Raw genomic sequence first — 1,153,433 nt, forward strand, 5'->3', positions numbered from 1 at the left:
AATTCTGGAAAACTATATAATATTTTATAATCTCTTTTAAATATTTCATAAATTTAACTCGATATATATAAGTGTACATACCTTTAGTAAATATCTTTACCGTAATTGATTTTTTTTTCTAAATCATATTGAGAGAAGAGCGAATAATTTCTCAATATAATGCATTCGCAAAATAATTAATCTGACTTTAGGATAACGTTAAAAAGAACGAATATTATCGTGAATGAAAAAATTTCATTCGTGTACATACGTGTCATCTAAAGAAACAGTTGTTCGATACGGAACTTGGTCATTAATCTCTCGCTGTCGCAAACGCGATTGCGTTACATGCTGTAATGTATGACGTAAAATCGACGCGCGATATACAAAACCGTGTGCATATCGTGACGCTCAATTTCACTTGTTGTTATCCAGTCGTACTTGTTACACCTCATTAGTCGTACACATTCATCTTTCTTATTTGCTTGCCGGATTCGTGCAATGTGCATTCTACGAACGTAATATATTGCGATCGATCAGTTTATTTCTTACTTCAATATTGAAGAGCACAGCAATTTTAACATCGTACATAAATTCAGAAAAGATCTCTAAAGCTTATTAAATCAAATTCTTAATTCTCATGAAGATTAATTCGTTATTTTAAATAAATAATAATATAATATATAATATAATAATAAATTACTTAATATAGTGATGCAATAATTTTAAAAACTCTAATATTTTCATATAAGTATTCTAGTTGATTAGCATAAATTTTATACGGTTTGGTGAACTCACAGCAAGATGTATTTTTACGTGCGAAGTCCCTAACCGATCCAACCGAAACGTGCGCGAACGTTTATATGGTTATGTAAATCTATACGGTTTGCCCTTAAAATCCCAAGTTTCGTTCGTACGGAGGCTTTTTTACTCGGTTGCTCTCGTTGAGTTTAAGGTACAAACTTTTTCGTGCCTTTATTCAACCGGCAGGTTTACCGCAGTTTGCGAATTTTGCTGTATCGCCGAAGTTTGCGACTCTTTGTCGTTCTTCCGTTTTCATCCTTATTTCCGCGCGTTATTACCATTGGATAATATTTAAAATTTTAAACAATTTTTACATCCGCGTTTTCATTAAATATTACCGTATAATTTCTTACGATTTATTACTCGTTACTCATCTTGAGTCCTATTTTGTGACTTATTTTTTGCGTCTATTCTATCTGAATTTTTTTAACCTATATCTTTTACTTGTTAGTCTGTAATATATTATTATTCTAGTTTATATTTTATTATGTTGAGTTTATATATCTTAATGTCAACAAATATCTTTATGTCAACAAATATCTTTATACAGGGTGGGCTAAATAACCTGTGACAGACTATTTTCTCCGATTTTTGGGGAGACTTTTAGGGGGACAAAAAGAAGGTACCTCTTATTTTTTTTATTGAATGGGGCACGTTTTTTTTTTTAAATATTCGGGTAGCTTTCATCAAATTAATAACATTTACTTGAAATATTTTTTTTATTTTTGTTAAGGAGTTATGAAAGATTTCAATTTGATTTACAACCCTATTCAATTAAAAAGATAAGGGGTCCTTCTTTTTGTCGCTCTAAAAGTCCCTCCAAAAAATTTTCCTACGCACCAAGTAATCAGCCCCTATGTACCATTTAATGTAAAAAAAATTCAAGTCCATATCTCCAATAGTTTCGCAGAAAACCCTGTATAACATAATATTTACAAAGTGATTATATCAAAGATAACACAGTTACGTTTGTATGTAAAAGGACAATAATCATAGCTTATGTTTTATTGGTATTTATTGATAAAATCCTTTAATATACTGTACAAGGAAAGCATTGTGATGCTTAATCGTGCAAATTGTAGCGGCAATTTAAAACGGTGTTACGATTTCAGAGATATTGAGTGTCATTTGCTTCAAGTTTCCGGTAGCACGTTTTTAATGTCATCACCGATAATATTTTCCGGTATCGAGATTCCGCGGCACGTATAAACGACAGAAATTTGTCGTTGGTTGGCTCTTGCAATCGCTATCACCACCGGATTCTTCCTACGGTGTGCAAACTAGAAGATTGCGTATGCATGATTGCGACGCAAAGAATGCAAAGAATGCGCAAAGCATGAAAAAGAATATGTGCACAGCGACACAAAAGATTACAAATAATTTTGTAATACATATAGTCGCAGATATATGTATGTGCATACTTGTCTCTTTACATTTTCCGATAAAATTTGGGGAATTTGGATGTAGAGCATTATATTGTATTTTAATTTGAAAAAATCTTTACACACTGAATCTCTCTCTCTCTCTCTCTCTCTCTCCCTCTCTTTCTTTCCTTTTTATATATGTGCTTTAAAATAATAGCCGTTGTTTAAATAATTAACGTTTATACAATAAATAAGCAAACAACTATTTTCTAGACTTTATTTCGCTGGTTAATGGCACAGCCAATGGATCTGCAGTATATCTCGCATATGCGTACATGTATAAATAAAAGACGGCATATTTTTATTGGATCACATGTGCATGATTCATATGTATAATGCATCTAAGATGTGAGTGCTGTTCTTTGCGCGTATGCGGTATCTTCGCACGCGGAATTGCATGCAGATGCACATCCTTTTCTCCGACATACCCCGCGGTGAGCACAAAAATAATGTGCACATGCCGGAGTGCGCATGCGCCAGCCCGCATTATACCGAATCCACTTCCGTTTTCTTCTCGTAATCTTCGTCGCGCGCGTAACGCTCCAGTCACGTTCGTCGTTTTTACGACTGTGGCGTTTTGCGTTTTGCTCAAGTAGCGTATTTTGGTTTCTAACACAAGAAATAATCGCAATATAAGCGCCATACTTGCAGATGGTGTAGCGAAGATATGTACGCAAACGTCCGTGATAAGTCGAGATAATTTATTTACAGCACCGAATATTATTCGAATAATATTCAATGTAATTTTCATTGTTGAATAATCTCTTGAAGCTTAACTCAATCGTCACGTGATTGTTAACTCAGATTTTAATCACGTTTAATAACACTCTTGCGTTTTAAATTAGAAAAATATATTTACATATATAAAAAAATAATCTCTGATTTTCATGATTTTTATACTTTATAAAATAATTTGTTACAAAAATGATAAAATTTTAATTTTTTATTTAATTTGCTAACGATAAATTAACATGTTATTCTAACAATAAGTATCTCTCATATATCGAAGCATGTTCATCTTTTGAATCTCGTTCAATCGATACTATTTTGTTTTTTATCGAGTTGTTATCCGAACGAAAATTAGAACATAACGTGAGACATCAAAAAGGAATCTCGCTCTAAAAAAGACCTTTTTTTAACTTAATGTGGCAGATAATAGAGATCGTAACCAAGTTTAGTAATATCATCACGTACATAGTTACACGTAAATTTTTATCGGTTTCGATCTCATTTATGGCGGTTTTTACGGATTGTAATCTCCCAGAAATTGTATTTGCTTAAATTTTTATAAGATATTTGAGCAAAAATATTAATTTTCCTTTTATGCATTTTCTGATATTATTATCCTCAAAATAAATTTCTACGAATTAGAACTAAAAAGGCAGAAATTTGAGTATTTATGTCACGCATCTTATATAATTAAATTAAAAAATAAAGAGTTACTTTAAAGTTTTTATTGAAATTGCAAGCGCGATGTAAGGTCTTGGAGATGAGGGACAAAGAAATGTAAGATCGATACATCTACACGATATTCGAAGTCGTGTTTAATTCGTCCAATTTATTTAATATGCTATATCATAATAATCTTCCTAAGAGAATTATAAATCAATCGGTAAATCACAGCTATTTCGACGTGACATAAATCTAGGTGAATCTATGTAGAGAGACGAGCGAATGATGTAATTTATCGGAGAAATATATATGGATATAAATCGTATGAACGCGTCGAGACAAAAGTAATACATGTTATCACAGTAAACACAGTAATAGGTAGATACTTACTCAGATGTGTTGAGAAGCTAGAAAGAAAAGTGCTTATAATCATAATATCGATATAAGATGTACGCTGTCGTGTATTAACTTCATCGCTGGATTCGTCGGTTTAGCAAAAACGTATGGTCTAACCTATAAAATATATCCAATAATATACAATATATATATATATATATATATATATATATATATGTACGCGTGAAACACTCCGACAACTTACAGTGGCAATTATTGCAATATATATAATATATATATGTATATCTATATTTTTTCTTCATATTTATATATATATATATATATAATCTTTGAATTTTCTCTTTTTTTCGCGTCAATATATTCATCTTACAATTAATATTACTTACATAAACGTATATAAACGTCCACGCGTTTCTGTGCATTACACTTTAAACATCTAACTGCCTCGCAGGCACGCCGGCACGCATGTGCTCATTGCACGCATAGAGTGTCCGCGTGTTTGCACACGCGGTCAAATTTCTCTTCCCACCCTTCCCTGGGGGGGGGGGGGAGGGTCCTCATATTATGTATATGCTTACATTGCACGAAGAATATTTACCGTTCTCGCCTTCTCGCACCATGGTGTATGGTCAATTATCCTAATCACTGACCGCTTAATCGAAATTTATTTAATTGAGTATTCTCTCCGCATCGCGAGATCGCCTCTCTTACATGGATACATACATACAGGATGCCCCATCGTTGTTTTTCTCTTTCTCGTATCTTTTTAATATATATTTCATAGAATTTTTTAAATTATTAACAATTTTGTTTGTGATATTGAATTTAGAGAAATAGAATCTATTCAAAATAGATATTATTTCGATATAAAATCAATTTCGATATAAAATCAAACTTTTCATTCAATTTTTGCTGAGAGAAAAAATATAGTTCACAAATTTAATTTTAAAAAAAGTTTTTTTTTATTAAATAGATACGATGAAACATCTTGTGTGTCATGTACGAGGGCAATTCAATAAATAAGGTAACAAGACATGCTATATGTGTGCAGTTGTTATATTATCTTATTTAATGAATTATCCTAGCATCTTAAATCTGATAATATTACTTTAATCTTTCATCATGATCACGCTATAGTATCCCTAGCACAATTTTTATTTAAGTTGCCATAAATCTCAATAGTGCATCCGTGAGCTTGAAAATACGAAATGCGACAAGTAGAAGGTGGATTCGTTCGCGTTGGATTTTACTATTCTATTTGACAGATTTTTGACAGATTTTACGTAGCTCATATTCTCTTTATGGTTTCAATAATTCTAGACGTAGTCGACCGAAATTATTCGATCGATTTAAACTTACCACGGAGAACAAGTTAGTACAAATTGATGTAGTTTTGATTATCTGGAAGAAAGTGGAAAGAGAAACGTTAATTTCATTTCATTAGAGAAGAGAGAGAGAGAGAGAGAGAGAGAGAGAGAGAGAGAGAGAGAGAGAGAGAGAGAGAGAGAAAGTTGCCTCGCTTCTTCGAGAAGCTGACAATTCTTAACGCAATGGAGAATAATTGGGGATCTCGAGTTTTCAAGGAAGTTTAATCCAACTCGATCGTAATCCCGTGGCCCTTCCTATAGCGAACCTTCGCGATCCACGATTACATCGAATGAATACGCTACACGTGCTAACGAGATTCGATTGTGGCTCGCGAGGGTGCTCTCTTATAATTACAGGGGGATTAACACTTGAATTAATTAAATTAATACTTTATCGATTTACATGTTAAACGCTGTATCGCTAGAGGGGCTCTTTGTTTCCTATCTAACGCTCTCGTAGACCGGCAGCGTATGTTTAGTGTATGCTATGTATATCTGTGTTTTGATTACGCGCACGTAATTACAGTTACGCATTGTGTGTATGGCCGCAGGATGTTCATATGAAACTGTGATCAGATCCAATCGATAACTCGATCGTTCCCGAAACAAAGCTTACGCAGTTTAAATGCGCGAAAATACGTAAAGTTGCAAAAATATGTAGCCTCTTAGTCTTGGACTTTTTAAGACCGTCGTACTTTGTACCGCGATCGTAGAATTCATGTGTGTGTTCGAGTAACTAAAAGAAACGAGAAAATGTGCGAAGTAAAGAGAGAGAAAGAGAGAGAACGCATCTCGAATAAGCGAGCTTTTCGCGAGTTTCGTCGTTCGTCGGTCCATAAAATCGAAGTATCGATCGCGTTCGTACAAAAGGCTATCGCTTTGCTCTTCGATCCACAATTTTATCGGATTCGCCGACACGCTCGGATGAAACTCGGCGAATAGAAGGAATGTTTACGACTGTTAACCCCCGAACGACGTGTGCGGGCACATGTAGATTTGTAAAAATGGCTTCACACTTATTCACTCTCCTTTCCCTCAAAGGAGATTGATTTTAATAAGATCCAGCATTTTTTCTTTTCTAAACGTTAATGCGATCTTTCTGAGCTAATTAATCAGAATTTTAATACGAATTTTAAAATTAGCTTAAAAAAATTTTTCTTAAAATTATTTTACAAACTTTATAAAATACTTTTCTCTTATGTTCCCGAATAATGGCAGTATCTAGTGCTTACTTGAATGGCAGTAGTTCTTATTTGAATGGCAAAAATGGCACCTGTCTTGGTTAAAATTATTTTGTAATCATGATAGATTTCAGTTACGCACATCCTTTTTATTCTTCACAACGAAAGAAATAAATTGCAAAACATGAGAAATCGAAAAATGTTAGAATATTTTGATTTGAGAGCAGTTTTCCGTGTTCGAGATACGAATACATGAATTCATATATTTAATTGATGACAAACAAAGAAAGTGGATCTCATAAATTTCCTGGGAAATATTGTTTTGAGCTTTGCTTCATCCGTAAAAATAAGATTCAACACACGAAGAGAGATAAAGTTTCTTCAAGGAATTCAGGAAAGGAGTCTACGACGAGACGCAAATTTGCGGGATCCAAGCAGGATCTCGAGGACATTCTTTGGTTGAAGTCTTGCACGTCTTCGAATTTTGGTGCTCGACAGACTGTAAAATTGAAATATCGATTGTGCTATCAAAATACCTTCGTAGATAAATCTTACAGTTTTTATTATCTGCATTAAAGTTTCCTTTTTTTTTTTTTTGAATCACGAAAGTTTAAAAAGATTATTATTTTTTTATTAAATCGTTATTTTTTTCAAATTATTCATTAGCGTTAGTTCTGAATTTATTTTTTATTAATTCATATAATTTTTAAGATATCTATGATAAATTTTATATGTAAGTAATGAACTCTTAATTGAGAAAATCCAGTTTTGTCACAAAAATACAAACATTATCACGTGAAAATTTTGAAGAGAGCAGTTTTCATCATCGAAATCGTAAACGGAAACCATTTACCGCGTTTAAGTTTACTAGGAATTCATTGAAGTCTTTCTAGGAATGCGAAGAATCTAACCGATAAAGAAAATCCTCGAATCTGCCTCTGGCTTTCGCGATTCGACGGGTCGTAAAATTGGGATATCGATCGATCAACGGGCGAAGAAAATTCCTACCACTGTCGATTTAGACATTCACCTGGGACCAGCTGCGTTTCGCGACACCAATAACGTTAAGCAAATATAGGTAACTTTCGACGATGTAACTTATACGTACTCACGATCGGTTGATACTGTTTAAACAATGTCATATAATTTTACTGACACGATTCGAATATCATTCTGGAATTATTACGCTCGAATAATTTGCATTTGCTAAATAAAGATTAATAAAGTGCACATATTATTTGTTCGAAATACAAGACAATATTAATGTTTTGTAGAGGAAATAACATTTCAATTAAATTATTAAATTAGGAAAATCAATTTCACAGTAATATAACACTTAATATTTGCTTTGATATATACATGTGTATATGAACTGGATAAAATAATTCATGAAATTATACAAATTATTTAATTGGAGAAATTAACCGTAATAATATCGAATTAGTAGCAAATTTTCCCTGATATGTCTAAATTGCAAAAAAATCATGATTATATAAATACGATAATAACTCTGAAATTAAATAATGCTTTAAACGAAATACGTCAATCCGAGCGTTTCAAACTGCTTTTATTGAAAACTTGAGTTATGATAAATAGTTTATCATTAATGAAGCATTGTACGAACGCAATAAATCTATACTCATTCCAGCTTCAATATATCTTTACTCGGTTTATCTGAGAATATGAACTGTCTCTCGCAAACTTCAGTCTCGCATGAATTTTATGAATCTATAAAATCAAAGTTTATATGTATTTATTGTAAATATTAAAATAGAGTAAATATTAGAAAAAATAAAAAAAAAACATCTTCGAAAAATGTACGAGTGTATAATTTCAAAATGAAGAGCACATTTTTTTCTTATTCTTGTTTTATAGAGATATTCGGTCGATTGTTGATTATTGTTTCAAACTGTGCTACTTAATGGGATTATCTTAGAGAATTAGATGTCTGATATCTACATGTATCATCTACTAGCGTATTAAAGAGGATTCGAGTTTAGGTATTAACATCTAATTCTGTAAGATAATCCTGTTAAGTAACACAATTTGAAACAATGATCAACAATCGACCAAATATCTCGATGAAATAAGAACCATGAAAAATATGCTTTTTCTATTTAGAAATTATACACATACACACGCACATTGTTTGATAATATTTCTATTTTCTTATGTCATGAGAATGCTCTGTGTATCATCATTTTTTACAATTCTTTCGTCATGCGCATAAATACGTCCGATATATGGAAAAAGGATACGCGAGAAAAGTATTATTGGCACTTTCATCGGGAATGGATGGGTCTTGGATAGGTGTGCCGAAATATTTTGCGGATGAATTTCACATAGATGTTACGCACACAGGTACAATGATTCGGTTGAATATCGCCGCCGGAAGCGACGTTTATGCGCGCGGTAGAGCGTGTCTCTCTCTCTCTCTCTCTCGCGAACTCGTAAATTATTACGGCCAATAAATAACGCTCGGGTCGATGAGCGATAGCGATCAAAAGGAAACCGTCTCATGATATATGCGTATCCTGCGCACCCTGCGGGGGTTGGTTGCTCCTTCCATCTCTTAATCCAGCCGTATGTGCGCGCGTCGGTAGGTACGTGTATGTGCGTGATGTTGTTGTGTATGTTAAGCACGTGTTAACGTGTATGTCGGTGTTGTGATATGTGCGGCGAGGCCAGTCGCGTTAATTCTCACGTTTTCACTCGTGCACGCGCTTCAGCATCTATTTATTTTCATTAATTACTCGCTTTCTTCGAAAGTCGGCCATCTTTAGTATTCACGATAGTAATTTGCATTTGTCAAGTAAACACGACCAGCGAATTGATTCCATAATTTGAGGAAAATTAAATTTCCTCTCTACTCATTTTATCAATGTACGAACTTTGTACGAATTCAAATGACACAATTAATCGACGCACCTATCCTATAGATTTGCTGACAAAAAAATCATTTACAACGCGAGATGAAGAATTTATATGGTACATATTTTGAAAAAAGTAAGAGGGAGGAATCAAAGACGAAGATGGCCACTTTAGAAAACAGGCGAGTCGTATCTTAGATACTACAATATCACACCTACTTTCATTCTTGAAGTCAAACTTCGCGTCTCCGCCTTTGGATCACATACAATGTTTCTCCCCGTTCGTCCTACTGCATTTTTTCTCTTTGTTTCTTGCCGCGAACTTTGTTTCACTTTCTCTGTATCGCACTTGCTTTCTCACTCGCATTCTCTTACTTTCCTGTCACGCTTGCTCTTCTTTTTGTAGCGTCCTCTCTGAAGGGCGGTTGAATGGACCGCCTCTCTCGCAAAAATCCTCTCTTAGGATTTTCCTCTTTTCTTCGTGCTCGTACGCCCGTACTCGCTTCTCGCGACCAAACGCTTTGTGCCGTCAGCGACGAAACACATGCAACGGTCGGGCTAGATCCGGCGAAGTGAAAATCCGTCGGATATGTTGGACGATCGTACGTGATGCGTTCAGAGATCGCTGAATATTTTGCCCAATTGTGCATTCATGGAAAATTTTATGCAACTTTACGATCGTATAAAAATATTGTTTCTTCGAAACAGTAATCATTGAAAAATAACTTTATTCACGAATATTACAAATTTAATACATTACGCGGCTAATTAAATTTTTTGAAAAGTTGCAAAAAAAAATTTATTGAGTTGTTAATTAAAAGTCTTTCACTAAATTTCGCCCTGGGATTATAATATTAATGTACTAATTTTAAATTTAATATTATATGTTTTCATTACGGCGGAGCTACAATTGAATTTTTGTTACTATTGAATCATTATTCCTGTCGTACCAACGGCGTACAAATTGTTTTTGTCGAAATAATCGAGAATTTTAAACTTTTACATGATCCCGTATAACGGAGGGAGTCGCTTTTTCAATAACATTATTATTCGTATCTCTATAAATGCAACCAACGCGCTCACAATTTTGCAATGAGAGATATCCGAATTATTAATCTCGTTTTTGTTGGTACTTCGATGCAATAAATCCATTTATTGATTTATACGTAATTCGCAGGCGTGTTTCGTAGTTGTGCGGCGACTTATATGCGTTTTGGTAGTTAATCTCACGCGTGTCGTAAAACGGAATTTGCACGCGCTGCACTAGAATTTATATCTCCGCGGTACAAACGTGTACGCTGTATGAAGTACAGTTAGTTCTGTCTAAATCCCATGACGATAATTGTCGGAATAAAGTAGAATGAACTCTATTACGAAAATGGAGTAAAATACAAATTAAGCGTAACTTTTCAAATTTTCACAATAAAATTTATTTATAAATGTCAAGAACTTAAAACTTTTTAACAGATATAAGAGAGAAAAAGAGAGAAAGAGAAATTATAGGATTAAGAATTATATAAATCTAGAAACTTAAATTGTCGAAGTATCATTGATCGTTATTATTATTCGACAACTTTGCGACTCGCTCTATCTGACTTGCGACATTTGCTATTAGCAGTAAAACTTAAAACTCAAATGAAAAGTTAATGACGACTATGGGCTGTAATCGAAGAGAACTTTAAAGAGTCTTCTAGATCTGGAACTCGTTAAAAGGATTGGGAGTTAAATATGATAAGGAGAAATTGAAGAGAGAGGACCCGCCGCAAAAATTATGGGGAAACTTTCGGTTGAGTATCGACCTAATGGGAAATATTGATGTAAGAAGTTACTTAAAATATGTAAGAATGCTGCTACAAATTTTCCGTCTTTTCTACAAAATTATCGATCCCGTACGATCCTCGACTCTTCATACGAATCGATAAATCAAAATATAAATTAATATAGAATATAATATAGAATAAGATAACAATAAAAGACAATATTTTCAACTAAATAATTAATGCATTATAATAATCATAATAATTATCAGGAATTTATTCTTTTATTACGATCGTCTTATATCAACGAGATTTTCAACTTCTATGTGTTTTTTCTAACAAATTTATCGATGATGGTGTATCATCGCGGAGCGCGTTCAGATCGAAAGCGAGCCGGTTGATCGATTAATCGCCGATCGTCGAGTGTATCGTCGCTTAATAGCTAAGCCTAACTTTTATATACGTAAGGATCGGACAACTGACACAGAACCCGCCGCGCGTTTCTGAAGCGATCGCGCGCGCATTACAACGTGATTTCCGTTCGTGGAGGCCGACTCACGCGAGAAGAAAACCGGTCGGTCACGTTGTAAACAAGACGAGGGCGAAGATCGCCGTCAGCAATTTAGCTAGGAGGTCGGTGCGGATGTTGGGCGCGGTTGCGTTCATATGATCACCCGCGCTGAGCCTCTGATTGTTTACGTATGCCATCTGCACCTTGCGCTCGGTCTCGTATTTGCGTGAGCCCACCTCGGCGATGCATTTGATCTTCACTAGTTTACCGTCGCCCATGAAGTGTCGGTGTTCAGTCTCCAATCTTAGTCCCAGACTGTTTGGGATACCCCCATTGCTCTGGCCCATCATCGGCGGCTGAGGGACGACATTCTCGCGTGGTATCTGCAATGAACATGATAAAGCGATTTAATGGCGAGTTGTTGGCGATATTGATAAAGAATTAAACAACGCGAATAGAAATGCAGGCAAATGACTTTAAATAATTAAACGCGTTTGTGTGAAATACACGTGGATATTAATTTCGCGAAATGAATCGTAAAATAAATTGTTAGAGCGCAAGGCTATTATTTCAATAGCTTCCGATAAGATTTGATTTGCTAAGTTTATTTAGCAAAAAGTAGTTATATATATCATTAGAGAATCTAGATAATCGCCATTACAGCATGATTGTAATTTAGTTTTGTCCACCATTAAAACATGATTGCAATCAAAACAATGTTATCTGTGTGTTTCGGATTAGATAATCTGATAATCGTTTAATTATAGCACATATATTATCTTTCATTTTCTCTATTATATTATTCTTTTTATCTATAAGCTTAAAATGAGAAAACAATTCTAGAATAAAAAAAATTCTTAATAACGGTTAAAATTACATAACGTTTTCTATGCTAATAATAAGCTATATAATTGTATCGAGAAGAAAAGGATTAAAAATAGTTCGAGAATTGTTACAATTTGCTTTAATTATTTTCTTTTGTGAATTTGTGCGATCGTAATTTCGATGGCTTTTAAATATTCTCCTTCTCGTTGTACGTTGTATTAGAAACCGTATTATGTGGCTGTTAAATATGCACGTGTGGTGGTAATAAGAAAAAAATTCCACTGAAAGTCGACACAGTGCGAATCGTTTGTTACGTGCCGGATTACAAGAAAAGAAAACCCGCGGCCGTGGATGAGAAACGAGCTCACCGAAATTTTTGTCTCGCGTATTGTTAAAGGCGAGCCTCAGGCTGAGAGAAGGTGTGAGAGTGAGAAAAATCGAGCTACGTCCGCTTTAATTTCTGATGGCAAAAATAAAATTCGCGTGTCAGATCATTTCTCGTTCCGTTAACCGAATTTTTTCGGCCATTATTTGCGACTTCCTATTTTACACGGCGCATTGTTCCTCGTAGCGAACGTCGACCATTGTACGACGCGAAAAAAAAAAAAAAAGAAAAATGATTGCTCGAAAATTTCGTTTTGTCTCGCATTTTCCGATGTGCATAGTGTCGCAGAAAATCTCACATCTTAATTTTGTAATTAATTAACGTCGAATAGACAAAGTTTTTATTACTTATCAATGAGTAATCGTTAAGCAATTAATAAATATCTGCATCTTTCTACTTAAGATTTCCTTTCAATTCTCTTGTTGATGAACAAACTTTCATAGTAATTCCAGAAGATGGCTTTCCGCGGTTCGTTGTTCCAATACAACGGACGATATTGTTTAGAAAGAGGAGTTTCGGAAGAACTTGTGAACAGATCATAGGTTCGTTCGAGTAGTACGAGACGCGCATACATATGCAGCGGACGATCAGCGGACGTTGTTTGGCTTTAACCGTTCGACGTTAACCGTAAGCCGTGCTACGAGTCATGTAACTAATCGAACTAGCACACTGGACCGAGCCAAACTATCGTCCTCGCTTTGTGGCGAGGATCGCCGACTCCGAAGTTAAAGCCGCAGTCCATGGAGAACTACTGTGGGTAGATAATGCTTGCGTTTGAACCGTCTTACTTACCAATAACTTCCGCATACTGAAGTCGAGAATAATGGACGTCTCGTGACTCGAAATTTCCGCATGAAGCGTCGAGCGGACGGTTGCTGAGCAAACAATCGCGACGCATTATTAACCGCCCAATATCTCCCGTAAATAGAATGAAAGAAAATTACGCGTGACGGAGACGATATTTTCAAAATATCTGCAGTATTATATCGAGATTGATAGTAACCAAACAAAAAAAAAAAATGAAGGAAAAAAAAGTTATCAAAACTGTAAAAGCGTTACTATTGTTTCTTTGCTTCTTCGAAATGTCAGTTGCATTAGGTGCACTTTACCGCTCGCATTTATGCTGGTTGTATTGGGTTTATTGATACATTACAGCGTTTTATATTTTGCATTTTACGCAACCGTGTGTCTAATGCGTTATACGGAGGATTGTAACAAATGCGCGGCAAAGCTGGTTCGATAGAATTTATTAGCCAGTATCTTTTTGATTTATTCGTCATTACGTTTTATTTTGCTGTATCTGACTCGAAGCTTTTTGAGAGAAGAATATGTTACATTTCGCGAACGTAACGACCATATATGTCTAGAATATACATAATTACAGTGTGTAATGTGTAGTTGTAAATTTTACCTCAATTAACACTTTTTTTTTTCTGTGCGCATTCATATTCTGAAAGTAAAATAATTTCACGAATATTTGTCAGCTCTCTAATAAATTAATAACACAGACATAATAAACTAATAATAAACGTATTAATTATTGTAAGCGCATTTTGATTATACTCGTATATTATTTACAAGTTCCATTTTGTTTTATACACGTGAAAGTTATCTTTTTCCAGCGCTAATTACCGCATTAAATATAGTATCGTTTAATTAAATTCGCATCTGGAGCGCGTTAAAATTTCACCGACATAATTTACGCGCGCGACGTATCGTGGAAAAGTGTGCCGCGCTAATTGCCTGGATCCTTTCGTCGCGGAAACCGAGCTTAATTTCGGAAGGATACGATTATTTCCGCGAATCGCATCGCCGACTCCGATTATCGGACGCTGGAACTTCCGCGCTCGAACAAAGACGCCAATAATGTAATTGGCAATAGATCTCGGCGGGACGGTCTCGGCGCGGTGGCCTCCATAAACCTTCAGAAGGCAGTTATATTATCGGCGACGGCGGTTAATCGTCGGAGTAGAGCTGGCTGGCAATATTTCAAGGGCGTTGTCGTGACCGCATCGGCGACGATTGGCCGACGTCATATCGGCGTGATTTATGCACGTCTGTATGGATAGACCGGAAGATCATTGTTCGTCGTTCGGCTCGCGCATCTACCCCGTTCGTCGCACATTGTGCTCTGTCTTTTCATCCGCCCCCCCCCTCCCCCCATCGTGAACGGTGCGTTTCTCCCCGTATGAGCAATGTTTGCCGCGGGCCCGCGGGCCCGGCCGTAAGGGCGATTTGCCCGCAATTTCTGAAGGATCCATTGTTCGATCGCCGATCGTGACCGGAATGTCGCGCGCGCGGGCGCATTCGCGACAATGGGAAACGATTGGGAAACCGTACGTGTGTGTAATATGCATTCCAGCGTCGCAAGGAAACATTCTCTCGCATGCCGAGAATTTTCAGATCGTAGTACTTCAAGCGCGACGTATCTGGAATTATCATACATAACGGGGAGAGAAAAAAAAACGATTTTTTTTTTATCCGTGCGGTAGTTTTTTTTTTTTATGCATTTTTTATCGTTACATTTTTATGTATACAGCTACAGGGAGATTGAAAAAAATTTATAATTAATATTTTTTCTTATTAACAATTTCTGTTGCATTTTTCAAGTATTAAATATCGATGAAATACCAAATTAAATATATCCTCACGATTAAAAATAGTATTATTTTTTCAATGAGAGAACAATTCAGTACGCCAAGTACACATATATATACAATAGATATAATGTGACGAAACATTACTTTATTATTAGGAATATTTTATACATATAATCATATATATTACCCCCCCCCCCTCCCTCGCAAGTGCTATGTGACGATAAAAGAAAAATGTAATTTATAACAATCTCATTTGTTCATATATATATTTCTCGCTAGTGTAAACGTTAACTTTCAGTAACAATGAAAATACGTGAGAATAATGAAGCCTGCGGTACCATGTGGACCGTACATGCGCGTGTAATTATATTTTTTGAAATAATTCCTTCTCGGGGCTGGTTAAGAACAGTAAATCCTCATTTCCGGCGCGAACATTGGTATGCATACTGCACGTGTAAGCGCGTACATTTTTTAAACAAAGTTTCTTTTGCAAATTATATCTACAGAAATATTTCGCAGTTTAATTATGTACCGTAATTCTGTAACAAAAGTTGCGAAATGTTACAACAATGTACGCAGTGTAATTGGAAACATTTAGCGTTTAGAAATTATCCTAAATGAAATTAACCATTTTCGTTGCTCCTTGAATCTTAATCTTTATTTACAAAATTGTGCTTGTACAAGACTCATGAAAGTAATATTAGCATAAACTTCTCACTTCTCGTAAACAAAGATTTCTCGTCATATCATTTTACAAGTGCCCTGCCTTGGCGTTTACCTCGCGAGGCCCTAAGAAAATACATAATATAACTCCACAGTGACATCGTTTTGGACGGCTTACATGATACGAGAAAGGCAAAGGTAGAATTCAAAACAACGGTGGAAAAGGCTGCGCCTTGGGATACAGCTTGGCGTTCATATAGCTGACGTTAAAACAACGTTTCCGTAATATCTGCTTTAACGGCGCCTCTGGGTTACATTGCATGAATTGCAACGGCGCACACGGTTTTCTTTCGGTTGCTTTTGTGCGCTCGCGTTTCTTAATGCCAACGTGGTGTTTGTGAGAATAATCTAGACTTTATATGAGCACATGCCCGATGGGACTTATGCGCGCGAGATCGTACTATCAAAGATCGTACGTCCGTTGCTGAGAAATATAAATCAAAATTTGTATATATATACGCTGTAATAAAATCTGCACCAAAGACTCACGTTAGAATTAATTTAAATTCGAGCTACGATTAATCCTTTCCAACAAACTTTGATGAATTTTTGTTTTTTTACAAAGAAAAAGTCGAATAATATTTTTCTTATAATTATATTCAATTCTTCTGTTTACACAAACAGCAAGATACAGTCATGTGTTATCATGTTAAAAGGATTATCTGAGATTGATCTTTGCAGGATAATGGCTGCGTTTCGCCGTTTTCATTAAAGCCGGCATTCATTATTCCGGCGCGAGGGAGAGGACGCGGTATCGGATCGCTCGAGACATTTGTCTCGCAGAAGCGAATAACAATCGCTTCTGAATGGTAATTCGTGGATGCCCTGATATCGCTGATTTACGCGGGGATGGGCGTTATGGTCGTCGCGCGATATTGAACAGAATTTACGAGTAACGAGAACCGCGGAGACTCGTGCCTTGTAAATCCGCGAATGTCATCTTGCGGCGGCGTCGACGCCATCGTCGTAACGAGCACGCTGCTCTTCTCTCAACGTTTGATGAATTATACATGCCGACTGGCATCCCTGGAGCTTTGTCATTCTAATGGGACATCGATGGATTTTTATGGAACGGCACATTTCGATGATCCATTTCGATAAGCTTAGAAATTTTTTGATTGGAGAAACATGCCATTGACAGCCATTGATAGATGAATTTGCTGTCACGTTGACTTCTATAAATAAAATTCAACTCATATTTCTCGTTTTCTTCTAATATAGTTTTTGCGACAGAAATAAATAAATAGTTAAAATTAATTAATGTTAGTGAAATGGAATTTTAGTTATTTATAAAAAGAATGATTATTAACGCGATGTTATTTGGCTTGCAACTCGTATGTATAAAGGTATAAAGGTATGTATAAAGGTATGTATAAAGGTACACATTAGTGGCAGAATTTGTAGATATCTAAATGATAAGATAAAGCTCCTTTTGAAACTTTACGAGACGTCTTTTTAGGCCGAGCTACTGATATGAATGAGATTAAGCGCGCAAACCTTTCAGAAGTTCTTTGAGCCGCAAACCCCTTTCGTAAGAAGCTAGTAATGAAACGTCTGTTCTCGTTAAGCTAGCTGGTAGCAAATTCACTTACTGGCTTCCTGGAGGAGAGCTGGAATTGCGCACAAAATCCAATATAGGTTTTTGTCATCGAAGAAAAAGTACTTTTGTCTTCGACTCGAAAGCGTCGCGAAAAATATTATTCGAAAGATCCGCTAAATTGCAATGTCTAGAAACTGAACCGCCTAATTTTCAAATATAAATCTAGTTTTCAAACCATATCCGTTTTGCTCTGAAAATAGGAATGTAATTCTATATATCGATCTTAACAAGACTTGACGCCACTTTGAAACATATATAACGTGGTTATGAAAAAGAAATTGTATTACGAGAGAGCGATGCAGCGCGCATTAATCACGAGAGCAGCAATTGCGTTCCGCGATTGAAATTACTTTCGTCGCAAATGAACGGGGTAAAGGCTCATCGTCGGAAGTCTCGTTTCATCGCCTGCGGCTGTTTCGTTTCGCAATCACGTTTAAACGCTGACGATTTTTCGCCTTAACACCGCATTCTAATCTTGCGGATCCAGTAGCCCGGAGTCTAAGATTCTTAAACTATTTGCATAAAATTAAACCTTTCGTTACAATCGACTGACAATTTATTTTCTTCATTATATAAGAAAAACATAAAGATTAATTTACTCTTTTTAGTCTTGTTTCTACTTAATCATTATTAAAATCAGATTTAGGGTATTATATTAGTTTCAATCTTTTTTTTTTTGCTTAAGGATATTTGGGCTGCAATAAAAACAAAATAAAAAAGAAACATCTTTTTCACGTTTATACTATTTGGAAAATCAAATAAATAGATTTTGAATTAAAAAAGTTGAATTTTTTAATTAAAATTACTTAAGAATTAAAAAATATTAAAAATTTTATTAAACATTAAATGTTACTTGTACTTTTTTTTGTTTCTGCAATTGACAATCTCTACTAGTAGAATTATCGAAAAGAAATATTATATGTGCTAAAGAGAATAATATAAATAAAATAACGAATAATAAATATCCATTAAAAAGAAATTGCGTCTGTTTTACTGCGAGATTCATCAGCGTCTCGGAGGAAATTCGCACTCGGGCAGGCAAGTGGAAGAAACGTAGAGAATGTCGCTGCAGCGCGAGTCGAGATAAATCTCATGGCGTTTACAAAATCGCGCGCGCGCGCGCGTCTCGCGAATGCATAAGATATTCGTCCGCTCTATCCTTTGGACTTCCTCTCCTGTCTTAACGCGACGCGCTTCTCAAATCGACGCTGGTGCTTTGTTATCGGCGTGTTTTCCCACGAAACTTTTTCCCCTGCGCAATTTTCCGGCGACAATGTGTTCTGCCATAAGATTCGCCTGCAGGCTTTGCCCGGAGTAACACTTTTCTTATATCTTTTATCGTTTCCTCTCTTTCTTTTTTAATGCCAAATTCTAATTTTTCTCACACGTTATCCTATTTTGTTATCTGCTTTCTATTTCATCATTTCGAGTGTTATGTTTGCTTAATATTTTTTTCTCTATTTTCTTTTTTGTTCTAAAATTATACATCCGAGAAATATTGCGATCATTCTTTTAAGTCATTGTTAACATAAAGAAAACGTAACAGATGGGAAGAAAAGACGTTGAAGATATCGTTGAGGTGTAATAATGTTTGCTTTGGTTATAATCGAATTTTCTTCATACTGCGATATTGATCGAGACAGTAAGATAACATTCTATCTTTTATTTCCTGCTACATTTTCGATTTAAGTAAATATGCAATTCATTTTATTCCATTTGATTATTAAAGCTGTGCTTTATTTTTTTACCTGTCATTTATACATTTTATCTTTATTAGAAACATGCATTGTATGTATTGGTGATATATATATATATATATATATATATATATATAGAGAGAGAGAGAGAGAGAGAGAGAGAACATATTTTGCATATATATTAATGCATTGAAATTCAACCGAATAAAGATATACACACGTTATAGACCACGTGTGCATCGAAAACGTATTACCTTATTTCTCGAATGGCCTTTTACGATGATCAATTTTAACGACTACGAAGCATATCTTTCCAAATCTTTCTAGCCCATTTCCGCTCTTTCTCTCAGACGTATCTGCATACGAAAAATGTATTTTTGCCTCGCTTTATATCCGTCTTCCGCTCGTGAATAAAAATGCGAATCATTTTTCGCTCGCTTAGTACCGCTCGCGAACTCGCAAGGTTCACCGGTAAAATATACGCCAGGTATATCGTCGCTTCCGCCATTTTTTTCTGTTTCCTCCGAATAGTCTCTTTGATTATCCACTTTGCAACATATATTCGTTATTTGCAGATTCCTCTTTTTACGCACTTTTCATCTCCTCTCGTGTCGCCTTTATTTACTTTTGCACATCAATTTATCTCAGCGCACTCTCAGAGCCAATCTTATCTTGTTTCACATTAGTTCCAGTTATATTTTTACAAGTTGCAATTTTTGTCACAAATTTCTTTTTTATTCAAATTACATAGGGAACGTGATTCTCTCTCAAATAGTAAATTATTATTTATAATGTTTCACATAGAGATTATTATTTTATATATATATTTTATTATTTTACAGAAATTATTATACGATATTTTCAACAGTTTATATTTAACATTATTTCATTTTGCTGCGCTTCTTGCTTTCAACATTCTTGCTCTGCAACTATATTTTCCTTTTAATAAACTCCACTAACTTTTCATAAAATCCCACTATGCGAATACACTGTTTTTTCGCATATGATCGCATCCGCTTCCATTTCCTTCAAACTTCCGCGCTTGTCTTTCGATTTTCTTCCGGCTTAGTTTCAGTTTTGCACACTTCTGATCTTTATTTACCTCCTGGCGGAAACACACGACGCAACTTTCTCGCCGTTTTCGTCGTCTGGTTACTAAACAACGCGACGTCGCGAATCGAAGCGCGCGTGACTCTTCTTCGTCGCGTCTCGTTGATTACTCGCTAAAAGTTATCGTGATTCTCTTCCCGAGTCTCGCCCCCGATATCCTACGACGAGATTTAATTTTCCCTCTTCTCTTGAATAGTCGCTGGTGGTAGCGTACTGTGGTTTCCGCTAAAGATTTGTCTCTCGAGCTTGGCGAGCTCCGTCTTCTCTCCGTCTCAACGAGCTTTTGTCGTGCGGTCGTTCTATCCCATTCATTTGATCTCGGTATCCTTGCAGTTTCCTCCACAATCTCTTCTCTCTTTCTGTCTGTCCGTCTGTCTATCTCTTTTCCTCTTTCTTACGTCTGCTTCTTTCTTTTCTTCGGCTCTCATCACGTCGGCAGAGATTAAGTGGTCGAGTTGGCCTGAACCCAACCTGGATTCAGTCCGAACTTAACCTGGACCATCGAGAGTATTATCAAGGATACTATTGGCCCAGATTTGGTCGGAATAGCTCTAGGGTGAATATTAAAAAAAAAATTTTAATTTTAGAATGAAAAATAACAGTGCGCCAGATATTATTAGAATAATAAAATTATTTCAGAGAAATTGCGTGATTTTATTTTTTCGAGAAAAATTAAGATGAGATTTATACTTAATGATATTATTTCGTGTCTCTGTTATATTGCACGAAAGATTTTATTTTTTTTTTTTTTTTTACTTCCTTCGAAATCATGGTGCGCCAATATTTTTGTGGCGATAATATTGACCCTGCCTTTATATCTAATCTCTTCAACATTGTCGGATCCTCTCTCGTTGTCGTCCATTCTGGCACGAACTTGATTCTCGCGCTTTTCCTTTCTTTAAGGTTTTCATTCCAAGAACAGAGATTAAGTGATGTGAAGCGGCTATACGCGGACAATCCGCCCGGTTTCGTGCGTTATTGAGTCTTCGTTTTCGCTTCTCTTTTCTCTTTTTTCTCTTTTTGGCTTTCATTTCTTCTGTTTTCACAATTGCTTTTGTTATAGACTCGCCTTAGAAAAAATAACAGTGTCTATCCGGCATTTTTTCGCCATGTATTTTTCTCGCGATACACATGTACTTATATTAACCGTAGCACGAATGCGAGAATTATAATTAGAATCTTTCGTGTTATCAGTGTCGGAAACATTTCCAGTCGGAATCCTTCTAGGTAAAATGCACATTGAATAAATTTGGGTTTTATATTTAAGCTTTGCAATTGTTTATAATTTCTTCTTTATTTTATCAAATCCTATAATGAATTTTTGTATAGAGGCGATGAAAATTTACATATACATATAACGTATACAGGGTGTCCCAGAATTCACAGAATGCACAGCGTGACTGTCCGTGTCAAAAGAAGCAATATATCTCTGTAACTAAGTCTTAAATGAAAAAAATTTTAGTAAACTCCACATAAAATTAACTAAAGAATATAATTGTCCTAATCTTTTAATTCTACAAAGTTTGGTTTGCGAAAAACTCGTCTTTTTCAATTGCTTATAACTGGAAAAATTATTGATGCCTCGAAATTTTAGCTGCGGAAAAAGTTGCTTCTTTTGGCACGGACAATCACGCTGCGCATTCCGTGTCCGCCAATTCTGGGACACTCTGTATATCATACAATTATTGTATGCTCATTTTTTTAGTACTGTGATTTACATCGATAAGATAAAATAATAAAAAATCGATATCTCCGTTCGTCGAACGAATTTTTCTGGCTGTTTTTCCGCGCTCATTTCGCAAATAAGTATTTCGCCAAAGGTGTCTGTACAAGTTTGGCTGCTTCTCTTTCACCTGTTCACGGTTTTTATTGCCGCGACGAAGATTAAGTGGCAGAACGGCAGCGACAATCCGTACTTTGTGCATTACCGGGCTCTTCCGCATTCTTTTCTTCTTTCTTTCTCTCTCTCTCTCTCTCTCTCTCTCTCTCTCTCTCTCTCTCTCTTTCTTTTTCTCTCTTTCCTTTTTCTACCTTCTTTTTCATTTTTCTTTTATCTTTCACTTTTTTAGCATCAGCTTTTATCCCTCCATTCTCTAACGCCGGAAGAATCGGTCCGGAATCTTTCAGTGGAAAGCGCGATAGGTGTCCGCGATTTCTCTCGCTTGCCCTACACCCCGAATTTTCGTCTCGCACGCGAATCCAAAGCCTGACAAAGCACAATTTTGCGGAAACTTTGTAGACTCGTTACGGGGGACTTGGATTTCCGAAACGCGAGACGCATTTCTCACGCCCGCATCTCTTCTACTTCGCGATTATGTTTGGTCGTTGCCGTCATGATTTTCGCATCCTATACAATATTGATTAATTTTTAGTTTATATTACAATTTTGTCAGTTTCAAAAACTCTCGTAATAGTTTATTGAATACGAGAGACGAAACTTTTCACTCGAAAATCTCGCTTTGAGATTATATCAATATATAAACTGACAATTGATTCAATCCTTTAATTCTGTTGATATATTGATGTTGATGGTGTTGGAATACCTCTGTTAAGCTTTTCAGTTCACTCTTTGTCTGCAATTGAGGGGGAGAACGAGATAATTCGAAATACCTTTTGTATCAGTTTGTGCTGCGACTAATTTGTACATCCATAGCGAAACAGCTGCATTTTCATTGCTCACGATAATATAACGTCGACAACGTTAATTACGACGAAATAACAGATACCATCGCTCCGGCCAATTTCAAAGCCGTATTTGAATAATCCGTGCTGTGTGTGTGTGTGTGTGTCTCGCCCTCACTTTCTCTTTCTCTCTCTAATCTCCTCCCTTTGATTGGCCAGACGCGCTAATCGTGTCTCGCGAATTCTGTTATTAATCGCGGCGCGCGTCAGTGCAAACTTAATTGCAAAACTCAAAACTGACATGATCAGAGCGATGGTAGGTACCGATCAATCAATCAATCAATCAATCAATCACGCCACGCGCTCGCGCGTTCCATTTCGTTCTCTGATTTCGTGCGGCTCGTATTAACAATTCTATCTCGCGTATTTTCTTCTGTTTCCCTCTCTCTTTCTCACGCGCTTTCTCTTTCATTCATTATGTGGATGGTTTCTACTGTCTATCTCGCGCTTCTGCATGTTCATTTCCTCTCGCTGAAACACCCGCCCACTGTAGATACGTCTCGTGCGATGTGCGAACACGCGTATATGTTTGATGAGTCGCTTGCTATGACATGACACACTGCATAATTCATTCGCATGCGCCATTTGCGCGATGGTCAGACGGCTTGACATACTGGTTGAATTTTGATTCACAGAGACTAGAGACTTGATGGGAGAGACACTTCATGACGATGTCACCGGATGAAACTTGATACTCTAATTCTGCAAACCGTGTCAGCAAAAGTTAGAAACTTGATTAATCTCATTGTTCTTTCAGCGATATTTTTCGAATTGCTATAATTAAAATAGACGTATTATGTGTCGTAAACTGTGACAGAATCATTGTCACATAAATTATATTGTAAAGAAATTTAGAGAGTATAACAATTTTATAATTGTGTTTAATCGAATTTCTCATTCAACAAATTTCTCATTAAACAATGTTTAATGAGAAAACACATTTATATTTATAAATATATTAAAATATATTTATATTACTAAATACTATAATTTAAATATTATAATATATTGACAGCTATCAATTATAAGATTGGATTTTTCCGCCAATTGAACGATAATGTTTTTTTGACGCGACATAAGATACGTAAATGAGTGGAAGGCAAAATTTTTGAGCCCGATAAAATCTCGATGTGTCTCGCGAGCGTACGTTCGAGATCAGCGATTTACCCAGTTCTTTGCGATCACGTCGAGCGAGATCAATTTTTATTCGGAGAGGAGATGCACGAGACAGAGAATCGGGAAGAACTGAAGTATGGAGAGAGAAATGGAGGAAGGTGAGGAGCGGGCGAAGAGGTTTATGGTACTTTGTGCGAGCTCGTGCTCGATCGATGGTGCTTTAAAGCTTATAAATCCGCGGCGGCAGTCGGCCAGCTTCGTTTTATCGTCGATTTTAAACGTAAGTGCCTGCCGTACGCGTTTCACACAAACACGAGTCCCGTCTATCCCGAGGCTGAACGTCGCTCGTCGATCTCTTGATCCCGCTTGGAATCTTCACCTGAAATCTCCCCAACGCAACGCGCGCCTGCTTCTTTTAGTGATCTATCGATTCGTGTGCACAGTATGACGAATGCGATAATAGTTTGCGAGTCAACGCGAACGCGACTAAACTTGTAATTATGACGTTTATCGCGCGCGACTACGATTTCATGGCGTGTCGAAACGTCATTAAATTTTTATGTGACAACGTTATTGGAATCGCGAAGACATTTCCTATTCCTAGCGTGTTTCAGGACAGATTATCGTTGCCGCGCGACAAATTCTGTCGCGTAAAATTTTTTGTTTTCACATTTTTTTCGGTATATACCAACGAGAGTTAATAGGCATATATATCATTTTTTTCAAAAAGGCATACGGATTTCTAATTGTAAATTAGAAATTTACGGCGCGTACACGCCGGCGTGATAAAAGCCCTTGTAAATTAAACTCGGCAAACCGTCGATTTTCAGGCGGAATTATGTTTTGCTGTCTCTCTTTACGATTCCAACTGAATCAATCGGTAACAGCGTTCGAATCGCGCGCGATGGTTTCGATGTTGGATACGTGTGTAGCGAGTACGTATATTAAGAGGGGCAATATTCCGAACGCGAATATGCGTTTTTTCATCCTCTCTTTTTGTTGCAGACAAAAATAATGCACCGCCACTCGATGCGACCGTAATCCAACCCGTGTTTTGTGTCATTGAAAATACATGATGACGTCGCGGATGAAATTTCGCTTCGATAATCCGTTCACAAGCGAGGCGAAACCTTGTCAGGCGTGTCGACGAATTGCTCGGAACATTAAACCTCACTCTTTTATAATGCTTCTATTTTCAACAATTAAATTTTTTCCCCAAATATGTTCGTTAAATTCTTAGCGGCTTGTTTATGGCGTTCTTAAAATTGCAGAGAAGATCAGACGTATTGTTCATTACCTATGCATATATAAATGCAATTGAAAAAGCAAAAAATTTATTGATTATTATTCACAATTATTTTTAAATAACTGCATCAATTTTACATTTAAACAAAAATTCATTTTTCTGATATAACGAATGTAACATGAGATTCTCATTTATAATATACTCTTTTAATTTTTTACACATCTCGTGATCTCTATTTTAGAAAATAAAAATTAAATTAATAGAAAAAAGTAAATTAATTTGCAAAGTTTATTTAATGAAACATGATGTGTGTAAATGTAATTTTTATTTAATATGGCGTGAAATATATAAAATATATAAAATGCTTGAACAAAGGCTGGTCGGCATATAGAGAGGCTGACAGTAGTAACAGCTGTTTCCGCTCAACCGCCGTAGCAGAGGAAGGCGAATATCGGTCGGCAGGAAGAAGTATCCATTCCGTAATTGGTCGCGAATGTTTTCCGCCATTTATCGGTTAGCAAAAAGCCGTCTCCCTTTCACGCTCGATCGACCTTAACCGTTTCCACGACGTGCTAATCGCTACGTCGTTTAGCACTCCCTCCTCTCATCTTTCAATTCGTGGTAGTCGACGACTACGAAAACCAGACAATCAATCAGCAGCGATACATATATTTCACATCGCTTTGTGGTGGTCGCGCTTGTCTAATGACACGTCATAGTAATCATGAATGTTTCACATCGCTGAAAACCATCTGGTGAATTCCTCATACCCTTGCAGTCAAAATGAATTTTTCGATGAGCGTGATCGTATTATTCTCTCTAAACAAATATATTATATATTACTAAATATAAGCTCTCTATTATAATGATTACACGGTATAAAATTCACAGTATTTTATTTCATTAAATTTTATTCAAAAGTTTGTAACACCCGTTTTATATCATTTTGTTTAAAAATATTTTATTTAAAGATTTACAAATTATTTACACAGATTATTATATATAGAGATTTAAAATTTAAAAATACACATTTATATTAATACTTATTTAATTAATGCTACAGTATAAAATTTCGAATTATCGTAAAAAATATATAGCATTTAGTTTTAATAGTCTCTATATATTGTATAATAATTTCACATAATATTCGTTCAGAATATGAAATACGCAACGTGACACGTTATAATTCGACAATATACTCATTAGATATTTTTCACATTAATCAAGCTCGATAATATACTCATTAGACATTTTCTCAATTAAATAAACTTGTTATACATTTTACAATTATATGCACGCGCGTGTTGTACATACATCTATGAAATCCGTCATTCGTGTTTTGTATCAGTAATAACTTGATAATGTGTTGGTTCTCTCTTTGCACGTGTGGTAATTCCTCTTTTCAGCGTCACAACTTTTCGAGCTTAAGAAAAAACGTTACAATGGAACGCTCGGTAGTTCTTTTTCGCAAAACTTCTTCTCCTCTTTCCTCACGAGCGCCCCAGTCTCTCTTTTATCTTCAGGATACTCGTCCTCCATCGGCGAATATATCCCGAGGGAAAAGTTAAATGAATATTCAGGACCGTCGAGCCACGTTTACATACAGCCGCTACTCGTGTGCAAGGATGTAAACGATCGCGCAACATCGATCCGTCCTCTCCCACTCTTTCTCCTTGCGTCTCTCGTATGCGACAGAAAAACGGGCGGTTTATACTACTAATTTACGCGCCAACAGAGGTGGGTTTATCGACTCGCGTCTCTCTCGCGTATACCATTTGACAATTTTCATTAATCGAATTTATGTTATTAAAAAAAAAAAAAAAAAGTGTACAAATGCATAAGTAATATATTTCTTTAAATTTTGATATCTATTCGTGTATATGTTACTTCTCATTGCCATTTTTGTCAATAATTAAATAGCTAGATAAATGGTTGTTACTAAAAAGTTGTGCAAAAATAGCGTGATTTATATTTATAATATCCGATATGGTTCTCGTGATTTGTAGTTGTGCCGTTGACAGATAAAAATATTATCGCGATTTTTTAGGATCGGTTGCACATGTCGTAAACATACGTCTAGCGGCTGAAAGAATTAATACGACTGCAATGCACAATGCATGACTGTATGCATAAATCCGTGCCATTTTTTGTACATATTGAAATATTGTTGAAGATTGAAAGTTACGGAAACAACGCGAAAACTTTACCGTTACAATCCGTGAAAATTTGCCTTGTATAGTTGAAAATTCGAAGAAAGAGAAGAAGAGAGGAAGAAAGGAAAGAGAGAGAGAGAGAGAGAAGAAGAAGAGAGATAGAGAGAAGAGAAGCTGGAGAATTGCAAAACACTATTTTGAATTTCATAGCGACGCTACTTGGGATTCTGAAATTAATCAGATTCAGTTGCACAATTCTGATTATAGAGTCCGTAATTTGATTTATCTTCGCGTTATCACCGTGCCATTTGTTTTACGATACGGTATATCGCCGGACGCCGTAAACGGGTTTGAGGCACCGGCGGTACTTCGCGTACTAGAATGAACTTGGCCGACCCTAGCTGGCCCTAGGGTAATTTATCAAATTGCATGCTGGTAATCGTTATTACAGCGAGGCCGGTCATTATCGCGGCCAAATCTCAATCCGCGTTGCCTTTTAGCGGACCATAATTGGACCGTTAACGTGTATCGCATATAGTTCCTTGGACCTTTGTACGGCATTTCAAGTCAAAATGCAATTGTTGTATCAACTTATGTGGTAGCGGGGTAGTGATTTACAAACAGTGAAATATCGATTGAGAAATGAGACGATTTATTAAATATCGAGAGATGGATAAACTAAAATAGATATTGATTATAAATATCAATATTAGTTTTCACTTCATTATTATTATTATTTCATGAGTTTAAACTGTTGTCCCCTTCACTCCTCCTCCCTCCCATACAAACAACGAGATTAATTCTGCCATGGAAGTGCTTTTGGAAACGCTGTGATTTAATGATGTAGAATTATTTTCCTATAAAGCCCCTTTCCCCCTTTATTTTATCATCATTAAATAATTCCTAAATTGAAATGTTATGATTTTCATTTCGCGATATTTACTATCGCTACACATATACAGTAAACGATAAATAATTTCATTTTGATTACATTATGGGTACACTAATAAAGTATGTTTCTATATCGTCGCAAATATATAACAGTTGCAAAAGGGAAACCGTAATTAACGTTGCAGCAGGCAATCATAAGCTGCCGTGAGCGCGACGCGTAAAGAGTCGAGTTCGCATAGAGAGAGAGAGAGAGAGAGAGAGAGAGAGAGAGAGAGAGAGAGAGAGAGAGAGAGAGAGAGAGAGAGAGTAGGGAAAGAAAACATTTCATGAAGTTAATGAATTTCCATGGGAACGTCGTGGAACTGGCTTCGGGCTATTAATACGGTCCATTCACAAACACAACTCTTCGCTCTGCCCGCGTGCCCTCGTTAAAACTTTTGAGCATCTCTCTAGTCGGAGGAAAAAAAAAAGTTCTGTTCGTATGAAAACAAAAGGAGGATGCGTTAGCCATCCTCCGCGGACAAACTGCCGACGTGACCCTCCGCGCGTTATGGAGAAAACGTGGAGTTCCTGCGACATTTACGAATATTCTCCTCGACGAATTATGTACTTGGTGCCAGAAAATGTTCTCTCTCTCTCTCTCTCTCTCTCTCTCTCTCTCTCTCTCTCTCTCTCTTTTCTCTATCTCTCTCTCTCTCTCGAATGCTAATGAAATATTTGGTGACACAACATTGTGAAACATGCGATTGTTTGCTTATTCGATGGAAACGACAATCGTGCCGACATCTCTGGACAGATTATCGAATATATCTTGATTATTCATTCTTGACTATTGTCTAGACAGTTGCTATAATAGAGAGAAAATCAGTGGTAAAAAGTAATAAATACTCTTTGCATGAATTTTATTTTATTTCTGTTTATTTGATTTTGTAATCGTTTTACACTTTAGATAGTAAGATGAAAAGAAAAGGGATATGAAATGTAATGAAATATTTAATTTGATATAATATTTATGAAATATACTTTAGATATTTATATACTCGTTGTATGTTACAGACGAACCATATGGATCGAAGTAGAAACCCATCAAGGTAAGTTGGAACGAAACATATGCTGCTCGAAAATTACCGGTCTGTGATATCTGTTAATTTTACGACAGGGCTAAAATAAATACATGAAGTTCGTACCATAAATTACATATGCCCGCACGTGCTTCTCCTTTGCCATTATCTCGAGTGGACACTCGGATAATCGCACGAGTACGTACGTCCTCGGGACGAAAGTTGTCCCGTTAGCTAATTAAATATTTAACTTGCACCCGCTGGTAACTCGTATATAAATGTAATTCGTTTGTATTTTTGGCTAGAGAAATTAACTGGAGAATAAAAAGCTCAAGTATCTAGGTATAAATGAATCTATTGAAAATGCTGTCTTTTTAAGATAGAATTTTAAGAAGTTACATTTTTTAATCTATTTGATATCGTATAGAAAATTTGAAAAGTTATCTCGTTAGCTAATTAAATATTTAACTTGTACCCGCTGCTAACTCGTATATAAATGTAACTCGTTTGTATTTTTGGCTAGAGAAATTAACTGAAGAATAAAAAGCTCAAGTATCTAGGTATAAATGAATCTATTAAAAATGCTGTCTTTTTAAGATGGAATTTCAAGAAATCACATTTTTTGATCTATTTGATATCGTATAGAAAATTTGAAATTCGAAAAAATCACTCTGTGTCGATGAACTATGTCCACGTTCTCTTTTATCTCGATGGACAATAGAAATGGTTAAAGAAATGTAAAACGCACATTTTACGTAACTCTACTGTGCAATATCGGAGTGTGTATGACGCGAATTATTAGTATTTACATACGTATGTGTATGTTTTTATGTGTTTGTGTATTCGCATGTAGATGAAACACTATTCCTAGCCGCTTGTCTGATATTTCTATGAGAGTATTGTTGCAACTTTCTACGCGCACATAATATAGGAAAAGTCTATACGAAAGTCTATAGGAAATTTATGAAAATGTCCGTGGATACGCGCTATAGAGTTTTACTTAGGCAGCGCACCGTGTATATCGTTACAGAAGAGTCCAAACAAGCTTTGAATAATAGATTTTGCGATGTTGAAAACATTCTTCTGACTTGTTATTCTGGATCTTAGATTGCAGCCAGTTTTCGATGCTATTCAACTCAGGGCATACTCCACAATATTTATTTTCAACATAGATGTTAACATTTTCTTGAGAGAGAACAAATTTTTCAAAATATTTTTAATGCAAATGATATAAATATAATAATTTCAAATATGTATTTGTATATATCAAGTATTAAGTTTTTCTAATCTTTAAATTTCAATCTTCAATTATGTTAATATTCAACTCGTAAAACTTGCAACTCTTCTTTCTCTCTCAAATCCGCAAGTCTGCAATTCTCAAAACGCATTACCATTAATTATTGAATAATATCAAACACGTTCCGATGCATTTTCTCCAGAAAAATCTGGTATATGTGCACTCTACCTTAAGATTCCTTAGGAATCTCAAGGAAATTGATCCGTGCGTGATCCATTGGTCGAAATGGCGGGTTAGCTGTCGAAGAGCGTCGGTTTTGCCGTTCTGACACGTACGTATCATTTCCGCGGTAACGCATCTCCTGACGAGGGATGTCGATAAGTGGATATCGCGATGAACAGAGGGGAGAGGAAGTCGCAAGAGAACTAGAGGAGAGGAAAATCTCCTGTGGGAGCACCACGTACGACACGTCACGTATCCCTCGGATACCACACATACACTCGGACGAGTTTTGTTTTAAGCTCTCTCTCTCTCTCTCTCTTTTCGTCTTTTCTCCCTTTCGGCACCCTAGTTCGTTCTACAGCAGGAAAATCGCGATTAACGATTGAACCGCATCTCGTCGATCGTTGTTTGGGATTTCTTTTCTTTTATAGTGTTTCTTTGCTCGGTCGACGAAAAAAAATATAAAACCATGATAAGAGACATGATAAGTGTAGCACAATTTTATATATATATATATATATATATATATATATATATATATATATATATATATACAATGCAATTTGAGAATTTATGACGGAAATAAATCTGACAAAAAAGCCTAGACCCTTTTTGAAAAAAAAAAAAGAACATTCTTTATTTGAATAATTGATGTTTTTATTTTACGGTCATATTTTAAAAATATTTATTAATTAATAATATTCTGAAAAATTTAAGAGTAAAGCAAATATGGACATGTCGAGTAAATTTTGTAAATTGATACTTTTTAACTTTGCTTTTTTTTTCATCTTTTCTCTTTTTATCAATGTTTTTTTTTAATTTTCATATTCGATCGATGTTACTCTAGAATTATACTAAATTGGAGATTTTCTATTTCGTTTAACATGGGATCAAGTGGACAGGCTTATCGCGTCGTTAGTGAATTATACGTCTGCATGAAGCGGTTCTAACGAGACGACAGCATCGTTAATGGATCTTTCTTTGAGTTCTGCTTTAGAATGATATGTCGTGCTGATCCGTGCACTCTGCAATACATATGTATATTTGCGCGCATACATACGATGCACGAATGTCATGAGGCATAATGGAGGAATAATGGAATATTCGAGATTTAAATTCTGTCAGACTATAACGAGGAGAACGCTTATTACATCCTCGTGACGTACTGGAAGAGTGAAAAACGTCATATTTTTTGTAAAGTAAAAAAAATGAATGATTTTACTGAACTGCGAGAAATCGCGATTAATATCTCGTTTATAAATAATTTAACAGATTTTACAAAATATATGTATGCAGGAGAGTACGAGATATTTGCGACGCGTATTTACGTGATTCGTGTAAAAATATTATCGATCCGATAAAATAAATTTTATTTTACACATAAAACGAGTAATATTATTATAATTAAACTGATCGAGAATTTAACGCGAGATATCAAGATAAATTTATTTATTAAATCTTCTCACATGTAGATAGGTATAGGATTTTTTACAATATACCTTGTCAAAAAAGACGAACGTAACAAAGTATGATATGGAACATATCTCAAGATTTCCGGCGTGACATTTGAAATAAAAGGGCACGTCGGGTTTCGAACTCGCAGTTTTAACGAGGAAAGCGAGATTAAACGGTGGGAGCGGCAATCCTCGTCGCTCCGCGATTGTATCCGTTATACGGTAAAGGTAAAATACAATACAGTACAACCGAGAGAGAGAGAGAGAGAGAGAGAGAGAGAGAGAGAGAGGAAGAAAGAGGGAGAGATCGGTTCGTTTTGCACAAAAGCGACACGTTCTTGCGGTGGGCGAAATCAGCGCGCGATAGGCACGCGGCTGGAAAATCAATGGCCGGTATCGGCCGCGCGGATACGAGCGGAATAAATCTTCCGCGCGCTGTTTTTTCTTTCTCTTCTTTCTTTTTTTTTTTTTTTTTTTTTTGTCGCGCCCACCCACCGGTTGCGCGTTTCCTATCGGAGGTTTTCCGGTCGCTTCCTATGCATTGTGCGAGGCCTTATCGACGTTTCGCGTAAAAATTCATTGCTCGTTCAAACTGCGGATAAACAACGCGAGGTCGGTCAAGGATACTTTGTAAACCGCTGGAATTTTTATTTATTTTTTTTTTTTTCTTACGACTAAGCTGCTCTGCATCGAGCTTTTTATGTTGCGTATTATCAGGCTTTGCGAAATAATTTTGGCTGCGATTGCCCATTTTGAAGGTTTCGTGAATATCGGAAATGAATTGTTTCGAGGGATCGCGCCATTGCATACGGAATGCGATGGTCGTTTAGCGTCTCATTCTGTTTTTAAAATGCACGTATCCTTTAGCTCGTTCTATTAGGTATTCAGCGAACAGTGCACAAGCAGTTTCCCGCAAAACCGGTTTTGGAATAACGGAAAAATAACAGAAGAAGGGCTATTCTTCAAGATTGTGATTGCATAAAGCTATCGCATATGTTTCTTCCGGAAGCTGCTATTTTAAAGTTATATGTGAAACTGCATATACGTTCGTTTTAGTATATTTCGTACTTAATTTATTGAATTTGCTTAACTGTGACTGCTATTCAAATGTAGCTTTCTTCTACTACGTCGATATTTTATACGGGAGAATTAGAGCGGAACGATTTGAGAAACTTTATTAAACTCTTCCGCCAGATCCTCCACACAATCAATGTTTTCTTTCGTTTCGCGGCGAATTGCTTATTCCCAGAAGCAAAGTCGCACGGCTGTAAGTACTGCATAGCCGAAGTTACGAGGTCAGTTGCAATAAAGTTAACATAAATACTCGCTGTGAGCTGCTGAAAGTATATTTGCATAACAAGAACTTTTGGAATTGAGTGTCGAGGAAATTTTCCAGAGAAGCTACACAAGAGTATCCCTCCGCAGTATTAAATAAGCGCAAAGTTGCTTGACGTAAAACGTTACTTGATCCCATTGTTACCACTCTTGAGTTTTTAATATCTCTTTATTTCACGCGTATTAACTATAAACTCGCAGTAGTCAATTAATTATTAAAATGCTTTTAGATATTCAAAATTGTGTATAATATTCTCTTCTTCTTCTTTTCTTCTGAAACATTAGATTAAATCAAGTATTTATTTATTTATCAAAAATCACGTTTAATGTAATACAGTAAAATAGAGATTTTCACATAAAAAAAAATTAATTATTAAAAAAATTATTGTCGTTTTAATTCAAACGCGTGTAACATTTTTTTCTCGATATTACTTTTCGATCCAATATTATTCTTTAAGCAATCAAAATGTTTAAAGCGAATCTCATTTGCCGTCTTTCGTACAAATTGATTGTCGCACGGTTCTCTAACAGATGTAGTTGGAGCAAACATTCCACGAAGAAGGGCAGCTATACATTTAATCGAAATGTTCAACGAAGCGCGAGAAGAGCTCGTTTCCAAAATCCATCCGACTTCTAGATTAGAACATAATTTTAAGGCAGCTTTCTTCCATAATGTCTGCATTTCACGTGTTGTAGCGATCGTGGCAATCGAAATGATAAAGTTTTAGTTTTTGCAAAATCTTCAGTCTTTTGAAATAACGTTGTATTGATTCTTTCTGAAAAAAAATATGCTGCATTTATATTAATTTCTGTAAATTAATTTTTATTATTATATGAATAATAATTCACATATATATTAGAACAATAATTTGTATGTATGATGCATATGTTGCATATGCGATTTCTACATGCATTACACTTTATTATCACTTTATATGTAAACAGGGATTTATCATATGTAAAGCGAGAGAAATAATATAATTCGATGTAATATTCACAGTATATACACGGTTATATATTAAATATGTATTATATATCCGTCGAAGACAATGCGGGCGAGAAACACACACGCGATATCATTAGCATTTTCCCGTCCAGAGACGATAATAATCACAGATGACGATAATAATTAGCGCACGCGCGAGGGCGAATCAATGCAATAATCAAGCCGGGGATCTTCCTTCCACGTTAACGAGCTCGAGATTCGTGATTTCGTGTGTACTTCCGGTCACGTGCGTCGGATCGCGAAATTTGCCGTCTCGGGCACATGTACGCCTACGCGCGTGTGCTTCTGTTTGCTGCGCGCGTAAGCATACACGTGCTGACCATTATACGGGCGGCTACGTATAATGGTGGGGTTTACGATGTGTGCAAGACACACGTGAGTGCAGTGTGCGCGTTTGTGTGCACGGTCCGCAATGAGTAATATTGCCGTGCAATATTGAGTGAACCTAATGAGGGGTACGCCCCCGCGTCAGCATTAATATTGCTAATCCAATTAGTTGATAATCTGCAGTGCTCAAATCGTGTATGATCGGGGCTATTAATAGGAATCGGTTAATTTGTCGCGACGAAGAGTATTAGACCCACCGGATTACCGTTTAGATGGACCATTGTGGTCTCGTGGGAAAAGCGGAAGATGTAGGATATTCCTACATACAATGTTTTCTACGCGAATAGAATAGAAGTGATAGAGGATTATGATAAAATAATGTGAATGAAACATTGTATTGAATTTCACAGGAATTTTTTACATTAGATTTTATTTTAGGCTAAATTAATTTTTATCTAATTATTTATATGATTTTAAAATCGCTAAATTTCGATGCTACAAAAATTTTTATTCATTGAAATATCTGTTAAAAAAGTATTGTATAATAAATATTTATTATAGTTAATTGGTCGTTATATTAGCAGAATATTGAATTGTTTAATTGCTAGATTGTCCATAATGTGTATTAGATATATATATATGTGCTGAAATATTTGTAATCTACCTACAATAGTTAGATTGGAAATCGTTAAATTCATATGCATAACAATTACATAGACGCTGTTTAGATATGAATTATATATTCTCTGATGTGCAATATTAATGTGCCCTATTACTATTAATAATAACAATGAATTCTCTAGGTATTGTATCTGTCGTGTGTATAAATAATACGTTGCGATATTAATCAATCTGAAAACCTAGATAATTCGGTTACACATATTTGAAGTAGATTCTATCACTATATTGTTTTTTGTCTCGTGCCTGAATTAATTAATCAAATCTTTTAGTTTACCGTACGCTTAACAAATCGAACAAGTGTATTTGCTCATCTGATTTCCCGTTTCTGATGAATCTCATGGCGTCACGATTCCGCAGATAGCAAGATATTAATAATTTCATTTGCCGTTCAATCGCAGAGCCTATTGCTTTTTCTTTCTTTGTAGCGCCCTATTTGTCATCGAGTCTCGTGATAGAAATTAAGGAGGGGGAGACTTACTGCAACACGAGACTACTACAGGCAGACGATGGTAGTGATTCGATCGACCGATCGGTCGGACACGTAATCAAGTTCGAGGAAAACAAGAAAATGCGGCCATTCGATACCGAATAAATTGTTTCCTAGTTGTCCTCGCGTAGATTGCTTTTATCCTTCGAACAGAGGGGTGCCGTATTTTCTGATAAGAAAATTAACCGTCTCTTACATTCACTCTCCTCGCCATTAAATTGAATTTGCGAAGTATGAAAAATCGAGCACGCGCATATGTTTCTTTTCTCGATTCGGATAAAAATTCTTGGAGAAATTTACAAATTGTGATATTTATATCTAAAAGAGAGAAATATCGTGATATTCAAAATTTTATTACATTATTAGCGATAAATTAAGAATGACATTATTGTTACTTGATTATATTATTTTAATGAACACAATTTTACTATTACACATAATAAAATATTATATTAATATTATGTAAATGATACAGTTAAAATGTACGATACTAAATAATAAAACACTAATCATATATCTTCCATATATATGTATATGTATATGTATTGACATAATAATCATACGACATATAATTATTATGTCAGAAACGTTTTTCAAGTTGCTACTGTGTTTCTCTTTCTACAGATTCTTTGACTAGTTTGAAATTGAGTTTTCTCACATAAACTATTGCGGTTTAAATGTTCGTGGTTCAAAAATAACAGGGCGTTTTTCCGAAAACTTTTTACGCAAACACCAATAACAACTTTTACGACGTCGAGTTTTAACTTTGACGTTTGCTAATGAACCTAAAAAACTAACGGAGAAAAACTAACACGCATCGCGCACGGGCAGACTATTCGACATGCAAGAAATCGGAGCAAAGGGCAAAGGACCGGTACAAAAAGGGCAAAAGGGAGTGACAGGATGAGCCGAGAGGGAAAACTAGCTGCATAGCTCGCGCTATGCACACGTGTGATCTTTTCAGTTCGCTTTATTTCTCTAGCAACGGAGGGAATGTCGTAGCTTAGGCGGGAAAACGAAACGCGTTTCTCGCGAAAGCGTTTCGAATTTTCCCCATCGACGAAAACACGATCAAAGCCGTCCCGGGCAAAGAGGCCCCTCGAGACCTCGCCCTTACTATCCGATCCTCTCGTGCCCTTTCCGATTCACAATTCCCTTTTCGCTCGTTCTCTTCGACAGCTCACCTCTTCTCGCCGCTCTTGATGATAATGAATTTTAAAGGGTTATCTTCCTTTTTTTTTTTTAACATGCGATTATTCGGAAGACACATGTGCATTGTAATAAACCGCTGTTGCAATTTTTCCGAGACAGAATACCTAGTGTCGAGTGAAACCGTTAAAAATGTACAAGAAAGTATAATTTTTTAAAATATTTTTTTTTTAAAGAATTTTTTAAAATTATATCTGGATGTGTCTGTCGCTATTTCCGTTGTATCACGTCCTCGTGAAAAATATGAGAATATTTTCGCGATATTTGACGTTAAAAATCCAGGACGGCTAAAAATGATGGAAATCATAGAAGTAGGAACAATGATACAATCGATAAAAGTGCGCTCATATTCTCTCCCGATATCTGGGTCGTAAAACTGGACCGATTGTTTTATCCGCTTGCTTGTATCGAGATACTATGTTTATCGATGATTTCCCAGCGGTGATCGGTAAGACTTCTAAATAATGAAAAATATCGCGCTATTCTATACTTCGGATCCCATATCTGTTGTTTCCCGCTTCTTTTTATACTTATTTAATTTTATATTATTTTCTAATACTGTAATCAAATATATAATATTGTACAATATATTTGATTTTTGATTTTTATATGTGCAGATTTTTTTATGACAAAGTACTAGATTTCCAGACAATTTTTACAAATGCAAATTTCACATATCCACCATATTCGACGGATTTTACACAGCGATGGTTAAAAACCGCCGTTTCAAAAAGCGCGACTATCCGGATGGTCTCGCATACGTGCAACTTGTACAAATCGACTTGTCCGTTGTTTATCGGGAGATCTCCCAGCGGTGTTTTGATCCTCATGTCAGGACTTTCGATGAAACGCGCGGAATGTCGGTCGCTCGCGCTCGCCGTAACAATACATGTACATAGTACATAGATACACGCGTGTGAACGTGTATCTATGTATATACTACGTACAGTTCCCGTGGGTCCGATCGGTGATGTACACAGGGCGCACACATGTGCGACGATCCCGGTGCGAAGACGAACCTCGAGTTATCTACGAAGTCGCAGTAATCGAACTTGTGGATATCGGAGACAATTTTCTCGCCGACCAATCCACGGATCGCATCTTGAGAAGAGAACAATTCTCGCGATATATAGCTTTGCTAATGTAAGTCATGAATTTTTTTGTGCGCGTCTTATAAAATCGATTACAACTAAGCTTATATAGTTACGTAAATCTTTTTTTCATCATATATTCTTCATGTTAGATTTATGATTTACATCGTAGATAAAACTATAATTTGATCAAAATAAATTACTGAGCAATTTCTAAGATTTATATATCTAGTCCAAGCTGTGATCTTTTGTAATCCGTTGATGTTATAATTTTATAATCTTTATTATCGTAAATTGTATCAATGTAACAATTTTGTTCGTTACATCTTCTACGGGCAAATAAATATCGATTTATTCAAAATGCTTTGCAATCGATTGAGTTTGCGGGTGCTTTACATTATTCTAGATGTGACTTATAAAGATAAAATGGTTACTTTAGAATGATTTTGGCATATAAAATGTCTCCATTTACGAAGTGCAAAAAGTGTACGATATAATTATGGTTTCGATTAAAAATATACAATAACCCATAATTAATAATAAAATTACTCAGAAATTCAGTTCTTTTTAAATCACAAATTAAGTGTTCTTCATAAGAAAAGAAAAAAAGTATAACATAAATAAAGATATAAATAAAGAAATTAAGATAAAGACAAAAAGTTTTACTCACTAAAGAATAGCATAAGTATTTTATACGTATAAGTATATATATTCTTTAGGGTGTTGTGAGGCTCATAAATATAACGAAAAGTGACGAGCAGAAACTCGCGGGCATTTTTTCCACCCGTGATCCCACGGGTATCGTACGCTACTGGTCGATCGCCTAATTCTGTTGAATGTCTGAATTCGATCTGACTCGTTCAGGGCGATCGTGTCGGTCTACCAGACTCGTAGGATCCTCTGGGATATCTTCCCCAAAATAAGAGCGCGCACACAATTACGACTTATCGCCAAAAAACGAGACCGATACTAAAGAATTCTTTGTTTCTCAAAAATAAAAAAAAGAATGATAGGAATCTTAGCGTTTTTTTATATAGATGGCCTGTTGTGTATATGCTTATTATCTTTTTCGAAACCGTAAAAAATTATTTTTGAAAAATTTACTATTTATTAAAGAGGAGATATCGAACGCACAAATTCGCGATACCTTCTCTTTTTAAAAATAGATATTTATATGTGAAGAATTTAAATAGTTTCATTCTGAGAAACATCTAAAAATACACCGAGAAAATTCTTGTAGCATATTGCAGAGTTGATATATGCATGATAAGACTGTTCTTGACGCGCGCGTTCTACGTGGGGTTTTTAGACGTATGTCCTAGAATGAGATAATTTAAATTCGAAGCGCTGCGGATTCCATGTGAATTTTAACGACGTTCTAAGAGGATTCCTGATAACTTTTGAGCATGAACGACGGCGTCCCTTTACGACGAGCCTGTTCCAGAATCTTGAAGTGCGTGAGCCTTTCGGCCATGATAAGGAGCAAGAGGGCAAAAGGGGCGGGAGGGAGAGAGAGAAGGGAAGAAACATATATAGGAAACGGGCAGCATTATGATCGCAACCTTCTTCAAAGATGGGATATAAGTTTTGCGAGAGAGTTTCTGTCAATAATTCGTAAAATTGTAGGAAATTTGTCGATGTTTACTTCATTCTTAGTCTGGCAGAGCGCGAACCGTTTAACTCTTTTCAATTTTTACTACATTTTTCGCGGATGATTCGTTGTACTTCCTTTAAAATGTGTCTTGACACTACTGTATATCTATGGCGCTCTATATGAAATTCGCGAGAATCTTAGAATTCACGAGCGGCAAACGACTTTACGAGATTTCTTCGGGATCACGTTCAAGTACGGATCCCCTTTCACATAAAGACACCCATTTTATTACGGGTTCAAATGCGTTCAGCAAAGAGCATAAATTGTTCCTCAAAGAGATTACGTGTTTCAAGGGAAAAGAAACATGAAGAAAAAAAAAATATTCCGAGACACTCTTCATATTTTATACAAAATTTTGCGCGCAAAATTAATCATGTTTTATAATTTTAGAAAAATGTCAATGCATTGATTAAAAGAAGTAATATTAATAAATACATTCAACAATAAAAAATTAATAGCTAGCGGGAGAAAATGATTACGCAGGATGATGATTATTTTATGCACGTATACACGTGGATGAAAATATAATAGATTATTTTACTTAGGATTAGTTTGAATCGAATTGGAGAAATTATATGGGATAGTTGGAAACTTTTCGCGTGACTTTGAAGCGCGATTTTTGAAAAATGGCCGAAACTTGTCCGCGTAGGAACGTAATAATAAAGAAAGACTATTACCATCTCTCGTGCTAGTCGCTGAAAAAGCGTCGTATCATTCAAATATGGGCTCGCATTAAATTCCCATCTCGCCGATGCCAGCCGCCCGTATATCACTCCGCATCAGAGAAAAAAAAGACGTGCGACCGACGGCGACGTCGGATTCGAGCCATTACGTGTAAAAAGTGGCGTCTGGGCGGTTTTCAGCGCTGCCATATGTCACTATATCGACCGCGATCGCAGTTTCGGCTCGTATGTTAATAAAAAGGCACGCACCCAGCCATTGTGTTGGCTGGCTTTATCGTACAATGCCGGATGACTTACGATCGATCCATCGCACTCTCATGGGAGGATGCGAAAAAATCTTGTTTCCACTTTTTCTCTCTCGGACGAGCGATAAAGTTCGTTCACATCGATACCTTTCCTCTATTTTATATAGGAATCGTAAATTCGTATTATTTGCGAACTTATATCGAGCACTCGCGAAATAAAATTCCCGTAACAAATGCAGACCGGCAGGATGTGCGGGTAATTCACGATCGATCGATATACACATAAGATATATGAAAAAAAAAGCCTCAATTTTCCTTATGCATTTTTTGCATCGAGCGGGAACGATAAAACCAGATCGATGTTCTTTCTCATCCCTACGAAATCGTAAACTCGAATTATTCGCAAAGTAATACCGAGTGCGATTGCGAAATGAGATCGAACGAAGGAAGTAGATAAAAGAAAACTTATCAGAAGCGTGTCGCCAACTTTGTATACTTCGCTCATTCACTTGCGCGAATGGACTCAACAAAATTTACATCGATTGGACGGAAGAAAGAAATAAAAAGGTGCAATGAAAACTTGCAATGAAGTTTTCTTTTACAATCGAAAAAATAAAATGTCGTTACAATAAACTTGTAAACATGTATACTGCGTTCATGCGTTATATGTATATATTCTTAGTAATTAAATTGAATAAAACACTTTGTGCATAATCAATTATATAATTTTTCATAAAGCACATAGCTTATCAATCATTCATTGATGAAATGAATAAAGCGTTATTTGTCATTATTAACTTAACTAATATTAACATTCGTTTTCTAAATTATAATACGAATATTTTATCTCAGCAGGTTTAAGAAAAATTTACAACTTTAGTAAATTTTATTTTTTAATCCATTTAAATACTTGTCCTAAAAATTTAAGGTATATACCGAAAAAATTACATTCTCAGCTCTCTCTCTTAGGAATATTTTACTTATCTATATATTTTTATAAAACGACAAAAGGTTCCTCTTAGTTTAAGAGAGAAATCCTCTAAAAAATAAAATAATTTCAGATATTCTTAACACGTAAAAATATATATTGAATGGAATATTTCCTTATCATTATATATTATTTAATATTTAGGATTATTAATCCAATGATAACAAAAAATCATTTTACAAACAGACTTTTGCTATTTATTAAAATTAACTCTTTGACAAGTTAAATATAATTTTTACTTAACTCATAAATAAGGTATTTTTTTTTAATATCACATAAAAAGAAAATATTCTTATTTATTAAGAATATCTATTAAAAGAGCTTATAAAGTAACATTTCGAGAATTATATTTTTTTTTCGATGTATTAATAACATATTAAAAAAGAAATGGTTATAAAAAGAGAAAAATCTAGTATCGTATGAAAAATATACTTTCGGATGATTGCAGGATAATTGAACTAGCTGTAATCCGTGGTATTACAATTCAGAACTTGGTCTCGCGAGGGTTAATCGACCTGCATAGAAAACGTGAACGATGCTGCGAGCAATTTGTCGTTTTTCTCGAGGCGCGCAGTTCGTTCTAATTTACAGGTACGTTCGCGACAATCAAAGTACCGAGAGCGCTTCGGGCGAAAGGAGGGAAATGTACTTTGCCCGCCGCTTTGTTGACGGTTCAACGGAGATTTGCTTTGGCTGCGACGACGGCGATCAATTTGGCGCGAAATTACGCTTTTCTGAGGAACACATTTTGCACATTGCACGACAATCTTTTACGTTACGTCGAGCTCGTAAACCGTCCCGTTGCTTTTTTTCTCTTACGTCTGAGCATTCCACGAATATTACTACGCTTCGCGTTGTTCCTGTAATGTTTCCTCTTCTCAGTATTAATATTTTTCAGTTGCAAACACATAATGAAGCGGGAAATTGCGTGCACTGACTATTCCCTCGCGATATCGCAAGTGGCGATAAAGTGAAAAAATTCAACTCTTTGAAATTGCGACTTGGAAATTTGGAAAGCAGAAAGAAAGGAGGCTTCAGGGACCGCAAATGTGTATGTAATAAAATTTTCCTGTTCATTTAATTTCAAATTGACTTTAACGTAGGAAAATTTTTATTTGAGATGCCGTCCCAAATAACTGAAATGTTTAATCTTGAGACTTAAAAAATTACAAAATGCTATGATGAGATCAATCGAGTTTTTGTTAAAGTAAAATTGACTCTAAATTGATCAAAGGATACTGTACGTTTTGCTTCACTAATCTTGTTATATCCTGTATACTTTAATGAACGAGTACTATATAGGCAATATTCGTTTATTATATTATTTCGTAGCTCGCTCGTGGAGAATTTAAATTAAAAATTAAAATTAAATTTAATTATAATGTGCGCGCGAACATAAAGTTATCGTGGCACTATGAAAAATTTGTTAAAAAACAAGAACACCTTGTGTTGCAATCATTAACGTATCAAGCATGCATACATTTGTACATTTTACGCATCCGAAAAATGTATAAATTTAAATTCACTTCGCATAAATTTCAATTTGCCTCGTGAAAAAAACTTCTACACAGCGTAGTTTGAATTCGATTTAATTTCAGCAAGATTATTTTTTACAGTATTCCATGCATGTAAAAAATATATCTGTATGTAATCATATGCATATATGAAGAAATGTAAATTACAACTAAAAAAAGATTATTGTTAAGTAAAATAAAAAATTTAGATTCTCGTGCAAATTGAAAATGAATTAAATTTACACGTCAAAATTAAAAAAAAAAAAAAAAAAAAAAAAAAAGAAAAAAGAAAAAAGAATTCGAAATTATCATCGGTTTAAATTTCTGCTGCTCGCAGCGATGCAAATTTCGCATAGAATTTCGAACATGTGGCGGTTGAATTTTCCCAGATCGTTCGTCCCGTTAGAGAAGGGATGAGGTAAAATTTTCTCGAGAGTTGAGTGCTCTCGAATCCGTCACGTGAAATAACGAATATACTAATCATCCCCTGAGAGAATTCCGATTGGCCTAGGGCGCGACTTCAACATTACAGAAGAAAACAAGATTTTCTCTCGACAACGCGCTTTCCTTGCCATGTCGGTGTCTTCGTACGCGGACACTATCGCTTTACGCGAAATCAGATTCCGCCGTGAAAGCAGCTTATCGGCGAGATCGGAGTGTATACGCGTGTACCTATCAAATCAATTTCATCGCATGTAGATATATAGAGTGTTTCAGCTTTCTTGTTAACGACATATCCGTTAGCGAGACTGAAGCCGATTTTTCTTGCATAAAAACGTGACGTGAAGTTTAACTATGATATCAGAGAACTTAACACATACAAATTTCAAATGTTTTTAGGCAGATATGTTTTGAACATATCATTAAATAAACTTTTCTTCAAGACAATTTGGAGCTTCCATATTTAATAAAATAGCATAATCTTGTTTAAATTTTATTATTTTAGAATTTATTTTCAACTTTTAAACTTTTTTCTCTTTTTAATTGTAACTTTTCCAATATTGCATTAGGATATCAAGTTTTTACGCTTTTGTTAAGATTAAGTTTCAGCAAAAGAGAGATCAATGTTTTAAACTACATTTCCTACACTTTTCCATAATTGTGTTTTTTCTCTTTTTCTATTTAAACCTTTATAGACACATTTAACGCAAAAGATGTAAGAAAGTATAGGTCTGTACTTCCAATTTTTCAAAGTGACGACAAACTAATGCGATCTTATCTCGATTTTGGACTCTCTCTCTCTCTTGGTTGACACGAGGTCATTTCACGCGTTTAGGCAAACGCGTACATGCCAATGCGGCCTCGGGGAAGTTAGCCCGCACGAAGGAAGTGAAGGGGTACTTTACCGGCTCGTCGTTGATGTTCCACTGTAGATTGGCCTTAGGCACGGACGGCCAAGCGATGCAGGTGGCAGTCACGTTCTCGCCGACGGCGTAGTGCAGGGACAGGCCTGTGATTTCCGGTCCGCTCTCCGGAGGCACTGCAAACGTAAATTTTCCGCGTGAAAACGTGGCGAAAGTTTCCCCATAAACCAGTTACTTTCCTCCGGTTAGACTCTATAAACTTTCGACTATTACCCGGAGTTCTCCGCGCCCGAGCCGTTCGTTCGTTCCATCCTCGTTGAGGATATGGAACAAGGAGGGGTGGGGAGGGAGCGGGGGGGGGGGGGGCAGGAGAGTGGCAGAGAGGGTTTTCTCACTTTGCAAGACGCGAGTCGCAGAAATGCGACGCGACATGAATTTTCTGGATGTGTATCAACGCTTCCGTCGTTTCCTTCCTTTCCACCAGATGAAGAAGGTTTCCTTCGTTGTATTAGCAACGTGCATTCATAAACGAAAGTTAATATTCAAAAGTTAAATAAAATGAATTAGATATTATAATGATAAGAATCAAGAAAATAAAGATAAAGTATATATGTTTTTAATGCACTTAAGGAGTAAATAATAAATGTGAATATAAACGGCACACTTACTGATAATTTATAAATAATTCAAATGGTTCTGAAAAATCTAAGTCTTAAGTAATGAGTTGCTGTTAACAACGATAAAATGAATGAAACATTTTCTACAAATAAATCAAATTCGTATAAATAATTTAGCGAATCTGTATACGTCGATAAATAGTATAGAATAAATGATGTTGCGTCGAATTTTACTCTTTCGTGTGATCTATCGACATGGAAAATCTCTAATTGGCATTAGCGTTTTGCTTGTATCTTTTCTCGGTCGTGTGCTTTTTCCTCGCGCGATGCGATCTGTACGATTTGAATCCGCTTTACTAAAACAATTTCCGGTCGACCGGCAAATTCGGAGTAAGTTTTGCACGTTTTCACGACCGCGTCGTCGCTTCAGCACGGAGAGAATTAATTTTCAATTAGCTCGGGCACGTGACTTTCCTCGTTCGTGATTAAACGAGGAAGCACGTCAGTTCACATAGAGATATCGACTTTCGCGTATACAATGAATACTTTTCGTTACGATAACGGGAGAATCATATAACGAATAACTGTGTATTTTTGGTATAAAAGATATGGTTATGCGAACTGAAAATCAAAAGCAAAAATTGGTACAAGAGCGTTCTATATTCACTTTACGTAACAAATAAAAGTACGGCAGAATTCGATTGAATTGGTTGCAATCACGATCGCCGAAGCGAAGAATTAATAAATTTCACTCGTGCTCGCGGCATAGAACACTATTCGAGTGTTTATAGTGGGACAATAGCCAAGAGCCATAATTCTCTGGATAATTAATCGCTCGATAGACTCATAATTAAATCAAACGTAATAACTGTTATGCTTTCGAAGTAACATGATTTGTATCGCGTGATTTGTAAGCAAAGGATTCATAGTTTCAGTAGTGTATTATTCGAACAACAATATTTAATACAATTTCATACAATATCAAAGCTGCAGTTTTAATAAAACACATCTGCCAAGTTTTCTTGCGAAATAAAATTTAGAAATAATTAAAATTAAAAAAAGTATAGCTTTTCTAAAAAATTGATAAAACGTATATATTTTATCCCATTCGTCATTCGATATACTAAATGCTATAAATCATTTTTTATCGTTATGTTAAATTTTTTTATTTCTACAATCTTTTGAAGGATTATGGTTAATAATTCTCATCAGTGATTTGTCACCGCAATGGTGAATCCGATTTTTCGCGGTCCACTCTCGATATGGACTGCCGCACATGTGTGTCGATCCACAATCAATTACCGGATTTATCGCTATCGGCCGTGTGTGCCGATGCGCTCGATGTCTCTAATAGCGTTAATTGGCACGCTGGATTATGAGAGACATTCGCGTTCGGGCGGGCGCGACCGAATGCTCAATTAAACATTCACCCCGTTGTCCGAGGTCGCACATTGCAGCGGCAATGTTCAGCTCTACCTCGGGATACAGTCCATTAATGCCTTCCGCTCTCGAAATATCCTGGGTGCAATTAAAACCTAGAATTTCCGGTTCAGGAATCCCCGATCGGCGTCGCCGTCAATTTCGCCGTCTGTGCGGCTAAAACGCGAACGAACGGAAAGTGGGAAATGTAAAAGAGCCACAGCATCTGAGAGCACCGTGTGGAGGATACAAGTGTAGGGAAATTTTCGAGAGATTGCGGAAAAGCATGCTGCGAAATCGAGAACGCGTTTGCGAACATGTGCTGCTACGGATAATTTTGTCGCGCATTAAGCTTGTAATAGTGCCGATTATTTCGTGGAGATTTCCATTTCCTTCTGTGCAATTTCGTTCTCGCGACGATGCTCATCAATGAGAGTCGTCGCACTGAATTCTAGTAAGATAAAAAAAAGTTTGCAAGAAGCAGTTATTAAAGCGAAACAAGCGACAAATTATTAAGATACTATAATAAAATCAATAGCATATTAAGAGTCAGAAAGAAATTTTTTTTTGTTCTTCAATTAATATCAAAACTGAGGAAACTCTTTTAAAATCAATTGTAATTTTTTAAGCATTACAATAGAAGTAAAAAAAAAATTAATTGTATTATTATTTATTTTATAAAGAATTCAAAGAGTTTATTACAAAGCTTACAATTAATGTATTCCGTTCTTGGCTTGATGATAATTCCGACTATTCTGACGTGCATGTAATTTAACTAATTCACTTGACATGATTTTCATTCATATGACTCGGCGTGCCTCACATTAAGCTCGAGTTCTCCGGTTTTGTAACTCTGGAGAATTAATTTTTTTTTTTTTAATTTCAAACATTACGAAAGTAGCCACATCATCGATTTTCGAGGAGCATCAGAAATGACATGCTTACTCAGGATAGCAGTGAAATCAGGAAGATGAGGAAAAAAGAGAAGGGAGGAAGAAATTTGTCAGGATTGCGGAAAGTTGGATAACCTGACGCTCTGCCAGAATTCGAGCATTCGCTATGCTAGCGCATTCGGCCGCGCGGAAAGTATTCCGCTGCAATAACTCCGCCGACAGTGATTTAAGCGCGTAATTACGAGGGTTATTGCAAGTACGGCGGCCCTTTTTTTCTTATATTTTCTCTCTTTTTTTTGTAGAATTTAATATGCATAACGGCGAAATCTTGTATGCCGCATTAAAAATTACTCTCGCTCTTCTTCCATAAACTACGATCAATTACAGATAGGCAACTATAATACAATGGTTTGATAATAAACAATTAATTAAATTTAATAAAAAAGCATCAAATTATATAAAATGAGTGATTTTACAAAAGATACATTTCGCCTCTCTTTGAATAAATAAACAAATTGATTTATATGTGATTATGTGACTTTATTCTTATGCCAAATCTTATTTTTTTTTTTTTTTTTTTTTTTTACAGAAAATGTTTTGGCTTGTATCGTAAAATGGCACAAAGGCAAATTCTAATCGCAGCGAGCTATGCGATGAGAGACGGAGGCATTTTTGGACGCATCACGGTGAGTCGAAAAATCTGACTTTTTGCCAAAATTTGCTTTCTACGTCGCGCGTAGTAATTCCGGTATTACACCGTTCCAAATATTTTCTAGTGTAATAATTTCTGCGAGAGTTAGGTTCCTAATTGAGAGGGTTGTCGGGAGAAGATAGCCTGCTTTCATATTCCGCGGTAACTTCACGTACAAAATGAAATTGCTTTTTGAAGGCACTGCAATTTATACGGATTGCGAGCTTCGCGGCATCTCTATAAGGCATGAAATGAATATTAAATTGCGGGCGATTTAATTCAATTAATTCGTCGACGTACACTATTGTTAGCGTAAATCAGTGTGCATACGAAGAAAAATATTGGGAAATGAACCAATAAAGATAATTTATTTGATGCTGATTTGCATATTATATATACACACACACATATATATATATATATATATATATATATATATATATATATATATATTTGTCGCATAATATATTTTCGCACAAAGAAATATGACTACTGGATAATATTTTTTCCCCTATAATATCGTAGCGCACTTCTCAACGTTTTTTATATTTAATTTGCTAAAATAAGATCAAAGATTAACGATAGATTAAAAAATTTATATCAAAATTGTCGTAATCATTTAGGGAGAGCATATTGTGTTTCGGACGCGCAGTACGTGACACGCAACTAATTGCTGTTGAATTAGGTCTGCGAGGCAACGCATATTCCCAATAGTATATAACTCAGTGACACACATTGACTTAATTAGCAATTAAAACTTTACGGGAGCGCCAAGAGAAAGGATCGCGCGTATATGATTACATGTTTCTCTTGTTTCCAATCCTAGCGTGAATCACAGGCTTGCTAATTATCTTGATGATCACGATACTAATACAATACTGATATATATTATGAATTTGACAATCAATGATGTATTATTAATTGAAATTCCAACATCTGCATTTGTTGTATTTGTTTTAATTTAAATATTCAATCCATAATTTCTATCAAAGTATTGATTTTTCTTTTTAATGAGAATCGATACGTGAAAATATTGGCTGAGTGCAAAAGTTCGTGCCCTCTTTCAATTAATATTGTTATTGATGTCGCAGCATTGGCTGTTGATAATGTCTGCATATTATATATCGTTTGAAAAGTACTCTCATCTGTCATTTAAACATAACATTGATTTATTTTTGTTATTATAAAAAAATTAAAAATGAATGACGAAAAAGTGCATTTTTGGCATATTATATTTTTATATTATATTTTTCAGTTTAGTGGAGCTTCAACAGTTACAAACATATTGTAAAAACCATTAAAGAAGTTTATCAAGATCGCACATCATCTATAAGAACTGTAAAAAAATAGTTTATATTCCCAAAAAGTGATGATACAGGGTGTCTACTCTTTGGAAAACATGAAAAACCGAGAATATTCAAGGATTTTTTTTGTATAGAAAAATCAGGAAAGTTTTATGGAATTTTATTGGGATTCAGGAAATTTTTTCGAAAATTCTTTTTTTAATATAATTTTTTCTTATTTACTTATTAATATAATTTTTCTTTTCAACTTGTAAACGGCTGTGTCAGCCGTGTGTGTGAAATTGGCGTTTCACTTCGTGGAAACTCATTAATTGAGTTGAGAGTTTTGACTTTATTTTTAATAATTTTAAAATTCTCGATATAGATTAAATAAATAGCGCTGACCATTAAAAGAAGAGGCTGAGAAAAAATCGGAACAAACTGAGATGTCAGGTTTATGCTGCGTCTTTGTCTTTCGACAAGTCAATCTTTTTAGCATTTTTCTACAAAATATTATTAGCATAGTTCTACAAAAAGTTTTAGGCGTAAAAATGACTTGGAATATTATATTAGATAATTATATAAATTAGATTACGCCTGAGACACTGAACGTAAATGAAATTTATGTTATACTAGCGTTTCGATATCTAATTTGTTTAATAAATATTCAAACTATTTTTACGCATATTTAGAACCGCATATATATTTATTTATATACTTTTGTTTATATACTTAATGTCTTAACATAATAAATTTTTTTTCGTATGAATAAAAAATATTAGAAAATGCATAATAAAAAAATTTATTTTAGAGAGTTGAATTAAAAAGTTTTGAAAATATTTTTTACTTGAAAATTTAAACAAAAATACCTGGAAAATCAGGGAATTTTCAGGGAATTTTTTTACAAGATTTGAATAGGCACTCTGTGATATCTGTTTGAGTAAAATCACAAAGATAATCTTTAAAAATTCGTTAATTTTTAACAATTTTTCTCACACTTTAAAAGTAACAAAAATAAATTAATGTTATGTTCAAATGATTGGTAAGAGTACCACCTTTCAAACGGTACGTAATTGTACGTGGCCATTGTAAATAGGGTAGTCAATGTTGTGACATCAATAACGGTATCAATTGAAATAGGGCATGAACTTTTGCACTCAATATTTCAGAGCCGTGGGCGTTAAATTTTTTTTCGTGTATTTTTTTATAATTATTTATCTACCATCTATATATTTGTCTATAAATCTAAAACTCTTTTCTTTCTTTTCTTTTCTTTTATTTCAAATGCGTAATATTTTGTAAATTCTACATCTCGAGAATGTCTATCGTGAAATGTCTATCTTATCTTCCGAGTTTCGAAATTGGCTTCTGTTTCGTGAAATTCGCGGCCAACGGCGGTTAAATTCATATCCCCAATGCTACATGTTGCGGTCAGTAGTTACAGTAACTTGTTTTCCTTGCAATCTTCCTTCTCGCGTCGACATTCAGCCCGCCATTCCGCAAACTTGACTCTAACATGCTCGTACGATCGTTGTCGAGGAAATGAATTTTTTTCAACGAGATCTTCCAAGAATCCCTTATGCTTCTTAGGTGAAACATGTAGGGCAGCGAAAGCTAGACGAGTTTCTCTTAGGGTTCTAAGCTTTAGGGTTCTGGCTTCCTTCTATTTCATTCTGGGTGGTCATAACAACGACCGCGTAACAAGATAATAGGTGGAAGGAAAAGCGTAACATAGCAAACGTTTACCTTTATTGTGACATAAAATTTTGTTCGCTGGTGCTCGTATAAAAGCCATTTTCCGTAATTTTGATGACTGTCATATGGCATCAATAATAAAATTATTGCGTAATAAATAACTATAATACAAAGACAATTATATCTTTTATTGTTATAACTTTAGTAAAAAATTAATAATTTCTAATTAATTAACTCGTCTGATATATCATATAATATAAATATACAGACAGGTTTTTTTTTTTTTTAAATGACATCGTTCCGATACGTGATGTACGATTGATTGATATAATCATACGATAATAAAGACAAGGAGAATCACGATGAGGGTAATGAAATGTGTAAATGGTCAAGGAAAACCTCTAGTCTCATGTAATCTTCATGATATATTTATGAAATATGTTTATAGTTCATGGTTTTATATAGTTTGGCAAGGTTTGGAACGTTCGTTCCCCTTTAATTTTCTTTCGCAGAATCGTTCTCCTGAGTCTCATGTAAAGAATGATCGTAAATCATAAAGGAAACCACATCCTCAGAAGGGCTCAACGATCATTGCAATTTTTTCAGCTTTTATATTCTACTCTTAAAAATAAAGTTAAAAATATTATATTTATAATATATTTTAATAATAATCAAATGCCGCTAATTATTAGACATTATTTGTTATTTTTAATTTTTTGAATCTTACATTTGAAAAATTTTACTAATATAATATATATATATATATATATATATATATATATAAAAAGGATTAATTTGCAAGCATTTATTAAAGAATTGATTCAATAATTGATTATAAATAAAAAATTTAGAATTTTTTAGTTAAGAAAATAATTGATTTTAAATTTATATAAAGGCAATATTTTCTTAAAATAATACATTTTAGTAAGCTAGAAACCTTTTTGCGAATAATCTCAGTTAATGTTATACAAGTATAATTAACAATCCGCACTTATAACGAGAATAATTTCGACAATTTGTCATGATTTAATAGTATATGACACATCGATGAGCATACGATAAGCTTTTTATCGTAACAGTAGTAATGCGTCAAAAATATGACGTATCATCTGGATTTACCTTCGAGATGTAGAGGTTTCTCCGTCTCGAATGACATCAGATAAGAGGGAGATATATTCTTGGAAGAAGCCCGATGTCGTTTCTCTCTCGGTTTTTCCTTCTTTAAACGATTCCCTTTGAACGGGGTTGGCATGAATATTTATGGCCTCATGAATATTTATGATACTCTAAGGTGGGTGCATGCTGGTACGCTGTTATAACGTATGTGCATAGATACGTATGTATACGCGTATTAGCCGGAAAATGGAAATACTTCGGCGTTTTGTGAAAATGCCCAAGATTAATGTATACTTGCGGTATCGTATGATGCAATCGGCGAAATTGCACATCTTACGTTTGCAAAACGTTTCGTACTTTTTCTTAGCGATTATACAACGGATTACTTATTTAAACGATTTATTCATAAAGCAGTAAAGAGCGCGCGCGTACTATTTATTTATAGAGATAAATTACGAAGTAATGTTTGAGAAAAAAGACATCTGTTGTTCTATCAAATATCCGAACTATATCCGTTGATTATACATATTTTCCTCGACACTTTCGTTTGAAGAAAAGCATTTATTGAAAATAATAATTTTCTATCATTTCTGATAAAATATGAATACTATGATTAAAGAACATCTTTTTTATAGAATATTTTATTCTAGAAAAAATTTAACTCTTTATGAGGCAGAAAGTAGTATAATTAATTTGCACAGCAATTAATAATTTATTTATTATATTAGCGCGCACGTTAATTAATACCAGCATATACAATTCTCTCAGAAGTTCCTAGGAATAGCGATATTCGCATAGTTCGAACGAAATGAGAATTCTAGGGAAAGTACGATGTTTTAGTACCATTATCTCTGTGATTTACTTACTCATGTTTCAGAGAGTCTGCCGTTTCTGTGTGTGCGTGTACTATTTTCAAGCTCTAAGTAGAGAAACATATAAATTTCCTTTTCACGTAGTTGCTGCTTGGCATTTACACCGTTCTGGTTTCCTTCTTTGCTACTTCACTCGCAATAGATCGTATTTCATCGGAGCGATAATAAAATGAGATAATAATTTAGGATTTCTATAAACAAGTATTAAGATCCAAATCGATCCACGTTAAAATAGAAAAAAAATTATTTTTAATTTTATTGTATTTTGTGTATAAAAAGAAAGATTTAACGCCTCTTTTATTTATATTTAGATCAGACATTTCTTTAAACGTATATCAAGAAATTTCAAAACTTTTCGAAGAAAAAAATCAAAACACTATTTTGAAACTAGTTTATTAACTTGGCAAAGATGAAGTATTAACTGTAATTGAAATATCTCTTGCATATATAACGTTTGCTTTATATAACGGAGAAGTGTAGAACGTGAAATATTACAACTACGAGGCACACGATATATTTTCTTTCTTTCAAGAGCGACTCTACAAGCGTACCAATTGATTGTTCAATCATTTCAATTTCCCGGCAAGCGTTTCTCGCGCAACGTTTCGATGAAATTAATTTTCCCACTCCGTTTATATCGAGAAAGCCAGTATAATAACATCCTATACATTATTAAATATATCAGATACTCGTAGAAATTTATACTTTTTATTCCATGATTATTAAAAATATAATTCTGCTCCGTTTGACATTATAATTATATTTTTTACTTATTTTATATTTTATTTCATTATTATATGTACGTACTTTATTTTACATAACAAGCTTCGTGTCACATTCGATATATTCGAATTAAATTGTTACAATAATCGCACTGTGAGATGTAGGTGCTTGTTAATTAATACTACGCATGAATTAACTTGTATGGAAACAGTAAATAATATTGACGCTAATCCCTTTGAACGTTTCAAATCATCGGCTCTGATAGATTATTGGGCGACTATCTCATATCGTCGATCTTAATATTCCAGTAGGCAATGATGCAGACTCGCGTACATAGCTGTACTGCTGATTACGTTACGGACTGTCCCTTTGACCCTGCGAGAGCCGCTCTTAATCATGGGAAGCAATGTTACATATACGATTAAATAGTTTGATCTACGCACTTGCACATACATATATACATGCAGATTTCCGTTTAATGCTTTTCATCAAGATGTCGCGTATGTCTGTCATTGGATATTTTGTCGCGCCTGAACACATTGGAATTATTAAAAGATTTTTTGAATGATTAAAGATAAATTATTTCAAATTCACATCGTGAATTTGAAATTTAGTTGATGCACAACTTATTTTGCATACTTAATGAACTTTAAATGTGAAAGAATTAATCGAATCTTTCGAGTTTTGATCAACTTTTGTATCTTAAAGCTTCATTTAGATAGAAATTCTGCGATCTCTGTTAATACACGGGCTTTTGCCTTGGTTTTTAGAAACGCGTCTTGAAAGTTTGCGAAATTCACCAGATCAGATCTGGAATTTATTACGTCAGTTGTATCTATACGTAGAAATCGCTTCCGAAAATGTCCGCGAGGATTCCGGAGCTCTCGCAAATTTTCGCGCGGAAGAGAGTACGTTCGCCGATGTATTCGGGGTTACGGATTTCTATCTAAGATTGTGAGTCAGTCTTGCGGTTTACTCGTGCGGAAACATTGCGTTCAATCGTGGTACGCTTCGAAGAGATTCGATCTCTCTTCCTTATTCTCCGAGTATCTCTTTTTACTATTTGTCCGAGAAAAAGAAAGATGGAGAAAGAGGGAGAGAATCGCGAATGAATTTTCCGCACGCAGATATCTTGCGCGTCTTTTCACGAGCCGCCGCAGTTTTAAGGGAAGTTGCAAAGTACGGCGGAATAAGGGCGAAGACTAAATTTTCACGAAATGCTTCGTCGAATTGTTACAGAAAAAAAAACACGGCGAGTGCACATGCGTTTCATCCCTCGTTATATTCAGCAAAAAGTAAATTACGTACAGTCTTGGTCAAAAGTGAAACAGTAACATTAATAAATACAATTAGCAAATCAAGAGACATGGTAAATTTTATGAATTGCAATAAATATCGAAATTAAGTGTTGCTAATAAAATATATTTTAATTATTATTTTATTAATTATTGTTTTATAATTATTTTTATAAATATTTTGTTTTGTAATTAGTTTCATAATTATCGTTTTATACTACTTTTTTAAAATGACTATGATATTAATCAAACGAAAAAATTAAACATTAATTTCCAATTTAATAAGCTTGATTATTAATAACATAAGTTAATACGTTATGAAAGGCTAATTTGATCACATCATTTATAGCAGAAATCTACACTTTTTATCAAATTTATAGATGTGCTTAATCTTGTTTTCCTGTAAATTGTTTCTCTTACTACAACTACAAATGCACGGAATACACGCTACGTCTGCAAATTGAGTTAATATTGGGAAGCAACTGTGTCGGTTCGTGCCTAATTCAATCATCTCTATGTAACCTATGTTCCTCTATACTCTATAATATCGCGTGTATAGAGAATTAAATTTTTGATCAACATTGTTATCTCCTATATTTTAAATTAAACAGAGATATGAGTGTGCAGTCTTGATGCAATTTTACACTTTAATTCATATACATTTTATCAAAATTTAAGGAAGAAATTACTTATATATACATAAATATACATTATAATACATTTTCATATTACAGCGATATCGATATAAACACGTTTCTCATAATCTTATGTCACTTAACGTATTAAAGTCGTAGAATTCTAAATAAGGGTTTCAATGTAATCCCGAGGAATTTCAGAGCACCAAAATCGGGAGAGAACCGCGGAGCGCGAGTTACATATGACAAAATCCCGTCGCGTTTGCGCGATAAGCCAAGCGCCTTTCTTCATCAGCATGATAAATAAACGTGAAAGTAAATACAAGTGTCGTGCGACTAGTGAATATCCCTCTTAGATCGAGATAAGCGGGCCAGGAGTACACTTATCCGCCGCTGGGTACATAATTTCCAACCTTCCCGGCCCTACCAATCCCTACCAATCCCTTCTTTGGATGAGCGCCTAGTTTCTTCTCTGCGAGAGGGAAAGAGAAAGATAGATAGATAAAGAGAGAGAGAGAGAGAGAGAAATAGGTATCGTTATCATAGAAATCGCGACATTACGCGGCATATGGCCGGGCTGTATTAGTAAGCAGAAAGCCGGAGAGCACTCGCCGGATTTCATCGTTCTTTGCATCCCTCTCGGTTTCATGTTCATATCACTCCTCATCCGCCGCGCAACCCCGTCGACTTTCCCTATGTGTCTCGAACACCTTTTTACATCTCCTCCCCTTTTCTCTTATAACGGCGGCGGTGGTGGCGGCTCTTTTGTCGGAAATTTATCCACTCAGATATCGGCCGTGTCCTCGTAACTCTTGGATTTTCAGCCGTCTTTTCCTTTTTTTCTTTCCTCTATCGTCCCCACCTTCTCTCTCTCTCTCTCTCTCTCTCTCTCTCTTTCTCTGTGCCTCTTCCTTTTTTTCCTTTTTATCCTTTCACCCAGAGGGGTTCGAGAGTTCGATCTTTGACCGGTTCGCCGTCTTTACGATCCTATCGTCTCACGGTCGACATTTCAGATTCAAGAGCTTCCTCCACGCCTGATCGCTGCCGCGATTCGAAGCTCGTGTTTCCTTTTTTCACGTGCTCCCTTCTGTTCTCTCGTCCCGAGTACGCTAGATTACACCTCGCATTTTTTCTCGCATCAAGCAAGTCCTTTTTTTTGTCGTTTGAATGATGATAACCTTTTCTTCATCATAAGTAACGAACATCTTTTATATATGTATATCTAGTTCTCTCACATTTATTATTAATATTTTTATGACATGTATTTTCTGCTAAAATATTAAATATTTTTTAAAGGATATTTAATGTGCTGTTTTATGTATATTATGATATTTTATAGAAAATATTTCAAAAGTCTTTCAAAAGTTTTTTTCTTTCTTTATTGTTAGAACAATATAAAAGAGGGAAAAATAGTAGATTTGGAAAGAATCTAAGGGTTAATGGTGTGCAAATTGTAATTTTACGTTTTTATTCTCACAGTTGGTTATACAGTGGTTTCTCCGAACTCCATCTTGTCGAACTTTTCTTTCACCGACCTTGCTTCCCTCGGTAGAAATTTATCCACTTACTTATCCGACGTACTGAAGCTCCAAGGGAAATATCTTTCTTATGTGTAGTCCGTAGCCCACGGGTCGAAAATTCAATCTTTGACTGTGTTCGACATCTTTATTACTTCAAAAGGCCCTCTCTCCATCTTCGTCGAAAACTTGTGCGCATATTATATTAAGGTAGAAAAAGAATATGCTTTTACATAAAACGAATATCGTGAGAGAATCTAATTTATGTATTGTATTATAAGTCTCATATCAATTTACCATATTTTATATGGTTTTATATGGTTTCGTAACGTGTATCGTCAATATTTTCGGAAATTACTTTATAATAATTTTTATCTGCTTGTTTGAGACACCTTTTTTCCGTTCTCTTTTATAATAAAGAAATAAAAGGATCAAACATTATTAGTTTTAACAGAATTATTTGTTTAATATAAATTCTTTAAAAATGTCTTTGACTTTTTCTCGCTTTAGCTCATTTAAATAACATTTTTTGGTGTTATATTTTTGCCGTTTTTAAAATATTTTTTAATCGATGACATTTAATTACAACGACAGCGTTAGTCGCGTAAATTTGCGAAAAACGGACCGTTGCACTTGCGAAGCTACCGTTAAATCTAGCCAGTGTTCCTTGCCAGGTTTTAATACAACCGCCTAGAAATCAGCTCAAGACGAATCGACGTTGAAGCCCAGCATGATTTGCGAGCTGGCTTCTCTTTGATATCGTTTTCCCTCCACCATTTCCACCTCTTCCCACGACCTATCTCCTCGTTCTCTTTTCTTCCGCGACGTAAGCTTTTTACTCGCAGAATTTTCGTCGCGCGGGATGAGCCTGGAGGTTATCTACTGTCGATTGACCGGTTCTGGAATCACGCCAAATCCTTTCGACCATCCTCGCGTGATCTCCCTTTATCTGCCTCTCTCTCCCCCTTTCTCTCTCCTTTCTCTCTCTAATTCTATATTTCCTTTTTTCATTTCTTGCACCTTTCTCACACCGTCCTCGTTTTTTCTTCGATTTTACCGAACGTACCGCCATTACTGGTGTCCTTTCTTTTCTCGTTCTTCCGATGCGTTCGCTTTGTCATCTCGCGCTGTATTTGACTGATGTTCTTTCTTCTCTTCCACCCTTTTCCCTTTTTCTCTTTGTCTCCTCTCCCTTTCTTGTATTTTTGTTTCTAGAGTCCTTACTTTCATTTAGTCCTAATAAACGCTCCTACCTTCGTTAATGAATGTTCTCGGGAGATTCCAAGTTGAATTCTATATTATTTCTTTTCTATTTTCATTCTTTAATTCTATAGTAGTTATGTGTATTTTTAATGAGCAATGTTGTTTTATATATTTTTTACTAAAAATTTCTACTTGTTATATAAATACACTTCTATTTTTTTATATAAACTCAAAAATATTCTTCTCACGTGTGTGTAAAACAGGGGCATCAATTTTTTTTCTATTTAATATGCGTAGCGCTTTTAAAATGTTTAATTTGTTTGATATATTTGAATGTGAAAACTAAACCGGAGCAATGTCCTTGTTATTCACGCAACGCGTGATATTCCGTGGTATTTTCTCTTTTTTCATTTTTTTTTTTTTATATCAAAGAATTGTGTTATGGACAAAAAATAAAAAAAAATAAATATTAGGAAAAAAAATGATACTGTAGGATTAAACACGTGTTTACTTCGATTTTGATCGAAGGTCTCATTTTTGTTACACAAAATACGAAAATCACAAAATTAAATTCTTGTTTCATCATCATAGAAACCGAGCGATTTGTAATGAACTCGCTCCGAGACGCCGGTGATTCTTCTTCAGCTCATTGTCTAAGATCTAAATTTCTTTCGCCATCCATACACGTTCACTGCGCGTCTGGGTGGTCTCACGAAGAGAGAACTCGTGTTAGAGACTCATCTACTTTTTTCTACTCATCGCTCAAAGCCGCAAGGATACTCTGACAGAGTCTGCTGGTCAGGATGCATCGATACCGGTCAAGACTTTTCGCGTAACTCCTATCGTTTCTTTAACGTCGTTCATTTTTCGCAACTTGTTTATGGTTGCGTTTTCTTGAAATGCCGCCAAGATACTGCGCTCAATCGATTGAAGCTAATCGTGATTAATTACTTCACTATTAGCGAAAAGAGAATTTTGTTCGCTTATTATTAAGATAAAACATTTTATTGTCTTGTTATTAAAGAAATATAGCTAAAATAATACAATAATTATTATTGTGCACTAAAAAATATAGTAATATTTTCTTACAAACTGTCAGTAATTAAAAAGTAATCTTTGTCAAAAAAATTTTAATTTTATAATAATAAAAATATAAAATATACATATAAAAATGTATATAATATATGATAAAGTTATTACGTATAAAATATAAGATGAACAATTTCATATAATTGAAATAATTATTTCTGTATTGTTAAGAATTATTAAATCTTTATTTCTTTATTGTTTTAGATATTTTAAAATATTTTAAGAGGTAGAAAGAAAGAGTGTGCGTTAATAAAAATTAAGTTTTGAGCTGATGTTATGAAGGCAATCAAAGTATATATAAAGTGGTATTTTTAATCGAACGATATATAAAGAAAAATTGGAGATAATAATAGCTTTATCGTGTTCATGTGTCTTGTATCGGGACTTTGAGAATATTGCAATTTTACAGTGCAAACTCAAGTATTGGCGATTATACAGTGTACGTATCGATCGTGTCGCGACCGATAATTTAATTGCGTCACTTATTATCTCAAAGTATCTATTATATATTATACGTCTTTATACATATAACTCCAACCTTATTGATTTAATGCTTAATACGAGAGATTTAATCAAACGAAAGATTTAATTAGAAGTTACATACAATATCCGCATAATCTGGTCTGATTTCGTGGAGATAATGATGTAACCATTGTGTGTTACATTTACGAATCAATATCGTGTATCGATTATTAAATTATACGAAGCCGCAACAAGTCAAGCATTTCATTACAATGTCGATACATTTTCGATCCTGCGTTTAATGTGCGCGGCTGACATTCAATATTGTTTAGTTATTATAGTCTGGCTGACCAACAGATCCGATGTAACATTCGCGAGACATAATCATCGCTAAATTAATTCAATTCTTAATCCCTGCGTATAGTTTCTGTGTTTATTACGGGGGATTTAAATATCCTCCGAAAGGAAGTACGGAGCCACTTGAGACAGCGAGAAGGCACAGCCGAGGAATATTTTCCGGAGCGTAAAACTAATTAATGGCGCGCGCCGGTCTAATTTATCGCGGTGATACGCGGTGGATAAAGCGGCGAAAGAACGCGGCATTGTAGCGTATATCCCGCATTTATACTCTCGTTAAATAAATCCGCTTGACCCGGAGTTTCTACGTGAGCTCTGTGAAAAGCCCGGAAGACGTCCGCGACACTGTGTAAATACATACGCAAGTAAATGATAAAAAATCTATGGTATGCACATCCGTGGCGTATATTCTTTTTCAGAATGGATATTTAGTCATGTGTATGCGTGTGCATAAACGAGCGCAGATGTTTTTATGCGAGTTCTTGAGCGGACTTATTCTCTCTTGCGACTTACATATTTATAAAATTTCAAGTTGCTATTTAAATGAAGCAATAAAACGTAATATTACGTTGTATAAAATGTGTAGAAACAGTATGCTTAAAACACAACATAGTATATTAATAATGCTAATGCTTTAAAACATTTTTTACAACCAAGTACACAGTTAATTCAGGATTCGAATTTCATAGCTACGCTATGCATAAAAAAAAATCAATATTGGAAAAAGTAAACATATATTTCCGATATAAAGTAAATTTTGTTCTCAATACACAATAAATAAAAAAAAATACTCTATATTACACGACAATAGTTTTTCGGAGCGCGTTACATAAAAAGAATTAAAAATAAAAAATGATTTAGATATATATTAAACTTTTATATTTCTCTTAAAAATTATATTTATAAATTAATAATTTGAAATTTACAGATCCTTTGTTATGAGATATAGATAATATCTGTCTGATAATCAGATATTAGTAAATAATAATTGGCTTTCGTGAAAAAAAAACTACGTTATCGATTTACCTCTTGTTAATTTATCATATACTCGGAGGTAAAGTAATTCTCGCTCCGCTTCTCGAGTAAATGGAATCTAGAAGGAGCACACCTTGCACCGCGCGAATAACAGACACGGGAATTTCCGCGAAAGCTCATGTACCTTTTTGCGCAAGTGTTCCAGAAGCGAAAATCTTCATAACGGATGATCGCGATGTACGACAAGTACGACGAGAGAGAAAACAACAGGCGCAATATCCTCGCGAATATCGTAGATCGCGCGCTGCATATCCGGTAAGTGGAATCCCGCTATTTCTCTCTCTCTCTCTCTCTCTCCTTCTCTCTAGCACGCCCATACCAATTATTTTCAATTCCGGAAGCCGTGTTTCCGCGCCCGCTGTTTCACCACTTCGGAATTCGGCGTTTACTTACACGTAGCGCAGATACGCTTAATTATATATACGATACCAGGAGTGGTTGTTTCGTGCCACGGTTATGCGTGCCACGTGGTCCGGCAACGGCGCAACGTTTAATAAGGTCCGCCGGAAGTTACTTTGTAATTAACAATTAGGAACGGAGCCGAGGGAGGGGATGGGAGGTAGGTAGGTAAATAGCGCGAGAGGATCGTGTGTGCGCGCGCGGGGGGATGACGACGCGGAAAAGAGGTTGAACACACGCCGCACAAATTAACTTGTTTGAAATAATTACAAAATAGCAGCGGGGTTATAAGAGCATCCGGCTAAACGGACGATATTCGCTCGCAGTTTAGTCAGGAAATTCTTTTCCCTCCTGTTTGTCCCCGAGCAGAGTTTCGTTCTCGAATCTTGTCCGCGTTTTTTCTCCATCTCGCTTTTACAAGAAATTATACTACGATAATTATTACTATTATTATTATCATCATTAATTTTATTACTATTATTCTTGCCGCACTGGTGTCGTGCTGTAGCCTTACAAACGCAAAACGCCGGAGAAAACGATCTCTTATTATTATATGATATATATATATATATATATATATATATATATATATATATATATATATATATATATATATATATATATCATGATGGAAAAAGCAACCGGCGGGATAGAAGTGTTTTACATTTATATAACACCTCGCTACATCCGCGAACTTTTACACTGAAATAAAAAGCCTAGCGTTCCCGAGAGGCCGGATATTACATTTTTATAATCACTCTTATGCATAACAAATTAAATGAACTCGACAATTCATATAAATATACGCGAGATGAAAATGTACGATTGACGATGCATCACACGCTAATTTTTTAATTCATAAATAGTGACGCGATTTTTATTATAAACAATTCACGTTTGTTGATTCCATCGTGATGTAAGATGCAATAATAGCATTTTGGCGATAAACAACGAGATTAAATTATGGAGAGAGTTAAATTGATATTCAACGAAACGAAATCACGCGCTGCATTGTATTCACAGAAGCTACTATCGAGTTTAATTAAGCAATCGCGCGTCAGCCGCAAATGATCAATCTACGAGCGCAAGTTCTCCATTCTCCCCTATTTCTCACTTTCTCTTGCCACTTCCCCCTTCCCCCCGTCTTTTTGATCGTGGCTGATTTTCATTAGGGTGCAGCCTCCGCCAATCGAGTACCTGTAATCAATTCGCGAGTGCCACGGGCTTGTCGCGATCCACATATGCTACCCGTTTGTTACATTCCAATTATACACTTTGTCGGAATTATACTCGATAGCATTTGAGGCGTATATTCGATATTCCCGTTCTATTTTCTGTTCACTGTTGGTTTGTTACGCGGAGATTTAACATTGAACCGCATAGAGTTAAAACCAAATCATTGACTCAAAGTGCCTATCGTAAGTCTGTTATTGGATGCAATAATAATTTTGATGCGACCACAGAATCGATTGTGTCGACGTTTAGATTTTCCGGTTATAATTAAATGTCATTTAACTGAAAGCTGGATTATTCAAATATTGTTTAAATAACCTGAATATACAGGTAATTTAAACATGTCCGGTAATTGGTGAAAAACTTGTTAATGGTAGATTCTGGAGATCATTTAGAGTTGATTTTTCCTCAGCGAAAATATCGAGGCATCAATAATTTTCGAGTTATAAGCGATTGAAAAAAGGCGCTTTTTGCAAACTAAACTTTTTGAAGTTAAAAAATTACTAAACTACATTCTTCAGTTAATTTCAGATAGAGTTTACTGTAATAGAATTTTAATTTAAGGCTTAATTACAAAGATATATAATGACAAAAAAATTAGCAAAAACTTGCAAAAAATGGTGACGTCTCTCGATATTTTTGCTCGTGTTTATTATATCATCGAGATGTTAGTAATTTATTCAGAATTCAAAAATATCCTTTTAATTAAATATTTCTAGCACTGAAGTCATAATAAAAAATTTCATACAGCACACTTCTTATAATCTTGATGTAAGTTTTGAATTGAGTTTGGATAAAATTGATGCAATTATTTCCGAGATGTCAAGATCTAGCATGTAAAAAGAAGACTATTTTTCTTATTTTAGATTCCATTTTTAGTTTTACACATACACGAAACAATTGTGTCTTTTTAGAAATATTTTTTAAAATTTTATTCTATTTATTTCCTCTCTCTCTCTCTCTCTTAATATTCATATAATTAATTCTGATAATCGAAATTCTACATTATATCTGAAATTGTGAAAATTTGAAATAGTCAATGCATATATTGAATTATAATATTAATTCAAAATAGAGAACTGATTTGTTGACATAATGGAGAATTGTGTTTTGCATATAACGAAAATGATCTATTTGCAGTATTGTATCTGCGAATTATCGATCGACCGCATTGTACACGGCTGACATCATTATTGCACATGCTATAGGAATATATCACTAATTAGATGCTACTATAATTTATGAACACAGAATAATAATTTTCAATGATTTTTATTCTTTTGCATAATAGGAAGAGAAATCTTGTGACAATGATTTATGCTTGTTCAAATTTTTATGTAAAAGAAAAAATATTGTGCGTTTTTTTGGATAATTTTTATAATTCAAAAGATAGTATCATCAATATTTTATAATTTCATATATTTATATAAAGGAAAAGTTTATTTCTTTATACTGAACTATATCTGTAACTATATTTTTATATTTATATATTATTATATATTTTTTTTTTATATATTCAGATCAAATGGTAGGCTCATCAATATTTTATAAATTTCATATATTTGCAAGAAAAAAATATTTTCTTTATACAATTATATAATTATTATTATTATAAATATCATTCAATATAAACAAAATATTTTTTCTTGCAAATATATGAAATTTATAAAATATACTATATCTGAATTATAAAAATTATCCAAAAAACGCAATATTAAAAAGTACAAGATGAAAAATAGCGCATTTTGACGTCGGTAAACGAATTTAAGTGCTTCGAGAATTGAGTGAAAGGAAGTTTCCGTTTTTATCTGACTTGCTTCGTTCGTCAGTCGATTTATGCTGTCGAAAAGATGCGAAAGAGCTGGCAAGTAGGATATCGTAGCAGGATGGACGATCGAGAAGAGACCAAATCCTCGACGACGTCTCTCATGCATAATCCAGGAGTTTGTATCTTTTCTCGAGAATGCCATCCCGCCCGAGTTTCCCAGATTAGGTAGATATTTTTGTTTCTACATCTGTACGATATTTTGACATGGCGATATTCTAGTGGTATTTCTGGAACAATGCAACCAAGATAGTGTCTTGTACGATGAAAATTGTGTTACACGCGGAATTTAAAATAGAATTATGGAATGCAACAAAATATTAATATAACTTTGTCCAATTTAGTTGTTTAATATCTTGAATAAAAAAAGTCCCTTGTTGAGGTATTATTTCAATAATTTTGTAATCTGTTATTTTTCTTTAATATACAGTTCGCAAAAAGTCACATTTATGTTATTAATTAAGTAGACATTAATGGCTGTTGTAGCAAAGCGAAGTCGGTCGACGCTGCTTACTATCTAGCAATAAAAGCACTGTAAAGAACATTTAGTCGCAATGTTTTCATTCTGACGATTTTTTATGCCCATAGAAATGCATAGAATGGCTGCTAGTAAACCAGACAGAAAGACGCTTCATTAAGCCGCTCGCGTTCGCGAGAATATACTATATATATATATTTCTGAGCATTTTATACATTTTCTAAATGCGCCTCTTTCATATGTTGTTCAAATATAGCATACGACCGTATGTACTCTTCATTATGAAAAATATCAGCGAGACCAAAAGAATATAAAGCACCAGTTTTACGAGCGTTACGCTTTTCGCAATTGCATAAATTATGTTCGCTTGCCTCCGTAAAAATTTATTACGCTCAACAAAATTAAATTCATATTCATAAATTGTTGAAGAAATGAAATACACGATCGATTTTTATGTTTCCAACAATTCTTCATTATCGATTACGTAAACGTTTCGCGTTTGTCCTAATGATTGAAAGTTTTTGACACTATACTCCCAATTTTTTCGCGCCGGATTTCATATAATTTGGCTGACACAATATTCTCTCAACAAGATTTCAACGGTATCCGCGGAATTCATCGTCGAATAATATTTTGGTTTTACGCTTCGCTTTTTTTCAATATCGTGCAAATACAAAGGCCGGTGCCGGGAATTTACAAATTATGCGTCTTGCATTCAACGCGAAATTAATTCAACGCGGAATGGCACGTAAAAGTGTTTTGGCGCTGTCCTCGAATTTTTTCATTGTGTTTCAAGAACGGTCGGTGAACAATGTCAATTATTTTATGCAAACGTCGCGATTTCGTAATTTTCCGCCCGTATATCGATCAACACAATTGCCATTGTGTATGTTTACGAAAACTTTTTTCTCGTTAAAATTTACATTTGCTGAGCTATCTTTGTCGAACCGCAATGAGTTGCAGTTTGAAAAAATCGATGCTGTTGTGGTGAAAAAAGAAAAAAAGAAACACAAGGCTTAAAAAGAAAAAAAGGATTTTACTTTATTCAGTCGTTGATGAACGATTCGATTAATTTCACTTCAAGTGCAATGTGATACAACGATTCGTGAGGAAACAACTTTCGGGTAAACGCGACCACGGGCTGTACTAAACTTGCATTCGATCGGAATGATCGTAACACTTCGACAGCAAATTCAGACTAGAACGAATCGAAAGCGGAGATAGGCTCGCATCCGTGAAAATTCGACGGGATAGGCGAATACGTTTTTTCTCACTTCTTTTTTTCTGATGATGTATAGTGATAAACGATGTAAATTTTTTTGGATAGAGCAAGAGAGGGAGAGGTAGTTTCTGCGGTACCTTCGTCACGACAGAAACAAATTTCGCATGGTCGACACGCCGGGCTCGAAAAACCCGGACAGTCCGGGTTCTCTTTGCAATTTCTCTTTTTACTCTCTGACCAGTTTCCGGTTTCTTTTTTCTCTCTTTTGTCTCGTTCTCCTTTTAAAACGTCACACATTCATCAAACAGATCAAACAACGTTTTGAATCTCAATTTTTTTAAATAATTTTTTTATTTAAAGCAACTTATGTATTTTACTACATCACGCATTACATTATTCGATTATAGGCAGTCTTAAACTATATATATAATTTCAATCCATCTCTCTATCATAATTTTTAATAAATAAAAATATTTCTAAAAGAGAGGAAATTGACACAGTAATATAAAAATATATCAAAATATCAAAATTTGATTTTTAAATAAAGAGCAAAAGTTATTTCCGAAGTTATTCCTCGAGCATTTACTATTTCGTAGATTTGTGATCTCACCGTCTATTCCACGATATGGCAGTTTCGTCTGTTCGATAGTATACAGTGCTTTATTCTGGACATATCTCATCACTCGCGAGTGATTCACGCGTTCCGGTCAAGAATCGAAAGCCGCGAGCGATAGCCAAAATTGCGGACGCGTTATTTTTTTCGGGAGAACCTATTCATATCGTAGCATCTGTCGTTCTGAAATCGACTTCCTCGTTGCCGAAAAAAAGGAAAAAAAAAAAAGAGAAAAAGAAGTTCGCATTCATATAACGATTTAATTGATCTCGAAGACCGCGAGTGGAAGTGCTTGTTGAAGGGTATTGTTTCGGCATCGATTGATTCCTGACAATGTGATAAAACGATGCCTCCTGTGATAATGCTATTTTTCTTTCGTGGACCAAAGTTGAGGTGAGGCATTTTGCTGATTTATACATCGATGAAATTCAGACAATTTTATTGAAATTGCTGAATCAGACAAATTAGTGTCGCTCATGTCATTTCAGAGTGCGGCAAAACTTGATAAACGAGGGAATGCGTATTTTACATAATTCGTGTACGAATTATAATGTACATAATTAAACCGTTAATTGGAACGTACAGATTTAATGGTGGACCAGGAGTGGCAGAAACGTGAACGAAATCAGTAAGTGTGTTATCGTGAAAGGTTGGACTGTACCATGCGTGGCTTTTATCACTTAATTGCTTATTAACGTACGAATCATGAAAATCGTTTGAAAAGATGTATACACCGGCGGTAATAATAATAGTAATTTTTGACGTAAATTAGTATTTAACTTGTTTTTTTTTTTTTTCAAGTACTTATAATTAATAATTAAAGCCGTCGGTTGATTAGAAAAATTCATAAAAATAAATTTTCATTATATTTTTGAAATAGATATTACTTTGAGAGAAATATAATTTTCGATATAATCCACGGAATATGTCTGGTATTTTTTTTTTTTCTGCAAACGTACGTGATAGTTTATAATTTACATATAACAAAATATTGAAAAATATGGTAAAATATTGTAATTGAAGAGACATGTCATGTAATATCATTATTCGTATGTGCACAGAACAATAAAACACAGAACTGAATGCGGATATAATTAAAAAGTATATTCGAGAGAGAGCGCACCCACAAGACACGAATTAATGGCGCGAGGATGTGCGAAATGGTTGCTGGTGGACAACTATTTTACAATAAAACAGCACGCCACGCGGGCGTTACCGAAATAGTTTATCGCGCGTCGCTATACATAAATATCCTATAATGGCAGATATTGTTGGCGGTAACTCAAACAGGCAGACGGGACTCTCTATTGGACGTTCGTGAATTAACGGGACGCTGGGATTTTTTGTGTAACAAGACAATATTATACGGTATAATTATCAATTTCGCTAAAAATTTGGAAAATCTAAATAAGAGAGATTTGAGATAAAATTAATTAAAAAACTAACCAAGTACAAGCTTACTAATTGTAAGTAACTCAAGGAAGTTTGTTGCAAAATTTCGATAATAAATATATTTAAATAATACAAAAAAAATTATACACGTAAATAAAAAATCAAAGTGATGCATGTAAATGCAAAGCTGCATCACTAAAATAAGCAAAAGAAATTAAATCGTTAATTGGAGCGTACAAATTTAACCAGAAACGGCAGAAACGTGAACGAAATCATTAATTGTGTTATTTTGTAAAAAGAGTAACTGATCACGCGCGCGGCTTTTAATTTTTATTTAATTTTTTTAATATTGCGTTTCTAATACTGAAAACTGCACGCGAATCTTTTCGATTATCTGATATTGTTAAGAGATGATAGATACTTACGAATCACCGTCAGATTGGCCGTCTGATAAGTGGTAGCGAAGGATGGCGCCTCGGTGGAAACTTCGCATTTGTATTGGCCCGAGCTTTCTAAGACGAGATCCTTCAATTTTATCGATTTCTTTTCGCTGTTCGGTCTTGTCTGTGGGCAGAAAGAATACGGAAATGTATTTGCTTTGCTAATGGAGGATTTTTGTCGCGGCAGGGACGTGATGTCATCGTCTAGCGACGGATCTACACTTGGATTCCATTCGAAGTTAGGACTTACCTCACGCGACTGTATACGTATAAATGTATTTTGCGCGCAATCAATATTATTTCCGAGACAATCAACGCTTGATTGTATTTGCAAGTTAATGGAATTTCCGGAAATAATGGAAAATTCAATTTTTCGAATCGAGAATGATTATAATCAAGTTTGTAATATACGTATGTATATACGTTTCAAAGATTTAATGTCAAAATTATAATTGTAAACAATGAAAAATTACAAGAAATATCAAAAATATATAAAAATTTATAAAAATAAATTATATAAATTATATAAATTATATAAATTAAATAAATTATATAAATTATATAAAAATTTTCCATTTTCTCTTTTTATACAAGACATTAAATGCTAAACTTTACGTTAAGCACTTTTATTCTCCGAAGTTTATAGAGAAAGATGTAGTTTACATAATTGTTCCATTCAATTGTCCAAGCTGTCATATATTTTGTATTTCGGCCTTGCTAGATTTAATTAGATTCTGTCTACCGTGTGTCTCTATCTGTCACGTTAGCTTGCCGTTGCTCGAAGAGTCATGTTGTCGCTATCAGAATGGCGGTTGCATTGTCTTCGCGAGCCATGCATCGTCATCCTCCACGTGCGACTTCATTGATAGCGGGGATGGAAGGAGCGGGGTGTTTGCGGCTTATCGATAATTCATGGCCCGTTACCGAAGCCCGAGACATGGCTTCGGCTACTCGCATTAGGTTCGATTAGGTACATCCGCGGTCCAATTAGCTCTCCACGTATGCGACGACGAAGCCGACGCGGCGCGACGACGCGGGTCTCCAGCTCCGTTAACATTTATGGGAAATTGAGCATCCGTATCGATCACCGAACACCGCCGGAGATTTCGCATAGGCGAGCCGATATTCCGATACTTGCGAATCCCGATGAGGCTTTGATCGATTCGCGACTTGGTTTGTCGGATAATGAATATTTAATATCGTGGCTTATGAAGGGCCGAGAATCTAATTAACTCTCGATTCTAGAATCTCTATTTAATCCTCATAGTACCCACTTAAGTTCGAATTCAAATCTAATCGCAAGAACGTAATATAATATAATTACATTACTCAAATTTGACTATAATAAATGTGGATAAAATCTAATTAAAATTAAATATTCCATAATTATATGGATCGATTCTTGATTCTGTTAATCCTTTCATTTTTTTCAAATAATAATAATAATATATTATATTATATATTATATACTAATTATGTAATAATATATTATACAGTTTTTAGATATTTTTAGATTCAATACATTTAGTCGCGTCATAGTTGCATCAAGATTTTAGATTTTTTTCATCAAATAGAATTCGAGATAACTCTCTCACAGAGTAAGGGACAAGGGGCGCGAGGAAAAAGTGGATTATTGACGCGGCCGCTTTCAATTTGGTCGTCAGGACGCGCGAAGCTGCGCCGCATCTGGCTTGCTGCCGCGCATCCGATAAAAGCCGTCTTTTTCGTAATTTCCGGCTACATTAAAGGTATCTTCGACGATCACGTCGTCGATCTTCCGATATTCTGATAATCCACACGATCGCAGACGCTAAGGAAAATTGCCGCTGATAGTGACAGACGTGCCGCTTTCTCAATCGACGATCCGGATGGCTCGCGGTGACGGTTAATTAAAGTGAATTAGAAACTTTCGTTCGTCTCTCGCTCGAGAGAAGATAGATAGGAAACTGACTAATTTAATCCATGTGGTATATGCCATCACAATCGTAATCGGCGTTAAAATAATTGCTACACATTGAAAAAATTATATTTTCGAAATACCTAATAAGCCTTTTTAATAAATATTCTTAATGAATAATGATATTTTCTTTTTTATGTGACATTTTTTGGAATATATCTTACCTTTAAATTAAGTAAAAACTGTATATTTAACTTAAAAAAATAACAAAATTTTAATAAATAGTAATAATAACAATTTTTTTGTAAATTTGTTTTTTGTTATCATTGGAATTAATAATTTCAAATATTAAGTAATATAATGGTAAGAAAATATTCTATTCAATCTATATTCTTACATATTAAAATGTCTGAGACTACTCTACTCTTTAGAGGATTTCTCTCAAGCTAAGAGGATCCTTTTGGATCGCTTATTTTAAAGAAAGATATAAGATAGAAAAAGATAAATGAAATATTTTTAAGATGAGAATATAATTTTTTCCGTGTCACATTTTGTTTCGTAGCTAACAATAAGTTCTATAAGTAATGGTTTCATTAAACAATTTATGAATGCAAGTATGAATCTATATTAATTTAATATATATTTATTGCGCGAAAGGGGGGAACATCTAAAAAAGATAAAAATTTCTTTAGTGTTAACAGTTTATAGCGTTAATAGAATAATCCAGGAATTCATTAAAACAAATAATGTTTCATAGCTCGGAAATAAAATTCGCAAGATTGCAGTTTTTTTACAATTTTCGTCAACTTTTCAAAAGCGCAGAAATATAATACAAACAAACGCAAGTTTTTTTTCAATTTTGTTCCAAACTTTTCGGTTTGCACATCTACGAAAGGCGCCTAATACGTAGAAAAGTTTTTAAAATAGTAGCCGATGACTCGACGCGATAGATTATGTTTATGTAAATCACGGAACTTATTATGATCGTGGAGCGGAGAGGGAGGAATATTTTATCAGAATAACGTCAATATTTAGATCGGTCGCTTCAACTCCGATTTGTTAAGCTATTCCAATAATCGCAGATAGAGTAATCAAAGGAGATTGACGATTCTAAATCGAATGTATGTAATTCATTTAACAAAACATATAAAATATAAAAAAAAAATTCCTAGGAAACACGTGTAGAAATAATGCATAGAAGTTCGAATGTTTCTTTAATAAGTACAAGCCAAAAACATAATTCATTTTTAATATCTTCTTCTTTTTAATTCTCTCTTCTTTTAAGGAAGAAATCGTGTCGCATTTTGCCGAGGATAAAATCTTCTCGAATATAAAAGCGCAGCGATTTTACACGCACCCTGGAAACGGCCGGAATAAGATACCACGATATAGTACGAACATAAGACCCAATGTAATTCCTCAAAATGCGCGGTGGAGCTTACACATTTCGGAGAGCAGCGGATCTTAAATCCCCCGCGCGAGCGTCGCGACGCTTGGTGTCTTCTGGCGTAAGAAGAAAAAAAAAAAAAAAAAAAAAAATAACGAGGCCGACCGGAGACTCTCTCGCCGGTGTAATTTCCTCGAGGTAATAAACTAAAAGCATCTTTCCCGGTTGCCTTTCCACCGAATCTACCGCCATCTCGACCGGCTTGACTCGACCCTGCTCGGCTCGGTTCGGCGCCGATCTTACTCGCTTTCTCTCTATGTTCAGGAACAAAATTACTTTTACCGGCGGATAGAAGCTCGAAATAATTCGAGGGTCGAACGAGGAAGCGAAGTCGAGGAACTTAGGCAAATTCGCTCGGAGCCCTTCTTGACTTCGTCCTTTAAGTTTCGAAATTGTACACCGTTCGCGTATTAAGAGATCCCTGTCGGGAGAGAGAGAGAGGGGAAGAGCATGAGGGAAACTACGCCAGCCCAGATCCTGAAATAGGATACGAGGAGAAGAGGAGACGCGTCTCGAAGTTTTCGACTCCCTTGATGATACTGAGCTGTAAAATTAATCGCGCGGAGCAAGATTTAATGGCATACTTTGTGGACGACAAAGATATCACGGGCAGTAATCAACCGGTCTCAATTACGTCATCTCATCAATGATTATTGATTAATTAATAATCTGAAAGTGAGGTTTCTGAAAATGATTATGAAAGTGATTATGAAATTATTAAATTATTTAAATTAAAAATGCTGTCGGTTGTAAATAAGTCAATTTATCTCCATTTTTTGAAGTTAGAATGTTTGCTATTTATTTATTATCTTTTAGATCAGATTTTTCATAAACGGTTAACAATAAAATATTATAGTCTTAGAAAAATAAATATTTCTTCTACTTTGTCTTTATTCATCGTATCGCATTTTTTCTACCAAAATAATCATAGTTATTATTCAAAAAATGTATCAAAAATTGAAAGAGAGAGAGAGAGAGAGAGAGAGAGAGAGAGAGAGAGAGAGAGAAAGAGGGCTTGTATGCCTTGTTATCGATGTTGTTGAGTATCTCTTGCGAGTTTCTTTGTACCGGCCGACAATCCACTGTTTCATCAATTGGATTTCTCAACTTCGTCTACTTACTTCTGTTGCGACCCCAAAAGAGGAGGCTTCAATCTCTCCGAGAGATAGACGGAAATTATACAAAAGGTTGCGTAACAATCAGCCTCTTCTCGGAGATGTACGAGTAGAAACGTGAGTGATGAGAGGAGGAGCGGTGTCCGGAAGTTAGCTGGATACAGACGCGAAAGTTTTCGAATCCCGGATAACGAGATGTTGATTCGCAACTTCTTACCGCGACTGCAAGTATAATACCTGAACAGGAGGAGAGAGAGAGAGAGAGAGAGAGAGAGAGAGAGAGAGAGAAGAGAAAGAGAAAGAGAGAATAAACCTTGCGCGCGCGCGCGCGCGCACGAGGAGCTCGAGTCTTCGCTAATTTACGTCGCCGAATGGAACTTTGGTTCATTCGATACAGGAAAGACACACTTCTAGGTACTTTGCGGAAAACGCGAGTGCCATGGCAATTTGTCTTTCGACCGCGAAAGACGTTATTAAAGCGAAAGTAAACATCGACGTAATACGAATGAAATTGCGTTCTCATCGTTATTCATCGCTATTTTTTATTCTAATAATCTACCATCTGTTATACTGCAGTTATCGATGTTTTATTTACAAAAAAAAATTATTTATCTTTTGATTATAATTTCTGAAAATTAAAGATGGTGAAAAATTAAAGGGGACAATTTAAACGTACAATTTTATACTTAATATATACACGCGAATGTGTTAAAATATTTTTACTACTTTTACCTCCAACAAAGAGTAATCTCTTTAAAGGAAAGGGCGGAGCTTGAGTTAGCATTTGTAATACTATAACGTTATCCTACTCTTATTACGACACAGGATAATTACAGTTAGTTGACCGTAAACTCGAATTCCTTTCCTGCGCGGTCTAATGCCTGCGCATATACACTCAGCTTTATATTCAATTCTTTTTATTGCCGTCGTCAATGTGTCTTCCGCCGGCATTAATGCGAGAGGGAAACCCCCCTCTTCTTTTTCCAGGCTGCCTTTTAAAATGTACTTACGTACTCGTCTTATCCGGCGAACCACGAAGACCGGCGGGTTACATGGCGCGTTAACTTTGAATAACCTGTAAGCCGTCTTCTCTTCGAATCTTTATTCGTCGCGATGAGTTTCCGGGGGATAAAAGTCGCGCACGAATGAACGTCACAATGATTACGGCTGTTAAAACCCCGTGGCCGACAATAACGTATAATTGTAAGACCGCGATAGACGGACGTTAAACGCATCGCGACTGTTGCGGGAGCAATTGCTCGGGCGAACTATCGATTTACATTTAATGAGAGGTTCGTCTGACTCGACGATTCAGAATCTGCACAGTGAAAATGTAGATAAGGGAGATTTAAGTATATACACATCTCTCTCTCATTCTGAAATCATACGATATATAGTGTTAAAAATTAATCCGACATTCTACATTACAGAATTTAATAAAAACTATTCTTATAACAGAATCTTCGTGTCAAATTCGCGACTAGAAATGATAAACGACTAATTCTACGAAAAAACGACTAATCTTTCCTCTTTTAATTTGCGACTAGCAAAAAAAAAAAAAAAAAAAAAGAAAAGAGAATTATGAGAGATAACGCGTTTGTGAAATTCAGGTCCGGCTCTCTCCTCCCTCTCCCTCCCTCTCTCATTCACTTTCATCTGCGTTGAATTAACCTTCCCGCGGAATCCATTAAGCGCGTTCAAAACGACGTCCATAGACTCGTCGCTTAATGGATGGATACGAACGTGTAATGGATGTTGTTGGTTCTATCCGCTCTCTCTCTCTCTCTCTCTCTCTCTCGGTGGGAGATTGGAGAGACGGCGAGACGACGCGCACGGCATCCCTTTGCATCCCTTCTCGCGAGACAGAAAAATCGAGACGGGCGAAACTTTGTGCACTTTAGAGGTAGATAGGTAATCTCGCGCGCCATCCCATGTGACGTTAAAACAGGATAAAAATCTGACGTTTAATCAATCAGCCGCGAAGTAACAGTAATTTCTCGTCGTTCCTTCGTTAATGTAACGTCTCAGTTCGCCGTGTAATCGTCGCTGTTATTGCTGTCCTATTTGTGGGCGAACGTGGAGATGACACACTATTATGCCGCAATACATCGCGTTGATCATGCATCTCAGCGAAAGGGAACTGGTGAATAATATAGGCCGCGGACGATGACGTTGTTAGATTTTACGGCCCTCGAGAACAGAGTGGAGCGGCGATTTATGAGGTGGAAGATCGCGGCTCGCGGCAGATTAGTCAGATTGTTTGGAAATTTTCCTTGGTCTCCTGCCAACCTCCGGAGGAGGGCCGACCTCGTCGCGGCGATCTCGAGCCTGGTGCAAGCTTTCGGTCGCTTCCTGTCCACGTAGCGATTGCTCGAAAAGTCGCTCTATTTACGAGTCACGCATGCGAAGCATATGCAAATATCGCGCGATAAAAGAACGAAGAAGGAGTCGAAGAAACGGTGGCGCCATGTCAACGCTGTTCCTTGTTGATTTACATTCGTTACCTGGACTACATATCTGTGTATGTGTATGTGAAATACTTTTCGACTGGGCGCTCTAATGTAGTCTAGACAATATCTGACTTTCGATCGCGAGTTCAAAAGCAGCCACGATTTTAAATTTAACAGAAGATTTTACTTAAATTATATCCGTACCATTTCTCTTCATATTTGAATTTCAATAATTTGGGTTAAATTTTTTTTCAACGAAACGATGAATAACCTAATCCGTCACTTCAACGTCACATTAAACTGAACGTTACGATAAAATTTTTGGCGTTTAAATCGCTAATGATATGCTTGTGCGATTATCTTATCACGTTGTAAACGTTTGTGATGGACGCATACTGAGAATTTGACAGTTTAAACATATCATACAAAAATGTGAAAATAAACACAGTTTATTTTATGCTGCAGCCTCTGACGAATGTGACGTTCATTTTTGCTGTCATGCATATTTGTACTATCGCTAGTTTTATACGTTTAAATATTTCGAGCAAGCTTATACATCATGACCAAATGGAACATCTCTCTTCTCTTCTTTCCTTTCTTTCTCATTTTCTCGATGAACGGCCGCGGTAGTATCTCGATATGTGACACGGTCGAGAGAACGGTAATGCGAAATAGCGACTGCATACAAATGAGGAATTTTGAAAGCAGGAATGCGTTACGGCTTAAAACGGCTTTCCATTCCATTAGATGAATCGCGCGGATAATTAATGTAGTTACGGTTTCCCATGATATTCAATCCGCGGAAACTATAAAGCCGCGGCCAAATGTAATGTTGTCCAAAGATATTGAGTGCGTTTGCGATAGCATACTCGCGTTCGGTACACACAGCAAAATCGATATTAATAATCCTTTCACCATTTTCACATGTCATACATGTATAAATCTCAAGACGCTAATATAATCATATTTTCATCTATCAGTTTTTATACAATTTATGTGTCGCATCGATTCGTAGATTTTCTAAAAGCATAAAAAGAATATTTACAAATTTTTCATGAAATAAAAAGAATTAATCTTTCACTTCTGTAAACTTTACTTTAACATATATATAATTTCCTTTTTTAGTAAATATAAATATTCCCCTTTTTAAAGATTTCTCAGAAATTATAAATTAATTAATTAATCAATTAATGAAGAACTCAAGAGTATTTCTTTGTAAATAGAGATTTAGATTCCTTTGAAAGGATTAAATTTTAAATTTAAAATCACGTGGCAGATTAAACGGAAAACGTATCAAGCATCGTTTCTATGCCACCATTACCCGGTCATCCTTTCGCATCGAGAGATATATCTCGGCAAGGCAAAGTTCTGCTGGAACATCAAAAATTCGCGTGTTCCCCCGGGATGGGAGCTAAATCATTTAAATTTCTGCGCAAACGACCGCGCGCGCATGCGGGTAAAACTCAGGCTCTCCCGACGGACGAAAGTTTAAAAAATGACTGGAGGGCAAAAGAGAGAGAGAGAGAGAGAAGAAAAAAAGAGCGAGGAAAGGGTATTATCCGGCTCGCGAATCGTCGAAAAGTTTCGCGTCGAGGGTGATCTCACCCGAAACTATCCTTAAACTATCGTCAAACTATCGTTGCTACTGACCTTGTTTTCGAGCAGCGTTGAGTATACGACGTGCCGAAAATCTTGTACGGAAGTTCGTCCCTTCTCGCGAGTATGTGCATTCGTACAAAGAAATTTCCATTTTAATAGTTCTGTTTGCTTTAGCTACTGTGCTGTGACGCAGCGCGACAGTACTTTGTCCCGGTTTGCATTATTGACTGGAGACGTTGAAAAGTTCGTGATTTTCCAAAAGTGAACTAAAAATGAGCCTCAAACGTGCGTTACACTTTAACAAAATCTTATTATATCTTTATTTTATATAATTATTATATATCACATTAACTTTACATATTTCTTTGTTACATTAAAGTATGTGAAAAACGTTTTTTTCAAATTTTGTCAATGTTACTTTACATTTAGCTTTTGCAAAATAATAATGAGATATTCGCTATCTCTTCATACATATAAAGGTATTGATAGAAATATTCATAATATTCGCAATTTTAGTTCTTCATGTCTCTTTTTAGATTATCATGAATCAGTATTGACAAACTGATGTTTAAAATTCTGGTCGATTAATTATAAGTCAAAAGATATTTCCCACCGTACTGATAATATTTTAAAAGAGAATTTACATTTTTATTTCACAATAGTGCAAGCTCGTTTTTGCTGATAGGGATTACCACCGATCGATGATAGCGTGTGCCGCGAAAATTAACAAAAAATTGATAGCGTATGTCGACAACGCTTTTTTGCATCTTCTCTCATTCGGCTTTGATTTTATGCATTTACACGTATGTACGGCGTAAAAGTTTAATAGACTCATTTATCTTGAAAATACACGTGAAAATTTTTTTATGAATTTCAATGAAATGCAAAGATAATTTAATGCATGAATTTTAGCAGGATTTAAAAAATTTGACTTATGCTATTTTTAAAATAAACGACATACATAATTCAAATTCGATCAATAACTAATTAAAAATAATTTAGTAAAATATTTACATACATTTAAATTTTTGAAACTCTAGTTATAGCATTTTCAAAATAAACAATTCAATTTAATCGTATCTAAATATAACTCATTGTAGAAATAATAATATCCATCACAATTTCTTTTATTACTTGAGAAAAGGCTATATATACATGCATACATGTGTGTGTATGTGTGTTACATCACAAATATTTTACGTGATGTTAAGAAGAGAGGACGGTGAAATCGAGGAACGTCATTTGTAGAATATTGGAGTACAATCTGGCGGATTGCATTCTTTGAAACATTCGATCCTCAATGTCGAAGAAGGGACTAGAAATACGGAAGCGAGAGAAAATCGAAGACCAGTGGAGATTTCTCAGAAAAAGATAACATACCGTGGCATTCAGAAATAGATTCTAAACTTGTTCGTATTTCTACCGATATTACATTTAATATCCAGTATTGTAGGATTTCGTCGACCGAAACTCACAAATAATATTGAATTATTATATTAATTTGTTTATTAATTTATTGTATATATTAATATATTGTAGCTCTCGCATTAATCATTTTCTAATAATGTAGAGTGAAGAATTTGCCTTGTTTAATCAAGAAGATTGTCAATATAAAGTTGTATCTTAAATTCTTATAATTTCAGATTATATTCGATATAAATTTAGCAGTTTGATAATTGTAAAAAATTCTTATTTCTCAATTTTTTTTGTAGATACAATATTCCGAAGACAAACACATGCAAAACACAAGTTGACAGGTATTGCTACACTGAAAGAATCGCACAGATATAAACCATGCAAAAGTACTTTACTGAGAAATAAAACATAATTCCGCACGTATATACAGGAAATATCTGCGCTATCGTGTCGATATGCTATTCAACGTCTTTTCACGCTCTTTCTCACTCTAGCGAGATCTCGTTTCCTGCCGACAGGCGAATCCATCAGTATATATTGAGAATTCTAGAGAAAATGACGTATTCTCAGATTCAGCGAACGAGCTCCTGTCTCGTTGATATCGGCAGAAGGATGCGGTGAATGCATTGCATCCGGAATCGATTCTGTCAAGAATGTTAACGACGGACGAAAGAAGCGTGCGCTTAACCATTGTTGATAGAAGCGTAATTATACATGCCGGTGATTGAATTTTACATTACAAGCGCATTTCTGCAGATTAATCCGGTTCTTAAGGCGTCTTTAAAATATATAGACCGTCTTCTGGCCTCTTCGCGGAACATAAATTAAATCGATAAACGCCGATGGCAAATTTATGAATGCAAAAACTCCTTTAAGGACTCTGTATTTATTTTAAAAAAATAACTTAAAATATATAAATAAATTTAACACATAGTTAATAGCATTTTTAAACAGATTTTTTTACAACATTCAAATTTGATTCAAAATTGTATAGCTGTCTCGGAATTTAATCCAAAGCTTCAGCATTTGTAAGTAGTAATAATCACAGTATAAGCAGACAATACAAGATGCGTAGAAATGACTATACATCATCAGGCAAATAGAATAAAAGGGTGGAAAGAACAATTATGATCAAAACGGAAGAATAAAAGTTAATATACAAGTACTAAAAAGACGCGTTCTAGCATTTGATTTAATATAACTTAATACAAAAATATTACAAAACGTCTAATAATTATATTTATCTACTCTGATTTATTTGATTATGTTTATTCCCAATACTGTAGGCATTATATGTATGAAACATCATTCAACAAATTGCAGTTTTATTTCTTTTTAATAAATTTTGTAAGATATCTGATATTTTGCTGAAAATGATGAATTAGCATCTCATTTATACAGAATTTAAGTATAAGAGTCTCATTTAATCCAGTTTCACGGTTTAATATAATTTTAAATTAGTTGGAACGAGAATAGCTAATAACATTTTGCGGATTGAAAACAAAAAAAGGAAATGTTTATAAAAAAGATGTTTTTTAAAAATATCCAACAAAACTTTGAATTTTGAAGAAAATATCTTTCTTTTAGTTATTCGATCGAATACATCCTATAGATCTAGGATATTCCTTTCGCTCTAATCGTAGCTTTTACAAGTTATAGAATAACGTTGCTTCTCTTTCGTTCCTTGATGTATCGACGTAATCCTTTCATCGATCCGCTCGGTTATACGCGGCACCATCAGTGTAACACGTGCGGAAGACTATTCATCGAGCTTGCCGCGGCCTCGCTTTCCTTTTACCGACCCCGGGTGAAGATAGCGGCTGACAGCTTGCACGGAGGAGCTACGGCAAAGATGATGTAGCATCGCGGTGGCGAAGACGGCGATGAACTCACGCCTCGTTTGTACCAGCGTAAGAACGCTGGTCTGGATGCACTACTGGCCGGCACGTTTTGCCGGCCAGTCAGCCAGCCAGCCAGACTCGGGAAGATGAATTACACCGGGACGTGATGGTGCCGTTTGCTTCACGGTAGCGCCACCCCGATCGGAATCGCGGAAACTTGTGTACGGATCCCCGACACACGTCGGCGGCGCTCCGGCCCCTCCGGAGCTCTCCTCCTCGCGTTCGTCTTATCGAGAGCTCGCGTGCTTCTCGGGCTCTCCGTGTCTCGATGCTCCAGAGCAGGGCAGAAAGAGGAGGGAGGCGGGGGAGGCAGGGGAGAGAGAGGGGGAAGAAGCGAATGGCGATGGGGGAAAGATTGATTGCATCGAATCTCGCGTATGGTACGACGAAAGAACCCGGCGCTGTCGAGTTTCTGAGCGGCGTTTTAAGGAATTTCGCTTGCATCGCGAACGGAGGATTCCTCCGACCTCGAAACGCATGAATAGGGATGAACATTTCGAACCGCTTCGGATACGCTCGATGTGAGCGATCGCTTGTTCCATCTTCGATGCGGTTGTACCGAGCGAGAGAATATTGCAAGAGCGCTCCGTTAATCGGGGAAAATCAAATCTACGATAATGTCTCCGCTCCGATTACCATTAAAGTTCCTCGACATTTCTTTTATTCTAATTCTGTCGATTTGTCATGCATTTTCTCGAATACATTTTCTTAGCGGATGTACCATAAGAAGTGTGTAATACGTGAATTTTACGAAGAGATTAATAAAAATAAAGAAAAATATTTCAATTTCTTGTATCTATGTATTTATAGATTATTTCGACAGAGTTAACGTTGCAATATGATAGGACTGATGATATAAAAAAAAAAAAAAAAAAATAATACAAATTTCAACGTAGAAAACACAAATTAAGGGACATACCTCAACCTTTACACCGGGCCGAGGAAATATCTGAGTCCTTTGACTGCTGTCGGGCAGAAATCGAAAAAATTCATGATCGTCCTTGTACCATTTGACCGAGTAGAGACCGCTGCCACCAGTTATTTTCCATTCGCATCTCAGATCGATCGAGGCACCCACCACGGCCTCTTTTGGCATCTTAAAATCCACTTGAATATCGCTGCCCACTGAAACACAAAACATCCATCCATTTTCAGTATCCGCAGAGCAGGAATGATATATTAGAGCGAAATTATTGATTATCTCTCGCGTAGAGAAAATAAAATTTAATTCAATATCACAAGAAACAGTGCATATTTCAAACTTTTCGAAAACTTTATGCGTATCGAAGATTTATAAACTAAGATGACAGAGACAAATTTTTACTTTTCGTCTGGAACGATTTCATCCATTGCATCTTTATGGTGATTTACTGATCGTGAACGATTCCGTAATTTTGAAAGCGCAATCCAGCTTTCGCGAATTGTGTTATCAAGCTCGCTCTAATTCTTGATCACGAATAGAGTTTCTAATCTGCCGCGGCGCGCAATTCCAGGCTCCTATTTCACTAATCCGTGGACGCGGACACGAGATGCGACGTTTAGAGTCCGCAGACGTCTCGCAATTACCGCCCGCGTCTGTCAGCCGAGTGCGGGTTACAAATAGTAAAAGCGTAGTGTGTTAAGCGTGAGAATAAATACACGGTTAGCGAAGAGGAGGAGGGGGGGGGGGGGCGCTAGAAGGACTAGGAGGGCTCGGGGCAAATGCCACTGCGAGTTTCGTGCCCGAAGTTCCCTCCGAAACTCGAAACGAACGCACTTTGCTGTGCATACATAGATAGTAGAACTTGCACGAGTTATTACGATATTGTAGAATAACGTTTCTAGGTCGGATTAAAGTTTCAAAGTTTAATAGGAAGTTGGAAGAGAAAGTATAATAAGTGATGTGTGTATTTATAAGCAGTATAATGAATTATAAATAATTAATAATTATTGAAAGAGAAAAAATGCCGCAAGTGACGCAATATAATTCAAATGCAAAACTGTATTGCAATTTATATAGAACACAGTATAACAATTAATTCTTAATTTTTTTTTTTTAGTAAAACACTGCTATATCATTAAATATTTTACTGGCAATTAATTATGTTTCTTTTTTTATGTTTCGTATAGTAAGAGACGTTGTTATACATGTCGATAATTATCGCCATGTATAACATTGTCTGTATCGTTTCTATAGATATCATAACGAGTTGTATCACAGCAGATGAACTTGTCATATCGAAATGCCGGTCGTGTACGGTGAGAGAATTTATTTCAAGCTGGTAACGAACGTTACGTATTAACTCCGCCGGATGGTTCATAATACTGCAGGTATCGGGTTAATTTGGGGTGGATGAAGCGCGGGGGCGGCTGGAAAGCGCGGCGTGAGGGATCACGAAGCGTGTTGGGTTTAAGTGCGCAGACCGTTGCCGTTAAAGGTCTATCGAGCGGAATGTGGGGAGACCTCGATTGCTCTCCGCGTCGGCTGGTCAGTGTCCGCAATTTACAGTCGCGCGTGTTAAGATTTAATGACGCGCGAATTTCGGTTTGCGAGTCAAGGTGCCCAAAGGGCAAACCGGGGGAAGGGAGGGGGGGGGGGGGGCTCGTAAAGCTCTCGCAGTGTTCTATACAGTGTTCGTGAATTATGATCCAGGCACAGGATAGCTTTATCGGTTGGGAAATAAATTTTTGATTTTTGTATCCCATACGAGAAAGTCATATGAAATATAATGCCATTGCAAATAAACGGTACATCGTATAACTTTCATGTAGGACTGTTTATTACGTCGCTTGTCATATATGTATGTATGTATATAAGATGTCGAGTTAAAAATAGTCTCAAGTAGTTATTTAATTAAATGTTCTCTTTATACAATTATTCTTTTTTTTATTTACAAAAAAAAGGAATAAACTTTTTTCATAGAAGAAGCTAAATATGTCTTGTAAAGATTGTTTATTATATGTATATAATGTATATATATATGTGTAAATACATATATGTACATTATAGTGGAATATATAGGGCACTGCGTTGACGTTCCACGGAATTGGCCTAACCGTCGGTGTCAGTTGCAGTTGCTTCCAACGCCGCGGTTTGCATTTCGCGATGCATTTTCGAACGCGTCTCTCCATCATTGCTTTCTCTCTCTCTCTCTCTCTCTCTCTCTCTCTCTCTCTCTCTCTCTCTCTCTCTCTGTCTGTCTTTCTCCTTCCGTATCTCGTCCGCGCGCGTCGTCAATTTCCGTCGTTACAACGACCGAGTCGTTAACTTGCCAATGGAGTTTGACATCTCATAGCTGAGACTGCATTACGGACGTTTCCGTGCCATTTATCAACGGCACCTGGCGTATTGAAAACTGTTTTGCTGCGATGGGACGTTTGAAAAGGAAAACACCAAAAGTATTTGCCATCATCGATTTTAGTTACGATACATTTCAATCAAAAAGAACTTCAATAACGCACAATGTACTTGTGGTCGTTTACTTCTATAACAATTACGTAAAAAAGTTAAAAGACAATTTTCTCTTAACAATATAAAATTTGTGTCAATATTTTCAAGTATATATATATATATATATATATATATATATATATATATATATATATATATATTAGCTTAATTTTATTTTTAATTTACAAATATTTAACTGTAAATATTTCTCTCCCTCTCCGTTCAAAATATATATACTATCATCTCGATTTTTAATTTATTATATGAATCCATTCAAATAGTCTGCTTGACATTTATTGAGATAATATAACGCGGGTATATATTATGATCGTATCTGGCAGAGATCTTCCCGCAGTGCCGCAGTAAATAAAGTCACGAGAAAGAAGAAGCCGCGAGACAAAAGCTTCCTTAAGATATATTCTAAGTGACAGCACAGTCCGTTATCGCCGCATAGTTCCTATAAATCCTATCCTTTCCCTCTACTATTCGTTATTATCCGGCGACAAAGACGGCACATTACGCAAAGGAATTTTCCAATTGTTCAACTGTCCAATTGTTTCAATCGGAACCGCTCTCATGAGTCGTCCCATTATTGTCGCGGAGGCTTCCCACTGCATTTTGGACGCAGCGGCGGGAATATTTCTTACTCATCGGCGGACGTTAAAGCTAAGTCTTTCAAACTGTCCGAGTCTTTTCAGGCGTTTCCTTTAGAGTGTCTGATCTCCACCGGATTCCATTCAAGTCATGCAAGACTGCTTTTCGCGAATTGAAATCGAATGCTTGGGCTACCTCTCCGTCTTTGCGACGATCCTCGTCTCGCGTCCATTCTTCTTCATTCCCTACCTCCCCCTCGGCATGAAATTTATCTCTAAACAAGGTAGACGTCTAGATTTGCGATTCCTCATCCGCGAAGCAGAAACGTTTGTGTCAAATCAAAAACGTTTGCCGATGCGAACTTTTCTTCGTCTCGCTTGGCGAAGCGAAATAATATTTCTGACAAGAGAAGCGTTCTCATGTGTATTTCGCTTTATCGTTTTACCTACGTCGGAGCATTATTGCTCCAACTTTTTGATCGTAACTGCGTATATAACATGCGAATGTATAAAATATTTTTCATTCAATATTCATATTATTAAACATTCAAGTGCGCCACTTTACACCTTTCCGTGCGGAATTTTCTAACATTAGTATTCAACATTAAAATCCTAGTCTAATTAAACTTTAAATTTAAATTCTGAAGAAGCAAAATCCATTTAAATAGTGTAATCATAAAAATAAAAATTTAATTTTTAAACTCCAATATATTTAATTAGATTAAATATATTAAATATTTAAAATTTTTTTTAAACGTGCATTTATATACAGGGTTTGTCGAAAAAAGTGATCATTTTTTGTTAGTTTCCAAATTTTGCTATTATATATATCTCTGTAACTAAGTCTTAAATAAAAATTTTAGTAAAGTAAACTACACTTCAAATTAACTGAAGATTATAATTGTGTTAATCTTTTAACTCTACAAAGTTTGGTTTGCTTATAACTGGAAAGTTATTGATGCTTCGACTGCTTTTAGCTGCGGAAAAAGTTGCTTCTTTCGACACGGACATCAATCGGCTGTGCATTCCGTGTTCGCGAATTCTAGGACACTCTGTATATGTAGTAGTATATATATATATATATATATATATATATATATATAGAAGAGTATTGTTTGAACTCCGAATGGTTCTAAATAAAAATCGCCGCTAAATTATCCCGGAAGCCATCGTTAGCGCATTAAGTACCCACGAAATCTTTCTGGATTCGGAAACGTACGGTCACGTGGCGCATAAGAAGTCACGCGGGCTACGAATAACAAGCTCGTCCATTTCTCCGGCATTCTCCTTGCTCATAATCGGTGCTCGTTAATGGCGCGCGAGAACGGCTCGACAGCAGTACAAGTTTACGGGGCTCTGATTGCGAGAGCTCGTTTTTCCGATTGCCAGTCGTTGCCCGCAACCAATTTCTGCCTGACGCGCGCGCTCGCGAAGCCCTGCAACACTCTGATTTGGGGAAACGACTTCCGGCTAACTCGCCGCCAGTCGAAACCTCATTACCGCTCGAGGATTGAGCACCCTTTCTCTGAGGGAGAAAGAGACGGCGGGGGGGAGGGGGGGAGGACGGGTTCGCGCGCGATTGTGGGATAAATAAAAGCGCTCCGTCGTTTTACGTGCTTTTCGCAGAGACACAAGACGGCCACTTCGGGATGTTTCCCTTTGTCTCCGGATTATGCAAACGCGACGATGCCGCTTTCTTTCGATAGGTCGATGCAGCGAGAAGCCCTTGCAATTTCGCGGAAGAGCTGCTCTTTGAAGTGGATGTAAACGTGAATGTCCCTGTTAGAATGGCGCGCACGCGTGAAAAGGCTTTTCCGGAAAAAGTTTTTCCTGTCGTTCTCTCATTGTAAATTTCGTCCGATTCTGTTCGGCTGCACTCGAAGGAATCTTGTTGATTGACCTAGAAATACAACATTGTCCCGAGTTATCCTTAGGAAAGATACGAGAGAATCCATCGACGACAGATTGATCAGCGAACTCTTTAGAGAATTTTGCTGATTTTTCGAAAATATTCAACAATCCGCGAGAATTACACGCGCGCTCGTTCACGCGAAAATTCACGTTACACCGTTAGCATGGTTATTTCGCGAATATTATACCGCGCTCTGTATAGAGAAATGAAGCGCCTTTATACAAGAGAAGTACGGCTTTACTTCTCCCCTTTTGATCGAGCCCGAAGTAATATCGCCGCCGCGCGAAGAGAAGACGGTAGATAAAGCTGGCCTTCTTCTCGAATGAAATATGCAATCCCCTTTCGCGCCATAATGTAAAGGATGAAACTTGTAGTTTTCTTTTTATCCACTAGGAGTTTCACCTTCGCCCTTTATTTGATCCGTTAACGATAAAATTCTCTTTTTCGGAGCTAACGCAATATATATGACGAACGTTGTGCACCGGTGAGCATCGCGGTAGCATAACGGGATGCAAAACGGAACTCTCTCTCTCTCTCTCTCTCTCTCAGGGTTGTATGCCCTCGAGGGTTGCATTATCTCAAAGTGCGTTAGTTATTATCCGCCATCGCGAGAACTTGGATCATAAATGAAGTGCTTAACTCAAACACAAACTGTTGCAATACCGCAGCGTATACCTTCTAATTCTACTTACGCGCTTTCTTTTGAAACACCTGCATTTTGAGACTTATTCTTCTCACGGCGCTTTCATAAAAATGATGCAATTAAGTTGTGACATTTTTTTCGATTAACATGGAAATAAGCGCAGCGTGCGGTATATTTTTAATTTTCATAAAAAATAATGTCATAAATTTTACAATCAATAATTCAACAATACATAATAAATTGAAGAAAAAAATTGTTAGCGAATAAAAGTTTGCTGCAGCGATTAAAAAATTACTACACAATTTGTTTTGTAATTTACCGTACATGTTTGACCATTAAATTGTTTTTCTTGTTGCAATTCCTCATTAAGAGAGTTGGTGTCGTAATTGAGACACGTAACGTATATATTTCATGCAGAATTATAAAGATGTTCTAAGAACAAGCACGCGCGCGGCATCATTTGCAACGAGAAATAAAATCAACGGCGCGTAACGGCCGGAAAGCGTTGAGGTGCCATTAAAGTGCACCGTAATGAGGAACGGACCGGGCGCGCGTAATTAGTAAATCAGATTTACGTAATCCTGTTTGTATCGCGATCGGAAAGAAACAAGACTTCGGAAGCTCCAAGGTAACGAGATTGCCGCGGGAAAAGCGCGGCTCGATTCGCGCATTTCTATGCCTTCTCTTCTCCTCTTTTCTCTTTTCTCGCGTTATAACTTCTTCTCGCACGCGTTTCCGTCCTGATTTATTTTTTAATTAATAAGAAAAAGTAAAGATCGTAAAAGATCTTTTTATGCCTCACTTCTCTTTGTTGCCTCTGGCATTTTACTCTTCCTTCCGCTCCGAGAAAGAGAGAGAAAAAAAGAAAATGAGAAAGGGTTTTTTTTTTTTTTTTTTTTTAATCCGAGAAACTCTAACCGGAAGCTTGATAATTGTCGCGGCGACACTAAACTCACGACGCGGTTTGCCGCTGGTTTGCATTATGGTTTCCACCCCATGCTGGCCGCCAACCGGCGATGGTGAATTTAACTTGTTGTTATTACCACGAAGAACCGGAAGAGCTTAAAGCGGATTAACCGTCTTTTTTATTTCACGTCTGCCCCGGTTAGGTCGGTGGTTGCTAACTACGTACTTGGTCACGCGAATCCGATTAGGGGAATTCGAAGATGAAAACTGCAACCACGCCATAGTTTCTGGTATATATAAACCGTTATATTAAACTTTCAAGATCATGATAATAATTATATAAAATATCTATGTGTGTGTGTGTGTGTGCGTGTGTCTGCAATTTTATTTAGGTTTATATATGTATATACAGTTTTTTTTTAATTCCATTATCCGAGAGAAAATGAACTCGTGTAATTATATATGCTCACATATAACTAAATTTGAAATTTTGCATTACGATTAATTTGACCATTTTAAAAATATGCAAAATTTGGCACGTTATCTTTATATAATCATATTCGGTTAAATTTATTTTTACATCTAATCAGATCTAAGATCAGAAATATGATTATACTACATAAAGATCATATCGCGTCACTTATCGGATATTATTATAATATACATATATGATCATATAAAATTAGATATATTATCAGTTCATTTCATATCTAATTATGTATATTTACATTTGAGCGTATTATTATATCTATTTATTCTCGAGTATGTTTTCTCTTATGTTTCTTTACTCATTTATTATTTTTTATTATCTATTTATTTTTTTTTCTATAACTCATTATTGTTAGTAGTTTACTTTCGATTAAATATCGATCACTTTATATTTGAATAAATCGCTTTATCCTTCAGAAAATCGAAATTGAATATTATTTTATATCGTCATATCTGATTAACTGCAGAATTCGTATTTTTTTCGCCGAACGATTCTCATGTAAGATAGTAGGTGCGATTCTCGTTGTGTTAAATCATATTTACGTTACAACTTTCATTGATGCTGCAGGTTCATGAAAGTTCGATGTAGAGCCTTTATTGGCCATCGAATCGGACTGTTTCCGCGGATATAAAAGAGGAACTTGTTTCGTCTCAAAGCGAAATTGCGCTTTTGATCTCGCGCTTTCGAGCATGCACCGACGAATTCCTTCGATAACTCTCGCGCCTTCAACCGCGCTAGAACGTACCACTTAAAGTTCACGATTTAATTTCGATAATGCGAAAGTTGACTCTCCCGTGATCAAAGTTTCTAATGTCCTCCGAAGATCTTGTCTTGTAATTTACTCGAGTGAATTTGATATTCATATTCATGTATTGGTATTCATATCGAGGTTCGGGACGTACGAACGAATTTCCCGAATATTGAGTATCATTCTACCTGTCAAGAAGAATAATATCAATAGCAGCAGGTTTCCATCACAGTCATATGTTGACGTGGATGGTAAAGTATTCTGCATTTAGATCCGAACTTTCGCGGAAATTAAAACGGGATATTGTGAAATTTTTCTGCATATTTGAAAAGAGATAAAAATAAATCTCTTATCAAAGTTTTCTCGAGTCTCTTTTTCCCTTAAAGATAATTGCGCATAAAGAAGCATTTAGAATTCTTTAATATAGCTATCCCTGAATTTCTTTTAAACATTGAATCCTCTATAATTTTTCCTCAGATCATTATTATTAATACTTGTAAAGTCTTTTTACGCTGTCTCTTTACCATAATACATAGCTTCCTGATAGCAGACATTCTAAATCACTTCCACGTCACATATTCTATGAGAATAAAAGCGTGCAACGTCGCGCTTCTTTAGAACAAATATCATCGGAGATTAAAGTTTCATGTAAGAAATTTTTAATCAATCTACGTGCAAAGCCTTCACCCTGCCTGACGGCCGTAATCAGTACTCGCTCCAACGAATGGTGATCCATAAAGTTTTAAGCCTGCAGTATTTACTGTGTCAACGCGGTTGAAACGCGGTCGACGTGGTCGCATAATTAAAATCTATGCGCGCAGCGCAGTACAGGGAACTGACGGTTCCCTTTTGCATCAACGCAGGAACAGGTCGCCTCTTTTCACGTATACGTGGTTGTCAAAGACATGGCTCGTATACAAAGTGCTTGGCAAATAATGTTAAATTTTTAGACAAATTTTCTCGTTCAAAAATCAAAACTCAACCAAGGATTTATGTAATATTAAAACCTACAAGATTCGTACGTATATAAAATTAAAAAGTTTCACAAGATTTTAAATAAATAACGATATCTACCATATCTACCCTTCAATTAATTTTAAACAGATATTCATTAATTTATCAATATTATTCAATGTGAAATCAAAATTAACTCTGCCCGAGATAACGAAAGTAATAAATCGAAAAAAATTGCAACGAATTATAGTTTGTCAATTTTTTTCCCAACGACTTTAAATTCGCCGAAGAATATTATATTCTTTACACATTCCGATACACCCTGTAGAGAAACGCGTAGAGCCGAAGATCCGTAAAGGGAAGAGTTTCTAAGATAGATTGCTAAAAGTTTCAGCGGTCGTAGCGTTGTAGTTCCTCCACCCACGGAGTCTCTCTCCTCTTTCTCCTTTTTTCTTCTCCATTTTCTTCGTCTCCCTTTCTTCTTCATCGTGTGTCTCACTCTATACAAGCACCTCCATTCTCGATCCCATTTGCCGGTGATCGAAGTTTTTGATAAACCCATTCCGCGCCTCTTTCCCGTGGTCTCATTGTCGTCATCGTCGTTGTTGTCGTTCGACGTCGTTCGCAATCACATTTGCGATACTCCAATATGCGAATGATGGTGATTCCAATGTTTTTTTTTTTTTTTTACGTCCTTTACAAGAAGATAGAATGAATGCACCAGTTAATCCGGCGAAGTAGTTCTATGAAGTAATGTAATTGAATTTTTACATTCATGCAAAGGCAAAAATTTACATTTTAATTCTGCTTAATGAGAATTAATATGTTCAGTCGTGTCTAAAAATGTGTAATTTTTCAGTTACATTTTCAAAATATATACAACATTATTTTTAATTATTACATATTTACTGTAACATTTTTTTCGTTATTTTTGTTATTATTCATTCCTAATGGTATACCTTTTATGAAAAATTAATAACACAGCGAATGGATACTTGAGGGGTAATATAACAAAACAGTGTTTCAAAATTTATTTACCGATATTTTTCAGTAAATCTTATTCATCGAGTTGTATTTATTTTACTCTCTATGTTGTCGGAAACCACGCGATTTTTACGTCAGAGATTCTATCCTACTTAATTGAAACGAATCGACGTAGCTGGTTTTTTTTTCGCGCAAAACGAATAAAATTTATAACGAATAAAATTTCAACCGCGCATGGGACGAAAAAATGTTTGCCCGTGTTGTGTATCCAGATGGGAGAACGAGGGAGAGATTCGAGGAGCTGGGCGCGTGTTTATGATTCGTTCCGAAAGCCGCGGACTCGTTCCTGTCGTGTTTAACGAGCAAACGTAGCCAGCGGATAACGAGGTTAAACCGGAATTGAATTATACGCTGGGATGAGATTAACGCGCTTCCATGACATTTTCGCTCAGGCCGAGACACGCGCGACTGACTTGTGTTTCGACCGTATATATATGTGTATATATATATATATATATATATATATATACCGTGTGCCACCTTTCGTATCATTGGCGGCGCCATCGCGAGACCCCGTTCCCGGCGACCGTAATTTATCGCTTGCCTGTAATCCACCGTGCATCATCGCATCGTACACGTGGTCGGTTCTGGTGCGAGAAAGCAGGAAAATTCACGGGTCACGTAGACGCGCGTGTTCGTCGATTCTCGGGTAATTAACGAGGAAATATGTCGAAGGTGTCGACGTGATAAGGACTTTATTGAGGCAAAAAAAAAAAGTAAAATATATGGTGCGCAAATTTAAGTGTAACTTTAAAACTTTTTTTATAAGCAAATCAAAGATAAGAAATTATTTGACGCTATAAAGCGAAGTAAGTACTTTCCTTTGTCCGATAAAAATGATAAGACTTATTTCGAAGGTTTAAAATTGAATGATTTACTCTGTATAAATCTGTAAGAAAGTTTGACAAGAATCCTGTGACAGTAAAAAGACATATCGTGTTTAATCTCACGATACGAGTTACAATTTTTATAGTATCCCTTATATACTACGTAACTTTATTACAGTTCCTGTAACAAGTAATTGGATCTACGCTCCATTATTTATACATCAAACAAAGTTTCGTACCGCTTTATTGTCTCGCGTTTCCGCACCGTGCCGGCGGCATCATTAATTCTTCTCGTTGGCCAATTTGTCTAAGAAGTTACCGAAGCAAAACTCTGATCGATAAGTCTCGCCAACTTCTCGCTCGGCATAATTCTGACCGGAAGTAGCCAAAGTCGATGTAGAATCAGCTCCACTGTTTGACTAAGAATGCATTAATTTCTGTGACAAAGTTAATAATGTATTATACATTGCAAATTGAAAACTCGCAGCCATCTCTGTTATCTCGCAGTATTCTACTATATTTTCCAAGTATTAGCTTTAATATAATACAATCTAAAACTACGCCAAAATTTTCTTGACAGCTGCTATTATCCGCAATAAATTCATATTTGTTTGTGTGAGATGAACGATCATCTCAAGAGATGGTCGAGTATTTAAGGATAGATTTCTTGAATTCCAATTGACATTTTCTGGAAAATTCTGCAAGCTTCGATGAATAAGAGAAATAACGTTGCTCGTACGAATAAATAAACGCGTGCTGTTATTGAGGCTGGTGGAATCGGATAGCCATTAAACCGCGCAGCTTCGGTCATACGTTAAAGGGAAGCCGTCGCGTCGTGTCGCGTGGTCCAGGGCAACCGTAATTTATCGCGCGGTAATAATCCGCGGGACATTAATGTCCCGTGTTAGGCCGCGCATACGGGCGAGCGGTAAACAATGAGTTGTGAGCGATGCAGTAGATGAGCTCACTAATTAAACAAAATCCAGCAGAATTAATTCGACGAACATATGGCGGTACGTCAACGATGAATAATGATACGCTTATATTTTCTTCCATTAATGAATTATGATATCAATTTTTTAAATAATTTTTTCACACTATAAAGTACTTTGTAGATTAATTTTTATTTTAGTCAATGTTGCGTCATTAAAAAATCATTAAAAATGTTGTTAGAACTATCCTTTCACTGTTAATTTTTTCTTATAAAATAGATATATCTGATTAATACGCAAATAAATATATATAAAATAAAATAACCGAAATGTATTTTCTGATTTATGAGTGCGATTGAAATGTTTTATCCTCGAAATAAAGTTTCTTAAGTCTTTTTGAGGGGGAAAAAGAAAGAAAGCCTGTGTTAAAATAATCTCTTTCAAACATCTTCGTTTATTTCAATATTCATGCAATTACTTTTTCATAGGATTAACGAAGATATTTCTCTCTTTTATTTCATTTTTTTCATTCTTGCTCTATTTATCAAATCATTAATTAGATAGCTATTTTTCTTATCTTTTATATAAGTATCTCTATAAATATCCCTTAAGTAATGTTCCCTTTTTTTTCTTATTGTTAGTCTTATCTTTTATGTAAATATATTGTATAAAGAATTTTTAAATTTGCAAACATTTTTCTAAAATTCTTAAATACAATCTAATTTATTAATGACAAGCGACAAAGTTAACTAGTAAATCAATTCGTTATCCATGTAGAGTCGATTTTAATTTTATATAATCATATTTCCTTTTTACATACACGTTATAATGCGCTTGGTCATTTTGTGCCGCGCGTTAATCATGAATTCACGCGTGTTTAACGCGCACCGGCTATCTGTTATACGCTCGACAGAATTAAGGTTAGCCAACATTATTTGCAGTTAATAAAGCGTGCGAATGGCGCAGATTTTTTGATGCTATTACTTTCACGTTTGCAACGACAAATGTCGATTTATCGTGTTTTTGTATCTACATTTTGCTCGAAGATAATAATTGATTGGCATGGAAATGTAAGCTAATATCGTGTTTGGCGAATGCAAAATGTTCGTCATTCTGTCTTCAGATTGCAAAATAATGTTTTAATTAAATTTTAATGATACAATTTCTATTTTTGATACAATTAATCGTTTGATTTTTATATTTTTTCTTTGTATAAAATATATATATTTCAAGAATTCTAAAATAATATCAGGTATATTTTTATTTTTTAATAAAAAATATAAATTATATAGCAAAATTAAATATTGACAAATAATTTGTTTATAGTTTATAATTTATTACAAAAGACACTATCGAAAAATCGAAATTTAACCAAATCACGCGGATAACAATACAGTAATCTATTTAATTGCGTTAGCTTACGTTTCGGCATTGCCGTTTCAATTGCTTTGAGCCTTGAACAAAGTTAGCACTCAATATATCCGTAACTCTCGTTAACTAATTAATAGCGGAAAATGGATCAAACACAACTCATGTACAAATATTGAACGTATCAAATTTTAGCAAGCGTATAACATGATTTCCTTGTCAGAATGTTATCTTCTGGTTTGAGATAAAATATATTTAATTCATAATATATTTAACATTCTTGAAAATTTTTCGCATCAGTGCGTCCTTTTCATCTGTTTTCTTTTCTCAAAATATTTAATTACACTCTGGAAGTTGCACAATGTACGTACAAATTTTGCAAGTGAATATCGCATTCGCGTCGAATCCATTCATTCATTCATTTAAATCGTTCGATTCGGATATCGTCAGCCGTCTGACGGAAAGCTTTTACGAGCTTCGCGTAAAACAATACTGAGGTCGTACCGCAATCGGAAAGATTTTAAGAGCAACGCGATATTACCACGGAAATAAAAACGATGTCCGTGTGTTCCGGGGAGAGTCTAATGTCTAGAAGAAAAGAACCGATAAGACAGAAACAAGGAAGTTCGATTTTCCAGCGTGGAAAGATTGATGAAACTTTTTTACGTTTGTCACAACAATGTCGCGGTCGAAATATTTGAAAGAGAGATGTGTTATATTTTATAAATACTTATACATTATAAAATATATATATATATATATGAATAAAATAATTTCATGGATGAAGGAAAATTGGGAGCCTTCATATAAATGCTTTCATTTTTTAAATATAAGTTGTAAAAGTTGTGAAAGAGATAGTTTGAGATTAATAATTACGATAAGCTTCAAGTAAATTTCGTTTGTTTTTCCAAGACAAACTAAAAATTATATGAGAAGCAGTTTCGCTTTTATACATTTTATATTAAAACAATTTCGCGCTGTTAAATCGGAAACGACGGACGACTCAACAACTGACAAGTCAGGTCACGCAAGAAGGAACAACCTTTCTAAATATCCGCCCTTTTCTCCGCAACAAAAGGCTGAAGACGAATAAATAATAATACTCCATTCGTGGTTTTGAATGGAAACCCTATTCGTATAATAACAGTCTGTAACCCGCGGGACCTGATCTGAGCTCAAATCCGGACTTCAATCACATTTCCACGTTCATGTGAATTCTCATCGGCAAAACCGCGAGTGTCAACTGTGTTCCGTGTTATACGTGTACACGTAATACATTCGTATTTCGTTATCGTCGTCCTCGACGTCGACGTCGTCGTTGTATTCGGCTTCTTCGTCGTCGTCGTCGTCGGTGCAATAACAATTATCGTGAGCGCGGCGCAGTCGGGCTTGCGGATTTCCATTTCGCCACGTCTGTCCGAGTCCTCGGCTACGTTGGATAGGAGCTGTGAGTTAAATCCTAGGGATATGTACACAACCCGCCGAGAGCTTGCCTACAATTTGCAGGAGACTACGCCGCCGCCGGCATACGGGAACCGAAAAGTGGGAACTCAGCCCGTCGGGCGAGACAGTGGTACGTGCGCAAGATATATCCGACACGACTGGAAAATGAAGCGTAAGTTAGATATGTGCGGAGCGAAGGAGAAAGAGCGAGGTAAAGTGGCGTTTATTACGCGCTCAGGCAGAATGTTTCTACTCGAGTACATACACCGATGAATCCTACTATTCGCAATATATAAATATAATAATAGTGGAAACATCTATGGGAATAATTATGAGCGAATGAAAAGCAGTAATGTACATGACACAGTAGAGGTAGACGGAATGAAGGATATTATTTTATAAAAAACCGTTATGAGACTATTACATAATAATGAAATTTAATATCGAGAAATTAAATTTTGAAAGAAAAAGAGAGGAGAGGGGGGAGAGAGAAATTTAATTCTTGAAATAAAAGTCTCTGAAGAGAAACAATTTCAGAAAATTAGTAAATTTCGCAGATCTTGCGATATATAAATAATATAATAAAAAGTTTCAAAATAAAAATTCTAAAATATTTAAAGCCGTATATAATTAATACAATTCATTAACACTTGTAATGACGAGTAGCCATAATTTAGTGAAAGCTACTCAAGCGATACGTAATAAGGAGTTACTCGACGAAATCTCTTTACATTAGATGTAAATCTAACGTGAGACAAAGCGAGAACGCGAAGCGCGCGTTCGCTAAGATATCGCTGAATACATGTAGGAGAGTTGTGGCGCGTTTCAGAACGACGAGACATCCTAAAACACCGCACACTTCCCGTAATGAACATCGCGTCTACATAGTATGCGCGGTCTGGTAACAGGGAATAACGAGGCACGACACACGAGGCCTGTCACGCGCTCTATCTCTTGTCTCTCTCTCTCTCTCTCTCTCTCTCTCTTCTTCGTCTCTTTCTCGCACGGGGAGGACAGGCAAGTAGGCGAGCGTGCTGAGACTGATAATACGATTCAATTTCCATTCGCGCCCTTCCTAAGGGAACCCGACGCCGGCTTATCCGGTCCCAAAAGTGGCGCACCCGCCATAGGGTGGCGATTAGGAATGCAGCTCCCGATGCCTTGGTACCCCGAAACCACGATACTTTATGCGCAAAGTAAGTAGGATCTTCGCGAAACTAATCCATCGCTTTCAGGTTGATACCGATGTGTCTTTACCAAGGTGCGGGTGATATACAGGGTGGCCCATTTTAAATGACATATTTGATATTTCTTAAAGATCAAGGCTTCCATCAAAAAATATTTTGTACAAAGGTTTGATAATTTTGTGGGAATCATATAAAATGGTGCCATTAGATTTTAAATAATCACAAAACTTTTGCACGAAACGTTATATTAAATGCGTCATTTAAAATGAACCACCACATACATTTTAAATGTGTAAATCGGTAACAGATACAGCGTAGATGTATTAAAGAATAATATAGAAGACACAAGAGAGATAGAACCTTGTCTCAATATTTTAAATCATATTTCTCAGATACAAAGAAAAGCAATCATTTTGTAAATATTCTTAATATGATATGAATTACATATATACTAGATTCGTGTCGTTGTATATACCTTTAATCATTCTATATTTTATGATAAAGTAATATGAGGTTTAGGTCTTTAACGTTCAAAATTTCCATAAATGAATAAAGAATTTCATAAATATTACTATTCGATATAAAAAAATGACATCATCACTTTTCTCTGAGATATCAAATAATGTCGACATTTAATATATCACAAATAACATTGATATCGCATTCTTAATTATTCATCTCTAGGAATATTATGTTGCTGCTTAATGACTATAGGTATTGTTAAATCGATAGCGAATGTGTGCATGATTCATTGAATCGTAGAATGCTCAAGAGTAGAACGTTAATAAGTTTACCTGATTACAAGAACCTTTCACAAAGGTCCTCGACCCTTTTATTTGAGTAATGACTTTTCGAACGAATTGGATTTCAATATCGTGTAAGGCAAGTGATAAAATTGAACAGAAATAGGATACCACATAGTCGCTTAAGATATTTGTTAAGGTAGTTGTTCTTCCTTTGTTATCGATAATTTACGCAATTATATAGAAAAATTCTGTTAAAGTATAACAATAATCTATTCAAGGTTATTTAATGAGTAAAAAAGAGAATTTATTAAATTCTCAAGGAAAGAATCAAATTTCTAACAATAAGTTCCTTAAACTAACAGTCAATAAATAAAAATATTTCGTGGTAAATATTTTGCATACCGCGAAACTAATCTTGCTGTCGTTAATACGCGACAGTCACTCTCTCGAAGAACGTTAGAAATTCCTTCTCGTCAAGTGCGCGTTATATAGGTATATATGTATATATCGTTCGCACGCGGAAATCAGGACCAGTTATGAACACTAATAGATGGAGTGGAGGCAGGGTGAAATAAATGAGTTGGCTGCGAGTTAATAAGCAACGCCCGCCGACGAAGACTAGCGCGATTCCTTTGGCAAGGCGATGAGCTTTCACGTTGCGCCTCTTAATCCCGTTTCCGGGACTCGGAAGTTTCTGCCGGAGTTATGTCCGGAGTTGCCGTCGAAGTTGGGCCGCGGGATTGGCTGTACAGGCGGGGATCACCGGATTACAATTTGGTCGGAACTTGTCCCTCTCTTCCTCCTTCTCTCCTCCTTACCCTGTCACCGCTCGTTCCCGCCGTTCGTACAGTTCGATTTGAGTCGAGCAATCGCTGTCCCTCGAGCTTGGAGCCAGCTGCCTTTAAGCTTTGTGCCCGAAGACAGCCGAGAGTTAATATTTCAATTAAGCACCGCTGCTCGTAACCTCTCCGTCAGAGTTAAGCGATGTCTCTGATTCTCGGATACATCACGTCCGCGGTGCAGACAACTTTCGTCGAATCGAACAAATTCCCCTACGCCTCAAATCAAAGTTCAATTTATAAGAGAATAATTTCCTTTGAATGTAAAAGCAATAAATTTAATTATAAGTTAATAAAAGTAATATTTTTAATATATTGTATAATGTTGATTGAAATAATGTTAATTCATTTTAATTAATTAAAAGTAATATTGAATTTATTTTCTATATTTTCTAATTATCTCTTATTAAAATAATCTTAGTCTCGTCGAATATCGATTTTAATTAGTGCGATATTTGGCAGGCTAATATATGTTTTAATTAATTCAGCAGACGCAGATATAAAATATTATTTCCCACTACTGAAATAAAAGCCCATCTCAGCATATTCTTTTCACCGTAATTTCAAATAGATATTATTCGGTAGAGCAATGAATGGTTAACAGCATCCTCATTCCATTATCTTCTCTCTCTCTCTCTCTCTCTCCCTCTCTTTCTTACGCTCGTCTCTCTGACATTTCCTCGAAGATTGCGCCTCCACTTCCCCCGTAGGAGTCGGCAGTCGAGATCTAATGCATAATTCGTGACTGGGACGTCATAACGGACGCGCGGAGTATTCCGGAGATCGCGAAATCAATGAGACGTTCGTGTCAACTCCCGGTAACATCTTCCCGAAGTCCCGAAGACTAATGTATAGCCGGTGGAATCACGATGAAGCGAACATCACGGGAGGGAGTAGACGGATGACGACGACGACGACGACGACGACGACGACGACGACGACGACGACGACGACGACGACGATGCATAACTCGTAACATTGCTCGTCTATCGGATGTCGCTACAGGAGGCTACATTCGACGAATGAAAGCTCTCCCTCGCGTCTCTCTTTCTCACTCTCCCCTTCGCTTTCTCTTTCCGCCTACAGGGACGCAAGCTTATTAAACTTGTCGCTCTTTGTCGTTCGCGAGTGTCTCTCGGAAATTGTCCTTCTCCCGCGTTAAGATCGCGACGTCAATTCATAGAGATTCACGAGAAGATTCGCGTAGCCTGCCTCTGCTTTCTGGCGAGGAATGATTATCGGGGCGTCGCCGCCGGAGTGCTTGGCTCATTATGCGACCGAGCGTGTAACTATTTCAGGAACTTCAAATATTAGCTCCGAAACTAACGCGCGAACTGCTCTCTGGATTCCTCGTCGTCGCGAGTTCTCCTTTCGCGCGCGCTTGTCGCATTCAATCCCGTGATTCGAGCGGTTCCGATGAATCGTAGCGTTCCGAGGGAAGAGAACGAGGGAGAGACCCTTCGTGGTCCGTCTTCAGGATTCATCTCGCCTCTGGAACGCTGTCGGTTTCTCTTCCTCCCATCAAGTCACCCGTCTGTCTTTTGACTCCTTGCTACGGAATTTTAGCATTCTCGTCTCCAATCGCTCGAACTTGATAAGATAAATCTGCGAAAAAATCTCGTTGTCATGTGCGGAAAATGAAAAAAATTATTTGCGTGCGAAAACTCATGCTGTATCCAATAAATCTTAATTAATGTGAAATTATAAACTGAAAATGGCAACTCTTTCTTTTATAAAAAATGAGTTTCTATATCTGTTAAGATGTATTATAAATTAATTAATTTTAGGAATAATAAAAAATATATAAAGTGATTATATTATAGATATTTATATATATATATATATATATATATATATATATATAAAATATCTGTAATACATAAGATGAATAAATTTAGATTTAGTAAAAAATATAAATGCATAAATTGTACTCTATAGATATTTACATATAAAACATATAAGGTATATTATATTAGATATTTTTTAATAAAAATCTAGATATAACAATGTAAATATACAATTTAATGTATATCAATGAATTGCGTAAACATTTATCGAGGTTTTCATATTGTATCGCGAATAAGTTTAAATTGGCTTGTTGCTATTGTTTCGTCGTTACACATGTAACCGCCTTCGTGACGCCGTCTCCGTTTCGTTACGCCGGTCACGCTTATACGCCAGTTTTAATTACGGAGTTTCCGGCCGCGCGCGATGTATCATAAAAGTTTCGAGCGCGAGGGAAACTTCGCAGTTTCTCTGCGCACGCGGATATCATTGCCTTAGCTTGGGACACGAAACCGGGTTAAATCACAGCACCGACTCCCCAGCCGACCACCCGCGGTGTCGTCTTCCACTTTCGAACAACCACCCGCTACCTTTTCTCGCCTGCATCCATCTCAATCTAACCCCTTCCTCTTCCAAACACACACACTTACAAATCCCTATTCTCTTCTTCACTTCATTCCTCATTATTTGCGGTTTCCTGTTTCTCCTTTTGTTTCCTTCGGGTTAGCTTCACTGTTTATTTTCATTCTCACTGTCCGACCCATTGTCTCTCTTCGCTTCCCTCGCGCTATCTTTTTCGCTTCTTGGACATTTTCTTTTCTCTTATCACGCTTATATCCGATTCTACCATTTTCTCCTTTTCTTAGTTCCCGGATTTAGTCTTCCGCTTTATTAGCGCAAACTTGGTGCTCGAGTCGGACGTAGCGTGATCCTCATCCTGCGGGTGCGGATTATCCTTTCCTTGGGGGTCAGCTTCCGGATATAAGGTGATCGTCTATCCATCCGGCGACCGGTTCGTTCGGTGAGAAATTCTTGCTTCGCCTGCAATCGATCCCACCTTAGCAGGAGGGATCTTGCCACGATGATCTGGCCGAGAAATCTATAGCCGGATTCTGATAAATGAGAAATCGTCCCGAGTTCATGGTATCGATTACTGAGCTTTTAATGAAGAGACAGCACCGTCTTTATCGGCTCTCACGGACTTTTTTCGCGTGATAGATTTTTTTCTTCCTCACGAATGCATCGATCATCTTTTTTCACTTTAGCGGAAATAAACAAGATCATTAACCTTTATGCGCGCACACGACGATATTATCTTGATAAATGCATTGTTAACTGTATTGAAAAAGTTGCGTTAATCAACGGAACATTTTTGCCGTCTCATGGAAAAATAAACAAGAATGGAATAAAAAAATAATAATAAAATGAGAGAAATAATTTTACGATATAATTAATTTTACCTCGTTTGTTTCCTTCTTTTGAATTTGTAACATTAAGCAAAGTATAATATTTGTTGAATGTTGCGTTGCGCATTAACAACTCTGCACTTCAGCTATCATAAAGCATATTCGTTACACGTGTATAACGTACTTTATGTAATTAATTAATATCAATTTTATTACTATGAATGGTTGCGCTCTTTAACGCTTAATTAATGGCGCGTCATTCTAGATCCAATGGCTTAAAGTATACCGGTATACAAAATGAAAATAATAACAACATACTGATGATATTGATGATACAAAATAATTCTAAAATATATATTTTTATCAATTAAAATTATTAATTATATAAGAAAATATTAATATAAAATATATATCTTAGGGGAGAAATCTACTTAGATTAGATTTCTCTATCTATGTATAAATTGTACTTGTTCTAACAGCCAGCTTTGATCAGCTGCAGTATATCGCTTTACGACCCAGTTGCATTCGCGGAATGCTCGTTCGGCCATTGGCCCTTTTACAGAAAGCGCATTTACAGTGCCCTTCGTTATCCTTAGGAAATTAGACGCCGGTGATTTACGTTCGAGTCGGAGTCGGTTCTAATACGCGCGTCCGTGCCCCGGAGCAGCGGTGCAATTGAATCGGTGCAAAATTCCTCCCTTCCTTCTCTTACCACCCTTCTCTCTCTCTCTCTCTCTCTTTCTCTCTCTCACTCACTCTTTCTCTCACTTCTCGAACTCTCTCTCTCTTTCCTTACAAGTACGACGTGGATAGGAAATTAGACATTGCTGATTTACGTCCGAGCGCGACGCAGGAACGTCTCGACGAAGCGAGCCGAAGTTCAGAGCCGGATTCGATATATCCGGCGAAACATGCCCGCCACTTCGTGCTTGCGAGCTTACGCGAGACGAGCGAGATGCACTGCGCTGCAGTGCTCGTTGCATCGAGAACGCGCCTGTGAGAACGGGAGACCTACTTGGGTGACCAATTAAAGGGCGGACGCGATCGCCGATCGTGTTTCGAACTTGGCTGCCGGATTAATTAGAACTTGGATCGAGGACGCTGGAACACCAGGATAGTTCGCCGTGAGCAATTACGAGACTCGACTAATGTAACGGTATAGCTGAACAACAAATGGCGCGCTATGAATTATTTATAATATGACAAAGAGAGGGTGGGATCGCAAAAATAGTATTCATTGGAAAGAGATCAATTACACATTATGTCACTATAAGATAAATAATTGCATTAAAATGTAAGATTTTCATCTTAATAACCGAATAATTAATTTTACAAACTTTGTTATTTTACGACTGAGTATTTTATTAGAGAAAAGAATTACAGATTTCATTTCTACAATACACGATTATAAAGTTGTTATAAATTTTAAATGCATATCACATGATATGTATAAGTACAATTTAATTATTTGAAAAACAAAATATATTTTAGAATCATTATTGGAATAATTTTTATAATTATTGAATAATTAATTTTATTTTCACATAAAATATGATGATTAATAAAATTATAAATCTGTATAATCTGTATAATCAGCCTTTAACTTTACATCTATATATACCTACATAATTTTTTAACAATTTAATTAATAAAATGTAATTAATAATATTTTTCTTTGACAAAATGGTTTAACGAAAGCCAGATTCGTAGGGAGGCTCTAGAAATGATACCACGCCAGTTAAATGTGGAAACGAGAGCGTGTTACTTAAGGGTTAGTAGGGCAGCGCGAACATCGGCGTTGTTAATCCCAGTGCAACGTCGCGGATATTAATCCCTCTCGAAAATTAGAGGCGGATGATTTACGCGGGTTGTACCTTGACTGTACTGTCGGGGGAGTACACACAAACGCATCTGCGGGTACAATATAATCGGCAGTAGTATCCCGTGGCACACAGAGAGAACGAGGTTAGAGAAATTATACAGCGTGGAGTTATACGGCTGACTACACGTCGTCGGATACGGGAAACGGAGTTCACGGTTGTTCGCGACAGGCATGTTCGTCGCGACTATACGCCTGTAAGGTATGTATGCACGTCATACGTGCGCGGGAATTAGGCGTAGTTAATACGCGGGATAGGTACGCGCCACGGCATCTGTACTTCGCAAACTCACCTGATGAGGCAATTATGGGACGCCTGTAACGAACCCCGCTTCAGGGAGAGACAAAGAAAGAGGGATTATGTATCTGGGTGTATGTGTGTTCCTGTCTATGTGCATAGCGGTGCAACCATAGCGGTAATTTAATTCGGCCGAGTATAACGTATGCCTCTACATCTACGGTCAAAAATGGTTGTCCATAATTGACGTCTTGCCGCAGCTCGTTAGCCCCTAAGTCGCTCCTGCAAAATTACCGTCATCCATCTTGTCGCGAATAATTTAACCCTCTCGCGGGAAAAGTCGCTGGAGCAACATCCGCGCGAATTATTTCTTAGCGTACATATAAAAATGTTATGAGAAAAACAAACTATATATATATATATATATATATATATATATATATATATATATATATATATATATATATGTATGTAATGTATATATGTAACGCTATATATGACATAACAGGGGTAAGCTAACTTTGATAATTTACAAAACCTTTTTCCTGTTTTTTTTTTTTTTTTTTTTTTGCAAATTATGGAGAGCTCGCTGAATTAATATTTGTATTAATATTTGTACATTTGTATATAAATAATAATGTAGGGAAATTTGATCCCGATCCATCGCGAAAATTTGATCCCTGATCATTCGAGAGAATCGTACCAATTTCCAGATGTTTGCGCGTAATTATACCGGGCGTGTTCATTAAATGCAAAATGTAAATTAATCACGTCGCGGGTTTGTTAAAACGTTGATTTATTATGCGCGCTCGACGAAGAAACGCATCACGGGATACGAACGTATATAAACCACGCGCGACATAATCGATGGAATCTCTTGGCACAACATAGAGAGCGGCGTAACTGTTAGATCTAATTAAACCAGATGTAATCAAGCCGCGTGACAGTGGTTTAATTAGATCGCATTGATCATGTCAGTGCTTTCGCCGACTGTGAGCCGTCTTCGTTGTTCGTACACCGCGAGATTAATAAGTTTACAGCGCGGCCGCGCAATTTCGCGGTAATATCGAACGTAATAACATCAACGATATCGGGTGTAACTTGCGTAAGGCCGCGCCGTTTTTATCCGCTGCTCCGCGGATTAAGAGCTTCCGCGTTACACGCCGAGTAATGAAGGAACTTCCTAATGAGTTCGGCGCTTCAATAACCTCGGATGGAAGGGCAACACGTCTCGATGCGTAACTGCGGATAATGATCCTCCAAACGAAGCGAAGCTTTCGTTTATTTATGAATGTAAATATTTCTGTTTTAAATATGTTCTGTTTTTTTCGCAAGTTTTTACAATAATTCTCGTATAATTCTTAAAAAAGAAATAAATGTATTTATTTGTTTTAGTACCGAATGTCTATGCAACGTTTATACTGCAAATTATCTGAAATTATAATTTTATTTTCAATTCGGTACAAATTGAGATATCGTGGAAAAATCAAGAACGATGCCATTATTATATATAATAATTCAAATCGAGGTAAAAGGCAAGTACCGTAATTTCCACGCGAAATTTGTTCACGTCGCGCGTAGAGATTACACCGACGTCACCGATGGGATCTCGCGATATCGTTATCACGACGATACGGAACACGAGCGCACGCGCGCTGCGACGTTAAACTGGGCTACGATACTGCACCGGATATGAATCGAAGTTCCGAGGTCGTGAATGTGCGCGACGTTGGACCCCGAAGAGATCTCTCCGGGCGCCACATATGTATTACCGTCGGGGTTATATAGACACACGTCGTGCACACAGTGCGTACGACGTAATCATACAGCTCGTTCGATGCATAGGCGATGCACTTTCCGAACCGCTGCGTTTCGCAAACTTAGCCGACGACGAAGCTAATTGGGACGCACGCCCGATCGGATCCCACCCTCTCAAAGCGCTGAAATAGGTGACACAATGACGGATTAATTGAATCATCGCTAATCGCGTTACCTTCCGGCAGCGCCCGTTTGTTGCGCTTTATTGCGGCGTGTTTAATCCCTAGAAGCTGGAGAGAAACGCAATCTCTCTTGAAAGTTGCCCCGCAGCTTTTCGAGAGTTTCCGCGGCTCCTCGATGCGGCCTTCTCCTGCGTTATCATCGCACGTATTATCATATTATCGTCGCGCTCTCGAATAAATCAATTGCATCAGCTTCTTCCCGTCGCGACGCCATGTACGTCGGATTATGAATATTTTGGCAGCCTCAAGAAGAATTATTCGGTGGAAGTTTATGTATCTTCGTAGATGGATTTTTATGACGTTCAAGAGAGTTACGCGGCGGCAACACCTCGCAAACTTCCGTTGAAAAGGCTAATTAGGAGGCAAGTCGCGATCGAATTTTGTTGAAAGCGCGCGCGGCAGACTACGGCGGATTAATTAGATTGCGCTGATCACGTTACTTCCTTTGTTATCGCGATGACGCGACTCCTGTAACGAAGGAAAGTTGCCAAAGGCGTGGACTTGAAATTTATTAAGCTTATATGTTTTAACTAAGTGAAACGCTTATACACGAGAGTTGCAATCAGAAATAATTCCGCTTTGAAAAATAATTCTGTTCTTTGATACTTTTTTTTTGTTTTTAGGTATATATCATTTGAATTAAAAAACGCTTATATTGATAAGAATAATAATTGTCGAGAGATATAAAAATCGTACGAAATAGCAATTAATTAAAAAAAACGATGTGAAATAAAAAATCTTATAACGCGAATATACATATATATATATATATTCGGCACACAATACGTTACCAAAAATCGCTGTCACGGCGTTTTCAGAGTTCAGCGCTATTATTGTCGTTATTTTCGCTACTTCCTTTTCGTATTGCTTGCGATACAGAGGACCCGTCGAATGCCACGAAGCAATAACAGCGACATTCGATCGAGCGGCCGTGTCGAGTCGGTCTGCGGTTATAGCAGAGTAAAACCGTAGCCGCGTGCAAGCCGAAATTCGAAAACCATAAAAACGAATACCGTCCCAGCTCCGATCGGTAAAAGAGTTCTCGGCCGAGCTTTTACTGTGCGCCATCCTCGTAAATTCGGGTTGCCACGAGGTTACAGTCTCACGCTCTGGTTTTTTTTTTTTTTCTTTTTTTTTCCCCGTCGTCGTCCAATAGCGAATCACCATTTCGTTGATCTCGCCCTTTCATAACAATGATGATCCTCGAACCAATCTCCGAACAAACAAGCTTCGTTTACCAATAGTCTTTTAAAAGATATCAATACGTCAAGTTTTCAAAATATTAGTATTATTGCAATTTTCAGCAAACTGTCAGACATTGATTCAACGAATGTGAATATAAAATATATATATTGTTTTTGCGAAACGTATTTATACAGAATGGATCGGGAAAGAAAATATCGGTGAAATAAATTCTCGTGCAAAATTAAAATCGAAAATAAATATAAATATGTTTAATTTAATTGTTATTCATAAATAATAATCGATGATTGTGGAAGATTCAAGTTAAGACTATTCCTCTGTCACGACGATGCAAAAGTAGATTGATAAATTGAATAGTTCGCATGGTTGATATATCAGTTATGTGCGCTGTTACTGTTAAACGAGAACTGCGAATTCACGGGACCTTCCTCGATTGACTTTACGACCACCTCGATGTAGTCATCAAGAATTAACGAGATGCACGGCCGCGGTGGATATCGGGCAGGCCGAGGACCGAACCGCATCGGGAGCTGATCGACCGTGGTGGCCGTCGAAACCGGGCTAGAGAGAACTTGGCCGAGTATGTGTACCCGATGGCTTCGCCGCGGTAACTTCCGCACGATTTACCGCCCGGTGCGTCAAGCGCGATCGACAATGGTCGAAGAACTCACAGCTGATAAATCCCGATTAAAGGCGAGAGATCGATCGGCAAACGCTGACGCGAATCCCGCTACTTTTTGAATCCTTCGAAATCGAATTTCTTCTTTTTCGAAAAAAAAAAAAAAAAAAAAAGAAAACGAGAGAATTTTTTCATTATAATGCGTTGAAAAATTCTTGGAAAATTTTTCGATAAATTTTTACCTCTCCTCTACTTATTTATTCTATAGGGCAATTTTAAACGATGTTATAAATCTAAAAATGTATCTGTAAAATGGCGTGTGCACTTTAAAAAGATAAAAGGTGGATATCCGTTTCGTTAAAAGATATTAGATTTCTAAATTTGAAAGAGTTAAAGGCAAAGACAACGGAGACGACGTAGGCGTAAATTTCGGATCGACACGGCGAGAGAGAATTCATCGCGGATTTAATTTCACGGCGCAAATATTAGATTTCAAATTTCATCTCTCGCACGTTTTATACCGCGACAGTCTTCTTCGCAGTTAACTTTAGAGATCCCTGTATATATTCACGCTTCGCTTGTATCCTTCTCTCTCCGACCGTGGCTTATATCTCATTCCATGGAGCTGCGAGATTATGAATTTTTCTCGACCTCGCCCTTACCCTCCATCTTCGCCTTCCCGATCTTTTCCCGCCCTTCGAAGGAAACTTTACATCCTGTTCCAGGAATGGGAGTCGCTATATTTTCTCGAGCTTCACGCGGAATATCGAAAATTCTCCCGCGTGGGAAATGACGATTCGAATTCCTCGAAATCAAACTCTTTGTTCGCTTTTGTATAATATAAATAAGCTGATCGCAAGAATTTGCGATCAGCTTGAAAAGGACATTCTTCTTCTGTCGTGAGGTTTCTCTTAATGCCTTGAGATCCACGCGCAGAAATTTGTATATCATTCTAAATATTAATATTAATATTAATATATTAAGAATTATATTAGGTTTAATTTCCTACTAAAATATTTTTCATGAGTAAATATCGATTTGTTGGTTTGTTGGTCGGGAGGATAATTCAGTTTAATGAAATATATGCAAAAAGGAACTTTGCTTTTTGTATTATGGATACTCGTTGTCGCATTCATCGTAATGCACGAATATAACCACTTTTATTGACCATATGAAGGGAAATTTCATTTTTTTACGATCCTAACAGAATTGCGCGTTGCTTTCGCGAGCGACAGTCGTAATTTTTCACTTTACTGCGAAGAGCCACTTTTGGAAGTGGGCCACTTTGTGTCACAAGCGCGAGCTGCTCACGATTCTGCAGCGAACAGACGTAAAACGACAATGTGTTACATATGAATGTAATATGGAAGAAAGAGAAATTATGCAAAATATGATGGAATATGCTTAAATTAATATCATGAAAAATTAATTAATAATCTGTTAAAAAAGAAGAACGACTATAGTATATTTATTAAATATCTAAATATCTAAATATATCTAAATACTATGTACAAATTATATTTAAAAAAAAAATACTTGTATTATTCCATTGCGTTTAGAACAGCAATTATGCTCAGTCGTTTTAATGTATAATACAAGCGTATTGTCCTTCTTCCCTAAACGCGAGAGTATCAATGATAAACACAATTTCCATCAATTCCCCTCATCTATCCTCTCTTTTTGTCTCCACGGTAAATTAGATATTGGATCCCGTTAATTCGACACGATATGTCCATTTACATAGCGCGTCCGGTCCGATCTCGAAAGTTTCTAATCGTTGCCGATGGCGGATGACCAGTCGAAAGCGATCCGAGAGTAACCTCTACTCTTGCTTTTCATGCTAACATCCCTCCGGCATCTTCAAAATATCAATATTCCCGTTACGTCCAGTTACATGCGCGTCTGAAGTTTTGAAAAGCAGCCGGTAATCTAATCTGTGAGCTGCGTGTAATTTAATACGTGCGAGTGCATCTCGCGCTTGGCAGACTCGCAATTAAACTTGCACTCCAATTATGGGACGGTCACTGTATAGAATTATGTATTTGTAATATACAACAATACACGTGTAAAATATTTGCCTCTGTTACTGCATGAAACTGATAATGATAGATTCTCGAACGGTGCTTAAGCGTATATTAATCCTTAATGGATAGCAGAGATTATTTGTTACGATTTTGTAATTTTTCAATTTCTCGACGATTAAGAAATAAACAAAAATCTGTATTCGAAGCACAATTCATTTAAAATTAAATAAAACTTTATTATTTACTTGCATTGTTTGAGTTTAATAGTTTGATTTTCATAGTTTGACTTGTAATATTATAATTAATTATTAATAATTTATAAATTACGCGATATTTATTGAAAATACTAAAATTTCCACTGATGATTATTGAGCGTTTAATTATTATAGAGTGCGTTATACGCTGGTTGTTTGAAAGTCGATGAACCGTTTGCTCATCGTACTCAAAAGTTCCTTTCTGCTTCTAAGTGGATGAATTGCCTCTCGAACCGTCGAAGCAGGATTTATCAGTAAATTCGAGAATGCGGATGCTCAGCGGTGATCCACAACAGCCTCTTCTGCAATATTGCTACTTAATATCGTGGAAAATTAGGAATGATATCTCCGGATAATCGAGCTTCAGATTAAGTTGTGAAAAAACGAATTAACTTTTTTAATAAGTTCATAATCCCATCAACTTTGAATAAAGCATTAAATGCGGAAATCTTTTTATCTCGCTTCTCTTATTTCGCAATATGATCTTATTATTTTAATGTAACTCTTTATATGTTATAGATAAGATATAGATAAGAGATTCTTGACCTAGCATCGTGTAAGGAAAAAAAGAATTAATTAAGAATATTAAACAAAAGAATTCAACTCTTAGGAATAAACTAAAGAAAAGAATTAAACTTATTATTAGAAATTAAACTAAAATTAATCATTAAATTAATATTTATTATATACTCGTATATAAAGTTTGAGAGGCAATTCATCCACTTACAATTAGAAGCAGAAAGGAACGTTTAAGTACGATGAGCAAACGGTTCATTGGCTTTCAAACAACCCGCGTATAATGCACTCTATAATAATTAAACGCTCAATAATCGTTAGTAGAAATTTGAAAATCGTTGAGATTATTTCTCCTCAGAAATTAATTTTATGCGTGAGTGTAAGGTAGAAAATTATTTCTATTATATATAAAATAAAAAAAAAAAAAAAAAAAAAAAACAGTAATATTATGTTATATATAATAGAGCACAAATTTTGACAAATAATTTTCTACCTTACACATAAAATTAATTTCTGAGGAGAAGTGATCTCAACGATTTTCAAGAAATTCGTCGAGAGGCATTCACTGTTCGGAGCGTTTACCTTTTCGTCCATTCGAATTGCCGGACTCTCTCTCTCTCTCTCTCATTCTCTGAAGGCTTATCGTTCATTTGGGACGAGGACCACGTTCGGCAATATCCCGTCGTAGCCACGAAGAGCATGGAGGAGCGACAGTTGGCAGGATTGCCACGCGTCGTCAGGATGAGGTTGCCGGCCGGGTCGCCGTCCTATCTACGGACGTCCTATTGGGTACGCTCCTGGATAACGTTCCCCAGGGTATCGTCCGTTGGTCCTGCGTTATCTGTAGCCGTAGTAACCTTCCTCCCGACCCACCCTCGTCAAACATTGCTGCCCGCCACCGTAAACAGTCGCCTCCGCGCAACCACACTCAATGTTTGCGTCTTTTTATTCTTTCCCTCAATTCGTTTCTCTCTTTTTCTTCTTTCTCTCTTCTTCTTGATTATTCGCGGATCCGAGATCGGTTTTACGTCACGACGGGTCATCACATTCCGATCGTTTGTTTCCCTTCTTCGTAGCAGGAGATTGCAAATCGAGACAGATAATGAATTACATAAAATGGCATATTTAAAAGTTTTCGAAGAAAAATCTTGCCTTATTAAATGCGACAGGAATTAAAAGACATTTATAATTAAGAATATTTACTTGTTACAATTAATTTTCAAGTTTTATAATATTGAGTAATGATTTACATTTGCATTATGGAATTAATATATGTAATAATATCTCTGACATATATTTTACATACATATTTTATAAGGATTATAGTTTTAATTGATATAAAGGACGTGAATTTTCGGCCTTTATTTTAACGATCAATTACTAAACGTAATATTATTAGTCGGATCAAATAAAAACAAAATATTTTGTGTGTCTGTGTGTGTGTGTGTGTATTGTATATTTCTCTTGATATAGAATTATTCTTTTCGTTTTCTACCTCCTGGCAGTATTCGCGCTCTTGCTTGTTCATCCATGCGAAGCAATCTTTGGTTGTTTTCTTGCGTTTGTAAGACCATGAGATGTCTTTCCTATTTTTCCTTCTTTATTTGTACATACTTTTAATTTGTGTCCCGTATAACTGGAAAAAGAGTTTAATCGTGCAGTTTCATCACCGTCACGATGGCCGATAAGTTTGTTTCTAAAATCTTTACATATTTCAAAATTTTTTATATTACTAGTTAATACAACTTAAAGATACAAACGTAAAACTGGATTTCTTTAGTTTCTATATTTTTTAATATATTATATATATTTTATTAGTATATATTTTATTACATAATTTAGCAATGCGTGTCTTATTTAATTATTTTTATTATAAAAATTGCACATCTTTGTTTTCTATTACATACAGCAAAAATGCCGAATTTACACTCATGTAATTAGTGTATCTTTTTGCCATTATCTTTTTATCATGTGCAATGATAATTGTGGAATGTCAATTGCGGACACTCTATGTTTATATCCGTTGAGAATGAGCTGTCATAGGAATGAGCAATTGCAATGAGAGTTGTTTGCATTTTTGGCATAACGTATATTTCCCAGAACCAACTCCCCTATCGCTTAATTAAATCCGCAATTACTCCTGACCGAGCCAGCGACACGTTAATTGACCGTGGAGAGAGCCCGCCATTTCCGCAGTGTTATCGTAGAGCGTGCCGACCATTTTTCAGCGGTGTCCAAGACAAATTTTGGACCACTTCGCGAAACTCTCATCCGCCGTTCTTGATAATTTAATGCACGTCTCAGGATGAACTGTGATTCGTGGACGGCCAAATGGAAATGTATTGTACCACCAATGCTTGATTAAAATACGTCGTTTAATTTGTTGACTGTCGTGTTTTTGGTCAATTTTGCTAGTTGAATTTTGCAACAATTTCCTTATTAATATTTCGTTTTGACCGATTATGTATAACATTGTGTTATTTAAAGATGAAAGTACGATGAGATCGATGAAAATCTAAATGGCGAGGATTAAAATGTATATTCTGTGCTTAATAATTTTTTTAATGTACACTGTATACATGTAGGAACTTTCTCTCTTTCTCTCTCTCTCTCTTCTTTCTCTTCTCAAATAACGCGAAAGTTAAAACTCGATGTCTTTCAATAAAAATCCATCGCACGGCGAAGTAGCCTGGCTAATTAATCGGGCCCAATTAGCGCTTTCACTCGGCGCTAGTAATCTTCGCTTTTTGTCGGAATTTCGATCCGTAATAAAAGTTCCCGTAATAAAAAGGAGAGAAAGAGAGAAGAAAAAGCAAAGAGTAACAAGGATGGGTCACCGACAGTGGTTGCTATACTAATCTCTGCTGTGGGAACAATATTTCGTCGGGCGGCCATAAATTAACCTGGACCTACCGGCAACACCACCCTTTATCACGCGACGCCTCGTGACAGATATATACTGTTCGCGAACTTGTACGCCGTCTACCACCCCCGCATTCCGCACCTCACATCCGTACCTATCCACATTTCCTCCGTCCCTCCTCCCTTTCTCTCTCTCTCTCTCCCTATAATTCTCTGTGTGTAGAGGGGATGTATTCCTATTTACTCGCGCCTAGGTCTGAGACGTTACTATGGATGTACAAACAACTCCCATGTTCATACCGGTTCCCTATAATCAGTAGATCCATCTTCTCGACGGGACGTTCGTTAAAAGGAAAGAATAAGTTTAAAGATAAAAGAGGAGACGAAAGGAAATAAGAAATACAGAGAGCAAAAGAGAGAGAAAAAGAGATATGCGACGTCGTATCGCGTCCTTTCGGAAATAATTCTGGACATTCTTTCTCTTTCTCTCTCTCTCTCTCTCTCTCTCTCTCTCTCTCTCTCTCTCTAGTTCTTTCTCTCTCCGTATAGTCTCTATTTGAAATATATAAAAAATAAATTCTACTCTTGCGATATCCTCATATTTTTCGTCTCTCTGCGTACGAAGATAGCAAAGGATCGGGAGGAAAGAAATTTTCATCGCCTATCATAGTATCGCTACGATATTCCAGTCTCGCTTCAAGTTTACACTTATATTAAGTGCGACCATGTATCTTGCTTAGACATTTTTTATCCATTTCGATATGCTGTCTCACCTTCCTTCGTCTCATTCGTTCCCAGTGCTATACCAATTTTCTGTAATCGGGTGATTTATCTTTCCTCACCTCCGTGAATATATGTATGAGAAGAAGAAAAAGAGGATAGGATCGTAACGTAACGTCATCATGTTTCTTCGTATGCCTCGCAATGTACGTCACTCTCCGTCGCATTGAAAGAAACTCGTAAACGTTTATGCAACTTGACTTTTCGTTCTACTTTCGTTTTCGCTTTTCGATTGGATAACTTTTTTATGTAGAAGCAATTATAGAAGTATTATACATTGAAACTAAGAACTTTAAAGCTTTCAACAGAAAAATTATTATGATATGTATTGTTTACGTCATTAGAATAATATAATTATATTTATATTTACTACATAAAAGTTTACAAGTTGTTATAAAGTTAATAGCATCTACATACATTTTTGAAAATTTTTGCGAAAATATCCAAAAAAACGTCTTCATCTCACGTGTCTCTCGAAATAGTGGCAACTAACATCCGGTTTCCTATATAAAAGCCAATTTATAGAGCGCTTCCTGTACCGGCATCCTTATTTATCGCAGGCGCGCGAATCCGAGATATTGTTACGGCTGTACCGGCGTCCCATTCACGCCGTATAAATTCCGCATAATCGCGAAATTCATCTTCTCCTCCCTTCGTGAGAAAGGAAGCAGGCAAACAGACGAGTGAAAGTGCAAGATTCGCGCGTATAGCATTCTCTCCAGTAGAACGAACCGCGTGGAGCACAATTATGTTCCAGAGTTAAGGAAGTGGGCGATCGCGTTAGTGTGAATAATTGTTCTTGTAAGCAATTTATCCTACACGAGAAGATGATCTGTGACATCAAAAAGATAATTCTCTAAACAATTAGATTCAGAGGAAAGTGGAATATGTATAAATTAACATGTATGTTTGAAAACCTACTTGGAAAAAATTTCTACAATCTAATTGAAATATAGTCAACGTTCCTGAAAAAATCATCAATTTCGGTCGGAAAATTTAATAAAAATTTAATTTAGAAGTATAATATTTTAAAGCGAGAAACCTAAATAAATCCTATTTGCTTTCTCTAACGATAATGTTCTTTTAAAATTTATTTTTTATTCGCACGTTCACAATTATAATTAAACAGAATATTTAAAACGCTTTACTCAGATAAAAATTTACAGTCAAATCGTCGATCAGTCTATCAGCATTAATTATTATTTAATTTTTATTGAAGCTGGATTATTATCAAATAAAGCCCAAAATATCAGTTAAATATTCTGAATTCTCTCTATAAAAGTAAAATATCAGATTTTTAAATAACAAAGACAGATATTAACATTTTTCATTTTACAATTAGTAACGGCATTATTTACTACGCGCTTTACATCCAAACTGAAATTTAAATACAAAAAAAATTGCTGCATAGTAATAAACAAAGAAACTAACACTTTTTAGGTATTCAGTAATCCGTTCTTATATTTAAGAGCATCTTAAAATCTTAAGATTCTATTCAGCCATCTGATTGACTAAACGGAATCTTAAGACAATCTAAAACTTAACACTTAAAATAATCTTAAATGTAAGAATAGACTAATATCGGCTTTATTGTATTTGAGAAATTTCTGTGTAAATGGAGAAGAATATTATATACTGTGAACTTTTGCAAATTCAAGTAAATTTAATAAAAATTTCAAGACTAAGATATGCATCGCACATGCTTTTTGAAATTGATAATAATAAATATATATATATATAATATATAAAAATAGATGTATATATTGTATTATATTTTATCTCTGTGTCTCGAAATTTGCTCGCAAAATTTCTTCATGTTTTCGAACTTATATGAGCGGTAGTATTCCCGATACTGATACGAAACCACGTACTTCCGTTAGCGAGCGAATCCCCGAAGGATACTTCGTTGGATATCTTGACATCTCCGTTCATTCTCCGTTTCCTCGACGATATTCACTTAAAACAAACGAAAATATTTGGCCCCTTCTTCTCCTGTCGTCGTCAGGTTCTTCCCTATGCGACACAGGGGGATAATCGATACCACGAAACTTATTCTCTCGTGCAAGAGGATAACACCTCTCAGCCAAAGCCTCTGAAAGTCCTGCGTACGACGGTTCGCCTGGTATTCATTCCATTCAAAGACGACCCCACCTCGAAGTAAAGATTCCTGAAGGACTCGTCGATAATTCCTGCCTTTGCTTCCGTTGTTCAAGCCATGAAGTCTCGTTTCCCCTTAATCTTTCGCTTCGTTCATCCCCTCTCTGTGATCTTTCCTACTTTCTCCTAGCTCGTCCTCTCCTTCCTCGTCCGCGGAATCCGCCATCTTTATTCATGAGGCGAGAACCGTCGCCAGAGGAAGTTGGAAGAAACGGAGCAGGATTAGAGGGAGAAGGTGGAAAAATGCTAAACTACTCGGATCTCGGAAGGGGGAGGAGTGCAGAGGGACAGATGATTGCCACGGCCATACCAGTGGCGATTTTCCTGTCGCATATATATTCATTTTATCTCTGTCGCGAAGATCTTTCACCGTGTCCTATTTCGTCCTAGATCTCATTTCGAGATGACGACGTCCACTAGTCCAGGACGTTCCCGCACCACTTTATGTACGTATTATGAATAGGGATTACCGGCTATATCGTTAGGTCGAAAACGATGAAATTCAAACAATGCCATCTGATGTTTAAAACAAATTATAAATAAGAGTTAAACTAAAGTTACAACTCTTCTGGAAAATCAAGAAGAACTTGCAAATTTCCTTTTTAAAATCGAGAAAAGATCAATCATATTTATTAGTAATATCAAAAGTAAAGTAAAAATAATTTTGTTCTCGCTTAGTTTTTTGAAAAATTTGGCGCTTTATTATTTAAAAAAAGAATTTTGTCATTAAAAAAAATCAGAAATTATATAAACGCAAAATATTAATATTATTCTAACGTTTTATAATTTTCTTGCAATTTTTTAGATTAATAGCCATGAAGCCCGATGCTCTTTCTCTCGTACTTTGGGAAATAATTTTGCTGTTCGACGTCCCCTTTTCATCCTTCTACAATAATGTCCGACCAGAGGTAAGTGAACGACAGGTAACCGTAAATTACCGGGTGCTAATTACTAATCTCACAGCGAGCCATTAACGCGTTTCAATTGTTCCACCGTTCTTCGGTCCTCGTCTATTCCCAGTTTCCTCGCGACACCTCCATGCCTTTTAATTGAAAGCTCGCAGTTTTCACGATTTTTCCCGGTCGACTAACCTTTCGACGCGGTACCGGCGCCGGCCGACGATGGGGCGGACACTCGTTCGGGATGCATTTGAGCCTCCAGTCTGGACCGGGTCCAGATTCGCTCGTTTTCTTCCGTGTCGCCTGGTCTTTCCTGCTCGGCAAAGTTCTGCGGCGGACAGACCGATATCGCACGTAAATTGATAACCATTGATTTCGTAAATCGTCGCCGTTTTGCGGTGAATCGTGAAAATTATGACGATTCCATTTTTACATTTGAGCCAACGACACTTTCCTACAGAGCAAAATTAAATCGATTCTAAAGTTAAAATAAACTATTACAAAAAAAAAAATGAAAATTGGAAAATAAAAATTTTATAATATAATGTAAAGAAAAAATTAAAAGAACATTTTTTTCTTTCCATGTAACATCTGCATCGTTGATAACATGATAAATCGGATAAATTTTATCTCCAACTATATTTTTGAGTAAATCATATTTCTGCATATGATATAAAAAGATGATACATGAAAAGGCGATTGATAGCGATAACGCGAAAAACGCTAATAAACGAATAATACAAATATTATCCTCACATATATCATCCGATAGAGTTTTATTCAGTTCTTTTTTTTTGTCCCTTTGAAAGTATATTGTTCGCCACGTATATGTGGCCGATACGAAGCGATATCAACGAGACGGATCTGTCGTCGCAGTTCATTTTGACGCGAAACGATCTTTTTGAAATTGTCGAGCCGAAAGGGATCACTCGTGCACATGGCGTTCGTGCACGCGCGAACGATTCTTCATAATCGCCGGCGGGATTGAAATGTATGGTGTCGAAATAATGAAGTGTGTACACGGCCGCGCACTCTCCGCTGTTGCTCGCGTGCGGGATTTGCATGGAGAAAGACGAATGAACGTGTGGACGCGACGGTGTGGTCGTGTATTAATCCCCTGATGCACTATATTCTACTTTCAGCTTACCGGAAAGGGTATTTTGTATGTATATACATATATTCAGAACGACGACGAAATATTTAGATTACTTGTTCACCGTAATCTGATAAATATGCAACAAGATGAACTTACATTGAAACGCTACATTGAAAATAAAATTAGTGCTTAAATAATGCTTCTATTTCTTTTATCTTTGGGATTTTTCAATATAAATTTAGGATCGACGCGTATCACAAATAAATTAATAAAAAGATAATAATTATTATTTTTGCATACTTGGATGAGAATTCGACGTTGATCACGTTTAATTAATTTCCTTGCTTTAACTTCCCTCTCTTCATATTATCATTCATATTATGTTTCGCGCTTGAATGTCATTATCACGCACTAGGGAAAATCATACAAAACTGAATAGCTGGCACGATTATATTTTGCTATCACTCCCTAAGGAAGAGAGAACGACCTCGCCTTCGTCCTGGGTAGAGCTCTGCTAAGAGACAGACGTTTGTCTTACACCGTGACCTTCGATAGGGCGTATCCCGCCCAGCTTTCAACCATCCCCGACAAAGGGAGGATAACGCTCACTCGTTTCTACGTTAAGAGGGAGAGAGAGACATTTGGTTTTCAGGTGAATGGAGAGGAGAGGGGAAGTCAGGGTCGGTTGAAGAGCCTTGGATGCTACAAAGGGATCTTAACAAACAGCTTTACTGTTTTCGCGCAGTCACCCATTCCCTCTCTTATTTTTCTCGCAGATCATCGCACCACGACGAAAATTCATTCTTCCCTTCGGCTGTCTAATTTACCTGTCGCCTGTTTTTTCTTCTTTCATTAGTCTTTGTCCGTGGCAAGCTGTAATTACGAGGATTTACTTTTCTGTTTACATTTATAATGTGCCGGCATTTATAACTTTGAAATTAGTCCGTTCATTTGTTAAAAATCTTAACGCCAACTAATAATGATAAATAATAATAAATAAAATATAATACATACAATATTTACCCGTTACGTCAATAATATAATACAAAGCACTATGTAAAGCGCGCTTTTTAGAGCACGAAATATCTGACTTTAAATACATCTCCCCATCCCGAGGGTATTGCGTAGGGAAAACGCGGCTTTCGCAGAAGTTTACAGGCACGAAACGAGAGGGATCCTTCTGCTAACGTTGTATGATATACGCAACACGCGGACCTTTGGGGCCTCTGCAAGCTAATAAAAATAAAACTTTGACAGATACCAGTTTTCACACAGAAATCGAGTTCACGGCACGACATAAAACTTTGAAGTTAACGCGAAATATATGTTAATTATTCAACGTGAAATCTTTCCGATTCTTCTCTTTATAGTACCATAAAAAAGAATACTATATAATAAGCAGGAAAAGGGATATGATTTATACCGCGTTGTTCCGCCCATTTCCTCAGAGGCAACTTTCTCTGACGTATCTGACCTTCCTAAGAGGGTGCTTCCTTTATCGATCGTTGATGCAATCTCGATAAAGAGGCCCGTTGCAATCGATTCTAGAAGGAGGGATCCTCTCGGACGCTATCGAGAGTATCGTCTTCGAGATTCCGCCACCGCTCCTTCCCGATAAACGGAGTCATTTTGCTTTCATGATACATAAAGCAAACGTGACGCGCAATAGAAGCGCGCGCTTGCGGCTCTCGATCGCTCGTGCCGCGAATACACCGGCGTGAGCTTAAACAAAAAGTATCTCGGAGAGTTCTCGCAAAATGACATATTGGTAGCGAATGCACAGTACGGTCTCCCGACATTCTTACACGAATGATATTCACTCTTCTCCGCTCCCTCCTCGCCCCCCCCCCCCCGCCACCCCACCCTTCCCTTGCTCCGTCGGTGATATCAACTTTACACGCCGCGCGTCTCGTCGAGGACTTTATCGTTCCCTACCTAGGTGTACGTGGAGAAAGAGTATAACGAATGTATAGGGTAAACTCGGGTAAGATGGCCATAGTTTTTTAAAATGCAAAAAACATACTTTTATTTTTGTTATTTTTTAATAGCGCTTGGCATATTATATCTTCACTGAAGCTTAAATTACGTAATATTATAGAAATTAAAAGGAAAATATTTAATAGAAATTTTATATTATCAAAATAGAACAAAATACAACATAAGCATTGGCCATCTTACCCAACTTTTAAGGAAAAGATGACCATAGTGACGGAAAGATGGTCATAATATTTATAAAAAAAAATAGTGAAAACGAAAATAAAAATTATAGGTCATATAACAATTTACATATCTTTATAATATATCTAACGTCGATTACGATAGCTTAACTGCAATTTATTCGACGTTGTAACAGTTTTTAGTGGACAAATGAAAAACTTTGCAGGTAGTCAAAAGTAAAAATATGATATAAGATTCACAAAATATCGTTATTTCGAATAATGTATGCACATAAACTACTGTAAATATCAATTATCTTTGATAATGACTAATGTAGCGATTATTGAAAAAAATTACAACCTATGGCCATCATACCCTAGTTTACCCTATGGCGACTATCTTAATAAGTTCGATTCCTCGAGATGGAAATTGATACGAGAAAATATGTCCGATTGTACGTATATCTAATTACAGTCTAGCATGTAACTCGGAATGAGGGGGATACGAGCGAATGTGCGACCTTACGAATAAGCGACTCCTTTATCGTCGGGCGTGATCTTTATCTCGGACTTTATGATCCTTTTAGGATGCGTCTGCATTCAGCTGCGGAATATATTTTGCCGCTCACATCCTTCCTTCTCCCTCCCGCGAGACCCAACGAAAGCTGCCCGATGGAGTTCTCTCTTAGAGGGTAATCTACCCTCCACTCGAGAAACATTTTATGACCCGGAAAGACCGGATAAAATCGCAGCTGAGCGATGGATATCGCCGATGGCTTCTCTCGGCAAGTCGAGAAACGAGCGGTTGAGATCCTCAGGTTCGAGATCCGAGGTATAAACGCGTCACGTACGATTTCACAGTGGAAAGGGAGATTTATGTCATACCGTGCGTGCGAGTGGCCGATGGTTTCAGAGGTTAAAAGCGGGACATCGTCGATTGACGCTAAATTAGTCGTGCGGTGTGAATGTCATCGTCGAGTGCACTTTTATAACGACCGGCTGCGATTTCGATTAGGAGTCGTTTGGAGAAATTAACGCGAAATTAATCGCTCCTCTTCTATTGTGTGCCTCGCGTCATTTTCACGAATAAAATCCTCCATCCCGGCGATGGTTTTATAATCATCCTCAGGAAAAAAAGGCTTGGTCGACGAGTTCTGTTTAAGGAGGAATTGAGTAAACTTAGTAAATAATTTCTACGGACACTTAATCCACGCAAGAGAATTTTCATTATGCACACATTACAAACTCGCCGTATAAGCGGCATGAAATATATATTAAACTTGAAAATCAGCGCGACACCTGGTATATTGATTATGCATCGCATATTATATATGTGTCGCGGATTAAAGCGTTTATTTTCAGCAATAAATCAAGATAAATTCTCGCCTATATATTATATCTATATATCGTTTGATAAATAATTGCTCACGTGATAATGACGGATAAATAATTTCTTGTCAAATTTCAAGCGACCTAAAATTTAACACGAATTCAATGAGTTGTAGTTAAAAATGCATTTAAATATCATAGAAATTGCAAAACATACTTCTCTCGAATAGTAATCATAGTAAATCAATGCAAATGGAGAGTCCGAAATATGTATATGCGGATCAATATTCGATAAAAATTGCCATCGCGCACACGCAAATAGAGACGCAGAGAAAACGCGTGCATAACAAAATTTTAAGTAAAAATTTACTACTGAAAATGTATCGACATCGCTGTCAAAAATTTTGATAGCTCGACGAACATCAATTCTCGAATGACTTTTAATTTCACTGCAATATTTATTCTGCATATTTATTCTACATCGTATTACATTTGTAATATATTTTTCCACAGATTAAACTCTTTTCGTTTCGTTCGGATAGAGAGAAATTACGTTGAAATTCATGTAAAAGTAATGAACTTTGACAACAAAGATTGATATTTGATTAACATTAGTATTAAGAATCAAAGAAAATTAGAAAAGAAGACTCATTCGCGCATATGTGCATTGAATTATACACGGAGTGTGAAATTAATTTATTTTTTCTTTTAATCAGTCCGACCAATATCGCGGCTGATCCACTTGCTCGCGCTTAAACCCGGCGGGCGATTCTCGTTAAGCTCCGACACAACTGACTGTGGCGATTTGCTCTTCATACAGTGTAAAGCGTGGACTAGCCTCAGCCGTCAAAATGGTACGGGCCGCTGCCCGTTGATTGGCTATTACGCGTCAGCATTGTTCGCGTACTCGCAGTGTATTGCACGCTGCAGTATGTTTACAGGAATTACCCTGGCTAAATCGACAATACAGACGTCCGCGGGCAGCTGCACAACTCGGTGCGTGATACATCGCTGTAAACTTCAGCGACGTCGCCAAGGTATCAACCGCTTGCGATCTGGCAATACTGGTCTGCCGAAACAATATGGGGCTGCATCATTTATCCCACGGTTCCGCAAAAATTGTACGTGAGATTTGATAAAATATACTTGCTTTTCATTCCACTGGCGATGATTTTGTCGGATATATCGCGCGAAAATAAATTTTTTTTTTAAACACAGAATAAGTGAATTAATGAAATAATATCAACATTAGATTATTGGATAAATTGTTGATTTAATATTAATGGGAGAAATAAATATGACTATTATTTATAATACTGATACTTTAAAGATTTATCAAAAGAGAGAGAGAGAGAGAGAGAGAGAGAGAGAGAGAGAGAGAGAGAGAGAAATATTTTTCAAGCAAATACGCTTGCATGATTAACAATTTTCGTTGTATCATCAAATATTCATTCGTCCTCTTATCGCGCGTCGCTCGCGCGGAATAATCTTACGTACGAAAGCGACTCAACGGATTGCTAGATTAATAATCGAACGACCAAGTGGAAACAAACGCATCGACGATTGCGAGCAATTCTCCTGGCAACGAGTAACGTTGCTTCAGCAAGTTGGCTTTAGAAATTCCCCATTTGAGCAAATGATACCGGCTCAATGAGCGCGTCCATCGCGATCCAAACGCACTTTGACGATATCGCCCGGCTCTCTATCCCGCTGATTAATCCGATTGCGCTGCCACAAGAGCATCGCGTGAAAAAAAAAAGCCCGGCGAGAAATACCTCGATACCGTTTCTCGAGCGCGAACGCTGGGTGTTTCCGCGTCTGATAAAAAAAATTGCGCGCCCTCTTCCCCGCACACGCATCGCTAAATGCAATGAAATTGCCTGTGTGCCTCCCCGACAATGCGCCCGATATACGTCACATATCACATACATATATCTCGGACATTGATCGTCCCGATAACAGTTACGTCCCGCATTATAGTGGCGCCGGCACCACCGTAAAAATCAGACGTTATTTTCTACACGCTCTCTAATTTCTTCGTTGCGGGTCCCGCTGACGTTCATGTTCTCGATAAAATCTAGTATTATTGGCAGCAAATATGTACATGCACCGTGGCATCTTTTTGTCATTTTACGCAGGTCGCTTTGCTTTTATCTCGCACTTTTACTATCACACTCGGTGGTTATGTACTATTACACTCTCAATTAGCATATATCGCGCATATAATTGTACAGCGCAGCTACACTGATATTCTTTTGCGTTAACTCACGATGATTTGTTAGTTTTTTTTATCATATATATAAAAGAATGTTAATTAAAAAAATGTTGGAAAAGTCTTTTAATTCAAACTTTAAGATTTAAGATTATTATATTAATTTTAAGATTATTATGTTACATTATAAAAATACGTTATTATATAAGTTTGACTATTCATTCTCTATAATTTTCAATTTAAAATCATTTAAATTGATATTATTTCTACGATTTCGACATTTTAAAAATGTCCAATTTAGAAAACGCATTATTTTTTCAACATATCTGATGCAAGCCTCACTTTTTCCGATACGTGGCCTTTGCCCGTTTGATACGCCAGGATATCGTTTCTGATATAATTCCATCGGTGATTCCGCCATATCGAGCTCTTCACGCTTTCGGCCGACCTGTCGATTGGCTGAGGCCGAATCGTGAGAGAATTTTATAAAAAGCTCGACCGCACATGCGAGCTGGCCTGAATTCAGAGAGCGGCGAACGGCATCATTATTAGAAAGATTGGCTTCCGCTGTTGAAACGAGGGCATTAACGAGGAAAAGAGGCATCTTTTACACCATACGATCGCTTTCCGTGAGAGCCAGGTAAGACGAGGTCACGACGGTATCATCTCGTCACGAACTTCCCGGTGAACACTCGGCTCACGTATTGGAGAGTCGAAGTGCCGGGGGATTCCCTACCACAATTATTTTCGGCTTAGGCAGACGGCGCGAATGCTCAAGTTTAATGCCAAGCAATCGTGCCACCGGACAAGGAAGATTATTGCGAACGTAGGATCACGAGGAGGAAGTTGAACTTTCGAGCAAAGGGAAAAAAGACTATTTAATTATAAGCTGTATCATGAGATTTTTTTTTAGCGCCATTTTGCGCGAGCTTTCAATATTTCGCAGAAAAAAGAATGTGACACTGAAGAAAAATTACAATTGCAATTTTTATACTATTGTTTTTTTTTTTTTTTTTTTTTTATAAACGTAAAGATCGCACGGTAAGCATTATTGCGTTCTATCGTATTCATGTAACGTTGTACAACTATTTTTTCATTTTGAAGTTTCGCGAACCGGCCGTAAATATTATTGCGATCCGGCGATATTGACGTCGCCGCGTCAAAACGCGTATTTGCGTAATTCGTCGCGTCACGACTTTCGCATCGTTGCCTCCTGCCGGAAGAAAGAAGAAAAAAAATAACAGCGAAAAATGGGGGTTACATCCGACACGCGATGCATCAGGCTTGACTCTTTTTCTCTCTCTCTCTCTCTCTCTCTCTTTCTCTTCTTCTCTTACTCTTTCCCTCTCTGCATCGGCGAATAAAAAAAATAATACTTTAGTGACGAACGATCTGTGTCCGGTACGCGTTATGATTTCGTGTCGGGAATTCGCGCTTCTCTGTCCTTCGATGCCGTCGTATAAATTCGGGAACTGATATAAAAAAAAGAAATAAATATATATATATGGCCTCCTTCCATATCGTGGACGTATAAACCGACCGGACGCACTAAAGTTGGAAATATTTTTTATCCCAGCCCCATGTAAAACTTCGGCATATGAATTGGTTACCCGCGAGAATCTCGTTCCTTTTTTCTGACGAATCAATCGCTCGTAATAATTTATAAATGCGCCCATGTGTCGTCCATGTCAAACGTATGTGCATTTTGATACATATACCTGCAGGGATATTTTTGTCACGAAACGTTAATTTTCTCGATGTCAAGAAGAGTGCCATCGGCGATATCGCTCTAGGATATATTGAGTTTTAACTAGTGATTAAGCCAACGTTTTGATTGATTATGCAATTTCTATGATTGCAATTAATATACATACTATCACTATGCGTCGATAATTTTATTATCATATTGTTTGATTTAAAACTTTTTTTCAGAAAATTTATATTTCGTATATATTTTACAAATAAAATTATTAGAAACAAAAATTTCTGTAATGGAAATAATTATTTGTATTAGAAAAGACAATCATATCATAGAATCACATGTAAAATTTTATTTGTTAGTTCTGCAGATTATATGGAATAATTTTCGTGAGGAAAAAAATTGTTTTCGTCTTTTTCACAATTATCTTTTGCAATTTACAGGAAATTTACTTTATATTTTAGTCTACTGTGTTAACGCATGTTTTCCAATTCAAACACTGAAAGCTAACGAAAAATAATATACGCATTTCTAAACGAGCTGCAGCATCGTAATCATCTGCTAGAGAGAAAATGAACATTCTACATGGAGATCCTTTTTCCCCGAATACGGAAAAAAGAACAAATCGAGCGCGTAATAAACGAGAAGGATGGCGAGAGTATGGTACCAACCAAACGTCGAAAAGTTCGTAAACGGCCAAATGGATACATTGTTAATGACTTGGCGACAGAAGTACGTAATTACATTTGTTTCCTGGATTAGAGACTCCCCGCTCATCGGGTACCCGCTTTGCGTTCTGCTAGCAATAAACGTTATGTGTTGCATCGCAAATCGTGCCTCCTCGATTTTCAATAGAATAATGTTGCATCGTCGCGAAAGATTTTCCATTCCTGCTATAACGAAAACCAAAATACTAATTGTGACACTAATTATTAATTATGATTATATTAATAATTATTAATTATACAGTAATTATCTGTGGCCTGGATCTTATTGTGAATTGTATTGAATTATATAATCAATTATATGCTTTTAATTATGGAAATATGTATTTTGAGAATAACGCATTCAAGTTAATAATTAATTATTTACCGAGCGGTAAATTATTTCGGCAACACTTGAAATTTTGAATAGATTCAAAATTACACAATTGGGCGTTCTTTTTTCTAATTTATCAAAATTCTGACATTTTCGCGGCTTAATAAACGTCGAAAAATATCCGTTCGACAGGCTGGGCATAAATCAACGCGGCAAGCTGCGACATAGGCGGTTGATCGTGAGGCAAATTGGAAGTTGCAAAAAAAAAAAAAAAAAAAAAAAAAAAAAAAAAAACAAAAGAACAAAATGCACTGCGGTCGCTATTATCATTTCGATATAAATCAACGCCTTCGGGCCGCGTTATTTGCGACAAAATAAAGAAAATATTTTCCAAGGCAAACACATACATGCAGGCACCAGTTCGTTTGTCGGCGCATGTTTACGCAATCCTAAAAGTCACCGCCGCGAGCGAGCGCTGCGAGAAAAATTCTGCATCCTTCCTTTATGAGTAGCCGGTACTCTCTGCTAATAAAATAAAAGTAAAAGCTGTAGTCGCCCGCGTTATCCGCCAACATGTGTGTTTTTGTTACCGTTGTTTTTCTCTCATACAGACCACATCGTGTTACCTTGTATAGGAAAATATCTCTTAAGCGTCCAGAACAATTTTGCAAATAAAACGAGGTCGTTATCTTACCGCACAGGAAATGACCGAGAAGATTAAGAAAAAGCAGTCGTCTTTCGGGGATGGGGGTTGCTGGCTGTCGGACGAAGGGCAGAAAGAAGGGCGACGAAGGGCGGCGAAGGGCGGCGAAGGGCGGCGAAGGTCGACGGCAAAAAGGAAAAATGCGTGAAGGAGCCCCGTGGAGCACGAGTCGTCCATTTACACAGGATATTATTTTCCACGGGATGCGCGGACGTGGACCGAATGAAAAAAGCCGTGGGGTGCCGACGTGTCGGAGGACGAACGGTGTGACGGTGATTGTTGTCGTTCACACGACAGGGAGCAGGGAGCAAACAGGCGCGAGCGTCGACGTGCAACGGCGGTGGTTTTAACACCTTCGCGTCCTTTGATTGAACCGGACGTCCCTTTTTTCCCGCCCATTTCGCGGCGGTTTTCCACCGCTACTTATTATCGCCTCTTCCCCCCCCCCCCCTCTCTCTCTCTCTCTCTCTCTCTCTTCTTTTTTCTCCATTGTTTGCGAGCAAGCTCCGACAAACATTTTTGCAGATTGCGAATGTTACTCAGGTTTGATGAAAACAATACGATGCATCTATAAAGGCGGAGACAAAAAAACAACGAGAATCAAGAAGAAATAGAAATTACGAATTAATTTATAATAAGTGTCATTTTGCGAAATAAAAAAAAAAAAAAGAGTCCAAATTTAAAAATAATGCTACGTTATTTTTGGACTTTAAACTTTTATTTCTTGAACAATAAAGAAATTGGGAAAATTGCATAATAATCATCTTTAGATGTATATAATTTAATTTGAAACTTTTGTTACATTTCTTAGATGGGAATTTTATACATAAAAACTTTTAATTTGTGTGATTAATTTATTATATTACTATATTATGAATCGATAATATAGTAGCGAGAGAGATGAAATAAAACGATGGTTGGGAATCCCTTGTCATCTTATTAAGGGATAGTTCGTACCCCTCGGTTCCTGTGTCATAAGCGAGATTTGTTGAAAAAAATGACGAACCTTCGTCGACCTAATTACAAGGCATCAAGCACTGGGAAGGACTTTATTTCTTGTCCCGTATCTTTTTCCGTGCAAAACCGACCGCGTGTTCATCGCTTCAACCATCTGTCTTGTAATAGCAAGTCATCATTGTCTTATTTGAACCTTTTTTGTAGAGAAATTGATAATTATTTCCGGTATGTAGAAATTAATAATGTATAGTCGACTTGGAAAATTAAACATCTCTCAATGTTAGTGAAGAGGATATCAGGTAACACGAGGAAAAGTACACTGGTCGCAGATAAATGATATTTTTTGCAATTATTCAGTTTCTTGCAGAAATATGTATATCTAACATAGACTTCGATAAAACATTACGTTAAACATATTACATTTCAGATTATTGAAAAATTCATGCTTTTAAAGATTTTCTATAAATCAATAAGAGAATTGAAATTATTAAAAAAATCTAATAACAACTTGTTTCTTTCTATAATAATTTCTCAAATTATTGCAAATTTTTTCCATTATTTTTATTTCCGATAATTTTCGAGACATTAATTTTCCTCGCATTCCGTAACTTTAATCTCAGAAAGCGAACGTAATTCGAAACGAGCACAATTACTCGTAGGTACTCGGAAATTATGTAACGATTTATAGGACACATACAACACATGATGTAACTCGATTGGAGTAGCCCGGTCACGAGTGTTTCATTACATAATAAAAACTAGAGCCGACCAATTGCGATCGATCGTTGAGCTCTTTCGCGCGCCCTGTCGTCTCCAAGGAGCCTGAATCGTTTTAACCTCCGATTCTCCAATTTCTGCTGGCGTCGAAGGGTGGTTCGATAAACGTTACGGCAACGGAGAAATCTCGCCGATTTATACGATGACGTTTCTAGGAGCCATACTAATGTCCCAGACGTCTTTAGCAACGTTCTCTCCGGCGGGGGTCGCCGCCCCGAGATCGTTGCTACGTCTCGCTTCTATTCCCGGTAAATAAGTAGTTCAAAGGCCTTCGATCGGCACGAAATTACCTTTCGCATTAGAAAAGGGACGGCCGAACTTTGCGAATTGGCGTGAGCGCGAACGCGAAACGACGCGGACGTTTATTCCCTTTCACTCGGCGAGACGTGCGCCGTTGTAGCAACCCCGTGGATTTTCCTAATACTCGTAAATCGTACGATCTTTCAACATGGAGATCTGTACGTACATGTGCACACACACACACGCGCGCGCGCGCGCGCGCACGTACATATACGTGTGACGATACTGGATGCGGGTTGAGTTTCTATTTTATATAAGTTCCGAAAAGCGAGCTTTAGAAAGTCAAACTCGTGCCGGAATCTTCGCTATTCGAGTTTCGCTTGAATAAAGATATATACTGAGAATGTCTACATATATATTTTCCTGACATTTCGAATCCTGCGGAAAATTTAAGAGTTGATCTCTCGAGTAGATCTTAGCGAAGATTTTTATTATAATACAAAAGTTAAATATTTTGATAAATCTTAATAAGATAATTAAATCTTGATGGAAGTAAAGTTTTACTAGAATTAAAGCAAAAAAAAAAAAAAAAAAAAAAAACACTTCAAAATCTTGCATCGATATACTTCGTATAACTTCGATAGAGAAAGAGAAAGAAATTTAAGATTTGTTTAATTTATAAAGTATTGAATGATTTGCCTCTGAAATACTCCATATACGAGAGTGCCAACTATGGTGGCAGTTTAAATTGAAACATGTGAATAACAGCTGTATCATGCAAACGTGCACGGGGAAGTATCTCTGACTCATGGTCTCATCTCTTACAGACGGTAAAGCTGCTTATCGCAATGTCGATATTTCGTAAATTAACTGTCGAATTTAGTTTCGCCGAAGCTGAGTTAAAGTTGAAAGGATATAATAGTACTGATGCATCTGGCACAGCTTATTGAATATCGGGTATAGTGTGTCGAGGATTGAGAGAGTATATATATATATATATATCTTTCGATATACATCCGCAAGCTATGGGATAATATTTCGATAATAGTTGGAGCGCATTTCACGCAATAACGTAACAATCGTATTACAAAAAATTCGTTCGGATTTTCGCCTCGCAAAGCAAATAAGAATTTCAAATTTAGAATATCACACTACACCACACTTTATAAAATTAATGCGCGAGATAGATACTTATTGTTAGTTCAAGATAGATAAATTTACTCTTTAAACTTTGTAACGCTCTAAAGTCTCCAATTTTATCGAACTTTACGTATTATCAAACCTGATCCGTCGACGTATCGAGATGGTGCGTAAAAAATTTCAATTATCCCAAGCTTAATATTGGAATTTAAGTGCGACACGGAATTTAATTGTTGTTTGGTAAACTGCTTTTTATCCTTTTTGCTAGCAAATGTAATTTTGCAAATCCTTTATGTTGCTATTGTGATTATAACTTTTGTCTTTTTTTTACAAGAGTCTCTATTGGTAACAAACATGCCTTTATGAATCATACTTGACACAACTCTTTATATTGTACTTTATACTTTATCCGCTTTTTCGGTTTATTAATATGAATAGAGACTAGAAAATATTTGCAAATAATAGCAAAGTGAAACTGACGAATCTATCGGTGTATCTATTATTCATACAATTACTTTAACGAGTTTCAAACGTAAATTTATATCTCGAAATTTTTTGCACGATATTCTATTAAAAATATAGTTATTATTAATTTATTGTAACATGAAAAAGTAAAAAGAATCTCTAAGAACGCATCATTCTGTTTTGATTTACGTTAAGTTCATGATAATTGTCATCGTTAGTGATAGTTTGACAGTCTTGAGTTAGTCACACATATATATGCAAATATATTATCCAGCGAATTATATTATTCAGCGAATTATATAATCCAGGGGAAATTATCCTTCTCGTGGACAGTTGTTATGTATATATATTTGTCGAAAGTTTATTTTCTCGCAAAACATGGCGAGTTAGTTGCGTAGTCTATTATAATATAGTTGACATTAACATTATATTTATATTTACATTTCGTTGAATATATATACAAAATGTTTATTTATACATTTTATTATAATTAAAAATATCATCATTCAATCCGAATGATAAAATAATTATAAAATTCAATAGTTATCAAGTATAGATTAATTTTGTATTAAACATATTGTACCACATCCATCAATTATATTTTAATTAATAACCAGTTATAACTAATAATACCGATTTATTATTATATTATGTCAAACCGAATAATTAATAATTATGTTAGAGAATACTATCGCGAGAAAATTTGTCCGTTTTGTGTTTTAGTTGAACGTCGATTTCATGTTACAATTCTCTTTCATCTCCTCGCAAACTCTCGCTATTTACAGTTTGTTCTCGCATGTCGACGACGGTAAAAAGAGTTGCGCTTATACCTTCATGTGCACGCGCTATCGAAAGATAGGTACTCTAAAAGAAATTAAAAGTTCCTCCTTTCATCCGCAGAACTGGCTAATATATTTACGATCCTCTTGCGCGTCTCGGAAAGTTATCCGTTTCCACATTAAAGTACTGCTTTCGATTATTCGCGCGCGAACAGGATACTCTCCCGTGAGAAGTCGGTAATTAAATTGCTTGATCAACGCTGATAGTTATTCTGCAGGTTCCATCGCCAGAAGCGCAAGAGAGAGAGAGAGAGAGAGAGAGATAGAGAAGCGCCAAGAATTTCCAGGAAAGTCGACATGGTCGCTGGTGAGAAAATCTCAGAGCAAATTTGTCCCTGGGAAAGGGACAATATTTACGCGAGTATTAGATAATTGGTACATTCCGGAGATTTTCGCAGGTACTTTTTCAGCGCTTTGAACTCTTTCTGCACAATTGATTCCATTGAATAAAAGAAAGAGTAAAATTTTTGCTATTTTTGGGATTTTAAACAAAATTTAAAAAATTATACGTAAGACGTTTTAAAACATTTACGCAAGAAATTTAGATAATTTTGTCTAAACTATAACATTGAATTAAACGCGCACATAATTTATTAAAAATTATACAAGGGTAGTTTCGAAAAACATACTTCTTTCTCGCGATCAGTATTCTTGAGAAATAAAAAAAAAAAGATTCGAATTATAATAAATGTCTTTTTAAAAATCTGAAAAAAAGTTAAAATAAAATGAGCAGAACCGTTAGATACGTAAGCTGGATTCCAACGAATTACAATCCGGGAATATCCCGTCGTTTCGCTCGCCTTTTTCTCACCCGCACCTTGTGAAAAAGCGGTAGGTAGCTGGTTTCCCCTCGTTCAAAGGGATATTGCCGAGGCGCGAGGATCTTCGCGCCACCGTTAATCATTCGTGACACGTACGTGGTGGGATTTAGCAAATAAATGAAATTATTACACGACGGAGCCGGTGTTGCCGGAGTACTGGAAGTTCCCTTTAGGCGAGAGAAACGAGAGCGAGAGGAAGAGAGAAAGGAAGGAGGGAGAGGAGGCTGGTAGAATCTTCACTCGGTTATATAGTGAAGCGTGATGAGCCGCCATTCCCGTTCGGTGGACGTGCCAGGTCGGTGGCTACTATTTTTGAGATATATCGTGGCCGAAAGGTGTACGAAGTCTCGGTAAAAGAAATAATTTAACACAAGGCGATTAAGTTTGTCCGGAGGATCGATCGCACTTCCATCCGCCACACGCATTGAATAATTTATCGCCTTTGATATTGCATTTTGCAGAGAAAAAGAAATTAGGACAATTATTTTTCTTAAATATATATAATACAATTAGAAAAAATTATGCTGCATAAAATGCTGTGCTTGTAACCTCTTATGTTTGAATTAACAACAATAGATGTAAATTTCACTGTGAAATGTTCTCAATAGCTGTGATTTCCGTTTCCTAACGTAAAAGTTTTTGTTTTATCTAAATTAGAAAAAGTATTTCATAGTTTGTAAAATTTGTGCCCGTTGAAAAACAATTATTGTTAAAATAAAGGACAATTAACTTTTTTTTTATGAATTAATTTTATTCTCTTTACATTTTATAATCGCGTGTATCCTTTCCATTTTCACGCTTATTACTTTTCGCTGTATAGAAAACAGTTGCTGGCAATTTCCGTCATTGGGAAAACGAATGACATGTAACAACGAATAATGTCGCTCCGTTGCACGATTGTGCGCCGTTGTAATTAATGAGCGATTACTATAAGCAGCTTATATTGATTTTCGGTCCATCATAATACACTTACCGCTGTATTTGACAAAATAATCAGTGGCATCGATAACGGCTTAATTAACGTCTCGTGCAATTATAAATACATGAGCGGCGCGAAACAGGCGGGCAAAATTCTCACGATTTGTGCTCGACTAATGAGTGCATGCATATGGCCGATTATATTATTGTCACCGAATTAATGTTGTATATAATTACAGGTATATAAATCAAATTCTCACTGCTCAATTAACAAAAATTGAAAGAAATTAGAATAAATAAATGTTAAAGCGCGAGTAAATTTGGTGAAACTAGAAGAGATACAGATTATTAAAAAAATTATATTTACAAATCATTTAATGATTAAAAAAACATTTATTTTTATATATTTTTATACAATTAATATGTTATATATTATATATTATATATTAATATATATATTATATAAATTATATTATTTTTTTCTCACATATATATTTTAGATAAAACAATTGCAAATACATATTGAGAAAATTCAATTTGTGCATCTTTTGCTGATTATATTCTTCGGATATTTTTTTAATTTTTGAAAGTTTAATTTTTCCCGAATTGAACTGCCAAATTAAAAATTCTAGGAGTTTCGAATCGAAAGTTTTGAAATTTTAATTCATGCTACCTCTTTGCTATTTTCTTCTTTTCACACTTTAATGACATGATTCCTACAAACATATTCTTTTACGACTGTTGTGTATATTACAAAGAATATTTTACAAGGAGGGAAAATGTAATTTAATACGTAAATTATATATAAATATTTTATATTATACCTTTAGATAAAAGAACGAGGACAAGTAGTTTAAATGAGAGATTTATTTAAAACGATTAAATTATATGTCTCATTTATGTAATAAGAAAATCTTTAATAAAGTTGAAATTAAAAATCAAGCAACTATATTGAATCTGTACTAAAAATTGTACATGCATTATAATATAAAAAATTCGATATTATAATAAATTGTATACGTGATTATACTTTATAGTTGTTATTTTCTCGCATTGACGCAAAAGAAACAACTTTCGATGTCATTTTATAAATTTGTGATGCAAACAGCGACACACGGAATCGAAATTCAAGGGAAGGAATTTTACACTCAGAAGTCTAAGGGAATTCGTATATTACATGCAAATTCTATAGCAAAAGGGAGTAGATCCTAAACGAGGGTGGCGAGGTCGCTCTGTACAGAAAACGAATTTTTCTTCCGTTTCCCCTTGCAATCCATGATAATTTATGATGACTAGAATTTCATTTTGCGAATAAAATTTTCGCGACAAATATTTTATAAGGTAATTTTATATTCTAATTTTCGGCAAAGTAAAGCTCTGAGAAAAAAGTCCCTACTTTAGAAACATTTCCATCTTAAAACTAATTTCTAAGTTTAACCATTTCGAATTGGATTTTAATACTCTTGAGTAAATAGAAAAAAATGTATTAAACATTTCGCGACAGCTGCGACGTAATATACTCATGTTTTATAAAAATAAAGAGAAAAAAGTGTGTATAAATAGCAAGTATGAATGGAAAAACAAAATTTATCTCATAATTTTGATATCTTCTTATCTTTTTTCTTGTAAATACATTTTTCTTTTATTAAATCATATTTCTTTTATAGGATTTTTAATAAATGAACTATGTATCAGCGAATAAGCAAACGAGTTTTCATGTGCGTTTTCTCATGTATATATGAATTTCTTGGCGGTATTGTTATCAAAAAGCACAAAAAAGCACCGTGTGACTGCTACCGAAAGCGCGAAACTTTATCGTCGCCCTGCACGTTGTCGAGCCTGACTGATGAAGACGAAGGGACGCAATAAAAGGCGGGTCACAATTTACTACGAGAAGCGGCGTAACCGCTGTTCGTCACGGTATTCCATGCTTGGTATTCCGAGCGAGCGAGATCTCACGCGGGAGTAATAAAGATGATTGTATATTTCGATAAAGTCGACTTAATGTGACGATGACGAGTGTCGTCGGGCCCGACGCCGTCCTTTACTACTTTCCCGCACCGACATCGTCCTTCTCTATTCGTCTGACACATCGTCGTCTTTTTCTACCTCCTTTCCATCTCTCTTTCTTCCCCTCTTTCCCTCTTTCCTTCTCTCTCTCTCTCTCTCTTTCTCATCTCCTTCATTCGTTTCTTCTCCGCAAGGCAAGAAAGTGAGGTCGCTTCGGCTCTCATAACAACGAGACCGAAATCGTACATGGAATTTATATGCCACCGCCACGCGCTTCGTCGAGATACGACCCGCTATTCTTCACTTCTAAATCCCCGGACTCGCAAACGCGCGAGCGACGGTGGAAATATTTTATCTCTATTTAATCTCACCGCGCGCGCGCGCGCGTTGTCGTGCCAGAGATGTATAGGGATGATTTTTATTAGCATTGCGAGCGCGATAAACGTGTATTTTTGCCGCGCGCGATTCCCTTTCTTCGAGGTTGATTGTTAAAAAGATATGTCTCTTAAAAAAAACCACGGACATTTTAGTTTGCAAATATTTTCTTTATATGAGGTACTATTTTTTTTTTTTTTTTTTTATGCAAAAATGTGCTTTTTGAAAATAGAACGAGCATTGTAAAAACATAACTCACAAAAAAATTTCATTTCTGTATGGCGCGTAATTGTAATTAAAAAGATTTCACATGCTGTAACATATTTACAAAATTTTATTGCTAAAAACAATGCTAGTTTGTTATTTAACATACATAATAGAAATTATATGAATTTGTTACGTTTCTTAAAAAGGGGAAAATATATGTCGCTATTATTATTGAAACCATGAAAAATAAAATAAATACGTGAGATGTGTTTGAAAATATGCTTTTTGCTGCGAGAACTAGTTTATTTTTTGACGCGCTGATGTCCCTTCGGAACCATCGATCGCACAGGATATTTGCTGTACCGTTATCCTGAGGGATTCGCGTGACGCTCGTCGGAGAACGAAACATTTTGTTAACCGTACCCTGCCGTGCTGTTTTATGTGGATTCATGCAAGTCCCAAGTGTGCGCCCTATCCTCCCGGAACCGGCGTAGGTATATTAAACGAGAAGAAATAGATTAACAGAACAGTGGCATTAATATGGATAATCGTGTGAATTTGCATGAACATTAATTCGCGCCATTTAGCCCTGTCACAGGAATGCAGTGCGACACTCGCATGCCATGACAGTACAAAATTATGTTATCTTCACATCAGGAACACTGACATTAATATTAATTCCGCGTGATGCGCGCTATTCAATGTTACTGATTTAAATATTAATATCATTACATTAATACACGTATTGCAAAAAAGTTCTGTGAAAAATACAGTTTTAAAAAAAGAGCATACTAATTTGAAAGAACGGTATATAACTATTAGATATTAGCAATAACGTATAATATAAATATCTAAATATTTTTTATATAGTATATAATTTAACATATCTCAATAATTGAACTGTTATATCTAGGTGTTATTTGTGTTTAAATTGAAATATTAATATAAAAGTCATAAATTTCTTTATTCTCTTTTCTTCCACTTGCCTGGCAATCCTTTTCTTCTTATTGAACTGCCTCTATGGAACGAAGAATCTCCAAATTCCATTTATCAACAATGAATTGGCAGTTTCCGCAAACCGATTGAATTATAGCAGATCGGATAATACGCTTTCGCTGTGCCGTATTTTTGCGCTCGTTAATTCGCGACATAGGTATAGCCTCGGGGGCCTCGGTATAATCCGCGGACTGGTCTATGCTAAACAGGATTAGGGAATCACAATAGGACCCGGTGCGCCGCCCGAGGTCAGGGCTCCGTAATAAGATTCATTGTGTTCGCGCTCCGGCTCACGCTCGGACGCGGCGTGCATATCCCGCGTAAAAAGGATAAAAAAAAAAAAAAAAAAAAAAAAAAAGAGAAGCAGGACGCGCCGCGAAAAATCTCCCTGGCGCGGAAAGCTGTTTTCCAGCGTGCGTCCAGCCATGGCGCAAACAGCCAACGCGCGTCGTCGAACAAAAAGCTGTTTTAAGAGAGGAGGAAAGAGAGAGCGGATTATTAAAATTCTTATTCGCAAGCGGCCGCGACGCAAAAATTAGTTGTGTTGAATGACGTCGTTGCGTCGGACGGTCAACGAATAATTCCATTTAAATTAATAAAGTGTTTTCTTTTTCCTGCCTCGCGGGTTTGATTAATGCCAATGCGTTCGATTACGTGCCCCGAGCTCGTTGCATCTATTACATTCATATTATAATACATGCATGTATAACGGCGATTATGCACGGATGTTATATAGAGGCCGGCTTTCAACGCTAATGGTATCACGCTGCTCGTCAAAAGGCAGACTTTATCGAAAAATCTTACCAAAGGCATCATTAAAAGCGAATTATCGGTCGAAACGAATACAGGATGTTTCCGTAGTTAGACGGCGAACTTTCACCGTCTAATATCCTTTCAGTAATTCAAAAAAAGTGCACGATTATTATTGCGTTTTCTCGCAAATGCTGATTTTCTACATAAAACGCGATCCTTTGGTATTCAATGTTTTACGAGAAGCGAGACGAGTTTTAAACGAGTTCTCGGAATCTTGCGTATTTTCAACGGAGAAAAGCTCTCAACAGCATCGAGACGGTCGTTACAGTTTATTGCAGAGGAATCGACGCCACGGGGTTAATTATCCGCACAGAACGACCGTTGCACAAATAGGTAAATGCACGCTTTTATGCGCAGATTACGGAGATTGTCAGTTGCACACGTTGCGGTGCAGCTGATAGAGCCGCTAAAGAACGCGCCGCTGCGACGACAGCTTGCGTCGACCGGAGATTTTCTCCGGTGTCAGTGAGCCCGGGTAACGGCTGGCTTCCGGCGCGGCCGGAAATAGAGCGTGGTCGCCTTTCTCGGGGGAACTTCGCGCCAACAGATCGGAAGCGGGGCGTCAACAGCATCTCGCGCCGTAACGGTGAACGAAAGCATTCTCGTTACCGGTTCGCCGGATCTCGTAATATCGTTTGGCGTTCTTTTCTAATACGTGATAGTCATGTGAAAGTATTAATCGCCGCGATATACGTTATATTTCTTACAAGACGGAAAAATTTTTTTTGTAGAATTTAAAATTTTTGTTCTCTCTTTTACAGATGAATATTTAATATCAGTTTTTATTAATTAAAAATTTAAATATGTAATGATTTTTTTTTCAATTTTTAAATTTATTCTTTAATTTTCGACGACAAATATTTGAAACTTCCAAGAGGTATGCAAACGCTTCCTTTAAATTATCGGCGTCATCGTAAACGCCCATTGTTGCTCCGAAACTTTCTCGCGCTAGACTTCAACGTCGAACAAAAGCGTCGTTTCGTCCGGAAATTCGAGATCTTTACACCGTGAGGGAGTAGTTCGTCGATAGTTGGCGCTAATTACATTCGCCGATTATCGATCGACCGTTTTCCTATATAGCACGAAATAATCCAGGCGCGAACAAAGCGTCGCGAGAACGAAAAAAGGAGGCGGCTGGCCGGGGATAATCGATAAATTAACGCAAGCAGAATCCACACCCGAGAAACAACAGCGGCAGGAACAGCATCAGCGATGACAACAACAACAACAACACCAACAATAATAACAGCAGCCCGGTAGCGGCAATAACAGCGGCCCGCACGAATGGCCGCTTGGCGCGGAATTACACGATTTTAATCGCGTGTCGGGAGTTCAACTAAGCCGTCGATATAGCCGCGATATATTAATGGACGTCGCGCATGCCGTCGCGAATCCTAAATACGCGAACAGGAAGTGCACTGCTTTAATTGCGGCCAACGGTGATTCCAGTGCCCGCCTAACGAGCATAATTAATCGATAATCCAGTCGACGCCCCTTCCACCCTTCCGGGATCTGCCAGCTACACGGAGGACGCATAATCCGATATTAATTTACGTAGCCTGCTCATTACGGCACTTGAGAAAATATCTACTATTTCATAACCGGCCCGCTGATCTCGGAGGCGGCGGGATAATTAACCCGGGCCAACGTTCTAATTACGAGGTGCCAAATATGAAAAAAAAAAAAAAAAAAAAAAAAATACGCGTTCACGGAATCGTTTCAGCGCATTTCTGTGCAAATAGTTATAATAAATTAATAATCGCGCGCGCATCTCTCCGTTATTTTACGGAGATATGAAACGGGGTCGAGTAGATTAATGTTTTATTCAGAGATAACGGAATTATATTTCCTAGTCATTTTTTCATCGCTGATGAGTGGATAAAGCATCCCGATGATAATTAATTCCTGAGCTGTAACAAAATATTTATATACACATTATTCTGTAATTCTCTGAATCCCTTATCGTGTTAACGATTAAACGAAAAATTTTTTAACGGTACAAAGTGAAACAAGTCTCTGCTGAATTTAAATTTATCACTATTTATTTAATACGAAATGTGAGACGATAAGAAAAAAATTATTTAATGCGGAATGTGAGACAATAAGAATAAAATGTTATCATTGATGATTAATGTTGATGATATACTGAAAATCACAAATCAAATTTCTATTTCGTTAGAATTTTATAGCCAGAGGCTATACGGCAACGTGGAATATTCTCATGGAAAAAGTCGGAAAAAGTTATTTTCACGGCAAAACTCACAAGCGACATGATCACGGCAGGCAATCGCCTCTCTCTGTCTCGACTCGCACATGGTTTCTCGAGGGGCTAAAGATTCCTCCCAAGACTCTCTCTGCGAAAAGAGATCCCTTTTACGGGCTCATGCAGATTTCATAGGTGTTTCGGTGCCTTCCGAGATTCAGGACGGTTATAGACAATTTTATAGCGCTTCACGACGTCTGTAAAAATTTTTGCACGTAAAGTCACTAAATTCCAAGCGAAAATTCGCGAGAAATGGTAAAAAAAAAATTTATGAAATCTTTTTATGTTTTATATTATCTTGAAATAAGAACTATCATTTTTTTCAATTTAAAGAAAAAAAGCACTAATTAAAAAGAATGTAATCTATTTGTGCATACAACACGTCTTTATTCTGCTTCGAAGTCACAAAATAAAATCATTCATTCTATAATTGAGCCATTCATTTGTATTAATACGTCGTAATACAAACTATACAATGTATGTATATGTATATAAACTTTACAATATATGTATATATATATATATATATATATATATAATATATTTAGACGTACATATGTAAAAATATACATATATATACATTTTTTAAACCTAATAAAATGAAAAAAATGTTTAACTTCTGCCGCTAATCTTGACGAGAAGTATGTACTCAACGACATCTCATTAGGAAAGAATAGAGTGAGAAAGAGACAAAAAGAGAGCGAGATAGACAGCGAGAAAACTATTGCGCTTTCCTCTCAAAACTCGGCCCGTTGGAAAAAAAAAGTGGACACACACGCAGCAAGCAACGTGCCGGAAAACAAGCGGGACAAAGCTTAGCACGCCCGACAAAAAAGCTCACGCCCGAAAAACTCACTCACCGGCGCGCGACAAAAGATGAGCGAGAAATAAAACAGCGATGAGTCGTGCTTGCATCCCTGCGTCCTTCATCTCTTTTTCGTCCACCCCCTCCCCTCTTCTCTCCTACTCCCAGAAAACGAAAAAAAAAAAAAAAAAAAAAAAAAACGCATGAAAAATCTCCTGAAAAAATGAACCACCGTCCGTCGAAGCGAGACCTCATTGATCGGGAAGAAAAAGGTAGAGAACGAAAGGGTGACCGAGAAAAATTCAAGGGAGATAAAATCGCAGCCCCTTTTAAATTAATCGAATCAGCCAATTCGCGATCGTTTACAGAGGAAAAAAAAAAAGAAAGAAAGATTCTTCGCGGAACAAATTCCCGGTTATTTCTTCAAAAAAAAAAATACGCGAAAAAAATCAGCAGCCAGAAAGAACCCGGACACGAAAAAGGGAACGGAAAACTGAAAGGAGAACTGCAAAAAAGCAGAAGGAGAAGAGGGACGGGGTTCATAATAAATTTTCGCGACCCGCCTCCGCCAACCCCTTCCCTCTCCCCCGCGCTGCAACTAGTCGGTAGAGAGGTTAATGCACTTCTGGCAGCTTTTCCACCCTCTATGCGTTCCTCTCTTCTTCCGTCTCTCTCGTTGGTCACCCCTCCCGCGTTTACCACCCTCGCGCTCTAATCCCTCCGTGTCCCTCAAGCCTATCCCGGAACAGAGCTCATCGGATACGGATCTTCTCCTGCACTGCGCCTCGGAACTCTCGGCGGAGCCGGATGGTTCTCGAGGATGGGATCGACGGCGATGCTGAAACCCGACTCTGCGCGGAGATACACCGAGAGCGGGTCGAAGATTCCAAGGGGCGGTCGACGACGAGCGACGATACCTATGAAAAATTGATGTATCGGACTTGGAAATTCATCCCCGGGCTTTCGACGGCAAAGTCCGACGTGGTGGTTCCCGGGATTTGTGCGATCGGGTTGCGGCGCGTCGGGTGAAATGCAGCGAGATGCATTGTGGCGGAGAGGTGAAGGGATAGTGTGGCTGTTTAAAAGGATATACATTGATCCAGTCGCGTTGGCGACACGAGAAACATTAAAATCGCAAACGAGTTCTTTCCAGACAGTCATAAGATAGCATTGAAAATATAGAATCACGATCTTCTCCGAACAGAAAGGATAAATTGTGTATACATATACTTTTTGTGTGTGTGTGATAGTGGAGGAATATAAAAGTTTCATGTATATGTATATGCAATTTTACGTGTAATTAGCAGAATCAGCAGATATAATATAAGAAAAAAAAAGTGAGACCATATTACTCTATTAAATGAAATCTGTATGCATAGCTAAAAATTATTAGAATTTCACATATGAATTATTTATATAAAAATTTTTGTATTTACATTTTCTATTTTTATCAATCTTTATATAGCCATTATATACATAAATCAAACGTAACAATTATATAAATACAGTATAAATTAAGTTGTGTATATACACGTTATACATAGAGATATTGCTTTTTTCCTATAAATTCTTTCGAATTTAAAGTCTTCGCCATTTCTGTAACATGATGGCGAAACCGTTGCGTTTATGGGGCAATTACGTAAGAAAACATAAGTATAAACTTTTGAAAGTCGAACCTTGTAAATGCTACATGCATCCTTACGAGAAATCTCGAACGGAAATGGCGGTTGGAAGTAGATGCGAAGAAGGAAAGAATAAATAGGAGAACTAGACGGAAGTAGAGTGAGGGAAGAGAGAGAAAGAGAGAGAAAGAGAGAGAGAGAGAGAGATGAGAGAAATAGAAGCGCGTTGATGGAGGACTAGGAAGCCTCTGTCTGAGAACGACTACCACCCCCGCCCTCCTCCTCTAACTCTTGGCTGCTAATGGTTTACAAACAGACGGTGACAGAGTGATGCTGTAAAGGTGATAGCCTGTCCATTCCGAGACAAAGGCTTACGCTTTTAACCGACAGACGCATTTTAGAAACTGTAATATTTTTAATTTGAAAATAATACAGAATTGAGGATGAATTTTGCGTGGCGAAAAAAAATATATATTTGTTATATGTATATTTATGTAATACAAGCTTTTAACATTTATAACGAACTTTTTGTGAACGATATTTTTCAGTTAGCATTTTAACGATTATTAAATCAATATATGAACAAGATATATAATGTAAATATAAATTGACTAGTTAATGAAAAAGAAATATTTACTATTTATTTATTTTTTGAAAATAAATATACGTAATTTATATTTTCTTTTTAATGAAAATAAACAGCAATCAGACACTTTTTATTTTACTACCAATTTTGATTTATCATTTTTATGTTTTTTATTTAATGTATGTATATTTAGCATATTATCGTTTTGAACTATTCTATCATCTTATGTATTTCTTCCGCGATACGAGAACACTTTTCCGAACGGCTTACTCCTGATTATCTTGGGGAAATTTCCCCGGAGGAGTTTCGAAAACTTTTTCTAGACGCGATCGCGTGCAAAAGCTATGCGAATCACTGATCTAACTCGAATTTATAGCAAATAAACCGTTTCATCGTTCCGTCGTTTTACCGCCCGCGCGCGTCGATTTGACTCAGCGCTTCTATGTATCGAATCGTGCACACGGAAAGTCCGTGAACGCAATTGGAAATCGATTTTATGGCAAATAAAATGTTGTTTTCGCCACCAGGCCACACTCTCTCTCTCTCTTTTTCTTTCTCATGGCGCATCGTGTCCTCGCGGCTTCAACGCTGTACGATTTTTCACGTGTACCAGGTAGCGAAGCATCGAGAAATTTACAGCCAATAAAAATTTCCTCTCTCTCCCATCATCGCTCTCTGTTCTCATCTTTAAGATCAGCTGTGAATTTTAAAACCTTCCTAACCGATATAAAACAAAATAGTGGAAGTATCGCTAAGATAACGCGATAGGTCAGGTCACCGAGAGTACAAAAGCTCCCTCTTTTTCACCGGAATATATATTATATTTAGATTCTTGGCTAATGAAAAATCATGTTCTACAAATCATTACTTTCACGCAAACGACGCAAACCGCAATTCTTTTCGGAACGAGTAGCGAACGACGTGAGTTAAAAGCAGAAGCGAGATCTATGTACGTTTCGACGAGAGGCAAAACGAAACTCGAAGGAATTTCGAGATAAGTACCAGGGTTGTAGGTTTATCCCTCAGGAAATTTGTTACCTCGAGTACGCGTGCATAAATCGGTCGACGAACGAACGTTATGACTTGGGGATTGCGAATTTCACAGTGACATTTTATACGATTTCCGCGTGAGCTTCGCATATTTCGTGCGGAAGCGCTGTAAAGGGGCAAGACTTTGAGAAAATTTAACGGAGCTTCCTTCTCCGCAACGGAAAAGACAAACGAAACTCGCGGAACATCTTGAGAGATTTGGAAATTTCGCGGCCCGAAGGGCTTTTCGCGTGTGTACCATGTTACAACTACGTCTAAGATTTCTGCAGACTACTACGCTTCCGGCATCGTGAGCGGACTAGTTGAGCAAAATGTATTAAAAATTGTTTAAATAAACTAAAGTGATGCTACGGAACATTTATAAATATTATACCATATTTCCTTTTCTTTTTATTGCAAAATCTTTTTTTCAATTTAATTTTCATTAAAGTGTTGCGGTGAGCAATAAGTCTTAAAGCTGCAAACTAGGAAAGTAAAATCTTATTCTTTTCGTTTTATTTCAAGTGCACTTGATTTCAAGAATTTTAATTGATTGCTCAAGATGCGCAATATTTTGAGAGAGAAAAGCGGCCAAATTTTCATTAATGAAGGATCCGCTCCAAATTCAGCGAGAGATTTATAACTCGGGGAAAAATATAGAGTTTCCGGAACGTAGATCTCGCCTCAAGGGAAACAATGCCCGTATATTTGGTCCGTCGTGCAAGCGTACCAAAATAAAAAAACATTACGCACACCGCTTGCATTTTACCGCGTCCGCCTAGTGTAATTCGCATGCGTTCCCTTTACGTGCGGATACAGCACCGCTACAAGAACTGCAAGGCAAAGGCTAACAAAAAAATCCTCCTTTACATACGGGAAAATGCACGGTAAGGTCGCTGACCGTTATTGCGTTCGCGTATGCTACTTCTGTTGCGCAAATATCCTTTTCGCGAGTTAATCCGCAAACATTTACGCATCATTGCGTAGCTAGTTACGATACGCTTTATAATTTAAAATGCGTTAAAGTATCAAACAAGAAACTGATTGTATGAAATTTAAAATTCAGTTATATTTATACGCGATTTTGTTACTATTATATTAAGAGCAGATGATACACGTTTTAAATTCTGTCGGTCCCCGTAAAGCGGAGCTTATATCCTCGCACGTAATGCGCGAGCCACCCAACAGCATGAATTACACGACGTTATCTTAATATATCGTAATAGCATTTCCCGATAACAACGTGTAGTTACAAATAGGTGACTTTGGCGCAAAACGATTTTCGCCAGCTACATTCGGTATGCATTATTGTTTAGGGCTGAATTAAATCATCTCCTGGAATTGCGATTGGATTCGATATCTGATCGAATTGCATAGGAATCTTCTCCCTTTTTATACACAAATATACACACAGGTTGCCTATCATCGGAATAAAGCACCGCGGCCGCCAATTCATTGTAATTCCCTATTCGATTTCATGGATTTGAAAAGGTTACAATATTTGGCCTTACACAATCGATGTCATTTGACATCGGCAATCCTGCTACAACTTTGTCGAAATATCGCCAAAATTCCACGAGTACTTGTTATTTAATTCATATGTATTGCAAAAAATTCTACTTTCTTGTTTTTAATGATACTTCAATTGTCGACAAGCATTATGTAGAATCAATATTATGCGATCACAAAGAGACAGATAATTAAGAATAAAATTGAGAAAAATTATACTGTTGAAATAAATTATGCAATGTGATTTATACCATTATAATAATAGCATTATAAAATCAAAAACAGATATTCGATATTGTGACGAATTATAATAATATAGTGATAATTTAAAAAACAAAATAAAATGTGTATTTTGTGGCGAAAATAATACAGCAAATAAACGAGAGACGGATAAGAAAAAAAAGTCAGTATTTTTCACGCGTAGTGATTTTCGCTAGTCTCGCCGCTGTCGATATATATATGTGATGCGATATTTGATGAAATGAAATCATTTCGCGAAATCGCCATTCGGTTTGAAATCGTATCGCATCAACTGAAATTGGATTTATTATTCCATATTCGTATCTACCGTATTTAAATTATCGAAGATCAATCGAATAGAGCCATCATAGATATTACTTTACGCCGTACATAACTAACAGTATCATGTTTTTTAATAACCCGGTATATATTTCTTGCTTCGTTGAATGTAAAAATACAATTTCGCAAGTCAAAAATAAAATTAACCGTGCGAGCGAATATTATACGAATAATTATAATTATATACTGAGAAACTAAACATATCATGTTAATTTCATATGCAGAATTATATTCCATTTGTATATTTTCAATCTTTACTTGTATTTATATTAATAATTTATAAGTTGTTGCAGTTTAAATATTCGTTTTTTTATTTTTTAATTAAAACGTGCATATTATAAACTTAATACACATTTTCTTAATCAAAATTGCTTTCGTCTACTTCAATATATTTTTTTTCAACGCGATACAAATCCTTCAAAGGAGATAGAAATTTGGAGAACGAAAGACAATGAATTTTGCGAAAACAATTTTTACATCATCATCCTCTTTCAAATAATTTTTCTATCAATTTAAAATTAACGTTTAGTAGTTTCCTCATTCGCAGTATCTTCGCCGAAAGCAGAATTAATATCACGCGATGCCTCGACCGCATTATAATAAATTCATACAAAAATATTATTCGATTTTTTTTTGTTTTCCATGACTTCTATGTAAAAAACACAGTTTTTATGATATAAACATATATCTCGTTAAAATAAGTTATGCATTTGCATTAACTTGGAAGATATTTTTCAAATGATATACATATACTATCTACAAAGAAAAAAAACTCACGAAAAGTGTTATAAAATTATAAAATTATAAAAAATAGCCAATTCATTTATAATAACGTAATACCTTCTATGTATAATTGTATAATTTTGTAAATGCAAGAGTTGATACTCAATAGTCAAATTCAAAAATATTTGAATAATCTCTAATATGTAAAATATCCAAAATCAATGAAATAATAGTAATTTGCAGGAATTGTCAAACTTGGATTCTTTTGAATAAATGTATAGTCGATGAAAAATCGTTTCTAATAAAAATAAAATGCTAATATATATTTTCGGTGATGAATGAAGCAACATCATTGGACGACGGCAAACGATAGCTAATCACGTTCGTCTTACAGCCTTCGTTACGCGCCCCATCTAAGAAGGATTAAATCATCCGGATGAGTACATGATTCATGGCGCGAATCCATGTAAGAGGGAAAGGAGAGGGGAGGGGGATCGAATACCGAATTGGATAAGCTTTACTTTTTCATAGCCGTATCCGTGATCGAACCGACGGCCGCCCCAGCCCGCAAATCAAACGCGCAAATCTCGTTTTCGCAAATCGAACATACCTCGATCCCTCCAATTCTCCCTCATCCCCGCTCGGCCTATATCTGATCCCTCGACACTTGCCGTTGCCTCTATCCCACATGGCAAACGTTCCTCCAACATTTTCCTGGCACGTGTTATTTTATCCACTCCCTTTCGTTCCATTACGATTACGGCCTCGTTTGAAAAATTGCTCGCACCAAAAATGAGTGGGAGAAAGTCACGTGGAATGCAGAGACAAATATTGCAAAACGGGTTCTCGAATTCTGGCTAATGTTCCTTTTGAATCTCGAATTTTTTTACCAATGCGTGTGGGATTGATTACTTCTTAAAAGAAAAAAAATTTTTAAAAGGGAATAATTTACACACACACACACACACATATATGTATATAATAATTACAAAGAAGAATGAACTTTTAATTTCAACAGAATTTGAATTTATCATTATTATTTAACATTGGTTTAATTTGTCTTTTTCCACAAATAATATTATCGTATAGTATTATAAATACAATTTTTTATTATACAAGAAATAAAATACTGTTATAAAATGTGATAATTATTGCAAACATCAAGAAATGTCACTTAAGTCATTTCTAAATTTAATCTCTCAACTTTTCGCTGTTTTTGCGTAGTAACAAATTTTCCGATATTCGTCATCGATATATATATTCTGCATCAAATACATCAATCATATATTTTTGCAAATAATAATAAAATAAGTTATACTGAAAATTTCTGTTAATCAAAATAATATATCAAAATAATATTGGCGATTAAATTACACAATAATTATTTGTTCTACTTTTTGTGTATATATTTGCTTGTTCACGGTTGGAAAGTGTTGCGATAATTTTCAAACGATCAATTAAATGCTCTCCTCTCCTCTCCTCTTCTCTCTCTCTCTCTCTCTCTCTCTCTCTCTCTCTCTCTCTTGCTTTCTCTCTCTTTCTCTCTCATTATGAATTGTGTATAACGTTTAAAATTTCTATATGCGGAATCGGCAAGCGATAATTATAAACGCTATTTGTTCAGATATTCGGCAATAATTAATTATATTCGTAAACACGCTGGTGGATCGGTTATGCAATGAACGTCACAGGGAGAGCATATATTCGAGATTGCCAAAACCATGGAACATTAGCTGTAAAATCCTATCGTATATCCTGTCGTAAATTCGCGATGTTTATCACTAATTATCCTCGAATGCATCCAATAATGCATTGGTTGGGTTAAAATAAAATTATGACAAAGAGATTATTATTTTGCGGACATTTAATTGCATAAAAAGTATCTTTCGATAACAGAAACAACAAGGAAAAGTAATAATCCGTTATATCTAGGTAACACAAAAATTATATTCTAATGATAAAAAAATTAAGAAATTTAATAAAATACTAATAAGCGTTAAAAAATTACAAAGTGACAATAATTAACTTTACTATCGGGATATCATTATATTGTACATCCAGAGATTTGTACGATTAAACTTTCACCGACCTTGATGGAACAAAAATCACCTTATAATTTCCGCTATAAATCCCTAGAACCAAAATATGCTGCTACTTTCCACGCTTCTTTAGAGCATCGAATTGAGTTCTTCAGTGAGCCTCGTCATATATTCGGATAGTTCCATTCGGGGGAAACTACCGCCTGATTGCTGGGTTAAGCTCCATCGATATTCACTCAGTCTGTTCCATCATGCGGACCGGTATTATTCAGGAGAAACAGCCCGGAGGGGTTCATGAGAGAGGGTTCGAGTACGGCGAGGGGGTTGACGTTGACGTAAGTCAGGGATGAGGCCAAGATTGACTGCATGTCTGTAACACTTGTGCCCAGGATCACCTCCGACAGGTACTCCGAGCATTGCTAATATTATGCAGCGCTGCATTTTGCATGTCGTAGGTAAACGCCTTGCGCTAATTGCAATTTAACCGGGCGTAATATGCAGTTTGTTACGTATGTATGTTTATTAACAAATTGCCAACCGTGTGCGCGCAACGTGTCCCGAAACGTGTGAATTTATTTAATGTACCTGAATATGAAATCAGACCAACTTTACAGGCAAGTTTCAAAACATGGGAAATTTGTAATGACGATATATTTCCTAATGTCGGCTCGCACCGGTTCGAACGATTTATCTTCGATTTCGTTTATATTATAATAATTTATTTATATCGCAATTTGTTTTTAATTATAACGTTGAATAATTATCCAGGCATATTATCGATATATTTCGCAGAAATGATAATGTAAACTGAAAAATTGAGATTTTATCCTCGGTGAAATAAATGACTATATAATCATTTCTCCATCGTTTAAATCATTTTAATGAACATTAGAAAAATTTGTAAAAAAAAAAAAAAACATCTATAAACATCTACTTTAGATATCAAAAGATAATAATCTCTCGCTGTATTTATAGTTCAGTATTATATTTATTGTAATATTCATAATACTTTTATTGATTATTATATATGTAGTTACGTAATCAAATGTTAATGTATACTTTGATTGAATAATACTTTTTAACATTATAATATAAGTATATATATTTCAATTAATATTTCAATTAAAGCATATATCTGCAAAATATATATTAACAAAGACGAAAATTCGAGTATTCTAATCTAACATTCTAAATCTTCCATCAATCGATTAAACTGAATTTGCATTGACATCGTTCTAGTATTAGCGATATTATTATTCTTCTATAGAAAATAGAAAATCAAGGTAAGGTACGCCCAAAACGCAAGCTGTGCACACATCTTTTTCCTAGCTAGTTAGTAATATCGTCCATGTTGTGGCTGCACTCGACGACCACGATGAGGGACACTAGCAAAAAAATCGCCAGGAGAAAAAGAACGGCGTGGGAATTGGACATGGAAATTGAGAGCCGTAAAAAAATATGGGAAGATTCGTTTTCTATCGCTAACTGTAGAAGTTTATCCATCTCGTAACAAAAATATCTCGCGCGATCTGTCGTTCTCGTTTATTCCTTCGACGGATCTGTGCTTTTCCCGTTCCATCCTCGCCCTCGACTTTCGTAGCCATCCCCTCGCAATGTCGTTTTTCTTCCACTTCCGATTTCCACTCGTATAAGAGCCGGTCATTATTCTTTCATTACCCGCGGCTGCACGGGAAATTTCGTGATGATTCGAGTTTTTCTTTCGTGCCGCGAATGTCTTTTTATGACTTTGGCGAAGCGCAGCTTCTGAAATAAATGCGAATTCGAACGTCGGATAATCGGCAGCTCGAAACTATATATATCGGACACTTCGAGTGTCATTTATGCTGTCGTTAGAATAATGACAGCAAATGTCCTCAAGAATGCACTTTGTTCGGTTTTCTTTTTCGACGCGAAATAACAAGAAATGAGAAAGAAAATTTAGTAGCGTAAAGTAAGTTAAGTAGGAAGCGTGCAATTTTGCCGTAATGATTCCTCGACAAAGTACGCGTAATTTCTTCGTTCGATAACAGTCACTCACAGTTATTTAAAAATGGCCAATTTTTTTCTCGATTATATCTCCGACTTTTAAATTATCTTTTAATTATTCAGTACCAATAATCATTTTGGAGCGATGTATTAATATTATAATAATAACTATATAAATATATTAATATTGTGACTGATATCGACATTTCTAGCTTGACATATCATAAATTGTGAAGAATCTTCAAGAAATATTTAGCTCAGAGATATTTCCCAAGCTTCAGAAATGCAGATAATTTTGGAATGTCACAGACCGTGTCATAAAGAAAAGTGATTAATTTCGAAAATTAATTTCAAAGGAACACAAGACGAGAGCAATTTCTCTCGCGAGGCCGCGGTTACACACGGACTCCCATTACGCGAAAGGGCACTTTACGAGACATTATCGCGCGCAGGACCTTATGAAGCGTAATTGCGGAAGAAGGAATATTTCTACTTTAATACGCGACTACGAAACACGCGGCACGACGTTTGGAATGATTTCATAATTCATAAACGGTAAGGCGGAATAAAGTAAAGGGGGTCTTGTAAATCTCGTTGCTTCGCCGAGCTGACCTCCCCTTTCTCTCCTCCTGTCGCGTTCCATGATATACCGCGTTTTCCAGCCTTAAAAGCGGTATATCGTCGTAAATGTTACGACGTTGTGAATAGGAGGAGGAAGCGCAGGAGAACATAAAAGAGGCGAAATGAAAGGATTCGCGTTCGTTGCGTGGAGGGAACTTTTTAATAGGCAATTAATATTTTTTTTTTTTTCTTCGGCCACGTTATTGATATCGGGCTTTGATATATATTTTTTTCTGCCGCCGTACGAAATCCCACTGATAAAACTCGAAAACTTGTCCGCGAAAACAATATCTCGGAATTATTGATGCTACGGACTGTATTTTACGTTACAGTATTACCGACTATAAACGCGTGGTCGATATTCTTTTTACAGTAGCCTTTAAACAGCAAAAGTCTGTAAGTTTAAAACTGCGCTGGATGTAAAATATTTCGAATCAGTTTTAAGTAGTTAATAGCGCTGGCATACTTTTTTCTGCAAGATTTACAATAAAGCAAACTTTGTAAATTTACAGGCCCTTTGAAACTTTGAAGATTGGATGTAAAATATATTTTAAGTAAACAAAATAAAAGTATTTTTTTTTCTTGCAATTTTTTTAGCGATTTCTGAAACTAAAATAATGCGATTATATTTGTAATTCTACTAAATAATATAATTTATATAATAATATTCGCAATATATCTAAAATAGTTAAAAAATAAGTTAACAACCATTTTCCCGCAACAAAATTTTCAATTCGTCATAACTTAAAAATAAACGATAAGTCAAAGGTTTTGGTTTAAGCAAAAATCGACATCAGTCTCCACATCGGTCAGCAAAATTGTGATTTAAATTCAGAGCGAGGATTCTGGAGCAACCCCCATATATAGACGAAGTAACGTTGCTCGACATGTATATGGCAAACATTTTTCTGTCCAACTCCGCGCTATACAAGTCTGCGCGACCCCGTAACTTATTTTCCACGCTTGGGTATATGTGTCGACCTGGGGAAAAAAAAGAATGCGAGAGGGGAAAGGCGAAAAACACGAAAAACACGTGACAATACGAACGCGGCGCGAAACGGAATAGCGCGCGTCTCCTGTACTTCGCAGTTCGCCTCTTTGCGTTTAGAAAACACTGGGATCGGTATAATGAGAGAGTCCTCCGGACGTGCGTTACAACGATGCGAAAGGGCAGAGAGGAGAGGAGAGAGAGAGAGAGAGAGAGAGAGAGAGAGAGAGAGAGAGAGAGAGAGAGAGAGGAAAAAGGCGCTGGACCCGCTTATTATTCAAATTATGCGGTGCCGTGGTTGCGCGACGTAAAATGGATGTAACCAGAGCTTACACCGGCAACGTCACCTGCGCATTTTCCGACGACGTATGAAAAATTTATCGACACGCATAACCGTCGATTTTTATGCGCGCGCGCTCTATCTCTCTCTTTTTCTCTCCCGCTTCCTCCTACATTCACCAGATCTCGGTTAATAGACAAATGCGGCGCATTTTTATCACGATACAAAATTCGCATTTTTACACCATGCAAATAGTAACTTGATAATGATGCATTAAATACGAGGTGTAAGTATTATGAAAAATGTAACGGTAAGCTTTTTACTGTTTTAAACACTTTGTGCAGTTGCAGGAATAATATCACGCACGCGCGATTCCCATTTACTCTGTATAAAATTATCGTGAGTGGTTTAGAAATATAATAGAGAAATTGCACGAAAATAAATGTATGAAAAAAATACATAACTATTAATATTAAAAATAATATATTTTAAAACAGAGCAGAGAGCGAAAAGTAAATAAATATATTAGTACGTCGAAAAGAATTCATGTGTGCGGTGATCTTAAATTGAAATGCAACTTCTCGATAAATTATTGTACTAGAATATCCGATTTCGCTGACGCGATGCGAAAATGTACAATTTCAACTGATTAACGCCTGGCAACGCCGATACTCGATTTATCCCCGATCGCAGGAAATTCTCTCGTGCCAGCGATGGGAACCTTAAATCGTTGTCGTCTCCGCCACAATCGCGATCGGGAGGAACGGCAGTGTCGAGAAAGGCGTGAAAGACGGTCAAGCCGGCGAAATTCGTGGGAAGGAACCAAGAGGGAGGTCGTATATATTCGATACGCGATATCCATTACACAGTTATAGCGATTCGCCGTTTATGGAGCCATACTTCACGCGGAATTGAGCCTCGACCGTTCATTGTGTCGATCACAATGGACGGATTATAACGGCCGCTGAACACTGACCATCTCCCTCCACCTTTCTTGCCACTCGCTGCTCCATCCGTTTCCCTTTGCGTCTCTCTCTCTCTCTTTCTCTCTGCGGTTTGCGCCCTATCTCTCTCTTTTTTCCCTCTGGTGTAACTATCCACTTCGTATATGTGGCTCCTACGTGGATTATAACTCACTAACGGCAGCGTCATCAACAAGATCTGAAAAAAGGGAAAAAAATCCTGGAGATCGTCAGAGGTTGCAATTGTGGAAAAGGGCTGAGAAAGGGCTGGGAATGACCGCGGGCGAGAAGTACTTTTGTCGACGGACCTGTCGTTATTGCGACCGCGACTGTGAAACAGTCGTTTCAGGCGAATCGAAGAAAGATAAAAGCGGAGAATTCCAGTCATTTCATTTCCCTCCTTCTTTGTGATGGAAATGGCAACATCACTAAAGTTTACCTATTCGCCAAAAGTTCTTATTGGCAACATCCGTGTTCTATTGGGCACTTTAAAATGTTCTTATTTTTGATTCGTATAATTGTGGCTTTTAAAGACTCAAAGAACGTAAAGATAATTATGCGATTTAAAGAATAATAATATAAAGTTGAATATTTCGAGTTTTCGCAACGCAAACATTATAACTTTATAATATATCTTATCACAAACCAATACAATCCGTAAAAACCTTAAATGTTATTGATACACAAAATGAAGCTAAATATCATATATGAAAAAAATTCTTTGTCTCTTAAAGAGAAAATTTCATACAAAATCTCTTTGTATTTTCTTCAAGACGATTCTCTTACGCACTCTTTGGCGTATTTCGCATCCTTTAAAGAGTCAAACAAAAACTGAAAGATTCGTGTCAAACACCGCATATATTTCGTTCATTTTCTATGAAAACGCGGCTTTAATGTCCCGTATCAAGAATGACGGTTGGCAGGACAGTGAAGTACGACTGGCATCGTGGAATGCCGAGGACTCAACTCGTTGCCTCCTCTTTTCGATATCCACCTCCCCTATAATCTCTCGTCTTTCCGCGCGTCTTCTTTGTCCAACGAATTTTCGCTTGTCAATATCATGCGGCGCGGTCGAGCCTGTCCGCGCTAAAGAAGAGGATTGATGGTCCCTGATATTTAAAAAAGAAGGAAGCTCTCGCGCGAGAGGACAAGCGGATTGGAAAAAAAAAAGCAAATTTCCTTTTACGAAGCTTTGTTATATGCATCGGCGCCGCGTTTCTATTTGAACTTGACATCTCCGGGCTGACGTCGGGGCTGACAATCGTGCTTGAATAAATTATTATAATAATTTGCTTATATAATATGTCCTCAGTCAATAAATCAAAATGTCACATTGTAAAAATATTATGTAATTAAATCGTTAATAAGAGTAATAATTAGTAATTCTAAAACATTTGTAAAAAGCTGACGATACTGTTTTTATTTTTATTTATCTCATAACAAGGTATGTATATTAAACTGGAATATCCTTTTGCACGTGTGCATATGTGCGTGTAGAAATTCCTAAATTATTTAAAAGTTTATTTATTTTAGTTTAATTATAAATGATTTATTGTTAATATTTTTTTAAATAATAATACATAATTTTTATTATTAAAAGAAGAAACTGCTTTTCATAAGTAAAATGGCGCAAGAATTATTTTATAACAAATAAATTCTAGAATTATAACTTTTTCATTTATTATCAACATTTGCTCATTGCTACTTTACTTTATATTTTTTATTCTTGAAAGACAGCAATCTTTTTAAAATTCATAAAATTATAATTTTAAAAATATCTGACAAAAATAATACAAAAAGTCTCGCAAGATGCTATTTTTTTAATGCAATTTCTTTGATTCAATAACTAAAGAACACTGTTTAAATTATTAAAAAAAGTATAAAACTAATAAAAATAAAATTACAGTTTTCAATTTATTAATTTCCACAAAAATATATGCCAATTTTATATAGGTGTACTTAATAACATTTTATAAAAACTGACAAATTTTGTTCTCAGTATTTTAGGGAAAATATGAATATAATATTCATTATAACAGATTAGTTACGTTCACATTTCACATTTAGAATGTTATAATTACGGAGGAACATATACAAGGATCAAAGACAATTATTCAGTGTAATTATCGGAATACGAGCGAGCTTTTTCGCAAATAATGATAATTGACGGCAAACACATGCGAGGGCAATCTATCTAAATGTCTCGAAAAAGAGCGCAACAGGTATGGTCAACAGATAACACTTCTCTCTTATTCTCATTAAAATGTCTCTCTGTCGATGTCACTAATAGATAAATAAATCTTATTTGATAAAAAACTTTAAAACGAGTTTATTTTCGCTTTATGATTATACGTTGAATCAAATTAAACATATCTCACAGAATATATATACACTATACGCGATTTTAAAAAATGATCTATTCTTTTCAAAAAAGATTCTTAGCAAAAAAGTAAGAGAGAGAAAGAGAGTCGCTGTAAATATACCTATAATACAGAAAAATTTAAATTTAAGTAACAGTATATCTTAGAAATATATCAAGTATCTATCAAAATAATTGGATCGCGGATGCGCAAAATAAGATCAATGGTTCTCTTGGCATTTATCCTGAAGGGCGATAAAAACAAGTCTCGTTCGTGGGCCCCATTCTGTTCGTTGCGAGCCAGTGATTCATTCGCGATATTGGATCTGACCGAAGGGCTGCATGGTTATTAATAAGGCATCTGTCTAGCCCTGGCACGTTTCAGGCAAGTTACGACGCGTCGATATGGCCGCCCGTTGGCATCGCCAGCGCATTAAGACGTAATAGCGTATCCGCGTCGATCCTCCTTTTGGCAGACGCTCAATCCGCCCCATCTTGCTTATTCTCCCCTCGCCAATCTCGGATATTCTCGCTCCTGGTTCGCGAATGTCGAGCGCGTATCCTTGCGAAGCTCCGATTGCTTTCCGGATTGCGCCTCTGGCTCGCACATAAAGGTGCGTCCTGCTTTTATGGGACTTTCAGTTAACAGTGTGACACAAAAGTGAGTGATTTATCTACAAACGATATTAGTCATCTATGATAATCGTAGTTTTATAGTCGTTATTAGTAATAAAACACAGAAGAAAGTTGGAAAGAGACCTACTTTATGTCGAAGAGACAAAAATATTCTTTTCACACAGTAGTATATTTTATAAAAATAAATAACTTTAGTTTTTATATTCGACATTACTGATACAATGTTTTACTTCATTTTAATTCAACTTTATTGTCTGATCAAATACAGGAAATACGTTAAAGTTTTTCATTAACAGAATACAAGTATAATTTCCACTTGTATTTTCGAAACAAACTTTATCCGGAAAAATGTGGACTCTATTTGAGAGTTCGGAGGAAAAAAAGCTTTATTATTATTTTTTTTTTCTGTCCAGAGAAATTTGCGCGCAAATTGATTTGGCATTCTCGGCCGCAGTTACGGCGGACCGATGTTTCGAAATGGAATAAATCACGAGCGAACGCGCAATCATTCGAGAGACACGCGAAATCGCGATATTGAAAATTAACAAAACCAAAGGAAACGAGAGAGCAAAAGGCAAAATAAAAAGATCGCGCTATATTTGCACCTAGCTGTGCAACCGTAAACGTGCCTAATTTTCTATCAGCATGCCATTCTCTCGCTCTCTTTTCCTTTTTTCTCCCTCTCCTCCTTCCCTTTCGAGCCGACTTCATTTATAAAAATAAATAACCGCCGTTTCCGCGACAGGGAAAACGAGAATTTCTCATTACCGGGAATTTCGTCCCCATCTCCACGGCGACGCGTAATTACTCGCCCAACGGTTCTCTCTACCCATTTTTCTTCGTCGGCCGACCCTCCGGCCAACTCGGCATTACCGGCTTTTATTATTTCGCACATCGGGAGATGCAAGAGTCGAAAATCACGCGTGTTTCCCATCGCAGTAAATCCCTTCGAGGCAAAGGTTCGATTTACCTCTAGGTTATTTTCGCGGTTGCCATTTTCATCGCTGCTCTTTCTCTCACTCTCTCGCTTTCCTCTTATCCGACCCTCTTCTCGTATTCTGTTTACACGGGCAAGCCTTTCTGCGACCGAGAGCCAGCACTTCCGTCGAATTGCATGTGGCTTGACCGAGAGTTTGACTCTTTTTTCCATTCCTCGAAAGGTAAAGATATTCGTGTTTGATTTTTTGCGACATTGTTATTCCGTTTGGACTCATCAGCAAATGGCTTTTGCGGTTTCTGCTGTCTTTTAGATAACTTTTTTTTATGTCATTCAACGTTTTTCTAATGCTACTTTTAATTTTTTCCTCGCAGCTCGTATATGTTTTTTCAATAAGTGCAAAAGCAATTCTTATTGTTTGCATGTTACTTGTTTTTTTTTTTTTTTTTTTTTTTTTTTTTGCGAATTTTGAATAAATAAGATTATTATTCTAAAACAGTTATTATTTATGTTTCGTTAATTTTATATAAAGACTAGCGGACTTATCACGATTTATCACAGGCTATATTTTCAGCAAAGACAATTAATACAACGTTGTTGAGATTAATCAACACGAGTGTCAATCAATATGTAATCAACTTCATCCCAACATAGCGTCGATTGCTAGTACAGTAACTACGCGTTGCCAAAGGGCAGGAAAAAAATGCGCAGTACGATACTCGACACCGACGGGTAGCCGATAAAAATTAATCCAGGTGTGTGTCGATGCCGCCGCGCTGCGCACTTTTTTGACGGGGCGCGATCGCGCAAACTATTCCGCTCGTCGAATTCGAATTCGTTCGAAATCCGTGTCGTCGCTGGTCGCCCGATTCGATCCAATTAGCGCGTAATTAAAGATCTGGCAAGAGCAAAATTTCATAATTAGAGAGCTACGGGCGTTTCTCATCGCTTTGTGTATCGGAAACGCGCGTCCGCCGTTTGTCGCCGGTCGCGACACAAACCGATGATGGGTCTCGTTAAAAGGAACTAAACGATCTGTCTGTTACCACAACGATCGAACAGAGCGGCTCATTGAATGGTTAATCTGTAATTAACGCACAAAGCCTCGTACGTGAGCTTGCATGTGTATCGATACAATCGTGATAGTTGACAGCTTTGATCTGTTGCAAAAATGACATGATTTTGTCATCCGATGCAACTGTACGCTTGTTTATTTGAAAAGGTGATGTATTAATTAATTAATTTAAATAACTCTTTATGTACTCTTTCGCCAACACGAGAATGCGAATTTTCCACTATATTCGGAGTGTTAAATAACGATATTATCGACTGCACAAGGATAATAAGGAAAAATTTAAAAGAAAAAAAAAAATAAATGTAAAAAAATATTGCGCGCGTAAGATGATATACTGTTTGAAAGTCGATAAGTGGCGATAAAGCGTAATCATACTTTCAATTATTAATTTTAAATTAATTATTTGCAAAATTGCGCGCCACTTTTTTTATATACTTTTAATCCTCTTATTCTGTTCTTTTTTCATTTAAAAAATAAAATAATATTGCACCATAACTTGAAACTATAGATATGTTAAAACACATATTTAATATTGAGATCTGTGAGTATAATATAATAATTTATCTGTTTTATTCTACTCTGAAAGAACAAGACTGTTCTTCAAGCTATTGATATATGTCATTAGTATAGCATTAGCAAAGCTAAAAAGAATAAGTTTTGATATTATTCTCTTTCTTCTACATTCGAGCTTTTAAATATTAACTTTTCTAGTCTTTCAATATCCAGTACATTTCGCGCAGTCTACGAACGTGTTATATAATTCCTGCAAGTATATAATATGCACATAGTCGTACATTACGATCTCAGTCACTATTCGGATCTTGTGATATTATGCAGCCGCGATTACAGCGTGAAATCACGCTAGCGGAGGTGAGGCGTGCGTGAAGCATGACGCTATCTCTCGAAAGGATCTTCCGTGCAAGATTCCGAGAGACTTCACAGGGCCATTGGGACAATCTCATCGCGATGCAGCCTCGTAACACAAGCCTTATCCTGGGTGGGTTGCAGATGCAGGAGGAAGGAGAAACGATGTTCACCAAACTCCCTTTGAATTTCCGCGGCAGATCTTCGCGCGCGCTGTACGAATAAGTTGGAACGTAAGCGAGTGGTGTACAGCTCGGCTTTGTAACGCGAAATTCCCTCAGTGAGATCCGACCTGACCTTTCGACTCGACCTCGCGTCGCCTCTTCGCTCAAAGAAGTAATTTTCTCGCACGAATATCCGAGAGAGGAGAGGATTGCCGAATACTCGTTTCGCCGCCGCGAGTCCATCGAATTTTACTCGTATCCGGACGGGGGTGCGACGTTAATTGGAAGAACACACGGTAGATGGTAATTCGTTTAATTAAATTCCATTCGAATTCCACGATTTCATTATGTATGCGAATTATAATGCATATCCGGAAGTGAATTTTCATTAAGTACAGTGTCATTAAAGATTATCGAAGTCGGAAAATGAAAGGAAAGATACTGTGTGAAAAACTTGGGTTTCATATTATTGTACATTTTTTCAACTTTTATACGCAAATTTGTATAAATGACCTTTTTTTTTCGCGCGAACAAATCCAGTTTTCGTTACGGAAGCTCTGCTACTACCGAATGACCTCTAAAATTTAAGATGCGAATATAGGTTGCGAAACTCATTGTCAGGTTGCTTAAATTATCGTCGCATACATAATATTAAATTCTAACAGCATATTCGTAGCGTAACTGTATAATACGAGAGCGCTTAACGATAAGAACAGACGTGAAATTATTACGTTCCGTATCACCTATATTCCGTTTCTCTTCCTCTCTCTGTCTTTCTCTCTCGATTATCCGCAAGAAATGTCACCCTCGAAACGATTCGTACGTTCCTCTAAACAGCTTCAAATAAGACATTTTGAACTATCCTTCAGCATACTCGTACATGCGGCGCTTTTGCGCAAGTGTGACGTAAGAATTAGTTGCACAAAGTAATTTGTCTCAGTGTCTAATTATTTAATTCCCGCTTTATATGAACAGATGAAAATTACTTCGCGTACATTTCTTTCAAGTTATTCTGCAATAAATTAGATGACACGTAAATGATATTTAAATGTAGAAAAGTTTTCAAACTACTCGTGGCGTAATTACATTAATAGTGTTAAGATACGTAATTTTATATTCCAGTGTAATAATATCCCTTCACAATAGCAACAGTTACCTAATTTTGAAGATTATATAACGAGTTCGCTAAGTATTGAAGTTCTCTGGCCTTTATTAAGCTTCCGCGAAACTTCGGTTGTCAGGCTAGGAAAGTAAACGAAATTATCGCAGCTGTTTCACGTCCTCTCGATGTATTCTTGAGATATATATATCAAGGAGGACATATATTAAATGATGTTTTCAACAAAGTTTCCATCGCGTGGCAGCTTTCCAATAACGCATTTCCTCCGACGAACCAGGCGAAACACAATTGTGCTCTACACGTACGACGGATAAAAAATTCCTTCCGCCGTTTGTGATTTCCGATCTCGAGCAGCACACGCATCTCACTGTCAATAAACGGTGGTGTACGGTTCAACGATTTCCGCGCTAAATAATAGAGCCAATCGTGTCGTTATATAGATGAAAAATCTATCATCTCGACATCGCAAATTAAAAGCTACGATTAAAATTGATATATTAGACCGGTGTATTTTTATCTGCGTCCGCGTGTCCGCGTTTGTAGCTCTTCCGATTGATTTGTCACAAATTTCCGCGAGAAGTGAATATAAAGACGTTATCATGAAATTCACGAGTCAGTCCCCTCGGAAATTTAGATTCCCTTGACTCATCAACGGCTCTATCGCCCATTCGAAGAGACGTATAAAGGCGTGGTGGCGATGTGGACCGCGCTCGCTTAATTAACCACTCAAATTTAATAACTCTAATCGCGGCACCGGCGCGCGTTTCATCTGCAATTTAAATAGCACTTCCTTCTATTGCAATTCCGTCGCACAAATATTTGCGCGACCGACGGCGAAGAACCGACTGCGTGACGAGAGAGTCATCTCCTTCTAGATAGCTTTCCACTTTCTCACGGACGGATTAATAAACGGCGCTTCTGTCATTATCGAACGCATTTCTCGAGGTAAGAAACGTTTCCTCGGCGAGAGACATTCGTTCAAATAATTTTAATCTAAATAATTGGAAGCGCAAAATTAACCAAGATATTAAAGGGATTTAAGAAGCTTCTGTAACAAGTCACCGTTTGTTTGCCGCGATAACATCTACGTGAACGATGTATCATTCTCAAAATAAGCTCTTAGAATAATAATAACGCATATGTGTGCGAGACTAACAATAAGTAGAGTGTTAATATTTCAGTTTGACACTCGTATTTGACTTGTATATACTTGATAATAAATACAGATGATAAATAACTAGAGAAAGTTTCAAATCCAACAATCGAATATAATACATATGTAAGCTATTTAATAAACATTAATATGAAAGACATTATATAAAGTAAAAAAAGTAATCGTATAAGAATTATACGAATAATATTTTGAAAATTTAATAGAGTCAATTAGGGAAAGATGGCCATAGGCTGTAATTTTTTCAATAATCGCTACATAATGCGCTTTTTTAGTCATTATCAAAGATAATCGATATTTACAGTAGTTTATGTGCATACATTATTCGAAATAACGATATTGTGAATCTTATATCGTATTTTTACTTTTCACTACCTGCAAAGTTTTTCATTTGTCCACTAAAAACTGTTACAACATTGAATAAATTGCAGTTAAGCTATCGTAATCGACGTTAAACATATTATAAAGATATGTATAAATTGTTATATGACCTATAATTTTTATTTGTTTTCACTATTTTTTTTATAAATATTATGGCCATCTTTTCGTCACTATGGTCATCTTTTCCTTAAAAGTTGAATAAGATGGCCAATGCTTATGTTGTATTTTGTTCTATTTTGATAATATAAAATTTCTATTAAAATATTTTCTTTTTAATTTCCACAAAATTACGTAATTTAAGCTTTAGCGAAGATAATATGCCAAACACTATTAAAAAATAACAAAAATAAAAGTATGTTTTTTGCATTTTAAAAAACTATGGCCATCTTGCCCGAGTTTACCCTAATGAGATTGAATTCCATATTTACTTTAGAAATTGTAAACTCTTAAGATTATTCCGTGCTTCGTAAAATCTATGGTTGAGAAATCCGTCGGCGCGAGCACATTGCAAACTGCAGACACAACTAAACCCTGTCCTTGCCGTTTATACGAATTTCGCGCACGATCCCCCCCCTCCCCGCTTTTCATCAGGATAATTGAAATCTGTTGCGTGAGGAAAGTCAGCGTCGGCAGGCAGATTTTGGTAATTTGCAGGAGTCCCACGAGGCTCAAACCAACCGAGGGGGATAAATCGGCCGGGCGGTTGAAATCGGGAGAGCGTAACGAATCCCGGGGATTCATCTCGAACGTGACAACCCCTTCTCTCGGTTAGGTGATCATTCAAAACTAGTGTCGCCCGTGAGACATTCAGATAGAAACAGGGAAATGTTTGCCGAGTGTACCGCAGACTTATTGCACAGTCAAAAAAAATCACCATTAATTCTTCCTTGCATCGATCCTAACAAAAGTATAAAACAAAATACAATAAAATAATAATAAAAACTAATAAGCATTATTTGGATGCTACTAAAAAAAAAAAAAAAAAAAAAAAAAAGAAAGAAACGCGTGTAATCGTGTCATTTATTAGAGAGCGAATTCAATGCGTCGAGAGAGAAATAATGAAATAATAGAGCTCCGCGAGAAAAAAACCGCTCCATAGTCTCTCTCTCTCTCTCTCTTTCTCTCTCATTTCGAAAGAACTTAACTCTCACTTCCTATATCATCGTATAAGTCGCGAAAGTCGTGTTTTTCATTTGCGTGTCGCTGAAAAACACGAAGCTCGTTAAATTCCGCGGCGTATCGCAGAATCAAGTGGCATTTTAATACTCGAGAGAGAAGGGGCGGGGCACATTTAATGAGGATGCGCACAACGAAATAAATCCCGAATACCATTTTCGCTGCTCCCTGTGACGAATAATAAAAATCTCGTGTATTCAAGTAATTCGTTTATGTGAGACATCGTTAGTCATTTATCACGGTTTTGAAAACATAGCTAAACACATTGCTGTGAAAAAATTTTTTTTTTATTTAATTTACATAAAAAATATTTCTCCTATAAAAGAAAAAAAATTTTAGTTTACCTTTGTTACAGTCTATGCATTTTTTACTGTATGGAAATAAATATACCCTACATGTGTGTGTGTGTGTGTGTGTACAAAATATTTTTATATAATACATATTTTCTAGAGAGAAAAGGTAACAGGTTACGCGCGTAAAAAAAAATAAAGTGTAGAATAATATTTTTTAATTTCGAAATTATTTTCATGTTTATGGTACTCATAAATAATCTACAGCTCATCCAGTCGATACTAAGTATGAAAGATAAATGCCGGGATATTATGCACTAATATGATGCAGTTACCCAGACTCACGTCGGCGCTAATCGTCACATCGATTATCGACGACGAAAAGTTAACTCGTTATCGCGCGTGTGTATACGTGCGGCTGAGACGTTAATTTAAGACATGACGAGGACGGCGGCAAGACGCGCCAAAACGCTCATCATCGTCTCGTCGATGGCAGATCGAACATGCAACGAAGAAGCCCCGTTTCTCAAGGACGAGGGGAGGGAAAACGACCAAAAAAAAAAAAAAAAAAAAAAAAAGAGAGAGAGAGAGAGACGGGATGAGGCGCCGCAGGGTGAAATCGTTGATTTATGCGCCTGATAAGAAGATGCGGAACAGTATCCGGCCGCCAAAGTCCGCGTCATCTATCTTCGTTGTTCGCAACGTAACGGCGCGACGGTCGCGTACTGGATGGTACCCGAACTTGCGGCGCACGGGCTGAAGAATTTCCCGTGGGATATTTCGTAATTTAACGGGTGAAAAGGTGCCATCCCCCACTCTCCTCCACCTCTATCCCTGACACACCGAAAGAGGGCATCGAGACGACGCGCCACGTCTCTTCGACCTAGTGGATCGCGTCGCGACGCGAGTTCCCGAGGTATTTGAATATCGCGTCTCTCGCGTCTCGCGCGTCGCCGACATGAAACGAACCGAGACTTCCGGTGCGCGATGAGGCAGAAGCATTTTCCAAAATTGCTGGACGGATCCGCGCAGCGTGGGATAAAAGTGCTTTTGATAAATTGAGTTCTGCCTCAAGTAAATTCTATGCGAAATATTTGTTCAGAAATAAAAGGCTCTGTGTTGGAAATAATTTTAATAATAAATTAGCCTTCAAAATCACCTTGAAATATATGTTAGATTATTGTTTAAATTTTTGATGAAAAGAGAGCCAGTTGCAGATTCGACGTTCTTAACGCGACTCAACGATACATCTTGTACTTACAGACGAGCCCCAGCATTTCCTTGAAATTCTTGGCACGACATTTTTATATAGCTCCGACGCATTGGTGTGCGCTCGCGCAAACACTGTTTGTAATCTCGAATACGGACTTTGTATTCGCGAGCTGTTTAAGCGTACCCGCCGCGCTCGGCAATAAGGAACGAATTTAATTAAAAGCCCACGCGCGCAAGACTTTAGCCGTCTCGACGAACGCGTCGGCTTGGAGGATGAAAGGCTCTTACTTCATTAATGACGGGCTTCTCCTTACAACGGAGGTCGTCATTTAGCCGCCTGGAAACGTAGAACCGGTTTCTCATTCTGTTTTCTCATTTTGCGACAGCTATGGGGTTTTTTGTGAAAACGCGCGCGCGCGTCCGCTTTTTAGGAGGTCGCGCGGAATTCTATGCAAATAATGGCGCTGGCTGGCTCGCGACTGCAATATTCCACTCGCGCGAAAGTGTTCCACTCACCGATGCCACAATTTACGGACGTAAAACACCTCGGTGTCTTGCTGTAATAAAACCGAGCCGCATTGCGTTATATCGATAATTCGGTTAGCTCTTGCCACTATTGGGCACGCCTGTCACGTATATAACACCAAACTTCGCAAAACAGAAATAAACCAAGAATTACACCGCGACAAAGAAAGAAACAATCAAATTTATTACGCGCGTTTTCTCTCGTACACGTACATATATAGAGCTTATATAACTTAAAAAGTTATTCGTACACTTTCGTAATTTTAAATGAGAAATTGTGCACAGATAAGCCAAGAAATTTATCTATCGTTAAAATGAAGATCGCGAAAAAGTCGTCAAAGAGAGTTCGTTAATTTTTATTAATGAGAATGAGCCGTCTCCGTCGTCTTATCGAAGATCTATCCCGTAGAACTTCTTCATAAATCAGATACTGTCGTGACGGTGGAATTACTTGCCATCCTCTACCCGCAGTATATTTTCTGTATAAAAGCCAACTTACCGATCAACCCGTCAACACCCTCATTTCCATCGACCGATTCAGGTTTTTTCGCCGGGTCAAAGGACGACGTGCAATTAACGACGCGCAGCTACCCGTTCCCTTAATCCCGGAGAGACTCCGCGCGCGAGAAGAGTGGACCTTCATTCGTCTTTAAATCAGTTCCAGGGCGTTCGCGGAAGCGTGCGAATGACAGGCTTAGCAGTTCGCCGAGCAAGCACAACTTTTTAGCCGCTGCCACCGCCGCCGCTGCCATCGTCGTCGTCGTCGTCGTCGTCGTCGTCGTCGTCGTCGTCGTCGTCGTCGTCGTCGTCGTCGTCGTCGTCGTCGTCGTTGTCGTCGTTGTCGTCGTCGTCGGCAGCGGGGGCGGATCGACGCCGACGACCCAGCTCGATCTTCCCGCCAGCTCGCTAGTTTCCGCTTCACTTTTTTCTCGCTTTGTATCCCGACCTCCATTTCTTCCTCCCTTTCCCCTCTGTGCACTCTCTTTCTCTATTTTTACGTCTCATGTTCCAACAATGTGCGACCGGGAATGACGTTGGAAATTTTCCTTCGGACGTCCCTGTTTCTCTCACTCTGCTTCTCTCTATCTCTCTTTCCAGTTACGAAAGCGAGAGACTTCTCCTCTCGCGCGTTGATACTCGATGGTTTTCAGCTCTTAAGTCGGCTACCAAATTTCATTTCTCGCGCTTGGACAAAAGAGAGAGAGAGAGAGAGAGAGAGAGAGAGAGAGAGAGAAAGGGAGTGTATGTGTTACGGATAGGCTAGATCCTCTGTCGGTTGGAAGGAAACACGGCGATGTGGGAGCCATATAACCCGGGTCGGGTATGGCAACGGTATGGCATCCTATTCCAGCCAACGGCGACAAGTGAGCGCCAAATTGCTCTCGTTACTTTATATTCGGCGCGTCATGAATAACGCCCGTTACTAGATTCCCTTCCCCTTTCTCCTTTTCCTTCCTCCCGGCATGCACTAACTTTTGCAGCGTACTTCAACTTTACGACGTGGCTTTGATCTGACATGGCAAGGTTGTATACCATCATGGGAACCGTCGTTGCCTGCTACTCTCGCCAGCTTTACCCCTTGCCAAGGATACCAAAGTCAATCACTTTGTGAGCTTTCGATCGATTAACGCGTGAAAGAAATCGGTTTTGGCTTTTATCGGTGCCTCCATCGGTTTATTATAATTGAAAATCACACCGCGCGAGAGAGCTCGCGAGAGTGAATAAATTTTTACGTAATTTTCCTACTGAATACGTTTTCTCTTGATATAACATTTAACTTGTGTGTGCATCGATTAATCACGTCGTTTAATCATAGATTGTGAAAACGAACGATGAATGGTGGTCCGCCACAAATCGATCTCGCATTCGAATTATGGAGATTGCGGTTGGAACTATATCCAAATATCTTGAATTCGCTCGCAATATCAATCCAACTGTAATTTACAAAGTGAGGTCATTATTGCGGTGTGCTTCGCGCACGATCTATGAGAGATGGAACGCCCGCACTTTGATAATGCATCTATCTCCAGAGGCAACAGTTGGAACTTCACGTCCGTTTAATCTCCCTATCATACAGAGATTACTACTCCACGCGCAACTAGTCCGCAGCCCGATTGTGGGTAACGTTCCGCGATGCATTTCGTGCGCGGAATTAGATTTATCGTCCCGCGCATTCGTACGCACTCGTTGCACGAAGGACGCGGATCTCTACGTACACGCGTATCTGCATTTCAAAATATGACAGATATTACGGAAACCAACAATATCGCGTAACCGATAACTTTATGTAGACCTTTCAATTTTTCCCTATCATTCGTATAATTTTTCGATCAAGATTTTCAGAGAATAAACAAAATTCGCGTTGCCCGCGGCCGACGAGATATAAAAATGTATAAACAGATATCGCGACGAGCGCGTAATTTAATGTCGCTAAAAGCCACCCATTTATCTGCCGAATATAATTGCTTTTTTCTCCGTAAATCATAAATAACTCGTGAAAAATGCACGACACATGCCCCGATATCAACAGAATCCAATACCGATCGTTTATCCAATATCGATCGAGGTTTCGGGACGGGCAAAAATAAACGATCGGCGAAATCCGCGGTCGATTGGTATGCATAGAAGTTAAATCGGAAATTTCCCCGATACTTCCTCGCTCTTTCTCCCCCTTTGTCGTTTATTTCATCTTACGACAGTCGATTCGCGACTAGGCCGAGTTATCGCGCGTGCATTGGCCGTGTTAGTCTCAAGTGGAATCGTCGGGTTAGGTGCATCAAATGCATCGTTAAAATATTACAATCGAACTTGCATGACAGGTAGATGTGTATGATACCTTTCGCGAATCCGTCCGCCGTGTTTCTCCCTATATCAGCGTAATAAACGTGCACGCGTGTTTCGTGGATGAACACGCGTGAATAATCGCGCGCTATTTCACGCTCGGCTGAATTCTCCAAAGTCATCGAGTTTCCAGATCGCGACAAGGCTAAATTTCGATCCACACACGCAGTGTCTGCCAATGGTATGCAGGAGGAAAATAACAATGGAATAACACGGAAAATGGCAACGCGCAGGTCAAAGATTTCATAAAGATGGTTAGGTATATATATCGCGCGGCGACGTTTTCGCGCTAATAAATCCCGCAGGTCCGTATCTCTTTACCGAGCTTCTCGCCGAGGAAAACTTTTAACGTACCTTTGACACACCGTGGGACACAACACCGGACAGCGTGGTGTTTTCGCGAAAGGCGAAAGGCGCGACGTCCTCTCCCCGCAGACGTCGACGAGATTCTCGCGCGGAGTCCCCGCGGAATACGCGTCACAGCACACAAAATCCCGTCGACGACTTCAGAAATCGCGAACGCGTCGCTTCTACGGACGTGTTTGCGGAGGAATTCGTCAGCGTGGCTCTCAGCATACCAGAACTTTCGCCGTGCTTTTCCTCGTCTCGGCGAGAGAGACGTGCTTCGCCATCACCAGCCTGGGACCCACGTCTCGCCCGCTTTCTCGTCGGTGAAGTTTCGCTCTCCCGCGGGAAGAACGATACCATCGGATCTTGGTTGCTTTATAATTCACGCGCCATCAAGTCAAACGGAAATCTGCTTCTCCTTTCCTTCTCTTCTCGCTACGTCAGAGAGTAGCCGAAGAGCTACGGCCTGCTCCTTTATTCGCGTGTTCGCAGTAAAAGATAGTCGTATAAAAGGTACCTCCAGTTCAAGCGAATGCTCTTTATCAATTTGTAAATACTTCAAAATTTTTGTAAAAACTCCATGTTTTATTTAATATTCTTTACATACTTTATTATACTTTACTCTCACCTTTACTATATATTATTATATTTTTCGAAAGATTTTATATATGTATATATTCCATTAAAATATTCTATACATATAAAATATTAATAATATTAATAATAATTAGGAATTAATATAGAATAAATATTAATAAATATTAAGAATATTAATGATACATGTATATAGAATATTAATAATATTCTAGATATACTCTATTAAAACATTCTATATGCAAATATATATAAAATATATAAAATATTAATAATGACATAAATGGACAAATAGATCTCTATGAAAAATTACTTCATTATCACGTAATACTATTTTCTACTTGTTCTTTTTTTTCTCTGATGTTAATGCCAGCATTTATACGCCACGTCCGAGAATATAAGCGAACTCGCAAATCGCCGGACAAACGGCATACGAATGCGAGGGCAAAAACCGACAGGGGAGACGAACGATGCGGAGAATAGACAAACACTCGTCGCGGAGGCTGGGAAAACCGGCTGTAAAAGCGAAAAGAAATAGAGGCAGCGGTGAATCCGCCGCGTGCGAGAGTCCCATTAAAACGTCGAAACTGCCGATACGTATATAGAGCAATGACAACGAGCCACCACCATTGCCGCCGCTGCTACCTCTGCTACCTCTGCTACCTCTGCCGTCACCGTCGTCAGAGGCCCCAGGTAACCCGTTTGTTTTGAAACTCAACATGGACCGGCAGATGGAGAGCATCCAGGTAAAGACCGATGGAAAGAAGCGAGAGAGCCATTCGGTCGATTCGACTGGGCAATGATACGTAAAAGGCCCCAGCGAGTTAACGCTGCTCGAGAACCGCCCCAGCGGGTTCCGGAAAAAGAAGCAAAAAGAAGTCAATGGAGAGCGATAAACGAGACGGAACGAGAGACTATAAAAGCGGAAGAAAAAAGATAGAGATATGTGAGAAAGAGAGAGACGAATACGAAAGTACGCATGCACCGCGACTAGTCACGTGTATACGTATATATGTGTGTATGTGTGTGCAGTATGTGTAAAATAGAGGATACAGAGACAGTCATTTTGTAAGCACGAAGCTGGTGCAGCAACGTAATGCACTTAACGTTATCTACTCCCCTCTTTGGTCCGTAACTACTCGACGACTGTCACTCCATTTCACCCTACCCGTACGTTCCGCTTCCTCGTAACATCCCTCCCTCCCCTCCACCAAACGCTCTTCCATCGTCCGTTCCAACCCTCGTCCTTCTCTATCGAGCAGCACACAATGGGTGACCCCTCCATACGCGATACTTCTATACGCCGATACCCCACTCGAATCCATTCGCACCGACACGGCCGTATAAATGGCCAACGCTGGCCCGTTACGTGTCAGACGTGTGTCGATGCGCGTCGCAGTTACAGCAGCGAATGCAGTTTTATGTCTGTTCCGCGAGTAATCACGTTTATTGTCACGATTATGGCACGAGTTTACCGCACCGATGATATTGGTTCGCATCAAGCATGCAAATTGAGGCGATCGACCTCGTTTTGCGATATTATATTTGTTTTACATTAGAAATGCATTGTTGTTTATGCATTTACCTAAAAATGTCGCTGTATAAATTTCCTGATACTCAAGTTTTTAATTTTATCTTTTGTCGAGAGATCTAAGGGATTCAGAAAATTAAGAGACCGCTTGAGAATCTCGTTTTAGCAACGATAATCGATTATTCTAGTTATTGTTATTTCGTGGGTTCTCTTGTCACTTTATCTTGCGAATAATATATTTTACATAATACATTCCTTACATTCAATATTATATATATAAATATAATATAAGACAATACTAATTATAACACTAACTATAACATAATATTGTAATTATATTAAATAACAGTGGTAAATATATCTCTGTAATATAATAGCAGATAATATATTAATATCTGGATCAATCTAAACTATACACGGGCCGAGAGTAGCAACTTTCAAGTTGCGCCTCGATCGACCTTAATTTTATTAATTACCGTGGATCTACCCTGCCCCAGTTGCAGCGGACATTAACCCTCCGATGTCCTATTCAATTTGCGCCTTATCTAAAGTTTTACATAATAAACTTTAAAGTGACGGCTAAATTTTCATATCTCTCGTCGGGCGTAATTTGCTAAGTGCAGAACAAAGTAACAATCTCAACGTATCTAAAAGAGAAAAATATTTCGTGCACTACACTTTTCTCTTCATTTTCATTTTATATATATATATATATGTATATATATTTCGTTTTCATTTTTTTCTTTTTTTGAATTTCCAAATTCGTATATTTTAAGGTTCAAAATTTAGTGCAACAGTGTTAGTGCGTTATATTTAAACCGCAAATATTTAATATCTCGAAAATATACGTATACGTACGTATATATGAAGGAAGAAAATTGTCCACAGCGTGCAGAGGGAACATATTAATTCCGCAGCGCATCAAAGAGTCAACATTGAAAGTTGAATACGACCAAAGTTTGCGCGGACACGCGAAACGCGGTGCATTGTTACCGGCGAATTTATGCACCCGTATACGTGTGGCGTACTTATGGCATGCCCATAAACCAACTCTGCCACCGCGTAATACCCTACTTCAGGCCGTTAATACGCCATCCTGGAATATAAAGGGTAAAGTTAGCGTAACGCACCGACGTAATCGAAGATATATTAGCAATCAGCATTCGTAAAGGGCAATGGCAGAAGGATTGGATCGGGGAGGAGGAAGAGAGCGCGACTCGCATTTGGATGCAAACAGTCGCGGCCACATCGGTTGCATCGCGATAGATTCGTTCGTTCCGGTCGCGCTAAAATATTCCCCTTCCCCTTCCCCTTCCCTCCACCGGAATCGAACGTGATGCGCGTCGAGGATACCGATGATAGTCTTTAAAAATGCGCCACGAGATTTGCGATTCATGGAACGCGATCTCGTCCCCCCCCTCCCCCGCGGGATGTGTAACGAACGAAGCACGGTGCGATAGCGGGCGCAAATATCACACGCGCGTATGAAATTCCAGCGAGAGGGGTAAAATAAAATAAAAAAAAAAAAAAAAAAAAAAAAAATGGAAAGAAAAATACGCGCGTTAAATCGAGAAGCGCGAACTCGATTCGATGCGAGATCGCCATCGGACGTATTGCGAGCGCGTTTGGCGGCTTCGTCAGTAATTAGGGCGAGCTCGTGATTACTCGCGTTGGTTCCAATTCATGTGAAATCATGCGGAAAATCCCTCGAGCGAGAAGATGGCTCCCAGCGGAAACGCGAAAACGACAAACAAAGTAAATATTTCACTGTAATATCATTAAGTAACATAGAAATATGTTTCAATATCGTAGCGATTGCTTCGTTACGAGATAAATCGTAAGAGTGATTAGATATGTGGGTGATTACATTATAATTAGATTATAAAAATGACATTGTATCTATCTACGTGGATAAAATATTACAAAGAATAAATCGTGAATCGACGTTGTTTTCCCGCATTCTGGCACAAACTATATATATATATACGCCGTGAAGTAATTAAGGAGAATGTTGTCTTGCCGGAGATTTTTATTATACCCACGGGGTATTATTCTTGGGGATCTTCATTGTACTTTGATCTGACCGCGTGGATGGAGTAAGATAATGAAACGAAGCATTATTAACATTTTTGTAGCCCCCGAGGGATGCATCAATGTAGATATTTACGCACAGCGCGCTCCGTTTGAAAATTTATAAAAATACAAAGTTATGAAAGATATACATCGCGTGATAAGGGCAGCTTCAAAGGCCGGTGACTCGCTTCCTTTGCTTTTATGCAACTGCTTGACATTGAGATTAATTAGTCAATTAAATTTTAAATACCAGACAGTTAGCTATACCATAATTATTATCTGCGCGAGAAAAAAAAGCCGAGCGAAAAGACAACAGTGTTATCGTACAACATATTATTACAGCGTAATATCACGTAACAATGTAATCGATATACAATGTAAATTGTTAATATTAGATTTGGCGCGGCATTTAGCAATCTATTTCTATATCACATATAGAGAGGACGAAAAAAGTACTTAAAAAAAAAAAAAAAAAAAATACCTATATCATCATGTACGTTCCCTATCGAGGCATCTAAACGACATTGTAGCGTGCGCTGCGCGCTGCGAGAAAAATCGCGCCGGCCGAAACCAGAGGAAATAAATAAATCCAGAGCGAAGCGACGCGATCAATCGGCCGCGACGAAAAAGCGAAAACGGCGAGATTCACTCGCGCGAGGAGGGACACGGACGGTAAATTGCTCTCGTTTTATTCGCACGTGGCGATAACTCACGCGTGTGCGCGCGCGAGAACGAGGCGCATCACACGGACCGTTGATAAATAACCGCGTGCAAGATTCGACGGATCGAATATCGTCATCATCGTAGTTCGTTGTCAGATGGGTAACGAGTTATCGAGTCCATTGTCCGGTGAAGATTATCACCAGTGTGAGCGATGGGTCGATGAACGAGAAGGCGAACGCGCGAAACAGTCTCTCTCTCTCTCTCTCTCTCTCTCTCTCTCTCTCTCTCTCTCTCTCTCTCAACGAGCAGGCGGGAACGCGCGGGATTATCACCTCGTCGACACGGTTATAATTGTCATCGTTATCATTATTGTGTCACGTAACCTAATTGCCGCGCGACGCAACCGTCAGGGCCCTTATCCCGTTCGTCGATTAACATCGCCGAATAACAAGGCCGTTTATCCATATATGCGACTGCTGATCGGTAGTGATGCAGATTGCACGGATCGCGGATAATAAATCTGTTGTCTCTAATTCGCACGAACTAGATTGATGTTTCGATTAACGATAGGTATCGCTATAAACTGCTTGTTAGGACTAAAGATTTTGTCGCGAGATTCGTTCTTTCGTTTTAAGATTTATCAGGATAAATCGAGATATGATTCGACTGAAAATTGACAATGCTCTTTTTTCCAAAACGCATGAAAAAGAACACGCGATTGTGATAACGATGATTTAATAGTCAACGAGGCGAGTCGCCTCGAGCGATCGTAAAACTATCGGATGCGATATTGTAATCAATACTTTGATGTACGCGTAAAATATGGTTATACCTTTATTGCATAATTATGTATATCTGCCAGCAACAAAAGCGAAATTTCGTGTATAACGAATAAAACTGTTGCCAGCACGAATTCGCGTGAAAAAGCATGCTACTGTAAAAATCGCCCTTGGCAAGCGCGAGAATGTTGGCCGAGTATTTTACAACACAGATAACAAATATGATTTATCACTCGTAAAACTTTTACGAAAAAGTGAAATTAATTATTCTATTGAAAATTCTAATAATGTTATACAAAAAATTACAAATATATTGTACGCAAGAATAATACACATAATATACATATTTAGAATAATAATAAACACAAGTAAAAATAGTCAATAGTCAGACAATCTAGAAAACTTGCAATTATACTATCTATAAATGTATATATCAGAGAAAAAAAATAATGCCTCATAATTGTATGAAACATTAAATATTTGACACATAATTAATATATATATACATATAAACTATTGAAAATTTTAACATTTTGATTCGCACGTGACTGAATAGCCAATTCAATGTCTCTACCTGGAAGGCAATAGCAAAGTCATGTGCAATAAATTAAGCTGCAGTTATAATGGCACGCGATGGGTTGCTAATTATCCAATAATGTAATCATCGCTATTGAGCTGGGAAATATAATTAGTTCAAAACAGCGATTCCCTCTTTTCACAAAACTTTTTCCAGAATCATTCGTCTCGATATTCAAAGTTATTCATAATCAATCATCGTCCCCGTACTTGTCATAAATCAATCGGACGACAAAACGTGCTCTCGGATATTTATTTAAAAAATTGACAATTTTATTAATACATATCTTTGAGTAAGTATATAAGTACAGAATTAATGAAAAACCTTAAAGCCGATATTATGTGACAAAATGTTACGCCATCTTTCAAAGCGCGAATTATATAGTTAAACCGATACAATAAATTATCGTTTGCGCTAAGCTGTGACGAAGGCTTCTATTTTGTTAAGAGTTAACGGATTATTGATAACGACAAAGTTTTATTACCTTAGAACTGTCTCCGTAATATATGAAGTAATAATAGGGCTCCGCGGAGAGACACTATATCACTATTATTACTGGGCTACACGATCCAATTCCAGTGAAAGCGGTAGCGTCGCACTTTTATCTTATTTCACCGGAAATATGTACGCGGTCTTACGCGAATGCCCCTTTAAGTGGCGCATTAAACGAAGAGACAGGAAACTCAAATCGAGAAATAAGATTGCTTTGTATGTCGCTGTTGTAATGCATCGATCGGATATAACGATACCGCGATTCAATGGCGCTTCAATATTGCTTGTTATCGACGTCGGTTGAATCGTCGCTATAACGATTCAAGGTAGAACGAAAAACGATCGCGTTGCAAATAATTCTAATTTTTTTTTTCCTTTCACAATATACATGTAATAAAGATTGTAGGCTAAATAATTCAATAATGAGTCGAAATAATGAATGAAATCGACACAAAATTTGTGTTTTGTATAAGTAATAAATTTATATATTTAACATTTAACATTAAATCGTTCAATGTAATGTGTTATTGCAAAATGGTTTGAAAGTCAGTCGTTTATATTTCGAATTAAACATAATATATCAGATTCAATTTTTGTACTTTTTCGATATATATATATATATATATTTGTACGTTTTTCTTTCTTGAAATTAAATAAAAGACAAAATGAGAATTTTGCCACAAATAATCTCTCTAGTTGTGTATCTGAAAGGAATGAAATTGTCAATCGTAAAGCGAACCCGCAACTTGGCGAAGTGCTTATATCAGAGTGAAATTTAATTAGGCGCAACAGAGTCTCGACACGACAAATATCGTTGTCGCGTCGGCGTTGGAACATCCACGCGCGAACATCATCAAGAATTCCCGGGCCGTGTGGAGGAATCGTGCTCGGAGAACGTCGCAACAATAAATCCAGCATTTCGCCGGCGCATTTCCGCGGGCACGTCGGGGGCCGCTCGTTATCGTGCTCTATCACCATTGTTGCTGAACCGCACAACCTAATTACCGCGGAAGTGAGGCGTCATCCCTTATCTCGGGGCCGATTAACTTCGCAGACAGGGATGGAAGCCAGTCAGCAAATCGCACCCGGGACACACGGTCGACGATCTTTCGACGGCTATCGCGGTATCGTGGATACCGAATACGTAAACGCGCGTATACACGTTTTCATCCTCTATCTCGAGAGAGTCGTGACTCGGAGAGAGACGCGACAGAAATGCATTATGCACCATCGTCGCGTCACGTGATCAATTATGTCGGGACACATTCATATCGGGCGTAACGGGTATCATTGTCGGTTTAATGCAACGGCAACTCTAAAATCTCTACAATGCGGGACGCGTTACTCCTTAACGAGTTTTCAAAGTTTTCTGGACGAAAATTACACATGGGACATCCGTAACTTTGCAAACTACTAGCGACTTTTAATTTCCCATGTTGAATATCTTAGGAATTCCCCTCGAGACTAGGTTTATTTTAAGTTAACCGACAAATGAGATTTTGATTAAAAACCTTCAAGTCAAAACCTATTCTCGCAAGTTTTCATTTGCCCTGCGTGACGCAAGAGATTGGGTGAATTACTTTTTCGCGAGTATTCGGTCTATCGGTCATGAGGGATAAATTTATTACAATTGACTTTCTCTCTCGCGCAATTATTTGAACGGTAACTCGGAACGCGGACAATAAAGCCATTCTCATATTTTTCGAGATGATCAAACAGTCGATAACTTTCGTCGAGGTCTTCCCGCGAGCATGAGGCAGAAAGCATATGTTCCAATATCCCCGGCATAATCCTCAATAAACCAGACGCCCCTCGCCCTTCCCATCCTTGGGAGATATGGTCCTTTTGGCCGACCCCCGACGAACGCGAAACCATAATTTCTTGCCTCGTCGCCTTTCCGCCGGAATAATGCTTCCGACCCCCCAACCGAACCGACCATTAATTCCGTGACGAACATCCTGGCAAAGACACGCACCCTAGGCTTCTGCGCCCCGTCACGTGACTCCCGTCCAAGTACTCCTCGATCCTTTGTACTCCGCGACGGAGTACAAGACCCACAGGCAACTTGCCGGATCCTGTCAAGTAAAGCTCTTTGCGCGTCCATTACAGGGGTGAAATCATTTAATTTCAGTGCGCTTTCAACGTTAACATACGTCACGAGAAGTGAGTCTCCGAGGGGATATTTTCCGTGTCGAAATTGCCAATGTAATTTTACCGTGAAAAATCTACGGTTGTAAATGGAAACGCAACGCGCGCACTGCAAAATAACATGTCTGACGCAGTATCGCGTAATTTACATAATGTTTATGTAACGTCAATGTGTTTGTCCTCTCTAATTGTCTACAATATTGTGATTACCCTCCTATGCATAGAATTTGTTTAATTAGTCTTTCCAATGCACATGGTAAAAGTCAATTATTGTATGTGTGCGCATAATTCTATCATGTATCGCCATTCTCTTGAAAATAAAAAAAAATTTTACTAAGTTTTTAAAATTAATTTTTTTTTAATTCCCAACTTTTATTGCTAAATATCCCGACAATTAAATTTCAAATTTATACTAAAAGCTTCGAAATTTTTAAATAATTGTTACTATAAAAAGCTAGTGTAAATTTTAATGTTTTATTTTTAACTTTTATTGCTAAATGTCTCGACAATTAAATTCCAGAGTTACATTAAAAGCTTTGAAATTTCTAAATAATTGCTACTATAAATTTCGATGCTAAATAATTATTAAAGAATCCATGAAATTTTTCTACTTGTATCTATTTAGTCCGTAGGAATATCTCATGTAAGAAAGATAAAGATTCAAACAAAGAGTTAAAGTCAAAAGTATAAAGTTTAAACGGAAGTTTGTGTCTGGCAAAACGCATGTCGTCGGTTGAGCGTGCATATGTGTACCGCGAAGGTGAAGTTGCAAGTAAAGAAGCGGGATAGCGTGAAAGAGAGGAAATGGGAGATAAAACGGCGGCCGTGTTGCGGCGACCACCAGAGACCAACGGAAATGGTGATAAAGTGCGGGTAAATAATGTGTGTAGCGCCAAAAATGAAGAGAAATCGCGGTCGTATCCGCGCGGAAGATGAGAGAACAGTTCTCTCGCTCCCAGCGTCACCTGGTTTTTGTATTTTAGCTGGAGAAGATAAGGATACACAAACCGTGTTACAGTTGCAAACGGAAAAAGTAACGTAGCACATTTTTTACGCCGTTAAAACATGGTTTCCCCGTTTGAGCGAAATCCTTCGCCTTTTTATGCCCTCCCCCCGCCCGCCCCACCCCGCTCCTTTCCTCTTTTTCTCCCGATTTGCGAAATTAAATACAAAGCTGCGTGCTAATTTAAAAATCAAAACACCGAAGATTAATTTGCATTTTCAGTGTCACAAACGCACGGTGTAATACATTTTAGAGTATGCAATAATATGAAATTCTCGATAAAACTCTATCGATTAATAATGTAATAAATATAAATTATATTTAAAATTGGTTTATATCGGGAAATATTTTTCCATTTAAATTAATTTTCAGTTTCATTACTTTTCGCAACCGTCCTTTCGGAAAGCACTAGAATATATAATAAGTCTCCTATTTTTAGTTGAAACATTTTCCAAAATATGCGACTGCACGTTTCGATAAAAACGCATGACGTGAAGAAACGGCGTATCGATACGCGATAAGATTTCCCGTGTGTTCGGCTTCTCGCGTCGTTCCTCGAGACCCCCTTAACGTCATGCGATTTAGCCTGCATCAGAAAAACGAGAGCAGCAAGTACCTTGTCGACCGGAAGACATTGATGACATTGTTATGCCTTGGTCTACATACACACCGTTGCGCGCTGCTGAAATTTATCGAACCGTAAAACATCCACGACATTCTCTCACAAAGGCGCGGTGGCATTGAAAAGTCGTTTGTATGTCTTTATCCAAAAACGGAAAACCGCAAAGTAAACGTTTCTGGAAGCCCCTCTACACACACACACACACACACACACACACACACACTCGCGTGCTCGCCAAATCTATGTGTGTGTAGAACGGCTTCAATCCTTCCGCAGCCAAGGGCGTGTCCGAATACTGGAATTAAAAGCTCCAGTAACGCGAGAACGGTCGATTAATCTTCAAAAAAAAAAAAAAAAAAGCGTGATCCAATTTTATTGTACAACAACTGAATCATGTTTTGCTTAGAAACATCCGTGTGACAAAGGAGATTTTTATTTGAGAGAAAACACAATCAAAACTTTCCCCTTTTATTTCACGATAAAAAATTATATTGTAATAATAATTAAAATATTATTATAAAATTTCAAAACAGAAAGTCTATCTTTTCCGCGAAGAACTCCGTTCATAGCTCCGAACGTCGTTTATCGAGAAATTCGCGACATTTTTGCACTTGTAACTCTTTCGGGAGGGAAAGAGAAGAAAGAGAGACAGGAAGGATCCCCAAAGGGTCAAGAACTTTGATTTCCGATCAAGCGCGTAGTTTAAGTATAATTGACAGGTCCCGCTGACGGAACTAAAACGAAGGTATTCCCCGCGCGCACGACACAAACGCGATCGATGAGCAGAAATAAAGTTTCCCACCCCGCGGGGGTGGCGGAAGAGAGTGTGCGCGCGCGCGCGCCCGTGGATACGCGAGGAGGAAGGAAGTGCCCGTGAAAATCTCCGGGCGACCGGTTCGCTTTTTCTCGTGTCTTTTGCCGCCCTTCTTCATCTTCCACGTTATCGCGTTCATATATGCGCCGCACCGTAATTGACTTAGCTCGCGCGAAGAGGTGAAACTCGACCGGCTGCGCAAGCGAGAATTATGGGGCTTTCACATCGGCGCTGGTTATGCGGCGGAAAGGCACCCTCCACCCCCCTCTCCTACCCTGCTCGGGTAGGGCCATTGCGCAAATGAAGTTATGGTTGTTCATCTACACGCCCCCGGCACCACTCGTTCGCACATTTCAACGACGACACTGCGTATCCCTCCTGTCTCCGTCCTTCCCATCATGTATTCTCACCAGATCGTCGTCGTCGTCTCTCGGCTTCTTCCCCTTCCTCTCTCTCTCTCTCTCTCTCTCTCTCTATCTCTTCGTTCAAGATTACCATCCTTGTACGTACGCGGTCGGAGATGCGTTTTACGGTTGCTGCGAGACGCGATGTCTTTCGTGCAGTCGACTGTTCTGTGCCTTGTAAGCTCTCGCGAGAGCTTACGCCAGCTCGTTTGCTTTGTGCACGTCATATGATGCGCGATGTAAATAGGACGATAATGTGTCTTTCCTATGTGCAAAGCGCTCGCTTTGTACTGAGCAATATAACTCTCCTACATGCGGTACTTTATTCAAGAAACGCACTTTCTCTGTTACTATTCACAGAGTAGCTTTTTAAATGACATAAAGATTTAATGTTCTTTCTAGTATAAATTAGATAATTTTTATAAAACTTTCTATCAACCTTTTTTATAAAATATTTCATTTATTTAGAGTAATTTTTCCTTAATCGGGTCAAAGTAATATCTTCAAACATTATGATCCATCTGTTGTATTTTCGTTAAAGAAAAAAAAAAGTTAATTCAATTTAAAAATTCATAAATAAAAAGAAAGTACGAGATAAAAATGAAACACCCTATTTGGAACTTTCACAAGCGAATGACCCACTTTTTAACGCGTTCAACCACGGCGAGAGGGTTGTCGAACTAAATTCGGTTGGAAATCTAAACGCGATGTATGTACGTTTTTCCTTCTTCGCTTCGACGAAAGAAAGAGAGAGAAAGGGCTCATTCTCTCGATTCCCTCGTGAATCGTGTGCCTTAAGAGTCCCGGGCGACGTAGCCGCCCGTGCGAGTCGTATATCTCGAATAAAGGAAAAAGGGCAAAAAGAGAAAGAAGAAAAAAATGTGTCTGAGACGCAGCATCCCGCATACGTGATACGTCTCTTGTGATATTCCACTTTTATCGTCTATTGTCATTTGATCTCCGTATTATTTCGCGTCTGCGAGGTCTTCGCTTATTTAAGGATTTAATATGCATGTTAATTGATTGATAGACATTGTACTCGTCATTTATTAATGACAGATCTTCGATATTCAAAGACAACACATATATATTCTCCACTGTCCTTTTCCCTCTCTTAAATTTTAAATAAAATAATCAAATTTAAAAGAATACTTTGTAGAAGAGATAGATAGATAGATAGATAGATAAATAGATAGATAGATAGATAGATAGATAGAGAGAGTGAGAGAGAGAGAGAGAGAGAGAGAGAGAAAGAGATAGAATTTATTTCCAAATGTTAAATCGAGTACAGTTACCTTTGTCCAGTTTTGTTCTACTTTTGCGACATTAATCAATACTATTTCAGGATCGTATGGCCGTAAAAAAGATCTCATCTCGAACGATGCGTCTTTATTTAGAGGCAATTCGCCGCGACGTGCAGCATGCGAAATAAATCTCTATTATCGGGAAAACGACTTTGTGCCGTCCTTTTTCAACGTCCGCGAGTCGCAATTAAAGGCGCAGTCAGTCACCCTCGAATAATCGCTCGTGGTTGGCCCTAATTTTTCCAACGTTAATCTGATCTGTTAGATGCTAATGCAAGGCTATTTTTATATTGACGTGCGGAGATTACTCGAGAAATCATTTGGGTCGAACGTTTACCTGCTAGTTATTCATGGATTAGAACGGACCGTCCCTCTGACTACTTGTTGAATCTACCTTTGGACATGGTCAGCCTACAAGTATTGCCCGATGTATTTTTAGTGATCGATAAAAAAAAAACATTTATTCTATATTTTTTTTCTCGAGCACAAACCATCAAAAATTATGCTATAATCGATTAAGATAGTTGCCTTAATAAATACAGCTTAAAATACAGCTTTTATCATTGCTGTCATTAATTTCAAATTTAATACTAATATTTAATTATAATTTGAATTGAAATTAGAATTAGAATTCGTACTCATACTGAAGGAATCTTTCTCTCTTGCCCTTTAAATACACCAGAATTACGATAATATACCATACGCGATAATTTAAGCAGTTCTCAAGACATAACGAAGAATATAAATCACGTGTGTCTAGATTTTCTAATTAAAACTTTTCTTAAAACGTAAGTAAGACACAATTATAGAACGAAGACAATTATTAACTTCGATCAATGATCGCGGATCTAAATGATATTCGATTTGATAAACTGTCCCTGATAAAAATAGGAGATAATGCAAACGAGAAAATTCTCCTACGTGTTGCTCTAATAATTATATTCTTTCGCATAAAGATAATGTAATTCAGAGAAATCATTCACCGAGCGTACTTACTGCTACGTAATTTCTTATATTAAATTAATTGTGTCTTTATATTTCTGGTGAAAAAATTTATCTTCGACACTGCCAAATTATCGCGTGAAATATACAGTGTCGAACGAATCCGGTTGTTTTACATATATACCTTGTTTCACCGCAAAAATTCTGGATGCGTCCTTGATACGAAATAAAGGTGCCAATCATTCGTCCCCGGATATTCCGAACTCCCCGTCATAAGTCGACGTTGTAAGCGTCAGTGATGCGAAATAATGTGAAATTCTCGAAATAGAAGAACCGGCTGGCCACGAACGAATTTGCATATACCGCAGACGGGCCACACGTGTGCTTTGAAGGTTTACATGTGTCGCGGGTTAAACTCATTTCGCACATACATACGACCAAGAGGAGAGGAAGATACCTCCCTCTGTATATCTCTCGCTACCATCCATGTGAGTATTTAATCAGCTATGTTATTCAATATTGGTCTGGGTTGACCTCGGCTGAATAGGTGCGTGCGTGCGTGCGTGCGTGCGCGCGCGTCTGGTATGGAGTGTGGATGTGTATATATGCGACTCGAAGAGGCGAATCCTAGCTGGCAATAACGCTGGTGAAAGGGCGAGGGCAAATGATGCCTTTCGTGCTGCTTTCCGAGCAAAATTACGCTTATGCGAAACGCTGGCGTACGATGAGCTCGCAAATGGAGATTACGTTTCGTTACGTTAAGAGTTTCCTTTCAACGATTCTTGATAAACCTATTTAACGGGGGGAAATAGAACTTAACGACCATTCGTATGTGTGAAATATTTTTTTTTTCAATCTCTGTAATTATTTTTTTCACACGGTAACAGTAGAGTTTACTATAATACGCTTTTGTGTCATGACGTCAAGTGTCATTAGATAATTTCACGTGCAAATAGCCGTTAACACATCGTCGACTACGACTACGATTCTAGTTCATTTATGCACAGAGTGCTTTCGACAGAAGAACACTGCCTGCCTATGAATGGGACGAAGGGAGCGACATGTTCCCCTCCCCTTTTTGCACCCCCACTACACGATCCAATCCTAGGTTGAACTATATACAAACACAGACGCGCGCGCGCGCACACACACACACACACACACACACACACACATTTACACAAAGCATGCGAATTACGGAGGACTTGGAGTAATTTCATGAGCGTATAAATAAATTCATAGCGCGATGGTAGAATAGGTGGGCGAGGTACATGCACAAATATCATGAGTAGCGTGTTTCTGGATGCTATCTGCGGCACACAAGAGTGCCCAGGGGGTTTAGCGTAAACAGGTACGCACATATATATGTATATATATATATATATATATATATATATATATATATATACATATACACACGCACAAACACAGATATATACATATATAGATGCCACTTTGAATTCGCGGAACAATGGCCGATCGGCGCGTATATCGCTGGCAACCGATCCGTATCCACTTTGCGTGACGAATATTAATGCCGTTTACATTGGACGTTCATGACTCTTCGCGATCCGTTGTGCGCAATTAAAGCGGATAAGCCAATCGTGATTAATCGGTCTCGTAAATGCGACCGTCGCGTCGTATCGCGTATATACATACAATTCGTCGCGCTCGCTGGTTTATTTTGCGCCTTGTTTAATCACGCCGGCACATTTCTGCGGTGTTAACGATTTCCAGTTGGCTCTCGAACCGAATGGAGGTTGTTCGCTAAATGGAAACAACGTCGCGCCATTTAAAACTGTTATCGTATCTCATCTTACCCCGATCATTCTTTTCTCTTTAAAAAGTTGATCAGAAAATTTATCAGAGTATTATCCGCACAGATAATCAATTAGAAAATTAACCAAACGACTTACAACACTGATTAATCGTAAAAGCAACTAAAAAATTGGCCAGATAACCAGGCAAGGTAACAAAAAAATAAGTTTAAAACCTAAAAGAAAGAACTAGAAAATCAATTTAGAAATTTATGATAAAATTAACAAAGATTTGATCAGCGGATTAATCAAAGAATCAGGCGACAAATTAACTAGAAGATAGCGGCAAAAGCAATCACGACAAAATGTATTAATTATCCAAACGGTCATGTAACACTTGCTGCAGGAAAGTCACAGATTTAATTATACATATCCCAATCAGATCCGAATTTCGTACTCGCTGTACACAGGTAGATAGTTTTCGCCGGTCGGTCTATCTAACATTTTTTGCGATCGGCGACATTTTAACGAGCCGCGGCCCGTTAGTTATCTGGTTCAATCAGCTAACGACGCCGCGAATAGAGTGAGGGCCCGATCGCCGTAACTGTTAACGAACTCTTCTTCCAGATGGCCGCAAGAAAATATCGCCTGGCCGTTAAAAAGCAATGGAAATTGCGTATCGACATTTCCCGGTTTGCCGAAAACCAGGTAAATAATGTCGTCGCGATACGAGCGGAAAAATTCGAAGATATCAAACAAGACATTCACGCACGTAAAAATCGAGAAGCTGATTAAAAGAAACCAGGTATAACAATATATTACGGAGTTGGTAAGAATTTCGCGTAAAATGGCGCGCGATTGTATCGTATTCTCACAGAGAAAAAGAAAGAGCATCCGCTTTCGCGCAGGATGAACTAAATTCCAATTTAATTGGCGCACGCGGCACAAGTGGCGTACAAGTGCGCTATACGTATCCTATCGAAGCTTCGACTATTATTAACGTGATATTTCACAGTGCTGTGTACGTTTAATTCTGAAATTTTTTAAATTCTGGAAAATTGTAAACTTTTAAAATTTTTTAAATTGCATTAAATCTCCCTTTCTCTCCCGTTAAATAAAATCGTAATATTGGACATATTCTGAACATAAAAAAATCAGTACTTTGAAAAATGGCTCCTCCACAATACGATTGTATTTCCGAAGATATGTAACTTAGGGTAAACTCGGCTAAGATGGCCATAGTTTTTTAAAATGCAAAAAACATACTTTTTATTTTTGTTTTTTTTTAATAGTGCTTGGCATATTATCTTCACTGAAGCTTAAATTACGTAATACTATCGAAATTAAAAGGAAAATATTTAATAGAAATGTTATATTATTAAAATAGTACAACATAAGCATTGGCATTATTTATAAAAAAATAATGAAAACGAAAATAAAAATCATAGGTCATGTAACAATTTACATATCTTTATAATATATCTAACGTCGATTACGATAGCTTAACTGTAATTTATTCGACGTTGTAACAGTTTTTAGTGGACAAATAAAAAGCTTTATAGGTAGAGTCAAAAGTAAAAATATGATATAAGAGATTCACAATATCGCACTATGTAGTGATTATTGAAAAAATTACAGCCTACGGCCATCATACCCTAGTTTACCCTATACGTCTATCGTTTCGCTCGTGCCGTGGTAAAACTCACTTTAAATTCGCAGCGAGTATAAAATCGCACACAGGGGGAGGGTAAAAGCGTGAGCATCCGAAGATTACGCATATAAAGATAAGTTAGTTATCGCGAAGTTTATTACAGGCGTAAACTCTCTCAATCGTAGTGCGCGTCTTGCAATATCCGGGGTTGCCGTCGCGACGGAAATAATTTCGCGACGCGTTTAGTCCGTTTGCCTGTCGCTAAGAGACTGTTTAGACGTGCTTGGAACTTGTAACGTACACCATGTCGCCGCACCTTGGTTGCGTCTTAATCTCCCGTGTAATCCTAGCGAGTCACTTTGTGCGACACGCGTGAAGAGGCAGCGGCAGCGGTAGCGGCCTGCCGCCTGCCGCCTGAGCAAACTGCGATCATACTACTTCGGAGACATGAACGTCGCGAAATTGTAAACACCCCGTGCCACATTGTCTCGTCCGCCGTTTGTAATATTAACGGCAACATATTGTGAGCTGCACGGACGTTTTCCGTTTTCAGTTCCCTCGCGAGTTTCTCAGATCCCAGTCAGCGAAAATAGACAATATATTTCGCGTGCACAAAATGTATGCCGCTCTATCCAATTACAGACTGTGCTGACTTGACGAGTAGATTTTTCTAGAAAAGGTAGATCTCCTATCTAAGCTTTTAATTGTATATTGTTTTTTAATCTTACACTTTTCAATAGTAAATTTTCAAGTATGATATAATTCGATTACAAAGAGTATTAGAATAAAATAAATATTACGAGATTTTTTAATTATAGCATATATAAAAATATATGTTCTAATTTCGCGTTAAGTGTAGATAACATTAAAATAATGCAGCTTGTTGTTTATACAAATCGTGATTTTTTTTTTACATAAACATAACGTTTTAAGCGAATGGTACATAAGTAACTTTACAACGTATCATTGTGAAAAACTTGAGATTAGCATAATAATATTAAACATTTTTTATGATAATATATGTCATAAAAATTAATAAACTCTTGTCTATCTTTTTGAAATTATACATATATAAAAATATAGCAAAATTAATTATAAAGTATACTGTACAAAATACTATATAAAAAAGAAGTACGATTATTTATAAGTAAATACTCTTCAATCTACTACTTCAATCTACTTACAAATCCATGTTATACTACTGTAAAAATCTATAACTCTATTTGATTAAGTCTAGCACACAGAATCATCCATATCACTATAAAAATTCCCATTTTATATTCCCAGGAAACTTTGTCAATAATACGCGAAAATTTCGCGATCTACTTCTCGCAATCCATTTCGCATAATCCACTTTATTTCAATAACGTATATGTATGATAGTAAAATGTATATACGCCGCATTACAAGATGCTTTTTAATTTATAGTTTCGCGACACCGACATATCTCGCGTGACGTCTCTCCGCAGGCTAATAAATTTTCCATAAAAATATTTCACGTAGAAGTGCAGTTCCATCGGGAAGACCGGCGGACCACTCGCTTGATCGTATCGCGTTTCAACTCCGTGAACTCCACCGCATGCTATCGGGCATTATTGATACGCGTCCCCCGTACACCGCCGAATGGCTCTTGACGTTATAGACTTTAGACACAGGAAACTCGATACGCGACCACATCGCGCCGTCCGCCCAATTTTAGAGCTACCACAGACGCTCTTCCCTATAATGCTATGGCAAGCCGTTTTCCTCTACGAAGCGTCCATGACGTGCAAAACGGGAGAGAGAACTGTAGCGAACGTACTCTATACGAGTCTGTCAGAAATTGAACTGATCAAGCTTGTAAATTTCTTCATTTTAATATCGGCGCATTAATTATGTGCTAAAATCAAATCTTGAAAGAATAAAATTTAATTTTAATAATAAAAGACTTTTGAATTAAAATTTTCAACTAAAAAATGCACTTTAATCTTTTATTTGCAATTGTTGCAATCGCTTATATTATACAGGGTGTCTCAACACCCTTAACAACGCTCGTGAGCAGGTAGGGCACAGTAAACTGAGCAAAAAAGTCTTATACCATTTTGCGATTTTCGCAATAATTATTAAAATATTAATTATAAACGCTTAGCGAACAATATTATACATATCTACAAGATGTCCGGTAATAATCGCCCCAACTCTCTAGGGCAGATAGAGCAGGTCAAACTGAACATAAAAGTCCTGTATCATTTTGCAATTAGCGCAATAATTATTGAACTATTAATTAAAAACGCTCAGGGTATGCTGTGCGCTTATAAGCTGAGCTTTTAATTAATATTTTAATAATTATTGCAAAAATCGCAAAATGATACAGGACATTTATGTTCAGTTTGACCTGCTCTATCTGACATCTTGTAGATATGTATAATATTGTTCGCTAAGTATTTTTAATTAATATTTTAATAATTATTGCGAAAATCGTAAAATGGTATAAGACTTTTTTGCTCAGTTTACTGTGCCCTACCTGCTCACGAGCGTTGTTAAGGGTGTTCCGGGACGCCCGGTATATTGGAAAAATTATAGATATCTCGACTAACGACTCAAGGGTCCAAGCTCTTACTCTCAAAGAACGGAATTTTGTCGCGACAAGCTTATCTCATACGAGTACATGTATGGATCGCAAATAAAAATTGATAAAACGCCCACGTATAATTCTAGCCACGCAAGCGCCGGCGAGAATCACAGATCGCTTCTTGCACGCGGGATAAGAAAATATAGCTGTGACGTTACGTGATTCCCGTACAGATAACAGCTTCATACAGGCTTCCGCGGAAATCTTGTAGCGCGCTTGCTTTCGCAGTTTCCACATTTGGCTTCCCGTAACCACTTTCGCCTAAAGCTCCACTCAGACGCGACGCGGTGTTAATTTTAATGATATGCCTGAGTTTGGCGGTTCGTGAAAGCCGCTCTATGAATACGCGTTTATACGTCGGTAATTTGTGAGTCTTCCCGTAGATCATATTTCTAAAGATGATGCGTGGGAGATCCGATTCATGCGGAGGATAATCACGAAGCGCGCATCGTGGTATCATGCATACAATTACGAGACAATATCATATAATACAATCAAATAGATGAGATTATCGAATAAGTTTATGAATATTCCGGAGAAATCTTAAAATAAATTATATTAATATAAAACATAATTAATCGTTTCAATCAATTGTACTTGTTTCCCAAATCTTTCTATTCTTTGTGACATCGCAAATAACGAAAAATGTACATAGAGTACATGCATAAAAACATATCAATTTTTCCTAATTTATAATGTTAATAATATAAAGTGATATTGTGTAGGTACATAAATTACACAAATTATATTTATATATACATATACTAATTTATATATATATATATATATATATATATATATAGATATATATATTGTGTATTAAAGAACATTATATTACAATGCAACATAATATAATACGTTGTAATGTAATATCATTTATATATTTCGTAATCAAATTTTATTTTATAAAGCAGAATTATATCATAAATTTGATTGCCACTGATCTTTGTTCCGTAACAATTTACATGGTTCACATTACGGCATCGGCTCAACGACGCGTGTACTCGCCACATTTCAAACGTGCTAACTAGTTATAATAACCGGCCGACGAAGTTTGAACAAATATCCGGCTACATGCAGTGTATCGCTAATCCATTGACGAGTCATAATTTTACCTAAACTACAGTCACTGTATAAAGTTTTATTAAAATTTCTGACGTATTTTAGTGATTATTGCAAGCTGCTGGTGATGAAATTTTGATAAATTATCCATATAAAATTAACGAAAATTTGAGAAAACAAATGAAAAATCTTACAATTAAAATATTAGAATTATATTAAATTAAATATTAGAATTCATTATTAGATGATCAGATGAAATGTGAAATTTGATTTTAATTGTATTATTATTTAACTATTTTATATAAAAAATTAATAAATTAATAAATACTTCTCACATTTTTTCCTTCGTAAAATAAATATAAACTTTTATTAATTTTTATTAAAATACACAAGGTGAATTTATTATATTTTTTTCACCCATCATTACGCAAGATAAATATAAAAGCTTGTTATAAATGGAGAAACGCATCCTAAATGATATTACTTTTCACGGAATAAAAACATAAACTTCATTTCAGCTTCGTTTGCACGTAAATATTTAGCCGATGAGATGTTTTTCGCTCGGTCAGTTACATTGCACTTTTAGATACGGTAAACGTTTAACCGACGACGTTTTTCGAGCGACATTGTATGATATCGTCGTCTTTTTGCCAGCGACAACCGATGAATTTCGCGTGCCACGAGCGATCGTTGCCTTTGATCGACCATGCGACATTTTTTAATCGCGTTAAACGTACCATCGTTGTCCTCAATCATCCAGCTTCCACTTGTCAGTCTTCCCCTTTCCCGTTTACCCTCATCTGTCCGCCGTACATTTTTCGTCCATCGAATACATATACGCGCGGATTCGACCTTCTCGAGTCTCTCTTCTCGGCGCGCGCGACGTTCGTTGTTTAATTAAAACCAGATCAAAATGACGCGACAGCATTGCAACGACGACGACTTTCAATTAATTCAACGTCGGTCTCGTCGGCCGATACGCCGATACGATGACGATCGGCATCGACGTGATTCGACGTCCCATGAACGTTACGAAAGAACTCTCTCTCTCTCTTCGCCTCGTTCGAAAGTCTTGCGGCATGTTATGAAAGCGCATATAAAACAGAAATGGATATTCATTTCTCACAATCAATGTACATTTCAATCAAATATAACAAAGTAATAATGGCATGTATAAAATAAAATAAAATTACATACATTTTTTTAATATAACAGAGTGTTTTAAAATATCAAGAAAATTTTTTTCGCTTTTTGATACACACACACACACACACACACACACACACACATATATATATATATATATATATATGTGTGTGTGTGTGTGTGTGTGTTGACAACATATCGTGGGCATATTTTGATAATTTTCGATATACACGCTCATACACCCGATATTGCTTGATGACATTTTTTTATTTAATGCAAAATGAATTTTTGCATATGAAACTTTTAGTTTAATATTATACCGATTCTAAAATTTACACAATTCCTGTTCACTGTGCAACATTATATTATAAATAGAAAATGAATGTAATGCGTTTCCATTGATTTTCTGCATAATCTCTATGCAAAATATTTTAGATAATAAGAGAATAATAATTATTAATATAATTTTAATATAGAATAATAGTAATAATTTTAATATGGAATAATAATAATTTTAATATAAAATAATAATAATAATTTTAATAGAATAGTAATTATATACCGGTGACTTCTGATGAAATCGGATAAAGTCGGAAATCGTTTATGATCTTGCCGCGGGTATACATGTTACATGAGTGCGCAAGTATTAAGCTACGTCTATTGATTAGATAACTATATTGTTCTTTGCCTTATATAATGCAGCTACTTGAGATGAGCATACAAGAAGAGTTTGCCCGCGATATTGCGACGTGCAGGAAATTTACATTAACATCTTTTAGTTCACCTCGTACACACACACAATATATGATAATAACGCATCGCACAACATTATTAATCGAAGGGCACTCAAACGATATTGCGATTTTATTATCGACTGTGTGCACTCATTCTTTGATGCGTGTAATGTCAATATTAATATAAAAATATAGAGAAAAGAAAGAATCACTTTGTTCTCTCGTTAATATTAATAAAATATATTTATCCAAGACTTCAAACATATCCAAAAAAAAAGAATAAAAAGTATTGTCTGTATATTTTGAAATTACGTCCATTATCGCGAATCTCGCAGCGTGACAATCGCTGCGAATATAGGTATGTACAACAAGATAGATTATTCCGGTCACAGTCGTTCCCGCCAGTCACCGCGCCACGATTGACCGAAGCTCGTCCCTCTGACGTCGACACAGTCCAGGTGTGAGAGGCGACAATCGTGCTAGTTAGCTCCGGAGATGAGAGAGATCCGGGGAAGCGATCGGGTCGCGTAGCGTCGCCGTCGTGTCGTTTAGTATGCGTCTCCGTCTCTCGCCATTACTCGGACGATCTCTTAAATCCCATACGCAGTTACGGCGGTCGGGCACCTCGAATACGAAATCGAGCGGGTCGCACACCACCACTACCATTACCACCATGGGGTATCCGTCGCTCCTTTTCGCGTAGTTCGATAATCAGAAAAATTGGAAGCCGATTTTTCGCAGGGCGAGAACCGAATCCCTAAAACGTGCCGTTCTCGGCGACGGAATATTTCGCGGATCAAACTTGGAGGATTCGTCGATGGACACGTTTCTCTCGACTCGAGTAACGACCAAAGTTGGGAAGTCCAAAATGCGATATTGGGTTAGGAGGTATCGGTAGAATTTAGAAGATAAAAGACGGTCTTTGAACACATCCAAATACAAAGACTTTATAGCTTCGCTCTTTGTTTCGTGTCAAAATTGAGGGCGCGACCTTTACACCGAATTAAGTCGAAAGAAGGTTTTATAAAAATAGAAAACTTGTGTATATACATATATCGTAAAATGTTACAAGGATTCTGTCTAAAATTAAAAACATAATAAAGTTTACATTGTTACATTTTAATAGCAAATCTCTTTTCGATAATCTTTTCTATTATATATTTTTCGTCAATATTCATTATCATATTAATGTCGTGTAAAAGCTTAGCTTCTCTTTTCACGGGTAAGTAATAATCCTTCGAATTATACATGAAATTTCAAATCCTAGTATTAAAATACCTTATTTACATTCCGAACTTCTGGTGTGGGAACAGCGTGTCAAAACCCGGGGCTATTTATCAATCATATCGCTGTTCTTTTCGAATCATCCTACCCGTTGGATTTCGACTGAGAAAATAAACGCGGGCGCGCGCGCGCACACACACACACTCACATACGCACACAAGTCGTAGAACTCGAGAGATTTATGAATGTCCTTTCGATCGGAGCACCCATTCAGAAAGAAAAACACTCACCCTTGCTGGATATCGCCGCCGCGCCGACAAATTGTATGGCCAGGACAGCGCCGACCAGAAGGAACTTGCCGGAACCAGCGCGTTTCGCCGCAACCGATCCACTTTCGACACCGAATGATCTCTTTGACGCCCGACGACCGCCGACTCTTGCTCCCATACGAGGGTTGCACTTTCGCGACCCTCGACCGTCGTCGCAACCCCCGTAATCTGGTCGGAGCATCGACGTCGTTCTTGTCACAGCCATCACCGCGATCGCTTTTAAAATTCTCTTTTCCGATTAGAATGTCCGAGAAGACAAACGTCACTGCACAATCCGTCACACCGAATCACTCGGAAATTAACGATGCGACAGAGAAATCCGGCACACGACACTTTGTCGTCGCAATCGTCATAGACACGATCATCGACACCAGTCACACGATCGAATGAATCACACTGTACACTGTGATTCGCACTAAAAAGGTATGTAATAACTTCCCCTGTCACGGTTGACAGGCTGCGCCTGACACAGCGAACAGTACAGAGAATAGACAGGTAAGTCTTCCGAACTGATTTCCACGATCAGGGATGACAGATCGACAGCGTTCACCGTCAAAACAAAACCCTCAAATTCAAGCCTCACCCCGCGGTGCGCGATACCTGGCGCGCCTTCGCAAGCCCGCTCGGTTCCACCTGGAACTAACCGCGCCGGGCGTCTCCGGAGGGCAGGTCCTCCCCCGTAACGACAGGTCTCGCCATGCCTTGGCGCGCGGTCGAACAGGGCGCGACGTGCGGAAAGGTAAAGATGAAGAGAAAAAAAGAAGAGCCGGAAAAAAGACCAGCCTTTTTCGCGAGTCTCACTTGATCCCGAAAAAGCGCTCCCGGTTTCGGGACTTCGGCGAACGCGACTGCACGCGTCGCGACGCTGTTTTCCTGCGCGATGGAAAGGTAGGGTAAGGGAAGGGGGAAGATCAGCGTCAGAGGGGGAGGGAAAAGTCACTCACGCGCGTGGGCGGATCCCACCGCGAATCTCGAGGTGATGAGGGTTCCGCGGGGGTGGCTGGAACGGCGATTGAAAAACGTTGAAACGAGAGAGTAGGGACAATTTCTCAAACAAGATAGATAAAGAGAGAGAAAGGGAGAGAGAGAGAGAGAGAGAGAAAGAGAAAGAAAGAGAGTTTGAGAATGTATACTGAATTCTGGGAACGCGACCGAAGCCGCGTGCTGAATCCCCCAACGCAACGTACTGCCGCGTCGAGACGCCCGGCGCTACTGAGGTGAAGGAGAAAGCCCGTTCGGGGGTTGCTGCCGTTATGCGAGGTCGGGTAGTATATGGGAGGTGGGAGAAGAACCAGCGTAGAGAGAGGGGTGATGGTACGAGGCGGCGCGCCTCGTCGGATACTCTCGTCTCTCTCCGGTTCTGCTCTCTCTTTCTCTTTTTTCTTTTCTTCCTCTCTTCTTCTCTTTTTCTTTCGCACTCCTCCGCCCATTTTTCCACGCTCTCTTCTTTGTTATATACATACATGTGTTACAGAGTGAGACAATTAAAACAGGTCACCTGAATAACTTATAAATTATAATATGTTTTATAAAAATTGTATTGAACATACGTAAAAAAGTTGCATAATTTCCAGACGGCTATTACATAGTACATTTGTTTTTTTTATGAGTTGGAAATATTTTGGAGATTTGAAAGTCAATCTAGTTTTTTAATTGGAATCATCGATAAATTATTGATACAAATCGATTTCTAGTAATATTCAGGATAAAAAGTTTTAAAGATAGAATGGTTAAAAAAATTGAATTAACAAGATATTTTATACTTTAATTAAACATAATTTTATATATAAACTATGAAATATCTCGTGTATTGATCATCCTATATAACATTTTACGCTAAATATTGCTAGGAATCAATTTATATGGACTCATTAAAATGGTTACACTTTAAAGAACTTTAAAAATCTAAATTGATTCAAATTTTTGGAACGCCTCCATTTATATAAAAAAAAAAAAAAGTAGAAATATACAGTAGACTATATAATAACTTCCTTAAAAGTATGCAACGTTTATATGTAACTAATGTAATTAATAAAACATAATTTACAAGTTATTCAAGATGTGCAAATTAAATTTTTCACACTCTATATAAATATATGTATATATCGAGTTTTATTTTCTTTCGGATTTAATCTTATTTTATTCCGCGTAAAATTATTTATATTACTCATGTGGCTTGATTTCGTTCTCGTGTTCTTTCTTATGTATTCGTTGCTCACTATTTTCTTTCGCTGTTACGTTTCTGTTATCGTTCGTATTGTTCTCTATTTATTGCTCCTAAGGAATTTGATTTTGGTACAGTTGTACAAACTCTTCATTCTCTATTTTATTCTTTTGCTTGCAAACTAAAACACGATACAAAACAACGCGTTGCATCTGTTTAGAAAAAAATGTTCCTATGGTGTAGCGTATAACGTTTTTGAAACGGTTCGATTAGCAGTTCGATTAACGAATCGAGCGATGGATCGCTTTGTGAACAAAGTTACATAAATACCAGAATGCGTGGCATTCGCGCGCATACCCGTGTAACTTTACACAATATTATTTTTATTCATGCGCGGAATTCTCGGTCGAAAATCAATTCACATAAGCAAAATTAACGCGTGACATTGTTAGCCACATAGAAAATTACTGAATAATTTGATGGCAATGATTGTTACACCGGATACCATTTACTGTGATTGACAGTCTCTCTTTTCCCTTCGCTATACAGGATAGTATCGTGTAACACAGTGTCAATAAAATATGATGTTTTTAATACCATATTTTAATTAATGACATTTGAAGTAATAAATTTGACGAAAATGTTAATTAAATACATGACAGATACACAGAGCAGGAAATGAGACGACGCACATCCGTGACGAATTCGATAACTATTGATAACCGTTCGAGAGAGCGCCAACGCCCACGCACTTCCGTAATTTTTACTGACATCCGTGATAACGATATCACTGTAGCAACTAACGAAAAAGTAACGAGAGAGTGATCAGGGAACGATCGAAATCGGATTATCGGCATCCGATCAATCGACAATCACATCTGGCTACGAAACTCTGATTCACGCCATGTATACAGTACGATGTTGACATGAATCGGACGGATAGCGGATAGATCACTAATTTCGCTCCGTGATTCGCATCTCGAGTTCGAGCATGAATAAACAACGTTCCTATGCACGATTATCATCATCAGTTAAACGTCTCGTAATAAGCTACATTAATCGCAAGTGTATAATGTTAGCTGCGATACATTTTTTAAATAAACTCAATAAACTACTTATTCTTACATTATATTTGTGTCTCATATTTTTCGTATATCGATGGTTTGTAAAAAAATATTTGGAACGTTGATATGTCCAGCCTGATATTACATATATCTCGTATGTATGATGTAATTGTATTAAATAAAAAGATTTTTTGAAATGGATTTATTTTTCACTTATGTAGATACTTTTAGAATTACTATATGTTTACTACTTACTAACAAATATCTTGATCAATAATGGTGATAAAGTGAGAAGAAACATACTTTATTGTCGTACTACAAGTTGTTTTATTTTTTAATTAATATTTTATACTTTTAAAGAGTAAATGAAAGATCGTTGACAAATGAAGAAAAGAAAGATTCATTAACGTATAGCGAAGATATATTTGTTGTTTGTGAATATATTACCAAGCAAACAAGACGAGTTCTCTAATGATTCTCCCTGGAGGAGAAAACATTGGAAATGATTCCCATGTCGTTTGTTACCGTTTCAAATATTAAAGCGTCCAATTAGTCCAATGGTAACGCGAACTTGCGAAACCACCGTCTACTCTGCCAGTGCATTAAGCTTTGTCCGCGTGCTACAAGCATTGCGGTCGCGAGCGCAGAACCGAAAGAACAGAACAAACAGTGACAGCACATACGGGCTATGTCAGAAATTTCGCATTCTGATTTCTCTAAATTAAACAAACGAAATTTAAAGCCTGAACACAGTGACTATACTTTCATAATTTAGTCAATATTATTTCCTTATTGTTAGTTATAAGCGATTAAAAATTGTATCTAAAAAGCTTTAAAGAAAAAAATAAAATCTTTTTTATATTCTTTAATAAAAATTTCAAGATTTTCCTTGATATATTTAAGATTTGTTATAAAAATATTGATAACAACAAATATCTTAAAAGTTCCAACGTATCTAGTGAAGTAAACGAAAAGTAAGATTATTGTGACAAAATTTTCGACGAAGATTCGCAATCATAAATTTTTAAAGAAATCGTGCGACTGTTGAGATACACTATGTTTTGGGATATGTACGTGGGGCGACATCCGATCTCAGGGAAAATCAAAACTCGAGAACGTGTATGCTTTACCAGAGGTTAATGTGCGTTGTCCGTTTTCTCCATGCCGCTGAAAACGTTAATTCACGCCGTCGTATCTGTCGTAGAAATGCCCTGTCGCGGCAGTCTCCGCGGAGCACAGAAAAGAGAAATGAAATATATTATATGAGAGAAACTATGGCCGTAGATTGGAACGGACGACGAATATCGTGGCCGAAAAAGCGTGCAACCATCTACGCGCATGCACATAGCTCTCGTCCAATTACATCGATAAGTACAACATTCTTCACTTTGTAACAATTTTTTTTTTAAATGTGTCACAGGAAAATGCTCTTTTGAACAGATTAATATCTACAAATGTCAGACAATATTTAGTACCTATATTTCTCTTTTCTTACAAACATGATATTTCCGTTAAATATTTTATCCGCTTTTACTGAAACATTTTTACTCACTTCATTTAACTTTATCTCTCTGTCTTATTGTCTGTACTATATCTTACTACGAAAGAAATATATTTCAATTGGAATATTAATTTTATTACATAATTTATAATTAAATAACATAACGAGGATGTTTGAGCATCTTGTATAATACAGTAGACGTGCGAAAGTTAGGTGTTGAGCGGTTCCCTTGAATCTTGAATGCACTAAAATATCAACAATTCCGAAAGTCAAGAAAATGGAGCGTGACGATGATAGAGTTGATAACTTTCTTTCTGAACATTTTTTTAACAAGGACGAGGACAAAGCAAAAAACGCAAAAAAATGTCTCTGCCTTATTCGCGAAAGTGAAAGAAAATGCGCGCGTGAGATAGTTATACGACGCGTAAATTCGGTACGCAAAGTGCGTCGCGACGCTGAAAGTTTAAGTTACACATCGTTGCACACCGATTCGCGTAGACATAATCAACTGTCGAGGCGAGAAAAACGCGCAATATAACTTTGCAAAAAGAGTGACGATCGATTCTGAATAACTTAAGGATCTCTCAGGAATCCTTTATAGGCGAAGAAGGGAGAGCGCGCGCGCCGTTGAAGTTTTGTCTGCAACTTCAAAAGACTTCGCGCCAACGCCAATCGAGCGCAAAGTGAGCTTCACGAGCGCTACTTTCTCGCGCTTATCGTTGCGAGAATCACTTCTTTTCTTTTACTCGAATATAATGGAATTTTCGCGGAGAAATAATCCAAAATTTTCAGCGAGTTTTCACGAAACGCTCCTAGCGTTTTAATTTAGCACGTCAGCAAGGCTTTTGATTCGAAATACGTTTAAATCGCGAATAATTGGGATTGTACGGTATTATTAAGCTCCTCGTATTCTTCATGTTCATATATCTAACATTAATTATAAAGTCGCACGTTTAATTGCTTGCGCCTGGTTATTTTATTGTTAATTTAACTTAATCGCTTAATGCAAGCACGCATGCACTCGTTAGCCACTGTGGCGTGTAAATCGCTGAAAATTTGTAAATACTGCATTTAATTATGCGCATCAATTATTTTCTAATCAAATGGTCACATAAATAATATATACAAATAATAACGCACGCGTAAGATTTTAATGCGAATTAAAACACATCAGTAATGGCCGGAAATAACCGGCCGGTAATATCATTTCAAGAGACATCCATTAGCAATGCCGTTAATGAAAAGCTAATTAGCAACTATATCCGTGTGCGATGTACGATACGACGGGGAAAAAAAACGAAGTTACCAATTTTTATCCACTCTACATTTAATTTGGATACGCGTTCTTTAACAAGTTTCGTCAACTCGCTAATAGTCAATTACGTGACGTTCTGCAAAATACGAAAATGGAAAATATTTCGAATTGACTCAATATATATTTCGCGATGTTAGAATTTTCCATACAAATAATGTAATTATGTCAGAGCGATATTAAATATATTGATAATTGAGGGAAAGGGAGAAAACACGCTGCCACACCGATTATCAATTTATACACAACAATACATGAGGTACCTGTTGTCCCAACAGGTTTGTAAGAGCGGATGAACGATGAGAAAACGACAAGAGAAAAAGATACGTCTTTTACAGTATATTTTACAAAAGATTGGCAATTTATATAAATCCAATAGATCACTCAGAAAATAACGGATTTCTGCCGTGATCCAAACGCAAATTTATAGTGACTTTTCAAAAGTGTATGGCTTCCGTCTTCAAAAGCGCATATCGCTATGCATCTCACGAAAAGCAACGAGGAGAGCATTTTCGAGTCCTTCTATGTAGACTTTATATCTTGAAACCGGCTTCGACAAATACGAAAGAGTTCTATGACATCGATTTACATTCCGCGATTAATTTGCAAATAGAATGAAATATTGCATTTTTAATATGTTAAATCTGCAAAAATAATAGCTCGCAGATATCATTAATCTTAATCATAAGCAAGCAAATCTATAATAATTTAGAATCTCTTTCGAATAGAATAAAAGATCAATCTTATTGAAATAAGACAAGATAGTAATAAATTTTTTATTTAATTGTTTGAAATCTACAAAAATAAAAAATAAACTATATTGATATTATGAATTTAACATTAAAATAAAAGCTAAATGTATAATCTAATAATCTAGGAGTTTTATATTTTTCTTAATAAATAATTATTTTACTATTATAAAAAAGCCTTTTTATGAAAAGAAAATAAAAAGCATGCGCCAAATCATAAAATAGTATTCAAACTTTAAATGTAGCAAATAGAAATTAAAAAAATGTTAAGATATGCTTATATATACTTGGCGTTTTCTATCATAAAATATGTTTGTCACTCCTAGTGCAACAGCAGAGATCTGTAATACACAAATATAAATGTAAATTATAACAGCATGTAAAATAATTAATATATTAAGAAATTATTATAATATACATCATACGCGTATATCAAATATTATATTTATTTTATCAAATTTTATCGTTCGAAAAGATTTTATATCAAATGAAACGATTATATAATTGAAAAAAATATTTTCTTCTTATAAGTATGATATTTTTTGAATATAATACTAATATATAGGGATAGATTAATTATATCAACATAATTTATAATATTACGCATATACTACATGACGCGGACACTGCGTAAACACCGTGTAAAGACCGTGTCAGCTGATTTATCGCTTATTTTATGCCAAATATTTAACACTTCATGAAATAATTTTATACCAAATATTCTGTTTCTCTTGATCGTGATTAATTATTAACAAATGGATTGGTTAATAACAGCTTTCCATTATCCAAATTATTCGATTGAATGCTTCGTGTATTCTATGTTCTCTATATCAATTGATTTCCGTTACTTGAATTATTCGGTTCGGTAATTTGTGTATATTTCCGTTCTCTTAACATAAAAATAATAATAATAAATTATATATCTGTAAGAAAATATTAAAACACGATGTAAGATATATATATATATATATATTTAAGTTAACACAAACATTGTTAAAAAAATAATTGTCATCCGTAAATACACAATAAAATAAATTAAATTTCCTATAAAAGTCCCATTTTATTGAATTCGTACTGTAAATGAGTAAGAACTCAGAAATAACTGTAACAATTATTCGAATTCATCACAATCGAAAGCTTACACCAAGATTGTGTATAAAAAAGCGCTATTAGATTTTTTTATTAAAGCTCCAGTTCTACAAATATTTCAATTAAAAATTTGACGTATAAATTCCTGATAAACTATTTGGCAGCATCTCAACGATATGTAAATATAATTGCACGTTTCTATATATAAAGCAGGTCAAAAAGATCTGAGAGATGGCCGGCAAATTGCGATCTTTTTCAAAAACGTACCGCCAGTTGTTGTCAGACCGAATTAGATATATTTGCCACGTGTGAATTCGTCGTGAGGTACATTCACGTGGGACACAGCGAGATTGCTTCAATCTTTAATGGCGATAAATTTTTCAAGAGCCGTATACCGTATGTGTGTGGAAATCTATTGCTTACATTTTTCGCTTGTATGTAATGACAAAAAAATCGATTACTTTGATACTTTTGATATTAAAAATGGATTGGCAGCTTATTAAATTAATAGAACGTCGATTAGCAAACGATTTTTTAGATCGTCATCAACGCTCATGTCAAGATATATTATGGCTACACACACGATAGTAATTATAATAAATTTTCTAACAAGCAATCAGTATATAATTAGAGCGACCGTATTTTAAATTGATAATTGATAACGAGTTCATATATTGTATTATAACGTTGTAATAATTAAGCATTGATCCTTCATCATTTACGTGTAGGTAGCGCGTTGTAAGATTTATTTAAATTATATACATATATAGGTTAAATGTATCATTTTATAAGATCTCAATAATCTTGTTAAAAATATATTTTTTGAAAAATATCAGAATTTTTATTAATTCAATGAGCGTTAAATAGCAAAATAAGATAAAAATTTTTTGACACGTGGTTCGCTGCAATTTTCAAAAATAATATTTTCGACACCATAATGACAGTTTTTTCCTAAATCACAATCGAGAATAATCGCTACAACTTAATAAAAATTAATTCAAAAATATTTTCATATCAAGAATATTCAGATGGATATTCATTTCTTAGATCCCACAAATATATCCAACGTTTAAATAAATTTATCTTTCACAATGTTGCTGTTGGACTCCGTCGTTCCACGTGAAAAATCTCGTACCGAGTTTTCGTAGACTTTTCAGAAGAACAAAGTTGTTCGTCGAATTTCACAAATGGCGAAAGTCGCATAAAGTCCATTGCGAATTTGGCGCGGCAGATGCTTACTGCGAGTATCACACAACGAGATTCGACGCGGATATCTCCTTGCTCGCCATGAAGATACTTCCGTCATTCGCTGACCCGCGAGGAGCCAGCTGTCGCGCCAAAGTTCGCAAGACAAACGGCTGCTTTTAAAAGGGCTGAAAGTTCGCGCGGGGATCGTTCGTCTTTAAATGGTGAAACAACGTCGAATGAGTTGCAAGGAAATGGAGATTTTCGAACAAGCAATAACGAACTAACTTTCTTCTGTCGCCAATGCGAATTCGAGCTTGCGATTAACAATCGTAATGTCGGCTTACAACATTGTAAACATCGTTGTAAAAAATTATCAAACATTGTTGAAACCAGTACATTTTTATATACATATCACATCACAGAATTAACGATATCAGTTTCAAAAACAGAAGTAAATCAATTTTTTTCAAGAAAAAAAATAGCTCGGGACAAACTGAAACGTCAAGTGCACACGCCTTACTTTGCCCTTCAACGATTCTTTTAGCATTTCTTGCTAGATTTTGGACGCTTGAGAATTTTATAATAGTCCTACAAAAATTTCTATGTGTAAAAATTATTAGAATATTAATTAAACGAATTAGATCGCTTAAGATTGGAGGTATAAGTATCGAAATGGGACTAGTCGTATTTCAATAGGTCTACTTTAAATAAGATTTCATATTATTTTGAAATCACTTTTAATTTCTAGCGAGAATTCTGTGCGTAACAATTATTAGAATATTTACTAAATAAAAAATTATACAAATAAAATAAATTAGCTCGCCCGAGACACCTGACGTATAACACAAAATCTCAATTAAAGTCTGATTATTATTATATGTATATGTACCAGGACACATAGGAAATTTAGTACTCTGCACAAGAAATTTAGTAAAAATTAAAATATATAATAGTTGTAATCGTGAGAGAAATATATTAACATATACTCTCAATAATTAATAAGTTTACGAAATAAGACTTGAGTTTCACACACAAAAATTCAATATTTTTCTACAATTTCTTATAACATTCAAATTTGTACAAATATACTATTGTATTATATTATTATAAGAAAAATCTTTTAGAATTATTATTTTAATTTTAACAAACATTAATCGTCAAAGTTAAATATCTTGATAACGATATCTTGATAAAGTTTGCATACTGAAAAAGTAAACTTAACTTTAGTTAACTTAAGTAAACAAGTTTAAACAAGCACTTTTTGCAAAAAACAAAATCTAATTTTACATATCGCGGATAGATGTCGGAGAATGGAGAGATGTCAGAATTGTCAAAGAGATTTTACTCTCATTGGAATCCACGCTGTGAAAAAAAAGCTGCCCCGCGGTACCGGACATCGCATAATAAATCTCTTTCAAAGCGCCACGCGTTTTTCTCATCTTTCTGGACAGACGTAATCATGGATTGTCGCAATGTACAGCAAATAATTTTGATATATCCTACATGAAAGATTAAAAATTTCCTGATAATAATATATAGAATAGAGCTGTCTCTTTTTCCCTCCTCTCTCGATTTATATATGAAAAAAATATTTTAGCACGTTCTTGGACGCGTTTATTAAAATATTTAATTTCGATTCTAAAAAAAATTTGATAAACAACTCATTGATCCTCGTTAAATAAACAAAAATTTGTTTTACATGTATTGCTGTCATAAAGAATTTTTTATTAATGAAATTAAATGAAAAACATATTTAATGATTTAAATCCCCGAGCGAACCTCAGAGAACTCTAAACTAATTATTGCAGAGTGCAAACATAAGTAGCTCAGAAATAGACGAGCGGTTTAAATGCGTTTGCGGGAGCTCGCTAGCTTTCTCTACAACCTCCTCCCCCCTCCCCCCGCCCAACCTTATTAGAATAAAAGCGCTGCGCAGAACGGGAAATTAAGTGGCGCGAGTCGCACTTCCGGGCTGGAAGTGCTTTCACGTGTCTCGCGACGATCTTCGAAAGCGAACTTATTTACGATACCGTGGCGACGCGACGACCGAGTGGCCCCCGTAATTTCGTATACGACCGAGAATGACCGCCGCAACCGTAAATAAGCGACGACGAGACAAGGGTTTCTTGTGTGGGGAAAAAAATAGGAGCCGGCTGCGCAGCATCCACTTAACAAAAGTTACGCCCGCGTTTCGCCCCACCACACGTGTCCCTTCGCGATCGATCGTAATCCTTTCCTGTCTCGTTCAAATAAATTAACGCTGTTTATCGAGCGCGAAAGAGATCGGCGTAAAAATGCTGCTTCAACGGAGCGTGGTACTTTACGGTTTTCGTAAACTTGGTGTAAGTGCATTTTAGCGTAAATGAAAAATGACGGATAATCAGCGGATGTGTGCATTGCATTGATTCTTATTTACGGTCAAAAGAAAAAAAAAATGTAATTATGAGATGATATTATTATAAACAGTGCTTCAAAAAAAAGACAATTATGTTATGAATTTTTAAACATTATATTTTTTACGCAATATAATAATGTTTTTTAAAAATAAAGACGGAATAAATACTACATAAATATACAGTTTATATTTTAATACAAAGTTATAGAGTCATCATTTGATTATCACTGTATCTATTCTGTTCAATAATTTTTGCAGAATGAAAGAAATAATTGAATGTAATTTAACGAATATGACATGGCTCTCACGACTCACGGTATAATAAAATCGATAGCAAAATTCTACGAATAAGAAGCGATTTGTAAAAGGATTGAATTATTCATGCACTCATACCATCGCGTAACAGATTCGTCGCAAAAGTTACGTAATAGCAGGTTTTATTAAATTTAGACCGTCAACTTTATATAAAGAAACATTTCCCATTCTTATTTTATATCTAATAGACTATATTCTTTCAGACGTGAGGAAATAAAAAAATAGCCTTATAGTCAAAAAAATATCTCAAATATGATAGAAGTCTCGAATTTTCCTCCCTGATTGCGCCCGAATCTGTATGAGCAGCTCAGTTCGCGTCTGACGAAACTAAAAATCAGAGAGATCGGAAAGGGAGTTCATAATTCTCGCCCGATCCGTGCTTTTTATCACGCATTCGCGAAAGAGCGACGGGCGCTTTGAAATTCGCGGCGCGAACGCGGTGCAATCGAATTAATCGGGGCCGTGCACCCACCGCACTGACAATATAATGCACTGTCGTCTGCGGTCGCAGCACGGCCGAGAGCTTATATCAAAAATCATTAATTGAACGTACTCCGGTTCGCGGCTCGCGTCCAGGGTTCAAAGATAAACCGGGATTAATTAAACGTTTCGTGAGCGAGCGAGACAGGACGAGTGAACCACATCGGGTCCCTCGGGTAAAGATACGTTACCGATAAAAATCCAACGCCCCCGTTTCAAAGGGGAAGGGTGGATCGGCCGGAGGGTGGGTCGGTAGGAGCTCTGCAATTACCCGTGCAGCCAATGTGCGCAAAAACGCGAGCGACCGAAAACGAAAACGAAGGAGGCGAGCCGATAACGAATGTTGACGCACTCGCGTATCGTGGACGCTCGATGGAACGCTCTTTGCACGTGGAAGCACGTGGGTGGACTATTGTATTTGGTACATACCTCGACGTGATCGTTCGGCGATCGTAGATGGAGGACTGAACGATGCCGGTGCACATTGGGAAGCTCGTTACGTTGGTCGATGGTCGGTCGAGAGCTTTCGACGAGATCGTGAAATGAGGAAGACTCTGATGGACAATTATAAAATGGCTGTACAAAGAAAGCGAGAACGAGTAAGGCTTCTCAAAAATCAGGAGAAAACCCTGTCGCGAGGAACCCTTGCATATTCTGAAAGAAATGAAAAACCTTGTCAATATTTTGACAAATACAAAACAAAAATGAGGACATTAATGTAGAATAAAGAGATGCAAAAAATGAATATTAATAAAAAATAAATATATTGACAAACATCGAAAGGAAAAATTAACTTGGTACTGTTCTCGAATATAATCGGAAATTTTAATGATGAATGATAATTAAAGGATCGAAATGATGAGCGAAGTCAGGAGAGTCCACTCGTAGGTAGATTATTCACAAGTGAACGGCCTTTTCGAACAATCCCACGCTGTACAATAATTGATACATTGAAAGAGTAATTATTGCGTAGGCAGCGAATACCAGAGTGAAAGCTCGAGGGGAAAAACAAAACAAACGGCAATTCTTTGGGAAAGATACGATATATCCGGCAAATTACAGAGCTCGAGAAGACTACCGACAAGCGAGTTACGATTGGAGAGCTTCGAGTGCGATATTATATTTACATAATTTTTCTTTTTTTTTTTGCAAACATTGCAAATCTAAAAAGCGGGAAAAAATTCTGAATATTCTGCGATATATATATGTATGTATGTATGTATGTATATAGAGACACATAGATAGATAGAAGGATAGATAGATAGATAGATAGATAGAGAGAGAGAGAGAGAGAGAGAGAGAGAGAGAGAGAGAGAGACAGAGAGAGAGAGTTAAAGATACTTAATGTACCTTATTATATATTATTATATTCTTGAAAATATAAATAATAATTTTTCGATAAAAAAATCAATTTTTTAGATTACAATTTTTTATAATTATTAATTTTGTTTTATATGAATATCTTTTGTTTAGTTAAATAGTTGGTAGAGTTTGCAAGAAGTTATTTTTAAAACAAGAGATATATGTGTGTGTATATTGTCAATTATGAAAACTTATTAATAGTATTAATTTGAGAGGTACGTTGATAGAACTCAAAAGCAAGTTTCTTAATAATTCTCGTCAATAACGACAATCGCGATTTCGCGTGTACTTTTCGTAACACGCGAAGCGTTGTGTAGACACGCAAGCTTGTCGTAAGAAAAGGGACGGCGTCCTATTTAAACGTACCGTGTGAACGCAATTACAGCGCAATTCATAAAATTCAACATAGTTAATTAAGTAAACGATCCTTTGATTACTATAAATAGCGATATTATGCGATATTGAGTGTCACTAGCGTATGTTTGTAAAATATGTAATATTAAACAATAAAAGCTATTATCTTTTGTAATTAAAATTAAAACAGAGACTATGTAAAGTACTTTAAATAAATTTAAATTCTATTTATTTAAAAAATGTAGCTTTGAAATATTTTAATATTTTATATTTCTTTATCTCCCTCTTTCCAGATTTAATTGGAATTCAATTTAATAAAAATGAATGTGTCTTTTAATAGCCATGATCGCAATTTCGCAGAGGAAGGAGACAGAAAGTATCTAATATTAACAAATTAAAATTATTTTCTACAGGAAATAATATTCTGTATTTTTTAACGTTTCTTTTTAAAATAAAAAATTCCAAAATAGAGATTTTTTTAAAAATTAAAAATATTAACTCTTAAAATAAAATATAGAATATAAATTCAATATAAAATTCTTACAATAAAATAAAATTAAATTAATAAAATATAAAACATAAAAATGCGATACAAAACTCTTAAAATAAAATAAAATAAAATATGAAATATAAATGCGACATAAATCATTTTTAATATAAATTTGGAAAAATATCGAGACTCTCAAATATGTGGCGTTTTCATTTTGAGCGCTCAATCGTCCGATTCCTGAGTAAGTTCACAGTCACGAAGAAGTTTCGCATACTTGACATATACTTTCGCTGTCGCCGAAGAGGCGAACGGAGCAACCAACGTCGCCATTACTCACATACCCGTTACACGGTACACAGTATTGCCAAGTGTACCGATCACGAAATCGCTGCCCCAACTTCCTACTTTTTTCGATATTCGCTTCTAACACACCCTCCGGTGTGTTTATTTTGTAACTTGACGGAGGAGGCTATCGCATTCTTTTTTGCTTTCTGCCTCTCTTGATTTCCCGTTTCCTTCGCTACCACTTCGAAGATTTAATCAAACTCTCGACTATAGATCGACGGAAATAAAGACTTGAATTCTTGCAAACTTTTCTATTAATTTAATATAATTTTAAATAATTCAAAGTAATATTTCTAAAAAAAGTAGAGACTCTAGAAAACAAACGTGCAATCCAATTGAACAAGTTTTTAACAACTTAATAATTAGCTTAATACATATTTAAAAAAGATTGTTATTTAAAAATTTATAATTTCTGTCTCCAGCTGCGATAAAAAGACATTCTTTATATTCGTGACAATTCCCACAATCTTTGCTCATTCCTGCTATAGAACTAGCATTTCTATAGCGTGCTCTTTCTGTCTTCTCTATTTCCGCCAGTTCCGTGTCTCCCTATTCCCTTTTTCCCTTTTACTATCTACTTCCACAGTCGTATGGCTTCTACAAGTTCTCGCTGTTACAACTCCTGCTGGCTACTCTTCGTGTTCTCGATCTAAGCTCGAGCTTAGAAGAGAGAGGGAGGAGACGATCATCGATGGGTGGGAAGGGGGCAGGGGGGAGGGGGAAATGTTGCAGGTTGCACTATGAGGAGAAATCGAAACTTTGTCGGCATATACGAGAACGGCGTTTCTATATGGAAAGCAGTCTGCGCCGAACACATACGGAAATTGCTTCGCTAGCTAGCTCTGACTAGCACGAGCCTTCGTTTCCGCTTATTACAATATTTAAGTTGTTATAAATTTGATGTTCCACTGATAATATAAAGAGCGAGAACGGAGCTAAAACGGGCTTGCCGTGTCTGCGAGTTTTCCTTTCGTATAATGATCGCGTTAAAATCTCATTTTCCAACGGCGCGACTGATGGCAAACGATGTGGCAAGTTTTGCAATCTCTCGTTAATTAATACTTAACGTAACCCCAGCAGCTCAACCGCGCGCGTGCGATATATTTTATGTAGAGACCCGTACTTTATAAATGCAATCAATTATGCAGGTAAACGTGTAAATAAGCAACGAGTCGGCGCAGCGTAAATATTATCGATGAAATCCGCGAGTCTCGTGACAGAGACTCGCCGCAATGTGTTGGAATGCACGATTAATTCGCGTCATTACACAAGTTACTTTATGTACTTTATGGAGATAAAATTAGTACTATATACTGTGAAAATAATATCGTGTAAAATCACAATTTCCAAGTTGAAAATCAAAGTTTCAATATTAATTATTGAAATAGCATTTGTAAAGTAATATAGAAATAATAATAAAATGTTTCCTAAACATCCTTTTGTTTGCTTATACTTTTTAGTTTCACAGAATTATATATATGTTTTTTTTTTTTTTTTTTTTACATAAAAGTATTATTTCTGAAAATAATATATCTCAGGAATAATAAAGACAGCAAGATGAGTAATTCTTTTCAGATAAAGAGCATACGTTTTTTTTTTGCGCGATGGTTAGGTTACACGAGCACTACCTCGCTCAATCGGAAGTAATCATAAAGGTAATTTACATGCGCGGTCTTAACCGTTTCGCGGAAGCGAGAATGGTAATCGTTCGCGAAATCAACATTGTTGTTGACGTTAAAATCACGCTAATGCCACAGTAACAACGGAGATCTTAACATGGAGCATGATGCACCGGGATGCTTCTGCGTGCATTAAAAATAGAGCGCGACAACGGAAGAGGCGAGGTCGATCACCTTCCGCTCTCGCGTGATATTTATAGCAAAAAATCTTTATGACTCGTCCGTTTTCTCCCGCAGGTAGGAAAGGTGTAAAGTGTTGTTTCTCGCGCGGAGATTAGCGTCTCGGTGCGATGCTACTGCGCACAGTTCTTAGCTTACTGCAATCTTACTACGTCGTTCACGTAAACTTAACGCGTACATCGCAATACGCGAACTTGCAAGCACCAAACTCTGGCGATTTAGCTGCCCTACAACTAGAACAGCTGCATGTTTTTAACGACGATAAGGCAAACGAGAGCGAATTGCGTAACTTATAAACAAGTATTTATCATATTTTCATCTTATTAAATGAATGTTAAAACAACAACACGCGACATGATTAACAGCATACTGATGATGGTAAGAAAATGAGAAGATTATTTAAACGAAAAACAAATTTTTACAAAGATCAAGAACGTGTTGTCTCGAACGTTTCGCTTTTCTCTTTGACATTGATTTTTTAATTCGCGGAATACGACGTATAAAAATGACGAATCTTTATATTTTCGCGAAAACACGCGAACACAAAGTCGAACGTCGCACGCTTCAATGCCTATCGGATGATTCTGCTTGACGGATCGAGAGAATTTAATGCGTGAACGCGGAATACGGGCGATGCGTCGATAGTGGCTTCACACGGTCGACTCCAAGTATCTATTTAAGCTTTCTTCGCGATTGTTTAAATCTAAAGTATCGGATGTAAAAAAGTGCAACACATCTCAAGAATAAATAAAAAATTAAACAGAAAGAAAGATAATCGTTCGAGTAAACATAATAAATTTTAAAAAATTTTAACGTAATACAGCAAAATAGGAAAAAAATAACATAATTTAACTGTAAGGGATTCAATGCACCATTAAATAATTTTACGCCTATCATCATAGTTAACACTATTTGCAAAGTGTAAGAATGTGAACGACGTTTTAAGAATCTTCACGGAGAAAACTTCCTCTTTTCGCATTCGACTTTTCAAAATGCGATTTTCAAGTTTACATCCCGCTGCACATGAAAGACGCAGGATTGCACAGGCAGTGTCATCCATATCTCAATTCGTGTCTCGTGGTGTATAACGGGGATAAGTTTGTGTTGTACATTTTGTAGAAAGTCGAAAGTGCCGGAAGTAGATTTTGGGCGTTCCGTGTAAAACATACCCTGCTTCCCGCTTTCTCCACTTGGGCGCGAAACTTCTTAAGGACCCGTACTTTTGATGACGTTATCTTCTCCTGCTCGGGCATAGATTTTCTAATATTTTGGAAGTATAATATAACCGGCTATGAACTTTGAGATAGTAAAGTAGCAAATTTACTTCATATTATCAAGGAGCCAAATACTTTCAGAATATGAATCACACGCAAGATAAATGATTACCATTAATATAACGATTAAAAAAAAAGAGAAGAAAATTCATTATTTGCATGGAAAAAACTAATTTTAGCTAAGACGATAATTTTAAATTAAACAATAAAAAGGATTCACGCTACTGAAATATTAATTCTTCTTGTAATATTATCAGCCGAGAAACTTTCAATGTTATCTTCTGTTCATAGCGCTGCTAACGCTAAAAGCGATGTTCTGTTGCTTTCTCGTTTCACGGATAAAGAACCATCATCTACTTACTAGTCGCTTTATAAAATGTTAATATCCTTCTTTCTCTTGACGAATCGATAAGGATCTTCGAGTTCTCTTTGGTATAAAATTCCTCTCCGTGTATCGCGTTATTAAAAAGCTTCCTCTTTACTTGTAAGCGTAATCAGTCTCCGCGCTCTTGTTTTTGTTACAATTTGATCTCAAGTTCGTTTAAAAGCTGTACGCGAATTTTATTATATCCGAATTCTAAGTTGCAATCGACTGAAGCGATTTCTTCATTAATAAATTTCATTGATCTCAAATTAAATAAAAGTTATATTTCAAATAAACATATCGTGAAAATATTTTAGTTTTTACATTTCTATTATTATCGGCTGCTTTGTATGTATTTTATATTAATAATTTATATTCATTTTATTTAATATTTTAATGTATATATATAGAAATGTATTTTTTGTACAAAACAACGCCTATTTTTCCATCGCGAAAAAATTCGTTCATCAAACCCTTAACTCACTCTTATAAATTTCATTACAAACAATTTGTTAATTTCCGACAAGAAGGGCGGCGTCAGGAATAAGTAAATGATCGTAAATTGTTGAATTTGGTCCATCTCTAATCTGGTCAAGGTATGTAAATTGTGTGGAACCGTGCAAACGGTTCATACAAAGCATTTGCCACGGACAGAATTCTCGAATCTCCGACACTATCAAGGATCGAAATGGCCGCTGACCGAGTCACTTACATACTGACCAAAGCGGTCACGGAATCCTCATGTTGTAATTTCCTCCATCCCCTCATCCTCTGATTACACACGGAGAACTAATCCGTGTCGCAACTTCAGGTGATCTCGATTGAGCGCGTAGAGAATAAGCCACGAATTACACCTAAGATTAAGCTCTACTTCGCTTCTCGACACGTATCTCTATGACAATGTAATCGCATTATTTAGACACGTTGTTATTCTTATCTATCATCTAATTATTTATAAATATTAATGAAAAAAATACAACAAAACTTGACAGTTTCTAACTATTTTTCTCTCACCATTTATTTAATTTATAAATATTACAAATTTTTAATTTAATTTCTTCTTAACGAAAGACTTTTTGAGCAAATTTTACTTACTCTCTTGATTAATATATTACATAAGTAATTACATAGGTAATTACTTATATAATATTACATTAAATTTATTTTAATATAAATACATGAGTTACAAATATAAATACTGCGCTAGCTCTTATTTGCCCTTTCTTTATATTAATTTTAAATATATGAATTCCAAAAGAGCCTTTATATCATTGTTAAATATTACATAAAATAAAAAATGTTATCATTAAATTTAAAATAATAAGTTTGATAAAAGTATCACAATTTATTTTAATAATGATATAACTTTTTGTTCTCTTCCTTTCTTTTTTTCTGTTTAAATGAAAAATATTTTTAATCTTTTCTTTTTGCAACACACATGTAATCTTGATGTGTTTATAAATCTCTTTAATTATTTTTTTTAGGAAAATTTATAAATATTATATTAAAGGATAAAAGAGATAATGAGATCTAAGTGTAATCACGCGATTTTTGTCTTTCACAAATAAGATCAAATATATACTGATGGCCTTACATGAATTATACAATCGTAGATCAAGTTATAGTAATAGTAGATGATGAGCAATAAATTGCAAAATACGCGGAGATCAAACACAACAAAGAAACGAGTAATAAAGTAGAAAGAGTTAGGTGCAAGTTGAGAGAAAAAATATGCATCTAACGGGCTTAATGGTTGAAACAGGCGCGTCGTACGATTAATGAGGTCTTTATAGTAGGCCCTGTGCTTTCGCAGGCGCGCGAGTTTACGTGCGGCAACTTTTAAGCCGCGGTATTACTTTCCGTGCGGCGTTAATTAATAATTAAAAATGCACTAGCGCCTTTTAAGTTTTACGTACACCCATCGAAACCATTGGCAAGGAAAAAAAAAAGAATTTTACATGATTCAAAGAGACGCAAAATACGTATTAATTGTGAACATTAATAAATAAATGGTGATTTATTTGAATTCGACGTTTCGTTGAGGAAAACAAGTGTGTCAGTAAACTTTTAGATTAATATTTTACTGAATTATTATGCTTCTAAATTGTTAAAGTATAACGGAAAAAGAAATTTCTCCTATGTATTTCTTAAAAAAGAATAGATAATATTATATTTAATATATTAAATAAGAGAAATTAGTTTTGTTGAAAATTTTGATTGTTATATTATGGCGTAAATTGCGGTGGACAAAAGCAACAGGAAAATCGTTGACGCTCAAGTAAAAAATGTTGTCTCTCATTGTATAAAAGAATGGTAAAATAAAGGCGGAAACAAACGAAAACCAGCAGACGGCCAGTGATGAAATGTAACTCTGATAAAACGAAAGTAATTTAAGAAAGTGCACACGCCAACTACACACGGCGGATAATCACAGACAACGTTAAGTGGCTATAGGATATGGCAAGGAAAGGATTTGTCGAGACACAACAGAGCGTGGTGGAAACTTTAGAGATGGAACGTCAGATAGAAGTGGAGACTTTTTCTCGTGCGGCAAATTAAATAACTTGTAAAAAGATTAAGAACAATCAAATAATTTTTATGAAAGTAAATAAATCAAATAATTTCCAATAGAAACGAAATAAAGGAATGAAAGAGAATAGTAACTTTAATATCCACGGTCCTTCGATAAATGTGTGACAGTAGCGCACAGTTACAGTTACAGTTACAGTTACAATTAACAATTTGAAATAAAAAGTGGCAACGATTTAACGAGACAAAGATCGAGATAATTTTTCCGTCAGTTTGCGATGTCGATATCGTTATTTCATTGCATCACTGTGACTGTAATTCCGGCGTCTGTTCCGGCGAAACCATTCTCCGTCACCGTCACGTTCTATCGCAAGCCCTGCCGAGAAAAGCTCGGATGTGCGAGCGTCGTGTCTCTCGAGACAGGGAAAGCTCTCTTCTAAGCAGGAAACTCCATCCCTCTCTGTCTTCCACCCCTTCTCGCCTCACGTTCCCTCGTACCGTCATACCTTCACCTCCGTTTAGGATCGAGAGCTCCGGAATGGTTGGCCGTTACGCTTTACGAGGCTCAGGGCGAAAAGCAGCGGAGTCGAGTCTCGCACTCGAGGGTGCCTTTAATTGGATTCGATTGATTCGATTAAACTCGCCCTGTCTCACCCACGCGCGCGAACCGAATTCGCCCATTTAAATTCGCTCGGCGCGATAATCCTCGCACCGTTTCTCGCCCTACCTATTTCCAAGTCCTTCGTCGGCGTCTTTTTCAGGGTCGAGCGCCGGCTGCGAGAGTCGGCGAGAGACTGCGTGTAACTCGACTTTGAGTGGCCGGATGTCCTGCACCCTCGATAAGGAGAGCCCACTCGAAACGACATTATTACCTCGAAACGACCAGACTAGACTTTGGCTCGCGTTCTACAGAATCAGCCGAATTTATTTCGAATGCGACATTAAAACTATTGCCTTCTTTTACGGTACATTTAATGTCCAAGTGCGATTGTGAATATTTACTTCAAAAAAAGAATTATTGTTTGGATTAGTTTCGTGTTTCTATTAGATTTTTTTTTTATTTCTATGTTTTACTTGAAATTAATTATATTTCATCTGTCAATTTATTTGTTTGCTTTTAATTTATATTTGCAAAATGTACTTCTTTTTTGTTTCTAAATCAGATATTTTGTCATAATATTACACTTTTTGTTTTTTATTTGCACCCTCTTGATAATATCTTTAATAATAAATATCCTTCTTAATAATTTTTTTACTTTTATATGTTAATATTCTCTTATATTTCATAATTTTGCCTAATGTGTTTCTTTTTATTTTTTTAGTAATTCTATGCTTCGTTGCTTCAGAGTAGTCGAATTAATTCGTGTCGTACACTGACCATCATATCACGTTCTAGCCATTTTAGGATTTTCAGGATCCCGACAGAATTCTTTGGAAATCCGCTTATACAGTGATCTTTGGACAATTTTTTTGTACATTTGTTTGCGAATCATTTGTAGAATCATAGAATGACGTCGGATTCTACGAGGCAAGCGGAAACGTTGGTCTCCAAAAGGAGAAAAGGGAGGAGGGCTTGTATACGAAGATAGCTTGTATACACTGTGTGAGTGTGTGCGTTGTGCTTTAGTATAACATTGTCCTGTTTGGCGTCCATTAGGAGACCACGTTAGCTCTTACCATCCTTTCTCTCATCCCTTTTCAGCTTTCATCTCGGTCGGCGCTCTCGCCACCGGCCCTTGCTCGCTGTCAATTTTGCTATCCTCTCCTCCCTCTTTTCTCCCTCGTCCTCTCACCGCAGACATTATTACTCTTGTCGAGGACAGAGAATAGCAGCGGTTGTTCCGCCGGCGTGGAATCCGGACAACAAGCGACGCTACCATCCTTAGATTCCACCCGATGATAACGAAAATACACTCCGCGCGAGTATCTTTATTGCTTATTGCCTTGTATTTTTAAATCAAGACTGATTAAGCACGCTATTATTTTTATTTATCGCATTTTTTTATCAATTTTCCAATTTATCTTTCAATTCATTAGTTTCTTTTTATTATATAATCTCTATTTATTAAATAAACAATAAATGAACAATAATAAATAAATAACAATGTTAAGTCTTTCCCCCCCCCCCTCTCTCTCTCTCTCATAGCAATTATAATAACAATTTTTAAATCCCAAATATATATATATATATATATACAAATTTGTAAAATTCAAAACTCTAAATAGAAAAATTCAATTGAAAAGTTTTTTTCTTCGAAATGTTTCCATTAAATAAAATAGCGTTCTAACATCGCGATCATTTAATCGATGTCCGAGCATCAAAGTATCTCCGCTCGTTTGAATACCCTGGTATTTCGCGTGGAAACAGCCAATCTACAATTCACTTGTCGGCCTCATAAAATCCACCACCGCAAAGGATGCTGCTAGAGGCTTATCGCCGGAAACAACGACGCACGACTAGTAATAGGCTACCTGTTTTAAGCGAGGCCTTAAGCTCGCCGACGTTCATTATTCGTGCCCGGTATCCGCTCACCGTTCCTCTCGTAGCTTTTATTGCTCTCAGTCGTTTCAGAAGAGTTCGTGTGCCGGTAGAAACCAGGCTTTCCTCTCCTGTCTGCTCGCGCTCGACAAACTTTATAGGAAACATTCTCGTAGGACAAGAGCATTCAGTCGCGCGTTCCGAGCACTCGGCTCTTTAATATTCTACGTACAGTGTTTTCATTGCAGCGATTGTGCCGTGCCTTTTCCAGCCTCCGTTCGATCCTATCTCTTTCCCTTTCTCACCTCTTCCTATCTTCCATCTCATTGTCCTCGTTTCTTTCCTTTCAATTACTTTCCTTCGGAGACTTGCGAGACTTCACTTCTTTCGCCATTTTATAGAGGCGTTAAATGTCCCCTTCTCCTCTTTCTCCTTTTTTACTATGGAATTTAATCGCAAAGTTAATCAGGAAAATCGTTCGTGTTATACCTCGCGACATTTCTTGCAGAATGACGCGACGAAAGTTAATTAAGTAAGAGTGAAGGTTTGTCTCTTGATTTCTATAATTTACTCTCAACTTGTGTACTCGCGAAAAAATGTAATTATACTCGACCTTGATCCTTTTTAAGATATTCGTATAATAATTTACAATTTATCTCTTTTTCCATTTATCTCGTTTTACAAAGCATTTTCATTTGAGATTAAGTTGCTTTGTTGCTTTGTTGGTTTGCATAGTTAATATATGTATAAACTAATTTTCACGAAATATCAATAAATAAACAATTTATATATGCTACATTATTTTTAAGTATTTCTCTTGTTCTTCAAAAATTACAAAAGGACCAAAGTCACGTATATGTATAGCTGTTACTTCCATGGCAACATTTTCGTCGCTGCGTTTTGTCCTGATATGTAATTTCCGCATTTAATATAATTATAAAAAAATTACAAAATTGCTGTCACACAAAATGCTGTTACATATATTCACGTTGTTTCTGTTTTCCGTTACTTATCTTGCAGAATAGAAAGCGCAAATGACGGATGTTTATGCGTTAAAAAAAGCTTTCCCGACGGCATCATTGCAACGTAAACATTCGTGTCACATGCGTCCTGCATATTATTTCGATGTAATTAACTTTGGTGAATAAAAGCGCGACTGATGCGAAAATCAGGCTTTTCCACGCATACTATTTGCATCTATATTTGCTCCATGTTGCATCCAGTAATTCAATTTCACAACAATTTTTATTCTATTAACTCAAAAATGAAGGAAACTTTAGAAATGAATAAATTCTCTACACAACCATGCTAATTTATATTTGTAAAGAGACTAATGTTACATCAACTTTTAAAGTATAATATTAACTGAAGAATATATTGCAATGTGTTGCAATATTAAAAATGTCTTTTCATATTTATACATAATTAGTTTGTATTTATTATATGGTTATAACATCATTTTATTACGTTTAATGAAATCTTTAACAATTATCATGTATACATATACTACAATAAAGATATTATAATGTGTAATTTTTTTTCATAAGAGAGTGAATTTTCTGATGACTGAATTTTCATACACGATTATTTTGTTTTTATCCTGATAATGCTAGAGTATTCTGACTCTTATTTACAATTATATTGATCTTATCGACGATTTTGGCATCATCTTTGATAACCGCTCTCGCGCTTTTGTACGCGATGGCAACTCGTGGCTGTCGACCGACTAGAAATCCTGAGTTTCCACCTAAAATCTCTCCCCGAAGAGCGCTCTTTCTACTTCGTTCAGACTCATCTTGTGTGAGCAGAGACCGGAGGGCCAGTAACCTAACTACAACAACCCTTTCCGCTGACAGCACGTACGCTCTCGCTGACAGCAACTCACCCGATTTCCGCAAATTCGCTCCTCTTCTCTCTTTTGCTCACAAACGAAAATTATAACGAGTACAAGGTGTCCTAAAAATCGCCCGCTTTGTTACCATTACAGAATCTCTGAATTTAAAATGAACATTTTCTCCATTAATTTTAAGAAGAACTTTAAAAAGGTGAATCTAATCTGCCCTTATTCTTTCTCATAATTCTTTAATTTTCAGTATTAATTCTTAATCAGTCTTAGCTCTGAAATTTTAGAAAATTTGGGAACATTGCAGGATCTTGTTAAGTATTACTTTCATTGCTTTCAACTAAAAGTTGCCGACATCGATATACCTAAATTATTTCGCTAGGTTTTTTTAAAAAGGAAAAAACCGGACAACTTTCGCGCGGGACACCCCCTGTATAATAATGGGCTCTACTTACCAACTTAGTCGCTCGCACGTGTAACTCGAGATACATAGTTTCATTGTCGTGGGTGCCCTGTAATATTAAGCCAGAAACCGGTGGTGACCGGACGACAACGAGAATGATGATTTAGTCGACTGTGCGCGTTTGTCATCTAAAACAGGTCTGCCCAAATTCAGGCTCACGGACAAATGTCTCTTCCTTTCCATCGCTAAGCCGAGGGAGATCGAAAAATAAACAAGAAAATAGACACTGAGATTCCCACTTGTCATATAAACATTATACGTTTATAGCATATTGGGATCGATTAAAAAACAGACATACATATATACAAGATATATAACTCTTTCTCTCCTTTTGTAAAAAAGTTTAAGGATGAGTTTAATTAAATTTCTACATAAAAAGACAGAGAGATAATGCGATATGTAAAGAGGTAATGTGTAAATAAGATTAATCTATTAAATTCACGTTTTTATGATTATAATTATATTAAACAATTTTGTATAATTTATTGCTACACTTTGATTCATGTGCTCTATAAACGTGTCATCAATAAAAGAAAACAAATTATATTCTACTTTATTATTTTTTCCAAATTATTTAGTTAAAAGATCGCGAGATTATTCCAATTATAGAACATTCTGAACAGCCTAAATGATTATATATAGAATATCCTAAATAATTTCTTTTCTTAAATTATATTAGAGCAATTATGGAATCCAGATCACACAATCATTGATTATATCACGTAAATTCATTCGTTTAATCATAATTAAATGTGACTAAAATATGTAATAAAATGTATACCAAAATTAAAATTAATGCATCGGTTCGTTAATTTTAAGATATTAAGACAAAGAGACGAATAAATAGATTGGCGGTGAGTTTGCAACCGAAAAGTTTTCTTTTGATTTTCGCGTATAGAAACGCAGCCCGTGTATTTTCAAAACCTTTCAAGTATCGGCCGAAGAGTCTTGGAAAGTTTACATTGTCCTATGGAAAATTTCATGAATAATTTCCGAGTACATCAGTGCGCGGCGAAGGAAGCCCGTGTAGCGAGCCTGTTAAAATTGCGGAGGAAAATACAACGCTCGGACTTCTTCGTGTTTCTCTTTTTACTGTCCGTTATCTTGGAAAAGCGATGGTATTATAAAGCGTCTTATAGAAAATACAAGCAATCGACCAGGAATGTTGACAAAAATGGAAACGAGAAAGGTAGATCTTTATAATTAGTGTAAAAGCATGAACAAACACACAACATGAATTTTTATATTAACTTGTATTGCAAACCTATAAAGTAATGTAATATCAAACAAATTTATCGTTACGTATATTAATGAAAAATAAATAACATAAGTAGCCGATAATTTGCAAATGTTAAGCAAATAGCAAATTATTAAATAAATAACAGACTGCTGTTAATTGACCATCGAATAAATAAATTATTAAATAACGATTGTTCGAAATATTAATTTAAGTCAGTTTTTCAATATCGGTACATGCAAAATGTAGACTGTTGTAAACTCTGTATAATCTGTCATTTCTAATGTCTTTCACAAGAATAATATAATGTAACTTTCGCTAAGAAAAATTTAGGATTACATTCTTCTTTTCATTTTCAAATTTACATTATTATTTGCAAAAATAATATGCCGGGTGAATGTAAAGCAGCGCATTTTCTTCGTGTCTAGCTTTTCCTAAATAACGTACGCAAACGTTGTTTCGGTAATTAGTTTCCCCGGAGAAAAGGGGAACGCGAGAGAACGAGTCCACGCGAATCCCCTCGGATTTATTCACGCTCGGCGTTAGGTCAGAATGTTATTCGCGTAACCGCCGCTGTTTCTGCACTCTCGCGCGCGCATCAGCCGTGCATTTGCACTCACTCGAAACAGCAAGGGTCTACCGTTTCACGCGAATGTACAAGCCGGCTTTGCGTATGTAAATGTATGATGACAGTATAGGGCGGCTGGTTTAACACCGTCCTTCTCACTTCTTTTTTCACGCCTAATTGCACAAAAAAGATACGAAACAACGCGTTAATCGAAATAAGACGTTTCTGTCTCTTAAGGAAGATCTTGAGAAATTGTTCTAGAATAATACTCTGTCCATTTTAGAGTGATGACTTAAATTAATTAATATATAGAAACGCGATTCTCATCATTGATAGTTATAGATTAAATACAAGCTTTTTTATAATTCATAATTGTAATACGCTTCAAACATTTTAAGATAATAATCTCTATCTATATCAACTGGAAAAGAGATAACATATATTCTTATATATTTTCTATAAAACATTTATATAAAGGTGAAATATATTTATTTAAAATGCATCTATTATAATTAAGCGGAATTAGCTCTCCTTTTGCACTGCGAAAACACGAGAAAATGCGTTACGTATTTCCGTACAGCTTTAATGAAATTTAACGGAAACGAAACTTTCCTCATGGAAATCACGAGCTACTTAAACTCGATAAATAATTTCCGGCAAACTTGAGCTGAAGCACGTATGTAAGCGCGAGAACGCGAACTTACTTTCTCTCGCGCGCGCGAGATAAGCCTTTCGTCATTAAATTTATCGGCACTCGAATAATTCTGTGACAGAAGCTATTTACTGTCATTATCTAAGTATCTCTCTCTCCCGCAGTAACACTTGTCGCCATTGTTTCATTTCCATATGTCTCACCCTTCTTCTTCCGTTTCCCCTCTCTCACTCTCTTTCTCTCTGATTAATCTGTTTCATTATCCGCTGGCAAACTCCGCGTACGGTTCAACTTTTTGTTATTAGCATTTAGGGCGAGGGGCGTGTCGGTGTTGTAACATATTCAAGTGTAATAGTCAGTCACAGCATGGAGGGTGAACAACGAGCAGAGCCGAAATATAATAACGACGTGGCAAGATATGCATAAAAATATAGGGTGATTATAATGTGCCCCGAGACGCGCATCGAAATATTTATTCATGAATCGAATGATAATCAATCTAATTTGTAAGCATCGAATATATCAAAAAGCTGTCACAGCCTTCTCGTTTCTGCCCTTTTTTTCATTCGCTCACTAAGATATATAGGATGGCCACAAATTTTGTTCTTTAATTAACTTCACGTGGACTTTATTTCAACGGAATCTTAATTAAAAACTATTTAAATTATCGAGATACTTTATGCTGAATATGGAAAGCTTGTGGAGGGGGATAACATTCTATGAAACCTTCTGTACTCACAACTACTGAAAATTTTGCGACCTGTATCAAATTATCTGTCTGTTGCCCAAACTTATTTCTTTTCTGCTTTTTTTTAAGTAAAATTACACAAATATAACGGCGTGACAGAGTGATATTTATGTCGTTGTAAGTCTGTATGCTTAGTTAATTCCGCGGTGTCAGTTTCCGAATACTGTAAATCTGACAACAGTTGCCTGACAACAGATGTCATTCGTATCGAAGGCAGCTGACAGGTGGAACGAATGTGATTATAGATTCCGGTATATCCTATGTGTGGATATACGTCGAATAGTGTACTAGTTATTACCGCTTGCATGCGACATTGATAGATTCACTTATCGGCACATCGTCACTTCAATGACATCTCCTCGCAAAACTTTACTTCTCCCTAGAGAGAAAGATATGCGAGAAATAATTTAAAATAAAAGTTACAAGTATATTAAAATAATAGATACACCCTTACTAATCGCATATATATATTATATATATATATATATATATATATATATATATATATACACATATGTCTTATTATTATTTATATTTGCATTTACATGTTTCAATTTAATTACATGTTATATTCTATAATAAAAGAATTAAAAACTGCAAGGTTCTTGAAAAATTGCTAAAGCGTCAAAATTTTACACTGTTATTCATTTCAATTTTTAATCCAAAATTTACTTTGATATATTAAAGATTAAGCAATCAAATTACATTCTTTTGAAACTATTTAATTTATAGTTTTGCTACAAAAGCTCCTTTTTTAAAAAGATAAATGAGAATCTTTGTTCGTTTATTACCTATTTAAAGTACAAAGTAAAACCTCAATTCTTATATACGTTTAAATTAAACCCATCTTCTAGAATCCATAAACATGAGAAAATTGTCAAAAATAGGAGGAAAATTTCCACTCAGACATATATATGCTGCACGTAGAAAAGTTCGACTCGTATAAATTTTCATCTTCATCCCGTAGTACTTTTAGTAGAATACCGCTCTATAATTGTTTATATTAAATAATTATCTCAACTACACAGTTACATTTTCGCGGAGCACAAGTCTCGCGTGTATTACATGAGAAATGCAGTCTCTTTAGAAATAGGTCGCACACACGTGCCGTAAGAATCCAACTGGCGATTATTAAGATTAGTCGTCCCCGGTGAATGCGACGCTCGGGGAAATTCATTTTCGCGGTAATGTAACCCCGGCTGTGTATCTGGGACGATCTACCAGGCAGGTAACACGTTATACGGATCCACCGATAGACGTCGAATACGCGTGCTGAATCCCACGGGGACTTACGAGACAAATCCCCCATGGCATTCGCCGATGGATGGATGGCGCGGATAGTCGGGATTCAGCTCGCAAAGAGGCGCCGAAAAAAAATCGGTCGGACAGAGCGACGCCCCGACGACAGCCGATTGAAAAATGGAGAGGACAAAGGACCGTGGCAAAACACGGTTAGACAACGAACCACACCGAATTCCCGACATTCGCTATGTTGTCGCAGTCTGTTATCGACGTCACGAAAATTGGTCCCACTAACCCCGGTGTGTCACTACATCGATATCGCGTGAGATATTTCCTTCATGATTTTTTTTTGACATTTTTTTTATTGCAAAATTTAAACAATCAGAATTGCAAAAAAACTCTTCACATAGATTTCTTTTCCCATAACGAATGCGAGATAATAAGAAGGTATTTTTGAGAGTAATCCGAACTGACCGGGAGATAGTGAGAGAAATTTTATTTAACGTCCGCAATTCTATAGAAGTTCACGAATATCAGGAGCATGCTCGTATATCGAGTATATAAGTTTCGCCTCCTGAAAATGAAAGAAGGGAAAGAAAAAGATGAAGAGACTGGTTGGAATAAGAAAGGATAGTTACTCTCGATCGAACTTGACGAAGCGACACAGGTTTTTTTGTTTCTCTCTATCTCTTGTGCCAGACTTATTCGCCAAACCTTTCGGCCATGCGCACGTGTCGCAGCTTAGCGGCAAGAAAAGCTCCAATTTAATTTCGCTCAACGCCCGAAGATGAGGTTATTAACCTTAAAGCGGCCGACGCTTTGCGAGCTCATTTGTAGGCGCATCGCGCGACGGTAACGTCGTGACGGAACTCGCCGGCATCGTCGTCGACGTTAAAGGGTCACGACGACGCAAGATTTCGAGTATACCGCGATAAAGACATTCTCGTTCTTTTTTCCCTCCATCACATTTCGAGTAAAACTAGAGATTTCACAAAACGTTTCGAAAACATTCTTCGCGCGTGAACGCTATATTTTCTACTGTAAATTACCATTTGCGATATGGCCATTTTGCAAAAATACGAGGACAAAAATATAATTTCAAGTATTGTCGAAAAAAAAAAAAAAAAAAAAAAAAGATACATTATTTTTTTGACACGGCGAGATGCTTAATACATGATGTAATTTTCGCGAGCCACGGCTTACGCGACATTTTTCGTTTCGCGAGCAAAATCTAGCAAACGTGACAGGTAAAACACGATTCGCAAGCAAATGCGCGAGCAAACGGGAAAAAACAGCTAAAGCGAGAAAAAAGGGGAGAGAAGGATAGAATAAGCGTTAACAGTATACATGCGCAAACACTCGCCGCTGTCTCGCTCTGGCATAATTACGCGCAACGAGAGGGAGGAAAATTCCAATTAGGAAAAATAATTAATGAAACAGGCTGGGACAAAGTTGCGCGGCACTCTCGTCGACTCGCGTGGGAAGGAAGTCAGGGTCCGAAAGCGAACGTTGAACGTACATTAATACGTCAATTGACATATAATCAGGCACGACGGAGGCTGCTGATAAAAATTTTTGTAAAGGCTATAAAATGAATTTTATAAAGAGCCATAAAGACAGAAAAGCAATTTCAAGTATTGTCAATGAAAAATATTGTATATTCCCGACACGACGATGCTGGTGCTTAATAAACGCGTAATTCTTTTAACGTACCCTTTTACACGGCTTTGTGGCTGCACGTGAGCTCGTTTTCTCTCTACTAACGCGACTTTACGACATTATTTTAAGTCCGTGAAATTATTTTGAGTCCGACAATACGTTCGGATAGATGCAGAACGTTAGATCGAGAATTGCGGAAACAAGTCTTTTAAATCCGCGATTCATTAATTAATTAGAAATAATTTTCTTCTCTGTCTCTTATCTTATTCAACTGTACAATATATTTATCTAAGGATGTCTTGTTACTTCTAAAAAAAAAAGAAAGAAACGTACCTTCGAAAAATTCGAATGCACCGTGCGCAAACGACCGACGAACAATTGTATCCAGATACGACAGCCTGCAGTTGCATACTCGATCGGCCACTCCTTCTTTCGCGAGTCATCGACAATCCTTTCAATCTCAAAGAGTGGAAAGTTTCATGCCAACAAGTAAAGAGGAAATCGAGTCGCCGGGTAGAGGGAACTGGAAAGAAGGACGATCAGGTCCGAGGATACCGAAGAAGAACCGAAAAGTTGGGATGAGGTGAGGAGGGTAGCATGAACAAGTTGAAAACTTTTCCTGTCCAATTGGCCTCGCGCGTTCCGTGCATCTCTCCTTTTTTTTTTTTTTTTTTTTTTTTTTTTCTTCAACCCTATGTAATAAAATCGCCGAAAGAATTGAGGATGCGAAAGTCACCTGGCTCTTCCAATGAAAACCGACGGTCGAACGACGACGTAGATTCGTAATCTCGTCTAATTGAGGAATTATTCAAGAGAAACCACCGTCGTTTCTCCCTGTTGGCTCCTTCCATTCTGTCGCAGAATCTGCGTGAAGGACTCGCCCTTCGCTCGTAACTTTGCAATCTGTGGAGGGAATTCACAACCTAATATTGCGCAATCGATCAGCAAGATCAAGATAAGCAACCGTAATGAATACGCATCGCTCGAAAACTTGGGCATTCTCTGGCAAAATCTTCGAAAAGATTCCTCGCTTTCCCGTAATATATACTATATTGCATAATAAATTCCTATCACTCACTGCTCCACGTAATTTCGAGAATTTCAAATGTGTGTGTGTGTGTGTGTGTGTGTGTGTGTGTGTGTCTATAAATATATCTGCGGTCATGTCTTTTTCATTTCTTCACTGTCTTTCTTACATAAAAGATATATACATACAAAAAAAAAAAAAAACAAAATAACCTGTAATTATTATATTATCATCTTTCTAAATTAAATTATAATAAATTTCGAGAATATATTTATTATAAATAATATAATATAATATAAAAATTTATACTGTGTTTCTTCTAATTTATGAATGTTGGAGTTATCGGCAAATTGATTAATAGTTATTTTCGAAACGGCTAGAAATAAGCACATTTTATTTTTATTCTTCTTCTAACTTTGTTGACCTCATCAACGGGAAAGAGATTTCTTTGTAATCTCGTAAAATGAGAAAGAGTCGTTTCTTGAAGATTTTAGAGACTAATAACGAACTCTCTGCGCCTCTCGCTGTTTCCTTCGCGATACAATTTAAGCCGACGCCCGAGAATAGCCACCTGGGTTCTTCGTTAAAGGAATTCGATTAACAGGTACGCTTCCAGCTCTTGACACTTTTGAGGGTTTTTGAAAGACGCCTAGCGTGATAAATGACGGAATCCTAACGAAACCTAGTGGATTCGCTCGACGGCGCGTCATTATTTACGTGTCGAAACGGTAAAAGGCCCTTCTCGCGCAAACTCTCATCGATCTGCTCCTCTTCTTATTCAAGCGAGCCCGAGAATGAATGGACCCTGTCGCTTTTAACGACGCTGGATCGGTAAGTTTCATATTTACAACTATCGGCGGATCCCTTCGAACGAGTTAATTTTCCTCATTCGCAAAATCGTATCGTTAGACAAGATCGCGTTTGAATTATGGTAATTACGAGATGGGGAAATCTCTTAAGATTCACCGGAAAGTATATTCAAAAAAAGTTGCATGTAAAAAAGTATCTGAAAAAGTGCATAAATTTTTTACCTTTTTTTTCAAAAAGGTAAAAAGCTTCCTGTAGACTAAAAGTGCAATAGCGTTACGATAGCAATAGTGGCGATAAAAAAAAAACACAGGCATAACAAATTCACGTGCCTTTCCTTCTCTCTCTATTTTTAACTATAAAGATCACATATCAGCAACGAACGTTCAAAATGGAACGTTGAATTGAATATTGTCGACATGTCGCTAATAAAAATTTCTGTTGTGCCGTCGCATGAGCTGAGTCACGATCGCACGCCTCGCATCCGTTAAATCGCGTTTGAATGCACGTGGACCATAAATATGTCAACATGAAACTTTACGTAACGACAAAGCGTAACTCGTCCGCGTGGCACGCGCAAAAGTGTCCATTCTCGCGTTTAAATGAACAACTGCAAGGAAGCGTGAAGCCTGTAACGATCGACGATGCGAAATACTGCTGGAAATCGGGTGTGATTAACGATGTAATTAACTCTTTACGATCTTATATCGAGATGAACTCGATAAAGTTTAAATTAGTTACAAAACATATAACTTTATATAAAGTATATCTAACACAGCATTTGCGCGCGTATTTTTCCGAGAGCAGTAAATAATCATAGTTGATAAATCATTAAAATAGGGTATACGCGTGAAACAAAAATCAATCGCTACAAACATGTTACGAACAAATTTAATACGAGGAATAAATCAATTACATTAGAGCTGTGTTTGTGAAAAAATTTAAATAAAAATAAATAAATTAATACGAATCAACAGATGCACATGTGTGTTCGATAATACAACGGTGCTGTAAATAACGAGATAAATCCTTATTTACACATCTTCTTTAACTGAAGTATAAATGACGACTGAATACAAATACGAGCTTATCTAGATAGTCGTAAAAACAATTGGGGCAAAAACCAAACAATATTTACATTTTAAGAAACTGTTATTGGTATATGAATATGTTTTAACGCGAGAAAATAAAGTGCTTATCGAGATTAATTTTAAAGAAATTAGTAAAAGAAATTAATATTCCACTAAAAACATAAAAATTACCTAAATATGCATACGAAAAGATACACAGAAGAATTTTTTAATGAAAAGAATAAAGTAAAAAATACTACAGGGAATTAAGGCCAATCGATAGTAATACGATCATATGTTTTATATTGCACGTTTGATTCGCATTGATTCTCTCGATGAGAGAAAAGTGTAACACAAGCTTTTTTTTTACAAAGTTACAAAATACTTGTTCAGCCAACGTGATGTTTTTTAAATGATGTACGCAGCTTTGTTTTCCGACCGCACGTGTAATTATTAAATTCTCGTATTTGCAACAATTCGCTACTATTTCGCAAACAAGCAACTATTGCTCGTACGATATATGTACGTATATAATGATACTCTGCTCTCCAACTTCCACTGTTGATTGTTTCTCGTTTGTAGTTATAGATTTTTTAACGTTGTTATAAATAACAGATAATAATAACGAGCTCGAACTTCTCGTCGAGAAAATGGTTTGTAATTTTACTTTAAATCGGTTATTTTTCACAGCACGTAATCAAAATTATTCAAGGAGTAATAAAAACTGAAATTGGTGGACTTACGTTGCGTTTCCGAAATCGACCGTTTATGATTAAAGCTGCACGATCCGAATGAAATTGACATCACAATTAAAATTTATACCTGTATTCACTTTTACATTGATTAAAGAAAAAAAAGTGAAAAGTGAACAGACAACTTTCGCCGTTTCAAAAAGGGAACGGCAAAGAGAATGCCAATTCCCGCGATTCCGCTGACACTTTGCACTCGCGAAAATTCATTAAATTCCTTCCAGCGTGCCACGAATTTGCTGTGAAAGAGAGCGGAAACCAATTCGAAATTTTTCGCACCGCGTGAGATTCAAGGCGGAAGAAGATAATGAAATTACACATCGTGTCAACGTGCAACGTGCAACCTGATCGCGACCGCTCGCTCCCGCACGTTTTTTTTCCGTGTATTTTTGCGCCGAGAGGAAAAAAAGCGAATCTCCCTCCCTCTCTCCTTTTCTCTTTATTTCTCTCTTTCTCTCTCTCTCTCTCTCTCTCTCTCTCTCTCTTTTGCCACGTATAATTTTCTTTTTTTTAAGTTTTAAACACAATAGACACCTGTTTCCGAAGCGCGAGCAATTATTAATCCGTCGTGAATTTTCGCTCGTTGATCCGATGGGCGAATAGTTCGATTCGCAGTAGCGTTTTTATTTCTTTCACGTGCGCTGTTTGCACTGCGGTTTCTACTATCGTGTATTGCATTCGTGTGTGCCTCTCAAAATCGATGCAATCGCATTATTTCATGAAATTTCTAGTAGCTGTCGCCGAAATGTCACTTTGGATTTGCAAACCTAAAAATTACAAGTCTTGAAATTACAATTGCGAAACCGCTCTCGCGACTTAAGCTGCCATGCCAAATAGTTTCGGAAATTTAATATGACTTCAATATGGTTCGGATTTGAAGAAATCGCTTTTTCCGAATTTTGAGAATTTTTATTATCAGTAAAAAATATTTCGAAATTTTTCCAAATCTCCATGCAAATTTTAGGAACATATTACTTCTCTACTAATAACCAAATTAGCATGTATTTTACTCGCGCAAAAGAGCGAATTTGCAGAGTTCAACAAATTCAGGCATAGGTCGTAGTAATTATGCATGCGAATAAAACGAATAAAAGCATGATTGGGAAACTGAATTTAAAACCGATTTCCTGCGTTTACAAAGTTAGCGTGTAACGACAGAAATTTAATTTCATACGCTTTACGTTAGTTTTGTTTTATTTGTAATTTGCAGAATGACCACGTGAATATATTGGCATCGCTGTCTCTCGTGATTGTTGCTGTAAAATGAAGAATTTCTGAAATTCGCAAAAGCAAGGAAACAAGCCTAAGATACTCCCTTTTAATCGTACTTCTATCCTTTATCATGACCGACTTAAAAGTCCGACAGATTAATCAAACTCCGAAATAATCAAATCGCCTTTAATCCGAGTAGAGCGCCTTTAAGCGCCTTTGCATGATATCCCGCGTGACGCTCGAATCCTCCGTTAGCTTTCTCCGTAGCCTGACATGGCCTACCACGCGTTGGCTCATAAATCTTCTGTCGCTCGTGATTCCGCATGGATCTCGTTATCAAACTTGTCCACCGGGCTTCCCTTTTACAGCGGAAAATTACGGCCGAACCTGTTTTAACGAACCAGCCATCAGTAATTCTGAAACCTAAAATTTCACGCCACACCTTCAACATGCTTACGGCAAGATTTCCATACTTACCTTTTGACATTTGACGATTTTGTTTTTAGATTTTATTCATTGAACCAAATTTCTGCAAATCTGAATCAATAATAGCTGTTTGTTTTTGTCCCGTTTTTTAATCACGTCGATCGGGTGTCATATATTTCAAAAGCGGACATCGATATCATCGATGTCGCAGATGACATCTACGAAATAACCTGAATTTATCATGGCACTTTTTTCTTCTATCAATTATTTATTTGTAAAACAGTTCTATTTTTCTTTATGAAAGTTGAATCGAATATCGCACACTTGTATATAGAAATTAATTCTTTACAATTGATAATACTTAAATCTTTCAATTAAATCACAAATTAAAAATATGTAAATGCAATTTTAAATCCCTAGAAAGTTGAAAGCGTTACTGAATCTTTAGAAATCGTAAGCTTCTTGTTCGATGCACGAGTCTCTTAAGTGTTTAACGGATTAAAATGCAGCGAGAAATTAAATAGCGTCATGCGCCGTTGTAACTTAACTTTATTTAATCGGACGAGTATTTATTCCGTCGCGATTTACTTCGGACGGGTCCGGGTGTTGCATCGTTGTAAACAATTCGCTTTTCCTCCTTGCCTCTATTTTACTTTAATTTTCAGGCGTCGCGTTCGCAGAGTCGGCACCGCTCTTCCTTTCGACCGACGATGCACGCCCACAAACGGGCGAAACTCGCGAAACTTTCGTCGGTCCAGGCTCGCGATGAAGTTTCTCGCGGATCCGTGAACGAAACTTCATCATTACACTCGAAATCCGCCCGGATTATCGCCGGCGCTTGGCCGTGACAGTCCGCAAACGGATTTCTTCCGCAACTTTGCGCACGGTTCCGCAGAAAACCGCCGGATTTAATGCTCGTTGGAACGTGAATGACCAAGCGAACGGACAATTAGTACATCAACGGTGGAAAATCGCGGTGAAAAATCTCCATTCGAAATCGTATCTTGACGTATCTTGATCGAAGAAAGAATTTAATATTTAAATTCCCGATTACTCTAAATTTATTTATCGCTGCGAAAAACACAGATTTCAATATATAAATTTTTAAGAAATTAAACGTAAGCTCATCGTTGCAAAGGTCATTGCGGTGGTTTACGAAATCGGATTTTTCACGTGAATTGACTATGAGATTATTTGGTTCGAAATATGCGTGCATTTTCTCTCAATTCTCTGCGTATTTTCACTTCAAAAACAAATCCAAATTGAATTGCGAATTGCTAAATCCGCTATTTGGGAAAGATATATTTTCACAACATCAAAGTGTACTTTGTTAGAAAAAAAAAATAAGTTTGCTTGTATCTTTGTTCTTGCTAAGATTACACGTCAATAAGTTTGACATATATCACATCGATTACTGCGAGTTTTTTACGGAAAAAATGTAGAAAGATGGCTGTAGAATATCGCCGAGAAATTCCCATTAAAATGCTGCTAAAGAATTGCTGTTAATTTGTTAGGAATTATATAAAAATTAGTTAAAAACACATAAAGAGTGTCGTTACATTATTACAAAATTATCACAAATATGTTCTTGCATAAAATACCAAAAAAATCAATCTCTGTATTTTATAATAACATTACCGTAAAATTATATTAAGTACTGTATATTTAGCCTGTGCATATAAATCGATTTTAATAATCGAGAGTACAATCTCAGTCACTATCACTGTTATCGCAACACTTGACATTAATAAAATTTCCGACCAAATTAATTTCGAAACACGGTATACACGCGACAATGTAAATTCCATCGCCAAAATACGTTGAATATATGTTACACGTTTATTCGACAAGCGCCGGCGAGCACAAAGGCACTCGTGCCATTGTTCACCTAAGTGGTTTGAATGAATCCCAATCACGCTAAATTTCCTCTATCGTCCAATCAAATTGTTGGAATGAAACAAAAAGCTGTAGTAAAACGAATTCGTTCGAGCTTTCAAGTGATTGCCAAATATAGATATATAATGATTTTTACGGAGACATACATATATAGGAGCAACAGTAAATGTATGCGCATAAAATAAATTAAAGTTTAAAATTTTAAAGAGAATGTACCGATTTAGCGCATATAAATGTGCCATTATTAATTAATAAATAGTTATTATTTCTAAATCTCGCCAAGAGATATTTAATTATACATATAAAGTGTAATAAAATTAAAACTAAATTCAGTAATTAGTTTATTCGCATATTAATTTCTTTTCCATCTTTTATATTATCTATCTTTATATAAAGATTTACATAAAATAAAAATTTATACATCCTCCCCTTATCGTCTTTGTTCAATTTTTCAATCGCAAACTCCATCGCAAAACAATAAACGTCACGAATGCGGGCCAAATCGATATCTCGGCATTACACGAGGCGTTTCATGTCCCTCAATATGCTCGTCGTTATCGCTTAGCTGAAAAGTAAGAATCAAAAAAAGGGAGCTCTAAAGCTGAAAACCAAAGGTAAGTCTTTAGTCGCCGAGCTTCCGTCGCCGGATAATTTTGTAGCGTCGCTTAACCTCCGGCCTCGTCGCTATTATTACCATAATAGAGTCGAGATGAGGGAAGCTACAAAGCGCCGCGTCTAGTCGCGTTCCATCCATAAGTGGAGTATGGGTCGACCACTCTCGGCTGTTAAACTCAAAACTGTCCATAAAAGCTGCTTCTAGCCGAGTTGCTCTCGCGCGGTTTCGAAATACCCCAATTTTACACGGACGCGCGGTTAACTGTCGCTGAAACGATTATGTGTTTCGACTATAAAATGTGGTAATTTTAAGAATTTGCAGAATTTACCTAGTCTTTCTTATTGCGCAAATAATAAATCGTCGAATTATGATAATGATAAGAGTGCGAAGAGAAAATCGCGCGCCTGACCGCGTCTTAGAAAAAGCATTTTCAATTTCCGTGATCGAAAAGAAGCATTGTTCTTTTACAATTATAAAAGAAAAATATAACTGATTTGCAATAAAGCCTGTTAATTAATTTTAGAATGTACCATTTATACAAACAAGAGTTTATTTGCTTTCTAAATTTGTTCGCAGGTAAATTTTATTTAATTTTACACATTTATATAAGAATAATAAACAAAATAATAAATAATATATATACACTTCACTTAAATAATTAAAAACGTATATGCTCAAAAAAAAAAAAGATATCTCTACCAGGTACCAGGTCTAAATTTATTTCAGAACATGATCGAATCAATCGAAAGGAGCCTTTTGTTCGGACATCCGGAAAAGAATAGGAAAAATGCATGTCGGAAACAATGCATCGCAGGCCGTCGCGAATCTCGCGAAAGAACAAGGGGCGCTGGATCGCATTATAGCCGCTATTCATGCTCGACCGTAGGAGAGAGAAACTGCTCCGTAAAATTTACTCTCCAACAGGACGCACACGATAATGCCCGAGTGGCCATGTTGGCGTAGCTAGATGCTTCTCTTCACGAGTTGATTACCACCGCTTAATGAGATTCGCATCACACCGCATATCAAATAGTTTTCTCTATTTATGTTGAGTCATTTTTATAATTATTTTATTTAATACATATAATTACATTTTGCATATTAGTTTGGAAATACGCTTTTTACATTCTTTGCGGAATTCTCTGCAAAGACGAAGCAATTAACTTGAAAATTGTGTAAAGAACGTGATATGGTGCGGTGCCACTGAATCCGTTTAACTTAAATTAGTATAAGAATATCAATGAACAACCGCATCCTTTTTCCTCGACAAATGAATTGAAAGGCGATATAGTGGAGAGTAGCGAACTTTGAAAATAATACAAAGAACTTCACGATGCGTTACGAAAGAGTTATCAAGTCCGATTAACGTTTATTAATTGCTCGACGAACTCGCAACTTTGACGAAGTCATAACTACCCGCCTCTAACTCGCGAAAATTGATAATCGCGTTACAGTTATCGCACAGAGGCGGGCATAACGGGGAATGACGTTAACCCGGGAGGTTTAACGAGCTATTGAGAAGTCGCGCTCTTCTTTGAAGAAGTTTTGCCGCGCGAAAAGTTGAATGTCAAAGGATCCTCCGACAGCCGTTTTCGCGACCGCGATTGGTATTCGCGCAGCGAACTTTTTTTATGAATAATCTCCAGTCGTCTTAATCGCGGAGATGCTACGGCAGCAATCTTCCTGAGAAGATGAGGAGGCACTGGAGAGACGAGAGACGAGCAATAATAAGTGGGTGAAACGCTACGAGGACGAAAATTTTCCGACGGAGAGGACAAAAAATAGAAAGAGAGAGAGAGAGAGAGAGTCGCCATCTGCCGCGACGCCCTTTTGGCCGTTCACGCACTTCCCGACGTCGGTAGCGGCGAAAGTTTTCTCTTCGAAGTTTTCCCGCCTAGAGAACACTCTCCGTGACGCGCTCCTGAATATTCGATTAACTCCTCGGCGACTACTGGGAATTTTAATCGACAAGTTCTATCCAGGGCGAGCGTCATACTCGAAACTTCGTAAAGTTGCCCCCCGCGGCGAACGAATCTCGAGCCGCGCCGTTTGCTTAACGCGCCGATACGAGTGCCGGATGCGGTCGATTGTTTAATTAGTTCTCGTCCTTATTGATTAATGGTGCCCTTTCGCGCGAGTCGCTTTAACGCTGTGGAAGCGCGATATTTTAATATTGCTGCTAGTTTCGGAGAGAAGAAATTTCGTTGAGCGAAAAAAGAGAAAGTCTCTAAAGGAAACAAAGAAAAAACAGAAAAAAAATTACAATTTTAATTTATAAAATGTCTTTATAAACGTTAGAAATTTAAAACAACTTTTTTTCCGTCGTAAACAATAATGTTGGTGGTAATAAATTATAACGAGAGAAAAAAAAAACTAATAAGAATTAAATACGAAAAAAACTTGCAATGTACTAAATGCAATAGCATAAAATTTAAATATCTACTTAAAAATAAAAAAAATTACATAATTCTTGGTATCTTTTTATCATGAATAATAAATCTATGGAAAATAAGTAAGAATGAATAACATTATGCTAAGTTATAGTGACGTAATATGAGATCTAAATCAGAACTACGTTAGAATTTTAAATATATTAACTGAACGTTCTGTCTTCATAAATTATCGCAACTATGGATGAAGAAACATCCCCTAAGTACATCTCGCATTCGAAGCATGACGTTTAACCGTTTTGCCGCGGAAAACAGCGGCACTCGGGCTCTCTCTCTCTCTCTCTCTCTCTCTCTCTCTCTCTCTCTCTCTCTCTCTCGAATCTGCGATTTCTTCTTCTCACTTTTTAAAGAGAAGCGCGCGGACGAAAAAGCGGGAAAAGGAAGCGGAAGGAATCTCAGCGTAGCCTCGAGGAGAAGGAAACGCAACCCATGGGACTCGCCTCGAGGTTATCTGGCACGAAATTCGAGAGCTGCGATGCTGCGTCGTACTTGAAGAATTCCGGAACAACCGCGAAACACGACATCGTCCAATTTTGCTCGTCTCTCCGGGCATAAACACAATCCGTTTCTTCTTTTTTTTTTTTTTTTTTTTCTCCCGTTCCTTTTAATAGCGCGACGACTCGGGGTACGAGGGTAGCTTTATTGCCGTACGTGCGATCCGAGATATTGTTCGAGGCGGACGTAAGATGTGTATCCGGCCTGAGGAATAACGGCTGCTAACTAGCAACCGACCGTGTGATAAGTTATTCTCCCAAGGTTTGGCGGCGACCGCGCGATAATAATCGAACCTTTAGACGTGATGGATGGGGTGACTTAGGGTTGCGTCGTTTTATCAGTAGGGAATCGTCGCGTATCTCTTTAACACAACCTGTACTCTGAATGTTAACTTTACACATCAAGTAAAGTCAGGTCGCGAATCAAGACTCGGATCGATACAAGGCGTAATTTAAATCGCGATAAATTGTAATCTTATTTTCATCTTGACGCATTTTTCTCTCTTAACAAATCTCGGTTAGGTCACACGAATTTCCTTCGAAATTTACGATTCTTTAAATTCTCCATTTCGAGAAATCGATTGCGAGTGGTGGATTAAACTCCCGAATAATACAGAACCCTCCGGAGGAGAGCGAGAACCAACGAAAGGATCGAACGTACAAGCGATGCTGTGCGCTCGTCACGTCTCTCTCCATCTGGAAACGGCCGCTTCGAGAGGATCGATGCCGAGTACACCGCTTCGGTTTTCCGAGCACTTCGGAAGCTTCGTTCTTCGACTGACCATTCGTACGCGTCTGTAAGCACTTCGTCGAGACGCCGCGCCATTATCTAGCCCGCGGCCTCTAAGAGAAATAGCGTTTGCGTCGGAGAGCCCTCCGCTATTCGTCCGGCTTTTCTCTCACGAGAGTAACAGGATCTTGATTTATACTGGGGACGCGCACCGGGACCTGTCATAATATATGTATTATCCAGGAGCTCGCGTCGAGTATATTTATATTCCGGAACGTCCACGGCGTCCTGAATTTCATTTCGTAATCTTTCTCCCTTTCTCTCTTTTTCGACCTTTTATCCTTTTATTAAGACTATCTTCCCTATGTTGAAACGTTGATCAAACTTGTGGAAAGCTCTACCAACTTTATTTAAAAATTTTATATGTAATCTTTTTTTTTTTTTTGATGAAAAAGAAGGTGCCAAAAGAATCTTTACAAACTTGGAAGTTAATGCATTTTTTTTTAAAGTTCTCATACGTTTCTACTCGATCAATTTGTATGTTTTAATAAAGACTTTTGAAGAATTTTGAATTTTTAATAGATGCATAATATTGCAATTAAATATATTACTAATATATGTATAACTACTAACACATAATTCACTTATTTGTTCTAAACTTTTGTTTAACATTTTCTAAGCATAATTTGCTTTTACTGAAAATGTCTTGTATTGAAATAAGAGAAAAAATATATTTAATAATGCTGTTAATTTTTTTTTCAGGTTTCCATTTCTACAATGCTAAAAGTAAACGCGAGAGAAACAGGAATAAAACCGATCGAAATCGAAAACATTTGGCGTATATTGCGGACACTTTTCGACAAAATTTCGGCCGAATGCTGACCGAATTCGTGTCCGTTCGCATACGATAGCGGAATATTAAAGAGGTCGCTCATATATATGTGAAACACGTAGCGAACGTCCAAAATCGCCGCGCGTGCATCAAGTGTCGATATTAAATACCGGTCGCCGTACAGTGAATCATCTCGTATCGGTACAACGACGGCTAAAAGAACATGTGTAGAAAATGAGAATCGAAATAAGATCGATACGCGCAAGAAGAAAGGCCTGCGATTTGCGGAGAGAAAGCAGAGCGCTCCTTTGTCGTGTCGCTCTTTCTTTCAGTAAGACCTCTTCGTTTCCTCAACCGTTTAGCTTCAGCTCGTTCCTTTTGCTTGGGGAATACCATTTAAAGGCAAGGTGCAAAACGAGACGGCATCTCACAGAAAAAAATCTGAACGGGCTTTGACGCTTTCGTCTCTTCTCGGTCGGAGAGACGTTAACAACTTTAGCCGCCCTCTTGGGAATTTTGAACATGTCTAATAGAGCAGTGAGAATTCTATCGCCAAATTTAATTATTAAGTAATAACTTTTTAGAACGTTCATATATCACTAAATTATTTAAAAATTTTACATTATTTATATATTGCTAAACTATTATTTTAAAAATTTTATAGAAATTATATAAATAATATAGATATAATATAATTTATAAAATTTTTATATAATTTTGTTATTGTAGTTTCTAATGTTTGCTTCTTTGAAATGAATCATTCAAGATAATTATATAAGCTGAAGTTTGTCAGACGTAGAAATTAATTTATACATATCCATTATAAAAATAATTAATCCATCGAACTATCCTATGTAAAAAAAGATAATAAATCTCTAAGTGGCACAAACGATTTGTAAATGTTTGTAAACATTAATTTTCGTAGATTTATTCAATCGACTTAAAAAATAATTATATAATAACTATATATATAGTAACTCAATCAATAACCTTCCTGTCCTCGATATCATGAAACACTTTGAGGAAACGACTTCCGATCTATCTCCGGCATCTAGGAAAAGTTGGTAGGTAATTTTTATGTCGCGTCGGTGTGATTGTCGGAAAGAAAGGAAGCTTGAAGAAGGCAGAGAAAAAATTAATTAACTCCTAATGATCGTCGTATTTGCCTTTGCCGTTCCTTCAGTAACGACAGTCTAGGCAAAAAACTTTGGTTCGACCACCTCAACGTCGCGAAGAAAGGTTCGTATCACTATTATCTCGGAGAAAAAAGAGCCGCTTTTCGCGTCGCTGCCACCAGCCACCCTTCGCTACCATGTATTTTTTATTCGTCGTCCGCACCGACGCCCGCATCTCGATAACGGCTGGAGATAGGTCGAAGGGCTAAAAAGACGACAAAAAAAGGGCAACGAAGGTGCACCGCGCTGTGGAAGAGAAAAAAAAAAGAGATCGCTTAAAGATAGGGACGTTGACGCGCATTTAAAGAGCGCCGAGAACAAATTTATGCATTATTATCGAAGTCGGTATATTTGTCTCGGTTCTCTACTGGCGAAATACCAGGCGGACCATTTCTCGTAATTATTTGCGCGTAATATTGTTTGCAATATTAATTAATATATTACGCGCGCGCGCACGTCCGCGCGCGACGTGTGCTAAACAAATAACTGACAACTGTAGCCTGTAATAATGAAAAATACTAGGAATAACGAACTACGTTTTGCATTTTGCAACGCGGCCCGTGATGTTCTACTGCAATCAATTCAAATGGAAATAAAATGTTGCTCGCGCGCGGACAACGAGAGCCCGGCAGATACAAAACTGAAATAATTCAAAATAAAATAATAATTTAATAAAAAATATCAAAAGTAATATTCTCGCATTTCTCGTCAATACTAATTTTCCATGTTTAATTTTCTCGTAACACAATAACGAAAATCTACGCGATAAGAAATGTCAGAAATCACAATCACTGCAAATTACCGCCATTTCGCGCAGTCATCCGGGCGACAACAGAGTAAAGCGCGATATTTCAAGAAGCCGGGCCCGGGCACAGTCGAGGGAGTTAATTTTCGTGAAGGATCACTCGAGGGTAATTCCGAAAGGAAGGAAGGAAGGATCTTCCTTCCGTGCCGCTTGCCACGATTCCTCTTCTTCCTTCGACAAGGGGCGCGAGAGGCCGCCGAGCAAGACAGAGGCGGCGAAGGGGACAACGCGGGGAAATAAAAAGGAGAAGGTGGACGGCGTTTCTGCAATGGGCGAGGGAGTTGAAACGGGAACGGAATGGTCGCAGCCACCGACACGCCACGAGTCGTTAAGTCCATTCCGTGGTTTTAATGTCGGCACTAACTTCGCGAGCCCATTCCTTCGTCGTTCCGCTCTATCCGGCCGAGGAGTCTCGTCTTCCCTCGTCCCTCTCCCGCCCGTATCCCTTCTCCGTGGATCGCACCCTTGTCAACCCCAATCCTCGCACATATTTTTCAGCCCTTGGCCGCGTTACAAATTCGCCCGCGAGTTGGCTGGCTGGCTGTCGTTCCCATCGGCAAGAAGAAAACCATGACAGCATGACGCCGACCGACGGAAATTGCGTCTAATTATTGTTAATGGAACGCCGTAGATTATGTGCGTAAGCTGCGAAATAAAATAATTATAATATAAACATTAAAAATTTAAATATAAATTTTTAAAAAAACTTATTCAACAACTTAATAATTTATTAAAATTCCTATACTATACGTCTAAACAATGAAAAATCTTCAACGACATAATTTAAAATAAAAATATTAATACTTTAAAAATGCAAAATATTGGAATATTAATTATCACCTTCGTTATTGAATAATAACGAGAGTGATAATTGATATCAAAATTATTGCAAATAATTTTATATCTTTTTATGATTTTATGAATGTAACAACTTCAATCGAGAATCTTCGAAACGATTCTAAATAAGAACTCGATCTAGTTCTTCGGTTTAAAACATTCAGATTGCGGGAGCATGAAAACCGAAGGTAATTAACGCGCGCGACAGAATGAGTCAACCGGAAATTAAAATACTTTTATGTCGCGGAATTTCTCCGTCCGCGGAAGGAAAAAAGTATGTTAAACACGCGTCGGACTCGCATGCCAAAAAGAAAAAATCATACAAGAAGTGGAGCAGAGGACGCACGCGCGGTCTGTCAGGAAATATCCGATACGGTATTCGCGGATACGAGGAACGCATCATTGGTCACGACGATCGACATTCGCCAGAAGGACGAATTTTCTCCGGATTTCTCGCGTAGGAAGTGCGGCGAGTTGCACATGTGCGATACTACGAACGATACATTGGCGTCGTTGGAGCGCGGGAAATTTACAGTGCTCGCAATAAAATCCTCGTTAAGCCATTAGGTCGATCCGTAACCGGGCTTTACGCGCCGTCGATTCGACAATTTCCAGGAAATATTTGATCGATATTTGCTCGTCACACAAGAGCATTTCATTATTTTAGAATAATTATATATTTTATGTAAATTAAAAATAATGATATACATACATAGATGTAATCATATTTAGTTTAGTGAATATGTATATACATATATATATATATATATATATATATATATATATATATATATATATATATATGTATGTATGTATATGTATATGAATTTCATAATTAAGATTTAATCATTAATATTAAATATTAATATTGTTTAACATTAATACTATTTAATATCAAACAATAACATTTAATCTTAAATTAAATATAATAAATAAATATAAACAGTATATGGACATTAAACATAAAATATACATTAAATATATAATAACATAATATAAAATATACAAAAAATGCAATAGGAAGACTAATTTTATTTACAAAGATAATTTTTATCTTTGTTGAAAAAAATATGAATATCATCGATTCAATTTAATGCTGCATATATAACGTGCAACATCCCACAGTATAAAACGCCATAATTCCCTCTAACCGACGAAATAGTGCCGCGAAGCAAATATACGAGTAAAATTTACAAGGCATCTGGAGAAGCAGATCCCAAACATATTTCCAAGATCCGCAATAAAACCATCGTTAAAATGACGAATGTCCCCGAAAGTTTTGTCGAGAAAGGGAGAGAGGGAAGGAGAGAAGGAGAGGGGGGGGGGGAGAGAGAGAGAAAGAGAGAGAGAGAGAGAGAAGGGAGAGAGAGCATTCGATTAAAGAAAAGTGAGATCTCGCCTCCCTTCTCCTGTCACCCTCCAATTCGCACAAGTATTATTTTCCATTTATCGATATTCTCTGAACTGTTTTAAATTAAATCTCGTTCTCTCGCGCCAAGATTCTTTTCCGCTGCTGCAAATGCAATAGCGGAATCGACTTACGGCTCATTATCGGGTGGTATGTTTCGTTCGAATTAACGAGAAAAATACAGAACTTTCTTATAGACTATTACGGATGCCTCGTTTCGGATAAAGTTAATCCGAACAACTCGGTGTAATCCGCTTAACAATTCATTACGGATGAGAGTTGAGTTCATTTCCATCAGGATATTCCTGACGATTTCCGTTTAATCTGTGATAATGCAGTTATGGAGATTGTTATACGTTTCAAAATTAGAATTTAAAATATTAGAGATTTCATCAAGACTTGATGTAGGAAAAAGTCGATATATCAATATCAAAAATACAAATAAATAGCTTAAAAATTACTTTTTAATTTTATCCAGCGTAAAAAGAAACGAAGACACATCACGTAAAATTAACTCACAGAAAACCGAGTGCAAAACGAAGTCGATCTCTTCGACTTCTCGTTAATCATTCTAGCTTCTTAGGTTCTTCCTTCTTGCCAGTAAAAAACATCTTTTACGCGAACGATTTGAAAAAGGAGATTGAAGATGCGAAATCGAAAGAGACAGAGAAAGAGAAAGGAGAAGAAATATATAAGGAGAAGATATATTTTATATATATATATATACACAAAAGGGAGAGATAAAATCGAGAAGATACCTTGATTCGAGGAATAGGTACCTTTTTGCGAAACAGTGGAAGCTGCTTAAGAGATATTTCCTCGACACGAAAGCGACGAAAGAAACGATGAAGACGTCAAAGAAACATCTCGTTGAATCACAGCAAATGCTGCATGAAGATGAAAAACGCAAAAACATTCTCGAAAAAAACTCGGAAGGTTGCCAAAAGTGTGAGTACTTAGAAAATACGTTAATTAAATACTATACTAGGTGCCTAGATCTATGACGTACATTTCATTCGCATATCTAATAAATTATTTTCGAACTTATTTAAGAAGTAATAAAAATAAACAAGATTATTCTTCAAATAATTTACAACATAATGGAAAAAAAAACAAATTGCACTCCTCTCTTTCTCTTTTTAATTACAATAACAAAAAAAGAGAATTTTTTGCACACAGCTACAATAGTTTCCACTTTCAAGGATTTCACTTTCGCAAAAGTTGACGTCGCGAAAATCGCCTTGGCTTATCTTGTTCGTTCGAGTTAATTTCTCTTATTTATCTCGAAATACCACCGTATCCGAATTTTCTATTAACCTGCGACCTCTACAAAGTCAAGGGGCTTAAGGCATGTACCCAGGTGATTCGCAAGCTAATCCAAATTAATTGATCCTTAAACCGAAGAGGAAAGATTCGGAAGAAAGTAATGACTTAAAGTACATCGAGCGTTAAATCAAAACAAATTCTTCATCATTTTTCTCTCTTAAATATAAATATAAAATCAGATATAAAAAAATATAAAAGATATATAATATAAAAATATTTAAAAAATAATAAAAATAAAACTCTGCGCAAAAATTTTATTCATAATTAATTTATATGAAATACAAGATTTAAAAAAATCGCTCCCTTTTTTCCATTATAAATTATATGAATTCACTCTGAAATACATCGCCTTATCGCAAACTTTATCTGCATTTAGCATGTATAATTGATAACGCATCATACGTACATAATCGGACGACAGCAATTAAATCGCAAACGTGCGTGAGCAAGATGATTAAAAAATTTCAATTAGGAAATTAATTTTACTTTACTAGCTTGTATATAATATTTTGCCTTTGTATGATTACATCTCGTCACCCGTTATATTCTGCCGGTTCCATTTTACAGGATGCGACGCTTTAATGCTTACCTGATGTAACTTTAATCCCTGAAATTTATGCCGCAGCGACTCGTTGTCGGGGAAATAAATAGCCAGATGTTGGCCCGCGTTGTCTGATGTAGATAATTAATTAATTAAGCAAATATCTTTCTAACTCTATGTCAATTCCTCGCACGACGCTTTCGTCATATCGCGCTGATAAAGATTTCTAAAGCGGAACGTCAGCAATCTGACATTTCTCGGAGCCGAGTTTTATTTCCATGGAAAATTCTTCGTCGATCATAAATGCGAATTTTTTTCAATTTCGCGGGAAAGTTGGAATTCCTATGCGATATATAGCAATGTTTTATAACGATTATTAACAATGAGTTTTTTTATCAAAAAATTGCTTTTAATAAATTAAATAAAGTTTTGAACTATTGCAGAAAAGCTCAGATTTTATCGCTTCATTAAATTTTAAAAAATAATTTTAACATTTTTGTCTATTTTTCTTCTCACGATAATTTTGCTATTATTAGAATTTTTAAAACATAGGAATATCATAACATATTACAGAACTATCATATCGATAGTTTTCTTTATAAATTTCAGCGAAAATATTTTCATTCAGTAGAAAATCCAGGCTATTTCGTTCCCTTGAAGAAGTATTACATGAGACTCGGAAGTTGAATACGCAGAATTGATCGCGATTTTTCTCAAGTTTTTATAACGCTCGAAAAATTAAATTGAAACGTATATTAAACTAACAGTGGATATGTAAGAAAGTGATTTTTTTTACCATGTATACGTCAGTGCTGTGTCCAGTTAAATCGCTCTTCATATTAAATTTAAAAGTTCCCACATAAATATGTGGTATACGACAGTCTCACATAAATGGCCGAGTTTGTCTATAAAAATTAATGCGAGCAATCTTCATTTTCCGCAGATACGACAAATTAATGGCAAAAAATATCGTATTGCATAAGAGAATTCGCGTAACCAGAAATGTAAAAGATATTTACGTAGAAAAGAATAATTATTATTAATTTAAATATTTTTAAAAATTAAAAATCGCTAAAGTATATACATATATATATATATATATATATATGTATATATATATACATATATATATACTTTATATGAAAGTATGAATTTAGAGTGCGAAAATTTTTTCAATGCATGTAAAAATGCAAAGTGGATATAACGTGCCCTCCATGATGGTGAATCTCATCTGACGATAACTTTTCGCAATAAAGAGTTAAGTTACATGCTAATAATGCAAATATTTATCTTCGTAAAAAACGGAGAGGCGGTCTGACGTAAGAAGAAATTATCGTAATACGGAAATTCATGGAGTAACTGAGAGTTATCATCGTTTCCGACAATAACCACTGCATCATCGTCGCCGTGCAGTAAAGAACTATACGAGATGACATTTTGCAATGTTAAATTTACGACCGACGTCTCTCTGTAAAAACTAACATTCTCACGTTGAGCATGCCCACGCGTTAATCTCTTTCTCTCTCTCTCTCTCTCTCTCTCTCTCTTCCTTTCTCCAAAGAAAATATTAATAAGTTGCGTGTTTATCCTCATTTGCGATTTTCTTGGCATAGATATAAATGTGCATTAATTAAAGGACACTTGCATAGTGGCATACTTAAGAGTCATGCACCAATTCCCGTCTTTTCGTATATAAATGTAATATATAATACTTTCAATTGCGTGGCCTAATTAACAATTTTCTTTCTTGCGCGTAATCAAATTTCTTTTACGAATACGTGAACTCGTGTAACTTTTACATGTAATAAGAGTTTCATTTATATATTTTAATCGTTGCTGCTATGAAACCGTGTGAGTTTATGAAAATATGCAGACTTACATATATTCGTGTCTTTTAAACTGAATACGTAATATAAAGTTAAAAGGAAAGTTTGAATACGTAATACAAAATTAAAAGGCAAGTTTTCCCGAATGCAAGTAAAAAAAATTAAAAGAGGGCTTATAATATATTCTAATGATAAACCTCTGGCAGAGTGTTTTCCAAACAATAATATTACAATAAAGATACAATTTTTTCAGTGAATGTAATATCACATCCGGGTAACGTGGCGATTTTATCTTCGTGTTTATACAATTCCCTTCGGCACGCATCGATTAAACAAACCTCCGTAGTCGTACGGTCTCTCAACTTTTGTTCTCTCTTTCTCTCTCCCTCTCTTTTTAACCCTAGACACTTTCCGACATAATTCCCGCCAATTTCTTTTATCCCCAGAGGATAGACCTGCCGCGAGACTTCGCACTTTGCCGCGAGGCTCTCCTCCATTATAATGAAATCTCGTCGTTTCCCCGATGGAGACGCATACAACAGCCTCGTTCTCAGCGAACAGCTCCCGGTCTACCATTCCTCGTTCTCGCACTCCCGGAATTTTTCCATTTTCCACGGCACGGGATCGTGGCACCGTAGGCAGCGCCGAGTAAATTGAACCGATCCATTATACGCTGGTGTCGAGCGGGAGGAGGGTTGGTGGGCTAGGTAGCAAAGGGTTGGTAGCAAAGGGTGTAGGAGTATTGGCCGGGACAGGTTCGGGGACAGTGTTGGAAATGAAGGTAGCCAGACATCGTAAAAGAGTCGCCCGTAATTATCGATCCTGTAAAACGAGCCGACAGTGGTGTATGCTTGTTGCTCGATGCGATTATCAGTCAATTAAAACATCATTATTCGCATTATTTGTTTGCCAAATTATAAAACGATTGATTGGTTACGCTAAATTATTTTCTCGATAATGAATACAAATATTATAAATATAAATATTTCAAGGATTTTATAATATTTGTAGAAATTAACGACAATATTATGCGATAAACATTATTTTTCACAATTTTGGTTATTGAGTTATTACGTGAACACTGATTTTGTTTACATAGAAATGCGCATTCTAGATTGATGCCTCGCGTGTATTGTTAATCATAATGCTCGGCGACATATGTGTCTCTCGTGCATCAACCTTGAGCACCCGGTAACCTATCATTAAAATTGCGAACCATAAGACACGTGCTTCGCGAAAGAGTGTTATTAAATTTACAAAAATTGTGTGTGTGATATCAAACTAATTATCTTAACTCGCGCGACCTTTCATTGAACTCTTATCGCGACGATAAAAAATGGTATTAAAAATTTCGAGACACGTGTCATTATATCTGACTAAATTTTTATCACGCGATACAACCTAATGCTAAAAAGGTCTACATACTCTTATAAAAATAGATAATCTCTGCGTATAATACTTGAGCCTCACAAAATAAATTTCAACATAAAATTAATATAATTATGAAGAGTTAATGTAATGTCAAATAAAACGTATAATATATTTTTTCTAGAAATACCAACACAATCACCATTTTCATTAACTTTTTACGAAATTTCCTTGAAATTTTCAACGAGCAAATGCGAGATTATGAATTCATTTTGTGTAAATACGATAAGAAATACTTTTCACTAATAGAGAGAAAAACAATAGCGATTAATTGCTACATTATACTCTTTTAATAATATCACGCGGTCAATTCGAAAGATCAGATATAAGCGAATAATCGAGCATTATTTCCTCCTTAGCCCGGAGCTATACGATTAGCCATATAGGGGAACCTGTATCAGCCTTGACCTCCTCCTCGCCCTATGCGCTGACCTGACCGACGCCGAAACCACTCGAGAAGCCCATTTCCGTCCGTCGTCACAGCAAATTGCATTTCCTCCTCGTGATCGCTCGTTACCGCTGAATGAAGGAATTATAGCGAGGACGAAATGGGATAAAGATGCGGTCTTCTCGTACTCGGAAACTGTAGAAACACCGAGGAGATATAGGGTAATCTCGATGAATTTTCTCGTTATGCCTCATTTTTGTGTTCTTGTGTTCTCGGCTTCTTTGCCATTTTTCTAATTCTCACCTTCTTTCCCCTTCCCCTCATTTTTTACTTCGTCTTAAGTCTCGCCTTTGAAAGGGTCCCGGGTCTGCGATTAACTCAACTCCTGGACGTTGAATTTTATATCGCCACTAAGCGCGCACTTTTCTTCACCGTCGGCGGGTTATTGACCCGTCGCAATGTAGATAACTCGTGGAAAATTAAGAATTTCAAATGAACGTAGATTATCCGCTTCAATGATAATCAAGTTGATTAAATATTTAAGGCTCTGCGGTGTTCTTGACTACGTGATGTTTGCAGATTAAATTTGTAGTATATAAAAGTAGTGTTGTAGTGTTGTAAAAATTTCAATTTAAAAATTGTAGACTTAATTATACATGAAAATTTTTTCTTAAAAATAAAAGACAAATCTGTCAAAATCTACGTGTTCTCGATTTGAATAAATTTATAAGATCGTTTGCAATCATTAATCTAACCGACCGTAAATTTCTTTACAAAGGATATAATAAAACGTTTCAATAAAATTTATCGGCGAACATAAAACAATGTATATATCACTTCTTGTGTCAGCTGTGCATAATCTGCATATCTAATAAGCGGATTTCGATGATGCCAGAAAAGGAGATGAAAATAGGAGTGAGGCGATTATGCTGATGAATAAATAAACTTCACAATTCAGTAACGTCATCCTTTATCTTCATTTTGTCAGGCACTGCGTCATAACCACTTCTACGAAAATTGCAACTGTAATATCGCGAGTAACAACGAGTAAAACATATACATAACATAACATAATTCATCTGCTTCGCCATCACGACCAATCATCATCGAACATAATACAGTTCCGATTCGCTTGGCTTCGTCATCATGTATTTATAACGATTATAATTACATGATCGTAATTGCACGCCCTAATAATTGTACAATAGTAAATGATAACAATGGATAGTCATCGACATGGAGACGTCACGTCGCCAATGACGGTACGTCGATGTAACAATGACGGATAATAAAGTATCGTCTCAAAACGTATCATTAACGACGCGCAACAATAACGATAACTTTTATTATTACTATTACTATCGATATAATTAACATTATATATTCGCTTTTCCGCATCTATCTCTCTCGAATTGTCAACAATTAAACTATGAAAATTGATAACACCATTCTCGCTTTATCTTTCACACTTTTCTTGTATAGGCACCGTTACATGTATTTTTCGCACGTATTTTATTTATATTTGTCAAAAAAAAAAAAAAAAAAAAAAAAAATCATTAATAACTATCGAATCGAGAAGGATAAATACAGGATAAGATGCAAGACTTAATATTGCATAGCGCAAAATTCTTCGTTTCATAAAATACTTTCGAAAATATATTCTTCGCACGTTTCCTAGCCTACATATTGTACTTATTCGCTTATATCTATTGGGTGTATACTTTATCGTATCTCACACACACACACACACACGCGCGCGCACACACACGCACACGCACACGCACACGCACAACACACACACGTTATGATAGAGGGCTGCGAGAAGATCGCGGATCTCTTCTCGCGTGTCGAAATGATCTCGCTTCCTGCAAACTCGCTCGGCGGAAAACGTCTTTTCGCATTCCAGGAGTATTGACTTACGCGTCCGTTTCGAGATACGATATCGGTCGGGATATGCTCTCTCGCTTGCGAGGGCTCGACGTCTAGAGGAGATTTATCTGTGCTTGCGAAGCGTGCGCGCAATTTTGCGTCGAGGAGGCTGCGCTCGGAGGAAATTCGACGAGAAATACGCGCGTCAACGATAATTCCCGCGATTCCTCCAACGATTCTGTCACGAGTGGCAGATCTACGAGAGGCGAATGTACTTTATAAAAAAGATTCAAACTTGATCAAGATATTAAAAATAAAAATATAAGTAAAAAAAAAAGAAAAAAAAAAATGAAATTTTGATAAAATTATATCTATAAGATTCAAGAACAGTATTACAAAATTGGTTCTCTGCGAAAACGTGATCATTTGACACGAGCGTGTCTTTAAAACTGCACACGCGCTGCCGATGCGCGACGATATTTAAATTCGCCGTTCGCGTGACACGCTTATGGCACCGTTAACTATTGGCTGTCAACGAGCGAATGCGGCGTGCTCGAACGAACGATAAAAGTGCGTGGCAAAAACACCGACGATGGAGAAAAGCCTAGTCAAACCGGCTTACCGGGATATGTACAATCCCAATGCGTGTTAAAACACGCGACACGCGCGGCTCATTGCGAGCGCGTGCTTGTCCTCGGCCTGGTCCGCGTCGATGTTTTATTCACGAGACGGTGAAACTTACGGGGAAACCCACATATAAACATGAGCGCCGGAATATAAATACCACCGATAAAGATTATATTTTCCTTCAATTTTCAGATATCCAAATTAAAAAACAAAAACAGAAAGATTGACATCAAACGAAAGTGATGAAAGAAAAATTGACAATTAAAAAAAAATGTTGATAACTTTTAAATTTTTCGCGAATAAATGAATCGTAAAATTTTGTAAATATATTTAAAAAAGTAATGCATTGATGATGTCGCGAAGGGCTTCGATTGGACGAGAGAAACGCACATATATATTCCGCGTTTGCGGAATTTTCAATCTCGTTCTATAGCACGTAACATCGGCAGCAATGTCTTTTATTTATGGTCGGCGCACCTGCCTCGTACTTTCGCCCTCATCTTCTCTCTCGTTTTTATTCTCATTGTCGTCGCGTTATGTACCCGCATGCAAATGATACCGATTCGCGATGGACGACTCGCAAACTTGCAACGTCAGCATCGGTGAACTTCGAAAACTTGGATTGTCGTCGTTTCGTGCGACGAAATGTATGTTCGAGAGATTGAATTTCCGAATAAGCAAAAAGCATTCATAATACAATCTCGCAATATTTATATTAAATTAATACATAAGTACTTGAAAAAATTATTATTATTTATATTAATTTAATTTATATTAAAAAATTAATCTAACAAAATCTCTTCTCAAAAAAAAAATCTTGCGCAAAATGTGAAAAATCGTACTAACGAATAAATAAATAAATTTAATATTGAACATTAAAATAATTCAATAATTTGTTTAATATAAAATTGTAAAGAGCTATAAAAATAAACTATAGAAATAAAGAAAAGAAAATTTCTTGTTAACGTGATATTTAAATATCTTTTTTCTTAAAATTTGAAAATTATTCTTGCAACATCAATATGCATCAAAGAAATATTATATTCGGAAACAAATGAATATACAGCTGTGTTCGGATAAATTTCCAATACGTCTTCCGTAACGCGCCATTGCACATTGTCGTGAAATTTCGTTCCGACAGAAATTAGTTTCGTTCTGAGTTTAAAGGTAGGCAGCACTCTCTCTATAAATGACGTACCCTAGGGGTATGACCTATTTCGAGATTCGCAAACCAGTTATGTCTGCTAATCATTATTGCATACTTAACTTTCGTTATGTATTCACGATGGCAATAGCCTTTGGCGTTTTGAGACGGAAAAATTTGCAACTTTTGACGGCATCGCGTTGCTTCGATATATCGATGAAGAAACAATGTCAACTTTAATTAAATTTTTTGCCATCGATCAATTATTAAACACCGAATGCTTAATGAAAACGAAAAGTGAGTTGTGTATGTTTTATTTTTCTAATTTCTACCTACTCGGAAAAATAAAATGTATATTTAATGATACCGATCCTCACGTCTGCACGAAACGACGAATATTTCGCACGCGTGAAATTTCTCACCGAATCTCGGACCGAACTCTCTTGCGAGCAAAGTCACGTCCTCGCCAAAAGTCCTAACAAGCCCCTTTTAAACATGGACAAGAAAGCGTCCTCGACAAGAAAGTTTTTCGCGAGCCACCGGAATCACTATTTACCTTAGGCGCACGCCGTGTACTCGGATTATTTATTTTTCCCCGGTGGTTACATAACACCGACAACGGGGGAGTTAGCGTTCTTCCTTCTCTCATCTCCCCCCATTATTTTGACCCGAGGCGAGTGCACCGTGTCGTCGAATCGTTACGTATTCCGCATCGCGCGGCTCGTGCACGGAATTGCGAGTTGGTCTGATTTTGCGAAAGAACCTTCGGCGAATTTTGATAATCACTCGAAGCACGAAATTTCTTTCGCTCGCTGACCTTATACCCAATTTTGATGCTTAAGTATAGGACGTCCCGGAGGAACGTATTTGTAGACAGACTATTCTTTGATCAATTTGAAGTCTACTTTTCCTGAACAAAAATCAAATTTTATATTAATAATTTATCCAATTGTAAATAATGAAAGAGAAAAGCATCCCTATTGAGATTAAGTTTTGAAGCTGCAAATAAAGACTGAAACCTTATTCTTTATTTAATTTGGTAATTTCTTACATTAATGTAAGAAATTGAAAGAGTAAAGCGGAAAAAGTGACATTTAATCAAATTTTTGTTCAAAGAAAAATTAACTTAACAATTACAAAAGAATTTGTAGGCGATGAAGCGTTAAAAATAGCCGAGTGTTCTACATAAAATTTCCTAATTAATTTTTACAGCTTGAGAACGCAAGAGAGGAAGAAGGAGAAAGAGTTTTTCTTCAAAGGTTTTTAAAATATATTTCTTACAAAACCTCTCCTCTCTCTCTCTCTCTCTCTATTTCATTCTCTTGCGCGCGCGTACGTTCTATATCTGATGTTCGTCGAGCTTTCTCGCAGTTGAAATTAAACAACAATTAATCAACAAGAACATACGTTGACAATGCTAATATAAAATTACTCGCTACGACGTGTGTATGTGCGCACGACAACATTGCGTTGCGCAATAAATTCATATATCGCGAACGGAATGATTTGTTAATGGACATATCAGCCTCAGGGCATCGCAGTCTCCGAGAGCAACTGCAGTTGCCGTTGCGCTTGCAACGTTTTGCTCGTTTGTTCAGTCACGCTTGCGAGAAACGAGAATACTCTGCACAACAACGCGCGCGCGTTTCCAACCTGCTGTAATTTGTTTACATAGACCTCGTAAGAAAGTATATATACCTGGAGTATGTACCGACGAAGAAGTGTCCTCGAGATGAGTTACAGATCGTATACTAAAAACTTGCGACCTGCGCGAGTGGGTATCGTGTATTGGATACAAAAACATTCTTCTATGAGTACCTTACACATCGACCATCTTGAAGCCAGAAAAAGTTAAGGTCGTTCCGCGACTCAAAATCATGGGAATAATTATATGTATATATGCGTATATATATTATTATATAGCTTTTCTGTTGTATGTAAATGTGAAAAGTTTATCCTTTTATCTCTTAGAAAACGAGTCGCGAAGTGACATTGGTTCTTCCGGTTTCAATGCGTTTTATAAATGTCATTTTTATATCGAGGAATTGACATATATATATTTATGTATATAAACTAATTCAGAGAGAAAATTCAGAGAGAGGTTGTAATACAGTATATTCTGGCGATATATATCTTGATTTTATATATATATATATACACATGTAACAAGATATTTTTTATCTCAAAGGAGATTAATCTTTTATTTATCTTGATTAAACTGGCACCATTGAATCCATAAGACACCGTTTCGTTTATCAAAAAGTTTCAAACGCAATTACGAGCGTTTTTCTAGACTATGAACTACGAGAATGTATTTCTTCACAAAAGAGAGTTCTCGGTTTATCTAAGGACTAATGATGCGATAAGAACACACTCGAGGGCAGTATGTTGATCTTCTGCCTATAGTCCACGTCTGGAATGTCTAACTCTATCACTTTCTATGTAATCGAAATAGATAAATGAGACAGCTGGAAAAAACACGTTATTACTAATCGTAAAAAAATCCGCTGACTACATGAGTGCTTGAGATATTAAATATAATTAATATTTCACAAGTCATACCAATTATTACATTATGATTAAAATATATTAAATATATTGTTCATTAATATTTTTTTTATACAGAGTAAAAAGAGAATTAATATTTATTTTTGGAAAAATAACTTTTAAAAATGTTTTCTTTTCCCGCTAATCTTTTCAAATAATGAAAAGTGGCCGTTATCCGTTATTACTTGTGATTTAGCAATGTGTTTGGATAGAGAGTGATAGTGTTTAGATATTCTGTGTATAAACTGTTATTATTTCCCTAACACTGCTTGAAGCTATAAAACATTTAATCGAGAAAATACATAGAAAGTACACTCGTAGAAGAAATCGAAAGAATAGTCCTAAAGAATATTCTCATAGTCTTTGTTTCTCTTTTGTGTTTTTGATAAAAACAAATATATTTAATTTTAAATTTATCAAATGTACTGTATTCGGTTAACTAGTAAAAGGATATCTTATTTTCATATTTTTATCAAACTAAAAATCAAATTAAAACTTGCTTGATATTTAATAATAGTTCGACTTATGCATTTAAAATAATATCTCTTATCTTTCTCTTCCAATATTCCGTTTTATAACGAATATTCAATTTTTTTTCTCGCTCTCTCCTGAAAAGTAGGTGATATTTTAATTACTGCCCTTGCTATCAAGCGGCAATAATTTATCGATGGTGATTCCTCGGTCGAACAATCATCGATCTTGGCTCGAGGCGACGACGACGTAGTGACTCGGGCAATATGGGTTATACCCGGCGAACGCAAGGTAAACGATGAAATCAAGGACCGTCGCCGTCGCGTACAAAAGCCACCGTATGCTCGCTGTGAGCGACGCACGAGGCAGGCCACGATGTACACGCTGCCGAGAGGACAATAACTATTAGCAAACTTTATAACGAACTTGAGTGTAGTACTCGCTCATCCGCTACGGGCCTGCACTCGGGGTATCAGACGCGATATCGCCCCGATATCGACGTCGATGACGGGCGCCTTTGTCGCGAGACCACTTTGTACGATGGACAATTAATGGCAGATTGCATGAGCCTTTTCGCGAATAGTCAATTGAATACAGGTCTCTTATGTGTACGTATGGAATATATTATTTTATCTTCCCTTTTTTTATCTTAACGATGTGATCAAGTTTTATTAAAAATTATTTTGGTACTAGTACTTCGTATTCTGATATGATTATCTGATATTTGTTTCCTCGATCATCGTATCTTTGATTATTGGAAAAAATGTCGACTGCGATAAAAATAATGGCAAGATGATATAATTCTATGAACACATAGGGAATTTCATAATCCTCGAGAAGCCATATAATTTAAAGAGAAATTTTTATAAAGTTTTAAAATTTTTGCTATATAGATGATTTTATACACTATTACATATTGACAAATTGTACGTATCTTTGTGTATTTCTGGGATAAGAAATTCCCGACTGTGTAGTATTGCATATACAAATTTTAATACTGAAATCGAAGGATATATTTTCGAAAATATGTTTTTATTTCGATTATTTCCATAGAAAAGGCACTCGATTCGTATATCAAGTTGATATATATTTAATAAATTGAAAATTAAGAGAATCGCTAAATCTGATTTTCTCTTCAATGAATTCTTTGCTATTGCAATATCTTGTTTTTTAATAACAATTTTATATCTTAATAATCTCCTACTTTTATTTTCAAACCATTCTTTCAGCACAGATCTGATATTTCGTAATTTTTATAAACGTGCGAAAGCAATGACGTGTCATATAAAGCAATCATTTTCACAAATTTTATATATTAACAATTATATCTCTTATCGAAGAGATATATCCCTGGAGAAAATATTTTATTAAAAATATTCCTTTTCTCTCATCTCCCTTAGAGACCATTTTTTTCTCAACACATCTCGCAACCTACAAAAATAATTTCTCGATGATTAAGTAATATCATAACAAACTATATATATAGTTAGCACTTTTGACGTCTTTTCTCGTCTTTCGTTAAAGAAATCGTCGTCCAGCAATACAATGCGCATCACTGATGTGCATCGTGACGACATATCGTCCTCGACGATAACGAATGTTTAGGCTCGTCTCAAGCGCGACAGGAGCGCGTCCTTCGGGTGCACTGACATAACATACAACGCACGTAAGATGTCACGCATTCCATCGGTGTAACGGCCAGCCGTTTCTTAGAATCGTGACAACGAGCCCTCCGTTCTTCGCAATTGGAACGACCCTGAACTCCTCCTCCGTCGCCCGGCGATAACGACTTTCACCGCCACTTGGAAAGATCCCGGCCAGCTTGAAAACGCTCGATCACCTCTTGAGGTTCTCGTCATCGACCCGAAAAACCTCCATCTGATTCGCGTACTGAATCTTCAAGGACGCGTAACGCGAATTTGATACCTTGTCACGGTAATTTAGTCTTTAAAGTCTTGTTGATGATCTCCCAGGTTAAAAGAATCTTCGAAAATGCTCTTGCTGTCCATAGTTAATTAGGAGACAATGAAATCAATCATTAATGACATTTTAAATAACAAGTAAAGATATTGCACCAGTAATCGCTATATATTCTTGATAATTACGAAAATTGGCAGTATTTATGAGGTCCGATAAATGTATTTCGATGTACGTATTTCTATGAAAACATTCTAATTATGTCAATTTTCCAAAACGAATTATTTTTATTGAAATTTAATCAAGTAATTTCATTTCAGAAGAATATCGATATTTCTTCTTCAATAATGATTATTTTTCCAGTATAAATATGATCGTTTGCTCGATTAAAATATTCGAGGCAATCTCCTTTAATCTTCTGTATGGCAACATCTAATCCGGTTATACCTTTTCATTTCTTTTGCCGGTGCTCCGCAATAAGATCCTCTCGAGTCGATGACTAGTTTTAGATAAATAAATCCACGTGAGCGCGGTCGCTCCAATAAAATCCGATGGTGTGGGGCGCGAATTTCTTTGCCGTTTCTTCCACGATGAAGATCTATGATATGTAGCAGCTTTCTGTCTTTATGTCTTACGCATACATTAGCGTTCCAATTATTTCTTACACAAACCTAAATCGATCATCTCGGTCAAAAGCCGGAAAATCCGCGACGATGAAAGTTTCGGGAGTCGACCTCGATCGCGCGCGAAGCTGACGGACGACGGTGGTTTTCGACGCTACGCGACAATGTCCATGTCGGACGAGGAATTCGACGTGGTCACCGCCAGACTGCCGAGGGTGTCCTCGTCGGTTAAACCGTGGTGACAGGCGGCCGCAGGTGGGCTCAACGGCGGCAGATGCGGGGACGACAGCATCGGGTCGCCGCCGTGAACGGGACCGCCGGTGTCGTCCTCCATGAGGTCCTCGAGCTGCGACATGCTCAGGCTTGTCGCCTCCTCCGTCACCGCCAGGTCCGGTATCTACGGCAGAAAAATATCCGGCATCGTGTAAAACGAGCCGCCCTGGAGCGCAAACTCGGACGTCGGACGTCGAACGTTGGGATAGGATGGGAGTTTGAACAGTAGTGTTCCGATGCGAAAAAAAATCTTCTATAAAATTTCTATAAATTCCATAAATATATTCTTCTAGGAATGGATATTGGTTTCGATGAAAAAAAAGGATGTGCTGTCGATCTTCTATGAAAAAGTCGGTATTGGATGCGCTGGTGAAGTCTCTTCTAAAGCAGGAGTAAATATGAATATAAACAGATGTTTATATATTCGACACTTGTCCATCGATATAGTGCGATGATGCGGAAAAGCGTGTGTAATATCGAACATTTATTGCTAGTTACATTGCACATGCAAAAGGATGTAATTTCGTAATGCAATATGATGAGTTTCGTAGCAAAATTAGTACTAAGATTAGAACAATTAAAAGCTATATATGTATTAATTAGCTGAAAAAGTAGTCTTCAAAAGTTTTGAAAATGAGATTATTCAAAAAATTAAATGTCGAGACTCATCAGAAGTTGTCAGTTAGGTTGAGAGATTGGTCGTTAAAAATACTGTAAAAAATATGCGCAATAAAAATGATGAAATCAATTATCAGATATAATATATCTTTTCAATAGAATAATAAAAAGTATTAAAATTGTTAGGTGAAAAAACGAATTAATCTTTCAATTCGGGAAATGAAATACTCGATATAATCATGATTTAAACGTCCACGCTATCGCCACACACGTATCGAAGTAAGCTGATTGAAGCTGTTTCTCTGCCAGATGCAGCTGATAACTTTGCGAAGTCACAGACGGGTTGGCTTACCAGAACCGGAATTAATTTCCAATCGTGTTTCAGACGCAAACGACCGTGGATCCAAATTACTTGTCGTTACATTACCAGCGACTAATTCGTCGGATTAGTCGTCGGTTTTCGTCACGGCAAATTTATTGTAAAATTTACGTTCAGCGAGTTTTATTCATGTTACGCTACAAACGCGAGTATCTCAGGGCGTCGCGGATGAAAGGAATTGCATGAAAACTGCGAATACCCAACGTAACGCTTACTGCAAACACATATGTATTCATTCCTGTCATCCATATATATGTTATTTGAAAATCTCCATAAATTGTATTCGCATCGAGAATTGTTAGAGTGTAATTTTGCAAGAGAGAAGAAAATTGTAAAATGCGCTTATTATCCTTTTCAAAAAAATAAAAAAAAAAAAATCTCGCCGATTCGGCCGCAACACATTTTTCAGTTGTACGATTTCATACTTCACGCGGCATTCTGCGAAACGATCGCATGCGCTTTTTACATAACCGCGTGCACTTGGACGGCGCGCGCGGAGGGCGTTAAATTTGCATGAAAAAAAAAAAAAAAAAAAAAAAAAAAAATGCCATGGCGCGTGGTTGCGCAACGCTGTGTTTCTGACGTTACAACTCATTCGGCGATTATCCTTTGTCCCGACACGACGCAACGCGGCGAAGGATAGGCGCTGCGTGTTCCTCTCGCGAAAATACACGCCGCGCTGAGATGCGAGATAAAAGGTATAAGTCTCTCGCGTGAAGTAGCCTGTACGATAAGAGGCGGACGGGCGATAAGGACTACGCTCTGCAGACGTACGCACAACGACGAGACGGTAGAGAGGTAAATATTTTGCACGACATTCAGGCGCGTATGGATTTAAGACGTGCAATTACGTTCGCAATTATGCAATCTCGGAACGAACGTTGCGCAAGTAGCATGGAGCGGATTATTTCTTCAAACGATATTTTTCCTCCGATTTAATCATCTTTTTTCATCATATCATAAATTTAATATCATAAATTGAGCTAGTAAATTAAATATATAAATGAAGGTCAAGTAAGCACAGATGTAATAAATCAGATAAATTATATTATACAGACTGCATATTAACAAATTAATCTCTGGAGACGGTCATTTGCAAAAATTGTATCCCACGTATTTTTATAAAAGAGCAAGAGAGAGAGAGAGAGAGAGAGAGCATTTTCTGTGATATTCTTTTTTTCTGAAAATAATTTATCGTTATCTGGGACACACTTGTGACACGAGACCGTTTACGTTTCGCGCAAGGTAAATTGAGGAACGAAATTAACGTTAAGCAAACCGACGGTTAAGTGTCGCAGTAAAATTTCTTGTGCAATACGCGCGAGACACACTTCGCTCGCCTCGGTCTCGGAATTCGAATCGCGAGAAGCGAGACATTATCAATGTTTAAATTTCTCTAACCGCGAGGAAGCTGCTTGTCAGACTACTTACGCTCCGGCAGAACTTTATCTCGAACAATAATTCAACTCATCCCTCCCTCTCGGTACGTCATATCTCGTCTCTTTCATTATCTCGCGCGTCGCAGCAACTGCGAATGTTTCCGAAAACGCGACGAAACTGAACGGACGTAAATTAACGTCAATGCATATATAACAATCGCGTAGTCATCGTCATGGCCACACACTGTGACAATAAAGTTCGTCTAAGCTCGAGAATATATCAGATTAAATTAGAAGAAATAAAAAAGAAGATAGAAAGGTAATAGGTTTTTTTTCTCTCTCACATAAACTATTGGAGATATTTATTCAAAAATTTATGATAATAATATCTCTCTAATCAATCGCACTGCCGACATTTCATAAAGATTACGTTTCTCATTTTTTTTTTTTTTTTTTTTTTTTTTTTTGCATAGATACAAAATATGCATGTCGCACGACATTCATGATGTTTCAATTTAAAAATTGTGCATGTGTGAACAGACTTAGTTACGCCAATGTAGATGCGTGTGTAACATGAGAAGATTAATAAGCCACCTCTGTTTCTTTAGCCGGTTCCTCGGTGTCGACATAGTCTCCTTAAGAGGCCTGCTGTCAGAGAGGCGACTTTTGGAGTTGTCGTTTTATCGATACGTCAAGAATTCTTAATCGCATCACGAAACTGCGCGCATCAAGTCTCGTACGATTAATTTTATCTGGCCCACTAAATCAACGGTAACTTTGCATCTCATAGAGATAGCTCCGTCATCGAACGCCTTAAAGAGCAAGGACAATGGTGGCGGTTATCTTTCCGGAGATTCGTTCTCGGTCGGAATTGGGAAGCGAAATTGTAACGAGGGGCAAAACGAACGAGAACGATTCGCACGGCAACCAAGCGATAAGCCGGCAGTTCATTATTTGAGGCAATAATCCGCTGCCGATGAAGAATCGTCAGGTGGAAAGTCAGTTGGTGTATCAAGATTAACGTTTTCGTAATAATAACGAAATGAGAAATAATCCATTGCCTTTTTTTTTCAAGCGAAAATTATAATATTCACAATAATTATAATAATTATAGAGAGAATAGTGTAATTAAAATTATTTTAATTATTGTACAAATCCTTTTCGCAAATTACTGTAATTTTTACAATTATAGCTATAATGCTGTTTAAAATTTGCATAATTCCTGCTGCTCCTTTTATTAACGTTTGTTCGAATATTAAACGAAAATTTCAGATGTTTACGAGTTTCTCCGCAATGGCTTCGTCATCAGCGATCGAACAAGATATTGAAAAATCATCATCACGAAAGTCGCTCGAGGCGCGACAAAGATTGATGCGTTAATTGTACGTAAATGAGAAAAACATTTCTCTCTTATTATGCAAGAAACAGCTTCAGATCGATCTTGGTTTACGTAATAAAACACCGTTACACTCTACGTCGGCGCTGTCAAAAGACAGCTTTGCCGCTCTCGTATCAATACATACATATATAAACGGGGACGTAAGAGACACATTGTGCTCTCTCGCAAACTAATGAACGATGGAGTAAGCAAACAGCTATTTGCCTCCGTTCGTCGGAACAGATGCATGCGTTATGAAACTAGTCTGGCGAACAAGCAGAAGGTTTATTCGGATCAAGGATCATGTGTCGAATCGTTATATATTGATGCCGCCGATCTTTACAGCCTCGAAAATTGATCGCGCGGCTGCTGTATTAAGATTAAATAACTCGTCGTTACGACATACTTACTAATACTCTACCAATCGATATTAAAGATATTACTCGTATATCGTCACATATTTAGAGTCATAATAACCAATCAATTATCACAAATATCGTTATAAATATATAAATATGAGAATATTAATTTTTACTAAAATATAAATGTATATATGTAATTAAAAATGTATATTGCATATAATATTAAAATATAATATTTTTCGAGAGACTGAGAGAATAAGAAAATACAAGTAAATATAATTTTTATTATTAAAAAAGCAAAGATAGGCAAGAGATAGCAAGAGAACGAGAATTAAGATCACATGCAAGTACGTAATAATTATTATGAATATGGAAATTAGACACGTGATGGATGAAATGAGGCTAATATACATATAATGAAGGAAGTAATAACGAGATACGAACCCGACCGAAACAAGACTTACCTTTCGTTGCTCGAGCTTACTCCTCGGGAAGGTGTTGAGCATGGCAGAGGTGGACGCCCAGGTGAAGTCGGAAACCGGAAGTCCGTGCGCCTTCGCTTGCAATTCGAGCTCCTGCACGCGCAGCTGTAACCGTCGATTCTGATGCTCGAGTTGCTTGTGCCTGAGCTCGTTCTGCTTCATCCTCGTGAGCTCGTTCTTCAACAACTTTATATACTCCACCGAGGATTTGAGGATCGTACCCTTGTTCGGCCTGACGTCCCTGACGATCTCGTAATATCTGCAACACAAGCGCGAGAAACCAACATTATATTTACGTTATACTTTAACTATTGTCATATTTGTACAGGTTTTATGAAAAGCGTAAACGACGTGTAATTTTTCTATATTATATTATTCAAAATATTTTTAAAAGTAAAACACTCTTTTTAATTTTTTTGATATTTATCTTTTATGCATTCAGAGCCGTCATCAGCGATGCCGAAGAATTAATAATATGATTATACGATTTCTTAACATAAATTGCATAGTGGTTTATGATAATGTTTTAAACTTCCTGACTTTTGTAAAACAAAAAAAAAAAAAAAAAAAAAAAAAAAGAGACGAATGCGAGAAAAGAAAGAATGCCGAAGAAGGAACGCCAGATCGCTCTTGAAACTTTAGGCACATGATCATTTCGTCGGGAACGCGTTCGAGAGAGGGTATTTGCGGGAATTCCCAAAGTTCCTTATTCGACCATAATATAACCGATATTACCGAGTAGCACCGCCGCCGCCGACGACGACGACGACGACGACGTTTCGAGGGCCGCCTCAAGATGGAATTCCGCGCGGGAATTCGCGCGTAATATCAGACGGATGAGGGTGGCGATAATTCGACATAGGCAACGAAATCCTAAAGAATTTCCATAACACGCGTCGCATTCATACTCTCCACGCTTTTTTTGTTCACTAAATTTTTTCTGTGTGTCGTTTGCACCTTCCCCGCAGACGTGGCGATTTGTCATTAATGCGGAGAATTTTTCGCACGCTCTCGAAAAATTTATGAAAACGCATAAAAGCAGAAACGAGGAGCGAGATATTTGCTTACTCGCAAGAGACATTTGCGATGATCCAGCGCGGACAATCTTGCAACGCCAGTGTGAAGAATGCCTGCCAAGCGGCTCGCGAATGAAAATGCAAGGACAAGAAAAATTCAAGATTTCCAGAGAAAGCGCAAATTTTTTTCTCACATACGTAGCGATATTAGCGGAGAACGTCAGGCGAATGACTTTTTAGTATATTGTATTTTTCCGCTCATTTTATATTCATGTAATTTATCACTATGAAACATGAGGTGAGCTATATCTACGAGCAAATAAAAATAGATGACATTGTATGTAATATAAACGTAAGTGACATTTTCCTCCTTCGAAATAAAACAATGTCATGGAAGATCAATAGCTCGCGCGTTCAAGTCACAATTGCTGATAAGATACAGACATTATCCACAAACTATATAATTCGCATGATAATATAAATCAATATTTGTAATTGAATAACATCGTTTAAAAAAAGAAATTAGATTGCGCTTTTTTTTATACAGATATTCTTCCGATATGTCATTAATCATATTTCTCTGATATTGATATTGACAGTTTATTTACTTCATCAGTTTCTCCCTATAAACACGGGTATTCTATTTTGAAGGATCAGGAACTTTTTAACGCGACGCGAGACCGATGTGAAATTTTCCATAACGGACGATAGGTACGCGTCGTGAGATTCATCCTGGCGATTTAAATATTCTCACGCGGAACTCGCGAACAACACTCACGGATTTTCGTCGTTATTCACGCTTTTTTTTTTCACGCCCGTCGCGCCGCCGTCCCGGCCGTTGATTTACGACGGAATCGTTCCGTCGATTTATCGTTCGCAAAATCGCGAGCTACTGCCGTCCACGAGAAGGAGCGATGGCGAATGGAAAGCTTATTATGAGATGGCATTCGTCATGTCCGGGCGACATATCCATCCTTCCGTGAACTCCTCCGCGAATGGCCTCCCGAGAAAACATAATCCTCCGTCTTATCCCGCAGGGATACCGGGAGGATCGAACGTACGTCATGCAGCTGTCACATTCTTAATTTTGCCTGTCGACCCTCATGATCGAAATCCTCGATACAAAGTAAAAACAAGACTGCAATATTTATGATCGCGCGCAAAACAGTGCAGTTTTTACACACAAATTTGTGACAAAGATAAAAATAAAAAATAAAGTTGAAAATAATAAGAAAATATACATATGTGAAATAGCGTTAAACTGAAATTTCTGTTAATCTGTATACTTATAAAGTATAATACCTCTATCATAATACATAGGGGGAAAATATAATAAATTACAAAACAGCGTAAATAAATAATTAATAATTATCTATTGTTTTGTGTTTCGTAACAAAATCGTTTCTTGTAACAGCGCGAACACTCTCGCGACGCGGTTAATAATTTACATTGCCTCAGCAAAACTATAATTAAATTCACGCGCGATCGCGGATCGCGAATGGGCGCGCCGTTGCATGATTCGCGAGATTTTGCACCTCCAAACTCGGAAGCCAAACAGCCGTCTGAACATCGCATAAAGCATCACTTTTCCACGCAAGAGAGGGAGAGAGAGAGAGAGAGAAAGAGACGCGTCGTTATATCCCCGCAGCAACAACTTTGCGATGAGCGAATTTGCGGCTACGTGAATTCGCATACTTCAAACCGGGCTCGCAATCTGCGTTTCCGCAAACGCGCCTACCGCACCGAATTCTGCGTTTTATTAATATGCTACGTTACATAAGGGAGAAAGTGCGCGGATGTTTTATCGTGGTTACCGAATTGTTCATCGTATACGGAGTTCGAGGATTCAACGAGAGTTCTGCCAAAACATTTCCAAGTTCACTTCTCGAGTTAATATTCCAGCCCGCCGCATCTTTCAACAAAACAACGTGTTTCACCAACTTTCGCTGTCGAATATAATCAGATTCTTCGTATAATTAGCTTCTAATCGAGAAATTTTAAGGCGAGAAAAATATATACGCAAGTTATGCATTTTTTAATTTAGCAAAATTTATTATTTTGTGTAAATGCAATCTTTATTTTGAATAAATATTTAATTTTAAAAAAATGCGCATTAAAAATGCCGACCATTATTTGAAATAAATAACTAAGAAACTATAAAACACTATGCATGTTATGCAAACTGACACACAGATCCGATTACCGTTTTATTATAATTAATAAGGGCATGCGTCAAAATTATTGACCATTTCGCGCTTGAACGGAGGGAGACGCGTCACGGCATTTATTTCAGACCTCGTACGCGGTTTTCGTACTTGCATGTACACGTGTCGAGAACAAGTCTGTATGGCAAACAATAAACAGATGCATCGACGGGTTTCTCCTTCGCTAATGCAACGACATAAGGAGAACGTGGATGAAGAGGGATTCGGGGTGTTTCGTAAGGAAACGAGGACGATTCACCGAAACTCGAGCAGAACAAACGGGGACACCCGTGCGAAAACGGAGGAAGGAAGGGGGAGAAATCTGTGTCGTGTTTGCCGGTGTCTTTAGAACGCGGGCTGTACTTCGTTATCATCAGCATGTTATCGCGCCGAGTTTACTCGCGTCCCCCTTGATATCCTTCTCGATCAAAGCCGAAACTGAATCCCTGAAGGAGAAACAACGTTCCTAGAGACGCTCATAAGAGCTTCTAATGCGAAGCATATTATTCTCGTTCTCTTATCGAATACGATTGCGATTAGCCGATTGTTGTTAGTTGCGAGTTCGGCAAAATTAAAATTTTTCCAAAAATTACATCAGCTTTTCTCATAATTAAAGTGTATCAATAATTAAACAAGTAAATAATATAAAATATAATATAAAAAAATTTAATATAACAAAATTTAATAAGTTATTATGCGCTAATTTATTACACGAGAGGGAGAAAGAAAAAGAAATTAATTTAAATTAATTTAGTTTTATCACATGTTTTTACAAATTATGATAAAAATTAGTAATTAATTTTAATTAAGATTAATCTTTTGCAAAAACTTCACCTGCTGTTCTCATGTATAAATAATTAAACAAATAAATATATAATATATATAAAATATAATATAAAAAAATTTAATATAACAAAATTTAATAAATTATTATGCGCTAATTTATTACACGAGAGGGAGAAAGAAAAAGAAATTAATTTAAATTAATTTAGTTTTATCATATGTTTTTACAAATTATGATAAAAATTAGTAATTAATTTTAATTAAGACAAATCTTTTACATTATATTATAATTTTAAAAGCCTTTAAAATTTTTATTTGTATTATTTTTATTCCAATTAAATATACTTATCTAAGACACTTAATTTATATCAAATTGTCTATGATGAATAAACCAAATCCGTCCATAAAGAATGTTGTTGGTGCAATATGAATCTGATAACAACTCCATTCTTTTATCACAACTGAGAGAATGCGAGCGCAAAGTCTTATTGCGCATTCGCGACGGTTGTACACGATTGTCTTATCGATGTAATGAGCGTCATTAGATAAAAAGAGGCATTACAAATCGAGGACACACACACACATACACACACACACACACACACATATATATATATATATATATATATATATAAAATACACAGATGTATAGACAATATGTAGACCGAATGTTGTCTTGCGCGATAGACCGGAAAATTGATCGAGAAATTTAAAATACATGTTAAATGCAATTCCAGAGAAATATTGAAATGAATGTAAATTATTGCTGACATACATGATTGGGGTAAAGCCGCATTAATTTAATTTTCATCTCGTAAGCTTCAAATATTGAGAGAAAGAGGAGAAAGAAATTCGAGATGGAACACATTAATCCCAGGCGTGCTCTCGTTATCGCGTCTATCGGTGACGTGTTGAAAAATATGACGGGAATATGACGGCAGATAAAGAATGCACGCCCGCTTGCACGCTTCTCCTTCATCGAACGCAGATAACATAAATTACGATGCCGTAAATCAATAATTATAAACGATAAACATTGTGCCCGCTTTAAGACATATCTACCAAGACTTGAGCGATGTTAAAAATTAATGTCGCGACAAAAGTACATCAAGAATGATTTAAGCTAAAGGATTTTATCGATAAAAGTCAGTTTAATCGATTCTTTAACGTTTTCATAAATTTTTTTTTCTTCTAAATTTTAGCAGTAAAATTAAAGATATAAACCATGATATAATTAATTGTTCTAGTAAAATTAAAAATATAAACCATGATATAATTAATTATTCTATTAAATAATTCTAGTAATATAATGTATAATAACTTGAATTATGGAAAGTTTTCTACGATTAAAAATATCTTATATCCTCTTTTTTTGATATTACTAGTTGGAAAATCAAGATAATTTATTTATATTCGCCGCATAAGGTCTTCTTATTATCGGTGAAGCTGCTTGCTACTCGTGACCCTAATTCATTTGAGTTTTTCCGTGGTTTTTCGAGGATCGTTATTCAAAGAAACGCGCATGAGAAAAGAGGACGTCGAACACGAAAAAGGGAGTTTTTAAGTTCGCCGGATGTTGACACAGATAAATGGGTCGATCGTCGGATTGATAAATGACGGACTTGTTCGGCTATTCTATGCAAAAGGATCGTTCATTAGTACGTACATCGTATGTCGAAGAAGTCTCGGTGTCGAAGATTTGTGTCAGGGATCACGTCCGAAACAGGTCAGACGCGAATAGCATGTTATCAAGATTCCAATATTCCAAAAAATGTCAGCAAAGAAAACAGACATTTCATTTCCTTAACTGATATGTCATATATATAGTTGAAAACTATTCACTCGAGATAATTCGTATATGTGTGCGTGTGTGACAAATTTTCCTGCTTAAAACTTATGTAATTTAGTAGTAATAAAACAAAAATTTACAATTCTGAATTTTTCAAGGATTATTGATTTAAAATAAGTATCAGTTATAAACTTTATTACCAATTATATTGTATCATATATTACAACTAATATCATAATCTAAACTAATTGAAATCAAGCAAAATGTGTTACTAATGGAAGTATATTATTAACAATAAGTTAACTGATGTTTTTACAACTGTATAAATAGCTCCAAGCATAAACATAGAGCAAAGTGTAGATAAGGTTTTTTACGATACTTCGGTATAACGGTAGATAATTAACCATACATATAGAGTCTTATCTTTTATTACTAAGGTATTCTATTGTAATATAAAAAACGTTAGAATATTCTGGTTGTAATATATTACTAAAATAATGTATTTAAATTTTAATTAATTCCCTATGATATCAAAACAGATATGCAATTTAAAGTACAAAAATCATAATAAAATAATTTGATAATTAACGTAATTTTTTTAATTAACACGTATCTAAAAAATTCTTTTTGTTTCCTAAATATTAAAACATAAAAAAAAAGATTTATCTAAAGTTACATAAAAAAAAAAAATGAAACATATTATTACCAGAAAAATTAATTTTATAAATTAACTTACTTAAAACATGTGGGAAAGAATATACAAGCGTGATAAAAGGTAAGCTAAAATGTGTACAGTGTAAGCAAACTCGCATCTTTTCCAATCTCTTCCTCTCCGTATTTTCGATTCGTGGCATTATTTTTCCTTCGCATTTACCTTCATTCAGCAGGTCGGAGGAAGTGTTGCGCTTTGACGGCAGGAAGGACGGGAAACAAAGCTTGTGAGATAGAGAAAGGAAGAGCTAGCGGCCGTGAAGAGCCAGCGGAAGGAAAGCAGAGGGAAGGAGATAGCGGGAAGGGGCGAAGAATGGACTTCCGGTCCAGATGAGATGAAAGCCTCTCGTCTCGAGCACCTGACCTGGACTAACTCGTCGTAAAGGGTCACGAACAGGAAATAATGGTCCATGGGGAATGTGCAAAGGGTAAGGTGGAGAATAAGAGAACTGCGAGGAGAGAGATGGCGGTGAGAGAAGGGAGAAAGGGGCGAACGTGCGACAAGGAAAAAGCGAAGGAAAGAGAGAAAAAAAAAACGGAAGAAAAGAAATTCGTACTCACGGGTCATTGGTCTTGGGCAGGAGGGTGCCGAGCTCCTTGATCCTGTCGTTGATGTTGAAGCGCCGCCGTCGCTCGACTGAAAACGGAAATTGTGCACATCAATCATGGCTCGTTCGCGACAGATACGATAGATAGATCGCGCTGTTTGTTAATTCGCCCGCTAATCGCACGACCGAATCGTCATGCGAGAACGGTTTGTCCTCCAACGTTTTTTTCTTGCGTTCCCATACTTGTCTGCAAGAAAAGCTTTCTTCGTTCTTATAGTTATCAAAGAACTGGTATTATGTGTGATTATTTAAAGAAATCAATACAAAAAAATTCCATTAGATTTAAATTAAAAATACTACTCTACAATAAACAGTTCTTATGGTTGGGAAATCAGAATCATGTGTATGTTTTATTTTTTTATGATATTCCTATAAAATTATTTTCACTAGATACATCAAATATTTGAAAATCTTTTCGCGCAATCTTCCCGTGGAAACACAAATGGAAATCTGGAGTCTTGTATTATCTTTGAAATAATAAAATTCTTTTTCACGTGATATGATCAATATTTCTCCCCTTTTTTCGATTATATTTTTAAAAGAGAGGAAAAAGGTAAAAAAAAATATATATATATATATATTCATCTATATTTCCGTAAATGCTGAATCGTCTACATTCAGCAAGCTATTATTTTTCTTGAGGTTACAACCACTTGACGCGATTGGAAGCAAACGTGATATCCCTCGATCGTTCCATCCCAATAAACTATATCGACGTCGTTTTGAACGCGCGCGAATTGTGAAGGGTCGAACCGTCTCCCGTATCGTCGTCTCCAAGTTATTGGGCAGGAAAGCATATCGCGCTTTCCGGAGGATATAGCGTATCTCCCCTGCGGAAAAGACTACGAACCAAATCACCCTATCGTTGGCACATGACCCCGTAACCAATCGATTATTTCAGCCAGGTATCTTTCCAAGGAAGAGGTCAAGCTTAGTTCTCTATCCTTTGCGCACGTTTTTGATATCGCGATTGCGTCGGTGATAACCCACCATCGAAAAAATAAATTTGTCAAAATGCGTGTCAGACGAAAACAATATTCCATTACTCGTCATCATAAATAATGGAAACGAAATATTGTATCGACATTTATCGATAAAGATAAAAGATATAGAGCAAATGATTAATTCTCTTTTATTTTTTTTTTCTGTTTTCAGATCCGTCGATAACATTGGTTTGTTATCGCTATTAATCGATAAGAATTGCAAACCGAATGCAGAAATTAACGGCAGAAGAAACACAAAATATTTATTTCTAATAAATCATAAAATTTGATAAAATATATATACTAATAAAGTCAGAAGAAAGACAATATTGTCTTTTTCATTATTAGTTTTAATTTAAAAGCCTTATAAATTATTACTAAAGAAATATATATACATATATAAATCAGCTTCTTACTTGTTAACAGTACATATTAAATAAACGATAAATTTAATTTTCAGAAAACACAAACTTATAACATTTATTTCTTTTTCATTATTTTAGCTAAAATAAAATATATTCTTTGAAAACAAAAAATTTGAATTAATGTAAAAAATTATATTTAAAAACCTGAGGTTTTATCAAAATCGATTTTCGATTTTTAAAAGAAACAAGACGAAAAAGAGAGTACATTAAAAGACTTTTCTTCAAAATAAAATTTTAAGATGCGATAGAATACTTTGATTTCGCAGAAATCAAATGTAGTCGAGAGAAAATCGGTTTCAAATAAGATCTACGTCACTTCTGAAACACTTCAAAGTACATCACAGGTCTACGTTATGCCAAACAAAATTTTGCAAATTGCTGATTCATATTGTAGAGACAAATATTTGTAAACAGCGCGAGAGAACGGCTATAAAGGCTATAAAAGATGAGATACGATCGAGGAGATGTCGCACGCGCGAGGAGATGAAGGAGCAGCCTTGAAAACTTTGAGGAAGCTGTAACTTCCTCTCTCGAACTCGATTCGCTCCGGGAGAGAAAGACAGAGATAGGAAAACGAAAAGGAGAACACGAGAAGCAAAGGAACGATGAAGAGAGGGATGGACATAGATGGAAAGGGCGAGAAGGAACTTCCTCTGATCTCACTGATTAGATTACGATGGTTAATTTAGAGGTAGGGTGAGGCACAGGCTGGAAAGTCGATGAAGATGAGTAGAGGACAAACGACGGAGATCGAAACTACCACATTCTGTGGAGAAGATGCACGAACCTATGCTTTTCGCTTGGAATCAAGAGGCACGCCTTCCTAATCGACGACGACGAGTCTCATCAATCAGCAAACCCCAGTTTCCGATGGGAAGAAATTATCCCAGATACGAGCAAAGATTAGGGAGAAGCGTTTCGTCGACCTGGCTTCGGGTTTCTCAATAAAAGGGAATGCAAAATTACCCCCTTTAACTCTAGTTCACAATACAAATGCGTTGTAGCCGAAGGAATAAGTTGCTTTCTCTGTTGTAAAATTAGAAATTTCCGAATAATTTTATCACATCTCAATTTTTATATATGCCTATTAAACATACAAAAAATATATCCTGTAAAAAACTTGATCTAAATTTATAGAATCGATTTTTTTTTTAAATATGTATCATATTTATTTAATTTGCAAAAAGATTTGCGAACTTTGCGAATGTAAAGCATAAAATAGAGACAAGACCGTTCGCATTTTCTAAATGAAGTAAATTAGGGAAAGGGATAATTAACAGGATTAAACAAATTAGACAAAAGAAAGATACGTTCACAAATGGACTCACATTGCATGCAAATCGATAAAAGCACGTAAAAAGACAAGTCTCGCCGATAAGCTTCTCTTTCATCCCTCGCACGTAGAACACCGTGCAATCGATAATGCACCAGGCGGAGATGCACAATAGTAGTCAATAAGTGGCGAGACAAAGAAAGAGCGAACCAGGGACGCGCGATTATTTTTACAGAATTCCTACTTCATTTCCTATATTTCTGCGTAATTCACGGCCGTTATTTCACCATTCTCCTTTACAAATTCGATTCCACCTCTTTCGTATCCACCAGCCTTTCATTATGCACGCGATTGTTTTCGGAAAATTGGATGCTCCAATTCTTCCCAATGCAGTCCATCCTACCGTCCCCGGATTTTCGCTTGTTTCGCAAGCATCATGCCATATTTTTGCAATTTTAGCGATGCTTTAATCACGAGAATCAACAACAAAATAGAGTCACTGAAGGAATGACGCGTGAAAAGACCACATAAGATAGTTTAAAAAGAATGTCATCAAACGATTCAATTTTCTGATTAAACAAAATTTTATTATTGATTTAAAATTTTATTATATTAATTATGTAAATAATATTATTTTATTGTGTCATTATGTTATGTCATACAAATACACACTTTTGACTCACACTTTTTGAGAACGAGACGCGCGAGAATTCGGTTAACTGTTCGATATGTGTCAAGCCTGCCTTTATTTTCGGAATTACATTTACAAATATTAGAATGTAATAAAACGTATTTCGAATACGTGCAGGTGTTCGCGCGCGGAAATTCATAAAAATTCACGCATATGTATAGTGAAATTTTATTGCACGGTGGTAGAAAGCGCGATGCGAGATAATTGCAGCTCACTGATTACTCGGTCAAATTCACAGGATTGTCGCGAATCACACGAACACAAATGCGTGATTCGGCGCGTAACATATACTGCATAGTAAAACAGAAAACCGATGCCCAACAAAAGCGTCACATCGTTCGAATGTCGCCGTCCAAAAATTATTTATTCGCTTCTTACACGCGCCATGTGAATGGATAATGGAGACTAATTTACTTAATGAGAATCCTTCGCAACAGCTTTTCTACCGATTTTCAATGTTCAACGATAGAAATCAATCGTAACGTTTTTGCATCACACAAGTGTACATACTTGTAACATTGTTACATAAAAAAATGATTAACATATGTAGATGCACTTCTGATTTGTAATTTACTATTCTTTTTAAAGACTTAAATGCATACATAATGAGTAAGGAAATAATATAGTAAGGAAAAAAAAATCTAAATAAAGACATTTTTATTTGAATAATTAAAATCCTGACTAAGTACTATACTCGGAACATTATTCTATTTGTATTAGAAATTATTTAAAAACATTAAAAATTCCTTTTTTCCGTTTCCTTTAAACTTTCATTAAAATTTACGACGCTATAAACGTGTGAGGTTATAATTTGATTGCCGTTCTATTTGCCGACAGACGTTAGTTTAATTGACTGCATTCGTGATAATAATAAAGGACTGATGTATGAGAACATTTTTCCATTATCATTTAAATAGTTCGCTTACGCAGACACCGTGTTGGCATAAGTATAATGTAGTAAACGTCGGTAACAATGACGATACCGTGGCACGACGTCGATTGCTACCATTGAGGTGTAAATTACACGGTGGCGCTTATCAATTATTTCTACACGGATAAACAGAATTTACTTACAGCCTACCGATCGAGCGACATTCAAAGTGGCTGTATCAAGAAGCAAGATTAAAACATCAGGCTTATTACCAAAGCCACGTGCCTGAGACACAAAAAAGAATTCCAGCACATAATTCTGAATCTGCCACATGACGTAATCTGTAGTCGTGAGCGTGAATAAATTCTCTTTAACGTAAAAGATAAAGCGGACAACACATAATCTTTCACAGATCACATCTGTAACAGTTGTTCCAACTTGAATAGCTATACGAAAACCTTTAATTCATTACTTGGATAGCTTATATAAATACAGAAAATTTCTCGTACGAGAGATTTAATTTTATGAAATTATATTTACTATTATTTATAATTAATAAACAAACAAGTAAATAAAGGCTCTTAAAATTTAAACAAACATCATAGAAAAATGAAAATTAGAGTCAAACGGGATATGTGGTGCGCAAATTATTTTATTCGGCATATACAGATGTAATAGATAACCTACCTAAACTTTGAATGTCAATATTACTTGTTTAGTATATACATTTATTTATTATCTGTCTATTATTACCGTGAGTTTGTTAGTCGCATTTTATCACCTACTGATTATTACACATAATCAATCTCAAAAAACAGTTACTTTGTAGTAATAATCACTAGCTAAATTTCCCTATAGTATACAAAGTATTGTAATTTAAGATCTCTTTACACTCTTTCGTTATTTTTTAATAACTCTGATTATAAGACAAAGTTCTTTATATCTAAATATATTTTTAACAAAAACATACGTTGCAACTTCTTGGCCTACCAACTAGAGAGAAACGTTTTAATTGAATTTTAAATTACTCATGATTTCATTTATGTAATAAAACGACTGATATTATAATAAGCGAATTTTTATTAGCGTTCACACACGCTTGACTTTTATTTGTTCATTTTTCTTTAATATTCATATATGATTATAATTATAATTAAATAAGATTAAATTTAATAAATGTCAGAACGCACACACAACTATATAGATACGTCAACGTGAAAAATTTAATTAAAAAGAGTCGACTTACTCATATTGTGATTGTCTTTTTTCTGCCGATCCTTGGCGAGGGCGTGGATTTCCGCTTCTGTGAGCAAGAGCGGTTCTGGCTTAATTTGAAGTTCCGGTATATTCGTAAGACTTCCGGCTTGACCATCCTTCAATCCGTCACCCAAGGAACCAGCCTCGAACGACAATATGTCGTCTAGGAGGTCCTCAGCCTGCAATCACACAGAAAAAGCATATTGTCATAAATAGTATAATTTTTTTAATAATTAAGAAAAAATGTATTGTTTTTTTTTTTTTCACAAGTTGTAGCGCGAACGTCAAAATATCACAATACTACTCACTACGTACTGTATCACATATAAAAAATATGTGCAATATCAAAACGCGTTAAAAAAATTAAATTCACTATCAGTATAAAACTAACAGAATAGGATCGTCAAGGAATCGATATGATTTATTATTATTCCATATTCTACGAGATCTCAACGACTACCGTTGATAGAAAAAAATTACATTATGCAAACTATGCAGACGCGCTTTTTACGAGCGTTCGATGATAAAGCGAACTCGTCGTCATCTTCGTGCGACAATATTACCAGGACTCGCTCGGTGGTTAATGCAATTTTTCCCTGGGACGGGAATCTTACGATCGACGCAAATGATCGTTCTTCTCCGAAGACGAGGAAGGAAGAGCGACACCGAAGGAGGAAGAAATTCACAAAAGGCGCAAGGAAACTCCGAACGAAAGGTGTGCGCGTCGTTAATAATTCCTGGGAGCGCGATCGACGTCGTTCGCTAAATCACCCTTTCAAGCCCTAAAGACTCGTTGTCTTCGGTGCGCAAAGCTCTCCGTGCGATATATCGACCGTATAATGTTATTCACGGGCTTCCCGATAAAATGATTCACGCATCGACGTGGCCGTCGTCTCCGTCGCGAGATCGAACTCGTTCTCTCTCTCTCTCTCCCCGCCGGGAGTATTTATTCACCGTTTCTTCCTTCCACGTCCGTTCCATTTCGCACGCAATAATATTTCGTCTTAGAAACGTCGATAAGTAATCGTTCGCCGTCGGACATGATACGGATTTAAGTGCCAAGTACTGTTCGGTCGCTCGATGGAACGAGAGAGAATGTGATTCATTGTGATAAATCCTCCGGTCGATACAGCGGAAACAACGGCAGTTCTTTTCACGCCATTTTATCTGCAAAACGTATCTCGTTATAAATTAAAGATTACGCGCAACGTTACTGATTTGTGCGATTAGAACAAAGTGCGAGAAGGGATAAAAGATTGAATGAATACAAGTTGCATTTCCTGACGACGATTGATAATATTGATATAATTTTTATTTGTTTTCCAACTAGTTAAATAATAGATTATAAAAAATTTTTAATTTTTCTACTTCTTAAATTATATCGAAATATATTTTTTTAAAATATTTAAATATGTATCGCCACAAAATATATCAAGAGTCATTATTTCTTACAATTTTTATACAAATTGATAAGAAACTTTTAATGAAATATTACGATGTTACGATTTTATAATCATAGCAGGAAGTGAATATTTTGCGAGAACACTGTCTCTCCGAAAGTGTAAAAAAAAAATTAAAGGCTCCGATTATCTCATGCGTTGTTATAGTTCTGCGAGATGCAAGTCTCGGAACGAATGCTTCGCCGATACAAGTGTATCGCGACTGCCAATGTGCAGCGTATACGTGTGTGATGTTACGTAAATATTACGTAAACAATAATAAGCGAGCTCTGTGTGTCGGCCTGCGGAACAACGTTTCGACGCCGACTATTGCCGCCGACCAACAAGAGATGAATCGAATTACATATACCTACCTCTCGGCCTTTCGGTTCGCCGGACGCGCTTTGACGTGAGCGAATCGACAAAAGGCATACGTTATGGCTGCGAGCGAGAAACACGATAATTGTATAATACATAGCTCAGACGTACTGGCAGATGTACTGGGTATTCTGGTAGTTGAGCATCTTTTCCACGATTAAAAGACGTTAAAATCCAAATTAATTAGATAAGACAATTTGCCGAACGGCATTTACAATTTAAAATTAATGTCAATAAATTATATCTGCCATCAATATCAAATAAAATCTTAATAAATAATATTTCAATTTAATAAGAAGCTTACAATATATTAATAGTTACAAAAAAAATATTAAGATTTTTTTTTATATGATTAGAAATTAAGGCACAGTTGTGTATATGAAGAAAATAGCGCTGTAATAAATCTTTAATTAAATAAAAATTGATAAGAGATGAAATCAAGTGACATTTAGTCGTTAAAAATTATGCTATCAATTTTCCTGTGACCCATCTAAATTATATCGTTGTGAAGATAATAATGAGAAAGCTTGTAGACATAAAGAATGCGTATACGGAGAAAGAGGCAATTTCGAGACACGATGGCAAGGATGAATGGTGCGGGAGCGAAGATGAGAAGCTGGTAGATGGATGACAGAGACAACATTGATCGCCGCTGTGGTCAATGAAACTGATGCGCGTCGAAAGCGAAGGCGTGATCAATGAAGGGACTATAATGTATAGCGTATACGATACGCGATCAAAGTGAATTGCCCTTGCAATACGAGCGTCCAGATAATAATATATCGCGCAAACGCTCATGATCTAACATTTAACTCCGCGGTGCTACTTTTATAATAAAATTCTTTTAACGTGAACACATGCGCGAGATAATTAAAATTATTTTTTTATTAAAAAATAAATTAGTAAAAAAAAATATTTCAACAACAGGAACAATTTTATTAATACGTGCGCGTGAAATATATATTCTCTCTTTATATATAAATTTGTGTTATATATTATTTTAAAATCCCTTCCACAAATCTCTATTATACAGATTTTTTTTAAACGCGGAACGCGTATTAAAATTTTACTATTCCATATTGCGTCCTGTATAATCCTGTTGCGGATCGCGTTCGACAAAATGCAGTTGAAAATTCGATATAGAGACGATCTGTAATAGTTATCTGACCAGTTGATATTAACCGACGATAAAGTAGTCACGGCCTGCATCGGCAGCATTTTATTTCGGGATTCCTGTGTCAATTTCGTGAATTATGTCGCAACGCGCGCACAATTCTCATAAACGCAATTGGTGAAGGCCTGCCGCTCGTTAAGAGCGAAAAAAAAAGCGCGCGCTACACCTCGTTAAACGTCACCCGGTCGTTAATGGACAGCCGTTTCGTCGCTCTCGCAGTGTATATATACCGCTGTATGTAACGTAAACGAATCATCTTTAAAGAGCTACGTTACGACCGAAATAGCCTTGGCCGTAGAGAAACGCGAATGGCTCCATTTTCGATTATCGAACGCGCGACGTTAGAGAAACAGAGGTTCGTTAATTAAGTACGAGGTCCGATAAAATGAGGCGATCGATTTCTCTGTCATTAGCAAGAGGTATTTTCAACGTCAGTTCTTATCTTGTAATATTGTAAATTTACAATTGCATACCTGCAATTTTTTCGATCCTTCTTAATTCTCATTATTGTACTATTTTGAATCAATTATCGCACATCTCTAATGAAAATGTTATAACAATTGTAAAATTTTAGGTAAAAAAGGAAAGTGTTTAAAAAAAAAGAAAGTTTTTCAAACTTGATGTCGCGTGAAAAGAATTTTTGTTTAATTGTAAAATTGAACTTACGTCACTATCCGCTATATGAAAGAAGAATCAATAATTTCGGTTAAATAGTAAGACCACACCCGCTCGATTTATAAACGAATCATTCAGCAGCGAGCGATACGAATTGTAGCGGCAGGAAGCAATTGCGTCTACGATTGCATAACGAACGAAGATTATAATTGCATACAATTAAGTACCGCAAGCATGCGAGATAATGTTAGAATGGCTTTAATTAATTCCGGTCGCGTAAGACGTCCGGATCGTACATGCAAACAAGAAATCGCGACAAGATGCAGTCCTTGTTCCGTTAAATTCATCTCATGTAAGTATCTGCAATCATATGTAGTACTAATTCAGCTTTGAGACAGAGAAAAAGATTAGCGAAATTAAAATGACGTTAATATAACCATGAATGATGTTAGTGTATACTTATAGACTTGTTAATATATTTAAATAAAATTTAAAAATAAATTATAAATATTAATAAAAAATCATATATGTACAGCAATATACAGTGAAATAAATCATGATATTTAAACTCGCTCGTGTTTATCACAGATTTAATCGAACATTGCAGCCACCAACGACTCTCTATGAGCAGAAAAATAAAAGCACTCATTTTTCCTTGCCTCTCGCATTTCATAAAATGTGTGTACTCCCATCTATGTAAATGAAAACACTTTTTATATGCATGTTGTACGTTACATACGTGTAACGGTGGTGTTATGCAAATTCGTATACACGGCACGTTCGGTAACCATTATTCATACCCCTCCTCGCTTCAGAAAACGAGTTTATGGTTCGTCAAGGCGCCCCGTATTCAATAGAATTCCGCATTAACGACTCCGTCGGAAAAATTCGTATCAATATGGATGCGCCGCATCGTGTGTGATGTAAAGAATTAATATCGCGTTAAGTAATAGCACGGACACCTGCTGCATTAATGTCATCGATGTCATTAATGTCATCCGATATGAGAAATAAAAATATTTCTTGTCGCATTCAATGATTACCATTATCATTGAGAAGATGCTTATATAAGTCACGAGATTTTTAGGTGCATCTCTTTTTAATTTAAAATCCACCTTTCGTGAGGAAAAATTTAATCATTGCAGTCGCATTGCTATGTCTTAACATTTTAGAATTGTCAAAATTTACATTTTAATATATCGAGACATGTGTGTAATATATGTCGTGTTGAATGTGCCTATGTCAAACTGAAACAGATTTCATAACAAATTTGTGTAACAGTGCGTCCATATAATATTATATATATTTATTTTATATTAATATCAATCTCGATAATAACAATACATGTCACTCGCAGCGCGAACGATGTAATAATTTTCACCGCAGTTTTTGGCAACGCACTTGTCAACGCGCGGCTACATGTGTATAATTAAACAATTTTCACACCACACCGATCAGCGGCGCGACATAGTAATGCGCTCATTAGTATCACTTACATACGTCACGTACGTGACGTAGCATCATTATCGTGAAACGCAGTCTCTCCACGTTGACACCTATTTCTTTACCTTCGAATTAACGATCGATCAATCGGCTAACAAATTTCAACGTCAGAGTCACAAAAAAATATTCAAACGTCATATATTTTTTTGGCAGATGCAATTAAATCCGCAAAAATAATATTGCTGATTAATTTTTCTTATCACTTCTTATATATACCTTCGAATTAACGATCGATTAATCGGCTAACAAATTTCAACGTCAGAGTCACAAAAAAATATTCAAACGTCATATATTTTTTTGGCAGATGCAATTAAATCCGCAAGAATAATATTGTTGATTAATTTTTCTTATCACTTCTTATATATACCTTCGAATTAACGATCGATTAATCGGCTAACAAATTCTAACGTCAGAGTTACAAAAAAAAAAATATTCAAGCGTCATATATTTTTTTTGCAATTAAATCCGCAAGAATAATATTGCTGATTAATTTTTCTTATCAGGGTTTTTATTATCTTAGAATTTTATCGAATTAAAAATCGTTCGCACGTATAATCGTAAAAAATCGAAAAAGATCGCGACGTGAGATCGATGTACTTGATTCCGACGTTTCCTGTGCGTCCGATTACACGCGTGGCAATGAGTTCTGATGATAACAGCATTGTTCGTCGCGATAAACCGAGGGAACAGTTGTGATCTGCGTATGCGGAAGTACACGTAATCAATACGATCGGAAAATTGAATATTTATCGCTCCCTCGTGTGTGTACGTGTTCCGGTACGCGTGTTTCGTGTTAACTATTACGCACTCTTTTCCGGCTCTGTAACGCGATAGCATCACGAATCGCGAGGTAAACACAGGAAATACACTCATCAAGACACGCGCACGCAAATTTATGCATCTGCATATCCTCCGCGGCTACATGTTTATCCGATTTCAAATGGACCATACAAAATGGCGAAGAAAGAAAACGTGGCTGTTTTGCGGTATCGCTATAATTTGAACAATTTGCACGCGGAAACCCGACTACTTTCAAAAGTTAAAAAAAAAATAAATAAATAAACCGTCACTTTAGCCTGAAATAATTGTAAAATTAACCATGTAAAAATAAACATAACTTATACTTTTAATTAAACATATTTCAACTTTAACATTTCATCACGCAAAATATAGATTCTAGAATTTAAAAATCCAACAATTTTTATACTTTAATATATCAAAATGTAGATAACTAAAATGTTTATTTCGACATTGAGTAAAGCGTTACGTCAGTCAACATTATTTTGAATCCGCTGTGTTAAACTAGAGAGAACATAAATCTGTGTCAAGCCGAAGCGCTAAACGCTTAATGACACATGTATAATACGCGATGAAAATTTCACTCAGCAATTCGTAATCAGCGCTCATTGGTGTGTAACATTAAGTAATAAGCGACGAGTCACGTTGGCAATGAACAATACACAATATTCGACGCCCACGACGAATTGGCAGCAGCACCGACAAGGCCGCAGTCACTATAATTACATCTCCGTGAAATGCATTTCTTCTCTCCGTTCGCGACGTCTCGGGGGGGTTTTGAATTCTCGGGGGCGTTTCTGAAATATTGCAACGTATTAGCGGCACGCGATACCTCGATTTCGCGATACATCTCGTGGAAATGCAGGTGCATGGATAAACAACAAGGATGGAGCCCTTATAAGACGCGTGAAAACGGGTTATCCTTCGGAATGTGCCTCGTGTTTACCGAAATACAATTTTCACAATCCGCTCTTTCTTTCTCTTTTAACAGATGTTGCGACATGTTCAAAACATATACGTTGATTTAAAAAAAAAAAAAAAAAAAAAAAAAAACGAATGCATCGCTGGATGAAACAGCGTTTGATGTTTTATGTGTATGTGTTTTTTCAAAGAAAATTTATAAAGTATCTAATGTATAAAATACTCAACCATTTCGCAGTCTTTTTACGTTCTCTATAAAGAGAAAAAATGTGTTGTAAGCTGCTATAAATTTTTGTTTTCCCGACTTATGCCACTATTTTCTTAGAAATACGCGTGCATCAGGATATTGTCTAAATTTTTAAAACTACTAGGACAGAATTATAACTAGCTGAATTGCTATCTAACATAAACATCTTAAAATATAGCGATGACGGTATCAAAAACGAGACATAACGTTGACCTTTATTACGAAATAAGGGCTCGGTAAGGTTCCTCTCGCGTGATAAGGCAATACAGGTGTACGATATTTCATCCCGTGGCAACAGCAGTTAGTATGCCTATCAAGTATACTTTTTTTCTTTATACGTTGTGTGCTCGTAAAAATCCGCTCGTTTCCGACGTTCGATGCGATTTCGAGATGAAGGCGAGCGCCAGCTCGTAAAAAACGTTATTCCTTACTTTATCTCGGCATAATTTTATATAATGAAACCGACGGTTATACATTAAATAAGGTAGACGTCGGTCGTTGTGTGTGACATTGGGGATGGGCGGCATCATATCAGCAGGGTTAACGCTGCAAATTAGGAGCATTGCCGGTTATCTGCACTGCCCCAAGATGGATACGCGCCAACCACCTATCTCCCCCGCACCTGGATTTATCTCGCAAGACCGTGGGTCTTTCCTCGAAATCAAGGACTACGGTGAAGTTATATTAACGCAGAAATTTTGAAAAAATAAAAAAAAAACATAAGATAATACTGACAAGCAGCTTGGTAGAGAAATATTAATTTCCTTATTAAATTACAATAAAAAAAAAATTGCACATTTCGTATTCATATTATAAAATAAAATTCAGGGTGATAAAAAAAACAAGAGTAAAAAATGTGTGTTGCCCTAAGATTTCTTCTCGTGATGGACGGGACGGTGCTCTCGAATTATGAGAGGTGCAACGTGAGAAATGCGTCGAAATTTACTAGTCATCAATCTTGGGGCCGAGCACAATATGTTAGTGCGATACATTTCACTATGTCCGGCGTAATATTACCCCGTCGTTGCTATCGAACCGATTTCGTGTAATTTCCATAATCCGTCATCGTCAGAGCGCCTTCTCCTTCGTCGTAAATGCTCGTGTTAATTCCGAATATCAATCGCATCCGCCGTACCACGTTACACCAACGTTACGAACGCGTTACCGCGCGGACTCGTATAAGCGTACAGATAGACGGTATCAGCAAGATTGCCGGTACAAATGTGGAAACATTACCGGCTTCTGCGCTTCTTCGCGCGGCGAGAACATTATACCATTCGCACTTTCAAGAATCTACCGCTTTGATTAATCTCCGCCGTATATTTCCCCGCGCGATATTACGACACCGCCGTTGCAAGCATCTCATATTTCGCCGCTATGACACTTATTTTATATTTACTCTTCTTAGCACTCTATATTGTTATTTAGATATTTTTATCTCTGCTTATGGAATTATGCAAATTTTATTCATTATAAGATATTAGAAGAGGTGCTTATTAATTTATTATTGCATATAAATATATATAATAATAATAAATAAAGATGTAAATAAAATTGTCGTAGAAATTTATTAGAAGATTTTTGAAAAAATCATTACAGGGTATTTTTCTAAAAATATTGCAAAACTACGTATTGATTCTATTATATCGAGTTTAAAAAAACAAAAAAAAAAAAAAAACAAACATTCACACGTGATAATAAATATAAAATATTACTAAAAGTTTTTTGTAGATTACAAATAGATCGACGATGCTCTTAATTTGTTTAATTTTCTGTCATACGCCAGAGCGTGACATAAAATTTTATATTTATATATACAAAAAAATTTATATCTACATGTACAAAAAAAAACACGATAAAATGTGACGTGTTTATGTAAGACATGGTAATCTGGTGGTTGCGCGATACAACAGAACTCGCAAAGTATCACGGATTTCATTTCTTTTCAGGTCACGTTTTTATTACTACCTACCCTAAAGAGTTATCGCCGGGGAAGGGATACTCGGTCTGTAACGCACCAACTGGCACCAAGTACCAAGTGATACCTCAAGGCGAGGCCTCATTCTTGAATGTCGCGTGTGCGCCGTGCACGCTGCAATGAGCGAAATTACGCATAATTTGACATTTGATACCGCCGGCTCGTCCGTGGCAGAAGCGAACTCGAATCGCAACGTCTTATTCGTACGTTACAACTGTATCGCATATCATCAAGCGTTATAAAACGTCAGAAAAAACGAAGATATCGCACACCCGCATGGCGCACGTAATTTTTTCTTCTCTTTAAATTTAAAATTTTACGTCTATAAATATCTACTTGTGTAAATAGAGCTCTTAATTTTCAGTTTTAAATATCTTTAAAACTGAACCGAACCTCAAACATAGATAACGTATATTAAAGTAAAAATCCGATTAGAGTTAAACGAAGTGCAATACCTTATTATCTATTCATCAGAATTTAACTTTTAATAGCGGATAATTTTTTGGTCTTTTATATCTGCGCTCTCGACAGAATAATGAGATACCTTGTATCTATATACCTGGAAAGAAAATTATCATCGAGAGAATTGCGAGGTATGTACTTATCATCGCGTATACGCGAACGCGCATCCGCAAGTACACACAGAGCGCTACGTTTTTATCTCGAAGCGTCAACCTAATTATCGTGATTATCGTGCGGTATTACGTAACGAGGTTACATCGCCGACGCTTTATTTAAGGACACGTGTAACGTCACGTCTTCTTCGTGGACCGAGCGAACATATATACATATGTGTGCGCGACGTCTCTAATGTTATGTCAGTTCGGAGACCGATTCCGAGGATTTCGCGTGCGTTATATCATTATCCTGACCGCAGCGTATCGTTACGATGTTCATCGGATGCGGATTACGTGAACGCAATGGCCGACCAGCTCGCATCCGGTGCATCCGAAAGGGAACGCATCCTTTTTCTCCTCCCGCTCTTTTTCTCTCTCTCTCTCTCTCTCTCTCTCTCTCTCTGTTTCTTTCTCACATCGACGCACTTCCGATACATGCGTCGGAATTTCCTCTCCATCAAATCGTCGGAATCTGATGACGATTCTACGGCGATTCATGAAATCCCACTGCGAGACGGACCGGATGTAAGTTATTAATCCGAGATCCGAGTGTGCATGCGATTATTTTCGAACGGAAATACGCGAGATAACTGTGTTATTCCTGTATTATTTCCTAATCGTTAAATATGTGTGTATGTAATGATCAATAAACATGTCAAAACAAAAACAATATCGAGGCTTATCTACAGAATTATGTATGATTGCCGAAATTTTTATTGTTGAAAAGTATGTATCATTATTAAGAAAAGATGTATGTATGTGTGCGTGTGTATGTGTGTAAAAATATATTATGCATTTTTTCGAATTGCTGAAGGCAAGTAACATTACGACAGAAAGCTAATTTTCCATAATGACGCATCAAATTTTTCATATTTTACGCGACGTCTCAAATCTCGCATTGCTCTACTTTCGTCTAAATTGACAGTTTTAGCTACTGTACTTACATTTCGAAACACATATATTGCGAAAAGAATGCTTTCGATTGACAGATTATCAGTGTATTATACGTGACAATTCGTATAGATAGGAAGAGAAAGATATACGTGATGTCTCGTAGATTGGCGTGTCGAAACACGCTATTGATAAAACGATTAATCTGCCAACTATGCCTGTCATTCGATCGAAATGTAAGCAGACCGTTGGTAATTGTTTGTCAAGCACAAACCCAAACTTCATCATACCTGAAGCTCGCATACTTGTGAAAATCGACTTTGATTAGTGTTTAATTACTCAAAAAAATTAATATAAATTATAATATTTCATGCAAAATTACTAGTAATAAAATTTATAGAAAAGAAAGTTTCAAATATATTGTTTGCAAATTAAAACATTTGTAAGTTATTGCAATTTAATTTTCAAAATATAATTATGTTATGATAAAATCAATAAAAAGTTAACTTAAAGTTTTATTTTATATAATACACTTTTTTAATTATACACACACACACACACAAAAAAAAATTCAAATTAATATCCTCGTCATGTATTATTTTTATCTATTTATAATAGCTGTTATATATATTCGAGCTTTTACATATAAATTTTTATACATATATAAATATAAATAACATATTTGATTTATTTTACACAACAAAACAATATTTAAAGCACGTATGCTTTAAATATTGTTTTGTTGTGTAAAATAAATAAAAAATCAACCTTAATTAATTACACGTTTATTTTTAAAGTTCCACAGTAACAGCAGAATTCGTAAATTCTGCTGTTATTGTGGGATTTTTAAAATAACCGTGTAATTAATTAAGGTTGATTGAAAGTTATAACATTAATGACAGCAATCTTTGCAGTGAGAAAAGATATGTTTATCTATGATACGCTGTATCTTATCATTGAATACGCAAAAGCACGAAATCGAGATCACATTGGAAAAAAAAATATTTCTGACTTCGTCGCTCGAGCGGAAATCGCGGAACGCGGCATAATTATCGTGTACGGTCGAAACAACCTGTTAACTCTCCGTGCTTGCTTGTACGGTAATGACGGCATACTCCAAGTGTATCCGTCGTGAAAACGAAAGTTACGACCCGATTAAAGCAAACTGTAGTTTTCGACATGGCATTTAGACCGGTAATATATATGCGCGATTGATCGCTTTCAAACCGATGAGAGAATGAATGACGTACACATTAGTTAAAATGAAAGTTAAAAAAGAAAGTTAAATATTTATAATAATATTTATACTAATATTATTATTCGCGTCTTCTGCCTTGAATATTAATGAATACCTTAAGAGCTTCCTACCTCTATATATTCAATATTGAACTCAACTATCCTTTTTACGAATTTTTCGGCCTTAGCGTAAGATTAAAAGTCAAATAAAAGAAAAAAAAAGATCGTCTAAAGCAAATGTTTTCCGCAAGTGCTCCGCCATATCGTTTTTGTTCGTCGATCATGCTAAATATAATTTGTAAGTGATATTTCCACATCGTCGAAGGCCACATGGCGTCGAAAATATAAGAGACAATATGTATATGTATATGTATGTCCGAAATTATAGTTCGCGAAACGGGAATGGATAATTTCTAATTCACTTCACTCACCTTACATCTCCGCGTGATAATGTTAAACACCGGCATGATGCAGCGACGACCGTTGATAATCGACACGTGCTCGCGAAGCTGTCGCTTCCAGTCGATTTCTTTCCGAGTACTATCGATACGCCAGCTCCGGGGATGCTGCTGGCGCACGATGTTCGCCGGTCGATTTCCGATTCCGATCAATCGAGCGAGGCAATCGCACCGAAATAACCCATCGCAGTTTTAATCGATTTAAATACTAAAATTAAACTCTGAGCGATGCAGCGTGAATTGTTTCACACGAATTCTTTAGAATATTTTACCGAAGTATTAAATTTGAATATTCGATAGTCTGTAAAGAAGATTTTTTTTGCACACCGCGATCACTTGATGATGAAGAAATATATGGCAAACTCTAGAATTTCGAAAGTTTTTTAAAAAATATCGAACACCGAACGATCGCTAAATAATTCTTTTATTGCGATCAATACGCAATATCATTCCATTTCAGCGATAATCATTCGTTGATTGTGCGCAATCTCGAAATACACTTAATTTATCACTATCAGCCATCAGATAATTGTGATGTATCAAAGATCTTGAAGAATATTCAGGATAATTTTCAGAATCGTTAATTAATATCATTAATTTCTCTCCAATAATCGACAAATTTGACACATGCTATGATGTTGTCATATTCCGAAATGATCCAATGCTTCCATCGTTGTAATTTTCTTTTTGATTGACGCACGTTCACTGTCAACAATCAGACATCAAAAATGTCGAAACAATCGCTTCGAAATATTCGCTTTCCAATTCGCCACGCAGTTTTCCTAGTCGACAAACTCGGGATGCGTCGTTCCAATCCAAGATGATGCTTCTTCTCCGCGATGAGTGTCACTACGATGCTCTTGAGACGCTTGCCTAATCAGCACACCGGCAATTAGATAACAAAACCGTATCGTTGTCGTACCTGGTTTAATCTCACGTTTCTTCTCATTCCATCCGTTTCTCTCTGGGCGCCACGTCATCCGTGTCGGACGACGTCTCCTTTCCTCGCTCCAGGCGTCTGCCTCGTGCGAGAGACAATCGCAATTGGGTCGATCGATGACACTTTCGTCGTCAGGATGGGCGACACGGCCGCGCTGACGAGAAGGAGAAGTGCATTTTCCTCGATTATTCCCTCGCTTTATGCGTTTATCGATTCTCACTGCGTTTCACCTGTAAACTCAAGAGTTCCGATTCAAGGTCGCGGCTACCAGATAACACGAGCCTCTTGATCCGCAACTCGTTTCTTGGAGAGCAATATTGTCCGATGATAAGGATAACCTAAATACGAAGTTATTTTATTTATTTTTTTTTTTTTTACTTTGACATTTTGTAACGACGAGATAACCGAGACGAAAGATTCTGATAAAGAATCGAAATTGAGTGATTACAGGAACATTGGAGATCAATGAGTGTTTCTTTCCGAAATCTTAGAATAAATTCTTTTCAGAGTTCTAATGATAAGCTTCGAGGATAATTTGAGTTGGCAGTTGTAACGATTAATATATTTTGTGATGTAGAAAGAGAAATACACATCACGATTTAATTATAAATTTACAAAATGTTTTAATATGTCTCCGCGATTTTTAAAGACTGTTTAAATTATAGAAATTTTAAAGCCGACAGATCTTTTTTCCTATCCTTTCACGGAATCTTCACGGAAAGTTTGCAATAAGACATATGTATATATTCGGAATTGTTCGCTACTCAGTGCTGGTTAGGTTATACTCGGATGAGTTGGCAAGGACAAGATACGAGGTCGCATGAGGAAAACTCTTGAGGAAATCCTTGCGTTGTTGGAAACGGCAAGAATCTACCGATTGAATCTATCAGTGCAGTTGTCCAAACGTTTGTTATGCCACGTTTGCATTTATGTCTATATGAATCGAGTTTTTACTTGTCGATGTACGTACCTTGCGCAACTCCGCGATGGAAACGAATAAATTTACCGTGAAATTTTGTCACGACGCCTTGTAATGCTTTCACTCATCCTTTTTACTTTCCGGCACTACACGTTTTTCGAACGAGGTCCGAAATTATATTTGTCAAATTTCCTCTGACGCGATCGATCTCATCCTTCTTCGACAATTATGACTCGCAGACGCTTTATTAGCGATCCATTAAAGAAGTTGGTGATAAAAAAGATCGGCAAAGTTTATTACCTCCTCAATTTCCGGGCGCACAATCATAAAAGTCTGGAACGAAAGCATGGGATGTCCTTGACGACGCGACTTTACGACACACGCGCCGTTTAAAACTATAATCGCTCGCTTAATAATCCGCGTCCTTCTCGCACAAAACACAGAGACACACAGTTCGAAGAATCAAATAAAATCTCTCGACTAAAGATCGCGGGGAAAATAATGGGGAGACACCACTCCTGAATCAAGCTGTAAAATTCTTTGCTGGCAAACACGCGACCGGCGACCGACGACCGGCGACCGGCGACCGCGACGTGCGCGTCGTCGCAAAGCACCGGCAAACCCTGCGCACCCCGTGCACCCGTGGTTAGTATCGATCAATCGATACGCGCGGCGCGGGATGGCGTCGCGAGCAAAACGTGCGTCGCGACGAGAGAGCGCGCGCGGTTCGAAGGCCGCCGTAAACTCGCTCGCTTACGTGAGTCACACGACATACGTAGACGGAGCTAAATGGCCGACTGGTCAACAATCGCGCGAAACACACCTCTCGGGGACAATAGGACGGCGGCGCGCACGATTGCGCGCCCACCAGGAGCAACAAACAACACACCTCGCGACGCGACGACGAACTCGTGCTCTGAAAAGAATCCAAGCCCCAAGCCAGCCCGACAGCGCTTCGTTTGCGCGTCACGCCGCTCGGCCGTTTCCGTCACCGCTCGACCGCGCTCGGTTCGCGCGCCACGCGCTCGCCGCTCACTCGACTGCTGACGGCCGTCGCAACAGGTTGTCGTCAGTCCCGTATGTTGTATGTATCCGTGAATTCGATCGATCGTTTTAGAAATTTAATTCGCGTCAAAATAGATTTTTACTGTATATATAGTGTTTTCTTTTTAAATAAACAAAGCTTACATAAACAAGGTAGGGAAAACAACGAAAAAAGAAAATAGAAATGTTTAAAACTTTTATTAGGCTATCGAATTAGTCGAAACAATAACAAACAATTTTTCAGAGACTAAATTTTTTTCTTCTTTTTTTTTTACGATACTTGAGTTACTGTAATTAATTATGCATTACTAGTTCAAATTTTTATTAACTTTCCTCTTTTGAAGTAATATTCTTTTTGACGAGGCTAATTAAAATTATTATTATTTTTAAAATTATTTCAATTAATTTAATCTTATCGAGTATAAGATATGTGAGAGTTTGTATCTCTTTATGTAATTACTAGAAAATAGATAGGCGATACATTAAACAGATGACGATAGAAATCTAATAAATCTCAAATGTGTCACAGTTACGTCAAAATATTGAGATATGTTATCTTACGTGTAACGATGAGTGCGAGAGAATTACTTAGAACCATGACTGTTTATGACTTGATCTTCGAAATTATCTACTTGTTATTGCAAGTAAGATGGGATATGTATGACAAGAGTTATTATACAAAAAACAGCACAAATAAATTTTTATTCAACAAAACAATTATATGTATGTGTGTATGCAGTAAATTATTACTTTCTGCTGTCATCCTTCTCTTGAAAGATTTTCTAAAAGATTCAGCTGCGGATAATTGAAAGAAAGCGTGATAATAACGCGTTAACAGGTGCCGATAATATTTTTACGGTCATTCTTATATAACGTGCGATTACGATGCTTACCTCGTATGTTTATGCAATTATGTTCGAGATACTGCGCAAATCATATAGTTATTAAATTTCAGGCGGAGATCGAAAAAAATTTAATACGTTCCGATTTTTATCTACCTAAAATTTGTATACACAATTTAAGCGACTTTTTTAAATGTATATGCAAATATAAGCGTCATTTTTTGTCACGGAAGGACAAGATTTTATTCCGTGAGTAAATTGCAAAATCTGGAAACTTCTATTTGTTTTATACACCATAATGTCGCTATTTTTATCAAGATATGTTTTGTAAAATGAGATATGCTAATAAGATGATAAAAACGAGATAATAACAGTGAGGTGAAGGTTTAAGAGTCAAATACCTACGTCGCATAATCTGGAAAGTAGGGTATGATAAGAACATAAGAGTGAAATGCAAATACTGATTATCGAGAGGAAGATTACACGAACAGACAGTGCATACTCGTTTGTGTGTTTTGTGTCGCACGTAACACACATATGCAACTGCTTTTTAAAGAACCAGGAAAATTTGATAATGACTCTATCTATACTATACTATCTATACTATGTATACACTCTATATATACTATGTAGATGTACGATCTCGAAATATCGAGAGGAAAATTTTCAGTTTATATTGTGTTTGCTTTTTATAACGCGAGAGATATAATTGATATTATTTGTCTGGTTTACCGTTAGAATAATCTTAATACTTAATATTTTAAAAACTTAATATTTAATTAATATATTATAATATAAATTTTCTGTATTAATATATTTGAAATATATGCTTACTAAAATAATACATATATGTATATATATTTACAGAATTAATAATCTCTACTCTATCTCATTTTTTGTAATTTGCAAACGATAATAAACTTCGAAGAAAACAATGATCACATATATTTTTTTTTCCTTCCCTCTCTTTTCTTTCTATCATGTGTGAGTTTCTCTATTGACTCGATGATATATCGATACGTATACTATATAACCAAGACAATCACAAAAATTCGGATACATATCTAGACTCTTTCTTTCACTTGGTATTACGTATTCCGAGCTCGCGTTATAAATACGAGATACTCGGTTTGGTTACAAAAGCAAATTTTGTATTTGGTAAGCGCGATCTATCGACGTCGCTAAACTAGAGTCGCCCAAGTGCAATCGGCTGAAATACTGCAGAAGGCAGGAACGGCGGTAGGGAATATTTAGATGGAGTATGTCAGACGCTAAGAGAGACGAACGGGAGGGAGGAAATATCCATTACATAACAGAGCCTAAATGTCCGCATTGCCGCTAATTTATGATTCTTCGTTCCGAGCAGCCTTCGTCGACGATGCGCTTGGCGCTATGGAAACTAGAATGTATTTCGATCGCAATGAAAGATTTATGCCGATCGATTCCGGGTCCGGCAATGTGCATTTATATTTTATCTATAAATTGATAATAGCTTCGCTGTCTCGCGTGACAACCGACCAAATAGACCGTGTACAAAATGGAACATCAAGTAAAGAATGTTTCGCTTGAAATAAATTTATAATTCAATTCTCTCTTTCTCTCTCTCTCTCTTTCTTATCAAAAATAAAATTTTTATTTTTTTTTTTTTTTTTGTAAAATTTAATCACAGAGATCTCTTATGTATGCGAGAGAAAGAGAGAGAAAGACAATTCTTTTCCTTAAAATTTATAGTATAATTAATACGATTAGATTATATTTTTTTATTTAAACCCTGTTTTCTTAAATTTGGTGTTTAAAAATAAAAATTTGTATATAAAGTCGTATGTTAATATAAAACATAAAAATAATTAATTAATTTAGAAATTTGCTGTAAATTGTACAATTCAGATGGTAAATCTTGTTGAATATATATCAGGCGAATCTATTACATATAAATGCGAGCATACCACAAATGAGATTTCTGCATTGCAACAGGTGCAAATACCGGAGTCATATTAAGACCCTAAGCCATTCAAACTACGATGTATTAAGAGCTTAAGACTTGAATACATTGTGAACATCAAGCCAATGAAAATTAAGTCCATAGCGTATCGACTGCCAAGACTTTGCAATCCAAAGTTCAAAATCATTAAAAGCATTAAAAACTTGATAAGAAAAACAGAAAAAAATCTCTGTTTCCAAGAGTACTGTTAATTATACGTATATAAATGTTATGGAAAGTGAAACACTAAATAATATTCATCGTCGCAAGAAACTCATAGATGTTTGTAAAACTTTAATTTTACCAAAGTAACCTTGACAGAAATTAATAGCGAACATACACTCGATACACGAATCGTGTAACGAAGATTAATTGCTCTCAAACGGTCACGATATCAGCGAGGCACGCATCCGGATCATAATTCCTCACACGCGATAAAATCTCGAGGGCAGAATCCATCCGAATATGTTTGCACAAATATACTTTCTCGAACAAGAGGCATCGTTAAAATTGATGCGCAAAGATAACGCGCGACCGAGGGATGCTAAATGCGTCGTCTCTTTTACGATTGTTTTTACGACTGTTCAACAGAGACCAGAATTTCTTCATGTTCGCAAATGCGAGCCGAATATCAAAGCAGAAGAAATCGCTGCTCGGTGCTATCTGTCTCGAATGGCGCAATCGAACGAACCGAAAGTAAAAGCGGCCACCACACTTGCTCTCGATTTATACCGTGTTCCCAACAAGATTTACGATGTATACATTCCTTTCCTGATAGAAAGAGGATTTTGCTTTATACGCAATGTGTTTATCGTAAATAATAAAGTCTGACAATTATAATATACCAAAATAAAGCTAAATAAAAAAAAAAAAAGAATTGTAGAATATTTAAAGACTGTAAACATGAATGATAGCTCCTCTGAAAATACCTCATTAAAATAAAATTGGTACGAGATATTGTGCCATTCTATATACACAAGACCGGTCGAAAGTAATCGTGCACTCACCAAACGGAATATTTCATTCCTTAGGGCTCTAGAGATATTGAATATCCTCGTGGAATCGATGGCGCTAGTATCCGAACGTTCATAATAATCGGAGATATATGCCAACGAATGCATCGCGCAAATTGCTACAGGCGGGTATCCGACTAAAAGCACTTTGTCCCTTGTCAGTGAATGCCGCAAATATCTACTTTGTCCCGCGAAACGTACGCGTCTGATCCATTATTCAAAATGGAGACCCGATTGCCATTGAACCAGTTGACGAACGAGATCGTAGCCGTTTGAAGAAATGCAAATATTAACTCGTTGCTATTTTTCTCGAGACTTTCGTCACTAAATAAATTTATATGTATATGTGTGTCGAAATCTCTTGGAATCAAATTGAGAGTAAAACCGACGAGAAGATTGAAATAATACAATACATATTATATTAGCAGATATATCGCTCGAGAATGTTGTTTACTAAATTAATTATATATTATTGTCATATCATATATTTTCCATTTAAAAATATACATCTGATCAATAATAATACAGTCTATAAAAGTAAACAAAATAAATGTCTCTATTTATGTAGCTTCGTCTAAAAAAATATGTATCTATTTACGTAGTTTCGTATGAAAAAAATTGCTTTTCGTTCGAGAGTTACGTTTTTAACGCCAATATCCTATGTAAATAATTGCAATTTTGTTCCATGTATCCGTGTTCCGAGAGCGGTTTTTTCCTCCTACAAATATAGCCTGAACTCGTTTGATTTCCGAGAAGTTCACGTTGTAGAGTTTAATCAACGTAACGAGGAAAAATCGCGAGTGAGAAACTCGCGCATGGATTAACGGGAAACGCGTAAACATTTGCCGAGAGTATTGGTTCGAGACACCCGGTATACACGAGCTCTTCCACGGCGGATCAAAGAATCAATTTAAAGGCGGCCGTTCGCGGTATGTGGTGTTACATGTGTGTCGTGCGTGTGTGTATGTATATGCATGTGTGTTTGTACGTGCATCATCGTCACCAAAAACAATTTCGCCTTATTAAGAGCCCTGAGATCGTAAAGATGAGTTAACAAGCCACTAGTTCGTTCCTCGTACGTATCATATACCGGGTATGCATGCAACGAGAAATCATACGTGTCACATATGTATAACTTGCGATGGAGAAAAGTTAAATAAATGTTGCGATAATACATGTGTATTTACGTCAAAGGTTTCATAACTCTTTTTAATGAAAGCCACGCGGATTAATCGCGACAAAAGTTTCTGCGTAAACGACAAGTTGAGAAGAACAAGACGCAAAAGTCCTTCCCGGCGCGCATTTGATGTGTCAAAGTTTGCTGATTCAAAGTTTTCCACAGAATATTATGTTGTGTGCAGGCAAAGGTTTAAAATCAGAGGACCGAATTTAGCGGTAAATTTTCTCCGTCTCCTTGATGAAGAGAGTTTAACTTTGAAAGGAGAAAGCGTGATTTCATTTTTATTTAAATATTAATATTAATATATCTAGTCCATCGCTGACTTTGCCGTTTGAAATGTAAAATCAATACTTTCGAACTTTTAATTGACCTACTATCTCATTTAAAAGTGAGCATTCTTTCATCGAAGTACAATTGAAAATATAAAATATAATAACATAGAGAAAATACTATTAAATATGCCAATATTATACTTTTATAATAAACAGGTTAAATAAAATATTCTGTAAAAAAATATTCTACATTTTAAATGAAAACGTTTTCCTTAATGGTTAACAAATACGCAGATAATCGCGATAGTTCGCCATTTGACGTTAAAAATAGCTCGTATAAAAATAATATGTTGTGCACACCGTGTGCCATGTCAGCGAAGGTTCGTAAAAAGAGAGATATGGTGCTAAATTCGTGGTGAGAATACGAAGCAAAGCCTTCCACGGACCTACTTTCGCGGTTTCCTCCTCGCGATCGTTTACGGATCTGCTTTACGACGCAAATCAGATCGATTTGCAAACCTAGAGGGCAATTAGCACCGCGTGCGTGCCACGAATCCTACTTAGATGTTGCAGCGTCATGAAACGTGCTTTCGGTATAGTGCTAAATACATACGCGGATCTCTCGCGTTTGCGGATTCTTTTAAGACGACTGCAAGAAAAGAAAAAAAAACGTTGCACCTTGTTCGACGACGTGAAACGATCGCGGAGAATCGGCAACCGGGTTAAAGAAAACCGCAAACGAGTTGTAGAGTCTCGCCAAGTCTCGAAGTTATTATTATTTTCATAGCGTGAATGCGCAAGATTATGTAAGAATCGATGATGTCGAAAGCATCCGTGATTAATTATTGAACGAGTGAGAGAGAATGAATTTATCGCGACCGGCGATGCGGGATAACCGATGGATTGCATAAGACCAGTTAGCGTCAATCGAAAACTCAATCGTACTTATTGTTAGATTGGATAAAATGAACGGGAATGACTTAGAAAAATAGCTTTCCTTGCATCTCAATGCAAATGCAACATCTCCATTAAAAAATACTCGCGCATTTTTCAACTGTAAAAGTCACTCTGACATTATCGCAACAAACACAGTGTAAAGTATAATTATAAAATTTTCCAATTGCGATTAAATTTTTATTTCACTTGAAAAATAACTATCCAATTATTTTAATTAATTTTTAACTTTTATCTCAAATCTTTTAAAAAATTCTTATTTACATAATTTAATCTTCATAACTTGTACAATTAATTTCTAAATGAGAAAAAAAAATTGAATATTTTCTCACATTAGCCGATTGAGAAACACTGCTTTGTATCGTCCATGCGATCCTTACACACACACATACATACATACATACATACACACATACACACGTACTCGTACAAACACATATACAAGCTTACCTCAGAGTTACTGGTGGCGACGCTAGACAGACCCGGGGACATGGTGCCGGTGGTGGCGGGGTCCGGGCTCACCGAGACCACCGTGGGGTTACCGGGGTGATGCGGCAGCAGCGCGGGGGCATGTGGGTACGAGGCGAGATGAGGATGCTGCGGCTTCGGGTGATGCAGCTGCGGGCCGGGTGGTGCACTTTGCACCACCATCGGGACGGGCGGTGGCCCGCCGCCCTCGCTATCGGCGCTGCCGCCGAGGACCGCATTACCACCGCCACCCTCGCCACCGCGAAATGACTCGTGCAGGTACTGGCGCACCTGGTTCTTCTGCTTCTGCACCACGTGGTAACGCGTTGGGTTCTCCAGTAGCGTACGCACCTACAGGTTTTCAAGAATTTAATAAATAGACCGCATTGTAATTGTATTGTCAACAATCAAAAATAATTAAAAGTAAAATTTAAATAAGTGAAATTAAAGACAGAAATGATTAATGCCTTGACTGGCTGTTTTTCATTTTGTTTTCATTGGTTGAGATTGATGTTTTAAAAAATATTCTAATACCATAAAAAGATATCTAAAGAGAGAAAAAATTAAACTAATATTAGTATATACTAACTCTTACTTTAAATATACTATCACATATTAGACGTGTAATATATTTAAATTAAATATTTTGGAAAAATTGATTAAAAATTCAGATACGGTTAACGTATACATATAAGCAAAAAATAAAATTAAGAATTTATTTTAAATTAGTCTATTGTAAGATTTGTAATTCTAAAAAATTTTTTTAGGATTATTGTATTTTTTGTATTAAAAAAAAAAATTAGAGTTTCTGCAATCTTCAAAATCATTCCGCATGGAAACGTTGTGTGATGAAGACATTATCATAGCTATCAGTCATTCGTGACTGCGACTATATGTATTGTGCGTGGTGCTAATTACAAAACAAACTGTGCGACTCTTAAGTCTCTACCCATGTCCTCTCTCACCATCTGACATTATTCTGATAGGTTTAACAATATAGACACGATGTATCGAATAGATGTATTAACGATATTGGAGAGAGTTTGGTTCGCCTTACTATACAGCAAACTACAAGAACCTCGAAACTATAAGGTATCGTTATCTTAACTCGTCCTCCTGTATGTATCTATATGCACAATGCTTTAAGCGACGGAAACGCAAACGATAGTAACTGGATGCTTGACCCTCCCGCTACTTGGATAACAAGATACTACCCATCGAGAAGACCATCGCGTTGGACTTTAGGTACTTCGGTATTAGTATACGAAGGCTAGCACAAACTCTAGTTTTGATACAAAACTTTACTTAAACATTAAAATACAAGAAAATTAAAAAGCCAAAATATATTCAGTATATATTACGGAAAGAAACTGTATGTTATATATTTTATAATTTATATAATTAAACAAAAAATTTCCTATAAACATAGGAAAAAGTTTCCTTAAAAATTTAGCGCTCAAAAACTCTTCTAAAATCATTTTTTAATACATTTTTTTGCAAATATCTGGCAAAGTATATACGTTTGGCGCCACCCTGTATTATATATTTATATTGTATAATTTAATTACTTGCACACGCGAAGAATACAAGTAATGACGCAATTCATAATATAATATTAGCTGGAAAAATTTATTATTCTAATAGTCTAATATATTATCTCGCACGAGGCAATCTAATATTCCATGATTTGATTCTCGTGCGCGAGCAATTTAACGTCGATCGCGTAAATCGAGCAATGGCAGCACATACTTGTAATACTTGCGGTGGCACATCCACGCCGATGGTGGGCAACGATGTAGGCGGCACCGGTCTAGGCGGTGCAGCAGCTGGCCTTTGCTGCTGCAAGCTCTGTCGGAATTCCGCTTGTCGTCTCTCCTGCTCCTGCAGCTGTTCCCGCATCAGTTGCAGTTTCAATTGCGTGCGCGACGTTGGCGTAGCTGTTTTGAATGTCGGCGGACTAAAAAAGCCACAATATTTTTTACATGTAAGATTTTATTTCGAGATTTTTATAGCCGACACACTTTTGCCATTTATATTTGCGCTAACTTGCACGCTAACATGAAAGCTAATTAAATAAGTATTCTCAAAGAAATAATTGAATTTTCATTCCTTAAAGAAAACAAAATTTTCTTTTTAAAACATTAGGGCTAACTTAATTAATTTCAGTTTAACAATTAAATTTTATACTTTTATATATATTAGCTATATCTTCACAAAAATATCACAATAAAAGATTCTTTATAAATTCAAAATGATATAAAATGTAACTTTTTTATTTAATTTCCAATTGTATTAATTACATGAAAGTAAAAATTTGATTAAAGTGATATTCTTAATATATTTTTTAATAATAAATATTTCTCAGTTTGGCAAATAAATATTTCTCAGTAAAAATAAACTTCTTAATAAAAATTCCCACAACTGTTATCGTTGTACGTAAGTCATTCGTCAAAGCAAACGATTAGCTGCGTCAAGTCGCTCGGAATAAGGCTCGATCAATTATGACGCCGCGCGTTTGTTGCCGATAAACGCGGGAATATTTAGCATTGCCAGTTGAGCGAATACGTCGAGTCCTAAGTCCGAGACAAGACCAATTAATCTCGCAACGCAAACATTATTGAATCGAACTATCTGTCCGCGACGAGAAGATGAAAAGAAATCCTGTAAAGTTAATCGGCACGATTTCCAGCAAAGTAGAAAAGTCATTAATAGACGCAATAGACATGTCATTTATAATTTGCAATGCATTGCATTACGACGAGAAACGTCAAACTGTTGACTCTTAAAAAAAATTGATGTTCAAGTCTCTAAAAACAAATATATTATATTAATTATATTGCAAATTTTTTAATGCACATTTTTAAAAATAGATACTATTCAAATGGGATAATTATTGATTAAAGTAAAACTTGACTATTGATGAAAATTTCTCATTAACATAATTGCAATATTAATTCAACAGCCATAAAATATAAGAATATTCCAAAGAAGATAAAAGATAGATCTATTATGTCAATAAACATCTCGCTGTGATGATAATGCCTCGAAGTTGATTTGTTCAAATGAATAACTAAGCAGAAACTCTCTTTATTGATGTCTCAGCCGTCCTACCAAATGATATTGGAGAATTAATGGTGCCATGATTCGGACGTAAATTCGAGTGATGATATTACCGAGTTTTGGCAGCGTTCGGCAAGATTCGCGTGATAAAGCGCGCGGAATCTCCTGAATTCACGTATAACGAAACGGCCATATAATTCAAAGTATATAATTTATTGCACATCGGAAGCCAATAAAATAAGTAAAGTTTTCTTTGAGCTTTGAAGGGACTGCGAACAAAATTTCATGAACATGTTGAAACGCGCGATCGCCTTTATTTTAACATTGTTGATTAATATAGCGCGAATATATAACATTTTTCACTCCCGCGCTATTAGCATTAAGAATAAATGTATGTCATAGATATGTCCGTTTTGCTACCGACTGAAGGACATTCCCAATTCGGGAACAAAGCCAAGATCTGGCCATAAGAAAGCCAAAATAGAGGGATTGCGCAATCGGGATCGAGCGTTAGTTCCCGAGCGTCTTTCGAAACGATCTTCCTTCTTCAATATTTCGTGTATCATATCGCGTATCCATTTTGTCTCGCACAACGAGAAATATTGTTCTTCAATCTTCATTAATCTATCAATATATTTTTATTAATCTATCGTGATCATAATAATTATCTCCACATTTTTTTTTCATTTTATTTATTATTAAAATATTGTCAGAAAAAATATATATCTGTACGTATTTGCTGAATATAAACCGTAAAATATCTAAAAACTGATCTAATTAAAAGTTCAATGACATGTTCTGCATTATATTTATTGAAATGATTTTGCATAGAAATTATTGTATTTACTTTAAATTTATAAGAAATTTAACAGACTTGTTATATGTTGTCTCGGGATAAAGATTAAAGTAAAAAACACATCGATAGCAAAACTTAGGAAATAACTGTTTAAGAAAACTAAGTGATCAAACTTTTGAATTCAAGATTCAATCTTGCAGCCAATGGAGGAACAGAAGCGATGTCACATTCACAAAGAAGGAGGCTGAATATTCGTTCAAGTCTTAAACTCAAAAGCCATCGTCTTTGTACGATTACGAAATTAAAAATTCTTCCGTTTCCAGCCGAGCGACCGTAATAAAGCTGTTACAACTTTTATAATAGTAGTACCGGCTGGTTCGTGAAAGGCGATTTAATCAGAACACCGGCTTTCCCGGAGACCATTAAAACGTCTTACGAATTTTTCTATCGTCTAAAAGAAACAGATTTGCCTCTCTCTTTCTTAACACTTTTGTTTTTAAAAGCTTTAACTTTTTCATCAAGATATTTACTAAATTTTCCTATAATATTAATAAAAAATTATGATTTAAGATTTTCATCAAAATATTACATCACGTGGTACAATATTTTAGAAAACGATGTAAACTTTATTTTTACTTGTATTATAGACATTAAAATTAAGTTTTCAATATTGAATAAGAAAACTCTTAATATAACGTTAATAAATTTGAAGAATTAATATCGCGAAAAGAGTGGCAATCAGAAATAAGAATCGGGTATTTTACTACGATGGCTGAATTCACTAGAAAAACTTGTGACCGATTAAAGAACGGAACGAAAATACTGATAGAAGATTGGAAAAGTTTCCGATGAAAAATTTTCTGCGGGTAAGGTCAAAGTTGAAATGGAATTGGGTAGTTTTATTCTTTTCTGATAAAATCGTTGTATCGATATTTGATGGAAAAACCGAACGCCGGCGAGCTTGATAATGTGTACCTTTGATTTTGGGCTGTTTGTATTGTTTCAACGCTATAACATTAAATTTTATTCACTCATTACGCCATTAATTAAGGAATTTAATATCGTTCCTAAACAAAATTTACCATTAAAAATCGATATAACCTCTTGTTAAGACTGAATTAAAAATTAGTAGTTCCACTTAGTAGAAATTTAATTATCTTAAAATCTCATCGCGGGAAAAGTTTCGTAGTTGCAGAGATCGATTATAATTTGTTCGGTAAAATTTTATTATCACATAATTGACGAAGTTTAATAATAAATGTCAAATATTTTTATCGATCGATTTCATAATTAATATCTGTTATTTAATTATATTTCGATCTCACATATTCTACTAATAATTATAACCAGTCATCTTGAAACTGATAATAATAGCAATAATAGCAATCTGTGTATGGTAATTGGAAGTTTGCATAAATTTACACATTGTTAAATATTGTTTAATATTACATTGTATATTATCGCCCTCGTTATCGCCCAGCTAGTGCAATCGCATCGATTTCAAATACGTTCGCGAAAGGTTTTCGGCGGCAAAAGCTTGGCTTTTTATAAACAGCCGATAGATCGAAGGTGACCACGGCGCACTCGTATATTTCTTCTCGACGATATTGGATATTGGACGGTCGAAAATAATTTTCGACGTTACATTGGATACCATTAATTCTCCAAGGTCACGTACGAGTCCGCTCGCGCAATACCTGCCCGAGTTTCTCGCTCCATACTATGTATCCTACTTTTTGCCAGCAGACTTTTATACATGTCCTGCTTAGCAGAAGTGAAGTTAGAAGAATGAGGGGAAAGGGTGCGATCGTAATACTGAATTTAGTGCTTATATAAAGAGCGACGGAAAATCGCTTATGGCAGCTTCATGCAAATGTGCGCGAACTCTGTCTCTGGGTCTCCTTCTTACTCACTGTCTTTCTATATGCAGTGTTCAAGAAAGGATTTTCTCGCAAAAGATTCCTCGAGAGAATCAACGGCAAATTAAAAAAAAAAAAAAAAAAACATGTGCTTCACATATAAAGAAAATTAATTACAAGTATTCAATTAATTAATAAAAAATGTGTTAACAAATAAAATTATTTAAAAATTAAGAATAGAGTTATTTTAACTAAAAATTATTGTTGATTAATTATATACATAAAATCTGTATTATAACGTGTAAAAAATAATTTATAACACGCGAGAATTATTACAATTATTACTTAATTATTATTTTAATATTAGAAATTATAACTGTTGTAGTTAATAAAAATATGTATGATTCTATTGGAGAGAGAAAGAGTGAGAGGGAAGAGAGGGAAAAGAGGGAGAGCTTTATGCTAATGATATGTATATAATCCTTTTAGATATTAATATTTTTCCATAATTATTTATTTTTTTAATATCAAGCGCACTTTTTCGCGTTTCACTAAAGGAATATACCACTAAAAATCCGCGAACAAGGATCGCTGAGCAGATATTACAGGATGTGGAAGGTAGATGGTATTAAATGTCATTAGTCTCGAAGAAAATCGGTGTAGCTCACCGTCGCCAAAGTTTTATCTTCATCCCCGCGAAATGAATTAAGTGAGAAAATATAGCCGCACTCTCCTCCGTGAGACGGTCGATATAAATCGCGATAATATGGAAAGCAGCTTCTTTGTCAGATTAATGTACATACACTCTCGACTAAGACGTTGGCTTCGGTCGAACGGGGCTGTACGTGCACAGAATTTCATCGTCGAAGCGGAGATTATCGTTGCGGGTGGGTTCTCGATCGTGAAATTCGAACAGCCATTTACTCCGATATTCGATATTCCAGCGTGAGAAAATTAATCTTAACGAGTGAATTTATAGCGAGACCAAACTACAATAAATAAGATAAGGTAGTGTATACATAAATATACATATGTTTCCGATATATATTCTCATAAGATATAGAAAACAATTCTCTTGTCAACATTTTACTTTAAAAAAAAAAAAAGGAATTATTTTTCGATATTTATAAATAATGTATATCGATTTATTAAGAATTTTTATTACTTACAAAGCAAGAGCACACAAGACTCAATAAATATTTAAATTTCAAGTAAAGACTTTCAGTCTGTAAAGTTCTCTATAGAATTGAAATGTACGATATAAAGATGAGATAAAAACTGTTGTAAAATACATTTGGTGTCATATTAAATGCTACGCCACCCTCGCAAATGCAAATTCTCATAGCTCTGCTCAAGTTCTCCTTGCGTAGAATTTAATAACAGATCGGCGAATGACCCCGCATCCGCGAAACAAACTGGCTAGAAATAAATTCCTCCTTTGCCTCGTGTTCTTCAACGTCGCTAACACCAACTACAAAAGTTTCGTGGGGGTTTATGAAAAGCTCGAAAATATCGACTGATAATAACAATCATAATCGTAATAAGCAGGCAGCGGAAAACGATTTACCTTCAACAGAGGAACGATTCAACGGAGAAAACTTGCCGGGAAAACTTCATCGAGTTTAACGGAAACGAGGCGAAGGAGAGAAAAGAAGACGGGGACAAAAGAGAAAAACAAAAAAAATAAGGCCAAGAGAAAAGATAACGAGACGGAAATATGATGTTAAGGTACGAGTGGCCCTTTGAAATATTATGCGACCAATATCTTGCCAGCAGACGTAGTTCCAATTTGCGACTTACATCAATATGTCATTCACGTAAGCCGTTTTTCCTCGCAATCTTGTCTTTTATCGCACGCGTTCATTTTTCTCGGCGCATATTGTGAACCATCACACATATTGTTTGTGCTCCAAATAATATCATATAGAAACTTGGAATACGATACAAAAATAGGGAAAGAACAACATCAAACAATACAAAAAAAACAATCCATGTTTGATAGCAAGATATATGGCGTCCCAGATTTATCAAAACAGTCCTACAGATGAATCTTTTGAAAATAAAAGATTGATATCGAATTTTATATTGCAAATATTTCCATTAATTTCGAGTATCAAAAATACTTTTTGGTTGGAAATATCCTGTATAAAAATATGAAATAAAATAAAGCTTGATGAAAAAGATGTAAGAAATATAAAAGACGAAATGTGAAAGTAGAAGCTAAAAGTATAACTTACAATTAACAATGTTGAAAAGTGAAGAAATTTTCCATACCGACCAGAATTATACGGTGCACTTGATTAATCCACAGTAACGAAGCTTTCTAACAAAGTGCACTTAAGTCGCTACGCCTTGCTAAATGATCACTACCTTTCCTGTTATAGCATTACAAATTCTCCACCGTTAATCACAATCCGCTCAAGCGAAAAGATCGCGTGGAATATTTTGCGTCGATGGAGTGTCGCATTAATTCGAGCAGGGAACTTTTAATTGTTGAAGCGAATGAAGAAGTAACGATTATTACAACATTTTTTCTCTATTGCATATAAAAGAAAGCTTATCGCGAAATTCTCTACAGCTACAAAATATTATAATTTAACACAATTGAACAAAGGATACAATATGTATTTATGTATATAATATTTCTTTTTTATTTCTGCGAATTATCTCTTTCCTCGATTATATTTTTTTAATATATTTAAAATATAAAATTATGTTAATTAATACCACATGGTTTCTATTAAGATTTCATATATTATGTAATATTATTTTGAATTAATTTAATTTAGATTAATATTTACATATTTTGAAGCCTATAGAAATCGAATGCCGATCGAAATCGAGATGCTCTACCAACGCCAGAGAATCAGGTCCGTTAAGCTTGGAATTCTCGCGCAAGATTACGCTTTCGCAAGCTCCTCGGTGCGGAGGGTAAACGCGGAGTTTGCTGGGCGGAAAATTACGCAAGTTGACCGTACGGAATCTCAACCATAATCTTCAGCGCGTACGTGCATATATACGTGCGGTGGCTGTGAATCGTGCCAGACGATCGGGCGATACGGATTCGGGTTATGCAAATGCGAGAACCGAAGAGAAAGAGAAGGAGGAGAGGGAGAGCGAAAGAGAGATGGAGATCGGCCGATACGTTACAAAGCGCGGAGGCGACGTTACCGTTACCGTTACCATTCTCGCTTACCGTAGCGGAACCGGGGGAAGGTAATCGAAAGCCCCTGGACGAAAATCAGGAACAAGGTCGTGCGAACGGCGAACCAGCACGTGTGCGTGCGAGCGAGCGCGAGCGCGAGCGCGCACGCGCTCGCGCGACGTAATTAGCCCGTGCGACAAAGCGATTTAGCGAGAAATTATTCGCGATACGGTCTCGGAGTAACATTTACGGCGCAAGGATGGCCGTCGGGCACGAATTGTGTAATTTAATCGCGTATGAATTATACACACACCAAGATCGGTTAATTCTCTGTGAGATATATATCGTATGGTTATATATCGAGATTGGCCACTTTCCTAAATAGAAACGGTTTTCTTCTGAAATTATTTGTTTGTACCGCTATTAGTGTGCGAAATCATATGATGAACCATTATTACAGCAAAAGTAGATTAATCATAGCAGTTGTAAACAGAAATTTGCAGAGTCATAAAACCACGACTATCGCTGGTGATAAATGCGCGTGAGTTAAAAGCACCAATTTTCCAAACGAAAATGAGTATATATTGTCGGAATGTATGATATGTAATATGTATAAAACAAAACTGGCCATGGAGTATAATGGCATAATTTTATCAAATTGAAAAATAATAACATTAAACACCAAAAATTCGTTTTAAAATTTGTTAATTTATAATTTAACTTGTTTTTACTTTATTCTATAAAATTTTTATATTTATTATTTATTATTTATTTTTATATTTATATTTATTTTATATTATTGAGAAGTAATAAAATTAAACACCAAAAATTCGTTTTAATTTGTTAATTTATAATTTAACTTGTTTTTACTTTATTCTATAAAATTTTTATATTTATTATTTATTTTTATATTTATATTTATTTTATATTATTTCAAATTTTCTACTTCCACCAATAAATCTAAAAGGTTCTTCCCTTGTATTTCTGTCTATTGTATTTTTAGAATATTTGATTGCGAGAGAGCAGGAGCTAAAAATAATAATCTGTTGTGCTAAAAATAGCCAAATTAGAGTCATATCTAAAGTTATATTTATTTAAAATTCGTAAAGTCATTGTCTCGCTAGTTATATGTTACATCACTACATAAAAGAGATTTAAAACATATGTTCCGACTCCAAGCAAAACCATGATTCATTTTCGGAATGTCGAAGGACGCATTTCGGTCTGGATTCGATCCAAACGTCAATGTCAGTGCGAAACGTATGTACGAGAAAAAAATCATACCAACATGGATCCCCGATGTTTATATTAGCCTTTATTAGATGAGTGCATTTTTGCGCGTGTTACCTCGTATTAATGCGACACGACCGGAAGCAAAGAATATCTGATAATTTGTGCGCACCAAGTACAGCATATACGCGCGCGATGAATCGCACCGTCGCGTCGCGTTTCCTGCTTTTATCCGAAAGAAAAAAAAACACTAGCTAATTTATACGCAGCTATTATTGGGAATTATGTTCCTGTAACTTCCATATTCATTTTCAGCTTCTATCCAACGGCAACGGCGCTCGTAATTTTCCTCCTGCGCTCTTTTCCTCAATAGCCGCCAACGTCGTTCCGCCGGCTATTATAACGCCGAAATTGTTTGAATATTTATGACGCGTGTACGCAATTGAATGAAACTGTGTTACGCGATGTATTTTACACACACCAATAATCGACGGAGAAATGACAGGCGTTTGTACCGGGAAGAACAGATGCGGTTAAATTCAGATAATTTCATCGTGCGATGTTTATGTTTGTGTTATGACAAGCTCGATTAAATGTAACACGCGTGCTAAATTTAACATCGGACCATTGAGCCACGATAGAAGTTTTGGATCGATGATCGGTGAGGCGAAATTTTCGAGAGAATACCGCATAACAACATTTACTCTGTATAGTAATGTCATAATTAAATGCTTTGTAATTATTTCGCTTTAACTAGTGATTTTCTACATATTATAAACATAAGAACAAAACGCGGAAATTAAATATATTTGTTGAGTTCACTATTTTTTATCTATTTATTTATTTCAAAGTATTAAATATATTTTATATCAAAAAAAGATCAAGAATATATTTAGTATTTTACAATAAAATAAAATATGTCTATTAATTTACATACAAAATTACTATTTATATCAAATATATGCGTATGTACAATAATGTCAGATAAACATGTGTTGATATACTTTATCGCAAACAATAAGAATGTTGATGCTGAAATATAACGTTAACATTTATCGTTAATACTAGGAAATGATTTAAGATTCGGTGAGTTTAACGGATGGCTGTGTTCCACGAGCAGATTATGATGGAAGTTTTCGCAAGACGTCAACAAGTGACGAGATTATGCAATATATTCGAAGGCCTGATCGCAATTTGCATGGCGCTTCGATGAACTTCGCGAACGGATACGAATACAGATACTCGCGTCGTTGCATCCGCTGGTTGCTTACAAGCAAAGTGAGTCTACGAGTCGAGACGGGCAGACGAGTGATTCGCGTTTAGTGAGGAGTTGCGACAAGGACGTTTAAATTTGGACGTAGTGTTTACGACCGACGTGTAGACGACGTACGCGACCATCAAATGCAGCGCGCTTGAAACAGGAAGACTAGTGTTCCTCGTCTCGAGACGGGGGAGACTCAATACACGGCGATCAACTGCCAATGGATTATAAACCGAGGAATAACAGTGATGTAAACGCGATAAACCGACGGAGAACGAACTGAACGACGGAGTGATTTGCTGACATAATACTCCCGGGATTGGTTTTCTTGTAAAACAAATATGTATATAATGTATAGAAATCTATTTGTATTTTTAACAAAAAAATTCTCTCATCACGCTGTATTTTTTCAATCTTAAAATAAAAAATTTTTATCTTACATTTGTATGTTTGATTAACAGTCTTTGAAAGTTTTATTATTGGGCAATATTAAAATAAATATAATTAAAAATAGAACTGAAATTTTCATGTCTTATTAATTCTTAAGATAATAATCAATAATAATAAACACATAGATTCATATTCTGAACTCACATTTATCGCTAAATGAGTGTCTTTAAATGTGTTTTTATACATGCGTTTGTATATACAAGGGTATATATTTAGCGATAAATGTGAGAATATGAGCCTTAGTAACCAGAATTTTATTACATTTTTACATAATCAACACGTAAAATATTATTTATTCACGCACATGCAACTGTCAAAATAGCTGTACTATTTTTAATTTCTATAGAATTAGTCAGACAGTCACGGTTATATAGAGAAGTATGACGATGCAAGAATTCGTAACCAACATTCCAAATTACATCATTTACAGACGAAGAAAAGATAAGCAAGAACAAATGGTCATAAGTCATAAAGTCGTTATAATTGCGTCTATATATATACATATATATATATATATATATATATATATATATATATATATATATATTATGTACATCTCATCAATATAAAAAAATATTGACACGTGCTCTTAATAACTGTCTAAATTTAAATTCTCAACATGAGGCAATATGAGGCAACCCAAATGCGTAGGAAACGGGTTAAAATTAACGCTAAACAGTATAATTGTATAAAATGCGCACATATAACATCAGACACTAAGGAGTTAATTCTCGATCGGTGCAGTACCAGCCTTGCAGTCGCGTGGCACGCAAAGGTCGTGCCACGGTGGAATGGCTGTCGGACGCGACAGCTGGGTCGAGTGTCCCGTCGACGATCGACGGGTCCATCTCAAGGATCATCCGCAGATCCTCGTCGATGCCGATGTGGACACGTACCCGTTGCTGCTCGTCGTCGACGGGTGAGCGCGTGGCATCCGAGACGGTACGGTCGTGCGGTAAAGACGATGTCGCGAAATGCGACGTGGCTCGCGCCGGCGGCGACGGCGGCGGCACCGACGCCGACGTCGACGGCACCGACGTCGACGTCGTCGACGGCCGCCGTATCACGATGTCGTTGATGCGATCTAGTCGCGACACCAGCTCCTCGAATTCGACGATCTGTCGCGCGGTATCGAACACACCACCGCCTTGCATCGCACGTTTCCGCGCGCGCGCGCGCGCGATCAGCCGGCCCGGGGCGTCGCGACGCTACTACTAAAACCGGATCAGCATCGCCAACGACAACGACGAATGATGACGATAACGATGACGACGATGACGACGGCGACGATGGCGGCGACGATAAAGAGAAGCGCCAGGTATAACGAATAGATACTCTAAACGCGGATCCTGCCGTTCTTCTCCTCCTCCTCTTCTGCGAAAGATAGACAGCTGACGCTTGTCTATTTCTCTCACTCCCCCCAAGCGCGTATTTATTTTCATTTCAACTCGATGTCACGATCCAACTTGGCACTTCTGAAAACCTTCGCGAGACACACGTTTCTCTTTCCTAAACAACCGTTTACGATCGTTGATCCTCGACACGTGGATTCATAGAAAAATATCGCGCTGTGCTAAATCGATTTATGAAATTGAATTAAAAATTGGATATTTAAAAAAAAGTTTATATCCTAAAATTAAGACTTTAACGCATATAATAATATAAAAAAATTTAAGACTGTCAATTATCAATAATAATAAATCAATCATAACTAATCGCAAACTTTATACATATACATATATATATTGATAGATGTGCTATATGATTATGTCAATATTATTCTATAAAGTTTAAAAATAGTACAGTTTTATTTTTATGCGCGAATTAAGTAGTAGATTTAAAAGAAAATATTTAAATAAATAAAATATGTAAATTTTTAAATAGAATAGTAGAGAGAATTTCATATAAAAGATAATATATTAAAATATAAATATTAATATATATATTTTTTAATTTAATTTTACACTGTTCTCTAATATAATTTAAAATGTATTTTAAAAATTACAGACACACACACACACACACACACAAGAGAAAATATGATACTGTAGTGTAGAGATACAGCTAAGTAGCAACTGCATATAGATTAAAGTATCGCGTACTGTACTATATATTATTTTGAAATTAGATACGTGCAAGGAAATATCGTAAAGTGACACGATTCTTATGTTGATTTATTTGCATCATTCGCTTGATTGCGAATCAAGGGACTCACCGACCTATACATTACTTATCTTCGCCAACGGATGAAATATGTGTCATTTTCCTCCCTCAACATGGTAATACATGCTGTTCACGCTCGCACATGTCATGTTGAAATTTATTATTACTCGCATGTCTTGCTTGGCTAACTCTATTTAACGATGCTCCGTCTAGATTATAACTATGACCGCAAAGATACCGCGGTGAAAAAAAACTTAAACTCTGATTAACGATATTCATATAACTAATCTTTTTTCTTCCAATATTTATTCTAATTAAACTCTGTAAAATTTCAAAATTAAATATATAACTTTATATTTCCTTATGAACGGTATATTTTAAACATTTAAAAAATAAAATAAAATTATGGATAAATTAGTTATTGATATTGGCATTAATAGAATTATTCCTTTTCTTCGATAATGATTAAAAAATATATACACACACACACACACACACACACACACACATACACATACATTTATATGTATTTTATTATTCGCGCGTGTATTTGTCACACCAATTTATTACATCTAACAATAAGTCATGTCTATTTGGTCAAGAGACATCTAAACTAACTCTACGAAACTCTCGACAAAGAGACTACCCTGTGCATACACAGGTGCACGATACGTCTTGCATCACGTACCACGGCTCATCCGTTCGAAGATGCGTTACGTAACGTACACGACGAAGAGCAGCTGCCGGCGAACGTGTACGATCGCGCACGGCAAATAGCTTGAAAAATAAAAAAAAAAAAAAATAAAAAGCGAAAAAGAAAGGCGCAAAAAAAGCATCGTCACGTCGTGACCGAGGAAACTGGTATCGCGTTTTCGCGAGCGCCGTGGCGGCGGCGACGAGCGCACTTATCGGAATTTCCAGTCATTGCACCGACTAATGCGAGTATCGAGCCGGCTCGTGCCGGATTCGTGGCAGCCGTTCTCATCCGTCTGCCACGAGAAAGAGAGACAAAGAGAAAGAGAGAAACTATTCAGTATCATCGACATTATCTGGCGAAGTTCGCTGGCTTTAGTCGGTCCAGCTTGGAATTGCGTCTTGCAGAAAGGAACGTATAATGTTATCCACCATAGATATATCTCGCATTCTCTCATAGGAAAAATTGTGATAAAGTGCCATTATTCCTACATTTACACATATCCGCATTCGTGAGAATGAGTCAAGGGAATCACCGACATGTTTGTTGATTATTATACATTAATTTTATTAATATTGATATTATCTCAAAATTTATTCTCAGAAAAAGAAATAAGGATTATTAACATATTTGCCTTATACATATATCATGAGGAGAAATTCATTATTGATATGCTATAGTATTATTATTCATACTATTAATTGCGCCCTCATTATTATTATTATTATTATTATAATTATTGCAATTATTATACAATGAAACTAATTAATGTCCGCATATGTATAACGTCGAAAACGGAAGAACTTCAAGTTCTCGCATTACATGATAAAAATGGAATGTGTTTCTTTAAAAAGGAATCATCCAACTTATCGAAATCTTTATCGCGCTTGTTGATGACGCATAACATTCGCAGTACTCATTGCCTCAATTGTTTGTAATATGGAGTTAAGGCTGCAAATAATTAGCTCAAATTATATACGAGATCGACAATATTGTGTCAATGATACGGACATTAAATTAAAAATAAATAGAAAGAAACATGAAATTCTAAATTAGATTAACAAAGGTCGTTATCTATTTTTTTTCACAAAAAAGATCGAAGGCTGAAAAAATTATGACTAAACAATGTGCGCAAATTATTTCATGTCCTTGCGAGCTAAAGCACTTATGGCGAAATCACGACTTGACAATAAACGTGACAAATCCTTGACAAATAGGAAAAAAACCGGCGCCAGTTTCTATTGCGCACAGAAAAAAGTCACAATTATAAAATACATCATATGATACTTTCGATAAAACGTGTTCGAAAAGATAAAATTTAACAAGAAACGTCCGTAAAATTCGGATAAAAGAACAGCATCCTGGCGATGTCACGGCTGGAAAATCTAGACGTTATCATACAGTTTGAACACTCTCGAAAATACCGGAAGTCGCAGCGTCTTCCGGTACGAAGGTTAATTTGCCTCGAAAATTATGCGTAGGAAACTAAAGTGGCGTACGGAAAATATATTCCTGCTTTTGCCTTTAAAACTGCGAGACAGATTTAAGACATAGCAATTTCTCCGCGTCGGTAACTAAAAATACGCTATTTTAAATGGTTGAATCTCTTATAGAGGAAGCGTCTAATATATATTTTCTATTTTAAAACTCTATGAAAAATATTATTGCTGAAACATATTAATTCTTTCACTTAATTTTATAAAATAATAAAAATAAAATATTTTAAATAACAAAAATATTAAAAGTTTTAATCATAATAAAATTAAGATAAAAATAAATGAAATTGTTCGCATGCAGAATTAATGATTTTTCTTGACCTTCTAGTTGTGTTCCTATAACTAAGTAATTAAAGAAAAATTATTGTAGTTGAAATAATTTCGTTAAAATCTGCAGACTACATAAAAATTAGAAGTTTGTTAAATGAAAATAAAGTAAAGAAAATAAACTAGAAGTAAAGAATTTAAATAGATTCTGACAGGAGTCGGACGAATGTGAGGTCGATAGTCAGACCTTGACGCGTATTCATGCTTTTAACATTAAAAACAACTATTTTATGCAGAGATATATATATGTCTTTGCATATATATAGCTACATTATATGTATATTGAATAGTTACTGCGTACAAATTATCAATCAACCATTTAAATTCGTTTCAAGAAAGTTTATAAATTTTATTAAAAAATTATAATTTGTGACTTTTTCCCTAAGATACGTGATATTGTAGAATTTAAGAAATTATTAAGGAAATTGAGATCTAATTAAACTGTCACTAATAAAAAGTGAAAATGTTAATTTTTGTGATGCTTCCTGCATACATGTCAACTAATTTCACATTCAGTCCTAGAATAAATATGATTCATTACGTTTACATTTTGAATCGCGTTAAATCACGAAACATTTTTCAAGGTCTATACTAATGATATCTAGTGATCAATCACAGTAAACTAAACTATGTCTTTCTGTACAAAAACTATTTAACCTCGCATCATGACTGCAAAATCTATTGTATAAATAAATGTTTCGAATAAAAGAGTATATAATTGAAAAAAAGAAAGAGAGACAAAATCAATGAAACTGACTTGCCGGTTTAAAATAATAAGAAGCCCTCTATGTCATAATATAAAAAAAAACAAAATAATTTTTCTTTTATTTCGTTTTCTTTTCAAAATTCAAAAAAAGTATAACTTGTCGCTTAAAGATTATAATTTCCCTTTTTTTTGTACACATTGGATATTCATGCAATATACAATATTTAAAAAATAAAGTAAAAATATATACATTTATCTTCGTGCAAAGTTCGACTCAAAGCGAACAGAGATCGTTTGCCAATCGTATTTAAGTAATACTTCGCTCTCTACTTCCGCTGATTGCCTTTATCAAAGAGATCGTTGATCTTTCGTTGAAACTCCTTCCTCAATATAAACTTGAAAACACTACAACAATAGTTGTAGGTCAATTCAATGTGGATGAAATAACAAACAAAATTCGAAAATGATATAATTCGATTTCTGAAACGACTTCTTATCAACGCCTTCTTCATCTTTCTCCTTTTTCTCTCTCTCATTCTCTCTCTCTCCCTCTCTCTCTCTCTCTCTCTCTCTCTCTCTCAATTTTCTCTCTTGCTTCCTTTTTTGCCTTTTCATCTTATTTAATTGCTTTATATTGCAACGTAATCTTTTCGTTTGATTGTATTTCCTCCAACGATAAAGCATTCACAACTAAATTAGATTAGATTAGATAGATAGACCATTGATCTCACGATGCATCACAACAATAAAACTTGTTAATGATAAATTAGATGTGCACCTCTCTAATTGTCGAAAAATTATTGATAACGATTATCTACTTCTCAATATTATAGCCGAAAATCGTTATTATTTGTTCGCATGTGTGTGTTTGCGTATGTGATAAACACATTACTATTGCTCGTTAACGTGCTATCTGAAGACAATCGTCCGCGTCACGTATTGTAGATATGTACTGTAAATATGTATTGTCATATCATAGATAACAGAAGATCAACGTTATAAGCGAAACGATAAACAAATTTTGATCACTAAAACTTTTTCGTGATTAGGACAAATATTAATACGGTTATAATTAACAAATTTCTAAAATTATAGCTATTTATATTTGATGATAAAATTGTACAATTAGGACTCTTTTCCGTATGAAAAATGATTCATATTAATAATATGAAATAGATATACTAAATATGGTTACTCTTCCTATCTCTCTTTCTCTTTCTCTCTCTCTCTCTCTTTTCATTTGAAAGTCAATAACATAACAAAACTAAAATTTTATTCGATTCATGTCAATCAATAAAAACGCGACAGAAATATAATAATAATAATATATTTTTCAGTGAGAAATTTCAAAGATCTAAATACAATATTCCTTAAGTGTTCATTCGCCGCTGCATCTATTATACGTGCACTTGAAATTTTAGCTTAGGCTCATGTTGCCTTCTCCACGGGTATCAATTAACGCCCGGTGGATGAAACTGATTAGAACGCAAGAACTTTGGGGAGCAATTCGAGCACACCAGGAAACTCTTGGAGAAAGTTGATATTCGCGGTGTGCGCTCATCTTCTCGTTTGGAATTCGCGGATCACTGGTACCCGAGAGAATCTAATACGAGTTAAGATGCATAGACCATTCATCAAAGATAAGCGCGTGTTTTCTTGAGAGATCGCGATTACTAATCACGATCGCTTGGCACTGTCATTGCTCACAATTTAGCGAACGCGAACGAGCCTTTATATATGTTGTCTCGTTGATAGATTCATGACTAATGACATGCCCCTTTTATGCCATTTAAAAGGGGCTTGGTTATAAGATACAGAGTCCATTTTATTCAATGTAAATAGCAAAATCATTCAAACTTATCGAAACATTCTGTATAATTTTTTCTTATCTTATTTTATATTTATATTTTTTTGGGCGAATGTAGATTTTTATTATTTAATTTTATTTTTAATTTAGAGAATAATTTTTTTTTAATTTTGCTAAAGATCTAAATAACAAAAATACTACACTTTTCTTTCTTATAATCACGACACGTTTTGATTCTTGTTAAAACAGGACATGTGGTTTGATTGGATTTGATTCGATTTTGCAGTCAAAATTGGAATTGAAACTTCTTTTATTTTTTATCCTTCCTGTATGTACGCGAAAATATAGGACACGATATGTGGTTCTCACTTCAATCGATGAGATACTACTTCCGAGCACCGGACACTGAAAAAAATCTCTCTTTTTTTTTTTTTAATAAATTTGAAATTGGTGCATGTATTTTTCAAATATCATCCATAAGAATTCATTAGTATTCATTTCTTTCAATCCTACATAAATCAGATGAGATGAAAAAGCTATAAATAGTAAATATAAGTCTCATGCTTTTTAATAAACACGTAAAAATTACATATTGTTTTATTTATTTATTATATAGAATATATGCGTATATTGATAGCTTGATAGCGAATAGCGCACTTATCATATCACTTTTTTTCTTAACGATTTAATTTTCATTTTTTTATTTCACTCTTTAAAGAATAGTTAATCAAAAGTAACAGCTAGTTAGTATATATAAGAAAATATTGATTATATTAAATAATAATAATGATAAACGATATATTTCGGGAAAGGTAATATCGCGAAATTAATTCAATCAAAGATCCAAACAAAGACAAATAATTATTATATTCATTATTACCAAGATTGTGAAAAGTTAGCTAATAAATTACACAATTTATTGTAATGATAAATCATTTTTTTTAGATTTCTTGCAGAAAATTTCCTATATCCTAGTATTCCTGTATTCTGAATTTTGAATTTCTTATTAGATAATTTATTTCGTTTTAAACAAAAATATGCATATATGTATTGAAGAGTCATAATTCACGGAAGACAAAAGAATGTTTAGCAATCCCTAAATTACAAATAATCAAAAAAGATAATTGATTTAAAAATGTTGTGTGCCAATCTTTATTTAATAATAATAAAAATAAAAAATAAAAATATAAGAATAAAAAATATATATAATAGAAAAATATAATATAAGAATAAAAAAATCAGAATATTTAAAAAGCTTAAAATATATTGTATTTATATCCATAAAGAAACTGTATGTGTGTATGTGTAATTATATATGTGTGAGTTAAACAAAATTAGACACATATCTATATATTTTATAAAATAAATTGGTAAAGCTAACTTTTATGAATTATCGATACACACGCACGAATTCCTATATTTAATGTGCGTATCGCAAGTACATACACACACCATTATCACATGCATACACCATCAAAAATTCTATCTTCCAAAATTTATCATATCAGTGACGCAACGTGCTATAAAAGATGTGTATCTTCTCCATGCTAAATATACAAATACTGATATTCTTTAAGCTCTCGATTCAAAAATTTATATTAACATCTTATGAAGTTTTATTGATCTCTCTTTCTAATATCTCATTTTTTTATAACAATATCATTCTTCTTGAATAACGAATATAATATTTATTTTTCTTTTATCTCTCTTTTTTCAAAAATTTATTCAACTTTCTCTCTCTCTCTCTTTTTCTTCGTCTCTCTTTCTCATTAATTAAATTGTAATCAAACTATTTTTTGTAGAAGACATATGCAATTAATATCATCCTAATATAATCACTAAGTTAAAGACATGTGGTTCTATACAAACGTGTGAGTATGTGTTTAAAACCCAATCTTATCGCCATTCAATATTACAACAATCAGAACATCGCACCCGTATAGATAACGTTATTGTATTAGTGATAATGATCGAGTTTGATGTATTACGCTGTGTTTGTTATGTCCTACGTAATATAATTATTTCTTTTGATTTTAATTATTAATTACTTTATTATTTGTATAAAATAATATAATCTATAAAATTTAAAATACAGATTTATTTAATTCTTCGTATTAATATTATAAATTTAGAATGTATTTTGGAGACGCAAAATAAAAGATTCAATTTTTAACTAAATTATTTATATAATATGGATATAATATGAATTAAGATATTTTTAATAAAATTTTTCTCTTTCTCTCTCCCTCTCCCTCCCTCCCTCTCTCCCTCCCTCTCTCTCTCTCTCTCTCTCTCTCTCTCTCTCTCTCTTTCTCTCTCTCTCTCTCTCTCGCATATCATGTCATGTTGTCTAGATACAAATAAATTTATATACCATATTAGTCACATTAAAAATAAATTATTACGCATTAAAGATTAAAGTTTCCTGAAACTCATAATGACACAGTGAAATTTCTATCTTTTCCATTTCTTTGTAATCGTTTGCACAATGCAGTTGGCGATATCTCGTATTTTTTAATAAAAGCGTACATGTACTCCCACACGAACCGCAAAACTGGAGTTATCTGCCTCCTTTTGTTTGAACATCGGCACACACATTCCGCATAATTGTCGTGTCATAAATGAAATTTACGTGTCCAATAATTATGATTAATGTAATACAAGTAATTTATATTCCCTCCGTTTCTCGTTAACCGCATCATCTCTCCAACATTACATTGTGAATGTTAATATTAATTGCTAAATCTTTCCATGTTAATTAATATTAACAATATTAATAGATCTATGGATTAATTTCATTATCATTTGTTATCGTAACAACGTCAACGTCAATTAAACAAAATACTCCGCATTATCTCGTACATATCAGCGTGTTTGATTAAGGGACATTTTTTTTTAAGATATCGACAGCGCCGAGATCACGTACCTGCCGGTGTCAGGCGCGCGGCTTTTCAGCTCGTAGTACATCAGATCCCTGGTGGACGTCGACAGAAGGGACAGGGCCTGTTCGAATTCGTCGTCGTAATCCCCGACGATGGCATGGTGGTGGACGGTCGGGTCGGCGATGCCGAGCGCGGTTGTCAGGTCGAAACCCATGTCAACTCCGGACTCGTCCATCGTCACGGCGCTTCAAACGTGCCGCGCGCGGTCGCGTGCGCGACGAATCACGGCGGACCGGGCCGAACGCGCGCGTTTGAAAGTTTCGTAAAGCGGACGCGTAAGACGCAATGCGCCGCGAAAGATAACGATAACGAGAAACGCGTGAAATGGGAGATAACGAACGAAAAGAGCAATGGAAAAAACGAAGCTCCCTCTCTCTCTTTCCCCCTTTCTACCGTAGGAGATCGCGAATAAATGGGATTACTGGGAAGGCTTTTTATGGGAGGGGAAGGAGGATTATGGGAGATGGATCGTCACGGCGCACGTCTCTGATGGATCACGAGCACCGCGAGGAGACTCCCATTTTGCGGAAGTGTCAAGAATTTTCGCGCGACTTGTCGGCGTTCGCGAGTACGGCCGCGCGTGCACGCGTGCGCGGGCCCGTGACGTTCCTTCTCGGCTGCGACGCGCGTTCCATCGCCCCTTCGCGCGCGTTTCCTCTCCGCGATTTATCTCGGCACTACTGGCGGCGACAACGACGATGCAACGACGATGCGGCGAGTACGTTTCACGAGAAGATGCGCGCGAACCAGAGTACTGGCAGCGCGACCAGACGAGACGAGATGAGACTAGACGAAACGAGACGAGACGAAACGAGACGAGACGAGACGAGACGAGACGAGACGAGACGAACGTGACGCGCGCGTGTATCGGTACTACGCGACCGCCCGTCCGCCGGGACCGCCGCCGCCGCCAGGATCGCCGGGCAGAGGCGTCGCGGCGGCAGCGGCGGCGTCTGACTTATGACTATCGCCATCTCGCGGTCGACCGGCGGTGGTCTTTCGGAATGGAAAGCTCCGTGTGCCGCGTGCTCGACCTTCCGCGGAGCTAGCTTTCGTGACGACCTTGTGGCGCGAAGAATGTTGAAAACAATAACTAACAACGATGAATTGGTACAACACTTTCCTCGCGATGTTTTTCATCTCTTTTCCACATATCAAAATAATGGAAATAATTTTATAGGTCTCCGTGGATTTGTATCAAGTGATATTAAGATATAAATTCTTGAGCTATATTAATACTTGCTACGAGTGCTATAAATTTTTTATTATAAATGAAAAACGTCATATTTTCATATTTAATGTACAAGTTTAGGAAAATACTATGATCCCTAATATCGAATTACAAGCTTTAAAATAAAAACGAAAAAATTTTATTTTAATTAAATTATATTGAAATTATTAGAATTGGCAAAATATATTTTTTAATTTCTAATAAAAATATGTTTTCGCGGTAAAATTGCACTCAAATAAAAACCATTTTCTCTCTCAAACTAATATTCGAAAACACATTTAGTTGTTCAAATTATGTTGTATGTAACATAACTGCAAAGTGTTTCTCTTTTCAATTAGGTAACCAAGTTCTAAGAACCGTTTAGCTACTCATAGTAAAACGCGATCCAAACGAACATTTAACACGAAAGAGAGACGATAACCAAAAACATATATCATTGTACGCATATTTGGTGAAACAAACATGCATCAGCATAATCAGCGAATGATTATCCGGTGATGTAATTCACGAATATGCTGACACCGATTGTACGCTTTTACAAAGGTATCATGACCTCATACAGTATCGTAAAGTTCGTCAAAATCATCATTACTTGGATCTGTCACGCGGATTAATTAAGAATTGTAAATTACTCGCCATGTGCTTGCAATTATACGCGATGCTGCTCTTGACATTAATTCTGTCTAAGACACACGCGATTCAACCGTTCAATGAGGACATTTTACCATCAACAATCTCGGAAAAACTGAATGATTATTGGCAAACCTACAAGGTAACGTTTGAAACGGAAATATTTGAAGAAGCTAAACGCTTCAGAATATATATTTTATTATTATTTTCCACATATTGAAATAATGGAATAATTTTACTTGAAAATTATACATTCACACGATTAATTTTTATTTTTATGATTATTATAATTACTAATTAATTTTTCTCCAAGACAATTTACATATAATATAAATAAACTTTTCCTTAATTATTATTTGTATATATATATATATATATATATATATATATATATATATATATATTAAAATTAATAATAATTAAATTAATAATAATTAATAATAATTAATATATATATATATATATATATTAAAATTAATAATAATTAAGGAAAAGTTAACTGTAATGTTTAATATAAGAAAAAGTCTATACATCTTGTAAATGATGTTTTTATAACAAAACAGCATTTCATATGCATTTGCGTATATCTTGCGAGTCACACAAGATAACTACTTAATCAAAAAAAAAATAGATAATCATCTTTTAAAAAAGGGAAAAGGTCATCGCAATACACGTCAGAAATCAATCCATCAACGTCATATGATGTCAATCTACGACTATATTTGCAAGCTTTCATTAATCCAGTTCAGTAATATCAGCGATTATAATTATTAACTTAAAATGTATTTTAAGTTAAAATTAAAATTTAAAATTAACTTAAAATGATCACATATTTTAAACTAGCGGCTAACGCTAGTTTGCAACACTGTTATATTGTAACATCAATTATTGTAACATTGATATATAAACTAGTTTACACGATATTTTAAGTCAGTAGTCAGAACTACGGATGTTAATAAACTAGATTAATGGAAGCGTGTAAACGTAGTCATTGTTTTCGCGATATTTATGAGCAGACGCAGTTTAATAAAACGTACACGGGAAATCTGGAAAACACGAGGCGAACGGCTTGGGAACAAAACCACGTGGAGATTTATAAACACAACCTAATGGCCGCCGCGGGACATCATAGTTATACTCTACGGGATAATCACATTGCTGATCTCAGCACTCGACAATACATGCGCGATATGGTTGGTCACTCTAATGAGTCTATATTTTGCGAAAACAAAATTCTAATCAAATTTCAAGATTTTTACTTTTGTTGCAAAATACTCTCTCTCTCTCTTTCTTTCTTTCTTATTAAACTTCAATTTAATAAAATCTTTAAAATTGCAATTCTTTATGAAATAAATTTGTTAAAAGCAAATAAATACAATAAATAAAATCGCGCTGACCACGTTCCCTTCTCTCAGGTAAAACTGATGCCGAGTCAAAGACGCCGATTGCCAACTGAACCGATGGTATCGGCGGTTCTGCACAACCCTCACAAGATACCAAAGAGTCTAGATTGGCGCGAATACGGCTTCATCACCTCGCCGGTGAATCAAGAAGAGTGCGGAAGTTGCTACGCTTACTCTATCGTGGAGAGTATACAAGGACAGATTTTTAAACAAACCGGTATGCTTCTTCCCTTGAGTGCACAACAGTTGGTAGATTGCAGCACGACGACCGGGAACCATGGCTGTGTTGGTGGTTCCCTTAGGAATACTTTGAAATATCTAGAAAAGTCGAAGGGTCTCATGGCTGGATACTTGTATCCGTACAACGCTAAGGTACGCACAGCTCTTTTTCCACTTGTCGAACATACGATTCGATATTCCGTCGAAGAACCTTGTATAAAATATAGCAGTCAAATCGCTCTCGCATGATTTGCAAAACATCATAAAACGTATACAGCATCTCCTTTGAAATTCAAAGAAAAGGAAAATTTCTTCTCCCCATACGTTATTTCTTGGAATCTCTTTTCTTCATTTCATTTCTTTCTTATTTTTAATAATCCAGTAAGAAATGTATTTTTTCAATTATTATAGTGATAATTAATCATAGATACATACATAAAAATTTATCGATCATATTTTAATGAATTGATAGACTCGATAATTTCTGATTTCTTTTACTAACCATAATACGTAATAATACATTATTAGTAACTATGAGCAAAGGTGCTGAGAGACAGTGCGAATTTAATTATCGCAATAAAGAAGTAAACGTCAAGGTTTATTCTATTATTTCGAAATTTTTTCTGGTCAGAAATATTAGAAAACTTGTGAAACGTTTCAGTGACAAGAGATCTGAATTATGCCAGTTACAATAGTCTTCTGTAATATAAATGACGATAGCCTTGTCTCCCTCTTCTCTTTCTATTAATAGGATATATTTTATATACATTTTCATGTCACACATCAAAAGCCCACATGTTTTATAGATATTTAACAAAGTAATGATTATTGTCCGTTAAATCACTCAATAAGAAAAAGGCATGTTTATCAGTGTGTAAGCAAGTCATTTTAATTTAATACCACGACATGTTGACGACGGAATTCAGATGATGCAACTGAAAAGTATTTAGCGTATGGCAGACACACTTCAATTTAATAATGTCAATAAACATGGTGGGCAAAGTTCCCTGGCTTCTTGATTGTCAATCTTTTCTTATTAAACTTGTTTCCATTTTAATTAGACGATGTTACATTATGCATTATACGTTTTGTTGAATCAAATTTAAGTGTTTACTGTATAAAACTGCTACATCAAATTTAATCAAGAATGAAAGATATTTAATTATAAAAAAAAATTCATTACTGAGTTAACTGATATAAGATTATATGAATATTTTTCCTAGAATATTATTTTTTTATTCTGTTATGGTTTTTAATCAATTTTAATCACATTTACATTTACTCAGACATAGCGTTTACAAACACAAGTGCATATATATATATGTGTGTGTGTATATATATATATATATATATATATATATATATATATATATATATATATATATATATATATATATATATATATATATATAGATATATGTATGTATAATTAAAATATATTTTAATAATAACTAAAAAATAGTTAATATAATAGTTCCACGCAGCAATAAAACTAATCTACTACTTGAGAGTAGAAGATCAATTTTGAACCGCTCGAAAGATTTTAAAAACGATCACTTTTTTGTGGCGTAAAAACATAAATAGATCTAAAGAAAATAGTAATTAAAAATTATATTATATTATATTATTTAATTTATTCTATTAAATAAATTCATATCTGGTAACTATTAAATTATTTTAGCAAGGAGTGTGCAGATTTCAAAGAGAGTTGAGCGTCGTCAATATAACGTCATGGGCAATCTTGCCTGCACGGGACGAAAAAGCTTTGGAAGCAGCAGTAGCGACCATCGGTCCCATACCCGCCTCTATAAACGCCAGTCCAAAGACATTTCAGCTTTATCAGTTAGTATTTCATTTTATTTGCTCCGAAAAAAGAAACGCGCTCGTGCAAATTGCTGCTAACAAGCAAGTGACGTACTCGCCAATCGCGACGTTTAAAAAATACGTGATAATTTCAGACACCTGCTATTTATTGCAAAACCACAGAAATTTTGCATTTACTATAACTTCCGGCCGTTATGACTCGGCTAATTAATTTTCAAAGAAAAAAAAAAAACAAAAGCGCAAAATGCGATATTACAATGCACGGCGTAGATTGAAAAAAATTATGTAGATAACTCGAGCAAAGCGGTGACAAACAATTTTTTTCTTGCGCAGATAGCTAATCAAACGTAATTCAACAATAAATAAGTTAGTTAATCGATCTCTCGATGCATATACATTGGCGCGATTTCTACAAATACTACGCACGCGAAAACGTCACCGTCAGTTTAATTTTGATCCAACTTTTGATCGATCACAACTGATTATTATTATCGATACCAAGAGAGTGCGCATTTATTTGAACTCATCTCACAAGTTAGATAGATATTTCAGCAGTTAATTACTTGATGATAAACTCGTGCTATCGAATCAACTAAATAATTACGCAAAAAAGAAATTCTGAGAAAGTTATTGATATCTTGAAAGTTTTCTATTTGACAATTAATTAATCAAAACTTAACTTTGTAAAGTTTTTATACTTGAATATTCACATAACAGTTTAAGAATAAAAATTTAAGTAATAATATTCAAGTAGTTATATTTAAACAATGTGTTTATACAAATGTTAAATTATTTAATTTATCCCAATATACATATATAATATCTCCGATAAGCTCGACTAACATATAATTAAAATGATGATGTTATGTTTATATGAAAGGCGTGAAGGTTGAAAAACTTTGCCCAGACCCCCAGAAGAAATTGGTCCAATCGCGTGATAACCTTTTAGCACATCGCCCTGTATATAATACCCTGATTTAATCGGAATGCCAAGATGCAGTCGTTGAACTTGTTTTATTCTAAAGGACCTAAAGTGAGACTATTTCCTCTCACTCTCCATTCATTTCTGACAAATGATTGGATACTCATGAAACGCTATTAACACTTTCGAATACTGTGCTGCAAGTTTACAATATGCTATATATATGTATATCAATATGCAAACGCTACACGTCCATCAATATATACGTATAATTGCATACGTATAGTTCACGCGAGTTCAATGTCGGTGATTCATATTTTCTAATTGGAGAATGTATTTCTCACGCGATGTATGTTTGTCTCTTTTCTACTCCAATCTTTATTTTGCGTATCGGATTTGACGTATGTCTGGATGTTTTGCTCCGGTCACTACAAGCAAATCGTTTAATTTTTATTTTTTTATCTATTACAAATGATTATCATATCATATATTTATCACATCATATCATATATTTATACATCTCGAAAGTTATCACATTTTAAATATATAAGTATTAGAAATAACTCTCTTCAAATATTAATCGGTATTTTTACTTGTATGCAGTAAAGGCGTCTATGATGACCATCTGTGCAATTCAGATACAGTGAACCACGCGATGTTAATTGTCGGATACACACCGACCGAGTGGATCCTGAAAAACTGGTGGGGTGACAGTTGGGGTGAAGATGGCTACATGCGATTGGCAAAAAATAAAAACCGCTGTGGCATAGCAAACTATGCGGCCTATGTGAAAGTTTGAGATTCATTCCTCTTTAATTCGGTCAAAAAAAGATCTTTCTTTTTTTCTTGCAAATCTTTAAAAAATATACATATATATTTATGTATGTATTAATTATACTTTTTATACCTGAACAGAGAGCATTTTATTTTAATTTTACGACACTCTCTTTTCTCTCTGATATTATTAAATAAATTGTTTTGTTTTCTAGATATTTCTTATCAACTTTTACGCTTGGAGAATTAATGAGAAAGTGATAGAAATATACACAAATAATAGGTTCAATAATTCTACTCGCTGATAGAATTCTACCGATGTTTCACCGTGGAGTGGGATCAAAGATCGCATGTATTCGAGCGATTAAACTTCGGGTAATTACTAAGGATCGCCGAACATTTATTACATAACAGCCATTGACCGCAGGACGGACGCTCGAATGCCAGATACCAGACTTCCGTAACCACATAGGATCCCGGGGAAATTTAATCGAACCGTACAACCGCGGCACGATAGGAACGTGGAGACTTTACCCGATCGAAAATTCTGTTCGAAGACAAAGTACACGACTAACCGGGACATATCACCATGGCATTTCCGCAAAAGAGAGAGAAAGAGAGAGAGAGAGAGAGAGAGAGAGAGAGAGAGAGAGAGAGACAGTGAGATACGCAGGAGTAGAATGATGAACCAATTTGTATGTCTGTAGATAGGTAGGACTCGATGGACACTAACCGCGTGACGTAACGTCAGACGAAACCGTCACGTAACTGCATAATGCCACACAGTGACACAGGGACGCATCCCGCAAATAATTTGCATACGCATGATTCGGACACGAGGAATAAAAATGGATTTTCATGATGAAGAGATAGAGACAAGAGTTGCGTCTTTTTCAACAATTAATGTTAAATTTATCATGTGCCATTATAATGAGAAAGTAATAGACTATTTTTGATAACGGATCAGGTAGACAAACAGATTTGATTATTAACGGAAATTTTTCGCTTATATTTGGGAAAACATTTAGTTCTCATATGTATATGTTTAAAAAACCGAATATTTTCTGTCTAAATTTAATACAAACCCTATGAAAAATCACTTTGCATGCAAGTCGCCGTAAAAAATAAATACGTCGAAAATTCTGGCAACTCGCCATCGTTCGTTTCGGTAAGTTTCCGCGATTAAATGTACAAATAATAGCACGTCCCGACAAATAAAAGCTTTATTCGAGCGATTGCACGTCACATCTAGCGCGACGCGACGATGCAGCAGCTCGACGAAAAGAATCCCGAGGAGCAATATGTTCGGAATGCATTGTCGCAGCTTGGGAAACCCTCTCTCTGATTTTCCGATATTACATGCAGCCTCGAGACCACGCAAATTCCATCTCTCTGTTCGGAGGTCGGCCGCGATTCATTGTTCGTCAGATGGCAACGCGCGCAATCCGTCCCGGCGCATCCTCGATTGTTACCCGGCAACATCTCTATCTGTTTCCCATCTGTTAAGCGACGTCGCGACGCATCCCCCGTCGCGTCCCGTCCTACCAACTCTGCAGCTTGCTGTTATCGGCAGCTCGATACAAACCGGCAAGCTCGTCTTCCTACCCGGAACGTCATGAATTGAAATTTGTCAATTTCTTCACTATTATACATATAAATTATGGTATTCATATATAGTAATAGTATTGTATTTATAATATTTAAAAAGGATAATGATCTCTATAAAAGAAAAAGATAAACATATTCTGGCTACATATGTATGATGCGATATGTAAATTTAATTAGTAAAAATATTCTCAGCTCTAATTTTCACTATTAGCGATAAAGTAGATCGCTATATGTATAGTAGTGATTTTAACTCGATATTAAGTTTGCATGATTTTTACAGACGAAGAAAAAAATATCTGAAAGCGGTAAATTTTTATAAAATATGGAACAAGCAGACAGACTTATAGCAACTTAATCAACAAGTGTGCTGTGAAACAATGATGTGATTAAAAAGTCGATATTTTTCTAATGTCGTTAAAAGTATCGCTTTGTAAGTAATAAATAGAGAGATAAAAAGATATTAAAGAAGAGATAAAGAAGAGACGTCTAACATATGTACAAAAAAGAAGTTATGAGTATGCAATGTACATTTTAATAGAGATATCAAATTTTAGCTTACTTAAATATTTTAATCATATAATATTATATTTTTAAATACATTGTTTTCTCTATTAGGAAATAATTTTGAGAAAAAGAAAAAATCCACGGAAAATTATTTTCATCAATATTATTACATTAATGCAGTAAGAATATCCGGCAAGTCGGAAAAGTTGCCGATGCTTTATCGTTATAAGAAGCAGGAAGAGAAGACAGAGGCAACGAGAAAAAACAGAAAGAGAAAAAAAGCTGTGAGGCAATCGGTCGACTTATTGTGACAGACCCGAGCGCGACGATGAGTCTCTTGCGGAGACTCTGCGCGGAATATAATCGTTCGTAATCGGATCAAGGGGAGTAACATCCTGATTTACGGACTTACTTCTCCTTCGCCTGAGTCTCCCCGGTTCTAATCGCCCTTATCTTTCATTCTCACGGCCTTCCGTCGCCTCTCCGGGGAATAACTTGAAGGAGGCGAACAAGTTGTGGTCGCCATGGGAAAATCACGGGATCCTGCTTTTAACGTCACCGTGAGTCGTCCGATGTCGATTTGCTTAGATTCTTTTTCACATGACTCGCTATACCTCTAATCTTGACACAAAACACATTTTTAACGATTTATATTATAACTGCAGTAGATTTTATATGGCATCGTAAATATGCGAAAAAATACGACTTTATTATTATAAATTAACAATAAGCAAGAAATAAAATAATCCCACAAAATAGAAAAGGAAAATATTCACAAATACGAAAAATATTTGGATTATTTTCTTCATTTCCTACGTTTTATATATATTATAATAATTATTTATTCAACAGTCAAAATATCCTTCTGTCTAAATTAATTTTATTATAATTCGCGGTAAATATAATGTTTTATTTCTCGATGAGAAATTAATTTTTCCTCAATTGTTATCTTATTTATGTGACATCAGTCAGTAGAACTAAGATGTCCCTTTAGTAATTTTCACGTGACTCGTGGTTATTTTCAGTATTTCTAATACGTTTTTCATTTCGTCCTGGCGTGGCGCGGCAGCATGACGAATGGCAAGCGAACAAAAGGGAAAATAAATAAGAACGAGGATTCTCAGTATGCCACGAGCTTTCATCGTTCGCTTTATCCTTATCCTTGCACGTACGAAGAGTCACGGAAAATGTGAGAGCAACAGAATTTATCGTCCTCCAGAACGGGGAGTCCCTTAAGAGCGTCCGAAGTACGTGCACGCGCACGTACACATACACGTGCCGGAATAATACAGCGGGTTGAATAACGAATTGCAGCATCGTCATATATCACAATATCACGTAAACAACAATGTAACATCCGCAAACTTGGACCATATTGTCGTTAGCATTATTATTGCCGTTACGAAGCATAAAGATCGCTAGTGAAATAATCTTGTAGAATATTAGCATTATTTATCGGTTAACTGAATTTTCACAAATATATACATTACAATAATATAATTCTACCGCAAAAAAACTTTCAATAAAGAAATCTTCTAACCCATATTTCCAAGGAAATTACTTAACAACGCTTAGCAACGTTGATTCGCTGATAAAATATATGGATATCGCGATACCGTAAACAATCGCGGAGTATACGTAGTACGTTCTAATACCACGGTGGATAAACGACGATAAGCATACGAGACGACGCAGACATAAGTCTCTTATCGAGGTAAGATCGATTAAGCCGACAAGCGCATATAAGACTCAAAGATCGATTCGGAACGATGGATGACAGGAAGCGTGCTTCGATATGACGCGAGAAAGAGAAAGCAGGAGAGCGGAAAGCGTTCTGTTTCTTTCGCTCGCATGCGTATATATAAGCGTTTTCCGGTGAACGAAGAGCCTGGTGGATCTTCCTGTCGCGTTCCGATGTGACAGCGAGGTACAATGCGTCGCGACGCTCCTTCAAGAAAAAGAGTATTCTTATCCTGAAGACGAGCGTTCCAATCGCGTCTTTCAGCCGCGCGTCCGTCATCTCTTCTCTAATCGAGAGTATCCAAACACTCGTCGATAAATCGCATTTACACTACATCGTCGAGAGAAGATGAGCCACTCACGGGTGTATAGAAATGAATATTTATCGAACTCCGACCGCGAAATGCGTAAAGGGGATGCCACTCCCCGGTGTATGTCGAAGGTGGCAATGCAGCTTCTTACACGCCCGCACGTTCGCAAACCATAAAGGGCAATAAATTGCGCCTCGTGATAATAACGATGATGTGCGTTTTTTATATATTCTGTATGATCGTTTCATAACGGTTCGCTTAAAGCACGGCGATATTACTGGTTCAGCAGAATGTTTCGTCAATCGAATGACGTTGAATTAAATCGCACAAGTACTAATTTGATATTTTTAATATGTTTTGTTTTGTTTGATAACTGTCTGCAAATTTTAATAAGAATATAAATAAATAAGCAATACTATAAATTATCAGATAAAAATAAAAGAAAAATGAAGGAGAAAAGTATAAAAAAGTAGTAATATAAATAAAATAAATAAATACGATATATATGCAGAGTATGTCTCATGCAGAACCATATCGTGTATTATAAAATTAATAAATATAATTTAATCTTATACACTCACAATATATATGTTTGCGAGTAAAAATAGGTAATCAAATAAAACAAGAACAAATAAAACAGAAAAATAACTATATAAACAAATGAAATAAATGCGTAATAATAAATGCGTAAATACATTCTTTTACCGAGATATATTACATTTCATTAAACATGCTATGAGATGATAAGCTCACAGAGCGATATCGCTCTGTATGTTCGATAAATGTTATAGATCATTTCCATTAAGAGCGTTTATTAGCTCTCTTTTGACTTATCTATTTTAAATTTAAATTTAGGAATCTGCAAAATGACCTTACTATTCGCCTTTAAGCGACTTGTCAAAATCTTTCTTCACGAAGATAATGCGTCAATAAAACGATCTTTGGACGAAGACTGATATAATTTCAACCATTTAATCGCTTTTACAAACGTCTAACATATTACGTGACATATATAAAATGGATAATCATCTTCTCGATTTTTGTTCTATCACGTTACATAGAATTCGCTCCCTTTTTCAAAATTGTAATCATTCTGTCATTGTTTGTTCACATATGAATGCAATTATTTTCCTCTTGAAAAAGAAAAAAAAAGAGACAGAAAGAGATAATATCAATTTTATTTTAATATCAGATTAAAAAAAGAGTACAAAAATCATTTTCAGAGGAGGAGAGAAAGAGACAGTACCCATTATGCATTTTATCAAAACTCTTTTAATCATAAAAACTCAGCTCTGTCTGTTTCTGTTTCATCTTCTTTTAATTTTCATTATTTTAGAGCTTAATTACCTATAATTCTTGAAATTAATATAAAAGAAAATATACAATAGTAATCTTATTAGAACTTTATTTGAATAGGCTTGTTTTTACTCTTTATAATGCAGAAATATTTCTAGTTTACTGTTGTTTTTTTATTTGTAAGTCCCAGATATTGTCGCACAAAATGATCAATTTTTCATCTATCTATGTAACGCGAAATAACCAAGCAGGTCTGTAGTTCTCCAATTATTCATTGGTTATTGTCACTTCGTTGTTTATTATACAAAGGCGCCAGCTCGTAACTGATGGCGATTTTAAATTACTGTCATCCACGCAACAATAAAGTTTTGCACTGCCATTGGTTCGCGTCAAATCCACAACCTTTGATGACATCGCGTTAAATACGGATCATTCTCGTTACACGCGACGGAAATTAAATCCCCCGGAAAGTTTGTTATAAAAGATTCGCCCGATAATTCTCACTTCCTTATTTATTGTTCAACTCGTGAATATGTTATATAATCCGAGATAACTCGGGGAAAAAATTGTTATATTTATTAGAAATAAAGTTCCTTTTCTCCCGTAAGATAATAGAAAATTTTAACATACATATAACGATTAAAAAATATAAAAATATTCTTTATATTTGTGGATTGTTTGAATATTTTTTTGTACGTTATAATAAATCCATAAATGAAAATTAAAACTTATTTCTTTTACTGACTGTCTTTCTATAGCATGTAACATAAACAAATATAATTTTAAAGATATAAAGAATTACGAATTTACTTTTGTGTATGTGTATTTACATATTTGTTCACATGATGTTTACAAATTTTATCTAATCTTATTCAATAACATAACAAGTTTTGTCAATAAAATATTGATTGCTCTTATATTGTATATATATATATATATATATATATATATATATATATATATATATATATAAATATAGTCAATATTTTATTAAAAATTTATCATGTTGCCATATTATAGAATAATACTAGATAAAACTTTTTCTCCTATGAAATGACGAACATAAAATATTATTATACATTTGAATGATAACATTATATGCGCGTATAAATCAGTTCGAAAAATTACACGTTTGATAATACCGATAATAAGATAACGAAAACAAGCATCGCGATTCTGCAAATGAGCGCCACGTGTGCGAACTGTTGATTACATGCGCCATGTTCAGCGCAAATTATAGCATAATTCAACGCGCTGGAGCATAATTTGCAAACCATAAAGTCTGATGAATGAATAAAACGAGAACGAGAGAAAAAATTCACACTCAAATATCGAAATACAACGTACGGGAAAGATTGCTTTCACCAAAATTATTAATGGCAATAGAATGTTAAACCACTAAGTGAAGTATATTTTTGTAAAACTGCACTTCTTGTAGAAATAACTATTTTTTCGCTGATTTATTAAACTAAAAGCGAATGATTTATTAAATTAAAAGCACGAAGCGCAGAATTCAAGTGCAAGCTTACGTCACACTGCAGAGTTTCCCAGTAATGTAGCGCTATCGAAAAAAATTCACTGTGCTGATAAATAAATAATCTTGGCGCCTCAAAAAGCACTCGTTGCTTTTGCGATGTTTTAAATGCGCTTGTGTATATCCTAAAAAAAAGAAAAGATAAATATTCGGGTTAACGAGATAGGTTATCTTTCATAAGGTGAGCGCTCCGATGAACCACGAATTGCAGACTCAGTTTAAAGAAACGCTGACACCAGTCTCCGATGAAACATATGTCAGTTTTTTTGCGGTAAACATTCGCCTTATAAGCGCATTCAAATAAATGTAATCAAGTGGATATGAACATCCGTCATTTTGTTACTATTCAAGCTGAAGCTCTTAAAAAGAGGAATAGGTAGTTATAATCTTGAAAATTATTTGTAATAAATCCTGATGTAATTTTACAGCGATTTTACAAATTATAAAAATAAAGACACTAAAAAAATGAAATTAAAATTAATTTTAGCTATTGATAATATATATTAAATATTAAATTTATCTATTAAAAAGAAAAAGATTAAGTTTATGTTATAAAAAAATTAAATACAAATTAATAAATATGTATATATATATATATATATATATATATATATATATTTATATATATGTATATATATATATATATATATATATATATATATATATATATATATACATATATACAGGGTGTCCCGGAACACCTTTAACAATGCTCGTGAGCAGGTAGGGCACAGTAAACTGAGCAAAAAAGTCTTATATCATTTTGCGATTTTTGCAATAACTATTAAATTATTAATTAAAAACGCTTAGCAAACAATATTATATGTATCTACAAAATGTCCGGTAATAATCGCTCCAACTCTCTAGAGCAGATAGAGCAGATCAAACTGAACATAAAAGTCCTGTATTATTTTGCGATTTTCGCAATAATTATTAAAATATTAATTAAAAGCTCAGCTTATAAGCGCGCAGCATACCCTGAGCGTTTTTAATTAATAGTTCAATAATTATTGCGCTAATTGCAAAATGATACAGGACTTTTATGTTCAGTTTGATCTGTTCTATCTGCCCTAGAGAGTTGGGGCAATTATTACCGGACATCTTGTACATATGTATAATATTGTTCGTTAAGCGTTTTTAATTAATATTTTAATAATTATTGCGAAAATGGCAAAATGGTATAAGACTTTTTTGCTCGATTTACTGTGCCCTATCTGCTCACGAGCGTTGTTAAGGGTGTTCCGGGACACCCTGTATATATGTTTGTGTCTATATACAACAATTATCAAAGATATACAGGGCGTTTCCTCTAACTAGAGCACTTAGAATATCTTTGTATCTTTTGATGATATAAAAAAAAGCAAAAGCAAAAATTGTTCGATTTAAAGGGACTAATATTCTGGCCAAGAAAAATATTTTACAAGATTTTAGTCATCGACATATCCTATGTGGTTGAATTTGTTTTTTTTATAAGCTACATATATCATTGCGTTAATGAAAATATCATCTCATTTAATTATCATAAGAAAATATCGATGATCTTAAAATATCGTAAAAGATGACAGTAACAAAAGATGTTTGCTTATCAGGCTATTAGTTTCTTTAAATCGAACAATTTTCGCTTTTGATTTTTTTTCCTATTATCAAAAGAAACAGAGATATTTTAAGTGCTCTAGTTATAGGAAACATCCTGTATACTTTGCGTCACATAAATAATTTACGAAAGAAATTTAAAAATATTTCATCATTTTATCTCGCTCCGTAATATCAAAGAACTACATCACTATATATTGATCTCATCGAAAAAGAATCTTTTATGGTTCACCGAGATGTCAATCAACGAGTGAGACAGACACCTTCCACTAGCGGCGATAAACTTCAACCTACTAAGACAGATTCAAGATTTCAGGAACCGCCAATGAACCACCCATCCCATCGGCAGCATGTTCGCGGCGCGTGCTTGCGCTGATATCAGCATCACTCTCGCCCCCATCCAATCCGTATTGGTCCCGGCGGTTGCGGGAGCAAAGTTCAGCCTCTGCAGAGTCAACTACATCACCGGATCATCGTAACGATTCACCTCCAGTCTCCGTGAACGCGTCGTTGAAGACGTCGGTCAATCCGGAGGAAAATCGTCCTCGGGAATCGATTCGCGATACGATCGGATGTCGACCTTTTCCCACGTTCGTATAAAAGTCGCTGCCGACTCCGCAGGTTGATATTTGGAATGAAGAAATATAATAGTGTTTAAAGAAATAAGAAGATGGAAAAATGAAGAAATAAGAAGAATGCTGTAATCTACAACACGATTCCATGAATCGCAATCTTGCGAGATATCGACTTGCTGATTGCAGTGACCCGTCTAACCTGCTGCAACTTTGTAAATAAGATTGATATATTATTACACAAATTGCGTAGCAGTATCGCTGGAGTTTCTAGAAGGAAAGGTTTTCTTACAAGATCGACATTGACAGCTCAAATGACATAATTTAATTGACTTTAAAAATTGTATTTATATTATATTCGCGTGAAATATCTAGGCATTAGAGACATTAATCGTCCAACAGAAGATTCTAATAATAATTTATAGATTTAAAAATCATTGATAACACATTTGGCGAAGACACCTTCTCGACGATATACGAAGATCACTAAATGTCAGTAAATACTCTGTTTAAATCGACGTTCCTCAAACTCAGTGAAATAGTGTTGTTAAAACATCGAAACATTATCAAACTCGGTTAAAAAAATTACAGAAGAATCGATTTGAATCAATCTGAATTGAGGATAGAAAGAAAATGCTTTTACTCAGTATGCAGTTTTTTATTATCCTCCTAGTGGGTGGCATCGTGGCCGACTGGTCAAAAATGACCAGTCCATTGATGAAAGTATGGTATACGTTCCTTCCTCATTCGTCGTCCGAATCGTCAACTAGTAAGGAAGACGATTGCGCTGGTTGCGCTCAAAATAAGGTCAACATGATCGATCCCGACCCGTTCTTGACCGAACTGAGAGTGGAGTACGTGAAGCAGCAGATCCTGAAGAAGCTGCGGCTGTCGAAGCCTCCTGAGGTCTCGATGCCACTGTCGACCTTGCCGAAGCCGTTGATAAACGGCAATGTGCTCGAACTTCGACCCGGAGCGCCGCCCGAGCCGGAAAAACCAGCCGAACACTTCTACGGGAAAACTGACCAGATTATCGTATTCCCGAACGAAGGTACGATTTTGACAAGTCAAAATACATGTATCTACTTCGTGATTATTCATTTTAATCTTTTGCTTCATGATTAATTTATAACCGCGTATACCATAATTATAGGGACAAGGTCGTTTGCGCGCCAAGACAAATCCGTGTTTATGTTTGACTCGTAATCAGTATCAAGTTATACATATCGCTCGATATTGATACAAGGCAAAAGGTTAATCTTAAAATTAGTACAGAAAAAGATTTAACAAGAGAAAAATCATTTAACAATATAACAATATAATATATATATATCATATTATCCTGTTGCTCAAAAGATAAATCTCTTCTGTTTTTACAATTTTATAAAAAAATATATATGAAAGAGAATTGCAGAAGAAAATTTATCACATTATCTCCAGCTTAATGAGAGTCGAGAAATATTATTTAATCTCGAATTTTTGCGGAAGAAGATTTTTAAAATATTTTCTTCATTTGTATAGTTATATGTAGTTATTGTTGCGAAAATATTCGGCCACATGCAGATTGCTAATGAACAGTTATTCAAACTCGACTTGTAAATAGAGAAAAAATGAAGAACGAATAATACGTGAGAAAATATACGTCATTCACGAATATTGAGCGCCCGTCATTCTCATAGTATAGTTCTAGTCTCGGAGTGTTCGAACGCGAAATAAAATGAATATCGAGCGTACACGCTTTTTCGAGGGAGCATAGATGAAGTGAATCTGCAAATGAACTATTGTAACAGAAACATATCCGAGTACTTGATCGATACAACGAGAAAATTTGAAAATTTATAATAAATTGCAAAAATATGCGTTAACAAATAATAACTATTAAATTATTAAATAAGCTTGCATAATATAATTTTATATAATTTTTCTAAAAATAATGTTTAAAAAAATATAAAATAAAAATTATTTTTGTAATTAACTGTTAATATTATCAAATATCATTATTGGAAAATTATTTAAAATTGAAAAGCTCTGAATTTTAATTTTTTACACGACTTCTAAGTTACTGCGAGACTGAATATTACATTTTCTGCGTAATCATCTAGCATTCAATTTTACATTCGCGCACATCCAGCATATTCATACGCGAAGCTGACCGTCTTGCATCGAAAGCTCACCTCAGCGAGAAGCTCGTTTCTTTCTCTTTATGTACAACTGGCCATTCCTCTCAACCCCTTCTTGGCCAGCCAGACGAGAAACACCAACGGGGATATGAATATTGCGTAATTGCACGGCTTCCTCGAAATAAACGAGAACCGGTAACAATGACGGCGTTTCTCTCTCGCGGCACGGTACTTCTGGATAGAAGTACTACCAACGACCGACTGGGACCATGAATTTCAAATTTTCCGCGGCGATGCAAATACGGAACCACGTGAACGATGTACGTATGAATCCCGGTGGCTCGGCGGAAATTTACCTCGAATTACGACGCGAAATCACGGTTCCGACGTTTTTAATCGCCCGTGTGAATCATTTTCGACGTGCTCGGCAAATCTCTTAAAGTCACGAGGAAGCTTATCCCTTGATGACTCGTCGTGTTTGCGGAGCTCTATTATTTCAGGATTTTTCTCGAACGCATAAGAAAATAGGACGACGAAAAATCGAGCGGGCAATCAACGCAGCTTTTCGCTATATTTTTATCACGCAACGGTTAAAAATACCAAGCGATAAAGGCAAATATACATATACATATATCTACGTTATCACGCGAAACTTTTTACATTTAAAGTCAACTGTTTTTATTTTGGCATTTTACCGCGTCATGCAATTTTATTCTCAACGAATGCATAATTTACGAACACGTAATTTCTTACCATAGAATGTAAGAATACGATAATATAATAGTTCATTGGTTACATGAATATTTTAAATATTATTGCCCCGAATTTTTTTCACACTTTTTAAGTGGTGTTTCTCGCGCACGCGACTGTGAATTTAAAATTACAAAAACGCCGACTCTATAATTACGATGCTTTTTAGACTTTTCAAATAAAATAAAATCAATATGTCTTTTATTATTCTGGAATAAACTCATCTCTTACCTTTTATTATAACATTTCTTTTTTAATCCTTGTATATTTGCATCGTAAGAGAAAGAAAAAGAAGAGAGAAACATACAAAATTTCATTATAAATTGTTAAAATTTTCAATCTCATATTTCTTTAACTGTAATTATCTTAATTAAATATGCTCTTATGATCGCACTTTAATGTTGCGTGAAAGAATTTTCTGTTTTTTTTTTTTTTTTTTTTTTGTAACCATTTATTTTAACAAATTTTCCAAGCATCACGTCATTGAATTCTCTGTTTTCTATATCACTTAAAGTATCATTTAAGTAAAATTATCATTAAATATTATATCATTTAAGTAAAATTTATAAGTTTAAAATTTTTTTTAAATTTAAATTTTATTTTTTTATAAAATTAATTTTTTACGATTTCTCTATTCACAAATCGTGAACCAATGAATTTCCTGAATTCACAATAACACCAGACTTAAAAAAATAAATGTATAGTTGTGTTCTTCCACACTCACGATATAAGCATGATGTTAACTGCAGCCCGCAGCCATTGGCGCCAAATGACACAACATAATATATGTATTTTATATCTTCCTCTCCGATATGAAAATTACACAAACCAATCCAGCGTAATCCAATTCGCTTTTTATCTAATTCCGATACGAATCTAACGCAGACGCACCACATGCACGCACATATGTAAATCATAATATTGGAACATTCGGCTTCGTTAACCCAAAGCGATTTCAGCGCAAGAGATTACGATGGTCGAGGTCGGCGAACCGGAAGTGTTCATCGCGCTGTCGAATTCGCGGCATCAGAAAGTAGTTCACGCTCGAGTATGTTCTGAAGATATGTCGCAATCTATTCCGTGAATATCTCGACCCGGAAATCGTATATGTAAATGTAAAAGCATCGCTTCGAAGGAAAATCAATATGAACAAATTTTTAATTTTTATGGGAATTTAAACAACGACATCTCATATATAATGCGATAATTTTTGGGTGATCTAATTTACTGGAATATTGTCGCGTCAATTAAGAGTAGTATGTCGATAACATAAATAAAGAGTAATAGAATAATAAAGAGGACATTATCATATACTGCTGCACTTAATTGGGCGTTTATTAACGATCATTATGTTATCAATAATTTACATTGTTATCGATAATTTGTATCGCTTGCATGATTGTCAGTTGTACTTTCACCAGTTCGAGAAACTTATTTACATTCCGACCAACATTTTATAAAAATCTCAGCAAAATTCAATATACTATTTGGAAAAATTATGTGTATTTAATAATTTGATAAATTTAGTATTTTTATAAAAAAAACCTAAGATTTATAAGATTAATAAGATTTCCTGGAAGAAGGGAGGTCCGTATGTGATTACGAATAAATTTCTCACATGTATAAACACTCTCCTCTCGATGGATGCAATGAAATGAAACACGCGTGTATCAAGCGAATGAGAAAAATACGATATGCATGCGAATATACCTACTGCTGCTGACATTTGGTATTCGTGTTATGTGAAACGGTACGGATTCACTCTAATGCCTGACGTTGTATAATTCTTGGCTATAAATCAATCGAAATTGGCGATAATAGGACGCGGCGTTGATCGGCCAAGAATCCGCTCGGAAATAATTTCGACGTGCTTGATAGCGCGTTATATCGCGGAATCGCTATGGAAATCGGCGTCGATCAAAAGTTATAAAGCCGTTTTTCATGTCAATGTTTATTATCAGAGATCAATGATTTTAATTTCATTTGAAAATTGTCAGGAAGAGCAATTTATGATATCAAGGATTTTAAAAGGTAACTTGAAATTGCTAATTTGAAACTTTTAACAGATCATATATTGTAATAAATTGCAAAATTCCTCTTTCATATATATAGCGGAAAAAAGACTTAATAATTATAAATCAATAAATATGTAGAAAATATAAATAGCAAAAAATAATTAAATATTTCATTTCTTTCTGTATAATTCTATATATTAATGGATTTTTTATCGCACATAGATATTCAATTACGAATGTTCTGTTTAACTTCACATTCACTTATCGCACGTGTTCGCTCAGAAATATCCTTTGTCACACTTTGATATAGCTTTGTCGAGGGCCTTTTAAAGCGCACTTTTCCAGATAATTGTGGTTCCATTTGAGGCTTGCTTCGAGTATCGTCGTAAATTGCAGACCGATCGCGCAAAGCCAAAGGCGTACTCTCAAAAGTCTCGAATAACTGAGTCTCTAATGTCGTTCGTTGGCATACTGAATTAATTTGTAATATAATAGCCCGCAAATATACGTCCGTTATAGAGAAGGAGCAAGCTATCTAATGCTATCAAGTTAAATAAGGAATATTAAAGTTATCAGAGTTATAAGAAAAAAATAAGATGACACATATTCGTCGTTTCTTTTTTGAGAAGCAATTTTCCCTTCCCACACTTTATTTTTATGTTTCAAAGAAAAGTGTATCTTTGAACTTTTTAAATAAGATGTTCTTTAATCGTCCCCTCCTTTTCCATTTATTTTTAAATTATTTACCACTTCATAATTTTACTACTTATGTTTTTACATCAAATAATCTAAGTTGATTTATATATATTTCTGAAACTGTAATAAAACATTTTGAGATATATATTGCGTTTGAAATAAATAATTTTCTACATCTAAATGTAAGAATCTCAAAGCGTGTTAGAAATCAAAGAATTTGGCAGAAAGAAGTCAATTCATCATCTACAATCGGATTTCGGCTCCTTTGCGTGAAATCTCACAGTCAAGCGAGTTTACCGCGGTCTCTCGAGAAAACGATCGAAATCCGATGATTTCGTTCGTGTTACAGGTGTAGCCGATTCGACGAAATACCGTCAGAGTTGGAATCATATAACGGGCTTCAACCCGGCGGCCTGTTTCACGTTTTACTTACCGAACGAGATGCTATACGTCGACGTGACTTCGGCAGAACTCTGGTTCTACAAGGAGCAAGTCGAGAACGACGACGAACTCAAGCAGACTTTCGTCTTATCCGAACTCGATCACTGGGATCTGGGCGGCAGTTTCGAAAAGAACACCGTCATGGCAATCTTCGAAACCGACATCAGAGGTGGGTAAATGTTGGATAGAATTCTATCCCTTCTCCCTCATTCCCTTTCGTTCATCCATCAGTTCATCACAAATCCACGTCGCACAAAAATCTTCCACTTCCGCGAAATTTCGTTATCCCATAGCACTGCAAGCACTTGCGTGCAATCAATTCTCCGTTGCACATCGCAACTTCGCTTTTTACCGAAAATTTCATACGAATGACAAAAAATAATTTTCATATCGCGAAATAATTTATAATATTTATCGCTATGAGATGCGATCGTTGAATATGTAAATTAAATTTCACAAGGATTTATTATTGAAAATTTATGCGACAAGATATGATCGTCGCATTTAAAAATTGTGAGAAGCAAATAATAGATACAATACAAATAAGTACATAAAAAAGGAATTTATGACAATTAACGTTGGTTCCTATTATCTGTTGAAGATTGCTGAAGTTGTTATTTAGCCCCGGTATTAAGGACTTTAGACCGAAGAAACAATAAACCGAGGAAAGCATTATTACAAATCATTTCTACAATGATATTGCCTTTCATATCGTATAAGTAAATTATCACAATGTAAATATAATTCATTACTCTAAATGATGTCTGAGTGAATTAAAGAAATACTTTTATTTTTCTTTTGTATAATTTAAACGTTGTATTAGATTTTATGATTAATACTTTAATTAACATTTTTTTAATAATCTTAATAAAGAATGTAATTTTCTAAAATAATTCAATAAATAAGAAATTACAAAACCTAGAAAACTTTTATTGTAAAAATTAAGCATCAGCTGAATTTTTTAAATTTTTAGGCAAAAAATTTATCTTTTAATTACTTGACGTAATTTAATTACTTTAGAATAGATTATATGTTTCTAAAAACATTGCTTTTTTGTGATGTGCAACGAATGTCTCTAGATTAATCACGCAACACTGTATATTAAAATACCGATTTTTTTTCTAGAGGGTTGGGTAAAGACGGACATGAAATTCATGATGAAGAAATGGATAAGTCGACATCGACTGAAGCACGCCATTCAGATAGCTTGCACCACCTGCTCGACTGACCACGACATCGCGCCGGTATCCACCGAGCAGACCCTAAAGCCGTTCTTGGTGATTCACACAGCGCCATTACCTCTGAGAAATAGGCCGAAAAGAAATTCAAATTGTCTGCCCGATATGAAAGAGTGTTGTCGAGACGATCTCTATATTAATTTTCGAGACATCGGTTGGAGCGATTGGATTCTACATCCGAGCGGATATCACGCATACTTTTGCCGAGGATCCTGCTCCACGGCGGCATCCTTAACTATGAGTAGCTCAGGTTATAACCACGTTATTAGGGTGAGTACTCTCTTTTTTATCTTTTTGGCAGTTGATCAAAGATTCAATTAATAATGCTTAATCATGCAGATCTAATTTGAAGTAATTTAACAGTAGCGTTTTTCTTTTTTAAGCATTATTAATGATGACTGATGACATTAATACTTTGAAAAGTGAACTATTAAATTTAATTAATTTAGTGATATTATATGATTTGTATTACAAATTTTAATTTTAACATAAGTGCTTAAAATTCAATATTTGAAATCTTTCAATCGCAAAGAGGAATATCTTACTCTATAAATCTATAAAGATTACTAGCAGATATCGTTTTCAATTTCTCTGTCTTTCTTTCTCTTATTTTTCAACATATTAATATATTTTTCATTATACAGTATCGTTCAGTTTCTTTTATTATCGTTACTTTATTCTTGTCTCATATTAACATCATCACTCAATTCCATATGAAGATTAGCTAATTATTATCTGAGAGTTCTTAAATTTGTAATTCTTCTCAGATAATAACTAACTAATCTTTACGTGATTATATTATTGCCTATTCTGTTCTATCTATATTACAACTTGCGTATATTACTAAAAAAGAAATGAGAAAATAAGAGGAAAATTTTATGTTCTATCTATGTTTAAACAACATAGCAATCTCTTATCTTGCTCATGTCAGATCGTACTGAGCGTAGATGCGTAAGAACCGATTATCGCGCTGCGGAAGAAAATGTGTCGTCAGTATAAGATTTATATTCGTTCTTTCTTTGCCAAACGGAGGTTTGACAGGAAGAGAACGCTGACGCGGCATATCACTTGCTATTTTCAAAATTGCATGCTTCCTTGCGTGTTTTCCCGCGGATTCACTGGCGATCGTATCGCGTTACGTAAAGACTATTGCCAATAATAAACATCGCTGATACGTCGAAGACTTATTAATTTGCTGATAACAGTCTCGCAAGCTAACGATTAGAAAATGTTCCGCGTCAAGAAATTTATTTTATTCTATTGAAAAAAATTGTTAACATCTTATACATTCTTATCTTGAGAATTTTATCTCTACGATTTTTATACGCGATAAAGTACATAATGAACAAAAATTTTATCGAAAACATTTTCATGATCCTTTATGTTTCTTTAATGTAAAAATTTGTCATTAAAAGAAGCGGAAATTTCTCACATAGCTTTCCTATAATTCTAGTTCCAACAAAAAATGTTCGTATCAAGCAAAATAATTCTTTTTTATCTCTTACGGCCAATTTACGCTTTACTTAACGTAAAAAATATAATCGTGCTACATAACCGCGCCCTTTATTACCTGCATTAATTGTTAATAAAAGTCGGGAGGAGGCACTCTTGTTATACTCGCGACACATAACGTGGATAATATAGTTTCCAACTCGTAACGATAATGGGGCGTTAAGACTCCATTATCACGCAACGTAAAACCCCATTAACTTACGTCTATGCTTTCTGCCATATACGAAGCGTGACGCGAGAAATATCGTTTGCATACGCGAAATGGAGATGATTTTCTTATGTTCAACAGCCCGCAAGCGACTGAAAAGAACAATATTCGCTCTCTACATACTGTTTCTCACATGCATTCGTTTTACCTCTATTTCTCACGAAACGTCTTTACTATTGAAACACCGAACGCAAGCAAAAACGATTAAAATCTATTCCAAAATTTATTTAAAATTTATTTGCTCGAGCAAAAATGATTAAATATCTATTCTACAATTTATTAATTTTGACAGTCCAACTTTAAATAATAAATTTAAAACTGTCTTCCGAAATAAAAAAAAAAATATTAATTATCTAAATTATTATTGCAAAAATTAAAGAAAATATGGTAATTAATTTTAAACAACTATATATAAAAACCTTTTTTTAAAAAGCAGTCCTATGTATTTAAATTATACAATAATTTGAAGTTTATTTCCACGTGTAATTTTATTAGAAAGTCTCATATTATGAAACTCTTTCTACTGACTCAAATCACAATCCTCGAAAATTATTAAGCGCAAAGTTACTTTTTCTTATAGAAGTTGTTGACCAGGGATGCGAGCCAACAGAAGAACAAGATAGTACCGTGCTGTTCGCCAACGCAACTCGCCCCGCTTCAGCTGCTCTACATCGATACGAACAACACGATCACGCAGAAAACATTGCCGAACATGGTGGTGGAGGCTTGCGGTTGCATGTGACGCCACAATGTCCCGAAGACGGACAGGGTGACGAACTAGTTACTCTCGGTGACGAGAAGACGAAGGACAAGACGATTGACCTTACGCCACCTCGTACCAAGAGATTCTCGCTTAATCACCGTGAGTTTAAACTTTCCGGGTGTTTGCAAAATCCGTTCGTCTTGTTTCGAAGAGATCGGTTGTATGAACATGAAACGGAGCGATGTTAATCGACGCATTGAAACACTACGGCAATTAGAAATCTGTCATCACGTCACGCGAGCTCACTCGCTTTATATTACGTATGTTACGTTATAGATAAATAGATGAAATTATCATCTGTGAATCTTCTACAATTGAAGCCTTCCTATTTTATTCATCGATTGATTTGTATTACTTCGTAAAGAATTGATAATTTATTCATAAATTATAATAAAATGATTTACTGGCTTCATCGAAGAATTCGAAAAATAGTAAAATCGCGAACGGATATACTAGCCGTATTATAATCCGTCCGTTCGATAATATAATGCAATAGGACGAAACATGAGCGTACGTGATGTAACAACAGTACGTCCCTACGTGAAATCTCATCCTTAGGTTGATTGCCCAAACCGCGAAATCGACTCGAGCGAGTGCACGCGGTGCCATGGGAAATTAAGGCGTAAATTAAGGTGAGCCGAACCGTGGAGAGAGCTCGTTACGTATTTTAGCGTAGATACCGACGTAGACACCCCCGCGTATGCCTGCTGTACGTCTGCAAGGCCGATAGCGAGAGACCCTTCGGGCAATTTCGGCAACGAACTTTACCCTGTCGCGTCTCACTACGTAAGGTCATTTTCTACTGTTTCCATTGCAAATCTCCGTCGAGAACCTTCTGGTGAATATAAAGAGCCCACGATTACATCCTGACAAATTGCTTTCCAGTGTAATGCGATATATGATCTAATTTAATTCTTTGTAGAGAATAGGAGAAAAGAGCGATTTGCAAGGGAATATCTTATAGCGTTTTCTCATTTAATTGACAGACAACGTTTTATCTTCGGTTTTAAATTATCGTCACATTTTGAGAAATTATAATAAATAATGTTATCCTATTGTTAATAATATGTAATAATATTATATCATATAATAATAATGATATAAATAATATTATTCTATTGTTAACAATATCTGATGAATGGCTATTGAATCGTTTAAATCAATTGATTCGAATGCTTTCAATATCATTCAGTATTAAACTCTCTACAAAGAACATATCTTTTGCACAATATTTATGTTTTAAAAAAATTGCAAACTATATAATAAAATAACATGTGCTTTTCGAAAATGACGATAATTTTGAGCCGATACAATAAACAACGCACTAGAAGCCGTACAGTATTTTTTGACGGAAAATAATTAGTGCACAATCCGAAACTGTTATGTCGAGCCCGATTTATAATTAATTTAGCCACATCGTGACACGTGTATTTGTAGAATTTATTTATTACTTATTATTAGGACTTTTAACGTCGTTGCCTTGTCATCGGCGATTGGCTCGCGGGCACGACTGCAGCAAGCAATAAAATGCAATAAAATGCAATAGCGATTATTTTAGAAATAAATATATGGCATAATATTGATAAGTATATTGTTAAACGACAGGCTATAACCACCGACTGTAGTTGAAACGCCAAGATAAACGACGAGAAGCTTGTCGGAACCTTTCGGAGCAATAAAAGATGGCCCGATATTATTGATGTACTCGTTCCTTCTTCGAAGAATCTTATGGCTCGCATGTGAAGCGCGAGATAAGTATATTCACGAGAAATAAATTGATTATTTTCGCAATGTCGTTCAAGTCACACAAAAGCAACGAAGTTATGACTTCTCTTTTTTCATATTTCAATCTTCTTCAATGCACTTTAATTAATTTTATTAATTTAATTAAAAATAATGTTGTTAAATAAAGATCTTAGTAAAATTTTAATTTTTCTCTCTAAGATTATATTATTTGTGATTATATGTGATAAACTTTTTCACTAAATCACTATGTTTATTATAAGTATATAAGTATGTAAATAATGTATTATTGGATTTGTAATTTTAGTCAAATTAATTTGCGCATAATTTAATATTATGGCAAAATAAAAGAAAAAATTAATATATGAGTTGTATTCTGTCTGTGTAATATTTTTATGATATATGTATATATGTATACGTTAACCGAGATCTGTTGAGTGTCGAAATAAGTCCCGTTCAAATTCACGTCACACATTTTCCAGCCAAGCCCGAAAGCTCGGCTAGGGAGAATTCATCGGAGGCGGATGAGGGCAAAAACTGTGGACGAACTTCCGCGCGGCTTCGAGAGTGGATTAGCGAGTTCCTTTCAAAAAATACATTTCGCGTTTCCTCCCCTCCCCTCCCCCCTTCTTCCCTCTAGCGTAACGCTCGATAAACCTTTCCCGAGTAAATCCATCTCGCCTGGTTTCTCCCTTGGCGCCATGTAAATATATCATTCGTGTTTTGCTGTACGGTGCCACGTCTCTGCAAATGAATTTCCTGGAGCGCTTCCTTCCTCCGTCCGGGAGACAGACACAGAAACGGTGGCGAGGAAGAGGAAGGAGGAGGAAGAAGAGAATGAGGAAGCGAAAGTGGAAGAGAGACAGAAGGAGGAAAGTGAAGCGAGAATGGTGAAATGGAGGAGGATGGTTACGTGCGAGTGAAGAGACGCAGGAATAGGAAGTGGAAAAGAAAACAAGTACTATAGACTAGGCAGAGAGCGAGAGACAATGGGTGGCACTGTACCGCGGAATCGAAACCGAGTGTGTCCTTTAGAGACATTAAATGCAACAGGGAAGTGATAGTTACCATGACTCTCTGTACGAAACAAGTCTTTGGTGACAGCAACGAGATAATGTAATCTTTATTTACTCGAATCTCCCTGGCTTCCGCTTTGCTTTCGTATCGAATTCTCGTTATTCATTAAGAACTTTTAATCTTTATGATTCCAAACGTAAATCATAATATTACTACAGTAAGTATTTAATACATTTTTTTCTTCTGTTTACTTTCAGTATGTATACATATGTATACATATATACATATACATATAAAGTATAATCTTATTTTTAGAAAATTTACAAGAAATATTTTAGGATACAAATATATTTAATATATGTTAAATTAATCGAAATAGAAATACTAGCATTAAAATAGATTAAATGCAATGACTTGTTAATTTGCAATACATTTATAATTAATGAATAAAGATAATGATGACCAACTATTTGCTCAGAATTACGAGAGTTAGAACCACCGCACAAACTTTTTCCTTAACGCGTTACGTTACGTTAAGTACTGATTTAGAAACTTAAACCTGCACGTAATCTTAAACTTTAGTCAACGCACAAACAAAAACTTAACGTAGCAAAAACGTCACACGGTTTTTGTTTGTGCATTAACTGGAGTTTAAGTTTATGTATGAGAAGTTTGGGTTTACGGTCAGTATTTAACGTAACGTAACGTAACGTCTTACGGAAAAGCTTGCGGTGGTCCTTCAGAAGACAGAAATGATAATATTAAGAATAATATAATATTAAGAATCGACACGTGACGTTGCAGAAGGACCAATATTTTTACTATAGATTTAGCACGAAATCAATGCAAATGCCTTGTTTTCAATTTTTGTTAATGTGTGTATATATTTTTATAAAGAATATTATTTAATATTTACCTTACCTTTCTCATCAAATACACAATAAGATTTATAAACAAGTCTTGCGCAAATAGTAATTTAATTTTGAAAGTGCAAATATAATATTTGATAAAATAATATCAATATATATAGTAATACATGTATGTATATAATTTCTTCTTATACCATATATACATACATCAAACATGCTTTTATATTTTAGTATGCTTTTTCGTAAATAAAAATATGAATTATTTTATACAATCCTTTTTCATAAAATTTTTAAAATTTTAATATAAATTAATGTAGATAACACATTACGAGCGTGTAAAGAAAAAATTCTTTGTATAATTAGTAAAATAATTCGTGAAATTCCATATTTTATTTTTATTTGCAATTATTCATTATCAAATAAAACAATTGATGTAATTTTATTGTGTGACTAAATTAAATAATCATATAATTATATATATTAAAATAAAATTTATTTTCTAAATATAAACGTTTTCTCGTTAAAATTTTTTAATATTATTGTTGGCATTGTTTTAGAAAATATGTACGAGTTGTAATATTGTTATAATATAACAGCATTATTACAGAGTTGCAGAAAAACTTCAAAATTAATAGAACAGTGTTTCAAAGAAAAGTTAATAATATTTTAAATTACGAAATAATATTTTTTTTTGTTTTTCATCGAACGACGTTGTTTATTCTAGCCCGAAGAAGAAGAAAGAAAAGAAGAGAAAGTTTTACTTGGCATCACATTATATTTTTCATCTCATTATACATAGTTGACGAGAATCGTATTCATCATTCTGCTTTCGATCGATATACACTCGGTCAAGACGAATCCGGCGTCCAGCCAGGTTTTGTTACGGTACTACAATATTTATTCGCTCGTGTTGGCAATCGTAGCCGCTTAACGCGCGTTTCCCGCACGATAACGAGTTTAACGTTACGTGACGTCGCCTCGCCGCGAATTAATTGCGTCCGCGCGAGCGCGAGTGCGAGTGCAGTGGTAATTTCGATCGCTGTCGTTGCTACTGCACTTCGCCTGTCAATCAATCGCGCAGAATTGCGGACGGTGGACGGATTCACATATATGTGTGTGTGTGCGTGTGCATGCGCGCGCGCTACGCACCATCTGTATTATTTTGCTCCAAAGTCCGGCGATTACTTTAATTAAGCATTTACTGATTGCGGCGGAAAAATGAAAATAATGCACAATACCGCCAATAAAATACTGACATGCGACAGTATCACCACGTAACATCGTGTGACCTTTTTACTCGACAGCTGTATCTTAAAGTCGAGTATCGACTTTAATTCGTGGCTAACAATGCTGCAAGAAGATGCTCTTAAGAAGTGCAAGTTAATAAGAGCTACGTTGCGAAACGCATATGTATTCTGAATTTAAAGAAAGCACAGCACTTTTTATTTTCAAGTTTCTTGTAAAGTATTTTAATGATTAGAAGAGGAGTATTGTGTCATATAGTTATATTTGGAAATGTGAGATTTTCTAAAAATAGAAGTTTATATAATAAGCAATAAAAAACTTTTTGAAATAGCAAATTTAACACTGCACTCAAGTATGTGGATAATAATAATTAATTTCTAGATTAATTCTTAATCTTATTTTTATTTTAACTACTTTAATTAAAGGCATTTATTCAAATATTTAAATTTATTAAAACAGTATCCGATTAAAATCATCCAATTAAAATCTAAAATGTAATACTCTCATTTTAACGACAAATGAGAAAAAAATATTGTAGTACCGTAACACAATATAAAAATGATTATTAAGTTTAATTGACTCCTTTCTCTTAAATATATATTTTGCATATAATTGCTTTGAAATTAATTCAAAAGTTGAAAATTGACGTAAATTTTAATCAACAACGAAACTAACAAAACTATTTTAATTATTTTATTGATGACTGATTTTAATTATTTCAAAATTATATTAAAATTTAATTTTCTTGCCCGATTTTTTAAATAAGATATAATTTCTCTTAGCTAGAAGTTCTCTCTCTTTCTCTCTTTCTTTCTCTCCCCCCCCCCTCCTCTCTCTCCTTCTCTCTCTCTCCTTCTCTCTCTCTCTCTCTCTCTCTCTCTCTCTCTCTCTCTCTCTCTCTCTATTTAATAATTATTACAATAAATTTAAAAATATTATTTTACTGTACTCACCATAATTTCATGGAGGAAATTGTCTCCGCTAACACCATTACTCGAACCTCATGTTCTCATCTCACATCTCATTCCGCAAACTCCAATATTAACGGCAATCTATATACATCACAAAAAGATACTACATTATTAAATACTACATTATTCTCTCTCTCTCTCTCTCTCTCTCTCTCTCTCTCTCTCTCTCTCTCTCTCTCTATTTAATAATTATTACAATAAATTAAAAAATATTATTTTACTATATTCACCATAATTTCATAGAGGAAATCGTCTTCGCTACCTGGACGCTATATGTTCTCATCTCTCTCATCCTGCAAATTTGCACTCCAAAATTAACGGCAATCTATACATCATAAAAAGATACTATATTATTAAATAATCGGCACAAATGATATTTTCAGAAATATTCATCGAAAGAGAAAGTAGAGATTTTTATTTTATTCTAAATTTTTTGCCTATGTTATATATATATATATGTATAACGCACACCGTGTATAACCGCCTCTTCCTTATGTAGACAATTAATATGATAAATAATATACCAATTTACTAAAATAATACATATGATATGATGTTTGGTAGTGCAATCTAATCTAATAATAAAACATTTATATATGAAAAAGTTGGAGCTATATGTATTGCTCGTCGCATTCGCGGCCGGTTGAATTTGCCGAAAATGAGAATTGATATTTCAATCGCTCAGTTTATACTTCGAAATCCGGTCTCGCTCATTAATATCCATTTAATTACCTTTTGATATAATAAATCTTCATTATTTTCGCCTCATTGTCAGATTTCGACGTCGATTCGCATTGATTCGTACAGATTTAATTCGCAGATATGATTACACGTAGATTCGGAGAAGGTCGTTTCTATTTCTGTTACCAGTTTAAACGCGGCACTACACGAGTCAAACGATGAGCTACATGTGACGTCATGCGCACGACGTCATCACTACGTGAGTCAAACGTCAAACGACGTTCCCAACATGGCGGCTAACTGGCCAACATGGAGTTATATTTAACCTTTCAATATAGTACGTATGATCGATTTTATCGGATTTTAATGAGATTCCGTAACTTTTACACGTGGAAGCACGATAATGATTTTACATAAGGGAGTTTTTCTTGGATAGAACGTGTCTCAGGTCGATGTCATGACATTTGCGATGATCTCGCGTCTGTGATTAAACTCGTGTAGAATAACAGTGTAAATTTAATTTCAACATGTTGTCGGAGGTTGATGTGTTTATTAGCAATTACACTCTCGTTGATCCTGAAATCTATCAGCTTTGGGTCGATGGGCATTCTTGTGAGTGATAAAAATATAACCTTAATTTTTTTCTATTTATTTGCCTACACATAAATTGGATCTATTAATGATTAATCTATCATGTTGGATGTCTTTTTAGCAAGTGACGCAGTCAACATTCTTCATCAGCGAGGAATATGTCAACAGACTAATGCACCTCTTGAACTGGTTGCATCTGACATACTTGATCATTATCGCACCTATGCTTTACTTGAGAAATTACTTCACACTCCTACAAAGCTTGCCAGCGAACAGCTGGCCTTTCAGATAGAACCTCAAACTAGTCAAATGCTCATAGAAATGTAAGGCTCAAAGTATGAAATGTGAGCTGTGATTATATCTTTGATAAAATTGGATCTGTTATTTCTTGCAAGATACTAACAAAATGTCATTTATTTTAGGTATTACGAATTTGATGATGTTGTTATACGCGAATTATTGGGAAAGAAAATAACATCCAAAAGTAGAAAGGATATGGATGAAGTTGCAGAAAAGACAGGGATCACATTGAAGAGTTGTCGACGACAATATGATAATGTGAAAAGAGTGTTTAAAATTGTTGAAGATTTACCAGGTTCTCTTGCAACCAATATCAAACAGCATTTCTTACTTTCGGATGACCTTGCTAAGTACGTAATATTTTTTATAAAACCTATAGCGCAAATGAATAATTAAATTATAATATGCATGTCATAATATAATCAATTGTTCTTAATTATTATTTCAGACGATATGCTGCAGTAGTATTTCTAGCGTGTCTGCGATTTGAAATGAATAAAAGAAAACTACAATTTTTGACATTTCCTGATTTATACCACTGTGCTAACAGTATGATGACATCGTGGACATATCGTTGTGGTGGATCTGAATACTTTGACACTGATTTAGATAGAGAATTTCTACAAGAATTGTCAGAGTGCAGAGTTATTTTAGAAAATGATAAACATCATAAACAGTATGTTAAATCCTACAAAAATCGAGCAATTTATGAAGAGTTGATAATTTCATTTATCTAATATAAAAATTACAATAATAACAGCAAAACCTTGGTATTTTTCAGTCTGGTATGCCTTAAGCTTAAACCAATGCTTCTCGATAAATCTTATCAAGAGTTGGACATAAACTTTCGCTCGTATTCAAGAGCAATACTTGGAATTGGATGCAACTTGCACAGATCACGAGAGTTGAGATTTTTCTTTTTGGAATTAGTAGAGAGATGCATAGAACCTTGGCGACAAGTTAATTGGACACATTCTGATCTACGAAATTTTTTGGCTGTTTATACACAATGTGCTCTTGATATGGATGTACTTAGGTAAGAATTACAAAAAATTAATATAGCGATTCTCAGTGCCAACTTAAAATTATAAATTTTAAAAAGTATGATTTAATTTTTATCTAGAGAAGGAGAACTGAGAGATGCGTTTGAACGTTATATGACAGTAGTGACATGTTGCTTATTACGTATGTATCATACATAAATACCAACATAAAGATTATATATATTTAAAAGGTATGAATCATAAAAACAGAATTTCTAAATTGTACATTTAAATTTATTAATTTTCTGTAATAAATAATTAAACAAATGCAGCATTTTATGCTGCCTATTATTTTGCAGTTAGATATATATGGACAATAATGCATACAATTGCACTATCAACATTTTCTTATAAGTTATTGAGATTTTCAAATGTGTGATATGAAACTCTACAAAGTGAAAAAGACAGTTTATATATATATACGGCAGTAGATTAATATTGTGTGTGCATATTTTCGTTAAATAAAAGTAGTTTAATTTAGTTAAACATGTGACTCTCAATTAAATAAAATAGAATTTTTCAACTGATCCAATGCATCCTTACATAATTTAACATATAATTAAGTTAACATATATAATTCGATATTTTAATATAATATTGCTAACTACTGAAATATATATTTACATAGGATTGCAATTGATATCACATATTCTACCTCTTAATGTGACATGTACAAAGAATATGTATCTTAGATGTTAGTTTGAAGAGGTACATTCATTTGAACTTTATACTTTATAATAATAAATTTACAAATGTACTGTTTTCCTCGAAACGTACATTCTTGTAGGAGTTCCACAAATAAAACTTATAAGGAAATGTTTTTAAAATATTCTACCCAGGGAGGGGGGGCATTAATAGAGTATTATCTTCACAGAATGGAGACTTTTTTGTACTTATTTATCTCTTCTCTTAATTTATCCCTTTCTATATTTATTCTATTATTAATCAATAATTGGACGAAAAATAGGATATATCAGAGCTGAATCGAGGGAAAAGTATGATGCGTTAGGAAAATCGTAAAAATGTAATAATTTCACCTAAGTACTCGCATACTAATGTGATTACTGCGTGACTCCTAATACTTTGTTAACAGCGTTCACTATGTCTTTGATTTGTGGCAAGGCTGCGATCTCCAGTGATTTCGTGTATGGCATAGGCGTATCAACTCCCGTGATACGAATTACGGGTGCGTCGAGATGATAAAAAGCTTCACCTGGAAAAGAATAAAATTTACTAAGCAAATAACGAAAATAGAATCATCAAAAACACTGAATAAATTACACAATAAATCGACAAGAATTAATTTCTGGAGTCAAATATCTTCGAATTTATTTGTAAATGGTCAATTATTTGCGATGCTCTGTTTAGCTCTAATTTTAATTGTCATAATTATTCCATATAATTGATATTCTGAATACAAGTAAAATACTTTGCAATAATTGAATGAAACTTACTTTCGGCGATTCTTGCGCTAACTTCTGCGCCGATACCACATTGCGGCCAGCCTTGTTCGACAGTCAACAAGTGTTTCGTCTTCACCACAGATTGTATGATAGTGTCGATGTCCAACGGCCTAAGAGAACGAAGATTTATTACCTCAGCTTCAATTCCTTTCCCGGCAAGTTCATTGGCCGCTTCGAGGGCTTCCTCGACAGCCTTGGAATGTGCCACCAATGTCACATGGTTACCCACTCGCTCCACTTTAGCCTTGCCAATGGGCAGGACAAAGTCTTTAGATAAAGCTTCATCAGACATAGGGTATTGTACACCGTACAATATCTCATTCTCGAGAACTACTACTGGATCTGGGTCTCGGATAGCTGCCTTCAGCAGACCTTTAGCATCTTCGCTATTGTAAGGCGATACTACCTTCAAACCAGGGCAATGACTGTACCAAGCACCAAAACATTGTGAATGTTGTGCTCCAACACCCGCGGCGGCACCATTGGGACCACGAAATACTATTGGCACGTTGACTCTACCCGCAGACATATAAAACGTCTTAGCTGCAGAGTTGATAATGTGATCGATTGCTTGCATCGAGAAATTAAATGTCATAAATTCGCAGACTGGTCGTAAACCGGCCTAGAAAATATTACTTGTGCAATTATATAGAATATAATAATAAGAAAAAAAAAATACTATCATTGTAATAAGTTTTAAACGCACCATAGCAGCTCCAACAGCAATACCAGCAAAACCAGCCTCTGTAATTGGTGTGTCGATAACACGCTTGTCTCCATATTTCTTCCAAAGACCCCGAGAGACTTTGTACGCACCATCGTATAGAGCAACTTCTTCACCAAGAAGAAACACCTTCTCATCCTTCTCCATCTCCTCATCCAGGGCTGAGTTCAAAGCGTCTCGCACAGTCATCTAGGATATTTCACAAGAATTTCTATGAGAGGATACCACAACGAAATGACCTTTCATGTCCTTGAAATGTCAACTTTAATAAATGATCATAAATAAGAAAAATAATCGAATTGAGAAGGGCAAATGAAAACTATGGGAAACTGTCGATCAACGTGAAAGTATAGTGGAAACTGATACCATGTATCTTTACAATGTATTGAGAGAATAAAGATTCAAGATTCAAGGTTAGATTTAACAGTAGAGTAAATCACCTGCTGTGCTGCTGCCCATTTCGATGTGGAAAACGAGCGACGAACGACAGTTCTTACGACAGTCTGAAAACAAAACAAAAAAAAATCATAATTTATTTCGAAATTAAAGTTTTGCATTCTTTTCTTTTTATTTTTTTCTTTATCTAATTGTAAGTCGCACCAACACAGTGTTCCACTTGCACAAAGTATAGCTGTTAAATATTTTTTTTAATTCTTTATACTTATCTTTATATTTATTCATAACAAAACAAAGAGGCACTCAAAATAGAAAAAAATTGCAGAGAAAAACGTGGAAGAGAGCACAGATTGCTACAGCTGTTTCTTCGCGGAGCTTTACGGAATTTCGCAAGGCTCTTACCGTGAGCATGTTATAAACCGTTGAGGAGTGCGAATGCGATTTTTCGAAAGTTTTCTCGGGGACGATCCCTTTTCTTTGGAGAACGATTTGCGAGAATTCTCGTCCTGTATCAGAGCTGCACTAACGTAATCAAGGACGCGAACTGTTCAGCATTCGACATTCGACACTGTTATGAAACATGCGTGGCCCGTCCAAAACGGCGGTGCATTTGATTGGCGTTCAAAACTAAAAACCAACATTGATACGGGTTGCTGATAAATATTATAAAACTAATAACCGACCTCGTGCTAATTCTTATTATTATATATGCTAATGATTTTTTATCACGTAAATGTAAAACAATTGTGAAATATGCAAATAGAGTCGCGTGTGATTTAAATCAATATACTTAAATGTTTAAATTTTTATTTTATTGTTTTCTTGAAATAGGATTGACAAGTTTTCTGTGTATTGTTATTAATCGAGAAATAATGTTATCAATGCAGCATAAATTTCTGAATTACCGGTAGTGGTCATACATAGTTGGCAACGATGAGGTAATATTATTCGCAATTGGTACTTTTATTTGAATAACGTATCGTAAGAATAAATAATGCCGAATTGCTTCAAGGAAGAACGCTTCAAATATAATGTAAATTTACTAGTAATTATATTCAAAATAATTATAACAATTTTTTCTAGATTTTCTAGATTTTACTGTAGTAATGACAAGTATGTACATATAATAAGTCGGAAAATGTCAGTACAATCAATTTCTAACGAAAATAAAATAAAAATAAAATGTTCTCGTACAAAGGTTTGTTTTATAAAAAAATTAACCTTTAAGAATTAGAAGATTGATAATATATTTGTTTTTTTAAATTTGAATGACGTTTAACAATCTTATATGTGTTATCATTATTGAATTTATCTCGACAATGCTATTGAATATATGTGTACATTAATACCATAAATTTAAATTATTTTAGATTGTTTTATTAAACAGAATGTTTTATATTTTTGTATTTATGTATTAATATAGTTGCTGTCGAATTCGACGATATATAATACAAAATTTTGAAAGATTATTAGAGCTTAAAAAACGTATGTTATTAATTTTTTAAATTCCAAAATCAATTTTTTCAAAAACAAAGTCTTACGTGAAAAAATTTTATTCTTTATTTTTGACTTAGTTTTGCATGAAAAATCAACTTTTGATTGTACTATATGTTTCTCGATCCAGCTTGTATATATATTCTTCTTACATCAAACCCTCCAAAACGTTTCTTGAAACGATTTATAAAATATTATTTGCATGCAAAATATCTCAAAGGAATTATTATTCGAAATTACAAACATCGAATTTTAAACTTATGTTATCCACACTCGTCTTTATTTCCATATTTTTTTCCAAATATTATAAACAAATTACGTTTTCTGAAATATTTCGGAAAAAAGTTTTTTTAAAGGAGATATTAATTTTTATTTTACATTGATGCTCTTTACTTCAATAATAGTAATCTTATATCGAATTATTTAGGCCATTTCTGCAATAACGGGATGCTGAATGTTGATGGATGACACATGCACAATGAGATGTTTCGAGAAGAAAAGCGAAATGAAATTGGACGAGCACATAATGGACATCGCGACGAATACGAAGGTATGCACGCTACATGACATGTTACATTTTACAACGTATACTTTATTAATTGCAATTACACATGTATGCGTTTGCATTCTTGCCCCACATGCAAATTACTTACACAAATGCTCCACAAAAGGAAAAAAAAACGTTCCGACGTTTTCACATAGCCTCTCTCAGCATGGCGTAATATGTGTATATATATATATATACATATATAGATATATTTTTCATTTATTTATATATGTATATGCGTGAGAGTCCATAAGAAATACTTAATCGCTACAAAACATTCATAATCTATGTTGTCATGATCATGGTCGATGTCGCATTTAAGCACTGATCAATCGATTGTTTTTTTTCTTCTTGTTCATGCGATGTGTAATACTAATCTAGATCACAGTCGTTTCCGCTTTGCAGTCGAATAAAGAGATGCGATTAATGCTTCGATGAGTGAGAATGGATGAGAGAAAGGGAGAGAGAGTGAGAGATAGAGAGTGAGACAGGCGATGATTATCATTCATTCGTTACCCCGATTAGACAAGCGATTTTCTTTTTCTTTTTTTTTTTTTTCTTCTTTTTTTGCAGGCTCCGGCGAGTAATGACACGAAAATTTAAAGTTATGTCGGCGCGTCGCATATTTACAATGAAATTTAATCGTCTGAACCTATTTTTTCTTCTTTCCACTCTTTACGAGGAAGGATGGAATAAAAAGAGACTTCAGTCTTTGCTCGAATATTCGAAATGAAGAGAAAAGAGTAGAAAAATTAAATTTTGTATTTCTTTTCTCTCACTTTTTTCTTCATTCTAAAAATATTCCAACAAAAATTAAATCTATTCTACAATTCCATCTTTTCTTTACACAAGATTTTCCCTTCTCCATCATTTTTCTTTTACAATGACGATGTTACGATGAGAATGCGTATTGCGTGTGCATGATATATTATGTCATTATTTACAGAAAATACGCATATTTATATCGCGTATACTCTCCCTTCCGGACTTTATCGTGTTGGCGACAAACAATGAGAGCGAGTGATTTCTGTTCTCTTTTTTTTCCTCGTGATAAAACGCATGATTGGATGATATTGATAGAGTGCCGATTATTGGAGCCGATTATTGAGAAGGAAATAAAAAATATCAGGATATGTATTATCTTTTTTTTTTTTTTGTATCTTGTTCTGTTTTTTCGTCGGACTTTTTATTAACGAGAGAACAACAGTTGAATAGAAGTTAAATTGAGACTAGAACACTGGCTAGAGTAAAAAGACCATCTCTTCGATTCAAGTAAAGTCACAGTTTAAACGCAAAACAGGAAGAGGTAGATGGAAAAAGAAAGATAGAGAGAAAAAGAGGGAAAGAGAATGGGAGAAGAAGAGGAAACAGGTAGGACAAAGATAAAAACGAAAAGGTAAGATAGGCAGACAGACAAGGTAGAGAGAGCTGGCGACAGAAGTGTTCGTATCGAAGTTCGATCGTGAAGAATTACTATTGTCGGAGTAGTGAAATAGAGACGGAATAGATCGATAAATTGATAAATAGATAATAGAGATAATAGGTAGACAGATAAATAGAAAGAGTGAGATAAAAAGAGAGAGAGAAAGAGAGAGAGAGAGAGAGAGAGAGAGAGAGAGAGAGAGATCATTTCGTAACAGTTCTAATCTAATTAGTAGAGTATAGGAGAATTACCAATAGTAAGAATAACCACGATAATCATAATAATTCTAACGTCGTTAGCATTGATAAGTATAGTATAATAATTTAGATGTTTTTTTTCTTACTTTTGATAAAGTTTCAAATTCCCCACGTGTTTTGTTTTCTTTTCTTTTTCTTCCCCACTTTCGCATTCTTTGGGCAAACGAATCTCGCTCGCGCTTGACTTTCCGCTCTCGTAACGATCGCGATCGCGACGAAAATTATCATGTACAGTGTGTGTGTATAAGGCCGCGTTTACTTAGTCGGTATTGATATACATCATCGTGGCGATAAATTATACAATTGTATCACTGCACTTTGCTGGTCATTGCAATATCAGTAGACGAAATATTTAAGCAATTGCGAATTGCGGATAATGCGCTCATCAGGCTGAATGTTTCTTGTTCTCTTTTAAATTCTGTTTGTTTCTTCTCTGATTAAATACAAAATTTTCAGTATTTAATATCTTGGCAACATCGAGCTTAAAATTTTTGGTAAGACAAAATTTAGTTAAAATTAAAAATAAAAAAAATAATTTTTGTAACGCATTTATAAATTTGCGGCTTTAATTTATTAAACTTTTTAATTTTCAATGATTAAGAATGTTGAAGAACTGTTTTCAATTTAGATTTTTTCGTATTTGTGGCTATAAAGACACTTTAGAATTTTGAAAGCTTATGTAGACAATTATAAAAAAAAATGAAATTAAAAGAGTATATACAAATGAAGAAAAAATCCGAAAATAAAGGTATTTCTGCTAAATATCATTATGTATTCTACGCGATATTTGTTTCGATTTAAGAAAAAAAAAAATTTCAATTTAATTGAGCTTTAGCTTTAATCCTACGTATGTCACTGCTAGTTATGACGTGTCAAAAGTACCATAACATTTATGAAATTATGTTTTATATAGAACTTTTTGTTTTAGACGTCAAAAAAACATAATAATATATAACGCAATCAATAGATGTTCTATGTGTGTATGAAGTGTATAATATTTATCTCATCCTTTGTAGCAAATTAACATGCACTTGTTAATTTCTGGCGAGAAAGAGAAAGAAATAGAGAGAAATAGAAAGACAATTAGAGACAGAGAGAGAAACAAAGAAGTAGGAGAAAGATTGAGAGAAAAAAAAGGAACTCGCCTTTGGTCGCCCTATTCTATAAACGTGCAATGCATCAAAAAATATTCTGTCAAGTTCGGAAATCGACGATGAAAACTATAACATCGTCTCTAGAAATTTGCTTTTGTCGCGCGCATACTTAATATGTATGCGACGATACAGAAACTGCCGAGCCGTGCAGATTTTTTTTTTTATGCAATCTCTCTTGCTTTTTGCAGCTTGAGCGCATGATAGAACAATTTTTTTAATCCGTGAGATAATTTACACGCTCCGCTCTCATGCTTCGCTCTTTTTGTGTCATATAAAAAATTTACTCTTTCCCGTTTCGCCATCGCTAAAATATGTACAAACGAATGGTAAATCCCTCGCCTCGCGTTCGCGCGACTGCTTTACATTTGTGTGTGTATTTGTATGTGTATTTTATTTTCCTCTTTTATGTTAATTTTATACTGCCTTACTCATCGAAGTAGAATGAAAAATGTATTCGTCACTAACCGGGCAGTGAATAAAAAAAATTGATGAATAAGAAAGATGACATTATAAGTGAAATGGGTAATTTCTTATTTAGAATGAACTATATAGATCTCTAAAATTTGATTTGCCGAAAATATAAGTTTCATCCCAATTATGAGCTTAAATTTCAAACAAATTTTATATTTGTATCAACTTATGTTAGTTTTTTCTCGATTATCTTATTCTGGAGTTATTTTACATATACAATGATTCTTCGAACTTGAGGTAGACAGAGTGAGCTCAACAAAGAGCTCGATGGTTATGAAGGCGATTAGGATTTGTCTCGCGCATTTTTTAAAAAGCACAGAAACAAACAAATAAAAATTTATACACAAAATATCGCAAACGTAAAATAACTAAAATTCTTAAAGGGCGTACATTTTTCATTCTGCCTCGCTGTTATACTTTCGCGTTTGATGCACTTTCAAGAGTTTATATCAAGCTGAATAAATATCCATTAATATACGAACGTTATATCGTGAAGTGTTGAAAATATACATGCGCCTTGTGATCCAGGGATAAGGCTCTCTTGCATTGTAAACCTACATAACACTTGTCTTTTATAGGACGTTAGTTAGTGTCATAACGACAACAACGGCAAAAAAAGATAAAAAAATTAAAGAGAAAAGGTATATATTTCCTTCCCCTCATGCGCAAATTAGAGCAAAACCGAAAGCGATTCAGTGCCCAACCCACGCGCGATTTGTTTACATATATATTTCAATCCTTTCAAAAGCGACTCCCCCAGTAGCAAAAAATCTATAGTAGACTCGGTTGAGAGTTACTCCCAAAATTTTGAGACCACTAGAAAATTTCACAACATCGCGAGAGTTACTCTTAAGAATGAAATATTCTCAAACGAGCACACAGTTTAGTGCACATTGAAGAACTTTAATCTGGCGAAACATTAGTCTTCGTACGATTTTTAATTAAAGAATTCTCCCTTTAATCTTGTAATGTTAAAATTAATTTTAACATTCTTATAAACGGCGAATTTTTTGATTATCTCTCTCGATTCGACTTTCGCCAATAAAGTTTCTTCACTGTACATGTAGTTAATCGAGTTTCTTTCCTTGTCCATAAATAAATAATCAATTAATTTCTTTATATATGTAGTAATTCACGAACAATACTCTTATATTACCGGTATTGTGTGTGTATAGATTTGCATAATAAAGTAACACAGGTAAGAAATACAACATGCTATTACGTTCACTGCTTCTGATGGTTGTCGGCGACCATTCGATCGCGACTGATTAATAATAATAATTACAATATGTTTAATCTTCTTTGCATGTTTAGTAAATATAGTACCATTGGAAAAAAACTACGAAAAGTTACACCAGCAATGTATCACAAATTACGACCCGATTAATTTTTTATTATTAAGCTCTATGCTGAGATGCCTATTATTTATTGCCGTTTGAAGAAATTTATTAATCGAGTTTTATAATATGAATTATAAATCAAAAGCATCATTCATCATTTCGATCTGATATACTATGATATAATAACAATCAGTATTAATTCTTAGAATGCCTAGAAGGCTTCAGATTTTTTGAGATTTTAGATATATATGAATATACAATTAAACCTCAGCGAAAATTTACAAGATATTTTATCAATGAAATTTTTAAGGATTAATTTTAAGTATCAATTTTAATTTCTAAAAGATTTTTAACGAGGCTCAATGGCGAGAAAATTTTTAAGGCTGAAAATTCTTGCACTAAAAAAATTGATTCTAAATTCACCGCGAAAAAGATGAAATATTTTTCGACAAATCTTCATCTCCCATCCTGTGTATCTTATTTTATATCATAAAGTCATAAAGGAACATCTGTTCTGCTCGATTATCGGGCGAATGGTCGTCCAACAGATAACAGCGATCGTAACTAACAGTTGCAAAAGCATTATTGATAGCGAAATTAACTCGATAAGCGGTTTCGACAAGTCGCGTATTTTTTTCCTTCCCTTTTTTCCTTTTCTTTCGATATTTTTTCATATTTTGCCGCGTTTTCCTGTATTCCACATCCAAATAACGTTGCAATCGACCCGAGAATCTTTTCCAGTTTTACGCAAAATATGTGCCCTTGCTTTTATCCTTCGATAACTAAATCCTCAAAACCAACGCGGTACACAGGAAAAATTTCGTATATTCTGTGTTCTGACAATTCAGCTAATATGTTAGTCTGACATATGCAGACCACGACAAAATGTATGAATATCTCATAATTACACGTTGCATATGTGTGCATGTGTATGTTTATATACATATACTTTTGTTTGTAATATGATTAGATATATCTACGCGTTTATACTCTCGCCTGTATATCGTGCGTGTTCTCGCACACAATCAGCCTTTCCGAATGTATTTCGACTATGTTTTCGCTATTACCTGAGATCAAACATAATCGGCCAATTAAAACGAGTTTACAACGAGCTCGCATAATTCTTAGTACGCGCGTTACGACGTCTAATATGTATTATTAATGGAAATTGGAAAAAAACTATGTCTAAGTAAACGAAAATATACTAGTAATTAGTTTTTCAATCATGATTAATTAATTAGTAATTTTTTTAGCATTAGTTTCGGACGAACGATTAAAAGTCTCGAAGAAAACCCACAATAAAATTGAAACGATTTTACGAGACGATAAAAGCCAATTGATCCGATCGATTGCATCGTTTTAATCATTCGTTTATATGGACAAAACTCTAGATCATCGTACTGTCTATAAGATACTGGCTACGCCTTTAGAAATCTTGCCCCGTTCACATTCTCTTATTTAGACGAAGGAACGTACTAGTCAAATGTAAGATTTTTTTACTGGCAGAGTGCTAGAAACAATAACTAGAACCAATTGCTGGCTGAGCCGAATTTTGTAGAAAGACCGCCGATGCCCTTGCCAAACATACTACCGACTTTGCCAACAACGTTTGAGGTGACGTTACTCAGATTGGCTACATAATTCGCGTCTTCCGTTATCGTCTCAACGATCGTCACTTTTGTCTTAGGTCTCTCAACCTCGTCGTCATTGCCATTCTCCGAAAGCCCTCTGTAAAAAGAGAACAAAATTAATTAATAATTTTTCTCTCATTTTCAACTCAAAATTTTCTAAGTTCGGATAAATGTAATCGAGTAAATTCTCAATAATAATTTTTATACGAAAAGATACAGATTTACATACGCAACAATATGCTGTATAAGAAAAAAATCTTATTTCGAGAAATATTATATTTTTATATATATTTTTCCTTACAAGTTTGTGTGTGACTACATATAATATATTTCTTATAATTTTATATTGTTAAAGAGATTAAAAAAGCTTACTCTTCATTCTGAGCGCTCATGGTTAAGGCACAAGTTGCTTCTTCCGTCTTCATCCTTTTGTCTATAGTCTGATATGTCTTCGTATTGAGTTTCTCCTCCATAACACCCTGGAGCTCAAAGTCCGAATAGATCTTTTTCACGATGTGAGCTAGGCAGGTACACTGATACAAATGCAGGCTATGATCGAGCCTCTCGGACAACCAGTTACATAACATTTGTATCTGCGTTGTATACCATTGCTACAAATTAAAGTAATTTAGCAATATCACATTTCGAACGTATTAATTATGTGTCAAGTTTTTTTTAGACAAATTACAATTATAATTAAAGTTTTTTTTTTATCGACTCTTACCTCGAAGAAAGTCAAAATCCACAATTCGTCGAGGACTTTGCTGCGGATCTGATCCATACAATTTCTCATAAAGTTTACATAAGCTTGTCCCATTTCCTTCCCGCTTCCTGATACCTTCTAAAAATAAATTGTTAGATATTAAAGTGTTAAAAAAGTTCCGATAATTTTTCAAGTTTATATTGTCACTTTAGGCTTTCTGATAAATAATCTATCATCGATAAGTATAAAATACTACCAATATCATTAAGAATAATAGATAATCTACATTATTGTATATAGAGTAGAGAAAAATACCGTAAGGCTGAGAATGGAGCCGATTAGCGAACCCTCGTCGTAACGAGATAGCTTCGAGAGCGTCGCTTCTAGTACTGTTATTAGCTTGTTAATCATTCCTTGATTCATTCCTGCTGATGTCTTTTCAATCATATCATCGATCTTGGAATGATATTGATGCTAAACACAAACATTAATCATATGATAGCAATGTGGAATATATATTGAGCTGAGTAATTAATTTCAACACGTTTCTGTTGCCGTATTTAACGTAAAGAGTTAATTTTAATATTTACCATTTTTTACACATAAATAAATAAATATACATATTAGTATAAAAATATAATATTTTTACAAATTATAATATATTACAGTATATTGCAATATATTACTAATTATAAATTCTGTCGCAAGTGTTGTACTGAAACTGTGGAATATTATATTGCATTGGATTGATTTTCTCAAACATCAACGATCGTGAACTTACCACATCAACACCATCAACAGTACAAAGTTTAAAACTCTGATTCTTGGCGTCCAAAATAACATTCACCATAGCGCACATTTCCGACGGTATGATGTAATCGGTCGAGATGAAGGTCACGCCTTTCTTCAGCCACTGTTGGAAGGCCGCGTCGGTCCTCTGTATGCACGATTCTACCATGTCGCAAGCCATCAGCTTGAGCCTCTGTTCGAGATGTTGCCTGAACTCCTGATCGGGCCAATGCAGCCCGCCGATGAACGACTGCAACGCGTCCAGTTTCCAGAAAAGATCCTCCGAAGTAGCGCAACCGTTCCCTTTTATCTCCCATCGTTCCTTCTCGAAACCTTTATGGATCGACTGAGCGATCGACGTCTCCATCAAATCAACGTAACGCACTACTAATGGCGCAAATGTATCGCGTAAATGCTGGTGGAACCTCCCGTTCTTCAAATTGTCTGCGTGCAAATTAAATTTTTCCATCATTTAGTATCTTTTGTAATTATTTATTAAAAATACTTAAAACAATGGGATTTCTAATATATATAAAAAAATAATAAAATATTAAAAAATCCAGGAAATCTATGAAAGTCTATAAACTTACCGTCAGTCCTGAGATAGTCGTTCATTATCTGGAACAGCGGGAAACTGTCCCATGTGTCGGGCGGTTGCTCCGCGAGGACTTTATCCATGTCGACGGCAAATAGCGACCAGAAGATCTCGGCGTGCTCCACCATAAGATCGCTAAACCAGGCGAACGCCTGCGGTACAGTGTAGTAGGAGCGGATCGTGAAAATATTGGACTTCGCACATATACGGTGGGCATGTTTCCTCTAGCTCGGGATGATGGGGACGCCACCCTGAGCACGGGGCCCTCGAGTACCCAGAAGACACTACTTCTACTTCATGATGTGCGTGAAAACGATCATAAAACTCGTGACGCTAAGCGACAAGCGTTTGCTGCAGCTCTAAGTTTCGTGATTATTAATTCGACCCAGACATCGAGGATATCACGATTGAATATCGATGAGATTTACTTCGTTTGCGAAAGATATCTGATGAGAAGTGAAAACAAAACCAAATTCAAACTAAACGTAGCAACGTATAGAGTATTAAGATAGATGCATCAGTAAATAATTTGATTTCTTCGCTAAAAGTATTATTTTTCTAACACATTCTTAATAAAATGAGAATTAATTAAAATTACAAAACTAAAAATTGCAATAATTGATTAATTTAACTCATTTCATTATTTATATTTATTTAATTACATTATTAATTTATTTATTATATTTAAAAAAATAATAATTAAAAAGACTGATTTTATTCTCTTTTTTAAAAATATTATTATATTATTTTATACGCGCAAAAAAATAAACTTGGACCAGATATTATCTAATGCATCTACCTTACATTGTTTTGTGATATGTTTGTGATGTATATACATATGGTGTATGTGATAAATTAAAAAACGTAACAATATAAAAAAAAGAAAAAGAAGATTTTGCTTTTCTATTCTCTTTCGCAAAAAAGTGAATATCTCTCGATTACAAAAGGATATTTACGACATCTGCGATTCAGTGGTTACTCTAAGCGAAAGCAACTTTCGCGATGATATCAGAAGCTCTCTATGTGATTATCTACGCGATCTGGACGAAAAGAAATGGACGGAGGCGCGCTTTTGTCTTCTGAGGAGGTTGCGAACCCTTACCAAGTCCGTGTATCAAGGCATGCTGACCCTCTCTCTCGAGAACCCCGAGAATCGACACTCAGTTCTAAAAACCCAACTAATACCTCCGAATAATGTTCTTCGTTTTGCTGCAACAGATCCACGCATAGCTCGGCGAGGTGTATGAGGTCCTCCAGCTTCTTGCTGGGAGGCACGCACACCTCGCCGCTCAAATCATCTTCGATCTTCGCTTCAGCGGACAATTTCGTGTAATTTACCAGCGCTGCCGTTTCCAGACAATTTTTTATCAGTGCTTTCACTTCTTCTTGCGGCACAGGCGTCACGCTATCTTTCATCAGAACACGTTCCAACAGAGATAAGGTCGCTTTCAACGCGCCTTCCGGACGCCCGAATGGAAAACTGTACCTATTGTCAAGAAAAGTATACAATTCGTGAATTTGAAAAAAAATTATTTTTAAAGGATTATTTATTAATCAATAATTTAAAAAATTTTATTGTAACCGCTCTATTATTACAGTATGTACAAATTAATTTCTTTCCTCAATTAAATCTATGCAAATTATTATAAAAATTTAAAAATTGTAGAGAAAAAAAGTTTTGGAAAAAAAATAATTTAGTTGAAAAATTAATTTTTTTTATATTATATATAAATTATATATACACATATATATTATATATGTATTATATAAATCATATTTTATATATATATATAGAAATACCTTAGAACTAAATAATAGGAGATGGAAATAATTATTTCCTGCGTCAATCTCATATAATGTGGAAGTAATATTATAATTACTTGCCTAAAGTTAGTGATCTGCTTTTCAAGAATCTGTCTGAGTCGTTCTTTGATGTCCTGAAACTTATCTTTCTCTTCATGAGTAATCGAGCCTACGCCATCGGCCGACGTTGTGTTACCATAGACATGAGTGGCACAAAAGGCAAAGCTAAAGTGCATCAATGTTGGATCTATCATAATCCCACGATCAATTCTGTCCAACAGATCGTTAAGATAGCAGAGATGCCGAAAGCACCCACGTACGCCGTATCTATTATCAGAAAACAGGCTCTCAAATCAAGATATTAGTTAAAGAAGAAACTCATGAAAAAGAACTAATTTTATATATTTCAATTCATGTGTGTGTGTGTGTGTGTGTGTGTCTGTGTGTATGGTATGTATGTTGTAATTTTCTCAATGTTTCTCATTTTTTAATTCATAAATTGTAGTGTGTTTAATTAAAATTGCACACAATGACACATAAACAACGTCTCTACATAAACAACGTCTATAAATGTCTACAAATACTGCAAATGGTCGGATTAATTCGGTAAATACGAGCTTCATTACCTGGCGCAATATTCGTCCAAGACAAAAACTTGACCAGGTGAAAACCAGCCAAGCGAACAGTAGGGATCGAGCAATCTCCAATCCAAGACCAAGCTTTGCAGATACTTGAATAGAGTGTGATGGTCGAACTTGCAAGGATCGGCACTGATGTAGTCTTCCATGCCGTGCTTCTTCGCACGATCGGCATCACCCTGGATCTTGCTGATGGTGGAGTTTTTGTCTGCCACAGAGACTGGCGGGGTGGGTTTGTGCGACTGACCGGTCGCCCGGTACATCGCCATCACCCACAAGTGACATTCGTTTTCATCATCCGAAGCGTATACTATATTGTCGCCTTCGCGCACAGCGTTGAAAAAATACCTGTTGGATATACGCAACTCGTAATTGCGAATTATGCGAATGTGCGACCGGGACCTGGCGCACGATCTTTGCCAGCTAGCTGCGAAATATCTTGCTCGATCATATTAGAAAATATCGATACAGAAAAATTAAGCGCTTAATGAACTTTAATTAATAAAGCTACTAATAATAATAGAGCTCTATATATTTGCTTTTATCTATATTTTTTTTTTTATTACGAAATCAGTTTAAAATCATATTTAATCAATTTCAAAAACTGCTGAGTTGCAAAAAATTTATATCACATCTTACTACAATAAAATCAATTCAATTATATTTCTACCATTAATAATAAAAATTATTTTAATAACATATATTAATTAACATATCTCTGCTAACGAAAATTTGCATTTCGCAATCTCACAACTTCTACATGAAAAAAATTAAGCTCTTAATAAGCTATATATAATAAAGCTCTATTGTAATTTTCTAGTGTTTACTACAAGTGAACATAAAATTGTATTTTGTAAAGTGTTATTGATTTAATATTACGAAAAATGTTTGATATATGTGTGGCTTCATAAAAAAAATCGAAAGAATTTAATTAAATTTCTACCATTAATAATATAAAAATATCTCAATAAAAATTTAATAACGTGAAGAATTATAATTAACGTGAACAATTATAATTAAGAATTATAATTAAGAATTATAATTGTTCACATTAATTATAATTCTTTGATAAAAAATAATTGCAATTCGCAATTTAACGATTTTGCGCGACTACGGGCATGCTACTACGGCGGGGTTTAGGTATTTCTCGCTCTCTCTCTTTGGAAGGAGGAAAATTTACCTTCCGCCCTCTAAATCCATGCCGACCATGAGATTAGCAGAAACGGCCTCGATATAGTCCACTGTATAGCCATCGAGCTGCATCATTTCCGACGGCTCGCTTTTTTTTTCTTTGTACGAGCACATCGCAAATGTGTACTGCGAGACCTGGACCAACACAAAGTACCGCTTCTTCCACTTTTTCCATACGGACTTGCCCATCGCGTACAAATAGCCGCAGTGCTTCATGTTGAGCGGCTTGTCCATGCGACAGGCGATCTTCATCCTCAAATCCTGATCGGCGCAGTTCTTGGGCACGGTCATACGATGCCATTCGGGCACCTTGCAAGACAACGGAGTGGGTCGCAGAATCACCTTGCCCAGCTCCTTATCCTCGAGCGCCAGCATCGCCGGATTTTCCGTGTATAGTCTGACCTTGACTACTGGTAGCGGGTGCATCGTAGTGAAGTCACCCTGAGTGTCCCACCTATAAATAGCACCCGTGGACGAGAATGATGCGATCGGTCCTGACCCCCCCCCGGTCGGTTATTGCAATCGGAGTCTCGATCTTCGCGATCAACTCTCTCTTTTTCTTTACTCACATAGGCTTAGAGGCCTCAGCCTGATCGGTCTGTAGCTTCTCGCCGCCCTCCACCTCCATGGTGCAATAAACTATTCTATTGGGTGCTAGGCTTTTGAGGCCCTTGACCTCCATTACGACTACTTCCAGCTGGAAGGTCAGGCCGACGTCCATTTTCGTCAGCTGGGGATCGGAATCGGCGGAGTCGCCCTCCAGTTTAGCGAGGGAGCCCTGACCGCGGCAGCGGGAGCGCTCACCACGATGGTTGTAGCGCTTCAGCTTCTGCAGCCCGTATTTGCTGTCTATCGAACCCTTGGAGACCGGTAACGACTCCAAATTAGCCATTAGCAGATTGATAGACGACTTGAGCTCCTCGATGTAGAGCGACTCCATCTCTTTCAGAAGGAACCTGGGCATGAGCTTGCGATTCTAGGGATAGAGAAGGAACGGTCGGTGTTGAGGAACGAGCAGAAGCGATCGGTGGACGATAAGAACCGAGAGAAATAACATATCCATGTCCAAATAAAACAGCATTAAAGTAAAATAAAAGCGAAAATGAAAAGAAGAAGAAGCGACCGTCACGATACCTTCTCCATCTCGTTGACCCTCTGTACACGACCGTCCAGCTCCCTCCTGATGGCAGCAGCCTGTTCGTCGGCTGAGTCCAACAGGAGGGCGTTAGACAAAATCTGGTGTTCGAATTTCTTGATGCCGAGAATATACTGAAACATGTCGTACAGCTGCTCCTTCGATAGTATCAGCTCCGAGTTCAAAGACTGCTGTTGCATCCTGGAAGGCCGTTTGTCTTCGTCACCGGTACCTTTCAAAATGCAATCGAATTTGGCCAACCAGGACGTAAGCACAGTCTCTTTGCTCAATCCGTCGATTTCCGGGAGGCTCCGAACACGCTTCTCAATGTTCTTTTTAAACACCTCGCGGAAGTCGAGCTGGGAGCATGCGCCGCTCTGCACCATTTGCAGCACTCGATCCGACTTGAGGAACACGTCGTAGTAATTCTGTATAGCATTGTGGAATGCCTCGTCGGCCATGATCTGCGTCTCACCCTTCAAAAAACTCTGTAATTCACACAGACGCAGTTTAAACCATACATCTTGTATAATGTCATTTTCTTTGAGATTGTAAAACTTTTGTTGAGCTGCAATATCGATTTAATTCTAAATCACATAGATTCTCTGATTGATATTTGATGCTATTCGATAACAGGCTTATATTTGCTGATTAGATTAAACATAATCATTTTTACATGAACATAATTATATTTTTATATATGTGAGAAATATTTAAATGTTGAAATATATAAATCTGATTTTTTGAGTAAAGATAAATTGAGGAGAAAAAATTAACATACATCTCACGCAGCACGATGTAAGATATGAGACACGATTGCATTTTGTCGTATAAAGGAGACAATCTATATTTACAACGGCCAATAATTTAATGCGATCGTACAGCTTCGATATATCTAAGAGCACGAAGGTGAAGGTTATACGATAGATAGACCTATAAGACTCTACATAAGGCTTCGATAAACGACCACGAAAGGTTTCTTTTACTCTAAAATATTAAATTCGTAATCCAAATATCTATTAAGTAAAAAAAAAATATTATTGTTTAGTAAAACATAAAGAGATGATCGACAATAATATTGTACAGGTTTAATATCTTCTTAGCAGATTTTTATACACACAACACTTTATTCAATATTTTTATATTATTTTTTATTATTTAGCAAAAAAAGTTAATTAATTTCTTTCTTCGACAAAAAGTTTATTTATCTGCTTACCTGAAAACGAGCACATATGGGCTCAAAGTGTTGCTTCTGCACTTTTAATTGCCTTCGCGTCATGTCCATCGGTTGCTTGGCATTGAACGGATAAGCGATGCATCTACATATGAAGACATAAAGCTGTATCCGCTGTTTCCTTTCCTCTTCTTCCCTTTCCTGCTTATCCTGAAGAAAATGAAAAAATTTATATCAACAGAGCAATGCTACGCGTATTGTGAAAAAATTATCATCCAATTTCCCCGCTCGAAAGAAATCGGTCCAAGCAAAACATTCCCTATAATTTCAATCATTGGAAATAATTGCAGTTTAATAATTGTTATTGTTATTTTCAATGTTTCTCTTTTATCTTAATAAAATTTCTCATTTACTTCCTGTATGTATTTTACATATGTATATTTATAAATATATTTCTTTAGCATCAGAACAAAAATTGTGCAAGAAAAAAAAGAGTGACTTTTTTGAAACGGAAGAAACGGAAATGGAAAGAAATGTTTGCATGCATTTGCGCACGTACTTGCAGCTCCGCTTCCGTTTTCTCGCTGGCGACCGAAGGAGACGGACTAGTGGGCCTCTGGGCGTAATTGACTGCATCTTGAGTCGCGCTCATCGATGGCGACAGAGAGTTTCTGGCGCTGGCGAGATTAGGCACGTCCAAGCCGGCCGCAGCGGTGTCTTGCGGCCCCGCGGCGGCGCGACTTCCGGATCCATGGGCGCCCGCAGTGCTGGGTGGACCCACGTGGTTCGGGCCGCCGGGCGAGGCGGTGAGGCCGGAAGCGAGCGAGCCGACGCTACCGGAACCTGGACCGCTGCCGATGCTGCTAGGATGTCGACGGGAGCCGTGAGAACTGCCGCTGCCGGCACGACCGCCACCACCGCCACCGCCATGATGAGTACTCTGATCCTCCTCGCTCTCCTCCTCGGACGAGCTTGGGTCTATCATCGTCTAAGAAGGAACGCTTTAAGGGGGTGCACGCGCGGTCCTCGAACCCCCCTTCACAGGAGGTCCAGCCGCTTCACGTGGTCACGGAGCCGTCGTGCTCTGCTTTCGGGAGTGTTGATTACGCGCTCTTTTAAACTAACAAAAAGAGAAACAGTATTTATTTTTTTTTATAAATAAAAATAAATATAATTATGATAAAGATGATAATATTATAAGATAATAAATATGATAATGATAAAGAGAAATATGATATTAATTAGATAATTGTGCGTAAAGATGAGCAAAAGATATAAATTGCAGGAACAGTTGCAATTACATTAGTAGTTAATAAATCATTAATGGTCTCAAGTATTCCAACAATAAGAAAAAAAACTTTAAATCATCGTGTCGTGCCTTTTTTTCTCCGTTTTATATATTTTCTATTTTATTTAACAAAATTATATAATTGAAAAAAGAATCTGAATTTTTCAAAGTCGCACGATATACATTTTATCATAGTTTCTAATAATATATAGTTTTGATCAAGAATGGGGAAATTTTTAACATTTCTTATATTTAACTCAATATACCTAATCAAAGTGGAACTGAATATAATAAAAATGGACTACATTTTAACCAATTATGATAACATAGATATCGCCCCAATAAAACTGATTTACTTCAATTGCTAATTACATTAAACTGCAACTTAAAATTCAGCTGAAAATTAATGCATTTTATATTAGAAAGTAAAATTGTTATAATTCTCTTTCTCTTATACAAAACCGGATTATTTCGTTAAACGCACAGCGAGTTTAATTATTAAATTAAGAATTTCTAATTAAGTTTAAGGCAAATTAGGGTCACCGTTAAACTAACCGTCGCGATTATAACGTTACGTCTAACATAAGCAGAGAAGTTGCGTGTTAGACACAGCGGCGGGTATCTGCACGCAATTTCCATTCGATTTTTCGCACAAAGGTGCAATTCGACGCTAGTTGCTGCTCGCGTAATTGCAGACCGTTGTACGTAAAAGCGAAGAAAATTGTTTATCCTAATCCCGTTGCTTCATCACGCGAGAAATAGCAATTTGCAATCCGTCAGCTTTTGGGATCGCGGGAGCTTTCACTGCTCCCAAATGCTCCAAAAGCCTTAGAGACGAAAGCCTTTGTGAAGGGCCTTAATTTTATTCGCCAATTAAGGTACTGAACCAAGAACTTGATGAATAAATTTTTCACCATCGAAGCGCGTTCATAGCTGACTTGGCAAAAATGACAGCGGAAAAATCAGTCACGCATTCACGCAAGAACAGAGACTTAATTCTTGACGCAACCCGTTGAAGAAAGAGGCAGCTGAATTTATCGACTTATGGGGGATACTCGAGGGATACTGTAAGAGTGACTTTGGAATGATTCTATCTTAATTATAATTGATCGTTGAAAAGTCTTCTCTCGCCTCTCTTAAAATGCTATCGGATTACTTCAGGCAGACTTGAATCGACTTTTTTACGAGAATTTATAACGGTCGGTGCATGTAAAAACTAAAGGTTTGTGCGAAAGAGATATATGAATTTTATGCGACTATAGGATTTAAAATGTATAATCTGGAAATTTAAAGCGCTAGAAATTTGAATATTCAGTGAACCTAAAATTTATGAATATATATAATGTAGAATGAAAATGGAATGAATAAAATAATTATATTTACATGTTATTTCTATTGAAATTATGTAAAGAGAAATTGTAATTAGAAGAATGATATCATTATGGTATGTTAAATTGATAAACATTTATAAATTAAAAGATATAATGTAATATCTTAAATATTTTAATAATTTTTTAGTAATCTTTATAGAGTTTATTATGACAAATACATATTAAAGATTATTATTAAAATATTTAAGAATCTCAACGAATGTTAGGAAGCATGAAAAGTTGTTATACTGGTCCTTAATTAATAATACTCACTATAACAATTTTCCATGTTTAATTATTAATTTTCATTTGAATTTTATTAACATTGCATTGTCTTGAATTATGAAATTTAAAAGCTGCCAAGTATTTTTCGCTTATAGATTGTATCAAACGAATTTACTGAGCTTTTCAGTAGGATAAATCCGTTCTCGTATTTACTGACAGCATAATACTCTCCAATTTCGCGTAGAACGGATCGTGGGCTACGAGTGGTAAAGCTTAATTGCATTTAACCTCTTCGTACGCGTGATACAAGTCCATCGATAATTGCACTGGCTTTTTGCTGCGTGCGTTAATAGTACATACTATATTTCAACCACACACACATGCACGCATATCTCTCTCTCTCTCTCTCTCTCTCTCTCTCTCTCTCTCTCTCTCTCTCTCTCTCTCTTTTAAACTTTATTCGTAATAAAGAAAAAGAGATAAAGTTAAATAGATAGATAAATTAATATAATATATAGATAGATAAATGAATAGATAAATAGAGAGATAAAGAGAAATAGAGAGAAATTTTCAAATTTTAAACGTTATTTTTGTAATCCGAGATATTTCTATACGAGATAATAATTTTGCAATTAGTATATATTATTTTCTTTTTCGTAAGTCTTGATATTCTATTCATAGTATCTTAAAATTCAAGTTAATAACGTTTACGCACAACGTGTTTTGTTAAAAATAAATTTTAATTAACTATCATATATCTAGTATGAATGGAAACTGATCGATAGAACCAAACGATAATCTCACCGATCCAAATCCTAAGTCGACTAATGGATTTTAACTTAATATCGCCTCAACGCTATTACGCATTGCGTCATTACGCGTCGGTGTAATTGCGTCGGCGGATAGATTTAGTTGCGAACGAGATGTTTCGAGATGGATGGAACTGTTGGTGTATCCTTCTCAATGGCATAACGTTCTCTGGCGAGTAAATGAGCTGACGCATGCAGACACGTGTTACGAAAAATAGATGGTTTATTGTTTATTACAAACTCCGGCTTCATTAATGGAGAAATATTCATCGCTTGCATCTGATGAAGAATTAATTTGACGAATAAAATTGGCGGACAAATTGCTTCATCGTGCACGACTTGGTTTGATTTTCCAATAACCGAGACAATTTGTATTTGTTTCTTTTTTAAAAATTAAGAATATTTCAAGAATAATTTGATAAAAAGAAAGATAATTACGCAGCTGTCTTATTATCTTATGTGAAAGTTATAAAAATAATATAAAACATATATATATATATATATATCGATTTCTTATTGTTAATCTAATGTGACGCTACTTACATAATTATATTAATTAAACGCGATATTAATATTATTTGCTATAAATTTGTTTACAGTTATGAATTTAGCATTTATTTATGCCAAAATTAATTTATTGAAAACATGTGGCATGCAAAAATCATTTATCTAACACTATAACACTTTGAATCTACCTTGCTATCACTCATTTTCCATTGCGTCAAATTCACACTTGTCAAATATCTTTAGAATAATTTCTGCACAATAATTTTTGCAAGAGATTTTTCGCGAGTTACATTTTCTTGACAGAACGTAAGTGCGTCACGTTTCGTTTACGTATCGGTCAGCGTATGAGACTCTACTGCTGGCGTTGGAAAAGGAAACTCGACTTGTGACAACTATATGCCGTGGAACTTAACCGCGCAGAAGCCGTCGATAAGGAGCTTCCGGTTGGTGAAATCGGAGTGAAGTAAGCTCTCCACATACGGGAAAAAAAGAGAGCTCACTTTCCGATGTGAAAGCACACCTGGGATCAGATTCTCCGATCAGAAAGGAGAGAGAAAGATATATATACGCGCCCGAATGCGTGTGTACGTGCGTCTTTCTCTTTCTCTCGTCTCGGAATTTTTCCAGACGCGACAATCGATTTCCGAGCGCAACGCTGCGCGTTCTCAACGCGAATGTAGAAAACGAACTGGAACGGAAGAAAGACATGCGTGGCCGTCACAGTGCAAACATATCGATTATTTCCGGCCATCCTTCTGACTTCTTTTTTCTATTCTAGTTAAATGTCTGATTCATTTCGCGCGCGTGTCTACGCACACGTGTACACATCGCGGACACGCGGTATCGTATTAACGACGAGTGAGCGAACAGAGTTGTCATGGGTCTGAAAATTGGAAGAAATTAAGAAATATCGCGAATTTTCGGAGATAAATTTTTTAATTTTTCAGAAGCTTTCATACGATAAAAGCTACACGAAGACACTCTCTTGATTGGTCATACATGTCAGTGTTATGTACTACTAAGAATTTTTTGTCAGATTTTATCGATAAGTATATTTCTTGAGAAATTAATCTTTAGAAAAAATTTTTTTTAAATAACCATTGACATAACTTTTTAATGTTTTATATTAAATATCTATTTATTAAATACAATTTTAAAATAATTTTTTTTATATTAACGTTACTGTTTCTTTCCAATTTTTCCAAGTCTATCAAGATTTTCTCGCTATATAATTATATTCTACAATCCTGTTTTTCTGTAATCGTCCTAGCAGACTTTTCGCTAGGAAGAGCAGATTCTCTGAACAACAGACAGTTACGTAAATAGAAAAAGAAAAATCATATCATTCATTGCATCCTTATAAGAATATTTTCTTGTGCCGTTTAATATTTTCTTATCCAATAAAATATTCATTACAGCTTAAGTCTTTTTCTCTTAAAATAGATAATCTCAAGAAAGTCTTAAGTCTCAGAAAGAAAATCAGTTTAAATAATTATTGAAAAATTAATAATAAATCAGTCTCAATCGTCGTGAGAAAAAATATACAACAGCGAAAAGAAAGATGAAATGAAGTATTTTTATGACATAACATATATTTATAATAACATACTTCTTGATATAATTAATGCAATTAATAAAATGGATAACGTATGATTCCTTGGTTTAATTTTCAAATGGAATAATATAAATCGGTACGTGATCGGCGACTCTCTTATATGATCGTTACTCATTGTAACGTTACACGCGTTCATTTTGCGTACAAAGGCACGAATATACGGGCGTGTTAATGCCTAACCCAGAAATGCAAATGTTTCCGCCGTTGTAACGTTGATACCGAACGCGCGCGTGATTTCTGAGCCGAGAAAGTGAAGTATACTACCGGTTCGAGATGTAAAAGCGGATTGTCTATGTGGAATAGCGTGTAACTGTTATCAGATACGCTCCGGTACGTTTGTCTATGCACGCATGATGAATATTTAGCGATGGCAAGAATTGTCTAACGTAAGGGAATTTAAAATAATAACGTCACCGGTCAAAATAATCTGAGAAGAGATCCGTAACGTTACGCTACAAGAAACACGGGACACTTTGTGAGAAATTCTTAAAAAATTAATATTACAAACAATAATTGTGTAATCTCCATGAACTTGATTGATAATTATAATTAAACTAACAAACTATCGAAATAAAAATGCTATTAAATTGTATACAATAATAGAAAAAAACAAATATAATAATGTATATATATTTCTATATTTCTATATCTAATATTATACATAATATTATATAATATATTTTTATATAACACCAAAAATAATATACGAGTATTCTAATAAATAATAGATAAAATAAATTAAAAAAAATAAATATAAGACAAAGAGAATTTAGTCGTGTTATATAATTTTAACTGCTAAATGAAATTAAAAAGTATCAACTATAAAGAGAGAGTTTTATTAATGTGCAACGTAAAAAGAATCAATTATTTTTTTAATTTAAAAAAACAATACGAAGTTTTAAAATACCTTTTTTTATGTCATGCCATACATTTCTAGTTTTATAGATTTCTTTTTATTTTTGATCCTCCGATCAATCTGGCCTACAAAACTGTCAATGTAACACATCATTCTTTTTGGATGTGTCTTTTGTTTTACAACAACTTTTATTAACAATTACCTTTACATCATTTTTTATCATTGTTTTCTATATATATAAGATGTTAAAAAACCTATTTATATTATATATTTATTATAGTCCATATAATACTGAGTAAAAAAGTCTTAGTAAGCATAGCTCGAAAACTCATTTCAGAGATATAAAGAATTTTGTATGTTACTATCACGATTATGGCTTATTGGCTTTTACGCATTTCAGCGTTTATGAACCGCATTTTCGATATTGAATAAACCACGTTCTGAGTGTCCGATTCCATACTTTAGAAAGATTTCACCGGTAATCGTTTAATTGTCATACAACCAGCGATTATACAACTGTATTATAAACATTATACAACTGAACGATTTTATCGGTGAAATATTTTAAAGTATGTATGGAATCTGAATGAGGACATTCCAAACACGGTTTATAAACACCGAAACACGTAGAAGCTAATAAGTCAAGTCATGATAATAATATATAAAATTGTTTTATATATCTCTGAAACAATTGAGTTTCCGACCTATGTTTATTAAGACTTTTTTACTCAATTTGTGTATACCATCTGCCATATGAATGCTAAATGATTTTTTACATATTCTTGCATATTCTATTATTAAAATAAAAAAAGCATTTTTAATTTGCACATTAGTTTTCTAAAAAAAATTAAAAGATCTGTCTTTATTTTTATACAATTATATTGTTTAATCCCATAATAAAACAATTATAGTAGAGTCGATTTTATTAATTCTTTGATTATTTTTTTCTATTTCTTCGTTATATCTAATCCAATGAACGTCTTTTTCCACTCATTACGACGGTTAAATCATTGAGTTTGTTTGCCAATCTGTCCAGTTACATAAGCGGTTTATTATCGGTTAAGTCTCTCTATCGATTACAATGTTCACGTGCCCCAATATTAAATATATAGCAATACAAGTAAATTTAGAAGCTATCATCTCGAGGAAAATAAAATAATCGAATACTTGTTATTTTTTCTGATGGAAACCCATCTTAAATTCTATCAAAGGATATATTTATATATATGGATATATATATATATATATATATATATATATATATATGTATACACATATTTATATTTTTGGTCTATTCTAGAGAACTCTATATACTCTTTGGAAAATATGTAATATTTGGAAAGTATTTGTGATATTACTACCTAACAAATGATATCTTATTGTTAGTTCCGATATAGATAAACGCTGACAAATAATATCTGAGAGCTATAAAAATGAATGAGAAAGAAAAAAAAAATATAAGCGAACCGACATTGCGGGTTAAACGTGAAAATGGTCGGAAGCGGATTACGTAATACAACGTGGAGTTTATCAAGTTAAGATACTAATCCCGCATGTAAGCGCAACGCGGCCGAACAACGGTATAGGTACCTGTACGGGCGATTAACTTATTGGATCACGTAAACGCGTCCCACGGGTAAAAGTTTCGAAATGATACTGTGAGAAGAAAGAGAAGAAAGAAGAGGATCCGGGGCACGAATGCGCCGCAGTCGCGACGCGAAATTTCCGCCAAACTTATATATGAAGAGATCGATAACCGATGCGTTCTATGTATATGTACATATGTTGTAACGTTCGGTTCTAATAATTAGCGGTATGTCACAAATACATATAGTAATTTGAAGTATTATACTACGGCATTTTAGAGTCGTATATACTTATAAACAATTTTTATATTTGTGATTAAAATATTTTACTATTACTAGCTATTTGTGTTGTGGAGGAAAAAAATATATATTTAATCGTAATATAGTTTAGATTTATAATAAATTTTAATTCGTCGCTAAACCCGTTTTAAATTTATCATCTGTCACACACACACACACACACACACACACACACACACATTAAAATTAAGATTGGTGCAAGCTTTCTACAATTTTAAAAATATATGCATATTGTTTTAATATATTCTCGATAAGAAAATTACCTTCTCAAAAATTAGGTTTAATAAAATTGACGCGGACAAAACTTTCTTTCGAATTCTAATAATAAGTATTTTCGATAATATTTTATTATCGATTTTATGTGTGTGTGTATGTGTGTATGTAAAAATTCAGGTGAAATTTCCGCCGTACTTATAGGACATCAATAAGCTATGTACTCTTCAGTTTAGTTCATTATCAGTATATACAACAATGCACATTTTTCACATTCCATTAACTTTTCATTAAACAAAGTGTAAATTAATAATATTATGCACGACTAAAGAACTGACAGTAATTATTACGCGTGGAAAATTAAATGAATAGATATTTCATCAAATTTTTTATTTTTTGAAAAGAGACAAATTTGTATTTCGATGTCAAAGAGAAAATATGCCGGAAACATCTAATATTAATGTTAATAATGCTTTCTTTGAAAGAAAAATGCATATATTGGATTTACAAAAAATATATAGTGAATTTTTTAGAAAAAATTTTTAAATAACTACAATATTACTTCTTTGAAATAAAAATATCTTTAAAACAGACTGAAATATTTTGACACTCTTAAGCAAAATTTCAAATAGGATTACATTAAAATAGCGAGTAATTTCGAGTATAAATTAATGATTAAAATTTTCTTTTAAATACTTAATTTTAAAAAATCTCGAAAAAACGAAATATAAATTTAACGATGAAATAAGTATGATAAAAAATATCTTACTCCTAGAAAACAAACACTCAGTAATAAATGCAGCTATCTCGTCTTGCTTATAGCAACTTTTTAAAAACGTCGCTTCCATCAGAAATTTCGTTACCATTTCCAATAGAGTCGGCTCTTCGACCGGTGATTGGAAATGCCGTGTCAATCGAATTTCCAGGCATGTGCCAATGCTTTCAGCCGATATTGATGCGCTCCTTTATCTGCGCTTATTAAATATGGCGTTCATTGATCCACTTATTATCGTAACACACGTCGCCTCCATCAATCCCATTTCCATGACAACCCCGTAGACGAACAAATATTTCACTTGTCGCATCTTTGCAGCGTGTTTTTCTACATATTTTTATTAAAAAAAAAAGCAAATATAAATTTTTTTTATAATAAAAACGCGAAATTTGTGACAAAGACATGAAAATGAGAATAGAATAGTAAGGGAAGATAGAAAATTATTTTAAGCACGCGAAAATATATGATAGAACGATTATTTCCAGGGTAACATCTCGCACCTCTTCCTATTCCTTTTTATATAGCCGAATCCTACATTAATTGTAGTTAGGACACATAGAGTAAGAAGGTTAAAGTTAGATCCGTAAAAACCTGATATTATTTTTATCTTTTACGAGGTCGTTTTTTTATCAAGATTAAACCGATACGTCATGAAGTACTTTTATCGAATCGTACGATAGAATATATTGATTTTATATTAGTCTATTTATTTGTATTTCACATTGTGTTACGTTCAATTGAGGCTTCACCGAATTTCATAAAAATTCAATGTAACCTAACCGATTAGATTTTTTCATATTATTTATATATAAATTTAACATTCTAGTTTACGCTTGTGCGTACGTATATATATGTGTGTGCATGTGTGCAACAATTCAAATATTAATCCACTTTTTTGTAATACAAAAATTTTATATATATATTTTTAAATATTTAAAGATTTAGTTTTTATTAAATCAAGATATTTTGCGGTTTATTACGAAAATATCATATAGCAACAGTTTTAATGTCATAGTGTTAAAATAAAACACACGATCAATATTTTATTATTTTTTTCTATAATAACTGCGTATCGAGATATTTCATAAAAAAAACACTTTATTGTGCACAAAATAATTATATATAACTATTTTGGTAGCTTACACTATAACTATTTTAGTAGCTTTAATAGAAACTTTGTTTGGAATTTAAATGTTGATGTAGTTGCTTAATATTAAAAAGTTGCTCAATAATTCGGACGATCTTTGTACAAAAAAGCATGTTCCGAATTCATCAAATAGTTTAACTGAATATACAGTTTTGTATTTTGTTATGTACCTTGCTATATTCCTATCAAATATAATAGCAAAGTATTTTAATAAATGGGATTTTGTTGGTAAACGCAAGTCCAATTTATTCTTGCTCTGTAAATTTATGCTAAAAGTAAGCGCTAAGGAAAACGTGACTTTTTTTCTTATGTTTTGAAATTTGATCATATATATTCGGTATAGTTGATAAGTCGTTTTGTGAATATCGCGAATGGGGTGATGGTGCACCATTCACGAAGCAAAAAATACGACGCAGAAAAATCTCATTCCGCCTTGAAAAATACTTTATTTATGTTGCAATAAAAAACATTATAATGTATCTTATTTTTATTTTCGCATATATTGCAAAAAGAAAGTATATGACAGTGATTAAGTAAAAGAGATCGGCAGATAGAAAAAGTAACTTTTGTTATATGATTTTTAAAATTTTAGTTTGATTATCCTCGCTCGATGTAAAACTGTACTACTTAATATTTAATAATATTACTAACAAAGGATAATCGTCAAAACGATTTTCATAAATTTAATATAATTCCACAATAGCTAAAAAAATTGCATATAAAAAAATTAGAATTTATACAAAAGTTCATTTTAATTGTGGGTTATATATTATCAAATTTATTGAATCTGAAATTGACTTAACCAAGTTATTTTAGTTTAGTTTAACCATTTATATATAATTATTTAATACATTCAATAGACATTCTTTCAGAAAATATATTAATATCTTATAAATAAAAGTAAATCTATTTTAATGTGTTTTTTATCTGTGAAAAAAAATCTTTATTTTTATATTATCTCGTTTTTATTTTAACAAAAATTTCAAGCTTCTACTAAATATGCAGAAATTAGTTTTTTAGTAAATTAGAATGTTTCAATCACGAAAAAATCATAAAATAATAAACTTTAAAATTACTAAACTTTGTTGAATAAATATTAAAATAGCTGAAAAGTAATTAAAAGAGTATACTTTGCAAGAAAATTAATTTTTCTAAAAAGTAAGATTTCCGAATTAGTCAAGAAATATTTCATTAATTCTGAGATATTCTACAACTGCATTTAGTTTTGAAATAAAAATATTTACAAAAAAATTACAATTTGTTAAAAATTCGATTGTGTAATACGCTAGTTTAATTTTGCACTAGCTGAAACATACTAGCTGAAACACACTATTGAACGATCAATTGCGATTGCAAATGCAACTATTTGATGCACGACTATATTATCTGTTGTAGAAGCGCATTTTTTCTTTTTTATTCTGCATTGGAATATAATCTCGTTATTTGATCAGCTTTTGCGTTCATTGAATGCCGATATCTACCGCAACATTTCCGTTCATCCTCGACATTCAAGCCGACGAGGCACATACGTAAAAAAATCGATAGCCGCCTCGATTTACTATGACACACCACCGCTACGTGCGTCCTTCCTAGCTCGCCGACGCGGAATACGACTTCCTCATCCAACTCGCCTCATTCGGAATTGCCTCATTGAAGCTTCACCCTAAAACCTAACGGCTACCGTCGATTTGTTAATGAATCCTAAAGCAACTAGTAAACTAGCTAAAGGATCATAAATTTAGAAAATTATAACTAACGCAAAGTGATAAATTAATTAGATTATCAATTTTAGCATTTATCTCTTCTCCCTCTTGAAAATTATTCTCAATTATTATAGAATCAGTAGTTACATAGACTAAAGACTACTATCAATTAATGTGAATTAATTTAACAGTTTATTCACTATTATTATTCACTAGCAATTAATTGTCAAATAAAAACAATCAATTAGCGTGGATTAATTTACCAAAGGCTATCATCATCACAACACGATGAACGATCCGATGAAAAACAAGTCTACGCACGTCACCGACACGTTTTGACGCAACGATTATCGTGCTCTCGAATCACTCTAAAGACGCAGACGAGACCGCGGCGCGACGCGAACTCCTGGCCGACCGAGAAGCTTTCGCACGAACGAGTTTTCCTCGCGGCATGTTATTGATCTAGCAGCGTCGAACGCGCGGCTTCCGAAGCAAGGCTCGCCGTTGCCCTAGACACGCTCGAAGGTGTACGTTTCATGGCTGGGTGTGTCGTATGTGTGTGCCGCTCATTGCTGTCGATGAATTTGGAGCATCACGGCTATCCCGGCAGTTTACATTCTTTTGAGCGAAGAGAGACTCACCCTAAGAAGAACCGCCTGCGCTCGTTAAAAGCGAATATTTATGTAGACTAACCTCCTATCAACCGGTGCGTGGTCGCGACTCCTTGATCTGTCGAAGGGCCATCCCGCTATGACGTGTCCTGTATGATTTCGTGATAACGCGGGGAACACGACGATGTCGCGGCGACAGTATGGTCCGTCCGTCTGATCGGTGACGCGCCGTATCCACTTGCAGAGTAAATCGAGCGGTGTTCGACCGCACGGGACAAATGTCACACGGAATAAACTAGCACACGAACAACTGGAGAAGAGACAAGTGCAAGGAAAGAGAAAGAGTGAAAGATGGAAAATAGGAGAAGGAAAATTAAAGAAAGAAAGAGAAAGAGAGAGGCCGGAGGGCGCTCGAAGGAACGAGAAGAGGAATCGTCTGCGAGGGTGGAAGCAGCGGACGGACAGATCCTTCGTGATCCGCAAGCTGGCGTGTTCGAACTGCGGCCACTCTGCCGACTGCCATTCTGCCGTGGTAGGGAGAAGGGGTGGAAGTAGGGGATGATGTCGCTGAGGGGTGGGAAAGCCGAAGGGAAAGAGAAAGAGAGAGGGGTAGGAGAAGTAGAGAGGTAAACGTCAAAATTAGCGAGAGAGAAAAAGAGAAACGCAACTGGAAGAAAAAAAAAAGAGAAAAGGACAATGGAAGAGATTTTAAAGTAAAAGAATAAAAGAACTGCAAGGGAGAAGAAGGAAAGTAAGAAAAAACGATGAAAAAAGAAATAACTAAGAGAAATAAAGAAAAGCAAGATAGAGGAGAAATAAAGAGATGTTAATCACGAGAAAGAAAGGGAGAAAAGGCAAAAGGGTGAGAGGAATAGGATGTCGAAACTGAGAGGGAGCCACAGGAATAACCAGCCGGTCATGAGGAGAAAACGAACAGAGGGGAAAAGATCTACGGCGGTCAAACGGTGGTTACAGAGGAGAGACAGCGCTTTATGTTATTAAGTTTGCAAAGAGCCGGTCTAAAAAGCACTCTATCACCACTACGATTAGATCAGCGACGATGATGGCAATGGCGAGCATTATGTGACAGATATTTATTGCGTAGAAAGGAAAAAGAAAGAAAGAAAGAGAAAGAACAAAAAGATAAAGAAGCTGGTAAGTGTACAATGAAGAAGAAGGCAAGCAACATTGAATGAGAGAGAAAGGAGAGAGAGAGAGAGAGAGAGAGGTGCTAAAATAGTCGATGATAGTGCAAGATATTATCATAGAGAAACAAGGAATTGATATGGATGAAGGAAAGTTTATTTTTAGCCTAGACAGAAAAATTGAGGTGAATAGTTTTAAATTCCAGAGAAAGAATCAGAAAACATGTACAAAATGAAACGAGAAAAAAGAATGCTTACATATACACAGTGGAAAACGTCGACGTTTTGTTGTGAAAAGTCAAAGAACGACTCTTGGCTCTTAAGTACGATTTCCGTGCTAAAAAACGAATCTCTTTAAATGTTAAAAGAAGCACTTGCGATTCCAGCGGCATAAAGAACGTGCAGGACGAAACGAGAGACTAGAAGCTAGAAAGAAAATTATTTTATTATAACATCAATACACAGACAGGAAAAAATTATAAAGAAATAAAACATATACAAGACACGTAACATATATTCAAAATCAAACTAAAAATCTCAAATGCAATCGATGGGGTAGTTTGCATGTATGAAATAAAGATACAATCCAAAATTCTTCTCAAAAGAACAGTCAATAAAAGACGTAATATCAAGAAGATGCTCGAAGTAGAGAGCAGACACGAAGGAATGCATTTGGGCGCAAGATGGAGTAGAAGAGAACAAACTAGGTGGATGAGATGAAGAACGAGGGAAGGAGGGAACGGGCTTGCTGGTTACCGGGGTGCAAGACGCAGGGTGACGGCAGATCGTTAGGGTAGGAATGGAAGGGGATGAGCGAGAGGAACAAGGACGTGGGGTGCGCACGCGAAGCGGCACTGGGCCATCGATCGGCTGCGCGCGATGATGACCGCCGCTGCCGTCGCCGTCGCCGTCGCCGTCGTCGTCGTCGTCGTCGTCGTCGTCGTCGTCCTCGTCGTCGTCCTCGTCGTCGTTGTCGTCCTCGTCGTCGTCGTCGTCATAGCAGCTGAGCATTTCGCACCGCACGCAGATTCGTAGCGGCGATTTCTCGCTTTTCTCACGCGCGCGCGCGCGCGCGCTTAAGTGCGAGGGGTAAAAGAAGAAGAGCGGCGACTGCGGTGAGGGTGGAAAAGCATCCGGCAAGGGGCGGATGGAACCGCGACAGAGTCAGTAAAGAGAATCGGAGATTAACCGCTCTCTGAGGGATGTCCCCGTCTGCAGATATTCCTCCCTCGCTCGCCGAAAGCTCGACATACCGGATAATGGTGGCCAACACGTTACGTGTGTCCGACTTTTTGAGACAAATCCACGAGTGGCCATGAGAGACTGACTCTCGACTGACACAACGACGGTTTTTTAGGTCAAGTGAGTCGAGAAGTCGAGTTAGCGGTACTTCTCGTAGATGTGTCGCCTTGTATAAATGTTTGTTAACGCGTAAGAAACTTGATTTTACACGAAGGTGGACAAATAATAATGAGTTTTCTTATTTAAAAAAAAAAATTATAAAAGATGTAACACGCACATAATTACTTACAAATTACAATTGTTAAGAAAATTAATTTTAAACGAGGCTGAAGAAATGTGATAATTTTTTATATACATATACAACTGAGAAATTTTTCTAATATTCCCAACCATTTTTAGAGATATATTATAAAAAAAAGCTAAGACATTAAATTTCTTTTTATGATAAATTTTATTTAGGAATTGATAGAAAAAATATTCTAGTAGGTAAACCACTAAAAAATCCCAATTCTAAACTATATTTAAAAAAACTGTATATTTAAAAAACAATATAATAGTTGAAATAAATGTTACATTAATTATTCATGCCACAGTAAATTTAATATTTCTTTGATTATAATAATTTTATAATCAATTTGTATGTATTTGTATCTTTAATTGACAAAATCTATCGAGATACGATACAATGGATTATTGACTTATCTAACCAAGGCAAATAGTGTCTATTCTTACTGCTTCGCGTGACGTGATATCAAAGAAATACATGCTGTATATCGATCGCTTTTTCCTTATCCATGTACGAGTGTATTGACGCTGTAAAAAACTCTACATATATTGATCTCGTGTGTAAAAGCCGAAGGCTTTTGCAGCTATGGCCATAGATTGATAAACATATTTAATATTGCCGCCTTATTTTTTTATTAATAAATCTGTTTATAAAATCTCTTAAAACATGATTATACATTAAAATTATAAAAATATCTAATTAAAAAACATAATATATATAAATTTATATGTTAATAATAATTCTTATACGTTAATGTTCCGTGTGTAATGTACACACATGTGTATGTACACGCACCTGTGTTTATATATATATATATATATATATATATATATATATATATATATATATACATATATTGCGTATATTATCTATTATACTAATTACTTTCCTAGTTATATAATAATTGTTACTAAGAAATGAATTTTAAGAAAAAATATTAAAATATAATTTAAGTAAATAATTTTATGTTAATCCCATTTAAATATTTTATCGATTAATCAAAATTAATTCTTCATCTACTTTTATTTTTAATTTTAAATTTTATTTCTGACAATAATAGATTATTGACAATTCATTGCTATTTTATTAAAAACCTCGAGCGTGAAAAATTATGAGTCACTTTAAAATAAAATTGAGATATTCTAGCAAATAAGAATTTAGAATAATATCCGGTCGAAACAGTGAAAGAATATTTTTATGGAAATCTGTTAAACAAATGTGAGAAATATTTATGTTATTAAATATATTAAGCTCTTGATGTTATTAAATTAATCCCTATTTTGACTTTTCTTATAAGAGCATATACATATCTAATAAATAGTTGGTTACTACTGGATCTTCTTCTCTTGATAATTATCCCACAAATGTTGCTAATAAAGAAATCTCTTTCTGCAACACTCCCTTTGCGCAATCATGAAATTTGAAACGAAGTCGAAAATTGTCAACGAAACAGCGAATAACGAAGCGACGGTCAATGAATTCCTTGCTCGTTGACCTCGGACGGAATCTCACCAAGTTTTAACCAGTGAAAGCGCGACGAAGATTGTAACGTAAATTATAATCAAAATAGCAAAATAGCAATCAATCCTTTAACGCAGAAAACTGGTTTTTATCTTGATAATCAAAAATTGAGAAAAGGAGGGGCAGTCAGCCAAAAACAGTCGAAGAGTAAACACGTGTGAGTTAGAGAAAGTCCGTCTATTTCGAAAGGTAGTGAGCGAAGGACTGCTTCACTTATTTAAAGTTTCCGAAAGTGTATAAATAGCGGAATATCTTGAGTTACTTTTATTTTATATTTTTTTGTAGTGCAATATCGTGTGTTAAATATATTTATATGTTATTTTTTTTTTTTGTTAAACAAAGATCTCATTTATATATAGACCAGCCATCCTAACAGTATTGCTAACAGTCTTACACCAGTATTAGTAATTTCCTCGACTTCGAAAATATCAGTTCGGTTTTAACAATAATGGTCGCCGGTCGATCGCACTTACAGGATGGAAATTTGATTTTATTAATAGGCTACGATCAATGAGGTATGTAATTTTAATACGATATGTCCCGTCGTCTCCCGAATATCGGATCAAACACATATTAAACGCTCGAAAAGTAGCAGTCACGGACATCGATCAGACACGATCCATTCTTTTGAGCCATTTTGCTGTTGCACCGACATGCCACATGTATTATTAAATTTAATGACCCTTTTGACTCACGACATTTATCTTATTGTTAGAACTTAGCAGTTTACATTAGAAATTTCCTCGATGGAAAGAAGCTGAAACAAATTCTTAAAACAAGAGATAAAATACAATAAAATAAAATTTGTAACAATATATTGTGCAAGTAATAATTTCCGTCTGATAAAATAAATAGAAATATTACGCATTTGGAAGAAAAAAAGCATTAAACACAAAATAAAAGAAAGCGTATTATTAATATATTATATATAAAATCAGACAAAGATTTGGCGCATTAGTGACAAGAAAACTGCATAAAGTCATCTAGCTTTTGAACTTTATTAACGATAAAATCTCTATAACATGCTATCATTCATCTTACATAAATTTGTTCAGAAATATTCAGATTTTCTAAGATGTATTTTTCTTATTTCAAAAAATTATATTTTTAAAGTTATTTTTTTTGCTATAATGCTTATAATATATTTTTACTTTATTTCATTTATGATGTATAGGATGTTATTAACACTCACTCTTCATGATTTAGAAATATTAATTTGACTTTAAGAGACTTCAGTTTCTTTATATTATTTTCCGAATGGTATGTACGAATCTAAAAAAAAGTTTCCCTTCCCCGTATAATTAAGGATGGATGGTTGCTTTGACGCGTTGTTTTGACCAAATGCACCAACGTGATAATGACGCATCGTTATACCGCCGCGGTAAATTATGATTGCACATTTATCATGCGGATAGCATCGCGCTGTTCAGGTAACCACAAATAAAGCGTGCTACATCCCTCTCGATCCTCTGACAGCGAAACAACTCTACACTTTTATATGGGGTACATTTTACACTATAAATATATGCTTCTTCCGTCACAAACTTATTTAATAAAAAGATTGTAATTATCGATTTAAGATGACAGAATCAGAAATAAGCTTTTATTGATTTAAATGTCATAAAAAATAGGGTCCGAACAAAGTTGTAACAGAAAGTCTGTCATAAGATTAGCACGAAAGATCGACCTTTATTCGTAAGTCCTTTATTTTGGAAGTCTATAAAGAAATCTTTTATTATTAGAAACAAAACTGTTTTCGCGATTTTGCAAGAAAATAAAGATTAATAAAAAAAAATTAATTAAAAAACTTTCAAACATTTTAAAGGTATATGTATACAAGACTAATTAAATAATTAAATGATTGCATTAAAAAATCAATAATTTAATAAATCCAAATTTTTCGATGTATATGACCTAATATTAATCAAAATTTGCCATTGAATTGAATAAGATTTGTGTTAAGAAAATAAAGGTTTGTATAATATGTATATACATATATACATATTGTATATATATATATATATATATATATATATATATATATATAGATACATATAAATGATATATTATATATGTATTATATAGAATATAATATATATATTGTATCCAGTCAGTCCTAGGGTTTCAACGTTAGAGTCTTCTTCAAATTAATCTGACTGATGACCTTCTTTTGTAACACTCGCGATAATGATAACACACACAGACATATATATCTACACTAATATAATACACGGATCTTCTGTATTTCAAACATAATTATGATATTCAAGAATTTAATACATATATTTTTCTTACTTTGTCTTAATCTTTATAATAAATAATAATGTTAATTTTTTATATACAATTTATTTAATTAATTAACTTCTATATTCCTCGTTTCTGAAGATCGCACTTAGTCCCATCCTAGGTAAGGATTAAGTTCCTTTCCACACAAAAAAGGGACCGCAAACGTTCGAATCAAAATTGAGTAAAAACTATTCTTCTAGTCGTTGACCTATTTCTCGGCCTTGTCGGTTTGCTTGACTCGAGGCACGCGCCTTTAAGGTTTCTGTTCTTGGGAAATATAACTGTTACGTCCTTCCGTTGGTCTATTCTTTTCCAGATCTGAACGTAACATGCTTATAACTTGAAAATTATTGACGTCTTTCACATTTTTGTTGACAAAAAAATAGTCAATGATTTCTCCCATTGATAGTGCGATATGACTCTGAGACATCTTATATATAACTTTTTTAATTTAAACATAAAATTTTTAAGCTTTATATGAATAATATAATCGATAAATTATTAATATATTTATTAAAGTATAATCAATAACTTTTATTTGTTTTATATTTAACAGAAATAAGCAATTTTTAAATGTTTAGATAACAATAATTATTTATTGTTTAAAAAAACATCTATTAACATTTTAAAAAAGGAATATGTAGTACAGTAAAAAAATATTAAAAAATTCCAAATATGACATAACAATAAAACTAGGACAACAAAAAAAGATACACAACGATAGTAAACAACAAAGTGTTATTTTTTTTATCTAGCATGTACAACGCGTAAATATTTATCGCGTTAACAGTCACTGACAAAATGTCTGAATTTCGAAAGATTACTCAATCTTGATTGTATTGTTATAAAATTCTATTTATAAAAGTAACGATGTTGCATATTCATAGTTTAGTTTGCTTTCAATAGTTATACATAATATATTTCTCTATAAAAATTGTTTGTGTTTTGTCAAAAGTTTAAATTATTTATTTTATGCTGAATCGTTCTGTATAAATAACGTGTAAATATATAATAAGCATAAATTATATATGTAGGTATATCTTAATTATAAACGACGTGTGTGTCAAGAGAGTGCAAAGAATAGAAAAAAATATATTTATTTTCTATATTAACCTTTAACTTACATCTTCACTCTCCTCTATTTTTATATTCGAGAAAAAAGATTTTACACTCCAAAACCTTTTTCTTTTTAATTATAAGTTGTATATTCCTTGAGCAGAAGGAGTAGACTATATTTATATTAAGGAGATTCCAAAGATTTATCGCATTTCTCTCAATTTCTCTCAAATAAAGTAAAAAAGAAATTACGTAGAGGATGTGAGAAAATTAACAAATTTAAATAGCACATTCTAAAAATATTTTTCAACAAAAAAAGTCGTACATATTTATACACTATATATCATCGAATTTATTATCGAATTTCGTTATCAAATTAAAAGTTTATTATTATATATGTCAAATAAAATTATCATCAAAAGACGCCTCACCGTTAAATATAATATTATATAAAAATCAAGTGAAATCAAGCGACAATACAGTGTATCATTTGTGTTACCGGCTTTTTCGGTCGTAATTGGAAAATAGTTAATTATTTTCTTTTAATTCAAATGATTAAAAAAAAGACTGTAAAAATAAATAAATTTTTCTAAATACATTGATATCGAGGACGACAATTGATGCACCCATTGCTGACAATATGCATTTTAATATGCATTATTCAGCACAATTTGTGCTGTCCAAACATTTTTTTTCTCAAAACGTCTTGCAGTGTGAATTTCAAGCGTATACTGCGTATTCATACGGACAGGGTCGAAAGTGTCCCCTTTCGATTTTGATAAACTTTGAATATGTTGTAAGTAAAAATAAGAGACATATTTTTTAATAAAATTTATTTTTTTATACAAAATGTAAATATAACCTATATATTATGATGTTTATGGTATATTATATATTAATATTTGTATAATATATTATAATTATATATTAATATTTAATGTATAGCAATTATATGTATAGTAATAAATAATTTACATATGAGTTTATATATTATATTTTTAGTTAATATATTTTTCTAATATTATTTTTATATATAAAGAGTTTCGAAAATATTTGGATTTTCTTGTAATTTATACATATTTTCTTGCCATTTTTAATTTATATTTTGTTTTATTGTTATTTTTGAAAAAAATTTATTTTGGTAAAAAAAATTCCACATTTTTTTATATTTTAAAGTAAAGAATTTTTAAATATAGTTACTTTCTTGATTTCATACAATTTATTTTAACTGGAAAGGTATATATATATATATATATATGTATGTATATATATTTAACACTTTTTTATATATTTTTAATATCTTTTTTGAGCAGATTTAAGTCTTATTTTAATGTTTTTGTTATTCCCAGAGATTTAAAAGACGTCTGTTCGCCGTCTATTTAACGCATTTGACATATATATCAACGTCTATTTGACGTTTTTTCGACTGACATTTGTCACTGGGTTTTTATTGATGGTTTCAACTGTACATAATATATTATCAAAATAACATTACATTTAAAAATACTCTTCAAAAAGTCATTCTAGAGATAAATGCAAGCACATTTACAGAATATAATAAGATCTTAATAGATGGAGCAACATGCACAGCATGTATGCACAGGGTAAACACTTTGTTCATCGATCAAAAATTAATAACTTATTTGAAACAGAACATTTATATATATACATAACAAAAAAGCGACTAATTTTTTACACTAATTTAATGTTATACATCTATCTGTAAGAGTCTTGTCATGCATCTCTATATTCCATGCCTAAATGCAAGAAAATATGAACAGTAAAGCTTGCTTTATATTTAGTAAAAATATTCTAAATAGACAATTCCTGTAAATAATGCAATAGCATATTTTATAGACAAATATCTATTTTCTACATAATAATAACACACATAATTGCACCATAAATATTTTGTTTTGTACTATCATCGAGAATCACGTTTCTCACGTATCAATTATTCGATGCAAATAAACTATCTTTTTTAGTTTAAAAAATTTATGATATCTTTTATTAAGACACCCTATATAAGTCATATGTATATATATATGCAGTAACAACTTGATCTTTTCTAGTCAGCAACTGAAAATAGTCGAAGAAGTCGGAAGTCTCCAAGTGCACTTACTTGTCAATTTTCGTGTTAACTTTTAACTAATCATGGATAAAAACAATAAAATTGAAATGCATAAGACGCCGATACAAAAATTTTACGCCGGACAGTCAATTCTCATTACAGGTATTTATTAAACAAACATAACTAAAAAAGTAAAAGTTCGTTTTTTAAGATAATTAAGGTTGAAAATGTAATAAGATTAAATGAGATGCATATCATATATCAATAATATCATACATTGATTACATAGTAATCAAAAATAAGTAGAATTAAAATAATTTATCATATATCAATAATATCATACATTGATTACATAGTAATCAATGTATGATATTACATAGTAATCAATGTATGATATTATTGATATATGATATGCATCTCATTGATATATGAAACATATATAATTCATTGATATACAATATATATATATATATATATATATATATATATATATATCGTTGATATATGAAATTATTGATATATAAAATATATTATAATAAACATAAATTACTACTAAACATAAAGTGCTAATAAACATAAATTAGTAATGAAAAACCGATTGTGTGCGTTTGTGTGTGCGTGTGTATGACTCAAATAATAAATATATTTGTTGAGTACAATGTTATTTCTTGGAAATAAATAAAATGTTTATGTAGTCTTTCAATGACAAATTAAACTGTCTAATTAACATTATTTTTTTCTGCAATTTTTTTCACAGAGACAACTATGAATTATTTTAATTCTACTTATTTTTGGCGTATCGAATGTATTTATTGATATATTAAAAGTAAACAAAATTAAAAATGTGTCTGAAAATTAGTCATGTCATGGTCTTCACAAATTTTTCCTATACACAAAATAAAATGTTTTGCTTATCTAGAATATAAATGAGCTAAAAATATTGCGTAGTCAAATTAACCGCACAGTTAAAATTGAGTGCGACACTCGTAAACTTAAACAATGACGCACATGAGTTTTATGTATTATACCGCAAAATCTTAAGGTTAAATTTGCTTTGTTTTCTAACACACACACACACACACACACACACACACACACACACACACACACACACACACACACACACACACACACACACACACACACACATTTTTCCTTTGCTATCATTTTTCAATAATCTCAACAAAATTTTTATTTCTTATGTTAATTTTAATTCCATGTTTTCTTATTTGAAAGAGATAATAATTTTCCTCACAGTACTGATTTTACTTAAAATAATATTGATTAATAATTTTTATTGATCCTCCTATACTGAATCTCATTCCCTCATTTTATATACGTAAGATACAAAAATTTCATACAGTAGAACAAAAATACTAAAAATTGATACCATTAAAAAGAAAATATACAATAAAATAAAAATATAGAATTTATATAAAACTTAAAAATTATAACTTTTATTTTTATATATTACTACACATATGTATAACTTAAATAACTTCAATTATTATAGTATAATGTTTATAGAATTGATTTAATCTCTTTGCTTATAAACTTATTTTTACTCATGTATTTCACTATATCTATTGAATTATTTCTAATTAATTCTAAATTATTTACTTATTTATTTTTTTCTTTGGAGACATATGTGTTTTATTTTGTTTTGAAAAATAATGTATTATATGTTTCATAAAAAAATCAACCTATCTTTAGAGATTTTCGGCTCTTTATCTTATATGTTTTTATACTTCTTTTAAAATATTTGAATGAAATTATGTATAATCGAATACCTTAATAACAAAAATCGATCCTGCGAATATTGATTTTTTGCAATAAATTATTCTGATTTTCAAGTTATAAATTATTTTCAAGTTATAAATTAAAAAGCAAATTATAATGATTTTCAATTATAATAGTTAAATTCATTATATGCTCGGTTTCATAATTCGTGCCTGTAAATTCTTCAGAAATGTAAATACTCTAAGGTTATTCTATGCTCCCTAGTGAGACCAGAATTAGAATTCGCTTCGGTTGTTTGGTCTCCTTATTATGTACATCAGAGTGCATTGATTGAAAGAGTTCAGCACCGTTTTATTCGTCGTATGAGCTTTGTTATACAAAAACCGATGGCCTTCGCCGATCATTATTACGATGTACTGCAAAATGTTTTTGGGTTTTTAACCCTAAGAGATCGTAGGATTATGTTACATTTTATTTTTATGTGTAAATTGTTGAACAGTAGTGTTGATTGCCCTAAATTGTTATCAAAAATTAATATACATGTGCCTGGTAAATCGCTTAGGCAGCATCAGTTATTCGCTGTAGAAGCTCACAGAACATTCTATGGCAAAAACAAGCCTATGGATAAGCTGGCGAACGATTTTTCTAGGCATATTAATTTTTTTCACACAAGTTCAATAAGTTCAAAGTCAATAAGAAGAGATTTTCCTTATTGGATTAAATATTTATGTATTTTTTCGCTTTTTCCCATCTGTTGACAAAAAACCGTTACACTTTGTTAGTTAAAGTAAATAAATATTTTTATCAAATTGCGTCCTTGATTTAAAATTTTAATTTTACTAAGTGTTATTAATATTGTAAAAATTGCAGTTAAATCATTTTGTATTATATTATTTTCTGTTGTATATTATTCTCGCATGTACTTTCGTTATGTATACTAGAGGGGGATTTTGTCCCTTGTAATATGGTAAAATAAAAAAAATTTTTTTTTAAATAATAATAAAAAGTTATATAATAAAAAATTATAATGACTTATAATGCGTCATTGAACATTATAATGCGTCATTATTTTACATTACTAACATTCATCACTGACGTCAGTCGGCTTGTTATTATCAGATCTATCTAATTTTTTGTTACAGTTTGTCCTTCTAAAAATCATATATTACTGTACAACCTTAAACTGTTTATACTCAATTTTTAATTGGTTCTGTTTTTATCTACGTGGCCATGGAGTATAGACAGCGTAGAATCCTAATCATACTCACAACAATTAACGTCTTGATGACCAGCTTTAATAGGTTTTTTAAATAAATTGGTTTTTGAATTATTATACTCTTTTCAATCTTTATAAATAATCCAGTCATTAAGCACTGCAAATTTATTCACATAGTTTCATTATGTATACATTGATAGTTTGTAAATCTATGTCTCTTTCACAGTTAAGAATATAATATAGAATTGGTCAATATAGCTGCGGGTAACATACTGAGTGTCTAGTATCTATTTCTTAATTAAAAGTAATAAAATAAAATGTTAGGCGGCATTTCCAGACATTATATAACTTACCTGTACCTGAGAGAACCGGTTTCTTGACATGAAACTGGTTCGCCTCGTTTAATCGGCGTTAGATCTTGAGCACAATCATCATTATATACTTTTTATGAGCAAAACATATGCAAATATATAAATACTACTGAATTATTTATAAATCAACTAAGAAAACAAGGTTGTTTTTACAAAAAACACTTTGAATTATTATACTCTTTTCAATCTTTATAAATAATCCAGTCATTAAGCACTGCAAATTTATTCACATAGTTTCATTATGTATACATTGATAGTTTGTAAATCTATGTCTCTTTCACAGTTAAGAATATAATATAGAATTGGTCAATATAGCTGCGGGTAACATAACTGAGTGTTTAGTATCTATTTCTTAATTAAAAGTAATAAAATAAAATGTTAGGCGGCATTTCCAAACATTATATAACTTACCTGTACCTGAGAGAACCTGGTTCTCCTCGTTTAATCGGCAAAGATCTTGAGCACAATCATCATTTTATACTTTTTATAAGCAAAGCATATGCAAATATATAAACACTACTGAATTATTTATAAATCAACTAAGATTTTGAAAACAAGGTTGTTTACAAAGAACACTTTGTATCTATATTATATTTGTTTCACATCGACTGTTATTTTATTTGTAAATATCGAAACTGCAAATAGTTTCTAATTCAGGAATCAGATTTATAAGAAAATGTAAAAATTAAAAATTTCAAATCGTAATGTAAAAATTTCCAATATCTTTCAAATTTACTTAGATCTCGATTGAATTTTGTTAAAAAGGTGTCGATTATATTTTTAGGCTGCTTACTTTATCAGTTACTTTCAACTGATAATTCAATCTGTCTTTTCAATAGATTTAAGCATTTATCCGTTTATGAGAGACTCCAATGAGGCACTCCTTTTCTAGAGGCTGGAAAAAGTTCCATTATGTCAAAGAGTAATTTATCACAAATTCTTTGAAAAGCATCTTCTCTGTTGAAGTTATCTTTTGAGATCATTGAATCTCCCTCCATTAAATCATAAAAGAAACTTGGCAATACATTTTCTAAATATTAAAAGTAAAAGCTAGCAGCTAACAAGCTTTTATCAACTGTTTCTGTGCTTTTAGTCCAATTTTATCATATTGTTATTCTAATCTGTTTATTCTAATTTTATTTTTTGTTTACTATATTTTATTCTTTATCTTACTTCTATTTTTTATTACTATTATTTTCTTCTGATTCCAGTTTTTTCAATTTAATACACTATTATTTTATCATATACTTTATACTGTGTGCTTGTGTGTACTATATGTTTTTAGGAAAACTTTTGAAACACAATAAACTTGTATTATACTATAAGATTCTCAGATTTAAACTCTTTCGGCATTTAATATACTAATTAGTTCAAAATAAATTTTTCAAAATTAATAAATACAAAAATAAATTTTTCAAAATTAATAAATACAAAAATAAATTTTAAATATTGACTCGCTTTAATAACAGTATACATTCAATTTTTAAAAAATTATTAATTATTATATTTGTTATATATAAATAATCAATTTTTGTTACTATTACAATAGTGTTCTTAAAGATTCTTTACATGATCTTTCTAGTGATATAGTGTAAATTAATAAGTGTTACAGTTTAGATTTATTTTTCTATTTTCTTCTATAGGTAGTACTGGGTTTCTCGGAAAGATTTTAGTTGAAAAATTGTTACGCAGTTGTCCTGATATTTCTACAATGTATCTACTGATACGTTCGAAAAAAAACAAGTGTCCTGAAAGCCGACTGAATGACATATTTGAAAATCCGGTTAGTAGCCTAACAAATTCATTATGTTACTGCAAAAGAGCATTAAGGTGAATATTCAAACGTTGCTACATAAATCTATAATCTGTAGTTGTACAACCGACTAAATAAGGAAGTGCCCAATTTTCGCAAAAAAGTCGTACCGCTTATAATCGATCTTAATGCCGAAGACTTAGGACTGTCTGAAAATGATAAGAATATGCTGATGCGTAAGGTAAATAAATAATTCAAATTTCTCTTATTTTCTTGCACTTGAATATTATATTCAATGCAAAAAAGTTATCGTATATTATTTAAGAAATATATGTATATTCCACATGAGCTTATATTTCTAATTATTAAGATAATCAAAATTCTCCTTCTTTTTATACATTTATTCACTATTACACTATAATAGTATATTAGAAAAATTCTTGTTACAATATATTTATTTTATATTGTAGGTGTCTATAGTTTTCCACTTGGCAGCGACTGTACGTTTCGAGGAGAAAATGAAAACTGCTATAACAATAAACGTTATTGCTACAAATATAATTTTAAACATCGCTAAACATATGCCAAACTTAAAGGTAATTCCTTTTTCTAACAATAAATATTAATCCAAATAATTGAAAAAAATTATTAATTTTTATGAATTTTGAAAACGTAATTTATCAGTATTGACATTTATCTTGCAGTCATTCATTCATGTATCGACTTTGTATGCAAACTGCCACGTAAAACATATAGAGGAACGTTTTTATACGTATCCTATTAATCACAAAAATCTTATCACATTGACGCGTGCTTTACCCGAAAACGTAATTGAAGAATATTTAGATAAGTGCGTATTTTTTCATTTTCGATATATAATAAGTTTCCTATGTAGAAAATTTAACGTTTTAAATAAATTAAAGTTATTATAATATAATAAATTATTGTTCTGAGATAGAATCGCTTCATCATGGCCGAATACATACACATTTACGAAAGCCATTGCGGAAACACTTTTCAGAGAAGAAAGCGGAGATTTACCAATTGGGATATTTCGACCTGCGATAGGTGAGAAATTTAATTAATTATACAAAATTAATTTATTGTGCTAATTTTTTGCTTATTAAAATTTCTTAAAATTACATGATCTTCATATTGTGTTGCACAAAGAATATGTGCAAAATATATATCAAATTCAGCTTTGTCATAAATTTTATCGTATATATAATCTTGAGTAGTATCTTATAAAATATACATTACATATCCAACAAGAAATATATATATTTCTTGTATGTAATACAAACTTATAATTATTGCCACTTATAACAAATAAATTATCATAGTACCATTACAAGAAAATAAAACTTTAAAGTGATAACATAAAATCGCAAAAATATTGCAGACAACTATTAAGCGTAAGTTATTGCAAAAAAATAATAAATATTTTTTTCAGTCATGCCCACCGCTAGAGAACCAATCGTTGGATGGGGTGAAAACTTATATGGACCAGTTGGCAGTACATTATCCATCTTACTCGGTTTCACGAGAATTCAATGGTGCGATCCCAATATTCCAGCGAATTTGGTGCCTGTCGATTTTACTGTAAACGCTTTAATTGCTAGTGCATGGGATGTCTCTAATCAATGCAGGTGATATAATTAAATATCATGAAGAAACAGATTTATTTATTAAGAATGGTACTTTTATAAGCAATTTTGATATTAATTACTGTCATCGTATATTAAATGTAGATATTAATCTCAGTCCCAACTTTAGTCTTTAATTTTTTTTACAAAAAGAATCACGAATTATTTTACATAATTTATACAATCATTATTACATTTGAATATCATTTTGATCCTCTTAGTAGTAGATTGACGTCATACATGTGCGATAAAATAATCAACTCTTTACGTAATTAAATGAAGTGATTACATTAAATAAAAATATATTCAAACGCATGACTTATGGTTGATGGGCGGATTTTATGAAACATGTTTGAATTTTTATAGGAGAGGCAAAGATATGCTAATTTACAATTACATATCGGCCAACGCGCTAACTTGGATCGAATACATCAATAAAATACTCTACATAAATCAGAAATATCCTTTGAAAGATTCCATGTGGTTTCCATTTATTATTTTAATATCACGAGAGATGCCATATAAAATTTGCACTTGGTTCTGTCATTTGCTTCCGGCCTTTCTTGTAGATACTGTAAGAATATGCATGGGTCGTCGCCCGAGGTATTGTAGAAACATAAACGAATATTAATTATTTGATTACGTATATATAATAGTTTATCTCAAATCTAAATAAAGTTACTTACGTGGAGAGAAAAATTTTTTTAGATTTAATAAAATTTATGCTTGAAATAGTCGAAAAAAGCTGTTTATTTAAAGAGACTAATAACATTATTTGATTTTTAAAATAACATGTATCATATAATATTGTTTAAGTCAACGAAATAATACTTTCTTCAGTCAATAAAAATAATGTTTTGTATGACACAATGTTGTTTGAATAAAATAAATAAATTCAAACAAATTATTAAAACAAATCGTTTTCTTTGTGTATATAGAATACAAGAAATCGCTTAATAATCTTATACATATTTCAGAATGTGGAAATTGTATAATAAAATACATAAAGCTGTCAAATCAATTGCACATTTTTCAACCAATACATGGAATTACACCGATGATAATGTTCAAATAATGTGGAATTGTTTGAATGAAAAGGATCAGCAATTATTTCCATTCAATGTAAAAGAACTTGACTGGACAAAATATCTCACTGATTTTCACAAAGGCATACGTCTTTATTTATTAAAAGAAGATGACAGTAATTTGGAAATCAGTCGTACCTATTACAAAAGGTAAAAAATTTCTTTTTAATCTTTATTAAAGCTAATTTTGTTTTTAATATAAAGATTAAATTTCTCTTAAAACAAAATCATGATTTTTAGGCTTTACTGGATACACCAAATATTTAAAACTGTGTTTATTTTTTCCACTCTTTGGATTATTTGGAACATATTCGTTAAAATATTTGAACATATTTGAATGTTTAAGGTTATTATATGTTTGTTTATATGTATGTTTTAATTTATTAATTATATTAGTATGTACATTTTTGTTTTACATGCATGTCGAGAAATTTAAATTGTTATATTTATATCAACTTATTTTCTTGAAATTCTTAGTTTAGACAAAAATTGTTAAGATAAAAATTGTCTTTTCAAATAGAGACATTTTGTAATAAAATTATTTTCCTTTTCCTTATGCACATTTTTCTTAAAATGATTATTTTAAGAAAAATAATTGTAGAAATTCCAAGAAAAAAAACGATATAAATAAAACAGCATTTTATTTTCCGTTTTGTTTTATTATTGTATTATTATTAAGTATATGTCATTATATCATTACTTTTTTCTTTAAAAAAGTTGTATTATTGACATCAGTTTCCCATGATGCTAATTGGTTGTTAAGTGTCAAGTTCGTGTGCCATAACTTATTTTACTCATGTCGTCTGCAATTAAACAATTATTTACATTTGTGTATAATATATTTATGCCATATATATTGTGTTGTGTGTACATAGAAAATAAATTGGACGCGCCTGTAAAATTTCTGCATTCTAGTATATATTTAAAAAATTACAATTATCTTATATATCTTTAAAATTGTTTTTTTCATTTTTGTTAGGGAATATATTTGCAAAAAAGCTTGAATCTGATGTACAAAACTTTATAAGTGTAAGCGAGACCGTAGCAAGCATTTGAAAAAATTAATGATTAAAATTAGAAGCGATAATACAACAAAGATGTAAGAGATATTTTCAATTAGATAATATTAAAGAAATAAAGTGCTAAAAATGTTTCAGATATAGCAGGGGGTGCCAAGATTGATATTTATATATATATATATCTTGTAATAACTCTCTCTATTATAAACATAAATTTATTAAGAGTTAAAAACGCTTGCTTCCTTCCATCATAAATTTATGAAAAATATAAAGTTATAAATTATATGAAAGATATCAAACACAAATATTTAATATCGAGAACAGAAAATAAAATTTCGTCAAAAATGTTCACTGTTATGAATATTTTCTATTGAAATATATTTAGCATTTTCAGAAGGTCATCACGGCGATCATCACAGTCCCGCTGTGTCGCTGTTTTAGTTGACATGAATGCCACGCGAAACCTTGTCGGAATTTGAAAACATTCGTGACCTACCCCGAGAACAGAGATTACACTGTTTGCGATGTCAAAGAGTCAGCAGCCACTGGCCAGGAATTCTGGCGCCATGCCAATCGCGGAAAAATAGGTTATCGATCAACCCCCTCGGTCTTGGTAATAACTACAGGACCCCCTCTCCCTCCGAAATCCAAAAGGAGACAGGAAGAGAAGGGGTTAGAGATCCGCGTCTAAGAAGTGGAAATCTCGTGCACATAACTGACGCTACTCTTGTCGAGATGAGCATCATTAAATATAGTATATATAGTATACAGTCATGTACGAAGAGCTAAAACCGTGTCAAGCTTTATTAACGCTTTTAATATATATATATATATATATGATACATATACGCACTATATATTTATATATGTATGCATGTATGTACAGTATTATTTTATATATAATTTTACAATTTGTTACGTGATTATCTTAATTGTTGTTGTCATTGTTATAAAGTTTATATATAATAAATAATATAATAAAAATATTTTACATAAAATTATTCTCTACAAGGAAATAAACTGTGAAAAATATATAATATTTATAACTTAATGTATAAATAAAAATCATACGTATTGATTTACAATAAAAACTATTAATCGTTAAAATACAAAAATATGTTGAAAGAAATATTATTATTGAGAATGTATTTGTTACATTTTTAATACTTGAAGATTTTGCAATAAATCAATAAAATTAAAATTTTAAAAAACTCTCAGAGTTTTGTTTAAAATTCAGCGAGAATCGTATTACTTTTGGATAACTAAACAAGTTTAATGTATAGCTGTTTTGCTGCGTGACAGAGATACGCGGCACTCGAGATAATTTGCACAGTGATTAAACTGAACGGAGTGTCTGCAAGTAACTGTGTACACCTTTATATAATCTGTGTACCAGTGTTTATTAATAATTCAGGGTCGTAGGGAAAATGCATCGCCCAGGAAAATCACTGCTTCGTCTTATGGGAGTAAGCGAAGGGCATGTTTACTCTTATATTATCGCACAGTGAGTTTCCAGAAGGTCTATCGCAATTTTCCACCGAGCGCTCTCATGATATTCGTTAACTATATTTCCTGATAAAATGCATTCTCCAGTTTATTTTCTGATAAATCATTCCTCAGTTTATTTCCTGATAAAATGCATTCTTTGTGACTGATAATGATAAAACTTGTTCAACTCATGATAAAAAAATATACATATATATTTTATTTTATATATATATATATATTTTTTTTTTATAATATATATATATATATATATATATATATATATATATATAATTGACAATAGATATGTTATTCCAGGGGAACTATATAAAACTCGATATATATACGCCCGAAATATGCCCGGTATTTTACGATATGGAGCGACTAGCTCAACTAGAAAATAATTTTGTACATAACTTAAAAAATAATTTTAACAAATATATATCATGATATTTATCATTATATATTAGGTTTGATAAATTCTTGTATCCTATTGTTATTTTGTTTGTATTATATTGTATTGTATATTTAGTTACTTTAAAATCCGCCAAATTTCTTGAATAATTAAGATTTAACTTGTTTTTGGTTTTTACAATTATTAAATGTTTGATATTAATTTTTATTTATTTGTCAAGGTGTGTAATTGTCCAGGTGTGTAATTTTTAAACAAAATGTAATAATGTTCAACTATCATTTCAAAAATACATTCTTCGTCCTTCTTTTATTTTCATCTCCTGTAATATAATAATGAGATATTGTTAAATTATCGATCAGACGTTCTTTACATAGATTTCTTTACCTCACACATTAATCAAGTTAACATAGTTGCAAGAAATATCAATTCATCGATTATTATTAAATAATCTTGTTTTTCGCATTACATAAGAATCGATGAATGTTTCGTAGACAATCCCGTTATCGACACTTTACTCATTTTCTAGCTTTAAAACTGTAAAAAGATGAGCTAATACTGGTATACGAGAACATGCTTTTAAAGCAACGATAAGCGGAAATGCGTTTGAAGCACGTAACGGCGATACATCTATTATGCGAACTAATGCTTTTAAACATTCACAGCGTTTTGCAAGGCTTTTCGCGCGTCTACCGGATATACGCTGATAAACGACACTTCCCGAAAGAAGATATGCATACAAAGTGACTCGATACTGTCGGCAGACAATGTAATGCCAGATTTTTTGACAAATTTTCGAAGCCAACTTACAGAAATTTTGAAAAAAGAAGACTGTTTTCTTTTTCAAAAAAAAGGACGTATTTTTTTGAATTTTTAATATTATCTTTATTTTGTAGAAACAAACATACATACATTTGAATAATTAATAAATTTCCTCCTCAAAATTTAGATTATACGAAAAATTAATTGAGAAATTTAATTTTAAATCAATATCTGCGTTGATTAAATATACACTCGCTCATACACGTGTTTCAGTTTGAATCAGCTGACGAACTGTCAAATTACATCTGAACCGTATTTTCCGATAGGTGGTATCATCTACTGTCAGCGAAGAAAACTAAAAAGCAATGCTCTGATGATAAAGAATAGGAGGAGATAATTGTCGATAAGTCCAATGGTATCCGCGCAAGTTCATCGCCGACGTCGATATGTAATAATCAATGTTGAAATTGCGGCTAGGAAGGAAACGGCAGAAGCGAATTCTCTCATCAAACGTGGTTTCAAGACCGTCGACGACAACGATGTGAGAACATTATAATAATTAAAATTATATAACAAGAAATATTGTATAAAGACCAAAATCATATTACAATAAAAAAGAAAAGATAATAAGTTTCTCGTAAAAAAATAAGTGTACACTTATTTTAAAATCGTTTTATATTTTATTAACCAAGCAAATATATTTTTAAATTCAAAATAGAATTCTATTTATCAATTTTATGTGACGTGAAAACAATTTAACACATAAAATATTTACAAAATAAAAAAATATGTATATATGAGGATACACGTGTACATTAAAATTATAAATAAAATAATTTGAATTCTGTGACCTTATATTGTTACAATGTAAATTTAATAATTAACAATTTAAATAAACAAAGACGGAGTGCGTATTACTGTTGCCTTCTGGTTCTCTTAGGTACCGTGAGAATGCTCGCTCAAAAAATCGCGCGCCAATTGTCGCAAATTAATAAGCCTCGAAAATCAAATTAAAACTCTTTCTTACCAATTGTGTCATTAGCACAATTTTTCACAAACACGTCAAGAAGTATAAAAGAATTATCATGTACAATAATTATTGTTTATATTGGAATTAAGAGAAAATGTTTCTTCATCCCGATTAATTAGAATATTAGAAGATTACGGCGTAATCTTTTCTTATCCTAATCTTTTGAGGAGAAGAAATCTTGCTTGATCCCAAGGGTATCCAATGACATCACTTAAACTACTGTATTTCGTTGAAAAACAACGTTTCCACAAGAGAGACTTTCTTTTGCAAAAAGAAAATATGGTGTAAAAAATAAAAAATATTTTTGAACGAAAACGATTAAATTATTTGCATAATAATTATAATACAATTATGCGCTGTCCTAAAAAAAGATAATTTTGCTCAGGCGAAATATGTATGCGCATTCATTTATGTATTTATTTATATATTGCGAGCAAACGCATAAGTATATAATTTCTCGGAATAACAGATCGATCCTGCAGATTCAGTTTAGACAAGTTCGTGCGAGGATACCTCATCGTCGAAAAACGGATCGGCATCGACGTTCACTAAACCAAAAAAATACAAGTTAGAGTCCTTTTAGTTTTTTAACACGATAGTGTACGTACTTACATGTTTTAGAGAATCTGTAGTATTTTTCTATACGTCCTCTCTCGCTCATGATAGGCACGTTGCACGATCATTGCGTATATGGAAATAACATTTGCCGCATTCGTTGTAACGATCGCGATCGTGAGACTGATGTTTACGCGAGAAATAAAATGATAATACAATTATTTTTTATTCTTATCATTTTATTGTAGAGTTATGTGCGATGTTCTAAGTTGCAAAGAAAAAAGGAAAAAAAAGTATTAATTTTTACACGTACATCTCGTACAATACGTCGCAATGTCGCTCGTGATAGCAACTTGATTTTACTGTCACTTTCAGTGATAAATGATTGTATTGGAAGTATTTAAAATTTAAAGCGACGTAAAAAATTGCCCTGAAAGTTTATGAAACGAAAAACACGCGGCCCAGACATTTCTTCGCATTTTAGCAATCGTTTAAAATCGTGCGCGTTCCAGAATGGTTTTAAATATATTTTTTATTTCAATATTTATAGCATAACATTCGAATGTGACAAATGCCCAATCATTGTTTGAGAAATATAAATTCTTTACTCATATTTATCTGCATCTCGTTACTTAGATCCATTAACATATGTCTCCTTTCAGGAAGAAGAAAATCAAACGTAAGCCCAATCGATATTTTATTGAAAAGAAATAACTTATCATTTTTAAATACACACACAGTATTCTTTTTCTTAATTATATATTTTTAATTATCTTGAATATTTAAATCTCAGAAATTTTTTAGAATCGAAATTTTCTTCAAAGAAAATTTTCTAAAACTTTGTTTAATGTTTTACGTAACATCTGTAATTAAATTTCGGTAATTTCAATTTATAAAAGAAATTCTCAAGAGATAAATATTGCATTAGTCCAAATGCGTCACTCAGTTACAATTTATTCATGATTTTGCGTTAAATCACGAGAAATATTTTGTCGCGTTGTCATTTGTCATTACTTCTTCTTTTAGTCAAAAACTAAACATAGCCGAAGTCGAAAGTCTCTAAGTGCACTTATTTGTGACGTTCCGTATTAACTTTTAATTTATCATGAATCAAAACAATGAAATTGAAATAAATAATACACCAATACAAAAATTCTACGCAGGACAGTCAATTCTCATTACAGGTATTTATTATATAAATATAAATAAATAAAGTGAAAGTTCGCTTTTAAGATAATTAAGATTGAAAATGTAATAAAAATAAAGATTGCCACATAGTAACTAATGTATGATATTATGACATATAATATGCATCTTATGGTATATGAAATATATATAAATCATTGATATATTATATAAAATATATTATGATAAACATAAATTACTAATAAACATAATAACATTACTAATGAACAACCGATTGTGCGCGTTGTGTGTGTGTGTGTGTGTGTGTGTGTGTGTGTGTGTGTGTGTGTGTGTGTGTGTGTGTGTGGTGTGTGTGTGACAAAAATAATAAATATATTTGTAAAGCAATGTTTATCTCTTTAGAATAAATAAATGGCTTACATAGTCTTCAATTAACTTATACAAAATCTCTCCATCTATAACAAATTAAACATTTTAATAATAATATTAATTTTTTCGCAATCTCACAGAAAAAACTATGAATTATTCTATCTAATTCTGTTTATTTTTAACATAACGAACATAAAGACCTTATTGTTCAGCTTTACACCAAAAGGAACTTGAATTACAATTAATTTACTGTACCATATTATACTAAAGTAAATAAATTATATAAAACCTTTAAAAAAATAAATGACACAATGCATAACATAGCAAGTTTACTCTATTTTTTATATCCTAATTTAATCCTACTTTCCGAACTATATAACTGTTAAATCACAGCCTTTGAAATAATTGTTTTTCTTCCTTTTCTTTTTCTTTTCACATTTTTTTCAAAATTTTCCCTTTTTTCTCTTCTAATTCATTATTCCATAAACTTGTTATACTTTCCTCTCTATTTCTACATAAATCGTTGAACCATTCAATTACATTCTTTTACAAACTATATATTACCCAATCTGCAATTTTTGCTATATCATGTTTCAATAATCTCAAAAAAATTTTATTTCTTACGTTAATTCTAAGTCCATGTTTCTTATTAAACGAAAGCGATAATAATCTTTCTCAAAACACTGATTTTAATTCAAATAATATTGATTAATAATCTTTATAGGTCCTCTCGTAGTTACAGAAAATCTTATTCTCTCCGATTTATATATATTCGAAAAAAAAATTCATACAGCAGAACAAAAATACATTAAAAATTATATACTACTAAAAACAAAATATACAAAAATATAGAATTTATATAAAACTTAAAAATCGTAAATAAATAATTAGCTATAAATGTGAAGTAAAAAAAAAAAAATAAAAACTAGACATAAGTAGATAATCTAAAAAAAAAAAAAACAATCTTTTCAGTAAAAATATAACTATACCTAATCATATATGCACAATATACATTATACAACGTTTATACATACATATTACTGTTTAGACTTATGTTTCTATTTTCTTCTATAGGTAGTACCGGGTTTCTAGGAAAGGTGTTAGTTGAAAAATTGTTACGAAGTTGTCCCGATATATCTACAATATATCTACTGATACGTTCAAAAAAAAACAAGTGCCTAGAAAGCCGACTGAATGACATATTTGAAAATCCGGTGAGTTTTCTAACGAATTTATTATGTTACTACTAAAGAACATTAAGGTGTACGTTTATACGTTGCTACGTGAATCTATAATCTATAATCTGCAGATGTACAATCGACTAAATAAGGAAATGCCAAATTTTCGTGAGAAAGTCGTACCGCTTATAGTAGATTTTAATGCAGAAGACTTAGGACTGTCTGAAAATGATAAGGATATGCTGATGCGTAAGGTAAATAATTTAAATTGCTTTTATTCTCTTACATAATTGTATAATTTTATTCAATGCAAAGAATAAGTTATCGTATACTTATGAAATATATATTCCACACGAGCTTTATTTTTAACTATTAAAATAATAAAAACTAACTCTTTTTTATATATTTTTACTATTATACTATAATAATATATTAGAGAAATTCTTGTTATATTTACTTTATATTGTAGGTGTCTATAGTTTTCCACTTGGCAGCGACTGTAAATTTCAAGGAGAAAATGAAAACTGCTGTGACAATAAACGTTGTTGCTACAAATATTATTTTAAACATCGCTAAACAGATGCCAAACTTAAAGGTAATACCTTTTTTGTCAATAAATATTAATGTAAGATATATCATAAAAATTATTAATTTTTATGAATTTTGAAAAAGTAATTAAATCAATATTGACATTTATATTGCAGTCATTCATTTATGTCTCGACTTTATATGCAAACTGCCACGTAAAACATATAGAAGAACGTTTTTATACGTATCCCATTAATCACAGAAATCTTATTACATTGACGCGTGATTTACCCGAAAACATAATTGATGAACAGTTAGCTAAGTGCGTATTCTTTTCATTTTCGATATATAATAAATTTCCTATGTGAAATTTAACGTTTTAAATAAATTAAAGTTATTATAATATAATAAATTATTGTTTTGAGATAGAATCTCTTCATCATGGCCGAATACATATACATTTACAAAAGCCATTGCGGAAGCACTTCTCAGAGAAGAAAGCGAAAACTTACCGATTGGGATATTTCGACCTGCGATTGGTGAGGAATTTAATTAATTTATTGTGTTCATTTTTTGCTTATTAAAATTTCTTAAAATTATATACATTTTCATATTATGTTGTATAAAGAATATGTGCGAAATATACAATCAATTTCAGCTTTATTATAGATTTATATCATATATATAATCTTGAATATTATCTTACTTATAAAAAAAACACACATTACATATTTAAAAGAGATATATCCATGTCTTCTGTCTATGTACAATACAAAAATGTAATTATTGATACTTGTAACAAATAAATTATCATATAGTACCATTGCAAAAAAATTAAATTTTAAAGTGATAACCTAACATAAAATCGCAAAAAATATTGCAGATAACTATTAAAGCGAAAGTAATTGCAAAAAATAATAAATATTTTTTTCAGTCACGCCCATCGCTAGAGAACCGATCGTTGGATGGGGTGATAACTTATATGGACCAGTCGGCAGTACATTATACACAATACTCGGTTTCATAAGAATTCAATGGTGTGATCCCAATATTTCAGCGAATTTGGTGCCTGTCGATTTTACTGTGAACGCTTTAATTGCTAGTGCATGGGATGTCTCTAATCAATGCAGGTGATATAATTAAATATCATGAAGAAACAGATTTATTTATTAAGGATGGTACATTTCATAAGCAATTTTGATATTAATTGCTGTCATCGTATATTAAATATAGATATCAATCTCAGGCCCAACTTTAGTCTTTAATTTTCTCTAAAAAAAAAATCACGAGTTATTTTACATATAATTTATACTTTACATTTGCATATCATTTTGACGCTTTTAGTAGATTGACGTCATACATGTGCGATAAAATAATTAACTCTTTACGTAATTAAATAAATTGATTACATTAAATAAAAATATATTCAAACGCATTACTTATGGTTGATGGGCGGATTTTATGAAACATGTTTGAATTTTTATAGGAGAGGCAAAGATATGCTAATTTACAATTACATATCGGCCAATGCGTTAACTTGGATCGAATACATCAATAAAATACTCTGCATAAATCAGAACTATCCTTTGAAAGATTCTACGTGGTTTCCATTTATTATTTTAATATCACAAGAGATGCCATATAAAATTTGCACTTGGTTCTGTCATTTGCTTCCGGCCTTTCTTGTAGATACTGTAAGAATATGTATAGGTCGTCGCCCGAGGTTTGTAGAAACATAAATAAATATTAATTATTCGATTGCAATTATATTTAATAGTTTGTCTTAAAACTGCATAGCTACTTACATGTAGAAAAAAACTTCTTTAGATTTTATAAAATTTGTGCTTGATATAGTCAAAAAAACTACAATAGTTTATTTGGAAAAACTAACAACACTATTTGATTTTTAAAATTAAACATATCTTATAATATTATTAAATTCGACGAAATAATACTTTCTTCAGTCAATAAAAATAATGTTGTGTATAAGATAATGTTGTTTGAATAAAATAAATAATAATAAATAAATAAATTCTAACAAATTATTAAGACAGATCGTTCTCTCTGTATATATAAAATATGACAAATCGCTTAATAACATTATATATATTTCAGAATGTGGAAATTGTATGGTAAAATACATAAAGCTATAGAATCAATTGGATATTTTTCAACTAAGACATGGAATTACACCGATGATAATGTTCAAACGATGTGGAATCTTTTGAATAAAAGAGATCAGGAATTATTTTTATTCAATATGAAGGAATTTGACTGGACCAAATATCTCACTGATTTTCACAAAGGCATACGTCTTTATTTATTAAAAGAAGATGACAGTAATTTAGAAGCCAGTCGTATCAATTATAAAAGGTAAAAAATTTCTTTTACATTTTTATCAGAGCTAATTTTGTTTTTAATATAAAGATTAACTTTCTCTTAAGAACAAATCATGAATTTTAGGCTTTACTGGGCGCACCAAATACTTAAAACTGTGTTTATCTTTTCCATTCTCTGGATTATTTGGAATATATTCGTTAAAATATTTGAATCTATTTAAATGTTTGAAGGTATTATATGTTTATTTCTATGTACGTTTTAGTTTATTAATGTTATATTAATGTTATATTAGTATGTACAATTTTGTTTTACATACATGACTAGAAGTTTAAATTTTTATATTTATTTATTTCTTGAAAATAGTTATGCTTTAACTTGTCTTTGGTTTTTATAATTATTAAAATTTAATATTAGTTGTCACACTTTTTTGCCAATCCAGCGTGTGTAGTTATTAAATAAAATGTAATAATGTTTAACTATATTATTTAAAAAATACATTCTTCGTCTTTTCTTTATTTTCATCTCCTTTAATATAATAATAAGATTTTGTTAAATTATTTATCAGATGTTCTTTATATAGATTCTTTACCTCTTACATTAATCAAGTTAACGTAATATATAGTTGCAGGAATTATCAATTCATCTATTATTATTAAATAATTTTGTTTTTTGCATTACATAAGAATCGATGAATGTTTCGTAGATTCCGTTATCGACACTATATTTCTTTTTAATTTTAAAACTGTAAAAAGATCATTAACTTACATACAAAAACATCCTTTAAAGGAACAATAAACAAAAATTCATTTCAACACGTAACAGTGATAAATCTATTATGCAGCATGATGCTGTTCACAATGTTTGGAAGGCTTCTCGCGCATCTACCGGATATATGCTGATAAACACTTTTCGAAATCAAACTTAAAAATTTTTAAACAAGAAAGCTCTTCTCTCTTTCAAAAAAAGCGCGTGTTTGAATTTTTAATATTAACTTTATTTTGGAGAAACAAACACACATACATTTGAACTAAAATTTCTCCACAAAATTTAGATTATATGAGAAAATTAATTTCAAATCAATATATCTGCGTTAAACACACACTCGCTCAGTTTGAATCAGCTGACGAGCTGTCAAATTGCATTTGCATTTGCAACGTTTTTTCCGATGGGTCTTATCTACTGTCAGCAGAGGAAATTAAGAAGTATCGCTTTGATGATAAAAAATGAGAAAAGATAATCACCGATAAGTCCAACATTGTGTGCGCGACAGCATCGGCGACGTTGATATTCAATAATCAACGTTGAAACTGCGGCTAACAAAACAGTAGAAGCAAATTTTCTCATCAGGCGCGATTTCAAAACCGACGACAACGACGACGTAAAAACGTTATAATAATTAAAATTATATAACTAATATTTTATAAAGGTCAAAATCATAATACGATAAAAAAGAAAAGATAGTTTCTCGTAAAGAAAAATAGGAAAATTTGAATTCTGTGACCATACATTATTGAAATTTAAATTTGATAGTCATCATGTATGCCTATTTTTTTTACCAAAAACCATCTTCTCTTTTTTATTATATAGGTATGAATTTGTTAAAATTTTAATTTCGTAATCTGTTTTAATCTCTTTAAATAAACAAAGACGGGGTGCATATTACGTTTGCCTTCTGGTTCTCTTAGGTACCGTGAGAATGCTCGTTCGAAAAATTGTATGCAAATTGTCGCAAATTATGAGTCCCGAAAATCAAGTCAAAGCTCCTTTCTTCCAATTGTGTCCTTAGTATGATTTTTCGCTAACATGTCGAGAAGTATAAAAGAATTTTTATATACAATAATCATTGTTTATATCGCGCGGGACTAAGAAAATGTTTCTTCAATCCGATTAATTAGAAGATTACGGCGTAAAATTTTGTGTTCTTAATCCTTTTAACAGAAGATCGCGAAAAAAGAAATGTTGTTTAATCTTTAAGATATCTAATGACATCACTTTGCCTACTGTATTTCATTAAAAAGAAAATATGGTGTAAAAAATAAAAAATATTTTTGAACGAAAACGATTAAATTATTTGCATAATAATTATAATACGATTATGCGCTGTCCTAAAAAAAGATAATTTTGCTCAGGCGAAATATGTATGCGCATTCATCTATGTATTTATTTATATATTGCGAGCAAGCGCATAAGTATATAATTTCTCGGAATAACAGATCGATCCTGCAGATTCAGTTTAGACAAGTTCGTGCGAGGATACCTCATCGTCGAAAAACGGATCGGCATCGACGTTCACTAAACCAAAAAAATACAAGTTAGAGTCCTTTTAGTTTTTTAACACGATAGTGTACGTACTTACATGTTTTAGAGAATCTGTAGTATTTTTCTATACGTCCTCTCTCGCTCATGATAGGCACGTTGCACGATCATTGCGTATATGGAAATAACATTTGCCGCATTCGTTGTAACGATCGCGATCGTGAGACTGATGTTTACGCGAGAAATAAAATGATAATACAATTATTTTTTATTCTTATCATTTTATTGTAGAGTTATGTGCGATGTTCTAAGTTGCAAAAAAAAAAGGAAAAAAAAGTATTAATTTTTACACGTACATATCGCGCATGATGATCTTTTACTTGATTTTACTGTCACCTTTAGTGATGAATAAATGTATTATGAGCATTTAAATTCAAATTTGATGCAAAGAATTGCCCTGAAGTTCATGGAACGAAAAACACGCGGCCTAATTCGCGTTTTATGGCAAACGCTTGAAATCGTGCGCGTTGCAGAATAGTTTCGAATATATTTTTTATTTCGATATTTATAGCGTAACACTAGGATGTGACAAGTGCTCAATCATTGTTTGAGGAATATAAATTCTTTACCAAACGTAATTTCAATCGATATTTTATAGAAAAAAAATAATTTATCATTTTTAAATACACACACAATATTCTTTTTCTCAATTATAATTTTAATTATTTCATATATTTAAATCAAAAATTTTAATTTTTATTTTAATAATAAATATATTAGCCATGTTTTAGAATCGAATTTTTCTTTATAGAAGATTTTCCAACTTTCCTCAATGTTTTACTGAAACGTAACATTTGTGATTAAATCTTGGTAATTCTAATTTATAAAGATTTCTTGAGGCATTAATATTGCATTAGTCTACTTGCGTAACTCATTGTCAGTTGCAATTTATTCATCTAATTTCGCATTAAGCAACGAGAAACTTGTTAGTGTTACACTGTCATTAGTTATTACTTCTTCTTCTAGTCAACAACTAAAAATAGCTGAAGTCGAAAGTCTCCAGGTGCACTTATTTTTGTGACTCTCCGTATTAACTTTTAACTAATCATGGATCAAAACAATGAAATTGAAATAAATAAAACACCAATACAAAAATTCTACGCAGGACAGTCAATTCTCATTACAGGTATTTATTATATAAACATAACTGAATAAAGTGAAAGTTGACTTTTAAGATAATTAAGATTAAAAATGTAATAAAAATAAAAACTGCCACATAGTAACCAACGTATGATATTATGACATATAATTTGCATCTTATGGTATATGAAATATATATAAATTATTGATATATGAAATATATATATATATATCATTGATATATAAAACATATTATGATAAACATAAATTACTAATTAAGAACAATAAATTATAAACGGCAATAGAGAGCAAAAGAACGTGAACTGATAAACGAGTTAGGTTATAATTAACAAATCATATAATTAATAAACAAAGTAAGGTGTATTATAATTAATATCAGAAATAAATAAATTCAGTGCTCTCTTAAATATAAACTAAAGTATAAAATGTAAACGGCGATAGAGAGCAAAAATGTGTCCTGACTAAGGTAAATACACTCAATCTATGATAAAATAAATAACAAAGTTTGAGTATAATGGATTATTTATCCACTAATCTTACATATATCTTAACATGTTCAAGTAATAAATCACTTACAAAAAATTTTTTGAAAAATCGCAACCCGCAAATTTACAAAATCGGAGATATTATAAAAGAATAGAATTAATTACTTAAAATGCGTACGTTTCGAGCTCAATTTTGAGTCTTCTTCAGCGCTATGATTACATACAATAATAAGAATTTTTATGGAACGGGAAATGTAAACAATAAATTAAATATAAAGATGTAGTTAAGCTATCAACTTAATTATTCTGGATCGTCTCTGAAGGGTGTTTTTATAATGATTTTGGCAGTCATGAGTCAACTTTACATAAAAAATCACTAACCTGATAATATTGTACAAGAATAAGCAGTGACCGTTGAAATCAGTGAAAATATTGAAGTTTTTCATGTAAAACAAAATAAAACACTCTGTATTATCACTATTCGATATATGTTGGGAAGTCACTCACATACGATATTCTGTGACGGTTGATAATAATTAGTTGACTCAAATCCGTGTACTGCGGAGGACGTTCCTCTAATGTCAAAAAACGGTGCGAGTTTCGTGTTTATATAATGTTATTCCCACCACTATATTTTTGGAAGAGTATTGACAATATCTTGATAAACACTCGGTAGATTTTCTGTGTCCGTTTGTAAATTCAGCCCATTCCTTTGTCTTTTTATAAATAGCATCTCAGAGATAAGCTTCTTAGTATAAAATGAATTACCCTCTTAGTATTAATGAATTATATAATACTTGATGAAACCCCATTTTATACTAAAAGGCTTATCTCTGAGATGCTGTTTATCAAAAGACAAAGGAACGGTCTAAAATTTACAAATTGACACGGAAAATTTACCCAGTGTCTATCATGATATTGTCAATACTCTTCCAAAAATCTAGTGATGGGAACACATTATATAAACACGTAACTTGTTATTGTGCTTTGACATTATCCGAGCGAACTTCACAGTACACGAGTCAACAATTTATTACCAACCGACACTAAATATTGTTAATGAGTGAGTGAGCGCCTATTAGTTATTGACTACTGATTATTAAGTCATAAGTTACTTTCGTTTAAACATCACTTATTTAGAGATTTCAACGATCATTGTTATTCACATACAATATTATCAGGTCAGTGATTTTTTTTTTTTTTTTTTTTTTTTTTTTTGTAATGTTGACTCTGATGTATGTCACATCTTTAAAAAATACCCATCGGAGACGGTCCAAACAACCAAGATAATAGCTTTATTACACTTATATTTATAATTTATTATTAATAATTCTCGTTACACTAAAACTTTACATTTATATTTTAATTATTGCGCTGAGGAAGACTCAAAAATGAGCTCGAAACGTCCGCATTCGAAATATATTTAATTGTATTTTAATTTATCTTAACATTTATCGTTTTAATATCTTTGGTTAGGTAACGAAGCGAAAATACGATATATAATTACAATATTAGTGATTTATTATTAGAGATTATTGCGACATAATTATATGATTTGTTAATTATCACCTAACTCATTTATCAGTACACGTTCTTTTGCTCTCTATTGCCGTTTATAATTTATTGTTCTTAATTTATATTTAAGAGAGCACTGATTTCATTTATTTATATAAATTACTAATAAACATAAATTGCTAATAAACATAATAACATTACTAATAAACAACCGATTGTGCGCGTTTGTGTGTGTGTATGTGTGTTGTGTATGTGTGTTGTGTGTATTGTGCGTGTGTGTGTTGTGTGTGTGTGTATGTGTATATATGTGTGTAACGAAAATAATAAATATATTTGTTAAGCAACATTTATTTCTTTAGAATAAATAAAATGCTTACATTATCTTTATTTAAGCTATAGAAAATCTTTCTATTGATAACAAATTAAGCTTTCTAATTATAATATCATTTTCTTTCGCAATCTCACAGAGGAAACTATAAATTATTCTATCTAATTCTATTTATTTTTAGCATAACGAATATAAAGACTTTATTGTTTAGCTTTAGCCAAAAAACGATCTGGATTACAATTAATTTATTATACCATATTATACTAAACTAAATAAACCATATAAAACCTTTAACAAAATAAATAACACAATAAATGACACAATGCATTATGTATCATGTTTTCTCTATTTTTTATATTCTAATTTAATCCTGCTTTTCGAATTATATAACTAATAATTCACAGCCTTATAGATAATTTTCTTTCTTCAACTTTTTTTTTTCTTTTCATAATTTTTTCAAAGTTCTTCCTTTTTTCTCTTCTAATTCATCATTCCATAAACTTGCTATTCTTTCCTCTCTATTTCTACCTAAATCATTGAACCATTCATTTACATTCTTTAACTCTATATTATCTTTATCCAATCTGCGGAACCTTCAAATTTTATTATTTTCTTCTTTCCAATATTTATTTCTTTCTTTCATATTCCCACATCTTACTCTTACTAAAGCTCATATTTTATTCTTAAATCTACGTCTATCTAAAATCTCATTCTTTAAATATCCGAGCTTATTTATCATTAATCCTATTGCTTTATACTTATTATTATGCTTTGCATCTTTTATCCTAGCCTCTTCCATTTGCCTCCGAATATATTTCTCCCTTTCTCGCATCTTACTTTCTATATTAACACTTACGGTACACACCGTACATTTCACAATATACGATACATAGGGGGCCGATTGTGACTTCGATCGGTTCTTTTGCTATGACTTTACTTAGAATTAATTTTTTTGACATTAATCATACATTATTCGAAACTTTAGACTTTAACGAGTGTGTTCATTGATATGAGAGTTATAGTTTTCATGTGAGAAAGCCTAGAAGTAAGCATTCGGAATAACGTCGAAAAAATGTCATTTTTTATATTAAGAGTTTTATCCTATATAAGATATTGTAACAGAAAAAAATCGGATATAATCTTAAGTAGAAGTCAAAAGTAGAAGTTTCATACATGAAAAAAATTATTATAACTTTGTTGCAAAAAGTTGAATTATTCCGAAGAATTAAGGTGACATTTTTCATTGAGAGAGCTATGAATTATTCTATCTAATTCTATTTATTTTTGACGTATCGAATGAATTTATTGATATGTTAAAAATGACCAGAATTAGAGATGTGTGTCTGAAAATTAGTCATGTCATGCTCTTCACAAATCTTTCCTATACACAAAATAAAATGTTCTACTTATCTAGAATATAAATAAGCTAAAAATATTGCGCAGTCAAATTAACCGTATAGTTAAAATTGAGTGCGACAATCGTAAACTTTTGTTAAATAATGACGCACATAAATTATATGCATTATATCGCAAAGTCATAAGGTTAAATCTGGTTTGTTCATACATACACGCTAATTTTTCCTTTGCTATATCATGTGTCAATAATCTCAACAGAATTTTATTACTTATGTTAATTCTAAATCCATGTTTCTTATTAAACAAAAGCGAGAATAATCTTTCTCACAGCACTGATTCTAATTCAGATAATATTGATTAATAATCTTTCTTGGTCCTCTCGAGGTTACACACAGTGACTCTCATTCTCTCCAATTTATATTCGATACAGAAATTTCATACAGCAGAACAAAAATACATTAAAAATAAATACCACTAAAAAACAAAATATAAAAATATAGAATTTATATAAAACTTAGAAATCATAAATAAATAATTAGTTATAATTGTGATGAAAAAAAATTAAAAATAGATATAAGTAGATAATCTAAGCAAAACAATCTTTTCAGTATAAATATAACTATATCTAATCATATATGCACACTATACATTATACAACGTTTATACATAGATATTACTGTATAGATTTATTTTTCTATTTTCTTCTATAGGTAGTACCGGGTTTCTAGGAAAGGTGTTAGTTGAAAAATTGTTACGCAGTTGTCCTGATATTTCTACAATGTATCTACTGATACGTTCGAATAAAAACAAGTGTCCTGAAAGCCGACTGAATGACATATTTGAAAATCCGGTTAGTAGCCTAACAAATTCATTATGTTACTGCAAAAGAGCATTAAGGTGAATATTCAAACGTTGCTACATAAATCTATAATCTGTAGTTGTACAACCGACTAAATAAGGAAATGCCAAATTTTCGTGAGAAAGTCATACCGCTTATAGTAGATTTTAATGCCGAAGACTTAGGACTGTCTGAAAATGATAAGGATCTGCTGATGCGTAAGGTAAATAATTTAAATTTCTTTTATTCTCTTACATAATTGTATAATTTTATTCAATGCAAAGAATAAGTTATCGTATACTTAAGAAATATACATTCCACACGAGCTTAAACTTTTAACTATTAAAATAATAAAAAATAACTCTTTTTTATATATTCTTACTATTATACTATAATAATATATTAGAGAAATTCTTGTTATATTTACTTTATATTGTAGGTGTCTATAGTTTTCCACTTGGCAGCGACTGTACATTTTAAGGAGAAAATGAAAACTGCTGTGACAATAAACGTTGTTGCTACAAATATTATTTTAAACATCGCTAAACATATGCCAAACTTAAAGGTAATACCTTTTTTGTCAATAAATATTAATGTAAGATAATTCATATAAATTACTCATTTTTATGAATTTTGAAAAAGTAATTAAATCAATATTGACATTTATGTTGCAGTCATTCATTCATGTCTCGACTTTATATGCAAACTGCCACCTAAAACATATAGAGGAACGTTTTTATACGTATCCTATTAATCACAAAAATCTTATCACATTGACGCGTGTTTTACCCGAAAACGTAATTGAAGAATATTTAGATATGTGCGTATTTTTTTCATTTTCGATATATAATAAGTTTCCTATGTAAAATATTTAACGTTTTAAATAAATTAAAATTATTATAATATAATAAATTATTGTTCTGAGATAGAATCGCTTCATCATAGCCGAATACATACACATTTACGAAAGCCATTGCGGAAACACTTTTCAGAGAAGAAAGAGGAGATTTACCAATTGGGATATTTCGACCTGCGATAGGTGAGAAATTTAATTAATTATACAAAATTAATTTATTGTGCTAATTTTTTGCTTATTAAAATTTCTTAAAATTATACATTTCTTATAATTATATGATGTTCATATTGTGTTGCACAAAAAATATGTGCAAAATATATATCAAATTCAGCTTTATCATAAATTTATATCGTATATATTATCTTACTTATAAAACAAACATTACATATTCAAAAGAGATATATCCATGTCTTATGTACAATACAAAAATGTAATTATTGATATTTGTAACAAATAAATTATCATATAGTACCATTGCAAAAAAATTAAATTTTAAAGTGATAACCTAACATAAAATCGCAAAAAATATTGCAGATAACTATTAAAGCGAAAGTAATTGCAAAAAATAATAAATATTTTTTTCAGTCATGCCCATCGCTAGAGAACCGATCGTTGGATGGGGTGATAACTTATATGGACCAGTCGGCAGTACATTATACACAATACTCGGTTTCATAAGAATTCAATTGTGTGATCCCAATATTCCAGCGAATTTGGTGCCTGTCGATTTTACTGTGAACGCTTTAATTGCTAGTGCATGGGATGTCTCTAATCAATGCAGGTGATATAATTAAATATCATGAAGAAACAGATTTATTTATTAAGGATGGTACATTTCATAAGCAATTTTGATATTAATTACTGTCATCGTATATTAAATGTAGATATCAATCTCAGTCCTAACTTTAGTCTTTAATTTTTTCTAAAAAAAAAAATTACGAGTTATTTTACATATAATTTATACATTACATTTGCATATCATTTTGACGCTCTTAGTAGATTGACGTCATACATGTGCGATAACATAATCAACTCTTTACATAATTAAATAAATTGATTACATTAAATAAAAATATATTTGAACACACGACTTATGGTTGATGGGCGGATTTTATGAAACATGTTTGAATTTTTATAGGAGAGGCAAAGATATGTTAATTTACAATTACATATCAGCGGCTAATGCGCCAACTTGGATGGAATACGCGAATAAAATACTCTGCATAAATCAGAAATATCCTTTGAAAGATTCTATGTGGTTTCCATTTACTATTTTAATATCACGAGAGATGCCATATAAAATTTGCACTTGGTTCTGTCATTTGCTTCCGGCCTTTCTTGTAGATACTGTAAGAATATGCATAGGTCGTCGCCCGAGGTATTGTAGAAACATAGATGAATATTAATAATTCGATTGCGATTATATTTAATAGTTTGTCTCAAAACTGCATAGCTACTTACATGTAGAAAAAGATTTCTTTAGATTTTATAAAATTTGTGCTTGAAATAGTCGAAAAAACTTGTTATTTGGAAAAACTAATAACATTATATGATTTTTAAAATAACATGTATTCTATAATATTGTTTAATTCGACGAAATAATACTTTCTTCAGTCAATAAAAATGATGTTTTTTGTGACATAATGTAAATCGGATAAAATAAATAAATTCTAACAATTATTAAGACAGATTGTTCTCTCTGTATATATAAAATACGACAAATCGCTTAATAACATTATATATATTTCAGAATGTGGAAATTGTATGGTAAAATACATAAAGCTATAGAATCAATTGGATATTTTTCAACTAAGACATGGAATTACACCGATGATAATGTTCAAACAATGTGGAATCTTTTGAATAAAAGAGATCAGGAATTATTTTTATTCAATATGAAGGAATTTGACTGGACCAAATATGTCACTGATTTTTACACAGGCATACGTCTTTATTTATTAAAAGAAGATGACAGTAATTTAGAAGCCAGTCGTATCAACTATAAAAGGTAAAAAGTTTCTTTTACCTTACATTTTTATCAGAGCTAATTTTGTTTTTAATATAAAGATTAACTTTCTCTTAAGAACAAATCATGAATTTTAGGCTTTACTGGGCGCACCAAATACTTAAAACTGTGTTTATCTTTTCCATTCTCTGGATTATTTGGAATATATTCGTTAAAATATTTGAATCTATTTAAATGTTTGAAGGTATTATATGTTTATTTCTATATACGTTTTAGTTTATTAATGTTATATTAGTATGTACAATTTTGTTTTACATATATGACTAGAAGTTTAAATTTTTATATATACTTATTTCTTGAAAATAATTATACTTTAACTTGTCTTTGGTTTTTATAATTATTAAAATTTAATATCAGTTGTCACACTTCTTTGCCAATCCAGCGTGTGTGACAATAATCTTGTTTTTCGCGTTACATAAGAATTGATGAATGTTTAGTAGATCCTATTATCGACATTACATTTATTTTTTAATTTTAAAACTGTAAAAAGATCAGCTACTTGCATACGAAAACGTCCTTTAAAGTGACGATAAACAAAAATTCGTTTGAACACGTAACGGCGATAAATCTATTATGCGGCCTGATGCTGTTCACAATGTTTGGAAAGCATCTCCCGCATCTACCGCATATATGCTGATAAACGACAGTCCTCGAAATTAAACTTAAAAATTATTAAACAAGAAAGCTATTCTCTCTTTCAGAAAAAGCGCGTGTTTGAATTTTTTATATTAACTCTATTTATATAGAAATAACAAACACACATTTGAACTAAAATTTCTCCGCAAGGTTTAGATTATACGAGAAATTAATTGAGAAATTTAATTTCAAATCAATATTTGCGTGATTAAACACACTCTCGCTCATACATGTGTTCAGTTTGAATGAACTGTCAAATTGCATCTGCATCTGCAATGTAACGTTTTTTCCGATGGGTGATCTCATATACTACCAGCCAAGGAAATTAAAAAACATCGCTCTGATGATAAAGAATGGGAAGACAATAATCATCGATAAGTCCAACATGTATGCGCGGCGATTCATCGCCGACGTCGATATGTGATAATTAACGTTGAAACTGCGGCTAGGAAGGAAATGGCAGAAACGAATTCCCTCCTCAGACGCGATTTCAAGACCATTGACGACGATGTGAAAACGTTATAATATTTAAAATTATTTATCTACGAAAAACTATTTTTTCTTTTTTTATTATACTATGAAAGTTGTTAAAATTTTAATCTCAAAATCTATTTTAATCTCGTTAAATAAACAAAGACGGGGTGCGTATTTCTATCGTTTTCGCTTCTCTCGGGTGCTGAGAATGCTCGCTTTAAAAATCGCGCGCAAACTGTCGTAAATTAATGAGCCCCGAAGAGCAAGTCAAAACTTCTTTTTTCCAATTGTGTCCTTAGCACGATTTTTCGCCAACACGTCGAGAAGTATAAAAGGATTTTTATATACAATAATTATCATTTATATCGGGATTAAGGAAATGTTTCTTCATCTTGATTAATTAGAATATTACGGTGTAATCTTTTGTTTTCCTAATCCTTTCAAGAGAAGATCGCGGAAGAAGAAATCTTGTTTGATCTCGAGGATATCTAATGACATCATTTAGCCTCCTGTATTTAATTGAAAAACAACATTTTCACAAGAGAGACTTTCTCTAGCAAAAAAACAAAATGGTATAAAAGATAAAAAATATTTTTGAACAAAAATGATTAGCGTATCCCGGTAAAAAATTTGTTATGTATAATCATATATGATATATGACCATATAAAATTATATAGAAATATATAAAATTTTATATAAGTTATGTATAATTATATATAATAATATATGACTTATTGTATAGTTATATATAATTTTATATTAATGTTGGCTAGATGTCAGTCAATGATAATACAAAATTATGCATACTATACATAACTTATACAGAATTTTATATATTTCTATATACTTTTATATTGTTATATATACTTATGTATGAGAAATTTTTTACCGAGATACGGAGAAAACGTTAGTCGCATTCGTTGTAACGCGCGATCGTGATGTTTACGCAAAAAATAAAATAATTATGCGATTATTTTTTTATCCTAATCATTATTCAATAGTTATGTGTGACGTTTTAAGTTGCAAAGAAAAAAGAAAAAAAGATATTGATTTTTACACACACGTCTCGCGCAACACTTCGCATATCGCGCGTGTTGGTGACTTGATTTTTTATACTTGATTTTACTGTCACCTTTAGTGATGAATAAATGTATTATGAGCATTTAAATTCAAATTTGATGCGAAGAATTGCCCTGAAGTTCATGGAACGAAAAACACGCGGCCTAATTCGCGTTTTATGGCAAACGCTTGAAATCGTGCGCGTTGCAGAATAGTTTCGAATATATTTTTTATTTCGATATTTATAGCGTAACACTAGGATGTGACAAGTGCTCAATCATTGTTTGAGGAATATAAATTCTTTACCAAACGTAATTTCAATCGATATTTTATAGAAAAAAAATAATTTATCATTTTTAAATACACACACAATATTCTTTTTCTCAATTATAATTTTAATTATTTCATATATTTAAATCAAAAATTTTAATTTTTATTTTAATAATAAATATATTAGCCATGTTTTAGAATCGAATTTTTCTTTATAGAAGATTTTCCAACTTTCCTCAATGTTTTACTGAAACGTAACATTTGTGATTAAATCTTGGTAATTCTAATTTATAAAGATTTCTTGAGGCATTAATATTGCATTAGTCTACTTGCGTAACTCATTGTCAGTTGCAATTTATTCATCTCATTTCGCGTTAGACAACGAGAAACTTAGTGTCGCATTGTCATCACTTCTCATTACTTTTTCTTCTAGTCAACAACTAAAAATAGCCGAAGTCGAAAGTCTCCAGGTGCACTTATTTGTGACTCTCCGTATTAACTTTTAACTAATCATGGATCAAAACAATGAAATTGAAATAAATAAAACACTAATACAAAAATTCTACGCAGAACAGTCAATTCTCATTACAGGTATTTATTATATAAACATAACTGAATAAAGTGAAAGTTCGCTTTTAAGATAATTAAGATTAAAAATGTAATAAAAATAAAAACTGTCACATAGTAATCAACGTATATGATATTATGACATATAATTTGCATCTTATGGTATATGAAATATATATAAATCATTGATATATATATATCAGTGATATATAAAACATATTATGATAAACATAAATTACTAGTAAACATAAATTACTAATTAACATAACAACATTACTAATGAAAAACCAATTGTGCGCGTAGTGTGTGGTGTGTGTGTGAAAATAATAAATATATTTGTAAACCAACGTTTATTTCTCTAGAATAAATAAAAGGCTTACATAGTCTTTAATTAACTTATACAAAATCTTTCCATCAATAACAAATTAAACATTTTAATAATAATATTATAATATTTTTTCGCAATCTTACAGAAGAAACTATGAATTATTATATCTAATTCTGTTTATTTTTAGCATAACAAACATAAAGACCTTATTGTTCAGCTTTACCCCAAAAGGAACTTGAATTACAATTAATTTACTGTACCGTATTATACTAAAGTAAATAAACTATATAAAACCTTTAAAAAAATAAATGACACAATGCATAACATAACAAGTTTACTCTATTTTTTATATCCTAATTTAATCCTACTTTTCGAAGTATATAACTGTTAAATCCCAGTCTTTAAAATAATTGTTTTTCTTCCTTTTCTTTTTCTTTTCACATTTTTTTCAAAATTTTCCCTTTTTTCTCTTCTAATTCATTATTCCATAAACTTGTTATACTTTCCTCTCTATTTCTACATAAATCGTTGAACCATTCAATTACATTCTTTTACAAACTATATATTACCCAATCTGCAATTTTTGCTATATCATGTTTCAATAATCTCAAAAAAATTTTATTTCTTACGTTAATTCTAAGTCCATGTTTTTTATTAAACAAAAGCGATAATAATCTTTCTCAAAACACTGATTTTAATTCAGATAATATTGATTAATAATCTTTATAAGTCCTCTCGTAGTTACAGAAAATCTTATTCACTCCGATTTATATATATTCGAAAAAAAAATTCATACAGCAGAACAAAAATACATTAAAAATTATATACTACTAAAAACAAAATATACAAAAATATAGAATTTATATAAAACTTAGAAATCGTAAATAAATAATTAGCTATAAACGTGAAGTAAAAAAAAAAAAAAAAATAAAAACTAGACATAAGTAGATAATCTAAAAAAAAAACAATTTTTTCAGTAAAAATATAACTATACCTAATCATATATGCACACTATACATTATACAACGTCTATACATACATATTACTGTTTAGACTTATGTTTCTATTTTCTTCTATAGGTAGTACCGGGTTTCTAGGAAAGGTGTTAGTTGAAAAATTGTTACGCAGTTGTCCTGATATTTCTACAATGTATCTACTGATACGTTCGAAAAAAAACAAGTGTCCTGAAAGCCGACTGAATAACATATTTGAAAATCCGGTTAGTAGCCTAACAAATTCATTATGTTACTGCAAAAGAGCATTAAGGTGAATATTCAAACGTTGCTACATAAATCTATAATCTGTAGTTGTACAACCGACTAAATAAGGAAGTGCCAAATTTTCGTGAGAAAGTCATACCGCTTACAGTAGATTTTAATGCCGAAGACTTAGGACTGTCTGAAAATGATAAGGATATGCTGATGCGTAAGGTAAATAATTTAAATTGCTTTTATTCTCTTACATAATTGTATAATTTTATTCAATGCAAAGGATAAGTTATCGTATACTTAAGAAATATATATTCCACACGAGCTTAAATTTTTAACTATTAAAATAATAAAAACTAACTCTTTTTTATATATTTTTACTATTATACTATAATAATATATCAGAGAAATTCTTGTTATATTTACTTTATATTGTAGGTGTCTATAGTTTTCCACTTGGCAGCGACTGTAAATTTCAAGGAGAAAATGAAAACTGCTGTGACAATAAACGTTGTTGCTACAAATATTATTTTAAACATCGCTAAACAGATGCCAAACTTAAAGGTAATACCTTTTTTGTCAATAAATATTAATGTAAGATAATTCATAAAAATTTATAATTTTTATAAATTTTGAAAAAGTAATTAAATCAATATTGACATTTATGTTGCAGTCATTCATTCATGTCTCGACTTTATATGCAAACTGCCATGTAAAACATATAGAAGAACGTTTTTATACGTATCCTATTAATCACAAAAATCTTATCTCATTGACGCGTGCTTTACCCGAAAACGTAATTGAAGAATATTTAGATATGTGCGTATTTTTTTCATTTTCGATATATAATAAGTTTTCTATGTAAAATATTTAACGTTTTAAATAAATTAAAATTATTATAATATAATAAATTATTGTTCTGAGATAGAATCGCTTCATCATGGCCGAATATATACACATTTACGAAAGCCATTGCGGAAACACTTTTCAGAGAAGAAAGCGGAGATTTACCAATTGGGATATTTCGACCTGCGATAGGTGAGAAATTTAATTAATTATACAAAATTAATTTATTGTGCTTATTTTTTGCTTATTAAAATTTCTTAAAATTATACATTTCTTATAATTATATGATCTTCATATTGTGTTGCACAAAAAATATGTGCAAAATATATATCAAATTCAGCTTTATCATAGATTTATATCGTATATATTATCTTACTTATAAAACAAACATTACATATTCAAAAGAGATATATTCATGTCTTATGTACAATACAAAAATGTAATTATTGATACTTGTAACAAATAAATTATCATATAGTACCATTGCAAAAAAATTAAATTTTAAAGTGATAACCTAACATAAAATCGCAATAAATATTGCAGATAACTATTAAAGCGAAAGTAATTGCAAAAAATAATAAATATTTTTTTCAGTCACGCCCATCGCTAGAGAACCGATCGTTGGATGGGGTGATAACTTATATGGACCAGTCGGCAGTACATTATACACAATACTCGGTTTCATAAGAATTCAATGGTGTGATCCCAATATTCCAGCGAATTTGGTGCCTGTCGATTTTACTGTGAACGCTTTAATTGCTAGTGCATGGGATGTCTCTAATCAATGCAGGTGATATAATTAAATATCATGAAGAAACAGATTTATTTATTAAGGATGGTACATTTCATAAGCAATTTTGATATTAATTGCTGTCATCGTATATTAAATGTAGATATCAATCTCAGTCCCAACTTTAGTCTTTAATTTTTTCTAAAAAAAAAAATTACGATTTATTTTACATATAATTTATACATTACATTTGCATATCATTTTGACGCTCTTAGTAGATTGACGTCATACATGTGCGATAAAATAATCAACTCTTTACATAATTAAATAAATTGATTACATTAAATAAAAATATATTTGAACACACGACTTATGGTTGATGGGCGGATTTTATGAAACATGTTTGAATTTTTATAGGAGAGGCAAAGATATGTTAATTTACAATTACATATCAGCGGCTAATGCGCCAACTTGGATGGAATACACGAATAAAATACTCTGCATAAATCAGAAATATCCTTTGAAAGATTCTATGTGGTTTCCATTTACTATTTTAATATCACGAGAGATGCCATATAAAATTTGCACTTGGTTCTGTCATTTGCTTCCGGCCTTTCTTGTAGATACTGTAAGAATATGCATAGGTCGTCGCCCGAGGTATTGTAGAAACATAAATGAATATTAATTATTCGATTGCGATTATATTTAATAGTTTGTCTCAAAACTGCATAGCTACTTACATGTAGAAAAAGACTTCTTTAGATTTTATAAAATTTGTGCTTGAAATAGTCGAAAAAACTTGTTATTTGGAAAAACTAATAACATTATATGATTTTTAAAATAACATGTATTCTATAATATTGTTTAATTCGACGAAATAATACTTTCTTCAGTCAATAAAAATAATGTTGTGTATAAGATAATGTTGTTTGAATAAAATAAATAAATTCTAACAAATTATTAAGACAGTTCGTTCTTTCTATATATATAAAATACGACAAATCGCTTAATAACATTATATATATTTCAGAATGTGGAAATTGTATGGTAAAATACATAAAGCTACAGAATCAGTTGGATATTTTTCAACTAAGACATGGAATTACACCGATGATAATGTTCAAACATTGTGGAATCTTTTGAATAAAAGAGATCAGGAATTATTTTTATTCAATATGAAGGAATTTGACTGGACCAAATATGTCACTGATTTGTACACAGGCATACGTCTTTATTTATTAAAAGAAAATGACAGTAATTTAGAAGCCAATCGTATCAACTATAAAAGGTAAAAAGTTTCTTTTACCTTACATTTTTATCAGAGCTAATTTTGTTTTTAATATAAAGATTAACTTTCTCTTAAGAACAAATCATGAATTTTAGGCTTTACTGGGCGCACCAAATACTTAAAACTGTGTTTATCTTTTCCATTCTCTGGATTATTTGGAATATATTCGTTAAAATATTTGAATCTATTTAAATGTTTGAAGGTATTATATGTTTATTTCTATATACGTTTTAGTTTATTAATGTTATATTAATGTTATATTACATAATGTTATGTACAATTTTGTTTTACATATATGACTAGAAGTTTAAATTTTTATATTTACTTATTTCTTGAAAATAATTATACTTTAACTTGTCTTTGGTTTTTATAATTATTAAAATTTAATATCAGTTGTCACACACTTCTTTGCCAATCCAGCGTGTGTGACAATAATCTTGTTTTTCGCGTTACATAAGAATTGATGAATGTTTCGTAGATCTTGTTATCGACATTACATTTTTTTTTAATTTTAAAACTGTAAAAAAATCAGCTACTTGCATACGAAAACGTCCTTTAAAGTGACGATAAACAAAAATTCGTTTGAACACGTAACGGCGATAAATCTATTATGCGGCCTGATGCTGTTCACAATGTTTGGAAAGCATCTCCCGCATCTACCGCATATATGCTGATAAACGACAGTCCTCGAAATTAAACTTAAAAATTATTAAACAGAGAAAGCCATTCTTTCTTTCAGAAAAAGCGCGTGTTTGAATTTTTTATATTAACTCTATTTATATAGAAATAACAAACACACATTTGAACTAAAATTTCTCCGCAAGGTTTAGATTATACGAGAAATTAATTTCAAATCAATATTTGCGTGATTAAACACACTCTCGCTCATACATGTGTTCAGTTTGAATGAACTGTCAAATTGCATCTGCATCTGCAATGTAACATTTTTTCCGATGGGTGATCTCATGTACTACCAGCCAAGGAAATTAGAAAACATCGCTCTGATGATAAAGAATGGGAAGACATAATCATCGATAAGTCCAACATGTATGCGCGGCGATTCATTGCCGACGTCGATATGTGATAATTAACGTTGAAACTGCGGCTAGAAAGGAAATGGCAGAAGCGAATTCCCTCATCAGACGCGGTTTCAAGACCATTGACGACGATGTGAAAACGTTATAATATTTAAAATTATTTATCTACGAAAAACTATTTTCTCTTTTTTTATTATACTATGAAAGTTGTTAAAATTTTAATCTCAAAATCTATTTTAATCTCGTTAAATAAACAAAGACGGGGTGCGTATTTCTATCGTCTTCGCTTCTCTCGGGTGCTGTGAGAATGCTCGCTTTGAAAATCGCGCGCAAACTGTCGCAAATTAATGAGCCCCGAAGAGCAAGTCAAAACTTCTTCTTTCCAATTGTGTCCTTAGCACGATTTTTCGCCAACACGTCGAGAAGTATAAAAGGATTTTTATATACAATAATTATCATTTATATCGGGATTAAGGAAATGTTTCTTCATCTTGATTAATTAGAATTATACGGTGTAATCTTTTGTTTTCCTAATCCTTTCAAGAGAAGATCGCGGAAGAAGAAATCTTGTTTGATCTCGAGGATATCTAATGTCATCATTCAGCCTCCTGTATTTAATTGAAAAACAACATTTCCATAAGAGAGACTTTCTCTAGCAAAAAAACAAAATGGTATAAAAGATAAAAAATATTTTTGAACGAATATGATTAGCGTATCGCGGTAAAAAATTTGTTATGTATAATCATATATGACCATATAAAATTATATAGAAATATATAAAATTTTATATAAGTTATGTATAATTATATATAATAATATATGACTTATTGTATAGTTATATATAATTTTATATTAATGTTGGCTAGATGTCAGTCAATGATAATACAAAATTATGCATACTATACATAACTATACAAGAACCCGAGATGTTAGGCACAAAGGGCAGACGCACAACTCACTGCGCCAGAATCATCTGTATGCGAATTACAATTACGTTAAATAATTTACCTAATTTTATAATATGTCGGATCTAGAGACTTGTCATATTAAGCTTAATTATTTTCTTATTATATTATATAATTTATTACATTGTAGCGATTGTGTGTGATGTCAGCTCTTGTACGAAAGATCTGCGAAGCGCATTTAAGTTTTTAAACAATCTTAAAAGACACTTTATAAAAATTTATATAAAGTATCTGTGAGAAATGTAATCTACGAAATCTCTAAAGTAAAATCTAGAATATTTTATAAAACGTACGTGAGTGTTAATTCGAGTCAAATCAAAAAGAAAAACCTTTTACTTCTTATCGATTCTCAACGACACGCTGAAAGAAGCGTATTTTATTAGTTATATCTCTTGTGTAAGACTGATGTTTACGCGAGAAATAAAATGATTATGCGATTGTTTTTTTACCTTTATCATCATCGTAGAATTATGTGTAACGTTTTAAGTTGCGAAGAAAAAAAAGAAAAGAATAAGATATGAATTTTTACACACACATATCGCGCATGATGATCTTTTACTTGATTTCACTGTCACCTTTAGTGATGAATAAATGTATTATGAGCATTTAAATTCAAATTTGATGCGAAGAATTGCCCTCAAGTTCATGGAACGAAAAACACGCGGTTTAATTCGCGTTTTATGGCAAACGTTTGAAATCGTGCGCGTTGCAGAATAGTTTCGAATATATTTTTTATTTCGATATTTATAGAGTAACACTAGGATGTGACAAGTGCTCAATCATTGTTTGAGGAATATAAATTCTTTACCAAACGTAATTTCAATCGATATTTTATAGAAAAAAAATAATTTATCATTTTTAAATACACACACAATATTCTTTTTCTCAATTATAATTTTAATTATTTCATATATTTAAATCTCAAAAATTTTAATTTTTATTTTAATAATAAATATATTAGCCATGTTTTAGAATCAAATTTTTTTTTAAAAAAGATTTTCTAACTTTCCTCAATGTTTTACTGAAACGTAACATTTGTGATTAAATCTTGGTAATTCTAATTTATATAAAGATTTCTTGAGGCATTAATATTACATTAGTCTACTTGCGTAACTTATTGTCAGCTGCAATTTATTCATCCAATTTCGCGTTAGGCCACGAGAAACTTAGTGTCGCGTTGTCATCAGTCATTAGTTCTTCTTCTAGTCAACAACTGAAAATAGCCGAAGAAGGAAATCTCCAAGTGTACTTATTTGCCACGTTAACTTTTAACTAATCATGGATCAAAACAATGAAATTGAAATAAATAAAACGCCAATACAAAAATTCTACGCCGGACATTCAATTCTCATTACAGGTATTTATTATACAAACATAACTGACACTGAATAAAGTAAAAGATTAGTTTTTTTAAGATAATAAAGGTTGAAAATTTAATAAAAATAAATATGGCCCCATAGTAATTAATATATGATATTATGAAATGATGTGCATCTTATTGATATATATATAAAATACTTATAAATCATTGATATATGAAATATATGTACACGGTAAAAAACATTTTATATTTTTGTTGAAATTTTTTTGTGTAGAAATTTTTAACATATTCTTATGTTAATATAACATACTGTCGTTATGTTATTTTAATTTTTCTGCATTGAGTTAATATTCACCGTTCTAAGAGTTAAAACAACACAACAAGTAAATCTTATACTAATTCACATTTTTGTGTTAATTTTTTACATATTATTTGTGTTATTTGTTTACATATTTGCCTTCTGTTAAATTAACATTAAAATTAGAGCGGATAAATTGGAACAAGACAAATGTGTCAAATTTAACACAAAATTTTTTACGGTGTATATAATGATATACAAATTATTAATAAACATAAAATACTAATGAAAAACCGATTGTGCGCGTTTCTGTGTGTATGATTCAAATCATAAATATATTTGTTAAGCAATGTTATTTCTTTAAAATAAATAAAATGTTTATGTTGTCTTTAATTAACCTGTATAAAATTTTTTCATCGATGACAAATTAAGATGTTTAATTAATATTATTGTTTTTTGTAATTTTTTTATAGAGGCAACTATAAACTATTTCATCTAATTCTTAATTTATACGTATTATTGTTTAGATTTTTTTTTATATTTTCTTCTACAGGCAGTACCGAGTTCCTCGGAAAGATATTAGTTGAAAAATTGTTACGATGTTGTCCTGATATTTCTACAATATATCTACTGATACGTCCGAAAAAAACAAGTGCCCAAAAAGCCGACTAATATATTTAAAAAAACCGGTGAGTATCCAACGAATTTATTATGTTACTACTAAAGAACATTAACGTGAACGTTTAAACGTTGCTACGTGAATCTATAATCTATAATCTGCAGTTGTACAACCGACTAAATAAGGAAATGTCAAAATTTTGTGAGAAAGTCGTACCGCTTATAGTCGATTTTAATTCCGAAGACTTAGGACTGTGTGAAAATAATAAGAATATACTGATGCGTAAAATAAATAATTTAGATTATTTTTATTCTCTTACATAATTGTATAATTATATTCAATGCAAAAGAATAAGTTATCGTATACTTAAGAAATACATATATATTCCACATGAGCTTAAATTTTTAATTATTAAAATAATCAAAAATAACTCTTTTTTATGTATTCTCACTATTATAATAGTATATATATTAGAGAAATTCTTGTTATATTTACTTTATATTGTAGGTATCTATAATTTTCCACCTAGCAGCGACTGTACGTTTCGAAGAGAAAATAAAAACTGCTGTGACAATAAATGTTGCTACAAATATTATTTTAAACATCACTAAACATATGCCAAACTTAAAGGTTATATCTTTTTTCAACAATAAATATTAATGCAAGATAATTGAAAAAAAAATTAATAATTTTTATGAGTTTTGAAAAAGTAATTAAATCAATATTGACGTTTATCTTGCAGTCATTCATTCATGTCTCGACTTTGTATGCAAACTGCCACGTAAAACATATAGAGGAACGATTTTATACGTATCCCATTGATCACAGAAATCTTATTACATTGACGCGTGATTTACCCGAAAACGTAATTGATAAACAGTTAGCTAAGTGCGTATTCTTTTCATTTTCGATATATAATAAGTTTCCTATGTAAAAAATTTAATGTTTTAAATAAATTAAAATTATTATAATATAATAAATTATTGTTCTGAGACAGAATCGCTTCATCATGGCCGAATACATACACATTTACGAAAGCCATTGCGGAAACACTTTTCAGAGAAGAAAGAGGAGATTTACCAATTGGGATATTTCGACCTGCGATAGGTGAGAAATTTAATTAAATTATTGTGTTCATTTTTTGCTCATTAAAATTTCTTAAAATTATATACATTTCTTATAGTTATAGTTATATCATTTTCATATTATGTTGTATAAAAAACATGTGCGAAATATATATCAAGTTCAGCTTTATCGTAGATTTTTATCGTATGTGCAATCTTGAATATTATCTTACTTATAAAATACACATTACATATTCAAAAGAGAAATGTCCATGTTTTATGAACAAAACAAAAGTGTAATTATTGCCACTTGTAACAAATAAATTATCATAGTATTATTGCAAAAAAATAAAATTTTAAAGTGATAACTTAATATAAAATCGCAAAAATATTGCAGATTACTATTAAGCGCAAATTATTGCGAAAAAAATAATAAATATTTTTTTCAGTCATGCCCACTGCTAGAGAACCGATCGTTGGATGGGGTGAAAACTTGTATGGACCAAAATCAGCAGTACACTATTCATCTTACTCGGTATCATAAGAATTACTTGGTGTGATCCCGATATTCCAGCGAATTTGGTGCCTGTTGATTTTACTGTAAACGCTTTAATCGCTAGTGTATGAGATGTCTGTAATCAATGCAGGTAATATAATTAAATATTATGAAGGAACGAATTCATTATATTAAAGATTTTATACATTTTAACATACGTCATTTTCATAATCAGTTTCTTTATTAAATAATTAAAATAATCAACTGTTTATGTAATATAATATAATCAATTTTATGTTAAACAAATTAATAACATTAAAAGTATTCGAACGCATGGCTTATGATTAATGAGCGATCTTTAAGAAATATATTTAAATTTTTATAGGAGAGGCAAAGATATGTTAATTTATAATTATATATCAGCTAATTTTTATAGGAGAGGCAAAGATATGTTAATTTATAATTATATATCAGCTAATGCGTCAACTTGGATCGAATACATCAATCAAATAATCTGCATAAATCAGAAATATCCTTTGAAAGATTCTGTGTGGTTTCCAAGTATTGTTTTAAAAACATGATAATATGCCGTTTAAAGTTTACACTTGGTTCTGTCATTTGCTTCCGGCCTTTCTTGTAGATACTGTAAGAATATGTATAAGTCGTCGCCCGAGGTATTGTAGAAACATAAATAAATATTAATTATTCGATTGCGATTATATTTAATAGTTTGTCTCAAAACTGCATAGCTACTTACATGTAGAAAAAAACTTCTTTAGATTTTATAAAATTTGTGCTTAATATAGTCAAAAAAACTACAATAGTTTATTTGGAAAAACTAACAACACTATTTGATTTTTAAAATTACACATATCTTATAATATTATTTAATTCGACGAAATAATACTTTCTTCAGTCAATAAAAATGATGTTTTTTGTGACATAATGTAAATCGCATAAAATAAATAAATTCTAACAATTATTAAGACAGATCGTTCTCTCTGTATATATAAAATACGACAAATCGCTTAATAACATTATATATATTTCAGAATGTGGAAATTGTATGGTAAAATACATAAAGCTATAGAATCAATTGGATATTTTTCAACTAAGACATGGAATTACACCGATGATAATGTTCAAACGATATGGAATCTTTTGAATAAAAGAGATCAGGAAATTATTTTTATTCAACATGAAGGAACTTGACTGGACCAAATATCTCACTGATTTTCACAAAGGTATATGACTTTATTTATTAAAAGAAGATGACAATAATTTGAAAATCAGTCGTATCAATTATAAAAGGTAAAAAAGTTTTTTTTAATCTTTATCAAAGCTAATTTTGTTTTTAATATAAAGATTAAAATTCTCTTAAAAACAAAATCATAAATTTTAGGCTTTACTGAGCACACCAAATATTTAAAACTGTGTTTTATTTTTTTCCACTCTTTGGATTATTTGGAACATATTCGTTAAAATATTTGAATATATTTAAATGTTTGAGGTTATTATATGTTTGTTTTAATTTAATAATGTTATATTAGTATGTACATTTTTGGTTTACATACATGATAAGAAATTTAAATTTTTTATTTTTATTCATTTCTTGTAATAATAAAAATTTCACTTGTCTTTAGTTTTTATAATTATTAAATTTTTAATATTAGTTTTCACTTATTTGTGAATCCATCGTGTATTATTTTTAAACAAAATGTAATAACCCTTAATTATTATTTAAAAAATCCTCCTTTAATATAATATAATGACATATTGTTAAATTATTGGTCAGATTTATATATATATTTCTTTATTTCTTACATTAATCAAGTTAATATAATTACAGGAATTATCAATTCATTGATTATTATATTAAATAATCTTGTTTTTTGCGTTACATAAGAATTGATGAATGTTTCATAGATTATCGACACTATATTTATTTTCTAATTTAAAAACTAAAGAGATCAAAATAATGTTTGTACACTTAACGGCGATACATCTATTATGTGGCCTGATGCTGTTTACAGTGTTTAACAAGGCTTTTTGCGCGTCTATCGAATATACTCTGATAAACGATACTCCCCGAAAATTGAAAGTTTTTAAAAAAAATCCCTTTTCTCTTTCAAAAAGAGCGCGTGTTTAAATTTTTAATATTAATTGTATTTAATATTATATTATAATTATATAATTTATATTATAAATATATAATTTAATATTAACTATATTTTGGGAAAACAAATATATATACACACATTTGAAATCAAATTTCTCCGCAAGGTTTAGATAATACTAGAAATTAATTAAGAAATTTAATTTCAAATCAATAATAGCGTTGATTACCCGGGAAAAAAAGTTGGCCATATATGGATTTTGTCAATATCTGATCATGTCTTACCAAGTATAGTCATATATGATATTATATGATAATTAAATAAAGTCATATGATATCATATATGATTTTATTTAATTATCATATTATTATATATAACTATATTTGGCAAGATATGCTCAGATATTGACAAAATCCATATATGGCCAATTTTATATGGACTTTTTGTCCCGGGTAAACACAATCGCTCATACACATGTTCAGTTTGAATCAGCTGACAACTCTGACGAACTGTCAAATTACATCTGCACCTTATTTTCTGACAGGTGATATCATCTAGCGTCAGCGGAGAAAACTAAAAGGCATCACCCAGATGATAAAAAGTGGAAAGAGATAATCGTCGATAAATCCAGCATTGTATGCGAGATGTCATTGGCGACGTCGATATGCGATGATCAACGTCGAAACCGCAACTAAGGAAACGGTCGGCAGAAGCGAATTCCCTCATCAGCATCAGGCGCGGTTTCAAGACCGTCGACGACGACAACGACGACGACGTGAGAACGTGACGGCCGCTTCGACGACGTATAATGTGACACTGCGTGTCTTCTTGGTCGTCGGAAGCAGGACAGTAACGCGCGCGCGGGGCCAGGGTCTCGTCCGCGATCCCTTGGAGTGAGGGAACGGGTGAACGAACAACACGAACGACAACGAGTGGGGCCTCACGCACAGTATGGGCATAACCTGTCAGACGACGGCACGTTGCAGCGCTCCGATCCATCGCGGTGGAGCCTACGACGGAACGACTACGGCCGTCAGGTCGTCCGCCGTACAATATACACCGTGATGATATGAATCTCCGGCGACGATCGCGTTGAGAGAGAAGAGCGACCAGAACAAGTGTCCGTCATGTACCACTATCTGCATCTCAGGAGTCGTTTTCTGCAGACCCTGATCCTCGCGTTGATCGGCCTGACCTTCTACGCGTATTATCGTACCACCGTTTATGATGTTCGCCAGTACAGCTTGCCACGGAACACTAGTGAGTATTTTAATGAAGGAATTGCATTACGATGATACTGTTACTTTGACTTTAAATGAATAATTTAATGATCTAAAGGAAATTATAATTCAAGATAATATACAATTCTGTATCCCTAAACAATTATTATCGTATATCTATAAGTTTGAATTGTTTAGAAATTCTTACATTTTTTATTTTTGTCAAAGAACATTTATATCATGTATTAAGACTCTGATACTCCAATCTAATCAATGTTTTTTTTTTAAATATATTTAATATAAATTTTTAAATTGATAATTGATCGAAATTTCAGGTTTCTCTGTGTATCAAGAAGGCCTCCATGTGCATACAAATCTCAGTGTGGACACACGGTTGACAGCAGCAGCCAGGAACTCCATCTCAGACAACGTGTCTCTGAGTCCGTACGCAGGGCACAACGCGAGCAACAACTCCGCGATCCCCATCACGACGCTGTCAACATCCTCCAGCGCGCAGTCCTCCGCGTCGTCTTCCGCGAGCACGTCGATCAGCTCGAAGCAAAGCGCAAACGAGAAGCTTCAGGTGGCGAAAGTTGCCAATGCAACCAAGTCAGCGCCGATCGCGATTCGCAATGATTCGGCGCGCGCCATATACGAGGCCGGACACACGGTGCCGATTCCTGAGCGCTGTCCAAATCTCGGCAAGGAAATGGAACTGGTAGTAATCGTGATGTCCGCGCCGACACATCTCGACGCGCGAACGGCAGTCCGACAGACCTGGGGACACTTTGGCCAGCGCAGAGACATGAGCGTGCTCTTTATGCTTGGCACTACTCTGGATTCTAGAGTGGAGACGGTCCTGCGAAAGGAGCAGAACATGTATAATGACGTGATACGCGGGCGCTTCCTCGATTCATACTCGAATCTCACGCTCAAGACCATCTCGACATTGGAGTGGGTGGACACTTATTGTTCCAAGGTGAAGTACCTGTTGAAGACCGACGACGACATGTTCATCAACGTGCCGCGATTGCTGGCATTCATTAACAAACATGCAAAGGACCGTAATGTGATATTTGGTCGACTCGCCAGAAAGTGGAAGCCCATCCGGAATCGCAAGAGCAAGTATTACGTGTCGCAGGCGCAGTTCCAGCAGCCGATCTTCCCGGACTTCACCACCGGACCGGCGTATCTGCTGTCGAGCGACACGGTGCGTCGTTTATACGACGCTGCTTTAGATCAGACGTACCTGAAATTGGAGGACGTGTTCACTACGGGCATTGTCGCACACAAGCTCGGCATTAAACGCTCGCATGCCAATGAGTTCCTGAACAAGCGGATACAATACACCGCCTGCAACATCCAGCGGGGCATCAGCATACACATGGTCAAATACAGTGAGCAGTTCGATCTCTGGAAGAAGCTGCTCGACGGTAAGAGCAAGTGCAAGTGATAACTACTAGCGAGGCCAAAGGCGACGAAGGTCCTACGCTTGACCCTGGCGAACCAAATGATACAATCGTTACCGCCTTAATGCGATTCGAGTGCCCGGTTAAACGCCGACCGCGGCTGTATATAGCCGTCGTTTCACCTCATATACGTAGTCATACACGCGCGTCAACACACGCATACACATTTGGCTCAAACGCGGAGAAGAACTCGGTGACACGCGTATAAACTATAGTCGGAGATTGTATGTCGCGGCACGAGAGACTTGAAGATTTCGCCGCTTAGATTTTTACACGATGCACCAAACGTCTCACGACTCAGGCTTTTCTCACAGGAGTCGAGAATGAAAGTGGTAATCTTTATCTCAGACGAATATGCTGTAAGATCGAATCTGTAGTTTATCTGTTTTGAAAATCTCAACAAATATTTTATTTTATCGCGCGTAGACTTAATTATAAAATTATATTTTGTAATATAAACATTTTTTATTTTTGCGAAAAAAGGGGAAATGTGTGTGTGTGTGTCTCTCTTGTAGTTCTCTTAAAATAATTATAAGAGATTCCATAACTTTCTCGATTCCTGGTTCTTTTTATGTCCCGGTGGTAAAATCTCGTATATATAATCACCCATGTTTTCATTGCATATTTAGCCTGTATATCTAATTTTCGTTCTGTACTTTGTTTACGACCTATATCCGTTTTTGCATTACACATACAAAACAGAACAACCGCATCCGACGCTAAATATGCGAGCAGAACACGGGTCAATATTTTTATTGTATAATGTAGGAAGAACGTTATTCGTATAGAAAAGAATTCCCAGGAAATCTTTTGTGTAATCTGCAACCTCGTTACGATTACACGGGTACTCATACACATGTAATCAAATTAATTAAAATCTCTAATCAGCTATAATCAGGTCACAGTAATATGTAGTAGTATGTATCACATATCACGCGCTTTCTCTTGACGAGAAGAATCCGAAAGCAATCTTTCCTAAACGAAAAGTCGATATTTCTCATTACAGTGTCATTTAATATTTATAGTACCTTTAACGAATGTATATAGTTTTTAATAGCAGTTTATTAATTTTATTTTTACAAAGAATTAAAGAATTTTGTTTTTATAAAAATTGAGGCCATGATTAAGCTTTTATAATTACCAATATACTAAATATTAGCATCAAAGTGTTAAGAGAAATATATTGCTTGGATATTTGAAAAAAGGCCTGTTTTATATAATATTATAATATTCAAAAATTGAATTTATATTTTCGTTGAGGAAATGATGTCTCTATAATAATAAACAAATTTTTTTTCCATTATTCTTCAATCCAAGGTAAAATAATTGAGGTAGTTGAGTGAACGGGATGACATGATGATAATATTACCGATAGTAAAAAACTAAGTTAATTTTATATTCGTATAATATAACGACACGATTATTAAAAATAAATCCGCGATCTAATAATTTCATAATAATTATTAATTTTATCATTACGTTCACGTTCACCCGACAATCTCAGTTAAAATTACTCGACCTCGCGCACAAGGGAGTAATTTCACCAGCAAGAATATACGTACATTCGAAAATGGCGTGATTTATGTAATTCTAAACGCTTCGGCGCTTCGGCAGAATCGTTTCCTGCAAGAAAGTTTTGCCGCGAAGAGTTAATCTGCGAGATTGTGTCGATGTGACGCGCATATTGCATCAATCGAGCGCGATACACGAGGCATAAAATAAATGTGTCACGAATGAATGGAGTGGCCCCGGAGCACCGGCTTCCCTTCTCCGCCGAATTATTATCTAGTCATCGTCTAGATAATGCGTCGCGCGATAACGCGGGCGAAACTCGTGCGCTCGATATCGACCATACCTTCTATATGTATATTCGAGGCATTCGTTATCGCATTTTTTTTCGTATCCTGCGGAAGTATCGTAGTATATATTTCCGTTCTCGGTGCCATACGTCCGAAGCACGATTACTAGATTTTTTGGAACCCCTCGAGGCGCGATGAAATAATAATGGACCAGAGCCATAAAGTATTTGAGATTCTCGATTATAAGTAAAAATAACTCAATCGTTTTCCAATGATAAGATGGATAGTTTTTATTTTTTAATGATTTTTATGATGATTAAATAAATAGCTATTTGATTTTGATTACTGTTAAATATAAGAATACGAATCTTAGTTATTTCATAAGTATAGTTTTTATTAATATTTTCATTAATGTTAATTTCTTATTATTGGAGAATTATATTTACTTATAATCTCATTATCTTGTCCGCACATTGGTCACAATTAGTTATTTTTATATCTTATTGCATCGGGGGCTTACATTGTGTTCCTGCGTATTTTGTTTAAAAAATCTATTTTTATATTATTATTGTAATCACTTTTATTTTAAATTTATTCCTTTATTATTCTTACATCTCTTAAATTCGCCAAAAAATTGATTAAAATTCCCACATCAATATTCTAACGAGTTATTATATAACATTATTATATAATAACTCCTTATTATATAACGAATATTTGATAAAGATCAAAATCATAATGCGATAGAAAAGAAAAGATAATTTCTCATAAAAAAATAAGTACACATTCATTTTAAAATTATTTTATATTTTATTAACTTAGCAAATATATTTTTAAATTCAGAAGAATTCATTTATCAATTTTATATGACGTGAAAACATTTCGACACGTAAAATATTTACAAAATAAAAAATATGCGTACATATATTAGAATATACGTATACATTAAAATTCTAAATAGAATAATTTAAATTATATAACCTTGTATTGTTAGAATATAAATTTGATAGTTTAACTAAATGTAAGACGATTTTAAAACACATCATGTGTGCTTATTTTTTTACAAAAAACTATCTTCTCTTTTTTTAGTACACTATTAGATTTGTTAGAATTTTAGTTTCGAAATCTATTTCGTTCAATCTCGTTAAATAAACAAAGACGGGATATATTTTTCTGTTCGTCTTCTGCTTCTCTTGGGTGCCGTGAGAACGCTCGCTCGAAAAATCGCGCGCGAATTGTCGCGAATTAATGAGCCCCGAAGATCAGGTCAAGGCTTCTCCGCTCGGTTGCGATACAACACGTAGTAGTCCAATTGTGTCCTTGGCACGATTTTTCGCCAACACGTCGAGAAGTATAAAAGGATTTTTATGTGCAATAATCATCGTTTATATCGGGATTAAGGAAATGTTTTTCCATCCCGATTAATTAGAAGATTACAGCGTAATCTTTTCATACGGGAGAAGAAATCTTGTTTGATCCCGAGGATATCTAACAACATCACTTAGTCTACTGTATTTCGTTGAAAAATAACATTTCCAAGAGAGACTTTCTCTTGCAAAAAAAGATAGTGGTATAAAGGATAAAAGATATTTTTGAACCGAACGAAGACGATTAGATTATTTGCATGACTCATAATACCATTATACGCTGTACTAAAAAAAGATGGGTTTGCTCACGCGAAATATGTATGGGCATTCATTTATGTATTCATTTATGTATTGCAAGAAAGCGCACAGTTTCTCGGAATAACAGATCGATCCTGCAGATTTAGTATATAGACAAGTTCTTGCGAGGATACGTCATCGTCGCAAAACGGATCGGCATCGACGTTCTCTGAACCAAAAAAAAAAAAATTACAAGTTAGAGTCATTTAGTTTTGACACGATAGTATACGTACTTACATGTTCTAGAGAATCTGCAGTATTGTACCATACGTATATACGTTCTCTCTCGTTCATGATAGGCACGTCGCACGATCATTGCGTATCCGGAGATAACAATTGTCACACTCGTCGTAACGCGCGATCGTGCGACGGATAATAATTTATTTTCAATCCTCTCCTCGCGCGCTCTCTTTCTCTTTTTTTTTTTTCTCTACAACCAGTAGGCTAAGGGCTACTTTGACCAAACACCTGATTAATTTGTTTTCCTTTTCTCTCTAAGGTAAAAAATTTATAAGATGGAAAAGGAAAGCGAATTAATCGGAGCTTGATCGAAGTAACTCTAAGCTAGCTAAGTGAGTTGCATTTTATTTTTTTATGTATCTATATTATATTATAGAATGTCTGTAAATGTGTGAGATTAATTAATTATTACTCGTTCATTATTTGAAACATTCGCGAGATGACTGATTAAATTATCAATCATCTGGTTTGAATTCTTCCTGGATTAATTTTTATGCTTGAAACAATTTTTATTTTTTTTTAATTAAGTAAATCTTTAATTATATTAATTATTAACGTTTTATGACAAACTTTGTTTATAAAAATATAGAAAAAGTACACATATATATATTTATATTATACAAAAAATTGTAAGTATGAGTGTGAAAAATCTAAACAAATGGACACTTCTCGGGCTCGTTACGCTTTTATCGCATTGCGAAATATGTAACAACGCAATTCGCGCAGGACATCCGGTATGGATTAAGACGCACGAGTCAATGAAATTAGCATTTACCTTGCAAAATGAAAGCAAGGTGAATAGGTGAATTAAATGCACATGTGTATCGAATACGTATGCGAATTACAATTGCGTTAAATAATTTACCTAATTTTATAATACATCGGATGTAGAGACTCGTCATATTAAGCGTAATTATTTTCTTATTATATTATATAATTTATTATATTGTAGCGATTGTGTGTGATGTTCAGCTCTTGTACGAAAGATCTACGAAGCGCATTTTAGTTTTTAAAAAATCTTAAAAGACACTTTATAAAAATTTATAAAATATCTGTGAGAAATGTAATCTACGAAATCTCTAAAGTAAGATCTAAAATATTTTATAAAACGTACGTAAGTATTAATTCGAGTCAAATCAAAGAGAAAAACCTTTTACTTCTTATCGATTCTCAACGACACGCTGAAAGAAGCGTATTTTATTAGCTATATCTCTTATGCGAGACTGATGTTTACGCGAGAAATAAAGTGATTATGCGATTATTCTTTACCCTTATCATCATCGTAGAGTTATGTGTGACGTTCTAAGTTGCGAAGAAAACAGGAAAAAAAGTATTAATTTTTACACGCACATCTCGCGCAACATGTCGCATATCGCGCGTGTCGACGACTTGATTTCTCACATGATATTACTGTCATTTTCAGTGATAAATGAATGTCTCGAAGCATTATTTAGAATTTAAAGTGATGTGAGAAATCGAATCGCCCTGAAGTTCATGGAACGAAAAACACGCGGCCTGAACATTTCCTCCCATTTTACGATAAACGTTTGAGATTGTACGCGTTCCAGAACTTCGAATATATTTTTTATTTCGATATTTATAGCGTAACACTCAGATATGACAAGTGCTCAATCATTGTTTGAAGAATATAAATTCTTTGCTCATATTTATCTGCATCTCGTTATTTAAATCCATTACGTCTTGTTTCAGAAAGAAGAAAACCAATGGTAATCCCAATCGATATTTTATTGAAAAGAAATAATTTATCATTTTTTAATACACACATAATCTTTATTTTTTCTCCATTATTTTTAATTATTTCTGAACATATATTTACATCTCAGAAATTTCGGTTTTAATTTTAATAATAAACATATTAGTTATTTTTTAGAATCAGATTTTTCTTCAAAGAAGATTTTCAAAAATTTTGCTCACAATGTTTTTCTGATACGTAACATATCTGTGATTAAATCTCGGTAATTTAAATTCACATAGGGAATTCCCGAGGCATTAATATTGCATTAGTCCAATTGCGTAACTCGGGGCCAATTTATTCATCTAATTCGCAATCATCGCGTTAGGCCACAAGAAACGTCTTGTCGCGTTGTCATCCGTCATCGCGCCGTCATAAGTACATTCGTAGTGCAAAGGACTAAGCGGTCGATTCGCAAGCTGCACTATTGCAGCGGCGTTATCGTTGGATCTCTGTAACGAGCCAACAATTTATATGATTCTATTATTCTAAGTGTCAGATATCAGATCCGCGACCCGCTCGAACTATTGCTCGGTATACAATATATATGTTAAAGGCAAAGAGATTAATGTAATTTACGGCGTGGCTATCCTTCGCGGAGAAACGTATATCAGGATTATTTGCTTGTTGTTGCAGTCGAAAGCGGTAATTCTAGTCTTGCGTTACGCATCGAGATCTTTCTAATGGCCCGCAAAGTTCGATATATTTTTTACTACGTATATTTATTTTACAGACGGATTTGCTCTCTCGAAAGTGAAAATTTCATCGAAATTATATTTTATATGCTCACGAGTTATATACACGCGATTTTTATCACTTTAACTTTCCGCTTTCGAGATCGAATAACTTACAATTTTAAACTGATCTCTAATTAAGAATATATATATATATATATATAATCTCATATATGTTATTTCACTTCTTTTTAATTATTCTCTCTCTCTTTACAGGGTTTTTTTTTAATACGAGATCAATAATAACGCGAGTTTACACTCAAATGAATAAAGAATGCACCAGTGTGGGCATTCATTGTGTAGAAAGTATGCATATTTCATCCGACATACTTAAAATTAACCGAGAGTGGTTTCAAGTTACTTTCATCTTCTATAGCGAATCTGAAATAAGAGACACTCAAGCGTATCAAAAGCTCCATCGAGGATCTCCGATTTATCGTTACGTAACATTAATCCTCTCAGAGTAATTATGGGATAAACACAGATAGAGATCGGCATGAGTGGTTTGCTCTGAATGAGAAAGAAGGGGATATAATCAGAGCGGGGGCAGAATCTAGGGAAGGGGGAAGGAGGGAAGAAAGGAGCAGGTACGGAAAAAGAGGAGGAGGAGGCGGCACAGGGAGAACGAGATGGCACAGTTTGCGCAAACCGCAGTAATTAAATGCAAATATTCCGCGTGCTGCGCTTGGCAAAATTAATATTTGACATCTGTCGCGCAACTTGGTCGGTCGGGTCGTTCCTCCTTCGAGGAATCGACGATTGCTGATGCTGTTGCTGCTGCTCTGCCCGATAATGAGCGGAAAGTTGGGTGCACGCAATCGCTGCCGACAAATTGGATAGACTAAAAACATCCCACCCACCACCCGGTGACGGAGAATTAACAATGGAGAAATCTCTCTCTCTCTCTCTCTCTCTCTCTCTCTCTCTCTCTCTCTCTCTCTCTCTCTCCCAATCCTTTTCAACAACGGCGGATGGTGAACTCTCATCGTTGCCGGCAAAAAAGTAATGAGATCAATAGTAATTTATTCGACAAAACCGCTTTATATAATCCTTAAAATTAGAATTAATTCCAGATTAATTTTAAATTGAAATTAGATTAAAGAAAATTATTTAAAAGAATGTTGAAATGAATATTTAGATCCTATTATTCTTCATTCTTCATAAACGGATAAGATTCTTAATTTCTTGAAAATGTGGAAGTTGTAGCGATATAATATTGAATTTTAAATATTTTATGTGTTGGAATAAAAGAAACAATTTATTCTGAAACATATTCTAATTTAGATTATAGAATTAAATTATCTAACTTTATCGAAAAAATTAATAGAAATAGAAAACTGTCAAAGAATAAAGAAAAGATGTTAAACCATATCTCTATTTACATCGAAAATTTGAAACTTTATAATATTAAAGAATAAATTTTCTCAGCTATTCTTTTTATAATTCAGAAAACTATAATTACATAAAATTATATATTTAAAATATTAAAAATTTAAAAAACACCAGATATTTTTACCTATCCTTTTAATTTGAATTCTCTTATTAATTTATTTTCTGATTCTCTTACTATTTAAATGTTAATTATGTCTCTAAATAAAGAAAATAAAGAATCTCCAAAGAGAGAAATAGGAGTTTATCCCTAATTTCTCCTTCGTTCCTATCATAACATTTATTTCCCGGATAATAGCGACGATAAGAAACTCGATTGACTAACTGACCACGATAAATCCCCTTTCATGTTTCGTCATATAATACATATATATCTAAAACTTGCTGTGATTGAGTAAAAGTAGTTGGTGACATGATAGATTTCTATTTTTTAGTTTGTTTTATTATGTGGTGAAAATATCTTATTATAAATTTTATATTACGAAAGATTTTTTAATAATATAAAAAGATATCAAAATATAATATAAATAAAAAAGAAATAATTTTAATATCAAATTTAAGATGAATTTGGATTATTATATTATTGCGCTTATAACTGTAAGTAATACACCAGCAATTATTTTTAAAATGTAAAAAACTTTTGTCATGTTTAAAATGTAAAATATATGTAGGTATATCAAAACTGACAACGAGATAAGAACATTGTCATGTATTTCCATTGTAAATTACAGTTAGTACTGCGTATTGCGATAAAATAACGTTATATAACAGAATATAAATAACAACAGAAAAAAACGGTTCATCTATCATAGTTTTTAGTTGTTTACTCCGTTATTGCCGGAGGGGAAACGATTATAATTCCCCGATTATGAAATATACAAATTGCACGCGATATCTAGTCATTTCTTTTTCTTTATATTTATATCCAATTATAGAAAGTATTTTGACATTTAAAAAAATTGTTTAAATTATAATTTTCTGAATTTTGATTCATGCAGCTCTTTGCTTATTTATATTCATCTGATAATTTTGTAATTTTTATTGTTTAAATTTTCTTGAGATTAATATTATTACCATTGACAAATTCCATCTTTTAATTATCGATAGTTTATAATTCAGTGTGTTAATATATCGACAGAATGGTATGCTTGCAATTGTGCAATAGATTATGAGGATGACGCGCATGGACGAGTCCTTCTCGAAAGTAGTTACTGCTACCAGAGAGAAATCTGAGAGGAGCCACGCTGCCGTTTTACATACGACATTTTTTACTTGCAGTAAGCTAACGCCAACTAGATCCATTTTTAGAGCCGGTAGAATCACATGGTTAGATCTATTTTTCGGTAAAACAACCGGTTGGTTCATATCCGTGCTAAATCCATTTGTGAATGAAAAATACACGGAAATATTATAAGCTTATTAATATATTTTATTATATATTATTTTAACTGCACATAATCTTTTTTATTTTAATACATTTATTGTTATGAGTAACAATAGCTAAAATTATTTTTATGCGTGTGTATAAAAATATATATGTATAATATATATAAAACATAAATTTACATATTATATGTATAAATAGAAATCTCTCAAGGTACCTTGAAAGATACAATTAATTTAGATTTCTATTTTTCACAAATAATCAACACCACACATTGACATAATTTTCACTGCAATATGTTTGTTATTCATTATAATAAGAAAATAGAATCGTTATACAGTTCGTATACAGCAAGTTATAAAGATTGCTGTAGTTAAAGTACTTTACGGATTATATTTTGTAATCGCGTACATGTTTTAAAACACGTAAAATATATCGAATAATAACATCATTTTAATTAATAAATTTTACTTATTTTAGAATCACTTGATGTATATATTTTAACGCGTCCAATCTTATCACATAGTAATAGTATAACGAATATTTGTTACTTTTAGCACGCGCAAGAGAGAGAAAGAGGGAGATAGCATACGCTTCTTATTCGCATACTTTCTCCTTGACGTCACGCGTAAGTGACGTCAAGGAGAAAGTATGCGAATAACAAGCGGACTAAGAGAGGAGAGAGCCCGGCGCACGTGACTCGTGACTCGTGACAGCCGCGAGTCATTCATTCCGAGTCGGGCGGCCGTAGTGTCAGTGTGCGCACGTGCTTTTACTCCGGCGCCGGCGCCAGCACGTGCGCCTTACGTTCGCGTTCGGTCACCTCGAGGTCGAGCGCGCCGTAAACTTTTCTCGCGACAATAATACGTATAATAAAACTACGTGATAAATCTTAACGTGTTAAAATACGTCTAAAAAGATTCTGAAATATAATAAAATAATAACATTCGACCTCGGTGACATATAGCGCGCTAATGTTCACATTCGTCTCGACTTTGTCTCGTAATCGCGATCGCGGTCGTGTTTTCGTTCATATGATTCTGATTTCAATCACGAAATTGTTGTCGGGGATCGTATTTGACGCCGACTAAATGGGTTTCTCTCAGCGTTGCTTTCCAGTGGAAAATGATTGATTGAAGAAGATTTCGAATCGATGTCGTTTATCGGCGTTTATTTGGCGTTTTTTCAACCGTCATTTCTTACTGGGCAACAACGTTTACACGCCTCAGTATCGCGGCTGAGGTGAATGCCGGCCGCGTAGGCAAAACGTAGGTTCGTCTATAGAGAGATAGATAAACGCGCGGTTAATATTGAGCTAACGCTCGATAATCGGTTGTTGAGAGCACGATCTGCTTCGGCAACGGGTTTCGGTCCTAACCGATTAGAGGTCGATCGATCGTTGGAATAAATCGTTGCTGGACCCCTTTTCTTGCACCGTCTACCAGCAACTTACGTATCGCATTGAGGACGTCGACTGGAGGATTTAGGTCATGATTTACGCTCGGTAAAACGGTCCGATTCATTTGATAAATGTTCCGATTGTTGAACATTCATGAAATGGGTGTTCTCTTTTGATCCGTCTAGCAGCCCTATGACGTATCATGTGGACTGTCTGTATGATAGACACATATGCTTATCCGAAATCGTGCCTAATGAGTTTGAGTCGGCCTGAGATGCGGACCTGCACGAACGAGAATCGAGCGAACTCCATTCGCGATCGATTCCCTCGATTTTTCGTCTTCTTCCGTTTCGGACTTAACTCTTGTTCGGAGTTTGATCGTGCCCGACCTGTCAATTCCAAGTACGATTCTCGCGCGTGATGAAATGGGATTTTCGATCGTTCCGAAATTCGGGAGTGCCGTCAAAGTATCGCGCGTTTTTACTTTAAAATATTGCGCGATTTTACTTTTGTGCGATTTAAACAAATAAAAAAAAAATATCGCGCGTGTATAAATCCTGACGACTCTGACAATCCAAGAGAAGGAGGAGGCCTAGGAAAGCATCCTGCACCGGCGGAGCAACCCTATAGGGTAAATATTATTTGTAGATTAATTATTATAAACCTCTTATATCACTTTAATTTGGTCCATTTATTTGAATGATTTAAACAAGAGAAACTCAGAGATAAAGACTTTTACATAAAAGTTTCTATTTAAAAAATAGTTTTTTTTATTTATAAGATTATTCCATATTTATATATCTGCTTATTATATTGTACGCGTCGAATATAAATTTGATGAGTACAATAATAAATTCTTGAATATTAATTATTTTAAACGTTGCTATAAATTGAATTTTATATTTATTTGTTACAGACAACATAGTTTCAATGTCAACAACTCCGCTGTTGCGCATCAGTGTCGGTGAGTGACAAAAAGTTTTTATGATATTGTAAAGCAACGGATTTGTGTAGAAAATAGATGTAGATTGATAGACTGAGAAATGTAGATAGATAAATTCGTTGCTTTAACCCTCGGACGGCGGGATAGCCGCGTTGCAAACTCTGAGTTAATTTTAAATTATAGAAAAATTTTTTTTAAATTTTTTTATTATATTCTTAGATAAAATTTTATATTAAATTTTTAATTTATTATTTTTTAACTTTTATTATATATTATATAAAAGAAATACTATTTGTATGTAAAAATTGAAGAAAAAGGAAAAATATTTTTAAATATTTTTAAATATTTATTGCAATATTATGTAAAACATACATGAAATAATTTCAATGCATTTCATATATTTCATATATAAATATATGTTTTAGAAAACAATTTTAGATACAGATCTTTGATCCGCTGACAGAGGGTTTAAATGCATGGTAATATATTTGACATATATTATGATTATTTGTTTTTTGTGACTTTTGATGACTGAACGACGTGTCTAGAAAACTATTCTATCGTATAATTATAATATCGGTCCTAAACGATCCTAAACAAACAAAAGTCGTCTTATTTGCTGGCAATTATTATTATTAACCGGCAATAGAAAGAAAATTTTCTTCTTCGATTCTTGGCTCGTAGAAATCGAGTCAAAATGGCCAGGAGCAACAAAGATAAGTCCAACTGGCCAGGAGTAACAAAGGTAGATCCAACTGGCTTAAAAAATTAATGCTAGACAAAATATATAACAGATATATATATGATCGTGAATTCCCAGTTTCGCATTATTCCCAATTCCCACTTAGGACTCCGCAAATTGTTCACGGGTTTTTGCGTAACCAACAAATATACAGTCAGGATCTGATAGGATTATTAGGACATTAAAAAAGAAAAAAAAAGAAAATTTAATAATAAATTTAATAATTTGATAAAATAAAATATATAACTATAAAATTAAATAAATAAATAAATTTTTATATTTTATATTTTTATATTTTAATAAATAAAAATTATTAGGTAAAAATTAAATTTATATTAACAATAAAATATAATTTAATTATGAAAAACATAAATATACACCTTTATTATATAAGAACATTTAAGGTGCCTTATATTATATATAATTATAAGTATATTATATTATTAAGATTGTATAAGATATTATTGTGTATGAAATACATTTAAATCGTATGTATGTACAACATTGTATTTAATGTATTATTATATGTATATATTGCATTATATATATATAACATTATATTTATTGTATATTTATTGTAAAAAAATCTGCTTAAATAAATAAATTCAATCTGTATAAATTACGCGAAATTGAAAGAATACGTACAATAACACAAAATTCCATTAAAATTCCAAGTTCTTTTAACTGAGAGAGACGTAATCTATAAGTTTATTAATAATTTTTTTGGTCGCGATAAAATATCAGTTATGTTTCTATCAGTTATGATCTAAAAGTTTTTAATAAATTTTATATTGGACGCATTTCGGACATTTTCGTGAATAAATTATTTTGTATTTTTCAAATTATATTTTCTATTAAATTTGTATTAAATTTTGTATCCTATTTTGTCGAATATATTTGTAATAAAATTAATTCTATGTATAGCATAGAATTAATTATAATTAATAATTATATTATTATATTATAATTATACAGAATTAATTATATTATAATTAATATAATAATAAAAGCACATTGCGATATTTATAAATATCTCTTTCTGTTGTAACACTGAAGGTAGTCCAAAAACGGATTGAAATATTTGTATTGAATAAATTTGTTTTCTTTTCGTAAAAAACTTATGTTTTTCTTTGTCTCCTATATCCTGTACTTTTCGTCAAACTTTTCTTTTCCTGTTTTTACTAATTTAAAGTTGAGATTCTTATTAGTTTTTATTATTAAAAATATTTTCTAAAAATAAATTGCAAGAACGGAAAAGGGCCGTAACGGAAAATAATTTAATAATCCGGCGGTTTTGGTGTTATAAATTTAATAGAATTTCAGTAAGGTTTACGCGGTTTCGATCCGATTAAAAAAAATGATTACAAACTAAAAAACAATTATCAGCTCTGTTTCTGTCCGGGTCTCTCGTTTTAATAATACATACATTTATTTCATGAAATTACAAATTACTGGAAATGTTCTCTTTGTCGCACGCAAAATCTTACTCGATGAATGAAAGAAGCGCGTAAATTCTATAATAATAATAATATGTTTTAAATCTTTATTTTTTTTTTTTTATGTACAGCGAGATCCATTGACTCTATTAATCAAGTACACACTTAGTCGATCTCACATGCGGATCTTCAGAATCAATTTTTTCAAAACCTAATCTTATGGAAAAATTTTGTTTGATTATTTATTTACACTTTCCATACTTTCTTATATTTACGTGAGAAATTAGTTCTATTTTGTTTTTATTTTATTTCTTTAAACATTGTTATATGTGTAGCAAGACTTATTAATATTATATGTTTATAACTTATAATGTCTCTTGTACAAAATTGTTGTATTTATAAAATATATATATTTAATAATACCAAATTTATTTAAATAAATATTAAAAAAAGAAAAATAAATCTCATTATCTGCATAAATTTTACTCTTAAACAAATTCAGTTAAAAGTAAAGTTCTTATTTCTTTCTCTCTCTCTCTCTCTCTCTCTCTCTCTCTCTCTCTCTCTCTCTCTCTCTCTCTTTCTTTCCTTTAGAATAATATTGTTTATACGGGTATATGTATAATAATTTCAATAATTTTTTATAAAATATTTTAATAATAACATATATATATATTGTATATATTATAAATACGTAAATTTATATTTTCTATATATTATACATATATATATATATATATATTTTATATATGCATACATAAAAATAATTTCTATATAATATAGTACATATATCTATTGTTATCTATAACGTATGTTAAAATGAAAAAAAAGATTATACATAGCTAAAATAATAATATGTAATATAATATATTAAAAAAACTCATAATATTTTCATGTACTTTTCAAATCTACCAATTATATAAATCTCTAGCACGGACAAGAACCAAGTTGTTTTATCGGCACCGAAAAATGAATCTAGCCATGTAGTTTCGCCGGTTATAAAATGAATCTAGATGGCGCTAGCGTATTACAAAGAAAAAGTGTCGTATAAAAAACGGCGACCGGCGACTCTTCTCAGACTTCTCTCTGCCGTTACGTTCGTTATGTGTCTGTGACGTTCGTGTTCAGTGTTCAGTGGGCGGGGAATTGATAGAATCTTATGTTTACAAAAATCTTATAGAAAGATTGCTTCGCCAAGTGTGACAGATTAATCGATTTCAAAGATGGTACGTGAAATATATAATTACAAAGCAAATCAATATCCTCTATTAGCAATAAAAATATTTTAATAATAACAGATAAATATGTAGAGAGAATCATGCTCCAAAATGTCATCTCATTCGATTGACGTTTCGATTTCTGTCAGGTGGTTGATAAACTACACACACTTGACAAATTCGAATGTGATATTTGATTATAAAAATTGAATAGATTAGAGAGGAAATATGCTTTTACATCATGTAAAAATCACTCTTATTAAATACATCTGTGATAATTATCTTATATTCGTAGTGATAATTATTAATGTTAATAATTGAATTAGCAATAACGGTAAACATTTAAGTACTTCAAACTTTATGTCTTTACAGATACGTTTCATCCTTATACAAAATAGAGCGGGTAAAACTAGATTAGCAAAGTGGTACATGAATTTTGATGATGACGAAAAACAGAAGTTAATAGAAGAAGTTCATGCAGTTGTAACTGTCAGAGATGCGAAACACACAAACTTTGTTGAAGTAAGTTTGACAAGACACTGTCAATCAACCTTCTTGTGCTACATGAATTATGTAGTCACCATTGTACATGCACAAAATAAATATATGTTTCAGTTTCGCAATTTCAAGATAGTATATAGGCGGTATGCAGGTTTATATTTCTGCATTTGCGTGGACGTTAATGATAATAATCTCTGTTACTTGGAAGCAATCCATAATTTTGTCGAAGTGTTGAATGAATATTTTCACAATGTGTGTGAATTGGATTTAGTCTTTAATTTTTACAAGGTATTATTCTATCTGAACGTATATATACGTTCCATTTTATCATTTTTGTAAACAATTTTGTTGTAAAAAAGTTAATAATTCTTATTGTAACTAATATTTTGAAGCTTTATATATTACTTTATTTTAATTCTATTATTTATTTCTTATTATACATGATGATAATAATTATTTTAGGTGTACACTGTTGTGGATGAGATGTTCTTAGCTGGTGAAATCAGAGAGACGAGCCAAACCAAAGTACTGAAACAACTCTTAATGTTAAATTCGTTAGAATAAAACAGACTCAATTTTTTGGCTTATATGTTAAGAAATGCTTCATCTGAATACGTAACAGACATGTCCAAAGTGGATATACATTTGTAATATGTAGATTATATTGCATAAAATGCCTACACAAATACTCCATGTAATAATATCATTCTGATAATTTCCAATAATTATTTGTTTTATATAAAGAACATAATGTAAAATAATTTTTATATATGTAAATTTGTGTTACAATTTATGAAAGAAAAACATTAGTGCTCAAAATATGAAGAATTATTGTAGGCATGAAAGAACAAATAGAAACAATATATAAAGTATATCCTCTGTGTTTTAAGCATGTAATAAATCTTGTAAATAAATAATAACATCCATAAAATGTCTCTTTTTATTGTTACATACATATATCTTAAAGCATTTGTATTAAAATAAGAAATAATGTTTTTCTCATTATAAGATTACTTATCTCTATATGTGATAAAAAGGATATTGAATCAATATAATTTTTATCAATATATTTATTTTTAAGATCAAAATATATATATACAAAAAATACTCTAATATATAAGAAAGATTATCATTAAATAGAAAAAATTGTAATGTCAATAATCTTTTACATATATCTCTGATTTAATTATGTTGACATAAATGTTGACATACATTTGATTTTGAGTTATAATTCTATTAAAACCATAAATATATCAAAAATATTTCTAATTAATACAAGACTAAAAATAGATCACAAAGTTCACAGTCACTTAACAAGATTCATGGTGAAAAGAAAATAATCCGTGATAGTAAAAGCTAATATATATTTTATAAATATATATACATAATATACATTAAAACCTTCAAAACATATAACTTTGTATGGTTAGTATATTAAGTCACGTCTTAGTAAACTCGCGATTGCAGTATGGCTTTCTGCAGTAGGGTACAAAACGTCGCGTTCACTTCTTGGCACAATAAGTTTGTCATTCTGTCGCCTAGAGCCGCCTGTGCCGAACTGACTCTACCAAGTTGAAGCAATAAGCCTGTGGTGTCTTCGGCCAATGGAGGAAATGCCAAGCATATCCGCGTCAATGACGATAATACTGGCATGAAAAGAACAAATCGATCTTTCGCGGATAACACGCCTAATAGTGTTATCAGAGTATTGATCGCCAGTCGGCAAACGCTCAGTGCCTTTGGTAGAGCGTATTGAATCGCCAGATGCGAAGCCAAATCAACCGCAAATACTTGCTTTTCCGACTCGGGCTGCGACAACAATTCCGGAATCCAGTCGAGACATATGTGCATGGATGGAATTCCGGAAACTGTGATCGGCAATAATTCCCGTGGATAGCCCTGCAAATAAAAGATATTTATCGTGACTAACTGTACTGGAGAATTAATTACAAATAATTAAATTTCAGTAGATTTAGATTTATATAATCATGACTGAGATATAATGGAATAATATAATGGATAAATGTTATGATATGTATTATTTTAGATAATTTATATTAAGATATTATTTGTGTTAAATTATATGAAATTTATTATTGCGAAGATACCTGAAAGTGAACTAATTTAGCCAAGGACGGATCGGCTATAAATACTTGATGTAAGTACGAGCATACAACACTCCTTATTTCTCGGAGCGACCACATTTGTCCGGGAGTATCTCTGTCTTCTGATGTTTCCAAACATGCTTCCAATAAAATTTGCACCGCCGCACTTTCCTGACCAGTCACTAAAGCTATTCTCAAATCTTCTCTCTCTGTTTCACTCGTCAATTGTCCAATTTTCTCGGTCAAAGGCTTATCTTGCATATGTCTAGATAACTGAGATCGCGACGCGGCCAGTGTGGCTTGCAAAATCCTATTGAATATAATTTGTGATTATTTTTATTACAAAAATAATTTAAAATAATTTTTATTTTTATTTAATGAGAATCAAACTTCTCTCAACTTACCTAAGAATCACAGATAAAATCGGCGCGCATCTGAAAACTCTCGTGTCGCATCTCAGTACTTGCAACGGGTCCAATACGATATTGTCTTGCGTTAAGAAAACGTTTTTTACTATTAAATTTTCTATTAATAGCGCGTTTATAGAAAGAACCCACAAACAGCGAGGTAACACGGTATTAAGCCGAAGCCACACTTGTTTATAAAGTTCTGAAATTTAAAAAGTTTGACATAAGTTTTTTATAAATAATAACTTAAACATGTTTGTTATATTAATACTTATAATTAATAATGTTTTTTTTTAATTATAATAATTAAAATATATATTAATAAAAAAAAATAAAATAAGAGACTTCTTAAGGTACATTCATTAAACTGAAAAGTCATTAAATAATTATTAAAATAATGCATATACCTTGTATATATCTAGGAACTTGTTCATCAAGAATATCTTTAAAATAATGTATTATCAGTTCAGCATGAGGCCAGATCTCAGTCGGTTTCATTGTCATTAATTGTCTTAATAATCTTCCTGTTCTTGAAGGACAAGTTTTAACGTGACTAAATGCCTCAACAATTACAATGTCGCTAATCTTTGTATTCTCGTAACTCGCGATAGGGGAATCTATGTTGATCATCTCATCGTCAAGCCAATCGTCCACCAAAGATAGGTGCGGGAAGTGAGTGGCCAATAGCCGGAGAAGTGGCGAAAATAGACTGGCGTAATTCATCTGATCTCGTTGGACTAGTTGTAACAAATATTTGATTGGTAATTCGGATAAAAATTCTGTCGAGTACGACTTGACTTTTCTGCCTTGCGATATGAAGGTATGCATGTTGGACAATCTCACGTCCTCGTATAACAAGAGATAATAGAGCAGCAGTAATTGAGATGTGAGCGAAGGTTTTGAAGTGTTAATATCCATATCAGTATCCATTTGCATGACGTTGAGGTTCTTCTTAAAATCGAAATTTGCTCCGAACACGCTGTTCTGAAACACTCGGCGGATTTCGTTCTCAGTGATAGGCTTATTCGTATGTTCGGATGTTTTGTTGTTTGTCACTAGGATGGAATTCACATAGACTTCCACCAGAGCAGGTAGAACCGGATGTAGTGGCGGCACACTCGCACATATTTGTCGGTATATCCAATTCTTGATGGGTACTCGGTGTTTTGCGAATGCTCGTGACTTCAACAGCTGGTGAATACAGTGAACCGGCAGAAATCCAGGAATATTAGCGTTCAGATTCGCTGTGACCGGCACCTTGACAGCATGAGCAGTAACCACCTGTTCGGTGAAGATTTCCTGCATGAAGATCTGTTTAATCCGCGTGAGATTGTTCGGCCTGATGGGTATCTTCATGCCGAGAGTAGCACAGACCAACTCACAGATTGCTGAAAGCTGATTGCTGTGAAAGTGTATAGCCATCAACAACAGCATCTCACCGAAACTAGCTGTAACGCCGCTTGCGCTTTCAAAATAGGCTTCCTCGCGTACCAGCCATTGTACCCACTCAATACTGCGTTTCTCCAGATTATGATGTCCGATAAGCGAAGGACAAGCTATTAACATACACAATCCGAGGGAAACAAACCTGACACCAGCCGGCGATGGTGGCGGATGTGACGTTAATAGTTGCACGATCATCGCCACTTCGTCATCCTGAAACTTGATGCCGCCGATACCTCTTAGAGCGCAGTAAAGCCTCAGCAACGCGCTTGCCTGCACGACCTGTGACTCCGCTAATTGACTGTCCGTACTCTGCGAAGCGATTGTTTGCAATCGCTTGAGTAGTTCCTCCCGCAGCAATTGCAAGGCCGTCTGAGACTCCCACTTGCGCTTCTGACCATTCCGGATAAACATCGCAATCCATGAGCGTACTTGTTGATCACTACCTAGTAACAAGCCAGACACAAAAGCAACGACATCGCTCTCAGGCTGCGAGCTATTGTCGTTCTCGTGTTCTAAACTCAAAGTGATAGCAAGAGCGGGCATTCTGCACAGCTCTACACATTTCGCTCTGATTGCCAATGCTTGACTCGGATTCATTTGACAGAGCATTGTAATTGCTTGTGTCCTAATTCTACCTAATGCAGACTCTTCCTGTCGTTCTCCATTAGCAATTAAGTGTGCGCAAACCTCCGAAAAACTGTCCGGACTATTGGCGACAATCCAGCAGATGATATCTGGACCATGCTTGACATGTAGCAAAGTCTCTGTAATGTCAAGAATAGATAACAATGTTGGCAACTCTGCGAGTGCTATGCAGATGACATAGCTTATTTCCTCCATATAGACTGCATTGTCGAACAGATCTGACTGTTTGATTTGAAACTCTTGATTCTTTTGCAGTTCCTGTATCTGAGATGTTATATAGAGGATTTCACTGAGCACTAATCTAATCCTACGAATAGACTCGCTGCGTTCAAATTCCAAAGCTAGGCCACTCGACAGAGATTGTGCCAATACGCTATCTCGCTGCACACTGCCAAGCTTTTGTCTGAAATAGATAGACAATTATATATAGCATGTAATATTATTTCTGACATATAATATATATAAAAATAATATATTAAAAATGATAAACTTTAAAATTATAAGCTTAAAAGCGAAAAAATTTAAATAATAAAATACGCTTTTATGACAAAATTTCATATCTTTTTGTGTAAAAATATAATAAAATATAATAAAATGTATAAATTCTAACCTCAATTGCTGCTCCTGTCGAACGTCTGTTTCGAGAGCATGGAAATCGATGGATAAAAGGGCAATGATAGAATTAACAGATTCGATACCCGACAATATTGTAAGAACCTGCTTCCTACCCTCTACGCATTCCATCGTTATATCAAGCGGCGAAATGAGGCTCATTCTAACCAAACACGGCAGGATAGGCCTGATCTCTTTGTGCGAGCATAGTGATAGTTCCTGAATATCAACATTTTGTATCGCCGTGAATACTCGCGGCGATACACGAATACTTTCATACATCTCACTAGAAAATTTCTTTCTTTAATTATCACACAAATTGATTATAATCAATGCTCCGCTTCGCACCGACATGATATGTCAGAACTCAGAACGGTCAGAACTACAGACTACAGCTGACGTAGAGGCAGGGAGAAACCTGAGAAGGGTCACGCCACCTTTTTAAAGCGGATAGAACAACGTGGTTAGATCCATTTTTTTCGATGCCACGGTAAAACAACCGGTTGGTTCATGTCCGTGCTAAATCTACAATTGTGGATTTGAAAAGTACATGGAAATATTATAGGTTTATATATTTTATTATAGATATATTATTTTAACTGCTCATAAATTTTTCTTTATTTTAAATCATTTATTGTTATGGATAATAATAGCTAATATATACTATTAGAGAGATTATTAAAATTATTAAAAATTATTTACATACGTTGCAATCATGAAGTCTTTTTTTTGTATTTATATTTGTATTGTATAGTATAATGTATATATATATATATAATAGTATAATGTATATATTAAATTATATATGTAATTATACATATACAAAAAATGTACATGGTTTTCAAGTATCTTGAGGATACACAACACCCAATTGTCTGCGAATTTCGTCCTCCAATCTTGCCAATAATAGAGATGTCTCGTGTGTTACTTTTGGACTTTCTATCAAACCTACATACACAAAAATATTTTATATTAAAATCGGTAAAATTTAGTTGTACACATAAATAATAATTTTTATTATTATAGAAAAATTTATACTTTATATATAGCAACTTATAATTTATTTTCTATAGTATATATAAATAAATAAATAAATAAATAAATAAATAAATATATATATATATATATATATAATTTAAAAATGTTTTTTTACACAAAAGAGATGTATTACAAAATAGCGCTTTACCTTTTAGAATACATTCGCGAGCTTCGGCGGCTTCGTAGGAAAGTCCGACAGAATTTTTAAGCTTAAACTGAATCTCCTGATTTGATTCTGGCAGCGAAAACTGTTTCACTGTTTCATTCGGTAGCTCGACTGTCGTTGGACACCAGAAAGTCGGCAATTTTATCATACCCTTAGTGCCGCAAATATACGCTTCATTTGGTAAAGTAACCAATCCATGTGACATGATGGTCGCAGTGCGATCTCCCTTGTAAAACAAAGTAGCCGACATAGACATGTCGACGCCATTCTCGTTTACAACCCCTGAGGCTTTTATACTCTCCGGCATCTCGTTACCGTAGACCAAACAGGCGAATTGCAAACAGTAAATGCCGAGATCCAGAATTGTACCGCCGCCCAATTCCTTTTTACTGAAACGTACGAATCGTGCAAAATTAATTTTCGATTAATTAATTCAGAGATAAACAGCCTAAAAAATTAATTTCATCGTTCTTTAGACAATTGCTGTTTTTTTGATTTCTTTTTTTTATCTGTATATATTTAAACTTAATAAATATTATACGAACGTTATCCGATCCACGTGAGGAAATCTGAAACCTAAGGATGCGATCACTTGATGAACGTCACCGATGTTGCCGGATGCGAGTTCCTTCCTGACAGCGTCGTATGCAGGGAAGCAACGACTCCACACAGCCTCCATTAGGAACAGCTTCTTGCTTCTCGCATAATTGATCAATTCTGTAGCCTGTTTCAAATTCATTGTCAACGGCTTCTCGCATAGAATGTGCTTGTTATGCTTCAGCATCATCATCGCGATATCGAAATGTTGAGGATGGAGCGTACCGATGTATACAATGTCTTAAAAAGAAACAGTAGATATAAATATTACACATATTTCCATGTAACAAAATTACTGTACATATCTTTATACTCAATATTATTATACTTTAAATATTTCTATCTAGACTTATATTAAGATGAAATTTTTTTTGTAGAAATAGATGTGTAGGATACGTAATTCTTATTAATATACAAATTAATAAAACTGGAAGAGATCTGTGTTATCTGCGTGTAGATATCAATTTCTTTATCCAGAGCCAAGTTTTCATATAATTATCCAAGGCCTTTGGGATAAATTAATAATTAATAATTAAGAAATTTTTATTAATATGAATTAATGAAACCGAAAGAGATCCAGTATTATCTGCGTGTAGATACCAATTTCTTTATCCAGAGCTAATTTTTCGTAATCATCGAAGGCCTTTGGGATCTTGTGGAGGGTCGCGAAAGCTTGTGCACGTGACAATTGTTGCGCCGCGACGGCGATTATCTTGTGCTCCTTCGCCGGCAAAGTATGCATTGCCGTCGCAAAATCGTGCGCGATCTGTCCCGCGCTGGCGATGCCCCACCGTAGAGTAGCCATCTAAATTTATTTGAATACACAAAATAACTCTATTAATTTTTTAAACTATATATCATATGCATGAGATATCAACTTTTTCAATGAGAGTGTGTATTTCGATATTTCTAGCAAAAGTGAAATTTTATTTTCTCACATTCTTTTCTTTAATAAAATTTAAGAAAAAAGATGATATTGAAAATTTTAGAATATTAAAAAATTAACAATAATGTAATATTTTTATATTAGGACTTGATGAGAAAGAAAGTTGTTTTTTGAAAATTGCTTTTTTCTTGATGAAATTTTCACGGAAATGTAGTGTCAAAAAAATTTTAATTTTTTTTAAATTAATTATACGTAAAAGTATTAATAGTTATATCATAAAATAAAATTAAATTAAAGAAATTTCAATAACTTTCAGCACATAGAATCATATAAGAATATAAGAATTCTTTATTCCAAATATTCTCAGAATAATGTGCTGTTTGGATTAAAAGATTATCTCTCTCTCTCTCTCTCTCTCTCTCTCACAATATGTATGTCTCTGCTGCATCATCAGATAAATGCGTAATAACACTTATAATAAAAAAATTGTTTAAATATAACTATTAAAAGAAATTTATTTTTAAACATTTTTAAGTATTCTCGATTCAAATTTCAATTATTGATACAATCGATATATAATTTTGTTAAATTCCATTTCGATTGCAAATGAATGTGAATAAATATACTTTATAATTTTTTTTTCTTCGCATCTGCATTTCATCCTAATTATAATTACTTTTATTGTTCTTGATTACTTTTTTTATCCTGTCGATACTTTCGTTTGTCTTTAATATATTGAAAACTAACTTTGTAAATAGCTTAATCTAACCTTTTACAATCTAATTCATCTTTGAAAACACATTTTTAAAATCATTAGATAAATTTTAAAAGTAACAAGGATTTAATAATTTTTAAAAGTAAAAAACCCTTTAAAAGTAGAAAGAGATAAATATATACTCACTGTCGCAAAATCGAAGTAGTCAAGACACACAACTTATACTAACCACTTCATATATAACAGAGCTTTATATATACAGCTTATTATCAGTTTGTATGTGTAACTTATCTTGCTTTTCGACTTTTAATCGACCTCTACAATGTTATATATGAAAGTCATTAAGAATGTTTAGTTTATCATATTTGTATCTTTCCATGCATGATTTTACATTATATATTATACAATTATCTTTTATTATTGCTGATGTTGCTTAATCTATTATGTCATGTCATATGCGTCACACAAAGTAGAGAAAATATACTTATTATAGAAAATATCCATAAATAAAACAAATATAACCATATATTTTTGAAAGAATTATGAAATACGCTTAAATCTTATGCAATACTACAAATCTAGTATTATGTAATATACATAAGGAACTTTATATTCTCTCTTACAGGTTAACCTTAACTAACTTATAAGAATTTTTCCGTGATTACTTTTTTAAATTCTTTTTATAAATTAATGATTATATTTTTCTATATGATTAATTTCACGCATATTTTGTTGTAAACATAGTTATTTCTCTCAAGGGAAATATTTTACATAAAGCTCGTCCACGTAACAATGCATGAGGCACTGGCCCGTACATTCGTGAATCTGTAGAATTATTACTGTTATCACCTTCTAACCATACATATCCATAAGGTATCTGAAAAGATATATATCATTAATATACAATAATTATATATTAATTATAATTTATATTTAATTAAAAGAATAGAAATAAGATATATATGAGAAGTAATAAATATATAATTCTTAGTAAAGTTTACCGTCGTTACATTCAGACCATTCCTTATATTGTCACCAGGTAAGCCTGCAATTCGCTTGCATATATTTTGTTTCGGATTTGTGGGACATTTGGAAATGACAATGTCGCCTTTTTTGAGCTTTTGTAATCTAACTGATATTCGTTCCATAATTAATACATCATTAGTATATAACGTAGGTTCCATGGATGGACCACTACACTGTAATTATCGACACGCATGCAGCATATTTAATCCTTATAAAAAAATGTATAAATTTATTTATAAAAAGGGGTTATATTTTGTTATATATTATATGGTATTGCACGTACGATAAAATGACAAATTTTATTTATAAAAAATAAATTTACTGTACGTTACTTTGTGGTGTGCTTTTAAGAAACCTATGCAATTGAATGACAATTTTTTTAATGCAGATAATAATACAATATGACATTTTATTTAAATTATTATTATTTTAAGTTAGATTTCGGTCAATAATATAGAACGCCGATTTTTTATGTAGAAAAAATTTTTAAAACTGTAGAACTTGAAAAAAAAAATTTTTTAACGATGCAAAAGAAAATAAAATGTTAGAAATTTTACTTATATATTTATCTCAATATATCGCGCTATATATATATTAATACATACCACAACGATATCTCCTACATATTCATACACGCAGTATGTCATACATGCACATGGTACGAATCCGCGTATAACCTTAGACACAAATTTACTCATCATGTGTAACGGATTGCCACTCGTCTCGACGAGGAAGATTCACGCAAAACACTTCTCCTCATTTGACTTGTCAGAATCGTGTACATAACTCGTAAATCTCCCAAACTGTGCGATCACATACCTGTAATTCATTCAATTTCATTTATGTCTAACTCAACTTGCAATTGTATCATTTTGTACTTTTTTTTCTCCCTTTTATATGTTGACAGGTCTGTTCTTTCTTTAGTCGCATTACATTCAACTCGAAATACATATGTATATGGCATATAACGCACAAAACAATATTGCCAACTGGGAAAAAATTCACATCATTGATCGTGCTCCAGAAACTTCGCTTTACGTCGAAGCTTTTGTCCAAACACGTGTGGAGCGGCAAATTGTAATAAATGACAATTATTCAAATAACACAATTGTACAAAAGTCACGAAAAAGCGTTAATCTTCCCAAGTATTTTTTGACTTATTTTTGACAATTTACAGTTATTGCGGAAATTAAAATCGATATTTAATATAAGTTTCATCGAACTGGCATGTGATAACGATCCGCAATTCGCGAATGGATATAAAACACGATATTTGAGATAATGTTCTTTTTCGTAAATTGATGTCACCTAATTTAAATGATATCGGTGTAAATATGTATTTGCGAAAAAAAAAAGTATTATGAAAAACATATTAAAATTTTTTCAATTAGACCAAACTAATTTTTATATTTTACATAATTGTGTGAATTTACTCGAAAAGATTTAAAAAAAAAATCTGTACCTTTTAGCAGATAAAATTGAAACAAAAATCTATACCTTCCAACACAGGGGAAGAAGAAATTTGCGATAGAATAATGCGGATGGAAGGAGAGAAAATATCTTGTCGTCTAATTATATTTCACTTCCAGGAGAAGGATCGATCGATCCCGGGATATTGTCCTGGAGCTTTCGCGAAAGATCCCGGCGATGGGCGCATTTTCACGGGCGAATCTAACTGGAGCAACAACTGGCACGGGTTCGCGGAGCGCGTCGCGGGTCTCGCGCAGAATCTCGCGATATATCTCGCTAGAATCACCCCCTTAATCGGGCACCGTCGGCGAATCTCGGGCTCGGCTCGCGGTCGTGTCCCTCGGCCCGTGTTCCTGCGCCGTGTGCGATGAATATCTCGCGTTTAGTTTAGTGTCTAGCACAGGTTACGGTCCGATCGACCAAGGACCGGGGATATCACACACGACGTGCGCGATATCGCGACAAGTGTCGACGGCTCGGTTCAGAGTGCTACGTAGGAGGTAAAAAAAAAGGGTGACATATAAACGGATAACGCGCGCGCGACGTTGAAGGGGAGTGACACGCGACGTGGTGCGTGGTGCGCCCGCCCGTACGCACGCACGGCGTCGAGAACGCGCGACCGCACGCACGCACACGCATACACACATAAATATATATATATATTTATATATATATATATATATATATATACACGTATATAACACACACACATATACATACAATACACACACACACACAAATATATATACATACACTCGCACACGTACGAGAGTGCGGTAGGAGGAGGAGGAGGAGGAGGGAGGCGGAGGAGGAGGAGACGGTCTTCTCCCGTCCCACACGGCGCCAATTTAATGGATCCGACCATCGGTTGGTACCAACCGGAGCAGTACGGCCCCGCCAAGACTTTGTGGATGCACATTTGGGAGGTTGAGAAGGGCATCGACGTACTGACCCTGCGTAACGACGCGAACACCGCGATGGGCGTGCGACTGCAGCAGGACTTTCTCGCGCTGGACACGAGCCCGGCGGCGGCCGTAACCGGCACCACGCCGTCATCCAACACCGGTACCGCCGGTACCACCACGGGCTTGGGCTCGGGTAATAACAACGACGGCAGTAATAGCAGCAACAATAACGGCAGTGCCAACAACGGCGGCAACGTCAGCAACGGTAACAACGGCCGCGCCACCGTTCACGGCAATCCCGCTGGCAACGGCGAGCAGCATCGCGTACCCCACAACGCCTGCAACAATTACTACAATCCGTCGCGCAGGAAAAGCGATAATCGTGCGAGCACCTACGGCATGAATTACAACTACGAAGCTCTCGTGGGCGAGTACGGTGGCTGTCCTTGGCGCGTGCCGAACAAGCATTATTCCAGGGGAGTGATCGGGTGAGTATTTTGCGATTGCCTTTAGAGTTTTCGCTGAGAAAAATCGCCACGCGGTCCATATGGCCGTTAGTTAGGTTAGGTCACTTTGTATAGACGCGACGCGTCTCTCGGAGAAACGATATTCAAGGCTAAACGAGAGGATGATGGTATCTGAATTAGAAAAGGAAAAACTGGGAATCGCGGCTTGTGATTGCAATTTGGAATTTATTTTGGATTTTTTAAAATATTCTCTTATCCGAAAGGCTTCTTATATACATGATGCATTTCTTTATCTTCAAACGCCAACTATATAAGTTTACAAATAAAGCTACATATAAAAAGTTTGAAATTACATCGTTATAATTCGTTGGGCTATAAAAAATTGTAAACATGTTTTATATTTGGATATACAATTCAAGGGATTTGTTGGGGATTATAATTTGAAGGACAAGGTGAAATCATCTCGCAAAGATACCTTGATAATACTCGAAATTCTAAATAATATTTGCATAGAAATTTGCATTTATTAATTATGTTTTTATATTTGTAAGCAGATATTTAATTATATTGATTTTTTCTAGGTTCATATTAAATTAATATGTGTAAAGAAACATTAAATCAATATTAAAATATAATACAAGCATTACATTATATATTTAATTTCAATTCCTATCCAAGACTAATAGATACATATAAAATTATACATTTTTTTTAATTTAATATTTTATGTTATTTTGATCATCTTGTGTAACTGTTTCCGAATAATTGAACAATGAAAAGAGGAAAAGATACTTTAGAAATATTTGAAAACTGTTTCTGGATAATGTTGAATATATATTGAATATAATGATATCTTCTGTTTAGATTACATGAGGAGATAGAAGATTTTTTTGCGTACATGTGTCCCTCGCATGAAGAACACGTTTTAAGATTAAGAGTTGTAAAGAGAATAGAACAAGTAATTTATGATCTCTGGCCGGACTCTAAAGTCGAAGTGTTTGGCAGTTTTCGCACTGGTTTATATTTGCCTACAAGGTATGTGCTGATATACGTATCTATACAAAAATGATAATTTAATATTTTGTTACTAAAAACATTCACAAAATAGATAATACTCTAGATTTAAAAATTTAATTCACACACATACATACATATAATGTGTCTAAAATATTGAAAAATAAGCTTATAATTATATGTAATAAAAATGTAATAATGAAATATGGACAATACCTTTGATTTTTTATTATTACAGTGACATAGACTTGGTAGTAATAGGGATGTGGACACATCTTCCATTACGTACTTTGGAACGTGCTTTACTAGATCAAAATATTGCTGAGCCGTCATCTATTAAAGTGTTAGACAAGGCCAGCGTGCCGATCGTCAAACTGACCGACAAAGAAAGCGAGATTAAAGTGGATATCAGTTTTAACATGAACAACGGCGTCAAGTCTGCGGATTTGATAAACTCCTTTAAGAGACGATATCCAGTACTAGAGAAACTAGTCATGGTGTTGAAGCAATTCCTACTACAGAGAGATCTTAACGAAGTATTTACCGGCGGTATATCCTCCTATAGTCTAATACTCATGACCATTAGTTTTTTACAAGTGAGTATAATTATTGTAATAAATATATTATTATCCTAATCAGCTGCTTAACAAATTGAGCCAAAATTAATGATTGAATCATAAACAACTTTTTTTAATTACTTCAGCTACATCCGAGACAAAATGCTTATTGTTCAAATGCCAATCTGGGGGTGCTGTTGATAGAATTTCTAGAATTATATGGTAGAAAGTTCAACTATGTTAAGACTGGCATTCGTGTAAAGGATGGTGGTACTTACATATCTAAGGAGGAGGTCTAATAATTTTTTACATTTACAATAGCGAGAATTTTACATATTAACATAGAAGCGTTTCGCTAATAGTTTTATTTATTAACAGGTTCAACGAGATATGATAGATGGCCATCGGCCATCCCTGTTATGTATAGAAGACCCACTAACACCTGGAAATGATATTGGTCGTAGTAGTTACGGCGCTTTGTATGTAAAAGATGCATTTGATTGGGCCTATTTTGTCCTTTCTCAAGCAGTCAGTCCCTTAAATATCTTAATCAATGACGCCAGTAAAGTAAGGTAAAGATATAATTGTATTATTATTTTTTGAATAAATTTGATTTTATTTATATTTATATGATATCGAAAATAACAAACTATACTTTTATTATATGCAGCATTCTAGGAAGAATAATCCGCGTGACCGACGAAGTAATAGATTACCGTAGGTGGATCAAAGAAACATTCCTGCTACCTGTAAATGAAGGAGATTCTCTGTCAAGCTCAACTGGTTCTGATGCATCTACTCTTTCAGCTCCTGCCAGTGATACGGTAAATATCACTGAGAATAGATATCTTTATTAAATTAACAGATATCTTTCATTACATTATTAGTATCTTTATTAACACTTCTTTATATCAAGTAACATCTTCCATTAATATTGACTTTATTTTACATCTTTTGTAATATTTATACATATATGGAGAATAATACATTTTAAAGCATAATTATTACATGTTCAATGAAATTCTTTTTAATCTCGAATTACTAATCTGTCTAAGGATTCCGAGTGCAGTCGTGGCAACTCTCCGAATACTGGCGGAAAAAACGATAATGATAAAAACAAAGATAGGCACATTTATAATAGTCAACAAATTCATCCTTATCCGGGAAAGAAAACGTTCAAGGCAATCACTCATGGTATGGCATTTAAGCGATTCTGTTTGCTATCTCTGTATATTATAAAATTACTGCAACAAATTTAAAGATTGCTAAATAATATATAGTTTATTTATTATATTACATAAATAATAATATAAGATTCAAGTTTATTCCATATTACCCTGTATTATCTCGACATTTTTCTTTTGCAGCTCATCATCAACAGAATTTCAAAGGCAGTTATCACATTAACAACAATATAGCCGGTCAAAACAAAATTAAGCACGCACTTCACAATAATGGAAACAATAATAACAATAACAACAATAATACTAGTCACAGTCCGAGTTCTAGGCTAAACATAATGAAGAGGAGGAAGTGTACGATGCAACGTGGGACTGGTGATTGTGTACGGTGATGAAACGTACATGATGATTTTGGACATTACTTCCGTCACTTAAGTAGCGAGCTCAATATCATAACTGTGTGATAGAAAGACAGCGATTAAGTCGATCACATAACAACCGAATCATCCTATACAATTCTCTCCTCTTCTCTCTTTTATTACTTTCAATTAAATATACAGAAGGGCACAAAAAAAAATGTTTATGGTTCTAAGAGAACTTACAGTTTGGAAATTTTATAATTCTTGTACGGAACAAGAATGCCCATGCAGAAAATGGCTATACATATATACATATTTTTTTTCCATTTTGCCAGAATCATAATTTTCTCTGTACGCAAAAATTTGTACCAAAGACGTACAGAATTTCTATCGCGAATCAAGATAGGATCCGTTTATATTTCCCTTTTATTGTACAGGATATACCTGTGTAATAATGTTTTATCAATTATTGTTTATCAAAAATTAGTAAATTATTATTGCCATCGTCAAATAGCAATTGCGTGTTCAGCCATGATGAGTAATATAACATAATACATTTATATAATATAAATGGGAAGGGGGGTATATATATACATGGATATAAGTTGTACGTTTTTCTCTTGGGAACTTTAATAGACGAAACTATAAAACACACGCTAATAGTGACAACAAAAACTTAGTTTTCTATATGGAACTATATTCTTATAACAAGAGGGTGACAGTGAACTTGTGGTGATATTGGGACTTATCTAATGTACATATTGTAATATATACATCACATCAAAGAGATAGAAAAGTAAGTCTAAGAGTTACCTATTATAAATATTTAATCTTTTTTTTTTTTTTTTTATCTAAAACAGTTTATTACAATGGTTTTACTATACAAATTCACGGATGAAACCATATCTATTTGAGAATGTACTATTGTTTTTCTATATTTTTTTCTCTATCGAACGTATAAACTATATCGCTGTGAAAATTTTAGTATATTTTTCAGATTTTAATAAAATTACAAGTTCATGTGCGTACACGCGCTAGTAGAGTACGATGGTATAAAAAAAAAAAAAAAAATTTTGAATAAAAATATTTTTAAAAAATAGCTTATTATCTTGAGACAGAAACACAGATATACACATACGTGATGACAACGCTTCGAATCTTTGCAGTCTTTCGTAGCAACAATACCTTTTTTTTCTTGCGAATTTGCTTTATCTACCTTCTTTTGTACAGAAACACTAATTTCTTAATATTAGTTCATAATTCTTAATATCTCCTCAACAATGACGTATTATTTTTATATCAGATAATTAAAACACACACGTTTGTATTATACAAAGGGAAAAACGAAGAATCTGATATTTATGAATCTTACATTGCATTTCATGAAACTTATGTATATGACAATACGCAAAACGGCCTTGACATTACTTAAAAGCTCCGTATATTACGTTCGTCGATCATGGTAGACGTAGTTCATTATTAAATATTACATTCCGTTGACGCAATAACTGAGAGGACAGAGAATAAAAATATTTACTGAAGCAAAACTCTTCAATAATGTCAGATTAAAATTTTTTTCTGGTGCAGCTGTGTGCATTTTTGTATGTTCAACGATTTTTAACGTGCGATGCAAAGATTACTCCTAAATTCTTTAGTTTAGTCACGTGAATTGATATTTAGCTTTCAAATCTTTTTTAAATTATATAATATCCAGTATTTTTTTCATGTATATTATTTAACTTAAAAAGCTCTTTCGTATAATATTGTATGCTGTGATTGAATTTAATAATTAAATTGTCAATTGCTTAAAGATATATATAAATATATATAAATATATAATTTAAATGTTACTGTGTAAAGCATTATATAGCTATACTACATTTTTAAAACTATGTAAACTATTATTATTACCGCTTAGTGATCCTCAGCAAGTTACATGTTTTTTTATAAATATCAGAATTTCGTAATCACACACATTGAAAGTTTGATAACGAAATCACTTCGTAATCACTCATATTTATCGAATTTTCCCGAGCGATTATTGGAATTTCTGTAAAAAAAAAAAGCAAAAAAAAAAGAAAATGAAAAAGAAAAAAAAGAGTTTAATAAATATGAATGATGCCGATGTCTGATCTTAATTATTTCTTGTCATTTGTATACTTTTCAGCAAAGCGATTTTACCTCATAGTTATTGTTTAAAAGCAGTTATAGATAGTTTATAAACTTCTCGATAGCAATATGAATCTCTATAATCTCCGTATTTTCCAAAAATTTTGATAGTCGTGTATATTTATATTCATGCGAATATATATTTTTAAATAAGCAATAATGTAACGATGTAACGCGATCAGTAATGCGGCTTTACCTTTGTAGAATTGTACTGTCGTCTCACAACCGTTACATTGAAATTGTAAAAAAAAAAAAAAATAATTAAATGCATTACTCTGACGGTTCGCAACTGTGTAATTACGAACTTTCGAAAGTACAGGCATTTAATGTCTGTTGCCTACGCTCACGGTTTTTTTTTTCTTTCTTTATAAAAACTTGCGCGAGGAGAAAGGAAAGTGAGATAGTGATTATGCGTTATTGTTAATCTGGCAGCGACTTGTACTTATAATTATCTCTATTTGTAAGTTTGTATACATTTAATCTGAAGTGAAAAATGTGTGAGAAATGTACAGAAATGAAATAAATCTTACTTACCTTTCTTCAATCAAGTTTGATACATTCCACTAACTTACATTTTATATAATTTTTAGTATATTAATTTATATTTACATATTTTAATATATAACTTAATATATATTTTAACCTATAAATTTACTTTAATAGCAATCATGATCTCTGATGTAACCACACGGTATTTATTAAAATTTTGCCACTTGTACATATATACAAGCGTTCAGAGAAAGAATTACTGTACATAGTGAGACTAAATTATTTAAGGATAATTTAATTTATTTTCGAGCACAGAGTCCGTCGATCGGATTCATGTCGAGCTTCTTCATACGATCTAATTGTGCCAGTCGGCGTTCTAACGAGAACGTTTCTGGCAATTCTGGATAGGCTGAATGAGAAAAAAATAACGTGTTAAACCAAGATTTCTCAAAGTGAATTGAATCACATTAAAATATAAACATACCAAATACTTTGAAGTATAAGTATAGCCAAAAGCCAGTGGTTATAAGTAAGCAGCTTAATCCACAAATGCCTTTCCACTCTCCTGTCGGTGCTTCCATTTCGCTGAATGTTTGGCGAAAACTAGCACGGTACAGAGCTTTCTTCTCTTCAATAGACAGCTTCTTCCAATCTCCCTTTTCTTTCTCTTTCAGCGCCTGACATAGCAATTTGACCATTGTTATCAAATAGTGATTTACAAAGGATTATTATGTCATTGTTATCTTTTTCTTTCTTACCAAAACATCAGGAGTATTTTCCTTCCAACGTATTGCAGGACAGGGGAAATCTACTCGGTCTAAGTAAGTAGGTTCACCATTGTATCCATAGCCAACCACATCCCTGTTACCAATGCTGTCTACTGTCACCAATCCGCATCTTTGTATTTGGATAATGGGTCGCAATCGACTTGCAAACAGTCTGCCTGCCATTATTTACTGAAAAGAAATTTGAAATATTTAGGCAAGCTGTATTATTCTAAAATATATATTTTTTTACATTGCGACAATTCTATATAAATAATTCAATGTCTTTTTTGATCATTTTTCGAATCTCGTACATCAATATTTTACTAAGATGTGTGTGTATATATGTATGTTTAATTTTACTAGCGATCTTTTTTATCATAAATTACTTATTTGTCATGTAACATGAGATTAAATGCGTGACCCTCTCAAAATTTTTTTTTTGCCTTAACATTAATCTAATAACCTTGTCAAGAAACGTCAATATATTCAAGGAATATTTTATATTTCTGAAATTACACACGATATGCGAGTGAAGGTGTTACCTAACTGACAATAAAGATAGTCGAGAGCCGAGGATGGAAATTGCGCATAAAAAAAAAATCACGCACAGGGAGATGGCCCGCGTTACATAATCGGGGTAATATCACGATTTCGATCGGAAAAATACGTTGCATGAAAAAATGGGAAATTAATGTACTTACTGTCTGCGAAGACAACTCACACAGGACCAAGTAAAATGGCCTAGAATAGCAGGTTAGCACCAGACGAGATGTCAAGTATGTTCAAAAATGCAGCTCACCTTTCAACCTTCAATTTCTTGGGCTTTGAGCTACATTCTGATTGATTCTGACATTGAAGGGTAGCATACGCACACAAGCGCAACACACATCGTATATATGTGTTGCGCAGTACGCTCTGCGCACCACATGCACGTGTTCGCTCTTGTGTACGTACGGTGCCGGGCGCCGAATCTGGCATCACCAATCCGTGATATTATTAAGGACTGATGAGTTGTACAGAATTTAGCGTGATTGGTAAAAATCATTTGTAAGTCGGAAATATAATTTATAGCGTTTTCGATTGAAGCAGATTTAATCGCTCCGGGAGCGAATAATGACGTCTCTGCCAATAAGAGACTTGAATTCAAGTATGTGATCTATATAATCTATCTTTTTTACGCTTTTAATTCATGTAAACTGTAGACAGTTTTGTAAACAGAGCTTGACATGAGAAAGTGGAGCGCGCGCTTTGTTCATTTGGTAACACTGTGTGACAAAATCTAAGAAATGTAATTGATGTGGTTTGTTATTTCATTCTTTATCCAACAAAATATCTTTTTGCGCGGAAAGGTAATAAAATTTTATTTAGTTCTCGCAAAAGTGCATACGAAAATGTAACCGAGATATGTTCCGGGATTCTTTAGTGGATTCGACATTTACCGGTCACACACACAAGGGAATCCATATATAAAAGCAGTGCTTGCTATAAAATAATTTCTGTTCACACGACATAGCAATACTCCGGTGGAATAAATTCCTATTCTATTGAAACATTGATGCCCCGAGAGCAACATAAAAGCACACAAAGATAATCTTCCATCAACTGTAATTTGACTTTCTGCTTCAGTGATGTAGGAACCAGCACATATTACTTGTACTGTGATAGAGAAAATTATAGTAATCTTATAAGAGAATACTGTATATTGCATTAAACCTCAGCTAGATCTAGGATCTTGCACCTCTGTAGATGAAGATGAGCGGGGATATGTTTGAGGGAAAGGATTATCCCACTCAGTGGGCACTCAATCCCACCGCCTATCAAAATATGAGTAATGATCAAGGTAATTTTCGCTAATAGATGCTAGTATAAATATTTATGTGCTGTAATTCTGTACCATATGAATTATTTTTTTTTGTTGTGGAAAAATAGTGGATTGGGCAGCTCTGGCACAACAATGGATAAAAATGAAAGAGACAGTTGTACCACCAGCACCGCCACCACCAACTATAAATCCCATGTATTCCACAAATGATGGCAGCGGCGAAGCACCAATGGATATGGATACCAAAGATGACGAAGTACCTCCAGCGCCGCCTGCACCAACCATCAGTGGATCTGGTAAGACAGAAAGCATGATGTTGAAGATTTTATATTTAAAATGGACAACAACCAAGATAATTACTAAAGCATAAGTTAACATTTTCTTTCATACAACATTATGATCTATTAATATAAATAGAAGCTTGGACTCAATGGAATCAATGGGGTCACTGGAACACTTCAGCATCTGGAACGGGAAGTTGGGAATGGAGCAGCATACCACCACCTGGGGTTACCATAGGTCCCGATGGCAAACCAATCGGACTTCCAACTATGCCGGTTATACCTCCTGCGCCAACAATATCTACCACCACTGATTTTAATGTGCCTCCTCCTGCTACACCATCATTGTATTCGTACAATTCGGCGTCACCTGCACAATCATACAATCAGGTATAATCAAAAAAGGATAAAAAAAAATCTGTCACCAATAATGATATGTTAGAGAGATAGTAATGAAATTGTTAAACTCTTTCTAATTATCTCTTCATATAATATATAAATTCATGCATATACTGTAGTGTCTAATTAATTCAGATACTGAGATATTATACATACTATTTCTTGATAAATTTGTTTTAAAAAATTCTATGTCCATTATATCATGATCATATTCCTTGTTGAATGTTCAATTGTCTAAACAATGCTATATAGTTTTCTAAATATTTTTACCAAAAAAAAAGTTACAAAGTTTCCAATCTGTTTCTCGATTAGGTACTTTTCTTCTTATTACGTCAGATATCTTATTACACTTCCTTATCAGGTTACTAACTATTGGTCTGGGGATCCACCTAATACAATATCGCCACAGCCGCCTCCTTTCATGAAAGGCATGATGAGGCCTACTAGCAGAGTACCTCATATGAGAGTGATGGATCCAGTTCGATGTCGAGATGAAAGAGAAAAGACACCTGAAGAGGATACTACTACAACTATAGGTAAAAATTTTAAAGAGTTTAATAACGATAATTCTCTTGTTACAGTTGGAGTTCAGCTGGTTTGGCAATCGTGGATTACATACATAGTAATTCATCTGCTATAACTTGCTGTTGATCTATTCTGCATAGACGCCGCAAAACGGAGACAGTTACCGGCATGGATTCGTGAAGGACTGGAGAAAATGGAGAAGGAGAAACAGAAGGCTGTGGAGAGAGAGCGACTGGAGATCTTGAGGAAGCAAGAGTTGGAGGCTCGCAAGCAAGCAGAAGATGAGGCACGTGCAGTGCTCAATCCTAGCAAGAGTAAATTTGTAGGTTTTAATCATATCTTACTAGAATTTTAAATAAATAGAGAACCAATAGCAAATCTTCTAAACACCACCATGTAAAATCCTTTTCTTCATAACTTTAATGGAACAGCACAGATTGTCAATACACTCCGGCAACGTTAGGTTAACTGAAGATTTATGTTGCTTACCATGTATAGTGTGGTTTATATATAGAATATATATATATTTTTTTTTAAATAAAAATTAAACGTGACCATTAAATACCTTTAACAATTGAAAACGATGATAAGCATTATATTGAAAATGATGATAATGATTAATCAGTTGACTGCAAACGAGCAGCAGCATGTCTACTTTTCTACAGCCTCAACATGGCTGCCTGAATCAGGTAGGGGAAAAACCACCACCAATAAAAAATCATAACATTGTTGCCGCTTCTCATTTATTTAGAATTTAATGTTACACATTTTCCAAACATCGTCCTTGATTCGACAGATTTGTATGATTGACAATTACACACTTCCGCCGTTTTTTCTTTTATAATTTTCAGGATTCTGACTCGGAAAAGGAGACCGAACAGGACTTTGACGTAGCAAGTAGCGCGCGCGGGCAACAATCCATAGATAAGAGCTACGACCGCACCCCGGATATCGTTGTTCGGCCACGAAAATCACGATTCAGAGATGCTGATTCACCAGAATCTCACCCGGACGCCGACGAGAGTCCCACTGCCACGACTAGTGCGCTGCCAGTGGTCGCACAAAAGCGATCCTTAGACGAAATCTTCCAGGATGTGGTAAGTGGAAAATGGCATTCAAAGTTGAATTAACTGAACACATTGAAATGGTTGAATTAATATCAAGAGAAGCAAAAAATCAACTAAAATAATTACCTGGCAAATATTCTTAATTAATTGTGTAACTAATTTTCGATCATAACACGTGAAATAATTTGTACTTTTTGTCTGTTGCAGATGTTGAAAGTAAGACGAGTACTTACGGAAATACTTTTGGAGGTAACGAACGAAGAGATTGCCGCGGTATGCAGAGAGGTTTGGAGCCGCGCACGTGCCAAAGGTACCCCAGATACACACGATAGAACTAACCAATTGAATTTCCATACTTTTGCTCGTCGGAGCACACAGTCCGCAGATTCAGTGAGCCTACTCGCCGCACCATGCTGCGACGAAGCTGTGCGATTGTATAATATAAAGTTGAAGAGAGCATTAAACAAAGATTCATTAATGTTTAATAGACTTAATTATTCGGCAATTTCAGGACATCCTGCTTTTTTTGTTTTCAGGGATTTGCGTTTAGCATAAGGCATATCTCACTTTCTCACGTTTTAATCACGTAATCGTTTCATATTACGTGCCATAGATTTTAGAGACTTTTTCTCTTTTTTACGCTCCGGCATTTTTATGCCTGACAATCATCTCGCGCGATACATCTCCTTAGGAGATGAAGACTCTAATATTATATAATTATACTGTAGTGCAAACAAAGTGTTGTCTACAATTTATAATCGGAGTTCTATATAATCAGAATTTGTTTTAACAAAAATGTCTAGATGTTATAATTAGTCAGTAATATTTAATAGAATAAGAGATTATACCCAGTCTCTCATATACCCATTTTTACGTCATGGGCACGTTTTATCGCTTATTATTAGCTTTTATACACTTCGGAGCACTTAGTTACCATCCAAGTTTTTTTATAAATATCTCCAATTTCTTCGTTTCGAATTTTGTACGAATCTTAACTTCTATTTTTCGACGATAATCGCATATATTAAATCGCGATGTCGATCAATTTTCTCGCGTAAAATATAATAGTTCGACTTTTGTAAGTGTAAAATAATGCTGTAAAGATTTCTTAAGGTCCATGAAACGAAGCGAAGGGACGAAGGAATGGTTCGGCCCCTCCCTTTACGAAAATGAGCCAATAAAGAACCATTCAATATTATCGGGGTCATTTATCCGTGCAATAGCACTTTTAGCTTTGGTTACTAAATGCGTGTGTATTGTAAGTCCCCGCAGGAGAGACCCCCGTCGCATCCCTCAACAACACGGCCCCTCTTGCTCAGATCACTCGCAAACTCGGTGAGTAAGCTTCAACACTTGATATAACACACGGCGATATCCTTAGGGAAACGGCCTAGTAAATGACGCAAGTACTCGTTAAGAGAAAAAAAAAGAAAAAAAAAGATGTCAATGTGTACATTTACTCAATGTTAATTCGGCCGTTTGCTCGTAGAGATTTATCGCCGCAACCGAGAGAGATGTTTCTCTCTTTCTCTCTCTATCTATCTTTTTTTGGGTCTTTCTCAAGACATTCCGATGAAAGTAATGGCTGCGAATATTAATCGAAGCTGCGAGTTTTTGTATGTTTTTTTTTTTAATCCATTCAGATTTTGAAAACATGCGTATGCTGGACGGATGTAATTTCGATTTTCATCTGCCGTAGGTCTGGGCATCTACGGCGACAGTAACAGCGAGTCCGAGGAAGAGCAGAGCGAACACGCACAGATTCATGACGATGACAGCGATGAAGAGTTAAAGGTAAGCAAATTATTTTTCAAATAAATCATTTTAGTTATTAATTTAAATTGAACAATTAGCGATTTACTTTAAAACGAATCTCAATTTCATAGGAAACGTTGAGACGTCGACAGCAGGCATTTCGCAAGACGGAGGAGGAAATCGAGGCACGTCTAGCTGAGGAGGAAGAGAGGGAGGAGCAGCGTAATTACGAGGAGCAAAATAGTAGACAACAAGAAAATCATACCGGTAATACTAGCTGCCGGGAGTCAGGTATGTTTCGACAGATAACAACACATCCGTATGTGGCCGCTGCGCAATTAAGTGTAACTTCCTGACGTCATACTTTAGTTGATGAAAAAGAAACGGTAAATAATCAAAGAGAAGCGTCCGAAACTTTATCGAGCGGCGGGCAAAGTCCACAAACAGCGGCGCCGCAGAACGCGACGGCGGACAGTCACCAGCAGGCGGTGAAAGCGAGCAGCATCGTGTCGGGATCGGCCGACTCCGAGTCGAGCAGCACCGAATCTACGAGCAGTTTGTCCGAATCGAGCCACGAGTCCTCCAAGAAACACGACAAAGCGCGTAAAGCGAGCAAGCAACTGCAGTCGCAGTCGCAGCAACGCGAGCAACAGCAACAACAGCAGCAACAGCAGCAGCGCGGTTATCACCAGCGGCGAAGAAAATCCAAGAGTAGAAGCAAATCGCGAAGCGGTAGACGCTCCACCAGGTCGTCGCGCTCGTCCGAACGCGTGACGCACAAGCGGCGTTCGCGCTCGAGATCTGCCAAGTCGCGGAAGAACTATCGCTCGCGATCCTCGCGTTCCTCCAGCGATCATAGATCCAACAAGAAGCGCCGCACGCGATCGCGCGATCGGAAGCGCGCGAGATCGCGCTCGCGAAGCTGCCGAAGGTCCAGATCGGCGTCTCCCGATGATCGCAAAAAGTGGTCGTCGCGATCGCGCTCCCGTAGGAGGAAATCTCGCTCGCGTTCCAGAGACAGGCGGAGGAACAGTCGATCGCGCAGCAAATCGTCGCGTATAACGGCGAAACGAAGAGGCTCGCGCTCAAGATCGCGCGGAGGCGGCAGAGACAGATCGCGTAGCCGCTCCAGGGATCGCAGGCGATCAAGGTCGTATGTTTCCAGGAGAAGCCGACGACGGAGCAGCCGATCCAGATCGCGGGATCGAAGTAGAAAGTCGCGATCCAAGTCGCGACAATCGAGCCATCGCGATGGTAAGAAGTCGTCACATCGATACAGGAATTGAGCCTGATCTGCTCTTCTAGCCCAAGGTTGTATGAATGTTCATTCTGATTATAGCTTTAACAAAGAATAATAATAAAAAAACCAGTGACACATTCTATTTTTAACAAGAATTTGTCACTTATACATTATGTAGACTAACTGAAAATTGCTCTCGGAAATTCTCTCTCTTTCTTTCTTTTCTTGATAATTATTTAACTTAACGGATCATCTCCCGATTTCAATAATTTTGGTATATATTATCAAGGTTATCATCTTGAGTAATATTATGAAGATTTTAGTCGGTTAAATCCTTCACATTATTATATACTAAAATTATTCAAATCGGAAAATAATTTGTTAAGCTAAATAATTACTCCACCTTCTCTTTTCTTTTTGCTGCATCATCGTGCACTCGGCTCTCTGTATTGATTCGTGTTAGAGTGTTTATGTGATATTTCTCATGGATTTTTATATGTTATGCCAAGGCGATAGTTATAATTATACTTTATGTGTAATCAATATGAAAACGCGGTGCGCATTCTTAATGCAGTCTGTACTTTTGTACTTTTTGCTTAAAAAAACTTTTTTTCTTTTTGTTTGCTTTTTGAATAAATATTTATTATTTTGTTTGCAGTTATGATATATAATTAAGGATTAATTGACATTTATATGTATAATTTCATTTTTTCTTTGTATAAAAGAAAATGTTAAATGGACTGAAAAATTTGTGTTATATTGTTAATAACGATTATAAAGTACATGATAATGTGTTGTTACAAAAAGAGAGAACAGTGAAATTTGCTCAATAATTTTAAAAATCCAGTGATAGCAGTTAAGATAAACAACAGAATTACTCCAGTTTAAAAAAAGTTTTCTACACATAACTGTGTTATAAATATAACAGATTTATTATTAGATTTAGTTGTAAGAAAAAAAATAGCACATAGGCGCACACAAGACAATTCGAGAGTAGATTAATCAAAATACATTCAAAATATGAAAGATATGAATTTGCAGACATATATTCATTGAATATCTTTAAAATGGGAGATTGGTCAAACAAACTAAAGCAATAAAGATAATTAATAGTAAATATAATAAATTTTTATTGCACAAAAAATTTTAAGTAAATATTTTATTATTGATACAATACGATATTTGTACGCAAAGAAATGCTTTTACTATTAATTGATAGACTCATATTTTGTTCCTTTTTAGTATCAAAACATTTAAGATTTAAATATTTTCTTTTATTTCAAAGATTTCTTTACTGATACTTGTTTTGACAGGAAACTAGTCAAATAAGCTTTTCATATAAACGTGATTATATAATTAAAGTATATAATAAATTTTTGCAATTCGCATTTTGTATAGCAAAATAATATAATGACATAGAATAGTAGTATATCAAACTATTATCATGCTTTCGTTAATAAATTAATTACTATCTGTTCCCTAAAAATTTATTAAATGAATATAAAAAGTCTTAAACTAAGTATAAAAAATAGCATAATTCTTTTTGCAAGAAAATTCAAAAAGAATATATCGTTTGTACAAAATATAATTATTAAACAATTATTTGTTCCTTAAAGAGTATAATTATTTGCGTTACGTGAGATAAATTAAAGCGAATCTAAGATTTTAATAAATTAATTTTTTCCGATAACAGAATTAAAACTCGAAATTTATTAGAAACGTGCTTATGTTTGATATAGTGAATGCTACTTTTGGTATAAATAAAATTCATTAAACGTTGCTAATAAAATCCATAAGTGCGGATATATACGCGTATAGATTCTTATTTATATTAAAATATTAAATCTATGCTATTATTATATTTAATATACATGAGCGTTATATATAATTATATTATACAAATGTATTGAATTCTCGAAAATCATTTTAATAACATGAGATTTGTATTCAATTGGAATGAGAAATATATTTGAATTCTGATAAAAAAAAGAAGAAACATTTTTTTAAACATAAATTCTAAAGAGCTTTAAGATAATAATCTAATTGTAAAAGTGAAGTGATTTGCACAATATTTCGTAGATTGAATGTGCGCCAGGATGTTGACACGAATCCTAGAAGTCTTATTTTGTTTCAGCATCTTCCACACTGGCTTCCGCTCGGCTTCCACTGATTCAATCAACGTACAATCACACTATTGTGGTACACAGTTACAATTTTTGAATATATCACATTAAATCTTCTCTCAAAAATAGTGTATTATAAATACGTATGATATATAATAAATAGCAATACTTGAGAGTATGTGTTATTAAATTTGTCTCTAAAATATTACTCTTACTAATATATACAATGATTATATATCTCTTTCCTTTCTAAAAAAAAAAAAAAAAAGACATCTTGCTCAAATATTACATATGAATAATTTTCGGACGAATGCGTATATCAAGATTTATATGGCAATGAAAGACGACATAAAATTGGCGAGATAAAATGGTCAGCCAAAAATAGTCGTATTTTCTTCAATGTAATTCTAATAAAGACTGTTATTCGATCGAAGTAAAGTTTTAAAAGTATCGTGGAGATCGCGATTATTGCGTTTTGAATGAAAACAATACAGATCCTCATTAATCGTCAGGTAATTAAGTGTCCTTCCTTCCCTAAAAAAATATTTCAGTTCCTGTCTCGATCTTTCTTATGTTTTGAATTCCTTATTCTCTAGTGATACACGATGTAAAAAAGGCAGATTACACGCTTAGTGACAAACTTCTATCGTCGATAGTTTCAGTTGCGTAGATAGTTGCTCGAAGATCATTTAATTATTAATCGATGATTATTCACATCTACAATGAAAATCACAAACTGGTATATATGATCAAATATCGAGCTCGTTATAAATCCAAGGATTTTGTTTTTACCTTTATGGAATTGAGTTCATCTTTTCAATCATATAATTGTAAGCGAAATCTCGAATGTTCAAACCGTACACGAAATCGAAATGACTTATTGGCTTTTGCATGACCGTATACTTCTCTACCAAGTTCGGCAATCTTTTTTGCAATATCTCAACATCCTAAAATAATGGTGTATTATCAAATATGATATCGAAAGTTTTGGAGATATTACAAAGATATGATTATCTTCTACATCCATTTCTAACGACAAATTAATTAATAATCGTCTAATTACTTTCGGATGAGCCAAAACATCGCTTAGGCCATTGAACAAAATCACCGGGGCTGTAATCCTTTCCAACGGATATTCCGGCGGTGAAAATCGTCTGTATATTATGATATTCATTATAATACCGTAATCGTAAGGCCGAAAATGTCCTGCAAGAGAATTTTTTTTTACAAGAATATAAACTGTTTTCTCATGAAACTAAAATCTTTGTTTTTTATGTAAATTGGCAATTTAATCGAATTTGAAAATTAATACCTGGATTTTGAATAAGCATCGCATAATGAACTAATTGTTTGAATGAACATCCCGCTGGCGCGAATTGGAAATATTCTGCCACATGCGCCTGAAAATATGTAACAAACGTTACGTATCTCTCGTATATCGCAAGATGGAATCACATTTTGTTGTTATCAGTTCGGTCGATTTATACGATGATAGCTTACATGATCCATTTCGCCCTCGCTAAAACCTCCGACCATAGAAACCATCAACTCGCAAATTCGTTGAGTTACAATGCCTTCCCGACAAAAACGATATGTTATCATTTTCTCTAAGTTCGAATTTGGCAACAATTCGAAGAATCCAATGTACTTATAAAATCTCTAATTAAATTAATAAACATTAACATGGAACATAAAAAATATAGTTTACACAACTTATACTAATCTTTAATAAATTCCTTAAATGAACAATAAAAATTTTACCATATAATTTTTTTTCATAACGAAAAATAGTTTACAAATTTAAAGAACATCAAATATATCAAATCATTACTCGCATTCTTGGCAATTAGTAATAAATAAAGAGATTGGCTTCTATTAATTTATTCACATTTCTTATTTTTAAGTTCTCAAATTTCAGAAAATATCTTTAATGGGATTAAGCTATTCAATTCTTACCCTGAAAAAATTCGCGATGAAACTTAGAGGTCTTAAGATACCGCCAATGTTTCCCGTATAAGCCACGGGGGCTAAAGCGGACATCAGTTTGATCTTTCTGTTATATTCTGGCTTGAGAGACATTAGAATCCAAAATTGCGTTGTCCCTTGAGAGAAGCCTATGTAGAACAGCTGTCTTTGGCCGGTTTTATATAATATGTAGTCTATCATAGCGGATAAATCGTAAATACCCATTTCGTGCCAACTAAATAAAACATTAATATTTATATGAATGTAATCATCATTAAAATTACAAATTTAAAGAACTTCACATATATCCGTCAAATAATCGTATTTGCATTCTTCACAATTAACACTGCGTGAATAAAAAGACCAATGTTGAATGTTAACGTCAAGTTTATCGAAAAACATGAGAGACAGTATACTTTTGAGCTTCGATACCTGAAGTCCCAAAATTGAGAACTTTCCAAGGACAATCTCGTGTGATTTTTCGAATTCGTCGTCCCACGAGAGTTACCGAGCCACACGTCGTAACCATTGTCGGACAAGAGATAAGCTAACGATAAAACAAAAGCAATTTTTTTAATCAACGCGTGCAACGTTTGTTGAAAAAAATCTAATTGCAAATTTAAATGACTAATTAATTTTTTTTTTTTATACCGATTGATCGATTTCGACCCGTTACTATCCAATCCATTGAACATCCCAATAATCCATGCATGATTAACACTACTCGTCGACTTTGTGTATTATTCGAATTGTTTGGTGGTATCCGATGCATAGCTAATATATATCCATCGCTAGTTGTTACATGATGAAGCTCAAAGGGGTAGCCACTCTGTTTTACAAAATCTTCCTAAAAATACAGCGATTTATTGTGAGATATGTACAATTTATGGACAAGCTAAATTTATTATTTCGATATTAAAAAGATAATGAAAACTCAAATTAGTGAACGACATTTATAATTTTTATAATTTCAGATTTAAAAAAGATCAATGTTATATTTTATAATTTATGATAATATGTCATTACACTGTTACTCTTATTTTTTAATATAAAAAAAGAAAGAGTCTAAAAATAATTTTTCGAGACTTCACTTACGACCAATAAATTGGGATCCGTGCGTGGTGGGAATATTTCACGTGAGCGAATTAAACCGTTTGTCTGAACGATGAATCCGTAGCATAGCAGGGAGACGAAACACCAATATCCAGTCATTTCCTCGAAGACCTCTTGACAATTTGTTGATGATTACTTTTGTGTATGCACTTTATAATATATCATATATCATTAATTCGCGCGTGATAGTGCACCGTAAAGAAACGAAAATGTATTGAAACAGCAAACGCGCTTCTTCTTTTTAAATATCGATTATGTGTATAAATATATTACATAATTATTTAAGATTTCAATTGTAGATGAGAGCACAAATATTTGACTAGAGTTTCAGACTTGTAAAAAACGTAATAAATAATTTTTTCTCCTTTCAATTTTTTTTACAACGACCTTTGTGTAACCGCATTTATATAAAAGCGAAAATTTTGAAGACGATTAAATGATCATGAGTAAAAAATCTTTCATGCGTCAGTTTCTTTAAATAATGATAGATTTCGAAATTTTTGATAAGTATAGTTATACAATAAGTATCTTATTTCAGCTATATCGACACAAATGATTAAAAATTAAATTTTTTATATAATCAAAACAAATATTTTAAAGTATAATTTCGTTTCTCTTTTGTAAAACAAGATATATATGTAATATATTAACATACATACATACACACACACACACACACACACACATATATATATATATATATAGAGAGAGAGAGGGAGAGAGGAGAGAAATATAAAATGGAGTAATACAAAATATTATCGCTAAATTGTCAAACAATTTTACAAGCACAATCGATTACAATTTTATATATACATATGTGTGTGCGTATGTTAATATATTACATATATATATCTATTTTTATATATATTTTATTTAAAAAAGAAATAAAATATACTTTATACTTTAAAATATTTGAAAGAACTTTTTTTTCAATAACTTGTTTGATTTTATAAGACCTAATTTTTCAATAATATATATAAAATAAAGAACACAAATAATGAAATGTATGTAATTTCTAGAATAATACAAGATCTCCCTGTTTAATTTAATTCAAATACAGTCCTCTAAGTAAAATAGTACGAATGTTTCTTTAAATTCTCGCAGAAATATTTCTTGTACTTTTATTTACCCTATATATTCTTCTTCTTCGAAGAGAATGATACGTTTGAATCGTGGAGCTAGACTGAAGCTCGAATAAATCTACTTCCACGGCAACGAGCCATTTTCGTAAATCTCTCCCTTCTTCTTCTAATGATAGAAGCCGACTTCTATCATTCTTTTTTCTTTTCGCTCACGTATTCGAAGCCTTAATTGTTTTTATTAATGACACGAATTTTCTAAAGTCGAAAGTGATATGGAGATCCAGGCAGGAGCGCGTTTCGAGCACGTGACAAATGCGCGGAACTTCCGATGCGCGATAGCCCGTCTCGCATGTTACATCACAGATACGCAAAAATTTCATTACAATCCCTCTCATTTTCCAAGGTAATTCTACTACATATTGTGATTAATTATATCCAATTCATGATTAAAAGCACCAGAGTTTTTGGAAGACTACCGATATGTCATGCGACACCCAACAGTCATAACTTTGACATTTTCACGATAAGCATAAAAATATTCAGCATGATGATTACATACGCAAACAATGTGCATATGTAAATTGAATTAATTCATTATTCAATTTGGTTGTTTTGACATTTGCCATTTAACTTTTATATTTTTCAATCATTTTATATTTAGCTAGAAAAGAAATTAAAATTTATTTACTCGCAAGATATTAAAAGATAAAAAATATCAAGATAAAAACTCAAAATTTGGAATTATTTTCTTGTAAAAATAAAAAGTTTAAACTGTAATAGAATAATCTGTAAAATATATTTAAATTCTTGCAACCATCTTCGTACAAAAATAGGTTTTTTCAAAAGATCAATTTCTCGAAGTTTATCTTCTTTCCTCCACATTGAAAGGAAAAAGATAAACTCTGGAATAGTATAGCCAGTTCAGCTATAAAGAAAGAGACTTATTTTATTACAGAATAAAATTAATAAAATTAATATAGCTAGTTTCGCTTTTTTCCTGAAAGTTTTTTTAAACAAAAATCTTGTTAAATACAAGCCATCAAATAGAGATACTCATAAATCGATATTTACAATTTAAAATATGAATACAATATTTAAAGTTCATTACTCGTAGTATTTGCAGAATTCGATTGTCAGCGTTAAACTAATTTTTATTCTTTCTAAAGCTAATCGTTAGTTGATCAATAAGTTTTCTGGTGTCCATATAATTCGCTCTTAATGGCGGAATTTGACTTTTACACGAGTTCGCAGCCGATTATTGATCATTCTTTAATAATTAAAGGTAAAGGTCAAAGCTGGTTTCGTTGTAAAGAACAAATTCTTCGAATATTACGAGCAGTATTTACTGCATCTACAATACAAATATCTATGCTAATTTATGACTTAAATCCCCTTCCTTGAAACGATTGCAATTACAATAATCAAGAGATAAACTATCATATAAGTTAAATATGAGATATGCGCACATAAGTTAAATTTGATCTCGATTGTCTATTGAATAAAAGGAAAATTTAAATAGTGTAAGCTCTTTATTCCAAAGGATGAGTGTGTATAATGATGAATTGAAAAAGAAAAATATGATAGATGTTCGAAACGTAGAAAGCGTATGTAGTTGATTAGTCTTATCTAATTACTCGACGTATTTTTACGTTTAATATACACGGTTGTAACCGAATCATATATGTGCATTTAACGTCTTCACAGAATGTACATTCCATCGTTTTGTTTTTAAGCACAGAGATTATTGTTTTAAACGTACACATATATACATATATATCGTTGTCATTACATATACATAATTTGAGAAAAGCGACAAAGATTCTCTTTTTTCTGTTTTATAATTCTATAATAAATTCTATAGTAAAATAACTATTATAATAAAGAGACAATCTCTTTACACTCTCCACCTCTCTCGCAAGTTAAGTCATAAAATGATAAAAAAGGAAACAAAGAGAAATCGTAATTTGTTTCTCTATAGATTAAGAAAATATATTAAATGAAATAATATATTAAATAATATATTTAAAAAATATAGCACATTAAAGTACGTTAAGTATATTAATCAAATGCAAGAGTTTGCACTTTTTTCCCTTACATTTCATCTGAGAATGTGCTTTATGATATTTAGTTCACATAAACGATAATATTGAAGATAATAATTTCCAAATTAGATACAATGATTACACGACATGTCTGTGAACACATATACCACAATGCGATATCGACGAATCGTCTAGCTTATGATATTACATTTTAATATTAATGTATTATATACAACACCTATATATGTTATATAGGATGCCTATCAACATGATTCACACCATTTTAGATACTTACAATGATCTGAAAAAATATAAACAAAACAATCATGATAAATTATAATTAATGATAAAAGAAACGTTAAAACTTTTCTTTTCTTTTTCTTTTGTAAAAAGTTCAAGTTTACCTTCATTCTTTGTTTACATGCATTATTTAAATTAAGTTTCTTTCTTTGTTCTTACAAATAAAAATATTTCTGATTTAAATTCGAATTTGTCTCAATATTCTCTACAATATTATGAAAAGGAAATTACCACTTTATTTTAAAAACGTAAAAAAAAAAATTATGTTTTTTATCATATATTATAGTTTGAAATATATAGCTAGATTATTTTTGTTTATAACATTTTCTTTCTCCGATTGCAACAGCTTTTAAAATCGTATGGACCATTATGATAAACCCTGAATGTTACTTCAGTAAATAGAAAAACTAAATTTGACTAAATTTAATGATATTTGATATAACTGTATACAGGGTGATGCAAAAGACCAACATATGTCTATAAATACAAAGTGCCAATAGTTAATAAATGTAATTAAAAAACGCTATTTGTTTGAAACAATTTATAATTTTTCTTCCATTAAATAAAATCGAATTAAAAATATATACGCAACTCTTCTAATCTTAAATAATCTCATAAATAAGTCACATAATTTTGAAACACCCTGTACAAAAAATAGACATGAGCAAATAGAGATGTTTCAATCTGAAAGCGTCAATCAACGCTAATTTAATAAATGAGCAATTATGAAACATGTTTTTGTTGCGCGCAAAAGCGCGTCGTATCGTCTTTAACTAATCGTGCGTATCCAACATAAGTTTAAACTTCCTAAATTTCATTTCAAGAAATTATGTGTCGTAATCCTCATCAATGTTGGCAGTGTGAGCAAAGTTCGATGTCGGCTGATTACTCGCGCTTGGATTAACCTCTGTATAAAAATTTGGTTGACTAATTTGAAAGGATGCAGGTACGGATATTTGGAATTCTGGAACCTGCAAATGCCCTCCCACTGCTCTTTGGTTAATGGGATTTAAATTACTTGAAATTGCAGTTGATCCATTGTCTTTCATACTCTTATGATTTGCACTTGATTCAATGCTAATTGGCAATCCCAATTGCTTTTGATATCTGTAGAGATATGAATTGTGATTATGTGAAATTTTCAGAGGAACACATCACATATATTGAAACTCACTCTAATGGATCAGGTGGCTGTGTTACAGTAGGACAGGCAGTGGCCGTGTTTGGTAGACTGATTTGCAGTGGACCAGGAGTTTCTGGTGACGTAGGTACCTCATCATCAGGTCCTGACACATCAGGCAAAGATTTCACTAGATCCTTTAAAAAGTCGAATCGGCTCTCTGATAAAATGCACTGTTTCCTACAAAGAGATAAGTTAAGAAATATTTTGCAAAAAAAGATTTCTTTATACTAGGTCTATGCAAGAATTTATCTGCGAGTGAAACACTATCTATTATATTGCTGACATATAAAAAAGAAAAAAAAAGTTTAAGATACTTTCTCTATGAATGATATATAGATAGATAATCTATAAGTAGATATAAACAAATTCACAATTGCCTTCGTACGAATGATTGTGATTTACAACGATGTAAATAAATCAGATAAATTTAGATAAACCTGTTTTAGCCAAATATAATTGTTTACTCACATGTGAGATGGACTTAGAGTCTTAGCATTTTTAGCACTCGTGATCTGCATGGTTTTCGTTAACAATGAGTGAACAAACAGTTCTAGGGTCCTAGGTAAGTTTTATTAAGGAAATATACAAGCATAGCAAATGCAAGTGATATTATACTTCAGACAATTACGAAGCCAAATTTGTGTCTGCGAGAGAAAAAAAATTCAAAAAAGGATATAGATTATAATTGGCACTGCCTGGGCGACCTTCCCGACCTCCTCGTCCGTCTGCATGATCTTCTTGATACGACCCTGACAACAGACACACGCGACATTAGGTTATGTCAACTTGATAATGCGTCTCGAATATTGTTCGATCGCAAAATTTTTTCTCGGTAATGATCAATCATGCGCGTCCAATGTCACCGAAAGGCGAACAGATTTAAGCTCGACAAGATTTTGATTTCTCTCATCGACATCATTCAAGTGTTTCCGCGCGCATTATATTCGCTTACCGCTGGAAAACGTGCGTTATATTTTTTCTTTTTGCTGGGCATGCTGTTTTCACGTGGATGGGATTTCACGAGTGAGGTACGACGGCACGGCACGGCACGGCACGGCACGGCACGGTACGCACGCACGTACGCACGCACGCACGCACGCAGGCAGGCACGCAGACACGCACAGCGCGAAATCGGGTAAACAACAAACGAAGCAACAAAAGCTCTCGCGATCCCGGGGTCTTTGCACTGTCTCTTTTCTGTGTATGCGCAATCATGATGTGAGGGATGTTCTGAAATTTTACGCGTGGACGCTTTGTGCGTACGTGTGTGTATAGTGAGTGAAGTAGAGAAGAGATAGCAAATTTAATTGGCTACGCCATTTAAGACGGGTTACGTAACAGAGCGATAATACTTCCCGTCTTTCACGTCATAAAGTTTATGACGCATATTCTGATTGAATTATCGAAATTCCCGTCTACACGCTTTTTAATATCTATGGACGGAATCATATGTAATTCCCGCCAAATATTGCAAGACGATCGTCTTTATAAACAGCTGATCGGGCTTGAACAGACCGATTAGACAACCTTCGGTTCTAATCTGTCCCATCAAAATGGAGCGAACGATATTAGACCGCTCCAGTTGACATAGAAAAATATTTTATACTTATTAATGTATTAAAGTTATAAAATAATTTTGGCAAAAAAATGGCAAATTCGGTTAATAGAATCATCGTCCTGATCGACATGGATTGCTTCTTCTGTCAGGTTGAGACCAAATTGCAACCAGAACATGAAGGAAAACCGCTCGCCGTCGTGCAGTATAATCAATGGAAAATGGGCGGGTAAGAGAGATTTATTTATTATTTAATCATTCATGTATGTTTTACTTGAAATTAAAGGCTTTCATTTTTCCTTTATTCTTGATGCTTATGCGATATAAACTTCCACCTCCAATTAACTAAGGAAATTTATCTTATTAAATCTTTATTTTTCAAAAATATATTTATCTCAACATTAATTTGACTTCCTTTTGTTTATTTATCATTACTTAATTGAAAAGAATGTGTGACTATTTTTTACTAGACTTTAACTTTTAATTAGAAAACTAAGTGTGTCTTTGATAAATGATAGTACTTTTGATTGGTTGCAGCATAATAGCTGTCAATTACCAGGCACGGAGTTTTGGAGTAACTAGACACATGAGAGGCATGGAAGCTAAAGAGAAATGTCCAGATATAGTTTTAGTTAGTGTGCCATGTCTTCGTGGAAAAGCAGACACATCAAGGTAGTAGTTTGCTATTGGAATCAATTTTTATGAGTACAGTGTACTAATTATTTATTTATATGTATCATATAATTCAACGTTTAACAATTTGTACTATTCATACAGGTATAGGAGAGCTGGTCGCGAGGTTATTGAAGTCATAAAAAAACACTGTAATGTGATAGAACGTGCTAGTGTTGACGAAGCATATCTTGATATTACAGATATCGTTGATAAGAGATTAACCACAACTAATGTTTCTCCAAAAGAACTAATACCATCTCTTGCAAATACATATGTTGTGGGATATTCAGAAATTAATAAAAATGATGAAGGTAATGTAAAAATTATACTGTTCTAACTCTAAATGAGCCATTTAATATTTTAAACATTTGTATTTAGAAGAGAGATCTCAAGGGCTACAGACTTGGATAACAGACTCTTTTAAAGAACTGCATGATACTCAAGCTCAGAAACTTGCTGTAGCTGGTGTAATAGTTGAAGAGATAAGAGCTAGCATATATAAAGAAACTAGATTTAGATGTTCTGCTGGAATTGCCCGGAATAAAGTATGATATAGAATATTATTACTCATATTCTCTGAATTTTATATCATACATAATTTTTATTATTATTATGACTATTAATTAAATGAAATTCCATTAATAGATATTAGCAAAACTAGCATGTGGATTACATAAGCCAAATTGTCAAACAATTTTACCTGAGGCTGCTGTTTCAAGTCTCTATTCTACATTGCCAATAAAAAAAGTTCGAAATCTTGGTGGAAAACTTGGCGATGTTGTAGTCGATTCTCTTGGTTGTAATGTTATGGGAGATTTAATGCAATATTCTTTAGAACAATTACAAAAACGATTTGATGAAAAAACTGGGTAAGAAAGAACTTCAGACTTTTATGAACAAGGTTCGATGATAATTAATAATTTGTTTGTATTTCTGACAATTTATAATTGTGATTCTCCAGTTTTTGGCTGTACAATATTGCCCGAGGTATAGATGACGAACCTGTCATTAACAGATTATTGGCAAAGTCTATTGCTGCATGTAAAAAGTTCCCTGGAAAACAAGCTATTACTTCGTTAGATGTGGTAAGAGATTATTTAATATAAATTCTAATATTATATAACAAATGTCCAAGACATATTTACAGATTAGATAAGAAATTTTATGCATATATTATATGTGTGTTTTATATATATACTCTTATATGTTATATATATAAATATATATATATATATATATATATATATATATATTTTATATATAGTTAAAGCACTGGGCTGGAGATTTGGCTGCTGAAGTTTGCGAACGGCTTGAACAAGATTTTGAGGAGAATCATCGACGCGCGACGCTACTCACCATTTTTTATCATTATTATCAAAATAAAAGTATTGTGTCACAAACACGTTCGCTCGTCTTGAATTCGTACAAACCAGACAAAATAGCAAGTCAATGCGTGGACGTTATTACCAAGGCGATACAATGTCCAGTGGCATATATGGGCATTTCTGCTAGTAAATTCGTACCGTCGAAAGAAAGTGGTAGCTTCTTAAAATTTTTTAAAAATGTTAAATCAAGAGATAAAGAAAGTTACAAGGCAGATTCTAAAACTGATAAATCGGACATTGTAAATTCGCCTAGAGATATGATCAGTTCCTCATCTAATTTAGAAATAAAAGAAGAAAAACTATTTACTGTTGCCAATAAAGAAGATTCATTTTTAAGAACGGAAGAGAAATCTCAAAGAAACAAAGAATCTACTGTGAGCAAAAAATCAGCTGCAACAACTAGCAAACCGATGAATAAAACAATTAAAGAAATCTTTAATAGTTCATTAAATATGAGCACAGAAGATTCACCTATATCGAAAAGGGTTGTCAAGCTGATCCAGGTGTGCAACGAACGTGATAAGGCTAAGTTAAAAGATAAACATCTGTCAAATGTGGCAATAAATAACAATGATTTTCAAAATTCGTTCTTTATGAATATATATAAGACTGAAAAGAAGGAATGTTCTGATAATATCGATGAAAATATCGAAGGAGAATTAGAATATGGGGAACAATCTAGCGCGGATGAAAAAAACACGATTAACGAGGACATCGATGATTACAATTCTAATTTATGCGTACAAGAGGACGCTCAAAAAAAACCTTCCACAAGTTACGCATTTACTCATGTAAATAGCAACGACACAGATTCTACAAGAAAGAGCAATGAAGGAACTTCCGTGCAAAATCCCTCGGTACGATTACGAGAAATATTTCCAAATTTAAACGAGATAGATCCCGATATTTTGCCACTGTTGCCGGCTGATTTGCAGGAGGAAGCAAAATTGTATATGAAATCACAAAGTAAAAAGCAAGAGAATGTCAAAGTGGCTCGAGATTTGCCAAAGACAGGGAGAGGAAGACCTAGCAAATCCAAAATCGCCAAGAATGATAAGAGACGCAATCTTCTGGATAATTTTTTGATCAAAACCGACTCGAGCGAGTGCAACGTACCTTTGGAGCGATGTGCCGAATGTGATCAAATGATACCTATGACGAAATTTTTCGAACACGTAGACTTTCACGTCGCGCAAAATTTGTGCCGCGAGATCAACAAGCCCGCGTTGGGCGAAAATGGGGTGAAAAGGAAATTCAAGGACGCCGAAGCTGACGTTACTACTGTGAAGCGTCCAACAGCGATAACTACAAAACCCAATCAATAATTACATTCTCTCGTAGCTATATATTGCTTGCAAATCAAATATATTTTATCATTAATTATTTACTTTCTCATCACTCATATATTATGCACTTATTGCAATCATAGAAAAAAATTATAAGAGAGAAAAGAATATTTAATATGTGTATATATTGTATAATTGTATATGTATTATATATTAGAAGCTAGAAATACATGTTTGAGATTTTATAAAAAAAAGTGAAATGAATTTTTATAGTAGATAATATTAACATTATATCAAACATATATCAAAATGTTATAATAAATCATATTTTAATTGAAAAGTTATAATGAATTACATATAATTTCGATTGTCTCTCAAATTATTTTTTTGATTCTGATATACCTCGAATTTTTAATTATATATTTTTTTTATCTATGCCTGACAATGAATAAGTATAAATATTATTTAAAAAATAATATAAAAAAAAAATTAAAAATTCATATTTGTTTACATCATTGTTCATATACGTTTCCTCCGCACTGAAGGAGAAGAACGGAACGATTTACATTTGCGAACTTTCTGTTTTCTGATAGTGTGCATACATGTATATATAGTGCGTGTATAGAGCCTCAAGTTGAGAGGCTCCCATGCGAGGTACGAGCTTTGCACTAAAGGCCAATCTACATTAGTTGCATCGTAGCGTCGCAAAAGTTAGCTTGACGCTGATTGGATCACATTGCTTGCGACGCTCCGATGTGACTAATGTAGAATGACCTTAAGGAAGAGACTGTGTAAATCAATCTCTGACACGTGCTCTCGACTCGCATGATAAGGCCTCTTTTTAATTGTTCTGCACCAATTTTACGGTTAACACGACGGAGCTAAGTAAAGTTTATTATGGCGAAATTAGGTAAAACATCAATGAAAATTGTGTGTAATAAATCATGAAATAACAAGAAATTGTAGTGCATTTAATTTTTAATGCGTGGCACAATCGGCAAGCGAAGCAATCAATTTGTGGAATACAAATAATACATTTTTTTTGGAGTCTTATCTTGAAATATTTGTTTTTTTTTGTATGAATGAAGTGTTTTCTTTTTTAATGGTTGCTACATGTATTTATATATTTTTTGATGAATTTCTGTAAATGTTTTTTTTTCCTTTTTTCTTAGACTATAATGGCATGTCAAGTAACAGTGGCAGTGAAGATGAATGGGTGGAAATTGAAAATCGTGAGGACATTTCATGCCTGTTTTGTACAGAAACCAGTAATGGATTTTCCTCTGCACTGCATCACATCAATACTTTTCACAAGTTTAACTTCTGTCATTTTATAAGGAAACACACTCACGATACATACTCGTATATCAAATTAATCAATTTTATTCGCTATAAAAAGATTTTACCTGAACAATTGAGTGTACTGGGTATAGAAGCTTGGGACAATGATGAAAATTTACGTCCAGTTGTGGAAGATGACCCATGGTTAATGTACGGTAAGTATAAAGAATCTAAGGAGCAACTTTTCTGTTGATATTATACAAATTACACACTGACTTATAAAATATTATATTTTAATAAAGCTATTGAAGATCTCGTCAACATTAAAGTATTTATAAAATATTATATTTTAATAAAGATATTGAAGATCTCATCAACATTAAGAATATGAGTGAAGAAAAAGCAAAACCAATATACCAAACTAATGATTGTGTAACTTTACCGAAAGAACAATACGAGGATATGAAAAGAACTATAAGATCGCTCAACTCTCAGCTAAAAGAAAGTGAGACAACGTGTTTCTTAGTCAAGCAGGTATAAATATATAATCATCAAACATATTTTCATATATATTGTGACTTTTAAGAAAAATGATTTTTTTATAGCAAATGGAAGAGATGAAAGAGAAAGCTCAGAAGTTAATACTAGGTGATGATTTAGATGGAAAGGAAAAAAATACTCTAGTCAATGCTCACAATCCCAATGTTGATGAAGGATATTTCAACACATACAGTCACTTTGCTATACATCACGAAATGTTAACAGTAAGTTTCAATTGTAAGATTATGAAAAATAATGAACTAAAGATTTTCATTTCTAGTTAAAGAAATATTAAATTAAAAAAAAAAAATACTAATTTTATTTACAAAAATGTAATAAAAGAAATATTTTGCCTCAGGATAAAGTACGAACAGAAAGCTATCGTGATGCACTCTTGACAAATTCTAACAGATTTCAAAACTGTATAATGTTGGATGTTGGTTGTGGTACTGGTATTTTGTCGATGTTTGCAGCAAAGTCTGGTTGTCGTAAAGTTATTAGTGTCGATCAGTCTGATGTGATATATCATGCTATGGATATAGTAAGGTGCAAATGATTATATTTTTCGTATATTTAAATAAATGAAGAAATATATATATATATATATTAATACAAGCTGTAAATATAAAAAGATTATCAAAAATCAGTTTTTATCTCAAATTAGATCTTATATAAAGAGCGTACATTAATAATAAAATTGATTTTAGGGAAAACAATCTTACTGACATAATTACTTTAAAAAAGGGTCGTTTAGAAGATATTAATATAGGGGTAGATAAAGTGGATGCAATAATATCCGAATGGATGGGATACTTTCTCTTGTTTGAAGGAATGCTAGACACAGTCATTTATGCAAGGGAACATTATCTAACACCTGATGGAGTAATTCTTCCAAACAGATGCACAATTAGTATTGTAGGAAGCGGTGACACGAGTATGTGTTATTTTACTTTTTCCTGCAATTAATTAAATATTTTTCTTGGCAAAATATTCCATACTTAAGAGATATAATATTTACAATGCACTATTTATATTATTTTGCACAGAGAGATATATCGATCTGGTTGATTATTGGTCAAACGTGTACGGTTTTAAAATGAGTTGTATGAAAGCAGAGGTGGTACGTGAACCGAGCATAGAGATCTGTAATATCGACAACCTGGTAACGAGCACCGCCGAGATCCAAGTTTTTGACTTGTACAAAGTCACTACGGACTGTGTCAATTTCTCGGCTCCCTTTACATTGAATGTAAAAAAGACGGGATCCTTAACCGCGATAATCGGTTATTTTGACATTTTTTTCGATCTCGAGAATCCGGTATATTTTAGCACAGGCCCTAATTCTACTCCGACACACTGGAAACAGACGGTATTTTCCTTAAGCGAGCCTATTAGTATAACCGAAGGTAAGTTACTACATTTTTATTTAGTTTTTATAATGAGATTAATATACTAATTCTCTCTTATATCATATTTAAATTATATTCCTCTTGGTCATAGGTGAAGTTTTAACTGGCACATTGATTTGTCGAAGACACTGTAAAGATATCCGAGGTTTAATCGTTACCATCCATATAAAAAACTTCACTCAGGTATATTATTTAGATTAAACATTGAATATTTATTTAGCGGAGGTATAGCCAATTATGTGCCAACTTGAGAATAGGGGTCCAGCTATCATATTCCGTTATTACATTCTCATGCGAAAGACGCGTGACTAAGCTTTACATCTCTTTATACAGTTTGAAATTTCCTATCTATAATCTCCTATCTACATATATATATATATATATATATATATATATATATATATATATATATATATATATATATATATATATATATATACACACTATATACTATATAGATTTATAATTTCCATTTAGATGTAAATGGAAAATTTTCAAATTTATGCATTTCAAAATTCTTCCAACTCTTTCCGACTTTTAATTTTTATGTTATGAAAACTTGAATATATGCTGTTGCATATAGATGTGGGCGTGCGTATGTATGTGTGCGCGCGCGCGCGTGTACATTTTTCTTTCGGAATAAGCGAGATATAGAATACAGCAGTTCTTCTTAAATAATTTACTAATGAATTTGCCCGAATTAATATATAATAATTGATCTAGAAGCTATTTACATTTGTGCCTTTTTAATGATAGCGATTCATATCTCTATATAAATCAATATTATATATGCATTCTTATAAACTCAATTTAAAAAATTTTTGCATGAATGATAGAGTTTCAATCTTTAAAGTTGAATATTCACTGTGTAAGTATAAAACATAAAATCAAAAAAAAAGTCCGCAGAGCTTAGTATACAGACAACGATATATAGTGTGTTCGCCCAAATTCAATTTTTACTAAATCATTCTAAGGAATATTTGATGATCTATAAACGAATTTCTTCAAAGTTCTCTTGTTGCTACTACTAACTTTCTCTGCAATAAAGTTTCATTAATATCTCTTTGAATAATATTGATATGCTTCAATCGTCCGATATATTAATATTACGCAAACTTCTCCTGCCACACGTTCTTCTTGCATGTGATACGTATGTACAAGGATCGAATTATCGAGAATAATGTAGGGATCGTGCTTGCTACCGAATTAAAATTGCAATCAAACAATTAATTATGATTCTGTGATATAAAAAAATTAGCTATAGAGAATGATATATCAGTGACATTTTTCGCAATTATTTATATACGAGAGGGACAATGTGCGTGTGTATATGAAAAAATAAGGCCTACTTTGCCTCGTATATACGTATACATACAGTTGTAAGTACAGTAATCTGTTGAAATAGCGAACTTTAATCCGCATTATCTGTAATTATCAAATAATTATATAATCGATGCTCTTTTGAAATGTACGCAAATTAAAATAAAAACTTTAGAATCTTTCAAGCTTACTGAATCATTTATGTATGTGTTAGTCTATGTTTATTTTTGTCTTTATAGATATGCAGAACTTCTAAATATATTATTTTCACGGATAAAATATATAAGCAATTTATCTCACATTTTTTTAGTTTATAAAATCCTATACCGATAATTTAGCATTTTTAATAAAGCATTAATCCAACATAAAAAAAAATGTTAAAGGCTTCCAATTATGCAGTTCAATTAAAATAAAATACGTTATATATTTAAAAGTTATCGAATTTTTAATTTAATTATGAAATAATTACGATATATCTAGGCAAAAAATAACGAACTGTCAAGAAGACATATTCTACCCTTCACTGTATAATAATATCCGAGACTCCTATTATGTTTAGAGCCCGGAATTGCACGCTATTAAGTAGTTCTAATAATAATAATAATATAATATTAATATTTTTAAAAAAATGCGCTGTACTCTGTGGTACCGCGTATAATTAGAGACGAAGCCGCATAACAATTACGAAGCAACGGGCATGCCGTCGGTTAGAAATACGTGGACGGAACGGGCGTTCACCGGTGACGGCACGATGAGCCACTCGTATGTTTGTCGGCGGTAAACTCATCGGGGTTCACTCGATATCCCATGGCGCGAATAACGCGCTCGCGAGACGAGAAGATACCGGCATTGGAAAGCGTGCGGTATCCGCGTATGTTTAACGTAACTCTATCCAATAATGCACGTTCTGGCCTAGGGCAACCGAGTGTGCCCCCTTTCCCCGCCGAGCACTCGGCAAACACACACGGAAGGTAGGGCAGAGTCACGTATCGTGCGCGCACACACACACACACGCACACGTACACACAGACACACATATATATATTTGGATAAAAATCCTCTCTTTCTCTCTACGTATAAAAGTATTCATTTATATCCGCGTACCATCGCGAATGTTACGGTATTCGTTCGTCGAAAGGAAGATTCTCTTTTCTCCTTGAGAGGCATTTTATTAATCGAAATTTTAGATGCGAGGTGTGAAAATAAGTCTATTGGTGAATTGATTTTCTATTAATATGAATGGACTATGGATTTCAATGGAACTGAAAATTATCGAGAATGTTGCTTAGAAATATTTGGAGAGACTGGGACGAATTTTTCAGATATATCTTCAAGATAAAAAATATAAGAAATAACAATGCATAAAAATATGATATTGTTATAGAAACATTGTCATAATGATTTAATAATCGCTAAGTGACCAATTTTCTAAAATAATCTTTTTATTTCCTATTCCTAATATATGCTGTTGATTATTATTACAAGTGCCTTTGATATTTTCTATTATTGTAAAAAAAAAAAAAAAAAAAAAAAAATAAAAAAATAAATTATATATAAAACTTTGCGTTATAAGATATTTTAAAAATTATAAAATTATCAAACAAAAAGTGTTATAATCCCTTGGTTCCTCTACATTAAAATTTTCTAACTATTAAAATAAAACTGAACGCAGAATTATATATTTTTCGCGCATACTATAAAATTATATTTCCTGGTATTCACAAATGTATAATACTATTATTTATAATAAGTCACCGTATGAAAAAATATCTTTACTGCACATAATTTGAGTCAAGAATTTTCTCCGGATGCTACGAAGGAAAAGTAATCTTCCGAGTAGAGTTTGCGCTAACAATAAGAATATAAAAACAACGAAAAAGTACTTTGAGATACGCGCACATACATACAAAAATTATAACTAAAAGATATATCCCTGATAATTTTTCTGAATAAAACGTTACCTTTTAATTAAACTTTCGTCCGTGCAAAATCCAGAGGTTTGCACATGCGGCTCCTCATCTGTCTGCCATCAAGAATCGCCGGAGTCCTTGAAGGATACAGGAGCTAGGCAACTGCAAAGTAATAGCCGTCGTTTAGGGCCCGGTGCGGATAAGGAGCGTCAACAGGGGAAGGGCCGAGTGGGACGGGAGGGTGTAGTGGGACAACGGGGGTGGAAACGAGAGAGCGACCGAGGCTGGGGATAAGGGTGGCTTGTTGCGTAAGCCGATTAGAGCATCACGGCAGTCACTCCTGCCCCGTGCAACGTGGTGGCACACGGTCTCTCTCTCTCTCTCTCTCCCTCCCCCTCTCCCTCTCTCTCTCTCTCTCTCTCTCCCTCTCACTCACTCTTTCTCTCTATCTCTCTCGGGTTCTACCGGGTGTTCGCCGAGCAGAGACACATTAAAATCGCATGAAATATGCACAGAGCCGCCCTCCTCCCCGTCCCGTTCCCTCCATACCAGCGGACAAGAGCACTCGCCTACATCCGCGTAGGCAAAAAGCTTACCCGCTCGTCCTGGAAGCTCGTCTACTATCTCTCTTTCTCCTGATGACGTACAAGAGAAACGAGCACCAGCGCGTTCCGCTTTTGCGAGATATTTAGGAGATCCCTCTGTCGCGTTTCCGCAACGACGAAGGGGCAGGGGAATCTTGCTCCGCCTCTTTCCTCATCGAGAGGCGATCGACGCGACGATGCTGATACGATCGGCAGCGAGTCTAATATTAGAGAAAATTAATATTAATATACTAGCTAGTGGCAAAACGATTATTTTCCTAAGATAAATCAAGTACGTATTTGGCTATAATTTAATTAGGTGTTTACTTTAACTTTGAAATTTTGGACCCTATAATCGACAATTATCGACATATCTGGATTCGCGTGCATTTTCAAATACGAAGAAAAAGATTGTGGCTCCGAAACACACAGACATAGAAGCACACGGTGTCCGTCAGTAACTTGGAATATCAATTTTTCAGAGCCCCAGAAGCTTAAATCCACGTAGATGCTAAATCCGTTTATATTTTTTCTGCCCATCGATCTTAGTTCGCGCGAATTACGTACTCTTTTTTACTTCTTTAAATCTCAGCGAATAGGTCGACTATAAATTCTTTGGCGATTTAACACGACCCCCGTACATATACACGCGATGCATTAACTGCTCGCTGTACAATTTCGCGAATGAAAAGCGCAGTGCGTATCTAATGTCCGTTCGTCCCTCCCACACAGGTAATCCGAGCGATGCATCACGCGCGGATATTTTCATATATATATATATATATATATATATATATGCAATATATATATATATATATATATATATATATATATACGTTCTACGAACGCATTCTATATATACTGCGCGCGGTAGCGCAACACGTGGCAAAATGTTTCGCCATCGGTATCAAATAATCATGGCAAATCCGCATCGACCGCACCGTTCGCTCGCTCGCTCGCTCGGTTCTCTCGCGTTAATGCCTATATTTTACATCCGTCTGTATTTAGTTCGAATAACGTTTGGCGGATAATAATGGACCATTTGCCACTTGTTTTCGTTCGCCCGGCGGAATGATTACGTCGGGATACGCGCGTTGAAATTTTATGCCCGAAGGGCGAGAGAGATGGAGTAAATAGAAGAGAGCGAGAGCGTGGAAGAGAGATTACGGGGCGAATGTACGCGAACGGATTTCCATGTTGTTATTCCCCCCCCTCCCCCTCCTTTGACTGGCATAATAATATATATAAATAACTGTGTTTAGAGTGCAAAACTACTAGAGAGATCAAAATTGAAAATATATAATTATTAATTAATCTCTACGCGAAAATGGGGCCGCAAATAGCGTAGCACGTGAATATAAGAATATATAACGATTTTTTTCCTCTCTTTCTTACTCTCTTCTGTTGGAAATTTTACCACGCGACATTAAGTGAACGATAATGATCGACGATGATTGCGTCAATCGGTTCCTCGTTTTCGAGATGACGAGAGCGGGCATCTTCTTGAGCGTAACTTGACAGCCTCTTGTCCAATTATAGCGTGATTGTTCCCGGTCTTGACGGGTCTCACGGGGATGTGGATTAACCGCTATTCGGACTTCTGCACAAAACACACACACACACACACACACACACACACACACACACACACACACACACACACACACACACACAACGTGCGCGTTCAAATTCGAACCGGTGCAACGACGGATACGTCCATCAGCATCGCGGAAATATTTATGGCGATTAATCGCGGACATGCCCGCGGCCCGTTAATTACGTAAGAAGATCAACGGATTACGACGCTGCGCTTTTCGCGAGAGACATCTCTTCGGGACGAGCGGGGAGGAAAAGGCATCTTCTCGTCGATGTAACTGTCTCTCAAAAAAATATCGTTCTTTCCCTTCTCTTCAAAAGCTATTATTTGGTGATTTTTACATAACCCTTTGTAAATCGGTTTTTTAAATAAATATCTCTTGGAGAAAGATTTTACATTTTCGTGTTAAGCTTATTGACAATAAAAATATCAAATTTTAAAGATGGAAAAAAAATAAGAATCCGTATATTTATAAATTTCAATTAGAAATTGATCGATTTGCGTAGAATATTAATTTCGAGATTTTATAATATAATTTAAAACTGCGTTTTTCAAAGAAAATGATATAAATCATTCTTCCTTGAATCATAAGTGATGCTGTGAAAATTACGTATTTTGCAAGAAAAATCTCTGTAGAAAATTGCGCCCTCCGAGTGAAAATTCAATGTCATTTTATACTTAAAGTAAAGAGCATATAAGTCTTTGTCAAGTGTTTTAACTTTTCGTCTAATTTTAAGATCAAGTTATCTGTATGAAGAATTATAACAGAGTGCCTGATCAAAGTTGTAAAATGCGCAATCTTGTCCGAAAGCTCAAGTTTTTATCGAATTAAAAATAAAGATATTTTAATGAGTTTTAAATTTATAAAAGTTGCTTTGCAGAAAGCATAGTGTTTTTTCTTCAAAATTAAGCAGATATGTCTATGTTTTACAATCTTAATTAAATGCTACGTCTATCATCTGTCACAGATGATAAAATAAAAATATGCCTTAGTTTCAGTCTTGATAAGTTCAAAATTTAAATATCACAAGACGATTAATGAATAATTCGGTAATTGTATATATTAAGAATAGCGTTTAATAAAGTTATCTTTAAGAAATATTGAGATAAAATAGTAAAAATAATATCATATATAGAATGAGATAGGTCAAAGATAACTCGACAAGTCGCTGAACTTTTCAAAATTCTTGTATCCTTAAATTATAACGGATGGAATTCTTGTTCGACGACAGCCGACATAATCTGTCAGAATCGTGATTAATATTGCAAGATGCTTTTTCAGATATACGATGCAGTTGGTCAAAATTTCAGCACGTGCTCGTATAAATTCCATTTCCAGTTTCGCCGCCTGAATTAATCAGATAATCATTAAGCCGATGTTGTCAGATTAAATTTTGTAAATTCTGAGCGCGTTTGACGAAATATAAAATACTTTCTATAATAAATACTTACAGAATCCCGGGATGTATGCAAGTATCGATCGATCGTTATGTCGTGGAGGTTTTATACAGCAAGAACCAAAGCCAGCTTCGATGCTTCGAATTCATGTATGCTCGACGTGCGTGTTATACTAACGTGCCCGTGTTTCACGCGTGTGAAACGTATCATTTCGAGCACACGCGTAATGATAATACCGCGCGTACGTAATATCGGGTTATCAATCCGTCTTCACCGCCCACGACGTAAGATCCGCTCATTTTTACGGTTGCCAATGGAAAAAAAAAGGTGAAACGGAAGTCGATACGAGACTTCGCGGAGGACAAGTTTAATGTTGTGAGAGACGTGACGGTACGCCTTAAAATGTTATGTAAAACGCATTGTGCTTCCTTTACAGGCACGACTGAAGGGAGAAGTTGCCTTGATAATAAGAGACTTATCGAAGCGCCTGAATGATTAATCATCAACGTCGCGCAGCAATATCGGACATGCATAATTCATATGGTATTGGACGGTTTATCTCTAAAAGTAATTGATAGATTATTACATTATTAAACGTGCATTCCACGAAATATGTATAATAGAATATGTTGAAATTTTATCAACATGAATTAGAAATCCTCTTCCTTAAGCCTTACATTCCAATATCGCGTTGAATAAAATAGAGAGATTATTTATAACAATACATTTTCAAACATGGAGAATAGTAAACATATAATAATATATAATAATTATTATAATTTATATATAATCTCAAACAACTCATTGATTAATACTTAATTAATAATTCTTTCACAAAACGTGCCGATTCTTCCAAAGAAAAATAAACTTTACGTTTTTCTCGGAAAACGCAACGAGAGGTGAATTCAATCGCTTATCAATCGCGAGAAATACATTGTCATATCGTATAGAAGAACGATTAGGGAGAGAAATTTTAAAATAAAGCGTACAATTCTGAGATATTTTGTCTCCTGAAATTACTTTCGAATACACAAAATTCAATAGACATAATATATCGATTGATTTTCTGTACAACTCAAATGTTTGGGATACCAATTAAAAAAATAATATCGAGATATCTGAAATATTTCTTATCAATGATATTCTAGTTTAAAACAGACGACAGCTAATAATAAATAATTATCACCCCTTTTCTACACTGATTCGAGAACATATTACTAATCAGCTTCTTTTGTATCGGAAGACGTAATTTTCCGGCTGCTGCTTTCTCGATATAACTGGAATATTGATTTACTGGAACGTTGACCAACATCGCTCGGGATGTGAATTCACCGATACCAATGTTACCAAAATCGCACCTTTATTGTCCCCTTATCGAAGTCCTACCTGCACCGCAGGAACCTCCGCAACCAGCCAGTCAGCCAGCCAGCCAGACGAGAGCCTACATCCCTACCCTACCAGCTGTTTGGTAGCGTCTGCTCGCGCCGAGCGGGGCGGCGAGCGTTAAAATAAACGCGCTTGCGCTCAGCAAAAGAGGGAGTGAGGGTGGAAGTGACGACCAATGAACATCGGATGAGCGGCGGCTGCCCGGGCGGAGCATACGGCATAAACGAGACGTGGCACGAGCAACTTCTGCCAAACGGCGTTCAACGGCCGAGGGAGAAACACGAGGAAGAGGTGTCATCCGAGGCGATCTTAAAGAGGAATCCTCGTAAGAAATCCAGCCTTTCTTCCGTCAGTGGTAGCGTCTTCGTGGCTGATTATTCTTGAAGTTCCCTCGGCTCGCATCGAAAGTTCGTGCGAACGTTTCCATCCGAACGCTATGGAAACACGAAGCGAGAAGCAAAAGATGCAGTACGAATTTTAAGAAAATCCAGAACAAGGGACAGGAAGAAGCACGTGGAAATGCTGCACGGCGCTCTACCGAGGGCCTTTCTGGCCCCAGGTCTTAGCTATATGAGCTATTATAGCGAGGAGATTCATCATCCAGCTTACGCCGCAGCGCCGACCACGTGGCACATCCCGATGGACGATCCGTCCTCGCCGATCTACTCGCGGATCCCACCAGCCGAGCATCACGCGTCTTTGCAGTCATGGGAGTCTTCGAGATCTTCAACGCCGTGCCCCTTGGATCTCTCTTTGAAACCGCCAGTAACGCCAAATACTCCGAAGACAGAAGAAATGATCGAGGTGGGTGATGAAAAAGATCTCAGAATCCGTGAGGAAGTGCAAACTCTTCCCGAAAGTCGCAAAGACAGCGAGGAAGATCAACAGCTGGTCGTCGATGACTTGGACACTTTACGCAGTTCCTCGGCGCAGAGTCATCAAAGTCAGTATGAACGTTTGATGCTTAATAAAGAATCGTCTCGCTTCCACGACTCGATAGTTGACAAGATTCATCATCTTCCCGAAGAGAGCACTCGATTATCACCGTATCCCGGAAATGAGCTCGCCTCGAAGTATCAGCTGCACAATCAAAAGCTCCTGTTAACCAGTCCGACACACATGCAATCAATGCAGAGTTATCATCAACAATTTCTTTTAACGCCACAGCAACATCTTCAAAGCGTGCACGCACCTATGACGCCACCCAGCACACCATCGCCACCTCAATGTCCCAGGAGAAGAATCCGAGAGGAAGATCTCATTTCACCCTCTTCCGCCTCCATGTCAACTCCGAAACAGACTAACAACGACAAGACCGCCGCCCAGAGACCCAAAAAGAAACACGCCAGGCGGCTCAAATTCGACGAGGACACCAGCAGCCCGGTATCGGGCACCGTAATCCTAGGTCCGGACGAGGCGGTAGTGACTGGCGACATCGATCCCGCCTTTAACATTGTGGAGGTCACGGAGGAAGCGCGCGCCGAGTTGGCCAAGATCGAGAATCGGCTCGGGCCATATCAATGCAAGCTTTGTCGCCAGCTTCACGAAGACGCTTTCCAGTTGGCGCAGCATCGTTGCTCCCGCATCGCCCACGTGGAGTACCGGTGCCCCGAGTGTGACAAGCGGTTCTCTTGCCCGGCCAATTTGGCATCTCATCGACGTTGGCATAAGCCCAGATTGCCCAACACTGACAATTCCGCGTCGTCCGCGACGTCATCATCTTCGTCTTCGTCGTCGGGGACCAGCGCGGAGATCCCTTGTACTAGATGTGAAGCGAAATTCACCAGGCAAGCCGCTCTGCGAAAACATCTGGCCACTCAACATCCAGAAACCAACAACAATGTCAGTAGCAACAATAATAATAACACTGTTGTCGATGGTCAAGAAACTATCGGCAAATCAGACATCGCTCAGACAGCAGCAAACAGCCAGTTGACCAACGAGATGACCTGACATCAATTTCCGGCCAGACCCCTGCCGAGGCGACCCGGGCTCTACTGGAGATTCGGTCTTGATTTGTAAGAGACACGGCTTTCGTAACTGTGAGTACACAATCAAATTGCTCCACATGCTCGTTCTAATATTAAAAAAAAAAAATAATGAGGAAAAGAAAAGAAAGAAAAATAAAAAAAAAATAAATGTGAAAAGGAGAAAGAGTATTATTGTTATTGTTATCAAAAGGGATACTTAATTTCTATAATTACTCTGTTAATTTTATTTTGTTACATCTGAAAAACTTTCTCTAATCGAATTTTTAAAGATTATTTTGTTTTAATAAATTTTTATTCAAAAAATAAATATATAATATTTAATTTTATTCTCAGTTTTTTATCTTTTTGTATAATCCATCCGTAAAACTTCTAATTAAATTTTCTAGATAATTTTATTAAAAAATTTTTAATTTTTTAAATATATATTTTTTATTATATTTAGTAATATTATAAATATAATTTTAATTATTTAATTCCTAATCATATACATATACAAGCATAAGCAATACATAGCATAAACAATATATGCATAGCACAAAATGTCTAACTTTTTTATATTTCTGTTTGCATAAAATTTTCTCTAATATAAATTTCCAAAAATTGTTTTATTTTAACAAATGTTTAATTATATTTTAGTTTTAGTTATATAAGCTTTAGTAACACAATTTGTGATGTTTTTGTATTTTTAGTTTTTATGTACAAAACTTCCTTTAGTTCAATTTTCAACATTTGCTTTTGTCTTTAATAGACTTCTAATCAAACAAATTTAGTTTTTACTAATTTAATTCCCAGTCAATTTCAAATTTTGTTATATTTCTAGTCTCTATGTACAAAATTTTCTCTAGTCAAATTTCTAAAAATTGTTTGATTTTATTAAATTTCTAATTTTTTAGTTTCTAGTTATTCAATGTAATAATTTTTTTATTATTAATTTTTATTATTTCTAACCAATTGTAGTTATTCTTAATCTGTACATTTTTCTAACCTTTTTTGCATAAAATTTTTTTAATAAAATTTTCAAAGATTATTTTATCAGATTTATTATCCAATTTTTATTCATTTAATTTATTTCTAGCCAATTAATTTCTAACGTTTGCATATAGCTTTGCATAAAATTTTCTCTTGTCAAACTTTCAAAAATTATTTTATTTTATTCTATAAAATTCTTAATTAATTTGTAAACTGTTTAAAATACATATAAGAAAAGAAACTCTTCAGAAATAGAAAGTTAACAACTGATAATATGTTAAAGCTCGGGAAAAGAAAAGAGATAAACTGATTAGAAATTAAGTATCCCTTCGTATCAGTTCTAAACATCTAGTTCAGTCATTTGTAGTTGTTTTATCAATGATGCGCTAATAACGCATATTATATTTGATCGAAATTAAAATTGAGAGAAAAAATTAAAATCCAAGTTCCAAAATTATCGTACATGGAATTATATATGTTAATCTTGTTCTCTAAAATATGATCATTATTATATTTCATTCATGGAATTTACCGGGCAAAACAGGGTTCCACATTATCGTTGTATGTATTAAATATAAATTTGTATATATATCAATTATATATTATAATTGACATATGAAAAAAAATTGAGAGATAAGTATCGCCGATAAAATATATATAGATTCCAATCCCTCCCCCTCGTGTATTGTTGAGAGGTCGTAGTCAGTCGTAATATACGACTTGAATAAGATAACACATTAATAATTAAAAAAGAAGAATATTAATCAGCGATAATCAAGATTTAAAAGAAATTAAAAAAAAAAGATACAGTCATATTTCTCTCATATTATACTGACGCAAATGTTTAATACATTTTTTGTGATTGGATAATTATTACAGTTACGTATATGATTTCTAATTATTTCATGATTACAATTTATGATGTAATTATTTTGTTAACATATAATATAATTATTTAAACACAAAATAAAAGGGAAAGAAAAGTGACTTGATAAATATAAAATTTGAATAAGCATTCAATTCAATAAGCAAACTAAATGTACACCATTTATATACATAAATAAAAATGTATTGAAATTGATTTGCAAAATTAATAATAATATATATAATTTACATCATGTCAATGCACAAGACGTTACATAACTTGCCAATTAAAAATATTTAGAAAAACATAATAAAGTCATGTTAATTGTTAGATATGTGTTAAATACGAATGCGTCGCGTTACTTTACAATTAGATACAGAAGCTATAAGATACAAGATCGATTGCACACTATTGCCAAAACGTAGAAATTACTGACATGAGATCAAAGATCTCTCTGAGCATCTCTAGTCACCTCTAGTCAAATAATTAATTAACTTTTAGTCGTAGACTCGTGCTATGTAAATTGAAAGCAAATTTTGACAAAAGTGTAAATTCTGTAAATTAATAATATTATTAATAATATTATTAATTTATAAAATTTCACCGATGTAATTGTGCGAACAAATAACATAGATGATACTTTGCGTGATATAAATCTGAATATAGCATGTACGATGTATATATAATGAAGCGCAATTAGGCTAAGTGATAGAGACTATCTGACATGACGATCTCAATTTGTCTAGCGTTAAGTCGGTGAGCAGACTTACTAGCGATTAAACAAATTTGTTACATCTCTTAAGCGGATCTAGATCAAGCGAACGAGTACGATTATAAATGAATATCAGCAAATGAGCGTGAAGAAACATTATTATAATTTTTTTTATAAAATATTTTTTATGATATATATTTTTATAATACTTTAAATAATAATTTTTTATTCTGTAATATATATTCCGTATAAAAGAATTATTTGTAAGATTATTAATTAAATAACGCTTCTTCACTTACATTTATTGATATTCGTGATCATTCACATTCGTTGGTCTGGCTTTAGAGAAGTTAATTTCACTATAGTATTTATTTAGACATGGCTTTTTTATCTTTTATGTTTCTAATCTGTTCATTTATAATTTTATTATTTTATTTCCATTATTAATTATATTGTATGTATAATAAAATATAATTTATAATTTACTTTTTATTATACAATACATTATCTTTTATTTATGTATATATATTTCTATTTTTTTATAGAAATTAACTTTTATTAATTAATGATCTAAAGTATATCTATGCCATATCCAATTTCATCTAGGTAAGAACTTAAAATTATAATTTCAATAAAATTCATACATAATTGCACAATAATTATATACACATATAATTAAAAAGAAATTTAAATAATGTTTGTCAATCAAGCTGTATAATCTTTCGTTTTCGAATGCCATTGTATGATATGTTAGCGACGTACTTTGAAATGACAAGTATTTGGATTTATCGAATGAATTATTAACCGGTCATTAATCTTACAATTAGATTTAGCGCATTTCCCGATCATACAGATCGTATTCTCATACAGCTGAAATCAAAGATAGTATTAAGACGTTTAAAAACTATATGATATAAAAATTAAGATAAGATATATAATAGTTATATTATGTATAAACCGACATTAATGTGAACATGAATGCATTTAAACAACCGATAAGCCGTATAATATATGTATAGATATTTTTCTTTATAAGTATTAGATCCATTTCTTTAATCATAGGAATCAACCTAGTTGCGTTTAGTTACGAGATAAAAATATTAAAATCGAACTTGAAAGTATTGTTATATCCTAAAGATGGGTAAACATTGAGAAAGCAAACGCGAAAATAAATTTATCAATAATTCTAAATTAAAAAATAAATTTATTAAAATTGTCTTTGATGTACGTTACATTTTAATAAGCAAATTAGGCTAAATGCGAATTGAATACTAATGAACATTTTATTTGTATTTCTCATTCGCTCGTTTTTTTTTCATATATATATATATCTACCTTTACATAAAACATGATAATTAAATGTTGCGACACTAATCGTAGAAGCGAAGCCCCACTAGAGAGATACGACATCATCTAGTCGATCTAGTCAGTCACGTCAGTTACGTTAATTTTTAATCATTATAATAGAGATATTCTTATTAATAATAATGTAATTTAATTACACACTCGTGCATATAAAATTTTTTGTTTAAATTATCTTTTGAGTTTTGCATTATCGTTTGTTCTATTAATTTAGAACGAAAGAGTGCTTTCTAGTCATGATTCTTAAGATATAAAGAAGAAGTATTTAATTAGTATGCACATAATCTAGTCAGAATTTAATGCGAAATATAATCTAGTTCGTTGTAGTGAATGTGCACTTGAGAAAACTTAAACAATTGTATAGACTTACTTCTGAGAAACTTATCTGTGTAAGCTTAGAAGTAATATTATCAGCGATTTATCTAGTTTAACAATTTCTAATCATTATACATCGATAAAAAATTATGCGGATTAACGAAGAGTGATTAATTTTCTTTCGGGCAAAATGCAATTTTAATTTAAAAATGCACCTGAGATTTTTATCATTTCGTAGTATGTCACACACAGTTACAATAAAAGAAAAATTATTCACACAAACATGTATACATCTAGTTGTAGAATTATACAAAAATACGATGTTATATCTCGACATATATCTAATTCATAGTTTCATAAGAATGTAATATTAAATATATGTCATATATACGTTATGTATGATTATCCAGGAATAATATTGTATATGAATTATTCAGGAATAACGAGAGAAAATTACGTCGCTTTTTAAGCCATTCGAATATTTCTCATAACTGTATATAAAACGAACACATATATGCAAATATATATGTATAAAAATGTATGATATCGCTCCTGCGAAGAATTCCGATTTGCATGTATTATTTTGCGTTAGATTAATTTGCGGATGCGTTACCCTAATTATATTTGTACATAATGTTTCGACTTCTAAAATACATGTCTCTCAAAAAATATAAACCTACTTTTTTACTCATTTCTATAACCAATACCTATCCTCTATATATTGCTTTTAGATTAATATGCACGAATTAATAACCAAGCAATATATTATCAAATAATAATAAAATAAATAATATTTTACTTTGCGTATATTTTTCAAAATTTTATTATAAATAAATATTTGTTGAAATCTTACAAATTTCTGAAAGAAATTAATTTTAAGCTATACTTTTCATAATAATAATAATAATTTTGCTTTATTTGCCGGCATGCTATTTCGAATTATAATCTGTGAGTCGATAATATATAATAATATCGCAAAAAAAAAAACAGAGCCTTATTTACTTCTTCAACGGGGATTTTTTGCAGCATCAAACTTACGTTACCATCGCGATCGTCGCGGTTACATAACGATCCAGGGAAAACGACAAAGATAGAGAGAAAAAAGCTATAGAGATCTTCAGTTATAGAGAGAAGCACAGTATTGTCCAGGGATGAGATGCCCTTCCATATTACTTCACTATGTGTCGCCATAATGCCCCTTCGTAGAATCCATACAGGAGGGGATTGGTGGTTCTGTAATCTTCACGGAACCTTTGTGTGCCGTTCGAATAAAGAGACGTGTCACGACCCTTATGGAAAAAAAGAGAGAAAGAGAGAAGAGCTTTAAACCTAAGAGGCTGATTTCTCCTCGAGATCCTCCGCAACTGTTCGCTAATAGGTTTCACGTCCATTTCATGGACGCATAAATTCTCTCATCTTACAAACCGAACATGACTAGTTAACTTATCAAGGAAGACGTAAAAAATTAAATAAATATCTTGGTGACACATAGTAAAAATAACTGATCGACGTAATTAAAATAATATATATCTTAATAAACTTAAGTCTTACTTTACAAAAATATTTATTTATATTTTTATATATTTGCAATATATTATTTATCATATGTTTGTAATATGAACACATACTCAATAATGAAAGGCGAGGACAATAATTTGAGATTTAGCGAGAGTTAATTAATGCATATGTAGTATTATATTTTACTTATTCGATTAATTAACATTTTATACAATCGACCGCTCACTAATAAATTTACCATTTACTTAAAATTCTTTTATGGCTCTTATGATTATTGATTTAACAATTTATCATCGTGTCGAACGGCATGCGTATGCTACCGCAATAACGTTGTTAATCCAATTCCTGTGGGTGATTGAGATATTCCTGTTAGGGGGCAACTTTTCGTAAGCCAATTCCACCACGAAGATCGGAAAGTCTGACGATAAATCTCTAAGGTTTCTCTCTCTCTCTCTCTCTCTCTCTCCCTCTCTCTCTCTTTTACTTTCTATTCCTCTTTCCATTCCTGGTCGCCAAGTTGGCCGGGAATTCGATTGGCGATTTACCGACGACAGGGATATATCCTGGTCCGAGAGATCGTGCCGACGTCCTGGAAGAACGACGAGTCTAGGTGTCCACAAAGGCATCGCGGAATCTACTTAGCCCCCTAAGATCTCTTCTCACCTTCTTCCTCTTCTTCCTCCAGGAAGTCGACGAAGAGACCGACCGACATACCGGATATACCGGATGTACCGTCGAGTTGGCCGGCGGGTCGGCGTCGCGCTTGCAAGAAGCAATTTCGCAATTTTCCTCCTTGACTTTGTCATCTTCGCTTTGCTATTCGCTTCGGCGAAATAGAATTTTCCCAGGTCGAGAGATGGAGTATAGTAGTCTCAAGTGCAGCCTCTATATCGACGTGTCTCTTCCAAGAATTTTCAGAATTGCTCCTCCCGTGGGAAGTTTCCCTTCGGCGTCTTAAGTGCGTATCTGTATGAGTGTACGTGCGTGTTACGTGGGCGCTTACGCACGTTGTATGTTTCGAGAAAACACCTATTTTTTCTCACAAGTAAGATCAGACTTGAAAATATTATCATGGATTTAAGATAATTCTCGCCTCTCTGTGCCTCTATCATTCTAAGATTTCCAAGAATTCTAGTATATTTAAATGACAATAATGCAACAATGCAATTATGTGAAAGATTATATCAAGGTGAAATTTTGTAAAAGTTTTATAAAAAAATTCCCTGATCTTCTACATCTTTTTGTTCAACATTATAGGTTAAAGAGAATTTTTTTTAGAAATTTTTTTTGAGTGCAACATTCTAGAATAAGTTTTTTTTTTTTTATTATTGTACGCATTTTCTAATATTTTTCACTCATATAAAAGAAAAAGAGTCATTTAAGTTTCAAGTGCTAGATTTGAAAACGTAATGTGTTATAGCTTTCATAAATATTTTTCACCTATATAACATTTTTATTGTTTTATCACGAAAAATTACAACAAAGAATATAAACTGTATATTCGATTTTTTAAGACGTTGAATGAAACAGAGATAGATATATATTTATAATTAGATATGTATATTATAAACATATAATTCACAACTTTAAACCAATCAATAAATTTCCAATTTAAGAGCAAAATCAAAGAGAAAATCATTTTTTAAAAAAATAAAATCCATAAGAATTCCTCGAGCTCTTTCCAAGTACAAAAAAATTCCAAGAATTTTATTTTTTATGTTTTTCTAAAAAATAGATACCTTATTATATACAATTAACAGTATTAAACTTTTGAATCTCTTATCTTTTTAGTTGATATTGAGTTTGTAACAATATATATACAAGATGGTTTCTAACCGATCAACGGCGACAACATGCATTCAAATGTAATGTAGCCTTGGGGTATTACCTCTTGCATGGCACGAGTAAACTTGCAAAACAGATGTCAGTTACTTTAATGTAAAAGTTTGAAACTTTATCAGAACAAAACATGATTGTTGAAATATTTCAAAATATGCATTTTTCTTTATAGCCTATAGATAACCAAAATTATAATAATAAAAATTGAATATTTCTTTAAAAAGAAGTCTACTATATATGAGTTATTTTAAAACTCATAAAAATTTTAAACTTGAAAGCTATATAAATAATACCATAAATTAAAAAATCAATAATTAATGATTAGTCCAACAGAATTAGGATGTTCCGCATAGCACAGAAAGTAAGAGAGAGAATCTATGAATTATATTAGATGCAGGGGTGAATCGTAGATCGGTGTGAATCATATAATTGTTTGATGCTTGCGACTATATCGTCAGCCCTAGACTGGCTTTGACACATTCTTGCAAGCCCCCGAGAAGACGACCCTTATATTTGTTCGGGAGGAAAGGATCACCACGAAACGCCCTTAACTACGGCATGCCATCGACGCTGGTGTGTACGCTTGCCACCCCAGTAATCTCCGTGACATCAAACATTTTGTACGCTCGACCCAATGGAAGGATGCCAGTTCACGGGCTGACACAATGATAAAGTATGCCGATACCAAGAGTTAGTCTTCAAAGAAGAATACATTCTTTTGCGAAATAAATCTCGCAGAGTGCACATAATTTATATTTGTTTAAGCTTCTTTACTTTTGTGATATAATATAATAAACATATTTATATAAAATAAAATATTAATTAATTTGCGTAATTAATTAATAAAATTAAATATTTAAATAAAATTAATTCTATTATATATTTACACACCATTTTATCATTATCAGTTACTAATAATGCTGAAATGTGTGTAAACTTTCAATGATAAAGTTGTGTAAATATATGACAGAATTCATTTTATAGAAAAATATATATAATGGAATTAATTTAGTGAACAATTTTCTTCTAAATATTCTTCTATATATAGTTTATCAAATTGACATACTTATTAAAAAGTATTGGGAAGGATACTATTTGGAAGATATTGAAATCTCGTCCCCAGTCCGAACGGAAATTGATCGCATTCGAGACGGAAATTTCTCTTATGAGATATCCGGACATCGCGGTGAAAAGAGTCTCATGAGAAAGACGCGCCTTCTCCCACATACAAAAGCTTTCACAGTTATTATCCTTGAGATATTTGTTGTCGTTTAAGAGATCAGGATCAGGATCGAAACAAGCTGCAGCGGCACCCCGGACAATAAAAAAAATATGCACTGAAATAATGATTAACTGCATCCGTCTTTCGTAATTACTTGCGCTAGAATATAAACCCTTTTTCTTTAAAAAATTAATACGGCATATAATATAAAAATTATATAACGTAATAAGCGAGATTTAATTAGGTTGAGCGAAATAAAACGTCAAAAAATAAAAAGAAGGATTTAAAATGTCGAACAAATAATACGCTAATAGGTATTTTATTCTGCTAACAGACGCTATAATGTCATAAGATTATAGATAAAAATAATACCGCTTTTAAATCGAATGACACCACCTTAACCCAGCCCTGATCACGGTAATATTGTGGCAATGTGCGCCACAGCGGCGTTTGTTTGCTGAGTGGTAAAAGCATCGTTTTCTGTTTGTCCATCTTCCAGGCACCACGTCCTACCTGATGCTATGACGTCGTGCTCTTTCTCACACGACCGATTTTATATCGACATAAATATTGAATGTGACATAACAGCAACATGTAATGTCAAATAAATTACTTGTTACTTTTATTATTATAATTAATATTAAAAAGATTCTAATTATTATAATAATATATTTAATTAAAAAACCATGAATAAGATTATTACTAAAGAGTTATTAGAGAAAGGAAATAAAATTAATATATAATATCAGTTACGATATAATTAGAATTAATGAAATTATGAGTAATTTCCACGTGTTATTTCATTTGACAGGTGTAAAATGCACGATCCTTTGCCGAAGCGAAAATTGTCGTGTCGACCCTATAAGAATAATATCACGAGGTTCACCCTCAAAACTATCCGGTAGACAGTAGACTGATTAATTTCCTCTAACAATCTTGTTATCAAGTGATCAGTGTACACAATATAATTGTGCAGATACGATTTGACAGATACTGATTTGACATTCTTTATGCAGGCATAGTAGGTATAAAGATTTTAAGAGATAAAATGATTAAAGTCTCGAAGTACGTCTTTTAATTTCAATATTATTAGAAATATTTGAACTTTTTTGCTGTACAATTCATAACTGATTATGTGAAATTATATATAAAATTAATATATATATAAACATCAAATTTACATAGATATAATAATCATTATTTTACTTGAGCTAATAGTCATTTTTTGTGACAATAATTTATAAGGACCATTGCAAAAAAGACCACTGTATCGTTTTATTACGCATGTATACGAATTTTTCTTTCGCAAAATCTTCCTCGCAACTTCTCGGCAAGGAATGTTCTCCTCTTTAGTCTTTCATGTCGCCGTAACGGAGAGTTCACGTACGAAAGGAACATAATTACTTTCCCGACAGAATTAGAGAAGAGAGAGAGAGAGAGAGAGAGAGAGAGAAAAAAAGCGAGAGAGAGAGAGAGAGAGAGACACGCTTCTCTCAATCCGCGAGCCTTTCCATTCACGATGACGGGGGATCAGCCGCGGGAAAGTATCTTATACCGGGTGCTCGCGCTACCTAATTCCCCGGGAGTTCTTTGATACGCCGCCACGAAGGCTCGCACAAAGGAGGAAATAAGTATCACCCGATGATAATCTCAAATCCGCGCGATATGGGACACACGTCTTTGCGAAAAGCTCGACGCTCCGCGATAATTCGACGCAGAGTATCGCAGAGTCCCCGACTCCACGACGTATAGTCATAGACGGTTAAATTCCGCGTCGAAATCCCGACGGTAAGAATCTGAGAAGCGCGGGAACGATCGTTACAAAAACCTAACCCGAGGTATAAAAACGAACAACAAAGATACATCCTTCCATTTATGGTATTTATGGATTTCGAGATAGATATATTTATGAGTAAAAATAGTTAGATATATGTGTGTAAGAAATCAAATAATTATACATTATCAAAATTCTTCAGAGGGAAAGAGAGAGAGAGAAAATTATAACTATTTATGTAAAATAAAAGTTTCCTTGAAAAATATTTGATTGCATCGCGTATAACGTAATACATGTCCACGAGTTTATAGCCATTTCCCATCTCTCGTATTTCCTTTATCGAGCTCGCTTATCCAGGTTGAAGTCACGAAAAGTCAACGCCATTTCCGAGATATCAAACGCAGAAGGCACCGTCTCGAAACAAAGTCCAGGGCGCGTCTTTTTGATCGCGTTCGTCGTTCGCGCTGTCGTTTGTCCGATGCTCGTTTCCCCATATGTCTCTCTCATTTTCCGGTCGGATCGTTCATGGGAGAAGAGACCTGTCTGACAGTCGCGGACGCGCGAAACGACTCCGTCCATTCGTTTATGCATTTCCGCTCGGCTGGTCTCTCACCAGCCGGGCCATTTCTAGTCCCCTTCAAAGGAAACCGCAACGCGAAAACGGTCAGTATCGTCTAATGATGTGGTCCGAACTGCTCTCGAGTATCAAGACGAATTGCAGTGAATCGATTCTATTGTGTATTTGTGAGTTTATCATCATATAGAGTCCTGATATTTAGGACTTTACCCTTGTATTTGTCGGAGCGATCGAAGAAGTAATGATGTATCATCTAATACGATGTAACAGAGTTGCTTGATTATCGCATTTAAGTAATTTTTCTATTGCTAATTACATATGAATATATATAAGATTATTCTGATTCTCAATTATTTTTTTGTATTTTAAAATCAACAATTATATAAATATATAAATATATAAATATATAAATATATAAATATATAAATATATAAATATATAAATAAATAAATATATATATATATATATATATATATATATATTTATTAAAAGATTAATACTATAGTAATATTTTATTGACCAATCTAGGTATTTTAAATGCAAGTCAGGTTTACAAATAATTAATATTTGAATAATTAATAAATATATTCTTATTATATTATCAATTATTAATCACAAAGATAACTAATTAGAAGACATGCATAAAAAACGTCACAGTTTATTAAATATATGTAGAGTTATACATAAAAATGTCAATGCATTTAAAGTATCGTAATTTTTTTCATTTTCGATTTGTATATTTATACAAAAAAGTACAAGAGCTGTCTGAATTAATGAAAGAGATTTTTGCGTGTATTTAGTTATGATAAGAGCGAAGCAATATTTTTACATTAGAATTAATTGGCAAAATTTTTCAACAAGAAACATTAAATATCGCGTTACAAAGAACGCGACGTAAGTATTTTTTAAACTTAAAATAGAATTGCATCGATAAATTTATAAAAATCGTCAATCACATGTAGCTAACATCTCAATTCATTTCGATTTTCAATCTCAGAGTCTGACAGCGATAACAGCGTCGGTGTGGAAATACTGAGGATCTTCTCGTTCTCGATGGATCGTCGAGGTGAGTTGAAGAGATCACAATAAGCGTCATAGAGACTTCTGCTAAGCTTGCAAGTACGCGACAGAGTTTGCCGAGACTGCGAGAAAACATTGTCGCGAATTAATCGTTCAAAAATTCACAAGAGAATTTTTGGATTTTAAAATTAAAATTTCTATTAAAATTAAAAAATTCTACAAATCCGTAAATACATACGTAATAACGCGTATCTCTCGCCTTGCATCCCGTCTTTCGCATCTTTTTCACTTTCATTCTTCTTTCGCAAAGTATCAGCTTCTCAGTGAGATCTCGCACGACGTCATTCACTCTTTGATCGAGACTGTCGTCGGTACAACTGCTGTCCGAATTAAAATCGACAATTAAAGGTGACGATTCGTCAAACTTTGCGACGCGACGTTTCTTTTTGAGTCCCGATTTGTCGTCGACGGAGCTTTCGTGAGGGTGAAAATCGATCAGGGACGAACTAAACACGCCCGAATCTATCGAACCGATGTACCTCGATGATTTTGACGTCTCGAATGTAGAATCAGCCGTGTATCGTTTTTCGAATTCGACGCGCGATTCTTTCTCTTTCCTTTTATTCTCTCTAAAGAAACGTTCGCAAATTTTATCTTCCACGAAACTTTCACGATCCTCGGATAGCTCAAACGTGTCGATCATCGCGTTTCTCGTTTCGATTGGAAATTTATTCGGGGAATATGGGCAATCGAAACTCGCATCCAAGTTCGAGCGCGTAAAGTTATTCAGATCTAAATTTGAACGCGAACAATCGTAATAATTATAATTTAATAGTGAATTCGAATCGGGAGCAGTTGTATGATTTTCAAAGTTAGGAGCAAGCTCGTCCTCGTTCTCTGCAAATGAAACCATACTCGGGAATTGCACGCAAGAGAAGTATTCGGAAAGAGTGGAATTTTTGTTCGAGTATTCGCTCATAGCGTCTGCTGACATCGAATCGCAAGCTTGTATCTCGGTTAAATCGAGATTCGGCGATCCTGATACGATCATCGATGTAGACTTGGAATCCTGGATGGTTCTAACAGACGCTACATCTTCCATTGGTGTCATTTCATAAAATAAACGATCGAAGCTGCTTTTCTGAGAAACAGTAAAAAAATCTTCCACATCGTTTTCGCCCTTTTCGGCCGAACAATCGTCAAAGTCTCTATCTATCCTTTTCTTTATGGCCTTCAGAATAGCCATTTCACCCACCTTCTCCTTGACCATCTTCTTACGATATCTGGATTCTTCCAAGCCAGCAAAGTCTCCGATTAAATCTTTCTCATATTTATCATCTCTTGGAACTATAAAATTATTTCGCACGTGGATTTTATCGAAGGGTTCAGCCTCGATCGAAAATTCTTCCAGCTTATTATTGTTCTTCGTTAAATCCAGATCAAAAGAAATCTGTTTGACGAAGCGACATTTTCTTTTCTTCTTGTTCTCAGAATTTCTATTTAGAGGGTAAACCGTCTCATCTATTGAAATCGCTCGAGTGGAATCATGTATAAAAATATCGTTTAGCTTTATAGCAGGATTTATCGAAGAAGTAATAGTATCTTTCGAATATTCTCTACTTGACGGATCTAAAAGTTCATTAATATTGTCAACATGTAAAACTTCCAGCATATTTTTACGCTGATCATTTTCCGATTTTTTGATGATCCCTTTAACATCTTCTTTCAAATTATCTTTTCCTTTCATCTTTTTATTTCTTTTTCTCGTAATCGTAGATTTATTTTTGACATCATTTGACTCTCGGTTCGTATTCATCTTCGTATCATCGGATACCGACGAAAAATATTCTTCACAATTTTCCATATCACTTCCATATCGCGAATTATTATCGTTATAACAAGTTTCTCTTAATGTCGCCGTTATTTCTTCTATTTGTCGATTTACGGCCGTAAATTTATTGATATAGTCGGCGTGCTTACTCTCCAAAACTTGAACGCATAGTCTTGATTTTTCATAATGATTTCTTTTGTTTGAATTATGCGAATCAACGCGAAAATCCGTAATGATTCTTTCGCAGGGCTCGTTATCGTGATGTTTGCAATGAGGGATTTCTTCGACCGCCAGCTTTAACCGTTTCTTCATTTTCTTTCGTCGCGAACTCTTTCTACTCGAAGTTTGTATTTGTGCGTCTCTAGTTACACAGGATTTATATTCTTTTCTCACAGACAAGTCTTTGAAGTCGTTGAATATGAAGGAACGATCGCCCGCAGCATAATCGCCTTGTAAAGAATTCGATATATCACTACTTTTCTCTTTATGTTGATAGGACTGATTATAATTACTCTTTTGAATCCGATCGTGTTTGGAGATGTTCGCCGATTCTGTACAATTGATTGCCGCGATTTGATGATTTTTCTGTGTTTTAAGAGATACGTCTGTCGACATTATTGAGCTCGATGTTGGAGTTGATTTTTCGACCCAATATTTGCATATAAACATCGGCCTAAAATTATTGCAAATATATTCTTTTTTCTTCCTCGACCCAAAATTTATATATATTCTCTTGTACATAATATATTTTAATTTTAACATATTTATTTTTATGCGGAAACAATAAGAAATGTATGCGTTTGCAAGGAATAAACTATATATTAAATTAATGTCTAAAATATTTTAAATAAAGTTATACAAAGGAATATATTATTGATATGAAATGTATTAAATGTATCACCTGAGAATGATGTCAAAAGGTCTCTTAAAGTTTTTTGTCACGTCATACAAGCTCGAGAGATCATTGTTTAAACTTCGCGTACTGGAATGCAAGCCGATGGAACAGATCTTAGGCATTTCCGGAACGAAGCTTCTTTTATGGTGTTGCACCATCACGGTGATGCATTCCTCATTACAACTATATCGATTATCGCGCAAATATTTTATCAAGAATTCCGGACGCCAATTTCGACGCGTTCGCATGCGCGGCGTAAAATCGCCGGGACGACGAAAGCCATTTTTCAGCTGATCGATCACAAGCGATGCCGATGTTTGAGTTGCTCTGAGCTTCTTACGTGGAGATCTACGCGACCGATGTTGCGTGTCTTGGGAAAATCTGTTTTCGCGTCTACTAGATGTAACGCAAATTTAATTCTTGTAATTAGCCGAGAGAAGACGCGTTATATGACTGTATCTTTGGAGATTCGGGGTGTGTGAAGTTAGCACCCCGAAATGCAATTTTTATAGTTCTGATTAGAGTTTTAGCTTCTTCTTAAAGAGTTTAAGAGTTCTTTATAAAAAATAAAAAGAGTTCCGTCGATTAACGGTTTCAAATTTGAATTCTTTTTATTTTTTATAAAGAACTCTTAAACTCTTTAAGAAGAAGCTAGGATTCTAATCAGAACTATAAAAAATGCATTTCGAGGGGCTAACTTCACACACCCGGAGATTCGTATAGTTTAAAAAAATTAGATTGCAAGTGCATCTTAGGTTTTTAAACATTTAAAACATTTTTTAAACAAGAGTTTAGATGTTTGAATTTATATATCCGTAAATTTTCAAATCTGTAAATCTTTAGAAACATCTTAAATTTTTGATTATTAGATTCCTTTATTACTTATCACCTCTCCTCATGTTCACTCGCGAAATAAAAACCTTAACCGATTAATAAGATAATTAATTCCTAAGTATTGATAAACTTACATATGCGCGCTGCTGAAGAAGTTCGAAGGTGAACATCCACTTTCGAAATCTCCAAAATCCATGATACGTTTATTAAACACAGCTTTCAACTTGTACGTGATAACATTTCCCCGAATAATAGTGGAACATAATATATCTTCTCTTATAGTACAATATTATAGAGTCATTATTATATAAGTACGACTTCTATGTGACTCATTTTGGTTACTAAAAATGATATAATTATATTCTAAGTGGCAGAATTAAAAGTACTATAGCTAAAGTACTACAAGGAGGGATCGCGCACGTGTGTAAAAATATTGAATCAATAAAGACGTAATTATACATTGAATTGAAAAAAATATGGTAAAAATATAATAACCTTCTGGAGATTTTTTTTACTCAATTTTGTGTCTGCTTTTATTCAAACGTTATACAATCTAATATCTTTCAGATATCATTGTAATTTGACAGTTAAAATACACTTAAAGTCTTCAATCATTGCAAATATAGGATATTCAATTCGTAATTCGTTTGACACCGATAGGTTATTTTACAAAAGTATAAAATCATTGCCCGAAAGTTAAAAAATATTGATACCTAGGTATCTGATTTACCTTTATATCAACTTTTGTGATACTGAGATTTAGTACGTGATGTGGGGTGAAGACAGCAAAGAAAAAAACCACGCGATCTGTCAAGATTACGTTACATCTAAATCGCCTTAAACGTGTTGCGAATCGCTAATATTTCGACAAATATCGATAGTCGTTGCAATATAAAAAATAAAAAAAATATTTTTTTTAAATATAAATCAAGTCGAATAAACGTATAAATATAAAATTAGATAGATAGAATATAAATTAAAAAAATAATAATAATTAAAAAAATATAATAATTTAAAAAAAATATATAATTTTTCTCGTCATTTTTATAAAAAGACACAAAAGGAAAGAGTTAAATTCTATTTTGAATAGCGTAATCGACGTCTCATTAGAGCGTGATCGAGGGGAACATCGCGTGGGTACGCATGCAGATTGCTATGAAATTCTCCGTGCAATCATCGGCACTACGACTGTCGTAGTGTTAAGTCATGTGCAACGGAATGCTTCATCACATAGCTGAGCTAGTTAGTCTACGTATTTAATAAAGGTCACCACCAATGGTCCGCCATCGGTCGTCTCTTTCATTATTGCACATAGCATTCCGTTTCCATCAAGCACAACTCGACAACTTTTACGTATAAGTTCTAATGAAAGATATAGTTTGAATTTAGTTTAAAAATCTATCGCTTTCCTCCGATTAATAATTGAATAATTTTAAGGTGTACTTATCTAAAAGCCCATTTTAAACCATTCATAATTCGCTTTTTAATTAAAGACAGAGAATTCTAATATTTATAATTCTAACAATAAATGTTACGTTTTAATATTTCGTGATATTATTGTTGTTGTTTTAAATCTAATAAACCCTAATAATCATTTCAGATAAAAAATCTACATAAAAATAAGATATATAATTTATTATAAACTTCATACATAATTTATACTGAAATTACCGATTTAATTGATAGTTTTATAAACTAAAAATTCAAATATATATTAAATCAACCGTGTATGTACAAGATTCAATCAAATGCTGTTTGTCAATGTATTCGCTACAGATATTTCGAAAGTTCCACAATGTCAGGCTACATTTGCGTGGTTCGTTGAACGACCGCTTTCGTGTCAGGTTCGTCGCTTCGCCGTCCTGCCCGCCCTTGCCCTCCGACTCTTGTTACCGTCACCCTCCTTCCTCACTTTTAACCGCGCTTTGCCTCCTCTTCCGAGCACTTGTTGCATGCCCGTCCACTCTCGTGAGATCGAGAGATCGTTATTTCCGAAATTCCGCATATTCATCAAAAGTTAAAGTTAAATGAGCAGAGAAGATTGTAATATATTTTTTCTTATAATATTAAAAAAAAATAAATATATGTATATTTTTTTTTTAATTAGGTACACAATAAAAGTTAAAAAATTGTTTTCAATATAAAGTGTGATTAGTTGATTTCTATTTATATCAACATTAATATAATCTTCTTACAAAATAAATAAAAACACTAAATTCTATATATGGATATATTTTAAATCAATGACGGATATGTTGCTTATTTAATATCAGCACTGAGAATGCAATCTCTATATTGAATAAATATAATTTCGACATTTTAAATACATTTAATTAAATTAAATTATCTAGCGCAATAATTAAAAATAAATTCAATTCAAACTCAGACAATCGCATTTAAGGCTAAATTAAATAAATAAAGATACAAATTTCGAATGAGTGTAATAATTCATGTGACTTCTATTTTATAAAATACTTTGAAAAGTAAAAAAAATAGTTCTCTTGTTGAATGAACTTTACTTGATGAACCTCGCGATTTCTCATTGAATCAGCAACCTCGAATGTCTCGTTTCGCGATACAAAACGGCACCTCGTTGATGATTATCTGAATCAAGACGCATGCATGCAAAAAAAAACGTGTATGCGAGCACAAAAGAAGCGTGCACATAAACGCACCGCAGCTGATCGTACAAAGCGATGAAATTACCAACATAAATACCGGTATGTGTGTGCAGATCGCGTTCGATTAATGCGATCTGGGTTACAGTCAAAGGTTGCACACGCGACAATTGTTCCAACTTGACTTCTTGTCCACTTGATTCTGCGTGCTTTTAAAGGTCACTTTACGCGCGATCCACATTTTCCGAAAGTATTGATGAAAATGTTCTCTATGGTGTTAATTTCACGAACAATATTACAAAAGCAAAAACTTTATAAATAAAAAATTTAATTAATTTAAAAAATAATATATTTAGATTATACATTTATGTGTTCATATTTTGCGTATGTCTGAAGTAGTAGTGTACCTTTTATAAAGCCAATGTAATTTCAGAAATATAAATTCGATCCTAAAAATATAGCGACAAACAAAAATTAACGAATAAAATTCCTTGGGAATGTAGTTTTCCATTTATTGATCGTGTAAAGTGAGTTTAAAATTGAAGTCTCGTTGTGTCGTTCACGCGAGGCACAGGAAAATTTTTCGTCTTCTTACCTTTTAGTTTTTCCTTCCTTAACTCGAGGGATATGATTTTTTTTTAACATGAACTCATTTACATACGCCAACTTTCATACTTTCGTGCGTTTCATGCGTGCATTCTTCGGTTCGATTCGGAGCTCGTGTACAAGACAGAATTTTTTTCCAGTCCTTTACGTAAATCCATTCGAAAAAAAAAACTAAAAAATGTAATTTTCTTAATGCTTAGAAAAACAAAAGCTTATTATGAATCAAAGCTATTAGTTTAATCATGAATTAATTTGGTTAATTTAAAATTTTGATAAAATTAATTTTTTTAATTTCTAAATCACACAGATTTTTTTAATAAAATAATTGTTGACAAGTATAATTAGGATTGAAAAATTAATGTTCTATTTTTGCACAAGTAAAACGCGCAGTCAATCCGAGCGACGTTATGCGCCCTGTGTCTACACTTCCCCCTAATTTCTTGGTAGAAAAGAGAAGAGGGTGAGGGAAGTGTGCTTTGTGGTCGACGATAATACGTTTCTCGGTAAGTAATCACTCCCGCAAACTGTCCGCGTGTGTATCTTTTCGATAATCCAAATGAGACGCGGCATTATCGTTGAAAAAAACTCGGTTCTAAATTGATCAAAGAAAAGATGTTTATAGAATTGATTTAATAAATCGATATACACAAAAAGTTGTATCGATATCCAATTCAATATCCCTTCATAATATAGAGAAAGAGAGAGAGAGAGAGAGAGAGAGAGAGATAACTATTATCAATTTAATTATAGAAATAAAACTTTTATTAGCAATTTTTTTGGAATATGTAAGACATAGAGATATCCGAATATTGTTGCATTATAGTGTGCAAAATTTAATCATTCTTACGCATAAATCAAACTAAGCTCGCCGACCGTGTCATAATAATCATAATAGAAATAACTTTGATAAAAACGTTCATTCTTGATGAAAAAAAAAGGGTATCATCGCGATCGTTCCTAGTCACAAGTAGAATAATGCAAAGAATATAGTACGGAAATATATGTAGTATGAATAAAAAGTACGAACAAGATAGGGTACCGACAGAATTATGCCGAGCATGGGAGCGTACCAACACGGTTGGCTCCACGAGAGCGTTTTCTGACACTTCAGCCATGCCGAGGGTGCTCGTCCCTCTTCTTTTTTTTTTATGCTACCCGATGCAACGGTCCATTAGTCCCTGTTTTGATGCTTCGGCTCGGCGTCGTCATCGAGAACTTTGAGTAACGAGCCGACACCCTCGGAGTACCCGGTAATTTATTAAGGTCGCGTGGCGATGACGAGACGAAGCCTGCAATTTCGCGATTTAATATACTCTCACTCGGAAAGATTAGCGACAGTCTCTCGTTTGACGCATACATTATTAATGACTGCAGCAATTTACGTACAAAGAACATATTTTAGCACGCGTTCACATTCGTGCCACGGAACTTTGTTGGAAGTTTCTGGCGCGGGAAAAAGTATGTTTTTACGTGAATATATATTTTAAATATTTTTAAAAAATCTTTAAACACGCGCTCCCTTTTCCATATATGCAGGATATCCTCTCTTATCGTATGAATATAATAATATCCTCTTTTATCGTATAAATATAATAATAAATATAAAATATTCTTATGCTAAAATTAATTTTCATGTAACAAAATTGTGTCATTCGATATATTTCTCCATAGTAAGATGATTCTCCGATAGTAATTCTCTGTAAAAATCGATGTTTTAGAGTTACATGCTTAAGTCGCATTTCTTCTCGCATTATTATTCTTAAAGTCCAAAGAGTTGTAACTTGGCTTATCGGAAATCTTCCCGTAAGAGACCGGAACAATAATCGGCTGAAATTCCGAGTAAGTTTCTCTCGTTCTTTTCTTTTCACATTAATGTCTTTTTATCGGACAAGAGCGATACGACGGTCGAGCTATGCAATTTGCATTGTCTCGGATATATATATCGTTCGCTTTGATCGCGCGTCGGCGAAATCAGTAGCGAAGGTAACCAATAACTAACTGGTGCAGCAATTGCATCGCGCGCGGAGAAAAGTCGCTTTCCTTCCCGTCCCGGTTCGCCACGTGAAATTGTTCGGCCGCGACCACGGCAATTCAGATAAGGCGTCCAGTCGGTATCAATTACAAGGAGTCGAATGGGTGTATAATGGCTGGCTGGCTGGCCCGGATAATACTTAAGTCACACTCGAGTGGCAAGCGACCGACTCGCCCTTCTTCCATCACGTCCTACGTCGCTCTCTTTCTCCCTCGGCGGCACGTCTAATCGCTAATTATTACGATGTAATTGTGCGGCATTACTGCTCGCGTTACCGCCGGTGTTACTGCGTAATCTGCATGCGAGGGCGGACTACATTATTCGCGCTTACACTTCGCAGTCGCGCTTTAGAGAGGCTGTCGAGTATCGAGTCTGGAATGCTAATGTTTACTCCGTTATTTTGTTTTTGTATTTCTCGCTGCATCAGGTTGGCGGTTTTTGACGTAAGAAATTTTGAAGAAGATAAACTCAATCAATATTGAGAGAGGAAGGAAAGATTTTGTCGGGATAAATATCGATTATATAAAATCTCATTAAATCGCTAATTGATTAAATTCCAATACTCCGACATAAATACAAAATATTTATAAAATTCGGAAAATAACTATATATTTTAATTTGTTTTATTTTAATGGGAGATATTTTATATCCCGAGAAAAGAGGGCTAGATAAATTTTTTCAAGGAATAGATAGAATAATTCTGTTTCGTCTCTTTAACTTTTCCGACCTATCTATTTACTACAATAAAATGCGGCTTAAGCGCTCTACGTAGTTTTTACATACTGTAACATAATAATCACGCAGAGAAATAAATGCCGCATTTTACGATCTGCATTAGAGTCCGACTCAGCGCAAGTTTTTCTAATAACTTAAACATCGATAACAGCAAGGTTTTCCTATAACCAGATGCAAATGCGGCCGATTAGTATCAACTGTGGCGCGGGCGAGCGTTTCAATTAGCGATTTCTTGTAAAATCGCGCCGCATTACTACCATTTCGCGGCCGTCAAAGTTTGCCTAATCTGCATGTGTGGGCGGATTACATTATTCGCGCTTGTATGTACTTTTGATTCACACGCCGTCATTTATCGAACGGCACGATGAGAATAAAAAAGAAATAAAAAGGATTACGATTGTTTCATGTGTTTTTATATCCACGCACACATGCACAAATTGACGTACAATTAACAGCAAATTTCATATTCCAACATGGAGCTTAAATTTTTTTTAATCCTAATTTATCGGACGTTAATCGGATAAATTTTTTCAGGATATTTATAGGAAAATACATGCTTCCTAAAATGATGTAATTTTGGCAAAGATAATATCGCATCTAATAACAATATTTTTCTATTACTTTAATTTATCAACATACATACAACGTCTAATTGTTATTTAATTTATCATTTAGACAATTATATTTATATAATATTTTTTTGCAAATATATTTAAAAAAAACTTTATTTGACTAATGCCGTAAATTATGACGCAGGATTGCGCCAAAATATTTTTATCAAATATAATAAAAATAAGGCAGAATATAAAAATAATGATACATATTTATAAATATAGTAATAATAAATCTATAATAATAAGTAATAATAATAAATAAATAGTAATAATAAATGGTCAAAAATTTAATTACGAGCCTTATTAAATATTTATATTACTAAAGCTTGTAATTATTATGTAGCGACATTTCATAAATTAGATATTCATAATTCACATATAATACATTAATTTTTGCAACAAGTCTGCGACTAGTCGCATGACAGAGGAACTTATTGACTGATGTCCAAACCAATGAAGGTTCGTAGTATGTCGTTCTGTATACATTGGTCGGTATTAGATGTCATGAACTTTCATGGAATCAATCCTCCTTCGATTTTCGAATTACTCTCCTCTCTCTTCCTATTTCGTTATTGTTTTGTGTGTGAGTGAGATAATATTGACGATTGAACATAATAGATTTCAAAATATCATACGATATATATATATATATATAATTAGAGGAAAACAATGGATACTATTACCAGAGATTCCGATCGAGTATCCAAATCATAATTTCAAGAGTAATACAATTTTATAATTTTATAAAGTCTCAAGTTATTTTTTGTCAGCATTTTTATCATTTGTACTCAACCATAATCGGCTTTTATCTCTCATGTAAAAGAAAATGTATGTATATTAGAAAAATTCTTAAATAACAATGTATGAATTCTCGAAATCGTACGTAATGCAAGATTTAAAGGCTTAAAACCGAATATATAAAAAGTTATAACCATAAATAACAACAATTGGACACCCTCTTCTCGATGATCATGCAACCCATTATCGAACGCTTTTCAATTGTGAAAGAATCCCTTCCCCCCTCCATTGTTTCGTGCAGGCATTCACGAATCTTCTTTGGTCTGCATGGGTTCCCATAGTCACAGGGAGCTCCTGTGGGAACCCGCTCATCGCAGGTCGCCGGCAATTCCTGTGGGAAATATATCCGCGTCCCCATGCAACGAATTCTAGCCGGGGTTTCATAGCGTGCAAATTGGTTTACATGGCAGCTCATGCTCGCTCGGTTTCTCTTTCTCTCTCTTTATCTTCATCCGCAGCCCATAAAAATCCGATGACTCGAGTTTATCCGTTTCACGTTGCACGACGACACGTGCGCCGAGTTGTATATCGCGCGCGTTCGTAAATTTCGCGGAATTAATTCACCGACTCGGCGTCTCTCTGATTCACAAGCTTACTATCGAATTATCGTATAGAGGGATGTGCATTGTGGATAAATAACGCACCCTAATTCGATGAGAATTTATTATCTAATTTATACATAAATATATACATCGATGGTATTAATAAATTATAATCAAAATTGTTTTTGGAAAATTTAATTTTACATCGTTAAAACAACCCTCTTCAATTTATCATAATTTTTTTATAAATTATTTCCGTATAGGTTTAACAAAAACATTATATTAAATAAAGAAAGTATTTTACAAATGTCTATAGGATAATAATTATTTCCTGCTTTCTCTTTCTATATTATTTTTTAAATATATTGTATTTTAAATTATAAAATAATTTCAAAAATATCGAAAACTATTTTTTAAGTTTTTTTCTTTCACTATGAACGAATGATTCATTGCACGATAATACTTTCTACGTATATTTAATACTTTCTCTCCGATATCTACTGCGTTTTCGAAAATTTGATTACGCCACGATTCGATAAAGCGTCAATCAAATGACACGTGGCCGCGGTCCATCTACAATATTACATTATCATACTCATTGGAGTGTTATGTATGTGTGATAATGCCTATCCCTCGAAAGAAGTAACCCTTCCTCCCTTGGGCCTGTTTCACGGTGCGTTTCACCGTGAGATTCACTATCGTACAACGCGAGTCTTTATCTCGTCCACAGTTTTAACTAGCAATACCAATTATTCAATGTGTGAGCAATCGATCCTTTTATTTTTCTAAGAATTTAATAAAACAGATTAAGTTACAAATGTTATATTATTATTACTTGAAAAAAAAAACAAATCATACAAAAATAAAATAATTTGAAGTAAACAATGTAAGATTGGCGCGATTTGAAAAAAAAATGGAACTTTTTTTCAATTAAATTTAAAACAAAGTGAATAAATTTATCCCCTTTGTTTAGGATGTTGCCGGGGCTTTCCGATAAGATCGAAGAGATGTGGTACCTCGTGGCTGTGTCATGATTACTTTTTCGCAGCTGCCGAAACCACGTCCACCCATCATACGCCGGTGTAACTCCTCCTCCCAGAGTTCATTTAACAGTTCACGGGATTCTGCAGCGATCACACGCGTGGCCTCCTTCGGAGACTCCCCGGAGACTGGGTACGCGTGCACACGGCTCCCGTGTATACGCACGCTTGTATCGGCGGTTACCTCATCACGAGAATAACACGCACACGTATACGCGTATACGCACGGCGGTGTCGGGAAAGAGAACGGCGTAATACAATGCGTTACGGCACCCAGAAAATTCGCGATTCTGACACGCGTGCGCGGCACGTGTCGCGCCGGATTAACAAGAGGGTGCGTGCACTCCTCTCCTCGTCTTCTTGTCTTCTTCTCCGCGCGAGAGAAATTTGCTGCGGAAAGTGTCGGTACGTTGACGAGGGAGGATCAGCTTCGATTGCGAGCTCTGTCGTTACGCCCCCTCATCGCCCGCCGCGTAAATATTCGTTTAGGGTATTTCTGTTTGGATTGTGTTATTTTAGATCGTTGTCTCTTGGGAGGGAGAGGCGGGGAAGAACATTTTTAAGAAAATTCGTATTTTAAAAAATGATTTTTGTTGTTATTTGAAAAATATCCCATTCTTTTTGACGTGTGTCTGCATTTTATCAATATATTTTACATATAATAAAAATGGAAATTTATAATGTAATTTAATATATGTAAATGCAATAGAATAATGATTTGGGTTATATTGAAATCACCGACACATAAATTTCGCCGAGAATTATTGAAAATATCTAGTGAAAATATATACATTAGACAGAAATTGATGAACATTTATATCGATGAAATCTTTATCAGTTTTTATTTCAAAATACCATTTTGGCAGATTCATTCTGGAATATTTAATTTTTTTAAAACAGAAAAGACATATATTAATCAAATATAAACTTTGAGAAATAAGTTAAATTCTCAAATAATCGAATCAACTAATGTCTAACAACTTGAATTAATTCTTAAATGGAAATTTAATTCTTTATCAGTTTTTATTTCAAAATATCATTTTGACAGATTTATTCTGGAATATTTAATTTTTTTAAAACAGAAAAGACATATATTAATCAAATATAAACTTTGAGAAATAAGTTAAATTCTCAAATAATCGAATCAACTAATGTCTAACAACTTGAATTAATTCTTAAATAAAATCATTAAATCCTCAAGTAAAGGAACAATAATTTATGAATTACCAAATTATATGCAGTAATAATACCTGAACACGCAGTTTTTCCATAGTTTACAAATCTGCAGGATCGTGCGTGCGAACTCTATCCTCGAGGATACGCCACCAGATATTACGTCGAAATTTGATATTGCAATGTTCGGTCACAAAATCAATAGAAGAAGGAGCGCGCGGAAGGAAACATCAAAGGAAGCAACTCCCTGACTGCGAGGTACGTCGATTCCGACACGTGTGTACCCTACGCACGTGCGTAAAGAGGAGCGGCGCGGCGGCGTGGTTTTACCTCGGTGTGCGTGATGTGCACCCGCGGCAAAGACGGCAGCAAGTCGGCGACCGGGAACTGACTCACTCTGGACCTACCGATGTATTATAGCATGTGAGAAAGGTATATACCCACCCGCGAGAGACAGAACGAGGAGAGAGAGGGAGCCGGACATATACAGAGGCGGAAGAACCTCACGAGAGAGCCTACCGTGGCTTTCGCCACCCTATAAGCAAACAGCGGGATGTGAATTTACAACGGAAAAAAGGAGACTCGCCGTGAGAGAGAAAAAGGGACAGAGAGAGAAAGAGCTTCTCCATCGCTCCAGTTTAGGGCCTGGCGATGTTTGATCAGATTGACTGCGAAGCAGCCGTGGCGAGGGTTAATTAAAAAGGGGACAGGGTTGATTTGATTACTGTATTTCGGACAGCCGGACTTGTATTCGGCCTGTCGTGAATTTTCGATTATCGGGGTATCTTCCGACGTGCTCCTCGCGTCCGGAATTAGTCAATTAATCGACGCTTCGTCGGGCAAAGAGTCTCTGTTTAGAGGAGTTTGTGTACATGGTGCATCATGGTAAATAACTTTTTCTTTTTTATCGGTATTATGTGCTGCGACGCTGAAGGGTAAAAAAAAATTGAAGTCTAAATTGATAGGTCTTTCATGATAAAGGTAAACGCGAATCTTGAACGCGTGTACACTGAGAGAAAAGTTATAGTAATAATAACCAAAAAAAAAGTTTTATTCACAAATTGCCGAATTTCATTAAAAGAATTAGATAATTTTGTTAAGATGACAAAATGTGATATTTATGTGATTTTTTTGTTCTGGTAACAAAATATTTTGTTTTTTTAACTACAAAGAATGTTTGTACAGCATATAAAACAACAATTTTGTATTAGTAAATGCATTATTATATTATTAAATCAAAGAATTAAAATTGATGTGATAACCAACGGTTTAATTGATCACATACCAACAAATAGTTTTGGCGTCTGTAACCAAATTTTGGTTACTGATACAAAACATTTCTCTCAGTGTATCTCTCCTCTTTAAAAATAATATATATATATATATATATATATATATATTTATTATTTTAAATAAATCTGAAATACAGTGATAAGAGAAAAAGTATCTGAAAATCTTACGAATTCGACGAGCGTGGGAACGCGAAAGGAAGTATTTAAGTACAAACGAGCGAAAGCAACGCGACGGACGGCACGTGCAAAGAGCAAACGCAGGCACGCACGCATACACACGTGACATTTAGTAATAAATCGAGGACATTTCAGCGACGGGATCTCCATCGGCGAAGGGTCCGATAACGCACCCGATAAAATAGGTAGTACCTGTGCCCGACGGTCGCGACCGATCGTGAGTCACCGTCGGATTTTTAAGGGGGGACTACGGCGAGTCCTCCGTAACAACAATATTCCCGTCATGCAGCGGGGAGCATTGTGTATCGATTTAATAGCGTTCTTGTTTACCGGTAATGACGCCAGACCGGACGCAACGACGGGCGCAAGAAGCCAATTATCGCCGTCGAGGAGAACCGACCTGTTTCATTTTTCGCAAAATTCGTATCACGATGAATCCTACAAGCTGATGTTATAATAAATTCAAAATTGTGTGAAGAATGTAACGTATGTTTATATATTATAGGTAAAATTTTTAAAAAATCAAAGACGAATGATTATGATTTCGAGGCCATTTTTATATGCACTTGTATAAAAATATTTTTTTTTTACAATTTTAATAAATAAAACAAACTATTCAATTTTCTACACGTTTAATTAGCAAATAAATAAGATATATATGGATATATTTATATATATGTATAAATATATTTTCAAAAATATTTCCAAAAAAATATTCTGAAATGTTTTAATGTGCAGACTTATTAGATGCACAATGCACGTTCCGTTAATCGTAATTGTATTCAACGACAAGCAGGATATAAGGGATATATATTAAAAATCGTCGCCGCAAGTAATTACGGTGGGCACGTGCCCGATTCACTCGCGCTCGCCTGGTGCGTGTACTCGTGCGTGTCACGCTGCGCGTAAACTCGCGTAACCAAGCAGCCAGTCGGTTGTTCGCATATATATATATATGTATATATATATATATATATGTACTCGCTTCGTCGCATATGCAGTTGATTGAGTTACGCCCGACGTCAAAGCCTCGAATCTTGTCTTTGCTCGCAAACAATGCCACGTCCGCTGAATTTCCGCGTCTTGCTTAATCTTCTCATCAGATCGACAGTAAATGTCACGATTTTAAAGCGATACACAAATGAAGCACTTCACAATTATTATAAGATATAAAAACATATTCTGTTAATTTAATCAATAATATTTTTATATATAAAAAATACATTGTGCATCTTGAAAAATATATTAAAAATTTTAAGTGAACTTATTAAAATATGAAATATTAATAATTTTGTCAAGAAGTTATTTTAGTTGATAATTTTATTTATATATATTTGTATATCCTGTTGAAAAATATATCTAAGAGTCTATAAAAAATTCTTATTCTACATTGAGAAATTATTTGATAGGATTTTTCTTTTGACTGTTCATCATCTTTGAAAAAAAAGAAAAAAAAAAAAAAAAAAAAAAAAAAATTATTCTCGCGCAAAAGCGCATCCTCGGGATAATCTCGCGAGATATTCTCGCGTGGAAGCAGTATACAGACGCGTACATATAGACGCGCTCGCATCGCTCCGACAGTTACTTCTCGTAACTTCGTTATTTCCGAGAGCCTATTTCCTGACACGCGGGTCGCCAGGTCTGTTTAACCCTATTAACGCGCATACGACGCTTATTTGTGCAGTATCAAGCTCCGCAGGGTGTGTATGTGCGTGTCTCCGTTTCTCGCTCGCTCGCTCATTCCCGTCGCCCTCCTCCTCCTGCGCGAATCTCTCGGCTTCGACGTCCCCGCGTCGCGAGAGTAGCAGCACTCGTAATTCGAAGTGTACGCGTTAATTGCCGTATTCATGCCGGATCGGTCGGAAGGGTTGCTCGTGCGCGTCGACTTCTGAATAGCGAAGCTAAATACTGCGCTCCGTAATCCGTTTAAAAGGGAAACGCGCGCGACTGTATCAAGTCGCGCGCGACGACTATTCGTCAAAGAAAGCCCGGGACGATGACGATTATATTTCTCGAGCTCGAGGTCGGATAGACAGCGCGATCAAGACAAACGGATCTATGTCGACGAGATTGGTAAAGGAATAATTCCCCTAAACAAATATGCATAATTAAAAGAAAATATATTCCGTTGTGGATATTAATTGATTAAAAAATATAATCTGCACACTACCTATTCCCTTGCAACTCTCTTGTTTATTTAAAAAGCATTTTTGGGAAATATTTTCGAAAAAAAACTTCCCTCTAAATATATTTTCCGATGCGAAAGATTTTTGCGAAATATTCAAAGAAAACAATTGTGGAAACAATATCTGTCCAAGGATCATCGTTGTAACAGGATTCCCATTAGATACCCTTCCTCGCATTCGTCTTTCTTACGAGTCCCTTACTTATACAAGGATCGTCGTTGTAACAGGTTTCCCATTAGATACCCTTCCTCGTCTTCCTTACGAGCCCCAGGTATGAAACGAACATAACGGGGAGACGTCGGCAGTCGGCAGTCGACCCCCATTAGACGGACGGAGTTTCGGTAGCAGATTGCAGGTTTGCCATTCATGGCGCGCCAGGAGGAGGGAGGAGGCTTCTTTATTCTTCGCCTTTCTTTCCTCGATCCTCCATTGACGTGACGAGGGCGCACAATGTGCCGGAGCCGGCGTTGCGAACAACTAAGGCCTCTAATGAGCGCGTGCCGCTGACAGAAGTACATAGGCATTATGTATGCGCGCCTCCGCCCCCCTCTTTAGTGTTAGTAGATGGGATACCTATGTACCCTAGGCGACCGAGGTATTTACGCCCGCTTTAGCGAGTTACCGGCAATTTGTATCTCGTCGTGTCCGATTGCGATTATAGACGCCACGATGGAGGTAGCGATAAAGCGAAACGGCAAATTAGAAGGTTCGACCAAGTGTAAGTGATTCGATTGATCGTAGCGTTTGAAATCTTCGCGATATCGAGTTTTTATTCTCGTTAAAACAGTATTTTATTACTGTAAAAACATGATATTTTAAGTGGTTTTACTATAATTATAATAATATAATAAGACTGATAGAGTATAATTATACATATATATTATAAGCACTTTAAATACTTTTTTTAGATTGGATTATGAATAAGAAACGATATAATAAAATATTATTATTATTATATAATTGATAAAATATTATTCTATCAATGGAAAAGGAATTAACTTTAGCTCGAGGCCACGTTTTTTAAATAAATTCGTCATTAATAAGTATAATTATAATTATAAAATTAGAAAGATATAATTATCTATAATAATTATATATCTATAATTTAATTAACTATTGTTTTATCTTTTCAGAATGAAATATAAATAGGGAAAAATTATATTTATAAATAGAGAAAGAATTAAGGAAAATTTTTAGTTTAAAGCCATATTTCTTAAATAAATTCGCCATCAGACATGATAATAAATTAATTTAATAAATTCCCTACTGAATAATAATGACAAACTAGCCACGAATGTGAAGTCACACGCGCCAAGCTATAAGCATAAATATAACTTTGGAACCCTTGAGGGAGAAACGCAGAGGCCCTTGATCACAATGTGCCCATCTAAATGACGAGATTAGCATGTATAAAGTTTCGCCGACTTACGGTCGGATAGGATTAAGTTTTAGAAAGAAAGACGTACATATATGCAATTACAACGAAACTTGGCCGAGAGCATTATCGAATTAAATGTCATATACTCGTGCTTGAACTACTCGATGACTATATTTGCAACCTAATACAATGCATAAAGACGGTGCAATTCGAGTTATCCCTTCGTATCCACTCGAGTCTAACTTTCCTCCCCCTTTCTCGTAACATTAATAGTTCTGTATAATTCAGTGCGTTCATTCCGCGAGACCGTTGCGATGCAGGTGCAGAATGGTCTGTTTTTTACCTGCACATGCATCGCGGACACGTTCGACACGCGGCCGCACCTCGTCGTCGTCGTCGTCGTCGTCGTCGTTCGGCATGAATCACCGATCAACCGTCAGGAAATTCGAAAGGGCCCCCTCTTCCCCTTCACTGTACGAAACTTATTCGTGACGAGGCGCGACAATTACGGGACCGTATAACGGATCCCATGAGTTTTCGCGTTAAAGACCGATTGCACCCGCCGATAATCACCGCGGCAACGCGACATTGGTTCCGGAAACGAAATAGATTCCTAGAATGCGTAAATCGAAGAATTTTATGAAGGAAACGATTATTCAAAAATAGTTAATAGCCTATCATAAAATAGGCTTTCTCTCTCTCTCTCTCTCTTTCTCTCTCAAATGTTAAAAATAGAAATATATATATATATAATTGTAAAAATATTAAATGTAGAATCTGTCACTATCATTATTATATAATTTCAGAATTATAAATTTATATCCATAGTATGTATATTTATATTCGATACATTTTTCACAATTGTTTCAAGTTAAAATCTTTTTGCAACAATCAATATATATCTTGTTTTTATAGATGGACCACCATTTTAATCCCAACTCTAAAATTTTTATTCCTTTGGCTTTCACATAAAAATTGTTTCATGCAAAGAAAAATATATAATAATGATATCATTGATTTTGGGTTTTCAAAGACAGATAAAAATTATTATAATTTCTTAAAATCGGGTTATATATATACATAGTCGTTTGCATAAAAGACATAGAAAACATTAAGATATTTCTGACAATGAGATAGCATATTTTTAAGTATTATATTTTAATTTTAAGAATTATAATTCTCTCTCCCCCCTCTCTCTCTCTCTTTCATAATATTTTTAACGAGAAATTATGATTACCACTTTAAAATATTATATAAGATTAAATATGAAACAGTTTTTATCTCAAACACTTTATTGTAAAATAAGAAAGAAAAATGTATTCTTATTATTTATTCCTATCATTGTCAGCAAGATTTGCAGTTTCATTCTCCATAATTTACTGACATCTCTCTAAAAATAACAAACAAACTCACTTGACCGGAAGTACCACCTCTAACGGGTTAACGTGCGACCGTGTCGTTTCGTTATCAATTATCGATTTATCAGACTCGTCACGGCGTGGGAATTTGAAAGTTCGAGTGGGACGCGGCAGAATATCCGTTAACCCAAGTACCGCAGCTTTTATGGGGTGCCGAAGGTAATTAACACATCGATGTTCCTCTCTCTCTCTCTCTCTCGTGGAGGACCCCCAGCGAACAAGCAGTTGGGTTCGCGTGGGAATTTCACATCGCCACGTCTGTACAAAGCTATTAACGCATCAAAGAAAAATGTTTTTATCATTTCCCTAGAGCTATCATTCAAAGTTGCAAAGTTATTCGATCATTTATAATTGTCGTAATTATATAAAACATATGATCGCGTTACGCGCGTTTTTTTCCAATTTTAAAATAAATGTAAACTACTGGCTCATCCACTCTATTATCTGAAGAAAAATGTATCATACGTGTTATATATATTTTCGATATTTTTTTCTTTTATAAACACAATATGAAAGCAATATGCATATAATCTTAATTCTAAAAAGATCGAAATCCGAAAAAAATAAATATTTTCGTAAATTAAAAATAAAAAAGCCGCAAGCATTTATATCGTCGCTCCGACTCGGCGCAGGGAATAAATAAAAGTGGAATAACCCATTAATAAAGCACAAAGGCTTTTAGAGTTGCACGAGTCCGGTGCAGCGGAATGGGCGATGCCAGAACGGAGATCGCGTAGGACTTGTGGCGACGCTTGTATGCGCGCTGGCGACGACGAGCCGCTGGGCGCCGTGCGAGAGCGTCGCGACGCGTCGCGTCGCGTGACACACTGCCACCGGTGAGCCCGAGTCAATGCATCACGCGTCGTGTGATAGCGGCCGACCGCGGCGTTATGACTCAAGAGCCTTCGTATTGTCGGCGTCGTCGAAACAGGCCGACGAATGTGACTCACGAATGTTAACCCTCTCGTATAAGCATGCTACTCCTCCCTGGGATTTGTGTGTACAACGTGTCAAAAAGACGGTATAAAACTCTTGTATCCGTCTCTTTCAATTATAATCATTAATCATTAATAATTAAATTATATATATATATATAATTAATGTCGAATAATTAAAGAAAGCAAGGATATGTGAAAAAGATTTAAAATCGATTTCTATTTTAGAGATTGTTCGAAAAGATTGTAAAATTATTTCTCATTTTTTTTCAAGTATTCAATATAAAAGTCATATTACACTGAAAAATTTGCACAAGCATGTAACGAACGAATAAATGTAAACACTGGAGCATCAATGTGCTTTTGAAATAGTTAATATAAAATTATTACATACATTTCGCGCTGTAAAATAACGTAGTATATAATTTAAAAAAGAAACTTGAGAAAAGATTGTTTCATATTGTATTAAAAATCGTGCGTCTAAGAAGTATGAATAAAAGAAATGTCAATACCTTGCTAAAGAGCAGCATTCAAAAAATATGTATACAGAGTACGCGTATGCGATATATCTCGATCGATCTTTGTATCGTGCGTTATTCTTTCGTCAAATTGAGCAGCGATTGCGCACGCGACACAAAGTGGCAGAGAAGTGACTGAAATACATCTCTTTAGTTAGAGAGAAAAAGAGACCGCTTTATCGACGATGTCCCAGAAACGATGTTGGGAGTCCTCGACATTACGGCGGGACTCTATTTCGGGCATCCGCCCGTCCCGGGCGGGCGGTGCACCGGAATGCACCGCGCCGAATGTCTCTCGCTCGAGCGAGTACGCGACCCTGACAGAGTGCGCTTAATCTCTTCGCCGTAAACGAGATTAAAGGTCCAATTATAGAGTTCCTCGATAAATTATTACCGCCGTGTCCTGGAAGCGCGCTTCGGAACGCGTTTCCCCGGATCGACTCTCTTGACCCTTAAATCTTACTCTCTTTCACGTGAGTTCTCGCCTCAACTAACTAACTAAATTCGCGAAAGACGTGTCATAAATATTCGTTCTCTATATTTAATATTGAAGAAAATACTCAAGGGAAAGAGAAGAGCGACGTTAACGTCATCTTGGAAATAAGAAATTCAAATAATAATCATAACATCGTAACTCTGCCTGATTATGTAAATATTATTATTAATTAAATATATTTATTATTCTTATCATTAAATAATTAATAATGAAAAAATTATTATTAACTTTATATCTCGATTTATACCTTTTACACACATAGCCATTTTAAACTCATGTGTATTAATTAATTATTACTAATTTATAATTTTATCGTAAAAATTATTCGTATGAAATGTACTCGCGTGTTTCTCATTGACATCAGATTTGATTTCTGACATCACGTCACCATTTTCATTTCGCAAAGGATTATCGGCCCGTTTCCTGAGTACTTTCTCGGTGTCCACCAATAACTCTTCCTACCCCACGAGTCGGATGTGCCGTTGAATCAACGCTTGTGGAACTATTTCAAAGCATCGTGTGTCATTGCGTGCACGCAATATTTAGCCCCGTCGTGTGCGTCGAGTGTCGGTGTCGAGTGAGTCAGAGCGACGACGTTGTCGACGTCGACGACGACGACGACGACGACGACGACGACGACGACGACGACGACGACGACGACGACGACGACAACGTCGTCTAGACACCACCACCAGCACCCCGGCTCGGCGTCATCGTCACTGATTTGCTCGCTTGTTCTCGTGTTTCTGTTGCTGCTCGTAAAATAGGTGAAATCATTCTTAGCCTGAATCCGACGAAAACGCCGTACAGGCAAGAGTTCATTCACGACGGTGACGATCGCGAAATACACGCTCTCTCTTTTATAAATATTTACCTTTATAACATTAGATTATATATATATTTATATAATTATGTCATTGTGAGATATATATAATAGAATAAATAATCTCCAGATAAAAATGAAATTTAATTTTATATAATAGAGAAAAAGAAAAAAGATAATAAAAATATAATTTATAATAATATTACAAAATACATAATTCAAAGATAAAATAATTCGAAAACTTTTTTCTCTTTTTCTAACTTTGTTAACAATAGATATTGATAATTATGTGTTAATTAAGTTTCAAATTAATTTTTCATTAAAATAAAACTTCAAATTAATTTTCGATTAAAATAAAATTCATTTAAAGTTACTAGTTAAAATATGAAATAATCGACAATGTCATCAAATTTAAATGTAAACGCATGTAATTAATAAATGTTAAAATATAAATTTAAAAAATGAGAGAGAGTGTATCGCTTATAAAAATATTTTGTTGCTATATTTTGTACCTGCTAGAATATTGTTTGTCACATATGGAATTTATAACAGTAATATTCTCTAGCAATAGTTCTCTAGAAAATTTAGATTTGCCAAATATTAATCACAAATATAATTAACAAGATAATCGTCACAGAAAAATTTTTATCTAAATTACATTAACAGTACACAAATTTGAATTCTGTCTCTGTCATTTAAACTGATCAAGTACAAAACATATGCGCGGTATCACAGTATTTGTTAATCATTCATCTATCTCAATTAATTTTTCGCAGCCAGAAAATTTTTGCTGTAGTTGCAACACTATTTTTTTTAATGTTCTTTTACACAAATACTTCTCTTTAGTTTAAGAGTGTGCACGAGGGAACAAGATCATGGAAAATTGTTGTAGCCCAGACAAGGTTTGTTGATGGCGAATGCAACGAGGGATAAGCAGGATGCATTTAAGTAACTATAACAACGTCCCGGCCCAGGTGAATCATAACCATTTTACTAACAATAAGTTGCGTGCGGCACCCTCGCCTTGCGGGAAACCACCCTCTCGTTCCCCCCTTCCTCCCCCCCGAACCATTCCCTCCTCACTCTTTCAGTTCGGTGCGTAAAGACACGCATAGCCGGCCAATTATGTGTGGCGACGCATGCCTCGTCATGCGAGGTATGCGATGCGGTCTCCCGATAGTCGAGCGGAATTCTCGAAACGACTCACCGACCGGCTAGTTGCATTCTCGAATACACAATTTATTCCTCTTGTATCGAAAATTACCCCATTCTAGAGATACAACAGACAGATTGAGTGATTTTTTTTTTAGTTAACAAGGAATGTATTCCTTGTTAAGTAAAAAAAAAATTTAATATTCCTGAAATATAATATAGAACGACTATGACGATAGTAGAGCCATACTGTGTGTCTATTATTTTAGAATAATAAGATAATTTTTCCGAAGAAAGCGAGACGTTATAGAGAAATATAAATTTAGAGCGCTTTAAATATCGCTTAAAGTAAGCTTCACTCACGTCGCTAAATCCTTCTCTCCGTTATATGCTTTTATATATCTTTAAGTGAGTGCATTAACCCTCAGTGCTATCACCTCCTTATTCGATTGAGAGCGAGTATTTTGTCGAAATATGGGTAATATAAATAGTGCCGCCGAAAAATAGTTTGCTCTCCTATTATTACAAGCAATTATTAAAGAAAAGTCACTTAATTTATACCAGTATTAACCAGACATTAAAATTCAATGTTCTCGTAATTTTTCTCCCTCTCCCTTCTTTATACACCGATCCTCTCATCCTACGAGATGTTAACGATTCGCAGGACATTGTGTTACGCATAATCGGCGCGCGACAAACACACAGAGACCTGGCATCCTGTATTTTAAACGGGCAATTTTACGAGTCCTTGGCCACTGTAGTGATTTCATCCCTCACCCCTGAAATGACGTACGGCGAACGAAGGGCGCTAACTACCCTTATATCTACTCGCGGGACTTGGGATGGGATGCGCGCCTGCCTACTCTCCGTCCCTAAACGCATCTTGAACGCCTCAACAGGTCCATGAATAAGTTAGGGCCTCCAACGGCGACGTGTCGAAGACGTAATAGATTTTGAGAGTCGCCCTACCGCTCGCTCGTGAAAGGGCTTTCCCCGGGAAATTGCCTGTACACGGCCTAAGAACGTCTGACTTTTTGCATACGAGATGTGTTCCGGGATTGTCAAGCCGCGCGGATTATTCAACGAGTTTCAACTTTGTTTTTCACTAATGACATTTCGATGAATCTGTCGTCCTTTCTTGTATAAAATATATGTATCTTGTATATGTATATTATCTGTGGACAAATAAATCTAAAAAATCCGAGAAAAATTAATTATTTATAAATTTGACGTTTTTGTTGAACGTCTAACGTTAAATGCAATAATTTTTGAAATCCGAGACGATCAATTACAATTGTAAATTAAATTTCAACCATTTAAAAGTCAGTTAAATATTTAAGATTTTTAAATCTACGAACCTTTAAGTAACCTTTATAAACTTTTTAAAACATGTTATTCCTTTAATTCGTTTTACAATATAATGCGCATGATATAAAAAAAAAAATCTCTTATCTATAAGAGAAAATTTAATCATACACGTCAATAATACACGTCGGAAATATGTGTACATTTAATTAATTAAATTACAAATGGTAACATGATTATTCGACCGAGGTGCACCTGCAGCCAAAATTATTTAATTATTATCTTTTCTTGTGTGTGAAACTTTTTTTTCGCCGAGACGAGTGCAGATGAGGCGAAGAGATGCGTTTACCTCGGTAGCTGCAAGCGAATTTTGCGGCAGTGCGCGAAGGCAAATTAGATAGCGTTTCGCGATCGAAAGAAGAGAAAGGGAAGCCGAGAGGGTGCACCGGATTTGCATCGAAAGTGCCTCTTAAACGTTTGTCTCCCTTTTCCTCACTCCTTCCTCAAGTTCTCTCCGCGCGACATCGCGCATTCGATCCAAGAACAGATTGTGAGGCAAATTTCCTACAGATTCGATATTAAATCGCGGGATATATTCGGCCCTGTGTGCCGCGAGCGATGTTGACACGCCGTGGTCCATTAGCCGCATAAATTTAACTCGCAAACTCCTTACGCGAGAGAAACGGTGATTATTCTCGCTTTAGCGCGTTGCCACGTATCGCGTATAATTAAGCATAATTCAGTATCTTCGGATCTTTCTTCTATTAAGTAGCTCACGGCAAATTCGTTGACAGTGACGAAGAGTGCTCGAAATATCGCCGAGTACCGGTGCGAATAATGATGCTATAACAGTTAACATTATTGCGCGAGATTTTACGACAAATTTTGTAGCAAAGATAAATTGAACGAATCTCGAGATACAATTTATTTTAATATACTTATGTAATAATCAATACAATGCATATCATGTATAGGACTGTGATATTTTTCCAACGAGTTTTGCGCTTCTATATATATATATATATATACATACGTTTTATTATTTTCCATTTTAAGATAATTGCATCACGCGATATTAATAACGACATGCAGAATTGATTGGATCATTCCGGACACAACTAGATTGGTACACGTACATCAAAATAGCAAACAATAACGACGATTAATTATTCCTACTGGAATTCAATCGAAAGTGCTGTAATATGTCGCCGCGTTACACGAAATGTCATCGTCAATCGTAACATAAGCTTTTTCACAACGATATGGCGAGACACGTATCTATTCTGTCGACGATCGATCGTGTCTATCGATACTTTCCTTAGTTCGCGATCCCGCGACACGGTATAATAACGTAATGAACGTCCAACGTGTAATTATGTCTTTCCAGTCCTCCTCCTCGCGCGCCCCCGGAACGCTCGCCCCCTGCGACAATGGTAATTAATGAAATCTTATGGTTGCGTACATGCGAGACACGGTATTGGGGTGCGTATAAATCGTAGCCGTGCAATGGCGCACCATATGGTCAATGTTCAAAGGGCCCGGCTCCTCGCGCGTGATACCCATAACGGGTGTCTATGGTGATCGGGAGAGAACGAAACCATTCTGATTATCGAATGCGTGAATGCCTGCGTTCGTTTCGCAATTGGGTCCTCAGAGATTCTAAAAATGTAGATAAAATTCCGGGAAAATTTGGTCCTGCAGTTTTATCGCTCTATTATTAAATTCCTAAAGTTATGCTTTTTCAGCAATTTTTGTATATTTTAGAATTTTGAGAAATTAAATATCAGCGAACAAAATTAATAGTTGCATAAATATATTATAACTTAATTTATTATAATTATTTGTTATTTTATTTTGTCCAAATATGTGTATACACACGCATACACACACAATGTGCTATTAAAGTCGATATTAATATTTCTTATACTTCAGATCTTTTTCTGCCGAAGAGAAAAATTTTTAATTCCATCAATACTCTTTTTTCTTATCTGCTGACTTATATGCGTTCCATATCATTTGGTAATATTTCCAGAGAAAACTCCGGGCACACGACGATACGCGAGAATATTTGCGTAAAACTCCGCGTCCTTTTCTCGAGCGGGCGACTTACTGCAAAGTCGTCGAGCGAGGTAGGTTACTAGCATAAAAAAAAATCTAATTCGATGAATTCGCGATATCCGCGAGTAATTCTTGCGAAGGAAAAAAACCTCGTAGGTTCTCGCCCGAGGCTTGCTGCAAAGCGCAATAACTTTCGCGACGTTCGACCGTCGCGCCGGTCGAACGTCGACAGTTATTATCTCCGATGGGGAGAGTTTGTGAACCAGGGTGGGATAGGGAGGAGGACGATAGTATCATTATCTCTCGGCTGTTTGAATTTGAAAAATTAGCGAAGCGTCCCGACGACGAGGAGCGTTCTCTCGTAGGGGGCAGCCGAGAAAAGAAAGTTTGAATCCCATCGGTTGTGCGTCCTAGCGTATACCATTGTAAGACATATACCATATACACGAACGCATTTGTATTACACATTACACACGTGTCTTATTGTCTTATGCGGCGGATCGATGTAATTGAGAGTGCACGTACGCTTTTTCTCCGTCTGTCAAGCGTTTCGTCATCGTCCTCAGGACACCGAAATAGAGGGGACAATCGCTGACGACGACGACGATGAGAGAGACGCGATCGTCGCGATGTGATCTCGATCGATCGTGCAGTGACAATCAATTTTTACCAGCCCTTTGCGTATGTACGTATATAGAATTGTTTTTCTTTCTTTCTCTTTCTCTTTCTCTTTCGTTTTCTCTCCGCATGACGATGACGAGATCTCCGACGATAATCTCACGCGATTCCTAATGTATAACGGCTGTATTTTTCAAACGGCATTACTATATATCTGTCCTGTATCATTGTACGGTGCTTTAGTGTATGTGCAAGTATATACCGAGAGATCCCGAGAGGCAGATTCGCTTTCGCAATTCGTTTCTGCGATTTTCCAGAGAACATGGCATTCGCGTGTAGACGAGAAATCCAAGATTACCCATATCTAGTAAGACCATGTTATTAAAAACCAGGTTGCTAAAAAATGTAGCAATATTAGATACTTCTTGACATGCTATCTTTGTTCCCGTTAATTACAGACACTTCAAGAAATGAGGAATTAATTTTTTAGCGACCATTTAAAGGAAATTAGAGAAATCATCGTAGAATTAAACGATAAAAATTTAATTAACGCGAAGAATTAAATATAGAAAGAGAAGACGTTGAAATTTTTTTCGACGTAATTTATATCATATAAATTATTTTAATGAAAAGACTAGTATCGGTTTTAATTTCTGAAATGTTTCACATTGACAAAATTGAATTTAATCTAATTGAAATTAAAAATCTATTATCAATAGGAATAAAATAACGATAAAACGCATTGTATCAATTAATTTTCCGTAAAATATCACATGCAAAATTTTGATTTTCAATATCTAAAGTAAAATTCTGACGGAAATCATATTAATTTATATTACAACTGCCGACAACGAATTTATGAACAGCATGCGAATTGTCTCTAAATACAAATTACACGATAAATGAAATCATACGATAGTACGCTACGTAGTGCAACGCGCTGCTATATTTATGCATGTGAGAATATGCGCGTGCTGCATATAGCACCGACGGCGTATAGTGTCGGCGGCACACCCTTTGATACCGCAATAATTCGTCGACGAGTAAGTGCTTATTAAAATGAGTCTCTTTTTTTTCTTTTTTTTTTACACAGGTTTCTTCTTTGTAATCATTGACAGATTGTCCGCCATTTTTGTGAAATGGTTATTATTATGTTCAATTACAGCTATCAATAAACGTAATATTAAAGCGTCTTATTATAAATAGACATTAAAAAGATCTCGCATAAATTCTTACAGTCTAAAAATTTAAAAGACTACATCTTTTTTTACTTAATATACTATATTCCGTCTATCATACATCATTCTTTCTGTCGTCGTCGCGATTGCAAGCTCTAATCTGCCGAATTTCTCTGTGTCGTTCGCGAGACTAAAAGTGAGAACATACAAAAGTATCCGCTGCGCGAATCGATCGCTAAGCGCTCGGGTAATTTTAATGAAAGGCGATACTTTACGGCGGCACGTACGTGACTAGGGGGACCGGACAAGAAAAGAAGGGAGTGAGAGAAGGGGCGAGGAGGAGGAGGAGAAGGAGGAGGAGGAGGAGGAGGAGGGGAGCACATACGCGTGCATCGCGCACGCACCTTGGCCTCTTTCCTCGTTTTCTCTCCTATATAGAAAGGGGGGCCCCATTGTAAGAGGGAGAAGGGGGAGAGGTTGATGAGGTGCACCCTTCCCCGCACACGCTTAGGGCTCGTGCCCGCGTCCTCACCTGCCCTTTCCAACACCCCTCACTCTCTTACAGGGTCTAGCCAGGTGATGAGTCACCCCCGTGGCTTCGTGAAGGGGGGCACACACACACTTCGTCCCCCCCTCCCCCCTTTCCTTTGCCCTCCTTCTCCTGCGCCGTAATTTTCGACGTGCGTGCGGCACCGCGCGGCCTGCACGCTCACGCGTGAAGGCACGGGGCCCGCACGCCGTCGTCCTGCGAGGTATTACGCGACCCAGGGACCCAGGATGTGATTTATTATGTTGCGCGACGCCGAGAATGTTGCGGTGTAAAAAATAGAAGGGACAATACTGGGACGGATGGTATATAGTATATAGCGTTCCGACCCGTTTCGCGATACCTTTCTGTTTTTTGAGGGAAAAATCGAAAGAATATATTGTACTTTTATTAGAGAAGCAATTTTTACGATGCATTGAAGAGATAATTAAATACTCGAACAATGATAGATAATTATTGAAAAAAATAAGTAAATATAGTAAAAAGTTCTAGGCGTAGAAGAGCATTCTTGTACTTTACGATAATTTTCATAGGGTGAAAATATAGTAACGTCTATCATATTCCAGTAAAAAGATTGATGAAAAAATGCGGTACTATATATGGAACAATCTTATGACGTAAAAATTTGATGACAGTCAAATATCTCGACATTTGTTAATTAATTCATACATTAATGCACACATACACATGCAATGATTTTCTTTATTTGATAGAAAGTAAAAAAAATTGTGCGTGTGTGTATGTGTGTATATATATATATATTTTTTCTCTTGAAAATATATATTTCATATAAAAAAATATGTATCTTTTTACGAGTTAAGAATTTCATGATATTTTTGCATCTATCAAACTGTATGACATCTTTAAATATTCATATGTCTAAAGTAAGTTTAAATGTGGTAACGTGCATTTCACATGAGATCACATCTATATGAAAGATGAACATATTATCAATTCTATCCAATAATAAATCGAACGCATTAATTTGCCATGAGATGCAAAGCGAGTTAAAATGCGCGCAACACATCAAACATTTATATATTAATTAACATTATTTCATGTTGAACGACATACGAGTCATGAGTTTTAAAGGCATCGAAAATTGATTAATTTGTGTTATTGCTAATTACAGCATAAACAGCATAAAATCGCAACGCAAAAAAATTTCAATCGGATTTCACGGTTTAATGAAGAGATGAAATAAAAAACCTTATTACGGGACGAATCTTTGCTTTTATTAAAACATTCTGTCGTGTATGAATATCGCGCATTTGGGCGCTAATCTAAAGAGCTATTATTATATCTCTTTAACTGTATTTAACAATTCATGTATTACGTGTATTACGAGATCGCGCTTAATTATGTTTTTAGAAAAACTTAAAACGTGTAGATGTGTAAATATATCTTTACATTGAATATTTTATGTGTATCAATATATATATATATATATATATATATATATATCAGTGTCGCGCGAAAGATTTATACATATTAAATACATACATGGGTTCCACATCCGTCCGTTTCGTAACATAACATAATATTAACCGCGACCTAAATTATTTTCAATCAGTCGACCAATATGGATTACACCAAAATTGTATGTACGTCGTGCTTATGGGCATATAATTTGCATAAATGTTTCATCGTACTTAGTCTGAACTCCCTCCGTGTCCAGACTCTATTCTCAACGTGGCAATATTCGGAGACGAAATCGGAACAATTTACTTATAACTTCATGATCCATTTCGCCGAAATCAATGTTTTCTTAACACCAGATGCTCAACTTAAATCTAATTTCAATCTCTTAATTGAATTATTACGAATTCTCTAGATTTAAGATCTTTGCATTTCTATCTAAGAGAAGAGTATATTCGAACGGAAATGTATTAAAGTTGCATTACTATATTGCACTAGTATTGGATAATCTAAGATAGGTAAACTGCATGCAATGGTGTGAATACTTGTTTCAAATTTAATTTAATAATTTTAAAAAGCATAAAATATGCATACGAATGGATTATTATACATTTTACTATGTATCTTAAAAAAATACATCTTAGAAAAAAATGCATGACCGTAATCTGTTTCAATGTAAAAAAAAGGGTTAAGTGTTGACAGTGACTATGGTCAATAAAAACCAAAACATGAAAATAAAAAACTTTCTAAACACCTTATAACGATATTACAATGATTTCAAGATAAAAAAAAGCGCTAACATAAGTGTCTGAAGGGAAAGACGATCACGACAAGAAAGTAGGACCTGCTTGTGTAACACCTTGTGACTAGCATGTTTTATTTGCGCGACGACCCTTCAAAAAGGAGAGAAACCTCGCCCCGAAAGAAAGGGCGTCGTAATCTTTCTTTCATTCACCGGCGCACGCCCTTAAGACCCCTCTCGCGCCCCTTAGAAACTCCACACAAGAAGACTTTAGCTGCACCGCTAGAAGCGGAAGTCGAGGTTACGCGCTGGTGCGTGCCATTGTAACTTACACGTTGGCTTACCACGCAACCAACGTGCCAGTGGTTGTATCGTTCACACGTGCCAGCGACTTTTAGAAAAGAAAGTAAGGGGACAAAAATGTAAAGAAAGATGACTAAAAAAGTTACATGATAAACGAATAAAAGCGATTATCATTTAAAGACGGTCATACGTGACAAAATAACAATAATTTTATATCTATATTATTATACATATAAAGTTAAATCAATAGTTCGAGAACATTGTACAAAAATTATCGCGGCAAAAATATATTAAGAATATGCTATTAAAATTTTGAATTGATCAAACTGTGTTAAAAAAAAAAAAAAAAAAAAAAAAACATTCGATGTTTTAAGCACTTTTCTTGAATATAAATTAAATATATGTAATTTGATAACTGTATGATCTATCGCCGTTTTATGATCCACCGGAAGACTAAATGTACCTGCACGAAGAAGGGAATAGGGGAGAAAAGTGCAGGAGACTTAAGGTTGCCTATATTGTGGTAAGAGCATGCGTGCGTATCTAGCACGTGGTCTACGAGCCATGAATGGCCCGGAGACGTAATGCGACCTACGGCAAGAAGCCATAGAGATGCCCCCTCGTGCCTTGGCATGATCCGAAAACGTGACGGTGAATGAAACCACGCGCACAATAATGTTCCGTGAGACATTAGAGCGTCTAGAACAGTGGTCCTCAATCTTTCGAAACGAGAAAGTATAAATAACTAAGCATATTTTCATTATAAAAAATTTATGTAAATAAGAATTTGCTTCATAATATATAACACTAATAAATATTGTAATATTTGTCAGAGTTATCTGGAAATTAAAAATACGCGGTATAAATTAAATGTCACGATATTAAAAAAAATTGAGAGATGTAAAATTAAAACGGTCTGACATCGGCTAATTAGTAACGATAAATTCATTTCTCATTTGTCGCATGCAAAGATGGAGAAAACTATCTCTTTCTACACAATCGGCGCGTTACGTCAGAAATGTTTGTCCACAGCAAATGTGCACGAGGAATCAGAAAAGTCGACGCCTAAATGTCTGCCACTTTTTCCGAGGGTCGAATATGAATCTGCACGCGGCAGTTGAGCGGAACAAACTGCCCTCTCCTCGTCGAGGGTCTCGCTCTTTCGGATTTTGCATCTGTTAACGGCACGCGTCACGGAAAGGATTATGAGAAATCCTCCGACAATTTATCATCATTATCTCGCAGAGACTGACTTCTCGTCCGACGGGATGAATTGTTCATCTTACGATGTTTCTCTAGTTTTGGAGAAAGATCGATATGATACCACTTATATACGTGTGTCAAATAATTCAAAGGGAGAAACTGTCTCTTTTGGCTACGTTATATTTTTATCTTTAATCTTCTAATTTTCACCATTTATTTTGTACATATATATGTTTTTTTATATCGCGGCAATAAAAGATGTTATTTTATAATATAAACATTAAAAGATATTATTTTAATATAAACATCGGTTAAAAGAATAACCGACACATTGTTTTTTATTCACAAATAACGAATCATAAATAAAAATAATAATTAAACGTTTTTATTAAAATAAATTATTTCTAGTAAACTATATAGCATTGATCGTAATTTATATTGCTCTATCAATTATTACTATTATTATTGCAATTATGATCGTTTAGAGCCGGATTGATAGTAGTCCACGTGTCAATTTGCCGTCATAATGGCGAACACATCTGGTTTGATACACTAATGCAGCTCGGAAGAATCGTCCAGGTGGTTGAGCTACCTACCAGATTTTTCAGCTTTTCGTTTCACGTTGCTGCACCCTTTCCGCGATGGGCGCCTCCCACATCGAATGCACCTTTCCTGGCACCGCTATTTCCACCTATGTACATTAACCCGGTGTCAATGATCCTTGCCGGAAACGATAAAGAGGAAATGAAAAACGTTTCTAAAAAAAAAGTACACCTTGTCGATGACACGAGAACGTTCCTTCTAGATATCCTGTCTAAATTTATCCCCCTGTCATACTTTTACTACAACTTGGTATAAATATAAGAATACAAAATATAAATAATGTGACATACATATATATTCAAGGAAATGTAAAATTATTTACTTATAAACAAATTATAAGTTTCTAGTTGCATATGTTATATTATACTTATATAATTGACTGTAACGACTTTACGTAGAAATGCATATTTATTTTCATGCAAAATGTGAGATACGTAATTTAATTAAATAAATTATCTTGCCATTCTTTCTCTATTATTTTCACATTAGTCTTGCAATTACTATTATTTCGTGCATCAGATTTTCTCGGATTTACGCGTAAAAAATCTGATTTATACATAAAAAAAAAAAAAAAAGAGAGAGTCAGCTGCCGGAAACAATGACTTTCAAGCATTTATGGCGCGCTCACCTTCTCGAGTGAATTATATTTGACAAATCAGATTTCCGCGCATATTTGCCTTCGGCAATGTGGAAAAAGAGAGAGAGAGAGAGAGAGAGAGAGAGAGAAAGACCGGTTGGGTCCTGAAATCGAGAGTTCTCCCCTTCGATCCACCGAATCCGGAACATCGCTGCATACGAGGGGCGAAAGAAGACGGACACGTCGAAGGGGAAGGTATCGAATCAGGGTAAGGGGGGAACGAAAGCGCGCAGCTGCCCGAACTCGATGTCACAGCTTTCCGGCTCACAATGTGCATCGCCACAATGCATGATTTTACGCCATTGTTTGCGCCGCGCGCGGCACGAGCGTGTTGTACATAGGGTTGCACGCGTGCCGTACCAACACATGCGTGCGTGCCTATGGGCTCTCTGACAACCACCTATTCTGAAGTAGACCTCGCCACGCGCGAGTCAGCATCCTTCTTTCTCTCTCCCTCTTGTCCTTGATGGACCTGCCCTGCCTTTCTCTTCGCATCGTTCCAGACGTAGCGTTTGTTTACTCCGAAAATAACGCGTTCTTAACTCTCGAATCGAAATGTCAAATGATATTTAATCAGAAACATATCGAGAGAGAAATAAAAGAGAAAGAGAGAGAGAGAGAGAGATCGAATGCTTTAAAAAGAGATTAATTTATACAACAAACTTGATTATATATCTAAATTTGCATCTATGTGTTGTATATATGTTTGCATTACAGGACCACATGTTTATTATAATTATCCTGGTATCTATGATTCGCTAATGCAGTCGTCATGCTATTGCAATCGTGTCTGCTATTTTATGGTCGGCAAATTAACCACCTGTTTCATTTACGTCGAATCATCGCGGCCGAAAATGAAAAGCTTAAACGCGTCGCATATGGAGGCGAGGCAACGCAACGCAACGCGATACGACGCGACACGAGCACGATCGACGGGAGATACATCTATCTGCATAGTAATTGCCTTCCTAATTAATTAATAGCTAAGCATCGTAATGCCGCACGCGCTTGTAAACACACGCGCCATATGGGATGCAGAGGAAAGATATGCGGTCGGCGCGCTCGCTCTTCAGCCCGGGAGGACGAATTTATGTTCGTTAATTAACGAGAGCAACGACACGCTGAGAGAGTAGCGTCAATACGAGCGATCTCGCATGTTGTTGTATAAATAAAAGCGCCAAAATTATTCTAATGTATTACGATTTATCGACGTTATTTGTTTACTGTGCCATCGCGACTCCATCCAGTGTTATTAATCGCTCCGTCAATGGAAAATAAAGCCAACAACGAGGGAAATTGCAAATACACGCTGAACATTAATTATGAAAATTGAAGGCCGTAGAAAATTCGAAATGTTTTATACTGAAATCGTAATTATTTTCCTTTACGTGACATCTGTGACAAATGAAAAATTTATCTAACAGGAATTGTGTTATATTAAAATAAATATATTGATAAATATACATAAAATATACGTAGAGAGATTAATACGTGAATTGTATATGCGAGGATATAAGTATAATAAAAAAAAAAAAAAAAAAAAAACATTGGTATTATATTAATAATATTTTAACATTTTTGTCACTTGATTGTTTTGTAGTTATAATATGAATATGATCATTCTCTCTCATATCATACAGATCATCGCTATGGTCACGTGCCTAAGATCATGTCAACCCTCATACTTTGCATCCCTCGATAACATCCGATAAATGTGGATGTCGCCTGATGCGTGCAATTATGGTCGTTGTAATTAGCCTAACGAGAGAAGCATACACACGTTTACTCCACGCAAACGCACCATCGTCATGCAGATTCTATCGTTTCACTAATCACATTAGGAAATCAATCTAGCGAAAAGTTGTTGCATTGATTGTTTGTAATTGATAAAATTTGGGAATTTTTATTATATATATTTTTGACATTGCAATTTCAACAAAGATTTTTATCAATTTTCTTGTTTCTAGTAATTCTTTTTTTTTTCGATTATGATAAATAATATAAATGTGATTAAATTCCATTAGAATTAGATGACTGTATTACAGCAAATCATTTTACCGTAAAATGTCTTGTATCTGATTTTTCCGTAATATCAGTTGATCTAAATGAAAACATACGTTCCGTAAAAATAAGCGCCATGTGTTTTAGCGCGAGATAGCGAGTATTTAGATGACAGAATGTTATAAGCTCAATGGTTCATAAATTACGAAACCACGAAAAATGTTTTCAAATATATTAGCACGATGCCAAATGTCGTCGTTGATCACGCAAATATTGTCCAGCTACTGAAACATCGACCACAATGTTGCGTCGATTTATATATTTTGATATTGTATATTCCCCTTGTGTACTTTACAACTTCTAGTATTCACGTGATATCGTTTGCTTAAAATTTTTATATTTATTATTATATTATAAAAAATATTTAATTTCCTATGGCTCTCATAAATTTATTGTTAAACTAAATTAATACAAGTTCTTGAAAGATCGATTAATAATTAATTTATTTAATTTAAAATAATTTACAAATTCTATAAAATAATATATTTTTTATATATTATATGTATATATATATATATATATATATATATATATACATATACATATAATAATTATTATTCATTTCTTAACAATATTGTAACATCATCGTATCTCATAGATTCAATGTGTTATTATTTTTATGCTATCATTTATTGATAATTAATTTATTAGTTTACTTATTATATTACTTTATAAAATATATTCATTGTTAAAATTTAATTAAAAATATTAACGATACGCGTGCGAATGAAACGCTATTTAATGGCTAACTTGCGTGCGACATCATCACTCTGGACATGAAATATTGCGAGATGTAATTAACGATTTTTGCAATGTGAAAATAATGTTTTGCTTAATTACCACGTTCAGGTATGCATTTTTATGCAACTATATAATACGCTCGGAGAGCAACGCGCGTGTATTATCGTTACAGTTTATCGCACGCAATACGCGCACTTTGCATGCAGGAATTCTCGAATCAGCATCACATGAGAGACAGACACATTTGTATACCGCAAATAATCGTTCATTGGTAAACCGCCAACTCGTTGTTTGCCTGTCTTCTGAATAGTCTAACTTGATTGAGTCGCGAATACGAGAAATATTTCATATCCATTTATCGGTGAGTCAATACGCGATAATCGCATAGTATTAATTAATTAGAGGATACCAATTCGATTTGCCACAGCCAAAAATTTCGACATCAATTATTCGGCCCGAATAACGTTAAATTAAATAAACTCCGAGGTTTTTTATTAAAATAATGTGTCGCACAAATCCGATATATAAATAAATCAATGTCAGTATGAGAGAAGAACGCATTACTTTAGTCGGGTCTTTTTACTTTAGCGATGTTTAATACTAAATGTAATTAAAGTATTTTATTTTATTATCGAGCTATATTTATGGAACAATATTACTGGTTGTAATGAATGTTCTAGGTCTATAATAATTGCGTGAGTTCCCTGAGAGGCGATTACTCTTCTCGAATGGAATAAATTATGTTCTCATTACCAAAGATAATGAATTTGTATCGAGGTTGAAGGGCTCTAAGGGTTAAATTAGCTAAGAGTGAGCGCAACAGGCGCGAAGCGTACGACATGCCGGACTATTTATTAGCACACTCGCTGGGCGGAGCGTTTCGATGGTTTTGTTGTCCGACAGTAGTTAGTCTCTTCGACTAACATCTGTCCAGGACATCCTTATCTATGCAAAGATTTTAGAGAGTTGCCCTTAGACGCAACATGGTTATGGTTTGTTATGGACTCTGACAATGAAGTCATGGTGATAGGGTCTCATGTCGAGATCGGATCATCTATTTATGAGTAATGAATGTACAACGACATCGATGCTACTCTGAACATTTAGACTGATATTATAATAAGAAGTTTGTAATATTTTGTCTAAAATGTATTGTTAAAACATATTTTTTTCGGATATTGATAAAATATAAAACAATTACTAAACGACAATTCGTACTTTTTAAAAAATAGATTTTTTGAAGAGATGACAAGTATTATAAAAATTTTTTAAAATTTAAAATTTATATCAATTTTATTACGACATAAAAATATATGTAATAAAATCTTCTATACCATGACAGAGTAGATTGTAATATTCTAATCTATTTTTTAATCAGATATAAAACTTTAAATATCGCAAAATGCGTAATATTTATTAAAAGAAAATATTCTAAAATATTAATGTAATAAAATATAGTTTTGTGAAATCACATATACATATAAATGTTTTTATATCATATGTTTTTTTTTGAAGAACTTATCGATACTGAAAACGCAAAAAAAATTTTAACTCATCGAGCGTAAAGCAATCCTAAATGCAGTTTGATAACATCAATGTAAGCACCTTGCATTTCCTGTCCCACTTGCGTTTTCACTTCGTTGCGCCTAGCCACTGGTATGCGTGTTTCTTTGACCACCCCGAGTAATTCTTTAGGCCACCCCAAGTAGTTCTCTGTGTGTTTACGAGGGGGCTTTGTGCGTATACTTTGTACGCGCGTAAACGTCTTTCCTTCGTGTGACCTCGAACCGTGCACCTTTGTACGCACCCTCGAAGGAGAGAACCCTCCCCCTCTTGCAAGGTGTCGACGAAGATATTCGGGGTGAATGGATTTTACAACTGTGCGTACTCCACACCCTAAGAAGGCTCGGTTGCATGCACATTTCCAAACTGCAACCTGCTTCGCGTGTGACGTGTACACTGCTGTGACGTCATAATTCTTACGTAGCCCTATCTTGGAGACAAGTTGCTCAAGGTGCAAGTTTCTGACGTATAATATATAGTCGACAGTGGCGTCGAAATCCGAATTAAGAGTGATTTAAGTATCAAATAATACTAAAAGAAAGCGCATGAGAGATAGAGATAAAAAGGGAGAGAGAAAATGTTAGCTAATATTTCGTAGGCAAAAATTTAGTTCCATATGTGATTTAAAATAGAAAAAAAAAAATGATATATATTAATATACATTTTTAATATGATAAAATATTTTTGTAAAACATTAACATTATGATTGCAGATGTAGCCAGTGAATAAAAAGTAAATGGAATGCAATGAGATATTAAAATTAAAAAAACAATAATATTTTAAAACGCAATATTAATTATTCGAAATGGGGAAAAATATTCATATCATTCATAATAAATATAAAAATATAAAATAATGTAAAATTGCATCTAATACACTTAGCGTGACGTATAAAAATTATATACAATATGATATTAATTAATATTATCAATTTAATGTATATTTCAAAATTATATTTTCGTTTAAAGAAAGACGATAAAATGCCAAGTATGCAAAAATATATAATAAAGCATAAAAGCATAAAAGCATGAAATATTGAAAAAAACATATTGTAAAATTATATATATCTTCATAATAATTAGCGTCATCAATCATATTAATCTCTCGTTTAAATTCCGAAGATATCCCGACTGACACCAAAAGCATTTTTATTGAAATACACAATCACGCCTAGAGAAATCCTTACGGGTCGGTCAAACACCCCAATAAAAATTCCGGCATTCCGAACGCGAGGGATGTTAGAATAGTTAGTACTCTAAGCCTATGACGAAACTCCCTCTAATCGCGCGCCACCAAGCAGTGATGATGTCGATCCCCGCGTTTTCTTTCTCTCCCCCCGTCGAACCCCTCACTCGTCGACTCGAGCGAACTCTCTTTTTTTTTTATGCCGATGCATTGTCGGATCCAGGCCACAGCTGCCTGCAGGACCCCCATACGTGCCCTCATACGAGAGACACGTCACACCACCTGGCCCTGTACGCGTGTGTGTACATATGAGAACGGAGGGGGGAACAGGGGGACTAACACGGTGCACCCTCCCTTACGCGCACCGGGCCGGGACTCGTGCTTATGTCTAGGGATGCAAATGTATCGGGAAAGGATATCGTACGCATTCACACTGAAATATTTTCAACTTTTATTTATGTGGAATATATTTGCGAATTCAAATATCAATTTCAAATATAAAAAGAATTGTTTTTACTTTTTGAATTCTAAGACTGGTTTTACGAGTAAAAGAAAATATCGTATTTACACCACTTGTGCGAGACTATTTTATAAATTTAATTTTACATACATAAGATATATAATAGAATCTGTTAATATAAAAAAAAAGAGAGAATAATTATATTTTGTTTAATTTACATTTATCATTTAAAATTTATATCTAAAAATCTTTTTAAACAATATTGACTATATTTCAAAGTATGATTTATAGTTATAGTAATGCACGAATACCAAGTATCGCATGGCAACACTAGTATTTAGGTACACGCGTGCACGCGTGCATGCTCGTGCACAGTAGATAGGCAGTGGGCGCGTGTTCCAATGGGAGAGATACGAGGTGCCCACCTTCTAAGCCCCGTGTCGATTTTGCGGCCTGCACCTCATTTCCATGCGTTCTCACAGATAAGATCTGCGAACGCACACGTGGCAAAAGGGACGCGCGTTGTCGCCGGCTGCGGAATAATTCGATATATCTCGCGAATGTTGTATGTCGGGAAAAGGATTGGCACGAAAAATAACCTCCCACACAATCTCCATTGACTGATTATACTCGTGATATTGTGCGATGATATCGTCGTATTTTTCATAGTGAATTCATATAGGGCATTTACCCTAATTGTAAGCGCGGGAATAATGGCAACAACGAGACGTTATTATACGAATTTGAGTAATTGACTTTTTTTAGCAAATATTTATATACGAATATCTAAAATGAAATACGCGAATGAGTAAAATGAGAGATAAAGAACAACATGCTATTTCCTCTAGCATTATAGTTTCACTGGATTGAAAGTGATAATAAACACGTACAGTTCTGCATTTGCATTTATCTCGGTGTACAAGTAAAAAAAAAAAAAAAAAAAAAAAAAGAAACAAACAAAAAGATACGCCCCCTATTTACCCGCGTGAGTGTAAACGGCAGGTGATAAAGACCTTATCGTTCGCCACGCAAAGTGACACCGGCTTATCGCATTGTCGTGGACTCGGATAACATTGTGTTTCGCGTTATCATACGCGCAACCCTCCGCGGCTCGTCGCGATACACGCGATCATGTTCGGCATTCTGATAATTGTATTTGATCATCGCGATGGATTGCCGAAAAAAAAAGAGAAAAATGTTACCGCGGTATTAACTGTGCCTGTTACGAGCATACCATTTATCAAATCGACTTTATCAATCAATATCCATATTCAACTTTCGCTTCGCGATAATAATTCCTCGTTTCTTCAGGATTAGAGTAATCAGGCTTAGTAAATTTGATAATCCTTTTGATATTTTCTTCGTAATTATATAAGCGAGATATAAATACATTATGCATTAGAATGTAAAGATATATAAATAGAGACAGCAAAATAATTAATCGTAAAAAGAAATATATGTGTACACATATAATTTATAATAATAATAACTTGAGTACTAAAATGTATATTTTACATATCTTGCATCTTGAAATGCACTGTAAATTATTTCGTAATAATTTAATATTATCAATCATAGGAATAATTGTATTGCAAATACCATTTATTTAATAATCCTCTTATTGACTCAGAGAAATCCTTTTCCCTGCCATCATCAAGGCAGTCTTTCAATAGTTAATGGGGCAGATGCTGCTTTTGAGATACCTTTTTTGAGAGAGCCACTTTGAGCGAGAATGCTTCCCGTTCATTGCCCACTTGAATATTGCGGAACGATATTCATACAGTAACTATTTTGCGTTTCCTCGCACGGGATATGAGGTATAAGAATACGCATCTGTGCGCAAAGACTCGATGATGCGGGCACGCGTCACGCACAATGAGAATATCTCTCATATTGCTTTAAAGAACCGATGTATCCGCTCGCTCCTTTGCAAGTAACGCTGATAATCGATTGCTTTTTTTTAAATAAATTTATTGATTTATAAATATAATATTAAATTCCATGAAAAATTACATTCCTTTATTCCTAATCGTTTTAATTGATAAACAAATTACTTATACAGTGTGATCATATAAATAAAGACTTTTTTTTTTTAATTTCGAATAAAATTATTGTCTACGTTATAATTTCAAAGTCGCTGACTTCATAACAGATGGGTATTCTTCGATCATCGCGATACGCTTTCAAAGATAATTCAGCGAGGTAGAACTGTACACATTCTCATTCAGCAACGAGTATGCAATGTGCGCGCACAATAGATCGCAAAGAAAGACCGCAAGTGCACTCGACAAATCGGTGCAAGCGAGGCGAAGTCAAGCAACCAGAAATAAAGGAAATGCGCTGGCGGAAGTGTCGGGAACTATCGAGAATGAAGCTTGGAGTCTCGAAAAAAAAAAAAAAAAAAATGGGAGCACACTCCAATATAGAATCCTTTCATCTGGCGAAACAGATTATATCATCACGCAATTATTATAAATGACGCTTGCGATTCTTTCTTTCAGTGTTTCTTTTTTATTTATATGTACGCCCACATCGATAAAAATGATTCGAAAAATATACGTCCATCCTCAGAGCAGAATATATCGAAGAATCTAAAGCTAATTCTATGTATGTGGAACAGCTACATAAATATTACAACGAATTACCGTTTCGGATATCGAGATTTATACAAACGTGAGACATTTATCATCGCACAAATTCCCGAATGACATTATGAACCGATCACAGTTTCTTCTTCATCGAGCAGGAATGAAGAGAGGAATGCTATTCGTCTCGCTAATGTTTCGAGTCGGGCGGCCCCCTCTCCTTTTTCTTCCTTTTCTACGAAAAAGGGGAACAGGGGTTGCGTCCACTTACGCATCTGTCCACCAGCATCCCTCGGTAAATACGGCGTATAATGCATAAAACACGCAGCGGGGACGCGACGCGAGCTCTCTCGTAGTAGATGCGTATTGGCCACATGCCGAGAGCGTGTCTGGTACCACCGACGACGACCGCAGAGAAAAGCCCCGGAGATCTTAATCGCCGCATGAAGTCACACATACAAAAGTCACCGTAACCACGATCGATTCTCGAATCGATGCTCGAATGAGACCCTTGTTTCGAGTTCGTCGAGCAAAAAAATAATTATTATATCGGGAGAAAATGGATCAATCGCATTGGCTATAATATGAAAAAATAATATATGTAAATCAAGTTATAATAAAATTGATAGTGGATTATTATAGATTATCATTGGAAATGGTTTATGTATATATGTTGAAGAAATAAAAAAAAAATTAAATAGTGAAATTACGAATAAATGTAATAAAAATCAGTTTATTATAAAAGATTCTTTCAACAATTGCGTGTATCATTAATTAAAAATATTTAACAGGTTCTTTATTTAAAATTTTAGATGAACATATAAACTACCAGCAGAACGTAAAGTCGTCCAAAATATCAGTGTTGAATAATTCGAATAGCCCGCAGATTGGAATTCTCACTCGAGAACAAAGTCCTTAACAAGATTAGTTCCTTTTTCGAGGACGCACGAATGATTTACGAAGATCTATTTGTAATAACGATCTATTAATAGGCTCGTTCTCATAAGACGGCAATTGAGATAACTTTAAATTCTTATAGGGGCAAAGATAATGAGAGAATACGGCAGAGGTCCGATTCAAGAGCGTCTCTCCATGATTTTTTTTCATCATTTTTTTTTTTTTTTTTTTGTCAAGCTCTTTTTCGAGCACCCATATTATAGGTAATCGCAATGGATACGGGTCCAATACTGCGTGTTACCTATAAGACGTATTAGATTCTACATTCCGTGAGATCTCAAAACCTGCGGGTAGACTGTGCATTCATTTAAGACTAACAAGTCTCGTTCAAAGATATTTTATACCGGTGTAATTGCTTCTTCAAAAAAATGTTGCTAAAAAATATCTTTTATAAATCTTTTATATTTGATCATTTATAGATTGATAGATTCAAGGTGTCTACTCAAATCTTAAAATTCCCAGGTATTTTTGTTCAAAATTCTTAAATAAAAAGAATATTTTCAAAACTTTTTAATACAACCTTCTCTAAAATCAATTTTTTTATTACGTTTATTGATACATACAATCTATGTCGTTATTTAATTATTTATTTGTTAAGACAATATATTAAAAATTGATTTCTCCGAAAATTTCCGAATTTTTTATTCGGGAAAAGAAGAACTATTTTAAATTATTCGACGTAATTGTAATTTAAAAACGATTTTATTAAAGAAAGATTATTTCTACAATTTATATAAGAATAATTTATAGAGAGAAGTGGAACGACTCGATGCGAATACTGTCGTTAAAATTATCCAAAAAATTCGGACACGTCGCTAGTACATTAAACCGCTGTGTAATTATCTCGCGATAAGCAGGAGATAATGAAATATTAAACTTCTCTCTTGAGCGTGTATTAAAAATATATTTTTTCTCCCCGTCTTTTCTTTTGCCCTCTTTGCGCTTCGCGAGATTGCAAATTATTGCAGCAGAGTACAGTCGACGACGCAACCAGGGGCGTTCTCATAAACTTTCGAGTACTTCGTAAGGAATATTGCAAATTGTTCGCGGCAGGCCGAAGCAAATGGCGGCGAACGAACGGTAGGTCCCCAGAGCGAGACCTCGATAATTCCACAAGCGCAATCCGTAATTACATAACCGATGGACACGCCGCTCTAATAGCAATTAAAATTCCGGACTGCAATGAACTTTTAATCGAAGATTATTAACGTGCCAGGAAGGGTCCGCGCGTATTTCATTATTCTTCCCTCAATTTATCGCCCCCGTTTGTCGCGTAAGATGCGTTTTACGAGAAAATTTTTCTCTATATTTTTTCATTCGGTTAATGTCTCGATAACGCTAGTTTAATGTAGCCAACATTATTTCTCTCATAAAATATTTAGTTTACATTTTTCATGTTTAAAAAATGTTTAATACACTTGGTGAAACAAAAATATAAAAGATTAGGACTATTTATAATTTTATAATTTTAAGTAACTGACAAAAAAAGAATCTTCTTTTAACCTTTGTATAAACTAAATAAATTATTGTATTCTTATTGCAAATAGAAATAAAAAAATATATATAAATATATTTTATTATTCTAAAAAAGGAATTTAATATTCTATAATTTGTTAAAATCTATGCAATGATCTTTCTAAAATCTAAATGATTTTCGTGCACAATTAATTATACGCTATTATAATTCATTAATATTTCTATTTCAAAATTCCATGTTCCCTGTAATATCTCTAATTGGCAAGAAACGAAACAAGATCCATTTGACGGCAGATATTAAACTTGGATATTATATTTATCCGGATCCTAATTATGTACCCGCGAGGTATTAAATGAAGCCCCGGGCGCCCCTCTCGTGCGGTAATGGCACTTGTACGATGTCCTATAGTGGATTACTTTACCCTATAGTGCCTATATACCGGGACACGCCGATATATCCAGGCCAGCTGCCCGGAAGAACGACCACGACACTTCCTTCCTGCACTTGCGCGTCCTGTCTATCCATGGTGTCTCGTAGTTCCGATTGCGATCCGTCATACGATCGATACTGAGAATACACCCGGTCATCGATATCCTCGCGATACGAGAAAAAGGAAATGGCGACACGAGAAAAAGGAGACGGATGTATTCAATACGGCGCGATTCTTCTCATTTCGCGCGGTTTTGTGAAAAATTGTGAAAAAAACTCTGTTATGGTCGTAATCTTTTTTGTAATATTTGGTTATCTTTGTTGATCAATTAATTTTTAGCAGTTAATTAATTTACTTTTTAATAAATAATAAATTAATTAATTTACTTATTTTTAATTAAGTTAATTACTTTTCTGAATATAAATACATTTTACTGTAAGAATTTTTTCATGAACAGGACATGACATTTCCACAAAAAGTTTCTAAATCCTTCACATCTATTAAAAAAGTAGAATAAAATAAAATTCCTTCTCAGATTCTCGACCAAAAACGTACTTTTACTAAATAAATTTCGCATTTTATTTTGCCAAGATTTGACTTTTAAACATGTTTCTTTGAAATTCCATCTTATTCTATATATCGTAAGTGGAAAAGGCATGCCTTTACTTCTATTAAGTTAAACTGCGGTATCGTCTCTCATATCGATTTAGCAAACGGGCAATCCTATAATTTGCGGAACAGAAATAGCTCATACGAAGAGAGTGTCACGATTTGAATATTTACTGCTAGATATATTTACTCGCTATGAATATGAACAATGCAATTTCTAATTTACACTCTAAGAAGAATGTTGTAGTATCGGTAAAATAATTTTCGCACTCAGGATGATATTAATTAAAGTCACATATTTTGCGAAAATTTAGAAAAAAAAAAAATGATAAATATGGAAAAAAATTATATTTAAAAAAATCTATAATTCTTATTAAAAAATCTAATTTAAATGATAACACACAATATGTGTGACAATATAATCCTAAATTTTTTTTCTAAACTATTTTCTGCAATTATTATTACTTTATAAAATATAAAATCAGATTAAAGATTAAAATTAATCAATATCTTTCAATGAGATTGATGACGTAGAGTGTTGAGTGATTGAATATTTAAGTAGATAGCTGAGACCTTAGATCATCATTTCTAGAAAAGAAAGATTTGAATAGTGCTCAGGTAACACGAAGCAATTCATCGTTGTTGGATGATGGTACTGAATAGAGGTGACAGTTAAACGTACGACAGGTAAAACGAAACGTAAAAATGCCAGAAGACACGTGACTCATCGCAAAGCAATGCGCAGGTTCCCATAGCTATTCATTAAACACCAGAAACATGTCCCACCTGTACATACGAGGGATGCACCCCGGCCTGTCAAACCGTGCAACGCGCAACAGTGCAATCATCCATCCCTTGCTTCTCCCAGAATCGTGCGCGTGGGAAGCGGATATATTCGCGGCCCTCCCATGAATACTTTTGACACTTCGGTACTTCAATCGTACGTCCCGTGTGCGCACACACGTGATGCGCTAAAAAAAGATAATATTTTCATCGATATAGTAAATTTATAATCAATTGTTTCTTCACTCAAAATACAATCAAATATTATTTCCTAAAGTTTCTTAATTTTTAACATCCGACGTGTTTATAATTTTTAAGAATATTTCAAATTGATTTGAAAATTCAAGTTGATCGAAGAATAAAGTTAAGCAACAATTTCATAAAGGACAGTTACGGTGAAAATATTCAGAAACCATATGCGCGAGATTTTCTCAAGGGCTTCTCCTCGTTCGCATCTCGCTACATCGTTGTCCACTTCGTGAGTAATCGTCGCTATTCGAAGGAGGGTTTCCCAAAATGTCTGATCCCGCGATTAGGAGATACTTAAAATAAAAAAAAAGAAAGAAAACAGGAGACACCCGGTCTAGAATTAATTTGGCCTGATCTCTTATGGCTTCGCAACATCTTGTGTTATTTCTTCGAAAAAGGTTTCTCAGCACGTGCCTTGTTTGCGACATATTTTTTTGTACAAATCGTAAAATACATTCGTAACAATTAATCAATCTCTTTTTCCATTAAGATGATTAATATTAAAATTAGTATTATTATTTAATAATGCTAATATAGATAAAATTAGATAAAATTAAGAACTTATTTATTTTAATACAAAAGTATGGCTCCAAAAATAATTAACTAATTATGTAAATGTAAAAAAGACCTGAAGAAGCGATGTAAACAAATTTGTTTTAATAAATAAAAATTACTAATTATTAATTTATTTTAGTAAATAAAAATTGCCTTTTCATTAAATCGTCATTAAAATCGAACAATAGCAATTTTTCCTTGACGCTTCGTACAAATAATTTCATTTTACAACAAAATTACAAACTCGCCGATATAAAGTCAACTAAAACAATGTATATGTTGAAATCGTTGCCGACTTTCACGCGAATAACCACAAGATCGCAACAGATATGTATCTCAAAGTTAAAGTCCACAGCATTTGTTCGTGTCAACGAACTTATCAAAGGTCAAGAAAGGGTGATAGAACCTTGGCTTTCTTCTTACGTTCTTTATCGTGACCGTCGCGTTTCACGGCGACATATCGCCGTGACACCGAATAACGGTGTCACAAAGGGAATAAACGATGGAAAAGAGAACTCTTACGTCGGCTCTAATTTACCGATCGCAAAGGCGAATGAAGAAAGTAGCTTTCGTGCGTTACATCATATGCATTTCCTCAAGAGGGAATATATCGACACGTGCGTATTCAGACATCACATATATGTGAGTTATGTCAAGAGGGGAAGAAGAAAAAAAGGAGATTATTTCGAAATTATCTTTATTATACCTTCTTATCGAATAATTGATAATTGAGTTTTTCTATGTTTCTGAGAACTAATTGTAGTGAAAGTACTATTGTAAAAGCCGAAAGATTTTTACGAGAAGATATATGCCTGATTATAAAATATACTTGGTTAAATAATTAACAATGTAATTTTGCATATTTCTGACAAAGATTCAAGAGAGAATCAAGTTAAAAATTAAACTAAGAGAATTTTTAAGAAAGAAATTTATGAAAACTATACCTATATGATTTAAGAGGGTAGGATGTATATTGAATTATTAAATAAAAATACTTCCGCGGACTTTCATCGCTAAAAAAAAGCAACAGTCTAACTAACAAACTAATAATTAGAATAAAATAGAATGAATTAAGTTGTCAATAGCCTAAATCATTGAAGCATTTAATAGACAATTTTTCTCCCTTGAGCTATCCTGTTTCTGTAATATTTTTTTCTTCGCGTTGGAAATCGAGAGGAGAGGGAACTTATTAGCCTCGCGTCCTGGCACGTGCCAGTGACAGGATTCTCTTACACGTTACCGATCATATAAAGACTCATGTACGGATTCCTCGCGTTGCGCAGAAGCACATAATTTTACAGAGCCGGGGATATACGTACAAGGTTGATACAAGGTTATAATATTTCCCGAAGAGACGGTTGGCATTTGATATTTTTTCCGCATACGCCGAATTATGCTATATTACGAGGCGTATATAATTAATAATGTAAAAGACCGAACTGTAGCCTAGAAAAATTAATAGAAAATATCACTGTGCTGACAGAAAAAATTTTTACATATTTTTTCTAAATTATATAAATAATAATTTAAATAAAAAATCCTTTATCTACATATCTATTAAATGCATATACATATACATAAAAAAATGCAACAATATTTTAATAATTGCATTCATATAGTTTCTAAATGCATTTTTTTATTTTAAATTTTATCCTAATTGAAATAATTCCTAAGAAAATGTAGGAAATACATAGTTTCTATATTATTTTTTTATTAAGATTTTATGTAAAGTATGTAATGTATATAATAAATATGTGAAATTTTTGTATTTTTTATTCTCTATTTAATTTTGAAAAATTAGCGGTGTTTGATACTGACTTTACATTAAGAAGGATTATTAAATCGTGTCACCAAGTTATTACGATAGTGCCAAATTTTTAAAATTAAGTGGACATAAGTAGAAAATGACAGTAATAAAAATAAATGTAGATAGTTAAATAAATACAAGTAGTAAAAACGAGATGCAGAAACATATCCACATTCTATGATTTATTATAGTACGATGTTGGTATGCGTTAATATTCAAACGAGGGGTTGATCACTGAGGTAATTTTTGTACAAGGGCTAGGTAATTCAGCGACAATCCCAGCAAAATTTTGGGTAATCCAAGGTTATTTTTGGTAAATCTAAATAATCTTTAGCGTTGAAATAATTTCAAGTAAAATTTCTTTTCGAAATTTATTTTTAATTTGAGATACTATTAGGTAATCTTAAGTAATCCGAGGTATAATTTAAGGGTAATCCATATCAAAGGGTAATTTTTGTACATTATAACTGTTAGAGACCAACCCCTCGTATTCAAATTAATTTAATTCATGTCACTTGTAAGAGATACAGCACGAATTTCGACGAATCATCCAGTAACTGAGTCATGCTTGAACACGCGAGGAATGATATCATCTGTCTACTCTACTCACCATAATCGGCGTTTCTCGACTCTCGCGGCACCTTTCAGCCTCTCTTCCTGGAATTCTCCATCTTCGATGTCCGCATATTTCGTTGATTGCCAAGCCGCTCGTGGTATTGCATATTACACTCGCGACCGCGTCACTCGTACACACTCGCGATGACTCCGGTACTTTTGTACGCTTACACTCGCGACGCGTAAACATTGGTTAAAAGTTGCACGCGTTCAAACAATATTGCCGACAGCTTTTCCACGCAATCCGATCGACGAAACGTTTTGTCTGAACTGCCGCATGTGACAGGTGCACTCCGGCGTGTTACTTTGAATCTTTAATTTAACGAAATGCACGAAACAATCGACAACAACGACGGGAGACGACGTGACGAGTGCGACACCGCGAGACGTGAATATGACAAGTCGATGCACGAAATTAGCAGTGATCTCTGAAAATTGAAAAGTTTAAATTAGGATGAGCTACACGTAACAAAGTTAATGAAAGTCAATAATAAATAACGTAATATGAAAATAAACTCAGAACGGATTTAGTGCAAATCTTTTATATTTAGACATTTCGTTTTTTATATCTGTTTAATATATTCCATGAGGTTACTAGTGTTGTATTATTATTTTAATCAGTAATTAATCGCAAATCATTAACTATAAAATTATTAGAAATAAAGCTGAATTTTTTACAAATACAAAGCAATCAAGTAATGATTTTATTAGCATATACATATGTATTTTGAATTAAAATCGCAGATTTTACTAAAAAGTTTTAAAGTAAAAAAATAAATCAGAATATATATGTACACATAATATATTAATAATATAAGAGAGAGATGAAGGAGAAATAAAAACTATTAGCACGGCAAAGCGCGCGATTGCATTCGTCGAGCGTTACGGTCTGCTTTTCTCGACATTTGTGCTTGCAACGGCATTATCATCGTTGCCAATCCGCAAGATTAGTCCTCATAATAATGCACCTGCCTCACGAGGACGCGGTACATATAGGCGACACAATTAACTTCGAGATGAGAATTACCGACGTGAGAGCACGGCCCGATAGTGATCTTACGTTACGTACATAAGCGGTGCGCATACTGTCGTCTGACACGAAGGCTTTCCGCGATGATTGTTTCGTTAAGAACTAATTGCCATCTTTGTTTCACATTAATCTGAAATCACGAACGAGAAATTCGGAATTTCGGAGACGAGCAATAATTTAATCAAAATCCATCGCGACCAGGAAATATTTAAAGGACAAATCTAAGCAAAAGAATTCTTTTGATTCTATAGAACAATGATAAGTTGTGTATTTCAAATTCATAAAGATCTGTTAATCTTTATTAGATTAATTTAAATATATTTTAAATTAAATGTGTTTTGTCTTAAAAAAAATTATAATAATTAATCCTGTATGTACTTCGTATAGAAAGAAAAAAAGAAAATATATGTAATTGTGTTTTGCCTAAATAAATTTTATAATTGCTCCTGTATGTACGTACTTCGTATTAAAGAGAAAGAAAAAGAGAATTACATATATTTATGTAATCGCTGTTGTGGCTGTGTCACAACTGACTGATGATGAGATAGGCGCGCGCTACTTAACCCATTTCTTTCTTCTTATTCCCCTCCTCCTCCTCTCACTCTCACTCTCTTCCATTATTAACGAAAAGTGTTTATAGATAAGTTCAATGACAAAGCAAATTTCTAGTTTCTTTTAAAACAACTCAACGAGTAGCAAAATTATTACAAAGAAAAGTAAGTTTCTCATATTTATTATAAGACAGTACATTTATATTCTTTTTCTTTGTTTGGAATTCATCACATACCGCATTATAATAATTAATTATTTTAGAATTATATTTTACAATATATATTTTCTAACATTATCTTTATATTAATGAACTAGTATCTATTTTGTACAACGCTTTAGTTAAGTTAAGCAGAAGGGTAACGCATTAAACAAATTAATTTTTAGGCTCTGTATATTTACTAAAGAAGCACTTCTTTAGTAAATATACCCAGCCTAAAAATTAAAATTAATTGGTTTATTATCTTTATAATTGCGTAATTATGATTTATCATTATAAAAAGTAAATAACCAATCAGTTACAATGATGTACGAAATATAATGTATGCGCAGTATTATATAATTGTGACATAATAAATAACTCTGTATTATAATAATTATGTTCTATAATCAGATTGATATATCTAAACAAGTTTTGTAGATACATATAATATATTGCATAGGTATTAATTGATTACATTGTAAAACGATTAATTATGCATCCATTTTAATTATCACGCGAAATGTAAAATTAACTTCGATTTGAATTACTCTAACTCGGTATGAAATATTCTCCAGCCTGATACGTGTAAATTAATATATATCATATGATCGATATTTAAACATCTTTCATATCTGTAAATAGTGATGATCCCCTGTAAATCATATTTTTTTTGTCAATTCTTGATCGCAATGTCTTATCTCAATTTTAGCTGTTTTAAAGTTCTTGAAAAAATCTACAGAAATTTATATATGTATATTCTTTGACATCTGTACAAAACATTATCATGTATATAAAATAAAAATTAAATAAAAAAATAAATTTTAAACATTGTTTTATTAAAAAAAAACTTTATTACAAAAACTTTCAGAATATTCTACTGTTAAAATATCGACAGGACAAAATGATAAATATGCGACTTTTAAGGATAAATTGCATGAATTATACATGCTTTCAAAGAGTAGTAACTTTGTTTCATTAGCAGCGGAATAAATTCACATTGTTCTAGATACTAATATAGATAATACAAATTAAATCTGACACGAGAGGAGATTAAACCGAAAATCGAATTACAAGATTCAGTAATTTGACGATAACACATTCCAAAGATAGAACCGCAAGTGCCCAATTTGCATATTGCGTCGACGTATAAAATTTGGAAGTTTCAAAGTATACTTGCTTCTTTATTTAATTCTCTTGCCGGATTTAACAAATAGAAATATACAATTGATCATTGATCAATTAAAATGTTAATCCTTCTAATTAATTAACTTTTTAAAAATGGAGAAAAATTGGATTATTTCTGAATGATTATGTGGATTTTTTATGATAAAAATTTGCGAAAATTTATTGCCATTAATTAATTCATGTAAAATTAAATTTTTGTGATAAATTTTTGTCCTAAATATATATAAAATCTCTCTTTTTAATATAATCTTTTTAAAAAATGTTAAGTAACATAAGAATATGATCTTTTAAAAATTATTATATAAATAATTAGTCATATTATATATATAAATCACATACATATGAAAAATTTTTTTATAAAGTGTTTTATTAAGATTTTATCAGAACAAATTATTTCATACATTTAAAAAATTTTTTAAAATTAAAGCTTAATCTTGAAAAACCAAATAACAAAAAGATTATAGTAGAATGTATTGAAGTAAAATGTGTTGTAAATATATTCTCTAATTCCCAAAAACTTATTTTAAGGAACCGATACATTAAGAAATAAAAAATTCATTTCTTATTACATATATATTTTTTGTCTTTCCAATTATATTATTTAAATATGCAGGAAAAATTAAAAAATTCAAATTTAAAAAAATTGAATTTTTCAAACCTGAAATATTCTAAGAAAGATCTAAATATATAGTAACTATTAAAACATTAATACATGGATACATTTTCAAAATTTACAATGCAAAGAAAAAGAGAGAAATTTGTGATATAAAATCTCATATAGACTATGAAAATTCTCATATTTTCTTTCAAGTGTCCATCTTATCTCGAACATGAGATCGTAAGGCTCATATATTTAAACTTATCAATTTATATATATTATATAAGTTAATAAAAATAGACAATAAGTACGTGTTACTTTATTGAAATGAATCTTCTATTATACTTGATTTCGCGTGGAAAAATAATCTCAAGCCAAATTCTGATTTTTTGAAAAATTTGAAAAGATTGACGCATGAAATTATAAGCCTCAAAAGAAAATTACCGTTAAAATTTTTCTAGCGATATTCACGTCCTAAAGATATGATACGGCGGCGTGTAGCACACGCGAATGGTAATCGGAATAAGTAATTGACGACAGCCCAATCTCGGCGATTGCAGGCCGGTCAGCATTACGGTGTCACCGAAACCCCAGTGACCTGTCATTCAAGTGTCACATAAGAGAGACAAGAAGGAAACGTACCCCTCACAACAACGGAGAATCGAGAGATCGCAAATCGCGGGGGGGGGGAGAGGGGGGAAGGAGGTCTGCTACAGTGTTACGTCACCTCTCGGGGAAAAGTCGACAAAGGAACGAGAAAAGATCAATGGGGATGCGTTACGTGTTATCGAAATCCGACCCTCATCCAACAATATAATGGGATATTAAATTAACATTGAAATCGTTACTTCAAGAAAACCTCCCCTTTTTATTATTATATTCTAAGATATTCTATTATGTTGTAAGATTTTTTTCTAATATACAAAATATAATATATGTAAAAAATTTGCATGAAGTACTCACATAAATTTCAATTCAGATCAGTCAGTTATACAATACATATAAATATAAATATATAAATAAATTTATATATATATATATATATTTATTTATTTATTTATTTAATATATATAATGTATGTGTATGTATATGAGATATTAACAACTTGTATTATGAATATTATGTTAAAGTAGAATACACCATAAACTGTTTTCTGCATACATAATAACCCTAACATAAGAAATTTTGATTTCACATTGATAAAAAAATTTGTTTGCGGATAAAATATGCGATTAACTGCAATTCTGTGACATTTTATTAATATGTTTTCGGAAAGCCATGCAAATAAAGTGTCAACACAAAACAATGGGGCTTTTTGTCCAACAAGTTTTATCGTTTCTCTGGCAAAACTTGCTTGCTCTTTATTAATTGCAAGTCGCCTGCAAGAAACATCGAAGTTGCTCATTTAACCCGTAAAAGCTCTTTATCAACAAAGTTGCCTGCTAGATCGAAACGTTAGATTAAAGTTCTGGCACGATACGGCAACTTTTGTGGCACTACGGTTTTTCACGTCTCGTTATCGTGCATTATTACGTCTACGTAAATCCGCGCTCTTAATATTGCACAATCAAGGTATATTTTAATTCATTTGCGGCAGTCACCAATTTTATAAAAATAATAACTATATAATAATCAATAAATATATCTATCCTATAATTCTATTGAACGCGAGATTATTTAATGTAACGTTTTATCTCATGCGGAAGAAAATAAAATAAATGACAATATAAAAAGAAAATACATAACGTCGAGTAAAAATATTTCGTGACGGGAGGACACGTTATCACGAATCAGCGTTCCACATACCGGGTGCGATCGTCTAATCTATGATCGTTTAATCGCGTAACACGGTACGTGAGCTGGCCGGATCTACGTATTCGTGCTAAGAGGAGGTGAAAGTGTAACACTGTGTCGTGGATAAATGATTACCAGAAAATTGCAGTCCACTTCGGCCGGCCGATCCGTTTCGTAGATCGTTGGGTCCTTTACTCTTTTTTTTTTTCTTTACTTCCTTCACTTAGGCGTTCCTATCCGTTTTTTCTTTCCAACGACACGGTCGATCGATGCCTTAAACCTTCGCCGGATGATTAGAGAGTGTAGATTGCACGCTATTTTGCGAGCGAGCAAGCCGCGATCTAGTTGTAAATACTGCTGTGTGTATGTTACAAAAAATAAGAAAATACAATCGCGTTGGAAAAGCAAATTTACGATCTGCGGTAAAAAAAATTTTTTTTCTTCTCTTTCTCTCTCGACAGAGAATTAAATATTTTAAGGCACGCTATTTTACTCAATATTACTTGCAAATTATTATATTGTGTATTTTGATTTTTATATCATTTATATAAGTTACTTAATTAAATAAATTAAATAACACACGCTATAATATTTAGCAAGTATTAAATATTCAAACGATAAAAATTAAATTAGGAAAATAGATTTAATAAAGCGTGAGAGTATATGTATGTACATACCCAAGTTATCATTTTTTAATTAATATTGCATTTGAGAATTTAATAAACTTATTCTGATAATAGTCGTTAGATTCACGATTAATACATTTTTCTGAAAAAAAATTCCCACGAAAAGGCGTCATACGCCATCGATGAACGTTTACAGGTTCCCATGGAAAATGATAGGCCTCCCGCAACGACACCAGGCACTAAGGTGCGCATTATAGTATCTCCGTATTTACGGTGTTGCCTCGGCATTTATTGAAATAACGACATATGGCGCGTGCGTACGCTCTCTTGCGCGGCACGTTGAACGGCAATTATTTCAATTCCCGTGCAAGTGAACGCGGATACGAAGTCGTACGTGATATTAGAATAAATTGCGGAACGGGAATAGCGAATGCCGCCGGAAACATATAAATACAATGGTATCGCGAAATACATAGTATAGTCGCTCATGTTTCTCTCAATAAAATATTCACCCTAACGTAACATATTTACGGTCGTAATCACATCTTTCAATATGTGAATTATTTATATCATATATAATTATATCACACATTTGTACAAATTATTCGAAATAATATATAATATTGTTTCAAATTAATTGTATAATTAACTGCAAAATGGTTATTATATATGTTTAGTACGAGAATAATCGCTGATACTTTTCATCGCTCTTTGCGATGAAAACTAAAATGTTTTATTTAATGTTTATAAGTTATTTAATTTTCACATAATCTTTATTTTAATTTTTTTTTAAATTTTCATAACTGAAATCATGTTTAAATTTTTTTAGCAATTAAATAATAATGTAAGGACGCTTAAGTCGAAGGAAAAGAAGGATTTTGTCTATATAATATTATGTAATCTTGGAGAAATGTTATTTTCTTTTGCACGTTAAATCTCACAGTTTTTTTCCACGATAATTATTTCCGATCTCTTTTCCATTATTCTACACGCCCTTTGCCATTCGATTCGGCACTTTTTCACGATGCCCATCATTATGCAACGATAGGGTAGTGAGTGGGTGCAAAAGGGATCGTCGAGGCCTCATTCAAGGGCCCACCTGTTGCAATCTCCACCCCTGAATAACCTCCGATCAGCATATCGGTTTTCACGAATTTCCAGCCAGAAGAATACAACGTGTGTCTTTCGTCAGAATTGTCTGCTTCGCGTTTATTACAGATAGAGAAGAGAAACGGCGTCGGTATTATCGATTTTGGCGTAGTCACGCGTAACAAGTGTGTGCGTGCGATGAATAAACGTAACGTAGAAATTTCTATGCGCGATGCAAGGCAAAAATAACTTTGTAGAGCTGGAAAAAAAAACTCATCGTAGCGCGTCGTGCGTAACGAAAGTTTTTCTAAGCGTGCTCCCCGAGCCGAGCCTTCACGATGGCCATCAATTATTCAAATCGATTGTCTTGCGTCTTGATTCTGCGCAATATTGTACGACCGTGTGTCGGGCGAGTGGAAAAACGAAGAAAAACGAATTCCCCGACGCTGCTGCGGGGAAAATTGGAGCGCGTGCATTGTAAAAAAAAAAAAAAACCCGTTTGCAAATGGGGGGATTTCGTGCTTTAATACCACATTATTTTTGTAATAGTTTCCGAGAGAGAAAAAGGGGTATATTATTTCGTGAAGGTTTAATACACAGGTTTCCGAGAACGCGCCGCTGCGAACAATTAATTTACAATGCGTCTGTACACTTTTAAGAGTTACCATTTTAACATTAAAGAAGAAATCGATTCATTCTAAGGAAATCGCGAGATATTATATGTATATATTTCTTCTCTATATTAATCTGCAAATTACTTCCTAAAGTGATATTTTTAGAAAAAATATAATTATAATAAATAATTACATAATATGTAAAATTATACGGTAACATGTGCTGCGTAAGAAGTATTCTAATTAATCTTTAATTGTTGATTTATTTTTTTTAATCTCATATAATTCGATGATCATCACAGTTGTTTCCCATCGGAAAAAAGCTTAAAATCGCCTACATAGTTAATAGACATTGTTCTTTTGTTACCATGAGATCGCATCGCGATTGTCTCTCTCTTTCTCTCTCTCTCTCTCTTATAGATAGATAACTATAAAGTACCCCATGATTGCGTCCGTTCGCACGTACGATGCCCGAAAGACTGTTATCAGACAGTGTCTTTGTAGTGGCCTCATTGTTATGGTTGGAACGAGCGACGTGCCCTTGCGCAGACAAAGGACGCCGCGTCGATCCGATCGAGGCTCTTGTGAAACAAAGCAGCCACTTTGTTCGCGAAATTTAATGGCGTAGTCTTTATCCACTCCTAATCACCACCTGTTCGTGAGAAAAATGTCGCCAGACGCATTTAATATATCGTATATTATATGCGTCTCTTCATTAGACAAATTAATGGGTATTTTAATAATTATCTTATCAATTAAGTAACTTGTATGTGCATAATAATGTCAAATTAATTTAATAATTGAAAACGCAATTGATATTAACAATTATGTAGAAGATATTAATACGAAAGTTCTTACAAAAATGTTATCGTAACATATAAATAAATTACAAAATATACATGTATATATCGAATCAATATTGGAATTAAACTATAAACAAATATAAAATTACAAGTATTAAATTTTGTGGGATCGATACAATTCTAATAATTAATTGCAAAATGCATTCCATTCGTTTCGAAGTCGAAAGTATATTACGTAATTTCTGTAACTTTTCTACTTTAAACAAAATGTGTCTTTGTTACTTGAAAAGTAACAAAACCTATATGATGGAATTGTATCATTGCATCACATTCTTTAACGCGGATTAAAATTGCAAAGTTTTGTTTCTATGCCTTAAACTGTTAATTATACTTCCGCATAGCGAGCTGCGGAAATTGAGACGTCAGACGATGAAAATTGAGCGTCGTCCGATTCATCATTCAGAGGGTTAACACCGGTTGTGTCGGTGAGATAGCTTCGCATTTAGCCCCTCGTAGTCGATTCAATTCCGATCGTCGTATCGCGTTCGCCCTGCGACCGCAATAATTTATCGAATTCCTGAAGAACGAATCCAATAACCGTCGCGATTACCACGATGGCGACAAACCATTTGGCTTGCGAGCGAAGATCCCAACGCGCGCTGTATTTATAGGTTTCGATTAAAGAATCCAAATGGCCGTGCGATCGGACGGCAATTATTTTTTATTTCATTGACACGTGGAAGCCCGGAGGCAGATGTCCGAATGACTAGCGTGTGAGCAATTAACTGTCCGATATTAAAGCGTCACATAAAGTAATAAACTATAGGTTTCTAGTCTCTCATTAAAGGTATTCGAATATTACATCAAAATAAAAATCGTCTGTGTTATTAACAAAAATATGTTTTCTTATTTTTATACTAAAAAAAAATTATTATTTTCTTCTATGTTTCTATGTAGTATAAAATAGCGAAAAAATTATTACGCGATTCTCTATAACGCGATATTTTTTTTTTTTTTTTTTTAGGGAAACACCGTGTATATGCAGACGAACAAATAGCAAATGACATCGCATCACCCAATTCTTTTTTCATCCTTCGATCCACAAGAATTTTTCGTGTCTTTCCTTGTGTCTCATCCAATCTACCCTTGACGTCTTACCAGCGGGATGGTAAGTACCCTGTCGAGCCATCTCCCCAACCCTACGACGTAAAGCGCCCATATCAATAACGTTTATTCCATTTCGTAGCGTGACTGGAGATTTTGTGCGTTTCGAGGCACCCTTTCGAAAGACCGGCTGTTTGTCTTGAGGATGAGAATATCGCCCCATAGCGCTAGTAAAGTGCGGTGTAATGGTGTCCCGCCGCAGGCATACTTAGCTAATTAAACCGTATCGTAGATATTCGTTTCGGCGGATTAAGTTACGAAGAGGGCACGCGATCGTCTCGCAGCTGCAAGCAGTTCGATAATGTCCAAGGAAATGCCAAAAAAAATTTTTGCCAAACCGTTCGATCAAAGCGAATGACTTTGCAAGTCTCTTTTTTACCAATATATTATAATATATTATATACTATTCTTATCATTTGTAATGCAAACTCAACGTAAATACTTTTTATAAGGATATTTCTTAATTAAAATAGTTGTAAAATTCCAATCACATTGTAAGCTAAATAAAACGAAAAATGTAATAACATAATGATGTCATAAGACGCATAGATGACAGATCGATAGAGAATTTGTTCGCGATTCTTTATTATGTCAGGATAACATATATACATATAAGAATAAGATTTTTTTTTTCTTTCACTAATATTTCTCACAAATAATGCGAAACATACAAAAAACATACCAACATATTAAAAAAAAACTCTTTTATATTATGCATTTAATTTATGATATTAATTTTTCATACATGTTCTAATAGTTACAATCGGAATGTTAGATAAAAATGCTAATTAATTTTCTTGTTATATGATATCTTTTTATATAAAATCTTATATATAAAATATCTATTCCTATATTTATCTAAATTAACATTATAAAATGTTTGCAAAGAAGATAAATTTAGATAAAAAAAATAAGAATTAGAAGTTATTTAAAATATGTGAAACTTTCAAGAGCTAACAACGTTGGCAACATATGTACATACACATATACAGAGTGATAGATAATAGATAATAGATATATTGTAAGTACATATGTGCTCGATGCGTAATAGCATTTGCAGGACACATCTGTCGATGCGTGCTATGCATGCTACAGATAAGAACTATGGACTATTCTAATCGATTATGAACGTTTAATCCGCCCGCACGTCTTCTAATATTATCATTCTTTGACCTTAACATTCGAATAGATAAAATTCATCGTTATATCTCGAGTTAAAAATGATTTCATAAAAAGCACTTGATAAAATGCACATCGAACATACGCCGCTTTTTTATTTAATAAATAAGTCTTAATTATAGAATAGCCTTATTTCTGTCAAAACACACTTGCTAGTATAATAATGATAACAATTCACATATGCACAAATTATAAATAAAATGAGTCTTTTAGAGATTGAAAAATTATATGATTATAAGATCACGACATCTGTCTAAAACATTACGAGAATGCATTTATCCTAAGCATAGGTTAATTACAGGCTGGCCACGTAATAGCCTCATTTATCAAAGCCACACTAATCTAAACTGGAGTCTAGGCGCGCATACAGTCACAAGAAGCAGATCCGACTGCTTTCATCCTCGATTTCACCATCGTTATTTCAAGGTCGCACAACTGTCACTCTGCATTGCATGTAATTTATAATTTTAATGTCCCATTAATTCTGCTGTAAAATTCGGGATAATAATCGTTCGATTAAAAGAATATTACTTCAAATAAAAGAAAATAATAATTCGGAACTGCAAAAATACTTTGCAACAATTTTTCTGTAAGTATAAAATATGAAACTTTGCAATGTAAAATATGCGATGAAAAAGTGATTCGGAATATTCAACGGAAATGAGGTAAGTGTCGGCGAATTCCGAAATTCTCGCTTAAGCGAGAAGAAGGTCACGGCGATAACTATTATTACAACCTCGAGTTAGATAGGGGTTTAGGATTGCGGAACCTTGGCTTGCCGCAAATCAGCCTTGAATGCCAATGTTAAACCCGCATATTTCACCGTTGTCACGACTCTAGACAGTCAAATTAACGTATGCCAGCGAATGACGATACAGGAACGAAGATACAGGTGTGAAATTGATATGTGTGAACAAGACAAGTATTTATCGCGTGAGCTATGTATTTTATCGATTAATAACTTAAAAGTGTGTTATATTAATCATTATACATTATTATCATTAATATAAGAAATAGCGTTATACTTGGTGGTATATGTCAATGTAATGGGATGCACCCTATTACAAAAAAGGCATTGAGAAGGGGAAGAGGACAAGGACCTCGACATAGAGAGTCGAAAAGATTATTATTCAGTCAATGTTCGAAGAACATATTTGATGGTTATTGTAATATCAATATTATTTTATTATTGTTATTTACAATTTATTATTGTTTCTACTAGTTTCGACAGTGATTCGATGTGGTTTTCTCTACTAAAAATAATTTTTGTTACATCACTGTATATTGCTATTATTGTGTAATAATTACAAATTAAATATACTACCTTTAAAAAAAAGTCATAGAAAATAGAAACAAACGTATTCCAAATCGTAAATTATTTTAATATCTAATCACTGTAACAGGTTCTTTACATGCTGTTATACGCTTTTTTATTACCGTGGAATGAAAAGAAAGAAATGGGAAAATTGAACTTTATAATTAAAAATATTTTTAAGCTTTTATATATATATATATATACGATGTAATAAAAGCGCAACTCATAAACGTGTTTAAAATGGACAGGTAATAATAACCGCCTTCGCGCGAGTTGTATTAAATTAGCCAGAGTTATTCTTTATTGCCTCTTTGAAACTAAGCGAGCAATTTAACATCCGAGAAGCGAGAGAAGAAATACTCCAGCATCTCCAGCAGAGATATCGCGTTTATCGCAATCATTAGCGTCATTTACCGACGAAGTATTTCCGCGACGATAGAAACATCCAAGGCAATCGCGTCGCTCCGTTCCGAGAAATTCCAGAGTCGGTCATGAATTTTATTACCGCTATCGAATCTCGAGAGGGACGCGCTCCATTTGCCATGTGACGGGATTTTTGGTCTCTCTCTCTCTCTCTCTCTCTCTATCTCTATCTTCTGTCTCCTTCTTTCTCTCTTGTGGTCTCCATCCTGCGACACGACAAACGCAGATCCCGACGCGTGTCACGAGCGGGGGCCACGAATTATAGAATTCCCTCGTTCCGCATCGAATTCACTCGTCCCTCGCGATTGATCTCTCGCCCGGAAACTCACCCCACGTTTCTAGAGGGTGACAATAAACTTTCGATTGTCCCTGCAGCGTGCCGCTGCATTTCGCACGACGCGTCACGATAAATACGACCGGCAATTTGATGTACGATAACTATCTTTAGTACGAAAAATTTATTTTTCTTTTGTATCAAATCTGTATATATAAATATTTTTATTTATTTATATAATAAACATGTGAAATAATTGTTATTACTATATTAAATATAATATTTTTGCATACTTATGAACATGCTCTATTGAGAAACGAGATGTTACAATTACATGTTTTATAGCAGTCTATATATGCATCAATAAAAACAAAAAATATAATATCCATAAAAGCAGAGAAACTTTATTTGTTCACAGTAAAAATTTTATTTACTGTAAAAATTTTATCATAGTAATTACTTAATTGTCATTTATGGAATTAATATCTGATTACTAATCTATTCAAGAATTATACGCATTATACAAATTAACTAGATAGTTAGTTGAAAAAAAAAACACTCTATCTTCTGTTCATCGGTGGCGAGGCAAATGAATAAATGTGTATCTCTTTTTTCGTCGCGATAGTACGGGAAAAAGTGCGGTGGCTATAAATCTACATGCGCACCCCGCGGCAGCAAACGGCGTGCCTTATGTCTCCGTACTTCCTCGGCATGCTCGACGGTCCGTGAATTCACGAGGGCTTTGCGGCAGCATGCCAGATCGAACAGCATTTCGCACCCTTTGCTACAAAATCACGGCGCGTGCCACACATATCTCGCGCCCCTCCCCTCGCTTATTATGCCCCCGAAGTAAATCACTTTTCCTTCGTAGACGCGGTATAAAAGTATCCCCCGGGTATAGTGCCGAATGGCACTCTTATAACTATTATGACGCACATTTTCCTTTTGTCGCGACGATGGGATTGAACGATGCCATATTTAATCGAATATAAAAAATAATTTATAATAATTTGTAAAAAAATTTACAATAATAATTTCATTATTTATCTAAAAGACACGATAAGAAAGATTCAAACTTATTACCAAAAAAATAACAAACAACTTTTCATGAAAAAAGAGAGAGAGAAAGCAGGGAAGACGAGACAATAAGAAAGAGAAGAGACCATATAAATAATATTTTGGTTAATTTTGCAACATTTCTTTTTTATTCTAAAATATGATCATGTGAAACAGAGGAAATAATAACGTATTAAAAAATTCGAACATTCAGTTGATGATGAGTGAATAATTTAATCTTTCTTTGATTTTATTCTTACAATCTATAAAATTAGATAGTATGCATTTCGATGTCACATTTTTTCATTAATAAACTTAATGCCTATGGATTTGTAGATATGAATCTAAAGAGGAAGAGTAATAAATTTTCCAACATTTCCAATCATATAGATTATTTGCGTAATACGACGATTAACAAAATAATTGTAACATATTTATGCATGAATTCTCTTTTTTATATTTCTCATTGTTCTAAACGAAGAAAAGATGTTAAAAACTAAGAAAATTCGCGTCACGTTGCTAAATTCTCACAAACAGGTAGGTGACATGTGTCTTTCGCATGGTGTTGTGAAAATTTTCCAACGATATAATTAGACCACAAGAATTGCATTTACCCCTAAAACTCCGACGAGACAGTGCAAACGCATTTCCTGCGTAATCCTGGTTCCCGCCAATCCTCATACGTCCTTGCGTGTCGAATTTTTTACCGAGACGCTGTTATTACATGCATTATAACATACTGTTATTACACGCCACCACTTTACAAGGCAACTGTCAGTGTTTCTGTCGCGACGCGTTCTACTCTTTTAGCAAGATTATTGATCTATTTTCAAATAATGCTGTCCAAATTCCCGAGTATTTGTTTATTTCAATATAATTAGGCAATTGATTATTAGAAAGCTGTACTTTCTAGTTAAGTGAATTTTTAATCAATTCTACTTATCATTCCACCTATAAAATTAGATAAAATAAAATAATTATAAGATCCATGAAGATTATTGAAAACTAAATACTTTGCAATATTATACACGGAGCTGCATAATTCACGCCTATTAATTATAGAACGATATTCTTTAATAAAAAATATATAATAATATATACAGAAATGTATATATATGTCGGCGACTCAAATATAATATTCGAGTGTTACTAATAATTTTTAAATATAAATATGTCTTGCAATTTTAATATTCAACTAGACGAATAATAATTGAAGATATAATTAGTTATATATTCGCGTAATATTAAGATAGCACATCTGGGTGATATCTACATTTTAGTGACGGATAGAGATAGACCCAGCTTACAATGACAACATAGTACTCTTCGTCTCAATTCAAATAAACGTCTTAAGTAATACAAATTTCAAATTAAAATCAGTCCAACAATTTTGTCATCTGCGAGTAAATTGATGAGAGGCACAGACTTCCGCACCGTAACGGAGACGAGAACTGAAACATACAGGCGATAACGAGTGCGCGAATGAAGCGTAACGGCTCCGTTCGTCGCGGGGGAGGTAGCGAGGGGTGGTGATGCAAAGAGCACCTAACATAGCACTCACATTGACTGTGCGTGGTGGGGAATTAATTAGTTAACCGTCAAAACGGTCACCGGTCGTTGTTGAAAAACCGGTAAGCGAATTCAAATTCGAATCTCTGCGCCGATGCGATTGTTTTCGAGTGTGGGAGGCCGTATTATTCGTCACTGCTATCTGCAAACGGTGTCGATGAAAAAGAGAGAGAGAGAGAGAGAGAGAGAGAGAGAGAGAGAGAGAGAGAGAGAGAGCAAAGAGAGAGAAACAGAAACAGATTTATCCCGCTGCCACCAATGGCGTGATACCGGAGGCTTGTCTATCGGTTCGACATCGCACAAACCACGGGACGCGCGGCTGTTTATAGTGGGGGTGCTGAAGAAGCGTAGTGGGGTACAACGAGCAGGATGTAGGTGATGCCGCTTCAGAGAGAGGTATGCCGGATCGGGTGAGAAAAGTGGGGATACCCGAACGGGTCGGAGATGTACCATGTACCCTCTCCCTTGAAACTCGTCCGGGTTCCCCAATCCGATGTGGTAGGGTGCACAGCGTGTGCATGATGCGACATGGAGGGGCGACGAGATTGTCGGGTTGGCATCGAGGTGGCGGCAGGCACCTCGGGACGCAAGCTGCAGAGCAGAATGAACGGGAGGAACCGGGCAAATGAGTGAACGTAGGGTGGGGAATGGACGGACGAGACGGTGGAGCCCGAAGCCCGAACACGTGCATAAAACTCGACACGGAGCCTAGTTAGGGTTAGTTTGCGACCGGACGAGCGACTGTGCGCTTGCGTGACCCTCGGAGGGCTCTCCTCTCCTCTCCTCTCTTTCTCTCGCTTCGTCATCAGAGGTGTCGCGTTACGCTCTCCTTTTCTGCACCCGCTCGCAAGCAAGCATGAATCGAACCTCCGAGGGTCCCGCGACCTTCAGCCCGGCTTTCCCGAATCGGGACCGCTCCAGATTGAAGTCTCTCATCCGGCACGCAACGATCACCCGCCGTTACGAGAATCACCGAAGATCACAAATCCAAAGAAAAGTGGATGAACGGAAGAGCGAAAGAAACGAGAGATGCGAGGTACTGTTGAACACTTGCTGGAAGAAGCATCTCCAAAACGGATGAAAAGGATGAAAATCGCTCCTAGGATCATTCGTCTTCAGTGAATCGGAGATAAAGAGACGAGGGAGGACGGAAGATGGCAGGACAACCACAGTAAGTACACGATAATAATCAAACACTGATCCGTGTAATACCGTTGTGGAAACTGAGTAAAAATACTATCGGCTAACATCGACTTGATATCAATATCGATATTGACGTATTATGGAAAAATGTCACTGTGGTTGCCAGCTACATTCTTGACCTCGTCCTTCATTTTTACAACGAACAAACAGTACGGAAATAGGAAGTTGCAAGGCGAACAAAATAGAAATTTTAAATTTACTTACTGCATACCGATAACAAACGGAAATGAAAAGATGAGAGAGAGAGAGAGAGAGAAAGAGGGAGAGACATAGAGTACTGATACTCAAAGTACAACCAGTATTCGAAAAACGCTCGGTGAAGATAAATGACTGCATTTTGCGGCGATGGAAAATTTTCATTCCTGCATTAAAAAGCATCGAAAATTATTGAAGGTAATCACCGGTGTGATTATGGCAACGACAAGACGAATAGATCCAAAGGCATCAATATTATTACAAAATATTCCGATTCTTTATATTTTTATGCACATTGATGAGAATGTTTTCACATTAAAAAACATCTGAATCAAAGATATCGTAACGTGAATAACATTCCAAGAAAACTTGATAAGAATCTCTATAAAATTGATCTTTGAATCGATTTTAATACACTCTCTGATGTCACTAAAAATGTACGTTTTTCACAATCAAGCATGCCACAATTTTCGATATACTTATGATGCAAATCAATCGGATCTATAAATTCATCATACGAGAAACTATTCGGGTAAGTACTTTATTAAAATTTATGATTTAATCTGAAATAATGTTCAACAAAATATATTCGTAAGAATAAAAGAGTGATAATTTTTTGTTGAATATGTATACATAATGTATCTATTTGTATTATAAATACAATTGCAAACATACATATTCTAAAAATTATTATTCATCGTCCACGAATACATTTTGATTAATGCTCTTATTTAAAGAATCAAAATACAATTATCAAAAATATTATAGATTAGATCCGAGGAGAATCGCATTGCTGTGCTATTTCATTTACTTTCAATGACCACAATGATTATAATGATAATAACAACGATCACCGGTGGAAGACATCGAACTCTAGCTGAATCTTTAGCCGATAATATGGTATGTCATAATCTATTACTGGATTTTAATATTTCACTGAAAGTATTTCAACTCGCGATAATGCAATTTTAGATGAGTAATGTAAATAATGTAGATGTGTTTATTATAATATTTAATTTTGTGCGAAAACTTATGTTCATATAGGTATAAGTTACTTTATATTAATAATCTATATAAGTTGCGTTAATTATAGTGTAACAAAAGTAAAAAAGACTGAAGTAAATCAAAATAAAAAGAAAAAGACTCATTAGAATCTAAACACGGATACATAGTAGATGGATAGTTCAATGGTATTCAAATCTTAATATATATGTTTATTATAAAACTTTTAACTTTATACACACCTGTTTTATATAATTTAAATTTTGGTTTTAATTTTAATTTTAAAAAATTTCTTGCTTCTCCATACAACGATTAACTTTTAATGTCTTGAAGAAAAAGAAGAAAAAAATTTGAAAAGAAAAAAAGAGGAAAGAAGAAAAAAAAGAGAAAAAGAGAAAGAAATATAAACATCCGCGTTTAAATTCTATTTTGACACTGACTGTTTTTCTTTTTGTTTTAATTAATAATAGTCTGTATACGCATTATTGCGAGTTAAAAGTCAAATTTTATTCCGCAAAGGCATTTCTCTCTTAATAAAAAAAAATTAAATTACAGTATATATGTAAAAAAGTTCTTACTCGAATTTTTAAAAAATTGTTTATCGAAAATGCTTACAGTTGCACATAATAATGAAAATTTTCTCAGCCGAGTGTTTTCAAGATTTAAGTCATCATTTAAATATAATTTAGTTTAAGCCGACAGTAGTGAGATTAATTTCAGGTTATAGTTATTTAAATCATTGATAATATTAAGTAAATTAAGTGAACAATTAGTAATTTTTAATGTGCAAGAGCTATAAAAAGTACAACATAAAAACAAGTTTAATGTCCATAATTAACTTTATATCTAGTCCTATATATTTAATACTTAAGTTTATTTATTTAAAATAATAATTTAATATCAAATTATATTTTAGGTCACTTTTAAGCCAGTTTTAAATAAATTTGTTTCATTCAAGTCCACATTAATAAAATTCAATGGAGGAAGATAATTTTTAATTTCTAATATTTATTAGGGATTTGTACCATATATGTATTAGAAAAAAAAATAATAATAGTACAATAAACAACGGAAATGTAGATTCTAGTCAAATATATTTTTAATTCATAGAATATATTAAAAAAAATCTAGTCAAAACTAATACAGAATATACCAAAAGATCTAGTCATACCTAGTCAGAACTAGTATTATTACTGCTCTAGTCTAAACCAAAATTTAATTTTTATTTAAAAGAATGAATCATGACAATCAACGTATTTCGAAACATTGTGTGTGTGTGTGTGTGTGTGTGTGTGTGTGTGTGTGATATGAAAAAATACAAAATCAAAGTTCCCTAAATACTTCTTTTAAATTTCTTTAAATTGTAGAATCATAAACTTTTTAATTTAATCTGCAACCATACGTAGACATTCCATTATTATGGAATAAAATTAGAATTAAAATTCTTTAAAATTAACGAGAGTTAATTAAAATTTAATTAATATATACATATAAATTTTCATATCTTTATAATTTATAATCACTTAAAATGTATAATTTTGTTAAGTAGAGTAATTTTGTAGAGTATCTGCATCACTTTATCTAATCCTTATGTATAATCCCGGTTTTTATTATATAATTATTCATAGTTTCAAATCACACGCATTTATATCAGTTATATAATTGACTGACTAAATAATTAAGAATAATTTCATATTCGAGATACAGGATATGCAGGCCACTAATAAATGCAATCTTCTATTAAATTCTAAAGAGTGCGATTACATTTTGTGTAACATATCAGTTATTATATTATCAATATTATTCTTACAATTATATATCAGTTGTGTGAAATCCGTGGATGTGATGCCATACAAAACTTATACCAAATAAGAGAATGCTAATCATTTCCTTAGAAAATCGTATATAACCTGTCTTTGAAAGCATACACTGTACATACAGTTTTCATATAGCATTATTTCAGTTTAATCGTAATAATTTTACAAATAATCTAGTCAATTCTAACCATTAGCATTACATTAAAGAATTTTAATAATTAAGTAAAATAATCTTTAAAACAAAAAAATTAAGTTTAAGCTAATTATTATAACTTGAATAATTATAAGTATAATATTTTGGGAAACGTGCCAGTATATCTATATTATTTAAAATTGATTTATTTTTAATTATTGATTATTTTAAAAGTACAAAATATTAATAATTAAAATGCAATTTTTTCCTTTTTATATATATAAAAAAAAAAAAAAAAAAAAAAAAGAAAAAAGAATTATATTCTTGAATATAAATGAATAGAGAGGGACAGTCTGTAAATCTTAACGCAAAGTATGTATAAAAAGTGCCTGTACATTAGCGCATTTAATTTATTTTAATTAGTCTATACATATTATATATATTTATTTATCAAGAAAAAAGTAATGTCCTCAAGAGCAGCTATCAATGTAGAAAAGAGCTATATTAGAAAAATTGTGCCATTACGAACATTCTAAATCTCTGTGTTTAATTACAATATGCTTGTGTAATTATTTAGTGTATTGCTTAAACGTTTATTTAAAAAAGAATTATTGATTTATCGTGAACAATATAAAAATATGAATATTTCATAAATCTCATTTCTTATATAACAAATCTCATATAAATATCATTGTTATAATTATTCTAATAAATTTGCAAATATAATATGAATATAATAAACGAGGAAAAAAGAATAAATCTAAACTAAAACAAATTAAATAAACTAAAACTATCTAACTCGATTTTACTTACTCAATATACAATATTCTTTCAAACTGTAAGTGGATTAACGTTATCATAAAAGCAATCATCATTTTTTATGTATTATACATACAAGTATCTTTTTTTATTAAAAACTGGATGATAAATAAACTATGCGATAATAATAGCAAAGCTCATTAACAAAGATAATAATTCTATGCTTTCATATTAATCTGAGTTAAAGAAATATTCTGAAATAAGTCTGTGTCACGTTATAAGATTACTATTTTTTATTTTAATATCAGATGCATAGATCAAAAGTATTCTTTAAACCAAAGATTAAGAAAAGATAAGAAATTTTTAAATTACATAAAGATAATTTAAAAAATTAAATGTTTATTCAAAATTAATAATATTGCAATAATAAAAGAAACCAAAGATGCAAATAGTTCTAGTCAAATATATTTTTAATCTAGAAAAGAATTATATTATAATTTTTCTAGTCATTACTTTAATCATTTTATTCTAATCAATTTACTTTTTTTCTATTTCTTATTCAATTTTACCAGTCATGTATTGATTTAGCGACAGTTTTCATTTAAACGCCTCATATTAAAATTTTCTAAAAGAATAATTTTTATATCATTCAAAACTAAAAATAAAATTTTGGAGATTTAGAATATAGATAAATTTAGAAAATTAATATTAGAGTTTACTTTTAAGAGAGCAGTTTATTTAGTCATATAACCATCTTTTTCCCAGAAAATGTTTTGCAAATTAAGTCACACAATCGTATTCGAGTATTATGTGGCTGTGCTTATTTATTTTAATACTTCATAATTATGCTAATATCAGTTTCATTAAATTCTAGTCGCATTCTAGTCGAAATTATTCCACTCATAATTGGACAAATAAGGTCAAAAAATATTTTTTAATTGTAAGTGCGATAAGTATCGATAAGTATTGAAAAATTAATCAAACTTATTGTATAAGTTTTTTTAAAACTTATAAATAATATATTTAGATCTCATTTTATGGCAATAAATTTAATCAAAGATAACAATTTTTATAGAAAATATAATTTAAATTTTTGCATACAAGTTATATAAGAATTATTATGAAATTAATCTCACTAATCGGCATAAGTATACATTCGCAGGTCGATATAAAATTAAGTAAATGTAAAATTATAAGGTCCTTTATTTTATTATATAAAAAAGAAAATTAGTAAAAATCAGATGCTTATCATGTATGTAATACTATATATACGAGTGACATCTAGTCAAAAAAGTTCATGGACAACTAACTCGAAAAGTTTTTTTGGGGGAAGATTAAATTGTAAGAAATTATACACAGAAATAGTTGGCGGATAATTATATTGAATCAATATTGAACCAATTTATTTTTTTTTTAATTTCGTACTTGATTAAAAATGTGGCTGCGTCAAAATGAATTTTTTATATAATAAACATACATGATTTTAATTTATGTAATGTGATTATGAAAATATAGTGTTTGAATGTTGGTTCTTTGTCGCATAATAATAATAAGCGCTAGAGAGGGATTGTAAGCGTACTAATTTGTTATAATTTAATTACTCACCATTTTTTTACACGGCTGACAATCGAAGAGAATACTTGACATGCAAATAATCTATCAAATCATCTTCCCTTAGTTTACGTAGTAGAGTACACGATCTCAGTCCATGGGCAGCGAGAATCTAGTCTGTAAAATTTAATGCGTATTATATATAGTTCATAAAAATTTAGTTTGATAGTTTGATAAGACAAGTAACTAGTATTATTCTTAATAATTATCATATTCGTCTATTTATTTCTTATCCATTAAAAAATAAATTTATAATAGACAATAAATAAATAAGTAGACGAATACAAATATGCGAAATAATAAATAATAAAAAAATTTCACGTATTTAATCGTTTATGTATGTCGTTTCACATATTTAATTATCTACATGTTAATTATTTTTCACCTCGTCTATTAATTATTTTTTATTCTGATTACTTATTTATTTATTATTTGTCTCACGATATTTTTAGTTGCCTATTTTCCACATAACTTATATATGCAGTTCATCATAAAGTATTACTCGAAGTCTTTGTCATTTATACATAACTAACAAGTTATTATATCATTACACTATTATAAATAGATTTTATTAGAATTAAGTTTTGGCAAGAATTTCTATAGTTCAAAAAAAAATTTTACAGAATAAATATAATGGAAGTTTTATAGAACAAATATGATGGAAAACAGATAATCAAATATGCGAAGTGACTATGCTAAGAGCTTTTCCGCATAAAGAAGTTTGTCGTGTGAAATATTTATTGCATCTCACTAATTTTCACAGAATCTAAGTACGTCGTACACGATGCATTTAATCGCTCACTTATTTCACGTATTTTATTTATTATTTTATCTAATCATTTATATATATATATAATTTATTTCATATTTTTACATATTATTTACTTATTGAAATTCTACTTTATTTAATTATGTATTATTATACCTTTATTTATCTCTTTCATCTATTTATTTAATGCTTAATATAAAACATATGTGTGTATTTTGCTTGTGTAACAAGATTTAATTGCGTGTGTAAAGTATAAGATGTAGAAAATATATAAATATTTTTTTTTTAATTCTCTATTGTACCATCTGATTATATTATCATTGCAGTATATCAAATTTAAATATCTAAAATTAATTATTATTATTAATTTTAGATATTAATTATTCAGTCAAGTTAAGTCACTATGTGTGTGTGTGTGTGTGTGTGTGTGTGTGTGTGTGTGTGTGTGTGTGTGTGTGTATTACAATTCCATTCAAAACATTCAGAGAAGGAAAAATATGTAAACGATATAATAAATAATACACCATAAATAACATAGAAATATATGTATAATCACACAAAAATATTTTATAATATAAATTAAAACATTTCCTTTTATGTATAATAATTGACATTCTGCTGTATTTTCACTCCGAAAAGAAATAATTGCGATTATTTTATTCCATTGTACATCCTACCATTGAAACCATGCTAATAAAATAGCCCAGAAAACAAATTTATCGAGTATATCAAAATTTGATGACCATAACATAATTTCAAAATGTTATCCCGAATAAATATCCGGATTAAAATACTTGTTGTTATATAATTATTAATGTAAATAATTTTCTATGTTGAAAGAAATAGAAAATAAATACTCGTTATGCGATAAAAATTTATGTAATCAAAAAATTTGTGAAATTTCTCGAAGCAGCCGAAAGAGATTCGTAATTTACTACGGTAATAACTTTTGACAATTTAACTTTGTAATCAATGCATTAATTTCACATTCTTTCGTAAATAAATTCATATACATATATATATATTATTTACCACGCGTGCAAAAGCAATAAAGCGCAAAAAACAGTTAAAAATGTCAGTAAATGTAGCATTTCTCTCTGTTTCTCTCTCTTTCTCCCTAAATAGCATCCTAGTCAAGTTAAAAAATGTTAACTTTACTAGCGCACCAGTACATAATAAAGTTGAGTAAATGATGTTATAAACGTTTAATCGACATGCAAATTTCACAAATGATTTCGACTCGCGACGAACATCGTCAACGATTTTGTCATCGATCGATATCTCAATTGTCTCAAAATCGGTGATTTTCTTGAATAATGAAACTGCATTCCGCGAACAAGATGGCTATCTGCATAATAGCCGATTCCTCCAAGTCATGAAATTACTTCTTTCGAAGAAAATGATAACAATAAAACTTTCAATTTATACATTTTTCATACGAGAGAAATACAAAACTAGAATAGATTAATGTGTCTATACGATAATCTCGTAATGTCTTTATTGAAGACAAAGAGGGGAGAGAGCACTGATCTAAATATACAGTGGGAGAGAGATGCCATAGAAAACTTTTCAAAATATTAGTTCCTACGTACTTGCGTGCAGCAGTATATACTTCTTCTATCGACAAAGCGGGTTTCACACAAATTCAACGATCCTTTCGAATATATTACCGACGATTATCGATTTTGATCTATTTTGATCTACGAACGCGACGATACACTACGAAAAAATTGAGTAAAAAAACACGCAACTGATGATTCGAAACCTCGTTCTGGCAACATTACACGTGAAATAAACAGCCATCTCGGATCTGGCCGTTGAGACCGCCACCTTCCACCTTTTTCAATTTCGATCATCGATAATGCGACATATATATAGAAAAACGTGTTACCACCTTACGATAATTTTCTTTTGTTACTATATTAACAAAATGCGCTCCACTTGACGCTGTTTTCACTCCGAAGCGTAAAATTCTTCATCCCGATTGGTTCATCAAACACAAAGCAAAAATAGTTTATTCCGATGGAAAAATAAGTTGGAAAAACAATAATAGAAAAAGATCTAAAAAGAATTAATAATAATCTATAGTGCCAAACGGAACGCATTCTGTATCACGATATTTTATATGCAAATAAATACAAGTCATATATTCAATTTCTATCTACATTACATTTTAGAAATAATGAAAACATTATTAAAATTACACATTGGAGATAAAAATATATATCGTGAAAGTAAAATTACAAACTGTCGGTAACGTAACCTCTAATTTATAACGTCGTCGTAATAATTTATTATCTGACGGTAATAAAATTATTATATCATCAGTTATCATATTTAAAATATCAAGCCATATTAAATTTACGTTACCTGCTTTAAATTATAAATGGATAAAATATTTTTAGATTATAAATTATGATGCAGAGAATTATATACTCGCAGCTAAATCAATGATATTAGATACAACGTCGATTATGCGTGCTGGCTGCTGGCTACTGAGCAGCGTAGACGCGCATGCGTCTTGTTCGTCACAGCACACGGCCATCTTTATTTAAATAAAGATGGCCGTGCACAGTAGCGTGGTATAATAGTAGCTCGTTAATTTTTCACCGACGTCGGTTTGCGTGATTGATCAACAATGATTGAAACCGACAAGATGCTGCAGCTGAGAAGGTACATGACACTTCTTAGAGCCGGTGCGAAATCGCGCGTTGTCCGTTCGCACCATTCGTTGTCATCATCGTCACGCGAAACGTCAAATCTCGCGACGCTTGAAGGTTATATTTCCCGGTACGTGCATCACAGCCTGTCTCCACTGCAAACCCACTTGCGACCCTGTGGAAATTACACTGTGACATGCATCAGGACGTTCGGCACGACAGTCTCGCAATCGTCGGTCGACGACATCGATCATAAATTGATGTCATTGTGCGACGACGTTAAAAAAGGCCAGGTATCATTGGATAGTTTGAAGGAGGTTATTAGATTATGCAACGAAACCGATTATCAGCTGCATCACGACACCGGGGTGTTGTTGCTCAAGTGCTGCGGCAATCTGTTGTCCTATCTGGAAACTACCGAGAGGCAACATCTAGTGGATCAGGTAAAATAAAATTTTTTTCTTAAGATAATAATTAAGCACAGTATTATATACAAATTCGTGAAAATTGAGTTCAAACTAATAGAAATGCGTGATAATATATTAACAGAGAGAAAAGTCGATTGTGTAATGTAAATTTTCACATACAGGTATGGCATCTTGCAAAGAGAAACAGCGAAGGACTGACGTTGGAGTATTATAATACTCTATTGGATGTTTATATACAAAATTTGATTTCTGTGGATCCTAAAAAGTTTCTAGCCGACATGAGTGTGGAGCCAGATAAGAACACTTATAAGTTGCTGTTGAATGCAGTCGCAAAGATGCATAACAGCAATCATCTACAGGATATCATATCTTTGATGCAGGAGAAGAATGTCATCTTCGATGAAGATGTGTTTAATGCTTTGGTACAAGTTTATGCAACCAGTGACAATATCGCTCAAGCAGAACACATGATAACACTCATGCACGATGCGAAGCTATCTACGGACAAAGCATACACAGAGCTGGCATGTGGATACGCGAAACTCGGTGATATTCCGAATCTGGTTAAAATATTGAACGATGAACCACAAAGCGACACGAATCTTCTGAGATTGATAAAAGTTCTGAGCATATCCGGTAACGGTAGGCACATCCCTGTTATTCTGAATTTTCTGATGGCTTCTGCACCAGCTATCAAATCACAGATTTTTAAGACGATAGTAGAACTGGTACGTGTTAATCGAACCAGGGATGCACATATGATTATAAATTGTTTTGCTATGAATAATACGACGAAGGATATTGCGAAAAGTTTTGTAAATAGTTTCCTGAACGAATTAGTCATATTAAATGTACCAGTTAATGATATTACGAAATATGCGACAGATTTCGTGGATTCTGGTTGCGAACCGCTGGCATTGACCAATGTAGCGGAATCTGGTTTAAAGCTTGGTAGAGAAAATTTATGCCTTGCGATATTCACAGCAATGACAGAAAAGAATATAGAGATACGACCGCATTATTATTGGCCTTTATTAACAAGAACGCATTGCAATCAGGGAGAGGCTAAGATATTCTCACTTGTAAAGTTTATGGTAGACACAGGGGTGGAGTTGGACTATGATACATTGTCGAATTACGTATATCCCTATGTAAACACTTCAAATCCGACCACTACTATGCATAAAATAATGATTAATGGCGTACCTAGTTCTATCGCATATACGCCTTTGATAGGTTTTCTGTTGTCTCACAATCGGATGCAAGACGTAAAATCATTATGTACATTTAATAGGCAATATAAACTACATTACAAAGAATTGATAAAACCCCTAGTGCGCGCTTATATTGCTACGAAGGATATCGAGACATGCGTATCGTTACTGATGGTATCTTCGCAGAGTCAAAATTACATTGCTGTGTTTTTGAAAATGTTGAGCGATAAACGTTTGGTCTCAGTGAAAGATTTGCAAATTTTCTTGGAAGAATTTAAAAAATGCGAAGCTAAAATATCAGAACCAGATGCGACTATTCTCAAAAATAATCTATCGAATGTAAATTTCAGTGATGAGGAAGACATAATCACAATGAAGCTAATAGACAGTTTAGTGGATCCTAATCTAAAAGAAAAATCGCTTTCGTTCATGACTCATCCAAAATATATGAATACTAAGGAGCTAGCTTGTCTTCTGGTCGAGTTGAAGAGCAAAAATTTGCCAACCAGAAACATTCTGCGTCGATTACTAGAGGCGTATTGTTCCGAGAACAATTTAAAGAAAGCTGAGGAAATAAAACGAGAGTTCGATGCGTGTCAATACGAATGGACACCCGGGATGAAATTATTTCTGTTCGAACTATATGTTAAACATAAACTGAAGGAGGCCGAGGCATTGCTATCAAATCTGCAGACGTTTGACAATTTACATATAGATGACATCAAGATTTTGATGTTTGCTATCGCATTGGTGAAGGCAGATAAACCCAAGAAAGCGTTTGAAATTATTACTAAAATCAATAATATTAATTTTAAAACAGACGGACAGAGATATTGTCACATACTTTTGCAAACGTTAGCAGAGAGTCCATATCACTCTCAAACAAAAGATATGTTGAATCTACTCCTCGAGAAGAAGTATTGCAATATAACTACCGAGCTATTGAGGCCGTTGGTGGCGATACCGTTAGAAAGGAATGACATTCAGGGCACCATAGATATATTTACTCTATGCGCCAAAAATCACAAAAAGACACCACTAGCATTGGAAATTTTGACGGCATTGCTGCAGCAGAAAAACAGTGCAAAATTGCAAAACGCAGAAGTTTACATAGAAAAGGTGTACAGTACACTAATTAAGTTCTATGGCACAGATATAGCAAACACAATACTAGTGTTAGCACTGGCGACATTGGATAAAACGCAGGAACTGCAAACTATATTGCAGGTAACTGAAATACTTTTTCAATTATGTCACATTTGATTTATATTTCTTTCATTTAGAGTAACTCATAAAACTGATCAAATATTTTAAAATTCCATAATACAATAACAAAGACAGTTAAAGCGTACATTTAACTTTTTATATAAGTATTTAAAATTTTTATAATTTGTTTATAAATACGAGAACAGGGTATCTTTTTGATATATTTATATATATATATAAAATTTTCATTCCCTTTGGAATAATTTTTTGAAGTTTTTAAAACTTTTGATCAATTTCACATTTATACATATTTTAATTTATATTTTTCTCATTGTGTTTTTATTACAGAATCATAGAATTTCCATGAAGACCCTTTTCCACTATTTCAATTATGCACGAAGGAGCACTAAGACAGGTAGCTTATTGAATCTCTTCAAAGCGATTCCAGACTCGAGCAATTTAAACCAACTTACATTAAGTGAAATGCTCCTTTCCATTTACAGTAAGTCATATTTTTCTTTCTAAAATATATATATATATATATATATATATATATATATATATATATATATATATATAAACTTGATATTAATATTGATAATATTTACATTAACAGATAAAACAGGAGATTACAATAATGCAATAGAGCTTTGGAAGCTAATGTGTGCGAAGAATATTAAGCCCAGTGAACAATTCAGGAATACTTTCATTAAGTTTCTGCAGGCAAATAAAGTTCCACTCCCTGCAGAGTTTGAACAGAATAATGATAAAATAAATGTTAATAATTAGAGAATTTAAAACAGTAATAAACGTTAAATAATAATAATCCAAAGATAAATAAAGTATGATGATAAGAAAGGTGAACGATAGGAATTGAATAACGATATTAGAATAAAACTATTACAATTAATAGTATAAATAAAAAATAAAATCTTTAATTCTGACAATTTCTATCGTTTTATCTCTTGTTTTCTTATTGTCGTTGATTGTTTTCGAGTAATTTCTTTTTCTATCAAGAGAAAATCATTGTTTAATGAAGAGATTTTAAATTCTCTTGAAGTGTCACACTATAATCATTAATCAGTTTAAAAGCTTTCTCTTTAAGCGACTCATAATTAACGCGTTCCTTTTCCTTGATTATAAATTCTTCGCTCTTTTTATTATCTTCTTTTAGTTTTTCTAATTTTTCCTCTAAGTTACTGATCTCAGGATAAGCCGGATATTTCTCTAATCGCTCTTTAAGCTCGTTGTATTCTGTTTGCAGTGATTTGAGCTCGTCCTCGCAAATCGTTTCCTCGGTCTCAAGTCCTTCACGTTCGGCAATTAATTCATCTCGCTCAAGTTCATTTCGCGTTTTCAAGCCGTCCAGATCTTCTAGAACGGTCAACTCACTCTGTTGTTTTTTCAGTTTCTCTTTCAACTGCTTGGACTCCAACTGCAGTCTTTCCTCCAGGATCCTCAGCCTATTGAATGTTTGTTGCATGGTCGCATAGTCCTTTTTCAACTCCTCGAAGTCGTCATCGCGATGTGCGGCCTCGTAATCGTTGTACGAGAATTTGTCGCGTAAAATAGCCGCCTCTTCGGCTTCTGTCAGATCTTTATTCTCCACTGTATTCGTCACAGCTTCTAACTTGTCGACGATCTCTCGTTCGAGTTTCTCCAGCTTTTCCATTTCCTCCTGCTTACTTTGCTCGTACGTGGACATAAACTCCTCCATCATCTCCTCACGCTTTCGCAATTCCTGATACTTTGCTTGTTTTTCCGAATGATTATCCTCCATATCTGTTTCCATCTGCTCTAATTGCTGCTCCAGTTCCATCACCTTCTTCTCCTTCTCTATTATTTGCGCCTCTGTCGCGGCGATATCGGTGTTGTCACGCTTGATCTTTTGTAAAAGTTGTTCCTTCTCATCCTCTGGCGATAATCTCTTGCCCTCTTCCTCCCGCAACTTGTCCCGCTTCTCCTCTGCTTCGATGATCCTCACCTGCAGCTTCACCGCTTCTTGCTTCAGCTGGGATAGCGCTATTTGTTCTTCTAATTGAACTTGTTCCTTTGACAACAGATCCAACTCGCGTTGCATCTGTTGCGTTTGCTCCTGCAATTCTGTCCTCTGTCGAAGCAAATCATCATATTTCTCCCTCGTATGCGGATCCATATTCTCGATAATGTGTTCTGTTCTCTTCCTTTCATTCTCGATATCCTTCTCCATCTTGTGAAGTTTCTGTTCCATCTCTTTCCGTTGCTCAAACATCCTCTCGACCTCCGCACTCTTGCGCTCGTTCATCAACGCCAACTCTTTAGCTTCTTGCTCGATCTCTTCCTTATCAACATCTAAAGTCATTTTATCCACGACAAGATTGTAGTCTGCTAATTCGGTCTGCAGACTAGTTAATTCCGCAGCCAAACTTTTGGCTCTCTTGTCGTAATGCAGAAAGGTGGCCTTCTCCTTATTTTGCACCTCAATATCTTTCATTATCTTCCCGATTTCCTGTGACAATTCTCGTATTTTTAATTGTAACAGGCCCTCGTAGTATCTCTTGTCTTGAATTTGCCTGCAAATAAATATTTTAAAGTATTAATAATTGCTCCGCAAATAATAATTAAATAAATAATTATATAAAACGTAGAAAAACAAGAGACTTATACAGCCTTCTTGAAGAGAGATTCAAAGTATTTAATTCTGATATCTTTTCATTAAGTTATTGTACATCTTGTTATCAATGTTTACCTTGTCATCGGTAAACCTCTGGTGGTACCCGGTCGCATACCCGCTATCCCGTGTTGCGTAATCGGCCTGTCAACCATGCTGACATTAAATGGCTTGGCAGTCGCCAGTCCGGTGCCGGAACGATTCAGTCCGGAGCCCATTCTAGTAAGGCCTGCAGTTGGTGCACGATTGGATAGAAAAGACGCCGACGGTGGTCTCGCCAGGGCAAGACGCCCTGGCGTTGCCGAACGGAAGGTAGCCGAGCTGGCATATTCTGACGAATCATCCTTGTGTCCTCGACGTGACCTTGGTCGCTCGTACTTGGTCTGAGGTCTCACAATACCTGTCGGCGGTCTGTCGATTTTGTTCGACGAGGTGCTGGGTGCTTCTTCCGGCTCACGTCGCCAGCGGGTGATCGGTCGTTCGTTGATTTTACTGGCACTGTTCTTCTCGGGATCCATCTTCGAAAAATTCAATGTCAGATGTTAGAAGTTGGGCTTTAATAGATTTTATAGATTTTTAATTGCTTTAACAGATAGAATACAGTGACCGATGACATCAGCTGTTCAAGTACTTGATCATAGCAATGGTAAGGTATTACTGGAATAATGTTTTGCATGTCGTAGTCATAGAAACTGAGGTATTTGTGTGAGTATCATTCTATGACTCTTCTTGTGTAACTCTATTTGTAGTAATTGTTATAATGTACATTCAATTTTTGTTGGACTTTTACTTTTATTTTAGTTATACAAAATAAAAAAAAGAATTTTATACAGTAGATTACATGGAATTATATTAGTCATATAAAAATATCAGTGCTATATACACTGACGTTTATCTCACAAAAATTAAATTATAGTTTTATTTATTTTATTAGATTACACAGTGGAGTTTTAATTTGATATTTATTTAAAATGATTTATACTGAAACATAATAGATGATATATGATGATTCATGTCCAATTTTTAAAAGTCTAGCAGTAAAATTTTATGTTACAGACAGATCGAAAAGGCAATCGTTAATTCATTTTCCGCCATCAGATCAATCAATTGTGAGCGATCATTTGCGATCACAGATGATCTCTTTTGCAGACCGCAATTATAAAAGTAACGAGGCAAACGTTCCCCTTTAAAAAGATTTAATTTGTCTTTACAACTCAATATTTTACGAGCAAGCGAGAATCGGTCGTCGGCATAATTTTCCTATTATAAATACTATTAGAAAAGCATATTTTTCATAGGATAAGTGTAAGTACTCACGTGTTTACATGTTTACAATTTAATACGATATTCATGACAAATGTTTTATGTGCTTTTCATATTTCACATTATGCCTGTTTCGATATATCGAAATCGCGATATATATCGTAATCCGCTTTTTCTTGACGAGTAAACAATAAAGACCCAAAAGCTACGGGAATGATAGAATTTAATATTTTGTTTCCGATTGATAAGTATAATCCTGTTTTTGTTTCTCATATTCTTTATTTGCATGTAAATATATTTATTTCTAATATCTGTATCAAAAAGAATACAATTTTGTGAATATTTCTGTTTAGAATATTTCAAATTTTCAATTCAAAGAATTTATAGTTTAAATTTTATCTTTATTTGTTAGCTTTATTCTATCATTTTCTATTTAAAAAAACATCTAAGTAGATTGTTTATTATACGTATCTCATTTTCTTTCTCTCTCTTTCTCGCGTATATCTCTTTAACTCTATTTATTATCGAAATTACTTTCAAAAACAAAGATTGAGATTACTATAATGTAGAAGCAATAACTTTTTATTATATTTTGCATATTATTCTTGTTAATAACATCTAAGGTAAAATTAATGAATAAAAGAACGACATTAAATATAGAAAGATATTCCTTTGGAAAATATTTTCAAAGAGAGAGAATAAAATAGATTTATTAAATACTTCCACGCTCATCTACTTTTATTATAAATTTATATTTATATAATATATATATATATATATATGAATCATCTGTGAAGTATTGAGAGATTCGTAAGACGGAAAATGCTGAGGTGTCAAAAAATCTCTTGCTCCAGTTGCAATTTAGTATAATCACTTATTGTTAGTACTAGCTATCACTTTTATCGTTAATTTTTATTATTTTTATTACCTTTACTATAACCTTTTTCTATCATTAGTATCAGGATCGAGAGATTATGAAGCAGACGATACCACGTGTGCCACGTTCACGTGTATTTTTATTACTTAATTGAATTTAGTTTATCAACTTTGTCGACGAATGAATTGAATTTTTTCTTGTTTATATAAATATTTCAAATATCTTCTTTACCATTCAAGTTATCATTCTGTTGTCAAAGGATTGCGCTCCTTCTCGTCAGATGGCGCCAGCGGTACCATCGGCTCTCGAGCGCGGCAATTATTTAACGGTTGCCAGGCAACGGCAAGTTGAGACGTGTCGAGACTCGAGACTCGAGACGCGGCTCGCGTCGCGGGTGAGACGCAACGATGTGTTGAGGCTTCACCGGCGCGGCGGCGACGGCGGCGGAAGACCCCCGTGGTTGAATTTAATACACGTTCCTCGTCCAAGAATATCCGCGCCGCGCGGAACGGCCTCGAGGCCGACCAGCCAGCCAGCCGGCAGGCACTTCGCGGCGAGTGGCCGTCTAAGTAGCGTGCTCGCGCGCACCCAGGACAGGAGCTAACTTGAATCAGTCGGAAGTCGGAATCGAGCGGAACAGTCGGATCGGCCGTCCGGTTGAGCTACGCTCGGATAGTTCGAGACTCGAGATACGGACTATATAGACAGCCACCGATCGTCGGCTCCCCTCGGCCCGCTCCGCCGCCGATCGTTTCGCGCATCGACGCGCGCACGCACGCGAGTTAGCCGCGACAGGTAAAACGCGAGTGTACGTCGTTCGCAGTGGCTGCGTGTATGCGTGAAAAGACACGCGTGCATCGGTGGTGCGCATCTACATCTCATTCGTTGTCGGCCGAACGGCTTTGCCCGTCGTTGAAACCGGTTGCAACAGGACAGGCGGGAGTCTGGGAGCACCTCGTGTCTCTCTTGCTGAGAGAATGCTCTAAAGTGCGGCGAGTGTCGCGTGCGCGCGCGCGCGTGTCCCGCGTCCACCTTCGCGTCTCTGCCGTTTTATCGTTCGCGCGCCGCGATAGAACGCGCAACCGGCGCGCGTTGCATCGTATATACGTTGGCACGAGTTTTGCGCGAGTGCGTGTGAGTGCGTGCAGCGAGGCGCATCCGTCCTCCCCTCCCCGCGGGCTTTGGGAAGAGCAAGGAATCAAGGTCTGCACACCGTCGTCGCTGAATCATGGACGAGGACGAGATCGACGGCGTCAAGTCACCCATCAAGCGGCTGGGCTCCACGCGGAAGCTGCTCGTCTTTAACAGTGAGTCTTTAACGTCTTTTTTTTTTTTTTTTTTTTTTTTTTTTTTTTTATGCCTTTATATTTGCCGTTTCCCTTTTATTATGGGGCTTCCCTGTTCACTATGGGGGACACGCGTGCGGGGTATCAGCGTACGGATCCGTGCATAGGAAATTTATTCCGTTCCGTACGAAAGTTTCGCTTTTGTGTGAGATATTCTCCTAAAATAAACATTTTCCGATAATCGATTATTTTAAACATACCGCGTCAAAGCGATACGATGTCTCGGTGCGATGCTTCGATGTTACAATCCTTATCAGATGTTTGCAAATTTTGTGAGTTGTAGTCCATGGAACCGTAGAAAATTGGGAAGTTTATCTAAGAATATTTTAAGCTATGATGTTGAAAAAATATTCCATATTATAAATTTGTTATTTGAGAGATTAGTATCGTTAAACATTATCACGAGAAAAGAAGATATCGCAAAGTGTATTTTCAAAGTCTAATTTTAACTTTTCTATGAAATTGTCTAAAATAATAATATAAAAAAAATAATATTTGATACGCAATAACTTTATATATATTTAAAAATTCTTTCTATATTCTTGTGCATTTAAAAAATTACATGTATTTTTTGAATTTAAATTTAGATATTTTAACATATATGTATATTTTTTTTTGCAATATTTATATATTTAAAAAAATACATATTAGCAGATTAAAAAAATTACGAATATGTCCTATACGAATATATTATAAAAATAGGTATATATATTAAAAAATAAAATAAAGTTTAATATATAAGAAAATTAAAATATATTCTTTAAAATATATTTTTTAAAATTCTTTTTTTATATTACAAAATAAAATTGCATTATTAAATAATTAATCATTATAAATGATCTCGATCAATCTCGAAAAAAATAACATATCAGCATTTTTGTCGCTCTTTGTAAGTAACACACGGATTTTCATCGTAACATTTTTTTTTCGCACAATCCTTCAAAGTTGGAAAATAACGAATCGTTTAAATAGCGGTTTTAGCAACAAAGTTTCGAGTTTCGCCGATAACATATTTCCAATTAGTTTAACTTCGAATACGAACTAATAGCAAATTATGAGTGTACCTATTTCGACGTGTCATTCAGCTCGAACGATAATCCACTCTGCAGAGATTAATGAGCGCGATTTCGATGAACGAACAGGTGCGATTTATTTTCCGCGAGAGATAGGATATGTAAGATGGCATGTTACCAATTTCTCTGTACGTGGGAAGAAAATAAGGTAAGTTCGTTTTTGTGGATGGAAAATCATCGGCTTACGTAAAGCTCGACATACGTAAATATGTCATTCTGTCCGAAAAGTTACAGACGGAAGTCAAACAAAATCGCCGCACTTCTTGAGTTATGTATCTCGAAGAAATGAATCAAACTGAAGAAATATTCAGTTTTGCAATTTTGATTATTTGATCAATCATTTAATTTATTATTCCATTATTTAATATGTTAATTATATTATTTGTATTATTTATTATAATGATTTCTTATTAAAAACGCGTCAAATAAATTCGATGAGACTAAATAACGTGAAAAGTCAAGTGAAAAGTATAAAAAAAAATTGACCTTTGAATGGGAAGCGGTTTGATAAAAACATATCACAATTGTTTTATCTTTTTTGAGGGAAGACAACGTAAGCCGAAAAAATGTTAGTATTTTAAAAAATTTGTTATCTAATAGATTAAATACCCGGTACACGAAACAGAAGGAAATTATATATACGTACGAGATGTACAGTAATTAAAAAGTGAATGTTGTCAGTGTTTAAAGCGTGGATAAACTCGCGTGCGAGATAAAAATTGGCGTTGGAGAGAAACGACGAATTCCACTTGAGAGATGCTTATAGCTGTAGTAGAAACTAGGCGTCCAATCGATTTGCAAATAAACATGTCGTTCCGCATGAGAAGAGGAGAAACGTCGTATACTCGAGAGACAAAGTTTCGAGCGATCTTCGCTCGAAAGATGTAAAGGTAATTTCTTATCTTGCGAAGGGATTTTTTTCGTGACCCGGATTTCCATCGATATCCGTTAATTTCAGCGATATACGCTATTCCCGGATATTTATAAAACCAGATTGAAAGCTTCGTTAATCTTGAATATTTTCTTAAACGAGAATAATCGCTCATGCATACATTTTCATTACTTTCTTTTTATTTGAATATTTTACGATCGGCAGAATATATAATTTTAATAAAACAAGTCATCTTGTTTCTAATCATAAATTAAATGTTGGTATATTGTTTTATTTTCTATCCACGCCGGCAATTTGAATTTAAGACAATTATTTTTATTAACTGTATCTTCTCTCTTGAAATTTCGTTTCAATTTGATATCTTATGTAAATTATAAAATACACAACACACAATAGAGTTTGTCAAGGAAGATTACTATTGTGATTACCTCTTATGATATCATAAACTTCATGTTGTGCTAAATCGCGAGAAGTCTAATGAATCATCGATCAGCCTAATCGTAGCTTGTCGATATATCTCTACAACATATTTCTGTTTTAATAAAATGCCTAATAATCAACTGGAAAAGAAGGATAGTTGACGTAAGTTATTCTCCAAAATAATTCACATTCCTTTCGTCAAGTCGAGAAGGATTTACGCGTTTAATATTGAGAGAACGCGCCGTCGTTGTAGAATACAGTGAGAGGCGATCAAGTGCAAACAATTGCACCATCATTGGAATGCCGATGCATACGAGAGACTGCAACGTGCAACAGGCACTCCTAGATCGCTCTCAGATCACACATTGATTCAAACTTGATAGAAGATTGCGTGATATTTGCAGTCACATGAACGTATCCTAAAAAATTTTTTTGGTTTTTTTTAATTAATACTAGAAATTATCCGAATATTATTCTTATTTAATATTTTATAATATTATATTCAATGTTGAAACGCACAATAGATAAAAACTACAAATAAAATGCAAAATTTTGTTTAACAATTAATTTTATACAGACTCTGCTTCAACAGAAAAAAAGTTTGTATGTATTATTAATTATTATATTAAAATATTTAATGCTAGAAATTTGAAAGAAACAAAAATTTGAATTATCGATTATTTTTTATATTGTAATAGAATTTTTAATTATAATCATTGTGTTAAGTACCAAATCTATTAATGTAATGTCTTTTATTGTTAATACATGTTTGTGTATGTAAAACTTTTAAATCGCACATAAGATTAATCATTCTGATCCTCCATTGCATATAATGATTGATGGTTGATTTCTAACGAGCGTCCGTCCTCTTAACAAAGTGTTATTTCAGCCTTCGACTTCACGTTTATTTTATATACTTAATCATATTTCACTCATAAACTATTTTACCTCTTAAACGAAAAAAAAAGAAAATAATTTGTTGAGAATATTTTTTGCTCCATAAACAAATTATTTAATCATCTTGCGCAGTAATTTCATTAGCATTATTGATACAACTGTAGCTTTGTTAGAAATGCACAGATGTGCATAGACGGCTTTAGAGAACCAAAGAAACAAAAAGTTTTTATCTAATTACCAGGAATAATGTACGCCACGCGAAAGACAAAATATTTTTCTACGGTATCACATAAGTCTCGAACTACTTTGATAAAATTTCACACAAAAATCTTTGCTTCATGGAAATTTTAATCTGCCACGACTTTCTAATCGCGCATTGGCGTAGCCTTCCAATATTAATTTCTATAACAGATCTCGACTGCGAGATTTCACACGCGGTAACACATATTGCGATGCAGATGTTCCCTGCGTGACCTGATTATGAAATATCTCAATGTCCATTAATATTGCTCGGAAAAATTATCGTAAAATATCGTAACTTCGTAAAAATAAATAACGCGCAGAAAGAAAATTTCAAATAAAATAAAATTCCTTTATACGTATGAGAGAGAGAGAGAGAGAGACAGAAAATGCAATAATTAATTTATTTATAATCAAGTCAATTAATTGAATCATCTATATTGAGAGAAATGCGACAGAGAATTTTTTATTGTAGTCAAGATTTTTGTTATTTCTTTACGCGTAAATAAAATCTATCAAGTTATTATTTTTCTACGTAGAACATTATTTCCTTACTATGAAAAAATAGTAAAGAGAATTTAAAAAAATTTTTCAACGCATCATAGTGTTGTGTATTATATTATGTGATGTGTTGTCAAGAGCGTAAATCCAACGATGGTTTCATTGTACTCGCGTTCGTTCGCAAGGCCCTTCCGTTACCTGACCGAACCTTTCGACCCTTTCAATAAGATAAAACGAATGCTTTCCGGCCTACGGACCCAGCCCTGCCGGCTGGTAAGTGTACCTAACCACACACGCAACGTGCGTACACGTGTAAGTGAGCGTGTGTATACGAAAGAAAATAGGAGAACGAAGAAAGGAGAAAGAGAGTATATTGAAGTCCACTCGCGTAGACATTAGCTATTTTTGACGCCGCGTTCCAGATTAAAAATAGTATCTCATTATAAATACTGTTTATCTTACACAGATTGCATTAAATGTAACTGTGAAATGAAAATAAAAAGACTTCGCGGAATTTAGCTTATTGTTAAAATCTATATAAATTTATACTTTTGTTTAACTCAAAATATGGTCGTCCACTTCTCGAATTTATTTATCTAATATTACTAACGTTTTACTACGTTAATTAATATATCTACTAATTCTCTTGTTAACATTTTTACCGCATTTCACGTTAAACGTAACGATAGACTCGACCAATGTCAATGCGAAGGACGAGAGATTCCGACTGTCACTTTTAGTAAAAGTGGTTGCATTGCATATGAAACACGCTCGTGCGCGTGGTTCCAAGTACCATGCCGAAGCGCGTGCGCGTGCGCGTGCAACATGTCACGTGTGGGTGTCCACGTGCGTGTGAATCGCCGCCGCGGTTCTTCTCGCGCACACATGGAGGTCTCTCGCGGTATATGCGTGCGTGTGTAAGGCGGCGCATGTATAACGGCCACCGTCTGCCGTAATATCGATCTCGTTAACCAGTTAGTTGTGTGTACGCGCCACCAGTTATGCATCTCCCGCGCGGTACATAAGGCCCCAGTGTCGTGCCCTGAAAGATCCGGTGCCCTCTCCTCTCTCCCGCTCTTGCACTCACGTTACGTCTATCGAAATGTCAATCGATATATTATTAGATAATTTTTTTCGAGGAAACATACTTACATACATGTGCATTCGAAAATGTCACTTACAATTTTAGCGTTTGTAGAATAAAAATAAATCTATTTTTATTTCAATTTTTCTCTCTAGAAAATAAGAGATAATAGAAGAGAGTTAAGAATATAAAATGTAAAAGCTTTCTAATCTGAATGTTATTATATGCATCAAGGTCGATAAAAAGCATGTTTTAATTGTAAAGGGAATTATAAAAACATTATAATTATTCCAGATCGATAAGAGTTAATCAGACACTCTCTACATGTAAGTAACACTTGAAAGTCGCCGTATTCAGTTGAAATAAAGTTTATTACAATTTGTTGGTAAACTCGCGCTTATTATAGTATTTTATTGACGAGGCAGAAAGAATCTTCGCCGATCCCTTGGTTTAATGCGATACCAGTTGATGCGCTACGCACGGTGCGATGCGTGCATCGCGATGCATTCACGCCGCGCCGCTTCGATCCGTTGTGTCAGAATTCCAAACGCGTCTCCGCGCTTCTTCTTCACCGAGCACCTTCGCCGGTAACGTAAATCGCATAAATTTCGCTTGCGACGAATAAAAACGAATAATTCGTGGAATTTAATATTGGGAGCACGTAATATAAATAACAATCGTGTCCAAGAATGAAGACGATGTAATCGAACGATATTGCATTATTAAGAATTAGAAAAAGTAGTATATCTTTTCTCGATAATCCAAACAATTATAAAATATTATTAAATTATTAAAGGGATGAAAAAATTGCGACATATGCGACATAGTTTGATATACATATGTATAGTTACATATTAATTATGTACCTGCAGCAAAATATGATATTCCGATGCAGAAAATAATATTTTATCCTCTTTTTTATTATTATTTTTTTACATAAGCAGGATGTGTCCTTCGGATGACCATCTAAAAATAAGAAAGAGAAAAGCTTAGGGGGAGAAGAGAAGCGTTTTCTCCTCCACTTGTTCATCATAAATACGTTGGACGGCCTCATATATATCGGCTCCACTCTACGCTCTCGTCGCAACGCGGAATCGACGCGCACGCTTAAATGCGTGCGTACCAAAATATTTTCTTAAGCAAACAAGCGCGAAGCGTCGAAGATTGGTATTATTTTAGGGCGCGCGTGTGTTTGCGTCGCGGATTTATACTGGGTGTTCCGATTCGCTACGCGTTGGATTTTCACAAATAATCTCGAGTCGATTTTTCCGCTATACAATATTTACATCAACAAGTTCGCCGAGAAATAATATTTTTACGCGGGAAAAAAATTATCTCTCTCTCTCTTTTTTTTTTTTTTTTTTTTTTTTTTTAAAGAAAAGTTTTCCTCCCTTCTCGCAGATTCCCAAAAAAAAACTTTGTAGCCATTCTAAACACACATTGTGCTTAAATTCAACCTTGCGCCTGAAACACACCGTATGTACATCGACGCGGTGCGTTATTTCGAAAACGCATTCTGGTAATCTATAGGTCGCTCTCTTCTCTCGCGATGCGGCGCGTCGGCGAAAAAAAAAAATACGAAGACGTCGACAAAACGACGACGTTTCCTGTCCTCGGATATTTTTATGGAACGGCAGTAGTCGTTTTCTTCGGGGAGTCTAAGAGGGCGGTCTTTCGTTCGAACACGTGCACTCCTTATGGCCGCGTACACGTTTATAAGAATGTAACGTCGCGTATTCGGCCGATAAAGTGAAAACCGCGGCACATGTGATATCGTATTTTTTTTTTTTTTTTTTTTTTTTTTTTTTGGAAAAATTATCGATGGAAGAATTATCGTGTAACGATCGTGAGAAATAATAATCGTAGAACGCGCTTCTTCCGCCTTTCGACGCTTCGTTTTCACGCACGAGATCGAAAGGCATTGAATTATTTCACACGTTCGCTCCACGTCCGAAATCATGAGAAAACACATCGGCCTGTCATTTTCTTCCAAAGTCTCATCGTGCTGATTAAATCGTTTCAACGAACGAGACTTAATGCTTCTAGCGTTATCATATAAGAAACAAAATTATTTTATCGTATCTTTTTCTATTTTTTCTCCTTTCTCTCTCTCTTTCTCTCTCTTTCTTTCTTATCTTGATATTATATTTAATCTTTGAAATTTTTGCAAACAATACATACATAAAAAAATCAATTTTAATTTACAGCTGAAAAATAGATTAGTTTCGTGACATTATACATATTAAAGGTCATTTAATACATCGCATTGTACAAGTTTTAAATAAATGACTTTCGAGGAGGACTTTGATATTTATGGAGAATTTATAAACTCTGATTGTAACCAATAAATATGTATTAGATCTTTCTTCTCTCTCTCTCTCTTTTTATATATTATAAAATTAAATAATAAAATTTATATTGTATATTTTAAAGATAAAACAATTTATATATTTTATAAGATTTTACAAATCATCGATTGACGAATTATTTCCACTAAGACGTAAAGAGGTATTAAATTATCTGAAAGTTAGAATTTATGAGAGAGTATTCAGTATCACTTCCATATATCACACACATATACATGGAGATTTGATCTTTTCACAAAGGATACCCGAAAGTCGTTGCTTCTGGCGACGATCGGGGTCGCTCGCCCAAGTCCCGTTCTTCCGGTATTCGAAAATTTAGGCCACCTATCAGCCGACTGGCGCCGATTTGGCACAGTTTCCCGACCGTCGCAACGTATTTCGCGAGCCCTAAACCTGCGGTACAGAGGGTATATACAGTGTGTATGTATGTGTTTTGCCAGCGAACCCTCCGCTATAAATTCCAATCTCTCGCCCTCCGGGGAGCGGATCTTCGCCCGAATCCTAACCCGCGCAACCCCTATTGTTGCAATTTTTATCCCACGACACATGGAATCCCTCGTAGTGTCCTCGAAACAAGGTATAGAAGTTTCGGCATCTTACGAATTTTTGATGTCCTCTCGTACTTATTCGTGTCCTGTCGCTTTCCGCCAGAATTCTTTCTGACAATCTCATTTCGCCTTCTCGAGTCTTAAGTCGCGCGATTCGTGGTAGAATTTTTCATCCCGCTCAGCATTCTTTGAAATTCTTACAAAAAGAGATGTTAATATATTTTGCGTTTTTCTTTTCCCTCGCGTCGCTATTCGCAGAATTTTTCTCGCATCCTTTGTTATCGCTTCTGGAATTCTAAATCCGGCAAAAGTCTTCGCGCAACAATTTTTGCACTGCTCATTTTAACATTCCTATGGCGTCCTTCCGACGTCCTCGAACGGTGGTGTCTTTGTTCGCGAGACTGTATACACGAGCTCGTTCCGCAGGTATAGTGCATTCCCTTGGCTTTCTTCTCTTTCTCTTCTTCTCCTCGTTGGTTGGCCGGCGACGTGTTGCTGTCGGGTGCCACGCCCTGGACGTGAAAAAGGCATAAAATCTCATTACAACAGAGACCAACCAGATTGTCGTTGACGGATTATCGTTATCCCGTAAAATATAACAAACCAAATTAGATTCATCTCGCGTATGCAAAGTTCGTTACACTCGTGACATGTTCAATTATAACCGATTGCATAATTATAATATAAATGTTTGTATTTCCCCTGGCAAAATTGGTAAAGAGATTAAAGTAATATAATACTAAAATAAAATTAATTTCTTTAATTTCTTTTTATATACAAATATCAAAAACTCTTCTCTGTACAATAATTCTACAATGATTAATTTAAAATTACTTCAGTAATTGTTTTGCGTCTCTCTCTCTCTCTCTCTCTCTCTCTCTCTCTCTCTCTCTCTAATTTTGTTCGACGAATGAATAATTTGCATATTACGACGAGGAACAAGCGCTGCTCGACTTGTTTTCTATTTGACTACAGCGTATTTTACGCCTTATCAAATCGACCGTCCGCGTCTCGCGAAGTTGGTCTTGTCAGCTTCTTTCTCCAACGCTACTGACGATGGCATAATCGAGCAACACAGTGTATTCTTTGTGTAGAGAAGTCCCGTTTGTGCTACGATTGCACGAAAAACGTCTCGACAGCCGGCAGGCAAGGTCAATCGTGAATAGAATACTTAATACAGGGGTACCGTAATATCACCAGATGGTTCGCTAGAAATAAACGTGTTCATAAATAAATCAAGTGATGAAATAAATTATTATGAAAAATTAATAAAATAAACTTTCCTTTTATAGAGAGTAAAAAAATTGTCTTCTTACTTAAAACTTTAGAACGAGGTTTCGCTTTACTTTATTAACGATCAAAGTTTAATATGCTACAAGAAATACCTTTTGTAGAAGTGTCAGGTGTAGAGATAGAGAGAGATTTATTCTGAAATGCGTGGCGTGTATACATGTCAACTTTGAGGAGACAGCAAAAAAAAAGAAAGACGAGAACAAGATAGATGAAGGAGACAGAGGAGACTCGTCATTTAAATGCGCAAGAAAATTATCTTCTCTCTCGCAACCGGCGGGAGCGATTATGCGCGCCGGCCTATTGCAGCTGTCGCTGATTGCATTACGTCGTCGAGAGTTGTCGGATATATCGATAAAATACCAGAATTTTCACCTGCATCCCTATATGCATACTAATTGAGCTGTGAATTTCTGTGATTTTATTTGTCGTACGCTGTTCACCTGCTCGGGGATGACCGAATCGAATAATTTCGAGAATGCGCAATAATGATAAAAGATAAAACAGCAGGTGACTGCGAGTCGAAATAAATGCGGAGTAAAGCTCGATGAATTAATTAGTAATCAAATATCGGTTACAGGATGTCTGCTCCCTGCAAAAACATGAAAAACCGGGAATATTTAGAGATTTTTTTTGTATTTCTTTTGTATCTGGAAATTTTCAGGGAATGAATTTTTTTTACAAGATTTGAGTAGATACTCTGGCTTATTTCTTCTGTTTTATTTAAAAGAATTATATATCGCGTTAAAAAGTGATTCTACATAATGTTATCGAGATTCTGTTAAATAGCAAATTTGAAAAATCGATTAATTCTACGTGAAAATTTTTGTACAAGGTAAAATTAATTTGATTTAATTTTGCAGTTGCAACACTCTCTTTGAACGCGCTCACTTTCAAATTGGTATCCTAATTACTGATTAAAAAAAAAAAAAAAAAAAAAAAGATTTTCAAGGCCTCGCGCGAGATTAACGGTTTAAACCGGCCACGCAAGAGACTTATCGTCAGTTCGCACGCGAGTAGCCTGAAAAATTACGAGTGACTCTCGTTATGAAAATCAGATTAGAGAATTTACGATAGTAATGAATCCTGCGCCCTTTTATGACGAAGTTTTTTGCCGGTTGCGATTTTCGAGAGTCTCTCGTTGCACTTCTGTTAAAAATATCCGCAGCTGTGTGGCACGACGCTTTATCGTCGTTGTGAGCGTAAAAACATACACGTGTGCGAGACGCACGTTCAATATCGTCGAGAAATCTTCAACTCCTGGCTAGCCAAGAAAGACGATGGAAAAATATCATATAGAGCGATATAATAATACATAATAAGTCAATCTTTTTCTAACGATCGATCGATTCTGATGCCACGTTTCGATCATTACATTTGCCCTTTGAGAGATAAAATTATTATGTCGCTAATTACGTAGCGTGTTCTATCGCTGTAAAATTCTAAAACTATTTTAATGACAAGTATTTTAAGAAACTAGAAACAAGTTCTCTGTACTACTGATTTTATAGAATATAAACATACTATTTTCTTTTAAATTTTTAAAAGAAAATATAATTAAACTTTTAAAAATAGTTGAAATATTAATTCCGTGCAAAGGTTTGTTTACTTTTTAGAATCACTGTAATTTTATTCGTCAAAATACGTCAGTGACTTTTCTAATATTAAGTATTTTCTCTCTTAATTATAAAATTATAATTAACAGTCGACTTTTATATATGTATGCATCAAAGAATTCGATATTTTTCTGTTAGTTAAAACATCTATATATAATGTATATGTATGTTGGTTAAAACATCTATATATAACGTAAGTGTATGTAAACACATTCGAATGCACAAACACAAAGAAGATAGGAATACAAAAGTTCCACGTTTTAGTGTTCCGATTATTGCCGTTTTGAAGACGAACAAACAATGAAACGCAAAAGTAGAAGAAAGGGATGAGAGAATGCTTTGTCGAGAACCGTGTTGAAAATGAACGTTTTTTTTCTTTTTTATTTTATTACGACTTTATCAATTCATACGTAAATTATTTATATTTTTATATAAAAAGTCGAGAAGGAACAGTTATTAACAGCCGAATGCAATAAATAAATGCATTTACATTGTGTAAAAATTTGCAATAATAAGGAACGTTTTGGTTTTTTCTTTGAATTAAAATCTATGCATGTTATTTACTTTTGCATACTGATAATAATTTAAAAAAAGAACCAAACGTTCATTTTTATTGAACATTTTTACACAATGTAAATGCATTGATTTATTGTGCTCAGCTCTTATTAGTCCTTTCTATTTTTTCCTTTTTATATTCAATATATCTTTTTCTTATAACGTGTCTGTGAAGTTGGCACGTCATTCTATTAATTTTTAAAAAATAATGGGAGTTCTAGTAGCACTTTTCATAGTTCTATAGTTCCTGATAAAAATTAAAAAAAGTTCCGCATTTTTAATATCAAAAATATCGAAAATAAAAAAAGGATTCTCATAGAGCAAGATACTCTCAGTGGTTTGCCTTCCGAGAGAGAGGTGGCGATCGAATAAATTCGATGAATTCTTATCAGACTTGAACTTGAGTTCTTCGACATTGAAAACAGGCACACAATTCACTCTGCCACGCTCACACATATTTATATTCAATATCAGAGCTTTTTTCAGTTTTGTGTTACTCGTTTCAATATTTTTATGGTTTCAATTTATACATATAGCCAAAAATTATCAAGAAAGCTTGAATAAAATACTCAGAAACAAGATTAATAATAAAGAAATATAATAATAATTTATTATATATATATATATATATATATAATTGAACTACATATTGTTGTATTAATATTTAATTTATGTTTTATTTAAATAATTTAATATATATTTTATTTCATCTTGAGTGAAATATTCGAAAACAAAGATAATAATAAAGAAATATAATAATTATTATTATTATATAATTATTATTATATATGTACATGTATATATATGTATATATAATTGAACTACATATTGTTATATATGTATTAATATTTAATTAATATATATTTTATTTAATCTTACATATTTTATTTTTAATTTCTCTTTTTAAAATAAACTAATAATAAACTGATATTAAATTTATTCAAGAGTATTCGGAAAAGGTTCGCAGTGTGTTATCTATTTTTAGAATTGTTTGTTATAATAAAATATTAGTATATTTTTCGCGATGAGATAGAATTTGCAATGTATTCGAGAGGCGAGAAAATTACGGAGTCTCTCACGTTTTCCAAGCTGGAAAGAATACTGCACGTTCAGGACGTGAGGTGCGGAGTGCACTTTCTTTCTACGAAACGATATTTGTTTTCTCATAGTATGGAAGAAGTTGAGTCGATTGTGCCGCGAAATATAAACGACATTGGACGCTTGTCAAGTCGCTTACTTTGCATACTTCGGTTTCTGTTCGCGGTTGTACCGCGTCATCGTACACATCGCATACAGAATTGGACGTGGTTATGCAAAGAGCTGCCAACTACTAATATCCTTGTTTTTCCGGATTTCCCAATTCCTTCCGGCTTAAGTTAAAAAACTCGCCAAAATAATTTTAATTAAAATACAAAATTTTTAAGTGTCATTTCCAACTGTCTCTCTCATATCGATTCTCTCATGAATATTTAAACAAAAATTTTCGAAAAATAATTACTTAAATTCCAACAATCATACATGTTAAACCAATAAATTTTTATTAGCAATAATTTACATGATTTGTTCATTAACTGCATAAGTAAATATTTCAATAATATTCTACGCTTTTGATAAATATCAATTATATTAATATTTATTAATATCTCTTTAATAAATGTATCACATATACTAGTGTATATTATACATACGTACATCATATTTGCTATTTCCAACTGAAGACAACTTGCAACAAGAAATGTGTCCCCTACATTGGTAATATAATTAATAATTCCCTGCACGTTCGCGCGGTAAGCATACGGCTCGAGTTAAATTCTCAAGTGTATCGTACTTGACTGCGTTAATAGAAAATAACGTGATGCATCCCGGGGCGACCGGTGAAGTTCGGTCGTTTGTTTTAATCCGATTCGAGGGTCGCGCAATAAAAAGTTGGTCTTTATTCGTAAGAGGGGGAGCCGACATCGCGTCGCGCTCGCATCTGTGTATCATCGTCAAATTAAATGGCTCGTATCTACCGTCTTATTGGACCGTAAATTTCGATCTAGACGCGCGCATCAAGCTATAATATAATCGGCGGAACCGCTCATTAATTGAGATAAATCGCCATCGAAATGAGATCCATAATATAGTTCAAAATTGTATTACAGAACGATATATATATTAAGCTACAAAGCGGAACAATCATGTTGGAGAAAATTACAAGTATATTTTTATATAAAGAGTAAGCATTATATATTTTCAACGTAAGGATTCAATTAGTTCTTGAATAAACTGAAAATATAAAAGTCAAAATAATTATTCAAAAACATGCTAATTGTGGAATATCTTGTATAGCAGTTGTGATTTACTTTGAGAACAATGTGAATTATCTTTTGATTAATGATATAATTAGACATGATTTAAACGAATCGTGCAACCTGGCAGTTTAGGATTCTTAAAAACTTTGCTTATAAGGGCTGCTTTTGAGAAAAACAAGTCTATATTTAACACTATAACGAACAAACGTCGCGACATTTCAGGGTGAAAGTACAAGAGTTGAAAAGAGCACGTCCGGATACAATCGTAGAATTGGATCGCGAGAGATTGCAATCGCGTAGTCGGAGAATGCGCGGTCTTTAATGACATCTGGCTTTCGAGTCTGTCCGTGGCGATCGACTATTCGCAAAAATCTATAATACGAGGAGATAAGCCGTCTTCGTTGCAACGATACGCGTCGACAACTTGTTCAAACTAAAGCAATTACACTGCACCGGCAAGAAAGTTTCGCCGTGCAATTTAAGTACTTCGGCTAAGTGAATTTCGTCGAAAGGTCGTCGATATTAGCGCCGAGAGCGAACTTTTTCCCTTTTGCTGCGCTGACTAAACAGATACAAAAAATTTATCATTATTTATTATAATCTGGTCTATCAATAAATTTTCCTCTTGCTCTCTTGCATTTTTGCTTATAAGAATTAATTCATCAATATTTTTCATGCATCACTTACATATCTTTATCTTGAAAATATTGAGAACATCGGAGAGATTTAATTTGTAAGGGAAACTACTTATTTATTTGCAATTTGAACTGAATTTCTACAAGTGTACTTGTTTCATATACATATAATATTTACATTTCCGAGATATATAATTGCTACAAAAAGAGATCATTTTCAATTTAATTTAGAGATTCTCACATTTACTGAATATATATGCACTAAATGTGCGAGATACATGCTAAAGAAAGAATAAAGATTATGGAGATTAGAGAAATGAAGATAAACCATGATAGAGTCATGTAACGCGATGCTTTGAGGATCGCTCGACTGGGCGTGGATAAAGCGAAGCTTTGTCATCCTATATGTGAGGTAGGAAGAGGTTGAGAAGATGATGTTTAGTCACGTGAGCGCGAGTCATCAGCGCAGGGCTGACTAGAATAGCGAAGGACTCTTCGTCGATGAGGGGAAGACGTTTCCGTCTCGTGAGCGTTTGCCGTGGGCGTGCACGAAAACTAAAATCGGTCCGGAAATCTATGCCGGAAATAACTGGTCTCGGCGCCGTCACGATCTTTCACGTGGATAGGCCAACGTGGGCAACAAACAAAGGCAGAAGTTTACAGCCGCGAACGACGCCTATTGAATTTTGAACGCTTGTGCTCTTAATAGAGAGATTTAATCATGTCCTCGAAATAGCGCGCGCTGCGTAACAGATACCGCGAATATCGTCGCAATTTTAGATCATTGTGTTTCATCTTATCTCGCATTCAAGATTGCCAAGGTTAGAGTAACATCGCACTGCGTGGCAGATGCATTTGGCATCTGCCACGCAGTAACGGAACGGATAAATAGGTCAGATTCGAGATTAAAAATTTTTAACCTACTTTAGTTTAAACTTCAATTTTAATTTTCAATTTTAATAATTTGATTCAATATCGAGTCCTCGATTTGTTTTTTTTTTTTTTTTTTTTTTTTTTTTTCTATAAAGTATTACATGCAACAAAAGATTAGACAAGTTCTAATCCTATAACCTGTTCCTACTGTGTTCCTTACCAATTTTCGTATTGTTATTTTAGTCGGCGAAATTAATGCCGACCTTGGCATTTTAATTTGCACTCCGTGAAACATCTGTGCGAGACGTAACGTTAATAAGTGCAATATAAATGCAATTCGCACGGGTGAACTTGGTAGCATAAGAAGAGCCGAGCGTTCGCTTGAATCCCTCGCACCGACGCAATTAAGGGTCAAAGTCGAGAGAGTCTGTTGGATGTCGGAGGAACATGAAGAGCGAGCCCGGTAAGACGAGCCCGAGTGTCGTTCAAGTGGCCGATGAAAGGTCTCGGCACTTGTTGACCAAGCCGAAGGGTTATAGCCAAGTCTTATATATTGATGTGTGATATGACGCGAAGAACGCCGATGATTAACGATCCATAGATTCATAAATAAAAAATTAGAATGAATTGGAAATCTTCATCATCGTGATGCGAATGCCTCGAAATTTTTCGATCTTGAACTAGGAATCTTCCTCTTTAAAGATAAAACGATATTTTAGTATTGAAAATTTAATCTCTATTAAAATCTAAGCGAGCCTTCAACGGATATTACACTCTTTCTCATACATTTTAATCAAATCTTCAATTAGAAATAATTATCATTATTTTTGTAATTAAATATATATTAAATTAATTTTTAAATTAAATAAACTAAATTTTATATATGTATATATATATATATATAATTATTTCAATTATTATTTTATACACACAAGAGAGATGTATCAAGAGATCTGATGATCTATAAAGTTATCATTCGGAATATATGTATTTTCTCTCTTTATGCATCACTTTCGAGAGGAAAGTTTTTTAATTCCAAAGTTGAATGCTTTTGAGAGGCTTCTGCGTGACGATAATAAATCCTGATAGTGATTCTTAATTTCCGCGACAGTCATACGGGTTTCATTCATGCGGGCATTCGAGCAAGTCTTTACGGTGCGCTGCATCGCGCACCACCGTTACAACGAATCGCACACATCGTAATGCACACATGCAACGGCGACGGCGGCGTCGATGCAGCGCGGACACGCGCACTCCGCTCTCTCACGGGCCAGAGAGTCACAGTCACGGTCACGCTTCGAGGGTTGGACATTCGATATAGGGCGAGCACGGTGGGAGCGCAACGTTCGGAGAGCGTGAATGAGGGAGAAGGAAAGAGAGAGAGAGAGAGAGAGAGAAAGAGAGAGAGAGAGAAAGAGAGAGAGAGAGAGAGAGAGAGAGAGAGAAGTGCCGCGAGGTCGTCGAGAACTCATTGATTCCTCTGCATCTCTATCGCCATTTCTATCCTCGGGTTAGGTTTTCTTTATCTCTCTACCTCTTTCTTCATCGTCAATTTCGGCGCTTGTAAATTGCAATTAAGCGCTTTTACAAATGTTTGCGTACTGGGTATTGTCATTAAATAATAATTACTTTTTATCCAAATTCTTTGTTCAGAGCGCATTAATTGATTGTAATTTTTTTTAAATTTATTTTTATGTGATTTAAAAAAAAAAAAAAATAGACTTTTGTTCTATAGAAGATAAAAAGCGTCAGTTAATAATATATACTTTATTCTAGTATTAATTAATTATTAATATATACCTTAATCTATTCTTAATCACTATTATATATATTTTTTTTTTTTCTTACCGATATGTGTCTTTCTCTCTATTTATCCAATCACATCACAGCAAACTGCAATATTATTTCCTTTCGGGAAGTTATTTCGCGTTTTTTTTCTGTTTTATTTCGGATTATTTGTTCCTTTATTGTCTGTGTATTGTACTTGGGTTAAATTACTTCCTTTTTTTCGATCGATGCTATTTGTTCCTGGGGCACAGTTCGCAGAGCACATAATAAACCCCTTTCTTTCACGCGCCCATATTGTGTTGCTCTTCCGCTCTCCGCTGCAGATGACGAACAATCGGGGAGAGTCCATCTCATCGTGCACCTGGACAGTACGCAAACTACGTGCGCGATGACCGACACGGAGTTTCTCCGAGCATCGTTTCCTCGATTCGACGTTTTTTCTGTCCAAAAGCGGAATCCCTCGCGCCTCCAAGTGGAACGTAGAAAGTGCCGGTCGTCGGCGAGTTGTAAAGCGCGAATCGCAAACGATTTCTCTGCGACCGGCATGCGATAGTATTAACTTAAAGGAGCAATTAGCGTCAAGAGGCTCGACCGAGAAATTGCGTGACCCTATTAGCTGAAAGATGACAAAAAATTATGATTATTCTTCAAGCTTTAACAAAGACTGGTCATGCTAGGTGTGCGAAAATGGCGATATCTTAGGAGAGAAAAGTAGAATATCATACATTATTCAGCGTTTTAGGAAGAATAATGTTTGGCGCGTTTCATTTCACGTTGACTAGGATTTATTACCGAGAGCTAAATGAGCTGATGATAACTTTTCGGCGAGATTGTTTAGCAATAGACTCTGTCGTACGCGTTTGCAATTAAAGTGTACATAATAAATGCGATATATCTTATCTGCTTTATCACACACGACCCAACAAATATTTATCTCGTTGTCGAGAATGTCGTGAGTGGGGGGGAGAGGATGGGGGAGGGGGGGGCAATCGTACTACAGTGTTTAGCTTCTGCGTATCATTTTGCGACGAGCCACGCGGAAAGTACGTGAGAGAGCATCCAACTTAAAATTGATCGTTTCATCGCACGTGAAATCTCGTTGAACATCACGCAAAAAGAAAAAGAACAAATTAGAAAATTAAACTTGCAACGTGTAGTCCTGCATAAATCTTAGTAAACGAGAATTTAAGTTTACTTGAAAGTGTGAAGAAAATCGCAGTTATCAAACAAGACATTCCGCTCGCGTGCAGCATCCGTGAAGCGTTCGCGGTTGCAGCATCTCGAGGAGGAAGGATCCTCCGCAGCATCCTCCGGCATGCGGAGGGTGAGACGGTGTAGGAACCGGTGCGTTGTACCCGTCGCGTGTATGTGTGTGCGCGCGTGGGGGAGGGGGGAAAAAGGAGGGAGAGCGGGCGAACCAGCAGTGTGCGCGGGAGGGTAGAGGAGAGTCGGCGAAGCGAACAAGAGTGCGAGAGAGAGAGAGAGAGAAAGAGAGAGAGACCGCGAGAGCAGGTCGAGCGAACGTGCGAGAGCGAACTAACCGGGCCAGGAAGGGGGCCGGAAGGAGGGGGAGAGAGCGCACTCGCGCGCGCGAGAGACCGAGAGGGAAAATCTGGTTGCCTGGCGACGAGCCATCTAGTTCGATCCCAGCCAGCCACCCGACCAGCCACCCTCCTCTCCGGTCTCTTCTCCTCGTTGTCGTTGTCGTCGTCGTCGTCGTCGTCGTCGTCGTCGCCGTCGCCGTCGCCGTCGCCGCCGCAGGAGCGACGACACCGTCGTGCCGAGGGGAACGGTGTTGAGCTCCGCGTTCCGTTTCTCTTGCTCCCGAAAGAGAGAGAAAAGATCCTCTCTCGTTCTCGTCTCCGGATCCGTATTCTCGCGTACACGACGCCGTTTGGCGTCGGTCGGTCGCGTGGGACGCGACGTCCGGTATCGAGATCGTAGATACTATTGTCGGTGCGTCGTTTCCGCTTCGCGGCGAACTCCGGAAGAATCGGAAAAGCGAAGCGCAAAGGCAGTCCGCGGGAGTCGTGCCGTGCGTCGCGTGTGCGTCTACTGGTACAGGGTTCAATATATATCCCTCGGTCGGTCGTCGGTCGTCGGTCGTCGGTCGTTGGTGTGCGAGTTTCCGACGTGGGGACGTTTCCGAAGGACGTCGCGCCGAGAATTATCCCTCTGATCTCGGCGGTGTTACGTCTGTCACTTGGAGGACGTGACGGTGTGGGAAATTGCGAATATCACGCCCTCACGCTTCTTCTCCCTTGTTGGGTGAGAGAGGAACGGGGGAGAGGCCGTGGCAAGTGCGTTTCCCAAGGACGTGGTCCCGGCGCATCTCGCTGGGTTGCGCGCACAGGTGGTGTCCTTCGCTGGCTTGCCGTAACAAAAGCGGGAGGAACTGCGCCCGGCATCGTTTTCACCGCAACGAAATTACGTACGTAATAATAGGTAGTGTCTTTGCCAAGAGGAGAATAAACGGAAATCGTGTCCCTGTCACACGAATTACGTCGACGGAAGAAGGGAAATAATTTAGTCTGCTGCATATAAATAATATATTTATTTATCGCTGATATAAAACGTGTATCAAATCAATATTGCCCCAAAAAGACTCGAAATAAATATACTTTACTAACGATAAGCACTGTTTGTGTCGGAGTATCGCATCAAATTGCATAACTAGATGTGCCATTTCGATGTGCTAATTAGTTTGATCTCTTAAATTTAATAATGCCGCAGTCATAAAAAGAGAAAAATAAAATATTGATTAAAGAACGAGATAAAATTACAAAAATGTCGAAGAAGAATTAAAACGCTCAGGCATCAAAGGAAAATTGAAAAGAAGGGAAAGACACGAAATTGTTTGATCGAGGAATCATTCTATAGAGAACGATAAAGAAAGATAAAGGGGTGGGGAGGGGAGGCGAAGAGGAAGGGGAAAGAGTGGAATATACCGCCGAGAGACAGGAAGAGAAAGATACACAAGGGCAGCCTCTCTTCTGGAGGAAACGAGATCGACGATTCGATCGAGCGAGGGGAGATAAAAGGCGGAGAAGACGAGGATTCACGCGCAAAGAAAATGAGCCTGGACCGCCGTCGCGGTTCGCAGCATCTCGTAAACAGGATCGTCCTGTGGACGGCGGTATCGACGGCGGTATCGACGGCGGTGGCCTTCGATGGAACGCCGTCGTGCGGTTCAACGACTCAGAGTTGCGTTCATAGAGTTACACGACCTTTATACGCGTAAGGTATAACTGATCGCCCTTTGCGTGACGTGATATGTGATGTAAAAAGAGACCTTTTCGTCAACTATATCGCAAGATTGATATCGCAACGATATCGAACTTTAGTTGCGAGAAAGAAAATTGTCATCGCTTTTCCCTGTAAATTTCTGAGAACAAGATCGATCTGAGAATCGAGAAATGAGAAGATGATTGGTCGCGCTTCACATCGGTCAGATTTAGATGAATGCGGTCCTTCGAAAGATACAGCAAGCTCTTGAAGAGGTATTTAAAACGATGATCCGGAAAAGCGTTGAGCGTAAGATCGATCAAGATTAACATGTGAGACTCGTCAATTTATCTCGCAATTGTTGAATCACGGTTTGAGATCGCTTAATCGGTGCTAGATCAGCTACGTTATCGTCATTCGTGATAATTGGGTGCGATAAGAAGAAACTGTCTGGTTGGAGGAAAACGACGCACTCTAGGAAATTTTCTCACATCGCGGATAAAAAGACACGAAATTCAGCATCATGTTCCAGTGCATCATACAACAGAGGAACGGCTGGATCCATCCTTACACTCCCGACACCAAGGACGTCTTTCCAGGTATTGTCGAGTGACCATGTTAATAAATTCAGTATAAACAGAATAGAGAGATAAGATATAAATTAAATTAAAGCGATTACTCGAGTAATAATACTTTGAGAAATAAATTAATATAAATTAAATTAAAGCGTTTGTCTTTTAAAAAGTGAAATATAGCCATTAATCCAGATTCAAGGTAAAATAGTAATCGCGAACTGAATAATTTTGGTAGCACGTACATAATAGTGTAAAATTTTATTGTGCATGTATGTGTAAATGTACGATTGCATATAAATTATAAATTGCATTTTTTATTATGATAATATACATGTTTCACACACACACACATTCTCAAGGTTTTTTTTATTTTATTATTTGTTCTTTGTAGAAAATATTCTCGCCATAGAAAGTTATCAAAATGTGTTGGCAATAAATTATTGGCGACCCTTTCTAAATATAAATTTAACGAATCATATATAATATTTGTTCCATTGATTGTAAGAGCTATTTACCAAACGATATGGTTTTTATACGCGTGTGCAACGCGTGATGTCATGTGTGTAATATAGGAAATTCTATATGACGATACTCAACATTATATCGCGCGATGGCGGTGCGGGCGTTCGTTATAGCTGTATAGAATTTCTAACAGCAGGGATAGGATGCGAGGGAGTGTATGACGCGTAGAAAAATGCTAGAGGCTAGTAGATAACCCGCGCTGATAGCGACGCTCGTATCGAAACGCGGACGAAGCGTGTAAAAGATACCACGTACAATACATGGAGAGAAAAAAAATCTAATACAATACGTCGCAAAAATATATACAATACATTGATATCGGAAATTGCCGTGCGTGTCGGAGTCGTGTCACGGACGTTAACGAGGACTTTGCCTCTCGCGATATGCCTGATCGCCGATAGCTAAATTTCACCGGCGATAAGTTAATTGCCGGTTGATACGCGCGCGAACACAGACGTATTTTTTTCTTCCGGCGAAACGTGAAAGTTCAACGGAGAAAGAGACGTTACGACGGCTACGTGCTCGATGCAAACCAAGAGTACGAATGGTAAGAGTCCTCGACGAAAGCGCTTTGAAGCTTTTCATTTCGCGTTCAATTAAACGCTTCATCGATTTTACAATAGCGCCAGCGAGCTTCGATACACTCTGGTCCGTCAATTAGACGTAATTATACAGGAGGAAGACGATTAAAGCGCTGTCTTGTCGAGCAAAAAATCTTCTCCGAAGCAAAAATTCAATCTTTGATCGTTAAGTTTTACGCATTACGTAAATTTCCTTACGGAAGTAAAATTTTATGATTACAGATTATATTACAGAGCAAAATTGATTAAAATCATATTTAATCCTACCAGTTGTTTCTCTCCGATGAATTCAATTTTTCTTTAATATGTCTGAGTACGTTGGGGTCTAATTGTGAGTTGAGAATTATTAATAAAAATTTGAATTTCTAATTACAAGCATTTCGTATACAACGAACAAATGTCAGAAAATTAGATCAAAAAATAGTACACGAATATTATCAGTCTTTTAGCTTTAAGAATGTTGACTCGTACAGAAATACTGAAAGAGATACACGCGTGTTTATTATATACATTTAGCTAGCTGTTTTATTAGCTGTACACTTTATTTACTATTTTACTATTTGTGCAATGTATTTCCTTTTAACTGCTCACGCATTTAGTACAAAAGAGACGCGGAACATTTCGGTCGATAAACGTGCGTGCACGGCGAAACTCGATGCCAGAGCAGGAAGCCGTTAAATTGACACGTCGGCGTAGAGGAGAAGAGGGTGCGTCATATGTGTTAGGACGCGTTTCCTCTACTACCGTATACAAGTGTAGAACGATGCGATACATACATATATGCATGTACCAAAGATTGCATTAAAACTTGTTTAAATTTTTCAAACAAGTAGAAATAAAATTCAGTGAAATGCATTTTTATTTTATTAATTATAATTAATTCTATATACCTATACATATATATAATAAAAACTATATGTGCATTTTAAAGAGAATATTGAATTTTTGATAAAAATAAAATAGCGACATTTATTTAACGTAAATTATTAGCATAAATTAGATAAAATATGTAAGGTACTAATTTTCTTTTTTTTTTTTTTTTTTTTTTTTTTTTTTTTTTTAATTGTAGATTTCTATTATTTAAATGAATTCTTTTAATTTGAACGGGTTTGTAAAATGTTCGTGCTTGCTGCGTAAAAATACGCTGCATGCGTGCGCTACCGTAACGCCAGTGCGTCCGACGACATAACGGCGCCAATGTTTGCTATCGAATAAATCGTCGGCGTGTCAGCTCGCGTGTACCTGTCCACGCAGTATAAATATAGACCGACGTGGACGACGTAGTGGTGCAACGCGAAAATTTACTCGTCTAAATTCGCTATCGCGCGCGCGACAATTTCTTCGCGTTCTCGTTTTATGTCACATTTTCGCGTGTCACGACAGCTTGAATGAAAACAACGTGATAGTAATAATAACACAAGTTTGAAAACTACAAATATACGTACCGTATTTAGATAAACATTCGCAATGCTTGCAATTATTGCCAGACGACGTTTTTGCAGTTTTTACCGCAAGTTTTATTTTTAAAAAATTAATTTAATTGAGACTATGAAAGTGAAGAAAAAATCATTTCGATATAATTAAGAGCAAACTTTACAATAAAAACGCAAAGAAAATATGACTCGCAAAAAAAAAAAAAAAAAAAAAAAAAATGCAAAACTTTTGTTATTTGTTTCTCTTTTGTATATATAATTTATCTGACGTGAGATAGATAGTCTCTCTCTTTAATATACACAAATTTCAAGTTAAGAAAAGTTGAATGGGAATAGCGCGTAGTTTGTAGGCGTGGCGAATAAACTATATCGGCGAAATGCAAATACACGATAATCGTTCTAGTTCATCGCGTGAGCTCAAAATCAACGAAGATTATCAAAGCTTCCACAAGCAGGAAGCTTTCACGCACGACCATAAACGATATATATATATACATAAACATAATAAAGTTCGAGAGTTTGCTCTCGCTATATCCTATTATGCATGATAAAAGCAACAATAAATCTGTCTCGGATAAAAACTCCTTCGACTGTATTATAGTTATTTTTTGAATGCAACGATCAGGATACATATATAATGCATTAAAATCGGCACGACCACGCATCTTGCTACATTGGAAATTGAATTCTGAATATAGCTATATTATTATATTGTAGTCAGCGTTTTTTGTTATTTGGATAAAAATATCTTGTTAATCATTTTTCTACTTGAAATTGCTTTATCTTATTTTTATCTAGATTATAAAATACATATTATCCTCGATATCAAAAGAAGTGTTCTTTAAATTATTTGAGATAATTTTTAACCTAAACCTACATCGGTAAACACATATTTTTATTTTAAAATTTACATTTAAAAATAGATAAACAAAACAGATTGACGAGGAGACAATGTGTGATTCCGTGATACATCCCGCGTGTGCAATTATATCCATATTCCCGATGTCGATTTCTGATTGTTCCGTGTCAGAATGTTCGATATCAAAAGCAGCTCTCGCGATGCAAAACCGTCGCTACGAAACAAAAGCCTGGCAAAATCTCGTCCACGATCGATGTGGTCGTCGCTTCCAGCAAAGAATTAAATAATCGTCGCTCTCACCCCCGATATCATCGAATAAAATGCAATTATTCGGCCAGCGTTTCTCTTTTTCTGCGGAGCACTTGTGCAGCTAATTCATTTTACCCGTAGTTTTAATTGCTCTTTTATTTTATACCTTTAGTTTATTCTTGTAACTTTTGCTGGCATTAATCAATTTCGTAACTTGTGAAGGATTTGCGCATATTAATAAATATTTAATATACAAATAAAAAAAATGTACCTATAATACTTATGTGTATAGATTCTACAAAATTTAGTTTAAAAATTAAAAAAAAAAAAAACAAAAAATTCTCAGCTTCTCCACCGAGAACTGAGAATCTTTGACTTTCGAGAGAGTATTACGTATTAAAAAACTGAATTAATTAGAATATACTTTACAGTGCATTGTGTGTATGACATAATAAAAGGAAATAAAAAGTTCGCAGAGACGCGGTTCTCGCCGGTCGCCGTTTCTCGCGGTCGCATGGCTTTTTTTTCTCGAGCATTCTCGCTAATTGCTTTGTACGCGACAATTGCGCGGAGCATGATAGCGACACCGGTGGCGTGACAAATTGAATTCGCGATCTTTGGCCGCATGCGAGAGAACTGCGCGTTTGGTTTAACCGCTCAAATGGCAGCGCCAGAGTCTGAAGAGAATTCCAATCCAAGCGAGAGAAGTTATTTCGCCAATTAATTTTCAATTTCGTCGATTAATCGTCCCGATAGCCTGGCGGAAACACTCTCGCTATAGGCCATAATTGCATTACAGCTGGACGCGAGATCATGACGAGTCGAAGAACAATCTTTATCCGGCATTATCGAGAACTTTTGTATTGTGCTAGAAAAAAATTATGTTGGCTTTTCTTTATATAAAATTATATCATTGCAATTAGAATTTAATTTTAATTTTTATAGCATTTAATTCTTTATGTGCGTCTCGCATATATTTTATATGGTTTGTAACTTTCTTGATAGTGCTATAAGATATACTCGTAATTAATTGGGTACAGAAATAGATATGATGTCAGAGGGAGAGAGAGGGAGATCACTTTTTTGATAATTTAAATTTATTTGTGTGTGTGTGTGTGTGTGTGTGTGTGTGTGTGTGTGTGTGTGTGTGTGTGTGTGTGTGTGTGATAGAGATCGTACTTATACTTTGCAGAATTTAGAAGAAAAAAAAAAACGCGCGAGAGAGAAAGCATCAGTTTCGCTAATTAATTCCTAATTCCAGCGATTAATTCCATCGCGTTTGAAACTTGAACCTAATGATATTAACTCTAGAAATGTAATCAACATCTCTCGACTTATTCCGTTTCTCTAAAACGGACACGCGATGAAAGACGAATCTCTTCTCGTTGACATTGGCTGGAAATGCGATCGCGCACGCGTTTTTCAGTCTAATCCAGCAAGTTTGCTTCGCGCAAAGTTTCTGCTTGCTCTTCTCGCATTCCGCTCATTTGCTGCCAACCCATTTCAGTCGACTCGATTCAGCGTAACTGCCGTGCTCGTAACAATAGATGCGTTACCAGCGTTGCATTCTTACGTAATTATTCTTCGAGAATCGAAGCTTATAAATAATTCTGCGCGGCACGGTTTTATTAAGGCGAACGAGCGCCACCTCCCCCACGATTGTATTTCGAATAAACGTAGGTCGGTAATTAGCATTGACTATAGAGAACTGTGTCAGTTCGGAAAAGTATCCGTAATCCTTTCCTCAGCTGCAATCGCTTGTGGCGTCGTAACTTACTTTCAGGGCCTTTTCAAAACGCGTTATTTTAAGTCATTTCAAGTTTGCCTTGAATCTCGAGAGATTTGATAAATTTGAAATCGACCTTGTCTAGGCGAAAATTTAGGCTGTGATATAATTGAGTCACAACAATTAAAAAGAACTTTATTCCAAAAATGTTGTAAAAAAAGAACCAAACTTAATTTTTTTTTTTTCTGAATAATGAAAACATTGACCTTGACTTTAAATTATATTTTTGATTACTGAATTATTTGGAAAATAAATAAAGATAAGACTGTAAGTAGTGGAAGTTTATTGCTAGGCGAAAATTTAGGCTGTGATATAATTGAGTCACAACAATTAAAAAGAACTTTATTCCAAAAATGTTGTAAAAAAAGAACCAAACTTAATTTTTTTTTTCTGAATAATGAAAACATTGACCTTGACTTTAAATTATATTTTTGATTACTGAATTATTTGGAAAATAAATAAAGATAAGACTGTAAGTAGTGGAAGTTTATTGCTTTTAATAAACGTTAATGTGAACTTAACATATACTAGAAATTTAAAAGTATTAATTTTTTAATTACGCAAATATTGCGTTGAATATTCTGTTATAAATACTGTCTTTACAATTTCTAAATAATTGCTACATATTGGTTATAATTATTGTAGGTTTGTTATATCTTCTATTAATTAACTAAACTAACAATAAATAGTGTAAAATTATTTATGAAAGCAAATTATAATAGGAACAAAATGAACGAAAAACCCGAATTCGAGTTCGTGTTCATCTTCCGTTGCAATCGCGATCGATGAGATGAATGTAAAATATTCAATATCCATAGTTATTATCACTTCGGTTGCAAGTGCGTTTTCATTATCACACGAGCTCTTATAGACGAGATTATTTTCTCGTTTGCGAAATGAAAACACAATGCGACTCTTCTGGCATTCATTTCGGTATGTGATTTCATATCATAATATTATCTTTGCTTCCAAATGCTATTAGCAGATTGTGCATAGATTTTTGCATTTATCAAAAATTAATTACGATATTCTCAATATTTCGTAACGTAGATGAATTCATCGACACGTAAAAGCAATGAAAATTAATTCGGATTAATTATCATCCATCTTAAAGTCGCATTTCTTTTATGTGTGTGTGAAAATGGACAAGCGTTTTGCGATTTTGTCCCGCGTGAAACAACACAAATTTATCGTTGATGAGTTTTTGCGCGGTGCTGTAATTACGCACGTCAGAGAACGTGCTCGCGTTCATGACAAATTAAACAGCTGTTTTCTGTCGTGCGCGCCAGCGCTTCAGCTTCTCTTCACATCGTTAAAACGGTGAATTACTATCGCGAGCGCGATTGCAATTAGAGGAAAAGGAACTCGAGGCTTATTGGGAAATCAACGGGCCAGAAGAAGCGAACGGCAATTGAAACGAATCCTTTTCGAACGATGGGAATCAACAACTGCCGTTCGTGTCAGTACTGCTTCACTTCCGCGTACATTTTGTATTACAACTTGATTTGTGGCTCGATATTATAAAGTGATATCTTTAAAAAGAGTTTTTCAACCAATTTATTTTATGATTTGATCAAAACGATAACGATGAAATATTAAACGAAGAATATATTTGTGACTTTTATAACTATACTACATGTGTGAGAGGTATTTATTATTTCTCTTTTAATATCAAGTTTTTATTTTATAATAAGTATATATAAATTAATTATATAAATGTCAATCTATTAATGTTAATTATAAAATATAATATTTATATATATTGTCTTATAAATATATACATTATATTAATTATTTATAAAATCTATGATATTAACATAATTTTTAACTACTCGTAGCTTTTATGGAATTTTAACTTTTATGATCTTATAAAATATATTTCTAAAATCAGGTAGATTATATCAGTCGGGCCCAACCGACGATTATGCAAGAAGGCGCGGTCGCAATTCTATCGGTGACCTTTATTAAACTTATCGAGGGGGCATCGAACTATCTTCCGACCCGTCATTGTTGCTGGCTGCACTCTTGAAGCTGGTCGCACTGACACGCACACAGCAGATCAGCTTGACACAGTTATTCGAGTATATCAGAGTTAAGATAACGAAAGGCACAAGTCGTAGTCGACGCAATAACCACTTGACGCTTCCCTTCAATACGCGCAGGAAGGAAGTCGATAGTCGACAGAGAAAGAGAAACATGCGCTGCATATCAAGTCGTATGCCTTATATACGAGCGCGTGTGTTTGTATGTGTTAACATCATTAAAGCGCGCGCTTAAAGCGAAACACATTCTGATGTTACTTTTGTAGCCAGCGCGATTAGAGTCAAAAGACGTGTTAAAAACAAAGTAAACGGCACACAATTCGCAGAATATTTTATTTATAGGAATTTATAGGATGTTTATAAGAAATATGGGATATTTATAAAAAGAGAGTTGCATAAAAATTATTTAAAGTGTGTGTAATGTGTGTTATACGTGATTATATTTTTATCTTTAACGTGTGAATTTTTACACTAAGCTTGATTATTTCAAACTGATGTCAAAAATATATTATTTAAATAGAAAGTTTATTATATTTTTATATATTTTTTATTCTCGATGTTTTTATTTCGAAAATTTCTTCTATCGACGCTCCATCTTTCAATTATATTGTATCGATCATTTTTCTCGCGATTACAGTAGTAGATATCAGAAAGATATCCACTGCATTTCGCTTTGGATGAATAATGCAAACTTAATTAGAGCAGTTGAAATATCTTCCATGAAAGTATTGATTTAATATTTAGAAAGGAATTGAGAACCATGAAATTACATCCGGTAAAATCTTTACTTGCTCTGCCCTTTTCAGTGTTGTATGAAAACATCGTCAAACTTGTAAGTCATTTTTGAAGGACGCGTAGGCTGTACCGGAAACACGCATCGCAACGTGCATTACGGGAGAGTCACGTTGCTAATGCAAGAATTTCCAGCAATTACCACGTTGATAAAAATTCACCGAAAGCGAAATTGAGAGAATAGAATTTAAAGTTTTTGAGGCATTAACTTAGAAAAACTTTCGTACGTGTTGCAGAATTTTATCCAATGAAATGTGAGCGATATGTGTGAATTGTATTCGCAACTAGAGTTTGTGAAAAATGAATAAATTGCAAAATTATAAACGCAGGCAAAAAATTGTTTTTAACAAATTACTATATTTTTACTTTTGATTCAAAACATAGAAATCTACATTTTAAAAATCTTATAATTTTAGCAATGTCACGCGTTTCATTTTTTTTTTACAGTAATTTAAAAAATGTTTGATGATTTAATACAAATATCATAATTTGCGTTAAATTATTTTAATTTGATGCACACGAAAGAAACTAGCTTATCTTAATTTGTGTAAATTTAAGAATTCTTTCGATTTAATTAAGCGTGGGAAGTTTAGTATCCAGGAGCAATTGTGAGCGAGCATTATATGTTAATAGTTAATGTATACACTAAGAAAGGGCCAGAGAATTAGAGAAATTATGTGCTTTAAGCGTCACATTTATCTCGGAATTTGTCATGGTCACGAAGCACGTATAATGACGTATCGTGACGTGAGTACACAAATAAACTTAATTATTCAGCAAAACTTAAGTTTAATTTTCGCAATTTAATTTTAGTACGTAATTCGTACAACACTCATCGTATTCGTTTGACTCATCTCTATCAATATTGATTCTGTTGTCATCTTTTCACGAAAGCTTAATTTTGAGATCAGACTGTCGCGATCAACTCGCGTGCGCGATTAAATTTTGCATATATTTATATTTATATTTTATTTATTTTGGGTTAGCAAAAAGTAATTATGTTTTTTGCAATAACATTTCTCAATACAAAGCACTGTTTCTAAATTATAAAATATATACACATTCTGAAAGCTGACACTCAACGCGTGACTTAAAAACAAATAATTACATTTGATTAAATTTTTTTTAGTTGATTTTATTTTGCAAAAGGAGTAAAAAACATGCTTTCGAGCAATTATGCTTGTTTTATTTCTGTAAAGAGAAAACGCTTTATAAAATGTGATAGAAAATCGTTTTCAATGTTTGTTATGTTTTTTTTTTATGAAAATAATTGATCGAAAATATCTTTTCGTTTATTCAACACGTTTACTATTTTTAAAATAAGGTTTCAATTTTTAAAAAATTTAACTGAACGTAATGATTTTTTTCTAATTACGCATAGAAGTTGTCAGCTTTTAGAATATACATTTTTATAAATGTACATTCTAAATATATTTAATATATATTTTTATAAATGTATATTTTATAGCTTAGAAACAGGGCTTTGTATTAAAAAAATACATAAACGTCATCTATTGCAAAAGAAAAAAACCGACACTACTTTTTAGCTAACTCAATATTTTTAAATTATAGGCACGGTATATTTTTTCGACATAGCCTTGGTTTCACCCGTCATTATTATTTCTTTCATTTTGCACCCGCCGGATTTCCCGATTATCGTTCCGAGCAATGCATTGTGGGCGAGATTACTAATCTAGGCGGACGAAAGCGCGAAGATAAAATTGCACGCATTCGCAACCTTCTATTCGAGGAATTTTTTAAGGGGATCATTCGCGTTTACAACGCACCAATCAATGTCAAGCGAAAGCAATTAAAGTCTCTAGTCAGTGTTATTCTTGGCTTTCTCAGCTCTTTCAACGCGCAACTCTTTACCCATTATATACAACGTCGTCCCCCTATACACGATAACGACATTGCCATTATTATTATCGAGGTGTCTGTAGCCGTGCTTCGTTTGCGCCGATACCTCAGCATCAGTTATTGATTGCTCATTATTACGCTGAATTATACAGGAACGTCGTTTCCACGGTCGCAAACTATCTCTTCCTCGAAACAAAGCAACAATTGTGCTGCCTTTTAAAAGAAAGAAAGAAAAAAAAAAAAAAAAAAAAAGAAATTACAACTGTTTTTTTAATTTGCTTATCTTTAATATATCATACTTTTGAGCAATGATTCTCGATTTAATTCGATAGGTATAAATAATAATTTACTAGGGAAAATCACGTGGCGTAATCAACGAGCGCAATGTCAAGGGCGGGGCCCTTTGAGGCGATTCACCGTGCCTGCTTTCCGCTCGCGCCTGCTCGACCGCAACACACACTGTCGTTTACGCGCGTGTGCGTGAGAGAGCGTGTGTGGGCCCCCGGTGACGGTGGTAATTGTGGTTAATTTAACGACGGTCAAAGCAGTCACTGCCTGTCCTTACAAGCCAGTTTACGCGACCGAGTGCCGAGCGCCGGGTGCAGCGCAAAATCTTGCTCTCGTCGAAATCACAAAACGGTCCGCGTTTCCGTTTCGCCTGTTACATATTATTGGGAGTTGTACCGCATAATATATCGCGTTGCGAGAAAATTGGTAGAAGGGGCCGCGGGGAAAAAGTGGCTTGGCGAAATTCACTAGGTCGATTAATCATCGAGAAGCTAGTTCGGAAAACACGATAGAAGTATGTATATATCCGAGAGATGAAGGTGACGTAGAGAGAGAGAAAAAAAAAGTGAATTCTCTTCGAAGCTGATGGATAACCGAATGAAAGGTTGGAGTCTGTAGACGATGCGAGATGTAATTGAGTTTAATAATTTTACTTTTTCGCACGTTTATACACCGAGTTCATCAGGATGGAATAAATAGATGATTAATTAATTAAACCTTTATATATGGAGAGACAATTGACTTCTATAAAGAATAATATAAATTCTAATCCAGAATAGTAATGAGAGTATTATGATTTTTATCTCAATGAGATGCATAATATCAGTGAAATAAAAATCGGCCATGTTCTAAATATACACGCACAAGTACCGATATACGTGAGACCGATTTATAGTAAATCATCATTATCGAACGATTGATTGACGTGAGTACGAAACGGCTATAACGCTATATGTCGATAGTCGACATCGTCGATCGACGATACCCGATCGAGTCTCCCGACTGGTATCCGAGTCTCTCTTTCTCTGGCGATCGCCAGTAACGGTGATCGCTTCGTGCCGGTTATTTCGCGTAATCGACGTCGTTTAACACCTGCGGCTGTTATCGCTAGAAGATCGATCTGGGCTGCGCAATCTTGCGAACATTTTTTTTTTTTTTTTTTGCTTTATAGTGGAAATTAGAGTCGTGAATCTCGAGCAACGTGAAAAAATCGGTCGGTTTTGCTTCCCCGATGTTGATCTTGTTTGGTGAATGTGAACGTCGAATAATATTCTGATGATAGTTGAATATATAAATTCATAGCTGTGCCAATTAATTGCTACGTACTTTCGCAAAATTGCAAGAAAAAAAAATATACACCGAATAGTCGCATGTAGCCGGACGATTTTACCATCGAGTATTAATTTGGAGTTGAGCTTTCACTTGGGTATAGAATTATTGTTTTACTGGAATTTTTTCGACTTCAAAGGCGCGCAAATTTGACGTTTTTAGTGTAGTATGATGTAACGAATGTTAAATCACGAATACAATTGATGGAGTAAACAAGGTATCGTCGAACGATCGTCTGGCTTTGATTTTTAACGTCGAGAGTGATTAACGGATGTCGAGAGTGCGATATGCGATATAATCAAATAATGGAGAGAGAGAGAGAGAGAGAGAGAGAGAGAGAGAGAGGGAGAGGGAGAGGGGTGTGTCGCCCTTCCTGTCGGAATGTGAAATTATTCCCACTTCCTGCCTTCGTTTGCTCGTTCGAGAGGTTTCTAGGTTCCTATCGACAATTATGGGAGAGAAATTATATGAAATATGTATTACATATGTATATGTATATCCTTATGTTGGAATTACACGTGGCATTATACATAGATATACATATATATGTATAGTTTTAAAGATATACTTGGTTTTACCCTCAAGGAATTTTGTATACAATATAACGGAAAAATTTCAAAGAGAGAAATAACGCTGCCATTTGTCAAATAAATTCTTCTTTTGTAACGTAGTTTTTTTTTTCAATATTTTCGATTCGGGAAAATAACAGTTATTTGCCAAAAGTTGGCTTTCAATATTTGTTAACATTGTTGTCGAGCGTACGTCATGTAATCTATTGTGCAACAGTCATTGATTTTTCTGCCTTTTTTTCTTTAAATATTACACAAATTTCAGTGTAATCTCATCATCTACTGAGAAAAGTTTAAGGATCGTAATAATTTAGTGAATTTATATAAAAGTTTCCGCTTATCATATTTTCCTTTTCAAGTTCTTTTTTTTTTTTTATTAGATCAATTTATTTGATCTTTTGAATAATTTCGATCATTGTTATCCATTCATTGTATTCATCTCAATCGATAATAATACGATACGATCTATGACCGAAGGCATTTGATATTCACGAAAGTTCACACAAACTATATTTTATTCTTTGAATTATCAATTCACCGGACAATCGTGTCGCCGTGCGCTCTCATAAATATTCAATCACGTAACTGGAGTGATCTAACTGATTATGCGGGGTCGATTAGATGTGTGCGAAGCGGAGGAGCGCGATGTAAAAATAGTCGTGCGACATTATCGAGTGCGCGATGTGCTGCTCCGGAACAGATATACGACCGACGTATATTAAACCCTGATAACAATCGTTTAAGAAGAGCTATAGTGCGTTATATCAACAGAGTTCTTTCACCGGTATAAACGATAAACGGCTGTCCTTTCCTCTCTTTCTCTTTCTCTTTTTCTTGAACCTCACTCGATATTAGTTGCTGATGATTTTATCGCAATCACTCTTGTTCGTTTCATCGAACAGATCGGATTTTAAGAACACTTCTTTTTTCTAAAATGCGGTATTTTAATGGGTGTTAAAATCTATTAGAATTAGAACTTAAAACACAAAATTATTCGGTTCATAAATGCATCTTTTACGCTTTGATTTTATATATTCATTTCACAAAAAACACAAATTTCCCGTAGTTTTTGACATTGAATATAATTCGAGCTTCTTTCTAAATTGATAATTTGTTAATTTGTTTGTTGTAATAATTAAATATTTATAAATATTAACAATGTAATAAATCGTGTATTTTTTTTATTTCCATAACATTCAGAGAGATGTAAAACATATAATAATAATAATAAATATTTTAATTTTATATTTATTTACTTATAATAGAATTACACGTATATACAATACATACAACACATAGCGATTTATGAAATTATTAGTCTCACAAATCGAGAATTGAAGAAATGTAAGAACTTACTTTTCCAAATACGATGTTTTTCTGCCTGAAATTATTCGTTTACTTTCGATCGAGTTTCTTTCGGATCACTTAGGGGGGCTCGGAAAGATAATAGGAGTCATAAAACAATGTTAGAACATCTTGGTTTTCTAATCTTGAAAAAGAAAATTCTCTTAAAAAAGAAAAACAGAGAGAAAGAGAGCACATTCTTTGTATTATATGGGCAGAGCTAACGGTAAATAGTCCGCCTTTCTTTCCACATAATTTATTAATCTTCACTCGGTGCATACTGCGCACGCGGTGCAATCAGATGATTGCTGCACACGGAAGTGTTGCGAATGGAATTGTCTAGAATACTGATGTTTAAACATGTTTGAAATATCAAGTCTATATATATATATATATATATATATATATATATATATATAAATGTCACATCTGTCAATTCTGAATTTTTCTTTGAAGTCCTACTTTGAATTTATGGTTAGTACGAATTTTAATTCGTATTAACAATAAATTATATACAATATATGTAATACAGATATAATAATAAATAGAATATAATTAATAATAGATATATCAATAATAGATTAATAATTATTATATAGTTATAAATAGATATTGTATATAATATATTGAGTAGTTGAAGAAAATTGAGTATTAAATACATATGTGTATTAAATGATAGTTAATTCAATATACATTTTAATAGTAAATGAATACTAAAGCAGATTAAAACCTATATAATAGGCGAATCGCGGCTCAGCTGACGATAAAGAATCTTAAGCAGAGAATAAATGAAGAATTCAAAGTATTGTCATCTTAAGTAATGACATCATTAAGCTGTGTATTTATAACATTTTATTAACGAGACATATTGCAATAACAAAATTTACACATAATACTCTCCATAAAATAAATTGCATTAATTGTATTAATTGCACAATTAAGATTGTACTAACAATAAGGGATTTTCATTCTATGAAATATCTTTCAGATGAGAGTTAATTGTCGCACATTTAAAAAAAAGCTCTGCGTTCCGGAGGAAAAGTCCGCATGATACGCGATACCGGGTAATCGCGAGGAATACCGAGCGGCTGATGTGTATGTACGTGTGTGTGTGAGTGCATGTGCGTGCGCGTCGGCGCGTGTGCACGCGCAAGAGACAGTGACACACGAGGAGCCTTGTCGTCGTGTGAGTAGTGGTTGGTGAACGTGGGTGAACGAGGGACGACAACGACGACAACAACAACGACGACGACGAGGAGCGAGCGAGCGAACGAGCCGAGTTCTAGCCGGATAATAAATAACGCAAGGGAGAAATGTTCAAACTGGCCGGACGCCACGAGTGGGAGGCCTGGACAAAAGGTAAATGGAATATCCAGCGAGCGTGTGGGCGGTGTGGAAGAAAAGAGAAAGAGGGAGTGGGACACGTTGTGTTTCTTCGTCCTGCGAGAATATAAGGGGGTGGCCTGCAAAAGAGAGGGGAATCAGATGATTGATAAGGGAGCTTCCGCGACTGCGATACCGGGTGAGACGCGCGAAATCAAGAAAGAGTGAAAGTGGTGGACGCAGGAAAGATTGGAAATCGAGGCCTTGAATCTTGAGCTTATAGATTTTTCTTCGTTGAGTTTGTTCGTATTTTCGGGCAACCAGTTATACATCGCACGATTCCATCTATTAGATTCTTGGGTGGATTTGGGATCTTGTTTTAACGAGATTATATTTTGTACTTTTTTTAATATTTGATAGTTTGACATTTTTTGACAACTAATAATTCATAGAGAGTCACAACTAACGTTATTTTAAATTGAATGAAAAATATCATCTTTTGTTTATTAATAAAACAATAGTATTTCTTTTGTTGTTATTGTTTTCTAATTTTTTAAGGTTTTGTAAATCGCATTTTGATGTTGTGTAACGGTAGTGATATATATTCTGAAAAGTAAAGCAAGATGTTGAAATGTGTGACTAACGTCAGATATTTATCATGACACGTTCGGGCAACGAAAGTGAGTACATATTTACAAACAGAACTGTGTGTTCGTGCCGAAGCATCGACCAATGTTACATATTCAAGTAGATGAAAGCAAGTCTTCGATGCTTCGTCATGTCGAATATTCTGAATATATTCGAATGTTCTCTCAAAGAGAAAAAAATTTACATATTGACTGCATTTTAGACGTCAATCCATCTTGCAACATGCAATGATGCTAGCCAGATAAACACAGAGGAAGTTTCTCTCTTTATGCGTTTCCTTACTTTCAGATTTAAAATAAACATTACAGTAAAATTGAATAAAACAATTTTTTTTTAAAGATGTAGATTAAATTGTAAATATTTAGGAATATGGAAAAAAACAGGAACTTTTACATGAAATTTTTCGCATTCCCGCATTCCTCGGTAATTTGATTAAATTAAATTAAAATTTAAAATTTAATTTAATTTAATTCAATTTATTAAAATAAATCGAGAAACGAGTGTCTTTGTTGCGTAACATACCGATGCATAACGTAATTTAACGTGGTAAATGAAAAATGAGAACGCGTTTCGTAATGATATATTTGCGTCTCGTGTGATAAACAACGGTGCAAAAGCAATTTACGCGTCGTGATGCATCGCAAAGAGATCCGCTTGATAGTTGTAACATATATTGTATGTGAAAAGATATATATATATATATATATATATATATATACAGACATACATATGTCATACAGTTATGTTCCTTCAGAGCATGTATAGTAACACGTCTTGCTTTAACGGATCTTCGCGCGGCGCGGTAATTATATTAAAGTCGCGGCTCGCGAAATAATCGCGCGTCGCGATGTGCATCGCTACCTCGCGCAACAAAATTCTGTTATGCGCGCACACCTGGCGTCAACCTTGACGATGATGATGATGATGATGATGTCGTTCGCCCCTCACTCATTATACGGTATATACGGGATATGCACGCATGAGCTCGCACAAAAATTACGGCCACTTACTCGAGCTATGCGCACACTGATACAGCGTATCATTTTGATAAGCTGCAGTTGCGTTTGTCTTCCCGGTAAACTAGGTAAAAGCGTAAGTTTGCTTTTTTGGTTATCAGATTTTCCTTTTTAATATTAATGATATAGTTAATGAAAATTCAGATCACTATAAAGTAAAACGTGATTTTTTAAATTATGCGATTATAAAGTTATGGATTTATGAAATAAAAGTTTTAATAATAAATTTTTAATTAATTCTATTTTTATTACGGAGAGGAAAAAATTAATAAAAAATATATAAAAATTAATTATATTTATAATCAATAGTATTTATATTATTTACATTCAGATTATATTAAGATTTTTTATTGAATGCTATCTAATGGAGATTATTATATATATGTAATAGTATATTTACATAATCTATTAATTTTAAAATTAATTAAAAAAATTATGATTGCAAGTTAGATTTTTAATCGATTTATTATATAAAAGGTAATATACATAAAATTAGAAATGAACATAATCTACTTATTTTCAAATAAATCGATTAGGACAGATAAAAAATATTTCCTTTTATATAAAAATAAAAATATTACTAATAAGATGTCAATTAGAAAAATGTTCAATTTAAAGAGTTTTAGACAGAATAAAAATTGAGAAATACTATTTTTAAGTTATTGAAAACAAAATAAAATGAGTGAATATAAATGAGGCATATGTTTTGAGCATGTTTTTACAATTCACAAAAAGCACTAATATTTTAAAAAATGTCAGTTTTTTTATATATTCCAATAATAAACTCAATTCTCAAAATACACATTGTTCGTCTTTTCTTTATAGTCTATCTTACACTAAACAGTTCAATTCAAGCGCATAAAGAAATAGACTTTATTCCTTGTTTTTCTTTCTTTTTAATTCCATTTTAATTTAAAATATATTTTATTAATATTAATACATATATAAACAGTGTATTTGAATGGTGTTAAATATTTACTTTGTAATGACAATGAGTTATAACTAGATATAGTAGTTTAAATAATTACGATTTGAGAAACACTTGTTTCTATTTTATATAATTTAAAAAACTTATCTCTCTCTCTCTTATATTTAAAAATTATCATGACTAAAAATTTTTATTTTTCAAATACATTATTCATTTCTGGAGAAAGTTTTTCGATCAAAGATTAATAGTGCAAGACGAAGGAACTCGTTTCATCGCACAGCGTAATCACGGCGTCTTTGAGAATAAAATGTTAGTTGAACGTATTTTGGGATCATCCTAAAGACTTCGACCTCGCTTTTTTGTCTGTCTCTCTTTCTCTCGTAATCGTCACACATACACACACACACATACACATGCGTGTATTTTTGTTCGCGGTAGGAGTGCGTTATACAGCAACCGGTCCGCGCTTTGTCGTGGGTGGTTTTTAGGCGCAGCTGCTCTTTCAACCAACTCTCTTTCTTTCTTCTTGAGCACAGAAACGTTTTTGTATGTGATTTTCGTCTCGTCGTTGACGATATTCCCGCAGTTTTCATCCTGCAGCACAGCATCATCATAAAGTTTATTAAATACGATGAAAGAATTATCACGCCTTTCTGTTTTTATTTGAAAATTGATAGCTGACGAGTAACAGGTTCAATATCTTTTGCATATGTGTCACGTATAAATTTATATAAATTTATGTATTTTCTTGGTTTATATATATATATATATAAAACTTTATTTTTTTAATTTACATGTAAAAATTTTAAATTTGTAAATTTCTATTTATTATAAATATTATAATAATATATTATATTCGTGTCATTAAGAACATAAGAGTGATCTTAAATTATAATATAGGTTTGTTTTTAATAATATCGATTAACATTAATATTAATGATATTAATATCAACACTAATCTACATAATATTTATATACTCATTATTAATACATTATATTATTTTTATTAAAATTTATAACACATAATTTAATATAAAATTTACTACTAATATTTTATTATTTGATCATCAAAATTTCGGTTTAAAATAAAAATCCCTTGTCCATTGGACACTCATATATTAATCGCAATTAATAATGCAACCGTAATTGATCAATCAGAAGAATCGGGACGAGATTGAAAGAGAACGAGCGGCCTGTATTGTACAGCCTATTTCGCTAATAGCGCCTATCGCGGTCTAGTTAATAATCATAGTAGGTAGGTCGCAATTCTCCGTCCCTAAAGTGCACGACAAGAGCGTCGCGATGCCTCTCCTCCTCCTCCTCCTCCTCCTCCTCCTCCTCGTAATCGGCTTCGTTGTTCGGTCGATCTGTTGTTTTCCCCCTTCGGTTAGTAGCTCGTCAGTTGGTGCATCCGATTACGATGCACACATCGATCTCTCCCTCGTTAGATGACTAACTCAGCGGGGGTGCTGCATATAGGGTGTCCTAAAACTGCCGAATATCCATTTGAGCCTAATTTCTTTAATTAATCTAAAAATGACTTTTTATTTTATATCGCGTTTTTTTCGTAAAGTTATATTTTTATAATCTTGTAAATTTCAAATAAAATTTTGTCGAAATTATCCCTAAATTTAAATGACTTATATGATAATATATGATTTGATTCATCTATGTTCTTTCTAAAAAAATAGGAACTTTTAATTCGCTCGAAACTTCTATTTTCAATCATTAATTACGCAGAAATATGAAATAATTATGTCAGGGAAAAAGATCGATACTGAATTATCCAAAAAAATACTAAAAAGATATACTATTATTTTGGAATACCCTGTATGCAGCAGTCACGGCTTTGTGTTGCACTCGAGAGTTTATTTACCTCCATCATGCGTTGCTTGCGTGTCTGCGTTTGAGGGTCAAAGATCGTTCTGCGTCCTTTTGGAAAGGATGAATCATGCGCGCGGAAGTAAGGAAATCGATAGAAACCTTTCATTCGACAGTACATAGGGACCCATCCTTAAAAGGGAAATCCTGCTCGAACTGTCAAGACACTCAAGCATCGCGAGTAAAACTTCTATTATGTTATTGGATATTAATTGAAAAATAAGACATTAATCATATTTAATTATATAGAAGAGAATTAATTATAATTAGAGCAATATTATTAAATATTATAGTATATCAATATATATATTGACACTATAATATTTATAATATATATTAATAACTCAATTATATTTAATTATTTTGTAAATTTTTGAAACTATTTGTCATCATTTAATTACTTTCAATGTTACTTTAAACTTAGCATTTTTTTTATCATTACGTTATTTATATGAATAATGGGCAATTAATTTATTGTAATAATATATCTTATCTTTTATTAATTGTATAATATTGATCTATATTCAACATCATTATTGTAATGAAATATTTTTTTAACAATTTTAAGATTATTTAGACGATTATGTAGAAATTTATGTATGTAGAATGTTGATGATATACAAGATGTATGAGCCTATTTTAAATGCCCCAAATAAATATCTCGAAAAATATAAAAGAGAAGGAAATAAGGAAAAACGTTTCAGACAAAAAACGTTTGGCTCAAAAAACACTCAAGATCAAACTAATAGTCTTATTTTTTTTCTCTTTGAAAAAACAACTACTTGAGGGATTTAAAATAACACATCCTGTATAATAGAAAAATAATATATCGAAAGTATAACGAAAACTGTTATAAAGTCTCCTGTGGTATCAACTGTCTCGTTTATTCAAGCGATTGTTTTGACAATCTTTTTCAATCTCTTTACATTGTTTAATTTATAATATTCTGTTAAAATTAGGCAGATCTTATTAAATAAGTCATAGAAATTTTACAATTATAATAAAAATTATAGGCTAAAATTAAAAACATTTAGTAATCGACTTTTCTAATACTTTAAAATTCAACCAACAAGTAATAACCGAAGACAGAAAAATTAATTAAATTTTAAATAATATTTAAAATTTTATGGCTCTTTTCTGTCAAAATTTTAATATAACTTAAAAATTTTTTTCAACTTAATTGGACCCACGTAACGATTAAAAGACATGATTGTCGACCATACGGCAAAAAATTGCGGCGGATCTTTTTTATCTGCACTTGTGGTATTTCCCAGAATTAACATTATAACATCGCCGCCGCCGCCAGTTATAAACGGTCCATTCGTGAGGTTCGAGGCTAAGCCGCCAATGAACCGATCCGTTTAGAGCTCTCGATAATTGGTAACACATGAGACGAACTGACATGTGGCGTTTCTCCCAGGCGTCTCTGTTTTCTTTCTTTCGGGAGGGTAACTGACGATATTCCCGAAAACGTGAAGCGACGTCGCCGTCAAAACGATTATACGTTCTCGATCTGTCAGGAACAGAATGTCCATTTTAATTCGAAGCGCATCGTTCATGCTTATTTATCGTTGAGCTTTTTTTTCTCTTTCTTTCTTTAACGATTCGTTCTACTCGATGAAAGAAAAAACGATTTAAAACCGTCCAGCTCTTTCTCCCGACGTCTAATTACACTGATTGATCGACGTTTACATGAAGACGGATACACGACGAGAAACGGTATTTCCGCTTTCGTACTATTCGCTCTGTCGAGAAGAATGCGATAAATTAAATCGAGTGATACGATGATAGTCTGCTTGCGAGTCTGATTTCTCTAAAAACTTTAGATAATTAAAATAAATTTTATTTCTTAATTAGTAATAGCGGATCGTAAACATCGGACGGAAAAGTGTTGAATATAAGCTTGGAATTCTCAGGGAATCTTTTTTCTAAAATAAATTGAACACACATATCCGAATATAGAAACTTATTTCGAATACAGAGAAAGCATACAAAGAAAAAATGTCGCATAAGGAACGAAAATTGCTCCTATTTTCGTTGTATCGACGATGGATTATGCATGTAATGCAATTCGTGACCGCGGTAGCCTCTCCGTCGTTTATTATCAGGGCCGAAGGAAGTTTTGGAACGGAAACGAGATACGACCGCGACAATAAATCACGCGGTAAGCGCGATCGTCTTTCTCCTCGTCTCGGTGAAGTCTGCAAAACGATAGATTGTTTCGCGTCGCGTACACCACGTTTATTTTTAGCCTGCTCGTCTCACAGAGACATCCTCGTTCCTCCTTCTCGTCATTGTCTCCTGAATAACATTAACGGAATACGGATTAAAGGGATGAGAGAGAAAGAGAGTCGGAAGTTCTACGATGTGTCAAAGTTCTTCGTCGTGCGACATCAGTTATACCAGAGACATTATTATTCCACGCAGCATCCGCCTCTCTTCCATTGTCATTGTCGTCGATGCGGGAATAAAACGACTTTGCTATACAAAAGGAGAGAGCGAGAGAGAGATAGAGAGAGAGAGAGAGAGAGAGAGAGAGAGATTACCATGTCGATATGAAGAAGAGAAGAGAAGAGAGAAACTTGCATCTTGAAATGCTATTTAATTGTTTCTATAAGTTAATAAGACTTATCGTAATGAAGAATTGTTTCTTCAAACATTATCGTAAAGTTCAAAGAAATTTCCGTTCATTCTGTTAAGGATTAACAGAATGTTATGAAGGTACATGCTATCTTAGAAAATTCGTTGCCGTCAACGGATCGAGTTCTCTCGACATAAGAGAATTGAAATTTTTGTTGATCGAAGAGATTACACAATCTTGGAGACGGCCAATTTCCGGGGATTACTGTTCAAGGTTTCTTTGCGTGGTCTCTCTGAACCCCGAATGAAACCCGAAACGCGCATCACGATTAGGACCGAGTCTTAACGTGGCTTCTCTTTTTTTCTGTTTGCAGACATACGGCTACAGCTGAACGAGCAGCTGAGATGCCTCGACGTGAGGATGGAGGCGCAAGTCGCCCTCGTGGCCGAGCTCCAGGATTTCTTCCGCAAAAGAGCAGAATTGGAGCTGGACTACAGCAAGTCCCTCGACAAGATGGCCAGGAGCATACAATTGAGGCATAAGGAGCAGAAACAAAAGTATGTTATTATGTATGTCGTAAGTTATTATTTTAAGAAAAAATCGTGCCTTCTTTGATCTTTCATTTGAAATCAAAGAAACATTCAAATATTGATTTAAAAATACAGCAATAAATTTGTATATAAATCATAAGAAAATATAATAAGCCTAGCTAAAAAATATGAATCTATTGCCTTAGGGATATCGTAATCAAGCGTAAAATTATTTTGAAAGACACGATTTTCTAGAATCACGCTCAAGTAACTTCATTATAATGCAGCTATGGATATTTTTAATCATCGACGGCAAATTAGTCGTTTAACAGGGGAATTAAAATGAACATATAACAATTTCAAATATTTGTATTTGCCTTTTTACGTGAGAATGTAAAATTAAATTAACAATGCGGAGATATGTTAGTTGGATAATTTTATAAAAAATGTAAACGATAGCGGAAATAATTCCGCTATGAATTGCGGCGTTAAAAACGATTAATGAAGGTACATGCGTTAATTAATTCGCTGTAATTCATGCGCGTGCACCACGTGTTGCATGATTGAAATGATGGCGTGTATGCATGTAATATAACGTAGTACATTTACTCTATTACATTACATTACGTTGCGTAACGCGAATTATTTTGCGATTACGTTATGTAAAATTTTTATCAATTACGCGATTATATTTGAGTATAGACCTTAATCATGCATGATTAAATTCCGATTGCAAAATTAAAATGAGTGGAAAAATCGATCCAGATACTTAAATATTTATTCACGTTTCTCACTTATTGTTAGAATCAATGATGTGCTCTCATAAGTATTTTAGCATGCTTTCAAGAAATAATATTTTTACTTCTAAGGGTCAATATTGGATTTTTTATTAATATGTCTGAGAGAGAAAAAATCAATATTTAAATATGTATATAAAGTATATAAAGAAATATCTACAAAAGAAACGAATAATATTTAACAGTTTACGTTTGAGATATTAAAATTATTTTAAACACTTGATTTATATTAATATGGAAGTAATTTTTTTGAAGCATAATCTTTATATATTAAATGTATATATATATATATATATATATATATATATATATATAATAATGAAATATAATTTTAAATATTACATAATACTGAAGAGAGTAATTTTATATAATAATACTCTAACATTTTTTACACTATTATTAAGACAATTTTAGCATCGTTAATTATAGACTTCACTATCTTTTCAAGTTTTACTTTTAAAGAAAATTCTTGTAATAATAAATTGTCTTAAATCTCTTAAAAATCTTAAAAATTAGAAGCTTAGAGATATATGCTCTATACTTTATTCAATGGATAAATATTTATTTGAAAATATGTTTATATGAAGATTTTAAATTATTGTATTTAAAATATAAATATAGGAAATGCAACATATTTGGCATATTAGTTTTATTTTATAGTTCTAGAACCAAATTTGTACTCTCTAATAAAATTAAAAACATTCTTTTGATATAGATAAAAGATATATTTACTGTAAAAAATAGAAACTTAACAAATTATTATTCTTTAGGAAATCAGAACTAAACCAGAACTAAATCTTAAATTAACGTGTAAAACCTAAATGATTAAAATCCAAAAGGTGTTGGTAATTTGAAATATTGTATTCCAAATTATAATATACAATTATAATATTTTTTTATTTGCGATAATCACACATAAGTATCACTGTCGATTCACATTCACTGTGCATCCAATAGCTAATACACATAAAGCGTATCATCCATAATTCATCCCTGCGTCACTATTAAAGGTTATTTCACAAAAGAAGCACATAATATCTTTATCATTCGGCTGAGAAGTTGCAATGTGGCTAAATAAAAAAATCACAATGTTGCATACATTACATATATTGTAAACACTATATACATTACAATAGCATTATTTTAGATATTCTAAATTAGAAACACATCATTTTATTTTAAATCCAAATAAAAAATATATCAATAAGTCACAAAAATGAAAGTTAATGATCAAAAAGTTATCTTACACATGAATTAATTAATGCATAAATATTATAAAACTGCTTAATATTAAAACAATAATAGTAAGAGATTTAATATTAGTTTTGATTTTCAAACTTTCACAAACTTGCTCGCCACAGCCATAATAAAATATTAGCACTCTTACCGACATTTTTCAATATTTTATTATATAAATTTCTATTCATATATTTGCTGATATAAGTGATACTATAAAAACATTAATTTTTCGTAATATTCCAAATTACCAAACAGTATTCCAAATATGCTGCACTTCTTATATGTATATATAATTTATCGATTCAATATTTGAATAAAATAATGAATATGTAATAATTTTCATAATATTTCTTAGTGAAAAAAATGCAAATATTATATGAGTTAAAAATATTTATCTTATGGAAGTCAAATAAAGAAACTTATTTTCAATAGTTACATTTAAAAAATCTCTAATTTTATCTAAAATTCTGAAGAAAAGTATTTGAAAGATTAGGGAATTTTTTTAGATAGACATCTTATATTTAAAATACATTGATATCGCGAGACGCAACAGACGGCCATGAAATCAAGTTAATAAATTAATATGAAATCCGTATTACAATTTGTATTTTCTCATACATATCTTTGATACACGCGATTGACATTTCTCGCGCTCTACTTTCGCGATGGACGAACGGAAAAGCAACCGCAACCGCATTTTCTCCGCGTCCTACACGCGCGTGCCGCCACCGTTGCTGCATCTGCGACATGCCCCAGTTCCTTCTCGTCATTCAACCCTGAACGCGTAGTGCCCCTTTTGTGTACCGTATTCAGCATCGTCCACAAAAGGGATGCCTCTCTCACGATGTGCGGCACACATATACAAACACACACGCACACATTCACATACACACATAATCCAGCGCACCGCGATGCCATACTCTTTTCCATCTCCGCGCGTTTCCCTCATTTCACTTCGGAAGATATTGCGGATCGATAATTTCTTCTCTGAGAAGCCGCATCCTGGGTCGATATAATCGTGTCCCGGTAGTACATTCGTTCATCCTTTTGTCGCGCAAAAAGCAATTACCGTAAACTAGGTTTTATACACCATTGATAACCGGATGATTTTAAAGATGCCCCAATTTTGGCTTTAAAATTACCACGTTTACAATTTACAATATTGAAATAATTTTAGAGAGAGAGAGAGAGAGAGACACTGTTTTTTTTTTTTTTTTTTTTTATAATATCGAAGAATAGTTTTACAACGCAGTTTATATTGTTACAACAATTTTAGGATTTCTATGTATAATATCAAAATAATTTTGGATATTCAATCTATGTTTAAGCAATTTTAAATTTATAACACTATTCCAATTTTGGACAATTTATTCATTAAAGTATCGCCGACATTATCAGTTTATTTTAAATCCGAGATGAATGGAGGAATGCGAAACGTAATCTTTACTCACTTTACCGTTACGACACGTTTACGTAATATATTACGCTACCGATAATATATTATGCTGTATAACGTGCATTCGGTATGCATGAACGTGCAAGTGGAACGAGATCGCTGTTACGTGTATATAAACATAACGAAGGAACGATGGCTGGCGTTCGAGGGCCGCAAGACGAGAAGCGCGACGCTTTATCGGTTCGTTAGCGGCGATTTAATTGCCGTGTAATTACGTCGATATATATATATATGTGCATACGTGCGTTATTCGCCGTCCCCGTACAATATCTGTCTTTATCGATCGCTTTTCCGCAGGCGGGAACAATGGCCCCTGTTCTCCAGCTACGCCTGCTGGCAGCAGCTCGTCAACGAGACCAAGTCCCTCAGCAGGGACCACGCCGCCCTGTCCGAGGTTTACAGCACCCACCTCGTCGGCCGTCTCAATCAGGTGATGGAGGACGTGCAGCGAATTTACAAGCGTGTGAGTGTCATACACGTGATGCGATACGATAACGTGTCGCAGGCTTCGCAAACAGTTATGTAGTTGCAGTTGCGCGATTGCATCGCAGCCACGCGGCGTCGTGTCGTGAGAAGTTCGACTACTCTATTGTCTCGTCGAATTAATTGCCTCGAATGTCTCTATTCCTGTTGCAGACAGTGTCGTGATATGTACCGGGTGCTGGTAACGAATCAGTTATCTCGATATATCGCGATTCCCCTTTCACACATTTCCCTTGTAAACATCTTTCTCTTTTATCGTATTTTTATATCTCCCTGTGATTAGATTTCTGAAATGTTTTTATCGCTCTCTCTTAATCCGCGTGACTTTCTAATTTCTCTTCGTTAAGGTAATTATATTTTTTGCTGCTTTATTTCCTTGTAATCTTTAGTCTTCGACTTTATCTCTTGAAATTTTTTTTTTTTATTATGTTTTTATTCGTGCGATACTTTTGAAATTAAAAAACTGAACGCAAGGATACTGTACAATAATGTTGTAATTTATCATTACTTATACTTTTTGTCATATTTTGTTATTCTCTTTGACGATTTGAACCTACATATATATATAGCAATTTAGCTTGAAATATTTTATTTAATTTTTAATGGCATCAAAAAGCAAATTTATTTATATTTTTAATAATTTTATGTACACATAAAAAAATTAATTTTTCTGTATTTAAGAAATTATAAAATATAATATATAAGAAATTTTTCTATATTTAAAAGACAAATTTTCTGGATTATAACTTCATCTTTTAAATACATGCCTCTTCAACATTTTTTTCACTCACTGCTTATGTCTTATCGCTCGGACGCGTTTCTTTCTACTTGTTACAGTGTCGCGAGATTGGCTACGAGACGCACGAGGAAATACTCCGAGTGTTGCACGAACTCCACACGACGATGAAAACCTACCAAGCTTACCAGGCCGAGTCCAGGCAGGCGGAGACAAAGCTCCGCGTCGCCGAGCAGCAACGCAACAAGCTCGAAGTGGCGAACGCAGACAGCCGTGACAAGCTCGCGCGCAGCAAGAAATACAAGCTCATCGAGAAGGAAGTTAACAAGGTAGATCGTAGAGTAGAATATTTGTGAGATGGTTGTTCGTTAGAGTTTCTATGCAGGGAAAGTACTCGTTTCGAAGTAGTTCGTTTCGAAGTAGTTGATGCTTTACTCTCGCGACAACTCGTGCAGTTTAAGCTCTTCTCTCTGGTTATATCAATTTGTCACTTCGTGGAAATTCACTTAATTAAATTGTATTGACAAATGTGCGGTTTGTTTGTTTGTAGATTGTCTCGAAAAGTACTTATTAAAATTCTCTATCGAGTTGAATCTAAATAATCCGTCACATTTTAAATTCAATAAAATCAAACGAGGACTTTAATGGAAAAAAAAATATACAACCCATATTACTTGCCACAAATAATATATTGCTCTATTTGTGATAACAAGATTAAAGAATTTTTTGATTGCACGCGTCGCTTAAGATTTATTTTTACGGAGCGACCCTGGCCGTGGATAAATTCGGCATATTGCGATCGCGCGCGCGTCCTTTAAATTTTGGCAATGATGTGTCATTATATTACGAGAGAGACGCAGTCAGTCGAGAAATGACTCCTCGAATCGCATATCCCAGCGCATGACTTTCCCTCTCGCTTCGTCATTCTGGCAAATATTAACACCTGGCGCGGACTGGAACGGTCGTCGCTCCTGGCAAAGGATCAACGATGGTCTTACGTCAAAAGCGTACGATTTATTGCGATGATGAACGGTGATTCTCTTTTTGCGACGATAAACACGGTGACGCGGATTCGATGTGCTTCTTTTTCGTCGTTACACGTCCACCAGCTGTTTGCGACGTCAAGACGGCGCACCAAGCAGGAAGTGCTTCAATATATTTCCGCTCTCTGTCGCGTGATGACTTGTAAATAATGCGGAAAATTGCTCGCATAATCTTCTGGAAAGAATGACAAATTAAACTTTTAATAGTATTTTAATATTACTTTTATTAGTTATTGATATTGTATTTACTTTTTAATCGATATAAATCAAAATTAATTTATATTAATTTAGGTTTTCGACAACTTTATATTTCATAGAAACTGTTATAGTTTGAGATTGTTTTAAAAATTAAAAGCATTTTGTAGAAAGAAATTATATTTCATTTCTTGAAAAACAAAATTAATTTTATATGACACATAATAACTTTGAGAACGTTATACATATATAGAATTACTAAAAAATAACTATGAAATTACATGTTTGATTAAGGCAACGTTCATACAATGAAATTAGTTTGATAAATTAAGAACTGATATTTGCGAAAAATTTATAAATATCGAGGAATATTAGAGTTTTGTCATGTTCCTTTAAAGCAGTAAGGCACTTTGCGCGGCTGGTTTGCGTGTCTGGCCTTCGTCAATGCGATTGAAAGGAAATTGAAAGTACAGCTGAAACGAGTGGACTGCCGTCTGCTGCGTCTTAATAATTTTATTTCGCGAGCTCAACGAAAACACGTTTATTACATCTTGACGGCCATGCTCTTAATTTCCTCTCTTACAATTTAACAATAAGGACATCATTAAAATCGGATCTGTGTCTTCGTTCGAATCCTCGATGTGTATTAATTCACTTAATTAAAATTAGATAATTAAGCTGCAAAATTAATATCCTTGTGTATAATCAATTAATTTCATTTCCATGAGATTTTCTATCGTCAAAATAATACTTTTATTTATACGTATATATCGTTTTTGTGGAACACAACTTTGAGAATATTATAATAATCGCGCGAGCATAAAAAAAAAAAAAAAAAAACGTGAATTCTAAAATATCGAGGTTTTCGTTCGGTCGAAGAGTAGGTTTAATTGTCACAACGTAGAGGAATAGTTTTTTAGCTATATATATATATATACTTCAAGAATATACTTTTTTTTAAATAACTCAGTCGTAAGTTGCGTGTTGTACGATTGCGCGAGGATTATATTATGCTCCTGCGTTTTCCACGCCAATAAAGATTAAATTCGTGACGCGATCGATGGTACTTTATATCCTCCGTCGCACGCTACCCGCATTATTGAACGGAAATAACAGTCGTGCACGAAATATATCGCCGATAAAGTACGAAGCGACGAAATGTGTCTGGCGACAGGTGGCGGGGACATGAGAGAACCGAGAACTAGACGATATCCAGGCCAGTGGCAGGATGTCCGAATTAGGTGTCTGCGTCATCAGTCCAGCAATTGTTCCGCTTTTTGTTCATCTCCAGTGTTCTCATTTACCGTACGATTCACAGAATCGAGCGGTGAACTGCATCTGAGAATTGCACTCTGGAGTCCGAATCTATCTTCATCGTTTATTCGAAAATTTGTTTGTGTGATTCGCGACGAGAATAGTGATCGAACAATGATCGTAGAATCAAGATCGGGGAGAGGAGAGAAACCTTCGATTTTTGTGCACATTATCTGTTTTCATAATTAGTATATTCGCAACGCGTTCATTAAGCTATTATCTTACGTAAAATTATTATATTTTAATTTTCAACCTAATTAAATTTAATTTTTGCAAAATTTTGTTTCCACGTTTAACATGCTTGAGATATTTTAGTTTAAAATTCTTAATTTATTCTTCTATAAGAAGAAATTGCAGAAATTTTAAAAGGAAAAATATTTGCTTTTATATCGAGGAAAACTTATTATTTTTCATAATAAAGAGGTATTAAAGCATTCGTTACTTCGTGTATCTTTACGGCAAACGCGTTTGTATTCATTATACTAAGATTATATGTTTCGCCTTTTTGTCCGCATGACTCAAAGGTCCCCGGGGACTCAAAGCATTTCTCCAGCCTATGTCGGGAGGATATCATTCATTCTGCGGAGTGAACCGGGAGAAATGCTAGGAAATCCGTATGAAGCTTCGTATCTCTCTTTCTCTTTTCTTTTTTCCACTTCATCCCAATCCGAGCAGACGCGACCGAGGATTTAGGGTCGACCTGCTAGCGGGTTTTTTTTTTGCCGGGCACATGTAACCCGATGGAAAAATAAATAGCGCTCCCCTTGGCCAATGCAACTATAAGCGCGATAAGACAGATGGTTGAAGTCGCCTGGAAGCAAAAGGGACATGGAGAGAAGAGTATAAGAGCCAAGCGACTTGAAAAAAAAAAAAAAGAGATCGACAACACGTGCAACCGACTCATCGTTGTCGTATTCGATGTCATCTCGCGTTAAGAGGACGCAAACTTTATGAAATACAGGGTCGCAGAGTTTCTTTTTTACATGATAGCTGTATATCTTCTCTTACGATCTCATGTATGAAAAAAATTAAATTCTTATTTTCTTAAAATATAAAATATGCGATAACGATCAAGTGATTTATTTGGCGAAAGCAGGATTCTAACACGAGAAGTCTAGATTCCGGTTCTCGAGGTGCGTATCGTCGTCTGATTCGGAATTACCTTTTTCAGAGGAAGAGCAAGTACCAGGAGGCGAAGCTGAAGGCTCTCAAGGCGAGAAACGAGTACATTCTGTGCCTGGAGGCGTCGAATACTACGATACACAAATACTTCGTCGACGACCTATCCGACCTCATCGACGTAAGTTACATACGCACGTGCACTCCATTGACCTCGCGACCACGCTTTCTCCGACCTCCGTAATCGTTACGCTTGTTTGTAGCATTATAACGTTCGCTACGCAAATCATTCAAATTAAATAGAATCTAATGCTTATTATCGCGTTACGTTAAAGTGTAATTTAAATTTATTTAAATTTAATTTATTTATAAAGAGTAGAAAACATTGATAAAATTGTTTTAAGACTGTTAAAATGACGAAATAAAATAATAGAGTCGATTCAAAGATTGTGAAAAGTTACTCGTTTATTTCATATATTAACACATTGAGTGTAAATTTTGCCTGCCTCACTGGACATTTTATTGTTAAAAAAATATAATAATAAAATATAATTGAATTATTGTCTGTTCTGTCACGCATAATACATTTATCTCAATGCGTCAATATTACTAAAAGATTTAAAAGTATTTTTTCTTGCAATCGTTTTAAATATATAATTAGAATTGGCGAGAGATTATTATTCAACTTGTTAATACGATTTCTTTTAAAGCGATTTAATTCGTTATGATTATACAAATAGATACGTACAAAAAAATGACGTAATCACGTTCATTTATATTTGTTCATGTTCGATTGTGCAGTGCATGGATTTTGGATTCCACAATTGTATAGCAAGAGCACTGCTAATGCACTGCAGTGCGGAGGAGGGCAGGCAGCGTTCCTTACAATCTGGCGCCGAACAATTAACCGCGTTCGTCGGAGCTCTCGACTCCCGGGCGGATAAACAGAGATTCATGGAGTCCCATCACGCCGCCTTCATGATTCCCAAGAAGTTCGAGTTCCAAGGACAACGAGGAGACGAGGTATGAGTCGAGTTTGAATTTCTATAAACTTGATCAAGTTCTCAAGTTTCATATTATCGTGTTTTTTAATTAATCGAGATTAATTTACAGTAAATTACAATATAATTTAATTTATAATATTGTTTTTAATAAAATATATATTTTTAATTGTAATTAAATTTTTTTATTATTTTATCAAAATAATATTATAGATTATATTTAAAAAAATATCTTTTAAATATTATATATATATATATATATATATATATATATATATATATATAAAATATGTGTAAGAAAGAGAAGACACTTGATTGATTGAACCTCCTTTGCAATTTCTGCTACTAAAATTTTCAGCTTATCGATTTATCTGTTCCCGGTAGTCGCCGGAGCCCGAATTACAGAAGATGCTGCATTCGGAGATGGAGCAACGATTGCAGCAATTACAGCAGAGAGTGACTTCGCTGCGAACCGAGTCGGAAGAGGTATGGAAGACTCTGGAGACCGCGGAGGCGAGTCTGCTTGAGATGCTGACCGCCAAAGATTACGATTGTTCGAGATACTTTGGCGAAAATGCTGTGCCCACGTCTAGACCGCCGGAGACACTGCAGATCAAGTTGCGAGCTGACAGACAGGAGACTGAAGAATTCTACCTCATAGTAAGTAACACATAAGAACGTCTCCTATCGTCTCTTCCTTCGCGGCTAGCAACAGACAGACACACGGTCGTGCGGTAGAATATTGATCGTCGCATTAGCATTCGAAAGATAGAGGAAGTACACGTATAAGGGACAAGAATGGAAAACGACTGAGGAAGACGATACCTCGAATCTATTATTTTCCCGAGATATAAAACGCAATTCTCTCATCAAAATTTCGAAAAATAAAAATTCAGAAGTAAAACTAAGAATAAGATTATCATTCAATTATTTCTTTTTGTCTCTACTTGTAATTAGATTAAACTGTAGAAATAGAATTTTTTAAATTGCGCTCCATAAAACAATGATTGACATAATAAGGAATAAATTTCGCCAATTATAAGAGTTCTTGAGCATTGAAAATATGGAAATAAAAATCCACAATACATGATTTGTCGTCGAATATTTACACTTTTGACTTTCGTGATTTTCGCAGAAATTCAGGGAATATCTTCTCGGTACGTCGAGAATAGCCAGGCTAGATGCAAAACAGGAGTACATCCGGCAGAGTCTACTGGATGGTTCGAACGCCAGTCCGAATCCGTCGATCTCCGCGACAAAGCAGAAGCAGGCACGTCGCAAGCGAATCGGCCGTCTACAGATGAACGGCCAGCCGAAGCTGTTTGGCGGTTCACTCGAGGAGTATTTGGAGAGCACGAATCAGGAGATACCGCTAATCATGAAAAGTTGCATTCGCGTGATCAATCTGTACGGTTTGCATCATCAAGGTATTTTCCGTGTGTCGGGCTCACAGGTGGAGATTAACAATTTTCGCGAATGGTTCGAGCGCGGTGAAGACCCACTGGCAGACGTGACCGACGCTTCGGACATTAATAGCGTCGCCGGGGTATTGAAACTCTACCTAAGGGAGCTACGTGAACCGCTCTTCCCCATCATTTACTTCGAGCATCTGATGGAGCTGGCGCAGCTCGAGTCGAAACAGGACTTTGTCAACAAGATGAAGGAGATGATAGCGAGTCTACCGAGGCCAGTCGTGATCGTCATGCGATATCTTTTCGCTTTTCTTAATCAGTAAGTATTATCGCTTAATGAGAGGATGAATTTGTGAAGTTGTGTTGAATTTAAAGTCTAATCTACGTTCGGATAGTCTGTCGGAATTCTCAGATGAAAACATGATGGATCCGTACAATTTGGCCATCTGCTTCGGTCCGACTTTGGTGCCTGTTCCCGAAGACAAGGATCAGGTTCAATATCAGAATCAAGTTAACGAGCTTATTAAGAATATTATCACATTCTGCGAAGAAATCTTTCCGGAAGACATCGGCGGTACTCAGTACGAGAAGTATATCAGCAGGGAGCCTGATGATGCGTAAGCGGACATTTTATTTAAGACCACATAAAAAAAAATATATATAAAGAGGATATTTTAAAAATTAGACGTCGCAATTTTTTGATTACTTATTCTTCATATGTTTCTTAGATTTAAATTTCTTGAATTTCTCTTATATTTGGATGTTGATACAATTTTCATGATTTAGGGACGTGGGTGACTCGCCGACGGATCAAGTTCAAGAAGATATGGATTCGGAAGTTTACCCGTCCGAAGACGGTAATGCACTTTTCGAATATATTTTGCTAAAGTTCGAAGTATTTTCACAAAAGTCTATATATTATCTATCTTGTTTAGAATCTGAAAATCTCGAAGCAACAGCGCAATTCGACTTTAACGCAAGATCCGAAAGAGAGCTGAGTTTCAAGAAGGGCGATACTTTGACGTTATATACACAAGTTAGTAATGATTGGTGGCGGGGCGCTCTGGCCGGCAGGGAGGGACTGATTCCTGACAAATATATCATGCTCAAGATAAAGTTAGTATTTTTATTGTATTAAATTATATGCGTAATTTTAACGAGAAATTTATTGAGACTAAATTATATATTTAAAGCAATTTATTATTCAAATTGATTCTCTTATTTTTTAAATTAAATTATAATTTAAGTTTATTATAGTTAGTTTATTATAATTTATTATTTAAATCTATTATTATATTATTATTATTTATTGAATTACAGTTTAATATTCATTAAAGTTTATTATAGATAGCGAATTTCTCTGATTTATCATTTCATTTGGCACTTTCTGCTTTTTTTATTAGGGATGAGGAGCGTGAAAAGGAACTTTTAAAATCGTCCAGCGAGGAATCCATGCGTAGAAGAGCGTCCAGCTCGGCGGATAGCGTACTATCGAGCAACAACTCGCCGCTGATGGGCCCGTCGGCGAATCCGAGCACCTGGTCGTCCGGCGCGGCGTCTGACATGTCGTCTGCCACCACGAACATAATAACGGACAATAGTAACGCCAGCGGTATTATCGCGTCAGTGGCGAATGTGCCCTGCATCTCGTCGTCAGCGCAGCCGATCATCAGTCGAGAGGTATTGGAAACCACAGTTTAATAGAGTTGACCATTAATCTGTGTCCGATTCTCTTCCCTTCTTCGTGTTCGTTCTCGCTTCTATTGGTTACACTGTGCATACCGACGCGAGTGAATTTTATCGTCTCGTCGTATTCTTTAAGCGCATATTTTTGTGCATGTCTATCCAGAGAGCTGCAACGTATTTTTTTTGTCTCTATCTTAAATGAAACCATGCGTTTTTAGAATGCACAACAGTAGTAGAATTGCCTACACGAAGTCTTTTTTTCCTGCGCACTGCACTCGCATATCATATTCACGCATTATTCGCTTTATTCTTTACTCGCAATTGACCGCAAACAAGTATTCTTCGTGAAGAATTTTTTTGGATAAAAGATAAAAATTTAGCGCCTAAAAACGATGAATTCGAAATTCATACAAGTTGTCCGTCGCGAAATGATATTGTTTGCCGTAATTCTGAGATATATAAATCTAAAATTTTGCGGACGGAACCGATAGAATGCAGCGAGACATATCAGGGAAGACGACGAGACGTGGGAGAGCACTTTTTATTTTAAGTTAACTTAAACCCAGAGTTGCAAGTACTTTATAGGACTTTATACGAATTTGTATGATACACACATCTCTGTAAATAAAATATAAATATACATGTTCATATATATTATGCTGCATGTCTTGCCTTATGGTTGTTTTTGTCTTGCGCCGCCTGTGTCCTTCGTTGCACCGTTTTGTTGTGTATATATATGCGTGTGTATTTTATTATAATTTATGTTTTCCATTGCGTACTTTTTCCTTTCTTTTTGTTACTGTTTTAATGGTTGGGATGCTGTTTTTCCAGATATACGTTTAGTCTCTCGGCCCTTTAGTTGGCGAGAAAAGCCAAGCCGTTTTGCGCCGCACGTGCATATACACGCAGAGCGAAACGCGGACTAAAAACTGTTCGATAAAACTAGCCGCCAGTGTTATTGTTGGTTATTGTGTGATTACTCTGTCGTTGTTGTTTGTGTCGATCGCGATATTTTGAGATTTCGATGGGAGAGTGTGTTCGATCTTTTCTTTTTTTTTCTTTTTTTTTTTTTTTTTTTATCAATTATCTGTGAGTTTTCTAGAGTTTATTTTGTAGAGCGAATCTCTCTTCGCTCTGTAGTTGATGAGATCAAAAGGAAATGTCACTCACGCGCGGGGGCCTGCTTCCAGCGGATATCCTTTCGGCTTCCGAGGTGAGTAATGAGAGTAATCTCACCCACTGCAATAGCCTAACTCTATTAAAAAGAATAAGTAAACTAATCCACCGTTATATTATGTATAACACCGATAGTACATTCGCTCTACGGTTGTCTGTTTCTAGCAGTTTTACGAGCAGTTTTTAATCCTTACACATTAATCGTTTATTATTCATTTTATATAGATTGTTCTATGTATGTGTATTTCTTTATATTTGTGGGTCAATTTGTGCATGCGAGCGACTATGTGTTTTAAAAAATTTTAATGTCGAAAATTTTACCTCTCTAGATCAATCGTATTTGAAACAAGAATTATGAATTATTTTCATCACCTTGCGTGAAACAACACATTATTGTTGGATGGAGACCTTTAAAACCATTTCTTATCTCGAGTATATTTTGTCAGACCGATCTCGGCACATCCCCTTTTATGTATTTATATCTCACGTTATCGTTGTATCGTGCAGTTGTAAATTTTTCATTGAATTTCACTCATTGTCCCAATTTTTATCTACACGTTGTTACATGGAGAATCGTATACAGGGTGTCCTACTACTGTCGGATGGCCTTTCAGGCACATATTTTTTTATACGAGTTTATTGTTAATTTTTTTATCCGGATTTTTTTTAATCGATGATCATTATTTGTTGCCATGTTTTTTGATAATCAATATTAAAATTATATATCAGCAATTAAGTTTAAAAAATTAAGATTAATTAAGATTAAGATTAAATTGTATTTAAAAGAATAAGAAAATTTGATTCACATATATAGATAACTCTATTTTGAATTTACCAGAGGTTTTTCAGTAATTTATACAATTCTAATTGATCGACGCCTTAAAATATTAGAAGAAGATTTCTTTCACTTATGTGAAAGTACATCCATCAGTGGCGAGATTCCCTGTATAGATACGAGAAACGTGATTTGATAATAATTCGACAATAATTCGTATCTCATTACAGCGCGCACGATCGCTGATAGATCAAGATGACTCCGTAGTATCTGCGTATCCCCCGCAATAGTAAACGAGACTCGTCTGTCGGCTTCGCTCAGGCAACACAAACACCTATTTAGCTCCCCGCGAGCGCGCACGCTTCAAGCCTCGCTACGATTGTTCTCGTGATTGTTCGCAGGCCGATTCCGTGACTACGTCAAGGCTGGTCAGGGTGTCCACTCCTACGGAGAACGAGAAGCACTCGGAGCATCATCGGAATAGCATGGATCCGGTTTCCCAAATTTCGTCGGAGGACAGCGTCGAATGCGTCGACGGCAGCGACAGCTCGGTTCAGCAGAAACAACGAGGCGTCAACGAGGAAGTCGCGAACGAGGAACCAGGCGAACGTAACGTGTTAGCGGCGATATCATCGTTGGATGGCATCGCGTCGAAACGCGGCGTTAGTCGGAAGCAGCAACACTGGAAGTCGCAGAGCGTCGGCGAGAGCATGATGGCGCAACAGCAACAGTCGCACGCGAACTCTTTGTCGACGGCGACCACGACTGTGACGACGATGACGACGACCGTGACGCCGGACGACGAGTCGCAGCAGGAACAGCAGCAGACGACGAACTTTTCGGCGAATCGCGAGCTCTGGCAGCGTCGTGCCACCTCGCAGTCGCAGCTGATGAACACGACGGTGGTACCGGCTACTCCCAAGTCATCATCCTACTCTCGCGTGTCCCAGGAATTCCGCGAAATGCGACAGAAGCATACGCCCGATCTGGTGATGGATCTACCGCTGTCGGCGCAGGATCCAGTCGGCAAGAAATCCGCGTCGTCTAGCAGTCTAAGTAGCTCGGACGATGAGACGATGATGATGCCGTCGTCGTTGCTGCCGCCGCAGCAGCAACAGCAAGCGCCGCCCTCGCGAGCGGAAGCGGCCACCTCGCCGACCGGCGGCCCGGAATCACCGGACATGAGTACCGCCGCCGAGCGTTTCGCTAAGCAGAACCAATGTACCCTGAAGAAAAATACGAAGAGCGGAAATGCAGCGGAAAACATTACCGGCAACAAGTTGAAGCGGATCGAGACGGCGGAGCAGCACGACGGGACGGGCGTCGTCGTCGTCGTCGACGCGGAGGACGACGAGATCATCCGGTCGGCCAGCTCGAATCAGATCGCCGTCGACGGCGGTAACGGGGGCGGGGAAGGTGGTGGTGGAGGAGGAGGGGTGCCGCTCAGGTCACCTCTACCGCCGCGTTCCACCCCCAAGATCGTTGCCAAGTTCGCCGACATGCATCTGACCGGCGGCAGCCAGGTGGTGTCGTCGTTCAAGCCGCAGGTCAAGGTCAAACCGACGATCCTGCGCAAACCGGTGATACCGTTCCCGCATCCGCATATGAGCCCCGAGCTTGCGCGCAAGATCGAGAAACAGGCGCAGAGCGCGGAGCAGGCCAATTAAAAGATTGCCATAATCGCATAGCCGAGAAAGTTTTCATATTTATTCGCGGTTGGTACGCGGTTGGTGCGCGCGGTCGGGTCCCCCGGCGATCGCCGAGATGTTCGTCCGACGAAGATGACGCGAGTCCAATTTCGAGCTTCAAGGGAATTTGAACTTCTTGACTTTTAAAGTCGACGCCTCGAAAATTTCAGAGTCTCGTTTTCGCCGACTCTCCCCCTGTAATTTTACATTTAACCCAAGTTATTCGCTCTCGAAACGATGCAACTTGACAATAACCGCCTTCCTTTTCAAGCATGCGTGAAATTGTACGTGGAACTGCACAAATTGATAAGATACGATAAACTAGGAAACTAGGCTATTGCCGAGGGAGACGTCGAGCCGAGAACCGATCGTGCTTTCGATGAAAGAGAGAAAGAAAGATCGACCCTCGAGATTTCGCCATTTCGAGACGGTAGCGTGTAGATGTAGAACGATATTAGAGCGCGACCACACGTCCCATCGACCAGTTACTCCGCCCAGTCGCGAGGACTTCTACTGTATTAATTATCGTGCCCAAGAAGAAAGGAAAAAGCTCTGCCGCGCGGTATAGCGCGGTGCTATGTGCGACGCGTGCTATCAATTCACGCGATGGTGCTAAATACGGCACGCGCGCGAACTTTCCGTGTAGTAAGTAATCGCACGCAGAGCGAGACCACGGCGCTATCCTCGCGGGGGCGAGTTTATTTTTTCTACAGATGTTTTCCATTTTCGCATAATTTTTTTACCAAATGATCCGCGCGAAGTAATGTTTCTAGTCATCGAGCGAAGATAAGAATAAGAGAACAAAAAAATAATGAAAAAAGCGAAAGAAAGAATGTGCGTGTATGCGTGCGTGCGTGTGTGTGTGTGTGCGTGTGTGCGTGTGCGTGCGCGCGCGCGCGTGTGTGTGTGTGTGTGTGTGTGTGTGTGTGTGTGTGTGTGAGAGAGAGAGAGAGAGAGAGAGAGAGAGAGAGAGGGCGTGAAAGGAAAGAAAAAAAGAAATGAGAGAAAGAGAGAGACCGTGAATCATCGAAGAACGTGAATTTGTAATGTTGGACGACATAATGTAATTTATTTTTTAGCGCGTGCCCGCATATATGTGTCAGTAATAGATTTTCCTGCTATCGCCACTCTTGACGAATATTGTCGCGTGTCGCGAAATCGCGACAAGCGCGTTCAATGGTTCCTTTATGCACGAACGAATGTTAGTATGAGTTTGAAAGAAGAAAAAAAAAAAAAAAAAAGAAAAGGAGAAAACGGAGAAAGAAAATACAAGGTGTTCCCCAACCTTCTCGCCCGCCCGATCGATCGATTTAACCCTTTGAACGCGAGTCCAGATTTCTCGCGTTCTAGAAACAGAAGTGAGTGAGTGAAAGAGAGCAAGAGAGAGAGAGAGAGAGAGAGAGAAAGAAAGAGAGAAGAGGGTCCCGCGACTTTATCGATAAGTTTATTATAATAAAGGGCGCGTTATATATATGTATGTATATCGCGTACCGTCTTAATTATAGGTACTAATTAATCCAAACAGCGATGTTCGATATATCCGCGATGAAGGGGAAGGAGAATCTAGCTAGATTATTATACATAACGACGACGACGACAACGCGAGTATTTATCGATTGACGCAGCGTCGCAAGCCGTTACTTATCATAATTCCGGTATCAACGAGTCGTATAGAGAAAAGCAAGAAGAAAAAAAAAGACACTTTCTGTAACACTTCGACGTATTCCTACGTATTGCCTCTCCCTATAATCGATCGATTGAAAAAGAAGAAAAACTTGTACTCGTGATCTATACGATAACGCATACGTATACGCATTAATACGTGAGATGTATATCGTAAAAGAGGATTCGCTCGACAGAATTCCCGTGAATTCGCGAAGAGAAAATCGCGATAAACTCCGCGATGTCTTCTCAATTTTATGTGTGTATCGATTAAATGTTTAGCACGCGGTCCTCGCGTCGTCGGTGTTATTGCGATATTTTTATTCGATATTTCGTCAACGCGAGACCTTTGCTTTTAATTTTGACAATCACTTTTGATAAATTTCGAAATTGATTTTAGAGTTTCTCTGCTGCCTCTTCTCTTTTAATACTCAATATTAAGTATTTTTATAAGCTTATAGAATTGATATTCGCGTGCGTCAAATTTATTTAAATTAAACTGAGCGAATAAATAACAATATAATCTATTACTTATATTATTCCAGTGAAAAGGTAGTTTGTATTTTTAATGATTCAAATTTTTCATGTTTTTTTTTTTTTTTTTTTTTTTTTGGTTGAGGAAAAAAATCGTTTTTTTTTTACCGAGTACGTACGTGTCGTCGAAATTATTTGTCGGTGGTAATCGGAAATATATCTCGGAGAATTGTCGGCTAAATAATCGTCTCAAATGCAATAACACTGACCGATATGAGGTTCGTTGAGCATTGCAGGCGCTCTATACCCACCGCACTAAGAAATACCAAAGCTCCTGTTGACTGTTAAAATAACTTTCTCGATCTTTCACAATTTCAGTTTTAAGTGTTGTCTTCTTCGTCTCGTTCTTTACTTTTCTTTTAAATTACCTTATATTCGTGACTTGCATATTTTGTATAGTGATCTCCAGTCTTCGTATTTTTTTTTTTTTTTTTTTTTTTTTTACACGGCGCTAATCGCGCGCCGAGCGATAACGATTTTTAAACGAATCTGTAAAACGTAATTTAATACGCGTTAATAATTTAGCGTAGCCACGTCTTATCAGTGGATGATCCGAGAGGAGTGTAATAGCTTAATCGATAATCTCTCCCGTTAAGGCTAATGATACATATGGATATCGTAATAAACGAACTTACAGGCTGTATACTATATTTTACATTGTGTGTTTATTTGGTTACCGATTACACCAACAATGTCCTTTCGTATCATCTATCCTAAATTGCATCTCTGCACACATTCCCAGAAAATCTGACAATTCTTTTTTTTTTTTTCTTCAAAATTGTACGAATAATAAACATAACGTTCCAATTGGCGCGCGCGCTAATCATCGGCTGATGCATCAGCTGATATTCCCCCCCCCTCTCTCGCGCCAGAAGCGTGACACGTCATGCGCGCGCGTTGCCTGCTGTTATCCCTCGTCAATAACGAGAAGTAATCGCGGCGGGCAGTGATTTTCGTCGTCGTCGTCGTCGTCGTCGTCGTGCGTGACAGCGGACATGGCGACGTCGGCAGGTTTGCTTGTATAATACGAGCTTAAGATCAGTGACGTCGACTATCAATTATCTCTTATCACCTGCCGCTGCTGTAGGTTGACACGACAATTAACGCGGCGAATGAAACGAGCCTAGTTGCGAGATTTGCTCGAAAAAACACACCACAGCGATGTCACGTTAAGTCCCAAATTAACCTGCCTGCCTGCCTGTCTGTCTATCGGATAAATTTTCAGTGGCAACGATGGACGCGGACGAGATCATGTACAGAATCTTTGGCACGAGCCTCGTCGAGCCTCATGTAGCTAGTACTAAAGCCAATCAGGATCATCCTGGACAATCGAGGTATACAAATTCCTTGATTCCATGAAAGAGAATGTTAGATTTACTTGTTCAAAGCTGTATTTTCTGAAAGTATCTTTCAGTATTTTTATTTTTTAACCTGCCAAGGTCTAAATATATCTCTGTTTTATTTTTTAATGCTACAAATTCCATTACTTTTTTATAATCTTTCCTCTCTGTTACTTATTTTCTTCTAAATTATATAAAAGAATGCAACGCATAAAAATATATATCATATATCTTTATTGATTTTTTTTCTGATTATTCTTAATCTTCTTTTCCTATTATATTTATATTAATCTATTTTATTAACCAAATTATTTTGGTGTTTCAGATTAATGCAGGATTTAACTCGGGTAAATGAGTACATTAGAAGATCTTTATTGAATTTATACATAAACAACCAAAATTCTGAGGATAATAGAGAAGGTCGTATAGGCCCCCATGTCGTTAGATTTGATATATCTATGCACCATGGTCTTTGTATCGTCTCTCCTGATAGATTGAGCATCAATTCACAGAGTAGTTTTAGCACGATGCGTGCTAATACAGGAGTGTTCAAGGGAAAGTGGATGTATGAAGTACAGTTAGGTTCCAAAGGAGTGATGCAAGTTGGATGGGGAACTGCTCAATGTAAATTTAATCAACAGTTTGGTGTTGGTAAGTTGTCACACAGCTATTATTTGTCATACTTACAATTTTTCAAGAAAAAATTAAATAATTATTTTATATTATTTTAAATAAGTTTAGTCTCTCACAAAGATTGATTTATCTCAACTATTGTAAATATTTAACTTTCTTTGTTAGGGGATACCCCAAACTCGTACGCTTACGATGGAAATCGTGTGAGAAAGTGGAATGTAACCACGCACAAGTATGGTGAATCCTGGTTGACAGGGGACATTATCGGCTGTGCGCTGGACATGGATGATGGTTCGATAGATTTTTATAGGAACGGCAAAAGTCTGGGGAAAGCCTTCGAGAATATATCGATGGGCGCCGGAATCGCATACTTTCCTACCGTCAGCTTGGCCTTCACCGAGAACTTAACAGCCAATTTTGGCTCTATACCATTTAGATATCCCGTAGAAGATTATGAACCTTTGCAAGCGCCACCGACGAATCAAGTTCGTCAAGCTGTGCTTCTTTTTCAATGGCTTTCGCAAGTGATCGAACTGTTTGAACATTCTAAAAGCAAACCCGACAAGCAAAATGTTTTGTTGGAAGACAAGATTTTGAGTTGCCAAGGATTTCTTATGTGTCTGGCGAGATCCATTTTGAAGTACATCGGCCCGTTGCTTACCGTTCCGTACGTCACAGATGCGGTTTTTGTACCGTTTATGCGGGCCCTTTGCAATATGAGCACGGACGACGTTACAAAGTCAGTGTTCTCGAATAATCGCAGTGTGCGACCGATTATCTGTCTGGATCTGCTGTGGGCGTTCCTAGAAGAACACGAGATTAAGATGTGTCTGGAGAGCACGGTGCTTCATTTATTGTCTGCCTTCCGACACGTTTCTCTGCTGCTCGAATATCCAGACCAGTGCAAGAGCTTGATGCTGCTGACAAGGATTTGTCAACACACCGTTACGCGGCAACATTTGCTGCAGTACGTGCTGTTCGATCGTGTGCGTTTTGCCAATTTCGTGCACGTGAAACCACTGGATGAAGGTGGACTTACAGACGTAGTAGAGAAGGTCTGGTGGGAGACGAATCCCTTGGATCCATCGATTGAGATGAACAAAACTAATTATTTATACGCCTGCGAACGTATCAAAGCTGCCATATCCGGTACGATTGAATGACTTTAAAAATATTTAAGATATTTATACATTTGCAAATTGTAATTATTTGTACGATTGAATTGCTTCCATTTATTTTAGAAAAAGAATTTTATTTTATTATTTTCAATAGAAGGAATAATTAAAAATTAAATAATGTAATGAATTTATACATATATATTCATTTCAAAACTATTAAATGTTTTTTTTAATATTAATTTTAATTTAATTTTTCTGAGAAATGAATATTTTGTAGCAATATATTTTAAGATTATTAACGCTATTATATCATTTGTACAAGTGCGACAATAACATTGTACTTTTTTTGATAGAGGTAGAAGCGTTACAAGTCGAGTTACTAGTCACCTTGTTAAATAATAGCGACGGAACGGCTAAGAGACCAGCGTCGAGGACGATATTTTTAAGAAAGTTTAAACGCTTCGTTCAGGAGAACTTGATATCCAGTCGTGTAAGTACACAATGTGCGTGACACATATGATACGGAGCGGTACTCTCTTATATCTGCGCGAATCATCCGCGTAATTATCAAGCATTCAGTCAGCAAACCTGCAGACATTTTACCAATTCTGCAGACACCCTTGCCGATCACATTATGTTGCTTTCATCGACTTCTGGTTGCATTCAGAATTTTATGGGACACTGAAATTGGAACAAGCCCAGTCCATATACCCTGCAGGTGATAAGGCATTACCACAAGAATTGTCAGACACATACTTGCAAAAGGATTCGACTCTCTACTTTAGTAACGTAGACACCTTTAATTCATTGTGTGTCTTATATACATAAAACTTTTATAACTTTTATATATATTTATACATACTATATATACTGTAAACCGCTTGAGAGAACGCTTGCATTGCTACTTTTATTTTTCGCGCGTATCTGCACAATGATATATTTGAGACTATTTTTTTTTTGTTTTTCCTAAATATATATTAGCACTCGCTTCATCATATATACGTTATTCGCAAGTATTATTGAGCGACGTTTGATTTACGTAATAGCAAATTCCTTATAAATTGGAATGGGCAGGGCGTTCTACGATGCATCGATCAATTACTCTGGAATCGACAGACTTGGCGGCGTAATAACCCACTTAAACAAGACATTCAAGAACGAATTGCTACGCCTCCTAGGTTCGGATCATGAGGTAATCCTTGCCATGGAACAACAGCAGCAACATCAACAGAATGCTACGACGACAACGACTATGCAAGAGGCGTCGAATAATGTATATGCCGCCGCCGTAGTCGCCAGCGGTATGAGATCGCTGGCCGACTTGCCCGTGGCTATACCAGCGACCGTTTTCCCACGTCTAATTAACATCAATCCGCCGGCGGCAGGTAACCAAGGTAGTTCAATGATATTGGAAAGATTCGGATTCTTTACCCATACTAGGGAAGACAGGACTCCAATACGTCACGGTCCTGCAGATCCGGCGAGCTCGTTAATGGAATTGTTAGACGGTATTATCTTATTCTACCATGTAGCGGCGAAAAAGCAACTGGCCAAGGTGGCCAGTCTGCGCGACAGTATGTCCGCGTACGTTAACGCGATCGCCGACACCAAAGCGAGGCTCAAGTACGTTGAGCAAGAGACGATCTCGCAGACGAAAGATTTTGACGCAGAAGCGATTCAGAGAGAACTGCTTCGCACAACGGATATATTCAATAAGAAATTATCGGAGCAAGCGAGACACATGGCGTGGATCAGAGCTGCCGTGTACTCGGCGGAGAAGCAAGCGCAATTGGCCTGGCTACTGAAAGTAGTCACGTTGACGCTACAGACTGCCAGTCAGCAGGGATGTACGTTTAGTTTCGTGCCCGATTTCTATTTGGAGACGCTCTCTGATCTGTGCGTCAGTTTGCGCGCCCATATGCATCCCACCGCGCCGATCGAGAATATACCGGATTATCGGGAGATGTTGCGCAACGCCGCCGAGTTTCTGTGCGATCACTTCCTCGATCCGCGCATAGTACACGCCAACTCCAAGGACGTACTGATACTCACGCTCGCGGGCTTCGTATCGAATCCATTGACGTTGGAGGCGTTAGAAAACGTACCGCGCGAAAGCAGGATAAAAGTTATTACAAATCTGCTCAAGCCTTACGAGAATAGAGCGTGGGCGCAGTCCAACTGGGTCCTGGTCAGATTCTGGCAGGGGAACGGCTTCGCTTTCCGATACGACAAGAGTCCGCATCTTTCGAAGAAGGTCGGCCCGAAACTGTTGCAGCAGGAATCTATCTCCCAGCCAATAAGTACGTTAATTTCTTTTTTTTTTTGTTAATAAATATTTATTATTCATATTTCTTTTATTGTAAAACTGAAAGATGTGACAAATTTATATCAATCTGTAAAATATTGAAAAACGAAGTCTTTTGGCTAAAGATCATGATTTTATTTTGATTGATTTCTTTGATGCCATAGTATCTTCACAATTTGTTTCAGAACCGTGTCCATCGGCGGTGTACCAAGTACACGTGAGAGATGTATTGTTGGGAAATTCTCAGGCGACCACGCAATTCTTGAACTCGCTATTGAATCAATTGAATTGGGCATTTTCCGAATTTATCGGCATGGTGCAGGAGATTCACAACGTGTCGTCAAGGCCGGAACGAGTATTTATCGAGTCGAGGCAATTGAAAATCTGCGCTACATGCTTCGATCTGGCGATCTCGTTGCTCCGAGCGTTGGAGATGATCTCTACGGTGGCTCCGGGCGTTTTTAGTGATCCCACACAGTCTTCCAGCGAGACCTTACTAGCCAGATTGTGTCAAGTAAGTGAATGATGTTATTTAGCAAATGACTATTCTCGAACGATTGTGCTATGACCGCGTCATGATTTCAGTTACTCTGTCAAGTTTTGAACAGAATGAGCTCGCAGACGAGTTGTTTTCAGCACGTGGTGCTATTGGAGATACCGGATTTAGAATCCGTAGATCATTTTCCTATATTAGCTGCCGTTATCGGTATTCTGCTAGCTCTTATCGAAAAGGAAATGAAAGATTTTGCAGGCAAGTATTAAAATTTGTAAAAAAAACTTTTTGAAGAGAGAGAAACTTTGTCAACATATAAAATGGATCTCAATAATTGTGCTTTCCTTTATCAGCGAAACCGACGATTGAAGTGCCTAGAATCACGAGAAGTTTATTGACAGAACCGAGCTTCCAGATCAGTTCTCTGTATTTTGTTTTGGGTGACACAAAATTGAAAAATACAAAGACGAAAAATGTAAAACCATTCTCATTATTAAATTGTAAGTATCTTAAGTACTACTTAATACTGCATATAATATAAACTAAATATACTCCTTTTTTAACACTTATTTTGTCTTAATATTTTTAATTAATCATACTTCGTCTTTTCTTCATAGATCAGGAAGATGTAACAGCGGAAGAAATTCACCGAGTAACAGAGATGATAAAGTATCTCGATACCTGCCGTACGCTTTTACCCGATACCAAATTGATAAGCGACGATGATGACACTTGTACGATTTGCTACGCATTTCCGATCGCCGCTACGTTTAAACCATGCAATCATCAGACGTGCCGTACCTGCATAGATCGTCATCTACTCAATACGAGGGAGTGTTTCTTCTGCAAAGCGACCATAGATAAAGTCGAAGATCTAAGTGGAAACACGGTGCACGACTTTATCAGCGAATTTGCAGTATCAAGAACGACTTCTTGATCCAGTGATAAAAATCATCTCGTACAGATTGCATATACTGTATTAAAGAATCCTTTAATTTTAGAAATATATGTACTCATCGCATTGAGCATCGAATATTCATAAAACTATCGTATAAATTTTCATTGTAATAAGGAATTCTTCTGTAAAAATTAGGATAAAGTGAAAGGCAGAAAGAGAGATTATATAAAATATCAAGAATTTTTTATTCATATATATTCACAAATATAAATATATCTATCTGCTATATTGAGCAAATTTTGACAATGGAAGGCAGCAAAGGTAATACGCAAAAAGTTTTGCGCATGCGAGTTCATAGATAAAAACTTACTAATAAACATTACATATATATCAGTCTTTTTCTTATCTATCTGGAAGTTATAGAAGGTTAAAAAAAATATGGCAAAGTTACAAAATCAGCTTCTCCAATTGTGTTTCCCATTGGCATTTTGATTCCACATGTATGATCTCTGACTCAACAGATCATCAGTAATAAACACGATAATAAATCTAATCTTTCGTAAAAATTATATGTGAAATGTATTTTGAACAGTAACGTAATATTCACACGCATAGACTCTCTTTAAACTGTCTAAAACCGGTGACTAGTGGCGGCGACTTAGATGGCGTTTTGTAGAGATCCTTAAGAGTTTCCAGAAATACGACGCTGCATACGAAGGCGCCGAGCGCGGTCAAGAAAATTGCAAAAACGATCAACAAACGGTTTTTGTTCAAGTACAATTCCGAGTCCCTGAAAAGTACCTTTTGCAAGAGGCAGATGCCTGGCAGCACGAAGATGAACATGGCGGACAATGCTCCCAGTAAGTTTATGACCGGCGAGATGTCCGGCACGAGAATGGCGATGACCAACGATGAGATAAACCAGATCAACGTGACGATCACACGAACGTCGATTCGATCAAGATTGATGTTGAAGATACCAAGAAGCGCGTCTCGTCCGCAGTACAAGACGATAGGATAAGTGGTGAAATTCTTGACAGCGACCGCGATTATCGCCACGGTCAACACGACGCTCTTCTCGGTATAGCCTTGTAAGATATCGCTCGGTACCTTGCCACTGCCGAATGTGAGGTAGCCGAAATAACCGACGATGCTGTACGCTCCAAAACAAATCAGCATGCTGATCACGACGCATAGCGTGAATTTGCCCAGATGACGGTCCTTCATGCAGGCATAAGTTGGTATTGCGGTCATATGGCTCTGTGTTAAATACATAATATATATATATATATATATATATATATGTGTATAAATATGCATACACTTGTATATACACATCATCTTAAATAATAATTTGTTTTTAATAATATATCTCTCATAGATAATATATACATATATATTGATAAGAATTATGATAACATTATTATATATAATTATATATTATATATAAAGATTATATATGATATATTAATGTATAAATAACATTAAGAAGACAGAAAACTGGTATAACACACATATAAATTAAAAACTCAAATACCTGATAAGCAAAGCAAATAATGGGTATTATCTGTAGGACTTCGTATCCATTGTCTGGCCAAATTTTTATGGGTGGTACAGTGTCAGTCTGTTGTGTGATGCTTTTATAAATTATTAACCATACAACATATATCACGGTTATACATCCAACAGAACTTGCGCAACTCAAAACATCCAGTCTTTTAAAAAAGCATAAAGGCAATATGAATACACTGCAAGACAAAGTTGTCACGAATGATCTGGATAAATACCTGTAATTTTAAATAGTTTCTACAAATTGAAGAAATTTTACAGACACAATATCTTTTCCTTTTTCTTATTGCGATAGTTACCAAGTATGACAATAATCGAGACCATAAAATGTAGCAAAAACTCTATCAAATTGATCGCCAACAATTATCAGGAATGTTAAGCAACAACCAAAGCTGTAAATAGCTACACAAATTCCACAAAAAATAAGAGATCTATATCCACATAATGCAGCAAATGCATCTTGCATGGTATTGCTGCCTGTACTATCGCTGCAGCTAGCTAATATTACCAGCGCAGCTGTGATGAACACAAGAAAACCAAACTGCGTCACAACAGAAGTTCCTACACCACCAGCCTTATCAAAGGCCTGTGGAAAATTCAGTAAACCAGCGCCCAATGTAGTATTCACAATTAAAAATATTGTTCCCAAGATACCAGCACCTGTAAAGAACGAAGATTACCTTGAAGAAATCTGCAGTATCTCGTTATTAACTCTTTCAGATCTCACCGTGATATTAACATTCTTAATTATTTAAATAATCAAACAGGTACAGAGAATATTAATTTAGTTTATTCAATTTCATTTTATTAATTAAAGGCGATCAGGTGCACATATATTTACCTCTTCGACTCTCATTATTACGTGCAGCTGAAGGACTCGGTGCAGTCGACAAGAACAAATCATTACTGCCCAGCCACTCGGTGTCGCCTGTTAGATAATCCATCTTGGCGATCACGTATATCAAATTATTGAAATTCTAGTTGACTAGGTTTCAGCTTTTTTTTCCTTGTAGGCAACACTCCTTCCGATATACAAAGTTCATACGGTTCACGAAGTAAAGGTCAACAATGAAGAAAATGAAGAAAAACGAATTCAGCATTTAATTACAATATGTTTCAGCTTTGTTTACAGCACACGATGCACATTTCGCCTCGCATTCTTGATCTGAGAATCGGACATCGGACCACAGGCCACAAACACATTCATAAGCATCTACTACAACAGATAACAGATGGCGTTTCATTCAAGATTTCAGAGGGCAAAAAATTCGTTGTAATACATTTCATTAAATAAATTCAATATTAATTGTTATTTGATTACACAATTAAAAAAGTAAACATAGCATGATGTTTTTCGTGTTATGTTTTGTTGTTTTGAATTGTATTATTATTTAAACAAAAGTAGTGTATGGCTCACCTGTGACAAAAAAGTGAGATAACTTGCGGCCAATTTCCATTGTGGTAGCATTCATGCGTAATGAGAAATCAGCTGATCGGCGTTGGCCCAACCTATTTAACATCCGCGTGTGCGCGGGTGGAGTGAAGTAGAGGTTAGATTCGGAGTCTACCGGCGACACTCTCTGTCGACTTTTTCAAGTATCCTCGAGGGAAAAACATTCGTTAACGACGAGATCTCGAGGTGGAAGGATAGAAACGTGACACAGAACGACCGCGTCTCGTCCGACTATGTTTCGACGTATATTTACGTCGAGCTTTCGCAGTATATCAGTAAGTTGACTGCACGTGTACGCATATACGTGTATTAGATTTGCAAATTTTAAATCCTATTGCCCTAACTACATTTTATTTCAGTTTTCTTTCTTCCTCTGATTGTATGTACATGTATAAAATATGTACTTTTTGTAATCTTGATAAACAATACGTCGTATTGGTTACAAAAAGTACATATAATGCAGCTGACTAAAGCAAACAAATTATTAATAAATGTTATATTTTCTTCATCCCCGCAGGGGACTTTTGATGTGCACAAAAGTTGGGGGTTGACAATCTTCCGGTCTCGAGTTCCGTACACTGCACACATCTACAACCATATACACTGACATACATACAATTAACACTATGTAGAAGAGTTATATTTTCAATAAGTAAAGTCTAGATGTAAATGTATGCGAGATCACTCTACGAGTTGGAAAACATTTTCTAAAACAAAAGTATTTTAATAAGAAATTCTAGATTTTGATTTATAGTACAAAAAGAATAATTTTTGAAACTAAATATTTATTAATAATTATATATATAATATTTTATATACATTATTTAAAAATTATTACTTATATGTACAGCTATCTTATCTGTATTTCAACTATTTTTATTATATTTTTAGGCTTGTTTCTTTTTTTATTAAAATCTTAATAATTATTTTATTATAAATGTTATTTATAGAAAAATGTAAGAGAAAGTCTAGCTAAAGGATAAGTAAAAGATATATGAAATATTTTTCAAAGTTTGATGAAATTGACAAATTCTTTATTCAAATTCAATTCTTATTTCTCTTGAGCAATATTTTGCATACTATAGATAAGCGATGAGACTTGGGAAGACCACAATAAGAAAGATGAATAAAACCAAATTGTTGCAGTTACTATCTCGGCTATGGAACGGACCTAATGGTGTACTTGTAGGTAAACAGGCCGAGCAAAAAATGATATCCATCTTGAGAGACAGGTTTCCTCAAGCCCAACTGATCGAGGTTACTGATGTGTCAGGTAAATTTATTTCTACTTTGTGTAATATTCCTTTAAACACATTTTTTTAAAGAAAGGAGTATTATAACAAGAAATTTACTTTGTTATTAATTTAATTATATTGTATTTTAGGAGGGTGTGGCGCTATGTTTGATATAAATGTGGTTGCTCCAGAATTCAAAGGACTTAATACCATGAAGCAGCATCGAATTATTAATGAGGTAAATTATAGTGGTTCTTTCCAAGAGAAAACTATAATTACATCAATGGAAATACAACGTTATACATTATTTTATTCGGTGAATGCTTACAGGTACTAAAGGAAGAAATTAAAGATATGCATGGTCTTCGAATACGTACGAGTATCCCGCAATCGTAAATTTTGCTACAGACAATTTTGTTGTTAGTTTCGCAAGAATAATATTAAGAATAACACCAATTTTTATGTCGAAACTGTACAAAATTCAAAGATCCACATTATGTACATTTTTATGTAGGACGTAAATTTTAAAAGTGCTACAAAAAAGAAATTGTGTAAAAGAAATAATAGGTATTAAGAAATAATAGATGTTTTTGGAATATTTTTTTTTTTCACTACAAAAGTATGATTTATTTATGTCGAAATTTGGCTTTTTAATCACGAGAAACATGATTAAAAAGATAATTTAAACACATAATGAGAAATAATAGAATCTTTACTCTTATTATTAAAAATTTGTAAAATACTGCAACATCTGTGTTATATAGTATTTTTATTATTGACTGTTATATAATAATTATGTATATTAAATATATAAAATACAAAGAATGATTGACATAATTAAGAAAATCCACTGCAAATATGAGCACTGTGAATATGTAAAAAATTATTATTTTATAATAAAATATTTATTATGAAATAATTAAGACATAATATAAAGTATTTAAGATATAGATGCGTTCAGGAAGTACAATGGTTGTATAACGATTGAGAAATCTCAAGGTAAATCAAATAAACAGCAATTATTATTAATAATATAATATATGAATAATGAACGTTTAAGATAAAACGATTGCACAACGTGAATCATTTTGAATAAAATTAAGTAATTCATCGACGTAATTATAGTATGGAGATCTATAATAAAAACTCCATAAGCATTCATTGATTGCTTTATTTTTTTTTGCTGAACCCATTCATTATATTATTTAAAAATAGATTGTAGTGTATATTAACACATTGACTGCCACGGCAATTTTCAAGATTCCGCTCTCAGATGCCAATTCGATTTATATAATATTGCTCAAAACTGTAATTTTGTATATGACAATCACCAAAAGGGATATAAAGTGTGTTTTTTGAAAAAAAAGCTCTTACACATTATCACGTAGATGGCATATGTAACAGAAATTTCTTCGTGGAAGCCATCTACGAGTTATAGTTCGTGTATACATAGACACGTTCAAACTTGTCATCGCGAAAAAAAGCGTCCAACAAAGCCATGTCGAATTTGTACACAAAGAAAAAAACGCCGAGAATCGCGATATTTCTGTCCAGCCTGTGAAGAGAAGCCAGCCCTTTGTGTAGAAGATTGTTTTAAAAAATTTGACAAAAAATAAAAAAATATTCTTTTACTTATTGATTTTTGGTACGAATAATTTTTTTTTCTTTTTTTTATATTTTCTATTTTTTTATAAATAAATTTTCTGTTTATGTAAGCCAAACTTGATTTACTTTTCTATTCCTAGAAGCCATGTATGCTTATTTACCTTGATATACCACGTGTATTCGTAGTTCACGGGAATGGCAAGCAAAACAACTACGAGATAAATCGTAGTCGGGAAGGCAGACTACGACTTATCTCGTAGGTGACAGTCAATGTGTTAAAAAATATAAATGCGTATAATTAAAATTTGAATTGCAGATTGTATACGCGTGTACGGCATTATGAAGCAATCTACTACATTTATTGCAAAGCAAAATAAGTCTTTTTTTTCTATTAATATTAAAACGTTTTATGAATATATGAAAGCATTATCGATAATATTGTATAATATTCATGTAATTTTTAAAAAATCAGGAATAACAGCCACTTAAAATTTTTGTTAAATATTGCAAGATTTATTTACAATACATAAAAGAGACATATCTGAAATAAAATAATAAAGCTAATTTGGTAAATATATCACTTTCAAGATATTATAATATCTTGAAGGACGATACCGGCAATTATGGAAGATAACAAATTAAGCGAGGGAACTCGTCAGAGCTATCATTAAAAATTATCTGTAAATAATAAATGAATAAGATCAGGGTTCTTTTTTATAATAAGCTAAACGGTTGATAAAGGCAATAGAGAGCAAGCAATGCAGTGTATAGCAGTTGATATGTCAAGTAATATAGATAAAACTAAAAGTAAAAATAAATTTTTAACGAGGTCGTTCACTTTGTACATGAAAAAAATTTATTACCAATTGTCATTTTTGCGCTGAGGAAGACTCAAATTCGAGCTCGAAACGTCGCTAACACTGCTGATAGTTTATTTATATTTTAATTTTAAATTTAAGTTTAATTCTATGTATTAAATTAATAAGATTTTTACACATACTAATTATATTCTCATACATATAACTTTTTCATTTTTTATTTTTACTTTTACTTTTATCTATATTACTTGACATATCAACTGCTATATACTGCATTGCTTGCTCTCTATTCCCTTTATCAACCGTTTAGTTTATCTGTAAATATTCTAAAAAAAGAAAAAAAAATAGGAATTATTTTAAATTAGTTTGATGCTAAGCAGAAATTTATTTCGAGATATCCTCAACACAATCCAGTCTTATATTTTCAAAATATTATTAACTCTGATGCATCAATAGAATATATTTATAAATAATGAAAACAATATTAAGAGAAACTCTAATTTACAGTCAGATTCAATCTTCAGACATTTAACATTTGATAAATTGAAAACTATTGTTAATCTGACTTTATAGTTTTGAAAAACTTTTCTTAATAATTATGCATTAAAAAGTAGCACATGTATATAAAGGATCGATAAGATTCTGATTCTGAAAGGATTACCTGTTTTGTAATTCTTTAACAAACGGTATGATTTCGTCGCTTCTCAATTAATTCCTTAGAACTTTGCTTTTTAATAAATTTTTTATTCTTTTATCTGGATAGTAGAAAACCTAAATATTTAATTAACTTCCTGGAAGGATTTTCGAATAACTTTATGAGTGTTGCGGAAAGCTTCCATTTTCTTCTATCTTTAGAATATAATATGTTTTATTTAACAGCATAGTGATATTATATTTTTATCAATCTTTATAAACAAAACGTAAATGTTCTTTAATAAGCCTTTTTGTAGGATTCACTCGGTATCGTTAATTAAAATAACACATTGTGCTATAAGTTAGATTTTACAATTTTGATCGAAATCCTAATAGATAACAAACCATCGTATAAAAAGATAATCATTCTTGAGAGATGCGTAGTGAATATAAAAAAACCTTAATTAATTAATTTAAATATAGTTAATTTAAATATTGATTTAAACAGCAATATATCAATCAACTCCCCGATATATTTAATATTAAATATATGTTTTCTTGAATATGTTTTCCTCTTACAAGCAGGGAACGGTCGGAAGTGTCTCTTACAGACTTTAATGAACTTTAAATATGTTGTAGAGCATAAAAAAATATTAGACCCATATTTTTTTTAGCGGCATATCTCAACGTTTAGGGGTTGAAACAACCCTTCGAAGAATAACGAATTTTTCGTTTTTAGCGAATATCTTTGAAAATATAAGATATATGAACAAATGTTTTATACAAAAGTTTTATGGTATTTTGTACTCTGTACCATAGTGTCATTATATTTTTTAAAAATGTCAAATTTTTTAATAATTTATCACCCCTTATTTCCCAAAATTTTGTAAGAACAAAAATTAAAGAGTATCAAAAGCCAAATCTATCCATGTATAATAATATATGGATTCCACGAATTAATTCTGAGGAAACAAGATAACTTCGTGCTATAGGCGCTGCGCTATAAATTGCGTTCTTTCTTTAGTTGTGGTACATTCAATAACTGCTTCTTGTACATATATTTGTCTTGTGCATATATTGGAACATAAAAATAGATTGATCTTAATAACATAACACGCAACATATTACATGAAATAAAGCATAAATGCAGTAACAAAAGTAACATATGTAGGTATGTTTACGTATTGCAAGAATTAAAATAGCTGTGATGCATAAAATAAAAATAGAGATTATTTTACTTCTACAGGCACAAGCGTGCATATACTGTTTTTAGCAATGAAATCACATTTAAAAATAGTCATATCATCCGAGGTTATAGCGGAAATCAACTCAATTAATATTAAATATATAGTGCAAAGAAAAATAGTTGATTACATGAATTTTGCATGATAAATTTATTTGCTCGTGTCGTATGCAAAAATCATATATATTTATATAATCAATTAGATATAAACATCCATAATGAAAACTGTCTTGTCAGTTCGTAGCTAGAAATGGAAAGTTGTCTTTTCAGTTCGTAGCTATAGTAATGTAAATAAGTGTGTTGGATTTGGATATTATGCTTTGATGAACATGTAAGTATTTATTGTCAACTTATATTACTTTCTTATTCTTGTCATTCATTGCTTAGATATTATTGAAATTATAAAAGTGCGTTAAATTATTATTATATATAATGCAGCATAGTAGTGTACGGAAAACCGAAATGAAATGGAGAAAAAATTCACTACTAATTATACAGGGTGTTCGGAAATTAAACCGACAAACTTATATGCACAAAACAAATATATGCACAAGAGGCATTTATTGAATGTGCCACAACTAAAGAAAGAATGCAATAATTTATAGCGCAGAGTCTATAGCACGAAATTATTTTGTTTCCTCAAAATTAATTCGTGGAATCCATATATTATTATACATGAATAGATTTGGATTTTAAAACTTTTTAATTTTCGTTTTTACAAAATTTTTTAAATTTTCCAAAATAAGGGATAGGGGTGGTAAATTATTAAAAAATTGACATTTTTAAAAAATATAATGACACTATTGTAAAGAGTACAAAATACCATAAAACTTGTTTATAAAACATTTTTTCATATATCTTATATTTTCAAAGATATTCGCTAAAAACGAAAAATTTGTTATTCTTCGAAGGGTTGTTTCAACCCCTAAACGTTGAGATATGCCGCTAAAAAAAATATGGGTCTAATATTTTTTTATGCTCGACATGTCCAAAGCTCATTAAAATCTGTGAGGGACACTTCCGACCGTTTTCTTGTTAGAAATTCCCCTGCCCAAATATCCCCCTCTCAGGTAATTATTGTACATATTGACATACATTTGTTCCATTTATCAGTCTTTACCCTGATTCTAGAAGTAGAGCAGTAGACGCACGTACATAAGAATATCTTACGATAATAAAATTGTTGCAAAATTTGCTGGTGCAAATCATTATTGCAACTGTCAAAGGAATTGTGAACGAATGCAAATGATGAAAACCTTGAAAATTCTGAAACATCTCAATAGACCGTTGATCAATCAAAATTCATTCTCCAACAAGTATATCTAATTTTATCTCATTATTATTTAATTGTTACCAATCGTAATAAATCATTTTAACTTCTAACTTTATATAATTCGTTTCTTTTGTTATTCTTTGTTTTTTAAACATTAATCAGTTATTAATTAGTTATCAATTTTGTTTTTGTTAGCTACGTAAATCTGAAAAAAGTACTTGTTTATGTAGAAATAAGGATTGATGTTTCCTTCGCTTTATAGATTGTTTGAAGGAAGTAAGATGGAGAGCATAAACAGAACAATGTCAACAGTGGATCCTAAAGAAATTGCACATCATTCTAATATGAAAAGTTTTTGGTGGGAAGAAAACAGTGGCATTAGGCTTCTTCATTTATTCGGTCCACTTAGAGCACAATTTATAAGAGATGGTTTGGCCAATGCTGGCATAAAATTAGAAAATCCAGCTCTTCCATTAGAAGGACTCAAGATTGCGGATATTGGCTGTGGCGGAGGTATATTGACTGAACGTTTAGCCAGAATGGGAGCATATGTAACTGGAGTAGATGCAGCGACAGAATTGATAGATATTGCTAAAGAACATGTAAAATTGGATTCCACTATATCGGAGAAAGTAAATTACATTCAAGCAAGTATAGAAGAGTTTTCATCTAAAAATGAAAAATTGTATGATGCTGTTATAGCTTCTGAGGTCGTAGAGCATGTGGAAAATGTAGATATATTTCTAGAGGTAAATTGTGTGATATAAAAACTACAAGAATCATTACATATAAATATGAACAAGTTACTTTAATTACAAGTTACTAAATTCTTTACAGGAATGTGTGAGAATTCTGAAACCTGGTGGCTCAATTTTTATAACGACAACAAACAAAACTTTAATATCTTGGCTTGGCGCTATTATAATCGCAGAATGTGTTCTCAATTTGATACCACGTGGAACTCACACATGGAATAAGTTTATTTCTCCATATGAAGTACAATATATATTGGATAAATGTAAGTTTTATACATGTTATCTATATGTGAAAGAAATGATCAAAAAAGCATTTTGTGTAATCACATCCACATATAATTATAACAAGTTTGTAATAATAATTGTTCATGCCAATACTATATTTTATAATAATTTTTCATTATTTTGTTATTATGTTTAATAGATGGCTGCAAAACTAAATTAATTCGTGGAATAAAATTTAATCCAGTAACAAATCAATTTTCTTGGTCGTCACTTACAGCTATCCACTATGGACTTCATGCAGTCAAACAAAAAGAAACTAAAATATGATAATAGCTTTTGAAAAACAAGTTTTTTATAAAACACAAAAATTTTAATATACTTTTGTGTTTATTGTTAAAAAAAAAAATATATATATATATACACACACACACACCACACACGCACATATATATATATATTTTTATATGTACATTATAATCTTAATTAATGTATCATATGTTTTTGTCTCAACTTTATATTTTACATTATAGGGATAAAACTTAAGAAAAAAAAATTTTAATAAAATTATGAAGGATTAATATATAAAACCAATATATAAAGTATATGAAGAATTATATATTTTAACAAATTTAATTTATTATATATTCAGAGGCAATATACATTTTATAATAATACAATATTATATACTGAATATCATCATATATGCGATATATATTAAATTATTTCAGAATATTGCATACATCTTTGTTTATAGACATGAAAAATATTCACACATTTAATAATGTATAGTATGGATAGTTATGTAAAAATTACAAAAATAAGAATAGAACGCTATTTAAAGGAAAATGATTTTATTTAATTGTTCGCGAAATTGTAAATTAGATCTAATTGTATGTTCTCTAATAAGCCTTTTTGTAGGATTCACTCGGTATTGTTAATTAAAATAACACATTGTGCTATAAGTTAGATTTTACGATTTTGATTGAAATCTTAATAGATAACAAACCATTCTATAAAAAGATAATCATTTGTGAGATATGCGTAATGAATATTAAAAACCTGTTAATTTAAATATTGATTTAAACAGCAATATATCAAGCAACTCCCCGACGTACATATTTAATATTAAATATATTTCCTTGAATAAGTTTTTCTCTTAGAAATTCCCCTACCCAAATATCCCCTTCTCAGGTAATTATTGTACATATATATATTGACGTACATTTGTTCCATTTATCAGTTTTTATCCTGATTCTAGAAGTAGAGCAATAGACGCACGTACATAAGAATATCTTACGATAATAAAATTGTTGCAAAATTTGCTGGTGCAAATCATTATTGCAACTGTCAAAGGAATTGTGAACGAATGCAAATGATGAAAACCTTGAAAATTCTGAAACATCTCAATAGACCGTTGATCAATCAAAATTCATTCTCCAACAAGTATATCTAATTTTATCTCATTATTATTTAATTGTTACCAATCGTAATAAATCATTTTAACTTCTAACTTTATATAATTCGTTTCTTTTGTTATTCTTTGTTTTTTAAACATTAATCAGTTATTAATTAGTTATCAATTTTGTGTTTGTTAGCTACGTAAATCTGAAAAAAGTACTTGTTTGTGTAGAAATAAGGATTGATATTTCCTTCGCTTTATAGATTGTTTGAAGGAAGTAAAATGGAGAGCATAAACAGAACAATGTCAACAGTGGATCCTAAAGAAATTGCACATCATTCTAAAATGAAAAGTTTTTGGTGGGAAGAAAACAGTGGCATTAGGCTTCTTCATTTATTCGGTCCACTTAGAGCACAATTTATAAAAGATGGTTTGGCCAATGCTGGCATAAAATTAGAAAATCCAGCTCTTCCATTAGAAGGACTCAAGATTGCGGATATTGGCTGTGGCGGAGGAATATTGACTGAACGTTTAGCCAGAATGGGAGCATATGTAACTGGAGTAGATGCAGCGACAGAATTGATAGATATTGCTAAAGAACATGTAAAATTGGATTCCACTATATCGGAGAAAGTAAATTACATTCAAGCAAGTATAGAAGAGTTTTCACCTAAAAATGAAAAATTGTATGATGCTGTTATAGCTTTTGAGGTCGTAGAGCATGTGGAAAATGTAGATATATTTCTAAAGGTAAATTGTGTGATATAAAAACTACAAGAATCATTACATATAAATATGAACAAGTTACTTTAATTGCAAGTTACTAAATTCTTTACAGGAATGTGTGAAAATTCTGAAACCTGGTGGCTCAATTTTTATAACGACAATAAACAAAACTTTAATATCTTGGCTTGGCGCTATTATAATCGCAGAATGTGTTCTCAATTTGATACCACGTGGCACTCACACATGGAATAAGTTTATTTCTCCATATGAAGTACAATATATATTGGATAAATGTAAGTTTTATACATGTTATCTATATGTGAAAGAAATGATCAAAAAAGCATTTTGTGTAATCACATCCACATATAATTATAACAAGTTTGTAATAATAATTGTTTATGCCAATACTATATTTTATAATAATTTTTCATTATTTTGTTATTATGTTTAATAGATGGCTGCAAAACTAAATTAATTCGTGGAATAAAATTTAATCCAGTAACAAATCAATTTTCTTGGTCGTCACTTACAGCTATCCACTATGGACTTCATGCAGTCAAACAAAGAGAAACTAAAATATGATAATAGCTTTTGAAAAACAAGTTTTTTATAAAACACAAAAATTGTAATATACTTTTGTGTTTATTGTTAAAAAAAAAATATATATATATATACACACACACACACCACACACGCACATATATATATATATATATATATATATATATATATATATATATATATATATATATTTTTATATGTACATTATAATCTTAATTAATGTATCATATGTTTTTGTCTCAACTTTATATTTTACATTATAGGGATAAAACTTAAGAAAAAAAAATTTTAGTAAAATTATGAAGGATTAATATATAAAACCAATATATAAAGTATATGAAGAATTATATATTTTAACAAATTTAATTTATTATATATTCAGAGGCAATATACATTTTATAATAATACAATATTATATTCTGAATATCATCATATATGCGATATATATTAAATTATTTCAGAATATTGCATACATCTTTGTTTATAGACATGAAAAATATTCACACATTTAATAATGTATAGTATGGATAGTTATGTAAAAATTACAAAAATAAGAATAGAACGCTATTTAAAGGAAAATGATTTTATTTAATTGTTCGCGAAATTGTAAATTAGATCTAATTGTATGTTCTCTAATAAGCCTTTTTGTAGGATTCACTCGGTATTGTTAATTAAAATAACACATTGTGCTATAAGTTAGATTTTACGATTTTGATTGAAATCTTAATAGATAACAAACCATCCTATAAAAAGATAATCATTTGTGAGATATGCGTAGTGAATATTAAAAACCTGTTAATTTAAATATTGATTTAAACAGCAATATATCAAGCAACTCCCTGACGTACATATTTAATATTAAATATATTTCCTTGAATAAGTTTTTCTCTTAGAAATTCCCCTACCCAAATATCCCCTTCTCAGGTAATTATTGTACATATATATATTGACGTACATTTGTTCCATTTATCAGTCTTCTACCCATCAAAAAGCATTAATTAGGTATGTTCTTTAGTTTATTTTAATTATTAATCTTTTCATTTTTATTTTATTTTTTATTTAAGTTTTCTCTCTACATTATTTATCACAATTTTATCATTCTGAATATAAAATGACGTTATAAAATTACTTTATTAGAAACTATTGTCTACGAATGGAGAAATATATTTTTTAAGACGATCAGGATTACATTTTTATACATAATACCTACATAATACACGTATATTAAAAAAAAATAGGAAGCACTTTAAATACCCTAAAAATTAGACTATTTTTAAACCGCTGTAACTCATCGACAAAAATCATCATAGACAAAATTAAGAAAACATTTTAAAGTTTCAACTTTAATGCATTATTATCGAGATTTTACTGAGCGTTAACAGATCACAGATCCCCGATGTAAACTTTATTGAGGGTACCGACGAAATTATTATTAATATCTCGTCAGTGCTGAGGGTGACAGTCTCGGTGCGAATTTTACTGCTATGGATATGACTCTTGAAGAAATTTCTACCAGGGGGTGTGCATGATAGACTTTCGAGATTTTTAACGAAGTATATGTGCATGAAAAATTGGTACTTCTCGGTAGAAATCTCTTCGTAGATCTGTCATACCTTTGGTAAGGTCCATACCAGGGGTCTGTCACACCCTCCGTATAGTCCGTATCATGGTTCAATATGCTTAGAGAAAACTTTACTAAAGTAAATAATAAAATCAATCAGAAATGCTCGAAAAAGTTTCGAAACGGTCATTGAGTAAAATTTTCTTCGAACGTAACCTTAGTATGTCATACATAATGCAGAGTGCAAAATGCGAAAAAGAGAAAAAAATAGGCGAGTTTTTTAATTCATCAATTGATCAATCGCATGATGCGCAAATGCAGCACGTGTTGTATTTACGCATCACGCGATTCATCAGTCAATGATTTAAAAAACTCGCCCAATACATCCATCATCCGTCTTCTTCTATTATCCGAAATTAGTCGAAACGTCCCGAGTCCCAAGTCTCGAATCTAACCTAACATTGTCTGTGATCTGTGATAGAGCAGTACATGGTAAATGCACGTACATAAGAATATCTTACGACAATAAAATTGTTGCAAAATTTGCTGGTGCAGATCATTATTGCAACTGTCAAAGGAATTGTGAACGAATACAAATGATGAAAACCTTGAAAATTCTGAAACATCTCAATAGACCGTTGATCAATCAAAATTCATTCTCCAACAAGTATATCTAATTTTATCTCATTATTATTTAATTGTTACCAATCGTAATAAATCATTTTAACTTCTAACTTTATATAATTCGTTTCTTTTGTTATTCTTTGTTTTTTAAACATTAATCAGTTATTAATTAGTTATCAATTTTGTTTTTGTTAGCTACGTAAATCTGAAAAAAGTACTTGTTTGTGTAGAAATAAGGATTGATGTTTCCTTCGCTTTATAGATTGTTTGAAGGAAGTAAGATGGAGAGCATAAACAGAACAATGTCAACAGTGGATCCTAAAGAAATTGCACATCATTCTAATATGAAAAGTTTTTGGTGGGAAGAAAACAGTGGCATTAGGCTTCTTCATTTATTCGGTCCACTTAGAGCACAATTTATAAGAGATGGTTTGGCCAATGCTGGCATAAAATTAGAAAATCCAGCTCTTCCATTAGAAGGACTCAAGATTGCGGATATTGGCTGTGGCGGAGGTATATTGACTGAACGTTTAGCCAGAATGGGAGCATATGTAACTGGAGTAGATGCAGCGACAGAATTGATAGATATTGCTAAAGAACATGTAAAATTGGATTCCACTATATCGGAGAAAGTAAATTACATTCAAGCAAGTATAGAAGAGTTTTCACCTAAAAATGAAAAATTGTATGATGCTGTTATAGCTTCTGAGGTCGTAGAGCATGTGGAAAATGTAGATATATTTCTAAAGGTAAATTGTGTGATATAAAAACTACAAGAATCATTACATATAAATATGAACAAGTTACTTTAATTGCAAGTTACTAAATTCTTTACAGGAATGTGTGAGAATTCTGAAACCTGGTGGCTCAATTTTTATAACGACAATAAACAAAACTTTAACATCTTGGCTTGGCGCTATTATAATCGCAGAATATGTTCTCAATTTGCTACCACGTGGCACTCACACATGGAATAAGTTTATTCCTCCACATGAAATACAATATATATTGGATAAATGTAAGTTTTATACATGTTATCTATATATGAAAGAAATGAAAAAGCATTTTGTGTAATCATATCCATATAATTATAACAAGTTTGTAATAATAATTGTTCATGCCAATGCTATATTTTATAATAATTTTTCATTATTTTGTTATTATGTTTAATAGGTGGCTGCGAAACTAAATTAATTAATGGAATAAAAGTTAATCCAGTAACATATCAATTTTCTTGGTCGTCACTTACAGCTATCCACTATGGACTTCATGCAGTCAAACAAAGAGAAACTAAAATATGATAATAGCTTTTGAAAAACAAGTTTTTTATAAAACACAAAAATTGTAATATACTTTTGTGTTTATTGTTAAAAAAAAATATATATATATATATACACACACACACACACCACACACGCACATATATATATATATATATATATATATTTTTATATGTACATTATAATCTTAATTAATGTATCATATGTTTTTGTCTCAACTTTATATTTTACATTATACGGATAAAACTTAAGAAAAAAAATTTTAATAAAATTATGAAGGATTAATATATAAAATCAATATATAAAGTATATGAAGAATTATATATTTTAACAAATTTAATTTATTATATATTCAGAGGCAATATACATTTTATAATAATACAATATTATATACTGAATATCATATGCAGTATATTAAATTATTTCAAAATATTGCATACATCTTTGTTTATAGTCATGAAAAATATCCACACATATAATAATGTATAGTATGGATAGTTATGTAAAAATTACAAAAATAAGAATAGAACACTATTTAAAAAAAAAATTTTATTTAATTGTTCGCGAGATTGTAAATTAGATCTAGTTGTAAAATGTAATGGTAACTTTAAGAGAAGGTATACGATAATTTATTTCGCTGGGGCGAATCCCACTCGGTCGTTGTCTAAATCAAATTCGGTGTAGTAGCGACCGATAAATACGTCGCCTAGAATCCATTGCAATCCATGGGATTCGATATCAAAACCCATGAAACCACTCATACAGATCGTAGTACCAAACTGTTTGATCTGTGAAGAAATAAATAGACAGTTTGAGGTTTTTCATTTTCAAATAATTCAAAATTATGAATTACAATTTATAATATTCACCTGAAGAATGTAATCTTCACCAGAGAGACTGAATTTCTTACCACCCAGAGTAAAATCGAATTTAGGCAACTGAGGAATTCGACTGCAATTCACCTTTGAACAAAAAGATAATATCAAATTAGTTAGTAATTTAACAAATGTTAATTTATATTTCAATAATATTGCATGCTCTTTCTGAGAAATCTGTGCCATAATATAATTGTTTACTTACTATTGCTTGTCCACCAATGGAAGTAGCTCCAATGAGCCTGTTTATAACTTCAACTTCCTTTACTGGTCCAGCTATCAAGGAGGTGCCTGTATCAGCAATAGCTTGGCAGCCACTCGCACATAGGAGCTGATCACCTGCATTAATCCTACAACACAATATTAATATTAATAATTTTATCAAAACATGCTCAGTATAATTTAGAAAATAATGTACCTATCTAGAGTAAATTGCCAGTATCCTTTGCGAGTAACAGGAACATATGTAAGCTCACCATCGTAATGAGCGGGATCGGAACCACCCAGTATCATTTCACCACCTACCTTGGCTGAAGGATCTCTGCATATATTGAATATTTCTTTTATATTATAATATATATATTTTTTATTAAAATATATTTTAACATGCATAATGGATGTTGTGAGAAGATACATGCCGATTTAGATAAAAGCTGAAAACACCTCGTGGTATTAAGTTTTGTTTCACCATGTTGTAGAAGACAGGTACTACTCCGTCGACAGCTATCGTAGAATAACCCATGCCCAAAATACCATCAAACTTTGCAGCAACAAACGCTAAGCCCGGTTCGCTGATTGCTTCTGCAAATGTTTGATTCTGAACATTGAGACCGGCAACCTATATATAGAATATATAAAGAAATTGATAAAATACTACGTGTTTCGTTCCGATAAAAATAATAATATGAATGCTTAGGAAACATTTACAAACTATAATTAAAAGCATGAACGTATTGTGTTATTTAGTGATGACTCACGTTCACTGTATCAGCAGATAAATACCCAGACAGACTGCCAGAACCATATTGAATAGCAAATGGAGTACCATTTGCTGTGTATGTGCTGGATTTTTTACTATTATATTTATTATGTAACACTATAAAGAATAGTAAAAGTAAAATTAAATTAATAGTATATTAATAATATATTAGGAAGATAGTAAAAATATTTTCTTATTAATTTAAATATGCAATTAAAAGTTGTTTGAATTATTAATATATAAATGTATTTGTCATTTGTCAGTTATCTTTGATAAGGTGTCAAAGGTTGTTTATCTTGAATATGATAAATTGTGAGTATAAATAAGTTTGGAAATTATAAAGTTTAATTCTGTAAAATTTATTTTAACAGTTTAATTTTTGGAATTGTATCTACGTAGCTCTTTTATAGATTCCAAGATTTGAAAAATATGATTGAATACAATAGAATTCTGAGATAAATTAAAATTATGTAATATTAATATTATTCTAAGGGACACACAATTATAATTTCATATTAACTATTAACTATTTTAAATAATTAAGGTTTTTCTTCAATGTTTTCAAACAATAATTAATATTATTAAATGCAATATGTATATGTATGAAAATAATGAAATATTGGATAAACAATATATATATATATATATATATATATATATATATATATATATATATATATATATATATAATACATGTGTGTGTTGTTGTGTGTACACACTAAGATACTTACTGCATGCAATGTTAGTAAAATGGCAATTTTTGGATGGTACCCAAAGATTTGAGGAACCAGTATCAAAAATTACTTTAAATTCCTGTGGCGGAGTTCCAATGCTGATAACACCATAATACTGAGCATCCAAATAATTGGACAAAGGTTCTGGTACAGTACCACCAACTTCGGTTAAACGTACTTGTTGTAGATCAGTGTCAACTTCTTTAAAAGTCTTTCGAATAGAGTCCATCTTGTGCAATGGAATTCTTAAAATAACATAAAAAACATTCTATTATATATATATATTTAGCTGTACTAATACAAACAGAAAGTCCAAAATAAATGAGTCACGAGGAAGCTATAAAAGTCCACTCTTTGTCTCAGGAAAACATCAACATTATCTTATACATATTTACAATAAATATAAATACAAAAGATAATGTATTTAAGTATAATTATATTATAAACTTTAATTAATTAACTAAATTGATGATCTGTTTAGATTAGATAATTTATATTGCATACAAATTTGAAATATTAATTAATTTATAAAAAAAAATGTTTTATTATGATACGTTGTAACAAACTCTGATGTTTAATTAAAGATAAGACATTGCATGCAATGTATGTATGTACAAGAGGATAACTCAAAATAAGATGACACTGTATTTACTGCTAAAAATAGAATGTGAATACAAAAAGTCAAGTGGATAAATAACAAAGAGCAACTCAATTAAAGAGCTGATATTTATAGTTTATTTATATACTAAAAAAATAGTTTACAATTAGATGTTTTGATCGCGAATCATGATGACATTCGTACCAATCTCATTTAACGACACAATACAGCAAAACCGCAAACTTTACGAATTTATAGAAAAAAATCTCTCATTCACATTTTTTTTTTTTTTTTTTTTTATTATAATAAACAAAAATACATCGTTATAGAGATTTTGTCCAATCGTGCTTGAAAGGTTAATTGTATTTACGCAGATTTCCTTTCAGGAAAATCATGAGTCACAAGTCAGAGAGGGAGAGGGAGAGGGAGAGGGAGAGGGAGAGGGAGAGGGAGAGAGAGAGAGAGACAGAGACAGAGACTGACTTTAAGTTATCTTAATATTATCAGCTGATATATAATACAATATGTATATATATAATATGTATGCTCACCTCTGGATTTCTGCGTCGATCAGCACAAAGAGTGCCGCGACCGCCACGAAAAGTCGAAACATGTTTCCGAGTTCTCCGGCAATTAAAGCTTCGAATTAAGAAATTTTAAATGTCTAAATTCTTTCAGCACCTCGCAACCGGTCACACGAAATAACACGCAATTGACCGCTGGCGTTCTCCTCACAGCTGTTTATCGACATGTAGCGGCGCTATATATACGATCGTACGCGCATGCGCTTAGGATAGAAAGAGGGGGAAGAATGGTAACGTGACAGACAATGCGCGAAACGTTCGAAAAACTTCGAAAAGTCTCTATCGTTTGTCAGTTAATTCTAAAAATACCCTATTCTATATATACATGTATTTTCTTAAAATTAGCACAATTTGTATTTAAGTAAATCATTAAAAATGATTAATGAGGAAAAAACGAAAGAATACACTATCTGCGTTGATTATAGGATCGACAGAACCATATGCAACAATGGGACTTTGCAAATGATATTGTGCTTGTAAGAAACAGCACTGTATAATTAAGTTGCTTTCACAACAAAGTCTTGCACTGTTTAATGGTCAAATTATGCAAAAGTTTATGTTAGTGATATGCAATTTTTGTCGATAAGAAAAGATTGAAGTTTTTCTCCTTATCAAAATCTGTGCGGATAAATTTTATTTTTAATGAGACTGATAACGGATGGAGTACATATAATATAATGTAATATCTTTTTCTTTTAATTTAATGGATTTTTATTCCGGATTTACATATAATACAATTAAACACTGTCATTTAAAAAAATTTTTGTTATTCTATTTTCCTTTTATTTATGCGAACAAAGAAACAAGTGCGCTTGTCTTCTTTTTTTACATTTACTTATTTTCTTTTTTTATCTGATCGTCACAATTCTATTCCACTCTATTTTTATCTTAATGTTTTTATCTTCTTTACTATTTCATTTCTTTTACTCCGCTTTAAACTGAGGTGAGCGATATTAAAATAAAAATCATTATTTTGAAAGTTGATTGAAAGAAAAAAAGATAAAATAAAAGTATATTATCAAAATATATAAACAAAAATATAAAATAGAAATGTCGATAAATCGTTTTATTCTATTTTTATAAAATTTGTTTTATATATAAAATCTTAACATATACACATTACTTATATTTTGTAATTTATAATTTAATTATTTACGAGAGAGAAATTTTTCTAATAAATCTGTAAAACATGTCCACTGATAAATAGCTGAAAAGTTAAATTTGTTTGATTACTTTGAAATCGACAGACAGCATAATAAAAAAATTTCCACTTAAATATAACATTCAAGAACGAATTGCTCTATATTTCCTATGTCCGGATCATCAATTTGTTCTTGAGCGAATATTATATTATATTGTATTGTGATATTATATTGTATATTAAGTGATAATATTAAGATAAGTTCAAAAAATTAGTCTTCCTTTGACCTATTCACGTTTTTCCTAGAATGAAATCTGCGTAAGTACAATTAATCTTTCAAAAACGATTGAATGATAGGATTAAAAATTTCTATAACAATATATTTTTGTTTATTATAGTAAAAAAATGTGAATGAAAGATGATTTTCCGTGAATTCGCGAAGAATGTCCGGAGATAATTTTGTTATGAAACAGCATCACGTGTTAAACAGCGACGTCAACACGAAGCATGAGGTGTCGAATATCGCGTATGTCATGCCGTGATCATCAAACATTATTGTGATGATTATAAGCATCGTGTGGTGGAAAAGTTTGTTATCGATAACTGTATATTGTCATGTTAATAAGAACATTTAATACATTTAATCGATTTTTCTTCGAAACTGTCAAAAATTTAAAGATTTATATTATTATTTTGTAAAACGTAAATATCGAGAAAGAGGGCAAAAAAATTGTATAAAAGAAATAATCCAAATGTTTTATTAATTTATTTATCAAAATAAGGTACATAGTTCAATCACAAAAAATATTATTAAGAAAATAACTTAAACATGGAAAACTATAGAATCACTATTGTTGTCATTAAAAGAATAATTTGTAAAACACATTAACTGCATTATCTATTATAATATTATTATTATTGATTGTTACATAATTATTATTATTATATATATGGAAAGAAATAGTAATATTTATATTGAGAAAAATAATGTATTTAAATAAAACTGAAGAAGAGTCAATATATAAAATTAGATATAGTATATGAAAGAAATATATATTTTATTTTAACAGATTTATTTGTATTCTACACAATATGTATCTTAAACAGTATTATTTATTAAAAGATATGCCAAATCATTAATGAAAAACGCGTATATTTTGTTTTAATTTTCAAAAATATTATATATACATATATGACGATATATTGGGTAGATAATTATAAATAAATATTATGACGCAGTAAATATAAACTACTATTAAAAAACATTTTGTTTAGTCATTTGCGAAGTTATCATTTACATCTAACGTTTAACGGTAACTTCTAGACAATTATTTATTTTGCCGGAGCAAAACCTACTCGATTTTTTCCTAGATCAAACTCGGTGTAATAGCGACTAATAAATACATCGCCCAGAACCCATAGCGATGAGTTAGATCCTAAGAAGCCGCTCGAACATATCGTGTTGCCGTTTTCTGTATTCTAATGTAAAGAATTAAGTACATCGTTATTCATCGAATAAGCTTTTTAATTAATTTATTAATTAAATATAATTAATAATTAAATATAATTAAATATAATTAATAATAATTTTAATTAATTTATTAAACCGAATATAACAATCCATGATACTCACCCTGATGATGTAATCTTTCTTAGTGATAACGAATCTCTTACCACTCAGAATAAAACGAATTCGGGGTAAATTATAAGTTTCAGTGCAGTTTACCTAAAAAAAAAATAATATTGAATTAGTAATTTATAATGTAATACATATATTTATTTATATTTTAGTGATATTTTATAATTTTTTATACAAGATTGTGCCATTAAAAAATATAATTATTTACTTACTATTGACAATCCATTACTGTCAGTCATATTAGCTCCAATACGGTTGTTAATAACTTTGATCTCTGCTGCGGGTCCAATTATTAATGAGGAACCTGTATTAACGATAGCTTGGCAGCCCTTCGCGCACAAGGTCCTACCTTTTTGGTTTCTAGTTTTAACTATTCTGATCCTACAGTGCGACAACGTTAAAAGTCATTGTGAGAACATAATTAGTAAAATTTAAAAAAAGATGTACCTATCCATAGCAATTTGCCAGTATCCTTGTTTAGTAACAGGAACATATGTGAAATTGCCGACGTAATAATTGGAATCGGAACCACCTAATATCAATTCACCGCCTACCTTGGCTGAAGAATCTCTGCATAAATTATTTATTTTATATATATTTTGTTTTCTTCATTTAAACACCCTCTTTTAGACATATGGAAAGAAGATACAAACCGATTCAAGTAGAAGCTGAAAATAGATTGTGGCACTAGGTTTTGTTGGATCATGTTGTAGAAAACAGGCGTCACTCCATCGACGGCTATATTAGAGTAGCCCATGCCCAAGATACCGTCAAACTTTGCAGTAATGAATGTTAGGCCTGTTTCATCAATTGCTTCCGCAAATGTTTGATCGTTAACATTAAGGCCGGCAACCTAGAATGAAATTGATATTAAAATATTAAAATGTCATCGAGATTGACAATAAATTATTTAAGAAATGTTTAAACTATTATAGTTATAATGAAATTGGAATGTTTGATGATGACTCACAGTCACTACATCAGTAGATAAGAATCCATCGACATAGCCAAAGGCATATTGAATAGCAAATAGAGTACCATTTGATTTGAATGTGCTGGATTTTGTATTATAATATTTATTATGTAATTCTGTGTAAAGAATAATATTACAAATTAGTAATATTAGAAAAAAGATTAAAAATAGATTTTTTATTAATCTAAATATCCACTACTTGCTTGAAATGTCTTGATATATCTAAATGCACATAATTGTTGTTTTAATTTTTGTTATCTTTATGTGTCAGAGCTTATTTTTATCTTGAGAAATAAATGTAAAAAATCCCGACGCATACAAAGACAAAAAAGGCATTTTAGAGCTGTCTAAAGAATGATAAGATGTTTTTAAGTTATTTTTTAAACTTTTACCTTTAGGAATTTATGTTGTCTATGAATATGCATAAATAAGTTTGTACATGCAAATTATAAAATTTGACTTTGTTATATTTGTAATACATTATTAATGAGTTTAATTTAAAATATTACATTTATTCAGGTTATTTAAAAATTTCAAAATTTTCTTTGAAAAATATAATCACATAAAATTCTGTAACATTTTAATTTTATTCTAATATACATTTTGATTCGATATTAATAATTTCAAATAATTAGGCTCTTCAATATTGTTAAGCAATAATCAATATCCTTAAACATATATACACACGTATATAAATAATAAAATATTAAATAAATAGTTATAAATTCATATACTGGCAATGAGTATTAATTAATTCATTCTCACTAAAGTATATAGTGACATTTTTTAATAATAAATATGTCAAAAGGTTTTGAACCATTTTTTGCGATGCTTAACAAAATAGAAAATATCAAAAAGTATTTTAGCGTTATTTGTTAGACAAACATATATTTTTAAACTGGACAATTAGTAATAGTTAGACAATTAATAATAGTTATACATGTATCTACATTATCCAACGCGTGGTTGACATATGGTATGTCTGTCTAAAGGACGGTGATAAATTATTATAAAATTTAATAATTCCTTTTTATAATTCCTCTTTTATTAAGAATAATAGAAAAATGATTCAGAATTTTGCGACTTATTGAAATCTTGAATTTTGAATAAATATCTATGTACAAATAGCTACGTACTTATGGGCGTGAATAAATTATCATCTAATATACGCGCGTATCAATTGTAAATTACTTACCGCAAGGCACGTTGGTTTTACTGCACTTTGCAGATGGCACCCAAAGATTGGAGGAGCCAGTGTCAAATACTACTTTAAATTCTTGCGGCGGAGTTCCAATACCAATAACACCATAATACTCAGTATCCAAGTAATTAGACAGAGGTTCTAGTGTAGGTTTACATGCAGTTTCGACTAAATTACTTTGTTGCAAATCCATGTCAACTTTTCTTAAAGTTTTTCGAGCAGAATCCATCTTGTGTAATGGAATCCTTGAAATAACATAAAAGAACATTTTGTTACAGCACATATTTTAAGAAAAGTATGTTATATGAAAATTTTACAAGTTTAACCGTCACAGAAATTAACATTATCTCAACAATATGCATAATTATGCATTTTTAAGCACTCTTTTAAGCATAATTATGTTAAAAATTTTGGGATAAACTACATAAATTAATGATTTTTTAAAATTATATATGATTTACATATATATGTATATTTAAAATATTATTCAATTTAAATATATAGTTATTATAAATTCAGTTTGTTAGTTAAACATTAAATGCAATCTTGCGCAAAAAATAATTTATATGACTGTATGTACTATACTAAAAGAAATATATATTCAGAGAGCGTCAAGCAAAGAAATAACAAAATTATTAGTATTTAGTTTATTTATTTAAAAATGGTTACAATACAATTGTTTGGCCGCGAATTACGACATTTATGCTAATTTTTTTAGAAACGCGATAGAGATAAAAGCAAACTTCGCAAATTTACAAAGAATTTATTTTTCAAGAATATTCTACCTCTATTCTATTTCTTTACTGTTTATTAATAAACAAAAATAAACTTTTATAAAAAGGCTTTGTTTAGTTGCAATGCTAGTATTTATGCAGGTCTTGCGTTGATTTCAAGCAATCAGATGCAGTGACGAGAAAGATTGATTTCTACATAATTGTAAACTACATCAAGCCGATTTATATAACGCAATAAAATATGGGTGTTGACCTCTGAACCTGCGCGTCGATCAGCGTAAAAAACACTGAGGCCACTAAGAGAAGACGAAACATGTTTTCGAAATTTTCAGCCACTGATGTTTCGAATCGTGAAATTTTAAACTTTCAATTTCTTTTTACACCTTACAATCAGACGCACAAAAAATAAAATACATGTGATCGTCCACTAGCACTTTGGTAACGCTTATATATACCTGTACATACTTATGCTACGGTAACGGAAGAACCTTTGGTGATATGACACGTGTAAAATGTTTGAAAAAACTGTCGACAAGTTTCTATCAATCAAATTAAAAATATCATGTTTAACACGTATTTCTCTAATTAGCACGTAAAATATACATGTATTTAAATAAATTATTACGTGTGTAAGATAAATGAGAAAAAAGATATCAGTGTTTTGAAAGAATACATTTTTCACAACAATTAGACAGATAGCTATGTAATAATTAACTTTGCGAATGACATTTTGTTGGAAAGATGCAATTGGTAACAAATCCCTATTAGTTTTCATAATAGAGCATCGGATTTGTTCAAAATTAAACAATTATATATATATATATATATATATATAATAATTTTTACGTAATTTATAAATGTACATATATATATATATATATATATATATATATATATATATATATATATATATGTACATTTATAAATTACGTAAAAATTAATGTTGATGATATGTAAACTGTGTCAGTTGCTGATAAAAATACCTGTGGCTAAATTTTAGTAAAATCTATGAACGGACAACAAATATGATATAATACATTTTTGAATTTGATAATGGATGTTTGTTCCGTCTTGAGATTCAGCTGACTCTCTCTCTCTCTCTCTCTCTCTTTCTCTCTCTCTTTCTTTCTCTATCATTGTTTTGAAAATCCTTATTATTTTATATTTCTTTTTATTTATGTGAATAAAAGCTGTTCCTCTGTTTTTTATCATATTTTTTATCTGTGTAAATATACTCTTGCTATTTGCAAATTTCGTTTACGTGAAATTGCTGACATGGTATAAATTTGATGGAAAATAAAGCCATTGAATGTCTGTCAATTAAGAAACAAAACTAATTAATTGCCTACAAACACAAAAGTGCTATATTTGACACACTCTTAAATAATTTTTGAGATATTTGCAAAATGTAATTAATTATTTACTTAAATAATTTAAATCTTTTATATATATTTTAGAGAAAAAGCGTTTTATTTTATTATTTATTATAACAATAATTAAATAAGCTTGTGATAGAGAATGCTTTTATATATATAAATATTTATATCAGTGCAAACAAATATTTTTTAAGACAATGCAATTTTATAATATTTACAAGCGTGTTATTTATAATAACATTATATCTTTTTACAAGTAAACGTTATTAGTAACTTTTTTAACTAATAGAAACAAAACAAGGAAGAGAAAATTGACGTCAAGGATACCTAGTTCTGAGAAAATTCAAATGTTTTGTTCAAGAGAATTTGATATTTAGTTCAAGGCATAACGTGTGTGAGTCACGTACAATACGGAGAAATAATTTCTTATTATACATATGTATATATGCTAATCATTCGCATAATTATATCGAACATTCAGTTAGCAAACTTTAGCACACATTTTATCATTTCTGCAGACATCCTTGTTGATTATATTGCTTTCACCTACTTTTGATTATATTCAGAAACGAGACATTGAAATTGGAACAAGTTTTATCTATATACTCTTATATCTTGCAGATAATAAAGCATTATTAAAAAAAAATTATCAGAAAGCATAATTTACACTCACCTTTTTTTTATCTTAGTAAATACATATAGACACCTTCAATTAATATACTTTATCTAAACTTTTTTTTTTATATATATATATATATGTTGTATATAAGTACTCGCTTCATTATGTATTACTATTTGCAAGTCTTATTAAATAATATTTAATTTACATAATAGCAAATGTCCTATAAAAATTGAAAAATATGAGATAATCTGTGATACAAAAATGTATTAGTTGTAATGCTTTTATTAATACAATTTATCTTTAAAAAAAAATATATATATATATATATATATATATATATATATATATAATTGCCTAAATTCTATCACAATAAATAACAGAAGCCATTGCAAGCATTACTTGAATCCTGGTCTGGTACTCGGGCACATTCATCACCATCACAAATAAGTTTGTGGTTCCCTGAGTATGTCCTAAGTAAAAGAGCTTCATATGTGCCGTTCTTGTGCCAACTGTAATATACAAAAAAGAATTTCTGAATTATTCGCTGATATTTTTGGCATTATAATAGTATTTATATATGAATGGAATATATAATCTCTCATAAGACTTTTGTATTCTTTATAAAAGTACTAAAGGATATTCAATTATAAGTTAAATCTGAATTTAGAGAATTTAGAGGGAGTTTAAAATCTAAGTATTCTTTGTGTATAAGTAATGTCATTTTAATATGTATATTTATTTAGCAAACATATTTTGTACATGTATATTTGATCAACATTTATATAATTTATTTAATAAGCATTTAAATAAAAAAAAAACCAAACGTCAATATCGATGACATTGTCAAGAAATTATAATATTTTATGTCGAATAATCGATAAATGTCGACAAAAAGGATGCAAGATATTTTTGCCGTTATTTTTCATTATTCTTGTATAAATATTCTGTTGCACTTTGTAAGATTCTTACATTCTTTACAAATTTTTATTTTTCAAATTTTACCTATCACATACAACTGTATTTAAGCAATGCGTTATATTAGTAAAATTTTAATTATTAATCTCCTGATATTATATTTAATCATAATGTGTGTGATGTTGTATCGAATGATTGAAGAAACATGTAATAAGTAAAACATTTTGAAAAAACTTTAAAAATCTTCAAATTAATAAATATTGACGAGAAGCAGTTTTTTATTTCTTGTCAAGTGGTGTATACAGTGTTAATAGCAAGGGTACAATCTTAACTTATATAACAAAATTATTTTAACACAAGTAAAATTAGCTAACATATGCTTAAGTTTAACTCTATTATCTGATAGTAATAAGAATATATAACATATTTAGAAATAAGATAAAAAATTTTGTGATAATCCTGTGTAACAATTTTTATGTCAACACTTTTATATTTCTAGGATCTCGATTTTTTAATTTTATCCTGAAATGTTTTATTAGTATCAATAGTATCGTATAAATATATGAAAGCACTTGCTTTTATTATGTGTTATTATATATTCTTATTTTCAAGTCAATTAAATGACGTTTAATTTATATAATAGCAAGTTCTTTATAAATTAAAAAATATAATGCACAAATGCATTAGTTGTTATATTCGTTTTAATAAAATTTATCTTTAGAGAGATATTATAGCAAGTATTTTGCCTTATTCCTAATATAATTTTAAATGACTGCAATGTTTGACATATATGATTATTACAAAATTTTAAAGGACTAAATACACAAATAATTAATGTGGACAGATCTAATAATAAAATTTTTTCAAGAGACTGTAATTGTTTGAGTGAAAATTATTATAAATTATTTTGTTTCCTAAATGTTGCAAGTTATTAAAAAAGAAATTGTACTGTTTTGGAGTATCTTGCAATTGTAAAATTTATTACAGATAATGTGTTGCTATGTTAGTTTCACAGAAACAAATAACACTGATTTTTTGATTTTCATCTAGAATCTGTAGAAAAAAGTCCAAGATTTATATTATCTACCTACATCATTATGACAAAAAGAGGTGCTACAAAAAGAAATTTTTAAGAGCAGTAATAGAGATATTTTTGAAACATTTTATTAAAAAACTATTATTTTATTAAAAAACAGTGATTTTTAGTTATATTGAAGAAGAGAAGACCAATTAAACATGAGTTTCTTAAGAAGATAATTAAATATACAATAAGAAAGAAATTGATTGCTTGTTTTTATCGGCAATATTAACGAAAAAATTTATAAAACGTATCGTTATACATTATCTGTTATGCACTACCGTTACTATTGATTGTTATATAATTGTTATTATATATAGAACAAATAATAATTTTAAATATAACTGTGAAAAGTTAATATATGAACTTAATGTTATTAAGTACAAGACAAGATTATTTTATTTTAATTATTTATTTACTTAGTTGAACAATATATATATATATATATATATATATATATATATATATATATATATATATAATTAAATAGATATATAGATATAACATAGATGGGTATGAAATTATTGATACGTTATTATTGCATATATCTTTATTTTAAATTTCGAATATATCACAAATATCTGTTTATAAGGGCATTGCATAAAGAATTATAATAAAAATTTACGGAATAATAAGTATTAAAACTAATTTAACATATAATTATTTGCAAGGTTGTCATTTTTTATATATAACTCAGGATATAACTTCGAAACAAAGCAATCGGCCTTTATTTCGACTTGGCAAATCCTACTTGGTTATTTCCTAAATCGTATATCGAACAGTAAGGGCCAAGCAATACATCGCCGAGAATCCATAATAATGGTACGCCGTCTGGCAAAGCCGAGAAGCCGCTCAGACATACCTCCTCGCCTGCCACTACATTCTGCAAAAAATTAAATACAATGTGAACAATTCGTGTAAATAATTTAAATCAAATGACGATAATACTTACTTTAATGATATAATCGTTAGGAGTAAGAATTAACTTGTCATTTTTATTCACAGTAAACTCAATTGTAGGCAAATTCTTAAGGTTATTACAATCCACCTTTGAACAAAAGATAATATTAAATTACTAATAAGTTAACAAATATTAAATAATACATATCCAGTAATATTTTATACAGAATTTTATACAGATTTTTCTATAGAATATATAGGCTATGCTAGTAAAAAACATGATTGTCTACTTACTATTGCTACTCCAGCAATGGTAGTAGCTCCTAATTCGTCGTTAATAACATTGACATCTCCTGCAGGTCCAGCTATTAGTGAAGTACCTGTGTCAGCAATAGCTTGGCAGCCACCTTTGCATATCTCAATATTACCTACCGTGATACTACAGAGTGATAATGTTAATAATTTATTGTAACATGATAAGTAATTTAGGAAATAACGTACCCATCCACGGCAAATTGCCAGTATCCTTGTTTAGAAACAGGAACGTAGGTGATATTACCGTCGCAATGAGTTGCATCCAAACCACCCAATGTCAATTCGCCACCCTCACCTTCTGAAGAATTTCTGCATAGATTGAATATTTTTTAGATTGTAAAAATATGGGATATATACATATATGTACACATATATCTCGTATTCTTTATTAAAAACAATTTTAGACATGCACTGAGCATAGTGGAAAAAAATACGTACCGATTCAGATAAAAGCTGAAAACAGGTTGTGACACTAGGCCTTGTTTGACCATGTTGTTGAAGACAGGCGTCACTCCATCGACGGATATATTAGAGTAGCCCATGCCCAAAATGCCATCAAACTTTGCAGCAACAAACGTTACGCCTGGTTCGCTAATTGCTTCTGCGAATGTTTGATCTTTAACAGAGACGCCGGCAACCTATAAAAAAATTAGTATTAATAATAAAGTATTATCGTGCAATAAAATAACAAAAAATATTTAAAAAATATTTATTATAAACTATGATTGTAGTTACAACTCTATTGAAATATTTGATTAATGATGACTTACTTCCACGACATCAGTAGATAAGAATCCACTCAAACTGCCACTGCCATACTGAATAGCAAAGGCCGTACCATTTTTTCTATATGTGTAGGATTTGGTACTATCGTATTTATTATGTAATACTGCAAGAAATAGTAAGTAATATCACGAATTAGCAATATTACAAAATTTTCAAAAATAAAAGAAATTTTTATTGATCAGAATAAACAAATGTTTAATTTTTGTGTATATATATATGTATATGTGAATGCATTTATCGTTTGAATTCTTGAGTTATCTTTGTGTGGCACAGCTTCTTTGTATCTTTGGAGAATGAGTTTGATGAATTTAATAAATAGTCTGTGCATGTAAATTGTAAAGGCTTGATTTTGTGATATTATTAATGATTTTAATTTTTAACATGCTTTTGTTCATCTCATTTAATTCTCATGGGACATCAGTTTTTAATTTGATTTTTTTCACATCTTTTTGATAAAAATCGGATAATACATACTTATTTAAGTTTCTCACAAAATCAAAACGTTAATATTGTTTATTTAATAGCTCTAATGGCATTAAAATACATCAAATTATAAAACTTTATTATTATTTTATCCAAATTTTACATCTAAATTTATCTTTAATTAGCGTTTCGACTGACCTGTAGTGTCAAACTGACCCTAATATCAAATTTAAGTTTTGAAACGAATGTCCGCTGCGGGTTACAGATTCCAAAAATAAAATCTTTTTAAATATAAACTTGAAAAATATAATTACTGGATAAAAAAAGAATTTTACAACATTTACAATACTTCAATGTACACTTTGATTTGAAAGAAAAACATATTGAGTATTTAAAAAAAGGTTTTTATGAATTTTTATAAATGAAGGAAGAATAAAATAAAATGATTCTCAATTCATCTTTTGTTAAAAGGACATATCTATATTCATAAATCGCGCAATTCAAAATATATTGCTACATGTATATTAGTGCAAATTAATTATTTTATATATATATTAAGATACTTACGGCAAGCAATATTTGTCCATTTGCATTGTTTTGATGGTACCCAAAGATTTGAGGAACCAGTATCAAATATTACTGTAAAGTTTTGCGGCGGAGTTCCAATGCTGATAACACCATAATATTGAGCATCTAAATAATTCGTCAATGGTTCTGATCCAGTATTATTTACAGCCAAGAGTTTTTGCACGTCAACACCAGCTTTCTTCAAAGTATTTCGAACAGAATCCGTCTTATGCAATGGAATCCTTAAAGTAATAAACAATTTTATATTTTCTTGTTACATGTATACATATATAAATATATATATATATATATATATATATATATAAATTATATATAAATATATATAAATATATATATATATATATATATATAAATTATATTTCTACTGATATAAAGAGCAAACATAACAAAAATATAAGTTATGAGAAAGTTATATAAATTTAATTGTTATAAAAATCATATATATGTATGTATATATATATATAAAATATATATATATATATAATATAAAATATAAATAGTACTAAAGGTTATGTATAAATATCATTATGTAACAAAGTTTAATTATTTAAACCAATATTTTTTTAAGATATAAGATTTACATATTGCATATATATTTAAAATATTACTTATAATCTAACGTCTTAAATTAAAGTATCATAATTTAGCAGATTCTGATTTTTAGTTAGAGATTTTGTTGCATACAATCTTATAAAGAAAATTACTCAAAATTAAATAACTCTATTTATTAGAATTACGATATAAAGGTATTGTCGAGTAAATAAATAAGCAAAAGCAACTCAGTTATATATTGTGCTTATACGACAGAAAATAGTTTTTATTTATCTGTGTTTACAGATCAGAAAATACCATTAAAAACGATAAAGAAATCGTGATTAAATAGACAAGAGCGCGAACGTCGCGAATTCACAGAGAATTTTTTATTAAAAAACATTCTACTTTTATTTTTTTTATTAACAAACAAATATACATTCTTGTAGTATAATTTTGTTTATTTTTTATTAAAATTTAATCACATTTTTGCAAATTTTGTATAAATGTTGCATGCGATTATGAGGTAGATCAATTTTTATAAATTCGATTATTTATTGTCTCTCTCTCTCTCTCTCTCTCTCTCTCTCTCTCTCTCTCTCTCTGTATATATATATAGAATGCAGTACAATGTGTGTGCAATAACGTTATTACTTTTAAATTTTTATTTTTATTTTTTTATTAAAAAAAACAAACATACAATTGTGTACAGAAATTTCATTCATTTTTGATTAAAAAATTACGCAGGTTTTATATTGATTTTAAAAAATTGGATGTAGTCCCGCGGTGTCAACTGATTTTTATATAAATTTGATATAACATGACACTATATAATGCAATACAATGTATAGACTTACCTTATTTGTGCATTGATCAGCACAACGAGTGCCGCGGTCACCACAAAAAGGCGAAACATCTTTTAGAAATTTTGGTAAATTTTTTCTACACTTTGTAAGTGGACCTACAAAAAATAAATTGCAGTTGACTAAAGAATTCATGTGCGGTGGTGACTATATATACGATCGCGCGCATTCAAAATATATTTCCGGGTTTTTATCAATCAATCAAATCTAAGAATATATTGTTTAGTATTTTTTTTAATTAGCACAACAGTATTAAAATTAATTACAAAATGTGTGCGTGATTGATGAGGAAGAAGCGATCAGCGTTTCGAAAGAATATATTGTTTACGTCGACTAGACAGACAGTCATGCAACAATGAACTTTGCAAATGACATTCTGTTCGTAAAAGGTAGCATTGTAATTAGCAACAAATTCATATCAACTGCTTTTACAATAAAATATCGCTGTTCAAGAATAAGACACAATTATGCACAAATTATTCAAAATTTATATTGATGACATGCAACTTGTTTGGCGATAAAAAATTTAAATTTTTTCTTTTGAGAAGTACAATATACTGTACACTGTACAAATAATTAAAATAAATTAATGATAAAGTACACAAAACACGTGATGCAATATATTTTTTTTAGCTTGATAAATTTTTCTTGAGATAGTTGAATGACGGTTGAATGACGTTTCTTTTTGAAAAATTATAATTATTCTACATTTTTTATTTTAATTATGCAAGTAAGAATTACACTCATTTTTCTTTTTAATTTTTGTCTATACATATGTATGTCTTTGTTTCATATTAACCATCTTTATTACATGTTATCTTTTTTATTAAAAAAGTATAATTTATTAATATCAAAATAAAGCAATTTAATCACGACAAATACTGTTATGAGAATAATTTAAACACATTATTAAATAGGAACAACTGGATTGTTATTAGAATAAAATATACAAATAATATAAATAAATCTGAAGGGTTAATATATAAAATTAATACATTATGAATATTATATATAATAGATTTTTTTAAATAAATTAATTAATTTGTGTTTATATTCAGACAATATATTTAAATATATATATATTTGCTTATAATACTGTATTTTATAATTATAAATAAAAATTACTAGTCACTGGTATCGCACGTTCTTTTTTCATAGAATCTTTTATGTTATTAGAGCAAATTGAGAAGAATCTGATGTTGGCTCCATAGTAAAGAGGGATTATCCGATCACATATTTGATCTATGATAAAAGTCAAGTCTTGATCGATTTATTTCCTTGATCCAAAAACAAGAAGTGTGTTCACATAAACAAGAAAGAAAATCGAAGGATGTTAATGGTTTCTCTCTTCTCAAGAAATTTTGCAAAGCTTTACTAAACAATTGGAGATTTATTGTTGAATATGTGTCATTAAACTTAATATTATTTTATCATAAGGATGGTTAATATCGTTAGCCCGTATAAAAATCAAATGGTTGAATTTTTCATTGAGGTAGTAAATGTACGGTAACAAGGAGTAAATGAGCCGAATATCTATAATATAAATTAAAATCGAGTAATTTAATAAAAATGTCAGTTGAGTATATAAAAATTACAAAAATTAAAACCGACATGCTTTGGTAGGTACCTAAACTTTCTTTCACAACACCCGACTTGCCACAAAAGAGATAGGGAAAACTCAGGTAAGATGACCATAGTTTTTTATAATGCAAACAACATACTTTTATTTTTGTTATTTTTTAATAGTGTTTGACATATTATCTTTACTGAAGCTTAAATTACATAATATTATCGAAATTAAAAAGAAAATATTTAATAGAAATTTTATATTATCAAAATAGTACAACATAAGCATTGGCCATCTTACCCAATTTTTAAGGAAAAGATGACCATAGTGACGGAAAAATGGACATAATATTTATAAAAAAAAAGTAAAAACGAAAATAAAAATTATAGGTCATATAACAATTTACATATCTTTATAATATGTCTAACGTCGATTACGGTAACTTAACTGTAATTTATTCGATGTTATAATAGCTTTTAGTGGACAAATGAAAAACATTGCACGTAGTTAAAAGTAAAAATATGAAGATTCACAATATCGTTATTTCGAATAACGTAAACTACTGTAAATATTGATCTTTGATAATGACTAAAAAAGCTCACTATGTAGCGATTATTGAAAAAATTACAGCCTATGGCCATCTTTTCCGTATGGCTATCATACCTTAGTTGATTCTACTTTTATCGGTTTAATTTTTAGTTTTTTTATTATCACATCTTTGTTTCCATTTTATAAATATCAATTCTATCATTAACATTTTATTAGAGAACGGATATCTTCTAAAGTTCATATTTGACACTATCAATCAACGCTTACAACATTTGTTCCATAGAAATAAATACATTAATTTTAACGTAAAGAAGAGGATGTTTGGTATTTTACTATTTCGTTCCTATCCACTTTAACTGATAAATTTAGAAATATTGTTAGGAATACTGGTACAACGATTTCGTCTTTTAGTCTTAACAAATTTAATAATACTATCAAAGCGCATAATGACAAGATTCCGAAATTTTCCAACACTAACGTTGTTTATAAGATTAAGTGCAACGATTGTGACGCGTCGGACAGACTTTTAGGAAACTGAATACAAGAATCAATGAACATCAACAATATCCATAAAAATACCATTAATAAGTCCGTTACTACCAAAAACAGAGTTAATTTTAACCACAATTTTGATTGGGACGATATCGTGATTCTGGATAGAGTCCCATTATAATAAACGCTTAATTTCTGAAATATTGCACATTAAAAAATAACGCCTAAATTTGCAGATCGATATGGAATGGTTATCTGACTTCTATAATAATGTGATTGACAAGCTTCCTGCTTCGCGACACTCGCACTCATAAGTATAAATAGCGCTCTCAATTTGCGTTCGGTGACAGTATATTGTCGTCCTCTTTTAGCGCCGAGTATTTTCACGAAATACGTTTTCTGTCACAGCGACTACCTGACTTTACTCCGTTATTAAAAATAATGTAAGTTCTAACCGATTATTCTTTAATAATTCGATCTTAATGTCCAATTATATTGGTTATTTTATTTTTATTTGTTTATATTTTTATTCTTATTTTTATGATATATAACTTTTTTTAAAAAAATTTGTTTTTTATATGGTGGTTGCTTATCTTTTTTATCATAGCTTCATATAACTGCTTAGTTATTTAGTATGGTCACCATCATCTATTATTCTTTCAGACTGTTACATAAATTAATTAATATACAGTGCTTTCTTCCTAACTTACAAAGAGAGGAATAGCACTGTTGAACACTTCGTGAGACCCGGGCGTCGTTGTTTCAAGATAGCAAATTATGAATAGTACTGACTCCAAATTTTATACCTTTGACTACATTTGCGTTGTAATTATTATATAATAATTGGTTTGTTGCACCTCTAATTATTTGTGCCGAAGAAGGCTTGAAAAGTCATGCCGAAACGTTCGCCACTTGTCTCTATGTTTAATTTACCTTTAATTTATTCGTTATTCTTAACTTTGAATTTATATTTAAGTAACGTCCGCTACGATCATTTTTATGATTAAATTACGCTTTTGATTTTTGTAATTTTTGTATGCTCAACTGACATTTTTATTAAATTACTCGATTTTAATTTATTTCATAGATATTCGGTTTTTACGCCTTGTTACCGTACATTTACTATCTTTAATTTTCTAATGGAGTTTTCTTATTAATTTATTTGTCATTGAGAGTTTGGAATTTACCATAAGTATTGTCAAATTCTGTATATAATTGATCCACATCTTATGCAAGAAGTGTAATGTGAAAGCAGTTATTGGTGCAATTAAAATCATGTCATACCTATGATAAATTAAATTTGTCAAGCATCTTAGAAATATTATCAAAAAAATTTTATATTTCTGCAAAATGGTAACATAAGATTTTATATGAAATGTAAATTTTTTTCAGCTTTGTTGTAAAAATAAACACCTTTACTATTCCTTTCAATATATAATGTCATATATAAGATTATATTCTTTTTTCTTCTCGAAACAGTATGTATCCTGACAAAAATTAAAGGTATACTTGAAATCAATACGTAAAAAAAAGATTACAAACATTGTCGTCCGCTAACCAATCGTTACTGCTGTAATACAATAAAACTAGTATTTTTAGATCATTAACTCGGTGGACTAAATGAACTGTATTTTATTTTATACCGATCAATCTATAATCATATTCTCTAAACTTTCCAGATGTAATCAATGACACTGATAACAAAAATGTACTATTGTTTTATATAGAAAATGTAATATATTACATTTTATAAAATTATGAAAAGTATTTAAAAAAATATAAAAGAAATACTTTATCTTTCGTTACTTTACTTTTTTTTAAGCATAATGGATATTAATGTGAATAAATATGCTTGTCTGTTTTAATAAGTTGCGCATAATGCATTACTTGCTTGTTGATGCATCAGCCGGATTATATCACAAAACTATATAATATAGAAGAATCTACAAAGATAGTATTATTAGCAAGCATATTTGTCGAATTAATAATGATTAATTATTATTATTAAAATTATATTATATATAGTTATTATTTAAAGGACAACAGACTTAAGTTCAATTAATCCATAATTATTTCTTGAAATTATGCATCTATGTTATAATATACAAGTACAAAAATTATAATGAAAAAACCATTATTTCGCAGAAAATTATTTACAAAATTCTAAATATAATTAAAACACATTAAAGGCATACTTTGTTAAATTGTTTCTTAAAAAGAAATTTAACAATCAGAAAGAGTAAGTTCGAACAAAGGTATAAGGTATTGCGTAATGGCGTCTTTGGCGCACAATAATTTGAACTTTCCTATTCATTTGCTGATAGGTTGAAATTTACACACATCAAATAATTTTATCAATATCTACGATAAAATGTTTAATTCATGAAATCTTTAAAGTTTATTAAGGCAAAATTAATTTTTTCTATTTTGCAATTACATTTTAAGATTATAATTACATTATATATGTCAATGGGACCTATCATAGCCGAATATCTGACAAGATATGAGAGATAAAAGAAATCTCATAAACTCTATTGCGATAAGCAACAGAAGTCATTGTAAACATCACCTGAATCTTGTTATGGTACTCGGGCACTTCCATCGCTATTATAAAGAAGTTTGTGGTACCCTGAGTATGATCTAAGTAAAACAGTTGAATGATAGTTTTTAGAATATAATCTATTATCGCAAGAAGATTATACGTGCCGATCTTGTGCCAGCTGTAATGTACAAAAAAGAATTTCTAAATTATTCGCTGATATTTTTGGCACTATGGTAGTACTTATATATTAATAGAATAAAACATCTCTCATGAGACTTTCGCATTCTTTATGAAAGTATTAAAAGATATTCAATTATTATTTGCGGTACACAGGGGTTGATTTTTTTTCTTTGTAATGCTGTACATTAAAAAAAATGAGTTTAGACTTCGCGCAATCTAGCAGAAATATACGTGACGGGCCTACAAGTCTGCAGGTCCTAGAGAATTTAGAAGGAGTTTAAAATCTAATAGTAAGTATTCCTTGTGTATAAGTAATGTCATTCTAATATGTGTATTTATTTAGCAAATATATTTAATATATTTGATCAACATTTATATAATTTATTTAATAAGCATTTAAATAAAAAAAAGATATCAAACGATATCTTTTTATCGATGACGTTATCAAAAAATTATAATATTTTATATCGAATAATTGATAAATGTCGATAAAGAGAATGCAGGATATTTTTGTTGTTATTATTCATTATTTTTGTATAAATATTCTGTTGCACTTTGTAAGATTCTTACATTCTTTACAATTTTTTAATTTTCAAATTTTACATATTACATACAATTGTATTTATGCAATGAGTTATACTAGTAAAATTTTAATTATTAATCCTGATATTATATTTAATTATAAGGTGTGTAAATAATGTGTGTCATGTTGTATCAAATAATTGAAGAAACATGTAATAAGTAAAACATTTTGAAAAAAACTTTAAAAATCTTCAAATTAATAAATATTGACGAGAAGCAGTTTTTTCTTGTCAAGTGGTGTATACAGTGTTAATAGCAAAGGTACAATCTTAAGTTATATGACAAAATTATTTTAACACAAGTAAAATTAGCTAACATATACTTAAGTTTAACTCTATTATCTGATAGTAATAAGAATATATAACATATTTAGAAATAAGATAAAAAATTTTGTGATAATCCTGTGTAACAATTTTTATGTCAACACTTTTATATTTCTAGGATCTCGATTTTTTAATTTTATCCTGAAATGTTTTATTAGTATCAATAGTATCGTATAAATATATGAAAGCACTTGCTTTTATTATGTGTTATTATATATTCTTATTTTCAAGTCAATTAAATGACGTTTAATTTATATAATAGCAAGTTCTTTATAAATTAAAAAATATAATGCACAAATGCATTAGTTGTTATATTCGTTTTAATAAAATTTATCTTTAGAGAGATATTAAGCAAGAATTTTCCCTTATTCTTAATATAATTTTAAATGACTGCAATGTTTGACTTATATATGATTATTATAAAATTTTAAAGGATTCAATACACAAATAATTAATGTGGATAGATCTAATAATAAAATTTTTTCAAGAGACTGTAATTGTTTGAGTGAAAATATATTATAAATTATTTTGTTTCCTAAATGTTTGCAAGTTTTTAAGAAAGAAATTGTACTGTTTTGGAGTATCTTGCAATTGTGAAATTTATTACAGATGATGTGTTGCTATGTTAGTTTCACAGAAACAAATAACACCGATTTTTCGATTTTCATCTAGAGTCTGTAGAAAAAAGTCCAAGATTTATATTATCTACCTACGTTTTTATTACAAAAGAGGTGCTACAAAAGGAAATTTTTAAAAGGAGTAATAGAAATATCTTTGAAACACTTTATTATTTTATTAAAAAACCGTGATTTTTAGTTATATTGAAGAAAAGAAGACCACTTAAACATGAGCTTATTATGAAGATAATTAAATACACAATAAGAAAGAAAATGATCGCTTGTTCTTATTAGCAATATTAACGAAAAAATTTATTAAACGTATCACTATACATTATCTGTTATACACCGTTACTATTGATTGTTATATTATTATGTACAGAACAAATAATAATTTTAAATATAACTGTGAAAAGTTGATATATGAACTTAATGTTATTAAGTACAAGACAAGATTATTTTATTTTAATTATTAATTTATTTAGTTGGAAAAAAATATATATATAAGATATATTAAATAGATATATTATATAGATGTAACATTGCATATATCTTTATTTTAAATTTCGGATACTTATATCACAAATATCTGTTTATAAGGGCATTGCATAAACAATTTCCGTAATCAAAAATTACGGAACAATAAGTATTAAAACAAATTTAACATATAATTATTTGCAAGGTTGTAATTTTTTTATGTATAACGTATACTAAGGATATAACTTTGAAACAAAGCAATCGGCCTTTATTTCGACTTGGCAAATCCCACTTGGTTCTTTTCTAAATCGAACACCGTATAGTAAGTGCCAAGAAATGGGTCGCCGAGAATCCATAGTGGGAAATCGCCTAGCGCATCCGAGAAGACGCTCGTACATACCTTAAGGTTTAGTGCTTCCTCCTGCGAAAAATTAAATACAATGTGAACAATTCGTGTAAATAATTAAAATCGAATGATGATAATACTTACTTTATTGACATAATCGTTAGAAGTAAGAATTAACTTGTCATTTTTATTCACACTTAACTCAATTGTAGGCAAATTCTCAAGTTTATCACAATCCAGCTTTGAACAAAAGATAATATTAAATGATTAATAAGTTAACAAATATTAAATAATACATATCAGTAATATTTTATATAGAATTTTATACAGATCTTTTTATAGAAAGCTATGTCAGTAAAAAATATGATTGTCTACTTACTATTGCTACTCCAGCAACGGTAACAGCTCCAAGTAGCTTGTTAATAATGGCGATTTCTTTTGCAGGTCCAACTATTAGTGAGGTACCTGTGTCAGCAATAGCTTGGCAGCCATTTTCGCACAAGACAGTATTATTTACCTTGATACTACAGAGTGATAACGTTAATAATTTATTGTAACATGATAAGTAATTTAGGAAATAACGTACTTATTCAAGCCAATTTGCCAGTATCCTTGTTTAGTAACAGGAACGTATAAAAGATCACCGCTGTAATGAGCAGAATCAGTACCACCCAATAGCATTTCACCTCCGACAGCAGCTGAAGGATCTCTGCATAGATTGTATACTTTTTAGATTGTAATGTATATACTTCATTTTTTTTATTAAAAACAATTTTAGACATGCACTGAGCATAGTGGAAAAAAATGCGTACCGATTCAGATAGAAGCTGAAAACAGCTTGTGGCACCAGCTTTTGTTTGACCATGTTGTTGAAGACAGGCGTCACTCCATCGACGGCTATATTAGAGTAGCCCATGCCCAAAATGCCATCAAACTTTGCAGTAATAAACGTTAAGCCTGGTTCGCTAATTGCTTCTGCGAATGTTTGATTTTCAACATTGAGGCCGGCAACCTATAAAAAAATTAGTATTAATAATAAAGTATTATTGTGCAATAAAATAACAAAAAATATTTAGGAAATATTTATAAACTATGATTGTAGTTGCAACTCTATTGAAATATTTGATTGATGATGACTTACAGTCACGACATCAGTAGATAAGAATCCACTCAAACTGCCACTGCCATACTGAATAGAAAATTCCGTACCATTTTTTTTATATGTGCTGGATTTGCTACTATCATATTTGTTATGTAATACTACAAGAAATAATAAGTAATATCACGAATTAGTAGTATTACAAAATTTTCAAAAATAAAAGAAATTTTTATTGATCAGAATAAACAAATGTTTAATTTATTATGTATATATATGTGAATGCATTTATCGTTTTAATTCTTGAGTTATCTTTATGTGGCACAGCTTCTTTGTATCTTTAGAAAATGAGTTTGATGAATTGAATAAATAGTCTGTGCATGTAAATCGTAAAGACTTGATTTTGTGATATTATTAATAATTTTAATTTTTAAAACTGCATTTGTTCATTTCATTTAATTCTCATGGGGCATCAGTTTTTAATTTAATTGTTTTTCATATCTTTTTTGGTAAAAATCGGATAATAGATACTTACTTAAGTTTCTCACAAAATCAAATGTTAATTTTGTTTATTTAATAGCTCTAATGGCATTAAAATACATCAAATTATAAAACCTAACTCTATTATTATTTTATCTAAATTTTACACCTAAATTTACTTTTAATTAGCGTCTCGATTTACCTGTAGTGAGAATTGACCCTAATATTGGATTTAAGTTTTGAAACGAATGTCTGATGAGGATTACAGATTCCAAAAATATAATCTTTTTAAATATAAATTTGAAGAATATAATTACTGGATAAAAAAGAATTTTACAACATTTACAATATTCCAATGTACACTTTGATTTAAAAGAGAGACATATTGAGTACTCAAAAAAAGATTTTTATGAATTTTTCTCAATGAAGGAAGAATAAAATAAAATGCTTCTCAATTCACCTTTTGTTAAAAGGACATATCTATATTCATAAATCGCGCAATTCAAAATATATTGCTACATGTATATTAGTGCAAATTAATTATTTTATATATATATATATATATATATATATATATATATATATATATATATATACATATATATTAAGATACTTACGGCAAGCAATATTTGACCATTTGCATTGTTTTGATGGTACCCAAAGATTTGAGGAACCAGTATCAAATATTACTGTAAAGTTTTGCGGCGGAGTTCCGATGCTGATATTACCATAATATTGAGCATCTAAAAAATTGGTCAGTAGTTCTGATCCAGTATTATTTACAGCCAAGAGTTTTTGCACGTCAACACCAGCTTTCTTCAAAGTATTTCGAACAGAATCCGTCTTATGCAATGGAATCCTTAAAGTAATATAAACAATTTTATATTTTCTTGCTACATGTATACATATATAAATATATATATATATATATATATATATATATATATATATATATATATTAATTATATTTTTACTGATATAAAGAGCAAACATGACGAAAATATAAGTTATGAGAAAGTTATATAAAATTAATTGTTATAAAAATCAAAATTACATATATTTATAATATAAAATATAAATAGTATTAAAGATTATGTATAAACATTATTATGTATAACAACGTTTAATTATTTAAACTAATATCTTTTAAGATATAAGATTTACATATTGCACACATATCTGAAATATTATTTTATTTATAATTTAATGTCTTAAATTAAAGTATCGTAATTTAACAGATTTTAATTTTTAGTTAGAGATATCGTTGCATGCAATCTTATTAAAGAAAATTACTCAAAATTAAATAACTGTATTTATTAGTAATAAAATATAAAGATATTGTCGAGTAAACAAATAAGCAAAAGCAACTCAGTTATATATTGTGCTTATACATCAGAAAATAGTTTTTATTTATCTGTGTTTACAGATCAAAAAATACCATTAAGAACGATAAAGAAATCGTGATTAAATAGACAAAAGCGCGAACGTCGTGAATTCATAAGTCATCTTTTATTAAAGAACATTCTACTTTTTTTTATTAACTAACAAATATACATTTTTGTAGTAAAATTTGGTTTATTTTTTATTAAAATTTTATTACATTTTCGCAGATTTTGTATAAATGTTGGATGCGATTATGAGGTAGATCAATTTTTATAAATTCAATTATTTATTGTCTCCATATATATATAGAATGCAGTACAATGTGTGTGCAATAACGTTATTACTTTTAAATTTTTATTTTTATTTTTTTATTAAAAAAAACAAACATACAATTTTGTACAGAAACTTCGTTCAATTCTGATTAAAAAATTACAGGTTTTATATTGATTTTAAGAAATTGGACGTAGTCCCGAGGTGTCAACTGATTTTTATATAAATTTGATATAACATGATACTATATAATGCAATACAATGTGTAGATTTACCTTATTTGTGCATTGATCAGCACAACGAGTGCCGCGGTCACCACAAAAAGGCGAAACATCTTTCAGAAATTTCCGGTGAATTTTTCCTACACTTTGTAAGTGGATCTATAAAACCTACAAAAAATAAATTGTAATTGACTAAAGAATTAGTGTGCGGTGGTGACTGGTATATATACGATCGCGCGCATTCAAAATATATATTTCCGGGTTTTTATCGATCAATCAAATCTAAGAATATATTGTTTAGTATTTTTTTTAATTAGGACAACTGTATTAAAATTAATTGTAAGATGTGTGCGTGATTGATGAGGAAGAAGCGATTAGCGTTTCGAAAGAATACATTGTTTACGTTGACTAGACAGACAGTCATGCAACAATGAACTTTGCAAATGACATTCTGTTCGTAAAAGATAACATTGTAATTAGCAACAAGCTCATATCAACTGTTTTTACAATAAAGTATCGCTGTTCAAGAATAAGACACAATTATGCACAAATTATTCAAAATTCATGTTGATGACATGCAACTTGGTTAATTGGCGATAAAAAAATTGATTTTTTTCTTATGGAAAGTACAATGTACGGTACACTGTACAAATAATTAAAATAAATTAATGATAAAGTACAACACGTGATGTAATATATTTTTTTTAGTTTGATAAATTTTTCTTGAGATACGGTTGAATAACGTTTTTTTTTTGAAAAATTATAGTTATTCTATATATATAGGTATATGTCTTTGTTTTATATTGACCATCTTTATTACATGTTATCTTTTTTATTAAAAAAGTATAATTTTTTACATTAAAATAAAGTAATTTAATCACGAATACTGTTATGAGAATAATTTAAACACATTATTAAATAGAAACATTTGGATTGTTATGAAAATAAAATAAAAATCTGAAGGGTTAATATATAAAATTAATACATTATGAATATAGTATATAAAAGATTTTTTAGATAAATAAATTAATTTATTTGTATTTATATTTAGACAATATATTAAAATATATATATTTTATAATAATGCAGTATTATGAACTAAACGAAATACATTAAATTATTAATAAAAAATATATCTCGCATGTACTTTTATTTAAATTTTTAAAAATATCACAATATATTTGCTTATAATATTGTATTTTATAATTATAAATAAAAATTACAAGTCAATGTTATCGCACGTTCTTTTTTCATAGAATCTTTTATGTTATTAAAGCAAATTGAGAAGAATCTGATGTTGGCTCCATAGTAAAGAGGGATTATCCGATCACATATTTGATCTATGATAAAAGTGGAGTCTTGATCGATTTATTTTCTTGATCCAAAAACAAGAAGCCTGTTCATATAAACAAGAAAGAAAATCGAAGGATGTTAGTGGTTTCTCTCTTCTTAAGAAATTTTGTAAAGCTTTACTAAACAATTGGAGGTTTATTGTCGAAAATGTGTCATTAAACTTAACATTATTTTATCATAAGGATGGTTAACATCGTTAGCCCGTATAAAAATCAAATGATTGAATTTATCATTGAGGTAGTAAACGTACGGTAACAAGGCGTAAATGAGCCGATCTATAATATAAATTAAAATAGAGTAATTTAATAAAAATGTCAGTTAAGTATACAAAAATTACAAAAATTAAAACCGACATGCTCTGGTAGGTACCTAAACTTTCTTTCACAACACCCGACTTACCACAAAAAAGGTAAGGAAAACACAGGTAAAATGATCATAATTTTTTATAATGCAAAAAAAATACTTTTATTTTTGTTATTTTTTAATAGTGTTTGACATATTATCTTTACTGAAGCTTAAATTACATAATATTATCAAAATTAAAAAGAAAATATTTAATAGAAATTTTATATTATCAAAATAGTATAACATAAGCATTGGCCATCTTACCCAATTTTTAAGGAAAAGATGACCATAGTGAAAAATGGACATAATATTTATAAAAAAATAGTAAAAACGAAAATAAAAATTATAGGTCATATAACAATTTACATATCTTTATATATGTCTAACGTCGATTACGGTAGCTCAACTGTAATTTATTTGACGTTATAACAGCTTTTAGTGGACAAATGAAAAACTTTGCAGGTAGTTAAAAGTATATGATATAAGATTCACAATATCGTTATTTCCAATAATGTATGCACATAAACTACTGTAAATATCAATTATCTTTGATAATGACTAAAAAAGCGCGTTATATAGCGATTATTGAAAAAATTACAGCCGATGGCCATCTTTTCCGTATGGCCATTATATCTTGGTTTAGTCTACAGTTATCGATTTGATTGTTAGAGTTTTTTATTATCACATCTTCGTTTCCATTTTATAAATATCAATTTCATCATTAACATTTTATTAGAAAACGGATATTTTCTAAAGTTTATATTTGACACTATTAATCAACGCTTACAACATTTGTTCCATAGAAATAAATACATTAATTTTAACAATAATGAACGTAAAGAAGAAGAAGTTTCGTCTTTTACTATCTCGTGACTATCCACTTTAAGTGAATTTAGAAATCTTGTTAGGAATATTGATACAACGATTTCGTATTTTAGTTTTAACAAATTTAATAATACTATCAAAGCGCATAATGACAGGATTCCGAAATTTTCCAACACTAACGTTGTTTATAAGATTAAGTGCAACGATTGTGACGCGTCTTACGTCGGACAGACTTTTAGGAAACTGAATACAAGAATCGATGAACACCGACAACATCCATAAGGATAGCATTAATAAGTCCGTTATTACCGAACACAGAGTTAATTTTAACCACAATTTTGATTGGGACGATATCGTGATTCTGAATAGAGTTCCATTATAATAAACGCTTAATCTCTGAAATGTTGCATCTTAAAGAATAACGCCGTAATTTGCAGATTGATATGGAATGGTTACCTGACTTCTATAATAATGTGATTGACAAGCCTCCTGCTTCGCGACATTCGCACTCATAAGTATTAATAGCGCTCTTAATTTGCGTTCCGTGACAGTGTATTGTCGTCCTCTTTTAGCGCCGAGTATTTTCACGAAATACGGTTTCTGTCACAGCGACTACCTGACTTTACTCCGTTATTAAAAATAATGTAAGTTATAACCGATTATTGTTTAATAATTTGATCTTAATGTCCAATTATATTGGTTATTTTATTTTTATTTGTTTTATATTTTTATTCTTATTTTTATGATATATAACTTTTTTTAAAAAAAATTTGTTTTTTATATGGTGGTTGCTTATCTATTTTATTATAGTTTTATATAACTGCTTAGTTATTTAGTCACCATCATCTATTATTCTTTCAGACTGTTACATAAATTAATTAATATACAGTGCTTTCTTCCTAACTTACAAAGAGAGGAATAGCACTGTTGAACACTTCGTGAGACCCGGGCGTCGTTGTTTCAAGATAGCAAATTATGAATAGTACTGACTCCAAATTTTATACCTTTGACTACATTTGCGTTGTAATTATTATATAATAATTGGTTTGTTGCACCTCTAATTATTTGCGCCGAAGAAGGCTTGAAAAATCAAGCCGAAACGTTCGCTACTTGTCCCTATGTTTAATTTACCTTTAGTTTATTCGTTATGCTTAATTTTGAATTTATATTTAAGTAACTTCCGCCACGACCATTTTTATGATTAAATTACGCTTTTGATTTTTGTAATTTTCGTATGCTCAACTGACATATTTATTAAATTACTCGATTTTAATTAATATTATAGATATACGGTTGTTACGCTTTGTTACCGTTCATTTACTATCTTTAATTTTCTAGTGGAGCCTTTCTTATCAATTTATTCATCACTCAGAGTGTGAAATTTATCATAAGAATTGTCAAATTCTGTATATAATTGATCCACATCTTATGCAAGAAGTGTAATGTGAAAGCAGTTATTGGTGCAATTAAAATCATGTCATATCTATGATAAATTGAATTTGTCGAACATCTTAAAAATATTATCAAGAGAATTTTATATCTCTGCAAAGTTGTAACATAAGATCTTATATGAAATGTAAATCTTTTTCAACTTTGTTGTAAAAATAAACACCTCTTTAATATTCTTTTCTATATATAATGTCATATATAAGATTATATTCTTTTTTCTTCTCGAAACAGTAAGTATCCTGACAAAAATTAAAGGTATACTTGAAATCAATACATAAAAAGAAAGGTTAGATTACGAACATTGTTGTCCGCTAACCAATCGTTACTGCTGTAATACAGTAAGACTAGTATTTTTAGATCATTAACTCGGTGGACTAAATGAACTGTATTTCATTTTATACCGATCAATCTATAATCATATTCTCTAAACTTTCTAGATGTAATCAATTACTCTGATAACAAAAATGTACTATTGTTTTATATAGAAAATGTAATATATTACATTTTATAAAATTATGGAAAATATGTAAAAGAATATAAAAAAAATATCTTATTTTTCGTTACTTTACTTTTCTTAAGGATAATATGGATATTAATATGAATAAATATGCTTGTCTGTTTTAATAAGTTGTGCACAATGCATTACTTGCTTTGTTGATGCATCAACCAGATTATATCCCAAAATAATCGATAGAAGAGTCTAGAAAGATAGCATTACTGGAAGCATATTTGTCGAATTAATAATTATTAATTATTATTATTTGAAATAAGTATATATAGTTATATATAGTTATTATTTAAAATATAACAGACTTAAGTTTAATTAATCCATAATTAATTTTTGAAATTATGTCTATATTATAACATAGTACAAGTATTATGAAAAAGCCATTATATTATTTCGCAGAAAATTATTTACAAAATTCAAATATAATTAAAGCACATTAAAAGCATGTTTTTTGTTAAAGTGTTCCTTATAAAATTCAACAATTAGGAAGAGTAAATTTGTGCAAAAGAATTGCGTGATGGTATCTTTTGCGCTAATTGCTCGAATTTTTCCATCCATTTGCTAGTAGACTGAAATTCATACACCGAATAATTTCGTTAACGTCTACGACGATACTTAGTTCATGAAATCTTTAAAGTTTATTACAGCGAAGTTAATTTTTTCTATATAAATTATAATTACATTATATATGTCAATTGAATCTACCATAACCAAATATCTAAGAGATGAAAGGAATCGCATAATTAAACTCGTTCTGCCGCGATAAGCAACAGGAGCTATTGCAAACATCGCCTAGATCTTGCTCTGATACTTCAGCACTTCTGTCATTAAAAAAAAGTTTGTGATATCCTGAGTATGTCTTAAGTAAAACAGTTTTTGTTGAACGATGGTTTTCAGGATATAATCTATCGCAGAACGATCGTATGTGCCGATCTTGTGCCAATTATAATGTACAAAACAAGAATTTCTAATTTATTCACTGATATTTTTAGCGCTATAGTAATATTTATATGAGTGGAATAAATAATCTGTGTCTGGGACTTTACGAGACATTCTTTAAGGCTACTAAAGGAGATATTCAATTATAAATTATATTTAAATTAAATATAAGTTAAATTTAAAGAGAATTTAGTTTAAAATCTAAGTATAATTTTTTGTGTATAAGTTACATTATTTTTAAATATATTTATTTATTTAGTAAATATATTTTATATATTTGATCACATTACATTTATATAATTTATTTAATAAACATTTAAATAAAAAAGACATCAAATATCAGATAACATTATCAAATTATAATATTTTATATAATCGATAAATGTGAATAAAAAAAATACAGAATATATTTTGGTTGTTATTTTTATTATTCTTGTATAAATAGTCTGTTGCATTTTGTATGATTCTTATTTTATAAATTTTAATTTTTCAAATTTTACATATCACATACAATTGTATTTACGCAATGTATTATATTTGTAAAATTTGAATTATTAATTCTGATATTATATTTAATTGTGATGTGTGTATGTCGTGTATGACAGTGTGTCAAATAATCGAAGAAATATTTAATAAAAATAAAAACTTTGTTATTTAAAGTATTTTAAAATAAAAATTGCCCTTTGCAATAATTTTTTGCCGAATTGTAACATCTTCAAATTGAAGAACTATTGATAAGAAGAAATCATTCTTTATTTCATCGAGTAGTGTGTAATACAATTTTACAGTTGGTAAGGGCACAATCTTAAGTTATATAACAAAGTTATTTTAATAGACAAGTAAAAGACAAGCAAAATTAGTTAGCATGTGCTTGAGTTTTTAAATTTTTTCATCTGACAATAATAAAAATACATAACATATGTTTAAAAATAAGATAAAAAATATTGTGTAACAATTTTTGTGTCAACACTTTTACATATCTAGTATCTCGATTTTTTAATTTTATCTTGAAATTTTCTACTAGCATCAATAGAATCGCATTATATGTATATTTGTGTGTGTTCTCACCTGAAATCCTAATACCTTCTGTCACGAATACATGTTTACGCAAATATATAGAACCACGTGCGTTACCAAGCCACACGTTATTTCCTGCATCCGACAAAATGTATGCAAGGATCAAAGATAATTGTCGCATAACAGAAAACAAATAATAACAAATAATTAATAAAAGCAATAAAAATCAAAACACAAATAATAGAAAATAAAGAGTTATGACAAATTGCCATAAAGGATAATATGCAGTGATTAAATTTATAATTGATATCAAAGATTAATTATTTAATGTATAAGATGTTACGTTAAAGAGATATTTAATAAAATTTATATATAACAAAAGAAAGAGAAGATTTGATCAGCATACATTGTTTTTCAATAACAAGACTTTGATACAAATATTAATATTTATAGTAAGGATATAATTGTATAATTATAAATAGTAATTATAACCATTATAAAATTAGTGTACTACAAATGCAAATTAAAACAACAATGTACAAGAAACACAAAATCAAAATGTGTCTGAAAAGCACGATGTTGTATTTACTTTCTGACAAGTTTGCTCGAGTATCCGGAATATTTCTTGATGTAGATCTGATAGAAGATGAAACCATGAATCTGTCGATTGAAATGAACAAAACCAATTAATTGCACGCCTACGAATGCATTAAAACTGCTATATTTGGAGTAAACAACTTATGAGACATTTACATTTACAAAGTATAATTATTTACATATTTTAAAAGCTTTTATATTTTATAGAAGCGGTTTATTTTAATATTTGTTATGGCAATAATTAAATAAAATTGTGAGTTAAATAAGATTGTGAATGTTTTTATATACATACATATTTATTAGTGCTATTAAATATTTTCTAGTATTTTTTAAAAATTAATATTTTAGAAGAATATTTTTTAAGATAATACAATTTTATAATATTACAAGTGCATTATTTATAGTGTTATATCTTTTTTAAAATAAAAGCGTCATTAGTCACTCTGTTAAATAATAGACAGAAAGAGGAAGTTGGAGATAGTTTTGAGGAAATTCAAATGCTTCGTTCAAGGGAATCTATTTTGATCAAGTATATAATGGTTATTGATTACGTATATAATGTGTACATTATATACAAATACATAAAAGCACTTGCTTTTTATTATATGTTATTATTTTCAAGTTTTATTAAATGACGTTTAATTTACATAATAGCAAATTTTTTACAAATTAGAAAATATGATGTATAAATGTATTAGTTGTTATATTCATTTCAAAACCTAAAGAGAAAGAGATATTATAGAGAATTTTATCTTATTCTTAATATAATTACATATTTTAAATGATTGCATTGTCTTAAATATGCTTGTTTCAAAAATTAAAGGATTAAATACATGAATTTAAATCATTAATGTGGAAAGATCTAGTGACTTTTTTCAAAAGGAAAATGTAATTGTATGAGTAGAAATATATTATAAATTATTTTGTTTTCTAAATGCGAGTTTCTAAAGTAGAAATTATGCATGGTTTTCGAGTATTGCAATCGTAAAATTTGTTACGGACGATATGTTAGTTTCATAGAAATAAATAATACCGATTTTCCGATTTTCATCTCGAGTCTATATACAAACCTTAAAGATTTATATTATCTACATTTTTATGATAAATGTAAATCATGACAAAAAGTGGTGCTACAAAAAGAAATTTTTAAAAGAAATAATGTAGATATTTTTGAAATACTTTATTATTTTATTTAAAAAATCATAATTTTTATTTATATTGAAAAATAGAAGGCAATTTAAACACGATATTATTAAGAAGATAATTCAACATACATTACGAGAAAGAAAATGATCGCTTGTTCTTATCGGCAATATTAACAAAACAATTTATAAAACATATTACTATATTGTCTGTTATACAGTATCATTATTATTGATTGTTATATAATTATTATTATATACAGAACAAATAATATTTTAAATAATATTTTAAATAAAACTGTGAAAAGTTAATATATGAACTTAATGTTATTAAGTACAAGATAAGATTATTTTATTTTAATAGATTTATTTGCTTGTTTGAACAATATAAAATATATTAAATAGACATATTACACAGATATAACATAGATATGAAATAATTGATAGATCATATCATTATTGCATATATCTTTATTTTAACTTTCAAATATGTCACACATCTCTCTTTATAAGTACATATACAAAATTATGCAACAATAAGTATCAAAAACAATTTAATATATAATTATTTGCAAGGTTGTCATTTTTTTATATATAACTTCAAAATAAGGCAATCGATATTTATTTCGACGATGCAAATCCCACTTGGTTATTTCCTAAATCGAACACCGTATAGTAAGGTCCAAGAAATACATCGCCGAGAATCCACAATAGTAAGTTGATTGGCTGAAAGCCGCTCAAACATGAAGTAGAGCCATCATTCTCTGTCTCCTGTGAAAAATTAAATACTTTAATGTGTGAACACTTCGTATTCTGAAATAATTTGAATTGAATTACGATGTATAATAATTACTCGAAGAATATATTGCTCAGGGGTAAGATTAAACGTCTTATTCTTCAGAACAAAACCAATGTTAGGCATCGTATTAATTTTACTACAATTCACCTTTGAACAAAAGATAATATTAAATAATTAATTAGTAATTTAACAAATATTAAATAATACATATTTAGTAACATTTTACGATTTTTCTACAGAAGGCTATGCCAGTGAAAAATATGATTGTTTACTTACGACTCCATTACTATCAGCTCCAATTAGTTTGTTAATAATGTTGACTTCTTCTGGAGGTCCAGCTATTAGTGATGTACCTGTGTCAGCAATAGCTTGGCAGCCATTTTTACATGCGACGTCAGTATTATTTACCTTGATACTACGGAGTGATAATGTTAATAATTTATTGTAACATAATAAATAATTTAGAAAATAATATACCTATCCATGGCAATTTGCCAGTATCCTTGTTCAGTAACAGGAACGTAGGTGATATCACCGTCGTAATGAGCATGATCCATACCACCTAATAGCAATTCACCCCCCTCAGTAGCTGAAGGATCTCTGCATAGATTGTATACTTTTTAGATTTTAATGTATATATCTCATTTTTTTATTAAAAACAATTTTAGGCATGCACTGAGCATAGTGGAAAAAAATACATACCGATTCAGATAGAAGCTGAAAACAGCTTGTGGCACCAGCTTTTGTTTGACCATGTTGTAGAAGACAGGCGCCACTCCATCGACGGATATATTAGAGTAGCCCATGCCCAAGATACCGTCAAACTGTGCAAGAACAAACGCTAAGCCCGGCTCTTCAGTCGCTTCTGCGAATGTTTGATTTTTAACAGGGAGGCCGGCAACCTATAAAAAAATTAGTGTTAATAATAAAGTATTATCGTGCAGTAGAAAATAACAAAAAAATATTTAGGAAATATTTATAAACTATGATTGTAGTTGCAACTTTATTGAATTATTTGATTAATGATAACTTACTTCCACGACATCAGTAGATAAGAATCCACTCAAACTGCCACTGCCATACTGAATAGAAAACTTTTCACCATTTGGTATATATGTGCTGGATTCGCTACTATCATATTTATTATGTAATACTGCAAGAAATAGTAAGTAATATCACGAATTAGCAATATTACAAAATTTTCAAAAATAAAAGAAATTTTTATTGATCAGAATAAACAAATGTTTAATTTTTGTGTATATATATGTATATGTGAATGCATTTATCGTTTGAATTCTTGAGTTATCTGTCTGTGGCACAGCTTCTTTGTATCTTTGAAGATTGAGTTTGATGAATTGAATAAATAGTCTGTGCACGTAAATTGTAAAGGCTTCATTTTCTAATATTACCAATGATTTTAATTTTTAAAATTGCATTTGTTCATCTCATTTCATTCTCATGGGACATCAGTGTTAATTTGATTTTTTTACACATCTTTTTTGGTAAAAATCGAAACATAGAATCTTACTTAAGTTTCTCACAAAATCAAAACGTTAATATTGTTTATTTAATAGCTCTAATAGCATTAAAATACATCAAACTATATAACTTTATTATTACTTTATCCACATTTTACATTTAAATTTATCTTTAATTAGCGTTTCAATTTACCTGTAGTGTCAAATTGACTTTAATATTGAACTTAAGGTTTGAAATGAAAGTCCGATGAAGTTTAAAGATTCTAAAATATATATTAAAAATTATAATTGATAGATAAAATAGAATTTTACAACATTTACGATATTTCAATGTACACTTTGATGTAAAAGAGAGACATACTAAATATTCAAAAAAACATTTTTTCAATGTTTTTAAGCAATATATACAAACAACATTATTAAATACAATATGTGCATATATAAATAATGAAAAAAATATTAGATAAATAATAACATATTTATATACTAAGTTTTAAATAATTTTTACTCACTAACAAGTACATATTTTTTTACGAAAAATATCGAAAAATTTATAACCTGCGAAAATTTTTATCTGTTTAAAGCAAAGATGAAAGTATGAAATAAAATTTTTCTTAATTCACCTTTGTTAGACGAACATTTATTCGTGAGCCGCGCAGTTAAAAGTATATTGCTATGTATTTATAGGCGCAAATTAATTATTAGTCTTACGTACATATCAGAATACTTACTGCAAGCAATATCAAAATCGTCACACTGTGCCGATGGTACCCAAAGATTTGAAGAACCAGTATCAAATATTACTGCAAAGTTTTGCGGCGGAGTTCCGATGCTGATAACACCATAATATTGAGCATCTAAATAATTGATCAATGGTTCTGATGAAGTTTTATTTTCAGCCAAAAGTTTTTGCAAGTCGAAACCAGCTTTCTTCAAAGTTTTTCGCACAGAATCCTTCTTATGCAATGGAATTCTTAAAGTAATATAGAAAACATTTTGTTACGTACACACACACACACATATGTAAATATATAATATTATTTTTTAATGATACAAATAACAGACATCTAAAAAAAATATAAGTTACAAGGAAGCTATATACGATCAATAGTGCCAAAAATCAAAATTACCATAATTAACATACAAAAATTACTGTACTGATATTTACAATATAAATATTACTAAAGATAATATAAATATTATTATATAACAAAGTTTAATTATTTAAATCAATATTTTTTTAATTCCAAGATTTACATATCTGAAATATTATTTAATATATAGTTTAAAATTTTAATTAAATTAAAACATCGTTACAATCTTATATTATAAAGATATAAAAATCAAAATTATTAGATGACAGTATTAATTGAAAAAGGATATATGTAGAGATATCGTCAAAGTAAATAAGTAAGAAAAAGTAACTCATTGTCTGTAATTTATTGTGCTTACATGTCAGAAAATAGTTTACCATTAGAAATACGATAAGAATATTGCGATAAAATAGACAAAAGCGCGAACTTCGCGAATTAGTAGAGAATCTTGTTTTCAAATATATATATTTTTTTAAATAAATAAATTTTTAAAATAAATATAAATATTGTGTAAATTCAATAATAAAATAATAATATATAAACATATAAAGCCAAACACAAGCAATAAAAAATGTTTTAATTGGTAGCACAATATCATAATTATCGAGTTAAAAATCAAAAACGTAAAAATAAAAAACACAAATTACAGAACGTTTTGGGCATTGACTTATGTCTTCTTCAGTTGTACTATAATTAATAACGTTATTACTTTTAAGGTTTTATTTTTATTTTTTTATTAAAAAAAACAAACATACAATTTTGTACAGAAACTTCGTTCATTTCTGATTAAAAAATTACATTTACGCAGATTTCATATTGATTTTAAGAAATTGGATGTGTCAATTGATTTTTATATAAATTTGATATAACATAACGCTATATAATGCAATACAATGTATAGACTTACCTTATTTGCGCATCGATCAGCACAAAGAGTGCCGCGGCCACCACGAAAAAGCGAAACATCTTTCGGAAATTTTCGATGAAGTTTTTTCACCTTGTAAATGGATGACAAAAAATAAATTCGAGACTACTAGAGCTCTCGTTGATCGACTTGCGGCGGCGACAACTATATATACGATCGCGCGCATTCGAAACTTCCGGATTTCTATAGATCAATCAAATCTAAAAATATATTGTTTAGTATTTTCCTTAATTAGTACAAGCTGTATTCAAATAAATTATAAAATGTGTGCGTGATTGATGAGGAAGAAGCGATCAGCGTTTCAAAAGAAAACATTATTTACGTCGACTAGATAAACAGTCATGCAACAATGAACTTTGCAAATGACATTTTGCTCGCAAAAGATAACATTGTAAATAGTAACAAGGTTATATCAACTGTTTTTACAATAAGTAGTCGCACTGTTAAAGATTAAAGTATAATTATGCACAAATAATTGAAAAATTCATGTTGTTGACATGCAACTTGGTCGGTCGGTGATAAAAAAAAGAAAAATCTTTTCTTATTACTGTACAAATAATTAAAAAAAATTAATGCTAAAGTACACAACAGGTGATGTAGTATATTTTTTACTTTGATAAATGTTTTTTCGTCTTCCGAGGCACAGTTAAGCGACGTTTTCTTTTTAAATTGTAGTTTATTAATTATTAAAAATTGTACACTTATTTTTCTTTTTAGTTGTTTTTGTCTACATATATGCCTTTGCTTTATATTTACTATCTTTACCACATCTCATATTTTTATTAAATGTATGTAATTTACTTATATTAAAAAATAAAACAATTTAAATCATTAAAATTAGTATAAATATAATAAAAACTGCAATAAGTAACACAAATAGAACTTAAAATCAAGTTTAATATCAAAGATTTGTTAGCTGTTACACGGAAATGTGCAGTGCATGCTTTTTGATAAAATGCATTTCATGAAACTGTTGAATAAAGGTATACATGATGGAAAAGGTTTGATAGAAAAAGATTCGGAAACCCTTAGATATGTCGATTGTGATAAAAACTATTATTTGTACGTTAACAAGCACATCAAATCGATTTTCGCAACGACTTTTGCAACATTTTTTTGAAAATTATATGTATTTATACAATTAAGTCGCCTTTATATATTTCAAAGAGACAGTTTTATTTTGTTATTTTATTATAGGAGCAATAATTAAATGACATAACATAAGAACGCTTTTATATACATGTACAATATATTTACATCAGTGCTATCAAATATTTTATTAGTACTATTAAATAATCAATATATTTTGGAACAATATTTTTCAAAGTGATTGTAGCACAATAATATAATGTTTACATATACAATGATATCGGTGTTCTTCTTTCTGCATAGAGATAGAAGTGTTAGAAGGCACTTTATAAAAAATAACTGCAAGACATCGTCAAGAGACCGGCGTTAAAGACTATATTTTTTTGACAAAATTTAAATGCTTTATTCGTAGAACTTGATATTTGTTTGGATATCTGGTTCTAGTAAGAAGTATATAACGTGCATGTTATATACAATATAAAAGAACATTCTTTTATATATGCTTTTGCATAATTATCAGTATTTAGGTAAATAATGTTATAAATATTTTTATAGATACGAGAGTATCTATGAGTATCGCATGAGTAATTGTAAATAAAAACTACAAATCAATAAACATTAAACGTTATAAAGAAAAAATTTCTTACTTATTAGCGAGAGTGTCATTTAGATTTTATAGTAAATTAAAAAAAGGACAACAAACATTTATTTCGAAGGGGCAAATCCCACTCGGTTATTTCCCAGGTCGAACACGGTATAGTAAGGACCAATAAATACATCCCCCAGAATCCATAGCGGTAAGTTAAATCCAGAGAAGCCGCTTAAACATTTCAGGACACCTTCTTCCTTCTCCTGTGAAAAATTATTACACAATGTGTAAACACTTTGCATTCTTAAGTAATTTAAACTGTTAATTATTGTTAATTACGATCCATAATACTTACTTGAAGAACGTAATCCTGAGGGGTAAGATTGAACGTCCTACCATTCAAAACAAAACCAATTGTAGGCAACTCATCAATCCGATCACAGTCCAGCTTTGAGAACAAAAGATAATATTAAATTACTAATCAATAAATCAATAAATATTAACATATATTCAGTAACATTATTATAATTTTTCCAGAAGACTATGCTATTGCGAAAAATATGATTGTTCACTTACGTAGCGAGTACTATTAGTTCCAATGTATGTGTTAATAATGGCAATATCTAACAATGGTCCAGTTATTAGCGAGGTACCTGTGTCAGCTATAGCTTGGCAACCATAAGGGCACAAGATATCCTTATTACCTAGTTTGACTCTAAAACGTCAATATAATGTTATTAAATAATTGCAACATAATTGGTGTCATTTAAAAAATAACGTACCTGTCCATGGCAAATTGCCAGTATCCTTTGTGAGTAACAGGAACGTAGTAGATTTCACCGTTGTAATAAGCAGAATCGGTACCACCCAATATCAATTCACCACCTATCTTGGCTGAAGAGTTTCTGCATAAATTGTTTTTTTTTCATATTTTAATATACATACACATACACACACACACACACACACACACACACACACATATATACATATATACATGTATATATATATATATATTCTTTTTTAATTTAAACATTTTTTTTTTAGACATGTGTAAACAAGATACGAACCGATTCAGATAGAAGCTGTAAACTGGTTGTGACACTAGGCCTTGTTTGATGATGTTGTAGAAAACAGGTGTTACTCCAGCGATCGATATCGTGTCATAACCCAGGCCCAAGATACCGTCAAACACTGCATAAATAAACGTATTGCCCGGTTCATTAGTCGCTTCCGCGAATGTTTGATTTCGGACATCAAGGCCACCAATCTATAAAAAAATTTGTATTAACATTAAAATACCATCACGCACAAGAATATTAAATATACTTAGTAATGTTTATAAATTATTGTAGTTAGTGTATTGAATTATTTGATTAATGATGACTCACATTTACTACATCAGTGGATAAGAATCCAGACATATCGCCAGTGCCGTAAGAAATTGCAAACGGTTTGCCATTAGGTTGATACGTACTAGATATTCTACTATCGTATTTACGATGTAATACTGTGAAAATAATAAAAAAAAAATATATATATATATATATATATATATAGAGAGAGAGAGAGAGAAAGAGAAAATTTAATTATCCAAATTAATTCTTTAAAAATTTAATATTTTCTTCAATGTTTTAAGCAGTAATCAATATTATTAAACATAATATATGTATATATAAGTAATAAAATATTACATAAATGGTAAGATATTTTATATACTGATGTGAGTATTAATTAATTTGTACTCATTAAATACATATTTCTTTATGAAAAATATATTGAAAAGTTTATAACCTGTAAAAAAAGTTTTTATTTGCTTAAAACAAGAACAGAAGTGTGAAATAAAATTATTAATTTGATTTTTGTTAAACATACATTCGTAAGTCTTATAGTTTCTAATATATAACATAAAAATATATTGCTATGTATATATGGGTACAAATTAATATTATATATATATATATATATATATATATTAAGATACTTACAGCAAGGAATATTGGGAAACTGGCATTTTTTTGATGGTACCCAAAGATTTGAGGAACCTGTGTCAAATACTACTGTAAATTCCTGTGGCGGAGTTCCGATACTAATTTTACCATAGTACTGCACGTCTTTATAATTGTTCAAATATATCGATGCAGTATTATTTTCAGTCAAAACATGTTTCAAGTCGATACCAGTTTTTTTCAAAGTTTTTTGAATAGAATCCATCTTGTACAATGGAATCCTTAAAGTAATATAAAAAAAATCTTTTGTGACGTAGATACATATAGAACAGACTTAAAAAAAAAAATGAATTATGATAAATCTATGATCACACACGCACACACAATTGTCATAAAAATAAAAAATCCTATATATATTTACAATATATAAATATAAAAGATTATGTAGAAGTATTATCATTAAAAATCATTTAAAGTTTAATTATTTAAGTTGATTTTTATTAATTCTAAGGTTTATATATTACATATATTTGAAATATTATTAAATTTATAGTCTAAAGTTTTAAATTAAAAATTATAATTTAATAGATTCCGATTTTTAGTCAAAGATGTGTTATAAGTCTTATACAAATAAATTAAAATTAGATGATAGTTAATTAGAAATAGAATATATACATATAAATATACATATGTATGTATATATATAGATATATAATAATGATTATAATTATTTTAAAAATAGAGAGAGAAAAAGATAAATAAACAAAGAAGAAAAAGCAACTCAGTAATATGTTTACACTTGTTACACAGAAAATAATTTATTATTAGAAACACGATAAAGATCGCAATAGCTAAAATAAACAAAAACGCAAACTTTGTAGAAAATTATGTTTTCAAAAATATTCTATTTTTAAAATAATTATAATCATTATTTAAGATCGTTAATATTCAAAATAATATTATGTAAATAAAAAGGTCAAATACGAGCAACAAAAAAATGTAGTTTTTGAAAACACAATACCATAATTAAGTTAAAAATTTAAAACGTAAAAATAAAAAACTACAAATTACATAACGTTTCGGTGTTGACTTATGCCTTCTTCAGTTGTATTAAAATTAATAAAATTGTTAAAAAATTTTCAGATTCTACTTTATTATCAATACTATTTCTTTTTAAATAAACGAACATGTATTTTTATAGGAAAATTTCGTTCCTTTTTTATTAAAACACAATCACACTTACGCATTTTTCATAGGTGTAAATCGATTTTTTATAAAATCAATATATTATCCCAAATGCAACACAATATATGTACTTACCTAAAGATTTGTGCATCGATCAACACAAAGAGTGCCGCGGTCATTACAAAAGGGCGAAACATCTTTCCAAAAAAGGCCGGAGATTTTTTTCTACACCTTCTAAGTGGATGTACCAAATTTAAATTGTATTTTCTTTACTATGATAAATTTTTGCTGGGACTTGAGACACAGTTGACCTTGTGGAAAGTTTTCTGAAATATTAAAATTATTCTACATTCTGTATTTTAATTATTTAAATGAAAATTGTACAATTATTTTTTCTTCAATCATTTATTGTCTACATAATTATATGTCTTTGCTTTACCTTCACAATATGTCTTATATTTTTTATTAAAGTAGTAAAATTTATATCAAAATAAAGCTATTTAAAAAAGAGAAATATTGTTATAGAACATATTGTCAGATAAAAACAACTGAATCACTCTATTCAAATCAAATGTAATACAAAATAAAAAGGCATTAATAAAAATTAATAAATAAAAAGATGATTAATGAATAAATAACAATTGTACGAAATAAATAAGAAATAAAGATTTACAAAAATTTGAAATTACACAAGGAAAAAGATATGAAAAAAAGAATGTAATAACATGACAAATAGTTATTCTAAAATAGTTGTTCTCGTAGAAATAGATGCTCTAAAACCAAATACAAGACAGTCAAAATTCATTATCTGCACAGTTTTATTAACAATTTAAGGAAAACTCGGAATCAAAATACCGCCTAGAAATTAAAATTAATAATTTAAATTTAATGAAACTGACATTACAAACTTAACTAATATTTAAACTTAGACTCACTGGGAGAATCCGTGAAACAAGAAAGTCAGTTCGATCAATCTATTTACTGAAATATCCTCGTGAAGCGCCGACAATGTGATACGGAGCGGAAACAGACAAATATAATATACCTATCTAAGACTGACGAAAAAAAATATAGAAAAAAGATCAAAAACTAAAAAAAACATCAACAGCAAAAAGTCTTCAAAATATCTAGAACTTTTTTAACGTCTTAATAATGAGTAAATAAGAAGAGTAAATAAAAGTAATAAATAAGAAAAATGAAATAAAAATGAATAAAATTTTATTCGAATAATAGATGATAAATAATAGAAACAAAGTATAATTTATTTGTAACAACTGCATAAAATTTATTTATTTAAATACATTCTTTTCTAAATAATTATTTAACTAATATATCTTTATTATTTTGTGCTACTAAAAATAATATGAACGAAATTATTGCACTACATTATCAAATATTAATAATCATTATTTTATTTATATGTTTTGTTTCATTAAAATAAAATAATTTCTTACTGATAGAGAAAAGAGAAACAGGAAAATTTTAATGTAATATATTTTTTGTCAATTGGTTTCAAAAATTATGTGTAAAAATTAAAGTACTTTAAACATATACATAATAGAAAAAATATTTAACACAAATAGAAATTAAGATAACGCATATAATGAATATCAAATAATGATTAATGTAAATAAGAAAGAGTGGAAGGAACGAATAGTACAAATAACGAATACAATTTTCAAATAACAAACTATTATAAATAAAAATGTATTTGAATACTTACCCATCTCTGGGATGAAATGATTTGGTGTCACGAATTACAGTACTTATGTTAATCTTATTTAGATACGTTATAAGATAAATGAAAACGGAAACTAACGAAATTTAACGGATTTACAAAAAATCTTTTCTTCAGCACATTTCACGCTTCTGCATTTTTAATAAATTATTAAAAGAAAATTTGATTTAATCATGTAACAATAGACTTTGCAAATGATGTTTTATTTGCAAGAAACAGCAGTTAACAGTAGTTATTAAGCAGTAATCCATATCCATTCATTTTGAAATATTTTTATTTAAAAATTGTAATTAATTACACAGTTGAATCGGTTTTATATATCTTGGAAAATGAGTTTTATTTTGTTCTTTATTTTAGAAACAATAATTAAATGAGACAATAATAATGCTATTAAATATATTTACATCAATGCTAGTACAATGCAAATAATGATTATGTTATTATAATAAAATCATCTTAAAAAATGTTGTTCCAAAAGGTACTAATTATTTAAAAGTCATAAGAAAATATTTGATAACATTGATGTAAATATGTATAATAGTATTATACAGTTTACACGTATAATAATATCGGTGTTTTCTTTTTGCGTAGAGGTAGAAGCATTATAAGTCACTTTATAAAAAGTAGCTGCAGGTCAAGAGACTGACGTCAAAGGCTATATTTTATGAAGAAATTTAAATGCTTTATAGGAGAACTTGATATCTTGTCTGATATCTAATTCTGATAAGTACACACCGTGCGTATTATATATACAATATAGAAGATAATTCTCTTATATTTGCGAATCGTCTGCATAATTATCAATATTTTGGTAAATATTGTTATAGGTATGTTTATAGATATAAGAATATCGCGTGAGTATTTATGAATAAAAATTATAAATCAATAAGCATCAAACGCTATAAAGAAGAAATTTTCTTAATTATTAGCAAGATTGTCATTTAGATATAACGGCAAAATTCTAAAAAAGGCAACCGACATTTATTTCGACGGAGCAAATCCCACTTGGTTATTTCCCAGATCAAAAACGGTATAGTAACGACCAATAAATATATCCCCCAGATACCATATCTTAGAAAATTGTGTTTCAGAGAAGCCGCTTGAACATTTCATGACGCCTTCTTGTATTTCCTGCGAAAAATTAAATACATAATGTGTGAACACTTTGCATTTTTAAATAATTTAACTGTTAATTATTGTTAATTTTGATCCATAATACTTACTCGAACAATATAATCGTGAGAGGTAAGATTGAACGTTTTACTGTTTAGAACAAAACCAATTTTAGGCAACTCATCAATCTTATCACAATCCAGCTTTGAGAACAGAAGATAATATTAAATTATTAATAGTAAAGTATTTAATAAGTATTAATATATATTCTGTAACATTTTTTATGAATTTTCTAGAAGGCTATGCCATAGTGAAAACAATGATAGTTTACTTACATTTTTTTTACCATCACCAATAAGATTATCAATGTATTTGTTAATAATGCTAATATATAATTTCGGTCCAACTATTCTTGAGCTACTCGTATCAGCTCTAGCTTGGCAGCCAGACGTGCACAAGATAGTGCTGTCACCTAAATTGATCCTACAACATTATAATGTTAATATATAATTCGTTACATGATTAGCGTCATTTAGAAAATAACGTACATGTCTATCTTAAATTGCCAGTATCCTTTACGAGTAACATTAACGTAGAATAATTCACCGTTGTAATGAGCAGAATTGGTACCACCAAATATTACTTCCCCACCTATTTTGGCTGAAATATCTCTGCATAAATGATATAATTTTAATATTTTAATATATATATATATATATATATATATATATATATATATATATATGTACATATTTTTTTAATTTAAACATTATTTTTAATTTTATAAATTTAAACATTACTTTTTAAACATGTAAAGAAGATACAAACCGATTTATATAGAAGCTGAAAACAGGTTGTGACACTAGGCCTTGTTTGATCATGTTGTAGAAAATAGGCGTAATTGTTATGCTGTCATTATTCAAGCCCAAGAAACCGTCAAACTTTCCATGATTGAAGAAGTTGCCTGTCTGTTCAGTCGCTTCTATAAATGTTTGATTTCGAATATTAAGTCCAGCAACCTATAAAAAAAATTAAAATTAATAATAAAACATCATCATGCGCAAGAATATTAAATAAATACATAGTAATGTTTATAAACTATGATTGTAGTTGTTATGGAACTGTGTTGAATTATTTGATTAATGACTCACGTTTATTACATCAGTAGATAAGACTCCAATCACATTGCCAAATTGATTAAAAATAGAAACATCTTTACCATTAGGTTGATACGTAGAAGATTTTGTACTATCGTATTTACGATGTACTACTGTAAAAAGTAATAAGTAATATTATAAGTTAGTAATATATTAAAAAATTTTCAATAAGATCAAATTTTATTGATCCGAATAAACAATACTTGTTCCAATTATTTTATATATGTAAAGTGCATTTATTTTAACTCTTGAGTTATTTTTGTATGTGAAATCTTATTTGTATTATTGATTATCAGTGTCAATAAATCAATGGCATATTTAAATGCATACAAAAATTTAATTAGTAGATGAAGTAAAATTTTATAGCATTTCTATGTATATTTTTATTTGAGAAAAAGAAAGATTAATTCTTCAAAAAATTTATATTTTTTTAAACATTTTTACGCAGTTATCAATATTATTAAATATAACATGTGGATATATAAGCAATGAAATATGATATTACATAAATGGTAACATATACTGAGTATTAATTAATTTGCATGCTAAGTATATAATGATATTCTTGATGAAAAAGATCGAAAATTTTATAACCTGCAAAAAGTTTTTACTGGCTTTAAAAAAGGAAGTGTGAAATAAAATTCTTCTGAATTGGCCTTTTGTTAGACAAATATACATTCGTGAAGCGCACAGTTAAAAATATATCGCTAGCTATTTATGAGCGCAAATTTATTATTATTCTGTATATATATTAGAATACTTACTGCAAGCAATATCAGAAAAACTGCAATTTTTCGATGGTATCCAAATATTTGAGGAACCAGTATCAAATATTACTGTAAATTCCTGTGGCGGAGTTCCGATACTGATTGTACCATAGTATTCGGCGTCTAAATAATTAGTCAAATTTGCTGATGCAGTTTTATTGTCGGTCAAAACTTGTTTCAAGTCGATACCCTTTTTTTCTAAATTTTTTCGAATGGAATCCATCTTGTACAATGGAATCCTTAAAGTAATATAAAATATCTTTTGTGATATATACACACACGTATACGTAAAAATTTTTTTTTATACACACACACATATATATATATATATATATGTGTGTATAAAAAACAATTTTTTTTAATTATACATTAATTTCTCATAACTTATATTATTATTAAATATCTACTCTTTGTTTAGCAAAAATATAACTATATGTTGTATACTATTATGTATGTATACGTGTATATTATATGTGTATATATATATATATAATATATTTAATATATAGTTACATTTTTACTGATACAAAGAGCAGATATTTAAAAATAATATAAGTTATGAGGAATCTATGTATGATCAATTTTCACAAACATCAAAATTACTATATATATATACCTATTTACAATATAAATAAATTATGTGTAAGCATAATTATCTAACAAAGTTTATATAAATTAATTTTTTTTACTTATTAAATTTATATAATGCATATATATCTAAAATATTATTTAATTTATAGTCAAAAGTCTAAAGTTTTAAACTAAAACATTGTAATTTAATAAACTCAGATTTTTAGATATCGTTGTACGCAATTTTATACAAATAATAACTTAAAATTATATGATTGTATTAATTATAAATCGGATATGTAGAAATATTGTTAAGTAAACAAGTATGAAAAAGCAGTTCAGTAATATACATATTGTGTTTACATCTGCGCTTACAAATCAAAAAATAGCTTGTTATTAGAAACACGATAAGGATATCGCGATATCTAAAATAAACAAAAAAAATGAATCTTTATAGAAAGTATTGTTTTCAAAACCGTTTTTTAGTCTTTTAAAATAAGTAAATATTATTATTATTTAATCTCAAATATCTCGTTAATATTCAAATATAATATCATAAAGATCAAATACAAATAACAAAAAATGTTCTTTATATTGATAGCACAATACCATAACTAATCTGACTATAAAATTCAAACACATAAAAATAAAATTTATAAATTACAGAACGTTTCGACGTTGTCTCTGAACGTTTTGACTTATGGCTCCTTTTTAGTTGTATAATTAATAAAATATTAATTTTTAGTTCTACTTTTATTTTTTCATTAACAAATAGACACATTTTTGTAGAAAAATTTTGTTAATTTCTGATTAAGCCGTAATCACATTACGCAGGTTTTTAATTTGATTTTAGGAAATGCAGTCTACAGGTATAAATCGATCTTTTTATAAATTTGATATATCATGTCGTGATGTAATATAATGCAACACAATGTATTGTATATGTACTTACGTAATTTGCGCATTAATCAGCATAAAGAGTGCCGCGGCCAGTATAAAACAGCGAATCATCTTTCCAAAATTATCAGAGTTTTTTACACCTTGTAAGTGGACATACAAAAAATAAATAAATAGTGGACTATTAGAGCTCTCGTTTATCGACATGCGACGGTGACAGTATGAACGCGCGCATTTAAAACACACTTCTAAATTTTTATTGATCAACCAAATCTAAAAATATATTTACTATTGTCTTTAATTTTTAATAAGGAAGAAACATTTAACGTTTTGAAAGAATAAATTATTTCGAATAAATAAATTACGTCGATTAGACAAACAAACATGGAACAATGAACTTTGAAAATAAAATAAAATTTTGCTCGTAAAAGTGTCATTGTAACTATCAACTTATGTTAGCTGCTTTACAATAAAATATTATACGCTGTTCATGGTTGGAGCACAATTATGCCTAAATTATTTATAAAATCATGTTCATGATATGCAATTTGATGAATTGGCGATAACAAAATTGAATTTTTTAAAATTGAAAATTATACAAATAATTAAAAAATTGATGATAATGTACTTGATGTACCATGTTTTTTGGATAAATTTTTGCTATAACTGGAAACACATTTGAACAACATTTTTAAAAAATTGAAAAGTTATTCTACATTTTCTATTGTTATTATTCAAGAAAAAATTATACAATTATTTTTCTTTTTAAGCATTTTTTTGTGACACAAATATATGTCTCTGTTTTATCCAGTCATCTTCACAGTACATTTTATTTATTTTTTTATTAAAAAAGGGTGATTTATTTATATCAAAATAAAGCAATTTAATAACGAGAAATGTTATTATAGAAATAATTTAAACACATTGTCAGATAAAAGCAATTGAATCATTCTATTAAAATAAAATTTAACACAAAATAAGGCTCCAACAAAAATAAATGAATAAAAATAAAAACACGATTAATCAGGAAAAACAGGACAATCGTAAGGAATAAATTAAAAATAAATAAGTAAATAAGACAGAATTAAAAAAAATTAAAATTACAAAGAAAAAGAATACAGTAAGAAGAGTAATAATGCGTGACTCAATAAAATAGTTATTCTCGCAAAAAGAGATAATCGAAAGGCAAGTGACATTCTAAATCGGTTGTCAACTACACAATTTTACCAATAATTTGTAAGAAAAACTCGGAATCAAAATACCGCTCAGAAATTAATAATTAAAATTTAGTGGAAACGATATTACAAATTTAACTAATATTAAAATTTAGACTCACCAGGAGAATTCGTTAAACGATAAAAGCAAATCGATCAACCAATCGAAACGTCTCCGTGAAGCTCCAATGTAAAAGTGACGCGAAGCGGACACAGACAAACATAATATGCCTGCCTAAGGTTAACGAAGCAAAATATTTTGAATCTTTTTAACGTTTTAAAGTAAATAAGAAGGATGAAGTAGAGATAGACAAAATTTTATTGGAATAATAATTAACGAATAATAGAAATAAATTGTTACGTAAATTGCGTACGAATAAAAATAATAAAAACGTATTATTTAGGATAAATAATTTCTTATTTAGAAAAAATATTTAAATAATTTGTTAATCAAATGCATTTTTACTTAAATAAAAATTAATCATAAAAATTAATTATATTATGAACAAAATTATTCTACTATATTATTAAATATTATAATAATTATTACGTTATTCATATATTTCTTTTTTATCAAAATAAAATATTTTTTTATTGGTAGATAAGAAAGGAACAGAATAATTTTATTCTGATTTTTGTCAATTGATTTCAATAACTGCGTGCAAAAATTAAAACAAAATATATACATATATAAATTAAAATATTATCACGTAGCTATTGTTTATCATTCCTTTGCATTTATTTTCCAAAAAAATATAGATATTTCTTTTATTTTGTTATAAATAATTTAATTAATCTTGGAAGAATTGATTTATCTTTGTTGTCATAAATATTATTTTCTTCTCGTTTCTGTCAATTCTATACTCATGTACTTAAAATGAAAATTGCAAATGTGTAAAAGTGGTATACATCTAAAAACAAGATATCTATAGAGCATAATGTTTTATATATTATCCGTCTTCAAACATATTTCTCTATTGTTCGAGTAAAGAGTCAGGATCAGTATGAAAGTCAAAAAAATGCTGCTAAGAATTTGTCTGCTCCCTGTTACACGTGCAAAACGTGTTTATTCAATAAAGTGCATTTTATGTAATCGTTGAATGAAGATAGATAAGGGAAGAAAGTTTGATAGAAAAAGATTTGATGGAAAAACTCTTGAATCTGTTAATTGAAATAAACGACATCAATTATTTATATGTATATAAGCGCATTAAAACAATATAACTTTTAAGACATTTTAATTTGAAAATTGTAATTAATTACACAATTGAATCGTTTTCATACATATTCGAGAACGACTTTTATTTGGTTATTTATTGTATATATATTGCAATAATTAAATGAAATAATAATATAATACTATTATATATGTATATTTACATCAGTACTATCAAATATTTTCTTAATGCTTTTAAATAATTAATATATTTTGGAATATTATTTTTTAAAATAATTTTATTACAATAATATAATATTTACACTTATAATAATAAGATCGGTGTTCTTTTTTATGCAAAAGGTAGAAGCATTGTAAGTGACTTTATAAAAAATAGCTACAGGACGGTCAAGAGACATCGTTAAAGGCTATATTTTTTGAAGAAATTTAAATGCTTCATAAGAGAACTTGACATCTTGTCTGATATCTAATTCTGATAAGTACACACCGTGCGTATTATATGTATATATAATATAGAAAATTACTCTCTTATATATTTGCGAATCGCCTGCATAATTATCAATATTTTAGTATAGATATATTTATAGATTTAAGAATATATCGCATAAGTATTTATAAATCAATAAGCATCAAACGCTATAAAAAAAAAATTTTCTTAATTATTAGCAAAATTGTCATTAAGATATAACGGTAAATTCCAGAAAAAGCAACCGACATTTATTTCGATGGAGCAAATCCCACTCGGTTATTTCCCAGGTCAAAAACAGTATAGTAACGACCAATAAATACATTTCCCAGAACCCACCCCAATTTTTCTTCGTCGTCAAATCCAATGAAACTGCTCGCACATTTCAGGACGTTTTTCTCGAGTATCTGCGAAAAATTGAATACACCGTGTGAACACTTTTGTATTTTTAAGTAATTTAAACTGTTAATTATTATTAATTACGATTCACAATACTCACTCGAAATATATAATCGTTAGAGGTAAGATTCAACGTCTTACCATTCAGAACAAAACCAATTGTAGGCAACTCATCAATCCTCTCACAATCCAGCTTTGACAATAAAAGATAATATTAAATTATTATCAATAAATTAACAAATATTAATATTCAATAACATTTTTTATAATTTTTTTAAAAGACTATGCTATAGTGAAAAAAATGGTTGTTTACTTACATTTCCGTCCTTATCACTAATAAGAGTCTTAATGTATGTGTTAATAATATTGACATCTGATAAAGGTCCAACTAATGGTGAGCTACCTGTGTCAGCAAAAGCTTGGCAGCCATTCTTGCACAAAACTATCTTACCTATTTTGATACTATAGCGCGATAATGTTAATAATTTGTTGCAACATGATCAGTGTCATTTATAAAAAAAATATAACATACCTATCCATAGTAAATTGCCAGTATCCTTTTTTAGTAACAGGAACGTAGAGCAACTCACCGTCATAATGAGCAGAATCGATACCACCAAATATCAATTCACCACCTATCTTGGCTGCAAAGTCCCTGCATAAATTGTTTATTGTTTATACTTTAATATGTACATATACATATACATTTTTTTATTTAAAGACTCTTTTTGACATATGTAAAGAAGGTACGAACCCCCGATTCAGATAGAAGCTGAAAACAGGTTGTGACACTAGACCTTGTTTGATCATGTTGTAGAAAACAGGCCTCACTTCCTTAACTGATATATTTTCATAACCTAAGCCCAAAATACCGTCAAATTTTGTCAAAATAAATGTGTTTGACTCTTCAGTTATTTCTCCGAATGTTTGATTTTGAACATTAAGGCCAGCAACCTATAAAAAAATTAGTATTAGTAATGAAATCATCATGCACAAGAATATTAAGAAAATATTTAGTACCGTTTATAAACTACGATTGTAATTGGTGTCGGACTGTATTAAATCAATTACTGATGACTTACATTTACTATATCAGTTGATAAAAATCCAGCCACAGTGCCAAAGAAATAATCAAACGCAATTGATGTACCATTAGGTTGATACGTAGAGGATTTTGTACTATCATATTTATTATGCGTTACTGTAAAAAATAATAAGTAATATTACAAGTTATCAATGTTAAAAAATTTTATTGATTTCAATATACAATACTTGTTTTAATTATTTTATATATATAAATGTATTTATTGTTTTAACTTTTGAGTTATTTTTGTGTGTGAAATCTCATTTGTACCTTCAGAGTATCTGTGTGTTTAATTGCATATCAAAAAGGCATGCAAATTGTAAAGTTTGATTTTGTGACATTATATTATCAATGATTTTAATTCTTAAAATTGCATTTGTTCATTTTCTTTGAGGATTTTAAAAGATATTTGAAAAATTTAATTATTGGAGTAGAGTAAAATTTTTAATAATTTTTATATAATCAGTAAATGGTATATAATTTTATAATATTTGTAATTTATCTATGTATATTTTTATTTGAGAGAGAGGAAGATAAATTCTTCAAAAAATTAGAATTTTCTTTAAAGTTTTTTAACAGTAATCAATATTATTATATATAATAAATGCATGTATAATAATGAAATATTATATTACGTAAATAGTAACATATTTTTTTATATATACTTAGTATTAATTAATTTGCATGCTAAGTATATAATAATATTTTTTGACGAAAAAAATCAAAAATTTTATAACTTGCAAAAAGTAGATTTTCCTTGCTTAAAGAAAGGAAGAGTAAAATAAAATTCCTTGCCTTTTGTTAGACAAATATACATTCGTGAAGTGTACAGTTAAAAATATATAGCTTGCCCTTTATGATCGCAAATTAATTTAATTATGTATTCTGTATATATATTAAGATACTTACGGCATGCAGCAGTGGAAAACTTGCATTTTTTCGATGGTATCCAAAGATTTGAGGAACCAGTATCAAACGTTATTTTAAATATCTGTGGCGGAGTTCCGATACTGATTGTACTATAGTATTGCGTGTCTAAGAAATTGGTCAAATTTATCGTTGCAGTTTTATTTTCCAGTAAAACATATTTGAAATCGACACTAGTTTTCTTCATAGGTGTTCGGGCAGAATCCATCTTGTATAATGGAATCCTTAAAGTAATATAAAACCTTTGTGACATGTACATTTATAGAACAGAGTTAAAAAACAAATAAATTATGAAGAATCTGTGTACGATCACACACGCACAATTATGACAAAAATCAAAATTCCTATACATATTTACAATATATAAATACAAAAGATTATGTATAAGCATTATTGTTTAAAGTTTAATTATTTAAATTAATATTTTTTTAAATTCTAAGCTTTACATATTGCAGATATATCTGAAATATTATTGAATTTATAATGTAAATTTAAGTCTAAATTTATACTCTAAAATTTTAAATTAAAACATTATTATTTAACAAACTCTGATTTTTAATCAAAGATTGTATGCAATCTTATATAAAGAAATAACTGAAAATTAGATGTATTAATTAGAAATAGAGTATACACATATAAATATAGATAAATAATAAAAAAAATAAATAAGAAAAAGCACCTTAGTAATATGTTTACACTTGAGCTTATACGTCAGATAATATGTTATTAGAAACACGATAAGGATCGCAATATCTAAAATAAACAAAAGCGCGAACTTCACAAATTCGTGAAGAGATTTGTTTTCGAATACTTTATATTTTAAAAATAAATATAAACATTATTTAAGCTTAATATTCAAAAATAATGTTACACAAATATAAAAGTCAAATACGAGCAAGAAAATGTAGACTTTTTGAAAGCAGAATACTATAACAAATAGAGTTAAAAATCTAAAAGTTACATAATTAATAAAGTTGTTAATTTTAAGGTTCTACTTTTTTTTATTTTTTTTTAAATAAACAAACATACGTTTTTGTAGAAAAATGTTGTCAATTTCTGATTAAAACGCAATCATTAATGCGTGTTTCATAGGTGTTAATCGATCTTTTTATAAATTCAATATATTAAGCCGATAATGTAGCACAATATGTGTACTTACCTATGAATTTGCGCATCGATCAGCACGAAGAATGTCGCGGCTACTACGAAAGAGAAAAACATCTTTCCAAAATTCCCGGAGATTTTCTTTCTACACCTTGTAAATGGACGTACTAAAAATAAATTATAGTGAACTATTAGAGTTATCGTTTGTCGATGGGCAACAACATAATCGCGCAAATATACGTCCGAATTTTTCTATCGATCAATTAAATAAAAAAATATAGTTTAGTACTTTTTTTAGTTATTAATGAAGAAAAAAAATTAACATTTTGAGAAAATTCATTGTTTACGTCGACTAGACAGAGAAATATGAAAGAATAAACTGTACAAGTAAGATTTTGCTCGCAAGAAGTGTCATTGCAGTTATCAACAAACTCATATTAGTTACTTCGCAATAAAATTTAATATTACGCTGTTCAAGATTCAAGTACAATCATGCACAAATTATTGAAGAATTCATGTTAATAGCATGCAATTTGATTTATTGGCGATAAAAAAATTAAATCTTTCTTTTTGAGAACTATACAAATAATTAGAAAAAAATGAGCATAAAGTACACACGTAATATGATATGTCTTTCTTACTATGATAAATTTTTGCTACGACTTGAGACACAGTTGAACTTGTTGAATCTTTTTTAAAAAATTGAAGTTATTCAGCATTCTGTATTTTAATTATTTAAATAAAATTACAATTATTAGTACAATTATATTTTTCTTTAAACATTTTTGTCTACACAATTACCTATAAGTATGTCTTTGTCTTACATTCACAATATATCTTATATTTTTAATTAAAGCAATAAAATTTATATCAAAATAATGCTATTTAATAACGACAAATATTGTCATAGAAATAATTTAAACATATTGTCAAGTAAAAAGAACTGAGTTGCTCTATTAAAATCAAATATAATGCATAATAAAAGGAATTAATAAAAATTAAAGAATAATTATAAAAAGATGATTAATGAAGAAAAAACAATTGTACAAGGTAAATAAAAAATAAGACAAGATGTACAAAAACTTGAAATTACAGAGAGAAAAAGATACGGAAAAAAGAATATAATAACGCGTGACAAATTAAAATAGTTGTTCTTGTAAAAAGAGATATTCGAAAGGAAAGTAACATTTAAAATCGATTATCTATTACTATTACATAGTCTTTCCAAAAATTTGCCTCAAGAAAAACTGGGAATCAAAATACTTAAAAATTAATAATTTAAACTTGATGAAACCGACATTACAAATTTAACTAATATTGAAATTTAGACTCACCGAGAGGATCCGTGAAACAAGAAAGTCAATTCGATCAACCTATTCGCTGATACGTCTCCGTGTAGCGCCGACAATGTAATACGGAACAAAGGCAGAAAAACATAATAAACCAGCCTAAGGATAACAAAGAAAAATATAGAAAAAAGACCACACTAGGAAAGCATTAATAACAAGAAAGCATCAAAATATTAAGAATTTTCTTAACGTCTTAATTATGACTAAATATGAAAAATGAAGTAAAGATAAACAAAATTTTATTTGAATAATAGATATAAAATATAATTTATTTGTAACAAATGCATTTATACTTAAATAAAATTTATTCGATTAAATAATCACTCAAATAAATTCTTATCTATAATAATAATAATATTATAAATAATTATTTAATTAATTTTGTTATTAATTTTTGTTCGTATGAATAATATAAACGAAATGATTGCACTACATTATTAAATATTATAACAACTATTAAGATTTTATTCATATGTTTTTTTTAACGAAAAATATACGACAATAATAACGTCAAATAATGCGTTGCTGTAGTTGCTGGCGCGGTTATGAAACTACTGGACATACCGTTTAATTCCTTCTCTCATTTGTAAGTAACATTAATTAAAGCTGTAGATAATTAAGACTACTGACTACGATATTAGAAAGATAAAAATTCTATACTCATACTAACAGGAGCAGAATTTTAACACGTCACACGTTAAAAAATTTCGTAAATCCATGAATTTTTTTCAATAAAATTGTTAAACTAAATAACGTTGTTTTCTTGTTCTATGATGTATACATATATTAGCAAAGAAGGGTACAAACAAGATGATTAGTTTAGGCTGTAATATATCTCTTTGTCAGAACGTTAATAGTCAGGTGTAAATTATATCGTTCTATGTATAAAATTTTTTAGAATACTATTTACCTTTAAAGAAAAGCTAGAACAAAAATTTACTATTTTAATTTAATTACAATTAATTTTTAAGAAGATGTTTTATGTATTTAATATGAAAATGTCAATGCAGATTTTTTTGCCGAAAATTGTACAAATTTTACATTTACATTATATACATTCCTATTATGTAAAATGTAAATCTTGAAAAAAAGCTGTAAAAAATTAATTTCGTAATATAGAAATAAAAAATATTTTTAGAATGTTCTATTTTATTAAAAAAAAAATTATTTATATTAAAAAAAGTAATGTATATGTATGCAAATATAAAATGTTATTAAAAGAATAATTTAAACGCATTGTGAGAAACAATAGAATCACTGTTGTCAGTATGATTAATGAAAATATCTGTAAAATGCATTAGATAATATGAAATTTGCATTATTTTTAGAATTATGATGTCACGTTTAACAAGATTTTAAAATTATCAATATTTTTTTTAAATAAAATGATATATTTGCATTAATACAGTGACGTTGCTTATAAAAGAACAAATTTAACAGATAAGATATGTTAATTTTCAAATAATTTTGAATCACAAAAATCACGTTTAAGAAAAAACAGTAATAAAATTTATTGACTATTTTATTACAAAATAAACATGTACTCTTTAAAAAAACATACACTTTTGAAAGTACATCTAGATTTTCGTTTTGTAAAATTCACTGCCGGTAAAAAACTTCTCATATATAATTATATATAACAATATAAAAATATATAGAAATATATAAAATTCTGTATAAGTTATGTATAGTTATGTATAGTATGCATAATTTTATATTATCGTTGACTGACATCTAGCCAACATTAATATAAAATTATATATAATTATATATATATATAATAAGTCATATATTATTATATATAATTATACATAACTTATACAAAATTTTATATATTTCTATATAATTTTATATGGTCATATATCGTATATGATTATATATAACAAATTTTTTATCGGGCTTATACAATATACAATATAAAAGAACATTTTTTTATATATGCGTATTACCAGCATAATTATCAATATTTAGGGTCTTTAACGCCGGTCTATATTTACCTAAATATTGATAATTATGCTGGTAATACGCATATATAAAAAAATGTTCTTTTATATTGTATATTGTATAAGCCCGATAAAAAATTTTTTTGAAAAAATTTAAATGCTTTATTCATAAAAGAACTTGATATCTGATTGGATATCTGATTCTAGTAAGTATATAACATGCATTTATATACAATATAGAAGAACATTCTTTTATATATGCTTTTGTATAATTATCAGTATTTAGGTAAATAATGTTGTAAATATTTTTATAGATATGAGACTGAGTACCGCATGAGTAATTGTAAATGAAACTATAAATCAATAAACATTAAACGTTATAAAAAAAAAATTTCTTACTTATTGGCGAGAGTGTCATTTAAATTTAATGGTAAATTCAGAAAAAAACAACCGATATTTTATTTTGATGAGGCAAATCCTACTCGATTATTTCCTAAATCGAACACGGTATAATAAGAACGAATAAATACATCCCCCAGGATCCATATCGGATAGTTAAATCCTCTCAAATCGCTAAAACATTTCAGGACGCCTTCTTCTACCTCCTGCAAATAATTAAATGCACAATGTTTGAACACTTTGCATTCTTACATAATTTAAACTTTTAATTATTGTTAATTACAATCCATAATACTTACTTGAGTAATATAATTCCAAGGAGTAAGATTGAACGTCTTACCATTAAGAACAATACTAATTGTAGGAAACTTATCAAGTTGATTACAATTTACCTTTGAACCAAAGATAATATTAAATGACTAATTAATAATTTAACAAATATTAATATTACATTTATTTAGTACATATATTTATTAATATTACATATTCAGTAACATTTTATGATTTTTTACATAAACCTATGCTAGTGTGAAATATGATTGTTTACTTACGTATCCATCTCTGTCAGCTCCAATTTTTGTTTTAATAATGTTGATATCTGATAATGGTCCAACTATTAGTGATGCACCTGTGTCAACGATAGCTTGGCAGCCATTTTCACACAAGACGTCATCATCACCTACTTTGACTCTACAGCGCGATAATGTCAATGATTTATTGTAAAATAATAAGTAATTTAGGAAATAACGTACCTATCTATGGTAAATTGCCAGTATCCTTTTTCAGTAATAGGAATGTAGAACAATTCACCGTCATAATGAGCAGAATTGGTACCGCCAAATATCAGTTCACCACCTATCCCGGCTGAAGAATTTCTACATAAATTATTTATTTTTTATATTTTAATATATATATTTTTTGATATTATATTTTAATATATATATATATATATATATATATATATATATTTTTTGTTGTATTTAAACACTTTTAGACATAGACAGAAGATACGAACCGACTCAGATAAAAGCTGAAAATAGGTTGTGACACTAGACCTTGTTCAACTATGTTGCAGAAAATAGGCGTCACTCCATCGATGGACATCGTGCCATAACTTAGGCCCAAAATACCGTCAAACTGTAAATAACTAGAAGAACTGGACGTTTCGCTTGTCGCTTCTATGAATGTTTGATTTTGAACATTAAGTCCGGCAATCTATAAAAAATTGTTATTAGTAATAAAATATTATTGCGCACAAAAATATTAAAAAAATACTTATTGTTAGTAATGTCTATAAGCTACGATTGTAGTTGGTGTAAGACTGTATTGAATTATTTGATGAATGATGACTTACATTTACTACATCAATAGATAAAAATCCAGTCATATTGCCATCGGCATACTGAATATTAAACGGAGCACCATTTGATTTATATGTGCTAGATTTGTTACTGTCGTATTTATGTACATGTCGTTCTGTAAAAAATAGTAAATAATATTATGAGTTAGCAATATTAAAAATTTTAAAGTCAGAAAAACTCTTATTACCCAAATAAGTAATACTTATTCGAATTATTACGTATACGTAAATGTGCATTTATTGTTTTAACTCTTGAGTTATTTTTATGTGTATAATCTTATTTATAAGTCTTCAGAAAGCGAATGTGATCAATTACATGTATAAATGCATGCAAATTGTAAAGCTTGATTTTTTTATATCTATGGATATATATATTCATATATGTTATATTTTCAAATACTAAATATGAATTAATTTGGACGTACTAAGTATATGACAATTTTTTTTGATGAATAGTTTATAGTGTAAGAAATTTTTTATGTGCTAAAAACAAATAAGAAAGTGTGAAATAAAATTCTTTTGTATTTGCCTTTTGTTAAACAAACATTCATTCAAACCGCATAGTTAAAAATATATCGCTAACTCTTTATGAACGCAAATCAATTATTATCTGGTATATACAGAGTGATTCAGAACAATTCAAATGTTTTTGCAAAGACATATTCATGAGTTAATTCTGAAATAATTTTTTTTACGAAAGTTTTGTCCAAAGCTTACTTTTTAAATTAGAAAAAAAAACAATTATCAAATTATGAAACAAGTACGAAAAGTAGACAGGGGCGGCGCAACTCACTATCCGACACAGGTGATAACGGAACGCTTGTTGCGATCAAATACACGCGATGATATGCACGGTCCCTATCTTACACACACACACACACACACACACAACACAACACACACAATTTTCTTTATCTTTCTCTCTCGCATACACACATATGTCAAATGGTGAGTTGTGCCGTCCCTGCCTACCTTTCGTATTCGTTCCGTGAATCGTTAACTATTTTCTTTTATAATTTAAAAAGTTAGCTTTTGACAAAATTTTCGTAAAAGAAAAATCGTCTCAGACTTAACTCAGAAACACGTCTTTGGAAGGACACCTGGATTGTTCTGAATCACTATATATTAAAATACTCACTGCAAATAGAATTAAAAGTGTTGCATTGTTTCGACGGAACCCAAAGATGTAAAGAGCCAGTATCAAATAATACTGTAAATTCCTGTGGCGGAGTTCCGATACTAATTGTACCATAGTACTGAGAGTTTTCATAATTTGTCAAATATACCAATGCAGTATTATTGTTACCCGAAACTTGTTTCAATTCTTTACTAGATCTCATTATAGTTTTTCGAACAGAATTTGTTTTGTACAGTGGAATCCTTAAAGTAATATAAACATTTTCTGTGACATGAATACATATATATATATATATATATATATATATATATATATATACACATATATATATATATATATATATATACATACATATGTAATGTACAGTTGTATTTTTACTGATATGAAGAGCAAACATTTAAATAAAATATGAGTTATGAGGAATCTACACACGATTAACTGTTACAAAAATCGGAGTTTAATGTTGCATAAATATCTGAAATATTATTAAATTTATAGTCTAAATTTTTTTAAATGAAAACATTATAATTTAACTCTAATTTTTAAGACATTGTTGGATGCAATTTTATACAAAAAAATAACTCTAAATTAGATGGATACTAAATTATATTAATAAAAATAGGATATATGTACATATATACATATACGTATATAGATATAATCAAATAAACAAAGAAGAAAAAGCACCTGAATAATATTATGCTTACACGTTAGGAAATAGTTTATTATTAGAAATAAAATAAAAATATCGCGATATCTAAAATAAACAAATGCGCGACCTTCGCAAATTTATAGAGAATTTTGTTTTTAAAAAGTTTTATTTTTAAAATAAGTATAAACATTATTTAAGTTCGTTAATATTTAAAAATAATATTGGGTGAATGCAAAAGTTCGTGCTCTATTTCAATTAATGTCGTTATTAATGTCGCAGGTCATACTGTCCGTAATATCTGCAATTATGTACATATTATACATACATATATTGTTTGAAATGTAATACTTTTACCTGTTATTTGAACATAGCATTGATTTATATTTATTGCTTTTAAGATATGGAAAAAATTATTAAAAATAAATAACGATAACTTTTGTTTCTGACATGTATGCTTTATGAATTTAGAAACACATGCAACGGTTGGAACCGATGTATTAAAAACTATTAAAGAAGTTTTTCAAAATCGCACACAATTCATAAGTCTATTAGAATAAAAAAAAATGATTATGCATTTTTAGAAGATGATGTTATCTATTTAAAAATCACGTTTTAAAATTTTTTAATAAAAAACTGCGCACATTCTATAATTATGGCATCTGTATACTGCCAAAACAATGGAAAAAGATTGTAAAAAATGATGAAAATGATTTGATCAATTAAATAAATGTTTTTGTACAAGATTTTTTTATTAAGAGTCTTCTAATTTTCTGGCTCATTGCGATGTAAATGATGATGGTAAAATTGATCTTTTTATAAATTCCATATGTCTTATTGATGTATAATGCAGCAGAATATATGTACTTACCTATAGATTTGCGCATCAATCAGCACGAATAGTGCCACGGTCACTACGAAAGAGCGAAACATCTTTTCAAAATTTTTTCTATATCTTGTAAGTACGTATTAAAAATAAATTGTACTGGCTCTCGTTTATCAGCATTCAAAACACACTTTCGGGTTTTTTTCTGTCGATCAAGCAAATAAGAAAATATATTGTTTAGTAATTTCTTTAATTATTGATGAGAAAAAAAGCAGTTAATATTTCGAAAGAATACATCGTTTACAAAAAATAGACAGACACACATGGAACAATAAACTATGCAAATATAATTTTGCTTGCAAGAAGTGTCATTGTAATTATCAACAAATTCATATTAATTATTTCGCAGTAGCTAAAGTATAATATGCTGTTACGCAAGATTAAAGTACAATTATGCATAAATTATTCAAAAATTTATATTGACATGCAATTAATTGGTTAGTAATAAAAAGATTGAAGTTTTTCTTATTGAAAACTAACAAATAGTCAAAAAGAAAAATAATTATAAAGTACACATAATGTGGCATGTTTCTTTTTATTTTGACAAATTTTTGTTGCAACTTGAGACACATTTGAGCGACGTTTTTTGACAAATTGAAAGTTAGTTTTTCTACTTTAATTATTTAAATAAAAATTGAACAATTATTTTTTTTTCACTATTTTTATCTATAAATTATGTATCTTTCTTTTATATCCTACCTTGCGTTATATGCGGCCTTCACAATATATTTTATACTTTTTGCTAAAGTAGTGTGATTTATTTATATCAAAATAAAACTATTTTGTCACGAAAAATATTCGAACTATTAAAGAAGTTTTTCGAAATCACACACAATTCATAAGTTCTTAAGAATTAAAATAAAATGAATTTGCATCTTCAGAAGATGATGTTATCTATTTAAAAAGGTTATAGAGATTATAGAAATAATTTAAACTTATTTAAACAAACGATCAAATCACTCTATTAAAACAAAATATAAAAAAAATAAATACAAAGCAGCTTTAACAAAAATTAACGATTAAAATGATGTTTAATGAGAAAAAAAACAGAACAATCGTACGAAATAAATAAAAAATAAGATGTACAAAAATTTGAAATTACAAAGACAAAAAAGGTAAAAGAAGCAATGACGGCTAGACGCAATAAAATTATTGTTCCCGCAAAATAGGATATTTGAAAGGAAAATAACATTTAAAGCCGATTATGTGTAGATTACTATTACATAGTCTTTCCAAAAACTTGCCTCAAGAAAAACTCGGAATCAAAATACTTAGAAATTAATAATTTAAACTTGATGGAACCGACATTACGATCTTAACTAATATGGAAGTTTAGACTCACCAGGAGAATCCGTGAAACAAGAAAGTCAATTTGATTAACCTATTCGCTGATACGTCTTTGTGTAGCGCCGACAATGTAATACGGAGCAAAGACAGATAATCATAATATATTAGCTCAAGATCAACGTACAAAAATATAAAAAAAAGACCACAAACAAAACATGAAAGTATCAACAGCAAGAAATCATCAAAATATCTAGAACTTTCTTAATGTTTAAATAATAAGTAAATAAGAAGAATAAATTAAAAATAAACAAAATTTTAATCTAATAATAGATATTGAATAATAGAAATAAAATATAATTTATTTGTGACAAATGCATTTGTACTTGAATAAAAATTTATGCGATTAACTGATCACTTAAATATATTCTTATATCTAAATAATTATTTAATTAATGTGTTTTTATTAATTTTTATTCGTAAGAATAATATAAAATTATTGCACTACATTATCAAATATTATAATAATCATTATTTTATTCATGTGTTCTTTTAACGAAGAATATACGACGACGTCTAATAATGCGTATATCATTGCTGTAATTGCTAACGCGGTTGAGATCTTTGGATATATAATATTTCCTCTTATTTGTAATATTTACTCAAGTTATAGACTATTATGACAGTCCAACGATACTAGAAAAGTACGAATTCTATACTATTAAAAACAGCAAAATTTTAACACGTCATACGTCAGAATTTCTTAAAACCGATAATTTTTTAAATAAAATTATTAAACTAGATATTTTTACAATGTGCTATTATATAAAAAAAAAAATTATTTATATTAAGAAAAGTAATGTGTAATTACGTAAAGCTAAAGTATTATTATTAAAGAATAAGTTAAACACATTGTGAAAAACAATAGAATCGTTGTGATAAATGAAAGTAATTGTAAAATGCATTAAGGCCTGATTGCATCAACATTATTTTGGCTTTAAGCGAAACTTAAATATATGTCTGTTTTTATTCATTTAGTAAGAAAGATAAAGATAGACACATGTTTAAGTCTCGCTTAAATCCAAAAAAATGTTGATGCAATTGGGCCTAAGTAATGTAAAATTTGCATTATTTTTAGAATTATAGTGTTACATTTAACGAGATTTTAAAATTATCAAAGTTTTTTTAAATGAAATGCTATACTTGCATTAATACAGTGACGTTGCTTATAAAAGAACAAATTTAACAGATAAAATATGTTGATTTTCAAATGACTTTGAGTTACCAAAATCACGTTTAAGGAAAAAACAGTAATAAAATTTATTGACTATTTTATTACAAAGATGTACTCTTTAAAAAAACATACACTTTTAAAGGTGTATCTAGATTTTCGTTTTGTAAAATTCACTCTCGGTAAAAAATTTTTCATATATAATTATATATAACAATATAAAAGTATATAGAAATATATAATATTCTGTATAAGTTATGTATAGTTATATATAGTATGTATAATTTTATATTATTGTTGACTGACATCTAGCCAACATTAATATAAAATTATATATAATTATATATATATATATATATATATATATATAATAAGTCATATATTATTATATATAATTATACATAACTTATACAAAATTTTATATATTTCTATATAATTTTATATGGTCATATATCCTATATGATTATACATAACAAATTTTTTACCGGGCTTATGCAATATACAATATAAAAGAACATTTTTTTATATATATGCGTATTACCAGCATAATTAGCAATATTTAGGTAAATATAGACCGGCGTTAAAGACTATATTTTTTTGAAAAAATTTAAATGCTTTATTTATAGAAGAACTTGATATCTGATTGGATATCTGATTCTAGTAAGTATATAACATGCATATTATATACAATATAGAAAAACATTCTTTTATATATGCTTTTGCATAATTATCAGTATTTAGGTAAATAATGTTGTAAATATTTTTATAAATATGAGACTGAGTACCGCATGAGTAATTGTAAATGAAACTATAAATCAATAAACATTGAACGTTATAAAGAAAAAATTTCTTACTTATTGGCGAGAGTGTCATTTAAATTTAATGGTAAATTCAGAAAAAAACAACCAATATTTATTTTGATGGGGCAAATCCTACTCGATTATTTCCTAAATCGAACACGGTATAATAAGAACGAATAAATAGATCCCCCAGGATCCATAGCGGAAAGTTAAGTTTATCGAAGCCACTCAAACATTTCAGGATGCCTTCTTCAACCTCCTGCAAAAAATTAAATTCACAAAATGTGAGTACTTTGCATTCTTAAATAATTTAAACTTTTAATTATTGTTAATTACAATCAGTAATACTCACTTGAATAATATAATTCGAAGGAGTAAGATTAAATGTCTTATTATTAAGAACAACAGCAATTGTAGGAAACTCATCAAGTTGACTGCAATTCACCTTTGGACAAAGGATAATATTAAATAACTAATTAATAATTTAACAAATATTAATATTACATTTATTTAGTACATATATTTATTAATATTACATATTTAGTAACATTTTATGATTTTCTACATAAACCTATGCCAGTGTAAAATATGGTTGTTTACTTACGTATCCATTACTGTCAGCTCCAATTTTTTCGTTAATAACGTCGATATATGAGGATGGTGCATATATTAGAGAGGCACCCGTGTCAGCAATAGCTTGGCAACCATTCGTACACAAGTTATCATCACCTACTTGGAAACTACAACGCGATAGTGTTAATAATTTATTGTAACATGATAAGCAATAAGTAGATAAATAACGAACCTATCGATGGTAAATTGCCAGTATTCTTTTCTAGTAACAGGAATATAGAACAATTCCCCGTCATAATGAGCAGAATTAGTACCACCAAACGTCAGTTCACCACCTATCTCGGCTGAAGAGTCTCTACATAAATTGTATATTTTTTATATTTTAATATGTACATATATATATATATATATATATATATATATATATATTTATTTAATTTTTATTTGAAGACTCTTTTTTAGACGTATGGAAAGAGAATGCGAACCGATTCAGATAAAAGCTGAAAACAGGTTGTGACAATAGGCCTTGTTGTATCATATTGTAAAAAACAGGTGTCACTTCATCGACGGACTTCGTGTCATAACCTAGGCCCAAAATACCGTCAAACTGTGCATTAGTAAACAAACTGGACGTTTTGCCCGTCTCTTCAACCCCTTCTGCAAATGTTTGATTTTGAACATTAAGGCCGGCAACCTATAAAAAGATTAGTATTAGTAATGAATTATCATGACACACAGGAACATTAAGAAAATATTTAATATGTTTTTAAACTGCGATTGTAGTTGGTGTAATATTGTACTGAATTATTTGATAAATGATGACTTACATTTACTACATCAGTAGAATAAAATCCAATCAAACTGCCACTGCCATATCGAATAGCAAACGGAGCACCATTTGATTCATATGTGCTAGATTTGTTACTGTCGTATTTATGTATATGTGATTCTGCAAAAAATAATAAATTATAAGTTAGCAATATTAAAAATTTTTAAAAATAAGAAAAACTTTTGTCGATCCAAATAAACAATACTTATTCGAATTATTATATATATGTAAATGTGCATATATTGTTTTAACTCTTGAATTATTTTATGTGTAAAATCTTATTTATATGTCCTCAAACAAATTTGGAACCAAATCCGCAAAATTTTATTCAAAGATGCATAAATATGCGAAATCAACAAGCAATAATTGATCAGAGAAAAGATAGTACGCGATATTAAATGCACGCACGCACACACAGAGACACACACGCGCGCATGCCGCGGTAAACGTTTTTTTTCGATAAAATGTAAGGCTGGTTTCAAAGTTATGTAATTCGGTCAAAAAAAATCGTAGGAAAGTTTTAAAAAAAGCATTTTAAAAAGTAGGTAAAACATTGTGTTTTATGAAACTTTACTTGAATTCATCGAGAGAATTTTTCTTTTATCAAGCTACAGAGTTTCAAAAATACATAATTTTAAAGAACAAAAAATAATATGTTCTTTTTTAAAGCATGGAATAAAGAAAATGCAATAGAAAATTTTTAAAAACTATTGATAGCACGTGAAAATTGAAACTTTAAGTTTCAAAATGCTTTTTTTAAAACTTCTCTACGATGATTTTTCACCGAGCTGCAACAGTTAGAAAACCCATTTTTTCTAAAAAGTGTTCCCTATATTTTCCTGCGTAGTGTATAAGTAATAAAGTATTACATAAATAATATTACATAAATAGTATTTATATATTTTATTTTATATATTTATATGTTTTATTTTCATATATACTAAATATAAATTAATTTGCACGCACTAAGTATATGACAATATTTTTTGATGAATAGTTTATAATCTGTAAACAGTTTTTTATCTGTTAAAAACAAATAAGAAAGTGTGAGATAAAATTCTTTTGCATTCGTATTTTGTTAGACAAACGGTCATTCAAATCGCATAGTTAAAAATATATCGCTAACTGCTTATGATCTAAAATTATTTATTATCCTGTATATATATAAAGATACTTACCGCAAATAGAATTAGAGGATTTGCATTGTTTCGACGGAACCCAAAAATCTGAAGAGCCAGTATCAAATATTACTTTAAATATCTGTAACGGAGTTCCGATGCTGATTGTACCATAGTACTGAAAGTTTTTATAATTAGTCAAATATGCCGTTGCAGAATTATTGTTACCCGAAACTTGTTTCAATTCTTTACTAGATCTCATTATAGTTTTTCGAACAGAATTCATTTTGTGCAGTGGAATCCTTAAAGTAATATAAAAACCTTTTGTTACATGTGTATGTGTGTGTATATATGCATGCATATATACACACATACATATATAATATATATAGTTGTATTTTTACTGATACGAAGAGCAAACATTTAAATAGAATATGAGTTATGAGGAATCTACACATGATTAATTGTCACAAAAATCGAAATTATAATACATGTTGCATGCAATCTTATACAAAGAAATAGCTCTAAATTAGATGAACACTAAATTATATTAACTATAGAAATATGATATATGTATATATATATATATATATAGATATATTCAAATAAACAAGAAAGCAGCTCAATAATATTGTGCCTACACGTCAGAAAATAGTTTATTATTAGAAACAAGATAAGGTTATCGCAATATTTAAAATAAACAAAAGTGCGAACTTCGCGAATTTGTAGAGAATTCGTAGAGAGTTTTGTTTTCAAAAATGTTTTATTTTTAAAATAAATATAAACATTATTTAAGTTTGTTAATATTCAAAAATAATATTGAGTGAGTGCAAAAGTTTTTGCTCTATTTCAATTAATAACGTTATTAATGTCGCAGACCACACTGTTCGTAACGTCTGCATATTATACATATATCGTTTGAAAGGTAGTATTCTCACCTGTTATTTGAACATAGTATTAATTTATTTTTGTTGGTTTTAAGATGTGGAAAAAATTATTAAAAATAAATGACGAAAAATTTTATTTTTGGCATGTATGCTTTATTTGTTTAAAAAAGATGTTACGTTGCATTAGAAATTATTAAAGAACTTTATTAAAATTGGACATTATTTATAAAAATTTTAAAAAAGTGATTTGCATCTTTAAAAGGTATTATCCGTTTGGTGGGAATAGAGTAATCCTTAAAAAATTATGTTTAGAAATTTTTAACGAAAAACTGTGCACATTTTATGATTGTGGCATATGTATACTGCCAAAACATTGGAAAAAGATTGTAAAAAATGATGAAAATGATTTGATCAATTAAATAAATGTTTTTGTACAAGATTTTTTTATTAAGAGTCTTCTAATTTTCTGGCTCATTGCGATGTAAATGATGAAGGTAAAATTGATCTTTTTATAAATTCCATATGTCTTATCGATGTATAATGCAGCAGAATGTATGTACTTACCTATAGATTTGCGCATCAATCAGCACGAAAAGTGCCACGGTCACTACGAAAGAGCGAAACATCTTTTTAAAATTTTTTCTATATCTTGTAAGTACGTATTAAAAATAAATTGTACTGGCTCTCGTTTATCAGCATTCAAAACACACTTTCGGGTTTTTTTCTGTTGATCAAGCAAATAAGAAAATATATTGTTTAGTAATTTCTTTAATTATTGATGAGAAAAAAGCAGTTAATATTTCGAAAGAATACATCGTTTACGAAGAATAGACAGACACACATGGAACAATAAACTATGCAAATATAATTTTGCTCGCAAGAAGTGTCATTGTAATTATCAACAAACTCATACTAGCTACTTTGCAGTAGCAAAAGTATAATATTATGCTGTACAAGATTAAAGCACAATTATGAATAAATTATTCAAAAATTTATGTTGACATGCAATTAATTGGTTGGTGATAAAAAAATTTAAACTTTACTGGAACCGACATTATTTAACTAATACTAAACTATTATTTAACTAATATTAAACTTAACTAATATTAAAACTTAAACTCACCGAGAGAATCCGTGTTAAACAAAAAAATCAAATCAATTAACCAATTCGCCGAAATATTTTCGTGGAGCAACAACAATGTAACACAGAGCGGCGAAAGACAAACATATTATGCCTGCCTTATCGAAGTAAAACACAGGTGAAACGAAACTAGAAACTAGAAAAATATCAAGAGCAAAAGTCATCAAAATATTTACATTAAAACCTTTTTAATAATAAGTAAATAAGAAGAATAAAGTAAAAATAAACAAAATTTTAATCTAATAATAGATATTGAATAATAGAAATAAAATATAATTTATTTGTAACGAATGGATTTGTAATTAAATAAAAATTTATTTGATTAAATAATCATTTAAATTATATAAATATATAAATATATATATAAATTCTTATTTATATATATTTATTTAAATAATTATTTACCTAATATGTTTTTATTTTTTATTTTTACAAATAATATAAACAAAATTATTGCATTACATCAAATAAATATTATAATTATCATTTTATTCATATGTTTTTTTATCAAAATAAAAGTTTTCCTTATTGATAGGTGAAATAGGAGTAATTTTAATCTGATATATTTTTTGTCAATTGATTTCAAAAGTGTAAAAATTAAATTAAAATACTTTGTACTTATGTATAATATAAAAATAATAAATGATACAAATAGAAAAATAATGCAAATAATATGAATATCAAATAACGAATAATACAAATAACAAATAATACAAATAACAAATAGTACAATCAAGATACAATTTTATTCAAATAATAAACTAAATAAAAATATATTCGAATAATATCCATCTCTAAGATGGGATGATTCGGTGTCATTCTGCAGATTTAACTAGTTAATGCACTTCCGATGTAAGTCGTTTAAAGTAACAAAGCTCCCTAACAAATAATTATATCCCATCCAGTCAAAATAACGGTTTTTGTTGCTTCTATATGATCTGTATAGTAACAGATTTGTAATAACAAAACTCTAAGAATAGGATCTATTAATGTGATTGCGATGTTCTAAGATACGGGTTTTCAAAAATCTTTTTACTTCACCGATATAAATAACAGTTGTTACAATTAATACTGTAAATAATGCTGTTAAGGGAAGATTGTGGAAATTGCTTCGCGTTAATTTTTATAAAAGACTTAAGATTATCCAGTCCCGTGTAGAATGTACGTAAATCAGATTTTTTAATAACAGAATTAAATTTCTTTGACACCGATTTAATACGGTAACAAAAAAGAAACAGTCTATTGATAGATATGTAAGACAATTATTCTGAAAAAGAAATCTTGTTTATGAAATCCATAGGCTCTAGATAATAGAAGTGTACGAAACTCATATATCTATGTGTTCTTCCATTTTTTCAATAAAGTATATAAAGTATAAAACTGATATGTTTCTGTTTATCGGATTATGTTATACCGTTATATAACTATTTTTATCATTAAACAATTCTTCCATCCTATTAATGCATTGCATGTCGATTTATCTAAGACTACGATAATCATATCATTACCTTTGCCTGCTCGAGTAAAAATAATGTTTGCGTTATTATAAATAAAATTTTTTTTAGTGGTTGTCAAATCGTGTAAGATCTCTTTATCCGTATTATTTGGAAAAAAATTAAAATGTGTTATATTTTGAATATTTGGGAGCCAATGATTTCTAATGTTACAAGTTCTCCGAGTTTTCCTTGTCGCAAATAAAACTGTGTGAAGGATAAACGATTTTGAATGTTACTTGCCTTTGGTGTATTCTTTTTTTGTAGGAACAATTATTTTATTACTTCTCGCGTTACTGTTTTTTTTTACCGTGTGTTTTCTCTTTGTAATTTTATAATTCATACAATTGTTCTGTTTTTCTTCATTAACCGTCTTTTCATTTTTATTTATTAACCCTGATGAGAATCCAGAGAGGGACAGAAACCTTTTTTAATTTGCGTTTAATATTTTTATATCATGTATTACTTTTATTCATTTATTAAAGTTTTTCGCGCATTTAGTTTTTTAAATGTAAACTTTTATTTAAAAGAACTTTGCCTGCTTTTTTAGCCTGTTTTTATATCTTAAAAATAAAATATATAAATGAAACTGAAGTATTGATATATAAAATCAATATATAGTGTATAAAATTTTTTTAAACAAATTTATTTGTATTCAAAGAAAATATATATATATATACATATATATATATATATATATATATATATATATATATATATATTATAATAATACAATGTTGAAAAGCAAAATAAAATAAAAGATAATTACAATTAAATATAATTAAAAGGAAATTATTAATAAAAAATATTTCTTGCATGTGTCTTTATTTTAATTTTCAGAAATATCACATTACACTTATTAAAATGTAAAAATGCATCTCATAATTATAAATGCAAATTACAAGTCAGTAAGTAACATTAAGTAATTTAAATCTATTTACGATATTCATTTGGATATAATCAATATTCAGGATATAATCCCAGGTAGCACTGTTCGTTTTATAAACGTTTTCTAAACGTATCTAATACGAAAAAATACGTTTAGAAAACGTTTATAAAATGAACATGTGCTACCTGGGATCTTTACCGATATAAGATTTAACATCTTATCATCAACAAAAAACTTAATTAAGCAGGTCGTCGTATATATCTAGCAATAATTATAAAAAAGAATTCACATTTATTTCGCCAGGGCAAACCCTATTCGATTATTGTTGATATCGAACTCGGTGTAATAACGGCTAATAAATATATTGCCTAAAATCCATTGCAATCCACTCAGAATCAAGTCATATCCCTTGAAGCCGCTCTTACATATCCTAACGCCATTCTGTTTAATCTGCAAAAAATTAAGTACACAATGTGTGAGCGCTTTTTATTCTTAAATAATTTATATCGAATTACACAATCGATAATGCTCACTTGAAGAATATAATCCTGAGGACGAAGACTGAACCTCGTACCATTCAGAACAAAACCAATTATAGGCAACTTAGTAATTTGATCACAATTTACCTTTGAACAAAAAATAGTATTAAATGACTAATTATTAATTTAACAAATATTAATTTATAATCAGTAACATTTTATGATTTTCCTACAGAAGGCTATATGGCATTAAAAAAATTTGATTGTTTATTTACGTTTCCATTGCTATCAGCTCCAATTTTTCTGTTAATAACATCGATATCTAATGTTGGACCAACTATCAGCGAGGTATACTTGTATCAATAATAGCTTCACAGGTATACGGGCATAAGGTAGTACCTTTTTCAATCAAAGTTTTATCTATTTGGACCCTACAGCATTATAAAGTTAACAATTTGTTGGAACATGATTAGAGTAATTAAAAAAATAACGTACTCATTCATAATAAACTGCCAGTATCCTTTGCGAGAAACAGAAACGTATGTGAAGTTACCTTCATAATATTTGGAATCGGAACCACCTAATATTAATTCACCACTCACCTTGGCCTGAGGATCTCTGCATAGATTATATAGTTTCTATATTGTAATCCAAATATATATATATATATATATATATATATATATATATATATATATACATTTTTTAATTAAAAATATTTTTAAATATGTGCAGTGCACGTGGAAAAAAAATATTTGTACATACTGATTCAGATAAAAACTGAAAACGGCTGGTGACACTAGGCCTTGTTGGAGCATGTTGTAAAAGACAGGCGTCACTGCATCGACGGTTAGCGTGGAATAACCCATGCCCAAGACACCGTCAAATTTCATAGCAGCTAAGCCTAATTTGTGGACCACTTCTGTGAATGTTTGGTTCTGAACATTGAGGCCGGCAACCTATAAAGAAGTTAGTATTAACAATAAAATATTACTGCGTCTAAAAATAACAACATAAAAATATTTGAAAAATATTTATAAACTATAATTGTAGATGACTGTATTAGATTATTATTTGTTTAATGATAACTCACATTCACTACGTCAGTAGATAAGTATCCAGACAGAGTCCAAGTGTTGTATTGAATATTAAACGGAGCACCATTTGGTGTATATGTTCTAGATTTTGTATTATTGTATTTATTCTGATTTGCTGTAAAAATTAGTAAATAATATCACAAGTTCAAAATATTGGAAAGATTTTTAGAACTTTTCTTTTTAATCTAAATATAAAATAATTGTATTAAAATATTATATATAAATGCATTTATTGCTTCAATTCTTAAGTTATCATTGTTTGTCGAATCTTGTTTATAACTTAAAGTAATGAATGTGATAAATTGCATAAAAAATCTATGCAAATTGAAGTGTTTGATTTTGTAATATTTACACTACCAATAATTTTAATAATTAAAATTACATCTGCTTTAAAGAAATTCCAATACGTAAAAAAATCTTGATTATATAAAATAACATTCTATAATTAAAATTATTCCAATATATAATATATTTTGCCTTAATATTAATCATGTCAATGATTTAAATTAAGATCTAGCGCACTATTTTTAAGAAATAATCAAATTTAATATAATATGTAATTAAATATATATATATATATTTATATATATATAAAATATATATATATATATATATTTATTTTATACATATATATATATATATATATATATATATATATATAAATTATAAATTACTTACAGCAAGCATTCTTTTCACATTTTATGGATGGTACCCAAAGATTTGCAGAAGTAGTATCAAATATTACTTTAAATTTCTGCGGCGGAGTTCCAATAGAAATAATTCCATAGTACTGAATGTCCGTATAATTGAACACCGATGTTGAGGTAGCACTTGCTTCGACCAAAACAATCTGTTGCAAGTCAGTATCAATTTTTTTCAAAGATTGTTGAACAGAATCTATCTTGTACAATGGAACCCTTAAAATAATATAAAAGACATTTTGTTACATAAATAAACACACACACGCACGCACACACACACACACACACACACACACACATACACACACACACACACACACACACACATGTATAATTGTATATATATTTATATATTTCCTGCATGATAAAGAGCAGAAATTTAAAAAATATATAAATCATAAAAAGGCACTATACTTTTTTAATTGTCGCAAAAATTAAAATTTTATGCAAAAATTGAAATTTTACTTTTTTTTATTACTAAACATACATTTTTATAAAGAAATTGTGTCCAGCTCTAATTAAATCATCAACCGCATTTACGTAGATTTTGTCGATTTCAGAAAATTAAATATAATCACACGAGAGATCAATTTTTATAAATTCTATACTTATTATATATATAATGGAATACAATGTGTGTGCTTACCTTTTGATTTGTGCATCGATCAGAACAAAAAACGCCGTGGTCACCACGAGAAAACGAAACATACTTCTGAAATTTTTGGCGACTTAAGCTTTGAATGGCTGAAATTTCAAACGTTCAACTTTTTTTTTATACCTTATGACTGAACGTACGAAAAATAAATAATAGTCGAGTAGAACTTTCGTTTATCGACATGCGTCTATATATATACAATCACGTTTATTCAAAACACCTCCAGTTTTTTATCAATCAATCAAAATCTAAAGATATATTCTTATTTTCTTAGATTAATGAGGAAGAAGTGACCAACGTTTCAAAAAAAATACATTGTTTACGTTGACTAGACAGGTAGGCATAAATGAACTTTACAAATGACATTTTGCTCGCCAAAAGTAGCATTGTAATTGATAACAAGCCCATAGCTGTTTTTACAATAAAATATTGCACTGTTCAAGATTAAGGCACAATTATGCATAAATTATCAAAAATTTATATTGATAATGCGCAAAGTTAATCGACTGGCGATAAGAAAAGATTAAGTTTTTTTTCTATACCTTGTGACTGAACATATAAAAAATAAATATAGTAGTCGAGTATAGAACTTTCGTTTATCGACATGCGTCTATATATACCATCGCGCTCTTTCAAAACACCTTTAGCTTTCTATTGATCTAATCAAAATCTAAAAATATTTTTTCTTATCAAAAACCTAAATATTTATATTAAGAAAAAATTAATGATAAAGTACAGTACACGTAATGTGGCATATTTTTTTTACTTTGATAAATTTTTGTTTCGAGACTCAGTAGAGCGACGTCTAGTTCTACTTTAAACATCTTTTTCTAAAAAAATTGTTATTCTACATTTTGTATTTTACTTATTCTAGTAAAGATTGTAGACTAATTTTTCTTTATAATCATTTGTCTATATAAATATATGTCTTATATTCATTATACCTTATTTTTTTATCAAAAGAGTGTAATTTATTTATATCAAAATAAAACAATTAAATACATTATCAGAGAAAAACAACTAGATCATTATTGAAATAAAATATATATTGTGAAAAAACTGAAATCAATACATAAGTATATAAAAGTTATGCATATTTTAACAAATTTACTTGTATTCAGACACTATGTGTATTTTATAATAATATAGTATTATATGTAAATTAAAAGAAAATACATAATTTATTATAAAAGATTTCTAACTCATATTTTATTTTAATTTTCGAAAATATCACATATCTGTTTATAACAATGTACCATATAATTATAAATAAAATTATTAATTAATAAGCATTAACATAAAAAAATTTTATTAAATTGTTGATGAAGTCATTTAAGATATAATTAACAAATTTATTTGTATGCAAGCAGTATATATATATATTTTTTTTTATAATAATACAGTGTCACATAAATTACAAGAACTACATCATATCATTATATAAATGACAATTTTGCAAATAATTAAACAAATATTTCTTCTTCAAAGATGAATAATAAAGATGAACATAAAGATATCTCTCGCATATATCTTTATTATTCATTTTTATTTTAATTTCTAAAAAATATCACATTATATTTATTTATAACAATGTACATATTTCATAATTATAAATAAAAATAACGAGTTTAATAAGTATTAAACTTTGAAGAAGAAATATTTGTTTAATTATTTGCAAAATTGTCATTTAGATCTAGCATGAATAATAATTTTATAAGAAAGTAATCGACATTTATTTTGCCTTTGCAAATCCTACTCTATTATTGTTCATATCAAACTCGGTGTAATAACTTCTAATAAATACATCGCCCAGAATCCATTGTATTCCATTTGGACTCAGGTCAGCTGCCTGGAAGCCGGTCGAACATGAGCCGTCGTTATTCTGTAAAGAATTAAGTACGCAGTTTATGTGAATGTCTTATTTTTAAATAATTAAAACCAATTTACGATTCATAGTATTCACCTGAATAATATAGTCCTTACCGGTAAGATTTAATATACTACCATTTATAATAAAAGAGATTGTAGGTAACTTATAAGTCTGACTGCAAGGCTTCAAATAAAAGAGATTATCAAATTAATAATAATATTTTAACAAATATTAATTTATGTTTCAGTAACTTTATATAATTCTTCTTTAGAAAGGCTGTTCCTTTGTGAAAAGTTGATTGTTTACTTACTACTCCTACCATCATTGCGTTAATCATCATAACGTCTTTAGGTGATCCAACTATTAACGAGGTACCTGTATCGGCGATAGCTTGGCAGCTCATTGGGCAAAGGCTGATACTACCGCGGTGATTATTTATTATAATACTACAATAGTAGCAATTTGTTAGAACATGATTAGATGGGTAATATAAAAAATAACGTACTTATCCACTTTAAATTGCCAGTATCCTTTGCGAATAACAGAAACATATGTGAAGTCGCCTTTATAATATTTGGAATCGGAACCACCAAATATCAATTCACCACCTGGCTTAGCTTTAGGATTTCTGAATAGAGATTATGTATTTTTTATGTTATAATATATTTTTTTATTAAAAACAATTTTAGACATGCGCAGTGCACATTGAAAAAAGATACAAACTTAGCTAGATGAAAACTGAAAACACCTGATGATAAGTTTTGTTGAACCATGTTGTAGAAGACAGGCACCACTCCATCGACGGATATCGACGGATAAGCCATTCCCATGATACCATCAAACTTTGCAAAAACAAATGTTCCGCCTGGCTCATCCGTCACTTCCGCGAACGTTTGCTTTTTAACAACGAGATTACTAATCTATCAAAAAATTTATATTAATAATAAAGTATCACTAATTATAAGAATAACAAAAAAATACTTATGTTAGAACATGTTTGTAAACTACAATTGTAGTTGTGACTGTATTTAATTAATTATTTAATTAATGATAACTTACGTTTACGTTGTCAGTAGATAGGAATCCAATCGTACTGCCAGTGCCATACTGAATATAAAATAGAGTACCATTTTTTATATATGTGCTGGACTTACTGCTATCATATTTATTATGAAGTTCTGTAAAAAATAGTAAATAATATCACAAGTTAACAATGTTAAAGGAATTTTAAAAATAAAGAGACTTTCTTATTATTATAATTTAAATACACAATAATTGTTTGAATTAAGTAGTTATATATACAAATGCATTCGTCGCTTTTATTTTTGAGTTATCATTACTTGTCAAAGCTTAACATTAAATTCTAAAATGTTAATAATTTAACATATTAACATTATTTTAATATACATCTTGAGATTAAACACTTTAAATAATTAAGATCTTCAATATTGTTAAGCAATTATCAATATAATTAAATACAAAATGTATATGTATATATAAATAATAAAATATTAGATAACATATTTACATACATAAATATTTATTATTTCGCGCTTATTAAATATATAGTGAAATGTTTTTAGAAAAATGTTTTAAAAATTTCTCTATTTTTTTCTATGATCAAAGAAGGAAATATCAAATAAATTTATTTTAGTGCTGTTCATTAGACAGAAGCATATCTGTAAGCGACACGATTGATAGTGTACTTGCATGCGATTTACGGATATAAGTCCATCTAAAATATAGCGCTAATTGTATGAATGAAAGTTGTTTAATAATTCTTCTTTCGTTAAACATAGTTAAAAAAATTATACAAGATTTTTTGACTTATTTATGAATAAATATAACTGTGTATTAGTGGACATGAGTCAAATTAACATTCTGTATATAAAACTAGAAGAGATTATGTGGTAAGGAAATTTGCGCATTTTTAAGTTCAAGTAGAAGGAGTAAAATATGCACGTGTAATTATAAGAGCACTACTAGAGACTTTGGAAATTTATGTGTTAATTTAAACAATTATTTGTGTGTTATTAACAATTTTCCGCTTATTTTATAAAATAAAAATACTTGAATTTTCAGGAATGTTTTGTATATTTTATAAAAAAATTTATATAAGAAATGTTTCATCTGTAAATAATTGCAAATACTGTAGTTTCTAAGTTAATTCTTTTGTTAGTTCTTTATTTAGACTAGTATTTTATGAAGTTTTTGTTTAGTATTTCATGAAGAGTCATTGTAAAAATTTCAATGCCGATCATATACGGGTGCGCAATCTTTCCTATAAAGATAGTTTCAGCAAATGTTAAATAGGAAAGTTTGCATAGAGATTTTGTTTATTTTAATGAGAGAAGAAATTAAAATAAATTTGTTATGCAATCAATTTTAAAATCAAACAAAGATAAAGAATACTTTTTTTTTGTTTTTATTTTATTTACTGTATTTATTTGCATTTTACATAAAAAATAAAACAGCATAAAATATTATTATATTATTATAATTATAATCTATTTTTTGTAGTAATAAAAAAATGTCTATTATTATTATTATTTTTATTTACATTTGTTTTCAAACCAAAAAGTATCTTTTCTACCCATATGCAATCTCTTCTACCCATGTGTGCAATCTGACTTACCCGGTTAGGAGAGATCGCGTAAAAAATTGAATTTCTGAAAACTGTATTAAAAAACTTTATTATCCTAACAAAAATGATAAATGAATTGGAATATTATTCACTATTAATATACCCATATCATTTCACTACATTATTAATATACCCAAGAGAACACATTTGTAAACTTAATTTTAAAAATTAAGGAACATTCGATAATTAATTATTTTTTTCTGAATTATGTATAATCTCTCTAGCTTTATTTCATTTATTAACCACATTATACAATACTTACCGTATTTACTAACAATAATATACTTACCACAACCAAGACTTATGCACTTTATGGATGGTACCCAAAGATTTGAAGAACCAGTATCAAATAGTATTTTAAACATCTGTGGCGGAGTTCCGATACTGATTTCACCATAGTACTGCACGTCTTGATAATCGTCCAAAGATTCCGTTGTAATATTATGTTCAGCCAAATCTTGTTGCGAGTCGATATCAATTTTTTCCAAAGTTTGTCGGGCAGAATCTATCTTGTGTAATGACAGCCTTGAATTAATATAGAAATAATTTTATTACATGTTTGCATATATTTATATATATGTATAAACATACATACACATATGTAAATTGTAGATTTAAATTTTTATTGATATAAATAGCAGATATTCCAAAAAATACAAGATATGGAGAAATTATACAAGTTTAATTTTTATTCTAGAATAATCAATTTTAAATATGTATTTACAATATAAATAAAGAAAGATCATACATTTAAGCATAATTATATCAAAAATTTTGATTAATTAAATTGATGATTGATTTAGATATTAAAATATTGCTTAGACATTATATTATTTAATTAATTTAAAGTCTTAAATAAAATTATTATAACTCAATAAGTTTTGATTTTTAGTAGTAAAGATAACATTGCATGCAAAAATCTTATACAAAACAAAATAATTTCAAATAAGGTGACTTTATATTGCTAAACGATACATATATGTAGAGAGTAAATACATAACAAATAGAGCAAATCAGTAATTTATAAATTTTAATTTAATTTATACAATTTACTTATTTACTATTTATTATTTTCAGAAAGTGGTTTACAATTATATGTGTATTTTACCATAAATCACACTATTTATGCTAATCTCACTTATTGTTAGAAACATGATAAAATAAACGAAAGCGACAGCTTCACGAATTTACAGAAAATCTTTTTTTTTAAACTTCTACTTTTTTACTAAAATATATTTCTAGAACATGTTAATTATCGTTTTTATTCAATTCTATGAAACTAGATGAGAAAGAGAAAAAGATTGATTTTTATAATTTCGATACAATGCCGATAAATAATGCAGTACGCTGACCTCTGAAAATCCGCGTTGATCAGGGTGAATAGCGCAGTTGTTGCCAGAAGACGAAACATGTTTTCGAAACAATTTTTCGACATCTAAAGCTTCGAATTGCGAAATTTCAAATATCTTTTTGCAACTAAACGCACAGAAAATTAAAGCAGTCAACCACTAGCGTTTTGACTAACGCTACTTATCGATATACGACAGTTATATACACGATTGCATGCGCTTGCATGTTGAGTAGTATTCGTGCTGGGAGGGATTAGTATAACATGACAACGCACAAAATGTTCGAAAAATCCTGATAAATTTTTATCAATTAATTAAATTTAATAAGATATTTTGTATGCACAATTTTTTTTAATTACTACAATGTGTATTTAAATAAATCATTAATAATTAATGAAGTAAAAAAAGCGATCAACGCTTCAAAAAAGAACATTGTTTATGTCAACTAAAGCCATGCCTGGGAAGCCATGCAACACTGGACTTTGTAAGTTATTTTGTTTTGTTTGCAAGAAACAGCACTGTGGTTAATTGACTACAACAATCCATATCAGTTACTTTCACAACAAAGTATCGCGCTATTCAAGGTTGAGGTACAATTATACATAAATTATACTGATAAAATTTATGCTGATGATATGCAAACTTTGTCGGTTAACGATAAGAAAAGTTTTCTTCCATCAAAACTTATGCAGATGAATTTTAATAAGATTGACGACAAGGTACTGATACAACGGGATATAATATATTTTTTGTAATTTTAAATAGATTTTTGTTTCAGTTTATGGCACAGCTTACTATCGTCCTTTTCAATAATTCCTGTTATTCTATACTTTATTTTTATTTATGTGGATAAAAATTAATTATATATATATATATATTTTTTGATTACTTTATATCTGCATAAATATGCTTTTGTGTCTGATTGAATATCTTTATAAAATTGTTGCTAGTTTCCCACTCGATTTTATATTAGAGAGAAAATGTCAAAAGAGGTCATTTTTTGGTAACTTCTAATTTTTGCTGTTATATATCTCTATAATTAAGCCTTAAATTAAAATTGTATTAAAGTACTTCAATCTGAAATTAACTGAAGTTAATCTTTTAACTCCACAAAATTTAAAAAACCCTTCTTTTTCAATCACTTATAACTCGAAAATGATTGATACCTCAACATTTTCGCTAAAAGGATATCTAGTAATTACGATATACCCTATATATAATTTAAATCAATGATAAAAAATATTTTTATTGCTGTTGAATAATTAATATTTTTAACAATTTTTTTTCAAGATGATTGTGGCGCGATTATATAATATTTACACGTGCAATAATAATGTTGTTCTTTTTGTGTAGAGATAGAAGTGTTACAAGTCTCTCTGTTAAATAATAGCGACGGACAAGAGGCTGACGTAGAGAATTATATTTCTGAAGAAATTTTAATACTTTGTTCAGGAGAATTTGACATCTTGTCGCGTCATAACATACATTATATACGATGTAGAAGAACATTCTCTTATACATGTGAACCATTCGCATGATTACCGATATTATTATAATATTTAAATAAATATTTAAGTAAATATTGTTATAGCTATTGCTATAGATATACTGTAAAAGTAAATAACAATAAATTGCAAGTATAATTATAAATAAAAATATAAAACAGCAAGATTGAACGATTGAAAAAATAGTCTTAATTATTAGCGAGATTGTCAGATCTAATTCAAACGAAGATAAAGGTAAAATTAAAAAAAAGACAATCGACATTTATTTTGACGGAGCAAATCCCACTTGGTTTTTTCCCATATCAAACACGGTATAGTAAGGACCAAGAAATACATCGCCCAGAATCCATAGGAATGAGCCTTTTTGGAATCCACTCGAACATATCACAGTGCCATTATTCGCTATATTCTACAAAAAATTAAAATATACAACATGAATACTTCGTATTCTTAAATAATTTAAACTGAATTATGATTCGTGATACGTTACCTTAAGAATGTAATCCTTACCCGTGAGGTTGAACTTCTTACCACTCAGAATAAAATTGATTATAGGCATCTCAGAAATCTGATTGCAGTCCACCTTTAAAGAAAAGAAAATATCAAATTAATAATTAATGTTTTAACAAATATTAATTTATATTTAATAATACTTTATAATTTTTCAGAAAGTTATACCATTGTGAAAAATATGACTGCTTACTTACGTGTCCTTTACTATCAGCTCCAATGTTTTCATTAATAATGTTGATATCTGATGATGGTTAAAGAGGTACCTGCGTCAGCAATAGCTTGGCAGCTATTGTTGCACAGGACTATGCTAACACCTATGCTAACACCGTTGACACTACAGCGTGATAATGTTAATAATTTGTTACAATATGATCAGCGTCATTTAAAAAATAACGTACCTATCCATGGTAAATTGCCAGTATCCTTTGTAAGTAACAGGGAAGATATCACCTTCGTAATGATCGGAACCACCTAATGTCAGGTCACCACCTATCCCGGCTAAAGAGTTTCTGCAGAAATTATTTATTTTTTATATTTTAACATATATAATATTTTATTTTTTAATATATAACATATTTTTGTTACTAAATATAGTTTTAGACATGCACTGTGCATAAAGAAAAATGATACCGATTCAGATAAAAGCTGAAAACAGGTTGCGACACTAGGCCTTGCTTGACCATATTGTTGAAGACAGGCGTCACTCCATCGACGGCTATCCTGTGATAGCCCATACCCAAGATACCGTCAAACTTTGTAAACAAAAACATTAAGCTCTCTTCAGTCGCTTCGGCAAATGTTTGACGCTGAACATTGAGACCGGCAACCTATATGTAAATACATGTAAATTGATATAAAATATCAATTTAAGAATAAATAAAGAAATAATAAATAATATAAATGCTTAATAAATGTTTATAAATTATGATTAGTAGTTGTAATTATATTACTGGATTGTTTGTTTAATAATGGCTCACATTCACTATATCAGTAGATAAGAATCCAGCCAAATTGCCAGTGCCATACTGAATCTGAACCGAAGCACCATTTGATTCATATGTGCTGGATTTACTGCTATCATATTTGTTATAAAATACTGTAAAAAATAATAAGTAATATAATAATAAGTTAACAATGTTAGGAAGATTTTAAAAATAAATAGATTTTCTTATTAATCTAAATACATTATAATGTATTTGAATTATCAGATATACTTATATAAAATGCATTTATCGTTTTCATCTTTTTAGAGTTTTATATTAATCAAAATCACTATTTATCAAAATTTATTTATAAGTCGAAAGAGTGAGTATGACAAATTGCATAAAAATAAGTCTGTACATCGAAATTGAAAAAACTTGAGTTTATAATATTTATAGTATTAATAATTTTAATTTTTGAAATTGTAACTATTAATACAATAACTATTCTGTTGAATTGAATAGAATTCTATAATATTAATATTGTTTTCATATACATTTTAACTTGGTATCAATTATTTTAAATATTTAAAACTTTCTTCAATTTTTGCAGTTATAATCAATATTACTAAATATGTACATATATAAATAATAACATCTTATATAAATTGTAATATATTCATATGCAAATTGTTAATTAATTCGCGTCCATTAAATACATGATATCACAATAAATATATCGAAAACTTCTGTATCATTTATTTTTTACGATGATTAATTTAAGAAATATTGAATAAAATTCACTTTAGCATCATTTAGACATTTATCTACACGCGACTAGTAGTGTATGTTTGCGTGGTTACATATATTATTTGGCGTACGATTCAGATATATATATATATAGATATCTGAAGAAAGACACTGATTGAGCGAAACTTATTTAATAATATCTCTTTGTGCAAATTCAGTAAGTGCAAATTAATTAAGGTTCTATATGCTAAGCTACTTACAAGTAAAATTTTTACACATCATGGATGGTACCCAAAGATTTGAAGAATCAGTATCAAATAGTATTTTAAATTTCTGTGGTGGAGTTCCTGTGATGGATATTTCGCCATAGTACTGAGCGTCCACATTGTTGGACAAAAATTCCGATACAGTACTTTTTTCTAACATTTGTTGCAAGTTGATACCAACTTTCTTTAAAATGTTTCGAATAGAATCCCTCTTGTGCAATAAAATTCTTAAAGTAACAAAAAGAACATTTGTTTTATATTATATTACATACATACATATTGCATCTATTTATTTCTAAAATATTATTTAATTTACAATCAAAAATTTTAAATATAATAATTATAACTTATAAGAAATTTTGATTTTTAATTAAAGATAATATCACATGTAATGTTGTATATACATAAGGACCCTAGAAGTAATTAAAATACAATAAGCACAACGCACTAATATTTATAGTTTATTTATCAGAAAATAGTTTACAATTAAATGTTTTAACTGCGAATTATAGTAATTATGCTAATCTCATTTAAGAACGCGTTAACATAGATAAATAAAAGCAAAAAATTTTATTTTTTTATCAAAAAACGAAAAATATATTTTTATAAAGAGATTTCACGTAATTGTTATTGAAATGTTAATCATTTTTGTACAACTTTGGTATCAATTTCAGAAAATTGAATGCGATCATAAAAGGAAGAGAGATCAATCAAAGAGTATAATTTTAATTTATAGATTTATTACATCGATATACAATACATTGCAATGTATGTGTTGAAACTATTGTACCTCTGGAGCTCTGCATTGATCAATACGAAGAGTATTGTAGTCATTATGAAAAGGCGAAACATGTTTCCAAAATTCCTGGCAATTTTAACTTCAAATTATTGAAATTTTGAACGCCAAACTTTTTTACGCCTTGCGACCAGCACAAAAAAATAAAACCACTAGTCCTCTTGCTAAAGTTGTTTATCGATATGCGGTTGTATATATGATCAACTGCGCGTCAGGAAGTGGTGACAATGAGAAAAGAGATTCGTAACATGACAACTTGCAAAATGTTGAAAAATTTCCAAAAATTCATTTTTTCAATGAATAAATATATTTTCTTTTTTGTATGCATAATGTTCTTTGATTACTCCAATGTGTATTTAAATAAATCATTAATAATTAATGAGGAAAAGGCTAAAATCGGCACTTTGAAAAAAGACATTGTTTACATTGACTAGATAAACAACTATACAACAATGGACTTTGCAAATGATATTTTACTTGCAAAAAGCAGCACTGTAATTGGCAGTAAGTCCCTATCAGTTACTCTCACAACAAAGCATTTATTCGAAGTTAAGACACAATTAAGTACAAATTATGCAAAAAATCATGTTGGGAACATGTAAATTTTGTAAATTTTGCAAAATAATAAGAAGTTTCAAGTTTTTTCTTATTAAAACCTGTGAAGATGAATTGTAATAGGCTGAATCTTAATGACCACGAAGACACATGACAGAATGGGATATCATTTTTTTTTAATTTCATATATTTTTATTTTGATTGTGACATAATTAATTGTTGTCTCTCTCTCTCTCTCTCTCTCTCTCATTTTGAAAAAGTCCTGTTATTCTACGTTCTTCATTTATACACAAATTTCTTACACTAATAAAAACCTGCCTGTTTATTTTATCATCTTTTGTCTCCATGAATATATGTATTTGTCTATTGTTATCTGAAATATTGATGAAGTAGTGATTTCAAATTAGAGATGAGCAATATTTAAAAATAAATCTGAATTTTAAAATTAATTAAAAAAGGTGTTAATTAGAATTTAAAACACATATAGTAGCTTCAGTTAATCGTTCCTTTTAAGTAAAATTGATTTTTTATAAAGAATTTTTACAAAACATGTATGATCAAAAGTATGTGATATATAAGAAAAGAAATTTTTACTTTAAATAATAAAATTATGATTTTTTCAATTATACTTATCAATGGATATTTTTCAATTTTATTTTATTTTACATTGTATATTTATAAACTTTATATTTCCAAGTATTTTACATAAATTAGAGAAAAATTTATTATAATTATTTATTAGTATGTATAATTGAAAAAACCACAATTTTACTAATTAAAATAAAAGTTTTAATATTAATATCATGTATATTAATATTACAAATGTATATTTGCATATTTGCACAAGTCAATTATTATATATATATATATATATATATATATATATATATATAAATAAAATAAATAAAAATTAAGAACAAAAACAAAATTTTTTGATAAACTGTTATATTTTGTAGTTTTATGGTTTAATGTCGGAAATAATCATATATTGTGTGTACAATATAAATATAATACATAACAATAATATTTTGTTTAAGCTAAAAGTTACAGGTAATGTTAAATAAAATACGAAAGACTGTATTTTAATATTAATTTATTAAAAGGATTGGTTTATCAATGTTGATAGATAGGAATTAAATATTAATTCAAAAGCAAAATTAACAGATTAAAAGTATTGATTAAGAAAAAACTTTTACTTAATTGAGAAATATTGTTTATTTCTATTTCGAATCTTAATTGTTTAGAGATAGGGTTAGACATTGCGAGTGTGATCTAAAATAATAAAACATTATTTGCAATTGTTATATTTATAAAATAACGTAAAGAAATAAGTTTGTATCTTGTCTCTAAAAACAACGAAAAATAATAAAATATAAAAAAAAACATAAAAAATCAACAATATGTAAATTCGAAGAAAGTTATGCAATCCATGTTTTTTCTTTTGCTAATTTAGATAATCTTTTCCAATGTTTTTTAATGAAATATTATTCTTCTTTTATTATCTATTCTTATCTTGTAATGAATATTATAATAAATGTAGAACCTGAATAATAATTTCGTGTCTGTAATTATTTTATTTTTATAATCAACTTGTTATCTTGAAAAAATTCTAGATCATTCTTGAAATTATTTTAAAATCATAGTTATCTATTTAATCTATTATATTTTTTTTTATCTATTTATTCCTCTTTTTTTAATCACAGTATAAATAATCTGCACAGATAGAAAAGAGGTTTTTAGCTTTCCATTTAGTTTTTTTAGTTTTCACATTTAAGATATGTGTCTGACGGCTTTAAAAAAAAATAGAACAAGTATAAATAAATGCAGCTAAAAATATATATATATATATTAAACTTAAAAAAATACTAGGTGTTATTTTGCAAAAAAAGTTTCCTTCATTCTCGACGGAAATCTTTCGAGACTGAGTCGTATCGAACTTTTTCCGCGCGCGGAGCCCACGTTTGTTTTTTCGCGCGTCATCTCGCGCGGTGCACGCCGGGCCGATACAGGCTCCTGATAGAAGACCCTACCGGCCGTCCAATCGCGAGCCGGCATCGCGCGGCGACGGGCCGCACTCTCAGTCTCGAGTCCGATTCGCGGAGTTATCGTTTCTCTCTCTTGGCCCCCGGAGTCAGCGAGCCCAAAATTTCCCAAGTGTGCGAAGCAGCGGCAGCGTGAAACGGCAGCAGCGACACGAAGCGACCATCACCGTCCGTATTTATTCGTCAACATCGAGTCTCTGTCGCGAGTCTATTCGCGGCACGTATATTCGTCGTCGCGTATCGCGAACGCGCGCGCTAAATAAACGGCCGGACTCGCGTACGGCTCACAGTCACACGGACCGGAGAGGAGGGCGAGCCCCGCTGTAACGTGCGATCCGCTGGAGACGGTGTCAACGAGAAAAGGTAGTGAAAACGTAGACGGACGCGGGAGCGTCCGTCACTCTCGGCCCGCATCGCCGAATACGTATTGTAACAGAGATATACATATTTGTATTTATATTCCCCTCCCCCCGCTCCCCTCCACTCCCCCCGGCCCCTTCATCATCGGCGACATATAGAGCAGCCACCGGATCCTCTGTCGCCGGATCGGTCCGGCCCGCGCGTGTTCTGGTCTTGTGTCAAAAAAAAAAAAAAAAAAAAAAAAAAAAAAAAAAGTGCCTTTAAGATTTATTCTGTTTGGAGTGAGAGAGATCGACGAGACCGTGTGGCTCGTCGTCGTCGTCGTCGTCGGCGCTTTGATGTCGCGACCCACTTTCGCTATCCGTGCACCTCGCGTGCCAGCCAAATTGCTATTTCTTTATTGTCTCATATCGACAAAACACACCGTCCTCCCGCGCCTTTCGTCCCTTCCTCCAACTGTGTTTGCTCGCTCTGTCTTCCCTCTCTCTCTTTCTTTCTCTGTCTCCCTCCCACCTTTCCTCTTTTTTTTCTGAATACCTTGATCTATCTATGTCTATGTCTATCTCACTCTCTTTCTCTTATCCTTTTCTCTCTCTCTCTCTCTTTCTCATTCTCTGTGCATCGTACTGATATTTGCGCGAGTGACAGAATCTCTCTCTCTCTCTCTCTCTCTCTCTCTCTCTCTCTCTCTCTCTCTCTCTCTCTCTCTCTGGATGCTTCGTCTTTTTCTCACCTTGTCTTACGAAGCAAGTTACCCGCACTTAATTTACTGCCGTATTGTCATGCCGGCGTCGAACGTGTACGCTACTGTCAGAGTCGTGCGCTTCCCTCGGTCCAGGTTTATCCTCTCGATTTCTCGATAACGTACGCGCGTGGGAAATGCCAAACAGCCGTTAATACGCGCGTGGCATTTCACTCTAAAAAGCAGATAATGTCATTTATAAATAAGTTCTTTACATTTTGAAAGTGATGGAAATATAGAAAAAAAGTGATGGATCCACATGTCGTTTGCTTGGAATTGATTTAAATTTATATTTCTCTCACGATTGTTTTACACCACTTTCAAAATGCTCATTGAAATGTATTTTCTTATGCGCGAGAGAAGTCTATGTTCATCTACATAATAAATTTTCTATTTATCTTATTTTTATTAGATGAAAATTATATAAAAATATATTGAAAAATATTTTTTGCATATCTAATGTTTGCATTAAAAGTATTTCGATGAATGATGATAAAATGACTGTATTTTATCTCTGTATTCCAGCACAGACAAAATGTCGGACCGAAAGGCAGTAATTAAGAATGCTGATATGTCAGAGGAGATGCAGCAAGATGCTGTTGATTGCGCTACTCAAGCTCTTGAAAAATATAACATAGAAAAGGTATGCATTTGTTATTGTTTTATCTGACGTATATAACTCTGTTTGATAACGTACTCTAAATATGCAAGCATAGAACAAAATATTGAAGATATAATCAGAGTATATATAAACTATATTTGATGTAGATATATTTTACATATAATAGATACAATAGATTTCTCTAATAATCTACTTTTATATTTTATATTTATAGTTTAAAAAATTTTAATGCAAATTATATTTTATAGATGATAAATATAATTAAAATTGTCATAAAATGTATTTCAAGAGATTCATTGGGATCTTTGTACTTAGCATGCTACATATCGCTAATTTAATTGTTAAGAATTTATAAAATTTTAAAAGGAGCTAACAAATTCAAGAAATATTAATTGATATTTGAAATAACTTATTATAAAACATAGGATTTATTTTATAATAATTTAATAAACTTGAAAGATAATTATTTAAAATTCTAATACTTTAATTTAGTTATCTTGAAATTATTAAAAATTGATTTTATTCTCTGAAAGAAAAAGACATATTATGTATATATGTATCATTATATGTAAATTCTCAAGTTGTACATGATGAGATTGTTAGATCAATATCATTATTGATTTGACCATTAACATCTATTAATCTTGCTTTTTTTTGCAGGACATTGCAGCGTTTATCAAGAAAGAGTTCGATAAGAAGTACAATCCGACGTGGCATTGCATTGTAGGACGTAATTTCGGTAGCTACGTGACGCACGAAACAAGACATTTTATCTATTTCTACCTTGGTCAAGTAGCCATTCTCCTCTTTAAGAGCGGATAAGCTCGTTTCTCTCTATCCTCCTAAACTCCATCCTTCCTTTTTCCTTCTTCCCTCCTACCCTTGCTCACTACGTAAAATATACACATTTAAAATCACCACCATGTGTAAAAGGAACTTCATTATGCATTATGTATACATTAAAAAATTTTATTTTAAAAAAGCAACGCATGTGCCCGATAAGCAAGTAAAGAGAAATATCAACGTTTTGAACTTGATATATTGTTCACCGTTATGCGAAACAAATTCTAGAGAAACACACACTGAAGGGTAGGGAGATAAACTGGGAAAAAAAAGAAAGAAATGACATACAACCTTACATGTTAAAATGTATTTTGTATGCCAACAAGTTTGTTGTGTTCTTGTTTTATATTATTAGGTGAATATGCAAAATATGGTTGAGTTCAATACTGGCGATTTTAAATTAGCAAATTTTAGCGTAATTGTTTAATATATAGTGTTCAAATACCACTCTAAGTGCACTACATATACTTCGCGTTAGACGGGTTCACACACGAAGTGTGCCCTGCTTTATATTCTACGTAAAACTGGAAATACATGGTATCCGTAGCTAATCGCCAATAATGAATGTAAGCCCGAACGAGATTGATTGTCTCTGCAATTGTTATTTTATATTAATCGAAAACTTATAATCTCTTGCATATTACATAACTTGATTTTGTATTTCCTACAGCGACTGACATTTTTGATTAGATTAAGAATTGTTAAACATGATTGAACGCAAAACAAAAAAAAAAAAAAGAGCTCAATCTCTCTCTCGACGTACGATATCATTATCGTACACGTACTCTTAGTAATAACAACTTTATTTCGATCGATATAAAACTAACATGCTATTGAATAACAATATCTGACTCGTTCATTGCTCTACCTTCATAATTTTTATATTGTGCACAAATTACAATGCAAAAAAAATGCAAAAAAAGAATATTTTATCTCGAAACGATGTATACTTAGTGTATAACATACGTTTCCAGAGAAAAAAAATATCACCTTCTGCTCATATTAAATTTTATCTTTTATGTAATATTCAACACTCCATATTATGGTACTTATATATAAATATATATACATAATAAATATAGATTATACATATATATACTATTTATATATAGTGCAATCTTTAAACAATTTTTCATGCAGTATTTGATTATCGTAAACGTTGCTACATTGTTCAAATTTTAGACTGACTATTAAATAATGACGAAAATACTATCACCATGCATAATTTTTTTTTTTTAAATAGAAAGATTCACACACGATGCCACTTTTATAAGTAGCAAATATGTGTAGCAGAAAGTGTTCAAAAGTAAAACCATGAGGGATAAAAAGAAAATCGAATCAAATACTGAAATACTGAATCGACTTGTTACCGAGAATATTTGAAAATATCTGAGTTGATTGACATGTTATTATGTTCTTTTTAATTTATTTATATTGTACATATATTCCACAGCAGTTTTATTAAGATATAAATATTGCATATATAAATAGTAACACAGGATGTGAGCTGTACTTTTACGGTGTTATATGATGTACGTTATGCTTTCGCCGTACTTGCTACATGAGATTGGTTCAAGAAGTATGTTGTTAATATAAATTCTAAATGAACCGGCCGAAGAACCTATTTACGCTGTTAAGCAGCGATTGTCACACTCGCTTGCCAACATTTCAAAACACTGCAAAGTATCAGAAATTGAAGTATTTTTCGTATTATCTCGAAGATACGATCTAATAAGTGAAAAACTAAATGTGTCATCAGTATGAGTGTTACGTACTTTTTGGGGAGTTGAGTTTTTCGACGTGGGAATCGCTCTGTATTTTCCACCACCGCCGATCTCGAGAAATACTTTCGCGATCGAGTCTGCATGCAGAAGATGCGGTAAAAGCAGATGGATATTATTGTGCTTAACAATAAAAATCAGTTCCACACAACGAAACGATGTACTTTCCTTTTCTGCGAGGCGCAAAATGTACAGGTAGTTTAGGTAAAACGGAAAGTGAAATTGTCCTATAAAAAGTGCGATATTGAATATCACGAGGTTGAATTTTCTCGAAAATTATGAGGCTAAAATAGCAGAGGGGAAAATGAATTGTAGTCATGGACACATGTATTCGCGCGCATACAAATTCCTTCCTACGCTCACACATACATATACCTACGCATATGATACTGTGAGAACATCAATAATGCGTTCTCTCGATAAAATTCAACCTTGCAACTCGCAATATAAAGTGGCCGACTAGGTAACTACCTGTAATGTTTTGTATAATTTGTATAACTTTGTTAAGTTCCTCTCTCTATATATATATATATATTTCACATTTCCGTCCTTACAACTATACCAATATATCAACGCTTTTTCGATAGAGAAGAATTATTTTTAGAATTATTTTTCTATCGCTTGTATGTACTTTTTTTATTTTATTTTAAATTAAGAGATCGATAACGCCAGTAATATTATATTTATTAAACCGTTTTACATTAGCCTCTATTGATAGATTATTTGAATTATAAATGTAATTGTAGATATTTTTCACTCTTGTAGAGATACTGTTGTGAGTTAAAAAAATTATAAGACATATATAATTATCTTTTTAACATATATATTTTTTTTTTCAGGAAATATTTTATTATTATTATTAATTTATATTATCTTTAATATTATCATTATTCGTGATACCTGAAAATTGAAACAATAAGAGAGATGAATACTATCGCATGAGTTTATTGAATATTACTTATATTAATATAAGCATGACACACACACATACACACACACACACACACACATGTTTATGTGTACATATCTATTTAACCATAATTGAACTAATTAGAAGTCTTATTTGAAAGTAAAACTTTAATTATATTAAATAATTTTTTTTCATAGACAAGTAGAGAAAAGTAATTATTAATTTGTCGCAAACATTGTCGCGCGTTTTTTAAATAAAATACTTTATGCTGTTAGAGCTTGTAGAGAAAAATCTCTATTGGTTCAGTGACAGAGAAAGTTAATCTATAATAATCACAAATTTGATGTAGGTCGAGTTCTAATCGATCTATTTTCTTGCTATCGATTTAATAAGCACATGAAGAAATAATATCATAAAATATTAACAGTCTATCCGTTCTAAGATATTTTTGCGCATTAATTTTTACAGAATTTCATTAACAATTAGACGTACATTTTCGGAACTGTGTCATTAAATTTATTATTTTGTTACATAAAAGACTCTTTACATATCGTTAGCTCACATAAAATATGGGTGAATTTATTATGTGGAACTCGGAATTTATCACAAGAACTACCAAGTTCTGTGTATAATTGATCCACTATAATACGCACATAAGCAAAAAGAATGTCAAGAGGATTAGTCTCTCCTCTCTCAAAAAATTTTTGCGCATTAATTTTTGCAAAATTATTTCACCGAACAATTGAAGGTACAGTTTCAGAAACGTGTCATTAGATTTATCATCTTGTCGTACAAAAGGCTCTTTACATCGTTAGCCCATATAAAATCCAAATGGTTGAATTTATCATGTGGTACTCGGAATTTACCATAAGGATTGCCAAGCTCTGCATATAATTTCTCCACGTCCTACGGAAAGAACATAATGTGAAAGCAGTTATTTGTGCAATTAAATTATATATGATAAATCAATTTGTTTCGAGCATCTTAAATATTACCGAGAGAATTTTATTCTCTGCAAAATTGTAACATAAGATCTTGTATGAAATGTAAGTCTTTTTCAGTTATGTTTTACCTAAAACTACTCTTCCTTCCCATGTATAATGTCATATAAGCTTATATTATTTTTTCTTGTCGAAGAAATAAGTATCGTGACAAATAGTAAAGATACTCGAAATAAATCAATACATAAAAAAAGTTACGAACTTTGACGTTGGCTAACCAATCGTTGCTGCTGTAATGCACTGAGACTGGCACTTGTATTTTTTTTAGATCGTAATTCGGTGGACTTAATGAATCGTATTTTATTTTGTTACCGAGCGGACCATAATCGTATTGTCTAAACTTCCCTGACCTAATAAATGATCCTGATAACAGAAAAATGTACTATTATTTTAGATTATTTATAACATTTTGAAAAATTTTTGTAAGATTTAAATATGATAGCGATATATATCTAGATTTTTCTTAAGTACAACACAGTCACATTAATACAAATATTTACCAGTTTTAATAAGTTGTGCATAGTGTATTATTTGTTTAGTTGACGCACCAGCGGGGATATGTCCCAAGACTATTGGTAGAAGAGTCTACAAAAAATATAGTATCAGTATATATTTTTCGAACCCCAATAATATACATATTATTACACATTAAAAAATATACATATTATTACACAATTTATTATACAATTATACTACATTATTATACATATTATTATACACAAATAACTGACTAAGCCTTAATTAATTCTTGAAATTTCATACATATCTTATACGATAGTACAGGAGTTATGGTAGAAAAACCATCACATAATTTAATATAGATCATTAATCATCTACAAACTTCAATATATAATTAAAAAATTAAAGATATACTTTGTTAAACTGTTCGTTGTCAAATCCAGCGATCAGAAAGAGGATATTTGAACAAAAGGGTTGCGTGATAGCATCTTCCTTACACACTAATTGTTGGAAAATTTTCATCCCTTTGTCAGTAGGCTTGAATTCGTTCAGTCCGAATAATTTTGTTATCATCTACGAAATGTTTGAGCCATGAAATCTTTAAAGTTGATTACAAAATTAATTTTTTTTCTGTTTTATCTAGACTTATGTACCTCAATAGAATCCAAATTTTTTGCAATAATTCTCATAACTGGACTAATCATTCTGCTGGAATAAACGATAGGAGCCATGGCAAACATCGCCTGAATTTTGTTCTGATAGTGAGGCATCTCCGTCGCCATCACAAAAAAGCTCGTACTACCTTGGCTATGTCCCAGGTAAAACAGCTTTTCTTGACCAGTGGTCTTCAAGATATAATCTATCATCGCAGGAAGATCGTGTGTGCCAATTTCGTGCCAGCTGTACAAAAAGGTATGATTTTTACGAATTATTGACCGATATGATTTTCAGTACGATAGGATGAATTTATATTTGAATAGAATAATAATATGATCGACTTTTTTTCCACGTATCCTAAGTATAAAAGTACTACAAATATTTAATTAATTATAAGTTAAATCTAAAAGAATCTAAAGAAAATTTAATTTAAAATTTAAGTACTGTCTGTATGTAATAATATTTATTTAGTAAATTTATTTTATATTTGATTAATATTTGATGAACATCAATAATAATTCAATAAGAAAGATACCAAACATCAAACAAGTGTCAATCAAATTAATTAAATTATAAATTAAATAAAAAAAGATACCAGATAACGTCAGATAACATTGTCAAGAAATCTTAATACATATTTTGTTAAAAAAATAACGCTAAAAAAAGAGTATACGATATTTTTGTCGTTATTTTTCATCACACTTGTATAAATATTCCGTTGAACCTTATATGATTTATTCTTATCAAATTTTGTCACATACAATTATGTTTACGTAATGTGTTATTCGTAAAGTTTGAATTATTAATCCTGATGTTACTTAATCATGATACGTAAATCGTCTCCACCGTTAATGAATAATCGAAGAAACATGTTATAAAGATTTATTTAAAGTACTTTAAAATAAAATTTAAAAATTTTTCTCTGCGATAGTTTTTCGTCATATTGTAACATTTTCTAAATAAATAACTTTCGACAAAGAGACAGCGTTCTCTTTTTTTTTCGAGTATAAGGCTACAGTAGATAAAAGAGCATAATTTTAAGTTACATAACAAAACTATTTTAATACAAAACAGAGTAAAATTAGAAAAGCCGTTATGTACTTAAGTTTAAACTCTCTCATGGTAATAAAAGTATGTAGTATATGTTTAAAAATATAAAGATGTGATAACCTTGGTGTGCGACAACACACCATCTCTGTGTCGACACTTTTAATACTTTCTAAGGTCTCCACTTTAATTTTATCATGAAATGTTTTATCAGTGTCAATAATACCATGTCTTTTCCCATATATATCTCCTCACCTGAAATCCCAATACGCTTTGTCAAGGACAGACAAGGACACATGTTGACGCGAATATATAGAACCACGTGCGTTACCAAGCCACACGTCATATCCCGCATCCGACAAAATGTATGCTAGATAATTACAACATAACAGAAAACAAATAATAACAAATAATTAATAAAAGTAATAAAAACAGAACGTAAATGATAGCATACAAATTTTTATGAAATTTTTAGCACTTTGTAAATGAAAATATAATTGTCAACTTATAAGTTGCTCGCGATTCAGAGTTAGAGATATTAAACTACTTAATATAAAAAAATATATTTTATTTAAACACATTAAATATATTTTTTACCGACAAAATATAATATCTTTACCTAAACTTTTCTCGGGCCCAGCAACAACCCAACACGCCGAGCTACACAAAAGACCGTGCATAATAAACACAACAGGCTTTTGACCATGCGAATCGTTTGAATTTACTCGTCCTGTTAGTCGATGTAATTCCAAAATATAACCGTCAAACGTGGTTACTGTGTGTACCTGACCATTGTAGCCGTATTTGTTCACTAATTCCAGCTACATAATAAAATGACAGCTTGCTAATTTAAAACGTATAATTAAAGGATTGTTTAGATTTAGATAAATAAAAAGACTATTATGCAGTGCAGCATCCATCCGGAAGTCCCCAGTTTAGACTATTATGCAGTGTTTAAAATAATTAATATCAACCTTAATTATTTAATATATAAGATGTTTTATTAAGGAGAACTAATAAAAATTAATTTAATTTATATATCAAAAAAGAAAGAGAAGATCTGTTTAATAAACATTATTTTTTTATTAACAAAAATATTGATACAATTAATAAAATATTAATATTTGTATTAAGGATGTGTACATAATTATACAATAGCTAAATGAAATTGAAATAAGTGTACTTCTTAAATTCATAATATCTAGATTCTTAAATCAATAAAATTACATTAATATACAGAGATTTTAAGTATTGCAAAATGAATTTTAACGTATTCCTTAGAAATTATACTTGTAATATTTTTCTAATTAAATTTAGAAATTAAAATAGCAGAAAATTCTATCTACGAGAAGTAAAAACAAACAACTTAAATTTTTGCAAACATTTACGAAAATTTTTTGTTATTTTTCACAAGAACCAATACAAACATCAAAATTTGAAAAAATTTAATTCTCAATTTGATCAGAGAATTGCGTTCAAAGTTTAGGCAAATATTTAAAAGAAACGATAAAATTTACGAAATTTTTACGCTTTTGTCAACATTTCGTTATGTGACACATACATCCATATAATGACGGAACAAATATAAATCATTTTAAATGTCGTTTCAAATGAAAATTGTACGTATCTCTGTACAGTTTACGCATATTTTTTTCTTTTAAATTTACTTCTGACATACAAAATTGAAAGATGCACTTACAGTGGTAAGTTTCGCGTCTGGGTGTACGGATTGGAGAAATTGGAGATCTATAAATTCCTTGTTTGTCAATATTTGATCATCTGTCGACAAGATATTCGGTTGATCAAACAGAAGATTCGGCATCGTCCTAACGGACGTCAGAATCGAAAAGAGATATATTGGCAGTAACATCATTGTCGTTCGATGAAATTGCGTGACTGTTGGGATTAAAATAAATTATGTGATTTTTCTCGAAGGCGTGACATGTATATACATATATACACGTACATATGGAACCACTAAATATAGCGCCAGTTTGTTTGCTCTTTTATACCAGTTTATCGAATAATCTATTATAATTTCTGATTTGATAATGCGATGATTGTGAGATTGAGATTGAAACATCAAAAAAAAGATTTGTGATCTTATCACAAACACGAATCGCATGTGACATCGATTGTTTCTGGGAAATGATATAATATGTCATATATATCTTTTGCATGTAAATATATAATCATTGCGGATTTATCTATCATTTTTAATCTGTGATTTGTTAACGAGATTGGAAGAAACAAAAAAAAATAAAATTTTTTATTACTCATAAAGTATGTACTGTAAAATAGCTAGTCAATATTGTAATTGTTGATTTAAAAATTTTTTATATTAAATTTATTATAAATCTGAGTTATTTTGATTTCAAGTGTATACTACCTTGATTAGTTTTGAGAGCAAATCACACAATTTGCAATATTACGCACATGTTTGTATTTATACGTGTAACAATGTACATGTAAAAGTGATATTTTTCCTTTTTTTAGAAATTAAATAATACTTCGTATTATTATATTTATTTTTCTGTCGTATATATGTGCTTTTCTCATTTTATTTAAAATTAAGATAAAATTGATAACGTCAGTAATAATATATTTATTAATATCCATTTAGATCAGTTTATTGATACATTATTTGATTTTTAACATAGTTACATATACTTATAGAGCTAAGGTATAGTATATGTACAAATATATAATTATAGAGATATAATCGTAGATATTCAGTTTTATATACATAATAAAGCTTATGAGCTAAATTACAAAATTACTACATTTTTCTTTAAAAAATATTTTAGACTATCTTTAATTTATTATCTTGATAACTGAACATTGAAACAATTAGAGAGATGTTTAATATATTGCATAAGTATTAAAATATTGTTTATATATAATCGACCTTGGTTAAATTTGATTCACTTGAAAATGAATCTTTAATTATATTAATTATATTACACAATGTTCTTGTAAACAGGCAAACGAAGAAAAAGTAATTATTAATTCCTCGCAATTTTTTCATAGAATACTTTATGCTTTAGGTTGAACAGAGAAGAATCTGGCTCACAATCAGTAGCAGAAAAAGTTTACCCGATCGCATAGATCTATGATAAAAAATTGAGTCCTGATCGATTAATTACCTTTGCTATTGATCCAACTAGTCCATTGATGCGCACATAAGCAAGAAAGAATATCTAGAGAATTATAGCGAATTCGGTCATCCGCACTACACCACTCTAGTGCATATTAAAGGCTGCTATATATGAAGTATTGTAAGTATAATGATGTAATATATAAACACTTTGATAATGGATAATGTATGTTCTACTAAAAAAAATGACGGACAAATATATCATGATTGAATTTTAATTACTTAAAATGTTTATATAATTCCTTTTAATTTAGATATCTTCATGTATAGCAGCCTTAGTGTGCACTAGTGCGGTATAGTGCGGATGATCGAATTTGCTATTAGTCTCTTCCCTCCCGAGAAAAAATGCGTACAGCAAGGTCATATGTAAATACACACAATTAGATGTGAAAAGATCTAATAACATATATAATTTTATATGAACATAATATATAATAATATCCGAAATTTTGATGCGATATTATCTTATATAATTATATATTTTCTTTATCTTTATATAATCATATTTGGTTAAATCTGATTATATGAAAACATATCTAACCGAATATGATTATATAAAAATATCACGCCAAATTTCTAATATTATCATATATGATCTAATCATATCGCGGTAAATTTCAGATTGAATTATATATAATCAAATTGGTGTTTACTTTCGGAAATGTGTCATTAGACTTAGCATTTTGTCATACAATAGGCTCTTTACGTCGATAGCCCACATGTAATCCAAATGATTGAATTTATCATGTGGTACTCGGAATTTACCGTAAGGATTACCAAGTTCTGTATATAATTTATCCACATCCTATAGAAAAAGCGCAATGTGAAAACAATTATTTGTGCAATTAAATTATGTTGTACATATAATAAATTTCGAGTCAGCTTATTTCGAGCACCTTAAATATTATCAAAAGAATTTTATTCTCTGCAAAATTGTAACATAAGATCTTATATGAAATATAAGTATTTTTCAGCTACGTTTTAGAAGTCACAATCTCTTCCTTTCTATATAATAAATAATATCATATGTAAGCTTATATATTTTTTTTCTCGAAGAAGTGAATATCACGACAAGTATTAAAATTACTCGAAATAAACTAATATCACGTAGAAAAAAGTTACGAACCTTGACGTTGGCTAACCAATCGTTGCTGCTGTAATGCAATGAGACTGGCACTCGTATTTTTTTTAGATCGTAACTCGGTGGACTAAATGAACCATATTTTTTTTTATTACCGATCAGTCCGTAATCGAATTGTCTAAATTTTCCAGATGTAATGAAAAACCCTGATAACAGAAGTATACTATTGTTTTATATTACATTTTATACAATTTTGAAAAGTGTTTATAACAAAATATAAAAAAATATGTTACTTTATTTTTCTCAAGCATAATGGGCACATTAATATAAATAAACGTTTACCAGTTTTGATAAGTTGCGCATAATGCAGTATTTGCTTCATTGATGCACCAGCTGGAATATGTCCCAAAACTATCGGTAGAAGAGTCTACAAAGACAGTATTAATATATTTGTCGTACCCTAATAACAATTGTGATATTATTATAAAAAATATATATATATATATATATATATATATATTTATATATACTTAAGTTTAATTATTAATTCCGAATTAATTCTTAAAATTATCTATGTAAGACAATAGTACAAGAGTATTAGAAAAATCATCAAACCATTATTAGCAGATAATCATCCAGAAAATTTAAAATTAATGAAAAGATATTAAAGGCATATTAATACATTAAAGGCATACTTTGTTAAATTGTTCCTTGTTGAATCCAGTGATTAGGAAAAGCACATTCGAACAAAAGGGTTGCGTAATAGCGTCTTCCTTGCACACTAATTCTTGAAAAATTTTCATCCCTTCGTCGGTAGGCTTGAATTCGTACTGACCGAATAATTTCATTATTATCTACAAAACATTTGATCCATGAAATCTTCGAACTTTATTAAGTTACTTTTTCACTATCGAGACTAGAATTACATACGTCAACGGAATCAATGAATCTTGTAATAATCTGCATAACTGCACTAGTCATTCTGCCGCAATAAGCGACAGGAGCCATAGCAAACATAGCTTCGATCTTATTCTGGTACTCGGGCAACTCTGTCGCCATGACAAAAAAGGTTGTAGTACCCTGGCTATGCCCTAAGTAAAATAACTTTTGTTGCCCAGTAGTCCTCAGGATATAATCTATCATCGCAGGAAGATCACGCGTGGCGATCTCATGCCAGCTGTAATTTACAAAGATGTGAATTCTATAAAGTATTCACTGAAATTATTTTTTATACTGTAATAGTATTTATATTTAAGTAAAGTAAATAATTTGATAGATTTTCGTATTCTAACTATACGAGGATTCTTAAAGATATTTAATTAATTGTAGATAAATCTAAAAGTTATTTAGTTTAAAATCAAAGTACTGTATATAAGAAATGTCATTTTAATTATATATGTTTATTCAGCAATATATTTTTTATTGATCAATATTTAATAAAAAGAAAAAAAATACAGGATATTTATGTCGCTATATATATTCTTTATTCCATTTGTTTAAATGGTCTGTTTCGCGTTTTGTATGATTCTTATCAAATTTTATATATCATATATAATTACGCAATGCGTTATTTATCATGTTTGAACTATTAAATCTGATAAGTATGTGTATGTATTGTGTCTGATGTTGCATCGAATAATCGAAGAAACATGCTATAAATAAAAACATTATTTATATCATTTTAAAACAAAATTTAAAAATTGCTCTTTGTGATCATTTTTTTGCCAAATTGTAACGTCTTTAAATTTAGCAACTTTTGAAAAAAAACTTCTTGACGAGTAGTGTATAAAGCTGTAATAGTGAAGGCACAATCTTAAGTTATATAAGCAAGTTATTTTAATATAAGACAAGTAAAATTAGCTATTATGTGCTTAAGTTAACTTTCTCATCCGACGATAATAAACATACATATATAGTGTATGTAAGTAAGTAGTATGTTTAAAAATAAAATAAAAGATGTGACACTTCTGTATGGCAACCCCTCTGTCGATACTTTTACATTTTCAAGGATCTCGACTTTAATTTTATGTTTTGAAATGTTTTATCAGTATCAATAGAATTGTGTTCCTCCTCTCTCTCTCTCTCTCTCTCTCTCTCTTTATACATATATAATTCAAATGTTAAGTGGCGTAAGTTTAAAAAACAAAAGAAATAAGGGCATTTATGTTTGTTTTTATGATAAGAAACATAAATGATGTAACTATATAATCTTATTGACCTTGAACATAGACGAATTTAATATACTTATAATGGTTGATAATAGATTGTCTCGTTCTCAAATCTTTTAATAAAATTAATCATAAATCAATCATCAATCAAAAAGAGTTTGAATGGATTTATATCACTTGGCATCTGAATCACTCATATATTATATATACAGGGTGTTCGGTAATTGGTGAAAAATCGCTAATAACAGATTCTCGAGATCATTTGGAGACGATTTTTCCTCAGCAAAAATGTTGAGGCATCAATAATTTCCGAGTTATAAGCAATTGAAAATAGGCGCTTTTAGCAAACTAAACTCTTTGAAATTAAAAATTTACCAAAACTACATTCTTCAGTTAATTTCAGAGTTTACTCTAATAGAGCTTTAAATTAAAATTCTATTAGAGTAAACTCTAATAGAATTTTAATTTAAAGCTTAATTACAAAGATATATAATGAAAAATTGGAAACTTGCAAAAAATGATGACGTCTCTCGATATTTTCGCAGAGGAAAAATCAACTCCAAAAGATCTCAAGAATTAACATGTTTTTCATCAATTACTGGACACCCTGTATATTTCATATGTTACATATATCATATATATATTTTATATATCACTTCGTATATATATATAGATATGTATTTCTCACCTGAAATCCCAATACTCTTCGTCAAGGATAGACGAAGATACATGTTTACGCGAATACATAGAACCACGTGCGTTACCAAGCCACACGTCATATCCTGCATCCGCCAAAATGTACGCTAGAATCAAAGATTTATTATTATAATATAACAGAAAACAAATAATAACAAACAATTAATAAAAACAATAAAAATTAGATTGCAAATAATAGAGTAAAAATTTTTATCAATTCTTGAGTTCTTTGTAAATAAAAATAGTAATTATTTAATTTAACGGACTATTTTCTGATTTTAATAATTTTGGTATATCAAGATCAACATTCTATAATGTTGTGAAGAATTTAACTGACGCTCATTGTTTATTAAAAAGTTTATTTAGTTTTAATAAACAGCATAAAATATTACTTTTGCTTGATGAATAATTACAATTTTATATTTTAAACTTTTTTTTGTTAATAACTTTTTGATAAACAACAAATGCCGGCTAAAATCTTCAGAAATTTACTATCTTATCACTAAGTATAATATCTTTACCCAAACTTTTCTCGGGCCCAGCAATGACCCAACCCGCCGAACTACACAAAAGGCCGTGCATAACAAAAGCAACAGGCTTTTGCTCTTGCGTTTCGTTTGAATTTGCTCGTCCTGTTAGTCGATGTAATTCCAAAATATAACCATCAGACGTGGTCACTTTGTGTAGTTGACCATTGTAGCCGTATTTTTTTACTAATTCCAGCTATATAATAAAATAATAATATAATAATTTTAATCGCTAATGTAAATTGTACAATTAAGAGATCGTTCAAATCTGGATAAAAAGACTTATAAAACTAAATATAAATTTATATAAGAGAAGAAAAAAAAATCTGCTCACTATACATTATTTTTTCATTTTCAATTAAAGAAATTGAAATACAAATAGTAAAATATTAATATTTATATTAGGAATGTATACAATTATACCATAGAGCTAAATAGAATTGAGATTAATGTACTTCTTAAATTCATAATATCTAAAATCTTAAATCAATAAAATTGTATTAGCATGCAGAAAGAGAGAGAGAGAGAGAGAGAGAGAGAGAGAGAGAGAGGGAGCTAAAATATTGAAAAGTAAAATAATCTTTAAAGAAATCCTTAAAAAAATCTTTATTTAGAAAGACTTTAAATTTGTAATATTTTTTTATTATAAAATAGAAGAAAATTTTGTCTGCAAAAATTAAAATACAAACAACTTAAATTTTTACAAACAATTATGGAAATTTATTGTTATTTCTTACGAGATCTAATGTAAGAATCAAAATTAAATAAATTTTAATTTTAAATTTTATTATAGACATTTGCGCTCTAAGACAAATATTTAAAAGAAACAAAAAAGTCTGCGAAAGTTTTGCACGTTCGCCAATCGTTACGTGACACATTTTTAATGACGAAAAAAATATAAATTATTTAAGAAATAATTTTAAACAATAAAAAAATTTATATTTATTTATATTTATACGATTTCCGCATACACGCGTTCTTTCTTTCAAATTTACTTTTGACAAATTAAATTAAAATTGTACTTACAGTAGTAAGTTTCGCGTCTGGGTGTACAGTTTGGAGAAATGGCGAATCGATGAATTCGTTGATTGTTGATATTCGGTGATCTATCGATAAATCCAACTGATCAAACTCGGAAAGAGCCAGCATTGTTTTAACAGACGTCAGAATCGAAAAAAGAAAAATTGGCAGTAGCATCGTTGTCGTTCAATGTGATTGTTATGGCCTGGATTGTTGAGCTCGAAATAAATTGTGCGATTTTCTCGAATGCATGGAGTGTATATATATATATATATATATATATATATATAAAGTAAATATATATCCACTCTGTTTGCTGCTACGATCTTATCGAATGCCATCGTCATGAAATCTGTCATAATTCAGGTTTGATAATGCGATTAATACAATGTGACATGAGTTTGAGACATCGGAAAGAGATTTATGAATCTTATCGCAAGTGCGAAGCACAAGTAGATCGATTGTTTGTTTCTACAAAATGATATAGTATTTTATATATCTTTTATGTGTGCAATGTGCAAGTCGCATTGTGGATTTATCTGTTTATATGATTTTTTTTATCAGATTACTCTACAAGAAACAAAGGAATAATTAAAATCGTTTATCATTTATAAAGTAAGTATGTATGTATGTACAATGTATGTCGGTGTCAGGTATGTCTTAACACGAATTTGCATATATCAGCACATTTATGTATTTTACATATTTATATATGAAAAATATATACATATATATATATATATATATGTCATACAATTCAAATCATATCGTATATATAATAAATTAGTTTATCTCGAGTTTATCTTAGTTTATCTTATATATTATTAGAAGATTTTCTTTTCTTTTAAGTTGTACATATACGGATTATTTTATGTGAAAAGTAATAATTTTTCGGTTATATTTTATTTCTTCTTTTTTTTATAGAATCTTACAGAATTATATAAATTTATGTTCTTTTTTTCTTCACAAAGAAGTAAGTATCTTGACAAATATTAAAGATACTCCGAAATAAATTAATATGTAATAAAAAAGTTACAAATCATGACATTTACAAACAAATTGTTGTTGCTGTGATGCACTAAGACTGGTACTTTTTATTTTTCTTATATTGTAACTCGGTGGATTGAATAAACTAATATTTTTTTATATTATCCAACATTCCATGATTTAGTTATTTAAATTTTTTTAAGAAATCAATATAAGAAAATTTTATAAACTTTTGAAAAATTTTTATAAAAGTTGAATATAATAGAAATATGTTGCTTTATTTTTTTAAGTAATATACTGACATTAATATGAATAAACATTTATTAATTTTGACAAGTTGCACAAAATGGTCTATTTGCTTCATTGATGCAACAGCGAGAATATATCTCAAGTTTATCGGTAGAAGAAGCTATAGAGAGCATTAATGTAAATATATTTGAATCAATAGCGAGATTAATTATTATTAAAAATAAGTTATTATTTAAAATATAATAAACTTAAGTTTAATTATTAATCCATAATTAATTTTTGAAATTATGCATCTTTGTTATAACATAGTACAAGAATATATAATAGAAAAACCATTTATTTCGCAGATAAAGATGCATATAATTTTTGTCGTTTGAAACGATTTCGTGAACAATTTGTATTTATTTCGTCATTAATAGTGTGTGTGTGTCACATAACGAAATATTGGCAAAAATGTACAAATTTCATAAATTTTATCATTTATTTTAAGGAGATGATGAAAGATATGTATAAAATTTTGTTCATATCAGTTATATAGATGAAATATATAAAGAAATGATTGAGAAGTCGGAAAGAGATTTGTAGATCTTATCGCATGAAGCGCAGGTAGACTGATTGTTTGTTTATGAATAATATATAATAGTATTTTATGCAAACATTTTTCGTGTGCAAATGCATAGCTTCAGTGTACATGGATTTATCTTGTATGATTTTTTACGAGATTATTCTGAAAGAAATGAAGGAATTATAAAATAGATAGTAAAATCTTGTAATCTTTGAGTTAAAAATTCTTAATTAATAATAAATCATACTGATTTTAAGTGCATGAAAGTTTGATTAGTTTTAACTGGTTTGGTGTTTTGTTTTGTACATAATTGAGTCCAATTGACAATAAAAATATAATTTGAAAAAATTATAAGATAAAAGACAAAATTTGTATTGCAGATATTACGATTCTTTGCAATCACGGTTCTTTTATTATATGATGATGATAATATACAATGTGTAATAAGTTTTTTTTCGTTATACACAGAACCAGTACAACCATATTGACTGTTTTTTTTAGGTCTGATTTATCCAATTATTTACACAACGGCGAGTTCACATATCAGAAAGCGATAACTACGATATAAACATTATTACAAATAAAAACTACATTATATCTTGATATAATTTAATATTAATTGTCTCATCTATTATTTCATTTGCAATTTTGTTTTATTTTACGAGAATTATCAAAAGATTGCTAAGTTAAATCGATAACATTATTTAATTAATTCCAAGATACAAAATAGCTGTTGTAATGGGAAAGGTAGAAGTCTGGTTATATTTCACGAATTAATTACAGAAATTGAATAAACAAACGCTGATACTTTTAATTGAGCTTTATTAAACTTATTATCTGATAATACACGAGCGTCTTCACGTCGATGGCTCACATAAAATCTAGATGGTTAAATTTCTTGTTTTCCATTAAGAATTTATCATGAAAATTATCCAGCTCGCTATACAGTTTTTCCACATTCACAGGAGAATCATAAGATAAGTATATAAAATGCAAACATCCCAACAATTAAAACATTATGGTGGTTCATTTAACTTGAGCATTTAAATATTTTTAGGATATTTTTTTATCGTGTTAGAGAATACACGAGAGTTTATATAGAAAAAAAAATATAAAAGATTTATATTAATATATTTTGTATGCCTACTTCTCTCTGCTCATAAATAGGTCTATATATTTCTACAGAAAAAAATTAATATTCTAACAGATATTAAAAGAAATGAAGCTTGAAACGAACCACCGCGTATAACAATATTAACGTTAATATAAACAATTAAAACCTTAATGTTTGCTAACCAATCATTTCTATTGTAATGAAGTGAAATTTATACTTTGATATCCTTTACATCATAAATCGATGGAGTATCAGTATCATATAATTTCTTATTAATCTTTAATCTGTTATTAAATAGTTTAAATCTCCTCACTAAAATACATAAATCTGTCAAATTTATATATTTATTGTTATTATGTATTTTAGAAAATATTACGAAGATTTGAATATAATGAAATATTTCGTTATATGCGCTTATGTGAATATGTTAATATATATTAACATTTTATATTAACTACTGATTTCAATTTTAAGTGCATGCTAGTTTGATTAATTTTAAGAACAAATCACGCATTTGTAATATTATGCACGTTTGTACTTACATATACATATACATATATGTGTAATCTTATAATCTTATACATGCAAAAGCAATATTTTTTACCTTTTTTTAGAAATCAAATAATTTGCCGAATTATTTTTCTATGACGTATATGTACTTTCTTCATTTTATTTAAAATTAAGATCAATAAGATCACGTCAGTAATGTTATATTTGTTAATGTCTATTTTAGATCAGTTTATTGATACATTATTTAATTTTTATTAAGTTATATATTTATATAACATAGTTATATACTCAGAGAATTATACGCTTATATATAAGTATAATACATAACATAATTATATATTATACTTATAGAGATACTATAGTATATATTGTATTAATTATATATATAGATATGTATGCTGTTTAGTCACTTATGAAGTAAAAATCTATAAAATTATATTTTTATGCAGAAAATATTTTATTGTATCTTTAATTTAATATTACATTATTCTTGATAACTGAAAGTTGGAACAATTAGAGAGATGTTTAATATCGCACGAGTATTAAAATATTTCTCTTAGTGCGCGCGCGCCGGTCATACTTGAAATTAGATTCACTTGAAAATATAACTTTAATTATATTAATCATATTATTAATAATTTTTTATGAACGCACAAGAAAAGAAAAAGTAATTATTAATTTTCCTTGCAAAAATAATTGCATCTTACTTGTTCATAGAATCCTTTATGCTGGACGAATAGTGGAGAATTTGGTGTTTGCTCAGTAGCAGGAAAGGTTTATTTAATTGCAAATTTGATATATGATAAAAAGTTAAGTCCTGATCGATTCATTACTTTGCCATTGATCCAATAAGCAAGAAAGAATATCTAGAGAATTAGTCTCTTTCCTCCCAAGAAAAAATGGGTATTGTATGAACATATATGTAAATATATATAATTAGGTGTGAAAAGATCTAATAACATATATAATTTTCTATGAACATAATATATAATAATATCCAAAATTTGATGCGATATTATCTTATATAATTATATATTTTCTTTATCTTTATATAATTATATTTGGTTAAATCTGATTATATGAAAATAGATCTAGTCAAATATGATTATATAAAAATATCACGCCAAATTTCTAATATTATTATATATGATCAAATCATATCGCGCTAAATTTCGGATTTAATTACATATAATCATATATAATCATAATAAGTCCATTTTTTCTCGGGTTTCCAAAAATTTGTGCCCATTAACTTCTTCAAAGTTTCAAATTGAATATGTTCATTTTTAGAAGTTTGTCATTAGGCCTAGTATTTTGTCATACACAAGGTTCTTTACGTTGATAGCCCACATGTAATCCAAATGATTGAATTTATCATATGGTACTCGGAATTTACCGTAAGGATTAGCAAGTTCTTTATATAATTTTTCCACATCCTATAGAAAAAGCGTAATGTGAATTATTTGTGCAATTAAATTATGTCTTACATATAATAAATTTCGAGTCAGTTTATTTCGAGCATCTTGAATATTACCAAGAGAATTTTATTCTTTGCAAAATTGTAACATAAGATCTTATATGAAATATAGGTCCTTTTCACCTATGTTTTAGAAGTAAAAATCTCTATTCTTCCTTCTTATAATATAATATCATATATAAACTCATATTTTTTTCCTCTCGAAGAAGTGAGTATCATGACAAATATTAAAATTACTCGAAATAAACTAATATCACGTAGAAAAAAGTTACGAACCTTGACGTTGGCTAACCAATCGTTGTTGCTGTAATGCAATGAGACTGGCACTCGTATTTTTCTTAGATCGTAACTCGGTGGACTAAATGAACTGTATTTTATTATATTACCGATCAGTCCGTAATCGAATTGTCTAAATTTTCCAGATGTAAAGAAAAACCCTGATAACAGAAGTATACTATTGTTTTATATTACATTTTATACAATTTTGAAAAGTGTTTATAACAAAATATAAAAAAATATGTTACTTTATTTTTCTTAAGCATAATGAGCACATTAATATAAATAAACGTTTACCAGTTTTGATAAGTTGCGTATAATGCAGTATTTGCTTCGTTGATGAACCAGCCGGAATATGCCCCAAAATTATCGGTAGAAGAGTCTACAAAAATAGCATTAATATATTTATCGAACCTCAATAACGATTGTAATATTATTAAAAAAAAAAATGTATATATACTTTAGTTTAATTATTAATTTTTAATTAGTTCTTAAAATTATCTATGTTAGATAATAGTATAAGAGTATTATAGAAAAACCATCAAAACCACTATTATTTAGCAGATAATTGTTCACAAAATTTAAAATATAAATAAAAAGATATTAACATGTTGTGTAAGCGTCGTGTCGATCACCGGTGATCGACAAAACTTAATAAATAGTATTCCAACATTAAAAATTAAAAATTAAAAAATTTAAGATTATGAAAAAAGAAAAATGTATCTACTACTATTATTTACTATTATTATTATTTTTTTTAATTAAAAGAATTGACTGAGCCTAAAGTTTGCGCCCGGGGGCACCGCTCTAGTTATGGCACTGAGTATACAAAGGATTACGCATAATCACATAGCAATAAACAAACTGCCGTCGCAGTCGGTTATCGTATTATAATTCTATTGCAATCATGCGCATCTCTTCAGTTTTCGGCATCGCGCGGCGTAAACAGAAAGATTAACAAAAAATGCTCAGCACTTAACGTGTTAAAGGCATATTAAGATATTAAAGGTATACTTTGTTAAATTGTCCCTTATCAAATCCAGCGATTAGGTACAGGATATTTGAACATAAGGGTTCCGTAATGGCGTCTTTTGCGCATACTAACTCTCCGAACATTTGCATTGCTTTGTCAGTAGGCTTGAATTCATACTGACCCAATAATTCCAGTAATGTCTACAAAACATTTGGCTCATTAAATATTCGAAAATTACATCAAAGTTAATTCTTCTCTATCGAGACTAGAATTACATACGTCAAGGGGACCAAAGTATCTTGCTAAACTCTGTATAACTGGACTAGCCAATCTGCCGCAATAAGCGACAGGAGCCATAGCAAACATCGCTTGGGTCTTATTCTGGTACTCGGGCACTTCTGTCGCCATCACAAAAAAGGATGTAGTACCCTGGCTATGCCCTATGTAAAATAGCTTTTCTTTACCAGTAGTCTTTAAAATATAATCTATTGTCGCAGGAAGATCACGCGTGCCCATCTCGTGCCAGCTGTAATTTACCAAGGTATAAATTCTATAAATTATTCACTGAAATTATTTTCGATACTATAATAATATTTATATTTATATTTATATTCAAATAAAATAAATAATTTGATAGATTTCCATATCCTAACTATAAAAGTACACTTAAAAATATTTAATCAATTATAAATAAATCTAAGAAGAATTTAGTTAGTTTAGAATCTAAGTACTGTGTGTAATGTTATTTTAAATATACCTATATGTTTATTCAGCAATATATTTTATATTTGTTCAATATTAAACAAAAAGAATATAGGATATTTATGTCGCTATATATTAAATAATACAATTAAAAAACTATATATATATATATATATATATATATATATATAGTTCTCACCTAAAATCCCAATACGCTTTGTCATGGATAGACAGAGAAACATGTTCACGCGAATACGTGGAACCACGCGCGTTACCAAGCCATACATCATATCCTGCATCCGACAATACGTATCCTAGAATCAAAGATTTATTATTACAATATAACAGAAAACAAATAATAACAAGCAATTAACAAAAACAATATAAATTAGATTGCAAATAATAGAGTAAAAATTTTTATCAATTTTTGAGTTCTTTCTAAATAAAAATAGTAATTTTTTTAGTTTAACATTTCCTGATTTTAATAATTTTGATATATCAAGATCATCACCTTGTAATGTCATAAAGATTTTAGCCGACGCTCGTTGTTTATTAAAATGTTATTGTTTTGTTCATTTAAACAGCATAAAATATTATTTTTGCTGGATGAATAATTACATTCTATATTTTAAATATTTTTATTAATAACTTATTAATAAACAACAAAAGTCGGCTGAAACCTTCAAAACATTACTCAGAGTGATGACATATACCAAATTGATAACATATACCAAAATTATTTAAATCGGGAAATAGTCTGTTAAACTAAATAATTATTAATACTACTATAAAATAATTTATTATCTTATCACTAAAGTATATCATTACCTAAACCTTCCTTAGGCCCAGAAATGACCCAAACCACCGAACTACACAAAAGGCCGTGCATGACTAATACAACAGGCTTTTGCTCTGATTCACTTGAATTTGCTCGTCCTGTTATCCGATGTAATTCCAAAATATAACCATCAGACGTGGTCACTTTGTGTAGTTGACCATTGTAGCCGTATTTTTTCACTAATTCCAGCTATATAATAAAATAATAAAATAACAATTTTAATCGTTAATGTAAATTGCACAATTAAGAGTTCGTTTAGATCTGGATAAAAAGATTATATTATGTAGCAATCAAATTATTTTTTAAAAAGTTTGTAATTAATGTCTCAAACTTATTAATTATGTAATGTAGAAAATGTTTGATTAAAAACATAACTAATAAAACTTAATATAAATTTATATAAGAGAAGAAAAAAAGAATCTGCTCACTATACGTTATTTTTTTCATTTTTAATAAAAAAAATTGATACAAATAATAAAATATTAATATATTTTAGGAATGTATATAATTATACAATAAAGCTAAATAAAATTGAGATAACATACTTCTTAAATTCATAATATTTAAAACCTTAAATCAATAAAATTTATTAGCAGAGAACTAAAGTATTGCTAAGTAAAATAATTTTTAAAGTTTTTCATAGAAAAACTTTAAATTTGTAATATTTTTTATTATAAAACAGAAGAAAATTTTGTCTGCAAGAATTAAAATACAAGCAACTTAAATTTTTACAAACAATTATGGAAATTTATTAATATTTTTTACAAGAACTAATGCAAACATCAAAATAAAATAAATTTTAAATTTTATTATAGATAATTGAGCTCGTAAGAGATATATTTAAAAAAATTTAAACAATCTGCGAAAGTTTTGCGCTTTTGCCAATCGTTACGTGACACATCTTTTATAACAAAACAAGAAATTATTTAAGAAATAGTTTTAAACAATGAAAAAATTTATATTTATTTATATTTATACTATTTGCGCATACCCACGTTCTTTCTTTTAAATTTACTTTTGACAAATTAAATTGAAATTGTACTTACAGTAGTAAGTTCCGCGTCTTGTGATACAGCTTCGAGAAACGGTGGATTTATGAATTCGTTCATTGCTGGTATTCGGTCAACTATCGGTAAATCTGGTTGATCAACCTCCAGAAGGGCCGGCACCGTTCTAACAGACGTCAAATTGAAAAAAAATTGGCAGTAGCATCGTTATTGTTTGATGAGATTGTTATGGTCTGAATTGTTAAGATTGAAATAAATCGTGCGATTTTTTCGAATGCGTTAAGTGTATATATATATATATATATATATATGTATGTATATAAAATAATTTATATGGCTATTTGGCGGTTTTTATCTGATGTTTATATGATTTTGTGATGAGATTACTCTAAAAAAAACAAAAGAATAATTAAAATTGATTATTATTTTTGTATGAACACTTGGCGTCAGGTATCTTAATACGAATTTGCATATATCAGCACATTTATATATTTTACATATTCACATATATATATACATATATATATATACATATTGATGCAAATATATTGTACAATTAAAATTATATCGTATATGTGATAATTTAGTTTATCTCGAGTTTATCTTAAAGTTAGTTTATCTTAAACATTATTAGGAGATTTTTGTTCTTTAAAATTATACGTATACAGATTTTATGTGAAAAGAATTTTTCGGTTATGTTTCATTTCTCCTCTTTTTTTCTTATGTATAGAATCATACATATATAAGTTTATATTTTTAATTGTACTATAATTAATAAGGTTGTTATTTTTAAGGTTTAACTTTTATTTTTTTTTTATTAATAAACGAACATATATTTGTATGGAAATTTTGTCCATTTTTTATTAAAAAATTACATTTACGTAAATTTATATCGATTTTAAGAAGTTGGATGTATTCTTAAGGTATTAATTGATTTTTATATAAATTTGATATATCATGCCGATGTATAATGTAATGCAATATGTAGACTTACTCGTGGATTTGTCCATCGATCAACACGAAGAATGCTGCGGCTACCATAAAAAAGCGAAACATTTTTTCGAAATTTCCAGCGACTTTTATCACCTTGCAAGTGAACGTACAAAAAATAAATTGTAGTTGAAATTATTAGAGCTCTCGTTTATCGATATGCGGCGGCGGTAACTATATATACAATCGCGCGCATTCAAAACTTCCGGATTTCTATAGATCAATCAAATCTAAAAATATATTGTAATATTTTTTCAAACTAGCTGTACAATATTAAAATAAATTATAAAGTGTGTGCATGATTAATGAGGAAGAAGCGATCAGTGTTTCGAAAAAATACATTGTTTAAATCAACTAGACATAAATGAACTTTGCAAATGACATTTTACTTGTATAAAAGATAGCATTGTAATAAACAACAAGCTCATATCAACTGGTTTGACAATTAAGTATCGTACTGTTGAAGATTGAGGCACAACTATGTACAAATTAATGCAAAATTCATGTTAATGATATGCAACATGATTGATGATAAGAAAAGAATTTTTCTGATTGAAAACTTTACAAACAATTTTTAAAAAATTGATGACAAGTACACAATATGACGTAATATGTGTCTTTTCTACTTTGATAAATTTTTGTTTTGAAACTCAGTTGAGCGACGTTTCGTTTTACTTTCAACATCCTTTTTTAAAAAAATTGTTATTCTCCTTTTTGTATTTTACTTATTCAAGTTAAAATTGTGCACTTATTTTTGTTTACAATCATTTTTTCTACATAAATATATGCCTTATATTCATTATTATTATTACATCTTATTTTTTTATTAAAAAGGTGTAATTTATTTATATCAAAGTAAAACAAGGTAAATCTTAAGAAAAGGGGACCCACTTTCTATGATCTTGACCTTGACATGTGTTGTCAGGGTGACGACCCTAAGTAACATCCCAATAAATTTTAGCCGTCGGTCGTTGTTTATAAAAAAGTTATTATCAAAAAAAGTTTCATAAATAAAATATAATTTTCTCACATTATGTATATTTAATAAAGCGTATTTTTAATGGATCTATTTATTTAAGTTTGATACATCGAATGCGTGGGCGGGGGAGGGACTCTGCCTCTCCCCTTGCACCCCTGCCCCAAAACTAAAAAACTAACCCACCCAACCTGTGTTACAATACAAAATCTATTTCATGTCTCAGACTATAGACATAAAAGTATAGATCAAGTGTTGTTATGTCTGTCTTAGACAGAGGTTGGGTTGGGTTAGATTTTTAGTTGGGGTGAGAGTGCAGGAAGAGGGGCTCCGCCCCTCCTCTGCCCGCGCATTTGATATATATTTAAATAAATGAACTTGCTAATCATACTTACTTTTATAACAGATTTATTTACTTACTGCCCCGTAATACAGTATTACACATACGTACACTTCAAGAGTCTAAAACAGACTGCGGAACAAATGTAGAGAATATTAAGACGTACAACGCAAACAGGGAACTCACAATAACATTTCTGTTTACATACCAAAGCAATCACTTCAAGAGAAAATTTATATTATTATGAGTGATATTGACTGATATTATCAAGACTAGTAGTATTATTAAGTAAATGTGATTGTAAATGAATTGAATGCGTTCACGTATCACGTATTAAATAAATAGATACGTTAAAAATACGCTTTCTGAAATGTATATGGTACCAAAAATTATATATAATTCGTAAAAATTTTTTTGTTTATAACTTTTTAATAAACACCGACCGATGGTTAAAACCTTTTGAATGTTACTTAGGGTCATGACCTTGACAATATATGTCATGATCAAGGTCATAGAGATAGGTCCCCTGGCTATGCGCCAAGTAAACCAGCTGTTTTTGACCAGTGATCTCCAAGGTATAATCTATGATTGCAGGAAGATCGCGCGTGCCCATCTCGTGCCAGCTGTAATTTACAAAAAAGATATAATTTTTATAATAAATTATTCACTGGTATTATTTTCGATATAGTAGTATTATGCTTGAATATAATAATATAGTAGTATTTATATTTATATAATAACATTTATATTTAAATAAAATAAATAATTTGATGGAAACTAATTTAAAAAAGGAACAATGCAAACGAATAATATTGATATTTAAAACTTAAGTATTATTTTTGGTGCCGTATTTTTGTATTAAATAATTTAATAGATTTTTGTAACCAAATTATGAGAGTATACATAAAGATATTTAATTAATTAGAAGTAAAAAGTCTGAATAGAAGTTAGTTTAAAATCTAGATAGTGTGTGTGAATAATGTTATATTTTAAATATATCATTTTATTATCATATTTTAAATATATTTATGCAGAAAATTTATTTGATCAATATTGAAAAAGCATTTAAATAGAAAGATGCTAATAGGATAATATTATAAAAAATTATAATATTTTTTGTGATTAATTACTGTGGACAGAAAATAATATAGGATATTTATGTTTCTATTTTTCTTTTCAATTGTTTAAATATTCTGTTGTATTTTATACGATTTTTGTTAAATTTTATATATCATATACAGTTGCATTTACGCAATACATTAGTCACGTTTTGAACTATGATTTGACTGAAATCTAATAAATGTATGTGTGTAAGTATGTGTCATGTCTGACAACCTAGATCTTGTATCGAATAATTGAAGAAACATGCTATAAAGAAAAAATTTGGTTATTTAAATTACTTTAAAATTTAAAATATGCTGTATGTGATTATTTTTTGCCAAATTGTAACATCTTTAAATTGTCAACTTTCGAAAAAAAGAACTTTCTTTGAGTGATATAAAATAAGACTGCAAAGCACAATCTTAAGTTATATAACTAAGTTATTTTAACATAATACAAAAAATTAGCTCTCATGTGCTTAAGTTTAAACTTTATCATCTGACGATAATGAAAGTATATGTATAGCGTAGATTTAAAAAGAAAATAAAAGATATATGATTCCTCTGTTGACACTTTTACATTTTCTATGATTTCTGCTTTATTTTATCTTCTATATATATATATATATATATATATATATATATGATTTACCTATACAATCTAATGGACGTAAGAAACAGACGAATTAAATGAAGTTATGATGGTTGATTATATATATATATATATATATATATATATATATATATATATATATATATATATCGCGTTGTCTCCTTCTCAAATCTAATAATTCAAAATCGAATTTAAATGAATTTATACCACTTTGTGTCTGAGTAGTCACTTATATATATATATATATTTATCTATTTATTCTCACCTGAAATCCCAATACTCTTCGTCACTAGTAGACTTATTCACATGTTTAAGCGAATACCTGGCACCACGCATATTACCAAGCCAGACGTCATATCCCGCATCCGCCAAATTTGTATTCTAGAATCAAAGATAATTACAACATAACGGAAAACAAATAATAACAAACGATTAATAAAAGCAATAAAAATTGGAACTAATAATAGAGTAAAAATTTTTATCAATTTTTGAGTTCTTTGTAAATAAAAATATAATTGTTAACTTATAATTTACACACAATTCAGACTAAGATATATTAAACCAAATCTAAGAAAATATTATTAAAAAATAATTTAATATTTTGTCACCAAAGTATAATATCTTTACCTAAACTTTTCCCGGGTCCTCCAACGATCCAACACGCCGAACAAGCCATAAAGCCGGGGATTAAAAGTACGACAGGCTTTTTCTCGCTTGAATCATTTGAATTTGCTCGTCCTGCTCTCTCTCTCTCTACCCGATGTAATTCCAAAATATAACCGTCACACGTGGTTACTGTGTGTCTCTCACCATTGTAGCCGTATTTCTCCACTAATTCTAGCTACATAATAATACTTTAACTTCTCTAATTTAAATCGTACAATTAAGGGATTAAGGAATGTTAAGAATTGTATGAACAAAAAACTATATAACTATTACTGTGCAGTAATTAAATCTATAATTAATATCAAATACATTAATTATTTAATATATAAGCTTCCATTAAAGAAATAGATAATAAAATTTAATATAAACATATATCAGACGAAAAAGAGTATCTGCTTAGCATATATTATTTTTCCAATACCAAGAACATTGATACAAATAATAAAATATTTATAATAATATATAAAATTGAAAGATGTACTTAAGAATATACATAATATACGATTATAATATGATTATAAGATTAATGTAGATCTTAAAATTCATAATATCTAGAACCTTAAATTAATAAAATTGTAAAATACTCAGAGATTTAAATATTACTAACAATAAGTAAAATAATTTTTAACGTTCTTAAAAATTATATAATACATGTAATATCTTTTTATCATTATTAATATAGAAGAAAATTCTACAAGAATTAAAATATAAACAAGTTAAATTTTTATAAACAATTATAAAAATTTTTCATTATTTTCTACAAGAAACAATACAAACATCAACATTAAATAATTTTAAATTATGAAACTATTAAATGAGCTTAAAATTTTTAAAAGAATATTTAAAAGAAACAATAAAATCTGCGAAAATTTTATGCTTTTGCCTATGTGACACATACATCTTTAATGACAAAACAAATATAAATTATTTTAAAAATTGTTTTAAGCAAGAAAAAAATTATATGTATTTATACTATTTATGCAGATACTCTATCTTTCTTTCAAATTTACTTTTGATTCATAAAATTGGAAGATGTACTTACAGTAGTGAGATGCGCATCTTCGAGTATATTATTGATCGGGGCTTTGTCGGTCGTTGTTATTAATTGATCTATTGTTGATAAAGTATCCAAAGAATTAAGCTCGAGAAGAGCTGGAGTTATCGTAATGGATGTCAAACTTAAAAAAAGAAAAGTTAGCAGTAACATCGTTATCGTTTGATGATATGACCTGATTGAGAGCGAAATGAATTGTGCGATTTTCTCGAATGCGTGCATACACACACACACACACACACACACACACACACACACACACACACACACACACACACACACACACACACACACACACACACACATACACACGTGTATATATATATAATGTATCCATATTTCTAATTGTTTCATATTCTTACTTATTATTTACTTATTATTTTATTAATTTATGTATTAATTTATTTATATATTAATTCAATTATTTAACTTATAAATATGTATACCATAATTCCTATGATTAATCAAGCAGCGATGAAAATAACTACGGAGTGTTCGCGAGCATATAATCTGTCTGATTAGTCAACTTTAATTATTAATAACTTAGTAAATAATGATCTGAGCCAAAATCGGAAAAGGAACCTCTTGCTAAAATTTTCACCTTTTTTCACCTTAAAATATTAATCAAAAAATCATAATATTTAAAAGTGACAAAATAAAAACCCCACTAAGATTTGCTTGATGCAATAAGTTTTATGATTGTCATATCAGCAGTTTTGTTTATCTTGTCAGTTATTACGTCCAATTCACGTTGTTGCATTTATTTTTGCAACATCGGCTTGCTTTGATTATTTTCTGAAATGTGAATTTAATAACGGGAGAAAAACAAATTTCCGCATAGGTCCGTAATTTAATTGTGCGCGATATTCAAAAAGGTCTTCTTCAACAAAATATAGGCAAAACTAAATAAGTAGAAGAGACCAGAAAAAAGTTCCAGTTAACTGAGTCGGTGGCAGATAGAATCGGAAGAAGCCGAAAATGAGCAACATCCAAACAGGAGGATGTAAGAATAGTCCGAAAAGTTAAAAAAAAACCCAGTGATTATTGTCAGAAATTCAAGAAAAAATTAATCTTAATGTTTCTGATCGCACTATTCGTCGTAGACTTAATGAAATAAATTTATGCAGCCGGTTTGCACAAAAACGACCTTTCATCAGTGCTACTAATAAAAAAAAACGTTTGCAATTTGCCCGGAAATATCCGAACATGTCAATGGATTTCTGGAAAAAGATTCTATGGACAGATGAAAGCAAATTCGAGTTATTTAAACAAAAGAAGCGGAAAGTCTGGAGAAAAAGCAGAGAAGAAAGACTTTCAGATCGTCACATTCAGAAAATTGTAAAGCATAATGTAGGAAGTATTAAGGTCTGGGGATGTTTCTCATCGGAATAGGAAATCTTCAAAATCCGTCAAAATCGATAGAATTATGACGATAGATATTATTAATATAATTAATGAAAATTTAAAGGAGTCTTTGCTAAAGCTGGAGCAAGAAGATAATTTTATTTTTCAGCAAGATAATGATCTGAAGCACATAGCAAAGAAAGTCAAGCTTTTTTCCGTTCCTGCCGAATCAAATAACTGGAATGGGTTCCATAATCTCCAGATTTAAATCCGATTGGAAATCTATGAGTAATTCTGGATAATAAGATTAATAAATGGGGAGTAACTAATAAAAACTCCTATTTCGAAGCACTACATCTAGCATAGAATAATTTAAACTTTTAACATTTAAGAAATTTAGTTAGTAAAATTTAGTAAAACATATCAAGGAGATTTAAAAAAAATAATTAAGACTAAAAGAAGTCATACTAACTATTAATTAAAATAATATTGGTCTTTAAATCTTTAATATATTTTGTTTCATTTGTACGAAATAAATTAGCGTTATAAAAGAAGCGACTTTTTATTTTTATCGATTACTATATATATGAAATATGAAGTAATATGAAGCAATTGTCACTTTATTTGCTAGCTTACGATCTTATCAAATCGTCATAAAATTTATAGGCATTTATAATTTAAGGTTTAAAAATGCGCTTAATACATTGTGACATTGAGTTTAAGACATAGGAAGAAGATTTATGAATCTTATCGCACACGCGAAGAGCAAATAGATAGATTGTTTATCTCTATAAAATGATTTAATATTTTATATATCTTTTGCGTATGCAAATGTGCATATTCGCACAGTGCGAATTTACCTGTTTATGATTTTTTAATGAGATTACTCTAAAAAAGAAACAAAATAATAATTAAATAATAATTAAAATCGTTTATCACACTCATAAAGTATGTATACTTGACGTCAGGAATGCCTTAACACATGAATTTAAACACATTAGATTTATAATTATCCATTTTGGATCATTTTATTAGTGTTATTTGATTTTTAACATAATTACATACTTTCAGTGTATGATTATAGATATAATTCTATTTTTCAATTTTATAAAGATATCTAATGAGTTGAAAAGATACTATAATATTGCATTTTCTTTTAGAAAATATTTTATATTATCATTAATTTACTATCACATAATTTTTGATAACTGAAAATTAGGATAATTAAAGATATGTATAATATCGCCTTAATATTGAAATATTGCTTACACACATACACACACAAACACACACACACACACACACATATATATATATATTTATGTGTATATAGGGTAAAGTAGCTTAATATGAGAGGGGTTTTTAATATGAGATCTCCAATTATTTTATAAACCCGACCACTTTTCTTTATAAATGTTATTATCTCATATTGATAATAGATAACCGTGAAATCATATGTAAATGACAGTAGCGTAGCGCACGTGTACGGACGAGTGTATGACAATTTCGTTCATGGTGCTAAAGAAAGTTCTTGAATGTGCCACTTAAAAGGGCACATGATAATTATCAGAAGTGTCAATTTCTATTTTTTTCTTTTTTTTGTTTTGAAATATTGAAAACTTTAATTATAATACCTTTTTGAGTGCCCTATGTCAGGACAATAAATTTTTATTTGAATTTATTAGATATGTTATTTTAATTTTATAGATACAAGTTTTTTAAATATTCATTAAATATTAATTAAAATTTTTATTAATATTTTGATTTTATTATTATTTTAAATAAAGTTTATTACAGAATATAATACAGAATTAACAAACAATATATAAGTAACATATGTGATATAAAATTTGCAAAATATTAGACGTGTTTCTGTGCAATGTTATAAATTGCAGCACATTGTAATATTAGCTCAATTTATTCGTTTATCGCTATGTGATGCACTATCTATTCCGCATTCAAATTTTTTTCATGAAGATATATAAAATCTACAAAGCACAGTTAATAACATTGAAAATATAAAACGTTCTTTTATGAGTTTAATTTCTGATAAAATCAAGAGATAATTCAAACCTTGAACTAATTCTTCGAAAATGTGTATAACTAAAATCTTGAGTTTTATAAATAAAGTTATTTAAGCTTTATTATTTTAATCTGCTGCGTTATTATATTTACACATAATATATTATATTAACACAAAAAAAGAAGAAATGAAAACAAAAGTCACAGAATAACGTAAATTATAGTGCTTTTTGTGACGTCAACATCGTCTGTGATATTAGACCATCAATTTCATGTCTCGAATAGTATCAATAAAAGTTAATGAGAAATCAAAATCTAACGTCAAAATAACGTTATTTTTAATGGCGTCTATAGAATAAAGTAATGTTAAATTGCCATAAGAATACTTTTCAATCTTTCTTACGGATGATTAACAAATTAATTTTGTGATAAAATCGAAGATAATTACGAGTAGATTACGAATATAAATTTTGTATATAAGTTTCTAAATGTAGTCATTACAAGGATAACAAAATAATAGTAACAATAATTGGGATAAAAAAATGTTTTTTTTTATTAATAAAATACGTTTAATATTTATGTTTTATGTTGTACCGTTTGTCTAACTTAATTGTCTAATGAATACAATATTTCATTAAGAAGATAACTAATAAAATTCAATTTAATTTATGTATATATCAGAAAAGAAAGAAAAGATCTACTCAATAAATATTATTTTTTCATTAACAATAATATTAATATAAATAATAAAATATTAATATTTATATTTAGAATGTATACATAATTATACAATAGCTAAATAAAATTAAAATTAGCGTACTTCTTAAATTCACATCTAAAATTAAATTTTAACGTCTTTCTTAGAAATTATACATGTAATATTTTCTTTTGTACTTAAAATAGCAGAAAATTGTATCTGCAAGAAACAAAAATAAACAGTGATATTTTTACAAATATTTATTTAGGATTTATTTCAATAATCACAAATCTTAATCTAAATCGAGTCCTAATCAATCCATTTTCTTATCATTGATCTAATACGTATAGAAACAAGAAAAAATATCGAGGGATCTCCCCTCCCAAGAAATTTTACAAAGTTTTATTAAACAATTAGAGATTTAGTGTCAAAAATCTTTCATTATATTTACAATATGGTCATACAGAACGCTTCTTACGTTGTAAGCATATAAAAAGTCCACATGCGTGTAATCACCATTTGCTACTAGGAATTTACCGTAAGGATTACCAAGTTCTTTATATAAATGATCCACATCCTATAAAAAAAGCGTAATGTGAAAGCAGTTATTTATACAATTTAAAGTCCTGTCATGCATATGATAAATTCAGTTTATTTCGAGTATCTTAAATATTACCAAGTGAATTTTATTTTTTGCAAAATTGTAATAAAAGATCTTATATGAAATGTAAATCGTTTTCAGCTATGTTTTAAAAATAAAAATCTCTCCTTACTCTTCCTTCCTATATGTAATGTCACATATAAGATTATATTCTTTTTTCTTCTTGAAGCAATAAGTATCCTAATCACTATTAGAGGTACTCGAAATAAACTAATATGTAAAAATGAAAAAGTTACAAACATCATTGTCCGCTAATTCATCGTTAGTGCTGTAAAATAATAAGACTGGTGTTTGTATTTTTCTTAAATTGTAATCCGGTGGAGTAGATGAATTGTATTTCTCTTTATTACCGCTTAGTCCGTAGTCGTATTGTTTAAACTTTCCAGATGTAATAAAAGACCCTGACAACAGAAATATACTGTTGTTTTATATTATATTTTATAAAATTATGAAAGTATTACAACAATATAATAAAAATATATTGCTTTTTTTTTCTTAAACATAATGGACTCATTAATACGAATAAACGCTTACCAGTTGCAACAAGTTGACTTAAATGTATTAGTTGCTTCATTGATGCACTTGTCAAATTACGTCCCTTAATTATCGATAGCATAGTCTACAAAGATAGCATTAATATAACCAGGTTTATCGAAGTCTAATAACAATTGTGATATTAATATAAATATATATATATATATATATATATATATATATATATATATATTCATATGTATATGGGTATACATAAGTTTAATTATTAATTCCCAATTAATTCTTGAAAATACGTATGTATATTAGACAAAGTACAAGAGTTATAACAAAGAAGTCATCAGAATCACCATTATTTAGCAGATTATTTAATCGACTACAAACATTAAATTGTAATTAAAAGATGTTAAAGACATATTATAATATTTTATGGCATACACTGTCAAAATGTCCCTTGCCGCCGGATCCAAAAGTCAAGGGCGAATTCGAACAAAAAAGCTCCGTGCCTTCTTGCGCGCATGCTATTTTTTGCAGCAATTCTAGGCCTTTGGATGCAGGCTTTAATTCGTACAGACGGAGTAATGGCCTCATTTTCTACAAAACGTTTGATCCATGAAATCTTGGAAGTTTATTATGATAAAGTTAATTTGTTTCCATCGAGTTTAGAATGACATACGTCAGTGGTATGTTGAGCTATGACCTCTGCAATAGCTTGTATTTTTGGATTATTCATTTTGCCGCAATAAGCAATAGGGGCCATTGCGAACATTATTTTGATCTTGTCTTGGTACTCGGGCTTTTCTGACGCCAACACAAAAAAGTTTGTGGTACCCTGGCTATGCGCCAAGTAAACCAGCTGTTTTTGACCAGTGATCTCCAAGGTATAATCTATGATTGCAGGAAGATCGCGCGTGCCCATCTCGTGCCAGCTGTAATTTACAAAAAAGATATAATTTTTATAATAAATTATTCACTGGTATTATTTTCGATATAGTAGTATTATGCTTGAATATAATAATATAGTAGTATTTATATTTATATAATAACATTTATATTTAAATAAAATAAATAATTTGATGGAAACTAATTTAAAAAAGGAACAATGCAAACGAATAATATTGATATTTAAAACTTAAGTATTATTTTTGGTGCCGTATTTTTGTATTAAATAATTTAATAGATTTTTGTAACCAAATTATGAGAGTATACATAAAGATATTTAATTAATTAGAAGTAAAAAGTCTGAATAGAAGTTAGTTTAAAATCTAGATAGTGTGTGAATAATGTTATATTTTAAATATATCATTTTATTATCATATTTTAAATATATTTATGCAGAAAATTTATTTGATTAATATTGAAAAAGCATTTAAATAGAAAGATGCTAATAAGATAATATTATAAAAAATTATAATATTTTTTGTGATTAATTACTGTGGACAGAAAATAATATACGATATTTATGTTTTTATTTTCCTTTTCAATTGTTTAAATATTCTGTTGTATTTTATACGATTCTTGTTAAATTTTATATATCATATACAGTTGCATTTACGCAATACATTAGTCACGTTTTGAACTATGATTTGACTGAAATCAAATATGCATGTGTGTAGGTATATGTCGTGTTTGACAACTTAGATCTTGTATCGAATAATCGAAGAAATATGCTATAGATAAAAAATTTGGTTATTTAAATTACTTTAAAATTTAAAATATGCTGTATGTGATTATTTTTTGCCAAATTGTAACATCTTTAAATTGTCAACTTTCGAAAAAAAGAACTTTCTTTGAGTGATATAAAATAAGACTGCAATAGCACAACCTTAAATTATATAACTAAACATATAAATTTGGGAAAAGGAAGGTAATACGAGTCAGTCGCAGTTGGTGAGGCGTAATTTATTAATCTGTATTCAATGCAAATTACAAAATTGAAATAAATTTAAATCGACACATAGACTTAATCTTAACTACGACTTTGATTGGAATAATGTTAGGGTCCTAGATAAGGAACGCTGTTATTATAAGAGACTCATCTCTGAAATGATCTACATAAAAAAACAAAAAAGGCATTAATTTGCAAACGGACACCGAAAATTTGGACGAAATATACTCGGCAATTGTAGATAAACTCTTCAAGATCTAAATCACACATAATATAATAAATAATAAACGGCTTGTTTTTGATTTTCGATAGGATTGACATAGGTTATATTGATGTGCGATCTGTTTGTTGGTATCAGTCTTTTTTGAGACACTCGAGATGTTGTTACCCCAATATCTCAGTGTTATAAGCAACTTTAAAGAGACAAAATTTCGACCCACATTTGACAATGTCCTACATCATTGGGTAATTATCTTGACCACGTATTATGTCTTGACTATTTATTATTTAATTTCTTTCAATTGTTACATTTTCCTTAATTTATATTATTTTATCTTTATTTGCTTGACTAACTACCTTGTTTTTCTTAATTTAAATTTTCAATTTTTACTTTATCAACATTATCATTATTTTTATTCGGTTGACTAACTACTTTGGTTTCTTCTCAATAAAAATTAAAAAAAATTTTTTTTTAATTTTTTTTTAATTTTTTATTTATCAGCCTACCAACCAATGATGTTCAGACTTTTATTATAAATTTATCCACACCAACAAACGATAAGACAATTACTTTGATCGAGAGTTTGCAACTTTGCGTTTTGGACTCATACTTTCTTCCAATGTGTCAACGTCACAATATTTATGTAAGTGACTGCATTACGTTCTTATCATTGTAACTATTAGTTCGATGCTTTGTATCTGGCTTTTATACGATTGTTTAGATTTGTCATACTGTTTATATTTCGAGTAATTTTTGCGCTGAAAATGGCCTAAAAAGAAGGCCGAAACGTACGTCTCATTTTTATGTCAAATCAATTTAAATTTATTTCAATTTTGTTATTTGAATTAAATACAGATTAATAAATTACGCCTCACCAACTGCGACTGACTCATATTGCCTTCCTTTTCCTAAATTTATATGTTTATTTTAACGAGTCTTACTATTTTAATTTATTGTTTATATAACTAAGTTATTTTAACATAAGACAAAAAAATTAGCTCTCATGTGCTTAAGTTTAAACTTTATCAATTGATGATAATGAAAGTATATATATAGCATATATTTAAAAAGAAAATAAAAGATATGTGAGTCCTCTGTTGACACTTTTACATTTTCTATGATTTCTGCTTTGTTTTATCTTCTGAAATGTTATTAGTATTAATAAACTGCGTTCTTTTATATGTATAATATATATATATATATATATATATATATGAAGTTTAAATGTTAAGTGATAAAAGTTCAAACAAAACGTTTAAAAAATAAGAACTATTATATTTGTTTTTTTTATCATAAAGACATATATATATATATTCAAATGATTTAGCTATACAATCTGATGGACCTAAGAAACAGACGAATTTAATGTAGTTATGATGGTTGATAACATATCGCGTTGTCTCCTTCTCAAATCTAATAATTCAAAATCAATTTTAAATGAATTTATACCACTTTGTGTCTGAGTAGTCACTCATATATATATATATTTATCTATTTATTCTCACCTGAAATCCCAATACTCTTCGTCACTAGTAGACTTATTCACATGTTTAAGCGAATACGTGGTACCACGCATATTACCAAGCCAGACGTCATATCCCGCATCCGCCAAAATGTATCCTAGAATCAAAGATAATTACAATATAACAGAAAACAAATAATAACAAACGATTAATAAAAGCAATAAAAAATTGGAACTAATAGTAGAGTAAAAATTTTTATCAATTTTTGAGTTCTTTGTAAATAAAAATATAATTGTTAACTTATAATTTACACGCAATTCAGACTAAGATATATTAAACTAAATCTAAGAAAATATTATTAAAAAATAATTTAATATTTTGTCACCAAAGTATAATATCTTTACCTAAACTTTTCCCGGGTCCTCCAATGATCCAACATGCCGAACAAGCCCTAAGGCCGGGGATTAAAAGTGCAACAGGCTTTTTCTCGCTTGAATCATTTGAATTTGCTCGACCTGTTACCCGATGTAATTCCAAAATATAACCGTCACACGTGGTTACTATGTGTCTCTCACCATTGTAGCCGTATTTCTCCACTAATTCTAACTACATAATAATACTTTAACTTCTCTAATTTAAATCGTACAATTAAGGGATTAAGTTATGTTAAGAATTGACTGCACAAAAAACTATATAACTATTACTGTGCAGCCATTAAATCTATGATTAATATCAAATACATTAATTATTTAATGTATAAGATTTTATTAAAGAAATACCTAATAAAATTTAATATAAACATATATCAGACGAAAAAGAGTATCTGCTCAGCATATATTATGTTTTCAATAACAACATTCATACAAATAGTAAAATATTTATATTAAGAATATACATAATATACGATTATAATATGATTATAAGATTAATGTAGTTTTTAAAATTTATAATATCTAGAACTTTAAATTAATAAAATTGTAAAATACCCAGAGATTTAAATATTACTAACAATAAGTAAAATAATTTTTAACGTCTTTTTTAAAAATTATATATGTAATATTTTTTATCATTATTAAGATAGAAGAAAATTCTACAAGAATTCTACAAGAATTAAAATATAAAGAAGTTAAACTTTTATAAACAATTATAAAAATTTTTCATTATTTTCTTCAAGAAACAATACAAACATCAAAATTAAATAATTTTAATTTTAAATTATAAAACTATTAAATGCGCTTAAAACGAATATTTAAAAGAAACAATAGATTCTACGAAAATTTGACGTTTTTGCTTATGTCATTATGTGACACATACATTTTTAATGATAAAGCAAATATAAATTTTTTAAAAAATTGTTTTAAGCAATGAAAAAATTATATGTATCTATACTATTTATCCAAACACCCTTTCTTTCTTTTAAATTTACTTTTGATTCATAAAATTGAAAGGTGTACTTACAGTAGTAAGATGCGCATCTTCGGGTATATTATTGATCGGGGCTTTGTCGGTCGTTGTTATTAATTGATCTATTGTTGACAAAGTATCCAAAGAATTAAGCTCGAGAAGAGCTGGAGTTATCGTAATGGATGTCAAACTTAAAAAAAGAAAAGTTAGCAGTAACATCGTTATCGTTCGATGATATGACCTGATTGAGAGCGAAATGAATTGTGCGATTTTCTCGAATGCGTGCATATACACACAAACACACACACACACACCCACACACACATATACACACACGTGTATGTATACATTATATGTATATATATATATATATATATACATATAATGTATTCATATTTTTAATTGTTTCTTATTCTTACTTATTATTTACTTATTATTTTATTTAATTATTTATTAATTTATTTATATATTTATTTAATTATTTAACCTCTAAATTCCTTAATCAAGCAGAGATAAAAATAACTACGGAGTGTTCGCGAGCATATAATCCGTCTGATTAGTCAACTTTAATTATTAATAACTCGGTAAACAACAGGAGCGGAGAGTTCGGAGAAGAAGAACTTCCAGATCATCATATTCAGAAAATATAAAGCATAAATGAAGGAAATATTAAGGTCTGGCAATGTTTCTTATGAGCAGGAATAGGAAACCATGTCAAAATCGATGAAATTATGACAACAGATGTCTATATTAATATAATTAATTAAAATTTAGAGAAGTCTTTGCTAAAGCTCGGGCGAGAAAATAATTTTATTTTTCAGCAAGATAATGATCCAAAGCACACAGCAAAGAAAGTCAAGCTTTTTTCCGTTCCTGCCGAATCAAATAACTGGAATGGGTTCCATAATCTCCAGATTTAAATCCGATTGGAAATCTATGAGTAATTCTGGATAATAAGATTAATAAATGGGGAGTAACTAATAAAAACTCCTATTTCGAAGCACTACATCTAGCATAGAATAATTTAAACTTTTAACATTTAAGAAATTTAGTTAGTAAAATTTAGTAAAACATATCAAGGAGATTTAAAAAAAATAATTAAGACTAAAAGAAGTCATACTAACTATTAATTAAAATAATATTGGTCTTTAAATCTTTAATATATTTTGTTTCATTTGTACGAAATAAATTAGCGTTATAAAAGAAGCGACTTTTTATTTTTATCGATTACTATATATATGAAATATGAAGTAATATGAAGCAATTGTCACTTTATTTGCTAGCTTACGATCTTATCAAATCGTCATAAAATTTATAGGCATTTATAATTTAAAGGTTTAAAAATGCGCTTAATACATTGTGACATTGAGTTTAAGACATAGGAAGAAGATTTGTGAATCTTATCGCACACGCGAAGAGCAAATAGATAGATTGTTTATCTCTATGAAATGATTTAATATTTTATATATCTTTTGCATATGTAAATGTGCATAGTCGCACAGTACGAATTTACCTGTTTATGATTTTTTAATGAGATTACTCTAAAAAAAACAAAATAATAATTAAAATCGTTTATCACACTCATAAAGTATGTATATTTGACGTCAGGAATGTCTTAACACTTGAATTTAAACACATTAGATTTATAATTATCCATTTTGGATCATTTTATCTCTATGAAACGATTTAATATTTTATTTATATATCTTTTGCGTATGCAAATGTGCATAGTCGCACAGTACGAATATACCTGTTTATGATTTTTTAATGAGATTACTCTAAAAAAGAAACAAAATAATAATTAAATAATAATTAAAATCGTTTATCACACTCATAAAGTATGTATATTTGACGTCAGGAATGCCTTAACACATGAATTTAAACACATTAGATTTATAATTATCCATTTTGGATTATTTTATTAGTGTTATTTGATTTTTAACATAATTACATACTTTTAGTGTATGATTATAGATATAATTGTATTTTTCTATCTTATAAAGATATCTAATGAGTTGAAAAGATACTATAATATTGCATTTTCTTTTAGAAAATATTTTATATTATCATTATATCATTATTATCATTATAAATATAATTGAAGTTTTAAATGTAATTTTTCTAAGTTCAACCATAGCTAACTCTCTCTCTCTCTCTGTGTCTCTCTCTTTATATATATATATAATGTAATTGAAGTTTTAAATGTAATTTTTCTAAGTTCAACCATAGCTAACTCTCTCTCTCTCTCTCTCTCTCTCTTTTTATATATATATAAAGAGAGAGAGAGAGAGAGAGAGAGAGAGAGAGAGAGAGTTAGCTATGGTTGAACTTAAAAAAATTACATTTAAAACTTCAATTATATTTCCAGGTAGTATGACGTCAAATAATAGCTATATTCATATGACATCAAGTGATAAAAAAATGACTTATGCAAGTTTTTTAAATATTTATTAAATATTAATTAAAATTTTTATTAATATTATCATTTTATTATTGTCTTAAACAAAGTTTATTGCAGTAATATAATATAGAATTAACACATAATATATAAGTCACATATGTGATATAAAACTTGCGAAATGTTACACGTGTTTCTGTGCAATGTCATAAATTACTGCACATTGTAATATTAGCTTAGTTAGTTCATTCGTTTATCGCTATACGATTCACTATCTATATAAACTATCTATTTCGCATTTAAGTTTTTTTCATGAAGATATATAAGGTCTACAAAACATAGTTAATAACATAGAAAATATGCAACATTTTCTTATCAGTTTAATTTCTGGTAAAATCTCAAAAGATAATTCAGATCTTGTACTGATTGTTCGAAAATGGACAGAGCGATAAATATCTAAATGAATGAAACTCTCTTGTTTTTTACACTTTCTAGTATCAGATGTAAAATAGGGGTTTATTCATATAACTAAAACTTTGAGTTTTATAAATTAAGTTATTTAAGTTTTATTATAGTCTGCTACGTTATTTTATTTACACATAAAAAAAATAAATGAAAAAGAAAAGTCACAAAATAATGTCAAATTATAGTACTTTTGGTGACGTCAATATCGTCTGTAATATTAGACCGTCATTTTCATGTTTTTGAATAATATTAATAAAGGTTAATGGGAAACTAAAATTTAACGTCAAAATGACATTATTTTTAGTGACGTCTATTTGCTTCGTTGATGCAACAGTAGGAAGATGTTCCAAAATTATCGGTAGAAGAATCTGCAAAGATAGCATTACTGTAAATATACTGAATCAATAATAATAAATTATTAATTATTATTAAAAATAAGTTATTATTTAAAATGCAATAGGCTTAACTTTAATTAGTCCATAATTAATTCTTGAAATTATGCATCTATGTTATAACATAGTACTAGAATTATAATGGAAAATTGATTATATTATGTATTTCACAGAGAGAAAATTATCTACAAAATACAAAATATAATTAAAGCACATTAAAGGCATACTTTGTTAAATTGTTCCTTATCAAGTTCAACAACGAGAAAGGGCAAGTTTGAGCTAAAGGATTGTGTGTTAGCATCTCTTGCGCACACTAATCGAATTTTTCCATCCATTTGCTGGTAGACTTAAATACACACCAAATAATTTCGTCAACATCTAGAACGAAATGTTTAGTCTATGAAATCTGTAAAATTTATTACGGCAAAGTTCATTTTTTCTATCAAAGCTATAATTATATTATAAATTATATTATACGTCAATGAGACCTACCATAGCCGAATATCTGAGCAGTGAAAGGAATCACATAAACTCTACCGCAATAAGTGAAAAGAGTCATCGCCTGGATCTTGTTCTCGTATTCAGGCACTTCCGTCATCGTCATTGCAAAGCAGTTTGTGGTCAAGTAAAACAGTTTTTGTTGAACGGTGGTCTTCAGGATAGAATCATTGCGGGAAGATCGTATGTACCAATCTCGTACCAGCTATAATACACGAAAAAATTTCTAAATTATTCGCTGATATTTTCGATACTACATAGTATCAATTGTACCATATAAATATATAAAAGCATTTACTCTTTATTATATGTTATTATATGTATATTATTATTCTCAAGTTTTATTAAATGATGTTTAATTTACATAATAGCAAATTTTTTTATAAATTAGAAAATATAATGCATAAGTGCATTAGTTGTTATATTCATTTTGATACAACAAAATCTTTAAACAAAAAGATATTATGGCAAGAATTTGGCCTTTTTTTAAATATAATTTTAAATAATTACAATGTTTGACTTACATATGATTGCAATAATTACAGTGTTTGATGTACATATATGATTGTTACAAAGTTTAACGGATTACATACACAAATTATTAATATGGAAAGACCTAATGATTTTTTTCAAGAGAGAACTGTAATTGTATGAGTGTAAATATATTATAAATTATTTTGTTTCTTAAATGTTTGCATGTTTTTAAAGAAGAAATTGCATGGTTTTTGAGTCTTTTATAATCGTAAAATTTATTACGGATGATGTGTTGCTACGTTAGTTTTACAGAAACAAATAACACTGATTTTCCGATAATTACCTAGAGTCTATACAAAAAATCAAAGACATATTATCTACATTTTTATGATGTCATGACAAAAATTGGTGCTACAAAAGAAAATTTTTAAAAGGAATAATATAGATATCTTCGAAATATTTTATTATTTTATTTAGAAGCCGTGATTTTTAGTTATATTGAAGAAGAGAAGGCAATTTAAACAATCTTATTAAGAAGATAATTAAACACACATGAGAAAGAAAATGATCGCTTATTCTTATCGGTAATATTAACGGCAAAATTTATAAAACATATTACTACATTATCTGTTATACAATATCGTTATTATTAACTGTTACATAATTATTATTATATACAGAGCAAATAATAATTTTAAATAAAATTTTAAGTAAAAAGTTAATATATAACCTTAGTACATTAAATACAAGACAAGATTATTTTATTTTAACAAAGATTTATTTACGGGAAAAAAAGATTTATTTGCTTATTTGAACAATATATACATATAATAGATATATTATTATTAATGGATATCGCATATATCTTTATTTCAATTTTTGAATATATCACAAAAATTCCTGTTTATTAACATTGTATGTGTATTATAAATATAATTAAACGTTACGAAACAATAAGTATCAAAAAACAATTTGATATATAATTATTTGCAAGATTGTCATTTTGTTTGTACCTAACGATATAATTTTAAAACAAGGCAATCGATATTTATTTCGACGGAGCAAATCCCACTCTGTTTTTTCCTAAATCGAACACCGTATAGTAAGAGCTAATAAATAAATCACCGAGAATCCACAAGTTAGAATCCGCTAAGTTAGATCTTGAGAAGTTGCTGAAACATGAAGTAGTACCATCATCCGCTATCACCTGTGGAAAATTAATTACAATGTGTGAACACTTTTTATTCTGAATAATTTAAACTAAATTATGATGCATAATACTCACTTCAACAATATAATCCTTAGGGGTAAGCTCTAACGTCTTATTATTCAGAACACCAATCGTAGGCAACTTATCAAGTAGGCCACAATCAACCTTTGAACAAAAAATAATATTAAATGACTAATTAATAATTTAATAAATATTATATATTATTATTTATAAATCACATATGACTCACACATATGAGTCATATGTGATAAACTCGTTACATATTAAACATTTTTTGATGTTTTAAATTACTGCACATTAAAATATTTGCTTCTATTCGTTTATTGCTATGTTAGTCACTATCTATTCCGCACTATATGCATTATCTGTTCCATATTCAAATTTTTTCATACATAAAGCCTACAAAGCACAAATAATTACATTGAAAATAAAACATTTTCTTATCAGTTTAATTTCTGATAAAATCTCAAGAGATAATTCAAATTTTGAACTGATTCTTCGAAAATGGAAACAGATTAAATTTTATTATTAATCTGCTACGTTATTATATTCACACATTAAAAGGAATGAATAAAAAAGAAATGTCACAAAATAACGACATATTGTGATACTTTTTGTCACGTCAATCGTCTATGACATTAGACCATTTTCATGTGTTGAAAACGTCAATTAGTGTCATCATCGATAAAGATCAATGAGAGATCCAAGTCTAATGTCAAAATGATGTATGCTTGCTACCTGGATTACTAATTCAACAATTTTTTCATGAACGAGCAAGCGGGAAAAGTAATCATTAATTTCTTAACATTATCGTAAGTTTTTTCATAGAATATTTTATGTTATGAGTGCGTTAGTATAAAAGAATCTAATAACATCAAAAGAAAGGCAATATGAGCTCAACATAGGGTGTGAAATAAAAACTTAAGTTTTTTTAAAATAAAAATATGTTTAATTAAACGTTTCGGTACATCTTCGGACTATTTTAGACAATACAACGAAAAAAATATGTAATTATATAACAAGCTAAAGCACTTAAAAGAGTCTGTTGGTGTTGGCTCAGTAGTCCGAGGATTTATCCAATAATCACAATCTTGATAAAAAGTGGATCGAGTCTCAATCAATCCATTTCGTTGTCATCATTCTAATGCGCACATAAATAAGAAATAATATTAAAAAATGTTAGCAGTCTATCCGTTTTTTCTAAGATATTTTTGCGCATTAATTTTCACAGAATTTCACTGAGCAATTGTATGCAGATGTACATTTTCGGAACTGTGTCATTAGACTTATTATTTTGTCATATAAAAGGCTCTTTACATCGTTAGCCCACATAAAGTCCGTATGGGTGAATTTATTATGTGGAACTCGGAATTTACCACAAGGATTACCAAGTTCTGCGTATAATTGATTCACGTCCTATGGAAAAAGCGTATTGTAAATGCAATATTTCGTGCAATTAAAATCATATCGTACATACGATAATTTAGTTCATCTCGAGCATTTTTAATATTACCAGATAATTTTATTTTCTTCTAACAATAAGTTGTACATATACGAATTTCATATGAAAAATAAAAGTTATCTTTAATCTCTTCTTTTTTTATATTACACATATATAGAATTACATATAAGTTTATATTATTTTTTTTCACAAAGAAATAAGTATTTTGACAAATATTAAAGATACTTTGAGATAAACCAATGCATAACAGAAAAGTTACAAACCATGACGTTCACGAACAAATCGTTACTGCTGTAATGCAATAATACTGGTACATGTATTTTTGTCAGATCGTAACTCGGTGGATTGAATGAACTGTATTTTATTTTATTAAAGAACAGTCCATGATCATATTGTCTAAATTTTCCTGATGTAATAAATATAAGAAAAATATATTATTTATGCTTCATATTACATTTTATAAAATTTTCAAAGTGTTTATAAAATTTGCATATGATAGAAACATGTTGCTTTATTTTTCTTAAGTAATATACGGGCACATTAATATGAATAAATACTTACCACTTTTGATAAGTTGCGCAAAATGCACTATTTGCTTTATTGATACACCAGCGGGAACATGTTCCCAGATTATCGGTAGAAGAGTCTACAAAAATAGCATTAAGTAATATTTATCAATTCAATGAATATTAATTATTAATAAAAATAAGTTATTATTTAAAATACAATAAACTTTAGTTTGATTACTAATTCATAATTAATTCTTGAAGTTACTTGTCTTGGTTAGAACATAAGAATTATGATAGAAAAACCATTATATTATTTTGCAGAAAATCATCTACAAAAGACAAAATGTAATTAAAGTGCATTAAAATAATACTTTGTTAAATTGTTCCGTGTTATATCCAACAATCAGAAAGAGCAAGTTCGAGCAAAGGGGTTGCGTCATGGCGTCTTCTGCGCACACTAATTGTGCGAAATATTTCATCCATTTGCTGGTAGGCTTAAATTCATACACACCGAATATATTCATCAACATCTAGAACGAAATGTTTAGTCCATGAAATCTGTAAAGTTTGTTACAATAAAGTTAATTTTTTCTATCAAAATTATAATTACATTATATACGTCAATGAGACCTACCATAACCGAATTTCTAAAAGATGAAAAAAATCGCATAAGTAAACTCGGCATTCTACCGCAATAAGCAACAGGAGCCATTGCAAACATCGCCTGGATCTTGTTCTGGTACTCGGGCATCTCCGTCGTCATCACAAAGAAGTTTGTGGTACCCTGACTATGTCCCAAGTAAAACAATTTTTGTTGATCGGTGGTCTTCAGAATATAATCTATCATCACAGGAAGATCTCTTGTGCCGATCTCGTGCCAGCTTTAATGTACAAAAAAAGATTTCTAAATTATTCGCTGTTTTTGGCACTATAGTAGCATTTAGTAGATTTATATGTAGTAGATTTATATATATGAATAGAATAAATTATTTCTTATGGAACTTTCGCATTTTTTATAAGAGATACAGAAGGATATTCAATTAGGTATAAGTTAAATCTGAATTAAATATTAGTTAAATCTAAAGAGAATTTAGTCATCTTTATCTAGTCATCTGACAGTAATAAAAATATATGACATGTTTAAAAATAAGATAAAAAAAAGTTGTGATAATTTAGATTGCAACTTTTGTGTCGATACTTTTATATTTTCTAGGATCTTGATTTTTAATTTCATTTTAAAATGTTTTACGAGTAATATTAATAAAATTGTATTATATGTCTATATTTGTGTTCTCACCTGAAATCCCAAAACTCTTTGTCATCAACAGTAAAATACATATGTGTACGCGAATACGTGGTACCACGCGCATTACCAAGCCACACGTCATATCCCGCATCCGACAAAATGTATGCTAGGATCAAAAATAATTACAACATAACAAAAAACAAATAACAAAAATAATTAATAAAAACAATAAAAATTACACAAATAATAATTGTTAATTACTTATAATTTACATGTGATTCAAAGTTAAAGATATTAAACTACTTAATCTAAGAAAATATTTTATTTAAACATATAATTTAATATATTTTTTACCGATAAAATATAATATTTTTACCTAAACCTTTTTCGGGCCCAGTAATAACCCAACAAGCAGAACTGCACAAAATGCCTGCCATAAGAAACACAACAGGTTTTTGCACTTGCAAGTCGCTTGAATTTGTCCGTCCTATTAGCCGATGTAATTCCAAAATATAACCATCAAACGTGGTTACTTTGTGTAGTTGACCATTGTAGCCATATTTGTTCACTATTTCTAGCTACATAATAAAACAATAGCTTCCTCATTTAAATTGAAAAATTAAGGAATCGTTCAGATCTGGATAAATGAAATGATTGTACTATGTAACGACCAAATTTATAATTAATGTTAAACTTATTTATTTAATGTTTCATTAAGAAGACTAACTAATAAAATTTAATTTAATGTTTGTATCAGAGAAAAAAGAGAAGATCTGCTCAATAAACATTATTTTTTTCATTAACAAAAATATTGATACAAATAGTAAAATATTTATATTAAGAATATATATATAATTATACAATAGCTAAATAAAATTAAAATTAGTGTCTTTCTTAAATTCATTTCTAGAATCTTAAATCAATAAAATTGTATTAATTTGCAGAGATTTAAGGTATTGCAAAGTAAATTTTAACGTCTTTCTTAGAAATTATATATGTAATATTTTTTTAAATTAAAATAGCAAAAAATTCTATCTGCAAGAAACAAAAAATGAAACTTTTACAAATATTTAAGGAAATTTTTCGTTATTTTTTAAAAGAATCCTAATATCAAAATTTGAAAAAATTTAATTTGATCAGAGAATTGCGTGCAAATATTTAAAAAAAAACGAAAATCAACAAAATTTTTACGCTTTTGCCACATTTCATTGTGATATATACATTTTTAATGACGAGATAAATATAAATCATTCTAAATTTCAAACGATGAAAAGTATCTGTATTTCTGTACAATTTACGCACACACATTTTTTCCAAATTTACTTCTGACTTACAAAATTGAAAGATACACTTACAGTTGTCAATTTCTCGTTTGGATCTATGCTTGAGGAAAATTGATGCATGAGTTCTTTGACCGCTGATATCCAATGAATTCTCGACGAGTCATCGAATTGATTAAACTCTAAAAGATTCGGCATCGCCTTAACGAATGCCAAAATTGAAAAGAGAAGAGTTAGTAATAGCATCATTGTCATTTGATAAGATTGCTATGGCGTGGATCGTTGGAATCAAAATTTTATATATATATGGATGTATGAGTTTAGAAAAACACTACGTGGTAAAAACGTCTATCTTTGTTACTGAAATTTGAACAAGAACTTGGAGAGCACTCTAATAGCGTCTCCTCGCGTAGACATGGAATCACTAAAAATATATCACTAGTTTATTTGCTACTTATATGGTCTTATCGAATGCCATCGTCATAATGTCATAAGTTCTAGTTCAAGTTTGATAATTTTGATAATTCAATCAACACATTGAAAAATTATGATTGAGAAATCGAGAAAAAGATTTGTAGATCTTATCGCATCTACAAACCACAAGTAGATTAATTGTTTGTTCATGAATACTATATATTTTATACATATATTTTTCGTGTGCAAATGCATAACCACATTGTATACGGATTTATCTGTTTGTGTAATTTTTTATTTGTATGACTTTTTGATTCTTATTCTTATTTTCAATAAATTATGCATATTATCGTATTTACGCATCTTATTTAAGACTATTTGTTAATATCAATTAAAGCAAGAGACTTATTTTCTTTCAAAAACTGTCCTATGAATTTTTCCAACGATTCGTCCAAGAAATTGATGCAATAAGAAGATGCAAGAAAAAATAAAAACGATTAATTTACCGCATTAAAGCTTTACTGTTACTAAATATTGATCCAGATGTTCATGTAAGACTTGTTTTTTAGATAAAAAGATTGTTCGACAAATGGTAAAGATTATTCACAATTAATGAATGAAATAAAAAATCGATCATGAGATGCAAGATAATTTATATTTCTTACTTATTATTTCTTATCATATATTATTTTTTTTTTTAATATAAAAAAATAAATATGGGATTCATACGTCAAATATTACTGATGCATGCTAAATAAATTTATAAACTGATATGGGAATTAAATCATTAATGTTTCACGCAGAAATTTATAAAATGCAAAGAGTTAAACTATTGATCAACCTTTTATTATAGATCACCATATTTTAGAAATTTTAATTTTCACAAATCAAACAAAAATTTACTCTTTATTTATTATTGAAATATATTATCTAAGCAAATTAAATTCTGCATGGAAAGAACAATTATATCAGGAAAAATTGTACAAAAAAGAATTAATAAGATAAGAGATCGCGGGAAATATTTATCGAGATGAATAAAGATATAATAAAGACGTAATAAAGATATACAATCAATAAATTTCAAACAGATAAAATATTTTTTATATCAATAAATTTCAAGCAAATATCTTATGATAACATGAGAGATAAACACATATATAACACAATTAATTTTACGAGAATTATCAGAAGATTGTTAACTCAAATCAATGATATTTAATTAATACAAAGATACAAAATAGCTCTGCCAATAAGAAAGGCAATGTTCTGGTATTTCACGAATTAATCATAAAAATTGATAAAACAAACATTGTTGAAAGAAATACTTTATTTTACTTGAACGCCTTCATTAAACTTATTATCTGATCATACACAAGAGTCTTCACGTCGATGGCCTACATAAAATCTAGATGGTTAAATTTCTTATGTTCTACTAAAAATTTACCATGAGGATTGCCCAGTTCGCTATACAGTTTTTCCACATCCTACGGGAGAATCATAAGATAAGTATATAGAATGCAAATATTCCAACAATTAAAACATTATGGTAGTTCATTTAACTCGAGCATTTCAATATTTTTAGGATATTTTTTTATTGTGTTACAGAATATACGAGAGTTTATATAGAATATATATATATATATATAGAAGTTTTATATTAATATATTTTGTATGCCTACTTCTCTCTGCTCATAAATACGTCTATATATTTCTATTGAAAAAAATAAATATCCTAACAGATATTAAAAGAGATGGTGCTGAAACGAACCATCGCGTATAACAGAATTAACATTAATGTAAACAATTACCTTAACGTTTGCTAACCAGTCGTTTCTACTATAATGGAATGAGATCGGTACTTTGATATTCTTTACATCATAGTTCGGTGGAGTACGTGTTTCGTACACTTTTTTATTAGTTTTTACTCCGTTATCAAATAGTTTAAATCTTCCCGGTGAAATACGTGAACCTGGTGATAAATGTGTCATTGTTATTATGCATTTTAAAAAATGTTACAAAAATTTGAATATAATGAAATATTTTCCTGTATATCCTTATATGTGAATGCATTAATGTAAAATGTAAACTCACCAGATCGTATCAGTTGCCCATAGTGAACAAATTGTTTTGTGGATGAACCAGCAGGAAAATGTCCTAAGATTACCGGTAGAAGACTCTGCAAAAATAACGATATGACTAATATTATTAATCAATAATATTAAAATAAGTACTTAATTAAAAAATTTATACATTTTAATTTATTCTTAAATTAACGTCAGTAAAAAACAATATTATTTGATAATATTAATAGTAAATGGAGTATACACTCTATGTAAAAGAGAAAGAGAGAGAATAGTTTGCAAATTATTATCGTATATTGAAATTGCAAATTAATACCGACGTAAAAAAACTATATCATACCTTGTCGAACTGATCAGGATTGAATCCAACGATTAGGAATATTACATTCGAGCATATTGGTTGCGTGCGAGCTTTTTCCGCGCACATTATTTATTGCATTTTTTTTTATAAAGGTGTTGGTAGGGTTGAATTCGTGCATGCCAATCAAGGACGATATCATTATTATAATAATAAGAAAATGTATATTTTTTCTGTAAATTATGTATAATATTCAATTAAGAACTGTTGAAAAATTTTAAGAAGAAAAAAAATTTGGTTTATGCAAATAATATTATATACATTTACTTAAAACAAAAATATTTAATAGATATTTGATCAAGAAAAGATCCAATAATATTTTTACCTATAAAATTTATTGCATCTGTATAAATATTCCATTGCGCTTTATATTGTTATCAACTTTTATACATGTTTTACACGGTGTTTTTGTTGATAAAGCTAGAGATATTTATTTTAACATAATTTACTCATTGTGTCATGAGTCGTAATCAGGGATAGAAGAATAGTGACTGATTAAGAATATGCGATTAAAATCTTTCATACAAGATAACGTACAAATTGCTAGTGGAACAGTGTTTTTATAAGATATAGATATTTGTCAATGAAACACGTGATCGTACATTTGTTATTTGTAGCGGAAAACTGATATTACTCATGATATTATATACTCATTAAAACGAAAAAGTTTTACAATAAATCACAAGTAGACTGATATTTCCAAGCATAAAATTTAAACGCGGATAATAAGATAAATTGTATCATCTATTTTCTTCCTTAATTCTTACATTTGATTATTAATTAAAAAACTGTATTATTCAGAATTAATTTTAAATAAAAAAATCTATAGAAAAAAGAATATTCGCTTGGTTTTAGCATCTCTTGTACACCTGGCAGAATCTTTGAAATATCTTGATTTACAGCGTTTTATTCGTGATAATGATCTAAAAATTATTTGAAATTTATCCTAAATTATCTAATATGCTCATATAACGACAATACAATAAACATATTTTCATTTTTTATGTCATAATGCTATCAGACTTATAAATTATAAATATGTATATGACTATACATAATTATTCATTTAGATTAACAAAATAAATAACAAACATCATTTGATGCATTCTTAAACTTTCTTTTTTTGGTGATAAAAAACATATAATATATAATATGTATTTAAACATTAACATTTTGCATGTTGAAAATTTTACACTATCTCACGTCAACTTAGAATTTATCTTCCAATCTACCAAAATGTAAATTGTTCCGCATTTTTTTTACAGAACTCGTTCTATTCACATATATATATGCAATCAGTTCTCACCTGAAATTCCAATAATTTTTCTTTGCGACAGACAAATATAAATGCTCACGGGCATACGAAGAGCCACGTGCGTTGCCAAGCCACACGTCATATCCTGCATCCGCAAGAAGGAATCCTAAAATAGGATATTCAAAATGTAATAATAATAAAGACAAATTAAAAATAGTGAAGCAAAACATTGAAAAAATTAGAGGCAATTTTGTAAAAATTTATTTCAAGAAGAATATGAAAATGAATCCGCAGAGTGCAAGAATTGTCTTCGTGTGCAATTAGTCGAATGAATGGAGATATTTTAATAGGATATTTTAAGAATAATGTAATATTTTTCCTAAAATATGAAAATAAATTTGCAACTTATACATGATGTGCACGCGATTAAACTCTTAATATTTTAGATATTATTATATACTTTATTAGAAAACTTTTCTTTTACCTAAACTTTTCTCGGGTCCGGCAATAACCCAAGTCACCGAACTGCATAGAAGACCATGTATCACAAATGCAACAGGTTTTTGCACTTGCGAATTGCTGGAATTAGCTCGTCCTGTTATTCGATGTAATTCCAAAATATAACCGTCGAGAGTGGTCACCATTGTAACCGTTTTTACTTATTAATTCCATCTGCGCGATAAAATAATAGCTCTCTAATTCAAATTGTATAATTGAGAGATTAAAAAAAGATGAGAGGATCATAGCTATTAGACGTTAAAGTGAACTTATTAATATATAAGCTCACTAATATAATCAATAAAATCTAAATAAATAAAAGAAAAAATTTTAAATAAATTTATATAAAGTCGAGATCACGCAAACATATTGTTTTCATTAAATCAAGAAAGAAAAAATAATAAAGTATTAGTATTCTTATTAACGAAAAAAGGAATTATATAAGGAATCACTAGAAGTTTCAATCACAGATTTCTTGCACAGATTTTTTTTTAATTTATTCAGAGCACAAACTTTTGTGACTGAAAAAATCGGTAGCACTCACGGTCGTAAGACGCGCATCTTCAGGTCCAGTTATAAGATTGCCTAGGTTTGGGATTTCTGGTATCACATCTAATGGATCCAGCTGAATATCTGGTATCGAGTTATCTATTGAAAGCACGCTCGTGGATGCCAGGAACAGAAAAAGAAAGATTGACAGCAACATAGCTGTCCTTTGATGCGATTGTCGTTGCAGATAGATGGGATCCAAACGAATCATCCAAGAATTTTTTAATTGCATGACAAATATATATGTATGTATACTTATTTACTACAAATATTATCAAAATGTCTGCTGTTTTTGTGCAATTTTATTGAACACCATCTGCTAATTTATCATAACTTTTGTTTTAATAATTGGAGAACAAATTAAATCGTAATTGATATCTTGAAAAAAAGAAATTCTTAGCCTTATCATCATCCATGTCGATTGGCTTTTTTCGTGTTATGAATTAATTTTTATGAAAATATTCTCGATCAAGTAAAGATAAAAATCTAAAAAAAGAAATTTAATCTCAAAGCATTTTATATACGTAATACCATATATATGTCAATCGCATTTTTAATGTTTTAGTTATTAATATTTGCAATAATCAAATATTTTTCATATGATTAAATATATAATAAATATTTAATTGGAGGAAGATATATATTAAAGATTACACGCGTGCGCGCGGATAAGGCATCACTGATATATATATTAATAAAAAAAAAATAGAGCGTGTTAATCGCGTCAAATTTATTGCAGCTGTTTAAATAAGCTGCAATATATTATGTTATGAATATACTTTATATCGACGTCGATTCTTGTCGAATCTCTTTCATGTATTATGTATGTAGCTCTTATGCAATCAAATTGTAACATTTTGATCGGCTATCGTTTTTCGAATGAAAGTACTTTTGTAAGCTCACTCATGATGACGTATCTACGATAAACCAATGTAGTTATTATTTAGATATTAAAAAGATATATATATATATCAAATAATCCCAACGAATATAACATGATAAGACACACCTAAATAAATATGTACATACGATAAATCGATTTGTAAATGATAAGACTGCACGAGAGCAAACAAGCGAAATCATGATATCGGTTAATAATAATCGAAGAATGAGAACAAACTCACGTGATAGCGGTCAAGATATTAATTCCAATATTAGTCATACTTTTAAATTTTAGATTTCTAATTCTAATTAGAAAAAAATATGATTGACTAGCATGATTAATTTTTTTCTTTACCGAAATAATATAATTATATATATGTATATATTTATATTTGATTATACATGAACTTTTTTCTCACATTGTATGAATTACCAATAAAATAGTCTTTGCAGATTTTCACTGTATACCTTCGTATCTAACATTCGTATTAATTCGAAATAGATATATATGTATGTAAATCTTTGAAGCACATAAATCATTTCTCTCAAGATGGTCCACAGCACATAATATATCGATTATCATGTATTTATAAATTTTATTAATAAAGCACTCTCGCATAATTCTGCACGCACGCATCTGATATTCGCAATGAAAGAAATAATTATTTATTCAGTCATATATAAAAAGTTTCTTGAAATAAAATACGCGATAAAAAAAAAGATATTATCATTTATAAACTTTCTTTTTTAGAAATGCATATTGAAAAACTTGGAGATAATCTTATCATAAAGAAGGTTTTTACTGACACACATATATACACAAGTTTTGAATTAAAATTTAAATAATATGTTTGAAGAGGTAATTGAATCTTATCGCATTAATGAATCCAACCGAATTCATTATGAAGAACATGATTTTGTTCTTCCTCAACTTTTTTCTCATTCTAGAGAAACGATACAATTCGAAATGTTTTTGAAAGAACAAGGTTCCCAATTATTTTAGCGCAATCTGTACATATATATCAAGGAAGCTTCAAAATATTTCGAGATTTACCATGCGTTATCCATAATCTCATTTAATCTGTTAGTTGTTCATTAAAATTAAGGAATGTGAATGATTTTGACCTTATCTTTGAAAAACACGTGCTTGAACATATTTTATTATGTATTAGACTAAATATCAGATTATTATATCAGAAGAGAAAGCACGCGCGGCAGCTGATAGATATTTCTTAATCCTTCTAAGCCTGTATTAAATGATCATGATTTCTTGTCAACATGATAACGCCATGACAATGACAATTTTAATATTCAAAATAACACTTCTTACGACAAGATGTTTGAATATGATTTGCTTAAACCGAAAATAAAAGACTAATGACTATTATTATAAATTGTAAATAGACATCCAGACAAAAATTGTTCATATATAATTATAAATAAGTATAATTATATCTATATAAAATATAGATAAATGTCCTCTTTCTCTCCATTTGTACAGAAAAAATAATAAAAAAATAATAAAAAATAATAATATTTCCATTGTTCAAAGTTTACGATTAAATTATACAATATATTTTATACATAATTATATATTTAACTATGATTATATGAGTAATTTTTTCGCAAGTGTTTCATAATTTAATTATAAACTTGATAATTAATCATAAAACAGACACATGATAGTTGCGAATTAAGTACTGCGTTTGAATTGATATAACTGATATTGCTACACGATTCTTACAATTTCGTAAATACGTGCATTACATATTTCATACATAAAAAAGCTTAAAATATCTTATGATAAAAGAAATATCTAACAACGCAATATGTACATAATAAGAAATCTGAAATTATATGTACTAATAATACACAATATATATATATATATATTGTGTATTATATATATATATATATATATATATATATATATATATATTGTGTATATGTGTATATGTGTGTAACATATTATTTCTCGTACGACAATTAATTATTTTATTTCATCGGTGTTTATTATTTATACAGTGTCTTCTAGATTTTTTTGTACTCTTTGCCACTTTGCCACCATAGTCGACATCTCCTTGTGCTTTTTGCCAATACTAATTCTTGTCTAGAATCATATAAAATATTCAATTTTTGATTAGTCAATTTATATAAATATTTAACATTAGTTTGTTAGTCAATAGTTGAATAGTTGAATATTATAGAAATGTTATAGCTCGAAAAATATCTAAAAAATCCTGAATTGAGAATAAATAGTAACAAATAAAGAGATTTATTTTATTGCAAACTAAAAAAATAATTTTTAAATTCCCCAAAAAATTACCTTTAATAAGTTTAAAATTTAATTTAATTAATTAAGAAAAATTAAATTATTTAATCCAATGTAACACAAAGAATTAAAATTAACAATTTAATGATTTTCATATACTTCATACTATTAGTAATCGAAATACTATTAGTACCGAAAGAAGTGACAAGTATTGATATGTAAATAGAGACCTTTTTCTTTTTCCGTTCTTTCATCGTTGTATCACTCAACACGGTTTCCGATTCAATTTCTGGTTTAGTTTCCTCGATCGAGGCAGGAGCCTGTTCCGTTACAGCAGTAACGGAATCTTGTTGCTGCACTGTTCGTTCCGTTTCTGTTTTCTCAATGCGCGCGATATCGTTATAAAAGGAATCAAGCGCAGATCCCAGAGATTCCTTCGAAGCCTTAACTGGCGGTTTAGCGATGATTTTATTATTCGTGTAAATCGGCGTATATCCCACCATGAACTGAATCGCATTTTGTCCGCCGTGCTTGTTTGCAACTGCAATTGTCTGCTAACAAATACAGATATATAAATTACTATAATTTCCACAAAATATATTCTAGATTTCTAAAATATATTAATTTTATGTAAACATTAGTTCCTTATATTTATTATATTATTTGTTATATTATGTACATGCGACGAGATGCTATCGCATTTTTTGATATTTTTCAATACTTTCATATACTTTAATTAATCATATACAAATTAATATCGTTTTAATTAAATATAATTATCATTAGTATATATGCTACTAATTTATTAATACTGAATTTATTGGTATATCACAAGTGCACTTACATTATGCAAATGTTGATGAAAGGCTGGATAATGAACGAAAGACTCTTGAAGGAGGCCCTGATGATGGCTTAGAATAGGTATTGTTGGATCCCCAATCGAAGGCGCGTAAATCGCATTACTCTGCTGTGATGCTGCGTTATATATTATTCCTTTCAGGGTAGCCGCCTCATAGGACGTTTCCGGCAAATCCACACCTGGTGGCAAAGGTTCCATATTCGCATGATTCGCAGGAATCGTGGTTTGAGGTGATATAGTCGCCTGTGGATGCGCGTAAGACAAGGATTCCAATGCAGGATTTATCATCTGCGCTGTATCTAGAGTCGTTACATTATCTGCAAAAAAATATGGATTTTTTAATTATATTTTACTAATATCTATATAGCAATTATGTTTATATATCAATTATCTTTATAATTTAATCTTATAGAAATATATAACGTAATATTATGCACACAACTATATGCAGACAACTATAATTTTCTATCATATGTTACAATAGTATAACAATCAATTACCTCTCCCTAAATGTTTTCTCTTCGCGTCCAAGGACTTATCGTCGGGCTTGTCCTTTTTTCTCTTCAAGTCCTTCTTCAGATCTTCCGCGAATATTTTCGGTGGCGGCGGTGGACTTGGATTAGATATTTGTGGTGGAGGTGGTGCTTCCAGATCCGTGGAACGTCTCTCTGCTACATTTTCGTCATCCGTCTTATTATCGTCCATCTCCTCAACTTGTTTCTCCTTTGTCCTTTTCGTTCCAGGTGATTCTAATGTAAAAACGATGAAAAGTTAAAACATATTATATATAGCTTGATTTATAATTTTTTTATTAACGATCGTAATGTTTATGCACGGAGATGTACCTGCGGATGTTAACTCTTCCGATTCTGGTGGCGGAGTCGTGCACAATTCCATCTCCTCAGTGCCACCGGCAATACCGGTATCAGGATAAGTCCACTGTGATGTTCCAGTGGATGTATTGTGGTAGTAATATCTCTTGTGCGACCTGAAAAATCCCCCGAGCAAAAGGGAGGAACACATGAAATAACATTACTGATGTTTACACCATATTTTCTGTTGTAATTCTCTATGTTACATTTAATGCACGCTTAATTAATGTTTCCGTGGCGAAACATTCGGTCGCGTCCGTCACCAGTTTCTTAAACGAAAGCAAAAATTAATAGAACATAATCTAGTAATCACTCCTACCTGCGATGTTGTATCTCGTTTTTACTCGACGAAGGCCTTTCGTTACAGGAGAGACAGGAGATGTAATTATGTAATTATCAGAATGTATTCTCTCTTGTGGGAAATATTAATGCGAGATTACAGCAAGGTGAAGGGAAAGAGAGGTATTTGTGATTAAAGTGCAGGGAAAATAATGATGAAAATATTAAGTCCCAATATAATATCTGGTTTATTTGTGATTAGTATATCCCAAGGATTACCAGATATTCATAAAATATAATAGATAGGATAATACTTACATTGTTAATCATCGTTCATGTCTCTATCAGAATAGATAAAACGAACGAAATTATAATGCCAGATAAAATATTTCTCGCGTACACTTTGAAACGTTTGTGTGTAAAGAAAATATATTTTTTCTTTTTATATTTTCCATATTTTATTAAAAAATGAAATATATATCCAGCAGATAAATGTATTCTAATAAAACTTAACAATATTTTTGTTTCATTTCAATAAAGAGCACAAAATGAATTTATATATATATATATATATATATATATATATATATATAAATATAAAACTTTTTAAAATAATTTTTTTAGCATGTTTTTGTTGTAATATTCTTGCTTTAAATAATAATTTCACTGTAAAAAACGATGATAAAATAGCTGTTAGTTACTTTTATAAACATTCTTTAAAAGTGAGCCATCAAAGATTTATCTTCCTCTCTCTTTTAATATATATCATTTATATGTTATTGCGTTAAGTGTAAACAACTAAGGCCTGTTTTAATAAAAAAATGATTTCACTTTTCTCATGGTATCCTCGTGTCTTCATTTCAATAAAATTTATTTGGACTTCGCACTCATCTCATAACTACTCGTGGCACAAATGTGTTTTTAATCCAAGTGCTGGTTACTGGATTATCGCTTGCAGTAAATTACATTAAACAGATTGCAATATATCACTCAGCACATATTATAACATTAACAATATCACAGATCAAAGACTTCTTAAAACTAAATAAAAGATGATCGCTCAATTTAGAACTAGAAATATATTATATTTCAAGAGAAATGTAATATATTTTTTACGAGATTCTGCATTTTCATTTAAGCTAAGCTTTATATATGAAATAATAAAAGTGTATCAATTGCATAATCTTCTAAAATTTTTAAAATATATCTGTATACATTAAAATCACCATATATAACTATTCTATACAATCGCGACAATTATTTATCAAATATTATCGATTTAGAATAATTTGATAAATTTTTGTTTAATTTGTAAAAAGAATATGAATCGTATCAAAGAAACAAGTTTGAAAATATTACATACTCGAGTGTACACTAAATCATGAAATATTAGAAACTTATTTAATATTTATAAATTTTCATAAATATTAAACTAGTCAATACTTTTTTAAAATTACCTAATCTGTTAATTAATTAATTTATAAATTTGCTACAAATGACTAAATATTTCCGATGATGGATGAAATAATATAACAGTACATAGTAATTTTGCATGAATATATGAATAAATAAATAAGTAAATATATGTGTTTGTGTGTATCTTTTCATTGTATAAATTAATGATACACATATAAAGCCATTGAACATAAATGTCGTGTGTGAAATACCTATATTTACATAGAAAATTAATAGTGTTAATTATGTATGGAATACCGTACCTATCCCACTGACATAGCCAACCAGCTGGTGCTGCATCTTGCTCTAATCTTTCCAATTCATGATTTGTATTAGTCAGCCATTTTTGAAAGTAACTTTCCTCTAAGCTATTTGCCGCCCATGCAGTAGATAATGTCTATAACACACAGAATAATTTATAGCAATAAATTTCATATTTTGATAATTTTGCTTATTCAAGTTTATCCAAATAATAGTCATAGATTATATAATTAATTTCAATATTTAAATATATTTAATAATTCTGCTCCAAAAATATTTTAACTATATAATAATAAGTGATATAATAATATTCATATATATATATATATACATATACATGTATGAATATTATTACATTATTTATTATTATATTACATAGTTATAAGATGTTTTATATATATCATATATAAAATCTTTAAAAATACAAAAATACTTACTTGTAGTTGAATTTGCATTGTTTGGACCGCATAGACATTCTCTCTTCCTTCGGAAAGAAATTTTAACTTCTCTGTTATAATTTGAGATAAGTCATTCATCTCCTTTTTATCGTTCTTATCTTTCTCTTCAACTGCATTGGATACTCTTTTATCTTCTGCAAGTACTTCCGAATCGCACGATTCGTCTTTAGAATCGAGCTTTTCTTCTGTCTTTACACCATCACACTGTTCTGTCTCTTCACGCACTTTATTGTTTTCCTCTTGGCTTTCTGTGCACGATTGATTATGGATTCCCGCATCGTCATCTTCGGTATTACGTGAAATAGTCTCACTACTCGCGAGATCACTGTTATCATTTTGAACCGTAACATCATGATAAATGTTATTTTGTTTAACTTTTGTTGATGGAACTAAAATTATAAAAAAAATTATTTAATTAAATATAAAAATATTATTTTATATTACAAAAATTTGTCATATAATTTAAAAAAATGCAAAGCTTTATGTTGTGTAATTATTGTAATATATAATAATAAAGAGAAATAACAATAATTATACCATCAAATGCTATTCGCTTCTTCCTTTGAAAAGCCTTGCCACACACTTGAATATCCTCAAGAAATATATTCTTAGATTTATCTTCATCCACCTTCAATTCTTTTTCCTGCGTTTTTTCGTGATCATTCTTCGTTTCTTGACTATCTCCGTTGTTGTCATTTTGATCACTAGTTTGCAAATTGCTAGAACTTTTTGCAACAACACCATGAGAAATTTTTGATGAATTTATTACATCTATGTATTCCTCATCTTGTGCAATCGGGAACAAAGGTTTTATCTCTTGCTTGGGTTTAACTTCCTCTTCTCCATCTGAATCATCCCCATAACCAGGTACTAAGGACACTTTAAAATCCAATTTCGGAACTAGATTTTGTATATTAATATCTTTTCTATTCTTGTTTCCTATAGAAAACTGTTTTTCTGCTTGAACTATGCTATTCTTACTACTAGATTCAGTTATTTTACATTTGTCGGATTGTTCAGATTGATTAATACAACTTGATATGTTAGTCGAGTCAGGTTTATATGACTGAGACAAATTTTTGGTAGGAGACTGCATTCCCGTTGGGCAAAAGGCAGGTCCGATTTCACCGGTTTTCAAATACGATACAGAATTAGAATTTTTCGATTCAGATATCGACGTCTTTTTCTCATCTGAAGAATTATTCTCATCCTCTGAATCACTTCCATCACTACCGAAAGATGTTATCATCTCTATCCGCCTAAGTAAAAAGATAAATATATTTTTCATTAAGAAAATATAATTTTAAATTAAATATTGAAGTTTTATTAATTTGCCGTACCCATCATCCGAATCATCATCTTTCACAGGAGATTCGTTCTTAATTTCTGGCTTGCTTTCCGAGTTACTTTTCTTAGAAGTTTCATTATGCATAAATCTGTTACGATTTCTTGCTACTACCTCTTGTGGTATCATGCCTTCTGGTATATTTGCTTGTGACTGTCGATCTGCAATAATTGTTCATCTCAATAGTGTTCCTCATTATATTAAACATTAAAAGCAAAATCCAAAGTTTAAAAAATGGTAATTACATGCGATAGATGAAAAATCTACCCAATGAGATCCCTGGATTGACTGTTTCACTCCAGATCCCATCTCTGTTTGCTTTTTTATTAAACGTAATTCCTCTGGCATGTCCCATGTTACCTCATTAGTCTCAATGTGCCAATAATAAGGATAACCAGTAGAATCATCATAACATTCTTGCCACACTAAAATATACATAGTTTTAAACATTTGTAATGTTTTTAATTTTTGTTTATTATTTTTATTTAAAATTCTTACATGTTTGCTGACTCGTATGATGCATAGACGGTGGAGTCGGCTTGGTTGATAAGCTTGGATCATTAACAGTACTTGGAACAGGTTGTTCTGGGGCAATGAGTTGAATTTCCTGCAAGAAATATAAATAAAATTTCCATACATACAAAGCATGTCGCAGATTATCTACCTTAAAGAAATCGTTGACTTGATCGTCTAGTTTCTGCGTATCTTTCTTGGGATCCTCTGTATCACTGTCAGAATTGTACTGGCACAAATTAGCCAATGGATTGCTAGCCTCATTTTGCATGGGTTGTAAGCTATTCACTGACTTGCATCTATCTGTATACAATTTATAATTAGAATAATGTAAACAAGTAAAATAACACATATGTATTAAATCTCTTAATACAATATATATATTGTAAAATAATAAATAATGGGAATAAAGGAATTACAAAATGATAGCATATCTAGTAATTAAAAATCACTAATTTAAAATGTAAATTGATATATTTACTTTGCGTGTGTTCGACGTGATAATTGCCTTGAGATCTGTTAAGCGTTAAGACTGGCCTCCTCTGACGTCTCTTCATAATAAAGGAAGAGCAGAGCTATCCACTAAATTCAGAAAATCTTGAAAGCAATTCGCAACGTGCTCTTCGTCAACTTCGACTTTTGCTCACATACGATTCTACATAAAAGAATACGCGTTGACATGTCATTTACGTGTATTAATTAAACAATTACGCATTTTCGTATCTCGACAAAGTAATTATCATGCGAAACTTTTAAGTTTGTTGAATCGTAATCTAACCAAAAATATTTCATCCATTTGTTTAACCCCGATCACTATGTGAAGTGGCGTTCTTCAAAATTCACCTGAATGACACAGTGCTGCCAACTTTGTTTGTATAAAAACTGACCTAAGGTTTTAGTCTGTTAAAAAGAGCAAATAAATTTTTGAAAAAACAATCATATCTGCTTAAATAATATTTTTGATGATTTCAATGCTGAATAACATAATTAAATATCTGATATAAAGATATAAATAATTACAAAATATAATCACTATATAAATATATTTATTTTTAACTTATCATAAATACATATATTATATTTTATCTAATATATTTTAAAAATATATATTAAATAAAGATTTTTATAAAATATATGTATACAATATTTATATAATACTTCAAAAAATATATTTACAAATATTTATCATAAATATTTATAAATTATATAAAATTTTATTTTCACAAGCACCTCTCGTAGTCTCGGGTTTCTCTCTGGTCGTACAAAGTGTACAAAACTGGCGTATGACACGAGCACGTGGTCTCTCTCAGGCTTCTCTCTGGTCTCTGGTATAAAAAAACATGATCGTTTTGTGATTGTAATGAACTAATAATACAGACCATAATAATACAGACAAGATAATAATATTATCTTGATGTATGTTAAAAAGGGCAGAATTTAAGATTATTGTACTTATTTATGTGCAATTTTCGAATATATAAATTAAATTGTATTGATAATACGCGGTATTATCATGGAAGAGCGAGATAGTCAAACCGAAGAAATCGTAACGCTGATTCTCAATACGAAGCGATTTAAAATTAGCAAGAAAAAACTTATCAAAAATAGCCGGTATTTTTCCGCGCTTTTCTCTACAACTTTTACAGATTATCGTTTGTCGGAACATATTATCAACTATGAGATTCCTTTGACTTCCTTCGAGGTTAGTTAACTATGAATTTTATTTGCATTTAAAAAGAACAAGATTTTTTCGTGACGTTTATTTAATTTCTTTTCAGACTAGCATGGATTCTTAATGTTTAAGTTTTTCAGCATTTTAAAGCATTTTTTTCTCAAATTAAAATCAAAATTATATTGGATTATAATATGTGGTATATGCATTACATTGATATAATAAAGTATTTCATTGTACAATTGAAATAAAAGACAACAACTTTGATTTTACAGGATTTTATCAATTGGATTAACAGTGATAAACATGATGTTACGTTACCGACAATTCAAAACAACCTTGAACGTCTTTTGATCTTATTGGAATTAAGTGTCCTGTTTGCAGTAGATCATTTGATAGAAGATATAACAGACATACTCGAGAGAAACTACTTGTTACCGGAAGATGTACTTAATATTTGGTTGTTAGCAGAGGAATTAGGCCTTAATATATTACGAGATCTTTCTTTGTCTGTCTGTTTAGATCGTTTCAGTGAACTGCCATTAAATTTGATCTATAAACTAGCGAGGGAAAATTTTTTGAAATTAGTTGGAAATATTAATCTAAGAGTTGCAAAAGATGCAAAAGTAAAAGATGCAGAGGATTATTTGTTCTGTATTGCGCAAGAATGGATGAAAATTAATCAGGTGAATATTCTCTTTCTATATGTGATAATAATTTTAAAGTTAGAACAGCATAATTTTTTATGGGAGTAAATTGAACAAATTTATGAATTTTAATTCTTTTTTAAATGCATAAAATAAGATTGTAATCAAGATATTGATCTTTGATATCTATTTTGCTTTTCTTGGAATATGTACACTATTATATCTTATTATATGTTAATTATTTATCATATAATACAATGTATAATAGATTTAAAGTCTTAATTTTTAAAAGGATACAATTCCATTGGATATTTTAAAGAAGACTGGTCCAAAAGTTTATAAAAGTATTATATCCTTTGATAATTCTAATCCTGATAATGAATTTTATATTCATTGTTGGGATGGTAACAAGTTTTTTGAATTTACTACATTTAAATATCCTGAAGCTATTAAGAAGATATATAATAATAATAATACATTAGTAGGAATGCAGTTTGCTATCAGAGGTATGTTTTTTTTTTTTTTCTTTTTATCATTCACTTATTTTTTTTTTATCATATTCACTTATTGTTTTTTGCATGATTTCTAGGACATAATTTATATCTTTGTGGTGGAGAATTTTTAATTGGCTCAGGGATATTTAACAAATACATGTGGCGTTACTCACTGATATCTAAGAAATGGTTTTTAGAAACGGCGTAGGTATTTTCATAAATCGATAACAAAAATGAAAGAAAAATAATCATATAAGACGTTTTCTGCAAATCTAAATCTTGTTATTTTAGTATACCATGTGCCAGGAGACATATGATTGCTGCATTTGTGCAGAATACATTATTACTTGCAGGTGGTGTAGGACATTATCGACGAAAATTGCGATCTCTTGATATCTATAATGTCCATGAAGGTGATTTCAGTTTAATGTATAGAAAATCAACATAACGTGAATGCTTATTTTAATATGATATGCAATGTTTATGTATGAATATCTACAAAATGTTCTCAAATTGAGACACAAACTATATCATAGGAATATCCTTGTAGTCTGAACAATTTATTCCTGCTCGGAATTGCTTTAATGTCGAGAACATATATTATTTATTTTGTTTTATTACTAATTTACTTTCATTTCAACAATTGACAGGCATATGGACTAAGGGTATGAGTTTACCCATAGAATTCGTCACTCCTCCTGATTATAATGTTGTTAATAACTACCTAATCGTATATTCTTTTTTTCCTACCAATGGAAGAGAGTTACCTGTTATATATATATATAATCCTGAGTGGAATGACTGGCACAAGGTAACGATAAGTCATGAACTGGAATTACAAATACATGATCTACACATGACTGCATCAATAATAAAGCAATTTAAGACTGCTTCATGTTACATTGGTAAATATTATAGTTTATGCATGATAAGGATGTGTAAGTGAACTTAAAATTCATTGCTATGATTTACAGCATCTAACAAACCAGACCGAATAAATTTAAAAAATATTGTAGCGGTATGCGACAATTTAGAACATAATCGCAAAATATATGAAAAATATGCTAAATTTTGCGGTATTAAGGAGGAAGAGGAAAAATTTAGTCAGAATTTATACTTTTATCTTGTCCTATCATACCATAATGATTTATATGAGAACTATGTGCTAATATGTCCCAAACATCTGAATATGGAATGTGCACTAATGTGGTTACAAGAAAAAAAAAACCGCTTACCGTGGTATAGTATGCCTATACAGGATCCAAATAAGTTCCGTTTCCTTTCTTCGAGATCATATACAACCTTCTTTAATTTGATGGATCCAGCTAATTTGTGCATTAACTCTGCGACGAATTCGGATGATACAAGTTGACACATAACTCTTTACGAGTTAAACATTCAATCAAGATTCGATTAAACACAGGACTATATGAGAACATATGAATATAGAAGTAAAGATCCAAGAAAAATCCAACAAAAACATTGAAATATTACAAGGAAAAAATCATGTGATTTCATGTATTTTCTGAAATTAACTTGGCTTTATTTTTAGCCATAACGTCCTATTTTCACGAATTGTCATATTGTTCATAAATCATTGTAATATCACGTAACATTGGTTGCATTAGAAATACAACTTTTTGTATATAAATTTGAATATAAAATATAAATGTATTTTTTTTTTAACTTTTTTTATGACTTTTTATATTAAAGTTTTTATCAATGCTAATTGTTTTGTCTATTATTCAGTCAAACTACTCTTGTACTCTAATACATTGTATTTTTTTAATTGACACTCGACGATTACACAGATGTAATTGCTAACTTGAGGACGATTTATGGAATTTGTGAAATTAATAGGTCTTACACTTATAATCTATATTATTATAATCAGTATAATTTTCAGCGGTATAATGAATGAGACTCATTTAAATCATATGTTTTATTTTATCGTAAATTTTTTTTTAAGACGGAAAGCAGTCTTCAAACAAGTATAACACGACCATTAATGTGGAATAGGAGGGCACATCGCGATAGTATATCACGTCAAAATAGATATTTGTTCTCGCCGAGGGATTCCCGGTGAGATTTAAAATGTTGGCGGTTCTTCGAGGATGCTGGCAGTCTCGCTGGGAAAACCACGTTCGAGCGTGTCAAATATTCTAAATTTCCGATTGTTTCGTTTTTTTTTTTTTTTTTTTTTTTTTTTTTGAATGTGCCACCGCGACATACCCGTTAAGTATCGAGTGTATATCGAGTCGTGTGATACAGCAAAGCCAAAATATTTTAGCGTAATAAGTTGTGCGTGCTATTCCGTAATGCGAAGATTCGGAGACGCGGAAATTATTCGGATCCTCGTCTCGTAAAAGTAAACCGCGTCCCGATTCGAGCGATTCACACATGCGACATTTTATGACAAAACACACAGGAAGAGAATACAGCGTTCCAAAATAATTTACATACGCGAGATAAAGAGAAAAAATATTCTTCCGGCTCTCCTTTTCTTTCCTTTTGTACAGTAGACTTAAAAATGGTCGTCGTGACGAGCCGTTTTAGTTTTCTTCATTCGTTCTCTCGTTAAGCTTCGCGTCAAAGTTGAAAGGCCAGTGGAAAGGATCAACCGGAGATGGTTTGACGTTATTAAGAGTAAAGAAGATATATTCTTTTTGGAGAAAACATTCGGCTAAATTAGATGCTTTTCAAAAAAAAAGAAAAAATACATGTGCTTATATCTGCGAATTAATGTCCGGTGTTTTCTCCGTGAAGAATATACTCGAGTAAACATTCTCCGATTCGCGGCTTGCGATGGATAATCATTTTGGTATTAAGAGTGATTTCACAGTTCGCCGGGAGTGACGACGTTAAGAGCGAACGCTGAGTTCGTTTCGCCCTTTTGTCCAATCGCGCGTGCTGAATATTGACCGACGTCGCTGGCCGTGCAGGTCTTGATGCCGAACTCAAAGGATGTGTTGCCATCCGAACTGAAGTGGTATCTGGTGCTCGTCTCGGGGATTGCTTTGCCGTCCTTCAGCCAAGTTACTAGAAAATTAACATTTATTAGCATTTAATTGTTAAAGAGAGCTAACGAAAGAATAATTGATATCGATATAATATATTTAAATTCCATAAAACGATTGCGTAAATTATTTTACCTTTCAAAGGTGCGGTATCAGTCTTGCACGTGAAAGTCACCGACTCGCCTTCGCTCACTGTTGCAGACTGCGGGAATGTCGCGAACGCTGGGCTCTTCGGCTCTTCATTTTGAGCTTGAAAGTTTCAGTTCAGTTATTTAGTGGTCATAAATTCAAACTTAATAATTTCTTCAAATGCGATATTTTTTTAGAATATAAAACCCTTTTTTGTTTTGCCAATAAATAATTTTCAATAAATAAAAATTGCATGAAAATTAAGATATCATTTTCGCATGCTCGTACAGTTGATAATATCCTAAATCCTTACCGAGTACGTTTAACGTGCACGACGAGTAGCTCTCTCCTGCGTCATTGAAAGCTTCGCACGTGTAAGTGCCAGAGTCCTCGGGGAATATTTCGGCAATGACTAGCTTGTGGATGTTAGCCTCGTTAGTGTACTGGAAGTCCTTGCTAGGCTTGATCTCCTTATTGTTGTGCAACCATACCACGTCAAACTTCCTGGCACCGATTATTCGGCAGCTAAGTGTCACCGCTTCGCCATCCTTTACGTACTTGCTTGTCAGGTGGTCCACGATTTTCGGCGATTTGTCGTCACTCGCTTTTTTCCCGGCAGCATTCTCTCCGGCTGTAAAAGAATAAAACAGAACATAAGTTTCACATTGTGTCTTTTCCGCTTGAATTTGAGAATGAAAAAAATATTTTCTCTCATAAATCCATCTTCTGATAAAATAAAATTAAATAAGATTAAAGAAAATAAAAAAATATGTATAAAAACTAAAATTAAAACAAAATTAAATTTAATAAATTAAATATCGATAGTAAAAATTAAATAATTTAAATATATAATAGAATATATTTAGTTTATTTAATTTTTGCTATCTATATTTATAGTTTAATAAATATATAATAGATAAATAAACTAAATATCTCTAAATCATTGAATTATTATTGACAAAAATTTTGGATGTTTTTACCTTTTACGGTCAGCTTGCAGGATGTTGTATCGCTACCGATGCTGTTGGTCGCGAGACACGCGTACTCGCCTTCATCCTCAGGGAATACTTCGTTGATCGTGAGAACGGCTACTCCATTCTTATATTTGAGATCGATGATCTCCGACGAGCTCAGCAGCTATAAGAGAATCGTGTAAATAAACGTTATCGCTAATAAGAATTAATTTTTTATTCGCGTAATTTTTTAACGCGATTTCTTTAGATAATTATAATCATTTTTTTATTAATCATTACAATTAATTCGCATAATTCTGTATCTATAAATTTAATTTATATTTTACTGGCAAGTAATATATAGTAAGATTATTTTAATTATATCGCAGGAGTTGATTTCGAACTAAGTATGTCTACCTTGCCGTCTTTTTGCCAAGTAATTTGCGGTTCTGGATCGCCGTCAATTTTGACCTTGAGCTCCAGCGGTTCGCCGTCGTTGACCGTGAGGTTCTTCAGCTTCTGTGTGAACTGCGGCGGTCTCATCGAGTCATCCGAGGGTACTTCAACACACACATTCATACGATAACAAAATTAAAAATACTCCAAATATTCATTAAATTATTTATTAAATCATGACATAATAAAACGATATGCTTACGGGCGAGTTCTTTTGTCGAGCTCCTAGATCGAGATGGACTACCGGTGGTGTCGAGCTTCGAGCCATATTTTTTCACACTTCGTTTGTCAGAAGATTCGTTAATTTTAATGCTGGAGCTATCCTGTAATTACATATAAAAATATTTCAGTAATATTTTTAAATTATAATCTTATTTTGTAATGTGTAAAATATTTTAAATATTATTCATATATACATCAACTAAGTATATTATGTTATAATGTATAGCTTTCTAAAAAAATTTTTTTATAAAATAGGATTTATATGACAAGAGGCAAAGACTATAAGAAAAAACGTTTTCTCTCATAAATCTATCTTTTGATAAAATTAAATTAAAGAAAATAAAAAATATCTGCAAAAGTTAAAATTAAAGCAAAATTAAATTTAATAAATTAAATATCGATAGTAAAAATTAAATAATTTAAATATATAATAGAATATATTTAGTTCATTTATTTTTGCTATCAATATTTAATTTAATAAATATATAATATAATAGATAAATTAAATAAACTAAATATCTCTAAATCATTGAATTAATGTCTATTATATGTCTGTTATATTTTATATTATTTATAAAGATTTGTGTGTGTATGTATGGGAGAGAGAAGAGAGGAGTTATATAAAAAAAAAATATATATATATTTCTCTTTCTATACCTTATACGAAGAGGAAGTCGTGGAATTGTGTTTGCTATAGGAAGAGGTTTGACCTTGGGTGGTGGAACTATAGCCGCTATAACCGCTGGACTTGTGGACCGTCACGATTGGCGGTGGTGCTTGTTTCAGTGGTTGCTCGATATACCTTCGATCTTAAAGTAAAATCATTCGTTACTAAATACAATGTATTTGCATAAAAATTCATAATAGCGAAATGTGATTCACGAGATTTATTTCACTGCAAATAAAAAAAATAGACTATACAAGTAAAAAAACTGTAAAATAAACGGGAAAGTAAATTCAACATAAAGTACGTATATAGTACACAGATTAAGGGAGTAAACTAATTATATCATAATTCTAATTATATCATAATTCAAGGAATCGTTATTTTTTAAATATATCTAAAATAGAAAAATAATATTTCATAATGTAAAATAAAAATATCTGTTAAATAATTGCATGTATAGCTAGTACAGCGACTACGTGATGACATGTATGTGTGTAATATTTATGATTTCTAATGAAAAAAGCTTAACAATGTGCACGTAGCACATACACACACACAGACACAAAATAAGGTAATCTATCAGCTAAAGAAGCATTGCTTGTAATAATAGTGGAAAAGGATTGCACACAAACGGGGTAAGCTCTGAAACAGCTCTACCTCCGGAATGTAGGAAATCGTGCGCTAATTTTACTTGCTCCTCTGTTTCTCCAGTGCCTACAACACAAACGCTCAATGTATGTTAACAATTTCGGCAGTAGATTACATATTTCAAGGGTATCATCGATCTCATCACTGAGTTGTTGCAGGATTTAAAAAGCACAAGTGAATCTCACAAAATGTGCAAAATCTATCTTAAATATAAAATTCTTTGTGTTTTATAACTTTAGCCCTCATTTTTACTTTTGGATCTTCAAAATATTGATTACAACTATGTATTTCACTTTTGAGAAAACTTATCTTAATGTGAGACAATTAAATTTAGATTAATTTATACATATTTTAAAAACGATTGGATTTCTTTAATTTAAAAAAAAAAAAACAGTTCGTTTATACAGGAAAAAGTGAACCTTTTCAATCCTAAAATTATCTATAAATAATGTCTATAAATATCTATAAATCTTTGGCTTTAATATTATATTCATTTCCTTTTTCATTCAATATTTAATGATTTATTTATTTTCTACCTTCTACGATGACCACACAACTGGTCTCGTCCTTGCCATGCTTGTTAGTAGCTACACAGCGATATTTGCCGCTGTCCTCCGGCTTGCAGTCAATGATCTCCATCGTGACGACTCCGTCGGCGTTGCTCATAGGATAGTTATACTTGGACAACTCTTCCCTGTCCTTGTACCATTTCACGGTGGGCGGTGGGTTACCGCTCAGGCAGCAGAGCAGCTTGCATGTTTGTCTGATCTGGATGACGCGTGGTCGCAGCAAGAAGGTGAAACTCGGCGCCGACTCGATCATCTCCAACCACACATTGTAGCCGAGTGGTTCTCGTCTACGCGCTGGATGCAGCTCGGGCCTATACTTCGGAATTTCTCTCGGCAGTGCTAAAAGAGCAGAGAAAAACAAAGATTTTATATACTTCTTTTTAAATATGTAAATAAATGTAAATATATTGGGAATCAAAAATCGAATAAATTTAAAAAATTAGTATGCAAGTATATTAAAGTTAAAAATGTTTGATATTAAATACACCAAACGGTGTCATCGAATATTATAAAATAACAAATTTATGTATATATGTATAAAATTTTGATAAGGAAAACGCTTACGTTGTACGTTAAGGAAGACAACCTCCTCGCGATAGCCATAGTGATTCTCGGCGCGTATAATGTACTCTCCTCGGTCTTCCAGCTTGACTCTGTTGATAATGAAAGTATAATCATCGCCGTGATACCGTTTCATGAATTTGACGGACTGTCGTAGCTCTTGATTGTTGTGCGACCAGGTCAGCGTCGGCGCCGCGATTGCTATCACGCGACAGGTGAACTTCACGCTCTGTCCCTCATAGGCGAACGCGCTTTGCGGCTTGATGACAAATCTGGGCGCTGCTTGTCGGCGATCTGTAAAAAAAATATTAATTGTTAATTTAAGATTAACTATTAATTAAAAAATATTAATTTAAGAGAAATAAATATTAGTACAATTTTTAAGTATATTTTTTATTTATTTTACATTATATTTATCAAATACTCGCCGTTTATCGTTCTATATATTACGATTATTGTAATAATACTTAATTATACTCACCGAAGCAAGAATCATAGATTCTGTATTTATCGATCAGAAGTTTCCTGAGCGATGAGTACTCAGCTAGGCGGCCAATGGGAAGGACGTACTTGTCCCAATTCTCGTACTTGGCACGCAGTTTGTCTCTGATGCTGAGGTAACGGCTACTGGCGATCGGATTGGTCCACTTACTATGGTCGCCGGTTAACCACGGATGAAGGAGACACTCGTGCGCTGTCATACGCTTCCTGAAAGACGAGAACATACGCGAATAATAGAAAGATTCGACAAATTTTTTTTATACAGAATAGTAGTAGATATCGTACTCTTTGTTTTTAATGAGCAGTCGTCTGATGAAATCTTTGCCCTCCTCGGAAACGTCACGGAACGCCTCCTCGTCGAAGTCCCAGTCGCACGCTTTCACGTTCTTCAGGGTCTCGATATCGTTGTCACCCGCGAACGGCGAAAGGCCACTCAATCTGTGTAAACAATGAATACTAGAAATCTCAGTACACTATTTTTTCTTCTTTCAAAAAAATGTAGCTTTTCAATTTTTCAAGTTTTCAGTTGCACAAAATGATTTATTAAAAATTAATTAGATGTTGCAATGGTTAATAATAATATGGTAATAAATGAAATGTTTTGTTGTGTGAATTTCATTTCTGTTATTATATTTCGCGTTTTGCAAATAGAGATTAAAAATTGTTGTTATTAAAGAACGGATTATCGCTTTTTCAAATCTTCTATATATCAAGCAATTTCCTGAAATCTTTTCTATCATAATCCTTCATTAATTGTAATTATAATCATACGAAATTCAGTTTGATCATCCTTCGAACTTCTCGTTTTTTCTCTTTACTTTCAATCCCTGCAATTACTACTATATATTCTTAACAATTTTCCATATTATTTGTTTGCCTACATAATGTTATTAAAATATAAGATACTGTATACATCTTTTAGGAACATTTTAATATTTCTAGAAAATATTTAATATGATCCTTTGTAAAGATTATTAATTGGTAAAAAGAAAAATTTTATACTCACAGTACATAAGCCAGTACGCCACAGGCCCACATGTCGGTATAAAAACCGACTGGCTCGCGTTCGACGATCTCAGGAGCAGCAAACTCGGCCGTACCTGTGCTGATCTTTACTACTTCGTTCGGATCGAGTTTAGTGGCCAGACCGAAATCGATCAGTTTTACGTTGGTGCTGTTGCGAGTTTGACACATGATATTTTCGGGCTTGATATCTAAAAATAATCGCATATTTTTTCTATATAATTACATTTAAAATGATATATTTAATAATATAATTGTATTTAAAATAATATATAATATTTAATAAAAATATAGCCATGTGTGTTTAATAACTACGTTTTTAAAATATTTACATCTGCATCCAAAATTTAAAATGTAATAAATATATTGCAACTTAAATGTAAAAAACAGAAATATAAAAGCTTTATATTTAAAAAAAATTATATATATAATTTATTTAATATTTAAATTTATATCAATTTTTATAAATTTTTAAATATAAATTTGTTGAAATATTTTGATTAAAAATATAAAAATACAAAAGTATTACAATATATTATAAAATATAACTGTTGCTCCATTTTATTAAAAAATTTAAATTATAAATAGGATTTCTAACAAATTTTACGAGAGTGTGTAAGAAAATTATCTTCATAATATCAATGTCTCACCTAAATGAATAATATTCTTTTCGTGCATATGCTTGACGCCCTCACAGATCTGCCTCATGTAATTAATGACCTCTGCTTCGGACATGGTGTAACCCTCGGCCGTAATCCTCTCGAATAACTCGCCGCCGGACAGGCTAACGAGACAAATGATCGAGATCAAGGATATAACGCAAACTCGTCACAATTTGTCGGAATTCTTTATAATTATTCTGATTTTTTTTATCTCAAAGTGGATACTTACAACTCGAAGATCAGTACCATCTCGTCGTCGTCTTCAAAGGCATCGTGCAGATTGATCAGCTTGGGATGATGCAGCTGATTCATGATGTCGATCTCTTTCCTGATCAGTTCTTTCTCCATCACGTGCGACACAGGGATGAACTTGGCGGCGAATATGTTGCCGGTGGTTCTTTCGCGGCAACGGTGCACCACGCCGAACGCGCCAGTACCGATCTCCTCGAGGATGTCGTACTTGTCGTAGACTGACGTGTGCTTGATTTCGACTGGCTGAGGCACGTACTTGCTGTACACATCGAACACAAACTGGTCGTAGTCGCGCGGTTTCTCGTCGTCGCGTCCGCGTATCTTTTTGCCACTCGCGTCCACCTCGTATTCTTTTTTCTTGTATTCGCGCTTGATCACGCCCTTCGTGGTGATCAGCGGCGTTACCTCGCTCGGATCGGACCGACCGTAGATATTCTCCGCGCTCACTCGGAAATCGTACTGGTGCCCGGGGCTCAGACCGGTCACCGCGAGCGTACAGAATCGGGTGTGGCCGGCCCGGATCCAGCTGCTCATCGGATGCTCGCGCTTCTCCACCACATAGTTGGTGATGTTGCTGCCGCCGTCCCACAACGGCGGCTTCCAACTAACTGCCAGCGAGTCGTGGCCGACATTATCCACCTGCGGGAATCTGGGCGGGTCCGGACGATCGCTGATCTGGATCTTGATGATGGCCGTGTCCTGGCCGAGATCGTTTTCGGCGGTGATGCGATACGGGCCGGAATCGATGCGGCTGCCGTCGCGGATTGTCAGCACGGCGTGACGTTCCTTTACTTCGACGGCGTAATGACCGCCGGACTCGATCACCTCACCCTCGCGCACCCACGTGATTTTCGGTTTCGGGTAGCCGGTGAACGGTATCTTGATGACAACGTTCACGCCCTTGTCGAAGAAGGCAGTGTCGCGGAATCGCGGAGGTACGTTTAATCTGGGTGGAGTCTTGATAAAGAGCTCGCCTTTGGTGGATTTCACGCCGCATTTATTAGCCGCGCGACAGAAGTACTCGTCAGCGTCCTCGCCGAACACGTCGTGGATGATGAGATTGTGAGTGTCACCCTCGGAATAGATGTTATAACGGCTGCCGCTCACGATCTCGCGGGCACCTTTGAACCACGTGATGCTCGGTTTTGGTGTGCCGATGATCTTGCATTGGAAGTGAGCGTTGTGGTTCTGGACGCAATTCACCTGGTGAAATAAATGAAAAAAAGTTAATTTCAAATTAGCAAAATGTTTAGAATTATTATTTTAAGAATTATTATTTATTATTTAACATTTTTTTAAATTTATAAGATAAAATATAAATCTAATTCATATTTTATAAATTTCATAATTTATATTTTATATTTAAAATTGAAAAAATATATAAATTTAGTATCTAAATAAAATATGAAATATAAAAATTTATAATATAAAATATAAGTCTATAAACTCTTAAGACGACTATTCTAAAGCTGTTATAATTAAGATACAAATGGAAAAAACACGAACCCTGTTGAGAGGTTGAATGATCTCCGGAGGCTTCGCCGCTTGTGGATCGACGATCTTCACGGAGGTCGAGGCCTTTGACTCGAGACTCAAGCCAGCCACATTCTGAGCGAATACTCGGAACTCGTATTGCCTTCCTTCGATCAGATTACTGATGTTGATTTGCGTTGGCAGACAAATGCTGACGTTTACGCGCTGCCAGGCCTGACTTCCGACCTCTCTCTTATCGATCCAATAACCTTGAATCTTAGCGCCGCCGTCTGTTTCCGGTTTCTCCCACGAAAGATTAACAAAGTCGCCACCGACTTCAAGGACCTTAGGCGTACCGGGTGGACCTGGTGGATCAAACGGCGCCTTGGCCCTGATCGGATTGGTACCTTCTAGCGGTGGACCCATGCCGTTATCGTTGGCCGCCATCACCCGGAACAGATATTCCTGGCCCTCAGTGAGACCTTGCACGACGAAAGTGGTGTCCTTGCAGAAGGACGATACAATGATCCAATGCGTGAGACTGACATCGCGACGCTCCACCACGTAATGGGTGATTCGAAGACCACCGTCGTACTTCGGTGGATGCCAGGATAAAGTGCATGTGTGCTTGTCGATGTCAGATACGTCGAGTGGTCCAGTGGGCGGTCCAGGTAATCCGGTGATGTATACGGTGAAGGACGCGCTCACGCTGCCGCTGTTGTTGGAGATGGACAGATCATAAATGCCAGCGTCGTCTTTCTGAATGTCCTTAATGAAGATGATGAGGTACTCGTCAAAGACGGTGTACTTAATGTGTGTAGTCTCCACGATCTTGTGACCATCCTTCTTCAGCGTCACCTCCATCGGCTGATCGCCGCTATAATAGATCTTGATCTTCGTATTGTCACCTTCCGGCAGATAAAGATCACCCGGCATGCGCTCGATACGCGGCGGCGTGCCGATCTTTAGTCGGCATGTAGTCGCGGCGACGCCAAGCGGGTTCGAGATCTGGCAACTGTAATCCCCGTCGTCCGCATCCCACACCTCAGAGATCACCAATCTATAGATGCCGTTTATCGCCTCAGTACGGAAACGACCGCCCAGAGTGATCTCGCGACCGTTCTTCAGCCACCTGAAATTATAATTTTAATATTAAGTTAAATCTAGAAATATGTATATTAAAAAAATTATATGTCAGTATTATTTTACTCTAAATTAAGATGAATAATTCATAATTACATTTAAAAAAATTAATTAGAAAGTATATAATATTTAAAAATTAAAAATTTAAATTAGTTAAATTTAAAAATTGAATTTCTATTAATATTTATTTAAAAACTTAAAGATCGTTATTTAAAATATCAAATCGTATTACCTTCCTTCAATATCAAATATAAAAATCCGCGTATTCTTAAAAAAACTTTTCAGTTTTAATAAATATGAAATTAAATATAAAAATCTAAATAAACTTCAATTAAAAAAAAATGCTCAGTTTCTAATATTATTTTATCCAGATAATACTTCTCTGACAAATAATACGATTGAAAATTGGAAATATTGTTTTTTTGACTAACCTGGCAGTCGGTAGTGGTTTACCCGTGGCCTCGCACTCGAGGACGAGGGTCTTGCCGAGCGGTATAATTTGACTGATGGGCAAATTTCTGATAAACTCTGGTTTCTCGCCGCCCTCGACCTCGCAGATCTTCACCGGAGTGGTACACGAGCTCGGTTCGGACCTGCCAGCCGCGTTCACCGCGAAGATCCTGAACTCGTAGTCGCCCCGCTCGATAAGATGCATGACCGTGTACTCGGTATCAACAACGTTGTACTCGTTGCATTTGGACCACATTGCGCTGCCCACCTCGCGTTTTTCGATCACGTAGCCGGTGATCCTGCTGCCGCCGTCAGAAACAGGTGGTTCCCATCGCAAATCGACGTAGTTTTTGCCCACCTTGGTGACCTGCGGGGTTCCAGGTGGTGACGGCACATTGAACTTGCTCTTGATTCTGAACGGTGCGGACGGCGGGCTCGGTTTGCTGAAACCGGCTGCATTCTTCGCGCGGATCCTGAATTCGTACTCGTGTCCACTCATTAGACCATAGCACACGTATGTGGTGTCCTTGAAGAGGTAGTCGTTCGCCACACGCCATTGCACGTCCTCGGTAGGATCACGGAATTCGATCTTGTAGCCCTATAATTGAAATTTTTATTGAATTATTTCAAATCTACTTCAATAGCGTCCAAAAAGTATGTATATCGATTTTAGAAAATATAAGTTTGAGATATAAATGTGTACAATTTATTATACAAATTTATAATTATATAAAATAATTATAATTATATAAATTTGTATATTTCATAAAGTTGGACGATTTGTAACATATAATAATGTATAGTAAAAAATGTATAGTACGTCAAATTTCAAATATAAAATGTGTCGATAATTTTTGCCTTGTATATTGATAATATATACCTGAATGCGAGATCCACCGTCAGACAAAGGTCTTGTCCAGACTACCGTCGCGTTTGAGGTGTCCCAGTCGATGACACGCGGCTGTCCAGGCGGATCCGGCACTGTGAACGGGAACTTAGCCGTTATCGGCTCGTCAGCCTGAAGCGGTTCAGATATTCCGTATTGATTTTCCGCTCTTACGCGGAAGTTGTATGTGCGATTTGGCTCTAGACCGATCACGTCATAATGCGTGCTCCTCACGAAGCTGCTGAGCTTCACCCAGAACTGAAAAAGAGCAATGAAAATATCTTAATCTTTAATAATCACACTTTATAGCGAAAGAAAAAATTAATATTATTGCTTTGATGACGTCACTTATACATATATATAGACATCTCTTTATCATTAAACTTACACCGGCCGGATCTAGTTTCTCGACGATGTAATTTGTGATTGGCGAACCACCATCATCGAAGGGCGGTTTCCACGTTAGCGTGCAGGTTTCCGGAGTAATGTCGGAGATGTCCAAGGGTGCCAGCGGTGGCGACGGTTTGTCTAAAAAGAAAATCATTTTACAATGTACGACTTGAAAGATCAAAATATATTAAAAATACATATACATATTCTATTAATAAACATATTATTATAAATTTATAAATAAATGAATAAAAAAATAAGGAGAGTTAAAACAAGTTTTATAAAAAGAAATTTTTTTTCTCTAAAACTTTTCAAATATATGTATAATTTTCTGAAAATTAAATCAAAGTTGCAATTTAAAAAAAAATGATAAGGCGAGTGAGAAAAATTATGCTTAGTAAGAAACTTACCGACAACGAGAACCTTGCATGAGGCGGAATCGGTGCCGACAGTATTCGTGAGGTATATCGTGTATGTGCCAGTATCCGATCTCTGCGCCTTCTTGTTAATGAACTGTGAGGCCACATCAGTTGTCTCGAACTTGATTCTGTCACCAGTGAGAACCTCCTCGCCATTAATGGACCAGTTAGGTCTTGGTCTAGGATTAGCCGTGTATGGCACCGTGATGGTAAACGGTTCTCCCGCGATAACGGTCATATCACGGATGCTGAGATCGCTCGTGATCTTCGGTGGGACTGTAACGAAACGATTGACAAATTATATCCGAAACTTGTTAAAAGTTACAATTAATGACAATAGAAAATTTAATTGCAAAAAAATATATACTTCATTCAATTTTAAGTGAATCATACTTTGATAAATTTATATAAATGTATTTATATAAATAATGTGAATTAATTAAATAATCTTTAATGTTAAAAATTAATATAATTTTCGTTCTGTTTTTTGCATGTTTATTTTCAATTTTAATCAAAATTCTTTGTAAGAAAAATCTCTGTTATTTATATGTATACAAATTATTTTATTGTGTATTAATTTATGTATGTTTTTATCTCGAACAAAATCTTTAAAGAAAATATACTTACATGGCGGTGCGCTGGCGCGAATAACATCAGAATTGGAGCTCCATGGTCCACGGCCGGCAGCATTTTCCGCAGCTACGCGGAACTCGTAATCATGATTCTCGATCAGTCCGGTGACCCTGCGAGGTCGACGAAAATAATTAATAAAACATCTCATTAACTTTGTCTTTCAAAAAAATAAAAATGCATAGAAAAAAAGGAGGGGCACAAATCATCACTCACTTGTAAGTGGTATCGTGCACCAGAGCCGGCGTAGCCTTGACCCACTTGTCCTCGCTCAGGAGACGCTTCTCGACGACGTAGCCGATGATTGGTGAACCACCATCGTGACGCGGCTTGCTCCAGGTGATGGTGATGCTGTCTTCGGTAGTTTCCACGCCGCGAGGTGCGCCGGGAGCGCCTGGCGGATCGAATGGATGTCGCGCCTTGATCGGATCGGTCGTCGTCGCCGGATCTGATGTGCCATATTGATTCTCGGCCATCACTCGGAACTCGTACACTTGACCGACCGTCAGATTTCTGACACGCACAAATGGTGTCGTAACGTAGCTGCTCACCTGCAAATTTTTTTTCTTCCTTAAATTCCAGTATTATATGTATATTCAAGCTAAAGGCAATTTCAGATTTTGTATGTTCTCTATAAGTATTTTTTTATCCTTAGTCTTTTCTTCCTTGTAACTACTGAACAAAGAAATTAATTTTTAATACAGCAAGTATACATATACATATATTGTTTATATAAAAAAATTCTTTTTTTACTGTAGCTTTAATTAAAATCAACTTTTCCAGAATTTTAATGATAAATATTTTATGAAGTATGAAATATATAATAAATATAAATATTTGTTTTATATAACTGTAGATAAATAATCGTAACATTTTGATTGAAATATACTTTTCTCTAATAATAAATTCTAATAATAAATATTCTGTAAAGTATAAAATATAACAAATATGAAAATATATTTGTGTTTTATACATATAACTATAATTAAATAAATGTACTACTTTAATTGATTGAAATATAATAAATCTCAATTTCTTTCAGTTTTGCATCAACTAAACAAATGTAAAGAATGGTATTCTCTCTATTTTTAATCCTGATATTCCATAATTTTTCCATAATATTTCTTACCTTAGACCACGTGGCGGATTTCGGTTCCTTCTTCTCAATTACATAATTAGTAATATCAGCACCTCCGTTATCTTTGGGCGGATTCCAGAAAAGAGTAAGAGCATCACCGCCGAATTCATCCGCGCGAAGATTCTCAGGCGGAGCAGGACGATCGAGGACTTTAACGTTGACAGTCGCCGTATCAAAGCCGGACGAGTTACGCAGTTGAAGTCTGTATTGTCCTCCGTCTGAACGTTTCGCATTCTTCACCACCAGACTACAACAGATGATTGTAGCATACAATGTCAATCACTATTTATTGCTATCTAATAATTAGCTATCGCGATAAGGCGAAATATCTAGCGCATACTTGACATATACATATATATATATGTATAATATTCAATTTTAAGATTTTTTTTTTCTTATTTTCTGTGTAGAGTTTATACATAAAGATAATAGTCGCAAAAATATATATACCTAGCAAAATCATCGGCTAGTTGCTGATGGACACGCGAATCAGTTTCATCCTTAATGACATCATTGGCGAACCACGTAGCGGTCGGTTTGGGAAAACCAATGTAAGGCACGTGAATGGAGAAGTCCTCGCCGGCGCGAACGGTGATGTCGCGAACGCCACCCAGATCCATGACTGGCTTATTGGGTTGCTCTTCGATGACGATGGGATTGCTAGGTCGGCTCGGGTCGCTGCTACCAACGTCGTTCACCGCAAACACCCTGAAGAGGTACTCTTCGCCCTCCTTCAGTTTCGGCACGGTATACACGTTGGTCGGTACAGGTGCTCCGTTCACGTCCGACCAGTCGGTGTCATCCTTGGCCTTCTTCTGAATAATGTAGCCTCTGATCTTCGCGCCACCGTCGCTTCGCGGTGGTCGCCAGCTCAAGGTCACCGAGTCCTTGGTGATCCTGTCTGGTTTAGGCGGCTCGGGCGCGTCAGGACGCACTAAAAAATTAACGATAATTAAATAATAAAATATAGAAAATAATCTGTGATACAATCTTTGAATTCTTTGTTGAATTTATTATATGATTGATTGAAAATATACTTACGGCGTTGGTGTCCGGCTGTGATAGGTTCGGTGGGTTTGCTGGGTTTTCCAGGTCCAGCTTCATTAACAGCGATCACTCTGAACTCGTATCGCGAACCCTCGTGAAGATCTTGCACAGTAAATGTCGTGTTTGGCGTTGGGTAATTGTTAACTTTTAACCATTCACCGCCACGCTCACGTCTCTCCACATAATAACCTGAAGAAGAATATATAAATATAAATTATACGTAACATATATAAATCAATTTTGATTATAATATTTTTGAAAACCGAAAGAAAAGTTCTTTTCAGAGAGAGAAATTATAACAATTTTAATAATTATTTAATTATTATATATTAAATATTATAATTGTTAAATATTCTTATAAGTTATTCTGATAATTTACCAGTGATAGGCTTTCCGCCGGTGTTGATGGGCGGATTCCATGTGAGACTGCAGCTGTTAGGAGTGTAGCCGAGAATATCAGGCTGACTCGGTGCATCTGGCGGATCGTAAGGACTTTTAGCTATCACGGGTTTACCCTCCAAGGGCTCCGATACTCCGTACATATTTTCAGCACGGACCCTGAAGACGTATTTCCTGCCTTCAATCAAGCCCTTCGCCGTAAAGCTCGTTCTAGGAACGTATCCGGGTGCTTGTCGCCAATTATCAGATCCGTAGTCCGACACTTCGACGATGTAGTTCGTGATGTCGGAGCCGCCGTTGTCCGCCGGAGGATTCCAGGATAACCCGACAGATTCCTGCGTCGTGCCGGTGTATTGCAAAGGACCCTGAGGCGGTCCAGGCTTATCTACGACTATCACCTCAATGTCAGCGGAATCCTTTCCATGCTCGTTCGACGCGGTTATAGTATACGTGCCGCTGTCATCTCGCACGGATTTCTCGATTGATAGCTGTGTTCGATCGCTCTTGGTTTCGGTCTAAAAATATAATAAAAATGAGAAAATAAAAATACACATCTGAAAAGATTTGCGAACACATTACTGTAATAATTAAATAATAAATAAAATAAATTATTAAAATAAATAATAAGTAATAAATAAAATTAATAAAATGAGAAATAAAAGCTGAATCTGTTTTAAAAAAAACACAAAAGAGAAATATAAAATATAATAAAGTTTTTAATATATATGTAGATTGTAAAAAAACATTTTATAAAAGATCTTTTATAATAATTATGTAGTGTATGTAATTTTATGTAATACACAAATATTTATAATTGTTTAATTAAATAAATAAATAATTATGTGTAATGAAAATATTTATATTATTTAATAAATTAATTTAATAAATATGAATATTTTGGAAACACAAATATAGAAAAAGGTAATTTTACGTACCGATAAACGAAGAGTCTCCAAGAGTGATTTTCCATCCTTGGTCCAATCGATCTTCGGCGTAGGCGCACCGGACAATGGTATATTGACGTTGATCGGTTCTCCAGCACGGACCTTGATCTTGCGACCGATTAATGCATCCAGATGAAGCTTCGGTTTCTCCTTCATGGGTTTGGCCGTGAATACGGACGAGGTCTCGCTCGGTTTTCCAGCACCAGCGGCGTTTATAGCCGACACACGATATTCGTATTGATGACCTTCAGTCACGTGATCATCGTAGTATTCAGGATACCTGACAGGCTCCTTGTTTTGCTTTATCCAACGACCGGTGGCGCGATCGCGACGCTCTACATCATAGCCGATGATCTTGGAGCCGCCGTTGCTGATAGGTGGGGTCCATTTAATCTTAATATGATCCTTGTCGGCATCCACGCATTCTGGCTTGCCAGGTTGTCCGGGAACCACTGGAGATCAAACGTAAAAAATGTAATCCCAAAAAAAGAAAATCTTAGAAAATTAACATTTTGTCAAACGCGCAATAATCACAATTTTAGTCAATAATTGTCTCTAAAATTAAAAAACTAAAAATAAAATCTTAAAAATTTTAAATCTTTTTCTGGAGAGATTTAAATGTACGATTTTATCAATTATATCTTGTAATTATTTCTTAGAATTATTTTAATCAGATTTATATGCTATTTCATTAGAGTATTTAATTTTTTTTAATTTAGGAAATTGATAGCTGTTATTTTATAAAAAATATACCCACCGAATTGATTCTTAGCAACGACGGATCGGTCGGTGGTCAGTGGCTCAGAGCGACCTTGTAAATTTTCTGCGCACACGCGGAATTCATAGGTGGTTCCCTCGAGTAATCTTGGCACAGTTGCATGGTTATACTTGGGATTGACATGGGTAACTGCTGGTACCCAGCCACCACCATGCGTAAGGTCGCGTTTTTCAATGATGTATCCGCTGTAAAAAAAAAAGGTAGATATGTGAAAAATTATATATATATATATATATATATTTTTTTTATAGTGACATTAATATTATGTTCAATATAAAATCTTTAGCACAAACTGTTATTGAATTATTAATAATTACTTCTATATAAAATTATAATTTACAGTAAAATTATGCTATAAAATATTTTATAACTTAATTTTATATAAACATAAAATAACTTATGTTACTTCTGTAATTTTAAAATATAAAATAATAAAAAGTGTATCAACGAATTTAAAAATATATAAAGAATTTTTATAAAGAATAAAAATATAAACCAAGATATACTATGCAAAAAAAACAATCGAACAAATTTATTTCGAAATATAATGTGGTTTGAGAATTTACTTACGTAAGCTCGCTTCCGCCATTATCCTTGGGTGGCTTCCACGAGAGCGTGACGGACTGATTGGTGACCTCTTCGTATTGCAAAGGACCCTCCGGTGGTCCAGGTTTGTCCAAAACGGTCATTTGGAAGCTGCCTTCATCTATGCCGCTGCTGTTCTTCAACAACAAGTGATATACTCCCGAGTCGGATCTCTTAGCGTTGACAATGTGCACAATCGTATGGTAACCAATCGACGTAATCGTCGTTCTGTCGTTGGAAGTCAATTCGTTGCTTGCTACGCTCCAAGTCACTTCCGGCGTTGGTTCGCCGACAAAATCGATATCGACATGGAAAATCAGTCCAGCCTTGATACGAACATCTTGCAAAGGAGTCTTGATCTTCGGAGCCACTATAAAAGTTGAGAAAAGATTAAATATTTTCTATAACGTAAACAAAATATAAATCTAAAAATATTTTAAAGTTTATGATTTACAAAATACATATTTGTTTATATAAAGTAATATATACATAATGTATAAAATACTATAATATAATAATAAATTAATAAAGTTCTTTATAAAATCTTAGAATTTGAATTCATTTTATATATCTTTTATTATATTTTTCAATTAATGTCGTGTATATTGCTCTTTTAATTGATTTTTCTATGAAAAAATAAAACTTACAGTAGCGTGGCTTAGCAGTGACGAGATCGCTGGGTTCCGACGGTTCGGATTGACCGGCAGCGTTGACAGCAATCACACGGAACTCGTACTCCTGACCTTCCGTCAGATCCGGAACGGTTGTGCTGGTTTGACCTGCCGGCACGTGCACTGCGTTCACCCAGTAGGGGCTACCTTTCTCCTTCTTCTGAACGATGTAACCTGTGATCGGCGATCCGCCATCGTTCTTCGGCGCTGGCCATTGTAGGTCTACGTGATCCTTATCCCAGTCTGTGATCTGTGGTTTGCCAGGCGCGTCAGGTTCATCTAAAAGTCGCAAAAGAATGGATGTTAGTTGAACGTTTTTGAAATAATGAATTACATATATTATTATTTAATTGTTTTATGTATTTTATATTTATGTTTATAGGTTTATATTGATATTAAATTCTAAAATTTTTCAATTTCAATTTTTTGCTTCTATTTAGATACGTTTATAAAGCTACTCACCAAACTCGTTCTTCGCGATAATGCTCTTCGTGGTCTCGAGAGGATCGGATTCACCAATGTTATTAACAGCCTTGACGCGGAACAGATACTCCTTACGATGAGTCAGACGACTGACCTCGTGACTCAACACCATACTCATGCCGGCGTCGGACCAAGTTCCACGGGATAGGTCCATCTTTTCGATGACATAGTGTAGAATAGGACTGCCGCCGTCGTCGAGAGGATGTCCCCAGGTTAAGTGGCAACCCTCTTTAGTGACGTTGCTGACATCCAGCGGTTTCTCCGGTGGTGCCGGTCTATCGAGGACAGTGACTCTCGCGCTGGCACTGAAAATTTAACGTCATCATTTAATTAAAAAATATTAAATTAAATTGTTATTAATATAAAATATAATATACAATAATATAATTAATATAAAATATAGTAATAAAATCGAATTGTCGTTATCAAAGTTTTAATTATTAAGTTTCTTTAATTTCTTTTTTTAAGTTAATTAAGGTAATTATTTTATATCTCTTTTCTTTTTTTCTTTTAAAAAAACAACTCTTTAATAAAAATTCTTGAATGTGAATTCATTTGATCAAAATTTTATCCACAAATTTTGAGAGTATATACCTATATAATCACATATTGTAAAAAATTTATATTAAAAACTTCCTTTTATATTATCAATTACCTAAAGCTGCCATGCTCATTCTCCAAAGTCAAAGTGTAACGTCCGGTATCGCCACGAACGGAGAATGGAATTTCGAAGGTAGTTTCGGTGTTGGTTGTATACATTTCGTGACGAGCATCGGCCACAATCTGAACTCCATCCCGATTCCAAGTTGCCCTTGGTTTAGGTGACGCTACGATGGGAATGGTGTAGCTAATCTTCTGACCAGCACGCACCACCAAATCATTCAGCAGATGGGTATCGAATGAAGGAGCAACTATAATGAATTACAAACAATTATAAGTAAAGTACCAATAACAAAGAAAAATAATAAAATTATTTTATAGAAAATATATTATTAAAAAAGCTGTCATTTTTTTCAGGAAAAGAATTTTGTGTAGAGAAAATGTATATTGACTACTCTGTATAATAAAAAAGTACTTTTGTATATTCTTGGAATAAAATTCTTTTTATAAGATAATTGATTTAATTATCGATTGTGATAACTTACTGAAACGTGGTTTGGCGACGATCGGTCCCGATGCGTCGGACGGATCGCCAGGTCCACCCTTGTTGACGGCAATGACCCTGAACTCGTATTCTTGACCCTCAGTCAGATCCGGTACTCTGGCGCAGTTGTTATTTCCGGGCACTTCAACCGCCTTCTCCCACTGTCCGAAACGGGGTCGTTTCTCGATGATATAGCCGGTTATGGGTGATCCGCCATCCTTCTTAGGCGACGCCCATTCGAGATCTACGCGATCCTTATCCCAATCAATGGCAACTGGTGTTCCAGGCTTGTCCGGCTTAGCGAACGGATCTTTAGCGGTAATAGTATCCATTCCAGTCAAGGGCTGAGACTCGCCCTGTTTGTTGACCGCTCGCACGCGAAACTGATAATCGTGACCCTCGATCAGGTGGCTGACCTGCGCCGAGGTACTACTAGCCTCGGCCACTGGCACCCAGCGCATATTCTCTGTGTCCATCTTTTCAACCTGGTAGTACTGGATCTCGGAGCCACCATCGTCCTTGGGCGGCCGCCACTTCAAGGTGCAGCCGCTTCGAGTAACGTTATCAATCTTTAATGGACCTTCAGGCGGCGAGGGTACGTCCAGCACGTTGACCGTCAACGTAGCGGAATCCTTGCCGTTCACATTTCTGGCCTCCAGCGTGTAAACGCCCGAGTCGGAACGTTTTGCTTCTATTATGCGCACTTTGGTATTATAATCTTCGTTTGTGATTTTGATACGATCGCCTGCTATCACTGTGGTGCCATTTAGCGACCATTCCTTGGTTGGCGGCGGCTCGCCAATCACCGGCACGTCAAAGTCGAAGAATCCGCCGGCGCGCACCTTCACATCCAGCATGTACTTCCTGTCGATCTTCGGTGGAACTAAAAACAAAATATAAAATACATCATTAAAAAACTATGCTTAAATAATTCTATAAAACTTCTTCAAATTAAACTATTTGCAAATGCTTACGGTTCTTAGGTCGCGCCAGATGAGACTTGGACGCTTCCGACGCTTCGCCGGGACCAGCCTTGTTGACGGCCCTTACGCGGAATTCATATTGCGTTCCCTCAACTAGGTCGTTGACCCTGCCGCGATTCGTGTCACCCTCGACTTCCGCGCATTTCTCCCAAGTTGGGCTGTACTTGTCGCGTTTTTCTATAATGTAGCCAGTGATTGGTGATCCGCCATCTTCATCAGGACGCTTCCACTCAAGCTCAACAAAGTCCCTGTCGTAATCAGCCACCTCGGGCGTGCCTGGTTTTCCTGGTTCGTCTGTAAAAGAGATAAAATAAACCGATAAAAAATTATTAATCAAAAATACTAATAATTATTAATTAAAAATGTTAAACGTAAAAACTAGCCATTAAAAATATTTATTAAAAATAAAATAATTTTAATAAAATATTTTTAAGCAATAAATATATATATATATATATATATATACAATTGTTTCTTATTAAACATTTTTTCCGTTTTTTTCTTACCGAAGGGATTCTTTGCCTCGATGCTCTGCATAGCGGTGAGTGGTTCAGACTTGCCCTGTTTATTGACAGCTCGCACTCTAAACTTGTACTTGTGCCCTGGTGTCAGGCCCTCCACCTGCAGATTCGTTTCCGGCCCGTCAGTTTCCCCAGCTGGTACCCAACGTCCTGTGGCCTCGTCCATCTTCTCCACGACATATTTCTCGACTGGTTGTCCACCGTCATCTTCCGGCGGTTTCCACGTGAGTTTGCAACCCTCGGCGTGAACGTCGGACGTACGTAGCGGACCCTGAGGCGGGCTTGGCTTGTCCAACACGGTAACCTTAACGAAAGCCTCGTCCCGACCGTTAATGTTCTCCGCGATGACGGTATACTTGCCGGATTCCGCTCGCGTGGCCAATCGCACGTTCAGACTGGTGTTGTAGTCCACGTGCTTTACTTTGATACGATCGGTCGGTCGAACTTCCTTACCGTTCAACATCCACTTGGTCGTCGGCGGCGGCTCGCCCGTCACCTTGCAATCGAAGTTGAAGTTTTGGCCGGCCTTGATCCTCACCTCGATGAGATTGGTGCGATCAATCTTGGGCGCCAAGTTGCGTGGTTTCGCGATGATGGTCGGAGTGGCATCCGATGGTTCACCCGGGCCAGCCTTGTTCACGGCTCGCACGCGGAACTCGTACGGCTGGCCCTCGATAAGATCTGGCACGGTTGCGGAAGTCTCGTCCGCGGGCACCTCCAGTGCCTTCTCCCATTGACCGTACTTGTCCTTCTTTTCGATTACGTAACCAGTAATTGGCGAACCTCCGTCACTCTCCGGTGGAGTCCACTTGAGGTCGACGTGATCTTTGTCCCAGTCGGTGGCTTGAAGATTACCCGGTTTGCCTGGTTCGTCTATGATTTGATACAAAAGATTGATTTAATATATTCCTAGATTTTTTCAGAGCAGAAATAAAATATTTCTGTAATTGTACTTGCAACAATGTTTGTGTGTATATATTATGTACTTAATTGTTTAATTTAGAGAATGATATACATATAATTAATATACCGAATGGATTCTTGGCTACTATTGCTTGCTCCGCTTCCAAAGGCTTCGACTCGCCCTCGGCATTGACTGCAGACACCCGGAAGAGATATTCTTTGCCAGGTGTTAAACCTGTTACCTCGAGATCTATAATAAATAATTTAACATTTAATGTTCTATATTATATAAATACACATTATGTATGTAGATTTAATTATGCATATTTAAAGATATCAAATTTATAAACAAAAAACTTTATTAATAAAATAAAAAAATAGTAACTGCTTTAAATATATAACTATAGATTTTTTTATAATTCGTATCTTCAGTTTTCTTTTTCATTTTTAATAATTAATATATGTCCTGCAAAATTAAAAAGTAGGAATATGTTTAGAAAAAATTTTTTCGTGTATAAAAAAATTATTTTCTTGCTAAAGATGGGCTGTTTACTGTTGGTTGCATCTATAATGTTTTACTATGATAAAAAGATAGAAGAGAGAAGAATTTCTGTATATAAGCTAAGCTATAATATGCTATAACTTTTATAGCATTTTATAATTTCTATATATGTATATATATATACATATATATATATATATATATATATATATATATCGAATTACATTTATAATTTAAATTATAAAAAAACAATTACTATATATGATACAAAGATGAAACGCATTGCAACTGGAAGAAAAGTAAAAAATAATTTTTGCATTAGTTGTGAGAAATATGATATAAAAAATTAGAAAATTAATTTATAACATATTTACTTATATATATATTAGATTTTATATATGTAAATTTCGAGTAAAATATGTACAATGCAATAATAGTCCATGAAAAAAATTATGAATATAAGCAATATTTTAATTTAATTTATAAAAATTTTTTTATATAATTGAATTATTTTAAATTGTTTTATAAATAGAATATTGAATAAATAATAATAGAAAAATTAATTACTACGAACAAAGGATTTAATGTAATATCAAATATTTAATAATTGTAATTTAATGACTGCGCATATTGTTTTTATTTCTTTTATCTAATAGGGGAGAATTTACTATTACTTACTTGGCTCGGTGGAACGACCGCAAGGTACCCAGCATCCAGTCTCTGGGTCCATCTTGTCCACCTGGTAATATTCAATAGGCGTGCCACCGTCGTCCTTAGGTCTCTTCCACTTCAACTTGCATCCCTCCTTATGCACGTCCGACACTTGGAGCGGACCCTCGGGCGGCGTTGGCTTGTCCGTCACCGTCACCTGCACCGTCACCGAGTCCTTGCCCGACGAATTACTAGCCGTGACGATGTAATCACCGCTGTCGTCCCGCGACACCGGACGTATGCTGAACTTGGTGCTGTAGTCGCTGTTGTCGATCTGTACTTTGCGATCGGAATGAAGCGGTATCGCACCGTAACGCCATTCAATATGAGGCGGCGGCTCGCCGATCACGTTCGCGTCGAACTTCAACATCGAGCCAGCGGAGAGGGTAACGTCCCTCAGATTTCGCCTGTCGATCTTCGGGGCCACTGTAAGAATAATTAGAAGATCAATAATTAGATGCCAATTACAGATTTGAACAAGCATGCGTTTCATTTTTGGAACGCGCGTATACGTTCTGTGGCAACGATGCAAGAATGCTGTTTACAAATGTAAAAATATAAATCATTTGCGCAATTAATATTTTAGCTATGTGAGTCAATTGTTAAGATAATAATATTTATTATAATTGTTATATAATATAAAAATTATCACAAAATTAAGATTGCGTAAATATATATAATTTAATTATCATATATTTATATTATTATATATAAGCTAAAATACTACAAAAGTATAAAAAGTTTAAATTGTATATTACCTGTAATATACAATAAAAGACACTGTAAAATGTATGAGCAGTTACGTGGAATATAACTGGTTAAATCGCAATGGATTTTAGACAATGTTTTATTGATTATTATTACACTGAATTCTATCTGAAGAAAAATCAAGTGAAATTTACCCCGACAAATAAATGTCGATTACTTTCTTTTGAAATTATCATATTAAATCGAAATAACAATTTTGCGAATAATTAAAAAAAATCTTCTTTTTTATAGTTTGATACGTATTCGTAATTTTTACTTATACTGAAATGTTTATATAATACTTATGATACAGTGTTAAATAAATACATGTGATATTTTTAAAAATTAAAATAAATTAAAAGAAATAGCTCTCTTAATATTAATTTAATTAGTAACCACGGTGTTAATTAATTTATTATATAATCTTATTAATTTAAAAAATAAATAAATTTTCTCCTTAAGATATAAAATGGAAAGATTGAACTAAATGTAAACTAAAGCAAATACTTACAGAAACGTGGTTTAGCGGTGAATGTCTTGCTAGCTTCACCGGGCTCCGATTGACCGGCTTTGTTCACGGCGATTACGCGGAACTGATAATCGTTGCCTTCTATCAGACCATGTACCAGAGCTTTGGTGATCGGTGTTTCGATCTCTAAAGCTTTCTCCCACATTGTGCTGTATTTGTCTTTCTTCTCGATGATGTAGCCCGTAATGGGTGATCCGCCGTCACTGACGGGTTCTTTCCAAGCCAGTTCCACTTGATTGGCCGTCCAATCGACTGGCTCTGGTGCTCCCGGTGCAGCTGGAACGGCTACAAAGAATAATTACAGATAAAATTAATAATTATTACACAAATAATATAATAATTATACATAGATCAAATTGGCAACAATTTTAGATAAATGATAGTGAAGCTGCAATATAATGATTATTTTTGCACAATCCAAACTCTACGAAAAAAATAATTAAACATTAAACATTAAAAATAAAAAAACATAATTTTTAAATTAATTATAATTTTCTAAGATATCACTGAGAGATATTATAAACATTGTTTGTTATCTTCTCCATCATTATGAAAAAAGATTCACTTACTGAAAGGATCTTTAGCTACAATAGAGCTGAAGGTTTCCAGCGGTTCGGATTCTCCTTCCTTGTTGAGTGCCTTGACTCGGAATTTGTATTCATGTCCAGGTGTAAGTCCCTCGACTTTCATCTCGGGTCCAGTGGTTTTCCCAACTGGTAACCAGACTCCGGTCTCTGGATCGAACTTCTCCACAAGGTAACCTTCGATCGGTTCTCCACCGTCGTCCTTGGGTTTCTTCCATTTAAGCGTGCATCCTTCCTTATGCACATCGGATACCTCCAATGGTCCTTCCGGCTTACCAGGTTTAGCTAATAAATAATTGCAATTTATGTCATTAATATAATCAAATATATGTATGTACAGATATATTTAACAGGGTGTCTACTCAAATCTTGTAAAAAATTTCCTGAAAATTCCCTGATTTTCCACATATTTTTGTTCAAAATTCCAAGTAAAAAGAATATTTTCAAAACTTTTTAATACAACTTTCTCTAAAATAAATTTTTTTATTACATGCATTTTTTATATCTCTTTCATTCATAAGAAAGAAAAACAGGGAGTTTCTTAAGTTTTAATGTTAAATATTTTATCAATATTTTGTGCTGTCTGGGTAATAGAAAAACTACTTACAGATAACGGTAACTTCAACTTCAGCGGTGTCGGATCCATGTTGATTGACCGCTGTAATCTTGTAAGTGCCGCTATCTTTGCGCTCGGGCTTATCGTTGAAGAATTTGCTATTGTAAGGTACATTCTGTATTCTGCGGTGTGTGGTCTGCTGAATGCTCTTATTGTTGATCACCCACGTGACGTCTGGCGGCGGTTCACCAATGATCTTGACGTCAAAGTGAAACGCTTCGTTTTCGCGCACTGTTATGTCGCGCAGATTTCGTCTATCAATCTTCGGTGCAACTGCAGAGCAAAAATAAAAAAATAATTAAAATCAAAATAAAAGTTAATAAATACATTCTTCATGTATATTAATTATATTTTATTAATTTTAAAATAAGTTTTATATTTCAAAACATTTAGGAATTTTGCTAAATGATTAGTTGAAATCATTTTATTAAAAATGACACGAAAAATTGATTATACTTTTAAAGCAAGTTTAAATTTTTTTTTATTAGAAAACAATATTATTTAAGATTTTTAAATATTTAAGAAAATATAAATATATGTATATAAATAAAAAGATCTAAAATTTTATATAAAGATATAAAATTTGATAAAAATTATATTAGCAATATATATATATAAAATATAAAATTAAGATAGCTTTGTTGGAATGGAAGACTTACGTCTTCGACTCTTAGCGGTTATTGGTTTGCTGGCGTCAGACGGTTCGCCGGGTCCCGCGGCATTGACGGCCTTGACTCTGAACTCATACTCGACACCCTCGTCGAGATTGTCGACGCGGCCTTTACAATCCGGCCCGGTCTCACACGCTTTGATCCATTTAGGCGCGCCTTTTTCCCGCTTTTCGATCACATATCCAGTGATTGGAGATCCACCGTCTTTCAACGGTGGAGTCCATCGCAGATCCACGTGATCCTTATCCCAGTCGGTCGCTTCCGGACGTCCTGGTGCACCAGGTTCATCTCCAAAAATAAAATTAATGTTATTTGTCTGAAAGACGCAGACGTACGTTCTCGGAAATTAAAAATAATTACATATCTAGGATTTTTCCTAATTAACTCAAAAGTTTTTTAATTTTTTCTTATTTTAAAACTTTAAATATATATATATAATAAAAATAACAAAATTAAAATTTTGCTTATATACAATATTCTGTATTAGTGAACAAAATTTTAATAAAATAAATTAAAAAATTAAAATAATATATATATATATTATCCAGATTTGAGGAAAAATTTAGATTTTACCGAATGGATTTTTAGCGACAATTGCATGCTCCGTTTCCAACGGTTCGGACTCGCCCTCCGCGTTCACAGCTGCAACTCGGAATTTGTACTCCTGGCCGGGCACCAAATTCTCCACGACCATGTTGGGTTCTTTTGTTCGTGCGACCGGTATCCATCTGCCAGTCTCCGTGTCCATTTTCTCAACCACATAATGATCCAAGGGCGCGCCGCCGTCGTCCAAGGGCGGATTCCACTTGAGGGTGCAACCTTCCTTGTGCACGTCGGATACTTTGAGCGGTCCTTCGGGTTTACTCGGTTTGTCCAATATAAGTATCTCGATGGACGCTTCATCTTTGCCAGAGCTGTTTTCCGCCTTCAAAGTCAACGTGCCGCAATGCGCTCTGGTCGCCGATGAAATTACGAACTTGGTCTTATAATCCTCTACCTCAATAGTCAGAACATTACCAGACTCTTGTTTGGCCTTGTTCAGGAACCAAGTTTTGCTTGGGGGCGGTTCGCCCGTGACTTTGATATCCAATCGAATAACATTGCCAGCCTTGATCGTGATGTCCTTCAGGTTGGTGCGATCGATCTTAGGTGCGGCGTAACGATCCTTGGCGGTCAAGGTATCGCTGGGCTCGCTGGGCTTGCTCTGACCACCTTTGTTCACGGCTTTAACTCGGAATTGGTACTTTTGACCTTCCACAAGATCTGGCACTTTAGCTTCAGTCTTGTTGCCCGGAACTTCCACGGCTTTCTGCCATTTGCCATACTGATCTTTCTTCTCAATGATATATTTCTCTATGGGAGCGCCGCCATCTTTCTTGGGAGCCTTCCATTTCAAGTCTGCATGATTCTTCGACCAGTCTTTCAATTCGGGTTTACTAGGTGCATCAGGCTCGGCTATAATAAAAAATAAAATTATAAATAATGTGATATATATGTAATTTATATATTTTTTAAATATTATAAGATGTATAAGAAAATTGTATACTTTGTTTTTATAGAAAAATACATAAATTCTATAAAATAATACATATATATTTTTCTAACAACCCAAAAAGTTTGAAATTTTTTATTTGAGATTTTAATTTTATAAATTATTGTTAAATTAAAATTTATAAGAAAGGAATTAAAAAAAATTAATAAAACAACCACGAATATAAAGAATGCCATAAATAAATGAAATTACTTACAGTAAGGATTCTTCGCAGTTGTTGGTATGGACGTTTCCAGAGGTTCGGATTCACCTTCAGAATTAACAGCTTTAACACGGAATAGATAATCCTTGCCCTCATTTAAACCGGAAACATCTGCCTCCGGTGTCTTGCTGGTGCCGCATGGTACCCAACGTCCTGAATCTACGTCCATCCTCTCGATAACGTAATGGTCAACCGGTTCGCCACCGTCGTCATCGGGTTTGTTCCACTTTAGCTTGCAACCTTCAGCCGTGACGTCGGACACGTCGAGCGGTCCTTTCGGTTTGCTGGGTTTGCTCAGCACCTGGCGATCATCACAAAATGATCCATTATAGTTATTTAAACATGTTTAACGAGTGATTTTTTATAGGATTTAATTCATGTAAATAAAATAATTCACGTAATGTAATTTATATATTTTAATTCGCAAAGCAGTTATTGCGTGAACAAACCTGAAGCTCGACATCGACTTGATCGGTGCCGCTGTCGTTCTTAGCGATCACGGTGTAGGTGCCGGTATCCGAACGTTGGAGTTTATTGAAAATGAACGTAGTATGATAATCTTCATTCTCGATCTTGAGCCGATCCATGCTCTTTAGCACCGCGTCCTTGAGCTTCCACGTGACGACTGGAGGCGGTTCACCTTTGATGTCAGCTTCGATTCGCAGCATTTGGCCGACTCGCATGACTTTCTTCTGAAGGTTCTTGCGATCGATATGCGGTGCCACTGCAAATAGAAACACATTGATATATATTATTATAACAACCGATTAAAATTAAATTTGAAATTGGATAATTAAATTCAATAAATAAATTATGCAATATGGATTATATATATATTGTCTATTTACAGAATCGGGGCTTGGCGACGACGCTTTTCGAAGTATCACTAGGCTCGCCAGGTCCGGCTTTATTGACAGCCACGATCCTGAACTCGTACTCATGACCCTCTTGAATACCGTCGGTCACTTTAGCGGCTGTGCGATCTCCTGGAACTTTGGCGACATCCACCCATTGTCTACCTTCTTTGTCTCGCATTTGTACGATGTATTTCTCGATCGGTGCACCTCCGTCATCCTTGGGCGGGGTCCATTCGAGATCGACAAAGTCCTTGTCCCAGTTCCTGAGTTCCGGTCTACCGGGCTTACCCGGTTCGTCTAAAATCAAGAAAGTAGCGCATGAAAGATATGTTAGATATTCAAAGATTGGGTTCTTATTCCAAGTTAAATAATCATATATTTCGAATTAGATATTATATTTTATATTTTATACTCTATATATGCGTACCAAACGGATTTTTGGCTATGATAGACTTGTCTGCCTCCAGATCGTCGGATTCTCCTTCTCGATTAACGGCTTTTACACGGAATTTATAAGGTTTGCCCTCTTGCAGTCCGGTGACAGTAGCTTCTGGCTCGGTGCTACGGCCGCAAGGTATCCATTGTCCCGTAAGAGGATCCAGTTTCTCAATCTCATAATACTCGACCGGGGAGCCGCCATCGTCTTCCGGTTTGTCCCACTTAAGTTTGCAGCCATGTTTATTTACATCAGTCACTTCCAACGGACCCTGAATTAAAGAAAAATATTAATTAAAGAATAAGATACATAATATAATTATTCATTTTCCGAATTAAATGGATAATTAATTATATTATAATTTTAAATAATATTTTAAATCTTTTTATATCTTTAATTTTTCATTTAATCAAAATATAATTATTTATTTAGTTTTTATATATTTTATTTTAATTAATTAAATGACTTTATAAATGTCCTATGTATAATTATGCATATTATAATTGTATATATATATATATATGTATCTTTTGATTGTGAGTAAAAAATTAAATTACCTTTGGTTTACTAGGTTTGCCGAGGACGGTAATTTCTACTTCAGCGGTATCTTCGCCGACCTCGTTCTTAGCCTTGATCACGTATTTGCCAGAGTGGGCACGTTTAGTTTTCAAAATAAAGAATTTAGTGTTATAGTCAATATTATCGATTCGAATCGTATCATCCGACACAAGTTCCTTCTCCTTAAAGGTCCAAGTTACTTTTGGTGGTGGTTCACCAATTATGTTCACATCTAATGTCACAGTGAGACCGACTTTCACTGTTATAGGTTGTAGATTTGTACGATCAATGTATGGTTTCACTGCAAAAATTAAATTAAATTAATTAATAAAGAATGCTCATTGTTTATGTAGAAATTATTTTGATCAATTGTTAAATAAATCTTTGTATATATAATATATATATATTCCTTTTTTATAATGTATATATATTTTAATAATAACGCAAAACTTTACTTACGCCAACGAGCTTTAGCAGTGTGCGGATTCGTGGCCTCGCTAGGTTCACCAGGACCAGCCTTGTTGACAGCACGCACCCTGAATTGATATTGGTTGCCCTCTTCCAACCGGGGAACTGTGCCAGTACATATGGGCCCTTCCACTTCAGCAGCTTTGACAAAGTTACTACCAAATTTATCCTTCATCTCGATAATATATCCGGTAATTGGTGCACCGCCGTCTCTTATCGGTGGTTCCCACTTGAGTTTCACCATATTTTCCGACCAATCAATGATCTCTGGAAGTCCAGGCGCCGCCGGAGCATCTGAAATATTCCAAAAAGCATTCCATAAGTTTATACATACTTTAATAAAGAAATTATATATATATATATATATATATATATATATATATATATATATATATATACACATGTATATAACTAAACAGAAAAATTTTATCTTTTTTAGTTGATATTTTTACTGTAATAATTGTGATAAAATTGAGCAAAATTGTATCTATTGAAGAAAAAGATATAGCTATAAGTTTTATAATTATAGAAAACAGTTACTATTTATAAAATGTACTGCTAATAAAACAGAATGTATTGTACATAAATTATAGTATCTAAAATTATTTTTAATTTAGAATAGAATTATAAATATGAAAGTTATAATCAAAATTATAACACTATACCGTATGGATTCTTGGCTATGATGGGAACATCACTTTGCAGAGGTTCCGATTCACCCTCCTCATTCACAGCCTTCACACGGAATTCGTATTTGTGACCGGGTTCCAAGCCAGTAAGGGTGTGCTCAGTTTTTTCAGGATCCACAATACCGGCCGGTAGCCATCGACCTGTCGTCACGTCCATTTTTTCTACTACATAACTGGATAAAGGAAGACCACCGTCGTCTTTTGGCTTGTTCCATTTTAATTTACAACCCTCCTTGTGTACATCTGTTACTTCCAGTGGTCCCTCTGGCTTTCCAGGTTTGTCTGTTAAAATTAATTAAAATTATATAAAGTTACAAATATCTGTATCATATAATTTGTACTTTTTTGGATTAATTTTTGCCCTAAAAGTTTATTGTCAAAAAATATAAATAAATGAAATATATGTATGCATTTTTTATTTTAGTACTAAACGAATAAAAAATAATTTACATATGTTTATATTATAATGTATTCTAGATTAAAAATAATTATAACTCGCTGGAGAATATTTTTCAAATACTTGAATTAAAAAGAAATATGAATGCAAAGTTTATATACCGAGAATATTAATCTCCACATCGGCTTCGTCTTGTCCGGAATCATTTACAGCTTTGATGGTGTATTTGCCAGTTAATCTGCGACTTGTATTTGTCAACTGAATCTTAGTGAGATAATCTTCGTTATCAATTTTAACGTTGGCTCCGGTTTGAAGCGGAGCGCCAGCAAAGCTCCATGTAACTGTTGGAGGCGGTTCACCTTCGACATCAACCTCCAATTTCACCAATTGACCTGCTCTGACTTTGATAGTTTGCAGCTTTTCACGATTGATATATGGTTTTACTACGAGAAATAATATAACATTATAAATTATTTTATCAAAATTATTATAAATATGAATCTTATATTTATTCATATTTTGTATAAAATCTGAAAAATAAATAAAATTTTAATATTAAATTTTAATTTAATTGAGAGAATTTGAAATTAAAAATAAAATAAATATGAAATATAAATATTTTAATATTAAATTATAAAAAAGTTTTAATTTGATTTCTTTTCCTACTTATAATTAGTGTGTGATATTTTTATATACATATATAATAGAGCTAGAAATTATTTTTTTAAATTAAGAAAGTAAACCGGTTAATAGTAAAGTACTTACGGAATCTTGCTTTAGCAATGTGTGGTTTGGTCGGATCGCTAGGCTCCGACGGTCCAGCCTTGTTAACAGCGCGAACACGGAATTGATAAGTGGAACCTTTCTTCAAGCCGGTAACGCGACCTTTAGGTTGTGGCGAATCTGTGACAAGAGCTTCCTCCCACTGTGAAGAGGGTTTTTCCTTCTTTTCAATGATATAGCCAGTGATCGGTGCACCGCCAGTGTTTTTCGGAGGTTCCCATTTGAGATCAACGCGATCGACGTCCCAATCTTCCAGTTCCGGTGTTCCAGGTTTGCTTGCCACATCTATAAAAAAAATCATAAAAAATAAATATTAATAAATTATTTATTTTATACAAAAGTTAGTCTAAAAATAATATCTTCTTAGAACCATAAATTCTTTAACAAAATCGAATTTAATTTCATAAAGATAAGACATACATATTTTAGAAATACAAAAATTATATTTTTTCTAATCTAATTTATATAGATATATTATTATTTATTAATTAATTTATTAATTATATTTAATATTTTACAATTGACTAATTTTTATTTCAATTAATTTATTCCAATAACAAATTTTTTTACTTATTTGATACAATATTAAAAATTTACCGTAAGGATTCTTCGCAAGCGTGGCGCCGTCTGTCACGAGCGGCTCCGATTCTCCTTCCTCATTCAGAGCCTTTACTCTGAATTCATACTCATGTCCTTCTTGAAGACCTTTTATGTCCATCTCGGTATCTGCAGTGCGACCAACGGGTATCCATCTGCCGGTCGATTTATCCAATTTTTCCACTTGGTAACCAGTAATCGGCTTCCCGCCATCGTCCTCTGGTTTATCCCATTTGAGTTTGCAACCGTTCTTTGTGACGTCCGACACTTTGAGCGGTCCTTTTGGCTTTCCGGGAGCAGCTATGTGTTAAAAAAAATTATGAGAATAATTTAAATTTAAAAAATCATCTATCAAATTATCAAATAATTTATAAAAAGGAAATATTTTTGTATAAACCACTCACATAATATTGTCACTTCGACTTCTGCTTCGTCCTCGCCGTGAGGATTGACAGCCTTGATCTTCCACACGCCGGTATTCTTTCGTAAGCTATCAGAGATGGTGAGCTTCGTATTGTAATCGATGTTGACTATCTCAATATTCTCGGCGGATTTCACCTCGTTGCCGGCGTGATACCACTTGATCTCTGGCGGCGGTTCGCCACGCACGTCCACGTCGTACTTAACGGGTTTACCAGCTCGCACGACAATCGGTTTCAAGTTTGTTCTGTCGATTCTCGGCTTCACTGAAGCGGGCAAAATTGTACAACACGACATTATTTCACGGCATATATTAGAATTTAAAAAATGTAATATTTAATTAATAAATTAAAAATATTTTTTAAATGAAAACTTACGAGCCTTGTGCTTGCAGATCTGCATCTTCGACGCGTCTGATGGCGGCGAGGGTCCGGCTTTGTTTACAGCGATGACTCGGAATTGATATTCGCCCCTTTCTTTCAGATCGGGTACTTTACCCTCAAGCTGATCTCCAGGCACCTCGATAGCTTTCTCCCAATCAGGCTTGTACCGATCTTTTTTCTCGATAATGTATTTCTCGATCGGCGCACCTCCATCAAACTCGGGCGGAGCCCATTTCAAGCTGACGGACTCGTTATCATAATCAGTAATCTCGGGAGTTCCAGGTTTCAAAGGTTCATCTAAAAGATAATTACATTCAAATAAATTTAATTTTGAATTGTCATAAATTAACATATTCAAATTCAAAAAACGTTAAATATAACGAAGATATAAATTATACTTCAAAAAATATATAATTTTTTAATATTTGATATTCAACACTTTGACAATTTTTTAAATTAAAATTCTAAAGAAATAATCATACGTAATCTGTTTTATTTAAAAACAAACTTAATTTAATCAATTAAGGAACTCATTAATAAATAATAACAATGTAATTTCCCGGATATTTCTTTAGTTATTTTGATAAAGTTCTCAATAAAAAATATCGATATACCATATGGATTCTTCGCGATGACGCCGCGCTCGCTTTCCAGAGGTTCCGAATCGCCTTCGTCGTTAACAGCTGTCACCCGGAACTTGTACTCGCTTCCGGGATTCAGGCCAGTTACCTCAAATTCCGTGTTTGGTGAATTTCCAGGTATTTTACCCACTCTGACCCATTTGCCGGTTTTCGTGTCCATCTTCTCAATTTCATACTCTTTGATCGGCACACCACCGTCATCCTCCGGTTTCTCCCATTTTACTTTAGCCGTAGTATTGGTGACGTCGCTTACTTCCAAAGGTCCTTTAGGAGCGCTCGGTTTTCCTGCAACAAGAGAATTAAATTAAGACTTTTTTCCAATGTAATTCATTATAATGATTTTATTTTATTTTATTTTCAAAAATTGTATTTGTGTAAAACTGATATAAAAATTAGATGATTAAATTAAATATTAATATTTAATTATTAAACTTTAATTAAATTATACTTTAAAACGTTAATAAATTATTACATAGATTCTCATCTTTAGAGTGTGTTGCGAGGAAAAATCAAGATTAGAGATTTACCGAGTACTGTAAGTTCGACGGTTTCTTCGTCCTTGCCGTTAGCATTCTCAGCAGTTAGAGTATACTTTCCGGTATCTTTGCGCATCGCATTAATAATCGTGAAATCCGTATGATAATCGACATTGTCAATTTTGATGCGTTCAGTAGTGGTCAGTGGAATGTTATCTCTCCAGATCCACTTGGTCTCTGGCGGTGGTTCACCAGATACATCCACAGACCATTTATGCGTGCGACCAGCTTTGATGATGATGGATTTGAAGTTGGTTCGGTCAATTCTCGGTCTCACTGAAAAATTATTTTTTAATTGTAGAAAATGAATATCCATCTTATAAATTAATTAAATATATATCTACCTTATTGAGTAATTTTATATTGTATGTAGAGAGGAATAAAATAAAACATTTCCAAAATATATATATATATATATAATTTATCTCTTAAAAAAATGTCTAACAAATATAAAGTTATGTAAACAGCAAGTTTATAATAATTCTGATAATTTATTTGATTGTAAAAAAAAAGTAATTTTTTATAATTATAAAAATTGTGTCAAAAGGAAGAGAGGGGGAAAAAATCTAGATTAAATCATAAAAATTTTAACTTACAATTCCTATGCTTGCAAAGATGATTGTCCGTGGGATCGCTAGGCTCGCCAGGACCGGCCTTGTTGTGAGCGCGAACGCGAAATTGGTACACCATTTTCTCCTTGAGGCCTTCAACTTTAGCTTCGGGAGTCGCATCGGTGGTTTTCATCACTTCGACCCAATCGGGGGAGAATTTGTCTTTCATCTCAACGGTATAGTGAGTGATCGGTCTGCCACCGTCGCTCTTGGGTTTCTCCCATTTCAGCGACACGCTGACATTATCGTAGTCGAAAATTTCTGGTTTACCAGGCTTGCCAGGCTCATCTGTCGAAAAAGTGTATAAAATATAAAACAGACTGTTAGGATTTAATTAATATATATAACAGGATATATACAATATATATAGCAAATTTAAATTAGATAATTAAAATATTATTAATTTTAATTAAATTAATAATATTTTAATTATCTAAAACTATTAATCGTAAAATTACAAAATCAAATACATCCTTAGAATAAGGACATACCGTAAGGATTCTTCGCGAGAATAGCTTCCTCAACCTCCAATGGTTCGGATTCGCCTTCCTTGTTGACTGCTTTGACGCGGAATTTGTACTTCTTCTTGGGCGTCAGGCCAGAAAACGTAAAGGTCTTTTCGTTGGGGCCAACTTCTCCAGCTGGAATCCATCGCCCGGTATCTATGTCCATCTTTTCCAACACATAGCCCGTGATATCTGTACCGCCGTTGTCTTCGGGTCGATCCCATTTGACCTTGACGTGATCGGCACGGACTTCTTCGACTTTGAGTGGTCCTAATGGAGCCGATGGTTTGTCTGCAAAATAATAAAATGCAGTGATTATACTCGAGATATTCTAATAAATTTTATTCTTCAAAGCTCTATAAAAAGAGATGGAAATAAATGAAAAACTGATTTTACAGAATTTTAATGAATTATATATATGAATATATATAATATTCTTTAAGAATTTTTTATTATTACTGACATTATTTTATTAAAGAAGCATCAACTGAAACTTCTCCTCGGAATATCTTGCATGTTAATAGACATAGTAAACTAACCTAAAACGACGACGTCAGCCTTGCTCTCGCATGTACCGGAACTGTTTGTCAACACCAATCTGTATTTCCCAGAATCAGGCCGGGTAGTCCTTCTGACTGTCAACACAGTATTTCTCTCATATTTGTCGATTGTAATCCTCTCGGCCGCGTCTTGAACAATCTCCTTCTGGTCGAGGAACCAGTGTACTTCCGGATCTGGCTCGCCGGCATACTTGATGTCGTACTTGATGACCTGGCCCTTCTTGACAACCAGATTCGTGAGCTCGTCGCCGATGATGTACGGTTTGACGAACCGACATTTCGCGATGATCGGCTTCGTGGCATCGGACGGTTCACCAGGACCGGCTTTGTTAACCGCCCGTATCCTGAATTCGTATTGCGTGCCTTCTTTCAGACCGTCAATAGTCGCTTGAGTGACGTCACCCTCGATCTCTTTACCCTTCACCCATTCCTTGCCGAATTTCTCTTTGTACTCGATTACGTAACCGGTGATCGGTGCACCACCGTCATTCTCTGGTTTTGTCCACGTCAAGTCAGCATGATCCTTGTCCCAGTCGGTTACATCGACGTTCGTCGGTTTACCTGGCTCATCTGTAAAACCCCGACAAAGCCATTGTTTTTTTAATTCTATTTTAAACTGGCATACTTATGATTAGTATAAAATCAAAATATAAAAATTCTTCAGATCACAGATTATTGGATTTAATAATCTTCATATTTAAATAAAACTACTTTTAAATAAAATTATACTTATTTAAATACAATTAATAAAATTACTTTAATAAATATTTATTTAAATAAAATTAAACTTTAATTTTATACGTAAATAAGATAATAAATTTATATGTATTTAAATAAAATTAATTACGTAAATAAAATTAAACTTTAATTTTATACGTAAATAAGATAATAAATGTTGATTAATACAAGTTTGATAGATTTTTACCCCATGGATCTTTGGCTAAGACAGGCTTGGCGAACATTGCCGGTTCACTGGAACCGAGCTTGTTTATGGCTCGTATACGGAACTTGTATTCCTTCTTCGCAATGAGATCTGTAACCTTGTAGACGCACTTTTCGCCCAACGCAACCTCGCCCACGTTATCCCATTGAGATTTTAAGCTGAGATCGAGACGTTCGATGATGTACTTTGTAATAGGAGTGCCGCCGTCATCCTTGGACGGCTTGAACGATACGACGCAGGAGTTTGCGAAAATCTCGTTGACCTCGACGTCGTACGGCGGGGATGGAACGTCTTAAAAGAATAATTTAAAAATAAAAAAAAATACAAAGACGCAAGATTTTTAAAACAATTTTTTTTAATAAATAATATAAACCTTGCATGATGATGTTGACGTCCTTTACTTCTTCACCCTGGTTGTTACTGATCTTTATCTGATAGATTCCGGACAATTCGCGCTGAGGTTTCTTGATCTTATACGTAATTTTATCCTCGCCGACAACGATCTCGACTTCTTTGAGAGGTAAAGGTTTGCCATCCTTCAGCAGTTTAGCTTCTACTTGGCTCTGCTTGGTGCCATTAACTATACAGATTACAAATATAAATGTGACAACTTGTGTGCAATCCAGATCATATTTGCGCATCGGTTGTTATATTTTTTTTAAATTCTCTTATATTTTTCTATCTTTCTATTTCTATTATGCAAAAAAAAAGATATAAATAAAATGTATAGATATAACAATCTAAATATTATATAAAAATAAAATATAATTAAAATACAAGCCATATTACCTTTGAAAGGCACAACAAAGGTCAATGGTGCGCTGCAGGGTCCTTCCACCTTTTCGGGGAAGTCAACGATGGGCTTGCTCTCGCCCTTGTTTACAGTGAGTTTGCAGCTGCTGGTCAGCTGACCGCTCTCGCACATGATCTCGCCGTCGTCCGTCATCTCCAGTTTGTTAAACACCAACTGATGTTTACCACCGCCAAGATTCTTGATCTCTACTCTCTCATTGGGCTCGATCTTCTGGCCGTTGAAATAGAATATAGCCGGCGCAGTCTGATCCTGAAGTTCAATGTCCAACACCAGCTTCTCTCTCTCTATTGCGACTGTGTCTTTCAACTTCTTGTTGAAGCGATTGGCGTCTGTGATTTGTACACAAAAATATATGATTTTAATACTTTTCTTTTCGTGAATAATCGAGGCTAAGTCAAAGTAACTTTGTTGCTTACAATTAATCACGATTTCAGCTTCCGTCTTATCGGCGTTGCTCACGCAAGAATACAGTCCGGCGTCGGTGACTTTGCAGTCTTTAATGACAAGTTTTCGTTTTCTGCCATCTTCCTTGATTTGCACTCTGATTAAGCAAGAAATTATTTATATAAGTACGCTTAGAAGAAAAAGAGAGAGAAATACGTGAAAGATTAATTATTAATTTAGAGTACCTCTTGTCAGGCGTGATCGCTTGGTCACCCTTGAACCATTGAACGTCACCCCCAACATCATCGAGTTCGCAAAGCAAGGTCAAAGTCTCCTTTTCTACCAGCTGCTGATGCTTCAATACTTTGACGAATTTGTAAGGATATTCTGAAGAAAAGATGTCGTTATTAAATTTGATAAGTTTGACAAAATATTATAAACAAAATGATATTATATAAAAAAATATTAATATGTTAGATTACATTATATAATTTGAAATCATATGTAAACTAAACTACATTGTTTAAATTTCAATAAATAATATTCTTACCGATTACAGTGAGAATAGTATCAGTCTTGTCCGTCTGTTTGTTTATTTTGCAACTGTATTCGCCACTATCTTCGAGGGTTGCGCTCTTGATTATCAGCCGGCACACACCGGACATGTCTTTGGAAATAGTATATTGGTCTCCATCCTAAAGAACAATATTTATGTAACATCGAGGAATGTTGAAAATACCGTTTTACTCGAATTTTCCCTATGATGAATTACCTCGAGTTTCGTTTTCCCTTTGTACCAGGAAACTTGCGCCAGATTAGAACTGATTGTACATTCCATGTAAGTCTCATGCTTGGTGAAGCCACTGCTCTTCTTCGGCAGCGGTTTCGTGAACGTGTATGTTGGATCAGGTTCTGGAATTTTGTGTTATTAAAAAAAATATATTTCTTTTTTTATTATAAAAAAATATTTGATTAAAAGCAAGAAATATTGTACAAATATGTACCGTCCACGTTGAGGAATCCCGTGCTGGATACACCGGCAATTTCAATCGTGTATTTTCCAGTATCTTCGACTTTAGGTCCAGTGATGATGAGTTGATAACAATCTTCCTCATTTTTGAATTTATATTTGGCCGATGCGAATAATTCCTGTAAGAATTAGTAAAGAAACAAATGTTTCTATTTATTCTACTTTCTCATGTAATTATAGAATAAATTATATAAAATTTTGTAATTAACTCATAGCAATAAAAATAAATAATATATAAAATAATTTAATGTATTTCTTTCAACACACTCACGTCCTTTCGGAAGAACCATTTCGGTTTGCAATTCGGTTTCGAAAAGTTCGCTTCGAAGACAACCTTCTTGTCCTTGCCCTCTTTAGCATATTGATCCACCAGTGGTTTCAGGAAGCTCTCTTGTTTCTGTGAAAGAGAGAATCATCAATCAACTGTCAATCATGTTCGTGGATTCAGCCGAGGAATTCCACAGTAATAGTATCGTTCAACATCGACAGCTTTGCCAGGCGATACAATAAAAGTAGAAGAAAAAAATCGATGAAAAAATGGAAAAAACGCCGCCGCTGCCTCTCCGTACGAGCAGAAGAACGGAGGGTAACAGACGACAAAAAAAGACGAAGTCTCCATAAATACTTCAAGAGAGACTCTAGAAAAAAAATATTCTAGAGAGAGAAAAACATGAAAAAATCTGCAAGAAGCTCGATCGATCGTTCGTCAGCTGGACCGGACATTTTCAAGTAATGTAACTCGTCATGCTTATTACTGTTAAAAGTGTTAAACAGTTTTGAGAAAGAGAAGAGTCAGTAGGCTTTCTCGAGAAGAATGTTCGTCACTGCTAGATGCGCGAGAAGATAATTGCTGAAGAAGCCGCCGCTTACGATACATTCAAAAAACACGACATTGATGAGAAAAGACATTATATATTTGATATTAGGAATTCCAATTGTGGATCGTCTCGGTTATAAAATTAATATACACGTGTATAATTTTACAATTTAAAATAAAAATAAAAGTATTAATAACTTGAAGATACATGTTGTGTATATGATTTTTAAATTAATACACAACACTATTATATAATAATATAAGAAATATTCGAATAAAAAAAATCTATATTTCAAGTTTAATCTAATTTATTAATAATTGTTAATTTATCTTTATATAAAATATGTATGTTCTGATTTTTTTAAACTCTCTAAGTTTAAACAAGTTGTTTTATTAAAATAATCACAAATTAGAATCCCTTTAAATAAGTTCTAAAATTAAATAGAATGTTTATTGGAAGAGAATAAGAGAAGAATTAGAGAAGTGATAAAGTTATATAAAGATTGAAACAGAGGGTGCAATAGTGAAAACAATGTGTAACTTCGATTTAAAAAAATTAATTGAAGGATAATAAAATTAATCGAAGCCAGAAGAGAAATAGAATTTGAGACGAGACGATTAATTTATACAAAAGTATTGTCGAGTAAAAGAATAAGAGAGTTTCTCGAGCGAGTCAGAGAGAAAGAAGACAAACAGATCGTCGAGTTTCGGAGACTGTTTGAGAACAGTGGCAGGCAAACATCGACAGTCAATATCACGTGATATTATCGATGAAATAATTCGATTCACGTAAGAATCGGTCCAACCTCCGTCTTGGTGAAGTGATGCAGGACTGGCCAGTCGGGAATTAATTCGGCCAGAGACGGCCTACGCGATCCACTATTCTAGAAACAACAAAAGGCAAATCCGCAATCACAGTATCTTCTCCGGACGCGGTCGTCAAATCTTACTTGCTGATCGCTTTCAGCGAAAAGCCCTGATGGGCTCTATTCAGAATTTGATTGTCATTGCTATTCTACAGTTTTGTAATTTTCGTTCTTTTAAATTTCCTGGATAAATCATTGCTATTACAAATTATACATGATTAGCACTGTACAAAGTGACAATAATATTATTAAATATAAATTATTACAGAGCATTACTCATTAAATAATTATATATAACAGTTATATATATAACAGTTACAATAATTATTAAGCTATAAATTATTATACAGAGTATTATTCAAAAAAAGTCTATATTATTAAAATAATTATTAAATATAATGTGCAGGTATTATCTATTTTAGTTAATGATGGCTGTTCTACTTCTAATTGCATATTCGATAGTTTTACATATAGTTTTACACATGTATGAGACACATAACTCAACAGAGCAAAGTCTGACGATGAAGAATGTTAAATCTAAATAATCTATACAATTTATTCGAATATGATATAAGATTAAACATCTACACTGTTATATGTTACATTTTACTTTGAAAATATTTATGAAAGCGTATGCATGCGTGATGATAAGTGTACGTGATCATTTTTAATTAAGCCAAGCATGAGAGACATGGACTATTCAGCCGTGATTTATTAATTTTTATTCCTGCTAACGTAAATTCATTTATTCGCATCTCCGTTTTATATAGTTTCTCATAATTTACAGAAACTATTCGAAAAAGCGCAGGCCAAAAAGGGGAATCTCAATCATTAACAATCGCAAGAATTTTGAAATAATTCATCAAATTATAAATCCTAATTTAATTATAGTTAATGTAATTGTTTCTTGCAAACTCTGATTAGATAAAATGTAATTTTAAAATTATATTCCCGAGAAAAAAAGTTGGCCATATATGGATTTTGTCAATATCTGATCATGTCTTACCAAGTATAGTCACATATGATAATATGATAATTAAATAAAATCATATGATATCATATATGTGTGTGATTTTATTTAATAATCATATTATCATATATAACTATATTTGGCAAGATATGCTTAGATATTGACAAAATCCATATATGGCCAATTTTATATGGACTTTTTTTTCCCGGGTTAATAAATATAATTTTAAAATTCTTGCGACTAACTGGCTTCTGTTATGTTTTTATTGATTTATTTGCTTTACATCCTCAGTCGAATCGATGTAATATCCATCTTAATGAAACAAAGAGATCAATCAGTCATCTTTCAAGTGCCCACATCGCGCAAGAGCTGATCTCTTTGCCATGTTATATAAAGACACAAGTTTTTATGTCTTATATGTCGCTCAAAGCGTTACGTTTAAAAAATCCAAAGAACACAGGTATTCTGGCAAATTATAATTGTAAAGAGAGAATCGAAATGTAAAATAAATCTTATTTTATTATACATTTCTTTGTAATTTTAATTTATTTTTTGTGCAAAAAAAAATATAATTTTTTCAATTTGCAATATATATTTTAAAATCTTTAATTAACCAGAATATTCTGTGCAAAGGAAATAAAAGCCTTGCGGGGGCAGTTCTGCTCTCTGTCTCGTGGCTTTTGGAATTTAATGCAAGGATATGTTGCTTTAAAGATTTTTTTTCGCGAACCTTCTCCTTGACGGTTGTCACTAGTTTTGGCCAGTCGACGATTAGCTCCTGCAAACTTGGCCTGCGCTGAATGTCGAAGATGTCCTGCATGCCCGACACACACACATTATAGTTAATGCACTCTTATAGCCAATAGCGATCGATCAAAGAACTCTGATTTAGAAAAAAAATTGTTAAAAAAGATTTTTATAAATATTTGTTTACAAAATATTTATAAAAAAGAGATTTGAGAAGAAAGAGAAAAATGAACTGATTTTTTTAATTGTAACGCGCTTTTTATATGTGAAACATTCTAATTAGATATTTGAAATTACGAAATTGAGTATGTCAGAGTTCTTATCTTTTACTACGATAAAGTTCTACGCGTTTAGAGATAATGCTTTCCCTTCAATGAGGAATGTCACACATGCAGTGGATTTGGAAAGTAGTCAATTTTATCATACGTTTTATTAACAGTTCATGTTTTCTTTCTTCCGCTATAGGCTTTTTAGTTACGTTAATAGTAGTTGCTTGTTAATGGAAAAATGTAATGATATGGTATAAACATATACGACCAACCCTCAATATAAACACGATAAATCTATAATATAATTTTTATATAGTTTTTATAAAGAATCTCAAATATTAATCTTGCGTGTGAATTTTTATCAATGCAAGTTAAATTAAATTATCTGAAATTTAATTAACAATTTAAAACTGTTTAATCACGTAAATTGAGAGAGGTTGTAGCTCTTACAGCATTAACTCTAAACCATACATGTACATAAAAGTGCATATATTAAAGATAAAAAAGAAAGTTACATCGCTTGTGTGCGATAAAGGTAGAGGAAAAATGGAGAACTTTGATTGACACAGTTAAAATTTATTCTCGCGAGAATAGAATTCCTATTCTTCTAATAACAGTCTGGATTTGGTAATTTTTTAATTATCCTCAGAAGTCTAGTAATTTATTTAATTTATTAACGTTAAAAAATGCAGAAGGTGAATTCCGATGTCTCGTCAGTGGTCAAGTACTCGTCATCGTTATATTGTCATCATCATTTCGGGATTTACTAAATAAGATTGTTGAAAAAAAACCTTGAGCCAGCTCCAGTTACTTTCACCCTTCCTGACTAGAGAAATTCGAATGATCTCCACACCCCCCGCCATGATCACTATATCCTCGCCTTCTTGAAACCAGCTCGGTCCATGTAGGTCACTTTGTGACGACGACTGAGAGGACAGAGGTATAGAAAGAAGAGAAGAAGAGAAGAAGAAAAAAGAACGAACAAAATACAAAGTACATTTCGAGATTTTGGAGATAGACTATCGTGTAAGTTTTAGCAGATAAGCAGGGTGTTTAATCTTGTAAAAAAATTCCCTGAAAATGCTTAGATTTTCCAGGTAATTTTGTTCAAAATTTCAAGTAAAAACAATATTTTCAAAACTTTTTTAATACAACTTTTTCTAAAATAAATTTTTTTATTACATACATTTTCTAATGTTTTTTATTCGTAGAAAGGAAAAACAAAGAGCCTTAAGCATTTCTTATCAAATTTTAAGCGCTTAGGAGTTTCACAATATTTATATAAAAAGTTCTATGAGTAAAAAAATTATTAGAATATTAATTAAACAAATTAAATTGCCAAATAAACGCAGATCATATTTCAATAATTCTATTGATTGATGAGATGTGTTATTCTTCGTTATTTTGTAATTATTTTTAATTTCTAGAGAAAAAGAGTTCTATACATCAAAATTAGAATATTTATTAAACAAATTACAAAATAGATCGCCCGAAATGCCGAAATAATCACTTTTAATTTCCAGAGAGGTTTCTATGCGTAAAAATTATTACAATATATTTATTACACAAATTAGATTAAGAGACACCAAACATACAAGTACTGATTGTGAGATGAGACACTGGTCATATTTCGAATGTTCTATCGACTTTAAATGAGATTTCATGTTATTTTTTGTGTCATTCTGCAATCACTTGTATTTTCTGAATAAAGTATAGATATGCGTAAAAATTATTAATATATTTATTAAACAAATTAAATTTCGAAACGCCTGTATAACATGAATCTCGTTTACGTTTAATACCTCGACGATCTAATTTATATTAGATAATTATATAATTTATATAATTATCTAATATAATACTCTAATAATTTTTAAGCATAAAACTTTTTGTAGAACTATTGCAGCATTCTCAAGTGCTTAAAATCTGACTAGAATGCTAAAAAAATTGTTGAAGAGCAAAGTGAAATATATCATGAACCTGGCGTCTCCGTTTGTCTCGATTATTTCCGGTTTATCTTTTAATGACCAGCACTATGTGTTTAATCTATATATCAAGAATTCTTAAAAATATAGCCAAAACTTAACAATTATGAGTTTCTACAAAATGAGACACCAGTTTTATATACGGCTGACTGTTTACAAGATAAAAAGCAAAATTATCAAAAATAGAATTTTCGAAAAAATTCCTTGAATCCCAATAAAATTCCATGAGATTTCCCTGATTTTTCTAGACAAATACAAAAGAAATCCCTAAATATTCCCGGTTTTCCATGTTTTCTAGGGAGTAGACACCCTGATAAGGCAGTAAAATTTTTATGCTAAATAAAAAAAAAATTAGGCGTTCCTTTAATTAATCATCTGTCAAAAAATGTCGACCTGTAACTTTATTTCAAAATAAAAAAAAAAGATGAAAAAATTTTATTAAATAGAAACGCACGTCTTAAATCTTGTAATATAATTAACTTAAAATTAATAAGGAAAAGAATTTTCCAAAGAAAAAGAAACGCGGATATTTCAATAGGCGTTAAATTTATGTTATTATCGCTATATCACCTGATCTCAAGCTGTTAATAGCTGAAATTGCATTCGCACATCCACGTTATGTGCACCGATGATATGCGATTGTAAGTATGATGTGTAACCAACTCCTCTTAAAGAATATCACGCGATACAGTTCAGATTAAACCTATCTTAAAGTCAGTAACATTCGTATAAATTAATTCCATTAGCGTTCTACGTCAATTAAAAACTTATTAAATTTCTTACTGATTAAATACTGTTTATATCATAGTTTGCATGTACGAGTATGTGTATATATATGTATTTTTCACGATCAACAAGAATACGTACCCTTTCCACCTTCTTTAACGCCGGCATGGGCTTCTCGACTTCTTTCAAATCCACCTTCTCTTGTTCACCCTCATCCCGTGCCCATTTTTGGTACTTTCTTTTCTTCAACATAGTACGGAAGTCCATGCCACTGGCGTCTATCATAAGATTCGTTCGAAATTAAAATTTCGGGTATTAATGCAATTTTTGTGCTGCTACGTTGTACTAAATATTAAATTTAAAAAATAAATATAATACAGTGTGTATTAGAATGTTTCTTAATAATTGTAGATAAAAAATATTACAATTATAGGTAAAATGTGAAATAAAAATGCATGACATATAAATATTTCTTATCGAATTTTTAATCTTCGTATAAATATGTCGATAAATTAACTTACCGGAAACATAGAGCTGCATCTCGGCAGAATCTTCGCCATGGATGTTATTCACGACGATCTTATAAGTGCCCTCATCGTTGGGCTTCGTCTTCCTCATACAGAGGGTGATCGTGTTGGTCTCCGTGTCCGTGAGGAACTTGAAGCGGCCACCCTCGATGATCTCGGTGATGCCCTTATAGAACTTGAAAGTTGGCGCGGGTGTACCCTCCACCGCGACGGTGAGATACGCCGTCGAGTCTGCAAAGAATGTCAATATAAATACATTCTTCTTTATTAAACCGCGAAATTATTACATGATAATTAAAAATAGTAGTTATAATAATTATACAATAAATACATTTACAATTTTATATTAATATATGTAATATTGAGAAAAAAAAATTGAAAACAATATTATTTACAGTCGTAAATACCGTACATGATATTATATTAGAATTTCAGAATAAATTCCTTTTAAAACATTGAAATCTATGGATCTAACGAGGAACAAAACGCATTACCTTCGACGGCGGAGTACGACTCCTGGACATCGACGATCTGGGGTGGTCCAGCTGGTCCAACATCTCGCAGAGGTGTGCTAGGCTGATTGATCTTATTCTCGAGGTCCGCCACGCTGGGTCTTCTGATGTCCGCTGTGCTCGGACGACGACGCTGCGCCATTCGAATAAGTATGTTAGCAAACTTGTATGCGCCCTTTACCCCTTTTGGGTTCGACATAGACATTCGACAATAAACTTTCGAATGAAAGCAAAAAAATTTGAAGCAAGACGCAACACGGTAACTTCCGTTCGATTTTAATTATAATTGATTTTATTTCGAATAAATTCGCAGAATCAGAAAATGTAAATTTTAATTTGTATAATTAATGAATATTATTACATCGAAAGTGATTAATAATTATATTGACTTATTTTTTAAAAGCAAATATATCTTTCAATTTTGATTTTAATACTTCGTATTGATAAAAATTAATTTACACAATTTTATTTTTCAACATTTTTTTTTTTGTAAAAAAAAAAAAAGATAATTCAAAAAAACACTAAAACGGAAGATACCTTTGTCGTTCGAAAAATCTGCAGCTCATGCGAGCATTCGCATGAAAGCATTTCTACATTTAATCATTACTTACGTTTATTTACTATCTACATTACTTACATTACTATTACATTTATTTTACTATCGTAAGTTATCGTTATTTACAATTAATAATTAATTCACATTATTAGTCAGCGTTACAATCGTTAATTCACTGTGTATTAGCCACAAAAGTCGGGTAAGAGTTAATAGGATTAATGACAATATGCCACAATAATGTCCTTTTCAGGATATGCATTGATTAGCAGACGGATATGTGATATGTGAATAATTTTGATGATTTTTCCGACTTCTGTAATAACTTTTCCAACTCTGTAGCCACTGCGATTTCAAGGGTTTTGCTTGTTTACTTTTAACAAAAGTGATTCTAACTTCAACAAAAATAAACAGACTGTATTTAACTGTATTTTCAATATTTCATTTTTATATATTATAATATTCTAATTTATATAGAGATTTTTTTGTAGAATGTCAACTTGTAGCCTTCATTTTTGTTTCTCTTTGTTTGTAAAAAAATATTTTAAATATTAAGGTATTAGTTAATTAAATAAGAATCCCTTGAATACGCACAGTCGGTGAAAAAAATACAAAGGAGACATATTAATAACATGAATGAGGAAATGCAGAAAGCAGAAGAGCGTAAACGAAGGTCTCTTTTAAAATTAAGATATCCAATCCAACAATAAAAGACAAGGATGAATACAATACTAGGGTTAACATTTTTTTACGCTTCTCCTGCTTTCAATCCTAAAGATGAATGAGGAATTCATTTGGTCGATGGTGAAACGTGTGAATTTTTGAACGATGTTATGAGCACGCGATACTTTTGTGCGTCGATGATACATATTTGTTGTGCGTAAAAACTTGACAAAAGTGTATTTGTCACGATGCCGATGCGTGAATCGCGAAGCTAGAGTGCGAATCACAAATACGTGTGAGATGAAAATTTGAAGCCCTGGTACATAGTAGTTAATCATTATTTACATAAAATCATCGTCGGTCAAGAGACTTTTAAGGCGAGATTACATCAGAAGGGATAACTTTATGCCAAAGATAAAGAGCAAGATACAATTATATCTTTTATTTAATTATAATACTAAAAATAAAAAATATATCATTATATTTGTATTCACTAATAATGTAAATGTATCATTATTTTTATCCCTTCTAATGTAATTTATTTTATGATAATGAATTACAGTGTCGTTAGCGATGTTCTTGATTTCTTTTCGCAAATATATAATAGCTATCGATGTTAGACATAAAGATACAGAAACACATAAAGGGAGACGAAAACGAAAGATATAGAAGTTTGGAAAGAAAAGAAAGAAAGACAGAAACGTGGATTCGAAGTAATGAATATGATATGGATGGTCATTTTTACTGTTTGATGATGCTAATGCAAAAATGATTGCTTACTCTGTGAACCGATCTGATCCTCGTTACGTCAACTATGTAAATTGCCGTTCGTCTAACGGGAAACTCTCAATGATTAGGATTATTTACAAAGAGGCACATTATAGTAAAATATCTACACGACGCGTGCACAATTACGATGCCACATTTACGAATCGAACAGAATTTATCTCTCATTCTTAAAGTAACATCGTACTTGTTGCGATAAAAGTGAGAATATTTCGATCGAATCTACTTGACACATATAGTGTGAGCACGATGGATATGTTTACACCTATACATAAAAAATTCTACACGAATAAGTTATTTCACACATATATCTCTGACATTTATATATATATATATTTATATGTAGGGGCAAACCGCTCGATCTCAAATCTATCGCAGTGGTATGCAAAATTGCATAACCGATATACTTAAATTTCCAACTTTGACTTTTTGTTCGGCAAAGCAAATTTATTCGTAACATTTCGCAAATTATATACAATCTACAAATAATTTCACGGATATAAATTACTTTTTATTAGCAACGCAAATGATTGTAATTATATATTAAATTGATCAAAATCATTGTAGAAAATTTTTTAAATATTTTAATTTTTTCTTTAATATATACATACATCGCACCACGACAGGTCTGATATCGAGTCGCACTGTGACTACTTGATTTTTAATGGTGGTAGGTTTTACATAAATAATTTGTTAATCTAAATAACAATGAAAAACTGGTAAGAAATATGTCAATAATTTTGTTTTACCCCGATTATTACAAGTAATACAAGCTAATGCCAATCTTACCACCATTATACATTCATATCTAAACTGCATCTACAGAGCCGCATAAAATGTACAGGTGTATCCGCTCGAACTAATAAGCACAATTTCCACAACGCGGTCACGACGAGCTTATTCAAACACTCCGCGTTGGATCGATCTATATTTATATATGTGTGCATATTTAATTTTAATCAGGAATTTTGAAAAAGGCTAATAGTTTGCATATATAAATCGACACAATGCGAGAGCGCCATTTAAAAGCACATCGTCGGCGTTGATTTTCGCGACAAGTGCTCTTTGCAAAATATTTATAAACATATATAGGCTTCGAATAATATCCAAAAAGTTTGTTCACCAAATTTTTTTTTTTTGACTCATTCGATGAACGATTTCTCCTTAACAAAAAATATTGTATAAAGGAAGTAACAAATCTCTGCGTTGTGAAAAATTTTATTTTTTAATTAAGCTTAATCAAATTTTGACAAAATTTTAATTTTAAATTTATATATATGTATATATTTTTTTTGTTAAAATATAATCGTTCCTCGATTATTAATCAATCGGCAAACAAAATTTTCAAATGTTATTCGAAAACATTCTGTATAAATAATTTCCAAATTTGAAGCACGCAATAAATATAAGAAAAAAAAAATATCGAGATAACATACGTATAAAAATGTACAAGATATAAAATAATAATATAAAAATATGCATATGCGTACACGCACAACAGAGACATTGTGCTAACCTCTTTGTCTTGCAGCGCGCCTGGTCGGCCGGACTTAGTCTGTGTGTGGTGCGTGAAAAAACAAAAAAAATGAGATAGAGACAGAGGTAGAGACACAGAAAGGGGGACAGAGTAAGATTAGAGTTCGAATTCGGGGGGGGGGGAAACGGCGGTTCACATGAGGTGAACTCGTATAGAGGGGGGCTGTTCGATGCGAGGGGATGAGGAGGCGTCTTTATCAATGTGAAAGAAAAAAAGAACTCAGATTATTGATCAGTGAATTATTTGCCAACGTACTCTTTCAAGAACATGTAAGAAGTATTAAATCGATATTATAAAGTTGCGATATATTAAACCGCATTTGGGGGTTGAAAAAGTAGCGGCTAGCGTGTTTACAATAGCGGCAGCAGCAGCAACAACAATCTCAAAAAATTCAGTCAACAAAAAATGTTGCAGAATTATTTTTTTTATTATTATTAATATCATCATCATCATCATCCCTCATTATCGTCATCATTATCATTATTATTATTATTAATATTATTATTGCCGTCCCGCGGTAACGCGTAGCGTTGCTTTTGCCTCTCTCACTGGGGTCTTCGTCGCCGATTATGTTTTAGTTTTCGTTTAGTTGGGTTTTCATTATTTTTTATCTTTCTGGGTCGGGGAGGGTTGGGGGCGGCGAGGCAAGGGGGTAAAAAAATACGTCGCTCAAAACAGAGACAAAAAATCGCGTGGGCATTGGGGGCGGGGGGGGGGGCGGGGGGGGCGCAGAAAAATTCAAAAATACAAAATTGATGATCGAGGACCAATGAAAAAAAAAAAGAACAGTGCAAGATATAATACAGAAGATTGCTGGTGAGACGATACTTTGAGCAGGTAAGCTTTGTGTTATAGCGAACACAAATCTCACCTTTGCGTCCAACACTTCACCGGGCCGTAACTTTCCCAACTGTAAAAATCACACATAAGGGTCAGGTAATTGACGTGATTGCTCGTCATCGTGGAGATTTTCTCTTTATCGCCTGTCGACGCGACTTGTTAACTTTTCCCGATACATTTAAAATAGGACGGACTCTTATTAATATTTATTTCCCTTTATATTTTAAAACGCAATTTACGCGAGAAGCAAAATCGGAAAAAAGAAAAAAAAAAACAAAAACGTTCCTGCATGCTTGCCTGGCCATCTGTTAAAAATTAAGGAGCGATTCGATTCTTCTCGCCGAGTTGAGTTAGGGGCTGTTTTTATTATTCTCTCGAAATTCGGCAGAATTTCGATGATAAGTCCAGGGGCTTTGAAAGGGCTGTAGGGGAAAGAGAGAGTGAGATCGAAAAGAAAAGGTAGATTGTAGAAGACGAACACAATCAGGAAGGGTTGATGAACTATTCGAGGCTAGCCTTACCGACGTTCCGACAGCTTGTGCGTATGCATTTCTTTGCGGTGCATTATTACACGACAGTGCGATTGGGCGGTGCACGATGCCAGCTGATACGCCAGTGTTTAAATGCAACCAAATCGATAGTATCATTGTGTGCGTGATTACACGAGAGACACATGTCTCTCTAGTCGTCGTTCACAAGAATAATCTGAGAACTGCATCTCGGTTATCTCAAACTTACTATCATCTTACATCAGGAACATTAATAATTGTACGTCACAAGTTTTACATAATTTTATTATTTATTGTTTAAACAAAATTTCTAATATAATTATTATCAATTTTCTTTAATTTACTACTAGTACTCTGAAAGATGATCAATATTTAAGTTCGAGATAATCGATTAGAGAAGCAAGGGTGCATCAATGATTTATCATCAGGTCGCAAGATTATCTTAATAGACAGTTATTGTTGTACATTTATATAATAAAATATTTATATGCATAAAATAAGAATAAATTTTATTTATAAAAAAAAATAAAAATTTTACTTGAGTTCGACTCGTAGCTCGCTCTTTTATTCTCGTATGGACAACAGTGTCGGCGAATCTGTCTGATTCACGAATCGTTAGGCCCAGCAATAATTCAATTCCGTTTGATAATGATTGTACGTTGGCAGAAGGAGGTAACAAGTGCCTTACCAGACGCCTAAGTTGTCAGAAGTGATTCAAACATCGTGTCGCGTTGCTCGGGACATTTATTAACGCTGATGTCTGTCTACGGTGACGGAATGCTTGCCAAGATTCGGTGATCTACGAGTCGAAATGTAAGCCAGGGGGCTCGAAACCTTGTAATGCGAATGATTAATCACGAGTCGACGCGCCCTGACTTCCTCCGAGATGCTCCCTTTGTCTCATATTATTAATTAATTTATTAATATTATTATTATTATTGTCAAGAGTTGCGAAGAGGATAGTGTGCATAGAGACTCGGTTGCAACAGATCCGTGCCAAGTGCAGAGGTGCATTCGATTTTTATGAGCTGAATCAAGTCCCGAATTAAGTGCGTTGAAACATCGAAGAGGACACGTGCAAGAAAGTTTCACCTCGATATCTTCCATTTCACTGAATTATAAAATAACCCAGTGCTTCGGAAAATTTATTCTACATAAAAATTTACATTTTACAAATATATTTTTCAATGACAAAAAATGGTGAAACCTTCTCGCACGTATGCGTGTGCACGCTGTCGCCAGGAATTTAATCGTTTATTTTTGACGCTCCCTCTTACTTGTTAATTAATTGATCAAATTATTGTCGTTGTAAAGTGAGCTGTTAAATTCGAGGCGACGCGTGCGAATTTCGTGCATCGTGTGCCGTAAAATACGATCACAGTGAGTAAACAGTAGTAATGTGAGCAGGCAAGATCAAGCGAAGAGAATTATAGATATTGATCGTGATTTGATAATTAAAAACATGTTGGATAATTAATTTTCTTTCGCAAATGTTTGAATTAATTCTCTTTGCGCGATATTCCAGCGAGTGTGTGTGTGAGAGAGAGAAAGAGAGAGAGAGAGAGAGAGAAAAAAAAAGAGAGAAAGAGAGTGTGCGAGCTAGAAGGATAAGTCGAATAAGTGCATTTGGTAGTCGAGTAAGGTTGCAGACGAGGCATTCGCTTCCACATTTGTTCTTTTTTTTTTCAGCGATTTATCTCTCACCTTGCGCTCGTCCACCACCTCGCCGGGACGAAGCTTCCTATGCTCCTATGGACCAAATCTCTATTAACCACTACTGCTAGGTAAACTGCAATGGTGTGTGTATGTGTGTACGTATGTATGATGCTGAAATCATGTCTACATCGTTTAATATGATCGTTTTAATTGGTCGAAATACGTTCCACCGCTGTCGCGGACATATCGAAGCGCGTTCCTCTGTATGCTTTATCTTTATCTTGAATCCGAACCAAGTCTCGGGAAATATGTAAGCTAAAATTAATTGTATCAAAGGTGCTGCGTCTGCTTAATTTTAGTAACTTTAATTAATAATGTTCTGCTATTTTCATTTGTGAAAAACATACTTCTGGTCTCTTATAACAGAGCGAAACTAAAAATACATTCGCCGCGATTTTGTTATGATAATCATTATTCGGAAAGAAGAGAGGAAAGATTGTTTAAAAACAAATTTTTATCTTATATAAAGTATCGAATATATCTTTCGCGGGAACGCCTTCGATCAGTCTCGCGTTCAGCTAAAATAATACCACGTGATCGGCAATTATCCGTGTTTCTTCGACGTTCTCTTCTGGAAGTTTAGCTCTTCGGGTTCTCGCTTTTCGCGAGTCGATGCGCACCGATCTCGGATGTCCTCGATATTACAACTCGAAGAGATCGCTCTTCATTTCGTTCCCATTTTCTTTTCCCGAAGGAAAAACGCCTCTACTGGCGTTCGACGGGATTCGATTTCTTTTTCCGAGGAAGACGGGAGAGGGAAGGAATATGCTTCAGAAGCTGGCAAGAACTTTGGATCTCTCGCTTGGTATAAAGGGTTCTAATCTAAATCTCACGCCTTGCTGACACTAAACGCGACGTGCATCGCTCGACGAACTCGTCGTCGGGGAGATTCACGTCGGCGCGTATCTATCACTAAGTACCATCACGAGTACGATCACTAAATCATCACTGACTTACACTCTACGAAATCCAAAAAAAAAGCTACAAAAAAGATCCTAACAGTAGCCGACCAGCAGTAGCCAATCGTCTACTTAGTCGTTCAAATATTTTACTCATTAATTGTCTACCTGGACTTGTACGAGCGTTTTGCACTCTTAAATATATCTATTTATCTATGATATAGCATATACTATATCGTAAAACAGTTCATAATTATGTATATTAAATTAATTCACAAAACATATATAAAACTTGTATCAAAAATATAAATTATTCGATTAGAATGAACCTGTTTCCAATAAATCAAAATTTACATACGTTGTTACACATTACACTATTAATTGAGATATATATTTAAATTTTGTTTTTCTAAAAATAATTTTCTTAATTATTCATTATTTTTAAGAGTGCAAAATGTGCCTTTTCTTTAGATATCACCCTTTATACTTTATCGATACACAACGGAAAATAATTGCAGATGAAAGAAATTTGATCGATGACGCAATTATTATAATTGCAAGAGAATATGTCAGACACATAAAATTTATGTAATATTGTGAACGGTGATTTAGTATTCTACTAAATTAGATCCACCATGTTTCTCTCGTTAAATTGGTTTCGAACTTTGAAGATTTTAAACTGATTGGGACAATGTGTCTGGCGATTTGACAAGATCTTTCTGATAAATTTAAAGGTTCAGTATGACTAACAAGAGTTTTTCCTTTCCTCAGACATCAGATTTCAGACAAATACGAAAGTAAATCGGGTGATCTCATAAAGGCATAAGAATGCAACAGAGTTTAACCTCAGAAAATCTATGTTTATGTAATCATTCATTAATAATTAAAAGAAAATAAAAAATTAATGTAATATACATTATTTTAATATTGAAAAATGCAAAAAAATGAACGTATGTATAAATATCTATTACTTTTGTTTTCATAGATATAATGTCTCGATGTGTTACCTGTTGTATAATTATTAAATTTGCAGAAGTTGAGCTACTTCTTTTAAAAAGATATATAGTCGACGATTTGGAACAATTAATTGCTCGGTTATAACTGAATAATATAATGAAAGTCTCTGTCGCATTCTTCAGCTCGGTCTCCTACAAGGTAATCTATATACCTTCGGGATCACGCAACACATTCCGTAACATACCTCGTCACTGATGATCAGGCTGGGTCTGCGACCCAATTCCTCGGGCGGTATGAGAGAACCGCGTCGACTGCTGGTACCACTTCCGGGTGCTAAGGAGCCCTTTCTGCTACCGACCGGCGTCACGTCTTTGATCACTTCGATCTTGGGTGCCTCGGGCGCCTTGATTTCCGGTAACTTCGGCTACGACGATCGAAAATCGATTGATTAACCGCGCGTACTTCTAATTTAATTTATTTGAAAAATTACACAAAAACTGTTTTAAATATTGAGATAATTAAAATTGAATTCGTCCATCTCACATCCGTAGTTTGTTCTTCACTTTCTTTAATAAACAAAAAAAAAGATTTATCGAAGTTCTTTTTTACATAAATTGCGAATGGAACATATAAACATATTTGATAAATAAGTTATAATCTCTCTCTTCGAGATACCTAATCATCCACTGATAAAATTAAGGATTAGAAAACCGCAATTAACATTAATCGATTCCTATTCGATCTTTAATAACTTTTCAGCTTAATCACCAGATACACTCGAATAATTCCTCATGATCGCGCTCAATGGAGGATCGTAAAGCTAACAAAGACCCGTACCAAGATTTTTACCGAAGTATCGAGTTAATATGGTGAAATACGATCACGTACGTAGGGCGATCACGACTGACCCCGCGATTCCCGAATCGCGCTCTACGAGTCGCAGGCCCGCGGGGATCGGTCGTAATAAGGCCGAAAATAGCGATCGACGTTTTCCACATGTACGTTTACGACGACGACGTCGACGAAGACGAAGGACCGATTTCAAGGAGAGTGATATACGAGCGTTTATCCGCCAAAATAATTCTGTCGCAGGCAACGGTCGCGCACTGCACAGGAGGCATTCATCGCTTGCCAAGGCGAGATTCGGACCGACTGATTATTACCTACACTTTTCGTCCCCTCCCCCCCCTTACCCTTCGTTCGGCACGCGTTAATTGCGATTATACATATGGAACGATGATATTTATGGCACGGGGACACTGGTCTTTGACGCGAACGAAAATGAACGAATATGAAGATGGTCCTTTTGCGGCTGAGATCCTTGCCAATGCACGTTTTGTCAAATTATCAGAGAAAAATTCTCATCCAAAAAATTGTCATTAGCTTTATCATGGACGATCTATTATATGAATATGATCAAATTTTGTAATTGAATAAAATAAATGTAAATATGAAATAATTATATGAAATAAGTAGTCCGAAATTAAAATATAAAATTTTAAAATATAAAATTTTCGCTAAGTTTCAATCATACAAATAAAATCTTATTCTGTTTAATTACATGCAGACTTCAATCCGGCACAATATTAATTTAAAAATTAATTATAAAATTAAAAATGGTATAAAAGTAATTAAAATTACTAACGTTTGTTTAATATATAAAATTGTACAAAGTCTTCATTAATTGTATATAGTACAGATATCACGATATATATTAGCTTGAACATAAGTGTCATATTTTTAGATAATCGGGGAGATTGAAAAATTCTCTGTCCTTCCGAGCTCGTGAAACGAGCGATTCTAGTTTGCACCTCGGTTATAATTAAACTGCCCGCAAATCGGCCGTAAAAATTAATTATCCTGAACCGCATATCGCGACTCTCGATCAAAACATTCCCGACGCGGTGATTGCGAAATTCGCAGGATTTTCCGTGCGTGTGATTTCAACGATTTGGCAAAATTATATTTTCCCTTTACGCGTTATTAATAAATGATGATATTACTCACCTTAGATTCGAATTTCTGCACCATTTGAATTTGGCATCATGAAAACAAAAAAGACATATTAAGTCAAGATTTCGATGAATATTTAAATTAATTTTTACTGCTAGAATTCTTTTAAATCTACGTTATAAAAACATACTCTTTCTTTTAATAATTAGCTATAATTAATTAATAAATTAAATTTTTAATTTAATATTTTTCTATTTCCAATCATTTTTACTATGAAGCATATAAATAAATAATTAAGTAAAATAATGTGTAAATTAATAAATACATTTCGCGGACTGTAAATTAATTAATTAAAAATCACAACACATTATACTCCTGATGTAAAAAAAGGAAATTATATAATACAAAAAAATGTAATATATACACAATGGGTATGCAACGGATATACAATAAATGAGATTAAATATTAATATTATTTAATATATTTTTAATTATCTCATAAAAAATGATTGTTATGTAATGGCAATTGTTATGTAATGTAGAAAAAATTTATTTGCTTTTGTTTTTCTTACCTGCGTGGCTGGTCTATCGAGTTTCGTCTTATCACGAGGCACAAACTCGCCAAAATCGAATTCCTTAGGTTTCTCAAGAACAGCCCTTTCATAATCTGGAATCTCCGGAAGCTCGTAACTCGCCTCCTTTGCCGCTTTTGACACCTTTGTCTTCTTTACATCGAGCTTCTCGCCCTTCTCGGTTTTCTGCGTGACAAACAACAAATGATATAGAATCGTATGCAGATGCAAGCAGATTAATACCGCGTTGATTACGATGCTGGTTTAATTCCTTTCACACAAGTTGCCAGTTGCAAGTAAAAATGATTGTTGTAATTTTAGAATCATAAAATGATATATTTTCCGTTTAAACATAAGATAAAAAATATTTTAATCGTAATAAAGTAAAATAACTTCTTGCAGTGCAATATATTCGCGTATTACTTTTCAATAAAATTATTTGTGGAATAGACAAGAATTGTAATTGTATTTTACATTTTTAATGTTTTTTCTTTATATTAATTTTATAATAACAAATCTACCTAACGGCAATAACGTAACACGTTATTGTAAAAAAATCATTTTCAATTGTATTGTTAAATAAAAATTATAAATATTTAATAAAGTCGAAAATTTTTTTAGCGAAAAATATTGTAAAAATTTACTTTCCTTAGCGAAAAAATTCTTGATTTTAGTGAAATATTATAGTTTTATACAATGATATGAAAAGTAGTGTCAAAATAGATACAGCCATTTTATTTGAGTCGATTTCTGTGTAAATGTGTGTATGTGTGTGTGTTAATATGAATAGTTTAGTGACCTGAGAAACATTCTTACGTAAGTGCACAGATGTTTAACACAATCTCATAATATTTACAGTATTTACATGTGTTTATTATTAAACACGAATATTATTTAAGATTATATAACAGATCCATAACATAAGTTATGAAAGAGATCAGAAGTGTTTAAGTAGGTAAAGTAAATGCAGATAATGTTCTTCACTCTTTGCAGAGTAAAGAAGAAGAGCATGAAGATAGAAAAAAGAGAAAGAGAAAGAACCAATTTTTTTTTAAATTGCTCGCATATCATATTATTAACAATAATAAGATTATATATAAATTACTGAAAAGTTAGAATATATCAGAAAAGTAAAAGATATGAGTGTAGTAGTGAATGTAACGTGTAGAGCCTAAACTATACCGAAATATATACAACGAATATAAATATTATATTATTTACAGATAAGTTTAAAATTAAGAAAGAGAGAGAGAACATTTAGAACACTGAAATTAATTTCGCTTGTATTAAGAGAATAGATATGCTGTGAGAAATATCTTGAAGTATATACAGAAACACAGATATATGTACATTGGCGCTGTTTAATTGCGTAGAATTAGACGCTGTAAATTGAGATTTAAAGAAGTTTAGAAACACATAGAGAGAGAAAGAGAGACAGAGAGAGTGCAACATAGAAAGATTGCAGCAAGATCTTTGCGTTGATTCCCTTCAGCGGGGCTACCTTAAGTTCCACCTTGCCATTTTCAGCCTTCTGAGACTGTTTCGGATTCTTCGAAACAGGTTTAAGTTGAATCCCCTGAAAGCTTTCGGTTTTAACTTCTTGTTTCGGTGGTAGTATACGGGATTTCGGTTTGGTCACGATGGCACCCTTTGGCTGCATTAATACGTCATGTTTAGGAAAAAAAGGTTTCGACGCGTGAGGAATATATTGTAGATACTTTTGATGTTCCGCTTGCGAAAGGTCACATTTCGTAAAATAAAAATACACAAACAACGCTAATTTAATAGTATTAATTTAAGAATACAAAAGTCTACGATAACTGATGAAATATTAAAAATTCGACACTCATACTAATTTTGTTATAGTTTCTACTTCTACTAAAATATTGGACGATATATTGGACACATTACATTTAACAATTATACGACATAAATGCAACGAAAGAGATAAACTTACCTTAAGCTCGACTTTCTCTAGAGTTTTCTTTTCTTCCTCGAGTTGCTGGAACAAAGGAAATTAATAATTACATTAAAAATTATATTTGTATAAAATACTTTTGAAATAAAAATTTATCGAATTGTGATATCTTTTTATTGTATTTTAAAATACAAGCATATATTACAATTCAATTAATTTCGGACTTTTATTAGCACTCGTTAGTTGTCCAAAAATTGTGATAATTACCTTGACAGACTTCAGGCTTTTTCTAGTAATCTCTTCTTCCTTCTGTAAACAGAAGCACAAACACGTGTAATTTTATTCTTTAATAAAATTTGTATCCAGTTTTAAATCATGTCTATACATGCGTAAATATTAGACTAATATCTGTATATGTTTGTGTGTATATATCAAGTGTACCTTTGGTACTTCTGGTTTAGCCATAGGTTTCGTCGCGGGTTCCTCTTTCTACAAATGGTAAAACGTGTTCTGTCTCAATGTGTCTTATATTAATTACCGAATGTTATCTTTCAAATAATTGTCTATATTTTTATCGTCAAATGTATAAGAGCGACTAAAGTGTACCTTCGCTTCCTCTGCTTGGGGTTTAACTTTCAATTCCACCTAAAAGTGTATATGTAAGATTTAATTCGAGATTTTTATTATGGTCTAAAACCATGACTGTTGATTGAGAATTAAAGAATGTAACATGTAATAAGTGTTTTGTGTACCTTCGGTTCATCTAGCTTAGGTTGTGCCTTCGGTATCTCCTAAAAATGCAAATATTTCATAATCGCCTATTTGTCATATTATAATTTTCCTAATATTATTTTTTATGTGTTTCTGTCAACATTTACGTTTACCTTTAATTCCTCTGGTTTAGCCTTAGGCTTTTCCTCGACCTAAAAATGTTTGTGTAATATTTATGTATATACATATATATATGTGTGTATAAAGTATAAAAATAAATAAAGTGTAATATTAAAGTATAAAAAATATAATTATAAATGAAAGAAATAATTGGAAAGATGTGTAATATACCTTGTCTTCTTCTTGTTTGGGCTTAAGTGTCGTTGCGTGCTAAAAGTGTATACGTGTTGAGCATCGAATTGGTTTTACCTTCTTAATATATATTTGAAATTGATTGAGAAAAACTACATCGCAATCTAAAGTTTTCTTTTAACTCTCTTTGTTTATGTATGTACTTCGTAACTTCTGTATCAGATGTGAGACATAATATATGTGTCGCAAAATAGCACAAGTGTAAATGTACCTTCACTTCCTCCGTTTTAAGTTTAGCTTTTGGTTCCTCCTAAAAGCGTATACGTAAGATGAGATACAGTTTATTTTTGTACCAATCACTATAGTGTAGATTACTTTTAAAAACCTAACTACTAGCTTCGTTACTAAAATACGCAGTGTGATAAATGTTTTGTGTACCTTTGGTTCGTCTGATTTTGGCTTGGTCTTGGCCACTTCCTGAAACGTGTACACAAGTGTTGTTGAAATTATAACTATCTCTATTTGTTTTTACTTGTTATATATTTTGTGTATTTTTTCCGTCAACCGTATATTATACTTCTGTATATTCTTGTATACTGCTACAAGATATAACAAGTGTGAGTGTACCTTTATTTCCTCTGCTTTAGGCTTAGCTTTCGGTTCCTCCTAAAAGTGCACGTGTAAATTTAAATGACGCTTTCCTTTTCTTTTCGATGCTACGGTATAATTGAGTCCATTTCAACATTCAATGATAAAAAAAACGCGATATAAAAAGTGTTTTTATATACCTTCGGTTCGTCTGGTTTAAGTTTGGCCTTTGGTGTTTCCTAAAAGTGTACGAGTGGAATTTAATATTGTTTCCTCTTTGTATTTTAAGTAAACATCTGTCGCTTTGCTACTTGTATAACTGAATATTGTTGCAAAATAGTGTATGTGTAGGTATACCTTCACTTCCTCCACTTTGGGTTTGGCTTTCGGTTCCACCTAAAAATGTTGAAAACGTGTTTAAATGTAAACGGAAATATTTTAAGTCACGCATTTATGGCACGTTGTTAAATGTGATCGCTGCTAGCTTTTGCGGTTTTAGAGAAAAAGAGTATCTCATGTCGTTTTACATTATGCTTTAATTATAGCTCTAGGTATAATATGTTAAAGAATAACAGTGTGTGTTAAATGCGAGCGATAAATTGTTACGCATAAAAATATAATACCTTCGCATCTGTCGGTTTAAGCTTAGCTTCTTCCTAAAATGTAGTAATAGTGTTTTTAAAGCCATGTTTTTAGAATATATAAATTTAATATTATTCACTTTTGTTCTTTAGATATGTAAATATAATTATGAAACGATTAAAGGTATCACATGAATTAATCATGCTATAAAATTTTGTATATGCGCGTCTATAAAAGTGTGCTTTTGTGTACCTTGGGTGTTTCCGGTTTTCCAAGGGTTTTCGGTTTTGTAGTCGGTTCCTCTTTCTAGAAAAATAGTTTTATATTGTAAGAATTATGTGAAAATGTTTATTTGTTTATTTATTTATAGATGTATGAGAACTGTATAAATTATTTTAAATTGCATTTGCATTCTATATCATTTTGCAGTATAATGCATAAAAATATTTTCTTATCAATGTATTAATAATAATAATAATACACCAAAAGCATATTATAGGCGTTGCAATTGTTAATAATAAGTGTTTGCCTCATCAAAAAGTGTATAAAAAATTATATAGATATTGTATTATTTCCTGCATTGTAAAATGTATAATTAATTTTTTATTTATTCCATATATTTATAATTGTGATGTAATTAATACGTATTCATGTACCTTAGACTCATCCACGGGTTTAGATTTCTTCTTCTTTGGTTTCAAAGCTTGTTCTTGGTCCTAAACAATATTTTTATAAAAATAAAAATATTTTTAAAAATTTTTAAATATTTCAAGAAGAAGAAGAGCGATAAGAGAAGAAGATAATTATTATCAGAAAGAACAAAAGAGACTGTATCTTAAAGCCTTTAACTGATAGAAAATGTCAACGCATATCTGCGAAGAAGTAGTTTGGAAGATTACAACAGAAAGAAAGAGAGAGAGAAAGAGAGTGAAAAATGTGTCAACTATTATAACAGAAGAATTAAGAACGTCGATTAAACACATAGAGTGGAAAGAAGGAGAGAAAGAGTCAATGATTAACACTGACAGATTACGAAGATCAGTTTATACCTCAGATCCTTCTGTTGATTTAGTCGACGACCTACGTCTAGTGGACAGCTTTTTCTAAAATATTGCGCGAAAATATAATAAAATAAAATACTCGAAAAATGTGTGTACATTCCAAGTATAAAGTTTTGTACCTTGGGCGCTTCCTCCTTGTCAAGTGTAGAATCAGTGTCTTTGCTCTAAAATTAAAAAAAAAAGAAAAAGATTCGTATACGTATTCTGTGTCATACGTGTTTAAATGCGTGTGATTGTGAGGGTACCTTGGTCTTTTTGAGTTTGTTCTCATCTATTTCGTGTTTGGGTACATCGCCCTCCTGAAAATATCAAAAGATCAAGTCTATTCGAAGAACATATTACTTTCCTCCCTTCTCGTAAATAAGAAATGTAAAATATAAACAAGGATACGAATGAAAATCTAGAGACATTAATTATTGAATATAATTAATTTAAATATTGACTATATTAAGTCAATGTTCAGATGAATGTAACTGTTTTTTATTGTGAGTGTAAAAAGTGTATACCGTAGATTCTTTGAGTTTGCTTATGCTGCTCCTAGGTTTGGATGCAGATTTAGGTACAGATGCAGGTTCCGTAGATTCAGGCTATCAGATAGACAGATTTTCGAAATTATCGAACACCGAATAAATATACAATATTTTAATGATACACGAATAATTGTTATAAATATATACCTCGACTTTGTCACCGTTCTTATACGGCGTAACTCTGGAATTTCGCGAATCCTAAAATATCAATAAATTACGATTTACATTGCGAATAAAGAAATAAATACGGTATTAAGCACAAGTCGCGTATTTTTTGTACCTTCAGTATTTTGATAGGTTTCGGCGCGTCATCTTCGGTTTTCGAGGCCCAAATATCCTGTGATATCGCGTATAATTTTATTATTATTAATCAGTACAAAAAAAATATGACAAAAAAAAAAGATGTAGTCTGTACCTCAATATCATCGTCGGATTCGTGTGTTTGTGGTTTAGTGATAGGTTGAGAAACGTCCTAGAAAAGATTTTAAAAAATAGATGAAAAAATAGATCCTTTGAGATGTGCGTATTTTATACGATTAATTATGTATCTTATAATGTGTATGAATATATATGTGTAATAAATATGTACGTGTACCTTATCGACTGTGGCAGTATTCTGTTCGCGTTCAATAGATTTTGGTGCCCATACGTCCTAAAATAATACATCATTTAACAAAAGAGATCATAAAGTTCGTGCGCGATATGATGTACGTGTATTTATCTAACTAACGTAATTATAGTGTGTATAGTAAGTTTTGACATCCCGATCGAGTGGAAGTTTGTGTGATGTGTCTGTGAGATTTGCGATGTCCTAAAATAACAGTATGTTTTTTTATCAAAATGTTCCACATGTGTGTGAGTGTAAAATACAAAAAAAGGTATGAACTGTGTATGAATTATCATATGCATTTGTGTTTTTTTGTGTGTACCTCATGTGAGATGTGTCTATCGTCGCGTCCTTTCGATTTCGGCGCCAATTTGTCCTAAAATTTCCAGCACAAAAACTCTTATATATTCATAAAGTATTGTAACATTGGATTTATTAATAAAAAATAATTTTGCTTATTTCGCGCATATTATATGTTAAAAAATGAATCTTTTTCAATTTTTATAATTTACTATATCGATTATCTCTTGCAATCGAGAAATAATATTATAATAAATAAATAATTGAATTAATCACAATTGTACGAATATCTATTATCTATAATTATCTACCTCATTATCTTGCGTGAATTTAACTTCACGCTCTTTTGGTTTGTCCAAAGGTGAGCTATCTACGTCAGTTTGATCATCAGATTTCGACACGCGTCGTTTAACTTTAGTTACTGTATCCTATAATAATGATACTTTTATAGTATGTCCAGTAGTTTATAAGTGTATATTCAGATTGTAGGAAAATGTTTTACGTGATGTACCTCGTCATTTTTGTGCGGTTTACGTTCACGTTCTTTCCGTTCGGGCCAAATATCCTAAAAATATCGACGTTAAAAAAAGTATGAAGAAATCTGTACAAAAGGTCTGTAATCTGTAATATGTGTAATGTGTAATGTGTACCTCGATTTCTTTGTCGGACTGACGGCGAGATAATATATCTTTGGCTTTGGGCGAATCCTACAATAATATTGTACTTAAACTATAGTGTTCTCTCATAAAAACTCACAATCTACAATAATAATTTGTAATAATATCCTATGTACCTCGTTATTTTTATGTGATTTATCCTCGCGTTCTTTCCGCTTGGACCAAATATCCTAAAAATGTCGGTATTAAAAAAAATTTGTAAAAAAGGTATACAGTACGTAAGATGTAGTGTGTAATGTGCAATGTGTACCTCGATTTCTTCGTCAGATTGACGACGAGATGATTTATCTTTAGTTTTTGGCAAATCCTAGAATGTAATATTATATTTAGAATATTACAAATTAATTTATAGTGTTACATTTTTCAAATCAATATTTTTTTACTTTATTGTCCTATAATATTAATATTTTTTATATATGTATATATATATATATATATATATATATATATATATATATATATATATATGTATAATATGTGTATATAAAGGGCAAATATATGTACATGTATATATGTAATAAATGTGTTGTATACCTTAATTTTGTCATCAGATTTGTATGAATGTGTTTTGTCTATATCGTGTGGTTTTATTTTTAATAATTCATCAGATTTGTGTAGCTCTGTTTTAGCCGTAGGTGTATCAAGTACAAGTGTCTTTTCTTTCAGCATTTCATCGGATTTAGGTGGTTGTGTTTTAGCTATAGATGTATCACGTAGAAGTGTCTTGTCTTTTGGCACTTCATCGGATTTATATGCCTGCGTTTTAGCTGTGAGTGTTTCACTTAAAGGTGTTTTATCTTTCGATATGTCCTAAAATAATATTAAAAATTCTTTTAAATGTTTTTTTCCGATGCCCTCTCTTAATTCAATTTATTATTAATTATATACATATGATTATTAGTTAATAAAAATGTATATTCGTACTTTGTCGTATTTCTTGGAATCTACATCACGCTCTTTTGGCTTTGTTAGCGAAATATCCTAGAAATATTTTTTAATATATTTTTATTAATATTTTTAGAAATAGTGATAGTTTTGAAAAGATAAACGTAAAACATTAACTTTGTAAATTCGCTCGATATGCATTATACCTCAATTTCTTCGTTAGATTTCTGCGAATGTACTTTGTGCGTAATTGTATCACGTGGAAGTGTCTCATCTTTTAAAATTTTATCAGTTTTATGTGGAAGTATTTTACTGATGGGTGTATCACGCAAATATGTTTTCTCTTTTGAAGTATCCTAAAATATAATACATTTAAAAAAATGATTGTTTTCTAAAAAATTTTAAATTATTTGCGAAAATAATATTTATCGTTTAAATCTACATACTTTATCATGTTTTTTAGAGTCAATATCGCGTTTTTTATTTGCCCAAATATCCTAAAAAAATTGTAATATTTTTAACAATACGCAATTTATGCCGACTATGCAACAAATACGAGTTCTATACCTCAATCTGTTCCTCAGATTTCTGCGGATGTATTTTATGCGTGGATGTATATGGAAGTGTCTTATCTTTTGAAACTTCGTCGATTTTATGTGGAAGTGTTTTACTTGTAGATGTGTCACGCGAGTGTATTTTCTCTTTTGGAGTATCCTAAAATAATATATTTAAAGTATTATAATTTCTTGTAAAGAAAATTTTGAGTCAATTGCGAAAAATATTTATTATTTAGATATATTTGCATACTTTGTCACTTTTAGAATCAGTATCGCGCTTTTTGCTTGCCCAAATATCCTAAAAAAAATTAATGTTTTTATGAATACGTAATTCATTCCTGTGCAACACTATGATTATGTACCTCAATCTGTTCATCAGATTTTTGTGGATGTATTTTATACGTGGATGTGTCACGTGGAAGTGTCTTATCTTTTGAAACTTCGTCGATTTTACGTGGAAGTGTTTTATTCGTAAATGTGTCACGTAAGTGTATTTTCTCTGTCGGAGTGTCCTACAATAATATATTCAATAATATATTTATTTTAAAAAAAGTCTCTTATAAAGAAAAAATTCTTGGTTATTTGCAAAAAATGTCTATGATTTAGATTTGCATACTTTGTCATGTTTTTTGGAGTCACTATCGTTTTCTTTACTCGCCCAAATGTCCTAAAAAATGATGATTTTTAAAGATAATTTATGTAATTTATGTCGATTATGCAACAATACGAATGTTATACCTCAATCTCTTCAGATTTCTGCGGATATATTTCATGTGTGAGTGTGTCACGTGGAAGTGTCTTATCTTTTGAAACTTTGTCAATTTTATGTGGAAGTGTTTTACTCGCAGATGTGTCACGCAAGTGTATTTTTTCTTTCGAAGTAGCCTAAAAATAATATATTTAAAATTTTAGTCTTTTGTAAAAAAAAAAAAAAAAAAAAGAAGTTCCAGCTACTCGCGAAAAATATTTATAATTCAAAGTTTTTAAACTAGTTAAAAATTTATCTGTTTATAACACGATTTTTTTGTACCTCAATTTCCTTGTCAGATTTCTGCGGATATGTTGTATATGTCGTGGTGTCATGTGGATGTATCTTATCTTTTGATGTAACTTCAAACTTTTGTGTATATGTTGTGTTTGCGGATATGTAAGATTTATGTGTTTTGTCTGGTGATGTATCCTATAAAATAATATGTGAATATTAAATAATATCAAAAAAAGAATGCATTTAGATTTAAAGTATGTGTGTAAAAATATAATAGATTCGCATACTCTGTAGTGTGGTGCAGATTCATTATCACGTTCTCCCGGATTATGAATTCTCCACGCATCCTAAAATTCATAACGTTGATAAAATGTATAACGCGTTCACAAAATAAATTTATAGTTCTTATTATAATTCATATGTGTGTATAAATATATACACAAGCATGTAATAATTTCTTTTTTATATACCTCAAGTTCATCATCCGAATCGCGTGGCTTAATCTCAGCTTGAGGTGTATCCTAAAAAATTTATCTCGATATTTATCTTTTACCCCAAATATTTAAAAATATTATTTTTTTTTTAAAAAGACTATATTAAATAATAAATAAATATATTTAAGTTATATAACGTGAAACATGCATCTTCGGTTTTGCGAATGTATAAAATTATTCTTGGACTTGGTTGTTTCCTATGATATTTCATTTTTTATACGTTTTCACGTATCTCTTAAAATTCATGCAACCAATAGTGCAACGATAAATGCGTCACGTACCTGGTAATTTCTTACCGGTTTATCCTTATCGCGCCCTGTCGGTTTAGACGACCAAACATCCTAAAATTACGCTATGTAATGTATACTGTTCAAATAAATAATGCACGACTGAGAGTAGTATGTGTCATCATGTACCTGAATCTCTTCGTCGGGTGCGTGTATGTGTAGCTTGGTATTCGATGTAAGTATGTTCTAGAAAGATAATCGTCTCATATAAAAAAAACAATAAAAAATAATAATTAATAAAATTAAATTATGTATAAGTAAACCTCGTTTTCAATTAATCACGAAATATAGTTCTTAGCCCAAGTACATTCTGTAACTTGTGTGACATCTACTTTCTCGCATGTTTCTTTTACGCAGAAGATATACAGCTACAATCTCGAACCTCTCGTTTTGACATTTAAAGGATTTTTATAAATAAATGTGTCTTAATTTCTGTGTTTTATATATATTTGATCATGATAAGTTTTGTAGAGTGTATGAATAAATTATATCTCCACAATTATAATCATGTATTTGTTATTAATTTATTGAAAAATTATCTACGCTTTAAAAGCTCTGCAGAACTACGTAAAAATTATTTTAAACTACTTGAAGAAAAATAAATACCTATTTTATAGATTAATACAGGCTGCTTTAACAATAAATATCAAATATCCAGTTTTTAATACATAAAGAAATAATTGATTAATATAAAATATTAAATCCCTTCTTATGTCGATTTTGAGAAGGTATAATAGTTCACTCATATTGTTTATACTTACTTTGTTTACCAAAAATCATAATTAATGGTAATAACTAATCAGTTAATCAGCGATAAAACATTTTGTTAGCACATTGTGTACTAAACTAATTGATAATCTTGATATTTTTTTTTCTCACCTTTTCGACGGTTGCTTTCTTCTTTTCCACGACAGAAGATCGTTTGCTTTCCACTTTGACTTCTTCTTCCGTCTAAATAAATTAAAATTTAATATAAATATTTTATAATAAATACTTTTTTAATATTGTACACTAATATCTTAATTTCCCAATTTATAATAATAATAATTAATGTTTTTTTAATTTCTAGTTTAAAGTAAAGTTAATGAAAAGAAACTTTTTAATTATTATTAAGATCAATCATTTATATATGTATAACACTAAAATAATAATTTGATCTATTATTCACTCGATATTATAGTTCCTTATTTCATTCAAGTAATATAATAATAATAAAAATTAATTTTTTTATATTATTAATATTTTTTTCAGAAAAAGAAACAGTGTCGTGAAATATATATTGTTTGTAATTGTTCTTAGCAATGTCTGTATGTGATACATGTATACATATGTGTATGTGTACCTTCTGTATAGAAAGACGTCGTGGTGTCTCAGTGCCATCATCCGTTATCTGTATAATGATAATAACAAAATAAACAAAAAAATAAAAATTTTTTAGAAAAAAACATTTGTATCTAATCTCGTATCTAATAATACAGAATAAACTTTTCTACAGTCATAGCTATTTATAAAGTTATTTATATATATCACACCTGAGTCTTGATAATCGAGCTGCGACGGCTTTCCGTCTTGAGTTCTTCCACCTGAAATATAACAATTCACTTGTAAAATTTGTCTTTGCAAAAATTTTGTACAATTATCCTTTCAAAAAATATGTGATTGGTGCTCACTCTGCTGACTGACTCTTTACGAGCTGCTACAGTTTTCTCGGCTTTAATTTCTTGAGATACCTATATATAAATAATATTACATATATACAAATTGAAAAAATTAATTTACAATAAGTAGAATTGTGTAACTGTGTGTTTAATGCAAAATAGCATATGATGATAAGAAAATGTAAAAAATGAATTTTATATATGTAATGAATTAATTATATACCTCTTTAGATTCGACTCCTTTTTTCTTTATAATTTTTTTCTAAAGAAAAAAAATTAAAATTGTTAGAGACAGAGAAAGACAATTAGAATAATAACAACGAAAAAATTATATTTGCAAAGATAACCGCACTCACTTTTTCCTCTTCCTTTTTGTCTTCAACTTTTTCGGCGGGTTTCTAGAAACAAAACAAAAAATAAGATATAAATTAGTCGTCATATATTGTTTTCAGAAAAAAAGAAAAAAATAAATATCAGATTATATATTCTTACCTTAATAGATTTCCTTTCTTCGACATTATTTACGATTTCTTCGTCCTTCTGTATATGCAAATAAATAAAATAATGTTAACAAAGTATTTCATTCATGTAATAGTTTCAAATATATAATAATATCAAAAATACAAAAAATGTGACACAATTTAAAATAATATTCAGTTTTCACTAGCAACACACATAGAGTTCTGATACTCATCTATTCTATAATTACAAAATTTTTCATGCATAGATATGCAATGGAAAAAGAAAGCCAAACATGCAAAGATTCAGATAGCGATATAATAAAATTAAATTTTTTGTATGACACAATGTTAGGTAATTTTAAAGGAACCAGCTTCTGGGATTTAAGGAGGAATATGACTTCTTACACCCTTCTAAGCTTTTGAAAATCTAGCATTTTCTAAGCAAAGGAAAATAAATATTGAAGCGATTGTTTTTAAACGTGCGATCGAGAGACTCATTCGAAGAAACATAACAGATAAGCCGAAATTATAAGTGGATATACTGTAAAAAATAAAGTAATATAAGCAAAGTTACATAATGGCGCAAAATCAATAAATATTAAATGCATAAAGATAATTTTACAACTACAAGATCAGATTTCGCAGTCAAAAGAGAAACTGGAGAAAGCTGAAAATAACCTGCGGCGGTTTATACACGTTTACATCTTCCAGATTAGTGAAATATTTTGCTAAAAGCTTCAAGCCGCAAATTGTTCGAACAGAATTACTTTCGAGCGCATACATTACAACAAAATTGAGCTAAAACTAAGTTTTCAATATTTTACTCACCTGTAAGATCTCCATTTTCTGAAACAGAAAATATACTTTATTTTTCTTTGTATTTTATATAATATTTCTTACTTTTTATATAATCCTTTGGATTATATTGTTTAATAATAATTAATAATTGTAAATTAATATCATTGTATAACTAGTCAACTAAAAAAACTACTGTCTACTGCATATATCTACGTACACTACATTTAATATAAAAAAAAAAAAAATTATCAATAGTCTGGTGCACACAATATATAAGCGACAAGGTAAAGGTATAACAGATGACAAGATAGATGCAAACAAAAATTACGGCACAGGAAGGTGCAAATAATGAACAAATATTACATTCACGGTGTAACGTGTTCTGACTATGGTGTTACTGTTCCTTTTTAAAAAGTAAGAAGATCTTTTATTTGATTTTTCTCTGAAAAAATTAAAAAGAAATAATTGCATCATACCTTCCCAACCTCTGGTTTATAGATACCATTCGGTTTCAGATCGGGCTTATCCTTGAAAATAACAAGAAACAAAAATTTATCTTATGAAAAAAATACGCATAATCTAATAATTTCAACAATAGTTTATACAAAAAAAGCAAAAACAAATAGTTTAAATTAATTCGTATAACTACTGTAGCATATAATAAAAATTTAATTTGATAATTTATTTGAAAATAAAATTAATTAAATATATATATATAAAATCGTCAAGAATATATTGTTATCAAATTGTGTTATCGAATAAAAAAAGAATACTACGTAAATTGAAAAAAGACGGAACCTATATATTAGTGTCTGTATATATGTTGTGTATGTGTGTATGTACCTCGACGCGAGAGATTACTTCAGAGTCTGATTCCTCGAGAATGGCTTCTGTGCTGATAATGCTGGATTCAATTACACTCACCACTTCTTCCTCTTCTTCCTCCTCCTCCTCATATTCTTCTGACTCGTCACCCTCGTCATCCCATACCGAACTTATTACCTTTCATGTCGAGACAAGGATTCAACGATATGACAATTATCCCGTCGAGGAATCGAAAGGTTGATCGTTTTTATTATTTATATCAATTTTTAACAAACACATTACTCTATAATGCGATTTTAATATATGTATATAATATATTTAAAGATTATCAATAAAAACTTGTTTAAAGATAAATTTATTTTAAATTTTATTATAAAAGAATTATAAAATTCTTAAATTAAATTTTATTATAAAAGAATTTTGTTTAGAGTTAAAATGTTTATTATAATAAATATTATTTTTAGATATATCTTTATCTATAATAAATTTAAATAAAACGATCGATCTTTCTGCATTTGTATCACGTTGTTTGTAGTAAGTGTAAGAATACTTTGTTAATCACAAGGAATAATATTGAGAGATGGAGAAATAAGGGAGCAACGAAAAATTAAAAATTAAATAATAAAATAATATAAAATTAAATAATAAAATTTTGATTAATCTGCTCATATAATCGGCCGCTACCTTCTCCTCTTTCTTTTCTTCCTTTTTCTCCTCGATTTTCTTCTTCTCCACTTTCTTTTCTTCCTCTTTCTTTTCCTCCTTCTTTTCGACTTTTTTCTTTTTCTTTTCTTCTTCCTCTTCGTCCTTCTTTTTCTCCTCTTTTTTCTGCAATTTAGTGAAGAATTTGCATGCGACACGGGGGAAAATCTCATTCACAAATGATCATCAAAATCGTTACAAAAATATGGATTTAAATACATTATAATTCTATGATTTAGCTTTAACCATTTAACCAACATGCCAATTTTTTATGTGAGGATGTTTGAATTATTTTATAATTATTCACAATACAATATATTTTGGATGAAAAAAGGGGTGACTCTTATCATTTTAATATGGTCAATCTTTTATAGAAAGAGTTAAAATTTCCTATTGTTTAAACAACATATTGGATTACGAGTTCACATAAAAATATAATAAAAGGAATTAACGCGAGAGCTTGGATACGAATGCATATATCGATATAAATGTAGTCTACAATTAAAATATAATGAAGAACGCACAGAATTACTTACTTTAACGACAAGTCGGGCCGATGATTCATCTTGTCCGTATTCGTTGCTGACGACGACTTTATACGTTCCCGACAATTCCGTCGATGCCGAGGTAATGGTCAGTTTCATGTCCAGGCCATTAAAGGAGATCATGATGTCCTTCGACGCTTTAATGACCGTCGAATCTCTACATTTTTATCATAACAATCATTATCAAATAACCGCGAAAATTTTATAAGAAAATTCATAACATATAAAAAGGAAAAAAATTGTTCATTATAAGGTATTCATCAAATTATATTCCTCAGGATAACTTTTAATTATTTCCAATTTTACATTCTTATGAGGTAACAAAATTCCTATAATATTATACATATTACAAAAATATCATATTAATAAAAAAAGCACATTATTTTGTATTAAATGCATACCTGTACCACGTGATGGTGACTTTCCGATCTTGCGTTGTGAGAATAGCGATGAGTTCGACTGTCTTGCCTTCCTCGACAGTCTGAAAATAAAAGATAGATCGTTAATTTAAAAAGCATAATTTTAATAATCTTTTTTACTCATAATAGATATAAATCAAAAATTGCCGCAGTAAAAATATTTACAATTGATTTGAGGCCGGTAGCAATTTTTGGTTTCTCTCCTTGATCTGGAATTTCTGTCACTTCCACTACTTGCGACGTAGCTTCTCCCTTTTCGTTGCGTGCTACTAATTTATACACGCCTTTGTCTGTCGTCGACATTTGTTCGATTTCGAGTTTGACGGAAAATTCACCCTGTATTCGAAAAAATTGGTATATCAAAATTCACATAAAATAATTTTTCTTATAAATAATTATTATATCATTTAAAGAACTTTTTAATTACTATTTTTATAGTTACATACGATGTATCAGTGACAGTAAAAATAGAAAAAAAAATTCTATTTTTAAATTAAGTTTTAGATTTTAGGAAAAGGTCTTTCTGATAATTTATGATGTCATTAATTTTATTGCAATGTAATTTTCTATGATATAAAACTTACTTCTTTGACTTGGTCGACATGTAACTTGTGTCTACTATCCTCTTTAACGGCCTGACTCTCTTTGAACCAAGTACAATCAGGCGCAAATTGAGAAAGAACGTGGCATTCGACTATCACGGTCTTCTTTTTAACGATCTTCACAACTTTTGGTTTCTCCTTAATTACGGGTATAACTAAAATCATGATCAAAATAATAATTTAAGTAGCTATTCTAATTTAATTTTAAAATCACTTTTTACATGTTTTATTTATCATCTTTAAAAAATTAAAAGTTTATAATTACTCATAAATCTATAAAATATAAAAAATAAGGATTTATATAAAAAAAGAGTTTACAGAAATTATATAGAAGCTAAATCTTCATAAAAAGATACAATTAAAATAAAAATTTAGATTAATTTTCTCGAATTCTTAGCAAAGATTACAGATGATCTCATTATGTATGCACATGTAATGTGTTATTTAATTCCAAAGAAATAGAAAAAAAAAACTTACTCTCGACGTTCAGCGTAAGATTGGCGTTGAGTTCACCGAGATCGTTTTTGATGTTGCACTTGTAAAGACCGGAATCGTCTGGTCCTGGATCGTTCAAGGTCAATTTGATGTAGAAGATGTCCTCCTTCTCTTGGACGATACTGATGGAGATCTTTGAAGATTCCTTTACCACCTTGCCAGCGTGGGTCCAGACGATCTGCGGCTTCGGCTTCGCCTTGACCTTGCAATCCATAATGACGAGCTTGCCTTTGTTTTGCGACTGTATTCGCGGCTTCTCCACGAACGTCGGCCCGTCTCCTTCCGGTTCCGGTTCCGCTTCGATATTCAAATTCAGATTAGCGTTGCTCTCGCCATATTCGTTCTTTACGTGACACCTGTACGTCCCTCCGTCTGGTGCTGATGGATCCTATCGTTGTCAAAAATGATTTAGAATAATTTCACTAAGATTTTATAGAATGCAATTAGACATCCGTGTGACATCACAATTATTTAAAATTATTATCATGAGAATCTCATAGATTTATGTATAAAAAATATATCGATTTAAATATTTGAGAATTTACAAGAAACCGAAATTTATTTTAACATTTATGATTAAAAAAAAATAATTAAAAATTGTTTTCATAGAAATCATGTTCAAAGAATGACCTTTATTTCCATGATAAGCTCGTAAATATCTTCCTCGACTGTCTTAGTCTTGATCGAGATCTTCGACGATTCCTTGACTACGTTGGTACCGCGGAACCACGTGACCTCGGGCTTGGGATTCGCCTTACATTTGCACTTCATAGTGATCAGCGTGCCGTTCTCGTTAGGGATGATGCGAGGTTTCTCGATGAAGGATGGAGCGCAACCCGCGCCCTCCTCTGCATCTTGGAAAGATCCACGGTTAGACATCGTCGACGGAGCGTCGCTTCCAGGTGTGCACCGGAAGCGCGATCTCCGTCGCGATCACAGGTCATCGATAATAACCCGCGACCGCGCGATTCTTAATGACGTTAGTCGTGTTGTTGGCAGCTGAATGAGAGTTACGAAGCGAACTTACAGAGACTTTCACGAGTGGTTAGCAATAGCGCGGCTGTGCTTACCTGATGAAACCGATTCATATTTGCATCGAAAGAAATCGCTTGTCTGCTTTACGAAGCGCGATCGTGGAATGTATTTCGCACGAAGAAGTCTCGGGGAAAGTCGACGGGATTTACTATGATGGACGAAGCCGACAGGAGGGATCTCAGTGTCCAAACTATTTGCATCTTTGATATCAATTTTTCAAATAAAAAAAAATAGATACGTACGAAAAAGAAAATTAAATTAAAGTAGAGAAAAACAATTAAATATCGAGCTGTTTTTAGTTTCTAAATTTGCCTCGCAATAATTGATTACAATTAAAAATTCAATGATTATTCTAGACTAATTCAACAATATAAGAAGCAAATATGCGTTTATAACACACACGATAAATATTAGAACATGACAATGAGAGCCCTCCCGCGCGCTTCGAAGGGGACTTGCCTTGGAAGTTGAGGGAGATGTTGGCGTTACTCTCGCCGAAGTTGTTAAAGGCGTTGCAACGGTAATTTCCACCGTCGGCCTTGGTCGGATTCGAGATCTCGAGGGTCAGCAGGTAAGTGTCCTTGCCGGTGGCCTTGCGCAACATTTTCACGCGCATGCTGTCGGCGATCGTTTTCTGACCCTGGTACCACGTTATGTCAGGCACTGGGTGTGCCTCCAGGATGCACTCCATGATGAGTACGTCGCCCTCCTGGCGGATCGTCGGCTTCTTCGGAAAGCGCGGTGGCTTACCGTCCGGTATTCTGCGTAAATCGACACGTCAGTCATCGAGAAACGTTGACTTCGCCATTAAACGGACGAGCGGAATGTAAATTCTTTTTGATGGACGACGTCGTTTCTCATCTACCGTTCTGTCTGCCACGCAATGCGGATGTTCTCGAAGACGCGGCGCGATGTTACAAAAAATAATCGCAAGCTCTCTTCCTTCCTTTATTTTAATTTGTTAAAATTCTTTAATTCATTACCAGATTTATGTTTTTTTTTCTAATTAAGAGAGCTTGCAATTTTTTATATATATTATATACAGATATTCACAGAGAAAATACAAATTGTCAAAGATTGGTGAAAATAAAGTTTTACTTGAATAATGATCTTTGAAAGAACCTAAAAGATTGAGAGAAAACATAAATTGAATATAAAATTATACGAGCGAATATCTGTAATATTTTCAGCATAATTTAATCAAATAATGTTCAGCTTCTCTCGTAAAATCGTAAAATATTAATATGTTTTGATGTGTAATAAGGTGTACAATGTTTTTTTACAACACAGAGTGTAATGGATTAAATTCGGCAAATAATTAGAAAAAAATAAAAATCTAGAGAAAGATAAAAAAAAAAAAGTTTATATATTACATATTATAAAATTTTATTTCGCTTCGCTTCGTAAATTTTGCTTCGATATAAAACAATTCATTACACTCGACCCCGTTACTCTTTGCGTTGCAACTAATTTAAGCCTAATTCGTGTTAAATTATCGTTGCATTCCTGCAACGCGAGAAAATTACATCGTACAAGTTTCCATCACGCCGCGTCGGAAAATCGAAGAAGCACGTGGCAGGACAATATGTCAAGGATAAATTTCCCTATCTCCCGATGCCTACTTGAGCTTGTCGCCACCCTCGAAGTTTAGATTAATGGTCGCCACACCCTGGCCGTGCTTGTTCTTCGCCACGGCTCTGTACTCGCCCGCGTCCGCCTTCGCCACGCTGTCGATCCTCAGCCTCGCGAGGTGATACAGCTTCTGATCGAGTTCCAGAGACGTGTTGAATCGTCCGCCATCTTTCACCTCCTCGGTACCGTGATACCTGCGTGATCGCCACCAAAGTGCCAAGTCCAAGTATCCGTTGAATACCGTTGATTTTTTTTTATCGCGGATCGTAAACGCGCGCTTGGAAGTGAACGTTTGTAAACTTTGAACGTCCAAAAGGAATTATCAAGATCGATAATAACTTGTATGAATATATCATCTATAATACGAGAAAATATCAGAAATGGCAATTGTCAAAAGATTTAAATTGAAATTAATTTTTGTTTCAGAGAAAATAATTCAATGTTTTATGTTCCCTTTTTTTTCTCGAGATTCATTGAATATCTTTAACTCGAAAATTTTTTTCCGACGATGATACGTTTTTCAATGTACTTCCTCGTGCGCGTCGCGAATCTCAGATCTTACCACTTGACACTCGGTTTCGGATCGCCGACAAGTCGGCATTCAAAGGTGATGGTGTTACCGTCGTCGGATTGTCTTATCACCGGTCGTTCGGTGAAGGTCGGTTTAATACCGTCTTCGGGTACGGGTGCCTCGTCGCCTACGTTCGACACAAACGATCGACATATCGAAAAATGTTCATCACACATCTTGCTCGCTTACTCAAACCTTTCGCTGCGACTGTCAGATTAACGTCAGATTCGCACGTTATTGTACGAAGAAGAGGAAAAATTAATTTTTTATATTTTTCTTTAAATTACTTAAACGTTTAAACGGATTGTTTTACTCAAAAGAAATATAAAAAATGGATATAATAAAATTCCGGAGACACCAATTTTCCTTAAAATAATTTAGCAGCGAAAGACTCAGATACGCGAAGCATTTTACAGTTCGATGCGAGATCGGGAGTCACGTATCGATTTATGGCGCGCTTGAATACTCTCTTCAAGACTTCAAACTATAAACATCTCTCTACATAAAGAATAATACTGCAGTTTAATTAACATTAAATCTAATCAATCATTTTACTTAATCGTACCGCCGCATATATGTAAGGAGCGCGCTTTTAAGGATCATGATCCTCGTTGAGACAGACACCTTGTAAATTAGGTTGCTTTCTCTACTTCTCTTCTTCCGTCTATTCGCGATGTCTCGCTTTTGGTAGAGTATAAAATAGTGTTGTCCAAGTGTCACCTGCTCCATTTTTCTTTCGCACGGCTCTGACGTCGCTCGCGGTTAGATAAAAATAGAAACACTGCACAGTTATGCACAAGCTTTCGTCAAACGCTGTTTGCGAGTGAGTGAATGAGGGTGTATGTAATATGTATGTATAGCATCGTATAACAGTATCGTATTAATCGGAAAAATTTAATTTTATCACTCTGGCAATTTTAAGATACAATATTTGGTTGAAAATCGAAAATTATCAACCACCGTGGACGATATGTGTCTCTATGTTGTGTCTCAATGTACGTTAACGTTGGTATTAATCAGCGATGTAAATATATACAGTACGACAAAACACATAAAAAGTTTCAAACATCTGTTTTACTTATAAAAAAATCTCTACCAGCGAATTAGAATGAAAATAACTACTGAAGCACGTGACGGAAGACAGATGTGAGTATATATACAATATTAGAACCGTCGTTAAAACTACGTGGATATCTTATTATTCATAAAAAATATTTCCGTACTTGCCACAGTTTTTTTTTTTTTTTTTTTTTTTTTTTTTTTATTATAATTCGGTATAATAAATAGATCGTTAAAAATATCTCTAAAATGCACAAAGTATATGTTCTTTTTTTAGTTATATTTTCAACTAACAAAGTTATAAAATTTGATTGTATATTTCTTATACGTGCTTCGTACATTCGATAATTATATATATTAAAATTGAAATTTGTAATGTAATTATAATAAAAAAATATGGCATTTTTACGTTATAACTGAAATTCCCCATAAATAAATGTAAATGCAAGTAAGGAAATACATGTCGTTAGCGAATCTAACAATCACAGAAATTCTGTATAAATGTATTTGCGTGTACGTGTATATGTGAGCGACCCTTGGATAACGCATCCACTGTGAAGGGGTAGCTTCCTCGTCAACGCTCACATATACATGACACAAACACGATCGTATGAATAGAGAGAAAAGATGTCACCGAAGCAACCTAACGAAGCGTCAATATGTAAGGCTACTCTGCGATCGCATCTCGTGCATAAATAAGTAGATAAATCTCGTCTCAGTGTGCGAGTGTACGAGTAAGTCCGCTGCTGATCGATACGCGCGAGATGCGATTCGAATTAATACGTGATTGAAGCAGCAGTATACACGTTATTATTACGAGTAGTTGATTATTCTGGTCCGCTCTCTACGCAACTTTCAACGGTGCAAAATTCGTGAGAGACAAACTATAGTGTGTTCTCTCGCAAATGCCGTTTAGTCGATTAAAAACCAATCAACGGGCTGTATATCGTGGCTCGCGTCGAGCCGACATCGATACGTGCTCATCGCTCGACCGAGACAAACCATTAAAAAATAAAGAGATTTCGCATATATACAATAATTACAAAAGAAAGTAGAAGAAAGAGACTGTTGAGAAGAATGGACAGCTGATGGAACGGAAAAAAATTAAATAATATATAAACTGCGGATATATATAATATATATATATACATATGTTGGTGTAGAGTTGACATAAAGGAAACAGATAAACAGGGCAGAGAAACTGAGATGAAGAAGATAGTTGGAAATGAAAGAGATCATCGATATACATCCCGAGTGAGAATGTGAGAGAAGAGTTGAGGAACGGCACCGATGATACGCTTTATCTCCCGCTATAAAATAAAGCGGGAAAGAATGAAAAAAAAAGTATTTTTTATTTGCTCTTCAGAAATTTTTGAAATTAAATGGTCTATTTTTTAAGAAATGTATGAAATATTCACTTTAGAGGTCATGAAAAAATAATATAAAAAGGAATTTATAAAAATTATTAGTAAAAATTGTATCATATTTCAATAATACAAAAATTAGACGTTTTGAAAATTCAAAGTTAAATTTAAGAACAATTTTGCAGTCCAAGTGTAAGTAAATTTGTTACTTATATAACAATCACGAGATCTATAATACTCATCGAGCTCTATATATACTTGTAAATAAAAAATTAAGCAGGTGGATACAAAATGTAAAACGGATCATCGGTCGAAATATTCACATAGGTTTTATGGTTATTTATAGCAAGAATAGCAGATACTTACTGTCGAAATTTAGGGAAATCGTAGCGTTAGATTCGCCAAGCTCGTTCTTCGCTGTGACCTTATATTTGCCAGCATCCTCGACGGTCACGTTTTTTATTTCCAGGGTGGCAAAGTACGAGTGGCCATCTTTATCGACGGTCAGCTGAAATGGTTCAGATAAAACAAATTTACATAAAATAATTAAGTATCGGCTGCTTCGAATCCTAACTTTTTTCGTAAGAAAATTGAGAAATTAAAAATATATAAAATATATTATTATATAATATATAATATGAAAAATATATTTAAAAAAAAAGATCAAGAAGCTCTTTAGAGAAAAGTGATATCTTAAACACATATATAATGAAAAGATATATAAAGATATTGCTATACGAAAAAAGGAAATGATTAGAAAAAGAATGAATAAAAAACCGATTTCTGCCTAAAAAGTATAATGTATAGTTTATTATTTTTTTACTAAAAACTATCACTTCTCAAAATTAAACATTTCAGAAATATTAAATCTATTGTAAAATCAATATAAAATTAAAAAAAAAAATATAAAAGTCTACTATTTTAATTTTATTTTTGTAACAAAACAATATATATTGAAATGGACATTTGCTAATACTTTTAAATTTCTGTCAATAAAAATATAAATATAATATACTATTTAAGCAGAAATCGACCCAGTTTTGTTCATCATTTTTTCGCAATAATTGTATTATTCAATTTTTCATGAGTTTTATAGTGCTGTAGAATTAGAGAGTAAATATAATCGATAACAAGAGAACAAACCTTGTGCCTTGACGAATCCTTGACCATGTTCCCGCTATGAAACCATGTAATTTTCGGCGTGGGATCGGCTGTGATGCGACACTCGAAGAACAGACGTTTGCCGTCATCCTCCTGCCTGATCGCGGGTTTCTTCGCGAAAGTCGGCGCGATACCGTCAATTTGTCTGCAAGTGCGAGATAAACGTCGTGAATCCGGAAATAAATCTCGCGCCAATTTATCGCTCGCTAACGCGTTAATCGTCGCCTCGCGATTGCATCGCGGACCACGGTGCGAAAATATAGATGCTGTGTCACGTGTTGCACGTTCTGCATCACCGACAATTTTAATCGCACTTCCGGTGCGACCGGCAACGCGTTAAGGTCATTCTACATTAGTCGCATCGCAGCGTCGCAAGTAATGTGATTCAATCAGTGTCAAGCTAGCTTGACACTGATTGAATAGCATGGCGTTTTTGACAGTTGCGATGCTGCGATGCAACTGACGTAGAGTAGCCTTTAGTGAACTGAATGGCATAAAATCACATACGTCGTTACAGAAAATCGCATGCCTCAGATCATAAAAAAATAGTGTACAAAACGGTTAGAAATTACAACATTACACGCTTTATCTGACAGAATAATTAAAGTTTTTTTTTTTTCTAGAAAAGTTAGATACGTGAGAAGGTAGGAAAGATAACGACACTTGGCAAAGCGAATAAGAAAAGAGCCGCTTTGTGTGGCCGTTGAGGTTCTAAAACATTTATCGCGACTTTCGCGATTTGCTGCCAGGAATAACTTTTGTTTTGTTTAGTCGACGTTTTCTGATGGCAGGAGGCTCGTTCAACAGCTCGTTCTGATGGCCATCCGACAGTTAACAACCACTTTAAAATCCGAGTTGGGTACATTGCCATCATAATCGATATTGCTTTCTTTCTCTCTCTCTCTTGGCAATGCTTTTGTTGATAAGTCAACGTCTTAAATATCTGACTGAGACTTTTCAGACGTTCTTAAATTCTGGAACTTGGCATAAGTTCAAAATAATTTCTCCATCAAATTTTTATATTCATATTTTTAACGCCGTTTTACTTTTCTTAAAAAAAAAAAAAAAAGCAAAGATTGATGACTAAATTCCATATTATTATGAATGAACCGAGTGTTTGTATTAATATTTTCCAGTTATTTACTCGATTTTCAATTAGAAGCTCTCCCGTAGCAAGGCAAGATTTTATTTGCGATACAGTATATAATTAAAGATAAAATAATTATGACTACTTTGACGATCGTTGTTTGCCATCTCTAAATTTTCTCTTTATAGCGTGCGATCCAAGCTATAAGATCGCCGGTGTTTATTCACGCAAATTGGAAGCCCCAGGACGAAAAGCATGTGCTTAACACGAGTGGACCATAAGTGCATTAGCATGTTGCGGCTAAGTTTAGAAAGGAAGTAGGCTGTGGCTGTTTCCTCTCGACTTTCACCGTCGACGTCCACCGGTATAGATATCGCTAAATTTCCTGACAATCTGCAAGCTTTTATTTGCGATCAAATATTTATTTCAACGAATTTGCAAACTAACAAGACTTGGATGACATGGATTTTTGCCAAATTTTCATGGATTATACGTGAATGACGTTTCCGAATTATCTTTCGCAGTTCCAAAATTTTTGCATCCTGGAATGTAAATTGCGATGCGTTTTGCGAGACGCGTAGGAACGGAAAGCCTCGCGTTACTTTTAGAAATTCACGGGAATTACGTCTGTCGATGCGATCCGAAAATACAGCTTCTCATCGTATCGTCTACCGGTTGCGACTCAAGAAAGAGAAAGAGAAAGAGAGAAAGAGAGAGTGACAAGACAGTCTCGACCCAGTTTCGAATTATCTTCGAAAATCACATAAAGTCGCACCGAGATGTGGGAATAACTGCAAGAGATACGTGAAAGAGATTTGAGGATTGATAAATGTTTTCCGTTCGCGAGAATTGCACAAAGATCTCGTGATCAATTTGACAGCCGCCCCGCAATAGTATATATAAATCGTTGTTATTATAATTAAACTATCACGAATGGGACAGAAATAATTTCTTGAGCGAGTCACTTTACGATCGCGCCATTACTGAAGAAAAATGTTCTCTTCGTTAAAAATAATATATATAGTTTTTCGTAAGTAAATAATGAGAAGAAAAATTCATTATACATATTTTTTAGAAATAAAAATGTCAAATCTACGCTTTAGTTTACGAATTTGATTGAAAAATAAAATAAACACTTTTCAAGATCATTACTCAACATGTTGTATAAGATTTTGGGGTACAAAACCTTCTCTCTGCAATCTTCCACTCTCTCCTTCTTCAGATTTCGTCAGACGTCAGCTGTAATACAATCAATCTTCCGTCTTTTCCGATCTCGATCATAGCTATGATACAGACAGATCGTAGTTCACGCAAGATTTAGTGGCTTCTTACTCGCAGAAGACAGCGTCTGAAATAATCCGGCCACTTTGCGGTCGAATCGCGCGCGCGCGAGGCACGAACAGTATCCAAAACTAGAAGACCTTAATTCTATTTCCATCGGCGTTTCGAGTTCGCGGTTCCACCTGCGTGGGTGAATCGGTAAGAAACGGCCGATCACGTCGTCCGACTTAAACTCGTGGCGATTTCTATTCTATCGGATTGCTTTTGAACGCGATCGAAAATAGCAGACATATATCGCGACGATTATTCTCAGTCGGGCCGATTTAACGTGCACTTAAACGTTATCGATAAAGAAATAGCAGCAATCAGTATAAATAAAACGGAAGTCAAAACGCTCTTTCAGCGTAAGCCTTTTACATCGTACATTTTCTGAATTTCATGTCAGATTTTCCGAGTTTCTTCAACAATAAATTTGAGTTGACTGACATTTCTTTCGCAAAAGAATCGAAACGTAATTTAATGTTAAAATTTAATAGGGTGATTTAAATTGAATGTTGGAGGAAGAAAAAGTTGAATTGAAAAATTTAAATACACGGAACATATTATGACATCATTCATTTTTCTTGATATTTCTACCCCACATTTGGTATTTCTTTTCTTTTTTTTAAATTGAGGAATACGAAAATATAGTGTTATCGAGTTATATTAACAATTTAATTATTAATTGATAATCACACTCCACAAAACATAACGCGTAAGCGACACACTCACCTCCTACCAATAGATTGGTCGGCAGCTAAAATCATAAATAAAGACAACAAAAAAGAAAAGCGGAAAAAAGAAATAAAGCAGAAACATAACGAAATAATAAAAACATATTAAAGCGTAAAACGTAAAAAAGCGTAAAACGAATTAATTAAATAGAGCCTAGAGAAGCAACAAACGAGTCATTCTCTCGATGTAAATTTCACTGACTTACTTCTCCCTAGGCTCATCCATTGCTAGAAAAGATATAACGACGAAATATTAATCAAGAAATAACCAAAATTAAAAAAATGTCAAATAAAAAAACTATGTGTGTGTAAATATATCAAGAGTCGATATTTAAGTCTGTCACAATTTTTCACACTTAACTTTGACATTATTTTTATTTATAAAAATGAACGCTCTTGTTTTAAACACTATAATTAATTAGTTTAATTACCTTTCACTAACTTTAATTATATATAACTTAATGAATCCTTTTTCTCGAATCAGAAGTAAATAAAAACCGGTCACAAGTAAAACATATCGCGTAAAGATTAGACAAGATAATTATTTTTATTATGAATGTCGCTATATTATTCGCAGAAATACCGCTAGAGAGACGAGAAATAATGAGTATATATATAAAAACTTACGACTAAAGTTAAGATTGATAGAGGCGGCGACCTCGCCCATCTTATTCTTCGCCTTGACCTTGTAGAGACCGGCGTCGGTCTCGATGACGTCGTCGAGCTCGAGCACGACCAGGAACTTGTTGGTGCCGACGCTCTGCATCTTAAAGTTGGTCCTGTCATCCTGGCTGAGCTCGGTCTCGCCGCGGAACCAGGCGATGTCGGGTTTAGGCGAGCTCACCAGCTGACACTCGAATATCAGCCGGTTGCCGTCGTCCTCCTGCCGCAGCTGCGGCTTCTGCGTGAAGCTGGGCGCGAAGTCGTCGGCGACCCCCATCGTGGAGGCACGCCTTCGCACCTGTCCCTACACACCGGGACACCCGGTGTTCCGTTTGCGCGATCGAGGGAGGAATCTGTATACCTTCGCCTGGCTCGTCGGTTCAAATGGCACCGGCCTGCGGCACCATTCAACCTGTTTTCGCGGTCTTTTTCTGAGCTCGACGTCTACCGCTCGTCAGCCACAAGACTTCTCAGCGTACTGAAAAAAAAGAGAGACTGAATTGTTTAAGAGTAAAAAAATATAATTAGATTAAATGTAAATATAAAAAATTAATACGCTTTTAAAAAATTAATATTGCTTTTGAATAATTATTAGAGTCATTTTTTATAGAAGTAACTTTTAAATAAATTAGTAAAAGAATGGAAAAATGATATACTATTTTTTGAATAAATTAATATTCTCTTAATGAAAATTTCATTAATTTCTCTTTTATAATATTTCTTTGTGAATTCCTACATATATAATTATAATTATAATTTAATTATAACTAATAATTCATAATTATAACTTGAATTATATGCACAAAATTAAAATATAATTAAAATTTAATTTTTATTAAAGAACAAAATATAATCCCTAATTATTTATCTTTATTTTATTGATATTTTGTGTATCAAAAAATTTGAATTTTCTAAATAATTATTGTCTCGAAATCGAGATAACTAGTTTGCTTATATTTACAGTTTGGTGTGACAACATCAATAGTACCTCGAACCTCCCGTTATCGTGGTTCAGTAAACCTTGGCAGCATGAGCCGCTGTCACCTGTAGTTACCTCAACCACGGCTATTTTTGCGCTAACGCCTATACTTATTGTTAGTCTCCTTTAGCGATGTCTTACGATCGTATCATCACATAATAAAGTTTCTATTTGTATTAGTATTCATTCTGGGCGAATGAGATTCGTACGAGACCTACACAGAGATCAGAATAATTTTTAAATCTCAGTTATTACGCAAACTGTAAAAAAAGTCTGCCGTAAAATTTCGAAAACGTTAAAAAAAAAAATTGACCAAGAACGAATCATATATTCTATGTTCAATATTGCAATAAAAACATCTTGAAGTCAAATTCGACTACACGTTACCCGAGACTAAAACGACTTTTAAATCTGTTGTTAACTGTGAAGAAAATCCAGCCGTACGTATATAAAATCTCGAAGAACATTAAAAAAAAGAGCTCTCAAAATACGAGCCACGCATTCTGTTTAATATTATATATAAAACGTCCGTCTCGTATGTTCAGATCAACTTAGCTGCAATAGTTTATCTCGAGGGAAATACATGAGAAAACAGCGAAACGAAACGGCCGTCGACGATGAAAAAACGTTGGGAAATGATAAATCATTCGCGTGCACAATAAATTCAAAATACCCGTTTACGTAATTCAAGAAAATACAGAACAAAATCGCTCTTGGCCGTAAGATGTGAATCTCGCGCTTACGATTTTCAGCTGCTGCCGAAAACGCGAATCCTTCCAAAATAATACGATTGTAAATAACGCTTGTGCGTGCTAGCCGTTCTAGTAAGGTTTATAGAGCGAATAGAGAGAACGCTTCTACAACGATATATTTTCCCGAACACGTTTGTATTTTCAGACATCGCTCTGGAAGTGGCGGAAACAGAAATTTACCGAGAACTACGCCGGAGTAGCCGGTACATGTGCAATGATATCATTTCATAATCATATATCTTGAAATACACATCTAAGATCAATAATCGATGGAAATTGGAAAAATAAAGTTCGATATATTATTAATTTACTGCTTCTGTAAAAACATACAGATGTATCAATGACCGAAATTCTTAATTATAACTAGATACATAAATTTGTTCTATCAATAATAATAATAATCACTCTCTTTCTCGTTCTCTCTGTCTTTTTTGTATTATAAAATTAGAAGGGTCGAGAAAGGTCCATAAAGAGATGTAAATTTTCTAAAGAGACAAATTATTTGTGCATTGATCTAATAATAATACCGTGTGCGTGAAATACTCGACGCGCGTGAGCGCCTGCCTTCCCTCAAGCGTGCGTCGAAAGGACTCTCATAATTTACGAGTGTCAGGCCTATTTTCGTCGGGCCGCCCGAATCTTCAGCGATGGAAGAACCACCGCGTTTAACTGTAAATTGAGCGAGCAACGAGAACGGCGAGTTTTCTCGCGGAATTCGCGCGAGCGGGAGTATTTTCCCGCGACGTCCCAAGGCCGAGGGAGCGAGCCGCGCTGGATGACGTAAGGCTGACTATTATTAATGCGACTCTTGGCTCGAAAATAGGTTGGGCCAGTTATCTTGGTAATCGGTTATTATGTTTGGCATCTAACCGTGGAAGCCGTGTACATTTGGGTCGCCGATACAACCCGTCGGATGTAATATGTATTCCTTCGCTCAAGTCCGGACAATCGTTCCTTTGAGACCCGAGACACCTTCGTCGCGCGACACCTCCAAGTGCCAGAAGTGTCGATTCCTAGACGATCGCCAGCTAGGCACAGCGTGAAAATGATTTTCGCGTCACGTATCGTGACGTACGTAACTTGACGTACGATGACACTTGCACCTGTTTTCTCGCGCCTTTTGATTAAGTACGTAATAATTCTTAACAACGTTTCATTGTACGTCATGTACAAAAATAATAATTCCATTCCAGGAGTCAATCTGAAATTCTGTGTTGACTTCGACTTATAACATTGTATATTTGAAATTAATTAAGAAGTAAATAAACCAAGAATAGCAATTTAAACTCGGCGAAATCTATCAATTTTTAATTATTCGTACCTGTAGAATTATTATTGATATATAAAAATAGATCTATGAATAAATCTTTCATTGCTTTCAAAAAGGTATTAATAAAAACAAAATTTAAAGAATTACAATATAAAAGATATTAATATGATATATAGATAATATTATCTACATAAAAAAGATTAACTTTCTAATTCACTTTGCTTATCGATACATATAGATGAGAAAAATGGTAATGATTTCAGAAATTTGTACATGAATTTTCAGGAATAATACTACAAGCTTAATTAATCTTAGGCAATTGCCATTTGTATAATTTTCAATAATTATCATAAATATCAAATAAGATAGTATTCCTTTTGGATGTGTGATCGAGAAACTTTGTAACTGTCGGCGATAAATAACAATCGTTTTGGAAGCTATGAATTTCTCGTGCGCGCGTGCTGAGAAAAGACTGCCAACTACAAGGGTAAACGACGGAACATGACACGATATCCTTCCGGTAACGTGAGATCCGCGTAATTGGTCAACTGCCACCATTCAAGCCGCAAAATTGTGAAACAAATCATCTGATTATGTCAGCTCCAGCCAGGCGATGGAAATATGATACGCCTGGCTGTGTTTGCTCGTGCCGAAGAGTGCCAAATAAACAAGTCATTATACATAAAAAGAGACCGCAAATTTTCAAAAAAAAAAAAAAAGTTAATGTTTCAAGCGTTTAAAAATTTAAGTCTATCTTTGTCACCCTTTCAAAAAGTTCCTCTCGAGGAGAACTCTGGAGATATATATTAAGTTTGCTTAATCTTTAATCTAGCAAAATTTGTAATAAAAGAAGGAATAATTAGTAATAATAAACACACACACACACACACATATGACATATTATTGCGACTGTATTATTCGTATCAAGATACTATATATCGTCGCCATGCGCAATTCTACAGTCAGTGGTTGATCATTTTAGACGAGAGCGAACAGATGTACGCGAGAAGGAGTCTGACGGATTGACGAAACGGCGTACAAAAGCAACGAGGACCGGGTGTTACAACGTCACGGTAAGACTTGGCAAACGGCCTCGTATGCATTCCCGAGATTACTGCACATCGTAATAGCACGCTCGCATTCCGTCTCTTTCGCCTGTCTGATTTTCGCGCCGCGGTTGTCATCCGACCGATCGATCTTTCGAAAAGAAAGAAAAAACCAAGGTAAAAACGTTGAACAAGAAAATTATATTTATATTATTATAAATCCCAAGGATTTCTAACGAGATGCTTTGATTTAATTAAAAGCAATTAATTAGCATATTGCCCTTATCTAAATTTTACCAATCTTTTTAATTTAAGATAATGCATTGTCTTCTTAATTCTTCAAATCAAACCTATTTATTTCTCTTGATTTGTTATTATAATAATGTTGCTGCTTTTTGTAAAATAAAATATAAAATAATTTATGCAACATAATAATTGTTACCTGTTCTATAAGACTAAAAGAAAAGTCTTGGGATTTATGTATATTATAGAAAGAAAAGTCCTTTCGAGTATTTTCTTTTATTATTGTAGAAAATATTGTTTAAAGCCAAAAAAAAAGAAATGGCCAAAAAAACATCGAAACAAAACTTCGAAAATATCGTGTTAAAAATATACATCGCATGCATTTTCAAACAAGAAGCGCCAGACAAAATAATTTCTGGAACCTTAATTCAAAATATTGATTCAGAAATACTATTTAAATTCTTGCGATATAGGTGTCTTGTATGAGAAACATTATTGGTATCTCCAACTGACCTAATATTTTTGCTGGCTATATAGAAAGCGTTGCTTCATTTTGGCATAATTCTGTCGGCTATTTGTGATACAATGCATATTTGATGACCTAATAAATAAGTAGCACATTGCCATTAAGTATATAATAGATGATCTAACAAATAGAAAATCTATATATATTATATATATATATATATATATATATATATATATATTATACTTAAAATAAAGATAGATACATAATTTATCTTATTTTTAAAAAAATATGTGTGATAATGATTAAAATACTCGGATTTGAAAAGAAAAGATACAAGCAACATTACGCTATCTATTTTATTAGTAAAATTAATTAATAAAAAAAAAGAAAAAATAATATAAAAAACTATAGATGAAAACATATTTAAATTAAATGTAAGAATAAAATATTGCAGTATAATCTCATGTTATGAATAAAGGATGACGTCTGACAATGAACCAGTAGACTTGAAGAAGGCGTAATTACTTCTGGCAAAGCTCTGAACCACGTGTTTCAAAATAATTTCCTTTCTTCTTCATGAATTTATCAAGCATCTCGTGTTTATGTCCCTACTTTAAAATACAGCGCACGAAATAATCGTTTAGATATTATAAAATTTAACGTGACGTTAAAATCTTTGTCAAAATACACATTCGTAGAAACGAATGTTTAAAGCGAAAATTATTAAGCATAGATAAATAATCTTCGATATACTGCGTTGCATCTATTTTAATCAAACCAACTGTATCATTTATAATCGTGACTAATGCGATTATTATAACACACCTACTAACCCTCAGCAATCACGTGAAATGAGTAATTGCAAAATTGAGCAATCTATATAACGTATTTTGTCGCATGACAGTGATTCATATTTTGAATGACGTATTTTTCTTCAGAAAGGAAAAAATAGAGAAAAAATGAACTGTATTTTTACAATTAAACAGAAATATGATAATAATAGCATCTTTTATAACAATTAAAGTAAGATACTTTAAATATTATTGTCGTGATCTCTCCTTAAATCTTTACTTTAATTAATACATCATAAATTTGATTTTTTCCGAATAAGAAAGATCAGGTTTAACTAGTATTTGCCAATTCTTTAGCATAATTAAAAATCCGAATTTCAAAATCGATCTTCTCGCGGATTTTAACATCATTTGTAGAAGATGTGTCACGTAAAGAGCGATTCACTTCTTCGAGTTACTTCCGGAACTAAACCATTCGCGAGAGTTATAATTATTAGTCGAACGATGCATTTTTGCGGGCGCACTCTTTCCTGTCTATACTACTGACCGCGTTACTTGCGTCGCATCGCGATCTATTTTCGCCGACTGACTCAAACGAGCCGGCAGCGGCACTGAAATCACCGATCGACGTCTCGATCTTTTCGCGATAAAACGCGAGAAATCCTGTAAACAGACACACGTACTCGACTTTTTGGCAGAACGTTGCGGAACGCCGGATATAAAAATTATATGTAAAATGAGATAATGTAATGTAAAAATAACAATCTATAATTTATTCAATGAAATAAATAGCAAGATTGTTTAATAAACAATAAAAGAAAAACAAATTGATATTAATAATTTAGTAAATATCTGAAAATATAGAGAGCAAAAAGAAATAGAGAGAAAGAGAGAAAAATATATCAATTAATCGTACGAAAAGAATCCAATTTCCATCACTAAAAGCAGCATTCGTATCCACCTACGTAAAACTATAATCTGATAAATTTAAATAATAAACATTCTCTTTCTTTGACTTGACAGGAAGGAAAATAAACACGCGTCAACGTCGAATGATGCTCGGACATTAGACGAGTATATACGCACAAAATACTCCGCTTAAGCTATTAATTTACATTGCTTTGAAAAATACATAGTATTGTATTTTCTCTCGTGAAAAATATACTCACAAAATTTATTCAATAAAGAAATTACCTCAAAAGAACGCGACAATATCAACGAGCGAAAAGAATACTCTAACATTCAAGAATTTCAATTAAATTATTGTAATGATACACGCCTTGTTGTAAATCTGATTTCTCTTTTGATATTTCGTCATAAATCTTCGCAAGAATTTACTTACGCTCTTGTCTCGGCGCTCAGTCACCGACGACTGACATTCAATGTTGACATGTCGCCCGCTTTCAATGTTAATCAGAAAAGACGTCTTACCCCTCCTACTCGCTTTTACTTTTTATCAATATGCTTGAGTACGTAAACACTCTGGCACAAGAATGTTTAAATCATTTTATTCATTTTTTATCATAAATTCCACTCACTTTTCCTTTCTCAATAGAATGAAATTTTATTTCGAGAATGAAAATTAAAAGATTTTCGTGTTTCAAAATTAAAAAATTTCGCGTTTCGCAAAAACAAACAAGAAAAGTTTCACAGTATTTTAACTGTAGCGAAAAGAAATTGTAATAAGTATGTAATATTAAACGAAAAAATAGTCATCTAATATGCTCTGCATTGTCGAAATGAAAGAAAATCATGAACACAAATTGCTTTATAAATCATTTTTTTACTATCAGTTGTCGATTCCATTACTCTTAAACAGCAATCAAATAAATAAAATGGAATATAACTGAAAAGAATTATTGATGTAACGAGTAATTGGAAAAATAATTATAAAATTCAATTGCAAAATATTAAACAACATTCAATATAAATAAGAAAGAAGATATGTATCACATAGAAATATATTTCTCGATTGTTATAGTGTCATTATTTATTATAAAATGTAAAAATTAATAATACGTTATACGCGTGACTTAACAATTATTTTTATCATGAATTACATTAACATTGATTAATTACGCACAAACAGAGTTGACAAATTCGTCGGCTTGAATCATTGAACAATACCGAGCACAATGCCAACATTAATACAGCCACTTCATATATTGATCGTGACTGACAATGAGTTTGACAATCAACAGGTGAAATGCCTTTTGGTCGACAATACGTTTAGAAATACATCGATATACAATCACATCGAGTAATCAATCAGTTAAAATTTATAGATGAATATTTTTGCATTTAATAAAACCAGTTATTTGATTATTGAATAATTATATATTTTTGGGAGAATTCAAGTATTAATAAATCATTAGCACTTTTAATTACCAACAAATTAAAATTAATCTTGCCCAGAGTTTTACAGGATGGCTTAATTAAATTTTTCTCAAGATTATATATATTTTGATATTGTTTTTATATACTTTAATAATAATAAATAAATATGAGATTTTTTTCTTCATAATACAAAATTATATACGCTCATGTCTTAAATTTGAACCTAAAGTTTAATCGTCTAATTTGACATAATAGGTATATTAATAATTGTATGCAGATATATTTAACGTTAAAATCATGTGGTTCTCGCACAGCGGAACTTCCAAAAATACATCTGCTTTTACGACTGATTTGATATCGCTCTACTAGTCGACTTTTCTAAATTTCTTCACGCGCATATTGATTCGTCTTTTTCCCGTGCTCTCATTCGGCCAGCTCTCTTCCCCAGAGATTCATTAAATCTCGCGGTATGCAAGATATTTTTAAATCGCTCTAGCACATTCTTGGATTCTAAGCGATTCGAAGCAAAGTTGGTGGGAAGAATTATAGCACTTTTCTATGCCGAAAACAATAATAATTAATTTTATATGAAGCTAGCGTTCCATTTTTACAGAATTTTAAAATAATTTATAATTAATGCAATATTCCTAGCTCTTTCTCTCCTAGAGAGTTTTAAAATTTCCGAAATGTTTAAAAATAAAATATCAATATTGAAATGACCATCATAATTATAATGACGTGTATGACGAAGAAAGATATAGGTAAATAGAAGCGTCATTAGAGTCTCTCTCAAAATTGACTTCTAAATACGAGCTGCGAAAGATTGTCAACGCGAAGATGAAGCGGCAAATGATGCGTCGAACAAAGTGTCGGACGATGACGTGAGGATGGACGGAACGATGGATGGAACAACGACGGGCGAAAAGATGGTCGTCGGAACGACGAACCGCTCCTCCTCACGTTACGGCCTCCTAAAAATAAGTGGACTCCGAGCCTAGATACCTAGATAGTAGTCTACGAATAGTCGGCCGCGCCGCCACGACGGAACTCGTGGCGATTAGTCATGTGAAATTGTCGAAAGCGAGAAATCCGTCTAGACTGAGAATTTGTTAAGAGAAAAGTTTGAATCTCGATAATTAAACTCTTACAGTTTTTGTTTAATCAAATAATCTTAGGAAACTTATATGAGACATAACGGGGAATGCGATGGAGAAATTTACGGAATGCTAGAAAAGCATCCAAAAGAAATTCGAATATAATTAGTAAAAATTATTATTCTGATTAATTGAATGCGATTATAATTTATCTGGAAGAATTATTAGATGTTCTAAAAAATGTCATCGTAATGAAAGATGTCTTGTTTTCGCAATTTACATTCTTTGCTTATAATCTTTCTCTCTCTCTCTCTCTCTCTCTCTCTCTCTCTCTCTCTCTCTCTCTCTCTCTCTCTCTCTCTCTCTCTCTCTCTCTCTCTCTCTCTCTCTCTCTCTCTCTCTCTCTCTCTCTCTCTATCTATCTATCTATCTATCTATCTTCTAATATAAATAAAGCTATAAAAAAAACCAAATAAGATAGAAAAAAGATATAATAGAATAAAATAAAACAAAATAAATAAAATAAATTGTAAATTCTATGTAAAAAACCTCATAATAAAATATGTATATAAATTCGTGAATATTAATGTATAGAAATTCATGAATATTGATCTTTCTATTTTATAAATTGTCATATAATTAATGAATTGTCAAAATCTTTATAGTGTCTACTAAACGCTTATTAACACTCTCCGTCGCAACAATCATCGATCGCTATTACTTGTTTTTTTTTATTCGCGCAAAAATTAATACAAAATTTTTTTTTAACGCAAAATTTATTTTTAACGAATATTAAAAGAAATATGTAAATACACGGAGTAAAATATTTTTATCGCGTTTTACACAAATGTGAAATCGATTTCAGAATATACTCAAATTTAACTGAACAACCGTACATTTCTAGATTAATAATATTAAGTTTTAAGAAAAAAGTTTTCTAATTAATATTACACTAGAATCCGAATCTTTATACCTACGACTTTGATTATAAATCGTAAAATGACATTACAACAATTATTATCATGAAACGAATAATAATTATCTATAAGAGAATAATTAAATGATCTACGAGGATAACCGGGATTAACTGTGTCATGAGAGACGTGACATACCTCCTTAATTCACTTGTCCCTTCAATTAAATATGGCTCATCACTCGCGTGGGTGAGCGTGCGCGAAACCGATTAAAAGTCCGTCACTTGTTGCTTACACTTCGACACTGATCCACACGCGATCATTAACAAGCGATCAGAATAAAAAGAAGAAAGGAAGGGGAGAAGGTCGAAAAGGGTTGCTGAACACTCTCGGACAAGAGGAGATAGCACTGAATACGCGTGAAGTAATACTCGCGCACGCTCCCTCGCAGCCACGCAACGTCACATCCGCATCATCATCGAGACTTACTTGAAGCGGGTCCGGATATCCCAAAGGGAGGATGAGCGCTTCTCCTTCCGAGAGAGGGGAAGTTTCTTCCCGTAACGGAGCGTTTCTTCGGCGACACCTGCGACGGCGGGTGGTCGCTTATTCCTGGATCACTTTCAACCCCCCCGAGGCAGACAAACGAGACGCACACACTCGACTCGAGAATTCTGCAAGCTCGCGCGAGAACTAAACTTGGGAAAATTATAAGATTTTTTCTTTTTTTTTTTTTTTCTCTCAGAGAGATCGTCTTCGATCGTCTTCGTCTTCGTCTCGGGTCGTCGTCGTCACTCGTCGTGCGGTCGCTCGTCACTCTCTCTCTCTCTCTCTTGTATATTATCTCCCTTGTCCCCTACTCTCTTTCTCGTGCACGAAGTGTCTCTATTCGGCCGTCCCAATCGCCAAGGCCCCGCGCGCCAACTAAACGCGCGAGGTGTCTCGAAGCTACCTCGAGGTTCGAGAGTCTCACCCACCACCTCTCGTGACCACCGCTACCACCACTGCCAGCATGCTCTCAACCGAGAAATCTCTGTCTTACATTCCTATCGAGTCACACACTCCTACGCGGCTACGGGTGCCGCGACATTTAATATTGTATAACCATCATCCGTCTGATGATCTGATGCTGAAATCTGATAATCGACAGTTTCGATTACAATTTTCCGATCAATCATCTCATATGCTTCTAATTAAGAGATTTTATTTTTCTTCGCTTTTGACAATGAATACGATTTGGCTGTCACACAAGCAGATCTTTTGATCCCGCGGTCTCTATTATTAAGATTTTCACTAACACGTGCTTCTTATTAAAAATAATCAAAAGAATTCTTTTAATAGCTTGACAGCTCATTTGCGACATACTATTACCTATTTAATAACCTTACACATTTATGTATACATATATAAACTATAATTATCAACGCATGTATAATCATCCCCATAACCGATAAGTGATAAAGCTCTAATCAGACGCGTCTTTCTCATGAAGATAATAGCCTTTCTGATGAATAGCTGCTACTGTGGTGACAATATCATGATAATTGGCGCACTGTCAATTGTGATTCGTAGAGATCGGACAGTGATATTCAAGTGCCAACTTGCTTTGACATTAAGAAAAGAATTTTGTTTTTTTTGCATACAGATATGTCAATTTTGTATTAAAGTTCATATCTCTTAAACATTTTTCGTACATCTATAAATTTTTCTGATAGATGAGAAAATTTCTTCTAAAAATATTAATTGATGTATATTTTGATATAAATAATTAAAGAATATATTAAATATTTTTGCAGCGCGACATTTAACATCTATCTTTCCACTGTCATATTATTTCGCATAATAATTAGTGTCCAATAATTGTATTTATGATGTATTTATACATCATGACATATACATCATAAATATATATCCCAGAATGTATTCAATGATTGATTGAAGAGAGATGTAAACGTCATCTCTTTAATAATTATAAACATATAAAATAGTATTTGTGCCACTCAACTGAGTCATCTGATATTTATTCGGCATATAATATAGCTCTACGATCCGCAATGATGCAAAATGCAATTTAGCGTAACAATATTGTGCAATTTGCAAGTAAGACATTCGTCGACACATTTGCCACCATCAACGCATACAGAGGCTAAAAATGTATTAATTATATATTACATACTCTTCTTTCGTAATCGAAAGCGCGCGTGTCGCGAAGAACTTCATCGTTTTTATTTAGCATTAAGCATACGTTTGTGCTTTTACGATGAAACAGAAAAATTAACGCAAGTGATAAAGAATTATTTGAAAAAGGATGACATTTTTTTATAGCGATATTATAAATTATTTTATAACAAAAGTAAAGACCATAAAAGAAAGAATATTTCTTCCCTCTCAAATATTAATATAATTATATAATTATTAATTATATATTAATTAATTAATACATTACATATAAAAAATATTAATATATATATTTATTAACACATTTAATATAAATAAATAAATAGAAAAAAATATATAATTCGACAAAAACTGAAAAATTTTGCGGGGTAAATTTTTTTCTTTCGAGCATATTTACTATTCTATAATGTAAAATTGGCAAAAAATTTTGAGATTTACATAGAAAAAAGTAAATATATTCCAAAAATATGCTTTAAATTATTACGGCTAATAATACATATTTCTTCATATCATCGATAATTTGAATATATTCTTACTTTACGCACTCGACACTATACAACACTAAATTATTTATAAAGCTCCGAAGTTACTCGTATCTTTTTTTAACATTGTACTTATATATAGCCGTGCGAATACACACGGCGTTACGTTTTAGCGCATTGACGCGACTCCGTCATTGCGCGTTCTATTTCTTGTCACTGGGCGAGTTTGTCATATGGACACGCGGCCATGCGTCGGCAACAAATCTAAAAATGTACCCGCGCTATCGACAGCGAAACTAAATGACTGCCGAAAAGTCACCGGAATGGAATCTCTCACGTTGGCGTCTCGCAGTGATGAAATTAGATAGCACCGCAACACCAACCATGTATAATGCAAGATGTTTTCTTTCATCTGAATAGAAAAAAAAAGGATAAGAAAAGAATAAAAATAAATCGCACACAACAATCAAATCTGTTCTCGAGTTTGTCGAGAAAGACATGCGAAACCGAAGATAGAAAATATGTGACGAAATCTCACTCGTGACACTGCAAAACCGTAGGAGTTTAAGTGCGTTTAGTCCGTCAATGTCGTCATATTTAGCTATACTAAATCATAAATTATATGTATATGATACTTTATACAATTTCAATGGCAGACCCTTTGAATTTGGAATTAATTTTCCAGTGGAAAAAATTTCCAAGAAGATTATTATTTGATCCAATTTTTAATTTAAATTTGTTAATAAAATTAAAATTGTCGTAAAACTCTCTATAATAAACTGTAACCAATATTATATCTAATTAATTGAGATAACAATAATAAAATTAATTGAGATACAATTTACTTTGAATGATTTGTTACTGCTAAAGATTAATTGTAGATACAGTGATATACTTGTTATTATTGAACAAGACTACCGGTTTACTTTGGACGGCTGACATGTAATTGTCAGTGAATAATGTTGAAACAGAAGAACAGAGAAGCTATGCAATATACATGAAAGCATTTAGTGCAACGAGTCGCTAATTTAAAAGAAATAGAAACCACCCACATATATGTGCATATATATTTACTTACTATTAAAATTATACATTACTAATTTAAATTAATTTATAAGTTAATTAATTTTGATTAATTAATCAAGCACTATTTAACCGAGATTCACAGATATAGTCAGTAAGATACTTATATAATTTTAATCTTCAAAGACGATCTTTTGCACGATGTTTAATTACAGCAATAAATTTAGACTAATCTCTTCTCCTACTAGTATAAGCGAAATTACAGCTATAACTCAACGTTGAATTGGCCGTGAAATGACTGTATATTCCAACAATCATATTTCCTCAAACCATCCGTGAAGCGTTACAAGAGGGGTCTTGAGCTTGAGATGTAATTGAGTTATCTTTCTTTTTCTGTTACGATTAACCCGTCGTAGACCGAAGACAGCCATGTATCACCTTGTTACTTTCTTTAGTCTTGACACTAGAACGACGCTACACAACGGCTTGAAAAAAAAAAAACAAAAAATTCCTACCCTAAGCTCACCAGATAATTTAGTGGGATGATAAAACATACACAAACATAACTTAGACTACGAAAACAGCGGCGATGCGAGAGACCACCGTGAAAATATATGTCGCTAATCTTTATTTGTAAATGTCAAATTCCGACAAAAATAACTAGACTTTTTACAAACTATTTAACGAGATATTAAACTTCAAAATGGAACTTTTAGCATTAAGAATAAATATTTTTTTGTTTCTTATGATACTCGGAAACTATTCGGAAACTACTCGACTATCGTAATAACTATTTTAATTTGTTTCATTCAACATATTGCGAATTTTTCGGTTTTTTGTTCATTTATATTAATCTGCTAAAAAATAATAAATCACGTGACTATGTGTATTATAAATAACAACAGTACGCATCTGTTACTTATCTGAAAAGTGTTACAGGCGTTCTTATTAAATTCGTTTGAAAAAGAGAGAGGATTTTGAGACAAAAACCGGGAGAAAGGAAGAAAGAGAAGAGAAATCAAGGGAGAAATCTCACGTAAAGCATCGAGATGCGATTCTTTCGGTTCTGGCAAGCCGAGCACTTTTCTAAATATACACGATCGCCCCTCACTGGCGAATCTATCTTTACGTATTAGAATCTATACCTAACAACTCTACGAGTCTCGCTTCTCCACCGTTAACTTTATCAAAGAGACAAATGCACTTTCAATAAGAAAAATAGTATAACAAAAAACATATTTAAAAACATATATTCTGACAACATGTATTGAAACGGGCTAGCATCTAATTTAATCTAGCAATTAATTAATAATGAATCGCAATTTTGCAATTTCTTTTAATTAATTGAAAATAATTGTGTACCTTAAATTAAGAATTTTAATTAAAATTGAAAGTATTTTGACTATGATTGAACATCTAGGTATTTTTAAAATCAGCTGATTTTTATTCTTGACACTTCTACTCTGGCACCAAAAGATAAGAGAATGGCATCTCTCTACCAGAGAAAAAAATTAAATGATCAAAAAATTTACGGGCAATCGTTTAGACGGCAAAAATAATTCGAAAGAGTACGCGACGAGCAACGCGATGTAAATTCTTCGAATTCATCGTTTCACTTTTTTTCCCAAACAAAAACATCTTAAGCAATTTGTTTAAATTTCCGAAAAAAGAATACTCCGTTTCGGGGAAACGTGCTTCATTGAATGGCGAAGTATTAATATCGATTTCGATGCTGATTTTCCATCTGATTTATGATCGAAAATACAGAATCCCCTAAAGAGAAACAAGCAACTATAGTGAGGCGTAAATCGCGCTTTTGCAGAAGCGAAACTAAGAATGGCCGCGGCAGTCAAGGCGAGAAAAAAGCCAAAGAAGAGAGACCTTGGCAATTAGCGCACGCGTAAATAGCGTCTTTCATTTTCTCTCCCTCGGGGGTGACATATATCCTACATTTCGTGAAAAATAAAATCTGAAGAAAGCGACATTCAGCGGCGCCGAGATTTTTTTATATATACATACATCATACGCAACGTTGATGCAACATGCTTTTTCTCGCTTGAACCAAATAACACAGGCGTGACGAATATGAGCAGAGCGTGACCTTATTTTCACGCTTGTTTACGTTCGGCTCACTTACAATTAGATTCATAATAATTGTATCTCACTGTGAGAAGTTGTTCTCATTGGTCTTTACAATTTCAAGAAATTTTCAGATCTGCAGTTATTTTTAACCAAATATTTAATATAAATATCTGCAGACCTCATTCAGTTCAATATATATTCTTCAATATTTATATGAAATTATTTGTGTGTGACTTACATTATTATATAATAATTCGTGCTTAATAATTAATTAAGTTTCAATTATAAATAGATATGCCAGTTTCACATCATTGATTATTTATAAAATAAAATTGGAATTATCAAGAAAACAATTTTCGAAAACATTTCCCGAATTTTAATAAAATTTCATGATTTCACTTTCCTGATTTTTCCAGATACAAAAGAAATCGCAGAAAATTCCAGGTTTTTTTCCAGGGAATTAATATTGACACCCTGTCAATATTAAAATATATTTATCATCAAAGAATGTCATGTTTTTTATAATAATCGCGATGGTCATAATAAAAAATAGATTATGTCTTTCCAACAAAGTTAAATGAATATAAATCAGATTTGCGGTTTCGGTGTCAAGGATTGTCAAGGATTGCGATCGCGACTCGTTTGAGGAGAGCGTTTATGAGGAAGTCGTTGCTGATTTCACGCTTACACGCGTCCGACGTAATGCATTTGTTTGTTCCTTTATCACACGTTTTCTCTCGAGAGCGAGAACGCGGGTTCGAGTGTAGGCGAATGGTTCGAGTATATGGAACAGCCGTTCTAAACTTAGCCGCCGGTCCGTTCTGGAAATAGATGTTATGAGTGCGAGGACAGGACAAGACACTGGCCTATTATATTTGTCGCGGTGTCCTATCCGAAAAAAAAATACTGAAGCACGGATATCGGATCTGTCTTGATCGAACATTTATTATTCAACATTATTCATGCATCTTTCGCATTCGCAAGTGTTATCACGGCTTTGAAGCTCCACAAGTTCTTTCAATAAATTATAAAAAATGTTTAAATTCTAATAATACTTATAATTATCGATACAACTTATAATTTGTCAAATTATTTCGAATGTGACAAGAGAGATTTGTTTGCTGTAAAACGTGGCTCAAAAAACTTTTTTGAAGATTTTTAAAAATATTTATCGAGAGATAAGCTGTGTTATTTATAAATTATCTCTGAAAACAGATTTCCAATTTCCACTGAAATATTGAAAATTTGGAATCCGAACGTTTGACTGATCTCAGAATTTTCGAGAACTTGCACGATTCTCGAAAAAGCTCACTCCGCGAAAAGAATGTGACCGAGTGCTGAGATACAACATACCTTTCCTCAGAAATCTCAGTTTATGCGAAGGTGCAGGAAGGTTTTGAATCTCTTTAAGTGGTAACGCAGCTGGCGCGTCTGCCTTTAAATCGCTTTTACTACTTATGAGTACGTGTAATGGTCCGAGAAACGTTAAAATCTCGTCGCCGATGTCGATGAGTCAATTTGTTCTGCTGCTGTCAGGGCAAATGAAAAAAGTCTCTCTTCCTAAAATACTATTGATGCAATCAAGAAATTGATAGCAAAAATTATGCAAGCTTCTTTTTAAGTAACTGTAGCAACCACACACAACGCGGATAAATTCAATAATTTCGTTGACTTGTGTATTTTAATATTTATAGCTTTTATTTGAAAAAAATGCTTCAATTATCATATTAATTACATCATGCTTAAAAATGTAAATAAAATGCAGAAATGTCATCCCTTTTTTTATGCACAGAATAGTTTTATCTAATTTCTTATGAATCATCTGTATATATATATATATATATATATATATACACGCACAAACGTATTTCATTCAAGAAAAAGCAAAGGACTAATTTACATTAAGTATGAGCACTAATAAGATAACGTAAAATACGGAAAATGTAAATATAATTAATTGTGGTAACATTTACTTTTCTGCAAAATTGCTTTCTCAATTTTCAATTGCTTTCTTAGTTTTTTTAAGCATTTTCTGGGATAATAGCCTATACAATAGAAAAAATAAATAGACTTCAATTTACGAATTGACTTCTGCAATTTCACGAGCGAAACTCGAGGAAGACCCGCGACCGATAATATCCTGAAATCGTAAAAATCATGGCGAGACGGCTCGTGAAATTGAAGACACTCTCGATATCGGGAATGGAGACGATCGGCACGATTCCAGAAAGCCGGCAATCCTCGATAATCTCGAAATAACGCTTCTCTCCTGCTCTCATCCTCGGACCCCGTCTCCCTCGTCTCTCTCATCCGCGGAACAACCGTCGGTATTTTTGGTGTCCGACACGAGGGAAACGACGTGAGAAGGGGCAATGTGGGGAGGGCAGAGAAAGGGAGGAACTCCCAGATAGAGGGAGGCGAACGCGTGTGCGAGCACATCATCGTGAAAACGGCTAGCGCCGTCGCTAGCAAGCGTAACCTGAGAGCCTCGCGGGCCCCGCAACCATATATGTCCGCCTGTCGCTCTCTCTCTCTCGCTCGCACCGGCCGTCGCGGCGTCGCGGCGTCTCTCTCGCGCGCGAGATTCTCCCGTCACCGATGGCTGGACCGCTCGATATTGACGCGTTATACATCAATTTCATAGGAATATCGATTATTTGAATTATCGAGCACTATAGATATATCACTGTATGCTACTTGTCAGTTTACTGAATATCTGGAATGTTTGTCTCATTTTTTATTCGCGATCTTTTTATTCAGATATCGGTATTTTACTGTACCGTCTTCTGACAGATATTTTATTTTCGACAATTTTGTTAATTGTCAACAACCGATAAAAAGATGTATAGAAAGTATTAACTAAACTATACTATTTATAACTTAATTAAGGGACACCTGCATAGTTCTAGCATTATGTTCTCAATTAATTTATAACATGTTGTAAATGTTTTCTTTGATTATCATTAATATTTTCACACTTCTATACATATTAATTTTAAGTATAAATAAATAAATAAATATATATATATATATATATATATATATATATATATATATATATATATTATACACATATAAATAAATATTGATATCTGATATCTACAGTCACATACTGTCTGGAGTATTGGCAGAAGAATAAGTGTGTCCTAAATTTATAGAGTATATTTCCTGCCTTCGGTTTTTTTCGTTTTTTCTCAAATTACGTAATGAGTTGTTTGTTCTTGTTCCAAATTAATAATATTTTTTTATAACGATGGCACAAACGTTATTCCAAATCTTTTATTCTATCAATGTAGAATAAAATGCAAATTGTAAATAATAAATTTTAGATAAATGTAATTCTCAATCCGGCAATTAATCTTTGCCTTTTGCTGATATATAAATAAAACACTACATTTTCCATTTCTAGAAAATTTCTAATATCTTCTTATATCTAATATTAATATATAATATATATGCAATATTACATGATATATTATATATAATATTAATATAACATATGTCAGCAATTTAAATTATATATTTTTCTATTAAATATTTGTTATAAAAAATTGACTGTAAAATAACAAATTTTTTAAAATAATAAATTTTTTCTGTAGAATTTTACTTCAATCTTTGTTTTTATAATAATAATTACTTTTTAAAATAATGATTAATGTAAAAGAAACATTCTTTTTTATGAACTGTAGTTATTTATTTTTAATTGTAATTTTTTCATGTACTAAGAAAAATATACTCAATTAAATCATGTAAAATCGATTAATATAAAATTTTTTTCGCAAAATTCTAATTCTTCACGACAGATTAGTTCTCTGCAATAATCGACAAGACATACCATATGATAAATCTTTCGCATGATCAATGCTTGATCGATAAAACAGTAGAAGTAATCTTACACTGAGGCGCCACTTGTCGGATGTACATCGTTCACGAACTACTGATAAAAAAAAATCCTAATGTTGATAATAAAAATGTTTTAAACATTCCATCAGATTTGTAATCAATATCAAAAAGGAACATGAAATAAGATCGATTCTTGGAAGTAAAATATTAATTTATATTGTTATATATATAATATATATAATACTTAAAATATATTGTAAAATACTGTTGCAAACTCAGAACTCATTAAGATTAAAAAGATAATTATTATTATAAAATGCTGGAAATATCAGGAAACAGAGGATGGAAACTCGGAGTGTGAATGCTTGGAAAGACAGTAATTTGTATACCTATACATATTTTCTACACATGTACGTAAATACGTGTAATTTCATAAGTAACGTATACATCTAAACCTTATCATCAAACCTAATGTTTAAAGTTAACGCTTACATAATAATGTTGAACGTGTGCGAAAATCGTAACATGTGTACTTGATTCTTATTTAATGTGTGCGTATATATATACGTGGTTATATACATTTCAAGGATTCGATGCAATGATTATATATCGGCGAGATCGAGTAATCTTGATTAAAATCGGAAAAATTATAATTAAAGTTTGATTAAAATCTGAAAAGTCGTTGAATTCTATCGATTATCCGGTAAAAATTATTTTCATTCATTAGAAAACTGATACAAATAAGATAACGTATTCGATACGATATATATATCAAAGATACCACGTTAAATATTTTATAATTTTTTTTTTTACTTTAACGATCTTAATTTTTCTGATCAATTTATCAATTATAAAACATTGGTACTTTATCAATATTTAAAAATTACACTGTTATTGAAGCAACATGAGTTTTTATAATGAAAAACGCGTTTGTTTCGGGTTATTAATTATATTATAATTAATCGATCTTATATATATATATATATATATATATATATATATATATATATAAAACTCATTTCTTTGAATAGACGATTATTATAAGTCATCTGATTGTTGCATCTATCCTGATAGATTAATATTTACAGAAGCCGGTATAACTATTAGAGCTTCCCAAGGTCTTACGATAAAAGAAGAACATTAAGGGAAAAAAAAAAACATTCATACGTCTACGCTCAAGGAACGGACGAGCGTGAGAGCATCACAATATCGGAAAATCTGGCTTCTAAATGTTGCGCTAACGATTACTCACTAGTGAATTACTCTTTCGTTAATCTTAATCAGGCGACATGTCATTTTGCAAGTGATATGATTTCAGTTTCAGAAATCTTGTCGCAAAAGTAATATACCTCTCATTAATAGATATAATTAATTCTTCTTAAACAATTTTTGGGCTATCTTAAGAAAGATATCTTTCTTTAAGATTTTTAGTTTTTTTCAAAACTGAACCTTATATCATTCGCAAAATAAGCGCATCGCATGTTATCGATGTCTATTATCAAATTAATTGACCACACGACGCCTAAGACTTTTAAGTATACATGGAAACTTTGCGAGATGTCGTTAGGATAAAATGGATTTCGTTTGAAATACAAGTCCTTTTTTCATCCGAAGCACATTTTCCTATCGCGACGTTGTTGAGACATTAAATGGCTTTCCTCTACCTGGCTGTCTAAAATAAAACAGCGAATAAATGCGCCATGTGCGAGATTTTAACGTATCGCACGTTTGCGTTAAGCGGAGATTAATTTTGTCGGAGGAGAATAACGGCTCCGATTGTACACGTTGCCGCACATAATCACGTACTTATTCAATATTCTGTCCTCAATTTAAATCGGACATGTACGCAAGATGTCGAAGAAATCTGCAGGACTCTGATAAGAAAATGTAATTTCTCTTTGGAGAAAATTTTACTACCAATACAATAATTTTTTTTTACCCTACATATCCAGCTTTCGCAGACAATAAAATATTGAATGGATCAGTTTGTAGTTTCTCTAACGAGCAGTTTCCCTTTCGACTAATCTCGCTAAATTCCTACGCTGTTCCCGTTTTAAGAACGAGATCCGCATCGATGGAAACTGATAAGTCGGAGTAAAATTCGATTCGGTTTCAAATTCGAGCGATTATAATCGCTCTCCTTTTGGCCTTTTCATTAGAGTATTGCGCACCACCTGGTTTCTAATTATCTCCGATCTAATTATCGATCATTCTTCTTCGGCCGAAACGCAATTCTTCCCGACGTCCAGTCATTTGCCGTTTCACCTCGCGCCTATTATTTTGCAAAATTTTCCAACGCAAAAATGTGGCTGTCGCGAAATGCGTATAAAACACATCATATGATACATTCTTCGTCAATTCTCCGCTTCGCGCATGTCTATTGTATCAAAGGTCTCGTTATTAGACTTTCACTCGAGCAAACTGAATGACATAACGGTCTACGCGTACCAAATGTAATTAGCACATAATAACAGGTATGCGCTTAAGAACGTTAATAGCCGTTTATATTCGCGGTTACTCTATTTTCGTGATGAATTACTAGCAATAATTACGGCAATAATTTCGCACAGTGTTCTCGAATCGAACTCGTTTGTGTCTAAAGATCGGTACCAAGTTTAACGGTAGCTTTAAGTGACACAAGATTAAATTGTCGCTACAACAGGAAGTGTATTGTCCTTGGTAAATGATGCATGACATTAACGACAAATCGTAAACTTAATAGTAACACTGGTTTTTTTTTTTAAATGCTTATTAACGTAAAACAAACGGCAACAAAAAGACAATTATATAAACATTTTATAATCTCTTTTACAACAATAAATATCGCTTCTTTAGAATTGAATTTTTATTTTCTTTGAAACCTTGAAGCCGATTTATTTCACGCTGTTAATATCTTTTTTTCCCGTTATTAAAGAAAAGGAATATTAATTATAAAAATATAATTATAAAAAATAAAAATCGCATTAAAGAAAATTAAGAAGAGATAAAAATATAATAATTCATATTAAATATCAATACGGCAATTTAAGGACGAAGAAATTGCGAGTTTAAATAACCAATAAACTCTTCTCCTTTCTCTTCTTAAGCGCAAATTATATGAAAATTTCCATATTGCTAGGATTAATTCGACAGATAACGCAAAGCGCTTCATGCTCGCCTTTACACGCATTTATGAAAAAGGCACGATATCTCGCAGTGCCTGCGCATTCTCGACAAGTAAACGCATAATGATGACGACGACAGCGACGAAGGTTGCGTAATGAGTCGTCGTAATATTTAAGCAACAAGAGTCTCGTGGTAATACCTAACTTTTCCGCGACACTCGACGAGACGCGCCGGAGAGGAAGGCGAAGATGGAATCTCCCTGGAGAGGCGGCGGCTTCTCTCCCGAGTTGCCATTGTAACGCGACATTCCTCGCTCGTTCGATTATGCAACGCCTTCGCATTCGACGAACGCCGGTTTATCGAAACGCCCGCGACGAACGCGAGTTATAAATTTCAGCCGCGAGTACCTGTTTGTCGAGCCTTTGTTATCGTCGCACTCCGATAATATTCGCCCGCTCGCCGCTTCCGCTTAATTAATTTCGTTGCCCTCGAAATGGACACGTTATGCGTTGAGGGAATCCGTTTTTCTCGTTTGTAAACGTCTTTGTTATTAAAAAGAACGATGTATTATCGTTCGTCATGAATATTCGTGTAATATTGGAAAAATAATTGACCACGATGAGTAGCTTCACGTACACCCTATATACTATGTATATATCTAATACTAATTAAATTATTTGAGGAATCAAGATTACGATTGAATTTTTCTCTTACATCGATATATTAACTGAACTCTGAATTTTCAAGTTTTGTTGTATTTTTTTTTTTTTTTCTTATCTATTGTATTATACGTATGCATAAGTTTAATGATATGAAAATTATTCGTAGAACGTTGGTACGCATTCTCCTACGGGACGTGTCGCAATCAGTAACCGTGGCGGTCGTTAACCGGAAGCTACAATGAAAGGGAATAAAGAAACGAAGAGATTGCACACGAAGAGAAGCAAGAAATGTAAATTCGCTGCGCAAATTTGTATTTATATATTTTTTTATATAATACATATCTGTAAACAAAGTGCGTAATTTATTTTTAGCTCAATTTTCTAAATTGCAAAATCTTATATTTTACGGAAAAATTTTCATGTCTAGAATGTACGTAAAATCTTTCACAAATTACAATAAATTATGTTTCTCATTTAACAATTATAAATTATTAAATAAATCTCGATAATTAAATGTTTCGTGGCACTAATCATAAGAAACATTAGGATTCCCATCTTGTTACCTAAGATAATTGAATCTTTATCTCGTTGGGGAAATTATGTGATAATTAGTAATATTAAATAACGAGTTTGGTCCGATTAGTCACTAAAATCACACTATTTATCGCTAACATTACGCTATACATTTATTTAGAATGTCTAGTATACTTTCTTTTATTGAAAAAAATGCATGACTGGAAAAATTAAACAATTATCATCGAAATGAATATCCTTTTTCAAAACAATCTTCATTTTAGATAAAATTATCGGTCTAATTAAAGTATTAAAAAATGATTAAATTCAAAAAATACATTTTAGAGAACTAAAGGAAAAAAATTTCTAAAATTTTGCAATTGATTGCGCGATGTCATATATCACGTTATAGCGATATCATTCAAACAATGACTACCATATCAATCATTAATCAGCGCAATTACTCATTTTAATTAGAAGTGTAATTCTCGTGACGTTAATCTTAGTACCTCAAATTAACCACGTTAAGTACCGAGTCGAATTTGAGCAAATATAAAAAAAAAAAAACAACGGACGTTAAATCTTTGCCCGATATTGCAACGCGTGTAAAAGACGACTCGCGTTCTGAATTCGATAACAGAGATTAAACTCAGAAGACTCGTCTGTGTACTTTCTCCCCACGCTCGTCGGCGCGCTCGTCCTTGGACCGTGCAACGAGCGACTGACTGACTTCGTACGCTCGTTGCACGCGAGGAACGTCCGTCCTTGCGAGTCCTTAAAGCCTCGCCACACGACTTGGATTCTAGGCGGATGCAGTCGAAATTGACATCTGCACGGCTGACTCACGCGAATTTTTTACGCTTCGCGCAAAGATTACCGAGGAATTCCGCGCGCGCGCGCACACATCCAATTTTCCGCATGTCGCCATCAACTTATCGTCCTGACGCGACCATGTCAATCTTCGGCCTTAACCAAGAACCAACTAAATTAATAAATCGTGATTAAAAAAAAAAAAAAAAAAAAAAAAAAAAAATTAGTATTCACAAAATAAAAATACAAATATTTAAAATGTTTAAAAAAATTCTTTAAATAATCAAATATATTTATTGTGTAACTTTCATAATGAACACTAATTGTAAGTTAATTTTTTTCTGCTCTACACTATTAATCAAGACTGTGAAATTTAAATGTCAAGATAAATATCCAGTTTTTATCCAAAATTACTCTTTATTCGTGATTGAGACTTCTGGCAAAGAATTAGCATGATCGATGTAACGTTCGAAATAGTTACTACATCAGAAGATAAATTCTCGCCAGAGAAAGTCGTGGGAAGAAGCGACAAGCGGATCTCCCGAATTTAACGGGCGAGACGATGCTTAGAAGTGAATGTGACGACACCGTGGGTAATCAAGTCGAGAGCGTGAGATTTAATTATTCTCTAATCACATATATCGGGAAGTGTTGTAATTACATTTACAACAGGAACATTTTTAATAACACTAAATTGTGTCTTGCTTCAGAAAAAAAAAAAACGATATATTTAGGTCACTGTATGTGCAACTATAATTGTTATAAAAAAAATAATAATTTGAAACGTCAAAAAAAAAAAAACTTTCTCTTTATTATAGAATTTTTAAACGTTGATAAGCCGAACTGATTTGGAATCTGCTGCAACTTCCGACACGGAAGCGACAGCAGAGATTACACATGTAAGTTTGCCTTCGTGTAAACCGAAAAATTGTGTACTTACACTCATACAAACAACATTATCTTTTTTTATCCTAATACCCTCCGCAACGTTCTTTGTCACTGAATACGAGTACGTGTATCAATGTTACAATATCGACATCAACGCTTGGCGTAACCGCCAAACAACAGAGTATCGCGTATATTTATTATAACGACAACAATTTGATCGGTTATAACACGGCGTGTTATATCGTAAGAAGGAAAACCATCGTCATCGTCGTCGAATGACGATGACGACGACGGTTCTAAAGAAAGGAATAAAGGAAAGGAATTACCGATGTGTCACAGGCGAGAGGATAAATCTATAGTTTCTGTACGATGTCGAATTTGTCCTTGAAGCCGATCGACTCTTTCTTCGGGTCGTATTTTTTGCGCTTCGCCAATTGCTCCCTGAGCTCCTTCACGCTCATCTTCAGGTTCAGGCCCTCCGATCGGGGCTCGCTATTGTTGGCACCGTCCTTCACGCTGCCATTACCCGTGCCATGCACGTGGTTCACATCACCGTTGCCGTTTTCTCGCATGTTGTCGCTGCTGTTGCTGATCGTCGTCTGCACTACTGTGGTGCTGTTACTGTGCGCTGTGTCGTTGGAGTCGATCGACTTCTGCGTGCTCTGAAAATAAGAAAAACAAAAGAATATGTTATTATGGGAAAAAGATGTTTTTCCTGAAATTAAAAAAAAAAAAAAAAATAAGGGATAAATAAATAATATATCAACATGAATATACGGGACTTGAAATATTATCAGATGATATAATATAATTCAGCGTGCGCACCTTCATATTTAATAACCAGCCTCTGTTAATAGTATTTATTTTTAATTATATTTATTTTTAATGTTACTAATTAAGCGTTAAATATAAATAGATGTGATGTATAAATTAAATGCCTTAATCAGAAAAAGAGAAGATATATATTTTCGTAATTATGTATTATTAACGCAATTCTTTTGAATGACCTTACGATTATAAGCACACTCATTGATTCGAGAAGTAGTATGCAAGCTTCACATCCGAGTTGGCAGAAAGAAAATCAGACGGGATATTTCTTCTCAATCGAATGACATTGCGGTTTTTTCGACGTTTCTTGTGTTGGCGCGCAATCTTCTACACAACGCGCACAAACTAGCGACAAAAATGCACACTGTGTAATGCAGTGAGATTCACAAGCGCCTACTACTACGGGCCTTCGACGAAATAAGACTTTTCGCCCGAATATTTCACGATGGTATCGCGACTCCTCGATCGAGTATCGCCACGTTACGTTATTACTCACGAATTGACGCGGATAAAGATCGCTGCCCGGGGAGAGATACTTATAATGACCTTGGATCCTTGATGCAATTCTGAACGGTACTTAAAGGAATTCCATTACCGCGACGTTGGAGAAGAACCGGTTCCCGAGCAGCGCGAACCGTTTAAATCCCTTCGAAATAATGTTAGTCGGCTATCGCTACAGTCCTACATACTGAATTTCACGTACGACTGGCTTTCTGTATCCCGAATTACCATGCAGCCATTTATTTCGCCCGCGAAAGGAAACTACGCGTACAAACGAAACTTTTTCCTTTCTCCGCGACGATTGTCTCAATAATCTAATAAGATATAATTACAGTAATCAAAGTAGAAATTAGATACGAAACAAGGCATACGTAATAATACGCGGAGTGTAGATTCCAATATAAAGGAGCTAAGTAAAATAGAAGTTATTGTAAATAAAAAGAGAATCGTGTGGGTATGTGTATGTGTTGTTATAATAAATTTCTCCTCTTCATCAATCAATCTTATTAAAACTTAATAAGCAATTTGATAGAACAGGATGTGTGTGCACATACATACATATTATATACATGTTATATACACATTACGTAAACTAAATATTAAGACAAATTTCATTATATCATATAATTTTATTGCAGCAATAAAAGATATAAAAATGACAGCATTGTTAAAGCGCTAAAAAAATGATTTTTTTAATCATAAAAATTGAGAGATTCAGAGTTTTACAAGGTTAATAGTAAGGCCGAGTTCTGCACACGTTTTTGCAGAGAGACTGACTGTACGATCACGGTAAGTTGCGAAAATTTCGCGCATAATACGCATAACGTTTTTATTTCGCCGCTCCTGATGCAACGACCCTATAAAAACTGCAGGAATCTGTGCCATGAAACGACAACGATCATGAATGTTTCTCCTCTCGATTTTTTTCTTTTTGTAAACTCGAACTGAAGTGTATCCGCAATTTTATAAATTTAAATTTTATACGCGCAATCGCAAAATCGATCTCTCTCTTTCTCTCTTCAAGTCTTTAAATTATCCGAATAATTTCGCGATGTACATTAGTTAGCAGTTATCCTCTTCTATATATATTAAATTTATTCAATTATTAATTTTCCTGAAAACTTTACGTAAGCTTGAATTAATTAATTTATTTAATAAACGCGATAAATTTAAAAACGAGGAGAATTTCTAACAATAATGTCGTAAAATCGAGGAATGTCTCTTTTATTAAAAAAAAAAAAAAAAAAAAAATCAAATTTACTTTTTACCAACAAATACTTGTAGTGCATTATTTCAGTAACCCTTTTGCACAATTCTATAAATAGAAGAAAAGAATTTCTTGGCTAAAAATATTATAGAAACAGGAATAACATATGTACTTTCACGTGTGCTACAAATTCACCTGTGCTCTTTAGGCCAAACGGACGTGTAATTTGTTGCACGCGCGTTGACGCAATAATGAAATCGTCGATTAAGGGGGGAAAACATTCCGGGACTAGCAAACGCGCATATCGGGCTTCGAAATAAACACGCGCTTATTGACGGGTCAGGCAGGCAAGTATTTAATTATACCTATGCTATGAAAGAACATGGTGCAATATACTTGTTGACTTGTTTCATGACTGGAGGGGAATCCCCGTTATCTGCACAAGTATTCAGGCGAAACGTGTGCGGGTTTTTGGCACGCTTTCCTCTAAAATCGTTCTAAAAGAACGAGACATGGAAATCGAATAAGATCGAATAACGGAATCCGAGATGTCTCCCCCGCTGTCTCCCTTGCATTACATTAAGTTTAAATTTAATTTATGTAATAAGTCAATTATTTACTCTTAAAGAGAAATACGTCCCTGTTTTTCTGGGGAGGGAAAAATAAATATTGCATGTAAATTGTGTGTGAAATGCTTATCAATTAAATAAATAAAAATAAAAGAATTAAAAAAAAATTTGTACAAATAATACTAACAATAATAAATTTAGCGTATTCATATTGAAATATGTATGTCACTCTTTTGCATTTGTATCAGCCGTACGTTACGCAAAGAAGGCAGGAAACATCCTATTTTGTACGGAATGGAAAACGAGCACAAGAGGATGACTATTAATTGTATCGGGACTACAATATCGCAATTCGCGATTGTACACCGACTTCCTCGAATCTATTACACAATCGATTTGTACGCCATTTGCAAAAATCCTTGTAATAAGATGTCGTTTGAAACATACAATAAACGAGATCTAGAAGTTTACTGCAAGTTTTCTTTTATGCAGATAAAAATATTGCCTTTAGAGTTCCTCCAGAAAACGAGTAATCATTTTCGATTGCGATAAATTTATCCGAAAATAATTAATAAATAAACAAATTTCAAATTATTATTAAATAATTATTTGTAAATTAATTTATAAATTAATGTAAATAAAATATATAATTTTACATTTATTATACATAATTTATAAATTTAAAATATCAAATATAGGTTATATATTCATATAATATATGAAGAAAATTGATATATTTCTGAAAATATTTTAATCGCGCGTGCATAATTATTACAATCGCCCACAATACAGAAGAATCTCTCAATCGTCTGCCTCCCACGCATTCTATTATCATAACTGGTATGTTAATATCATGAAAGAATGAAAGCATCCGTCGCGTCATTTACATATTCATAACTTTTTACCTAAATAGAGAGTAATTACATCTTGCTATCATGTCTTTACGACAACAATCACTTCACAATTTTTGTTTGACTATGTAAAAATTCTTCTTAAAATTATTTAAAAAATTTCTAAGACAAATATTTTTCTCATCATTAAAATGATTATATTTTTATAAATTATTAAATATAAACTCTCTTTTATGTTATATTATAAATTATAAATCTATATTTTTTTAAGATATACATGGAATTAAATTTATCGTATTAAAAGTTACACTATTAAGAAAAAAGTTATATTCTTTCAAATAAATCAAATCAAACATAATAAGATTGTGATGCAAGCAATCACGACAAATAGATGCGGAATTTACGTAATCTCGTGAAAATTACCGGAAATGGAAGTTCGTCGGTGTGCAGCGACTGAAATTTTCTCGGAAGGGTATTAGAGCACGCGTACATCTCTTATTTGATACCTATCGTGCTATAAAATTCTCGTATTTCGCGAAAATTAATTAAAAATGCCGTCAAAGACACCGATGTCCTCCAGAAAAATGACTTCCTGTGATTAACGGTCTAATGACTCGCATCCGAGAACCACGTATTGTTGCAGACGATGGCGCAGGTGCACACGTATACCGATAACCGCCTAAGTAAACAACAGACAGATGTTCTCTAAGCGCATGTAATTCCTAGAATTACAAGATAACGATAGGAGTTTTCGAATTTGCTAGAAACTCAGTAAAATTTGAGATACAAAAAAAAAAGAAAAAAAAAAGAAAAAAAAAAAGAAAAAAAAAAAAGAAAAAACAATAATAGGTAAATCACAAAATTAGAAAAATTTTATTTAAAACCATCTTATTGTAATTGATGATGTCATATTTTTCTATTCAATTTTTTTCCGAACGATGAGTACCTACTAAATTGCATTTTTAGTATAATGCCTTACGTGCAGATATATAGAAATAATACTTGATCATGCATGTTGCGAAATACTAATTTATTTGAAAAAAGCCAAGCCGCGACTTTTCATGCGCGAGCTCTCCGATGGAGTTAAAATGACTCATTCCCCACCACGTGGTACGATAAGACACGCATAACTATAGCGAATTCGTTCCATTCGAGCAATCCTTTTCCTCCTTGAACGCAGCTTTGCCTGTTATTGTATTGCGTATCAAGCCGAGGATATTCGCATGAAACTGAGAGTTATTAGTTTTCTGTTTTTAAAGAGACACACATAGAGAGATTCCATATTCATAATTCCGAGAAATTTGTATTCATTAAAATTTATGAGAAAATTATTTGCAACAAAAACTGCTCTAACAGTTATACTGCTTATATATATATATATATATTTATTTACATCTATTTTTAATAATTAATATATTAATATTACATATTAAATAATTTAATATTTTTAATAATTTTTAATAATTGTATTTAAAAAAAGGCTAGTTTTAATTTAATAAATTATTATATAAAATTGAGTGAGAATTAGCATCTACCACATCGTGACCTTGAGGAACTCATAATCGACATGCAAGGATATTATAAAACGAATGTATGTCAGGTTTATGGGAGCGACGGATAAGATTAAGCACGGATCGATGGTTAAACAAACTTGTTTAGGTATTCGAATTTTCACGATTAGCCGGAGTCAAACGGTATTGTTACCAGAGATACGAGAGAAAGCATCGTGCAAGCATTGTTGGGACGAGATTGCAACAATCGTGGAAGCTACGATAATGATATCACTACCGAGAACCAGAGATACCGTTTTCTGAAGACGTTTCTGACAAACAAGCCTATACAAAGTAAACTTTATGAATTTTTCGTTGCTCGTGCTTTCACGTAAATACACGGAAATTGTTATAAACTGTTTTACAATATATATTTTGCAATTATATAATTATATTTTATTAGAAAAATTATTTCCTAATCGATAATTAGGAAAACATATTTTGTTATAAATTGTTTATCTCACTTTTTATATTGGGTTTTAATATAATGCTATCATAGCTACATATTTAGGCGGTAGTTTAATAAGATAAAATTTTTAATTTGAGATATTAATGACTGAAATATGTATAAGCACCTTTAAATTGGAGGTATTAAATCTCACAGAATTCATGATGACGCGGTATTTAAAAATTAACCAGCATTACAACACTTTCTCTATTATCTTCCACATATATCTTCCTCTTCACCGTAATTGTTTTGCCAATTCCCGTCGAGACAAATCCCTCTATAACCGACGTTCAAGGGTTAAACGAAGTGAATAAACTGCGACTCGACGAGTTGTTTGCTTCTATATAAATGAATTATTGTCCGGATAGTGATGAGCATGTTATAAGCGGGATATTAATAACATACACGTCAACTTCCATTTGCAAACCAAATGTTGGAGTCAGACACATCGCCAATTGAAAAATAATATTTGTTAAATGATTTCAGTATCTGTTTTTAACTTAACATGTAAAATATATATTCATCGCGTACCATCAACATACCTTGATATTCGATTTTTAAATTAAATTTTATTTTTAAAGTTATCGTCACCCTTCGAGAAGAATTAAAAACTGTTCGGCTACTCGAATATTCTTTGAATTACGGTGATAATTTGTTTATGAAAATAATAACGAAAATAAAAACGAAGTTTTCAGCCTCTTTAAAAAGTCTGGTTGCATGATCGGAAGCAGGAAATATTAAATGACAACCTTTATCGCGCATAGAGTCCGTACGTTGGCACGTGCGAATCGGCATAGCTTCCGCTTATTCAGCATGATTCAATCATATTTCATTCATTCCTGTAGTACGATTATATTCGAATACTCCTGTGACTTCGAAAAGTGGCACGATGGCTCGTGACAGTGCTTTAAACATATGTGTATGTGTGTGTGTATGCTCAAAGTAATAAACACAAAAACATCATATTTCAAGTAAGATAATATAGAGAGTAAAGTACAATGTATGACGGAGGAGAAGAAGAGTATTATAAATAATATTTAAAAGTTATTAGTTGATACGAAGAGGCACATATAAACATACAATCTTTTCGATAATAAAATAGAAGCGCAACAAATAAAAGCGTCAAAATTCTCTAAAAGAAGATGATAATAGAATTAGAAGATCATATTAATATTATAATTTATTATAATATAGAAATATAATTATAATATCAATATTATAATTAGTACTATGAAAAATATGCCGACGGATTTCTCGATACAATGTCAATGATAATGAAGTAATAGATGACAGTACAAGTCTCGTCAATTACTACAACTCGTTTCGTATTGCAGAAGGCGATAGGGGTTGTTCACATTCCTTACACGTAATAAACACGCGCTTGCGACACGCGAGAACGCATATATGCATGATATCATCTGACAATTAAAATCGATGTGATAACGTATTAGAGTGTTAGCAACTTGTCGCTTGCAACTTGTCACATCAATTTTAATTGTCAGATGGTAAATGCGATTCTCAATTGATTTGTAATACAAAATATACACATAAATCGACTCTATAATTCCCTTTTATTAATATAGTTATTAAAATGCTTGAAAATTAAATAAATTAATTCATGTTATTGCAGCGGAAAATGCTGACCAACAAGCTTATAATGTGAACAACAAATTTGATTCAGTGACCTAAAAATAAAAGAAAGTATCGTCGTGTATAAAGATACATACACACATTCTTCAATGATTCGTCCTTCTATCAAGTCAGAATATATAATCAATTACTTTGATTTTAAGATATCTATCGAATGGTTTAAAAGCAACAACATTACATCAATATTATCTTTTGAAACGAGGAAAAAATATCGATAGAAGAAAATTGCGTTTCATAGAAAACAAATGAGAATATTGCTTTTCCATTTTATAAACATCGCATATTTTATAGGCATCAAGCGGCCTTTTTCCTTGGCATTTCTGCCTTATACCTTCCCGATCCGAGTAAATACAGATGGTCTCGAAAATGTAGAGACATCATTAGCTTAGTTTGGGCATTTATTCGAATTCATGTGACATAAGTACGGTGAATGTTTCAATGTACACAACGAAAATATTACCGATAACAGAGTAAAAAATTATCGAATATTAACAGATTATTTACAGAAAAGTAACTTGTCTCTTGCGTCAGCTTTAGAGGAATTAAAATACGAGTTACGAATCATAAGAGAGAATAATATACTACGAATATATACGAATTTAATTTTAATAATTATATAATTTTTATGTCGTAAAAAGAAATAAATATTTTTTATGTAACACAGATATTTCTGCAATATTACTAATGCAAGATCGAAAGATTATACAAGTAATTAATAATAAGAAAAAAATATGACATTAAGATTAATTTTTTGTGAGTCAAAAATCTTATAAATAATAATTCGAAAAAATAATAAATTATGCATCTCTTTCGTAATTTTTATTACATATACAATCTTGTCCGAGATATGCAGCATCTTTAAAATAAATTATGATTATAATAAATCTCACATTAACATGTTTATATATAAAGTATATATATATATAAATTAAAATTTACAGCAAATTTTTATAATTACTAAATTTCCAGAGTGTCTACTTAAATCTTGTAAAAAAAAATTACCTGAAATTTCCCTGATTTTCCAGGTAATTTTGTTTAAAATAAGAGTAAAGAGAATATTTTTAAAATTTTAATACAACTCCCTCTAAAATAAATTTATTTATTACATATATTTTCTAATGTTTTTTATTCATACAAAGAAAAAACACAGAGCTTCTTAAGTTTCAAGTACTAGATTTATAAATGTACTAAAAAACTGAAGAATTCTTCTAAGATAATCATTTTCTCTTGCATAATATTTTCATTTCTTTAACATTAAAAATTACAAAAAATATATATTTCATATTCAATATTATGTTAAGACGTTGAATATATAAACAGAAATAAATAAATAAATAAATATATATATATATATATTTATTAATTATTTATTTATACAACATATTGTCTTAACATAATATTGAATATGAACATATTCTCTTATAAATAGAATATATAAGAATATTACATATTCTTTGTAATTTTTTAATGATGAAGAAATGCACGAAATATGCGATAATCAAAACAAATAATTCCGCGAATAAGTAATAAATTACTTCATAGGTACGTAATAAATTATCTTTGCTTTCACAAAGCTTGGTGCCATTCTAGGCTTGCTTATTTTCTCCTAATCCTTCAAAACCACACACAAAATACTCGCATGACATTTTACACGACACTCCCGATTTCGATATATATTATGTTTATCGATGCGACAAAATCTATGTCAGACCGGTCTTTATTAAAAATAAAATAAAACGGGACCATTCTCAACAATTAATGAGTTTCCAAGATGAGATACCAGTTTCATACATACGGCTGACTGTGCACAATTGAGAGCAAAATGATCAAAAACAGACTTTTCAAAAAAATTTCCTGAATAATTTCCTAAAAAATTCCATGAGACTTCTCTGATTTTTCCAGATACAAAAAAAATCTCTGAGTATTCCAAGTTTTCCATATTTTTCCAGGAAGTAGACACCTTGAGTTACGTTTAATAATAAATTAAAACTGATTTAAAAAATTATTTCAATAATATTTTAAAGTAATATTATCGTATTATTAGAATATTATTCTGTAAAATATCGTATATATATATATATAATATCCTGTAAAAATTTTTCGTAATTTAATTTTAGCAAACCTATAACAAATAGTATACGAATTACCATAATTCTTTATCTTTTGATCATAATTGTGTCTCTCCACATAACTGATAATAATGAAAAGAAACATGACGGTGAGAAAATCCACGTGAGATAATCGCGTGGCATCGACGAAAAAAATAGAGATTTCTCGTTCTATTAGTCAGCTGACGACGTGCACAAAGAGACGCGTCATCGCTGAGAGAAGATACGCGATCATTAGGAAAATAACCGAGCGTACATCTTTATGTTATTTGCGCAACATTAAAATAACGATTTTGACAATCGATTCTAAGTCACCTCCGGTTTCGCACAGTTCACGCTACCTGATAATCCATGTAAATAAAAGCACGCACGTTCTTATCGCCATAACATCTAATCATGAGTAAATCACGTAGCGCATGAATCACAGCAAAAATTAAAATTACAAAAACAATTTACAATTTATGATTTAACGCAATTATGGTTTAATACACAATTAATCTTCCGTAAAAAAAATACCTTACGATTGAGTATCTATATGCAATCGGATTTACACAAAATAAGCATAACATATTTTAAACGTATAATTTATCCTATATAAATTCAAAAATAAAAAGTAATATCATATATGAGATAAAATTCGATAAGATAAGGTTTATGTATCACAATATTATTGACATATTACAGAGAATTTAATAAGATAATTTTATAGATAATCTATCAAATAAATAGAGGGCACTAAAAGTCACACGTGTCTCAATGGATTTAAAAAAATATTATTATATGTTATATATAATTAACTTTCACATTTGCCAGGAGAAGCGAATCTCTTTTGTACCGTATTATATATTGAATTTCTATTCCTTACTTTTACTGCAATACATCGATCATGGGAATAGCTAAAAGAGCACAATGATGGCAAGAATACTTTGCAGACAAATAACTAATTACAGTACGATGACGCATATGCATTCAATAACGCGCACCTGCTTGTATTTTACGCAAGTCCGAATATGCTATAAATGTTAAGAATATTGCATATTACGACGTAAAAAATAAAACACAACGACCGCATTCAATAGGCAGTTATCAGCTCGATATACCCTTTGTACCTATGTCCAGCAAATATGTATGTAAAAAAAATGAGTTAGTGACATTTTTTTTACAACAGCTTAGAATAAGATTATACATCAAAATGTTACTAAATGCGTAGTATTTCTATTCATAGTACAGCTATTTTTATATAAAAAAAGAACATTTAAGATATCAATATCAATATCACGCGCGTATATCTTATGCAATATATATACGCGTGGTACATTAATAATTAAATTTTATTACCATCCACACATACGTGTGGCCTTCTAGACCAGGTCGTCAATATGTATTCAGCATTCGATGTATTGCAGTGCTGCACACGCGTTGCGAGCGTGTGCCAGACACTTTCTAGGCATGAACGGACGCGACGTAAACACACGAGAGGCGGCGGCGACGAATCCAACAGGTGGACCCAACTCGGATAAATTCCACGCGAATGTCACGGATTCTTTCGATACGGGCGTGTCGTTTTCTCGGGACTTTCAAAGCCGAAGAAGACGCAATTAACGCATTTGCGTTCACCTTAATGTGCATTGATTACTTTCAAGAAATTTATCTGAATATATTTGACCCGCATATATCGACAAATGTAAAAATAGCTGAAAAGTAGATAATAATATCTCTCTCTCTCTCTCTCTCTCTCTCTCTCTCTCTCTCTCTCTCTCTCTCTCTCTCTCTCTCTCTCTCTCTCTCTCTCTCTCTCTCTTGCAGAAATAAATTTATTCTGATTATTTATAATATTAAAATTTTTATAATAAAAAGTTAGAAAAGAGAAAGAAAATGTGTGATATTTATTTTTATTTTATTGTAAATTTTGATAGATTGATTTATGATTGTAAAAATGAGATAATTATCTAATCTTTCTCTCTCTTTTGCAATTACGTTACTTTTATATATTTGTATTTTCATTCTGCGCATTTAAATATGCATTGAATACGTACTTATATTTATTACAAAATAACCATCCGTGATTTCAAAACAAGTCTTAATGGCGCTAATCATTATTCTCGTGTGTGATTTGAGTTATTATACATTGATACAAATTACGCATTTATTTTGTATAACCATTTTGTATTCATAATAATGATCCAATATAAAAAAGCATCTAACTTTAAGAGTACCAAGTTTTTTTCCAATTAAATAGATATTATAAAAGCAAACAGGATTTATGTATATACCTATACATAAATTCCGCAATAATAGATTTCTATTCAAAAAATAAAAATTAAAATAAAATTAGAATAAAATGCAAATGCGTAATTTATTATTTAAATCACTGAAAATTACGGTACGAAATAAATCGTGCACTCGGTACATTTAGAGTTAAGATACGAAAAAGAAGAGGAGCATTCTTACCTCGTCGACTGAGCAGTTACTGCCATCGGAGCGATCCTCCACACTGTTGGGATTCTTTTCCGGCGTCTTGATCACCTTGATGTTAGGCATGGTGCCCTTGATGACGATGTTGTTCTCCCTGAAGTAATCGTCGGCCTCTTGATCGACCACCAGCAACTTCGTCTCGTTGGCGAACGCCTTGATGCGCTCGACCACCTGATTGTGAGTCTCGTTCGCGATGTCGATCTCGTTCACCTCGATTATCCGATCTCCCTGGCGCAGACCGGCTGCCTGGCTCGGCGAGCCGTCGTCTACTTTACCGATGAACTGGCCGTTCTTGCCCTTCTGCGCGTGCAGATTGAAACCGTATCCGGGGAAGTCATCCCACTTGACGATGTGGCATAGTCGGGCGCACAGCGGTTTATCGTCCTTCAGCGAGGACATCACGTCGGTCTCAAATCTCGAGGAGGGAGTCGAGGGGGGAAAAAAAGCAAAATAAAAAAAAAAAAAAAAAAAAAGACAATGCAGAGACGCGCTGCGAATCCGGAATCAGATCGGACACACCGCACCGCACCAAGGAACGCGCGAAACGCGAGTCACGCGCGAACCGAGACGAGCGCGACGCAGACGGGGACGAACGACGAACACCACGAGACGGACGTGCGCGCACGTATGACGCGAGCGAACGCGAACGAAGGCGGAGAGGCCCGAAGAGTGTCGGGCGTCGAGCCTCGGCCTCGGCTGCCCGACGATTGCCGAGTCGACCCGACCTCTGACGTCACTCTACATGCGCCCGCCGGCCGCCACGAAGCGGTCGTGTGACTCGAATGGCGGCGCGAATTTCGCGCCGCGAAATGCGGATTTATTGTTAGTCGATTTCGTACAATGGGAAATTCGTCCGATAACGTGGCGAATTTTCAATTCGCGAAGGACCTTATCGAGATTTCTCCTTTTCCTATTCTTATACTGCAACGGACTTTAATCGAATTTTCGTTACTTCTTCTCTTCTGATTTTATTCTCACTGTGAGATTAAGAGGCCGATTTTGTAACTTTTAACGATATCGTTACATGTATCACTGCACAGCTATTATATATGTATACAAAAAACTTGAACAGTGATACATAACAACATCGTTAAAGTTACAGAAAAAGCTCCTAAACACGAGTATCTTTTATCTTCTTCGGTTGATATTTTCTTGATTGTTGATTTACACGAGTTGTCGTACAAAGGACATTTATTTACACGAATATATCATGCGTGATTTACGTGCTTTACTAACCGCAACCGGAACGAAAATTAAGTTTGTTCGACATTCGATGTTTGTTCCTGGACACGATGCCAAAAAAATCCACGCAAAATACCGTCACGAAAACGATTTATCGAACTGGAAAAGCAAAAAGACACACACATATACACAGTAACACGAACGAAAGTGAAATGGGTTTCACTCTGAATTGGACTTTAAATTGTCATGGTGGCGACGCCTGGTGACAGGTGTGTAAACTCTTCTTCGATCGAGATCGAATATATTGGTCGATAAAAAACATATCGGTAAAGTTGCTCATTTTTAATTTTCATTAAAAAAAATTAATAAATACTAAAGTAGAAAATAATTTTTGAAATTTAAGTCAAATATATTCTATTTCCCCAACCTTCCTACAATTTTGTATAAATCGCGATAATTGATCGTGCATAAATAATGATATAATTAGAAAATATATTCTCTATAAATGTCACTTGAATAAAAAATTGGATTAAATAACTCACTAATATAATAAAGTGGTCTACCCACTTTATATGAAACGTTACATAACTATCGTCGTGTCAATGTATTATCAAACTATTTCCGTACAATTATGTATAATGTGCATAACTCTTCATATATATATATATTTAAATTACACCGCAATCCTTATTGCATATTTATATAATCAAATTCAATTGCAATTGGAGCAGGTAGAATAACTAGTTTTATATTTCATCTTTGAATTTTATATTGCATATCCATTTTAATCATTTCGCACGCACATGATAAAAAATTAAATTACAGTTTTTCTTTTTTCAAACTGCTCGATCGAGACTAAATAAAAAAGCTCTACAAGACTATCGTTCCTAATAAGCAGTCGCGTTTTTCCTATTGCGAATTTTGCGATTAATGCCTGCGCGTCATCAATAAATAATATGCTAATTTCACTTTTTCCACAAAATGCGACAAGGCGATTGGTGCTGATTCGAGCAAGTCCCGGATATTCGTAATAGAGCGTGATGCAACCACGCTGGTGTAACAATGACGTTTTAAAGAAACATGAATGCGCGCATCACGATAAAAGGCAACACTCGTCGATTGTAAAAACCACCTACGATAAAACTAATAAAAGTAGGCGTGCGATCGCGCGAAAAAATTCTTTAAACACAACTGTGGTCATAAATTTGACAAATCAATCTCAATAATTCGTTTATGACACGATTGGACATAATACGTTTGTTGTCGAATATCGATACAATAAGAAAACGCGAATAAAAGAGAAAGAAATTGTCAGTTTGTTATAAATTACTTATTTTTCTATAAATTGTTACATTGAAATTGAATTCGGAGAAATAGCAGAAAGTGAAAGACATATGTAGATTTCTAGCTGCATGGACTGCATAATCTTAAATAGATTAGAAAATAAAAAAGATAAAACAAAGTTTTTAAAAAATTAAAACAAAATTACATAAGATTAAACTACACCTTAATTTCTGAATAGTTTCTCTCCGCAAATGTAATAGACATAAAAGTTTAAATAATACATTCTCTTTGCAATTATATAAGAACTATATACTCAAAAAAATAGTCTTGCAATTACAGCAAAAATGTTCTGGATGCGAAAAATTAACCAAGGTAGATAAATGATTAGCAAAATAGTAATAAATTTTAATTGTGACATCTAGAAATCTATCTACATTAGCAAAATATTTTTTTTAGTGTATTATTAAATTTTCATAGATCACATATTAATAAAAATCGATCATATATTATCATTGTAAATTTCATAAAAATTATTTTAATATAATTAAATTCGAAAATATTTTGGGAAAATGCTACACATGTATTTATATCACAATTAAAAAAAATATTAAATTTATTATCATTTAAATAATAATATATTTAAGAGAAATAAGTTCATTTCTAAGGAACGTATGTTAAATAACCATTTATAATTGGTCTTGTTGACATTGGTCTTTGTGCATTCGACAACAAACTTTATCCGTGCACTCATATCTTAACGATGACTAATCATACTGCGTGTTATTATGTTTATTTGTGTTTAAGACTCGTCAATTGCATATGTATGCGATGTCTTCTTTTGCAGATATGAAGAGTATTTTAAAAATGTCAGTCTTGAGTTATATTAAAATTATATTAAAATTATATCTTTATCATGCCATCATATTTTCATATATATAACTTTTCAATTAATTTTTAATGAATTATCTTTATGAAAAAAATAACTTTATAAGATATTTTTCCATCGATCTAAATCTAAAATAACGGCTATAAAATTATGAATTCAAGAGGATTTTGAATATTTATTATTTGTTAATACTTATATTTTAATTATTAAAACAAATAACTTTAATTATATATAAAAAAAAATATAAATATATTAATATATAATTATATATAGAATCATATATTAATATATGATTATACAAAAATTGATTAACTGTGTATTTTGTGTATTATAATACTATTCTTGTCATCACGCTTCTCAACAAGGATCATATACTAATCATTTTGTTATGACTACTAGAATTCGAGACATAAAGTGTTTCTCACAATATTGTAGTACATACGGTCCTTATCGGTGTGCAGATCTCGAGTTGCAATGGTTAATTAACATTTCATTCAGGATATGGTTAATCAAAATGTATATGAGAAACAAAGAGAAATCTTTTGCAGATACGAAGGCCAAAGCTATAGAAATGAAACTCACATATATGTGTATGCTTTAATCTTTTCATTCACATCATGTCTTGTGTGTGTGTGTGTGTGTGTGTGGTACATTTTTTGAAAAAGCAATAACAAAAAAGATATACAATCATCAAATTGCCAGCGGAAAAACTGTATAAAATTCTATTATAAAAATTAGAACCTTTTAAAAAGAGTAAACTCTAGAACTACTTAAAAAATATATAAACTCTATATGACATTTTACAAAAATATTAAGCTCTTCAGAAATTGTGCACGTATCAGTGTGATTATATTTATATTGTCATAATTGTCATAATTCAACGTCAAAAAATGTAAGTAATAAAATTTAAACGAAACAAATAGTACTATAGATTTCGCGAAATTATAATATATTAAAACAACTATAAAAATTATACGCTCTCAAAAATATTGGAATAATTCTACTTTATGTTTATGTTTCTTTTATGAACAATAATCTTTATTTTTTGCCATTAATATTATGAAAGTAATCACATATTAAAACTACATTTTAATCGCACCTTGTATCAGCTGTTCGACGATACGAACCGACTATAATTGTCACTATAGACTTAGTAAATATAAGTTGTAAATATAGATAGACATATTCCATCTCAAGTGTTGCATACCCAAAGTTAGAAAGAGAGAGTAATGCTTCACCAGTTCGTTTATCTCTTTTCAATTTGCTCTGCGAGTAAAGATACAGATCTCTCATAGAAATCGAAAGAGGAGAGCAGAAAAGTTTATCTTTATATATACCTGTGATCCCCTCTACTCTCCGAGAGAGAAGACTAAACTTCCGAAAGCTGTATTTCTCCTTCTAATTTCAGTGCAACGCTTGATGCGCAGTCTATGCTTATTACGTCCATGGTCGTCGCGCATGCGCGTGGCGAGCCCTCGGTTGCCGACGTTGGCGACGTGAGTTTCAGGTTCGAGCGCGGAGTCGGATGACCGCGAGCGAGCGAGGTGGTTGGTAGTGCGTGCGTCTTTGGTTCGTGTGATGCGTGAACGTTAGTTTGTAGTCGACGCGTCGCGCATCCTCGTCGCATTATCGTCGCAAAGATTGCGCGACGCTACGGCAAAGTTCTACGCGATTCTACCGAGTGAATCCCTAACGGACGAGCGGATTTACGCGCGTGCGTAACCGAGCCAGCTTTCGAGATGTGGAGTCCGACGCACGTTCAAGTGACAGGTGGGTAAGCGACGTCGCGCGAGTGGCGTGAAATGACGCCCCCTTTATTTCGATAGCAGATACGGTCGAATGCTTTGCGGATGCATCGCGACGGTATGTGTACCGTAAACACGATTACCGCGCAAGTATATGCGTAAGGTTACGTGTCCTCGCTCGGAAACTAGGCGAACGAAAAACCTCGTCGCGCTGCTCAGGAATGTATCCGTTGTTGTCCGAGCCCCGGCGACGCAAATGTCATTTCGTATTCATCACGCATCTATCGCTGAACGTTTACCGGGAATATATTCGTGATTATATCGCGGTGTTAAAAACTGAATTATTATAACAATTAAAGAAAGAAAAAAAATTACGATTTTTATTTTAAAATATGCTCTAAATCTTTCTATAAAAGAAATAAACATAAGAGATTGAAAAATTTTTCTTATCAATGACAGATAGAGCTCAAGGTTTTACTGATGTTAAGCGATGCGTCATATGAAAGAGTACGAGATAATTTTATTTCGTATTTGAGATTATGTAAATTTTTAAAGAAATATTCTCGAAGTTTTTATAACAGATATGAATAATAAGTAGAAAGTTTTAATCTCATTATAATTTTATCAATAATATAGACAATGAATCTCAAGATTTAGGCTTTTATGTGTTAAATATTAAGATATTATTAAAGAAAATATTCTAAAATATTATTGTCCTCATTATCTTAATTAAAAAAACATAATAAAGAGTGCGGAGCAGCGTGGCGCATAAATAAATGACACTGTTCTGAAATATGTCACCGAATCATCGCAGTGCAACGTATATTTAAGCCGAGAATGCATCATTCAAAAGTAATTTTCCCTTTTCACAATGTGTTTAAAAGTAAACCTCGATTTCATTTTATCACGCGATATACTATTTTTAAATTTTAAATTGTATAATTTTCGTATAATTTCTAAATCTCATATTTTGTACATAATATAATCCTCTTTACAAAGAAACACCATGTAAATAAAAAATACATATTTCTCGATATATTTTTTATTAAATTAATTACTTAAGATACCTCTCGATTTACGATTATTTCATCAAATCATTAAGTATTAAATTACTGCATATTATAAATATATATAAAATAATAAAATTAAATTAAATTAAATATATTTAATATTAATTACTTATTCAATATTTAATTTTAGTACTAAGTTTTTTTTATTAAAGCTATTGATACGTGAAATGATTACAATTAGGCAGATTAATTGAATAATTTTATATTATTTATACCTTTTATCTCGATTTTTATCTCACAATATACTTTCTTCTTTTCTTGAGATTACTATAAGAAAATCGACGCACGTTCGTCGTTAGTTTTTTTGTATTGATTGCAACGGTTTCTAGTAATGGTTTCGATTAACTCCGACATGTAATTAAACACGATGCAATTTTGCGAATGCATTGTTTTACTAGAGATGGATATAGCTCATGGAAATATATCGATTTCACTTTTCTCTAGTGAATATTTCATTGTCTTTAAAAGAGTTCATTGTGTGCGTTTCAATCTGTATGATTAGGAAAATTATATATATATATATATATATATATATATATATATATATATATGCTGTAATTAAATATATAAAAAAAATATATATATATATGTCGATCATGATATATCTAATGACTCATCTTCCTGCTATTCATCGATTACATATATATAATATTACGATAAAAACACATTATCTCTATTCAGATTTAATTCGTGAAGAAATTTGTCCAAAATTTCCTCTCTCTTTTCTTTTTCGCTTTTCTTTTAGGCTCACTCAAAACTTCGAATGACTCACAATCAGTATGTTTTTTTTTTTTTTTTACTTTCAATAGATTTAAGGAGTCTTTAATTAAATTCTGCCATTCACCGCGAAACTGATCGCAAGATAAAAAGTCTTGTTATCGAGAGTGCGGCTTAATTCGCGAAAGTGTGTGTTCGTGTTAGACTTGTCCTCTTAATTAGCACGTACAAGACTTTTACCTTCGGGCGTTAACGGGTTCGTCAAATTAAGAGTTATCGAATCGCCGTTGACACACGTGTATCACGTGTATACGATGCGAAGAAAAACCAGATGTCCGATCATGTCATCTGTGCTCGAGTTTTTTGGCTGAAACCGAATGCAAATCCAAATATCATTTCTCAGAGGAAAATACAGACTTCCCTGTTCTTTAAAGGAAAAATTAAGATTGATAATAATATTTGTGCAGCAAACTATATATGTATTATAATATTTATGAATTCTCTTTTTGCTGCTGGAAGAATCATCGAGTGACAGGTTTCTTCTATCTCTTTCATATCTCGATGCAAAATAGGCGACGCGTGAAAGCATGTTTAGCGGTTATTCGATGTTCCCCTTTCTAGCTCTACCAGACGAGTAAATCTTTAAAACTCACCATATTCAAATAAGGAAAACCTTTGAATCTTATATGCTTAATAGTCCGTTCCATTATTATTTTCATTGAATAAAAATAAAATTATTTAACTAAAATAATTTAAGGTGCAGAAAATTTTTATCAAAAATAAATATAACAATATAAAATATGTAGTATAAAGTTAATGCGATTAATTTGAATAAAATTTGCTTGTGGAATCTTTTGAAAAGACTTAAGAAAGATCGATTACGACGTTACGTGTCGGTTACGATGGCGGATATACGTTGTTCGGATGCACAAAGCGTTGAAAAATCACTTATATCCGGGTAAACGGTATTTGGCTGCGGTTTTATCGCGGTAAGAACTTTGAATCCATCGACTCAGGGACTGCGCGAGACCATGGAGGAAAATGTGCAACGAGAGAGTCGGTACCGCTGGTTCTTCTCGATGTGCGAGAAATCGGAGAATATGTACCTCGTCGTATCTCACATTCATTACAATTCATCGCCGTTGCACGTGTGAGAACGAGGAAATGCCTCCTACAGTTATTCGGTAACGCTTCGCGTTAGAACTAACGGATTATAATTGGAAGAGACGCGCGGGCTTCTTCCTTTTTATTTAAAACGTTCACTCCGCGATTATTTTACGAATATTTGCATGTCAGATTTTCCGATTCTGGAAATGAGGATGCGCCTGTAAAAGTTAATGTGTCACGGCACAGTAACTTAAGCTGCGCACAAAGATTAATATCGAGAAAGCGATCGAACAAAATATCCTCTCGACTTTCTGTCTTAATCTGTCGTCATTTATTATTTTTTTTTTTTTTTTTTTTTTTTTTTTTCGGATAAAAATATATATTATTTTTTTTCAGTATAAAATCATAAAATGTATAAAATATACGCAAACAATGAGAAAAAGTCGAGAGATGATGGCTTTTACATTTTTAGCGCCATGGAATTATTGAAAAATCTTTAGGAATGATGTGACCATGTGAATTTATTGTTTAAATCGTATTTCGCGAAGCTGCGCGAAATGATTTGATTGTTAAATGACCTACGTGGAATTTCTTGATTACAAGCTATAAAGCCACCGTTTATATGTATCTTGCGTGCAATATTCAATCAACTCAAATAATTGACAAATCTCTCATTTGATTAGATCTGACGTTATTATTAATCATCAATCAAAAAAATTATCTTGCAACTTCAACAACAATTTTCTAGGTGTAAAAAATTGACTGAAACAGATAAATGATTAACAAATACTATGATACTGCATATATTTTGCACTTAATGAATTTAAATGACAGAGACAGAATTTATATCTGTACCATTAGTGTAATTTAGACAGAAAATTTTTCTGCAATGCCTATCTTTAAGGCCTCAATTCTCAAGGACAATTATATTTGTGATTAATCTTTGGCAATGGGATTTAAATTTTCTAGAGGTATTGCTAGAATATTGCTGCTATAAATTCTATACGTGACAAACAATATTTTAACAGCTACAAAAAGTAGCGATAAATTTTAATTGAGACATCTAGAAATCTATCTACATTAGCAAAATATTTTTTTGAGTGATCATTTTATTAAATAATAATTAATTAAAATACAAATTTTGTAAACACACATATGAATTATTTTATTACATGTATAATTGATACTTTCTCTTCTCTCTCTCTCTCTCTCTCTCTGTTTCTCTCTCTCTCTCTCTCTCTCCCCCTTATTTCCTCTTGCTATTATATTTAATTATATCGCGGTAATGCTAAAAAGATTAAACAACATAAAATAATTAAGATAACAGAATGATTGGTTTCTCGTAATCGCGAAACCGATGTAATGGGGCGGTAACTGACATATGTAGCTTTTACTCTGATATAAGCGAAAACGATTATGCGCGAAAGCTATGACGTGAGGTTTTTCTCGTAAACGCGCAAATCGAGGAAAGTCGATTGAAGAAAAAAAAGTGGATGCATTATAAAGAAATCTCTATTTTTTCACCCTGACTTGTAACTGCTTTTTATGGCATTAATATTTAAATTCTATCGCACGCAAAGGCAAATATTTGAATATGCATTTTTATGTATATATCTGCTTATCTAGTTTGTTACGAGTATATCATTAATATTAATAAAGTTTGTGAAGCATAAATCACGATAAAATAATCTGTCCGGTTGGCAATTTATTTCGCAAGAATGTACTTTGAAATGTAAACATATTGGATGGTACGAATTATAATAATACGTAAACAATATATCCTCTTACAAATATTTGTATTACACCTAACAGTTTTTTTCATTTATTTACAGTTCAGAGAGCCAAGGACTTACTGACCAAAGGGAAACACAGTGAGTACTGTATATATTTTTAGTCCTATTACACCAAAATTTTTCCCGCGTCTATTTTTAAAAAGAATAACAAAGAGTTACATTAAATGTAATATTTAAAATATTTGAAAATTAATTGAATTAAAAGGAAGATCTCTTCAATCGTTTGATGTCGCTTCGACGTTTTATGAAGCATCTTGTACAAAATAATCTGACAACCCAGTTGTCATCTGTTCTTTCTCCCTGGATAAAATGATTTGAAGATTTCGCAATAAACCAGCTGTCACTCAACGCGACACACACATCGTCACGTTTCTTACTTACCTACATGTTACTACGCGTGTTCGCGCGATACCGTATTCTGCGGCTATTTTAAATCATGAATCATTCGGTTTCTGTTAGCATAGCGTTTGCAAAACAATATACAAATTCACGTCATCGTATAAACAAACGTGTTACGCCAGCCTTGAATTTCGTCCAATACGAATATAGAATTTCTTTATCTCAGCAAAATCAAAATACGCAATATGATTTGTCGTAAAATTTTGAATCAACGATGATTTCTGCTGGAATTAAGTAATAAACGTTGAGTTTTGTTGAGAAATATATGCTTACAATTAGATAAAAAATGAAGATGTGTTATAATAGTAATTTATCAACGAAGCTAGAAAATATGATATAGCAAAAAAAGAAATGAAAAGTGTTTACAGTATAGAATGGAATTACAAATAAGCTAGGTATTTGAATCTTATCTTGTTTATCTCGTAATTTAAAGAAAATAATTTTAAAATATGAAAGTTTCGAAGAGTAAAAAGTGGAAAAAAATACACATATTTTTAACGTGAATTTGACAAATTCTGCATAGCTGTGTCTAATACGATGAACGTATACTGTTTATTAGCTTCACGATGTAATAATTAGTATAATTGTGTGCGCGACGAGTTGGTGATCTCCCGACACGCGTCCTCAATGCACGTTGTGACATTATAACGTTTATTACCTGCAACTTAAAATAAGTGAACGCAGTACTGTTATGAAAGAACATACATTGCAAATAATGACGAGTTTGCATTTGTAAAAATATACAAATTAAAAATTATTATATTAAATATAAAATTATGTCATCCGATCAAATTATACTTTCTCATTCACGAAAATCAAATTAAATATCTACATACTTATATATAAATTATTGTTATAGTGAATAATATATGTCAACAGCTTTCTAACTGACAATGAGATCGAAAGTTGAAATTAGATGAAAACTGATTTTTTTTTTATCGAGTTAATGCTAAGCACCTCTTTCGCAATAGTAGAGCCTTTTTGACATTAAGAATGAATCTTTTTATCAGGTCAGACCTTTAATTCCCGTTACACACGTCTTGTTAATATCCCAACCTTTTGACTGTTCGTCGCCCACGCGAAACGACACGCCGAATTGTGATTGTTATGAATGCAGAGACCAACGACTGCTTCGTAACGATCGCCCTCGGTAAGGAAAAGTACCAGACGTCAGTGAAGGAGAAGGCTACCAAGGACGTGGAATGGCATGAGGAATGCGAGCTACTTATACCAGAGCAGGGAAATACCGCCGAGATCGTCCTCACTGCCTTGCATCGCAATTTCCTGGGTGTCGACGAGTTCCTCGGCACCGTCAGCGTACCGCTCTCGAGCTTCGACGTGTACGAGAGGCCCAAGAACAGATGGTGCGTCCACGATAACACAATTAATTGCAAATTGCGTTTTATGCAAATCTGTTAGAAAAAATTGCTCGGAAAAAAAATTGCCGCAACCATATCGCTATCTCATTAACCGCCTACACTCCTTTTCTCTTATTAATATATGATAATTTATCATTTACTTTGCGTGGCAATACATTTTTGGATATAATTGACTATTTTAGTACATTTTTCTTCGTACTTTATACGATTTCCTATAATTTTTATTCACTTATATAATTTATGTCTACTTTTCGAGATTTATCTCTTTTCAAATAGATTCACATTGGTTTATAAATTTTTATATCATTTATTAACATATATTAAAATTTTAATAATTATGGTTATTCGATTGTGTAAAATATGTTTTAAAAGAGCATGCATATTATTTATTTGTTATCGTTAAATTATGAAAGAATAAATGTGCTTGTATTAGGTACACACTTAACAGCAAACCAGGCAAAGAGAATACGAAGGAAAGAGGCGAGCTCGAGGTGAGGATTGGCTTTATTGTGAAGGCTGGAAGTCTAACTGATCTAAGTAAGAAGGAGCGTCACAAAAGTTCCTTAGGCCAGTTGTCTACAGCTGCTCAATCAATCGGTGGTAGCTTACTTAGTATTGGTAGTCTCGAAAAACGCAAGGGTCTCAAGAAACTGGCCAAGTCGATTGGAAACAAAGTCAAAGGAAAAAGCAAAAATCGACTCGATGGAAACAATCTTGATGAGAAGGAAGAACACCAATTCAGAATCACGCGCCAGGAACCGGGTGAGGCTGATCCTGGTGTCATTAGCGAAGACGAAGACGAATTTACGGTAAATAAAATCAAGTATATTTTACATGTATATTTTAATTAAATAGCGTTATTAGATTTTATATTATATTAAATTTAATATTTGTAATTATACCCTGTCATATTAATTCCGACGTGAAAGAGTTAATTAATTTTATTATTTCTAATTTTGCTGTACAATTATGATTGTAAAAATATATTAAAAAATCATGTGTAAAGAGCAGAGAAATATTTAAAATAAATTTAAAAATAAATTTATCTATGTATATTTATCTGTTGGAAATAGTTTCCAGCTAAAAGTAGCATAATTTTAATTTGTTATAGTTTGACGATCTGTCTCATAAAAGCTCGGCCTCGTCGCTGAACGCACCCATAACAGGCACGAATAGCGGCAACAATGGAATTCCGAATGGTTCACAGAACAATGTCTCCAGCGAGTTGCACGTGCCACCAGCGCCAATTAACGCCGCGCCAAGCAAACCTCCACGATTTGTTATGAGCGCATCTACTACGAACCTGTCAAAGGTCGACAATTTGACGAAGGACGACGAGTGGGGTTTGAAGCTCTACGGCAAGCAGGCGAGCAGCGTACCTAAAAAGTAAAGTCATATTTATTGTCGGGAGAAAAATAAAAAAAAGTATACAAAAATAGAAAGAACAGGAGAGAACGACGATTCGTTTTACTCGATAAATGTTTAGCAATAATAAAATTGTTACGTGGATATGATAAAAATATAAAATACATTTATTTGTAAATAAGTCGTATGGAAATAATAAAACAATGTTGTACGTTTTATTCTTATCAGATGGGAAGCCAAACCTAAGATCGTAGTGGACGAATTGCAAGATAACAAACGCGATGCATCGCCCATGCGTTCACCTTCACCGGCCGCATTGAGATTGAAAGAGCCTCCGGAACCGCTAAGTCCGGCGCCGAGAGAGATCCTTCATCCAAAGAACAAGGAGTTCTTCGCGAGCAGAGAAAAGCTTGTCGCGAGCAAAGAGAAACTCGCTGCAAGTAAAGAGAAGCTCGCGAAAGATGACAAGTTAAAGGACAAAAAGGATGACAAATACGATCTGCGAACTTCCAAGGAAGAGAAGCAAAAGAAGGATAAGAAAAAGGATAATAAGGAGAATAAATTCAAAGACACTAATGATGAGAATCATTTGTCTTCCGAAAGGATTATTATCGGCGGCGAGGACGCCGTTAAGAATGCCGCAAACTCTAAAAGTCGCCTGCCGCACGAGGTTCTTAATCAATTCGAAGGGAAATCGAGAGAAGTAAATATATTCCGATGCATAAAATGTTTCTTTTAAATCAATTTAATTACTTTAAAATTTTATTATTTTATTTTATCGAATAGCACTAAATAATTGCCATTTTTTCATCAGACAAATTTTTTATCAAAACATTCCATTTGTAGGATATAATAGAACTGGCGTTGCAACTGCAAGGACAAATCACGGAGAAGAACAAGAGACTCACCGATTTGGAAGATTATATTGATGCGTTGCTGTTACGCGTAATCGAATGTTCGCCGCGATTACTTCAGAATCCATATCAGAGGCGACTGTCGTCCCCGGGGAATCAGTAAACCATTAATCCTTAATAAAAAAAGCTTTTCTGTTTTCATTTTGGAATCCACTTGAGGTATATTCCTTTTGATACCTTAGTGATATTTTTCTCGAGACATGACTGACGAGTCGCAAATGACTATTTGTTGTATTACCATCGCTCATAGTTTTCTTTGAGCTACGGCTTAAAAAAAGTATAAAATGTCCTCATAGGAGCATTGCATATAAAATAATTTGTTTTCCCCTGTATTTATTTATAATTTATATTTAATGCCGCGAAAATAATTGGATTATAGAGATACAAGTAAGAGATAATAAGTAAATAGTAATTTATTCAAAGTTCGAGTTAATACTAACGATATGAACAAGATGAAATGCCAGTTAGAAATGAAATTCGCACTATAATTCTCTGTCTTCCCAGTATACTGAACCAAAACCGTGATAGTATGTTCGAAAGTTTGTATTTGTTCGCGATTGAGATTTCCGTCCAATTGACAATTTGCAGGGAAACTAACGAACACGACGACTGTATCTCTTTATTGCTAACTGTTATTGTAAATTATCTAAGAATTTTTTATAAAGTAAGACTTCTAAAATAGTGCTAATAGAAAATAGAACATAAAATTTACACGAGCCAATGTTCGACTAAAAAATGTGCCTTCTGACTTAAATATATGCACTTATATTGATTCGGATCATGCCTTGTTGATTAGAGCATTGTTTAATCAAAAGCATTATTAAACAGAGATATAATATTTAAATGTTCAACATGTTATATATACAATATAATAAATTTCAAATGTTTGAAATGTGTTGCACGTTTTATATTACATATTTTAATATATATATATTTAGAATTAATAACTATGTAATATTAAATAATTTCTATTTTCCTATTTTTTCTAATTTTTTTGCGCGCGTGTATGCATGTGTGTGTAATTATGTGCGTGTATATTTCGAATAATATATATATATTATACTAATTTTAGATATTAAAAATTTTTATAGATTAATGAATTATTACAATTAATTTTATTCAAATAATTTAGATACTATTTCTCTATACTAAACATGTTAATTAATATACAAATTTTTAATATGATTTATAGTGTTTTAATCGATTTGATATTTTGAAAATCGCAATTAATATTGTACGAGTCTTGAATAATGAAACATGTCGCACCTGATTGCATATTATCTGAAAGTAAATTTTGCAAGCAACAAAAAAAAAACAATTATAGGTTTCTTTTTCATTTTTGAAGCCGTTATTTTTTTTACCACTACTTTTTCATTGCACGTTACTTTTTTATTTTTTAGAATCCATGAATATCGACGCTAGATATGTATGTATCTGTACATCGTCATTCTCTGTAATTAATTAGATATCATATGTTGCAAAAGCATAAAAGATCAAGATATCGAATTTCCCGCCAAACCAATAACCAATGTTTTTAGGTCAGTCAATAGGAATATCCGGCGTAATAACTTGCGGCGTTGATAGTTGGTGGCGCTCGAGATGCAGGTAGCGTGATAGAGGTGATCGACGTGATCCTCCGGCCTCCGCGTGTCCTGTGTGCGTGATTCAGGATTAACCCATCGCAACGATCACGCGACAATGACGGACGGCACTGGGAACGAGGATTCTGCAGTTTTTAATTCCATATCCGGTAAGATATCGACTCCACGCGATTCCCCGATGCACGATACCGGTCGCGAGAGGTTAGAATTGGTTAGAATTGTCATGGATTTTGAATTGCAGCGGGTCTTTCGGATGAACTCGCGTCTTTCAGCTCATAAATTTCAATTATTTGAGTTAATCTATCTCTGGCTCGGGTGAAGAATTTACTTAGATCACGATCTGCGTTAATATTATTTTTCTGACACGTTCGTCCGTAATTGATATTTGCCTTTACACGCGTATACCATGTGTTCTTTATTTCATCTATTTGCGAACTTATAGGAGTATAATTACATTTTTTTACTGTAACATAACAATATGAAATATTTCTCTGTATTTTTCTCACTGAAATAAATACTTGCAGATCCAGGTAAGGCAACTGCGAGTACAGCCGGTCCTGTAGTTTTGTATTCAACTGCACAAGCATGGCGAGCTCAATTCTATCGCAGTCTTACCCGTACCAATTTTTCGGAATCGTCGGACGAAGAGGACGAAGAAGATTTGTCTCAATATCAATTTGAAGACGATCTGGAATATCTCAGATCTCTCGATCCGAGAGATTGGAAGGATCAAGATCATTATGCTGTTTTAGGCATAAAAAATCTTAGGCACAGAGCAACGGAAGATATTATTAAAAGAGCTTGTAAAGTATATTTTTTAAAAGAATAGATATAATATTAATTAGTATATTGATTCAGTATTGTTCAATTTGGACATATCTACTTTGTTTTGCAGATAAACAAAAAATATTAAAACATCATCCCGATAAACGAAAGGCAATGGGCGAGGAGATCCGACCAGACGATGACTATTTTACATGTATAACTCGTGCCTGGGAGACTCTTGGGAATCAAGCAAAGAGACGAAGCTACGACAGTGTAGATCCTTACTTTAATGACAATTTACCTGAGGAGAAAGACTGTCGAAACAATTTCTACGAAATACTGGGTAAAGCCTTTAAGGAGAACTCACGGTGGTCTGTAAAGAAGCCAGTGCCACATTTGGGTGGACCATACATGCAGCGAGAAAAAGTAGAGGAATTCTATTCATTCTGGTACGACTTTGATTCCTGGCGCGAATATTCGTACCTCGATGAAGAAGATAAGGAGAGTGGTCAAGAGTAAGTACAATAAGTAATGAGATTTTTCTTTACAGAAAATTACAAAATTAGTTTACGACAAAATTAATTGCAGTCGGGATATGCGCAAATGGATCGAGAGAAAAAACAAAGCCACGAGAGCGAAACGAAAAAAAGAAGAGATGGCGCGAATACGAACTTTAGTAGATATGGCTTACAATATAGATCCTAGAATAAAGAAATTCCAGCAAGAAGATAAGGATAAAAAGAATGCCGTAAAGAGGGCAAAGCAAGAAGCGGCAAAAGCCAGACAGCAGGAGGAAGAAAGAATAGCGCGCAATGCGGCGGAAAAGGAAAGATTGGAGAAAGAAAAAAAGGAATCTGAGGAGAGGGCAAGGCAAGATGCGCTGAAACAGGAACGGGAGATGCAGAAAAAGGCATTGCGCAAAGAAAGAAAAGCGCTCAGAGATTTCTGCAAAGTGAACAATTACTTTGCTCAAAATTCAGCAGAAAGTCTCCGGCATATGGAAAGCGTGGAAAAGATTTGCGAGCTGTTTAAGCTGGTGCAGTTGGAGGAGGCGATGAAGAAATTACAGACCGATGGTAGAAACGCGTTTTTAAGCATCATTGAAGAGGCGGAACGGAGAATCGAGGCGGAACGCCGTGTGAATGTGATTAATAACGATACGAAAAACATGCCTGAGAAACAAACCAAGACCTGTACCGCGCCCTGGAGCGAGAACGACTTGCAACTCTTGATAAAAGCGGTCAATCTATTTCCCGCCGGGACCAATCAACGTTGGGAAGTGGTCGCGAATTTCATTAATCAGCACAGCAGTTCTACCAGCGGAGTTACACGCGATGCCAAGGAGGTCTTGGCGAAAGCCAAGAGCCTACAATCGACCGACTTTAGTAAATCGAGTTTGAAGGAGCAAGCTAATAAAAAGGCCTTTGACAATTTTATCGCCGAGAAGAAGAGCAAAGACGCGGTCGAAGAGAGAATGCCAGCCGTCACAGAACGCTTGGATCATCCAATTGCGAACGGCATCGCCGCTGAACCTAAAGAAATAAAAAAAGAATCAACACCGTGGACACCGGGCGAACAAAAACTTCTTGAACAAGCCTTAAAAACTTATCCCACTACAGTCTCAGATAGATGGGACCAGATCGCTGCATGTATACCAACCAGAACGAAAAAGGAGTGCATGAGGAGATATAAGGTAAGCATTGAAAATAGAATATTTCATAATATTAAATCATGTTATTATAAACAACCAAGAAATAGCTTTTTTAAAATAAAAAGCAAAAAAAATCGAAATGTTTTAGATAATAATATATTAAACATATGTTGTGATAAAATTTTGAGTTATAATACACGCTTCTTTTCCTTTATCGTAGGAATTGGTCGAGCTCGTGAAAGCGAAAAAAGCAGCGCAGGTGGCGAAATAATATTAGCTGCATGCTAAGCTTGAAATTTTTCTCTAACTTATTGAACTCTAGTTAAACAAGCAATTTCGATATATGGCGATGAAGTCGTTCCTCGAGATAAGGATTTCCTGAAAAAAAATCAGGGTTTCCTTCCGAGAATTATAATCGAAATTTAAGGACTGGACGACGAGAACCTTAGCTTACTCATTGAGTACCAGTTCGCGTGTATACCTGTGCCTTGCTACAGCCGATACGTGCACGAGTTAGCTGCACGGCATACACAGAAATTTGATATTTTGTTGGATGAATTCTACAGCACGTTTTAATTCATACGCGCTGTACTTGTAATGTACCTTTGAAAAACCGTGCTGCTGCCGACCATTATTTCCGTTGATAAAACTTATAACTTGAGAGGGTCTCTTATGTACAGCTTCCATTTTGCAATATGAATCTTCGTGAGCGATCTATACTTCGTGCTGTAAGTACTGTAAAATAAAGAGAACCTGCTACTGGACAACAATCGAAAAAGTACGATGGACTTTATAAAATTTATTTACGTTTAATTAATAAACGTGAATGTTTTGAAAAATACTCGTTATATCCTTGTCGATGAAACTATACCCGTAATTCCGTGAGTACTTAATGAAAAAAATCTTAATTAAATGTTTATATACATGAATTCTCTCGTCATAATTGAGGAAATATTTTTAACAAAGAAAAGTATATTATTAAATAAAAAAAACTATTTCTGATCTGATTTGTTAAAAATGGGATACTCTTCTACAATGCTATAAATTAAGTATGCTTGCATTTATACATATATATATTATTGGGGATATTTGTTATTGCAAAGAAGATAGTTACGGCTTTTCGATTCATTGAAACGTACGATAGTATATAACGTTCAAATAGAAAAGCAAAAAGAATTGATTAAAAAATGTAAAGAAATGTTAGCAGAAAAATTAATTTCTATATTTTTCTGTTCAAAAAAAAAAAATTTGGCAGAAATTTTGTATTAATTAAAATAGAGAGTGTAGTCACCCTGCTATATTTGGCATAATTTGGTGAATAAACTTTCGATTTTATTTCCTATTTTTCTCATTTTATACTTCAACATTCCAAATTCATAATTCATATTGAAACATATAGCGTTACGCACTGCTAAAAACTTACAAACGGCGAAATATAATTAAGACGATAACGTGGCTTTTGATAAAATGTATTTAACTAAAATCTGACAAGGTAGAATATATAATTATTGTGCATTTTATTTTGTTAGCGTTAAACCTATTCGTGTCTTTTTATGTCATACCCGGCATGTATCACTCTACCATTATTATTTATTGTAATTAATATATATTACTCGATGTATTAATATTAATTCCCGACTATTAATATCAATTTTATTTCGTATACGTATGGATCATATATTTACGTGTAACAAATGGATTAGGAAACGATCTAGATACAGTAGTAGAGATGTGCGATTGGTCCTGCTGAATCCTGCATTTTCGGATTTTCTACACGTTTAAGAAGAGAGAAACATACATATAAATATATCTATATTTAAATATTATACTTAAGAGCAAGCGAAAAGTATTTTAGGAGTAAATTTTTCAAGAAATTTTAAAATTTTTTGAAAATTGATTTTTTTTTTAAATCTCTCTCAACTGATTAGTTAAACTTTTTCCAATCGTAAACTCGTAATTTTTCTCTGGGTTTTAATATTTACAGTATCTCTCAGCTATATATATCCTCCCTAATAGGTTTTTATTCAGTCTCATGAGATTAAAAATTTTGGTCTCTATATTCAACTATTTTCACGCGACATATATTTATAAATTCTGTAATATAAGAGGTGTTTTGTGCACATCTCTCATATATATATATAAAGTATATTTTATCATATATATAAAGTATATTTTATCATATACTTTATCTTGTATTTCTACTCGCGATACATTAAGAACTTATGAAACTTCAATATGCGAATTTTGTGCCATTTTAAAACAATATAAAAAGACAACTGTCGATAAAAAGATGTCATATTATTAGAAAGATGTTGAAAAATTAGTATTATACTGTATGTAATCAGATATTTTTGCAAGCAACATAGGTTCTTCCCATTTAAAGCCGCGGGCGATCAATGTGTTGTTTTGCTTTATAATATTTAATTGCTAGACGATTATTTCCAACAACGATCTTTTTTTTTTCATGGAAATTTTCGATTTCTTACATTCCTGCATAATATGAGTGCACGCGTATATGGAAACTATAAGCAAAAAAGATCGATTGCACGATGTTTAATTGCTATGACAATTTTTATTCAGACATCATAAGATATAAACAGACTTCGGATTTTTAAACATTAGTGGTTCTGGACCGTGGCGCTCCATTTATTCTTTTTTTGTTTTTTTTTTTTTTTTTTTTATTTTCTGTTTTTATATTTCTTTCGTCTTCCTGAGAGAACGAAGAACAGACGGCGATCTATATTATTTTACAGAGCGTAAAAAATTCTGCCGCTACTTGTGGTCATGTTTACGGACCCGTAGTCTCTGTGATTTTTACACTTACTGCGCTTCGGTATCATCTGATTTCTAATTTGGCATATACATATGTATATATGTGTACGTACTATATATATACATATATATATATTTATATATATTTCGCAAAATAACGCTTTCACTTAAGTATGGAGATTAAACGAAAGAAGGGAAGTAGACACTTAAGTGAAATCAATATACAGAGCATCAAAATATTAATTGGAAATTGTAACGCAATCGAAAGGGAATACTAAAGATAAGGGACGAGAGAAACAAACCCTCGAGACCGTTCGTAAGAACACGCTCAACGAATCGGTTGTCAGTGCAAGCGAGAGCTTTTTGGCTTATAGTGTTCAGACACAACGCGCAAATCACGTACAAAATGATTGACGTAAAAAGAAACGTTTAAAACGGGGAAAATATAGATCGATACGATACTCGGCTGTGCGTAGGAGAAATTCGCGAAGAAAAGGTACGCGAGAGAGAGTGGAATTTCGCAATTGGTCGTAGGCAAGCCAAGAGGCTTCCGCGAAAAACGTGGTTCTGAAAGGTATTTCGAACTAGTAAGTGTCAATAGTAAAACCGATTTACACAATCGTTCCGATCGTGTGTTCGCTCGCGATCGGCGAAATTCGAGATCCGTAATATCTCTTTGATTAATTATTATTAGAGATTCTAATTGGTTCTAGACACACATGTTCTCTTCACATGTTGCGTGTTATCTTTTTTTTTTTTTATTTTTTTTTTTTTTTTTTTTTTTTTTTTTTTTATATACTTTTGCTTTTGTTTTTACAACCTGTGACACTGTGCGTACAAACGGGAAAAATCGAAGCTTTTACGCGACAAATCTCCAGAACCACGCCGATTGACAAGTACTTATAAAATTTACGAGAGCTTAAAAATTTGTCAACGACTATATAAGTTAACATTTACGTAGTTATAGTTTAGTATCTATGCACACTTCCGCGTAATTTCCCAATGTCTCACACATACGTTTCTGCGTATCCCAAAGTCACTCGAATGACACACATCGATAACACAGCGGTTTCTACATGTATTGCGATCAGGTTTAAAAATCTGAGATTGTATTGTTGCCGCGGCTGCGATACGGCTCTCTATCGGCTGCGTTCTTTGCGAGTGAGCTCTTTGTGCGTGAATGGGGACTCGCGCAATTTCCAAACGATTTACTCAATTTTTTCACATTTCTTTCACAATTTTCATCTTATTTTTACTCGTATAAACTTTAAATTAGTATAATATTATATTTAATATATGCAAGAAATTATTAAACATATATATTCAATTACGTCGAAATCGATCAATTTAGTCGAAGTCGTTTTATCATTTTAATTTTGATTTTTCGTCTTCAACATTATAAATTTTTCACACGCTTAACATTTCAGTCACCGTCATTAATTGTTTACAATACAATAGGGTATCGATAATAATCGAATATGAGTGCACCGCTCGATTAAAAAACAGTACTCGCTTAACATTCGCCTCTTGAAAATGGAACCGTAAATCTTTTGTGAAAGATGCGTGTTCCCCGCGGGAGATTATTAGACTTTGTTGGAAATATCTATAAAATAACTCTCTTACTCTCCCTTTATAAGGCTCTCTGTATCATTGAGCATGCACTTAAGTGGGTGTAATCGTGAATTGAGAGAGAGAAAGAGAGAGAGATTCGACGATCGGTAATTCGCAATCTATTTATAATTTTTCGTTTCTACCGTTTCGTCACGTATCCTAATATTTTGACGTAATAAAAATGTATCGAGAGTCTCACCGCGTTGTTCCTTCATGAGAAGGTCTTGTCTATCCATTCACACTCTTATATTCTTACTCCTGTTTGTTTGTAGATTGCCATATATATATAATCTTTCGAATCTCTCGCAGCGTTAGTTTATCGGCCATTCATCCTCACGCATCTCAGCGGAAATATACGCGCGCAAACGGTGTTATGTACACAATTACAAATACGAATAATAATATCTATATCGTCACAACATATCGCGTCAGTAGTGTACAACACACTCGACTCGCAGCTCTCTCTCTCTTCGCGCAATAATAATTCGCAATAATAGTCGTTTACTTTGTCTAAGTTGATAAAAGTCTTTCTCTGGTCCGAAAGAAGTTATAGATACTTAGGCACTTGTTATCTCGTCTAGAATCCATATATACGTACGAATCATGAGTGGTAATTATCATGCTAATAACCGGCAATCATCAGAACAAGGGCAACGAGAATAATTAATAACGAGAACGATAATAGTGATTAGATTCGCCGATGTGCTTTTCGCGCGTAACATGGTTCGTACTTTTCACCCTCTTTTAAACCTCTATAGCTTTAACTTTTTTTTTTGTTTTTAGCGAATCACAATTTGCTCGCTATGTTTAAGAGAATTTATCCGATAAAAAATTATAAAGAGTAAATAGAAAAGTTTTCACCGTCAAGTTTTACATTTACTCTTATAATGAGATAATGATGAATGTTTGATAAGTGCCATAAAGGGTTAATAAATGACGAGTCTTGTAAAAGAGGGTTTTAGATTGCTAGAACAAAATAGACGAATTAAAAGAATTGGATTCACTTCTGTAAAATCGTATTTTTAATCTTCGACATGAGAAATTTTGAAAATTTTGAAAATTCGAGATTTTTTAATTTCTTTGTTTTTTTTTTAAAGAGTGCCAATTAATCAAATATGATGTAGCACTTAATTAAACATGAAATAGTATTTTAATATATATTTTGAAGAATTGTTTTAAATTTTGCGATAACTACTGCAATTTGCTGTTCTCTATAGAGAACTAAAATATCAATTTTCAAACTAATTATTAAAAAGTCGAAAATAAAATTATAATTTGAAAGAATAAAAATTCTTATCTTTTAATTCGTCTATTTTCCATTATTGAGTGCACGCGGCGTTCGTCGTGTCGTCCTTTGTCAGGACAAGTCGAACCGAAAAACGGAGATTAACGTTAAACGGGAACAATGGTAAATCTCTAAAGGACTGTTTCTAAGTAAAGTAAACTCAATTCCGTCGGGAGCTCGGGTCCTCCCGAGATGCTTCGTCAACTTTAGTCTCGCGATTGTTCGACGTCGAAAAGACGAAGCTCCGCGTACCGCAACGATTCGTCTCGATCATCTTGATCTGTCGCGTTGCGGCGAAAATATATATTCTAAGAATTTATTATATATATTTTATTCCTGTGCCTAAAAACGCGCGATCGAGCGTGACTTGATCCGCTCGATCGAAACTCGCACGAATCTCGATACGAAGTATCGAGCCAAGTTAGGAATCAAGGCGACTCAAAATATGTGTCGGATAAAACACTCACGCTCGGCTAGAAAATACTCGCTCGAACGAAAATACATGGTTCATTGGGCCCGAGCGTATCGCAGGATGAACATCTTGAGCGTCTCGAGCTGCTACGTCTTTGCTCCCTCTCTTCTCCCCTTCATTTCCTCCTTCAGACTAAGCCGACCTTTTTTTTGTCCTTCGAGTAGCATTTCTCGAGATCCGCACCTAAATATGGCTATAAATATTCAGAACAGTTCAAAATTCGTCCTCTTCGGGACAACAACAATTACGACGGTCGAATCGCGCGCAGTCTGAATTCATCCAACTGGCGTGATCGATTCAGATTTCACTGGTGACTTCATCGTTACTTCATCGTAACCGACGGTCCTTCGGCGACTACTCCCGTTCGGAGGGAGTAGCAGTTTTCGGGTTACGTGGACGACGTTTGCGTCGCGAGCGAATTCTCGTCCTGCTAGGACGGTGGCTGTCGCTGTTCCTGTTGCTGTTGCTTCCGGCTGCTGCTACGATTACGGTAGCCGGAGGACTGTAGCTGGCGATAGACGGGCTGGCCACTCGGCTCCTGCAACGGTTGGTAACCGATCCCAGTGTTTTGGTGCTGTTGCGGTTCTTGCTCCTGCGGCTCTCCCACGTTCTGCTGCAACTGATAAGACAAGGGCTGACCGCGTCGTTCCTGCAGCAACAGTTGATGCGCCGCGCGGTCCATCTCTTCGCGCGTCATGTCCAACGCCTCTTGCATCTCGCGCGATGTGTACCGCACAAAGTCCGGATCGCAGTACTTGCCTAGACCTTGTTCCACTAGAACCTGAAAAGTGCGCCAACATTATTAGAGGTTGAAATAGTACCTATTAACACACATTATACGTACAATATAATAGTATATATATAATTTGACCATTGTGTTCCAATTAATTCGAATACTAATTATATCGTTAATAAGTTATTTTAATTAATTTCTGTACTCCACTTGGAGATAAGTTAAAATTCGTTAAATTAAAAAAATTAAAATTCTAAACTAAAACAATAGATTAAAATATTTCTTAATAGAAATAATTGCGCTTTAGATTCTAAAAAGACGCTTAAATTCTCGAAATTCTCTAATTTTTTCTTCTAATTTATTAACTTTTAATTTTGTAATATTTTTCAAAACTCACCCGACCGACGAGGCTCTCCGCGCTTCCGATGACCTCGAAGTTGGGCTTCCGGTCCGCGGGACTTCCGGGCATGCTGTGGGACAGGCGCTCTGCGCCGACGCTTCCGTTACTCTCTGCGGTCCAGGAAACTGACGAACGAGGAGAGGCGTCAGAGTGTTAGCTCGAATAAATCACGCCCTGCCTCCTTATCGCTTTCGATTCACTTTTGCCAAGGCTTGTTTTACATTAGCGAGAATAGCGAACACAAACCGACACATGACAGTTTAGTAACACATGACTGTTTCTTGCAAGCATCGCAAAATTATTAGGTGTAATCAAGTTGCAGTTAAGGAAAAGCGTTAGGTGACGAGTCCATGTTAGGATATTAATTCGAAAGCTGACAGAGCGCGTGCTTCGAGCAGCGATTGACTACCTGAGCAACACTTTGCTTCCCCACGTCTCTCTTCGTATATTCTTGTCGGTTCCTCTTGGATAATTTCATTTGCCAAGAGATGCAGGTGCAAAGATTGAAAAATCATCGAATGAAGAATGATTGTACCTCAAACTGTTTGATTTCGTGAATAAATTTGTTACATCAATTTTCATTCGATTAAACATAATTTTTAAACATCAAAATAAATATTAATTATTAAACTTGTTTTTTACAAGAATAACAAAATATTTAATTAATATGTGCTTTATAGATATCTATTATTTTTAGAAATGTGAAGAAATTAAAAATTGCAGAAAAAATCGAAATATATAAATATATGTGTGTAAAAAAATTTTAAATAATTTAATTAAAATAACAAACAATAATAAAAACCTATTTTGCTCGTGTTTGAGCGTGCATCGATATATCTTGATATTAATCCTTTACGATCGACAATGTTCATAAATGCAACAGTATTAAATATTTTATTTCATTTTTGTCTCAAACATATATTTTTTTCATGGCATACAATAAATCATAATAAAATATAATTTATATTTCACTTTGATTGCATGTAATGAAAAAAACAAATATCTGATAAAGAAATCATTTTGATTTCGTTTGAAAAAATGATATATATTTTTGCAGCACGCATATCTGGAGAGTATGTACCGCTGATATAAAATACGATCGCAAAGGATTAAATCGCGTGCGTTAATCACCTCTGCCGTGGTAGGACGCTCGGTGCGTTAAGCAGGAAGCGCAGACACGCCATTGTCGCGAGTCCACGTCGGCGAGGAAGCCGGCCACGGCGATGGCCTGGTTCTGCGCCATTTTCAGGCCGTTGGCGATAGTGCGCGTGCCGGATCCCGACGTAGCGGTACCGGTCGCGGACCCCGTCGTCATCGTCGCCGTCGTTGTCGCGGCGACGGCGGCGGTTGGGTCGCGGGACCGGAAGCTCGCCGGGGCCGACTTGCCACCGGCGGTCGCAGCGTCACGACGACCCCTGGACCGGCGCTTCGTCGATCGGCACGATCGACCCAGCACGGTGACATGGGGTTTTCCTGTCGTACCTCGCACGACGCCACCCTCCGAATGCGGGTTCCACTTGGCGGAATCGCTCGATCCGCTTTCCGTTGACATGTCCTCGTCGTCACAGTCGTCTATGGCTGCGTGCGAGCGGACACGGGCACGATTTATCATTGACATATCAAGCCTACATCTCTCTCGTCCGTACATTAATCTTATTAACGCGCCGTCGAGATATAAATGTGATTTTAAATTGAAATGTAATTTGGACGTATTTGTCGATAAAAATTATCAATTGCGCGCAGTCGGAAAAGAATGGCAGTTAAACCATCAAATGAATTACATTCAAAATGCCAAGTTTCCCGTAACAATATTCTGTTATACAGGGGTCCTGTAATTGGCGAAAAACTTGCTAATAGCAGATTCTTGAGATCATTTGGAGATGATTTTTCCTCAGCGAAAATTTCGAGGTGTCTAATAATTTCCGAATTATAAGCGATTGAAAAAAAGGCGCTTTTCGCAAACTAAACTTTTTGGAGTTAAAAAATTATCAAAATTACATTCTCCAGTTAATTTCAGACAGAGTTTACTCTAATAGAATTTTAATTTAAAGCTTAATTACAAAAATATATAATAACAAAAATGGAAACTTGCAAAAAATCATGACGTCCCTCGAGATTTTCGCTGAGGAAAAATCGACTCCAAATGATCCCAAGAATCTGTCATTAGCAGGTTTTTCACCAATTACAGAACAACCTGTATATCACCTTCTATTAATTTTGTAAATTTATGTATTTTTGTGCATCAATTAGTTTATTATTACTAGATTTTTTTCTCTTTATTTTTTTATGCCAATTAGTTTTAACATCAATATTTCTATGGTTTCTCTCATTTACGTTTAAGAGAATTTACTTTCACTAAAATATAAGAATTTAGATTATTATAATTCAACAAAAAAATTAATTTCTTTTTGAATTAAAAAAAAAGATCAATTCCTGTAAGTTTTTTTTAATATTGGATACTATTCCTCCAAATTTTTTTTTTACATCACGATATTAAGAAAGCTTTTTTAATATATTTTAACGTGTTATAAAACTACCTTAACGTAACTTGTTGGAAAAGTTTTGTTACAATCCAAAGTAGTTAAGTATACTTAATATTGCAACGAAACTTTCCGATTAAATAATAAAATACATTAAAATGATTTTTTTTGCCATTTCAACAGGAAATTTCTCAAAATTTGTTTACAGAGTCACGTGCTGGAGACATTTCTAGATCAAAATAGTATTCAATGTAAAAAAAAAATTGCAAGAAATAATTATTCTTTTTTTTTTTTTTACTGAATTACTGTAGCAGCCGTCCTTTGCGTGAAGACAATAAGAACGGGGACGTAATCTTGACGTGACTAAACCGATATTCCCGTACCGTGATTGCTCCAGACTGCGCAATCGACGCAGCAGCCCCGCGACGCATAAGTATAGTAACAGTTTGTCCCATTTGACGAGGAAGCGGGGCTTGAGCTCGTCGCGGTGGTCGAGGTGTTTGCGCTCGTGGTGCACGACGCGGTGATCGTCGTCGTCGCGACGCTCGATCCACTCGCCGTGCCTTCCGCTGCGGTTGCCGATGTTGCTGCTGCCACCGCTGCCGCCGCCGCCGCTGCTGCAGCGGTGGGGGTGTGCGTGATGTCGATGCTCGGGGTGCCGGTGGACGAGGACGGTGCGTTCCGTCGTGGAGGAGGTGTGGGTGGCGTCAACTGCCGCTCGATTCCATCCTGAAGACTGCACGAGCGTGCAAGCACGCACACGCGGATAGGACAGGGGCGAAAAGGGAGAAAAAAGAAGCGTAAAGATCGCTCTTAGTACGTTAATGCATGTACGCGTGACAAATCACTGTTCGCACTTCCGAATGCTTCGAGATGATGTAAACGAAAGCGTCTGAAATGACCTCTTGAACCAACCGTTATTCCTCTCTTTGTCAAAATAAATGTTGTAAATTAAATATGCTTGTATTAATATTTTATATATATATATATATATATATATATATATATATAAAATTGTTTTTTTTATTCCTTTGTTGCAGAGTGTCATTCATTATTACAACAAAATCCGTTTGAGGCGTAATGGACCTCATGCTATTATCACATAAAATCACAAAATTAATAACTGAAATAAGCTAACATAAAATTAGTAAATATATGCAAAACAAGCAATGGAAAGAAATATTAGAAAAATATATTATAGATCAACCGTATTATTTATTACTTACTTTTTATGTTGGGATATTATTTTTTTTCGACAATATCGCTATCATTATGTATTGTTGTGCATACATTTTAACATATTAAATTACATGTAAAGACATGTGAATTTAACGACAGCGATATTGTCGTTGGAAGTTACACAGTTACAAAATCGTTGTACTGTTGGGATTACATTTATAAACGACTTCTCGTTCGAAAAAAAACTATTCGTTTCATCTACATCTTACAGACAGCGAATTGATAAATGGAAAATATATTTTTGAGGATATAATGATACAAAATGGATCTCGTGAAGAACTGGAGATTGCAATAAAAGAGATGGAAGATAAGATCGGCAAATTTTCAAATATACTTACAGAATCTGATACTGTAAAAATATCTGATGGAAATTAATTGAATATGCCTTAAAGAGAAAAAAATCATTTTCTAACATAAAAAGTAAGTAGTAAATGATGATTGTTTGCTAATACATTTTTTTCTAAAAGTTTTCTTAATGTTTTATCTCAGATTTCCTCTATCTTATTGTACCTTTTTTGATTTTCCTGATAAATTTAATTATTCAAAAATTCCTTCAAAGAAAGAATCATTACTTTTAATACTTCTTAATATTTAAAACTTAATAAATATAATAATAGAATTTAATTTTGTGATAAATTAATTTTCTTCATAAATTAAGCTGATTTTTATCGAAGCATTTGGAAGCGCTCAACAAGCATTATCATTAAGTGTAATGATTAATAGTAGATGCAACATGCGATCAGCTGGATATAAGCGCTTGCGAGATTACGCATTCTAATTGTATCTCGAAATGCGTGTGCGTCCCGCGTGTCTAATTCGCAACTTGGTTCCCGTTTAACTGATCTTCACGCGAATACCACATTCCCTGTTTCTTGTGAAAATGTTGAACGGGATTTTGGAAAACACGTGCAAAACAAGCAATGCTGATGAAACAAAAAAAAAAAAAAGATGAAAAGCCAACTACCGATCGCAGATCCCTAACTTGTCTTACCATATTCGCTATTGGGATGGAGATAGTTACGGCTACCCGATCCACTGAAACGTACGATAGTAAACAGAAGAGCGAAATGAAAGACGATACGAATTATCACGCTCGCGCGATGCAAAAAAGCCTGTCAGGATGACGAAATGATCATCTTCCCGTAAATGAAAAAAATTAACCGACTTAAGAATTGAGAAAATCCGAGATTCCGTATATCATCGGCAACGCGTTGTCGTTTCTTAAACAATTTAATAACAATATTATAATTTTATAACAATAACAAAAGAAGGGAATTATTAAAACTTGGTGCATCTGTTGCGTTTTTGTCGATCAAATTTACAAAAATAATAATCATTTCGCGAAACATTGAGCCAATTAAAAAATTTAAAAAAATTAAATTGATGAGCATGCATTATGACGTGATACCGAGAGAGAATGAGGTTGTCGTAGAGAGAGTAAAATTATCGATTACAGTCAAACGAAAGACATAATAATAGTCTAAAAAAATACTATGGCTTATCACTCGCACACGCTTTGTACTTACTCGACCACTTTATACGCGCTTTGATAAGGCTGTTGTATTGGATTGCCGAAAGCAGCGAGCGGTCTTAAAGGTATGCTTTCCTCGACACCCAGTCGTGTATTCGCTCCCATCTGATTCATCGCCCCGTCGCTCAGACCACTACAATTATTTTTTTATGTAATAAATATATCAATATACAACTGATTAATAACTTAATATTACTTAATACAATTTGAGAAATTAGTAACTTTTTTTCGCGAAGATAAATGTTACTTTTAATAGTTTCTAAAAATTTTTAAGATATTAAATAATATATAATAATTAAATAAAATAATTTTTACTTATTTAATGTAGGTTTTATTAAATAATAAAATATGTAATGGAAGCAAAATAATTTTTCTACAATTATATATGATTATATGTATATAATATTTAAATTAATTTATATAATTATAATTTAATTATTCCTTCAAAGAGAAATATTACTTATTTGCTAAAATAAAGACAAAATTTATTTTACATTTTAAATAAATATATATATATATATAGTTAATTTAAACATTTAAAGAAAGAGAAATTTCATAAAAAAGATAAAACCAATGCATATAAATAAAGACAAAATATAAAAAGTATTAAAGTTATTTTCTACATGTTTTTATTGAGAAAGAAATTTAGCAAAAGTTTTGTATTAATTAAAATAGGGAAAATACTCACCCTGCTACATTTGGCACAACTTGGTGAGTAAATTTCTTAGCGGCATCTGGGATAGCGGCCCTCCGTAACGAAGCGTATGGTAAAAAGTCTATGGAATTGGTCGGGGAAGCCTACAAACAATTAATTTTTTATTAGAACATAATAATCATAGAAGAATTATATTAGAATTGAAATTTTGTATTAGAAAGATATTACCTTCGCAGCAGTAGAATTAACCTTTAACGATCTCGCTCTATGGAAACTATGATGTCCTTTTCGCATGCTAGACCATACACTGCCAAAGAGTGAGTGGTTTCTCTGAAAAAATATTTTCTAACTCAATTTACATATTAGAAGAAAATTTTTTACATATATATTAATAATTAAATAATTGCGTTATTGCGTTCTATTTGGTATAGAAACTATTATTATTTAATTAATATATAAAAAGTAGCTTACCCTGTGCATAGGTTCTGGATTGTCATCGAGGAGTTCCTCTAAATTACCGGAAATTGCACGTTTCAATTCGGGACCAGCTTCGTGTAACGTTCTCAATCCGGCCTTTAAATTAAAATTATTACAATTATATTTAAATAATATTATATAAAATTACATTTAACAGATATTATCTTAGTATACAACTGTTCTAGTTACTCCGCTCTCTTCAAAGACTTACTTGAAGAGTCACGGTATTGTGGCAGTCTCTGTCTCCATCTTTCATTTCTTGCTCTTTACGTTTCTTGAATCGGCGGAAATAGTCCTGGATGAGGAAGGTCGCGTAAAACTTGCCAACCGTCACCTCGTCGTCCACTGGAGAAATCGAATCGAAACGTAAATTTAATTTTGCGAGAAAAAAAACAAATTTTACGGTGACAAACTTTATTTACCCCCGGGCGGCGGAACAACTTGATCTAAAAGCTTCGGACTCGTTCTTTTCCAAATCTTCTTGATCACCGCCCTGAGCTCGGCATTCGCGTCGTCAATGTTTCCCTCCGTCTTGATCCTCAACGAAGTTCTCACGACGGCAAACAGTGTCGCGTTAAACAACACGGTGCCGTCGCTATTCAACGGCATATTCATCGAGACGAGTCTCTGAAGTTTACAATTTCGAGATTAGAGATCAGTTTTCTTGTTTTACTCGCGCGATTTCGTAAAAAAAAAAATAGGAACAATATGTATTTTTATCTAGCATAATATATATAAAAGGTAAAAAAATATATTTATATATTTTTTCTATAAAAAAAGTAATACTATTTTTTTAATTAGTATAAAAAAATAAAACGCTACCGTAGACTCTTTATCATAGATATAGTCTCATAATTATAAACCCTTTATTAAACTTGGACGCTGACCTTACAAGCTACCCTATGTGGGCACAGCTTTCCGAAACCTAAGGGTGGCGATATCTTCCTCAGTAACGTTACTACGTCGAGATGTTTAATACGTCCCTTTGCGTCGGGATCGTACTCGGACCACAGGCGAATAAACTCGTCCAAATGATGCGGTCCGAGGATCGACCAATCTCTCGTCAAGTAGTCAAAGTTGTCCATGATGACGGCAACGAAGAGGTTGATAATCTTTTTCGAGATATATAATATAAATATTAGACTTACAGTTATTATTTGAAAAGAGAATTATATTTTCAAAGATTGAAATATACAAAGCAAAATAATTTTTTATTAAAGTCAAACGCTTACGAGAAATGAGCAGAGCACGTAGAAAGTTATGAAGTAGGGAAATGCGATGTCCGATCCGCACCCCTCTGGCTTAGTGTATTCGTCACTGTTGAAATCGCATTTAACTTTATTCGGCTGCGACGAGCAAGCCATCATGATTTCTTGCCAGGCCTCACCTATTTTCGAAAGGATCATTATTTTCTTTCAGTAATAAATATACGCTCATCTTTGAGAGAGATTTATTGCATTTCTCATCGACAGAATCTGCTGATCCAAAAAAAGGTCTTTCCATTAACATTAAATATATTAAATCTCGAATGGAATGTACTTACCGGTCGCTGATCTAAATAAGACCAACACGGCTTGCGGAAAGGACTGGAAGTTATTATTGCGATTTATCGGCGTGTCATCGTCTATCGCGATCTTTCCAAAGACCTGAGAAGAAACGCTCGCTTGAATCGTCGTTTTTTAAACGCTTTTAAACACGCGTCGCGTTTAATCGATCAGTTTCGCTCACCTGCATGCCTATCACAGCGTAAATAAAAAAGAGCATTATAATGAGAAGGGCAACGTAGGGCAGAGCTTGGAAGGACTTGATGAAGGTCCATAAAAGCGTTCGAATGCCCTCTCCTCTGCTCAGTAGCTTGACTAATCGCATTACGCGAAACAGCCTGAAGAAATTGATGGAAATGAGGGTGGATCCAGGCTGCAAGAATCGTAAAATGGTTTACTCGCAGTGTTTTACTTCCGGGTGCTTAAATATAATCGCGAAATATATTCCGTCGAATACTCGATCAAAGTCGAGCGATACTTACGTAAAGTTCCGAGTAAACGATGTCGATGAAACTTCCGAGCACGATAATAAAATCAAAGACGTTCCACGCGTCGCCGAAGTAATTCTGCAAATTAATAAGAACGTCGATGAACATAGCTAGTTGCTGATACAATGACAGATATGAAAGATTGTCTCAATGTAATGCGAACGTATATATAACGAATGTATATAATGAAAGACAAATATACACTCGAAATTATATTTTGCTAATGTAGATAGATTTTTAGATGTCTCGATTAAAATTTATCGCTACTTTTTGTATCTGTTAGAATATTGTTTGCCACGTGTAGAATTTATAGCAGCAATATTCCAGCAATACCTCTAGAAAATTTAGATCCCATTGCCAAATATTAATCACAAATATAATTGTCCTTGACAACAGACCTTAAAGATAGGCATCGCAGAAAAATTTAATACACTAATGGTACAGATGTAAATTCTGTCTCTGTCATTTAAATTGATTAAGTGCAAAATATATGCAGTATCACAGTATTTGCTAATCATTTATCTGTTTCAGTTAATTTTTTACACCTAGAAAATTTATGTTGAAGTTGCAAGATCATTTGTTTTTTTTTTTTTTTTTTTTTGAGTGTACGTGCATACACGCGAGTCCGTACCTTGAATCGAAATGCGGCCAGCTTGAATACAAATTCAAGGGCGAACACGGCGGTGAAAATCATATTGAGAACATCCAGAGCGTGCGTATACACATCCGGTTGCCGATAAAACTTCATCGCGAGCGTCACAGTATTGATCATAATTAGCGTGAATATCGTATACTCGAACGGTTGGGAGGTGACAAACCACCAGACTTTGTACTGTATTCGATGCTTCGGTATGTATCGGCGGACTGGCTTGGCCTTTAGTGCGAACTCGATGCAATTTCTCTGCACAGAAAGAAACGTGATTGATCCTTCCACGACGGACAGTCTTTCGCATATCGTGATCCTGAGATATATATTTTAAGAATATAATGAAAAACAAATATATTTTAAGATAGAAAATATCTCAATACGCAATTTTATTATTTTTTTTCTTAATAAAAATTTTATTGATAAATTTTAGATTGTAGATTTAATATTATACACATAGTAGCGCATTTCTTTAAAGTACTTGTTTCAGAGTTAACTGAAAATTAAAATATCTCGGGGTCATATATATCTTTCGTCATGATGTAAGATCTATTCGCGATTATATACTCACCTGATTTTTATCGAGCTCGCAGTTTTTGTACTCTTGCTCGCCCTCATTCTGAAAGGTGACGATAACGAAACCGACGAAGATGTTCACCATGAAGAATGCAATGATGATGATGTAGATGATGTAATAGGCGGCCACTATCGGCCGAAAGTTATGAATTGGTCCATGATTCTCTTGGTTGGAGTCGATCGACCACTCTAACAGTCTGTCAGCAGGAGGACAATGTTAGGTGATATTTCACACCACTAGAGCTATCTACCCTTATTTATTCTCTCGCAATATCGTTATACTAGAACTACATTGAAATAATGTCTGAAGGAGGAGAATATAACAAAATCCACAGAAGAATAAGAATTCTTTCAAAGGACAATGTATTCTGTCAACATTTAGGTTGTTGTGAGAGCAAAGAAAACTTTGCTCAAGTAATCTTCTCTATGTTTAATTCGCGAATAGAAGCTTCTCGAAAAGAATGTTTCTCAAACACAACGCGAATGTACTTACGATGGCCAACCTTCGAAAGTCGAGACCGTGAAGAGGGTCAGCATCGCCTTAGCGACGTCGTCAAAGTGAAAACGCTGCTGAAGCCAGTCTCTCTCTTTGACAACCGGTCTATTGATATTACCGTCATCAAATTCCAAATAAGTACCCCTAGAAAAGAGAGTATCTTGCACAGTTTTTCTAAAAATAGACTCTATTTCTCTGAATTTCTCGATTCTATGAATGTGTCAAAAGTATTTTGTTACAATTTTTCACTTCATTACATTTAATATATCCGTAAATTTCGTCATCAGTAGAACACTTTATTATGATATATGCAAGATTTATTATAATTATAATATATCCATTGATTGACTCTTTTAAAAGAGATTTGTGTATCCACGTGTCTTGATGTTTGTATTTAAACCGGATTATATATTATATTTTGTTAGTCAATTTTTATTAATTTATAACGTAATGAGAACTTACTGGCATTCATCCTTAGTCATTTTCGATGCATCGGTACAATAGAAAAACTTGCCCTATACAACACAAAAGTTTATCAATTTTCATTGTCGTTAATACTTGTCCGTTAATACGGAACAAAATTTTACGCAACATGTTAAAGCTGCGGATGACACGCTGGCGTTCCTGAAATTCAATTTAACGCCATTCACCAAGCTAAGTAATTATTTTCTGTGCAAATACAGCGCTCACGTATGTACTCGCAAGTAATTATTTCATTAAATAATCGAGTCAACACGTTAATATATTTGCGACGTGATGTGTGTAATTGCGCGATGCACTTTGATCTTTAATTATTATTGCATAAATAATATAAGATACACTTTGCCACAAGTCTCGAGATATTTTCAGACTTGTAAAATTGAACACAAAGATCGCCAGCGCGTCGGATTATAGACATCAGCTGTAAATCGGCCATTCTCATTTGCAAGAGCAGCGGCAGCAACAGCGAGACGTGATCGAGCAAAGTATAAGAGGGTGTTAGAATGTGAGGCGAAAACGTGATAGGAAAAAAAAAAAAAAAAAAAAAAAAAAAAAAGAGAAGGAACATTCCTCGTCGGCACGTGCATACATATGTACAACAAGGTACGATGCGTGCGGTCTTCCGACGATTCCGCGATTATATCCGTGTACAAAATAAGCGTAATTCTGTCATCACACGCTCGGCTTGAAGTGCACAAGCACGCTGAGGGGGAGAGGTGTCGGTGAGAAAAAACAGGGTTCTTCGCCCTCCCCTCGCTTTGGAACCTGCGTCGCGTCCATGTGGACAGAGCGAGACGGTGCAATAATTGCGAGGGACATCACCCTCTCGAGTCTTCCGGATTACCCGCGCAAATTAATTCAACCCCCTTTGCCAAACTGTAAGGTTCATTAAACATCAAAATTGCTTCGTTACAACAATATTAGATCTCTGCTTCTTGTTTTAAAAAGATAATATTTTCCTCAACAAATATATTATAGACCTTAATATAGAACGTAATTGATATGGAAATAATATAATTATACATTAATTAATATCATATAATGCAATATCGATATAAATTTGCGATAGCGCAGTGGTGTATAAAGACTAATTGATATAAAACAGTTGTAATTACATTATGGGCGTATGGTTTTAGCCATAAGGTAGATAATAGCATAGTTAATTATGTAAATTTTAGCATCAAACTCTCAAATAAATCTGTATAATGATACAATTAAAATTACAAGTTGTTCTCTATTTAAAGAGATAATGTAAGACTCTTTCTTCTTGTGAAGGAAAACTCGGAGAGGGATAGCAAAGGGTATCTTTAAGTGGGCGCAATTATTGCACCTAAACGATCGAGAGGGTCGTAGTTTGTAGACACACTCCGCGATATAATAAAATGTTGTCGAGATCATTATGTCTACATGACCGCTCCACATTATCTGTCGACATGGCGCGCCCGCGTGGGCGAAAACTCGGACACGATATGGGGAAAAAGCACGAACAATGGGCCATCGTGACGCGCCAAATTGTACTAATTGCCACCTACGTAACACGAGCTGGTGCGGGCTAAAATAACGAACAGATTGAAACAACAACGCAGCCCACCCATACCCGCTGACAGCAGCGCGTATAGCTGATGATTTCCTGATCGTCTCTCCCTCCCCTTCTCCCTTCCTTCCTCTTTTCCACCCTTCAAGCCTCTTCTCTTGCATTTTTTTGTAATCCATAATTGCTTGCAAGTAAAAAAGCACAGGCGTTGCACGTATCGCGGCTCGTGCAGAAGCAACACTATCTCGTCGCGATGTATATATATATTTTTTTTCTTGTGTTTTTTTTTTTTTTTTTTTTTTTTTGTTTCTTTTTCATCGTATCAATTCAGACACGTTGTACTTCGCGTTGATGAAATCAAAATTTTGTTGTTTATATACGTCGAGAAATAATAATATCTATAATGTGAAAACGAACGTTCTTGCGACTTGCGACATTATATTCTAGGATGAGCCATAAATATTTGGACCGATGGCCGCAAATGTTAGGATAGACGGTAATAATGAAAGACATTAAAGTATTCATGGAACATTGCCAAGTGTGTTGAGAATTGAGATTCTAATTAACCTTCGCAGCATTCCCTCCCTCTCTCTTGTTAATGGTTATTAGAGAAACCTTAATGGTGGGCAGTTCCTCTTTATGACCGTCTATCCCGGCTTTACTTCATTACTGGTATATTAAAAAGCATTTTATCATCCCTCGTTTAATATTTCACTACATTCTGATAATTTAATTCATTCGGTTTTCATCTTCACAAGAACGTTTCCGGTACGCGTCTAATTTTAATGAGATAACCAAATTTGATCTTCCACAATAATTATTACAAATGTATACTAATTAATTTCAATGCATGAGATGCGTTAAATATCCCGTCGACGGTCTAATATTTAATTAATCTTATATACCAAATTTATCATCTTCTTAGCAAAAAAAAAAAAAAAAAAAAAAAAAAAAAAAAAGTCACGTTCGACTTAACTGTTTTTTTTTGTTCCGCTTAATTTATTATCAATCAAACGACGTCGTTCGATCGATTGCGCTCTAACGGATATTTTTCCCGCACTTATTTCACCAAACGGCTTCGTCAGATTGATTGAACTTTAATTGATACTAAACGTGATTCTGCCTGTCACAAGACAGTTGACAGTTATACATACTCTGTCGAAATAATATTCTCGTAAAATAATCCACGTGGATTAAACAACCACATTTATAAATATAAATTATTTGCGTATATTCAAAAGATGGAGAGGAAAATTCCGCGATTTGTAAATCCGATTATTACCCCCTGCATTCACCCCTGCCTCGCCTCATATTGAAACGCAACCGCCGTTCGCGCATTTATAATATTGGAAAAGAAACAAAAGGATATATCCAGATCCCATGCAACGCACGACGTTGGACGAACCGTAACCACGAGGTATCTGACGTTTCTTGTTAAATATCGTCTTCCCGTTTACATCGTCGTGTGATGCAAGCCGACTCATTTGTAAGCCACATTAATAAGCATTTATTCGGGAAAAGCGGAGAAGCGATGTCGTATTTCATTCTCGTATCGTCTCGTCGCGTCAGAGGCTCGGAATTTCAATAGAATGCAATTTCGCGAAGCGCGCAGTGATATCGATTTTAAAACGTCGCGATGCGGAGGAGTTGGTTACACATTGTCTACACATCGCCGTTCCACTTCCGGCGTGTGTATGAATACGAAGTCGAAGTCGGCGAAGAGTCTCGCGCCGCGTAATATGTACATACATATGTACATATACGTAAGAGTAACTGTTGAAACTTCTGTGTCGCTTTAATATAAGGGAAGGGAAACTACCCTTCTAATAGCGCATCGCGGGTCCCGACTGGACCGCGCGCGAGTAACTTCAACGTCATTTCATACTTTGCGTGTACTATGAAACTTAACGATGTGTCTTACGGACCTCTACGGCTGCTCGGGGACAATCTATCTCTTTCTAAACCCTAATTCAAGTGTACAGTCTCTTCTACAGTTTCCTCGTGGGATTTTGTGAGTCGTGAGAACTGGTGTCTAGTCGTGGCAAAAGGAAACGATTGAGCTGATTAACAAAAAAAATATATATATATTTTAATCACAGCTTTCAAAAAATATCGAAATTATTTGCGTTTATCGAAACATTTTGATGAACCATCATTCATAAATATATATTAAAGAAAATAATATTTTTTATCAATATTATAGGAACTTGAAATAAATTTATATTCATAATTGTTAATATATAATTGCAAGAATTTTTGTTAAAAATCTTTTTTACATCTTTACTAATTTTTTTATATCCTTTTTACCTTAATGTGCCTTAATTTATGATATATTCCGGGTATTATATATATATATATATATAAAAATTCGCTTCGTTTTGCCACGTAATCACGTGTAATTCGTGGTTTCGGTGCACGTGGACGGCCAGCATGCACTACGATTAAAGCTTCATTCTCACATACAGCGAAACTGGCATGCCTGGTTAAAGGGTGTCTATCTTTAAAGGGAGATACGATATGGCTATACGGTATGCGTATCGTGATTGTGTGAGAGAGACGAGAATAAATGTATATATATATATATATATATATATATATGTTATATACAAAAATATAGATATATGTATATTTATATATATACAATACATAGTTTGCACGTCGACGATAATTACACGACAATCTCGCCTGGTTTTTTTTGGTTCAGAAGCGTTATACTGTTAATAACAGCGTTACCGTGCTCGAGGGTGTTGCCATAAAAGAGGGAGAGACGTACAAAGAGAGAGATACCGGCAGCAACGAGATCGTATATGCATCTGCAGAGTAATCCATCATCGTTTTGGTCTGTCGTGTCAGAGTCGCGTGTGATAATTAATAATCGATGGCACAATGATATATCGCCCAGATAATATCCGGTAATTTCGCAATGAAAGTAATCTTACGTGGAGAAAGTTGCTTTCGTCGAAACGTGATATCATTCGTTATGCTATTACGTTAGAAACTTCCTTATCATGTTCGCTTCGACGTCGTAAAACGCTACACCTTGCTGCTGATATGCGTTCCTTTGTACGGTTTAGAATAAAAAATAAAAAGAATAAAATAGAGAGAAAAAAAAAGAAAGAACTTGAAATACACACTTAGGCAAACTTGTGAATATCGTGAAAATGTTTGCATATTTTCTCTAAAATCGATAACCTTTTTCGATCGATCGAAATAACTTTTTTTAATTACGAGAAAAGTAAAGGGGAATAAGTCTGTAAAAATTGTTTGCCTAAGTCTGAAATTTCGCGAAGGATGGGAAGAAAATGATGGAAAAATAGCAATTTTGCGAAATACGGAGTAATTATATACAAAAAGAACTAACTTTCTATTATTAATTATATTATTTTTTTTAATTATTGTTATCTAATTGTATTATCGTTTAATAGCGAGTTTGTCTCCCGGGGGGGGGGGGGAGCTCCCTCCTAATTTTATCCAGTAATATTATATAATTTTATTTTGATTCGTAAAATTTGCTTCTCCTTGTTTTAAATCTGATTTTATTTATTTTCACAGAAATTTATATCCCCACGAATTAATTATTCATTCTTTTGAATTTCTTATCATTATCATAAAAACAAGATTTGCTCGAACATATATTTCACATAAAACTGATTAAATAATAATTGGATACTTTAATCATCACACGCTATCCCTCTTTCCGTCTCCCTCCGTATTTCGCTTAGAAAAACTCGATCGCCGGAGGTATTCTGCCGGACATTCTTCACAGTCGTCATCGGACGATGGAAGTAAACGTAAGTGCAAGGAGAGACGGTAGAAAGAAAATACGAGGAGAAAGAAAGGTGGAGGCACAGAGAGAAAGTGGTAACGCAGTCTCTCTTTCGCTTAGTAAGCTTTTCTAAATGGATGTGGCTGGATGTCTCTTTACCTTAAACAGCTGTACCCCGATAACAGCGAACATGAACTGTAGGAGATAGGTGACCAACATAATGTTGCCGATCGTTTTAATGGCGACAATCACACACTTCACTACGTACTTTTTTCACGTAGCGTTTTCAGTTGCGGACGAGCAGGGGCGAGCGAGCACAGCGGGGAACACGTGGGGTGGTGAGAGAGTGAGAGAAAACAAAAAAAATAGAGTATAGCATTAATTTCGGGTGACCAGGTATCACACCAGGGGCGGGGGGGGGAGGGAAACTTATAGGGGTGGGGGGGGGGGTCGAGTGGTGGAAGTTCTCGCCGCGATTCAAATTTTTTTGTCTTTTTTCCAATTAGTCTCATCGTCTCGTTCGCGCTTCTTACAGTCGCTCTTTTAACGCTTGTTTTAGCTCGCTAGGCTCGATTATTATCCTCCCTCGTGCTGTCTCTGTTGTATTTTACAAATTTCATTTACACACGCGGCGATACACGATTCGTCCGATACCTTTGAAAGTTGCGCAGCTTCTCTCTCTGTTTCTCTCCATGAACATCGCTCTCGATTCGAGATTTTTCAAAGCTCTCTCTTTTTCGATTTGCCCTCACTTTTTTCTTTTTTTTTTTTTTTTTTTTGTGGGGGAGGGGGGGTTTACTCCTCTTCTTTTTTTTTTTTTTTTTTTTTTTTTTTTTTTTCATCGTGAACTAAGCCCTCGCCATCCATCCAACCCATCAGTGCTCGATGTTTTTTCTCGGCAATGCACCTATGGGGTTTTTGGACCGGGAAACCTCGGCGTTTCCTCGTCGAAAGTCGACTTTGCATGAGCGACCACGAGCGTGTTCGGTAAATCGATTACGTCTGTGAATCGTGTGGGATATCGCTCGTTCGGGTCGCTTCTCGATAAAACTGACAGGTACCGCGCTGAAAGCTGTTATCGTTTCAAATATATATATATATATATATATATATATATATATATATATCGTATAAATCTTGAAAATTACAAGAATTGGAACTATGTGAAAAACTTGTTACGAAGAACGTAACTCCAATAATGGATATATCATATACAATAACGTCGTTATTTATATTTCATTGATCAACTATACGATTACATTCTCTCTCGTACATCTGTTATAAAAAACACATGCTGCTGCGGTGTGAAACTTCACCATCTTTGCCATAACTTTTCCCGAAACATTCTTTCCCTTTTATTCGTTACTTTAAGTATTACATGTATAGGTATACATTCCCACACACACGCAAGATTTAAACCTATATAAAAAAAGAAATGCTACTCTCAATTTTGTCTCAAGGATAAAATTGCTCTGCCGCTTCTCCCGCGACGGATGTCGCGTCGCAGAAATCTTCGCGGATTCCTCGGAAGCTAAAAATTCCTCCTCGCAAGCTCGACCGACGTCGCACCGAGAGCGTCATTTATTACCCCGCGCAACGTTTATCACCCTTCTGTTTATCGCGCCTGCAGACAATATTGTATTGCGATCGCTGTTTGCGCGCATTTTGAAAAAGAGCGACGCATCTTCACCCTCTCGCACCCTGTCGATCGAGAAATCGAGACCAGGCGGTTCGCGGAGCTAGCTTGCGCTTAGCTACTTTTCTGTACACCCAATACCGAGTCGCATACATGTGTGTGTACATTTGTGTGTGTGCGTGTGAGAGGGAGATATGGTAGGGTGATCGATACACATGAAACTACGAGCGATATATACATATATATATATATATGTATATATATATATATATATGTATATACAGATAAAGAGAGAGAGAGAAAGAGAGAGAAATATATATATGTATATATAGATAGAGAAAGAGAGAGATAGATATATAGATAAGTGGATAGAGATAGACAAGTAAGATAGATATAATGTTTTCGGACTGAACAACTTGTCTCTGCCTAAGATTAATAATCAAAACAAGCTAATATAAACGTAGCCTAAAGAATGTCAACTATTCTGTCATCTTCTCTCTATGTGTATGCGTACGTGTGTGGGTGTGTATGTGTGTGGGTGTGTTGCTCTACATCTTCCCCTATTACATTATTAAACGTCGACTTCTATATTTTGATATCCTTCATTAGTTTACAATAGTGAATATCATTTTTCTATCAATATATTGTTGGCGAAATATTTCGTTATATCCTTTATCGAGGGAAGAACTTTAATATCTCTTACGAAGCACTTGATACTCTTGTCCGCGAGTGTTTAAGAAGCGTTCTATATATACTTCGATTGGAAAATTAATGATACTTGTAAGCTATATAAGACGATGACAAGTTCGATAAAGGATTAACGTGATCGCAAAACGATCTATCATCGCTTCGCGATATAGAGCTAATCAAAATAAATTTGAGGTTTGTAACATCTAATTTAATCTAATCGACATTGATTCACCTAATAGTCTTCCATCGAGCTCGTCTAATAAGTTTATGAGACTTTATACGAATCTTCTGTTATCGATCTCGACTGCTCTTGAATTAGAGTCGAAAATTCTGCTAAATAATGATTCGAGAAACTTTCCCAGTTCTGATTTGTTTGCTTTTATTCAACTCGAAAGCATAATAACTAAAGACTACATAAATCAACTATACCTAGATGTGTAATCATCGTTCATTTTAGTACCGAAATATCTTGACTTGGCGTCAGATTCTATGCAACAAAGGTCAAGATTAAATATTGAAGATTCGAATTTGATCGATCAGGATAAAAAAAAAAAAAAAAAAAAGAAAGAAATCTTTGCTCCTTCTGTTTCTAATTGATCTTAAATTCAAATCTTTAATTTTTAATTTCAATATATATCTTCAATGGAATAGTCTGATACTGATTTTCGTAGCATTAACAAAATCGAACGATGAGAATCGATGATTTCTAAGCCTACGAAAACGGACGAAAAAGGAAATTGCCGTGGTGCTTCCTTTTGCAGCAATTATGGGTCTGTGTGCGCGTATAGGGACCACTTTTCGTGATCTTTTCCCCTTTCGGTTATCCGGCAGCAGAGTCCCGCGGCGAGTTGATCTTACGAGAAAGAAAAGAAAAGAAAAAATAGTGCCCTTTTCTTCTTCTCCTTCACCTTTCTCTCTCATGTTAATATAGCGGCACACCACTCAGCAACGCTCAGCCGGCACAAGCATGCAATTCTCAAACATCCTCTACTACTCAATCTTAAAATCACGAAGGCTGCGTGAGTTTTAATTTCTTTCTTTTTTAGGGGTGGATAAAAGTGCGTGTGTGTGTGTGTGTGTGTATGTGTAAAAAGATAAAAATTAAAGGAATTAATACACCCTTGGCTTCGCTTGAAAGATATAAATGTCTCTGTAAATATGCGTCCGCCAAGCATATATGTTTGTTGGGGGAGATCGGCACCGCTCGAACCGTATATTGAAGGATATCTTATTTAAATAATCATGAAAGCAATTGTGTATATCTTTGTAGATGAAAGGGTCCCTTCATTTCTACAAAAAAAAAAAAAAAAAAAAAAATAAACGAATCAAAGAATATATATTATGTGATCTAAGCAATCATTAGCATAATTCTATATATATAAGTATACTTCAGAGAAAAGGAAAAATTGTTTCAAGTTACATAATATATATATATATATATATATATATATATATGTGCATTTTTATTAATAGTTAATTCAATAATTTTTGTGTGATTTTTTTCGGCTCGTATCGATCTGCCCCGATTATCTATAGTGCATAAAAAACTCTGTATATTAATATATACAACCAAGTAATTAAAGTTACCTTTTATTTCTTTTATGTCTTTTTCTTTAAGACATCAGTAATTTCATAAAAGTACAATCAAAGAAGTCCCGAAAAGATAATTGAAAGCTAATCTGAGATCTTATTTACAAGTATCTCTTTCAAGCTAAAGTTTGTCTCAATATATCAATATATATTTTTTTCAGCCCTTTCATTTTTTAAAAAGCACTCCTAGCAGTCTTTTTTTTATGCTGTTTACAAGATATTCATCGTCTCATCCACGTCATCAAATCCTTTGAGGACTCTTTTAAACTTTGAAAAAAAAAAGAAATTATACGAAACGTGGTTCTGATGCGTGGCTTGATGAGCTCATACACGATTTTTCTCTCTTTTTTAGAGTTAAAATCATCAAAAGACATCAATTATGACAACGTGGACAAGATTTAAAATTAAAACGGCGAATGTCTTAAACGGCAATCCACAAAGAGACTAAAGCTTGAACATTTTTTTTACGCACTATAAATATACGTGTATATGTGAATGTATGTGGATTTGTGCGTGTTAATGCGTGATTATTTTCATGTTGTACAGCGATGATTTGTAATTTATCAAGTCTCGAGCAGCAAAAGGCCTCGTGATGCCAAAAAGAAGAAGAATAAAGATATACAATATGTGTATATATAAAAAAAGAGTATATCGTAGGTGTGTTCAGCTGATGGGAGCAAAAAACGAAAGCCGAAAGAGCAAAGGCATGTTAGGCCTTGCGTAAAGCGGCTTTTTTTGTTTACACTAGACACTAGACTATCCCCAATCTGCTTTTGAGCTGTCGTCTCATCTCCCCCCGGTCGCTCATCCACTATATATACGTTCATATAATACTATATTACATCGGCGTAGCGATCTACTATAATGAGATCAAATGGAGTAATCGAGACCATTGGATAAATAAGCTAATGCTGCGTGATTTTTCTTAAAAGAGTATAGTTGTTCAAAACTGTCAAAATAGACATGCGAGTAGTTTGATTAGCTTTGCAATTCTTAAAAAAATATTAAAAAACTGTAACCGCAAAATTTTTTTATCATTAAAGTCATTGTGTTATCCATTCTATCCAAAGATTTTAATTACTTCACTCGATCTTCTTTACAGATTTTTTTTTCTCTTCACAATCGTGGACCATACATCATGGATTGTATTGTTGTATTATTCTAATTATTTCCACTATTTTTTGATAATCTGATTTCTAGCAAACAATTATAACTCAATTTAGTTCTGAACAAAATAGGTAGATATATCGAACATGTTGATATTGAAACAAAACAGAGAATCACATGAAAGAAACTTTCGCGGCGGAAAATCGTATATATATCAATTAGTGCGTGTGTGTGTGTGTAGGACAAAATTGTTCTGTCTCTTTGTAATAATTTTGAATAAAATCGTACAGGTGTACATGCGTAAAAAATCATTATGCGATATAATATTTCTCGAGCTGCTTTTGTTTCTATAGTCTAGCGAAAACAGTGTTCGTGTAATTTTTTCTGTTTTTCACAAACGCGAAATCACAACAGCGTTTTTCTTGTTCTGATACTATCAACAAATAATACTGTAAATGATGTGACTTTTGTATTTTCTGGGAATTTATTTAATATTCAAAATGATGTATGTCTCTATCATGATTCGGATTATAGAGTCATGCTGTATATCAGAGAAATAGTAGATCACATTTCTTATAATTAAATCATTGAAAACTGTCATTAAAGAATTACTTTCATACTAAACTCAAGACATTATATATTATCATGTATTGAAACATAAATGGCTTTAAAAAGAGAAAATCTTTCAAATAAAGCTCACTCTCACGCGTTTCTCTCAAAATTTCAGTACTTGGTCCAATTTTAACGTAACAAAATAAAAAGCAATAAATATATAAACTTATACATCATGAAGGATTATCTATATTCTGTCATATAATGAATCTTTTCAATTATAAAAATCTATCTGATAAAAATCTATTCTTTCTCTTTTAGTTCTTTAAAAAATCGTCTAATATACAATTTTATTGCAATATTTCTATAAACATTTATAAGTGTAGTATTATTTACAAACAAAATATAGAAATAAAAGGATCGTCAAGTTATACATACACCAATGATGTGGCTATTGAAGGATTCAACATCGGTTTATTATTGTATGAGCTACGTCAATGTAAAAAAATGGGACAATAAAGGCGAACAGTCAAGTTGGCCTTCGATAATAAAGGAACGCTGACGTACAATCTTATATAGAAGGAAACACAAAAAATATGCAATCATAGCCTCCGTGAGAGGTTTCGGGGAGAGTGTCGAGACAAGAAACCTAATTAATAAGTAAGTTACACGCCAAAAACAGCTTGTTTTATGGGGGTGGGGGGGGGGAGGGTACCCAGAGGTGCATCTGTCAGAGAAAACAACATTTGCCTCGTGCTCGTACCACTCCGACGATTATTTTCCCACATGTCATTGTCGCGCACGTATTGATCGATATTTATTGTATTGTCGAATCGAGACATTCTCTTTAATTGGATCACGAGTTCGTTAATTCCGTAACGTGACACGGAATCGCACGTGAATCATCGATCCGTATCGATATTGTCTGGGATTGAAAGCTTTCTGCGACGATCATTGATGAAACTTACCCCGAGTTATATGTTCACACAAATGTGTAGAAAAATGTGCAAAACGGTGATAAAAAAATCGTCAAAATCACGTGCGCGTGATAAAAATCTGGTGTGCAGAAAAAGCACATGATAAAATATTTGATTCAATTCTAAAGCGAAAAAAGCTTTTAAACACGTATGGTCTCTCAAAAAAAATAGAGAGATTCAGTCGTGCTCTTCCCTCAAGATCACTCCAATTTACAATTAGATAATGCTCGCGGAAACAGACGTTAATCGATTGCGAACCCGAGTGCGTATTTCGCAGAGCGGAAATAATCGTCGAAGAAGCTGCCGAGATGTCGAGCAAAGGCGTACTTAAGTAGCTAGGTAGTAGTTGTAATAGTAGTAGTGGTGAATATGGTGATGGTGAGTTGTATTTTTTTTTTTTTTTTTTTTTTTTGGCTGAGGTTGCATTAAAAAATGTGTGGACAAACGGATGAATAAATGTTGAAGAGTCTAGTCTTGAGAGAGATAGAGACAGAAAGGATGGGAGTACAGGGTTGACAATGAAATTTTTTTAACAGACGGAGTACGGGGGCGAGGGCCGGGGGAGAGAGTATCAATTGATAAAACATTCTGCCACTCTAGTGTATACTACAAGAGATTCGAAGGAGAGCTTTTTCAGGGCCGTGTCGGTGTATCGGGGCCCGATAATCCTACCTTGAAGAGCTGTACGCCAATGACGGCGAACACGAACTGCAGGAGGCTGGTGACGAGGACTATGTTTCCGATAGTCTTTACCGCTACGATGACGCACTGTACTACGTGCTGGGTTCATAACATTAATTCACAATATATATATATATATTCGCCCTTCGATGAGATGGAGAGATGGAAGTTATTAACTTTAAACACTTTTAGCGATTTGGCCGGCGACGAGTTCGAGTAGCTCTCTCGAAAAAGTTGCGGAAAGCGTTGTAGAGAGCAAACCAAAATCCGGACGTCTCAAGTTTCTTTAATTAATTACGAATTCGATTATTTTAATTTTTAAATTAAAAAGAACTGCACGTCTTTTTAATCCACTCAAGGAGATTTTGCTATTTTTCTTTTAATCGGTTAGGAAAACAAAATTAATAATAAATAATATTTATATCTTGTATGTAGAAAATAAATTGTCGCGCGATACGAATTTTCGGAATGCGTGGGAACGAATAATAATAATAATAATAATAATAACTCGTTTGCGCGATTTTTCCAAAGTTAGCTCGGCGTTCTCTTCCACCATTTGTATTGAATAATCGCGACTTCACATGGCAATCACGGTCGGATTAACGGGAGCGTACTCTTTAATTTAGCTGGCTGTGGACATTACGGTATATTATGCCTCTGGCGTTACGTTCTACTATAAGGACGCGTATGCTGTGTGAATCGGGCCGGTTTTAGCGGACTTGCGGATAGGTGAGACAAATGAAAGAGATACCTTTAATCCCTTGGCGCGATTGATGGCACGCAGCGGCCTCAAAACACGAAGTACCCGGAGTACCTTGATGAAGGAGAACGCGCCAGAGCTGTAAATATATACATAAATACATACGATAAATAATAGTATTAATATAAATCAAATGCAAAAAAAATTACATCTAAAGCGAGCTTTCAAATAATTAAACTTTCTTCGAATTTTAATATTCATTTCAAATTCACATAACTTTCATATAATACTATGATATAAAAAAATTGCACAATTACAAATAGATATAAAATTATACAGTCTTAATGAAAAATTCAACAGACAATTACAATGATATATAGCTACGCAGATAGTTAAAAAAATAGCTTTTCTACATTTTTTTTGAATTTTTACATGTAAGACTGAGTTAAAAATATTGATATGTGATAAAGAAAAGAGACATGTAATGAAGAAAAAATACATATATATATATACCTGACAGACATGGAAACGAGAGAAGCACAAACGACGAGGAGATCGAGCAGATTAAAAGCTGATCGACAAAACGCGCCCTCGTGGATGATGAAGCCGTACGAGATCATTTTGAGACAGATTTCGATCGTGAAGACAGTAGTGAAGAAGTAGTCAAAGTGATTCAATATCTGTAACATAACAGACATATGTACGTCATATTTATTTCAGACACTATTTTTACATTGATATTTCGATAATTTCGCATTTAAAGTTTTGAAAGAACGAATATTTCAACGATGTTGTTAAAAAAAAAAGAATCAAGCATCGATTCATCTTTCAATGCGATTTAAATACCCGATTTCTGTCCGACGAGGCTCTTAGCGGATCTTCGGCGGCCAACATGGCGGAGGAAATCATAATGCAGATGAGTATCACATTGCTGAAGTAACTGTGATTGCAAAACCAATGGCAGAAGATGCGAATCCTGCGAAAAAACACACGATCTAAATGAGTTGGTTGAAAGAGAGATTCGGAAAAAAATGCAGGAAATTTAATGTCAAATTAGCTTTCATCTTTATTTTTGTTATTGGAAAATAAAAAGCCTTAAGAAACTTTTATATATATATATACCTATTAGTGCTTGAAAAAATAAAGAATGCCGAACCGGCTGGTATCGGTTCCTTTTTGGTGGCCATATTGTACTCAGACATTCTTCGCGGTCTGGCTGATACTTCTTGTCCGTCATCTGAAAGACAATTTGATCTCTTTTTTTATAATTTTACAGATATTTTGTTCCATTCATTATTGCATTTCTGTATCAGAGATATTGATATCTTAAAATCATTAGATCGAAAAGTATCACCGTTTTTTTTTCATTATCAATTCTTGAAACAAACGAAAATTAAAATAATGAAAGTACCTTGCATTTCCTCCTCTCCACCTTCTTCCTCTTCCTCTTCTTCCACTTCTTCGTCAGATTCAATGTTGATACGCACTTTGTGCGTATTCATATCTTCACTTTTCTCCGATCTGTAATTAGCGATAATTATTCAACATAAATTAACGTTCTAACAACTTTTCTAAAATTGATCATTACGAATTTGGCCGTGGCAATCTTTAAATTTTATCTGAAATCTATACCTATAAAACATAAAAAAATAATTATATATATTTATATTTATTTATTAAATTTATTAAAAAATTTAGTAACGCAATTAGTAAAACTGACTGATAAATAATTATCGAAATATTAATATAATTGAAAAAGATAGAAATCTTCAGTTATTTTTACAAAAGTATATGATTTACAATATAAGATATTAATATCTCGATAATTAAGATCTCGGTAAATTTCACTAAATTTTTAAATAAATTTTTTTAATTAGCTGCATAATTTTTATATTCGCAGTGTGAGAATTCAAGAATCATTAACGAAAGGGTATAGTATAGTGAGAATTACAGAGCACCGTATGTTGCTAATCTTTGAATCGCGATTATTGACTCTGGCAAATCCTTTCGTATATTACTGGCCATGATTGCATTGCTTAAGGAGAAAAGGGGAGAGAGGTGTGCGTGTATTAACTGCTCTCTAATCTCGTGCCGTGTGATAATGCAAGCTGCTGTATTATTACACAATTTACGCCACGTTACGCGAGAAAGGGCTTACGTTTCGGTATCGAGTGCGGCTTCGTAGTCCTCCATTGTCTCGTTAGGATCCTGTTCGAGATCTGTCCCGGCACCCTCATCCTCCCCACCGGTTCCCTCACCCCCGTCATCACCGACTTCGCCACTAACTTCGTCCCTTGCTGGTGAACCGCTACGAGATTTATTTTTCTCCGCCTAAAAGGTAGAGAAAGGGGAGATTATCTGTCAAGTGATTCTGTAGGAAAACAATCAGTAACAATGATCTCCGTGAAAAAAGTGTTCCATTAAAATACGACAGCGTGCTTTTTGAAATTTCAGAGGTAAAATGTTTAACGAATTAAAAGAACAATTAAAAGTTTAATAAAAAATTTCTCATTACACATCTTTAAATTGCGATTAATTTTTTAGAATTATTAATTAATTTGTTAATTCATAATAACGGACGTTATCTAGTAGTGATAAAAGATGAGTAAAAATCAGACTATTTAGTCGATAAAAATTAACTTAATTTTAATTATTATTTTACTTGTATATGTATTTATTATTATATTCATTAGACTGTCCTTTTTGTCAAACATATTGCAGAGAGATATTTTTCAACATAAAATTTAAATATAAATATAAAATTTATTAAGGTTTGTCAGTAAAAATAATCTATGAAATATATATTAGAAATTTAAATAAAAAATTAGATTAGTACAGTACTTTTGAATAATTATTATTTTGCTGAATAATGTCAAAGAAAATCTATTATCGACTAATTAAATTCTGTAGTCAATATTGTACGTATTCCGACGAGATTGATATCATTAATATGCAAAAAGCTCTTGCTACAAGCTGATAATGTAAATAAGAACATAAATCCATACATATCCAAATATTTGATTTATGATCGTTATCGTAGCATCACTTGCTGAATTTACAAACTAATTATGTCTCTCTCATTAACATTCCTACATATCTATAAGATAATAACGTGTTCATTTATTTACATAGAAAGAAACGTGAGAATCCTTTTTCCATTCCCGTATAAAATCGTAAAACGAACGTGATATGAAACATTCGTAATAAAAAGTTTAATTCGACAGGGAGCAGTAAATTTTTTTATTACCGTGATCTCATGACTTAAAAGTGTAGTGAGGTGCTGCTTGCATTGTAAAAGGAAGCTATATATTTTCCTTACTACTTGTTAGATTGCTGTTGGTAAACAACAGTAGAAATGGTACGCTGCATATTCGTTTCAAATATTGATTCGTTATCATACAACTTGTTTTTACTATCGAAAAAAGTGAAAAAAAAGTATATATAAAACTTTATATATATATTATAAAAATACAAATTTATACATATAATTTTATAAATGTGTGAGTGTATGTATGAAAAAATTAGAGAAAAAATAATATTAAAAGTATAAATATATATTCAAAATATGTGGAAATTTTTTAAAAATATTGAATATAGAAATTGTATATTAAATAAAGCAATGTACGAATTTTTTATTAATGTAACGAGAATACATTAAAGAAATGTACGCTTTATAGCGGCATAGAATTTCCACGGCGCATTTGACAGTTTTTCATCAATGTTATTCCGCTGTTAGAAGTATGATTAATCAGCTTTTGAACTTTGTCGCGGTGGTTTTAAATTACCTTACGAGTAAAATTGCGTTGCTTGCATTTCGTAGCGTCGTAAATTGCAATAGCTATACATTTGATAAAAGTAGGATGTTAATATATATAGTCATTTTTTCGAATAACGGTTTTCTCGGTGTAACATTCATAGTAATTTGGGCCAGTTTTATACCATTTATTTAAATCAATATTTTTTGATATTTACTTGAAAAAAAAAATACAGCAAAGAAAATTTCTATTATAATGCTAATGCGACATACTTTGACAAATTCAAGAGTCAATCTTTTTCTTAAAGAACTTTTTTCAAGGAAGATTAATACTTCATGTAAAAAACTTGCAATTAAAATTTCATTTCAAGATACAATCGACACGCATGATTGATGAGATATTATACCATTAAAGATTAATGGGATTCTAGAAGACATTGTATTTGAATCTAGACAGTATTAGAACACGAGAAGAAAATTAATTCATCGGCCGAATTAATATTATGAGATCGATAAATTTTATGGGACAAAATCCCGACAAAGTTTGACAGTTTCGCGCGTGTCGTCGCGTCGGTACAGCATGGTACAGTGAAAGAAAATTGAAGCAACATTCTTTTTATCGTCCTTTACGAACGTTAAACGCGACTCTCATTTACCAGGATGGGCGTCGTCCTGTCGTCGTCATGATTTTAGACTCATTCGAGCGGACTCGCATTGTTCATGATATGCTTCGCGATCATTCCTGGCAAATGCTTTGCGCGATGTAAAAGTCGCTTCTCTGAGAGATCGGACAGTCAAATTAGCCTGATCGCTTGTAGACATCCGAAAGAAACAGATCGTTCGAGATTTATGCAGTTTTAAAATTTTTCAGGAAAGCAACGACGTATATTTACGCGCGAATTTATTAATTCGACATTTTTTACATTAAAAAATAGTAGGTACATGTGTGAGTACATATTTTAGTATTACACGTTAATTTCATGGAAAAGTTGAAAAGCGTGATAAGCGTTTTAATATTAAATCAGCTGTTGTATAAAAAGCACACACTTTACATACATATAATAATTGCAAAAATTGAAAAATCACTTTTTAAGGACACAATTTTTATTAACAAGAATATTTAATTTTGACAAAATAAAAAAAGAGATAATTTTCTCGATATGAAATTTCGCTTAAACTAATGTAACGAAACATTATGGAGCCTATATTGGATTCGCATTACGTCTGCAAAATCATCGACAATCTAATACATTATGTATTACACATATATTACATTGAAACGAAACTCACCTCCTCCTCGGCCTCCTTCTCGATGTTAGTTAGAGACTCGGCATCAGCGAGATTGTCGACGGCGATAGCCAAGAATACGTTCAAGAGGATATCTGCATTGCTATCTTCGTCAAGGATCGATTAAAATTTATTAAATCAGGCCGGATCGATAACACTGAGCGAGCGCTACTTTCGATTTAAAATACGCGATTTAAAAAGAAGAGATAATTACTCGTCGCGAATTTGTCTCTTTTCGATAAAGGATACAGTTGCCGCATATGAAGAGGATAATGAAATAAACGCAGGCGAGCACGCCAAAACTGGCGACGCCACCGTAAGCTTGGATACCGACGTACATCACAGCGTTCCAATCCTCGCCGGTTAATATCTGGAAAATGCAGAAATCAAATGTATTCCACTTTATTTTTAGAAGCGTAAGAAAATAGAGGAGAAAAATATAGCAGCCCGAAAATAGTGAGTGAAATCGGTTATATCTTCGCGATGAATAAAGCGATTTAATATCGCGAGTAAAAATTTTTTTAAATTTCACACTCTCCTTTCTTTACATAATATTTGAATACCTGAAACACGGTGAGCAAACTCTGCCAAAAACTGTCAAAATTGTGACGCGTCTTTTCCTCCATCTCGCTGAAATTGAACTTTCCACCGAAGACCTATTTGAAGAATAAAAAATAAAAGGTTGAAGAAATAAATGAAACGTATATATGTACGGTGTTTTCGCGTCGCTACATTTTCGCGTTAAATCTACCTGCATGCCCAGAAGAGCGAAGATGACGATGAAAAGAAAAAGCAGGAGCAGCAGCGAGGCGATCGATTGTATCGAGTTCAGTAGAGAGGCCACTAAATTTGATAGTGATCTCCAATATCTGTCAAGAAAGAAAAGCAATGCATCTCATATATTCATCCCGAATGTAAGTTTTGCGTTTTCCGGAATATTCTTCTATCATAATCGTTGTAACTTAATTTTGCAAGGATTTAATTAAATATAAGTTATCATCTCGAAGAAAAAGTACTCACTTTGTTACTTTGAATACCCTGAGCAACCGGACGCAACGGAGCACGGAAATGCCAAGAGGCGGCATTACACGTGTATTTGTAAGTATCATTTCGGTAATCGAGCCGATCACGACGAAGCAATCGAAACGATTAAACAACGAGACGAAATAACCCTGCGAATTATAGTGGCGGAAGATTAAAATCGTTCAAGATATTTTTTCTACACTAAAAAAAAAATATTTTCCTAATGTAAATAGATTTCTAGATGTCTCGATTAAAATTTATCGCTACTTTTTGTATCTGTTAGAATATTGTTTGTCACGTGTAGAATTTATAGCAGCAATATTCTAGCAATACCTCTAGAAAATTTAGATCCCATTGCCAAATATTAATCACAAATATAATTGTCCTTGACAATAGGCCTTAAAAATAGGCATCGCAGAACAATTTTCTGTCTAAATTACACTAATAGTACAGATATAAATTCTGTCTCTGTCATTTAAATTGATTAAGTGCAAAATATATGCAGTGTCACAGTATTTACTAATAACTTTATCTGTTTCAGTTAATTTTTTACACCTAGAAAATTTTTGTTGAAGTTGCAAGATTATTTTTTTTTTAAGTGTAAGAAAAATACTTATAAGCGTCTTTCTATTTAACAAGAAAAAGAAAAGAAGAGTGACGCTTGCATTTATCTTTGTTTATAAATATATGTCAATAAATGATGCGTAAATAATAAGAAATTAATTAAATAAAATGTAACATTAATATTTATTAACTTTACGCCACATTTCGTCTACGAAAAAGAATCATTAGAAAGTATGCGACGAGATTACTCACCTGAAAACCTAAACTGTACATCTTTAACATCATCTCCATGGAGAAGAGTACGATGAAGAACATGTTCGTGATTTCTAATGGCAGACGAAAGAGTCTCGCATTACGAAATGCATTACCAGAGGCGCCGGAGCGGTTTATAATTAAAGGCAAACACACGCTAAGTCGACTTTATTTCCGCTAAGCAAGCAGCAAGAGACGGTATTTACCTTGAAAGTCGTCCAACCAGGGCGGCTGATTGTAATGTTCTGTAGCAAGAACGCCGGTATTCAAGAAAACCAGAACTATGATGAGCCAATAGAAGACCTGGGACTTCACTGCCTTTCGGCAGGCTCTTCGCATCCGTCTGTTCACTCTGCAAATTCGCATCACAATACGCGACTGTAAGTCTAAAGTTTGCCCTTTCGCCCACTCGCTCGCGTGTATATGAGCGCTTAGCAAACTTCTTTGAACTTGTTCAGATAAATGACGCTTTGATCTCTATTGAGACGTTCGTATATACGCGTAAGAATTCCGCGATGGTATTTCGGAGAAGGAATTTTCTCAAATCTATCACGTACACCATGTAGAATCCCCCATATATATATATATATATATATGCAACAATAGCTCCATCGTGAGTTTTATATACTATTTTTAAAAATTTAATTTCGTAAGAGTCGCAAAAATCGATTACCTCTCTAGATTTCGCTTCTTCTTTTTCCAAACGGACTCTTGTTGAATACCTTCTTCATCGCCCTCCAATTGATCCGTGCTCTCTATTTCGTTTTGTTGCTTGGCTATGTAATATCAAACTCCGTCGATTAATTAGCATACCCTGACTAGGGAGAGAAAGTTTCATCTCGCGGAATTTAGTTTAATGAACAACTTTCCGAATTTACATTATGCACTTCTATATACTTGCATTTACATAAACACTATATATGAATTCAGTTGCATAAATACTGATGTGATTTTCAGAAAATTACGTATAAATTTATTTTATGTAAATATACATGTATAGTTATTTCCGATATATTTTGTTCCTTCTTTTTTTTTAAAATGTACAATATGTGAAAATTATTAATTTATATTTTTTATTTAATTATTAAAATATTTGTTTCCAATTATTTTCCAACATATTTTATATTTTTATTAATTAAAATATAATAATAATACTTATTATTATTGTATATATGGTATTATAAATTTATTATATTTATAATATCTCTAGTATGCATGTACTTTTTTATCTGACATACATACTTTTTCCGTCTTGCTTCGGTTCGTCTGTCTCCGGCTCGATGTCTTCGGCCTGCGTTATCCAATCGAGATAACCCCTGAGATCGTCCTCGATCTGCTGTTTCTCCCTGAGCTTGTGAAAGTCGCCACGTGCCTTCGCCTTTTCTCTCTCCTTGGAGAATTCACTGCACCAAAAATGGGACGGACGCATGTACAATCGCGTCGCGTTATGATTAGAGATATGCGTTTGGTACGTAATTGAAACATTCAAAGGCGATGAAACGGAAATCGAGACGGGCGTGAAAAGCGAAGGGAAAGGAAGAGTAAAGGGACTCCTCCCTTTATTTGTCCGCGCTTGTTCGATCTCTCACTCGACAAACAAGTATGTCTTTGTAAATGCGTCCATGCGTACATCGCGAGAAATCGTGAAAAGACTCTTTGCTTACAATCTCTCCTTTTTATGAAAAAAAAAAAAAAAGAAAAAAAAAAGAAAAAAAGAAAAGCGACAATCTAAGAAGGATCTAATTATTCGGAGGAATAAAGCCTCTCTTGATAAAAGCACATTCCAATTAAAAGTTTTCATTTGGTGAGATAAATTTTAGCATATAAGATTATATTCAACCCAAGTTGAACCAAGGAAGATTTTAATCGTGTTTCTCCGAGTTCTTTATTATTTCTCAAGGAAGCAAGCACATTTAAAACATTCCATCTGACATTTTGACGACTGGATAATTTCCGAGCAATCTATATGAAATGTATTTCGAACATGTGTGTGCGGTGTTTCCAATAATGTTTGTGCGCGATGCGTTAAGCGATGGATAAAATGTAAAAAGCGAAGGAAGTTAAATCGCGCTTATCATCGATACCGTTTTCACGCCTTGATTAGCCGCGCATCCTTTACCGATACGCAATGGAGTGTGTGCGTGTGTACATGTGTATGAACCTAAGAAAAAGATATTTTTATCTTGTCCCCTCATCGGGAATTGTAAAACTCCGCGAGGATAGATATCGCAAGCCGATCGACTTATATCCTCCGAAAGGATCGAGATTCATGTCATTGTATCAACATTACGTTTAGATGAAGTAGATATAATATTGAAATTTATCATTCTTAATATTTTATAGTGAATTTAGAACCGCGTACTTTTTTCCTGAAAATTTATTTATCGCAATAAAAACTATTTACGGCGCAAAACTTTTCCTGACACTTACCCAGACAACACACCAAGAATTAGATTCATCACGAAGAAAGCTCCAAGAATGACCATCGAGATGAAATAGATCCACTGCCACGAGCTCCCCATCGCATCCTCGATCTAAATTTAACATGATTATAAAGTCTTGAACTAATGATTAATTAATCTTGATTTAACGTAAAATTAATAGACTCACTATTAATCGAATAAATAAAATAATAATTAATTATAGCAAGGCATAAGTAAATTTTCATATATAGTAACACATCAATTTATTACATGTACATACTAATTATATTAATTACTTCAACAGAGTGTCTATTCTCTGAAAAAAAACCTAGAAAATCTGGAATTTTTAAGGGTTGAAAAATCAAATAATCTTCATGAAATTTTATTAGAGATTTAGAGAATTTTTTAAATTATTTCTTTGATTATTTTGCTTTTATATCGCCAACAAGTCTTCGCAAAATATCAAGCGAAAAAAAATACTTGTGATGAAAGCCATTCAATTTTTTCATTATTTTTTCAAATCTAATCATTTGAAACTTAAGTGACTTTTTATTTTTCCTTCTTGATTGTATGAATAGAAAAATTAAGAAGCCCGCGTAATAAAACACTCGCCTCTAAAAGTTCTTTAATTTTACCTGGAATTTTCGACAAATATATCTGGAAGATTAAGTCAGAATCATTTCTGATAATCAAAAAATTCAAGTAGACACCCTGTTCAAGTATTAATGTGAGTTGTCTCCGTGAAAATTTCGTTTGACAAGACATATATCGCGTATGGGACATATTTTTACATTATAAAGCACGTCTGTCCAGCCTTCGAGGGTGACGCATTGGAAGACCGTGAGCATGGCCAGTCCGAAGTTGTCGAAATTCGTGATGCCGTAGTTGGGACCCTCCCAGAACTGTTTGCTGCAGTAGTAATCGGGTCCGACGCGAGAGCACTGGAAGCCACTATCGCCGGTATCGCAAGGTATCGGACCGTCCATTATCTCGTCTGCGATACAAAGGGGAATCGAACTTTTAATCCTGGCGAGATAAACGACGATCGGAAACCATAATAAGATCAGCCCCAGCTAAAAATTTCGAATTAGTTGCAAGATCAACGAGTTTAACGCGTCGTAATACATCGTTAAAGTGTTTGCATATATTTCTCTATACGTATATCTATGCAAAGTGGCTCGAGACTAGCACTTTTTCTCCTTTGCTAACGCGATTTATCGATCTTTCTGTCTCGCATTTCTCCGATACATAGGTCAATTAAAAGAGCTTCATTAAGCCCGTTCCTTCGTTAAACTTTAAATACACTTGAGCCAACTCTGTCAACGCGACAAATCGTATTTGGACCTCTTTCCAAATTAAAATAATAATTTAATTTTGATATAAATAGTATACGTAAATATAGGACAGAGAAATATCTAACATGTCATAAAAAGGTAATTAACATACATTTTAATTAGTGAAAGTAATTATTTTAATTGTGTATTTAGAGATTAACATTCTTTACGACCCTGTATATATTTACATAAAAATGATAGAACATAAAGAATACATATACAACAGCAATATATTAATTAATAATCATTAATATAAATTAATTCTATTATTCACTATTTATTATTAATTCTATTTATACACAGATAAGCAAAAATATTAGAAGAAAAAACTTTATCAGAAAGAAGCTTGATGTGAGTTTGCGCGAATTTGTTTTTCTTTCTTTCTTTCTCTCTCTCTCTCTCTCTCTCTCTCTCTTTCTCGTCGCATCTCGACGCATCTTTTTGTATCGCCCGGGCCCGGCAACGTCCACCCGCTATTTTACGCATTCCCGTGAATCAGCTGTTTGCCGTGCGGCACGCAAGCCGCGCGCGCCTATCCCTCGCGCTAATAATAATTAGACGTTAGTTTCGCGTCCGCGTCTCGCGGCTGAATCATATCTAAAATAGCCGTCCCGGCGTAAAGTGTGTTAGGAGGCTAAAGCTGGGAGTTCCCCTCAGGGCCCCTCGCCAAATCTCCTCTCCCTCCCTCCCTTCCTCTTCCTTCGTCTTTTGCCATTCCTCGGTCCCGACGTGTTCGATTTTTTCGTCGAATCTCACGGGGGCGACCCTTACCGAGACCTATTCCTAAATAATCTAACAGATCCAAATAAATTTTGCTTTCTAACTCCCCGTTAATTCTTTATAGCTAACAAATGCAGACAAATTGGTAGCGCGTGTATTAAGACTGAACGGAAATTTCGATGTAACTTCAGTTTCATAGGTTTTTTTAGAATTCGCTATAAATTGCATGAGTGAGCACTTTTATAAACGCGACAATGTATACATTTTTTTTCACGATTAAAGAATAATGTCCTTGATATGTATTATACGTATATATATGTATTATATGTACTATATAAATTCTATATATAATATTATATATGTATTTTGTATATTCGTATATAATATAATGTATATATACATGTATAAATACATATAAATATATATATTTAAATATAATTTTTTAATAAAAAGTTTAGATTTGCCTTTAAAGAAATATTATTAATTTTTAGCGACATATATATATGTCTATGAAATTAATTATAAAATAATATTAAGATAATGTCCAAATTAAATTTCTTAGCCAAATATCTGAGTCGGAGAGAGATTCGGGGGATTCACAATTTAATAAATTTAAGAGCATCTTGCGCAAACATCGATCCGCGATACGTTTGCCGTCATGAGAGTTGCCGTTGCCAAGCACGTTATCCGTTAAATTTTTATCAGGACACGTAGCAATCCTAGAACGTGCACTTACCAGTTAAGTTATGTCTGCATGTTTTGTGCATCTTTCCGAAGAACAGCTCGAGGCCGATGATGGCGTAAATGATGATGACGAAGAGAACTAATAAAGCAATGTGCAAAAGTGGTACCATCGCCCTCAAAATAGAGTTTAGGACCACTTGAAGACCTACGCAAAATGACGAATCAATTTATTTCTATCGTTAATTACGCGTCTCTCTTTCTTCTCACACACACACACACACACATACACATACATTAATTGTTATTAATTTTTTTAAACAACATTAAATAATATGTTCTGGCAAAGTAATTATAATTATTTTGACATCTCAATTATAAATTACAAATTAATTCCTTGATATTTAATTGCAACAAAAATAATTGACACATTAATTACTATTAATTCTCTCTCTCTCTCTCTCTCTCTCTCTCTCTCTCTCTCTCTCTCTCTCTCTCTCTCTCTTTAAACAGCTAAATAATATATTCCAGTGAAACAAAAATTTATATGATTGTATTAACATTTCATGGATCGTATCCAAGTTGAATTTATTTAATTTCTGGATGTTACGTCGCGACAGAATCAATATTTTCAGTGAAAAGTCTTACTTGGAATACCGGAAACCAGCCTGAGAGGACGTAGAACACGAAACGCCCTTAAGGCCTTGATGTCGAAACCCTCCTTCATGAGCATCATCAGCACCGTGCTTATCATTCTACAAAGAGGAATGCAAAAAAATTTTTCTATACAACGGACAAGCAAGGATTAATGATTTGATAATAAAATGAAGACTTTATAATATAGGCTTAAAGTCATTTTCCCAGAAGATAATTTGTCCCTGAAGAAAAGAGCTTTCTGTGCCAAGGCTAATAGCATTATAAACGCCGCATGGCGGCATTTATGAGAACGTTTATGAAGCATAAAAGGAGGAAAAGGAAGCTTCCCCTTCTTCCTAAATAAACGATAGATATCGCGATCTCTTTTTCTGAGAAAAAATACCATTCTCCAAAATTATCGCGTCTGGTAGAGCATAATTTTTTTTTTAACATCACATCTTTAAACTACAGCAAACATTCAACGAATCACGAAGTTTATGACGCTATCGCAAACGAGCGAAATGAAACCGCCGACCGGAAGAAAATATTTCTCGCCCGATGAGACAATTTCGAATGTTACCGACGACTGCATTTTCCTCGTATATTAGGCTGCGTGTCATTTGAATAATGGCCCGTTACGTAATGGTCGATTCGGAGAGAGAAAGAGAAAGAGAGAGAGAGAGAGAGAGAGAGGAGAGAAATGTGGATGCGCATGTTCTCTCCCGTAGGACATTAAGACGGATCGATTCGCCGTGTCGTTAACCGAGGGCGATAAAGTTATCAGGCAGGAGAGGAAGCGCCGTCACGTTGGTGTTATACCCGAAGCGTGCGCTCCGGAAAATAGGTACACAGTTACGCTTGTCGATACGAAACGCCGTAATCCGGGATAGATTTTCGCCAACAATCCTCCACGCGGAATAAATAAATTCGCGTCGCGGCAATCGCGGATCATTAACCAGAGGAAACAGCGCAAAGAGGGATTGCTTGCGACATGCTCTGCTTGTCAAACTCCTCACGGGAATTTTATATAACATACGCGCGTGTATCTGTGCGGCTTCTCTCTCTCTCTCTCTCTCTCTCCCTCTCGTCTCTTTACTCTGTAAAAATCGATGAGATCGCGTAAATAGGGTACCATTATTTACGTCATGTATATATAGCGCGTATGCGATATATCGTGGTAGTAATAGATGCATATAGGGGTCATGTATCGGGATTCTGGCGCGGATGGATTATGGTACCGGGATACCGTTCGCACACGGCATTGCAATCACGATTAATGATTTTTTAAATACTTTTTTATCCGCGAAATTTCTGAAAGAGAGGGGGATCGGAATATTTTCAGAAAATGTCAAAAATACGCAACGTTGCATCTTTTATGCTTTTCGAGATAAAAGTACACATTCTTCGTACACCTCCGTAAAAAAAATATATTCTCAAAATATGTATACTTTACAAGTTGATTCTTAATAAATTAATGTATAAGGATATATTCTCTTCTTTAAGTGATATTTTCTGGAATATCTTATTTCTAAATTAAGCAAAAACTTATATTTAACTTGTTAAAGTTTTAATAAATAATAAATGTTTGTTAGTTTCATCATTAGAATTAATAATCTTAAATGTAAATAATATAATGATAAGAAAATATCCCGTTCAGCATATAGATTTATATATTATAAGAATATTTGAGATTACTTTACTTTTTAGAGAATTTCTCTCTTAAATTAAAAAGATTATCTTGAGGCGCTTTTACAGAATAATATTATAAAGATAAATGAAATATTTTAAAAATAAGAATATAATTTTTTCGGTGAATTTATTCCCACAACCAATACATGTACAAGTCAATAGTCGCGAGTACAAATTCCCCGCGTGTAGCAATTTGCTGAGATATTAATTACAATGATGCTCGGCCATCGCAAGGGGAGGAATGGGGGAGGTAGACCTATTGGGGACAATATCGAGACTTGAACGGCGCTCATGAATTTTCAATCCCCGATCGCTGTTATACTCTGCCGGATTTAATTTACACGCATGAGTCGCGACATTACGTCGACCGATCGCTCGAGTACATCGGGATTATGTCGTCAATTAACTCTCTAACTCGCGCGTGTAATAATTCGAGTACGAGATATTCCGTCACCCCCCAGACGAAAAAGATTTTTCGATTTCCTCCTTCCTTCCTTCCTTCCTTCCTTCCTTCCTTCCTTCCTTCCTGCCATCCTTCCGGCGTTTCTCACTCGTTCGCGCACCACCAGTTCCGTTTTATTTTCGCTCCACGAAATACATCGGATCAACTCTCGTTCGTGAATCAATCTCGAACCGATTTCATCAACTTCACAGCTTCGGATGCCCGCGCGCGTCTTCATGAGATAAAGCGCAAACTTTTACAATTTTTCCCGTTCGCCTTTTTTAACTTACGTTCGCTGGCTTTTTTAATGCATATACTATACGCGAAAACACAAAAATACTCCGATAACTCCGAAGAGAGTAACTTTGTTCCCGTGCTGTATAATCAGTACACAATAGGAGGGCGGAGTTTTCGAAATCACTTTAATATTTATAAGACTCGCCTCTCTGACTCTTATAAATATTAAAGCTTGCTAGTAAGAGAGCTTTTTATGATACTATTGTATAAAACAATTGTCGATAATTTGTTGATTCTTCTCTCTATCTCTGTAATATGAAATTATTTTATATAGTTTTTTTTTTATATAATATTTATATGTAACTATTATATATCTGAATTTTTGTTAATATACAGAGTTGCGAAAATAACTTTTGTTCCTATGTTTATTAATGTTCAACATTTACCGAAGTATCTCAAGGTAATCGAGTTATACGACTTGTCGATGCTATTTGTGAATTTTGGCGGATATTATCGATATTGTATGAGGGAAAACATTACCAGGTGTAAACTATCCAATGGCAAAGTGTATATGACCGTCACGCACTATCGATTACATGGACATTGATCCAATTAACTTGCAATTGATACAAGTTGTTAGATGCGATATATATATCTTTATTAGTTCTCGCTTGTTCAATTTGGAGGAAAATGAGTTTATCAGAAAACAAACGCCGCGTATAACATTAAGACGTTATAAGTGCTTGATTTTCTGAACCGATTTTTCATTAGAAACTTCAAATAAAAGGAGACGGATAATTAATAAAAGAGAAATTCAAACTTAGAGAAGATAAGCTTCTTTTAAAAATATGTTAGTAAATGAGAACATATCATCCGCTAACGTAATCCTAATATTGATTCAATCCAATTACAGGGAATTTAATTTATAATATATTAAGACCTTAAAAATGTAATATATAAATAAAAATATTTTATCCGTGAAATTAATTCTACCAAAATAAAAGCTGCAATAAGTTATTTTTTTTTTTTTTTCATGAATGAAAATCAGTCCTACAGCTATTTGTGGACAAAACATAAAATAAATGTGGAAATTTATTAAATTGATGTACTCACCCAATCACGACTATCGTAAAATCCAGCAAATTCCAACCGTTGCGGAGATAAGCTCCTGGATGGGCGACGAAGCCGTAAGCTATGATCTTCATCACGCACTCCACCGTAAAAATCACAAGAAAAACGTACTCTATCTTCTCCTGCAACATACCATAGGAAAAAGTCGTCGTAGGAAATAGGAAAAAAAAAAAATATATATATATATATATATTAGGGTTGATCAATCATCTCTAAAAGAGCATTCAAAGCGAAAGTCGCAAGTCCAGGAAAGTTTTCTTAATATTGAAAAGAGGCCACGATTGATAAGTATCGAGCGATAAGACGCATTGCCGCAATTTCGCGGCAAAACACGTTCGTGTTAAGCGAGGGTAATTGAAAGCGACGGGAACAAATTGCGGCGGATTGCAATTAAAAACGAGCCCGAGAAGACAATATTTCGCGCGCACGCGTACACAGATGTTAAACATTTAAAGCACGAGCGTCCGCGTTGCAGTTGGATTACAACGAGTTACGACGAGAACGTGATCGCCGTTTACGCAGAAGAGGGTGCCGACGCGCGCCGATATTTTTTTACATGGGACTTGTAAACTCGTCGCCTTTTTTTTCCTCTCTAGGATAAATTGTATGTAACCTGTTGCTGTTTCCTTTCCTTTTTTTTTTTTTCGTTTTAATGTCTCATTAACTTTCCTCCGTCACGGTTAATTCAAGGAAGCGAAAACTTTAATAGAAGGCACTCTCCAAATTTCGAAACTTTAATCAACTCATTATCAAGCCGCGGAATTAATTACTTACCATATCAGCTGCAAAACTGTATAACACTGTTGAACGTTTATCATAGCATATTTTACAAGTGATTTTACAGATGATTAAAATTATAATATGAATAATAAAAATTGATAAAATCATGATTGCGATGTAGCAGAAAAATTGGATTTTCGCGAAATATATTATTTATAAAATAGAGAATGATCACAATTCGTAAAAATTTAATATTATCTTTTAATTGTAAATATATTTGTAAAAAATGTAAAAGCAAAGATGTGCAAGTTTAAAACTAATTTTTTGACATCAATCATCCCCCCCATTAGTATGACTCATATGTAGTAGTATCAGCAGCATCGCCGGCCATCGCGTAAAAGGATTAATCGACGCATGGCACGATTGTGATTAAGGGGAGGAGGAGGGGGGGGGGGTGAAAAACCGGTATAGGCCTTGGTGAGAAAAACAGGCGAAACAAAAAGAAGAAGCGGAGGGTTAAAAATAAGGCCGAAGAGAGAACGCTCGCTACACATCAGAGGTGGGGAAAAAAGCTGCCGTACGAAGAGAGAAGGTATACACAGGGTATGGACGTTAAAGGGGAAGTTGAAAGCGGATACCACAGAGAGAGGACACGGATTCTCTCTCACTCTAGTTTTCTATCTCTCTCTCTCTCTCTCTTTCTCTCTGCGCGGCATCCATTGCGTTTAATTTCCAAAATCGATCGATTATCGGTTCGCTGAAATAAGCTCGAGCGCACATTATATCGTTCGTATTGCTCGCCGATGCATGACACGTGGGCGCCGCCGTTACGTGACTTTGAGGGTGCAAAGTTGTGTAGAAAGTTTTGACAAATCACGTTGTTTCTCACTCTCTCCTTTTCTCTATTTCTCTCTTCCTTTCTTTCTTTCTTCACGCTCGTTCTTCTTTTCAATACTTTATTATTTCTTCTATTAAAAATTTCTTCTTTTTTTGAAAGAATTGTTTGGCATATATATGTGTACATATATATATGTGTTTTAATCACATTTTAATCACGATAAATTATTTTTTCTCTCATACTTGTCAACTTTATTCTCTAAAGACCTTTCCCATAAATATAAATTAGATTGCTTTAATTAACTGCCGATCTTCTCACTTTAGACAATTTATAGCATGATTTTTAAAGATTTACTTTCTAAATAAAAATTAATACTTCATTACTTTTTCATAATATGCTTTATTACTTTGATGTAAAAGTTCTATTATAAAAATTTGAGAATAATTCGTTATAGTTCGGTGATTAAACAAATTTTTATCCGAGTGAAATAAAAGTGAAATAAAAAGAATATATACATATGTATATATTAATCACGATAAATTATTTTTCATTTCAAAATTGTCAACTTTATTCTCTAAAGACCGGTCCCATAAATATAAATTAGATTGCTTTAATTAATTATCAATCTTCTCATTATATAACACACTTCATTTATATTCTATTATTAGATCGGCATTTTTCATTAGAAAATGCATTTGTATCACGCATAATTTTTTTACTTATTCACATGAGGATTAATACATTGTTCACCACGTGGGCGAAATACGGAAAGAGCAAGTTGTAAGGTCAGGAAAGTAGGTATTACGCAAACGTGCCTGTCGAATAACAGATTCGCCGCTGCGATATTAAATGCTAGATCGTGTTTAGGCCTAACGAATATTTCATGTTGTCTGAGAGATTAGATCTGTTCGATTTACGACACATATTTGCACATCGCGTGGCAAACTAGTTAATAGAACTTGTATGGAATTTTAAAGACTCTTTATTATAGATTGAAATTTATAATCGCGATATTTGATCAAAACTTTTACTAAAAGATTTTGAAATATATTATATATAAAATGTACATTTATATATTTTGTGTGTGTGTGTGTGTGTATTCATATTAATGAAAAAAGATAACTTTATATTTAATACTGCTCTTTTTCTATGAGCATGATTTTTTATGTTCAAGATAAAAAAAATCTCTTTTTCTGTCATTTTATCTTTAAAAACTATAATAAATATACATAAAAATGTTCACATATGTACATACGTACATGAAACGACATATACATATATTGCGAATTTTTTATATAGTTCCAAAATCTTGTGGTGGTAAAAGATATCAGAGTTGTCGGAGTTTTATCTCGATTGAGTATTGGGAGGAGAATGAAAAAGTTGGAAGTTTTTAAAGAAGACTTAGAGAGATCGATCTTAAGATTTGCGACTTTTTGGAGTTTGTGACTGGATTCGCAAATCTTTCCCAAAGGCATTGTTCCCCGTTCCCCGTTTCTCAGAGAGGGAATGTTTAAAGAGTGACGCACAAACAGTAAAGGAAAAGGAAAACACTAAATATAAATAAACAGGACATATAGTTTTGTCATAAATTTTTTTAGATTATAAGTAAATTGCAAATAACAATTATTCCTATAAAAAAGGGAAATCTGCCTGTTTCCCGAGTCATTTTACAAGATTTGCATCTCTTTCTGTCTTTACTTTATTAATTATTTAGTTTAGGAAGTTTTACTTACATGTGTACCGTTCAATTATTTACTCTTAATTTATGACGTTTCTCGATCTATCTTTCTGTATATTTATTAAATGTATATTTATTTTCTCGATAAAAGAGAAACTAAATTAATTAACAGATCTGCACAGTTCACATACACTCTTCGCGTTAGCACGAATAATTTTCCGCGAACTTCCCGTTAGCCCAACGAAGTTTCCTCTCGATATCAATTAGCGCGTAAGGGGTGCCCTTTGAGAGATGCAAAACGAAGTCGCACCCTTTGATGAGACATGACGTGCCGACCCCACTTAGTACATGCATAATACGACGTAAAGCTCAGTTTTGAGTCGTCGTTAACGCGAGTTAATCTCGTTTCTCATCTTGCATAAGCGATTTCGCAGGTTCTCAGACGAGCTCAAATGTGGCGAATTTTATCTGTGAATGAATTCGAGTGGCCTTCGATTGATAACTGTCAATGACTTTTGAAGCAATTTTCGACACCCGGAGGGATTGGAGGGGAGGGTGTGTGTGTGGGGGGGGGGGGGGAAAGGAGTACCCTCAATTAATCCTCGCGCTACAGCGGCCTACATGTGAAACTGCGCCTTCCAATTATAGCGCCCGGGGTGCCATGCACACCGATCTCGAGCAAAATTGAACAATTATTGAACTTTCAGCTCGAATAAGTTTCATGCCACCAACCCCGCCAGTGCCGTCTCGGAATCGATAACTCGATAGAGGTTCGCGTGGTTCGTTGAACGGGACCGCCACTCTCTTATTGTTGCAGGGGGTCACTCATCGATTTAGACGTGCATACATGTGCACACATATGCATGTATATACATATACATATATTACGATTGGCAAAATTGCTTTATTTCGCATTCGGTGAAATCGCACAAAGGGATTCCCGGCGACGCCTTTCATAACGGGATGATTGCCGTTTGCTCGCGATTATTTTTAGTCTCTTTCGAGGTTTCTCTATTTTTACTTAAATATAGATACACGTTTCATAAAATAATACACGCTTCATTTAGACATTATTCAATTTCTGCTTTTATTTAGACGGAATGCCTCGATGAAAAAAAAAAAAAAAAAATAATTTTATTTAATAAATAATTTTTAACACAAAAATAAAATCGAACTTCTATAAATATACTCTATAAGTAAATAAATAACGATAATGAAAAATATGTCGACTACTTACCAAGTACTGATTGGTCAGGTTGGAATCGCCATAAGGATACGGCGTGTAGACGGCCAAAGCGACGCAGTTCGCAAATATCGTCATAAGAATGAGCCATTCGAAGGGTCTGTAAAGTGACGTTGATAAAATCGAGGGATTTAAGGAAAATAAGGGTGGTCATTCGCGCGTTAATTCTTTCCGTCGTCAAAAACCGTCACCAATATCAACCCTCATATTATCGTTATATTCAAACTCGAATTAGGGTCAATCTACAAAGCAATTAACGAGCGGTTATTAAAGTCAAATACGTAAATGTCAGTTCGTTAAACTTGAATCTTCAACCCTCCCCCGCATCGTTACGCGATTTTAACTCTTTAATCTCATGAGCAAAGGATACTTCCATTCCACGACGCTGATGCACATCTTCCTAAGAGGGTTCGTGAGGGCCAGGCAGAAGAGCGCCCGAACGGGCCTGTCGGGGGGTGGCTTGCCACCCCGTCTGACGGGCCTCTTCTGGGCCGACTTGGAGGCAGCGCCGGCGGCACCGGCGGCGCCCGTCTGCGACTGCGGCGGCGGGGGTGGCGATTGATGATGCGCGTTCGCCAGCTGTCCGGCATCCGGCGTGCCACCGACACCACCGACGATTGATTGCTGGCCGACAATGGGGGGGGTCGCGGTGGAGGGGGTCGCGGCAGTCGGCTGGGCCCCCGGCAGCCGGGCAGGCGGGCCCAACGCCGAGCCCCCATCCCCCCCCGCGCTCATCGGTCGCTGGTGTCGAGCTCCGTGCTTCCCGTGCTACGACGACGATCACGTCTTCTTCTTCTTCTCCTACGGCGACGCACCAACGATTGCTGCCCGGCCAAGCAGATGGAGGCGATCGACGCCGATCGACGCGGTGTCTCAGAGGCGCCCCACCACGCGCTGCAGCTCGCCGGCATGCTACGGCACTGGGCTGCTACGAAGCTCCCTCCGTGACCTGCGGTTGAAAGGTCGAGGTTCATGAGAGATACAGAGACAGAGATAACGAGAACCCTTTTGGCCCTAATAGTCGGCAAGTGCGCATCGCGGTGAGTAGTACTCTATAAATTGTAATTATTCATGAACCAACGCCCGCGATGCATTCACGAGCGCGAATCGATGTGCACTCTCGCGAAAATATTCTCGAAACGCATAGATATAAATATCATATTTCCGAAAATGCCAAACATCCAATTTTCACTTGATTATACTTAATAAAAACAATGTGAATATAATTATTAATATTTAAAATGTAAATTACAGCGAGAGAAAAGTGAATTGTTCCATGATTCGCTTTATTATTTCGAAGCTATTAATACATAATATATGTTACGATTTTTTTTTTTTTTTTTTTTTTTTCGAGTATTGTAACTTTTCTAATCAAGCGAGTAGATTGTATCGCGAATAATAAATGTTGATATCTCCACGTTTATTTCACACATTGAACATGACTATTTAGATGTAATGTATATATGACGCTGTTGAAAGAGAGAGTAGATTATACGTACGTATATGTGTTGATATAAAAGAAGAGAATAGCACGCACGCAAAGGTAGCAATCCTACACCTACGCGTTTTATGCGTAAAAACGAGATATTCCAGGCAATTTGAGAATATTCCTGTCTCAACGACGCAATTATACCTTTGATGGAGCAAATCCACCGAGTAGAAGCAATATATACAATGCAACGGGGGTCGCGCAGCCTTGTCTGCCTCCTCAATTCAAGAGGGATAATGCATAGCGCGCAGCCTTTCAATTGCACCATGGGTGCAATAAAAAAATAACAAGGCTACCGAATGAAAAGAACTCGAGACAACGACGATTATTTGGGGGCAGCTTTTCTACGAGCCCGGCGCTACCCTATCAACTGCAGTGTTTCTCTCCCAAGAGTCAGCTCGTTTATTTTTTTCAATTTTGCGGAAAACATTTGAAGCGATCGAAAATTTATTACCCCACTGATAGAATAATAAGACTAATTTATAGTCTTTTAGCTTTCTATACAATAAATTCTTGTTCTAATTCTTTCAGTTTTTATTTTTCGAACAATACGGGAAATATTTTAAGTTATTCTCATTTTTACTTTTCTTTTACTTTTACGTTAGATTTTAGATTAACAACGATAATCGTTTTCTTATCTCGTTATACAAACAGACTTTTCATTTCACGCTAATAAAGATACAAAAGAAGATATGAGTCGTTATTATAAGCTATAAGCAAAATTACGGGAACAGTAAAAAATTATCGAGCACTCTAAATTTATTCCTCCCATTCCAAGTCTCGAAAGCGGCTAAAGCCGCATGTAAATTACGCGTAGATCGTACGTGGTAACATGACAATTACTCGCGATAGAAATCTGTTGAAATGTTTGCGTTATAGTATGAGCGGTTGAGGCTTTCCCGACCCCATAATCCTACTATCGCGTACAATAAATCGTTCATGGAGATTACTGTTACGCAGACAAATTCTTCGTGATTTAACGAGCGTATCGGTTTTTCAAACGATTTTCTTGCCGCGCAAAGTTTACGAAATCCAATTTTAAGGTCGTGATCAATCTAGTCGATTCGTTGCTAATCCACGTTGCTAATCCGTAAAAAGATTTGATTTGAAATCGATTCTTTAGCAATAGGAATTCCGCAATAAATTATATTTTTGAGAGTTTAATAACTACTTTACGTGTTCGTGTTTATCAGATTTTATAAAGCATGCTTTTAATGAATAAATATTACAAAAAATTGAAAATAATCTTCTATATTTAAAAATTGATAAAGGTGTATATAGCTAAAAATACATTTATATAAAGATATATACGTGGCCTGAATATACATATAATAGCTTGACAAAATAAAAAAATTATTGTCTTTATGTAATGTGAAATAAATCGGGAAGTAATTTCATCCCTCTCTCGTTATCATTTTATTATTTCTGTCTTATAACATTGCATATATATGTATATATATAATTTTATGATATTTGTATCATTATATAAACGAACTCTTCTAATTCCATGAACATACATATAATAGCTTGACAAAATAAAAAGTTATTGTCTTTATGTAATGTGAAATAAATCGAGAAATAATTTCATCCCTCTCTCGTTATCATTTTACTGTAAAATATTATTTTATTATTTCTATCTTATAATATTGCATATATATGTATATATATAATTTTATGATATTTGTATCATTATATAAACGAATTCTTCTAATTCCATGGACCTTCCGTTTGTGTAAAAAAATCACGAAAGTGACTTTTGCACTTATATAAAGATCTACCACACATTTCATTTGTCTCGATACAATGGTATTATATATAAAACGACCGTCATCGCCAAGCGTTCGTTTGAAGAAAACGTCGGCTGCGAGAGAGACTAGGGAGCCCTGGGATTTATAGCCGAGTTGTGCTATATTTAGTGAGCCTAAATACTAGAAAGCTCTACCTACGAGTGAGTTTCTCTCGCGTTGCCGTGCCTGGTGTCGCGACACTTGTAAACTTGTCTGTGTTTTAATCGCCTCTGCCGCAGCCCCTTTGCACGATACAAAATCACACTCGGACCGCGAATACACTCGGCAACGAATCGTATACACTTTTGCGCAAAATACAATACTTTCGCGCTTTTTCTCGTTTCGTTCGAGTCGCTTTGTCTACGAGACAATATTTTCGAGAACAAACAGCGCATCTCGCAATACGGTTTCTCGATTTTACGAGAGAGAAGAAACATGTCCAATATGTATAATTTAAATTATTTTAAGATAACTTCTAAAGATGGAAGAGATAGAAAGAGAGGATAATACGCTATTTATTAATTGTATAATAATTAATAAATTATAATAGTTTATATATATTAATAAAATGGAATAATAAATATTAATAAACATTATTAAATATTATCATATAATTTCGCAATTCTGCAAAACCGGTATGCATTAAGAGAACTTGTGATGTAGAATGATGAAATAAAGTGCAATAGATGTGATATAGATTGCGTAAATTTATAGATGGCAATGAGACACGTTACTAGAATTCATTTGGTAACATTTGGAAAAATCCTATAAAATTTACAATAACGATGATTGTGCCGCGTTAATTTAATAGTTAAAAATTTTTAATGTTGCATCCTATGTGAGATTTAATTTAATTTATTTTATTAATATTCAATTTATCTTGTTTCAATTCGACATTTATAATAATGCGCGCATGTAATATTTGTAATATTTTATTCGTCGTGCAACGAGACGAAAATATGTAAATGAAGCGCGTGAAGGCACATAATTAAATCCGCATCAAATTAATCGTACACAAAATCACATTAAGCATGATATATTTAAAAGAATCAGGATTACCCTCAGCTTTTGAATTTCTTCTTCTATTTTTTTTTCTATTCCTTTTCTCAACAAAATTGCTTATCAATTGAAAATTACTTATATGTTTATATTAATATAAATTAGCAAGATGGAAATATCATAAGTTTATGTCGCATAATAATTTAATATGTCAAATAAATGAGAATCGGCATGTGTGTTCTCTTCTTTGTACATTCCATACTAATAGACATAACATAAATCCTTTATATATGTGACAATCAAATCTAATACGTAATTCGCATCCAGAGTGCAACGAGGCAAGTATTCAGAAACAGCGTGATCCTCTCCATCCGGGTTCGTGGCATTTAACCGAGATTGATCCCGAGATTTCGTCCCGTTATTCCCTTGATACTAGCTTCGTTTATCCGAAAGATCACGACCGCAGCTCGACATTGTCCCGCTAATCCTATCGTCCGCGACTTATGTACGCGTATGTGTGACACACACACACACACATATATATATATATATATATATATATATATATATATATATATGTGTATATCTGTATAGCCTTTCGCGTTTCGAGTCACTTCTGCAAACTTCGACATTTGCTGAATTATAGAGCGCGAATCTTCGGCCGTGCGAATAAATGATTCACCGAAAATCGCGAACAGTTTCGAGTTACCGAAACCGTCCCAGATGTCGAGACGTGTGAATTCTCGCGAGCGCACATTTCACCCCTTTCCTTCTTCCTTCTCTCTCTCCTCTCTCTCTCTCTCTCTCTCTCTCTCTCTCTCAAGCGTAGCGGGAGGGAGAAACTCGATTTGCATGTCTCACGCGATTTGGTGACACAGTCGAGGATGCAGATTTATCGCAATCTTCGAAGAAGATCGCGATCACGCTTATATATTCCATTGAACTTACGACAGATACGGCAAATGTGACCGACAATTTTAGTTAATTCGGGTTTAGAAATTATCTGTTAATTTTCAAGATTATAATATGATAAAAACAAAAAAACTGATATTTTAATAGTTTTTATATATATTACAGATTTTTTGTAAAGTACCAAATCTTTATAGGTTGACGTTTCATGAAAAGCACGTTCTGTAAAAAAATTAAATTTTGTTAAAAAACCTTTGATATATCGATATATTTTACAATTAATAAAAAAAGATGTGACTACTATTCATCCATAATAATTATTCAATAAGTTTTAGAATATTTAAATATCTAAAATTATAATCTTATTATTATTTATTATAAAAGAATGTTATTTTATTTATATCTTGAAAATATGATTGATATTTCTCATATGATTTATTTATTTCACAAGTGTCAGTCATATTTGTTTGAAAATAATTACACAGTTCAACAAATAATAACTTTTTTCAAATAGAAGGGAAAAATTGTTATTATTTATCGTTTTTATTGACGTTGAACGATATTGAATTTCAAATTACTCCATCACGTCGCAATTTTGAGCAATTTGCAATTAAAGTTGCAGAAGGAGTCATTTTATCATGTGTTATAACTACTGTATGTGACATGTCAAAAAGTTTTTGTTGCAATTAAAATTATATATCGTTAACTTGTAGTTTTTAAACAAAATTTGATCCGTTTATTATAACTAATAAAATATTAAAGATAAAGTCTATTGCGAAAAAAGCTACGGATCAGAGATCATTAAAGTTCTGGAGAAAATAATTTTCATTTAATTTATTTATATAAATTTAAGAATTTTTTAAATCACTAAATCCCGATCAAAGGTCAAAATTGATAAAGTAAAAATTTATAGATAAATGTTTTCAAAAATTCAAACGTTTTTTTTTTAATTTTGACATTCATATTAATTATAAAATAATTATAACATAAATAACATATTGGAAGATATTGAAACACTGTCAAATTGAAACATATTTGGTAGATTTTCAATAACTTAATTTTGCAATTTTTCCATGCAGTATATCCGATATTTAACGCGATAAATGACAAATAAAATAACTTATTTGTGCTTACTTTAACTAAGTTGCTTACAAGTTTTTCAAAATTGTGATGTAACAGAGCAACTTGTAAGCTGAAATTGTTTAACGTCAAAAAATTATAAAAAATAATTATTCTCGCTCTTTCTTTGTTAAAATATATTCTCTCAATGATTCGTGTATGTATCGTGAACAATTTATAATGACAAATAAATCAACATATATATAAAAAAGCTATTTATCATAAAAGAAATGCGGTTTATCCGGTGCGAAATTTTTCTGTCCTGTGACGAAAAAATTCCACGGAGGCGACAGCGACCGCATCGATCGTTTTGCATCCACGAATAATACGTTCCAGATGAAATCGCTTTAACAAGACGCTGTCAATCGCGGCCGAGTATCGCTCGATATAGTGCATATATAATTGCGTACTCCCATCGCTGCATCGTGTTTGGAAGTTTTGTCGAAGAGACATTCTCTCGAGGATATTTTTACCCCGAGACTTCATGTCCGAGCGTTTGTCAAGATTGTCGAATCGCTCTTTCTCTTCCATATTTGTCGTTCCAAGTATATGTTTTTTAATTTGCTTTCTCTCTCTTATGTACCGTTATACACCGTATCTAACTTTTGATATCGCAATTATGATCAATAGCATTTTAAATAAATGCGCATGCAATGATCCAGTAATTTGATTTATTTGTTATTTAATCTTATATTTAATTATTTTCAGTTTTGTATTTTGCAGTAATTTTAATTTACGTCCGCGACGGATACAATATTTTATTGGAACACTGTAAATTAATTACCTAGAAAGAATATAAAGATAAATATATTGTTATTTTCTCTCTCAAAAAATGATATTAACACTTTCTCAGATAATTATATACATATTAAGAGAATATGGATTACTTTACAATTATATTATAAAATCCTCTTGACTTTCGAGTGATTCATAATAATAATAAATATAAATCAAGGAAAACATTGTAATAATAACAATAGTGCCGTGTGCAGAGAATTATATGATAGAAAACGATGATAAAAAGTTGTCGTTAATTTCGCTTCAATTTTATTTTCTCGTCAATCGAAGCACAATGTGGAACACGATGTGACATTTGCATTTTATTTAGATAAATAAAGTAAAAGGAGTGCAGTAATAATCGACTATAAATAACCGCACCGTTTCTTCGTAGCACAGAGATCGTTATAAACTACTCCCATTATGATTTAAAATAATACATAACATCATCCAAGAACGATACTAAACATCTTTAAAATTGTAGCGCTTATATTAAAATATAAATAAAGACGAAACATCTCCATTTATATCACTGCCTCCATTTATATCATATGATTGATTGCTAAAGAATTAAGAAGACGCTTTAACAATTTCTCACAAACAAATATTGTATATGCACACACACACACACACACACACACACACACACACACACACACACACACACACACACACACACACACATGGATATATATATATATATATATATATATATATATATGTATATATCATAGATTCATATACGTATATATTTCCCCCCGTCGTTCTTTATCGGAAAACTCATTCAAAGATCTTCGTTTGTCGATGACGTTTATCCCAAGCGATAGCATGTCACGCTGATATATCTTGCATACATAAATAACTAAATACTTGACGACATGTTCCCTTTTGCAATGGCAGAAGTGGAAATTTATTTCACCGTTTGTGAGAAATTGATAGATCGTCTTCTTAATTCTTTAGCAATCAATCATCTGCTGTAAATGGAAATGCTTTTTCGTTGTTATTTGTAATGTACGCGAATATATAGTTTCAAAACGTTTAGTATTATTCACAGATGATGTTATGTATTAGATATAAAATAAAATAAATAACTAAAATCATTTAATATACAGCTGTGTGATTAATCGTATTAATATTTTAAGAGAGATAATAAATAGAAAAAGAATAAGTATCTTTTAATTATATTAATATTAAATAATAATTTATTTATAAATAATTACTTATTTATAAGTAAATTATTATTTAATATTAATACAATCTTTATTATAATTATAATTTATTATTATAATCATATTACTCTTACAATTTTATAATTATTTACGTCTAAATAATAATTTATTTTTATTTATAATTATATTGACAATCCTAAACACGCACATACATACACATGTCAATCTTTTATATATAAATAAACTATAGCTATACACAAAATAATTGAAAATACCTTCTTATTAATTAATTAATGCAAATGATTCGTCTTAGTAAACAAGTAAGATCTGAAAGGGATGAATAAAAAAAAGAATCTAAAGCTGCTTCTGAGAAAAATATCTATAAAAAGCGACACAGTGTTTGTCGTGAACGGGTGAAATAACAGGATGCCAATGGCAAAGGGGGATCGCCTATGTGCACGTACAAAACCAAGTGGGAGGCATCTAAAAATATCTCGAACTCTGGGTCACGAAGTTGAAATCATTTGGGACAATCTAGCCTACGATACCCCTAAGAAATGGGCGTTTTACCTTTCCAAGAGAAACGCACGTGAGAGCGACGACACGTAGATGAGTGATTGAGTTTGCGTGGAAAATGATTATGAACGAGACCTAGAAAATCTGGAACGGGGATGATGCTAAATAAATCACAAGGCGATGAAATGACATTCAGATAATTCACGCAATTGTAATAGCAGAGTTCAAATATTATTCAAAGTAAATTATACACCCTCAGACCCTTTCAAGCACAACAAGTTGAAATTTCACGAGAGTGTTCTTTTTTTTTTTTTAAGAAGTTAAAAATTGATACGTCGCTTGTTTAATATTTATTAAGCGGGTTTTAAATTAAATTTACATAATCGATTATTTATTTGTTTCAATTATATACATTTATATTTAATTGTATTTTGATTTACATTATTTTATATATACATATTTGATATTCATTTTTAATGCACATTTTAATATTAAAAATTGATGAAAGTATAGGAGAGCTCTGACATGATTTTTTCCTTGAAAAAAAAAAAATATATATTTCATCCAATTTATATTTTCATCGCGCAATCGATTATTTCACCGAGCTTGAAAAGAATCTCTGCGACATAGCGAGGCGTGATTTGGCGCGCATTTGAGCGCGAATAATTCGCTATCGCGTTTGCTCAGATCTGTGCTGATCGCGGGATTCCTCGACCTCACGGATGAAGCGGAAACTCGCGCGCTCGCTCAAGCGGAAGACATGAATCTACTGTTAGTTAGTCACGCGATTGAAGGAATCGCGGCTCGATTGCCATAAGTTTATAGCATTTCGGCCGATAAGTCGAGCATTCGATGCACTCGCTCACATCACCGTTGGCGGGAACCGACGTTATATTTGCCGTTGCACTTTGTAGCGAATGCAAACTGCAAACTGTATTTTGGCAGCCGACATTCTCATAATGTTGGCCCGGAACCGAATCACCTTCGCGCGCAAATATACTTTCTGCGCACACACCTCGCCGTTTATTTTGGAGCAATTTCATCTAATCCATTGAAAAGGAAAGTCCATTTATCAATCTATTATCACAAAGGTGATATTTTTTTTTCATTTTGATTACGTTAAAGAAAAGGAAAACTTTTTAAATTACCGATAAGAGGAAAATCTAATAATATGTAATTATATGTACTGACACGAAAATTTATCTTATACTTAAATTTTTTTAGAGAGCACACGGTCTCTATCAAGGCTTTCTATCAAGTGAAAAAGATCCATTTCTTTTCGCGGCTGTCGTTTTTATCGGAACGATCAAAGTCTACTACGCGCAATGTGTTTTCTTTCCTTTAAGACAATCGATCTTTCGATTGCCACCTTGAGCGGAACTCCCGAAAGTTCACAGACGCGCATTATCGGAATAGCTCGCGAACTTGCCTGGAGAGCCTATCCTCTCGCTATAGGCCTTCCGAATTGTCGATTCCGTCTGATTTTCCCATTATCCACATTTCCATTCATCGTCGAGTCAGCCGAATCTAACTAAAACTGTTGACGCAATAAATTTCATTTCATTTCGAGTTTGTTTCTCTTACTAGGATTAATATATTCTTTCGCGAGTTATATTTCGAGCAATTATTAATTTACATCGATTACAATACTATGTAAAGAGGAACTGTGTAATGTATATATATATATATATATATAAGGAGAGTGAGAGTAGCTTCAAAAGAGTGCAAAGAACGGCGGCCCTGACAACGGTTGTCAACCCTTTGAAGCGTCGACCTACTTCGCGCGCGCGTTGTACATTCTCCTCAGTGTCAAGAAATGAAGTTTCGTCATATTGTTTTCAAATACGAGAATATGGCTTCCATTGAAGCAATTTGTAAGGATAACTTACAAGTAGAAAAGGTCATTTCAGGGCGGAAAAAGGTCAAGGAAGATCTCATCACCGAATGCGCGTAAGGACACGTGACATTTCTTTTTACAGAGGCAGCCGCCTCTGTTTGTCGTCCCTAGGAAAAATAGCGTTTTCCTCGAAATTGACGCACGGCAGCCTTTACGCATTTAACATAATAAGATTTTCTCCGACTGTCAACCCACGATGCCACGACGTCTTTTGTCAAGGGGAACCCTTACGCCTTTCGTAATGAAATTTACCTCGGCTCTTTCAAGTTCTACGCAACTTAAAAGCGATCCTTCAAATTGCTTGGAATCAAACTTCATCGAATCTCAATTTTTTTCATGTTCAATTTATCACTATGCGAGAACCATCGTTTTATTAATAAAAATATATCATATTAATATTATATATTTCTTTCTCTTGTTAAGCACACTGCTGCAATAAAACGCGAAAATACAAATTATATAATTGATACTGTACATATAAATACAGTTTAAGATTTTACTTAAATTTAAATGCTAAGATTCCTCTCAATTTTTTAGCTTCTTGCAAAATTAGGCACTATATATTCTTCTTTTGAATTCCATCATCACCCACCGGCGATTTTCCAGAATAGAGCCGCTTCTTCAATGCCGTGAGAGCTTCCTTCCGCCAATTTCGATCGATATTTTCGAGGTGAAAATACCGGCGATCCCGAGGCAGCAGATCGTGCTGACAGAGAAAAGGAAATACTATTTCCTATTTGATTAACCGATCGCGGCAAGGCAGCCGCGGGTGAAAGACAAGCAAACGTCTGTAAATGCGAGATTTCGATCTTTGCATAGAAATTTAGCTGGCATTAAATTCGTTTGATGACAGAAAATAGTAATAAAATAACAAAAAATATAACTCTTATGATTCGCGTAAATTGAATTATTATTATAAATTCGTTAAATTAAATCCTAGAATTTTAAATCTTTGAATTGTAATTGATGTGTTTTTTAGAATTTAAAGCCAATTTACTCTCCGGAAAAGTTTGCAGAAGTGTCATCTTGTATTAAAATTCTGAGTACAAAGTAACGAAAATATTAAAAAAGATAATAACAAAAAAAAAAGACAAAATTAATGAAAACAAATTCTGGTAACATGATTATGTAAAATAAAGATGAATGACTCGACAAGACGCAGTTTTGAAGAAGGGAGGACGAAAATTTATAATCTCTATATTGTAAATTTAATTGCTACGCGGAATTTCCCGGACTTCTAGCTGTTGTTCGTACGGTAACGACTTAAAAGGGTCGGTAATATCGCGGATCAGTCGAGGGATTATGTTAAACGTCACATCTCCCTATAAATTACATCATATTTTCCGAGACTTTGCTCCTGCCGGACGTACAGAGTTAAAAAATAACAACGCTTAATCATGTAATTAGACGAGCTATTATAAAAAAGATCCCTCAGTTTTATATATATATATATATATATGTATATATAACTGTGTCTTTTTTCTCTCTTAAATCACGCGGAGATTGAGCTCAACGTGCGCGCGCGTGATATCGGGGTTGCCGCTGCGACAAGGGAATAATTCTTTTAGATGCAGCCTGCGCATCTCGGATCGGTGTAAATCCCATCATTAACCTCGTGCGCCATTTTTTTACCATCTAATCTAATCCAATTAAAATCTAATATAACGACTTTTCGTTTGAACTCAGCAGAAAAACAAGATCAATTTTATTCCTTTCTCTCTTCTTCTCTCACTCTCTCTCTCTCTCCCTCTCTCTCTTCCTCTCAACTTCGTAGAAATAAATCAAAATTAAATAATGCATAGTATGAGATTATAGTTTAAATTATAAACCATAACAATTCGTGATGTATTATTTCACAACGAGATAGATGAATTTGAATTTTTAAACTGTTATTTCAAGTAAACAAGTTTACTTTTGTGTAATTTAGTTTATATAGGATAATTTATATACTATGTACACGATTTTTTATTTTAACAAATCCAACTAGATATTTTTTACTAATTATATTTTACGTATTACTGCATCGTCACGCTGGCCGCAATTAATCTGTCAGGAAACAGGAGCGTTCAGATCGTAAAAATTCTATCGTCGCGTGTCCAACTTACATACGACCGCCGTATGAAAATATCACGCTTGTTTATTACGCGAACGTTATGTCGGCATTTTTTTTTCTTTTTTTTTTTCAGCGATTCCTGTTGTCAGCCACGACGATAAATTTCCATTATTCAAAAAGGACTCCTCCCAACTCGGCCGCGTGTCGCGGCACCGCATTTACACAACTAGTTCTCGCGCCAGTGGAAAATCTGCATTTTATGCGTATAACGAAAAATTGATGCCTCTCCTTCTCTCTTTCGCGCGCGCGTAAAATGAATTTTTTTTCGCGCATTACACCTCTTGAAATATACTGATGTTTTTTCCATGTCGTTAATATTAAACGACAGACAACAATCTGTGCAGTTTCTCAATCGGTGCTTCGCTTTATCGCGAATTTATATACGCGCAACGTGTGATCTCGTTTTCAAACGTGGAAGATACTCCCTGTCTGATACAGATAAAGATATAAAAATCGCGGAAATGATTTCGCTGCCGTAACAATGTTATGCATGCGAGAACGCGATGCGATCTACATGCATAACGTGCGCACTTTGCTGGCGCCGTATGCGATTCCCGAGGTCAACAGATCTCGTCCCGTGAATATCATCGAGAATTTTGTATGCGTCGTTTTTAAGTATGCGAAACACGACGCCCGTTGATAATTTATTACATGTCAATGAAATTATTATCAGTCAATGAAATAACTCATTGACGTGCAAGCGCGTATCCGCAACAATAAATCTTATTAGCTATAAAAAAAAATTATAGTCTGTAATACGATTCTTATGATTACGATTGTTATATGATACACGAATCTGTTCTGCTCTCATTCAATCAAAATTTAGCAAAACGTCATCTTTTTCGTATTAATATAATTTTTATTACCAAGAGAGATAAAAGTTGGCGAAATAAATATAAAAAGAATCTAACGATGGAGAAATTCTTGATTAAATTAGCGAAACGATGCGGTTGACACGATGATGCAATCTCGGTTCACGAATTCACGGCTCAGTTGATTGACCTCGAAGCTAAATTTGCCTAGCGATCGCAACTAAACAGACGCCTCTATCTAGTTACTAGACTATCGACATATTTTCACTCACAGTTATTAAGTAGGATCTGTAGATAGCACGTATACACACGGATAGCTCTGTAAGATCTGCGTAAGTAGTTAGATGAAACAGAGCTTTAAAAGCGATCCATTTTCGTTGAACGAAAGAACCCTTCTCTTTAAGTAGTTCTCTTCGATATGATAAGAGCCCTATAGATTCTTCTTTCATATATTCTCATTTTTCCAAAATATATTCTTAATTTACTTAAAATTAAACGAGAGAGAGTTTTTAAGATTCACTTAAAATTCGTTAAATTAAATTTTAACTTGGCTATCTGACGTCCAAAGCTGCGAGAAGTCTACGTGCCAAGGAATTCGCGGCTAAACTTCGTCATTGTTTTTGCAACCTACTGATTATGCGAACTCATTTCCACGAGAGAGATAGAGAAAGGAATAGATAGAAAAAGGAAGAGAGAGAGAGAGAGAGAGAGAGAGAGAGTGTGGGAAGGCGACCGAGTTTTCTTTTGTGTCCGTTTCGCTGCATTGCTAATCGCAAAACGGATGCAGCTAGACTGGCAGAACGGAGTTTAGTCGATGAATCAAAACGCAGTTTGTGTGTGCCGGCGGGTAAAATGTATCGCGCGATGCTCGTCGAGTATGTAAAGAAGCTCTCTGTTGGCATCGGACATGGTAGTAGTAGTTGGAACAAACCGCATATTGATAGCGCGCGCGTACCTCTCTCTCGACGACACGTGTCGACGGCGCATTGCGAGCCGAGTAAATGCATCTGTCATTAGAGCACAAAATAAGCGCTACCATGATCGGCCAGCTCGTTGCGAATTGGCGCAAAGGGATGCTTCGCTTTCTTTCCATATATTAATTCAAACAGACAAAATGGGAGAGAATCGAATATTAATTAATTTATGAATTTTAATGCTGATTTTTCCATCAAAAGGAATAATGATAAAATATTTTTCAATCTTTTTTCAAAATTTAAAATATAAAAATTAGAAATATTTTGACGCATCATAGACTTTTAATTCATTAGTTAATTATTAGATTTAATATTTATATTACCTTATATATATGTATGTGTGTGTGTATAAAATCTATACACAAATAATATTTCAACAAATGTTTTATCACTAACGCAGATAGGTAAGGTAACATAAATATTAAATAAAAAATCTAATAATTAACTAATTAATTAAAAGTCTATGATGCATCGAAATATTTCTAATTTTTATATTTTATATTTTGAAAAAGAAAATGATATTTATATGCCTTTTGAGAGAAGCATCTTTCAGAAATTTAATATCTCGTCAAGCATGTATTAATTTAATATGCATCAATATTTCGTGACAAAAAAGCTAAACAGCATTATTGATTTTCATTGTATATGAGATTTCTAAGACATTATACGTTCAAGATACGCGAAGGGTGCAATATACAGTTTGAAGAATCCCGTATCTCGTATTTATGAGATACGAGTCTGTCTACTGTCATCGATCACTATTGAAAAGGATTGAGTAGAAAAAGACGAGATTCCGTCAGACCCCCGCATATCTGTAACGTTGAATTATCGTTTTTATTTGATGAAGAGATAGCGTGTAATGAAATTTGCCAATTTGTTTCGAGACCACAGCTTCGCGAAGAGACGCCGACTAATTTAATGAAATTTATTAGTCAGTAGTGCATTCCGCGGAATGCAAATACGCAAGGACGACAAATGCATCCAAAAATTTTTTTTTTTTTTTTTCAATAATAGAAAAGAAGAACATTGTTCCTTTTAATATCGCGTTAAACGGCATAACAACAACGCCGTTCAGTTTCTTTGAAATTGTCTCAACGCGGACAGTTTTATTATATCTGATCTTACTTTATTATGCTGTCCTTGCGCGCTGGTCCAACGCGGCTTAACACGACGGCTATAAATGCAGATGGCTTTTGTGTAAAAGGTACTCTGCGCCAATATGAATCATTTAAAGTTGAAGATATTTTGACTTTCCTGTAACTGACTTCGATAATTAAAGTTCAAGACGGCGAATATTTCTTGCGCTTTCAAAGTGCTTCGTCGCTCCAAAAAGTTTACGTAATAATAATTAGTAATAATAAACATTATATTGCTATTGAATTGAACACATTTACTCCTTCGTATAAATTATGTACGTAACATATTTATATTTGACATTTACAATATATTTCTTTTATATTCCTTCGCTTTTATAATTAAGTAACAATAATTCTGATTTTTTAAACAGGATAAGAGCTTTTACGTCGTAAGTTATTCTTATCGCTTCGAATATTTATTAGAGAAAAATTAAAGAAAAGCCTCGTTTCTCAATCTTGATATGATTTAATTTCTTTTATTCAACAGCCGTTCGCATAATCTAACAATACAATTAGAATATCTATTCTAATCTATATTTCTTTTTAATTTTCTCTGATTCGTTTAACGCCTGCAAAACTCGAGAATCCATGTCAACGAGGGCATCGAAAAACAGTACAACGGAAACGAATATAATCGATGTCGGTGTCGTTTCGTCATCGCGAAAATTTCATTGTACGATTGATTAAGACTTTTACTTGAATTAATCGAACCCGCAACGGGGACAGCGATCGTCTCGCTGGCGCCAACTCGACGGAATCTAGTTAAAAAGCGTATCTCGATGTAAATTCCGCGGTCTACTGATCGACTGTAAATATCTACCGTAAAAAACCGGCGCGCGAACTTTCGAAACGGGGTCGAAACTTTTAGGCACTTTTTTTTTATCACACTGTTTATTAAACGATTGCGTTCACTTAAAATAGCTGCTGTCCGCGAAGCATATCTATAGCCCCAAACATTTTTGTTTTAAATTGTCTTTGCTAATAATCTGATGGTTCGATTAATAATCGATTCATGTGATCGATGTATTACGATACGATCTTCGCAACGTTATCTATTCTTCTCGAGTATATACAGTAATTTTCAATTATTATCTACGTATACAGTGAAGCTGCTTATTCACGGGAGATAAATCTGCGTGTACGGAATTTCTTGCAAAAATTAAGCTTCTCTCCATTAAAGATTAATTTTTGTAAAGAATTCAGTGATAATAGAATAGAATTGAATATTTAACTGCGAATATGAAATTTTTCGGTCGCGAATAAAAAAGAAAGATTACTCTGCGACTATTGTAAATATTGCGAATAATGAAACCGCGAATAAGAAGCTTGGCAGTAATTATCTTTGCTTCACAATCAGATACAAAAACATAATCGATATAGATTTGAGATGCAGCAGTAAAAAAAATATATTTATATTATTTTTGTAATACGAATGATTCTATCCTTTTGCTACAATTTGTATCTTTATATTGCCATTCAATGCAGTCCGATAATTATTTGACGTGAAATTTGTTAAAATAGAATCGACGTTGAAATTCGAGGATCACCGACCTATTTTATGTAAAGACCCGCCAAGTTAAACGACCTCGCAGAATATTATAGACGCGATGACGGGATACAGTCGTCTTATATAATCTCACCGATTCCCACTGGACGATTTAAGAATCTGAGTGGATGTGATCGATGAGGATTTCCCGAAACATCATCGAAAGATGGAACACCGAAATCTCTTCATCAATGAAAAAGAGATTGGATAAACATACCGATAATGTGACACACTGAATTTTAAATTTATTCATTTTCGACTTGCTTACAAGTCCATCAACACTATCACTATTTTAGAAAGGTTTTTTTTTTTTTTCTTTTCAACACTAGATATATCCGTCGACGAATTTCCCGAGCAACAATTTTCACGTCGCGTGTCTCCTCGCGCGCGGACGGGCTAAACGATATTTGAAATCGACGAAACGAACCCGCATCGACGTCGACCGTGAATTTTTGGCGCCAGAAAAGTCTCTCCGTCGATCCTCCCCGAGGATCGGAACCGCCGCGTCGGCCTTGCCGTCGATCACTCCACTCGGAAAATAGAGGAAAGGAGAGGGGGTAAAGGGAAGGCACACTTACCACATATCTCTTCCTCGACGGCGGAGCACAACAGCGGATTGCGTTGCGTATCACGTGAGCCGCCGGGCGTATCCGCTCGTCATATCCGCGCGTTCACGCACTCGCGCGCGGCCTCGCTCGAGATCCGCTCACTACCGTTGCCGTGTGCGAGAATCGCCCTTTCCTTCCTCCTCCTCTTCCTCCTCTTCCTCGTCGTCCTTCTCCTCTGCCTCCCGGTCGCGCCGGCCTCGGCCCGGCTCCACTCCCGAGGTTTACGCAGGGCGCAACGCACCCTCTTCTTCCGCGAAGAGCGCCTTCCCGCCGCCCCGTTTTCCGCGCGCGCACGCACAACGTGATGCGCGACGTATGTACGCGTATGTCACCCCCTTCTCCTCTTCCTCCCCGCGTGGGACGTTACGTGCTACGTGTCGCGGCCGCTTGGTTCTTTCTTCTTCTTCTTCTTCTTTTTCTTCTTCTTCTTCTTCTTCTTCTTCTTCTTCTTCTTCTTCTTCTTCTTCTTCTTCTTCTCTTCTTCTTCCTGGACACACACGGCACGGAGAGGGCACCCACAATACTACGAGATCACCACCACCAACCACCAGGCACGACCGGCACACAACTACGACGGAAGACGTGAGACGTGGGGAAAACCAAGCGCGCGCGCGCGCACACGTTCCGCTACCACCACCACTCCTTTTCGCTCTTCTTTTACGTAGCTTCCCTCTCCCTCTCGGACCTCTCTTTCCGTTTCTCTTCTCACACGTCCTATCTTCGTCTCTCCTTCGGTTCTATCCGCGTCCTCCTCCTTCCTCTATCTCGGTCTCTCGCAGCGCGGCCTCTCTCGCCTCGTGTAAACTTATAAATAGATATCTAGGTGCGTTCTATTATATTTATATATACGCACGTATAAACGCACACGCGCGCCGACGTGAGGGAGCGCGAGCGCGACGCGGAGAGGCCAGACGGATCCGACGCGTGCGTGCGTGCGTGAGTGCGTGCGTGTACGCGCTTCCTCTACATATACGGCATCCACGAGAAAACACGCCACCTTTCCCGACCGCGCACACGTATCCCCGAGATTTCCTCGGTTGCAGGAGAATCGTCGCCCCGACGAAATCCCTCGCCCGACGCGCGCTCTCCAACGACACGAGGACGTCGGCCAGGCGAAAAGCGTAAAAATTGTCGGACGACGACGACGACGACTACTACTACTAGACAGACAACGTCTATATCATCGAGTCGGATCAATCCCAGTTTCCTTCCCTTTCTTCAGTCCTCGCGCTTCTCTCGTCCTCGCGTAACCACGACACGGGCAAGATGATCTTGCTCCTCTTTCCTCGCAGGCCGAGCCTCTCGCCCTCCTCGACCTCGCCTCCCTTCGCGGTTTCACGGCGGACAACCCCGATGTCACTGCACCGCTCTCTGTCTCGCTCGAACAACCGCACGGCCAGTGCTCCCTTTTCCTATATATACGCGCATTCCACCGCGCGCGTTGGGGTCTCGCCCCGCGTATACACACGTTTCCCTGGCGTTTCGGTGGCGCGCGCCGACGGGGGGGGGGTGGGTGGGGGGAGAGGGTCCTTCCTCTCGATCCGATCAACAACGAACGACGTCCGGCCAGGTAGAGAATATTTCACAATGTTTTTTTTCCACTCTTTCTCTCCGTTTTCGCGAACGCGCAGCGCACAGGCCGGACGGCGACGACGACGACGACGACGACACGGCACACGTTCTCCACACTCGGACGATATGCCGTATGCCGCCGGCTCGACGCCAGCGACGTCTGGCGTCGCGACGCCCCACCCCCGCGCCCGTCCCGCCTCCCACCGCGCGAGCAAGACGACGCGGAACGACGCGGAGCGAGCGCGTGTAAGCGTTACAACGAGGGTGGCGGTGGTGAGAGCATCACCAATCCCCGAGCAGAATAGTGGCGGATTTAAAGCGGCCTGAATGAAAAACTTAACTGTATGTGTGTGTGTGTGTGTGCGCGTTTATATATATATATATGTGTGTGTGTGTGTGTGTTTACCTCTCTTTTCACATATAGAAATTAATAAGAAAATATTTTTTGTCCGGAAAATTCGATATAATCATTCTTTCTTTTTATGTTATTAGTAGTTACTGCTAGCTGGAGTCAGACAATAAGTAGTAAAGTGTTTTGTAGGAGCGAAAAAAATGCTGCCAGCGTATAACAGTCATAGTCATACACAGTGCAGTAAATCGACAACCAATATGAGATTTTTTATTTTTCCATCTAATCCAGATTTTTGTTATCTGTTTGATGCATATACTTATAAAATTAAAAATATTGAGATTGGTAAAAAAAATTTCAGAGTTTCAAATTTCCAAATTTTGAACTAAAGAAAATAAAAATACTAATTAGAGGCTAATATGTTCACACAACATAACATAATATAAAATTGTGGAAATAAATTACATGATTACAGTGTTACTTATATATAATTCAAGTTACGTAATTATGTAATTATGTAATTAAAGCAGATTCTGCCTTGAGAATGCTGATTCTTCCAGTGACTAATTATTAGCGTCATTACATTGACAAAGGATGGTGCATTGTTGCATTTACGCGCAATTTGTTTGGATGAATTTAAATTCTGTTACAACGGAAAGGGGAAAAACAAGCAATTTGCATTTCTATTGAAAAGAAATTTAAGGCATTATATCGGAAGGGCTGCGCAAGAATTTCGATTACGATTATCTCGCTCGTGATCGAAGTCGGTTGAGCGGGGTAGCGAGATAGGAGGAAAATCGGGGAAGATACGTACGCGAGTCGATGGATCACGCGCATAAGGAAAACACTTCCTCGACGAAACGACGCGATAGTCAGCGGAAAAATTTATTTTCGACCCATTTCAACCGACCTACTTTAGCACTCACGCGCACCGAGTTTACTTTCCGGAGGTCGCAGGGTACAGATGATTTAGCAGAGAGAACGAGTTTCGCTCTTTATCGCGCAACACCTTTTGATGATGCCCTTTATAACATGCGATTATCGAAAATCTGTAAAAGAGAAAAAGAAAGAATTAATATAAATACATATCGGTAATAATTTTCACAACTTTTAGCAAAGATAAGATATAATATATATACATATCAATTTTAATTTAATTATCATGTGACGTAATATATAAGAGACAGAATAAATTGTTATATGTAATATAAGATGTTCTGAATATTTTCTTTTTTATATATATATATATATATATATATATATACATATATGTAAACATATACATATATAAAAGAAAAGTATAAAAAGAGACGGAGAAAATGTTTAAACTTTATTTGTTTGCGTGCATAACACACTTTTCGTTTCGCAAAATGCGGAAGATGCGACTATTGTTTTATACAAGGACTTATATAAAGCGGGGCAAAAGCATGTAAATTTCGTTGGTGATTTTAGAAAAAGAATAAAATTCAAAGATAGCACTTTGTGCTTTTTTGCGCGTCTTGGCTTGTTTGGATCTGACCCATTTTTAAGGGTGCAAATTCCGTCGCTTACACGAGAGTGGAATTTATTTGCCAAGTAAGGGATCGAAGATCAGATAAGTGTACCGCTTTGTTCTCATCTCACACGCCAATGCTTCGTGTCTAATCTTTTTACAGTTTAAAGAAGTACACTTATCTAGGTGTTAAGTACAAACTTTCTTGAAGAAAAAACGTCACTGTATAACTACTGTTGAATAATTTGTCTACAAGATGTATTAAAATTGAACGATCAAACATAATTTGATATAAAGTAAAAAATTATTAATAATTAAAATTTTTTAATTTTGCTTTTTTTAATTGTTATATTACTTTAAATATCAAACGATATTGAATTCATGCTTAATAATATTTGAAAAAAAATTGTGGTGCATAATTAGTATTATAGTTCAGATGTAAAGTAGTAAAAGCCTTTATTAAAAAGACAGCAGAGCAGTCGTTGAAATATGCAAAGTATCTTTAGAGACTATGGCATTTAACAGTTTCGCGAAAGATAATTTTTGAAAAATAAAAAATTTCCAGGTCGTGAAGTGTGCAAATACGAATAAACAAAATAATTTCAGAATAAAAAATAACAAGATACAATAAAAAATACAATCGTATTCCTTTAGCTTCTTTTTGATTTTATGTTATCTGTAGATATTATTCGACAAAAAATACACAGATGTTAACCGAAAATTATTATACGAAATATAAATTTATAATAATTAATTCTATAATATAATGTCAGATTAAATAATAATTGTGTAATCTTTTATATTCAAATAGCATGCCGCAGTTTTAAGAAACTCGCGTTAAGAGCCAATATCTGAATTCGTATAATTCAATTTTAACATTGATGAATAAAATTAGATTAGGTGATAATTGCTTATGAAAAATCACACATTATCTCTGGGAAAATTAGAATAAAACGTAACGAAGAATGTAGCGTAATGTTAACACTCTTACCGTTATTGTCCTGTTACATTACCGTGTGTACGAAGGGATGCGTATTTTTATAGGATGTACGATCGATCACGAAATTACGCCGTAAGAAATATCAGTTTGCGGACGCGAATGCGTCGGTGTTGTTCGTAAATGTGTGTCACATTTCTCCCCGATATTATATAAAGTCATCAAAACATTACTTAATAAAAAAAAAAAAAAAAAGAAAAATATTGGCAGTATGATGGTCGCAAAATAAAAATCACTTGAAATAAGATATCCACTAAATACCAATATCCGCTGAAAGAGAAACAAAAATAAAAATTAAAAATTACTATTAATTCTAATTAATTAATATTTAGAAGCAAGAGTAAAAAAATATTATTAGTTGTAATGGGAAATTGTAAATTATGTAAAACATCGCCTGAGACAATGGAAAGGAAAATATTTCTACTGTTAATTAAAATCACTGTAAAAGTAATTACTGTGGTATCACTTTCAATGCTTCTTTTTCACAATGTCTAACTTGAATGTAAAAATACTGATGTTACACCTACATTGCCGAGCAGTCTTTTGACGGCGATGTTTTATCTCGATTAACCGTCAATTTCATTTATCAATGCAACAATTCGAGAATATATACAGCGTATTCTCCGACATAATTTTATCAATACATATTTCAACAATAAATAGAGAACAGAGGGCTGCTCTTGCACGCGTTGGACGATCCCGCAACGAGAATTGGTAAGTCGTCCCGGAAAACCGCCCCATCCGACAGCTACCGCAAATCCGGTTTAGCCTCCCTAAATATTGTATATTCGATCCGCTGACGGATAACGTCCCTCAACTCTGGACTGTCTGGAGTAACATTTGCCGCGCAGAACCAGGTTTTCTTCGAGGATGCGCGTCGTCTATCCATGTATACAAGTATGCGCCGCATATAATGCAGACCATATAGGTCACACCCATGTGGGCAGATACGCGTGTCGACGCAGCGGCATTCGCATGCGACTACGTCACGCAATAATAGACGCCGGCGATTTAATATTATCCGACGACAAAGTTATACGCCGTATATCGAGAGACGTCTCGCGCCGCCTCATAATTTTCACTTCAATCCTGTAAAAGGCAATAAAAAAAGAAACGTGAGAGAAAATGATTGGAAAAAAAAAAATCTTTATCTTTTCGAGCGGAGAAAAAATATTAACCGTGCTGTCTGGGAATTCGAACCAATTACTCGTGAAAAGATTGAAACGATTCGCCTCTTCTGTTTGTGACAAGGGAATCTACATCGTGATATTGTTTCTCAAAGCAATAGTAATCTTAAATAGAAGAAAAAAAAAAACATTAAATCGAAAAACTTAAAGAAACTCAGACGGAGAGTAAGATAAGCTCCGACTGGAAGAACTTAAATAGATACGAGTCGGTGTCGCTTTCCTCTCGAAAGGATTTGCCTTCTACGTAGGAGCGAAACAAAATTAGATAATTATACAGCGTTACAGAAACGTCAGAGACGTTTTATACATCGGCATTCAGGATATGACATTTCTCGGAAACCGTCGCCGACACGCGATCGCTATTTGCATGGACGATGCGCGTATCGCGTTCCCGTTCGATTGGCCGCGAGAGAAGTGGTAAGTTGCAGCGTTAAAATTCCGCTTTACGCGACGCAGAATGCACGCGCGGAATGCATACACGGGATATTTTCTATCTGATGAGCAGTCAATTCCTGCGAACGCGTTCTGTCGGCTCTTCGCTATAATAATGCTCGCACCGTGTAATAATGGAGCGAAAGTTGGTCGAACTGATGTATCGGCTTTCCGGAAAACTGTATGTATAAGCGTGTATTTTAGTGGATGACGGTACATTGTTAGTATTCCCTTGGGTAAACATTATTTATTACTTCTTTCTCTCTCTCTCTCTCTCTCTAGTCGGGTTCACTAGTAAAACGTGGCGATAAACAGGCGAGGCAAACATCGTGTAAGTGGCGTCAAACTTAGTCGATGACTCGATTGATCGAGTCTACTTTTGCGCAGAGCTATCGCCGGAAGAGCACCTGTAAAAGAATTAATCGTGTGTTAATTAAAACTTAGATGAAAATGTGAAACGCAGAAAACAAATCCAAAAACAATATAATATGTAATAATATCAAAATAAATGGCCTTTTATGAGTTTTGACTTTATGGATGGTGAAAGCATACAAAAATAATTGTATTCACACAAAATCAATTAAAATATATATCTTCCTAATAAATCTAAAATCCGTTGAAAAATTTTCCATCATTAAATTTCAAGTTATAAGAAAAAATTGTTTAAGAATAGTAATTTTTAAAAAAGAATGATTATTATCAAAGCGTTTGATATAAAAAACGGAAACCTATGCGAATGTGATTTTTGTCTGAAGATGCAAATTTTACATATTTTCATAGCGAAAGTTGATGATAAAGCGACAAACCGTCGTTAAAATTAATTGCACAAACGTGTTTATCTCAAAGAACTATTTTTATTTTTCACAGAAACTGTTCTCGAAAATGTATTTTGACAACGATTTTTTTGCACGCACGAAAGAATGAATCTCTTCTACAATTAACGTTTATACCCGTCGAACCTTATTCTATTCTTAAAACAAGTCTGTCGAAGGAAAGATAAAGCTCAAGTTTTGCCACGAGGAATCGTTTTATTTATATAATCTATTGCGTTCGACTATATATTTATATATGTATACCGAGAAAACCGTCGACTTGAACCGATCGCAGATGAACGAAGTGGAATTACTCAAAATATGCCACTCGCAAAAATCGAAGAAACAGTCACAAAAAAATTCGCGAAAGAGTAACTCTATTCGCAAAGTTGCAATTTCCCAACCTTGGAGATTAAAAATTGGCCTCGCTGAATTCATGTTCATTTCTTTTCTATTTCTTTTATTTATGCATTTCGCTGGTTTTTTTTTTTTTTTTGCACCGAAATTTAAAAACATTTCTCACAAGAAAAAAAAGAGAGATATATAAAGTTTCTTGTAATACTCGACATTTAATTAAAAACTTAAAATATTAAGAAATATTAAAATCGTTTCTCTATTTCGTTCCGATGTTACGAATTGAATATTCAACCGAGCAAAAGTAAATTTCTTAAGATTAATTTCAATCTTTTAAACGACTTTATTCTCTCGCGATTTCGTTCTCCGATCTATGTGAAAGGATTGATTCTCGCGTGGTCAGAAAGCCAATACATAAAAAGCTAGGGCTTTCTTTCTTTTCGTATTATTATCCGAATATAACTTGGAGCCAAAGGAGCTATGCCGGTATGGATTACGTTTATGCGATTCATTTATTATGATTCCTTAATTCGTAGAAAATAATAATGACAATGTACATTTCTATGTATTTTTCGCTCAACAAAGAAAGTAATGTATAATTACAATGTACGCGTCGCGCGCGAGTCTTTCTCTCTCTCTTCTACAAACAATTCATTTTCCTCCTTCTTCCATGCTTTGGCGGTTCCGGCAAGAGGACAGACATGAAAAAAAAAAATCGTCCTCCTCGTCGCGCGACGTCGAACTTGACGAAATTTATAACAATGACGATCGTTTACAGCATCTCGCGCGGGGATGAGTGGGTGTGGTTACGTGTGATTCTCTCTTTACACACTCTCACGAACGATTAATCGAAATGTGTAACATCGTTCTCCTAATGGCAGTGAGACAAAAATTCTGCCGATAACAAAGAGGGAAAAAGTATCGTACGACAGATTGAAAAAAAAAAAAAAAAAAAAAAAAACGAGCGTCTTTTCTCCGTGTGTGTGCTTCGAATATAAATTTCTTCTTATATTCGAGACATCGTCCTCTCTTTCTTATCTCTCGTCATTTCTTTCTCTTTCCTATCTAAAAAGTTCGCTTCACAAACCTTAATCGACTCCTTAAACAATCACTTGGCATGCACGTCGCAAAATAAACGGGGAAAATTGATCTTTTTTCCTTTACACCTTGTAGGGAACATCTCGAAATGGGCCGCTACGGTCACGCAACGTTGACAAAGGATCATTAACGTTAATGCGATTATACGGTAAAGCTGCACTTACGAGCAGCAGTGCTCGTCATGTCATGTCGGATCAGATATTATATTTGGGCTTATTATATATAAATAATAATTAGATATATTTATATAAATTATACTCGTATCTTTAACCCCTTCATTCTTAAGTGTAAAATATTAAAAATAATATACATTAAATAACATGCATTAATCCAAAATTGTTAATTTTAACGTGATAAAAATCCATATACATATATAATACAAATGTAATTCTATTTTTAATAAGTTTTAATCAAGAATCAAAGGATAAAGATACAAAGGTACATTATGCTTGTTTCTAATCACGTTGGATAAGTCGATTTGATTACTATTACTATCGATCACTTGCTAATTACTCATTAATCGATTGATCAATATTCTATTAATAATTAATATCAATTGCTGTTAATTAATATATTGCTAAATTTAATGTGTGTCGGTGTGCGTTATATTTTTTCACATATATAAATATTAAATTTAGGAGAGATGGGCAATTGTTAATAAATAATTATTAATCAAAGCTATCGATACAATCGATTTTAATGTTTTTAAAATGTTGATTTTAAGATTTAGTGATCACTCAAGATTTAGTAAACTTATATAATATATATTTTTTTTTATTTATTTTTTCGAGATATATCTGATATATAAAAAAAGAAACAAAATGTTTACATCTCCTTTCTAATAAATTTGTACATGAATAATATATACAGTGTCTCTATTTTAAATGTCATAGCAAAATATCTAGAAAATTAAACAATGGAAAGTTTTGAAAAAAAATTATAGTGACTCGATAATTCTATCTTAACAATTTTTTATATGCAAAATAACTAGAAAAAATTATATATATAATTATATATATATATATATATATATATAATTATATATATAATTATATATATAATTATATATATATATATATATATATATATATATATATATATATATATATACATATATATATGACTATATATATATATGTATATATACATATATATATGACTATATATATATATATATATATATGTATATATATATGTGTATATATATATACATATATAGAATTGTTATTCTACTTAGAAAAATAAAGTAGCTTTCATATCAAAACGTTTCCAATTAGAAACAAAAATTGTGCTGACTCTCTAGAATCTAGAATGTACCCCTCAAAACAATTTTCGTTCAAAACTTTTTCCTAATATTATTTAGTTTTTCAAATATTTCACTCTCCCTCTTTCTCGATAATAAATTTAAAATAGAACTCTGCATATATGATAATAACAAATGTACAGTTTTCTTTTCTACATTCCAGTTTAACTCAACATGAATGATTACTCATAAAGAATTAGTTTAACGAACTAACAAACGAAAATTTAGAAAATATTAATTTAGATTAATTATTCTCATGCAATTTCGTTATCTTTGTACGACTAATATATTATATTATTAAGCTTATAATAAATAATCAATATACACATTTTATCTCCAATTTTGCGCCTTTTCCTCCCTTCCCTTATTGCACTTCGAAGTACAAAACAAAAAAAGAAAAGAAAGTCAATGAATTATAACATAGAAAATGTTTGTGAACTGTACATTTCTACTATATTTAAATTTAGCGCAGTACGTATTTTAATGTTACGTACTATGCGATATAAAACGATCTTGTGCATAACTCGCCATATATATATATATACATATGTATATATATAACGAGTAATTTTTTATTCTATTATTTATTATTTCCAATATTTAAAAAAAAACAATTAGCGGTAGACATAAGTAACGGCCCATTCGTCAAGTCAGAATTTTAACTAAATCTCAGTGTACAATGAACATCACGCACGAAATAATTTTTATTCGAAATACGAAGCTTCTTCCAAATTTGTGCGATATCACATCTTGAATTTTAAATATTTCGATGTTCTTCTATTATAGAAGCGTGCTCTGACAACATGAAAAATTAAATGTGTACCATGATCGAAAATAAAGTAATATCATTGTATGATGAATTTTATTGAACACCATCAGATCGGTGTTTTGATAACTATTTCCTAAATATTGATTTTTTTAAATAAAACTTTTAAAATAACGATATTACTTCCTTTTCGACCGAATAGAAACAAAACTAAACAAATTCCATGTTTTTTTTTCGATATCGATTTAAAAATATCCAATAGCTTTTTTTATTTGACAAACAGAGAATAAAAATTTTTTTAATTAATAATCAAAAAAATTTTGAATACCGTTTCTCAGTTTTGTTTCCATGTCTTTTTTCGCCTATCATTTTTCGTTCGCAAACAAAAGCGACGTAAAGATAGCGATATCTTATGCACAAAGGTGAACGTTTTCGTCCCTGAAGGGGTCTCGTCTGCAGTATATATATGGACATTCGGATTCTAACGGCGTGTAATATAACAAAAACGCGTTGCCGAGTAAAATCCTCTCTCTTATAATACTTTGTTACTACTTGTTACAGCATCGTGTGTGAACGGTGTATTCCGTATACAATGGTATATGCAATGCGACGTCTGCCTGTGACGTATCGACTCGCATCGAAAGACATTGTAATATACACCAAAATAACAGAATACGGTAATAAACTTATTTATATATATATATATATATATGTGTATATATATAAATATATATATATATATAAATGTATATATATATATATGTATATATATATGTATATATGTATATGTATCATTATATGTATAAGCAATATTTACAAGGTTTTTCATGATATTTGACCCTTCGTTTGAGAATAGCGATTACAATAATAGTAACTAACTAATATTTAGCTAGATTTTTTTAATCAGTTAGATAATTATTATTATACATAGTATAAGTATAGGAATCCTCCTCCTTCGTCCTTTCTCTCCGTTCCGGAGTGTACCACACATGCTGGTGGAAAGTAGTAAGAATATAATAACGAGGGACTACTTTCCGAAACGATTCCAATGAGATATAGTTTGTAAGAGTTAATCTGATTATGTTTATGTCGCAAAATATGAGATCGATACAATTTGTTTCATATACAATAGTTTGTTTGATAGGAAATAGTTAAAAAAAAAAGAATGTAAAAAGAAAGAGATCTTTTTCCCCGGAGATTATATTAATCCAAAATCCTTCGTTAAAGGTAGGAAATTTTGAAAAGAGTAATACGCCGATCGAATCATTAAATAAAATTATTTAACGTGTACTTTATCTTTATAGAACTATACGTTTGGATAAGTATTTTCGCATACTATTTCCTTGATTCATACTGAAGTATTTAATTCTAGACAGGGAAAAACATGTACGCGTGTGCAATCTAAAAATTCTCTCACCTACGAATTTTCCCATTTTATAACATCTCGGTAGGCCTTCAGAGATTCGTTGTTATCAGAACAAGACATACATTGCTAGAAGATTTAAATAACAAGGACTACAAGAGAGAGATAAAGAGAGAGAATGAGAAATAGGAAGGAAATGCAGTAATGCTAATTCTATTTCTAAACCAAGTTTAACCGTGAGAAAAGTATCTTCAAGTTCGATATGAACTTGCTGTCGCGTATCGTAGGACGAGGAGGCCTAAAATTTCCTGGAGTGGTATGCGTATATGTGTGTGTGTGTGTGTGTGTGTGTGTGTGTGTGTGTGTGTGTGTGTGTGTGTGTGTGTGTGTGTGTGTGTGTGCGTGTGTGCGTGTGTGTGTGTGTGTGCGTGTGTGTGTGTGTGTGTGTGTGTGTGGTCTTCCATTTTTATTATATTCCAAAAAAAAAGATATTCTGCTGTAATGTGCGAAATTGATATTACACGCGCGTCGCGACGGTGGGAGGGGGGGTAGGGTCGAAGGAACGGGGGAAGGAGGAATTATAGCTGTTAAGAGTGCGTTAAATCGATAGTGCGTGTCTCGTTGCCGAGGATCAAGCGTAATCTCTTCATGGGCGGCGGCGGCGGATCGAGGTTCAGCTCGCGCGATTTCTTGTGCCGTCTCTCGCGGTCTCTGCTCTTATGCTTCTTCCGCCGTTTGCGCCTCTCCAAACCCTCGACGCGCAACACCTCGTATTCAGGCTCGTAGCTGTCCTCGCTCAGACCACTGGTGCCGGACTCGATATTGTCCTCCAGAAGCGGACACGACCGCTTCATGCGCAGCGTCAACTTGAGACCACGACTGGGCTTCTCCGGCGTGACGGGCCAACCTCGACAATCGCTCGAATTGCTCGTTTGCCATTGACACTCGGAGGATGGGACCGAGCTTGATTTTCGCGTACTGCTGTTATTTTCGTAGACTGTTAATCTGAAAGAATACTCTTTCTATAGAACACTCTTCTACTAATCTTTTGACAGACTTCGAAGTAAAGGATATATGATCAAATATAGATAAAAATAAAATTTTCATACGAAAAAGAGAAAGTTATATTTGTATCAATATATTTACCTCTCTAAGCTTTCTTCGACATCACAGTTCTCTTCCGATTGAACACCGTTATTGGAATCCGTACCGTGTTCGCTTTGGACCGTTGAATCGATTGGAGGCCACGGTTCCTCCGGGACCAACACCGGCGGCTCGGCTTTACTATACTCATCGTTACATTGCATCTCCGGCACAGGCGACGTGGAGGAGGATGCATGACGAGGTTCGTGCTTGCCGCGTCTTATTATGGACAGTATTCCAATGTCCTCCAGATTACTTTCTTTCTCGCTAAACTCGTAGATATCACCCTGGATGCCCGAATCATCATCGGCCTCCCCGATTTCGGTTGTCGCCGATCTTTGCCGATCCCTCCTCTGGCTTTTGGTTGATTTGTTCTTGCTCTTTCCCGTTTTGCTATGATTCTTCGCGTCTACATCGTCATCCTGAACATCTTCCGTCCACACTCCAAACTTGGATTTGGTGCTCGAGAGTCTCTTCTGCGATTTGCGAGATGATCTGGAGGATGCGATTTCCAACACGTGATCTTTTCGCTTAGAGGTCAATCTTTCTATCGACGAGGAATCGTGATTGTCCTGCAAATTCCTATGATCCGTTAGATCGCTGTTATAGTCTACGCCAGTCTGTACGTTATTAAAGTCCGCTGCGTTATTTTCTTTCCTAATATGTACTCTAGAGTCTATCTCGATTGCGCGTAACGTCGTCACTTCGGATCTGATGTCAGTCTCGACATTTGCGTTATACGCATCACTTTTTATTACAACGCTCTCCTCTTCCTCTTCTTCCTCTTCTTCTTCTTGTTCTTGTTCGCCTTCTTCTTCTTCTTCTTCTTCTCCTTCTTCTTCTTCTTCTTCTGCTTCTGCTTCTTCTGCTTCTGCTTCTGCTTCTGCTTCTTCTGCTTCTTCTTCTTCTTCTTCTTCTTCTACTTCTTCTTCTTCTTCTTCTTCTTGTTCTTCTTCTTCTTCTTCTTCTTCTTCTTCTTCTTCATCTTCATCTTCCTGGCTCGGAACCGTACTACTATAACACTTTAAAACATTCCCAATACTAGTTTTCATTTCTATAACTTCTTCAGAATTCAGTCCACAAAACTCGACACTGTCCGTACGATTCCGATCTGCCGTCGCGTCAACGGCAATCGGACTCTCGCAGTCTTCACTCTCCACATCTTTCTCCATAGCGTACTTCTGCACTACAATTACCTTCGCGGAGTTTATATCGCAACATTCGTCATCTGATCGAGAGCTTGATTCATATAAGACATCATTATGCTGAAAGTCGACCTGTTGTAGAGTTTTCTTTTCTTCCTTCGGCGGTGGCAAATCATCATCCTCACAAGACGAGTCCTCGTTCAGTGCCTTGCGATTGTCTCTCTCGTCTGTCGAGGAAAATCGTTTGCTGCGCGATTTCGAAAGTTTATTCAGGCAATTCTCTGTGTTGCAAGGATCATTCTCGTCTGCCTTATCCCGCACGGGCGAAGAACGACGATAGTCCCTCGAGCGACAATTCGTGTCGTCGGAAATCAATTCTGCGGTATGTAAGCGCTGTTGTACATGGATCTGAGACATGGAATTTAATCGGATTGAATCACAGGCGTTTGTACTATAATGTCCCTTTTTGTAACTGGAAGAATTAATATTATTTACTGTATCGGGTTCGACTTCCGCGGTGAGGTTCGGTATTACTCGTTCGTCCTCTATCAAATCGTCACCAACATTGGTTTCATCCTCCATTTTTGTCAGTCGTAACGGACAGGCGCCTTCAGTCGAGGATTCCTCTGTCGCGGTACGCCGTCGTAAATCTTCCACGTAAAAATCACGATCTATCTCTGTGACGAGATGCTTTTGTAATCGCGAATACAGACTCTCTTTGAGTACTCTGTCAGAGTCCTCTTTTCGATGACTGATATTCGCCACTTCCGCATCTTTCACAACGGAATTGCCGAGACAGACCGACACAGGTTTCATATTAATCTTCCCCTTCTTTGATTCCGTTCTCTTGTGAAGCCTATGAAATTAAAAATACATATATTAAAGTAAGTAAAATATATAACTAAATTATATAATCAAACATTTAATGGTATAAGGCAATAAAAGGCTACCTAGACGTTCTGAGTGATTGAGTATTCTTGAGAGCACTCCCGTCATCAGTGCTGCCATCAAATTTGCACATCTGTTTGTTACGAAGACTCCTCGTGACAGAAGTTGTGATCGCAGAAGGATGCGGTCGAGTTTGCAGCACGTTCTCACCATTATTGATAGGCTGCTGCTGATTGATATCGGAGAAACGACAACCCTGCGCGATCAACAATTCGGCATCGTACTTGGTGAGTCCTTTGCGTCGCAATTCCTTCATACTGAGAGATTGTGGGGCGACCGCCGCATTTCCAACTAGAACTGCATTTCGCTCGGTAAGAGCAGTATCAGCTTGCTGTTTGTTCCTGTTCAACGGTTGCTGTCGATGTTTGGTCCGATTGATTCGATTATCCGTTTCTCTCAGCCGATAACCTATAATAATATAAATGTCAGATAAAAGCTGACGACGATACCGCATTATTTTAAATAAATATAAATTTTACCAGATGACAATTCCTCGCCTGGTTTCTGATTCGCAAAAGCGCCTTTCCCTCGCCTCTCGCAAGTCTCACACTCGCAATAACAATTCCCATCGCCAAAAAAATCCTCTCCATAAAAACAGGTGATTTCCTCACCCACTTCAATGTCGCGTAATACCTTGACGCACGCCGTGTCTCTTCCCGTCGGCACAAACTAAAATATCATGAAATTAATATTCTCATAATCACATAGTAATCCTTCCTCAAATACACTTTGAATTTTTTTTAAATTTCAAACGATATTACAGTTACCAACCTTGCAATTCGCTCTACAGTCATGGTTTATATAAGCAGCAGGCCCCAACCATAATTGGGCACAGTTCTTTCGACAACTAAACATAACAGAAAAGTCATTTTTCCCAGGATGCAACAATGCAGCTTCCTCCTAAAAAATAAAAAAAATGTTCAATAAAAATAAAGGAAAACTTAAATAAAGATCACGAAAAGGGAAAAAAATTATTTAAATCTTTTCTACATTATATATTATTCAAACCTTTTCACTAAGCTCTGCTATGCAACCAACGAGGCAGGAGATTTTTTCGTGCTTCATCCATTTTCGGGTAGCACATATCTTAGCGCCCTTTTGTCCTTCTAAGCTGTATCTGTAGCATGGCTCTATCGCGAATCCAGAATCCTTATCGAAAACTCGCAAATATCGCTTAATCTATAAAAGAAAATAACTATTACACACACAATTTATACCGTTTGTGTAAAACAATGTATAAATTTCTTATATTTTTGATGACATAAATTTAAAATTAGATAGTGCTATAATTAACTTACATGGTTTTCCAAATTGATTTGCTGCTGTTTAGATTTTGTATGGGGAAGTCGTGCACCCCAGTCTCCACCCATTAATTTTTTATAGGATTTTTCATAATTTTGACTTTGAATAAATTCACAGATAATTTTTCGGAGTTCCTCTTTGTTTGCCTTTAATGGTCTATATCTGTTGTAGAAAAATAAAATTTATTAGGATAAAACTTGTAAATGTATATCTTGATTGGGAATAGGAAAAAAAAGAATGATTATCGAAAGATAATACCTGATATTCATTTTATGGGTGGTGAATCCTAGATAGGGATCTAGGACGAGAGACGTTGCCAAGTCGTCATTGTCAGAGAGCTCTTTTGGTGTCATTCCACATCCTCCACCGCCACTGTTTGGTTGCATTTTTGCACTAACCGTGCCGCCTAACCTTCGCTCCTGCTTCCTTACTGCAGTTGCTGAGGGCTGGATCGACAGGCAATCTACCACCATTCTGCGACACTGACTTTCACTGGAATATGAAATGCTTCTGTGAGAAAAGGTTCATTTTTTTTTTACAATTAGATATAAATAAGCTTATTTTTTCAAATGATTTTAAGTTACTGCATTCTTAATGCATACCAGAGGTTAACGTATTCCTGTTACACAATTGTAGAATAATCAACTGCACTGAACATGTATGGCAGTGTATAATGCGGTGTATAATACATTACTATTGTCCAGATACAACTAGCTCGATCAATTAAATGAAACAATTGCATTAAAAAAAAAGTTATATTCAAACCTGAATCAAGCCCGCTGTAGACTGTTGCAATTTAATGCGACAAATGAATTATATGATCCAAATACTACACTATACTGAACACATTGTCCAAGTTTCATTTGACTATTCTATCCGGCCGAGAAGTCGGTAATAAACAGAAATCTAGCGACATTTCCCAAAGAAATACACTACTCTATAAAATCCTGTAATATCGTGCTCGTTCCTTTGTAACCTTCTCAGCTGTTATAGAGATGCCAACCATGGCAAAACTGTCTCACTAACTTCCAAGCACACATGTGTCCAATTTACTCTCCGCGCACTATTGTTGCATTCACATGGATTTCCCCCGGTAAAGTCACCTGGAGGAGAGATATTCTCGCCTCAACGAACAAATCCGAGAACAAACCAAGCCCAGTCGAAACGAGCCACTTGTCAGCAAAGAGGAGGGAGAGGGAGAGAGAGAGAGAGAAAGAGAAAGAAAGAAAGAGAGAGAGAGATAGATAGATAGAGAGAAAGAGGTTGCGATCGCGCGTGATCTATTCACCCGAATTCAACATCGGGGCACGCAACGGGCACATCTCCCGGAACGATCCCGTGGGACGCGACGAGCAGCGGCGGCGGCGGCGTCGCTTCGTCCGAGAGCCGTCTCTCTCGGAAGTCAGCGCCACGGACGGGACGAACCACGACGTCGGGCGCCTCCGTATCGACCGGAACACGAACGGTCTATAGATGCGCGTCGACATAACGGTTCTCTCTCTCGCCCGCGATCCTCCGGAGGAGTCGAGGATCCCGATTACTTCTCATCCCCCTGTAGTCCTTGGATCCCTCGAGACGACCGTCGCGAACGAACGGCGTTTTAATGGCGGGGGGGGGGGGAAAGGAGTGAGGGGGAGGGGGAGGAACGAAGACGAAGAGTCGGGCTGCGCGAACGGGTTCTTCTAACGAAGGGAAGAAACGGGAGGACGCGGCGACTCCTCGCCGCGCCGTCGATCGACGACGACGTCCTCGTCGCGAATTACTTACCGCGAGAATGCTCTCCCGAGAACGGTCCTCTCGCATCTTGCAGTCGGTCGGGCCCCTAAAGCTAAAGCGGCGCAGCGACGTGCCTCTCGTGTCGCGGCCGAGACGCGCTCGCGGCGGCGGCTACCATGGTAGGATATATTATCCGTACAGGAGGATGGATCCCCGGTGGCTCGACACGACGCGGGTGCGATGCGACGCGACCCGCAGCGTACATGAACACTTTCCTTTCCGCTTTACAGGTCTGCCTGCGTGCGTACGCAACGTGCGTACTCTCGTGCGGTGCTTTCTTTTTCTCTCTCTCTCTCTCTTTCTCTCTTGTACGTGCCCTCTCGCGATTCGGTGACAATGAACGGCGACGGAGTCGTCGTCGGGCCGCGTCCTCGGCGACGCGTTGCCGAGCCTCGCTTCTGCCTCCTCGCGCGAGAGACAAGAGCAAGAGAGAAAGGGAGAAAAAACGACGACGGGTATCAATCGCGGCCACCGCGGGGCGAATTCATGTTTTGGAACGTCGCAAGCACAATGTCGTCGCGCACGTCGTGCCTGACCTGACGTGATTCGTGTGTTCCGAACATATGTCTCTTGCCCGGAAGCCAGAGCCAGGCGCTGGCGCGACTGGTGGCCGCCTTAGTGATTTTTCGCGCCGCTACGTTTCTCATAATCTAGCATGCGTGACACTGTCCTATGACAGGTGACACGTTGACAAGTGTCACGGATGTATAATTCAATTATGACAGAACGATTATGGCCATCGGACCGGAGAATCGCACGGCCGCGGAATCCGAGGTCGAGTGTCCGTAAAGCGGCCAGAGAATGACGTCTCCTAGTGACTTATGCGCCATCAGGATGCAGCACTGCGTTTCCATGACGACCTCTTCGCGGAGATATGATCCTCCGGCGTCCTCCCGTAACTTAGCAACTGCGTTTGCCAGTGGAATTCCGCGATTCGCATGATATATACTGTATATAGTTTTTCATCATGTAAACTTTATTTACATCCAGCCATAATTTCAATAGGTAAAAATATTATCGTAAGTAATATTGCTTATTGTTTATATTTTACATCTCTGATATTATAATATATATATATATATATATATATATATATATTTACAAGTGCTTAAAGCATTTTAAAAATTTTATATTACGTCGCAGTTTAAAACCAAAAAATAATAATACGAAAATCATTTTTCAATTATTTTCTGTTATTATTTTCTATTACTTGTTCTGTGTAAATAAATAAGATGTAAGAAAAGGAAACATATATAGTTATGGAATATTATATGAATAATTGTTTTCTGGGAACATAATTGTATACAAATCTAAAGAATCTAAAGAACGAGAATTCTTCTGTTAAATATATATAAGAAACGCGAATATATATATTGTATACATATGTATAACGCAAAACTCTCTTTTCCAGAGAATATTATGAAGGGCCCGGAAATTTCTCGAGCCGAGCCTGCTTCTGGACGACGGCGTAAAGCATAAAGTGAACGACCACGGATAATTTGACCACGCGCGATAGTGGCTTCTTTTTAGATACACACTGTCTTACGAAACGCGTGGTCGTCAGTATCGCTCGTTGCACGCGGAGTGGATACTGTGATTTCGTATACTTGTCTGAAACGTACATGTGATTGCGTCAGAATTTTTTTTCAATAAAAGTGAATAAAACCACACGATGGCGACGGAAAATGTCGCCGGGACAATCAGCGCGGAGATGCCCCACGTGTCGAAGGAGAACAGCCGCGCCATGGGAAACGTCAAGGACGGCGTGATCGATTTCATTGCCGGCTCGCTTGGTAATAATGTCCAGAATAATCGCATTTTTATACACGGTATCCTTCTGTTTACACATTTACGAACAATCGTATATATATTGTAGAACGCGCGGATGAAGGCCAAAATCACGTACGTCGAGTATGCAACGGAAATTATCCAACTCGTAGGGTGTATCGAGATTTTAATCGTCGCCTTAGCGCACATTATAAGAAAAAGTTTCTGAGAGAAAATCGCGACGGTGTTTGCTGAATCGATCTATATAGAATTACAAAGCATAAAAAAATAAAAAGTTGCAGAGTATACAAAAAATTACAAAAATCAAAGATAATTTCAATGCGTCAAAGTATTATCATCGTAAAATAATATTGTTTATTGTTTAGATTTTATATCTCCGCTATATTATAATATATATTTTTAAATTATATATAAAACAAAATATTATTTACATTTATTATCATAATATATTGCAAATAATTCATCTTGGAATTTACATTTTAAATAAAATTTCAATTATATTATTGCATTCATTGTGCCTGTTATACATATACACATACACACATGCATGTACAGAAAAAGAGAGAGAGAGAGAGAGAGAGAGAGAGAAAATGAAAGAAGAGTGAAAGAGAAAGAATGTGTGTGTATTTATATACATATAAATATATAATTTTATATATAAATTATATATAATTGTTACTATTATATAATAAAAATCTATTAAAAAATTATTTTATTTTATACATATTTTTATATATATATAAATTTGTATGTAAGATAACACGTTTCGAGATTACTGTCTCGTAATGTTATCTTTCACACAAGTGTAATCAACTGATAAATCCGAATTCATAATCGATCAAACTAATGCCCCTGAGATCATGTCTTTTATAAAAAAAGAAGAAATAAATAGAGAGAAAGATAACAAAAGTTCTTTGTATTTATGGGAAAAATATATCTCTCACACACATTTTTATAACGATTTGCTTACAAATTATAACATGGATATTCAATATGCGATAAGAGTTGCAAATTTACTGCAAGCTGATATAGCAGCTTATTAAACCTGATTTTAATATTTGACATTCTTTTGTCAAGTGTTTATACTTGTTGGTTTAAACTAGTTTGATAGATAAGCTTATATTTTATTATAATATCGTCACATGTAAAATTTCCTATACGCGTTTTCATGTCGTAAATTGAGTAATAAATACATTTTTTAACAGGCGGTGTAGCACTCGTCTATGTAGGTCAACCACTGGACACGGTAAAGGTGAAGATGCAGACCTTTCCGTCTTTATATAAAGGAACGGTGAATTGCTTCTTGCGTACCTTAAGGACAGACGGTATCGCGAGGGGTTTGTACGCTGGGACAATCCCGGCGGTGGCCGCCAACGTCGCCGAGAATTCGGTATTGTTCGCAGCATACGGCGGCTGTCAGAAAGCGATCGTTCATTTATTAGGTAAATCGTAAACCACATTAATTTATGATTGAAATAATTTCCGATAAAAATTTTTTTCGACAAGCAAAGCTATACGTGTACCACCCAATATAATGTAATATGTAAATATATAAAAAAAATATAGTCACTGTTTTTAAGCAAATGATTAATTTTCTCTTACAGGTGCACAGAGCGTAAAAGAACTGAGTTCCTTCAGTAACGCTTGCGCCGGCTTCTTTGCCGCGTTTTTCTCCTCGCTTACGCTATGTCCGACCGAGTTGATAAAATGCAAGTTACAGGCGATGAAGGAAGTCGAACAGATGCACACAGCTAACAAATCCACGGTGAATAGCATCCGATGGCGGTAGTTTTTAATTGTAACCTTACGGGTAGTAATTTTAAGTGACATCGTCGTTATTCTCATTGTTTCTCAGAGACCTCGCTTAGGACCGTGGAATCTGACGAGACAGATTTTTAGGGAGCAAGGTGTAAGAGGCCTGTTTACAGGTCTGTCGTCAACGATAGCCCGAGAGATGCCAGGCTATTTCTTCTTTTTTGGCGGTTACGAGGCTACGAGGGAGCTGCTGACGACAAAAGGTCAGAAGCGGGACGATATCGGTTGGCAGAAAACGATGGTGGCCGGCGCGGTGGGCGGCACGATGCTCTGGCTAGTGATATTTCCTGCTGATGTGGTTAAAAGCAGAATACAGGTTCGTCTTTATCGTTGGAAAAACATAACCGTAATGATGTTGAATGTCTGTTGAGTTTAAAAAAATGTAGTTTAATTTTCATATTTTCTTTTAATTAGGTGCAAAATTTGAAAACACCCGCCTTGATAGTCTTCAAGGATATTTTGCGGCAAGAAGGCATTGGGGCGTTGTACAATGGATTGATACCGACTTTAATAAGAACGGTACCAGCAACCGCGACACTGTTCATCACCGTTGAATATACGAAGAAACTTATGTACAATTATTTTTGAAATCGGTTTCAGTATTCTCATGTGCCTGTCAAATCTTTTAATCCTAGGAAAATATTTCTTCTAAACACTCCAATTGTATGTTACACAAGCTCTACATTGCCTAGCTATCTGTAAATATTAGAAAATGAATGTAATATGTTTAATGTATATAATAAGAGAAATTGTTATTAACGTTTTTTAATGTTTAATAAAAACTATATTTCCAACAACCATCTCTCTCCACGTTATTTATATATCTTTCTGTATGTAATTAAAATATTTACACAATCGTATTATATTCCAAAGAATTTGTAGCAAAGAGGCAGTCTAAATTATGTAATTATTTTCTCCTAATTGTATACAACCTGGATTGTGACAGATCGTTCAATTAATATACAACTATTTTTACGTGTAAATCATTACAAAGAAACTAAATGAAAATATTGAAAACCAGTGATTTATATCTAATAGTTTGCAAGTCAAAATATATAGTTTATTAGTTAAATATATATTAATGAAATCTTGTGCAATATTATTTATTAGACTATTCTAATGCGTTATTCTTTAAAAATATAAGTTCTTTTAGGTAATTACACCTCTCCTGTGCAGATGCAAATTGGGTCCAAGAAATATGTGAAATCTGTAAAATATTAAAACATTTTTTTACTATTTGTCTTATTTTAATCAATTTTTCCAAACATTCTAAAACTAGATTTCTCGACATTTTTATTAATTTAAATTATCGTTTATCATGATTAACAATGATTAATAATGATACAAAAAGTTACAGAAAATTACTTAAATTATTAGTGATATTTCCATCAACAAATAGAATCAAACTTTAACATGAAACTTCAAGTTAATATTCAACAAATTATAGAGTTTTGTACGTGTGCGTTCCAAACTTGCATTTTTAACTAGATTGATACATTGATTATTCCATAAAACTTCTATAAACTTCCATAAATTTTCCATAAAACTTACCATGATTGGAGTATATCCAATTATGGATAACTGTCGTATTTTTGCAGCTAACATCCCAGCAGGTAAATTTTTGTTCTTTATCAAAAGACCATGGGGAGCCATGACAAGGGCAATCCATCTGATATTCTTCGAAGTTTCCTTGTCCACGCGTATGATCTCACCCGAGTGAAACTGCGATAAGTATTTCTCTGATGGTACGAGTCGATTCTGTTCATCTAAACAGAAGACAATGTCCGATGGTGCATAGTGTGGCAACGGTCGGACGGCCGACATATCCGATGTAGTATTAAACAACTCCTGTTAATGAAAGCATCTATAAGAGTATATGTAAAGAAAAAAAAATTATCCATTATGCGACAATATAGATACCTTACACGCTTGTAGTACGCCTTTAAAAAGCAGATTCCCCCGAGTTGATTCTGCCAAGCCAGTCTGGCAAAATTCCTTGAAATATTTCTGCAAGATATGATTAGATCCATTAATATATACGTCACTATGAATTTTTGACAAAAAATGTGACTATAGATAACGATCTCTTAACATACCTTCTCTAGGAACTGACATACAGAAGGCTTAAGAAATGGCCCATTGTATTCAGGTACTTCCAGCCGGAGGCTGTAGTCCAGCACACAATATTCGCGCGAGAGATAAGTATAATTGCTGCGGCATATCTTGTTCATATATTCGGGCGACATGATACGTTTAATCAAATCCGTAGGGTATATACTTAATATGGCTAGATATCCTAAAATACGTGAAGCAACTTGTGGATACCTGTCATGAAAGAAATATTATAAACATATCTAAAATAAAACAATTTCCTATCTTTAACAGAAAAGAGAGAATTCACACCTTTTACTTTAATATAAAAATCTTGTATCAACTAGAACGCTTACTCTGATATTTCCTGAGCTCGACTTGTGTCCCAACTAGCTCTGAGTTCCTCGATTACATTTTGATAGATACTGTTACTCGGATCAACGTTAAAACTAGCGAGTACAAAGAAAAATCTCTCAAAATCTTTTAATCTCGCTGTTTTTATTTCACTATTGAATCTAAGAATATATCAATCGTATGCATTATTTATCTTCTTTTTCATTTTAAAGCAATATACATAAGGATAAAATTTACCTTTTGATTATTCTATCTATGAGCTCCTCATCATATAACATAACCCTCGCACATGCGTGCGCGATGTGGATCAGAGACATCAACGTAAAACGCGGCTCGTGAGGTGCCAGAACGTTCAGTAAGTCCATAAATGTAGGAATTGCCGTGAGCTGCATACTATATCTGAAAGTAAGATATTAAAAGTAAAATATCAACAAATTAACTTATATTCGATAATATCTTACCGTATCAATTTAAAAATTGCTCCGATACTGACGCTGTCCACAATATCTATTTCGGCTATAGTTTTCTTCATGATTTCATCCAGAAAAATAATATTTCTAATTTTCGTGCCGGTTTTGAAGAAACCTAACGTTGCTACTGCCAATTCATTGATAGATAAATCGTTCATGCACCTTTCCAAACAATATTCAATCTCGTACATGTTTATAGGTGGCTTCCGACATATATTCAGAAAAAATAAAACTTGTACCAGTTGTTTAGAAGAGAGCTTATTAGGTTTGTTACCTAATTTCCTCATGGCGTACCACATATATTTAGATTTGTTGTTGCGCATCATCTGATATATCATATCACAGAGTAAGAGCATCTCGTTGATATTCAGTTGCAGATAGCGCTTCACGCATTCATTATCCACATGTTCGTAAAAACTGTGATAAAAACTATGACTTACAAAATTACAAAATGGCACTAGGTGCCGTATCATTATTATCAGATCATTATCGCTCAGCTTCTCTATAGGCAATGCTTTGAAAGCATTCATGTATTTGACCGGATCAATGCGCTTATCTTTGTTACCAGAAATATTGTAGGACACCTTCTTGATGGCCGATAATACCTCTTCGCTCGTCATCCGACTCCAATTCTGCTCCAGGAGTCCCAGAGCCTCCTCGTTCGAGACGTAAGCGTACGCCATGATCGGTCTCAACACCGTCTTCGAGTAGTTGCTCGAACTCAGAAATAGATTGTGAGCATATTCATTTTCCTGTAGTTTCTCCGGCTCAGTCCTCTTGTCGCTGTCACCGGTGACCTGTCGAATATTGACGTCGACCTGCTGACGATTGGTGGAAAGTACCGCGAATTCTCGGTACTGATGCAGTTTGCGCACGTGGTGCGCGTGTGACGTGCGCGTCAAACGATTATCGAGTCCGTGCTCTGACATCGTGTCGATCATCATCCGCTGGACATAGTTACCCTTGTCATTTAACCTCAACAGTACTGAATACATACACCGAAAACAGCTAAGCCTCTGCGCTAACACACTCATCATGAAAAGCTACTTGACAGCCGATTAAATAATTCGCGATTGATTTTCTTTCATGTCAACGAAAACACTTTTATAAAACTGCCCTCTTTTCTTCATTCAAAGTTTGAGGTTTGGACTTGGATAAACAGCGGTGTCTTGAATCTTGAACAACGTGCGCCACGAAAACTTTGTGACACAGATGAGCCATTCTGTTAAATTCTGTCCTCTTAGCATGACATCTTGTGTGCAAAACATAAAGTTCGAAGCAACCACGTGTCCATCTTGAATTGTAATTTTATTATCTTATGTTCCTATTCATGATATCGAATGGCCCTAACAGCACACATGTTCAAAAAATGTTTTTAAGAAATCCATAGAATGTTAAAATATATTTTAATATCCTGTTAATCTCTCATAAACATCTTTCGAACATGTGTGCTGATAGGGGGATAGCAGAAATAGCGAAAAATAGAGAAAAATGAAAATATCGATAAATTTTGACATAATTTATACAAATTATAAATTTTATAAAAAATATTTTTTTTTTTTACATAATTTCAGATCTACTTTTAATCTCTTTATGAGAAACATCTTGTGCACAGTTTTATAAATTAATTCGTTTAATTTTTTTGCAGATTTGTTGTGGAAATATACATAGTAATAGAAAAATAATGCAATAACTAATAAATATTAAATAGAGAGCAATAGCAGGATACATATAATATATATATATATATATAGTACATTGCAGACCGTAATTTAATCTCTATAGAACAATGAATGTATCGATGATATATAATTAAAGTTTATTTTGTACGATGCGATTAATACACGTGATTAGTTTGTTGCACCAAAAGTATATAATATATGTAAGAAGCCTTCTTTTTTCTTATCAAGTACATATACTTTATTTGAAACATAGGCGAAACATCAGAAACATTACATATATAACATCGTTTTACATTTCTCTCTTTATTTACAAGAACTTGATTTGCCGATCGCATGATAATCTTATGCACGAGTACGCATAATATGAATCCAACGAAACCTGAGCCACAAAGTCCTTTTAATGCGAGAATTGTATATTTGAAAATTGTATATGAGGAAGAATAATTTAAATAATTCACAGAATAACATTTCGTTTCGTTTTTCTAAACTATTGATAGATGTGTACAACGCGAGCTAAATTATATCATTACGTAAAAAGGAGTAAAAATTGATGACGAGTAAAGGTAAACGCTTTTACAATTAATTTCTGTAAAATTTAGTAAAAATTAAAATGTTCAATGCGCAAGATATATATATATATATATATCTGAAATGTTAATATGTATTTCTATATTTAAAACTATATATATTCAAAAATATAAAACAGAATGCTGAAAAATGTTTAAAAATCATGACGTAATCATTTAGCGCGTATTCATCCTACGAGATCGAAATAGTAAATTGGCTGTTCTCTTTCCGTTATGCTGGTCAAGTGTTTATTACCGAGAAATGTCAGAGTGCTAACAACATGCGTGCACGCGCATATTTTGATTTATTATTATTATTATTTTTTTTTTTTTTTCGTTTCGTCGAATTTGCAAGAAGATGAGGAAAAAGAGAGGAATAGATCTATCGGGGAGTAGAATCATAGGAAAAACACGGTGTAATTTTAGGTCGGAAAATATAATATAAAAGATAATCAAACGCGGACAAGAGTGATTTGTTTGGAAAGTAGTCAATCGGTCGGTTATCTCTTTGCAGAGCGTCGACATAATTATCCCGAGATCGCCGAGAAAATCAATAGTCCATATATACATCCTGTGGATCGACCCGCGGCAGCTTCTTCTTCGAATGAACAGGTAAAGCCTCAGCTGGATAAGCATCCCTGGGATTCTAAAATAAACAAAACACTAATTAATTTATTCATAATGAATCTCGCTATCTAAATTTTAATAATTTTGATTTAGTTTTACTTCAATTTTGTTCATTAATTTATTATTCTCTTTTATTAGTATATAACAGATTAGTATTACAATATTAAATAATTGTTGGTATTGTAAAATAAATGAGAGAAATTGATTTTCGAAATAATTTTTTAATGGAGAAATAAAAGCGAGAAAATTCGCGCTTAACTGTTATAATTATTTAATTACCATTTCACTCTTGGCAAAATTGAATCTAAAGTGTTATGATTCTTTTCTTTTACTTTACTTTTTTACATTTTTAATAATAATTAAAATAAAATACGTGTATTTTCTCGCTTTTTCGTGTATAAATATTTTTTTATATTAAATATTTTTATATCTTTTATTAAAAATGTGGCAAATATTCGTAAAATATATCTGTTAAATCAGAAAAGCGATTAAACTTTCTGAAAATGTTCTCATCACGTTATTGACCTATCTCGATAACGAAATGCTTTTACTTACGTCATCGAGAATTGCGATCAAAAATTTCATTCTAGGAAGCTTGCTGCAATCAGTCTCATCGCAGTTTATCGTACGCATGATAGGCAACGGTGGCAAGCGTTTCCTGATCTGTGAACCTCGGCAGGCAGGATCATATGGATTTCTCCTGTAATAACGCAATTCCACTTTATTCTGTGCCATTTTCTGTTTCTTTTTTCCAACAACATGACAAAAAGACAAATGAAAATGCAAAGCTTACTCGCAGTTCACTGCGCTGACCCAAGACTGATAGTAGCACACGACAATGGTGAAGATAATTATGCATCGTTGTACAAACGTCTGAAACGCGTTAATTAAAAAACATATTATATAAAGATAATTTACGTAAGAAATTATGTAAAGATAATCGGAGGAAGAATTTGCGCAACGTTGTCAATGAAATTTTAATTAATGAGTTTCCAATCAGCTTACAACGTAAAGTACGGCGACCAGAACTAAGCTGATTTTAACTATATAGATCGAAATTAACATTAAACTGACACGCCGTCAATGAAAGGAACTGTGAAAAGGATCAAAAGTGCAAGAAAGATTGTATCCTCGTCATAAAATACTGGCAATCTTACGTTCCGAGATGCTCTCCGAGATGTCCTTATCTTAACACGAGAGCGTACATTGGATGGAGCACTCGTCTTAACGAAAGGTCATCTCGTTTGGTCACTACAATCGTTACAGATCTCGATATTTCCGTCACCATTTATTTGTCAATATAGTGAAAAACGACGGCAACACTTCCATTTATGTCAGCCAATTTGCGGAGTTTCGCGTATTATCCGCGTTTCCGTTCAATTTTTCACGATCGATTTACAAACAAAGGGGAAAGGTTGGTATGTGAATTTCAAGGGATATCGCGTTTACGTTCCACATGTCGAACAAAGCTGTCTAATTTTGAATTTCATTTATCTAATATAATGATGAGGTATAAATACGGTCTAATATTTGTGTGTGCGATATCATATATTCAAACGATATCAGCCGCGTTTAATGTGATGATGGCGTGGGCGATTTTAATCCGTTTACATAACAGAGTAATTCGTAGATCTTAGTCGTAAAATTTGTCGATAAAATTATTTCATTTCCTAACTTTTTATTTTCCAATGAAAGCTCTAATTACGTCAATTATAACTTTAAGTCTCTTGTATAAGAAAGAAAGAATGAGAGAGGGTAAGAGAAAGGGAGATAAAGAGAAATACACAGATTTTCGAATCTTACTTGTAACAAAAATTTCGATCATAATATAAATAGACATTTTTTTTAAATATACAAATATGAAATAAATTTCAAATAAAATAATTCAATTAATAATCCTCTGTGGTAGAAAAATCTAACGTAATTAAAAAAATTTACAAGACATTATTGTAATTTTAGATTCAAACATAAATCTTGATTTCCAACTTTTTGGAAATTTTTAAAATTGTTTTATTAACTTTAATCAAATGAAATTATTATATTAAAAACTGTCGGAAGCACTGTATGTTATTCTGAAAACGAAAATAGATTGAAATATATCTCATTGTTATTTCTTATTCAAAAGGGATTGATCTTATTTAACATTCGCATTGCGATATTCAAAAGGGGTTGATCTTATTTAACATTCGCATTGCGATATTGTTGAAAGCGAATTTTTGGCTCTTTTCTTACACGCATGTCATTTTTACTCTTCTCAGATTTTTCGATGAAACTACCAGACTAATGATACTTGAAAAGAGGCATCGAGATTCTCTCTAGGAGCCACGTGATAGAAATTGTCTTCCCTCCGCCGGCCAGTAATGCTTATATGAAGATTACGTTCATTTGGAGCTTTTGTGCGATAGTTATCGTTTATTTATTTTAATACACCTACTCTCTATCGGTCCCGAGTCCGCGTTATTATCGGTCCTCGGTGTGATTGAGCGAAGTTGAACGCACTGATCACGTAGCGCACACGTCGTAAACAGGCATCCTCGTAGAAGCGTTTTTAGAATACAGGAATGAGATTTCTCCCTCATCCTACCTCGCCGTCGCACAAAAAAAAAAAAAAAAAAAAAAAAAAAAAAAAATCTGTAGGAAATATCCGCCGCATAAATATCGCCATCTCATATTATTCTCCGATGTTTGGTTTTGCATCTCGCACGAGCGGCTCTCTCCCTCTCTCTCGTATATTAATTTTCTTCAGTGAACTTATCCGAAGCTGACAATAGAATTTCTCGAGCGCGAACGTTTCTTCCGAGTCTCGAATCGACGTACATTGTACAAAATGCGTATACTCTGTTGCAAAAATATATTTTCTTTTGTCGCCAAGTAATTTGAAAAAGAGGGAAAAACGATAGCTTCTCGATGCAATGAATAATTTACATCTTTTTATCAAGCACGAAAATTTTAATTGTCAAACTGTCGCTCTTTAGGATTATTTATTAGCGAAAAATATGCATAATTTCAATCATAAGTTTGCCACGCTCTATTTGGATCGAAAAAACATATTTACGACATTTCTTGTAAACAAATTTATTTGTAAGTTCACTCAAACTCATATGTAAATGCGCGACGTAGACAAAAATAATTAGACAAATTTCTTAGAACATTTCAAATTAATTAGGATTGATAATGGGAATTAAGGGGCTGATAATTGGAAAATGCATAAATCTTCGACAATATAAAATTCCAAATAATAGAATATCTTGCATCGGATTCTTCATCATAAATTGCTATTTACATAAACATCCCTTTTTCAGAAAAATTTATATATTTGAAAAGTATAAAAGCAGAGAATCTAACAATTATTTTATTATATAAAAAGATATGGATTACTTGTATAAAAGATGCAAATATAAGAAATATCAATCAATCATGAGAAACGAGCGAGAAAAAAAAATTATTTTATTAATTCAAAGTATTTAAATTTGAGACTAATTAATAAATTAATATAATTTTACTTTATAATCAAATACACGAATTACACTCTCATACACTTGATGACTAAACTGATTATAATCGATGAATAGTATTATATGTATATCTTTACGTAGGGTACGCATAGGGTATAATACGAAGCGAATTTGAAAGTCGATTGTTATCGCATGAGAAATTTCGTTCTAATCTAGCAATTTGGCTTGAACAATATCCTGATAACCCAGATAATTCTTAATGTCGCTTCCGGGTATCTTTCCCAAGGCTTTGTACGTAATAGAGAATATACTATATGATCCTGACAGACATAACGAACAATGTATTTCATACCTCAGGGTACTTAGGCCATTTCACCCACATATATGTTCGACAATAATTATTTTCATATAATATACACAATATATGTATAAAAAAATAGTACTAGTAGGACATCAAAATTAATAATTAACATAAAACATGTGAAATGAAAAAAACATATGATATACTTTGTAGTGACAAAAGTGTTTCACCAAATAATTAAAAAAATTGTATAATACAAGATAAAGAGTTTCTAAGGTCATAAAAAAAATTTTATAAAATTCCCAGTCAACGATTTTTAAAAATTTAGGAAACAGTCTACTTCGCCCTTGTATATTATTTATTATAAATTGATATGTTTAAAAATAATACAAAATTTTTCATTTTTTTTCATATCTTGATACATGTATGTATATGTAGAAATATTACTCTATTGAAAAGAGAATCACGTATTAATACAAAATTTATCAAAGAGCCTACTCAATCGGAATAGGCAATGCCAGCGGCCAATCAGATTGTAGGACGATAATTGCCGCACACGGTTGATTTTGGTTAATTGGCGGCTATCATAATTGTGGAAATAATGCAAATGGATTTCTGCATGTTTGATAAGGCTCGTTGTGTCTGTAACTCATCCAGTCGATTATATCGCTTATGTATAATACATCAGAAACCGTTTCTTCATCTAAGAAAGTCACAATTATATAAATTTAATAAATAATATAAAGATATACTATGTTTTATATAATATTATAAATATTATAAATAATTATATAATATTTATATAATAAATAATATATTATAAAATTATTATTATTATTATTATATAAATAATAATAATAATTTTATAATATAAATAACATAAAATTATATTAATATAAATAATATATATATATATATATATATATATAATATAATAGATAATATATAATAATAGATAATAATGTTATATAATACTTGTATAAAAAAATAAATTATAATAAAAAGATTACATTAGATTAAAAAAAAAATTTTGTGCATATTACTTCATTAAAATACTATGATATGAAATATTAGTTTTACGGAATAATTTAATAACTAATTGCGTTTTACAAGAAGTAATCTGTTACGTAGAAAAAAGTTCGAAAGATTAAAATAGCTGATTAAATCGTGTAAATAATTCTAAAAAGTGCAAATTATAATTAATTTCGATAATTTCATGCGCCTGCATTTTATTCTCAATACATTAGGATAATTCAGGAGAACAATGCGACTTGCTTGATTATTGTATTCGGAACAAGTATCATAATTGAAAAATAACGCTTTTCGAGGAACAATACATCATTAAAGAAACGTCATGTATATTGAAACGTACAAGTACACGTGTGTAAAGGAAGACAGATACGAATTATCCCGAGATATGGTGACGAAATTCGCGACATTTCGGTCCGTGTTAATTGTTAAACAACATCATATGGATAGCTCCTAATCACGTTAACTCGCATCTTTCTTCGTTTATGTGACACAATGTCGAGTCGTTGACCACTTTATCCTTGTTAATCCAGCTGCAAGACATATTTCTATTTTTGAAAAAACACCGCAGATTTAATACCGCAGCCTTGTTTACTTCATTTGTGAGACATTTTACAGTTCTGCAGCGAATGTGTAGTGTGGGATTTTGCGACATTTGTTCTGTATAAAAAAATTGCAATAAACATATAGTATATACATGAATATCTTTTTCGAGATAATTTATGTTTCGATATTCGATCAAGCGATAATTACAATTATCGGGTTGAAATACGATCGTAAACTAATAACGACTCTGCGGTATAATTATCATACGAAAACAGATATGTATTTACGTCAACGCGATATCGTTATTATCTAAAAAAATATGATGCACGTTAATTCTCAGTTACGTATACTCTTTTCACGATTTATCATCATTAATTTACTTGGTTGTTCCGATTTTGTTTTATTGAATAATAAATCGATCAAATGTGTGTAAGCAAAATAAACAGTCTTAAATACGAAATTGGTGATTATTATGATAATTACGATACTACATTTTACCCTAATTTTCCAACATGATATTAATAAAGTGCGCGATAATAATGTACCATAATATATTATCTAAAAATATGTAATGTAAATTCAGCTCTTTACATATTCGTCCATTTAATTAAATAATAGCGACAAATTAAGTGCAAGCGCAGTCTTTTAATTAAATATCACCAAAGGGTAATCTGATTAGGTACGTTGCAAACATTGTAATACAGAACGATTTGCATGAAGAATTCGAGCAAATACGTATGCAATAATGTATATATTTTTGTGATGATATAAGGAGTATAAATGGTGAATCTCACAAAATACAGATATCGATTAATATTAAAATGGAGAATACTTATGTCAATTTGCATTTGTTCGCGTTTTACAGAACAGAACAAGAATTCTGCTCTCAAACTTAGCCTGTTAACAGTTAGTTTAGAAAACTTCTCTGTATTCCTACAAGTATTTTAATTCGTTGTCTCACATCTTCTTTCTTATCCTTTCAGTCAGCTGCTTCTCTTTATATTGTTTTTTCAATTGATATTGAAATAAATTATTTAACGTATAATCTGTTTGTGTAATTATCTTATCTTTTCATATTAATAATTAAATATAATAGGCATAAAAGTAGCAATATTGCTAGCGCTTTGACTATTGCAGTACAGCGTTTTTCTCTTTTTCGTTTAGATTTTTGTTATATCTACGTTTTTACTTTTTTGTGCGCTCAATAAAGTTTTTAGTATTTCACTGCAAAGGCATAGAAGAAAAAAGAAACAATTTTCAATGTCTTCAATAATATCTCAAAATGTCAACTGGCCAATTTTTCATTTATAAATATAAATTAACACAATTATCAAAATTTTAATCTGATAACTGTATATAATACATTTTATCAAGTTTGTCTTTCGTTATCTTGACTTCAATATCGAATAGACGTGTGTACAGGATGTTCGTTTTTCGCGCGGTGTTTTTTTATTCACCCCCTTTTATTGTTTCTTCGCGGGGTGATATCAATTACCAAGGTCGGTAGATCGCACTCGTTATTTTTGAGGGAACATTATACACTGTTTGTGTATGCTAATGGTAGAAGAGTACAAACGATCCGTAAAAGTGGATTTGTAAAGCGAAGTGTCTTGTACGCGGAAATTGAGATACAATTTCGGAAAAGGGCGACTTTCACGCTTATCCGTCGCGTATTAAATGCCACGTTTTACGACAAGAGACCTACTCTTTTACGGTACATAAGTTCAATTACATCCTTTCTTCTTTTTTTATCGCGATGCACGTTCCTTCGCCCGATATTATTTCGCTATGCGGTGTAATTTATGAGACTATTATTTATTCTCTCTTTCTCTCTCTCTCTGTCTCAGTTCGAGAGAAATAAATTTTCTTCCCGTATTTCAGTCTTTGGAAATAACATTTCCTTCGTAACATTTCCTTAAGTGAATTTAATCGTTTTGTAGACGTTTGCTCGTGACATGTTAAAGTGATAATGGATTAGTATTTCTCGCGTGATGCAATTGTACTTGTAACAATTGTTACAATTGCATACGGTGTGTTTGATTTGTATAATTCATCCACGTAAATTATATTATCATAAAACAAAACAGATAAAATTATTATATAAAGTGTCTCCACCGAAAGGACTTTAGAGAAAGATTCTTTGACAAATTTAAAGTCAATTTTACACTGAAAATAAAACAATGCAAAAGAGAAAAGAAACACAGATTGCTTTAAACGTATTTCTTTTCCTTTCAGAAATTTCATGCAAAGAATTGAAAAATTCCGACGAATAATGACCTCTGTTATAACATTTTGTTTAAGTAAAAATTGGCTACAAAGGATCGATTTCTAAAATATTTTTCTTAAAACGTCCCGCATATTCACTTTAAAATATCGAAAACTCAATCAATTTTGTATCTTGCAAATCTAGCTTATATTTTCCATATTTGCGAAGGTGGAAAAGAGGAAGAGAAGAGAAGAGAAAACAGAAGCTGTGTTTGATAACTATATCTTCACAGAAGGATACATTGTACGGTTCATCTAGATTTTGCATCCTGGTGCGTGAAAGGAAAGAGAGGGGAGAAAAGGGTCAACATGATAAAATCGTTCCGTTCCCACGCATGTTTTTACATTTATAATTCGCAAAGTTTTCACGACGTTCAAAACCCCCTCTCAGAGGAAGCAAAATGTTGACTTCCTTTTGACACTGATAAACGATCGCGACTCGATTCAGCCGCGTAATTGCGCGATAGATTCGCTCCTTTATTCGATATCGCAACTTCACTTGGTTAATGACACGCGTTTTCGAGCGCGTGTAGACGCCATCGAGGGAAATGAGGCGAGACAAGAAGGAAACAGACATATAAAGAAAAAAGAGATAGAAAAAAAAAAACGAGAACGAGACGGGATAAGCGACGGGGTGCGAAACACCCCACGGTAGGGGCGAAGGGGAACAGCGAGAGGGGCAGTCGACGAGGGAGTTGCGCTTGTCTCGGATATGGGACGATCTGGCGTCTCTCCGTCTGGTGGCACACAAAAAGCATCGTTCCTCCTACGCTTTCTCCTGCTTCCTCGCTTCGGTTCCGCTGTATCTTCGATCATTGCCAATCACCCGATCCGTCGATTCATTTTTCTCATTTCTATCAGCGATGCGATTGGAGTCGTGGAAGCAGAGTCTTTTATATCTCGTAGTCCCTAATTCATTAATTATCGAGCGATATATCTCCCCTCTTTCGTCCGTCGACGCCCGCGATTGCGGTTCTCGATAAAGGATTGCCCGCGCGAATTCATTGTCCGACGATTTTCATCGTAGGATTATCCCGCGGATTGTCGTTCGAACAGGCGACGTGGTAGGACCATCTTGAGAGGAGATAGTTTCTTTGGCTGGGGGCGTATTATATTCGCTTCATCCGGGATTGTTTTCCCTTAAAAGTCGGTCAGTCGAATCGTGATGTCGTATTTTCTTAACTAACGTCTTTTAAAAGTTGTCCTTTGTCTCTTTCTTCCATGGACCAGATAAAGCGTTGAATAATATTACGTCACGTGAAATCGTAAAATCACATTGATTGAATTATTATTCTGTTTGGTTACACGTCGTTACTTTTTATCGCCGCCATAATATCTAATAATTTAACCGGAATATAATTTCAACCACTAATGTGTATCGCGAAGGAAATATTTCACAATTAAGGAAGATTGATGAGTCCGAGGAATTATTGTCGTAAAAGAATACTTAGTATATTGTCGAGAGAAAATAACGAAAGCACTTCTCGTAAAATCTCCCACTCACGGTCACCGTGTATACTTACAAACATATACACGTTCACTAACTGGCAGCGAGTAAAGAAACTTTATGCACTCTCTGGCGACTACTCGGACTAGACATAATGTCTCCAACATCTCCGCAACGATTACATTTGCCCTTTGATATGGTTTGTTCCGGTCGGAAATACACGCGCGATATTAACTTGCAAAACTAACTCGTGCTATTCCGATACGCGGCCAAGGAACATGGACAACAAAATTTGGAGATTTTTCCAACAAATACACTGCATTCACTGCAAAATGTTCGAAAGATATTAATGATTATCTCTGTCGACAACATTATAAGTAACTAATTAATAAATATTCAGAATACGATTTCTTCTTCAAATTTTGCTATTATAGAATTGGTTCAATTATAGATTTAATAATTAATAAATTGATCTAATAATTAATATGAGTACGATATCTTATATATATATATATATATATATATATATATATATATATATATATATATATATTATATATATATATATATATATATATATATATATATATATATATATATATATATATATATATATATGTATGCATACATACAAGATGTTCATTGACTTCATTACTCGCTATATATTTTAATAAAACAGTGCTTAAATTCTTACAGATTTTTGAAGATTTTATTAATAATCTGAATATTTTTTTATTAAAACATTATTAATAATAACGCACATACATCGACAATTAAGAAGACTTGAAGTACTTGCAATAATTTTGTTTTATTCCAAAAATTATCTAATTAATTTATTCATTTTAATAAATGTTCAAAATTACTTCCGTTAACTTCTAAACATTTATTAAATGTTCAAAATGACTTCACTGTCACTTCTAAATATTTATTTATGCGATAACAAACTGAACGCCATGCATTTATACTTCAAACTTTTATGTGTACATTATTATTAAGAAGACTTTCAGTAAAAGAAGTTTGGATTGATAAGAGCTTTAAAAATATAATATGTATAAGAATTTAATCATTGTTTGATTAAAATTTATTAAATTTTAATAAAAAATTTTAAAAAAGAATTTAATCGTTGTCAATTAAAATTTTATGCCCTTTATTTGCCCTTCTTATGATGGATATAAAATTTCATTTACTACAGAATATAAAAAGCTTTTTATTTAATAAAATTTAAAAAATATTGTATCTATATCTTTAACAGTTCCTTAGAAAATGATGTGTAATAGAGTTAGTAAAAGTCTGTACATATAAAACTTATTTTATAGATAGAACTTCTATTAACAATATATTGAAATACTTTGCCAGGAAATTCAACAAAGTTCTACCAAAGAACACTTGAAGGATTTGAATGAATTAGAATGTTAACAATGTTAAACCATGTACAGATATATTCAGCAAGTAATTTTGAGCATTTTTTTGTGAAAATAAGCAGAACGCTAAAATACAAAACTCGCTATACCTCAAAAACAAGATTAAATTGCACACGTGTATTTGTAGAAATTTTTTTTATTGTCTTTAAATGCTAATTGCATTCCTAAAAATGGCTCTCAAATATTACAACACCTTGTATATACATGCATAGATATTCACACACGCTTACTATTGTCGCATATTTTTAAAAATTTCGAATTATAGTTACAAATAATATATTCTTTCTAGAATTTCTGTCTTTTACTGTGTATATTGGCCGATGATATATAGTTTTTAACCGAGTTTAACAGATTTGCGATGGTCTATGATATGTGACATTTCGAATACCACGGGACACATTGCTAGAGTAACGATGACATGTCAAGCGCGTAGCCTATTCGAAAAACTGTTGCTGCGAACGCAGTTGATGTATATTGTCAGAAGTCTCGCCCAATCAACATCTATTCCATGTCAAGTTCTCCCTTTGACATGATACAATTCTCAAAAAAAAGTATCGAGAGCTCTGTGATAAAACCATTTTAATATGCATACCTCTCTTTCGGCAAATGAATGTAAAGAAATATTTAAACCAAAATAAGCTGAAAATCCATGCATTTAATTTGAAAGATCGTATACGCAATTAATTAAAGTGTTTCTATCACAATAGATTTTTATGATTTACGAATGTTAGTCTAATAGATATGCGTAAAAAAATGTACATATGCTAGAGAAACGATAGATTTATAGAACGATTTAGAGAACAAAAATAGACTTTAACACACCACGTTCTCCATTGCAATATAAAAAAATATTTAGATAAATAATAAAAAAATTATTGAGAGGAATTTGCTGGAGTTTGAAAAGCGAAAACAATTTTATCTACGAGAAATACTATCTCACGTAAGAATAATCCAGAGCGCCGATCGATTTTTTCGCCATCATCGGGTTGGAACTTCGGAGAAGGGTAATTCGAAAATTTCACGAGGACGTCTTTTCGTATATGCGTGCTGCTGCTTAACGCGCGATCGTAACGGAGAACGAGGGAGGCACTTTATCCCTTTAGTTTCGATTGCACACCTCCAGATGTAAAAACTAAAACTGGCGAACGAGCAAACTAAAACGCGCGAACGAAGTCATAATTTGCGTCCAGCTTATAATGCAATCGCCGATTGATTAATCTTTCGTAAACATGTAGTTTGTGTTATAAAAACCTAATGTGTGTTTTGCCGCACTCGTAGGTACTTTCTTTTTATTATTAATTACATGTGTATTCATTTTTTGTGTCCTTATATATGTATATTATTTATACAAACAAATAGACAATAGAGTTACCATTCACACGATCAAGGATTGCAATTGATACGAATGGAATAATTATTGATTGCAATATTTCGAAAAATACGTTAACAGTTTTTCGCATAAATACGCAGATATGTAAACAAATTATTTTATATATACCGTTTGTTAAATATAAAAAAGCTCATCGGTCAAATTTACTAAACAAGCATCGCGTTGAAATCTTTTCTTCTTTGTTTCCAAGAAATATGGGAGATATATTTCCCTCAATTTTCCATTTTATCCCTTTCTTTGCTTTATTGTACTGTTAACAAAAAAAAAAAAAAAATAATAATAATAATAAATGCGTCCGCGATTCACGAGAACACGCTGAAAAATCTCTGAAAGACGAAGTTTAAATCTTGACGCAAGTCTGCAAACTGTGTATCATCCCCGTTCGCGTTCCACTCGTTGTGGCAAAAGAAAGGGATGAGAAAAATAAGATAGATAAAGGAAGACAAAGAAAAGGAGGAAGAAAAGCGAATGATACTCACGATCGTCATTGTTGAAAGAGGAACCTTTCGCTCTTCTGTCCCTCGCTTCTGTAACCACAATAGCACTGGTCCCGCGTCTGTTCCGTCGTTTGGTACCGCTTCTTCCTCTTATTTACGAAGCACGGGTCGCGTCACGAGGGATGATGCTCAAAGTCGTGGTAGCGTACGTGGTGGCTGGTAGCAGGGTACGTTTCTCGCTTGGGTACCGCCAAATAGAATTGAAGAGAGGCGAAAGAGCTCCAAGAGTTTCGAGGTCAGAGGGCGAATGATTTGGCGGAACTTGCGCGGGCTACATTTATACCGCTCTCTCATCCCTCTGTCCCCTCTACCCCTCTTCGTTCTTCGTTCGTCGTGCGAGAGCAAGAACGGATCGGTTCTCTCTGGTGGGCGCCACGCATCCACCACCACCGTCGCCGGTGGATGAACGCGTTCCTCCTCTGCTCGTCAGAGAGTGCGTATCCTAGTCCCGTGTCCTTATTACGTCATCGTCCGCCGCAATCTCCACCCAGAAAATACGAGAGAGGAAGAAAAAGAAAGAGAAAGAAGGAGAGGAAAAGAAAATAAAGAGGGGATGAATTTTGTTCGTATACGAAACTGAATGAAAAGTTGCGGCCAAGAGATGACACTTGCGAAGGCGGAGGTACAAAATGCTCGTAAATAACCTTATAGGATAATACGAGATAGTTTTTATTATGCATTCTTTACGTTACAAGCAACAGTATATATATTTTGCAATATTTTTTCGTTCAAACGCGCGACTATCGAGAATCTCAGTGCATTAGATTTTTCTAATTTAGTGTGATTGCGTAATTTCTTTTCAATGAGAAAAACAACATGTACATTTTACTGCTTCGACATTTTCGATTCTAGGGATTAAAATATATTGAAAATACAACTAAATAAACAAGGACACACAACGGCAATTTATTCATAATTTTAACGCTTTAATAAAATAAAAGTTGTTGTTTTATCTCATCTAAAATAAAATATCTAAAATTATCTTATAAATAACTCTGAATATTGTTAATATTTGAAAATCTATATATATTTATATATATAGAGGTATATTTATATAGAGGATATATATATATATATATATATATATAAGGATATTTGATAATGTATCACCTCTCGTGTGCAGATAAAATGGGTTAAATCGAGTAGGAAAAAGTCCTATATAGTTTTATGATTTTCATAATTATTAAATAATAAAAAATCAATTATAAAAATCGGCTAATTCGCGCGAGAAGAGACAGCTCATTATATTACACAATTGTTAGGCATGTAATGAAGCGTTGAGGTTAAAATCAAAACAACTGTTGCATCGCTTAACAACCCCATAACAATGGGATGTCTCTTCTTGCAGTATTGACTAATTTTTTTACATTAATTTCTTATTAATTATCTAGTTAATTATTTAATTTGTTCATTTCTATTTAATTATATGTATATTAAAAATCGCAAAAGAACTTTCCTGGTCGATTTAACCCGCTCTACCTACATACAAAAGATAATAGACGGTTATTACTAAATACTCTATTTATATGTATATGTATTAGAACTATGCGATTTCAAAATGGTATGCAAAATCGGTTCAACTAATCAAGATACCAAAATAACTGACAAAATCGATTCGCAAATCGGTTTAAGTTAGGTAATCGTCACATCGAAACAACTGATTGAAAAATTATACACATTATTTTATATCATTTCATGAAATTCGAAAATATCAATATTAAAGTCGATGTATTATATACGTTCGATATATTTTAATATTGATTTTTCCAAATTTCATGCAGTGATATCAAATATTGCTTATTAATTTCGCAATTAGTTCTTTCGGTATATGGTTATCGAATACTTGAGCCGACTTTATGTATCAATTTCGAAATTGATTTCTTTATCGCACAACTTTAATAACCTATACTCAAAAAACTTTTAATCATCGAGATATAGTTATTTTTTATTATTATAAAATTTAAATTCTTTAGAATCTGTTTTTTGATAAAGAGAATATTAATAATTTATTTATAATATTTTAAAAAATAAAAAGCTAAAATATGTATATATTTTATAAAATAATAAAAAAAAATAGATTTGTAAAAGATCCCTTTATAATCATTTCTTTTCTAATATTTTCGTAACTTTACGTGCATTTATTTTCTCCATTTTTTTTTATCTCGAAAGAGGAAATATCAGAAAATATAATTTCCTTCCATTAATATAAAATTACGACATCTTTTACTTTTCGGAATCAAACTGATTTCATGGTAGTATCATCGAGATGTAATCGTGAAATTGATAGACAAACAGCAGAATAAAACAATATCGATCGGTTTAAAATAAACTGCACATTTCATCGATATGAAAGATGCACGCCAAGATGTATTGGTGCAATTAAGACGCCATAAATGATGCACTCCTACGCATGGTGCAACAGTATATCCCAGAATATCGACGTGATCTGTGAAGGGTACGATTCTTAACTACAATTTTTTCGAGACTCTTTTGCCTTTGCTTGTAAGATTTGTATGTACATACAAGCGAACGTTGATTTCACAATATACGTGAGAAATTCAAAGGAAAAGCGCGCTCGTTCCTTCTTTAATTTTTACTGATGTTATACAATATTATTTTCGAGCTTAGAATTTCATGAGAATTTCATATTGTGTAAACATGTGTTTTCATCTCCAACAAGATAAGAATGTGAGCCCTTGATAATTTCATTCTGGCTTATCCTTCTAGGATTATTCTTGGCTACCTCTCAAAGAGACACTCATAATGGCCTCGAAAATTCGATACGTTCATTCAATCTCAAATTCAATTAATTAATTCTCGTATTAAAAAACGCAGTCGAAACTTGGCAAGTCTCGATGCAATGTGAAAAATCGATTTATTTCTACAGTTTGTCTACATTATTTCGTATCGGAGTAAGAAGTAGTATAGATAAGTGTATACTCTGACAAATGGCATATACGATGCAGGCACGCGCGAGATTATGGAATTTCGAGGGACAATGGAATTCCTCATAATTCGCTATATGTATAATTTTTAAAAGATAATTTGTAAAAAATTAACATTTAAATAAAGTTTACAAAAAACTTGGCCTGAAATTTATGGAATTATCGATTGTTTGATTTGCAATTGCACGGTTTGTAGAGACTTTCTTTAAGTTTTCATTTTTGAATAATCTAAAATAAACTTTCTTGAATGAAAAACTTGACGTTATATATGTGTAATTTATATATTACTATATATACATATATTTCCTGAATCAAAATTTTATTGATATTTTCAATCAGAAGTTCTATAAATTTAATTTATATCGAAATGAAATTCTTATAGAAGTTTATTACCTGTTTGAGGTATTATACTTTGTATAATATCTCAAACAATTAATAAACTTCTAAATTGAGGACTTCCGGATGGATGCCGCATGATAATATGATAAACTTAGTTAATTGCTTTGTATAATTATGAGATACGTAGGTAATGTAATTATTAATGTAATTATTAATTCATTTTTATTTAAAAAATTTTTGTCTATTTAATTTTTTTAAATATTTTATAATAACAGATAGAAAGGTCAAATATACCGCGAGTTGTGTGCACGATGACTTGAGACGGAAGATAGACTTTGCGGCTCCTTCGTCCTTAATGTCAAAAGCTCTTATAATTCAGTATTCATCATATCGAGATAATTACGTAGAGACGTTTATCTTCATAATGACGAATATAACTTCTCAAAGCATTCGTAGCCTTTTCCCGATTTGCTACAATCGCCGGCAGGTGTTTTAGAAATTAACGCTTGCGATATGATTAATGAAACATCGTTTGAACAATTTTTATCATAATTATTGAGAAAGCGTGCATTCAAAGAGAAGCTTTTGTACTTTACAATGTTGCTCGGCCACGCTCAGCTTGTTTTTATTGTATGCGCGTCGAACTGTATAATTGCATTCTGAGATAAACGAGATAAATGTACATCATTGGTGTGATTGTAAAATTAAAACGTACATTTAAAGTATTATATATTACAAAATTATTATATAAACTTATTTTAACTCTGTTAATTTCTAATAATAATTTTTTGAATTCTTGAACATTTTTTTCCACTTTATAAATGCAAATGGAAATGAGTGGTTTAAATTAAATTGCATATCTTTTTTATATCAAATAGATGGTATTTTTTGTAAACTTTTGACTATTTATCATATTTTATTTTCCCGCAAATTTTATCAAGTTGCAATTTTATTCCTACTTTTGATCTCAATTCTTAATCTAACATCAACTTTGACACTTTAAGCAGTCAGATCAAACCTTTTTAAACCTATTTAACGTTTATTTTAAATTTTTATTTATTTTGTCAAGAGCTTTTTAAATCTCTGAGTAGGCGTAATAAAAGAAAAGTTTAGTTTTTGAAGTGAAAATAGAAATTCAATTTTTATGCAGGGTAATTCATAAATGCACGCCAATACTCCAGGGAGTATACATTAATTGTAGATGGATAAGAAATGTTATCTGATGACATGGATCGTTTATATTATAGTTTATGAATTTTAGAAGATTAAAGGTAATGCTTGAGGATACTTGCCTGTTGCACAATTCAAACATTTTTATATAACTTCTTTCCCCAGATCGATCAATAGGGCGAGATGAACCCATAGCACACATGGCCGCATCTCTTGATATCTGTAAATCCATTAAACTTTTATTTTTGCGATTATTTAAAATGTATTGTAAATCTTACAAATTAGTAATGTTTACGACTTACAAGGGAATATACAAAATGGATTTGAAACAATTCGAACCAGTTACTGAAAAACTTAATATGTATATATATATATATATATATATATATATATATATATATATATAAATTAAACCTAACGAAATTTCCTTAAAATTTGTAAACGTGAGAAATTTGAAGTTGAAAATAGGAATAAAATTTCGATTCGAGAACATCAGAACGCTACGACAATAGAATTGTTTCGAAATGTCGATAGATAAGTGTATTCAGGGAATATCGCATGATTACTTTGTTTCTAAACTTTCGCAAATATCTTTCATAGATATGTGCTTAATGTACAAAGAATATTTCTCTTCAAGAGGAATTAATTTGCTCAGTTCTCTGTTCTTTCATCCGGCAGGAGTTAGAAAACTTACCAAAACTTTATAATCTCTATGCTAAATTTCTGCAGTGTCGTTAGATTTGTTTAGACATTTTTAGATTACATACAGAGTCATCAAAAGATGCCGTTCGTCTCCGCCAGTTCATTGTTTACGAAGGAAATTGAGACGTCGCTCGAAAAACGCGTGACGAATATTTTTCCACGAGAAGGCAAAAGGAGTCTCGACGGCTTCTAAGCACTTTTAAAAGATTTAATTAGTCGCACGGCTCTATAATATATCACCAACGTTATTCGTATTAATCCCAAAGGTAAATCTTTTTCTTAATATTAAAGACTGTTTGACTTGATGTCTGCTTACAGCTTAATGTTGCAGAAAATCAATCGAATGGTGTCTGATAAAATTGTGATAAAAAGAGGATATATTCAAATTTCTATTTAAAATTTAGATATATACGCATATTTTTATTTGTGAGTGCGTTTAAATGAGTAATGCGAATGACGCATTTATTTCTGAATTATTAAAATAAACGTGTTATTAACTTAGGAACAAAAAAAGATATACATAGCTTACAACTGTTCAATCTGAGTCGTAAGGAGATCATTCCAAATTGATATATAATGTAATTTAAGAATTTCTAAAAAATATATTTGAGAATTCCTAAAATTGATATATAATATATTTAAGAATTTTAAAAAATATCGATTTATTCCTGCAAAACGTATCAAACGTATTGTATAATTTTCTGTAAAAGTAACTAAAAGTTTCTGCTCTGGAAAACCGAAACCTCATAATTAAGACAGATTAGTGAAATAGAAGAAGCGTTTTAAATAAAAATAATCACAGCGTGTTATGTAACTAAATCAATAAATATAAGTCGATAACCTTTATGACATTTAAATCGCGACATTTTCCTTTCTCATATTTTTGCAGCTTCTTTAGTAATCTTCCTCAAAATTTAGTAGCTAATTAAGAAAAAAAGTTTACGTAATTATTGACACAATTGGCAATCAGATAATGATAATAAACATCGCATATCTTTAATTTAATTTTCACTCTCTACAATTTGTCATTATTAACTAACAATGAGATTATGTAATATCGTGTAATACGAATTCGCGTACACATAAATTCTGACCGAGCAAGCTTCTCTTTTTCCTTAAACTTTTTTAGAAAACTGTTCATTGATTTCCCTCTTCTCAATCTCTCCATTAGTTGCATTTTTTCACTTTTTTCAGAATAAAAAAATGTAAAATTTCCCGAAAGTAAAAAAATCATGTATATTACAAGACGTATTAATATTTAAATAATAAAAAAGCCAAATGCGGTAAATAAAACACACAAATTTTCTCTTTTTGATTTTTCTTTATCGATAATTTTAGTACGTTTCGATCTCTAATTTGGATCTCTAATTTGGACAGCGACTGTTATAATATTATATAAACTTAACGATTAGCTCGGTCGGATGTCCAATTCTGACAATTAATACTCACGTGGTGTGTCAGCAAATTAGTTATGAGTCGCATACGTTCTGTCTCGATTTTAGTAACGTGTTCGCAATCGTTCGCTGATAAAGAATTCGACGTACGTTTTCATCCAACTCAACGAACTAAATGTTACAAGAGTCGACACACAACTGACACTTGCTCGCGCGTTGTTACATTGATAAAGGTCGAGTGACATTGAGATATAAACAGTCATAAATGTTTATCTTTCGATTGAACGATGGAACTGAATGTTAAGATTAAATTTTCATTAAATTATTCATTAATTCGAGCTAAGCATGATATAGGGCTTCTACATCGCTTTATAAGTTTAATTCATTTATCTCTTAATGAATATTATCTACGACATCAATTTTTATTTGCGGATGAGCTCTTCGTGCAATATGTCCACTTCGTCCAATGCGAACTCATGGTTTTACAGTCTATGGTTCATGATGACAGAGTGCTGAGCTATATTTCTGTTGATGTCAATGCGGTGCTCAGCTAATGCATCATATGTCGGACGAACGAGCAGATTATTAACCCTCCGTTAGTAATAATTTCTAATATTTTTTAATCCATGGTCGTGATCTATCTCAGAGATACACTAATTTTCCCATTATTTCTCTTTGCTTCTTGAAACAGTTTTTCTTTTATTAGCACTTGCTGATAGATTAGGCACTAAAGTGTATGTACATAAAAAACAAAAGAACAAATTGATAAGTAGGATGGATAAAAAAACTCAAGTGTTAATAATGTGATCTAAAAATAAACGGGATGAAAAGATAATTTTTATTTTTAAACAATTTTTGTAAAAATACAAAATAATTTTTTTCAAGATTCTAATATAAAAACTAAAGACTTAAATAACAATATTACTGTAAAATATATAAAACAAACAGATAAACGAAACAATAATCAAATTCAAAACTAAAAAAATACAAAATAATTTTTTTCGCAAAAGATTCGCGTTTTAGCCAAATTCGGACTTGAGGTGTTAAGGGGATTGAGATAAGAGTATAGAAAGACAAATTCCTAGGCCGATGTTCATAGTTTGTTCTTATATTTAAATTAGTCTTAAGACTTCATTCTAATCAATCAAATAACCCAATAGAATTTTAAAACTTTACTTAAGATAATTTTAAATATAAAAACGGATATGAATACCGATATCCTAAAGGTTGTATACAGCAACAACAATACGTTATAGCCTGAACAACAGCTCAGCACTTTATCGCACGGACCACAGACTGCAAAATAAATTCATATGGGAAGTAAAAATATTGGACGAAGAATTCATTCGCGTAAGCAGAGATTGTCAGAAAAATAATATTCATCAAGAAACAAATAAATAACAAATCTATAGAGCAATATCTCTGCACTAAATCAATAGAAAAGGCCTGCATCATGCTTATTTCGAATTGGTGAATAATTTATCGAAAATTGAATTTTAACACTTAATTCCACCGCTCATTGAAAGCTTAATCAAAAAATAAAGTTAAAAATAACTGTTATAAACTATTCCAGTGTTAATCGACCTGATGTAACAACGTATGAGCGAGTGTCAGTATTGTCGCTTACAATTATGTAGACAGTTCGTTGAGATGGATATAAACGTGCGTCAAACAGTTGAATTCTGTACCAGCAAACGATTGCGAACACGTTATTAAAATCGAGACAGGCCGTATGCGACTAATAATTCAATTGACATAACACATGTAAAGAAATTGTATATATATATATATATATATATATATATATATATATATATATATATATCCGATCATTAAGTTTATATAGTATTGTAACGGTCGTTGATGGTCCAAATTAAAGACCGAAACATACAAAGTTATCAATAAAAAAACTAAAAAGAGAAAATTTATATGCTTCATTTACGATTCTTGACTTTCAACCAGTTCCAATTCCTTACTAATGAAGTTGACGTCAGAGCCTTTAATTAAATTTGAATAATATAAAAGATTTATCGAAGACGAGTGCTAGATGAAATCGTGTTATGAAAACAAGCCAATTTACGATAATTAATCGTTCAATCAGCAGTTGTTGAATAATCGTTCAAATAGTTTACTTAGGATAAAGTTTACCAATCAGTTAATTTTATAAAAATTAACAAATTTTTTTAAAAACTAAAAGGAATTCTGTAAGACACTTTGATAAATATTGCAAAAACATTACATTTTACCAAGCATTTTGTTTTTATTTATTATTATTTATATACATTATAGTAAATAACTTAAGATATTATTTTTAAGTTTGAAAAGTAACAATTTTGTAAGTAATATATCTTAGGAACTCCGCAACGTGATTTAAAATGCGTATACGATTTAGAATTCAATATATGTATCTGCGTTACATTTGCGTTTGTTTCATTTATTCAGCTTTTGCTTTTATTATATTTTACACTTCTACACTGAGAAAATATCCGATTGACATTGATTGGAAAATCCGTTTAAAAAAGTAACAAAGAGATATTATTGATCTCTTTACTCGAGAAAAAAACTGATGAAGGCCGAAATGATCAAAAATATCCGATAAAGTTCGGATTAAAAAATTCCGACTAGAAAACATCCAATTTAAAATATCCGTTTGTTACTTTTTGAATGGATAGTCCGACATTACATTATATTCGACTAGTATATTAGTAGACCTTACCCTGGTCGCGATTTTCCTGAAAAAATTAAAAATCAATAAATATTATCAAAAAAATCCGTTCAAATTACACTGATAATTGGTACCAACGCTAATGAGCTGATAGAATATACAATGAACATAACTGAACAGAAAAATGCGTTGATGTCAATTATCAATTTAATTTGAACAGATTTTGAAAATCTTTTTATTGATATTTAATAAGAAAATTCCGACCAGGAGTAAAGTCTATTAATATAATATTTATTAATAATTGACATTTGTATGTTCGCACTATTCACTAAACTACGTCACACTGCACATACACGCTGCTTTGAATTATTATACTAATTAGCAACCTTGAGAGACGAATTTATATCGCCATATCTAATACAACGAATCCTCAATGTTCTTCGCCATTTCTATTAGTCGAACAAAAGTTAAGATTGGAAAAAAAAGAGAAATCATTTTTTTTAATAGAACGGGACTGAACGAGGGTTAATCCATCCGCGTTCGCAAACTTAGCTGCTCGTGTGTATATATTGTGTGTGTGTGTTTTGCGTGGGTGCTGGCGCCCATCGTTTACTTCGCATGTATCGTCAACTTTATAGATTCCTGGAACCGAAGCAGTTTGTGCGTAATTCTACTGCCACTAAAAATTGCAGCGTCACCTTTCATACTTTTTTTGATGTCATTATCTATTTATCAAAGAAGGGAAATCGAAAAAAAATGATTACAATGCGGATCTCGTGCGCGGCAAAGGGCAGTGACTTACCCGAGAAGCAAAAAACGATTTTGCTTAAAAAAATGTATAATATTACTTCATATTACGATCATTAATTAAGACAATTTCGTACGATACAAAAACGTGAATATTATCAAAATAAAGCTGATAATTGCGCGTATATTGATTTCTTCTGTGAACTGCTCGAAATAATTCTTTTTCATTTATATGTTTTACACTCTTTTAAGAGTCGACTCGGAGACTGTTATATATACTATATCTCATGTTAAAAAGTAATCTGCTTAAGAAGAAGAAGAAGAAGAAGGAGAATCATTTTATGCTGTCACATAGGAGAAAATCAGAATATGTAAGATTTTGTCAGCTTTATTTTTGATAAATATTCATATTTCCTTCAAGAGATTGCCTTAGTAAAAGATTATGACATAATGTAATATAGCATCTCTATACGATTATCTCCGCGCAGCACTATATCTTCGAATTAAGATTTGCTTTTAATTTCAATTTTAGTTTTCCACATGTTTATATAAATTCTAGAGAATTTTGATAAATTTAATTTTATATAGAATTAACTTCTTTTACTTTTACAAATAAGTAGTAATAAACAAAGAGTTAAGAATTAATTTAAGTTAGTAATTAAAAGTTAATAAGTAATAAACAAAGTATTTTCAGAAATATAAAAAAAAAACTATAAATAGTTTCAAAAAAGGTTTATCTGATTGCTTAAAACATTAAAGTAGATTTAAAATTAAAAATTAAGAAAAAAAGAAATTTTGACTCGCATTTTCACGCATCGGTAAACGTGAATTCACGTTACATGATCAAAAAAATCATTTAATCACAATAAACACTGTAAAATAAATTTCTAATTCCGTTAAACCTCTTCTTACTACATATTATTTATCTTCCTTAAAGAAATCGAAAAATAAAACTTTATATATGCTTTAATCTAATAACTTTTTCTTTTAGTGTTTGACTCAGTTTTAATTTATTTAATTCTATTTGCACTTTTTTCGACGCGACATTCCTATCGAAAATCAATCGTGTAATAAGATATATTGTATCCAAGAAAGAGATTGTAAACATGTGTGTAGGTCAAATTTCTCGGCTCGTCTAAGACTTTGAAAGCTATAACAATAATAAACAACAAACGACGCATTCGTTTTGACCTACGTGTTATTTGTCTTTTTGACCAAGTAAACAATCTACCTTTGTGAACCTTTAGAAATCACGAGAAACTTGTTGAATGTGCTTTCAAGAACAGAATACGCGACTAAAATACGGCTGCCTATCTATACAATATACTGAACGCATATAAAATAGTCGAAAGCTATTTTATATTTAACTTTGCTCCTTGTTTAAAATATCTTTAGTGTGTACATATGTGATTCTCTTTTCGCTTAATAAAATCGCAACAAAAACCATTTTTCATACAACTTGAAACAATAAAAAAAAGAAAGAGAAGTGTATAAAAATTTCTTATAATAGAAAATAGAAAAAAATTATTTATTATTTATCAAAGTGTCTACTCCAATCTTGTAAAAAAATTTTTTGAAAATGACACCTTCTGTACATATATGCACAATTAATTTACTATAGACGAGCAAAGATACGAGCGTCTCAATACTTATATGTCTGGTATCTCGAACAATTTAATTGTTTAATTAATATTCTATAATAATTTGTACACATATAACTTTTTGTAAAACTATCATAAAATTTTCAAGTGCTTAAAATCTGATAAAAATACTTAAAAAATCGTCAACGAACAAAGCAAAATGCAATGAACTTGACATCTAAAATCAGTTTGTCTCGAGCTATTTTTTCTCATACAAAGAAAATATTTGGCTTAAGAGCATTAATAAATGAGTTTACAAAATTAATTATTACAGTTCATAGACCATGTAGTATAAAAACTCGCAAATATTTTATAACTTTAATATATTATTATCCGGTGCAGTCGGACCTCTTATCCTACGACCCTCTTATCCTACAACAAAAAATCCTCTCATGCTACGACCGCGAAAGGGGAATTATACCCCCACTCTCAAATTTCCTTTGTACGATTATAACATTATAGAGAGCCCTTACGTTACTAATTATTATTATTTTTTTTTTTTTTGTTAATAATCAAAATTATTTGTGGGTATGTGTATGTTTAATCTTATCAAGAATTCTAGAATACTATCAAAAATAATGCCAAAACACAAATTAATGAGTTTCTACAAAATGAGATGTCAGTTTCACATACACGGTTGATTATTTACAAGATGAAAAGCAAAATTATCAAAAGAAGAATTTTTGAAAAAAATTTCTTAAATCCCAATAAAATTCCATGAGACTTGCCTGTTTTTCATACTACAAATCCGTATACAAAAGAATTTCATGAGACTTGCCTGTTTTTCATACTACAAATCCGTATACAAAAGAATACAAAAGAATACGAAAAATACAAAAGAAATCCTTGAATATTTCCAGTTTTCATATTTTTCCAGGAACCCTGCTAACAGCACACATATTCAAAAGATGTTCATAAGAAATCCATAGAATGTTAAAACATATTTTAATACATGTGTGCTGACAGGGGAATAGACACCCTCTGATTTATATTATTTATAAAAGAAATTTTTTATCTTAACACATCTTGCGCGGGAAGCGACTAAAGTCGTTTTGTACGGGAAAACACCCGCGCAAGATGTGTTAATAACGCTAGTAAATATAATATATATATATATATATATATATATATATATATATATATATATATATAAGTAATATCTTGTCGATGATAGCATCAATAAAAATGATTTTAATAAAGTTTTATAACAAAGACGATATTTGTGTATGTGTGTGTGTTCAAGAAATGTGCTGTGCTGTACGATATTATTGAAATTCAAATTATTTTTTCAGAAATATATAAAAAAAGGAACATGTATATATTGATTATAATTTTCTTACTTTATTTCTTTCGGAAATAATTATGCTTCTCGCAACAATTTCCTTCGGTTCCGCCAAATTTTTTCAATTTTTCTTCCGATATTCCAATAAGGAGGAACACGCTTTCTAGTCAAAATCCATCTTCTAGTTCTAGAGTCTAGAGATTCTATACAAAACTGCTTTGTGGCACCATCTGTTTACTATCTCCAATCAATAAAGTTCTATTGATGAAGCGTGAATATGAATGGAAATCACAGTCAGTGATCTTACCGACCGTGTCGATCAAAGATTGGCTAGGTAGTTCCAGCTGGTTCCAGATGTCTCTTTTATAAGTCTATGCGAAAAACTTTCCCCACCCCCCCAACCCCCACCAGCTTTCTCTGCCCTCCCTCGTTGAGTAGACAAAAATCGGGAGGATAACGTATAAAGCTTCCAGCTTTCTTTCTTCGTGTTATTCTGAAATAGGAGTTGAACGGGGATAGGTCTTCAGTCTCGAGGAGCAGAGCCAAGAGAGAAGTAGCCGAGGCAAACAATACGAGAACGTGAAGGGAAGTCGAAAGGAAGAAAGAAGTCTACAAGGCAAGGAGTGACGCTTGAATCGACGATTTCTATTTTGCCAGCAAGAAAGTAATTATCACATTTTCTCGATTTAACAATCCAGATAATCGTATAAGCGGTCTTTTAAGCGTTGGAGAACGGATTTGTAGTATGAATAGTAGAACACGAGATTATATATATATATATATATATATACATATATATATGTATATATATATATATTATGGATACGTAAATTAAAATAGTAAAAATATAATTGAATTAAACAATGATTGTATAAATAGACGCTTAAGAAAATTAAATTGCGATAGCGTGGCTAGTAAATCTGTGCTATTGCGTAGATGTGGTTTCCAGAATATTCTGAGAAATTTACCATGTGCTTTTTATGGGCATATCCATCTTTACTATCTTTTACCTATATCGGAAATTGAACAATCTCGAATTTGGATTTCTTATAAATTTCTTGCCTCCCTTTTTTTATTATTCGAAAAAATTTTTTAAATATACACGTAAAGTAAATTTTTTCGGAGATGCAAAATTTTGAAACGTAGTCGATTGTGATTGGATTTTTAGTAAGGTGTATGTTGAGTTTAGGTTATGTCGAGAGTGATAGAGAATGTATACAAACACTGCTTTGTTTGTAACAATAAGAAGGATCCAGAAAAACCTTTTATTGGTTGCTTGTGAATAATAGCTACCATTTTTTCTTTTTCTTGCTTTGTTCTTTTAACAATGCAACAATTTATATTTTATCATCAATGATCTCTGTGACCATTTTCTTCCATTTTCACTTGTGTGCTTGTCATCTTTTAAATAGAAAATAAATCATGTGAAAACAATTGTTCAGGTAATTTTTTCAAAAATTCTTTCTTTGATACTTTTGCTTTTCATCTTTTAAGTAGAAAATAAATCATGTGAAAACAATTTAAAAAATGAAAAGCAAAAGTATCAAAAAAAGAATTAACTGAATCCCAAAAAATTCTATGAGACTTCCCTGATTTTTCGCGAGATTCAAAAGAATATTTAAAGAATCCTTAAATATTCCCAGTTTTCCATATTTTTTTCAATTAGTTTTACACAAGCCCACAAGTGAAAATGGAAGAAAATGGTCACAGAGATCATTGATGATAAAATATAAATTGTTGCATTGTTAAAAGAACAAAGCAAGAAAAAGAAAAAATGGTAGCTATTATTCACAAGCAACCAATAAAAGGTTTTTCTGGATCCTTCTTATTGTTCCTTCTTACTATTCCTTCTTATAAATTTAGAATTTAGACGTCTTCTAATATGAAATGATCTTACGACTATTTCTGTTTAATTATTTAATGAAATAATTAATTATCATTAATTATTTTAAAAAGTATGAAGAAATTTTGTGTATATGAAATAGAAATATGAAAAACTTTACTTAGACTACATTATCCTGAAGAAGTATTGTCTTGAAAATCAGTTTGATTTATATTATTACCTTGTTTCATGCAGATGCCTAACATCAAGCTACAGAGCTCCGACGGCGAGGTATATGAGGTCGACGTCGAGATCGCAAAATGTTCAGTTACCATTAAGACCATGTTAGAGGATCTTGGTATGGATGAGGAAGAGGAGGAGATTGTGCCGTTGCCGAACGTTAATTCGGCAATTCTCAAGAAGGTAATACAATGGGCTACGTATCACAAGGACGACCCACCACCACCAGAGGATGATGAGAACAAAGAGAAACGTACTGATGATATCAATTCGTGGGACGCTGATTTTCTGAAAGTAAATATCTTTTGTTAATTATACTGAATCTAAATAAAGTCTAGAATTATAATAAATGTTAATAATATTGTTATAAACGAGAACATACTAGAGTGACAAGACTGTTGAATTTTTATAAACTTAAACATGAATGTGTTTTACAGGTTGACCAAGGCACTCTTTTCGAATTGATTCTAGCAGCTAACTATCTCGACATTAAGGGTCTCTTAGATGTTACATGCAAAACTGTTGCCAATATGATCAAAGGCAAGACACCCGAAGAGATTCGTAAAACATTTAACATCAAGAATGATTTTACCGCTTCAGAAGAAGAGCAAGTACGCAAGGAGAATGAGTGGTGTGAGGAGAAATAATGGGAAAATATCTTGATTGTTGAATAATTTGTCATTATATATTGCTAGATGTAGAATTTTAGCAACTTTGATTTTAAGAAATTTCCCAGTGGTAAGGTAGTAAATTTATTTGAAAAAAGTTAACTAATTGCGATAAAAATATTAAAATCATATGACTATTTACTCTGCTACTAAGTCCACTATTATTTATTTTCATTTAATAAAGATAGAATAACAATTGTGAATTACTGTGTCAGATATATCCTATCCACACTTTGCTTTTTAAACTCTAGACTCTAGAACAATACAAAATTCTTCAATATCATCATAGAATGACATAAATGTACTTTTCTGAACCACTAATATTTTTAGGATAAAATATAAATGTTTATTTAAGACTAAATTATATACAGTTTAATGATATATTAAATGAAAAATAAAAAACCCTCTTTTTTTTAATTCTTCCTTAAAGTAAAACCACTAAATTAATAGATCCAGTTAAACCTAGGACTAAACTTATTTGTAAAACTTAATTGTAAGTGTATAAAATTATTTTGCTGACCAATTTAATTTTATATTATGCATAAAGTTAATTATTTTTATTATTATTATTGCACTACCTATATATCTTTGATACGTAAAGAAATTGTAGGAATACAAGTTGAGAACCCACGTCTCCTAACCTTTATATCAAAACAATCAACAACGAGACGTACATACTTGAATAAATATTTAACATCTAATTTTACGCTTATTAAGGAAAATTAATTTTACGTGAATTTTGTTAGCACGTGTTTAACTATAAAAAGAATATATATTTTTAATGTAATACCTATATATGTGTGTGCTTTACATATGCAATGAGTCGTACAAGTAAGTACATTGATAAATTTATAATCAATCGCTGTAATTTTGTCTTATAAAATGCAACACAAATTTCTAAATACATAATATATATTTCTATTCATTGAATTTTTCAAATTTTTTTTAGCTAATGACACTAAAAAATTAAAATTGCAAGATGACAACAAGCCAGATTGTTCACAAGCCTTGCATAATGTATGTAATTGGCTTTATCTCAATAAAACAGCTATAGAATATCACGATTTAAAGGAAGTCAAGATTATAAGTTATAATGAATTGCGAGCGATGAAAGAAATAGTTTCAAATTGTTTAAAATGTATACAGTATCCTGAATTCATCGGTATTAATTGGGATATTTTAGAATACTGTGTTCCTTCTTTAATGCTTGGGTAAGAAATATAATCATTAGTATAAATATTCGATTCACTATTGCCTATATTCACAAATCATACTTATAATATGATAAATATTTACTTTAAATCCATTTTGCATTCTTGGCAGGATCCTCGATAGTGGACATACTTTTCTCAATATACCTGCAGATCCACCAACATGTAAACAAATAGTTACTTCTTTATATGTAAATTATATTTTTACAAAACATGTGACATCCAATAGAGAGATCATATGTAAATTTGATATTCATGGACAATCTATATATTTAACAAAATTAATAGATGCCCAAAGAAAGAATATTAATAGAAAATGTTTCGCATATGCAATTGCCACCTCAGGCTCAACTGGGATCCCAAAAATTGTTAAAGTGCCTCATTCCTGCATATTGCCTAATATTATCGATTTGAAGAAAATCTTTTGTTTAACAAACTCTGATAAAATTGCACAATTAACAAATTTTACCTTTGATCCCAGTATTGTTGAAGTTTTCCTAAGTCTTTCTTGCGCTGCAACTCTGTTTATGGTTTCAAAACCATTAAAAAATGAAACTGACAGGTAAATAACTATTATACAACACGTTTGAAAAATACTGAAGGAAAAAACATAAGATGCACATATAGCAAATACAATGCACATTTAGCAAAAATATTTTTTTAGGCTATTGCAAAAAATATCCGATGCCAATGTAACGCTTCTTCAAATTACTCCATCGCTACTTTTCCATAAATGGTCCATTGAACGTTTGAAGACCACAATCTTGGGCAAAGATTCTCAATTAAGAGTTCTTCTCTTAGGCGGAGAACCATTCCCTAGTATAAAATTAATTTTAAAAGCTACTCATTTGCAAAATATGACACGATTATTTAATATCTATGGTATAACTGAAATATCATGTTGGTCCAGTATTAATGAAATTGCCAAAGATGATAGCATAGATGAATCTTGTTTAGGTGAACCCTTGTCAGAAACTATATTTCAAATTAGGAACGAAGATAATGAAGTGATAACTAGAGGTGAAGGCACTCTTTACATCGGTTAGTTTTTAACATTATAATAATATATGAAACCTAATTTTTTATATATATATATATATATATATATATATATATATATATAAAATATGTTTGTGGAATTTAATTTTATATAATCTTTTTTTTTATGTTTCAATATAGGAAGTATCAATAGAATTTGTATCATTGAAAATGAAATTGACGAAGATTTAAACAAGCCAATTTTTCGTAATACTGACGATATAGTTTCAGTGAGTAAGTTTTTTTATTGACAAAATATGATTTTAATTTTCTTAAATATTTTTAATAAAAAATCGCTCAAATTTATACTTTCCTTCTTTTTAGATGGATAATCGAGGTAGAATATTTTATAAAGGAAGACGAAATAATATCATAAAAAGATTTGGAAATAAAGTGAATTTACAGGAACTTGAGAAAGTAGCAATGGAATTAAATTTTATACAAATTTGTGCCACATTCTGGAATGCAAAAAATCATAAATTATATTTATGCATATCTACTACAAAACCCAAAGAAGAATTTCCTAAGTTGAAAGAAGATATAATATTGCATTTAAAAATATTACCGGCGATTTATAACCCTGATAAAATAATTATAATAGACGATTTTAATTTTACTACTAGTGGAAAGATTTGTCACGTGTCATTAAAAAAAATATGCCAAGAATCTGAATTAGATCTCATCACTGGAAATGACTTGTGTACTGATGCAGATGAAATATTTAGAAACTTATGGAACAATCATATAAAATCTGAAGACACCGGTTTTTTAACGTCAGGCGGTACGTCAATAGTAGCGCTTCAAATTTCTAGCGCTGTTACTGAAGCCTTTAATGTAGAATTCCCCGAATTAATTGGTATGTTACTGAAGGACGTTACGTGCAACGAATGCATCAATTATATTAGAAATACTTTAATTGAACAAAACTACAAGAATGTCAGTCGCCGCGTCGACATTTCTTTTGATGATAAATCTTCCCAGAAAATGTTTAATGCAGAAGAATTTCTATCAAGGCAATCATCGTCGAATAATTCTCCATCATTGTTAAATAAAAAAAATTTTTGTCAGTGGTATAAATGTAGAGGAAAAATTTACAGTAACATAATACAAGAAGAAAGTACTGTTCTTTCACAAGAAAAAAATGTATCGAATATTAAAGTATTGGCTACATATAATTTGCAAAAGTGCGTCGATGCCTCGCCAATTGTGTACCGTTATTCCAAGTAAGAATATAACTAAAAATATATTTTAATCGAAAAAGTATGCCTATTTAACATGTATTCTTTAATTTATAGAACAGAATTGTACGCAACAGTCGGCTCACATTTCGGCATTATATGTACTGTTGACTTGTTAGGAACCAGCAATAGATCGTACAAGATAAAATTACCAGACAGGATAGAAGCTTCTGTCTTAGTCCTGGCTGAATTTCGTGGCATTGTAGGTAAGTATTAATATCGCCTGATATTAATACAATGCAATTTAAAAACAAGCAACTATCAACTTGGCGAAAATAGATTCTCATTTTTTAAAATTCTGTGAGCCCTCTTTACACTACCTCCCCCCTCCCCCCTTAAAAGACGTAGGCAAGAAAAATATCGGGACAATTTAAAAATCATTAACTAACAAGTAATACCGATAGGTTGTTATGATGGGTATGTGTACTGTATCCATTTAAAAACTGGCGAAATAATTTGGAAATTTCGAACGCAAGATATGGTGAAATGCACGGCGATAATGTGCCCACAAGGGGGCAAAATATTTGTGGGTTCTTATGACCACTATGTATACTGTCTTTCGATAGAGGTAGACAATTCAATTAATACTACTAGCATAAAGCTTATTATTAACATTATAATATTTATAATTAGATAGCTTTATATACCTACTAGGACGGTACTCAAATATGGAAAACTGAAGCAAGCGAAGGTGGAATCTGTGCTACCGGTTGTTTACATCGACAATCAACTTCGGTACTTTTTGGAACGCTGGATGGTTCATGCTTGGCCTTGCAACAATCTTCCGGACAGATTACGTGGAAGCGTAAATTGCAGGATCCGATTTTCGTCGCGCCTGTCGTTCTTCGGACTGGATACGTCTTATTTTGTTCGGTGGCCGGAGCATTGTGTTGTTTCGACATCGAAACTGATTGTCAGGTCAGGTATATAACTACCTGTCTCTTTTTTGTGTCGATGTCCGTTGTAATAACATTTTTTGTTATTGCAGATTTGGCGATACGTGATACATGGCAATGTGTTTTCGTATCCCGTGATATGGAATGTCGAGTCTACAAACGAGTATGTTGTTTTGGCTAGCCATAACAAACATATATATTGTTTCGAGATGTCACAGAAGATGACAGAAGGCAATGAACAAAAATTGAAATATACGTTACAATTGCCTTCGCCTATTTTTGCGACTCCTTGGTGCGAAGATGGACGTATGTTTGTAGCATGTACAAATGGCATTCTTAAAGTATTCGATTTTTCGGAAGGTAAATTGTTGGCAACCAAGCAACTTCCCGGTGAAACGTTTTCCTCGCCAGTTGTTCACAACGATCTCATTATCTTAGGATGCCGAGATAACAATCTTTACGTTTTGAGTTTGTGTGCAACATGACGTAAAAATAAAATTTCTGTGTACTAAATGCAAATATCGCTACAAGTTGTTAACATTCTTCCCGATTTTGAGCGAGACTGGTCAGCAAATCGCAAAAAGTACACGATTAATACAATATCATTTATTCTATTCTGCTCTCGTGTGTTACAAGTTGATGGTTGATAATTGTGAAAGGTGTATCCGCTGCATCGAGATAAATGTTCATTATCTGAGTATTCTTTTCCATTCTTTCCACAGATTTTTGTACGTAGTGTGATATTGCATGTGCCATTGTAGTAACCCATGAGAGAGTGCAAGCAAAAGAGTGAATCTAGGAAAACGGCTGATCATCCTTTTCTTCTTTTGGCATTAGTCTACTATTAATTTATCGTTCATTTATTCGATAAACATATGCAAGTATTTGCGCTCTTCTTTTTATCAGGTAACGACATAATAATAATAATAATATTATTACAAGATACGCCCGCAGGTTTTTATTATGCAAAAGAAATAATCCGGATCTCAAGCTCACACGAAACAACAATATTTCAACGACTCCACCTTCTCATATATATATATATATATATATATATATATATATATATATATATATATATATATATATATATATATATGTATGTATATATATCTTTATATTTTTATAATATATACTATATAGATCTATAATATCTATATATAATGTGAAATGCTTGGCCGCTCCGGAGAGTTTGGATATCTTCTTTTTCGTTCCAACGTTTCGATATCAATCTTTTTCTACTTTCCATCGATTTTATCTCAAGTATAGAAACATGTGACTTTCCTATCTCTAATTCTGTTTTTCGAACGCACGTTGAAAATATCTAATAGATTTGTTTTCTAAATAAACATCTTAATTCTGTTTTTCGAACGCACGTTAAAAATATCTAATAGATTTGTTTTCTAAATAAACATCTCTTCAATAAGAGTAAACAAATATAGAATATGAAACATAGTTATATGTACGCGAATATCGCGAATATCGCGAAATATAATATTTATTATTTATTATTTATGCATTTTTTTTCCTAATTTTACTAGACAATCGACAAGCAATGGAGAGTCATCGATGGAACATTTACGTCCGTAAATCTCGGCGATTTGTATAAAACTAAATCATTGCTTAATCACTTTGTTCGATAAATGCAACTTAGACAACCTATAGGTAATTAACATTCAGACAACATAAACTTTCCCAGATTCACACAATTTCCGAAATTTTCCGGAAACGTTTCGTCTATATCTATAGAAATTCTAAATCTAGACAGATATGATACTTTATATTGTTTATCATTAATCAATTGTTAACGGTGTATTGTATTTTTTATGTAGTGATGCATTTATAGATTCCTTTTTGTACAGTGTAATTTACTGATGAATCTTCTGCTATACTTCGATACATTAAAATATTATGCATATATATTGTATACACGCAGTGACACGGACGTCTCGAGATTATCTCTATCTTTTTTTATTATCTTCTGTTCGAATGTATATTGGCAGATTAGATTTAAGTTTCATGTAAAATATAAATTTACAAGAGGAGATCTAACCTTATAATCCGGTACTTGAAGTCGTAGAAATATAGTCCGAGTTCTTCCATGTAAATGTAATAGAGAATTCGTGTCGCTTTTGAACAGGACTTTGTTGAAGAATTCGTGGAAATAACAGGAGATAAGATTAGGACGAAGTAGGAGACAGAGAGAGAGAATTTAGCCAAACTTTACCTTCGTTTTTTTTATCCTCTATCAAAGAGAACCTACATAATTAGGCACAGGTCTGCTCGCAAGCGTGACATCTGTTTCGTGATATCTGCCTTGAGACACTGTCGCATGCCGACGGCAGTCGGCGATCATCGAGCGATGGTTTCTTGTTTACTCGAATACGCAAATTCACTGAGCGCTTCGATTTTCCCATGGTGTAATGTGGTGTAAAATGCATGCGCATACTCGGTAATTACGGTTACTGATCCTCGTCGCCGAGCTCCTGCTTAACCTTGTTAAAATCAAATTCCTCGCCAGTGGCACGCTTGAATATATCAAGCACATCCAAGCAGGTCGTCTCAAAGTGCGTGGTTGCGTCATAACTGGTAGATATGAATATCTGACTGTTAAGACCGTCGTCCACCGGCACCATATAGTCGGAGATGCTGACAAACTTCTGTTTGATTGGACCGAGCAAGTCCAAACCGGGTTTAATCTCAACCTCTGGATTCTTCGTCTCCACTGTGGTCGAAACCATAGCTATAAACCAGCCCTTCGCCGCTACTTGATGAGTATGCGACACAAGAGACACATAGATGTCGGAATTGCGACCGACCTGTGGAAAAAAGAGAAGTGTTTGAATATATAAAACAAATAGGAAATTCTTACAAATGTTACGATAATAAAATTCACATCTATGTGAATAAATGATTTACAAAGTATTTTATATTAGACTTTAAAATGTAAAACCGATTCTTATAGAGTTAAAATGAAAAAAGGCTATATCAGAATATGATATAGCCTCTCCTATGATACAACTCCTAAAAGCTTAACATACACTTGAGGGAAAAAATGCATAATATTTAATTACCTGCTTCTGAGGAATGATGATTTGCGTGGACAGCGCGTCGCCCGTGCTCGGAATCGGATGATCCATGAGACATATGCATCTTATCACCTGACCGACCTTTTTCACGCTATCGGCTACGTACGTAGGATCACAAAAAACTTGTTTACATTGAGCTACCTCATCTCCGGAACGGACGCCGACCACCTAGGAAAAATAATGATCACCTTCAGTGACTGAGTTTAGTTACGGAGATATGGCAAACGTGTAACGAGACACTTACCTTGCCGTCCTTCATAACAATTTCGTCGATCGGCTTGTCCAGCATGTATGTACCGCCGTAAATGGCGCTGAGTCGGGCGAATCCCTGAGGAAGTTCGCCCAGACCGTACAGCGGGTAGAGATACGGCGACTTTCCATATCGCGCTAAACTATCGCTGTATAATTTAATTCTTCTAATGGTGATTATCGCGGTTTGGCTTATATAGTCGTCATCCCTGATTAGAAGGCAAATATTTTTTTGAAAATAAATATTAATAGATAGATATTTCATAATTTGAACTTGTATTCTTATAAAGCATTCTCGACAATAAAAACCAATGTGTTTATTTTATGAGTTCGTTTAATGTCATGACAATTTACTTTTTTTGAAGTAAGCCTTGAATTATTACCTATACAACGCTAACGCGTGCCCAGTAAAGTCTTGCGTATTTTTGTCGAGACTGAATTTGTTGTAGAGCGCGCTCATATTGTTGTTGAAGGGGTCGAAGCCGTCCCACGTCTTCGGATCGTCCTCTTGCATATTCTGCACCCACATTAGGAAGCTGCGGAACCGCCGCTTCTCGAACAGACCCATCAGATCGCTGGACAGAGCCTCCTGCTGATCAATCGGTACCTTGGAGATCTTGCCCGATTTGTACACATATGAGCCCTCCACTGACTTGAATTCCAGATAACGTGTCACGCCCGTGTGAATGAGTAGCTTGACGAGAAGACCGTTTGCCATCAGAAACTTAGGAATCAGATCGACATTCCAGTCCCGGCCACGGCCATAACTCTCATCCGGCGACGGGGCCTTGAATTTTCTAAACAACGTAAACATGATTATGAGTAAGCGCGATAATATAAAACATAGCCACATAATAATTAATTTTAATGTCATAAATTTATCTATAGAGTATATTACAACAACGTTTTAAATAACATAATGTACAATAATAAAATTTGATAAAAATAAATTATAAAACTATAAAATTTAATTAAAGTAATTGCTTTTCACGAGATAATTAGGCGTTAAATGTCTCCTTTATCTCTTAATTAGTTTATGCGAATTTAACAGGAAGAAAAATTAGGTCATGAAAATTAATAATAGGCTCTACCACAAACAAGTTATCAACTAATTAGTCCACAGTTCCTTGTTCAATTTTATCAATTGTAATTAAACGCTCATGTTGGATGCTCCTTTTCATAGGCTTTATTTGTATTCAGAATAAAAATTATTTTTGCAATAAGTGGTTCTGTAGTATAAAGTAATAAAATACGGCGTAAATGTTATTCATGAATCGACAATCGTTGCATTCATCCAGTTAACAGTATCCAGTTAACAACTTGTCACGAGTGATGATTGTGCGATATCGTAAAGGTGACGCGAGCATCAAGGACAGCAATTTATGATAACGCGATAGGTATGAATTATCTGTGCGATGATGATTTATTGGGAGCTTGCAATGGTCTCTTCGTTATTGTTTTCTCCATATAAATGACGCAAAGTGCGAATCCATAGAGGAATACGTTGCGTACAGCGTAAACGCAATTGCGTAACTTTATGGACGACGTAGAAGTATGTCGTACACGTCGTAATTATCCAATTATTCTTTTTGCGCAATCCATTAATTTTATTTCTGTCCCTTGTGTAAAGTGTAAAGTCTATATTAATTTTAATTTTATACATTTTAATTAATTTTATATTTATTATACAAAAAACTTTTTACTCCTGTATAAAGAGATCTAGATCCATTTTAGTTTTATACACATTTTAATTAATTTTATATTTAGTATACAAAAAATGTATGCAAAAAAATTACTCAAATTCTTGTGTGTATATATATATTAAAAAATACAATGTACTGTACGTGTTGAAGAGAGATACAATTATTGCACGAGCACGTGAAAAAGTACGTAAAGAGAAATATGCATTACACGGTGTGTGTCTATTCGCAGTTCATAATTGAGGCTAATTACTTTTTCTGCTTGTCCAGATTCATCAGATTTGCATTCGTAATCGCGAGACGGAAAGCTACCGGGATTCGCGTGTTGTGACGTGCGTTTTTCCGCGAAGCACATAATTACGTGCAATCTCTTCGAAACGGTCGTCGTTCCGCTTTCCATCTGCATTCGGCGCGAATGGAGCTGCCTCCTCCTCCTGCTTCTCCTCGACGAACTTTCATGTTTCGCGCGCGTTGCTGTACAAAAGAATGTAACGGATATATCAAATGCTGGCAACAGGATATCCGTGTTTTTCACAGGTGACATTGCACCTTTACATCAGAATGTGCAGTCGCTACATAATGAAACCTTTGGTGAAGGAAACGGAAAAGGGGAAAGATTTCAGAGAGAGAGAAAGGGAAGACCATAATCGTGAACTTTTGACACTTGATCGCATTTTTTGTTTAATACGATTATCATGAAACGACCGAAAGAAGGAATGCCGACGAAATTGCGAGAAAACATCTCGTTATCTCTCTCCTCTGTTCTTTATGTATCACAATAACGTGCCATGTGCATTTCGTACAATTACATCTACAGAGTTAACTCTTATCGCAATTTTTATTGCAATACAGGAGACTAAAATTTATTAATAAATTTATGAATAAATTAAATTATTTAAAATTATTCACAAACATTCACACAATAAAATAATTATCTGTTAGAATATTTAATATCGAGCGTAGCTTTCGCCATGAAATTAATTTAAACTCGTTAATGATTTATATTGAAAGATATTCTGTAATGCGGAAATTTCGCAAAAAATTGTATATATAACCGAGAAAAAAAGAAAAAAAAAAAAAAAAAAAAAGAAAAGAAGGAAGGTGTGAAAATAATCATTGTAGTGGATCCAAAGTCCAAAGTCTGACATAATCATATTTGTTATACAACATGTACAACAAACATGATGCTACAATGATAAACAAGAATGGCAATATTTTGTATTGAATTAATAATAATTATACGGAAAAATGTTCCTTATGCGAATAGCGATGCAGCAAATCGATGTAGAATGCATGTAGATTCTGTGGATTTGTGTAGATATGTATGTAAGTTGAAATATACTGAATCATGTCAACATGTTACTATAATGATATCGCTTGTCGGAAGTTTCTCAATAATAAATGTCGACGAACGTGGTTAACAAGGTCGTTATGTTTGGGAAAAGTATGAAAACTTGACACAAGAGAGAGAGAGAGAGAGAATAAAATAAGAAAAGGATTAGAAATCAGAAAAGAGCGCAAATAAGAAAAGAAAATAAATAAAAGCAGAGAAAAAGGAAAGAAACTAAAAGTATTAAAAAAGAAAAATAAATAATAAATAATAAATAATTGAAATAAAAATAAAAGCAAACAATAAATAGAACGCAAAAAGCTTTATTGTTACTTAATTTCCTCTTTATATATTTATATTATTTTTTATACCCAGAATAAAAAAAGTACGCTCGCGCTTTTAATAATAAAAGAGGAAAATGCAGCTATAAAAACAGAGCTAGAGTATAAAACGGGAGCGCGATATAAATTACATCGAGATAAAAATTAACATCTTGGCGAATAGATGAAATCGAAGAATTTAATGTAGGACAAAATTTCATCGCAGTAATGACAATTTCGCCACGTTCGATCGAGCAAGCTCCCTCTCTCTCTCTCTCTCTCTCTCTTTCTCACGTGTAGGGCGGATACCGTTTCTTCCTCTCTTCCTCTTGTTCTTGCTCTCTCTTTACACTCAATGTGTAATTGTTGCGAGGCTGACCGAACTTTCCGTTACGTACTTTCGACCGGTAGCAACGACCGGAATTCGTAATTAGTGTTGGGCGCTTGCAGTACTCGCTATACTTAGAATTAAATACAGTCTCCGTTTCTGTGCTCCAAAATATTCTAACATCGTATAAATAAATCCATTAGAGCTTCCGTCTCTTCAGCTTCCCCTTTTTTCCCTACATTTTTTATTAAGTTTGGTATTTTATTGAATTGTAACGTATTTTAATTGCTTTTTTTTTTTTTTTTAATTTCTGATAGTTATATATAATTTATTTGAGATAGCATAATTACTGTGTTTTTGCTCTTATTTGCCGTGTTTATGTTCTTTTTTTGTATTTAGTGTTAGTTTATAATTCAGAGCCAGCTTTCGCTTTCTTCCTATTTTCTGTAATGAATAATATAGAGGAAATACAAGATAAATAAATTTTTTAAATGACATCAGAATGCTCAAGACACTTTTTTTAAAAGTATCTTTTTTATAAAAGTCTTTTTAACATAGGTACTAATTATTTTTAAAAACAATAAGTGATATAATATTATTCATCTACGGGCCGATTTCACTAAAATCGATTAACTTTAAACTATACCTTTGTCTCTTTCAAACAAGTTTGAGAGAAAGAAATAAAACATAATTTGAACCAAGGTTAAAGTTAATTGACGCTGATGAAATTAGAATAACCTAATAATATTATTTTTAACAAATAACGTTGATAAAGATTAATATCAAAATAAACATACTAAAGATCATGCAAATTTTCGTCAAAACGGAATAATTACTGTATATATATATATATATATATATATATATATATATATATATATATATATGCGAGTATATAATGTATATATATAATTTATATATATACATTATATTCTAATGCAATTTATGATTTACAAGAAAGTAAAATTTATCAGAGAGAGAAAGAGAGAAATATTCCTGCATCGAGCATCTCAACATCGACTTCGATGAATCGCGAAACGAGAAGAGCGTTCGGACAATTCGCAGCGTCGATTCGCGCGCGCCGTGGAAATGTGGGCTCGAGAATCGATATACTTCCCCTCCCCTTTTCTCCCCCCCTGCTGTATACGACGCAGTTCCGACAATTCGATGCGTTCCCCGCGGAAACGTATTCTCTCTCTCTCTCTCTCTCTCTCTCTCTCTCTCTTTCTCCCTTTTCTTCTACCTTCTCTCGTTGTCATTGCTTTCTCTCTCTCGCTGTCTACGGAGATGACCGACCGGCGAAAGATTTCGATCAGGAATAAAGAGGAAGGAAATTCCTTATCAATATCCGTAACCAGCTGCTGACAATTTCCCGCCCATGTGTCATGAGAGAAGAAGGAGGAGGAAGAACCGACATAAAGGCTTAAAGAAAATATCTGCAAGATAAACGTGATACCTGATGCCTCCCAGGTGTCCATCTCCCTGAATGCTCGTGTCGCTTGACGGAAAGACAAAAGGATACGGGGATAGGAAAAAAGAGGGGAAGAACGTAGGGCAGACACCCCGAGCACTTACCCGAACAAGTCCTCGAGGGGCGTGATGGAGGCCGATTCTCCGCCGTAGTACTTGTTGCGGTCGATGTGCAGCACTCGTTTACCGCTGACGGAGAGCATGCCCGAGAGGATGCACTCCTTGAGGCCGGTGCCGAGAACGACCGCGTCGTATTCTTCATTCATGTTGGCGCCGGGTTAGAAAAAGCCGGGCTCCGTAGAAAAGAGAAGAGAGCGAAGATGCAGGAGAGGTGGTGCGAACTGTCGCGCGGCTTCCAAGCGGCCGAGCGTGTTGTTCCACGTACGCGGTTCTTCCGCTCCTCTTCCGTCAGTCCTCTCTCGCGATCCTGCCGCAAGCGAAGAATTGGAGAAAGTTCGCGTTGCGCGATTCCTACGCGATACCAAACGACACGACGCGATATAACGCGGGACAGAAGGAAGACCAACTCTTTCTCTTTCGCTACTCTGTGGCGGTGGCGGTGGCGGCGGCGACGACGACGACGACGACGACGACGGCGGTGACGGTGGCGGTGGCGGTCAGGCAGTGGCAGTGACGGCGGATGACGTCGAACTTTTCCACTAGACCGCGTCCCGCGTTGCGAAGGGGCACTAAAGGATGCAGCACGTACGTAACGTCATTCTTGCATGGACTTCAAGTGTCGATGATGACTATCCGTTCTGTGACGATCGCTGTGTCATTGCTCCATTTCACACGGATGGAAAGAGAGGAAAAGTTTTCCATCTGTCAATTCCAATCAATCAAATTCCGTATCAACTGTCGTGTCTTGTAAACGCGACTTACTATAGTAACATTTCGCGCTTCGTCCATTTGCAGGGATTTTTTTTTCTTATTGCTAGCAGTCACCACTAGAGAGCGCCAATTTCGCACCGACTTCTGACGGACGCGATAATCATAAGTGCGATGAGGAGAAAATCTCTTCGGAGAAAGCGCATGCGTGAATTACGTCTTAAACACCTGATCGGCTTCGGTAGGTTCGTGTTAAAGCGTTACGATCTTTTGTAGAATCGTATTTTTATTTTAATTATATCAATACTTTTTTGTTATAATTTACTAACGATATACTGCATATATTGTATTAAATGCCGTATATTAAATATTACATGTATTAATATACATATTTAATATTTTTTTATTAATTTTTTTCGCGACAGCCCTATAACAATATCCTTCATTGTACGAAATATACAATACATATATATGCTTACAATTAGACATAACAGCGTCTGCTAACGTCTGCATTACTGCGCATGCGTGAGAGATTTGTCCCCCCAACTGGCACGCAACACTGTGCAGCGTGTTCGTCAGTTGAAGTTGTCAGTACGTGTACGGCGATAAGCTGTGTCGCGTTGTCGGCCTACGGAGCATATCAGATCAACCGTCTGGTGACGCGCTCCTCTTTTTATCAGCCACCGTCGAATCGCCCGCGATAAAGATAACGTACTCGCGTATTTTCGCCCGTGGTGGAAATATTTCGGCGATGCGCGAATTTTGAAAGCAAGCCAAATATAGAGAAAAACGACGCGGCGCAGCCGCGACCCGACGACGCGATCGCGTAACGTACTCGATGTGCTCGCGCATTTTCTCCGCTCCACGGAGAAGAGATCGGGGATTGATGATTCTCACTCTGCGGGCTACCTCCCGTTCGTGACTCATCCTCGTCATCGATTCCCTTCGAGTTTCCCCGGCCGACAGGGATCGCCGACTTTTCCGACGCGCGACGGAGATGTGAGCTCGAAGCTACAAGTTCTTGGGGGAGACGCCATCCGTTTTAAACGAGGCCACGTGGACCACGTCGGGAGCCAGGAAAAATGTGAGTCTGTTCTTTCCTCTTCTATTTTTTTTCCCTTCTCTCCCGCTCCTTCTCTTCCGGGTTGTGATCGCGGGCGCAAACGCGTCAACTTTTTCCTTTCCCGAGAAGCGACGTCTTTCTTTGGGAAAGTTACCTGTGCCATAAAATAATTGATTTTCAAATGATCGCGCGATTCCTTCAAAATGAAAAATGTAGAAGCGAAATGATTTTGATATAGATTTGAAAAAGTTGCGCGATCAAACTTTTTTGTCGACGAGAAAAAAATTAAGTTTGACGGTCAGATTTATAGGCCGTGTAAAAAAGTGAAAGGGTTTTAAAGAGAATTGCGTGTTAGAGAAGGATTCGATTAACCGGGATCACGTCATGTGATATTTAATTTCGCAAAAGGGAAGCGAGAGCACGAAGATTTGAGTGATTTCAAGTGCGATATCAGAGAATGCACTCGCATTAAATCGATTAAGAAGATAACGAGGTAGAAAAAAAAACAAAAAAAAACACAGTTTTGCAGCGAAATAACGGTTAATTAATTCGCAATTGAATGCAACCGCGCAAAATTGCCCCCGACTGTTAACAAGAAAACCACCGTTTTGTCTAAATTGACACTTTACCGGTGATTGAAATAATCCTTGTCATACCATTCGCAATCAAGTGTCAATTCATCCCTCTCTAAAATATCCTTTTACAGTTTAAAAATACGCCACGAAATTGAGAATATATAAGACGATATAACACACATATATTCAATAAAATGTAAAACAGTATACTTTAGCCGCCGCAACGAAAAGAAAGAGACGTAATAAAAAATATATATAATTCAATAAAAAAAACCTCAACATGCACGCGCATGCATTGTAATGCTATGATAAATGTGATACGCAGATTGCGCTCTCCATTTCTCCGTGCTGTTGGAAATGTCAGAGGTATAACTTTGCATCCCTCATTTTGCTTTTCATATTTGCGTTTCGGAATGTCAAACTTATCATTTCCCAAGAGGCGGCGTTTCGTCGATTTATTTCGTTTTTTGACAGGGTGAAATAATACATACTTTATAGTAATATTACACTAAGCTAAATAAATGTCGATGTTGTATTCCGTTGGGATTTTAGTAGATTTCAAAAGAGCGAAAGAAAGAGGAAGAGAATAAAAAGAAAAAAGAGAGAGAGAGAGAGAGAGAGTGTGTGTGTCATGTCTTATTCATAATTTACTCATTGCGTATACATGCAAAGATTCAACGTCGTCCGATATTTGTGAGCTTATCGCAGCCGCTCGTTATCAGTAAACTGACTAAAAAAACGAGTAACGAAGAAAATTATAATGTATATTACCTGAGCCATATTGAACACTAATGTATGTTTTTGCAGTAAAAACGTGTCTAGTTTTACATAAACATCCATTTGGATAAAAATATGCGCGACAGAAGAATGTAAGGATTATGACTATATGATCACTTTTTCAAAGTTCACACAATATAAACCTTGTAAATTATTAATTGAGATTTATATACTTTTTTTTCCGCAAACATTGTTAATCTTATTTAGATGTTTCAAATGATATACTATGTAATTCATCGAGCAGCTTTCGCAGCAGCTGCGATATCTCACTTTAAAAGGTAACGCGATTTTATAAATATGTTATTTTCACGCATCCCGAGAGACGGAGGCCTTCAGGAATCCTATATGGTTTCTGTTGTGTTTTCCATAAGAGAGAGATTATGTTACACATGTTCGTTACGTTTACTTTGGTACTGATAAAAAAACATTACTCTTAACTGAGGAAAAAAGGCGACGAATAAATTTGCTTGCATTATCATTTCGAATATCGCGATAACATTGAAAAAAATAAACAAACCAATAAGTCGTCTTTGATCTCAGTTTGTAGATTATTTGGAATGATTTCTCGTTAACTTTAATAAAATTCTTTGAAAGATTTTTTTTTTTTTTTTTCAAAGGGAGAAGTTTCTTTGAAAAACGAATTTAGGTTATCAGAAAAATCTAGATCGTTTGAAAAAGACCGTCGATTATCAGCACTTTTATCTCGGGTGTTTCAAGGTATAAAAAAATGCTGAATCATCCTCTCGAAAAGATTTAAATTTGAAGCTTTGAAAAGCTTTGATCGATTTCGTCGACGTATTCATGATAATACGTATATGGTGAATTTTGCAGAAAATAATCACGGATAAAAAAATCCAAGGCGAGTTTCGATAATCGACGTGCGATCGATGAGGTGATATCATAATTTTCTTTAGCTGCACCTCCAATTGTCCTAATGATAGCGAACGACGTGATGATAAAGCGCGTTGAAGAAAGCGCTCGTGAGTAAACAGGTGACCCAATTTAACCGCTCGATTTTTTCTACCCTTGATATACACACTCCGTTCGTTTACATTCGACCGATAGCGATTCGCGCGCAAAGAGAAGGGTGCCCGCAGCACATCGATCGTACACCGGAATCTCGTCCATCGCAACCGCACGCACACGCGATCGGCTATGCTCATTGACGCGTGTGTTGCACGCGTGTGCGCCTGACACACAAACGTCAGCAAACCGTGACATGTATTCCCGTGCGACTTTGAGATCGAATCAGGCCGATATCGTTCGAGCGAATTAAATCTTTAGTACAAATAACGAAAATGATAGAGAAAAATGAGATGTCGTTTAAAAATATCGATTAAAAAACCAAGTATTTAAACATTTTTTTTTTTTTTTTTTTTTTTGTATATCTCTATTTCTGCACATCATATGTAATTTATTTTTAATTTATGAAAGTTTTAAGTTTTTGCTTAACTGTGTAAAATGCTCATCTTTATAAAAATATAATTTTTGCAAAAGGGAAAAATAATGGTTACTCATTTCAGCCTAGAAGATAAGATGTGATCAAGATAAAGATTAGTGACTAGTAGAAACGGTTGAAGAATAAAGTAAACAATTTCTACATTAATTGAAGTCAGCTTGATATAGATTTAAAAGCTCATCGATCGCATTAATCTAATATTATTTTTGTATCGCGTTGCAATTATCCGGACTTATTCGAGGTTATTAACGTCAGCAAGAAATCAGAAAGAAAAATGGATTCCATTTCTGTGTGGAAATCGCAGTATCGATCGATTATCAGGATTATCGGCAAAATTATTGGATGAAGGGCACGTTTTTTGTATCAGTCGCGCGGATCAACGATGATAACAAAAAATTTATAACCGATGTTTCAGTCTCTTGGTGATATACACTTTTTTTATACATGTACACAAGATGTGTCTTAAATTTTTTTAGCTGTATCTTTGAAAGAATATTGAATTTTTATTATTTTTGGGTCAAAAAACTTTTAAAAATATTATTCATGCCATACATACACACCACTCTAATTTCGAAACAGTGTTCTGAAAATAACATATTAACGTCGGAAGATATACCGAACAAAGCTGATTTTTCGAGCGAAAATAAGTCAAAAATGTAAAATAAAATTTTGTTGTGCGGCACTTTTGTTTCCGAGAAAATTGACTTTTAAAAAATTGGAAAATTTATATTTACGCTCTTTTAAACTTGAATAACGTTTAAACTACAATGACCTTGCGTTATCGAATTTATTTTAAAGGTGACTGTTAAAATATGTATAAAAAGGTAGGTACGTCTTTCTACTGAAAAAAATTAGTTTATCTTAATATTTTATTTTTTACACATAATATCTCTTGAGTGACGTTATATTTAAATTATTTTACTAAATGGAATATTATTTTTTGTTTAATATTTACATATTAATAATAGTTGTCGAGACGCTATTTCGATACAATGTCATTAGAGGTAATTTAATAGAATAAAAAAATATAAATATATTATTAATGTCTCAAAGTTAGTTTTCTCGAAAATAAAGCCTAGTGTAAAAACATTTTATTTTACATTTTTTTAATATTATCTTTGCACGAAAAATCACCCTTTTCTCGATTATACAATATGTACTACATTTCCCCCGATCCTATATTTGTGAATGTTCTAAAATATTAGCAGTTTGAGTAAAAATTCTTTTTCAATGACTATTGCACATTTATCGCAGAAATAATCTATTTTAGTTATTTGAACAGAATATCCGGTGTTGATTGCTGAACTGCGATTAACTGGAAATATCTACATATATCGTATTTTCTACAATTTATATCATATCGAAAAATCTCGTATCTTTCTTTATCCGATAAGAGCGTAAAATGCGTAATCTCTAGTCAGACCAACGATAAGTCTCCACAAGGCTAGGTCTCATATTCAAATTTTCACATTGTGTAAAAGCTTGTAAAATGTATCTTGTGCTTATCTTCGCCTACGTGTTGTGAAACTATCGGATAGGAGTGTTTTCCATATAATTGCCAATTAACTGAAAATTATCAAATATTGTTCTGCCATATCGCAATATTATTAATAAATCAGAAGAATCAATGAAAAATAAACATAATCTATAACAAATAGGTTGTAGAAGAATGATAAGGACTGTCCGATAAAATCGATTTAGTTAAATAATTATTAATACAGGTTTGTGTGACGAACGCATGACATATGATACGTGACATCTGATTATGATATATGAGTTCTGCAAATATATTTAAGAACAGATATACATTATAATGTGTCAGTTTTGCACATTTATTTTTAACGAAGCGATTATTAACGCTTAAATACTCGCGCAGATGAAAAGCTAAAAAATAAAATTTTATTATACTTACATGAAAGAAATTTATATAAATAATATTCTGATGGAATATTTATTTATATGATTATTAATATATATTATAGGATTATTAATATATCAAGCAAGTATTTATATTATTAATATATAATTGTTATTATTCTATAATATAATTATAATATATTAATATTGTCAATATATAAAGAGTGAATTAACCTCTTGATACATCATCTTTTATTTTTTTGTTTAAATGTCAATTTTTTAATTTGCATTACTTATTTAATTTTATACCGCATAATAATTCGAGGAAATTGTACGACTGCGATCATATTTGTGTCTTCTGTGTTTGAAAAAAACACGCGGCAATGCATGTATGATTGTTATTCCGGATATGTGTAAGTGCGACTGATTCGTCAGTCGCGAGGATAAGCAAACGTTTGTCGAGAAGAATAATATGAACGAATTTTGAATCTCAAACAGTTCAGTTTGGAACGAGCTGCAAAACATATTATCGGAAACATATTATCAGGCGAATTATCGCGTCCAGTAGGATCGAAGAAGATTGAATACCTGCTATCTTGTCGATTCCAGTTTCAGCTATAGTTGCGGCTAATGTGTGCCGCAGAATATTACATCGTCAATCATACAGTTGATTACTAATTGAAAAACTATTATTCTTTAACGTCATCAAATGGACTAAAAATATATTATTTATAGTATTTGGAAACATTTAATATTAAAGATAAGAGTATTACTTATCAGTTAAAATTCGATTAAATTAAATCCAGAAATTACATATGAAAAAAAGATTGAGGATTAAAATAATTGTAAAAATTTAAACTCAATTCTAAAAATATCTTAGTATTGTATAATGTTAATAATTAATTCGCAAAAAACTATATCAAGATGTAATAAATTTATATCGTATATCATGTGTATTACAAGCACAAACACATATACATATAATTTTTTATAAAAATTATATAAATTTAAAATATTATATGAAAAGCATGGTACGCGTTAAAAATACCGAATTTTATATATGTATTTTAATTAATAATTGAATAATGAATAATTAGCTTTCCAAAATAATTTCATTAAACTAATTATATATAAATTAAATTCTTTAAGAATCAATATTTGTTACTTGTAGAGTTTATTTTTATCAACTTACTGTTTCATATGTTTACAATCTTTTTTCGCAACGCGTATGTGTGCAGATGTGCCAGCATGTCCGAGGACGACGCGCAGGAAGCAGCCAGCGAGGAGATCGAGAGACAGGGGTCCCTTTACGTGTTCCCGAGTGCGGGTTGCCCCAGCCGCGCGACGTCGTCATCGCCGTCGTCGACGACGGCTCTTCAGCCACCACTGTTATCTTTCCTTCACGGTGGCGACCATTCGATCACGATGAGCACGACGATGACGACCAGCACCACAACGACGATGACGTCCACGTCGACGAAGATCAGCAACGGCGACGAGGACGAGGATGCCGTGGAGGATGTCACCTCGCCGGTCAGGAGGAGACCCCTGTCGAAAACGCACGCGAGGTCAGCGAGCCACGGGGGTGTCTTGGCGGACTGCACGACCGGATGGCAAACCTACGGGTCCTTTCTGGGCCCATTGACGACTGTGGGAAGCGCCACGTCCGCGGGTCGACCGTCGGCGTTGAAGAAGCCGGGTCATCAGAGAGCCTTCAGCCAGGGTCAGGTGGCGGACGTGACGCAAGGCCAGTCGGCCGTAACGGGACATCATCGCGTCGGGTCCAGAACGGACTTCATCTTGCCGCCAGGCCACAGGGAGGAGGGCAGACCGCCTACTGCCGGCAGAATGCCTTCCTTTCGCGGTCATTCTCGCCAGGCGTCCAGGTAATGACATACGAGATGCGATTTTTCATTGTTTCAAATGATAAAGTCGAGCGTGGGTAGAATGTAGATAACAGTAGATAATGTCTAAAAGAAATTAATATTACACGTTATTAATATTAATGCGCGAAATGTAGAGATAAGATCTATTATTATATTCGGTTGACATTTTTTCGATAATTGTGGCCGATATAAGTGAAATGCTTTTTAAAATTTTATATCATAATTCAGAGAGAATTCTTTATAATTTTATACATTGTATAACGGTGAAATATTGTCTGATGTGTCAGAATGAATAAAATATTTCACCTCTGACACATCAGACAATAGAATTAAAAGTAGAGAATTCTCTGCCACATGATTATAAGTAGATATTATAAAGTTTTATGTGTTTAATACGGTAATTTATTAAAATTATTGTTATAATTTGAAATAATTTATATTAATTATTGACGTAATTGAAATAATTTATATGTTTGTATTTAATATTAATATATCTCGATATCATTGAAATACTGATTACTTAATCAAATTACATATTGTGTCTATCATGAGAACGCGAATTTTTCGTATAGATTAAATTTTCGTATAAATTAAATTAGGATATTTATTTTTTCTAAAGACAATATGTATATTACGCGCAATAGACTATTAAAAGCGCAAACTATGCTGCCATTGTTCTGCAGATCGGAGTCTATCTACACGATAAGACGTAGCGTTGCGCCTCCCTGGTGGAGGAGGCTATGGGCCCATTGTTTCGGTTCACTACCGGAGGAGCCCCGTCTAAGAACAATAGTGCCGAATCACTTAGTCTCTCCGAAAACACCGAAGAGTCGGCATCCCAATGGGAATAGGACGGATAACAGGTGAGGGCAAAGATGACATATTTGCAACAGGGTTGACTCGAACAGAATGATCATCTCGCATGTCTCACATACGTTTCAGGGTACGCACAACAAAATATACGGCACTGAGCTTCCTACCTCGTAACTTGCTGGAGCAGTTTCACCGCGTAGCCAATCTATACTTCATCTTTATTGTTCTGCTAAATTGGATACCACCTATAAATGCTTTCGGCAAGGAAGTCGCTATGATCCCCGTCATGTTTGTTCTGGGGGTTACGGCGCTAAAGGACTTCTTCGAAGATCGTCGACGTCTCGCCAGTGACCGGCGTGTGAACAATTCCACCTGTCGCGTCTACGTTAGGTGAGTCGACCAACAAAGTGCGACGTTGCATCCGTCGCACAGTATAGCGCGTAGAGCATAGAGATCGTTCGAGTACAATCAGGTTCCTCTTTTTTTCTGCCCTCTTCCTCGTTCTCTTCTCTGCCAGCGCAAAAACACGGCGCACAGATAATGCAAGTTTTATGACTATCATAAAAAGAGTTAATACAATGTTGCATGTCTCTTTCTGCGAATTGTACGTGGAAGCCGGGTAAAAGAGACGTTAGCGATCGAACGCGATAACACGCGCGTAAGAATAATGCCTCCGTTATTACGAGAGAGTTTGACGAAGGCATTAGGCTAATAATGAAATATGACTACTATACTACTATAATTATGGGGAATCCTTTTTTTCTATAACATATAATTTAAAATAGATCCTTCAGATTTTGAATTATGTTTCTAATGCATAATCCTAGTGTTATAAATATCCTACCATAAATTTTCTTTTTATTTCGAGAACTCTTAATTATGCTTCGAATATATTATGTCGCGTTTAAAGCACCTTTCAAGGATCTTAGTAATTCTTAATATGACAAATCTACAAGAAAGAATGATTGTTTTGACAGTTTTAATTTTCTTTTTTATGACGAAATAAATAATGCATTGTATGTTTTTCTCTCCCTCCCCTCTCTCTCTCTTTCTCTCTCTCTCTCTCTCTCTTTCTCTCTCTCTCGCGTATGAAGAATTGAATAGACATGTTTAATATTTCAATCAGCATCGATCTTGCTCATTTATCCTTGCTCGTTTACTGCGCGAGCCGCCGCTTCAGTTAGAATCCTTGCGGCAACGGAATCCGATAGATTGATTCCAATAAGACCGACAATTCCAGATATGTGGGTCACATACGAACGCGAACGAACGGTCTGCGTGCATGAGCGCGAACACGGAGAGGAAAGTGTCCGGCGTATACCGTTCTTTTTCCGCAAGAATACTCTGCGACACGACGTTCTAGATTGTCATTGATGCGTCGCGATCAACATTGTTTATACCAGTACCATCAGTATGAAATTGACGCGCTAACAGCATCGTCAACGATCAAACTGCCGTTTAATATACGATCTCAATATATTTATTTCGTTGTCCGGGTATCCGAAATGGTAGCAAACGATCGCTTGGAGAAGTTGTATATGTACACTCCCACATGCGCCTGATCGAACCGTAGATACAATTCGACGCGTGCGCTGATAAACGCGTATGTACACACGCCACGTGGTTTTGATTGCAGCGCAACAAGAGGGAGGTAGATGTATACGATTGATGAACGAGAGTTGAATGAACTTTGAAAAAAATTATCTTGCGACTTACAAGGATCTTCGAGATAACAAATCTATTAACGTTAGAAAATTCGAATCCTGTAATTAATTTAAAACTACATTCTCTAAATTTGCAAAAAAAAAAAAAAAAAAAAAACAGTTCATATATCAATTATTTAAAAAAATATTGCTGAAATAATAGAAAAAAACATGTAATTTAAAAAAATTTATCAATTACGTATTTTGATGTTAAATAATGAGGAATTAAATCTTTGGGGAAAAAACCGAGATAAGTATTTTCTCTCTCTATATATATTTTATGACTATTTTAAATCTGGTTTACGACTTCACGTTAAAAATTACAGTTGGTTGATCCCGTATGTCTCGTATAATTGAGTTTACAGTCGGTCTGTCTGCTCATCGTTTGCTCGTCGTTTCGATCTTGCGAACGTCGGCAGTTTTGGTCGTCACGAAGTCTTCGTTCATAATGCAATGTAATTGGAAAGTTGATCGATGACCTGGCAATTCCGATACAGCGTATCGCTTCGGCAAAGATTTCGCGGGTGACCTTGTCCTTTGTCATGTCCCTTCGTGTCCCCTGGACATCGATTCTCATTTAATTTTAATTTAATATCTTTGCCGATCGTCCTCGCGAGAGATTTCATCGGGATCATTCTAGAACTTTTATTACAATGCTATTGTTAAGATATTACGATTACGATAAAAAAAAAATTTTATACTATGTTAAATAATAATGATAAAATATGGATTTTTAACTACATGAGAAAATATTCCATATATACATATTTGATAAGAGCGATGCTATCACTAAAGTGCAACTAGTAATAATGATTAAATATTAACAATATAAAAGAAATCGTAAGAATTAGACGTATCAAATAGGACAAATAGTCGTGATATGTCGCAGAAAGATTGACAGGATTTTTGACATGTGCGGGTGATATATATATATATATATATATATATATATATATATATATATATATATATATATATATGTATGTATATCGGGTAATGCATTCGCGTGCTCTCACAATCAGTCAGGAAGGAACGATCGATTCAAAATTATGTTGTCGACGAGACGCTTCGAGTCGCTAATCGCTTACACCTATCGTTTTCTAAACGCAACATATCCGCATAATGGTGCGAACGATTCCGCTCTCTCTCTCCCTCTCTCTTGTTCCTCGCGGTCGACAGGTCGATTGCAATACGTCTCGTGCCCCAGAGACCTTGACATTCGCATTTGTTACCATTACCCCTTTTTTATCTCGTCTCTTGGCGCGTGCCTCGTAATCTGTCGATTCCGCTCGTTAAACTACCGCGACATATGTATTTTTTCATCGCTATTATGCGCCTCGTCCACGCCTGGAATGTCAACATTTTTGCAGCCATCAAGTCAAGAGATAAATCGAACCCGTTAACGTTCCGCGGCGAAGGAATAAATTTTTCAAGTTTATTTCAACCAATCATTAGGAATTATTTATAAGATGATTCGATAAAAAAAAAATCAACAGTGAAAGGGTTTGCTTATTTCAGTTTAAACGTACAAATAAAATGGCACTAAAATAGATCTAGGACGCGGCCACGAAATTACAAGTTAAATAGGAGAAGAATTTCTATCGGAATAAATATTATAGGCGTTGCACGAGTGTGCTAATCGTTGCATTTGCCTCGTCTATTTGACACCGATTGCGTGAGACAGCTATTGGCCTTCGTCGAGTCAGTTTCATCGTCTTGATGAGTCTTTGAGCACGAATGCTACCGCGTTAAAAATTAAAATTCAAAGTCTACTCAAATTTCTCCTTTAGAAGCCTCTTTCTCTGAAAGAAGCCTCGACGCGAAACAAATATATCATCTTTCGCAACACAAACAACTTTCAAACATCGTCCGGCAATCGTGACGCTAGTGCCCTTCCATACTTATGTAATATTCTCACGTTACGACGTAACGTGAATTTTCGGCACCGAGCCTAGCAAAATAGCTGCACAAATCCATTTCAGTGAAAACTGAGAAGCCTCTCCGGTCTACTTCTTTTTCTATTGCGGAGTTTTTGGAGTGCCGTTAAATGGACGAGTGACGTCATCGCTTATGTCATTTAAGAGAACGCGATGTAAACGGGTGTAAATGTATACATATAGTGTGTGTGTACATCGCTTGTGGATATTCTATCCGTCACTTCTACGAAACGCGTTAGAAGCCCTGAAATATCCGCAAGCGACTAACAAATCTGTATGTAAAGACCGTTTCGTTATATATGTAGATACGTTACATTCCGTAAGAAGTTGTCGACATTAATGATTCAATATAAAAAGGATAATTATAAATGTTTCAATAATGTATCTCAATGTCAGCTATAAATAATCTCATCTGTTGCATTTATCATAAGACGATATATGTTTTTTACATGATATCTTGCATCAGATTCGAATGAATCTTCCTCTCGAATGTCGAGGCATTATTTCAGATAATACTTTTGATCTTTATTTGTCTACCTCTAAGCTTTAGAATTATTATTAAACAAATTCTTTTTTTTTTTTTTTTTAATTTTTAAGCAATAATATTTTAATTTACAGATTTTTTTTTAATTGTTTCTGCATGAGAATATCAAATTCCAATACAGTGATAAATATGCCAACGTAGTAGGAAATATATGTACGATACATACTTGAGAAGTATGTCCCGTTGTTATAAAGTTGCAACTATTTGAAGGTCAACTTAGACTTATAGAATGTTAAGAGAGCATGCCATGAGATGTTAAGCAAAATGTTGAAAATCTTTCTGTTTAGAAACACGAAAGTTACGCAAATTATGATAAGCGACTGAGGTATAATGCATGCAACTATCCTTGACTCGTTATCTCTTGCTGTGCGGTTGAAAACTTATCCTGGAATTATTATGCGGTTAGAGCGATAGCAAATACATACTGTAGCAGTATATACAGTGCCTTTGATGTTTTTCTCGTGCATAACTGAGAACAAAAAACATTCAGAAGTAAACGACAATAAGGCATGACAAATTAATTGCTCCGCTTTAACGTATACCGATATATGGTTATGTCATTTATGTAATCCACCGTGCATAAAAACCTATCATTTTTTATCGGTTAATGTTCAATAACTCTTGTTTTTGCAACATTACATGTTATATCTGTGGATAAATGATTTTTGAAGAACCATGAAGCATACATTTCTAGCCTGTTCCTAATCTTGTTTTTTGCTTGTGTCATGCATTTATAAATATTACACATAGCGATCATTGTAATGTCATTCGTAAATGTTGCGTACATAATTGCATAATTAACTCGTGTATTCGCGCTACGTGTCACGAATCCCTCGCGGGGCAGCGACACGAATCCACAGTAAAAAAATCCACACCTAATCGCGATGATATACTAATGATATGATACGCGATGCATAATGCATGCATTTACAGTATGTCGTATGAAACGTGACGAAAAAGCGAGCGACACAAAAACAAGAATGACACATTTTTTATTTTGTATTATCCTCCATTAAGAACAAAAGAATTGGTATTTCCATCGTTTAGTGTGTCGCCTCTCCGTGAGACGACCTTGTGACAGTTCAATATTCCCCATAGTTGCCGAAATAAATGCGAATATAAATAACGATTAGCGCTCGTTCATCTCGCTCGCGTTCAAATGTCAAACGGCAAACAGCTGTTTGCCATCCTTTCGAAGAGTTCGCCCACGCGTTCGCCTCCGATGTCTTGTCGTCTCAATTTCGTTCCGATCAAATGCATACGGACGTGACGTTCAAGGTCAGGCAACCTTGTCGAGAAAGGCCGTGCTTGCAATTGAAAGAAATATATCGTCAATCGCCGATTTCATCATAGCAGCTCGGAGAGCGCTCGAGCGAGATAAATCTATCTTCTGTAACACTTGAATTAGCTATTCAAGGACGTTCCTTATAGATATACCCATCGCGATCCGCCATCGCTTACAACTCGGAGAGTAATAGAGACTCACGTAATAGAAAATCCCAGTTCTCACGAGCAATTTCTCCAATTCTGTTTTGTTCCGTACATCAATATCTCACGTATTAAATTTGAATTGTTATTAGAGAGTTGTTTTAAATATTTCGTAAATCCTATGCGCGAGGTATTGAATATTTTTGTGTAATATTAGAGCTAATTATTTTAATTTTAAAAAATAGTTGAAAGAGTAACATTTTGTCGATGTTTATTAATTTTTTATCGCATTATTTATGATAA

At 33.3% G+C, this 1,153,433-nt stretch overlaps 63 protein-coding genes, 4 long non-coding RNA genes and 2 pseudogenes across 164 annotated transcripts in view; 30 read left to right on the forward strand and 39 right to left on the reverse strand.

The window, feature by feature from the left end:
- Nucleotides 1-1,540: 1,540 nt before the first annotated feature.
- LOC140670495 (uncharacterized) lies at nt 1,541-196,041 on the reverse strand. 2 transcript variants are annotated; one of them, XM_072901119.1, is made up of 5 exons: nt 194,485-196,041; nt 82,417-82,622; nt 69,658-69,796; nt 45,211-45,344; nt 1,541-12,025 (listed from the first exon to the last, which is right to left on the reverse strand). In XM_072901119.1, exons 1-5 carry the CDS (start codon nt 194,726-194,728, stop codon nt 11,711-11,713), a joined length of 1,038 nt encoding a protein of 345 aa, XP_072757220.1. In that variant the 5' UTR covers nt 194,729-196,041; the 3' UTR covers nt 1,541-11,710. The 2 variants fall into 2 exon arrangements, with proteins under 2 accessions (XP_072757220.1, XP_072757221.1); XM_072901120.1 differs by lacking the exon at nt 194,485-196,041 and adding an exon at nt 112,066-112,729.
- An 11,208-nt stretch (nt 196,042-207,249) lies between these two features.
- Mitf (transcription factor Mitf) lies at nt 207,250-351,366 on the reverse strand. Of its 5 annotated transcripts, XM_072901109.1 has the most exons (8): nt 351,257-351,366; nt 350,755-350,849; nt 350,507-350,605; nt 298,589-298,796; nt 296,822-297,190; nt 274,961-275,150; nt 269,425-269,500; nt 259,119-262,619 (listed from the first exon to the last, which is right to left on the reverse strand). In XM_072901109.1, the coding sequence occupies exons 3-8, from the start codon at nt 350,542-350,544 to the stop codon at nt 262,076-262,078; spliced, it is 1,425 nt and encodes a 474-aa protein (XP_072757210.1). In that variant the 5' UTR covers nt 350,545-350,605; nt 350,755-350,849; nt 351,257-351,366; the 3' UTR covers nt 259,119-262,075. The 5 variants fall into 5 exon arrangements, with proteins under 5 accessions (XP_072757209.1, XP_072757207.1, XP_072757210.1 ...); XM_072901108.1 differs by lacking the exons at nt 350,507-350,605; nt 350,755-350,849; nt 351,257-351,366 and adding exons at nt 207,250-207,434; nt 309,388-310,317 and having other exon boundaries at nt 262,343-262,619; XM_072901106.1 differs by lacking the exons at nt 350,507-350,605; nt 350,755-350,849; nt 351,257-351,366 and adding exons at nt 249,248-257,886; nt 309,388-310,310 and having other exon boundaries at nt 262,343-262,619.
- Nucleotides 320,599-326,738, forward strand: Ctsl4 (Cathepsin L4). Its single transcript, XM_072901121.1, has 5 exons — nt 320,599-320,778; nt 321,653-321,829; nt 322,052-322,411; nt 323,940-324,100; nt 325,608-326,738. The coding sequence occupies exons 1-5, from the start codon at nt 320,644-320,646 to the stop codon at nt 325,801-325,803; spliced, it is 1,029 nt and encodes a 342-aa protein (XP_072757222.1). The 5' UTR covers nt 320,599-320,643; the 3' UTR covers nt 325,804-326,738.
- Nucleotides 333,072-346,783, forward strand: Daw (activin beta chain dawdle). Of its 4 annotated transcripts, XR_012047463.1 has the most exons (6): nt 333,072-333,147; nt 334,674-335,987; nt 340,867-341,127; nt 342,084-342,466; nt 344,497-344,778; nt 346,285-346,783. XR_012047463.1 is itself a non-coding variant. In XM_072900436.1 (5 exons), the coding sequence occupies exons 2-5, from the start codon at nt 335,570-335,572 to the stop codon at nt 344,656-344,658; spliced, it is 1,224 nt and encodes a 407-aa protein (XP_072756537.1). In that variant the 5' UTR covers nt 333,072-333,147; nt 334,674-335,569; the 3' UTR covers nt 344,659-346,783. The 4 variants fall into 4 exon arrangements, 3 of the variants coding, with proteins under 3 accessions (XP_072756537.1, XP_072756539.1, XP_072756538.1); XM_072900436.1 differs by having other exon boundaries at nt 344,497-346,783; XM_072900438.1 differs by having other exon boundaries at nt 344,500-346,783.
- A 94-nt stretch (nt 351,367-351,460) lies between the features above and the next one.
- Fibp (acidic fibroblast growth factor intracellular-binding protein) lies at nt 351,461-353,569 on the forward strand. Of its 4 annotated transcripts, none has more exons than XM_072900728.1 (7): nt 351,461-351,817; nt 351,918-352,119; nt 352,219-352,446; nt 352,545-352,772; nt 352,878-353,132; nt 353,220-353,330; nt 353,439-353,569. In XM_072900728.1, the coding sequence occupies exons 1-6, from the start codon at nt 351,733-351,735 to the stop codon at nt 353,296-353,298; spliced, it is 1,077 nt and encodes a 358-aa protein (XP_072756829.1). In that variant the 5' UTR covers nt 351,461-351,732; the 3' UTR covers nt 353,299-353,330; nt 353,439-353,569. The 4 variants fall into 4 exon arrangements, with proteins under 4 accessions (XP_072756829.1, XP_072756827.1, XP_072756828.1 ...); XM_072900726.1 differs by having other exon boundaries at nt 353,220-353,281; nt 353,439-353,566; XM_072900727.1 differs by having other exon boundaries at nt 353,412-353,547.
- On the reverse strand, nt 353,352-356,336 carry Pdhb (Pyruvate dehydrogenase E1 beta subunit). Its single transcript, XM_072900730.1, has 5 exons — nt 356,125-356,336; nt 355,767-355,829; nt 355,309-355,515; nt 354,594-355,224; nt 353,352-354,352 (listed from the first exon to the last, which is right to left on the reverse strand). The coding sequence occupies exons 1-5, from the start codon at nt 356,131-356,133 to the stop codon at nt 354,201-354,203; spliced, it is 1,062 nt and encodes a 353-aa protein (XP_072756831.1). The 5' UTR covers nt 356,134-356,336; the 3' UTR covers nt 353,352-354,200.
- Nucleotides 356,337-358,894: 2,558 nt separating this feature from the next.
- Cadps (calcium-dependent secretion activator 1) lies at nt 358,895-398,438 on the reverse strand. 6 transcript variants are annotated; one of them, XM_072901461.1, is made up of 15 exons: nt 398,418-398,438; nt 372,627-373,187; nt 372,110-372,277; nt 370,893-371,381; nt 370,328-370,734; nt 369,748-370,212; nt 368,556-368,915; nt 368,011-368,256; nt 367,312-367,612; nt 366,122-366,278; nt 365,524-365,975; nt 365,058-365,216; nt 364,764-364,880; nt 364,412-364,650; nt 358,895-364,136 (listed from the first exon to the last, which is right to left on the reverse strand). In XM_072901461.1, exons 2-15 carry the CDS (start codon nt 373,050-373,052, stop codon nt 363,932-363,934), a joined length of 4,191 nt encoding a protein of 1,396 aa, XP_072757562.1. In that variant the 5' UTR covers nt 373,053-373,187; nt 398,418-398,438; the 3' UTR covers nt 358,895-363,931. The 6 variants fall into 6 exon arrangements, with proteins under 6 accessions (XP_072757562.1, XP_072757563.1, XP_072757558.1 ...); XM_072901462.1 differs by lacking the exon at nt 398,418-398,438 and adding an exon at nt 385,155-387,024 and having other exon boundaries at nt 364,764-364,877; XM_072901457.1 differs by lacking the exon at nt 398,418-398,438 and adding an exon at nt 385,155-386,951.
- LOC140670732 (putative fatty acyl-CoA reductase CG5065) lies at nt 389,419-404,364 on the forward strand. 3 transcript variants are annotated; one of them, XM_072901463.1, is made up of 12 exons: nt 389,419-389,455; nt 394,681-394,841; nt 399,650-399,789; nt 399,878-400,000; nt 400,230-400,355; nt 400,464-400,609; nt 400,718-400,827; nt 401,213-401,408; nt 401,772-402,008; nt 402,383-402,640; nt 402,731-402,836; nt 403,895-404,364. In XM_072901463.1, the coding sequence occupies exons 2-11, from the start codon at nt 394,763-394,765 to the stop codon at nt 402,825-402,827; spliced, it is 1,512 nt and encodes a 503-aa protein (XP_072757564.1). In that variant the 5' UTR covers nt 389,419-389,455; nt 394,681-394,762; the 3' UTR covers nt 402,828-402,836; nt 403,895-404,364. The 3 variants fall into 3 exon arrangements, with proteins under 3 accessions (XP_072757564.1, XP_072757566.1, XP_072757565.1); XM_072901464.1 differs by lacking the exon at nt 389,419-389,455 and adding an exon at nt 389,617-389,781 and having other exon boundaries at nt 403,895-404,362; XM_072901465.1 differs by lacking the exon at nt 402,731-402,836 and having other exon boundaries at nt 403,895-404,360.
- Nucleotides 404,365-407,601: 3,237 nt separating this feature from the next.
- LOC140670635 (uncharacterized) lies at nt 407,602-408,091 on the reverse strand. Its single transcript, XR_012047601.1, has 2 exons — nt 407,811-408,091; nt 407,602-407,746 (listed from the first exon to the last, which is right to left on the reverse strand). It is a non-coding gene; the product is annotated as an uncharacterized lncRNA (long non-coding RNA).
- A 738-nt stretch (nt 408,092-408,829) lies between these two features.
- On the forward strand, nt 408,830-413,561 carry LOC140669973 (putative fatty acyl-CoA reductase CG5065). Its single transcript, XM_072900243.1, has 10 exons — nt 408,830-408,937; nt 410,343-410,482; nt 410,578-410,700; nt 410,916-411,041; nt 411,151-411,296; nt 411,404-411,513; nt 411,909-412,104; nt 412,461-412,697; nt 413,090-413,347; nt 413,438-413,561. Exons 1-10 carry the CDS (start codon nt 408,859-408,861, stop codon nt 413,532-413,534), a joined length of 1,512 nt encoding a protein of 503 aa, XP_072756344.1. The 5' UTR covers nt 408,830-408,858; the 3' UTR covers nt 413,535-413,561.
- A 1,900-nt stretch (nt 413,562-415,461) lies between these two features.
- LOC140669974 (uncharacterized) lies at nt 415,462-417,863 on the reverse strand. Of its 4 annotated transcripts, XR_012047444.1 has the most exons (5): nt 417,598-417,863; nt 416,493-416,671; nt 415,967-416,410; nt 415,671-415,877; nt 415,462-415,606 (listed from the first exon to the last, which is right to left on the reverse strand). It is a non-coding gene; the product is annotated as an uncharacterized lncRNA (long non-coding RNA). The 4 variants fall into 4 exon arrangements; XR_012047443.1 differs by having other exon boundaries at nt 415,967-416,671; XR_012047442.1 differs by lacking the exons at nt 415,967-416,410; nt 416,493-416,671 and having other exon boundaries at nt 417,598-417,804.
- Nucleotides 416,128-422,832, forward strand: LOC140669971 (putative fatty acyl-CoA reductase CG5065). 3 transcript variants are annotated; one of them, XM_072900240.1, is made up of 8 exons: nt 416,128-416,204; nt 416,597-416,756; nt 421,114-421,265; nt 421,354-421,476; nt 421,693-421,818; nt 421,928-422,073; nt 422,183-422,292; nt 422,695-422,832. In XM_072900240.1, exons 2-7 carry the CDS (start codon nt 416,678-416,680, stop codon nt 422,196-422,198), a joined length of 642 nt encoding a protein of 213 aa, XP_072756341.1. In that variant the 5' UTR covers nt 416,128-416,204; nt 416,597-416,677; the 3' UTR covers nt 422,199-422,292; nt 422,695-422,832. The 3 variants fall into 3 exon arrangements, with proteins under 3 accessions (XP_072756341.1, XP_072756342.1, XP_072756343.1); XM_072900241.1 differs by having other exon boundaries at nt 416,187-416,204; nt 421,126-421,265; XM_072900242.1 differs by lacking the exons at nt 416,128-416,204; nt 416,597-416,756 and adding an exon at nt 417,872-418,279 and having other exon boundaries at nt 421,126-421,265.
- A 1,394-nt stretch (nt 422,833-424,226) lies between these two features.
- Nucleotides 424,227-434,295, forward strand: LOC140669969 (putative fatty acyl-CoA reductase CG5065). 3 transcript variants are annotated; one of them, XM_072900237.1, is made up of 11 exons: nt 424,227-424,319; nt 427,009-427,166; nt 428,550-428,689; nt 428,778-428,900; nt 429,117-429,242; nt 429,352-429,497; nt 429,607-429,716; nt 430,119-430,314; nt 430,672-430,911; nt 431,285-431,542; nt 431,638-431,750. In XM_072900237.1, exons 2-11 carry the CDS (start codon nt 427,088-427,090, stop codon nt 431,732-431,734), a joined length of 1,515 nt encoding a protein of 504 aa, XP_072756338.1. In that variant the 5' UTR covers nt 424,227-424,319; nt 427,009-427,087; the 3' UTR covers nt 431,735-431,750. The 3 variants fall into 3 exon arrangements, with proteins under 3 accessions (XP_072756338.1, XP_072756337.1, XP_072756339.1); XM_072900236.1 differs by lacking the exon at nt 424,227-424,319 and adding an exon at nt 426,499-426,616; XM_072900238.1 differs by lacking the exon at nt 424,227-424,319 and adding an exon at nt 432,520-434,295 and having other exon boundaries at nt 426,899-427,166; nt 431,638-431,744.
- Nucleotides 434,296-437,478: 3,183 nt separating this feature from the next.
- Nucleotides 437,479-447,517, forward strand: LOC140669970 (beta-1,3-galactosyltransferase 5). The gene is made up of 5 exons (XM_072900239.1): nt 437,479-437,493; nt 437,779-438,016; nt 438,395-438,586; nt 440,004-440,719; nt 441,015-447,517. The coding sequence occupies exons 4-5, from the start codon at nt 440,587-440,589 to the stop codon at nt 442,130-442,132; spliced, it is 1,251 nt and encodes a 416-aa protein (XP_072756340.1). The 5' UTR covers nt 437,479-437,493; nt 437,779-438,016; nt 438,395-438,586; nt 440,004-440,586; the 3' UTR covers nt 442,133-447,517.
- A 9,203-nt stretch (nt 447,518-456,720) lies between these two features.
- On the forward strand, nt 456,721-458,280 carry Ap-2sigma (adaptor protein complex 2, sigma subunit). Its single transcript, XM_072900731.1, has 4 exons — nt 456,721-456,857; nt 457,221-457,370; nt 457,464-457,637; nt 457,812-458,280. Exons 1-4 carry the CDS (start codon nt 456,855-456,857, stop codon nt 457,911-457,913), a joined length of 429 nt encoding a protein of 142 aa, XP_072756832.1. The 5' UTR covers nt 456,721-456,854; the 3' UTR covers nt 457,914-458,280.
- A 413-nt stretch (nt 458,281-458,693) lies between these two features.
- Nucleotides 458,694-463,378, reverse strand: Ints2 (integrator complex subunit 2). Its single transcript, XM_072901159.1, has 6 exons — nt 463,271-463,378; nt 462,563-463,089; nt 460,269-462,355; nt 459,859-460,063; nt 459,458-459,764; nt 458,694-459,248 (listed from the first exon to the last, which is right to left on the reverse strand). The coding sequence occupies exons 2-6, from the start codon at nt 462,844-462,846 to the stop codon at nt 458,796-458,798; spliced, it is 3,336 nt and encodes a 1,111-aa protein (XP_072757260.1). The 5' UTR covers nt 462,847-463,089; nt 463,271-463,378; the 3' UTR covers nt 458,694-458,795.
- LOC140670525 (trans-1,2-dihydrobenzene-1,2-diol dehydrogenase) lies at nt 463,328-476,840 on the reverse strand. Its single transcript, XM_072901169.1, has 6 exons — nt 476,834-476,840; nt 466,153-466,170; nt 464,966-465,170; nt 464,314-464,605; nt 463,751-464,157; nt 463,328-463,512 (listed from the first exon to the last, which is right to left on the reverse strand). Exons 3-6 carry the CDS (start codon nt 465,168-465,170, stop codon nt 463,406-463,408), a joined length of 1,011 nt encoding a protein of 336 aa, XP_072757270.1. The 5' UTR covers nt 466,153-466,170; nt 476,834-476,840; the 3' UTR covers nt 463,328-463,405.
- Nucleotides 466,177-467,811, reverse strand: LOC140670528 (mitochondrial inner membrane protease subunit 1). The gene is made up of 3 exons (XM_072901177.1): nt 467,598-467,811; nt 466,968-467,165; nt 466,177-466,843 (listed from the first exon to the last, which is right to left on the reverse strand). The coding sequence occupies exons 1-3, from the start codon at nt 467,691-467,693 to the stop codon at nt 466,685-466,687; spliced, it is 453 nt and encodes a 150-aa protein (XP_072757278.1). The 5' UTR covers nt 467,694-467,811; the 3' UTR covers nt 466,177-466,684.
- On the forward strand, nt 468,779-476,281 carry LOC140670522 (terminal nucleotidyltransferase 4B). The gene is made up of 8 exons (XM_072901165.1): nt 468,779-469,855; nt 470,699-470,869; nt 471,087-471,444; nt 471,552-471,698; nt 471,784-471,977; nt 472,076-472,229; nt 472,461-472,599; nt 472,773-476,281. The coding sequence occupies exons 1-8, from the start codon at nt 469,314-469,316 to the stop codon at nt 472,976-472,978; spliced, it is 1,911 nt and encodes a 636-aa protein (XP_072757266.1). The 5' UTR covers nt 468,779-469,313; the 3' UTR covers nt 472,979-476,281.
- On the reverse strand, nt 473,771-477,227 carry LOC140670527 (cytochrome c oxidase subunit 4 isoform 1, mitochondrial). Of its 3 annotated transcripts, none has more exons than XM_072901174.1 (4): nt 477,072-477,227; nt 476,362-476,559; nt 476,088-476,280; nt 473,771-476,012 (listed from the first exon to the last, which is right to left on the reverse strand). In XM_072901174.1, the coding sequence occupies exons 2-4, from the start codon at nt 476,551-476,553 to the stop codon at nt 475,903-475,905; spliced, it is 495 nt and encodes a 164-aa protein (XP_072757275.1). In that variant the 5' UTR covers nt 476,554-476,559; nt 477,072-477,227; the 3' UTR covers nt 473,771-475,902. The 3 variants fall into 3 exon arrangements, with proteins under 3 accessions (XP_072757275.1, XP_072757276.1, XP_072757277.1); XM_072901175.1 differs by lacking the exon at nt 477,072-477,227 and adding an exon at nt 476,913-477,062; XM_072901176.1 differs by lacking the exon at nt 477,072-477,227 and adding an exon at nt 476,834-477,036.
- A 381-nt stretch (nt 477,228-477,608) lies between these two features.
- On the forward strand, nt 477,609-485,757 carry LOC140670519 (uncharacterized). Of its 3 annotated transcripts, XM_072901162.1 has the most exons (12): nt 477,609-478,210; nt 478,300-478,488; nt 478,610-478,863; nt 479,234-479,408; nt 479,538-479,719; nt 480,249-480,494; nt 480,672-480,774; nt 481,728-481,799; nt 482,164-482,258; nt 482,351-482,510; nt 482,589-483,530; nt 485,594-485,757. In XM_072901162.1, the coding sequence occupies exons 1-11, from the start codon at nt 478,117-478,119 to the stop codon at nt 483,503-483,505; spliced, it is 2,487 nt and encodes an 828-aa protein (XP_072757263.1). In that variant the 5' UTR covers nt 477,609-478,116; the 3' UTR covers nt 483,506-483,530; nt 485,594-485,757. The 3 variants fall into 3 exon arrangements, with proteins under 3 accessions (XP_072757263.1, XP_072757262.1, XP_072757264.1); XM_072901161.1 differs by having other exon boundaries at nt 482,589-485,757; XM_072901163.1 differs by lacking the exon at nt 481,728-481,799 and having other exon boundaries at nt 482,589-485,757.
- A 54-nt stretch (nt 485,758-485,811) lies between these two features.
- On the reverse strand, nt 485,812-489,461 carry LOC140670523 (lipase 3-like). 4 transcript variants are annotated; one of them, XM_072901167.1, is made up of 9 exons: nt 488,643-489,458; nt 488,199-488,394; nt 487,980-488,094; nt 487,539-487,782; nt 487,083-487,241; nt 486,895-486,982; nt 486,646-486,788; nt 486,375-486,529; nt 485,812-486,299 (listed from the first exon to the last, which is right to left on the reverse strand). In XM_072901167.1, exons 1-8 carry the CDS (start codon nt 488,757-488,759, stop codon nt 486,377-486,379), a joined length of 1,215 nt encoding a protein of 404 aa, XP_072757268.1. In that variant the 5' UTR covers nt 488,760-489,458; the 3' UTR covers nt 485,812-486,299; nt 486,375-486,376. The 4 variants fall into 4 exon arrangements, 3 of the variants coding, with proteins under 3 accessions (XP_072757268.1, XP_072757269.1, XP_072757267.1); XR_012047574.1 differs by having other exon boundaries at nt 486,375-486,788; nt 488,643-489,461; XM_072901168.1 differs by having other exon boundaries at nt 485,812-486,529; nt 488,643-489,460.
- A 1,580-nt stretch (nt 489,462-491,041) lies between these two features.
- Nc2alpha (negative cofactor 2 alpha) lies at nt 491,042-599,276 on the reverse strand. 3 transcript variants are annotated; one of them, XM_072901170.1, is made up of 7 exons: nt 599,092-599,276; nt 596,725-596,847; nt 574,536-574,968; nt 493,944-494,016; nt 493,736-493,829; nt 493,259-493,444; nt 491,042-493,191 (listed from the first exon to the last, which is right to left on the reverse strand). In XM_072901170.1, exons 3-7 carry the CDS (start codon nt 574,728-574,730, stop codon nt 492,912-492,914), a joined length of 828 nt encoding a protein of 275 aa, XP_072757271.1. In that variant the 5' UTR covers nt 574,731-574,968; nt 596,725-596,847; nt 599,092-599,276; the 3' UTR covers nt 491,042-492,911. The 3 variants fall into 3 exon arrangements, with proteins under 3 accessions (XP_072757271.1, XP_072757273.1, XP_072757272.1); XM_072901172.1 differs by lacking the exons at nt 574,536-574,968; nt 596,725-596,847; nt 599,092-599,276 and adding an exon at nt 504,680-504,790; XM_072901171.1 differs by lacking the exons at nt 574,536-574,968; nt 596,725-596,847; nt 599,092-599,276 and adding an exon at nt 494,220-494,398.
- On the forward strand, nt 494,752-498,316 carry Dnapol-eta (DNA polymerase eta). Its single transcript, XM_072901164.1, has 7 exons — nt 494,752-495,051; nt 495,360-495,494; nt 495,600-495,808; nt 495,876-496,042; nt 496,143-496,366; nt 496,459-496,582; nt 496,762-498,316. The coding sequence occupies exons 1-7, from the start codon at nt 494,915-494,917 to the stop codon at nt 498,205-498,207; spliced, it is 2,442 nt and encodes an 813-aa protein (XP_072757265.1). The 5' UTR covers nt 494,752-494,914; the 3' UTR covers nt 498,208-498,316.
- On the forward strand, nt 498,923-501,778 carry Art3 (arginine methyltransferase 3). Its single transcript, XM_072900846.1, has 8 exons — nt 498,923-499,078; nt 499,341-499,664; nt 499,808-499,983; nt 500,055-500,213; nt 500,348-500,535; nt 500,697-500,923; nt 501,036-501,395; nt 501,490-501,778. Exons 1-8 carry the CDS (start codon nt 499,066-499,068, stop codon nt 501,597-501,599), a joined length of 1,557 nt encoding a protein of 518 aa, XP_072756947.1. The 5' UTR covers nt 498,923-499,065; the 3' UTR covers nt 501,600-501,778.
- LOC140670159 (uncharacterized) lies at nt 509,737-511,693 on the forward strand. The gene has a single exon (XM_072900719.1). It carries the CDS (start codon nt 510,113-510,115, stop codon nt 511,544-511,546), a length of 1,434 nt encoding a protein of 477 aa, XP_072756820.1. The 5' UTR covers nt 509,737-510,112; the 3' UTR covers nt 511,547-511,693.
- On the reverse strand, nt 523,667-526,381 carry LOC140670477 (uncharacterized). The gene is made up of 2 exons (XM_072901085.1): nt 523,978-526,381; nt 523,667-523,879 (listed from the first exon to the last, which is right to left on the reverse strand). The coding sequence occupies exons 1-2, from the start codon at nt 526,348-526,350 to the stop codon at nt 523,700-523,702; spliced, it is 2,553 nt and encodes an 850-aa protein (XP_072757186.1). The 5' UTR covers nt 526,351-526,381; the 3' UTR covers nt 523,667-523,699.
- Nucleotides 590,674-595,144, forward strand: LOC140670529 (uncharacterized). Its single transcript, XR_012047575.1, has 2 exons — nt 590,674-591,940; nt 592,177-595,144. It is a non-coding gene; the product is annotated as an uncharacterized lncRNA (long non-coding RNA).
- Nucleotides 599,277-600,042: 766 nt separating the features above from the next.
- On the forward strand, nt 600,043-603,895 carry Bsf (bicoid stability factor). Its single transcript, XM_072901003.1, has 4 exons — nt 600,043-600,602; nt 600,749-603,028; nt 603,356-603,509; nt 603,624-603,895. The coding sequence occupies exons 1-4, from the start codon at nt 600,138-600,140 to the stop codon at nt 603,794-603,796; spliced, it is 3,072 nt and encodes a 1,023-aa protein (XP_072757104.1). The 5' UTR covers nt 600,043-600,137; the 3' UTR covers nt 603,797-603,895.
- On the reverse strand, nt 603,705-608,175 carry LOC140670421 (intraflagellar transport protein 74 homolog). Of its 4 annotated transcripts, none has more exons than XM_072901004.1 (3): nt 608,029-608,175; nt 605,736-606,175; nt 603,705-605,559 (listed from the first exon to the last, which is right to left on the reverse strand). In XM_072901004.1, the coding sequence occupies exons 1-3, from the start codon at nt 608,029-608,031 to the stop codon at nt 604,038-604,040; spliced, it is 1,965 nt and encodes a 654-aa protein (XP_072757105.1). In that variant the 5' UTR covers nt 608,032-608,175; the 3' UTR covers nt 603,705-604,037. The 4 variants fall into 4 exon arrangements, with proteins under 4 accessions (XP_072757105.1, XP_072757106.1, XP_072757107.1 ...); XM_072901005.1 differs by lacking the exon at nt 608,029-608,175 and adding an exon at nt 607,849-607,957; XM_072901006.1 differs by lacking the exon at nt 608,029-608,175 and adding an exon at nt 606,975-607,040.
- Nucleotides 608,176-608,189: 14 nt separating this feature from the next.
- Nucleotides 608,190-671,542, forward strand: LOC140670418 (SLIT-ROBO Rho GTPase-activating protein 1). 7 transcript variants are annotated; one of them, XM_072900996.1, is made up of 14 exons: nt 639,720-641,057; nt 644,658-645,028; nt 652,420-652,603; nt 656,366-656,531; nt 657,389-657,616; nt 661,011-661,139; nt 661,760-661,981; nt 662,344-662,619; nt 663,095-663,690; nt 663,767-663,988; nt 664,158-664,228; nt 664,307-664,487; nt 664,775-665,051; nt 667,410-671,542. In XM_072900996.1, exons 2-14 carry the CDS (start codon nt 644,983-644,985, stop codon nt 668,673-668,675), a joined length of 3,864 nt encoding a protein of 1,287 aa, XP_072757097.1. In that variant the 5' UTR covers nt 639,720-641,057; nt 644,658-644,982; the 3' UTR covers nt 668,676-671,542. The 7 variants fall into 7 exon arrangements, with proteins under 7 accessions (XP_072757095.1, XP_072757096.1, XP_072757097.1 ...); XM_072900997.1 differs by having other exon boundaries at nt 639,720-641,031; XM_072900998.1 differs by having other exon boundaries at nt 639,720-640,941.
- A 150-nt stretch (nt 671,543-671,692) lies between these two features.
- LOC140670419 (E3 ubiquitin-protein ligase RNF123) lies at nt 671,693-679,046 on the forward strand. The gene is made up of 10 exons (XM_072901002.1): nt 671,693-672,226; nt 672,558-672,883; nt 673,031-674,014; nt 674,337-674,473; nt 674,598-674,701; nt 675,058-676,283; nt 676,474-676,802; nt 676,874-677,039; nt 677,135-677,281; nt 677,399-679,046. Exons 1-10 carry the CDS (start codon nt 672,126-672,128, stop codon nt 677,716-677,718), a joined length of 3,840 nt encoding a protein of 1,279 aa, XP_072757103.1. The 5' UTR covers nt 671,693-672,125; the 3' UTR covers nt 677,719-679,046.
- Nucleotides 678,283-680,222, reverse strand: LOC140670422 (sodium-coupled neutral amino acid transporter 7). The gene is made up of 4 exons (XM_072901008.1): nt 680,090-680,222; nt 679,548-679,908; nt 679,217-679,466; nt 678,283-678,939 (listed from the first exon to the last, which is right to left on the reverse strand). Exons 1-4 carry the CDS (start codon nt 680,190-680,192, stop codon nt 678,283-678,285), a joined length of 1,371 nt encoding a protein of 456 aa, XP_072757109.1. The 5' UTR covers nt 680,193-680,222.
- Nucleotides 680,223-680,835: 613 nt separating this feature from the next.
- Nucleotides 680,836-683,266, forward strand: LOC140670423 (bolA-like protein 3). Of its 3 annotated transcripts, XM_072901011.1 has the most exons (5): nt 680,841-680,976; nt 681,219-681,419; nt 681,848-681,974; nt 682,086-682,174; nt 682,267-683,266. In XM_072901011.1, the coding sequence occupies exons 2-5, from the start codon at nt 681,375-681,377 to the stop codon at nt 682,330-682,332; spliced, it is 327 nt and encodes a 108-aa protein (XP_072757112.1). In that variant the 5' UTR covers nt 680,841-680,976; nt 681,219-681,374; the 3' UTR covers nt 682,333-683,266. The 3 variants fall into 3 exon arrangements, with proteins under 3 accessions (XP_072757110.1, XP_072757113.1, XP_072757112.1); XM_072901009.1 differs by lacking the exon at nt 681,219-681,419 and having other exon boundaries at nt 680,836-680,976; nt 681,787-681,974; XM_072901012.1 differs by lacking the exon at nt 681,219-681,419 and having other exon boundaries at nt 680,836-680,976; nt 682,267-683,262.
- A 3,193-nt stretch (nt 683,267-686,459) lies between these two features.
- LOC140670113 (ubiquinone biosynthesis O-methyltransferase, mitochondrial-like) lies at nt 686,460-688,900 on the forward strand. 6 transcript variants are annotated; one of them, XM_072900619.1, is made up of 6 exons: nt 686,460-686,566; nt 687,230-687,305; nt 687,367-687,551; nt 687,771-688,257; nt 688,346-688,526; nt 688,688-688,900. In XM_072900619.1, the coding sequence occupies exons 3-6, from the start codon at nt 687,475-687,477 to the stop codon at nt 688,813-688,815; spliced, it is 873 nt and encodes a 290-aa protein (XP_072756720.1). In that variant the 5' UTR covers nt 686,460-686,566; nt 687,230-687,305; nt 687,367-687,474; the 3' UTR covers nt 688,816-688,900. The 6 variants fall into 6 exon arrangements, with proteins under 6 accessions (XP_072756720.1, XP_072756717.1, XP_072756721.1 ...); XM_072900618.1 differs by having other exon boundaries at nt 686,464-686,566; nt 687,147-687,305; XM_072900617.1 differs by having other exon boundaries at nt 686,466-686,566; nt 687,109-687,305.
- An 852-nt stretch (nt 688,901-689,752) lies between these two features.
- Nucleotides 689,753-691,335, forward strand: LOC140670191 (ubiquinone biosynthesis O-methyltransferase, mitochondrial-like). Its single transcript, XM_072900762.1, has 4 exons — nt 689,753-689,931; nt 690,151-690,637; nt 690,726-690,906; nt 691,068-691,335. Exons 1-4 carry the CDS (start codon nt 689,855-689,857, stop codon nt 691,193-691,195), a joined length of 873 nt encoding a protein of 290 aa, XP_072756863.1. The 5' UTR covers nt 689,753-689,854; the 3' UTR covers nt 691,196-691,335.
- A 1,856-nt stretch (nt 691,336-693,191) lies between these two features.
- Nucleotides 693,192-695,430, forward strand: LOC140670017 (ubiquinone biosynthesis O-methyltransferase, mitochondrial-like). The gene is made up of 4 exons (XM_072900338.1): nt 693,192-693,402; nt 693,622-694,108; nt 694,197-694,377; nt 694,533-695,430. Exons 1-4 carry the CDS (start codon nt 693,332-693,334, stop codon nt 694,658-694,660), a joined length of 867 nt encoding a protein of 288 aa, XP_072756439.1. The 5' UTR covers nt 693,192-693,331; the 3' UTR covers nt 694,661-695,430.
- LOC140670330 (uncharacterized) lies at nt 695,269-704,519 on the reverse strand. The gene is made up of 16 exons (XM_072900888.1): nt 704,351-704,519; nt 703,358-703,608; nt 702,160-702,278; nt 701,843-702,042; nt 701,637-701,759; nt 701,402-701,570; nt 701,184-701,276; nt 700,892-701,029; nt 698,377-698,471; nt 697,225-697,472; nt 696,492-696,610; nt 696,153-696,352; nt 695,933-696,055; nt 695,720-695,864; nt 695,509-695,601; nt 695,269-695,427 (listed from the first exon to the last, which is right to left on the reverse strand). The coding sequence occupies exons 1-16, from the start codon at nt 704,410-704,412 to the stop codon at nt 695,269-695,271; spliced, it is 2,337 nt and encodes a 778-aa protein (XP_072756989.1). The 5' UTR covers nt 704,413-704,519.
- A 4,101-nt stretch (nt 704,520-708,620) lies between these two features.
- On the reverse strand, nt 708,621-712,625 carry LOC140670016 (lysosomal aspartic protease-like). Its single transcript, XM_072900337.1, has 8 exons — nt 712,489-712,625; nt 711,080-711,321; nt 710,074-710,192; nt 709,742-709,941; nt 709,490-709,612; nt 709,283-709,427; nt 709,041-709,136; nt 708,621-708,971 (listed from the first exon to the last, which is right to left on the reverse strand). The coding sequence occupies exons 1-8, from the start codon at nt 712,545-712,547 to the stop codon at nt 708,816-708,818; spliced, it is 1,140 nt and encodes a 379-aa protein (XP_072756438.1). The 5' UTR covers nt 712,548-712,625; the 3' UTR covers nt 708,621-708,815.
- A 7,176-nt stretch (nt 712,626-719,801) lies between these two features.
- Nucleotides 719,802-723,822, reverse strand: LOC140670033 (lysosomal aspartic protease-like). The gene is made up of 8 exons (XM_072900390.1): nt 723,674-723,822; nt 722,363-722,604; nt 721,311-721,429; nt 720,982-721,181; nt 720,756-720,878; nt 720,549-720,693; nt 720,314-720,409; nt 719,802-720,244 (listed from the first exon to the last, which is right to left on the reverse strand). Exons 1-8 carry the CDS (start codon nt 723,730-723,732, stop codon nt 720,092-720,094), a joined length of 1,137 nt encoding a protein of 378 aa, XP_072756491.1. The 5' UTR covers nt 723,733-723,822; the 3' UTR covers nt 719,802-720,091.
- Nucleotides 723,823-732,247: 8,425 nt separating this feature from the next.
- LOC140670417 (lysosomal aspartic protease-like) lies at nt 732,248-736,220 on the reverse strand. The gene is made up of 8 exons (XM_072900993.1): nt 736,073-736,220; nt 734,803-735,044; nt 733,628-733,746; nt 733,296-733,495; nt 733,071-733,193; nt 732,870-733,008; nt 732,648-732,740; nt 732,248-732,565 (listed from the first exon to the last, which is right to left on the reverse strand). Exons 1-8 carry the CDS (start codon nt 736,129-736,131, stop codon nt 732,416-732,418), a joined length of 1,125 nt encoding a protein of 374 aa, XP_072757094.1. The 5' UTR covers nt 736,132-736,220; the 3' UTR covers nt 732,248-732,415.
- Nucleotides 736,221-737,241: 1,021 nt separating this feature from the next.
- LOC140670331 (uncharacterized) lies at nt 737,242-748,589 on the reverse strand. The gene is made up of 17 exons (XM_072900889.1): nt 748,481-748,589; nt 747,200-747,287; nt 745,675-745,916; nt 744,905-745,023; nt 744,582-744,772; nt 744,302-744,424; nt 744,089-744,236; nt 743,864-743,956; nt 743,628-743,771; nt 741,038-741,171; nt 739,757-739,998; nt 739,160-739,278; nt 738,839-739,038; nt 738,551-738,673; nt 738,345-738,483; nt 738,124-738,216; nt 737,242-738,031 (listed from the first exon to the last, which is right to left on the reverse strand). The coding sequence occupies exons 2-17, from the start codon at nt 747,256-747,258 to the stop codon at nt 737,885-737,887; spliced, it is 2,316 nt and encodes a 771-aa protein (XP_072756990.1). The 5' UTR covers nt 747,259-747,287; nt 748,481-748,589; the 3' UTR covers nt 737,242-737,884.
- Nucleotides 748,590-749,795: 1,206 nt separating this feature from the next.
- On the reverse strand, nt 749,796-754,963 carry LOC140670055 (lysosomal aspartic protease-like). Of its 7 annotated transcripts, none has more exons than XM_072900475.1 (10): nt 754,850-754,932; nt 754,157-754,204; nt 753,571-753,682; nt 752,394-752,635; nt 751,483-751,601; nt 751,155-751,354; nt 750,933-751,055; nt 750,718-750,862; nt 750,501-750,593; nt 749,796-750,408 (listed from the first exon to the last, which is right to left on the reverse strand). In XM_072900475.1, the coding sequence occupies exons 3-10, from the start codon at nt 753,630-753,632 to the stop codon at nt 750,253-750,255; spliced, it is 1,140 nt and encodes a 379-aa protein (XP_072756576.1). In that variant the 5' UTR covers nt 753,633-753,682; nt 754,157-754,204; nt 754,850-754,932; the 3' UTR covers nt 749,796-750,252. The 7 variants fall into 7 exon arrangements, with proteins under 7 accessions (XP_072756576.1, XP_072756575.1, XP_072756574.1 ...); XM_072900474.1 differs by having other exon boundaries at nt 754,157-754,235; XM_072900473.1 differs by having other exon boundaries at nt 754,134-754,235.
- Nucleotides 754,964-756,910: 1,947 nt separating this feature from the next.
- LOC140670056 (lysosomal aspartic protease-like) lies at nt 756,911-762,721 on the reverse strand. 2 transcript variants are annotated; one of them, XM_072900478.1, is made up of 9 exons: nt 762,582-762,721; nt 761,225-761,384; nt 759,705-759,946; nt 758,561-758,682; nt 758,222-758,421; nt 757,959-758,081; nt 757,758-757,896; nt 757,506-757,598; nt 756,911-757,412 (listed from the first exon to the last, which is right to left on the reverse strand). In XM_072900478.1, exons 2-9 carry the CDS (start codon nt 761,284-761,286, stop codon nt 757,266-757,268), a joined length of 1,128 nt encoding a protein of 375 aa, XP_072756579.1. In that variant the 5' UTR covers nt 761,287-761,384; nt 762,582-762,721; the 3' UTR covers nt 756,911-757,265. The 2 variants fall into 2 exon arrangements, with proteins under 2 accessions (XP_072756579.1, XP_072756580.1); XM_072900479.1 differs by lacking the exon at nt 762,582-762,721 and adding an exon at nt 762,484-762,558.
- A 1,519-nt stretch (nt 762,722-764,240) lies between these two features.
- Nucleotides 764,241-769,221, reverse strand: LOC140670155 (lysosomal aspartic protease-like). The gene is made up of 9 exons (XM_072900717.1): nt 769,085-769,221; nt 768,526-768,685; nt 767,135-767,376; nt 765,955-766,076; nt 765,613-765,821; nt 765,360-765,482; nt 765,159-765,294; nt 764,907-764,999; nt 764,241-764,813 (listed from the first exon to the last, which is right to left on the reverse strand). The coding sequence occupies exons 2-9, from the start codon at nt 768,585-768,587 to the stop codon at nt 764,667-764,669; spliced, it is 1,134 nt and encodes a 377-aa protein (XP_072756818.1). The 5' UTR covers nt 768,588-768,685; nt 769,085-769,221; the 3' UTR covers nt 764,241-764,666.
- Nucleotides 769,222-771,675: 2,454 nt separating this feature from the next.
- Nucleotides 771,676-774,560, reverse strand: LOC140670156 (lysosomal aspartic protease-like; annotated as a pseudogene).
- Nucleotides 774,561-776,073: 1,513 nt separating this feature from the next.
- On the reverse strand, nt 776,074-785,085 carry LOC140670332 (uncharacterized). Its single transcript, XM_072900890.1, is given in 18 exon segments — nt 776,074-776,298; nt 776,380-776,469; nt 776,597-776,732; nt 776,792-776,914; nt 777,010-777,206; nt 777,346-777,464; nt 779,220-779,455; nt 780,283-780,365; nt 781,169-781,175; nt 782,057-782,193; nt 782,275-782,367; nt 782,492-782,549; nt 782,551-782,631; nt 782,696-782,806; nt 782,928-783,124; nt 783,275-783,393; nt 784,228-784,460; nt 785,024-785,085. Coding segments are annotated over 18 exon segments (2,232 nt in total). The 3' UTR covers nt 776,074-776,148.
- Nucleotides 785,086-787,652: 2,567 nt separating this feature from the next.
- On the forward strand, nt 787,653-791,037 carry LOC140669980 (dynein light chain 2, cytoplasmic). Its single transcript, XM_072900253.1, has 3 exons — nt 787,653-787,989; nt 789,254-789,371; nt 790,011-791,037. Exons 2-3 carry the CDS (start codon nt 789,264-789,266, stop codon nt 790,170-790,172), a joined length of 270 nt encoding a protein of 89 aa, XP_072756354.1. The 5' UTR covers nt 787,653-787,989; nt 789,254-789,263; the 3' UTR covers nt 790,173-791,037.
- Nucleotides 791,038-793,094: 2,057 nt separating this feature from the next.
- Nucleotides 793,095-805,012, reverse strand: LOC140670340 (uncharacterized). The gene is made up of 16 exons (XM_072900910.1): nt 804,704-805,012; nt 803,672-803,873; nt 803,143-803,257; nt 801,217-801,463; nt 800,982-801,140; nt 800,629-800,713; nt 800,332-800,492; nt 799,858-800,010; nt 797,748-797,954; nt 796,668-796,869; nt 796,304-796,418; nt 794,998-795,244; nt 794,759-794,917; nt 794,386-794,470; nt 794,007-794,248; nt 793,095-793,790 (listed from the first exon to the last, which is right to left on the reverse strand). The coding sequence occupies exons 1-16, from the start codon at nt 804,872-804,874 to the stop codon at nt 793,641-793,643; spliced, it is 2,700 nt and encodes an 899-aa protein (XP_072757011.1). The 5' UTR covers nt 804,875-805,012; the 3' UTR covers nt 793,095-793,640.
- Nucleotides 805,013-809,216: 4,204 nt separating this feature from the next.
- Nucleotides 809,217-819,334, reverse strand: LOC140669979 (lipase 3). The gene is made up of 11 exons (XM_072900252.1): nt 819,123-819,334; nt 818,042-818,255; nt 817,680-817,795; nt 813,435-813,561; nt 812,379-812,577; nt 811,750-811,864; nt 811,128-811,374; nt 810,890-811,048; nt 810,173-810,257; nt 809,876-810,036; nt 809,217-809,558 (listed from the first exon to the last, which is right to left on the reverse strand). Exons 3-11 carry the CDS (start codon nt 817,748-817,750, stop codon nt 809,409-809,411), a joined length of 1,314 nt encoding a protein of 437 aa, XP_072756353.1. The 5' UTR covers nt 817,751-817,795; nt 818,042-818,255; nt 819,123-819,334; the 3' UTR covers nt 809,217-809,408.
- A 4,108-nt stretch (nt 819,335-823,442) lies between these two features.
- On the reverse strand, nt 823,443-829,603 carry LOC140670437 (lipase 3-like). The gene is made up of 8 exons (XM_072901024.1): nt 829,380-829,603; nt 828,326-828,527; nt 827,964-828,078; nt 825,027-825,279; nt 824,789-824,944; nt 824,393-824,477; nt 824,099-824,259; nt 823,443-823,774 (listed from the first exon to the last, which is right to left on the reverse strand). Exons 1-8 carry the CDS (start codon nt 829,542-829,544, stop codon nt 823,625-823,627), a joined length of 1,287 nt encoding a protein of 428 aa, XP_072757125.1. The 5' UTR covers nt 829,545-829,603; the 3' UTR covers nt 823,443-823,624.
- Nucleotides 829,604-834,458: 4,855 nt separating this feature from the next.
- On the reverse strand, nt 834,459-839,705 carry LOC140670438 (lipase 3-like). Of its 2 annotated transcripts, XM_072901026.1 has the most exons (10): nt 839,356-839,705; nt 838,377-838,578; nt 838,052-838,166; nt 837,389-837,635; nt 837,126-837,284; nt 836,807-836,891; nt 836,509-836,651; nt 836,101-836,199; nt 834,838-834,927; nt 834,459-834,759 (listed from the first exon to the last, which is right to left on the reverse strand). In XM_072901026.1, exons 1-10 carry the CDS (start codon nt 839,533-839,535, stop codon nt 834,601-834,603), a joined length of 1,479 nt encoding a protein of 492 aa, XP_072757127.1. In that variant the 5' UTR covers nt 839,536-839,705; the 3' UTR covers nt 834,459-834,600. The 2 variants fall into 2 exon arrangements, with proteins under 2 accessions (XP_072757127.1, XP_072757128.1); XM_072901027.1 differs by lacking the exons at nt 834,459-834,759; nt 834,838-834,927 and adding an exon at nt 835,065-835,924.
- A 1,291-nt stretch (nt 839,706-840,996) lies between these two features.
- On the reverse strand, nt 840,997-844,646 carry LOC140670341 (lipase 1-like; annotated as a pseudogene).
- Nucleotides 844,647-847,246: 2,600 nt separating this feature from the next.
- Nucleotides 847,247-854,490, reverse strand: LOC140670060 (uncharacterized). Of its 2 annotated transcripts, none has more exons than XM_072900508.1 (13): nt 854,113-854,490; nt 853,783-853,934; nt 853,617-853,725; nt 853,364-853,543; nt 853,114-853,279; nt 852,311-853,032; nt 851,753-852,162; nt 851,318-851,451; nt 849,294-849,436; nt 848,949-849,197; nt 848,434-848,765; nt 847,820-848,140; nt 847,247-847,427 (listed from the first exon to the last, which is right to left on the reverse strand). In XM_072900508.1, exons 1-13 carry the CDS (start codon nt 854,186-854,188, stop codon nt 847,335-847,337), a joined length of 3,087 nt encoding a protein of 1,028 aa, XP_072756609.1. In that variant the 5' UTR covers nt 854,189-854,490; the 3' UTR covers nt 847,247-847,334. The 2 variants fall into 2 exon arrangements, with proteins under 2 accessions (XP_072756609.1, XP_072756608.1); XM_072900507.1 differs by having other exon boundaries at nt 847,820-848,143.
- Nucleotides 854,491-854,880: 390 nt separating this feature from the next.
- Nucleotides 854,881-858,173, forward strand: LOC140670061 (uncharacterized). Its single transcript, XM_072900509.1, has 7 exons — nt 854,881-855,333; nt 855,579-855,989; nt 856,243-856,456; nt 856,540-856,648; nt 856,736-856,857; nt 857,095-857,349; nt 857,419-858,173. The coding sequence occupies exons 1-7, from the start codon at nt 855,145-855,147 to the stop codon at nt 857,814-857,816; spliced, it is 1,698 nt and encodes a 565-aa protein (XP_072756610.1). The 5' UTR covers nt 854,881-855,144; the 3' UTR covers nt 857,817-858,173.
- Nucleotides 858,174-858,371: 198 nt separating this feature from the next.
- Nucleotides 858,372-955,747, reverse strand: Bent (projectin protein bent). Of its 24 annotated transcripts, XM_072900481.1 has the most exons (148): nt 955,232-955,747; nt 944,812-945,325; nt 944,183-944,207; nt 941,026-941,188; nt 940,249-940,390; nt 937,451-937,586; nt 936,879-937,082; nt 935,716-936,017; nt 934,852-935,069; nt 934,204-934,609; nt 933,709-933,881; nt 933,290-933,460; nt 933,107-933,186; nt 932,697-932,862; nt 932,143-932,286; nt 931,477-931,635; nt 931,110-931,160; nt 930,664-930,681; nt 929,867-929,914; nt 929,731-929,772; nt 929,598-929,636; nt 929,387-929,446; nt 929,249-929,299; nt 929,059-929,106; nt 928,596-928,667; nt 927,846-927,902; nt 927,711-927,770; nt 927,406-927,456; nt 927,223-927,282; nt 926,981-927,130; nt 926,689-926,835; nt 926,567-926,617; nt 926,313-926,462; nt 926,201-926,248; nt 925,961-926,107; nt 925,840-925,890; nt 925,600-925,749; nt 925,433-925,489; nt 925,043-925,318; nt 924,759-924,815; nt 924,625-924,678; nt 924,482-924,538; nt 924,343-924,396; nt 924,143-924,259; nt 923,854-923,907; nt 923,655-923,735; nt 923,520-923,576; nt 923,340-923,396; nt 923,205-923,261; nt 923,072-923,122; nt 922,901-922,981; nt 922,640-922,693; nt 922,514-922,558; nt 922,383-922,436; nt 921,990-922,049; nt 921,586-921,639; nt 921,375-921,407; nt 921,109-921,147; nt 920,952-920,990; nt 920,791-920,829; nt 920,602-920,640; nt 920,435-920,473; nt 920,203-920,241; nt 920,025-920,063; nt 919,893-919,931; nt 919,747-919,785; nt 919,582-919,629; nt 919,408-919,449; nt 919,180-919,224; nt 918,724-918,876; nt 917,223-917,408; nt 916,705-916,719; nt 914,942-915,121; nt 912,830-912,874; nt 910,648-910,686; nt 909,756-909,794; nt 906,220-906,370; nt 905,720-905,956; nt 905,340-905,476; nt 900,442-900,519; nt 899,090-899,215; nt 898,793-898,937; nt 898,561-898,700; nt 898,339-898,483; nt 898,034-898,175; nt 897,821-897,945; nt 897,380-897,733; nt 896,964-897,170; nt 896,573-896,881; nt 895,627-896,217; nt 895,073-895,378; nt 894,567-894,869; nt 893,962-894,246; nt 893,408-893,719; nt 892,788-893,090; nt 892,395-892,676; nt 891,991-892,290; nt 891,376-891,678; nt 890,772-891,053; nt 890,190-890,495; nt 889,516-889,818; nt 889,056-889,357; nt 888,490-888,769; nt 888,054-888,359; nt 887,655-887,929; nt 887,200-887,506; nt 886,025-886,906; nt 885,440-885,739; nt 884,772-885,053; nt 884,150-884,449; nt 883,563-883,865; nt 882,272-882,730; nt 881,219-881,341; nt 880,174-881,061; nt 879,659-879,961; nt 878,686-879,567; nt 878,196-878,451; nt 877,520-877,845; nt 877,034-877,336; nt 876,372-876,756; nt 875,781-875,986; nt 875,015-875,475; nt 874,060-874,594; nt 873,675-873,869; nt 873,084-873,567; nt 872,625-872,880; nt 871,712-872,046; nt 871,493-871,608; nt 870,857-871,141; nt 870,445-870,584; nt 870,051-870,314; nt 869,152-869,768; nt 867,611-868,709; nt 866,082-867,307; nt 865,841-865,974; nt 865,174-865,381; nt 864,453-864,605; nt 864,148-864,374; nt 863,670-863,960; nt 863,073-863,444; nt 862,546-862,602; nt 861,879-862,030; nt 861,202-861,322; nt 860,961-861,103; nt 860,571-860,727; nt 859,904-860,221; nt 859,597-859,710; nt 858,372-859,483 (listed from the first exon to the last, which is right to left on the reverse strand). In XM_072900481.1, exons 2-148 carry the CDS (start codon nt 945,122-945,124, stop codon nt 859,281-859,283), a joined length of 29,409 nt encoding a protein of 9,802 aa, XP_072756582.1. In that variant the 5' UTR covers nt 945,125-945,325; nt 955,232-955,747; the 3' UTR covers nt 858,372-859,280. The 24 variants fall into 24 exon arrangements, with proteins under 24 accessions (XP_072756582.1, XP_072756584.1, XP_072756583.1 ...); XM_072900483.1 differs by lacking the exon at nt 931,477-931,635; XM_072900482.1 differs by lacking the exon at nt 929,059-929,106.
- Nucleotides 955,748-964,635: 8,888 nt separating this feature from the next.
- LOC140670154 (uncharacterized) lies at nt 964,636-983,133 on the reverse strand. The gene is made up of 2 exons (XM_072900716.1): nt 982,492-983,133; nt 964,636-970,990 (listed from the first exon to the last, which is right to left on the reverse strand). Exons 1-2 carry the CDS (start codon nt 982,912-982,914, stop codon nt 970,682-970,684), a joined length of 732 nt encoding a protein of 243 aa, XP_072756817.1. The 5' UTR covers nt 982,915-983,133; the 3' UTR covers nt 964,636-970,681.
- A 795-nt stretch (nt 983,134-983,928) lies between these two features.
- Nucleotides 983,929-997,452, forward strand: Rip11 (Rab11 interacting protein). Of its 2 annotated transcripts, none has more exons than XM_072900713.1 (7): nt 983,929-983,966; nt 992,319-992,377; nt 993,816-994,062; nt 994,511-994,886; nt 995,189-995,463; nt 995,671-996,145; nt 996,289-997,452. In XM_072900713.1, exons 1-7 carry the CDS (start codon nt 983,944-983,946, stop codon nt 996,457-996,459), a joined length of 1,626 nt encoding a protein of 541 aa, XP_072756814.1. In that variant the 5' UTR covers nt 983,929-983,943; the 3' UTR covers nt 996,460-997,452. The 2 variants fall into 2 exon arrangements, with proteins under 2 accessions (XP_072756814.1, XP_072756816.1); XM_072900715.1 differs by lacking the exon at nt 983,929-983,966 and adding an exon at nt 987,375-987,637 and having other exon boundaries at nt 992,339-992,377.
- Nucleotides 997,453-997,937: 485 nt separating this feature from the next.
- Nucleotides 997,938-1,001,212, forward strand: LOC140670152 (dnaJ homolog subfamily C member 2). Its single transcript, XM_072900712.1, has 5 exons — nt 997,938-998,106; nt 998,482-998,760; nt 998,853-999,237; nt 999,311-1,000,415; nt 1,000,594-1,001,212. Exons 1-5 carry the CDS (start codon nt 998,055-998,057, stop codon nt 1,000,642-1,000,644), a joined length of 1,872 nt encoding a protein of 623 aa, XP_072756813.1. The 5' UTR covers nt 997,938-998,054; the 3' UTR covers nt 1,000,645-1,001,212.
- A 1,713-nt stretch (nt 1,001,213-1,002,925) lies between these two features.
- Nucleotides 1,002,926-1,071,732, reverse strand: Ca-alpha1d (Ca[2+]-channel protein alpha[[1]] subunit D). Of its 8 annotated transcripts, none has more exons than XM_072900705.1 (43): nt 1,069,965-1,071,732; nt 1,052,514-1,053,092; nt 1,052,138-1,052,243; nt 1,047,647-1,047,786; nt 1,044,178-1,044,284; nt 1,043,585-1,043,737; nt 1,041,586-1,041,788; nt 1,040,802-1,040,905; nt 1,039,614-1,039,774; nt 1,039,045-1,039,147; nt 1,038,578-1,038,723; nt 1,038,372-1,038,445; nt 1,037,553-1,037,704; nt 1,037,284-1,037,401; nt 1,037,096-1,037,188; nt 1,036,782-1,036,902; nt 1,036,536-1,036,627; nt 1,033,650-1,033,822; nt 1,032,903-1,033,012; nt 1,032,614-1,032,728; nt 1,032,338-1,032,467; nt 1,032,005-1,032,171; nt 1,031,543-1,031,630; nt 1,030,783-1,030,890; nt 1,018,241-1,018,293; nt 1,017,776-1,017,922; nt 1,017,278-1,017,479; nt 1,016,692-1,016,961; nt 1,016,055-1,016,138; nt 1,015,757-1,015,945; nt 1,015,572-1,015,674; nt 1,015,261-1,015,415; nt 1,014,916-1,015,140; nt 1,014,451-1,014,655; nt 1,014,240-1,014,373; nt 1,014,023-1,014,124; nt 1,013,780-1,013,881; nt 1,013,585-1,013,694; nt 1,012,892-1,013,029; nt 1,010,510-1,010,862; nt 1,008,778-1,009,224; nt 1,007,644-1,007,732; nt 1,002,926-1,007,294 (listed from the first exon to the last, which is right to left on the reverse strand). In XM_072900705.1, the coding sequence occupies exons 2-43, from the start codon at nt 1,052,876-1,052,878 to the stop codon at nt 1,006,944-1,006,946; spliced, it is 6,588 nt and encodes a 2,195-aa protein (XP_072756806.1). In that variant the 5' UTR covers nt 1,052,879-1,053,092; nt 1,069,965-1,071,732; the 3' UTR covers nt 1,002,926-1,006,943. The 8 variants fall into 8 exon arrangements, with proteins under 8 accessions (XP_072756806.1, XP_072756805.1, XP_072756807.1 ...); XM_072900704.1 differs by having other exon boundaries at nt 1,007,644-1,007,771; XM_072900706.1 differs by lacking the exon at nt 1,030,783-1,030,890 and having other exon boundaries at nt 1,007,644-1,007,771.
- A 9,671-nt stretch (nt 1,071,733-1,081,403) lies between these two features.
- Nucleotides 1,081,404-1,088,001, reverse strand: Hmt4-20 (Histone methyltransferase 4-20). 2 transcript variants are annotated; one of them, XM_072900246.1, is made up of 10 exons: nt 1,087,023-1,088,001; nt 1,086,516-1,086,749; nt 1,086,254-1,086,419; nt 1,085,964-1,086,134; nt 1,085,727-1,085,855; nt 1,085,435-1,085,624; nt 1,084,958-1,085,363; nt 1,084,503-1,084,863; nt 1,082,866-1,084,415; nt 1,081,404-1,082,724 (listed from the first exon to the last, which is right to left on the reverse strand). In XM_072900246.1, the coding sequence occupies exons 2-10, from the start codon at nt 1,086,728-1,086,730 to the stop codon at nt 1,082,307-1,082,309; spliced, it is 3,606 nt and encodes a 1,201-aa protein (XP_072756347.1). In that variant the 5' UTR covers nt 1,086,731-1,086,749; nt 1,087,023-1,088,001; the 3' UTR covers nt 1,081,404-1,082,306. The 2 variants fall into 2 exon arrangements, with proteins under 2 accessions (XP_072756347.1, XP_072756346.1); XM_072900245.1 differs by having other exon boundaries at nt 1,082,866-1,084,863; nt 1,087,023-1,088,000.
- Nucleotides 1,088,002-1,088,727: 726 nt separating this feature from the next.
- Nucleotides 1,088,728-1,092,224, forward strand: LOC140669978 (mitochondrial ornithine transporter 1). Of its 3 annotated transcripts, none has more exons than XM_072900248.1 (6): nt 1,088,728-1,089,052; nt 1,089,445-1,089,826; nt 1,091,027-1,091,263; nt 1,091,426-1,091,586; nt 1,091,677-1,091,952; nt 1,092,051-1,092,224. In XM_072900248.1, exons 2-6 carry the CDS (start codon nt 1,089,706-1,089,708, stop codon nt 1,092,222-1,092,224), a joined length of 969 nt encoding a protein of 322 aa, XP_072756349.1. In that variant the 5' UTR covers nt 1,088,728-1,089,052; nt 1,089,445-1,089,705. The 3 variants fall into 3 exon arrangements, with proteins under 3 accessions (XP_072756349.1, XP_072756350.1, XP_072756351.1); XM_072900249.1 differs by having other exon boundaries at nt 1,088,728-1,089,038; XM_072900250.1 differs by lacking the exon at nt 1,088,728-1,089,052 and adding an exon at nt 1,089,910-1,089,935 and having other exon boundaries at nt 1,089,692-1,089,826.
- On the reverse strand, nt 1,091,424-1,095,746 carry LOC140669977 (uncharacterized). Of its 2 annotated transcripts, none has more exons than XR_012047446.1 (8): nt 1,094,543-1,095,746; nt 1,094,319-1,094,480; nt 1,094,084-1,094,242; nt 1,093,733-1,093,961; nt 1,093,557-1,093,643; nt 1,093,188-1,093,484; nt 1,092,074-1,092,843; nt 1,091,424-1,091,999 (listed from the first exon to the last, which is right to left on the reverse strand). XR_012047446.1 is itself a non-coding variant. In XM_072900247.1 (8 exons), the coding sequence occupies exons 1-8, from the start codon at nt 1,095,586-1,095,588 to the stop codon at nt 1,092,325-1,092,327; spliced, it is 2,034 nt and encodes a 677-aa protein (XP_072756348.1). In that variant the 5' UTR covers nt 1,095,589-1,095,746; the 3' UTR covers nt 1,092,247-1,092,324. The 2 variants fall into 2 exon arrangements, 1 of the variants encoding a protein (XP_072756348.1); XM_072900247.1 differs by lacking the exon at nt 1,091,424-1,091,999 and having other exon boundaries at nt 1,092,247-1,092,332; nt 1,092,798-1,092,843.
- Nucleotides 1,095,747-1,096,356: 610 nt separating this feature from the next.
- On the reverse strand, nt 1,096,357-1,110,781 carry LOC140670531 (uncharacterized). 2 transcript variants are annotated; one of them, XM_072901180.1, is made up of 4 exons: nt 1,098,432-1,099,167; nt 1,098,220-1,098,299; nt 1,097,982-1,098,126; nt 1,096,357-1,097,445 (listed from the first exon to the last, which is right to left on the reverse strand). In XM_072901180.1, the coding sequence occupies exons 1-4, from the start codon at nt 1,098,489-1,098,491 to the stop codon at nt 1,097,350-1,097,352; spliced, it is 381 nt and encodes a 126-aa protein (XP_072757281.1). In that variant the 5' UTR covers nt 1,098,492-1,099,167; the 3' UTR covers nt 1,096,357-1,097,349. The 2 variants fall into 2 exon arrangements, with proteins under 2 accessions (XP_072757281.1, XP_072757283.1); XM_072901182.1 differs by lacking the exon at nt 1,098,432-1,099,167 and adding an exon at nt 1,109,760-1,110,781 and having other exon boundaries at nt 1,096,359-1,097,445.
- A 12,284-nt stretch (nt 1,110,782-1,123,065) lies between these two features.
- Nucleotides 1,123,066-1,125,594, forward strand: Skpa (S-phase kinase associated protein 1 SKP1-related A). 2 transcript variants are annotated; one of them, XM_072901200.1, is made up of 3 exons: nt 1,123,066-1,123,325; nt 1,124,739-1,125,017; nt 1,125,161-1,125,594. In XM_072901200.1, exons 2-3 carry the CDS (start codon nt 1,124,739-1,124,741, stop codon nt 1,125,368-1,125,370), a joined length of 489 nt encoding a protein of 162 aa, XP_072757301.1. In that variant the 5' UTR covers nt 1,123,066-1,123,325; the 3' UTR covers nt 1,125,371-1,125,594. The 2 variants fall into 2 exon arrangements, with proteins under 2 accessions (XP_072757301.1, XP_072757300.1); XM_072901199.1 differs by lacking the exon at nt 1,123,066-1,123,325 and having other exon boundaries at nt 1,124,733-1,125,017.
- Nucleotides 1,125,595-1,125,730: 136 nt separating this feature from the next.
- Aasdh (Aminoadipate-semialdehyde dehydrogenase) lies at nt 1,125,731-1,130,293 on the forward strand. Its single transcript, XM_072901194.1, has 10 exons — nt 1,125,731-1,126,222; nt 1,126,341-1,126,602; nt 1,126,715-1,127,164; nt 1,127,267-1,127,643; nt 1,127,782-1,127,870; nt 1,127,965-1,128,863; nt 1,128,936-1,129,084; nt 1,129,283-1,129,446; nt 1,129,533-1,129,796; nt 1,129,867-1,130,293. The coding sequence occupies exons 1-10, from the start codon at nt 1,126,210-1,126,212 to the stop codon at nt 1,130,257-1,130,259; spliced, it is 3,060 nt and encodes a 1,019-aa protein (XP_072757295.1). The 5' UTR covers nt 1,125,731-1,126,209; the 3' UTR covers nt 1,130,260-1,130,293.
- A 71-nt stretch (nt 1,130,294-1,130,364) lies between these two features.
- Nucleotides 1,130,365-1,139,017, reverse strand: Gdi (GDP dissociation inhibitor). The gene is made up of 5 exons (XM_072901198.1): nt 1,138,366-1,139,017; nt 1,133,496-1,133,909; nt 1,133,108-1,133,321; nt 1,132,849-1,133,031; nt 1,130,365-1,132,593 (listed from the first exon to the last, which is right to left on the reverse strand). Exons 1-5 carry the CDS (start codon nt 1,138,524-1,138,526, stop codon nt 1,132,237-1,132,239), a joined length of 1,329 nt encoding a protein of 442 aa, XP_072757299.1. The 5' UTR covers nt 1,138,527-1,139,017; the 3' UTR covers nt 1,130,365-1,132,236.
- Nucleotides 1,139,018-1,146,067: 7,050 nt separating this feature from the next.
- The window catches only part of LOC140670533 (phospholipid-transporting ATPase VD), a 15,994-nt gene continuing 8,628 nt past the window's right edge, over nt 1,146,068-1,153,433 (forward strand). For both annotated transcript variants that reach the window (XM_072901191.1, XM_072901192.1), the window contains exons 1-3: nt 1,146,068-1,146,705; nt 1,147,389-1,147,568; nt 1,147,648-1,147,908. In XM_072901191.1, coding sequence (XP_072757292.1) covers nt 1,146,068-1,146,705; nt 1,147,389-1,147,568; nt 1,147,648-1,147,908 — 1,079 coding nt within the window. The remainder of the gene's footprint in view (nt 1,146,706-1,147,388; nt 1,147,569-1,147,647; nt 1,147,909-1,153,433) is intronic.
- The window catches only part of LOC140670540 (uncharacterized), a 9,177-nt gene continuing 2,442 nt past the window's right edge, over nt 1,146,699-1,153,433 (reverse strand). Inside the window, exon 3 of the long non-coding RNA XR_012047576.1 lies at nt 1,146,699-1,146,789. This is a non-coding gene — a long non-coding RNA (uncharacterized lncRNA). The remainder of the gene's footprint in view (nt 1,146,790-1,153,433) is intronic.

Source organism: Anoplolepis gracilipes, chromosome 10 (assembly GCF_047496725.1).
Source record: "Anoplolepis gracilipes chromosome 10, ASM4749672v1, whole genome shotgun sequence".
Taxonomy (NCBI): Eukaryota; Metazoa; Arthropoda; class Insecta; order Hymenoptera; family Formicidae; genus Anoplolepis; species Anoplolepis gracilipes.

Bases quoted from the DNA above. Each gene is read 5' to 3' on its own strand.
- LOC140670495 (XM_072901119.1), bottom strand. From the start codon at position 194,728: ATGGCTGTGACAAGAACGACGTCGATGCTCCGACCAGATTACGGGGGT. The intron at 82,623-194,484 runs GTGAGTGTTTTT...TTTGTGTTTCAG, and splicing joins GGCGGCGATATCCAGCAAGG to TGGGCAGCGATATTCAAGTG. The intron at 45,345-69,657 runs GTAAGTATCTAT...TTACGTTTGCAG, and splicing joins GGCCAATCTGACGGTGATTC to TGCCTCCGGAGAGCGGACCG.
- Mitf (XM_072901105.1), bottom strand. From the start codon at position 309,794: ATGCAAGGCGGTGGTGTGTTCGATACCGCGCGACAGATCGTCGAATTC. The intron at 297,191-298,588 runs GTATGTGCTGCC...GAAAACCTGTAG, and splicing joins TGCCACCGCAAGTATTACAA to GTGCGTACGCTACTGGAGAA. The intron at 269,501-274,960 runs GTAAGTCGACTC...TTCCGTTTTCAG, and splicing joins AAAAGACAATCACAATATGA to TCGAGCGACGGCGGCGCTTC.
- Ctsl4 (XM_072901121.1), top strand. From the start codon at position 320,644: ATGTGCTTGCAATTATACGCGATGCTGCTCTTGACATTAATTCTGTCT. The intron at 320,779-321,652 runs GTAACGTTTGAA...ATTTATGAGCAG, and splicing joins ATTATTGGCAAACCTACAAG to ACGCAGTTTAATAAAACGTA. The intron at 321,830-322,051 runs GTTGGTCACTCT...CCCTTCTCTCAG, and splicing joins GACAATACATGCGCGATATG to GTAAAACTGATGCCGAGTCA.
- Daw (XM_072900436.1), top strand. From the start codon at position 335,570: ATGCTTTTACTCAGTATGCAGTTTTTTATTATCCTCCTAGTGGGTGGC. The intron at 335,988-340,866 runs GTACGATTTTGA...TTCGTGTTACAG, and splicing joins TATCGTATTCCCGAACGAAG to GTGTAGCCGATTCGACGAAA. The intron at 341,128-342,083 runs GTGGGTAAATGT...TTTTTTTTCTAG, and splicing joins CTTCGAAACCGACATCAGAG to AGGGTTGGGTAAAGACGGAC.
- Fibp (XM_072900726.1), top strand. From the start codon at position 351,733: ATGTTGTCGGAGGTTGATGTGTTTATTAGCAATTACACTCTCGTTGAT. The intron at 352,120-352,218 runs GTAAGGCTCAAA...CATTTATTTTAG, and splicing joins AGTCAAATGCTCATAGAAAT to GTATTACGAATTTGATGATG. The intron at 353,133-353,219 runs GTAAGAATTACA...ATTTTTATCTAG, and splicing joins CTTGATATGGATGTACTTAG to AGAAGGAGAACTGAGAGATG.
- Pdhb (XM_072900730.1), bottom strand. The intron at 355,516-355,766 runs GTGATTTACTCT...GAAATATCCTAG, and splicing joins AATGGGCAGCAGCACAGCAG to ATGACTGTGCGAGACGCTTT. The intron at 355,225-355,308 runs GTGCGTTTAAAA...AATATTTTCTAG, and splicing joins TTGCTGTTGGAGCTGCTATG to GCCGGTTTACGACCAGTCTG.
- Cadps (XM_072901461.1), bottom strand. From the start codon at position 373,052: ATGATAGACCCAAGCTCGTCCGAGGAGGAGAGCGAGGAGGATCAGAGT. The intron at 372,278-372,626 runs GTACGTGCGCAA...CATTTTCTTCAG, and splicing joins AAACGGAAGCGGAGCTGCAA to GATAAGCAGGAAAGGGAAGA. The intron at 370,213-370,327 runs GTGAGTAAAGAA...TGCTATTTATAG, and splicing joins GCTGAGGCCTCTAAGCCTAT to GTGGGACACTCAGGGTGACT.
- LOC140670732 (XM_072901463.1), top strand. From the start codon at position 394,763: ATGGATAAAAACAATAAAATTGAAATGCATAAGACGCCGATACAAAAA. The intron at 399,790-399,877 runs GTTAGTAGCCTA...TATAATCTGTAG, and splicing joins ATGACATATTTGAAAATCCG to TTGTACAACCGACTAAATAA. The intron at 400,001-400,229 runs GTAAATAAATAA...TTTATATTGTAG, and splicing joins AGAATATGCTGATGCGTAAG to GTGTCTATAGTTTTCCACTT.
- LOC140669973 (XM_072900243.1), top strand. From the start codon at position 408,859: ATGAATCAAAACAATGAAATTGAAATAAATAATACACCAATACAAAAA. The intron at 410,701-410,915 runs GTAAATAATTTA...TTTATATTGTAG, and splicing joins AGGATATGCTGATGCGTAAG to GTGTCTATAGTTTTCCACTT. The intron at 411,514-411,908 runs GTGAGGAATTTA...TATTTTTTTCAG, and splicing joins GATATTTCGACCTGCGATTG to TCACGCCCATCGCTAGAGAA.
- LOC140669971 (XM_072900240.1), top strand. From the start codon at position 416,678: ATGGATCAAAACAATGAAATTGAAATAAATAAAACACCAATACAAAAA. The intron at 421,477-421,692 runs GTAAATAATTTA...TTTATATTGTAG, and splicing joins AGGATCTGCTGATGCGTAAG to GTGTCTATAGTTTTCCACTT. The intron at 421,819-421,927 runs GTAATACCTTTT...TTTATGTTGCAG, and splicing joins AACATATGCCAAACTTAAAG to TCATTCATTCATGTCTCGAC.
- LOC140669969 (XM_072900237.1), top strand. From the start codon at position 427,088: ATGGATCAAAACAATGAAATTGAAATAAATAAAACACTAATACAAAAA. The intron at 429,498-429,606 runs GTGCGTATTTTT...GTTCTGAGATAG, and splicing joins ATTGAAGAATATTTAGATAT to AATCGCTTCATCATGGCCGA. The intron at 430,912-431,284 runs GTATTGTAGAAA...TATATATTTCAG, and splicing joins TGCATAGGTCGTCGCCCGAG to AATGTGGAAATTGTATGGTA.
- LOC140669970 (XM_072900239.1), top strand. From the start codon at position 440,587: ATGTACCACTATCTGCATCTCAGGAGTCGTTTTCTGCAGACCCTGATC. The intron at 440,720-441,014 runs GTGAGTATTTTA...TCGAAATTTCAG, and splicing joins CAGCTTGCCACGGAACACTA to GTTTCTCTGTGTATCAAGAA.
- Ap-2sigma (XM_072900731.1), top strand. The intron at 457,371-457,463 runs GTAAGTTTGACA...TATATGTTTCAG, and splicing joins AACACACAAACTTTGTTGAA to TTTCGCAATTTCAAGATAGT. The intron at 457,638-457,811 runs GTATTATTCTAT...TAATTATTTTAG, and splicing joins TAGTCTTTAATTTTTACAAG to GTGTACACTGTTGTGGATGA.
- Ints2 (XM_072901159.1), bottom strand. From the start codon at position 462,846: ATGTATGAAAGTATTCGTGTATCGCCGCGAGTATTCACGGCGATACAA. The intron at 462,356-462,562 runs GTTAGAATTTAT...TATCTATTTCAG, and splicing joins CGACAGGAGCAGCAATTGAG to ACAAAAGCTTGGCAGTGTGC. The intron at 459,765-459,858 runs GTAAGTTGAGAG...TATATTCAATAG, and splicing joins ATTTTATCTGTGATTCTTAG to GATTTTGCAAGCCACACTGG.
- LOC140670525 (XM_072901169.1), bottom strand. From the start codon at position 465,170: ATGGCTACTCTACGGTGGGGCATCGCCAGCGCGGGACAGATCGCGCAC. The intron at 464,606-464,965 runs GTATCTACACGC...TTTCTTTTTAAG, and splicing joins AGCTCTGGATAAAGAAATTG to ACATTGTATACATCGGTACG. The intron at 463,513-463,750 runs GTAAAGCGCTAT...TTGTGTATGTAG, and splicing joins TCGCGAATGTATTCTAAAAG to GTTTGATAGAAAGTCCAAAA.
- LOC140670528 (XM_072901177.1), bottom strand. From the start codon at position 467,693: ATGATGAGTAAATTTGTGTCTAAGGTTATACGCGGATTCGTACCATGT. The intron at 467,166-467,597 runs GTATGTATTAAT...CGATAATTACAG, and splicing joins ATGTAGGAGATATCGTTGTG to TGTAGTGGTCCATCCATGGA. The intron at 466,844-466,967 runs GTAAACTTTACT...ATATCTTTTCAG, and splicing joins ATGGTCTGAATGTAACGACG to ATACCTTATGGATATGTATG.
- LOC140670522 (XM_072901165.1), top strand. From the start codon at position 469,314: ATGGATCCGACCATCGGTTGGTACCAACCGGAGCAGTACGGCCCCGCC. The intron at 469,856-470,698 runs GTGAGTATTTTG...TCTTCTGTTTAG, and splicing joins TATTCCAGGGGAGTGATCGG to ATTACATGAGGAGATAGAAG. The intron at 472,230-472,460 runs GTAAATATCACT...AATCTGTCTAAG, and splicing joins CAGCTCCTGCCAGTGATACG to GATTCCGAGTGCAGTCGTGG.
- LOC140670527 (XM_072901174.1), bottom strand. From the start codon at position 476,553: ATGGCAGGCAGACTGTTTGCAAGTCGATTGCGACCCATTATCCAAATA. The intron at 476,281-476,361 runs GTAAGAAAGAAA...TTGCTATGTCAG, and splicing joins AAAATACTCCTGATGTTTTG to GCGCTGAAAGAGAAAGAAAA. The intron at 476,013-476,087 runs GTATGTTTATAT...TTTCTCATTCAG, and splicing joins CTTATACTTCAAAGTATTTG to CCTATCCAGAATTGCCAGAA.
- LOC140670519 (XM_072901161.1), top strand. From the start codon at position 478,117: ATGAAGATGAGCGGGGATATGTTTGAGGGAAAGGATTATCCCACTCAG. The intron at 478,489-478,609 runs GTAAGACAGAAA...TAATATAAATAG, and splicing joins ACCAACCATCAGTGGATCTG to AAGCTTGGACTCAATGGAAT. The intron at 480,775-481,727 runs GTACCCCAGATA...GTGTATTGTAAG, and splicing joins GAGCCGCGCACGTGCCAAAG to TCCCCGCAGGAGAGACCCCC.
- LOC140670523 (XM_072901166.1), bottom strand. From the start codon at position 488,759: ATGACTGGATATTGGTGTTTCGTCTCCCTGCTATGCTACGGATTCATC. The intron at 488,395-488,642 runs GTAAGTGAAGTC...CTGTATTTTTAG, and splicing joins CGGATCCCAATTTATTGGTC to GAAGATTTTGTAAAACAGAG. The intron at 487,242-487,538 runs GTAAGAATTGAA...TAATTTAATTAG, and splicing joins TCATCGCGAATTTTTTCAGG to AGATTTTATAAGTACATTGG.
- Dnapol-eta (XM_072901164.1), top strand. From the start codon at position 494,915: ATGGCAAATTCGGTTAATAGAATCATCGTCCTGATCGACATGGATTGC. The intron at 495,052-495,359 runs GTAAGAGAGATT...GATTGGTTGCAG, and splicing joins AATCAATGGAAAATGGGCGG to CATAATAGCTGTCAATTACC. The intron at 495,809-495,875 runs GTAATGTAAAAA...ATTTGTATTTAG, and splicing joins AATTAATAAAAATGATGAAG to AAGAGAGATCTCAAGGGCTA.
- Art3 (XM_072900846.1), top strand. The intron at 499,984-500,054 runs GTATAAATATAT...ATTTTTTTATAG, and splicing joins CGTGTTTCTTAGTCAAGCAG to CAAATGGAAGAGATGAAAGA. The intron at 500,924-501,035 runs GTATGTGTTATT...TATTTTGCACAG, and splicing joins TGTAGGAAGCGGTGACACGA to AGAGATATATCGATCTGGTT.
- LOC140670159 (XM_072900719.1), top strand. From the start codon at position 510,113: ATGCTGCACGGCGCTCTACCGAGGGCCTTTCTGGCCCCAGGTCTTAGC.
- LOC140670477 (XM_072901085.1), bottom strand. From the start codon at position 526,350: ATGTTAAAATTAAAATATATTATGTACAAGAGAATATATATAAATTTT. The intron at 523,880-523,977 runs GTAGAATTTTTT...GTTTTCTCGCAG, and splicing joins ACGTATGTATTTACGGATTT to TCTCGGCAAACTCTGTCGCG.
- Nc2alpha (XM_072901170.1), bottom strand. From the start codon at position 574,730: ATGTTTACGCGTCGCGAGTGTAAGCGTACAAAAGTACCGGAGTCATCG. The intron at 494,017-574,535 runs GTGAGTAGAGTA...GTCTGTTGTCAG, and splicing joins GTCGAGAAACGCCGATTATG to GGTCGTATCAAGAAGATCAT. The intron at 493,192-493,258 runs GTGAGTTTCAAT...ATATCTCTACAG, and splicing joins CAGCCACCTGATCCATTAGA to ATATCAAAAGCAATTGGGAT.
- Bsf (XM_072901003.1), top strand. From the start codon at position 600,138: ATGATTGAAACCGACAAGATGCTGCAGCTGAGAAGGTACATGACACTT. The intron at 600,603-600,748 runs GTAAAATAAAAT...TTTCACATACAG, and splicing joins GGCAACATCTAGTGGATCAG to GTATGGCATCTTGCAAAGAG. The intron at 603,029-603,355 runs GTAACTGAAATA...TTTTTATTACAG, and splicing joins AACTGCAAACTATATTGCAG to AATCATAGAATTTCCATGAA.
- LOC140670421 (XM_072901007.1), bottom strand. The intron at 605,560-605,735 runs GTAAACATTGAT...ATTTATTTGCAG, and splicing joins AGAGGTTTACCGATGACAAG to GCAAATTCAAGACAAGAGAT.
- LOC140670418 (XM_072900994.1), top strand. From the start codon at position 609,026: ATGGACGAGGACGAGATCGACGGCGTCAAGTCACCCATCAAGCGGCTG. The intron at 609,105-652,419 runs GTGAGTCTTTAA...TTCTGTTTGCAG, and splicing joins GAAGCTGCTCGTCTTTAACA to ACATACGGCTACAGCTGAAC. The intron at 662,620-663,094 runs GTAAGTAACACA...TGATTTTCGCAG, and splicing joins CTGAAGAATTCTACCTCATA to AAATTCAGGGAATATCTTCT.
- LOC140670419 (XM_072901002.1), top strand. From the start codon at position 672,126: ATGGACGCGGACGAGATCATGTACAGAATCTTTGGCACGAGCCTCGTC. The intron at 676,803-676,873 runs GTAAGTGAATGA...TCATGATTTCAG, and splicing joins TACTAGCCAGATTGTGTCAA to TTACTCTGTCAAGTTTTGAA. The intron at 677,040-677,134 runs GCAAGTATTAAA...TTCCTTTATCAG, and splicing joins GGAAATGAAAGATTTTGCAG to CGAAACCGACGATTGAAGTG.
- LOC140670422 (XM_072901008.1), bottom strand. From the start codon at position 680,192: ATGGATTATCTAACAGGCGACACCGAGTGGCTGGGCAGTAATGATTTG. The intron at 679,909-680,089 runs GTAAATATATGT...CGTTCTTTACAG, and splicing joins TAATAATGAGAGTCGAAGAG to GTGCTGGTATCTTGGGAACA. The intron at 679,467-679,547 runs GTAACTATCGCA...TTAAAATTACAG, and splicing joins CTCGATTATTGTCATACTTG to GTATTTATCCAGATCATTCG.
- LOC140670423 (XM_072901009.1), top strand. From the start codon at position 681,794: ATGAGACTTGGGAAGACCACAATAAGAAAGATGAATAAAACCAAATTG. The intron at 681,975-682,085 runs GTAAATTTATTT...ATTGTATTTTAG, and splicing joins CGAGGTTACTGATGTGTCAG to GAGGGTGTGGCGCTATGTTT. The intron at 682,175-682,266 runs GTAAATTATAGT...GAATGCTTACAG, and splicing joins AGCATCGAATTATTAATGAG to GTACTAAAGGAAGAAATTAA.
- LOC140670113 (XM_072900619.1), top strand. From the start codon at position 687,475: ATGCAAATGATGAAAACCTTGAAAATTCTGAAACATCTCAATAGACCG. The intron at 688,258-688,345 runs GTAAATTGTGTG...AATTCTTTACAG, and splicing joins ATGTAGATATATTTCTAGAG to GAATGTGTGAGAATTCTGAA. The intron at 688,527-688,687 runs GTAAGTTTTATA...TATGTTTAATAG, and splicing joins ACAATATATATTGGATAAAT to ATGGCTGCAAAACTAAATTA.
- LOC140670191 (XM_072900762.1), top strand. From the start codon at position 689,855: ATGCAAATGATGAAAACCTTGAAAATTCTGAAACATCTCAATAGACCG. The intron at 689,932-690,150 runs GTATATCTAATT...TTCGCTTTATAG, and splicing joins CAAAATTCATTCTCCAACAA to ATTGTTTGAAGGAAGTAAAA. The intron at 690,638-690,725 runs GTAAATTGTGTG...AATTCTTTACAG, and splicing joins ATGTAGATATATTTCTAAAG to GAATGTGTGAAAATTCTGAA.
- LOC140670017 (XM_072900338.1), top strand. From the start codon at position 693,332: ATGATGAAAACCTTGAAAATTCTGAAACATCTCAATAGACCGTTGATC. The intron at 693,403-693,621 runs GTATATCTAATT...TTCGCTTTATAG, and splicing joins CAAAATTCATTCTCCAACAA to ATTGTTTGAAGGAAGTAAGA. The intron at 694,109-694,196 runs GTAAATTGTGTG...AATTCTTTACAG, and splicing joins ATGTAGATATATTTCTAAAG to GAATGTGTGAGAATTCTGAA.
- LOC140670330 (XM_072900888.1), bottom strand. From the start codon at position 704,412: ATGTTTCGTCTTCTCTTAGTGGCCTCAGTGTTTTTTACGCTGATCGAC. The intron at 702,043-702,159 runs GTGAGTCATCAT...ATTTCATTCTAG, and splicing joins TATCTACTGATGTAGTGACT to GTTGCCGGCCTTAATGTTAA. The intron at 695,865-695,932 runs GTACATTATTTT...ATTGTGTTGTAG, and splicing joins TGGCAATTTACTCTAGATAG to GATTAATGCAGGTGATCAGC.
- LOC140670016 (XM_072900337.1), bottom strand. From the start codon at position 712,547: ATGTTTCGCCTTTTTGTGGTGACCGCGGCACTCGTTGTGCTGATCAAT. The intron at 711,322-712,488 runs GTAAGTCTATAC...TATTACTTTAAG, and splicing joins CTGATCAATGCACAAATAAG to GATTCCATTGCATAAGACGG. The intron at 709,137-709,282 runs GTAAGTAGACAA...TTTTGTTCAAAG, and splicing joins CCATTGCTGGAGTAGCAATA to GTGGATTGTAATAACCTTAA.
- LOC140670033 (XM_072900390.1), bottom strand. From the start codon at position 723,732: ATGTTTCGCCTTTTTGTGGTGACCGCGGCACTCGTTGTGCTGATCAAT. The intron at 722,605-723,673 runs GTAAATCTACAC...TATTACTTTAAG, and splicing joins CTGATCAATGCACAAATAAG to GATTCCATTGCATAAGACGG. The intron at 720,879-720,981 runs GTACGCATTTTT...CAATCTATGCAG, and splicing joins TTCAGCTTCTATCTGAATCG to AGATCCTTCAGCTGCTGTCG.
- LOC140670417 (XM_072900993.1), bottom strand. From the start codon at position 736,131: ATGTTTCGCTTTTTCGTGGTGGCCGCGGCACTCTTTGTGCTGATCGAT. The intron at 735,045-736,072 runs GTAAGTCTATAC...TATTACTTTAAG, and splicing joins CTGATCGATGCGCAAATAAG to AATTCCATTGCATAAGAAGG. The intron at 732,566-732,647 runs GTAATTATTATA...AATTTTTCACAG, and splicing joins CTGAGCAATATATTCTTCGA to GAGACAGAGAATGATGGCTC.
- LOC140670331 (XM_072900889.1), bottom strand. From the start codon at position 747,258: ATGATTCGCTGTTTTATACTGGCCGCGGCACTCTTTATGCTGATTAAT. The intron at 744,425-744,581 runs GTTTGTATCTTC...TCATTTATGCAG, and splicing joins TTCAGCTTCTATATAAATCG to AGATATTTCAGCCAAAATAG. The intron at 743,772-743,863 runs GTAAGTATTATG...AATTTTTCGCAG, and splicing joins CTCACGATTATATTGTTCGA to GAAATACAAGAAGGCGTCAT.
- LOC140670055 (XM_072900471.1), bottom strand. From the start codon at position 753,632: ATGTTTTTCTCTTTCGTAGTAGCCGCGACATTCTTCGTGCTGATCGAT. The intron at 751,056-751,154 runs GTTCGTACCTTC...CAATTTATGCAG, and splicing joins AGCTTCTATCTGAATCGGGG to GGACTTTGCAGCCAAGATAG. The intron at 750,409-750,500 runs GTGAGTATTGTG...AATTTTTCGCAG, and splicing joins CTAACGATTATATATTTCGA to ATACTCGAGAAAAACGTCCT.
- LOC140670056 (XM_072900478.1), bottom strand. From the start codon at position 761,286: ATGTTTCGCTCTTTCGTAGTGACCGTGGCACTATTCGTGCTGATTGAT. The intron at 758,082-758,221 runs GTTCGTATCTTC...TAATTTATGTAG, and splicing joins TTCAGCTTTTATCTGAGTCG to AAATTCTTCAGCCGGGATAG. The intron at 757,599-757,757 runs GTAAGTAAACAA...TTTGGTTCAAAG, and splicing joins GAGCTGACAGAGATGGATAC to GTAAATTGTAATCAACTTGA.
- LOC140670155 (XM_072900717.1), bottom strand. From the start codon at position 768,587: ATGTTTCGCTCTTTCGTAGTGACCGTGGCACTTTTCGTGCTGATTGAT. The intron at 766,077-767,134 runs GTAAGTATCTTT...TATTTTTTGCAG, and splicing joins ATCCTCTAATTCTATTTGCG to AATCACATATACATAAATAC. The intron at 765,822-765,954 runs GTAAGTCATCAT...ATCTTTTTATAG, and splicing joins ATTCTACTGATGTAGTAAAT to GTTGCCGGCCTTAATGTTCA.
- LOC140669980 (XM_072900253.1), top strand. From the start codon at position 789,264: ATGTCGGACCGAAAGGCAGTAATTAAGAATGCTGATATGTCAGAGGAG. The intron at 789,372-790,010 runs GTATGCATTTGT...TTTTTTTTGCAG, and splicing joins AAAAATATAACATAGAAAAG to GACATTGCAGCGTTTATCAA.
- LOC140670340 (XM_072900910.1), bottom strand. From the start codon at position 804,874: ATGCTACTGCCAATTTTTCTTTTTTCGATTCTGACGTCTGTTAAAACA. The intron at 800,714-800,981 runs GTATGCCTTTAA...CTGTCTTTGTAG, and splicing joins ACAAGGAACAATTTAACAAA to ACTCTTCTACCGATAGTTTT. The intron at 794,918-794,997 runs GTACATAAGTCT...AACATTTCGTAG, and splicing joins AAAATTTGGATTCTATTGAG to ATGATAACAAAATTATTCGG.
- LOC140669979 (XM_072900252.1), bottom strand. From the start codon at position 817,750: ATGCGTGGTGCCAGGTATTCGCTTAAACATGTGAATAAGTCTACTAGT. The intron at 813,562-817,679 runs GTGAGAATAAAT...GACGTCTGTTAG, and splicing joins GAAGAGTATTGGGATTTCAG to AACGGTGCCGGCCCTTCTGG. The intron at 811,049-811,127 runs GTATGTAATTCT...AATGTTTTGTAG, and splicing joins GATACTTTGGTCCCCTTGAC to ACATTACTGGAATTATTGGG.
- LOC140670437 (XM_072901024.1), bottom strand. From the start codon at position 829,544: ATGTTACTGCTAACTTTTCTTTTTTTAAGTTTGACATCCATTACGATA. The intron at 825,280-827,963 runs GTGAGAATAAAT...TGTAAATTACAG, and splicing joins GAAGAGTATTGGGATTTCAG to CTGGCACGAGATGGGCACGC. The intron at 823,775-824,098 runs GTTTGTAACTTT...CTTTTTTTATAG, and splicing joins ATGAATTAGCGGACAATGAT to GATGTGGATCATTTATATAA.
- LOC140670438 (XM_072901026.1), bottom strand. From the start codon at position 839,535: ATGACAATGATGCTATTACTAACTCTTCTCTTTTCAATTTTGGCATTC. The intron at 838,579-839,355 runs GTAAGTGTATCT...TTTATTATGTAG, and splicing joins CAAACGAGAAATTGACAACT to CTAGAAATAGTGAACAAATA. The intron at 836,892-837,125 runs GTATTATTTTAA...CTATTTTTGTAG, and splicing joins ACACGGAACAATTTAACAAA to ACTCTTCTACCGATAATCTG.
- LOC140670060 (XM_072900507.1), bottom strand. From the start codon at position 854,188: ATGAAGAGACGTCAGAGGAGGCCAGTCTTAACGCTTAACAGATCTCAA. The intron at 849,198-849,293 runs GTACATCTCCGT...TTTTTACATTAG, and splicing joins GGAAGAGTTAACATCCGCAG to AATCACCTGGAACGAAAAGG. The intron at 847,428-847,819 runs GTCTCTATTTAC...ATATGATTCTAG, and splicing joins AAGAACGGAAAAAGAAAAAG to ACAAGAATTAGTATTGGCAA.
- LOC140670061 (XM_072900509.1), top strand. From the start codon at position 855,145: ATGGAAGAGCGAGATAGTCAAACCGAAGAAATCGTAACGCTGATTCTC. The intron at 855,990-856,242 runs GTGAATATTCTC...AATTTTTAAAAG, and splicing joins AATGGATGAAAATTAATCAG to GATACAATTCCATTGGATAT. The intron at 856,858-857,094 runs GTGATTTCAGTT...AACAATTGACAG, and splicing joins TATCTATAATGTCCATGAAG to GCATATGGACTAAGGGTATG.
- Bent (XM_072900481.1), bottom strand. From the start codon at position 945,124: ATGGGGGTCGCCGACGACTTCGCGCCCAGCTTCACGCAGAAGCCGCAG. The intron at 931,636-932,142 runs GTAGCGGCCGAT...TCGACATGAAAG, and splicing joins AAGAAAAGAAAGAGGAGAAG to GTAATAAGTTCGGTATGGGA. The intron at 864,375-864,452 runs GTACGATATCTA...CTCGTCTTTCAG, and splicing joins CTGCTCATTAAAAACAAAGA to GAAGCGTATGACAGCGCACG.
- LOC140670154 (XM_072900716.1), bottom strand. From the start codon at position 982,914: ATGTCCTCGCTGAAGGACGATAAACCGCTGTGCGCCCGACTATGCCAC. The intron at 970,991-982,491 runs GTAAGAATGCTC...TCTTATTTTCAG, and splicing joins GTAACTGCTCAGTCGACGAG to AGCACGCAGAAGTCGATCGA.
- Rip11 (XM_072900713.1), top strand. From the start codon at position 983,944: ATGGTGGCGACGCCTGGTGACAG. The intron at 983,967-992,318 runs GTGTGTAAACTC...TACACCTAACAG, and splicing joins GTGGCGACGCCTGGTGACAG to TTTTTTTCATTTATTTACAG. The intron at 995,464-995,670 runs GTAAAGTCATAT...TATTCTTATCAG, and splicing joins GCGAGCAGCGTACCTAAAAA to ATGGGAAGCCAAACCTAAGA.
- LOC140670152 (XM_072900712.1), top strand. From the start codon at position 998,055: ATGACGGACGGCACTGGGAACGAGGATTCTGCAGTTTTTAATTCCATA. The intron at 998,107-998,481 runs GTAAGATATCGA...AAATACTTGCAG, and splicing joins AGTTTTTAATTCCATATCCG to ATCCAGGTAAGGCAACTGCG. The intron at 1,000,416-1,000,593 runs GTAAGCATTGAA...CCTTTATCGTAG, and splicing joins AGTGCATGAGGAGATATAAG to GAATTGGTCGAGCTCGTGAA.
- Ca-alpha1d (XM_072900704.1), bottom strand. From the start codon at position 1,052,878: ATGAGCGCGGGGGGGGATGGGGGCTCGGCGTTGGGCCCGCCTGCCCGG. The intron at 1,047,787-1,052,137 runs GTAAGTAGTCGA...GGTATGTTGCAG, and splicing joins ACCTGACCAATCAGTACTTG to GAGAAGATAGAGTACGTTTT. The intron at 1,015,141-1,015,260 runs GTAAGCGTTTGA...ATCTCGAAAAAG, and splicing joins ACGTGCTCTGCTCATTTCTC to ATTATCAACCTCTTCGTTGC.
- Hmt4-20 (XM_072900245.1), bottom strand. From the start codon at position 1,086,730: ATGGTGGTAGATTGCCTGTCGATCCAGCCCTCAGCAACTGCAGTAAGG. The intron at 1,086,420-1,086,515 runs GTATTATCTTTC...TTTCTACAACAG, and splicing joins ACCCATAAAATGAATATCAG to ATATAGACCATTAAAGGCAA. The intron at 1,085,364-1,085,434 runs GTAAAATTTATA...ATATTATTATAG, and splicing joins AGGCGAGGAATTGTCATCTG to GTTATCGGCTGAGAGAAACG.
- LOC140669978 (XM_072900248.1), top strand. From the start codon at position 1,089,706: ATGGCGACGGAAAATGTCGCCGGGACAATCAGCGCGGAGATGCCCCAC. The intron at 1,089,827-1,091,026 runs GTAATAATGTCC...ATTTTTTAACAG, and splicing joins TTTCATTGCCGGCTCGCTTG to GCGGTGTAGCACTCGTCTAT. The intron at 1,091,264-1,091,425 runs GTAAATCGTAAA...TTTCTCTTACAG, and splicing joins AGCGATCGTTCATTTATTAG to GTGCACAGAGCGTAAAAGAA.
- LOC140669977 (XM_072900247.1), bottom strand. From the start codon at position 1,095,588: ATGATGAGTGTGTTAGCGCAGAGGCTTAGCTGTTTTCGGTGTATGTAT. The intron at 1,094,481-1,094,542 runs GTAAGATATTAT...TCTTACTTTCAG, and splicing joins GCAATTTTTAAATTGATACG to ATATAGTATGCAGCTCACGG. The intron at 1,092,844-1,093,187 runs GTAAGTTTTATG...AATATTTTACAG, and splicing joins TTGGATATACTCCAATCATG to ATTTCACATATTTCTTGGAC.
- LOC140670531 (XM_072901180.1), bottom strand. From the start codon at position 1,098,491: ATGTTAATTTCGATCTATATAGTTAAAATCAGCTTAGTTCTGGTCGCC. The intron at 1,098,300-1,098,431 runs GTAAGCTGATTG...AACGCGTTTCAG, and splicing joins TGGTCGCCGTACTTTACGTT to ACGTTTGTACAACGATGCAT. The intron at 1,097,446-1,097,981 runs GTAAGTAAAAGC...TGTTTATTTTAG, and splicing joins TGATCGCAATTCTCGATGAC to AATCCCAGGGATGCTTATCC.
- Skpa (XM_072901199.1), top strand. From the start codon at position 1,124,733: ATGCAGATGCCTAACATCAAGCTACAGAGCTCCGACGGCGAGGTATAT. The intron at 1,125,018-1,125,160 runs GTAAATATCTTT...TGTGTTTTACAG, and splicing joins GGGACGCTGATTTTCTGAAA to GTTGACCAAGGCACTCTTTT.
- Aasdh (XM_072901194.1), top strand. The intron at 1,127,644-1,127,781 runs GTTAGTTTTTAA...GTTTCAATATAG, and splicing joins TGAAGGCACTCTTTACATCG to GAAGTATCAATAGAATTTGT. The intron at 1,129,085-1,129,282 runs GTAAGTATTAAT...TAATACCGATAG, and splicing joins TGAATTTCGTGGCATTGTAG to GTTGTTATGATGGGTATGTG.
- Gdi (XM_072901198.1), bottom strand. From the start codon at position 1,138,526: ATGAATGAAGAATACGACGCGGTCGTTCTCGGCACCGGCCTCAAGGAG. The intron at 1,133,322-1,133,495 runs GTAATAATTCAA...CCTTCTAATCAG, and splicing joins CACGCGTTAGCGTTGTATAG to GGATGACGACTATATAAGCC. The intron at 1,132,594-1,132,848 runs GTAATTAAATAT...TTTTTTCCACAG, and splicing joins TCATCATTCCTCAGAAGCAG to GTCGGTCGCAATTCCGACAT.